At 33.6% G+C, this 1,153,433-nt stretch overlaps 37 protein-coding genes and 4 long non-coding RNA genes across 82 annotated transcripts; 21 read left to right on the plus strand and 20 right to left on the minus strand.

Moving 5' to 3' along the window:
• The first annotated feature begins 49,004 nt into the window (after positions 1-49,004).
• LOC123703526 (phospholipid scramblase 2-like) lies at positions 49,005-49,864 on the plus strand. Its single transcript, XM_045651571.1, has one exon. It carries the CDS (start codon positions 49,178-49,180, stop codon positions 49,766-49,768), a length of 591 nt encoding a protein of 196 aa, XP_045507527.1. The 5' UTR covers positions 49,005-49,177; the 3' UTR covers positions 49,769-49,864.
• A 206-nt stretch (positions 49,865-50,070) lies between these two features.
• Positions 50,071-58,729, minus strand: LOC123703412 (protein lethal(2)essential for life-like). Its single transcript, XM_045651372.1, has 2 exons — positions 58,205-58,729; positions 50,071-50,336 (listed from the first exon to the last, which is right to left on the minus strand). The coding sequence occupies exons 1-2, from the start codon at positions 58,602-58,604 to the stop codon at positions 50,176-50,178; spliced, it is 561 nt and encodes a 186-aa protein (XP_045507328.1). The 5' UTR covers positions 58,605-58,729; the 3' UTR covers positions 50,071-50,175.
• A 1,786-nt stretch (positions 58,730-60,515) lies between these two features.
• On the minus strand, positions 60,516-61,609 carry LOC123703488. The gene is made up of 2 exons (XR_006753003.1): positions 61,368-61,609; positions 60,516-60,800 (listed from the first exon to the last, which is right to left on the minus strand). It is a non-coding gene; the product is annotated as an uncharacterized LOC123703488 (long non-coding RNA).
• A 2,533-nt stretch (positions 61,610-64,142) lies between these two features.
• Positions 64,143-66,700, plus strand: LOC123703437 (heat shock protein 83). Its single transcript, XM_045651432.1, has one exon. The coding sequence runs from the start codon at positions 64,280-64,282 to the stop codon at positions 66,434-66,436; it is 2,157 nt and encodes a 718-aa protein (XP_045507388.1). The 5' UTR covers positions 64,143-64,279; the 3' UTR covers positions 66,437-66,700.
• Positions 66,701-74,762: 8,062 nt separating this feature from the next.
• On the plus strand, positions 74,763-76,936 carry LOC123703557 (heat shock protein 68-like). Its single transcript, XM_045651625.1, has one exon. The coding sequence runs from the start codon at positions 74,898-74,900 to the stop codon at positions 76,794-76,796; it is 1,899 nt and encodes a 632-aa protein (XP_045507581.1). The 5' UTR covers positions 74,763-74,897; the 3' UTR covers positions 76,797-76,936.
• Positions 76,937-80,147: 3,211 nt separating this feature from the next.
• LOC123703558 (facilitated trehalose transporter Tret1-like) lies at positions 80,148-87,962 on the plus strand. The gene is made up of 3 exons (XM_045651626.1): positions 80,148-80,819; positions 85,444-85,579; positions 86,527-87,962. The coding sequence occupies exons 1-3, from the start codon at positions 80,772-80,774 to the stop codon at positions 87,852-87,854; spliced, it is 1,512 nt and encodes a 503-aa protein (XP_045507582.1). The 5' UTR covers positions 80,148-80,771; the 3' UTR covers positions 87,855-87,962.
• On the minus strand, positions 87,960-101,460 carry LOC123703559 (facilitated trehalose transporter Tret1-like). The gene is made up of 5 exons (XM_045651627.1): positions 101,379-101,460; positions 95,005-95,136; positions 93,386-93,521; positions 90,295-90,467; positions 87,960-89,244 (listed from the first exon to the last, which is right to left on the minus strand). The coding sequence occupies exons 2-5, from the start codon at positions 95,080-95,082 to the stop codon at positions 88,135-88,137; spliced, it is 1,497 nt and encodes a 498-aa protein (XP_045507583.1). The 5' UTR covers positions 95,083-95,136; positions 101,379-101,460; the 3' UTR covers positions 87,960-88,134.
• Positions 101,461-104,930: 3,470 nt separating this feature from the next.
• On the minus strand, positions 104,931-114,681 carry LOC123703508. Of its 9 annotated transcripts, none has more exons than XM_045651542.1 (6): positions 114,606-114,681; positions 113,273-113,590; positions 110,181-110,234; positions 108,686-108,800; positions 106,553-106,735; positions 104,931-106,158 (listed from the first exon to the last, which is right to left on the minus strand). In XM_045651542.1, exons 2-6 carry the CDS (start codon positions 113,486-113,488, stop codon positions 105,785-105,787), a joined length of 942 nt encoding a protein of 313 aa, XP_045507498.1. In that variant the 5' UTR covers positions 113,489-113,590; positions 114,606-114,681; the 3' UTR covers positions 104,931-105,784. The 9 variants fall into 9 exon arrangements, with proteins under 9 accessions (XP_045507498.1, XP_045507496.1, XP_045507494.1 ...); XM_045651540.1 differs by having other exon boundaries at positions 114,578-114,681; XM_045651538.1 differs by having other exon boundaries at positions 114,563-114,681.
• A 2,867-nt stretch (positions 114,682-117,548) lies between these two features.
• Positions 117,549-143,174, minus strand: LOC123703510 (guanine nucleotide-binding protein G(I)/G(S)/G(T) subunit beta-1). Of its 2 annotated transcripts, XM_045651549.1 has the most exons (10): positions 142,934-143,174; positions 129,999-130,132; positions 127,791-127,936; positions 123,838-124,008; positions 122,963-123,085; positions 122,271-122,472; positions 121,733-121,872; positions 121,497-121,573; positions 120,157-120,918; positions 117,549-119,855 (listed from the first exon to the last, which is right to left on the minus strand). In XM_045651549.1, exons 2-9 carry the CDS (start codon positions 130,053-130,055, stop codon positions 120,812-120,814), a joined length of 1,023 nt encoding a protein of 340 aa, XP_045507505.1. In that variant the 5' UTR covers positions 130,056-130,132; positions 142,934-143,174; the 3' UTR covers positions 117,549-119,855; positions 120,157-120,811. The 2 variants fall into 2 exon arrangements, with proteins under 2 accessions (XP_045507505.1, XP_045507504.1); XM_045651548.1 differs by lacking the exon at positions 121,497-121,573 and having other exon boundaries at positions 121,656-121,872.
• A 1,217-nt stretch (positions 143,175-144,391) lies between these two features.
• LOC123703511 (ATP-binding cassette sub-family D member) lies at positions 144,392-199,320 on the plus strand. 3 transcript variants are annotated; one of them, XM_045651550.1, is made up of 16 exons: positions 144,392-144,679; positions 163,794-163,810; positions 187,757-188,046; positions 189,437-189,568; positions 189,924-190,125; positions 190,773-191,004; positions 191,748-191,887; positions 192,595-192,767; positions 193,072-193,246; positions 193,974-194,080; positions 194,833-194,992; positions 195,323-195,476; positions 195,877-196,023; positions 196,293-196,517; positions 197,736-197,861; positions 198,127-199,320. In XM_045651550.1, exons 3-16 carry the CDS (start codon positions 187,888-187,890, stop codon positions 198,284-198,286), a joined length of 2,292 nt encoding a protein of 763 aa, XP_045507506.1. In that variant the 5' UTR covers positions 144,392-144,679; positions 163,794-163,810; positions 187,757-187,887; the 3' UTR covers positions 198,287-199,320. The 3 variants fall into 3 exon arrangements, with proteins under 3 accessions (XP_045507506.1, XP_045507508.1, XP_045507507.1); XM_045651552.1 differs by lacking the exon at positions 163,794-163,810; XM_045651551.1 differs by lacking the exons at positions 144,392-144,679; positions 163,794-163,810 and adding an exon at positions 173,087-173,245.
• Positions 152,244-153,481, plus strand: LOC123703514. Its single transcript, XM_045651554.1, has 3 exons — positions 152,244-152,401; positions 152,494-152,751; positions 152,840-153,481. The coding sequence occupies exons 1-3, from the start codon at positions 152,387-152,389 to the stop codon at positions 153,290-153,292; spliced, it is 726 nt and encodes a 241-aa protein (XP_045507510.1). The 5' UTR covers positions 152,244-152,386; the 3' UTR covers positions 153,293-153,481.
• On the minus strand, positions 155,057-156,691 carry LOC123703513 (putative nuclease HARBI1). The gene is made up of 5 exons (XM_045651553.1): positions 156,365-156,691; positions 156,002-156,270; positions 155,770-155,925; positions 155,499-155,655; positions 155,057-155,318 (listed from the first exon to the last, which is right to left on the minus strand). Exons 1-5 carry the CDS (start codon positions 156,619-156,621, stop codon positions 155,078-155,080), a joined length of 1,080 nt encoding a protein of 359 aa, XP_045507509.1. The 5' UTR covers positions 156,622-156,691; the 3' UTR covers positions 155,057-155,077.
• A 12,692-nt stretch (positions 199,321-212,012) lies between the features above and the next one.
• Positions 212,013-383,941, plus strand: LOC123703576 (IQ motif and SEC7 domain-containing protein 1). 5 transcript variants are annotated; one of them, XM_045651655.1, is made up of 23 exons: positions 212,013-212,252; positions 249,727-249,751; positions 295,024-295,366; positions 361,901-362,079; positions 363,037-363,181; positions 363,653-363,742; positions 365,024-365,238; positions 365,608-365,728; positions 366,622-366,730; positions 369,259-369,355; positions 369,860-370,010; positions 370,432-370,576; positions 370,878-371,045; positions 374,601-374,818; positions 375,191-375,371; positions 375,721-375,930; positions 376,634-376,771; positions 377,346-377,472; positions 377,811-378,014; positions 378,448-378,526; positions 378,971-379,092; positions 381,214-381,354; positions 382,741-383,941. In XM_045651655.1, exons 3-23 carry the CDS (start codon positions 295,218-295,220, stop codon positions 382,839-382,841), a joined length of 3,090 nt encoding a protein of 1,029 aa, XP_045507611.1. In that variant the 5' UTR covers positions 212,013-212,252; positions 249,727-249,751; positions 295,024-295,217; the 3' UTR covers positions 382,842-383,941. The 5 variants fall into 5 exon arrangements, with proteins under 5 accessions (XP_045507611.1, XP_045507615.1, XP_045507612.1 ...); XM_045651659.1 differs by lacking the exon at positions 363,653-363,742; XM_045651656.1 differs by lacking the exon at positions 249,727-249,751.
• A 5,987-nt stretch (positions 383,942-389,928) lies between these two features.
• LOC123703492 lies at positions 389,929-395,613 on the plus strand. Its single transcript, XM_045651507.1, has 7 exons — positions 389,929-390,058; positions 391,998-392,125; positions 392,552-392,679; positions 392,952-392,997; positions 393,845-393,968; positions 394,371-394,512; positions 394,931-395,613. Exons 2-7 carry the CDS (start codon positions 391,998-392,000, stop codon positions 395,605-395,607), a joined length of 1,245 nt encoding a protein of 414 aa, XP_045507463.1. The 5' UTR covers positions 389,929-390,058; the 3' UTR covers positions 395,608-395,613.
• A 5,352-nt stretch (positions 395,614-400,965) lies between these two features.
• On the plus strand, positions 400,966-574,139 carry LOC123703519. The gene is made up of 16 exons (XM_045651559.1): positions 400,966-401,023; positions 409,118-409,449; positions 530,317-530,439; positions 546,173-546,343; positions 546,654-546,798; positions 551,352-551,479; positions 560,122-560,379; positions 561,456-561,693; positions 563,214-563,354; positions 567,506-567,711; positions 569,325-569,509; positions 570,346-570,612; positions 571,182-571,389; positions 571,837-571,982; positions 572,864-572,986; positions 573,173-574,139. Exons 2-16 carry the CDS (start codon positions 409,230-409,232, stop codon positions 573,890-573,892), a joined length of 3,279 nt encoding a protein of 1,092 aa, XP_045507515.1. The 5' UTR covers positions 400,966-401,023; positions 409,118-409,229; the 3' UTR covers positions 573,893-574,139.
• LOC123703515 (zinc finger MYM-type protein 1-like) lies at positions 403,901-407,859 on the minus strand. 4 transcript variants are annotated; one of them, XM_045651556.1, is made up of 2 exons: positions 407,398-407,859; positions 403,901-406,638 (listed from the first exon to the last, which is right to left on the minus strand). In XM_045651556.1, the coding sequence occupies exon 2, from the start codon at positions 406,619-406,621 to the stop codon at positions 404,063-404,065; it is 2,559 nt and encodes an 852-aa protein (XP_045507512.1). In that variant the 5' UTR covers positions 406,622-406,638; positions 407,398-407,859; the 3' UTR covers positions 403,901-404,062. The 4 variants fall into 4 exon arrangements, 2 of the variants coding, with proteins under 2 accessions (XP_045507512.1, XP_045507511.1); XM_045651555.1 differs by having other exon boundaries at positions 406,712-407,859; XR_006753007.1 differs by having other exon boundaries at positions 403,906-403,941; positions 404,013-407,859.
• On the minus strand, positions 466,251-466,864 carry LOC123703520. Its single transcript, XR_006753008.1, has 2 exons — positions 466,657-466,864; positions 466,251-466,405 (listed from the first exon to the last, which is right to left on the minus strand). It is a non-coding gene; the product is annotated as an uncharacterized LOC123703520 (long non-coding RNA).
• LOC123703516 (tubulin beta chain) lies at positions 519,850-521,592 on the plus strand. The gene is made up of 2 exons (XM_045651557.1): positions 519,850-519,983; positions 520,252-521,592. Exons 1-2 carry the CDS (start codon positions 519,927-519,929, stop codon positions 521,536-521,538), a joined length of 1,344 nt encoding a protein of 447 aa, XP_045507513.1. The 5' UTR covers positions 519,850-519,926; the 3' UTR covers positions 521,539-521,592.
• Positions 574,140-578,668: 4,529 nt separating the features above from the next.
• On the minus strand, positions 578,669-579,354 carry LOC123703518 (protein lethal(2)essential for life-like). The gene has a single exon (XM_045651558.1). The coding sequence runs from the start codon at positions 579,278-579,280 to the stop codon at positions 578,735-578,737; it is 546 nt and encodes a 181-aa protein (XP_045507514.1). The 5' UTR covers positions 579,281-579,354; the 3' UTR covers positions 578,669-578,734.
• A 4,896-nt stretch (positions 579,355-584,250) lies between these two features.
• Positions 584,251-584,985, plus strand: LOC123703541 (protein lethal(2)essential for life-like). The gene has a single exon (XM_045651595.1). The coding sequence runs from the start codon at positions 584,358-584,360 to the stop codon at positions 584,892-584,894; it is 537 nt and encodes a 178-aa protein (XP_045507551.1). The 5' UTR covers positions 584,251-584,357; the 3' UTR covers positions 584,895-584,985.
• A 4,122-nt stretch (positions 584,986-589,107) lies between these two features.
• On the plus strand, positions 589,108-590,079 carry LOC123703533 (protein lethal(2)essential for life-like). The gene has a single exon (XM_045651582.1). The coding sequence runs from the start codon at positions 589,432-589,434 to the stop codon at positions 589,966-589,968; it is 537 nt and encodes a 178-aa protein (XP_045507538.1). The 5' UTR covers positions 589,108-589,431; the 3' UTR covers positions 589,969-590,079.
• Positions 590,080-593,349: 3,270 nt separating this feature from the next.
• LOC123703528 (protein lethal(2)essential for life-like) lies at positions 593,350-594,116 on the minus strand. The gene has a single exon (XM_045651574.1). The coding sequence runs from the start codon at positions 593,975-593,977 to the stop codon at positions 593,441-593,443; it is 537 nt and encodes a 178-aa protein (XP_045507530.1). The 5' UTR covers positions 593,978-594,116; the 3' UTR covers positions 593,350-593,440.
• Positions 594,117-595,398: 1,282 nt separating this feature from the next.
• On the plus strand, positions 595,399-650,179 carry LOC123703603 (plastin-2). Its single transcript, XM_045651689.1, has 15 exons — positions 595,399-595,715; positions 624,654-624,740; positions 625,865-626,008; positions 634,107-634,188; positions 634,583-634,736; positions 635,811-635,974; positions 638,901-639,010; positions 639,886-640,080; positions 640,850-641,063; positions 642,374-642,504; positions 643,566-643,713; positions 644,435-644,586; positions 645,006-645,107; positions 645,810-645,973; positions 649,518-650,179. Exons 1-15 carry the CDS (start codon positions 595,653-595,655, stop codon positions 649,723-649,725), a joined length of 2,118 nt encoding a protein of 705 aa, XP_045507645.1. The 5' UTR covers positions 595,399-595,652; the 3' UTR covers positions 649,726-650,179.
• A 998-nt stretch (positions 650,180-651,177) lies between these two features.
• LOC123703419 (transmembrane and coiled-coil domains protein 2) lies at positions 651,178-699,621 on the minus strand. 5 transcript variants are annotated; one of them, XM_045651396.1, is made up of 18 exons: positions 699,446-699,621; positions 670,015-670,229; positions 669,038-669,144; positions 667,567-667,694; positions 665,977-666,006; positions 665,425-665,547; positions 664,787-664,947; positions 664,355-664,425; positions 663,732-663,865; positions 661,237-661,251; positions 660,141-660,164; positions 658,841-658,988; positions 658,027-658,153; positions 657,643-657,753; positions 657,383-657,490; positions 656,444-656,637; positions 654,559-654,693; positions 651,178-652,715 (listed from the first exon to the last, which is right to left on the minus strand). In XM_045651396.1, the coding sequence occupies exons 2-18, from the start codon at positions 670,162-670,164 to the stop codon at positions 652,688-652,690; spliced, it is 1,794 nt and encodes a 597-aa protein (XP_045507352.1). In that variant the 5' UTR covers positions 670,165-670,229; positions 699,446-699,621; the 3' UTR covers positions 651,178-652,687. The 5 variants fall into 5 exon arrangements, with proteins under 5 accessions (XP_045507352.1, XP_045507353.1, XP_045507354.1 ...); XM_045651397.1 differs by lacking the exon at positions 661,237-661,251; XM_045651398.1 differs by lacking the exon at positions 660,141-660,164.
• Positions 699,622-701,525: 1,904 nt separating this feature from the next.
• LOC123703379 (dual specificity tyrosine-phosphorylation-regulated kinase 2) lies at positions 701,526-827,411 on the plus strand (the record flags this gene model as incomplete). The annotated part of the gene is made up of 6 exons (XM_045651294.1): positions 701,526-702,673; positions 818,839-818,995; positions 819,951-820,136; positions 824,412-824,514; positions 825,050-825,158; positions 827,367-827,411. Coding segments are annotated over exons 1-6 (1,383 nt in total), but the record flags the coding sequence as incomplete, so codon positions are not given.
• LOC123703569 lies at positions 792,577-798,866 on the minus strand. Its single transcript, XM_045651643.1, has 2 exons — positions 798,641-798,866; positions 792,577-794,196 (listed from the first exon to the last, which is right to left on the minus strand). Exons 1-2 carry the CDS (start codon positions 798,680-798,682, stop codon positions 793,657-793,659), a joined length of 582 nt encoding a protein of 193 aa, XP_045507599.1. The 5' UTR covers positions 798,683-798,866; the 3' UTR covers positions 792,577-793,656.
• Positions 827,412-827,413: 2 nt separating the features above from the next.
• Positions 827,414-832,910, plus strand: LOC123703571. The gene is made up of 3 exons (XR_006753015.1): positions 827,414-827,475; positions 827,799-827,995; positions 829,259-832,910. It is a non-coding gene; the product is annotated as an uncharacterized LOC123703571 (long non-coding RNA).
• A 21,740-nt stretch (positions 832,911-854,650) lies between these two features.
• Positions 854,651-857,138, minus strand: LOC123703415 (DNA-directed RNA polymerases I, II, and III subunit RPABC5). The gene is made up of 3 exons (XM_045651379.1): positions 856,987-857,138; positions 856,267-856,367; positions 854,651-854,903 (listed from the first exon to the last, which is right to left on the minus strand). Exons 2-3 carry the CDS (start codon positions 856,359-856,361, stop codon positions 854,795-854,797), a joined length of 204 nt encoding a protein of 67 aa, XP_045507335.1. The 5' UTR covers positions 856,362-856,367; positions 856,987-857,138; the 3' UTR covers positions 854,651-854,794.
• Positions 857,139-857,971: 833 nt separating this feature from the next.
• LOC123703380 (polyamine-transporting ATPase 13A3-like) lies at positions 857,972-873,115 on the plus strand. Its single transcript, XM_045651296.1, has 19 exons — positions 857,972-858,587; positions 861,571-861,738; positions 861,829-861,899; positions 862,012-862,121; positions 862,820-862,982; positions 863,266-863,470; positions 863,727-863,913; positions 864,179-864,314; positions 864,513-864,678; positions 865,016-865,216; positions 865,719-865,919; positions 866,217-866,342; positions 866,852-867,005; positions 867,463-867,584; positions 868,182-868,299; positions 869,032-869,165; positions 869,670-869,831; positions 870,424-870,550; positions 871,121-873,115. The coding sequence occupies exons 1-19, from the start codon at positions 858,474-858,476 to the stop codon at positions 872,083-872,085; spliced, it is 3,630 nt and encodes a 1,209-aa protein (XP_045507252.1). The 5' UTR covers positions 857,972-858,473; the 3' UTR covers positions 872,086-873,115.
• Positions 873,116-880,287: 7,172 nt separating this feature from the next.
• On the plus strand, positions 880,288-917,400 carry LOC123703505 (tyrosine-protein phosphatase CDC14 homolog). Its single transcript, XM_045651536.1, has 7 exons — positions 880,288-880,338; positions 910,475-910,734; positions 913,283-913,489; positions 913,885-914,203; positions 914,924-915,062; positions 915,543-915,738; positions 916,220-917,400. The coding sequence occupies exons 1-7, from the start codon at positions 880,293-880,295 to the stop codon at positions 917,186-917,188; spliced, it is 2,136 nt and encodes a 711-aa protein (XP_045507492.1). The 5' UTR covers positions 880,288-880,292; the 3' UTR covers positions 917,189-917,400.
• Positions 917,401-924,175: 6,775 nt separating this feature from the next.
• LOC123703486 (fibulin-1-like) lies at positions 924,176-940,315 on the minus strand. Of its 2 annotated transcripts, none has more exons than XM_045651501.1 (24): positions 940,144-940,315; positions 933,726-933,906; positions 933,545-933,623; positions 933,302-933,436; positions 932,942-933,017; positions 932,297-932,461; positions 931,885-932,094; positions 931,404-931,553; positions 931,158-931,263; positions 930,847-930,911; positions 930,499-930,627; positions 930,183-930,336; positions 929,401-930,023; positions 928,815-929,057; positions 928,428-928,529; positions 927,952-928,068; positions 927,392-927,556; positions 927,034-927,182; positions 926,333-926,547; positions 925,910-926,061; positions 925,505-925,634; positions 925,074-925,194; positions 924,742-924,860; positions 924,176-924,381 (listed from the first exon to the last, which is right to left on the minus strand). In XM_045651501.1, the coding sequence occupies exons 1-24, from the start codon at positions 940,205-940,207 to the stop codon at positions 924,219-924,221; spliced, it is 3,813 nt and encodes a 1,270-aa protein (XP_045507457.1). In that variant the 5' UTR covers positions 940,208-940,315; the 3' UTR covers positions 924,176-924,218. The 2 variants fall into 2 exon arrangements, with proteins under 2 accessions (XP_045507457.1, XP_045507456.1); XM_045651500.1 differs by having other exon boundaries at positions 932,837-933,017.
• A 2,969-nt stretch (positions 940,316-943,284) lies between these two features.
• Positions 943,285-944,750, minus strand: LOC123703564. Its single transcript, XM_045651636.1, has one exon. It carries the CDS (start codon positions 944,589-944,591, stop codon positions 943,419-943,421), a length of 1,173 nt encoding a protein of 390 aa, XP_045507592.1. The 5' UTR covers positions 944,592-944,750; the 3' UTR covers positions 943,285-943,418.
• An 895-nt stretch (positions 944,751-945,645) lies between these two features.
• Positions 945,646-950,288, minus strand: LOC123703563 (delta(24)-sterol reductase-like). The gene is made up of 10 exons (XM_045651634.1): positions 950,231-950,288; positions 949,732-949,933; positions 948,346-948,501; positions 947,877-948,101; positions 947,662-947,756; positions 947,413-947,587; positions 947,191-947,340; positions 946,293-946,490; positions 946,049-946,183; positions 945,646-945,971 (listed from the first exon to the last, which is right to left on the minus strand). Exons 2-10 carry the CDS (start codon positions 949,921-949,923, stop codon positions 945,768-945,770), a joined length of 1,530 nt encoding a protein of 509 aa, XP_045507590.1. The 5' UTR covers positions 949,924-949,933; positions 950,231-950,288; the 3' UTR covers positions 945,646-945,767.
• Positions 950,289-951,208: 920 nt separating this feature from the next.
• On the minus strand, positions 951,209-951,971 carry LOC123703566 (alpha-crystallin B chain-like). Its single transcript, XM_045651638.1, has one exon. It carries the CDS (start codon positions 951,819-951,821, stop codon positions 951,411-951,413), a length of 411 nt encoding a protein of 136 aa, XP_045507594.1. The 5' UTR covers positions 951,822-951,971; the 3' UTR covers positions 951,209-951,410.
• An 82-nt stretch (positions 951,972-952,053) lies between these two features.
• Positions 952,054-959,400, plus strand: LOC123703565 (carbonyl reductase [NADPH] 3-like). The gene is given in 4 exon segments (XM_045651637.1): positions 952,054-952,085; positions 954,928-955,503; positions 955,506-955,584; positions 959,148-959,400. Coding segments are annotated over 3 exon segments (852 nt in total). The 5' UTR covers positions 952,054-952,085; positions 954,928-954,936; the 3' UTR covers positions 959,354-959,400.
• Positions 959,401-959,813: 413 nt separating this feature from the next.
• On the minus strand, positions 959,814-980,385 carry LOC123703560. Of its 5 annotated transcripts, none has more exons than XM_045651629.1 (17): positions 980,033-980,385; positions 972,006-972,122; positions 971,090-971,164; positions 969,053-969,166; positions 967,411-967,560; positions 966,952-967,047; positions 965,988-966,177; positions 965,341-965,454; positions 965,034-965,075; positions 964,765-964,834; positions 963,945-964,105; positions 963,065-963,787; positions 962,304-962,896; positions 961,850-962,013; positions 961,160-961,309; positions 960,780-960,871; positions 959,814-960,590 (listed from the first exon to the last, which is right to left on the minus strand). In XM_045651629.1, the coding sequence occupies exons 2-17, from the start codon at positions 972,036-972,038 to the stop codon at positions 960,271-960,273; spliced, it is 3,087 nt and encodes a 1,028-aa protein (XP_045507585.1). In that variant the 5' UTR covers positions 972,039-972,122; positions 980,033-980,385; the 3' UTR covers positions 959,814-960,270. The 5 variants fall into 5 exon arrangements, with proteins under 5 accessions (XP_045507585.1, XP_045507586.1, XP_045507584.1 ...); XM_045651630.1 differs by having other exon boundaries at positions 961,160-961,312; positions 966,961-967,047; positions 980,033-980,383; XM_045651628.1 differs by having other exon boundaries at positions 961,160-961,312; positions 980,033-980,383.
• LOC123703562 lies at positions 972,830-977,460 on the plus strand. The gene is made up of 2 exons (XM_045651633.1): positions 972,830-972,983; positions 975,592-977,460. The coding sequence occupies exons 1-2, from the start codon at positions 972,967-972,969 to the stop codon at positions 977,312-977,314; spliced, it is 1,740 nt and encodes a 579-aa protein (XP_045507589.1). The 5' UTR covers positions 972,830-972,966; the 3' UTR covers positions 977,315-977,460.
• Positions 980,386-986,579: 6,194 nt separating the features above from the next.
• LOC123703418 (protein BCL9 homolog) lies at positions 986,580-1,007,505 on the minus strand. 10 transcript variants are annotated; one of them, XM_045651388.1, is made up of 20 exons: positions 1,007,270-1,007,504; positions 1,004,954-1,005,049; positions 1,001,640-1,001,822; positions 999,836-999,966; positions 999,383-999,544; positions 998,850-998,975; positions 998,054-998,440; positions 997,564-997,687; positions 996,644-997,257; positions 996,146-996,254; positions 995,535-995,635; positions 995,054-995,195; positions 994,420-994,518; positions 993,976-994,083; positions 992,609-992,755; positions 992,046-992,160; positions 991,365-991,486; positions 990,532-990,713; positions 989,730-990,057; positions 986,580-989,277 (listed from the first exon to the last, which is right to left on the minus strand). In XM_045651388.1, exons 2-20 carry the CDS (start codon positions 1,005,021-1,005,023, stop codon positions 988,502-988,504), a joined length of 4,026 nt encoding a protein of 1,341 aa, XP_045507344.1. In that variant the 5' UTR covers positions 1,005,024-1,005,049; positions 1,007,270-1,007,504; the 3' UTR covers positions 986,580-988,501. The 10 variants fall into 10 exon arrangements, with proteins under 10 accessions (XP_045507344.1, XP_045507350.1, XP_045507347.1 ...); XM_045651394.1 differs by having other exon boundaries at positions 995,054-995,183; positions 996,644-997,239; positions 998,850-998,978; XM_045651391.1 differs by having other exon boundaries at positions 996,644-997,239; positions 998,850-998,978.
• A 1,079-nt stretch (positions 1,007,506-1,008,584) lies between these two features.
• LOC123703414 (catenin delta-2) lies at positions 1,008,585-1,053,223 on the plus strand. 4 transcript variants are annotated; one of them, XM_045651375.1, is made up of 20 exons: positions 1,008,585-1,008,779; positions 1,013,959-1,014,096; positions 1,035,313-1,035,433; positions 1,036,589-1,036,711; positions 1,037,233-1,037,370; positions 1,037,773-1,037,861; positions 1,038,065-1,038,209; positions 1,038,955-1,039,051; positions 1,039,231-1,039,419; positions 1,039,709-1,039,890; positions 1,041,432-1,041,591; positions 1,044,692-1,044,881; positions 1,045,363-1,045,454; positions 1,045,855-1,046,027; positions 1,046,374-1,046,515; positions 1,046,981-1,047,153; positions 1,047,555-1,047,720; positions 1,048,151-1,048,279; positions 1,049,175-1,049,308; positions 1,050,487-1,053,223. In XM_045651375.1, the coding sequence occupies exons 2-20, from the start codon at positions 1,014,056-1,014,058 to the stop codon at positions 1,050,610-1,050,612; spliced, it is 2,610 nt and encodes an 869-aa protein (XP_045507331.1). In that variant the 5' UTR covers positions 1,008,585-1,008,779; positions 1,013,959-1,014,055; the 3' UTR covers positions 1,050,613-1,053,223. The 4 variants fall into 4 exon arrangements, with proteins under 4 accessions (XP_045507331.1, XP_045507334.1, XP_045507332.1 ...); XM_045651376.1 differs by lacking the exon at positions 1,008,585-1,008,779 and adding an exon at positions 1,008,809-1,009,136; XM_045651377.1 differs by lacking the exon at positions 1,008,585-1,008,779 and adding an exon at positions 1,008,809-1,009,131.
• Positions 1,053,224-1,056,405: 3,182 nt separating this feature from the next.
• On the plus strand, positions 1,056,406-1,060,165 carry LOC123703553 (kelch domain-containing protein 3-like). Of its 3 annotated transcripts, none has more exons than XM_045651620.1 (6): positions 1,056,406-1,056,447; positions 1,056,657-1,056,945; positions 1,057,034-1,057,499; positions 1,057,618-1,057,813; positions 1,058,113-1,058,292; positions 1,059,476-1,060,165. In XM_045651620.1, the coding sequence occupies exons 2-6, from the start codon at positions 1,056,706-1,056,708 to the stop codon at positions 1,059,537-1,059,539; spliced, it is 1,146 nt and encodes a 381-aa protein (XP_045507576.1). In that variant the 5' UTR covers positions 1,056,406-1,056,447; positions 1,056,657-1,056,705; the 3' UTR covers positions 1,059,540-1,060,165. The 3 variants fall into 3 exon arrangements, with proteins under 3 accessions (XP_045507576.1, XP_045507574.1, XP_045507575.1); XM_045651618.1 differs by lacking the exon at positions 1,056,406-1,056,447 and adding an exon at positions 1,056,454-1,056,617 and having other exon boundaries at positions 1,056,706-1,056,945; XM_045651619.1 differs by lacking the exon at positions 1,056,406-1,056,447 and adding an exon at positions 1,056,526-1,056,569.
• A 21,393-nt stretch (positions 1,060,166-1,081,558) lies between these two features.
• LOC123703522 lies at positions 1,081,559-1,083,202 on the minus strand. The gene is made up of 2 exons (XR_006753009.1): positions 1,082,681-1,083,202; positions 1,081,559-1,082,172 (listed from the first exon to the last, which is right to left on the minus strand). It is a non-coding gene; the product is annotated as an uncharacterized LOC123703522 (long non-coding RNA).
• Positions 1,083,203-1,153,433: the final 70,231 nt, after the last annotated feature.

Genomic DNA, 1,153,433 nt, shown 5'->3' on the forward strand with positions numbered 1-1,153,433 from the left:
TGATTTCTCTATTTTTATGAAATTGGGCTTTTAATGAAAATTAATTATTGTTTGTTTTTTCGACTTTCAGCGCGATATTGTTAACGCGTGTTTAAATTGAGGTTATGTAACAAATAGATTATATTTTATAAATTGAAATTCGATTTATCTTCATTACTATTACAAAATAGACAACATGTTACCTTAAACATGACGTAAATATATCATTCTGTGTAAAAATTTGTTTTCCGACATTCATTATATAGGTCCACGCCCGCGAGGTGTTGCAAATGCCAAAGTCGGACCTTTTCGACCCTCGTAATCGTATAACAAGCAACTATACCGCTTATTTGTGATCTAAAGGGCATTGTAGACGCTTTGTATTATGACATACCAATATTCTGCTCTTTTTATGGCGTGATTCGACATTTTCAATACTACTTTTGTGTTCATTATTTGTAATTGTTATAGAGTTTTAAAACACGATTAGAAGATAGAGTATCATTTAATAGACTATCACTTTCATGAATTTCGAAACAAAAATGCATCTTACTCGTTAGTTTAGGTGACTTTGGTTAAAACTAAAAGTATTTTCATTGACAAAAATATCAATAAAATTAAAAATCAGATAAATAACTACTAAGTCTAAAAAGTCTTTAAAATTTTAAACATTCGCCTTTAAACGCGAACATCTAGAAAGTTCCAAAGCTATGTTAAAAATAGGCACTATTTCCATTACTGTTGACCGCCAAATTTTATGTCGTGCAAGTAATTAGGCTACCAAAAGTGTCGCTTGGCATGTAACTAAACTATATTTAACACTAATAACAATATGTATCGGACTTTATAGCGATCACTGGACGCCATTTTGGTAGCGTTTTATAAGATCTCAAAATAATAGGTTATGAAAAATCGTTTTTTTTTTTTAATTCTTGGAAGTTTTTTCGCTCCTTTTTCATTCTAAAATGATATATTTGGGATTTATTCAATTGTTATGGATATAATCAAAATAAAGAAGATGAGTAGAAACGCGTTTATGGCACCTAGGTAGAGACAACAAAGTTAATTGTGATAAAATAAAATTTGAATTTTGAACATTCTAGAGACATTCATAAAAATTAAAAACATTTGTTTTTCAAATATGTCTAAGTATTGTGTAATTTTTTGAAATAAGTAAGTTTGAAGGAAGAAGCAAACAGCACCAATGGGGGTGTTTTCATAATGTTGATCATAAACAAAAACAACCGCATTAGTGATGCGTGTTATAAATTCTTGAAGATATAATATGAATTGTTTACATATTACAATACATTATTTTATTAATACACTAGCTTCCGCCCGCGACTCCGTCCGCGCGGAAAAATTAAGATTTATTTTTTTCTACGTATTTTTCCGGGATAAAAAGTATCCTATTTTATGCCCAGGATAATAAGGTATAATTATACCAAGTTTCATCGAAATCGAACCGTTAGTTTTCACGTGATGCCTGAACATACAGACAGACAGACAGACAGACAAACTGACAGACATACACAGACAGACAGACAAAAATTTTTTTAATCACATATTTGGGTTTGGTATCAATCCAGTAACAAAAAAATACAATCGATCATGCAATTGAACAAAAACAATTATCATGTTACAGTGATGCTACACTAACTCTATAATCTATACTCATATTATAAAGCTGAAGAGTTTGTTTGTTTGAAAGCGCTAATCTCGGGAAGTACTGGTCCGATTTGAAAAATTATTTCGGTGTTAGAATGCCCATTTATCGAGAAAGGCTATAGGCTATAATTATATCATTACGCTAAGACCAATAGGAGCGGACCGAGCGGAGCACTGCGGGTAAAACCGCGGAGCACAGCTAGTCATATCATACGCATAAGAAAAACACGTACATACAGAACTGAGCTCTCTTACCTCATTCATTATTACCAAGACATCCTTACATTTCATTCCGAACCATAAAAATATAGGCCGAAATTTTTCAACTCGAGTGTTATATTTTTATGCAGTCGTTAACTTTGAAATATCGGGGAGGGGGTGGGAGGGTGGCGCAAATAAAATAAAAATAAAGGCCGATTATAGTCGACATTTTATAATGGCTCCCAAAATGACATGCGGGCGCCGGCTCGTCGGAATGCGTGGAGTAGCGTTATGTAATCGTAAAAATATTCTGAAATATTTAGTGTATGAGGCTCCACTGAATTGCTGTGCGATAGTTCTGGGAGGATGAATTGTTGATAGAATGGATGTTTTGGATTGCACGGAAGTATACCTATTTGAATATGTGAAAAAAACTTATAAATATAGTAATTATAACAAAACAGTAGACTATAATATCAAGGAAAATAATTTTTTAGTTTTTCGAAATCATCCCTTAATAAAGACCCAACCAATAATGACAATACCAGTTCTTGCAATTTATGAAAATTATAATACTAAAGAGTAGCAACATACCAAAAACTTTTATAACAAAACATCAACTCCACGCCACATTCGTCGTTCATGTCACCGCATATTTATTTTCAATCAAACGAGGCGGGAGTCGAACCCACACCCCCGCGCCAGGTGCTATACATTTTATAATTATCGTTGTCAATATGATTTCAGTTCAATTTTAAAATTGATAATCAAAAGGGGAATGACGAATATGACGACGTGTGTGCGTTTCTGAACGAAATATTGTATATTTTTAAAGAATTGTTTTTTTATGAGATCGATTATGATAAACTTCTAAATCGTCTTTAATAGTAATTTCTATTACAAAACTTTCGAAGGTTTTATTCAAAATATATCATTAAAGTACAATATATACCATACTAATATTATAAATGCGAAAGTAACTCTGTCTGTCTGTCTGTTACTCAATCACGCCTTAACTACTGGGTAGGTACAGTAGTAAATTGGTAAATTTGCATGAAATTTGGTATAATATATAGATATTTTGATACCCGAGAAAGGACATTTTTTACCCCGGGAAATAGGATAGGTTTTATCCCGGAAATCCCACGGGAATGGGAACTATGCGGGTTTTTCTTTGCCTGCGCGGGCGAAGCCGCGGGCGGAAAGCTAGTTAAAAATAAAATAATTCAAAAACATGCTTGTCATTTCATTTTTTCTTCTTTTTTTCAAATGGCAACTAGTCATTTCACATAGCTTCAAATATTTAATATGATTAAATAATAAATAGTCATATACCTACCTAGAAAAGTCGAAATAACTCGCGTATCACAAAGCTCCCCAAAATATTTGTCCGATAACAATAATCGATGAACAATTTAGTACAATTTTAATTCCACCTTATCATGTTATCTTTAAAACGTATCGTTGATAAAAATAAAAATAATTTGGACACAAAATCGATATGAGTTACGTGAACGCTCGCGGTTTGGCCTTCGTTCTTATTTATACGAATTCAGTTAAGCTTTTGTTAAAACCTAAATCAATTTACGTTTGGTTTAATTTTGAAATTGACCATTCTGGGCAAATAGTGATGGAAAAACTAGCTTGTGGCAATAATATAACCACTGTTTAAACCCTAGTTTAAGTAATCACTACATAGTATAAAACAAAGTCACTTTCTCTGTCCCTATGTCCCTTTGTATGCTTAAATCTTTCAAACTACGCAACGGATTTTGATGCGGTTTTTTTTAGATAGAGTGATTCAAGAGAAAGGTTTTAGTATATAATTTATTAGGTTTAAGTCAAAGCGGGCGAAGCCGCGGGCGGTAAGCTAGTATAGTATAGCTTACTAGACTTTTTTTTATATCAAGCAAGTCCCTCTACTTTTAAAGATGACCCATTTAAGGCACAAATATACAAAATTCATCGCTACAGTATAAGTATAGATTTTCAAATATAACACGACCCTATATGAATAAAGATTTATATGAGATTGTCTTGAACGTGCGTCAAATTGACGTGAATACAAAGAAAGCACACACACACAGCTACACGCACACAATCACACCCCACCACCCTCTGTCGAGAGCTTGAATTTAAATTCCAAATTACGATGTTTTCCATTTTTATGACTTGGTAAAAATATTTCAGGATATCTATAAATATATGTTCGCGAAAATATAGTCGACTGTTCCGTCAAAATCGTCTTATAACGGAAGGAAAATGTCTAAGGCTGGAACAGCTGATCATGATTATTTTTGTTTTTCTTAAAAGTATCGAAGTTTTAATGTTTTATCGAAAGGAAAGGGGATTGTTATTTTATGGTAGACTTTTTATGATGGTGACAGAAATAGGCCATCACATACTAAGTACCTACTATTTAATCAACTAAATATCAGTCATTTTAACAAAATGATGCATGTAAATAAGCTGTCCTTTAGTCATTTAATAAAGTGTCGTCATTCAATGAACGCGCTGGTCATTGAATCAAATAGCAGATTTAACCAGATGACGGCGCACTTACAAAAGAAAGACCCCTTAAACAGTGACTTTAAAAACTTCTATTGCCCCCCGAAAAAATTGCACACGCGTTATGATTGTTAACCGTAAAATATATTTTGAAAAATGCACAATGCTATCTGTTCTTCTACTAAGCAAAAAGTTTTCCGGAAAAGAACGGATTTTGATATTGATTGAAATGCTGTCATTTTTATATGACAGCATTTCAATTGAGAATATTTCTATTGTAACTTTTAATAGCATTTAATTAAGTATAATATGACAATTTGATTTTTTTTAATGCAAATGATAAGTTGTATTTCCGAACAATATTATAAACATTTATTTTATTATAGCTGACCCGGCAAACGTTGTTTACCAGAACACCCTTATCACTTTAGGCTATAAAAATAGTTTAAACAACCAACAATAATTATAGATAGTCCTACAGAATTTACGTTTAAACACCCTACTAAATAAACTCTACCAAATTTACACAAAAAAATGATTATAAAAAGTTTATCGAGACGTTACGGAGGAGCTTACAGACACTTTGACACAAAAATTTTAATTTATTTATTATATCATAGAAAATATAATAATAACATATTTTACAGATATTTCCTCTTGGGAAAAAGGCCTCCAAAAATTCTTGGAATACTCATGTCATGAATGATTTAATGTTTTGGTAGAATTTTATGAATAAATAAGAAATAAATATATGGACGAAAATCACTCCCTTACGTCACCAAAAACAGAATAAAGTAATAAATAAATAATTATTATTATTGGATTATAATAAGGTAAATATATTTTATACGCATTATATAACACACTAATATAATGCACAAATATACAAGTACTCTTGAAATCGAATGTTCTCATATTTCCGTATATTCTGTCAACTTGTATCCTCATCCTCAAAGCATATTCATTTATCACTTTCGGTTCAGTTAATCCCATAATAAGAATCAGAATTATGGTAATATTTTTAAAGTTTAATAAGATTCCTGCACAATCGAGGAGATTTTTAAACTTCTCGAAGTTTTAAAAAATACTTTTAATCCCCGAATTTCTGTGATTTGCTTTTATTAGCATTATGTATTATATATTTTATATATTATGTATATATAATATATTAATATTGTATTATTTATTTATCTGTGGTATTATTTATTTACAATACTAAAAACATCTAAATTTAGAATTGACACTTAAGTCCTAATCAGATTTAGTACGAATTTCTATTTGAAAAATGTAGGTTTCGTAAATATTCACTTGTAAATGTGTTCTATTTATTTATTCATACTTTTAAAGTAAACTATATGGAGGGACTATTTTCAGAGTTTTACTTAGAAAAATAGAAAATATATGTAGGACTGGTAATTATAATATTGTCAGACTGAAATCATTTTTTTTTTTTGTAATAACATTATAATACTCCATTAATAAACCTGACTGTATTAATTTGACTCTATTTATGAGTAAACCGATTATAATTGGACTCTATTTAAAATGCAATAAGATTTATTTTTCTAACAAGAAGTCAGGAGTTTCAGATCATTCACTTGTTTTTGAACTTTTTTTTTTCATAAATTTGTCAAAAGAAATAATAGAATATTTCACTGCGATAAAAGTCGTAGGAGTATAGCCTAAGTTACTTAAGAGCTAGCGCTCAAGAGCAACTTTTGTCTCTGCAACTATTTTGTCTCTCCCATCAACTCTATGGTTCTAGCAACTTAATAATAATATACTACGGTTCTAGTAAAGTGCGCGCACGTAGCGACGCATCTTCCCATAGAGTTGATGGGAGAGACAAAATAGTTGCGCAGACAAAAGTTGCTCTTACGCGCTAGCTCTAAGTTATTAATAGACAGAGGCTCTTCACTATTTCCGTCAACAAAAATCATCCAATAAAATCCCTCCGTTGCAACGTGAAAGGCAAACAAACAAAATATTGGTTACCCCTACAGATCACGCTTAGCATGTTTTTAATTATTAAGAAGAAGCCACACTATTGGACTAACGTATTCAATGTAAAGTGATATTCCTAATCGGATTATTTACAACAACTTATACTATGTAAATTCGTTTCTGACGAATATATTTACAGAATCGCAAAAATGTAATACATTGCTATTTTATTTTATTTATTAGAAAACAAAATTTCACATTTATTTAAAACACGCTAATACGCTTTTAAAAATTAAAACGAAAATCCATTGTGTTTGCAGCAATGTACTGTGTTCAATTATATTTTTCAGTTCACATTTCTTATAAGAAAAATCGCTGTTGAAAGCTCTTGAAAGTTTATTTAGTTGAATTTAAATGTAACAATAATATTAGTATTTCTAAACTTTAAGTTTAAACCAATAAGATGTAATAAATATTAAGAAAATATGTGTAGATTTACTCTTTGCAGATTTAAAATTTACAAATCTAACAAGATTCTTCAGGTTTAAAATTAAAATTTTTAAGTTCTTAAGGGCCGTAGTTTTGAGTTATTTTAAGATCTATTAACACGTTCACTGCGGCACAGAAATATCTGTACTTTCCATTACTGCGTTACGGGTCGTTTTAAACCTTGTCCTATACCAGAGATTGTGGCGGCACGAGGCATATTAAACCCCACCGCCCGTAGTAGACCAAAATCGTTTTTTTGGCGCCAAATAAGACAAAGTGTGTGGCTTTTGTCGTGATTATTATTAACAATGAGTTCATTAACCTAAATCTACCGTCGCCCGTGGTTAGATTAGTTAGTTTAGATTCTAGGGGTAAAATAAAATGTGGGGTCTGATGTACCCCATACCGCACTGAACAATAGCAGTTTTTCATATAATTTAGTGATGGGAAAAGAAATATCGATTTTATTTAATTGTATTTATTTATCAAACTTATGGATGTTTTTCATTAAAACAGGCCAAACAATAGGTAAAATATTGTTTGCAACCAGTGCATTCTGTGAGAATTTTCTTTACTTTTTTGTCAGCCTCACGACTTGTTAAGAAGGTGCGGAGTTTTTAGTAACATCCTACACGTCTCCTCTTCTTTGATCCCTTTAAGAGATGATGTGCCTTGTTTGTTGGCTTGTTGACTTGGGCAAGAGTTAAATTATGATGAGCCATACACCGATTGCCGGGTGTTTTGGATTTGCCGCTAGTTGATTCAATGAACAAACACACTAATAGTAATCATGATTATCAACCTATTTGAAGAAAGTTACTCAACATGTCACATTCACGTTTCTATTAACGATATTTATTATAACGAGTAGTTAGGATGTTTGTAAATTACCTGTATCTACATTCAAGTCATTCTTTGTAAAAGCTTCAATAAGTTGTTCTACAAATAGTCTCGAATGCGTTGCACAACACTAACCGCGTGAGCTAGCTTAGGGTGCGGTACGAGGTGCGCGGTGGTACGAGGTGTTCGCAACCTCGTTCCGCACTGTGTTAGAATTTTTATTTGTTCAGTGCGGCACGAGGTCTAAGAAACCCGGTATTAAGGTCGGTATACCATTGAACTAGGAATCAATAGCACATCTTAGATATATAGATATCACTTTCCTACACTGAACCAGATGGAAGTTATGCCTCCCGCACGACAGAGAAGTTTACGTTTTTTCCTACCGCTATAACGACGAGACACGGACAGGGTGTTTCAAGCCCTGTTTCGCAGCTAACGTGTTAATATTTAATTGTTGCCTGAAATAAATTAATAAAAATAACGTTATTATAAACAAAAGCAAGCTGCAAGCCAAAGAAATATACTTTTTTTCACTTTTTCAACACTTCCTCTAGCGCAATTGTCTTCAAATATTAACTCAAATCGATAAATCTGTACCTATTTTTATATCAGAAGTACATACATACTGTAAAGAAAGACAATTCTTATAGGAAGACCACAGGTTTGAACTAAAATACCCTTTAATAATTCTTATTAGAATTCAGAAAGATTTCGTATGAAATATAAACAATAAATTATAATTAGGAACTTTATTATTATCTATCGAAGCAAAAAAACTTACAAAAATCATATTTTTCTAACAACTAACGTTGCAATGGCCTGAATTAGGTTTCTAAATAACCTCATGTTGCCTAGCCTAGCCCTAAGTCATTTAGGACTGAATAGTTTCCATTTTGAGAGATACAATACTTCTTTAGCTAATAATGTGTTATATACTATAAAAGTTGTATATAAAATAATAATACTAAATACAATTCTTATCCATATAGTAATCAATTAATTTTAAGAGTTTTGATTTATTATTTCAACTTGTGTAGGTAATCAGTTTCATCATCATCAGAATGTTTTAAAATTAACTTGTGTAATCAAAGCACTACTTGCGTTTTATGCTTTCTTAAAAGTTTATTTTATTGCTGATTTGACGTTTGAACGTAAAAATAAACATAATTTAACATTCAATTGCACAACTCCTAAAGAATAAATAAAAATATATCACAACATAAACCTAATTACCAGCACAATCAAATCAATACAGAAGTCAACAAAACAAAACTAGTCCACATTAAAGCAATCTCATTCGTTGAATTCGTCAAAGAAAAATAATAAAACTGAAAATAGTAGGAATAAAATAAAATGATATAAAGCGAGCGAAATACGGCATACGCAAGCACACATACACACTGGTCCAATTTATAATATTGTTTTCCTTAGGATATATTTTTTCACTAGTGTGGGGGCGGGTGGCCTCCCCGAACCCCGGTTATTATTAAAGACGTAGACTCACACATTCTTCGCTGAGTGTGATTAGATTAATATAGAGGGGGCTTGGATAAAACTGATGTGGCTGTTTTAATTGCCAAATGGAATAGCTTTGGTCGGTTGAGAATTGTATTGATTAGAAACTAATTTGAACTAATCAGAAGAAGAAAGTCAATAAGATGTTCATAATGACGTCATGTTAATAAGACAACAAAGTTACTCTTCTTAAATTGAATATTGTATAATAAAACATTGTTGGTGTAAATAGTCTTATATTAAAATTTAATATTAATAGAATAAGCATTTGCAACTACATTAAAATAGAGCCGAGCCTCTATAATATATCCTAAGAAATTTCCTTCGTCGATGTTGTTAAAAACCAAAAAAGCTCATGTAAAAATATGAAAAAAACAATATCTTCAAGTCTTTTAACTTCTTATCTAAAAGCTCATGTATATAATATCTAGATTTATTACAAAACGCACATCAGTATATAAAATTGAATCAAAATAATGATGACGTCAGATACGCATAGCGGAAAGGTCGGAGACGTAGCTCATTGGCTCAATAACACAGATAATCAACATTAGATTTTATTTAAAATAAACTAAAAATAAATGAACTGGTTATAAATAAGTCATTAATGTCCTATTCAAAACAAATATATATTGTCTTTATCGAATTATAGACCTATGAAATAGAAATATGTCTTTCCTTTTCAATTTTAGGTAAGTAATTCTTATAAAAAATAAAACCGTAAAACTTTGGACCCTAAATACATATTATATTAAGACGTAAACAGGGTTGTAAAAATTACATCACTTCCTCTTTTTATGTATGGTCATACATTTGTTACGTAACTTCTGTAATATTTTTTTATCACATAAAAATTGTTAAAACTTACTTCTCCTCGAGTTGAGAAAGTGCAATAAAAACTTTGATTGTAGAACATTTGACGACATTCGAAATGGAAAAGGTGTAGCCAGACGAGACGAGTTTTGGACGCTACGTGTCCGGTACGACAAGCGGCGGTCGATATTACCCATAGCTTCTCTGTATCTGTTAAAACTGTTATCATTGGATGATGATCATTTAATTAGGTTAGTTGATAAGGTTTTAAAGTTTTATGTTAATCTGATATTACTGTTCAGTGTTGTATTATAATTTAAATTTATGGCGCAATTGCATTATATTTTTAAAAGAATCAATAAAATTATAACACCATTACACATTCATAACCGTTGCACCAAAATATACAGCGATGAACTATTTTTATGTATTTTATAGAATATAGAATGAACTCATACTGAAGTTTGAAAGAATAAATTAGTGAGCTTATTTGTCTAATTTGATACGTAGCGTAGGTACGTGACTCAATTGCCTGACTAAAGTCCAGCCTTATAATAATTATATTTTAATTAATCGCATCTAAGTAACAAAATGTAACGTAAAGACTAAAGAGTATTTAGCCCCGGTTAGTAAATCCAAATAAAATTGTTTTAGACAAAAGCATCCTGTATCCATTAAAATTTCCAAAGGACTTTTAAACTTCCACATGCCATAACATTATTAATTATTATACATTATAATAACAAATATTTTATTGTCATTCAACTTGAAACTAGATCTTTATTACTAAGTTCGCAGCGTTCGAACCGCGGCGTTCAACCGCCGCACATCTGGCGATGCTCGCTTGTAAGCACTCGTGTTTATCGCGGCCCCCATCCATCCGTCTTGTCCTATCCACCGCAATTTATTTGTCGACGGCCTGACGGAAACTCGGACGATTTTAACTACATATTTCAGACGGACGACGTTCAATTGATCCAAAATATATTGTTTTTTGGTCTACGGAGTTCTCCCTTTGTGTTCTTGAATGATGAAATGGTGTAATGAATGAGGTTTTTAATTTATTTTTACCTAATGTTGTTTTTACTGAATATATTACTTGCAAATGAATTAAACAATTGGATTATATACAATACTTAAAAATACGTATACGTTTTTGAAAAAATCGATTAAGATTGTGAAATAAAATACATAAAAGCTTTTTTTATGTATGTACTTAATGTGTATTGTCTATGTCTACTATGTGTGTTATAAAATTATTTAGTCGGTCAGTCGATACAAAAGGCCCGAGTAATTTTCTTAGGAATTTGCTAAATTTAATTTTAAAATGAACATTATGTTATGAAATGAGGATAAATTTCGAAGCGAGTTCAAATTGAAACAAATTGTTACAAGAAATTTCTTGTTATATACCTACCTACTTAAATTTGATAACGAATACGTAGCTAACTATTATCGCTAAGAAAGTTATATTTTGCAACTTTTTACATAAATATCAAATTTCATAAAATACACATGTGCAAAGTATAAATTTACTACTAAATAGGTAGTTAGCGAATTCCATCACTATTCAGTATTCATTATTCTACTAGTAGGTAGTGTATATTACGTTCTATCTAAATCTCCACATTAGATTTAATTTAACATAATAAACTACCCACACAAAGTAGGTAGATAATGAAGTAAATAATCTTAATACCGCGCTCATACACATTAAAACTTAACAGGAAAAGAGAGGGCGCTACTCCGTCCCTCTTCAGGGCCGACCTTTCAATTTTCGTCCGGCGTTTCTTATTTAGTTTCGCGCAAATTATCTCCAATTCTTCATATTATTAAACATCCAGGGGGGAACTAGCCCCCCCGGGGAGGGGGTTTAATGACGGAGAGCGGTCATCGCCCCCTCCCAAAGTCCGGCACTTGTTTCTTGTAAAATTTTTCCCCGATCTTTATTTTCTTTCGGTGTAGACGTATATAATTAGAGGGGTGCGCCTGTGTGCGTCGCGCTGCGTGTGTGTGTCGGCGCGCTGCGTGTGTGTGTTATACAGGGTGGTAAGTCCGGTTATTAGTTTTCTTGTGAGTTTCGGGATGTTTTTGTTAGATTTCGATAATTTCGCGACAAGCCGCAGGGGCGTGGGATCGATACGACGTGAGGAGGGGACGCTAATCCCAAATTTTTGCTAATTATTTATATGTGAGATGCGAGTTATATGTCGAAATATTAAATCATATATTTCCTTAGTTCCTAATAGGGAAATGTGTTCATTAATACAATATAAATATCTTCCTTGAACTAGTAATTACGACCTAATCACTTAATTAGGTCATTCGCAATGAAATATATCTTGAATACATTTATATAGCCGCGTCGCTCCAATTTCAGTCGAATATATTTCTCTTCGTGGTACCTAAGCCACGAATTAACATTCTAAAAGAAAAAGTCGTGTACCCATATCCAATCTTTAAAGTTTAAAGTTAAAATAATCCTAATGCAATCAATGTTTTTTTTTTTTTGCATTTTATATGGATTATTTAATTCCAGGATATCTTAATTAATGTATTTAAAAAACTTTATAAACTTCCTGTTTCGAGAAATTTCTTAAATAATTACTTACTGATATTTGTTTTTTCCAAGAACTCTCAATATTCCGTACGTGGGAATATTAAATTATTAAACTAGAAATAATAATCTAGTTTAAAAGAAACCCACGCTACTACAGAAAAAAACTAATCAATCAGGTATAAATTCTAATAAATTATATATAGGACACAAGACCAAAACTTTTATATTTTTTTATTAAGCAATGGATCAACATTGATAAACTATGCCCACATATTACATATGTTTAATAAAAGTGGGTAGGTATAAAAAAAAATATTGGTAAGATATTTAAACAAATGATACCAAGCAACATTGCGCTTATTAATTAATAAATAATTGTTTATATTCATTAGGTATGTAACGATGAAATAGACACCATCAAAATCACACGAATTCTTTTACTTAGAATAATGAATTTCCCTCAAGACATTACAATTTACTACACTACAACCTTGCAGAGTTCCATCATATCTATTCATTCCTTCAACTAGGTGGGATTTACTACTACAATTACTAGTGTACTCATAAATATGCATACGGAACCTTGTAAATGCTGACCCTTGATTTATCAGCACATAAATTAGGGTCCCGTTTGATCGCTGCTGTAAATTATCTTCGACTCTATTGGAAGTATTTTGGTAAGTATTGTATTTAAAGATAGAGAATCGTTTGCAATTCTATTGAGGACTAGTGTTGTACCGCGGTTGTACCTGTCATTTAATAAGAAACTGATTGTATGTTTGCTACCTTACATAGGCTTTTCAAGCTTTTGATTGGTAAGTTAAAATCAACTGGTTTTTAAAAGGAAAAATCTTGCAAAAGATTTAAATATAGGATATATCCTGTTAATTGCGTATAGGCACGTGAGAATTTATAAAACTTATCTTTTATACAAAGTAGTTTAAGAGATGAAAATAGGGAAGTTTGAAAATGGACTAGCCATTTATTTCCTTACCTATTTGTTTTTATTAGAAACTAGCTTACCGCCCGCGGCTTCGCCCGCTTTGTCTCAAACCTAATAAATTATACACTAAAACCTTCCTATTGAATCACGTCTTTATGTATTAAAAAAAACCGCATCAAAATCCGTTCCGTAGTTTTAAAGATTTAAGCATACAAAGGGACATAGGGACAGAAAAAGCGACTTTTTTTTATACTATGTAGTGATATTTAAGCGAACAGATTTTTATAGAAGTAATTAGAAGTACATAGGTTTAGGTACATATTAAATATGAATAAAGTAATATATGTATAAGAATGTGATAAAGGCTTGAAAAGCTCTGTCTGTCACACATACAAAAATAAATCGTACATAGTAAAAGTACTAAATATTCAGGAAAACCCATACGACAATCAGCTCTAGGTAATAATAAATTCTTAACACACCGCCTTTAAAATAATTTACAATTTTTTCGTTTTATATCAAATTGTTATTCACTTAACATTTGCGGTTAGCATTCCCAAGTGATCTGATGTTATAAGTATTTCCGTTTTTAGAGAATGTCTGAGGTCTTGCTTTTTTAGGTCTAGAAAGTCTGAAGTCGAGTTACCTGCTGCCTAGTGATTGTACCATGACTAAAAGGTAATAAATCTTTGTATGCGAGATTCAAGATTATTTTATTATCATTTGTTCATAAAAAAAGAGTGTGTGTACTTATGTACACGCGTTAGAAGTTATACTTCTTTGGCGTATGGAAAAAATACTAAAATATACAACTTGAACATAGTTATCAATTTTCATACAACCTAGAACTAACTTCATGCTGTTAAATTTAGGTGTTGGTGTGCGCGCGCATCGTAAAAATTCACTCTCATCATTTTTCTCCATCGCGCCAAAAAAAGTATAACTTCAAATTCAGTGTTAAATTTATTATCTTATTAACGGTTCGGTTATATAAATAAACATCACATTTTTTAATAAAAGATCAAAATTATAAATTCTTATGTAACGTCAATCATCAGGAATAAGTTCGTTATTATCTACTTATTTCTTAATAATTTTACATAGTATATGAGTGACCACATCGGTTATTATTAATGCTTCTTTTTAAACTACACTTATCTATACTAATATTATAAAGGTAAAGATTTTGTTTGTTCGTTTGATTGTTTGTTTGTTTGTTTGAACGCGCTAATCTCGGGAACTACTGGTCCGATTTGAAAAATTCCATTCAACAGAAGCGGAGCAATGCGGGTGAAACCCCGGGGAACAGCTAGTTAAAAAAATATTACGAATAGGATTTTATTTAAGTGAATTTCAAAAAAACAAGCAATGACACGATGACAGAAGAAGTGTTCCTTGCAAGAACTGGTTTAATGCTCTAAGGCAAGAACGGAACAGGAACAAAAAAAGGTTATAAAATTATAGCATTATTTTAACTAATTTAAGTTTAGACTTAAGGTTAACCCTAAACCTATGTTTACCAACAAATCACTTGAATTTGACGTTAAATAAAAACCTTCCTTCTGACAGGCTAACCTTACAGGTTTACATGGAAAGTAACCTTGGAATGTCGCATTTAGTATTTGGCATATAATTCGATTGAAATAAAGATTATAAAATACATATTTTCTTTTCTAAAGTAACGTAAATTAAAAGATTGAATCTGTGTTTGTCAGAAAAATATTGTAATTAAGTGAAAAAAATTGTGAAAGAAAAATCTTTTTTTGAGTCGTATGAATAACTAAACTGTGTAAATTTTACTTTATAAATTAGAAGTACATAAGGAAATAAACACTATTTAAATGTGGAATAACAATCGTATTTTATGGAGTTATATTTATTCATACCAAACCGAAATTGATTTTAGTTTTTCCTTAAATACACTGAAAATAAAGTGTAATAGTTTGGAAAATCCAAAAGTGCACGCCTCATAATCTCATCCTTTACAATAAAATTGATTATTTATAAAGAGTACACTATAAATATAAAAAATAAATAAAATAAAACAGTTGGAAAAGTAAAGAAAGCGGTACCGTAATAATTGAGCTATTTTTCTTGTGGCCCCACCTAGATGTGAAACTGCGCAGGTTTAAGGGACTGACTACCAACTTATTTTCTTAAACCTTGGCTTATAGTATAAAGAATCGAGTTTATAATGGTGAATTTTGAGTACACTATAAATATAAAAAAAAATAAAGAATATATATAGATAAACTAAAATTATGGAGAACAGTCGATATTTTTTTTTGTTTATTTAATAACAATTAAACCACATCGAATCAGACCCTGAAAAATGAAAGGGTTCTATTCCTAAGCATACTCAAGTGTAAGAGAAAAAAAAAGACTCGATTAGTAAAGTATTTCGGTCGCTATCGTGTTAACAAGAAAATCCTCCGCACATACAGACACACGGACGTCCAAGACAGAACTTTTTTAAACTGTTTTTTAACTAGTTTAAATAACAAAAATGACATCAAAAATATCATGAATGTTAAAAATAGTGTTTTTTCTTAATATGTGTGTGTATGTATTATCTTACAAGTGCAATGTATGATATATAAAGACATTTTAAGTTTGAAAAATCAGATGTTTTGCGCGAAGTGACAGTAGTACCCAACTCAACGCTTCGCTTATGAGGCGTGCAATAAAAGCGATCTTATTAATATTTTCCTGAAACAAGAATCGAACAATACCTCCAAATAGTTACGAACGAAATCACACTTCTATCGATTTCACCATACAGACATATCCAACAAGAACATTGTCTTAGATATTAAGAAACATTTAAAACATTAAACACACATCGTCAATCAATACTACACACACACACGTTAAGATAACCCACCCTACGATAATTAGTTTAACAACCCCCCCTCTGGATTAGCTGTGTATGTGTGCTACCCTTACTATTGAAAAAATGCGGAAAATTGGGAACCGCGGTATTATATTATATGCGGTGTGTGGATTTCTTTTGTGCGTATCGGTAAATATTTATTGTGGAAGGTATATTTGCAATGATATTAATAGTGCGATTAAGAACTGCCTTTGGTGTGGAATTTTATGTTTTTGGTAGACATACTTTTGAACTATATGTATAGACCACTAAATAGTGGATATTGACCACTAAAAATTAGTTTGAAAAACAAATGGATTTTTTTAATTATAAACTGAGACAGTATGTGGTGTCATACAACAACAATAGAATGTATTGGGTTTTGAATTTTTTAATGTCTTTTCTGTGTGTATCTGTGTAAAAAGTAAAAACACATGTATTTACAAATAAATGTTAGTATGTTTATCACTTGTCTAGTTACAATAGTACAAGTTTTGTTTAGTTTGGAAGTAGATAGCTTTCTCTGAAATGTTTATTCTTGGACCAAGGATATCCCGAAGCTGAACCTTCTTTCATTGATAGAAAAACCTTCCTAGTATAATAAATGCGAAAATGTGTATGTTTGTCTTTCTTTAACGTTGCAACAGAGGGATTTATTGATATTTTTGTGTGGAGTCTAGAGAGTGACATACGTGACTTTTAATCATGGTAAAATATCTCATTGCTATAAAATTTCCTTTAAAAAAGCGACCGAAGCCAGGGGCCACCAGCTAGCTGCTAGTATAACAAAATATTAAAGGAACGTTCGATACAATTGAATACACAGAACAAAGGCGCAAATGATATTGAGGAAAATCGTTTGAAAAGTTTAAATAATGAAATATTATGTAGCTTACGCAAAGCATTGTTAATATTATTCAACATTGTCCGAAGTTTGAGACGCGTAACAACTTGAACGGTTTCAGTGGGATTTTTTCGAGTTTCAACAATACAAAGCTCAAACTTTATTATATACTTGTGGTCAATAATGAACAATTTTAAAAATTTACTCATTGTTATCGCTTATTACCTATGTGTTTTGAGTTTCATTTTCTTGGGTAAAGGTCAGCTTAAAGCTACACTTTTGAACTAAATTATGAACAAATTACAAGTTCAATTTCCTTATAAGAAGCTACATTAAATAGCCACATTTATCTATAATATTATGTAATTTCATTATTGAATATATAGGTAATATGCAAATTATATGTTATTTTAATTTATGAAAAGAGACATGCGGTATGCTCTATCTGTTGTATTAAATCAAACAAAAAATCTGAATTATGAATTGTATACTTCAGTACATACAATAAATAATACATATTCAGTAAATTTCGCTTAAACACATAGGATGTTTCACTATGACGTCCGCGCGGCGTGCCCCGCCCAATTCCGTACAGATAATAAAGGCGAATTGTATTTTTATTGCTTTATTCATATACGACAAATACCCAACTGGCCCGGCCTATTTAGCAAATTATAATAAAACGATAACTACCGCTTACGACAATTTTGGATAATGTAAATATTTGAAACATACATATTATAGCAGATGTAATAAAAAGGTTATTGGATAATGTACACAATACCTGATCACAATTAAACAAAGATATAAACTAAGCAACACACTTGATTCCAATTTAGTTTTGTTTGTACAAGCATACACACACAAATATAGCCATCATAATAATATTTTGTGAACAAGTCGTTCATCACAATATTTTCCCAATAATGGGGATTGAACTCTCTTTCCCTGCCTCGATAGTCGTCTCAAATAGAGTCGCCATATATTTACGTAACTTATGGGATGAGAACTTACGTAGTTCGTATAAGAATATTCGAATCGTTCTAACTAGAACTTTCTATAAATGTAGATAAAAGGCACGGTTTTCTTGGTCTAGCTACCAAGTACCAGATATTAGGTGATCGCCACCACCGTCCAGAAAAACTTGTAAAACTGGTAGTGATGACGTTTGTTTATCGTTGCCAGATTTTTCAGTATGTTCAGAATGAGAAACTTGGTGTCTTCATACAAATTTGTAATCGTTCTATAGATTGATCTGTTAAACTATTCCAAGCCGCTAAGTTTTCAGAATATCTAAGACGCTTTGGTCATCAACTTTCTCCTCTTAACATTATGTACAGTCATGAAAAAGTGGACCTGCAATGCTCTTGACAGTACAGAACATTCGAGGAAAACTGACCAAGTAATTTCTCAAAGATGTGTCTTGCGCCAGGAGGATCAGAATCTGTTGGCTAAAACCTCAATGATGTTACTTCGAGATTTATCACAGACACTTCTTATCAACAAGACTCCAGGTTTAATGTCCGACATTAAGAACCTACCGTTATTCAAAAATGAAAAAACAACGAGAAACACGCACAAAAGCCAGAATCTTTTGTATTTTTTATTTGTAGGCTGAACGAAATAGAAAGATTCGATACACTCAAAAATTGACAAAACATTTCGCAAACTTCATAATTGCTTTCCAGTAAAGTTTTTTATGCCTTCCATTATCATTTTATATGCAGTTTCTAATTTTTTTCGCGAACAAATTTAGACGTGATGCGAAATTCGTGAGAGAAATGCACATAAATGCTATAAATATAAAACAATGAAAATTAAGGCCAATATCGTAGATACATCATGCGTTTTATATTCACATATATAATCTGTTATGGCTATAAATAACATAAGAATATTTTATATTTTGACTAGTAGTTAGATGTTAATTTAAACTCTTTTTTCCAAGAGGCATAAGGCCCAAGTAATGTCAAATATTTTACTGAGCAATTTTTAGTGGAACATTCATAAAAAAAATATTTTAAATTGACCCGATGAACTTTCACTTATTTTCTTATAATTTTAAAGCTACAGTAGATATGTAATATTTCATTAAAATCCGTAAAGAAGCTTCAGAATTGAACCATGTAGTTAAAAACGGACAAAAATCTAAAAAAAATTAAACACACAAGCTCTTATACTAACAAATAGTTGCCACATGGCTTCGACTCATCCAAATATAAAAAAACGTATGTCCTTAAAGTCCTAATTTAAAGTAAACAAGGATAAATTACAAGAATTGTAAATCTCAGCATAATGATTTGTTAAATAACAGTGATTCATAAATAATTACATAGAATTATAATTGCTGTTTAATTAGGAATCGAGTACTTAAGACGTTCGTTAATAAAAATAAAAAAACAAATATTGGTATCTGATTTCGAACTATTTCATTAAGGTCTTTTTATTGATGTTCAAACATATGCTTACTTATTTAATTCAGAATTTTTTATGAAATTGTTACTTAGTACAGTACAATATTTAATTCTTCCTGAACTAATAGTATAGATATTGTAACAAAAAAATAATTTAATGTTAAATGAGACATAACATAAAATATGTATTATAAATTAGGTAGTTAGGTACTTCATGAGTTTACAACTTCATTTGAAAGAAAGAAAGAAAGAAAAAACATTTATTCCTAGAAAAAGGTACACACACAAGAAGAAAACACAAAATAGAACAAGAAAGAAAGTACGATACATAAAATTAGACATAAAATTAGACATCATGTTCGCTGAGAATTTCGTACTGTGTGTGCACTGCATTTCCAGAAAAGGGTCTTGACTCAGCTTTCTGCCATAGTCGCAGAAAGCATTTCACCACAGTTATGAAATGTCATCAGTTTTAAATATTGGGAAACCTTTTTTAATTTTTCTTTTCGTCAAAAAAAAAGATATTAAATTATCTTTGGTCAATTAAATAAATTATTATGTAACATTATATGATGCAAAAAATTATGTTACTCCAGAATAATCACAGGAAAACAATTAACAAAATAACATTTTATCCGTTAACAAACGCATCACAAGGAGCTAATTATGAAATCAATTTACGCAACAGTACACCAGTATCATAACGAATACCTCATTCAATCACTATCGTTTAACCACATACGTCATTGGACCGTCATACGCTCTATTCCAAACCCTAATGAGTCATGTTGAATCACCATTCGCTTAAAAGAAGACGCTTAGACACTGCGTCCTCACAAACAATCTGAACTCCAACCAAGTAACATGGCGCTCAAAGTTCTCCTAGTCGCCCTAGCGTGCGTCACCATGGCCACCGCTGAATGCAACTGCATAGAAGAGAAAACCAAACAAGACGTGAAGGCGATATGGGACTTCCTCATGAAAATACCAGTCGAGGAAAGCGAAGAGAGGTTCCCGGTGATTGCTGGGGAACTATCGCCTCTAATACCTTGTGTTTGTATGGAGCAGAGCAGAAAAAGGCGCAGCATACACCCCTCACCTTTGGGGGGCAGATACAAATGTCCGGCGGGCACCATACGATTCCATTTCTTCTGTGTGAAAATTTTTGATTACGGACGGACGTCATAAAGCATCAATGTGTACAAACGAATTCAACTCTCATCTGGTGTATTTACAGTCCAGTTTACCAAAACAAATGGGGGTCCAAATTGCATTTGAACGAATATTTTGTGGAAAAGTGAATTTATAAATTGAAATGTATGTTTGTGCAATAAGTTGTGAAAATGGTTGTGTAATATATTATTTATATGATTAGCCACAAGAAGCTTTAAATAGGTAATAAATGATTTTAAACTATATGTTCTTTTTTTGAGGAAACATAAGGATGGTAAGGCCCAGCCACGACAATGTCGATAGGTTTTTCCTTAACATTTATCAACTAATTTCCCTAATAATTATTATTCATCATGCGACGATTGAAATGTTCTCAAATTGGGTTTTCTAAGTTCAACTCTAGTAATTTGTCTTTAGTTTATTTAATTCAGATATCTGGAAGACAAATAATTTCCAGGCATTTAGGGGAAGTAGTATGTAATTCGTGAAAAAAAGTGTGTACGTGACAAAAAAACAGTTGAAATAACCTATAACATAAACAGACATATTCATTTATTTATACAAAAAGCTGTTCCTTTTTGTCTAAATGCTAATGCTAATAAAAGTACAGTTTCAGCCTAATTTGAGAATTAAGATATGAAAATTTACTACATACTATTAGAATTTTTTTATTTTTTATCGAGATGTAAAGAATCAAATTAATCTTATCATGATTCGACATGGAAAACATGCATTTACACTCTTTATAAGAAGAGCTTTTGAAACATAATATACTAGTTTCAGTCTGAACATAGTAATTTTTGACATTCTAAATATACAGGGTTAGTGAAAATTAGCGCATCACGTCTTGCAGGCACCTTCTGCAATGAGGTTTTTGTGGTAGACAGAGGTATAACCACATACCTTTGGATAAACCAACGCAATGAAGCATGAAAGTCACAAAAAATATCATGGATGACGTCCTAGCCCAGACAGGACTATGTCGCGATTTATTACACAAAAATGAAATGTTTTTTTTTCTGTAATTTTAAAAAGTTCGGCGCATGCGCATTTTTGGGCATCTAAAAATTTATTAAAAACTAGCTTCCGCCCGCGACTCCGTCCGCGCGGATTTCGGTCTTCGCGTGGATGGTTTATTTCTCCATTTTGAGTAGGTACCTCTGACAATAAAATCTTATAAATATCTATTGGACCCAATTCCCAAATACGGCTAGGCCTATAATAATACGCAACGTGTGTTCGCGGTTCTACGGAACAACGTCTATGGATAAAACTGAAAAATTAAGATTAATTTTTTTCTACGTATTTTTCCAGGATAAAAAATATCCTATTTTACGCCCAGGATAATAAGGTATAATTATACCAAGTTTCATCGAAATCGAACCGCTAGTTTTCACGTGATGCCTTCACATACAGACAGACAGACAGACAGACAGACAGACAAAAATTTTTTTAATCACATATTTGGGTTTGGTATCGATCCAGTAACACCCTCTGCTATTTATTTTTTCAATATTTTCAATGTACAGAATTGACCCTTCTACAGATTTATTATATGTATAGACTAAATAACGCGATTAATATCGCTTAAGATTTTCAATTGTAGTGTGACAAGGGTTTAATTTTTACCTGAAAAAACGAAGAAGCTTGTCAATTCGTAGCGTTTTCAGGAATTAAATTAAATTAAAAATCTTACATTTGAAAACAATAATAAGAATTTATAAGGAACAAATATTTATTTCCATACAGAAAAAGCTGTACGACTGTTCAGCTGTTGTATACGGAAAAACTGAACAGTTGTTCAGCTTTTTCTGTATGTATATATATTTAGTCATATATGCGCTATATAGGTTACCTTATGTTTATGAGTTATGTTGTTTATAAAGGATAGGAGAAATTAATTAAAATAATAAATCCCAGATTTTACCACTGTGACGGTGCATTTACATCAAACGAGCGAATGCTCATTCTAACCCCACTATGTAAAATTCTGTTAGCGTAAACAGGCTAGAGCATTCTCTCGTTGTTCTTTGTGCCTTGGAAATTTTTTATGCAATGTTCAAATACTGAACAACACGAGTTTTCGTTTACACTAAAAGAATGCTCTCGCTCTAGCTCTATGTTCGATTGATGACTGATGTAAATGCACAGTAACAGGAAAATCAATATTAACAAATGAAAAATAGAATAATATAATTTGTTATTTTATTTTTAAATCAATAATCTAAAGCCAATTGGTATTCGCTCTGCAAGAAGCAATACTTAAACCTGAAAATATATGACGAGAATTCTATGAGGTAACTATAGGTACTTATTGAGATGTTTTACACATAAAGATACACTACAAATTCATTTGACATCATACGGTCAGCATTATAAACAGGGAAAATGTAGGTACGAAAAACTATTGAATTTCGGGACTTTTATGTTGGGAAGCTATCAATCATAAGGTAATTGCTGACATGACAATAGCATATATTTGTATTTGTACCGGGAATATTTGAACTTACGAACCACTGGGACCATGACCTGCCCCCGTACCCTGGGGCCGTATTATGATCTCTTATTCCCAGTCAATTTACGCCGTCAATTGAACTGACTGGCAAATTCATATAATGATCGCAATAACCAGCCATGGTTAATTATGGTATTATATCGATTTGCCAGTCAGTTCAATTCACGGCGTTAACTGACTGGGAACGAGAGTTGATACGGCTCCTGATGTCCTATAGCCAACTTATAGCAGTATTTTCCAGTGTGGAAAAATGACAGCGCTATATAGATCGTGTAGCGCCATCACTTTCCCACACAAGAAAAAACACTGCTATAAGAAAGACATCATGGTCACCCTCCAGCTTTCGAAAAGTACGGAATCATATTGTCGATCGACTATAGCACAGGTCTAGTACCTAGTTTAGTCGACCGTCGTGTCTTTTTTATTGTGTAACTATTTATAATGTGTGTATAAATAAACGTTTTTTTCATTTTTCAACGTTTTTCATCTAGGTTGAAGACCATGTATGATGAATTATTCTAAAGTCTAAAGGATATAATAGCAAAATGATGTTTGTTTGTCTTTCCTTCACAATAGGACGATTTGATTGTACTGTGATTTCTGTGGCTAGAGAGTGACATAGGCTACTTTTTAGTTTTTACCACGGTAAAACATCTTATTTCCATGGGAATTTCCTTGAACTGAAGCCGCTTGCCAAGAAAATCGGGAAAACCTGGAGCGAAATCAAAAGGGAAGCTCTCGACAGAAACGCCTGGCGGAGCACTGTGGATGCCCTCTGCCCCAGCTAGGGGACACAGGAACATAAGTCAAGTAAGTCAAGAAGCCGCTTGCGGAAAGCTGGATCTAGTATATTTATTATCCATTTTATAAGTTTATTTTAGTTTGGAAGATTATTGTTGATTGACGAGTAGGTTCAGATAATTTGAACGTTTTTCATTTGTTTCTGACTTTGTAATAAACCCTCTCCACAATCGAGAGCGTTGGCCCAACAAATGATCGTCGATGTTTGCTGCCATTGCGGCGACTATGAATAAACATGTTCAATGACGACCGATCATAGACATTTAGGACCTATACTATCGTGATTGCCTCTACTTGCCCAACGCTGCCCATTGTGAAGGGCCAGTGGCCATTAGATAAGAACTTTTGAAGACATTATAATAATATTGAAATATTTAGTGATTTGGTACCTGTTCTATAAAAACTCATGGATTCTTATATCAATAGGTATAATATTATATTTAAAAGGCCCTACTGTATATTTGTAGCATCATTCCTATCTGATAAACGATACAACATAATGAAAATGTGCCTAAAAACAGGATCTTGATCGAATTTTTACTATTCTTTAAAAATTCTCATTCGTTGTAATTTTTTATTTCCTGAATGTATAACCTTTTAGCAATCTATGTCCTAACCTCCTAAGAAGCATGAGTGGATTTGAAATTAGTCATTTAAAGTCGTAAGGCATGGTCATGTTCTTTCTTTTTATATCTTAACTAGCTTTCCACCCGCGGCTTCGCCCGCGCAGTCTAAGAAAAACCCGCATAGTTCCCGTTCCCGTGGGATTTCCGGGATAAAACCTATCCTATGTCCCGGGGTAAAAAGTAGCCTAGGTCCTTTCTCGGGTATCAAAATATCTCCATACCAAATTTCATGCAAATTGGTTCTGTAGTTAAGGCATGATTGAGTAACAGTCAGACCTTAAGTCAGACAGACAGAGTTACTTTCATTTATAATATGTATTAGTATGGATTGCAGTAAGTTTGAAAGCATATCTAGGATCCAGACTGTGTAGAGTTTCAGTAGAATTTTACTACTACCCTGTAGGAAGTGATATAATTTATATGTAGATATAATATGTCATATCGGGTTCTTGGGCTAAGGGTCATTCAGTCCTATATTACGTAATATCCTTGCTATTGGAATTGCAACCTTAATTCTTAATATTAAGAATGAATCTGGTCAATATATGCCCATGATATGTCCTTATGTGACATTTATGATATAGGATAATAATTGTTACGAAAAAAACCTATGGAAATGTAGGTTTCTATGTATTTATGTTTGTTTGATTGGAATTGACTGTTGGGTCTTTCCAAAGTGTTATACAAATTATTCTTCTTTGTATTAGTATCTAGCCCCTAGGCAGTATATTAGTTACTAGAATTGTTATTCAAGAGATACCATAAAATTAATGCATATTGATTACGAATTGTACGATATATTGAAATCTAGAGCTTAGCTAGAAAATCTCCACTTTTTTTTCGTATTAAGTAACTAAATTTATTCAATTTCATTTAAAATACATCATCAGAGTTGATTTAATAAACTATATCACACAAACGCAGCCGAAACTTTTAAATCATAAAATCATCACTCTCCTAAAATCAAATATAATAACCACACACCATAAACATATCCGTCATCACAAATATAAATATAAAATAATAGCCAAGTATTGTTATGGATCGGTCGAGTTATCGCAAGTCGCTGACCGGACGCTCCCCCAAATAAATGAAATTTAACAGAATGAGGGAAAAAAATCAATACCAACACTACTGAACATCGGCCACTATCGACTCTAATTTACGAGACAAACGCGTCGTATGTTTTCATCAAAATATAATACTAATAATTGTAATTGCTATATGTTTCACGACACATTTTTAAAGAATGGTGATTATTGGCCTTTAGGACAGAGAAGAATGTTTGTAGGCCAATGTAGACCTATTTTTACTATACAAACACGTGTATAGTCTGTTGTTTTATCGATGTGTTTTATAAAAAAATATACACATAGAAAACAACCTTTCTTATACGTATGAAATGCAATTGAAAGATTGTTCGATGTCGATTATTTTTTACATGTTTTTAATTTAAATAAAAACAACACAATAATTATTAATGTGGCTTCAACGTTTACTTATAACTAGCTGTTCCCCGCGGTTTCACACGCAGTCCGCTCCTGTTGGTCTTAGCGTGATGATATATTATAGCCTTAGCCTTCCTCGATAAATGGGCTATCTAACACCGAAAATTTTTCAAATCGGACCAGTTGTTTCCGAGATTAGCGCGTTCACTCTTCAGCTTTATAATATTAGTATAGATGAGCCAAAGTAAGAAGGTGTATCCTGATATCCATACCAATATTATAAATGCGAAAGTAACTCTGTCTGTCTGTCTGTCTGTTACTCAATCACGCCTTAACTACTGAAACAATTTGCATGAAATTGGGTATAGAGATATTCTGATACCCGAGAAAGGGAAATCCCGGAAATCCCACGGGAAAGGGAACTATGCGGGTTTTTCTTTGACTGCGCGGGCGATGCCGCGGGTGGAAAGCTAGTAATAAATGAATTAATAAACACGTAAACTAGTTCATATTTTATAGAGAGTAGAGCAGTGATCACCATTAACATAACATAATCAATGAAAAAATAAGACAAAATGTCTGCTCTATGAATGATCTATGTGACACGTAGCCAAGCTTTGATCAAATAATATTATTTCTCGTTTGCCTTCATATTACATTAGGTGAATTATATGTAACGAAACAAAACCACTTACATCCATGTAAGCTTTTAAAATGTTTTACGTGATACACGTACAAATAAACAATCAATACTTCAAATTATTTTAATTCAATAAACTATTATACTAACTAGTAAGATATGTTTACTCAAATCTGCTTACTTTGGTTATGTATTTATTAGCAAATTATATTTAGATGTTAATAAGTTTTTTTATCTAGAATAAACAAGTTACAAGGCATCTTCGAAAATCAGTTTATCACTAAAATATGATGTATCAAATCAGTTTTTAACTTTTTAACTGACAAACAATTCTTAATCAGAGGGCATTGAAGAAAACACTTGTTAATTCATTGAAAATTGCCTATAAATACGTACCTATGGTAAATCAAAAATGTGTTAAATTAAAAAGATATTTTAAAATTAGAAGTTGGCGTTTTTTTTTTTACGAAAAAATACTCCATCGATTTTCCTGAAATCACCACTACATATAGTCAAACAAAGTCGCTTTCTCTGTCCCTATATTTAAGCATAGGCATAGGGATGTATGCTTTAATCTTCAAAACTACACAACGCATTTTGATGCGGTTTTTTTAATAGATATATTGAAGAGGAAGATTTGAGTATGTTTTTACACAAAGCGAGCGAAGTCGCGGGCGGAAAGCTAGTTAGTTATAAAACCAACCGTTTATGGACTGCATTAGTATTGGGCTACTTGAATTATATATATTTATAGCTAACTTTAAAGATCTAAAATGCACCTTTCTTGAAGTGCATTTAAAGATTATCGTATCACTTAAATTAAATGAAGTAAAGTTATTTTAATATGTTCATCACGCGTATTTTCTTAATATTTGCAACTTAATGAATTAATTATGACTAATTAAAATACGTAATTTGGCATTTAATTGTACGATAGAAGCAACAAATCGCGAACTATTTCTGTATAAAGCGAACGTAACGTAAATAAAATACATTCATTTAAATATAAAAATCGATCAATACACAACAAAACAACATGCTGCTCATCAATTATAATTATTAAAATATGGATATGATATGAAAAAAAGTACTTACCTGCTAGATTTAGGAAAAAATTTAAGGTTGGCTGTTTTTGCGATAATATCGTTTCCATCTCTTGTAAGATTTTACGGATATCAACTAAATAAAAAGTAATTTCAAACTATTAATTGATACAATAAATATTAATATTCTAATAGAGGTAGTTAAAAATGAAAATTCATCGCATAAAAATAAACCACAGATAATAAAAAAAGCAATCTCTTAAAAGTTAAATTCAAATTTCGAATAAAAAAAATGCCAGCTGTTAAATTTAATTTATTCTTAAAATTTTAATGACACAATTTATGTAAGTAATTAATATATTATGTGTATTGAAGTAGTTTAGTAAAATTAGTCTTATAATATTATACCATAACCAGAATAAATACTGGGCTTGCCCCACATACACATTGATAAATGATTATTGTATTCACCAACAATTATCGATGCATTATGGGTTACCCACATGACGTATGCTTTACATAACATGCTAATTGTGTACAAATCTACGCACTAAAGCATACATTAAAGAAATCGATTTATTTTTCTAACAATATTGACCGTTATCTGCTTTAACATGCAACACATATGAAATTCTTCGTTTATTAAAATGGCAACACTCAATGTCATTCAATGTAAACAAAGGTAAACAACGCATTAGCTGCATTGCATTGTGACCAAAATGGAACAATTAAAGTTATAATTGCATACGATAACACATGCAAAGACGAGCTATATGTATATTGTATATACTTACGGGTACAGCAGACGTCAAATGTTCTGGAAGTTGAGCATCCTACACCGCAGGGCTGATGCACCCGGAAAACGCACAGACAGACACACAGTCCGCCATGTTGTTCCAAACGTCAGTTTTAAATTTCCAACCCGCGAACTGTCAAACTCGATAAGAACTTGATCCAAACTTAAATTCCCGAATCGGTTTGTTTTGGTGTGAAAACGTCCTTGGTGTAATTACGCCTATCTATAAACACTATTAATGTATAAAACGGTATAAAAATATTAAAATTATGAACCATGAAAACTTGTAAATTAAAACGAAATATAAATATATACTAATAATAATAAAAACGTTCAAGCCGCTCAGAGTTCGAGCGCCTACTGACTTAAAATTTTTGGGTATAAAAACATGCTACAATAGCCTCCTACGGGATCGCACCCTCTTGATACTTTGAAGTTCTGAAGCCTATACAAAAAAAGTGCTCAATGAATCGTTACCGAAGTTTGTTCCTTCTGTGCGAAAGTTACAAAGATGAAAATATAATACCATAACTTTATTTTATTGTTTAAATTATTATGTAAACGCAACCCCTTACAAAAATTTAATCAGTAAGAGTTATTGAATAGAAAGTTCATCTGCAATATGAATTGATGATTGTAATGTAAGTAATATAATTTATTGTAAAATTATATAACTCCTACATTTTTTCTTTAAGCTAAATATGATTAATTATGTTTTTATTAAATTTCAAAGACAACGTTATTTATGTTTGTTAAAAGCTGTCATGATGTAAGTATTCTTCGTAGCTGTGGTGTTTATATGCAGTTTAAGTTATATGTATTAGATTTTATAATTTACAACGCTCATTTTCCGGAATTCTGTGTCTTATAGGATTAAAAATTTTATAAAGAAAAATTAAGTGTTAGGTTCCTTTGTACATAATAAAAAATTTCTTAATTTTCAATAAAAAGTGTAAGTATATTTTAATGACTGAAATTAATTTTCAAAAACTAACAATGTTAACAATGCTACAAATATAAAACGTAGGTAATACGTATGATACGAGCCCTACTCAATTTGTAAATTTTATAAAATGTATTTGTAAATTTACGGTTCTCATACAAAACAATCTACAAGCCACGTACATACAAAAAAGTATATCATGTGTTCCAAATTAAAAAAAAAAGTGAAATGAAAAAGAAAAGTGAAAGTGCCAGTATCAAGGCGGTGCGTCGCATGTCCGCACGCATGTGTGCGTGTGAAGGGCCCGCGTGGCGGCAGGCTGCCGGCGGGAGGGGGCTGGGGGGTGAAATTTTTCGTTTTTCGCCCACTTTTCCGTCCCGCTCTAGTTTTTCGTCTCCCTCATTTTTTCTTCGCCCGCTTTCTTCCTAGTGCCCCACCACATGTGTGCCGGGTATAGTATAGGTAAAAACAACAGATGAAACTCATTTCCGATTACGTTTTAAAATTGGTATAAAGTTTTACATATTATATTTTTGTGCATGGTAATAAAAGGTTTTTACTTTTTATGAATATGTACTTTTAATAAATCGATTACGATACACTGATAACGTAAATGTCCACAAAGTGGAGAAAGATAAAATGATAAAGTCATTATGGAATCGAAATTTTTGTTCGATATAAGGCTGATTACTGATTAGTGAATAGGCTTAATAAGGCGTATAATAAGTTTTATTTACAAATTTGAATTTTATACAAGTATGTTTATTATTGAAATATTTCTAAATGAATATGCCCTGAACTGAAAATGAAAATGAACCACGATTATTTATTCTTCCATATTATATCAAATGCAAATTTAATAAACACAGATTAAAATAAATATAGGTACTAAAAGTTTGAAATATATTTAAGTAGGTACCTAATTAATAAATGTAATTTTTTCACCTAAGAAAAAAGAAACGTTTTATCTGAAATGTTGGTATATACTACACGACGCGTGCGGGGCGCCGCCCGACCTCGCTCCTCCATAGCGCCTTACAGCTATACAGGGTGTTGACTTATGTCATACTTTAATTTTTTAATTAAATGTTAATAAGCGAACGTGATAAATTATAAATTAAAACAATTTATTCGACTCATTTGTTTGCTGTTTGTTATAACTTTTATAAAACTTGTTATAACCAATTTGAGTGACTTTGACGGTTTCTTATTTCAAACAGTTCCTCTAATATGTTTAATTTTATTGAAATAATTTATTTTTGAACAAAAGTTAAACTGCAATAAATCAAATTATGTATACTCTTAAAAATCCCAAATTAACTTAATAAAAAACTCAACTCAACTAAATTAACCCAAAAATTAATAAAAAATAAAAAGAAGAAATACCGATAGTACGTGAACCTTAAGAATATACTTAGTATCTATCAAAAATCTAAAAATATCCAAAACTACAATCGTAAAACGAGCTTCTATATTTTCAATAATACGGCTACAAATCACGCGCTAACCATGACGCTTCCATCCACCCTGTAACGCCGCACAGAACTAGGAAACGAGGGGGTAAGTACACACGGCCCCCCTCTGGGGGAGTACATGGCAAATACGCGAAAGCAATAGGACTTTTAAAAATTCTCCAGAAATATGATTTATGTGTTGACGGCAAGAACGCCTCCTTTTCTTGTTCAAGGACGGTCTGATTCGATTTTTAAACCACCCGAGCTCAACGTTTTACTTTCCCTCTAAATTCATATTGTTGTCCCATTTAAAATGTTCGCATTTTAAAATTTTCGACCTCCTGTCATTCTCTTAGCTGCCAACATTGTCTATTCTATATTTAATCTGTAATCATTATATTCCGCGCCTAATTTGAAATTGGAAGTAAAAGGAATTGAAGGCACATGAATCGAGGTGGCATATTACGAGGGCAATGTCGTCTGAAAAATAATGTGTTTACCTTTTCTTAGGATACATATTGCCATGTGTTAGAGTATATGCGTTATAAGGAAGGTGTTTAGATCTTTTATATTTTCCCAGAATTATCTTATCACCAGAATTTGTATGGATTATAACATATTAAATCTAATATGTGGAATAAATAACTTATTTCAAAGAAAATATTTAAATCATATCTGTATTTTTATTTAAATTGAATTGAATAGATAAATAAATTACGAAAAGCATTCCTTAAAAATAATTAATTTAAAAACTACATGTCGACGCAAAACTTCAATGTTAATCATCCTATTTTTTTGTCACAGATAAAAGTATTAGCATCCTCTTTTTAGCTGTCGGTTAAAATCTATCTATGCCTCAAGGACGAATCACGAGACATCACATTTTAATTATTAGAATTATTCTTTCCCTAAATATTTCTTGATAAATATTCCCCAAAACGTTACACGTGTCTAAATTTAATATCAGCAAAGTTTCGCGAACGCTCGGGTATTTTGATTTCATTCCCTCTTTATTATAACAATGAAAATAAATCAAATTCTAAGCTTATAAAAGTGTTTTTATTATCTGCTTCTATTCTAGAAAAAAACGATGTATCCCATTCGTGGAAGATGTTAAATAAATTATAGATTTAATTTAATGTTAACTATTATTTTTATATTATTTAATAGTAGGTATAATAAAAGTTCAGAAAAATTAAGCACTTTTCAAAAATATTACAATAAGTACAGTATGATTTAAAAACCTAATCTTCTATAATATAAAAATGAAAAAAATGTGTAGGTAAGCGCATAACTTGAGAACGGCTTAACCGATTTCGTTAATTCTTTTTTTATAATATTCCTAGAAGTTCGAGGATGGTTCTTATGTAGAGAAAACGTGAATATGTACCACGGGCGAAGCCGGGGCGGACCGCTAGTAATAAATAAAACTAATTAAGCATGCTCTTTAATACTCGTCAAATTTTCAACAAATGGTCCAAAGACCATAAAATAGTTATTTTAAACATTATAAATGAAATAAAAAACTAATTATTTAGAATTGTTTTATAATTCGATAAAATTATAGGCTTAAAAATCTTTTTCATTGGACTTACACGTGTAACTTTTTAACTTACCAATTTTACACGCGTAACCTTTATACACTTTTTCAAATTAAAAATGGCTGTATAGAACTTTATTGTTATAACAATTAGACTTTTTAATAATATAATGAACCGAACCATCAATTTGCCGTAATAAATTATAAATTAATTAATTTAATTTAATCTTTTATCTCTAATATATAAAAATCAATGCCACTTTTCGTTGTAATTCCATAACTCGAGAACGGCTGAACCGATTTCGATAATTCTTTTTTTATTATATTCCTTGAAGTACGAGGATGGTTCTTATGTAGAGAAAACGTTAATATGTACCACGGGCGAAGCCGGGGCGGACCGCTAGTTTATTATAAAATTAATAATATATAATACGTATCCAATAAAACATGCTTTTTAAAATATGATATTATGTATATACATTGTGGGTACCTACATCGTTATTTATTGGATTCTGAATACTAAATTAAATTATTGTTAATCGTTATAATTAGTAGTGTTAATTCAGTGCGAGACTTATAAATATGTAAGATGTAAGTCCATAAAAATGTCTAGCCAGTCTATAAACGTATCTAATCCTTCTTTTTAAAAATCCTAGTTATACTATATTAAATTTTAATAATTAATAGAGAGATACTAATAATAATTAATTGGTACCTATATAGTTGAAAATAGAATATGATACGCCCTCACTACACGATTACAGATAAACGATAACCCCGTCTCGTGACGTCACTACCCCCTCTCCAAACATGAAAAAACCGGCAAAATATATATAAATACTGAAAAAAACCGAGACACGTGTAAAGTTTTGAGTGCCGAAATTAATTCGGCGAAAATGCGTGGGCTTACATACTTGTTGAGTTTCGTTATTTTACGAATATTATATTTTAAACGATTACTTTCTCATAATTCGGATAAGTTTGCAAATTATGCATTTACATTTTGTACACGAGTAGGAGATTAGTTGCCCGGTTTCGTCTAATACGAATATTTTTTTTCGGTTAAATCGTTTTTCCTCCTCGCGTGGTTGTGTTCATATTCATTATATTCCATCCTGTATCTAAGGACTTTTTTTAAATAAAAATCTACTCATTCTGACAATGAGCAAATTTTTTATATTAGAAATCGAAATATAAAGTATTAACTTTAAAATGTTAAATTTTTTTGAGGTAAAACATGAGCTTTATCAATAATAATTATAAAATTTCATTATTATATTATTCTTATTATTCATTACAACTATTCATGTTTTACTAACAATGCGAATTACACGCCTTATAGCTAGTAGGGTAGTTGCAGATTTTAATGATGTAACATCGATGCGTGCTTGACCCAATTCTTATATCTATTAATTCAGAGCATAAAAATACGATAATTTTGATACAATTTCTTTATTTCAATACGGTGAGTTAAAGTTCAACATACAAAATAGCTATATCATCCCAAAATTTCTATATTTGATGTATAATTTTTCGATTGTCTTACTCAATTTTATCAACGTAAAATCAACTAAAAATACTAGGTAATAAACATAAAAATCAATTTCTTAACACCTTCTGTTCTCGACTACTTACTTAGATGGATACTTAATAAGTATTCTCCACATCCAAAGACTCGATTTTAACACATAAAATTATTTACAAGCAAGCAATCATAATATTAAATTCCAAATCGATTCCATAGTTCGCGTGAAAGAGCAACAAAAATATCCTCAGACCTTATCAATGTTACACATGTTTCGAATTACTAAGAAATCGCTAATATTTCCAATGAACTATTTCCACAAAAAACCTCTCACAAAACCAATAAAGAATAAAGATAATTAAGTATATTATGATGTATAATCGAATTTCTCTTTAAAATTATGAAGCTGCCAACTTCGACCTTCAGTGTACACGTGCCACAATAATTCAAGCTTTTCTTTTCTGTCTAAATTGGAAAAGGTTCTGTTTTATTAATTTCCCGGTGATTTTGCTCCGTAACAAGTATCTTTTAAAGTTTTATGTGTTACACGTGGATGGGAGTTTATTTATATTATTATTCGACCCGACTTTGCTCGGTTTGTGTTACATTTTTAAGCATTTGTATGATGTATCCTATGTACGTAATAATACTACCTACATAGGTATATTACTTACATAGATAATCAGCTGAGTGTTAAATTTTATTCAAATAATTTATTTGTTTTGCAACCAGCTGTGCTCCGCGATTTCACTCGCGGACAAAAAGCAGAATTTTCTTATTTTTGAAAAATGTAGCCTGTTTGTCACTGGTTCTTTATTTGTTTTATCATTGCCAATTTTCTCCGAATTGGTGTTGTAGGTAGTTTAGCCGTGAAGGCGTAACAGACATACAATTAGTGTGAGTAAATACAGATTTAAAGCATCGAGATATATGTATGTAGTACATATATCTCGATGATTTAAACCCTCGTCTGTCGGAACACAGATCTGTGCCAAAAATTTTGTACCCGTAGTCTGTCGGGGCACAGATCTGTGCCAAATCACCGCCGGTTGGAAATTGGCTCATTGTAACGCAAATATAGTTCAAATCTGCATTAACGACTATTTAGTTGATAGCTTATGAATTACTGAATATTTAAAGTCCATCCAATAATAATTTGACCGATAAATATTCGAAATATAACAGTAATTATGTCATACTTTAGTCGAGTAACTTTTAACTTTTAAAGTTTTACAAAATGTAAAATTTTGCGGAAAGTTGAAAAACGGTAATTATTTATTGGTCTTTTTATTATTATTGACTATATAACCTAATGTTTATGTGCCGACATAATGAAAATTACCAACAATTATACCATAAATAATGGTTTCAAATATGTATCTATCACTTAACTGTACGTTGCTTAGTTTTTGACCCCTGGTAAATCATATTTTTTTTTTACATATTGTATTTGTTCTTTACATCATTTTACGATAAATTTTATGTAGATTTTAATGATATAATTCAAAATTTGATACTGTGTTCCATTTTAGAGATATTTCGTTTTCAAATCAAAACCGACAATAATTTCCCCGTAAAATCCGCATACAGGATGTTCACAAATTCAACGTCACTATTTTTTAAATTTCGTCTTCAATTAAATTTTTCATTTTCATACAAAATAAAATGTACATGATAATATGTTTTGTTTATATTGAAAGGTATCGTTTTTGTGGTATTTATGATTGTCCTCAGGTTAAAAACGATATACATAATCAACTACAAAAATTATAGTCCGTAACCTGCTTACGAAAAAATTCCAGAGACACATTTTCTTTCTTAATTCTTTTAGTTTTAGTATATTATGGTTAAAAGTGTATATATGCTGGAAAAATAGTAAAAAAACCTAGAAACAACAATGAACAAGGGCACTATGACCTATATATAGGACAAAGTGATACTATGTAATTTGTGTAGGACAAACTCAAAAAGAAATTTAACACTTTAATTGTACAACATATTCTTACCTTCATACAAATACAACATATTATTATTTATTGGGGAACCTTAAGTTTCAGAAAAAATAAAAAGCCGGCCAAGTGCGAGTCGGACTCGCGCACCGAGGGCTTCGCACAAACTTATTTTTTTTATTATGCTGTAGGTATCTTTTAAATTGTAAATCTGAGTTTTAAATGTGAATATCAAGTTAATACACGTAGGCGTTCATATTAGTTGAAAGTTGAAATTATTAAGTACTTTTTTTTATTTGTAAATGGCAATTAAAAAATCATGTTCTTTGCAATTATTCTTATATCTGTTTTTATAAAACATTGCTTTTTACCAAATTTAAAGATTTTATGTACTTGGGAAGTACCCTGTCGGTTTTGATTGCCTTGCAAATGTCAAAATTTGCTAAAAATTGCAGTATTAACGGCTGCATCCCAAAGGGTTTGGTTTTTAAGGGTCCAGAACCCTAATAAGATTACGTCTGTCCATCCCATCTGCCCATCTGTCTGTCTGTCTGTCAAGACCCATTTTATAAGGAGCGCGTAATGTGACATTTAACTGAAATTTATATTGATTACTTGAGTCGATTGAAGCTGCGAAAAAATCAAACTTATAAACCAACGAAATCAAAAGATACAGCCGTTTATGCTGCAAATTTTGACATTAGCAAGGGAATCGACACCTACAGGGTACTTCCCGTGTACGTAGAGTTTTAAAATTGGGGTAAAATAAGCTCTTATAGCGCAGATTGAGGAATAATTTCGAAAATCATAAAATTTTAGAATTACAACATAATAAAAAATTGGTTTGTTCGGAGCCCTCGGTGTGCAAGTTTTTTATTCTTATGTACTATATGTAGTACATTTGTAGGCAGAACGTTATAGATGTAAATCGCTGTCTGAAGACGATTATTTTTTTGCATTCATGACTTTAAATAGCCTTGGAACATTACAGATTTAATAAAACGAATTAAATGCATCATTTGCAGTACGCGTGAAAATATAAATCTATCCTCTCATTTTGTAAATGACTAGCGATAACAATTATTGTATTTTTGGTGTCAAAACTGCTTCTATTACCCAGAAGAAGAAAGCAATTTTTTTATTTGAAGATATCACATTGCTGTCTAAAATTACATAATCAATAATTACTTATTTGTTAGGTAACCCTAAATAAACTTCCACCTTGATATTTTAAATTTCATTTGAAGATAAAAATATCTAAGTAACTATTTGATAGGATTACCTTTTTCCGATTCGTAAGCATTTGAGTATCAATAAAAGAGAATTCAAATGGAACAACGATCCTTGTGGCAATGGAAGACAAGACACTCCAAGGCTTACTTTAACAATAGGACGTAACAGTATTTGAAATCAAGAAAATATAACTCTGTATACTTTGTCAAATGAACAGATAATAATACTTACACGATCAGTGTCTGGGAATTTGCAGCTTTTAATTCCTGATACCAGGATTCTTCATGAAATTCTACACATTACGTTTTATTTTATTCCAATCAAAATATTTTTAAGTTCCATGCCGTTTGTGTACTACGGACTTAGTAGTTAGGACTAAACTACTGAACCGATTTTAATACAATTTTACCGATTAGTTTATATCTTAATTACAATATGCTTGGAAATACTGCATGTATTGAAGTAAAATAAAAACTAGATTGGATAGCTTTCATCACTTTCCTGATCAAATTCAAGTGGAACCTCGTGGTAATAAATCGTCGTCTCAAGGCGGTCGTTGTGTTCGATATATTACAAGAAATAATAAACAGAAGTTCGTTCTGTTCGACGTTATTTGTGCTAAGTTGCAAATATTCCTATTAATTGGCCAATGTTGGCGTCAACATCACACATTACAACCACATGAGTATATAAATAGTAAAGACACAAAGCTTCATAACAATTTTTTATAGTGCTATCAGTTAAATAAAATTTATTTAAGTACTTACCTATTATTTCAATCCGTTAGATAATTGATATTTTTTTAAGAATCTCTGTACTATTTATTTACTCATAAGCTAATTTAGCCCACGGACAAAATTATTTGAGTAACGCGTGGCTAAGTTATATGCATAAATAGGATTGGGAGCGTTAATTTTATTACGGCATAACGTTCATTTTTTTAATAAAACAATAATATGATACGATTCTTTCTTCTATACAACTAGGGACATAATATAATGATTTTCATTTAGTATGTTTTCTGATTCCTATTATTTGTTGATTTTTAGAATGATAAGTATAACATTTAGATGTATAATATCATTTATATGTAATTGTTTATTTATTCTGAATCTTTAAGTTTATTGATTTTTATCCTTTACATAAGCTGTATTTTATAAAAAATGTTTCAAACTCAAATTTCCGTAAATTTTTGATTTATAAATTAAATGTAACGGTTTATAATTATTAAGTTATGGTATAATTAAATGTAGATTTCACATTTGTACAGCTTAGACATTTTTCTGAATGGATACAGTGCCTTTCGATTTGTAGTTGGACAACATTTCATATTATACGATTACTAGCTTCCGCCCGCGACTCCGTCCGCACGGAAAAAATTAAGATTTTTTTCTACGTATTTTTCCGGGATAAAAAGTATCCTATTTTGCGCCCAGGATAATAAGGTATAATTATACCAAGTTTCATCGAAACCGAAACCTTAGTTTTCACGTGATGCCTTCACATACAGACAGACAGACAGACAGACAATAATTTTTTTAATCACATATTTGGGTTTGGTATCGATCCAGTAACACCCCTGCTATTTATATTTTCAATATTTTCAATGTACAGAATTGACCCTTCTACAGATTTATTATATGTATAGATAATAATTAAGAGCATGAAAGAAAAAAAAAGCATTTCTTCATAATGCTATTGTTACCACAAAAAATATTTTCTTAAATGCAAATTTTAAGAGAAAATAAAATAGACATGTGGAGACGTTATACATACAGACGTTAGAACAAAGCCCACTATAAGAATAACGTCATTTAGGAATAAGACGATTTTTAAACATTAATAAAAACCTAAATATTTCCAAAAAGTAAAAATTACTGTTAGTTTTTATCTAGTTTTGATTAAAATAAAAATAAAAACAAGTAGCAAAAAATTTTGAAATGTTGTCATTTTGGAGCACCCTGTAAAGTCTGTATTTGTATGAACATGATTGGAGATCGCGCCCGCTTATGCTCATGCGTAAGCGATGATATTCATAATCAACTTTCTCGAATTTTTATTAAATAAACCTATGTTTTTGTTATATTCACTCAAAAGATTGTCTATTCTAGTATGAAAATACAAAAATAAAAATCTAAAATACCTTGATATTATTTTTTTATGAGTATTTTTCTTTACAATGTAACATTTATTCAAAATGTGTGGGAAAAAATGCTTCTAATAAGTAAAATAAGCATGCCAGGGAGTAAGTAAGGTAACTAATATAAAGTTTGGTTATCTAGTTAGCATCAAAATTTACATGAGTCTCACAGGTTAAAGTTTATATCACAAAATTTAATATCGAAAAAAATCGGCAAATCAGCGCCAAAAGCTCGAATTTGCCCGACAGACAGCACCTTTTTGAGGCGGCGCGCCGCGACAGCTGAGGGGTTAAAGTAAATTTGTTCATACTGATTTTATTATTTAAGATTTTTGGTCCTAACGCAGAATGAATGAAAATGAGGTATTTTCTTAGTATTTTAGGCAAATTTTTATACAGGGTGTCCTAGATTTGGTGCACAATTGTGAATCAATGGACACAAATTTTGAAAAATTCTTAAAACTCTACGTGTACACTCCTGACCTTAGATCATTGATCTAAGCCCCTGACTAACAACGCGCCGACTTTTGCCATCCGCACGCGTGTGTTTTAATATTTATAATAGCTATATTAAATTTACTGGTATTATTGGATAAGAAAAATATATTTTATTAGTTATGTTTTAAATAACATGCATTGGTTTATATTAAAAATACATTTTTCTAAACACACACTGGAAACTTGGGAAGCACTGGAGCTTTTACTTTAGAGTTTAGAGGATATTTAGATATCTCAATGAGAGGCGTAACAAGGAACTTTATTAGTACAAAGTCCTACACAGTTTTAACTGGATACAAAGAACTAAGATTTTATTCTACTTTTCCGTAGGTACCATACAAATAATCTTAATATATATAAATCTCGTGTCACAATGTTTGTCCTCAATGGACTCCTAAACCACTTAACCGATTATAATAAAATTCGCACACCATGTGCAGTTCGATCCAACTTGAGAGATAGGATAGTTTAAACATGTAGGTACCACGGGCGACGCCGGGGCGAACCACTAGTAAAGTTATAAAGATATGAAAATCCTTAAACATAAATATATGTAAATCGAAACTACATTCATATTTATATTCAAACAAAATTACATTTAAAGTTCGCATGCAATAAATTACCCTACATTTGCCACCCCCTATTGAAAAAGTTTGTAAGGAAATGGAGATATGAGGAAATTTTCATTTACGCTATAAATATTACAGACGATCTTTTAAAACATAATATGTACGTAAATGGCGGACTTTTTATGAAGCAATTTCAATAATAATATGAAATAATATTTTTTAACAAAACATAAAACCGCACTTAAATTGTCAGAACTAAACAGGCTTTCATATAAAAATATACATCAAAATCGGTTCACGCAGTCGAAAGTTCTATGGTAACAAACCAAACAACTTAGTAAATCACCTTGTTTCAACCTCCTATTTTAAAGTCAAGTCAAGAAGCTTCATATTTTCTCATAAAATATTGGTTAGTAGCCAATCAGGCTAACAAGCTAGCATACAAGTAAGTACTGATGACATAGAACCGATATCAAGTCAGTTCGATCGCCCATCAAAGCACTGACCGCGCTCTAGTGTGCTTAACCTACTAATTTACCATAGAGTAGGTAATAGTACCTATGTGTACCTATGTGTGGAATAGTATAGGCTAGTGATCTCTTTATAGCAGATATATGTCATATAAAAAGATATTTCAAATTAATTTAATACCCAGAAACTATATATAGACTATTTATGAATACTAGCGAACACTTGCTAAATCTACGCTCTTCAAGTCTATCACTACTTTAAAATTCATCAAAACGTGCTCAGCTGTTTCAGCGTACCTACAGCAGCAAACACTCAAAAAAAATTATTTAGCAAAATCCTCTTTTCCTTCATTGGTTAAATAAAATTCATGTATTCCCTCTATATCTTGGAAGTTAAAAGCGACGCACATGGAAATATATTCCAACTTCGCTTCATATAAAATGGAATTTTATTTCGCGGAGGCGACATTATAGATTTTATTTTCGGAGGACAAACTGTCTTTATTATAACGACGAATTCCGTCCACGTGTTCAATTACAATGAGCTAATGTATTTAGTAATCAATTATATTAATATTATAATACTATGTATTTAAATTTATGTAAGTAGGTACTAGTGGTCCGCCCCGGCTTCGCCCGTGGTACATATTTCTCAATAAAAGGTAGCCTTTCTCGGGCCTAGTGTCCTTTCTCGGGTATCAAAATATCTCCATACCAAATTTGGTTCAGTAGTTTAGGTGTGATTGAGTAACAGACAGACAGACAGAGTTACTTTCGCATTTATAATATTAGTAAGGATTAAATATTAGTCTTCAAGATACAAGTTTAATATGAAAAATCTGTCTTCCTCGACACAGTGGTGAAGTGAAAAATATCGAGGGCTCAATTCCCTACGAACCACGTAGAATCATACAGGTTATATTGAAATAATTATTATTTTATATTATATAAAAAATCGATCAATGAAATAAATTCTTCTGCCCCCTTACCCCACAAGAAAAAATGGGGCACATTTTAAATGTAAAATATCAACACGTTTAAAATGTAAGACAGAGTTTGAAAAAAATGTGTGCGTGTACTAGAGTACGTACACACGTAAGAAGTGAAACTTCTTTATGACCTCATTTTTTCAAAAAATAATTTACTATATGCAACTTTATAGAAATACGTCGAATCACGCATGGTAGGGTCACTAGGGATAAGAAAAAGATGGCGCGTAACGAAAAAATGTTACACTAATTTTTTTTTCTAACCCCGATAAAGAAGTTTCACTTCAATAAACTTAAAAAAGCATCAGCCATCCATTAATTTGTTTGCATGTTTGTTTGTCAATCACACAAATATGAACGCACGAATTTTCGACGAAACTACAAGTTGTAAGTCAAAGGAAGCCAGCGAGCGTCACTTTGGGCAAAAGTCAATATTAAAATCGATAACGAACTTTTTTATCTTACTCAAGTCATAAATTTAAAAATAACTTATTAACTCAGGCCCCGGAACAATGACCTATTATACTAGTAGACGCGGCATACGCCAACATCATTGCACTAAAAAACAGCGTAATTAATACATACCTACTTACTAACGCATTATCACCAATACAGTTGTTCTCTCTTTCACTCTCACGCACGAGACATAATACATGTCTCACTCATGTACTTCGTAATAACAACTGCCGATTAAAATACAAAAAGAACGTCCAGCCACGACGCTGAATGGTGCGTGACTAAGTGAAACTCGGGCACTTACCTGAGTTTTTTCTTGCCAAAATAGAGAGCGGGTAACGTATCTAGCTCTTTTATATATCATAGCCCCGGAATCACAGACACAATAGAAAATCTATTGTGTCGTGGACCGATCGGGCCGCTTGGGGCTCAATGCGTTATACCTACTAGAATTTTAAAATAAGTAATAATACCAAAAAGCCATCAACACATCCTACAAAGAAATATTAAATACTAGCAATGGATAAAAAACAAACTTAGCTTTTGTTAAATTTATTTTAAAAGGAATATAATTAGTAATCTATCTAGTAATCATTTAAAACTACTAAACAAAACCCTACTACACTAAGTACTATACTAACTTACTATAACAAAAATAGTAAAATACATAGGTACATAATTTTATAATACATATATAACAATAATTGAAACACACAAAATTTCATTGTATAATTTCTATAACATAAATGATAAAAGCTCGTCGCCTTTTTACCTGTATAAAAAACAATTACAATACGTAACTTTTTAACAGAAGTTTTTGTAAGGAAAATCATGATTTTGTATACAACATGTTTTATTCAGTTTTAGTTGCGTTATATTTTACGTATTTTCGATTTTTAAAAGATTAACAAACATTAAAAACTGCTTTATTAACAAAGAAACAGTTTATGAGACGTTATTTGTATATATTTTTAATTGTTCGTTTCGAATATTTTCTTAATATTATTGATACTCCTACTAGGTATATAAATACGTAAAGATTACATAAAAAATATAGGTATGTAAAGAAAATCTATTTTTGAAACAGATGAAAACGAATTTTTCACATTCCTCACTAAGAAAGACTTAAAGAGGCATTAAAATACTTCATACAGACCTAAGAATCCGAAAAAATCTTTCATAAAAAAATTCTACGCAAGTTTCTAAAATTATCCTAACGCATATAAATCATGAAAAAACTTTAAAACAAGATGAATGAAATTTCATATCAATAAAATCGTAACCCACAGGACACACATTTCAATTATCATTTTTTTTTTTCTACTATACATTATGTACTATAGATAATAAGATACAAAATAAAGCAGCCGGACATTAACATGATCCCTTGCTTAGAGTATATATTACAATAGTATAGAGCGAGTGTATTGCACAAATTGCCTAGTGCGGATCGTAGGCAGATGAGCTATAGATACTACACTCACCGGCACGGAATCTTGGCCACTTACAAATTTGCCGATAAAAAAAGTTTGAAGTGTTTTTCACGATTTTTTTGTATGCAGATATGTTAACATATTATTTGTTTAATTTTATGGTAAGAAATCATTGAGTTTGAGAATAATCTTTTACCACTTTTTAAGAGTTACTCGAAATTTGTGATTTGTGCGGTTAAGCCGAAGTTACGAATTGTTCGTTTTAAACTTCTTTTGATATCGTTTATGCCGTTTTAAGGTATTGTTATTGTTGTACTGTAGTCAATGATCATAACAAACAATAAAAAATGCCATTAACATCTGAACAACCTACTCAGGCCATCACAATGATAGACCAATAACTGCCGCAACGTAAAGTACCTAATGTACAGTATGTACCTCGTTCAGCGATGCACTATGCATGGAGAAGATACCAGGAGACTGGCAGCCATATGTGCAGACCAGGAAATGAAGGTGTGAGGTGCACATCAGCTCGAGAAGACCCGTTTATTGTTCGAGAGATACTCAGAAATGGCTTTCTGACAGTTTTTAGGATACGCCACCGGCTCTAAAACACCAGGATAATAAATGTGAGTGAGCAATCGGAGAGAAGACTAATGAAAGAAGTTAATTTGAAGGTTTGCAGACCAGCACTCCATCCAGAACTCCTCAGACATCACAGAGAAGCACGTCTTCGTTTTGCACGAGAGCATGAAAACTGGACCCACATCCAGTGCGCTCGTGGGGTGTTCACAGATGGCTGCTAAGGCACTTTACGAGCTTCTGATAGCCAACAGTCAGTATAGAGGAGACGAGAAGAGAGGTTTTCACACATCACCACACTCAAAATGCGATTTTTCATGGAGGGTCAATAATGGTATGGGGAGGTATAAGTTCCGATGCTCGCACGGAGTTATTTATCGTAGATAATGGCTTAAATTTGATCAGGTACATCGAGGAAATTCTCCAGGAACATGTTCAGCCCTATTACAGGTTTATCAGTGAAGAAAATTTGCTACTTATACACTATAACGCACGTCCGCGTGTCATACGATACGTATAAGAGTACCTTCAAGAGGTTATTATTGAAAAATTGGAGTGGCCAGCTCGTAGCCCAGATCTTAATCCAATAGAACACATCTGGGACATGCTTAAAAGAAACATAAAGTTCGATTCCAACCCAGGAATAATGTTAGATGAGCTTAGAAATACAGCTGAGGCCGTTTGGTACACTATAGCTCAAGTGGTCTCCAAAAATGTCTTCTAGAGTATGCCAGACTGGATGCAAACAGTGTTTAAGGCAAGAGAAGGAAACACCCTTTATTGAAAGGTTCAATTTTTTTTATGGAAACGTTCTTTCTAATTTTTTAGCATTTTTTAAGAAATCCTTTAAATTTCACAGGAAAAGCGTAAATTCTTGTTTAATTCATATCTACTCGGTAGTACTTCTTATTAACTTCCAATTATTACTAAAAGTTAGTAAAAATATTAAAGTAACTAGTTTTGATTAAATTTTTATTGAATTTTGTAGTAGAAAAGAAATAGTGTTATTTTACGCAAAAATTTGCAGTGGCCAAGATTCCGTGCCGGTGAGTGTATATAGATGTGTGTGTGACAAATAGGGATGGGTAGGTATCAATTGCGTGTTGAACTATCGATAATTTATGTAAATAAATATGTATCATAAGTAAATTTTATGTTCAATAAGTTATTAAAGGAAAAATATATGAATAAAGTATAAATATGTAATTTTTTTATTTGTTTACCAACTGAATAAAGTTTGTTTATTCCATTTGAATATTAAATATTATATAAGAAATTTTCTTGTATTAATTATAAGTACTTTAAAAAAATATGTTTAATTGGAATATCAGAAAAACGTGAGTACTTTTTAAATAATAAAGTTAATAAAATAAAAGATCGGGTTTAGTGCTATTTCTTTAATAATAAATCAAACAATAATAATAATGTTTTAAAAATGGTAAAAAATATTAAGGAATAATCAATAATTTAAAATGATAATATAATAAATAATATTAATAATTTTTTTATTTAATTTTATCCATTCTACTATCAAAATCTTCAAAATCAATTTAGCGGTTCAGAAAATATATCGTAACATTACATACTTTACATTTACACTATAATACATTCGCATTCATAATATTAGAAAGTGTATCATACAAAACACACCACAAATTTATATTTTATAATACATTTTTAAAAGAGTTTTAATTTTAAAGTTAAATAAATAATTTGTTAAAATATAGTTCTTCTAGTAAACTTTATATCGAGTACAGCGTTGGTCAGGTCACATCACTACGATCACGTGACGGCAGTGAGGCGCGCGAGCGAGCCTGCGCGTGTCCGCCTCCCACCTACCCTTCACCCCCGCGATGCTAGATTTATTTTCATAAAAATAAGTATAACAATCGACTTACTGATGAAATGTGATAGTGGATTTCAATTTTGTGTATTTTCTAGTATCGTTTTTGCAAGATAGAACTGCACATTTCACCATGTTTATTCGTAAATATAAAAAAAATCCAGAGCAACGCACTTCGTGAGCACTCAACCACGACTGCGAGCGCTCGCGGTGGGAGCGTCGTGTTGTTCCCACCTGTGCCTACTGTTCCCACTTGGTTGTTCGCACTCTATAGATAGTATATATACTCTAAGATCCCTTGTATCAAGCTTTTATCTAATAATTTTGCATTCAAAATAAACAACATTATAACTTATAAGTTATAACCTCTGAAGTCTGAACGCGTCCATAAATGTGTTTTTTTTTTTTACTTTTAAAACGCGTTCCAAACATTTAAAAAAGGATTTACAATGAATCGAATAAAACAAGCGCTGACGGATCGTACGAGCGTATATCCTGAAACTATCTCATCCCCCCCGCCGCCCCTACCACCCCTCGCTTTCACGGTTCTAATTTTTGGGGAATTTGGGGCATATTCGTAAATATGAAATGGAAAAAATATTTCGCGGTTAACGTCATTTTACGCTTTATTGCAATGGGCCTAGAGTCCGTTTCGTATTGACAGACGGTTGGAAAAAAATTACTTCATATGTCGTCCTTAAGACGGAGCGCCTCGCGCTGCGTATGTGTGTTTTGAACAGAGATGCTGTGGAGCGACTGTTATTGTGTTATTTTTATTTGCATGTGAAACATAATTATTGTGAATTTGTGTGTTCATAACTTTTGTTTACCATATTATAAACGTAAGTTTAAAAGCAATTATCATAAATCTTGTAGAAAGAATAAATTAGTATTATTTACTTACAATCTAAGGCTCCTTTGAACAATATGCATAGTAATTCAATTAGTTTTTTTTAACAATTCTCTCAGGCCGTGTGAACATAGATATTTTTTTTTCTTTTTAATCGCTTCATTATTGGTAAGAAACGTATATTCCAATAATAATGAAAAAAGATTTAATATAATTAAAGAATAACTATTGAAATGAAATTTTGAGTAGTACCTATTTATTCTGTGGATTGTGTATTAGGAAATGTTTCTTTGGCCGCACATAAATGCCGCTGTACGGCTGAAAATAAATAAAGCACAGCTTTTAAAATTTTCATTTAAAGACATAGAATTTAATTTACAAATTTTAATAAATACACAGCAGGGCACATCAAACCAAACAAAACATAATCAAAACGCAATAACTTATCAATAATATAATGATCAATAATAACTTTCACATCATTCTACAAACATTTAAACTAACACAATTAAAAAATAATTCAATACACCACTCCATTCACGTCATATTCCATCAACCGGCAATATATAGTATACGATGTAGCTATGCGAAGAAATATATAATATTTTCCTATATGTTTGTTCCATCATTTATACTTTATTACTATATAGCCGAACAACTATTCATAGAAACAAAGTATTTGTCTCTGATCCGCGTATGTGTGCGTGTATATGCGTGTGTGTGTAAGGGAGGGCTCAATTAAACATTTCCTTAATAAGAACTGAGAGATTTTCGCCGTATTATTATTATTTTTCGATATCTTATACGTATTAGAAATGACAATATTCAAGATTGATATAGAAATTAGAAATACACATTGATACAAAGAATTTAATTAAATTTGTAATAATATTTCTGAGAACATATTTTATATAACGTTTCGGATTTGAAATGTTCAAATACTCGAATGAAAGTTAATTTGTTAATCTGTTATCTTTAAAGACAAGGTATTTAATATTTGTACAGTAAGTAATACTACCGCACACAATTTTTAATCATTTTACTTTTGAAATTCTAAACTTTTATAGCACTATATAATATAACACAGAACATATGTACATAATATGTTCTGTGATCTATAATATCTAACTTGTAATAATCAGTAAAGAACAAGTCGTGGTCATGTTATTGATGGCTATGCCTAGATAGAGCAAGTTTTAAAACGCCAAATGGAAAACATTTTTTATGTGATTTTATTTTTTATGGGCCCTTGAAATTGTGAACATACTGGGTAATTTTATCTTTCTTGGCATTTTATTCTTTTTTTTTATTCCATTCGAAGATCTAATTTTTTTTAATAATTTCGAAGATCTAACGATAGAAAATGTTACCATACCGAATTGGCCTATCTTTCAGCTTAGCACACAAAAAAAATCAAGCATCTAGATTCTAGCGCAATAATTGTCGTCACCATGAGTGAAAATATCATCGTACTCGGCGATAGATGAAAAATTAAAAAAAAATGTCTGAAAATACGAAAAATCGCATAACATACATGGGGGTGATTCGGATAGCCCTCTAGGTCCTCTACCTCCCAGCTTCCGTTCATCACTACATTTTGGGACACCCTGTATAAGTATTTTGAAGTTTCCGAGTACCTACTAGCACAGACTAATAATAATATACTACGTATACAATACTAGTATTAATTTATTCATACAGCAATGATTTGCAATTAAAAATACGCCATCTAGTGTTATTTAGGTGTAACCTAATATGACGCTTGCATGTCAAATAAATGACAGATTATATGGCTTTACAAAACACTCGCTAGATGGCACTGTTATCAATTAAATTTTTAGTCATTTAGCAAGAAGCTTGTCATTAGGTCATTAGTCATCTCCGAGCTCTCTGACACTCCTTGAAGTGTCAGTCTCTTCTATCAAAAAAGCTCAAGTGATGAAACGTACATATTTGAAAATTATAGGTATATGAAGGAAATAATATATTACGTAATATGATGTAAAAATGTTGTAAATAAATTATAAAACATCGGACATCATGCATTTAACGTGCATCCATTCAAAATATGCAAACAAAAAACCTAGAACCAAAAGAAGAATGGATGACATGTCCTAACATTGAAACAGACTTCCCAGGATTAGCATATCTTTGTGATTTAAATAAACTGGTCGTGGCCAAAAAATCTGATGCTTTACATCATCTATTTGGCGATATACATGGAGGTTACACAATTTATAATGGAGAAGGACAAAAGGTATTTCTAGCCGTTGAAAAAAAGGTAAAAAAGAAGATAGAAATAAAAATATACAATTTTTACGGCAACGAAGTTATTAATTTGGAAAAGCCGGGAGAATATTGCATTAGCCGGTTCCTTATATGTTCCCCACCCGGCCAGTTTATTGGGAGCGTGAGAAAAATTAAATGTTTGAGAAAATTTTATATCAAAAACGCTCAAGGAGAAATAATCCTGACAATGAAACCTAGAGGTATATTTTGTATATATGACATATTCCGTGAGGATGTAAAGATTGGAAATGTCGTTAAAAAGAAATGCGTAAGAAACGCTGAAAATAATGACATCAATATTGTATTTCCTATGGAAATGAGCGTCGAACATAAATCTATATTGCTCGGAGCCTGTTTTCTTACTCGTTAAAAATACAACGTACGAACCTACAGGTATAATTAATTATCATTTTAATATTATGTTCTTTCATGACATCATGGAAACCGTTAACTGCTCTTTGTAATAAAATTAAACAATTTAATATTCTTATTTATTTGACCTACCTATATACAATTATATCTTAGAATTATATTGACCTAGCTGTCCCAAAAATGTTTTCCTACCTTACTCTTTATGAAATATCATGTTATTTAAGTATGTGAATGGATTCATCACATTAATTAATTAGGTAGCACAAAATATCGAAGGAAGTTTGAAATAAAAGAACAGAATAAAATCGAAAATTGTTTATTAAAGAAAATTAATAGCAAAAATCAGTCTTAACAATCATAACCTAATAATACTTATTGTATTTTAGAATATCAGTGTGTAGTAAATTAACGTTTCTTCTTTTTAATTGGAGTTTTTCCTTCTTCCGGTCCATTCTGGACTTCCTCGTCACCTTGAATCTTCCTTCGAACTGGCCCGGTGTGTGTTATTGGTATCGATCTCTCTCCCTTTTCACCTGAAGTTTTCGGAGCCATTATCGTCAACACTCCATCTGTGCACGACGAAACGTAAATGTAAAGTACACAACTCATTTAATTAGTATAGAATAAGATAACGTATAAACTCCTGAAGGCTTACGCCTGAAGGCTTATTTTTAGTATGAATAAATGTATGTCTTATTTGAGTTCTTAAATGTAAAGTTTTATATGTTTGGAAAGTAAAGTATTTAATCTGTCTAGTATTAACGTAGAGTAAGCTCCTGAAGGCTTATGCCTGAAGGATTATTTTATAACTAAGAATAGAATAGCGAATTTATATGTAAAGATGTTTGTTAAATTGTTATTACGTAGTCATAATTAGATAGGAAAATTCATGAAAGATTATGACTGAAGACTTATTTACTTGGAATTTAAAATATTTATGTCTTGTTTAATGATAGTAAATGTTTATGTTTGTTGAATATTGAAAATGTCTTTGTTTATGTGTTGCCTTAAGTATACGATAATGTTTTGTCTTTCTTTGAATCTACTATTGTAAATGTTAATATTTAATGATTATGTAATGATTAGGATATGTAAATTTAATGTTTCTTTTCCCGACAGCATCACGTCCGCGACTGCGCGCACAAACCGTTCCCCGCAGTATATTTATACACCTGAAGCGGGGGACGGGGTAGTATAAAAGTAAATTTCGGGAAAATCGTGCGCGCAGTCTAAACGGGGCGTTGGCGGGATATGTTATGGATGTAGAATTAATTAGTAATGTAATAATGAATGTAATGAAAACGTAGAAAATGTAAAATTGTGTAAAAATAAAGAGAATGAAAATAAAGGGTGAGGAAAGGGGCGTGGCCAGCCGGAGTGGAGGGGATAACACGTAGAGTATAAATATCGACGCAAAACCGGTTGCGTCATGGCATTCCAGTTGCTCCCGCGCTACAAGAAGAAACTAAGGAAATAACTCCGCTCCGGCTTGGCACCCTGGCCCTCTGCGTATGAAGAAATAATTGTTTGTATTATTTACAAACCCCCCCGCCACTACAGTCCACTTGAGAGGGCCTGCCGCCAACATTGGTCAGCTTCGAACCGGATCAGAAGAAAAATGAACACGAGAAGCCGGAGCGGAAGAGGAGCCACGCCATCGGTATCCGAGACGACCGCCACCGCCACAGGAACGTCATCAACGAACACATCGGAAGAAACGAGCGGCACGACGGAGACATCGGAGACCTGCACGACCGCGACGAGAACGACGAGGACAGAAGAAAAGAGCAGCTCGACGCCACCTACGCCGAGCACCATGCCCGCCGACAAGTTGCAGCCAGCGCCGTCACCCGTCGTAGGATACACAAACGCCGCTTTCGCGGCGCCAGCCGACAACGCCGACGCGCCGACGACCGCCGCTTTCGCGGCGCCAATAAGCAACGTCAACTTAAATACAAACGCCGCTCTCGCGGCGCCATCGAACGTCGCCGTCGGGTCGCCAGCACGCCGCTCGAAGACGCTCCGCCAGGCATCAGAGGTGCGGTCGCGGCGCTCCGTAGCCTCCCGCAAGAGACTCCTCGCGGAGTTGGAGGCGAAGGAACGCCTAGCCGAACTAAAGCTGGAACAAGCGAAGGCCGCAGCAGAACTAGAAAAGGCGCGGTTAGAAAGAATCCGCGCTGAAGAAGAATCAACAACGGAAGAGGAAGAAGAGGACTACGAACCGGAACGACGGGTCGAGTCGTGGTTGAAACAGCATTCAAGCCAGCCACTGCCACCCGCCGCCAACCCGACTCGCGAGCTCTCACCGCCACGCTACATAGCGAAGAACACCGACAACAAGGAAGACCGAGGATGGGGGGCCCGCCAGGAACAGGACGACGGGCAACGGGAACCGAAGAAAGACCCGCCCACGCGGTCACCAGAAGTTGCGGCAATTGTAACCGCCTTCAACGAAGTCGCAAGAAGCCAAAGGAAAGTAATAAGATACGGCGGTGAACTACCGACGTTCACCGGCTCCAGCAACGAGTGGCTATCGTTCAAGGCATCGTATGAAGAAACTGAAGAGGGATTCACCGACGGGGAAAACGTCGCACGATTGAGGAAGGCGCTGAAAGGAGCAGCCCTAGAAGCCGTCACCGCCCTACTCATATCACACACCGGACCCGAGAAGATCATCGAAGCCCTGCAGAGAAGGTTCGGCCGCCCAGACGCGCTCGTTTTGGGTGAAATGGAAAAAATTAAATCGCTACCACGAGTGTCGGACAACCCCCGGGATGTTTGCATATTCGCAAACAAAATAGCGAATATCGTCGCCACCGTCGAAATACTAGGAAAACCAGAATACCTGCACAGCCCGGAAATGCTGCGGCAGGTGCTCGAGAAGCTCACACCGATCATGAAGAATAAGTGGTACGACTTCGCCGCCGACGAACGAGACAAGACACCGCTACTGAAAAAGCTCGCAGAGTTCCTGAATAAAGAAGCAGACAAGTGCTCCAGTTACGCTCCGTTAGACACAGAGACGGAGAGGATAACAAGGAAAAGGACGGAGCGCGCCTACGCAGCAAGCAACGCGAGCGAGCGAGAAACAAGATGCCCGGTGTGCGAGCGAGAACACAAGCTTATCGAGTGCCGACAATTTACGAACAGCGACGTAAATACACGATGGGAAATAGCGAAGAAACATCGAGTGTGCTTCCGCTGTCTGCGAAGCAAACATCAACGAGCAACATGCCGCGCTCGTCCATGCGGCCTCAACGGGTGCACCATGAAGCACCACAAGATGCTCCATCATACAAAGACAGCGGAAAAGAAAAATGAAGAAACGACTCAACCGCAAGCCGAAACGAAGAACGACGAAAAAGTCCTCGTGTCGGCGATAAACATCAACAGCGCTACGTCGGAGCAACCTACGCGCCGCCGCGCGTATCTGAAGATCGCCCCCATCACCATCACGGGGCCGAAAGGAAAATGCGACACGTACGCGCTGCTCGACGAGGGAAGCACGGTGACCATCATAGAAACGGCGCTTGCAGAACAGCTGGGTCTCGACGGGCCACGCGAGTCCATCACAATTCAAGGTGTGAATGGACACGAGAACGAGCACGAGTACAGCAAGAGAGTGAAGGCACGAGTACGAGGACGGCATGAAGAAAAAGATTACGTATTAGACAACGCCCGCACCGTGCACCAACTCCACGCGTTCACGCAGTCCATCCGCGAAAGTGACATCGCCCGCTGCAACCATCTGCACGACCTGCAAGACGACCTGCTGTACGAGAATGCAACACCGAAGCTGCTGATCGGACAAGACAACTGGGAGCTCATTATAACACGTAAACTACGGCACGGCAAGAGGAGTCAGCCCGTCGCATCGAAGACACTGTTAGGATGGGTACTGCACGGCTGCCGTTCATCGAACAAGCACCCAGTTTTGTTCTGTTCTCATCTCTCGGAAGCGGAGAAGTCACCCGACACACTCGAAAATATGATGAAGAAATACTTCGAATTAGAATCCATCGGCATCGAACCTAAGCGACAGCGCAGCGACCCGGAGCAGCAGGCACTCAACATACTGGAAAAGAAAAGTCAACGCCTGCCGTCCGGCCGATATGAAACCGGACTCCTATGGAGAGACGAGTCCGCAGATACACCGAACAACTACGGCGACACACTGAAAAGACTGAAGACATTGGAAAAGAAATTGGACAAAGACGGAGAGCTGAAGAGACAATATGAGGAAAGAATCGAAAATCTACTCTCGTCCGGCTATGCAGAGAAGGCGCAGACTCCGCCCACCGGCGGGAGAGTGTGGTACCTCCCACACTTTCCAGTGATCAACCCGGACAAAGCGAAGATTCGTCTGGTGCACGACGCGGCCGCTAAGTCACACGGCCGCTCTCTCAACGACATGCTGCTGCCCGGGCCCGACCTACTGCAATCTCTGCCCGCCGTCATCATGAAGTTCCGTCAACATCCAATCGCCGTGTCCGCCGACATCAAGGAAATGTTCATGCAGATAAAAATTATAGAAGAAGACCGCGACGCGCTGCGCTTCCTCTGGCGTGGCGACCGACGCGACGACGGGCCGCCCGATGAATATCGTATGACATCGCTCATCTTCGGCGCCTCTTCATCACCGTGCACCGCGCTCTACATCAAGAATAGAAACGCGCAAGAACACGCGAACGAGAGTCCGGCAGCCGCACGCGCGATTCAAGAGAACCATTATATGGACGACTATATACATAGCTACGCGACCGAAGATGAAGCAAAGGAGATAACGGCGCACGTCGATCGCATACATCGATACGCCGGCTTCGAGCTACGTGGGTGGGCGTCGAACAAAGAAAACGCGATAAGAAACTTTACGAACACCGGGGCGACCACCGTCGAGATCGGCGGGAGCGAGACAGAGCGAACATTAGGGCTACTTTGGCATGTGAAGCAGGACTACATAGGCTTTCGTGTCAACACGAAACGTGTACCACAAGAAATAATCGAAAATAAGCGAACACCTACGAAGAGAGAAGCCCTCAGTCTCATCATGTCGGTCTTCGACCCACTCGGCCTCATCGCGCCCATCCTCACACCGGCGAAAAGGATAATGCAGGATACGTGGAAGTACAACACCGGCTGGGACGACCCCATTCCCGACGCGCTACAACACCGCTGGGAAAACTGGGTGGCGAATATACAGCATCTCGACGCGCTCCGCATCCCGCGCTGCTATGACTACGAACCCGCTGCTGAGAGAGAGGTACACACGTTTGTGGACGCCAGCGAAGAGGCATACGCAGCAGTCGTGTATATCAGAGCGACGCGCGCCGACGGATCAATACACATCGCGATCGCCGCCGCGAAAAGCAGAGTCACGCCCACGAAACCGGTATCGATTCCACGTCTGGAGCTGCAAGCCGCCCTGCTCGGAGCACGCCTCACACGAACAGTCGAGGAAGGCCACGACTTTGTCTTCAAGAGAAAAGTGTATTGGAGCGACTCGAGAACAGCACTCGCATGGATACGCGGCGAGCCCCGCACATACAAGACGTTTGTAGCGCACAGACTAGCCGAAATAGAAGATCTCACGAAGAAGGATGAATGGCGCTGGGTTCCCACGGCGCACAATACGGCGGACGACGCTACACGCAACACCCCCGCTGACTTCGACCCGCAACACCGTTGGTTCACCGGTCCAGACTTCCTCCGCTATGAAGAATGCGACTGGCCGGTTGAGAAGAAGGAAAACATCACCGACACGGGCGAAGAAAAAGAAAAATGCGGCGCGTTGAACTCGTCGGACCCCGCCCCCGCGTTCATCGACCTCGAACGCTTCTCAACATGGACTCGGCTAGTGCGCACAACGGCCCGCGTACTGCAATTCATCGAACTCTGTCGTCGCCCCAAACAACTCGTCAACGCAACACGTCGAAAACGTACAAGAAAAAACGAAGAAAAGGACGCGACGTGGAAAAGAAATACGAAAAAGAACAAAGAGAAAATCGTCTCGCGTCCGAACAACGAAGAAAGAAAATATATAATACTGAGTGCGCGCCACCTACGCGCCGCGGAAAACGTGCTTGTGAAATTAGCACAACAAGCAACGTACGGAAAAGAGATAGCGATACTACAGCGAGGAGACCCGCTCACTGAAAAATGTCAAGGTCCACTAGCGGGATTAAGTGTCGCATTGAACGAAGAAGGAATACTGAAACTACGAGGAAGGGTGAATGAAGCCAGCGCGATCGAGGCAGAGGCCGCAAACCCGACAGTGCTCGACGGAAAACACAAGTATACGCAGCTCTACATACAGCATGTACACGAAAAGTTACATCACGGCGGCGTCGAAATTGTAGTAAATGAACTAAGGCAAAGACTGTGGATAACAAGAATACGACCCGCGACAAAGGAGGTGCTAAAGAGCTGCCCGCGCTGCCGCCTGCTGCGCGCCAAACCCGCGCGCCCATCCACCGGCGACCTGCCTGCCGCACGCCTCGCGCATCACGCGCGCCCATTTACATTCACCGGACTCGACTACTTCGGCCCGCAAGAAGTAACCGTCGGCCGCCATCGAGAGAAGCGCTACGTGGCCCTCTTCACGTGCTTAACATCGCGCGCAGTACATCTAGAAGTCGTCGCCTCGCTCAGCACCGACTCAGCGATCAACGCGCTGCGCCGCTTCATAGCGCGGCGCGGCTGCCCGGCCGAAATATGGAGTGACAACGCGACGTGCTTCCGCGCGGCCAACCGAGAGCTCACGGACGCGTGGGCCGCACTTGAAGAAGAAGCAGCAGCCCGCCGCATCAGCTGGCGCTTCCTTCCGCCGGCCGCCCCATTCATGGCCGGCGCGTGGGAGCGCATGGTACGCACCGTGAAAGAAGCCCTACGCCACACGCTTCACGAGCAGCACCCCAGTGACGAGACGCTCGTCACACTCCTCGCCGAAGTAGAAGCCACCGTAAACTCACGCCCACTCACTCATGTGGCCGTGACCCCCGACGTGCCGCCCGCCATCACACCGAATATGATCCTGCTGGGCTCCAACTGTTACGTGCCGCCACCCTGCACCATCGAAGAAGACCAAACAACAGCGCGCACACACTGGAAGCGCGCGCAACAGCTCGCCGACACCTTCTGGCGACGCTGGGTGCGAGAGTACCTGCCCGTACTCCAACAGCGGCGGGAGCCCCACGCAAGCGGCGCGGCCCCCAAGATCGGCGACCTGGTCATCGTGTGCGACTCCAATCATCCGAGGAACACGTGGCCCCGAGGACGAGTCATCGCCACGTATCCCGGCAAGGACGGCGAGGTACGAGTGGTCGACGTGGAGACCAGCGGCGGCAGAATCCTCCGGCGGCCCACCAAGAAGATCGTCGTGCTACCAGTTCGAATCGCAGAGTGCGACGGCGGGAGAAATGTGCACGACGAAACGTAAATGTAAAGTACACAACTCATTTAATTAGTATAGAATAAGATAACGTATAAACTCCTGAAGGCTTACGCCTGAAGGCTTATTTTTAGTATGAATAAATGTATGTCTTATTTGAGTTCTTAAATGTAAAGTTTTATATGTTTGGAAAGTAAAGTATTTAATCTGTCTAGTATTAACGTAGAGTAAGCTCCTGAAGGCTTATGCCTGAAGGATTATTTTATAACTAAGAATAGAATAGCGAATTTATATGTAAAGATGTTTGTTAAATTGTTATTACGTAGTCATAATTAGATAGGAAAATTCATGAAAGATTATGACTGAAGACTTATTTACTTGGAATTTAAAATATTTATGTCTTGTTTAATGATAGTAAATGTTTATGTTTGTTGAATATTGAAAATGTCTTTGTTTATGTGTTGCCTTAAGTATACGATAATGTTTTGTCTTTCTTTGAATCTACTATTGTAAATGTTAATATTTAATGATTATGTAATGATTAGGATATGTAAATTTAATGTTTCTTTTCCCGACAGCATCACGTCCGCGACTGCGCGCACAAACCGTTCCCCGCAGTATATTTATACACCTGAAGCGGGGGACGGGGTAGTATAAAAGTAAATTTCGGGAAAATCGTGCGCGCAGTCTAAACGGGGCGTTGGCGGGATATGTTATGGATGTAGAATTAATTAGTAATGTAATAATGAATGTAATGAAAACGTAGAAAATGTAAAATTGTGTAAAAATAAAGAGAATGAAAATAAAGGGTGAGGAAAGGGGCGTGGCCAGCCGGAGTGGAGGGGATAACACGTAGAGTATAAATATCGACGCAAAACCGGTTGCGTCATGGCATTCCAGTTGCTCCCGCGCTACAAGAAGAAACTAAGGAAATAACTCCGCTCCGGCTTGGCACCCTGGCCCTCTGCGTATGAAGAAATAATTGTTTGTATTATTTACAAACCCCCCCGCCACTACAGTCCACTTGAGAGGGCCTGCCGCCAACACCATCAGAAGACAATTTAGATTCCACCATTTCTGGGTTACAGCCTTCTGGCAGAAGATACCGACGTTTGAACTGTCTAGAAATATATCCATGTTCATCTTTCTTTTCTTCGTGTTTGCCTTCTACTATGATATGGTTATCTGCGGTTTTGACTGATATCTCATCTGGCGAAAAGTGCTGCACATCCAGATTAACTTGAAATTTATCCTTGTCCGACTTAATTGTGGAACCGACGTCACGAGTTAACGCTGACAGGTTACGCCAAGGTCTCAAATAGTTGCGAATTGGACGATCGAAGACATCTGTTAAGAAATCATCTGACGCTAAATCCAAACCAAATAGCTGATCGTGAAGTCGTCTCGGCCTCAACTCGTAATCTAATAAATAAGGTAATAGAGCCATTGTAATAACACTGTGGTACACAGCACACTTGCAACTTGCAAGAACTTCGAAGCTCGCTCAAGCTCTCAATTCAGAATAATAACAGCGCGGAGGCAAAGCGTCGCTTATATAGTTAAAAAACATGGTTTCCATAACATTCGCGAAACAAGTAGAATATTCAAGAACGTTATTTTATACAGAGCCATCTAGCGTCTAGTAGCTATACTTCAAGACGATATCTTCTTTTAAAATTAGAACTCATATTACCTCTGCCCAATAGATGGCGCTCGAACAAAAGTATACGATCATTTAAAAAAATATATAAATTTAAGGTTACAGTTTACAGTACCACAGGTTTGTACTAATGTATATAATAAAATATAATAATTAATTCCGTAAACATTAGTTAGTTCAATAAATAATAATAAAAACGAAATGGAATGGATAATAAACAAAATTTTGTATGGGTAAAATTTAATGTTCTGTGAATTTAAATGTTTACCAATAAATCTAGTAGAGGGCGCTTTAGTAATTTAGATAAATTAAACATTTTGAAACGTTTAAAAAATTAATTACTGTAATGTCACAGAATATTCAATTGTAGCTGACGTTAGTACCTAATTTATAAATTTAAACAATGTACCTAAATGTTTTTTATGTATTTAATTTAAATTGTTTGAAACAGAAAAATTTTAGTGATGATCATCCTTATCTTTATGATTAATCATGATGTAGTTACCTATAATTATGTAGGTATTATTTTTTCGCGCCAAATTCCATGACAAGTACCTAAGTATTTAGCAAGTTAGTTCCTAAAACCTAGGTAGTGTATAAAAGGCACTTAAATATTTTTTTCATTGACCATTTCACTTAGTTAAATCTGTAGAATCGAATGAGTTCAACGTTTCATTGATAACATAAGATATTATGAATCACTATAGAATTTTTAGGTTATGTAGGTATGGCACGTTTATATATTATGTCTGCTGACCAAGTATGAAGTAAGTTCATTATTTCCGGTCTTTGCCGGTATAATTATTTACTATACCGCGGCCGGAGTATTTTCTTATCAGAATTTCACTTAAAAAATTTAATTAAATTTCAAGCTGACATTGATCATTTTTTAAGTTTTTATAACATGCTTTGTCTAATGAATGACATTTAGGTATTACTTAGTACATACTTACATAAATAAAAGTTAGGTAATAAAAAATTGCTAAGTATGTAGGTAGGTAGGTAGGTATTTGAGTTAGGTGCTTTTTGTTGCCTCAGATTATTACCTTATTGCAGGTTGTAGCATAGGTGCTGTATAGGTAATGTACCTGGGCATTTTCACAAAAATGTACCCCCTCCTTGAAAAATATATTTTTTTTTGATAGTATTATATTTTAAACTTTTTTTGGTCTCTTTAAAACGGAAATTCAATATACTTCAAGAAAACATATAATATGATGGGTTTAAAATGAGAAAACTGTAAAAATAATAAGACACAATGGAAAGTCTCGCAATTTTATATCAGTTGTGTGACTATATTCAGTAGCTGGAAAAACAGTGCAAAATATAAGAATTTTTAGATATTGTTTATTTATTAACTTAAAATCGTTATTTTGTATATTTTAAACACTCACTATTCCCAACTTTTGGATCTAAGCTAATTAAAAAAAACAATAGTATATTCAGTATTGTGACTCTGGTACTTTAACTGTCATTATTATCTTTACATTTAAAATGTTAGATACTTTTTTAGAGAAAAGGCCACAAATATTACACTTATGTATTATTCTCCATTAAAGAGACTGATTTGAAGGGCATTAAATGTAAAATCTACTGAAATATTTAAAAAATTCAGCTCCGTAATATAGGGACAGTCACACAACCGAATACCCAAAAAAGGAAAGGGTGCGTTTACATGGCGAAAAAAAAGTACGCAGGCACACATAATAAATATAATTATAAACTTAACTTAACTTCAAACTAAATTATCACAATCAGTTCGGGCTTAAGCCATCACATTATTATTATTTATCTAAAGGGTAAATTACTATCAAGATTCAAGAATAAGAAGTCTCTTTTATGTTTTATATTGGCACTAATCAAATTAATCAGTCGATAATCAGTCTTCGTGATTCGTTTATAACATTAACCTTAAATAATCTCAATCACCATATTGGATAAAAAAATCTTGTTTCAGTGGACGCTGCAAACACGAAGGTTAATCTGTAAATAAAAAAAAAACCAATGAAAAATATCGTGAAAAAAATTAATTTTTGTTCCATTATTATCTTTAGTACTTACTTATACAAGGTACATTGTCTAGATTCTTAGTTCTGCTGGCTTATTTTGTTTCTTTTTCTGCATAATGCTTCTTTTTTTTCTTCAAAAAAAAATTTTACTTACTCATGCAAAATGATCAATCAGCTGTTGCGATTTGTATGGGGAAATAATTTTTATTTTTGAAATCTACTTTTTGCCGTAGTTTCCTACTCAGTCAAAAATGTCTTGGAAAAATATTTTTATAGCTCAAGAAAATCGCCATGTAAACATTGCTTTATGTGTTCAGGCATGTTGTGACTTTTCGTTCAGCGTATATGTGACCGCTCAAATAGTCACACAGCGGAAGTCACATTTGATAATCCTCTAGTAATAAAAACGGTTTAAAATATAACCACAACACTTATATTCATCAAAACTTTTGATCAACTTACATATAAAAACATTTAAAACAAAATTAACTAAATACTACAAGATAAATAGATAGAAATAAGCCAAAATATGGTCACATACCTGAATGAAGAATTTGGTCCCTGCGGCTTGCAAACACGCGTGCACTCCTTCTAAGCAGTTTTTTGACCCTGAGGGCTTCTAACCTGATAAGTTGCATAGCAGTAGCTATGGTGTTGACAGTAATGCAAAAATATTTGAACCACAGTAATTTTCTTTTTAGAAAATCGGTGACACAACTGAATGTTCCGGGAAGGACAATTTTTTTGATTTTATTTTTTATTTTTTTATCTTTTATTTTGTTATATAAGATTATTATATTTTAACTATTATCACAGTAACTGATTATCCTGGACCAAATAAAACCTTAAAAGATGGTACCTTTCTTACAAAAAAGTTAAGAAATAATTTAATAAACGCGTAAGAGTAAGCAGGGGACAGCGTAAAATTACCCATTTTTCAATTGTTATTTATGATTAACTTAACTTTATTTTAGATTTTGTCATAGTTTTTGTTAAAAAAACAAAATATTGTATACGTATAATCACTTTGATAACATATATAAATAATTCTGGCAACTACTTCATTATATAGAATTTAATGAATTCGAGGGACAGTTGAAAATCAGGGGGGTATACATTTTTGTGAAAATGCCCACCTACAAGTCGGTAGGTGGTCAGTGCTAAATAAAATACCTAAGTAAATTTTAGTTTTCAACTTTCAAGATTTAGGTATTAAATTTTATAAGAAGTAATTTTATACCTAGTAGCACAGACTAATAATAATATACTACGTATACAACTAGTAGGAACCTAGTAGGTAATTAAATGGATCAAATAAAACAATGTGTAGTAATAAGTACCTAGGTGTAGAAATACATATTTTTGAGTCTAAAAACGAATAATCATAAACTTTTCATATAATGAATAGTGCTTGTATCGTAAATACATTATAAGCAAGTAAAAAGTGCATAATACTGTTCAGATTCAGAAAATCAATATTCGTAGAACATATTTCTAGATGTACTTTTCAACGATAAAAAGGCAAATCGGAAACGACTAGCGCTTATAGCGGCGAGAAGATAAACCATTCACCGGATACAGTTCGAAAGTTCTAGACTTAATTTTATTTTTGTATAAATCTTGAAAATAATGAATGAAAGCTTGCTGTAAGCAAACAATATTATTATTATTTATTATTTCCTACTTTTTTATATAACAAATAATTACTTATTCTATATAAATAGTGTGATTAACAATAAAATCTATAGAAGGTTCTCGAACAATCCAGAAAATTCTATATAGTTATTGAGCGTAAATAAGGGCGCCATCTAGTGGTGAGTAGTTAAACAAAAAAGTTGAATCATGTATTGTAAACATTTTTTGGTTAATGCAACAAATATTATTATTGTACATTGCATTGTTGTCACAACTCAAGTGCAGACAAAATATACAGCTAATCCAAAATTAATACAAGCCGATAAGCCATTTTTAGGGTTCCGTAGCCAAAATGGCAAAAACGGAACCCTTATAGTTTCGTCATGTCCGTCTGTCCGTCTGTCCGTCTGTCCGTCTGTCACAGCCGATTTACTCGGAAACTATAAGTACTACAGTGATGAAATTTGATGGGAATATGTGTTGTATGAACCGCTACAAAAATATGACACTAAATAGTAAAAAAAAGAATTGGGGGTGGGGCCCCCCATACATGTAACTGAGGGATGAAATTTTTTTTTTCGATGTACATACCCGTGTGGGGTATCAATGGAAAGGTCTTTTAAAATGATATAAAGTTTTCTAAAAAACATTTTTCTTAAAGTGAACGGTTTTTGAGATATCAGCTCTCAAAGTCGTAAAAAGTATGTCCCCCCCCCTCTATTTTTATAACTACGGGGTATAAAATTCTAAAAAAAATAGAGGTGATGCATGCTAATTAACTCTTTCAACGATTTTTGGTTTGATCAAAGTATCTCTTATAGTTTTTGAGATAGGTTGATTTAACTGTAATTTTGGTTAAGTTATTGTGCTTACACTGAAAACGATGGCTGAACCTTATAAGATAGATCAAAAAATATACTACAGTATTGTACACCTTTAAAAATCCGCGATGATGTATAAATTGACATAATAAGTTTATTATATTTGCTGCTACGGAACCCTTTGTGCGCGAGCCCGACTCGCACTTGGCCGGTTTTGACTTATAAGGAGAATTTTAATAATGAAAATATGAAGATATGTATCTTTCCTGTACAAATGTATAGTACCTAATTATTATTAGTTATACAAGAATGCAACTAAAACAAACTAAAACCAGTAGATCACAACTTGCGGTTTATGTAGTTATAAAACTTAAAAAAAATTATGATACTATGTTAAGAACAGCTGTTTGTAATTTTAGGTTAATAGGAAAGATTAATGTTAAATGAGATGAAAAAAAATTTTTTTTTTCAAATCATGTATCATCGCTGACCCTGGTAAATAGTGCAAATCATATTTTAAACATAATAATTATACCACCACTGTAAATTTTATTGTAAAACATTTTTCCTGCGAATAAATGAATTACGTATCATTTACTTCCATTATTATTGCTCAATGTTACAAATAAATTAATCGTTGATCGTATTCCAATATATCTCTAAAATGATAATGTCTCATACTCAAATGACAATGATTAATCAGTATTTACTTATCTATTTTTAAAAGCAAAACTCATTAGTCATTCAAGTTACTGAAAAAGGTTGAGTCCACCTGGAATTTACCCCACTAAATCGAGAAGTTTCTATTCGATCACAGATGTCGCCCGTTTTGCAAAGCTATAAAAGCCAGTTTATGCTACGAGCCGGCGTCATTTGTGAAATACAAGCGAAGTGATTATATTAGTGCTATTCGCTGCGAAATTATACCACGTGTATTCAATTCAACTGCACGCCGCATTGATAGTTTTTATAGAAGTTAATTTAAATCTAGTCCAAAATGCCTGAAGAAATGGAGACAGCGCCCGCGGAGGTCGAGACCTTCGCCTTCCAGGCGGAGATCGCCCAGCTTATGTCACTGATCATCAACACATTCTACTCCAACAAAGAAATCTTCCTTCGTGAGTTAATTTCTAACTCATCTGACGCTTTGGATAAGATCAGGTATGAATCTCTCACTGATCCCTCAAAATTGGACAGTGGCAAGGAGTTGTACATCAAGATCGTGCCCAACAAGAGCGAGGGCACCCTCACCATCATTGATACCGGTATTGGTATGACAAAGGCTGATTTAGTCAACAACTTGGGTACGATCGCCAAGTCTGGCACAAAGGCATTCATGGAAGCCTTACAAGCCGGCGCTGACATCAGCATGATCGGTCAGTTTGGTGTAGGTTTCTACTCGTGCTACCTAGTCGCCGACCGTGTCACTGTACACTCGAAGCACAATGATGACGAGCAGTACATGTGGGAGTCGTCTGCGGGCGGTTCCTTCACCGTGCGCCCAGACCCCGGCGAGCCCCTCGGCCGTGGTACAAAGATCGTGCTCCACGTTAAGGAGGACCTCGCCGAGTACATGGAAGAGCAAAAGATCAAGGAAATCGTAAAGAAGCACTCTCAATTCATCGGTTACCCGATCAAGCTTGTCGTTGAGAAGGAACGTGAAAAGGAGCTTTCGGACGACGAGGCTGAAGAGGAAAAGAAAGAGGAAGACAAGGAAGATGACAAACCTAAAATCGAGGATGTCGGTGAGGATGAGGACGAAGACAGCAAGGACAAGAAGAAGAAAAAGAAGACTATCAAGGAAAAGTACTCTGAAGATGAGGAATTGAACAAAACCAAACCCATCTGGACGCGTAACGCTGATGACATTACACAGGAAGAGTATGGTGACTTCTACAAATCCTTAACAAACGATTGGGAAGACCACCTGGCCGTCAAACACTTCTCTGTTGAAGGTCAACTTGAATTCCGCGCCCTCCTCTTTGTCCCACGTCGTGCTCCATTTGATCTCTTTGAGAACAAGAAGCGCAAGAACAACATCAAATTGTATGTGCGAAGGGTGTTCATCATGGACAACTGCGAAGACTTGATCCCTGAATACCTAAACTTCATCAGGGGTGTGGTCGACAGCGAAGACTTGCCATTGAACATTTCTCGTGAAATGTTACAACAAAACAAAATCCTTAAAGTAATTAGGAAGAACTTAGTTAAGAAATGCTTAGAACTCTTCGAGGAGTTGGCCGAAGACAAGGAGAACTACAAGAAATTCTATGAACAATTCAGCAAAAACTTGAAACTTGGTATCCACGAAGACACCCAGAACCGCAACAAGCTTGCTGATTTGCTTCGTTACCACACATCTGCCTCTGGCGACGAGGCTTGCTCTCTTAAGGAATATGTATCTCGCATGAAGGAGAACCAGAAGCACATCTACTACATCACTGGTGAAAACAGAGATCAAGTAGCCAACTCATCCTTTGTCGAGAGGGTTAAGAAACGTGGCTTCGAAGTAGTCTACATGACAGAGCCCATTGATGAGTATGTAGTACAACAGATGAAAGAGTATGATGGCAAGAGCTTGGTTTCAGTCACAAAGGAGGGTCTAGAGCTTCCCGAGGATGAAGATGAAAAGAAGAAGCGTGAGGAGGACAAAGTCAAGTTTGAGAACCTCTGCAAGGTTATGAAGAACATCCTTGACAACAAAGTTGAGAAAGTCGTTGTATCCAACAGGCTTGTTGAATCTCCTTGCTGCATTGTCACAGCGCAGTACGGCTGGTCAGCGAACATGGAGCGTATCATGAAGGCACAGGCTCTCCGTGACACATCCACTATGGGATACATGGCTGCCAAGAAGCATCTTGAAATCAACCCTGACCACTCGATTGTTGAGACGCTCAGGCAGAAGGCTGAAGCTGACAAGAATGACAAAGCTGTTAAGGACTTGGTCATCCTTCTGTACGAGACAGCTCTTCTTTCATCTGGTTTCACCCTTGATGAACCCCAGGTGCATGCTTCTCGCATCTACCGCATGATCAAGCTTGGTCTTGGCATTGATGAGGACGAACCAATACAAGTTGAGGAAGCCACCGTTGGAGATGTGCCACCACTAGAGGGTGATGCTGATGATGCATCCCGCATGGAAGAAGTAGATTAAACTATTTCCCGCCTATTATTAACCATTTAATGGTACATTTGTGTTTTGTTTGTGCACTGGTGTACAGCCAAAGACTGATTTAGTTCAAATTCCATTATTTTAAAATAAATAAGTATTATAATAATACTTCTTTTGTTTTCATTAAACCTGTAATATTTTTAACAATTGTAATGGATGTCTATGTAATATGTTTAAATAGCTGTAACGTTCCAATTGTTAGATATAAGATTCCAACATGATTAAAATATTATTAAATATTCAAAATATCTTTCATTTCAACATTTCCTAACACTTCTACATACATTATAAAGGTATAACTTACAATAGGTACACATAATTTATTTATTTTTAAATTCCCCATTTCATTTGATTTCATTACATAAAAAGTGAAAAATCTAAGTAGGTATTTCATTATTTTTCACATTACACTCACTAAAGACAACATTTTATAATATCATAATGCCTGTCTTGCAATAATTTGGAACTACAGAAAACAAGTTCGCTATCACTGAAAAGTTTCATCACAAAATTTATTGTACATTCTAGTAATTAGCGAGGTAGGTATCATCACTGAAACACAAAATGTATATTCGTAATAGGTACCTAATTTTTATATTTATTCTATACCTGTGCAAAATCTTAGGTAGGTAAGTACCTAGGTACTTACATACCTACTGTACTGTGTGGTATTGTAATAAAATTTCTGAAAGTATAGTACAGGTAGGTATATTCAAGTTTTTGAGTTTATTCGTAACATACAATACAGAAATACAATTTTTTCCTTTTTGTACAATATTACTGTAGTTAGATTTGATGAAATAAACAATAATAAAATTATGAATTATCGTACATAGTTTCATCCATGTTTCATCAGTTCATAAACAATGTATCTTATTAACTCTTGACTCTGTCTATAATCCATACTAATATTATAAATGCGAAAGTAACTCTGTCTGTCTGTCTGTCTGTTACTCAATCACGCCTTAACAACTGAACCAATTTGCATGAAATTTGGTATAGAGATATTTTGATACCCGAGAAAGGACATAGGATAGGATTTATCCCAGAAATCTCACGGGAACGGGAACTATGCGGGTTTTTCTTTGAATGCGCGGGCGATGCCGCGGGTGGAAAGCTAGTAATGATATAAATAATGCAGTCATCTCTAGGCTTATCTCTAGGATGCTGAATCATTTTACTTTTGTGTCGTGAGTCGTCAAGACTCAAGAACTATTGCGTATTACTTTAAAAATACAAAACAGGTAAGTACCTAGGTAATAAATAAAAATGAAATTAATTAAAAAAACATTACGACGATGTGTGTAGTCTCCTGTCCCCTTAGTTGGGTAGGTAATAGGTATGGGGCAGATACATTATGAATCTATACTAATATTATAAAGCTGAGGAGTTTGTTTGTTTGTTTGAACGCGCTAATCTCGGGAACTACTGGTCAGATTTGAAAAATTCTTTCGGTGTTAGATAGCTTATTTATCGAGGAAGGCTATAGGCATATCATCACGCTACGACTAACAGGAGTGGAGCCACGGGGGTGAAACCGCACGGAGCAGCTAGTATAATAGGTATATGACTGATCGATCTTTTGTAGGGACTGATCAGCCTCCTGCGCTCCTGCCAGACGGTTTAATTAAATTAACACACGTATCAGTTTCACCTGTATGTGTGCATGTAAGTTGTAACCATGTTGTAACCGATTCTTTTTATTTTGACTTGCTTTAACCGTTAACGAAAGAAAAAAAATATAATTTAAACTTTGTACTCTTATCATGGTCCGCTGACAATGCAATAATTTCTTGATTTTATCTTATTATCCTGAATAATATAAAAACAAATATTTTTTTACGTTTTAGTTAATTCTATCATCTATTTCTATTTGTCCCCCTCGCCGGGAATCGAACCCAGAACCCCTTGGTTATACAGTCTACTGACGCGACGTTACACACGTGACGTTTCACCGGTCTGAAACTATTTGGGCCTTTCATTCATACCGTAATTTAGACGTGACGAAGAAACCGACAGTCAGAGGTACTTTGATACGAGTTAAAATTACATACCTATATTATGATATTAGCACAACATTGGTAGGGATAATAGTTAAAAATAATATAATATTATAATATAGATAAAGTTTACCTTAGAGACTAGAGTTGACCTGTTAGTCAGAGAAGCAAAAATGATATTTACCAATATTATTTATTATCTTAATTCTTAGATATTGTATTGGTATGGTATTGGTAGGTATGCCGTATGTTCAATCAGTAGATATCATTTTTACTTCTAGCACAGATTAGATCTTCTAGTCGCTAAATTTTTTGTATATTTTTCTATTAGGAACCTAACTAAGTAGGTACTCCATGTTAAAAGACAAATACAATAAATTTTAGTATAAAATTAAGTTAAAAATGTGTCTACTTAGCTAATTAGCACTTTATTCTATTTGATAGAACATTTGATCATCTCTGAATCTAAACAAATATGAATCATTCCCATCTATGTATAGCGTATGTGTTGTGTTTTATACATATTGTGTTAAATTCGCTGCATGAAATCTCGAATATTCGAGACAAACTTACTGCGCCTGTCTGACCTTAATAGCAAATGCGCTTTAAATCGATATACTTCGACGCGCAGGTGTACTAGAACATGCAGCTTCTAGAAAGAAAGTCTAGGTTTAAATGTCAAAGGGCGCAATGAGTTTTGCTAGGTATTATTTAAACGAAACCTGTGATTTTACAAAGAAATAGTAGTAAGTTGCCGAATATTATATTATGTAACGACTTTATTTACGTTTTGCATTATAAAATAATAAAAAAATTGTGATTTTAATACATTTTAAAAGCCTTATTTATTTAAAATATAATAATTATGTACAAGTAGCAGTAGTATAAATGGTATTTTTTACAATATGAATTGAATAAATATTGTTACTGGTTTTAAATAGAAAGAGTTTAAATACTTATGCTTTCTTGAAAAATAAGCGTATAAAAATTCATGCCATATTTCATTTCTAAGTACATACTTACTGTATTATTTATTTCCATATCCCTAGATATATTTTCAACTATTCATAAAAATTATAAGCATTCCCTTTATTCTGAGCCGGACGTCTAGAAATTTCTAATACACGGTTAGCTTTACAAAAATACAAAGCAGCTGATAGGTACTTACATACTTATAATATATTGTAACTTCATAAAAATTCTTACATTATGTTTTATCAAAACAGGGATTTGTTTTAATTTATATGGTGTTTGTATAATGTCTACTAACTGTCCCGGCAATTACGTTCTTCTGCTTTACTCTGATCACTTAGGGGTATGAAAATTTCATGAGAATCGGTCCAGCCGTTTTGGAGGAGTATGGTAACTAATATTGTGACACGGAAATTTTATGTACCTATAAAATTGTATTGGTGTAAATAATTGTTGGCTTTCCGAAAATAAATAAATAAATAATAACGTTCTAGAAAGATTCGTATTTACTTTGTTATCTAAATTTGAATAATGAATAGGTACTTACATTGTACATTGTACAAATTGAAATATGTATATTGTATATATATACGAAATAAAATATTAGAAAATTGAGTGCGTGTATTATTTATTGTCTATCTTGTTATCTATCTAGTTAGGTACGGATTAAATAAAAAAAATCTGTAAGTTCCAAATAAAATTAAATTTGGTTTTATAACTACTAGGTACCTACCAATGTTCCAAATTAAATAATAAAGTCATAACAATCCCATTTTATAATTTTGATATGCTGCAAAGGTAGGTACCTTATTTTAATTTTTCTATTTTGATAAAAATATAAAATTAGGAGAAAATTTAATAAAAGTTATAAATCAGTACGAAGTAGATTGCATCTAATCAATAAAATTGCACATTTATCCATTCATTTATCAACTATTATTGATTATAAATATTTTCAGGTAAGTTACATAATATTTTTAAATTCACTTGTTGTATTGCATTTAATTGGTAGGTACCTAATAAGTAGGTACTTACAGTTAAATTAAAAATATACTTGGAATGTAAAGATTTCTTATTATAGTCTCTAAGATATTTATGTCCTAATATCTAAAAATAAATCAATCTCGGTGTTTAGTCATATCATTATTTTCGTATTTAACTTGGTCGCGCCAAAAATAACTTCTATTGCAAAATTATAGAGGCCGCTGTGTTTATATTATGATGTTTAAGGACGCTGTCACAAATCTGCGTTACTCAAATTTAGGTATCTAACGTCGCCACGTGGTTCGCGGGAACATCGCGCTCACGTAAACATAGCGCATTCCATTTTATAGACCATCTTCATACTTGATATTATTTTTTTTTATATTTTTATTGAAATTGATTCCAGAAGATTACTGGGAACTTTAAAAATTCATTTTGTTACTCTTATTAGTAGGTACGATCCTTAAAAGTATTTTAGTGTATTCAACCAACTTAAAAAAGTGTGACTATTTTACAACAATTTGAATATGAATTGTATTATTGTATACAATATCGAAGCTTTTTAAGAAATGTATAAAATACTTTTTTAAGAATTATTATCATACATAATATTATATGTTACCGGCAATATATTAAACCCGGCATTGTAAGCAATTCTTAGTAAATGTATGTTATTCCGAGAAACAGTCGGGATGAAATAAATTAAATTCGTTACCACACATTCACATTACCTATATCTTTAAATATGAACTTTTCCTAAGTAGCAAACACATTTGCAAATGTGGGTGGTTTTTGGGGTAGCTATTAACCAATATGAGGTCAAAACTAAAATCCAAGATGGCACCGACGAAAATTTGAAATCTTTTCGTCATGGGTGTCATTTTCAAGGAGTTGGAGTAGCTATTAAATAAGTATGAGGTCAAATCTAAAATCCAAAATGGCGCCGACGACAATTTGACATCATTTCGTCACGGGTGTCATTTTCATGGTTTTTGAGGTAGCTATTAACCAATATGAGGTCAAAACTAAAATCCAAGATGGCGCCGACAAAAATTTTATATATTTTCTTCATGGGTGTCATTTTCATGGTTATTGGGGTAGCTATTAACGAACATGAGGTCAAAACTAAAATCCAAGATGGCGCCGACGAAAATTTTACATCTTTTCGACATGGGTGTCATTTTCATGGTTTTTGGGGTAGCTATTAACCAATATGAGGTCAAAACTAAAATCGAAGATGGCGCCGACGAAAATTTTACATCATTTCGTCACGGGTGTCATTTTCATGGTTATTGGGGTAGCTATTAACGAATATGAGGTCAAAACTAAAATCCAAGATGGCGCCGACGAAAATTTTACATATTTTCGTCATGGGTGTCATTTTCATGGTTTTTGGGGTATCTATTAACCAATATGAGGTCAAAACTAAAATCCAAGATGGTGTCGACGAAACTTTACATCTTTTCGGCATGGGTGTCATTTTCAAGGTTTTTGAGACAGCTATTACCAAATCCCCAATGTAACCGTCGATAATTAGGTATATTTTTCTTACTCCTTTAAAGTAAACTTAAATAAAATAACAAAAACGTTAACAACCACAGTTTTGTAGAAAGTCTTAAAAAAAACAATTTTAAAGAACATTGAAATGCATATTTAGAAATTTAATATAAAACGCAACTCTGTGGCAATCATGTTAATATTCTGACAGATATTAGTAACTTTAAATATATTCTTTAAATATATTCGCTAAACTTTATTTAAAATAAAGTTTATCTAAAACATTTAAACGAAGAGAATAAAATAAAAAAGAACGTGTGTGCCGAGAAAACGTGTCAGGAGTGAAACTTCTTTGGCGAGATTCATAGATACCAAAATCGCCGCCTTGCTCCATAACGCGACAGTATTACCATGACGCGATCTTGAAATTCGACGACCATCTTGGATTTTAGTTTTGACCTCATATTCGTTAATAGCTACCCCAAAAACCATGAAAATGACACCCATCACGAAAAATGTCAAATTTTCGTCAGCGCCATCTTGGATTATAGTTTTGACCTCATATTCGTTAATAGCTATCCCAAAAACCATGAAAATGACACCCATGATGAAAAGATGTCAAATTTTTCGTCGGCGCCATCTTGGATTATAGTTTTGACCTCATATTCGATAATAGCTACCCCAAAAACCATGAAAATGACACCCATGACGAAAAGATGTAAAATTTTCGTCGGCGCCATCTTGGATTTCAGTTTTGACCTCATATTGGTTAATAGCTACCCCAAAAACCATGAAAATGACACCCATGACGAAAAGATGTAAAATTTTTGTCGGCGCCATCTTGGATTATAGTTTTGACCTCATATTCGTTAATAGCTACCCCAAAAACCATGAAAATGACACCCATGACGAAAAGATGTAAAATTTTCGTCGGCGCCATCTTGGATTTCAGTTTTGACCTCATATTGGTTAATAGCTACCCCAAAAACCATGAAAATGACACCCATGACGAAAAGTTGTAAAATTTTTGTCGGCGCCATCTTGGATTATAGTTTTGACCTCATATTCGTTAATAGCTACCCCAAAAACCATGAAAATGACACCCATGACGAAAAGATGTAAAATTTTCGTCGGCGCCATCTTGGATTTCAGTTTTGACCTCATATTCGGTAATAGCTACCCCAAAAACTATGAAAATGACACCCATCACGAAAAAAAGCCAAATTTTCATCGACGCCATCTTGAATTGTTTTACCCCACCAATCTATTCAACAACCCATAAAAAAGAGGATCTCAGGCAAGGTAATTTTAAAAACATAATTTTAAATTACAAATAATTGGAATATGAAACTTATACAGTTTACTCATAAAAAGTATCAAATATTTCAAATCACGAAAAAGACAGTGCACGCACAATAATCTTTTTTATTTCGTTTTTATTTTTGGCACGAGGAGCGATACACCCGTCCTTCCAAGAGCGCTTCTGAGCGCGGTCTGACGAACCGCGAGAACAAAATGTATGAAGAAATCGACAAGTATTTTTAATTTAGCTCATTATTGAAATAAAATTTTGATTTAGATTCATAAAAATTACACCATATATAAAGGACTATATATCCCTCAATAAGATATAGTTAAGAAGATAGATTAGGCTCTTAATTTTCCTAAAATGGTACCGGTTTAGACCCCATTTTTTTGCATTTTATGCGTTTATTGTGATGGAAAAAACGTATTTCAGCGACAATTTTGTATGACGTCGTACAATTTTTATAAGATGAACGTAGAGCTGAATATATTATCTTTAAATTAAGATATTACTATGTTCTCACGTGTAATTGCTTTAAGTTAAAATGGTACCGAAAAACAGCGTGTTTTTGTAAAAATACGTTATAGCGTCCTTAAAATAATTTTCTATCGATGCAATGCCAAATATGTAGTAAGAAAAATAAAAGTTATGCATGGTTTCTTTTCGATGCGTAAACAATGTTCCCATCTCTTTTTAAATTCCAGAAAAATCTTGAAAGTTCCATAAAAGTACAGCAACTTTTACGTACATGAATACCTGAAGCACACATTGACAGCCTATTCATGTTATACGATTATTTGTCTCTCTTACCACACGTACAATGCATAAAGCTATCTCGTTTTAGTAAGGATTATCAATGTGTGTCACTAATAACAGTGATGCCGTAGTAAAAATTTCAAATTTAACTTTGTACTTAATGTTCAATTTTATTAGATTCATATTTTATCACTATAATTTAAACTGATTGATTATTTTTATTTGAGGATAATATTTCAACATAATTTACATATACAATGTACACTCTGTTACAAGAAAATTACAGTTTAAATTGCAGTTGGGACTTGGGAGGGATTTTTAAAACGCGCTATCGGCTACTTTTACGTTTTGGGTAGCAACCGACAACATAAAAAACGCACCTTTTGGTTCCATTTTATTTTATGTGTAGAAAGCAATAATGTAGATGTATTTGTTCAACTATATAAGAAAAATATATTTCCAGATCCATTCTTTTACCAAACAAAGTATATAACAGTAATTCAAAAACAATAATATATTATATACCAACGAAAAATTAATACATGCACTTATGTATATTACTTTGATCGAACATTTATTTTAAAATTTTCCCCATATATTGGGAAATTTTTTCCATTCGATATCCCTTTTTACATTTTGACCCGCCCCTCTTGATGACGTATTGTGTTGTGATTGGCAGATACAGCGCGTTCTCGAATGTTCGATGACATCGTTTATGCTATTGGTCGTTCTAGTACTACGTAGAGAATTCTAGATCATACATTCGCTTGAATATATAAGCGCGAACTGAGCGCGGGAAGTCAGAATAATTTGAAATACGATACCGTGAAGACGAAGAGTTCGGTGAGAACCGAGGCGAATATTATCCTGCGATATAAGTTTGTTGAAGAGTTATTGTGTGATAAAAGTTAAATAATTCAAAATCAAAATGCCCGCAGTTGGAATTGATCTTGGTACAACATACTCTTGTGTTGGAGTTTGGCAACATGGAAATGTGGAGATCATCGCAAACGACCAAGGCAACCGTACCACACCATCATACGTAGCTTTCACGGATACAGAGCGTCTGATTGGTGATGCAGCGAAGAATCAAGTGGCTTTGAACCCCAACAACACAGTTTTCGACGCGAAACGGTTAATTGGACGCAAGTTTGATGACCAAAAAATTCAACAGGACATGAAACATTGGCCTTTCAAAGTCATCAATGATTGTGGCAAACCGAAGATCCAGGTTGAATTTAAAGGGGAAATGAAGCGATTTGCACCAGAAGAGATCAGTAGCATGGTTTTGGTAAAAATGAAGGAGACAGCTGAAGCTTACATTGGATCTACAGTTCGAGACGCCGTCATCACAGTACCAGCCTACTTCAATGACTCACAGCGTCAGGCCACGAAGGACGCCGGAGCCATCGCCGGTTTGAATGTACTACGTATCATCAACGAACCCACTGCAGCCGCGCTGGCGTATGGCTTAGACAAGAACTTGAAGGGCGAACGCAATGTTTTGATTTTCGATCTTGGTGGCGGCACATTCGACGTATCGATTCTAACAATCGATGAAGGATCACTGTTTGAAGTGAAATCGACGGCTGGTGATACACATCTTGGAGGTGAGGACTTCGACAATAGGCTCGTTAACCATCTATCAGAGGAGTTCCTACGCAAATACAAGAAAGATCTGCGTTCCAACCCACGCGCGCTGAGACGCCTCCGCACCGCCGCCGAACGCGCGAAACGCACTTTGTCATCTAGCACTGAGGCCACTATTGAAATTGATGCCCTTTATGAGGGAATCGACTTCTACACCCGCGTTTCACGTGCTCGCTTTGAAGAATTGAACGCTGATCTCTTCCGTGGTACCTTAGAACCAGTAGAGAAAGCTTTGAAAGATGCCAAAATGGACAAGAGCCAAATCCATGATGTCGTACTCGTCGGTGGGTCAACTCGCATCCCTAAGATCCAGACACTGCTACAGAACTTCTTCTGCGGCAAGAAACTCAACTTGTCCATCAACCCCGACGAGGCTGTGGCTTACGGCGCTGCTGTACAGGCTGCCATCTTGAGCGGCTCTACTGATGCTAAGATCCAGGATGTGCTCCTAGTCGACGTCGCACCACTATCTCTCGGTATTGAGACAGCGGGAGGAGTCATGACTAAGATCATCGAAAGAAATAGCAAGATTCCCTGCAAACAGTCTCAAACATTTACCACCTATTCTGACAACCAGCCCGCTGTTACCATTCAAGTATACGAGGGAGAGCGTGCGATGACAAAGGATAACAACCTCTTGGGCACATTCGACCTCACTGGTATTCCACCAGCACCACGAGGAGTTCCAAAGATCGACGTCACATTCGATTTGGACGCTAACGGTATCCTTAACGTGTCTGCGAAGGAGAACAGCACCGGTCGTAGCAAGAACATAGTAATTAAGAACGACAAGGGCAGGCTATCGCAGGCGGAGATCGACAGGATGTTGTCAGAAGCAGAACGCTACAAGGAGGAGGATGAGAAACAGCGACAGCGGGTAGCGGCGCGCAACCAGCTCGAGTCCTATGTGTTCAGCGTGCGACAGGCGCTGGACGACGCTGGAGCGAAGTTGAGCGAGGACGACAAGAACTCTGCTCGCCGCGAGTGCGACGAGGCACTGCGTTGGCTGGACAATAACACCTTGGCGGAGCAGGAAGAATACGAACACAAGTTGAAGGACCTCCAGCGAGTCTGCTCGCCCATCATGAGCAAGCTGCACGGCGCTGGGGCTGGAGGCATGCCTGGCACTGGTCCACAACAACACGCCAGTGGACCGACTGTCGAGGAAGTTGATTAAACCAAAGATCCACCTAATTTATTTTTGTGTCAAGTGATCTGATCAGTATTGTGATACTATGTTTTAAGACTGATAATAATTTATTTGGCTGCAGTGTGTGATCATCTGTTGATTTAAAAATAAATTTAAGTTAAATATAACTTGGTTGTTTTATTTTAATAATAATTAATACTGTATTAATAAGTAGTACACATGACAATATAACACATAGGTACATACAACACAAAAACAGACCAATCACCAAATTCAAAGGCAATATGAATTAAATAATAATTATTAAACAACATTCTTCTCATTTGTATAACATTATTGTGAATCTGGTTACAATTTTTTTTATTTCAATTATAAATATTTTGATGTTATGAATTGAAGGCTGGAGCAGCTTTCAGGATCATTCCACTATAAATAGCGTTTTCATGTGAGTAATTAACTATTTATTTTTGATAGGTACCTACACACTGGTACACATATCTTTGAAACATAATAAACAAACACAATGTCAATGGACGTATAAAAAAAGTTCTTTTTTTATACGTCTTTTATATTTTTTTTATACGTCAATGGACGTATGAAAAAAGATCTTTTTTTTTATACGTCCATGATCGTCAAACACTTTAAAAAAAATATAATTTCAATTTCGTATACAAATAAAAGTTGCATTATTACCCAATAGATGGCGTTAATTATTAACTTGAAAACTTTGTCGGACGCTATCTAGTTTCCATTTTACGAACTAAAACAACATAAGAATAATTATGCTATTACCCGCCAGGTGGCAACAATCATCGTAGATTTAGAATGTGAATCTTATTAGAGGGCATTTTCACAAAAATGTATACCCCCTGATTTTCACCTGTCCCTCGAATTCATTAAATTCTATATAATGAAGTAGTTGCCAGAATTATTTATATATGCTATCAAAGTGAAGAAACGTATACAATATTTTGTTTTTTTAACAAAAACTATGACTTAATCTAAAATAAAGTTAAGTTAATTATAAATAACCATTGAAAAATGTGTAATTTTACGCTGTCCCCTGCTTACTCTTACGCGTTTATTAAATCATTTCTTAACTTTTTTGTTAGAAAGGTACCATCTTTTAAGGTTTTATTTGGTCCAGGATAATCAGTTACTGTGATAATAGTTAAAATATAATAACCTTATATAACAAAAATAAAATATAAAAAAATAAAAAAGAAAATCAAAAAAATTGTCCTTCCCGGAACGTTCAGTTTTGTCACCGATTTTCTAAAAAAGAAATTACTGTGGTTCAAATAGTTTTGCATTACTGTCAACACCATAGCTACTGCTATGCAACTTATCAGGTTAGAAGCCTTCAGGGTCCAAAAACTGCTTAGAAGGAGTGTACGCGTGTTTGCAAGCCGCAAGGACCAAATTCTTCATTCAGGTATGTGACCATATTTTGGCTTATTTCTATCTATTTATCTTGTAGTATTTAGTTAATTTTGTTTTAAATGTTTTTATATGTAAGTCGATCAAAAGTTTTGATGAATATAAGTGTTGTGGTTATATTTTAAACCGTTTTTATTACGAGAGGATTATCAAATGTGACTTCCGCTGTGTGACTATTTGAGCGGTCACATATACGCTGAACGAAAAGTCACAACATGCCTGAACACATAAAGCAATGTTTACATGGCGATTTTCTTGAGCTATAAAAATATTTTTCTAAGACATTTTTGACTGAGTTCCAAAAGTAGATTTCAAAAATAAAAATAATTTCCCCATACAGATCGCAACAGCTGATTGATCATTTTGCATGAGGAAGTAAATTTTTTTTTTAGAGGAAAAAAAGAAGCAGTATGCATAAAAAGAAACAAAATAATCCAGCAGAACTAAGAATCTAGACAATGTGCCTTGTTTAACTACGAAAGGTAATAATGAAACAAAAATCTTAATTTTTTTTACGATATTTTTCATTGGTTTTTTTTTTATTTACAGATTAACCTTCGTGTTTGCAGCGTCCACTGAAACAAGATTTTTTATCCAATATGGTGATTGAGATTATTTATTTAAGGTTAATAATAAACGAATCACGAAGACTGATTATCGACTGATTAATTTGATTAGTGCCAATATAAAACATAAAAAAGACTTCTTATTCTTGAATCTTGATAGTAATTAACCCTTTAGATAAATAATAATAATGTGATGGCTTAGTCCGAACTGATTGTGATAATTTAGGTTGAAGTTAAGTTAAGTTTATAATTAGGTATATTTATTATGTGCCTGCGTACTTTTTTTTCGCCATGTAAACGCACCCTTTCCCTTTTTAGGTATTCGGTTGTGTGACTGTCCCTATAATACGGAGCTGAATTTTTTAAATATTTCAGTAGATTTTACATTTAATGCCCTTCAAATCAGTCCCTTTAATGGAGAATAATACATAAGTGTTATATTTGTTGCCTTTTCTCTAAAAAAGTATCTAACATTTTAAATGTAAAGATAATAATGACAGTTAAAGTACCAGAGTCACAATACTGAATGTACTATTATTTTTTTTAATTAGCTTAGATCCAAAAGTTGGGAATAGTGAGTGTTTAAAATATACAAAATAACGATTTTAAGTTAATAAATAAACAATATCTAAAAATTCTTATATTTTGCACTGTTTTTCCAGCTACTGAATATAGTCACAAAACTGATATAAAATTGCGAGTCTTTCCATTGTGTCCTATTATTTTTACAGATTTCTCATTTTAAACCCATTGTATTATATTTTTTCTTGAAGTATATTGAATTTCCGTTTTAAAGAGACCAAAAAAAGTTTAAAATATAATACTTTATTAAAAAATGTATTTTTCAAGCAGGGGGTACATTTTTGTGAAAATGCCCTAGAACATTTTGATGAACTTTACAGACATTGTATTATGAACTCTACACGGTGGTATTCATTATTATTGTAGTTTATAATCTGCATTAGATAAATGGCGGGAGATAAGTATAAATAAAATATAATATAATAATGGTCTAATGATAGTGTTTTGAGTGTAGATTCATGTGCAGTATGGTAATTGATGGAAAGTGACGAATATCCCATAGTATTTTTTATGTAATTTGAATGTTGATGGGGTACCTACATGGTTTTATCCAGAATTTAATAAACAACGAATAGTAACTACCTACCTATATCCAGCTGCATAGACCTACTTAATTTAAATAAAATAAAACAATTTTATTACATTTGAACAAGCTTATGATACCTACACACTTATTACCTACTTCCAATCCACCATTTTTTTAAATATTTATTGATCTGAGCCCTAATATCTTAGACCTAATATAGGTATCTCTGGCTATGTTTCAGAAGTCTGTGCCAAAATTCATATATTTAGTCGTAAAAGTCGCGTTTAGCTCAATGTACCTAAGAAAATAATTGTGCAGTGTCTACTCGTAGATATTTAAACATTTATAATTTTATTCAGAACTGAAAAAAATATGTCTATAGTATTTTTGAAATTTTGAACGATGACTCAAAATGGCGCGGAATTTAAAATAAAATAATAGAAAGTTTTTTTTTTATTCTCGGCGTGAGCATGACTTGTTAAAACTGAAAAGTGTAGTCGTGTTTTAGTGTGGTGTAGTATTTATAGAAATATACGTTCTTTTTTAGCTTATTATGTCCATATGATCTACTAGTCTTTACAGTTCTTCACATGTTAGCCAGTAGGCTAGCAATACAAAGAACAAAAGTTTCGTGAAAAAAAGTTAGCCGAAATTAGAATTTAATATAAGTTAATCACCTGTCAACACTTGGACAAAAATGTGAATATATTGTTATCATTGATTAGCTGCGAACAAACAGGACTAATCTAATCTTATTGTCGAACAAATATCGTTGACACCGCAGATAATAAGATTTACAAGGATTTCCTTTGGCTAGAGGGTAGACGCATTACTATTGTTAATGAAATTGACAAATTAATTATGTTTGTGTTATAATTTTAATATAAAATGGAGAAAGTGAGTGATGAACATAGGTATAAGCCTTTTATAAGACAGGTATGTTTGTTTTTATTTATTTTATTATTAGTAATGTTATAATTTACGTTTGTTACAATTTTTCTTATGTAAAATAATTTCTTCGTAAAAAGAGACGCATTATTAGTATTGTTTAATGACTGTAATAGTTAGTAAAAGTAAATTAATGTGTTTTATACGTGATACCAAGCACACAAGCGTTACAATGAATAAATTATAAAAAAATACTAGATATATAGACATTAGTAAATTACATAAATCCACACATATTTGAACTAAATTGATAATATAGTGATAATATAAGGAAAAAAGATTCTATGATAAATACACAATTTAGTTTGTAGACAAATAAACTTATTAAAACACTAGCTGCTCCGCGTGGTTTCACCCCCGTGGCTCCACTCCTGCTGGTCGTAGCGTGATTATTTATAGCCTATAGCCTTCCTTGATAAATGGGCTATCTAACACCGAAAGAATTTTTCAAATCGGACCAGTAGTTCCCGAGATTAGCGCGTTCAAACAAACAAACTCTTCATTGAAATATTTCATCTTAACTCTTTTGAATCTTAGCTAAACGGAATATAGAAAATTTTCATATTAGCTTCCTATGACTTTCTTATGATGATGATGACGATAAACCTGTACCTGTTATTAAATATAATATAATAAATAATTTATAAAATGTAGTGCAGAAAATCTCGATTGTCTTACAATATTAAAATAGAAGAAACGTTAAGGTGTTAGTATATCCATAAATCCTTTTTGAAGAATGAAGGATGAATCTTCCAAATGCATATTTCCAAAAGTAAGACAGAGATAAATAAATTAAAACGCACCTATATATTCATACACTTGCATCAAATTATAATAGTATACGGTCTACCTGTTCTCTCATATTTGTAAGAAATCAATGTCAAGATCCTAATACCTAGTATGTATGTTATTTTTAGTTTTTACACGTGTCCTTAATTATATCTCAAGTACATAAACAATGCCAATTGCCATCGAATCAGATGGTCAAAGATATATAATACAAAGAATATTATTTCAAATCTTAATAAGTACTAGGCAATACAATAAAACTGAAGAATTTGCTTGTTTGTTGGCTTTGTTGAACGCGCTAATATCAGGAACCACGGGTCGGATTTGAAAAATTATTTCACTGTTAGATAGTCGGTCCATTTATCGAGGAAGGCTTTATGTATTACTAGCTTCCACCCGCGACTCCGTCCGCGCGGATGTCGGTCTTTGCGTGGATGGTTTATTTCTCCATTTTGAGTAACTCGGACAATGACATCTTATAAATATCTATTGGACCCAAATACGGCTAGGTCTATAATAATACGCAACGTGTGTTCGCGGTACCTACTACAGAACAACGTCTATGGATAACTGAAAAATTGAGATTAATTTTTTTTCTACGTATTTTTCCAGGATAAAAAGTATCCTATTTTACGCCCAGGATAATAAGGTATAATTATACCAAGTTTCATCGAAATCGAACCGGTAGTTTTCACGTGATGTCTTCACATACAGACAGACAGACAGACAGACAGACAGACAGACAAAATTTTTTTTAATCACATATTTAGGTTTGGTATCGATCCAGTAACACCCCCTGCTAGTTATTTTTTCAATATTTTCAATATACAGAATTGACCCTTCTACAGATTTATTATAATACCTTCCGCCCGCGACTCCGTCCGCGCGGATATCGGTCTTCGCGTGGATGGTTTATTTCTCCATTTTGAGTACCTCTGACAATAAAATCTTATAAATATCTATTGGACCCAATTCCCAAATATGGCTAGGCCTATAATAATACGCAACGTGTGTTCGCGGTTCTACGGAACAACGTCTATGGATAAAACTGAAAAATTTAGATTAATTTTTTTCTACGTATTTTTCCAGGATAAAAAGTATCCTATTTTACGCCCAGGATAATAAGGTATAATTATACCAAGTTTCATCGAAATCGAACCGCTAGTTTTCACGTGATGCCTTCACATACAGACAGACAGACAGACAGACAGACAGACAAAAATTTTTTTAATCACATATTTGGGTTTGGTATCGATCCAGTGACACCCCCTGCTATTTATTTTTTCAATATTTTCAATGTACAGAATTGACCCTTCTACAGATTTATTATATGTATAGATGTATAGATATCACGCTTAGATAAATATAAAGAGCGGAGCAATGCGATAATTCCGCGCGGCACATCTATCTTCTATACTTACTAATATTACAAAGCTGAAGAGTTTGTTTGTTTGAACGCGCTAATCTCAGGAACTACTGGTCCGATTTGAAAAATTATTTCGGTGTTAGATAGCCCATTAATCGAGGAAGGCTTATAGGCTATATTATATCATCACGCTAAAGCTGGGTATCGACTTCGCGCTCCTGGCGCGCGCGCCATGAATGACCGCGCCGAGAGTGCGTTCCGCGGAGCGCGTTCCAAATAATTGAAGTATATCAACTAAGCGCGCCTGGCGCGCGTGGCAACCGTTCCAGTGTTTGACCGTTCATCATGGAAGCCAGTCGTGTACGAGCAGCAGCAGCTTTTGTAATTAATTATACACAGCATAATAAGAAAGAAAAAACAGAAACGAAAAGTGCGTTGGTGGATAAAAGATCTGTACCGAAAAAGAATGCAGTATGGAGTGCCACTTATAAGAGATATGCAGTTCGAAGTGATAGAAGACACAATAAAAAAATTCACTTCACTTTGGTTATCCATAATTATTACTCGGAGCGCAACAAACACAAAAAATACGACAAACCCGTCTCCATTGGCGCGCGCGCCACGTTTGATGCGCGGTAAAAAACCGACACCCGACGGAACGGACCGCTCCGCGTTCGACCGCTCCAACGAACATTTTGGCGCGCGTTCCAAACTGGTATCCATTTCACGCGGCTGGAGCGCGCGCCAATGTTCGATCTCTTGGAGCGCGAAGTCGATACTCACCTTAAGACCAAAGGGGTGAAAGGACCACGCGGGTGAAACCGCGGAGCGCAGCTAGTGTAGTATAAAAAATTGTCTCCTAGAAACTTCGTGTGAGTAATTTGTTATCGATATGAATGTGTAATATTTTTTTAAAGATAAATGATACAATTATTATAAAATATTGAAGTCAAGGTTGTAGCCTTGTAAATAGTTGCTATGTGAATATGCGTGTAAGTACAAAAGATACGCATCGCATTTATTTGTTAATATTATCGATATTATATGGACAAAATATTGCGCAAGCTATCTAATAAATGTAATATTAAACATTAATATAATCTTGTTTTTAATTTTTTAATTATTTTATCAATATCGTCTTTCATTTTTAGGATGTGTCAGCTTCATTTATTCATTTATTTATTATTTACCTATGTTTTAAACCTATATATGAAATTTTTCGCCAATTTATTCCAACAAGAATGCGCATAGTTCCCGTTCCCGTTCACGTGGGATTTCTGAGATACAACCCTATCATTTCTCCAATCTCCGGTCTCCGGTCTCAAACTATCTCTGTACCAAATGTCATCCAAATCGGTTCAGTGGTTTAGGCGTGAAGAAAAGACAAATTTTCTATTTTCGTTTGACTTTATTTTGAAGGCTATTGCGGGATGATAATATCTGTTCTGTGGCATTGCGAAGGTCGAGCTGATTAAATCTTACACTTATATTATAATCCTTCTTATCTAGACTTGTTTTAGTATTAAATTGTTCGTGTGTTTGTTTATCCATTTTAACGTAACAACTTTCATATTTAACACAGATATATATAGAAGTTTTTAAAACGAATAAATCTAATATTTCGTGAAATAAATAATCTTATCGTATCGGATATGTTGCATTTCTTAATAATATAGGTACCTGTAATAAAGAGGTTTTTATCTTATATTGCTACTGTAGTGGCTTTGTAGTGGTTTCAAGTGTGTATTTATAATAAATTTTAGATATCAATGACCGTGATCACTGATCAAAACGTGTATCAAATGCGTCGATTTGTACCTCAATAGGTACAAATCGACGCAAAGTGAAACTTCTTTATAGGGGTTGGAAAAAAATTTAGTGTAACATTTTTTCGTTACGCCTGACATTTTTCCGTTACGCGCCATCTTTTTCTTATCCCTACCACACGTGATTCGACGTATTTCTATAAAGTTGCATATAGATAGTAAATTATTTTTTGATAAAAGGTCATAAAGAAGTTTCACTTCTTACGTGTGTACACTAGTACACGCACACATTTTTATTACAATGTGATCTATTGATAGTTCTACATTTTTTATAAATTTTCGTCTAATTATATATATTTTATTTAATATCCATCTGTGTGTAAAACTTTTGTACATTCATTTATGGAGAGTTTAATTTTGCAGTACCTACCTAAGCAATAATATGGGTTGTCTGGCCGAGATCGTTGTCATCGATAAAGCGCGTCACACACAGTGAAGATACTATAATATTTTATGTTAAGATTCTCTAATATGAAACGTTATAATAGTATCTTAAGGTATCCGGTATCAGCGCCCCTGTAGAACCGCCATCTTGTTACAAATGACCCGAAATTTTGTGGGTCCGTGTGTGACGCGCTTAAGGCTGTGTTAAAATATACCTTGTCATTAATTCATTAAATAATATTTTCAGTGTTTCCTGACCGCCAGCGTTGCACTAAACATTGTGGGACATGGCGGGGTCATCGGTTTCTCCGCTATTTTGATACCAGCTTTGCGTCTGCCTGGGTCACATATAAAGGCCACGCCTAGCCAAGAATCATGGATTGGTAAATATTTTTCTTAATAATAGATAACTTTTGTTTTTGAAGTGGAACTTCTTTAGGCGCGTTGAGAGTAAAATTTCAAGGTCGCGTCATGGCAACGCCGTCACGTCATGGAGCAAAGCGACGATTTTGGTATCATTAAATTATGCCAAAGAAGTTTCACTTCTGACACGTGTGCTCGGCACACTCGTTTTTTTTCATATACTTACGAAAAACAACTCTATATGGTTATTACTCTTTATACAATACATACTACATATTACCTATAAGTATATCTAGTATGTAGTTAAACAACAACAGTACGACAAAAAAGAGAAGAGTCATTGGTATTTATCTTCTATGATATCGATTTCTTTTTAATTTTTATTCAATAGTCACATACACAACAAATCGACTAAATCAATAGAATATTTGTAGTTCTTATGGTACGTTCATGGTTCGGACGCGTGGCAAGCAGCCTGGCAAGCAGCCCGTGCGCTTACGGTACAAACAAATAAACACGGGCGCATGCACAAACAAGTAAACAACATGTTTACAATTTACATGCTTGTGCTCGTTGAATGTAATTTTGAACGCAAGCGTCTGAAGTCTGAACGCGGAATAAGATATAGTTAGGTATACACGCGACAATTTTATAGCGTCATACGTTCAAAAACGTTGTGAAAAAATTGATGATGACGTGCACTCTAAAAATCTACTAAATAAATACGTCGATCATTTCGTCATTATTTAAAGTTGTGATTTAAAATAACACCTGTATTGAAAACGTTTCAAGTAGTAATGATAAGAGATAACGATTATTGAGCTGTTATTGTCCATTATTGCTAACCAAGCTTATTAAACCTACAAGTCTAACAATGCTATACTAACATAATTAAAGATTACTTATTAGTACCTAGGTACCTAGGTATGTATATAGATTATAAAAAATATAAATATTTTCATTTCAGCATCAATCGTCGGATTCGCGTTGATCATGGGGAATTTCATCATCACACCTCTGATGGACACCCTCGGCCGAAAGAAGTCACATCTCCTCACCATCCTGCCTATTTTAACAGGATGGTTCACTCTTCTTATGGCAGACAGTGTGACCTGTCTCATAATAGCAAGATTCCTCCAAGGTGTTGCCATGGGCATGCTGGGACCACTTGGATCTATCATCATTGGTGAAATGACGGACCCAAAGAATCGAGGAGCGTTCCTAACTAGTGTGTCCCTATCCCTAACAACCGGTGTCATGTTTGCCCACAGTTTAGGAACATATTTCAGCTGGCAACAAAGTGCTTTAATATGTTCATTCATCACATTCACTAGCTTAATTCTCATCATATATAACCCCGAATCCCCGTCCTGGTTAATTTCCAAAGGAAGGTACCAAGAGGGTGAAGAAATTTTCTTCTGGTTGCGAGGAAGGAATGCCGAGCAAGAAGCCGAATTAGAAAACATGATAGCCGCACAGAAATCGTTACGCAAGTCCAGTTTTGCAGGACAGGATATATCAAGAAAAGAGCGTATCAAGCGCTTTTTCATCTATATAAAGGATACATCTAGGAAGCCCGAATTTTACAAACCTATAACTATTATGTTCTTTATGTATACCATGTTCCAATTTGCCGGTATCAATGTTATTAGTTCGTATGCGATGGATATTATCCATCAAGTTGTAGGACCAGAAGCTAACGCCAAAGTGTTAATGGTCGCTTTGGATATTGAAAGACTGATCTGTAATATATTGGCTGTATTTTTAATGAAGACGATGAGAAGACGTACATTATTATTTAGTAGTTCAGCGATATGTGTGATAGCGTATTTAGGTAAAAGTTATTATGTTTATGCAAGGGAGAATAACTCATTGCCATTCGAAAGTCAATGGGTACCAATCGGATTAATAGGATTGTACATGTTTTCATTGACAATTGGTATATCATCGATTCCATTTGCGATTTCAGGGGAGATTTTCCCATTGGAATACCGTGGATTTGGAGGAGGTATTAGTGTTTTAGCTTTATCTTTCAACTTCTTTGTCGCAGTTAAATGTTTCCCTGTTTTAACGTCAGCGGTTGGTTTGTCAGTAACTTATTTAATGTATACAGGAGTAGTGGTGGGCTGTCTATCAGTTATATATTTCATGTTGCCGGAAACAAAGGATAGATCTTTGCAGGAAATCGAGGATAGTTTTAGAGGTATAACGTCAGCTGACCGCAAATGTATAGAGCCTCTAAACGGTGTTCACAGTAATGAAATGCGTAGATGCAGCTCGCATATACTGTATTAGTTTTAAAGATGTGATAATATGTTAACTTGAATTATTTATTTTTATATAACTATTATACAACGGTCATTGTAAATCTCAATAAGGTGAACAAATAAAAGATTTTATTCATTTCGTATTGTTTTATTTATACTGAGTATAAAAAATATCACAAAAATAGAATATATTGTGTCAAAATAATACTATTCATTAAATGCATATCCATTTAAATCGTAAATTCCTCCTAACTACATGGCCAGCTCTATATGCTGAAAAGCGTTTCCTTTTATTCCTGTGTTCCTTCTCAACCTCCCTCTATGTTCTCCAGTTCCAACATTTTATCCTTTTCGTGGGGTTCAGTTTCACCAATATTACCTTTCGTGCCTTTGAAATAACATTCAATTTCATACAAAGTTTTACCTTTCGTTTCTGGCAATAAGAAAAATAAGAAAACGCCGCAAATAGCAATACATATCCCGTACACACAAAACGTTCCACTGACACCAATCTGTCTGAATGATGTTGGAGCTGTTTTCACAACAACGAAGAACATAATTGACAGGAACATTCCAGATATTCCACTACCTAGAGATCTGTAAGCTAAGGGAAAGATTTCGCCAGCGATTGCCCAAGGTATTGGTAAAATTCCTAACGTCTTTCCAAAAATGTATATCAAAGTCGGGATCACAGGCGTCCATTTGTACTCTTCAGGTATATAACCGAAATCTCTTAAGTATAAAAGCAAGGATGTCGTAAATAATGCAATTACACTGATATAGACACCCAAAAAGAGGACAGTTCTTCTGTTCAGTTTGTTCACAACGACACATGATAAAATGGCCGTTAGAAATCGTACCATGTCCACCATCAGCATGCTAGTACACGATTCAATCGCACCCGCTGTCACTTCTTCCATCATAGGTACTGTATAAGACGGTACAACAGTCATACCAGATATTTGGAACAATATAAACATATACATCATTATCACAGTGGGCTTATAAAATTCAGGCTTGCGCACGATTTCGAAGAACAGTTTAATTTTCGATTTCTTCGATGGTGCTGAGGTTTTCTTCTGGCTGTCGAGTAGGACTTCTAATTCCTTTTCGGAATTTTCATCGATACCTCTGAGCCAACGGAATGCTTTTCGGCATTCTTCAAATTTGCCTTTAGATGCCAGGAATGGTGCGGTTTCTGGTGATAAAGAGATCAATAATAGAGCTATGGCGTAGAAACTTCCGCACCCAACAGCAGCTGTTCTCCAATACAGGAATGTACCAAAGACGTGGGCTACTAACATTCCTGTAGCGAAGGAAAATGCGATAGTTGCTAGAAAAGCTCCTCTGTGTTTTGGCGCGGAATATTCAGCGATGGAGACGGGAGCGGCGGCTGCTTGCAGTCCCATTGCGAAACCCTGAAATTGATACACAGTTTCAAATTAATCAAGTCTTAATATTTACTGTATTGTATAGTTTAATTTAAGTAGGTATATCATTATATTTCGAACATAATACGGACAATTAATAGCATGGGTATTGGTCACGTATTTAACATGAAACTGCCAGTGACATCTTATCATTTTCAAGGTCAGAGTCATATGTGATATAAAAAGGCTAATTTAAATTCAAGTAGTGTATACGTACATATGTACTGCATACAAATTATATATCGACGTCAAAATATCGAAGTAACTTTTGGAGATTCTGCATATTATAATTTCCTATATTTCAAAATCAAGCATTGATAACTTACAAAAAATTTAAACATAGATAGTTATAATAATACAAATTTGTAACAATAATAAAATGTGTTTGATAAATTTCGAATCGTAATATAGTGCAAGTATGGTGCAATAATCTTTCTATCTGTATACGAAAATCGAAATAAGGAAAAAATAACCCGGGGCACAGTCCAGTCCCACATAATAATATATTTACAGTACTTATTACAAAGAAACCTCATCAATCTATTTGTTTTCCGTACTTTGCACGTTAAATTAAATCGCGTATCATATAAATAGGCGCGTAGATCTCATTGAGTCAATTTTGCCATTTTGACTCGAAACCATTCTCAAATGACGCAATTGACCTAAAGTCAATCAGAGATAATGGAGCACACGATTCAAAACGTTTCGTCAATTATATGCGAAATAAGTATCGTCTGTTTGTCTGCAACAATGGCAGATTTAGTATGGGAAGTGGCGTCATTTTTATTTTTAGGGCATCGACCACACCTTTTAAATACAAAATAGTCCAATAGACCATCTTATTATGACATGTATATTGTATAATGTATATTGTTATACCTCTAGACTCAGTCGATTTTAGAGCTGTTGCGTTCTGAACATTCAAACATAATTTTTTCGGATTTGAAAGTGTCTTGACCCCGTGTGAGTAATTAAGGGTTATTAAGCAATATTAATAAATAAATTGAAGTATTTTAATCGTTAAGATATTTTATTTACCTGTAAAGATCTGCTAACAAGTATCACAGCGGGGTCTTTAGCAGTAACCAATAGGGCCCAGCCACACAGCGCAGGCAAGCAGCTCAGCTGGTTGGTGAGACGACGGCCTAATTTCTGAAGACAAAAAGGCGCCATGACGATCCCGGATATCAGCGCTAAGCCCAGGATTGATGCTGGAAGAATAAAAAATACAATTTATAGTTGTAGGTACATAATTATAAGGGCTTCTGAAAAACCGCGTTTTTTTAGACAACTATAATAGCTGAGACGCAACCTCGACTCTGTAAGACAGGTCGTAATAGGGCGTGGAATAAGATAATGATAAGAAGATAATGATGCTTCAGTAGCTTATTATATGAATTATGAAAATTCAACTTTCAAATCATCTAATTAATATTCATATTCGTAAAAATTAATCATATATATTGTAGTAGTAATATATAGAGAAAAGAGTGGTGGTAATATGTATTAGGTAATCGTAGTAGTAATATATTATAGTCATAAGAAAAAAAAAAGGAAACTAACGTTGCTATAGATGCATGTGAGCTAAAAGTAATTAAAAGTTTTGGTAAAATAATCTGTGGCATATAATTATAATATGATAGGTCAGAAGTGAAAGGATCGTCTGGGTTAGGCAATTGGCAATAATTGTAATTTATCCGAATTTATATGAAAGTGTTATTATTATGCGCCATGTTAGCTATTATTGAGTCTTTAGAAGACAACCTGTATTATGCCGACGAGTACAGACGGGCGTGTAAAATGTATTATAATAATATAATGATAATGTTAATTTTATATCACATAAAGCGGATAAAATTAGAACGTGTTTGTTGAGATATGTACATACATACAAAACTATACGTAGGTATACATATAAGTACAGTTTTGTTCGGGACTGATTGCAGGTTGGCATGCACCTAATATAATTATTTTAAAATTTTATGCATTCCTGAGATGTAAAATGAAATATACCTTTACATAGCTATAAGCTATTGGTTGTACTGTATCATCTGATCATAATCATCATGACTGACCGGTTGGCTTGATTGGTAGTGGCCCTGCCTTCCAAGCCGGAGGTCGTGGGTTCGATTTCCACCCGGAGCAAATTATTGTTTGATGAACATAGATGTTTTCTCTGTGTCTGGGTGTTAATTATCTATATAGTATCTATATGTATTTATTTAAAATTATATATTTATCAGCCATATGATTTCCATAACACAAGCGAAAGCTTAGTATGGTATCAGATCGTGCCGTGTGTGATGATTGTCCTGAAATATTTATTTATTTATCTGATCCATGATCATCAAGAATATAATATAAGAACAATTAAATAACCCATAGGCCATACCTGTGGTAAGTGTGCACTATCATATTTTGCGTGCACAATGCACAAGGGAACGTCTAACCCTTTAAGGCTCCAGATATAAAGAGCTTATATGCAATAAAATACGTTTCTGATACGAGATGTCTAAAAGCATTTATAATTGACACAATCGATATACCTACATACAATCTAGAATAGAAATATGTTATTAACATAACTATGAGGTATAATAACGGGTCTTATGATTTGCGATTTGCACATTACGTAATATTATGTAACATAAAAAATATACCACGTAGACAGCGTCACAGAATAATAACTAGTAGCTAGCTAACAGTGGTTCGATTAACAGATCACAGAATGCCTCGTAATTATTTATGATTACCTATCATTTTGTTTTTCAAATTGTCTTGTCCTTGATGAACACAAAAATAAATAAATCCTCTCAAATATTAGCGTGCAGCTCTTTACATATAAACATATTTAAACAACCGTCTATTATTTGTATATTAACGTAATTTGTTCGTTTCTATTGTTACAAGGAAGTCATCATTATGGTACACAGTTTTTGTAATACAATAGTTTGAGTTTAAGTAATCGTACACTTGAATCATTACTAAGAATTGTAAAGCTAAGTATACCTAAACAATGAAATATCGTAGTCAATTGGATACAAAACAAAAGGTAAATCACCAATTTTAGGTATTTTTTTTTGAGATGAGAAAATGTATATCTGTAACATTGAGTTAATATGTACCTACGTGTCTGTAAACACTATTTGACAGAATTAGATTATCTATTTATTTATTTGACAATATAATGCACATAAACGGATTGATACAGTACATAAGGCGGCCTTATCGCTTACCAGCGTTCTTCCAGGCTACCCAAGGTGTGGGTAAAAAGAAGGTAAAATAAAACTTATGTTTCCAAATATTTGAGGTCATAAGTGTATTATTATTGAACATGGTGGACACCAGTGGCATTGACCTTCCAAATGCCTTAAAAAATAACTTCCTACGGCTTGAAAATCTTGTATAGGTAATCTGACAAAATTTCTAAGCAAGATCAATAAAATGAAAATTCATCTGGTGACTGAGACTTGTGGCCTCTCCCTTAAATTGTCTGGTCATGTACCTAGGTCATATGTCCATTATAAAATATATTGTCATCAATATATCTAATAGGTAAACAACATATTGTAGCATAAATGATAAACGAATGTATTTCCCCACTATTTCACCACGTCATCATTGGCCATTTTCGTCTATTTCAGACGATTTCAGTTTCCAAGTAGACAGGTCTACAGTAGACTACAGGTAATATAAACAGTTATACAGTACAGGTAATAGAATATGTTTTATGTAGTATTGAGTAATATTCTGTGTAGACTGTAGAAAACATAAAAAAGGTTTGAATTTATATTTTTGGTTTTATGGCATGCAAATTTATATTCATAAAAAAGGTGTTATTCAATTATGCAAAAGTCGAATACCATCAAAAAATAAACACACTACACAGTTAATCTCATTTATTTATAGTGTTGTTATTGATCCTTGATATGTGAAAAAAAAATAATTAAAGTCCGTTTAAAGTGGATCAAAATAGAGCCTAAAGGAGCCGGTTACATGCAAACATACCTACAGATGAAGCTAATAAAAGCGTATTATAAAGAGACTGTTCTCAATTAACATACAGACTAATATTATGTTTGAGAACGTACTAGTGTTATAGAAAAACCACGCATAAAGGTATACTAACCAATCCAGGACTCATGTTCTGGAGTGAGACGCAGCACGGAGTCTGGTTTTCGCAGTTGCTCCAGCAGTACTCCAGGATATGCGATGTTAGCACCCGTACCGATCATGTACATCACTATACCGCTAACTGCTAGGAACTGTAACAATATTTCATGGTGTAAAAAAGAGCGTGTGGACGAGCACACGTGTCAGAAGTGAAACTTCTTCTCTTCAAAGAGGATAGAACCTAATTAAGAGGCTTCTACCTACAGTCTGTCTTAGTTTTGTTCAGTGTCACAAAAGTTGAAGCCTGTTTTAACTCTGTTCTGTATTTTTAGACGAGTAGGCTGTAGGTTAATTATATTCTGGAAGAAACGGAGAAATAGTTTATGGAAAAAATAATAAATAGATATTCTATACTTTTTCCATACTGCTTACTGATATTGATATTTCACCATACATTCAAAATAATAATAGTTTGTAAGTAGGTAATCGTAATAACTAAATATATCAATCACACAATTGCACTATCTCAAGAATATAATTTGCAGTTTGATTGTTTTATGTCTTGACCCAAAAACCTCTGAAATTGCATTTAGTCGACATCATTTCGCGACATACATAATGGCTCGACAAAAATACAATAATTCAACCCAGATTATATTAATGTATATTTTCGTATTATAACACATTATTTCATTTATAAAATATAATATCAAAGACGTTGAACAAAAAAATATTCAGTGATTTCCGGTTCCTTTATCTTATGGGAAATGACGACACACCTATTTCCTGATTACTTCAATTTGCCGCAAAATTGTTTTTACTTTAACTCGGGTTTTACAATTCCCTTTAATATTGTTAATAAAAATAAAAAGCTATATTAATTTATAATTTATAATTTATAATTTAATTTAAGCTGCATTTCGACGTTGACACGACATTTGCGATGATATCCATAAATTCCTCCGTGTCTTAAGAAAGTAGTGATTAAGATGATTATTTTCTTATGATATATTTTTTAGAACTAAATCGTTTTACGAGTAAGTGAATAGTTATAAATAATAGTGTAATCATATCCCATAATTTAAATTAATTATAAAAAAAAATATTATTCGTTTAAATGTTATATTTCTTTAGTATAAAGTTTTCTAAACGAATCTTTCTTGTGTGGACAAAACTATTTTCCTTTCATATTTTATATAAATTTAACTACAAGAAACAACCGACGTCTCTTACAAGGAAATAATTAATTACCTAACACATTATATAGAGAAAGTTTATTTAAGTTTATTTATGTAATAAAAATCTTAAAAAAATGTTATCTTTAGTTGTTTTAATTTAAATTGAGCGCATAATATTATCTCATTTGATATCAACTGAGAAATACGCGAATTAAACTGCGTTAATTTGTAAAATACAAAAGAGCAAACAGTCCATTAGTTATGTATGTAGGTACATAAACTTCCTTATAAAATAAAAATAAGAAGTTCGAAAATAAGATAAAAAAAGATTAATTATTTCACCTTTCGTTCCGTCGAAATTGTTTTTTTTTAATTATATCACTTATAAAACCTTCCGTGTTTCTTACTCTTATTTAACAATTACATAAATAGAATCTCGTTTATTTCATATTCTTACCTGTCTCAAAAACGGAGACATTTTTTGCTTGATGTCGACGCTTTCTGGGCCCGTGGTGTCCAATAGTTTACCAGCCATGTTTGCAGCTACCAATCTACTGAATTGGCATTCTTGTCAAACTATTGGAGTAATCTGTTGATAAATAAAGAATATTTTGTAGGGAAAAGGTTTAAAGTATAAAAAAGGGAAATTTCTACTTAAGAAACTAGTGTAGAGGTAAGAGATTAGATGATTTGATATAATTTTTTTGCTTGTTTGTTACGATTTCGCAAGAACGACTAGACCGATTTTTATCATTAAAACGCTACATTATTATCAAGATATGTTTTATAAAATATGTGCGTTAACAAACTATGGACAATAAACAATGTGCAGACATGAATAATGTATCAAGATTAGATGTAAATAAAAATAAACATTATTAACAACATGGTCTGTTCCATTGAATTAAGTGAAGGAATTAGGAAGTCACAATGACATTGTATAAAATAAACTTATTCATAAATATATTTTATAATAAATATATTTTATAAAAAAGGAAGTAAGAAAGAGCTTAATTATGAACATCATATGCTGCAAACATATGCTGGTAGTATAGCTGGTATGTAGTATGAAAAAGGTTTATTAATTAGTTTGTTTAGCAAGGACTCTACATTTTCATAATAGAGTAATACTGTTTAAATAATTATGAAGGATTTGATACATTTTTGCACCTGCATTACTATCTTTAGTATTTGCGAACAGATTGTAGTCGGGCTACTTTATATAAGGTGCATTTTGACCTTAGGGTAGAAAATAGCAAAGCGGTAGCGGAACTTTACTATGACATAATTAATATGGCTCAAGTTAATCATCTTGTCTACGGTACGCACCATATTCTGAGATGCAATCAATGTTATCAGAGAGATCTATTGATTGTTAATTATAAATCTGTTCCTTGTATAGCTGTGTCTCATTTCCTGCCATTCTGAGTCTGACATAGTGACATGCTTTTTGTTTCATGCAACGTATTGGTTTAACAAAGACCTTTTGGATACTTAATTGTATTTTCTGTTTCAAAAAAAATTAATTAGTTATTTTAATTAAAAACACACTTTCATATTATATCCTGCACTTAATTGACTTTTAATCAGTTTGAAACTTTTTGCCAAGAAAAAATTTGCATTTGGTATTGACTTTTTAATTATTTTACTGTACATTCTGTATGTTATAGTTACCTAGTATTGCTCGTATCTTTCACTGCCAAGTTTGTCCCACGAGGGAAACTTGTCTGTCAAGTAATGATGAATGTGTGAATGTGTGCGAATATGTCCATGTGTGTGTCTAGTGACGTCACACATCGGACTCTAGGAGAAATCGCGTTGGTCTCATTTGATGAACGAGGCAGACATTTATCGCTTTCATAATATCCTTCCGCATTTTAATAATTTATCTTAGAGCAATTTAGACCACCGTTAGGTATGTAACCTTTTTTCGATACTTTTTCAGCCAACTTCAAAATACGAGTAGGTAGACTAGTAGACTGTATTTTTTGTGTTTGTTACATCATAACTTTTGACTGGGTGAACCGATTTTGATGATTCTATTTTTATTTGATAGGCCTTTCATTTTGTCCAGTTCTGATAATTTAAAGACAGCCTTAGTTTTTAACCATTGATTTTTCGAAAGAGCGCATTTCAAATAACTGTTATTTATGTAGACGTTTGCATAAAAATTAAAACAATCTGTATAGACGTCAATACTTAGTAATTTAATCTGCTTTGTCAATATATCACGGTCGTTTATATCAAGGGTCACGCTTCGAAGAACACACACAATAATATTTATAAACTTGGATTTGTTTTTATTTTATACATATTTAACCCCTTATTGCATGAATTATTAAGGAGATGAAATAAAAATTATTTTTTTGCAAAAAAGTGTTTATTAGACCTTACATTATGAGATCAAATTGAGAAAAAAAATTATTTACTTATATTATAGAAAATATATAACGGCGCCATATATGGACTCGTATGCAGTGTTTGTTGTATTTTTTCTGTCATATATGGCTTCGTATGCAATTAGAAAAAAGTAACTGATTAATAAAATAAAAACATATTCCGGACTAATTTCACACACACGGTTGCTAAGCCCCAAACTAAACTTAAGCTTGTATCCTGAATGCTTAGTCAACTGATATGCTACATATACTTTACATAAATCCTATCCTACTTATATTATAAATTCGAAAGTTTGTGAGGGTGGATGTATGTGTATGTGTTTGTTTGTTACTGTTTCACGCAAATACTACTGAACCGACTTCTATGAAATTTAGCACACATAATATAGAGGGTAACTTGGACTAACACATAGGATAGGTTTTATCCCGAAAATCCCACGGGAACGGGAACTATGCGGGGTTTTCTTTGAAAACGCGGGCGAGGCCGCGGGCGAAATGTTAGTACTTTATATGGATACCTAAATAACACTCAGAATCACAGCCAACTTATACTTCGTGAAATTGCTTAAAACAATTACGTTTGTCATTATAACATAAAAACACGTTATATTTTTCACATAACGTGAAGGAACGAAATTGGAACAATATAGGCATAGCTGACGGGCGTTCTTCTTCCAAATTCGGTAATGACTAATCCCATCAGATCGTACAGAATCAAAGTGAAAATCCAGATGTCCTGCAGGAGTTTTTCGTAGCTTTTTTGCGGTAATTGGCGAGTCAGAAATACTGAGGAGACTCCAGAGATGCCGATGTTTCTAAGTTTTTGAGAGACGACCACGTCTTTTGGTAATAAGAGCTTTCCCTGACTTTCGCATTTGCTCTGAAACGGCTAATTAAAAATCATACAGTGGCATATAGCATGAGTCTGTATTTATTGATGATGATATAATATTTACATGCTTAGCATAGTGAGATAAAAGTGTCTAGGATCGATACTGGAACAATCAGTGAAAGTATCCATGCTGTGCTTGAATGCATACCCAGCCACATATGACATAATATATTTTGGACGGAATGCATACGAAGCCAAATATGACAGATTTGGAAAAGTACAAAAAACATGATTAAAGCAAAAAAAACAACCTAACCAAATGTTTTACCTTATTTTAGAAAGACTAAAGAATGAAGAAATATTTTTTTTCATGGCTTTACTCACCTTTTTGATATTGAAATCTTAATTTGAAAATCACGGTTTTTTCCGCGCACCCAAACCGTCGCACGCCCTAGACTAAATCTATAATATATCTGATGGATAATATTTACACTGTATAAATTAATTACATTCCAATTCTCGATGAAATGCTGTTTAAGATGTAAGGTAGTTTTTTTAGATATTGTTTATAGTTAGCCTATAAAAAATTCATAAACTTCGTCGTCCATATATGGCTCCGTATGCGGTAAGGGGTTAAGATTTTATCAATTTCAAGTGGACCTAGTACACATCAAACTACAATGGAAATATCCTTATTGTAGGATAGAGTTTCGTAGTAATATAAATTTTTATCATCCCTAAATATTTCAGGTCTTATACATATTAAGAAAATGGAGATACTCCGGAATATATTGCTTAGCCTTAAGATATAATAAAATCATATATTCCGATAAATATGTACCAGGATCTCTACTATTTAAAGAATATTTGTGCCCTTGATCAAAAATAGACACGTAAGAATTACTCATTCCTGGGTCAGGAATTCCCTAGTTAATGACATTGAACTTGTCTAGAACATTACAAATTCGATAAATTTTTTTGAATAATTTATGAGAATTATGCAAACAATAGTGCATCAAGATCTCTTCTATAATTTTTTTCTCGAACTTTCTACTAGAAAGGAGAATAAAACTGAAGAGTTGATTTGTTTGTTTGTTTGAACGCGCTAGTCTCAGGAACGATCCGGGTCCGATTTGAGAAATTATTAGGCTATACATAGGTATCATTTACAAATTGACCAACAGGAGCGGAGTACTGCGGGTGAAACCGCGGGGCTCAGGTAGTTTCTGTTATATAATATGTCTGCACGGGATTTCACTCGGGGTCTTTTAGAACGAACCAAGGGCGAAGTAAGGATTAAAATCGATAACCATTCGTTCTTGTGACCTGAAAAATTTACTTTTCTTCCATCGTTTGCGTTGAATGTGTATTTTATTCCGATTTAATTTCACCTTGCTGTTCTGACGTCAATAGTCCCTTTACAATTCCTTGGATGAACAGAAATGCGTAGGTTGCAATAGAAGTGCGGTAATGAGGGCCCTTTTGTATTCTTAATGTCACTCCCATTATACATTACTTGTTCCTCGTGTAGTGATTTGATTGAAAGGAGAAGTAGGAGTAATTGTGAATGAAGGTCGCATATCAACTTCATCGTCTGGTTTCCGTCCTTGACTTCAAAAGACCTAAGTTTTAGGAGTGTTTTTTTGCTTGGCCTTTTTATCGACTCCCGTAAGCAAGTAAAGTTTTATTTGAGGATAGGTTGTTAACCTTATATTGGCCATTTGAGAGAATTTATCAGGTACCTTTGGGTTAATGACCAATTTATGACTATGTGATGACGATTGTTTTTGCATAGCAATCTTTTTAGTTTGTATGCACTGTGAGACTGTTCTGTTATTATACCACATGGTATAATTACAACCATAATTAAGGTAAATTGAGTGGTGTTAGGTGTTATTTGTAAGATTCACGACTATGTTTATGTATAATGAAGGCTTTTAGGTTGCAGTAGTATCTCTAATATTTTTCATTTGTTTATTGACATCATTGAATAAGGTATTATTTTCAGGTAACTTTATTTTAAATATTTTACGATGAAAATATGAATTCGACATCGAAATATGTTTTCTAAACTCCATTCCATCGATCCACCGATGATTGCATCTCATTAAAATTTAAATTCAAATTAATAGGAAGTTGTTCACTACTCTTTGCTGATTGTTAATTATTAGATATAACTTAAACGTTTTAATGAATACTGTTTATCTTAAATGTAATGACTCATATTGCACATGGTATTTGGTTAATCGGGGCACATTGGGGGAATCGTCGCGGGTGCGGGGTGACCATTTAGATAAAACTTTGCGCTTATTTCATACAAATTTACAATACATAATATGTATTTTAGTATTTATTGCGTTATTACTCAGACACTTTCCATTTTAAGTATTCTAGGTTTGTACTCTATGATATAGACTATTACCTAATTATAGTTAAGATGCTTGGTTGCTATTATGTAATATTCGTTGTATTTTTAATAACGTTTTAATAAGGTTTGGAATTTTACATAAGCGGGCTGCGGGAGGCAGTCCAGAGTTCGTATCAGCATTGTTATCGAAGCTGATTTTAAAAGTTTTTATTTCATTTCTCAGAACCAGCTTCGAAGGTTGTACTTGCTATTTTATTTTGAAAATGACTGATTGTGGTGTAAGTTACTTTGTTCATATGAAGTGAAGGTTATCGCAGATATTTTTATTTTAGTGTACTTTTGTCTTTTATTATTTTATATGTATTATTGTATATGTATTTATAATATGTATGTACATATATATATATATATTTTACATATGATATGTTTATTTTTTTTTATGTATGTTTTTATTTTATAGTATTTAGTTTATAATCTTTATTAAATAATATTTTTATTATCTTTGTATAACATTATTATTTATTTATCTTTGCGTATACTTTCTACCAACCTACCTCCTATTTCTAGTTTATTATTTATCCTTCTATCAGTTGGTTGCCTGGAAGAGATCACTCTTGAGTGATAAGGCCGCCTTCTGTGCTGTTTTTCTTTTAGAATAAGTTTTGTTTGTATTGTATGTATTTTGGCAGCACAATAAAGAGTATAAATAAAAAAAATAAATAATTATTTTGTAGTATTTTTTACTAAAATACTACAAAACTGCTGTGATCGAAAATTGTTCTTGCTTTCTTCTAATAAATTAATGTCATTGTTTTATTAAATATTCTAGATCCGGTCTTAATACATTATTTTGTTTAATAATATGATGCGGCTAGTGTGCGGCTAGAGGGCAAATGTCTTAAGGTAAAGTAAAACAATATACCTACCTACTTAGGTACTGATATTTTTTTCTTCGAATAAAAATTTGATGATAGATCTATTATAATTTATTTTATAAGAATAAGAATATTTTCTGCTAAATAAAATTAAATAAAAATATTGAAAGCTGCAGCAATATTTTTTATGTGTTACAATTTAGAAATATTTTGTACTTCATTTAATCTCTCGGAAGCAAACCCTTTGGAAGACGAAAAATCGAGTGGATAAATCAAGCATCGACGCGGCACTTCATTTTAACACAAAACCGTTTAACTGAACACGATAAGCAAAATAGCAAAGAAAGCAATACTTAAGTTGTTTTATAAACTTTAAAACATTTTTCACTCAATAAAAAGCCAAACGGACCCACTTCGTCAATGGTTTAAACCGCACTGTTGACTGTACGTGAACTCTGAATTCGAAGCATGTTCAAGTCTCCACATGTGTGAGTGTATGTACGAATATGTGTATGTGTGTGTGTATGTACGGATTTTTTTACGAGCAAAAATAAATGTGTACATACAATGGATGCTTTTTGCATATATATATTATTACACCATATATTATCGATTTTTATCAGTAAGTTGTAAATTCGTTGGTAACAAATATTAGACGTTATATTCCTGAAACCGAACCTATGCGAATACGGGTATAGACCGCACGCTTGCATCTAACCTAACGGACTTGTGAGTTGTGACCTGTGTGTCGGTTTGTTATTTTGTGAGGAATATAGGAAATGATTAACAATTTTTGATGAAAATTAACTAACTTGAAGAAACTTTAGTAGAGGCTTAAGTCATCAAGTTGGTATAAAGAGCCCTATATTAAAAACGTCAAAAAAATCCGTCTTCTAGAAAAAAGTTGCCTAATGATTAAAGTGGTAAAGTCAGGTCAAGTCAAGACGTTAGTCGAATTTTCGTTAAGAAAATGGATACCTGGGTGGAAACATGGTGGAGGCCTTAAAAATTACGGATGATTGTATGATAGGTACATATTATTTGTGAAATAGAAAATTGATGTAAAAACATTTATTTACGTTGTGGAGATCCTATTTCATGAGATAAAACCTATGGAATATCAGAATGCTAGTGCTGTACAGGTTTTAAATAAGTATTGACTCTTGTTACATGGCACATAAAGAACACATAATAAAAAGTCCTCTTTATCTATATGTTCATATTATCACAAATATTATTTTCATGAAAATATTATACAAACAAGCATAGTTTATCAGTAATGATAGATTGACGAACAGTAAATATTTCCAAATGATAACTGAAAATCATATGCTATGACGTGACCAAGTGTTAAAATATACACAAACAATAAGCACATACCTACAAATAATATTAGCAGTAATGCAATATCCATACTAATATTATAAATGCGAAAGTAACTCTGTCTGTCTGTCTGTTACTCAATCACGCCTAAACTACTGAACCAATTTTCATGAAATTTGGTATGGAGATATTTTGATACCCGAGAAAGGACATAGGCTACTTTTAATCCCGGGAAAATGACGCAATCCCGGAAATCCCACGGGAACGGGAACTATGCGGGTTTTTCTTTGACTGCGCGGGCGAAGCCGCGGGTGGAAACCTAGTAATCAATAAATGAGCGGAATCCTACCTAACCTACAAACTTACTAGTCGCACCCTGCGGTTTTACCCCCATTACTCCGCTCCTTATCGATCGTGTAAAAATAGCCTATAGCCCTCCCCGATAAAAGACTTACATGAAATACTGAAATAATTTTTAAAATCGAAACCGTAGCTCCTGAGATTACTGCGCTCTACCAACCAACCAAACAAACTCTGCGTTATAATTCCAATTGCGTTACCTGCAGATTACAGTAGACCTCAGATTTTAACAAGTTTAATAATTAGGTATTTAAACCAAAACTTACGAACTGAAAACATTTTTTTCTCTCCATCAATAATAATAATTGATTGTACCAGTGATAACATTGCATTGTCTTGTAAATACTGCGCTTGAAAGCTCACCTAGATTTACAGGCATTACAACATAACCTTTCGAAAGGAACCCACAAATCTCTGCACGTGATTATTGCACAAGAGTGGATCTTATCCATTATTCTAGCTGAAGGTAAAAAAACGTAAATTTTATGCGTTACCTTGCTTAGAATTATTGGTTTATGCTATTTTTATTATTTATATTATTGCTGATTTTGAGAGGGGATTGTCTATGAGTTGCCAAGGAGAGCAGAAATCTTGATAAAGAAGATACAGGGGCCATATTATGACCTCTTATTTCCAGACTGTTTACACCGTGAATTGAACTGACTGGCAAATTCATATTATACCATTGAGTATTATATTATAAACTAGCTTCCGCCCGCGACTCCGTCCGCGCGGATGTCGGTCTTCGCGTGGATGGTTATTTCTCCATTTTGAGTACCTCTGTCAATAACATCTTATAAATATCTATTGGACCCAATTCCCAAATACGGCTAGGCCTATAATAATACGCAACGTGTGTTCGCGGTTCTACGGAACAACGTCTATGGATAAAACTGAAAAATTAAGATTAATTTTTTTCTACGTATTTTTCCAGGATAAAAAGTATCCTATTTTACGCCCAGGATAATAAGGTATAATTATACCAAGTTTCATCGAAATCGAACCGATAGTTTTCACGTGATGCCTTCACATACAGACAGACAGACAGACAGACAGACAGACAAAAATTTTTTTAATCACATATTTGGGTTTGGTATCGATCCAGTATCACAGTGCTATTTATTTTTTCAATATTTTCAATGTACAGAATTGACCCTTCTACAGATTTATTATATGTAGGTATAGATACATACCATAATTATTAACCAAGGCTAGTTACTAGTTATTATTCTGTGCATGTATCTTCTATGGAATACTTTATGTGGTGATGGACTTTGGGTAGAAGCCGCAGATATTTTATATATTTTTATTTTGTAATTGATATTAGATAAATATAGGGTGAATTATATTGACCGATTGTTACGTAAATCTATACTAATATTATAAAGCTGAAGAGTTTGTTTGTTTGAACGCGCTAATCTCGGGATCTACTGGTCCGATTTGAAAAATTCTTTCGGTGTTAGATAGCTCATTTATCGAGGAAAGCTATAGGCTATAGATCATCGCGCTACGACCAACAGGAGTGGAGCCACGGGGGTGAAACCGCGCGGAGCAGCTAGTACATATTACATAATATAGAGCTAAATCAAAGTTCAACACATCGCATGAAACTATTGAAGAATGTTAGGTATATAACAAATACCTATACGGATATTATACAGGGTGTAATCAGTCGATTATTCCATAGGTAACTACTATTACAGATATCAAAAACTTTATTTGACTATAACCACACTATAACTGATATCGAAATTACTTTAGTTTAAGAATAAATTGACAATAACTTTAAAAATATAACGAGAAATATCCAAATTCATACATTTAGTTATACATGAATATTGAATATCCAATACATAGAGTAAGAAAGGTTTTTTTATTTATGTTTTTTTTTTTGCTCTAGTCACTTCGCTTTTAGGGAAAGTTCACTTAGACACTGAAAATAAAGCTCGTCATTGTATTCCACAATGAGGACACAGTATTACAGCTGATAAGGACGTCACTTTGAACATTTGCTTTGATAACAAAATGTATGGGAACTGCGGGAAATTTCTTTCAATTTGTCTACAGTTTATTATTAAATTAAAATAAAACCTTCATAAAGTTTTATATCGAATACAAAATGGATACGAAGGTACCATGATGAACATTATCTAGATTCTAGCTTAGGTACCTAATTAATATGTTATTAATTGGTACATTACAGGAAAGATGAAATAAAACAAAAGCTTTCTCTATGACATTTATTTATAATAATCTTAAATAATTACAGTAAACAAACTTACAAATTGTGTATTAAAAATTTGGTAACATAAAATAAATCGTACATTATGTTATCAACAGTTAGTATATCTAGTATTCGTAATAATAATTTATGTTAGATAATATTATAGAATATTATAATCTTTGTAACAAATATAAAATTAACCTCAAATGTAATAAACTATGACTAGCTAATTATTTTCAGGGTTTGTTGATATCGATTGATATGTATTTATTATCAGTACCAAGGGTACGTTTTATGTCAATTAATTATTATTAATTTTGATTTTAATTAGAGACTAGGACATTATCCTTAGATAAAGTGAGCTAATCCTAATAAAAAAATGATTAGCCTGTGCAGTGTGCATATTTAAGAATACACTACTTATTAATATTAATTATTTCATATCAAAATGAATTTTAAGATAAAATACCGACTTTGAACAAAAATTCAAACCCCAATTTTTATTCGACTAAATTGATAAACTTATGAAAGTAGAGAAAAATATAACGCACTTTGACTGTTAATTAAATGCTAAAATATGTCGTATTTATGGCTAAGGGATCTTAGATTTAATCTTAGCATAATTAAGTAAATAAATAAATTAATAGGAAACTTATATCAATAAGTAGCTGTTTGCGAAATAAATTTTTACATCAGCTGCCATATTTACTGTTAAATAATTTTGAATTATTATATTGTTTTGGTACATTTATTTATCGTAAACTTTTCCTCTGTCGCATCACGTATTGTTCATAATTCCAAAAATTGATTTAACCATGGTGTGTAATCACCGTTAAATGTTTTATCACGACTTATTTTAATAGTCTGTAAATCCTTTTGTTTGTCCAACGCCATCTAGCGAGACGGGTCTGTAGTAATCTTTCATTTCGCCCCAACCGCGCGGCGCCACATTGAAATTCGGACCAGAGACAAGTGGTAAGCGCGGGCTTTTTGGAGAAGCATAGACATCGTTTAATTTCGTGGGCGCTAAAGGCACTGGGATTTCGACGTTTTGTAGAGTAATTGTTGGCGGTGAGACTGGGAACGGTTCCATTTTCGGTATGTTCGATGTATGTTTTAATGCGGATTTGGGATATGTTTTTTGGTTGCGGAGACTAGACGGTGGACGGTACGGCGTGTCGTGGTTGGCGACCGGTGTCGGCGTAGAGCACGAGTTAGAAGTGTTTCTTCCTGAAATGTTAGTTTTCTTTAGATTAAAATGTATCCTCAACTAAGTAGATTATGATTATAATCATGACGTTAATGAGTTAAATCTTTAGATTTCATTGATTTGTCAAATAGAACCGGAAAATTAGGACTCAGCGTGTGGAAATCGAAATAAAATAAAATTTATGAAATCTACCAAAGCTAATTATAATCAATGCTTAACTATAAAAATCTCCTCGTTGGAGGCTTCAACATTCTACTCCAGCAAATCAAAACATATATTTCATCATCATCAGCCCATATACGTTCCCACTGCTGGGACACGGGCCTCCTATGAGGGTACAGGCCATAATCCACCACGCTGGCATATATTTACATAACATTAAATATATATATTTACAGATAAAACGAATCATACCTCGTCCTTCATGTACCCACTTGACGGAGCGCTTCTTCCTGTTCACATACATGCTCTGCCCCTTGGACATGTGGTTGCTGGAGTCAGATAGCGACTTGGAGATAGCACGAGCGAGGTCCATCTGCTCCTTGACTGTCGGGTGCACGCCGGGCACGTAGAATGCTGATGATGCGAAGGTTTTCTCTGGAAATTTCGTTAAGAAATTCTTAATTTCCTTCTAAAAGTTGACTTTTTTTATTACTACTAGAGAACAGTAGGTAAAAGAAGTCTCAAATGATAATACCCCAAGGAAAAATCAACATAGGATATCATCATCATCATCACATCACTGTCAGCCTACACTCGTCCACTGCTGGACATAGGCCTCAGTCATGGCACGCCACTGAGCCCGGTCGTTTGCTCGTTGTCGCCAGTTTTGACCAGCAACCCTGCGGATGTCGTCACACCACCGTGTAGCGAGGCGTCCTACGCTACGTTTACCGAGCCGCGGTCTCCACTCTAAGACATATGTGCCCCAGCATAGGATATGAAGAAAAGTTTTTATTTTTTTTAAATCATCGCTTTTGTTACGAATAGTCTACACTCTAAAGTGATGACAACCGTAAAAACGCTTGTGTAAGTCATAAGTGTTTATTGTAACAAAATAACTGGGTCACATAGACAGCTGGCGGATGTATGTTTAGATCTTCATGCTGATGATTACAAGGATTCTTATTAAAATTGCAATCCATTTCAATTAAATTTGATGACCTAATTTATTCAATAAACACTTCTGAGTATTACCTCCAGTTCAAGGCTGACTCATAACTTTGAACTGAACTTGGGTCTAGCATTCAAGAACGATAAGATATGACGACAATGGCCAAGGAACTACAGCTGATAGCGCACATTTCGAGCCAAGCTATACGCATTTGCATTCATTATTACGTAGGTTTAAGGTATTCATTATATAGTGTTTCTTACGTTACGTTTCTTTATTCTAAAATAATAGCAGCAAAAAAGTATATCTTACAACGAATTAAAGGCAAACACCTTGATAAAATAATAAAATGAAGGCGATTGCGTCAAATAATGTTTTCTAATGCCCACTGTTAGGTACCAGAATATATTAAAAGCGTACGGTTAGAAGTTTTGGCGCATTGGCAAGTTGCCAAAATGCAACAAACAAATGGACAACAAGAAACAAACATCGGAAATAGAGCTGGTCATTAATAAGATCTATCGTCACAATACAGCCATGAACCATAGAGAATTTAAACTACCTATACGCATTTCGAAATGTCTTCGTAGAAGACCAGTAACTGCGCATGAACCTTCTGAGAGGAGCTGTAGTTGAGTCAGTTTAAAGGAACTAAATATTTTGAATTAGTTGTACTATATTTAATGGCAACCAAGTACCAAAAATTTTCAGGAAAACTTCTATCATGTCAACTTTCATCACACTTTTAAAACTAGGTCAGTTGCTATTTAAACTTATGTAGATTTAAGCAACATAAGACATTCCGACTTCCGGAAATGTGAAGAGCTTACTTAGCCATTATTCAACAGAAACTCATTATTATTTTTATCCAGTTTGCTCACAGTATCTTATCACAAGCTTGCAACCTAATAGCTTAATCCTTGACGTCATCTCTACAAATAAGCAGAGCCACTTCAAGTCTGGTATCAATCTGTCTGCCACGCTGTCTGACATTTTGTAATCTGTCAGTTTTATAATAAACCAATAATAAACTCTTCCTGGAGCGTGGCGAAAATGATGGACATATCGACATTATGGGAGCGGAACAAATGTCACATGGTAGTACCAGTTTTAAAGCTGTAATGAAATATTATGAAAATGCCACTGCACAACTAGGAGCTTATAGAATCCTATGTCAATGACAATTTAATACTATAAAGTTCTATGAAAATAAGTTAAAAGTCTAAGGATATGAAATGAGACAGAAAATACTACAAAATGTATAAGTTAGTAGGTATTCCAGAATAAGAAACTGAACTCGCAATGATAATAATATGCAGTAAAACGCTTTAGGTACTGTAGTATGGTACTTTTTAATTAATTTAGGTATATGTGCACACAAAAAAAAAGCATTCCGAGGTTTGGTAACTGGACAACATTGTAAAAAATCTTACCGAATTTACGATCTTTCTTGATGATATGCTCCTCTGCATCAGGCGCCGGGGTAAATATCTTGTTAAGGTCCACTTCCTTATCGCCCACTATGATTGGTTTGTTTTCTAAGTCTTCCTGAAAATGTTATCATTAATTTTTAGGCATTTTGTTAAAATTGTGTTTAGATAGATCTACTACAGTCATACTAGTCTACAATTCTATGAAAATTAACTACACTACCGCCACTACCTATATGTTTAAGTGTGTCTACAATTTAAATTATATTATTTAGTTTAAAGTGTTTGGTTTGGTTCGTAACTTTGTACTTACTTATGAACATTATATAAAAATTATTTTATAAATACTTCTATAATAAGGCTAAGTCGTGAACTTCCAAGACCCGCAAAACTAGAGCAAAAGTCGATGTTAATAAAAATATGTTTTTAATCCATTTTTTTATGTAATTTAGCGAATGGTTCTGTTTGTAAAGTGTGGCATTGCTGTGTTATTCTGATGTCATTTACTGTAAATAAAAAATCTTATATGTAATGATAATTGATCGTCATTGCTCAAAAACGTTTTTAATATTATGATGAAATGCGAAAAACATAAAAGAATATCGTTCACAGACTGCTACAGGACATTGTTATCAATTTTTACACAAAAAGAATAAGAAATAGTTTTAGAAATTAAAGACTTTTTAACGGATTTTAAACGCGATTTATTCATTACATTATTTTCCCGACGTTTCGAAGTTCGAGACCGTCTCCCCGTGACCACGCTCGCTGTAAAGTGTTCGAAACGTCGGGAAAATAATATAATGAATAAATCGCGTTTAAAATCCGTTAAAAAGTCTTTAATTTATAATTGTATAATACTCGCGTAAAATCAAACCCTAGAAATAGTTTTGTAAAATAGTTTAGGTACCTACGCACTAACTAAATAGTAGAAGAAAGAGAAAATACGCATATTTTTATGCGATTCACAATTTAATTCATACGTAGAGCAGTATATTACAATTTACAATATACTGTGTAATTTATTAAGATATATTTAATCATAAATTATGTAGAATAAAAATAATTTCTACCTTTGCTTAGTTAGTAAAATGAAAATTCATGCAAATTCCTGTCATGCTTCTCGTTTTTTTTTCGAAATAGGTTACAGTACCTATTACGTATAGTAACATTTTATTACATTACCAAGGTAATGAAAATGAATGTAACTAAAAATTATAATTACAGGATGCGTTCGTTGTTATAATATATTAACAAAATATACGTGTTAAAAATTGTTAGTAATAAATAGCAAAACAAACAGCTGTTAAAAATTAGAATAATTGCAGTGTTAAAAATAAAGTAGTAGGTAGGTATAAAAGTATTGTACAGTAAATTAAGTACCCTTTAATTCTACACAAGAGAAAAAAATCGTATATACACGGGCTTTTGCCAATAATGTCAAAATGACCGTATTTACAAAATGGAACTAATGTTTTTTTTTTTTTTTTTTTCTTACAAGAGGTTCCTCCGGTGGCGGTAAGGTTGCATCCTGCGAAGGCTCTGCATCGTTCTGTGTCAGTGATAATTTTCACTTTAATTTATTTATTTTGCATAGAAAAAGATAGATTATTACAAAAAAAAAAACTTCGCCAATGTACATTATGACTGTTTAAAATTGTCATTGTTTGCAATGTACATAAAATTACTAAATGTCGAATATTTATTGATTCATCAAAAATACTTTTTTAAATATTTCGGTTACTTTACATTGAAATTACCTGCATAATCTTATATTAATTTTATATCTTGATTAGCATCTAGTTAATCAATATAGATTATGTTAAGATGATCCTAGTTACAGAATTTAATTACATTTTCAAATTAATTAACATTATTTTATGCATGCTTGCCGCCTGTCGTTTTGTAATCTGTATTTAAATTGACAGTAGTTTTGGCGCTAATCCAAGAGCCAAATATGCCGGGTAGCGATAAACAGCAATCTTTACTTTTTGTGTTGTGGATTGAGGGCGGCACGTCTGTTGAATGATCCATGAGAGAAATCTGAATTTTTCTCGAAACGTCTTTTGTTTTTGAGTCTTTAATTTATGTAAAGTACGATCGGTATGCAAAAGTCGGTACATTGAATTTTAAAAGATGTAGTTTTTGTTTTTGTAGCGTTCGGGGGTTTTTCCTAATTTTTTCTGACGAAGGCAAGATATGTAGGAGACAATGAAAATTACACGCTAAAAAGTGTTTTAAAATTATAACAAATCCTAATACATACATCCTTAAAAATTAATATCAAGAAGAACAAATATATACCTAAATATTAATTATTTAGCAATTTTATTTTGTAAAATAACGTATGGACAAACTATTTACGGAATTATCGTAAATTATCTCAATCGTATATCAATATTCATATCATCTTAAATTTTTTCGGCAACCTCAAGTACTCAGGTCATTGGAACTCTTGTACATTGAACGTAATTAACCAGGCATTATTTTTAACCGTGTTGGCGGTGGGTTCGATGCCCGGTGTTCAGTTCAGTCCTAGGTCGCACTTAGTAAATAAAACAGGTGGATAATTAGGTTAACGAAAATTATGTCTAAGTATATAAAATCACTAGCCAATATCAGTATATCATAATTAGCTCCAGCTGTTATTAGATAGATTAATCAACGTCTTATTCAATATAGGTTACCTATATAATGCTGTGTCGAAGGAACATGGTCTTAGTAAATCAGTTGTCGTGTTTTGTAAATACATATAATAACATACCTACTACATAATACTAATTTTAAAAACATATGGCCTTATAGGTATTATAATAAAAAGAAAGCCCTAGTAGCGAATATAGAGAAATAAGATAATTTTTAAGAATAGCTTACAAAAGAGATACACATGGTCCCTTATCTTTTCCTCCACGAGGAATTTCATTTACCACATTATACGAATATTTAATTTTGTTAAAAATTGCATTTATGAAATACACATGCATCTTTACTACTTATAATTTTCGTAGAAACGTATATTTTTTCCTTATTCACCAAACTTTTTTTCGTATAATCCTCTCTTATTAGTTAATTATCTATACATATAATAAATCTGTAGAAGGGTCAATTCTGTACATTGAAAATATTGAAAAAATAAATTGCAGGGGGTGTTACTAGATCGATACCAAACCTAAATAGGTATGTGATTAAAAAATTTTTTGTCTGTCTGTCTGTCTGTATGTGAAGACATCACGTGAAAACTAACGATTCGATTTCGATGAAACTTGGTATAATTATACATTATTAGCCTGGGCGTAAAATAGGATACTTTTTATCCTGGAAAAATACGTGGAAAAAAAGATCTTAATTTTTCAGTTTTATCCATAGACGTTGTTCTGTAGAACCGCGAACACACGTTGCGTTACCCGCAGTGAATTCTTTTTTAATTATAGGATGTCATTGTCAGAGTTACTCAAAATGGAAAAATAAACCATCCACGCGAAGACGGACATCCGCGCGGACGGAGTCGCGGGCCGAAGAAAACTTAACAAACTTTCATCGAGATTTCATCACATTGTTTTAAACTAAGCAGATATAATTAGGTAGATTACTAACATGACCTAATCCTTAATGTTTGCCAAGGTTTGTAATAATTAATCATTCAAAATAAAATTAACTATTGTAGGTATATTTACATACGGCATGTTCATAATCATTGCCTTGTTTGTAATGAAATAATTACTTACAAATGCATATTTTATGATTTACTGCAGTGCCTATAAACATTTTAAATGAAAGATAACTAAATCCTGAGACAAAAGAAATGTTTCTGAATATATCTAAAATCTACAAACTACATTACGATTTAAGGGAACATAATTATTCATTGTACAGTCATGTACATTGTACAGTCGTATAACAGTATATTATGTAGATGGTAATGAGCTAGCCTTTACTGTTAGCCAATTACAATGATATTGGGAACATCGCATCCTTACATAGTGTTGATAAATAATTTCGATCACTGTTGTCATGATTCCGCCTACATAAACTATTGTCTACGCTTCAAGGTTCTACTAGAATCTATTTTCACCAGCTCTGGAGACGCGCCAGAAGAAACTGCAATCTCTATAGTCTTAATGCTTACAACATATTAGTAATTAATTCCTGAACCCTTTGATGTAAATCAAATGTTGTCTGTCCGAGATTTTGGCTTCCGTATTCAACACCAGTGTTTGGGATGATTCATGGGCTAGAAATTTTTTTTCAGCGTGGGTTTTACATCGTTTGTTTCAAGCATATATACCTCGATAAGAAGATTGAATACATTATTTAGAATTTAATAAAGATACCGCTACTTTTTGAAATTGATGTCATATTGTAAATGTGCTTAGACGGCTTAGCATATAATTTATTTGTTAATCTGTGCTTATATTAGGTAAGCTATAATATACATTAAACTAATATCAATAATATAAATAAATATATGTAATAAGGTGATATGTAGCAAATATAAATATACCATACAATAGGGGATCCAATACGCCTCCTTGCAGCACACCCGGTTAGAAGCTTATAACTAATTGAAATAAATCAACTTACCCAACTTACAGGGAATAACTTATAACTGAGGTTCGTAAGGAATTCCTTTTTTTGAGGGTCAAACATGTCTGAGGGCTTGAAACCGCGCTTTGTGATGAGAGTGCTGTTCACACTGGAGGAGCTTTTGACGTCGTCGAAGGCGTCCTTGTGGACCACTCGATCATTTATCTTGTGGATACTCGACATTTTGTTGGAGGAAAACTGACTCTCGCTTATTGTCATCATTTTCACTGTTTGCGGTTCACAACTGTTTTGTACCGACTATGACACTTTAGTGTAAGGTTTTCCAATATTCGAGAAACACTTTACTGAATCCGCCCGTTGTCACTACAATGTTACATGTAATCTGACGTCAATATGAGACACATAGAAGACATGACTAATTATTTCTGTGTAGTTGTGCCAAAAATTGTATTGTTTTATTAATTTATACCGTATCCTTCTGATAATAGAGTTTAAATTGATAAATAGTAACGGAAGATTGGTTAAAATAAATCGCGGCTTAAAAATTCAGATCACTTACACTACTTACTTAAAATTTCAGAGCATAAACTATGCAAAGGATTTTATTCACTTGCGTTAAAGCAATAAGGTACAGTATGTTCTACAATATTTTTTACAGAAATAGCTCTAAAAACCGTTGCCAGGCAAAATACTTCACGTGTTCTGGTTTACGAAGGCAAAATTCGCTCTAACGGCGTTTTTATGTACGTAGCTACGATATATCGAATCAAATAAACGTTATTCGCGTAATAGCCTTCATTTGTTCTTTTAGTTTAACAAAGTCATAACATTCGTAATGTTTATATGAATCATCAATGCGTTCGATTTTTTATATTATAACATTTTATAGAATCAGCATTTACAATGTACCTATCTCAAAGCTTTCTTGAGCGGTAAATTAATATTTTGAAAATAACTTAAAAAGTGACAATTGTGTACGTCTATGCTATAAAGTTTTTACTAACGCAATAAGTAGGCACTTTGTTTATTATAAATCCATCTTCAATAAGATAAATACGTCCCATACAACTTTTATGAAGCTCGTATAATTCGAATTTAGAATTACAAATTTTTTTTTTAACTGTTATGTTTGATCACGTGATTGAAATGAAAATATTGTAATATCAATGGGTGCTGTGTTTTTAGTTATGCCAGCATCCCTTATAATAATGCAAGCTCTATTATATCAAAAACAAAAAAAATAAAATGTATACATATTTATTATTTTTTTATGCCTATCCCACACGCTTTTCAAAGCTACACGGAATCTTAAAAAAAGAACGAAATATCTCATACGTTTCGTCAGATTACTTGGCTGTCAAAAAAAAGTAACGCCTACACATTCAAGCTAACACAACACAAGACAAACAAACAACACTATGACCACCGATGTGTGTATCACGCGAGAAGTTTTCTGACTAACTAAAATAAGTCTTAACACATTGCATAATGCGCAGAAAAGCTTCGTATGGTGTATTGTGGATATGTTTCTTGGTTTTTCCAGACATTTCCAAGTTGGTTTTCTATACGATATATAAATGGGAGAGTCTCACATAAAGGGATATTTTCAGGCATAAGTTATTATATTATTGACTAGACGTAGTATATAAGTAACCGTATACCTAATATAAAAATAAATGTTAAGTACCTTTATCTCTCCTAGTTATATGATTTAGTTATTTTCGTTCCCAGTTTTTCGCAATATTATGTCGTAAAGTGCGTGTAAAAGTATTTCTATTCTATTGATCTTATTTTACTACTATAGCAGAACCAAGCAGTGTAGGATAAAACACCTTACTTTCTCTTTCCAAAAAAGTTCTAAGTTTATAGATATACTCATCCTAGTAGCAAGGCTATGAGAGACACCCTAACACGGATTGGTTGCCAGAGTCTAAATTTGTCTCGCGGCACCGCCCGCCTGTTTCGATGTTTCGCCATCGCTAACCGAACGTCTATTCATATTTACAGATTTGCTGAAATAAATCTTATATCGTTTATTATGAGATGTAAATAATAATTTTGGTAAAACTGCGTGGTTTTAAACTAAATCTTTAATGTTTTATTTTCAATTAAAACGTCGTCTCTACCACTAATATTCATAAATCACTAAATACCTAGTTGCTTCTACAAAATAATGAAAAATTAATTTAGGTTAAGAGGTCGTAAACAATACTAAATAGTTATACTTATTCCCCAAATTACATCGCAAACCTATTTCTCCACTCATACAGTTTATATGATGTGAAACTGGAGTCTATTCTAAAATTAACTGTTTGTAAACATTGAGATATACATATGGAGACGACACCGCCTACATCACTTATGTTCCGCTCACCATAAGCTATATGGCTTAACTGCACGCTCATTTTTTATTTGTTTTAAAGTGAAACGCATCAAATATGCCTTCGTATGTGTTACGAAATTGCACAAATAATACAAATAATACGGAAAATTTATGATAATTTTATGATAGCACTAAATCATACCATCAATACAAATGTTAGTGCAGTTAGAATTTATCAAATACCTAAATATCAAACATAAAACTTTAGATTACTCATAATATTGTAAGAATATATTATTACCTATATAATTGTGGAAAAATCATAGAAATGAGGAAATCGCATATACCTATTACCTACCCAGTTTTGGACCATTTTCACCTGGAGGTTCACTGTTAATTCAAATAATTGATAGATTATTTCACAAATCAATTTTCCGTGCCAAAATGTTTTCAATTATTTGAATGTTATTGCCCAACTATCGTTTATACTGAGTAAACAAACCGATCTACGAACATCGTTTAATAATAAACGTGCTTGCTTGTTGCTCTAATGTTTTGCGAAATTGCTGAACTAGATTCCTATTTAAATTGTCTAATGAACGCAGTTAACGAGTCGAATAAAATTCAGGGTCAATGAGCATACTTTTTTCTTGCGAAATATAGAATTTAGGTACCTACTCGAATTGTTTAGGAATCTACAATACCAAAAAATAAGTAGTTAATATTCACAATATAATATAAGTACCTACCTACATAATACGTGGTGGTATATTCAGCCTCTTTAATTCCCATTACAAGAACCTCCTAGAGTTTACACGTTTTTTAACAAGGTTTAGCTCATCAAACTACATAACATAGGTTTGTCCAACGCTTAATTACGTTATGACTCTATATCTATACATATAATATCTATACTAATATTATAAAGCTGAAGAGTTTGTTTGTTTGAACGCGCTAATCTCAGGAACTACTGGTCCAATTTTAAAAATTCTTTCGTTGTTATCTCTATCATCTCTATCTATATCATCACGTTAAGACCAACAGGAGCGGAGCAATGTGGATAAACCAGCAGGGGAACGACAGCTAGCCAAGAATATGGATACAAATTTTAAAAAAAAGCTCCTGCGCAGCATACATATTGGAGACGTGACAGACTGTATTGTCAGAACAATGACACACTCACCTGGATTGAAACATGACTCATATATGCATATGTAACACTTTCTTTTACTTTACAATTTACATACATGTCAATATGTTTGACCTTGACAACCCTAATTCGCTTAAAAGAATAGTGTTGTACCCGTTAAATGTGGCTAGTACAGTATTACTTCTGTATTCTGTGAATGTGGTGTACAATGTACATGAGAGAAAACGTGTCTAAAATGTAGTGCAACTTTAGATAATGTCCTTCGCTCCAGTGCTGTATAATATTTCGTCTCATAGTGCTTTATTTCGTTCAGAACATAGTATCGTAGTTTGGTGAACTTTAAATTGTAACAAAACACAAATCAGTTATTATTTCTACACGAAAATTTAACCTGTAAACGAGAATACTTAGTTGAAAGAGAATAATGCTGTAATATGTTATGGGTTTCGAACAACGAACGTGAACACAGAATCTTGTAATTTGATACTATTTCAAGTTGCAACATATAATAAAAAAACAGGTTTGTTCACTTCTCAGACTCGTACTTGGCCGGTTATTTATATTTGCATTTAATGACTGTTTCTTTTTTGTAATTAGAGTTTGGAAAGTAAATAATTAATATCAGTGCTATTCTTTGGCAAGAGTCAAAGCTCTTAAAATTTAAAGCAAGATATAATAAGAAGGGATAAGTTTGAAATAAAACATACATTAAAATAAACAAATTTTAATTTATTGATAATAATAACTAAAAAAAATATTTTACACAATACATTATAATTAGTATTACACCACTAAGAATAATTATTTTTAAACATATCAAAGATGTGGACTAGCAAATAAAAGTTAACTTATACAAATTCTTTTATTTTTAGTGTATTTCGAAGGAAACTGTTTTACGATTCAATCATATTATCAAGTTCCTAATCATTAAGACGAGGATATATACCACTGAAACCTTATTTCTAATGAACACTGAAAAATGTTCAATGAACACTTGGATGTTTCGCCGAGTCACGTAACCGACCAATGGCCAACGCTCTGCCGTGTCGCTCTGTTCACTGAAAACTTTCCAACTGTCAACGTATAATTTCATGATGATTTACTTGGATTCCTTCGTATTTATGTAAGGATTACAATAAGTTATACAGTTACAGGTTAATATATGGCAGTCCATGTAAAAGTGAGAAAAATTGGTCTGAATAGAAAATATAAACCAAATAGGAGCCATCATCAAACTATTCATTAAATATCATATCATATTAATTATAATATATTATACATAATAATGCAAAACCGTATGTTATAGTACATCGATCTGAAAAGAAGCCGTTACAGTAGAAAACAACTTTTATTTTTAAAAAAGTCTTATATCCTAGGCGTACATCTAGCAGACCATAGCTTATTCCATTTGCCAATTATTTATCTGTCCAACGCGGTGACAAGATGGCCGCGGTAAGGCGGTTTCCCGCCAATACTGTTGACAGTTGTTATTCGATTGGACAGATAATACAACACTCACAATGCGAAACACTCTTACAAAGATAAATAGATGCGTGTGTTAGATAGATTTGCTCAATGACGAGAGGGTGAACCCAGAAAATAAATTGTGCGTGGAATTTTAAAATATCAGAAAGTTTTTTGATATGCCCGTATTTTACAAAAATCCGCGACTGTAAAACATTCAAAAAAACTAATTTGTGTGTTCATTTCACATCGTTACGCGTCGTTTGTGCGAATGATTTTTTGAGCATGAATTTAAAAACTATATGTAAGTAACGGGTTTTGTGCAGATATCGGTAGCAAGTAAACAGAGTTCAAAGTCATTGAGGAATAAATTTCATCTTATCGCGTCTGCCTTATAATATAAACACCTACATATTATATTGTAACCTATCTAAGACAAAGGCTTAAGTTAAAAAAAAAAAACAATAGCGCGACAACCATCCATCGACGAAACAAAAGAAGCCGTCATAATAAAACCTTTGTGCTTAATTAAAAAATCAATACTGCCACAAAAAGGTTACATTCCTCACCGAAAGTGTGAAAACCACAACAAAACATGAGTGATCTGTTCCATATTAAATAGCAACACAGAATGTTCAAGTTACAAATGCCTTAATATTTTAAACCCTTATTTCCTAAAAATAGCTTAATCTAGGAAAATGAACTCGGGACGAGCGATGTTGGTGTCCCGTTGTATGAACAAAATGTTGACGATTGTACATAGATCTTGTATGTTGATTCGAAAATGTTGTGTGATAATAAGTACTTCGGTGAAATGTACCAGATACACATATAAAACTTTAAAATACATACAACGTTTACCGAATTACGTAACGTATAACGTTTTACTTCTGTGAATATTAGTAAATTTGAAAAATTTAAATGGGTTGATCGGCTTCACTGATTACCAATTGAGTACACCTATAGTTGTTACATTCATAATATTGTACATTATAATGTAAAGCGTACATATCGTGTTTAATTCAATGATCCATTTTTATCGAAACTTAAATATTTAATCAATAAAAAGTTTATAATTATTGTGATATTTTAAAGCCGACTCGGTCGTGTCATAAATAATATATATATATTTTGGTAACAGAACATAAAATATGTCAATTATCATGTTACAATAAATTAAAATTGTTTATAACAAGAAAAAAAAAAGAATAAGTTAAATGTACTATCGTCAATAGAGATCTTGTATGACAATCTCAACTTTACGCTATTTTAGATATAGCTGTTTGTTCGTACAAATGAAAAGGACAGATTTCTCTGTTTGATTAAAACACAAAGAATCTTGGGTCTCATAGTCGTCCAAATGACACTTTTTTGTATGTCTGTCTGTATTTTAATGAATCTTACATAACCACACTCTTTCTCATTTGTCCGAACGAACGCAATCTATAACATGCATCGTATAGGATACCACGTGACCACTTACCTAGGAAATACAAGTACACGACAAACCATAAATTAGCATCAAGATTTTATATTACCATTATTACATCAGATATAGCGACGAAAACAAAAAAAAATCTCATTCAATAAATTACACATTGTTACATTAATAATTAATATTTGGTTCTTTAGGATTTTCTCAATTATAAGTAACTTTTAGACATACTGCAGATATTGCGTTGAAATTATATCTGAAAAGGGAATTATTTATAGATTATTATTTTTGCAATCATCATTTATGAACAAAAATTAAAATGAATAAAAGAAGCAATAACTTACGGGGATTGAGGGGATTATAAAAAACTAATTTGGAGGATTGTAATGTTTCTATATTATAGCATACATCTAAAAATAAATAATTTCAATTTTCATCTACAACTTAGCAAAATTATAATTATATTAAATATTAAAATAAACGGGAGTCGAACCCACAAAGTGAAGAGTTGTTTTTATTATATAAATTTGTGAATAGATTAATCGATTTAAACTCACCGAGTCACAGAAAAATAAAACAGCAGCGTTCGCCGTCTTCAGAGTTCAGACAGGTTCCAAAATGGCTACGCTAACAATAATAATATTACATTACATACAAATATATCGTAAACAGTGCAGACATACTCATTACTACCCACCAGTAGTTAAATGCTTTCATTTTGTTAAGAGATTATCATCTATGTATACAAAATAAATAAAGCGAAAGTGCGTAATTAATAATTCCCTGTCTTTTAATTACACGAAATTTGGTAACAGGGCGTTTTTACAGAACATAGTATAATAGGGATAGTCGCGCACCCCCGAAATGTAATTTATGAGAATCGAAAGTTCTAGACTCGCCGTTTCGAATCGACCGCCATTTTGAAGAGACATGGCGCCATTTTGCGTTCGTCAATCGAATAAATTCAATTTCACTGATATAATATATTGTGCTGGGAATAAAATGTGGACACTTTTATCGCCATAGGTATTCATCAATTTTAATTTTTAGTTGAAACATCGATTTTTTTCAATTGATTATTTGACGATAAAACGTCCGCATTTTGCGCCCAGCCCAATCGAATCGATATATCTTCATCGGGGTGCGTTGTATAGGGGGGTAGGGGATGTTGTGAGTTGAGGGGATATTTTGTGGAGCGTATCGGGACGATGTTTAGTTCCAGATGCGCAGGAATGAGTCCCAGGAACCGGTGGCGACGGCCATGCCGTTCTCGGTGACGCCGAGACAGGACACGCGGTTGTCGTGACCGGCGAGGATTCCTGTAGGAAAATTATAAATAAGTTTTTTTATATGTTTCATTACATTAAGAATCAAAATCACTTACATTTGTGCTATTTTAAACTACTACTGAAAAATATGATTATACCATTTATAGTGATTAGGATTGGTTTGTTACTAAAAATTATAAACCAAACATCAGTTATCGTCAACCCGTTTGCTTGCTTACTTAAATGCATTGCAATTACAAATGTTGCAGATTTTAACCCTATTCTATATATAACCAAAAGTTTAAGCCATTTTGGACTCTAGACTACAAGCAATAGAGTACTAACTGGCGCGCTTGCTCTTCATCGAGTTCTACACGTTGCAGTTGACGTGGAGAACGCGTCTTGTGTTATAGCAAGCTATATTCAACTTTAAGACCTCTAAGCAATAGAGAACAAAATGTGTCACATACCGTCGCGCTCGCTCTTCATCGAGTCCCAAACATTGCAGTTGAAATCATCATATCCGGCGAGCAGCAGCCGGCCCGACTTGGAGAACGCGACGGACGTGATCCCGCATACGATATTGGACTCTAAGTACTAAGCAATAGAACACAAAATAGAGTACAAACCGGCGCGCTCGCTCTTCATCGAGTCCCACACGTTGCAGTTGAAGTCGTCATATCCGGCGAGCAGCAGCCGGCCCGACTTGGAGAAGGCGACGGACGTGATCCCGCATACGATATTGGATTCTAAGTCTTAAGCAATAGAGAACAAAATGTGATACAAACCGGCGCGCTCGCTCTTCATCGAGTCCCACACGTTGCAGTTGAAATCGTCATATCCGGCGAGCAGCAGCCGGCCCGACTTGGAGAACGCGACGGACGTGATACCGCATATGATGTTGTCGTGCGAGTACATCGCGAGCTCCTGGTCCGCGCGTATGTCGAACATGCGGCACGTCGCGTCGTCCGAGCCGGTGGCGAACGCGAAGCCGGACGGGAAGAACTGGAATTGTACGTGTAATGTGTATTAGCAAGTACATTATAGTGTCAGATAGGAAAGTGTAACATCAATTGCTGTCTTTAAGGGATGGTGATATTTTTCTTTAGTTATAGAGCAAGCCAAGAAGGAAGAAATGGAATAGTAAATGTAACATTGTACACTGAAAAATTGTATTGTTTGTATAACAAATTGTATAGACATGAAGAATTGTAACGTCAATTGTTGTTTATTACTACTATGCAAGTTTAACTTAACATCAATCGGTAGTACTTATTCAGACCGATAATAATTTATTATTTTCAATTTGTATCTGGCCCCCTGTGACATCTTTTGTAGTTGCACTGTCACGTATCGAGTAAACTGGCCGTACTACTGGCCCTTTCCCAGTACCCCGCACTCACCGTGACCGCGTTGATGTCGCTCTCGTGGCCCGGGAACGTCTGCTTGCACTGGCAGTCGCGTATGTCCCACAGCTTGGCGGACGCGTCGCACGCGCCCGACACGAACGTGCGCTGGTCCGGCGCGAGCGACAGCGACATCACGTCGCCCGTGTGCCCCGTGAACTGGCCGCACTGCTGGCCCGTCTCGATGTCCCACAGGGCGCTGCACACACACACGACAATCAGTATCGTATAAATGTTCCCGTGTTAGTGTTGTTGGTAACATTCCTGGGTAAAATGTAGCCGGTAACATTCCCGGATAAAATATAACCAATAACGTTTTGGGAAATGTATCCGGTAACATTCCCGGATAAAATATAACCAGTAATGTTTTTGGGAAATGTAGCCGGTAACGTTCCCGGATAAAATATAACCAGTAATGTTCTCGGGAAAAAATATAGCCGGTAACATTCCCGAGTAAAATGTTACTACATAGTTATAAAATAATCTTTGTCCTTAATATCAAATTTAATTCATATCAACATTCAGTCTGGTAGTGAACAGCTTGTATCTGTAAGTATTTGGTAAGTACTTTGTTTTCTTACTACAGAATCATTTCTATACATTATACACAGCAAATCACAAGTTTACTAACAGAACATTTATCCTACAAACCCCAACTATTTTAACTTTATAGGTAAAGCGTCACTAACCAAGTCATATCCCCGGAGCTGGTGAGTATCTGGTTGTCGTCGAGGAACCGGCAGCACGACAGGTAGCCCGAGTGGCCGGGCAGCTCGCGGGACACGCGCACGTTGCCCTCGCGCGTCTTCAGGCTGGAAATACGACAAATATAAAGTAAATTAAATTTAAAGAAAAACTTATATTTGAGACAGATTGTCCAAAATGGTCAAAATAGAGAGGATTTTTTCTATTAGAGTGCAATGTAAAGAAAACTTTTTACAATATAATTTATCTTTATATATAAAAATGAATCGCAAAATGTGTTGGTAAGCGCATAACTCGAGAACGGCTGAACCGATTTCGTTAATTCTTTTTTTATAATACTCCTTGAAGTTCGAGGATGGTTCTTATGTAGAGAAAACGTGAATATGTACCACGGGCGAAGCCGGGGCGGACCGCTAGTATATAATACAGATCATTAAAATATGTAGTCACAAATGTAGAACATACAATAAAAGTTAGAAGGATGAATAACAAGTCGGTAAAAATAAATTTAAAACAGCTACATAATATATTTTCTGACATCAATCTTTTATGCATGTCTTGAGCTATCTATGTATTTATCAGGAAAAAGGTCAAGGATACAATGACATGTTTACATTCTAGAATGTACAAATTTCTTCGCCACGTTTTTAACTCAAGTCAAGTATGTCCATGAAATGCTACTCAACTTAAGGATAGTTTTTCACAACTATAAACAAAATAATACTGTAAAATTATTGATTGAAATCAGTTATGTTTAATGTCATTTTAATATAACATAAGTCACAACTTATTAACTTTGGTGCACCTTGTTCGTGCCCCGTATCAGCTCGCGTCCTGGCTGACAGACGACAGCACTCACCTGTAGATCGAGCAGATGTTGTCCAGCCCGCCGCACGCCACGTACGAGCCGGACGGCGCGTACGCGCACGTCATCACCCACGACGAGCGCAGCGGTATCGCGTGCACCTTGTTCGTGGTGTGGCTGTCCCACACGATCAGCTTGCCGTCCTGGCTGGCGGACACTAGGTTCCTGCGGGCGAATTGGCATTTTTGTAATGTGACAATAGAAATTCTGTGTTCTCGAATGGGGCAAATGCATTATACATTTGTTACTGATCAATTTTCCTTATAAAAACTGGGCCATCTTGTAACAATTCCACTTTATGCCTAACCAAATCTCAGATATTGAAATACGTAATAAGATATATCTTATTGTGTTTGTATCTGTCTCATCTTGTATTTATAAAAATTTCATAAGATGTATATTTTTTGCTTTGTTTGATAAAATTGCATTACATACAGTAGTTATTATATTATCCGTAATTTCTATTTAAATTTAATTACCATAAAGACCGATCTAATCAATTGAAACCAAACCAATGTGCCACTAGACTTTATCGTTATCATGTTTTAAAATTGGACTAAAAAGCACCGATAATAATGCTTTAAAAAGGTATACTTATTAATTGAAATACACAACGCGAATTAGTAATGCAAGCAGATAATGTTCCAGCAACAAAAGCAGCTGATACGAGCGTAACATTCGACGAAAACAATAATAATATAATACGCAATCAAATAATACCGCGTCATGTTCACAGAAACTGTGCCGTAAGTCATGAATTATTTTAAGATTTTAGCGAAATAGATTTTATGCCACGCCATAACATAAAACGTGAAACTAGGAAAATGTTCCAATATTTCGTCATTTTGTTTCAACTGAGACTGTATGTAACTTGTTTCAAATTGAAGGTAGATTTGAAAATAAAGAAACGAGAGAATGAACTCACAAAATAGTCAACCTAAATATATTATATCTGTAACAGTATCTGTAAAATCTTTCCTCATAGCATTCGAGACCAACATGAAATCTGCTGTAATATATAAGCAGTACTGTTATAAATTGCATACCTACTACATACAATAAATAAACTATACAAATGCAATGAAAAGATCACCTAAGATTCGCTCATATAATTAGATTGGCCCTTGAACCAAAAACAGTACAGTACACTCGGAAGAAATAAACAAACGTTCTTTTTAACAAATTTCACTACGAAAACATATTTCCCAAAGGAACGTGTCCTCGGGCACAAAACGGCTTAATAACATTAACATAATGGATTAACGTTATTACATCCCTGTTGTTACAAACAGGCTTATTTCAAACAATAGTATTGCTAAAATTGTGACTAATTTCTGTACAAAACAACTCCATCTAGATATTTTGTGATCTTTGTCATCTAGAAAAGTGTTATATCATCCTTGAACTATTTATCGGGACAAATGGAATTCAAAGTACAATTGAACCGATAGTATGAATCAATATTAGTTTATTTTTTAAAACTATTTGCATGTTTATTCATTATTGTAAACAATAAGATAAATCTTATATGACCTTAAAGTAATTATGGAATTGGCAAGCTATTGAATGTCCCTATGTCCTGTCCTGATAGGTCAAACATAGGTCAAAATGAAATTATTATGACACAAGATTTTAAATAATATTTATTGTCCTTGTAAGCTGCGCCAATGTTGATATTAATTTATAATTTATTTTTTATTTTTAAGTATTATCTTACAAATGAAACCAAAAATCGCGAAAACTTGTTCAGCCGTTTTTGTTGTACATAAGTTGTATAACTAACTCAACTTTCTTCGAATAATTAACCGCACTTTCTTTTACATATATGTATTTATTGATCATTGTTAAATGTATGACGTGTCGTATGCCCTTTTAAAGCTTTGAACTGCATTTCAGTTTGTAGCAAAGACTCAAATAAAGGTACCATTTATTTATTTGCTTTCTATCCCCCAGTAAGCTAAAAAAACTTCTTCGGTCTTTTATACTAATTACTAATAGACCATTTATTGGACTGCATCATAAAAATACATATCTATTTTTAATAAGAAGCAGACACTATAAATCAAAAATACCCTAAAAATGGTTTGCCTGGTTAGATAATTCTGGTAATATTATAATACAAAGTTCCAATTAGCCTACAATTCTCCAAAATTACAAAGTCTTACAAAACTCTCGCTATATAATCGCTATATAACCAAAATAAACCACAAAGAAAAATCAATCATTGAAACAGGTGAGATATCGTGATTTCAAATGCAAAACATCAAAGTGACAACAATTCCGCGAAAATCTACACGAAACTTTAAAATTACATTTCCGGATCTGAACACTATTATATTCCATGAAACAAAAACTCCATGACCTATAAATAGGTACCTAGTTCAGTGAATTTAGACATTCGTGAGCAATGAATGTTATAAATCCATCGACGACTTCCAATTTTCTCTTGTTATTCAACATAAAAAGCTTGCAGATAATCATACTACCACCTACAAATATTATTAACGTAAAAGTTTATAAGAAAAAAGAATGCATATTGGATAATGTATAATGCTAAAACTACTGACCGTTTTTTGATGATACTTGACACTTTGACAGTACATATTATATTACATATTTTGTTATTCTGTATTTAGTGTGCGATAAATAAATATTTTTTCATTCCTTATTTATTCAACGTAGCCAATATCTTGTTTATCAAAATAAGACCTATGCTCTCGAAATATTGCTTTTGTCGGGGTTTTCCACCGGTAAAACCACGCGGCACAGCTAATATTCTAATAAGGTTCGTTGAGTCTCGATAGAACGCAACTTACACGGTAACAGTATTGATTTTTATTTTTTATAATTCCGTTATGAGGGGCGCTTATGTTTCATTTTAGTTTGCAATATGTGGAATACTTAAACGACTTTGATAAGTAAGGAGGTACAACGAGGTTATGGGAAAAAAGTCAGTGATCGATAAATTATGTATTTTTTAGTAGGTATCACTTGCATGTGGTTTTTCCACGTATCGATTCACAGCTTTTACGATATTATGCAGCGATTATTTGCTATGATAAAAGTGTAACTGATGATGTTTACATAGTTATATCTCACAACTTTAGGAAAACAATAATTGTTTACTTACTATTTTGATTCATGATTTATATGCGTAGAAAAAGTCAATAAAATCAATAAGTTCAATCATTTATAAGTAGCATTGCAACCACATAAAAAATTAAGACTAAATACACTGACGAATAATCTATCCTAGTTTCGTCTGAATCATTATAGGAGCGAACATTTCTAACCATATCTTCTTTCCTACAAATTTTCCGTAACTTTTTGTTCAAAAAGTTCGCTCACAATAAAAGCTGCTGCTTGGTAGTTAACACGGTAGACATCGTCTTGTAACTACATAGTTACATTGTTTAGTATTTCGTACTTTCAAATGGTGACTAATTAACTAGGTACTATTCTGAAAATTTTACGTATAGAACCTTACGGATATTTACTTGTTGCATCAAATATTTTATTTGACGAAATGTAGTAAATTTCACTACTTTCACTATTTTTTTCTTATTCCCCGATATATTCGGGAGATTACTAATTAATATTTACTTGCGATGTAAGGACGTAGGAATTAATTGCAAATTGCAATCTTATTAATACTTTTCTTATTTTGCAAATAAACAAATGCGGTATTGTATGGAGTAAAGAAGTGTAGTATATATACGTAAGCAAGACAATAAATAGATTTATTGTTTATTCAAAATTTTCAACAAAACAAAGTACACACTATTAGACACTTATAAGTTATCTCTTCTCGGTAATCAAGGCAATATATAGCTTCATAAAATACAAATGTAATTCTAATAATTAGCCAAAAACATAAAAATCATGTAACTGTAAATGTATTTATAATTATTATCAGTCAAAACCATATTAATCATGTTAGATCTCACCTCGAATCACTGCCCCAGTGCATCGCGTAGATCTTGGCGAGGTGTCCGCGCAGCGTCCTGCGCGTGCGCATCTGGATCCGCCCGATCGGCTCCAGGTTGGCCGTCGCCTGCGCGAGCGACGTGTCACACGCCGCCTTGCGGGCGTCCTGTATTTAAAAACACACGAGTGATTATTTTATTCGATCCTGTTCACCGATGGTCAATCGTGAAACTATGTAAGGCCTATTCAAAAGTACTTCTTGAAGAAGCCTAATTGAATAAATAAATAATTTTGAATTTGAGTTCCTTCAAGGTGTTACATATTCGCGTGTTTACAGGTAAGTACTTCTGTACTTACCTGTAAACTATGTACTATTAGGTACATTTCATTTTGACATTATTAAATTTATCTCGATTAGTCGGCCTTACTATACACATATACTAAGATACTTTTGTATACGCGCGTATTGTGTGTGTAAATCCTTTTCGAGCTAAAAACAAAAGCCTTTGTCATCTGCATGATTTGATAGGGATTTCGCATCTGGGCTGAGGTGTCGCTTCAATATTATAGAATATTATTTTTTACGAATTTAATATTTGCCTATCTAATCTAGGCCTAAACCTATAAACGTGTAGGTTATTTATTAGCCGTGTAACTATCGAGCAATGATGAGGGCTAAAACTAGAGCATAATACAAATTGCCTTTTACAACCACACAAGCTAAAGGATTAATTTTTATAAAAATGCAATTTTTTCTTTATTCGCACGAACAATGTAGCTGATTAATTCTGAAAAAGGCTTAAGGCCGTGTACGCGGTCCGTGCGCTGTTTGGCTCAAATATGTGATTTTTCAAACCAGATTGTCCATCAACCACTTATCTTACAAACATATGAATTACTAATAATGTTAGGAAATTTTATTGTCTATGTAGTTAGTTAAGAGTTTTTTTCAATTAGTACAGTATTTGTGAATACCATCAAGATAACTGAGCCGATGATTACTTGATTTCACTTTTAGTGTCAATTTCGAAGCTAAAAATATCTGAAATTGCTGACAGATCTAACACACAATTTTTTTAACTAACTGCAAAAATCCTTATTAAAATAGTTAGTTAAAAGATTTTTTTATTTTGGACTCCTAACTTACGAAATTAAAATCCACAACAATGTGAATTTTTTTAGAAATTATAGTCGACAAAATGATTATTTTCACCAAGATATTTGACTTAATTGAATATAATTTATACATATTGCAATAAAAGAATGTCTTACTTATAAGATAAAATTTAAAAAATCAACTAAGGTACCTCTATTATTTTTCTACAATTTTTTTAAAAGTACTATAAAACACTGCGCGCGACCCGATTCAAATCAGTCGGCAGCGAGCCTTTCCAGAGAGAGGACATGTTGCTCGGCGCTCTCCTGTGGACCTATGCTGTTCATAGTAAAAGGATAGCGCAAGCCGCGATCTATCGTAATAGATCGCGGAGATTTTGACTTGCGTTAAATTGAATAAGCGCTCTTAAACACAGATAAGCAACCTCATTTATAATTCTTCTCTAAAAGCAGCATTTTATAATGTGCTCGGACGTACTGTTACGTTTTGAATGGCCATTTTGTAAATACAAACATGGAGATATTTAAATCTCTACTCTAACAGATTACTGATAAAAAAATACATAGTGCATTTCGCACATAATGCCATAATGGGTTTATACTTTTAAGCTTAACTTTTTGCTCTCAGTACATCCCTGATAGCTTGAATTAAGCCATAAAGAAAAAGTGAGGATATTTCCAACATTCAGAACTAATTACAACACTTCCATCATAAGGGATATATTCTTATTTAATAATTTGATAACCAACAAGTCATAACTGCGTTAAAAACAACCGACTTCAAACTTGCACTTGCAACATTTACAAATACCTACAGACAAAAATGCTCATAAAATAAAAACTACTGGGCCTATCCGAATAAAATTTTTATGGGACCAATTCGACACCATCCCGCATCGAACAAGAATCACGTAAATCAGTTCAGAAACCTCGGAGTAATCGGTGTACATACTTAAAAAATAAAAAAAACATACCGGCCGAATTGATAACCTCCTCCTTTTTTTGAAGTCGGTTAATAAAGTTTAGAGACCGGAATTCTACTGAATACATTCTATCAACAAAATAAACAATCAAATATACAGGTATATATTTTGTCTAGATGAATGACTTACGCGTATGGCATTTTTAAGGGTTTCCGCCTCTTGGCGCAGACTGTCCAACTCATTCATTGTGCCGCGCAGCTTTGTATCCTCTCTTCACTACCCGGTTACTCTTGCGCGCCTCCCGCTACGCACTCTGCACCAACCTGGTCAATAAATAAAGAAATAAATAAAGAAATAAATAAAGAAGGCTGACATTAATTCATGTTACCATAGTAACTTCGTTTACATTTCTAAACCTCCACTTTTTTTCGATGTGACCTACAAGGCTAAAGCAAATAGCTGAACATATAGGTAATTGGAAAACCCGCTTACCTAATTCGGATAAAATTTAATAAACAATGTATTTGTTGCTATGTCAGTTAAATATTAGACTTTTTGCCTCCTTTGGAAATAAAGGCATGCTTAATGTCAGACTTAATGAGATAGCTGATAGAAGGCGCTTCGGCACGGATAATCCGCAATCTCGCGCTAATACGAACCACTGTTCAAATAAACAATTACTGTACCAATTCCACTGACCCAGACCATCGCTCGAAAAGCACACTTGATCACAACGCAAATAGCGAATAATTTAAGCGTAATATCAACGGATTACTGAACATCCATCCGCCACTAAATGCCGGTGGTTTTCGCTGCACAATTGTGAATTAAGTATTAAAAGTTAAAACCACTTCGAAAGTTCTATGGACGCGAAGTAAAACTAGTTATTCATCATTCGTAGCCGATATCGACGCCAAATACGGCACAATGTGGCATTGATGCATAAACCGTCATCACGCTATAAGTATGTACCTCCACCTGCCGAGTACAAGAACCTTTCCTTCCTATGAAGCGCCGCGCCTTTGAATTATCAAATTAAATATCTGCTAACAAATGTTCCGCACGATTGGAGCTTTTTTCTTTCGTTAGTACAAACGTAACACGTGTAAATACTTGGCGTACGTGTGTATCTTTATACTTCCTCTATCTGTGTATCTAAAAATTGTTATACAATTATTTACCAACAATTTTATGCATGTCTTTATGCATCGTTATAGATATAGTATTGACTGGCGGTAACACATAAATTTTTACTGAAACATTCACAGAACATTTTTTTATATTGTAAGTAAAAAAAATGGTAATAGGTACGTACCTATAGATCGACCTCTGCTTATCAATTGGCTATATGTAATTGATTAAATTTATAAATACGCTATCGCGCGACAATAACATCATGGGACAAAACAAATAACGTCTATCTTTAATAAATTCAGTTTAAAGATGAAAATAAGTTAACTACTCTAGTTTTCATTCCTACGTGTGTTCTAATAACAATAATACAATGGCATTTTATCAGTCTACAAAAGAACTGTACACAAAATGATATCGTGACGTGAAAATGAATAGTTATTAGGCACATATTAAATCTTATTTACAATTCTCGTAAAATTAGGTGATGGAAGCGGAACTACTGAACCGACTACAATGAAATTTAGCACACATATAGAGAGTAACTTGGATTAACACATAGGATAGTTTTTAGCCCGGAAATCCCACGGGAACGGGAACTATGCGGGTTTTCCTTTGCAAACGCGGGCGAAGCCGCGGGCGGAAATCTAGTACATAATACAACAATGTATCATTGAAAGAAAAACATGACATGCACACTTCGCGTGCACAAACAAGAAAAATACGACGCCCTTTCTACATTACACATCTAATTCACATCGATTCAATGCAGTTAGCCAATTTTTACATTCAATATTTAAGTCCTCAGTCTACTTATAAGGTTCGTGGTACCTACATTGGTATGAAAAACAATAATGTCCATTGTCCTGTACAACGAGGATTTAAATCTTTCCTTGTTTACATTCGCAACGAACATCTTCAATCGTCATTACGCACATACGTATGACGTTTTATCTCCAACTGTATATAATTGTTTACACCTCTTCCTTATATGTAATACAAAATAACAACTCGGTTCGCAAATTAATCGACATTTATATTTTTTAATAATTACTCCATAATATTTCCTATGAAATCAACGGGTTTATGCATCCTGATGAATGATCCAGGCAATGATATTTAACTTGACCTTTTTTGTTATTTCCAGAGAAAGGTATTTAATTTGTAGTTAAGGCTTTAAAATAAATATAATCAAATTATGACGTTCGAAATACGAGGAATGAGGATGTAATTAAAAAGCAATATACGACAGAGCATTCAGGGCGGAAAATGAAGATCCTTTCTGTGAAAAAGTGCATATCCCGTGTGATTTACTCCGTCTGTGTCGGTATAATTAATGGAAAATATTGTATAAATATAATAAGAAAATACATAATATAAAATGATAATGTGAGGTCGTTTTAAAAAATATTGATAGATGGGTAGCCGGTAGATAGTGAGTTATTTTCGTGTAATTCAGTCCGAATCAAAATTTACAATAAGAATTGGTGCATCGTTAGCAGAAGTTTAAACCATTGAGCCCCAAGCGGCCCGATCGGTCCACGACACAATAGATTTTCTATTGTGTCTGTGATTCCGGGGCCTGAGTTAGCTTCAATTTACTACAATCCATAAACACCAATCCTTTAAATTCGTGGATATAAAATTGCAATGTGCAAAATTGTTCAATAGCTCAACACCGACTCAATTAATTCGACAATCAGTCACATCAACCAAATAGGGCTCGCAGCACACAATCCATTTAGAGATGAATTATTGCGCGTCTAGACTTTACGTCAATCTGAAGTGAAAGAATACGAACACTTGGATTGTAGGTCGTTACGCATGAGCACTCGTAATACTCCATCTTTGTCTCGTCTTTGAAACGCGATAGACAGAGGGTACGCGTGAACATTGTGCCGACTGCCGACCCGTCCGCGCTAACAAGCAAAGCGAAGCAGCAATGGTATATTATTACGCATAGGGCTGTCCATTTGTTAGTACTGTAGAACATTACTTTAAATGAAAAAAGTTTTGTTGTAAATCACGGAACACATGGATCCGATGTTTGCAAGTTTCGTCAACTTCTAAAGGTATTCTTTTGAAGTTGACAATATTATGTTGAACTAAAAAATTATACTAGTTCCGCTATGAATTGCCTACGATGTTTATTTATAAAAATAGCAATAACAAATATAAGCACATCAATTATGGCAGTTTATTTTTTGAACAACTTCCATAGGATATTATGGTTGGCAGCCCTGGGAAGCTGAGCTAACAATCTTTTGATTTTCAACGCATTTCACACCTTGGTTACGTAAACAAGGCCGATGTATGAAATGCTCAGTTTCAGTTACGTCGAACTCTATTGATACCAATATTTTATTGAATGACTCGAGCCAATTTTAGATTGTTTTTTTTTAAAGTTTCAAGTCCTACAAGTGTAGTACCAAATATTTCGCTTTGTTGATAGTTTTGGCTATAGATCTTTAGATTAATATGTTAGCCCGGTCACTTACTTGCGTGCAAACATTCGCAAAATACAAAAATGTTTGCATGTATGCTCATTCCTCATGTATGGAAAAACTTACAAATATTGTCATACACTTGTTAATTTGCTTACAAGCTTTTTATAACAATAATATCATATTTTGAATACTGTATCACATAATCCACATATAGTTTCTAACTATATCTTTATATGCACAGATGCATGTATTAAAATGTTTTGATTACATAAGAATGCATTCAAGATAACAACTAATGATCCAAGTTATAATGATGTCAATGACGATAATGATACTTGATTGTATAGAAAATAATAACAATTCTACTTATAGCCTAGCAATGCAAAGTAGATGTCAAGATAAAATTGTAGGGTCACAATGTTTAATCACTTCATAATTGCTTATAGTTAAAGTACACAAAAACTAAGGCATATCTAAATAAAAAATACAAAGTTAGAATTTTTAATAATTTCCTCAAAATCACAAATAAAATAATCTTACAAAACACAAACAAACAATGGATTTGTAAAAAATCTGATAAATGTGCAACCTTAAATTATTAAATAATAATAATTTAAGGTTGCACATTTATCAGATTTTTTATATAATATAATTATTAAAATTTTATATGTAACAAAAAGTAATAACTGATAAATATTAAAAACAACATAATTAATAATTATTATCTTACATTTAAAATAAACACATAAAACAAAACAATTAAAATATTTAATTTCGCATAGCCCAATTTTTTAAAGGTAAGTTAATTTGGTTCTTTTTTTTATATATTATAATATGAAGTTATACAATCTTATTTAATTAGTATATTTTATCATTCAATAATTAAAATAACTATTAATGAATAACTGAACATCATTAGTTAACAATAACCATCCTGTATATTCCTATGTCTCAAATATCAATCAATATTTGTTCAAATGAGATAATTATATAAATAAATAATACAATTATCTTAAAGATTAGAGATATGTACTGTCATGTAATCACAAAGACTGTAATCACATTATTATCCAAAGTGATCATTATCAAGTTTATTATTATTTGTTTGGCTTATAAATAAATAACTAATAAGTTACTTTTTTTTTTTTTTGTAAGGTGTTTCTCAATGTTAGCCAGAAGGGCTACTACATTTTAACGCGGACGCGGGGGTGAACTGAAGGTTCACCCTGGTAGCGACATGCACAAGGGCGTCCCCCCTTGACGGGGACCACGAACCTCGGCTTGAGCTGTCGCTTGAGTGGAGGAGGCCAGAAGGGCCCTAATCGGACGGGTAATAAGTCACTGTAGCAAGCTGTTTGACACAAAGTTTTAAGGTCCACCCTATTTTATTTGGGTCAAGAAGGTATTATTATTGATGCCAGGTACATTATTGAAATAGTAGGACGTTTCATACATTAGTTATGGTTGGGATTCCACAATACATCGAAAATTTAAAGTTAGATACAATATAATATTATAGCTATTTAATATGGAAAACTTTTTGGTGACCACATGGAATACAACTTATTTTGATTCACAGTCCACATAACCTATAGAAATACCTTATTCAATATTTAGTTTTTTTGTAATCTTCTTCTTATATATATAAAAATGAATCGCAAAATGTGGTGGTAAGCACATAACTCGAGAACGGCTGAACCAATTTCGATAATTCTTTTTTTATTATATTTCTTGAAGTACGAGGATGGATCTTATGTAGAGAAAACGTAAACATGTACCACGGGCGAAGCCGGGGCGGACCGCTAGTAATAACAATAAATATGTGTTTCAATTTAAAGAACAAATTTTACATTGTTCATCTGTGGCATTCTAGTTTTTCATTATTCGGAGCAAAAATAATTCATATACTGTATAATTACAAAATTTTTAGTTCTGCATTGTATATATGGTAAATATTCAAAATACACATTATTAATTATTTAGTAACCATTGAGAATTAAATAATCAATTGATTTTATTTAATTGAATTCATCACTGTTTTGTTATATTTACATTAAAGTTATACATGAAACTTTAAAAATTTACACCTTCCTTCTTCATATTTATTGAATATAATTTTTGGAACATCTAAAATGCCTGGGGCCTAAGACAAAGTAACAATTACAAAACGATAACGAAGTTAGAAATCGCAAAAATGTATGGGATTGACATTAGATAGACCACGTGATCTATCGCGCCCCTTCTCTGTTATGAATAAAAAAAATAAAAATAAAGTTAATGGAAATTAAGAGTACCATATGAAGAAAGACATTTATCTTACACAATATACAACTACTTATTATAAGATGGTGTAAAGATGAACATAATTTACAGAAAAAAAAGTTACTATACAGTCAGTTACAATTATCATTTTTTTCTAAGAGTTCATGCAAAACTATTCCTATACTACAAACTTTTACACAAGGCAACAGGTAGTACAAAGCTTAGACTAATTGGGAAACCACTAGCACTTCATCACTTGTTCAAGTGCCTATTGGTTCTTGAGACCAATTAATTATGGGCAAAGATTTATAACTGATAGGTAAAGTGTGGTCTTTTGAATAATTATTTAATGATTGTTTGCAGTATGGTTTAAAAATGTCTCACCTTCAGAAAAATGTCTAACGCCTAAAATTTAAGCTTTTGGAGTAAAACCTGACAAGACTGAATGAAAATTCCTAGATAAAACCTTATTTTTACCAAGAAATGATATGCTTTTAAAGCAAAATGATGTTAATCTATATTTGGAACATGATATTAACAATTATTTAACATGCCAGGTCACATAGAACATAGGTACATAATAATATATGATGTAAATAAAGTTAGCATTCAATTTTACAATACAATCAAATTTCCTTTTTTTTATTGTTCAAATATTCCCCTGAGCACACTTCACAAATCTACTTAGGCTTACATATTCATAATTTCCTATACAAACATTCATACATAGAATTGAAAAACAACTCATTCTTTGTGGTTTAACAACTGCAACAAGGAAGACTGTAAATGCTTCTCAATTCTCAGTACAATCAATATATTGTATTGACTCATTTTATTTTTGCAGTAACTTCAATATAGTGTTGCTATAAGACAATAATTTTTCATATAGTTATAACTATTGATACTGAAAATCATGAAATAGTGCATATAAATGTCATATGTGATGACTATGTTATACAAAATAATTGATATAGCTATTACATGCAGAAGTAAGAAAATAAGATATGAATCATGAAGAAATAAAATCCAGATTCATACAATATTCATTATGATAGATAACTATCTGCCAACTGACAATGATATTTGTTTATATGTAGGTTTACAAAGTTTTAAAGCAATCTTACAACATGAATAGCCAAAATCACAATACCAAGAAGCAAAAATTTTAAATCACACACAGATCTCTATAATAATCCAGAAAACAATGATATTGCAAAAAAATCAAACCAAATGAGTGATATTGTACTGTCCCAACATATTTTTAGATACCTATATAATATTGTTATTTCAGTTTTGTTGTATCACAAATTAACATAGATGAAATGATGTGGTAGTTGCTAATCTGGATCTATTAGCATTGTCCTGATAAGTAGAAACAATAATTTTATAAGCCAGTTGTTGCATATCGGTCAATTAAGGAAAGCTGGCATGTTCACAGTACTCACACTTATGCAATTTCACTAACAGTATGTTCAAAAATAAATGCGACTCTAGTTTCATTTTAGACTTGAATTGTAAAATGGGTGCGTTCTAGATAAATATATGCAAATATAATTATGAAAGCTCTCATAATTTACCTGTAAAATTATAATTTAAAAGTAAATCAATTGATGAACTTAATTATTTATTCTAAAAATATAATCAATTGGATAAAAGTATTAATAATCATTCAATTATCAAATAATAATTAAATTTCAGGTCATAAAAACAATACAAATAACACGTGCGCTCACTCCCAAGTGCCAACACACGGATGGTTTTTTTGATAATGATTTAAATAACGGACGTCTTCTGCAGTTGCGGAGCAGTCTTGTCCTGACTTTGGTCGAGTAAAAATATCTAAGAAATATTATTGTAGCGACACCTCGCTCTGAATCGCGCAAGCGAAATGTTTTCGCTACAGAGCTATATATACAACTTTCCGACATCATCCATCGGGACCTTTACGGCCGGCCAGTCCAGTTGACTGGTCGAGGATCCTCCCTTTTTCGATGGAGGAATTCCACCTTCCTTCCTCCACATTATATATTTTGTAGTAAGTACGTAATACCTACCAATACGCGCTAACAAATATATGTTACATGTTTATTGTATAATTTTCACACTATTGGTTTTAAACTCAAACTCAAACATATATGTATACTATTAGACTTCTTCTAGAAGCACTTTTGAATCGTCATAACAGTTTAACAGTTTTAACATTTACCAACAATTCAGAAAGCAGTATCTATAGAGAAGAAGAAGAATCTATTTAATCATAATCGTAATCTTCTACTTCACTGAAACTTTCATCGCTCGAAGAACTCGATGTTTCGCCGTCGGAATTTCTTAATGTTATTATAAATGAGTCAGTGTAATTATATACTTTTGGTTCTAATTGAATATATTTTTCCTCATGTTCTCGCGTCTTTCTCCAAACGTCACTAAACATATTATAATTCTTCCATTTACTGTATCACAAAATTCTTCATAGATTTTTAGATATTCGTACTACACCAATTACATCACCCTGTATTTATAAACAATTGCAAAATATGACACATACATAGGCCGGGAGATACTGACACAAAATTTCGGGTCATTTGTAACAGAATGGCGGTTCTACAGAGGTCTTATTACGCAATGATTAAAAGAAAAATGATGGTCAGAACGCTGGTACCGGCGGACTAGTCGCGTGGGCGTAAGTCACACTCGTCGGATAAGTAAGACCCCTCTAGACCGCCATCCTGTTACAAATGACCCGAAATTTTGTGTCAGTATCTCCCGGCCTAACATGTGCAATGTGTAAATGTGTTGACGTTCCAGCTCTTCTTAATATACTTATACAATTAACTCAAAATTACAGCTTGTTTAAATGAATATAACAAGACATTTACACAATACATAATTAACAATTTAATAACGAATGAAATAGGTATGTTTGTTTTACAAATTATTCGTTTACATACTTATATTCAAAGCTTGCTGCTAGCTGTCCTTGATTTAGTTCAATACACACACTTAGAAACTGAAAATTTTGTATTTTTGAGCATCTAGGATCATTATATCAACACTGGTTTTTGGCAATGAGGGAAAACAAATTTGAGTAAATAAAAAGTAAATAATCAGTAGCTCCTTTAGTTGCATATATTTTATGTACTCCTATGGTCTTGTGAAACATATCCATTTTGGAATATGTAACAATTAAGATCTATGATAATTTAGTATGTTCACAAATATGTTAAATTTTTTGGTGCTAACTTAATTATAGAATCTCTGTATTATTTCATGTCTTAATTTTGGAATCTATGGACTTATCTATATTGAATTTTAGTGGAAAACAATAGTTGATTATGACTCCTATAAATTGAACAAATATTGGTGATTAATATAATCATTAACACTGAACAAATACTGAATAATGATTTTGAATACGGTTACATTAAGTTAGGTATACCTTATTATTTAAATATAATTATGAATTATGTGAATAAATAGAAAGATTCTAACATATACCCATGTAATGATCATTGCAATTTTTACTGCAGTAGTGCTCACATTAAATAGAAAGATAATACAACTAGCAGGAAACAATACAATTAAAAGGGTGTATGAAATTTCAATACCTGATTAACGATTATTCTGGATTAGGGTCATTGCGCCTGTTCGCGTCCACCTGCCTATTCGCGTCCATTTTGCGGATATCTTTTAGAAAATTCACGAAAATAAGTATACATTATGTAAAATTGTAATAAGAAAAATTTCCGATAATACCTCAATGTATAAGAGACATGCACACATATTCAAAATATGCCTGCGCACCGCCTATCCTATTTAAAAAAAATATTTAATTTTGGCTATTAAACGAGAGAGCTAAAACGCGCGGAATTTTGAGAAAAAAATAGTGCGCAGCGTCGCGTTTGACGGTAAGTATCTTATTGTTAAATGTGAATTTTTGAATATGTAACTGTTTCTTTACTTTGCTAACAAAACATGGAATAGTATGGATTATAAATCAGCTTATTTCTTTTACAATTAACTAAAATAAGGTGGACGCGAATTACTACACCGAATTTGTACAACTTCCATTTTGCGTCCACGGTGGGCGCAAACTATACCTATAGTGCATAACAATAGAACATATTGCGTCCACATTGTTTTTCATTACGTAGCAATGAATTGTTTGTTAAAATATGTAATTTAAAATAGGTTGTAAATTTTTGACTAAGACCACAAGTTGATAATTTAAATTTTCATTCATATTAGCAAATTTTTATGCTATTTTTTCATTTTAAAATGGGTATTCTAAGAATGAGACTAGTATCTTTGAGAATGAGAGTCAATAAGTCTGTGGTTAAGAAAATAATATAAACAAAAAAAGAAATTTTATTCATTAGAAACTAAAAAATAGGGTAGGTAGGTAATCTTAATAGAACTGATTATTATTTATTTACTTAACGTAACGTTGTTTTCCTTGTAGGATCACTTTGATATCCGTCCGTCTGTATGTCCGTCTGCCGGTTTGTCTTTCTGTCAAGACCCTTTTTCTCAGTAACGCGTTCAGGTATAAAACTGAAATTTATATTGAATACTCAAGTCTACGGTCACTTGAAGCAGTGAAAAAATCAAACTTATAAGCCAAAGAATTCAAAAGATACAGCCGTTTATGCTGCAAATTTCGACATTCGCAAGGAAATCAAAACCTACAGGGTACTTTACGTGAACACAGACACTTGAAGTTTGGTACGAAGCAACGTCTTATAGCACGAATAAGGGAAATATTGAAAAAATAATCATTTACAGTTAAAACATATGAAAAAAAAAAACAGGTTAATACGGAACCCTCGTTGTGCGAGTTCCACTCGCATTTGGCCGGTTTTTATTAAATAACTATATTCGTAAATAAATAATTTATTAAAATCTAATTTTTATTTGCATTTATGTGATAAAATATCACCCAATACACTCTTAATTCTTTTTCTAAGCTGGTGGACGCGAACTGGTCCACGGGTGGACGCAAACTGGAATTTTTGGACGCGAACTGGGTAAAACGCCTAATTCTGCTATTTGTCTAGATAAATAAAAAACCACATGATATTTCCAACACAATTGAAAGTAAATCTTATAATAGACTATGTAATGAACACGTTACATAAATTTTGCGTTGAAATTTGTTCTGGAACATTTTTATTTTCTCCTTCAAACTTTCCAACTGCACTAAGTGGACGCGAACTGGCACAATGACCCTATTATGAATATAAAATGATAATGAGGGAGCCACTTTAAATCCATAAGCACACACAAGTCAATAATCGTCAGAGCGTTTTCACATTGTCCGGTCCGATATCGGATATCGGGCGCCGATAGCCGATATCCGATATCGGAGGCTAAGTTAAATGTATGATTTATGTACCTGTCTTTCACATTGTCCGGTCCGATATCGGATATCGGAGCCAACACCGATATTCCCGTGAACTATCGGACGATAATGTTCAGTGTTACCAACTCAATTTTCGAAAAGGTAGTATACCAACAGCAAAAAAATCACTAGTTTGTGTATTTTCAGTCATTTCTAGGCGCTAAATGTAAAAAAAAAATCCTTTCATTTACTTTAAACCTTTTTATTAAGAAAACATTCATTTAAGTATTTAAAGGCATTAAAAATACTATTTTTACGGGAGCTATTTTAATACCGTCCTATATTATACGGCAATTGGCTGAACTGAAGTAAACAAAAATATCTATATCTTTTTTTACGTCTCAAATATAATAAATACAACAAATAAAGTTTTTTATTATAGTTTGCCATGATGACCAGTGTTGCTAGACCTTATGATTTTTCGGATGATCTACTGATTTTTCAAATAGGTACTTGGAAAGAAAGGGGTAGTTATAATATTTGTTAAATACTACCCAGAATATTTTAAGAAAGGAAAAGTAAATTTGCATATTATGTTAACGAGGTATCAAAATGTACAATAAATCCACTTTCCAACATGTACAATAAATCAACAAAAATAGTATGACATATTTTAGAAGAAACTGACGAAATAGTTAATGGAGAAACAATTTTATGACATTCAAGAATTTATTACATTGCGGAATCTGTGACAACGAAGAATTAGTTTAGTTTAATTTATTTCGTTTAATATTTGCACACCCAGATAATAGGTAGAATGATGTACATTCACTACTGTTCTGTGTGTACATTCTATCTATTATTTATAGGTATAATATATTATATATTATTATTAGCACTATAAAATTGTAATAACAGCACCTACATTTGTAAATGTAATTTGAATTTATATTTGCCAGTTTCGTCGCTTTAATACTGAGTTGAATTTTATTTGTTTATGAACATAACAGTCGTACATGATTTAATATAAAAAAGTTCTAAAATTCACTACGACCACACAACATGTTCTATTATTAAAAAAAGAAAAACAGCATATAAAAAAACAAGCCTCACAATGAAATTGAATATTGAAACTAGATTCTGACTCTGCAGAGGGTACAAATCCAAACTCCGCAGTCAGCAGATTAAACCGGTTTGAAAAACATAGTTTATTTATTACTATTTATTTTATTTAAAATAAAGTTTATTTTTTGTAACATAAATGCATCCACTGTTTTTTTTTAATTCAACATAATATATCTACTTTTCCAGTTTCTGGCAACACTCATGATATCGGGACGATATTATCGGATAATGTGAAAGGGCAAATTGTGTCCGATATCGGATATCGGCTATCGGCTTCCGATATCCGATATCGGACCGGACAATGTGAAAACGCTCTTAGCCCTTAGAAAACGCCTTTTTGTGGAAACGAAAAAATGTCGTCTTTTCCTTCTGATAAAACTAACAAATTGTAAGCAAAAACATGTGAAATATAATCGCAGTTATTTACGCCTAGTACGCGTATAAAAAATACATATTGATAAGGCTAACGTCCGAATCGATGCTGCTTTAGCAACAGGGCCGTGCCTTTGACTGATATATCTATACGGTATACCGTGTTATATAGCTCATAGTACGCTAGTTTCCTCACAAACTCGCGACATCCTCCTATAATGCGGGCCCTACAGCAATCTAGCCGAGCTCCCACATGGAGAAATTGATTACTTTACCCTAGATAATATGTTTCAGACATGGGTGTACATACCACGCATACAGCCGGCGACCATTGTCGATATCGCTTATTCACATACGACACACCCTAACACCTTAAGCTAAGCTGTACTCAATATAAGACGATTATTATGAGTAAAGGCGTTGTAAGAATTAAAAAACAAGAATTTTACCCCACAGTCAGCAATTCTTTTCTTTAGATCCACCAGTGGTTTTCAGGCGCTTCCTAAAACCACTATTAAGACTGGATTCTATCCTTTTGGCACATTTTGTATTTTTACAACAACACTACACTGAACCAGGAGTTAATCACAAGTTTTTATCACGGACTTTTCCACCATTTAGTGTTTCATACACCCTCGAGCTCAATCCTTTTCACGGCCATTTGCAAATTGCGTCAAAGTTCCTTAAATCCTATTGGTCCGTTCTGCGCTAATGTCGTCGGATTCTATTGCGCCCTCTACAGATGATATAAGAAACTAAACGCAGTTACAAAGTAATTTAAGCCTTGTTCAGTTCAAGTAGGGTTTGGAACGAAACATAACTTATGCGTTTATGTCCTTTCTATAGATATAAGGTAGGGTGCGGTAAGGCTTTTTTGAGAACCCCATAGCGTGACGTCAAACTGGGCGTGAATTACAAGACGCGGTCGATTTGAAACCCGTATTGGTGCTTAATTTTAAATTTGAACGTTTGAATAAAATATAACATAAATAAATTATTTCATTATTAGTGATCATTTTTTTAATATAAAATAAAATTAACTTTTTTAAAGTTATAGTCTCTATTTAATAAGTATATCAGAAAGATAAATAATTAAAGGCAGGTGCGTAGGGTAGGTGATACAATAAATTATTTAATAACATGGCATAGAGTATAAAATAAATTATTTACTATGTATTAAAACCTGTGATTAAAACTAAAGTATAAAATCGTTTCTTTTGTTTATTTTATAGTTTCATTACTTCATACTTAGATTTCATATAATGCATAGCATCAGGAATAAAAAAATCTACCATGTTAACTATATTATGCATTTCGCGCGTTAGCACTTAGCGTTCGTTTAAAAAAAGTTATTTTACAACGATACTTTAGTGGACCCTTGTTCTATATTATAATTAATGCATTTATACTTTTACTTTTACTTAAAATCCATGTGATTCTTATGGATATTGGTCTCAACTCTCAGGGATCACACAAACTTGTTAGATACAAATCTCATTGGAGATGAGAAGATAATTAATATTCCTGATAATTTTTGTTATTTATTAAGTTCATAATCTTTCATGGCTTTTAGTCTTTTAGTAATATATTTAATTTCATATCAATATAATTTTGTGTGTCCAAAAAATCAAAGAAAGAATGATGGCGAGAAAATTATTGACACTTAAAAATGAAATTTTTAACTTTAAGTTTTAATGAAAATAAGGTTTAGTTAATTATGATCAACTGGTGATTATTGTTTCATTTAAATTATTGTTTCAAGCACGTTTCAATAATATTTTATTAACATTTTCTTTTTTTCTATAGTCTTTGCTCATTCATAACAAGTCTGTACTCTACTGCGACAGCTGACTTTGACAACTGTGGTTCATTGAAATACTGACATTTTGTGATTTGTCAAACTTCAAAGTAGGGGTCGGTCGACAGACGACAGGTTGAGTCACGAATGACGAATGTTGTGTTTATTTGTTTGAAAACCAGACGACTGTGTAGTTAAATAAACAAAATTAAACAAGAATAATACGCAAGTATACATAAATTGATTCAAGTTAACTTAATTGTGCTATAAATTTAAAATTTTTGTCGCAGTTTTGTAAATTATTTAAGTTCTCGCTATCCTAATTTGATTAGGGTAGATACAGAAGAAGTTAAGTGACTAATGGTGTAGAGAAAAACAAAGAAAAGCCTTCAGATTGGTAAGTACATAGTAATTTTATTTAAACAATTTCAACGCATTTATCGAGTACACAATATGCGGTAGTAGATATAAGAAAAACATTCATTTTATTGTTTCTGTAATCACTTTAATTACTGTTGTAGGCTGTGTCGCTATGCACTCTTCATTACATTGTTATTATATCATGTAAATTGTAATGCATTTTATTTTTAATAAAATGTTGTAGGTATATGGTGTAATTTTCAGATTTACATATAAAATTAAAAGATGAAATATTGAAATCAATAAATAAAGGAAACCAAATGAAATGGTGCTCAAACTGCGTAATTTGATTAAAAAAATATAGATAATTTGAGTAATTAGTAATTTTCTTTGAAATAAGATTATTTATTTATTACAAATTTTTAAAATATTTATATATCAATGTGTACGTACCTTCTTACATTTATGCAAATTATTTAAAAAAAAATTTTATTTGTACTCTCATACCTACTTTGTATGAGAGTACAAATAAAATAAAATTTTTTAAAGAAATGTAAATTGAACTTAAGCTTCAGTTTATTTGAAATGAGTCCAGAGTGAATAGGCTTCTTCTGGGTAGACGTGCTCCTAAATAGATCGCATCACTGCTTTACATCAGGCAGGATAGCTTTCAAACGTCTACCTATTTATAATAAAAAAAAAAAAAAAGAAATAGTAATATTTATGACTCAAAAGAATAATAATTTATACGATAATGAATAGCATGCCACTCAGAAGAACAATGTAGGATAAAAAAGAGACTTTAATAGTTAATTTTTTATCTCCATCTGCCAACATATGCATAATAATAATTAATAAAATATTAAATATAGTCTGTTGTAATGATTAACACAGTCAACAAAGAGCATATCATAACTAAATGACAGTGAAAAAATATCCTCACATTTTGGAAATTTTGGATTTAAGAATGGAATTTTTAACTATATTTTCCTTTTCTTAGGGAAGGAAAATCCTTCCGCCAACTTAATTTCTTCACAATATTTGTTTCTGCAAACATTCTGTCTCTTTAATTATCATTTCAAAAATGTATGGTCGTAACAAAATATAATTAATTTTTTTTATGCAATTCCAACTATTTAATCAATGAATTTGAATCATATAACTTTATTTTAAACTAGCTTCCGCCCGCGACTCCGTCCGCGCGGATGTCGGTCTTCGCGTGGATGGTTATTTCTCCATTTTGAGTACCTCTGTCAATAACATCTTATAAATATCTATTGGACCCAATTCCCAAATACGGCTAGGCCTATAATAATACGCAACGTGTGTTCGCGGTTCTACGGAACAACGTCTATGGATAAAACTGAAAAATTAAGATTAATTTTTTTCTACGTATTTTTCCAGGATAAAAAGTATCCTATTTTACGCCCAGGATAATAAGGTATAATTATACCAAGTTTCATCGAAATCGAACCGCTAGTTTTCACGTGATGCCTTCACATACAGACAGACAGACAGACAGACAAAAATTTTTTCAATCACATATTTGGGTTTGGTATCGATCTAGTAACACCCCCTGCTATTTATTTTTTCAATATTTTCAATGTACAGAATTGACCCTTCTACAGATCTAATATATAAAAATCAATGCCACTTTTCGTTGTAATTCCATAACTCGAGAACGGCTGAACCGATTTCGATAATTCTTTTTTTATTATATTCCTTGAAGTACGAGGATGGTTCTTATGTAGAGAAAACGTTAATATGTACCACGGGCGAAGCCGGGGCGGACCGCTAGTTTATTATATGTATAGATGGTAAATGTATATTATTTATTTTATTTCTAGTTATTTTAAGTGCATGAAAAAAATATTTATTGATACATAAAGAATTTGAATTTGTTTCTGTAAAAGATGAATTTTTTTTTGCAATACAAAAACATGCTTTTTTATATTTTTTATGTATTGGTATGCCTATTGAGGCTTTGATTTTTAGTAGTATTATTTTAAATATTACCCATAATACACTAATATTATATTCTGTAAAAAATGGTATTGATTTATTTCAGAATATACTATAATGAACATTTTCTGAAAAAATCCCATAACAACATTTTTTAAATTATTTTTTCTTAAGCTCTTATACTTATTTACAATATTTAATATAAAAAACCATATACATCAAAGGATGAAGAACTAATAGACTTTTTAGGAGACAAAAGTTTTTTGAATATATTTTTTTGCTATAGTTTGACATTTAAATAAGTGGAAACAGTTTGCGGAAATTTGCTTAGTTATTGTGTTCATATCATCTATATGGTATATGGAACCCCGTTTTTGAGCTTGCCATGTATTTACTAAAAACGAGTAAAGTACATATTTTACGCAACAGTTTTTCTGCATGTTTCTGCCCTAAACTAAACCAGTTTAGGTTCTATTACAAAACCTGTGTCCTTAATTCTAGGATTTGATTATTTTGGATATCAAGTGAAGGGAACTGCTGAAGGTCTGCCGTTTGTCGGCGCAAGGCTGGTTTTTATTGCTTACGAAATGTTAGAAAATATTAGCTTAATAATTTTTCATACTTATTTCATCCAGGTATTTATAGTGGGTTTAAGAAGATGTTAATAATTATAAATATTTTAGAGAAGATTTTAATCTATCACGAATTTTGTTAAGTGTTCCTAATTTTACTCTGTGCAAATATACAACATATTAAAGATCACATAAGCATTGTCAATATGAGGAGACCTTTATTTACCCTTGACCCTTAGGTTCGTAATACAAATTGTGATCCCGCATTTCGTGTGATGAGTTTCGCTACGGACATCGTTCTATCGGGACATATTTCTTTTTCGTAATCAAATTTGTATAGATTATCCTGAATCCAATACAAAAACTAACCCAATAAATCCGTATTTATGGAGAACATACTATGTATAATTACCACAATTAGGGCATGCAGAACCGAGTCCGGTTCCAAGTTTCTGAAACCCGGTTCCAAATCGAGCTCAGAACCGGGTAGAACCGGGTTACCCGGTTCTTTTATAATACCTCGGAAAAAAATACGAAATTAAATAAATGTAACTGTAAAAGTACCTGATGGGCCTTTTATTTTACGCAGCTTGTGTCTTATTTTATTAAATTAATAAAGAAACAAAATTTCAATACTTCTCTTTATTTATCAGTCTTATAAAAGTACCTTGTTATCGTAATATCACATACTTAAACTAACTTAAACCTTATTCATTAACTGCAAACTGTAAAGCAAAAAATCGGCCAAGTGCGAGTCGGACTCGCGCTCCGAGGGTTCCGAACAAACCTATTTTTTATGTAACTTTAAAATTTATTTTTCTAGCAATTTTTCCTTTATCTGTGTTATAAGACGTTACTTTTACCAAATTTAAAGGCTCTGTGTTCATGAGAAGTACCCTGTAGGTTTTGAGTCCCATGCGAATGTCGAAATTTCAGCATTTACGGCTGTATCTTTTGATGCGTTGGCTTGTGAGTTTGACTTTTTCATAGCATCAAGGGACCGAAGACTTGAGTATTCGATATAAATTTCAGCTTGATACAAAAAACAAAAACATGACTGGATCATTATATGAATCAGTAAAATCAACAGCTTTTCAAATTCACGACAAATCTGATAAAAATATTTCAGTAGCCTAAGTTTTGTCATTTTTGAAGCCTGTTTTTTTTTTTTTGGTAATACACGTAGGAGGCGTGGCACGAAAATTCGCGATGCACGTTAGTCTGACGTTGCCAGATAGAATAAATTTGTTAAAATAATGCAGCAAAATATAAATAATACTTTATATTTTAATATTTTGGTCGGAACCGGGAGAACCGGGTTTCATACTATTCAGACCCGGTTCTCAAGATCATCAAAAACCCGGGTTTACCCGGGTTTTTCGGAACCAGTTAAACCCGGGTGCATGCCCTAACCACAATGGGTAATATTGAAGATAGCGCTAATTAAAGTCAGTAAGATTGCAGATTATTGTATTTATTTATTCTAGATGAAATTTTCTTTGTTTTATTCGTATTTATAATGTGTGTGACGGTTGCAGAAATGTGCGGGTAAAATTCTTTCAAGGGCTCTCGGAAAAGGGTTGGGAGTCACGCTCGAGTGCGTTTGAAAATGTCGTGCATGCAAAACAAACATAACGTTTCTTTCTCATTAAAATAACAGCTATTTTAAGTGCTTAGTGTTAGTGCTTAGAGCATTAAACCAACCTTAGTGCATACAGGGACAGCATTAAGACGCAATGTTTTACATTGGTTATTAGAAGGGTAAAGTGAATGCTTATATTTTGCAAGCCATTAGGCATTTGTTTGCGATTTCATAGTTCGAGTGTCGCTTACGTTGTGTTTATTTATTAAACGCAATAGTGACCAAACTTTCTGTTAAATTTAAAATGTATTAGAGTCGGAGAATAAATCCGGCTCTCTTCTATGAAAAATAGCTTTCCGAAATAGTAGTAGTTAGTACCTACCTTGTTGTTATGTAAAATGACAATTCAATCGCGCTCGTCAAGTCTCGTTGAATGATTTAATGTTTGAGATTTCTTTTGAGTTGGTTGCGAAACGAAATTCTGTTTTAGTTATTGTCTCCTTCACTTTTAGGTGAATTAGGAATTAGGATTGATTCATTCTAGTAACATTACGATTATTAATGTTTGGCAAAACTATCGATGTTCTACAGTTCAGGGTTAGAAAATGTCTGTATTTAATTTAACGTTCGTTTTCCATTGAGTACCTACGGGCAAACTGAGATAGAACGACGAGACGGGAAATCCCGTAATAAACTTCCATAAGTATATACTTCTTGAATGTATGGAAACTATTAACTTTATGTAGTTTGTTTTATTATACTAACTATAAACCATTAAACGAACTACTAAATTATAATTATACATACGTATGTGCATTAATTGCTCCTTTTATCGTTTTTCCACAAATTTGTAATCAAATAACCGATAATTTTGAAATTATTGATTGATATAAGAAACTATTCATAATTGAAGTTCTTGTTACTATGTCGAACTGGTATACGAGTATTGGCTTCCGGATTTATTATAGATATACATCGTAATCTATTACATAACGTATTGTGTTGTATTTAACATAATTATTATTGTTGTTTATATAAGAACTCGTTAGGCATTTTACTATGTATTTGATTGTGTCAGCTATCAAAATTCTTATATACATATTTACCATTAATTACACGAAAATAAAAAGGTCTTAATGTTATCATAATGTATTTGTAGTCAATTAGGTATCTATTATGATTATATATTATATCTTCGATATTAGGTATGCAGTTGCGTCGATAAATAAATCTATCAGAATATGCTAGAACTTTTATTGTTTTATTTATATATAAATAAATAAGCAGGTTTATTCAATCAAAAACGGTAAAATTCCTCATAAGGCGTAATGAAGGTGTGGACGGCACATTCCTATAGACAATATAATAGTCGTATATAAGTCGGTAAACATAATATATTATAATCTTTTAAAAAAATATTTATTCATAACTCAACACATACATGTACACTTCTGAGTTGTCAGTTGTGTTCTGACTTCTGAGTACTAAGATGTCAGAAACGAATAAGCTCGGTTATTCGGGTAGAATCTTCTCTTTCATATTATAATATGTATTTATGTATTAATTTCATATACGTATTTAAGTACTCTTCATACCCTATATGGGTAAGGTATGTTATATACGTAAGCCATCGTAAAATTTCAACAAGCATTCTTATGTTTATACCTTTTATAGGAAATGTTTATTGTTTTATGTCGTTGTGAAAGTCAGGTTAATGAAGACATAAAGTTTATAATTATGTAGATAAAATCCATTTAATTACCTGTAATTCTGTTTTATTTAAACACACGAGAGTAGGAATCACGATGAGTTTGTAATTTGTCTTCTTATTGTAACACTAGCTGTGCCCCGCGGTTTTAGCCGTATTGCTCCGCTCCTGTTAGTCTTACCGTGATGATAATATATAAGCCGAGCCTTCCTCGATAAATGGGCTATCTAACACTGAAATAATTTTTAAAATCGGACCAGTAGTTCCTGAGATTAGCGCGTTCAAACAAACAAACAAGCTCTTCAGCTTTTAGATACATTATTTTTTAACAGTAGTAGTAGGTAGATAAGTAAGTGCAAACTTGCTTGTTTTGTTGACTGACTGACTGACAATCAAAAGTTCTTGGAGCAATAAACCTAAAAAGGTTGACGTGAGTTTCCTTAAACAAAAAGTTACAAGGTCACACGTGTTTATTTTTTTATTATCATAATTTATATTGTCTAGCGAGTCATTATTGTCGTATAGAATTTGATTTTTTTATGTTTTTTATTCAACAATGTTAATCGTATAAACTATAAATAATAGAGCTTTGTGGAACTCCGTCAGAAACGGAATTATTTTAAGTAGGTCCTTCTTCTCTGTCGCGGAAGAATTCTAACAAATACCTACCCGCGGCCCCCTGACGGAACACAGTGGGGTTTTAGTCGGTAAGAATCCGACAAAACCCACGGCTCCTTCCCCGGGGGCCGTGGGTATCTTTGGAAGATTTCCCCACTATAAAAAAAGGTCCTTCTTCTCTTCTTGTAGAATGTTTTGTTTTTTTTTTGCGTCTAGAGTTAACGTTAGATAGTTTTAAATAGTTGGAAAAAATCCAAAAGTGCACGCCTCATAATCTCATCCTTTACAATAAAATTGATTATTTATAAAGGTGTATATAATATAAGTATGTAGATACACTTGTTCTCATGTGCCAATGCTCTTGTACTGTCTCAAAACAGTTGGAAAAGTAAAGAAAGCGGTACCGTAATAATTCCGCTATTTTTCTTGTGGCCCCACCTAGATGTGAAACTGCGCAGGTTTAAGGGACTGACTACCAACTTATTTTTTTAAACCTTGGCTTATAGTATAAAGAATCGAGTTTATAATGGTGAGTTTTGAGTACACTATAAATGTAAAAAAAAAAAATAAAGAATATGTACTAAATATATGGAGAACAGTCGATATTTTTTTTTTGTTTATTTAATAACAATTAAACCACATCGAATCAGACCCTGAAAAATGAAAGGGTTCTATTCCTGAGCATACTCAAGCGTAAGAGAAAAAAAAAGACTCGATTAGTAAAGTATTTCGGTCGCTATCGTGTTAACAAGAAAATCCTCCGCACATACAGACACACGGACGTCTAACGCCCGAAATTAATAATGTATCTCCTATCCAAGATTATGACCAATCCTGGATTACTGCGTGTTGCTCGATTGATCTCCGATCTGCGTGCCAATAACAAATGACTGCAATCCAAATTTTTTGTGACACCGGGATCAGTGGCGATCTTTTCCCTCTTGACCGTTCCGTTCCTAGCACAATGTTTGATGTATGCAATACGTTTGGCTAAATGTTTAATAGTAACAAACTAGTCTTAAAATATTACAAAGAATATCCAAAATACTAAAAGCAAATAATTTTGTGAAAGCGTGTAAAAACTTTACTAGGGATTATATTTTATCACATAAAATATGATATCAAGTAAAAATACTTTACCTAACCTAAAACGGAATGTGTATTGGTCTGTTCTGTGGCAAGTGACAACAGCTATCAAACTGTGAACGTTTATGCGTTTAAATATTGCGAACATACAAATAATAAATAAGTAAAACAAGTTATAACAGTTAGTCATTAATTACCTATTATTCATTATCAATAATGGATTGCGAAATCGTAAGTACCTTTTTGTTATTTCATAAGGTGACGCTTTTGTGCTCCCAACTTACGCTCAATTTCGCGCCTAAATCTCATTTTTTTGTTTCTAGGTAAAAGGCAAGCCTCTTACAAAAGAGGAATCCAAGTTTTTGCTTGACTTAATAGAAGGGAGTAAAATCATAACAACGAAAACAACGAACGCCACCAATAACAAAATAAAAAACGAGGAATGGGTTAGATTGACCGAGCGGTTCAATGCCCAGGCTACGAATTGTCCCAGGACACCTCAGCAGCTGCGTTTGAAATGGGAAAATTTAAAAAAGAATTCTCGCAAACGCAGCACTAAAATAAGGATGAACCAAATTAAGGTTAGCTAGTCGTGTTCGTTCATAGTTGTGTTTTTAATTGGACTTCAGAATGTAATGACCATTCTATTTACCTACATTGAATTTTTAGACTGGTGGTGGTCCTGCTGATTATATACCCCCAGATGACATACTGGACCGAGTTTCTGGTTTACTAGGAAGTACTGCCAGTGGATTTACTGTGCCATTTGGGGGTGATAAGGAAACAGTAGGTGTTGATATTGGTGGCATGAGTGGAGATGGTGGAACTAGTGGTGACGGTATTGGTGATGGCTTTGCTAGGGTTTCTGATGATATAAGTAAGGCTGCAGATTTGATGCCTACATCAAGTAACCATGACATTGAAATTGTTATATGCAGCGGTGAGGGTGATGGTGTCATACAAAATCAGGTTTCGGAGAGTGTTGATCAAAATGTTTTAACACCAAATAAGCCAAAGAGATTTACTCTTAATACACCGAGGACAGGTAACTTTTGTTTTTCAAACCCTATTCTTAATGCATTCATTATAGAGCTCAAGGAATATCCTCCAAATAAATCTTGAATCCTCATGTGTCCTAGGTCCATCATTATAGTCAGTGTGTTGTCTATCAATCAGTCACACCAGACAAAACCTATTACATATTTTGTAAAAACATTTCTAAAATAGTTTTATACAATAATACAATTTCAATAGAATATCAATCTAGTAAATTTATCAGTATTTTTATATTTAATTTATTAATAATTTTGTTGAGAGATGTGTTGAGTACAAACACATACCCATCAATCTAACATTATGTTCATTTTTCAGTGAGAAAGAAAAGACAAGACGATGGCAAGACCGCCAAAAATAATGCCATAGCTGAGTATTTCTTAGCTAAAAAACAGTGCTTGGATGCAAAACTAACTAATATTCATTTAGAAAATGAAAATTATAAATTAAAGAATGCCCAACTTTTGCTAGAAATAGAAAAATTAAAACTAGAATTAGAGAAAATAAAAAAGTAGGTAATAAATACTTAAATAGTATGATTTTGTAGTTTTTTTGTTAAATTTTAAAAATATGTAATGACGTTTCAAAATTGCTTCTATAAGAAGTCTAATTGAATAAATAAATATTTGAGTTTGAGTTTTTTCGAAATAATTTAAAGACATTCAATGAAAAAGCTGATAATATTAAAAGTCAAATATTATATTATTCAACATAGTAGGTAGTAATTACACTTTTTGAATTGCATTTGCTTTGCATCTAAGTACTGTTTTAATAGCTGGGATTTTGGAAACTGGGGAAGCTTACTACATAATAATAGTTTATAAATAAATGGTAAATGTTAAAAATATGTATTGACGTTTCAAAAGTGCTTCTCGAAGAAGTCTAATTGAATAAATAAATGTTTGAGTTTGAATAAGCCATTTATTTTCCAGTAAAATTTACACAGAACTTAAAACTAAAACTTAAACATGTCGACACAAATACTTTTTACTTCATTTGTAATGGTAATTTACTATGTACATAGATTTAAGATAGTTTTTACATGTATTTTATTAAAGACACATTAATAGTAAGTACTTAAATAAATGGATAATTAATCAATGGTAAAGGCAATGTTTACTCTATAATCTTTTTTCTTTGTTTTTGGTTTTGCTGTAATGTAAGTACCTATTATTTGTTGTTTATTTGAGCTAAATTTCTATTTAGATAGATTCAAGATTTTTGTTTTACATGTGTTTTATTAAAGATACATTAATAATTAATCAATGGAAATACAGAAAATGTTTCCTCTTCATAATCTTTTTTCTGTCTTTGTATTTTTGCAGTAATATAACTATTATTTGTTGTATAATTTATTTAAAATTCTACATAAAGCTAGATACAATATCCTTACTTTGTTTTTCTTTATTGAGTCACCCTTTTGTGTGCCTGTACCTCTTCACATTATATTTATAATAATATAGACTAAGACAAAATATTCATCTTTATACTTTAACAAAGATGATGCATATGATTAGAAATTACAAAGTCAGTTTTTATATACATTGTAATAAAGGTAAAGGTACATTGATATTGTGATTGAACCGGTGGTCAGTCTTGACATGTCATAAAAGCAACAGTTTGGCCTGTTTGAAATAAATAATTCTGAATTTGAATCAATTAGTTTTAGACATTGTTTACTGTTACATTAGGGGTAATTAAGGAGTAGCTAATAATTTTGATGAGATGGTTTTAATCTCCTCCTTCATCAACTAGTCAAAATAAATTAATTATAATTTAACTATAGTTAGGTATAACTTTTTAGGGCAGATTTGTCCTATCTGATAGTTTTAAAATAAGCTTACTAAAAATCTACTAAAAATAATTACTAATAAGGACTGCTCTTTGTTGGACATCTGTGACTTCACTATTTAGATCTATAAAATTAGTATCTTCTGGTGGTAAATCTACTTCAGAAGAAAGTTCTTGCAAATTATTGTTCCTGCAAATGTTGTGTAACACAGCAGTGGCAATAATTACTGCTTGCGCTTTTGGTAAGGATAAGCGCAATGTAAGCGCCACTACAGGAAATCGTCGCTTCCAAACACCGAATGTTCTGAAATAAAAGAAATAATATATTATGGTGAACTGCTTCACTACACACAAAATTTTGTGTAGCTCCTAACCTTACTAGCCTAGGTAGGTCCTATTATACTAAGATTGTGTTGGAGTCCATCAAATTAAACTATTGAATTAACTTTAGAATCCTAGGGATTAAAGTTGTTTATGAAATTACCTCTCTATGGTATTTCTAGTTCTTATGTGTGCTTCATTGTATCGCTGTTCTGCTTCATTAACAGGATTTAAAACAGGTGTTAATAAATAAGATCTATTTGGATAAGCACTGTCACCAAGCATCCAGCGGTTACCAAACAGACCTGCATCACATTGAGCTGTAAACAAGTAGACAATATTATATGTTTATAGATATTTACTAAGGTTTCTTACAACTTTTAAAAAGATAAATGAGTATAGTAAAAGTTAATGCATAACTGCACATTACACACCTCTAAGAACAGAGTTGTTGAAAATTGTGGCGTCATGTGTTGAACCTGGCCATCGAGCAACTACATTCATGAATCTTAGATCAGCATCACAGATTGCTTGCACATTTAAGGAAAAGTAACCCTTGCGATTTCTAAATTCTTCTCCTATTATTTGACCTGCATGTAACCATAATTTAGGTCAGTAATTAAATAATAACAAACTCAAATGTGTAATAAGCTATCAAAAACTTACATGGTGACTGAATACGTATATGAGTGCAATCAATTGCAGCAAGAACACGAGGAAACCGAGCAATTCTGTAAAATTTTTCTGCACTTTGTTGGTGAACAGCAATGTATTCATCATACAAGCTGGCGATTGCTGATGATATATCGCGTACAATTCGGCCTGCTGTTGATGTAGAGACTCCAACAAAGTCAGCTACAGAAATTAACATTGTGCCCAATGCGTAAAACCTCAATGTTAATAACAGTTGATGTACTGGTGAAACCCCGTGATTCCTATAAAATAAAAACATTAAAGATGGATAATTAAGATCTATGAAAAATGATAACTTAATTTTTCTGAAGATTACATAGGTTGGTAGGTACCTACCTGGTGGAAGTTACACGGACTAAAGGCATCAATTGTGTTAACAGAGTATTCACTACAGTTTTAGATAATCTGAACCTGAAGGTGAACTCAGCATCATCCAGACTCTGCATATAGTTGACCCTTTTTATCCTGCGAGCACTAGCGCGTTGTCTCTCCTCATCAGCTTCGCTATCGGTTTCGGTATCCGAGTCCGATAACAGAGCAAGTAGCTCCATATCGCTATCATCACTATCGTCGCTAAATAATATATTTGCCATTTTTTTATGTTTCTGTACAATATACTTCAACAAGCTTGCGACAAACCGTACAATTTTAAGGATTGGTATCTGCGATTATTTACACCGATCGAAGTAAATGTCAAAATGGACGGATTGGTTATTGGCAAGCACAAACTGTCACTTTCGAACAGAGGCCAACCTTTAATCTGTGATCCGCCCTCCCAAAGATTGACTGATTTTTGAGATAGCAAACTCAATCCGGGGATCGCTTATTGGCATGATTTATGCGAAAAATGGATTGATATATCAATCAGAGATGGGCAAAACGGGATCAAGATTGATTATTAATTTCGGGCGTTAGACAGAACTTTTTTAAACTGTTTTTTAACTAGTTTAAATAACAAAAATGACATCAAAAATATCATGAATGTTAAAAATAGTGTTTTTTCTTAATATGTGTGTGTATGTATTATCTTACAAGTGCAATGTATGATACATAAAGACATTTAAAGTTTGAAAAATCAGATGTTTTGCGCGAAGTGACAGTAGTACCCACCTCAACGCTTCGCTTATGAGGCGTGCAATACCTACCTACCTATTCAAAGTTATAGTTCAAGGTGTTCTATTTTAAAACCTTGACAATAAATTAGCAATCGAACTAAATTCTATGAAGAAACCGTTACAGTGGTTAACTTTTTTTGACAGACGCGGACGCACTCTACAACGTTTGACCTAGTTTATGAGTACTTACCTATAATTACCTATTACATCTATTTCTATATCCATACTAATATTATAAATGCGAAAGTAACTCTGTCTGTCTGTCTGTTACTCAATCACGCCTAAACTACTGAACCAATTTGCATGAAATTTGGTATGGAGATATTTTGATACCCGAGAAAGGACATAGGCTACCTTTTATTGCAAAATATGTACCACGGGAGAAGCCGGGGTGGACCACTATTAATTATATAAAAGTCAAGTTTGTTACGCCACTTATAACACCCTATCTTTATGCCCATGTCTTCCGCATTGTCTGAAACTTTACAAATTACATAGAATATGGTAAAAACTTTCTCAAGAACGACGCTATCCATCGATGAAAATAGAATAAAAATCGGTGCAGTAGTTTTTGAGTTTATCGCGAAAGACAGTCAGACGTGACAGATGACTTCGTAATGTAGCGAAGAACGAATTTTTATGATTTTTGGTTTATTGCCTTTTTTCTCCTCGTAGATAACAATTCACGTTTAAATATTTGAACTGAACAAAAAAATATGCACCCGAGTCGAGCCAGGGCACTCAGCTAGTTATTTTCGATTAGAATGATGGTGGTTGCGTGGTTCCGTCTTCACGGTCCCGTGACTGCTATCATTAAAGCAACGTTACTTGCCCGGATGTACTCGGCTTATTATACGTACTTAGATGCATTCGTTTCCAATTTGGTGTCATGGGAATGAGAGACGTTTTTGTTTGGTAATCACAGGTAGGTAATAGTTTGCACTTTCTGGTGAAATATTATGATATGTCAATGGGTCAATGAAAGCTGGATTATGTCTTGATTATCTTGAACTAGAAAAGAAAATATTTACGGCAGTTTCAGTTTTCTGCTAGTGACAAGTAGAAGACTATAGATTGACTCCATGACTCCATAGGTTTTTTTTTAGTTTTTTCCATTCTAAAAAGATCACACAATTATAGGTTTTGTTTATACAAAGAAAGAATGAGGCTTAGTCAACGAAAATATTTGAAGATAAAATTACAAAATTTCAATACTTGTTCAGAAAAACATGACACACGTCCTGTGTAGATTAATTTCACCGGCACATAGTGTCGAATGTGGTGTCGAATGACGCTAAAAGGTTTTATACATCCATTAATCAGAGTCCATTATCTTGTTCCAAATCGCACATAATGGTATGGAGGAATTACTCACTGCTTTTTGCATTTTCTTTGTGTCGTCAATGACATATTAGCTGACTTGTTCGAATATACAGGTAATTTTGAGGTGACTTATAAAGTTATAACAAATCTCTTTGATAATATTAGTGGCATGACAAACAGCTACATGTAAATCCGAGAATGTTAAATCTTGTAAAATATCATTAATATTAGTTTCGTTGATAATATCATAACAGATTGTATATACTTTCGTTGTATATGATTCATAATAATATATGAAAGTTCGTTTTTTACTTCAATTAATATCACCATTACCTAGGTAATTCGAAAGGCAATTTTGTTACTAACCGAAATTGAAAGTACAAACAGTGGGAATAGAAATCGACCAGTAGATCAGAAGGTGCTAAATATTATAACGGCCTACATTTAAACAATAGCTCAATAGTGAATAGTCGACACCAATGAGAAAGAACTCGCTTAAAGTTACATTAACCTCGATGCTATTTGTGTTTATTTGGCCATTCACGTGCCTCTTATATAAGGAATTAGAATTTATAATTTAAAACTTTATATCACGGTGCATTTACATTAAACGAGCGAATGCTCATTCTAACCCCACTATGTCAAATTCTTCTAGTGTAAAGAGGCGTAGAGCATTCTTTCGTTGTTCGTAGTGCGTTTGCAAAGATTCTATGCATGTTTTAATATTGAATACGAGTTTTCGCTAACACTAAAAAATCACGAAATAATGATCTTGCTCTAGCTCTATCTCTCGTTCGTTTGATGTAAATGCACCGTCATACAACTACCTTATTTTATTAACTGTCAATTAAATTTTGTCGGGTCGCAATGAAATATGAGTCTTCTATAATATAAGTTTTGAATGTTAAATTTGATAGGTACTGTTTTGTTACGTTTTTTTTTACCTTTATATAATCTCAACTGATTTTCCTCTAAGTTCTTGTTTGACTTTAATAATTTTAATATCTTTATATATTCGTTATGCGTATAAAATATGAGTCATACGCGGTTTGTAAAAAGTATATTTATCTTACATATAATCCAACAATTTTAACCGTAAAGATATCGCAACTGTGTCAAATGTAACGCTTTTTTATACGTTTCTAATCTTGCGAATAAAAGTATAAAACACGATGAACGGTTAGTGCAATTACTCAGTAAGGTATTAACGGGATACTGCGACTTTCTATAGAGATGTAGTGTATTTATCACCTTTCTTGATTATCTAGTAACCGCAAAGTGGTTGCGGGCTCTTTGTTGTATGTTGAAGTTGTATTATATTTTGAACTAGCTGCGCTCCGCGGTTTTACCCGCGTGGCTCCGCTCCTGTTGGTCTTAGCGTGATGATATATAGCTTATAGCATTCCTCGATGTATTGGCTATCTAACACTGAAAGAATTTTTCAAATAGGACCAGTAGTTCCGTCGTTCCATATTAGCGCGTTCTAACAAACAAACTATTCAGCTTTATAATATTAGTATATATAGACTATAGATTAATAGATAGAGGGTATTGTAATTTTCTTTTTTGTGATTATTAAAGGCCACTTATTTTTGTCTTTAAGAATTAAGATCTCCTTTGAAACAAATAGAAATACCCATACAATTTTGCAAAATCTCGCGGAAAAGTTAGATCTGCTGATAGAACTTATCTCCGAATCAATATAAAATTAATATTGATATGTGTTATTTTTGTGAATAAATGTTTGTCTATTGTCTATTTTCTATTGTCTATTGATATAATATAAAAACTAAATGACTTGTAATCTTCTTGTAATCGAATAATATTATATATCCTAAAATAGAATAAGTATAATTAAGTCAATTTAATTTTAATTTAATACAACAAAAATATAACAATTAAGGAAAGCTAGTGTCCGCCTGCGGCTTTTAAGAATTTTTGAAATCGGTCCAGTAGTTTATGCGTGAAAAGTTGAAAACCATACATACATACATAAATAATTACAAACCTTTCCTCTTTATAATATTAGTATCTAGTACTAGCGGTCCGCCCCGGCTTCGCCTGTGTACTACAGGCGAAGCCGGGGCGGACCGCTATATTTACGCGATATTTACGTTTTCTCTACATAAGAACCATCCTCGTACTTCAACGAATATAATAAAAAAAGAATTATCGAAATCGGTTCAGCCGTTCTCCAGTTATGCGCTTACCAACACATTTTGCGATTCATTTTTATATTATAGACTAGCTTCCGCCCGCGACTCCGTCCGCGCGGATGTCGGTCTTCGCGTGGATGGTTTATTTATCTATTTTGAGTACCTCTCAAACTCAAACTCAAACTCAAACTCAAACATTCATTTATTCAATTAGACTACTATTTAGTAGCACTTTCGAATCGTCATTACATAATTATTTTAACATTTACCACCGATTCGGAAAGCAGTGATCTATGGAGAAGAATCGGCAAGAAACTCCATAGTTGCTCTTTTAAAATCATGTAAATATTACAATATATGAAACTTATATCTAACTACATAATATGCCAATGAACTGTCTTGTGGTTTTTACGCGACAACCCTCCATGGGTTTTTATCGTCCATATATTCCTGAATACTGTAGTACGCTCTCTGAACTAATACATTTTTTATATAAGTTTTAAATTTAGAACTACTAAACTCTTTAATATTGTGAGGAATTCTATTGTAAAAGCGTATACCTTGACCCATAAATGAATTTTTAACTTTAGCTAATCGGAAAAATGGCATTTCAATTCTATTCCTGTTCCTTGTGCCATAATCGTGTCTATCTCCTACTCTTGTGTGTAAGTCGGAGCTTTTGTGTACATGCAAAATATTATCTCTGACAATAACATCTTATAAATATCTATTGGACCCAATTCCCAAATACGGCTAGGCCTATAATAATACGCAACGTGTGTTCTCGGTTCTACGGAACAACGTCTATGGATAAAACTGAAAAATTAAGATTATTTTTTTTCTACGTATTTTTCCAGGATAAAAAGTATCCTATTTTACGCCCAGGATAATAAGGTATAATTATACCAAGTTTCATCGAAATCGAACCGCTAGTTTTCACGTGATGCCTTCACATACAGACAGACAGACAGACAGACAGACAGACAGACAGACAGACAGACAAAAATTTTTTTAATCACATATTTGGGTTTGGTATCGATCCAGTAACACCCCCTGCTATTTATTTTTTCAATATTTTCAATGTACAGAATTGACCCTTCTACAGATTTATTATATGTATAGATCTAGTAGCTATATCATCATAAAGCTGTACCATTATTGTTAAAGTTACAACCATTAAATACATATTATAATAATGTATTAAATAACAGTATGAGCTAATTTTGTCTGGTAATTTATTTTTAAAATTTTGTCCAAAAATAATTTTCACACGATTGTCGCAGACTTGCATTGTTTTACGAAAAATATTGAATAAAGAGATAAAATCTTTGCCAACATATTTTTTTAAATAATTCACTTTGTATATAATATTATGTTCCCATATTAATTATTTGCTACATATTATGTCTGTTTTTATGCTTTGTTTATGCCCAAAACTTAAGTTTATTTCAATTTGGACTAACGAAACAAAAATATATTATACTACTAATTTAGTTGGTAGTTAATTTCTTCCAACAATAACCATTATAAACAGACATTAAACATCATGGTTTTTACACGATTGTGTCAGTATTTACAGAGCATGGCAAATCATGGTGTGTAACAGTGTGTAAGTCGTTACCTAATCAGTAATCTGGTTAATTAAAATCTCATCTACCCACAATCTGATACGAAAGTTCTCAACACGAGTTTGACATACTGACATCGTTAACATTATCGAGTAATGGACCATCTTCACAATGGCCAGCGTTGGCCCAGCAAATGATCGTCGATGTTTGCCGCTATGACGGCGATTATGAATAAACTACAATGACGGCCGATCATAGACATTTAGACCCTATACTATCGTGATGGCCTCTACCCGACCAACGCTGCCGATTGTGAAGAGGACCTATTATTTATCAACGCCTTTCTATTTGTTTTTAATATACATTCAAGTGCATTTAGCAGGTTATACACGAGAGGTAGGTACAGTTATGTGCAGAATATGTCGGAAATGTCAAATGACTGTAATTTGTAAGACTTGGGGTCTAACTGTACTTTGAACGATAAGTACGCGGCATGATTAAGGTTTTAACTGTACATACTTTATAATCGCTGAGTACGTTCACTTTTAAAAATGTGAAAATAAATTGCAGATCATACATTCCTTTGTATAATAATGCATCATGCTCTTGTACTCATAAAATAAGTAACATTTTTTCTTATTAATCGATATATAATGCCGATAATTATTATACACACCTAAATCTTTAATTGCTAAATATCTATATGGCAATTAACACAGATATAAAGGCCTAAGGCCAATAGGTACACATCTGTGCGCATGCGCCTCTCACTTTGATACTTGTTGGTTTACTCGTTCATATAGGAATAGGTTTATGTAAAGACTGTAAGAAAATGTCAGGAATCCTTTGGAATGTAAGATATTGTAACTTCGCCCATAGAGGTTATAATTTCATCCAAATCGTTCAAATTATTTTTCGTCACGCAACAACCATGCTTGCCATAAACTATAAATCATTAAAAGCATCGCGATAATAAATAACATAATTCATACTTAGATCTAGTTAAAATAATTCAATGTCTTTAATTTTACAATACATATTTAAATGTTTTCCTAAACCGTGGCAAAGAAAATGAGTTAGGGGCTGTCCATTAATCACGTGAGGCTCGAAAGGGGGGGGGGGTCCATCAAAACATCACGAAATATCACAAGGGGGAGGGGGGGGGGGGGGGTAAAGTAATATATCACGTGTATTTATTTTTCGACAAGCGCGCGATACTCAACCGAAAAGCGCCGTTACATGTATTTATTTTTAGTCAAACGCGTACAACTTTTTCGCATATCTTTCATCTTTTTTATGTCATTCAAAAACAAACTGCAATCTTTCTGTCTACCTCTGAACGTTTATTATAGGTAGTAGTCTTTAATTTACTATAATAAAATCAGATGATACTTATACCAGTATTTTTTATAAATAAAAAATTGATTCTTTGTAGGTACGAAAAAATACACGTGATATAGGGGGGAGGGGGGAGGGGTAGTCTTAAACCTCACCACGTATCACCAAGGGGGATGGGGGATCAAAAAATACCAAAAAAAAATCACGTGATTAATGGATGGCCCCTTATCTACTTATGTTTTTATAATTTATTTCATTGTTACAGGTGGTGTTTTTCCAATTGTAAGTAATTCGTAATCATTTATTTTTAAATCGTATTTGATATTGTGAATTCAAAGATTGCTTCTTTTTGTTATCAATGCTGTGATTACGTAAAAATTTTATCTAAGTATGTATTGTCTTGATGAATTTTATTATTGGTTTCTAGAAACTTTATTATTTTTACATTGTATTTATAATTGAGACGTTAATAATCTCGAAATATTAATTTTTATTTTTGACTCATCTTGTGGCATAATTAATGTGTTCCTTTGTAATAGTTTGAGTGTTGATTTATCGTTTGTAGATTAGATTTCCAAATAGGGATTTCATCATTGAAACGAATGAAAAATGCATTTTCGCACTGATATTTCCCTTATTACTATCGTTAGCTACTTTTTAGTATTCTGTATTTTTGTAAGGTTCTCAGTATCAATACTATTCTGTCAAGGATTCTGTACTTGAAAAATACCCAAAGTTCAGGTTTTTATATTTACTTTTGCTATCAATTCTAGTAATTTCCCAACACAATTGACCAACTATAGTTTCGTTTACATAGCACGTTTATTATTTGTGTAGGATATTGCAAACATCCCTTTAGCGTGGAAAATTGTTACGACTTCGTATCCGCTTATGGAATATGCGTCATTTATTTTTAGTCCTTTTATAACCTTTCAAACATGCATTTGATTGAAATTTGTAATTGTTAGGTAGTGTAATATCTGCAAATCCATACTAATATTATAAAGATTAAGAGTTTGTTTGTTTCAACGCGCTTACCTGTAACCACTCCGATTGAAAATCCGTCCGCTTTGAAAAATTTCGCTGTTAGATAGTCTATTTATCGAGAAAGGGTAACGCTCTATATCATAACGCTAAGACCAATAGGAGCGGAGCAATGCGGATAAAACCGCAGAGCACAGCTAGTCCTTAAGATAAATCTATGTAGGTATATGTATTTAAACTCTTGTGCAATTTAAGAGACAGAATATGGCGATCGTTAGGTTTAGCAAATGCGTATATTTGCCATGACCTATGTAAATTACTAGGTACTAGGCTAATCATTCTGTAATGAATCGTTATTTAAGAAAAAATAGTTTTTTTATTTACACGTGATTATTTTCTATTGATTTTTATCTCAGGTATCGAATTCAACCGATAAGCTGTTTCTCTTCCTAACATCATTCATGATTTCAAATTGTTTGTTTACAGCGATAATTTATGTTCAAAACTATAAAATAATACAATTAAAAATTTAAAACTAAATATTTTTTAAATAAATTATCGTAATTCTAGATACAGGTTAAACCTGTAATATCAATGAAATAATTGCGATTGATACGTAATTTGATGATTAGATAATTTGTGCGATCTCTGAAATTGAAATAACAAAGGTCATTTTTAAATACGTAATGAAATATGTACATTGTACGCATAGTATACAGGGTGTCCCACTGTTGGTATACTAAGCTCAAAGGAGGCAGACAATCTTTATATCAAAGAGCCTATTTGATTGTAGTGAGCGGAAGATTGCACATCCTCAGGTTATGCTTGGATTCACGTCATTACGTAGTTTCGTATCTATTGCGGGGTTTTAAGAAATCGATCATTGTCTGAAGAAATGTATGAATATATATGTATGTGTAACATATTGTATTGTGTAACATAACAGCAACTAAAACAATTGTTTCTCTTTTCTGGTGGTTAAGAAATATTATAACGGGTAGAGTAACTAATTTCATAGTGAGAATGAAATGAATTTTTTGAAACAATATTTTTTCTTGAATTCTAAATTGCACCCTCGCAGTTGATCCAGTAATCGTTTTTCTCAGAAAGTAGGCACATTCACATATCACGCCACACTTATTATTAAATCATGAATAAATACATACATGAATGTAAGTAGGAACCTATGGGCTATGTATGTTTCCGGGAGTGCGAAATCATAAATAATACAAATCCAATCTCGTTTCATATGACGTATTTTGTAATATTACACGCTTTTTGTTTTGCGAAAACCTAGCAATAGTGTTGGAATTTTGAGACTTTTTAGACTTTGCCTTTATCAATTATTGTATCTACTAATATTTTATCCTGTTAATGTCCACAAATTGGGACCCTTTAATAGGAAATTCGGTGGGTATTTTTTCCATACAAACGCTTTCCTTTTTGCAGAATTTTAAATATCGACAGCTTTTTAGACCAAAACTGTTCTTGTCCTTTAATCGAACTCGAGGGCTTGGAGAGTGACAGGCAACAGCGATGTTTTTTTAAATTATTTATTGTAAAGAGTCTCCCACCGTATTTCTTTCGGCCTCCTATAGGATCTATTCAAGTTTCTAAAGTGGTACATCTCTTGCTAAGGTTATGAAAGCCTGTACTTATGAGAAATTTCGTAAACGTCGTGCAGATTGTTGTCGCAAGATTAGACGAAACGCGGATTACTGCATATATTCATAATGTACTACGATATCAAAGGTAACGCGTTTTTTATTGCCTTAATAGCTTCGTCCTACGGTTTCCCACGCTTAGAGAAATTATATTGTCGAAATAGCTTTAACCTTTTCAAAGATAGCCTTTTCATTGGGCTGTCAAATTCTGAAAGTAAACATAGTGTTAAATGAGACTGCAGAGTTCAGTGATTGACCTGTTCAGCTTCACTCTATTCGTAATATAGATTTCCTTTTTTCGTTACATACATTTTTAATTTGAGTTGGATCAAGACATAAACACAGTTGAAAGGAAACAGTCATATAATATAGCTTTTAAGGCTCGTTCTATTTTTTTGGTTTAACCTGATGCTAATCAAGTACATATGTTCGATGTCTATTTATCCAAGTTACAAAGAATTCAAGTGGCGCCGTTATTGCGTAATTCACTAACAGACACACAAACTTTCACATCAACATAATTAGTAGGAAGTTTGATTAATAAACAAATTGTGTAAATCATGTCATATAACAACGTTTCGGTGGCGCTTCGACGTCTGCAAAGCTAATGTCCATAACAGGTATATTCCGTATATTCAATAAGCATGGCCCAGTTTCGTTGCATAACAGTGACATAGAGGCGTGCGTCATTGGAGACGATCGTTACGAGCTGCGCCCGCGCACAATGGTGGTCGCTTTCGTTCCGGCTGTAGGGATGTTCCAGGCTAGATGTGTATCGATGGAAATTTATTTAAATGTTGTTATAAGTGATAACTTGATGAACAGTAAATTAACTTAGAATTAATACCCTATAATTCTTACGTCTTATATTTTTTTAGGCAAAATAATTTAAACATAAGTTTTGTGTCTAGAATGCAGTCTTTTTTATCATCTCGTTCTGTTATAATATGTACAATAGTTTTATTCAGCTTAGGAAACAATGTTTGTTTATTAATTTTTTTTATATTTTCCTAATATTTTGTGACCATGCGATAACATCCTTATGAATGTACAATGATTGCAGTACGTTTCTATTTTCTAAGTAAAAAATAATACAATGGACTTATTATCAATAGAAATAATAGAAATAAGATAATTTTTTGCGTCGTTATTCTGTTTCCTCTGTACCAGCGAACTTTAGAACTATGATAACGATATTAAAATACGTACAATGTCATCCAGTTGACGTATAGAACGATGTGATTGGAATTATTTATGACTAGTTACTGCACGCAATTCTGCTTCAATGAGCATCTATATATATACATCTTATTTGTAGCATTATTTTGAATATCGCATCACTATTACAGTGGGTTACTTGGAGTATTTTAAATATGTACAAAGCACAAAAATACTGTTTTTATTATATTTATAAAGAATAAATTGCACTTGATTTACGGGAAATTAAACCTAAAGATAATTCAGCGTTATTATATACAAAATCTTAAAATTTCTTCTATTAATAATTAATACATTGTTGATAGTGATAAAAGGTCACCTTTAAATTCAAAATAAAAACGTGTTTGTTGTAAGATATAGGGAAGTATTAAATAATGGTCAAGTCGGTGTTGGTTTATTCAGTCGCGGTTCCTTAGATACTTAAATTTAGTACCGTTATATCTTTATTGCTTCTACTGATACTTTATTTTAATTCTGTGAAATGACGTACGTACTACGTACATCTACATACTCTTTTTGCATTTTAATTTTTTATTTTAAGCTTCGAGGTTTATAATATGCCATATCTATGTAATATGTTTATATGATACGTGATATTCTATGTTCAATATATTGGGAAACGTTTAGACATACGTAACGTAGGCAACCGCGCTTATATCAGTTTCTAAGAAATTATGATTTGGAAATCAAAGAAATTTTATTTTATTCGTTTAACGGCAACTTTCAAAATAATTTGAGCAATTGTAGTGCAATTTGGTTTCATTGCGTGAACATAGATACTTAAAATTTTTACGACACACAGATTAGATTAAGTGTAATAACTTAATTGTTACAAGATGTTTTATATTTTAAAAAGCAATACAAATTAACTATCATTAAAAGGTAATTCGTATGTACTATCATTTGTTTACAAAATAAATAAAGTTATAATACCCACGGAACCCTAGATGTTATATTATTGTGATATTTCACGAGATTAAATAACTTGTTAGTTTTTAGCTGTTTTTATATTGATAGTGTTAACTAGTTAAGTTCCTTAGCAACGCCATTTATAATTTAAATATAAATATAGTAATATAAAAGATTCAAATATTAATTATAGTGTTTATTTTCCCTTTTTTGTGCCATGAAAAGGTCATAAATCATGTTTTTTCCGTCGTCATTGCTTCACGTAAGCATCATAGTTATTGACGTATTATTATACGTCCTTTATTATTCATTTTCAAAGATTTAGTCCCAGTAATTGCAGAGGTTATAATTCATATTTATCTTCCTTCTTTTCAAAATGTATGGTGCATTTTAAAATGTTATTATATTGGGTATTACTGTATGGTTTACTATTAGGGACTTCCTTTCTTTGCTGTGGCCTAAATGGATACCAAGCGAACCACGGTAGGATTTAAAGTTACTTTGGAAACTAATTAAACTTTTATCCATGGGATCAAAGTATAACTTGAAAGCATTTTCTTCATTCGGGTAATAATGTGAAAAACCTAGTGATTTAAGTAGACTTATAAAAGGGGCTAGCATAATATACGAGGGCTTGCTCCTTATCTTTATTATTAGGAAGTTCTTTTATTATTTCTAAATCAAGTTTTAGAAATAATAAAAGCTAGTTCACATCGGTGTCGTATAAATTGTCTTTGATGCGTGTTCTAGATGTACGTACGTATCATTCAATTTTATTTTACGTGGTAAATATACTTTGGATACTTTTTATTGATGCCACTTACCCCCGTATGTTACTATCGGCTAATTAGATTTCATCTACAGAAACACAGCATAATGTCTGTATTCTTAAAATTATAATCTGAGCCACTAATTATTCTTGACAATAGACGTTTACACCTCCAAAAACCTTTCAAATCGGTTTTATACTGAAAATGTAAAACGTTTTCTCATAAATAGCCAAGTGGCTTGTTTGTTTGATCTACTTAACAGCTAAATCGATACTAGAGCGAAGGTGTAGTTGTTTTTCTATCGAGTGCTTATGAATTGTCTGCTCCAATTTAAAGTCGGTCAAGCGAATATGATCTTAATGGAAAAATATTACGAATTAGATTAGGTATTTTCTGCTATAAGAATCAGACACAGTTGATTGAAAACTTTGTTATTTAAGTGTAGTTATATTTGTTTAAATCATCTTTTTTGCATAAACTTTAAACGTTGGTAGGTAAGTAATGAAATGCAAAAATATAATTTTAGCGGAATTTGCTTGCAAAAGGAAAAGGTTTATCAAGTTTATCTCGTACTCATATGCACAAGTAGCCAACCAATTGGGATACAAATATTTCTTAAATATTTGCCCTAATTATGACCCTTTATACATAATCATAACATAATTATTATATCGCAGTTACTTATCGATATGTCTTTATCGCCGCAGCACTTCACTATGAGTCCCGGTGTTATGAAATGCAATTTGTGAAGCTTTTGCTTTCCTTTATTTGCTATTGCGTGGTGCAACAGGTCAATTTAATATAAGACGATGAAATATAACATAATTTATGATTGTTATTTATTTAAAAATTTTAAATAATTATGTAGGTATGTACTTTGAAGAAACCAAAATATATTGCATACCCCGAGCGCATAAAAATGTCAGAGAGGACTTAATTACTTAATTACTTATGTGCAACGCGATAAAACATTATAATTTAATATTAATTTTTGTAATCAGGAGTTGAAACCGGAATTCAATGATATAATACAAAAATACGAATATAGTTACATATATCATAAGTCTTCAAAGTTACTTGTAATTTGTGAATAATATGAATTTGTTATTTGCTATCCACAATAATGTTCCATAGCAACCCACTTGCACACCTACACAATTTACACCAGCAGATTACGTCGTACAAGAGATTTATGTGTCCATAGTTGATTCGAGATTGTGCTCGTGTATTGCTGGCTCAATGATCAACACTCACAAAGGGATTTCCTGGACTATAGAGGGCTTTGAATCGTTCCTAGACCTTCAGAGGTTAGAATTAGATTTAAATTGCACTTCATTAGATTGAGACTGGATTTTAGATTAATTCTACTTTTATTGAAATTAAATGTATCGGGAACTGTAGCATTGTGCTATTTATTAGCTGACTCCATGAATATTTTTTTTCATAACATATATTTTAACATACTTATTATTATGGTTAAAATCTTTCCTAACATGTTCATCAGTTTAAAATGTACAATGTTTATCTTTCTCCCTTATAAAATAGTATTTTTTTGGAAGCAATACAGTTTGAAGACAAAAATATCAACGATGATTAAGTAAAATGTAAATATCTCAGCCTATCCTATACTTAAATCTTATCCTTACATGTTTCTTAATTCCTACGTGATGTCAGTCAAGGCAAGGAAAATATACAAACAGTTTTGCGTCCTATGTTATCATATTTTGTTGTGACACAGTTGCACACAATCATACGTCATAGGTCACCACGAGTATACAGTATGTACTATAGTATCTCATCTCCATAATACTCGGGTGCCACCAGAAGGACGGTACCCGGTCTTTTGGAAGGCTTACGTGGGGACACGGATCCATTACGCAGAGGCCCTTTTGAGAGTTTTAATGTGTTATTAGTATTATTATTAGCCATTCCTATTGTATAATATTTACTAGCTATGCCCCGCAGTTTTACCCGCATTGCTCCGCTCCTATTGGTATTAGCCTCCTAGAGTCCTATATCTCGCGTTAGCTAGTGCTATAGCCTTCCACGGTAAATGGACTACGTAACAGTATGAAATAATTTTTCGAAACCCGTCGTTCCTGAGATCAGTTCATTCAAGCAAACAAACATACATACTCTTCAGCTTTATAATAAGAAAATGGATATTTTTATGTATTAATACAATGCTTAGCAATATGCAACCTATGTACATGTTTAAGAATAATTATTATTTATTAGTATGTACCTTAGTGGTAGTAGGTACTTATAGTTATTTTCAAATTACCTAGGTATTACATTTTTGTCATTTTGTGTTTGTAAAATTATCACGGGTTTATGCGACATCCAACCTTTGAGTTGTGATAACATCGCATCGCCCTAATTATAAAAACAACTCTCTCGAACGTTCAACCATGTTTATTTTATTATTATAGAGTTTAATAACATCCAGATGGAATGAACAAAACTGATTTTGTATCAACTTTTGGGAACTCATTGTTATTTTGTATTAGAATATAAATAGTTTTGTAATAATGCGTGTTATTGGATAGACGATGACATAACAAATATTTAGTAAGCCCTTTAATACCCTAATTTGGGTAAAGCTCTATATTGTAACTAAATTGCTTGTTTAGGTGTAATGTGTAAATCGACATACGATTTCTCAAAGAAGGCAACTTAACTTGCCAATTCTGGTATTATATTCGTGCAAATCACTCGGAAATTACCCCAAATCGACTCGTAATACTTGGCAGAGAAATCAATACCCCTCAATCGTTTCATTTGTATAAAGAATCTTGTTTATTCTGAGGATTTCCAGATACTATTAACACTAATAGAACTGTGAGGTTCACAGATACCGAAGCGATCATCCGTAGTATTAATTCTGCGTATATAATCCACCGTGTGAGATAACAAACGCTGTTTCTAGTAAGTACATGTGATATAGTATATGGTACATGTGTATGAATTGTGTAAATAGTGCCTATGGATAAGAACTTATGGAATAGTAAACAAATGGGATTAATAAGCATTGTATAGTGTGTAGATTACAATTTACAATACATATTAATGTTCGTATTTTGATCAAGTAGATGGGTAGAAATGTTCTTCATTAGCAATTTCACATGAGGTTTAAAACCATTTCGTGAAACAAAGTCACGTTAAGACTAGGGAGGGAAAAACAAAACTAATATTTCAGCATTTGTAGGTGAAAAGGAGATGGTGTATCAAAATATGGAGGAATAAATAACAAATGGCATACAAATATAAGAGCAGATGAAAGGAATCTGTTGAAGGAGTACACACGGATAATGAAAGACCGATCAATAACTATATATTCAAACGGTGTTGACGTTTTAGGGTCCTCAATTAATGCTCAAAAAGCTCTCCTTTTAATAGACTTTCTAATGTAATGTTTTAAAATATGAGTGACACTTTGAATATATTTTATGCACCGTGTTGTAAAATAAAGACACTCAGAAATAAGCAGCTTTCTTCTGGTGAACTTTCAAAATAGCTTTAGAAGGTCCAAAGATTGCTTCTACAAATATACACACAAAATTATCCTCCCAACAAGATTGTAAATGTTTGGTATAACAAGGTTTGCTAATTAATATAACCTCAAGTTCAACTTAATACTTGGAAAAGTACAGATACCTATAACAAAAACTGAAACGTGCGAGTTTAATGCGCTGCGCCTGATTGCCTTCATCTGCCTATAAAAAGAGACGGATGGCACAGAATAATAACAATAATGTGCTATATAATATATTGACGCAGCTCATTGATGGCTATCAGTCATTACACTACGTAACTCGACATATAGGGCGAACAAAAAACAAAAATCATACACACTGCACACACATATTTACACACAAAGTGAATTTCTGTAAATCGACATGCGATTTTCTCTCTTATTCGGTGGGTGGATAAGGCGAAAATTATATAAAACGTTTTTGTTTATATTGAAATGTTAAGTATGTACAGTTTATGCCATGATTCAGCTGTACTCTGTAGAGACGAAATCAAAATCAGTCAGTGAAGGAATGCCTTGAGATACAGACGTTTAGCTGGTTGTTTTATTAATCGTAGGTCACTAGATATTTAGACAAAATTAATAGTTTGTGTTTGGAGTGATTGTGCTAATGTTGTGTTTTAATGGATTTTAGTTGGTGAGTAAATTATCCTTCAGATTTCATAATTTAATTAATAATTTATTTAGTCAAGGTTAGCGAATCAAGTTATTAATTATATATTTTAATATTAATCAAACTGTTCGGTTACATTTATATTGCTATGTTAAAAATGATTATATTTAAGTTATAAATTATAATAAAACTGCAATACAGGTTTTAAGGGTGTTTCTATAATATGGTTGATTTTAATAATAAGAGGCGGAAAAGTTTTACAATTACTTTATTTGATTACTAAATAGTTTCCAATACAAAAAGAAGTAAATAAAAAAGGTGAAATTATTGAATTATCTTACTTGTTCGCTCAGCCACTTTCTACATTACGGGTTTTTAAAGAGAGAGTGCTTTGAAAGATGAAGTCGGTGAAAGTTGTTGTTTTCATATCGTAGGTATATTATGTTAAATTATTTTTTAATTCTGCGTAACATTGCAGTAAACATAGATTTGGTGTTTGCAAAATTTCTAGTTATGTAATAATGAAATGTGTTCGTAATAATTTCGTAATTTATCAGAATATGTAATTAATTAATCTTAATAGTTTTATCTAATTTTCGAAGGACGTTTATAGTCACGGAGGCAGATATGTAAAGGTATTTAATTAATAGTATCAATCATTCTTTATTAATATAATATCGTTGGAATAGGTAATTAATAATTATCAATTAGGTATGACCACCGAGCGGCCCAATGAGACCACGACACAATCGATTTTCTATTGTGTCTGTGATTCCGGGGGCTGAGGGATTGAGTCTCATTTGAGAAAATTATTAGCATAATAGGTATGTTGAATTTGTAATAAGGGTCAATGTAAACTTAAAGTCTTCTAATTAAAACGCTTTCGGAGGTCAGTTATTAAAAAAGTGGATCAAGATTACAAACTACTTATCATTTGCCTAGTTATCATAAATTAGTGTTGTTAGCAATCGACAATTTCATAATACAACGTAACATCTGTGTTATGTATGAATGTATGTCATCTTGTGTTAATTATCTTCATGCAATTCGTTCTCGCTTCGCTTTTGTAGGTAAACGAATTTCTCAAAAATCTAAAAAATCATATTGTCATAAAGTATCAGTATGTTGAGGTGTGTTTTCCTGATATAAAACATTATTTTTTAATCACATAAAAATAATTGTTTCTTTACAAAAATGAAAATACCGATAATTTTTTTAAACTGGGGCAATACTAGTAAAACCTCTTGGTCAAGTAATTATTTATTGAAATGATATAAAGTTGAGCAGAAGACTTTTTATCACATGTTTTGATATCTTATAATTAAAGATTACAGAGGTTTAATAGTTTTTGAATAAATAAATAAATGTTTACGTTGTTTATGTTTAAAAATTAACGACATTTTAATATCGCTCCTGGCCTTATGCCAATGTCAATGAATCTCTTTGAGGTAACGAAAGTGTTGTTACACAATACTTCACTTAACTTGAATACGTGTGGAGTTTTAACTTTAACCGAAGCGATCAAAGTATGAACAATATGAACAATTTATGCAAATGATTATGATATTTGATATGCTTTGCAAGGATCGTTACGGTTATTTTTCATTGATTAATTTTTATTTTGTGCAAAATATTATCATTATGATTTCTTGGAATGTTTATAAGTTATAACGAATCTGTTTTTGTGTTATAAAGGAAAACTAAATGAATGAAAACCAGTATTATAAGCTTTATTAATACCATTTTGTTAATCCCTCTGAATATAATTAAATAAACTTTTTTTTTTGTACACTCAACGAACGAAACTTGAAAATAGTGACGTCTTGACTCCTGACATAGTTATTGTTTAAAATAAAATAGAGTAATATGTGAGCATTCAGAAAACTTTACATGTACCTATTTAACTAGCTTGTTTTTGGAAAATCGAAGAGTATGTGATGTTAATTTTTTTTTTAATTTACGAAAATAAGTTTATTCGTCATACGTGACATTTTCAGATAAATATCGTGTTTTTAATGAAAGGCAATAATTTACGTATATGATTAAATGCGACATCCTCAATGTAATACATCGTTATCGTGAAGGTCGTAATTAAAGCAATTATTGAGATAATGCGTTTAATCCGCGTTTATTGTTTTCTTTTGTTGTCAACAATGTGGAATGAGGATTTGGTTTCGCTTTGTTGAGGTTGAGTAACCAATTGTATGATTACATGTTTGTTTATTTTTAAAGTCTTTGTCTCACTAATAAGATGTGAAGGAGGGTTGGTGAATAAAATAATTTTGAATAAGGTCGTTTAGTAGTCGACAAATATAAGGAACCTTTGTAGCAAGATCGATTAACTAATTGATCTTATTAACTAATTCGGTGATAATTTATGAAGTGAAACTTCTTTATCGGGGTTGGAAAAAAATTTAGTGTAACATTTTTTCGTTACGCGCCATCTTCTTCTTATCCCTACCACGCGTGATTCGGCGTATTTCTGTAAAGTTGCAAAAATTAATTTATTTTGCGAAAAATAAGGTCACACGTACTAGTACACGCACACATTTTTTTATATAGGTACATCTATAGTACAAATTTTTGCGAAAATTCTTCTCATATACATTATAAATAATTATTATGTTCGTAGTTACAACAGGTGAGAGGTGATGCTTATTTGATGCCTTTTTTCCGGCAAAAAAGGGAACAGAAAAAAACATCTGCACTGGCATACGGTAGACAAGACCTCTAAAGTCACGCATTGAGTTCTCAAAAATGCTTTTATTCTATATAATATGTAACATAATATTATTATGTTTATGCAAAACTAGCTGTGACTCGCGGTTTCACGCGCATTATTGATATTAACGTGATGATAAAAGCCCCCTCGATAACTGCAGTGAAATAAATTTTCAAATCGGATTCGTGGTTCCTGAAATTAGCGCGCAAACAAACAAATTAAACTTTTCAGCTTTATACATAATAGGAATTAGTATAGATAAGAGACATTGCATTATTTTTCTGCTGGTCTTTATCTATTTCAACTTGGGCTGTTTGCGGATGACCGTACTTTCAGGAAAAATGTAAGAGGGATTTGGCTTGACTTTTATTCACTAAAAGCTAATTCAGTTTTGTCAAGTTATTTTATGTAATATGTAGGTATTGTATGTTTATTTTTTGCAAATATATCGACTGTAACAAGGTTAGCTAATAAATCATATTCTGAACGACCTTCATTATACATTAATATTTAATATTGAATATTAATTAGCTTTGTCCTGATTTTTTGTATCGTTATGTATGTGTGTAATTGAATACCCAGTAATTTTAAACTGCTCCTTGTGCAAAATGAAGTTGGTGGTTGGTAATGGTTTTTATTGGAGACTTAAATTATGCTGGGAACATATTAATAAATTCAATTCATAGATTATAACAATAATTAGTCATTAGGACGCTTGATGATGTTTTTGCAAAATTATAAAAACTGTTCATAATCATATTAAACCTACTGAATATTTATTTTACGGAAAAAAGCAATCTAAGTGTTTGCAAATTAAGTCTTTTGTTTAAATGTATTCATAAATATTAATATTTAATATTGTATTGCGAAGCGTAAAATAAAGGCATTATCATAATTATTAATTATAAATGTTAGAAGGAATAATTTTAAATTCTTATCATGTTATTAGTACCTAAATAAACAATGTTAAAAGTCTAGAAACATATTCTATTATACTTTCAAAAGAAAATTTAATATTTTCGCGACGATTGCTTTTATTTTGAGTTTTGACCAAACTGAACAATAAACTATACCATAACAGGGATGTTCTAAACCGTTACAAGGTATATTTTTGTACATTTAATAATAAACATCTCGATTCTTTATATAATAAAAGACACACAATATTAGTTTGTTAGCTTCAATTTGACATACATATTACATAGAGGTACAATCGCAGGTTAGAAAGACAGCCTTTGTGGAATGAAAAATTTCATTGTATTTTAATAATAATCAAACAACTGTATGGAGAAAGGTAAAAAGTAAACAGAGAATTCTCTCTAGCTTTTGTATACACTTGTATCGTATTTATAAAATGTATATATATAGGTATGTACTATGTAACTATGTACATTCGATTACATATCACCTACTTCCCCACTTAATGATAGAAACTTTTCATATTAAAGTGTGATTGGTTTGACTTTCATTATTTATTTTATTTGTTATATCTACCTTTATTTCAATTTGTTATTATTACTAAATTTTATGTTCAATTAAAATGACGTTATGTATGTATGTATCTACCAGGTTATTTTAATTTCCAATGCATTGTATTTTTATTACACGCTTTATATTAGCTTCACCTGTATGTTTGTAACCGACTTCTTTGGGCGCGATTTTGACCCACTTTAAACGGCCAGATTTCGTTCAAACTTTGTAGATTTATTGAGGACCGATGACAATACACTAATTTGATAAAATTTTCTATTTTTTAGTTCGGTTTTCTATAAAAAGCGTGTTTTTTAGTTTTTTTAAACTATTATTATTATGTTTAAAGGTGTAGTAGTAAGTAGCAACATTCCGGGAATTATGTTTATTTATTATTTGATAATATTATTTTGCTGAGAAAAAGCAGTGTGTATGAAAATATTCCACCCCAAAGTAAAGCGAAGTCCATTGAACTTGGCTATTTATTAAACAATCCTGATATTTATTATTCATAAAGCTTGTACAAGTAAATTTTAATGTTATTTTCCATTGCCTTTCAATAAATATATAACCTTACAAAATGTAAAAAAAAACCTTCAAATTTTTTTGTATGAGACTGTTACGAAATATTACTTATGATAATATTAAGTTTATTATTTACCTATTTAGCATTAAATTTTTTGCCAATTTGAATACTTTAATATTTACCGTAAGTTTTTCTTATAATATTATCAATAATTTAAATAATGTTACAGTGAAAGGTCACGTCGCAGTAAATGAGTTTAAATGCTTAATAATTTTAAAATGTAGTGACATGTAGTTTTTTTTTTAAGTGGGGAAATCTTGCATAGATACCCGCGGCCTCCGGGAGAGGGGCCGTGGCCCGTGGGCATCGACCAGTTGTGTGGTCGATGGTTATGTCGGTGACAATCTTATTAATATTTCTAATTTACTTTGTCATTTAAATGTCCAATGGAACTTTGAAATAGAATATTTTTGGAGATATATGTATTTTGATATTTCGTTTTAAAAGGAACTCCCCTATGCCACGGCCCACACATTATTAAATAGTTACATATCGGGACCTAGTCTAAAAATTAAAAACTTATCACTCTATGAACACATGTCTAGAACAGTGTATAGAATATAAAAGATTGTAAGATAGACGCATATTTCACGTTACATTTGCCTTTGCACATGTTCATTATTATCATAGTTATTAGAGAGGTCAAAACGTTCAAGTTTCTTAGTAATAACAATAATAAACGCCAGTCCTTTGTTTTGATGATGAGTTGACGTTGCCGCTTACATAATATATAATGCTTCCTATGTACAATAGAAATAACCATATTCTAGGGTTCATCTATACTTATATTTTATTGCTGAAGTGTTTGTATGCTTGAACGCGCTAATCTCAGAACCACAAGTCCGAATGTAAAAATTATTGCGCTATTAGATAGACCATTTATCGAGGAAGGCTTTATGTTATAATCTATATTATTATATCACGCTAAGACCAAAGAGCTAGTACGTATAATATTTCCTATGTACAATAGAAATTGTGGTATTCTGAGGTTCTTTGTGAATAAATTGCGAAATAGTTTCTGTTACCAATTGTTTTGTTCTTCACCTGCGTTTATGCGAGTGCGGTAATAGGTATTATTAATGATATTAATTGTTAATAATGAGGAAGTTATATATAATAGTAAGAGAATTGCTGTAATTGGATTACGTTATAAAATAGTAAATACAATAAAAATGATCATTTATTTCTCTACTATTAATCTTTAAAGAAGATGTGACAAAGGTGTCATTAGAACATAATTACGGCTTCCACACTTTTGTATGTTTGTTCGTGTATATCCATAAGACTGATGAATAGGTAGTAGGTATGTATATTTCTACATTAGAGTACCTACTTTCCACGTGCTTTTGAAAAATGATACTTAAAAATATAATATGGCCAACAAAGAACAACAGGATTTTGTTCTTATTAGATTGCATTAATGAGAGTTCATTGCACGCTATAATAAAACGAATACAATGACCTAAGGGTTGAATAATGGATAATTACAACTTATCAGTTGTCTCTTATCCTCGTTGTAAGTTAGTTTATCTGTGTATTATAATATATTTGCTAGGACAACGTGCGAGCAATTGATATATAAATATACCCACTCTATACTGAATACTGATACATATTATTATAATGAGGAAAGTTTTTGAAGTGAAACTTCTTTATCGACATTAAAAATTATTTTACCCAGGAATATTTTTATCCGGGGTCAGTCTGGACGAAGCCGGGGCAACCGGCTAGGCTAATATAATAGCTGCTGCCACGTTTCGTCTATGGCACAAACATTGTATGGATGTGAAATGAGGAAAAATTTACAAAAATATGGTGTCAAAATATGAGTTCAATCTATTGATATTTGATATATAATTTTTGAAGCTTGATACTGTTGTGGTTTAAACCTATAGTACCTTTTATAAACAAACTCTCGGAAAAAAAAAGAAGGGCAAGGCTAACTCCAAATTACATTTAGTACATAATATTATGTAGGTATAAGGTATGTGTATTAGCTATAGTACCTATCTAATCTGTGGTACAAGTTTATTCCCCGTAGTTTCAACCACTATTTAAATAACTAAAACGAAAATCACCTATGTAAGCCCTTTAAATGTTCTTTGAATTATTTTTATTGCGCACAAGAACGGAGATTAGATTTCTAGAGGACATTTACCTGTTTTGGTCAATGTCTTAGATTTAGGTCCAAACAACTTCTACTAGAGTTTAGTAAAAATGTACATCAGATGCTAGTAAAGGACGTTAATAAATGATAAATTATTGAATATTTTATATTATGTAAAATTATGCACAAAACAATTATAAAAACGTTGTAATTAATATACCTACTATACTCAGCTAGTAGCTGCACCATTAGAATGTTCCAGAACAATTTATCAAAATATTAAGGTCAAATAGTTGCATATGTTATTTTTGAATTTAATCAACTTGTAACTTTATGTAAATTCTTATTATTAAGTATAGATTAATATCATTGCTCTTTATCGATTTCGCATTGAAGAAGTATTAATTTCAGAATTTGGCCTTCTTCTCGACCGTGAACGTACTCATTCTTAATTTTCCGTTTAGCTTTTAGTTTGTTTTATTGTTAGTTCATTTAATTGGTAATTGGTAACAGGGATTAGCAATGATTTTAACGGTAGTTTTACGTCCTGAAAGTAACGTTAGTTAAGTTTATTTTCGTAATAGCTCTTCGCCCGCAACGCCCTTGTGGTCAAAGGAAATTCCCGTGGAATGAGTTAGCGGTTCCCCGCGGTTTTTTCCGCTCTAAATATAGCGGAAATATATCATCACGACCGATATTGCTGATAAAGCCTTTCTCGGTAAAAAGACTATGTTACAGACTACAGTGAAATAATAGTTTTTCAAATCGGACTCGTAGTTTCTGAGATAAGCGCGTCAATCAATCAAGCAAAGGAATAAACATACTCTTCAGTTTTATAATATAAGTATAGATATACGTATATACTCTTAAATCATACCATAAAAACTCTGGTCGTGTTCGTCGTGTTTAAACTTCGATATTGCACGCCTCATAAGCGAAGCGTTGAGGTGGGTACTACTGTCACTTCGCGCAAAACATCTGATTTTTCAAACTTAAAATGTCTTTATGTATCATACATTGCACTTGTAAGCTAATACATACACACACATATTAAGAAAAAACACTATTTTTAACATTCATGATATTTTTGATGTCATTTTTGTTATTTAAACTAGGTAGTTAAAAAACAGTTTAAAAAAGTTCTGTCTTGGACGTCCGTGTGTCTGTATGTGCGGAGGATTTTCTTGTTAACACGATAGCGACCGAAATACTTTACTAATCGAGTCTTTTTTTTTCTCTTACGCTTGAGTATGCTCAGGAATAGAACCCTTTCATTTTTCAGGGTCTGATTCGATGTGGTTTAATTGTTATTATGTAAACAAAAAAAAAATATCGACTGTTCTCCATAATTTTAGTATATTTATATACATATATTCTTTTTTTTTATATATATAATATTTATAGTGTACTCAAAATTCACCATTATAAACTCGATTCTTTATACTATAAGCCAAGGTTTAAAAAAATAAGTTGGTAGTCAGTCCCTTAAACCTGCGCAGTTTCACATCTAGGTGGGGCCACAAGAAAAATAGCTCAATTATTACGGTACCGCCTTCTTTACTTTTCCAACTGTTATTTTATTTCTTTTTTATATTTATAGTGTACTCTTTATAAATAATCAATTTTATTGTAAAGGATGAGATTATGAGGCGTGCACTTTTGGATTTTCCAAACTATTTAAAATATTTTGATTTATGTTAAAGGTTAACTTAACCTGCTTATAAAAATATACAATCGGTTATAAAGCTTACAAATTAACGTTTTTCATACTCGTGTATAAAGAATTTAATGATATGTTATGTATCTAGACTTTGCTAATATGCAATGTGCGTACCATTTATCAGTACTTCACGTATTATCATGTAAACAACACAAGTCGATTCTTTTAAATAAAAATGAATTGCAAAAGAAACCTAACACCCAAACAAGAATGTCCCGAGTTATTATCCTATTAGCAGATATGCAATATTTTCCTCCTAACATTTAAGCCTCAAGTTAGGTCTTTCCTGTACTGTATCTAAATTTCCTCTAAATAACCTCGGTGACATATAAGTACGTTTGACACTTGATTTAGTGATATATGTATATCTGATGTTTTTTAAATACCTTCCGTACCTGTTTTAAATTCACACCACTTTGGCAGGCTGTAAAAACGTTAGATTAATTACAATGTAGGTACGTGAATAATATTATTTATTTATTTGATTTGGCGACGTGTTTGAGAATGAAGACGGATTTTACGAATGACGATTATTAATACGTTTTTTGCTTTGGCTTCGCTAGTCTCTGAAATTTGTGGTTTTGATGAATTAGAGATTAGAGAGACTGTATAGCAAAGCGAAAGCGTCTCATTTAAAAATGGAATGAAATGGAAAGGTTTATTTTAATGTTAACGACATGTCATTTGCGTAAATTGTTACAAAATTATAAGATCATGGAACATTAGTAAATATTTGTATAGATTGTTTGAACAAACGCAAAAATATTTAGGTAATATTTATTTTTTATACAATTACCAATTATAAAAATATGATTCATTTGTGAATAACCGGTTTATTCAAATTTAAGGGAAGGGTGTCATTTTAATTTTTAACCTGTCGTTTGTAAATCCTCGTTTAATTTGACATTTGCAATTTGAAAATGTTTTTGTATAGATAATGCAATAATAACACAATAATAATGATTAATTAGGGACATTACATATTATTTAATCAGTAATTAATAGTGTTGTAACTCGATATTAGGTAATTTTATTCATCGGTCTGTATTTTTATACAAAGTTAAAAAATTTAATATGACGTAAGGTTTTGATAACATTTTTCCTCGTTTATTATTCGAATGAAAAAACCTTTATAAAATAGAATAAAACAAGTTATATCTGCATATTTTTATCAAGCGTAAATCACAAAGCAATTGCGATAATAGGTTCGAATAAATATAATAACCGAGGCTGGGTCATTGATGTAAGTGCTCTTGCAAACTCAAAAATATTACACGCATATACGTGTAAAACAAGTACAACAACAAATCCGCGGGCAAAATCAAGTATTTCTGTAGCTAATGTGTTCTGAACCTATATTACCGAAAAGTTTCATACAAATCCGTTTAGTAGACGTGACAAACACACATACATCCATCCTCAAAAACTTTCGTATTTATCAAATTAGTAGGACTAGCTTTTCGCCTATATAAAAAAAACCTTTCTCTAGAATCGAACATTGGAGAAAACAGAATGAAAATAGGTGCAGAGGACTTTTATTTGTGTAGTGATTTTATTAATATTTTCAAATACGAGTTTCTTTCGGTGTTTTTGTACAGTTAATGCTCCGAACTGGTTCAAAGGCCTTGAAGGTGGGTCAAGGTGACAATGCTATCATAGTTTCCTGCGATATGCTTTACTGTTAAGCTGATATGCTTATATAGTTTAGACTTTAGGGGATTTGTAATATTGTTATGTTGGATGGATTATGATGTGTTCTTGATAATAGTGGTTTGAATTGGTTATATTATTTTGTTAGTTATGTGTACGGAGATTTCGTTCTATTTTCTGCATTTTTAAATACTTACATTTTTAATAACTTACCTTTACATGAAACCTGTGTTTGCATGTTTTAAAAACAATACACGGAAGGAAGAAAAAATCTTTGCAAATTACATACCTACTTAAGACAGCATTTACAGTGATTTCTATCAGCCAACCATAACCTTGCTTTGAAACAGAAGGACAAACAAGTGATAACTGCGTTAAAAACAACCGACTTCAAACTTGCACTTGCAAAATTTACAAATACCTACAGACAACAAAAATGCTTATAAAATAAAAACTACTGGGCCTATCCGAATAAAATTTTTATGGGACCAATTCGACACCATCCCGCATCGAACAAAAAAAGAATCACGTAAATCGGTTCAGAAACCTCGGAGTAATCGGTGTACATACATAAAAAAAAAAAAAAAATATACCGGCCGAATTGATAACCTCCTCCTTTTTTTTGAAGTCGGTTAATCAATAATCTTTATGCTTTATTTTGGTACACGTTTAATGTACCGGTTATACATTCAGTTTTAACAATCATTTTTCTTTATTGGAATAGGTCAAAAGGTGATTTTAATTTATATATAACTAGCTTACCGCCCCCGGCTTCGGCCGCTTTGTCTAAAACCTAATAAATTATATACTAAAACCTTCCTCTTGAATCACTCTATCTATTAAAAAAATCGCATCAAAATCCGTTGCGTAGTTTTAAAGATTTAAGCATACAAAGGGACATAGGGGCAGAGAAAGCGACTTTGTTTTATACTATGCGTATGCAGTGATATAAACTACTAGTTAGCTGTCCCGGCAAACGCTGTTCTGCCGTACTCTTATCACTTATGGGTACGAAAAATACATGTTGACCGATTCTCAGATCTACCCAATAGGAACAAAAAAATTCTTGACAATCGGTTCACCCGTTTCAGAGGAGTATGGTAACTAATATTGTTACACGAGAATTGAATTTCTATCTTCAATTTTACATACTACGTTTATTGAGCTATCTTTTAATATATATAAATCTCGTGTCACAATGTTTGTCTTCAATGGACTCCTAAACCACATAACCGATTATAATAAAATTCGCACACCATGTGCAGTTCTATCCAACTTGAGAGATAGGATTAAGTTTAAATTTCAAATCGTTTTAGAGAAAGCAGGCGAAGCCGCGGGCGGTTAGTTAGTAAAGATATAAAACATTTAAGGTATAAATCTATAAAGTAAAATACTCGACTCCATTAGCAGTAAAATGTAATGCTCTATCGTAGATTGTTATTCCTTTCCTTGTGTTAGTTTTCACTACGTTTAAGTAAAAAAAAATTTTGTTAAAATTTTATGGATTTTTTATTTTATCTGTATCGTATCAAGATTTAATCAAGGGGAAGAATACATTGCAAGAAGATGTTGCGATGCTATCAACGTTATATATTTTACTCGTATGTATAAAACGTATTATAGGAATAACTCTTGTTAACATAAGCATTATTATACGATAAGGAAACTGGATTTCTCGAAATGAAAAGAACCACGTTGTGTACAGTTTATTTACGAACAATTTACATGAATTTATGACTGCTTGTAATGTTGCGGGTGATGTCCTGACAGAGACTTATTAAGATTCAGACTATTTTGAGAAAAAATATTTTATTTATTGACTACCTATACCTAATATGATAAAAATTAAAATCGAATCTAAAATAAGCACCTGAAACTAATTATGTATAGTCTAACATTTGCACATAGGGAAATAATATTTATTTATTTTATAAATAGACGAATAAAATAAATCTGTCGATTAAATGTTTCTTCTAAAATAAGCATGTGCATTGTGCAACCCGTTGTGCAAAATCTAAAGTTAGCAAATGTTAATTAATGATATGTGCATAATTTTACACCAAACTTTATCCTTAAAAGATCGATCAAATAATAAGAAATAAATTCGTATTGTCCGGTTTAAACTTGAGATGCTCTATACATTTTAATTGATATTGTAATATCCGACACTGTAGGTAAATTAGGCAAGGCGTTGCGTTGGTAGAATTTTAAAGTGAAGAAGAAGATGCAAAATCTAATTTAAAATTTTTAATACATATTGTACATTGATTATTGAGTCTTAATTTGATCCTGCGGGAACAATTACCATTAATTCTTTTATATTGTCGTTCATACCATACCTATTAGCTACCTTTACATACATACCTTTTTATAATGTATAAGTTGTAACATTGATGATTGCATACATCATAAATGATGATGATAATTAGTATTATCTGGGTGAAGTGCAGGGTCAACAAAATGACGTTATTTGCATTAACGTCATGGAGTTCCTCAAGGCACAACTCTAGGACCTATACATTATTTAATAGATGACATTGTGAGATGTAAACTATTTTTACAACAAGCTTATTTTATATAAAGTCAAGACTATTTCCATGATCTCCATTATTCATGCTTTTATTGTTCTCATCATTAAAATTCTATTAACATTGATGACTATAATTTAAAAATCATTATAAACTCTGTTTTCGAATATCCTTGGTCACGGTATTTTTAAATTCAATTTTTACTTTTTGTTTACCTACATGTATGCAATGTCGTTGTTTTGCAATAATACTTCTCAATTATAATTTTAAATTTCTGCAGAGGTTTTCATGAAAAATAAGCATTGCAAATTTTTACCTTATTCTTAAAATTTTGATTGTTTTACTTTGAACTATGAACAAACTACTAATCTGATAAAATATTGAGACGGATGTAATAACAAAGATAATGATTAATGATAATATCTGAGGTACATATTTATTAATGAAGTACATAATAAAAATATTGAATCTGAAAATGCTTTGATTTAGCAGCGATTCCAAACAGATATATTTCTTTTAGATAGTAGGTATGCATTAGGAATAGAATTGTGATAATATTTCATTGATTGTCCATGTATCGCTTTAATTAGAGAAATCAAGTTAGACATGTGGACGTATTTTTTAATTAGAAGATAAATTAATTATGTCATGTGACCGATATTCCTCGATCGCAAATCTATAAAGTGGGCTGTGGGACAACATGCGAACGGTACCTACCCTTTTTATATTTTATTTGTTGGCACTGATCCTGTGTAGGTACAGCAGCTAAGAAATTTTCTATCAGTTTGACCCTCAAGTCACGCTCGATAATAAAAACTTTATTTGAATGTATAATTGTACTATGTGAATGCAAAGAGCTGCTGCGACCGGTTGTCACTTAAGATTTTTTACATCTAAATTCATGCGTCAGTTAAATCCTTTGTATTCGCCACTGTTGGTGCTAATTATTTTTTTCTCGCAAATTGAAATTCACAATAACAATTGTACCTTGTTGTTGGAATAGCAAAAAGTTATTGCCACCAAGAAGGCAGATTTGTATTCATCAAGTTGTATGAAACTGATGTTTTACGTAAATCATGGGGCTTAAAGGTTACTTCGATCTTGTTATTTATTAGTACATTTACTTAAGTATATCCGTTCGAGGATCATGTAGGTTAACATTTAAGGCAAGTGCAAACAGCGTTGTTTGACACTTTGAATGAGCCTTTTTTAATGCGTTGTTTTTATAACAAAACTTAATAATTTTCAAATAGACTAATCAATGCGAATGCCTTGTAACTTGCAAATTTTTACAAGCTTTGGAAGTTTCATACTTTAGTATTATTTTTTTCGTAGATGTTATATAGAAAAATAAACTGTTAAAATTATTAAACCATCTTGAAAAGCCTTGTCACATTAACATCTAGTGAGTTAAAACACGGTGACTAATGACAATGAGGAAGTCGCCTTCACAATATAATTATTGTTCTGACTATGCGATGTGTGTAGATTATGTGTGCAATAAGTAATTAGTGTTTTGAAAAGAATTTATAAGTACTACTTAATTATAAATATGTTTCCTAGTTATTATCTGATTGATTAATGTTAATTATGGAAAGGAATATTCTTAAATATTTTTAAACATGATAAAATGCGTGATACTGAGAAACTTTTTCAACTTATAAGATTAAACAGTTTAGTAGGTAATTTTTTATAAACCTTTAATGCAAATCAGAATATTGTTAAAAAATAATTTAATTTTGTTTGTTACAGAAAAATGGACGAGATGAAAACGCCACTAGCAGAGAACACAACGTGAAACTACGTACAAAATACGTAAACTTGAATTCGAAGCTACAAATTCAAGGAAATATAACACATAAGTCAACGGAATAAGGTTCAAAATGCCAGCGATATTGACGAAGATACGCGAGCAAGCGTTCAGAGTGCAGCCAACGATCGCGGTAGGCGTCGGGGTCGGGGTGGCGCTCGCCGCGTGCGCTGTGTACGGCACAAGGGAGAAGAAACAGCCGCCGTGTCATAATAATAATAATAATTATAAAGTGAGTGTTTTTAAATTATAACATGAGGCCAGAAATGGCTTTGTGTCTTGTAAGGGTGCTTTTCCACTGAGGATGCGTATCGAGGAATGTGTTTGTTCCTCCTAAAGTCCTCTTCTCTCCTCTTGTCTTAAAGTTCCTCGCTACACATTCTAGCACATGATTGACAGAATTAATGATTAGTGTGTGAGAGAGGATGTTGTTAAAACTCTTACGTTTTAATAGATGCATTTTATTTCAAGTAGGCATTTTGTAAGCAATGATAAACTTACACATAACCTACACATACATATTATACATTTTTAAATTAATAAGAATTGATTAGATAACGTTAATCTTTAGTATTCGTTTTTTGACAATCTTATGCTTCTCGATAAATCAAACGATTTAAAATTTTATTAAGATTTGCTGGTTTAATTAAATTATACTCCTATAAATATAGAATTGAAAATTATGATTTTGATAAAATGTTAATAACAGGATATACAAAAATATATTTGATATATTTCCATATTCACAAGTATATTTATAGAAGCAAGTAAAATTAATATTATTATAACGCAGGTAATTAATTTTGCTGTATGAAATTCTTATACATCAAATTTATTCAACTAAACTGCAGTTTACAATGACCTAAATTTTATTGAAATCTAAATTGCCTAACATCCGAAGTGCACGTTAAATGCATAACGGTATACTGCGTAAAGAAAAAATTAATAAAACAAAAAATGGTTGCCATTCGGATGTTTGCATATAAATCATTATGATGACGCAATGATACTTGCAAGGCTAATGTAAGTCTGCGGCTTCACTCGGTTGAGCAGGAATGTAAACTGATCACGTTTGTTTTTAGTCTTACATCACAGTGTTTATAGACTATAAATAGTTTATGTTCATAGATATATGATCTGATATAGGCTGTATTATGCTGTGAAGGATTTTGATTTAAAGGAATTAGTTGAAAGTTTGTCCTGGTTATATATTTTAGTTTATCAAAAGTTCAAAAGTATAGGTTGTATAGGACCTTGATAGAGTCAAAGTTAATGGTTTTAAAAGATAAAAAAATATTTTTGTGTAAACATAACACTTTAGTTGTTATTGTTTTTAAATAACCTCTAAGAACTATAATTGTTGTTCACTTTTGGGTTCTTATTTAAAACTTTTTTCTTTCATACGCAAGTTCGGTTATTTCATAAAATTCACAACAATGTATTGTTAGATAGGATACTGTAGACGGTCCTCCTCATATTATTAGAATAAGATTAAACAAAATTTTTAAATCAGACATTCTATAACACTGACATTCAAATTACATTTTCTTACAAGAGGCCTTTAAAGTTTTCATCAATAGATTATATTTTATATTAATTCATATAATCAAATAACATTCCAGGTAGCCAAAAATGGCACACTGCAAAATGTGGATAGTGGCAGTGCAGAAACCCAAACTTGTGGGGGGAGCTGCGGGGCGGAACAGTGCGCGTTGTGTCGAGGGGAGGTGGATACGGATAATAAACAGAATATTGTAAGTACTTGCTGGTAGTTGAATGGTTAGAAGAAATCCATGGTTTTACCAAATAGAATAATATGAAGTAGAGATAGATTTGAGGTGTCCTTTAAGTAACCACGCTACTATCCTACATGCCATTTTTGGTATTATTTAATTAAATTAAAAATTATGTTCAAAATGTTGTAGATTACTCATGTGAATGACTGACTTATAAGTTGGTATATCCAATCTGACTAAAAAAGAGTGCATATTTCTTCATAAAACTTTACTACGCAATTGGGGAGTACTCGCGAAATCTCCAGATTTCTTTTATGCTACCTTTGAACTTTAAAATATAAATAGCTATTTAAAAATTCCACAAAATTTCCAGGAGGACGCCGACGACACGCAATCCATAGAAGAACACGTACCAGGTCTAAACCTGGAGTTCCTCCGGCAGCTGATATCGCTTGCCAAGATCATGGTGCCCGGCTTCCGCAGCCATGAAGTAGCGTTGCTCACTGTGCACACACTCTGCCTTTTCTCGAGGACCTTCCTGTCTATATATGTTGCGTCGCTGGAAGGTTCTATAGGTAAGATTTATTGAGGGAAATGTTCATATTTTTTTGGTCAGAAGTCATGTTGTTGATAGTTAGTTTTTTAGGACATTTTAGTTTGAACATGTTTTTCTTTATACAATTAATACTGTTATTGTTTACATCTTTTGTATTAATTTAAATATGATTAAATGTTTTATGGTCAAACGTTGAGTCCTAATTAATAAGAAAGTTAAATAAAGTTATGGAAAATAATTTGAACTGTTTTTCTTTATTTCACTGTAAATGTTTGGATCTATTAAATTATCTTACTTTGTTATTATTTTCCAGACAATGAAATAACAATATTTAGGTTTATTTCTTACACTATATACGTAGTTATGTTATAACCCTGTGCAAACAATAGCAACGATTAGTCATGGTTTTATATCCATAACTGAAATAAATAATTACTCATTTGTTAAGGTAATAATAAATACAACATACTGAAATAATAACTCTTTCTAGAAATATAAGTAAGATAACGTAATATATACCTATACTATATTCTAATGTTATTTGTTGGTATACAATCACTATATTGGACGTTGTCTGACCTTTTAGTTTTATCTGTCCTACTTGAAAAATGTAATTGAAGAAAACATAAATAAACACAAGCTAAAATGAACTCTATCTCCTTCCAGTAAAGCACATAGTCCAAAAGGACATGCGGGCGTTCGCCGCACTGCTCCTACAATGGTTCGGAATAGCTGTACCGGCCACTTTCATCAACTCAATGATAAGATACCTTGAAGGAAGATTGGCTCTAGCCTTCAGGACTAGACTCGTGAACCATGCGTACGAATTGTACTTCAAGAACCAGACTTACTATAGAGTGGCTAATTTGGATGCTAGGATTGAGAATGCTGATCATAGGTGAGATATTTTTTGTTATTTAATAGTTTAAGTTTTTATTTGTTTCTAAATATTCACAACTAGCTTCCGCCCGTGACTCCGTCCGCGCGGAACAATTAAGAAAAATTAAGATTATTTTTTTTCTACGTATTTTTCCGGGATAAAAAGTATCCTATTTTATGCCCAGGATTATACGGTATAATTATACCAAGTTTCATCGAAATCGAACCGTTAGTTTTCACGTGATGCCTTCACATACAGACAGACAGACAGACAGACAGACAAAAATTTTTTTAATCACATATTTGGGCTTGGTATCGATCCAATAACACCCCCTGCTATTTATTTTTTCAATATTTTCAATGTACAGAATTGACCCTTCTACAGATTTATTATATGTATAGATAAGGTCTATTTTCATATAGAAAAGGCATTTAAAAGCAGCATATGTGTATGCCCGGGTTACTGATAAGCTTTCATTCGAAATTTGTCATTGTTTTGTTACTCTTATTTCAGTCTAAATTATACAATCAATATTTATTTTTTTACTTATTACAGTCAATATATTCACCCTGTAGTATGTTTTACATCAAACAGGATATAATTCCCTACTTTGCAAATCATAAGTCACTAATTAATAACCCACCAACCAACTACTAACCAACAGCCAACAGGAGCGGAGAAATGCGGGTGAAACCGCGGGGAACAGCTAGTCTATTTATATAGACATAAATCGTTACTTAAAAATAAAATTTTACTTCCAGGTTAACAGAAGACGTATCAGTGTTCGCACAGTCCGTTGCACATCTATACAGTTCGTTGACGAAGCCGTGCTTCGACCTGTTGCTCATTGTGCTCACTCTAGCCAGTTATTCGAACAAGATGAAGGGCAATATATTCCTTGGTGAGTACTAAAAGTATTAAACGATTTTTCTCCTTTTTTTTTCAGGGTTATGTTTTGGGGCTTATGGGTTTGGCTTTTGCTTTATGGGTTGGTTTATCCATACTAATATTATAAATGCGAAAGTAACTCTGTCTGTCTGTCTGTCTGTTACTTTATCACGCCTAAACTACTGAACCAATTTGCATGAAATTTGGTATGGAGATATTTTGATACTCGAGAAAGGACATAGGCTACCTTTTATTGCGAAATATGTACTACGGGCGAAGCCGGGGCGGACCACTAGTATTTTATAAATAAATCTTTAATGTTCCTGGTGAGTAGGAAAAAGCCTTATAGCTTATAGGGTTAAGTTATCCTACTCTTTATCCCAATAGGGAAATTTGATAGTGCTCTGTTTTATAAGTCGATTTATAAGTCATAAACTTCGATATAAGCTGTAATTTGGTCTGATATGAAGTAAAAGTAGGGAAAATAATAATCAATTTATAATTCAAAATTATTTATTTACAAATTAATGAAGAGATACAAAATGTTTAAATGTATGTGTGCCAGATTTTGACAAAAAAAAGTTACATTACCATTGGTTATTTCATTTGCCCAACATACATCTAGTTACTAGATTCTAGTATGTATGTTATGCAAATGAAATAACTAATTTGAAATACAAATTTGATCATATATAAAATTGTTTAAATCTTCTTCTCCAGGTCCCGGTATAGCCACAGTAGTGATATGTCTAACTGGTCAGCTACTCCGACTACTGAGTCCAAGGTTCGGTGCCCTGGCTGGTGAAGAGGCAAGAATGAAGGCAAACTTGCGTCACGTACATTCTAGACTGATTGCACATGCGGAGGAGGTCGCTTTCTATGGAGGACATAATGTAAGTGATTTTGTTAAAAAAATATGGTAGAGATTAAGTTCCTTACTGAACTATATTCTTGATTGCAAATTAAAGATCAACAATTGAGTGCTTCTGTAATTAATCTTCTAAAATTTCAGTCGGCTATTCGTTTTTGCTCGATTTCCACAGCAATGATGCTGTTATTTTGCAATGGTCTCGGTAAATAGAAAACTAATAAACGTTTCCAAGTCTTATTATTAAGAAACAAAAAAAAAAAATAGTAAAAATAAGTAATTACATTCTTGAAAAATTCTAATAGTTAATTTTTAAACTGTAATTCCAGGTGGAACTCGGACAGTTGCAATCCGCGTACAAACAACTGGTCGCCCAAATGACGTCCGTGTTCAACAAGAAGCTGTGGTACGTGATGCTGGAGCAGTTCTGCATGAAGTACGTGTGGTCTGGCACCGGGATGGTGATGCTGGCGCTGCCCATACTCACCGGCAAGCGGCTGGACGGTGAGACACCTGCATTTGACGTGACAACGTCTTATAATTCGATAGAGCCAGATGTACGCACAAAGCACGCATTCCAAAAACATGACTCATGCGGCGTTACCTCGCTCTGAGGCGTTCCGTAAGGCTTGAAGTGCAAGCGAGAGCGCGGAACGAGCGACAAAGAAGCACAATCGGACGTTGTCACGTTCAACTCTCGTCAGTAAACCGACTTTACAGACAAACAATTTTTTTTTTATAGTTGGGAAATCTTCCAAAGATACCCACGGCTCCCGGGGAAGGAGCCGTGGGTTTTGTCGGATTCTTACCGACTAAAACCCCACTGTGTTCCGTCGTACCGCTTTAATGATGGGGCCGCGGGTATTGGTTGGAATTCTTCCGCGACCCAGACGGTGAGACACCTGCATTTGGTTAGGTTTCTTTTGGCAGGACCTGGCCTAGGACGTCACAGCTCAACAAGAAGCTGTGGTACGTGATGCTGGAGCAGTTCTGCATGAAGTTTATGTCTAGATTCGAAATCTGCATCTAGTTATTATAATTTCAAAAAGTAGGAACTTGGGTTGTATCTTTCTGTATACCTGTAGACTATTTTTTTCTTTTTCTACACATTTGAAAATATCAAAGTCAATAAATATGTACTCTCTTTATAATTTCCAATTTAAGCTCAATAAAAATAGTGATTTTTGATCTTTTAAATCACCATATAAATATACTACTCATATTCTTTCAGGTACAACCGGTGAAGGCATAAGTGCAAGAACGGAGTACATGACGACGTCACGTAACCTATTGAATTCTGCAGCTGATGCCATCGAGAGGCTCATGTCTAGTTATAAGGTTTGTAACAAAATAAAAAATATTTACATGATTACATGAAATTTCAAAGTAGGTAAAATGACTAATTAAACATAAAATTTTATTACAGAAGCTATTATTTGTCCTATTTACATAAATATTTACATAAATAGGACAAATAATAGCTTCTGTAATAAAATTACGGGAAATAGTGAAACTATCTGTTACATTAACATTTACCGGAGTTACATTCTTACCACTAAGCCTGGAGTTGGATTTGTTCATTTATATCGCGGGAAATAGTGAAACTATCTGTTACATTAACATTTACCTGAGTTACATTCTTACCACTAAGCCTGGAGTTGGATTTATTCATTTATATCGCGGGAAATAGTGAAACTATCTGTTACATTAATATTTACCGGAGTTACATTCTTACCACTAAGCCTGGAGTTGGATTTATTCATTTATATCGCGGGAAATAGTGAAACTATCTGTTACATTAACATTTACCTGAGTTACATTTTTACCACTAAGCCTGGAGTTTGATTTGTTCATTTATATCGCGGGAAATAGTGAAACTATCTGTTACATTAACATTTACCGGAGTTACATTCTTACCACTAAGCCTGGAGTTTGATTTGTTCATTTATATCGCGGGAACTATCTGTTACATTAACATTTACCGGAGTTACATTCTTACCACTAAGCCTGGAGTTGGATTTGTTTACGGGAACTATTGAAACTAGCGTAGCTGGTGGTAATAGGATGTTATTTATACATTAATATCGCAGGAAATAGTAACGCTAGCGGGCTACGCGACCCGCGTGTCGGACATGCTGGTGGTGTTCGGAGAAGTGGCGCGTGGCAAGTGCGTGCGCGCCGTGCACGTGGCCGCGCCCAGCGCGCACGGCTTCCAGGTCACCTTCCGGGACAAGCAGCCGGTGCCGATGGGTGAGGGTTTTTGTGGTGTTTTAAAAGATATAAAATAAAAAAAAATATATTTGAATGACTGTATTCGCAATTATTGTGGTAAAAATTGTCCGAAGATAAATCTGCCTACGTATCTTTTAGGCAGAGTTTTCTAATGAGCGTATACTATTAACTTTGAACGTTTATTGCTACGAAATAATGTGTAAATTTTAATGAAAGTTGTCAGTAAATTCATTTATTTCTTTCTTTCTAATGCTTTTATTATTTAAAAGTTATTTTATATTGCATCTGCTAGTTAGCAGTTCAAGTAATGTTCTAGAATGTTTTATTTTATTTTATTTATATTTCTAGGTAAAGTCACGTACACGAGTGACCTATCAATTCGCCTTCGCAACGTGCCCATAGTGACGCCGACGTGTGACGTAGTAGCTAGCGGGGTGACGCTAGATTTGAACCCGGGAACGCATCTGCTTATAGTGGGTCCTAATGGATGCGGCAAATCGAGGTAGGTTTTTGTTTATAATTAGTGATGAATGATGATTGAAATTTTTTATTTGGCTGCATATTCAGTGGAACACAAAATTTTGTGATAGGTGTTGGAATTTGAGTTAGATCGGATGTCCGAAATAACGAAAAAATTTAAATGCTTGTTCGTCCCGGCAAGGCGAAAGACCCAGTTTGAATCATGCATCCTGAACGATTTTTTTTCTATTATTTAAAATTTTCTAATTTATGGAATGGTTAAAGACTGCTTCGTAGGATGACAGTGTTTCTTTTAAAAACTTGATCTTTTTATTAAAATTAAATTTGGTTATGATTTTTGATGTATTAAGTCTGTATTTTAAGTGTCAATAGTATTTTTTTTATTCAAAATCAAATACTTATCAATGATCCTTCTATTCCAGTTTGTTCCGTATAATCTCCGGTCTGTGGCCGGTGTTCGGCGGCGAGCTGAGCGTGCCGCGGCCGTGCGCGTGCGCGCACTGCGCCGGCGAGCCCAACGCGCCGCCGCACTGCAGCGCCAGGCCTGTCATGTTCTATATACCGCAGAGGTACGGAATGTAGATGTGCTTGTTGTGTTGTATGTTGCAGTTTCAATTTCTTGCTAGAAGTCTTTTTTTTTGTTTTAATCACCAACAATTATTATTGATTTTTTTTTAAATATGACCCCTCTGTACATATCATTATTTGTTTCGCTCTTGATTTTTAATACTGTATTTAGTGTGTAATAAATAATTTTTCATTCATTCATTGTGAGTGTGACTACAAACGTATTTCTTGACTCTACATTCCCGATTCATTGTTAATTGTGTGCGTGCAGGCCGTACATGTCGATGGGCTCGCTGATCGACCAGATAACGTACCCGTCGCGCGCGGGCGAGCACGACGCGGCGGCGGAGGCGCGCGCGGCGCACATCCTGCGCGTCGTGCGGCTCGACGCGTGCGCCGCGCGCCACGGCGGCCTGCGCGCCGTGCGCGACTGGCGCGCCACGCTCTCCGGCGGCGAGAAGCAGCGCGTCGCCTGCGCGCGCATGTTCTACCACAGGTGAGCGTGACGTCACACGCGTGCGCCGCGCGCCACGGCGGCCTGCGCGCCGTGCGCGACTGGCGCGCCACGCTCTCCGGCGGCGAGAAGCAGCGCGTCGCCTGCGCGCGCATGTTCTACCACAGGTGAGCGTGACGTCACACGCGTGCGCCGCGCGCCACGGCGGCCTGCGCGCCGTGCGCGACTGGCGCGCCACGCTCTCCGGCGGCGAGAAGCAGCGCGTCGCCTGCGCGCGCATGTTCTACCACAGGTGAGCGTGACGTCACACGCGTGCGCCGCGCGCCACGGCGGCCTGCGCGCCGTGCGCGACTGGCGCGCCACGCTCTCCGGCGGCGAGAAGCAGCGCGTCGCCTGCGCGCGCATGTTCTACCACAGGTGAGCGTGACGTCACACGCGTGCGCCGCGCGCCACGGCGGCCTGCGCGCCGTGCGCGACTGGCGCGCCACGCTCTCCGGCGGCGAGAAGCAGCGCGTCGCCTGCGCGCGCATGTTCTACCACAGGTGAGCGTGACGTCACACGCGTGCGCCGCGCGCCACGGCGGCCTGCGCGCCGTGCGCGACTGGCGCGCCACGCTCTCCGGCGGCGAGAAGCAGCGCGTCGCCTGCGCGCGCATGTTCTACCACAGGTGAGCGTGACGTCACACGCGTGCGCCGCGCGCCACGGCGGCCTGCGCGCCGTGCGCGACTGGCGCGCCACGCTCTCCGGCGGCGAGAAGCAGCGCGTCGCCTGCGCGCGCATGTTCTACCACAGGTGAGCGTGACGTCACACGCGTGCGCCGCGCGCCACGGCGGCCTGCGCGCCGTGCGCGACTGGCGCGCCACGCTCTCCGGCGGCGAGAAGCAGCGCGTCGCCTGCGCGCGCATGTTCTACCACAGGTGAGCGTGACGTCACACGGGTCACGTGTGTAGGAGGGGCGGCGTGACGTCACAGGCAATAGTGACGTGTGAACGGCGATCTGCATAAGTTGTACGATAATTGAGTGAGTAAATGTAACGTCAAATCATAAAGGACGTCGAAATTTATGTGCGGCTTTATGTTTTACGACTGGTAAAGTATGCATCACAATTAACATCACTCAAAGAGCACATACAAAATAAAAAAAATAACTTGTCAAATATAAGAAAGACTGCCACAGAGAACAGATCACGGACGACGACGTGGCGACGTAATATTTAAATATTGGAAACTTCTATTCTAGAACTAAATTGTCACTTTCAGACCGGTGTACGCGCTACTGGACGAGTGTACGAGCGCGGTTTCCATGGAAACGGAGGTGGTGATGTACGAGGAGGCCATCAAGGAGGGCATCACGTTACTTTCCATCACGCATAGACCCAGTGTATGGTGAGTATCTACTTGATTTTTAGATTTTTGTTATTAAGTTAACTGTTTTTATTTTTAATGATTTTAAAGTTAACACATTCACTTATTAAAATATAATTATTGTTACTGAAAATATCTTAAAATTTTAATTAAAACAGTTTTTAATATGCAAATGCTCGCTTTATAATTTTATATCCATATGTAAAATCTACTCAAAGGGTTGCAATGAAGAAAAAATAAAATCGTGTTAAAAGAAATCAAATTTAATTTTTATATTTTATTTCAGGAAATACCACACACACGTCTTAGAATTTGACGGCGCGGGAAGCTGGTCTTTCCGGCCATTAGAAAAAGATGCGCCCGCCATTACACCTTTGGCACCAGCAGCGATCGAGAACACCAAAACTAATACCATAAATGAAGTTACTGAGAAACCAAGCGAGTGAACGCGCATTACATCATACGACAGAAACAACGCCATCTATTTTCAATTATGGGAACTTGAAACAGTTATTTGTAATAGCGCCATCTATTGTCGAAAAGTTAAAACTATATAAAAATTTTATAACAGCGCTATCTATGGACGATAGGATGGTACTATCAACTTTTTGATTTGGCGCCATCTGTTACAGTTGTGGAAAAATTTATGCACACTGCAGAATTATAGTGAATTTATAATAATAATTATATACTAATTATAATAGTGGTGGACTGGTGGTGTAAATTTTAATGTGAGATTGTGCGAAGAGATTATGTACTGTGTGAAAAATCATATTGTACAATGTACAGCTTTATAAATGTATGAACTTGATCTAGACAATATGCGCATGAATGGCTAAGCTGTATTATGAAATAATAATCATGTTATGTTTATTATGTACACGTTATTGAGCGTAAGAAAAACTAACTGTTACCTGACACTGAGGTTTGAAGAAATGTGATAGTGATTTTGTGATTTAGGATAATTTTAAGTACTGATAATAAATATGTCCGATACTTGTGGAATATTATTTGATTAATGATTTGTATGGAATAGATTTTATCATTGCACGGAGAATAATCTTTGGGTTTTGTTCATTGTTGAAACTTTTCAACTTGTAAAATATACACTATAAAACTTTCTTAACTAAAATTGTCTTGTAAATTTTGCAAAGGTTTTCAAAAAATACCAGTGCGGTGATTTTGAATTAATCATTATAATCAGCAATCCAAATAATGTTATTAATTTCTATATGTTATTATTATCATAAAGTAAGGAATGAGAAATTTAATTATAATTAATGAATGTGGCTGTTTATCTTTTTTTATTGATTTATTTTAGAGATTTTTATACAATATTGTCAAAACTGTGACATTTTTATTTATTACACCAGCATACGTACAGTAAATGTGAATATTTTTGTAACATAGATAAAAATATTTTGTATGGTAGTGTGCAGTGATATCGCGGAGAGATAAAATAAATGGGGTTTTATATGAATTAATTGAATTTTTATTTACATCCTTAAAATTCTTACCCAATATGCACAGATTTGATCAAGTGGCAATGATCTAGCTCATGTACCGTGCGCACCCGTTCGGACTACGGTAAAACTAGTAAAATACCTACTAAATATTATTTATTTTAGTCTTTGGAACATAGATAGTCTAAACTTTAATGGTTTAAAGCGTAAGGCACGGGTTCAAATCCCGTATCACGATTGCGTATTTTTTTATGCTCTTAAAAATTAAAATTAAATAAATTAATTTATTAATCAATTTCGTGGCTTTTGATCATAATGAATAAGAGTTTTTTTTTAGAGAAGTTACAGTTTTTATATTTATTCTAGACTAGCTGCTCCGCGCGGTTTCACCCTCGTGGCTCCACTCCTGTTGGTCGTAACGTGATGATATATAGCCTATAACCTTCCTCGATAAATGGGCTATCTAACACCGAAAGAATTTTTCAAATCGGACTAGTAGTTCCCGAGATTAGCGCGTTCAAACAAACAAACAAACTCTTCAGCTTTATAATATTAGTATAGATTTAAAAACAAACAACGGAATATAGCTTTTATTTTAAACTGAACAATCTAAAATTATTTCGGTAAACTTATTATGAATAATCGTAACTGTAGTAATAAAATTCCGTCAGAGCAAAATTGTACGTCATAAAATTATAGACACCTCTGTCGCCATATTTTACGCTTCTTAACTTACCACTTCGTCTTAAAAAGGCATCAATACTAATTTTCCTAAAAACCACCCATGCGGGGATATAATAAAGATTTCTGAAATTCGTCATCATAATATCCACATAAAGTCCACACACACACAGCTCCCAATCTGAGGTCTATCTTTGTCTGTTTTATTAAAAGTTCGCTAATGAATAATGTTAATCGAATAAAACAGAAATTTTATCATAAATCACCTAAAATAAACCTCATGGAAATCAATGAATTATATTTTGAGATAACCGTGAATAGATAAATATTAAATATATGCAGCAGTATATTTGTTTATATGATATGCCTTTATATCGGCTTCAAACCTATTTAGTAAATAGCACATCTAAGTAATTGTATGTATTTAATAATATCGAATCTTTTTTATTTTTCCGTTTTTGGAGTCGGTTTTTTTATGTGGTTATTTTTATTTAATACTTTTTAGTGTATTTTATATTGTAAAATAGTTACTATGGCTACTTTCTTGCTCCTTGATCGGGCTCTAGATGATAGTTACCACTTACCACCCGCACTCCAAACTCGATAAAGTTGAGTCAATTAATTACTGAGTTCATATAGCCACCTTCCGAATCCATCATCAAATCAGCTGTATATTATGTCATGATCATTTTTCATCGCTATCCAATTTACATACGTATAGGCATGGACCAATATACATAGGTAAAATATTTAAGCAATCGGCAAATGAGAAGTGAATCAAAGTTACTTGCTAGATTTCAATTATCATCGAGAACAGACAAAAATACTTATTAAATAAAAACTACTGGGCCTACACGAATTACATTTTTATGGGACCAAAAATATACCGACCGAATTGAGCACCTCCTTCTTTTTTTTATTTCCACTCCGTGTGATGTTCGATCTAACTTGAAAGTTACATCTTTATGAATTTAATATCAAGATAAAATTAACCAGTATGTTCACAAATTCAAGAGACTTAAAAAAAATCACATTAAAAAAAATTACCGTTTGCCTTTTTAAAACTTGCTCTATCTATCAGGTAGCTAACTCAAAATTTTCATTTTATTTATTCATAAGGCTTCAATCGAAAAATGACCTATGGCAATGACCAATCTATCTTTCAGAGTATCTTTGCCCTTTGCCATTTTATCATGGCATCACGTTACCATCATGCATAGTGAACCATACGCTACTTGATTTCTAGATTTTTAGATGGTTAAAATATGTTCTCTAAATCTTTAGTTATGTAAAAGTTGTCTATGAATTGTTTGTACATTGTTTTAAAATTTTACACAGTCCAATAATTGAAAAAAATAAGCAAATGCTCGTTGTAAACAGTTTCAAATAAGCAAATGCTCGCTTTATAATTTTATATAATATATTCATCTGTAAAATCTACTCATAGGGTTGAAATGAATAAAAAATTCAAATCTTAATAAAACGACAAATTAAATTTCCATATTTTATTTACAGGAACTACATTATAGAAGTTGCTGAGGGACCAAGCGCGTGAACACGCTTTACATCATACGACAGACACAACGCCATCTATATTAAATAACGGAACTAGACAGTTATTTGTCAAAGCGCCATCTATTGTCGAGAAGTTAAAACTATTTAAAATCTATTACAGCGCCATCTATTCCCAATAATGGGATCTTGACACAGTTATTTGTAATAGCGCCATCTATCGTCGAAAAGTTAAACTATATAATATTTATAACAGCGCCATCTATTTGCAATAATGAGAACTTGAAACAGTTAATTGTAATAGCGCCATCTATTGTCGAATAGTGAAAACTATACAAAATTTATATCAGCGCCATCTATGTATGACAGGATGATACTATCAACTTTTTGATTTGGCACCATTTGTTACAGTTGTGGAAAATTATACACAATAAACAATTTACAATTAAAGTGAATTTATAATAATAATAATTATGCCCTAATTATAATAGTGGTAGACTGGTGTTGTAAATTTTAATGTGAGATTGTGCGACAAGATTATGTACTGTGTGAAAAATCATATTGTACAGAGCTTTATAAATGTATTTAAACTTGAACTAGATAATAATAGTTAAAAGCTGTATTATGAAATAAAAATCATGTTTTGTTTATCATATTTACACATAATAGCGTGTCAATAGAGCGTAAGAAATACTAAATGATAACTGACTGAAGTTTGAAGGAATGTGATATACAGTATAGGATTTTTAGAACTAACCAAAATTGTCTTGTAAATAATTTTCCCAATGTTTACGACAAATACGAGTGCGGAGATTTTGAATGAATCATTATAATCAGCAATCCAAATAATGTTATTTTTAATATTAATTTCTTATTGTCATAAACTAATAAATAAAAATGAATGTGGCTATTTATATTTTTTATTGATTTATTTTAGATATTTTTAAACAATAAGTATTGTCAAAACTGTGACATTTTGCACGCCTCATAAGCGAAGCGTTGAGGTGGGTACTACTGTCACTTCGCGCAAAACATCTGATTTTTCAAACTTAAAATGTCTTTATGTATCATACATTGCACTTGTAAGATAATACATACACACACATATTAAGAAAAAACACTATTTTTAACGTTCATGATATTTTTGATGTCATTTTTGTTATTTAAACTAGTTAAAAAACAGTTTAAAAAAGTTCTGTCTTGGACGTCCGTGTGTCTGTATGTGCGGATCCTTTTTCTTGTTAACACGATAGCGACCGAAATACTTTACTAATCGAGTCTTTTTTTTTTCTCTTACGCTTGAGTATGCTCAGGAATAGAACCCTTTCATTTTTCAGGGTCTGATTCGATGTGGTTTAATTGTTATTAAATAAACAAAAAAAATATCGACTTTTTTTTTTTTTATAGTGTACTCAAAATTCACCATTATAAACTCGATTCTTTATACTATAAGCCAAGGTTTAAAAAAATAAGTTGGTAGTCAGTCCCTTAAACCTGCGCAGTTTCACATCTAGGTGGGGCCACAAGAAAAATAGCTCAATTATTACGGTACCGCTTTCTTTACTTTTCCAAATGTTTTATTTTATTTCATTTTTATATTTAGAGTCACGTACTCTTTATAAATAATCAATTTTATTGTAAAGGATGAGATTATGAGGCGTGCACTTTTGGATTTTCCAAACTATTTATTTATTACACCAGCATACAGCGTAGGTATAGTAAGTGTGAATATTTTTGTAAAATAGATAAAAATATTTTGTATGGTAGTGTGCAGTGATATCGTGAAGAGATAAAATAAATGGTGTTTTATATGAATTAACTAGCGGTCCGCCCCGGCTTCGCCCGTGGTACATATTAACGTTTTCTCTACATAAGAACCATCCTCGTACTTCAAGGAATATAATAAAAAAAGAATTATCGAAATCGGTTCAGCCGTTCTCGAGTTATGGAATTACAACGAAAAGTGGCATTGATTTTTATATATTAGATTGAATTTTTATTTAGATCCTTAAAATTCTTACCCAATATGCACAGATTTGAACAAGTGGCAGTGATCTATCTAGCTTATGTACTAGTAAACTGTAAAATACTTTTTATTTAAAGTCGTTAGAAAATGCATATATCGTATATACCTATAGGTTTAAACTCTTGATAAAGCTAAAAACACGGGTTAAAATCTCGTCGCCCGATTGCGTAGGTATTTTATGTTCTTGAAAATTAAAAAATAATAATCAATTTAGTGGCTATTACTATCTGTCTCACTCACACTTTATGGAATGTCTCTCTCCATCTTATTTAAACCATGCTGTGGTTATTAGGAACGCTTTAGGTACATTAGAATCGTTTTTTGTAATTTCAAAGAAATTGTTAAAAACAGACTTTGTTTAACCCCTTATTGCATGAATTATTAAGGAGATGAAATAAAAATTATTTTTTTGCAAAAAAGTGTTTATTAGACCTTACATTATGAGATCAAATTGAGAAAAAAAATTATTTACTTATATTATAGAAAATATATAACGGCGCCATATATGGACTCGTATGCAGTGTTTGTTGTATTTTTTCTGTCATATATGGCTTCGTATGCAATTAGAAAAAAGTAACTAATTAATAAAATAAAAACATATTCCGGATTAATTTCACACACACGGTTGCTAAGCCCCAAACTAAACTTAAGCTTGTATCCTGAATGCTTAGTCAACTGATATGCTACATATACTTTACATAAATCCTATCCTACTTATATTATAAATTCGAAAGTTTGTGAGGGTGGATGTATGTGTATGTGTTTGTTTGTTACTGTTTCACGCAAATACTACTGAACCGACTTCTATGAAATTTAGCACACATAATATAGAGGGTAACTTGGACTAACACATAGGATAGGTTTTATCCCGAAAATCCCACGGGAACGGGAACTATGCGGGGTTTTCTTTGAAAACGCGGGCGAGGCCGCGGGCGAAATGTTAGTACTTTATATGGATACCTAAATAACACCCAGAATCACAGCCAACTTATACTTCGTGAAATTGCTTAAAACAATTACGTTTGTCATTATAACATAAAAACACGTTATATTTTTCACATAACGTGAAGGAACGAAATTGGAACAATATAGGCATAGCTGACGGGCGTTCTTCTTCCAAATTCGGTAATGACTAATCCCATCAGACCGTACAGAATCAAAGTGAAAATCTAGATGTCCTGCAGGAGTTTTTCGTAGCTTTTTTGCGGTAATTGGCGAGTCAGAAATACTGAGGAGACTCCAGAGATGCCGATGTTTCTAAGTTTTTGAGAGACGACCACGTCTTTTGGTAATAAGAGCTTTCCCTGACTTTCGCATTTGCTCTGAAACGGCTAATTAAAAATCATACAGTGGCATATAGCATGAGTCTGTATTTATTGATGATGATATAATATTTACATGCTTAGCATAGTGAGATAAAAGTGTCTAGGATTGATACTGGAACAATCAGTGAAAGTATCCTTGAATGCTGTGCTTGAATGCATACCCAGCCACATATGACATAATATATTTTGGACGGAATGCATACGAAGCCAAATATGACAGATTTGGAAAAGTACAAAAAAACATGATTAAAGCAAAAAAACAACCTAACCAAATGTTTTACCTTATTTTAGAAAGACTAAAGAATGAAGAAATATTTTTTTTCATGGCTTTACTCACCTTTTTGATATTGAAATCTTAATTTGAAAATCACGGTTTTTTCCGCGCACCCAAACCGTCGCACGCGCTAGACTAAATCTATAATATATCTGATGGATAATATTTACACTGTATAAATTAATTACATTCCAATTCTCGATGAAATGCTGTTTAAGATGTAAGGTAGTTTTTTTAGATATTGTTTATAGTTAGCCTATAAAAAATTCATAAACTTCGTCGTCCATATATGGCTCTGTATGCGGTAAGGGGTTAACAAAAATATTTTTTATGGCTGATCTTTTGAAATCGTAAAATGTAGTACACATCATTTCTGAATGATTTCACTATGAAACCTAAGTTTCCTAAACTTAACCGTTTTCGAGATATTCGAGTTTTAATTTTTTTTATGAAAATGCCCAATTTTTCGGCTATTCAATTGAATATTTTGAATTTTTTTCAGCCATTAATCAAAAATATTTTTGTTAAACAAAGTCTGTTTTTAACAATTTCTTTGAAATTACAAAAAACGATTCTAATGTACCTAAAGCGTTCCTAATAACCACAGCATGGTTTAAATAAGATGGAGAGAGACATTCCATAAAGTGTGAGTGAGACAGATAGTAATAGCCACTAAATTGATTATTATTTTTTAATTTTCAAGAACATACAATACCTACGCAATCGGGCGACGAGATTTTAACCCGTGTTTTTAGCTTTATCAAGAGTTTAAACCTATAGGTATACACGATATATGCATTTTCTAACGACTTTAAATAAAAAGTATTTTACAGTTTACTAGTACATAAGCTAGATAGATCACTGCCACTTGTTCAAATCTGTGCATATTGGGTAAGAATTTTAAGGATCTAAATAAAAATTCAATTAATTCATATAAAACACCATTTATTTTATCTCTTCACGATATCACTGCACACTACCATACAAAATATTTTTATCTATTTTACAAAAATATTCACACTTACTATACCTACGCTGTATGCTGGTGTAATAAATAAATAGTTTGGAAAATCCAAAAGTGCACGCCTCATAATCTCATCCTTTACAATAAAATTGATTATTTATAAAGAGTACGTGACTATAAATATAAAAATGAAATAAAATAAAACATTTGGAAAAGTAAAGAAAGCGGTACCGTAATAATTGAGCTATTTTTCTTGTGGCCCCACCTAGATGTGAAACTGCGCAGGTTTAAGGGACTGACTACCAACTTATTTTTTTAAACCTTGGCTTATAGTATAAAGAATCGAGTTTATAATGGTGAATTTTGAGTACACTATAAAAAAAAAAGTCGATATTTTTTTTGTTTATTTAATAACAATTAAACCACATCGAATCAGACCCTGAAAAATGAAAGGGTTCTATTCCTGAGCATACTCAAGCGTAAGAGAAAAAAAAAAGACTCGATTAGTAAAGTATTTCGGTCGCTATCGTGTTAACAAGAAAAAGGATCCGCACATACAGACACACGGACGTCCAAGACAGAACTTTTTTAAACTGTTTTTTAACTAGTTTAAATAACAAAAATGACATCAAAAATATCATGAACGTTAAAAATAGTGTTTTTTCTTAATATGTGTGTGTATGTATTATCTTACAAGTGCAATGTATGATACATAAAGACATTTTAAGTTTGAAAAATCAGATGTTTTGCGCGAAGTGACAGTAGTACCCACCTCAACGCTTCGCTTATGAGGCGTGCAAAATGTCACAGTTTTGACAATACTTATTGTTTAAAAATATCTAAAATAAATCAATAAAAAATATAAATAGCCACATTCATTTTTATTTATTAGTTTATGACAATAAGAAATTAATATTAAAAATAACATTATTTGGATTGCTGATTATAATGATTCATTCAAAATCTCCGCACTCGTATTTGTCGTAAACATTGGGAAAATTATTTACAAGACAATTTTGGTTAGTTCTAAAAATCCTATACTGTATATCACATTCCTTCAAACTTCAGTCAGTTATCATTTAGTATTTCTTACGCTCTATTGACACGCTATTACGTGTAAATATGATAAACAAAACATGATTTTTATTTCATAATACAGCTTTTAACTATTATTGTCTAGTTCAAGTTTAAATACATTTATAAAGCTCTGTACAATATGATTTTTCACACAGTACATAATCTTGTCGCACAATCTCACATTAAAATTTACAACACCAGTCTACCACTATTATAATTAGGGCATAATTATTATTATTATAAATTCACTTTAATTGTAAATTGTTTATTGTGTATAATTTTCCACAACTGTAACAAATGGTGCCAAATCAAAAAGTTGATAGTATCATCCTGTCATACATAGATGGCGCTGATATAAATTTTGTATAGTTTTCACTATTCGACAATAGATGGCGCTATTACAATTAACTGTTTCAAGTTCTCATTATTGCAAATAGATGGCGAGTAGATGTTAAGAGTAGCTATTATATGTTTTTAAGCACATCTGCAGAACAAGTGCCATAATAATATTTTGAGATATCCAGAAAAGAAAAATATTTTTTTATAATTTGTACTTATTTTCTTAAGTTTCGATCGTCTACAATGACCTATTTAGTTAACTTACGTGCAATTTTAGTCATTGAGGTCATTAAGCATCTCATTCTTCATGTAAAAAACCAAATAAATAATCATAAGAGTCAAAAAAAATTCAAAATATTCAATTGAATAGCCGAAAAATTGGGCATTTTCATAAAAAAAATTAAAACTCGAATATCTCGAAAACGGTTAAGTTTAGGAGGGGGGGTTTCATAGTGAAATCATTCAGAAATGATGTATACTACACGCCCTTAACGGATCTAGGTCGACTTTTCCTGTAACCCTGTATAAACATTTATTATTCTTTGTAGCGTAGCAAGTTCCGATTTTGTCCCGCGTATGATCCCAAACGAGTATGTTAAAACGGGGATAGCAAGTGTTGATTTTTAGCATTGAGGTGGGTGTGTAATATTTTATGTAGTCGTTGTCTGAAATTATCTTGAAGTAGTTTTTTAGTGTCTTTGTGGTGAATTTCTTGTGACTGGTAGTAGCCCAAATATTTGTACCCTTCAGCGGGGTCCACCGTTTCTATGGTATCATGATTCGCTAATTGGTACACATTATGTTTATGTTTCGAACAATAGCAGGGAATGAGTGGATCCAATACGCTAGGGATAGAGACGAATGGTGCAGGTTGGAGGAGGCCTTTACCCACACGGGGGTTCCTGTTCAGGAGGAATGAGTAGTTCAGACTTAGTTTTAATCTAAATGCTGTAATTTTTATGGGAAATAAAAGGCTTTATTATTATTATGTTCTATCACCCCTCTATTGATTGATTGGATTTTGCATTTGTCGATTCCGAATTCCATGCATACATCTTTTGAAAATATCTGCGTAATATCGACAAGGGTATGAATTTCGTTTAGCGTGCCTGCAAAAATTTTTATATCATCCATATACTGCATGAGATGTGAAAGAGTTATGTTTTCTGTATTGTGTGTTATTTTAAATCCTATGTTATTTTTATTAAGCATGTGGGATAGTGGGTTAAGGGCAAGGCAAAACCACAAGGGGCTTAAGGCATCTCCTTGGAAAATACCTCTTCTTATGGGGATGAAATCGGTTTCAGTAGTTTTATCAAAATTGCATATTTTTAATTTTGTATACCAGTTAAGCATAATGTTTTTTAGAAAATGAATGATTATCGGATTAATTTTGTAGTTTTTTAATATGTATGTTGTGCCAGGAGTGTGGAATTGAATCAAAAGCCTTTTTATAATCTATATACATAGTGTAAATGTACTACGTATACGTAGTGTATGTATACGTTTTTGTTTGAGTGCTAGCTTTGATACTACAGCGTCAATAGTACCTAAGTTGTTCTTTGCATCCCTGGCTGTTTTTTCGGAATCCTTTTTGTTCCTCTGATAAAATTTTATGTTCTTGTATATGTCTATGTATTGTTTCACTTAAAGCTGATGTGATGATCTTATATATATATATTTTGTAAACAGGTGATCGGGCGATATTTTGCAGGGTTTGATATGTCTGATGGATCTTTTGGTAACATGTATGTAATACCTTGTGTGATATATTGTGGCATGGTATCGGGTGAGCTAATGAATGTATTAATGTGCTTGAGTAGTAATTCATGTGTGGATGTAAGTTTTTTATACCAAAAATTGTGTATATTGTCGGTTCCAGTAGCTTTCCAGTTATGAGTTTTTGCTATTACATTTTTAAAAAGGTCTATATGAATTTGTTCAAATTTTATTTCTGGTGTAACCTTTAATCTTTCCTTATCTTCTTCTATCCAGTGATTGTGTTGGTAATTTGATTAGACCAGATATTTGACCAAAATGCTTTTAGAGATTCAGGGGTAGGCAAAGTTGCGCTATTTTCTTGTTGACTTTGATGTTGTGTGAGTTTCCTGTAAAAGAGTTTTTCACTATTGCAGAATTGTTTATTTTGTGTTTTTCTGAGAGTTGTTAGTTTATATCTTTTTAATCGGTTTGCTAAGGCGTTTAATTTTTGTTTCAGTGTGTCAAGAAAGTGTGCTATGTCAGTGTTTTGAGTTTCATGTTGAGTGTGTATTTTGTATTTTTGTTTTATCTTAGACAGATGCTTTTCTAAAGCTGGTGACCTAATACCCCTAGCATATTCAGTAAGCCTCCCAATATTTGCTCTAAGATTGCTTATCCTATCTTCTAATCGTCTTTGCCACCAAGGTGCTTGTTGTTTTATGGTATTTAGGCTGGCGTCTCTAATTCGGGCCCCATAAAATTTAGCAGAAGTATATGCCGCACAATAAATAGAGGTTTGTATTGTATTGAAGCTAGTATCAGGTGTAAATATGTTTGGGAAAGTTACGTTATTCAGATGGTTAATTATGGATGATAGCTTTTTAAAGGATTTTAGTTTGGGTATATAAGGCCGGGTTGTTGGGTTCGAATCTTTAAATTTATTATAAGTTTCTGCATACATGTCCTCTAATTGTTGTGCGAGGTCGTCTGTTATTTGCATTGGATTTGTGATATCATCGTTTGTGGTGGTTTGTGTTGATTGCAAAGTTTGGTGTTCGTTGTGTATTTGTGATGGGTGAATTGTAGAAACTGAAATATTTTCATCTATATGTTGTGATTATGTTGAGCTGAGGTATTTAATTCGTTTCTTACTTCTTCTCTAATTCTAATTAATCTATCATTCAGCTATTCTTTGTACTGAAAGGTGAGCTATTGAAGGGCATTTAGTAATTATATCCTGATGCAGTAAAGGTCTGTAAGTAGTTAAATCGGTTTCAAGGTTTGTGAGTCGGTAAATAGTAACTTCTCATTATGGTTTCGTTAGGATTATCTGACCATCTGATCCTGCCTGTGCTCTGTAGTCGCGTTCACTTCTGCGGACGTAGGGTTTTGTAGTAGAATTCTAATATTTTCTTCCTTGATATTATTAATTTCTTGTTTTGTAAGGAAGTTGCGTTGAACAATAGCACGACGTTGATCTTCTATTCTTTGTTTTCCTACGTTCATTTCAGGATATTCCGCAGTAAAACGTGCATGTAATGGTGTCAGGCCTTCCATCTGGGGCGGGTGCAGTAACTTTAGCTGAGGTAGCCTCCTGCACAACATCCTCAATGGATTGTAATGAAGATGAAGGTGATACATTGGATGAGCTTGATAATGGAGCAATGAGAGTGGTGATGATGGTATTGATGAAAACAATGACGAAGGTGAAGAACATGATATTGATTCTACAGATTGGGTTGTCGCGGTTGGACAAGAGACAATTGGCGATACGGTGCCCCCCCCCCCCCCCCCCCAGAATACGAGGGGCAGCCTGAGCTCGTCGGCTCAGGGCGGGATTCTCCATCGCGGTTAGCTTTGGTACCCGCCTGGGGTAATACTCTATTTCTAAGGCGCATCGCATATTATCTAACGAGATAATTAATGTGGTATGGGTAAGAGTAGAATAGTGAATTATGACATTAGAAGGAACAAGTAAAGAGAGAAAGTAAAGAAATAAAGTGAAAGAAAAGAGTATGGGAAGAGTGGTGAAATAACAGGAAGAAGGAAGGGAAAGAAGAAGTGAGAAAAGACCATATTTTTAGCTTGTGACTGGGCTAAAAACCTCCACGACCGCAACGTAGAGATACGTCGGGGGGTTATTAATGATATTATTATACACGTAAAATATTGTCTTATCGCCAAGCAAAGTGTGATGAGTACCAAATTTTTTTCAAACACCATCTGGCGTACAATTTATCGATTTGATATTGAGCTTTATGAAAATAATAACACTAAACAAATCAAAAATGTTTGCCAAAATATCTACTATCCAAAAAAATAATTAATTGATTCGTGTCTAATTACATAAAACTTGAAAAATATCGAAGCAGTATAAGAATGAACAATCATTTATTTTTAATATAACAAAATATTCGAGAGCTATAAATTAATACGACAAACAATAGAAGCTGTATATGAAAAAAGTTATTTAACGACTTGATTGTACTAATATTTTATATAACTGCCATCTATGATCGAATAGTCTGTACCATCTGACAAGCTAGCAACTGACTTTTTACAGATGGCGCTAAAATAAAATTTTTATTATTTTTCTTCTGTTCCATTAATTACTTTTTATTTTGATTTCATTATTTATATTTACATGGTTATTATTTTTTTACTAACAAAAAGATGGATTTCATATTAATATTTCTAACAAACTTTTAATTCAATGTTGTGCGCACACTTATTTTGTCTATGAATAAATAAAGAAAAGAAACGTCCATGGATTCATTTGACACTAAACACTTTGACAGTTTGCTCTGGGGCTTCTGTCGCGTTCAGTGGTTCAATTGGTGTTACGGTATTTAAATGAATGGATTTATTTCGCTGTATGAAGAGTGTTTTTATGAAGTTGTGAATGATAATTATTGTCGAAATTATCGCCTTTCCTTTATCTAAAATTAGTGGTGTGATTATTAGTGAATAAAAGGTTGAATTGATTGAAAATAACGTGCGTATGTGGACAAAATTGTGTTATATTATTTCAACTTCGCCGGCTTGTTGTGGTGAGTACAATCGATATTTACCCCCCTTTTTTGTTGATTGTCGAGATCATTTCTTATTTAAAATGCAGATTAATGTACGTTAATTCATATATAAACTCGTCTGTAGTTACGGGTCAAACGTAAACAAAGGAAAATCAAAATGAATATTGTTTATTGCACGGTTAGTATCCTTCACTTCTAAGAGTACTGAAAGTGTTCATTGTTATTATTACTACAAACGAGGTACTTGATTGATGCTCAATATTTATAAATTTTATCTTGGTTTGTTTATGTGATTATGTTATAGGTATTTCATTCTAATATTGATAATAAACGGCCGTTTTGTACGTAATGTTGATATCATCGACTGCGTGTTCCCATTTCAAAAATTCTAACTAGGTCTAACAGCAAAGTGGATTTAAATTTGTTCTAATTTCAAATTTCGTTATCTAAATATAAATTTACCTCCTTGCTATATTAATTGATTTAATATTAATATTTGTATTGTTTAAAAATTTAATTAATTAAGTAGTTAAAAATAAACAATAAGTCATTTAATAATTTTAATTAATTCCATAATATTTAATAATTTACCTGATTATTTTGATTACAAAAATTATTCAAGTCATCAATTGTGTTTTGTCGTATGAAAAATATCTAAAACTGTATAGAACAAAAACAATAAAATTATAATTAAACAGTTAAAAAGAGGACTCCTACTTATTATATTTATACAAACGAATACATCATTCAATTATTGTACTAAGAGAGTATAAAACCCAAATTGCTATGCACCTACCTACAAAATAATTCAAAATATTTGTGCTATAATAAGAAGGTGTAGTTATTTTTCGGTTTCTATATGATTATTATCTATGCTCCTATGCTCTATTTACAGATCTGTACTGTGCAATATACTTGAAAATAACATAAAATATTATATGTAAACATAGTAAAATTTTCTTTAGAAATTCAATTTAACAAAATATAAGTTATACTTTGAAATATTGCTTCATGATGGAACCACAGTATTACAATATTATTTCCTAAATATTGTTATACTGTGATGGAACTGCTTTAATATGTGTCTTATACTTATTTATAATCATCTAGTTGTACATACTTATTACTTTAAGTATTAAAATATCTAATTCAATATACAATTTTCCACAAATGGAAAGTCACACATAAACTTAATATGAAACGCACACAAACAGTAAAATAATCTATGAGATCATAGTTGACCTTTTAAATTTGCATGATTACGCCACAGTCAATTTTGTTGTAGCTTTTTATTAATTAACTGCAAGAGCCAAGAGTAAATTAAAAACATAAATGGTTGTTAAAAATGAGAACAAATTTTATTCCATTTTACGTTTTAGATTCAAAATATGAGAGTTGCTTCAGAAAGTATGAAATTGTGAAAAGTGAGTCGCTTTAAAGTTTATTGCGTTTATGTTTAAATGTTGACCGTATTCTTGAAGTGACTTAATTTAAGTCAATCTACCTGCGTTGCTCCACTCCTGATGTTCTTAGCGTGATGATATATAGCCCATAGCCTTCCTCGATAAATGGGCTATAAAGAATTTTTCAAATTGGTCCTGAGATTAGTGCATTCAAACAAACTTCAGGTTTATAATATTAACATAGATAGGTATATGCATTATATTTATGTTCATGGTTTTCTATTTGTTGCTTTAATATTGTCATTGTGTATACTTTCCTTTTTAGGTAAAAATAATACTAAGTAGTGTTTAGAGTGGCCAATAAACTGCACAAATATAAAAAACTTACTCTTACTCTTACCTTTATTCATAGTATTTTGTGAAAAGTCATTATAATTTTTTTCAATTTTTACTTCTATAATAGACTAAGATTCAAGTACTAGACATCATAATATGGTATATTGTACAGTAGGTATATACGTTTCTTAGTAGGTAGGTACGTAAAGTTACGAATACCCGCAAACAAATGTACCAACATCCATTAAAATTGTGAACAATTACGATACCTGCATTGCAGCTAACCAGATGCATTATGACAAAAATGTAGACAAATTGAAGCTAAGAATAACGTCGTACCGCATTCCTCTCTGTTTTGGCGATAAAATGTGGTATTTACGCCCACAGCTTGCTGCATCACTTCTTATGTGTATAATTTATTAAAATTTAAACTCCATATTCGGTTTTATTTTATAGTTTTCCATTTCGTTTCCAAAGTTTTAGGTAACGCGCTGTGTGTAAAGTTATAATTATGTTCAAGCTATCCGCCATTGTTATAGAAAAACATAATTTAAATAACTTCCAGTTTTGAGTCCCTTTCAAGGATTAAGAGGGCTTATTCAATTTAACGCAAGTCAAAATCTCCGCGATCTATTACGATAGATCGCGGCTTGCGCTATCCTTTTACTATGAATAGCATAAGTCCACAGGAGAGCGCCGAGCAACATGTCCTCTCTCTGGAAAGGCTCGCTGCCGACTGATTTTAATCGGGTCGCGCGCAGTGTTTTATAGTACTTTAAAAAAAGTTGTAGAAAAATAATAGAGGTACCTTAGTTGATTTTTTTAAATTTTATCTTATAAGTAAGACGTTCTTTTATTGCAATATGTAAAAATAATATTAAACTAAGTCAAATATCTTGGTGAAAATAATCATTTTGTCGACTATAATTTCTAAAAAAATTCACATTGTTCGGATTTTAATTTCGTAAGTTAGGAGTCCAAAATAAAAAAATCTTTTAACTAACTATTTTAATAAGGATTTTTGCAGTTAGTTAAAAAAAATTGTGTGTTAGATCTGTCAGCGATTTCAGATATTTTTAGCTTCGAAATTGACACTAAAAGCGAAATCAAGTAATCATCGGCTCAGTTATCTTGATGGTATTCACAAATACTGTATTAATTGAAAAAAACTCTTAACTAACTATATAGACAATAAAATTTCCTAAAATTATTAGTAATTCATATGTTTGTAAGATAAGTGGTTGATGGACAATCTGGTTTGAAAAATCACATATTTGAGCCAAACAGCGCACGGACCGCGTACACGGCCTTAAAACCACAGAAAGTTTCGGTTCTCGATCGAGGATCTTCCTTTTGTAATATTATATTTTTTCCATTTTCCTCTTACTATTAGAAAAATCCATCAAGGAGTCCATTGTCGTAATACCTACATTATTATTTAGAAAAAGACCACCGTTTTGTTTTATTTATACGTACTAATTCGAGAAAAATAACATGATAATACAGAAAGTTATTAGTAAATTTCCAAAATACAATCTAATAGTGAAATATAAGTAACTAGATTTCCGCCCGCGGCTTCGCCCGCGTTTGCAAAGGAAAACCCGCATAGTTCCCGTTCCCGTGGGATTTCCGGGATAAAAACTATCCTATGTGTTAATCCAAGTTACCCTCTATGTGTGTGCTAAATTTCATTGTAATCGGTTCAGTAGTTTTTACGTGAAAGAGTAACAAACATCCATACATCCATACTTACAAACTTTCGCCTTTATTTAATATACATAGGTATATTAGATATTTATTAGAAAGCAGGATTCAGCATATCATACAGTTACAAACATGTACACATATTTAATACAAAAACCCTCGCCGGAACACCATGTAGGTAAGTACGACGTATCTCTTCACATGATTATTGAATCATTTCTCCACCTTATCGAAAACGATTTTCACCTAATTATGACATTTATAGTGTAGAAAACTGCTCTCTAAAGCCAGCCTTGTACGAGCAGTGACCGGTGCAATGCCCTAGCGAGGTTTGAGGCGCGCCCCACATGCGAACCGTGGAGAAACAATGATTCTCCCATCTGGAATTAAATGTGTGACGTCATCGGTTTATAGTTGTATATAGGGTGTTCTCCATGGGAAGGCTAGCACGGCCGCTTTGTGTTTACAGATATGATATTATGTTATTATATTTAACTAGTGTTCCGCCCCGGCTTCGCCCGTGGTATCTACATGTTTAAACTATCCTATCTCTCAAGTTGGATCGAACTGCACATGGTGTGCGAATTTTATTATAATCGGTTAAGTGGTTTAGGAGTCTATTGAGGACAAACATTGTGACACGAGATTTATATATATTAAGATTGATAATGAATGCAGTGGGAACACAAGTTGCAGCAACGATATGTATGTCATTTTCTGTCTTTTTATTAGATTTGTTTTCAAAAATATTGAATAGAATACAAATTTTAATTATAGATAGTAGCAGTAGTGCGTGTTTCATCTTCAAAAACGAATGTAGGATTAATTGCGGTGTCCGGTAAACTTGTTAAGTGATGCCAGTGAATATCCTCTAATGGAATTGAAAATACAATATCGCTAACTTGTTTTCGGTTATAGTTTAGGAACAATTCAATCAGTGGTGATTGTAATATCACTGGGATAATGTGTGAGAACAATAGGCATAATAATCGCTAGAACATCGGCGCTTTATCTAACTTGTGATAATTTACTCGAATCGAAATTTCTTTATTAATATTATTCGGAGAAATTTTTGTGTTGATAATCTTAATACTATCTCGCCGGCTCCTTCCCCAGGAGCCGTGGGTATCTATGCAAGATTTCCCCACTTAAAAAAAATGGGTACATAGTGGAATATAAATTGAATATTGGAAGCCTTTTTATTTTCATTTGTTTAGTTTATTGGGGAATGTAGATAACAGTAATGCTGTCAATCTTTATCTCATTTTTTTTTATTGATAAGATAATATATATCAGCGGTTATGATGGTAAAGCCTCTGACTTTAATAAAAATAACCCTAAATAGACTATAATAAAGATATTACGGTTTATTTTTTGTTCTAGGATTACCTACTTTTATTAACTATTATTTATTGTTTTATGAATAAATAAAAAACATTATGTGTATTATAATTTATAATGGACAATAAATTAAAATATAATGATGTTACGTTAATAATAAATATTGAATGAATTATCACGTGTGTAATCTTATCATAATAAAAAGTTACTTTTTATGTATTTTTGTACGCTTTCTATAATTTTATCTATGATAACACGATTTTATATGTCATCCGATAATATTATATTATAAGAGGCCTTTCACAATTCTGTTGTATTAAATCATTTCATTCGTAATTCCATGTTTTTTTACCAGCAATATAATTAAACACGTTATGATGTTATATTGTATAATATATGACGTTATAACTTATAAGTACATACCTAGTTATATCTTTTATAATATAAAAATGAATCGCAAAATGTGTTGGTAAGCGCATAACTCGAGAACAACTGAACTTATTTCGTTAATTCTTTTTTTATTACATTTCTTGAAGTACGAGGATGGTTCGTATGGAGAGAAAACGTAAAAATGTACCACGGGCGAAGCCGGGGCGGACCGCTAGTAATAAATAAAAAAATGCATTTAACGAAAGTCTTCTTTAGACGTGATGTGATTTCATCTGATATTCTAGCAAAGATGTTCAAATGTTGATTATTATACAATTAATTCACTTGTTCGGTTTCTTTTAAATACGTACATGCCGGTATTTAGAGGAAAATGAAATGATAGTGCGTGTTTTTTTTTTTTTTTTTTATAGTGGAGAAGGCATTTAAGCATACCCAGGGCACTCGGGGAAAGAGCCCTGGGTTATGTCGGACTCACCCTGCTGAGTGCAGGGACCTACCGACTAAACTCCACTGTGTTCCGCCGTGCCGCTTTATAGACGGGGCCGCGGGTATTCGGTAGAACCGCGTCCGCAGACCCGTCAGCGGCAGCCTATCTCCAGGCCCAACGCGAATGTGGCGGGAGGCCGCCAGGTCTACCTTCCTAGGGGGGCGGCGTGAGTGGAACACTTCTCACGCCGCCTCTCCGCACCGGATGATGGATTATATCCCCGTTCCACCATCCGGTGCCCATCATCAGGGAGGCAGGTCGCGACCGTGTAAAGCGGCCGCAACACGGCGACGACGCCCAATAGGACGACGACGCCGAATCGGATCCGAGGAAGGGTTTCTCTCGCGGACCCGCTCTGCCTCCTCCTTCTGCGACATCACATACTCGCAGAATGTGATAGCCGCGGACCACGATCTGTCGCCGCCAACCATTTCACGAACTATGGAAGGCAGGGAGAGATCAGGGCCGACGACTGCGACTAGGCGAGCACGGGGCTCTGACCACGCGGGGCACACGGCGAGAGTGTGGTCTGCCGTGTCCTCCGGACAGTCGCACCAATGACAAGCCATTTGCGGCTCCCGTCTGGCGACTTTGCACAGGTACCGCCCGAAACAACCGTGTCCGGACAGTACCTGTGTCAGGCGGAAGGTGATGGCCCCATGCCGCCTGTCGCACCACTCACGTAGGACCGGTCGGATTGCTTCGACCGTCCTTACTCCTGCGCTGGGCTCTTCGAGCCGACGTTTCCACTCAATGAAACGCCGCTCGAGAGCATCAGCCCTCCATTGCTGGACCTGCTCCAGATATGGGTTGCTCCCATGCGATCTAGACGCGGCGATGCGGCGATAAACGTCCGCCAGCATTTCGGCGTCCAGGTCCCACGGGGGCGTCCCCGCCATTAAGCACGCGGCCTCGAAGGACACCGTGCGATATGCCCTCACGATTCTGAGCGCCATGACCCGCTGCGGTCTACGCAATAGGGGTCTGGTACGGGCGCTCAAAGAGTCAGCCCAAATGGGCACCGCACCATAGAGGGCCATGGAGCGAATGACGCCGGTGTAAAGACGACGGCACGCACCCCCAGCCCCTCTAAGATTCGGGAGCAGACTTCCAAGTGCCCCGGCCACCCCAACAAGCCGGGGGGCTAGGCGGCGGAAGTGCTCCACGAATGTCCAGCTGCTGTCCAACACGATGCCCAGATAGCGCAACGTGGGACCAACGCTGATGGACGCACCGCCCACCTGGATTGCTGATCCAGCAGCCTGCGCCCTTCGACGGCCACGAAACAAAATCGCCTCTGACTTGTCCAGGGCCACCTCTAGACCAAGTCTTCTAATGCGGCGCACAACTTCCGCCACACCAGCGGTCGCAAGGAGGGCCGCGTCTCTATACGAGGCCCCACGCGCAGTCACCAGGGTGTCATCCGCATAGCAAAGCACGCTTACACCCGGGAGATAAGTGGCGCGCAGGACCCAGTCGTAACCGATGTTCCACAGGAGAGGCCCAAGAACCGAGCCCTGTGGAACACCGCACGACATTTCCTTTTCCATCCATCCACGGCGTGTGGGGTACGCCACAGCCCTCTCTGATAGGTAGGACTGCAGCAATCGCACCATGTACTCGGGCACATTGTGATAGCGGAGCGCCTCAATTACGCAACTCCATGGTAGCGTGTTAAAAGCGTTGGCGATGTCAAGAGACACCGCCAAAAGCACTCCACCTTCATCAGCCACATTGTCTGCGAGTTCACGCAGCGCAGCGATCGCATCAATGGTGGACCGTCCCCGGCGGAATCCAAACTGGTTTTCGCTCAGGTCCGGCCCCACTCCCTCCAGGTGGTCGATGAGGCGAGCTGCGAAAACGCGCTCAAAGAGCTTGCTCACCTCATCGAGCAGCACGATCGGCCTGTAAGCCGAGGGCGAATCGCGCGGGCGTCCGTCCTTCTGCAACAGGACCAAATTCCCGGTCTTCCACCTCCGGGGAAATTGGCCCTGTTGAAGGCATTCTGTGAAGAGCTGTTCCACCCTGGGTCCAAGTGACTCTAGCGCCAGTACCCAAGCCCGCCCTGGGATACCATCAGGGCCGGGGGCGGTCTTTTTTGCTTTGAGCCGCTCCACTGCCACTGCAAGCTCGTCACGCGTGACCACCGGGACATTTTCATCAGCATACTCCTCCTGCACAGTCATTGTGGATACCATCGGCGGGGGAGAATGTCTTCCCCGATTCGGAAACAGGGACGTCACCACCTGCTCCAGAAATCGAGGCTCCAGAGTTTGAGATAGGGGCGGGGCCCAAGGGCGAAGCTTTTGCCTCACCCTCTTGTAAGGCCGACCCCAGGGTTCATGGTTCAAACCCTCTAGCATCTCCTCCCATGCGCGAGTTTTTGCTGTGCCTATCGCGCCCTGGAGAGACACGATACAATCTCTGTAGACGGCGTATAACCGCGCCTCCTCCTCTTCGTCACGCCGTCTACGGCGTCTATGCCTGGTGTACGCCCGCCTCGCAGCTACGCAAGAAGCGCGTAGCTGGGTGATATCGGCGGACCACCAGTACATTTGTCGCCTTCGCGGAACTGACCGCACTATAGTGCGTGTTGCACTATAAAGCCTTGAAAGAGTTCAAAGCTTTGTAAATACAAAGTAGGCATATATAATTTATTATGTTGTATACTGTATAGAATGCGTGATATTAAATAGTTCCATTTACTATCTACGTTGCGTGACAATTTAAAGCACAAAATTTTCGTAGGTACTAGGTAGATATTGTTATTAGAACAAATTATTCTGAATATGTACCATGTAGTGAAGATTCAGTTTTACTTGTATGTGTGTAGTTAACATAACAAACATACTGCACCAATTAACGCGTCATTTAAATCATACAAGAACATGAAGTTATTAAGGATATTCTGTAACATGTTCTAACAGACATGTTAAATAACTCAATGTATAAATCGTGTTTAGCATTTAATTTCTACACGTATATTGTTTGATTCAACAAAAGATAATAGGATTTATGATATTAATTAATATGGCCGAATTATACGCTTAAACAAGGTGTCGCGTTCAGACTCATTTTTGTTAAGGTGCATTTACATCAAACGAACATAGAGCTAGAGCAAGAGCATTCTTTCGTGATCTTTTAGTGTAAACTCGAATTCATTGTTGTTCAGTATTAGAACATTGAATTGAATCTTTCCGAACGCACTAAGAACAACGAAAGAATGCTCTACGCCTGTTTACACTAAAATATTTTGACATAGTGCGGTTGGAATGAAGAATCGATTGTTTGATGTAAATGCACCGTTATATAAAGAAAGTGTAGGTGTGTTCGTGGGTGCGGAGTTATTAAAATATTAACATATATTAATGTATGTTTTGATATTATGCCCAAAACATGAGAATGGAAGGTCATCTTCTCTACAGCTCTAATGGGTATATAATTAGCAGATTATATTTAGATTAGATTAGATTTATTAGGTAGAAAACTTATGTAAATTACTTAAAGGTTAACAGAAGTGTACCTTTTTGATAGTTTTGATATGTTCTGTTAAACAAGTTTAGGGTGAAAATTGCTGGGCAGATTATAGTGAATAATTTTGAAGATAAGTACCTACCACCACAGTGCACCTTTTACAGTGTATAAGTATGTAATTCCCTTGCAGTTATATATTTTGCGTAAGATAATACACATTTAAAACTTTGTTACTTGTAAGCATTACAATTATTTTCATTAACTACCGTTTAGTTTTACCTGATGTTATAAAAATTACCTCACAATTTACTGCGAATATTAAAAAATCATCAACATTTTTTATGTTTGCAATCGGATTGCTAAGACATAATGTTCTCGTATTACATGATTATGTATAAACTATACCTACTGCATGTGATGAAATGATATGAACAAATCATAAATGCAGTAACTAGTAATCACTCAGAAGACAGAAATTCAATATACCTAGCTTACTTGCTACTGCGAAATAGAATTTATTTCATAGTTTATCACATACAATATACCTACGTTCTTCGGAATTTTAACGTTTTTTTACTAATCTCACCATATTTATTGTGTCTAGACATATCTGGTTATTTATTATCTATAGGAAGGCCATTTAATAAATATTAAATTGGTTTCAGGCGTAGAGCCAAGTTATATATTTTGTAAAAGGGCGGCTAAAGGAAATATTGTGTAAAATAATTTTCAGATTTTGTAAATTTTCTATGAAATCCAAACTTTATAGAATGCTGGCATTTGTCGTTGTTCCCTTGTATTTCGTGAGGCTAATGACCTGTATGTATATTTTCAATTATTTTCATAGATAAAGTAATTTTCACCAAAGTCCATGTTTGTTTTGTTATAATCTAATTTTATCTATAAGAATAATTGAATTATTACACTTTAAAGTTTAAACCTTACACATTACCTACCAACTGAGTCTACTTATAGTAGTTCATTAAATCATTCCTACGTAAATGCTACGTATCGAATTTAATTATACGTATCAATAGTATTTAATAACGCGTATATTTTAAGCAACCATACTTTGTACATTGCTAAATGTATAAAATGAAATATGTACACATACAAGTAGCTATACAAAACATCGCACGCATGTCATGCAAAAACGAAGCCAGCACGAACGTTTAATAAAAGTTATAATATTGCGCACACGTGCTGTTCTCTCCGCATAATACTCATATATTATACACTTCATAATATATTAAAATACTACATTATATATCTATCTTTTATACACGTCTTTCACTAGAAGTCGAGTTCATACATAAACTATTCAACGTAGTATCTACATGTTACGTAACGGTATTTATTTGTGAAAACAGAACATGAATGAAATATAAATGAACGTTAGAATATTTAAGTGGTTAATTCATACAATTAAAATGGAAGAAAGTAAAGCGCGAAAGAAGTTCTCCGTTTCGTTGCGCTCTTCGAAGAAATCTCATTTATATTTAAGGCCGTGTACGCGGTCCGTGCGCTGTTTGGCTCAAATATGTGATTTTTCAAACCAGATTGTCCATCAACCACTTATCTTACAAACATATGAATTACTAATAATTTTAGGAAATTTTATTGTCTATATAGTTAGTTAAGAGTTTTTTTCAATTAATACAGTATTTGTGAATACCATCAAGATAACTGAGCCGATGATTACTTGATTTCGCTTTTAGTGTCAATTTCGAAGCTAAAAATATCTGAAATCGCTGACAGATCTAACACACAATTTTTTTTAACTAACTGCAAAAATCCTTATTAAAATAGTTAGTTAAAAGATTTTTTTATTTTGGACTCCTAACTTACGAAATTAAAATCCGAACAATGTGAATTTTTTTAGAAATTATAGTCGACAAAATGATTATTTTCACCAAGATATTTGACTTAGTTTAATATTATTTTTACATATTGCAATAAAAGAACGTCTTACTTATAAGATAAAATTTAAAAAAATCAACTAAGGTACCTCTATTATTTTTCTACAACTTTTTTTAAAGTACTATAAAACACTGCGCGCGACCCGATTAAAATCAGTCGGCAGCGAGCCTTTCCAGAGAGAGGACATGTTGCTCGGCGCTCTCCTGTGGACTTATGCTATTCATAGTAAAAGGATAGCGCAAGCCGCGATCTATCGTAATAGATCGCGGAGATTTTGACTTGCGTTAAATTGAATAAGCCCTCTTAAGCTGTTGTTGCTGTAAATAAATTATTTAAATTGGTCTTATCTACAGTTCTCTTGAGGGGGGAAAGTATTGTAAGAGATATGGTTCTTTATTTATGCACTGCACTGGCTTAAAATGGCAACATTGGGGCCTTCAAGAATGGTAATATTAAAAGACAAGAAACTAATAAAATTATGTACATTTTTATGCATCGTTTATCATCGAGATGAGTATTTTTACCCCTTTTCTTCATGGTTCAATACTTGATCTTGATACGCGTGGCATTGAGCAAATTGCATCTACTATTGACCGTGACCTGGCTGAACAAATTAAGACTCAGGTAATAGTTCTATATAAGAAATAAAATGTCTATTCCAAAGGTCTATTTATTTCTACATATTGTATTAATGCGCGAGTTCCACCTAGTTAGGGAAATTAATATATTCTGTTCTTTAAATTATACAAATTATGCGTCTAATTAAGGTAATGTCTTTATGACCTCAAGTTAAACAGTGGTCGTAAAGAAAGTATACGTACGTATCAAAACAATACAAATGTGGCCTGAGAGAAATGGACACATTATAACTGTCCCGCCACGCTTCGCCTGTCTCGCGAAGAAGCGTGTAATTAAATATGGTAATATAGTTTATGAACCTCTTTAATCGATGATAAGCTTCAGTAAAAAATTAAATAGCTTTTAACGCGATTGTTGATTATAAACAGTGGAGTTGATTTGAGTTATTACGTTGGAATAAAGATGGATGTTCTGATCATTAAAGAAAGAAAATGTTAAATGGATATTTACTTCCTGGACTTCTTGACTCTTGTTTATAGAAAATAAGATTTTGATATCAATTTACATTAAACATAGATACTAAGTACTTTGAATAAAAAAATAAAAACACTAACGAATTTGAAATGTAATTTAATTTTATAAAAAAAGAAAAAAGAAAATATGTCTCGGTGAGATCTCTGTCATTTCTGTACAAATAAGTACCTAAATTAAATTCGCTCGTTTTACGTGCCGTTGTCACGGTATGTATGTCAATATTAAAGGAGAATGGCGAAACTGGGCCTAACTGTTACAGAAATCATAATATATTTAAAATTCATTATGTTATTTTTAGTAATTCTTGGTAAAATATTTACTTCTGATTCTATGGGAAAACAAATCTTTGAAAAAAAAGATAATGTGTTCACTACCGGCATTGTTATTTAGATTTCTATGACTACCGGTCTTATCAAGCAGAGATTGTCAGTGTTGTCAGGAGTAAAAAAGTCGAATATATCGATTAATACGAATGAATGTCTATATTTTATTTTTAATTTTATTGAATTCAAATGCTTTATAAATCAGAAACAAAACTTAACTTATTTTTAACACATATCTTAATTTATTTAGATCATTCTATAAAATAAAAACATGTTTTACTTAATCAATAATAATTATAACATTTTTATTTAGGTAGCTGGCCATTAATAAAATGTCAAATTATTAATCATAATTGTGTCAGTCTCAGTGATGAGTGATTTGTTTATGTTTGTTGTTTGACATTTGAGTGAAGTTTTAGGCCCTTCTCCCATTACGATACGCATAGGCGATTCAAGTATCCTGCAAGTCTCGGAGACTAGTCGCCGCGGAGTATCTCACATACATTTTTATGTAGGCTCGCACACTACGCTACTGGTATCCTACACGTCCGCGACTAGTATAGCTGCACTACTCACCGTGTGGGTCGCTTTTGCATCGCGTCTCGACTCTCGCGCGTATCTCTTCGTTAGAAAGATAAAAATATCTAATCATCATGTTGTAGTTCTCGTTCGGCTACAAAAACTCTACAATTTATGTTTCTTTCAATATATGGATGAATCCAGTACTTCTTACTCTTACGTTGGCGTCTTCTATTTTTATAAAAAAGAAAAACTGCAAGAGCTTCTTCGTCACTGGAATTGCTGATTGCTCGACATAACGACGTAACTGTTGTTGCAATAAATAAATGAATTATTATTATTATAACGTCGGTCCACAAAAACGAGGCACAATAATGATGAATTTAGTCATTTTTCAGTCGCATAATATGCGAGCATCGGGTAGCCAGCAAATATCTAAGTAGTATTCTACGCGAGTATCGTATTCTAGAAGTATCGTACCCAATGGCAGAAGGGCCTTAGTAACGTTATATTCAAAATTGATCATAATCAATATCCCAATATCTCTGCTATCCCATAGAAAAGATCTATAATTATTATTATATTCATAGAGTCTGTATATTTTTATCTATTTAATCACCCATAAATCATCAGTGTAACGACTAGGCCCAGAGTCCTATGGGAGTTTGCCATTCTCCTTTGATTATATGCTGTCTTTCCAACAAAAAAACTTAAGACAGGGTTTATCTTTAAGCGCGGGTTCTCTTTAATTTGGTTTTGTCGTATTTCACTTAGCGCCGATTTTTCAATCCTTGGTTAAAATTTATCCGTCCAATAAAGTATTACACGAACATTTAAAATGTCACCTGTAAACTGTCAAATACGGACAATTAGAATATATTTTTGAAATGATAGTTTAATACGTTATTCGATGAATAAGTTTTAACCAAGGATTGAAAAATCAGCCCTTATACAACTATATTAAAGTGACAGATTCCCGGTTTAAACTTAGACTGTGTTAAAATTGTTTTGTGGTAAGACCAATGGAGTTTTATTTATCATTTTAACCGGTGTTTCGAAAAATTCTCAAGCTTGTTTCCTTTTGTATACTCGGCTAAAATATATATTACTATATGACTATCTCATTTTATATTTGAGCTACACATAATTCAAAACAGTGGTTTTCCCAAAATATCTAGTTTTTGTATACATTACCATACACAATATGTGGTCTTTAATGTTTACCTATACGGGTATAACAGCGCTAATGGTTCCCTTGTATAAACAGATTTTACTACATTTTGTTTATAATGGCCACGTTTTAATTAAAACTATCTTTATCTTAAGAGGGCTTATTCAATTTAACGCAAGTCAAAATCTCCGCGATCTATTACGATAGATCGCGGCTTGCGCTATCCTTTTACTATGAATAGCATAAGTCCACAGGAGAGCGCCGAGCAACATGTCCTCTCTCTGGAAAGGCTCGCTGCCGACTGATTTTAATCGGGTCGCGCGCAGTGTTTTATAGTACTTTAAAAAAAGTTGTAGAAAAATAATAGAGGTACCTTAGTTGATTTTTTTAAATTTTATCTTATAAGTAAGACGTTCTTTTATTGCAATATGTAAAAATAATATTAAACTAAGTCAAATATCTTGGTGAAAATAATCATTTTGTCGACTATAATTTCTAAAAAAATTCACATTGTTCGGATTTTAATTTCGTAAGTTAGGAGTCCAAAATAAAAAAATCTTTTAACTAACTATTTTAATAAGGATTTTTGCAGTTAGTTAAAAAAAATTGTGTGTTAGATCTGTCAGCGATTTCAGATATTTTTAGCTTCGAAATTGACACTAAAAGCGAAATCAAGTAATCATCGGCTCAGTTATCTTGATGGTATTCACAAATACTGTATTAATTGAAAAAAACTCTTAACTAACTATATAGACAATAAAATTTCCTAAAATTATTAGTAATTCATATGTTTGTAAGATAAGTGGTTGATGGACAATCTGGTTTGAAAAATCACATATTTGAGCCAAACAGCGCACGGACCGCGTACACGGCCTTAATGAACACGGGAACTGACAGTGGCAAGGATATTGTAATTTTTATTTTAATTAATGACTGCGAATTAATGTGAATTAATGTGAATGATGGTAAGGAAGTTGCAGTTAAACTTAGTTTATAAACTGATGGTATCTTACGAGAGGTTATGAAGTTCAAGTTTTTAATATTTTTTGAAAATTACCTAAGTATATTGAATACTTATATAATATTATTAATAAATATTTGAATTTTAGATATAACCATATACATAAATATACTACATATGCATGATCTACAATAATATCTTACATTAGTTATTCGATAATATACTTATAAAATAGATTAGGAATATAAAGAGATATTTCGTAAACATTATCTAGATGAAAGAAAAAGGAGTTGTTGATACACACTAAATTATTAAACATATGTTTGCTTAAAACAAAATTAAATAAACACGATAATTAACCTCATACACAAGTTCAATATGACAATAGAATCGGCACAATCAAGATAACATAACCCCTTGTAATATTCACATCTGCGAACGTGGTCGAACGGTGAAACAATATCCATCCACACATGGTCCCTGACAAACGCTTACCTACATACACCAGCTTTGAGAACGTGTGGGGTTAGGGGGATCAAGTTAAAATGGTTCAGGTGCAACGCGTGACCAATTGAATTAGAGCCGCACGTAGCGTAGGCACTCTTCGGCTTCTGAGTCAGAGCAGGGGTCAAGCTAACTGGTCGGTAATGTCATACAAACAGTAAATGCGGTAATGATTGTTGCGTCATCGTTTATTCAATTGTTCGATGGTTGCATGTTGTTGATGTTTGAGACGCAGGTCAATACTTTGGTTGTAAACATGCATGTGTTTTGTTAGCTTATTTAACTTTGATTGGAGGAAATCGTACAAGAAAAACACTTTTATTTAAAGCTTCTATATTATTTAGAAGACAAACACTCAAATATTTTATTGGTAAGTGATAGACGGTCATTGAAAACTGCAAAAGAATAATTACGTATGTTTCAATGTCTTTAAAGTAAATACAGTTCCCGCGATGGATTAGATAATGTTATTGCCTTGCCCTTAGTATATAAGTCAAGAACCTCCAACCGATGTCAATGCAAAATAGACAAATATCTTAGCGAAAGTAAAAAATAGACTTAGCGAAAGAAACAATGACAAGTGATAACTGCGTTAAAAACAACCGACTTCAAACTTGCACTTGCAAAATTTACAAATACCTACAGACAAAAATGCTCATAAAATAAAAACTACTGGGCCTATCCGAATAAAATTTTTATGGGACCAATTCGACACCATCCCGCATCGAACAAAAAAAGAATCACGTAAATCGGTTTAGAAACCTCGGAGTAATCGGTGTACATACATAAAAAAAAAAAAATACCGGCCGAATTAATAACCTCCTCCTTTTTTTTGAAGTCGGTTAAAAATGATTCCAACCCTGTACAAAGCCTTTTACCTAATGAAAATCAATCTCCAGAAAAACTCCATTGAAAGTAACAGTAGTTTATAACTCAGGATAATCATATAAGGTACTAAAAGTATATCCATGAGCCAAGAAGTCCGTCAGAGGACAGACGTAAGTAATTGGAAAACTTTCAGGCCATGGAGCCGTGCACTATAAGTTTGTAAAAGTTTAAAGTAAATTACGAATAAGTTACTTAATAAGTATAGTGAGGTATCTTGCAGCTAAGGCCAAATGAAGTTTTTTTTTTAATCTGAGGTCGATATTGATGTGTAATGTTTCAGAGACAAAATTTAGTTTTAGTAATTGGGTTTTCTAATCTTGATATATTTTACATAATATCGCGCTTGCTGATCGCGTCAAATATCCATAAAAATTTAAGTGAAAACTTTTAACGATATTTTATGATCGTGTTAATCTATTTTAGCTGCTTTGATTGTAAATTATTGTTTAGCATCTATTAGTTACATGTTAGCAACGCTACGCACAACATTAACATAATTAACATTCGCAATATTTAGTCTGAACATGGTACTAGATAAAAACATAGTTTGCAAAACAAGTTATGTCATACGCAATAAGTGGGACCGAAATTCATCGTTATATTTTGGGTTGTCAGCTTTATACCCGGAGAAGTTTGACGAATGCTCTACATGTACCAACTGTGTTTCAATTTCATTTGAGTATATTCGAGTTTCGTTCAGATGCAAACTACAGTTTTATTTATTGATTTTTCTAGCGAAATGTTTTACTTCCACTAACGAGAGTATGTGAATTTTCTCGGGCGATTTCTGTCCTCTCGGGGATATTTGGTAATGTTTTAAATAGTTCCCGTGTTTATACTATGTAATGAAGTCCCCCACGGATGCCTAAAACGAAATTGTTAACATCTCATAAAGTACTTCGTTTCAGAGCAGCTGCTCATTATTATTTCTAAAAGAAAACATTAGAAGATCAAGTTGGAGTACCTTCACCGCGAAGTCTTAAATTCTTAATGGACGGAGTGTTTACATTAATTTTGCAGCGTCGCAAAAAGTCATTTCGCCAATTTCACAAGTCGGTAATTGTTGACGTAGCGACGCGTTAAATTGGAGCTGGGAAGTTATCAGAAAGTGTACAAGTTTGAGATGGTCTGACGGGTAGATACATAAGGAAAACTGTGAATTGCTACCGAGAAGTCTTGGACTGGGTTGACTTTTTCTTTCTTTTTTTTGATGAGTTTTTGGGATGGTTTGTTTGTTGTTCTGCTTCATGGGATATTTGAAATGTCAATTAATATATTGAAAGTAGATAATTCTAATTAAGATAAGAGGAATGTATGCAGAGTTTGTTGAGTAAGAGAAATAGAAGCGGAACTTCGTTACGAAATATCAATGTAGACTAATTAAATGTTCCTATACTGTATAGCTGAAACATTACTAATTGAAAATTGTTAAAAAGAATTAGTAGAATTCAAATGACTATAGCGCTTATTAGTTCGTGTAGATTTGAAAGTGGTGTTATTTTGAAAATGAAGCAGTATTCACATTTTACAACTAAAAGCATGGCACATATACATTTTCGCGGAACGAGCACTAAAACGGGCCCATTACGCGGCGTGACCACAAACTTAACTCGTTTTATACTCTGTTTAACAATTATTAACTCATTTTGTGAACGACAATTTCTCTCTGTAGATGTTTTTGCGAAAATTTTGTTTTATTGTGATCAGTTTTCATTTTATTTTGGGAGTTTACTTGTACCTTTGTAACTTACAACTTGTAACGTATTGGTGGTAATTTATGTCAACGTTCTTAAACAGTACATACGTAGTATGTAAACAATGTAATAACAAAATGTACAAGTAGTGGTTTATTACACAGTGTAAATATAAATATTCTCTATCGTATTGAATAATTTTGTTTTTAAAGCAATACTGTCCGATTTGATGACTTGTCAATTTACACGTTGGCGAGAGTAAATAATATCGAAATGATTAAAATCATCGTTACTTTTGCCTGTATATGCTTACAATTTGAGTGAACCGTAAAAATTTCATACGAATTCACATGATGAATTCGAGCAATGCAAAGAAAGTCGGTTCGCAGCTAATCAACGTCAATCTACGGCATTTTAATTTTTAATGAAATCTCTGAATTCCTCAGCATCGGGAGCGCTATTAACATTGTAATGTAGTCGCTTGATTGCACACAAGTCTCGTGTGTGTGTTCATGGAAATCCGTAATTGGTTTATCCCTACTAATGTTACAGAAAGAAAGAAGAAAGAAAGAAAATGCATTTACAAAGGCGAAGTTTTCGGGAGATATTATCGTATACCGATGAAGCCTTCAATAGTCTGTCTGTCTGTCTGTATATATATATCAATCTATCTGTTTCTGTCTCTTTCTCGTGCTAAAACTACTCAACCGATTAATATGAAATTGTGTACAAAGTTAGTGTGAACCCTAACAAAGGACATATGATAGGTTTTATCTCGGAAATACCTATGACGGTTTTATTTGACTGCGACTTAATAATAAATCATTGAATCACCATATGCAGTCTTGTTAATTATTATCGGGTAGGTATCGAGTATCGACCGTGTGTATAATTAGAATAGGCATTCATTTGCACACATTTAGTGATCAGCGATTTTTCTTTTTAGCAGGGTTGATATGATTTTAATAACTTGATTTTAATCATGTTTTTATCAACCCTACTCTTTAGCTATCGATAGCAATTTATGTTCTACTCGTGAAAGGATTGGTTTTTGTGTAAAATCTAGTTTAAAGTCTTTTGATGTTTATTTAAAATAGGTGCTTAAGATACCATGTATTTATTTTATGACATTGTAGGAATATTGTATCTATCTGTCCCTGGTGATAAATATTTAACATGATTTAATGAATAAGTAAAATATTAAAATAATCGAAAAGTAAATGAAATCCTCACATATTTCTGTGTAAAATGTCTATAAAATATCGTTAAATAGTGACTAGGTACGGTAGTGCTCGACAGAGCTTATAGTTTCAGGCTGGAGCTAAAAGCATGTCTGTTCAGACTTTTATTTTGTTCCTAGTAGAACGAACTCACGACTTGATAAAGTGAATTGAAATCGCGTTAATTGAATTGTAAAATGTAAGGTTTTTAGATGTATATTGTATTATGAATGAAATTCGTAAATGTGCATCGTGATATGGAGTGTCGTTAATATTGCTCATGTAAATTAATAAAGGGCTGTGTTAGATTTTGACATCAAGCAAAAATTATTTCCTATAGTTAAATTGGCAATGTACTTTGATTAGAAAATCAAGCAGGAAGAGAAATATAAAATCCAAGCGTTTATTAGTAATATTACTACAAAACTACTAAACGTAGGTGATGCTTTTAATAATTAAAGTAAAAGTTTTATTTATATAAAATGTGTTGAGAAATACCTACGTAAAAACGTAGCAAGCGTATTGTTAACAGATAATTTAGTTGTTACGTCTGGTTACGAGCGCTCCATAATAAGACATAAATCCAGGCATTATGCGTATCGCGTGTCAATCGAAGACTTACAAAAAACATCCTAATGTACGAGAAAGTTTATTGTTTTGTGCCTTTTTGTTGCCAAGTGCTGATTTAACGGCCGAAACAAAGGTTGTTAAATATGGCAGAGTTTTAAAGGTTAAAAACCAGAAGAGAAGGTTTGCATAAAATTGGTTCTAGTAGATTTATTTAAAACCTAGTGCACTATACTTGTAATATTCTTGTTTTAGGGGTGAAAGGTATCAAGGTATCGGTTTTCTTCAGGGAAAATCTTTAGAACAGACTGGCCTGTTGTCAGGCTTCAATAGATAACAAAGAAAGTAAAAAAAATCGTGTTATACATTGAAATAAGATGTCTTTAAGGAAAAGAAGATAAGAAGTAATACCACTATACCTAGTGGTGTTTAAATGATTTAGTTGCTAGCATGTACAACGTAATAACAGGCACATGGAATAAACATTTTGTCATCTCAGGGGACTTCTATTTACCTTGTGTTCTGACCGCAATTAGACCTATATTCTACTACTTTCTTATATAATATATAACGTGTTAATCACAAATAGTTCGACATGGTTCACTAAATAGGACGGGAAATTAAACCCACAAGGATACCATTCCCAAAACTGTCCATCTAAATTGTGTTAATACTTTTCCTAAAATGCTCCTGTGATTGTAAGAGCAAACCCTTTTATGGTATGAAATGTAACACTTAAAAGGGTTTATTTGAGATACCCATATTTTTCAGTTGTGTATTTACGTTTGAAACCCTTTTGTGAAGCACTATTGTTTTTTTTAATTGTTGTAGGTAAGTTGCTCTTAAAGGAAATGTTCAAAGTGATATCGGAGATCAAGAATTTTGTTATACTGTTTGTAAAAACCGAAATGCTGAATTAAATACCTATATCTCAATGAAAAAGAAAACTATTTGGTAAACTTACAATTATATCTAGATAAATGTTATATTTTTAATTTATAAATAGAATAATGTAATAATCAAATTTTATTAAAATTATTACTTTTCCTTAACTACAATATATCCTTCCAATATAGTACCTACTGTATTTTTATTTGTTTTACAAAATAAAAAACCTGGAATCGAACCCCATCCAATCAACAATGACCACTCCTAGTGGTGCATTAGCGTAATTGAGCCGAGGGCAAGCAAGTCAATTGGGATTGAAAGCAATTTAATGAAGCAGAATAATTTACACTGATTTGTATTTTAAAACATAGGTTTTCAATTAATTGTTTATTTAATTATTAATAAAAATACTTAACATGAATTTTAAGGATATTAAATAAATTGGACGATCTCGTGAAGGAACATTTTTGCTTATGAAATAATGTTTCTTTAATGTATAGTTTTATGTTTTGGTAGTTTTGAGATAGATGTTATAATATCAGATCCAGACATGTTTATATAGCGTTAAAAAAACCCTATAGCTTTTGTGAATGTGTGACACATACAAAACTTATATTTAAGAAAGAAAACAGTGCAACAAATGTATCTTGAATGCCAGATTATGAATAATGAATTTATTCAACTTGAATATAGGTAACGTAACGAAATAATCACGAACAATTAATGAAACAATACAATTGACCGTGTCAAGAATCAGTTATACGAAATAGAAAGGAACAAAGCCATATTGTCTGATGAAGGGTTGGCAGTGACCTCCATTGAACACATTGCGTGTGCTAAATAATGATCTGTGTTCTTATACAGCTGTTAATTGGTTATTTTATAATATAGTATTAGTATGTAGTTACTTTTTTATGAAATTTAAAGGCTTGGTGTTAGGAGACGATCGAATGGGTCGACAAAAAAAGATTCTTGTTTTGAGATTTTTTGTTCTTAATAGCATTATGATGACAGCCCTATATGTATACAGGGTGTAATCGTTAAGTGTGCACAGGCGATTATTCCGTAACTATTACAGATATCAAAAAACTTTAAACTCATATCGAAAGTATTTAACCTAATGAGTAAAATGGCCATAATAAATTTTTAAAAATAAAACTAGAAATATCTAAAAAATTAACTTGAAACCCTCCCATACATTTAGTATGAGATACGAATATCCCATGTACATGGGTTGATCCAAAAGTAATGATAATCAATATTAAACAAGGTCATTACAGTTATAATAATTATGTAGTTCTCTAGATAGTCTTCTAACTAGAAAATATACTTCAATATTTTTTTTCCTAAACTTAAAAAAAAAACTTTGACTTCATCCACAAAAACCCCTCCACGCGGCCATCACTTCGCTGTCGTCTTAAAATAATTTATTGCTAAGAAAGTGTTTCTTGTGCCGAGGAAAGAGATAAAAGTAAATAGGGGCTAGATCTAAAAAATAGGGTAGGTGTTCAAGCATTTGGAATGCCGATTTTTGAATGGCAGCCATCGCAACTGACGCTTTGTGATCTGGTGCGTTGTCTTGGTGAAACAGCGTTCAGGTCCGCAGTTTGCCATGTCTCTTTTCCTTACTAACCTACCGCAATCTTTTAATTTGGTCTGTTTAGTAAGAGCCCAATAAAGTGGCTACCTTTTTAAAATATTCCACCATAATTATTTCTTAAGCGTCCCAAAAAACTACCGCTTTAATCTAACCTACTGATGTTCACTTTGAATTTCTTCATCGTCACTTTGGAAGCTCGCATCCAGGACATTGATTGTTTTTTGGTTTCAGCATAAACATGGTGAAATCGGGTAACGTCCATGATCACAAAACGTGACAAAAAATTATCCTGATATCATTAAAAATTTAGAAATTTACCCTCTACATGTCGAATCATTGTTTCTTCTTTTCGTCGGGAAACATTCTGGCACGCACGGTTCACATTCAAATTAATGTAAATAATTGGAAACGTGGCCTGTTGATATGATTTTTTTGTGATTACTTAGTGAATACATGAACAAGCAAAAAACATTTGTTTTATATTTTTATGTGCACAGGAAATACCCAATTATCATTACTTTTGGATCAACCTAGTACATTTAATATGAAAGATTTTAGCTTTTTCTTTCTTTTTTCGGTTTTCTGCTTTAATTACTTCGCAAATTTGAAGGGAAGTTCATTTAGAAACTGTAAATAGAGCTCCTCATTGTATTGCACAATGAGGACATCACTTCGAAAATCTGCTATTAATACAAAATGTATGGGAAATAAAATGTATGGGAGCGTTTAATATAACATTTTTGGATATTTCTCGTTTTATTTTTAAAAATTTATTATGGCCATTTTACTCATTAGGTTAAGTACTTTCGATATCAGTTTAAAGTTTTTTGGTATCTGCAATAGTTACGGAATAATCGCTTGTGCACACTTAACGATTACACCCTGTATTGGTAATTTGTTTTTTGACATCATACTTTTACATTCATACCCGGATCACAGCCCGGATACTAAATGTGTGCCTTTATATTTATTCTGATGTGTGTTGATTATGTACACTTAATAAGGAAAATATAATGAATTTAAGAAAATAAATTATGATCTCCTCAAAGGTGTAACAATCACATTTCGAGACACATAAAATTACTAAACAGTCATCAATATATTTATATCGATACGTCACCATTTCGCGAAACGAATCCGTCTCTCCCCGTTGGTAAACTGCATCCAAATTTAGACAGCGGCTCCCACCGTTCGAGCCAGAATATCGAAATGTTCTGAAAAAAATGTTCTGTTGAAAATTTACGTATTTCAATATTTACGTTTTTGTATTAATTTTGTGGGAGGTGTTATTGATGTTGTGAATTATTGTTTTAAAAGGGCGGTGGGTATTTGAACGTAATTTTTTACGAGTTGAATATAACTTGTATGAGATTTTGAATTAAGTATTGTATTATAAGTTTTTGTTAGTTTTATGTATTTTGTTGTATGGGAATTAAATGTGACCTCGTTAAGTATTAATGATATAAAATTCAATTTGTTATAGGTATAAAAAAAAACAAAAGAAAAATATCTTACAATTCATTCGATAGAGTCACAAGTCACAACAGTCAGCCATTTCATATTCAAACAAAATAAAGTGGAGTTATAAGTTTAATGTACAAATAAACCTCTGGAAGCCGAATTATGATCTTTTAATTAAAAATTGAAACGGTTTCTTTGTTTTAACTAACTAACGGCAACAAGTCATGCATAAAACCTACGGATTTGGGATGTATCATGTACATACATAGAGTATGTTTTCAAAGCACTTACGGTTATTGAGATTAAAAGAGGGTTTTTGGTTGAGGTTTCAATTGTTTTTAGAAAAGGTAACTAAAGCTACATGACGCGAAAATGTATGGCAAGAGTACAAAAACATTTCAAAGTTGAAAGAGAATTTTAATAGGGATATATTGAATGTGGGTTGATTACTTAGTAATTAATAGTTGTTTACTTTTGTTGTAAGTAATAATGTAAACTATTTCTGTTTCTTCTGAAGCTTCAATTCTTTATCTATTGATTGTGTGACAACAATAATGAATGCACTATCTACTAAGATATACAACTACTTCAAGTAAAACCTAGATAAAAACTTTCGCTACTTCTATAATGTCGTCACAGTCTTGAATGTGACTGCTTGCAAATGGAAACCACTATAATATTATGTTGTTACAATACTTTGTTCAGGAATACTTCAATTGCCTTTCATCTTGATTCTAGATTATCTGTACTCAAGTAAACGAAACGTTGCAAGTAACGAAACAGTCTAATTTGGTAGAGCGGCGCACGCGCATCATGCACTTGACAGATGAATCATGGCCGCAAGGACATTGCACTCGATTGCGTTGGGAGATGTATATTTTGGATTTGTCTTTGGCAATTTACGTCATCTATACATCTATACAAATATTATAAAGAGGAAAGGTTTGATTTTTTGTTTGTTTGTTTGTTTGTATGAATTGAATAGGCTCCGAAACTACTTGGCAGATTTGAAAAATTCTTTCACCATTCGAAAGCTACATTATCCACGAGTAACATAGGCTAGGTTTTATCCCTGAAATCCCACGGGAACGGGAACTATGCGGGTTTTTCTTTGAAAACGCGGGCGAAGCCGCGGGCGGAAAGCTAGTGTGATATAACTATAGTGAGTATATTCTATTCTCATTTTATTAACATTAGCTGTGGCCTACGGTTTTACCCGCGTTGCTCCGCTCCTATTGGTATTAGCTTGATGGTATATAGCCTATAGCTTTCCTTAATAAATGGGCTATCTAACACTGAAATAAATCACACTGAAACACAAACGAATCGGATCTGTAGTTCCAGCGATTAGCGCGTTAAACTAAACAAACATACTTTTCAGTTTTATATTATTATGTAGAGATGGATGATGGTAATTTCTATATCAGTAGTTTACAACTTTCAGCACTAACCTCGTCTTTGTATACGCTCCCTTGTTGTTTAGGAAAGAAATTTCACTCCAACGATTTATACATTAGCTATAAGTTTATCACACTGTCCAGTGTCCACAAATCTCAATGAAGTTCGCTACAAAGTTTACCAACGCCTTCGCTTCTCCAATAAAAGTCTCGTAAAATCTCTTGCGGAAAATCACGCTTTTACGTCGCTTGCAAGATCCGGTTCGAAGGACCTTTTCTATGTACGATCGTTATAGTTTTATGTTGGGCGTTTGATGTGTTGGGAACAAGATCATTGTTTTGTCTTACGTGTTTGGAAAAAAATAAAAATAACTGCGTTAAAAACAACCGACTTCAAAAACGGAAAAGTAAGAAATAAAAAAGATTTGATATTATTAATTACTACATATTATTTTGATGTGCTATTTACTAAAAAGGTTTGATGTCGGTGCATGGGCTTAATACTAAGTGCTTAGTGTTTGGCACCGACTTCAAACCTATTTAATAAATAGCACATAAAAATAATATGTAGTAATTAATAATATCAAATCTTTTTTATTTCTTACTTTTCCGTTTTTGAAGTCGGTTGTTTTTAACGCAGTTATTTTTATTTAATACTTTTTAGTGTATTTTTCAACACGAATCAAACGAGCCCAAACTCGATAAAGTTGAGTCAATATATTACTGAGTTCCTATGGCCACCTTCCGATTCCATCATCAGATCAGCTGCATGTCATGATAATGTTTCATCGCTATCCAATTTACATTTTCGTATACAAAATTTCAGCTCAATCGGTTACCGGGAAGTGAATCAAAGTTACTTGCTACATTGAAATTAAGTCATCGAGTACAGACAAAAATGCTCATAAAATAAAAACTACTAGGCCTAGCCGAATAAAATTTTTATGGGACCAATTCGACACCATCCCGCATCGAACAAAAAAAGAATCACGTAAATCGGTTCAGAAACCTCGGAGTAATCGGTGTACATACATAAAAAAAAAAAAAAAAAAAAAAAAATATACCGGCCGAATTGATAACCTCCTCCTTTTTTTTGAAGTCGGTTAACAAGTGTCTTTTGTGAATAAGAATTAAATTGAAACTACGAAAGAAGATACATACAAAGTTCTTAGTGGAAGGCATAATTATTTTTTTCTCCATTTGTACGAAAATTCTTTTTGCATTAAAATTACGTCATACTGAAACAAGTTTATGATATAATGCAGACAGTTTTATTCATGCAAGTTTCAATGCCGATAAGTGAAATGTAGCAAGGCTATGTCAGAAGGAAGGACCTTGAAAAGGACACACAAACAACCATTTTAAGTATGCAAAATAAATATTCCGTATAAAAATATGTGCTAAGGCTACGGAGCTATGCTTCGATAACTTTTCAACAGTTTTAAACAGTTATTTATGTATTTCTTTGTTTGTGTTTACACACGGTAAGTAAGTTAAGGTTTTTCGTGCGATTTATTTATATCAAGGTGTTAATCGCTTTATCGGCCGCACCTTCATTACGGTTAACGTGTGGATATAATGCGATTATATATTTTTGTTTCAATTGGGTATTATGTTTTTATTGTTATCACTGTTTTATGTGATTGAATCAGTTTCGTTGAAAACGTCGTGTCGTGCTAATAGGATTGCCCGTTTGATTTTGACCTCCTCAATCTTAGGACTCTTTTTTTATGGATTTACCTATTATGATTCGATAGATATGTATAGGTAGTAATATGGAAATAGAGATAATATGCATTATGTATGTTTATGATCTGAACACTATAATATTTAGATTACTTGCCTACTGTGTTGCCTACTGTTATACATGAATAATATATATAACACAGTATATACCTAACTGGGATATAATACAGATATCCTCTTACTACTAGGGTTCCGTATTGCCAAAGATATCCTACGGAATCCTTTAAATCTTTTACTAATTACATATTGTGGAAACTAGTCCATCTGAGATTTATTGCGAGAGCGTTATAAAAGATGCATTGTTTGAATGTCTAAACAGAACTAGATTTTCTGATATCGGACCACACGCATGTGTGATTCATTAGGACTCCCAGATGTTTTTCTGTACGTATTTTATGCGTATGGTTTCATCTGTGTATAAAGTATAAAGCGACTGCGAAGAATGTATCGCTTTTTCTCTTTTATGTTACTTATAATTTTCTGGTGCAATATTTAACGGCGATCAGTAAAGAAGGAATTGAGTGAAAGGCTTAAAACCATTTTAAAGCTTGTACTTTTGCTTTTAAATTAACTTTGTACAATTATTGAAGATCCTGATTCGTAAACTAACAATTTATATGAATTAGGCAATAAACTCTCACAGGAATTATTACACTGTACGTGATCAGATTTGTGCGTGATTATTCTGTACTCTACGCCGCTCAAAATAAATCTATACAGATATGTAATAGATATGCTAAACAGTCTCAATAGTTCGTCGTTCAAGTTTAATAGTTTTAGTTAAAGTTGGCTGGATTGTAGACTCCAGTGTGGTATCACTAGTAGGTTAAGGGAAAACTATTAACTATCTTTGATGGTTTCGGTTTAAATTGATTTAAGTGTACGAGAATGTTAGTGATAGTTGTTGTGTACTAAATGATATTGAAGTTATGAATGTGTGTTTACATTTTTAAAAACCTGGTTATAGTGTGTGTGTTTTAACAAATTTTTAGATGTTGTTTGTTTTCTTTGAATCTAGAGAAGAATAAACGTACTCATTCTTAGTAATAAATGCGATATCAATACCTACGAAAAATATAAGATTAAGTACTATATTATTTACTTTGATAATTATTAAAATGGTTATTGGGTAAAGCTTAAAATGTTGTAATCGAAGAATGTTATAAACGCACCCAACTCTTCTACCGCCTACAAACTTATGTAGTAATAACACTAATGTACATATCTCAACAAGACGAAACTATTCACAATTATTCAAATGCAAGTGATTAGATTTGTTTGTGTGTGGGTGTGGCTGCACATGTGTGTGTTTGTAAATATACAGAGATAAATGGAACGCCTACATTCTAGTAACGTAGTATATCTCAAATTAACGGTTAAAGTTTTAAGTTTATTGTTTGAGATATTTAATAAGACTGCAATGGACGTAAAACACAATAGATTGAGTATGTTATGTAATTGGCTATGTGCATTGTATCCGCACAGACCTTATCGTTGCAGTTTGTAATTTTCTGATAACCTACTTGTATTTTCAATTCATACACGTAAGAATATTCTACAACGTATTTGGCTAAAGTTTGAAAGTATTCGCTAAAATGTTCAATTCGAAACCATACGACAGGCTTGTTTCAAGTGTTCGACAAATATTCACAGTTTTTCCGACATTGGGCGTTTTTCCATTACCCGGCCCGGCACCGGCAAGGCAACGGCATGGTCAGGGACCGGTACCGGCACCGGGACTTCGTTTTTCCATTGCGCCGGTGAGTGGTACAGTACTGATACGGACTTCACCACGACGACACGTAAAGTGTCGCCCTGGCATAGCTAGCTCATTAATTATAGTTTTACTTAACTCATATACCTAAGTGATATTATGATACTTAATCTCAGTATGCGGAAAGTTTTGAATTCAAAACTATAACCTCAAAATAATGTAATAGGTGTCTAGGGTGAAATAGAATGAAATAGTTTTTCCAACACAGCTCCCTTACAGTTATACTAAACCCATTTAAGTGATATTAATAACAAATAATAGGTCATAATCGATATAATGTGCACAATGTGTGTCAGGGTCGTGATCGTGGGTGGGTTTGAAAATAGTTTCCATTGATATAGGCATGATGGAGTGAATTAGTGACAGTTGAACGCGCTGCTATAATCAAAGACAGCGACGAAATAAAAAGCTGTTGGTCCTTTTGTTAAAAGTTATAGGTACACGTTTATGAATATGTTTATAATACAATAGGTGAAGTCGGAAGATGTGGAAATCGTTCTATATGTCACTTCAAGTACAAGTAGTTTTGTAGTTACGGTTATGAAGTTCTTTTCAACCAACTTGGGAGGTTCTCAATTTGATTAAATTTTTGTTGGGTTTGTTACGTTTGAACTTTTGACTAAGTAAATCGATTTTGATGATTCTTTTTTTTTTGAAAGCAAGTGCTTTCCGGTTTGCTCTGTTTAATGTTGTCTATTTCTGACAATTTGAAGGAAGTTTGGTATATTTTTTTAATAATTATTTTTTTGACAAATTATGTGAGATAAACGAACGGAGATAACTATCTAACGGAGAATGCTACTCGAATGCAACTAAATATCAGAACTTTAAATTTAATAACCAACAAGAGATTTTTAAACCAAAGCTTTTAGTAAAAAAAAAAGTAAATATATGCTCCTTTAATCTAATTATTTCTATTGTTGACGATAGTTATCTTAAAAACACAAAAGTTAGGATTAAGATAACGGATAGTTACGGCAATCTCAAAGAGATCCTTTGATGTGTACTTAGAGATATACATCGCTTATCAGATGGCGTATAAATAGGACTTAGTAGGCTTATTTAAATGAAATAAATAAAAGTACGTAGAAATAATCCTGATATAACAGTAGTAAATAATTTGTATTGGTGACGAAAATCAAATTAATAAGCGTAGATACACATGTTAAACTAAATATTATCAGATAAAATAATTGTGATACAACAAAATCATTTCTCTTTTTGATAAGTTTATTTGGCTATCAATTTTATCTTACTTTGCCTATCGTGCCTTAGGAAATGAATTTATCGAGAAAATAGTGGGTATTTACTACTCAATAAATAACATTTGATGTTTTTTCTCAGCGTTAGTTCTCCTATTTTAATGTCATTAAATATATCATAATGCGCATTATGTATGAACTCATCCATTATAAAATTATATACACTAGTTAACTCTCATAGTTTATGAGTCAATTTATAGATTGTAATTCAGTATGTTTGTATGTGGGTGAAAAATTATGTTTCCTCTATATTCTAGGAGGTAGCAACGTTGACAAGTGAGCATTTTAGTATAGTTGGTTCTTTGATATGCTGTTCCTCTTGCTATTTCGGTTACAGTCCGGGCTGTCTGGCTGGTCGCAGTCGTTGCGTTTATTAGTGCGCATCTTATCTGCACAGGAAAATATCCTTAATTTAAAGTCATTTTTTAACGCGTAATTTTTAATCGTTTGCCTTTAGATAGATTCATTAGACATACATTTTTTATTGCAAGACGTTTTTTTCGTTGTTAAATAGGTGCCAGACGCAATTTTTATTTCAAAATAATTAAAATATCATCGAAATAAGTGAAATTCCATCAACATGAGTCCCAGTGAAGGATAAGTAATCACTGTGTTACTTATACTATATATAATATTCATTTTACTATTTACAGTTTTTTTGCAACAATCTACCATATCGCCTCCTTTTTCCCAACGAACCTCAAATAGGACGTTAATGTAAACTTGATAAAAACCAAATATCATCAAGAAATTAAAGACTTTTTAACGGATTTTAAACGCGATTTATTAATTGTATTATTTTCCCAAGTCTTTAATTTCAAAATGTATAATACTCGCGTAAAATCAAACACTAGAAAATACAAATATCATCAAATTCATATTTATACCCAAAAGTGTAATAAATATGAAACCATCTATTAAAAATATTAGTTTACTAATTATTCAATATAAGTATTAAAAAAGGATAATATAATATAAATAATAAAGTTATTACTTACCTTTTAAGCGGACTCATGTTGATGTAATTTCACTTATTTCGATGACATTTTAGTTATTTTGAAATAAAAATTGAGTATGGCACCTATTTTACAACGAAAAAAACGTCTTGCAATAAAAAAATTATGTCTGAAGGATCTATCTAAAGGCAAAAGATTAAAAATTACGCGTTAAAAAATGACTTTAAATTAAGGATATTTTCCTGTGCAGATAAGATGCGCACTAATAAACGCAACCACTGCGGCCAGCCAGACAGCCCGGACTCTAACCGAAATAGCAAGAGAAACAGTATATCAAAAACCCAACTATACTAAAATGACTTTTTTTTAAACGTTGCTAGCTCCCGTACTACTATATGACAGTTAAACTAAAGATTTTGATAAACGAGGTTTATGGAAGTTTTGTAGAACTATACATACATGACTTAGAAATGATATTCTGGGCCATTTATAAACTTGTAATCGATACACGTTGCAGTATCTATTGTTGAAGTATTCATCAAAGTAGTATACAATGTGTAAAAAGGTAGATATCTTTTTTAAATGGAGAGAATCAGGGCATTGGGACAACTTTGGACATTTTCATGCACAGTATTACACCCCAGCTTAGTATTAAATTTTAAAATTAGCGTTATAAAAGACGAAGAAAAACTTCATCTGAAAATTCGTGCATCACATTTACAAAGTTATTAGTTAGCCTATCGTTCCTATTAATCCTGTTGACTGTCCGTAAAACTAGTTTCTTTATTAAAATAATGACTACGAATATATTGTCACGCGACGTAGCATACGAGGGTCAGGGGTGTTGACCTTATGGAGAATAAAAGGCTCTTTGATGTAGCCAGATAAACTAAATGGATTTATAGTTACATTGGAACTTATAGCCAACTTTAAGAGGGAAGTTTGTGATTTGGCTGCTACGTATCGTGTTATTTCGTTCCATTAGAGATTTGAATGATCGTACAGAAACAAGAGTAACAAAAAGTTAAGTTAACTGACAAACGATAGTCGGATTAATTAACAAACAAAAACATCCTGATGTCGAAGACGAATTTCTTGGTGCAGTGTTGACGTAAGAGAAGCTTAAAAATATGTGTTTAGTCTTATCATATAAGTACGTCCCATAAGTTTTCTAACACTTTTGTTATTAAGTGCTAGTTATATATTCAATATCCTTTAATATGTACGATTCAGGCACGGGTGTAACAGTGTAGGTAATTATTATACTACGTGGCATGTCATGTCACATGTGGTAACATATACCTTTCTAGCAATCTATATATCTTGAATTTCCATTTTATTTTATCACTGTCACAAGTTTCCAGAATGTTTTCCGTTTATATCTTGATTAATTTGCTGATATACAGCATACGACTACATAGTACGTGCAGTATATTTAAATATAGTAATATTTAAATACAGTATATTTATAATAAGTAAATAGTACAAGACCAAGCAATACCGGTAAGATTTCCTCATCATCTGTATCAACACACCGACAGAATATTCATAGTCATAAATATTAATGGAATGTGTTCTCCAGCTTGTTCCAGTTTAAAATAGTGAAAAATATTCCGAGTCTAGTTATTTCAGAAAATATTTTTTTAATTAAGGTCAGTGGGGCAAAAATGTAGCAAATTTATTAGATTTTTACAAGGCCTAAATATGTCAGTGAAGTACTGCATTTATTGACCTAGAAGTGGAAATTTGGCACGTTTCTGATACTGCTGCATTGCTGCACCTCGATGGAGCGGCTCCGTGACCGCCATTATGGCTTTATGATAAAGAGGGCTTATGGAGTTACGTAGATTGATAGACTTGATTTGCCACGGAAGCTATCGATATGATGCAAGATTTGAAGAGGACATTTTAAGGGCCATTTGATTTTATTATGGTGGGTTGAGATGTTAGATTGTTTCAGAAGAATGTCGTGTGATCTTCTTGTCATGGAATTCGTATGCGTACACACAATATGTTTTTATTATTCTTCTAAAATTATTTTGATTTATATTTATGTACCTATAACGCAAAAAACAAGATAAATGTAACATAACATTTGTAACATGTTACCTCGGAATGTTTTTGTTCATTATAAGAAATGTGATTATCCGGTAACATGTAATCAGAAATACAATCATGAGTTAAGGGTATCTATAAAAATAACGAATTCCCTACGTCGTAAGTCAATAAATTTCGGGCAATCGGATGCCGCGGGCTAGCCTGTTCGTATTTGTAATCCGTCTAGATGGACACAGCGGTTTCGCTTAGATTAACAGATTAATACAATTCCTCTGCTGTTGCTTTAATTAAATTTAGTCGGTTCTTCATTGTAGCACTTCGGGTCGGGGAGAATTTATAGGGTAAAGGATTTCGATACAAACTTTTTGAATCAGCAGTTGCAAAGAAAGAATGTTGTGGAATTTAGATGATGCGCAATTATTGTAAGTCATAAACAATGATTATAGGAGCTATAAGATAATGATGATACTTATAGCAGTATCATATATTAGAATATTTTGTTGTTATACAACTACTACTACATTAAAATATGTATCTATGCAATATTAAGTAACATGAATCAGATAGTGAAAGTGAAACTCCTTCGAAGAAGACGTCTATAATGCAACTAATTAGCGGTATTTATTGTATTTCTCAAACCCCTTATTTATTGCGTCACGACTTTGAAATATTATCTATGATAATAATCCCACTGTGTTCGGTTTCACATCTGTTAGTACAAAAATAATATCGGGCACTCCCATGTGTCTTAATGTATGACATAATGGTGGTTTTACTGATTTTAAACCAGTCCTGACAAGTTTTAAATTAATTATAACTAGACATACGTATAAGTAAGAAATAGCCACTTTAGATAAAATCGTACGAATTGTAATTTAAAAGTAAAAGTGCTTGGGAAAGGAGTTGAATTTTGGAGAAAGGAAAAATAATCTAATCAGTCATCAATGCTGGTGCTATTCTTTTAGAATTATCAACATTCCTTTAGTTAATTAGTGGGAAGTAAATACTAGTCAGTATTAAGCTCCTGGGAATTAGTGCAATTAATAATAGTTATTTCAGTTTGAGTTCTATGGAAAAGAAATCATGGTTTCGGAAATCTAGGTTTTCGCACTCAATGGACAGACCAATTATAACAGGGAATTCTGAGCAATCATTATTATTCTAATTTTCTCTGGTAAAAAGTGTATGTGTGTGAAAATATTGAAATTAGAAAATAAAAGAATATCTCACAAGATATTCCTTTCAATTGATTGCCATCTGCTAATTTTCCTATCCAGTTGTATTAATTAAAACGTTATCACAATGAAGAATAATTAACAGCTCGTTTGTTATCTACTTCAGATTAATTAGAATTATTTAACAGGCGATTTGTAATAATAGAAAACGTTTGACCTTAAAGTAGATAATTGGAGTGGTTTGCGTTTAACCCAGATCGTAACTGAAGAATAATCCGCAAGAAACAATGCTCTGCGGTTGGATTACCGCAAATAGAGGATCTTATTACTTACAATCTACAGTGGAGAGGTCTTGGCCGTTTTTCAGCGCAAATTGCCCGTGAAACTTTTGTTTTCACTCTCGTCTTTTGGAATCTTAGATAATCCTTGCATTTATGTGCATGGGGGGTTCCGTTGTCTTCGTTTTCGTTTTGTAATTGCTTTCTTGGTGTAGTTTTCTTCTTGTTTTTGGGAATTTAGACTTATGTGTGATTTAAATTGATATCCATGTACGAATATATTCTTGAGTTTTTAATCTATTTGATTATTTTAACTGGATATTTCAACATGCAGGAATTCTTATTAATTTCAGACTTCTTTGCTACTTTATTTACATTGTACTTGGTGTAGATTGGTTGAAAATATGTATATTAATACTTTTAAAATAATACATTGTGTATCAAATGTAGTATTTTGCGTATTATAGCACCGTAACAGGCAATCTTATATATTTTGATACAACTTGTATCGTTACACATGTTCGAACATCCAAGAGTTTGTTCGAACATTTCAGTCACGCATCCCAAGACAGTATCGTGACATAAAAAATAACTGTCATAGAAACCGCGCGTTTTTACGAGTTCATTTATACCGTCTCGACGGCACATTTATTATAGTCTGTTTATTGCTTGGACACATGTTGATCAGTACGATCGTTCACTTTCGCTATTTGTCTGTTTTGTGCTGGGGAGAATTAGGGATCAGCATAGGGATCAGTTTTGGAATTAAAATCAGTTGCTGCTTCAACTTTCAAGAGTTTTAGTTGGTAGAAAAGATCACCAGTTCAAGTCAAGCCAGTAGAAGAAGTAAGAACAGCTAGTTTTTGGAGGTAATAGAAGACTTTTGCATATTTGTGAGTAGGTAGGAATATATAAATTGGTATGAAATATATGCTTGAAGAAAACGTGTGTGTTGTTTGTACGAACCCTTTCTTGGGCATATTATAACAATGTTACTTTTAAATTTCAAGCCATGTTAACTGAAAATGCAAATTCATGTTTGTCGATAACTGACAGGGAGTTTCCAGTTAAATGACCTGAATTTCAATGTATTGCCACGTGTGAAAGTTTTCCTGCGATACACTTAAATTAAATTTTGATAAAGTCCGAGGTAATGAAATTTGTATGTACACATGACTAAGTATATTAATAAGGAAACCACTTATATTTTGAAAACATGTTTATTGTTTATCTTTTAAAGGTACAAACTATATCTAAGTAATTACTATTTACAGTATTTACTACGTGTTTTACGTCATTAATTAAGATCTGAATTTTCACTTAAGTGTTAATCCCTGAAAGCAATGTTATTTACCAATCTACGAGTAATTTCCTCCAAAAATCTGAAGCGTTTCATTTGTTATTGTTCGATTCATTCAACACGAATTAAGCATCAATTAAGGCATTAGCACGATAGGATTATTAATTATAATATTACATAGGATTAGTTAGAGTATGCTGTTGTTGGAAGTTGAACCTTATTGCCTAAAAGTAAGGTTGTATTTCATCTGGCTTCAGGGTTGACCGCGGCTCACTTATCGGGAAATCAATAAGCAAGTTCACGGGAAAGGTTCATTGCGAGTGAACAATACCAGCCCATTATTGTATAGCTTGAATATATTTTCTGTTATTTTGTTGGGAATATAGCTCGTTTTAATGCTATTTTTGTTATCGGCTTTTGTTATAGCATGTGTTTTTATAGCTGCAGTATTTACTAGGTATTTATAGGTTAGGTATATTGCATAGTATTTGAATTTATTGATTGAATTTTTTTCTTCTTGATTTAATTATAAAAAACCTAGTGTATTTTAGAAGTTAATGAATTTAAATGTCGGTTGAAATTACGATTTAATACTTTAACTTAATAAATCGCACTATGAATTATACCCGAGTATAATAATCAAAGTACAAGATGTTTTCATAAAAATTAATGGCAGAACTGCAGCGAAAAAAAATATTTTCCATTTTAATTTTATGAAATGTGTTTTTAAGAATTAAGTTGGTCAATTTATTACTTTAAAACCGGCTACATGAGAGTTCAGAAGAATAAATTAAGAGGTAATAACATAATATTATCTAATATTATACAATCTAAACATTTGTAGCATAATCGAGCAAAATGTTCGAATGTTCCGTTCCTCTGCTTCCAGTATTAGTTTTCTCGCAGGGAAATGCGAACAGAATTTCCATAACAAACTCGAATTTATTACAGAATTGAGAATACATGCAGAATCTTATAATATATAAAATTCTCGTGTCACAATGTTAGTTACCATACTCCTTCGAAACGGCTTGACCGATTCACATGAACTTGGTGTACTTTGGTAGGTCTGAGAATCGGACATCTATTTTTCATACCCCTAAGTGATAAGAGTAAGGCAACAACGTTTGCCAGGACAGCATAATAATATATCGATCGGTGCACCCGAATTGCACTCAAGTTGTATAAATGGGGGTTAATTGTTGAAATGAAATTAGTATTTATTACAAGGCGTGTAAGGTTTACAATCGTCGATTAGATAATAATGGGGTATTGTGCAAGGGGCAGTTATGCGTTTTGCGTGATCAGTGTTTCAATGGGTGGTTTTAACTAGTTTTTTTGGGGATCCTTGTCAAGTGTGTTGTAGGGCAAGTTTGTTTGCGAACTTGGCTTGTTAAACGCTTGTTTGAATAAAGTAGTCTGTGACGTAAAACTTTATTTTGAAATAGTATGGTTGATATGAAATTTATACACTTAATGTCTCTTATTTTTTAATTTGTTCTCTAGATAGGTATTCTATCTAATTTATACTAAGTATTTTTAATTTATGTTTATTTTATTAATGAATAATTCTTTGTTTCAGGTTCCTACAATCTTTGATTTGATAGGTAAGAATGAAAGTTTATACATCGCTGATACAATTGTGCCAATATTAAACTGCCAAGATAAACATTCCTTTTATTATAAAGTCTTATCCTATGCGAAATTGGTACGTTATACGATTATCTATATTCAATACGAATTCAATACTTAAATGTGCAATAGCAAAATCTTGTATTCACTTTCAAATACGTATCTATTTTCAGTATTCGGAAGATATATTGGCTTGTAAATAAGTTTAATCCGATGCGTAATTGGTGCAGACTTCAAATGTAAGCTTGCCTTTCTATTTGGTTAAATGTGGGATTTGCAATCTCTTGTTGTTTTGCGCATGTAGTTGCGTAAAATCTCAAAAAAATATGTTATTTTTTATATTTCGTTTTATAACATTTAAATAATATGCTGTTATTTTTCTAAAGGACATAAGTAATGATGGTAAATCTGAAAAATAGGTGTTCTGATGATGTTATCCGTTTTAAATTAAAAAATGTATACATCAACCTTAATATAATACATCTTAATATTTACTTATTTAGTTAGTAAGGTCAAGCAACAGCAATGTACCCTTTTGCTATTAACGTGTGTGAACCAAGTTTCTTTGCCAGTTCAATTTTTGTTAAGAGCTTAATAATGTTATATAAATCTACCCATAAATTAATTGTTTCTAGTGCCTTTATCAAAAAGATTTATCAATTAACGTCATTGCAGTTATGTAAGTGTTATCATAATTTGTAAATCGATATCAAAAATATCTGAAATGGGATCACTATTAGTCATATGATTAGGATGGTATCAGAGCTTTCGATAGTCGAATAAGAGTATTTTCCCTCTATAGTGTCGTTTTCCATACATTCATTACAATGTTTCCTGGTTCTTTGTTAATTTGTAAAGCGTGTAAAGGTATTGTTCGAGTGAGTGCGAGTCAACCACCTGTGTGTTACGAAATCTTTCTAGATTTTTAGTGTATTTTGTCTAGTATAGGGTCTAATTATGGTTGATGTGATGGCCGTAATCGTAGGTGTTGATTTTTAAATTGTTCGGTTTTGTATTTATTTTAGTAATATTGAGTTTAGTTTCACGTAGTTTCAATTTCCATAATAATCAATATTCATTATTTGAATACATATACCTAATATTGGCTTTCCGCCTGCGCCCGCGTTTTCAAAGAAAAACCCGCATAATTCCCGTTCCCGTGGGATTTTCGGGATAAAACCTATCCTAAGTGTTAATCCAAGTTACCCTCTATATATGTGCTAAACTTCATTGTAATCGGTTCAGTACTATTTTCGTGAAAGAGTTACAAACCCATACAGCCATCCTTACAAACTTTCGCATTAATAATAATATTAGTAAGAAGGATAGGATAGACAGTTTAGCGCCAGGGTGTTGAAATATCAACTTCATTTAGAAATGATGATCAATATTCGTATATTAGGTTATGCATGAATAAGTATCAAGCTGATATTCTCGGAACTAGCGATGGAATTTGAATTCTCGCTTTGACATGAGGGTTTAGTGGTATTTCCTTGTCAAGAGTTGATCAGCTTAATTATTCACAACTATCCTTACCCTACTAATATACAATATTAGTGAAAACGTGAAAGTTTGTAAGGTTGTTTGTTGCTCAGGATTGGTAACTGGTGAAGAGATATATCTGACAGACTGAATTATCATATAGGCTCATTTGATGTAGATACGTTTAATTTTACGCGTATCCATACTAGTTAATATTATAAATGCGAAAGTAACTTTTTCTGTCTGTCTGTTACTCAATCACGCCTAAACTACTGAACCAATTTTCATGAAATTTGGTATGGAGATATTTTGATACCCGAGAAAGGACATAGGCTACTTTTTACCCCGGGACATAGGATAGGTTTTATCACGGAAATCCCACGGGAACTGGAACTATACGGGTTTTTCTTTGACTGCGCGGGCGAAGCTGCGGGCGGAAAGCTAGTAGTTTATATTGTCCATACCTACATCTAAAATTTAAACTTCATACTTAAAATTTAAGTTCATATATTCGCAAAATTTTTACTTACATTTATAGCATTAATTTCCAAGCTATTATAAAATACAATATTTATGAATATGCAATTATATATGGATAGCGAATTATTACGCGCTTCAGTTGCTCTGAATCGGCTTTAGTGGTGAATAAAGGGTCAATTAATTGCTTTTACGATTAATTAATGTACTCCATTTGTATTAAGCTATTAGTTCGATATTAATTACAAATGTATGAGTTTATAGTGTTGTTGCTATTTTATGATTAATAATATAATAATAATAAACACGTTATTGCACACACAAAACTCCTGAAATCCTCCTGAATCCAAAAATCCTTTGATTCAGCGGTAACTAACAGAAATCAATCGCTTTTTTCGTACAAAAGTTTGGTTCATGTAAACTGCTTATTATGGAATAAAACGCCTAAAAGTAAAAGTGCATTGTAATGTTAAAACAAAATCAAACAAAAATAATACAGAAACAATGGAGCGGTACAAATAGGCGGCCTTATCGCTAAGAAGCGATATCTTCCAGGCAACTTAAGGATATAGGAAAAGTTTGAAGAAAAATGAACAATTGGATAGTAGAAGGAGCATAGCGAAGCATTATAAAAGGTTATGTTCTTGTGCAGCTCAGTAAAAGAGCTATAATAGCTTGGAAGTAGCAATAGGGATTTAGTGATGGTATATTGTTGTTGACGATTCTGAAGATTTTGTCCGTGTCAGATGCAATTTTAAATTATTGTGCTCGATTTATGAACAATCTAATTAAATGCATTGTTATAGGTACCTCGTGATCTTATTCTAGCTCTTAAGTTAAACCTTATCATTAAAATTTAAAACTGATATAATTTACCGTCATCATCACATCCTGCTGTGAACGGGACGTCATTATATAAACGTGTTACAAGAATCGCTAAAGAAACAACTTTTCAATTACAATAATCTTTTAGCTTAATTACCTCTACCAGTAAGTAATATAAGCCTTCTAACTTAATTGATAACAGTTTTAATTGTACCCCCGTTAGCACGAAACCAGGGCTCACCATATGTGCCATTGTCTCGCCCGATTTGGAAAACCATTGTTGTAAGATCATTGTCTTCTTGTTAAGGTAATCACGTGTGAGGGGGTCAGTTTTTCGGGTTGACTTTACAGCACTAGCAAAGTATTGTGGAAACATGATTCGTAATGATACCTACTACGATGTACCTTTTTTATACCTTTTTTATAAGGAACGGGCAAGGTAATATAGAGTTCGCTGTACCCTGAGATGATGCTGTCGTAAATCATGAACATATCATATCATATTGCTATTGATTGCTATTCAATCCTAGTGGCAAAGCTGGATTACTATCCTACGGTGCGCAGTTGAAATTAAATAAACCCGCGCTCAAGGGCCGCGATAGAAGCTATGCAATAGCTTAAAAATGTTGTGTAATTAACACTTGTTCTCGGAAATCTTAATAACTTATGTATTAAATGTACATCCGAACGATCACAGTGTGTTTCCTATAAATTCAGTGTATCCGGAATTTTATACCTATCTGGTATTCATTAAAAAAAATTATAACTAACTATAGTTAAATTATGTTCCTCTTACATATAGTTGTATTTTGCACGTTTACAAAACTAGCGTTTAAAACATAGTCAATTTAGCTTCCGTGTCATTTGGTTTATTCAAATCCCCTTAATGGGTGAGGGTAGCTGACAAATTGCCTGCTGGCCAGACGGGGGTAAAGCAGGGGCGTGTGTTCGATCCAATATTTGTTAGTTAACCAATAATGCTTTGGTGAAATATGGCTTTCAATATGCGATATATTTTAAGGGGGATTTAAGTAAGGTGAATTTTAATGTGGTTCGTTTTGTTACCTTAAAAATATGCGCATTTCCTTTATCTCAGAAATACAATAATTATTTTAGTATATAAATGGTAATATTGTGAAGCAGTAGGTAAATATAAAAGATGGGACTATTTAGATTCTAGTTAAACTGGTCAGATAAATATAAAAAAAAACAAATCAAAACGGGACACTACAATGAAAACAAAAATTGCAACAGTCTTTCATTATGAACAAATCCTCTTTTTTTAAAGAAAGATTTAACAAAAAAAAAACAGATTTTCATATTTCAAGGGAAAATAGACTTGCAGTATATTGCTCGTACCACTATAGTAACATTCATGTTATAACTCAACCCTACATTCAGGTTTCATGTAAAATATAAAATAAACGAAGGTTACAGTAAAGTTTTTTCCCTTTTCTAGAGGCAGAGGGATGAATATTTATAGACGCATAAACGTCACAGATTTTACACCTTCCTCATCAGGCTCGTGCGATTTTACGAGGTGCGTTAATAACAATGACTTTTCCTTTCGTAAGTAATGTCTTCTCTTTTTAAAGCAGTTATATTTCCAGTGTGGGACAGTGATGGCGCTAGACGACCTATACAGGGTGTCCCACTATTGGTATACTAAGCGCGAAGGGACTTTAAGTTTTGCATACACTGATCACGTTAAAAATACTATAACAACAAAATTACGTCAAAAATTTTTTGCTAAATTTTTCCTGAAAATCCATGTTTTCTTCTCTAGCTTCGCGCAGCCATCAGCATATACCGCTTCTCTAATGTGAGAATTTTGTCTATGAAAACATAATCTTAAACGATAGCTCACGTGTTGGTGGCAAAGTTGGGCGGGTTGCTTGTTTTGGGTGTACACATAGAGTTTAAAGAATTCATCTATTTGAAAAAAAAAATGGGTCTGGAATTTTATAAGTATTCTTTACGTACTCAGCGTATGCAAAACTATAACCTCCTTTTAGCTTATCATACCAACAGTGGGACACACTGTATAGCGCTGTCATTTTTCCACACTGGGGTGTTTGTAAAGCAAGAGTAAATTAACATCGTTAGAATGTTTTAGGTGAAGAATGTTTAAGTACTTCTTAATCTGCTCGTTGTTAGGTTTCAATTGAAGTTGTTGAGTTTCAATACTAGTTACGTACTTCAGGTTTATCTTGGGCCAGACGTATTTTGATTCATGTAAATTACAAATTATATATAATATAATATACTGAATTGTATTTTAAAGCAGATAATTAAATAATTATTTACTTCAATAGTTCTGTGAATAAACTGAAGTATTTTGTTCTGTTTGACTTTAGTTTCTGCTATGTTTGATCGATGTGAATTTTGCAAGGAGTTATTTGTTCGTTAAACTTATAATATGCTATGATATATAAAAGAGCTAGATACGTTACCCGCTCTCTATTTTGGCAAGAAAAAACTCAGGTAAGTGCCCGAGTTTCACTTAGTCACGCACCATTCAGCGTCGTGGCTGGACGTTCTTTTTGTATTTTAATCGGCAGTTGTTATTACGAAGTACATGAGTGAGACATGTATTATGTCTCGTGCGTGAGAGTGAAAGAGAGAACAACTGTATTGGTGATAATGCGTTAGTAAGTAGGTATGTATTAATTACGCTGTTTTTTAGTGCAATGATGTTGGCGTATGCCGCGTCTACTAGTATAATAGGTCATTGATAATATGTTATATCGTGAACTACTGTTTTGCTTGAAAAATTAAATTTATAATTATTAATTAATTTATTACTTAAAAACACGTGTAAAACGATATCAACTTTGAAAAATATACCTACAGGAAAAAATCTGATGAATTTAACGAGTTAACTAACTCATGAAAAAACAAGCGGTATATAAATGGGTTTCTTTTTAAAATGTAATCGTATTATGTTTTCGGTATGAATTTTTTTAATAAATCAAAGGAAAGTTCGTACTTTTATTGTACGGTGTAGGTACTGCGGTCTCCCAAAATAATGAATTATTCATATAAAGCGGATAGCTTTATGTTTTTAACAAAGTTCTAGACTGCGTTACGTAATTTATTGTGAAATTGGATATTCTGTGGTACGTTGTAAGCCGCAGATAGGTACGCTTTTCGTAAGGCCGAAAAAATATTACATACTTGGAAATTTGACAGCGTTTTGTCTTGTATGAGGGTAGAATAAAGATGTAATACTTGAAATTAATATTATACGTAATAATGGGAGTTATTGACATAATAGAAATAAACTTAACAACAGGTTAAATAAACAATTTGTGGAAAAACAAACAGACCAACTAATAAGAAGAACGAAACAACCAACATTGTATTTAAAATTAATTTGGTAAACAATAAGGTAGTTAACTAGAAAGTATGCTATTGACATATCTGTTATAAGTATTTTCCAGAAATTTCGAAGTGAATTGCATGCATTGCTTTTTTATTAAAACAACGACCCTTAAAGTGCGCCTTATAAGCACTTTGTATTGAACTATACACCCTATGGTGTAGAAGATTGGATACATTTTACAACACCGAGTGGACGTAATTAACCGTTCAAAGAAAATTGGCCTTTAAATAAGTTTCCCTTAATACGTTTGTTGCTTGATAACGAGTTTATGGATTGAAATGGAAAATTGCGCCGGGAATGCGCCCCTGGATAAGGGTTGCTACCTCATAGTTTAATAAATGACCGAAAGCTGAACTAATTTTACGTTTAATTTCGATAAATTAAAAAAATAATGCTTATTTATAACAATTTTGAATGTATTTAATAATATGTATATAAATTAAAATCTCATCTCCCAAACAGCATTTTCAAAATTAATCTATCCACTGTATTAATTTTAAAAGGATTGTCCAAAATATTAGCTTTTCATCGAAATATAAAACATCAAGGGTGTTAACCCTACCGCGCCCCACGTCCGCGTCGGGCGCCAGTTAGTGGTGCCGTGGGACAATTTATGTGCGTTCAGTGTTTACATTTCCCTCATTGAAAATCTGATTATATTGCATGCAAGTGCTTTACTTTATCATCGTGTAGTTTACTTTGCTCGGTTACCCAAAAAATAAACGTCACCGATTTATTAACCCCATAGCTACGATAATAAGTTTTATTACCTTGACATAACGTCGAGATTTGGATAGTGAAAAGTTTGTTTGGCGAGTGCTTGTAATTATTATATATATGTACATATATTGAAAATATTAGAGTCGGTTTCATAGCTTTTTTAAAATAGTTATTCGTTTGTAGGCTTCTGCTGGCGGCCGGATAAATCCTATATGTAATTTGCCAGGTCTCAAGCTATCTCTTTGCCAAATTTCAACCAAATCGGTTAAGTGGCTCAGACGTGAAGAAGTGACAACTAGACAGAGTTATACTTTCGCAATTATTCATTATTTGGGATTAGGATAAATCCATTAATTATTTTGAAATATATTTAATACGTGGTTACTGGTCAAGTCCACTTCTTATTTTGGTGTCGTATAGTTCGTTTAATACAAAACCTAATGGATAATAACACTATATCATTTGTAAAACCTTATTAACCAAACTGGGGTTGGGGTGGGTCAAACTTGATTGGAATTTACGATCATTTTAACAGTTCTATTAAGATATATTATAAATGTTTGGGGAAATAATCCTGTTTTGAAAATGTTAATATAGGATATCGTGATTCAGAGGTATACAATTTTATTCTCCTATAGTCCTGTGTAAAATATTCCCGATTAAATGTCTTCGTGAGATGGAAGTGCGTCGATTTCTAAAGATATTTCTAAGGTCTTTTCCCTTACGAAAATATTAACACCTAGAAATATTCATACAAGGGATCGTTTGCCCTCATATTACATATTGAAACCACGTTTAACCCGAGAGTATATAATAATATTGTCTTACATTATTTACAACATGTTACAGTGTAAATAATTGAACATAATGAATACAATTATTGTTTACGTCCGAGTTACGGCCCTGCCTTCATACGAAACTGCTGAATGCGCCGTTCGCACGGGAATAGAACGTGGGTGCGATTTCCCTTAGTTAGCATCCAAGCTTAGGTCTTTATAATTATTAAAATGTATAAATTCATTCTTTGACTCCGGTCTGCATCGTGCGGACATGGGTGTAAAAGTCTCATTTTAGCCATTAAATGTAGTTTCTAAGTACATCTGAGTTTTCTTTTGGGGCCTCCGGCTGCGGGACATGTAATTGGCGCAGTCGGTAGGATCCTCATAAAACGTGGCATAGATAGTAACCTTGCTATCGCTACGGAGCTGAGGATCCAGAATCTACGGTTTCTGCGGCCTGCAGGTTAAATCAAACATCGATCCCGAAAAATAACCAGATTAATTGGTAAGTACATAGAATAGTTCTGTGTTGCTTCCTTTTACTAGTTTATACCTATTTTTTTAGTCCTAATTTCCTTTCCATGATTTTCCATCCGTGAAAGTCTAATTCCCGAGAGCACTACATTGAGTTAGGCTGTTCGTGGACTAGTTTTAGATGATAGTAGAGATTTACTTTAAAATTAATTATATTATTAACTAGATTAGATAATATAACTAGATTATAAAACTATATAATTACTGTTGAAGGTAGTGAATAGCCTAATTTCTTAATCAATTATAAATTGAATAAAATTACCTTATTTCATGACTTACATTTCGCTTCATGAATCAGTAGTAACCACCATAGAGACAAAACGTGTAACGTAGGTACACTTTATAAAATAAAAAAATAATAATTCCGCAAGCTTTTATTCGCGGTTTATAGAAGGCCTTAGGTTCAAGAATTCAATATATTATGCGGCCGATTTCAATTGTAAAAGTGTTAAAAATTTGTGAAAAAATAAATTTTTCATTTCATTTAATTGAATAATTAGAATTTGTGTACTAAGAATTAAATGCATCTTATTTACAGAATAAAAATAATTTTAATAATTAGTAAAAATGATAGAAAATAATTAAATTCGAAACCCATTAGAGATTTACCTTTAACACAAAATTACCTATTTGAAAATGCATGAAATGAATATGCATGAATTATATTCTCTTGAGTACGGCCCTGACTTTTATTCCGAGAATTATTCGTATTACAATTTATTATAGTGAATCGCCTTATCGATATACATATGATCCGAACTTTACACACTATGCTTTACTGACTGTGAAGATTAGGATCGATCATCTAAGGTATTACAGGTATTAATTTGGATTATAAAGATGTTATAAAATATATCAATTTCATTTAAGCTTTTCAAAAAAAATCAGAATTCAGTTTATATATTGTCATCTAGTGATTTATCAAAGGCCATCATAGTATTCTTTCTCAGATAGTGGAAAATCAATAGAAAATTAATTTCATATTAATTCAATTCTTTAAAAAAAATTAAATGACAATTATTAGATATGTTAAGTTAGTTAATCATCATTCAATGTAAGTTATGGAAACAGTTAGGGAGATGATTAAGAAATTAGGTAACATTTATAATTAGAATAAAATATAAGAATTAAAAGATAGGGAATATTATAATACACTTAAGCCTGGATACTACTTTTCGAATAAGCAAATTGTAATAATTTTTAAATTTCCATTAGTTGTTTCTACAGATATTCTTGATTTATTTTATTCAGCTATTTTTCCAAATAAGAATAGGCAGGCCCTCATCCCTTCCTATCCCTATATAGCAACTTACAGTAACTCATTCTTGTACATAGAGGCTGAATGCCCGAAGTATAATACATTACTTACTATATTTACCACGCTCATTTAAAATCTCACTATAAATGCAACAAGAGGACTTCGTGATACTCCAAGGTACATTCTTATTAACTATACCTACTGGATGTATGTTCGAGTCGGAGAATTTCAAGATCTATAATGTAAATGACAAAATTAAGGAACAGCCACTGACTGAAGATACGCAGTACATATATCAAGGACATTAGAAATAAATATACAAGATACGCAATTCTCAACTCAGTTAATTTGGAAGAAACCCCTATCGCTATAGAAAAGGATCCTGCAATATATCAAACAACTATCCCTATATACATAATTCTGGTTGGTGCAGTCTTAATTTTGGCCATTTGGTACACGATGTGACGCAGATCGACACATACTCTATAGAGGACCACAGATTAGCAGATGAGCCCCAGCTTCCAGCAACATTTTTTCACAGAATTCAAAAATGGTCGCTGAACTTCGGCGGGAGGAGTTACGGCCCTGCCTTCATACGAAACTGCTGAATGCGCCGTTCGCACGGGAATAGAACGTGGGTGCGATTTCCCTTAGTTAGCATCCAAGCTTAGGTCTTTATAATTATTAAAATGTATAAATTCATTCTTTGACTCCGGTCCGCATCGTGCGGACATGGGTGTAAAAGTCTCATTTTAGCCATTAAATGTAGTTTCTAAGTACATCTGAGTTTTCTTTTGGGGCCTCCGGCTGCGGGACATGTAATTTCCGCTTTATCTGAATTAGTGTAATTTCACACCTATTATTATGTACATATTACATATGTTTATGTATAATTAGCTATGAGTATTATGTAGCTAATTTAGTAATGCAACTAATACGCTGTTTTATGTGAGGGGAGGGGCAAACTAAGCGAATTTATTTAATTATTTATTTATTTGGAGAACACAGGTACAATTACAATCATAATAATATGGCATTATCGTAACATTAGGTTTTTAAATCTAAATTGCACCCTCAACGTCTCACTGTGTACATATTAAATACATAAAATAACAAAACAATTGATAATATAACGTATAAAATTATATAAGTGTAATAATATAGGTAATAGGTATCGGTCAATTAAGCAAAGCTGGCATGTTCACAGTACTCACACTTATGCAATTTCACTTACAGTATGTTCAAAAATAAATGCGACTCTAGTTTCATTTTAGAAAATATTCAAGTTTTAGACTGGCTTGCATATTCGCTCGTCTTTTAATTCTATTGAATATGCTTAGGATATGTCACAACTAAGCGCTCTAAAAGATTTTCCGCAAAATTTAATTACGGATCAACAACTTTACGAACACTTCCAAAGAACACATACCGCAATAAGACATTGGTATTCAATTTTAAGTAAGAACAACCGATATCGTTTGTAAATTAATGTAAATGGTGATAACTCTGATTATTAATTAGTAATTTGATTTTTGAAAAAAAAAATGCCGATTTTAGTCAAAATTTATATTTTTCTAACAAGATCCTTATCATCCAAATTCGACCTTGGTGAGAAAAATTGACATTTCTAATGAAAATTAACAAAAAATTAAATGATTTTATTAAATACTGTAAAATAGTATATAATTCTTCCATTTACTGTATCACAAAATTCTTCATAGATTTTTAGATATTCGTACTACACCAATTACATCACCCTGTATTTATAAACAATTGCAAAATATGACACATACATAGGCCGGGAGATACTGACACAAAATTTCGGGTCATTTGTAACAGAATGGCCGTTCTACAGAGGTCTTATTACGCAATGACAAAAAGAAAAATGATGGTCAGAACGCTGGTACCGGCGGACTAGTCGCGTGGGCGTAAGTCACACTCGTCGGATAAGTAAGACCCCTCTAGACCGCCATCCTGTTACAAATGACCCGAAATTTTGTGTCAGTATCTCCCGGCCTAACATGTGCAATGTGTAAATGTGTTGACGTTCCAGCTCTTCTTAATATACTTATATGTAGAAAGATTATTAAAGCACTAGTAATCAATAAATATCATAATTAGTTACTAGTTTATTATCACGATCCTTTGGCATCGCAGTCATTTTCACTGCACCTACAAACGAATTCCTAGTAAATCTAACACATCATTTTAAATTAATTAAATAAAAGCCAGGTTAATTCTATTTCCCGTACCTGGAATTTTAGCAGGAAATAGTGTTCATTTACCATTCGACCGTTCAGCTAATATTGCTTTTCACAGGAACCAGATAGCGGCAAAAAGTTTTTATTTTTTTTAAACTGGAATATGTATCGAATAATCTCCGCGTCAAATGACAGTTGCCATGACCACTCCCGCCAAAACACTTTGTATAATCTGTGACGTGCATTTTGTACTTTTCTCGACTCTTCGCTATTATCTGTGAAGTGATTTTTATCTCTAACATAATTTCACTCAAATTTATTGTATTAAATTAAATGAAAGTGGAGATTGCAAAATAATAATATAATGTTTATGGAAATTATAATCGTCTAGCGCTTTCATTTGTGTGTAGATGATGTAAATTTGACTAACATAATTGTGCATAATACTATGTTTATATTATCCTTGTTTAAATTGTATAATTTAACAAGTATTTGTTACTGTTAGGAGAAATAAACAGACATGTTTGTTATTTAATTTAAAAGTTATAGGTAGTTGCGAAAACACACATTCTCGAGTATTGCTTCTTTAATCAGTTGATCGATTTTTACAAGTCAATAGCCTCTTTCCTGTAATTTTTTTCAACACTGGAATTCACATCTTAGCGTTGTTCCACAGTATTTACAATACGATTACATAAAAATGCAATTATAAATGAAAATGTTCGGATTAACACAAAGGCGGCATTCCACGGTGTCATTTACAAAGACAATGTTCCTGTAATCTTATAATTAGTTTTGTTCAACGTTTGGTATTTTTGTTCGACTCGGCCTCTGCTCGATGACCCATATAGAGTATAGAGTGGTGACAGCTTATTGATTCCCCTAGACACGTGTACATGTTTATGTATTTATTATTAGAATTGACGTATTACAATCCTGGAGGTGGTGTTTTGAAATAATATAAATGTTACAGTGAAATTTTGATCTAGTAGGTATCTAGTCCCTAGTGTATTGTTCGCGAAATAGTGTCTGATTATAACTTCATTAATTTGTTTAGGTATGTATCTATGGGTTTCTTATTATTAGGTATCTAATATAATCATTTTCATTTTGCAAATTACATTATATATAGAATTCACCAGTATTTAGGTAATGTATCGAATATGTTTCCTACTAATTGGTTCTAGACTTTCAATACACTTAGCATATCATGTCGAGTCCGTTCATTACTATGAAACGTAGAGCAATTAGTCCACCGAAACTGACATTTGGAGTATTCACACTACCTATAATTTATTAATAAGGCCGGTCCACACAGAGCGAGCAGCCTCGCAAAGCTACTGCGTGAATCAGTTCGTTCTTGTGGACGTGTCTCGGCCGAAAAAGGGCAGTATGGCATGGCAGTCCGAAGAAAAGAACTGATGTAGCAATTGACTCGCGCGGCTGTTCGCTATGTGTGGACGCGCCTATTTATGAACATTAAGTTGTAACATTGTATTCCATAGAGACTATAGACTTAACACAAAATCTATAGAACGTGTCTATTTCCATGTATAAGTTTTGCTACACTTAATATGGTTACGATAATGCATGCCCCTGTAATTGACAGATTCTACCAGCTAACCATTTTACCAAAATTTACTGTTACTGGATTATGTTATATTAATTAAAACTGATACGGTGTTACGAACGACGAAAACTAATATTATGTGAGAAATAGGAAACGTGCTTAAAAGCAATTGATTTTATAACAAGCAGCGCGAGTTTCTGTCTAATGTATATAGTTTCAGCTATATGAATTTGATTATATATATACTTATTCATTGAATATAACTGTGTGTACTTCGCTGTAAAATACCTATAAAATTAAAATCGTGTCTTACTTTATCGGTATTATTATGTACTCTATTACTACATGTGTGCCTATGGTGGGTACACGCCCTTACCCTGTAGGAATACCTATAGATAGAACATTCACACCGCAGTCTACTTGCGAATTCACACCGGGATTTCAAAGACATTTCAAAACACTTTCTTTGACGGACGCGGGGAGACGTCATTAGCGACGCATTTGCAGTACTCATATTTCTTTGGTACATTGATGCCGTGGTAACTAATTAGTAATTTACTAGACTGTCTTGACTAATTACCATATCGGTGTTAGATGAATGTGGAATAGTTTAGTGATATAGAAAGACTTAATTGATGTATTTAATATGTCAGTAAATTATAATGTACAAAGTATTTTCATTATAAAAAGTTGTTGGATGTGTGTAGTAGTTTAGTATGGGGTTTTGTTGAGTTCATAGTGATGTGGTTATAATATTGGAAGACTATGTATTTATGTCAGTAAATAACAATGTACTAATAGTATTAAAAGAACACGTACAATGAACAAAATAATGTGTTGATAGTATTTTGTTTCTGCTACAAATAAACCTTAACATTTATTTGTAAAAGTTTAACATACCTTTTTTAAATTATTTAGCATAATTAAGCATCATTTGCAACACGTGTAAATCTGTCTCATCGTATTAATAGCGCTTAAAGCATACATATTGTATTATCCTCGTAAGGCTCAGTGTAAAAAATACCTTGGTAGTCTTACGCCCCATTGTCCTCATACAAGTACATAATTCGTTTTAGTGGTTCCAGCCCAGAACAACAACAGTAAAAAAAAATATGATAGACTTAGTTACTGACTTTGAAATATTTTTTTACCAATAGTTTTTACTATAACCAACATATTTATGCGTTCAAAACTTCATATTTTTTTGTTCTCGTGTGATCACATTGGGTTGTAGTTAGTTTCATTTAATAAAAAAACTTTGTTATAAAATAGTTTAATTTCTCACTGTCATGATAATTATGGCACTTTTTCACCAGAAAAAATAAAATAATAAGAAACTTAAAAGTTATTTGAAATATTTACATCTTATATTTACTTATAAAAATATGTAGGAATCATTTTAATAGGTGATTGAACTTAAACATACATTATATATTTTAATTTTAAACATCAACAAAAACCTATCCAATAACCCATTCAGAATTCCTTGTAGAACCACTCGTTGATGGCCGTGAAGTCGACACATTATTTCTGCCTCTTCCTCTGCGACCTCTTGATGTACGCCCGCGAGGTCGGCCGCGAATATCTCGGTTAGGATTTTGTAGTTCATCTGATTCATCAGACATTTCTGACTCTGATTCACTACTTGTATGAGGTTCTTCAATTGGATTGTACGCTGGATCATCTTCATCGCTTTCATCCACGTCAATGTCCGAGCCCTCTTAGCATCTTATAATATCTTGAGGGTCTGAAAATAAATAAACATATGTCACTCAATAATTTAATATTATTATGTAATATAGACCCATTGTGATCACATGATACCAAATAAAAAGTAATGCAATTAGCAGCTATCACCCAATGTCATCATCTGATCACAAAAAAATATTCTCAAGTGTTTACCAATGTCAAAGTAGTCTTATTAGAAAAATATACCTAGATTACAAAAATACATCATTTTATTTATCAAAATTAGTACTTTGTATGGTTTCGTGCAAGCGATCAAAGTAATAAATAAGGATTAAACTTACTCAATCCACGACGACTCGCCATCTTGACCACTTCACGACTAATATTTATGTATTTAGTGATTGACGTTTGAAACCACCTGTCAAAATCAGTTTCCTTGCGAACGCCAATGACGTTCAAGCAAAAAATTCGGGTGGCAGACGCGGTTTTGAAATTTCGTGCGGGAAATTCAAATATGTCATCAGGTGAGGTCACTGGGCGGTAAGTAAAGATACGTAATTAAACTGTTGGGCTGGAAAGGGAATACTGATTATGTCATCATATGAGGTCGCTGGGCCTTACGAGGTTAAGTATAATTAATGTTTCGAAGCGATTGTGATTGCAGTTTAATTTTAATCATGCTATCTATCACTTTCATCGGCTGGCATTAAATAAATATTAAGTATAAACATATAAAGGAGATAAATATTGTTAATTAAACTAACAAAAATATTCAAGTTACAATTAGTAAAGTAGTCTCTAGACTGTAATACAAGCATCACAATTCACATACATTTACGTGAATGCTGCACGAGTGCCCAAAAAAGCTAATCATGCATTTTTTTTATATAATATATATAATCTTTTTTCATGACTGCACCGATCTAAACATCATGCGTGCGTGTCAGTTATACTTACAGAACAGAAAATAGGAAGTTTCATTAATTAGCCGCCAGCTCATAATTTGCATGTCATTCGTTTCAATCATCGAACTAAACAATCATTCATGCATGACATCATGTAACGCATGTCATGCTGCATTACCGTCTAGGGACCACATAACAATCCAGCGACCAGAAAAATAAGCTGTCACAATTAGCACGAACAAAAGTCAGCACTATTTCAAAATCTCTTATTCATTAAATCATAACGATGTTATTTCGGGCATTTCTGACGGTTAAGTGCTCCATTATCAAACAATTAATGTGTGACAGGTCACGGGTTCAGCGTATAACTGTGGTATAACATCCAATTACTGGCCCCGGGGCAATCAAGCAATTTGCGGTGCGTGTGCGCATCAAGTGGGGCTAGGAAATGTGCTTTATGTTTGGTTTAATTGTTTTATAACTGTAGTTTGATGTTGGTTAATGAGTATAAGTAGGGTAGGCTGTCTTGTAGAGACAAATCTTTCAGGATCTAAATTAATTTGATTTTTTATAAAAAATTCAGTGCCTTCTAAAGAGGTTAGACGTAGCTTACTGTGAAGTGTATGAGGATATCGGGAAAATTTGAATAGTAAATTGCTACGGTTCACGGTTAAAATAGGGTAAAAGCAAGCACATTACTTATAAAGTAACGATAAACTAGCTTTAAATAACAAAACTTCGTAACTTGATAAAATTACTTCGTTCTAACTTTTTGTTGGATGTTTTAAGTTCTAATTTAAAAAGTTTTTTTTTAAATAAAGTTTTATTCCACTCTTTGGATTCTAATTTCAAATTTTCTTTTATTTTCAGGTAAATATTTATGAGATATTAAATATTTCATAATGATACTGCGTAGATTGTCATCAAAGTTGCAGTCAGGTTTGTAGGTTCCCACACTTTTAAATGGACGAGAAAGAAGGAAAATTATAATATAACAGTCTTTGAAGCGGGTTGTCTATTGTTTTTATAATTAAAATGATTCAATTTTCCATGACAGCGCAATCAAAGCGTCTCACATCACAGCTTCAGGTGAGATTGTGGTCAAGCGCTTCCCTATTCACAATTTAAAAAAAGCTTTATATTATTATTCGATTTGTAATCCCTCTGCTCGTGGCCCACAGCCATGATCCAATACAGCGATGTGATTGAGCGGCTCCATTATGTGATCTTAATGAATTGCTTTGTTATTTATGAATTGAACCATTTCGTTCGCTTTGTTTGTTTTACCTTTCAACGTTTGATGTTCTAGTTCTTACGAGTTGTTGTTTAGCGGATTTGATAAAGTAGGTAATGGTTGTGTGTATTGATTTGTGTCGTTAATTACGTGATACATGTTAGAGCATTTTTGTTTAACGTTTAATGTTATATTACATACTTGAATGGGATATGTACGTTATCTATGATATAATTAATAGATTTGTAATAATGTGCTACTGAACGTTTTCCCTTAAAAGTAAATCCAATCAACCAAAACTACAGCATGACATTTTCTTTTCTTTGCACTTGGTACCTACCTTTTTTTTTTATAGTGGGGAAATCTTCCAAAGATACCCACGGCCCCCGGGGAAGGAGCCGTGGGTTATGTCGGATTCTTACCGACTAAAACCCCACTGTGTTCCGTCGAGCCGCTTTAATGATGGGGCCGCGGGTATTGATTAGAATTCTTCCGCGACCCCCTCGGCGGCAGCCCATATCCAGGCCAGGCGCAAGCTAAGAACAAGAAAAGTTGGTTTGCCTGCTCTTCCCTCCCGTTGGCGGCATGAGCGAAACACGACTCAAGCCGCCTCACCGCACCGGACGATGGATTACATTCCCCGTTCCACCGCCCGGACTTGGTACCTACCTACTTTTTAATGAAAATGTTTTAGAATGTAAATTGTATTATTATGTATAGTTTAAACGAGTATTTACTATGTATGTAACATACGTGTCTGCTGGAACTTATAGCAAATTAACGTAATTTGCCTAATGAGCTATTGTTAGACGAATTTTGATTATCCACTTGTACGATATTACATACTAAATTCAATGTTGCTTATTCTCTATAGGAGATAATTTTTAGAGCGTGAATTTTTCATACGAGGTACCTAGTATATACGGTATGTAATATATTGTACCGTGGTTAATTCAAATAAGAGTAGGTACCTACTTCAAAATTAAATGAAAAATATTCTGCTCTTTTTGAATGTTGAATTTCCCTTTTAATAATTTTTTTAAGTGATCTGGGTGAAAATATTGATTTATTCATCATCAGTTTCTTCTCCAGCGATCCTTCATTGATTCCAGTAATCCTTAAAAACCTATAAAGAACTGCTTGTTTTCTAGCAGATAGGGTAAAACTGTATACAAAAACGTGAAATGTTATGTCTCAAGTCGTTAGCTGTCGTCACTTGTCGCCGGCACGCCCCCGTCTGCGTTTACACTAATATGACGTCATAGGTTCTGTACTATGGGGCTAGTTGATGCTTTTTGATATAGGTTTTAAAACTAAGTCTAATCTTCGTGTTTTAATACATATTTTGTAAATAGCAGATATAATTTCTTTTGAATAGTCATTCATTTGGTATACTTAATGCAAATTTAAAAGCTGTTAAAGCTCCATGAGTATTGTATTTGCTTAAAAACAAAAAAAAAACAATTCATTTAATGTTATGGACTGACTCGTCATTTAAGAGAGGTATCTTCCAGGTAATCAAATTCGTATGGTAAATAGTAAATACATAGTATAAAAATAAGGATACAAAGTTAGATGCGTCTGATCGATACCTTGCTCCATAAAAATATACTACCACTACATATTTGTTATACTTAGACATTGGTGTCGTCACCTGTCAAGCGGGCACGCCCGCTGCGTACGCGCACGATCGGATGTGACGTCATATTTGTGATACCGGTGAGTGTAGGGTCCATATCTTTTTGATGAAAGGCTATAGAGGAACGGATTTTTGAGCATTCATTGTATTTTTGTAATGATGGTATCGATTTATAATCGTATTAAACTGTACTTTTATTTTTATTCGATTTAAGGGTTATTTATCAAATAATATAATTGTAACTAGGTACGCAGCCTATACATCATAATATGCAGTTTCATTCGTACATCCCGAAGCGAAGATTGCTCCCGTTTTATCCCGTTGAGGTATAACTGCTCTAAATGAAAGTAAGTCTTACTGTAACGTATTTAAATTATCGAATGTTGCATGATCGATATTTAGATCGACGATCTCAGATTTTGACATACCTAATAAATGTTATTTATAATTTGTTCAATGTTCATCATACACGTACATTTTTTCCCCTCCCTTCTCATCCATAAAACCATTGTGGTTTTATGTGTGTGGTATTTTGTGGCATACAGATAATGTCTATAGTTTTACATATTTATAGTCACCCTTCACGGATTATTTACAACATATTCTGTTCCGTAATGCGACGTGATCTGACTGCCAGTGCAGTCGGAAGCGTCGTGCTTTCGTTCAAAAACGAATATTGATTCCTATATCCTTGTTATGATGATATGATATGGCTATCATGTGGCATAGTGCAAATATTCACAAAAAATAGAAACACGCGCACGCCGCTTGGCTTACAACTATAGCAAAAAGTGTCGTTACAACTTTTGGTCTTAATTCGGTCTAGCCCGCTTTCACAACGCGCGATAAGGAACTTCAAAAATACCTAGCTACTGCAGAGACGAAAGGAAATATTGCCATGAGCCATCTATAGAGCATGTTATAGAACTAGAAAGTTCACGTATATATATTAAAACTACCCGCATTTGGTCAGCGTGTAGGATTATAATCTAATCTCTCAAAGGTAGTCTGGAGTCTGAACAAGTATATTCAAAATGAATGTCTATTTCGAACATACGTACAAACAAAAATATCTCACACAGTGTCAAAGTACGTTGCCACATCAAAAAGGATTTCCCATTTCTCCTTTGTGTCATTAGAAAAACCTACAGTCTCCGTACTTTATATGAAAGGGAAATATGGTATCATTTCGACGTGTTGTTTACGTTTTGTAAGACTCAATGATAGATCCATCTGGCTGTGTATCTTATTGTTAACCTATATCAATGTCATTTGCAGACAGACTTAAGTAGGCTAACGTGTACTTGACAAATAATGAAGGAAGTATTACAATTTTAATGTGAATTCAGTTTGTAAGAACCATGCCATTCGTTTTAACAAACCTTAGTACCTACACCTAGCTTTATTTCATGCAATTTTATTTTCATTCTAAGCTGAATCTGCAAATACTCAACATACACAAGCAGTTATTCTTGTGTGATGTTAATCAACATGTCGATAAGATTAATTATTTGTAATAATCTACACTATCATAGTACAACCCGTAGTTTTACAGACTATCTACTATTATATCGTCTACATACTACATTATTATTCCTATAGATACGGTGGAAAATATTCTTTCCAATCTGCCTTGCAAATACTGCAGTATAATAACTATAAGGGGATACAGCACTACGTCTGATTTTTATCCGCCACCACGTTCCCTTGTCTTCGAGAGCTTTTCATTTATCCATGACTCATTAAAACCGGTAATCCTTGCAGGCTATAGAGGGTTCTTGCCTACGGTTCTTATATTCTTCATGTACCTATTTCTTTTAAGATGCACTTGAGCATCTTTACGTGATAGAGGTTTAACTGGTGATTGCTTTTACAAATTATTTTCTGTTGTGTTTTTGCTATTGGTTCTTTTGTATTTTTTATGTTTTTAATTTTATTGTTTGATGAAGTTTATAGCAATACATTTACATTGAATGTATTATTTGTTCATAGAAGATTTTTGGGCTTAAATACATATTTGTAAAACTCATATAATATTAATGATGCGGTTGTTTATATCATATAATTTGTTCGCGATGTTTACTGCATTGGAAAAGAATAATTAATCATATTTAAATTAATTACGAGTTTATAACTAGAATGTTATAAAGTCGATATTCACCTAATATAGGTAGGAACATATAGATTTAGAAAGAAAGAAAGAACCATTTATTTGACTACAAAAGATACAATTAACACAATACAATTTAAATTAATGATGTAAACAAAGAAAACAAACAATTTGAAACAAAGAAAACAAGTAAACATTTAAAATCACGAAAGGTAATCTTATTAAATATTAATACAGTAAAATAAAAAGTAAAAATTAATGAAAGAAACAGTAAGTGGAGCCAATCCAGGTAGCCCTACTCAGTATATATGTTGCAACACAGATTTAATTGTCTATTCCACGTTGTCTAATATTAATGGATGCATATTTAAATTTCTACATGAAGTTCTGCTTTTTTATCTATTTTCGAACCTCATTCAGTTTATATAATTTAAGTTTTGTTAGATCCAAAATAACAGAACCAAAATCGGAGTCAAGGCCGACTTAACACTTCAGGTGCTCTCACCGAACACTTAACCTGTATCTTTCTATAGACTAAAGAATATCTTCAGTCTTACACAGACAGACACACGAATTTCATAGAAATGGCCCCCCGGGCAGCGAGACCCTGAAACAATAGACTGATTAGCTAGCTTTCTGTCAGGAAAAGGATTTTCAAAATGATTATAAACGGTAAAAATATTTTTCGATTGATCGATATTATTGAATGCAACATCAATTCTTTATTTTTTTTTGTTTAATTTCGCTAATCTTATTTACTATCTACTTAATATATGTTTGATAAATACTTATTATATTCATAGTATGAATAATTCAATAGTAAACTATTTCAGCATGCATGCTTCAGCAAATATTTGTACGCTAAACGAAGTTACCCGCCATTTGTTCGTATGTTCGTCCGTAATGAGCTCATAGCCTTACGTTTTCCCAAATTGCCGCCTCAGGCTTTCCCCAAAATATAATTGAAACACGACTTCATAACAATACGCCCCTACGTCTCTAGGCCTCCCCTACCTGTCTAGGTTTCCACAACTGTACTTGAAATGTTACATTTTTCTTCTGTTATGGACCTATAGATATATGGAAGTGTACCTATGTAATTTTTACTAAGTAGGTGGGTACTGCAGTTGAGATCCTCTTAGAATAATTGTGACTAGTTATTTTACCGAGTGATGGATGTGGCAGTTTTTAGGCGAGTAATTTCTTTCATAATATTTTATGTTCATCTTATGTTTTGAGGGCTTGTAAAATAACGGTTGGACTTTAAAATCGTACCCATAATTTGTGGGCAGTCAATTCTCAAAAATTACAGTTAAAATTTCACGAAATATTAACGGTACTCTTTATTACAGTCAGTGATGGTCAATCAGCTGATATTCACGTTTACTTTAAAAGAGCAACTACAGAATTTCCAGCTTTTAGTAGAAACTGCTTTATCCGGTGGTAAATTTTAAATTATGTATTTGAAGATGCGAAAGCGCTTCTGAAGGAAGTCTAATTCAATGAATAAATGTTTGAGTTTCATTTAAAATTCCAGATTTATAAAAAATGCACTTCTACGATAGTTCATTATTATTTTCCATAATATAAAAAATTGCCAAGTTTGTTTTTTTTTTTACGACAAACGAGCGATAGTTTATTTGTTATTTTCTATGTTATATTTAAATAACGTGCAGAGTTAAATATTTAGCTTTGGCTATTTGTAGAACAGGGTAAATATTATAAATGCATTATGCAAACTATTGAGCATGATACACGTGTAGGTTCGCCGCATTCTAGATAACTACCATAGTATAAACAGAGAAGAAGGCCAACTCCCGGCGTTTAGGAGCGCACGATACCTAAACTTGCGAGGCGCAGGGTTGTCACTTGTTACATTGATATAAATAACACTGCTCGGTGTTTGTTTATAACAATGGCTATTATATTTAAACATAGCATTGTTTGAAAATAACAAATTATGTAATTAAAGATGTAACTTATTCAAATTCTGATCTAGAAATATTTTGAAGAAATATTTTACATAACTCTAGTGTTTTGGTAATCGGAATCTGATTATATAAAGATTGCAGGAGATGGTAAATATTTATAAGCTTTGATTGTAGGAGACTGTTTACACATTTTTTCGTTAGATAATACGAAGACAAGGCTGAAAAAGAGACTAATTCTAATCAATTGATACGTGAACGTTGAACATAGGCAAAAGGTAGTTCTGGTAAATGAAAATTGTATTTTCTGAATATATTAAGCATACATATTTCATATCTCGTATATAATCCCTGATACATTATAGCATTAGAAACAAATCATTTTAACTGACGAGCGAATTTAGCAATATGTACTTACTTGAACACGCCTCATCTATAATATGAAAATGAATTATTGCAAAATGTGTTGGTAAGCGCATAACTCGAGAACAACTGAACTGATTTCGTTAATTCTTTTTTTATTATATTTCTTGAAGTACGAGGATGGTTCTTATGGAGTGAAAACGTAAAAATGTACCACGGGCGAAGCCGGGGCGGACCGCTAGTCTATAATATAAAAATGAATCGCAAAATGTGTTGGTAAGCGCATAACTCGAGAACGACTGAACCGATTTCGTTAATTCTTTTTTTATTACATTTCTTGAAGTACGAGGATGGTTCTTATGGAGAGAAAACGTAAAAATGTACCACGAGCGAAGCCGGGGCGGACCGCTAGTTATATATACATTCATCCAGCCGACTATCCTAACTGAATAATCCTCCTCAAATCGAGTTCGAATTATTTAGATCATGCACTTAATTACTTTAACATATCTGGATGAGCATTTAACTGTATTAAATTTCTCTAAAGCTGAAATGTCTGTTAAAAGCTTTTGTGAAAGCAAAAGCCTTGCATTAATAAATGCATTTGTGAAATCTGAATGTTTCGGTGTTTAAAATGTATTGTGGGTACAAAGTTTTAGAATTAACTAAAGTGGAAAATTTGGTAATTAATAGTCGCTTTGTGGGATGGTTTGAGGTTATGTTTGCTGTACTGAATTCAGAAGTATAATAATATGAACTTCTTATATTGCATTAGTGGTTATTGTCAAAATCATTGAAACTGCCTAAATGCGTCCAATTCAATTTTATGACTGCTGCCTAACAAAAAACTTTTTGTGCCAATTAAAGGCATTCACACGAAACGAAATGCAACTGTGTGGTTCTCATCATACTGTTCCGGTGTGTTTTGTTTTTATTTTTAACCCAACCTAAATACAAATTTCAATAAAACGATTCAACAATTCCAGCATATTTGAAAAGTATATAACTTCTTATATTACACACATGGAATTAAAACTAAGCTGAAATCGACTGAATTTATAATTTAGCAAAAATATTTGCACGCACGTATATCACGTGTGATGTTCACCTAATTATTTATTGACCTGACGGTTTTAATGAGGACGAAAAGCATTTTCCAGCCGTTGAAATTATGCGATATTACTCGTACTTCAAACGCTTCACTAAGATTTTAAGCCCCTTTGTTCTAGATCATTCTGCGGATATATTTACGGAGTGTAAAATGAGTCTAGATAGTGATCTCGGGTCAGCCGGCATTTAAACTTATATACAGTCTAATTCCCAGAGCGCCATTTTGTGATTGCGCGACCTATTTTGTTGTCCACTGTTCAGGCTTATTTTCCCAAGAGCTATTTAAGTTTGTCGAGTGTTGATTACGACGGTTCCCCGGTAAGGATTGCAGGTTGCAACTACTAGAAGTGATGCTCAAAACTTTTTCCTACAGGATGCTAAATAACTTGGCCAACAGTATAGTTGGTGGAACTGGAAAGGCATTACGTACAAAATGCTTTCGGAAATTATCTGTAAGAGGTAATAACGTGAGAACGTGGTTTAACAATCGATTGATTGTTATACTATGGTTGATTATTATTAATATAATACAATTGACAGTTAGATTAACTTTTTGCACGATGTGCTATTTATATAAGGAGACAGTTGAGAAACGATTAACATGGATGATGCAAGGAATTAGGCAAGAATCGGAAACGGCTTTATTCTGTATATTCTTGTGATATTTTATTAAACGTAAGTAAATAAATTGAAACAAATGTGTTTTTATTACTGAACTTGAATTTGTTATCTTAGCAAAAAAGATTGATATCGCAGTTTAAAATTGCGCCGCGCACCTGAGCCATTAAATGGCCACTTTGTTATCTGATTGTTTTTAAACTTATTTCTTTGTACAGACTTGCTTGGAGGTGTTACTGAAGAAATTATTCATAAGGAACATTATTTTTTGAAACATGTTTAATAAATGCAATTCAATTGTATAGAACAATTGATTGAGTAATATCGACTGTAAAGCTATATTCGAGTAACAAGCAAATCAAATAAAGTCCTCTTTCGTCTGCAATAAGACAAAATGCATTGCATATCAAACATTTTCTAAAAGATCCTAAATCGTATTTGCTTGGAACGGAGGAAGGAGCAAACTCTAAAAGATATTAATATTATGTCCTTTCATAAAATTTCGTCGCATAGTTTTTTACATGTTCAAAACTAGGTATTGCTTGTCTTTGAAGACAAGATACACACACATTAATTTATGTTTTCATTACTTTTTACGATTTATAATGTTATTATTGTAAATCAATGGTATTTTACTTTTTTTCAAACATGTTCCTGTTACCATGAACGCATGTTAATTTGTAAAACAAACTCGATGGTCTAACGATCAATGCAGACACTCAAACGCAACCTGTGTTTGACAGGTCAATCTTACCTGGCCACTGTCTCTATAGAGTGGAATATCGGAAGCCACAACGTTGTTTGCGAACACAGTTCAAACATGTGGTACATTGACGAGTTTCCATTAAAAATGCAGATGTTCTTGTGGTTGGTGAAATTGATTATACGTTTGATTGGATATGGCAATGCTGCTGATTTATTGGTTTGTTATCGTGATCTAAATTGTGTGTATTGTTTTCAGGTAGGGTATTAATTATTGCCAGTGGTGAAGTTTGAAATGTAATTCAGTGCGGAAAAACAAATGTTTAATTGTGTTAAGGTGCCGCGTAAAATAATAACATATTATCAACAACTATAAGGGAAATTTTTATAATGAATTGTTGTGTAAAAGATGACGTCGTTTTGTAAAACAGAACAGAAGTTTATTACATTATAAATAATGAATAAAATATTATGTCCTTGTTTTTCTCGTACCTATAAAATATTTCGCAACATCTAATAAAAACAAATATTTAACTTTAATTACTAGACAAGAATTGTGTCAGTCCCAAAATATAACTTTCACAGTTGTTGTTGACTTCGTAAAAATTAGGTCTGTTTGCGTTCATAAAATTTTTAAGCTCACACATTTTTCTTCGGCTTTAATAACGGCACGTTCATATGGTCTAGTTTTAAACAAAGGATTTTATTAAAAAGCTCGCTCGCATTGTTTAAATTTTTCTTTTTTCGGGCCAGTTGGAGTGCATTACGTTTTAATCATCAGAAAGTAGGATTAAAAGGAATAAGCGTGGGTTTAACCGATTTGGCCTGTTTAAGTTACGCATGTTTTTTGGGAAATGGAGCATACAAGAAGTGTAATGGATAGTTGTTTGTTGTTCTAATGTTAAATATTGAATTGAAAGTAAACGGCTTATAAAGGGTTAGATGGCTCGTATTATTCCACGTGTAATGGAAGTAAGGAAAAATAGGACACTTGGGAAATTTTAGGACGCTCGTCTGCTCACGAATTGTATTATATGGAGATTATATGAAATTAGCAACTGAATTCTGAATATAGTTATTGTGTATACTGTTATTTCTGACTTAACAAGTGGATATTCCTGTATAGATATAAATTGCTGTCAATTAAATGAGCACTACAAATTCTTATATTCTCGACTCCAGCTATTAACAAATTAAATATCTTAACTCGATTCACTTACCACAAGTTGTCTACAGGTAGCCAAATATCTTAATATATATAAATCTCGTGTCACAATGTTTGTCCTCAATGGACTCCTAAACCACTTAACCGATTATAATAAAATTCGCACACCATGTGCAGTTCGATCCAACTTGAGAGATAGGATAGGTTTTATCCCGGAAATCCCTCGGGAACGGGAACTATGCTGGTTTTTCTTTGAAAACGCGGGCGAAGCCGCGGGCGGAAAGCTAGTTGTTTTATATACAAAATGGCAAACTAAGCATGCATTAAAGTTATTTATAAAGCAGGACATCAAAGGGTTGATGGTATGTCGGGTGACGTGCCGGGTCGGGCCTGCTTAATTACTGTGTCGAATATTCAAAAGGATATTTTAGACTTGGGAGTTTCGGATTCCGTGAAATTTGGCACAAATTGTAGGCGAAATTTTGTTTGATTAACCTGAGGCTATAAGTTAGACTAGATTTAATCTTTAATTACAAACGATCGGTAAATATGAGTAGATTGGCCAGTTCGTGCTCTGGTGACTGGTCGAAAGATACTGTTATATTCCTATAGATAGATATTCTTAGGAAAAAAGAAAATATATTCAAAAATAGTGGTGTAAACTGTCGCAGGGCGACGGTTTGGCCTGCATCCCGGTTATGTTTCATTTTATTAATTTAAAAAAATATATATATATACGAGACGATTAATGCACATCTTTTTGAAATGTTTTGTATAAAAATTAGTGTGGTGTGAAACTCCTGAAAGATATTGTCTGAAAATACATTTTGGTACCTACCAACTATCTAATTAAGTGTGTTGATAAATAGGTAGTGTTTGTTTTTAGATAATTAATTGAGGAAGTGAAGTTTTGTATTCAATCTGTTTATCTCCTGTATTCGAGGAATTTGTTTGTAAACTATTGTTTCCTATTTTTGATATTCTCGGAAAGCTCGGCAAATGTCGAAATAGATTAGTTACGTGGATTAATCCATTTCATGGAATCTGTTTGAATTAGATTATTTGGAGAATTAATATGCATTTTGAACTTTAAAGGATGCAGAATTATGTGAGTAAAAGTTCTATATTTGACGTCCCATTTATGAATGAATATTCACTGTAGGTAGGTTCTGTAAAATAAATAAAGTAACACAAACAGTAATGTTATGCTATCTACATAATAATCTGTCTACACGTGGCCTGAGTTAAATATAATCAATTATTGAGTAAATTATTTAAATTGTATTTCCATCGAACTTATTGATCAATTTATTTCGAAGTTCTGTCAAGGAATAACAAAACAAAGTACAAATGGACTCCAAAAACGTGTATTTACAAATACCACAAAACAGAAGGGTAGATGAATACTGATAAAATAAGGGTGCTTTCCCACCAATAATCTGCGAGGATGTGTAGAGAGGAATGTGTTGGTAAGAATCAATCATATCGCTTCATTTATAGTCGAGCCAATTTAATAGGCAACATTTGACGTCTATCAATTTTATCTTCGAAGAGAGGTAACCTGCTTAAAAACATCGATTAAAGTGAATTAATCGATACGGATTTGAAACATTTGTCAATCGAATTTATTAATTTATGATGATTTTTATTCACAAGTAATCAATGCATTCGATTCTAGATGTCAGATTTCGATTTTTAGAGTAACGTCTCTGGTATTTAAAAAGAAAAAAGGTTTATTGACACAAAATTGTAGCGACGTCAGTTCTTCAATTCAGAAATTATTTATTATGTTTAGTATGGTTTATCAGTAAAATGAAATCTTAAAATTACTTGTATCGATCATTAATATTATAAATATGTAATCATAATTGAAAAAAGTTAAGCAAATGTGCAGTTCTAACAAAACGAAATATCATGTTATTCTATGTCGTCGTTACTAGGTTACGTTGTTGAATTTTGTTGAACTGTCAAATGTTGCCTATTAAAATGGCTCTACCATAGTTTGAAGTTTGAAGCGATACTTCATACTATTGTTTATTTACAAACACATTCCTCGCAACACATCCTCGCACATTATTGGTGAAAACGCACCCTAAATGATGAAACATCGCGAATAAACGATGCGAGGATGACGTAAGCATATTCAATTTTCCCGCGTGAGTCACGTCGCGTGTTAATTAAACACTATTACTGACGGTTTTTATTTCAATGCTGAATAATTGGTGATTTTGTTCTGCTACTATTGTTTTTGGGTAAAAATTTAGTCGTAGAATTAATGGAAGTATCATAATTTCATCATTCACTTTATATTCATTAATTATTTATTATTGTAGGTAAGGTCAGTTAACATGATAACAATAAAATCTTGATTTCATGTATGAATGTAAGATGAGGGTAGAAATAATTTCTATAAAAATAGTAGATAAAAAAGTAGGTAGGTACTACTCTCATAATAATATGTTCACTATTCTAAGAATTACCTATTTAAACTTTTAATTTCTAATTGCGGCTAGAATTACATTTAAATTTTATTTATAGTTGTTTAGGGACTTACAAATAAATAGATACGTTAATTCAATTAATGAAAATGCCTTCTGTGCTTCGGAATATGAAAAATGATATACCTACTTTATTTTAATAGCGCACTCGAAACGCAAAATGAATTAAATATTGATGTAAAGCCGGAATTGCATTAGTTTTAAAATAAATCTTTGGTAAATATCAGTTTTTATAAACGTACTAGCTTATCGCCCGCGGCTTCGCCCGCTTTCTCTAAAACCATTTGAGATTTAAACTATCCTATCTCTCAAGTTGGATAGAACTGCACATGGTGTGCGAATTTTATTATAATCGGTTAAGTGGTTTAGGAGTCCATTGAGGACAAACATTGTGACACGAGATTTATATATATTATTAAGAAAGATGTATTTAAGTACTTCGTGGAAAGAAAAAAGCAGGTACCAACTTTTACAATTCTTTATCTTCACAAATATATGTTTTTCTTCACTTCTTTTTCTCTTTTAGAAAGTTGGAATTTTATTTAGTTTCTGAACATAACAAGTTTTAAAGTTTCAACTGTAAAGTCACTGCAATGTAAAGCGCTTGAGGATTGAGGATTGCATATCGCGAAAGTAATTCTAGCCAAATTTAAGAAAACATGATATAGTTTTAAGTAAATATAATATTAATGCCATTTCATATGTAAAACATATTTCGTATTCAAATTGATAGAATAGTTAATTTAAAAAATCTATCAGAGTTAGGATTCGATCCCGCGTCTTTTGCCATATAATGGCAACGCCTGACATCAAACCACGGCTGTGTTCCCACTCAGCAATCGATTTTTTTATTTGGTCAAAAAAAATCTAAGTAGTCTATTGCAGATAAAATATCTACGATAATAAAGAACGTAGCTATAATTATAACACAATATTACTATTCGTTCAATGGTTACAATCACAAAAAGTACATATAAATTGTAATTTACGATTGAAAACTTTGCATAAAGAGCGAATTGTTTGGAAACACACGTTCCGCCAGGTGCGAGCGGCCATCTGCTCACTTGTCTGTCTGCACGTGTTAACCTCGGGAATCAGTAAATCTTGCATAAGTGATGTTGAATATGTGTTTTTTGTAGCCTTTGTATAGTAGAGGAATTAAAGGTACGCTGTAAGTTTAAGGTAGTAACTATTTAGAGATCTGATTATGAATTGTAACTTGTAACACAATATTTGTTTATTATGGGTTGGCGAAACTGTAAATGTATGGTTGTATTGTTTCTTTATTCTAAGGTAAAATGCTACGGTCAAACTCTTTCGGTTTGCGATTATTTTATTTAACAAAAATATAAGACTCATTATTTCTCTGTGATCAATGTAGATTGTATAGATACGATAGATTAATAGCTGCTCAACTCTAAGTGTTGACTTACTGGATTGCTGTACAAGATATTTACTTTAGCGAAGCGAGCTTGATGAAAGAGAAACAGATAAAAAGAAACAAAATCCTATTTGTAGTACTAAATGTATTTCGTAGCTTTAACCGTTAAACTAGTGTAATTCCGTCTAAAGTGCCTGTGTTGCACTTTCAGTTCCTAAATGATGGTACAAAGTTTTCTGCACAACCTAAATGTTATGACGGCGACACTATTATGTACTGAAAAGTTTTAAGTACTTCCCACTACCAGTTCTGAAGATTTGGAACGTTGATAAGAAGTTTATCTATTTAACTTTTATTTTGTTATAAATGGAAAAGTTTGTCTTTCATGTCACAATGGATTATAAAGCCATTGATGGTTTTATTTTTGCATGATGGAGCTGCTGCATACGAAAGTTTTAATTTTTATTTTCGGATAGGATGAGGCTAGTGTCAAAATGTGTGTTTTACTTTGAAATTTTTGTCATATTATGGTCTTTTTTATTGACAGTAGGGAAGCGCTTGACCACAATCTTGCCTTATCGCCTTGTCATATGGTCACCAGCTCATATTTCGCTAAAGAATTCACTGAGGTATGAAGCTGGATACGTAATTCAGGTCTTTAATATCCAGCTTTCCCAGCCGGTGCTATTTTATTATATTTTTGTGACACATCTGCAAGTTATGGTTGAAGATATTTATGTGTGACACATGTCGCGTACTATTGCATACTATTACAAATGGAACAGCCCTTTAGTTATTGTTACAAGAAGCTTGTATTAAATGCTTGCTTCGTCAAGAAAAGCATGATCAAAGTCATCCGAACGATAATATTTAACTGTAAACCGTAAAAGAATGGAAATTACTACGTGTGAATTAAACAATTTAATAAATGAATCGCGTTTAAAATCAGTTAAAAGTCTTACTTTAATGAATTCTTTATACATATTATACAAACGTGTTGTTTGCAGCTATCCTAATATTAGGCACCTAAGATCAAGTAGTCGATACCTACTTCATAAATATTTTCCCAACGGTCGAGTGGAGCCTTAATTCTTATATAACAAAGACCCTATTAATGGTTGTAACACGGCCCTCTAATGAGTGGGGATTAACATAATATCCTCTGATATGCAGATTCGCTCACGAGACTGTCTTTTTAAGACGTGCTTGTAATAAAGATCGGCTTAATGCAGTTTTTGTTAAAGTTCAGCTAGTGGGGATAAGGAAGCTCTTAGGGTACTTCATACGAAAAGAGTGAGGTAATTGCCTGTTATTGTATGTAGGAACGGCATGTTGGTGGATTTTGGGTTTATTTTTTCGGGGTGTTGTGGTGATGATGCTTCTAAGTTATTGGTTGAATTGTTTATTATTGAAGGTTAGTTGTGTTTACTTGTAGTATTGTTTCGGTTGGTTATCTATACCTATACAGGTCAACGTGGCCATAAAATGTACTGTATCTACTGTAAATTATTAGTAATACAATATTTGTGCATGTCTCTCTTCTGTATACGTATGTCTTTTCCTGTTTGTAATGGTGTACAATAAAGCGTTTTCATTCATTCATTCATTCATTCATTCATAATTGTAAGTAATTTGTTCGTAGTCAATAACCGTCGCATTTGCACGCGTTCATTCCGCGATTTCACAACTTAACAAGTTCAAAGTTAAATCAATTCCTTGTAAGTTGTAAGGTTAAAAGTCGGACGTGCCACCAAATAGACCGTGTAATCAGCTAATAACCCTCAAGTAAATGGATAGGTTTAGGCACCCTGGACGTTTCCAGTCTGCTGCGCGGGTCGTCGGCCCGGATTAGCGATGTATCCTGATTCGTGTGTTTGTTTATCACCCGTGTGTTTCGGTTAAGGTGGAGATATGGTTTTTAAATTGCACCTTCTATAGATATGGTGTAGGTACCTATTTGCATATTTAATAGTTATAGGATAGGTTTAGGCACCTTTTTTTATTTTTATTTTTATTTTTTTTTTATTATTTTTTTTTTATTTTTTTTTGTTGAGTGGGGAAATCTTGCATAGATACCCACGGCCTCCGGGGGAAAAGGCCGCGGGTTATGTCGGATTCCGTCAGAATTCGTCCGTGACAGGTTTAGGCACCCTGGATGTTTCCAGTCTGCTGGGCGGGTCGGATTAGCGATGTACCGTGATTCGTGTGTTTGTTTATCACCTGTGTGTTTCGGTTAAGGTGAAGATATTGTAGGTATAATGGCTAGTTTATGCGTTTAAATTGCACCTTTTATGTATATGTAGGTTACCTAGATATGGTCAGTATTCTTTACCTATTTGCATAGTTTGTAGTTATATCTCTAGCAGCTCGTTTTTATATAATTAAGTAGGCGTAAGATAGAATAGATAAGTCTGAACTATGTAAGACATCTTCTTTATGTTTGTTAAAAATAACAGCTAATTACAGTAAAACACGAGAATGAAATCTTCTAAATTCTAATCTATTTTACATAAAGATTTTGCTAACATCGAGTTTGTAACAGACAAGTCGCGTAACTAATCACACAACACCTTTCAACACTTCATTTTACACGTGTTGAAATAAAGATTGATTTCATAGATAACGACGCGGGGGATACGTCCTGCGCCCGCGCCGGCGCCGCTAATAAATCACAGTATGAGCGTGAGTGAAACTACGATGTACCTACGCATTTGGAATGCGAGTAAAAGTGTTCCGAGTAAGGCTGTGGACAGATAGGGCGAATGTGCGCGTGGGCTGCGTGCGCGCATCGTGTGTTCTAGCTAGGAGTCTTTGTTTGGGTTGTGTGATTTCATAGTAGATAGATACTACTTTTGCCATTGGGAAAAGGAAATATTACTATTTATTTTAATAATAACATACAAAACGTTAATTTAATAAAACAATTCAATGAATGTTCGTCTACAGTTTTAACTGATAATTTATTGGCTAATAAAAAAATAATTGTTCTAACAAGAATGTCGGAAATCTAGTTTAATGGTCGCCTTGTTAAATGTTGCACGTTTTATTGTTTTTAAATAAGTGCCATTTCATATATTATGTCACATTCATTCAATTTTATCTTACCAGTGAGTGACCATGGTGTCTTAAAGCAGTATTATTTCCGCCGTGCAAAAGAGATGGCGCTAGACGACCTATATAGGTGTCATTCTTTAACACTGGAAGAACAACATGGTAAACCCACAGGTTCATTAATGGTCAAATTGGCATCGTGCAACATCATCAATAATCAAAAATAATTATTTATTAACTTACTATCAATCTTACGTAAATAGGCACTTTTAAATTCTCACTTATTTTAGTATAGTTGTTATTACTGTACAAATGCTATTATTACTGTATAGATGCCATAGTCATTTCACATTATTTTACTTCCAACATTATTCTCTCATCATTAGGTACTTGAGCATGTAAGCTGTGGATTTAATACTTATTTAGGTAATAGTTTGAAAATAATGGTATAGTTAGGTAGGGCACTTGTTTTTGCGAGCTTATTGTAGTTGAATTAATAGTCTATGAATATTCTTACCTAATAGATTTCCTAGATATAGGGACTATCATCAAATGAACTCCGACAGCAGCTTTTCCATAATTAATATGGCAATTGTTTTATAATCTTAAGGACTAAATTTAGGGATTTCGTTTATCTAGGTAAACTGAGGTTAAACCCAAAGTTAAACTAAGCTAGATAAATGTTCGGTTTCAACTGTTAGAATTAATGTTATGCTGTAATGTTAGCTCACAGTTACCACAAAATGCTCACTGCATTTTAAACTTTGTTCGCGGTTCGAGAATAAGTGCATTTTTATTTAAATAAAGTTATAATAATACAGTTTGCAGTTCCAATTGGGTTTTTCTTGTTTATCTTAAAGCTGCATCTTTTAAGCATTTGTATGTTGAATTTTACTACAATGTACGAACACTGTAACTAGACGAGGATATGAATGAATCCATACTAATATTATAAATCCGAAAGTAACTCTGTCTGTCTGTTACTCAATCACGCCTTACCTACTGAACCAATTTGCATGAAATTTGGAATAATGATATTTTGATACCCGAGAAAGGACATAGGCTACTTTTACCCTGGGATATAGGATAGGTTTTATACCGGAAATCCCACGGGAACGGGAACTATGTGGATTTTTCTTTGACTGCGCGGGCGAAGCTGCGGGTGGATAGCTAGTTATGAATATTGCTTATCTTTATTTTGTATGTTGTTTTTTCAGTAGGTACAATAAATATAATTTATTTTTCCATTGGATAATAGATTACTATCATCATCATCATCATCATCATTATCAGCCCATGTTTGTCCACTGCTGGACATAGGCCTCAGTCATGGCACGCCATTGAGCCCGATCATTCGCTCGTTGACGCCAGTTATGCCCAGCAACCCTGCGGATGTCGTCACTCCACCTTGTAGCAGGGCGTCCTACGCTACGTTTGCCGAGCCGTGGTCTCCACTCTAGTACGTGTGTGCCCCAGCGGTTGTCCGTTCTGCGGCACATATGACCGGCCCACTTCCACTTCAGCATGCTAATCCGTTGAGCTATGTCGGTAACTTTCGTTCTCTGGCGAATTACTTCGTTCCGGACTTGGTCCCTCAGAGAAATACCGAGCATAGCTCTCTCCATAGCACGCTGAGCGACTTTAAGTTGGTGGACCAGTCGTACTGTCAGTGTCCACGTCTCGGCTCCGTAGGTCATGACTGGTAGGACGCACTGATTAAATACTTTTGTTTTGAGGCATTGTGGTAGTGACGACGCGAAGACTCGACGGAGTTTTCCAAATGCTGCCCAAGCCAGCCGTATCCGCCTGTTGATTTCACCGTCGAAACTGTTCTTACCTAGTTGGAGCATTTGCCCTAGGTACACATACTCTTGAACAATTTCTAGGGAGACTCCGTTTATTATGATCGGCTCCGGTAAAACATGATTGTTGACCATGATCTTAGTTTTGTCTGAGTTCATGCGGAGACCGATGCGTAAGGAGGATTCGGCTAGTTCGTTCAGCATCTGTTTGAGTTCCTGCAGCGATTCAGCCATAATGACTATGTCATCGGCAAATCGCAAGTGTGAGATGTACTGACCGTTGATATTGATGCCTCGTCCTTTCCAATCCAGCGTCCCAAACATGTCCTCTAACGCGTTGGTGAACAATTTCGGCGAGATTACGTCGCCTTGTCTCACGCCTCGCCGTAGATGGATACGCTTGGTACGCTGGTTCTGGATTTGGACGGACATGGTTGCGGCATCGTACAGAGATCTCAGCACCTTGATATATCTGCAGTCTACCTGGCATCGCTGCAGGGTTACTATCAGTTATCTCTTATTGATGACCAAATATTGTTCACAAAAATAGAAGACGATACAGGTACAAATTTTCCATTCTAATACCTATTTATTATTTTTGTGAATGTAATTCGATTCGATACTTTTATACCTTTTAAAAATTTAATATTTAAACATGAACGCTACTAATAAATAAATATTCATGACAACATACATTAACATACATTTCTCTCGCGAATTTTACGGGGAATTTTGTAGCGATGTTATCTTTTTTAGCTATTTCAAAATTTGATAGCGTTATTTATTATTTATTACTTTCCCTGGAATTGAGATAAAAACATTCTTCGCTTGCTTCCCATAAGAACGGGAAATTGACAATATTTCTTATTGTATCCTATAATACTATAAGCATAAGAAAAAACATTAAAAGTTGTATTTTATTTTATTTTTCTTTATTGGAAAAGATACAGAGACATACATATATAAAACAAAACAGATCTTATTAACTATACAGATACATGAAGATGTCTCCTTACGGTGTTTCCACTGTGAACATATATTATTTTTGCCAACACCTAGCAGTAAGAGATTATTAAATATAAATGGAAATTGATAAAGGAAGCCTCGCCAAACGAATAAAGAAGATATAGATATCTAATAGATTCACTTCTTAATCAGGTATATTGGTTACTAGTTGTGCCCCGCGGTTTTACCCTCATTGTTCCGCTCTTATTGGTCTTAAGCTTCTTCGACAAATAGTCTATCTAAACTGAAATAATTTTTCAAATTGAACCTGCAGCCTGTAGTTTCTGAATTAAAACAAACTAACAAACTCTTCAGCTGTATAGAACCTATACATTACCTAGTTATATAATTTCTAAGTACACATGGTACATATAAATTAAATTTGTAGTTTATATGAAGTATAAATACAAGTTTACAATGCACGTGTTGCGGCGTTGTGTTCTACATTTCCGGGAATCCCGTTGGAAATATTTAAACAGATTTAATGTTAAGCCTATAATGTGCTTTTATTATTGCTCTATTGTTTTCGCTTTTAAATAGATCAATTTATTTTTATTGTGCTTGTTAACACTGATTTAATGGTGGTTTATAATATTTATTAGCTGTTTTAGCTGATATAATAGCTCAACTTTTTTTAATTGTATAAAGTTGATGAGATGTTTGTTCCAACTTGTTTATATCAGGAACTATTGATTCGATAAACAAGTAAGCTATTGAAGAAGGAATGTATAACACATTTTAAGCTATTGCATAGCTTCTATCGCGGGCCTTGAGCGCGGGGACGGAATCGAGACATTCCGTAACGAAAAAACCTCACGCTCCCCACTCCGACGGGGACGGAGGTGTGGCTTGAAGGCATAGCATGCAATAGCTTTACCGCGGCAGTCCCCGAGTGCCACACGTCTTTTTTATGATAATTTGTGAAATATTAAGAAGATAGCCTCTTAATTAGTTAATATACATACAGAAAATTGATCATAAAATCATCCGTAGAGATACAACAGTCTGGTATCTACAGGTGTAAAATGCATCTGCCCCATGGTAAAGTTTTATTAAAAGTTGCCGCTAATAAGTATATTTTATTCATAAAACTGGTATGTTGCATTCCATTCCACTGCGGGATTTGATATACGAAGTAAAATTTAAAATTGTTGCAAAAACTGTAATCAATTTTATGCATATAAAAATATATTTACGAGGTACGTGTTTCTTTCTACTTTCTATTATATTTTGCAAATAGTTAATATCACAGTACTTACCTGTATATGTGATAAAACATTGCCATGGAACGTGTTATTTTCATTAAAATGCTGTTTGATATTAATTTCACGATTGTGGTTATTGTTGACACTTAAATTTTGCAATAATACAGGTGTCCTGACTGCAAAGTTAGCAGGTTCGATATGACGCATATAGTCAGGTGTTTCCCTGCATAGCAGCCATATTTATTAAAGTGCAACTTCTTTTGGCGCGTTGAGAGTGAAATTTCAAGGTCGCGTCATGCCAATACCGTCACGACATGGAGTAAGGCGACGATTTTGGTATCTTTGAATCTTGTCAAGGAAGTTTCACTTCTCACACGTGTGCTAGGCACGCACGCTCTTTTTTATAAGTACCTTCATATTTGAAAATGCAAGGAAATATGAAAATTCAGTTATCAAAAAACACACTTTGATTTTCTCACTATTATTCGTATTATTTGTATCCAAACTATCTAAGTAGTAAGTGTTTTAAGTTGAAACGAACCAAAAAATGCAATATAAATATGAAGAAAGTACATAATTTATTCATTGAACATAAATATAAAACGAATATTCAAGTTATTTTCGATGTCACAAGAACGGCAGTCGAAGTATTTTCATGTAGTTTGAATCCGAAAAGTTCAAACATACTTTACAGCATTACGTTATCTATTTAACAGCATTTCCTCACATTTCGAGGAAACTATAAAAATTGTCGAACGCTCGTTGCGTTCTAAATTTCTTCGTATGTTTGTTTTGCTGTAGAACTTTTGTATGATATTGCTTTTAGATAGGTATTTGCACCCATAAAGTATTGGAATACAGAGTTAAATAGGTATGTACGGAGTTAGAATTTAGTAATCTGTGGCACAGAATAATAACTAGTGACTAGCGTCTGTGGTTTAATGTTTATGTCGTGGTCATATCGTAGATTTGATCATTTCATGATATGAGTGGCCATTTCACGAAATGGTCGCATATCGTGAAATGGCCAACATAGTTTGATCAGATCGTTAAATCGTCAACGTTTCACGATTTGGTCATCCACATTTGGCCAGATCGTATAAAATATAAAGAGTCCATAAAATATTAAAAAAATTCAGAATAACTATATTCTAAAAACTTGTTTAATGTCATTTAAGTTAGTGCCGCGGCAGCGGCCGGCGAATGCCAGAAGCGAATCGTTTTTGCAATAGAAAACAGTTAGGTTAGGTTAGGTTAGACTTTGATAAACAACGCACGAGCCGAGCGAGCAAAGCGAGCGTGCCGCGGCAGCGGCCGGCGAGTGCCAGAAGCGGATCGCTTTTTAAAAAACAAACAATTATAATAATATAGTAGTAGTTTCTTAAATTATTTTATTTAAGTCACATTTTTTCTTAAATACATATAAGATATCCACATTTTCCATAGTACTCGTACCTCTTCGTCGTAAATTCTTTGCTATGACTTTCTTCATAATATTGTTATTAAACGAATTATGAAGTTTTTAACTGCGAATAATTTAATTTTCGCCAGCAGCCGCCATCTTATCACATGAACACAGAGCTTGCAGCGCCTCTACCAACGATTAATGTAACTATTTTACGATATGATCAAATAATTTTGATCATTTCATGAAAAAACCGTGCGTTAATTGGCCATATCGTGAAACGATTTCTTATCATTGATCTGCCCAAACCACATCATGATGTGGCCAAACTAAATTGGCCATTTCACGATATGCGACCATTTCGTGAAATGGCCACTCATATCATGAAATGATCAAATCTACGATATGACCACGACATATATATATATATATTAAGATGGCTCCATCTTTATTTAGAAGAGATATTACTTTTGTGTATTATATTAACTTCTATTTAAATAAGACTGATTAAATTAGAATTGAGAACGCCATTTATAATTTATTACAACGTTTATATAAAGGAAAAACAGCACACCGTACAAGTACTGTTCCAATTTACTGCACAATTGATCTAGGGTGGGGGGAGGGGGAGGGAATCTCTATGTAGGATGGTATTAATTGAAATTTGCTTTAAAGAAAACCCACTGAAAATACGTAGTTCGTTACAGTTTAAAGATTCCTTGTTTTAAGTGGTATTTGAATGATTTTGTAATAAATTGGTTTTATATTGAAGCTAGTATCTTGGTAATTGTGTACTGAAACAGATAGATATTTCTCGAACTCTTGCAGTTTCGATCTTGTTTGTTTTCGATTTATAAGTTCTATTTATACTCGACTGTTTATTTATATTTCCATCATAACCGTGAAATTGAACTACTCCTTAAACGTAAATATTTTTATACAAAATATTGCTATGTGTAGTATTTTATCTCATTTTTAAAATACAGAATAAATAATTATACGCGTAGCAAAATTATTAACAAAAAAAAAGTGGATGAAAAGGACTTTACCCTTTTTCAGCCTGTATTAAATAAAATAATAATGCGAAATGCACTGAAACTGTAAAGTTATTAAGGCTGACCTGGATAACGACATTTTCATTATGATCATCCAACAAAAGTTACCCAGCGCTTTTAGGACCTAGTTTTGCGTGCCTAGTTGGTACATACTTACTTCCCTTTTGACTTCGGATTAATAATAAATAATAATCAATCACAGTATACAGTACAGTACTCCAAAATTAATAATGCGCATGCAAATCTTCGCTAATTGTCGTATTTCCAAAATGTATTTCATTTCACTAAACAAATTTTACTAAATTATGCATGAAGAAAATGCATTTAACCACTCTATATACATATCGTCTTCGGACGCTCCGGGAATATGACAGTTACCGAACTGTGACGAAGATTTCTATGCGCATTATCACTTTTGGAGTACTGTAATTTACTTAAATGGTAACCAGTAACTACCTACCTATATTGAATAATAAGTAATCATTTCATAAAAATAAGAAAATAAGTAATTTTGTATTATTTACATACAACAGTTTTTATTATATAAACTATGTACCTACTACTAATTAACTTCTAATTTAGACATGTTCTCTTAATATGTGCTTATATTTGGGAACGATTGTATTGTTTTTTTGTATTAATTTTGAATAAAGTAAACAATTGAGATGCTAGCGGCATCTGAAGTTTGTTACTGACACTGAGCGCGCGCGCAAGATAACGTGTTTGAGTTGTTAGTTTCACTTGTTATCAGTAGATGGCGCTTTTATAAATTAACTAAATTTTTTTCTTGTAGAAAAACTTAGTAATTATCGAATTTTTTGTTTATTGAAAAATTAATCATTAATATAGTACTTCATAACAGGCATCATTTTTATTGATATTAATGTCGAATTTTTTTATTATTTCATATTTGAAGGTTGTAGGCAGATTTAGGTACCTTCTGAGTTCTGGACCTGTTGTCAAACATGCTAATTGTAATTACTAATTACTAACTAGATAAATAAATCATTGTTTATATTAAAGTTTTATAAAACATCCAATTTAAAATTATTTCCACATTGCAGTATTGTTCTTATAGAAGTAAGAATTGTATCAAATAGTTTTGTTAGCGAGATGCAATGAACCTGTCTTGTGTGATGATAAATGTACTGAGTAAGTACTTTTGAACAATGAAATAAAAGAATTAAGTAAGAGAAACAGCTGTAAAATCCAAGTAGCTAGGTAATTTTAAATTTTCCAATTTCAAATTTAAAAATTATTTTATGAAATATTTTTATAACATACGATCGAATATAGCAAATTGTAAATATATTTCTATATGTTTTGTGGATGGCCATTATCTTTTAGAAAAGTTATTTTTACTTCTACTAATTAGTTATTAGGTATCTCATGTGTATAACTAATATTGGAAACAATCAAGTTAAAAGAAAATTATAGATTAACTTCCTTTAATATAAAAGACTAGCTGTGCCGCGCGGTTTCACCCGCGTGGCTCCGCTCCTGTTGGTCTTAGCGTGATAATAGGTTATAATATAGCCTATATTACTCGTGGTTAATGTAGCTTTCGAATGGTGAAAGAATTTTTAAAATCGGTCCAGTAGTTTATGAGCCTATTCATTACAATTAAACAAACAAACAAAGTTTTCCTCTTTATAATATTAGTGTAGATTGCAAGATCTTATGAATAACTGGCTATAAAATGCTTGTAGAGTAACTATTTCGTGGCAAAATAAAAATATCAACGTGCAGAGCGATTAAGACCTCCATTTAGCTCATAAAGCCTCGGTTTTAATCAATTTATGATTCTATTAACGTTGGTAAGGAAATTAACGCGGCCATAATAACCGAGCTATCGTAGAAGTATTATAATCGTAAATTATTTTATACTAGCTGTACCGCGCGGTATCACCCGCATTGCTTCGCTCCCGTTGGTCTTAGCGTGATGATATATGTATAGCCTATAACCTTCCTCGATAAATGGGCTATCTAACACCGAAAGATTTTTTTCAAATCGGACCAGTAGATGCTGAGATTAGCGCGTTCAAAAAAACAAACTCTTCAGCTTTATAAGATTAGTATAGATGAGCGATAGTATATTTTTTTTATAATTTCCTTAAATATTTTTTGGTCCTTTTCATACTCTTCAAGTTTACTGGATTTACTGTAAGCACACAATGTACCACAATAAAAAAATAATATCCTATTAGTGAGGTACCTAATTATTCTTAAAGCTATGCGTGTGTAAATTATACTAAACCTGTAAATGTGTAATATAAGGCTGGTTGCAGAGCTTGACCGACCGTCAGTGCGTACCGTCCGCGTCGGTCCTGACGATACGCATCAACAATTGTATGACTATGACACATGCGCATGACAATACGCGTGCGTATGGTCGGTCTAGCTATGAACGGTTTTATGAATTTCCATACATATGACAAGCGCGACTGACGTACGCAATGGTCGGTCAAGATCTGCAACCAGCCTATACATGCAATCAAGGTTGTGTGTGCGTGTCGATGTCGGATTGGTTACGGATTATGTTTTAGCTCATTTAGTATATTAGAATATCATTGTTTAATTAATTATTTACTGATATTTAGTTTAACCTATTCGAATGTGAATAAAATTTTCGTGTTTGTGACCAAAGTCATCCGAAAAGACTTGACCTATTTTGATGAAATTTTGATGTAGCTCTGATTAGTCGTTAACTTTTTCTTTTTACCCTAAGCGTTAATGATGTTCTCGTAGAGAAAGTTGCCAAGTCAGATAATAAATAATAATATACTTAATACAAATGCATTAGTTAATTGTGTTTCGAGTTTAAACAGCTCCTATGATTTAGTGCATAGCATCCAGACTACAGTTTTTGGTGAAACGGATGTTTCCAATACCGCTCTACGAGTTGAACAAATGTCAGTATGGAGTGGCGTCTGAAGCCACAATTTGTTGCGAAAAGCGTATCGATATTTCACGACTAGGAATTAACATTATGCGTTTATAATTAATTTTATCGTTATTTTTCTTATAACGATAAAATTAATTATAAACTTAATAATTACTTAATTTTAAAATCATTTAAGGTATAACTTGATGAAATTGACAATTGGAAAAAATAAATGTTTATTTAAAAGGTACTTTAAGGGCCAGCTTCAGGAATTCCTAATAAATTAATATCATGTAACGCTATATAATTTTGACGAGTTTTTTTTTTTTAATATAATTTCACATAGTTGTCATTTTAGCTGATTGTTAGTTTCAACCTATCCAAAGGTTGTTGAAACTCGGTATTAATCTAATATCTACTTATACGAATATTGCTAGCAGCATATTATATCCACGAAATCGTCTCTACGCAGAGCAAGCATCACTAATGTAAACTTATTTTGAAACAAACACTCAACCAGGAAGGGGGATGGTGTTTTTCTCTTTGCGCCTAGTTTATGGATCAATCGAGTGTTTGTTTACCGCCTGTTAACGAGTAATGGCCTGAAAAACGGAAAAATCGCAACACAGCAGAGCAAATTGTTTGTGCCCTGATTGGTGTTTGTGTATTGGTAGTTTTTGTAAACTCTAATTAGTTTGTTTTAGAGCACCGTGTCAGTTTGTAGGAGATAGTTCGTCTGTTTCAATGATCGATTTTTTTTACCACACAGATATTATTTTTTTTAAGTACTACGAATCTGTGCTAATATTATAAAGCTGAAGAGTTTGTTTGTTTGATTAAAAAGTCAGTTTGTCAGGAACTGCGGGTCCGATTTAAAAAATTATTTCACTGTTAGATAGTCCATTTATCGAGGGCGTATAGCCGCAGGCTATATTATCACGGTAAGACCAATAGGTGCGAAGCATTGCGGGTAAAACCGCGGGGCACAGCTAGGCGCATATAAAAATGAAATTCATTGTTTGCGCTTAAACTACTCTTATGTAGGTACCAAGAAGGCGGACAAGTTTTAGTAAGAAGTTTTTGCGACACTTTGCTCGAGTTATTCTTAAGTTATTAAACTTTCCGCCCTGTATTTACCCGGCGAAGAAGTAGGTATAAAAATATTTTGCTAGAAATATACGTGAAGTTTATAAATGGTGTGTTTATTTTTACGTCTTGGGTTCGGTTCTTAGAAACAACCGAAAAGTTGTCTAAGTAATTAATGTTTATATTAAATCAACAGGTATATTTATAAACAATTAGGTTGTAGTTTTAAAAATACTTTGTAAAGACTCGAGGTTAACCGATATTCGATAATATTTTGAGACTTTAACTGTATATTTTTACATTTTTGAAAAGGTCGTGATTCGTGTACCCAATAGGTGTCTGACATCAAATTAATTATGCAAACGGTAATAATTTGTTTGTATTCATTATTATTGTTTATGTTATTAAAGTGCTCCAATTAGCCACAGACATAATTGCCTCACTGTAATGAGCGTGATTAAATAATTAAATGCTTTGAGATTCATGTTTTATATTATGTAACATTAGCAAATTGTTCCGTATTTGCAAGTGGAAATGAAATACATATTTTATGAATACAGTAAGTGTTTTCGTACTAAGAGCTTTTGTTTGCTACCAACATAATTATTTGTGAGATATAGTTGTACCATTTTATTTATCTTCACATAGCTAAGAGCACTTATTTTTACAGAAATTTTGAAGCACAGCTGTACCCATATTTGTAGATTGAGTAGGCTTATGAATTATTGAAATTTTAAAGATATAATTTAGCTATTTATCTTAATATTCAATTTAACATATAATCTATAATTAATGATGATTCGGATTTTAATTATTACAATTTTTTTACTTTAAAACTTCATAATATAAAGAATTTAAACAATATTAAATACTAATATCGTATCAAAGTAGTCCTTTGTAGAATTAACACAATGAAAGCTCAGTTATTCGTTTGCCAAGTTTTTCATGTAAATCGCATAACAATTGAACATTACAAAAACATACAGTGTTACCAGGCGGCATATTTTCGCAGAACATCCAATAAAAGAGAACAATATCTTTTATTTATTTCTCCGCATTAACATAGCTCCCATATTCGCGACTTCATAGCTCAGTAGTTTATGAACAAAATATTCCGAATACTCGTGCCGAATAAGCAATTTCATCTAGAGCTATTCTCATGGAATGATTTATTGTTTCAGATGCCAACAATGTAGCCTCTGCGAGTTTTACATTCAGTGAAAAGTGAAGTCTATCGCCGAACAATCCGACAGCACTATTTTGAAAAGTTCGACGCGTCGCAATGCAAAATGCGCGCGCGTGATTGGTTCGAGCGTTCAGCGTATCAGTGATTAGTGATGTGCGGTGCAGATAGTGGTTATCGATAGTGGTTAAAATGGCGACGATGGATTTGACTAACGAGGTGGTGCGGTTGCGCGCCGAACTCGAGAAGGTCTCGACGGAGCGCGACATGCTTCTGTGCGAGGTGTCGAATCTGCGGAGGGAATTGGAATTGAGCGAGTTGAAACACTTACAAGATGACGGGTGAGTTGTATTTTTAATCAGGTTTCCCTATATTCAAAACGTTAACATTATAAAGCGTATGATGTTTCTTTAATATTAATAAAAGTTAAAAAATCACGTAAAGATTTCATGTTTTCGCTGAAATCGTACCAAACAAATCGAAATCAGCGATATTATACCTCTAATATCTACAAGAACATAAAATTTGAATGATATTAACGTGATACAAAATTAATCAACCTAAACAGCACTTAGTTCATAAGCACGCTCCCCAAAAAGGGGGTGTTCATTACGCCACCCATATATAAGTGTAGTATTTAAAGCACTCGCGTCCCAAAAACCGTCTGTTTTCAAACTGTCACATGTATAGACACATATAAAAACACTTCCGTACAAACAAAGGGACGTCTTCGTCCTTTGAAAGCCTCCGTGCGTCGGATCCTCGCTCGCTATGTTTTGATTGTGGTTCAAGACTGTTCTCATTTATTGGGCTGGGCGTTTTGGTGTAACGGAGCTTTATCTTCACTAATATTATAAAGAGGAAAACTTTGTTTGTTTGTTTGATTGTAATGAATAGGCTCATAAACTACTGGACCGATTTTAAAAATTCTTTCACCATTCGAAAGCTACACTATCCACGAGTAACATAGGCTAGGTTTTATCCCGGAAATCCCACGGGAACGGGAACTATGCGGGTTTTTTTTGAAAACGCGGGCGAAGCCGCAGGCGGAAAGCTAGTACACAAATAAATTCTGCGTTTGAGGACAACGTTTATCATATTCACATATAAATATTTGAAACAATAACTATCTAAATTTTTTATAATGGATAGATGTTTGTTCCTCTTTCATGAGAAAACTACTGAGCGGATTTTGATAATTGGTACTAGGCAATTGTAGCCAGAAGAAAACATAACATATAGAGATCATTTAAAGGGAAGGGAGGTTTTATAAAAAGTTTGAACCGCTCTCGCTTATCAAACACCCCATTTCGTATTCTGTCTATTACGCTATTGTTCGTCCCGTCTATGGTGACGTCAGGTCCTTTCTGTGGAGCCTCTTCAGAGCTTGTACGCGAGTGTTGTGACGGAACGTCTTTGAATGAATGCTATTCAATTCGATATATTTGTGAGTTAGGACAATGTTTGGTAGGTTTGCAACGGGTTCTTGTGGGCTGGTGTTGATTAAGAATATAATTGGAATAACAACTTGTAGCAATTTTTACAGATGTGGGATGACATATATGGTAGTTTTATCAGGATAGAGCTAATTTATAGGTTACTTTTATCAGTTTTATTTAGTTTTTTTATTCAATTCGGTCAGTTTGCTTCTTGAGGTGAAGTAAACTATTAAGGATACGTTAAAATGCCTTCTCTATACTTTATATTCGTATCCTTCGATCCTATTTACTTCAATGAAGTAACAAAATATTTTAAATACCACATTCCAGTTTCAGTGAAAAGATAAAGTTCAGAATTTCTCAAATACCAAGTCTAACCGCGTCATTTAAATACAAGTAAAATAAAACTATACTTCCTCAGCAGACCCGTATTTTTCGACGTTTAATGAGCACTTTTCGTCCTGAATGCCATGGACTCACTTGACACGCGGGTGTAACGACGCTCATTATATTTTGGTATATATGTAGAAATGTAGGATTTAATATTAATTTCAAGGGATATAACAGTGCACGCAGTTTGCGCATTTTGTAGAATTATTAAAATGTACAGAATATTGTTAAATTCTCACTCTATGTAGCGACAGCTCGCTCTGAAGTTCGATCTTAGAACTTACCGAATGCGCATCTAGTCAGTGTCTTTTTTGTTCTTGTATTTTCATGCCCAAAGTGTTGCTTGTATCTGATAATTGTCTCTCTCCTTCTATGTGGAGTAATAAACGTTAAAACTGTGAGTGTGTGGTTATTTGTGCATCACCAAAAGGTACTGTACCTAGTGTAATTAACCTTCATTATCACGCACCCCACACTCTATAGTTATAAAACACTGGGATGAGGGTACGTACTACGTACCTATTTAGGAACGTTAAGATCAGTCCAATGCTTATAATATCCTATTTCCTGCTGATATTATAAACGCGAAATTTTGTTAAAATTTTTGGATATGTGTTTTTTACTCTTTCACGCGAAAATCACGGAATTTTGATGACTCTTGGCCGTGATGTAGACCAGAATAATACTGTATATTACTTTTGAGTTAATATAAGCTATATAAATACTTGCTATGTCCGCGGATGGAACCGCGCGGCACAGCTAGTAATATTAGTATACTATAGTTATAAGTATAATTTTTCTAATTCATGTAAAATTAATACAGAAAAGACGTAAAAGGTTATATCAAAAAATGTTCTAATAATTTATTCATGTGTTTCTTAAAGACGAACATTAAAATAATATCGTTACAATTTACCAAAGCATAACATATTATGTCGACTATGAAGATTTGCGTTTTATTTCGACGCTTGATCAGGTCGTACATAATTTAAATAAACAAGGTAATATTGGATACCCGTGTCTCGTTTCTTTGTAAATATTTGCCTTCGAGAACCACGTTTCAGAGGCAAAACAAGATAAGTTTATTTTTGTTATAAAAAAAAATCCGACAAAAAATAACCAAAAAATATCTACTATTAGGTCATTACTTTTTGGCGCGTTTTTTTATTATATATGTATTTGGATATACCCAGTGCTCTCGCAACTAAGATGAATCAATTGTAACAATTGACACCACTTATATAAAAATACTTCAAGCCGTTTAGGCTCTAGGAGTCGCCAAAAATAATACATACGTACATACATACACTCGAACCCCTTCTAACCATAACCCTCCTTCTGTCACAGTCGGGTAATAAAAGAGATGCATTCGTTTGAGACTTGAGTAAAATGAAATTTGAAATAAAAACAGTTTTTGGTTAACAGGCGGAGAGGGAAAGTATTATCGAATAATGGATAAATGAAAGTTTGTGAAATCTATCGGTGTAGTTTTTTGTCGTTTTTTGTTATTTTGATATATAGGTAGTAAGGTATTAAGAGATTAATATACAATGTTAAATGTGGCTTATGTTTCGAATAGAATTAAACAATATATAATTTTAATTTCTAAAATATTATATGGCACTGGCTTACCGCCCGCGGCTTCGCCCGCGTTTTCAAAAAAATCCCGCATAGTTCCCGTTCCCGTGAGGTTTCCGGGATAAAACCTATCCTATGTTTTAGTTAATCCAATTTACCCTCTATATGTGTGCTAAATTTCATTGTAATGGGGTTCAGTAGTATTTACGTGGTTACGTAACAAACATTCAAACAAACAATAACAAATTTTCGTATTTATAATATTAGTAGGACATAGAAAGAAAGACCCTTTCCATTCCATTCATCATTTTATTTATTCATATTTGCACGCTTCATTTACGACCAGAATGTTATTACTTATTAGCTTCTTATTAGCATTATAAATATATAAATGATAATAATATGTACATACCGTCTACGTAACCACATTCAGCAAATACAGTTAATTTGAATTTTTACATAAAATACAATACCATGAATATGCTATTGAATTTACAGTAAATACTAGGAACAATATAATTTATTAAACGAGGAATCCATAAATAAACAAGTTCGTTATGCCAACATAACTTGTGCTCGTAGATTTATTAGAATTGTTTTGATTTTATTATTATCATAGAGTGAATAACATCGACTATTTTAAATCATATAGGTATTTCGTTTTATCAATGTCTAGCTGCGCTCCGCGGTTTCACCCGCGTGGCTCCGCATCTACTGGGCTTATCGTGATGATAAATTCCTTGATAAATGGGCTATCCAACACCGAAAGAATTTTTCAAATCGGACAAGTAGTTCTTGAGATTAGCGCGTTCAAACAAACAAACTCTTCAGCTTTATAATATTAGTATAGATATATGATAACCACATCGTCAAAAAGAGAAACGTATTTTTGATACTTTCACAAAATTTGCCAAAATTACGTAAAGATAAGTACATAAATCACAGAATAGAATTTAATCTCTCCAAAACGTAACTTAAATTCCGCCACGCATTATTAAAGCCACAATCAGAATTACCTCCAACGTTATTTAGAAAAGGGTAACATTATGTATTTATGCGCTAAATCCGGTTTTCACCGGATCCGAGCATACAACCTTGGAAGGTTGTCTATTTTAATCGGTATTTTATCGCCTGTAAAGGGTAACGTTGAAAGCTATAGTTTAATTTGGTATTTCAGTATCGATCGATTTGTTATAAATATTACATTATGAATGTTGAGAAAATACGTGAAGTAGTACTCTTTTTATGAACCTTATGATATCTGGAAATTGGCCCATTGACCAAGCTAGCGTGTAGGCGTACGATGGTAGCACGTACCTACTAACACTAACCAATCGTCCACATTTCATCTGTTAGAATATAGGTGAGGTCTGGCGGCCCTGGGATCTTGTATTAATGTGTTAAGGATATGATAATTCAATTTGTAATGGCTACATATTAATTAATAGATTAAAAAACGGGTGAAATTAAATCTACTTACATGTTAATTGCTGCTTAATATTAAATGTATGCAAAATGATCAAAAATTATAGATCGTGTTTATTTATTGGCAGGTAATAGAACACGTGAATAGATTAAAATTTTAGGCACATTAAATGTTCGGTATTTTTAAATTGATAGTAGTTAAGGGTGAGACAACAAAATGATATAGATTATAGAGCGAACTATTCTTAGAAAGTTTACTAAAAATTTGCTATCCACAGTAAGTCAGAGATCATGGTTTCTTTATAAAATACCGTACCTAAGTGCCCATTAAAGGCCAGCAAAATAGGCCTACAAAACTACTAGAGTTGTAAAGCTACTATCAAACACTTAACTTCAGGTGACCCGCATGATTGCTTGTTTCCTCTGCTATAAAAAAGCATAAAAAAACTGCACATTCGTCGCAAGTAGCTATTTGCGAGGCAGACGTCTTTCATAACCTCAATCCTTACTAATATTATAACTGAGAGTGTTCATTTGTTTGTCCTTCTTTCACGTCGCAATGGAGCAATTTTAGGATATGATTTTTTTACGTAGAAATAGCTAGGAAGCTAAAGAGTAATAAAGGCTACTTTTTGCCGCGATAAAACATCTCATTCCCCTGGGTATTTCCCAACACTACGCGGGTGAAACCTAATAAACAGAAGCTACTAAGTCCCATATTAAAACAAACACATTCCTACATTATATGTTGTTGGTAACAAGTGTTGTATTGTGTTCAATCAATCTTATCGTTTGCTGTACCCTCTTCGGGTGTCTCACAATTTTCGATCAATAGAAAGAGCCCTCTTTCCTCGACTTTTCATGTGAGATTCAAGCATATACCTATACCTACTTTTGAATATTTTCCTGTGATGGCTTTATCTACACTAATATTATAAAGAGGAAAACTTTGTTTGTTTGTAATGAATAGGCTCATAAACTACTGGACCGATTTTGATGAAATTTGGCACAGACAATCTTTAGACCCTGAGAAAGAACATAGGCGGGGCGGACCGCTAGTTAAAAATATTATTATGGTACCTATTAAATGTATGTCGTTAATAATGGATATATTATGAGAGTGATATTTCGCACTCGACGACATAATTTATGCTTTATGAATATTGCGTTTTTGATAAAAAATAAATGGGAAAGTCGAAATTAAATTTTATATTAATATTCATAATTCTGCATTTATGAGAGACTTTTTATGTATCATATTCGTTGTGCATATTTATATTATTTCATACGTTTGAATAAATCGGTATTAAGTGATGTATTGTTGTTATTTTACTAATTATCGTAGGTACTAATCGTGGCAACTATGTCGATCAATATTGAAGTAAACGCGACCGTAATAACAAAGTATGAAATGTGTGTTAATTACCCTGAACTGTTTTGTAATAACTATAATTGAATTACATAGTAAGTCTCTTAAATAATATTTAACGGCTATAATATTTCAATTATATATGTCGGCGCAACGACAATAAACGACTACCGTCAAACTACTAAATAATTATAACTAGCTAAAGTTTACTTAAATCTTTTTAAATAAGTGGTTAAATTAACGAAATAATTAATGTTTGTTAAAAATGATAAAAATTCATTGCAAAAATTAGAGTGGCAACACTCTCAAACTAATTCTTGTGAGTCATGGTTTAATTTAAATACGAGCGTCCGACGGCACAGAGCACATTCACGCGCCGGCCGTTGGAGCGTTCGGAGCTCTCTCTATAATTACGACGTGGAATAAAAGGGCAGTAAAAATACCTACAGGCGTTCTACTTCGAGTATGAGCGCCTGCCCTGATGATGGTGACGTCAGAATTGCTGACGTCACTCTTTTTAAAAATGGCCTTGGGCCTCTTCTTCCGTCATATAAAAGAATTGGTATTAAATTCCTAACTAGGAAATATGAATCTGTGTTAAGTTTTGCATAATTAAGTAAAAAAAAAATACATTTTTATTCGTATTAATATCAAAATTCATATTCACTGCACTTGAGTAGGAGCGGCATTAGATTTCGTTTTTACTTTCATGCTGGATTTTATATACTTACAAACATAGTAATCCATACTAATATTATAAATGTAATGTAACTCTGTCTGTCTGCCTGTTACTCAATCACGCCTAAACTACTGAACCAATTTGCATGAAATTTGATATGGAGATATTTTGATACCCGAGAAAGGGCATAGGCTACCTTTTATTGCGAAATATGTACCACGGGCGAAGCCGGGGCGGACCACTATTAAAAATAATAAACCTAATATCATTGAGTCAATCGCCGTGCAATCTTCCGACGTATAAACAATAAACATAACCTCACAAAAATCATTAGATACCTATTTATTTTACAGTTTTATACCACAAAAGCAATTGCATAAAACATCTATAGACTCCATTGTTACCATAATACACAAATGTATATGAAACGAAGCGCATACAGGTAACTGTTAAAATTAACTGCACTATATCAAGTACGGTTGATGAGTCGTATCAGATCAAAGGTTTGTATGTGCGTTAAATTTAACTTTAGCTGCTATTTAGCGTAGAGTAGTAGAGTATGTTAAAGTCATATATAGGACTAGCTGCTCCGCGCGGTTTCACCCCCGTGGCTCCACTCCTGTTGGTCGTAGCGTGATGATATATACCCTATAGCCTTCCTCAATAAATGAGCTATCTAACACCGAAAGAATGTTTCAAATCGGACCAGTAGTTCCCGAGATTAGCGCGTTCAAACAAACAAACAAACTCTTCAGCTTTATAATATTAGTATAGATATCAATCACTAGCTGCTCCGCGCGGTTTCACCCCCGTGGCTCCACTCCTGTTAGTCGTAGCGTGATGATATATATCCTATAGCCTTCCTCGATAAATGAGCTATCTAACACCGAAAGAATTTTTCAAATCGGACCTGTAGTTTCCGAGATTAGCGCGTTCAAACAAACAAACAAACAAACAAACTCTTCAGCTTTATAATATTAGTATATATACAATACGTATGTATACTACGTACCTACATACAATGTATAGGATAGTCCATTTCTCATTAGCGTTTATTGTAGTGCTAGCTGTGTCACGCGGTTTTACCAGCACAGCTCTGCTTCTATTGTTCTTAGCATGATGATATATAGCCTACAGCCTTCCTCAATGAATGGACTAACTAACACTGAAAGTTTTCAAATCAGAGAAGTACTTTTGTAGCGATGTAACTTTAAAATTATGTCTAGAAGTGTAGCTCCTTATTTCTTAGTCTTTTTATTCACGATCTCAAACAGTACACAAATGTTAAATAGTAGCATAATATATTTTACATCATTATTAAGACATTATATTTTATTCATATTTCATATGAGGATGTGTTATTATGTGTGTTAGAGTAACACGATTATTACACTGAGATAATGGACTTTTTGAAGTATTTAACGAGTGTATTCATGAATATTTATTTGTTAATAAACTCGACACTTCAAGCTTTACGCATGGATACATTACCAAGTTTAACAAATGTTTAAATAGAGTTTTAAAAGAGTCGTATAGTACTTGTTACAGATTTGATAAAAAATATTTTTCTATCTTTAATAAAATAAATTGTCGTGTCGCGGTGTTTGAAGTTAAAATCCTCCGAAACGGCTTGACCGATTCTTATGAAATTTTATGTGCAAATCTGGTAGGTCTTAGAATGGAACAATATCCATTTTTCATACACTTTAGTGACAAGAGTAAGGGAGAACAGCGTTTGCCAGAACAGCTAATGTTTAGATAAAGTTTTATAAGAGAGGAACTTATTATAGTTCTTATATAAAATTTTGTTTATATGTAGGTATAATCTTTAAAGAAAGGTATATACGTTATTAGGTTTATGATCACGTATTTAACCTTGGTTGAGCATACATTTCACAAACATATTCCTAGGGGACTTAACTATGCGTTTAATTAACGTACGCTAGAGCCATATTACTTACAAATATGATTTATGAGAAGGAAGATTTCCTTCAGTCTTATTAGTCCTACTAATCCATACTAATATTATAAATGCGAAAGTAACTCTGTCTGTCTGTCTGTCTGTTACTCAATCACGCCTAAAGTACTGAACCAATTTGCATGAAATTTGGTATAGAGATATTTTGACACCCGAGAAAGGACATAGGCTACTTTTTACCCCGGGAAATAGGATAGGTTTTATTCCGGAAATCCCACGGGAACGGGAGCTATGCGGGTTTTTCTTTGACTGCGCAGGCGAAGCCGCGGGCGGAAACCTAGTAATATTATAAATGCGAAAGTTTGTGAGGATGTGTGTGTTTGTTACTCCTTCACGCAAATTCTACTGAACCGATTACAATGAAATTTAGCACACATATAGAGGGTAACTTGGATTAACACATAGGATAGGTTATATCTCGGACATCCCACGGGAACGGGAACTATGCAGGTTTTACTTTGAAAACGCGGGTGAAGCCGCGGGCGGACAGCTAGTTATACCTATATAAATATTCTATTTTAATTAAATCAATATAAAGCACTCTTAAAATTCCAAGAAAGTGGTGAAATTTTATAAAACGCTGCGCTCAAAAAATATCAAAGTAAATTGGGAACTTATTCTGATGTAAACCGATGCATATCTATACATATTTTACTCTCCAGTTTTATTGAACGTGAAAAAATCTGTGTATTTTTTAAATTGGAAAAATATACAATGGTAATATAGGTTTAGGTTAGAGTTTTAGGTAGTTTTTTATGTTTGAGAATAAAAACTTGGTACACCAAATAAACTTTTTGTAAATATGTTTTGCAAATGAACGAGCGCGCGCATCTATTTTCTGTATTAAGATACGTTAATTAATATGCCCTGCTTCTTGGTTTTATTTTAACCCAGGTTATTATGATTGTTATTTTTTTAGAAAATCAAGCCAATAAGACGTAGTATTCTTCTTTATTCAAGTCTATCTGGTTTTACTTTACCCTTTTTTAGCATTTGAAGGTGGTTTTAGCAGCTCTAATGTTTCACCTAAAATCCGTACAAATTAGCATCCTAGATAACTTTTATTCGAGAAAGTCTCGAATAATACATCAATTAAACGTTTACGTAACGTGACCGACACGACACGGCCACAACATGTGTTTAAATTACACACAATGATGAATGAACATTACTTTCTAAAATTATAATGTTATGTTTTGCGTCGCGAGCGCATCAAGGCATTTGCATAGAAAAAGTGTATGGTTTTGATATAAAGAAATAGTTTCCGCCAAGTATTTCTACAAAATCAAAATGATCAATATCTAATGGCTTTCTCATGCAATTTTTAGAAATATTTTAATGCCCTTTCATTCAGCGGTAACTAACAGAAATCAATCACTTTTTTCGTACAAAAGTTTGGTTCATGTAATCTAAACTGCTTATTAGGAATAAAACGCCTAAAAGTAAAAGTGCATTGGAATGTTTTAGCTCAAATAAATTCCGTTTAAAGCCCTCTTTAACAGAATAAAAATGTCTCTGTCTATTAAATTTTACAAACTCCAGAAAATATTTTATCATTTTTAAAATAGAAATGCTGTACACAATTTTTCCGGAATTCAGGCGTATTAGTTGGGAGGAAATATTGCCAATGGAACTTTAAGCTGAGCTTATTTAAGCTTAAAAGTACAAGTAGTGGAGCGCGCAAGGGAAAATTTACTTGAAAATAACCTTTGCTATTTTACCTCCTAGCGCAGCGTGAAAGAAAATGTAATCCAAATAGTGAGTCTTATTTATTGGTAATAGAGTTTATATTTGTGGCTTTTTTATGCTCTATAATATGATATGATTAGTGTCGTTGGTTATTAACTTTTAATTCGTAATAGGGTTTATATTTGTGGTTATTTATGCTTTAGAATGTGCTTTGGTGTGTGCCTTTGGTTATTAATTTTTAAACAATTTGTGATAGTGTTATTTGATTGACGTGACTAACCAAAAATGAAAAGAATAAAATTTATTACTTAGGTACTGTGGACAATTTCAAACGAAAGGAGAAAATTTCAAGGAAATTTCATCCAAATCGTTTCAGTAGTTTAGGGGTGAAGAAGATATACAGAGCTACTTTATAACATGCATAAGGCAAGCAAACCTTGACAACAAAACTAGTAGTAGGTGCGAATTGATAGCGATAAATTGATCACATATTTAGCATCAATATATGGATGGTGGTGACGCAACCACGCACTAGCTGTGATTCATGTGACCTTGTAATGGGGTCATGGGATTAATTGATTTAAAAGTGCAAAAACTACACATTACATCTTTAGTGTCCTTTTAAACATCTACGCAATTGCACGTAATAAACTTTATTATCTTATTATTATTTACTATAATTAATAATAGCTTTTTTTGTTATTAAGAGCGCATAAAATAAGATTTAGGTATCTACGTTTTATATCGTAATCCTACAGGTTGAATCCCTGAAGAATAGTTGTTTTGTTGCTAAAGCTTTTTTAAGTTTTACTTCTTAAAATGGAGTTACTTCATAGTTATTTTCATAAAGTTGAAAAGTACCTATTAATGTTAAATTACGTCAGTTTTGAATAATTTTCTTATGAATATTACTCAAGGGAGGAACTAGTTTCAACTAGAAATTTACGAATTTATAAAAGTTCATCCACTCTACAGTTTTATCTTAAGTTGAATTTAATAAGTGGTTTCTTGTAAGATAATGTGTAAGACGACGGGATATTTTTTTTACAAGAATCGATTTATCGTATGGTAGGCACTATATTTGCGGATTTCTCGGCAAAAAAGTCGTAAGGTATAAGTCGTTGATTGCTATAATCTCGTACAAAATGAAAAAAAAAAAACACATTCTGGGAAGGCCCAATTGCCGAACACCAAATAAAATTAATTAACGTGCCTCCATTTCTCAGTTAGCAACAAGGTATTAGTTCTTATAACGACTCATATGTATAAACATAAAGTACCTTTAAAGGAAACCTATGTACCTACTAGTATAATATATCTTTACTGTATACCTATCCTACTATTCCGATATTATAAATGCGAAAGTTTGTAAGGATGGATTTATGTATGTTTGTAACTCTTTCACGGGAAAACCACTGGAGGGATTTGGATGAAACTTTACAATAATAAAGGTTATATATACATCAGAATAACACATGAAGTAGGTATAGAAATACTTGATTTTGCACACGGGTGAAACCTGTATTATAGGTATGTGTAAAGTGAACTTTTCGTCATGCTTTCTTGCTTAATTTCACCAACTATCTTTCGCAATTGATAACCTATTATACTACATGTCATAAACCCTCGTACACATTGCCACCTCGCGAACCGAACATGGCTCGTGACGTCATCTTGACCTTGTAACGGGGTCATGGAACCACTTTCGGTTTCACACAAGCCGTGTTTACAAACATGAGCCGGCTAAGTGGAATGATGTTCAATATGATTGAGTCGTTTTGGGAGATTTAGATGAAAATGTATTTGGTGTATGTGACTGTAATGTTAGGTATACTATACGTGTTTGTTAGAAGTTAAGCTTATGATGTGGTAATGGCTGACGAAGGAGTGAATCGCAAGTCGTAACTCACAAGTCTCTACGAGTTTGGAATTAAGTGAAATTATAATTGACTTGTCATATATTTGAAAAGATTCATAATAATCAATAGGTATGTCTACTTGTGAATATATAGCTGTTTATTCAATAGGCATGACGAAAGATTTTGAAATCCTCTTCCATAATGTGTGTATACGTTTACAATACAAGAAAAACCCTATATTTCGGTAATATACTTAAATTTAACTAAGATAAAAGCCATTTTTCAAAAAATATTTATCAACTGTGCCAAAACAGCTCGGAGGTGTCATGGCGTAAGCGTGACGTCACTCTTTAGTAAATACGTAATTATTTGTATGCATTGCGAAGAAAAGTAAAAAAATATTTATTTAATATGTGTTATAGAAACGAATTTCAAAGTTTATAAGTGGTGTGCAGTATTGCAGTGCAGAACCACATTAAAATAATGCTCAAAACTGTGTTAGTAATTATTTCAAGCGAGAAAATAATAAGAAATGATTGTATAAAGTTGGCGCGGAGAACCCCGAAACCACGTATTCGTGAATTCGCAATTATATTTCTGTTCTGAGTCGATAAAGCATACGTGAAACAATAGAAAATAAATAAAAATGCGTACTCTCAACATATTCATAACAACAAAATACATCTGACGTGAGTTGTTTACGTAAGCGTGACGTCACGCGTGTTTTAGTCAAAATGGCCAACTGCAGAATTTCAATGTTTTATTTTATTGATAATCTCATTAATCTTAGTGTTTTTAAGATTTTTAAGTCACTACATTGAATTTATTTATTATACATTTTCCCTTAAAAACACTAATACGATCATTTATGGATACTGTCGTCATGCCTATTATCGTAAAAGTTCTAAGAGATGCATTAAAAACTTTTACTTTTGCTTGTACAGGAAATATGTAAGCTTTCTAGTTTATTGTTAAAGGCTTAAAGCGAAAAAGGACAGATAAGTAGCGGTTGCCATTTTTATATCATACAATGGAAATCCTTACTTGAAATATGTACCTTTTTATTCTATTCTATTCAATATTCTTACCAAGCTATACGTCCATTTTCCATAGTTACAACATGTTTCTGTATAGGACCAATAAGAACTATCCTACTTAATATTATAAATGCGAAAGTTTGTGAGGATGTGTGTGTGTTTGTTAATCTTTCACGAAAATAATACTGAACCGATTACAATGAAATTAAGCACACATATAGAGGGTAACTTGGAAAAACACATAGGATAGGTTTTATCCCGGAAATCCTACGGGAACGGGAACTATGGGGGTTTTTCTTTGAAAACACGGGCGAAGGCGGAAACCTATTTTAAATACTAATACTATATGGGCTATGTGACCTGAAATAAACGAATTTTATTTATTTACTAGCTGTGCCCGCGACTTCGTCCGCGTGGAATAGTGACTGCATAGTAGTTACTACTTAACTTTTATTGAATAAACACGTACTACCACAAATAATTAAAAAAACTTTTAGTAAAATTTATTACTAAACTGAGCTAAAAAGATAAATGCCTAACTAATTAATTTTCTATGTAAAATTTATTTTAAATTATGTCATAGTATTTTTAGGCACCAGGAGGGAAAGGAGCAAATTTATTTTCCTTCCTTCCTTGTATGGATGTTTTTGACAATATATTGTACAGCAAATGAGTGCCGAGACAAACGTCAAAACGCAAAGGAATAGAATCCGCTATCGATCTAATTGACATAAGCGTACTGATGATGTTTTACTAAAGATTTGTTCACCCTACCAACGACGACGACGATCACGAACAAAATTTTCATCCAGTCGCAATTTAATAAAATTGTGCAAAACACATCATACGCTTATGACAATTATTATCGTAGCGGATTCCTTCTATTCCTTTGCGTTTTGACGTTTGTCTCAGCGCTCATCTTTCCTGTCTCGCGCCTGTAGTAACTAAACCGTTTAGACTGTGCAATAAAAATTAAATTAAAAAAAAACCCAACGCAACGAAGAAAAGTGCATAGAAAAAGGAATAAATAATTTCACAAACTTCCCGAAGATCTTTAAAAATAAATACCATTTTAAATATTTATAAAAATAAAAAAAAACAAAGTCGTCGGGGCTGCCATACCATCATTATCATATTATCATAATTTTAAAGATCGTCGGGAAGTTTGTAAAATTATTTCTTCCTTTTCCTTCATTGCGTTGGGTTTTTTTTTTTAATTTTTAATCTTCGGTTTCTTATTTTCATGTAATATTTTCAAGTGAGCGAGACCTACCTTTACCTCCATAATACATTCCTACATCATATTGATATCTATAAGTTTGTTGCTCCTTGACACCTTTTAAGTTGTGCCGTAACCGTGCACAAATTGTAATGGACCACAGTGGCAAAATAAGTGGTATATTTAAGAAAAAAATGCCAAGCGCCGCGCCAGGCCTATGTGGCTTTGAGTAGAATTCAAAATTTCCAGGGTGTGGCTATCCTCTCGCTTCCATATCCCCCTCTTCTTTCACAGACTTTCAACCTTTCCATCCCTAGTGTAGTAAATGGCAGAACCGATTTTGATGTAAACCATATTATCTAATTGTACCTATATGTACACGACATATCCTGTCGTTTGATGCTCCATTTGGTTTATTTACCTAACCACTGTCACCCCTAAAGTGTAATAAACGGAAGAACCGATTTCGATAAAACATTACTAATTGTAATTCACACGTTGCTCTTTCATATTTTGATATGCCGCTTGAGATATTATTTGACCACATTCGATTATTGTTCATTCCCACTTTTACCGCTGTAATCTGTGCTGTAATCTAATAAATGGAAAAACCGATTTGGATAAAAATAGAACTATAACTGTACTTCACCCGTTATGCACTTTCATTTGATATGTCACTTAGGTATACTTGACAACAATCGTTTCTTTCATTCCAACTTTTACCAATATATAGGTATAGTAAATGGATGAACCGATTTTGATTAAATATGTCCAATTATACTTTACACGTCATGCACTTTCATTTCATATGTCACATGAGTCAAAATTCATTTTTTTATTACCTAAAACTTTTATATCGTAGGTATATCAAATAAATGGATGAACCGATTTTGATAAAATTTGATTTATTGTTACTGATAGGTCGTTCGCTTTCATTTAATATATCACTAAAGTATATTCGATAACTTTAGTTATTTTCATTCCTACTTTTACCTCTATATGTATACCTAGGTATAATAAATGGATTAATCTATTTTGATATAGTTTATCTAAGAACCAGCGTCGGAAAATATGCTGCCTAACAAAAAAACCGCATCTAATTACCTGCTAGCGAGCTACGGTGGCACAAACAGATACACACACAGACACACATAGCGGTCAAACACTTATCACCCATCTTTTTGCGTCGGGGGTTAAAAATATTATAATACGATATAATTTAAAGGACATTTTATGTATAAAATTTACCTAAAAATAATCATAATTTTAATTTGACCCCTCCCCCCCTACTACCTCAGCTTACCCCCCCCCCCACCCCCACCCCACCCTTGGGGACTTTCGATATGATCACATGGACATTTTATAGAAATAACTTACGTTTTAACGTACACTGTTATTATAATAGTGTACCATAGAATGCCTTAGCAAATGTTCGCCGTGAATACTTAAATGGTCATAACTTTTTTATTTATAAACCGATTGACATGAAATAAACACTAAATGTTAAATGAAGATTACCACAATATATTAATGAAAACCGCATTTAAATCGGATAAGCCGTTTCTGAGATTAGCGTGTTCAAACATACAGACAAACAGACAAACGGACAAACAGACAAACAGACAAACAGACAAAAAAAATTTTAACGACAGTTTTGGGTTTGGGATCGATTTAGTAATAACCCCTGCTAATTTTTTTTTACATATTTTCATTGTACAGACACCACTTTTCTAGAATTTTATTATATGTATTGATGATGATTATTTTATTAAATCCGAATTCATAATCGGAGTCACATTTGGAACCATTTATTAAACGTAGGTACCTAGGTATATTTAATGAAAATTTATGGAATCACTATTAGCGTTGAGCCAATACCAAAGATAGTGAAAGTTTTAGTGAGTCTGATTAGCCAAAAGTGGAGTACTTACTGGGATTATAAATATTACAATCTCATAAATATCACACATAAGTGACAAATATTTCTCTAAATACGAAATAAAATTACAGCATCCGTAGCATGACACAACATTAAATGGCCCGCATTTTTGTGATATAAACATCTATCATTAACATTAAGATGTAATCTGTAATTTAGAAATAACCGGTATATTGTGAAAATAAGATGAATTGAGTATAACGGCCGTGACATGCGCAGGCGGCTCTATGAGATAAGATTTTTGTAAATCTGCTTTTAATGCAACCGCCGCGCGCCGTGTTAATATTGCATTATGGTCCATTGAATAGGCATTTGTACTTATCTTTTGAAATGTTGAAAATATTTTGGGATGGAAAATAGTTGTAACTATTCTAGGTGAGTTTAAATGTTGGAAATGTTTTATCGGGGTTGAATATTTTGCAGTAATTTTTATAGTATATTTATAAATTGCAAATGATGGACCATCATATACCAAGTTGTTCATAAGAACTTATTCATGTTTAATAAGAAGATATTCTTATTTAATAAGAAGATAGATAAAGAAGTGCAACAAAAAATCTAGTTTTAAAATAATGTAGGTAGAGCTTTACAGTGAATTTCAAACATTTTATTTAACAGGATATTTATTATGACAACTTTAAAAGTTAAAATAACATTCGAGCTAATTTACTCGGTAACTATAATGAAAGTCAAATACCATTAGTCCTACGAGCAATATATTGTCTTTTAATATTTAAGATAAACGCAATTACTTCACAACATTGTAGCCCACGCTATGTAAACCGGCCCAAATTCTGCAATTCAGAGAATTTTCCTTTTGAGGTCGTCATAGTTTACACAAGAAGTTTGAGGCCATCTTGAGTTTCATTCGCGCTTAATAATTCAGAGGGATACGGTTGTGTGTGTGTGTGTGTGTGTTATAAAGATATTAGTTATGTGTGTGTTTGTTTACAGATTACTTAATGCTTTTATGATTTAGTTCGTTAAACTAGTTGTTTTCGTTGAAAGCTTTCTATGTGAAGGTTTCGCTATATTTGAATTGTTGGTAACTTCCCGGTGTTTTTAAAAGCATCGCGTTTGGAGAAGATAAATTCTGAAATGCTCATGACAGTGTATGTTTTATGGTGGTAAATTGCGTACAGCAAAATAATTTTTAAGGAAATGGAATAAATAAAAAATCTTTATATACCAGACTTTGTTTTTCTACCCACACATGCATACATTTTGATATCTGTCTATCTTGTAAAATATTTCGGCCATCATGTCTTTGATGTGAAGATCATAGAACGATTGATCATATTCGGGTTATTGTGCCTGATAAACATATAAACAAAATCTACCTACTAGAATTTAGATCATTAAAATCAGATTATTGTCTAAAATTTTATGTTTTCACTAACTGTGTCCTATGGTTTTATCCGCATTGCTCCGCTCCTATTTGTCTTAATTTGATGATAGCCTATAATAGCCTTCTCGATAAATTGACCAAATCTATCAGTGAAATATTATTCAAATCGTGCGGTTCCTGATATTAGCGCGTTCAAACTAACAAATAAAATGTTAAGCTTTATAATATTTAGTATAGAAATGGATATGTCGAGACAATTTTGCGTAAAATTATAAGTAAGGTAAGATGGATGACATTCTTATGATTAATTGGATAGTGATTTGGCTCTAACATGTTCAATTTGCGTCGTCATGTGATAAGTCTGTACTTTATAACGTCCTATAGTCGAGCCAATTTAATAGGCAACATTTGACGTCTATCAATTTTATCTTCGAAGAGAGGTAACCTGCTTAAAAACATCGATTAAAGTGAATTAATCGATACGGATTTGAAACATTTGTCAATCGAATTTATTAATTTATGATGATTTTTATTCACAAGTAATCAATGCATTCGATTCTAGATGTCAGATTTCGATCTTTAGAGTAACGTCTCTGGTATTTAAAAAGAAAAAAGGTTTATTGACAAAAAATTGTAGCGACGTCAGTTCTTGAATTCAGAAATTATTTATTATGTTTAGTATGGTTTATCAGTAAAATGAAATCTTAAAATTACTTGTATCGGTCATTATTATTATAAATATGTAATCATAATTGAAAAAATTTAAGCAAATATGCAGTTCTAACAAAACGAATTATCATGTTATTCTATGTCGTTGTTACTAGGTTACGTTGTTGAATTTTGTTGAACTGTCAAATGTTGCCTATTAAAATGGCTCTACTATAATACGTTCAAATTATGTCAACTATTTGTTCAATGAAAGTATATTTGTACCTATTTACTATTATATACTACAAATAACAATTAAATAATAAACAGGATAGGTATATGCAGTTTATTTAACTAAAAATAACACCGTCAAAAATTTTTGCATTTCTATTTCTTAAGAGGCCGGCGGACGACAATTTTTCCATACAAACGTAATTCCAAAATAATTTTCAGTTTGAGCATATTTCCACTTTATTGTGCTGTTATTCGGAATAAGACAGTATTTATCTAGGTTCCCATATTATTTTTATTGCAAAATACTTAAATACAACGAATTGTAAACGATTTGTATTTATCACATTTTTAAAGTATAAATGATATGTTTTCTACTCATCCATTCTGTAATAAAAACGGCAATATTCTTAATGTAATGTAATTCGACACATGGTTTACATTGTTAAGTTACACAATATGCAAAAAAAATTGGAAAAGCATTGAGTTTTCATTCATCGTTTTTGGTATTACGGCACACGTTCAAATTAATCACAAATTTTCATCGGTCGTCGTGCTGTCGCATCAAGCACAATATACAGATACATACAGTAAACTTCATAGTATAGAAAAAAGTTTGTATGTGTTGGTAATATTTTCGATGTGTGAAAACCACGTCACCACTTTGTCAAGCACAAGCCTGTCAAACTATTTTCTTTTTCATCCTAAAACAAAAAGGTGGAGGTTCTATGCTCGTATAATAATAATTTTAATTTATTTTTGCATATTTTGTGTTTTTAAGTTTAATTTAATTTATCGTTTTAAATATAATTAAGTAGGTATACCTAAATACAAGTATTGTTAATTCTGGTTTAAAATAATTACTTTAATAATTATTTTAATTAAAATAATTTGCACCTGTAATCACTACATATATTAGCAACATAATAAATTTTCTAGTGTATCAATTTTTTTTTCTACGAATTTATTTAGGTAGCTCAGTCGGCCGCGAAAATCCCAATATTTTAAATATTTTTTTAAAAATCGTGTTTTTAAAATAAAACTCTGGGTGTTCTACTCGTGTAAAGAGAAGCTCCAAAGGATGTCACTTTTTTGCGCCTAAAAGTAAAAACATATAGTGCATTGTGCGTGCGTATTTTTTGCCAATTGTATTGTAATATTTCTGACTAGCTTCCACCCGCGTCTCCATCCGCGCGGATGTCGGTCTTCGCGTGGATGGTTTATTTCTCCATTTTGAGTTACTCTGACAATGACATCTTATAAAAAAAAGAATCCACTGCGGGTAACGCAACGTGTGTTCGCGGTTCTACAGAACAACGTCTATGGAATATGGATAAAACTGAAAAATTAAGATTATTTTTTTCCACGTGTTATTCCAGGATAAAAAGTATCTAAAAGTATATATTGTATGCCCAGGATAATAAAGTATAATTATTATGCCAAGTTTCATCGAAATCGAACTGTTAGTTTTCACGTGATGTCAGCATACAGACAGACAGACAGACGGACAGACAAAAATTTTTTTAATCACATATTTGGGTTTGGTATCGATCCAGTAACACCCCCTGCTATTTACTTTTTCGATATTTTCAATGTACAGAATTGACCCTTCTACAGATTTTTTTATTATATATGTATAGAGTATAGATTATATTTGCGAAAAAAATGTACCCTGATTTTTACAGCTACATTTTTTTTCTACAAAGCCTAGATGTTGAGATATTATTGAAGACTAGATTTTCGCCCGCGGCTTCGCCCGCGTTTGCAAAGGAAAACCCGCATAGTTCCCGTTCCCGTGGGATTTTCGGGATAAAAATCCTATGTGTTAATCTAAGTTACCCTCTATATGTGTGCTAAATTTCATTGTAATCGGTTCAGTAGTTTTTACGTGAAAGAGTAACAAACATCCATACATCCATACAAACTTTCGCATTTATAATACCTATTACTAGTAGGATATAAGTGTTGTAGAGAAATTTCCTTAAAACGCATTGCTATTCTGCACATACACTTACGATTGCCCAAAGTTTGCTGCAAAAATAAAGTAAATAAGAAACATTATATTCCTAAATAAAAAGAAATGCGTTTGTCAATATGAATGAATGGTACACTCACACAACTACACACTATTCACACAAATTCACGCGCGGCTTCGGCGGGAATTGTGCAACAGAGACAACAATATTCGAGCGTATTTTTCGAATTGCAGTTGGCAGCGGCCTCCGCCGGACTCTTAACTTATAATACCTACCTACTTACACAAAACTAAAAACAATGAAACATTACTGCATTTCATGTTACTCTATTTTTAAGCTAGAATAAATTTCATTTGATCCTTATAATGTAGCAATCGCATGTTCACGAAGGTTTTATATTGCTGAGATTTTTCATATTTATAAATGAAAACACTGAACAAAAAACAACTGTTCGTGTAACAAGACTAATGGTAGCGTTTTTGATATAAGCATCTCCTCGGGGTTTACTCGTTAGATAAATGATGCTTTATGTCTGCTTGTTTAAATATTGTTTATATATTATGGGTAATGATCCGTGTTTAGGGGTAGAAATGTTGAATAACGGGGAAATTATTAAGGATATTTTTTAAGAATTGTGTTCCTAATGTTTTTTTTAACCGACTTCAAACAAAGGAGGAAATTCTCCATTCGGCCGGTATATTTTTTATTTATTATTCAGTAAGTATATAAATATGTTCAAATCTATAGTATCGAATTATACATTTAGGATTAGTTTCTAACTCACTTTATACTTTACAAAAGGGTACAAGAGATATAAAAGTAAACAACATTTGAAGTTCTAACCCAGTTAATAAAAATAGCTTCATTTACCAAAAACAACTCTTTCAACACATAATTTCCGTGTTTGGATATCTGTCTAAGATATATCTTCACTAGCTAATTTATAAAGTGTATGAATTTGGTAAAATAGGTTTATTATATATTATACAAGGAATAGCCAATAGGTAATAAAGTGTATTAATAATCTTGTAAAATAGCTTATATATATAGTGGTGAAGCACAATAGGTGTTGGTACCTACATTGTGAGGATAATAAATCTTAAAAGTGTTAAGGGTATTTACAAGACTGCAATCGATTTTTCAAATGGTATAGGTATGCAACAAAAAATTATATAATTGTATGAATTTATTTAATAAAAAAAGGTTCCCGAATTTATTTAATAAAAAAAAGGTTCATTTTTAATGGGACTATTTTATTCTTGCTTTATCAAACTGATTAATCATGTAAGAAAATAGTGTATAACATTCCTTATTATTCATATATTTTATTATTAAAACGGATGGCCGGAAAATTGTTTTCTGGATTTCAACTCTAAGATATTCTCCGCCTTTTAAACTTGTAAATGAATATAATTATGAGTTAAAACTTTACTGGAGCCGACAAAGGAAAAATATCTCGAATTTGTTATCATTGTTTGAATCTGGACTTTGTTACTTCGAGATTTTCAATGCCCTCCCAGTTGAGATTGTCTTTATTTTATAAGGTAGATTTTCATTAAAATGTTGTCCGCAGAATAATATAATATTCTGAGCTCTATTTTATCAGATTCTTTACATAACATTTAATCCTGCTCCTATTTTACAAGGTACTTATTAAAACTAGGTATATACTCAGGGAATAAAAAATCAATAGGACAAACAGAATAGATAGGTACCTAAGATGCAACAAGAAAAACTTACACGTTCTATAGCGCTCTATCAGGCGGGATATACGTATGTAGTTTTTAGACATCCGCTTATTATCAATTAAAATATAAATAACTAGATATATATAAAGTTTCTTATCATCAATATAGTCAATATCAAGTCCGCTTATCATCCATAATAAAAACAAAATGAAAGTTGAATATGAATGGAAGAGTATATTTCCAGGATCCCACGCCCTGTGGAAGCGTACACGTGGACACGTGTTTAAATTCATTAGTTGTAAAACCGGTTTTCATAATAGTATGGAATAAATAATAGATACTATGTATTAATGGTTAATAAGAGCAAACAATGCACATAATTATAAGGAGGAAAGAGTGCTCTTATCAATTAACATAACATGGTTTTGAATTTTTATGGTGTATTCCATCTACACAAATGTAAAATATGGAAAAGTGGAATGTATTTTGTGTTTTTGCGTGTATGGTGATAATATGATATATACCATTATTTAGAAAATAAAATGAGAGAAGTTATTAATTGTAGTCTCCATTGCAAAAGTGGTTAGAGTGCAACACATTTATTTTTATTAAATCTTTTTTTTTTGATACTATTGCTATAACTAAGCAACTATTTTGAGTATTTACTTTGCATTGTGTTATGTGTAGAGGCACGTATGCATTTTCTAATATCACTACCTTTCATTTCTGTTAGATATTATATTGTAAACTATCCTAGGATTATATAACAAACGAATGTAATCATTCCTAAGATTTTGCAGGACAAACGTAGTGTCATAGCATTTATATGAATGAAATATAATAGGAAACGCCCATCTGATGTATAATGTGACAAAACTTGACGCCCCTATTTATTCTCACTTTCAAAGATAGTGTTTTAGTTTTTACTGTGCTCTCTACATAAATCTATTTAAATAAAATTTGAAATAAATTTGCTTATATTAAGTTAAAACTAGTGTCGGTTTTTAGAAGATTTCAAAGATAAAACATGGTAAATTTTACTTTTAAAATAGTTTAGTGTAATTTCAAAAGTATTTTATATAATAACAAAATCTTCAATAGAGCTTCGTTAGCTCTAAACTGGACAATTTCTTTAAATAAGTGAAGTGTTACGTGTTCTGGGGTAAGCCAAAGAACTCAATACGTGCTCCGAATAAAAGACAATTTTTATGGTGATATTCGATGGAGATATTGACTATTTTCCTCTCCTCTTGGGTTTTATTAAGTTGTTATAGTGAAAGAGTGATATGTGATATTATTATGAATTTTTTGTTTTTCTTATACATTCTATATTGTTTAAATTGATAGCTTGAAGTTTGAACACTTGTTTTTAACAATTTTGTGTTTACAAAGTATAATACTATTTAAATAATTTATTTAATAATAATATATTTATTAATAATATATTTATTAATTTATTAAATATTATGTATAATTTATTTATTTATTTACTACTAGCTTCCGCCCGCGACTCCGTCCGCGCGGAAAAATTAAGATTTACTTTTTTTTTACGTATTTTTCCGGGATAAAAAGTATCCTATTTTATGCCCAGGATAATAAGGTATAATTATACCAAGTTTCATCGAAATCGAACCGTTAGTTTTCACGTGATATTTATTTTACTATTTATTTTTTCAATATTTTCAATGTACAGAATTGACCCTTCTACAAATTTATTATATATCTATAGATTTTAATAATATTTAAATTATTGATAATTATATATTTTTATACTAAACTATCGCTATAAAAGGATTTGTGAAGCATTTAATAGAAGTGAAGATATAAAAGAGAAATGCATAGCAGGAGATTGTATTATTGTGATATAGAAGAAACAATTCCCAAAAGGTAAGCTTGCTTTTATTTACTTAATTTTAATATATGCTCCCTTAATTGCGATATAATATTATGCAATATTAACAAAAATCACTCCTTTTAAAGTATGCTATGGCGCAAAACAAGTTATTGGTTTCGCAAATAATTTTATGATCCACTTTTGATTCGATATTTATGTACTTAAATGTAGTTCAATGAATTTTTCGAAATGAAAGTATGGGTCATAAAATGTCATTTTAAGTAGGTACCTATAAGGTATTACTTTTAAGAAAACAGTGTCTGCTTCATTTTAGCAAAAATTAGCGTGAAATAATCATCGAACAATAATCGCAAATAACACTTCTATTTTGTAAAATGAACTAATTATTTGTAATCTGTTCAGAGATTAGTTGTTATATTATTTAAAAGTATCTGTTGAATGAAGAACTATTTTAACTTGCAAAGAAAACTACGTGTGTTACTTAACTATTATAGTACGAGATCCGGCTGCAGGATTAGTGCGTTCATCGGTTTTTTGCTGAAAACCGAATTTTTATGTATATTTATAATTAGGAGAATATATATCGACTAGGTTGCCAGTCAAAATTTGGCCGCAAGCATGTTTAATTAAAATTTTTCTAATCGATTTTTGGGAAAAAAATTCGTTCACTTTTTTTTTGAATAAAATGTAGTCTACATCACGGCAAATGATATAAAGATTCAAAAAAATCACGGTTGCCGCTTTTCACCTGGCCGCAACATCTTGGCAGCCTGGTGCAAACAGGTATGATTTCGATTCATTTTTACGTTCATAACGTACATTTATGAATCATATATCAAATTAAAGCTAATTTTTTTCTATTTATTATCATATATGGTTGCCTAATTAAATCCGGCCGCAAATAAGGGTTGCCGGCTGTTAAAAATTATAAATATTTACGCCTATTAGTACACCGACGCATTCGCGTGCGGCAGCGAAACAACGAGAAAAAGAGAGGATCGGCTGTTAATTATATTAAATCAATATTACTTTTTAAATTTGTCATTTTGAAAAGGACGACATATTTTCTTTCACTCAACCTTAAATATTCAACATCTTTAACAGCCGGCAACCCTTATTTGCGGCCGGATTTAACTAGGCAACCATATATGATAATAAATTGAAAAACATTAGCTTTAATTTGATATATGATTCATAAATGTACGTTATGAACGTAAAAATGAATCGAAATTATACCTGTTTGCACCAGGCTGCCAAGATGCTGCGGCCAGGTGAAAAGCGGCAACCGTGATTTTTTAGAATCTTTATATCATTTGCCGTGATGTAGACTACATTTTATTCAAAAAACAAGTGAACGAATTTTTTTCCCAAAAATCGATTAGAAAAATTTTAATTAAACATGCTTGCGGCAAATTTTGACTGGCAACCTAGTCGATATATATTCTCCTAATTATAAATATACATAAAAAGAATGCGTCGGTGTACTAATAGGCGTAAATATATATAATTTTTAACAGCCGGCAACCCTTATTTGCGGCCGGATTTAATTAGGCAACCATATATGATAATAAATAGAAAAAAATTAGCTTTAATTTGATATATGATTCATAAATGTACGTTATGAACGTAAAAATGAATCGAAATCATACCTGTCTGCACCAGGCTGCCAAGATGTTGCGGCCAGGTGAAAAGCGGCAACCGTGATTTTTTTGAATCTTTATATCATTTGCCGTGATGTAGACTACATTTTATTCAAAAAAACAAGTGAACGAATTTTTTTCCCAAAAATCGATTAGAAAAATTTTAATTAAACATGCTTGCGGCCAAATTTTGACTGGCAACCTAGTCGATATATATTCTCCTAATTATAAATATACATAAAAATTCGGTTTTCAGCAAAAAACCGATGAGCGCACTAATCCTGCAGCCGGATCTTAGACTATTAGAAGTAGTTTATAAACGCAATATTTAATTATGTAGACTAAGAAATAGCAAACAACATTCAGTCATAGTGACAGAGATTGAGTTGTGTATAATTTGTGGCGATTTTATAGTTTGCGTAACTGTAGTAGTTAATTTGTATGGGCTAATAGCTAGTGCATTGGTATTGAAGGCTGGTTGGTTTAAATGTTTTGTACTTTTCCGATTACTTCATTACTTTGCAGATATTATAAGGCTAGACAATATAGTTACTGTTTGTTTTAAGTAAGGAAATAATGTAGCTAAATTCTTCGAAAAATGTCCTCATTTATTAATATTGCACTATTATATTATAATCTTGGTGTTTATTTCGAAAATTCAAGTAAAAGTTATTTACTACGTTAGCTATTAAAACATAATGCTTGTGCCAATATTGAATTTCGTGTCATTTAAGGACTAGCCAAGTATATATTTCAGTAAAACGGGACATTCAAGCGCTCGTCATGTTTCAAGCAAAACTTATAAACGATTTATGTTAAATTAACGTATAAATACGTTTACTACATAAATCGAAAACTTGCGAAACGGTCAACAATATCGGCGAATATCTGTTATTCAGTATATCAGTCTATTTAAACAATGTATTGCACCAATTTTATGCAACACTGCATAAATCAGTCCGATCACGTCCACGGAGCTTTCAATGCGCCCTCTCTCTTTCATCGCGTATGTGCGAGCGAGATGGAGGACTTCGAAAGTTGTGAAATATAGCGCGTAATGGTCACCCGGTTAGTTACCACTTACCTGCAGGCTGCAGTTACAAGACTTCATATGTAACTGTTATATTGTCTGTCTGTATAGTTTGCAGAACGTTTTACAAATGGTTCGTATAGATTGTTTAGACTAAAGTGTACATAATTAACATTAATATTATAAAGAAGAAAGAAAGAAAGAAAAATATTTATTGCCACATGTTACACACACTTAACAACTACTTATATTACTAAAAATACATACAACACATATATAAAGAGGAAATATTTGATTGTTTGTTTGTTTGAATTGAATAGGCTCCGACACTACTGAACCTATTTAAAAAAATACCGTTCAACGTCAAGACATAACATTATGATGTTTTATCCCGGGTCAACACAATATAAACATTGTTATGCTTCCTTCTCTTAGTGGTATTTTGGTATTGCATCGTAAATTTAAAGTCATTTAACAACTAATGTATTCCAGACTGATTGAAAAATCAACAAAGTACAGACAAAAGGAATAGAGAAACAGATTTTATCCCTCTGTTATAGAATTCGATTAAAAAAGAAGAATCCATCATCAGTGAATCAAACTAATCGTATGTATGAATGATGATTCACCCATATTTATGATTAATTTGATTGACATTATCAGCTTGTAATAGCGGCATGAATAAAACAACGTTTTGTTACAATATTTTCCAGACAACTTTCAAAAACGTCACAAAAATATTATCGTTAATACTTATCGATTAATGTATTTTACATACAGTGAGGAATGACGTTAGTTGACCGTTGCGCTGGCGCCTGCGCAGGCTTTATTATGTGCCTACTAACCCACATTGGTTTGCAAGTTTAATTTTAGCTTCATGTGGACCTTATGTACTTTATTCTCTATAGAAATTAGAAATAAGTTTTATAAAATATTCCCATTTCATGATGTGATACGGACCTTATAGGCTATGTCTACTTGTTCATGTTACGATGCTTGTTATTAGATATAACAAGGGCTTTATAAAATAATCGCACGCGGTAAAATGGATAGTCTTTATAGTTCAGCAAAACGAAGAAGGTAATTTAGTTTAGAAAATGACTTGATGAAAACAGTTTATTAGCTAGCAACTTTATCTACCTCCATTACTTTGTTATCAATCATACAGCTAGATTTCCTATTTTAAGCTTATTAATTCATATAACCGGTTTAATTGTTTCAAACTTAAAATTACACTTTTCACCTAGATACATACCATGTCAACATGATCTGTACAAATATCAACTGTAGTGTTTTACCAAAGTGCTGTAATCACATTTCGGTTGATTAGAGTGCGTCTATCCAATTACTGAGCAAATACAGTTTTGCTTGACGCAGTGAGCTGGGTAAATATGCAGCTTCCAACGTCTAGCTTGTAATAACTAGGATAAATACTGAGTGTATGCACTAAAATGCAAATTACTTTCTAGTTGTTTGACTTGCGCTCATACATGGATACTGTATACAGTAGCTAGGTAATAGATATGTGAATTATCTTGGATACAATAAGTGTTGTATATTACATCGTTATTTAATTTTATTAACTCTAATTAACACTTATGTTAAAAAGGAAACATATTTTGTGTTATTGTGTGATGTTTGTAATGTTTTCACACATTAACTACTGGACCGATTTCAAACATTCTTTCACCATTGAAAAGCGACTTCTTTCTTCAGTAACATAGGCTATTTTTCATCTAAAGCAGCTAGTAATTTTTAGTATTTTTTTAAGTACTCTCGTTATATTTTAAATTCATCGCGTAAATTGTTATGTTAATGTATTTAAGGTCTAAATTCTATACCAGCTGTTCGAACGTAATTTATGAAATTGATTTTGATGAATAACAATCATAATCGATGTTCACGCTCAAGGGAGTATCTTCGTGTTTTCTGAGATGCATTGCGGGTAATGAAATTGTAGCTTACTGTGGTAAAAAAATATTTTACACCTGCCGGTTTTTGCTATGCCAATTTCGCACTTATATTAGAAAGATATGGTGTTAACTGCTACAGCTTTTGAATATGTTCTGTTTGGATTATTTGTTAGTTACTTATACGTTCTTTATCCATACTAATATTATAAATGCGAAAGTAACTCTGTCTGTCTGTCTGTCTGTTACTCAATCACGCCTTAAGTACTGAACCAATTTGCATGAAATTTGGTATAGAGATATTTTGATACCCGAGAAAGGACATAGGATAGGTTTTATCCCGGAAATCCCACGGGAACCGGAACTATGCGGGTTTTTCTTTGACTGCGCGAGCGATGCCGCGGGTGTAAAGCTAGTAAAAATATAAAGCATGGAGTGTTTACTAAGCTATCAGATACTCTATCAACAAGTAGTCCAACGGTCCTGCACGTAGGTAATATTTTTTTATAGCTTAAACAAAATATTTCAAAGTCCTAATTAGAGAACACCTCCACAGCATCCTCTCCAATCCAAAATTGACATTTGACGTCAGTGTAAGGTTGGGCAAGTTAAAGGCTCCGTGTCCACGCTAATAATTCAATTCCACGCATATAGTTGACCAATACCTGAGAGGCTGTATTTGGCCAGGGACCGGTTGCCACGACCTTGCAGACAACGTTCACTTGCCTATAGCTATAGCTTCGTAATTCATCAATTGATTGCATTTCGCTAACCGTTACATTTAACTTTTTGCTCGAATTCTAATTATATAACATCGCTTTTTGTTTAGACAGCTAATGTTGCGTAACGTTTATTTAATTGTTGTCTCTCAATGGAACCGGGAAGTCTGTTGATTTGTGAGTTGTGACGCAAGGGTGGTGGCAATCATGCATATTATGACGACGTAATTATTAGTTAATATATAGATTATTACGATTTTTCAGACAGAATTAATGTGGCCGCTGCTGAATCTGCGATTTGATTGAATGACTAGCCCGTTCATTAAATGACGACATTTAATTAAATGCCTAAAGGACGTAACGATCACGATAGCATAATAGTTTATTTCGATGAAGCAACATTAGAATGTTGCTTCACTAACTAAAATTTTATTGGATATCTGTAGTGAACATTTTTAACGACTGTTGTAAAACTTGTACTCCTGTGTAAAATTAATAATCATTAATAGCACAACGTTTATACATTAGTTGAGAGTTTCTGTATTTATTTTCGTTTTGTAATTCTGCCTCCACGTTTTTTAATATCACACAGAATTACATTAAAAATTAAGTAGTTCACCTTACGCCTACTTCATAATAAAAATGAGATACAGCAAAGTAATTTGAATATTTTATTTATATGACTATTAGATTTTTCTTAAAAGGTACTTATAATTTAATGAAAAATTAATACGCTTAAGTAATTGATATTATTTAATTAATAGCGATGTGAGGTCTAACATTGGTTTATTTTCCATTGAATGTAAATAATATTTTAAGGAGTCTTACACAGGAAATTATTAAATCTATACTATTAATATAAAGCTGAAGAGTTTGTTTGTTTGTTTGAACGCGCTAATCTCGGGAACTACTGGTCCAATTTGAAAAATTCTTTCGGTGTTAGATAGCTCATTTATCGAGGAAGGCAATAGACCATCACGCTACGACCAACAGGAGTGGAGTCAGGGGGGTGAAACCGCGCGGAGCAGCTAATCTAATATATAAAAATCAATGCCACTTTTCGTTGTAATTCCATAACTCGAGAACGGCTGAACCGATTTCGATAATTCTTTTTTTATTATATTCCTTGAAGTACGAGGATGGTTCTTATGTAGAGAAAACGTTAATATGTACCACGGGCGAAGCCGGGGCGGACCGCTAGTGCATTATAAAATTTTATTCCGTAATCATTTATCGTTCCGATTGTTTGTCTTGTCATACATAATGTCTATTATTTGCAATTCTTCATACAATAGGTGGAAAAACATATAGTGCCATTGACCTTCAAACTAACCTTGGGCTATTGTGAAGCAACAGGTGTTTTTATGTTTTTAAAGCATGACGCAGAGCATGAACGCAACAGATGGACCGAAACTTATAAGGTTTTAAGGATTAATAACTGCAGGAAAAGCATATGGCGCTCGCGGATGTGGAATTTCCCGTTGGGTTTTGGTAAATCTGTTCTTTTTTTAAGAGTTACTACGGCAGTGTATGCCGTATTATATACCAAAATTTTTTAACATACTTTTATTAGCTCCATTTGTATATGTTTGTATGTAAACGACTCTTTGTGACTTGATTTTGGCCCACTTTAGAAGGGACATCTTACGATGATCACATCAAGGATCTGTGACTATAATTTCATGGGTTTATGCATGCTTTTTAAGCTATTGCATAGCTTCTATCGCGGGCCTTGAGCGCGGGGACCGAATCGAGAAATTCCGTAACGAAAAAACCTCACGCTCCTCACTCCGACGGGCGGAGGTGTGGCTTGAAGGCATAGCATGCAATAGCTTTACCGCGGCAGTCCCCGAGTGCCACACGTCTTTTTTATTTTTTGAACTATATTAATTATTGTTTCTTATATTATGAATATGGTAAAGAGATACGTGCATTAAGAAGACATTAAATTATATAGGTGCCATATTATGTTATCGAAATGTCGTTAAAGTAATGTTATTAAATTGATAAGTATATTATCTTTTTTCACAAAATGATCTATTTTGATAATAATTAACTGTACACTATTATGTATTGGGATGAATTTGATAAGATATTATCTGTGTTATACGGCAGAAGAGCGATTATGAAATTACCTGTTTAATTAAGTTTTATCGACCATTATTATCTAATTTTAGGTAGTAATTATCTCATTAATAGATTGTTAAGGAAGAGCAAATCGTATGCGCGCTAGGGAATGCTAGAGTGTAGACTGTAGAGTGTAGGTAGACCATAACAAAGTTTTATAAAATATAAAAACTTTTATTTTTATGAGTCGGTAACAAGATCCGATTAAAGAAAATATTTTTTCTTACCTTTGTAATACATTTTTTAATATGAATTCATCTTTGATTTTATATGAATGAAAAAAAATATGATTGTGCTAGTAATTGGTAATGACCGTTAATCTATCTGACCTTTGGATGGTATATCGTAATTACTGAAGATTGTTTAGTAAGCAATCAAGTTATTTACCTATCTCTTGGCCTTTATAGTTTTATCTATGAGTTTTCTTCGCCAAATGTGATTTAAAAGGTTATAGTTACAAATAACGCTAGAGGGCTCATGTTCATAATGTAATGTGAAGTAATTATTGGTTCTTTAATGATGATGAATGATCATGATAGAGACATCATTGTATTACTATTTACTATGGATGTTTAATGTTTATATTTTGTAGGTAATTTATATGTTAATTTAATTACTCTTTTAATGAAGCAATACTTAAGTTAGTCCAGGCGTAATATTACAATGTATATCTAAGGAGAAATCTGAATAAAATTTATGTTATGTGTACAAATAATGCGCAATTATTATTATTTATTATTGCTGTATAAGAATTTCACAAAAAATCGTGTGATATCGATTGTCTGAAATGTCGTTTCAGTTTTCACCATCAATCAAGCGAGACACAGATTTTGTGTAAGAAATTGACTGTCGTAGTCCGTAGAAAGCATTGGATTCGCATCTCTAAGCGAATTAGCGCTGAATTGCATCTGCTGAGAAAATGTCACTAGTTGTATGCGCAGGAGTGTCGCTTTCAGCAAGCGACATTTCGCTGTGTGCGCACGCGACACCAGTCGCTCACGGCCGCGCGTAGAGGCCGCACGCGTCGACATAACGCTCGTGCAAAAAAAAAAAAACAATTAAATACGTAATCAGTGGTTTCAAGTGAAGTGAACAGTGCAGAAACAAATATTGTGCTCAAACACTGGAATATCCAAGGTTATAAGTGCGGATTAGCAAAAACACGAGGAGTGATCTCGAACGTTTTTCCTTCTGTGATCGTCACGCTACCTGCCTCCTTTTTTATCGGTTTGCACCATAATTGTATTTCTAATTAGCGTTGATAACTAATATAATTTGAATTTGTCTTTTCGTGTCGTTTTTGTTTTTCTTCAGGCTGTTGACGCAACTCGGTTCGTACATAATGGTACATATTTATTACTTAGGTGTAGTCAGAATTGGTAGTGACTAATTTTAGAAGGCTTTACAGCGTTGAGTGGGATTCTGAATCTCCTTGAACGTTTGATGTTTATGATAAAATGTGTTCTCGAAATAAAATTATTTCTGTACCCACATAATTGTCTGTCCACGGTGACTTTCCTTAGTCTTGGAGTTGTTAGGAAAGTGGTCTGTTTACACGTATCATTAGTTTGAATTATCTTGAGATTTTATATCTAAGTAGGTATGACTTGATTTTTTCTTATATATTTACTGACTTCTGAACTTGGTAATCACAGTAATTAGTCCATCTACCTACTGTTCTTTTTAATTATTATTATCTGCCTAAGTCTGACTGACTCTAACTCAAAATCTCTACATTACAAAACTCTACGTCCAGTTGCTATTTAGGGTACTGCAAAATAATTTGTTCTTTGCTTTGTTTAAATAACATTTTAATGAGCAAGTATAAACCCTTCAATAATATAAATACTAACACGATTTTCTAACTCTTGAGTAAAGCAAACAACGTGTCAATTTACCTCATTGAATCTTGATAAAATGGAATTTTCTCACGCCTTATCTTTGGAAATATATTTTTCTTTCACTTCACACTCTATTGGAGAAAGTTAATCATTTTTATACACGAGTGTGTTTTCGAGATAAATGTTGTGTTATTGTTGCAATTTTATTGAGCATTGCGATGGTTTATAGAAATTTTAAATAGTTAGTCATTTATGCTGGTACTTGGAATTGTTGTTGATTGAAGTAATTTTATAGGAGGATAACATTTTTCAAATCTTATATGAAATACCCGGTAGAGTTATTTTATATATTTATTCAACTCGATTTTATAAATAAACGTACAATAAAATTATTTAATTACTACAATTATAAATAATGGGCGTAATTTATTCAGTGGCTTCATTATTCACTTAAACTTAGTTAAAGTTTAATTATACTTATTACGTTATTTAATTCAGGTCAAATGTAAAAAATAAAATTGTGTTAGTTCTGAAAAAAACATTATTTTAAAAACCAAGAAAATTGTATCTTTAGGTGCTAAAACTTCAATCCCCAGTCAACTTATTAGATTAGGTTGTGGTCTAAGGATCAAATCTCAGTAGGTACCTCTCAGTTTAACCACGCTTGGTTAAACTACTATACAAGAGGCGAGCAAGATTCCTTTACAAGTACTTTTGAAATGTGTTTTTATAATTTAATAATTAGAATTTATTAAAACAATACAAATTAAGCATAATGAGTAATTATGAAGAGGCCTGTTAAATTATTCAGACCTGTTTTTCTTTTAATTCTGGACGTAAAAACGATCTTATCAAATAATTACAGTTTTGATTTCATTCTATTATAACGACAAACAATGCTGTTTTTTGATAAAAATCTTTGCGGGGTATTTTCCTTTTTAACTTAGGATAAACAAGGACTTCTGACTGACTGGTTAAAGAGCTTACACAATGGGCATGATATAGTGCTTTTGTACTGTTTAAAGGAGTGATATTATATAAGTCGGATATTGTATAACTAGCTTTAGCTTTACATTCACGTATTAAGTATTTAGTAAACTGTGTTATGTGCAGTATTATATTAACAACTTTATTCGAGTTGTACAAAGTAGCATGTGTTTTCGCAATATAACTTTAAATAACATCTACACCCCTTTTTGAATTTAAAAGTAACATCAAAAAATGAATTCTATTCTATTCTACTCTATTCTACATCATTACAAACATTCGAGTTAATAGTAATTAATGAATTAGGATATATGCTTGTAAATGTCTTCTTAGTTTGTCATCGGGTAATACCGGACTTTTTTACGACTATATAGGTAAGGGGTTTCCTAGAAACCCAAATATATAAACTCTAGAATATTTCTCTAGTCTCTCTATAACAAGATATTGACCAAGCTACATACCTATACCTTATATTGTAACTAAAAATCAATTTACCATTAGTATACCTACCTCTATAACCTAAATAAGTTTAAAACATCACAAATCAGATCAATTTTTCATTTGATACAAATGTAAAAGGCCTCTAGATTAGTTTTGAAGGTTTGTCAACCCACGCGGAAGATGTCGAGTAGGAAGTTTGGCGTTTGGAATCTGTGTAACTTAGTGTCAGCGGTTTTGATCAATGACAGATTATCACCTTCGCACTTACACTTGCTGAGATCGTTTGCGACATTGATGATTGACATCGAATTTTACAAGTTTTCCTTGTCATGTCGATTGTCGATTCGTGTACTTACCAATATTTGGAATAATTTGTTGATGCAGGGAGGGATGCGTGTTTATTTTTACATTAAGTACCTACCTGTTCCTTTAATAGGACGTAAGACATCCGCGTCTTCTTGCCTACTGGCAAAATGAAAAATTTGCCTAGATAAGACGTAAAGTGCTCTACATACCTAATTTATAAAATGTATAAATTTTTACCTATTGAATTCGAAACACTATGTTAACAAGTAAGTTTGAAAGGGTTTTAATTTACAATAATCGCATTTGGTGATTGAACAGGTCGCGGTCGTTATGAATAACTATAACCTTTTTTATCTCTCTGATTACAAAACGGTTTAACAGGTTAGGTCACAAGACGTTCTTATCAATGTGTTGCAAAAATTGAGCGTTTTGCAAATCGTGCTTTTTAAATAAGTTAATTAATTACACTGGATATTTCGTTTAAATGAGTTTCATATTTTCTATAATAATAATTATTATATTATAAGTATATTCTACACATATATGATAAATTATCACAGTTAGTAGTCACATTACCTCGGTACGGAAGGTACTAATTCTATTTAAAAAATCATTCTTAGAAAGGGTAATAGATATTCGATTATTTTTTTACAACTTACAATACCTGCTACAAGGTGGAGTGACGGCATCCACAGGGTTGCTATGCAAAACTGGCGATAACGAGCGAATGACCGGGCTCAGTGGCGTGCCATGATTGCGGCCTATGTCCAGCAGTGGACAGACATGGGCTGATAATGATGATGATGAAGATACCTATCACAGAAACAAAAGACATATTAGAACAAATCTTACGTTTAGGATTTGCAATAATTTTATTTATAGACACGTAGAAACGTATAGTGGTAATAAAGTTAGCATTTTTCTGTATATTTATTACAAGGAGCACGTTTAAAATGACTCGTCTTGTTTGCTGTTTAATAATTACGCTAAGACGTGAGCTGATCTTACGTGCATATGACAATATTTATAGGAGTAATTTAGTACATAGTTGTAATAAAATAAATATAATATGCAAGTTCACAAGTACCTATGTATTTTACAAGAAAATCCAATTACATTTAGATTGTAGAACACTTTTGAAGTGTACTTTAAGAAATACATAGCGATCTCGCAGCTCTTATTTTCAATATCAAATTACGCTGTTAGAAATTGAACAAAAATTTTTGCGAAATTTATTTCACTTAAGCTTGAAATTTGCGTCATCTGGTAAGCAGAGATTAAGGTATTTTTTACGTGGCGTAACGTCATGTGTGACGCGGACATGTAAAAAGTATGCGGTTTGCTTATGCATGTGGTTGTTATGATTTTATACGAATTCTGGCGGATTTCTCTTTTGTGTTTTGTTATGTAACTGGTCGTTTTTTTAAGATTTTTTTAAATGTTTTAATATTATATTATATGTAAGTAAGTATATTATGAGTTATGTCGTAGGAAAGAAGTCAATTTTATTCCCTTTCCCGGTCAATCGGATGTTAGGACTATATCTATGTCAATTTTAGAATTGAATAATATATCAATTTATACTTTGTAGGTATATTACATGTACGAACCTTTATCTAGTGAAAATTGTATGGATAAACTTCGGCCAATAATATTTTAATACCTGTTCTATACAAATTCTTTCGCATTCGTAGTTCACTGATTTCCTTATAAGAGCTAGCGCGCAAGAGCAACTTTTGTCTCCGCAACTATTTTGTCTCTCCCATCAACTCTATGGGGAGTTGCGTCGCTACGTGCGCGCACTTTCATACTAGCCCATAGTTGGGAGAGACAAAATAGTTGTGGAGTCAAAAGTTGCTCTTGCGCGCTAGCTCTTATACTTGAATTCTTTCCACTACAGATAAAAATAAAGATATTTTACAATCCAATATACAAATGTATTTTCACTACAAGCATGTTTAAACAGAGTATATGTTGCAGTAAAGTGCATACGTAATGTGCTAGACACACGGTAATTAGGGTCGCAGGTTTGTTGTTAATATTGTATTGCATTTTGCAGACAGCGTATGCTTTTATATAATATTTCCTTTCACAACTCGATAACAAGTTATTTTTAGCTCGCAGAGTTTGTATGCAAATTTGGTTAAAATAAAACTTTAGGTAGGTACATATAATTTCGGTGCATTAAGATAATACTTTTAATAAATATTGAACAGAAACATTTTTACCGAAACATAAAATGTTAAATCAGTAAATTTTAGTTTTTTATCCATCTGAATTTATTTTTATATCTTAATTCTTCGAGACATGACATTGATCAATACGGATAAATAGTCAATTTACGTCTTTTTAGGTATAACATAATATTACCTTCCCTGCAGGCCGAGACAAATGTCAAAACGCCAAGGAATAGAATACGCTATCGATAGAAATTGACATAAGCGTACGATGTTTTGCCTAAGGATTCGGTCACCCTACCAACGACAATGACGACCACGAACAAAATTTTCAACCAGTCGCAATTAAATAAAATTGTGCAAAACATAATTAAAATGACATTTAAGAATTTCCTGTCGTATTGGTGTTTGGAAACATTTTTTTTGAGATCAATGAATAAACAAACAGGTTTTTCATAGAAACGGAGGCTCCTGGAAAAAAATGTATTAAACATTTTTTATAGATAATTAGATGATCTACAATATTGGTTCAGGTGATTGTATGATAAACTTATCGTCTCAGCGAAAATCGCAAAAAAACCCTATTTTTTTATTAATTGACCTCGAAATTTTTTATTTCCGAGTACTAGAATGACGAGAGATTTAAATATTGATTTTGAACAAATTTCGGCAAGATTGGAATTTTGGTCGTGGTCGTCGTCGTCTTTGGTAGTGTGACCGAACCATTACCAAAATGTCATGAGCTTATGTCAATAATTAGCGTTAGCAGTTTCTATTCCATGGCGTTATGTACGTTTGTCTAAAGGCCCTGAAGTTAATATCCTCTTCGTTAACAATTTACAAACAATATAGAGTTATAATTTCCTCTCGATAAACATGTTTTATGTATAAATATTACCAGAATAGAACTAATATGAAACGCTCCCGAATCCTATAATAGTAAGTGATATATGCTGTCCACGTCTTGGTGATAAATGATCAAACATAATCACTAATAAAATTACTAAGTGTTTATGTAATTCTGTTAAACTCACGCGCATCTCGAATGTATTTTTTTGTTATTATCATGCAAGAGCGCCCTCTTACATAATTATAATGCAAATAAAACTATTCTAGGTTTCATTATTACTTAATTGATGATTAAAGGAAATTTCCGTGAGAGTAAGATGTTTTACCGTGATAAAAAGTATATCCTATACCTATATCACTCTATAACCTCCTAACTATCGCAAAACACAAAAATTATACTATTAAATCGCCCCGTTGCGACGCGAAAGAAAGACAAACAAACAAGGCCACTTTCGCATTTATAATATTAACAAGGATAAAGATAATTTAATCAATTCCCAACTGAGCTCAAGCGTTCTTATGAATATCAAATAAAACGTGGGTTGGTCACAGCTTAACCAATAAATAGCAACGAAGTTTGAAAGAAAATTGTAATTTTATGGAAGATATTGTTGACAAATATTTGTTTAAAAGCTTCCCTTTCTTGATATTTAAATTATACACCCACGCCAATGTACTTTTATTACTACAGCGCCATTTTTATTTCATACCACTTATGCTAAATGACAATTGTCTCTTTCTTTACCGGGTTTGTAGTGAAACATTATTTTTAATTTGTAATACCAAGGAGATAAATAAACATATTATTTTACCTGTCACATAAAACACTGAGAGCCGATTTTTCAATCCTTAGTTAAAACTTATCCGTCCAATAAAGTATTATTACACTATAATATTAAAATGTCACCTGTACTTCTTAATAAGGGCATTTAGAATACATTTTTGAAATGGTAGTTTAATACGTTATTCGACGAATAAGTTTTAACCAAGGATTGCAAAATCAGCCTTAATTCGAGTTACAATCGAGTACAAATAGTAATACAATAAGAGTCATATTCGTACAACATGATTTATGTCAAGAAAGCATTGCTATTATGCGGAGACCACTTTCCCTTTCTCACTTGAGTGGTTTGTGTAAACCACACTCAGTGAGTGTGTTTGTGTTTCAATTGAGTGTGGTGATTAGTGGTTGTATTTTGATATTGTCATGAAGATTTTAGCCTGGTGAGGTGTTTAGAATTAATCAATTGAAATAATTTGTATGTATACTTTTAAGTATATATATTATGGGTACTTTTGAATAAATTGTTTTAGTTTCATTAATTGTTTGTATTTCCCAAGTAAATAGGTCGCCATCATAGGTATGTAATTCCATCAATTTCCAAAACAATTTTTACTTTACTTCATATGAAACACCTATAATTTATTTCATTTCATATCTCGTATAAAGCTTCCAAAAAAATATTTCTATAAATAATTCACTTGTACGGGATTTAATCGTATAAAATAGGATTTGTGTGAATTATACCTTCGCAAAGAAAAACCGAAAAGGTAAGGTAGAGCTTTATGTAGGACTTGTATTGTTATATACCGCGTGTATTGTAATTTACTAATCGTACGTGTTAAATAGATATTTTACTAAAAATAAGAATATTTTGTTTTCATAAGTTTTTTCCTTAGAAACAGGAAAATGTAAATATAAATCTCGGTTCTGATAAAATTTATACGAAATGAAATAAAGTACCCATTTGAGACGAGAATTTCTACAATTAATATACTCGTTTTTATAAGCTTAGTTTGTGACTTTATATCTCGAAAATAAATTGTTTTTCGACAATATTCTTCTATATTTTTTACATTCCTACTCGAATTGAATACATCTAAAAAGCGGCAGTGTTATTAAGTTAGGGTTTACTAGAACACGAGAGACAAAAGAACTAAAGTCGGAACACTCGTTACATGCTATTGTCTGAAATGTATGGATTTTCAAGCATTTGTAAATTTGTAACCAAATTTGTATTTTTGAGAGCATTGAGTTGTTCCATATCTTACAACATTTTATATTTTTGAACTTTGAGAAAGCATAACATGATTATAAATGAAAAATTAACAAAAGGCCTACATCATGATATATTTGTTTATTCATAATTCAACTCAGTTACAAAATTATAGGAATAATAAAGTTACAACATATGTAGTTTTATTGACCATATAAAAGTAAATTAATAAATTTTTAACTTGAATTTGAAAGCGCCTGAAGTCCGGAAGAAACCCAAGTCTACATGTGCGATAAACCGGTACACAGTTTCTTATATTTAGACAAGTAATGCGCAACCTACGGACATACACACGTATGTTTATACGTAGCTACTTCAGCTAAGTGTCTGCTAAACTGAGTAAGACGTGATGAGATATTTCCTAGGTGTTTGTAAACGAATGAAATGGGTCGATGACTCGGAGTCTTCCTGGAGTTATTATAATAAATAAACCTAGTTTTAAAGATACTTCTTAAATATGTTTGTTCTAACTTTTAACATTACAAAAGGGTTTATGTTAATTTTAGATTAAAACTACTACATTTAGTTTAAACAGGACTTATTGGATATTTCCAATTAAGCATAAATAATTATATTGCTTGAGTATAGATAACAATTTCGAGTTTTCTTTAGTTCTCGCATATATACATTAAATAACTATTGCTTATAAAATGCTTCTATTAAGACATAAGAGTTACTTTTATAGTATAATATGTATAAAATACATTATATTTTATAAAGTATATCCCTTAACTGATTCATGAACACAGACTCAAAGAAATTTCCAAGAACTCGGAAAGTAGCTTTACATTTTCCAATAAGGATTTCCCTGAAATTCATTCAACATAATATGCGAAGATTTCACGACAATATTGTTACATTCAGTAACAATTAAATGACATTGTGTTTAATATCTCAGGAAATTCGGGATAATAATATGAATTTCTTAAGAGAAATTTTGAATAGAGCTTGCAAAAGGACGCTTAAAATATTCATTCATATTTTATTATTCAAAACGCATTACGTACTAGAAATTAAAGACTTTTTAACGGATTTCAAACGAGATTTATACATTACTAGCATTCCGCCCGCGGCTTCGCCCGCTTTGTCTAAAACCTAATAACTTATATACTAAAACCTTCCTCAAGAACTGCTCTATCTATTAAAAAAAACCGCATCGAAATCCGTTGCGTAGTTTTAAAGATTTAAGCATACTAGCTTACCGCCCGCGGCTTCGCCCGCTTTCTCTAAAGCGATTTGAGATTTAAACTATCCTATCTCTCAAGTTGGATCGAACTGCACATGGTGTGTGAATTTTATTATAATCGGTTAAGTGGTTTAGGAGTCCATTGAGGACAAACATTGTGACACGAGATTTATATATATTAAGATATAGGGACATAGTGACATAGGGACAGAGAAAGCGACTTTGTTTAATACTATGTAGTGATGATGATATTGATCCCACATTTTCTTTTAATTTCTGTTGTTTTTAATGTTTATAATACACGCGTAAAATCAATCACAAGAAAATACTACGTATATAACTTACTGGTAAACGGGAACCTATTAAACTATACACTCGATGGAATCATAATATTTTCATTGGCAACCGTAACAAAATTCAATATTTCCACTACTACACTACTACATTTTAATTATTCACACGCACACACATACATACACACAAACACACCCAAACGCACTCACCCACACACACAACTCACCACTCTTTAATAAGTTACTGTTTTAAATATACCTACATATAATTGATAATAATTGTAAAACTCGTAATTGGCGTATTGTATATTGTATCATAGATATAAGTAGATTAAGTCAAACTTTAAGCTGTGTAGTTTTCAAATAAATAAATAAATAAATAAATTTCCAAATCAATTATTCGCAACTTATTGTATGATTCAATGTTTATACAAAAGTTGGTGAAATGGCGATTGACCTTTTGGTCCCTTAAAACTTTAGTGGGCGTTGGTGTGGGTTGAGGCTGTTTATTTTACGAAATTATTTTAAATATAATTTGTAATGTAAGATATTTTATTTGGTAGTTGATACCTTCATACTCGTGTAGATTGACTTGTATTTGTACATTTTTACGTCCCATTTTATAAAATATCGTCTTGGAAATTGTATAAGTGACTAGCTGCGCCTCGCGGTTTCTCCCGCGTGGCTCCGCTCGAGCTCCTATTGGTCTTAGCGTGATGATATATAGCAGCCTTGCTCGATAAATGGGCTATCTAACACCGAAAGAATTTTTCATATCGGACCTGAGATAAGCGCGTTGAGACAAACAAACAATATCTTCAGCTTTTTAATATTAGTATAGATGTAGTTTGCAGTGTAGTTTTGTGAAGAATAGTTATTTTTCCTACCGTGATGTTGTCTTCTTTAGTTTTTATTATTTAATAAAGATATCGTTTTCAATTGTATAACAAAGCGTGTTAATAGAATGTAAGAAGTATTTCATATCAAGAAACAACGCGTGCGTTGAAGTTAATTGAGTAGAAACAATTACAAGTTATAATGTTTGTGCTCAATTATATTTCATTATATTTATTGTACTTGTATAGTATTTTTTGCTCTAAGTTAAAAATTGTACGATCCTATATTTTTTATATTTTGTTTTTTTTTAAAGCTCACCCGGGGAATTTTATTTGTAAAAAAACTTATCTTTCGAAAAAATCTGAAACAATGTCTGTGCTATTATTTTGATTGACCGTTGACGTCGATTTTTTGCATTCTTTGTTGCTAGATTTAAAAACAATAACACAAGTGGCTCACGTAATTTTTAAAAACTTTAATTAAAAATGAAACTAAGAAATTAGAAGATGCCTCCGAGCTTGTAATTACGTTATTTCATAATTAAAGTTACAGTGTTTTTCTGAGACGATACAATTTAGATGGATCTATTTATTTTGTTGGAATGGAGTCATTTATCATTCTGTTACGTGATGAAGTGAAGTTTTTTCGTAAAAGTATTATTGTTAAATGTAAGGCTGTGTGGCATTATATTTTTCGCAACAATATCCCACTAATATTATAAATGCAAAAGTTTGTGAGGATGGATGTTTGTTACTCTTTCACGCAAATACTACTGAATCGATTTAAAATGAAATTGTATGTAGGTAGCTCAATACCCAGAACAAAACATAGGCTTCTTTTTATCCTGGAAATCCCACATCAACGGGAACTTAAAACGCACACGAAGCCGCGGGCGGAAATTTAGTTGTAATATATGTTTTCTTCTTTAGAGACCTAACGTTACGTGAATCATGGAATAAATCTAAGTGGAATAACTGAATTGAAGTGGTTTGATTTAATATTCTATCAGTGTATTATAAGAGTGGGTACCGTAACTTATCTTTGGTTCGTAAAAGAAAATCAGGTTGTAGTTAGGTAAAAAGAAGCTACCAGTTTTTTTTTGTAGAAAAAATGACTGAGATATTATATAGCTCTATCATAGATAGAAATAACATAATGAATATAGTTAAAAACACGCTTAAACTCATGAAATTTTATTGTCAACGATTCTTGATAAGTGTACAAAGTTTGGAATAAATATGTCGGTTTAAAGTTGGTCAAAATTGAGCCTAAAGGAGTGGGTTACATACACGAGTAGCATATATATAATAAACGTGTTTAAAAGTATTTATCTCTATCACGTTTTTATTACAAATGCCTTCGTTTATTCGCCAGTTTACGATGGGAAGTAGATAAGTGGGTGACTATCGCGAACAATAAGTGAAGCAATTGATTGGCGCGATGATAATCGCCTAATTATGTTAATTGCAAGTCATTTGAATAGACGTATTGTTGCATCTGCTTCCTGGCTTGTATCTTTTATAAAGCTTTGGAAGTCATAAAGTTTGGAGAATTATAAATAAGTTAATGTTTTGTAATTTGTATAAGAAAGAGTGAGAATTTGGTTGCGTAACCTCCTGTTTTCTATTATATTTTGGTAGATGCGAGAATTTTTGAATGTGCGTCTATGTAGCTGATTTGAAGCTGTTTTAAAATTTGTTTGTCATTTTGGCTTATCAGGTCCTAATTAAGCTGCCATAAATTTCAGTAATGAAAGACAGGTGGGCTGTTTAATCGTATCACATCATGTTTGAGACAATCAAGCCAATGTTTAGTAAATGTGTTTGGACAGGGGTCGGCGATTGTCGGTCACCAGCACAATGGACTGACCGACAATGGGACGTATTTGTTTGCCTTTTGAATTGAGCATCGAATGTATGTTGATATATACGGGTAATATGTTGGAATTACACGTGTAAAATTAAATGCTTGATTTATTTAGGGCCGATTTTTCAATGGTTGGATAAAACTTATTCGTCGAATAATGTTTATACATTATTATAGTTTTATAACTACCATTTTAAAAACGTATTCTAATTGCCCGTATTTGACAGTTTACGTGACATTTTAATATTGTCGTGTAATACTTTATTGGGCGGATAAGTTTTATCCAAGCATTGAAAAATCGGACCTTAATCAATAATTTGTCGGGCTTCGTTGATCTGCAAATTGTAGTACAGGTATGCGTTATGTTGGATATTTGTGATACACATTGTTTAGGATAGTATGTTGAAGATTCTATTCCACGTTAGCTTTAAACGACGTTTCTAGTAGTCTTTATAATTTGTCAGAGATGTATTTTGTCGTTATAGCTTTTCAAAACCGTTCTTGTTTCACTAATTCCTATACCTGCCATCTGGACGATACTTGAATTTAGTGCAGCTTCATTTTTAGTAACGTTATATACGCTTGATCAGTCACACATAGAGAGCAAAGGCGTGAAGACTCAATTTAGAACTTACGCACTTTCCACAGTAACTGGATCGCAGCGAGCGGCGCCGGGTGACCCGCCCGTGCGCGTGCATACTGATCGCGTATACGGTACATTTGTTGTACGAGATGCTTTTATTGTACCATACCGTATTTATAATGTTAGGTGTAATATTATGTTCCCTATAAAGGAATTTTCAATTCATTTATCGTATCACACAAAGTACCTAACAACCAAATACATCAAAGATCTATTGATACCTACAGTACAAAACATATGGCATTGAATTAATTACTTAATAAGCACATGGGCGTATTTGAACTTTTTATAGTTCTAGTACCTTTTGGATTATATAAAAAAAAAGATATTGCTATAACACATCATTTGAATTGAAATAAACATTGAAATAATACTGACTCAATCATCACAATTCGCGAGTTTGTAACCCCGCAAGCGGCAAGCAATAAACAAAATCCATTCTACTATCAGGAAGCAGTACTATCCATTTATAGACTGTACTTACTGTTGTTAACGTCATATTTGTGGTACGTGCAACAAATTTACAGCAACTAAATAAATATTCACAATGAGTGCAAATTTTCAGACAGTTCAAAGTCCACGGACGGACAAGAGTTCCGTTTGTGGAATATAAAATAGCATTTAAAATGTCCATAACATCTTATAACAATATTACTTCCAGTGAGGGACAGTGATGGCGCTAGACTACCTATATAGCGCTGTCCCTTTTCCACAATGGAAATAAAACTGCTTTAACACATAGCTTGTGGTTTGCAAATCGCTTTGCTGTTCAATGAATGAAGTGATGGGAATTCGCTCGACCGCAGAAACTGTCTTGTATTCGGTGAAAGTTGTTGATGCTGAAAGCGTTTTAGGTTATATTGAAGGATAGTACTTCGAAAATTTATTCAAAGCACTAGATAGGTATTTGCAGGTTATTATTTCATAATTTTATAGTCACCTCTTATAGTAGATACTTTTCCAGTTAGCATTATCTGCTTTAGATTTAGGTTTCTTCGCAATTCCTGTATTTTGTTTTATTTTCACCTTTTACACCTTATTACGATTGCTATAGCATTACATAATACAAAGCTCACAATGCCATTAGTTTTTCATTAAGTCAAGGGAACACCGCAAGATCACTTCCGTACAGTTTCTCATATTACACAGATGGGCGGTTAACCGCAGCAATTTACATCGCTTTCGATACAGCCGTTTTGTACATTGTACATGCACGACTCGTCTTACATAACATTTGCTTTGGTTGTTAGAAGCGGATAATCGATGGTTAGTGATGGGATATTAAATATGCTCGATCGCTGATTGACTCAGTATTGTGTCTGGCTCATAAAGAATTTAACTGGAAGAATATCCGATAGATAATTCTTTTTCTGATTGATTGTTAGGTCATGGTTATGTAAAATGTCTATTATGTATGTACATTGTACAACGACATTTTTAAACTATTGCATAGCTTCTATCACGGGCCTTGAGCGCGGGGACCGAATCCAGAATTTCCGTAGCGAAAAAAAACCTCACGCTCCCCACTCCGACGGGCGGAGGTGTGGCTTGAAGGCATAGCATGCAATAGCTTTACCGCGACAGTCCCCGAGTGCCACACGTCTTTTTTTTCTGATTGAATGTTAAGTGACGGTTATGTATAATGTTTATTATGTATGTACAACGACATTATTTTTATGGTTTTGTACATATTATGTACTATAGAATCATTTTTTTTGGAAGTTACAGATGACCATAACATGATGATGTGTTCTGAAGTGTATTTACTCTTAACTGTTGTTATTACTTGGAAATTTGTAGCTAATATCTTCTTATTATCGGTATTCCATTGAGAAATAGCTCTTACTATCCTTATATAATATCCTTTCACCATTCAAAATGCAACTCGCCAATACTCGGAGCTCTGTGCAAATTTCTATGAGACGTCTCATAGAAATGCAAAGAGCATTCATAATCATTAATTGTTGGAGTCGACGGGTATTGGTGGCTATGTTGCATCATACTCGTTGATAAATGGAGTATACTTTCGTTTTCAAATAGAGACATGACTGTATAATAATATAGTTTACTAGCGGTCCGCCCCAGCTTCGCCCGTGGTACATGTTTACGTTTTCTCTACATAAGAACCATCCTCGTACTTCAAGGAATATAATAAAAAAATAATTATCGAAATCGGTTCAGCCGTTCTCGAGTTATGCGCTTACCAACACATTTTGCGATTCATTTTTATATATAAGAGAAGAAGATTATGCTCTTGAACCATTGACGGATATTTTACGTTTGTCAATTGATCTAAGTACGTGTTGCTGGGTACGGCAAGATTTGGTTATAATCACTTTAACTTTGGAATGGGTAGGAATATGAATTGGTTTAGGGTTGACAGTTAGGCGAAACATTAAGTACTTATACTCTAGCTATAGTTACGTCACGAAAATGTAGGTGGTGTGGTGTGATGACGAGTTACTTTTCAAGTTGATGAATATAATCCTTAAAAATATTTTAAATTAAGCTATGGATAAAATTTTCAAAAAATAAACCTACAAGGAAACTCATAAATAAAAACAAAAATTATTTATGTTATACAGATATGTATAGTTATGTTTAATATTTTAATTATGAATAGGTTATTTTATCGCCTGTATAGACTGTAATGAGTTCATTTGTTCATTATATCCTTTTGTAATGCGATGTGAATTTTATATTTAGTTCAATAGCCTAGTCAACGGGTTAATAACTGTTGTTATTCACGACGATAACAGTTTGTTACCGTGTTACACAAAACCTGTTGTTTATCAGTTTTTAGTAAGTGTTAAATTGTTCGGTTGAATTGAATTTGGTAAAGAAGTGTTTGCGACTCATGTAGAGAAAATGTTAAATATAGACTCCTACTTATTCCTTGATTTTTTTTTGTATTTAAGTACAGGTAGCATGAATTGCGTGGGGTACTTAGAAATTATCCTTAAAATTGTCTAATCCCTGAATAAATCGATAAATTAAATTAAAATAAGTTTATTAAGCACTTTAATATTAGCAAAGGTAGTTATCCCTAATTCATCACATTTTCTAGAATAAATATGCAATAAATAAAAATAATGTTAGACTCTATATAAAAATACTAAGTATTAACTACTTAGAGCGGATATAATACAGAGATAGCGTAAACGGGTATCATTTCGGCATTCTTTCACAAAATCAATTGAATTTAAAGTGTATATTATTAGCTGGTTAAACAAATGCACAAACCGGTAACAGATGAGATGCAACAAGGAACCAGTCACGAGGTCGGGTGGCGAAGGTTGCGCCATTGACCTCTAGAGGTCGATTGTGGCTTGTCAAGATGTTTCAGTTTTAGCATTATATATTTATGCTTTGCTATTAACTGTAAGATAATATATACGTGGATCTGATTATTTTATTGCTGTAGTGTTATTTTGTTTTGTTGTCTTAAATCTCTATCTCGTTGGAAACTAACATTTAATTGTTTATGTTATGTCAACGTACATAACTATTTATCTTTATAATGAATGCGTTTGGAGATTTTTGTAAAACCTCTTCGTAATTTAAAATTCAAAAGGTTATCCGATATGGTCATTTACATTAAAATTAATAATTTTAAAGTACATATTATGTAGTTGATCGTTTAAATTTGACTCTCTATGTTTAAGTGTAATAACTGAAAATATTATCAGTAATAAGCGAATGACGATTTATTTATTTCCTTTTTCTAAGCGAGTAATTCAGCACTAAGGAAACTTTCCGATACCAAAAAGAAAAAAATCTCTACAGGTTTCTCGAAACTATATGGCGATGATAAATCGCAACGATGTAGAGTCGATAATGTAGAGTCGGAGAAAGTTTTAGCGCGCTTGCAATGTCATAGATACTACATAGGCATACAATATATATGTTGCAGGCGAATTGTATTATTTCGCAGTTTACGCTTGGCATTTTGTAACGGTGCATTTACATCAAACGACTGAATGCTCATTCTAACCCCACTATGTCACATTCTTATAGTGTAAACAGGCATAGAGCATTCTTTCGTTGTTCTTAGTGTGTTCGAAAGCAATATATGCAATGTTCTAATACTGAACAACACTAAATAAGGGGTATCGTTTAATCTTAAAGATCACGAAATAATGCTCTTGATCTAGGTATAGCTCTATGTTCGTTTGATGTAAATGTTATGTTAAATGCTGAAGATTAACTTTTTCCAAACGTGCGCTAAAGGACGCTTGCGAGCCGACGAAACCCCGCGTGCCTCCTATTTCTGTGTAGTTAAAAGAACGCGAGCCTAACCTAATCCACCCCCTTATCCAAACCAAAAAGTTCTAATTACGAATTCTTGACATGTACGTAATCTATCATAAAATGCCGAGCGTTTGTAATCGTCGAAATAATACAATTTTCCTGCGACATATTTACTAGATAGTAGATAGCATATTGTACTTGATAGTACCCATTCTTAGCTAGAGGTGGCTAGAGACAGAAATACCGAGAGCCAGGAAATATGCAGTATAATCACTACTATCCCGCCAAGTATGCATTTTATGGTACACTTTAGTGAGAAACTATTTGATATAGAATTTTTATTTATGTCTAGTTGTATTCAAAATGTCTTCACTGTAAAAATAAGAAAATTTTTAATTCATGTAGACAACTTCGCGAAGCCTCCTAAATCACCACTGTTCAATCGACTTCAAAAAGAGGAGAAGATTTTATTCGAACTTTTTTTTGTTATCTCAGAACTTTCGACGATGAAGCTATTTTTTGAAAGCCATTTAAATTTGGCCTAGGCGTAACAATTTTAATACGGTTTAGCATTGTTAAAATAAGTATTGCTAGTTTATAGTGTGTTTCGTAAGGGTGAAGCATGAACTGCAGTTTTATTATCGGCAATGGACTTGCAATGGTGTTGCGTCACAATTCAGTCAGAACGAATTGTAAATGTCTTGAATATTCATTTTGCTCGAGATTTTGCTGGTTGTGTGGTCTTAAATTAGTTTATTATCATATTTCTGTTCTCATAATATTTTAATGCGAAGTAGTTTGGTTTTGAAACTAAATAATTATGTGATAAGTGTAGGTTATCACTTGAGACACTACTTAAGATTTGCAAATTGTATACCAATATTTATCTCTAGAACTCGAAATAAGTATTACAAAGTATTTTATATTATACATCTTAAAGTTGTGCAGTTTGCAGTCTTCGTTGTACTGATTCTTAGAATAGCCTAATTTATAATGTCAACATTATTATTTCAATTTAACATTACCTACTTGAATCAACCCGTCCCAGATATGTCACACACATGCAATATTCGTATCGGAACAAGTTCTCGAGTTTTATCAATATATTTTATTTAGTCTACTTGTTACTTGTCATAAGATTACGTTGATAAAAATATCGCAAATATCGAAAACATGAGATCAAAAATTATTCGTTGATTTTTGCTTATTAGAAAAGCACGTATTTGCGTTTAGAAGTCGTGAGAAATATTTTCGGACGCACGCACACCTTTCTCCTTTCATGTGTTGTTTTTATGTAATTAAATAAACAACAAAAGATTAGTAAAAATAAAAATGTTATTACTCATACATAAAAGGTCAATAACCTCTCTCTAAGCGTAGTTAATTTTGCGCGAACATCAAACGCCCAGTCTATTTGAAAGGTGTCAAATAAATCAACATGTTGTATCAACTTGCAAGTGCAGTATTATGCGCGTACGCAGATTAGGGTCAGTAGGTGCTCATTTCTATGTCAGCGGCCACCGAGAGCGGACGTGCGGTTCTGTAAGCTCGTTCAAAGCTATCGGGTATTGAATATTAAACGGCAATGGGAGGAATTATATTTAAATATTGATTAACAACACGGTTTACTTAATTGTTCATTTGAAATTAAACGATGTCTGATTCGGAAACTTCCTAATTTATTATAGAGATGTTTATCTTATTGAAATGTTGAAGATGTAAATTATATCAGGTGTTAATAAGTTACTAATTACGCGCGCAATTAAACTCAAAATTGCAATTAGCCAGCTACAATAAATATTCATGCAACTTCCCTAAAATTGCGCAAATGTTCCAACTGACCCGTGGTTATATCACAGACAATAGAGGATATTGCCAAAACGCGGCCATTGTTACACAAGCCTCAATGGCGCCTTCACACGACTGTTACGACTCACATTTACATTGTACACGTGGTGCGAAAACAATGAATTATGATGAGTGTGAAAGGGCCATTATTCTTAATTAGGTACCGGGATGACGCCTTACGTGTTATGATTACGGTGAAAAGTTCGTTAATGTGTTTATTTGAATATAGAATTGTTAAATTCATCTTACGCTCGTTATAATTGTTAAAATATGAAGGACGGAATAATTATGAATATTGGTGTCGTACAAGGCGCTATATTAGGTCCTCTACTATTAATGTTTTATATCTTTGTCGAGTTAGAATGATGTAGGTGGCATTGTAATGTTGTAAATCTTAAGAATGCAATTAGTATTTATAAAATACCGGTTACAGTAAACTTCATAGACACTGTAACCTTGTAAACTCAACAGGTGGGTAACGTATATAGAATCAATTCGCTTTGAACTAGTTTTGCAGAAAAAAATCGCGTACACGATGCTATTAATACTAAAAAAATGATAGACGCTATAAAAATGTTCACTTGAGGAATATTTATAAGTGATGTTAATGATCGTAATGCTGATAATGCCACTTGCAAAGGTATTTCGAATTGATTGCAAGATTCTGATGGACTGGGAATATAACTGAGGAATGTTTTTTTCTTTTAATTAAAATGCATTCAGGTTCTAAAGATAGAGGAATAGTAGAGATCGATTGTAATGCGATAAAACTATAGTTCAAGACGAGAATAGCCAGAACAACAATCACGCAAAAAAATTAGGTCTATTTAAAACTTTAAGTTATAAACTGAACGCTTTATGTAATCTACCACCATCATATTATATTTTCCATAATTAATAAACAATACCAAAACGTACCTAACACGATTTAACTTTTATTGACAGCACGTTTTCCTCCACCAACAATAAATTTTTATATCTCAATCACGATTGTTGGTAACACTGTTGACGCCATCTTGCCGTTTTGTACACGTTTTCTCTACGTTGCGTGCGTATGATGCGTTGCAGATTCGCTCTGATTGCCGCTTTCTTCACCCTATAAGGTGATATGGTTGGTACTTTGTCGCCTATGTCTGGTAGGTGCCAGTAAATCTATACTAATATTATAAAGCTGAAGAGTTTGTTTGTTTGAACGCGCTAATCTCAGGAACTACTAGTCCGATTTAAAAAAATATTTCGGTGTTAGATAGCTCTTTCATCGAGGATGGCTATAGACAATATAATATGTATCATCATGCTAAGACCAACAGGAGCGGAGCCACGCGGGTGAAACCGCAGAGCGCAGCTAGTGCTTAGATGGTTAGAATGTATTCTTGGTATATTCTTCTATCTTTTTGTTTATGTTCTTTCAAAGACTACATTCATTACAATATGCAAGAGGCTTTTTTATAACAACTTTATTACTTTTTCTGTTATATAAAATACCTCCTGATGGTCATCCATAACACTGGCATGGTGGTGTTACGGGTAATATGCCGGCGAAGGCTCTTTTCGATGTCGAACAAATACTTTTAATTAAATTTCTCTTTTTTTACTTTTGTTCGTTTTTTCTTCCAATTACCCTCATAAAATTCACAGTAGTATTTTTTCTTCAAGTTTAAGAATCATAGATGTGTAATGTGTAATTTGCATCTCATTTAGGCCATAGATTGAACAATCCACGATCATCATATAACTTAATAATCCCGTGTTCACTTGCTTATCAGCTATTGTTGGTAGAACAATAGATTGACTACGAATAGCCGACTCATGTATAGTGCTATTGTAGCACTATGTTCTCAGATAGTTTATTGATTAAGTTTGATTTTGGTATTTGATTTTTTATAGCATTTAAATGCTTTATTAATATATATGTATATTTTTTATGACCTCTCAGCATCCCGTGATCCCGCAAGAGCAATCGAATTTTAGTTTGAATTCAATGTAATTTATTGTCATGATGATTCTTAAAAAACGTTGATCGTTGATTGTGGCACAATATTTGATGTGCTCTAGTTCCTTTACAATAAACATTAAAAGTATTGTAATAATTGTAATTATAAAGGAAATATATCAAGTTAATTACATAAAGACTGAATGTAATACAACATTCCCTTTCGAACAATTGCCAACCAAATGCCGTACGTTAAACATTAATGCTATTGGCTATTTATTATGATGATAAGCCGTGTTTAATAACGTGCTGCGGGTTCTGCATAGTTTTCAACTTTCCCTAGCGATATTCATGTTTAATATATCTAATTATGTGTATAGTAATTGTTATTAGTGATTTCTTTTTGCATTCAGTCTCTATATTAAAATACAAATCTGAGATTTATTTGAATTAAAAAAAAAAAATCAAACGTGTTGTTTTTACCAATGAAGCAGCAAAATTAAATCATAACAATTCTTATTCACGTGCAATGGTTACTTCAAAATATAATCATACTAGATTTCCGCCCGCGGCTTCGCTCGCGTTTTCAAAGGAAACCCCGCATAGTCCCCGTCCTTTGGGGTTTCCGGGATATAACCTATCCTATGTGTTAATCCAAGTTACCCTCTATATGTGTGCTAAATTTCATTGTAATCGGTTCAGTAGTATTTGCGTGAAAGAGTAACAAACACACACACATCCTCACAAACTTCCGCAATTTATAATATTAGTAGGATAGGATATCACATAAAAAATATTTATTATGAGTCAACATGGATTATGTATATTACGAATTACCACATATTACTTAAAAAACAGAATTCGCAGAGTTATTCAACGCTTAAGTAATTTATTACGTGCTATAAAGTGGAGTCTATTTCGTACAGTTTGCATACATTATAACACACGAAAGTGCCTTGTATCAGATTCGTTTAAATTGATTGTTACGATTTATATTTATTTATTTTTAATTGCTTTCGCCTTGGGTTTGTGGTCGAGGCTTTATCTTAATTCTGTTTGTAATCTTGATGACTTGTTATAGTGAAAGTAGATAAGTATCGATAACTATTCTGTTATTAATAGTTTCAGATCGATTCTCGTTAAAGTCTTTTATTAATAGTTTCGTTTATATTTTAATTGCCATTGAAAAGTTTTTGATGGCATAATATAAGTATTGTCTTTATTCTGTTGTGATTAATTCGATCCGATCTTTATATTATCATAAAAATTACAATAAAATGATTCATTTAAATATTAAATATTAAACTAATATTATAAAATATGCGAAAGTTTGTGAAGATAGATGGAAGGATGTTTGTCACTCTTTCACACAAATACTACTGTACCGATTACAATGAAATTAGCTATGTAGGTAGCTGAAAGCCCAGAATAAGTCAATAAATCAAGAAATATGTATAGTGGTTACATAAATTTACGTAAAATTAAAAATTCATATTTCCTTACGGGCTGATTACCTATTTTTCATAACTGAACATATTGTTTTCGGGTATCGTTTCAAAACATGTAACGGTATTGAAAATTGTGTATTAATACAATGGCAATTAGGTTGGGTTTTAATTGAATTTGTTCAGTGTAAGGCGGCGACATCTCCGCTCAGCAGTATTGGATACTTGATTATGTTTGTGTGTGCCACAGATTATATACTTTCGCGTTTTCTATATAAAGTATAATTTTAATATTATATTTTAAATGTATTAGTGTTAATTAATTGATTATAAGTGCAGCCAGATGTTGTTAAATTGTTGATTAAAGTTACGAAATATAAAAAATCTAACAGAAACAAATCATAAAGTTACGATAATAAAGAATAATACTTTCACTATCAAATGTGTTGAAGTTTTATGATGCTACCAAGGCTGTCTTTGATTTATTCGTAAGTTAGACTTTCATTGACCTCTGCACAGATTCTCGCACTATAGCTAATAATTCGTAAATATTTTTCTTCTTGTGAATAAATAACTCCGCTTTCATAAAATACTTACGAAGTATCCTGTTGAAATGTCTTTTCAAAATTGATATTTAACCGAAATTAACATATTGACAAAGACATAAAAATAAATCGCATAAGTTAATAATTTAAACATTCTACAAGTGATTAATGAAGGCCAGCCAGAGATCTGTATTCTACCTTCACCTTAACTCATAATAATATATAAGTAATACTAGCTGTGTCCCGTGGTTTTACCCGCATTGTTTAGCTCCTCTTGGGCTGTGTTATGATACCATAGCCTTATAGCCTTCCTCGATAAAAAGACTATCTAAAAGTGAAATAATTTTTTAAATCGAACTTGTGGTTCCTGAGATTACCGTTTACAAGTAAACAAAAAATCTCTACAGCTTTATAATATAAGTATAGATTTACATAATCGAATTTTAATCGAGTTCTGACACTGTTTTATTGCCTTCCAATTTATGGTATTGTTATCAAAAGTACTTTAGATATTATGGAAACATCTGGAATTACTATATAATCTGTCTACTCATTTTATAGCTGCTACATTTTGTTCTATAGGGGAGAACCGATAAAGAATATATTTTGTTAACACTCATACCTACTTATATTTATCGATTTATTTATTTATTTAGTAATGTAATTCTAGTGTTGTGCCAAAATCCCGTTTTTTTATATTTAAACTAAATAATTATTGCCTTGAAACAATGAAATACATAACATGCAAAATAGAACGTTAATTAACATGAAAGGAAAAAATAATTGCAATAAAAAAACATTAATTAAATACCAATCTTGTTTACGGAAAAAGCGAAACGCGTTACTATAGTGAAATGTCAACTAATAAGACCAAAAATCAGCTGAGGCGAGGTTTTGATCTGTGACCTTGGACTTTCGATAGTCTGTGGCTATCTCAATTTATGCTTCTGTTTGTGTAATATACTATGGTTTAATCTGTCTGTTAACAAAACGACGATTAGTGATGCTTTAGCAGCTGTAAGAGTTCTAGTTCTAGTGGCTGTATTTGGAGATAATTAGTGACGCTTTAGTAAGAGTTTAGTCTGGCTGCGTTTGGAAATGTTAAATGGAGAGTTTTTTAGTCTGTGGACAAATTAAAAAATAATTTGGCAGCGTGTTATTGCAGTAATGGGGAAATTTTTTTTATATTTGAATTGACTTTCACAATATAATATGTTTGTCTTTATGTACAAAGTCTGACCATTCCAAGTGTTAAAATATTACGTTAAAAGATATAATTAATTGTTATAAACTTTCATGTTCTTATGTTATGTAGTGAAAAATAAATGTTTAATTTGTAATTAAGGGAGTTAGCAAAGGTTAATTCGTTTTATAATATCCATACGAAAAACTGGTTAGTTACGCGAGACGCCATTTAATTTCGATTTTATTATGTTTATATGTTACTTAATTAGCCATTATTATATAATGAGGTATTTTGGATGAACCCGGATATTGAGTTTACACTTTAAATTTTATGTTGGTAATAACAGAATTATACACGTAATTATTACAAACTAATTAATACAGGGAAATCAACACAAGTAACATATTATATCTACAGTCCAGTTATAGATCCATTTTTGTAAATGTTATTAATGTAATTATTTATTACAATATACAATCGACTCGTGTTAGATATATCGATTGTTTAAGTGTATAAAATTGTATCATTAATGTAAAATTGTAATCGCAAGAACGCAATTTAATCTACTTAATTTACACGTAAAAGCCTAAACGTGATAGGTCTCCGGCCAGGTGCAAAAGGTTCACATTCTAATCCTATAATACACAAATCTGACACTGGCCAGACACTTGATACAACTATCAAGAAGTGGTGTCGTGTGAATGACATTGAAACCGTATATAGCTAAGAAATATAACACTGCCAATCCTCTGATACCTCTCGAAACGGTACAATCGAATTTAATACTCGATTTAATTGAGGAACATTCCAGAAGCTTGGTAAATTACGTTTTTGTGTGCTCAGGCTCCTTATTTTAAGGAAAACATTGATTAATTCAAGTTTTTCTGGTAACGTTTTAATGAAGATATTCTGTTGTCAAGGGCTTGTTTATCGGTTTGGATAGCAATAATTTTGTTTCCTCTTTGTAATTATGTGTACACTGTACATACATACATAATTTGCAAATTGATTTTGAAAAGTGTATCCCGTAATTTATTCCTTTTCTCTGTATTGACGATGTATGTACATAAACAAAGTCTATTTATGTAATTTTGTCACGATGTCTAATCATATTGATGATGAATGAAGCTTCTTTTGGTTCATTAAAAATTCACATTATGTTCATCTGTGGTTTCCCATATTTTATGATAGCGGTGACATCATGGTTTTTCATTGTGCGAATATTGTCTTTTTCAATAGTAATATTGATATTTGCATATAATTAAGATGTCTTGCTTTTTTTAAATTATACAAAATACGAGTAAGTATTAATTTGTTTGAAATGTTGTGTTCTTCTGGTTTTTATTCTAAAGATTTTCATTTTCAATCAGCCAATTGTTGTCCATTTTAACTTCAATGAACTGTTCGATTTCTATCATCATCATCATCATCATTATCAGCCTCCATTTTTCCACTGCTGGACATAAGCCTCAGTCATGTAGCAGGGCGTCCTATGCTACGTTTGCCGAGCCGCGGTCAGCGGTCTCCACTCAAAGACATGTGTGCCCCAGCGGTTGTCCGTTCTGCGGCACATATGACCGGCCCACTACCACTTCAGCTTGCTAATCCGGTGAGCTATGTCGGTAACTTTCGTTCTCTGGCGAATAACTTCGTTCCGGACCTGTATTCCGATTTCTATAGTTTCTAATAATCCACATGAGACATAAAATCAGGTTACAATATCCACAGACCACATCTATCACGTACACATTGGTATTCAAATTGTGTATGACTTGCAGATATTATGGTCTTCTATGAGCTATTATAATTGCTCACGCTTTTCCTTTCTTTTGTATAGTCTTTCATTTTAATATCTTTGTTAGTATAATCGTTGCACAATTAAGTTCATAGGATAGTTTTATTGTACGGTAATATCGAGTGAATGTCTTCAAGGTTAAATACTTTATGTCCCACTGTTTGTTTTACCTGTAATCGTAAATGCATAGTCTCAGTGTCGTGCAATAAGTCGATTAGCATGGTTACGATATCAATAACGTAATTTTCTGTTTAAAGGTCAATGATAATACAAGAAAAGACGTTAAATTAAGTGAAAGTAATAAAGGAAACGTTGACAATACATCATTTACGTGTAATGAACTTGATGTAAATAATCGATGAGAAATAAACGATGCAAATGATAAAGTGAAATGAGATATTGTTGGTGTTGTAAGTGAAGTGGTCAAAGTGGCGAAGTCGGAGTCTAAAGTAGTGCTAGTGGGTGAGGGCGAGGGCGATGGGTGCTGCGGTGGCATGAGGATCGGTGATCTCGGCGGCGTACTGCTGGAAGCGGCGAAGCTGACCAGGTCTTGGTTCTGTCAGAAGCCAGATTACGGGTAAGAAGTCATTACGTATAGTATGATATGTACTATGTATAATGTAACCAAACCGTTGTGATAAGAATGGGGACGAAGACAATCAGGAATATTTTCACGAATAATTAAGTGTAATTTGCAATGTAGATATTTTATAAAAGTCGTGATAAGTATAGAGATGAAGATAAGAATATATAAACGTACTTTTACAATGAACACCTTAAATTAAAATGTCACCTGTTAATTTTAGCAAATGTGTATTCTATATACGGTCACGTTAAACTAGACAACGAAAAGTCTGTATAACTAACAACGTAGCACAACTAAGTTTGGGCCAAAAATAATAATGACGCCACTAACTGACAAAACCAAGTAACATAATTTAGCATTTCTATGAAATATGAATTAAAAATAATAAAGAGCACGACATAAAATAGAGACGCTTCATATTTGCAAATTCATATATAGCATTCGATTAGTAAATTGATATACCCGAGGGCCGCAATGTAATAGTTACTTAATTCACCAAGTTTTGATTTGTAGTCTCAAACAGAGTGTGACCTAGTTATACCGTATTTAGGTCTTGATTTGATTTGGGTCTACACTTGAATATATTGTGCTTGCTAAGTTTATTGCGATAATTTGGATTGGATCCAAAATTCAATAACCAAACCAAACCGAGGCATGGCTCTATGAATATTGAAATGTGTTTAGTTTACTTAAGCTTGACTTTATTATCTGAGTTATAATAAATGCAACGTAGAAAGGGCTGTATTATAGAATATTTTTTAGTTTCAACTGTAGAGCAAATACAAGAGATTCTGATTGTTACACCGCAGCAACTAAAATATAAAAGAAATACAATATTTTTAATTTAAAATCGAGATTGAAAACGTTAAAAACGAAAACCGCAACCTATTTCGTTAAACCAGGCAATCTCGCCCTCACGAACGTGGGCAGTTTAATAACCATTTTTTCAGAAACTGGGTCATTCCTGCAACGAGGTGCATTCAGCTGTATTAATCAAGTCTGCGACTGAATAGATGGCCGCCCCTCCGCGACAATGGGACATCTCCTTTCATTTGACAAATACACTCGAGACGCGAGGCCCTCATGCTTCTGTATTCACACAATCCAACATTATACTCAACAGCGGGGAACACAAATATTCATAAAATGTTAACACAATTTTAAATAAACATCCTCGTTAAAATTTTTCATCTAGCCTTTTACCTGATAGTGCTCATCTTTTTTTGTTTATACTTATGAAATCTCGGTGACCTGACCTGGTCGGGAATACATATTCTCACTTGACCTAGAATTGAACTGTAACGAAGTTCATAAAGAGAGAAATTTAATTTACAAACGGGAACATATGTACCGTTTCACTTAAGGGTGTTCTACAAGGTTGCGTACTGGCGCCGCTCCAATAAAGGGGAAGGAATTAATTGGCAAGCTTTATCTCTGAAATTATATGTGCCATAAAAACTTATTGTAGTTATCGCTCGCAGTGTATTTGCTCAAGAATGACACGAATGTTTCACGTAATAAGGGTTATATTACGATTTATGCCATTGCAAGGTTAAAGCGAAATCTAATTAGGTATTTGACTCGAACGGCGATTTATGTTTATTTCAGTACGTTTTCTAGCGTCGTTTCCGATTTGCATATGGGCATTATGCTCGCATTATACCCAAATGTTTCACAATAGCCCGCGTATCTGTTATATTATGAAAGTAGTAATAGTGTGGAAAGTTGGTTATATGTATAATTGCATTGTGTCTGCGTTACAATGGTTTTAAGGCAGTTTTGCTTTAAAATTTGGTGTTATCCGTTTTTTTTATTTTCTTTGTGAGTGAAATTATACTAGATATGAATGTGAGTGATGCAGTGAAAACTAATATAATGTGCATATAGCTGCAGCGTAGCAAATGTGTATAATGTTTAAAGTGCACAATTTCAATTTGAAAACTAAATGTATGTTATTATTTATATTTTAGTATTATGAGGTAAATAGTTTTAGAAAACTAGTTTATTTGTTCTTATACTATCGTAGTAGTGTATTTATTTGAATATGCATTTATAAAAGAAAACCTCAATAAGAAAAAAAAATGTTTTAATCGTATTTATACTGAAAAGAAAATTCCCATTTTTCGCAAATTAATTTTGCCAAAAAAGCTGCTTGAATAACGTTTGCGAAGTACACAGTATAGCGTCAAAAAACAAGAACGTACATGTCGGTAAAAAACTAAAAAATATCACGAATGGTAAACCGTACGAGTGTTATCGGAACCGTTCCTCTACACTTCACATTTGATTTAACTTTGAAACTCCGCGCTTCAGAATTCATAGGTGTTCGAAAGTTACTGTGGATTTTGCTAGTTCGGATTTTATTAATATTGGCTTCGGGAACCGTCTAGAATTTAATTTTAGTTGGATTTTGAATGGTTGCATTTAACACCGGATTTGTGAAGCCTGTTTATAGTGTAGTTACATCATCGTATGTGGCACATGGTGTCTGTAGCTTTGATCAGACTTCACGTATGTTTGTTATGTTTGATTTGATGTTTGTATATAAACGAGACGAGGTCAAATCAGTATAACTTGGAGATGTCTGGTCTAATCAATTTGTATTAGGATCGCTCAATAGTTTAAATAATATCTTATTTAAACGTCTACGTTTGCTTGCACATATTATTATATCAAACCTATATACCTAGTCGTAGAACAAATGTTGTTACTTATGATGTTAGCTATCTTGTCCTGCGAGGTTGCTGGTGTTTTACAAGTAACCCTGTATATGACAAATCTGCTTTGCAATACCAAAGCGTTGAAATATGTATAATCGCGATCGTGGAAGACCCTCTTTAAAATACATATAAAAATGCGAGCTTCTATCTATTTATATATAAGTACTAGCTTACCGCCCGCGGCTTCGCCCGCTTTATCTAAAACGATTTGAGATTTAAACTATCCTATCTCTCAAGTTGGATCGAACTGCACATGGTGTGCGAATTTTATCATATTCGGTTAAGTGGTTTAGGAGTTCATTGAGGACAAACATTGTGACACGAGATTTATCTATATTAAGATTATTTTTCTACCTGTACCTTACGTCAACGCTTGAGAAATGTTTGAGTACCTACAGAGATTTTTATCACGCCTCCATAACTTTAAATCCTCTAATAGGATTATTTCTTTTTCCACCTTACACGAGATATGGTTGTTCAGTATTCACATCTGTTAGTATTATATTATGTTTTTTGCGATTAGGATCAGTAGTATTAATATCCTTTTCATGTAAAATATGCATTTTATCTGTGATACAATGGACGTTATTTACATAGACTTTCTCGTCAAAACAATGTCAATACAGAAGTGATGTTAATGTAGATACGGAGAGGTTCAAATTATTGTACCTATCTCTGTTTTCTCGAACTTTCTAAACGACTGCATCGTGACTATCGCTAATACTCCTTCGGCGCTTCTTATAAAAGCACTATCATTGAAGTCTGCGATTTATGATGCAAATAATAAACAAATAATTTCTAGAATAGTTAGCTTTCGTTCCACTTTTAAGATCCTATTCAGATTATCTTTTGAAGCATTAGCGATAAATCAATAGCGTCTTAAAATTTTCCTGCTTCAAATTTTGTAATGAAATTTACGCCATAAAAGTTAAGAAATTGCTAAGATAAGAGATAAAGTTGACCAATATTGCTCAAGTCAGTTCCTCTTTACGACACGACACCATCATATATTTTAAGTCTTTTTCTCTCAATTGTCTCCACCAGCAATTGTTCGAACATCGTAAAGTTAGGAATTATGACCTTGTTTGTGACATTTACGTATGGAATTTACAATCGGTGTATTTCCTAGGTATTAGTTATTGCAGTTTTCTGGCAGATTGCCAAGTACCTAGAGATATGTCTCAAAACATCATGAATAAACTGGTTTTTATGGAACTAATACTATAAAAGGAATAGAAAAGCTTTTACACGGACGATAAAATCAGTTATGGCATTCTTCGTTTTAATTTGCTTGTTTTAGGGTAGTGATTTATGGCATCGTTATGTTGATCGGAGAGTAATGTGTGACATTTATTTGGGAGACTTTATTTCAAGAATATAATTAAAGAAACGGGAAACAAAGTGGGGAATGTTCTTTTTGAGATTTCGTTAATGTGGAAGATCGTTTGCATCAAGCATTTAATACTTATGTTGAAACGAAAATAACATAGTATGTTGGTGCATCTTAAGATGTTATCCAAGATGGTATATCTCAAAACATCTGCAGATAAGATCAAATGTTGATGAATAATGTTATGCTTGAATCATGCTGATAAGCTTTATTTTTTATCGTTTAATTTTAGCTCTGATCAATGTTTTGACTCTTCTATAAATAAAAGTCTTTCTAGGTATAAATACATTAACAAAAGAAGACCTTTTCCATAATCAACATATTTAAAATAGGCTTTATTTAAGTCAATATAACTAATATACTCGTAGACGAAGACCTGGGTCTTTAGCTCTTGTAAAATATATCATAGCCTAGTTTCTCAGTGTCTAGTGGTTAGTCATTGATGTGTGAAATGAAGTCTTAACTGTTTCCAGCAATTTTATAGAACTGAGTTTTGTTATAGTATTGGGTATTAATTATTCATGGTTTGGCGTAAACAACGGAAAAGTTACTGTAAAATTTGTACGCTCCACTGGTCCATGTGTATGAGATGTAGATCATTATAATGTCCAGTTATATGGTCTAGAGTGTATGCATGTATGCATGTTACTCATAGATTGAAATATAGCCTAGATTATTTTGTAACTGAACGTGTGTCTAGGTGTCTAAGTGTTCATAGAATATATTATCGTAAAACTGTTCTTCTACTTTATTTGATTTTAGAGTGTTTAGTGTGTAAGTACCTGTTTGAAAAACATCCAAGTTATGTTGTAAACGAAATGTAATGTAAAATAACGAATCTGTATAACAATTACGTATTTTCTTTTCTATCATTTAAAATTTTAATGCAATAGAATTTATGAAAATACATATTTTTTTATTCGTATTCATTTCCGAAGTAAGTATGTCACGTGTATTTTTATTATTTTTGGACCATTTCATTAAATGAAGGTGCTCTCATTTCAGCCCGCATGTTTAGTGTATTGCTGTATGTCTTTTTTATTATTTTTACGCATGGGTTGGTATGGAAAGTTGAAATATTGAAGGGGGCTTTTTTCCTAGAGCTAAAAAGCTAACCCAAGAAATAATTCCTCAATATACATTTCTAGTCTCTTCAACGTAACTCGACGTAATTTTACTCAAAATCGCGTATAAACAGAATTAAATTTTCAAATCACATAGATTTCAGCATTGCATTGAACTGAATACTTTAATACTGTGTATTTTTCCGTCCTTATCCGAGGGTCCGTGAGAGCGTCCCAGATGTCTTCTGCAAATATTGACTCTGATAGTACCTAGAAGATACGTACGTTTGGAAATATCTCGAAATGTTGATAAGATTTGATGAGATATCTCGAGGGCTTCCTGATAGTGAAACTGGTTTTTTGTTGTTTTGAATATGGTGCTATAGATTTGTTAACTTTGTTACGTGTAGGAATGAATTACAGGTGGCAAATGGTAAAACTATGTTAAGATACTGACAGATGGTTCAAAACCTCTTCTAGAAGTCTAATTGAATAAATAAATTTTTGGTTTGGGTTTAATGATGCTCGTTACAGGAATTTTGTATGGACTTCAATTTAGAAGTTTGGAAATGATGTTGAATTTGACTGAGATTATAATGATGAATTTTTGTAAATTGCCCGTTAGATATAGTTAGCCTGGTATCCACTTGAGCATGCTCAGACGAATGAGCGGCTCATTTGGCCGAGCCGCTCAAGTGGAGACGCCTGAGCACGCGTGGCCCGAGCATGCTCAGGCGTCTCCACTTTATTTCGGATACAAAGCTAAAATAAGAATGGTAGGACAAAATATAAAATAATGTTACCTAGATTAGATTAGATTTAATAATACTACAATTTGATAGGAAATTTATGTTATTAACTATTAGTTTTTGCACAAAGGGATGAAATAAAATTGTTGAATTTATACCCCGTTTATTTCGTATATCAAATATAACTAAAGTGAATATTTCAAATGAAATGAAAATAATAAATTTTTCCAGCTTTCATGCGACGTTTAATAAATCCTTATTTTATTGGGCTATTTTTCAAAAGGTAGCGCTGTATTTAGTTGAGTAAATAAAATGGTTAAACTATGAAGTTAGTTTAAGCCAGTTATTTTAAATCAAAGGTTTAATAAACATTAGAAATACAGGGCACTTTATTCGAATATAGTAGTATGTTTTTCCGCTGTGAAGTGAATTGTGTTTTTTAATAAATAAATTTAAATTGATGAGTTTTTTTCTTTTACGCAGGACTTTTTTGTAAACTACGTAAATATACATCTAAGTGATAAGAACGTTTTGGGCCTTGACTGTGTCTATAGTAATTGTTTAGTAATAACAGCTATAGGTAATATTGTTGCAAACCCTCAAAATATTAATTTATAAATTTTATTTATTGTATTGGAATGTTAATGGCAATACAAGCTATAATTTATTAAAATACCCTTAATCGTTTTAAAATTCCTAACAACGCTTTGCTTGTTTTCGACTTAAGCAAATAAGCCTTATTTAATAGAACATTAAGAAATTAGCTTACGAATTAGTAGCGTCGCCGTCTGAATTAATTTGACGACCTTTTACGATAAAACGAACAAAATTACTGTAATGTTTATTATATATTGTTTATTATAATTACAATATTAAATTGAATAATAGATTTGAATGTTCGAGGTTATTTCTATTGCAATTTTTTTCTACTGCATTAAGATTTATAGATTATTTTGTTATGATATAATTTTATCAATTATTTACGCAATCGTGGAATGTTATTTTTACTCATGTTTTTCAATTAATTTTTATCGGTTATCGGCACTAGAAATTGAATTAGAGGATTAGTTTTGCGATAATTTTTTTTAATTATGATGATTACAAACATTATTGTCTTCAATAATATTCAAAGAATGTAACGTGTAATGTGTTTTACGTGATTAATTACGTTTAATTAAAAATATAACATTCAGTGATAAGTCACCTTTAGTTTAAAACCCGTCTAAAATAGGATGTACGAACACGAATTGTTTTGCCAATTTTTTATGAAATATAATTTCTTCAAAATAATAATATGAACTTTATATCCTTGTCTTTGACCTCCCGATCATATTTTGACATTTCAAAGTTATTACGCCGTGACATTATAAGTATTGTCTCTGTCATTTATCATGTAACTTTTGGACGTATTTAAATTGTTCTTATTTATGGTCCAATGGACCAATGCTCCATCAATTTGATCCTTTTAGACCAACGATATTTTATTCAATGTGCAATAGACCCGAAACGCGTCCAACCAAGAAGATGCCTAGAAAGATTTCTAATGTATCTAGTTTTGTATTAAATCAATTGCTTACTTTATTCAGACGATTGGTTATAGCTAACACGGTATAAAAGTACCTATGTAGGAAACAAAAGATTTCTAGTGTTGTATAGTCTTCATAGAGCTATACAATTCTCTTGTTCCCTCTGTAATTTTAAGAGTCTTCTAAAAGCACATCTTGTAATTTTTAATACTTTGAACATTTCTTTGTTTTTAATGATACTAGAACGGTCATGTTTAGATGGGGTGGACGTGGAACGAACTCTGTGATTATGAAAAGAGAACGTTTATTATCCTCTTTTCATATTTTTACTACGTTGCCGTCTCTTGAACTAGATGTGATTGTTATTTGTGTCTCAGAAGACGTTGCCTAAAATGGTCATACATAATTTATTATGTACTGAAAAAATACAATTCTTTATTACTCATAATTAACCGATAAAAAGTATTTATTACAACCTAAGATTACAACATGATTTCGGTCTCAAATTAATTCTTCTCTTTAATATTTTAATAACATGATTTCTTATTACACTCATTAACCGTGATGTTCTATTGTTGCAGCTTCTCCCAAAAAGTCGATGAGGAGGAGAACAGCAGCGGCGTGACGCTGAACCCACCAGACGGGTTCTACTCGCATCAGCACAGCATACACAGCGGCCACCATGGCCACCACGCGGAGCCGGACCGCGGGTACATGGACGGCAACCGGTACGTCACGGCGGTGCATCGCCCCATGCCCGGTGAGTTGCTTTGTGGTCACATCGCTTGTGGCGGCACCCACCAGACGGGTTCTACTCGCACCAGCACATTTATAATATTTCGACCACCATTTTCAGTAAACACAGTTCTTCTGGCGCAGAATAAACGACACACTCGATTAGAATATTATTTGATTTTCTCACTATTATCACGTATTAGGTCTTATTAGTTTTAGTCAAATTTACCTCATACACAAGTTGAACTAAGAACTTCGAACACTTGACACAATTAAATAAAACATTTATAAAATTAATATTAAAAATAAGTGAGCATTTTTATGTTTACTAAATGAACAGAAGATGTTTTTACCAAATATTTGAAGAAAATATTTAGTAAAAACAACTTCTGTTCATTATTCAAACTTATAAAAACTTTAACCACACAACATAAAGCGTCTGGTTATACACATTATAATGTTGCTCACAATTTTATGTCACGTACACGTATCACGTGACTGGTAAGTTAAGGGTAATTAATGATGTACTGTAATTATGTCGGTGTATGAAGAAAATTGAAAAGCCGCTGGTGGCCTTGTGAACGTGTGAAGCGACAGGAAACAATTTATTCCTAATAAAGGGTAAATTGTTTTGGTGCCAATTTTTGCGCATGACTTGTTAAAGAATATTGATGAATGATTTAAACTAACACATTTTCATATTTACCTCTAATTACATGAACTTAAAGCGTTTTAATTATCAATAAAATGGAAAAATCGTCAAAACACCATTTTTCTGTAATACTCATTTAATTAGGAAAGACCACCTGTGGTACCTACCTAGAAATTTTTTCCTAGACAATTCATTTTGGCAAGATCTTGCAAGAATCTTGCAAGATTGGATAGCCTCTTTGTTATACAGCTTCACTATTTTCCTATATCATAAAGCTATATCTGTGCAACAAAAAATGGTGGTTAATAATAATATCTGTAACAATTCCAGCATTAAACCACTCCAACTCGTCATGCTCCTCCGCGTCCAACGCGTCCACCGGTGCGGGGCTCTGCGCAGGAGCCGCGGAGCCGGCGCCGCCGCTGTACATCGCAGCACCGCCAGAGGGGTTCGGCCTCGCTGTGCACACGAACAGGTACGTTCGAGAACGTTCTAGAATATTCTAGAAGCTTCTGGAATGTTTTAGAATGTTCTAGAAGGTTTTGTGTGAAGAGTTATAGTTGGAGATAGAGATAAAGATGTGTGGATGTGGTTGAAAGTTTTATGATGAGATTATGATGAATGTTTTAAGTTTGTAGCATATTATTTAAGGGACTATCGGGGTATATGGAAAGGTATGGTCTAGAATTTACTAGAGAATGTTAGAGAATGTAGTATACAAATAGTACTGAATGTTTTAATGTTAACAGGAGTACATTTTTATTATTTATATAATATAGAGTGGTTTGCCGAGTGTTTATTTACATTATTTAAGCCATGCGGAATCCAATTATGGATAAAAACACGTGTAAAGTCTGGGAACTACATGATGCAAACGTGAAAAAACTACAGAAATACACACATATTACAGTCGAGACAAAAGTTGAAAAATGAATTCCTTCCATAGGCGAGGCACAGACGTTGGGATCATTGGCAGTACGGGAATAACGCAAAAAGATACAAGTTTACCCCAAAAAAGGGGAAAACTGACACGAGGGTATGTCCATACCTCAGGAATGCCTAGCCTTGTGGCCTTAACTATCCTAGACATAATTCCGATCGTAGCTCTTACACGCAATTATAAACCAGCAAATTCATTACCTAATGACCCGTTACCATACTGACAAATAATTCGTTTGACTTACGTATTCCATTTTGACATTACTTTAATAAGTTTTGTCAAAATCTGATCATTACGTAAGGAAAAGGAATTGTTGAAAGTATAGAAACGGTATCAATTAACTTCTTGTGTTCGTGTCTTTAACCTACGCATGGTTTGTAATAGAATCTGTCACATATCCATTAGAATCTGTGCAAATTAATAGGATCCTCTCTCATTCACTTACAATAAACTATAACTATAAAGGTGAACTCACACCGAAAGAGCGGCGAAGGGCAGCGAAGTGGAGCGCAGTTTCAGTGCCATATGAATTTTAACTTTATTTTCATTACTATAATACTTATTATCGCATGAGAAACTCGAACGAGTCGCGCGGATGCCCGCGGCGCCGCAGGAATTCCCCGGAATTCCCCGTTCGAGTTTCTCATGCGATAATAAGTATTGTAATGAAAATAAAGTTAAAATTCATATGGCACTGAAACTGCGCTCCGCTTCGCTGCCCTTCGCCGCTCTTTCGGTGTGAGTTGACCCTAACTATAACCATGGCATGACTTTTAACATTACTTAACAACTGATAGACATCGGCTTAATTCAGTAATTCATTATTAAAATCTGATTAAAATTCACAGTTATCTATATCAACTCTTTTATCGTATTGTAGTTTGGCTACGTATGTAATTATCATACTATGAAAAATACTATAGCTATAAAATGAAACAATCTTGCATAAATTGAACAATAAAATAAGTACTTGGGGTAAATAAGTTTCTACTGATTGCTATCGAAGAATTACATCACTATATTGCAAATAAACTAGCTAAAAAACATCATCATTATATTAACCATAAAAGGTAAATGATATATATCTATATAATTATATAATCTCTTTGCCAATTAAAAGATAAAGATTTTTATTATGTTTACTGCTATAATATAAATTAAAGTCGCTATAAAAAATAAAAAAAAGCTAGAAGCCCAAGGCTATATTATGACTACTATAAATTATAATATACAATTCAATATATCAAAGCCGCTACTAAACTACGTAGAAAAGTAACCTAATACCTCATGATCACCCTGATACATATAAACAAACATTCCCCTACATATCACACATCCAAAAAATCACTTTCCTAAATCAAAATACCACCATTGCAGCCGTTATGAAATGTCGCAAGATCTACTGGACAAGCAAGTTGAAATCTTAGAGAGACGGTACGGAGGTTTGCGCGCGCGTCGTGCGGCCGTCACCATACAAAGGGCGTTCCGACGTCGGCAATTGTTGAAGAAGTTTAGCGCCATCACTGCTATGGCCAAGGCGGCTGATTCGAATGCAAGACGGATGCAGGATGGCGAGCATTTGATGGTTAACGGTAAGTTCTTTAGCTCGAGAAGGTTTGGTAGGTACTCGGGTAAAAGGTGTCGGACTATTGTATGTATAAAATATCATCCGATTTGATCAATCGTGATGTCTGTCAAGTTTACTAGGAAGGTTTTCTCATCTGTTTAATGGTGACTCATAAGTTATATGTGTTATTTTTGCTAAACTATTGCATGGGAAATGGTAGAGATAAAATAATGTTATTGCCACTATTGTAAGATGTTTGTGATTAAACATACACTTTTTCAACTTTAATCGTTTTTAACTCCTGTTAGAAGGACATTATTTTACTTGCATACACATAAAAATATACTTTTATAAGCTAAATAAAATAACTAAAAAATATTCAATTAATAAACAGGTAACGACATCTACGCCAACACGATGCTGCAAAAGAGCCCAGCTGGATCGGAAAAGATGCTGGCTCTCACCAGACCGATGCGGTCCATGTCGCTTAGGGAGCGCCATGATGTTGATATGGGGTGAGCTATATATTATTTAACATTTATATTTTATATCAATAACATCATTGATAATAAAATTTAAAAGAGGGTAGATATCAAACTAACAATTTTTGTTGTCTAAAGACTAACAAACATTTCATTAATATAATTATTTAATCATATGAGTCAATTAAAAACGTTAAATAATTTAATAGATGATGTTTACAATTCTAATAATATAAATCGCTTGCCAAAACATGAAGAATGTTCAAAATAGTGACAGTATATTTGTTTAGAATAATTGATGTAGTGTTCAAAAAGAAGATTATTCATTTTTGTATACAAAATGAAATATTCATTCGTTCATTCCTCAAATTTACAAAATCTTTTTATATCAACGAAAAATGTAATTTCCACACACAAAAGCGCCGTACAAAGTCAAGTCTAATGCATTATGAAGCTGAGGGTAATGCATTTTAAAGTTAAGATCAGTTAACAATACAGTTAAGATCTAGTGCATTATTTAGTTAGACTAAATTCATTAGAACTAAAGCTTTATGACTTAGTTAAAAGTTACTGACGTTACAGCAGTAATTGTTATTTGTGCCCCTCAGATACATACGTGGACAAAACCACAGGAAATTTCATCGCTTATTTTAGCACTTTAGGAGTTTATTTTTGAAAATAATGACTTTTTTGAATTGTCTAGCTCTTCATCTAATAAATTTTCTTTTATTGTGTATAATAAGGAATCATTTGACCACGTTTTCATAAAAAAAAATACAAAAGAAAGCATCATGCAAAAACAGGCTATTCAAAACCAAAAACATTTGGTCAGTGATGAATAACCCAAAACCTCAATTCATGCAATCAATATTAATAAACATTTAGTACTGTAGCTGTAGTTAATAACAAATAATACATAATTCCAGAAACCAAAACGACGTAGACGCGATGGTGGCCCGCGTCCAACAGTCCGCGCACCAAATACACATGATCGCGAGTGAGATACCCCACCACAGGGGCGACGCTGATAGTGGAGTGAGTATATCTAACTAGCTTTTAAACGAGAAATTATATACTTACATACTAATAATTGGTAAAAACAGTAAAATCGGTGTAGTCGTTTTTTGAGTTTATCCCGATTAGGCTATGAGTGCACAGTACTTTGTAGTGAACCAGCATTTCATAAGCATCGAGAATGTAATAAATATGTATTCATTAAAATGTAAATTTTTATAAACTAGAAACAATTCGATCACGAGGCGGGATCCGCGTCTTCCGCCTAAAGCACGTGTCTTGCCTTATAAAGCATTTGAATGCTATAAAACATATCAGATTCAAGCATCGAGTATGTTAAAATTAAGTATCGAAATGCACTCAACATGCACTTAATTTTGTTATTAATTCAATTTTTTTAGCAAACGCAAAATGTCACATCTCGGATAGTTTATTCTATGAATTTAGCAAGCGTCGAGCATTGACCAATCAGAACACGTGACGTCACAAGCTAACCAATAAATGACGTTCCCGCGTTCCTATCTATTAGGCCAATAGCTAGCTAGTTTTGATAGTGTATATTTTTGCGTGGGAAAAACGATCCATACTTGTCACAACGTTTTTTTCATAATTACGGTTCTTGACGTAGCAATTATTTATTACTCTGTTGTTTGTATAATAATTCTTCGTTTAATGTCTTCTCTAATTCCACGTATAACCTCATGTACTACACAGTTATAATGTTCTATTAAAATAGTAAAGTTAACGTCAACCAACATTATGAGGATTAGCAGTTTCTTTGAGTTTAAAATTAACGGTAGAAACCGGCAATAGCAACAGTTTTGTATAAAACATTAAATTCAATTATAATTATTTAGAGTTCTATTTATCTGCAGTAAAATACACAATGGCTCTCTCACGTTAAGCTACGCGGATGTTATCTACGAAAATTTCAAATATTTGTACACTTAATTATCGTATCGTACAAAAACCTAATCTTTACATTGCGAAACTGTTTCACACGACAATAGTCCTTATTACATGCATGTAAGGATTAAAATAGCGTGAGGTGTTTGTTTCATTAATTTGACTATCATGATACAATGTTAAACATTATCAGTGATTCTTCTAATGTGAAACAGTTCTAACGTCCACTATTTAAGCTAAATAATGGAACGGTATAAAAGTAAAATGTTGGTGAAGAGATTTGTGAAGAAAAGGCACTTTTGGTTCATGAATCGTGTGATCAGAATACGCTGTTGTGATAATAAGTGTAATTATGATGTATGTAAATTATTTTAGTTTTTTTTTGAATAATAAGTTAAATAGCAATACATATTAACTTTGTTATTTATAGCAGTGATGTGAGTTTTATTATGTACCTAGTTGATAATGTTAGTCTATGATAATTTTTTATATAAATTATTTGGGGTTTTAATAAAAAGAAAATAAATAATGAGATATCTGATATCGTTGATCTCATTGGGCACTAAAGTTTAGTTATAAGGGATCCCGGTTTATTTCAATAAATGCAATAAACAATGTAAAACAAGTATTAAAATTATCTACCTACTTAAGTAAACAAACACTGGTGCTGCACTTGCCGGTGTACATGTATATAGTGGGTACCAGAGACCAATAAATAGTTCAAAAATTTTATTCTTAATGCATGTTATTTCTTTATTTTTCATTTATATATTTTTCATTCAAAAATTAATATTAACGTTTTGGAGGAATTTACTTTCAAACCCAATGACACCAGCATTTTATATGTTCATATTATAGATAAGAAACACTATTGAAAATTGTGATAAGCATCCGCTCTCTCTCCTTATTTAATTAAAAATAGGTTACTTGTACAATAATGTGATAAAACAAAATAACAAGCAAAAAACTTTATACCAACTGAATTAACGTTATAATAAATGAAATAATAATTATTAAAAAAAAACAGTTATTCATCCTGCTTCAATTACAATATTATATACATAAAGTTAATAATGTATATATAATTTTGATATTTTGCTCGTACCGTGGGAAATATAAGTAAACAAACGAGACATAATACAATATTTCTATATTATAATCAATTTAGACTAATTACTCATTAATTTAATATTTAATAATGCAATGTATTGCATTTTTTACTAATGATAATCATTCAGGTTTTAAGTAATTAACATGTTTTACATTCCAATGTAGAAACAAAAAATCGTGTTTGTCTTTAAAATTTAAATATTTAGAAGAGAATAAAGTTTGAATTTATACAAACTTTATTCTGATCCTCATTTGATTTGTAATAAAAAAAGCAGGTGTGCCGAGCACACGTGTCAGAAGTGAAATTTCTTTGGCAACGTTCAAAGATACGAAAATCGTTGCCTTACTCCATGACGCAACGCGCCTAAAGAAGTTTCACTTCAAAAAATAATAATTGAACATCAAAAATATTAAAAAAATAATCACCTACAAGGATACTTCTAAAATCATACCGCTACTTATTTACTCACACTAACCTTATTATATACGTCAACTATATAAGATAAGATTGTAATGATATTTGTTCGTTTCAGGTGTGCAGTTGCTCTGTGAGCGGCTCGGTGACTAATATATCGACGTCATCATCACACAATGAATCTCTACATAATCACCAATTATTAAATAATTCAGGTAACTTTTTTTGCTGGAAACTTGTGTAGAAAAACGTTCAGGAGACTTGTGTATCAAAAATGGGATGATCATCTTTTATGTGTTTAAAAAACGATAGAAATTACTGCTTTCCGAATGTTAAAAATACGTAATGACGATTCAAAAGTGCTTTTAGAGGAAGTCTAATTGAATAAATAAATTTGAAAAATGTTTTTCACTCATCATACCATTTTGTTAAGTAAAAGTTAAACAGTGGAGATACTTATACAACCAAAACATATTTTTGCCTTTAAATATATCAAGTATATTAGCAGTATGACATTCGTATCAGATGTGTGTGTCGACTTCGATCAAGAATACGACCAATCAATAATTTTAAACTTCCCTAAAAATCTCATAATTTTAATAAATAAATAAATATTCTTTCGCCATATCGTAACATTTGTATTAATGTCTTCGATCCAGAAACCAAAAGTAGTAATTTAGTATAAGCTACTTATTTTTTTTTTATTTATTATTTCCTAGGTCCCATATACGGAAACCTCCTATCATCAGGGGGTAAGCCACTGTCGTCACCAACAGCCCGACAGCAGCAGCAGCTGGCGGCGATACAGGCGGCCAACGCGAGGCGGTTTCCGCCAGAAGTGCCCAAACGGACCAGCAGTATTACCCTCAAGTGAGTATTAGTAGTACCTAGGAGTTATGAATGAATGGACACCCTATTGGACATAATTTAAAGCTGAATAATTAATTAGTATAATTGAATATATATAAGGTTTTTAAGGAAATTGGTTTATTAATTCGAACCATACGCGAAAAATAGAAAAAATAAACATAAATTAATAACAGGAATGTTTGATGGATTTATTCAGCTAATTTCGAGCAACACACGACCGAAAATGGTGTGTGTAAAATTGAAACTTCAGTGTCACGTCATACGTCACTTCAACAAGTATTTTTTTTCTTGAATATCATTAACGTGCTGTTAATCATATATTTGAAAAAAAAAAAACGGTCGCGAACATGCCCAATTGCCACATCCATGTATCATACATGCATGTTTATAATCGTTATTCAAAAGTCAACTCTATCTCCAGTGCGGAGAGTCCAGTATCGCTCCGGCGTGCGGAGTGCGGCGCAGTTGTGCGCGGCGGGTCCATGTCCTCCGTGCAGTCCTCCTCGTCGAGCTCGTCGCAAGAGCATAGGCACCATTACCACCAGCCGTATCAGCCACGGCATCAGGTAAATGTTTGTAATAATAATTTAGAGAAAAAAAATTGTTTTTGATGTCAGAAGTGGGATGGCATAATGGGTGTTTTTTAGACGATTTATTAAGATAGATGATTAAGGTTAGGATTTTTTACGTTGATTAAAGCAAATATTTTTTTTTTGTCAAAAAGTCTCGTGTGAATGTGACGCATTTTATACGCATTTTAGCACTTTATTTTATGAATATTGAGAAATAAAGACTAGTGGTCGTTCATTGGTCGAAAATCACCACATCCATGGAAAAAAAACTAGATTAAAATTATGTTACTTGCAGGAGCCGCACGTGCACCTGGCGGAGCAGCAGTTCCAGCACGCGCGCACAGCATCGGGCTCGCTGTACGAGGGCGAGCGCTACGCGGTGTGGAAGCGGCAGGACGCGCCGCCGTACTGCGACGCGCCGCCCGCCGCCTGCTGCCGCCCCGCGCACGAGCCGCCGCTCAAGGTGAGTGTGAGCCGGGGAGCGGTGCAGCACGACCAGCCGCCGCTCAAGGTGGGTGTGAGCCGGGCAGCGGTGCAGCACGACCAGCCGCCGCTCAAGTTGGGTGTGTGTGAGCCGGGGAGCAGTGCAGCACGACCAGCCGCCGCTCAAGGTGAGTGTGAGCCGGGGAGCGGTGCAGCACGACCAGCCGCCGCTCAAGGTGGGTGTGAGCCGGGCAGCGGTGCAGCACGACCAGCCGCCGCTCAAGTTGGGTGTGTGTGAGCCGGGGAGCAGTGCAGCACGACCAGCCGCCGCTCAAGGTGAGTGTGAGCCGGGGAGCGGTGCAGCACGACCAGCCGCCGCTCAAGGTGGGTGTGAGCCGGGCAGCGGTGCAGCACGACCAGCCGCCGCTCAAGTTGGGTGTGTGTGAGCCGGGGAGCAGTGCAGCACGACCAGCCGCCGCTCAAGTTGGGTGTGTGTGAGCCGGGGAGCAGTGCAGCACGACCAGCCGCCGCTCAAGTTGGGTGTGTGTGAGCCGGGGAGCGGTGCAGCACGACCAGCCGCCGCTCAAGTTGGGTGTGTGTGAGCCGGGGTGCAGTGCAGCACGACCAGCCGCCGCTCAAGGTGGGTGTGTGTGAGCCGGGGAGCAGTGCAGCACGACTAGCCGCCGCTCAAGGTGGGTGTGTGTGAGCCGGGGAGCAGTGCAGCACGACCAGCCGCCGCTCAAGTTGGGTGTGTGTGAGCCGGGGAGCAGTGCAGCACGACCAGCCGCCGCTCAAGTTGGGTGTGTGTGAGCCGGGGAGCAGTGCAGCACGACCAGCCGCCGCTCAAGTTGGGTGTGTGTGAGCCGGGGAGCAGTGCAGCACGACCAGCCGCCGCTCAAGTTGGGTGTGTGTGAGCCGGGGAGCAGTGCAGCACGACCAGCCGCCGCTCAAGCTGGGTGTGTGTGAGCCGGGGAGCAGTGCAGCACGACCAGCCGCCGCTCAAGGTGGGTGTGTGTGAGCCGGGGAGCAGTGCAGCACGACTAGCCGCCGCTCAAGGTGGGTGTGTGTGAGCCGGGGAGCAGTGCAGCACGACCAGCCGCCGCTCAAGTTGGGTGTGTGTGAGCCGGGGAGCAGTGCAGCACGACCAGCCGCCGCTCAAGTTGGGTGTGTGTGAGCCGGGGAGCAGTGCAGCACGACCAGCCGCCGCTCAAGTTGGGTGTGTGTGAGCCGGGGAGCAGTGCAGCACGACCAGCCGCCGCTCAAGTTGGGTGTGTGTGAGCCGGGGTGCAGTGCAGCACGACCAGCCGCCGCTCAAGGTGGGTGTGTGTGAGCCGGGGAGCAGTGCAGCACGACTAGCCGCCGCTCAAGGTGGGTGTGTGTGAGCCGGGGAGCAGTGCAGCACGACCAGCCGCCGCTCAAGTTGGGTGTGTGTGAGCCGGGGAGCAGTGCAGCACGACCAGCCGCCGCTCAAGTTGGGTGTGTGTGAGCCGGGGAGCAGTGCAGCACGACCAGCCGCCGCTCAAGTTGGGTGTGTGTGAGCCGGGGAGCAGTGCAGCACGACCAGCCGCCGCTCAAGTTGGGTGTGTGTGAGCCGGGGAGCAGTGCAGCACGACCAGCCGCCGCTCAAGTTGGGTGTGTGTGAGCCGGGGAGCAGTGCAGCACGACCAGCCGCCGCTCAAGGTGGGTGTGTGTGAGCCGGGGAGCAGTGCAGCACGACCAGCCGCCGCTCAAGGTGGGTGTGTGTGAGCCGGGGAGCAGTGCAGCACGACCAGCCGCCGCTCAAGTTGGGTGTGTGTGAGCCGGGGAGCAGTGCAGCACGACCAGCCGCCGCTCAAGGTGGGTGTGTGTGAGCCGGGGAGCAGTGCAGCACGACCAGCCGCCGCTCAAGTTGGGTGTGTGTGAGCCGGGGAGCAGTGCAGCACGACCAGCCGCCGCTCAAGGTGGGTGTGTGTGAGCCGGGGAGCAGTGCAGCACGACTAGCCGCCGCTCAAGGTGGGTGTGTGTGAGCCGGGGAGCAGTGCAGCACGACCAGCCGCCGCTCAAGTTGGGTGTGTGTGAGCCGGGGAGCAGTGCAGCACGACCAGCCGCCGCTCAAGGTGGGTGTGTGTGAGCCGGGGAGCGGTGCAGCACGACCAGCCGCCGCTCAAGTTGGGTGTGTGTGAGCCGGGGAGCAGTGCAGCACGACCAGCCGCCGCTCAAGTTGGGTGTGTGTGAGCCGGGGAGCAGTGCAGCACGACCAGCCGCCGCTCAAGGCGGGTGTGTGTGAGCCGGGGAGCAGTGCAGCACGACCAGCCGCCGCTCAAGGTGGGTGTGTGTGAGCCGGGGAGCAGTGCAGCACGACCAGCCGCCGCTCAAGTTGGGTGTGTGTGAGCCGGGGAGCAGTGCAGCACGACCAGCCGCCGCTCAAGTTGGGTGTGTGTGAGCCGGGGAGCAGTGCAGCACGACCAGCCGCCGCTCAAGGTGGGTGTGTGTGAGCCGGGGAGCGGTGCAGCACGACCAGCCGCCGCTCAAGGTGGGTGTGTGTGAGCCGGGGAGCAGTGCAGCACGACCAGCCGCCGCTCAAGTTGGGTGTGTGTGAGCCGGGGAGCAGTGCAGCACGACCAGCCGCCGCTCAAGTTGGGTGTGTGTGAGCCGGGGAGCAGTGCAGCACGACCAGCCGCCGCTCAAGGTGGGTGTGTGTGAGCCGGGGAGCAGTGCAGCACGACCAGCCGCCGCTCAAGGTGGGTGTGTGTGAGCCGGGGAGCAGTGCAGCACGACCAGCCGCCGCTCAAGGTGGGTGTGTGTGAGCCGGGGAGCAGTGCAGCACGACCAGCCGCCGCTCAAGTTGGGTGTGTGTGAGCCGGGGAGCAGTGCAGCACGACCAGCCGCCGCTCAAGTTGGGTGTGTGTGAGCCGGGGAGCAGTGCAGCACGACCAGCCGCCGCTCAAGGTGGGTGTGTGTGAGCCGGGGAGCAGTGCAGCACGACCAGCCGCCGCTCAAGGTGGGTGTGTGTGAGCCGGGGAGCGGTGCAGCACGCGCACAGCATCGGGCTTAATTCCACCTGCACAATTCCACCACCGCACAGCCCGACACAAGCAAAAATATCATCCACACCACCTGGATGCATGGCGCTCGACAACCGTGCGTTTTGCACGTCATTTCCTACCCCGTGCTACACTCTTGTGGAACAATTTACCACCTTCCGTGTTCCCCAACCAATACGACATGGGAACCTTCAAACAAAGAGCCTACACCTTCCTGAAAAACCAACTTCCACCTAAAAGCCGGCAATACGATTGCAGTGTTCCCAACGCTGTGATCGTCATGGGCGGCGTCTATCACCTACCACCAAGTGAGTCGCCTGCCCTATTGCTAGGTTTACTTTAAAAAAAAAAAAAAACAAGTGATTATAGTTTTTTGCAAATAAACAACGTGCTGGGCGTTTACTTACTAAATGGATTCCAATATTTAGTTTTATGTAGGGAAATATTACCCCTCATAAAAAAAGGTTTTGTTAACATTTCCTAATAAAAAAGTATCACTAAACATTGTCTTGTAAGTTATTACATTCAAATAAAAAACCCCACCACAATACAATTTTTGTATAAAATTTCAGGTCTCAGAAACAGTCCGCAAGCGGCAATACCGCGTGGGCTTGAACCTTTTCAACAAGAAACCAGAGCGAGGTATTGCTTACCTGATATCGCGAGGCTTTCTGGAGAATTCGCCGCGAGGCGTCGCTCGGTTCCTCATCACGAGGAAGGGCTTGAGCAAGCAGATGATCGGCGAGTACTTGGGCAATCTGCAGAGTCCCTTCAATATGGCGGTACTAGAGTAAGTGATTTTTGTGATTTGTCTTTGATCTGAATTTTTTACCACTTTTTGTAGTGTTTGATTTGACATAAAATCTTCAAAAGTATCAAAATTTAACTAAACTCAAATAAAAACTAAATTTTAAGACATTTTCTTGACGAATACTAAAAAGTTATTTAAAATGAAGATAACAGGAAATTTACATTTTTACACGATTTGATATTATAGGTGATACGACAAATTTTAAGAACGTTTTCTTTGCGCATGTGTCTTGCGTGACATTTTTTCAGAGGTTGCATTTATAAATATTCTTCTTACATTTGCATTTTTACATGATTTCATTAGCAAATGTTTTCATTTCTTCAAATGTTACATTTATAATGTTCCTTTTAGATGCTTCGTGAACGAGCTAGACCTGTCCGGTATGGCGGTAGATGTCGCTCTACGGCGGTACCAAGCGCACTTCCGACTTCCAGGAGAAGCGCAGAAGATCGAACGTCTGGTCGAGGCGTTCGCGAGGCGGTACTGCGTGTGCAATACCGACTTTGTTCAACGGCTGAGGACGCAGGACACGGTAAATTTAATGACTTGTTATTGTAATTTGGACTTTATGGTGTTTGTGTTAATGTTCAAAATCGCATTAGAAATATTTAATGCTACTTATGTCAGTATAGCATCACACTATAGCGTTATATGATCGAGATAGTGGTTTTTATAGTTTCAATAATAGTGGAGCTGGAAAACCTTGATCCATGATAAAACGTTTTAGATACATTTGACGTACAGATAAATACAAGCCCTACATTTTGATATTTATTAAGAAAAAAATTGAGTATGTAACAAAAGAAAGCAGTAATAAAGATATAATATAACAGAATTATTCGTACTCTCAAATAAATAAAAAAACTCCATTCCCATTTCAGATATTCGTCCTAGCGTTCGCAATAATAATGCTAAACACGGATCTTCACACACCAAACTTGAAACCCGAAGCGCGTATGTCGCTGGACGACTTCGTGCGAAATCTGCGCGGTATCGACGATTGTGGAGACATTGACCGGGATATGTTGGCCGGGATATACGATAGAGTGAAGGCCAGCGAGTTCAGACCGGGAAGCGACCATGTGACACAGGTAATAGGGACTATTTTTCTTTGTATAAGTCTCCATACACGCTTAACTTTAAGCTAGAAGTGTTCGTGTCACTTCCTGCGTAACCTGCGGGGTATCGATGATTGTGGAAACATTGACCGGTATATGTTGGCCGGGATATACGATAGAATGAAGGCCAGCGAGTTCCGACCGGGAAGCGACCATGTGACACAGGTAATAGGGACTATTTTGCTTTGTATAAGTCTTCATAGTCGCATATAGACAGGAATAAACGATTGGGTGAAAGCGAGCGAGCTTAGATCCGAAAGCGACCATGTGACACAGGTAATAGGGGTTATTTTGCTTTGCATAAATTCTGGCTAATATGTTACTAATCTGCTGTGGAATAGACTACGATATGTTAGCAGAAATATATGATAGGGTATGGCCAGTGAATTTAGATCGAGTAACGCCCGTGTTACGAAGGTAATATGATCTATTTTTTTTCGTGTTGTAAGTTTTTGTGGAGTCATCGACCGCAATTTACTAAAAATACTGGGCTATAATAAATATTGTTCAGTGGAAAAGAAAAAAAAACATCTTCACAATTGACACAAATAAAGTTTCGTATTTAGTTTTATTTGTATTATTCACAATGGACATATAAAATCAAATGTAGTTCTATCAGTAGTTGCAACTAAATTCCGACAAAAAATAATAATCAAATTTTACCATTTATCACCAGGTGATGAAAGTACAAGCGACGATAGTTGGCAAGAAGCCGCACCTGGCCTTGCCGCACCGGCGGCTGGTGTGCTACTGCCGGCTGTATGAAATACCTGACATACACAAGAAGGAACGACCGGGAGTTCATCAGAGAGAGGTGGGTAGTTTTATTATTTATTTATTTATTTATTTAAATACTTTATTGTACTGCCAACAAAGAATTACAAAAAGAAAACTTATACTAAAAGAAGACACAGCACAGATGGCGGCCTTATCACTTATAAGTGATTTCTTCCAGGCAACCAACTGAAGATGTGATAACATAATAGAAAAAGGATTTTATTTTATTTTTATTTTATTTTTGCTACATCTTGTTGCGTGTAGTACCAAAATATGTATCATTTTTAACTTCATTGAAGTTGAAAGCTAGTACATTCCTTTACAATATAATATTAACTTCTATTTGAGCATAAATCTAATCAATCAGTCAAAATAATTTTATCTGTACCTGTACCTGTACCTAACATCTATATACAGGAGCGCCATAAAAGATTAAATTTTTTCTGATAACTTCTAAAGCGTATGTTAAAGTTATGGGTAGGCTTAAGATACAAAAAAGTACAATCTTGCCTTAACAAGATAAAGTGGTAATATAAAACAATTAAGACTGCTTTTGACTGAGAGAGCTTTTAAAAACTATAGCAGTTTAATAAATCTTTGGTCATTCCCAGGTGTTCCTATTCAATGATCTGCTGGTGATCACCAAAATATTCAGCAAGAAGAAGTCCTCAGTGACGTACACGTTCCGACAGTCGTTCCCGTTATGCGGGATGCTTGTTAATCTGTTCTCTGTGCCACGTGAGTTTATACTACATTCATTTATTACTTAATCATGTTATTTTATTGGTGGATTGAACCATGTATATTTTTTTTACTACGATTAAATTAATATTCTATTTTATTCTGTTCTGCCTTGCCTTTAAACGATCAATCCAAAATATTTTGATGATTCAATATTATTTATTTTAGTTTATCAATGACAAATGTTTAATGAAATTATGAATTCAATGTTTGGATTATGTTTATCGTTATTCTTTCGGTATGAAATAGACACCTGCAAAACTGTACCTTATCGTCAATATATTTATTGTTATATCACTGTTCAAATAAACATTATTCACACCTTTACCTTACAGACTACCCGTTCGGCATACGTCTATCCCGTCGTGTGGACGGGCGGCGACTGGCCACGTTCAACGCGCGCAACGAGCACGACCGCTGCAAGTTCGCTGAGGATCTGCGGGAGAGTATCGCGGAGATGGACGAGATGGAGGCCATGAGGATCGAGGCTGAGCTGAATAGGGGCAAGGGACGGAATACTGGCAACACTGGGCGGAATGGTTAGTGGATTTAGTGAGTGGAACTTCGTACGTTTAGTGGGTTTCCAATAGGTTTAGTGGGTGGAACTTGTAGGTTTAGTGGGTGGAACTTATTAGGTTTAGTGGGTGGAACTTAGTAGGTTTAGTGGGTGGAACTTAGTAGGTTTAGTGGGTGGAATTTAGTACGTTTAGTGGGTGGAACTTAGTAGGTTTAGTGGGTGAAACTTAGTACGTTTAGTGGGTGGAAAATGTACCGACATTTAGTTATGTTATGTGTCTATTGCCAAATAATTATACATATACCATAAGACTATTTCCTGCTGAAGGAAACAGTTGCGCAGCGATCGAGTTTCTTCAATCATTTTACAAGATAATAATTGTTGTGACAATATCTATCTTATTGCGCAAAAGTACAAACTATCAATCTATATTAACTTTATGATTTTATTTATAGTAATGGAGAATCGAGACAGCGGCGTCGCTGACGTGGAAATTGACCATCAACAGTGCATGGATCATATACATGTTCATGGGTTAGTAGATAAATAAAATGTATTATATTTTTGTATGCATAAACTGTATAAAGTATAAATTTAATAACCAAGACAATTAAATAAAATGTAAATTTAAAAATTAATAATAACTAATAAATGAAACAAGGCCTATACTTTTAACTATTTTATTTACCAGCAATCATAATAAACTGTAATCCTTATAAACAACAACTAAAACATACTAAACATTCATATGTAATATGTATACACTATACTCGTTATGAGTCCTGCTATCAAAGCAAAAATGGAATCTTACAATTCGAAATTCGAAAATTCAACGTTCCATTTTCACACTTCAAATGACATTTAATTTAGAACGTCACTCAAAAATTCGAACACGTTCCTTTTCGAATTTTAAATGACATTTAAATATGGAACGTCACTAATTCGAACACCATTCAAATTTCGAACGTTCTGTTCTAGCGCGGTACCACCCCCACCCAGTTGTCCCGCGCCAGCCGCGCCGAGAGCACCGCATCCACCGCCCACTACAGTGATCAAAAGGAACGTGCTTAGCAATTCGTTGGTCGATATTAATGATCCTGGTGAGTGAAACAAAAATTATAACCTTATGATACAGGTCAATTAAGGAAAGCTGGCATGTTCACAGTACTCACACTTATGCAATTTCACTTACAGTATGTTCAAAAATAAATGCGATTCTAGTTTCATTTTAGACTTGAAATGTAAAATGGGTGCGTTGTAGATAAATATATTATGCAAATATAATTATGAAAGCTCTCATAATTTACCTGTAAAATTATACTTTAAAAGTAAATCAATTGATGAAGTTAATTATTTATTCTAATAATAATCAATTGGATAAAAGTATTAATAATCATTCAATTATCAAATAATAATTAAATTTCAGGTCATAAAAACAATACAAATAACACGTGCGCTCACTCCCAACACACGGATGGTTGTTTTGATAATGATTTAAATAACGGACGTCTTCTGCAGTTGCGGAGCAGTCTTGTTTATTGTATAATTTTCACACTATTGGTTTTAAACTCAAACTCAAACATTTATACAATTAGACTTCTTCTAGAAGCACTTTTGAATCGTCTTAGCAGTTTAACAGTTTTAACATTTACCACCAATTCAGAGAGCAGTATCTATAGAGAAGAAGAAGAATCTATTTAATCATACCTAATCGTAATCTTCTACTTCACTGAAACTTTCATCGCTCGAAGAATTCGCCGTCAGTAAATGAGTCAGTGTAATTATCTACTTTTGGTTCTAATTGAATATATTTTTCCTCATGTTCTCGCGTCTTTCTCCAAACTAATATGGCATTTGCTTCCTTTCTAAATAATTCTTCCACAGTTTTCAAGTTAAAGTTCACATTTTGTGATGCTACTTTCCCTTTAATTATGCCCCATAGTAACTCAGGGTTGAGTTCTGGATGGTATGGTGGAAGGCGCAATACACTATGTCCATGATCTTTGAGGATTGCATCAAGTAAAAATTGTGTATAGTTTGGCTTATTTTTTTTAATAATGTGATAACTCTGATTATTAATTAGTAATTTGATTTTTGAAAAAAAAAATGCCGATTTTAGTCAAAATTTATATTTTTCTAATAACAAGATCCTTATCATCCAAATTTCCACCTTGGTGAGAAAAATTGACATTTCTAATGAAAATGAACAAAAAATTAAATGATTTTATTAAATACTGTAAAATAGTCTATAATTCTTCCATTTACTGTATCACAAAATTCTTCATAGATTTTTAGATATTCATACTACACCAATTACATCACCCTGTATTTATAAACAATTGCAAAATATGACACATACATAGGCCGGGAGATACTGACACAAAATTTCGGGTCATTTGTAACAGAATGGCGGTTCTACAGAGGTCTTATTACGCAATGACTAAGAGAAAAATGATGGTCAGAACGCTGGTACCGGCGGACTAGTCGCGTGGGCGTTAGTCGAACTCGTCGTATAAATAGCGAAAGTCAAACGATTTGTAACACAAAAATTTTAGAATTTACCGATAGCCCATAAAAAAGATGTAGTCCGCCGGTACCAGCGTTCTGACCATCATTTTTCTTTTTGTCATTGGGTACTAAGACCCTTCTAGACCGCCATCCTGTTACAAATGACCCGAATTTTTGTGTCAGTATCTCCCGGCCTAACATGTGCAATGTGTAAATGTGTTGACGTTCCAGCTCTTCTTAATATATCAATAGATACTGTGTCACGTGATTTCAAACTTTCACATTTATAACATTATTGTATGTATTGCATAAAGGTCCGGGCTCTCACACAACTACGAATTCGCATCGCTACTCAAAAATCTGCGACTCGCACAAATGCACAGAAATAATATCCGATGTGATTTTCATCTGTATCTACCGTACATTGTCACTAGAACTACTGATTTATAGCACGGAACCGTATCACATCAATTCGCTTTGCAAGCCTGCGATGTGGCATCGTATGGCATTGTATCGCAGTTTTGTGAGGGACCTCTTACGGCAGCTATAAAATAACTTCCAAATTAGTTTATCAATATGATGATATCGGCAATTTATTTGTTTATTAAGGCAAATAAGAATCCATAGAACTTTCTAATTTTATTTCAGGCAACTTAAAGCTTATAAAATGAAGCCCTAATATAATTTACTTAGTATATAAACCTAATTTCCAGTGGCCCTAGCCGCCGAGAGGCTCCAACGTCGCGGGTCGGTGGGCTCGCTGGACAGCGGCATGTCGGTGTCGTTCCAGCACGGCAGCCGCAACGCACTGCACGCTACATCACCCCGACACCCGCCCGAGCAGCGCTCGCCTGGTGAGTGTAACTCAATCTCAAACATTTATTTAATCAATTAGACTACTTTTAGTAGCACTTTCGAATCGTCATTACAGTATTTTTAACATTTACCACCGATTCGGAAAGCAGTATCTATGGAGAAGAACCAGCAAGAAACTCCATAGTTGCTCTTTTAAAATCATGTCAATATTACATCACAATCTGTAACTTAAATCTAACTACATAATAATATATCATTATATGCCAAAGAACTGTCATGTGGTGTCGTACTCAAACTCAAAGTCGTACTCAAACTCAAAGTCGTAATCAAACTCAAAGTAGTACTCAAACTCAAAGTCGTACTCAAACTCAAAGTCGTACTCAAACTCAAAGTTGTAGTCAAACTCAAAGTCGTACTCAAACTCAAAGTCTTACTCAAACTAAAAGGCGTACTCAAACTCAAAGTCGTACTCAAACTCAAAGTTGTAGTCAAACTCAAAGTCTTACTCAAACTCAAAGTCGTACTCAAACTCAAAGTCGTACTCAAACTCAAAGTCGTACTCAAACTCAAAGTTGTAGTCAAACTCAAAGTCTTACTCAAACTCAAAGTCGTACTCAAACTCAAAGTCGTACTCAAACTCTAAAGTCGTACTCAAACTCAAAGTTGTAGTCAAACTCAAAGTCTTACTCAAACTCAAAGGCGTACTCAAACTCAAAGTCGTACTCAAACTCAAAGTCGTACTCAAACTCAAAGTTGTAGTCAAACTCAAAGTCTTACTCACACTCAAAGTCGTACTCAAACTCAAAGTCTTACTCAAACTTAAACTAAGATGTAAGGAATCTTGTTCAATAAATTTTATTTATTTTTTTATAACTCGAACAAAACCTCATTCAGACTCACTCAAACTCGTATTCGAACTAAAATTCAAATGCAAACTCTTATATACACCGGACTTAAACTGAAAAGTATAATAAATTTTGAAGTACATAGTACATTTCCAGACTGACAGCAAACAGAAATCAATTTGATGGATCAAAAACTTATAGCCTAGTTTAACAACTTCTGAATATGGTTAGCTTTTATTTTTATTTTATTTTCTGTTTTTTAAATGACATGTAAATATACATATAAACTTGCTGCCACTCTAATTCCCTATTTCAACCACTGGTTTAGTGGAGTTTAATGGATTTAGTGAGTTCATTGGCTTAAGTGACTTTGTTTAAAAAGTATTTCAAATTTCATAGAACGGTGAAAGCGTTACAGAATACTTTCAAATTTATAATATGAGCACAGATTAATAAAATATTATAGGCTACCAATGACCATCGCTATGTCTTTATAAGTTTTTTTTTCAGTTTATTTCTAAGAAAATAAGATTCAATGTACTTTGAATATGTTATATAATTATTTATTTTCTATTACAGGTCGTCTGTTTGGAGGCATATTCCCGGGCCGTCAACGCAAGCTGAGCGCATCAGGCATACCGGACACCAAGAGCCAAGTTGGAAAGAGCACCGAAGTTTAATCGACTCGCATTATCTACTCGGTTTTAAAATATCGATTATTTAATCGATTCCAGAAATCTCGATTGTCTCCCGTTCGAGGTTGTGAAGCGTTTCGAATGCGTTGATTTTTTCTTAAATCGATTATCATTCCGATTTCTTTTGTGCCATCTTGAATTCCATTTTAGGTTTAGGGACAGTTCACTTAAGTGAAATACAGTTCATGCGTTCTCTGTCTAACATATGTGGGATTGAGAGTGATAGAGTAAGATGGCATGATATTTGACTTCCACTAACGATGTGATTAGTTGAAGTTTCAGGGTATTTGACTGTAGTAATGGTGCATTACTTTTTCTGGGCGTATTATAAGGCATTGGGAAGCCATTGGTCTTATGGATAGGTTTGGGTTAAACTTAATAAATACTATGAATGAATGGATAGGATTTTTCCGATTTTGACACTTTAAAATGTGCCAAGTAACAGATCGTTTAAAGCATTTTTCGCGTTTTTTAAACTTTAGTGAGTAGAAAAAAATGTTGATTCTATGAACTAACTTTTTCCATATATTTATTTGATAGAAGTTGAGGAACATATTGACTGAATAGAAAGTGAATGAATCGAGATCGGGTCCACGTTTTGTGTAGGAAATTAACGGTAAATAAATAACAAAATATGTTGAAACGTTTGATTTTGATGACCGTTTTCTTGGTAGGGTTATGGTTAACTTATACACAGGCATGTTGTAATAATAAACGTAAGGTCTAAAAATTGCTTAATTAAAACTTCGTAGGACAAATTTAATAATTCTATTAAAAATATCTTACAAGTTTCAACACTAAAAAAAAACTATACATAATTACTTATGTATATTTATTATCTACTGTTTGATAAAAACAGAATAAGGGACAATATAGAATTTGGATATAATATTCAAAAAATAAACATCGGTTTATACAATATACAACGGGTTAGCAAAGCAGCGCAATTTCTTAAAAAGTAATAAATAAAAATTCTAATGAATCAAAATAATCCAAACTAGTAATATGTAATTTTATCGCCTTTCAATCAGTATACGAGTATTTAAATCAATATTAAAATCTACACTCAAACTACCATTTTTTTTTTTAAATTATAAAATCACATAAGAAATTGCGTTGAGTTCCAAGCGTTGTATTAAATTAAAAACTATTCGAATTTGACAAGAGAGATGAATTTTGTCAGCAACTTAAAATAAGGATAGTAGTTACAGGGTTATCCAACCAAAAAATTTGACATTTAACTCAAAAAAGCTGGACAACATCTGAAGAACTAAGGGTTTTTGGATAGGTACTCGACATACAAATGTTACCATCAACGGAGTATTACAATACATAATTATAATACGACGTCATTTAATAACTTCCTTATTTAGAATAATTTGTACATACGTTCAAAATATATACAATAGATGTTTATATTACTTTGCACAACTAATTCAGAATAGATATATCACGTTTATAACGAATTTAAAACATTGTTGAAAGTTATTGTTAGAGTTAGAGAAATTTTTGGAATTCATTAAAATTCTTATCGTGGAATAGTGTTGTTCATTCTAATAATAGGCGTCCAAATACCATTCATTTCAGTCCAAATTAGTACTTAAAAATACAGATATTTATGATTATAGATATTTACTTCGTCCCGCTCTAAATGGAAAAGCGACTATTCATATATCACCCTAAAACCCTAATGTTACCTAAAATTACCCAACATTACCATTTCACCTAAAATATTAGAGTTTAGGTATTTATATTTCTGGTTACATCCTAGTTATTTCATAAAAGAAAAAATTAGGTAGTTCAAAATGTTTCGACGAATTTTCTCGGAGGTAAAATTAAATAGAGTTGTTATTGGCTATCCTTGAGAGATATATTTTTTAACTCGAGTGTCTCTTCAAATGGTCAGGGAACTTAAATATTTCCTTGGAGTATATTAGAAGAACTAGCGAAAAATACTATAAAATGTTAGTCATTCGATAATTAAAAATATACACTGGAAAATTTTACATGCACAAATCAATAGTTTTAGTCATTCCATAGAAAAATCTAGATTCACTAGTCCTTCTAATATAGTCCTAAAATTTCTAACTGCTAAAAACCTTACTATAAATAGCGTTAAAGTAGCCACTGTTAACTTTGTACCAGTTATTTAGGCTTGTTGTTTCTACTATTTGATACGTGGGTAGATAGAAAACCAATTGTTGAAAAATGTTCAGAGGATTTGCGTCCTTATTGCTTGTGACTTAAAACTTGTTATTGGGTGATACTAATTATTTCTATGATTTGAAAATTTAAGCCTCGATTAATATGCTGGCCATAATTAATTGCAAACGTGTTTTGTTACCTCTTTTAAAACTTTTTTTGTAAAACATTATTTTAATTGAAAATTATAAAAAAAATATATTCTTGAAAATACTAAAATGTACTTAATTTATAATTAGTATCACACAATAACGTATTTCCTACTTAATATATCGAAGAACATTTTGTTCCTTCTACCTGATTGACTTTACCAATGTACAACTTACGTATACGTCTCTGTATGCTGTCCATTTTCCACGAATCTCCAAGTAGGCTAAGAAACTTTATTTTTTATTATATGTGTATACTTTGCGTTTCAAACAGTATAAAAAATTAACACATAGAAAAGCCACAGTATGACGTGATTTTTGTCAAACTAAAAAGATGCAAAAAAAACGAATTATGTCGGTTGTTTCAAAACTAGTTGAAACGCACAGTAACAGCGTACTGCGCAATCGCTTAAAAATAATTTATTTGATATTTTTTTTTTTTTTTCACTTAATACGTAATTTTTGATTTTTCGCACTCTAAAAGAAAGTTGAATTTGGCGCCAAAATAACGTTCGTTCTTAAATGCGTTCGCGCCGTGCGTTGTCATACACACTTGAAGTGTCGACCATAATGTCACAATTGTTTACTAAACTTTTTAGTATATTTTTACATATTTTAATGTTATAAAATAAAGAAAAGTATACATTAACGAAAAAGCAGATTTTTAGTCCCAACCATAATGATCAGCCAACTTCAAGTACCTACCTACCTTATTTTGTTGAAAACTGTATAACATTTTTTTTTAAATGTGTAATGTCAAAATGATTATTTCAATATTTTTGGTTTTATTCATGTAATGTGAAAATTAAGCACAATATAATGCTTCCAATGAATAAATTCACAACATGGTCGATGCTATTGTTAAAATTCTCTTTTAAAATGTAATGCATTACGATAAAAGGAATTGATTAAGCGTTTCGTCGTTGAATTTTGAACCTTATATACTGAAACGTAACTTTTAATATTGATCTTTAATATAAGGAGGGTTGTTGAATCACGTATTTCAAGCGACGTATTTGTAATTTTGTCTCGGAATAGATTTTTTTTGATATGTTACAAATATGGATTTAGTTTCTTCTTACATATTTTTAATAATTTTAACGTAAATAATATCTTCCGAGTCCATATTTGAAACGTATCACGTGTGAAGTTGTTTGAAATGCTTTTGTAAATTTCGCTTGAAGCCAAAGATGTGTTTTGTGTTCACATTATTCCAACTGTCTTCTAAAATGTGTGCATTTTTTATGAATGAGGCTGTAGTGTCAAAGTAGCGCTATCTCTTTCTTACCCACTTAATAAACAGAGTTAGAACGAGACAGCGTCATTCATAGATAATTTATACGTACCATAGATAAAACAGATTATACCAACTATATTTTATCTGTTTTTATTTTGTAAGTTCATTTGACATTTAAGTTTTTCTGTAAAATAAACCTTACTAACTTATTTACATGTATGTATATTAAAGAGGACATCTAATATATATCTTTTAGTTATTGTTATGTAAAATTAGAACTAAGCAATAAACGCGCGTGCGTATCCCTATGTATTGTATAATATAATGTTGTTGAGAGTTGCTACAACTAAGTCACTTACATTAGTTTTATTTAAAAAAGCAAAAGTGTATTTATTTATTAAATATGAATTAACATTCATGAAGAATTTTGTTGTTTTATTTATTCACCTTACTCACTTATTATCATAAGTAAATCGCACTCAGTGATTTAAATATTAAAACCATAATCGGCGTACGATAATCTCTTTTTGATTACAAAGATGGCATAACAAAAGTATTATAGGTATAATCCCCATGTTATGAAAATCATATTTAAAACAGCGCCATCTAGTTGGAAACGAAAGTAACTAATTCGTGGGAATTATGTTGAAGCACTGAAGCTTGATAAAAAATATGGATATGGAATATGGATGTCACTGATGAATACAGGCCAAATACAGGCACAGGTTAGAGAAAAAGAACACAGCTTTATTCTGGGTTCTGTCCAAATACAAAATAACTGTATAGAAATAAAAATATGTTTTTATTCGGGTTTTTCTATAATGCGAACTAAGTTATTCATTGCTTATAAATATTACATTTGAATGAAAGTATAAAGTAGCTAAATTAACGCTAGAAATTAGAATGAATGATTCAAACGATTCAAGTAAATTAGATCTATATGTTTTTACTCACTATTCTCGATTTCGTATTTTTCTTTTAAGATTCGCAAATTGTGTGATAAAAAGGGCTGAAATAACATAAAAGTTAAAAATAGTACTATCATTTCTCACAATATAATTTATACCTATGTTCATCAAAGGAAGATTAACAGTTAACACATTTAAAATTATAGAAAAAATATCTAAAAGATACCTACCTATGTTCTTTAAACGAAATCACTACCTAATCATCTACTATTGCATCGTTTTTGACCTACAATTCACAACTGTATTCCGTAGTTATTGAGTCTGTTAATTTATACATAGGCCACTGTTACCTCGTCAACACAAAGGGTTCTTTTCCGAACAAATGATAGTTTTAACTGGATAAAATGTTGTAACAGGTCAGCAGAAAATAAATATGCACCTGTATTTTTAATATCATTCCCAAAAAACGAGGTTCTTCGTACTTTTATGCAATTTTATATCATATATATTATAGGATTGTAAAGCTAACGCTATAGGCAGTACAAGTACTCTAGCGGATTATGCAACTGGCTTTATTTCAACGTTAGAAACGACAATATAACGTATTAACAAGTGTTTAAGTTATATTAATGATATATTTAGGTTTTAAAATGATATAACCAAAATATATTTTCTCAATAAAGTGTCTAAATAATAGCAGACAACGAATTTACTAAAGGGCTCTATTTAATCAATTTGTCATGGTTCACAATCGAATTCGTCCCAAACTTGATAGGTAGGAATAGAGCTGACAGGAAGTATCCTCAGCAAAATTGACCCCCCTTTTCTAAAGATTAAGTAAATAATTAATCAACCATTTATAATACATAAAGGTCTAAAAATGACTAATTCGTGGAAGCAGAATGGTAACAGTGGCTATGAAATTATCGCTACCAATAATAAAACCTTGCAGGGAATTGGGCTATCCCAATATGAGCGTGACCCAATTTAAGCCGAAGCTCCCGTGTTTTTTAGAGTATATCTCTCTTATAATTTCCATACGCCTTTCGCGACCTAATTAGTCCTGAATCATGTAAGATTTCTTATTTGCTTAACCTACTTTCTCGTATTGTTAAATATATAAAATCTTGCTTGGTAGAGATTGCTGTTTAACCTTAACCTGTTGTTATATTTTACTAGCTGCGCTCCGCGGTTTCACCCGCGTGGCTCCGCTTTTGTTTGTCTTAGCGTAATGATATTATTATAGCCTGTAGCCTTCCTCGATAAATGGGCCATCCAACACCGAAATAATTTTTCAAATCGGACCAGTAGGTAGTTCTTGAGATTAGCGCGTTTACGCTTTATAATATCTATTAGTGTCAATATTTTTAAATATTAGGTATACAATATTATTACCATCTCCTTGATACAGCGGTTAGTGAGTGTAGAGCCGACTGGGTTCGAATGCCATAAGGATTAACAAAAAAGTCTGGCCAGACATTCTAAGCGTAGCTGATGGTCTATTTGTCTGTAAATAAACCTATTAGTGAAACAGACATAGAATGCATCTACTGAACAAACTGATATATTATTTTATTTATCTTTCCTTGTACCGATACCAATAACAGCCAAATAGGTAAACTTTTGGTTTTGGATTTCAGAAAATGAGTAACAAAATTCATGTTATATTACTTTGGGACAATTCTTATAAGATAAAGTTACTTATCCATAGAGGTACCTACATAATATAAGTTTAATCAAGGCAATCGTAACATCGCTTATTCGCTTAACATCTCTATTGCGTATGTCCAAGATCATGACGATCATGTATTACATTTTTTTCGTAAATTTTCGAAAGTCCGCAGTTTACACACTTTGTAATACAATGTTACAAAAATACATATAAAAAATCACAGATTTTATTGAAAAAATACTTAAAAACTCCAGCATTGCGGCTGACAACGATACATCGGCAGTTAGAAGTCTTCGCCACCCGCCTCCCCCTTGATCCAGGCTTAGCACGAAACGGACAGACACACGTGGACGTCTATATAACAATTTGTTTATATGTGTAGCGCAATAGCAAACGTCATTGGTTTTCTAGCCACGGTGGACAGGAAAGCTGTGGAGTGGATCGAGATTCAGTTTGTTTTTTTGTGAAAGTATAGATACGTAATTTGTTAAGGTTTCATTATCAATGTGTAAATAGGTATAACAATTTATATTCTTCTTGTGTTTTGTTTAATAAAAAAATATAAGACTTTATTTACATTTTACATATTTTTATTTTAAGTGAAATCTGATAGATTAATAATGTGATATTATTTTGTAAAAAAAGCGATTAAGATATTCATCATAGTTATATCGAAATTAATCTATTACGCGCCGGGATTCGAACCCGCGTTTTTCGCCATTCCGGGGCAACGATTCTAATATAAAAAAAAACTAAACATCACATTTAATACTAAGTCTATTTAATTCTATTTCTGAGACATTCTTAAGTCGAAATTTCACTGCCTTACAGATACAAAGAAAGTAAATCAATCATTTGTAACATTTTTGCTCCACTGACTACTCCATAGGTTTCTCTGTCCGTTGATCGCTAGAGGGCTATCGGCGCTCACTTCAGTAGAGGTGACCACGTGACAATAGATACAACACGATTTTTTACCACAATTTTACAAATAAAAAAAGAAATTATAGTGACATGGCCAGTTTCAGCTAAAGGTAAGGGAATAAAAATTAATTTATTTAACGATATATTAATTGAGTATGTTATAAAGTGTTTTATTGTATTTGTAATTAGTTTGTAATATTTAAATTTTGTGCAAACCTAAAGTTATTAATTATTATTAAATGTTATTTCCTACAAACACATATTTTTATTTTTATAGCTTATTTTCATTAGGATTTTATACTGTTTTACATAATTTTCTAATGCATGTGTAAGTTTTTAAAATCATTAAACGTAAGGAATTGATATATCACTAAAATATCAATAATATATCATTTAATATATTAATAATGGAACACAGTGTTTGTACTAATATCTTTACGTTCACTTTTATCTATATTCTATAATACATATTTTTATATTGATTATAAACTTATTAAAAACTAACTAAAAAAAATATTTCACTTCAGAATAACAAAAAAAAAAAAATCCACATTCCATCGACAAAGAGTAAACAAACATATTTTCAATATCTGCTGTATCTTTTATAAAAGCACCAACCGCGACTTTTATTTTTACGAACGAAAATGACATCTGTCAAAAAATTTTCGCGCGAAAACATGACGTTCAACCGGGCGCGCCAACAAAACTGTATCGTAAATGCGAAACAAATTATACTCATTTAGTGATAATTTAATAAACTTAACTAAATTATAGGCATTTAATTCAATTTAAGTTCATGCGTTGCCGCCTGTTGTTACTTGTGGGCGGTCAATCACCCTCCTATAGCATTGTGTTACAAAACAAAATACCTTTGTCATGATAAATAAATAAAATTGTTAAAATTTTGGAATACCTATTAAATTAATTAAGGCGCTTATTTAATCATAATCATAAAAATAGATTCGTTGATTTCTTGAAGATTTGCTATGACGTTTCGTAATGAAATGATACTCAGAAATAGTTCGTTGTAATTCAGTGAAAATTTATAAAACTTATTTAAAGTGAGCTTTTATAACTCAATTAGGATCTTTATTATCTTAAACGTTTTCTTATCTATTTATAATATAAAGGATTTTTGAATAGAGGAGTCCTTCTTTATTAGTTTTCAATGAAAGGAGATTCTTTATGAGAGAATTTCTTTCATTTTAGCTACTTACTCAAACAGATATCGCGGTGTATAAAAAACCAAAAATCTTATACAAAGCCGTTTGTATTAGATTCTAAGTACATGTTCACAAATAAAGATATCATCTATACTGACATTTATTATTAGATTCTATCGATTCGACTGTTCAAAACGAGATTTAATATTAGTGCATCATTATAAAGTTTAAAGAGATTAAAAAAATATGGGTCATGTAACAGATATTATGTTCTGCTCTATTTCATGTTTAAGGGTAACAAGGTCATTTAACATTTCTTCAATATTTACTGGATTATAAACTAAACTCTATTATTGTAAGAATTCTGCTGATGATGCCATGAAATTTGTACCTGTGTTTTTCATTTTGTTGGAAATTCATTGACTCTATATTGACCTTCTTCTCAACTTTATAGAATCGATTGACTCTATAATTTTTTAGATACCATTATTTACTTTTAGTTTTGCTTTTTTAACTATATTATAAAATATAGGTATTTATATATTATGCGTATATTTAACATTCTTTCCTCTACTCCCAATTTTAATAAATCGTGTGATCACACGCGTACGCTAGCGATGATAGCGCTTGCAATATTAGTTTGATATTTGTTTCAACCATAATAAGCTCTATGAAATTTCTTAAAAGTGGATAGCATATTAGAAACTTAAAACAATTAAGCCTGTAACTTTTTGGATCATGAGGGCTTTTGATATCGTAAATATTTTTATAAAATAAAAATTTGTCGGGATTCGCTAGAGGTAGATAAAAGTTTTTTTTATCTATCATATCAATGATACGTGTAGTTATTTAATACCTAGGTTAATATATATTATTGTATAAATAGATGGAGGAATCATTAGATGGCCGTGAGAGCGGCCACAGCGCGGCTGGTTTCGATTCGGCGGCCATTTTGAATGATGACGTTTCACCTACTACCAGCTTCTGTTATAACATACCTAATTTATTTAACAGGTAAAAGAAAACACATACTTATTTATATTTATATTTAATAAAGATGCTCATCAAAATTTCTTATAGTAAAAGTAATAAAGGATATAATTAAATGGATTGATGAGATGAGTTTTCTCTGATGAACCCGCTCTCGCTTTGAAAGTGTAGGTACCTGAAAAAAAACAAAATGTTATTTAGGTCAATACCTATACCTATAGATTATATAAGCTCCTATACTAAAGAAAGTGGTAGGTACCTAGGCTATAGCGATTATATTTTATTGGGACCAAGTATCTACACCAGCAGACCCACGAAACTTCGTCTGCTCTGATAAAAATTATTTTACGTTTTTCCTCATTGTTGCAACATTATTTGTTGATACTGCATTCGTATGTGGTATGATCATTGATCATACCAACCTAAATAAAATTCATTATTTAATTTCAGTCTAGGTCCTGCGTCCCTATGTGAGAGGCCTGAAACTGACGTACCTGATAACTATCCGAGCCAGGAAGCCACGGACGAGGTGGAAAACCACCAGTTTGAGGATGACGAAGAATACTCCCCTAATTCTAGTGAGTTTGTTGTTTAATTTGATAAAAATAGAGTTTAAGAACAACTCTACATTTTAGTAAAGTTTATCAACTCTGTAAAAGTAGAGTTTAACAACTCTATTTTTAAATTTAAATTCTTGTGTTGTGCCTAAATATTAATATTGTAACTGGAATTTCATTAAAAGGGTCATTCTATATTTTGTAAACACTTTTACTTATGTTGAACTTATTTATTCTGTTCACTTTCATATGCTTGTGTAATTTCATTTCAAAATCGTTGTATTATGTTATAGGTGCCAAAAGCGGTGATATTCCTAAACGTAAACAACGAAGATACAGGTAATTATTTATCAAATACTAACAATTATGTTGGAAAAGACTGTTATTTGTATGTAAGAATATTCTGAAATTGAAATTTTATCATAAATTGCTCGACAATTTCAGTCCAACCAATGTTTTCTTACATATATTTCATTCTTATTGATTGAAATTATTGAGGAGATCACTCTCTCGTTATGTTGCACGGCTTTTGCGCAATTATTATATTGAATATTAATTATAAGGTGAAATGCATTTACATAAAATGAAAGTAGAGCTAGAGCTAGAGCAAGAGCATTCTTTCGTGATCTTTTATTGTAAACGAAAACTCGTATTAAGTGTTGTTTAGTATTAGAATATTGCATGGAATCTTTTAAAACACACGAACAACGAACACTAAGGGTCAACTCACACCAAAAGAGCGGCGAAGCGCAGCGAAGCGGAGCACAGTTTCAGTGCCATATGAATTTTAACTTTATTTTCATTACTATAATACTTATTATCGCATGAGAAACTCGAACGAGTCGCGTGGATGCCCGCGGCGCTGCTGGAATTCCGCGGAATTCCAGCGGCGCCGCGGGCTCGAGTTTCTCAGGCGATAATAAGTTATATAGTAATGACAATAAAGTTAAAATTCATATGACACGGAAACTGCGCTCCGCTTCGCTGCGCTTCGCCGCTCTTTTGGTGTGAGTTGACCCTAAAAGAATTTGACATAGTGGGGTCAGAATGAGCATTCGCACGTTTGATGTAAATTCACCGTTACCACCGTATACAAAACCAACATGAAAAATTGCAAATAGCGTATTCATATATTATATATATATTTTTTTTTGTAATAATTTAAATACATTTCTAAAATTTTCAGAACAACATTCTCAAATATCCAATTAGAGCAGTTAGAGGCGGCATTCCACAAAACCCATTATCCTGATGTGTTTTTTAGAGAAGAATTAGCAATGAGGATAGACCTAACAGAGGCTAGAGTTCAAGTGAGTCTGATCTTTCTATATTATTCAAACAATAACACAAATATATATATTAAATAGTATTTTAAAAACATTTAACAATTATTATTGCGACATAATATTTTAATTGTCATTAAAATCAGGCTGTGACCAATAGGTAATATACCATGCGGTAATAATTCTATTAAAAATCTACTCCTACGCGAATGAAGTCATTGGTTTAGGCATATAATTAATATATTATTACGTAGGTACTTTCGTACATCTTTTGTTATCATTGTAATCAGGTACTAAAGTAAAATTAGAACGATACACATTACTGAGTAAGCAATTCAATTTTTTATCAAATATTGTACCTACTATTCATAGGTTTAGATGAGTAGATAACAATAATAAAGTTCTGATGTATATTTTGTTATATTGCAGGTCTGGTTTCAAAACCGTCGAGCAAAATGGCGCAAGCAGCAGAAGGCGGGCTGCGAGCCCTACCCGCGCGCAGCCCGCTCGCCGGAGCAACGGTCACCGACATCACTGGCTCTGGAGATGAGAGATTTTATCACTATCCCAGGTATTATAAAAGTCTCATATTTATTTATTTATTTATTTATTTATAACACTTCATTGTACAAAACAGTAAAGGAAATGTGGTACAAATATATATCTAGTAAATTTTTCATGTGTCTCATATATTTGTGGCTAAAGATAACATTCTTAATCTTACATTTATCATTATCAGAGAATGATGAATTCAATGTGAGACCATATCTTAAAATATGTTAATTAATCGAGAGTTTTGGCTAAGCTTCTTAGATGCCTACAATCTCCTGACTCTACGTGCTTAATTATTATCTGAAAAAAATATGTTTTAATCAAAAGCAAAGCCGTCTTAAAATTTATCTGTGTTTAATTAATGTAATATAATGGCGAAAATACCCTATTTTTTTATAAGAAATTGCAATATATTCATAAAATACAATTATTTACAGTGTCGTCACCACAAATAATAAACATGGCTGAAACACACCAAAATAACTACGTAACGAAGAATAAGCAGCCTGCACCCGCCATACATATTTCTGCTCTACCAACGCGGCAGAATCCTCAGATCGACCTGCCTACATTTTCAATTCCTCTCCAATATAACCTCGGAGGCTTCAAAAAAGTAGACGAAGATGTTAATCTAGATTTAGAAACATCAGAAAACGCATCTCAAAACCACTGGGATGCGAGAATGATGCCTAACTTCAATTTAATGCATATAAAACCGTTGCTAGAAAACCGTGACAATAACGACATAGCCGAAGTTAAGTATGAAGTCAAAAATGAAACTGTAAGTAGATCGAATTATAACGAATTACCTAATATTAACAGAGGGCCTATAGAATCTGAAGATATATTAGGAAAAGAAACAGTAAACGAAGGACAAACTATTTCTCCGGATTTTGAAATAGAACGGTATCAGTATGATGAAAACGAAAAAAGGTTTAGGGAACCTTTCGATGAAGGAATCATGGAAGACGGTAGAAATGATTTTGTATGTGAAAACGACTTTCTATGTAAGAATAATTATGAAAAAATTGATGGCAAAAGAAATGAATTTGAAGACTGTCATTTATTGGACGGTGAGAGTAGTGGTATGAGTAATTTTGAAAATAATTTATAAGTTACGTTGCAGTTATATATATTATATTGTATAATTTTATCTGTTACATATCGCATGTGCAATAAATAATTCTAGTCATTGTTATATTGTTTTATTTTATATGAAACCTTATTTTAAACTCGCAATATATTTCTTTGGTTGGTCTTGGTAAAGGTATATTCATTTTCTTACACCATGAAGAACAAACAAAGGAATTTATAACCTATACACATACAATATGATATTTAAGGTGTAATATCTTAAATATGATTTAAATTAACATATTATTTTTGATTTTTATAGAATTTAGTAAAATTTAAAATTAGTAAGCGTCTTCGGTGTGATTAAAAAGATTCTTTTTTTTTTCGTTAACTCAATTACCGCTTTTTCGTTTTTAATATTTGCCATCACACAAAGTTTATGTAGTTTCCTTCTAGAAATTTTGTTAATCTTGACCTCGGTTCAAACACGCCATTGAAATTATTTCCGCAATTGAAAACGTAACTATGTATTTTAAGGCTTATCATAAATCTTAGAGGTCACCGTTCATTACGGTTGACGTAAACTTAGCTTTATTTTTATATTTTTATAACATAGATGTATAAGATCTTGATAAGCTTGTGATATATTCTTGAAACCTGACATTGAAATTGTAAAATTTATTTTTGGTCTATTTTGGAGAAAGTTTTGGAAACGTTTTATATATCTTCTACAATCTACATAATATTATATCACAATATACTTACGGAAGAATATAAGTATGAATTATATGCCAGTTGACCCTTCCTTCAAAATGTTTTATTATCATTCATGTATGACTGTTTAAAAAGTAAAAAAGCGACATTCTGACTTATAATAATAATGCAATAAAGTTAAAAGTTGTATATTGAAACTCAAAATTAAATTACACTCATTATCATCTTAATTTGCAGTAAAAATGGCATTAAACATAACAATAACAGACATTTAACCACCAGTCCACCATATTAATCACTTTTCTTTTCATTCTTTTTCAAATAAATTTTCACTATTTTATACAGTAGATAATTTACTTAACGCATAATAATTAATGTTCAAATGTTTTCCGCCTTTTATTTCAGCTACGTTAACGAACAAAATTAACGTTATAAGTAATCATTATGCAAATTTTAACAATATATTATTATATAAGTAGCTTTGCGCCCGCGGCTTCGCTTTGTGTAAAACCTAACAAATGATAAAATTCACTTCAATCACTCTATTAAATAAGCCATCAAAATCTGTCGCGTAATTTTAAAGGACGGTGGAAAGCGATTTTGTTTTGCACGAGACTAGCTGTGCCCCGCGGTTTTACCCGCATTGCTCCGCTCCTGTTAGTCTTAGCGTGATGATAAATATTTTACAGCCTTCCTCGATAAATGGGCTATCTAGTATCTAACACCGAAAGATTTATTTAAATCGGAACAGTAGCTACTGATATAAGCGTGTTCAAAAAAACAAAACTCTTCATCTTTACAATACTATAAATTATTATGTACTATGTACCTAGTGATTTACTCCTTCCAGTTCTATATACCAATGGTATATACTAACGATTTGTAAACTGCGACAGTTCGCTAGCGAAGCGAAGTGGATAATATATAAACATTCTGACACATTGTACTTCTTTTGTCACCCGGGAAATACTTTGAAACGTTTTCAGGGACATTATGGAATCATTTTTTATTGTATAGAGCATGATGAAATGTTAAGATGGGTTTATTTTTTAATTAGGTATAATATGTACATAATTTATGTTGAAAAATTAATGTTTTACCTAAATTATGTATAAGATCGGCTTTTTTAGTCTAGGTATTGCTGAAACGTTGATGGACAAACACATTGATAAGTCGAAATATACGTCTTTACTACTAAGTTACCATTAGTACATTTAACATATGGACATAACATTAGCAAAGCAAACCATATTACACTTTACGTGTTCGACTTTTTTGCTACTTTCACTTTTATTTTCTTAATCTACTAGCTGCGCTCCGCGGTTTCCCCGCGTGATTCCGCTTCTGTTGGTCTTAGCGTGATGATATAATATAGCCTCGATAAATAGGTTATCCAACACCGAAATAATTTATCCAATCGTACCCACCAGTTGTTCTTGAGATTAGCGCGTTCAAACAAACAAACTCTTCAGCTTTATAATATTAGTATAGATAAGTTTGATAGTTCAAGATACACAGCAATAATAAGTTTGTGTTTTTAAAATGTAAAACACAATGTTAACACGCTTCATTGCGTATTCACAAATTGCATTCGAATTCACGAGTGTGCAGAAATCCATTCAGCATGATTACTCCGCTGTTTTCATAGCTCAGTTTAAATTCTTGCTTTAATTATAGTTATGTAAGTTTCAAAGGAAATATCGCAATTTCATTGCTCCGACGTCAAGGGTCGTTTTGCCGGAAAGAAGCTGTTTTAATAACAACTATGCTTAAGATTTAATTTGAATGGAAAATGATTTCTTTGAGTTGTGTTTATTAAAATTAGTAAAATATAAAGGATATAAGATGGGTAGTATTTTGACAAGTCACTTTAGAAGCGGTTGAAAAACCGGGTTAAAATGTTTCGAAAAAATTAAAACATTTTAGAAGAGAAAATTATAAAATTAAATAGATCTCCGTTCGTTCTTTCTCGGCGTTATATTTAAAGAAGTAAAACACTTAACAAAGTATTAAAAATTGTTTAAACTGGGATTTTGATATCTTGAGATAAACACTTAGCAATCGAAAGACTGTTAAGATACTCTAACACCCATTAGTGAATAAATGGTACTCTAAGAATTTTAAAAGTTTCTTCAAATACTACGTTAATAATTTTCATGATACTTTATAATTTCCTTGGTTCGTACGTTTTATTTTTGAGAGCAAAATAGGTGTGTTCAGTAATTACTAGAAAATTAATGCAGCTTAACTTTCATATATATTGACGTAGCTTATTATTTGGAAAGTATTAGAATGGTTCAGATATTAATATCTGTATCATTGCATAAATATCACATTTGCCCAGTTTCCACTATGATGTGCTATCATGGCCAAATGTTGGCCAAGATAACTATTGTTACTATTTTGTCATAGTTCCTACCTGGCTCAATATATCGCTCTCAGACTCGGTGCTAATAAAACAGGTCAGCCAGCCGTCTGGGTCGAATAAGATAGCCATAATTTTGAATGTTTTGGGACAATTGTTTTATTTAAAATTTGTGAATTTATGGACTCTAGAACTTTTGTGATTATTACGAATGAATGAGGTATATTTAGATTTAGCAAATATGTTACAATTAACTATTATTTTTCATAGGCGTAGATGATTATTTTTTATGTCAATTTTTAGTATAATAAATTATGAACTTTAACAATTGTACATATATAATACAATATTCAACACTTCTTAGCATCCATGAAAAAATACACATTCTAAATAATATATACCAAGATGTTCGACATGATTTATGGCTGTGTCTCACCATGTTACGACATTTCTCAACTCAGATCGTAAAAAAACTTTTTAGCTTTTAAAAACAATTATTTCTTCAAAATACGAAATTTATTAAATAAAATAAACAGAATTGATACAAAAATAATTAGACTGTAAGTCAAATCCCGATTTAGTTTTTAAGGGAGGATTAAATTGAGTACAATTAAAAAAATTCTTTATATTTAAAGAGAGACTGTTCAATTCGTTCTACTACTTATATTATTTTTTATAGATAAGGATATCAAACCTGTCGAAAATGAAAATGAAATCAATTACTTTGGTTTATTAAGTCTAAGTAAACATAGAGTAAAAAAATTTTATCATATTACGTAAAAAATGACATTCAAATTCTATATAATATGGACTCTATAAAATATATCCCTTGTAGAGGTAGTACAGCTACCCTATTCGTAAAAGTAACGCACGCAAACCACCGTTCAATTGGTCTTTAACGGATTTGATAACGTGACCCGGTTATTGTTTGAAATAATATAAGCTTCCATTTGTAGGGGTGAATATGAAATTTGATAAAACACCTTAGCTTTTTGACAATTTGTATCAGAGCAATACAAAAGTTATTTTCATATTCAATTCATGGGTAGGGACAATAAGGTACGGGAACTGATAATGGTTGCAATAAAAACTTATTATGTATACATAATATAATAAAATCGTTTTGTTATAATATTATGTGAAAGTTATGAATATACTCAGTATATTAAAACATATCTATACTAATATTATAAAGCTGAAGAGTTTATTTGTTTGTGTGAACGCGCTAATCTCAAAAACTACGGGTCGTATTTGAAAAATTATTTCGTTCTTAGATAGCTCATAAGGCGGGTGAAACCGCGGGGCGCGGCTAGTTACTTACATATTGTAAAACAATTACTTATCCAAGAAGCTAGGCTATTTATGATTATTATATTAATCTTACGTGTCAATATTTAATACTTTCAACAAAATACCATATTTCAAGTATAAAATGTATTTTAAAGTAAATTAAGTAAAGGTTTATTCGAAATTCCTTCCCGAAAGTTTATTTTTAACAAAACTTATCGTAGTACAACTGGAATTTAAGCACTCCTTTACAGTTGAAAAACTTCTAACAGCGACTACAAATGAGGCAAAAGCTTTTAAAATTATAAAGTCATTTTTCTTTAAGTTACTGTGACAAAATGCATCCACTTTGTCAAAGAAATGCACATCTTATTGTACTCATTTGACAAAATCTACGCTCGCATTCATAAATGTCCTTCGGTGTTAAATTTCGATTTTTCTTATTTAAAATTTAAATCTTAAAATAAACTCTATCACCATGACAATACAGTTCAAAACGTCGTCCCCTAATTTAAAGTTTTGGACAAGCTAATATGAACTGTGGAAAGCAAACAGTATATTCTAAAAAGTCCTCCTTGTTACTCCAATATAAACTTTACGAAAGTCGAGATAAAGCCCATTGTTACAATTATTACAAAATCGAATTCGGACATTCGTGTTCTACGCACACATTCACAATTTTTACTCACCTATCCAGATGAGCTTGATTTAATTAAAACTTTAAATTGAAGCAATAGAGTTGAAAAATGTACGATAGCTCTCACGTAGCTGTGACTTGTGAGACTGTGGGGTGCATTCGCTTTTCCGGCACACATTAGTGTTAGAAAATCAGTCTGATTAACAGGTAAATATGAACTCAACAGTAATAGCGATAGAGTTCACATATCTATCGTAGAGTGTTTGGACTTGCTGCTTTCTAGAGGTCGTATTGTAGCCACGGTTGAGGGCTTAAAGGGGTTGGCGGGGGTGAGGGGTGGCGTGAGCAGATAGCTTTTTCAGGTCTACTACGTTAGTAGAATCGCGGCTGTCGTGGTGTGAGCACGCACAGCGCGTTATGGAACACGCATACCTTTTCGATTTTTTTTAAAACGTAATTTCTTTGCAAATAATGCTTACTTAGTGGTTGGATTGTGCTGTGCTTGTAACGTTGTGACTTGGACGTCTTGGTTTTATTGAACGCAAGATTCATCTGGAGTATACGTATGACCTAGTTACAAAGATTGAACACGTTTAATTTAAAACTTCTGATTCACCTAAATTGAGTTAAATAGCACAAAAAATGTTAGATAATAAATTGCGACGTGTGCTTGTCGATAAGCGCTGGTTCAATATTATGTAACATGACGAAGCTAACACTGCTTTAGAAGGTTCTAAATTAAAATTTTGTGGGCATTTAAATCCAATTGGATTAGTTGATACAGTATTATTTTTTAATATTGAACATGTAACGATATGAATAGTTGTTCATAATGTGTATGTTAGCAAATTTAGCACTTACTACGTCGTTAATTAATTATTTCTTTTGTATTTAAGTTAATATAGTAGGGATTATTTAGTTATAAAATATAAAGTACAATAAAAAAGGTACAAATTCGCATTAAAATGAGATGAGAATGCTTGTATTTAAAAGTAGAGTCCGTCTAGTTTTAGTGTGAAAAGCGCGCGAATCATACAATTTGCAAATGGCGGGAAGCGCGTTTTTCATCTTTTTTATAGGTTTCATACGAAACAATATGGAGTGTATGTTTTTATTGAAGTCTTATTTATTTGTGACGTATGAATGTATGAGCATTGATTTTTTAATGTTAATATTAAAAATTCTATTTGCATTTAAAATTCGTAACATATGTGTATTACATATGTTTCGAATTTAAAATAGGTAAAAAAAAATAATACCTATGCATTTTTCATATATTCCAATCATTTGAGCAGCTTTAACAAAAGTAACATGATTTGTATATTTCAAGGAAATATTCTTACATCAAGCCTATACGAAATTCTTTACGTAAATAATCAATAGCTTGACTTGCCCTTAATAAGACAACCTAGGCTGAACTTTTCATGCCCTGTCCTCCACCACCACTCGATCGGTCAAAGAACACACTTCAGAAAAGTGTTCAACGAAAAAACAAATACCTTGGCTTTTGCTGATACTGTTTCGGCTTTCTGACACGGTTTTATTTTCATGTTTAATTAGAGGCGAAAATAAAATTATCACTCCATAGTATAAAACAAAGTAGCTTTCTCTGTCTCCAAGTCCCTATCTATGTATGCTTAAATTTTTCAAATTATTCAAATTCAAATTATTTATTTCTTTCTTTTACAATAGGTCCTTAACTAATTTGTGATTGGAACACTCTTGAATTTTGAATTTGAATTTTGAAACTACGCAACGGATTTCGATATTTTTTTTTAATAGGTAGAGTGGTTCTCGAAAAAGGTTTTAGTATATAATTTATCAGGTTTTAGACAAAGCGGGCGAAGCCGCGGGTGGAAAGCTAATAATCTATAGAATTAATAAATGTTATAAGAGTACAAAGTGTAGCGTTACGATGTTACGTAGATACGCCTACGGCGTAGCGCGTGTGCTACGTTGTAGTACTACAGCGTAGAACTCGAGGCTTTATGAGAAGTATTCGTATTTCGTAACCAACTCCAATAGGTTAATGTTTTTATAAGTAACTAGATTTCCGCCCGCGGCTTCGCACGCGTTTGCAAAGGAAAACCCGCATAGTTCCCGTTCCCGTGGGATTTCCGGGATAAAAACTATCCTATGTTACCCTCTATATGTGTGCAAAATTTCATTGTAATCGGTTCAGTAGTTTTTACGTGAAAGAGTAACAAATATCCATACATCCATACAAACTTTCGCATTTATAATATTAGTAGGATTACACCAGCATCATTTGATGATAACTAAGTACATAATTTTAATTATTGTATTAATGAAAAATAAAATCGAAAGTTACTAAGTAACCGACGATTACATAATATCTTATGTCGCTTTATAAATATGTATATTAAAATAATAATTTATGCACGATTTTCTACTTTACACAAAAAGTAAAACATTGCGAATGATCGTGTCTTCCAACTGGTTCTATGCACTGACATTCTCTTCTATGAATGTTTATTTATTCACATCGCTGTCGTATATAAAGCTAAAAATATTCTGTATTTTTATTCAGCCAATATTGTTATTTGTATCTGTTTCTATGCTTTATATTTCTTGTATAGATAAAAAATCTACTTATAAAAAAGTAAAAAACCAGCACTATGTAATTTGTGACCTTTTAACCTTTTAAAATGTTAATCATTATTGGAAAAATAATATCGCAATTAAGAATGTATTAAATTATGAATAACTGAACACAATACATAAATTTAAATTAATATAACTATATTGACACAACTAGCGGTCCGCCCCGGCTTCGCCCGTGATACATATTTCGCAATAAAAGGTAACTTATGTTCTTTCTCAGGGTCTAAAGATTGTCTGTGCCAAATTTCATCAAAATCGGCCCAGTAGTTAATAAGCCTATTCATTACAATCAAACAAACAAACAAAGTTTTCCTCTTTATAATATTAGTGTAGAAAAATAGATACACCTTATATATGAATCCATATCTCGTAGATTACCTAGCTCCTGCGTAGCAATAATGTACAATTCGAATCACATACATTATATACAGTTTTGTCTGTACGTTGTACATGTATAATATAGAACCTTTGCCCTTGGCAGTTCGGCCGTGGAAGTCATTTCGATAATCGATCGACTCTTTTACTTCATACTTACCTACAGAGAGTAATCTTGTCTCGTGTTTCGAATTAAAACCTTTGCTTTCTTTTATAAGAATTAAGTAGATTTCATTATGAGTTAATTAATATATTTGTATCGGTGAAATTTAACTATAAATGTGATTAAATTATTCCATTTTATTATACACGTTACAGCAGTGGCGTAGCTAGCATAGGTGGCACCCGGGGCGGATTTTATAGGTGTCACCCTAAAACTCAATCGAAACTGTTAAAATAAAAAAAAGTTATAATCATTTACGTTTTATTAAAATATGAGTACCTATTACAAATATTTGTTTATTATGTAAAACAAATTTAGTTTGTTAAAAATTAAAATTTCTTCCTTCTAGCTTTGACACTAGCGAACTCCGAAATCACGTCTTCAAAATTTATATTTTGTGTTGCTTCATGTTCTATCGTTAAAATACCAAGATTGTTTAATCTGGTTTCGGTCATTGTAGACCGCAAATAATTTTTAATTAATTTTAATTTGCTGAAACTTCTCTCACATGAAGCTACTGATGCACATATTGTTATAAATAACTTTAGTGCTACCGTTAGATTCGGAAGAGATTCTGTAAAATCCCATTCCACAATAAATTTCAAAAAGTCCAGTATCACCCAATTAGAGACAGTAATATTAGCCGCTTTTAAATGTCTTCTCAATCTTGGTATTTCTAAAAGGAGTTCTGTTTCTGATACTTCATCGTAAAGGTTAGTAAATTTTGATATAGCTAATTTTAACTGTTCAGTGTTTGCCGAAAGCAAGGTCTTTGACTGCACAACCTCAAACAATGAAGCTACGTCTTTAATGGACTTTACTCTTGTTTCGAGTTCAATATTGAATCTGTCAATGCATTCTAACATGTCCTTTTGAAGTTCCGCTCTAAGTGTAAGTCCAGCCTCGGTGGACGACGCTAACTCACCGGGCATGCGTTTCTTGCGACGAATTCGTCGTTCCATCGAAATGTTGTATTTTTCCGATTTTTGTACAGCAAAATCTATTGCCTCTTCTGCTAGATGCAACCGTTTCTCTCCAATGAATAGACGAAGTGCTTCTAGTTTTATGATTATTTCATCAACACATAAACCTTTACTTTGTAATGCGATCTGAGCATTGTTCACTTCCCTTAGCACATCATTCCAAAAGAAAAGAAAACAAAGAAATGAGAAATTGCACACAGCAGGCATAAGATTTTGTGCAGCACCTCTAGTTTCTAAATTTACGTCTTGGTCACATAGTTCCTCAATTGCAGATATTATCCCATCAAAATTTTCAGCCAATACTTTTACTGCACCGTAATGAGCACTCCATCGCGTTGTCGAAAGTCTTTTAACAGATGCTTTGCTGTGATTGAGGAGCACTTCCCAACGACTTGTGGAAGTTGAAAAAAAGTTAAATATTGTTTCCACTGCTCCGAAAAATGTAACACAAGTCACATTTTGTGCGAACGAATGTTGGCCGCATAAATTAATTGAATGATCTATACAACCAATAAAAATTGCTTTATTGTTTTTTTCTTTTATAATAGCTTGTACTCCTCCGTGTATACCACTCATAACTGCAGCATTATCATAACCTTGAGAACGACACATCATAATATCTAAGCCATCGTTTTCAAGCTTCTTTAGTATTTCAGCGCTTAAGTCAGCTGCTTTTTTTCCATGTAAAGGAAAGAATCCTAAGAATACTTCTTTGACTTCTACTTTTCTATTATTAATTTTTACATAACGAATCACTTCAGACATTTGATCAACATGTGAAACGTCAGGTGTGCTATCAAACATGATACCGAAATATTTTGCCGATTTAATTTCGTTTACAAGCTGACATTTTACATGATTAGCTAAAACATTTATGAACTCATTTTGTATTTCTGGCGATAAATATGTTACTTTAGGTGATTTTTCCTGCTCCAAATATAGTATATGTTCTTTGAGTACTGCATCATACTTTGACAGCAGTTTAACTAGTTCTAAGAAATTACCTTTATTAGACGACCCTTTGGTTTCATCATGTCCACGAAATGCTAGGTTTTGTTTAGCCAAAAACAATGTTATATCTAATAATCGAGATAAAAGATTTTTCCACTTCTGTTTTTCCGTATTCATTAATTGCAAGGCTGCATCATCTATTGTGGTGTGAGATTTTAATCTCATTTCCAAAGTTTTCCACTTTTCGAAATTTTCTAAATGTTCACATGAAGTTTCATGGTCCAATACTTTAGGATTTAGTTTCCACCACTTCTGAAATCCAGTTGTAAATGTTGTTTGTATGTTACTGACAGCAAATAAACGACAGCAAAAACAGTACAGGTTATTTGATATAGGAGAAAATACCATCCATGATCGTAGAATTTTTTCACCACTAGGCATCGGTTTATAAAACCATTCCTGTGAAAGATGACGAGAATCACCTTTAATCTTTGAACCATGACGAGATACAGTAGGAAACGGTCCTTCTTTGTTCTGGAAATGTTCACTGCCCTTTTTTATTATGTCAATGCGAACATTATCAGGTACCGGTAAACTCCAATGTGAAACATCTCTCAAGTGTTGAACTGATTCTTCAAAGCTAATGCTATCTCCGAAAGTAGCATTAACGGCGTCATTTTCATTATTTATTTTGATTCCGTCAAGGTCCTGGGTCGTCTTCATTGATTCTGTATTGTCGATGTTGCTATCTGAATGTGAGTCTCCAAGATGTGAATCATTACTTTCGTCAGCAGGAGACTCGGGTACTTTACTTGAACTTTGGCCGCTATCTGCTTTTGTGACATATTTGAAAAGAGAACCGGACATGCTCTGAATTTCATCCATTTTAGCCTTTTTGGCTTTTCTCTGTTGAAACCCGCTTTGTCTTTTCGAAGTATGAATTCCCCGAGGCATATTTCGTTCTGGGTATTCTAAAAAATATTTTTAGTTAGTAAGTGAAACGTTGATTTTATAAACTAATTATAACAGTAAATAAACACCTACACGTTACGTAACTAGCTTTGTGAAATATATTTTTCCCAGACGCAGGATTGTTAATTTATATTACCTAACAATCCTGCGTCTGGGTGTAAATATGTTTTTAAGTATTATTAGAAAAATATTAGTTAAAAACTCCACCGTTAATTGTGATATCCGTGCCACGAGTGCTCGAGCTGCTCATCTCGGAGCAAAATCAACGTACGCGAAGTTGTATGATATGATTATGATAACTTTCAATCAAAAATCTAAACTTAATGTATTCCGTTTTTGTAAACAAATCCCATTGCTATTAGATAGGAAAATATTAAGTAAGTTAATAATAAATAAGAATATTATTTACAATTAAACATTATTACCTAAAGTAATATCGTAAAACGTGTAGAAATATAAGTAAAATCTTTTTACACCAGCAAAGTCTTTAAAACCTATTTTAATAAATAAATACCTTTAGTAGATAAGTAATACTTGCCCAGGCTAAACAAAAAAATATTATTGCAATCCGTCTGAAATACCTTCTTTAGGTACCTATTTATCATTTAGGACGTCTCAATAATATAGTTTAAAATACACAGTAATTAAAAGAGAATAAAATTGAAGGGTTTTTCAAAATAATCTAAGATACTGCTATTAGAAACTAAATGGATAAAAAATGTAAGTATTACCTGTAATAACAAAAATAATTCACTTACCTTGTTTATTTTCTTCAAGAATCGACTTTTATACAAAAAATGTTGTTTATAATATCTAATAATTAACAAACACTTTGCACTAGACTTTCACACGTTCACGTAAGCGAATATTGAAATGAATGCGGTCGGAAACAAAAGAAGCCCAATCCACAATACAAGTGACGAGCGCTATATCGAGGGAATCCCCTGACTAGCGTTGGTTATGCGCGAACGGGGTATTAAATTTTGGGGGAATCCCTGATCGATTGACACTGTGCACATTGTTTTTTTTTAATATCAATTATTATGTTCGTGGTACGATATTATAGTTACCTAGATAATTTTATTAGTGGCGGTTATGCTCTCTGCCGCAGATTTACGATTTTTTATAAATAGAAAGAACTATAACTGATGGTCATAGTCGGGCTCGGGTGTCACCCCTAAACGGGTGACACCCGGGGCGGGCCGCCCCCGCCGCCCCCCCTTAGCTACGCCACTGGTCGTTACTTATGGTTTTTAAAAATAAAATAATTTTCAAAATGCTCTTGTATTATATTGTAAGTAAATTCTCGTCACAATCCATGTAAAAATATTATGTTTTAAATAATGGTGCCAAAATTACTAAGCTATAAGAACATTACTGAATATTTTAATAAAAATAAATATTCAAAAGTAAAGCAGTAGAGATACTTAACCAACATTGAAACTCATCAACTTTTTAGTTGTTAAAAAATTAATGTACAAAAGGTCAAAATCATTGAAAAGTTATTTAAAAGGTAACATATTCGAAAATTGATGAGAAAACTCCATAATTGTGTGCCTCTAAATCAAATTTCTCTTAAATAAAAGTTGAAAAGAAAAGTAATATGCGCTGAGATTTCTCGAAAAGTTTAATAACGTATTAAGAATTCATAATGCCTCCGGAGTTAAGATTAAAACATACAAACGATTCGACAATTCCGAGGATTTTCGATAAAGTACCTGTTCTTATATAATGCGAAGGGAATTTGGCTCTTTATTTTTGTTCTTTTTTTTCCAAATAACAAATATTATAAAACTAGTATAACACTTTTATATTATAGTATTTTACAAAGGAGACTTAAAACAACTATTACATTATACATATAAATCTTCATCTTCAATCACTCTATATATTAAATAAACTAGACTTATACATAGGGACATAAGGACAGAGAAGGCCACTTTGTTTTATACTATGTAGTGATTATTTTTTTAACCTTAGCGCGAAAACATATTTTTAAGCTGTTATTGACCTTACCTTGCCCTCAGTTGATGGCGGTCAGAAACATCATAAAGTGGTCATCCAATTGCCGACCGCGCCTTATGTAGCTTAACCCACGGATCGTTTACTAGCTCTAATACAACTAGTCTGATTGTTTTTCCTTTTATTACGTTTTTGAGGTGACATTATTTACAAAAAATAAATTAAGAATGAATATAACTGCTAAGTGGCGCCGCTTATAAACTATACTTTGTTTTTTTTGTATAAAATTGTTACAATATCACCTTCATGTGCATTAAAGATTTAAATTTTACAAGATGTAGAGGCATAATGTTAAACCTAATTTCTTACAAATAATTTACTCCAAGGTAAAACATAAACGTTCAAATCACAATAGGTACAGCACTATCTACATATTGCATAATATAATTTATGATGCGTGAACTTTATTAATACAATGAGCAAATACAAAGTGGCGTAAATTAATTATTTGTACAGTTATTTTCAGATTCATACACAAATTAAACAGAGAGTATTTACACATCTTTTCGGCAAATATATAATGTAATTAAGATAAATATATAGCGGTTGCGTTGTGATGTAATAACAGATGACGAGCGAGCGCTATGGCCTTGCAACTGTGGGGGTTAAAGAGGATAATGGGGGGTTAGGGGTGACAATGTGTGTGTGGTTGTGCGTGCTCGTGCTGGGGGTTAGTAGTGTTGGGGCGAGCGAGTTCCCCGAGAGAGAATGCTGCGACCCCGTGTACCCGCCGGCCACGGCGACGACTGCAGCGCCGCCGGTCACCCATCCTGTTGGAAAGATTGCAGGTAAGACAAGATTAAATAGATTTTTATTCTGATTCGATTGGTTTAATGCTAATAATTTACTACTAAATGCAAAAAAAACAAATTGTGTAGAATTTATCCTCCCAAATGTAAAAAAGGTGAAAAGGAATATTATTTTAAACGGGGAGGTATTATACCCTGTGGAATCTACTGTTTTTCTTGGTTTGACACTAGATGAGAAGCTACAATGGGGGGCCCATATTACCACCACCGCTGCTAAGCTCAGCTCAGCTGCATATGCAGTGAGAAGAATAAGGCATCTCACCGATGAAGAGACGGCTAGATTGGTTTACTTTAGCTACTTTCATAGCATTATGTCCTATGGAATTCTACTATGGGGCAGGGGTGCAGATATAGAAACTATATTTATACTACAGAAAAGAGCCATACGCTCTATATATAATTTGCGTGCTCGAGACTCACTAAGAGATCTCTTTAAGAATACTGGTATCCTTACTGTACCGTCGCAGTATATATTTAATAATATTTTATATGTACACAATAACGCTTATTTACACACAAAAGTAGGAGATAGACATTGTTATGACACAAGAAACAGAAATAAAATTGAAATTCCATTTTTCCGGCTAGCTAAAGTTAAAAATTCATTTATGGGTCAAGGTATACGCTTTTACAACAGAATTCCTCATAATATTAAAGAGTTCAGTAGTTCTAAATTTAAAACTTATATAAAAAATGTACTTATTCAGAGAGCCTATTACAGTATTAAGGAATATATGGACGATAAAAACCCATGGAGGGTTGTCGCGTAAAAACCACAGGACAGTTCTTTGGCATATTATGATTATAATGTACATATAACACATAATATAATGTATTTTGTAAAATTAAATTGTAAAACTGACATGATTAAAAAGAGCAACTATGGAGTTTCTTGCCGATTCTTCTCCGTAGATACTGCTTTCCGAATCGGTGGTAAATGTTAAAATATGTAATGACGTTTCAAAAGTGCTTCTAAAAGAAGTCTAATTGAATAAATAAATGTTTGAGTTTGAGTTTGAGTTTGATTACGAAGCAGAGGCATGTAAGGAAAAAATGTAGGTTTCCTTGTAAAATTATATGCACAACTTCCGTTAGTTCTTTGCATATTAAGTTACGTTCCGTTTGATACATAAGTAACAAATTATAAAATATGCCACTTTTTAATATTTTTAACGTTTAATGATAGAAATATGAATGTAATGTAATAGATGATGAAATACAATATTTAAAAGTAGACTATCATGATATTATAATGACAAAGGTTTTTTTTTTAATTTTTTCTAGCTTAATATAATACTTAATATATTTTTTAATAATACAATAACATGCCTACTTATAGCCAAGAATTATAATTAGAGGCGCATAGGTACTACATGGGTAAGTAGCTAATTACCTCTTATTATTTATCTTTACTTTAGTTATAGATTATTTTCATACATATATACTTAAACGTCTCACTGAATTAACATGCTTTTAGGTCAAATTTTGAACATATTGAAATAATATTGTTGTAAGGTTTTTTCGTCTTTTCAAATACTTGAATGAATGAATGAATGAATGAAAAATTCTTTATTGCACACAAAAATACAAGATAACAAAAAAGAATCATACAAGTTATAATATTATGTACAGAGGGCGGTCTTATCGCTGTAAGCGATTTCTGCCAGACAACCCGAAAAACCAAAAGGATTACATATTTTATGGTGGTGGTGCAATACATTTTGGATACATAGTATGCTTTAAAATTGAATAAAATTAATAATAAATAAATATGTCATAAATAATACATATGTAAATAAATAGATACATATTAAGTAATAACTAAAAACAAATATATATACATACATACACATATAAATACGTAAATAAATACATACATTCATATATATTACACAAATACACATACGAACTTAAAGAGGAACATCAACATACTTATGGAACTACATATATAAATTATAGGCAAGGAATAAATTCAAATAAATAAAGTAGATATATTATAATATGTTACGAACCTGGTTGCGATAAATATTGCTTTAATGCATTCTTGAATACATTTATTGACTGAGCACGTCTTATCGATTCTGGAATAGAGTTCCAGAGGTTGATTGCAGACACAGTGAAGGAAGAATGGAAGAAATTGGATCTATGGGAAGGGATACTTAAGGTGAGTAGATTAGAGGAACGGAGAGTAAGGCTATTTTCACCCAGGAATTTGAAATTTTGTTTAAGGTAAAAAGGGGTTTTGGGATCAAATAGAATTTTGTACAATAAATGCAGAATATGAGCATTCCGGCGGACGCGGATGGGAGGCCACTTGAGCTTGGCTCGGAATTCGGACACATGGTCATATTTGCGCAGTCCAAATACGTAGCGTATACATACGTTTTGGAGTCGCTCAAGGGAGTCAAGTTGTTGTTCGGAGAGGTCAGGGTAGGAAATGTCAGCATAATCCAGGATAGGAAGGAGTAAAGTCTCAGCAAGCGTTACTCTTGTAGGAATGGGCAGAAAATTACGGATTCGACGAATGGAACCTACAGCGCCATACATTTTTTTCCGTAATGTCTCTATTTGCACATTCCAAGACAAGTTCTTATCAAGATGGAGCCCGAGATTTTTGACAGACTCGCTGAATGGAATGTGCGATCCACCAAGAATAAGCTTTGGTAAGCTGTTCCAGTCTAGCTTGGCAGTCATTTTACGGCTACCAATTATGATAGCTTGAGTCTTAGACGGGTTAACAGTGAGACCGAAATTGTGGGACCAGGTAGAGATAGTGTCTAAATCAGCATTGCAGCAATACTTGATACTTTATTATATTATAATTAACAAATTATTCTTGATAGAAACTTTCTTCAAGGAATAATATTATATACTTTGCTATTAGGTTATTCAAGACGATGGATCTTTAAGAAAAGTACCGTAGATCTATCTCAAACTTTATCTAGTTTGAATATTTAATTGATATGCCATTCTACTGATTATTACCTCTATAGTTAAAACAAAATTAAATTTATTTATTTTGGTTATGTTATCTTATCTTCTTCTATAATATAAAAATGAATCCCAAAATGTGTTGGTAAGCGTATAACTTGAGAACAACTGAACCGATTTCGTTAATTCTTTTTTGAAGTGAAACTTCTTTATCGGGGTTGGAAAAAAATTTAGTGTAACATTTTTTCGTTACGCGTGACATTTTTCCGTTACGCGCTTAGGTTACGCTGTGGGTTACGCGCTGTGATTACGCGCCATCTTTTTCTTATCCCTCACCACGCGTGATTCGACGTATTTCTGTAAAGTTGCATAAAGTAAATTATGAAATAAGGTCATAAAGAAGTTTCACTTCTTACGTGTGTACACTAGTACACGCACACATTTTTTTATTACATTTCTTGAAGTACGAGGATGGTTCTTATGGAGAGAAAACGTGAATATGTACCACGGGCGAAGCCGGGGCGGACCGCTAGTTATTAAATAAATATTAATAAATAGTTTATTGTCAATTCAACAAATTTTCCTTTTAAAACAATAACATTAGACAGATTTATAAGCAAGTTAAAATAAATATGTAATTTAATTTTTCGAATTGAATACGACATCTTAAAAACCTACGATTTCAAAAGAGTCTATAAAAGGCCGGTCCACACAGAGTGAGCTGCCTTGCGAAGCAATTGCTGCATGAAGCAGCTTGGTCAGTGTGTACGTGGCTTTGCCAAGGAAAACGGTGACACGCTTTCCTATTTATAGTACCTATTGAATAAATGCCATAATGTTTTTGACATTATATACTGCGTGGAAACCTAATTAACTTAATAAAAATCAATCCTAACTTCCATTGCAACTTGTTGCTTATTTTTTAAACGTAACACATCAGTATTGTCAACACGACTAACAAAACTGTCATGGCGTAATTAATACCGTCACGTAATGGCGGCAGCAATGATGAATCGCGTAGGGTTTATTGTGAAAAAGCGGGTCAAGTCAGAACCAATTATTCTGAGACAGTATTGTTTCGCTTTCATTGCTATAACTAATTAACATTTGCGGGAATTATTGCAAGCTATGGTTAAATATTTGTGTAGATTTTTATATGCGAATCGTGAGAGGAAGGAGGGGTAATTTTAGACTACTTTAAAGTTATATATATTTAAAAAGAATAGAGATATAGAGAAATTTATAATAATTGATTACCTATACAAGTGTTGAAACTGGTTTATTCCAAACCGGAAGGTTAATTGTCTAACCAAATTACTTATTGTTCTGTAATATAATCTCTAAGTCATGAGTTTGATGAATAATAGGCTTAATGGTAAATATTTTAAAGTTACTATATTATACTTAAACTATAAAACTCTACGTTTTCATCGTTCAAACTCCAAGTACAAAACATGCGATGGCGCATTGCATTTTATTGTATAAAATCACATTTTCAATCAACAAAATTGAATAGACTCCAGAATTTTCCCAATAAGAAAGTGTATTAGTCTAGATAGGATTTTTATTAACTCCTTACATTGGGTTAGAGCTATTTTAGGACCTAACACCTGGATACATTAGTTAATGTAGACCTGGCTATTACGTAATGGACCTTTTCCACTACATGCAAAGTGTTAAAATGTATTATTAAAATGTCTCAGAGGTGGTGTTAAAAGATTTAATATTAAGCTTTTATAGCATTGAAATTCTTTAAATTAATGATATTGTCGATATAATGAGATATTAAAATGAGATCTTTTGAGTTGGTTTTAACAATTTAGAATTTAATAATTATTATGAAATACGATTCATGGTTTATGAATATATTAGAATATGATCAGATAAATATGATATTATACTTGTAGGTGCTGTGCTGACGCAGGATTTTCGGCCGCGTCGCACAGTCACATAGCGTCGCCCCTCAGTTGTCCCATAGCTCGCGCCACCGACCCACGTTTTGTAGTTAGTGAATATAAATAGTATATTTTTGTGTAATTTAGAAGAAATATAAAATTTAATTGGCCGCTATCTTTAATTTCATCTCCCTACACACAGCTACATTAAATTGGTGACCCCGACGTGATCTCGACCGAGATCATAAACCGCTTTGTTTTGCATTTAGTAAAATAGGTACAAATAGGGAAACTGCTCGAAGAACTAGGCAAATTATGTTTATTAGTGAGTTTTGTACAGATATTCGTCATGTAACAGGTAGGGAAAATATAGTCGCTGACACGTTATCGAGAATTGAAACAATAACATGTCCCACCGTGTTAGATTTCGCAGAACTCGCCCGAGCGCAGGAAACGGATGAACAACTTGCAGAAATGCGACACCGGTCAAACGTAAACAGTCAATTTACACTTAAGCGTGTTGCAATGTTCGATTGTAATAAACAAATTTATTGTGAAACATCCACAGATAGAATTCGACCATATTTACCTAAACAATTTCGACGTTTAGCTTTTGATGCTGTGCATAATTTAAGTCACCCGGGTATTAGAGCCACAAAAAAATTAGTAACAGATAGATATTTTTGGCCAGAAATGAATAAGGATATAGGAATTTGGTCTAAAACATGTATTAAGTGCCAAAGAGCTAAAGTCTCAAAACATACTGTATCCGATTTAGGAAGTTTTCAAGGCTCGAGCCGTTTTGAGCATATACATATTGATCTTGTAGGGCCATTGCCAATTTCATCAGAAGGGTTTAGATATTGTCTAACAATCATAGATAGGTACACCAAGTGGCCCGAGGCTTTTCCTTTAAAAGAAATTACTGCGGAGACTGTGGCAAAGGTGTTGTATGAGGGTTGGATTTGTAGGTTCGGTTGTCCCCTTAGGCTTACAAGTGACCAAGGTCGACAATTCGAAAGTAATTTATTTAAGCAGCTTATGTTATTAATGGGAATACAAAAGTTGCGGACCACCCCATATCATCCACAGAGCAACGGTGCAGTAGAGCGTTGGCATAGATCTTTAAAAGCAGCGCTTATGGCTCGTTTAAATTGTAATTCATGGGTTGATGAACTAGCAACAGTATTGTTAGGGTTACGCACAACTGTTAAATTAGACACAGGCGTAACTGCAGCTCAAATGATCTATGGCAGTAATATAAGGCTGCCTGGTGATTTTTATGACACAAGTAATATAAAACCGTGTGACGAACATAGTTATGTTGATAAATTGAGGTCGATTATACACAGTATGAAACCGGTACCTAGAATTAATAAATTACCGTTTAAAATGTTCATTCATAAAGATTTAATTGATTGCGAATATGTATTTTTAAGAAATGACGCCGTACGGAAACCATTACAACCGCCGTATGATGGGCCATATCGTGTCATTAGTAGAAAGGATAAAACTTTTAAAATTCAATTAATGGACAGACAACTTAACGTTTCAGTAGATAGGTTAAAACCTGCATACGTTTTACCTGATGATAATAATATTGTGACTAAGTTCACAGGTAAGTCTGTTAATATGAGTGATAGTAAAATTAATGATTCGGTACATACAAAAAAGGTAATTAAAAAGGTAACGTTTGAGACAGACAAATCCAGCTGTAAAAATTATGTTACACGATCAGGGCGAATACGAAAAACGCCAAGTAAATTTATGTTTTAATCATGTACATAGCCATTGTTATTGCAACCATGCAAAGTTGCAAATTGTATGTTGTTGTTTTAGGTCACGTAATTCTTTGAATTTAAAGAATGGTTATATTGAAATATTTTATTCAACATTTTTATTTTCGAACTATATACATTTTATACAATTATTTTTCTATATACAATATTTTACAATTTTACTATGGGATTAAATCAAACCAAGGAAAGTGTTGTCATTAACGAAAGTATTTCCAATGTTTCAAAGCTGGAAAATAAAATTAATATATTTGGAATCATAATAATTTTCATTGCAGTTATATTAACTATTTTTGTTTGTTGTGTTTTGAAACAACAGTGTATTAAAGTTGCTAGTAATTGGTTTAAAAAAGAAGTTATGAGTACTACTAGCTTATCTGTTCCTGAAATCAAGGTGGAAAGAACACGAGAATTAAATAAAGTTGTGTATTAACAAACGTGTAAGTTATATTTCTTTGTGTGTTATTAAAATTTTAATGTCATGACGTTTCATATATTGCATTGTTATTGTATCTATCGTCATAGTGTAAGAGACGGGAACAATTTTAATTATATTTTCGTATTAATTGTGAATGATTTTATTTGCATGTTAATGTACTAGGTACATGATACCTTAATATTATACATTGCGTATTTTTTTTATTAATAATGTTACTTTACATTATAATGTTTGTGTGTATGTAATGTTATGTTGTTCGACCGTAGGACTTTATTAGATTGTATTGTTGGCAAATGGCCGCAATGATGCCAAGAGAGGACATCATAACGTTATATCAAACACCATGGCTGCAGACTAGTAATAATTTTTATATGTTAAGTATGTTTTTTAAAATAAATGTTCGTGTGTTTATAAAAATGTTTCACCGACTCCTGAACTAATCTTGTATTATGTTTCACATTGTTATTTTTTGTCTGTCAGCAGAATTGTTAGGGTTCGTTGTGCGAGTTAGTAATCTAAATAAAGATAATTTAATTTGATTTTGTTTAAAAATGTTCCACATTTTTTTTTGAAAAGGGGGGAATATTGTAGGTGCTGTGCTGACGCAGGATTTTCGGCCGCGTCGCACAGTCACATAGCGTCGCCCCTCAGTTGTCCCATAGCTCGCGCCACCGACCCACGTTTTGTAGTTAGTGAATATAAATAGTATATTTTTGTGTAATTTAGAAGAAATATAAAATTTAATTGGCCGCTATCTTTAATTTCATCTCCCTACACACAGCTACACTAAATACTTATGTATCATCTATAAATATGATATCATAGAATTATGATCAGATAAACTCGATTTTGTAATATTGAGCTCTCTATAATTTTTGAATATACAGATGAAATCCTAGTTTTACTTTAAATACGTTAAATTCTATTTTAAAACTATAAAACTGCACATGACAAACTTATACTATGTATAAACATAATTATGCACTACTAACAAAATTTTAACATCGCGAATCAAGCAAAAAATTTAATTGAATCTCGTTGAAAAGTTTAAGTCATTTTAAAAAATGTTTCACTTGCAGACCGCAGTGTGATTTCATTAATTTATCTTCCAACAGAATCCACTCGCCAAAATATATTTCTCTTTGTTAAAACACTCATTATGCGGATAAAATCTTGACCTTACCAATCTCCAATTAGTCACCTAGATACATAAATAAGAGATATTTTATCTATTGAAATATTTAGTTATTTCGTGTTTTTTCTAATTATGTTAGAGACAGGTTTTTAGACTGCTTGTATATTTGTTTGTATGAGTTGTTTGGTGACTCGGTAAATTCATGATTTTATTGTAATTGTATAAAACAATCACATTAATATTAAACAAATATTTAAAGTAAGAAAATATTTAAACGTATGTCCACGAATGCAACTTCTTTATTTTTAAGCTATTGCATAGCTTCTATCGCGGGCCTTGAGCGCGGGGATCGAATCGAGAAATTCCGTAACGAAAAAACCTCGCGCTCCCCTCTCCGACGGGCGGAGGTGTGTTGGCTTTACCGCGGCAGTCCTCGAGTGCCACACGTCGTTTTTTGATCTTAATAGATACCTTTAAAACTTAGCGGCAGTTTCTTTTTTGTTTAGATACTTACTTAGCAAGACGTTTGTATGGATATAGTAACTTTGGTAGAAAAACCGTCTTCCGCGCTACATCGTGAAACAAAAGAAACCGTGGGCAGAAGCAAAAACTAAAGCAGTAGGAAGGCTTAAAAATATTCTTTCTCTTTTAGATATTGTATAGTATATAAAGCACTCAAACTTTGCAATCAAACATCATTTTAAAAGTTATGTATGTATGTCAAGTTATGTTTACCTACGAGACAGTTCATAGTTTCGCACTGTAGCGTGAAAGACATGTCTTAAAATTTAATATACTGTTCCTACATAGGAAGTATTACTATACTATACTTAGAATAATGATGACCTTTTAAAATACTTTTCAAATAGACTTTAGATATTGTTTTATTTTTGCTCTGGTAAATGACACTCAGGCACGTTCCGTTTCTTGCCTTTTTATTGAATGACTTGTTTAACGAATTGATGGAAATAGAAACAAATATTCATGAATATTCAGCTTTTTGCTAAAAGGAATGACATGGAGAAATAAACAAGCTACAATTCCTATATTTAGTGGTATTTTCTATATTCCTTCTATGAAAACGTCTACTTACGTCTTTCTGAGGACAACAATGTATGTATGTAAGGTAGGTGATTTATTTTTTATTTTTAGATTATACTAACCAAGTCTTTCGGTTTGAACAACTTTAATGCAGATACCACAATGAATATAGTAATTTATGAAGCTTTCTAGATTTATATTCCATCCTACTATAAATGCGAAAGTTTGTATGGATGTATGGATGTTTGTTACTCTTTCACGTAAAAACTACTGAACCGATTACAATGAAATTTAGCACACATATAGAGGGTAACTTGGATTAACACATAGGATAGTTTTTATCCCGGAAATCCCACGGGAACGGGAACTATGCGGGCTTTCCTTTGCAAATGCGGGCGAAGCTGCGGGCGGAAATCTAGTACTTTATAATATGTTAGAAACATCTATCTATCAAAATTTTAATTTGTATTGTTTGTATTTAAGTTACCTATTCCAAGAGTTATACTTCAATCTAATAATTAAATAATAATATCGTTTAAAACGATATAAAACCAATATTACAGAACGTTAACGATAACACAAACAAGGTTCACGTTGTTTTATATTCATAACGATGTCAAAGCGGTGCTTCACGATGTTTGAAAGTGATAATAATGTACTTGGAAATATATTTATTGCCTATTAGCGTGAGGTTCAATATGAAATCAATAAGGATAATAGGATTCTATTAAGGTCTCATTTAATAGCCTTGACGAGTGAAAACTGAGGATTTTAATTTGAAACAAAGTCATAACAAATTTGCTTTACGATTTTTCACTTTCATGTTTTTTTGAAGTTATACTTCTTTTGGCGCGATAGAGAAAAATAATGAGAGTGAATTTTTACGATGTGCGCGCACACCGATACCTAAATTTAACAGCATGAAGTTAGCTCTAGGTGGTATGAAAATTGATAACTATGTTCAAGTTGTACATTCTAGTATTTTTTTCCATACGCCAAAGAAGTATAACTTCTAACGCGTGTACATAAGTACACACACTCTTTTTTTTTCGTCTAGATAAATTCGAAAAAGTGTTAAATATACGATTTTTGATCTTCTTAAACTCATAAATGTAAATAGAAGAAGTACTAGAATTAGTTAGAATCGATAGAGTAGTTTTTGACATCGTTCTATAGACACATACATAAATAAAATCCTTCCTTATTATAATATTATAAAAGGTAATATTCGTATATAGCAAAAATAATATAAGACATCCTTGCTACTTTGCCGCCCTTTTTCTTTGTTATTGAAGTAGGTACTTACCTACTTTTTCCATGAAAAAATCGGAAGTGTCCTTACAAGCGGACCAGGTTCATAATAATAACATCATTTTGTATTTTTTGAATTAGGAGAGAAGGTAACTTGTGTATTCCTAGTTGTTCAGCTCCCCCGCAAATTTTCAACAACCTAGAAAAATAATTAAACATTTACATATTGTGTGTAGTTATTATTATATAGATACTAGCTGAAGCCCGCGGTTTCACCCGCGTGGCTCCGCTCTACTTGGTCTTAGCATGATGATATAAAGATGAGTTATAGCTTCCTCGATAATGGGCTATCTAACACCGAAATAATATGTCAAATCGGACCAGTTGTTCCTGAGATTCAAAGCGCGTTCAAAATAACAAACAAACAAATTCTTCAGCTTTATAACATTATAATATAGATTTAAAAAAATCTGTAATTGTGTTAAAACCCTTGTAAAATTGATTTTATTCAAAAATACCAAGTATATTAATTTAAACTAAAAACATCAGCCAAACCGTACAATAAAAAAGGTCCACACTACAAACGGCCATTAAATCATAAAACAATAACAATAAGTATAATTCGAAATGGATTATTTGCGCGGGAAATTAATCTGTTTTTAATGAACTCCGCTTATCGCTGAATCGGCCAGACGATTGCTATGCAAAATGCAATTTGGTCACTATATGTAGGAAATACTCCATCGAATGGCTATTCCGCGAACAAATCACTTTATGAATCACGTTCGGCTCAATTGCTAGAAGTATAAACAGCACATTCATTATTGTGGACTTTATAACCTTGCAACTTCGCGGTTAAAATTCTGGGAAATTTCGATATCATTCAAATTAGAACTGGGGTATTAAAGTAGAAAGACTTCAGAGTAGAAATACTTTAGAGTAGAGAGACTTTAGACTAGGATCGCGAAGTGCCAGGTTGCTTGTGTTTTATGTTATGTAGTGACGAAACATAATATGTTTAAGAAATCTGCTTTCTGTGGATGATATTATAGCGATTCGAGTTATACTATTACCAACCATAAATACATAGATTTATAATCGCGATGATATAACGTGCAATAATACAAACTTAGATACCTCATAAAAATTGAGCTTATTGTAGATCTCTTCTTATCCTATGTTTCCTCTACAGAACTAGTCACAAAAGGGTAGGTTATTAGTATTATGGTATTAGCTAAAAGAAAAATATATTCTTACAGCATTATATCGCCATCACTTAAACCACGCCCTACAAACTATCAGCGTATACTCGAATATGAATATAAATGGATTCCGAAATTTGTTTGTTGATGCATATCTACATAATATGTATAAAGGAGTATTTAAACATGTATGCTTCGGGCGGAATGTCGATCGATGGTTTGTAAAGTTGTCTGTTCGTTTACAGCGTACATGAAGCTTTGACTTCGCGTACATTCAAACGGGTGATTCTTATACATATAATTTATAGATGTTTAATTATGAATTTGTTTTAAGTTTTGACCTCGTATTTTTGACTCTTCCACGAAAAAAATGATGAATCGATTTTTATGAAATTTGGCACAAACATAGAGGGTAACTTGGATTAACACATAGAATAGTTTTTATCCCGAAAATCTTTAGGTAACGGGAAATATGCGGATTTTCCTTTGACTACGCGGACAAAGCTGCGGGTGAAAAGCTAGTACTCCATATATTATGGCCATAATATGTGCAAATACTGTAAAATGTAACATGAATATCCACAGGCGTTTCGGCATCTTCCAGTTACATTGTTCAGCCAATTTGTGTACAAGTTTGTCACAAGGCAAGTGAGAACCAGCAGCCATGTTATAAACTCTTGTTTCTCAGTAAATGAACGTCGTACGCTTGACATGAATTTTAAAGCCTTGTATAAGTAAAATAGGGCTATACAGTGGTCCTTATTTATATGGTATTATGTGGTGTTTATATTTATTTATTACTAGCTTTCTGCCCGCGGCTTCGCCTGCGTTTTCAAAGAAAAACCCGTTCCCGTAGGATTTCCGGGATAAAACCTATCCTATGTCCTTTCTCGGGTATCAAAATATCTCTTTACCAAATTTCATGCAAATTGGTTCAGTAGTTGAGGCGTGATTGAGTAACAGACAGACAGACAGAGTTACTTTCGCATTTATAATATTAGTATGGATTTAGGCTACAGCGGTTTATTTTCGTTTAATCTATAAACTACGCAGGAAATAAATTAAGTATAGTTTGTTGATATGCAAACATAAGTAGGCACACTCCCAATTTAATAACTCTATATTTTAATGAATAAATGATCTTTATAATAAAAATGACAAATGTGTTGTAGCGCAAAACTTGAGAACAGCTCAACCAATTCGGTTAATTTTAATTTAACGTTTTTGTTATTCCACAAGGAAGGTTATTATGGTGAAAAAAAAACAAGTGGCAATAGGGCAGAACAATGTCTAACGGGCAAGCTCCCAGGAATATAAAGTCCTATGGCTATCATCTCTGATACACTTTAAATCTTAGACACCTAAAAATTATTTAAATCCTTTATTTAATTCCTTTTTTTGATTACGGAGAAGCCTCTATAGCCTGTTAATTAATAGTCTAGGCAGTTTATCAAATTATATCAGAAGAAAAAAAACGAAGATAAAAATATTTGGCTTTAAAATATATACAATGTGTCTCCTAGGTGTACTATGCTTAATGGAACAAATAGGTTTTCATACGCTGTATCAATGATAATAAGCTAAAAGTAATAGGCTTATTAATATCACTAAAAGTGGCATGTCATAATGAGGCTAAGGCACATATTACCTACTTCAGTTTTTCGCTTGTTGAATCATGCCAAAATCATGCCATCTCAATTTGACACAATCGAATGTTGAGTTGGTAACCTATCTACACTTTTAACTTATTATATCACTAGCTTTCCACCCGCGGCATCGCCCGCGCAGTCTAAGAAAAACCCGCATAGTTCCCGTTTGCGTGGGATTTCTGACATAAAACCTATCTTATGTCCTTTCTCGGGTATCAAAATATCTCTATACCAAATTTCATGTAAATTGGTTCAGTAGTTAAGGCGTGATTGAGTGACAGACAGACAGACAAAGTTACTTTCGCATTTATAATATTAGTATGGATTGCGATGTACAATACAAATAAAATACGAAGGTATGTAACTACTAAGCATATTATTTATACAGGTTTCATGAGCTTTCAGCAATATTTGCATGACTTACTGAGTCTAGACAATCTTGCTTTATTTATTATAAATGTTTTTACTTGTAACCCACCCTAGTTTTGCATGTATGGATATTTTATTGTACCTATATAATATATATTTGCATAAGTTTATAAATGCATGTCAAATGTTAGTTTAAATATGGGTTTAAGTTAAGGTGCAAGAATTTAAACAACACCAAGGACACTTAAATTTTTTTATTATATTAGGTACCTACTTAAATCGAATATTTAAACCTGGATGAGCCAAAGCCGTAAAATAATGATAATTGTCCTAAAGTTGTTTTATGATTTGCGATATTTAGCTAGGTACGTCATCTATTAAAGTTCTATGACTATGGCCTAGCCAAAGCCGGCTACTCACGTACTTGCCGCAGGGGCAATATTGGAACAATCTGGGTTGCACGGCGCGGCGGTCGGAGCCTTTCCAGCTGTCCTCCAAATTGCCCTTGCTTGCCTATACACATCTATGGGCTCCTTGCCCATTAAGGAGTTGCGTCGCTACGTGCGTGCACTTTTTTACTAGCCCATAGAGTTGATGGGAGAGACAAAATAGTTGCGGAGTCAAAAGTTGCTCTTGCGCGCTAGCTATTGCAAAAAAGGTAAAGGTGCAATTCCAATATTGCCCCCGCTGCTGGTAGGTGGGTAGCCGGTTTAATGTATTTATTCCAAACTTAACTCACATAGTTTAATTTGAATTCAATTTCAATTCAAACTAATGTTATTGCATACGAGAGCAATCTAATTTCATTTGGAATTCACAAACATTTCCATTTTACTCATATATTGGTAAATTCGGGCTGAATTTGGAACAGTTTCTCGTAATGAATTGCCTCTTGGCCGCAATAAGTATGGATGCCTCTGATTTGTTTTTGGTATATGAAGAATGTAGGTAAAATATATGAAAGTAAATAACTATTTTTTAATTATAATTTTCGTTCTTAGCACACAAAGTCATCTAAGATATTACATAATATATTAATTAGAACATTATTACCATTAATCTAATTATATTTATTAAAATTCGTGTAATACTGATAATTTTTTCACCTCTATATACTACATTATTACAAAGAGGAAAGACTTTTTGTGTGTTTGTACCAATTAAAAATTAAAATTCTTCTTTATATAGGCTACGTTCTATTTGTTTTAATTCAAGTCCAACCGAGTAAAGCCGGGACGAGTAACTAGTACTCATGTATTTTTGAGGACCCAGATAATAACAGCTTAGCGAAATAATGACAGCGTTGTAGACTCATAACAATATTGTAACAACAAATTATATTTTGTAGTAAATTCTTTGACGAGGTTATTTCTAGGCGCAAAGGCTGAATAAAAAATGACCTACATTTTCACAAAAGAGGCAAAGGGTGGATTTTAAAAATAAAATAATATTACAGAGTGCATTTTTTTAACTTGTGACATATTGAAAAGGGGAGTTATTTATGTAGACGACTTTAGCTGTGCAAAAGTAGAAGAACTTATTAGGTTTGAGCATGCGATAAAAATATAGGCCAGTCTCATTAATCATATTAAAATAGAGAAGAGTTTTCTTTTGAAAATAAACCTACAGAGCTATATTAAACATTAAATTAATCAGCAGTAAATAGGGTAGAAACTGACAATATATTTTCAAGTATTTCTTTTTCAAACGTTTATGTGCATACTAGCTGCGCTCCGCGGTTTCGCCCGCGTGGCTCCGCTCCTGTTGGTCTTAGCGTAGCCATCCTCGATGAATGCCATCTAACCCCGAAATAATTTTTTGAAATCGGACCAGTAGGTAGTTTCTGAGATTAGCGCGTTCAAACAAACAAACAAACTCTTCAGTTTTATAATATTAGTATAGATTTACTGCATTCGTTTATTTACTTGTTTTCATTCTTTACAATATTTAATTAAAATTTTAGAAAAATATTTAAAAGTAAGAATGTATTATACAAACTAGATTTTTCTAAATAATAAATAGTACGGAATAACGTAATTCAACTTGACCCCTTTAAAAGGTTAAGAAAGCTGTGCCACAGTTGTATTTTCCCGCCTCTATAAACATCGCAATTAAATTCCACAGCAAAAACAAATTATTTAGTATATTTACGTACATTTTTCATAATTAAAGTGAAACTTTTATTACATCGTCTCAAACTTTTTGGTCTGTGTAGCGCATGTCGCGTGACGCACGATACGTACGATAATTATCGTACAAATACGATAATTTTTAGTTAAATGTCTATAGTGTGAAAAAAAGTTTCACTTTTACCGTGGTTTCATAAAACCATACAACATTTTTTTGAAATACATACATTTTTTCTTATAAAAATCTTCATTTAAAATTGTAATTGTAGGTAAAAAAAAAAATTCTCGTTTCATTTGTGTTAATAGGTAAAAGGTTTTTTAAGCAAGTGGTAAGTAATTATTGCACTAATTGTAATTTTCTATTGTGTTGTTGTAAAATATTATTAACTGATGGCTATATGATGATGACATAAATTATTTATTCAGAGTTATTTTCTTACGGTGCATTTGCATCAAACGAGCGAATGCTCTTTCTTACCCCTCTATGTCAAATTCTTCTAGTGTAAACAGGCGTAGAGCATCGTTCGATGTTCTTCGTTCGAAAAGATTTTATGCAATTTTCTACTGATCAACACTAAATACGCGTTTTCGTTTACACTAAATGATCACGAAATAATGCTCTTTCTCTGGAGCAATAAAGCATTATTTTGTGAGAACATAGAGTCTCTGGTCGTTTGATGCAAATGCACCGTTATATTGTCACACTTTACTAACAGCTATCGTACCAATTAAATATCTTAATCAAGATAAATAAATAAAATAAAATAAAATATCCTTTATTGAATTATTATGTACATTAATGTACGACTAAGATCCGTTAGGCACAAATAATCTAATGGTTAATTAATTACGACACACACAAAACTGCCTAAGAATATAATGTACCCAGACATTAAGCCGACACCACAAAAACTCAAAGGTCATTGATACATATCAAACTTTACCCGATTATAAATTTTCATAAAAGTTGAATATTAAATGAAAAAGGTGGAATGGTTTCATGACGGACACTTACCGTAAGGGTGTGTTACACTAAATTAATTTTAGTGGCTTCGCCTGGCTGTTAGCCAACTGGGCTGTGTATACAGGCTTATGCGGATGGTCTTTGGTTAGGAGAGTAAATTGTAATTGCTATTTTTTGTGAAGGAGTTTCGTAATATCGGTGATGTTACGAAAGAAATGTTGTGGTGAATATCATGTCTTTTCATATGTTTGGTATTTAATATGACAGTGACGATGTATTTCATTTTTGAAGTGAACTTCTTTGGGCGCGATGAGAGTAAAATTTCAAGGTCGCGGTTCATGGCAATACCGTCACGTCATGGAATAAGGAGACGATTTTGATATCTTTGAATCTTTCCAAAGTTTCGGTTCTAACACGCGTGTTCGGCATACACGCTCTTTTTTATTAAAGTTAGGCACCTTATGGAGCCACTACTACTTCAATTAGTGAACGAAAAAATGTAAAAGCCATGTGAACGACATGTGAATGAAGCTGACGATGATAAATATAGTTCAATTATATATTTTTTTCAAACATACATTTCTATTTAAACATGCTTATTTTTATTGAGAGCACGATTATAAACCGGACTTGACTTTTTACGCGCCCTCCATAGTACGGAGGCGTTCAACTGATATATCCACGCGGTCACCCATCAATAAACGAGCCACGGTATACCTTGCTTACCGCATAGTTACACATCAATGAGTGCCCGCTGTACCTCAAATTCTACTAAAAAAATAGCGTGATAAACTAAAAAACACACTTCAATTAGTTTAAATAAAATCGAATGCTATAAAAAATAAAGCTTGAAAAAGTAATAATACGCATAAAATTATTTAAATTGTTCATTGTTGTATTGTCGCGAATGCTTGATAAATGTACAAAGTTTGAATTAAATCTGTCCGTTTAAAGTGGGTCAAAATATAGTCTTAAGGAATTGGTAACATACAGGATTTTTAGCGTGTTAATAAAAACGTTATTATTGTGTAGTCATTTATTAAGAAACTAAACAATGAGTTAGTGCTTTTGACAATCTTTAAAGTGTTTTAATTAAGCGGACAATTATTAGCCAATCAACTCTTTTTAGTCAACTGCTTGCATTTGACAAAAGCAAAGAGCTGAACTTTGCCTTTAAATAAAACGTTTTTGTGACTTGAAAAGATATAATATTTTCATAAATATTATTATAATTAATTATTATTCTAGAAACCGAAGCGAGTGTGGATAATATTCACAGGCTTCGTGCCAAATATTAATATTTTCTTGTTAATAAAATTCCTTGCCAACAGAATAAACCGAGAAAGGATTCTCAGAAAAGGCTGGTAAACTAAAGTTGAGTTCCGTGTATCTTATATAATATGGAAAAATCAATTAGACGTTATGAATAATTAAATTCTTATACGAGAGTAAATCTTCTATCATATAATAAAAATGATTCACCAATTATTATTAATGTGTTGGTTAGCGCAAAACTCAAGAATGGCTTTTTTATAATATTCCTTGAAGTATGAGCATGGTTCTTATTGCGAGAAAACGTAAACATGTACCATGGGCGAAGCCGGGGCGGACCGTTAGTATAATAAAGATAAACCAAATTGATTAGGCTTTGTGATTAACGCATGTTATTTATAGAACGGTTAAAAAGGGGATTTAATTGTGCTTTTTACCTTGGATTTGCTGAATCATGGATTTAGCGAACAGGATTACGTTATAGCAATTAGCGTTTGTTTCATACAGTTTAACTAATTTACTTTCTACATAGGCTGTACGGAAGAATGTAATAGAAAAAACATTAATCTAATATAGGTATAAAACTGAATCGCAAAATGTGTTGGTAAGCGCATAAATCGAGAACGGCTGAACCGATTTCGCTTATTTTTTTTTTATGATGGGGAACGGGGAATTTATTTTTAAGGAATTTCAATTGAGATGGTTATGATTTAAGCATTTTAAATTAAAAACTTACTCTATTTCAAACCTATCCAAACTCTTTTTCATTGGTGCCTAAAAAGTAAAAAAAAAATATATATAAACAAAATTTATTTTAAAAAAGGTCGAATAACCGTACACTAATTATTAATTTGGAATTAAAATGTATAGAACTAGACTGTACTAATTTATGAATCAAAAGTTAATTTTAATTACTACCTTGAAATACCAGGTCAAGGTTTTAAAGCAATTGTGAGATGAACTAAATTATCACTATGGAACGAAATAGTGATAATGAGACACAAATAAATAAATAAATAAATAAATCTTTATTTGCTCAAATGTGGTTCACAAGTTATTACTTTATGGAAAGTACAGCACATTCGCCAGTTATACTGGCATGCAAACATAATTTCACAGCTCCGCATAATCAGAAAAAAAAATACAATTTTATTACATAAACATTATTATAGTTAAGTTCAAATACTTATTTATTATTATACATGTCAATATTTATGTTTATAATCCAAAATGTCCCTTACATTATAAAAATTTTTGCTTAATAGCCACATATAAAGTTTTGTCTTAAACTGTTTTGCGTCCAATTTCTTTAAATCGTCTGGAATATTATTATAAATTTTAACACACATAGCATGACAGTTTTTTGAGTACAAAGATGTTCTAGGTTTATGGTCAAGTATCAATCTATTAGGATGACGTAAATTCCCGTACATTTCTTGAGCCGTGGTAAATAATCTTTGATTATTTTTAACAAATTTGCAAATTTCAAATATGTAAAGGCACGGCAAAGTTAATAATTTAAGTTTTATAAAAAGGGGTTTGCATGATTCGAAAGGCCCTACACCACATATAGCTCGGATCGATCACATCGATAAAAAAGTAATTAAAATGTATGCCTATTACTATCTTCTCTATATAATTAAAATGAATTGAAAAAGGTCTTGGTAAGCACAAAACTCCAGAACGGCTGAACCGATTTCGTTAATTCTTTTGTTATAATATTCCTTGAAGTACGTGGACAGTTCTTATTGAGAGAAATCGTAAATATGTACCACGGGCGAAGCCGGACCACTAGTTGTAAATATAGTTAAATTAACTGTATAATTATGAGTTACGTGAATTTAATAAGTTGATAGTTGCGTAAGATACATTATATACTATAGGTAGTTATAAATACGGTTTTATATACTCGCACGCAAAGGGCGCCTCCGCGCGGCTCGAGGATTTTAGAGAGACTGATAAATTATGCGACGTAAGCGCCACATTTAATTACATAAAAATGAAGGTAGAAAATTATTTCTGTTAATCGTGAGTTTATTCCTATCCCTTTCATTCTCTATTCCGCATTTATTGTAAAATCGATTTGAAATAATTGATTAAAATACATAGAAATACTTAGGTGCATTTACATACCTATTGAATATTTGATATTGATTATCGATTGACACTGAAAAAGGAACCATAACTCATAATGATTTATTACCGAACGTGACGCATATTTCTATAAGACATCCTATCAATTTACTTAAAGCAACCTTCAAATCTATACTAACATTGAAGAGTTTGTTTCCTTGAACACGCTAATCTCAGGAACGACGGTTCCGATTTGGAAAATTATTTCTCTGTTAGATAGTCAATTAATCGAGGAAGGCTATAGGCTATTATCATCAAGCTAAGACCAATAGGAGTAAAGCAATGAGGGTAAAACCGCGGGGCACAGCCAGTAGAATATAATAATGTAAATTATGAACGAGTTCACGTATTCATTACCTTTTCAATACAGATCATCAAAGCTAATAAAGCATAAAACGTAATAGAACTCACATTCGTATCAATCGACCCAAATACGTAACGATTGAAAAGTACAAAACGTCATTAGAAGCTACAATCCTTTAACGAATTACTCGTGACGTCATTGACCCAGTATGACCTATTTCATTAAAGCTAAGGGCAAGTTTTCACTAACATTGCACGCTGCGATTATTTGCGTTCATTCCAGTCGCAAAGTTTTAATTGAGCGCAAAATTGTTACAATGCCCGCTGCATGGAGTTTTTAGACAATTCGCGAATTTTCAATGCAACATTGTTTAGTGCTGTTATGGTTTATTAATTTTAAAACGTCGTAAGACAAAACATTTTTGGTAGAAATTAATTGAATTATTACAATTTTAGTTTTTTATTCTTCATTTTAGTCGCTACTTATACAAAGCGAAGAGACAAGAAAGCAAAAGCAATAAAACATTTAAAATACTAAGATAAATCATGTACTTACCTACGATTTAGATTTTAGAAAACACTACAGAAGACACCATCCCTCTTCACTATTGCGTTTCAAATAATTGTGAGTAATGTATACAAATGTAACGCATTATTTATCTTTCATTATAACCAGGCCTTAATAATTACCGCTGATAAATTGTTCGTTGATTGTATCAATATGGGATAATACATTTGTGAGCCTAATTATCTGCCTATAGGTGAAAATATTGTGAACATCTCAAATAAAGGTCACGAAAGATCCATTTTATCCAAATAACGAAACTGGTACAGTTCGTTTTAGCTTAGAAAAAAAATGTAACCAGTATAAGAAGAGCTGTCTATTGTATGGCTTCACTTGAATTACAGAGGTTTTGGAACCTTCTAGATACTTATTCGATCTTTATGAAATATAGTATACAGTTACTCCCGGTTTTTTGGTACATTGAAGTCAAAATCAATGTACTAAATACGTTGAATGCGTTGATTTATATACATTTCTTTCACAATACAAATAGGTTTAAATAAACAAAAGAAGTTTAACAAGGTTAAAATATTTTATACATTCCGTTCACCATTTTTCGAGTAATCAGTAACAGTAAACATGTTGTTGATTTATTCAGTCAATTGATGTTTTATTAGGACAAATACAAATACACGGCTAGTAATTAAGTCAGTATATTAAGAAATTTAATTTAATCAGAGAACATTACGTATTCGGTATAAAAATCACCCGATTACTCATTTTAACCATTGTTATAAAAATCATTGTAGCATTTAACCGCAATAAATAATAGAATCGATATAACAATTTTAATATTGCAAGCGTGCGTCAGGTCCATGCACATTGTTAAAATGGCTGCTGAAAACAGAATTCCTACACCTATACCTCTCTCAAAGGATTTTTTTGGTTTGTACTCGCCAAAAAAATCTAGAAAACAAAGCTATTGACTAAGACAATAGATATACTATAGTACTGTGCTATATACTGTGTTTAATTGAATACAAAAAAACGTGTTTTCAGTGTGTTGTTTTATAATTGGAGAAAAATGAAAATAGATCTCTTGTGGACTACAAAATATTTTTGAAGTGAAACTTCTTTAGGCGCGTTGAGAGTAAAATTTCTAGGTCATGACAGTATCGTCACGTCATGAAGTAAGGCGACGATTTTGGTATCTTTGAATCTTGCCAAACAAGTGTCAGAAACACGTGTGCTCGGCACACAATCTCTTTTTTAATAGGTATTAGGCTTAAAAAATGTAGGTTCTTTATTCCAACACAACTTCTAACTGCGTCATTTTGGTATGAGAAACGTATCTAAAACTAAGTTTATACAGACTAACTCGTACAGATTAAGAGCTATAGTCAAGAATTGTGTTTTTTCTCTTACAAATTAATGTTTCTAGTTTTCCAATACATCTTAATAAATTGCCAGCAATACTAACTCTAGTTGGTAAATAAGTTTTACTAGGTTAGCAAATAGCAAGGATACATTCGCTTACTATTCGAAGAAGGCATTACTAACATCTTGTAGTTTCGCTGTTTCAATTCTCGGAGATCTAAGGTTACATATGCAAATGTAGGTATGTCTCAAGTTTCTTTATATCCGATTTGCTAGAAGTTTATTTGCTTTGTCGTCTTCTTGTTTCATAAATGCATAGAAAATCCTTTTGAATTTTTATGATATGCTATAGAATTTAAAGATTGAATATTGTAGAGTAGTGCTTCCTACGTCGGGGTCACCAATGTAGAGTAGTGCTTCTGCCCCCAAGGTTGCCAAATAATAAAGCCTTTTGTTTAATCACTTTTAATGCTCTTTACAATATGTGTTAAGCCGTTATGCACTACTGACTCTAATACTAATAAATGTAAAAAGCGTCGGGGAAAACAATGTGGACACACACATATACAAAAAGCTCGATCAGCGAATTGCATATGTGTGTCCCAATTCGCTGATCAAGCTTTTAGGTTCTTTTTCAAAATATCGTGTAATTTTTACACATAATTAATTATTGGAATTACATGGATAATTTCATTAATTCTTATTTATTTTTAATTAATCATAGATTTTGAAAGCTTTTTAATTCAATCACTAGCTTGCCCAGCAGCTTTTCTGCCCAACTGTTTCGTGTTTTCTCGTACATTCCTGTGCCCTTATAAAAACGTTAAAAAATAGCCGAATTATAGTCGAGCTGTTTTCGAGTATTACGCTTAGCAACACATGGCAATTCATCTTAATCTTAATATATATCTAATATATATTATAAAGGCGAAAGTTTGTAAGTATGGATGTATGGATGTATGGATGTTTGTTACTCTTTCACGTAAAAACTACTGAACCGATTACAATGAAATTTAGCACACATATAGAGGGTAACTTGGATTAACACATAGGATAGTTTTTATTCCGGAAATCCCACATAGGATAGTTTTTATCCACACATAGGATAGTTTTTATCCCGGAACTATGCGGGTTTTCCTTTGCAAACGAGGGCGAAGCCGCGGGCGGAAATCTAGTGTATATTATAAAGGCGAAAGTTTGTAAGTATGGATGTATGGATGTATGGATGTTTGTTACTCTTTCACGTAAAAGCTACTGAACCGATTACAATGAAATTTAGCACACATATAGAGGGTAACTTGGATTAACACATAGGATAGTTTTTATCCCGGAAATGCCATGGGAACGGGAACTATGCGGATTTTCCTTTGCAAACGCGGGCGAAGCCGCGGGCGGAAATCTAGTTTTAATTATAAAGACCTTTTTTTCTTTTATATTAAGAGTAATAATATAAATTCTACACATTTAAGTGACACGTCTGTAGGTATAATATTATATTTAATACAGGAGCCTTTTATTGCTTCAAAAGAAATATAAATTGTAGAGTCTCTCAGAAAGCTCCCGTAAATCCTGTCACCTCACTTTATTCATATAAAAAGATAGTAAACTCCAAAATAATACGAGCTTTTCAACTATCGACGTGCGCATTAAAATTCACTAGTTTACTAAAGTTTTCGCTTGGAAGTTTCGAACTCGAAGTTTGGAGTTAATAATGCATACAATTATGTATCTCTTATTGATATTATGTAACATGTCATCGTGTGTTGAAGAGAATTAAAATACACGCAAATAATACTTTAGGATACATTTAAGGCTGCAGTCTAGCAAAATTGCGTTTTCAACAAGTTATTTGACAATTTTTTCCCGGCTATTGAAATGATAAACTGAATTTTTTTTTCTTGTTTATCAATTAGTGTTATATACGCAATGCGCATGAATTTTTTCACATTTATAAAGTTACTTTATGTTACCTTAATCAGGCCTTCAAGATAAGTCTCTTTCCCCCAAAGACATTTCGAGCTAAGTTTGTGCACTCACTACGTTGCAACCGATTACAATTTATACAATTTGATCAGCGCATTATTATCCTTATATAGTCGTTATTAAAATCTGCTGAATACAATTGCCGAAAAACTTATGATTTTCCTAATTAGAACGTTATAAATTCATTAAATTTCCCATTTTTTGCCTTACAAAAACTATTGATAAATACTGCTAAAAGTTATTTTTTCCATTAATTTATTCGAGTTGAATGAGTATTAAACCTTTAAAAAAATTTTTTTTGAATTTTGATAATTCTTTAAATATTAAAAAAATATTTAAAATAAGTAGGAAAAATCCTAGCGAATTTCTTTAGTCGCGCTCCTTGGGCCGGAGCGTTCTGACGTGTGCTCTACGCTCGATTTTCCTTCATACCGAAGTGAAAGTTGCTCTACTTCATTAAATTTAATATTTTTTTTAATTGATTATTTTTATCTTAGTTTTGTGCAAATATTCGTATTTTTAAACATTTGATTTCGATATGGAAAATAAACGAAAAAAATATGCGTGTAACTACTAGAAAAAAAATTATCTTCGAACATAAAGTTAATGAAACCAAAGGTGATTGGCAAAAATTTCGTTATTTTACGGGGTGTCAGTAAAGGGATGTATATTTCTTTAAAACTAAAGTAAGCTCATAAATTTTCTTATAATATAATTTTTTTTTGAAGTTCCAAAAATGTTTATTTTTTGTTTGAGAAATACGAAACATAATATAAACTTGTATTGAGAACTTGAACTTGGGACATACGGGAAAAATGATTTGTTTACTCCAAAATTCCAAATATGTCGAGGTGTTTTAATTTTTTCTTCTAGTCATTTTGAACGTAGCGGCATGTTATTTGATTATTAATTTTGTAACTTAAATACAGGATGTTGGTTTTATATTCTGATCTTACAGACGCGCTGACAAATTTAGTCTACCATTTCTAGTTTAGACCTCTAAGTACCAATATTAAAACGAATGGATTATCATCACATCATCAAAACTCAGATGTAATGGAAGATCACAATAACATAGAAAATTCAATAGGTGTTGAGAACTAAACAAACACAAGTAACAGAGACGCGAAGAATAAAAAAAGAGGACGAAAACGATAATTCGTTGATGCTTTCCCTTTTCGACGTATTGTTAGGGTACATCACCAATCTGCAAAAAATAAAACTGATGATTCCCAATTGCTGATTAAAAATGAAAAACAAATAATCGACAACAGTGGTGAAAATTTGCTGATCACAATGAAACATCCTTCAGTGGTAGCAGATTTACATTTTACTCATTTAAAATGTAAAGGAGAGGAGGACAGGAAAACATTATGAATGTGGATGGTGGATTGTATACAGGGTGTAATCGATAAGTATATGCAGGCGATTATGACGTTATTATTGCAGGTATCAAAAAACTTAAAACTGATATCGAAATTACTTTACCTAATGAGCAAAATGACAATTATAACTTTTTAAAAGTATAACGAGAAATATCTAAAAAAATTACTTTATACATTCCCATATCAAGAAGGGAAAATGGGACTAGTAAGTAGAAGTTAAATGTCTAATTCCGGCCAAATACATGAATGCGGAAGATGCGGTTAAAAATAAAAAATTTAATATTTGAAATACAATGCAAAAAAATAACACTTTTGTCATAGATAAGAAACATGACTATTTTTTCCAAATTCAGGGACAACTAAACGTTGCAGAAGCAGAAGCCTGCTTATTTGCTGTTTGGACTGGAGTGAATCATAATCGTCTAATATTAATTTAGTGAGAAACGTCTTCCCAGTTCAAAATGGAGAAATAAACCATCCACGCGAACACCGACATCCACGCGGACGGAGTCGCGGGCGGAAGCTTGTCAAAAATAAAAATCTTTTGTTTTCATTTGCGCATTTTTCTATTTTATAATTTTTTACACAAACATTACATTTTTTTTATGATATACAAAATTTGATAGAACGTATTCGCAAATTTTGTGTACTGATAAAAAGAATCACCCGGTGTAATTTTCACGAAAATTGTTTCAAATTGTCATTTTAGGTACTTATTACGAATATTAAATTATGCATACGAATGATTTAATTTTTAAAAATTAAGTGGAGCAACTTTCCCTTAGTACATTTGTATTATTTACATATAGGATGACAGGATGCATTTGTTTGCACTACTAGACCAAACCCTTAATACGTACAATTTTACACGTTATATTATACAGGTGATTGGAAATTCGACGTGATCCTTCAATATACTAGAGGTCATTTGCAACAAATTAAGTCCAGTTAACCAGGGGTCAAAAATGGATGGTTATTGAGCTATGACGGTTTTTTTATTTTTTAGAAATTTTCTGCCTTTTTACCAAAAACAATTAAATATGAAAAAATACTACACTGTTAACATTCAATTGATATTTTTGTAAAAACCGAAGAATGAGCGATCACTTTAAAAAAAACTTTCTCAAAACTTGCATCATCTTTTCTTTTTAAGGTTCAGGTTTTAGCTCAATAACCATCCATTTTTGACCCCTGGTTAACTAGACTTAATTTGTTGCAAATGACCACTAGTATAACCCCTTTGAAGGATCACGTCGAATTTCCAGTCACCCTGTATAATATCGAAGTAAGTATTTACTAAACCAATTATATTAAGTAACAGTTAACAATAAAATAATGTTATTAGTGTTACAGGTAGTATTATCATCAAGTCTTTATTATAAAAATGAGTTATTATCCAATATTTATTTCCATACTAGCAGTGCCCCGCAGTTTAACCCGCATTGCTTCTGTTGGTCTTAGGGTGATGATAATAACCAGCCTATAACCTTCCTCGATAAATGGGCTATCTAACATCGAAAGAATTTTTCAAATTGTTTCAGTAGTTCCTAAGATTAACGCGTTCAAACAAACAAACTCTCCACATTTATAATATTAGTATAGATTCCTGAAACCAAACTCCAAAAATAATTAATGTACTCTTCAATCTATTTCGCTAAAGTTTGTACAAAAGCGAATGCCATTCAGTGGTTTCAAACAAAAATAGAAACCACTATTTGCGGATGATAGATGCATCGCTGGAGCACAGTCGAAATGGAGTAAAGTTTTAAATATTGGTTACTAGTTGTTTCGGTAGGTATATGAATAAAATAGTGAACAACATCTTTACTTTTATACCTGTATATTTTAAAATCGTTATAATATTATTGCTAGAGCTTTGTAACTATATATATAGTATAAAACAAAGTCGCTTTCTCTGTCTCTATGTCCCTTTGTAAGCTTTAAGAATTTTTTAATAGAGTGATTCAAGAGGAAATTTAATCGTTTTTAGATAAAGCGGGCAAAGCCACGGGCGGAAAGCTAGTGACGTATAATAGCAAACTGAGGTAGAGTATCTAAATTAAATTTAGGATATATAGTATATCTTATATCTAATGACATAGGCATACATTAGGATTTAAGTTTTTAAATAAATACGCGATCACATTGGCTAACTACTAAGTTTCTACCTTATCCCAACTAAAACTATGAATTTAGCAATCAATCTCTCCTACTTAAACTGAAATATCATCGGAGTCCTCTCATTTAGGGTGGCTGATGTATTTTATATCTGTTTTATTGATCGTTTTTCACAAGCATATAGGTCCCCGCCAAACTAACATTTTCTTATTCTCCATCTTGAATCGAACCCAAGCCTTAGACACACTCTTATATATTACTATTACCACTGTAACAAAACCGCGGATTCCTGTAACATAAAATCAACAGTACTTATTCTAAACCAAATCTCCTTCGCTAAGATAACAAAGCCGATCACATTCGATCTAGCTACATTGTAAAATAGTCCCCATTACGCTCAACTTTGTACGGCAATTTGTAACCATTAGATTTAGGTAGTTAACCCTCGCCTGCTGAAGGTAATCTGCTCAGTAAATAGACTGAATCACAAGTATATTTGATAAAAGTTATTGGAGGGTTAACGCTTGTTAGTATTGATTGCACGTAATTGTGAGTCGAATCGCTAACTCGGTTTTATAATTCTTGTACAGAGGGAGGTTTCTGGGTAATGTATTTTGTCGTCAAACGAATTTTGTTATTTATTTTTTGTAACGATTGAGCAAAAGACCATTTTAAAGAATTTAGTACATATATTTTGACAATAATTAAGGTACAATATTTAAATTAATTTTATCAACATAATATGTAAAATCTGGACAAGCGTCTTTGACTTCATAGTGAAAAATATTCGGTAAATTTTATTTATACAAAAAAAAAGAAAATTATGATCTTCACAATATTAAATTAATCTAGTTATGTTTTCAATATAAGCAGATATCATGATTTATATGATATTAAATTCAGGTTAGATAAAACGTCCATACGCTTGTGTATGAGATGGCTTAAAATTCAAGCATTTGCATTTTAAAGGAGTGCAATATTAAACTCTTTTAGCTCCTATAATGTAAAATGTATGAAGATTATTTTTACAAGTAAGTATAATTTATAATATCTTACAATAACACCCTTATTTATTGTAATTGTATACGCATATTATAACGGGTAGGTACTTTTTCAGATGAAATTATTGAAATTGGGTAATTACAATGAAATATTGCTTGTTTCCTCATCAGCTTTGTAACAAAATACTTCGCTAGCTATTCTTTTTCGTATTTTCTTTCATCAATTACTCATTAAAGCCTTTCTAATAAATCAAAAATACTATAATCAGATTGAAGATATTGATCAAAATCCATGAAAACTTTATAAATACTTGCTAATGATATTAATATATATTATGTGATTTCGACGTCAACATCATTAAAACTATAATTCTATTGATTATAGTTTTAATGACGTGGACGTTCATTATTTAATATTATTTAAACAGTCGAAATATATTTAAACAATGAAAAAGTAAACACATTTTAAGTAATAATAATAATAATAAATTCTTTATTGCACACGAAGTAAAATAACAGAGTAAAAAACAGCACATAGAAACAATGTACAAAAGGCGGTCTTATCACTTACAAGTGATTTCTACCAGACAACCTGTGATATTGGAAAATGCTGGAAGAATACATTTATGGAGGTGTGAGCAAAAGAGCACTTAATATTTAAAATAAATAAATAAATAAAATAACATACATATATTATATTATATAGTACACCAATATATATACCTACATATTATGTAATATTAATACATACAATGTTAAATAGTATACAAAAAATTAAGTAATGGATTAAATAAATGTTACTTTTAATCTAATCGTTTTTTTAATAAAAAATCTACTTTTAGAGCTTATTCGTAATTCAATTACATAACAGAAGTACGCGAATTGAAAAACAGCATTTACATTGATGGATTCACAGCGACCCATATCACATTTGTACCGGGACTCGGGAAAGTCAGGGGCAAACAAATGAATTGGTCGGACGCTAACTGTCCCGCGGCACGCGAGCGTATGACATTGAACTGACAAAACGACGATGCTATTATCAGCCCGAGTTTTAGGGTTAACACGTTCACTGCGTAAAAAATAACAATGACTTTCAGCTGGTGCGGTGGCAGTCCAAAAAAGCACCCACTTGACTTTCTTAATGTGCGTGGCAGGCCCTTTCGACACGACAGCTCTGAGAAGTACTAAAGTTCTATTATCTTAGCCAACCCATAAAGTATCTATGATTTTTTTACAGTTTTGAAATCTTGATGAATCACTTGTCTATACATTGATCCCGCCCCTGGATTCTCTTAACAGAAATTGAGAAATAAGCAATCGAAATTGTCAGGCCGACAAGGCCTGATCCCGCACCAAAGTGTAATTTTTATAGTGATGGGATAGTGAAAGAAAATAAAATATCGAGTAATTAATTATATTTAAATCTTATAAGCACTAAGCCAAACATAGTATAGGTAATTAAAAACAAAATTAAATACAATTCTTTTTATATAATTAACTTTAACTATTTAATGTGTTCTTACCACGATATTATTCATAACCGAGTTATCATGATCCTACTCCTGTACATGACGAAGTTTTGTTCCACTCGGACTGATGTAAGTAATTGTCATTTATAGAATCAGGGTAGTCTTATTTTTTCTCTTTTAGGGAAAATTTCTTCGTCATTTATGTCGTCGCCGAGAATACTATGGCGTTTATAATTTGCTGGGCGGATTATTTTATTTTCTAAAATTGTGATTTTGCTGGTGGAGGGCATTGGTTCTTGCTTTTGAAATATTTTCCTGTATTTAATTCGTTTAGTCTCTTCGTAATCGTCTTCAGTATCACTCTTACTTTCATTTTCTAGCGTTATTTTTTTTTACGATGCGCCATTTTGAAGTCGATGAGCGCGCATCCTTCTTTTGACTGCACAACACTACTGGCGGCTCAACGCGTACGCATCTGCACAGTGCGGCAACAGGTCGCTACCGGTCACCCTCCGAAACAGGCCCGCTCCCGCACCGAGGTAATATTTTTAAAGTCCTGTGCGGCGGAGGTCGAAAACGACCTGTCGCTTAAGTAAACTGCCTATATTACTACATTTCTTGTCACAATTCGAAAACTATATTTGTCTCTATCATGCTCGTAAAAATGCCCAGAAAACCTGTTCCGCACAAGCGAGAAAGACCTGTTTTTTCCGCGCGCACAGTGATTTGCCACAGCACCAGGCCGATTGTGGGTGACCCGCAGTGAACGTGTTAATACGGCTTTGAGACGATTTGGCAGTTTCGCTTACGGGTTAAGTGTACTTTTTTGATATACGGTGGGCTTGGCTGGCTATTATTAAATTAAAGGCCGTTTGAAAAATTGTAAACCTTTTATAAAATGATAGGTCCGGTTAATGTTAGAATCGATTGGTTGCAATGTTCACTGGCATTTCTCAAAGAATTATAGGAAATCCTACTGCTTGAAAAATTAGAAATATTGAATTTTCAAAAAGTCTCAACGCTTAGTCGAAATTAATCTAGCAGAGGTTATTTTGAAAAGTGTTTATTACTCCGAGGAAGTTATAAACTATAGGTACAATTTTATGTGAAAAATGGTCATTTTTACCTGGACAAAGTTGAGGCTGAGCAATGATAATACATAGAGAGGAAAATCAAAGGCATGAGAATATGACATGAGTAGGGTCAACATAATATCGCCAAAGTTTGACAATAAACAAAATTGATGACGGTATCTTTTTAACCAAGTCTTCTTCATATTTAGCAAAGAAATCATGTATGGAATACTAGTTATACATCCTGGCAATACCCATGGTTAAACGGTAACTTTCATGGTAACGTAAAATAATAAATACTTAATGAAATATTTTAATTAACTCTTCGCAAATTTTCAAAATGAAATATGAAAAATTTTCAAGCAAAAAATACCTATACTTTTGATGAATATTGGTACTCTTACTAAAGACAAAACTACTTAGTAGGTAATTTGATTTGGTTAAAGTTACATTATTCAACAGAATACAAATTCAACACTACAAAAAGTATCAAGAAAAGACAAGGGCTCAAGGTAATTCATAACCTGTTTTAAAATATATAGATATAAAATTTATTAAAAAGGGACTCGCATGTACTATTATTTCCATTAATCATTTCAAAACTGTAGTGTTGAATGAATAATTCGTTAAATAAATTTTACTTGAAAATACAAAAAAGCACAATCGAACAAGATTACATTAAATCGGTATTCATTTCGCCTTTTCTATAACCGCGGGCTTGTAATAACTTTTTACGATTTCGAAAATTAGAGCAATATTTCTTGACGATACCCTTTCAAAAGTCGTTAAAAGAATATTAGTGGAGGGTAATTTAATACTTTTAACATGATTGCTTTTTTAAGTAATGAAATGTGATATGAGGTTTATATTGATTTTATCATTATATATTATGCGGTTTTTATTTTGAGTTTAAACTGGTCGAGCGTTCGTTTTATTGGTGCCTAGAATTCCTACGAGTAAATCGAAATATCTGTGTGTAATGTAAAATTAATAACTTAGGCTTTTTTTCATACGCTCGACATAAACAATGTGGAACTTTTCGATGGGCCTTGGAGGAAAGTACTTGAAATACTGGAGATTGAAAATTTTGCTGAAAGGAAACAATCCCTTGTTTTTTAAAGAAATGCAACTGCATTCAAAGATTTTTGAAAATTCACTTGCGATATTTATTTACTCGAATTTATAATTTACTCAACTGGGAATCGAAATAAATAAAGTTGAAAAAATTAAAATTTGTTATATCATTCTTGAAATCGACACTACCCACTACACTAAGCATTAACTGTCCGTCGAATTGTTATCTGTAAGATACTATCTTACAGATAAGTCTTACTGCACAGTATTACAATATTATTTAGGAAATATTGTAATACTGTGATAGTAGCTTTATGCGTAGATACTATGTGTGTACACTATAAACCCTTTTAACTTCTATAAAGATTACACGTTTAGTCTCAACTATAAATTATCTCCCTGGGGATGTACCCGGGATCTCCTGTTGCCGTGGTAACGCACACCTATAAGCGCCTATACGCTGTAACAAGAAAGTGTTCATATAGTGTAAAGTACATATGTATAAAGTGTTCATAAAGTGTTCATATAAAAAAATAAATTATAAATAAGTAAATCTATACTAATTTTATAAAGATGTAGAGTTTGTTTGTTTGATAGCCTTGATAGCCTAGATATTGAGAAAAGCTACCTATATATCATCATGCTATGACCTACAGGAGCGGAGCACTGCGGGTAAAACCATGGCACAGCTAGTTTAAAATAAGTATGTATGTCATTACCTACTTAATTAATATTTTTTTTAATTATTTCGCAAAGTTCAAAAATTAAGGATTATAGTTCATGTAAAAATATAAGAAAGTAATGGCTCAGTAAATAAAGTCACAACACGTTGTAGAATATTACACAGAGACGTGTCTCGGTTATTTTTAACTTGTTATCAAGGTTTATCTGGAAAATTACGGAAAAATAATTAAAATGTTACTCCTTTTCCTTTTGGCCCCTTTGTTATAACAAAGTTTTAATTTTAAGCTTGATTTTTAATTAAAGAGAGAAGCTAAGAAAAAAAGATGCAGAAGAGAAATTAGAAGATTGAAGTTACTAGGTTTAGGCTGTATTGTGTCTGTTCGTTTGTAGGTAGATATTTTCTTGTGTTTCATTTTACGCGAGTATTGTAGTATTATAAATTATTACATTTGGATTGTCTCAGTCTCCCCGTGACCATGCTCGCTGTAAAGTATGCGAACCGCTGGGAAAAATGTAATGAACAAATGAATAATATAATGAATAAATCGCGTTTAAAATCCGTTAAGATCTTTGATTGAATTGTGCGGCTTCGCCCGCTTTGTCTATAACCTAATAAATTATATACTAATGCTTTCCCCTTGATTATCACTCTATCTATTAAAAAAAACCTCATCAAAATCCGTTGCGTAGTTTTAAAGATTTAAGCATACAAAGGGACATAGGGACAGAGAAAGCGACTTTGTTTTATACTATGTAGTGATGATTATTTATTTTCTTGACATACATTGGTAGATGACTCGACAACTGCGTACAAGTAATTATTGTGAAAAAAAACAAGATTACTAGAAAAATATAATAAAAATAAAATGTTCACAGTTACATAAGCTAAATAATAATTAATATTCACTTAGAAATTTTATACAATTAGTGTGACACAAATCAAACGACGCCCCTCTACAAAACCACTACACTGCTTACGTCATAGAGGGTGACAAAATACACAACTCTAATAATATAACATTTAAGCTTTCTGTCCGGAGAAAAGTAAAAATGTACTTTATACATATGTACTTTACAATTTTAATTCTAAAACATACAGTTCTTGCGAATGTGCTCTCCTTCTTTACAATTGTAAATGTATGTATGCGAGGTATTTTGTGATTGATTTTCTGTCCGTATTCAAAAGTTATAGGGATATTTCTATACATTGCTTATTGTCTACAAAACCACTACACTGCTTACGTCATATACTTTATACCCAAATAACTAAGTAGAAACTATGTACAATACCTCGTCAAACTTAACGTAAAACGACGATTCCTTTAATCTTCCTTCAAACCTGTCGCCCTAGTAGTCCCTGATAAGTTCTTTCCATCTGTACCGGACCGTGTACTAGATACCTCAAGAACAATTAAACAAAACTTAATAAAACTCCGAACTAGAACTAGAAACACATCAATAGGCTGTCCAGTCCCGCTGGCGCCGAGTATATCGATCATTCGGTAATTACCTCGCCCCAGCGGCTTATATTGTTTGCGACAAACATAATTATGTGGTCCCTTTTATGACCACTAAATAACAGGAATTTCTATGCTTTTACGTATGTAAGCGCGTGAATGTAGTAATTAAATACGGAATTAATATATCTATGATAATATAAAGCTGAAGAGTTTGTTTGAACGTGCTTATTCCAGGAACCACGGGTCCGATTTCAGAAATTATTTCACTGTTAGATATCTATTGACGAAGGCTATAGATCATCACGCTAAGACCAATAGGTGCGGAGCAATGCCGGTAAAACCGCGGGGCTCAGATAGTTTATTTAGTAACTAAAGGTTAAGGTAACGTAAAATCATAGCTGTTAGATAAAACTATTAAGAAAACCGTGTGTCAGAAATACGCAGAATACCTACGGAAAAATTAAATAACAGCGAAATATTTCGCTTTTACTTGCATCCTAATTTAATTTACAGGGTATGTTTTATGTTATATTACAATTATTTTTTTTTTTAATTTTGAGTAGGTATATATAAAGCTTTGTGTATTTTATCAATCACTGAATGCGAAAATAATTTGCCGTTTCGTCGATTTACATAAAACTTTATAAGAGAATCAGTCATAACTCATAACCCTGTCTGATACAAGCAATACCCGTATTTATGCTGAGCTAGAATATTCAGTACTCAATACATTATATACGACTGAACGCAATCGTATTGTATGCTTGTTTGTATGTAATTTATTTTGTGCTGTATCATTATTCTTTTGTTCTATAACGAATAAACTATACATATTCCTATAAATAATACAAATTGAATGCGATTGTGTCAATGAAAATCTCATTTAAAGATTATACTTTTTTTTTATTAAACTTGCTACGAGTAACCAATACTCTTTCTTACCTACATGCCACCTTCAAGAAAAAAATAATGTAAACGAATGTTCCGTGTTATCTGCTATATTTAATCTCAATTATCTTAATGTTTAATTTTTTTTAATTAATAATGTATTCATTTACTGATGATAACATGAAAATATTAATCCTCATAATACTTTATTGGTTCTATTGATTAAATCGTCTATTACCATATACTAGGACCTCATAAGTTAATGGCTTTTTCGTTTATCTAAGCAAAATACTAATTTTTAATTTTAATATAATATTTTCTAAGTCAATCTAAAATCACAACCAGTATTAAGCGTGTCACACACGGTGAAGATAATATAATACTTTATGTTAAGATCCTCTACTATAAAATATTACAGTATCTTAAGGTATCCGGTATCAGCGTTCTAACCATCATTTTTCTATTTGTCATTGCGTAGAACTCCTGTAGAACCCCTGTAGAACCCCTGTAGAACCGCCATCCTGTTACAAATGACTCGAAACACTGACACAAAATTTCGGGTCATTTGTAACAGGATGACGGTATACCGGATACCTTAAGATACTGTAATAATTTATATTAGAGAATCTTAACATAAAATTTTATAGCATCTTCACCGTGTGTGACGCGCTTTATATACACTAAAATATTATTTAATAATATGTATCACATTATTATATTCTTAAAACATATTATGTAGGTAGGTATTTGATTTTATCTATAAATATATATTTTTTGTTTGATTATGAGGCTTTTTATAATAATAATAGGTGTAGCGTAGCAAAAATCTGTCTTGGGACCTTTTGGAATGACAATTTGCCATTATTTGTTAAGTCTGTCTGTTTTAATTACAAAATATAATAACAAAATGAGCATGTTTTTGACAGAGCTTCAGAAAAATGAATTAAATCTAAGCTAATGCCCAAGTTCAGGTAGCAAAGCAATTCGCTAATTAGATAGAATGGGTCCGGGCGTGTAAAGTGTAGCTTAAGTTATAAGTTGATAGCGTTTTGAAGATTACACTCAATATTCAATTATCTATATTTGTATATTTTTGGTTATTTATGCATATAATCTATGGTTGTATTAAAACTTTGAATCATATTTTATATAGGTTTTTTGGAGATACCTAATTGAACACAGGTTTTGTAAAGACATATTTTTTGGAGATGATGTATTAAGTCTGTTACTATAAGTAATCAATTGTGTTTTAAGTATATAAGTTATTATCTCTATTATATCAGAATTCGCATTGATTTGTTCAATGATTGACCTGAATAAAAATAGAAACTTTCACACGTTGAAAATTTCATGAAGGTCATTTTACTATAGAAGAAGCTAAACGGGGAAAGCCGAGCATAGAGTTAGTTTAAAAAATTACAAGGATCATTTACAGAACTTGCTACAACTTACATGATGTATTGCACTAAAATTATAGCTAATCAAATAAATCCACAACAACATAATACTTATTGTACAATAAAGTCGCTTTTCCCTTGTACCATATTATTACCACCCATTTGCGACGCGAAACTTTTGTACGACCGTAATGTCCTTGGCTGTTTCTCATATATTATAACCGCTATGTATGAATCATCGTACATAATATATTACAGTTTGACATTATTATATAATGTACGAGTTTCTACGACATTACCTAAGTCAAGCCTAAGTCATACATTATGACTGTACTTACATACATTTTCATGTAAAAATCGATAGAGTTTGACACAATTTTCATTTGGAGATGGAAACGTAGGTTTCAGTACTTTCATATCTTTATATTTATGTCTTTGTAGTAATTACTTACTAGTAGTACTTTTCTTACTTCTGTTAATTAACTTTAGTATAGCAGTAGGCTTTACATAGCGTAATTTTTGTTATTTAGTCTTTTATCACTAAGATGCATAATTTATGATCGTTTGCACCATCACCTAATAATATTATTCTTGTAGTTTGTTATTGGTACGCGGGGGGGGCTGGTGACTTGTACTCCAGGTTCCTTGAAACCTATTTCAGGCACCAGTCTCTCACAATACTAGTTTATAAACTCACTCACTATGTATCTATTTATCTATTTACCTAATGTTGTGATGAGACAAATGAATAAATTTATTTATCACTTAAACTGACAGATATCAACCAGTAGGCAGTAAGTTGAAACCGACCAATGTAATGTGAAATTCACGTGAGTAAAGCCGCAGGCGGGATGCTAGTTAAGTTATAGGTTTAGGTTATAGGTGTGGGTGTAGGTATAAGTGTCACGTCGTGTTCATTTATTTATTAAATTCATGGAAGGAATAAGTGCGTTGTGCTACTTATTACTTCCACGATCAATCTAATGACTTATTTCTGTTAGAAATTCGTTTGAATCATACAATGAATAAATACATTGTAAGGCAATACTTAAATACTTTTAATCATGTTTTTCTATAAGCATAGTAAAGCAAACTATTAATTCTAGTATTAAGTATGTAGATACGCACATCAATTATAAATAATAAGATGTGCTGCGACTTATTTATTATTTCTATTGTTTTACTAACAACAGAATAACTCAAACATAAAATATGCTACGGATTGAGAACCTCCGTCTTTTCAGGAGCAGTTAATAACTGTCTTAAAATGTCATTAAGTGCATTTTTTTCATTCATTAATAACTTCATTCAAAAGTTCCCCGTAAAAGGAAACAAAAGGTAAAGATAGTATCGTAATAATTACGCGAAAGGGTGGAAGAAATTCGCGTGTTATTTTACGCGACGCCGTCCATTAGATTGAGTTCTTTGAAACGATTGCAACTTGCAACTGAATATAGCATGACCTTTGTATAATCGGCTTATGGCAAACAGTTCTATTTTAATGAATACACGTGTAGGTTTATGCCTAGCTTTGTTATCGCTTTTATTAAAACTTCTTCAACTTTTATGTACAAAAGAATAAAGGAAAGCTTTTCCACGCAACGATTTAACGAAGACTAGATATTTTTGTTAGATATTTCTTGGCTCCTTTTTAAGTTTATTCTTAGATAAAATAAAGATTATGTTATCCATTATATTATATTTTGCCTTTTCAAGCTTTGTACGTAAATGCCATAATAAAATGGGTACTGCCATAAAATATTTGAGACGTTTTCATTTTCCCGTCAATAAGATTATCCATATAAACATATCGAATTATACAATTGTTTATTTTGTTATTAGAGTAGGTAATATGCGGTTATACAATATATAGGTAAATAATATCTCTTCTAACTGCATATTTCAATAGAGCTCTCAGTTCTCACCTCATCATTTGTTCAATAATTAATCAACAAAATAGTAAAACCTTATAAAATGTAAAGCTGTTGGATTACCTACCAAAATAAATAAATATAAAATTACACTTTTCCTTTCCTATGTGGTGATTCAATAATTCTTTATACAACAAAAATATCAAAAGTTAGTTTGTCGTAAATTGAAAACGATCGCAATTGAATTATCCTGTTAATATTTATTTTTGATTTCAACTCACACGTTAATACAATTTGACCGGAATATATAAATAAAAATGCAAAATTTTGAATACAGGTCAGCGTGGGCATTCCCGCAGTGTACGTATTATAGAAACAATTCAATTTGTTGAGGCTACGTCAATATTTATCATACGTATAGTTATTATACTGTGTGTTTTTGTTACAAATAGGTTAAACTATGGATTAATGACTAAATAATAATATATAACTTTAATGGCCTGGATTAGTGTCTAATTTAGTTCATTAATAGCTTTTAATCCATGTATATTTTTAAAATGATTTATGGAATAATCGATTAGGAACCAATTGCGAAAGTTGCTACAATTATTGATTGGCAGAAATATTATCCTGTTGTTTATCTATTTTTGTACTATTGATTTTTATTAAAAATTAGTGATCGAGTTTCTATTATGACTGATTAAGTTCTTAAATTCAACTAATTCGTCATATTTTTAAGCTATTGCATAGCTTCTATCGCGGGCCTTGAGCGCGGGGACCGAATCAGAAATTCCGTAACGAAAAAACCTCACGCTCCCCACTCCGACGGGCTCGAAGGTGTGGCTTGAAGGCATAGCATGCAATAGCTTTACCGCGGCAGTCCCCGAGTGCCACACGTCTTTTTTTTTTAATTTAAGATTTAAAGTAAATAATATTTTCAGTAGGTACTCGCTTTGTTTCTCTTTTTTTTTATCTTCATTAAGTTCGTCTATCTCTGTGCATTTTAAAATATAGCTATTTCGCGACAATTTAATTTTAAAAGGTAACTTAATGTCAAGATATTAGAGTAGTCCTCAGGAATTGCTTGTATCTATCAGATACTGTTTTTGCTTTAATTGCACTTTATTGGTGTTAAAGCAATGTAATCTAATATATAAAAATCAATGCCACTTTTCGTTGTAATTCCATAACTCGAGAACGGCTGAACCGATTTCGATAATTCTTTTTTTATTATATTCCTTGAAGTACGAGGATGGTTCTTATGTAGAGAAAACGTTAATATGTACCACGGGCGAAGCCGGGGCGGACCGCTAGTCAAGTATAAGTAATTTTTAAATTAAAACATTTATTTATTAACTTTGACTTCTTTTAGAACACTTCTTTTGTTATAATGATCCAAATTTATAATTTAATATTTACGACAAATTTGCTATTGGTGGTTTGCAGTGTGACCTTTATTAAAAACTACATAATATTTCATACTTTTATTCATATTTTTTTAAGGTTTTCTCGATTCCTTAAAAACAATTATTTCAATCGTATTTTTTAAGTAATAAATAAACATATTTTTGTACTGCATTCATGCATTTCAAGCTTTCAGAGTCACAGTGAAACTTTAGGTACATTCAATTTTCCCTGTCCCTTCAAAATTTCATTAAAGTTCACCAAATGTTTACATAATATGCCCTATGTCTTTGACACCCCGTCCCAAGTCCCAACCAATTAGTGTAACGGTTCGGACAATTTTAATTCCATGCAAAGAAAACTCATTTACCTGGGAAACTTTTGTGTGAATATATTAGAGAGATGTGAATTTGTGATATGTATTTTTCTTTGGTCATATGTTAATATGTTGCATTGATACTTGTTTTGACGATTCTAAGATGTAATAAATGTTGAGGTTTATTTAAGTAAAAATTGTTTTTGTTTGACACTTAAAAAATGACTTCGCACTCTGTTATTGTAATAACAATTATCAATATACGTAAACTATAATATTGGTTCATATGTACCTAAATTAAAATATTTTTATAATGGTTGTATTAAATGACAATTTAATAAGAGCACGACTAATCCTTGAATAAGGCTTCCACTCTTGTAAAACAAAACCGATTTTACATCTCTTGTTTCCTTGCTTCACACAGACACACATATACTTATTCCCTGTTTTGTTACTGAACACAAACACACACATCTCAATTTCTCAGCATTCAAAAACGTTATCTAATGCGTATGATATGAGTGAAAGTTTGCAAAATGTATGAAGTCGTAAAATGACGGCCCTTGTGACCTTTGACCGCTTTGTAACGTATGCGTACATTTGCCTGGCTTAATCCGAGGTACTGGATTATATACAGGGTGTAATCGTTAAGTGTGCACAGGCGATTATTCCGTCTGTACTGCAGATGTCAAAACAGTATTAACTAATACCGAAAGCCCTTCGCCTAATGAGTAATAATATATAAATGATAATAATAACTTTTTAAAAGTAAAACGGTAGATATCCAAAAATTTTACATCAAACACGCCCATACAATTTCTATGAGATATGACTATTCCCAACATGAAATATGAAAGGTTTTGTTTTTTTTTTTTTTGTTTTGTGCTTAAATTACTTCGCAAATTTTAATGAAAATTCATTTAGGAACTGTAATCAGAGCTCGATGTGGAATACAATAGTCCAAAACGAGGATATCACTTCAAACATTTGCTTTGAATACAAAATGTATGGGAAATTAAATGTATGGGCGTGTTTGATGTAAATTTTTTGGACATTTCCCGTTTTATTTTTAAAAAGTTATTATTGTCATTTTACTCATTCGGTAAAGGGCTTTCGATATCAGTTTATAGTGTTTTGATATCTACAATACTTACGGAATAATCGCCTGTGCACACATAACGATTACACCCTGTATAACTTTGTGTTATGTTAATTTACACTTGAATAAGTTTATAGTTAACGCAGCGTGCTCTTAAAAGTTAGGGTGGTGATACAACGTCAGTACCTTACTCATTTGTTGTTTGAGAACTTTTGTTGTTTTTGGTGGTTATCTATGGTAACTATTTGCATGCTATATTGTATTGGCTGAACAATGAACATGTTTGTACTTTATTAATGTAATTAAATTAATAAAGTACAAACATGTTCAGCCATACTAAACCATGTTTAAAGCGAAATAAAGATTTATGATTTATGGTTATCTGTGTAAAATTATAATTGTTAACTTATTTTAATATAGAGATTACTAGCGGCCCGCCCCGGCTTCGCCCGTGGTACATATGAAAAATAGATGTTGGCCGATTCTCAGACTTACCCGATATGCACAGAAAATTTTATGAGAATCGGTCCGATCGTTTCGGAGGAGTATGGCAACGAAAACTGTCACACGAGAATTTTATATATTAGATATACATTAGAAAGTGTATAATTTTGTTGTGTCATTTGGTTACATAACAAATACAAATGTATACCTATTTTCTTAATAAATCAAACAGCGCTATCACTAATACTATACTGATACATATGATACGCAGACATCGCTTATGTCATAATATTTTTCTTTCACCCAGAATTTAGGTAAATTGTGTACCAAAGGCATAACGAAGGAGCGAGGTCTCAAGGGTTATGTGCGAGCTGAGTATTAACAATGAAAGCGCTTTGTACTGAATTTTTAATAAGTCATTTAACTGTTAAGAAAGCTTTACTTTTGTTCCTTATTGGCTATTAAAAGTTTTAACGACGTCAACTCAAGACCTTTGGCAATCAATACTATTGTAAGGCTTTGATGTTATTTTTAACTCACGAATGTTTTGGAACTAAACTACGATAATTTAGAAGGCCTTTAATATATCTTTGTTAATTTATAACTATTTTTTTACATGTGTTGAACTTAGGGTCGAGTCAGCTATCTACTGCGAGATATATCTATCTATATATTATATCTATCTGTCTGCACTGAGACTCTACAATGAACTTTACACAAGTTTTGCATATTTGCATATAACATGCAACGTATTAAACCTACCACAAATATGTTTTTTTTTTTGTTATTACTAGGCAGTGTACCGTACCATACTAATTATTATCTCCCTATTTTGTGTTACTAGGTGTACCTACACAGAGGTATATACTATATCAATTTATTATATTAGAGCTAGCGCGCAAGAGCAACTTTTGTCTCCGCAACTATTTTGTCTCTCCCACCCATGGGCTAGTAAGAAAGTGCGCGCACGTAGCGACGCAACTCTCCATAGAGTTGATGCGAGAGACAAAATAGTTGCGGAGACAAAAGTTGCTCGTGCGCGCAATATTTTAGTAATGTCAATTTCATTTCAAAATATAGTTAATAATGTAGATATTTGATTCCATTATAACAACAAATTTCCTTAGAATTAAACTCCCTATTTTCCAAGGATAATAATATAAGTTCAATAATTTTATTTTAATCTTATAATTATTATCCAGGTAAAACAATGAAAAATAATAAATATTCGAGGCAAATTTAATGGCTGATGGTTCGTTTCCTTGGAGTAATGCGAAGGAATTTATTTTGTTTAAAGCGCCTAATGAGTCGCGAAATAAGATCATATTTTATCGAGTTAAATCATTCCATAAAATCCATGCTTTAATAACGTGATTAAAACTTTTTTTGCGATTTATTTGTTACTTAAATATAGGGATATAGGGATGTTATAAATTAGAAGTTTATAGGTATGTTTTTGTGGTAATGGTACTTACTGACATTGTAGCTACCGGAGATCAATGACCGATTTCAGGGGATTTTTTGGAAATGTTTCACAGTTTTAAATAGTTAGCTTCTAAAAATAAGTAGTAAAATTCCAACCTGTATATGGTAGATTTTTCTATGGGCCCTAGAGGAAACGTATCTACTTATAATACTGAAAATATAAAAAAACAATTTGGTTTGGTTTATATTGTAATAATCCTACAAAATTTAAATATTATTATAGTATTCTTCATAGACACATATCATTTTGTGATCTCTTTATATTTATAGAATTAGGTAAATTCAACAATGAAAAGGTAAAATAAATTGGCCCCAACTTTTTACTCAAACATAAAAGTTCCATCTTAACAAGATTACATGCAGGAAATTTTCTTGTGTGTGTGGTAGAAGTGCATTGTAGGTCATTCACGCTAGTGATTTTCTATTTTATCGATAATGATTTTTTTTTTCGATATTACACTTTACGCTATTGTCGATAATACGTTCACTTTTGAAGTATTTTTAGTGCTATGTAGTTTTACAAGACTGATTCATGTATGTTTGAATTATTCTGATTTAAATAAATATTTCTGTAATGACATTGCTTAAAAAAATGTTTTTGTATGCTCCTAACATTTTAGCATGTGTATTGTGTATATTTTTGTACTCATGTCTGCGATATCGTCTACATAAAAGCATTTTCAACATTTTTAATAGTTACTAGCGGTCCGCCCTGGCTTCGCCCGTGGCACATATTTACGTTTTCTCTACATAAGAATCATCCTCGTACTTCAAGGAATATAATAAAAACAAATTATCGAAATCGGTCCACCCGTTCACGCGTGATGCCGTGACCAAGGAAAACGGGTTTCATTTTTATATTGTATATAGATTACACTAGCTTAAAATTGCCCAGTCTGCTTGATTTAATCGCCTTCTATTTACAGAAGCGCACATATTGCATTGTAATCGGAAACTCGCGATTTTAATAAACAAATAGCATTTACTTAATCCAACCACAATTACATTCGACTCAATTATCCACAATCTGAATAAACGAATACGATAATAATAAAAACACAGTAAACATCGCATTTGCTATTAAAAACTTTTCAACAGCAGTGCAATTAGCAGGCACGAATAAATTATGAGACTAGTGTCTGAGAAAGTATTTAGTTGAAGTAAATTGTCTCTTACTGTAAATCTGGTTTTAATGTTTTCTTGTTTGATTACACAGTTCTTAGTTAGCAAATATAATTTACGCATATCTTATAATTTTGCATAGAAATTATATTTATTACAATGGACTTAAATTAAAGCTCATAATATTATGCTGCTTTTAGGGCGATCTTTTACAGCAGAACATACTTAGTTAATATTATTATGTTGATATAATAATATAGAAATCTATCCACAATTTATTCCGTATGATCAATAAAAAAAAATCAAACTCTAATAGCTATCCACTCGCGGCTTCGCCCGCTTTGTCAAAAACCTAATAAAATAAATACTAAACCTTCCTCTGCAATCACTCTATCTATTTATGAAATGAAATGAAATGAAAATTTATTTGTATTTGTATTTAAAAAAATCGCATCAAAGAGAAAGACAGAGAAACCGATAATATTTTATACTATGTAGTGAATTTATTCGTATTACCAAACCTAAAGCGACGCTACAAAAAATGCCTTAGAACTATTATAAAACACATCCACAGCGAACATCCCTAGTCTTTAAGTGTACTCCAGCGAAGCCTACGTTTCATTTGTCCAAGTCCACCTGAATTGTCCCAGTCCCGTTCGTTGGCCTGGGCTTATCTTCGTTTAATTTATATCAAATTTATGCAAAAGCCCTTTGAACGAGTGATTGCTGGTCGTAGGTACCTGAGGCGCAATCTTAGTAAGATGGTTCGGTTTTATATTGCTCTGTCTCTTTGTGAAATAAGACTTAGACTCAAACTCAAACATTTATTTATTCAATTAGACTTCTTCTAGAAGCACTTTTGAATCGTCGTTACTTTTTTTACATTTACCACCGATTGGGAAAGCAGTAAACAAAAGTATCTACATGTAATATTAAAACACCAATAGCCATTTCTTATTCCATAAACAGCGATTTTGCTATCTCTTTTTCTATATTTAGAAAATAAAAAAGAGGCACTATGAAACTATACTTTTATCTTTAAGACGTTTATCAACAATACGTACATAAAATTTATGCATTTCATGATAATAAGTATTATCATTTATTTACCAAAACATTTAACAAAAAATTGGACTATAAAATTAGATTTAGGGCTGATTTTTCAATCGTTGGTTAAAACTTATTCATCGAATAACGTATTAAACTACCATTTCAAAAATGTATTATAATTGTCCGTATTTGACAGTTTACAGGTGACATTTTGAAATGTTCGTGTGATACTTTATTGGACGGATAAATAATTTTAACCAAGGATTGAAAAATCGGCCCTTAAATATATTTTTATGAGCCCATTTAACTATAGGATTAAGCTGTTAACGATAATACTAAGACCGTACTATTAAAATAATCTAATAAAAGTTAGGTATATCGAGATATAAAGTCTACATTTTACGGACAAAATCATTCAATCGTTGGAAGTAATGATGATTACGACGATCGAAGTAAAAGTGCCCTTATAGCTAATGAATAAAAATGTACCAGGGGTGAACGGAAACCATAAGAACTAATTATTACTTAAGTACTAATTATTATGAATATTAATAATATTTGTGGATGCCCACTTTCACGACATGTTGTCGGTTCATTAATATTTATAATAATTAGTACAAAGTTATAATTTTGTAAAATATATATTAACCGAAATCTGCTATATAATAATATAGTGTCGCGTTGTTTGAAGTAAACTCCTCCGAATCTTGACTGATTCCAATGAAATTTTGTGTGTATGATAGGTCTGAGAATTGGATAACATATTTTTTCATACCCCTACGTGATAAAAGTAAGGCAGTACAAAGTATGCGGGAGAGCTCACTAGTCACTAGGTAGGTATATTATAAGTACAACAATAAAAACAAAGAAAAAAAACGACGTGTGGCACTCGGGGACTGCCGCGGTAAAGCTATTGCATGCTACGCCTTCAAGCCACACCTCCGCCGGTCGGAGTGGGGAGCGTGAGGTTTTTTCGTTACGGAATTTCTCGATTCGGTCCCCGCGCTCAAGGCCCGCGATAGAAGCTATGCAATAGCTTAAAAACTAACATATTGTTTCAGCCGTGGATATCGATTCGCCGTTAGAAATATGATATTTTTAGCTCTAAAAAATCAGCAGAACCCAAAAATAACGCTTGGCTTTACCGATTTGTTTTTATTTGAAACATTTTCAGTGCGGTTGCGGTTTCCGTTTCAGCATCAGGATGTATTTTCAGGCATTTAATGAATCGCTTAAAAGTTTGGTAATACGAAGGTATTGTTTACACGGAGTTTTTTCATGACAATTAATTGTAGGTACCTATTGGTGACAATGTTGATATTTTTTTGTTTATTGTAAATTTTGAAATACCTTTGTTAATATGAATAAACAAGTAAGTAATTCATAAAATACATATAACTATGCAGAAAAATGTTGATATTAGAAAATATACCGTTAACTTACATATTATAGGTTGTTTGTAATTATAACAAAAACACATAGGTGTAAACAGATTTAAATCAAACAAATAAAATACAATATAATAAACCTAATACCTATATCTAAAACGAAGGCGGGCGGATCGTGTAAACATGGCCAGGCAAGCTTTAATTTGCCATTACTACCATCTTGTACCGCAACATAAAACCTAATTACTTTACATGTCCACAGCCGATTCTATTACGGTAATAGTTTGTAATTCCTGTTTATTACTTACGTCGCGACGTTGGACCTAGGTCATTAAATAGTGCCTGAAAAACCGTTTTAATTAAACCCATGTTACAGATAAGGATTTTAAATGCTTTTAAAAACGTCGAGTTAATGAATCGCTTTTTGATACTTATTTTTTATGGGCTAAAAACGTTTATCGGTACAATGACACCGATGTATTACTTTATCGATTTTCGTTTATTCTAAAATATTTAATATAATTGAGGCGATTAACTTCGTATCTTTTTCGAGGCTAGGTAAATAGATAATTACTTTGAAACACTTTATAGTTGTAGTAAATTACTTAGGTATTTCAATTGAATGAAATCTATATTCTAATGCATATATTATTATGTATATTATAATGATAAACCTATCGTTATACATATTTGTATTTCCAAGAGTTTATTTATAGAAGCGTATAATGTAATAATAATCAATTAAGAGTGTTGCTACTTTTATCACAATTAGTATTATGGCAAAATGATTGAAAACATCTTCGGAATTTTAAATCCGAAAGAAAACTAAAAAAACAACTTCGTGCAAAATCTACGTACATTTCTTAGAGACACACAAGCATAAGAGCCTCTTGAACTACTCCTAGCGAGGATACCAGGGCGTCTTAATTAGTGCAAAATTTTACGTAACATAGTTTCGTGGTTTTGTTTTGAGCTATATTTGGAATTAAAACCTAATAGCAAGAATACTATGAATTTAACATTATACAACAAGTGATAACTGCGTTAAAAACAACCGACTTCAAACTTGCACTTGCAAAATTTACAAATACCTACAGACAAAAATGCTCATAAAATAAAAACTACTGGGCCTATCCGAATAAAATTTTTATGGGACCAATTCGACACCATCCCGCATCGAACAAAAAAAGAATCACGTAAATCGGTTCAGAAACCTCGGAGTAATCGGTGTACATACATAAAAAAAAAATATATATATACCGGCCGAATTGATAACCTCCTCCTTTTTTTTGAAGTCGGTTAAAAATGACATTTGGATACATAATTTTTTTCTTCACATCTTGTACTCAAATAAATAGTAAAATAAATAAAATCCCGTAGAGTATTAAAATTCCGATAGGAAACTACAATCAAAACTTTTCAAACATATTTCAAATACCAAATTAAATGTACATAAAGTTTTACCCTTTTTCGCGAAAAGGGTCCGTTCTAAAAAGCCCCGTGTCCCCTAGAGGGAACTGCGTGTTTTTCCATTTAATCTATTACAGCAATAAAACTATATTAAGTCGACTGTTAAGTGAATTAATAACTTATGAGACTGAGAAAATGTTATTGTTCTTAATTAAATTGGTATTATTGATATTAAATTACACAGCCTGCTAGCTGAATTATGGTAGATACTAGATAATAATTATTAAACCTTTTCTTTCTCACTCCTATTTACTAATATTTCTCATGTCAATCTGTTTCGTAAACAAATCAATAGTATGCAGAAGGTAAGTCTCCTTCTGTAATCCTTATTCATAATATGTTAATGCTGACATTACCTTCTAAACTTACTATTTTATCATATTATATTATGTGAAAATTGCAAAAATGTGTTAATTCTTACATTAAAATTAAAAAATGGTCTACACGGTATAATAATTTCACATTGCAATGTTTGATGCAACTAGCGCCATCTTGTTTTAAGCGGCAAAATTAAATTCTATGGAAGCTTTCATAGAAGCGCTTAAAAGTTTATTGCGTGCTGTTTGTAGGAAATGAAAATGTTTTATTTTATAATGTTGAATTTATATTAACCGGTTTGTTTATGCTTTCTTTATTTCAACAATTTTAATTCTCTCACATGTACCTTAACATTGGTAGGTGTGTATTTTTCAGTTCTTGTTATTCAGATATATTATTACAGGGCGAATATTTGTGTGTTTATTTATTTTTTAGCCGTTAATATCTAAATGGATTTGAATGTTCCTTCATAATATTATTTTATTTAGATAGAAACCAGCTGTCTTGATTAAACGATTGCGATTTTTTATTAAAAATCGCAAGATAAGAAAACATTGTTTTATTAATTTCACAAATATTGTTCTATTAAAATAGTCATCGTATACACAGGTACGGAAGATAATGAAGACAAAGATAAGCCCAAATTAGCACTGCTTAAATTTTTCAGTGACTTTCCTCATCACTTACAGAGCTACTACGCTGAGTCACGCCAGTAGTTGGCTAGACTATAGAGCAATCCATAAAGCTGAAATTCATCTAATTCCTCCAGGGAGCCGTTGAACAAGATTCGCGGCTAGTGAGTGAACTCGAGGTTATGCCTCGTTTAGTTAGTTTTGGTTTGCTTAGGTTACTAGCGCCAGTAACTGGCTTGCGGTTGAGGATGGTAAAGGAATGGTCTAAACATTGTTATGATTGGTAATAAGTGCGGTTTGTTCAAGAGATAACCGCTTGTAATATTCACGCAGGGTAAATGCGTAGGAAAAAAACCGAAATTATTAATGTCATATTATTTTCGTATAAAATGTATTTTAGTTGAATACCAGAATACATTTATAAATATTGATTAAAAACTGGCGTGAATTTTATGTAATAAATATTGTTTAAAGATTCATTTGCTGTACTAATGAGATTAAATTACATCGATGTTGGTATAAAATATACATATACTATATACTTCATAAACAGTCGGGAAAGTAAATCATACAAACGAAGCACAGACATAATATTAAGTTATTATTATAACTTTACCAAATATAAGTGTGTCCAGCCTTTATTAATATAAGAAAGCGTAAGTTTCGTGATGGTTTTCTTTATTGAACTATCACAAATTAGAAGTTTCATTATTTACGTAGAGTCATAAACAGCGTTATTATTTTGTATATTATACTTTTATAGATAATGCTTATTGACATTTTTTTACGTTGAATTCTGTGTAGTAGGCCAGTACTCAAGTCAGTCCAATTTAGAATCGGCATTGAAAATTATTAAAAAGTAGAATAAAGTGCAGGAACTTAATACTCATGATATCATCTATGATTTTCTGTCAATATATTATTTATTGAGCAATCAATCAACTTCAAAACTATATACTGATAATTTCATTATAATAAAATCCAATATATTACAAATAGGTATATTATTAAGTAGTGTATGTCATCATTATCGTATAACACGCACACATCGAGAACTTCTATGATTTTCAAGTAACTCTAATTACAATAAGAGTTAATTATACCACGCAACTGTTTTATAATAATGTATAATTAATTTATTACTTTAACACGAAAACCACAGTTTCGTAACTTTATAAGTTTGATATTCAAAGGTAGGTCTCTGGATGCTTCGAATTTTGTATATCTAGGCGAAGCCCTAAAGTGATACCTTTGAAATTCATCTTTATGAAGATTTTAACAAGGGCTGTCACTCCGTACTTTATGAATATTTTAAAGATATAGTACTTAGTTATAATTTTGTAGTATATCCGCCTACTTCACTGATATGTTAGGCAAGAGGGAAGTAAGTAATTAAAATTTATTAGTCCCTTTACTTTTAACAATCTCAAAATAATTAAGACGTACGAACTACGAACTCTATTCGCAATCTTAACAACTTCGATAGTTTTATTTGTTATCATTTATTAGGTACTTCGCTTAAAAAAACAATTCCTCAATTAAATTATTTAACGTCATAATAATTCAAACACACAATTAAGATTTGGTTGCAGTTAAAGTCGTGGATATAATCGAAACAAATTAATGTATATTATATTTTGTGGCAACCCTATTCATACTAACTATACTTTAATAGTCTATTCAAAAACTTTGTAAGAGTTATTTGACGTAAATAAGATAATCTCTTTCGATTCATCTAAAATATGAAATAAGCCTTTTCAAACTAGTTTTCTCTCGAAAGTAAAAAGCTCTTTCAATAAAGTTAATAAATTATTTAAAGTGTCAAAAGTAATTAACATCAATCAATGAAAAAAAGAGTGGTATCTACATACAACGAAATGACCAAAACTCTTTTTATTCATATATAAAATAACTTTAAAAAAATTACGCATTTCAAATACGTGTCGTACATAAACGTACATCCCTGAACAAATACTTAAATTAAACATTGTCTATCGATCGAGTCACAATATAATCTTGGTGGAATCTCTTGTATAATCGAGGTCTTACACGCGCACGTGTTCAGAATAGGGAGTCTCACCATTACCGATCCGCTGGAACAGGGCCTATCGTTCAATGACAAATCGCTTGAATCGCTTTAATTTGCTCGCTGATGTGAATGGTTAACTAGCGCGTTCCTGATGGAATGTTCGAGAATTATTTCGAATGTGGATATGATTTTGTAACGTTTAGTTGTTTTTTAAGCGCTTTGGCAGAACTGTGACTGTGAGCTAATTATTATTATTATTGGTTGAAGATTTTTGCATGCACAGTGGCCATAATATGACATAAGTTCAATGGTAAATCGCTTGAATCGCTTTAATTTGCTCGCTGATGTGAATGGTCAACTAGCGCATTCTGATGGAATGTTCGAGAATTATTTCGAATGTGGATATGATTTTTAACCGACTTCAAAAAAAGGAGGAGGTTATACTTTTTTGGTTTTTATGGCATTCAAATGCTTTATAAATATAAATTTATAAAGAATAGAAAAAATTCGATCACGAGGCGGGACTTGAACCCGCATCCTTCGCGCCATTCCGGGGCGGATGCCTAACCAACTCAGCCACTCGTGACCCGCCTGAGCAATCGAATTTATTCTATCCTTTCAGTTTTATGTGTCTTAGGGAACACACCGCGCGCCATCTATTGAGATGATTTAACAACCATCTCAACCAATATGAAGCACTTTTCAGTGAATACAATATTGTAACGATGGAACACGACCTTTTCTTGAATTTATACTTTTTTGGTTTTTATGGCATTCAAATGCTTTATAAATATAAATTTATAAAGAATAGAAAAAATTCGATCACGAGGCGGGACTTGAACCCGCATCCTTCGCGTTCAAGGGTTCAAGTCCCGCCTCGTGATCGAATTTTTTCTATTCTTTATAAATTTATATTTATAAAGCATTTGAATGCCATAAAAACCAAAAAAGTATAAATTCAAGAAAAGGTCGTGTTCCATCGTTACAATATTGTATTCACTGAAAAGTGCTTCATATTGGTTGAGATGGTTGTTAAATCATCTCAATAGATGGCGCGCGGTGTGTTCCCTAAGACACATAAAACTGAAAGGATAGAATAAATTCGATTGCTCAGGCGGGTCACGAGTGGCTGAGTTGGTTAGGCATCCGCCCCGGAATGGCGCGAAGGATGCGGGTTCAAGTCCCGCCTCGTGATCGAATTTTTTCTATTCTTTATAAATTTATATTTATAAAGCATTTGAATGCCATAAAAACCAAAAAAGTATAAATTCAAGAAAAGGTCGTGTTCCATCGTTACAATATTGTATTCACTGAAAAGTGCTTCATATTGGTTGAGATGGTTGTTAAATCATCTCAATAGATGGCGCGCGGTGTGTTCCCTAAGACACATAAAACTGAAAGGATAGAATAAATTCGATTGCTCAGGCGGGTCACGAGTGGCTGAGTTGGTTAGGCATCCGCCCCGGAATGGCGCGAAGGATGCGGGTTCAAGTCCCGCCTCGTGATCGAATTTTTTCTATTCTTTATAAATTTATATTTATAAAGCATTTGAATGCCATAAAAACCAAAAAAGTATAAATTCAAGAAAAGGTCGTGTTCCATCGTTACAATATTGTATTCACTGAAAAGTGCTTCATATTGGTTGAGATGGTTGTTAAATCATCTCAATAGATGGCGCGCGGTGTGTTCCCTAAGACACATAAAACTGAAAGGATAGAATAAATTCGATTGCTCAGGCGGGTCACGAGTGGCTGAGTTGGTTAGGCATCCGCCCCGGAATGGCGCGAAGGATGCGGGTTCAAGTCCCGCCTCGTGATCGAATTTTTTCTATTCTTTATAAATTTATATTTATAAAGGAGGAGGTTATCAATTCGGCCGGTATTTTTTTTTTTTATTTATGTACACCGATTACTCCGAGGTTTCTGAACCGATTTAGGTGATTCTTTTTTTGTTCGATGCGGGATGGTGTCGAATTGGTCCCATAAAAATTTTATTCGGATAGGCCCAGTAGTTTTTATTTTATGAGCATTTTTGTCTGTAGGTATTTGTAAATTTTGCAAGTGCAAGTTTGAAGTCGGTTGTTTTTAACGCAGTTATCACTTGTGTAACGTTTAGTCGTTTTCTAAAAGCGCTTTGGTAGGGAGAACTGTGAGCTATTGAGATGTTAGCTCATTTGAACGGTGCAACGGGCTTCTGGAATATTCGAGAATTATTTTGAATGTGGAATAGGAACTCGATTCGTGTGATTACAAAGTCATTAGGTACATGATATCATTGTACGTTTAGTTTCTCTTAAGCGCTTTAACACAACTGTGAGCTAATTAATTATTTAGTTGTGATATATCATATTATATGCCATAGATTCAATGGTGAAACGCTTGAATCACTTTTAGTTGTTAGCTTATATAAATGGTTAAAGCAACGCCCTTTCCATGGAATATTCGAGAATTATTCCGAGTGTTCCATGGATATGCTACGCGTCGATGTATCTCACTTGTTGATAAAGTTCAGTTCATGTTATAAACGTGTTTACTAACTACGAGCTAATTATTGGCTAGAGATTTCTCCTTACCCGTATACTTTACGTGCATATAATTATAAGCATATTAAAGTTCTACTGTTTTTACCATTACCTGGCGTGATTTAGGCAATTTTCTCACATATAATTAAGATCACACAATAATTTATTTGCGATAATGTTTCGTACGATAACAGAAAATGTGATATAATTTCGAATTTCGCTAGAACCTTGCTAGAACTAATTAGTGATAAGGCGGCGTCGGTAACTTTTATATGAACCGTCTGATATTTGCAATACACCATACATTTAACAAAATATAAAACAAAAACAATTCTATAACAATCCATTCTCCCATACTCAAAGGATGTCCTTTTCTTATTAGACGTTATATTGCCTAGGCTTTGCAGTCACGGGCAGTCACGTAGCCGAAGGCTTTATAGGGTGCAGATATTATACCATTTTATGTTATCGCATTATGGTACGCACTCTTATTAATATTAATATAGAAGGCTTCCCGAAGATTCGATCGGATGATTGTATTGAACGCAATCACTATAATGGTTTCCAAGATTGTCATTGTGTGGTATTGTACTTAAAATGGTACTCTAATTTAATTGTGTTGTGCCTTCCGTGAATTTTGTAATAATTATTATTGATTATGTTACGAAATTTGATATTTTGGTGGTGTGGTTCATCCTGATCTACACTAATATTATAAAGAGGAAAACTTTGTTTGTTTGTTCATAGTAATGAATAGGCTCATAAACTACTGGACCGATTTTAAAAATTCTTTCAGCATTCGAAAGCTACATTATCCCCGAGTAATATAGGCTATATATTATCACGCTAACAACAGGAGCAGAGCCACGCGGGTGAAACCGCGCGGCACAGCTAGTTACTTATAAAGTTGAAGTAATTGGATACCACCCTCCTAAAAGGCCCGTATCCCAGCAGTGGGAACATATACGGGCTTATAATGATAATGATGTATTGGATACTAAAAGCAAGAACAATTGGAAGTGAAGGAGCCAATCATTAAGTTTGTTTCTGCTTGTGATAATGATATTCTCATTATACCTAATCAATATAAACAATAAACATTTCGCTTGCTCACATTTGAAACTGAAAACCTACTTGCTTGCTAATTCTCTAACATTTCTGTAATAGACATTTACCCACTTTTCTTTCTTCCTGAATCTAGTGCCCCAGAATCGGTTTGAAAAGACGTCCAAGGACGATTTATAGAAAATATACTTACTATTTGTCCACAAATATAGGTCATGACCTAAATGAATGATTTTTCCTTTCAAACGGTTATGATTTTGTACGTTAGACGTCAACCTTTGATCCCGGCTGATCGCGTGACATAGATTAAGCTTAGATTACATTGTTGGGCCACACGCATTTCCTAATTTGAAAATAAAATGTAACGACACATTAAAAGGACCTGGGAACTAGGTAATTGTGGAGAAATGGTGCTGTTAATTTGAGTAATAAATCGATACTCTTAAGGGTGTTTTTCGAGTGGTTTTTGCACGTTTTAAGCGTGAAGAATGAAATAAAGTTTCGATTTTAGCACCTTCTAAAATATTGTGATGTAAAGAAGACATTTTAGATCTCTTTTAGATACATAATCAAATTCTTAACATGTTGAACAATAGTTGGTATCTTTAAAATGTACGGTTTGCTGTCGCAACAAAACACCATAATGTCACTACGTCACAGGTACATTACGCATAGACTTAGAGATTAAATAAGTTTTCTTGAATTAATTGGCAATGGACACGATCTTTCTGGAAGTTTTCGCAATTCCTCCTTAGAAGCTGTGCAAATGAGATTTGTTGTTTCGTAAGTACGTTTGGAATATAAAAACCTACTTCTTTTCATGAATTGAATGATTTGATAAAAAATGTTTGAATTCAATGGGAGTTGCTTCAGCTACCAACGATTTTGTATTCAATTGGTCTAATTTGCTTTCTTTTATTTGTATGTTGTATCTACATACCTTCATCCCAATTTTCTGTCCTAAACTTTTATTCCAATTTGTTTTATATTTAACCTCCTGAGACCCAGGATTTTTTTCTCTTTCTTTTGTAATAAAAATTAGCTGTATCTGTTCTAATGCAATTATAAATATTCAAAAAAATTGTAAAAAAAATCTTTCGTGGAAAACTTGGATTTTCTTTATGTCATGTATATATTACAGGGGGTCCCAGTTCCAAGTGTAATAAGTTTATGAAAATGAAGAAAAACTACATGTTTTTTTAGTTATTATATATTTTTAAACTTGAATCTAAATAGTTATTATTCTATCCATTGTTCTGTGTCTATTTTTTGTACCTTGGTTCATAGATAGGTATTTTTAAGGGTGAGAAACGACCAGTTCATGTATTTTGCACCGGCGTGGTGGTGTATTTATATTGTCACGTCCACCCCTAGGTCTTATTTCTAATCCATCCTCTCGGTCAGCCTCCCCATAAGCTTGGTCCACGTCATGTGCGTCCCCGAGATGGTCTGCCAACAACTGAAGATGACATACATAGTGACGATTCTGTTCTGAAATGACTCATACTCATTGGACGAATGGAAGAAGAATCATGTTCTGGTATTTGGGCGGCTTCATCGGTATCATTTGGGGTATTATCTTCATCTCAAACATTTATTTATTCAATTAGACTTCTTCTAAAAGCAATTTTGAATCGTCACAACAGTATTAACATTTACCACCGATTCGGAAAGCAGTATCTATGGAGAAGAACCGGCAAGAAACTCCATAGGTCCATCATATAGGTCAATATTTGACTCATCCAGGTGTTGGTAGATCTCAGTATCTTATAATCCTTGGAAATTATAATAAAATCTGTAACATAAACTAAAGAATGTCATATAGGTAATACATGGGACTCTAGTAACCAATACCAATTTGGCAAGAATTGAGACCAAATGTCTTACCAGTATGACATAAAAGAAAACATTAATATTTTTCACAAGTTTTAGATTTATCTTACAAAATAACTATTGCAGTTGCAGAAATAATATCTATTATCATTAGATATACAAAGATATACTGCAATATACGAATGGTTCCACTAGAAATATAAGATTACTGACCACGTGTTTGCCGTCGCACAGCCACCGTCAACTTCGAAATGAGAATACTTCAAATCACTGTCACTTATAAAACCAAAATCCGTTTAATATAGTGGATGACATACCACTACATAGATTTGAGGTATTATTCGCGCATATACGCAAAAGATGGCGTTGAAATATTTTTTTATTGTTTATGTAATATATATATGACCGCAGGCCCCAGGAGGTTAAGTGGATCGTCAGTCATTGAAAAGTATTAATGTGTCGCATAAAATCGTTACATTGAACACACACTTATTGGAAACGCGAATACAAAGCTATTGACGAATGATATATTCAAGTGACCTCTCTCTGGTCTTTTGTAGTGGACCATTTATAAATGTAGTATATAATATCTGTCAACTGTGTAAATACTGTCATGTTACGACGCTCGTAATAGTTACACCAACGCCATCTGTATAATATGAAGATTAATAGACTTTTCTAACAGAAACTGTTTCTACTAGCGCCATCTACTAGCTGATTGTAGAAATAAAAAGCATTAAAAATTCAGTAATATAAATTATTCGAAGATACTTTTTCGTTTACCAAAATCAAACGGATTACTTAGGTTGTATTAATACTTGCAAATGTATGGCTAAAACTGAGTAATGTAAACATTTTTGGTCGTGTTTTAAGCATTCAAATCACAGTACGTTGATGGATTGCTACGTCTAAACAATTAGGGTGCGTGTACACTGGGCATTTCAAAAGGGTTAAAAATGTTGAGAAAAATCATTTTAATTAGGTATCTCACTGTTATTTTTTAGGTACCTATTAATTAGTACGCTATTTTTGTTGACAGAACTTTTATTTGTTTTATTGTGATTTTTGCATAATGTTATTACTTTTTTCTATTGTTAAGTATAACTATATTCTTAGGTTTTACGGTTTTCGCTAGGCGCAAATTAATGAATGGTTATTCGATGTCCCGACCACAAATTAATGGGAGTAAGGCAAGAAAGATGTTTTTCGATAAGTAATACGATAATATAACGCTACAAAATTCCCTCTGTCATATATTCGCTAACTTTTTTTTAAGTCTTCTCTAAGGTCAAACGTATTATCAATCAAATAACAGCCCGTTGTACCACCACCCTGCCGGTTTGGCGGTATGAATTAATCAAGGTGCGAGTACCGCTCGCAGGACGCGTGTTAACATAATTCCTAATGTTTTATTCACAACTACCTGACTTCGGCTGAAATGAAAAGTAAATAAAGAGCCCAGGATGCTGGTATGGGATAGTTTCTCCTTTTTCAGTTATCAATCCTGTTAATGTTATTTTATTTAAGAGATGTTGTAATATTCTTGTGACGGTCTTTAAAAAGGTCCATTGCTTAATCCTAATAAAGTTAAAATATTTTTATAGCGATTATGGTGACTAGTGAACAAAATAAAATCAAATTTGACTTGAAGCTAGATGTTAACAAACACGTTTTAAATCGATAAATCCTTGTCTCTTCTAATGAACTCAATGTAGTCTAAGTTATTAACATAAAACTCAAAGCGTACATTAAAAGCCACCCTTACCTATTGATACTGTCATACCATTTCAGCTTTATAACAAAGTGTGACAATATGAATTGCTTTGTATTGAAATTTTAGGTGTACAAGTCTTATAGAGCTTATTTATCACCATATTCGATTACGAGGAATAATTATAATAAACTACGCGCTTATAATTTGACTAATGTATTAATGTAAATAATAAACAATATTTTTTCAAACAAAATGATATTATAATTTTTACCAAACCCAGTAATTAATAACACCATAATAACGCAACATCATAAAACAGATTCGCGGCGGATTTTCATAAACTTGACCCAGATTGAAGTCTAGTTGAGTTTAGCTCAATCGATTGAGAGACTAACTAACTGAATACAAATTATCGTATTCAACAAAGATCTAATTAATATCGCGTCTGTATCTTTAGTAACGGGCTGAATTGGAAATTTTTATACAAACGCTTAGTTTTAATAATTTTTCTGCTCACCGCTTTGTTAATTGAGATAGAAAAGAAGAAAAAGATTACGTTTATAAAGTATGTAGGTATGAACTGATTTCAATAAATAACTAATATCGATTTTTCCTCTAAATTGTTTTATTATTAATTAATTACTTTAATTATGAAACAAACTGAAGATTAGAGCCTAACATAATACCATTGGTTATCAGTGGTTAAATAATAATATATTAGTTACAATTTAACAATTAAGTTGGTAGATGCTGTTTGGAAGCCGTAATACGTTAACAATATCAGTGTAGACTTACACATCATACTTTATATTTTATAGCTGAAGAGTTTGTTTGTTTGAACGCGCTAATCTCAGGAACAACTATTCCGATTTGAAAAATTATTTCGGTGTTAGATATCCCATTAACCATTTACCGAAGAAGGCTACATATCATCACCGCGCTACGACCAACAGGAGCGGAGCAATGCGGGTAAAACCGCGGGGAACAGCTAGTTGAAAACTAAATAAAAATAACTGCGTTAAAAACAACCGACTTCAAAAACGGAAAAGTAAGAAATAAAAAAGATTTGATATTATTAATTACTACATATTATTTTTATGTGCTATTTACTAAAAAGGTTTGATGTCGGTGCATGGGCTTAATACTAAGTGCTTAGTGTTTGGCACCGACTTCAAACCTATTTAATAAATAGCACATAAAAATAATATGTAGTAATTAATAATATCAAATCTTTTTTATTTCTTACTTTTCCGTTTTTGAAGTCGGTTGTTTTTAACGCAGTTATTTTTATTTAATACTTTTTAGTGTATTTTTCAACACGAATCAAACGAGCCCAAACTCGATAAAGTTGAGTCAATATATTACTGAGTTCCTATGGCCACCTTCCGATTCCATCATCAGATCAGCTCCATGTCATGATAATGTTTCATCGCTATCCAATTTACATTCGTATACAAAATTTCAGCTCAATCGGTTACCGGGAAGTGAATCAAAGTTACTTGCTACATTGAAATTAAGTCATCGAGTACAGACAAAAATGCTCATAAATTAAAACTACTAGGCCTAGCCGAATAAAATTTTTATGGGACCAATTCGACACCATCCCGCATCGAACAAAAAAAGAATCACGTAAATCGGTTCAGAAACCTCGGAGTAATCGGTGTACATACATAAAAAAAAAAAAAAAAAAAAAATATACCGGCCGAATTGATAACCTCCTCCTTTTTTTTGAAGTCGGTTAAATACTGATTCTTTTATTTTTTAATATAGTTGAATTCACGAGTACAATTAACGAAGAGCCAAACTAAATCAAAACTTGGTCACTTCGTCACGTAATCACTGACACGGCTCAAAGAAAATTGGGAATCTTCGGCCACTTAATTCAAAATCTAATTCAGTGATTCGATAATGAAAGCCGTAAGCCAATTAGTTAGGCGAATTAATCTGTTTCCCAGAAAGTAATTTGTCCGATTTGTTTAACATTGTGAGAGCTTTGACTTTGGAAATATGGTATTAAGATTTGATTGCGTTGTTCGAATTTATTAAACACATGTTGTTCGCCCTGGCTTCACCCGAGGTATCGTATATACAAACGACGTATAATATATTTCCTTCAGGGATCACGTAAAAATAAAATAGTATTTTTTTTTAATCTGTCTAATAGTTTCCAAGATTATCGCGTTCAAACAAACGAACTCTTCAGCATAATATACTTAAGCTTAAGCTTAATATATAATTAAATAAATCAATATTGCAAAGTATAGGTACCTACATTTAATCTATACTAATATTATAAAGCTGAAGAGTTTGTTTGTTTGAACGCGCTAATCTCAGGAACTACTGGTCCGATTTGAAAAATTATTTCGGTCTTAGATAGCTCATTCGCCGAGGAAGGCTATAGGCTATATATCATCACGCTGTTGGTGTCAACAGGAACGGAGCCACGCGGGTGAAACCGCGGGGCGTGGCTAGTGTATAATATAGTTCATTGTTGTGGATAATCTATGTGATTAAAGATTTAGGTTCTTGGATTTTACCTTAAATGTTGGAACGCTTGTAATTAATACAGGTTAGGTTAGGTTCAAAACCAGGCTTTTCTATTAGGATCACTATAACACATAGATTTACCTTTTGAATCCGGGTTAAGAACAACGTACGTCATATAATCCTACTAATACTATAAATACGAAAGTTTGTGAGTATGTATGTTTGTAACTCTTTCACGAAAAAGCGTGCACAGATTTTGATTAAACTCAACTAGAGGTTATACATCAGAATAACACGTGAGATATAGAAATACTTGATTTTGCCTACGGATTCGTCCGTGAGTGTAAACGCCGCAGAGATAATATTATTATAGTATCTATACTAATATTATAAAGCTGAATAGTTTGTTTGTTTGTTTGTATGAACGCACTAATCTCAGGAACTATTGGTCCGATTTAAAAAATTATTTCAGTGTTAGATAGCAAATTTTTCGAGGAAGGCGAGGATAATATATTAATTATTATCATCACGCTATAAGACCAACAGGAGCGGAGCACTGCGGGTAAAACCGCGAAGCACAGCTAGTAACTAGTAACTACATATTATATACATTTAAGGGATAGATTACTAAATTTTATCAATTATACAGATTTTAAAAATGTGTATAATTGATAAAGTAATGAAGCATTTAAAACACTTTCTAAAAATTAATTCCAAGATAATGTTACCATTAAGCTTAAAGCTCTTCAAGGAGCCTACTAATGTAGTACTTAGTAAAGTCTACGCATGACCCCAGAGATAACCTAGACAGACAAACGTACGCTTATTAAATTTATCTTCCTTGAGTTTACTAAATTAAACTTGTCGGTACGTGATTTTAATTATGAAGTTTTTGAATTAAGACATTTTAAGAGAAGGCTTATTTTTTATACAAATAATTTAACCACTAAATTATCAATTTGAATGGGTCCAATCGGCATGCACTAGCTTTCAGATAAAAAGAGAATCATCAAATTCGGTTCACCCAGTCGAAAGTTTTGAGGTAACAAACCCAAAAAATACAGTCGAATTGAGAACATCCTCCTTTTTTGAATTCGGTTGAAAAGCGTTTGCTTTATTTGAACGGTTGAATTCATGTGAAGGAATAAAGATATTTTGTACGACTAAAAAAACTATTCTTTGGATATAGCCAGAAAAATCTTTTCTGTTATTGGAAAATTGATATAGAACGTTCGAAAACTTCACTTTGTCGACGTGGTTTTGTTTTGTTATATTTCTATCCCGCTCCAATATCAGGTTTTTTATTCTTTTTAAGTATTCCAAATACTTTTTTGGTTCGTAGGTACCTACCTAAATAGAAAAATCTAAATGATTCTTCTTCAAAAACATTCCGAATTTTTTACAAAACGAATAAGTTTGTTATATTTATACATTGGTTACTTACTAAACAGCTTCGTTTATTAATAAATTTCTAGAAGTTAAAATAATTATTAATGCAACATAACATGATAGATAAACAAATGTAAAAAAATATTTATGTACAACCGGTTGTCTGGAAGAAATCGCTCTTTAGCGATAAGGCTACCGTTTGTTACAATGTATGTTACAATGTATGTAAATCTCAATTTGTAATTTATTTAGAGCATTTAAGTATAAATAAATAAATATTTCTTATTATTGTAAAGTATATATTCCAAACAAATCAAATACCACACAAACAAAGTAATTTAATTTGAAACTTATCCAAACTTAATAAAGTACATTTCGGAAAAACTCGAACACATTAAAACATTTTTCCGCTCACAATCTTTGAAACACAAAACTTCAAAACAAAGTTATCAATCATTCCATTATGACTTATAGCAAACATTACATTCGCATTTACATATAATATGTATACAGTATATATGTTACAGTAAAAGCTTAAACTTCTGCTAATGTAAGATTTTCGAGAAATACCTAAATTTTACCAACTCTGATGGCAAAAGTCCGAACCTTTCATCACGATTAAATTGACATACACAGAACAGTTTAAAAAATCACTAAATAGTATAAATAAACAAAGTCGCCTTCTCTGTCCCTATAATATATCCCTATGTATGCTTAAGTCTTTAAAACTACGCAACGATTTTGATGAGGTTTTTTTAAAGGTTTTATTTAAGTATATAATTTCTTATGTTTTAGACAAAGCGGGCGAAGCGAAGATCATCATTTTATTCCCAAAATCAACATTTAAGTACTACTAAATTCTAACCGACACAGACGTCCCTTTATTAAATACTTAAAAAAATACGTGTGGCACTCGGGGACTGCCGCGGTAAAGCTATTCCATAGCATGCCTTCAAGCCACACCTCCGTGCCTGTCGGAGTGGGGAGCGTGAGGTTTTTTCGGTACGGAATTTCTCGATTCGGTCCCCGCGCTCAAGGTCCGCGATAGAAGCTATGCAATAGCTTAAAACCATTTACAAACTCAATTGGATAAATCTAAGAATAACTGGTAAAACGTAAGATTGACCAATAAACTAGCTTTTACAGTAACATATACATAACTTTTTGGAACCCCAACGTTTGTAAGTCTAATGAAGGAGTGAAACTTTGGAACACGAAACCGTAGTTAGGCATTATGTAGAAAGTTTGGTTCACTATTTGTATAAACTAGCTTTTATCCGCTACTTCGTCCGTGGTAACAGAACTTTATTGATTCCGGCAGTTTGAGGGAATGTTTGTGTATTTACATAAAATGATTTATGAATTTTTTTTTTTTTTTTTTTTTTTATGTCAGAGCAAGCAAAGGGGCAGGTGGGCCACCTGATGGTAAGTGGTCACCACCGCCCATAAACACTTGCAACACTAGAAGTGTTGCAGGTGCTTTGCCGGCCTTTTATGGACAAATAAGCTCTTTTCTTGAAGGCCCCAATGTCGTAGTTGTTCGGGAACACCGCAGGTGGCAAATCGTTCCACAGTTTCACCGTACGCGGAAGGAAGTTGCGGGTGAAGCGGACAGTGGTGGAGCGCCAACCATCCAGATGGTGCGGATGGAACTGGTTTTTACGGCGTGTGGTCCGGTGGTGGAACTGTGCGGCTGGTAGTAGGTGGAACAATTCCTCAGAGCACTCCCCATAGTAGATTCTGTACAGTATACAGAGAGACGCAACGTCTCTTCGCACTGACAGAGGATCGAGCCTATCGGAAAGCCTACGGTCATCGACAATTCGAGCTGCTCGACGTTGGATGCGGTCAAGAGGAAGGAGTTGATGAATGTTAATTTCAGTTTGTAAATCGGTCATAAATTTCGTTAGCCTATGCTTGGATACATTCGTGGGGTAATTCACTCTTTGAGGTAATTAAAAGCAATAAATATAAAGTAAATCTCTTTTTTTTTTCAGGAAGGACTTCAGTATTAACTTTCTTCACTCTATCTATTGTATATTCCGCTTTTTTTCGGATTCATAACTTAATTTCGCGACTCCAATTCGATTTATATAGTAATAAGAACAAGAATAAGAATAAAATACATTTATTAGGATCGCCAAAGTACCACCACCATATAAAAAAACAATAACAAAAGCACTCTTAAACACTATAGAAAATAACAAGATAAAAAACTTAAAAGCTAAAAAACTAATATATAAAAATTTGTGTGGCGACTGGTGACCTAAAGGGTAAGCCCACTCAGCACATGCTATGCCGCACCGGTATGGTCGGCATAGCGCTGGTTTTCAGGGCCCAACCAGACAACAGACGCGTAAGTCTAAAGTGTCCCTAATAATAAAATATAGTTATATAACAATAAAATTAAATAATATAAAATAAAACAAAGTAGAAAAATTTAAATAAATAAGTGAGTGTTTGTATTTATAAAATATTAACATTTACAAATTAATGAAATAAACATCAATAACATAAATAAAAAATGATAAATTATATTACATAATATATATTGAATTGCAATTGTAATCATAGATTATATTTTATAAAAATGAAAATATCAAAGAAAATGAATCCAGGAAAAACAAGAAAATTATATAGAGCTAAACGGTTAATTAGAAAGAAAATACATATTATCAGTGCTTTGTTTTACATTGACGTAAGTTGAGAGCTTCTTGTTATAAGGAGGCAATTTTCTTCGCTTCGCTCCGGTTCGCGTTCGCTAAAAGAAAAATAAAAAATTTCCGCTTGTTTAAACTTTGAACACATTGATTAAATTAGTTAAAAAATATAATAATTATATCGTATATAGCGATAAAGATTTACAACAAAATGGAGTTCACATGAACGACAATATCATTACTAAATTTAATAAAAAATTGCATTATTTTTTATGTTTATGTGTAGGTACATAGTATAAAACAAAGTCGCTTTCTCTGTCCCTATTTCCCTATGTCCCTTTGTATGCTTAAATCTTTAAAACTACGCAACGGATTTTGATGCGGTTTTTTTAAAGATAGAGTGATTCAAGAGGAAGGTTTTCGTATATAATTTATTAGGTTTTAGACAAAGCGGGTGAAGCCGCGGGTGGTAAGGTAGTATTTTAATAACTGTATTACAAAGTTGAAAATTTCATTGACAATAATAAACGAAGTCTCACAATTACCAAACATAACCATAAAAACAAACGTTAGCACTCCATTCACTAAACGCCTAAACAATTAAAAAAAGCTAGACGCACTCACCCGATTCTAAACCTTAGCAACCGTGTAATAAAATCGAGTATCCGTTACACAATATATAATCCGGCATGTTTATGTTACATAGAATTTTCGTCTGAATATCAGGTTTTCAGGAATGTAAATTGTGTGTACAGGTGCCTTTCTTCTCAGCCGTGTTATATCTACATCTAGTATATACCATATCAACATCAGGCCGTCACCCGGATAAATATCTCAAGAGTGGAGCCTTACGTGCCTACATAGCTTTACTGCAGTAGGGTGACGTCCACAGGGACTATTTTAAAATTAGAATACGCATTCTGTATAATTTGTTTTTTTTTTTTCAGAAAAAAAATGTGTTCCAATTTTTAAATGCGCGCGTTTAATTTAGAATGTTCAGAAGATTGTTTCTTATTTAATTACTGACAGGTTTGAAAACTCGTGTGGGATGTATTAAAGACAAGCGGTCCGCCCCGGCTTCCGTGGTACCTACATGTTTATTGTTTACGTTTTTTTTTTCATAGGAACCATCCTCGTACTTCAAGGAATAGATTCCGCAGCGCACGCGATGACAGAATTTTTATTCAGGAATTTTTTACTCCTTGGGTTACATTATTGCATTTTTGGTAAGGATCTCTAATTTTTTTGAAAATGCAATATAGCCTATGTTGCTCAGTGAAGATGCAGCTTTCTAATGGTGAAAGAATTTTTTAAATCGGTCCAGTAGTTTATGCGTGAAAACTATACATACATACATACATAATTACAAACCTTTCCTCTTTATAATATAATTAGTATAGATAGATAATAAAATGAGAATAAATATTTTGAAAATATTGTGGGAAACGAAACAATCACTTTTATTATCGACTTCGGCTATAAAGTTCCCATGACAGATACGAATAATGGAAAATATTTGGTACGCAAAATAGTGCAATATAAAACTGACGAAAACATAATTTCCCGAGAATTCTCGTGCAAAACACCAGAAAATTGCCTGACATTTAGTATCAAAGTGATAAAAACAATTCATCATTCCACAATTGTGTCAGGCTATAAAAACATCGCGTAAACGGTATTGCAGGAAGAGGATAACCGCGGCTTAACAATGTACGCATACGGCAGTGTTCAGTGCGCATGCTCGCGTTTCACTCATTCCGGACTATTTGTTTTGTCGTTACACTATCAAAAAGCTTTGGATTGCTCGCAAAGTAGCATCTTCTTTCCATATTTATCGTGTGTACGAACGCACTTCGACCCTTGCGTTGGGTTAAAAAAAACTCGGCGCAGGCACGCGGTTGGTCGGAATCAATCAGTGATCTGTCAAGTGTTCGCGCCAATTGTTGACATTTAGCCGCGGCAAGAAGTTCTATTCGGTGTTTGAATTTGGAATAACGTTCTCGCTTTGGAGGGAAATGTAAAAGGATAATACCATTGGGCGTAGATTTACAGGCGAGTTATCTGCAATACGGCAGAGCGACCGCAGAATCATTCGCGCGACAAATCTTAGTAGCGGAGGGTTCACGTACCTACGTAGGTGTATATAAAGAAATATACAGTGAACTGTGGGAACTAGGTCTGAACTTTACGTGTGAACTTTTAATTACTGCGTGTGTGTCCGGCAAGATGAATATTACAACTACAGACGGTATGTATGCAATATTTTATTCCGTTGATCAATACATAATGCAGATTGTGTGGAAACGATGTCGAAGCTCAAGTACTAAGAATCGATATTTTATCTCGCATGATAAAGTTTTTAATTACCGACTCTATAAATTAGCAGATAGAGCTCATATTTAAAGGGTGTAAGCGTTTTAGGTTTCATGGTACATCTATTTTTGCTGATTTAAAAATAATATGAGGGGTTTTTCTCGATTATACAAAATGTAATAATTTTTATTACGCTCATATTCTTTAAATTATGATATTTCTTCTTCTCTAAATCAATTATGATGAGTTTAAAATTTTCATTGTATTGTTAAACGATGTAACCTAAACATTGTAAATTTAATTATTGTAAGAGAAACAAGAAAAAACGTAGTAAAATATATCGAAAAGATAAAGTATTTCTGGTACCTACATTCTCCCTAGTGCCCCCTTGGTCTCAATAACTATATTATTTAACAAAATTGTTTCAGGCAGTCTTATATTACTGAAGTGAGGTCAATAAATGTCAACAAATTTTCGGGACGAGTCACTTAAAATTTATTTGTTTTGCTTATAAGTGACGCAGTAAACGATGACCTTAATAACGATCTTCAATCACTTAAACTCAAACTCAAGCATTTATTCATTCAATTACACGTCTACTAAAAGCACTTTTGAATTGTCATGACATAGTTTTACCAGTTACCACCGCTTCAGAAAGCAGTCTCTACGGAGAAGAACCTTAGATCTTAGTACTTATCTATAAAACAATTCATATTCTATATATAGGAGAATTTCATATTTATAATATGAAATTCTTCTATAATTCTGTATATTCTATATGTTCTATCCTAAAGGAACACAAAAATTGATAAAGAAAAAGAAAAATATTTATTTACAACCGAATTGAAAACAATCTACTTTTTCGAAGTCGGTTGAAAAATCAGATATTTCCCCTGAAAACTGCCGCTTGCAGTGAAGGAATAACTTTGGCATATAAAAAACATACCAATTTTCCTTCAGTACCTCCAAATATTCACAAATAAAGAATACGCCATTACCCTCTATCTCATGGGAAAGGGTTGAGAAATACGGCAACAACGGAAAACATAGACAACGGCGTTTATTACTTATTTATCTGTGTATTGTTTATGTTGTAAAAGTACCCTCCAAATTTATAAAATTTTCTACAATAAAATATATATTTTTAGAATTTGATATTAACAATAATATTAATATTGATAATAGTAAATAAGCTAATAATTTTGATCTCTAAGTTCTGACAATAAATTCTTATTCTTAGACTTAATGTAATAGAAAGATATAAGAAACTACGAAAATACCTACTTCAGCACTTAGTGTGCCTTCCGCCCTTTGCAGGAGCCCTACTTTCCACCTTCTATATATATTTCATGTACCCATTATCACACAATTCTTTCACTACATAGGTAGTAAACATACATAAGATCCAAAATAGGTTAAAAGCTACTTATTTTTCTATTTTGAAACCTTTCCGTACAAGAAAATATAATTATTCACCCACCAATCACCGAAAGGGCTTTGTTTATAAACTAAATGGCCACGTCTAATTATACTAAAACATCTGGAAATTTCGATTAAATTAAAACACCAGTCGGATTATAAAGACGAAATTGAATGCATTGCGTATTTCGTTCGCCGCATTTCATCTGCAGAGCGTACGGAATCAGCAATGTACTTCGCAAAATTAAATCGTCGCTGCTAACGTTATTATGTAAACGCTTGTAATTAGATTGTTTCGTCTGGGTAATCGAGTTACCTGTGCATTGATAATATAGCAATTATTTAGCTTTGTCCGTCCTTTTTCCCGGTTGATTTTATTTGCATTTGGTAGTGTTGTGGTAATCTTGGTTTGTATGCAGGGGACTAATGCCATTTATTTAGGTATTAGGACGTGGCTAGTATTAAGTCATTTTGATGAAGTGAAACTTCTTTATCGGGATTGGAAAAAAATTTAGTGTAACATTTTTTCGTTACGCGTGCCATTTTTCCAACATCTTTTTCTTATCCCTACCACGCGTGATTCGACGTATTTCTGTAAAGTTGCATAAGGTAATTTTTTTTTTTAAATAAGTTCATAAAGAAGTTTCACTTCTTACGTGTGTACACTTAGTATACGGACACATTTTTGTATATTTTTTGTAATAGTTGTATCCATATCCATATTAAAATTATAAAGCTAAAGAGTTTGTTTGTTTGCTGTAATTTAAGAGGAACCTCGGGTCCCATTTGAAAAAATATTTCAGTGTAAGATAATCCTTTTATCGAGGAAGGCTATAAGGCTATATATCATCACACTAAGACCAATAGCAGAGGAGCAATGCGGATAAAACTAAGAGGCACAGCTAGTCATACATACAATGATACAGTTTGGTTTGTCGAAGTATTTAAAACTATCCATGATGCAAAATACAGACCTTAATTAATTAATATGGTGTGTTAAAGTAAACAATAAGGCCAATTCTCAAATAAAAATAAGCATTTAAAATATAGAGTGAACAGGTAGAAATAAATGGTTTTATTATCATTTTTTTCTCTTTATTATTCCAGCAACACAACGATAAAAGAAAAATAGCAAATTAGCAATTTTCAGCTCGTTTTATCCCTTCAGAACACAGGTCCAGGAATGTTAGTGACATTTTCAAAGGAAGCAATATCAGAATATAGTCTGCACGTAATCAAAAGGAGCCTCCGATGCGGTTTCCCTAAGATTTGATAGCCGTGGTCCCTTCGAAGGTTCTGGAACATAAAATGGTCGTAAAATAGAATTGGATTAACAAAGACGTGGGTGTTTTTTGGTTACGTTACGTGTGGTTGATGGGTATTGTTTAGCATATGCAATAACGATATCTATTTAAAAGGTAGATATAATAAAATATGGGCGAAGATAATTACCAATGTTAGAGGATCCTAAGCAGCTAAAGTCCTCCATGTATCGTACGAATTGTTTTTCTTTAAAGATAGTAGTGTGAAATTGCTTCAAAATCAAAAGAATTAAATATAACCATCACTGATGTAGTACAAGAGCCTATTTTTTAAATTTTTACTGGAAATGAACATGATTGTCAGATCGTGTCAGTGCTCAAGAAATGATACGAAGGTGATCATTTTATATTTATTGCAGTCAACAAAATGAAGTATGATAAAAAAATGTATAAAAAGCAAGGACTTAGAATTCTTAACTCAAATTCTAGATCCCCACATAAGATAATTGATCCAATCTATTAGTGTGAGGTCCTTTTGTGATTTACTAACATAACTAAAATTACATTATAATGGCCCATCTTCCTTCGCATTCGATCAAATTTCATTCGACACAAAATTCACCAAGTTAAGAAGGCCTTGCACGACGCAATTAATAATTCTACGATTAAAACGAAATATCGCAACACAATGTACAAAAAACGATGTCGCTAAGCAAGAATTACCGTCATTTTTCAAGTGTCCCAACTCTGGTTATGACGTAACGTAAACAAGGGGCTAAGAATCAAATATTGATACTCACGAAATAGGTCAGCTATTCTTCCACCTCATACTGTTTGAGCCGTTTCCTTTCTTCAAGTACCCTCCATAATCACTTTATATTGTTCACAATTATTTTAAGTATACAGGTAAAACTTACATGTAAAATTTAGCTATTCCATGAAAGCAGAACAATTTACGTATCAATTTTGGATATTGTAGGATGTGTACCTATTTTAATTTTTTATTTCGACTATTCTCATTGAAGAGCTTTTTATTGAAAACTACTTCTAATATAACATAGAATGTCAAAGTATTTACTGCTTAATTTGTCCAAGCGACGCGACGTGTAAAGTTTCTGTCTAATAACTATAGAAATAATACTTCTGCTAAAACCATAAACCTCTGTTTATCTTATTTTACATTTAAAAATTACTATAAAGATATACTTAGATGGTTTATGTTGTTTAAATCTAGTATTTTAGTTTTGTATAATTTAAATTTAAAATCAATTAATGTTAACTTCAGAAAATACATTTAATGCTAAACCGTTGTCTCAAGGAGGTACAAAGCGCCTCAATCTTTCTGGATTAATATACATGTTTCTTTTGGGCATAAAGTAAAAAACAAAAGTCTTCAAAGTAGACGCATTAGGGATAAACAATCCGACTCCTTAACATTATATATTTACCCACTCATTGATGGGTACGCATACAATATTCAAGACAATAAATCCCCACGTTATATAATATTTAAGCTGACAACTTTGCAATTAGGAAGACGTAACAGGGCCCTTCGCAAACCACTCAAGTACCTTGAAACTTATCTAGTTTCGACAGCTGAAGGAAATATTTTGCACGAAAATAACTCGCAAACATTGACATACCTGCGCCATTTTTATTGGAGATGTAAAAGTAATTTTTGTTTGTACATACTAAATTATCTGATGAATTTTGTTCGAAGTATTTCATTGTATTGCTATTAATAGTGTGCTTTTGTAAACCAAATTAGGAAAGAATGTTCAAATCAGTCTTGCTTTTAGAAACTAACTAACAGCGCGATATTGAAATGCATACAAAACACATAATATACGTATTACGTATACAACTCCGCATTAATATTGTGAATCAAAAATAGGATTATTATAATATTAAGTTCATAGACATAGACATACTTACTATTTTTATTTGACACCAAACAATGTAACAGTCGAAAAAAAATATATAAAATCAAAAAATAATAATAATATGAGTGCATCCATAAATGTTCAATAAATAAATAACCATCGTGTGTGTGACCAGTAACCCAAATCTGCATACATGTTAAATTGTAAAAAAATATTATAAATTAGGTTCATTAGTTCCTCCACACACTCGTCACAGTATGGTGAACATTCAATGGTCCTTCGAATCGGATTTACATGAGCGAGTAAAATTACTAATAATAATTAACCCATATAATATTATGTTCCCACGGATTTCCTGAGACGATGGCCAAATGCAGGTTGACACATGTTGTCAAACTTTTGTTTCTTCGACAGATCGGTTTCCTCACGATGTTTTCCTTATCGTTTAGTTGACTAATTAGAATAATGAATTTCAATCTTATCTTATCAACATATATCATATTACAGTATGAGTGACACTGGCATTTCGAGAGCTTTTTGAACTAAAGCTTTGTAAGCTCTCACGCGTTAAATGTTACACTCTGAGATAATTTACCTTATTCACGTTAATACTTAAGGAAACTTCAAAATCTGATTAGCGGTTCCGAAGCTATGAATATATTTACTGCCTTTATTAAGCGTAAGTTATAAGAAAAACGCAGTAAATTAAGATCTTAGTCCAGTATTTTTTGCTAATATTTAATATCATAGTGATATTTTTACACATTCAAACTCTATTATGTAAAAATATAATTATTGTTTCTATCACTTCTACATATATATCGCCTATTGTGCAATTAATTTGTATTTTATTTTATATGTTATTTCTTTTCTTTGGTGCGTGCAATAAAGCTTTCATTCATTCATTCAACATATTAAATAACACAGAGGAATTATAGAAATTATTTTAAAAGTTAAAATATGAATGTTTTTACTATCATCAATGCACTGTTTCCCCAGACGATCGTTATGATTCTCTTTTTTGTTAAATTGTTCCCAATGGAGTTATGTTTGAATTCGGTATTTAACCGACTTCAAAAAAAAGGAGGAGGTTATCAATTCGGCCGGTTTTTTTTTTATGTATGTACACCGATTACTCCGAGGTTTCTGAACCGATTTACGTGATTCTTTTTTTGTTCGATGCGGGATGGTGTCGAATTGGTCCCATAAAAATTTTATTCGGATAGGCCCAGTAGTTTTTATTTTATGAGCATTTTTGTCTGTAGGTAATTGTAAATTTTGCAAGTGCAAGTTTGAAGTCGGTTGTTTTTAACGCAGTTATCACTTGTCTGTTCTGAAATAATGTCTTATTATAAATTCTTATTTCATTCAATATTACCGATCTTATTCTACCAACTAAATGTATCGGATAACAATTATCTTTATTGGAATATGACTAAGGAAATGATTTGACTTCAAGTTTTGGAATGAAGTTCCTTATCGCGCGTTGTGAGAGGGGGGGGCTAGACGGAAAAAAATATTATGAGTTGTCACGACACATTTTAGTTGTAAGCCGTGCGGAGTGCACATTCTTCTCTGTCTGTCTCTCTCTAACTTTACACTCAAGTTTTTTTTTCTAATTAATTCCCCTGACTGAAAGAACTAAACGTACGTAATTAACGTATTAAAAACATTCATTTTATAAAAGTATCAATATAATTGATAATTTATGGTCCCACTCGTTTTGACTCCAGAAATTAATCAATGCAGTCTTAGTTATGAATTAGATCGATTAATCGCGTAAGAGTTATAAATAATTTGCAATAAAATAATATCAACAAATTGAGATATAACCTATCCTATCTTTCAAGTTAGATTAAACTACACACGAGCCGCGAATCAAATTTAAAATCGGTTCAGTAGTTTAAGAGTCCATTGTGGACAAATAACGTGACACGTAATTTTCATATATAAAGATATTGCATCAGCAGGTAAATATTTACGATAGAAGAAAATTGAATTATCATATTCATCAATATTTATTGTTTTAAATCCACACATTTTTCATTCAAGGTAATTATATTCAATAATCTAAAATTAAAAGACAAGAACATTAAATGAAAACGCAATAAATACTAAAGTCTTATGAGCATTGAATTACAAAAACTCAGTTCAACTAAAATAAATCGTCATAATTTAACTTTACGCATCTTCTTTGCAAAAGTTTTATACGATAAACGCTTTGTAATAATCTTGAGGTTTAGTAAAAAATATTACTGGATAAAATTCATAAAATGACGGGGATTAGAAGCTGTTTTATTATTACACATGAAATAATAAACTTTTCTATAAGATTAAATTGTTTATCTTATATTGTGTTTATTCCATAGAGCTTCGAAATGGACCTCATAACAAAACATAAACATGATAAAGTCGTTTATGATGTGGGCTAAAAATATAATTGCACTAAGTATGGTGTTCATTGGTTTTCGTACCAAAATATAGATTCCTGAAAACTATGACAAATTCTACACAGTTAAAGTCAACTAAGCAATGCTAAAGCCAATTGATATACTATAGCTACAATTATGTGCTATAATAAACTTTCTTAATGAATCTACATTAATTTGGTTGGTTGATTGTTTGTTTATGCAAATGATTGACGTCACTGATAAACAGCGCGAGCGTCACATAAGCTACTTGTCGAGAAAAGGAATACAAAGTGTGTGAAGACGTGTCCCATAGTGGGGTAAGGGGCAGATGCATTATTTTATTTATTTATCATAGAATTCGGATATCGCAGATCCAAATCCAAAAAAGTAATAAGTCTAAGTCCACCATAGCCCATCTCTACGGCGTAGAGCCGGTCCGTAGAGTCTACGCTCACGCATCAACCACTGTACTAAGGGAGTGGTCAAAAATCAAAATACAAGGGGAATACAGTTTAAATCTTACGAATACAGTAAAGCTTAAAATAAACATAAAGATAAATAGGTTAAATAACATAAAGGTTGTTTTATTTTTGAAATGCCACTCGTACCTACCTCTACAGCAATGTCTACAGCGAACAATCTTCCGTAGAATGTCGTAACTTTTGATTGCTCCTATCTCTTAGCTCAGTGTAGTTGATAGAATGTATTGTGGATGGTTATTCGTTTTGGTAGTATTTTTCTAAATTTCGCTTTGTGCACGCGTTTTAAATTGATATATATGAACGTGAAAATATATCTGTTTATGTCAGTTATATCACGTTATATTTAGTGGTAAACATTAGTCAATATAATAACTACAGGTGGGCTTTTAACGCGACTTCCCTTGTTAGGTATAGGTAACTAGCTTTAACACATAGGTACATTTATTAACAACTAGCTGTTCCTATATCTACATATAAGTTCTCCTTCCTTTCTAAAACCGCACAAAAATCTATAATGCGTATAGTAAAAGACGTTCATTATGAGATATGTAATATCTATAATGAACGTCTTTTTTTTATAAATAATTTTAATATTCATTTATAACATGTATTTTTTTCATTTCAGGTAAGACCCGAAATTGGTAGAAAAGGACACCAGTAAATAATAACAATATATATTTAACTAAATGTAACCTCTTAAGTGCGTAAGTTTTATGTATATATTCATGCGCAATATTATAAACTAAGTTGAGTTTTTAAATCGTGGCATAATATAAACCTATTTATGCAACACACATTGATTGCATAATAAAGAAACTATTGACCTTTCACTTTCACCTTTAGCTTTTAAAGTGCATTTCCTCGAATTATTGCGATTAAAAGTATAATGTTTCTGTGAAAGCTATTTTAACATCATCAACCCAGCAAATAACAAAAAGTAGGTCGATTCGCGCGAAACAATCAAGAGTTCCTAGTCATTTTATGTTTATAGTGAAATTACATGGAAACCGTTAACGCAAAAAACATCCTATTAATATTAAAAATGCGAAAGTTTGTGAGGATGGATGTTTGTCACTCTTTCACGCAAACACGATTACAATGAAATTTGGTAGCTGAAGACCCAGAATAAGACTTTTTATCCCGGAAATCCCACTGGAACGAGAACTATGCGGGTTTTTCTTTGAAAACGCAGGCGAAGCCGCGGGTGGAAATCAAGTTTATTGATACTTTTGCATGGAAAGTAAAGTAAAAATTAAAGTTGTAGGTACATATTTTTGGTACGCGTATAAATTTAAGTTCCTTCAGTTTAGATTGGCATTAAAATCGTATATTTTTGTTTCTGAAAAATCAAGCCTGTATTACATTGTCAAGATAAACATAAATTATTATTCTACATATCATTCCCAAACAAAAATTGCCAAATACCACCAAATACTTTAACCAATTGTAAAAGGAGGGTATATTACGACGTCGTGCGACAAATTTGAGCCATGTAGATCCCCATAGCTCGTTAGTATGCGTAGTGCAGCCGACGCGAGTAGACGTCCGACATCCACTCGATATTTCCCAGATATCCTGATTTATCGCCGAGAGTAACATTAATCAAACTATCCTTGAAGAAATATTGTCGACGTTTACTTAATAGCGTCATAAGTTCCAATTTAAACGTTCATTTCTTTCGCATTTGCGGTTGATCAGGATGGGGTGATGCGTATTTTCTTTGGAAATAATAACGTACACAAATATTTAAGACCATTTTCTAAATGATAATTTTATGGATGTATTCTTTACATGCTTATTGCTTAAGTAATGATTTTAAAAGAATTACAGTTTGATCTTTCTCAATAAACATAACATTGTATTAAATACTTTTTCAAACGTTCTTTATAAAGTTTTCCTTACATTTCCTTCTTTACGAAATATATAAGGCGCTATTATATTAACATTATGATATTTATATGTACCTACTACATTAAGAAACAAAACACACCCACAAAATTAGACTAGTTGCGTGCTGTGGCCAGAACATAATCATATTAAATTCGGTCTCCACGCCTTGTAATCCTCCTATAAACTACATATAAATCTACTGAGCTAATACCACATATGATATCCAAATTATTTGGCAAACCCAGGAATTTGACTGGATAATCTGCTTTGAAAACAACTTTAACACGAAATACATTAATATAATTTTTGCCTTAAAAAAACGTTATTTTGTTTATTAGATTAAAGATACTAATTAACGTTATAAAAAAAAAAAAAAAAAAAAAAAAAAAAAAAAAAAAAAAAAAAAAAAAAAAAAAAAAAAAATATATTTTTATAAACCAAATGTTTTTTACACAGCTGATACACTTAGTTTGACGTTGCTCGCTTTACACATATTGGCTTAATCTATGTTTATTAAAAAGGATTCCCTATAGCACCCACACTAGGCAAGCCTGTATCGTGGGCACTGAGACGATTTTACCAAAAAAACAGAATTAGATGTCCTCGGTATGATCAACGCTTATAATAATACGTACAAAAGCATTTTATCACTTATAAGCTAGGTACAGAATAATAAATATGGAAAATACTAAAAAATACAATTAATATAATAAATTATGAAATAAATAAAATAAATGAATATATTATATAGATTATATAATATATAATATGTAATAACAATAAATATAATAAATATGTAATAATATAGGTGCCGATTATACACAAATTAAAATTAATATAATGATGCAAGAAGATTTTCTGTTGATACGTAGTTTAGAGAATTAAGGTAATTAGTTACGATGATCTTTGCTTTTTTAGAAGTGCAGTTTTTTATGTTACAATTGGAGCTAATTTTATTATAAATAAATATACCAATAAAAGGATTGAATCGCTTAGCAAAAGAAGTATTTACACGAACATTTGGTATTTTGTAAATACGCTTTCTCACATAATTCTTGTAATTGGGAGAGGTTATGACCCATTTGTGCGTAGATATAAATTTATCAAGAATAAAAAGTTGGCGAACTGTAAGAACACTGGCGTCTTTATAAAGGTCAAAAGTAGGATATCTAAAAGGTTTTTGTAACATAGTCTTAAGTACCGCTCGTTGAGCCCTCTCAATACGAATTAGGTTTGACTTAACGGCGCCTCCCCACGAACCAATGCAGTAAGTAATTAGTGATTGGCATAGCGCGAAATATATAGTTTTGAGTAATTTGAAGTCGGCAGATCGGCGGAGTTGCTTCATAATGAAAATGATTTTACGCACGCGATCAGACAGAAGATTTATATGATTCTTAAAACTTAGATTTTGATCCACCAAAACCCCTAAGTACTTGGCAACTTCAACTCTTTCAATGTATTGAGGTGCACATTCGTCAGGAGATATATTTATTAAATCGATAAGTGATGGGGCGGACGCAGCAGTCTTATGAAAGCAGATAAAATTCGTCTTGTCTAGATTCAGGGTCAACAAGTTACGTTCGAGCCAAGAGTTTACCTGTATCATTCCCTGCCTTGCAGCCAACACTGCCTCATCCCAACTGCCACCGTGAAAAGTGATAGCAGTGTCATCCGCATAACAAAGAATATCAGCATTGCTGAGGGGGAGGTTGTGAATATCATCCATGTAAAGAATGAAGAGAGTGGGACCCAGGATACTGCCTTGTGGAACACCGTAATTAACTTCTTTCGTGGCACTAACACTCTCTCCAATCTTCACACATTGAAGTCTCCCTCTGAGATAACTTTCGAACCATAGCAATGCATGACCCCTGACACCTTTATTATCAAGTTTTCTAAGCAGCAGCGGGATAGAAACAGTGTCGAAGGCCTTCGCAAGGTCGAGAAAAACACTGAGACATGCGTTTTTGTTGTCCAAATGTGAAGCTACTATAGATGTCAATAGGCTTACAGCATCTGACGTACTTTTTTGACATCTGAAACCGAACTGACGAGATGATAGAAGATTATTGGACTCTAGAAACTTGGTAAGGCGGGAGTTAACAATTTTCTCCAGAATTTTCGAAAAAACGCCCAATAGTGATATCGGCCTATAATTATTGGGATTGTCACGAACTCCTGATTTATAAATTGGGCAAACTGCAGCAACCTTCCAGCTATTAGGGAAAATACCGAGTGATAGGCTTCGATTATATATTGACGTTAAAGGACATAAAATTTCTTCCCGAATCTGCTTAATTAGTGAATTATTAAGGCCATCAAGGCCAGGTGATTTTTCATTTCGTAATTGTAAAATAAGGTTTTCAACTTCAGATGTATCCGTTGGACTCAAAAAGAACGATTTTGCTGGGATATTGTTCGATTTAATACTAGAAGCCAGCGTGTCTTGAGTAATTTGTAATTTATTTAAAATATTAGTAGCATATGATTCGCCGACTGAGGTAAAATGTTCGTTACATATATTTAGAGATTCAATAGTTCCATTTTTATTAATATTTAAGAGATCTAAAGACTTATTTTTGTGGCTATCTATGTAACAAATATTTTTAACTACATTCCAGAGCTTTTTGGGGTTTCCTACACTAGATTTTAGGATATTGGCTTCATACTCGCGTTTCAGTTTTTTCAACAGATTATTAGTAAAGTTACGATAACGGTGGTATACGTGGAGTAATACTGTATCGAGAGGGTTTCGTTTGACTCGAATGTGAAGACGATCTCTGTGGCGTATGCAACGCAAAAGACCGGGTGTTATCCACGGCTTTAAAATATATTTTGACCTGGAACAATGAATTTTTTGAGTATGTTTATGAATAATTGTAAGTAGTGTTTCTGTAAATGTCTCAACCAAAACATGTATATCACTTATAGCCATAACCTCGGACCAATTCACTTTTTTTAGGTCGTTTTTGATGAGATCTATATTTCTTTTAAACATAAACATTTTTGGTGTATGAGTTTTTATCTTCCCTAGTCTCATGCCAACCATGACAGTATCGTGATCTGTTATATCAGTTCCACAAACTAATCCCACAACAGCTTTGTTCGTTTTAACAAAAATATGATCGAGACACGCCCCTTCTCTTGTAGGCTGTGTAATCGCGGGAACAAGACCAAATTCTGCTAAGATACATAAATAATCATACCACCAGGAGTTTGCAGACTGTGCCAAAATGTCAATGTTAATATCACCCGCCAAAACCAAATATTGAAAATTTAGTGTTGTAAGGTGCATGTGTAAAGAACCAAGAAAAATTGAAGGATTTCTGAAGGACGGGGAGCGATAAATACCTAATATGCACGTTTTTTCATCCAGAACAAGCTGCAAACAATTTGCATCGTCGATTAAAGGTTCCGACACTGAAACGCTCAGGGTACTCCGTACATAAGCCACAGCTCCACCGTTTTGGTTAATGAACTTGTTGGTTTTATATGCAGAGTAATTAGGTAGTATAGGAATTTGCAAGAGATCATTGAGCCAACATTCAGTGAGTATAATAACATCATACACTATATTTAAGCGTTTTAATGCTACAATTAAACTATCAAAGTTTTTATTTATGCTGCGAATATTTAACGAGAAAATTTTTAAATTATATTCACTTGTGAGATAAGTTCTGCATGATTCAAGGTTAGAAACAGTGTTACATTTTATTTTATACGAATCTAAGTCTGTTGCAATGTTATTCACAGCCATTAAAAATAATAATTGTTAATAAATAATTGTTATGCTTACCTTGTTAACATAATAATGTATGGAATTATTCAACATCAATTATTCCTCGTTCTGATTACCTTATAGAGGTTTAACTCACCAAAATATAATAATAAGTTATTTAAGTATAGTAATAATATGACTAACAAAACAATATTATTTAGTTGTGATAATGTGTTAATTATCATATTCTGTCGGTTTGATTAACATGAAAGCAACTGATCAAGGTACCTATGTTTTTATAAGGCTATTAAAGAATATCTAATTAATAAAGTAGAATGGCATTTATTTTATATAATTATTATAACAGGACATTAATTCCTTGATTGCGTTGACATTAAAGTGTGTCTATGTAACTACATATATCCACTTACTAGCTGGCCCCGCGGTTTTACCCCTATTCCTCCGCTCCTGTTGGTCTTAGCGTAATTATATATAGCCTATAGCCTTCCTCGATAAATGGGCTATCTAACACCGAAATAATTTTTCATATTGGAAAACTAGCTCCTGAGATAAATGCGTTAAAACAAACTCTTCAGCTTTATAATATTAAGTATAGACTAATGCGTTTTTTATCCTGAATCCTTATAAAGAGCCATCTTGAACAAGAAAACAGCTTCAGAGAAGCGTGTTGAACTAATTTACCTGTAATTAGCGTAAATTAATTACACGACTCTTCGAAGTATGCGATCCCTACAATAGTGTTAGTTCATCAAACAATGCTTTGCATTGAATATGCATACAGTATTGATGTAACTATTACATAGATGTAAGCATAATTTATTGGCTGAATATATCAATGAATATCTTATTGAAAATTAGTTGAATATAAATTTGACTAGACGGCCTTTATTTTTATGTTGTTATACGATCCTTGTTTTCAAACAAAGTACGTCAAAACTTTCTCTCTACACTCTATCTTAAAGTGTATGAATTTTTACGTTAAAACATACGTAGGTACTAAATTGTAAGACACAAAGAAACCAAAATTATTGCAATATTTTCTCTACTTATGTTTATTCAAAACACGAAAGCAACTACTTAACAAAACGCTATTGTAAAATCTTAAGTAGGGATCGAAAATAAGCTGAACATTATACAATTTTACATATCTAACATTTTCAAGCCCTTTCCCCTACCACGATCTTGACATATTTCACTCGATCGAGAAAGGTATGCTTTGCATTTAAATCGAATTCACAATAGTATGTTCTCAACTCGAAGCGTATTTTCATTATTATTTTTTCTTTATTTTGCATTTTGCAGTTATTTATTTGTATAATGTACATTTTTATGATCGGTTTAAAAATGTGTTATTTATTATCGACTAATTCGAATCTATTTAAGATGACAGAAAAAGACGTATTTACCTAAGAAATAAACACGCAAGGAACTTTGAGTAACCATCTAACAATGCTACCATTACATAAATTTTACAGCTAAAATCTAAGCAGTTTAGAAAAATAATTAATACAATCAAATATTGTTTCGTTCTAGACACAATCATGGAAAAAAATGCTCTAGAACGTTTAATTGAAATGAACACAATATTGTGAATATTGAATTTAGGAAATACTCGATTTTTAAAAAGCGACTCTTACTAACATACATAATATTGTCTTAATAATATTACTGAAACTTCAAAGAAAATAAAACGCACACTCAACTCGAACGTATTTCGCTCGAGAACCCCTAGTAGTAGCTTCAGTTTCTCCTGCGCAGAACAGAAACAGTTATTTATTGAAAGTCATGAATACAAAGCAGAGTCGACTCGTACTTTTTACTTTCCTTTTTGTTTTATTGTTTGTTTGTTTACGCTTTGCAAGGGGAAAAGAATTTCTTTATTGAATACGAAAGTTACAAAGCCGCGAACATAATTTTTGAGAAGAAAATGTACGTTTATGTATAAATTGATTGTTGCCTGTATTTTTACGTTGTTATTCTAATGTATTGGTTTATTATAAAATACCTAAATAATAAGTTTCGGAATCTACAATATTTGACTATGTATAATGCTGGCGCTACACATTGGCTTCAAAGTTTGAGCAAACATTTGTACAAACTTTGAAGTGAAAACTTTGACGCAAACACGATTACAAATATGCCTGCTAGACTTGTTTTCAAATGTTTTACGGCACAGTTATTGCAAAGATGGCTGATAGATCGGAAGACGATTTTGTGGACGCCGTCAATCTGTTTTATTTGAGTGCGTTCAATTTTTGGTTTCATTCTTTACATTAAAATGTTAAATCTCCAAGAAGAAGACGTGAATGGATGTCTACAATGTATCGTAAGAGGACGTAGCTGAAGAAATTCGATAACTACATCATTACTCCACTCCATTATCATGACACTCAAAATATACACACACAACTGCTCCGGTCAGCGGCGCGCGAGTTACTAAGCATTGCAACAAGTGTGGCAGGGCGCACAAACTTTGAAGCAACTTTGAAGTTTGAATATAAAAATATAAAATATAAATATCGTATCAGAGTAAAAAAATTTAACAACCCCCTAGATTTAATCACTTATGAAACTCTTAAAAAAGATTGTACTAAACTCATATCCTCGTGTTATTCTACTTATTTATCTAACTTGGAATCTTCTATAAAATCAAACCCAAAATTATTGTGGTCGTATGTGAAAAATAAAAGATCAAACTCTGGAACATATCCTACTCCTATGAAGTTAGGTAATAGCTCGGCAACGGATGGCACACAAATTTGCAATATGTTCGCCGACTATTTTTCTTCGGTATATGAGACTAGCTCACAACATAATGGTGATATGAACTCAATGACTCACAACGCTACTTCTTATCTGCAATCATTAACTATCAATCAAGATTTGGTATTCAAAGCATTAAAGAGACTAGACCAAAAAAAAGGTGCCGGTTCAGATGCAATACCGCATGTATTTGCCAAAAAATGTGCTAAGGAATTATGTTATCCATTAACTGTTATATATAATTTATCACTTAAACAAAGTATTTTTCCATCAGCTTGGAAGGAGTCGATCATAGTTCCAATTCCTAAAACGGGCGACGCGAATCTGATCAACAATTACCGACCTATATCAATCCTATCTGTTTTTGGTAAGGTATTTGAAAGTCTTATCTGCCCAATTATCACTTCCCATATCAAACAATCGGTCAGCAGGTTTCAGCATGGTTTCACAAAAAATAGATCCACCAGCACAAATCTTCTACTTTATCTCGAATGTCTTGTAGAGGCTGTTGAAGCGCATACTTGTGTTGACGTCATATACACAGATTTCTGCAAGGCATTCGATAAAGTTGATCACAATATATTGATCCAAAAGTTACACAACATAGGTATTGGCGGTGGTCTGTTGGGATGGTTTTCGAGTTATCTTTTGGGTCGCTATTCTAGAGTAGTGGTAAACGGTTTTGCCTCTGAGCCCTTCTCAACTAAATCCGGAGTTCCACAAGGGTCCCACTTAGGCCCCATTTTATTTAATATATTCATAAATGACCTCCCACTTAACTTAAAGTACTCAAAAATATTTTTATTTGCAGATGACCTTAAAATTCTGAGAACAATTAAATCAACCACTGATAGTACTCTTCTCCAAAAGGACATAAACTCTTTGGCAGAATGGTGTAACATCAACAAAATGAAACTTAACTCAGAAAAATGCTACCATATACGATTTAGCAGACATAGAAGTAGAGGCATTATTGCACCCAGTTACCAGATTAATAATCATATCTTAGCAACAGTAGATAAAATAAAAGACTTAGGTGTTCATTTCGATGCAAAACTTAATTTTCACGCCCACTTCAACAATATAATTAATAACGGTTTCAAAATGTTGGGCTTTTTACTGAGAACTTGTAAAAATTTTAGGAACCCTCTCACAAAAATTACCCTCTTTAATGCCCTAGTCAGAAGCAAATTAGAATATTGCAGCGTAATATGGAATCCAAAATACAAGATTCATATTAACAATATTGAACGCATTCAAAAAAGATTTTTGTGGCATCTAGCGTATAGTTGCAACGTAGCCAAAAAAATTCGTAGTTACTCAGAACGTCTTGATTATTTTAAAATACGAACACTTTATCAGAGGAGGAAGGTTTTGGATCAGGTCTTTTTACATAAATTGGTGAATGGGTCAATCGATTGTGCGTCATTGGTATCTCAGCTTAACTTTAAAGTTCCAGTCAGATTGCCTAGAAATTCTAATAATATGCCGTTCCATACAAAATTCCACAATAGTAATCTAGGCCATTATTCAGGCATTTCTCGCCTTACCAAAGAATATAATAATATAGTTTCTGGCAATAATAAGACTATTGACATTTTCTCAAATACTGTACATAAATTTAAAAAGGAATTGCTCTCGATTGAACCTTTGCCAAAACCCAGTTGATCAAATGTAGTTTTCTTTTAACATTAATTTGATTATTTTGCCGTCAAAATTGGATTTATGTTTTATGTATTATGTATATGTGTATTTTTTACCTAATCTGCAGTTAGCTGCAGACTGTGTGTCTTAGATTTGGATTTAATGTTGTATTTGTTAGTGGTGGTTGCCTATAATTGTGACAGCACTATGTCTACGATTGTAATTACTTTAATGCTTTTATCTCTGTATCAGTGTATGTCATGTTGGTGATCCTTAATGAAATAAATAAATAAATAAATAAATTACTTTGATGTTCGCAGAAAAACCGACTCGACTCGGCAAACTTCAAATATGTGTTCAAACTTTGAACAAATAGGCAAATGTCAGTGCCACACTTCGCGACTTTGTAGGTATTTGCGTATTTGATCACATGTCTAGCGCCTGCATAAAAGTACGAGGTGTTTTTGAATTTCCGTCCAAACTGTGACAGCGAGCAGACGTGTTTTTGTTTCTTGTAAATTTAATCGTGTGCGCGACTTTAACTCTTAAAAATAGTGACGAAGTGACCAATCTTGCGTCCATCGCTCTACGGCGCCGCTACGACGAAGTCTTTCTCCGCCGCACTCCGTCACCTCTGCGAGAAAAAGACAGTAGCCATAATTATTGCTGTCCCGTACTACGAAGATCACGTCACGAGCCTTGCTGATTGAAGGTCATTTACGCTGTACTCACTGCATAAACGACTCAACGCGCGTAAGTGTTAAGATCTAGTATACCTTGGCACTGGTATCATGCCTCGCGTTCAACGCTCACCTCCGTCTACCTCCAGCAATATTACTCAAACAATGTCTGATTCGGACATTCCGCAACTGATATCAAGCAGTCCTAGTGCCAATGTAAATACAACAATGCGCCAAAAACGTCCTCGTCCCTGCTCTTCCCCGGACTCGGATACCAAGGATACTTCTATCGACATACACCAAATATTGAAAGCATGGAAAAATGAACAAGAATCGTTTCTTAAGAAATTCTGTGATGACCAAACCTCAGCTTTAAATAAACTATCTTCCGAAATGGCTGAAATAAAACTACAAAACATTGCTATACAAAAATCTAATCTTGAAATCGAAAAAACTATCACCTTTATTAATAAACAGTATGATGACATGCTTAAACAAATTGAAACTTTACAAAAAGAGAAACAAATATACAGAGAAAGTATTAAGTGCCTCGAAACAAAATTACAGGATATCCAGCGCTCAACTAGGGCTTCTACAATCGAAATACGCAACATTCCACCAGAGGACAAAGAATCCACATCACAACTGTCAAGCATAGTTAAAAAAGTTTGTTCCGCAGTCGACGTGACGCTGGTTGAAACAAATATCCGGGATGTATATCGATTACCAGGTAAAACAGGAACCATTAGACCCATCGTCGCCGAGCTTAGTAACGTGCAATTAAAAAATCAAATTGTTACCTCCCTAAGAACCTTCAATAAAAAACATGCGAAAGATCATCGCCTTACTACTCATAGTATCGGCTTGCCGGGAGAAGATCGCCCCATATATGTATCGGAACACCTTTACGCTAGCTCGAGAAAGCTGTTTCTTGCTGCCAAGGAATTTGCAAAACATAATAATTACAATTTCTGTTGGACCACAAATGGAAATATATTTCTAAGAAAAATGCCAGGCGCCAAACAAATCCTCGTTAAGACAGAACAAACATTGCGTGAGTTACAATTACTAAACAATACTAATCAATGACTATATCCCAAATTTTTTGAAGCATTTGTAGTATATAATGTCGTATACATAACCTGTGTATTCAGCATAACCTTTGTAAATCGATCATATTTCATTATAATAGTTATAATTAATGTAATTAAAAATATCTATATAGAAAGGATTACACACATATACAATTTAAAAACACATTTTTATTTCCCATTTATAACTTCAGCATACTTGCACTCACTACTTAACACACATACAAACAAAAAAACACATAATGTTAAACTATACCACCCTCTTCACTCTATACCTTGTTTAAAATTTAATAACATTTATCGGTTCTCTCGCACTAATTTAACACATAAGACTTGCACTTCAATAAACACATTCTCTCTCCTTATCTCCATACATAACTCATCGCGTGTATATTTAAGTAAAAATTGCTTAGCTTTCCAAAACAAAATCACTTCCTACAGTCAATTATTATTAAGTCTATTACCTATACTCAATGGCTCCTGTAAATGATATAAACGATGAGTTGGACAATTTCATTGTCTGCTCTTCATATACATGCTTTCCAGAACAATGTTCAAAATATATAAATCTTACTGAAAGCTCGTTTAACATAATGCACATTAATATTAGAAGCATTACCAAAAATTTCAACGATTTACTTTGCCTACTCGTAGCGATGAAAATCAACTTAGATGTAATCATTTTAACAGAATGTTGGCTGCAAAAGTCTTCTATTATTCCTCAAATAAAGGGATATACCTCAGTCCACACATCAAAAGTCATAAATAAAAATGATGGAGTAGTCCTTTATATCAAAAACTCTTTAAATTTTAATGTTCATGAACCGAATCTCACTGATGCAAGTGGCCTAGTATGCAATATATACAATAAAATTATATTAGTTGCTATATATAGATCCCCATGCCATAAAAACATAGACAATTTTTTAGACAGCTTAGATTGCATTTTAATAAATTATAAACAATTTAGTAATATTTCATTAATTGGTGATTTGAACATTAATATAACTCCAAATAACTGTGATCATCGATCAAATCATTACTTAAACTTTATGGCCTCGCATGGGCTTCTTCCAGCTCACCACCTCGCAACTCGGTTAGATAATTGTCTAGATCATATATTTATAAAATCAACCTATGTTCCCACATCTCTTATACTAAAAACATCTATAACTGATCATTCGGCTTTACTATTGAACTTAGAAATAAAATTGACTAATAAAATCACTCACTTTAATCGTCCCCACTTAAATTTTACAGAAACCGTTCATGATATTCAACAATGCGATTTATCGAGTGTTCTCAGTTGTACGGATGCTAACACAGCCATGAATAGACTACTCCACCTACTTTCGCCTATTTTGACTAAGAATACTATACTTAGACCTATTCCCTCTAAGCTTAGACTCAAAAAACCGTGGATGACAATTGGCCTTCTCAGATGTATACGCAATAGAGACAGGATGCATTATAAATCAAATAAAAACCCTAAAAATACTACTTTAAAATTAACATACTTACGTTACCGTAACTTCTGCAACAACCTACTCAAAAAAGTAAGACGGGAGTTCGAAGAAAAATTATTCGTCGAGGCCGGTAAGGACACTAAAAAAATGTGGGGAGCTGTCCGTAACGTGTTAGATCAGGATTCATGTACCTCATCATGCACTGAACTTCTCAACATGCATAGTAACCCCCTGGAATCAGTTAATACTATAAATAGCTTCTTCGCCAGCGTAGAAAAAAATATGGCAAATAAAATAGATGCAACAAGTCAACGCAAATTTACAAACTTAAGTCTAAATTGCTCAATGCCTAATTCGATCGTTTTCTTGGAGACCGATGAAAATACAGTTGATGGTATAGTAAGTAACCTCCGCATTGATAGTGCCCCTGGGTGGGATGGCATTACCCCCAAATTACTTAACGCTACTAGACCTAAACTAGTACCTCCCATCACACACATCTGTAATCTTGCTTTAACTACGGGTATTTTTCCTACAGCTCTCAAAAAGGCCATCGTACATCCGGTTTTCAAGGCTGGGGATAGAGATAGTATTAATAATTACAGACCAATTTCAGTACTGCCTGCTATCTCCAAAATTTTAGAAAGAATAATATACAAGAACATGAATAGCTACCTTGAGAAATATAAAATCATCGCTGACAATCAGTTTGGTTTCCGAAAGGGCATGTCAACAGAAAATGCAGTCGCTGCACTTCTAGAATTTTTAGTTAAAAATATCGACAACAAACTTAAGTGTATTGGCATATTCCTCGACTTGTCCAAAGCTTTTGATACTATCTCTATCCCTATCCTACTAAAAAAGCTCGAGCGAATTGGTATCCGGGGAACAGCTTACAAACTACTAGAAGATTTCCTCTCGAATAGAACTCAATCCGTTAAGATTGGTAGTCATATCAGCACTGAAGAATGTTTGGAATTTGGCTTACCCCAAGGGAGTTTACTATCTCCGCTCCTTTTTCAAATATATGTTAACGATCTTTGCCAACTTGCTTATCCTTCTACACGTATCATAGCATATGCTGATGATACTGTACTTTTAGTGAGTGGCCGTGACTGGGATGAGGCAAAGAAAGGAGCGGAAGGTGCTTTAAGTGTTGTTCAAAATTGGCTTTCTTCAAACTTCCTGACCTTAAATATTAAAAAATCTAAATTTATTACCTTTGCCAGTAAAACATCTGCTATTCCACCTGAACCTTCTTTCAAAATTATAGCCCACTCGTGCGATGGAGTAAATACCTGCAATTGTATATCCATAGATAGAGCCGTCTCGGTAAAATATCTCGGAGTCTGGTTAGACTCTTGCCTCTCCTGGAAACAGCACCTTGAAGCCATCTCTTCGCGAATACGTAAGTTAATATTTGTTTTTAAAAAATTACGGATCCCTGCGAATAAAGGTGTTCTTAAAATAGTGTACACCGCATTATGCGAATCAATTATTGGTTACTGCATCACTGTCTGGGGAGGTGCTCCGAAAAACAATATTCTACAAGCTGAACGAGCTCAAAGAGCAGTGATTAAATCTCTTCTCAACAAACCCTTCAGATACCCAACGAAACAAGTATACACTGACTTTAAGGTACTTACAGTGCGCAAAATGTATATACTCCGGGCAATGTTGAAGAAGCATAAAAGCCTTCCCGCAACTAAAAGTAAATTCCCAGATAAGAGGCGACCCCCGCCGATATGCCCAGTCTTATATACAAATACTAAGCTTGCAAAAAGACATTACGAATTCCTAAGTGCTCATCTATATAATAAATTAAATAAGACACTTAATATACACAACATGAACACATTACAATGTAAGTCCAACCTAACTAATTACCTTCTAGATCTTAATTATGATGAATGTGAACACTTGTTAGATCACTATATTATTTAATCCAAACTACAAAATAGAAAACACACACACACACGAACACTACCTCACACACACACACACACACACACACTCAATACGTATATCCTTTCTTTTAAATTCTTTTAGATTTTTAGTTCAATTTCTCTTTTTTTTTTTTTTTTTTTCCTAAAGAGTATATTTTTTAAATTCACCAAATCTTTGGCTAAAGTGATACTTGCATAGTATAGAATTGTTACAATAATCAGGTATATCATTTGTATCAACGGACGGATAAATGTCTCCTGTAACACAGGACATTCCCTAGTATAGGAGACATTGTTTAAATAGCGCAATTAACCTACGGTTTATGTTTTAATTATATGTAAGTTATCCCAAAATCTAATTGCATATGTACACATGTATTTCTGTTCTCAAATAAAGAATTTATTATTATTATTATTATTTTTTTAAAAGAAATGAGTGTTTGTTCGCCTTACTACGGAATGGATAAATTCATGTTTTTGTTTGTTTTGCTATTGATTAGCTTGATGGTTGGTATTATTTTTTATAATAGCTATATCAAGTAGCATTCCTTATATTTGTTGAATGTACGAAATGGTAAAATTTTTTTCTAGCTTTTTGTCCTCACTGAAATCTTCAAAAACGCTAACTTTTTACATTTTACCTCCGAAAAGGCGTTAGTTTCTTATAATTTTCGTTACGACCGAGAGAATTGGCAACTGCAAACTGGCTCCACATCTCACCGCTCTAACTGATTTATCTCCTTTCTTATTGCCTCCAATATACGCAATCTAGTTATTTCAGAACATCGCTATATATTTGATCTTCATTTGTAGTTTAATCGAATTTTGTTAAGGTGTTATTAAATCGGAGAGAATATTTTATGAGAATACTTGTATTATTCTTTTTTGTATTCTTGTATTTTTGTGTGCAGTAGAGAATTTTTCATTCATTCATTCATTCATTCATTTTATGATAGATAATAATTATGGAATTGTTCAGGAATCTGAAATGTATATTACTTTTAATAAATAAATATGAACTGCAATGTATAAAAATTTAGTAATTAAATTATTTTTCACAATGCAGTCTTATATCTATCTATCTAAATTTGTGAGAATAGGTTGATGGATGTTTGTTACCCTATCACGAAAAAAAAACTGAATCGAATACTTGGCAGCAGTTATTTAGGTACCTTATAGAATAACTAGGTACAGCTGTAAAAAAAAACTTTAAGCGCTTTTAATCGTAGCTTAATTCGCGTAACCGCGCGGTTTCAATTAAAAATCAAATAAATCCCCTCTAAAGACGTTAAAATCTTCATTAAACAGATTATTATCATCGTAATTCAGTAAATAACATTTTCCAATATTTTATTCAGATCCGGACCTTGACCCTTGCATGCCCTTGCTGAGTTACTGATAAATTATGTAAAGCGATGAACGTTCGGAAGCAAAAATTGTAATAGATTTTCACTCAAATGTTTTATGCCGAAATCCGTAAATTTTTAGTACATTTTAGCGAAAACAAAATGTTCAAATGCCATGCAAGTGGCATTTGCATGCCACTTGCATGGCATTTGCATGGCATTTGCGTAGCACTTCAGTCACGAGCACGATCAGTCTCTTTCGTCTATTGTCTATAATTAAAAATTAATAATTCATAAGTCTGTAACATTATTTTTAAAATCATAATAATTTGTAAAAAATAAATTAAACAGTCACAACAAAAAACTTACGTAGTTGGTCGCGTGGCATACGTACGTAGACCGCGAATTTTGCGAAGCTCCTGTTGCACAACCACGTGCACCCGACTCTGCGCGCTGCACTGAGTATATGCGGCAATTATTCAACTTAGAGTACACGAAGGATGAAATATCTGGAGCTATTCGATTTTTAGAAATTTGCTTTTTTGTACCACTGGATTACACGTGTCGACCACGCGACTACTGTAGGGTAAATAACAATATTATAACCGTTTGAATCGAGATTTTCCCACTATATTCGAGGAGCTTCAATAAAATGGGACTTAACAAGATCAAACGAACTGAGGCACTTCCATCGAACGGTCACTGTGAATTTGAAGATTCTTTGTGTATTTTATATCATCTCTATGTGAGGTAATGTTATTTACTTGGCTACGATTTCGTTGAACGCTTTGGCGCATTTTTCACAATTTCGAAGATTGGGACTCCATAACTTGCTCATATATATCAACAATATGCGTTCTTTTTTACAAAAAATTACAATTAAAAAAACTTAATATGTGCTTCAAGCAAAAACTATATCGACTTAATGTAACGCTGAAAAGTGTGTTCGCTTGAAGGCGCAAATCTCGAGAACTACTTGTTCGATTTGAAAAACTTTTTCCGTGTTAGATAGCCCATATTTTATCGAATAAGGCTATTAGCTATATGCACGGCTATATGTATCATTAAACTAATGCAAATGAGCATTGCATGTAAAACCGTGAGGCACAGCTAGTGATGTCACAAAACTAAAAATATTGCAATTCCACATTTTATAATCCTTAGCATAATGAGTTAGTTCTGCCATTTCTGTAAAGATAAAGTATTTAACAGTTTTTCTCGACTTATATAATACTTAGCTAGATAATTTGCTTTAAAATATCTCCTTTCTGCCTTATTATTTTCCGAGCGTACTTTTTCCAAGATTTATCTCGAGTATAGTTAAAGGATATAAAAGAAATTTTCTTCGCTTAGTTTCAACCCTTTGTCTTATTTGTTTGAAATTATCTTCTATATTTATTATCCATTTACTGCAGTCTGAAACACTATGTTTTCTTTTGATGCTGTGGATCTTAGTGTTACTAATTTTACTATGCATAAATAATATTGGAAATAGTTAGCACTTAGCAGTGTTACTCATGATAGTAATTTAGCCGTGTTTAACATTGCAATTAAGTATCTATTTAACACTATTCATAAACAACATCAATGTACGTTTTAAGCAATAAATAAATGAATTTGAATTTGGATGAATAAGCCATTTTTGTAGTCCAAAATCGACATTACTTTTAATTAAAAACTACAGCAACATTAATAAATATATCTTATTCTTAATATATATAAATCTCGTGTCACAATGTTTGTCCTCAATGGACTCCTAAACCACTTAACCGATTATAATAAAATTCGCACACCATGTGCAGTTCGATCCAACTTGAGAGATAGGATAGTTTAAATCTCAAATCATTTTAAAGAAAGCGGGCGAAGCCGCGGGTGGTAAGCTAGTAGCTATATATGTTTTATATATGAAATTTAAAAACATCTAATTAGTAGTTGGATTTAGGTCAAATTTAATACCATTTAGGTATTTTATATTAGGTATAATACTATTTAGGTATTACATTTGACCTAAATCCAAACCGTGACTAGTTTTCTATAACCGACCCTAAATTATGATAACCTAATAAGTCGTTGTCTCTCCAGTAGCCTTAAGTTTAGCTTTAAGTCTAACTCCCAAAGCTACGGACAAGTTAGTTTAACTAGGATGGGTAATTAAGACATGAATACTGTAATAATGAAGATCGGCGTAACATTTATATCTGACGGAATGGTTGCTTTCTTTAATTTCTGGCAGCACATACATATTATACATATATTATATGTATATTCTAGTGTGTAAACTACGTATATTTGTTTATTAAATTATGTACATTATTAAGGACTCTTACTCCACATAAATCGAAAGTAAAATTGTTTAAGTACTTGTAATGAAAAAAATGACTTTAAATCTGTCAGGAGTTTTGGAAAGCAAATAATGGAAACAAGACTTTTTATCATTATTAATAACTAGCTTACCGCCCGCGGCTTCGTTTGCTTTGTCTTAAACCTAATAAATTATATACTAAATCCTTCCTCTTGAATCACTCTATCTATTAAAAAATACCGCATCAAAATCCGTTGCGTAGTTTTAAGGATTTAAGCATACAAAGGGACAGAGGGATAGAGAAAGCGACTTTGTTTTATACTATGTAGTGATAACTGTATGCCACAATAATTTAGATTAGAACAGCTTATGTACATAATATAATTATGATCTTACAGAATTCTCATCCATGCCTACATATGAAAACCTTGACTAAATATCAAGCCTTGTTACAGAAAAAAGTATTTATACATCCCTTTGAAACTCATTAGACTTAAAAAGCGAAACGAGTTAAAATTTCGGAAGAACCTTTTAAAGACTTCCTACGTGACTAGAGATAAGGGCGTCTACAAACGTTTGTAGAATAAATAACGAACGTGGTTATTTTATAAAAGAATACAGAGCTGAATCGATTTTTGTATACGTAAGCTGCTGTACATTATTCTTCTATTATTTATATTCTTCTATTCTTCTATTATATAAGCTCTTTCTCTCGCTTCATCTTTTAACACACATCCCTAACTTTACAAAACTATGATTGCAAACACCTCTTCACTGACGGGAGATGTGAAATCATCGTTCTTAATGTAAAGAATACGAATTTTTCGCCAGTTGTTGTAACTTGTAATATGTCGGTAATCTCTCGCTATTCTTCAAGTATTCTTCAGATGTGTACACTTTCAAGAATTCCGTAACTAAAACACGTACATGTGTTTTTATCTTATAAAATGAAAAGCACGGTATAAACGACGTAAAATACGAAGTTCCAATTAAATTTGCCCTTTAGCCAAATATCAAGAACAGACGTAATATAGCTTTCGTTACCAGGAGAGCAGAAAGTTCAAGAGCCAAGATAAATGATGCTCGTACGTATCGCTATCAGTGAATGAATCTCCAGAACTTGCCCGATACTCGTAAATCTAAAACTTGTTCCAATCGCACAGTACCGTAACAGAAGTTTACAGGTAACTTACGTTCTTACATTTTTATATCATCCAAGTTAACCCGCTTCATAGTGTTACCCTTTTTCCTTAACTGGTTGTAAAAGAGAATATTTGGTGCACTTTTATAGGTGTGTATATGGGTCGCAGCTCATATGTTACATCTGTTACTTGTCACATCTGGATAAAATATAAAAATCGCTGCTAGACCCGGAATAAGGTATGCATTTGTTATAATTAAGCAGGAATTCTTTATAAATATAAAACAATCAAAGCAAAGAGAATATTAAATGATTATTTATTTTCACAAGACTCATTATACTGTATTTAAAAGAAAATTTTATTTTTTTGATTTACCAACGTTTCTTTACATCACAGATAAAACATTAAAATTTAAAATACATTGTTATATGATCAATGTAAAAAATTATACAACAAATTAAAGATATAAGATCGTTTCAAACGCCTCTCGAAAAATAAAACTTTTAAATATTATTCAAACGAAATAACTGAATCGAATAATAGCATAGAATCACCACAAAATCGCTTGCAAACACAAGTTTAGCATTACAAATGTTATCGAGTATAAAGGGGAACTTATTTGAGAAAAAAGTAAGAAAATTCGGAAATCCAGTCGGTTTCAAACGCGAAAAACATAAATCGTCTCAAGTCTGCTAATAGGGTTTCGCGCTTATCCATATAAATCCGGAATTTATGCGGACTTGGAGGCAGGGGGGGTGAAGTAAGAGGGGAGGGGGAGTTCCGAGATTTGTCTTCAAATGAAAAGATGTTAATGCGAATAGTTCTACGAAAAGCACGAAGTTTTATCGCAGCCAGTAAACATGATTCCTATGTTTGCAGTAATGCAAATTTGAGCTTTGTGTACATACGTGTGTGGTTCTTTTAATGGTTGACAATAAACTTGGTACTGCAGTACGTATTTGGTATATGATCCTGGAATGTTAAAAATTTCGTTGAAACTACAACCAGAATAAAGACAATACAGTTTTAAGTGAACTCAACAAAGAATTAAAAGTTGAATGAAATTAATCCTTCTGAAAGAAAATTCAAGTAAAAAATTTAATAAATATTACAGGTACTCGTATTGTAGGTAACTAAGTAAGTAAGTACACCTTTTCAAAAATGATTTATCGAATATTATTCAAGCGTGATCTTGATAAGCCTCAGCAGTACATGGTTATGCTCACTGCTCCAACTAAAGCTCTTTACCAACTTCGCCAATATATAAACATGTATTGGAAACAGGGCATGCACTGTGGTTATGACGTCACAGTGACCCAGTTCAGAACACGGCCACAATCGTGTATGCGCGATCGGTTACAAGCCTGTATTAATTATATTTTTATATCAAGATCTTTATTTACATGTGTGTATGAGGATGAAAATATAGCAGTAAGTAGTTTGTTTTTTTTTATAAAGTATTGATTTGTTTATATCAATATGCACTGGTGCAACTAAGGGTGCTTTTACACCAATAATGTGCGAGGATGTGTAATTGTGTAGCGAGGAATGTAGTTTTAGGTTAAGGAACATTTTTATTTTCAAAAGAATTTTACAATTCACTTATTCTAATTCAATAGTGTTAATATTAATAAACTTGTGCACCTTGACAAAAAAAAGTTAAAAATTTGCGGGTGAGTGGAGACTACTCTGTACACTGTACAGTGATAATATTATCGTCTTATGACGGTATGGCTGTGTTCGTAATGAATGTGTTTGTAACAAGTCTATATAACTGTATATAGACTTGTACAATACAGACAAAAATGCTCATAAAATAAAAACTACTGGGCCTATCCGAATAAAATTTTTATGGGACCAATTCGACACCATCCCGCATCGAACAAAAAAAGAATCACGTAAATCGGTTCAGAAACCTCGGAGTAATCGGTGTACATACATAAAAAAACATACCGGCCGAATTGATAACCTCCTCCTTTTTTTGAAGTCGGTTAAAAACCAATCATATCGCTTCATTTAGTTTGAATTGTGATGCGTTTAGCGTTTGAATCGATATTATTCTAATTTAATAACGTTATTTATGAGAAGATGATTAAATTCACTTTCTTAAAATAACGAAACAGAAATTTGTATATACTACAAACTGGAATGAACTCAATCACATCAATTTTTACTCACATTTTAACCTTATTTACATCCGTTTGATGCTATAACGAAAATATCCTTATATCAAGAACATTATTTATAACTTTGTATGAAATGCAGTCAAAATATCAAAATTATAATAATTCGAACCAAGAATTATTTCGAGCGTATAAATTTGGACTGTGGTTTCAGAAGGCCCCTGTCATTTCACAATTTACGAATAATATTACTCATGAAAGAACAATTAACGAAATAGAAGTTCACAAGAAAGCTATCTATTATTTATTCTTCTTATATAGGTGTTTTCCTAAATAAATCAGACATATTAGTCTACACTAATATTATAAAGAGGAAAACTTTGTTTGTTTGTTTGATTGTAATGAATAGGCTCATAAACTACTGGGCCGATTTTAACCCGGCGTCATTGTGGTAGAAAACAGATACGCGAACGTTGAGGTGGGTCAATATTACCCATATATTTTATAGTTGTTATTTTTAAACTTTTTGAGAAAATTAGTATTCTGTGTTATTATTATAGGTTATAGGTATTCTGGTTTTGATAAAATAAAATAAAAATAGTAATTAACCAACGTTTTATTCACTTTAATCAACTTTGACATAAACTCATAAAAATAGGAACAAAATATAGACCTCTTACGTTTTCATGTAATTACTACGCTAATAACCAGTAATTTTGGTTACAAATAGCATTTTTTATAAACTTAAGTCTAATGTATTAGAAAAAAACTTTAACAAAGCTATTTAGAATCTTCATTGTAAATGAAATTAATACAGAAAGCCATGATGCGTTCAGGGCAAATAAATTTAGGGCAAGCTTGACAAAAATGTTTTGTTTTACTATTTTTATTTCCGGACACACTTAACAATATCTTTTGCGGGAATTGCAGGTGGCTCCTCTGATGATCCACCAATAAATACTCTGATTCTTTTGCCCATTTGTCATTGCAATCGATCAATTCCTGGCGAATTTTCAAATGTTCTAAGACCAGAGCAAGACCTAAGTATTTCAAAAAATTACGTCACTTATAGTTTGGTTTGTTTTTATTTATGCAACGTATTATAAGAGGATTAATTCCAGTGTGTCCAACATGGCATAAAAATTGTCAGGGGCCACCTTTTGGAGTTACGACTCACATTATATGAGGCACAAAGTTCATCAGCGACATCAACCCCATATTTAGTTTTATTGTAAAAGGTATTGATTTCGGGTTTTCGCTTTTCTCCGCTTGAAACACACTCCGCACTCTAACATGATCCTCTTCTTCTTCTTCATCATCATAATAAGGTAAGTCTGAGTCAGACAAGAGTCTAAACCCGCCATGATACGTGATATTTTCTATTCTAACCGTTTATAGTACCTATTTTATAATAAGTACCTGTTGGACAAACAAAAACATTAAATTCACAGAAACAAGCAAAAAAAATGTTTGCAGACACCAAGAAATCACACACAACAGTAAAAATCGATAACTTAGCCATGGCGCGAAATTGTTACATCAATTGTGAGGATGGGTCATATTTACCTTTTTCGAAAATACACGCGTGTAGCTCCCAGTACACTCGACGTAGAAAGGATTTCACTTCCAAAACGTTTAATGTACATTATTAGCTCCAGCTACTACAAAAACAGCACAATCGTGCACGTAATTACAAAGATATTGTAAATTATAAACAAGCCGGGTCATTTTGACCCAACCTCAATGACGCCGGGTTAAAAATTCTTTCACCATTCGAAAGCTACATTATCCACGAGTAACATAGGCTAGGTTTTATCCCAGAAATCCCACGGGAACGGGAACTATGCGGGTTTTTATTTATTTATTTTATTTAAATTCTTTATTGTACTGCCAACAAAAATTACAAAAAGAAAAGAAAACTTATACTAAAAGAAGACACAGCACAGATGGCGGCCTTATCACTTATAAGTGATTTCTTCAAGGCAACCAACTAAAGATGTGTTTTTCTTTGTAAACGCGGGCGAAGGCGCAGGTGAAAAGCTAGTCTCTTATAAAACGAGTAATACTACGTATATTCAACGAAAAGAAAACGCAACTGTAAACTAACCGAGTTACAAGCCTTCGATAAGGCGGTCGTAAAGTAACAAACCAAAAAAAAGCACATCGAAATCAATAACCTCCTTTTTTGAGCAAGAGAAACAAGAAAACTATAAACTATACTAACATCTAAGTATGTATGCTTAAATCTTTAAAACTACTTAACGCATTTTGATGCGGTTTTTTAATTGATAAAGTGATTCTCGTGTAAGGTTTTAGTACAATTTATTAGGTTTAACACAAAGCGGGCGAAGCCGCGGACGGAAAGATACAGAAAATAGTAGCAAATGTCATATGTTTGCAAATAGCTCAACTGCCACTTTAGCACGTAGCCAGTACTTGGTCTAATGCAGTAATTCGTGCGGACAGACCGCAAGACACGCATATGTATTGTACTTCGTTATTATGTAAGGTTTGGACTGGCTTTTGTTTGCGGATCTGTCTGTATTTGAATAGTACATGTTTTTTGGAGAATCAGTTATGTAAGAAGTCAAACCATACAAATAGATAGTTATGCAGGTATATAATATATACTAGCTGTTCCCCACGGTTTCACCCGCATTGCTCCGATCCTGTTGGTCTTAGCGTGATGATACATAACCTTCCTCGATAAATGGGCTATCTAACACCGAAAGAATTTTTCAAATCGGACAAGTAATTCCCGAGATTAGCGCGTTCAAACAAACAAACAAACAAACTCTTCAGCTTTATAATATTAGTATAGTTAGTATACCAATTCATATACATTAATATTTGCTTACATATTTTTAGAATCAAGCTCTGTTTTCCTTTTTCATCGTTTTTAATATAAAATTTTCGGCATTAGTGGATAGTGCCGAAAAATTTTTTTGTGTTATTTACTTTCTAAAGGAAGTATCAAAAATACTTATGTGTCTTGTGTGTTAAAATAAAAAGAAAACACATTCCCATAGAAATTTTGCAAAAACAGGTTTAAGGTTAACATATAACTAACCTTTCGTTGCCAAGCGGAATTCATCTAATGAAATATAAACTTTTAGGCGCTGACTATTCACTATTCCGATATTATTGCTAGGTACGGAACCCTATACTAACATTTGAGGTTAATTACAACTGGCATATTGATCCTGTTTTTTGTGTACCTACATAGAAACAGTAATATTCTTATTGAAATAGAAATTTTAATCAATAAATATTTTGCATAACACATAGCTTTCTTTGAAAATACATAAAATTAAAATAAATAGCTTTCTTTGAAGATACAAAAAAACTTGCTGATTAATATTGCTCATTAGAAAAAAAACATTAGATATTTATTAAATTTTTATATTATTAACAAAAATTGTCATTTCATTATATTTGATCATGTATTTTAAATTTTTTCACATACCTTAGTATATTTGATCATTACGTTATAGCATCAAAAAGTTAAACGTACAAATAGTTGTACCATAAAGAATTCTCTAAAATCGAGATGTCCTCTGAAAACAGGGGCGCAGGTGTTTCCCTGACATATCGTCGCATTTTCAACTTTTATTCGAACCTGAATATATTACTATTCCCTGATTTAAAAGCTGGAATACTCTTAGAATATATCTAGGATTGTTTGCAAACATACTATGTGTGTACAAATAAAATATATCGTCTTCAGCTTTGAATTTAAATATCGTATTGAACACGATTTATCGAAAGCACGGTTGTAGATTTAGCCACATGCTGCCGAATTTAAGAAGCAGTGGTGGCTCAGTTTTGAGACCTACACGATAAGTCCGGGGTTCGAGACCAGGAAACCGACATGACGAAGAATCAAAAAGTTCGACGACATGTGACATCTGCCAACCTGCACTTGGCCAGCGTGGTGGATTATGACCTGTGCCCTCATAGGAGACCCGTGCCCCAGCAGTGGGAACACTGGGCTGATGATGATGATGCCGAATTATTAAGAGCTAGGAGAATTATGTTTAAAGGTCTTTTTTATAAAACTTAACTTCATCTATGTGCCATACGCAATGCCTGGAACGGATAATTCATTACATTATTGATAAAGCCGGCCTCTGCTTTCAGTATAATATAATTGTTGAAATCCGCACAATAAGCAATTAAACGCAATAATATTAAACGCAAATATACATAGCATCTTACTTCTCGCTATGGATTCTTGCGGTTATATTGCATCCTTGCATTAGGAAACTTTCAATAACCAATCAAAGTTTGAAGTTAGATAATTATCTCGTCCCTATTAGACCTTATATGAGAAATATAACTATACTTATATTATGTGGTGCTCTTTGGCCATCCTGGTTATAGCTGTATTTAATATTATCTATATCACAACTCTTCTGAAGCACTGACATGTTATGAAATCTACACTTAATATTATAAAGCTGAAGAGTTTGTTTGTTTGTTTGAACGCGCTCTCGGAAACTGCTGGTCCGAAAAATTCTTTCGGTGTAAGATAGCCCATTTGTCGAGGAAGGATATAGACTAAAAATCATCTCGCTAAGACCAGAGCGAAGCACTGCGGGTAAAACCGCGAAGCACACTATTGAAATAAAAAACTTTACACGCACATTTAGTCATCAATTAAATAACTATGAGTAACGATACAATCGGACTGCTTTTCATAACTTTCACATGATATTATTGTGTTGTGATTTTGATATTTTCGTCAGTAATGACTAGTCTAACTTTGATTTATTACCTGATATGAATCATGGTTCAATACACGCTTGATGGTTCGAAATTATGCTTTTATTATTTGATTTTTTTACTGTATGTTAACAAATAGAACGTGGACATTTAGGGAATTTAATTTTGAAGTGAAACTTCTTTAGGCGCGTTAAGAGTAAAATTTAAAGGTCGCGTCATGGCAATACCGTCACGTCTCTGTGGTCACGTCATTGAGTAAGGCGTGGATTTTGGTATCGTTGAATCTTGCCAAAGAAGTTTGACTTCTGACACGTGTGCTTGGCACACACGCTCTTTTTTATATTATTTTGTGTTGGTATCTTCAGTTGATTTCATTGTAATGGGTTTTGATGTCGCAAATTTACCTTAAAAAATTATAAATTTTGATATCTTAAAACTTATCGTGCAAAATATTCGTCAAAGCTCCCCAGATTATATGCATCGAAATACAATTAAAATATTATCACCAACGCGTGCACAATTCTAGCTTTAATTCACATGACCATTACGATTATAATCGCTTAATCAAATCCCATCGTGTGCAAACACCCTAACGTCCCAACCACGTCACGGAATCGTGCGTGACCTGACCTTTTTGTTTTTTGAGGACTTAGAGAATAATGTATTTATTTACTTCGTATTAAGAAGGGCTTAAGGGCTATTATCGCTTAAATAAAGTTAACCGCAATGCGGGGCTATTACGAACTATGAGTGAGTGAGAAGCCAAAAATCAAGTCGACTAATAATCCTGAAACTATTAGAAAAAAGGTATTAGTGTATAATTTGAATCGAATATACCTGCGGCAGTTTGTAGTGACGTAAGTCTTATTTTATATGTAACTAGCGGTCCGCCCGGCTTCGCCCGTGGTACATATTCACGTTTTCTCTACATAAGAACTAGCCTCGTACTTCAAGGAATATAATAAAAAAAAGAATTAAAGAAATCGGTTCAGCTGTTCTAAAGTTATGCGCTTACCAACACATTTTGGGATTCATTTTTAAATTATAGACTAGCTTTACGTCATGACTTCACTCTCGTGTTACCTGAATAAAATTAACGACATCAATCCAAATAGCTGCTTCTTTTTTTATAATTATATGAATAAATTAATTCATTTCTCATAACATTGCAAAAGTAGCTAAGCAAAACATAATATACACTGGTAGAAGTAGTACCTATTTCTGAGTTACGGGAATTAAACCAATGCCATGATAGCCATGGTGTCAACCTGATAATATAAAATAACAATTTTTACGGAAATATATTATTAACATGCTTATTATGATACATATAAAAAATGTTCTAGATTAAAGTCAATTATTGAAATATTTTTTACGTCTTGAATTTTTGCGATTTTCCTACCATTTAATAAACATTTTGTTTCGGCAATAACAGCACTGAAGAAATATTTATTCCTCATATTTATTTAAGTTAAACAGCAATATATTTTCTATGCATTTTAATATCTCCGCACGCGAAAATTTGGTTAAAAAAATACGTGCCAATATTTAAACGGAGTTATTTTTATGGATTGCGTGGTAGTGTCAAATTTAAAACAAGGTCTGAAATAAATGGGTAGATATTTACGGTTATAGTTAAAAACATATTATCTAAGAATTCCTGTTATTTATAAAATTAAATCAATTAATTAAAATGTGTCGAAAGCGCGGTATTAAAACAGTTTCACTTAATAATGTTTTTTCTAACAAAATTTCATTTTCTTCTTTCAACATTTTCTTTCTTGTTATTTTAATACATTTGATTTTACATTGCTTTTTATAATTTCAATCTTCAATAAAAACATTGAACATTTCAAGGCACGTTTAATTTTTAATATTTACTAATTGATTGCCTTTACAATTGGTGTAACGAACGATTTTAAAATATGTTTAACAAAACTAATGAGTTGTGGTGAATTATATTATCTTATGGTTATTTTGGAAAGTTTGAACTTTTTTTAGCACTATATTACAAATTTGTCCATTCTTTTATAAGTCTTTATACTTTTGTGTATCCGTAATCCTAAATTCAATGTATTTATTATAACAAAGTTAAACAAAATTCCGGCAAACATTAATCTGATTCGGACCCTTACACCAAATACTTGTAAATGGTTGAATTAAAAATTAATTATCACTGTTTATTAACACAGTATCCGCTTTCGCGGTGTATTTGGGATATTTTGTTTAATAAAACTGTATTAAAGGATACGTAAAATCTCGATTTTTTTTATAGCTATGTGTATTGCGGAAATTTAAAAAGAGTACTTACGAGATCGTGTGCTTAGTACATTCATAATTTGTTAAAATAGTAAATACTTATTCTAACATTATGTGAAATAATGATCCTAGATTTTATAATCCGTAATGAAGGTTTAAAATATGTTAAGATTTTACGTGTAAAACAATATGCTACAATTATTAAAATATCTGTTATGGAAAGTTGTAGAGTCATTTAGGTATAAATAAAATGACAAAATAACTAATTTATTAATGTAATTCTAGTGGTTTTCATTGTAAAGATTATACCATATAATAAAGAAAGGCAGGCAGTGATGTATCACTGCCAAGAACTATCAAGTACTATTACAAGTACAAGTATTATCAAAATCCGTTCAGTGGTTTTCTCGTAAAAGAGTAACAAACATCCACAAACTTTCACATTTATAATATTAGTCGAATTATTGCCTACAACAGTATTAAAGCATACTTTGTTATTATTTTCTTCACAAATTTCCTTCAATAATAAATATTTAAATCGATTCGCATATTTATTAAAATAACAACCTGAAAAACTCGCTCTCAAAGTAAACAGAAATCAATTTCTCAACCTGTAACTTTATCGAAACATGTTTGTAAACAATCGTTAACTCGAATACACAATAGTTATGTAAATACACGATATTTGAATAAATAAATGTACTTCCCTCTATGTTTTGGAACACTTTCAATGATAATAATGTTGGAAGAATTTTTTTATAAATATATTTACTACTACTCACTTATTGTTTTGAAATATCGACTTTAGAGAAAAAATTGGTTGTCTGTAAAGTCGGTTTACTGACGATAGTTGAACGTGACAACGTCCGATTGTGCTTCATTGTCGTTCGTTCCGCGCTCTCGCTCGCACTTCAAGCCTTACATGGAACGCCTCAGAGCGAGGTAACGCCGCATGAGTCATGTTTTTTCGTGCGTGCAGGCGGCTCTATCGAATTATAAGACGTTGTCACGGCAAAAACTTCGTGACTTGGCGAAAGCAGGCTGATAAACATACATATATAATTTGAAATATATACTTATATAGATAATTAACACCCAGACACAGAGTAAACATCGATGTTCTTTACACAAATACTTGCCTTGAGTGGGAATCGAACCAATCGTAAGCGGTCGCTAGCAACTAAACCAACCGGTCAATTGAAAATGAAATAAATATTTATTGCAAGATGCATTTGTACGACATTTAATTATTTTTTATGAAAGTGATTACCTACATACTCAAATAACGTGCTCTATCTTCTATCTATTTTTATAACTGTACAAAAAACAAAATATTCATTTTATTATATGACGTCGATACAAATGATCAAGACATCGATTAAATTAATAATTTAAGCCTTAATTACGTCGCCTGTTGGTTAATTTCAGTTAGATAATAACACAAAACGTCTAAACGTCGTTCCAATCAATTATTCAAGTAGCTGTTATCATTAGGGGCTTTTACGTTAGAGTCAATTAAAATAATCAGTCATTTTAAACAATAACTTTAATGTCAGAGGTCTAAAGTTACCACTTTTGGTTAATTTATTTACAATTAAATATTTCATTTATAGAAAATATAAAATAATAAATAGTGCATACGATTATTTAGTTTTAATTTAATAAAAAATGTAACATATTTTATTTATGAACTTTAGAGTGTGCCTAGTTTAAGTCTCTAAATGGTATCTGGTTCTACTTAGTTTTATTATTTTAGATTATTAACGATTACTTAAATAACAATAAAAATAATGACTCTCATTTTGAAATAAATAAAAAGCGCTTTTCACCAATTTACTGAATTAGGTATATCTTAGAAATTTCAAGTAATAAACTAGGTAATAAGATACGATTACCAGTTCAAAGCGATACTTTAATACAACCGTAAGATTTGTTTTTATTTCACGGCATCATTTCACAGAGTATTTCTTGGAAAAAACGATTTATTTACGCAAGCCAATAAAATACAATTTGACGAGATGAGCTACTTCTTCGAGTTTACAAAACGATAATTTTTTTAACAATTTCTTTAAAAGCTGGTTTTATCTGATGTAAAATAAAATGAGGACTAACCGAGATTTTTGCTAAATCTATCTTTTTGTAATTTTAAGCTTTTTATGAATAAGTAATATTAAGTGTTAGGCTCCACGTTTTCACAATGACTGCCGTTTTCAATTTTATAATAAAATATAAGTATTTAAAATTATATATGTATGTTTATCAGCCATCTGGTTTCCATAACAAAGCTTAGTATGGGATCAGATCGTGCCGTGTGTTAAAATTGTCCTGAAATATTTGTCCTCAAATATATTAGAAGAATATACACCAAATTTCCACCCCGAATATACACCAATTTCCATTAGCTTTCCACCCGCGGCATCGCCCGCGCAGTCAACGAAAAACCCGCATAGTTCCCGTCCCCGTGGGATTTCCGGGATAAAATCTATCCTATGTCCTTTCTCGGGTATCATAATATCTCTATACCAAATTTCATGCAAATTGGTTCAGTAGTTAAGGCGTGATTGAGTATTGAGTAAAGACAGAATTACTTTCGCATTTATAATATTAGTATGGATTTAATTAAACGCAATTTCCCTGACTATCAAAACAATACAATACAAAATAAAACCCCACACGTAATCAAAAAGCATTTATAAAAACATTATCCATCGAAACGTTCAAATTAATGCGATCCTATCTCTATAATGCTGGAATCCAATATGGATTCCAACTCGATATCAACTCGATGCCAACTCGATACCAACTCGATACAGGTTTTGGCAGCAGTGCGAATGCATTAGATGAATTAATATGATAAGAGGCTCGTTCGTTATTCCTCTCCTATGTGACTCGTGAATATCCTTTCTATTATGTGTAAAAGTGAAAAATGAATTCACTGAACAAAATTTATGGTCTGTTTAGCAAGGTTTACGCAAAATTTTTGGTCTGTTTAGTACTTACATATAGTGAAGTTTTCTACTAGAAAGAAAATAATCCGCAACGTTTACTTTTTTTTTTGGTTCAATTAAGTTGATTTTATAAATTTGGGTTTAAATATTAGAATTATTAGTATGCATTATAATTGCAAATCCATAAAGAAAATAATAACCACAAAAGATAAAATAAGGATTAGATATTGAACCTGGTAAATTCAAATAAAACTGATTAGTTTATAAAACTGAAATAAGTTCCAAATGCTAGATACTTAAAATCACACTTAAAATATTAAGTGGGCGTAATATGAAGTTCAATCCAATCGCTATGAACAGACCACAAATATACCAAAATCAATTAGAATTGACAGTTGAGCTCTTCATACGTAACTGCGTTGTCATGCTCTACATAATTGAAGTCCCCTGTCTCATTCGGAGGCTTGAGGATGTCGTATTTCCTGTTTAACTTATTGATTTGTCGTTACAAGAATGTAATCCAGTTAATGTGGATTGGGAGTACGTTTTTGCTAATAGATATTAACTTTTTGTTACGTTCTGTTTCTAGTAATCAAGTGTGCAGTAGGTAACTAAGTAGCAGTTGTGCTACCAAAAATATGAGAATTTGTGAAGCTTTGTAGTTGTCTGAAGAGATTTTTATTAAATATATTTTTCATATAGAGGCAGATAATTATATTTTCATATATGAAAGATAGAGTTGTTTGCGATACATACATTTTATATTTTCTTCGTATTCAAATGCCTTCGCTTTGCCCTTTATAGCTAACTTTATTGTATAATTTACCTTTAATTTACTGCCAATATATTTCTATACATAAAATTACTCTCCATTATTAGGCTTATATCCTTAAATATCCGATATAATACCTCTGCAAACAACTAAGTAAGTAAATAAAATACAAAAAATCTAAAACAAATATTTGTTCAAATCACTAGAAGTTATAAAAAGTTTTACTGCAGGGTCCTAACGTAATATAAAGGTCAGAGTGAATGAGACAAACATACGGCTTTATGATAAGTTGGAAAGGAAAAGAGATCATTTACACATCAGATGCTTTGCGAGATCCGTCTACTTTAAACTTGCCCTCTCAGCTAATTGCAGATTTATTAAGAGTTGTTACGTTTTTAGAATGGCTGCAGTATTTTTTTAAATAAAAATTGCGTTTTATTTTAGTAAAGCTTTCAGTGTTACTTCATACTACTAATTTATTAGTTATGTGAACTGAGATTTAAAATATATATCTAGTTATCTCTTGTAGCGTAATGTTCGCGTATACAATCATAGCAAATTATTATTATAATACATAGGTACACTAATTGCATTTTAAAACAATTTCACAATAATATGAAATTGATTTCCTCATATAAAATTGACTTAATTCACAATATCCAAACAAAATTAAACATTAATTTACTGCTCTAAACAAAAAAGGTGTACGCAAGAGTAATAACAGCTCTATATAATTAGCCAAAAACTTTTTCCTCTTATCTCTTGGACACTCATACAATATTCAAAGGCAGCTCCATTACCCATTAAGTAATTAGGGAAACAGTTCACACGTACTGAAAAGGGTTAATTTATTATTAAAAAGAAATGGAAGAAAGATTGTAATCATCCAAACACAAGGACGGAAATGTGAAATATTTTGTATTTGCTTTCCATTTTCTCGAACAACAAATATAATTTGTTTCTTGGCAGAAACCAATTATGTTTGTTGTTACAATTAGTATACAATTATTTATCCATCTCTTAATTCTTTTATATTCTACAATTTCGTTCATGTACTTGTTGTACATGTGACTAGAATAGTATGATATTATACTACCTGTGCCCTGCAGTTTCACCCGCATTGCTGCTCCGCTCTTGTTGTTCTTAACGTGATGATATATACCTTCCTCGATAACTAACTGGGCTATCATGGGGCTACAGCTAACACTGAAATATTTTTTCAAATCGGACTACTTAGTTGTTCCTGAGATTAGCGAGTTCAAACAAACAAACTATTCAGCTTTAGAGCTAGCGCGCAAGAGCAACTTTTGTCTCCGCAACCATTTTGTCGCTCCCATCAACTGTATGGGAAGTTTCGTCGCTACGTGCGCGCACTTTCTTACTAGCCCATGGAGTTGATGAGAGAGACAAAATAGTTGTTGAGACAAAAGTTGCTCTTGCGCGCTAGCTCTTAATATTAACTGAATTTGGCTGCAGGTATGCTTTGTATCTATTTGCCTTTATAGTAAATCGATTCGAATTATTTATTTATTTATTTATTTGAAAACTACACAGCTTACAGTTTGACTTAATCTACTTATATCTATGATACAATACGCCAATTACGAGTTTTACAATTAGTATCAATTATAATTGTGAATATGTTTGTTTTGTCCTTACAAGGCGCAGAGGGTTTATCATATCTTCGAATCGGTTCAAAAATAATCAATCAAGAATTATATAATCAACTTAAAAGGGATATCAAATATCTTTTTTCATTGTCTATATACTAAAAATGAATCGCAAAAAGTGTTGGTAAGCGCATTAATCGAGAACGGCTGAAACGATTTCGTTAATAATTTCTTTTTTTTATAATATTCCTTGAAGTAATAGGATGGTTCTTATGCAGAGAAAACGTAAAGATGTACCACGGACGAAACCGGAGCGGGCCGGTAGTGTTTTCGCATAAATAAAAAAACCATCGTAATAATTCATTTTGCAATCATAAATAATGAATAATATAAAACTGGCCAGTTAAAATTGTTACATCCATACGTTTGCAAATTGGCAATCACTAGACGATATTAACAAATCAGTCCCAAATTTGGTTCGCCAAAATACTGATTGGAGCTCACCGTTTATCGCCAGAATGCACATGCATACGATAGAAATGTGCTACGAATTTCAGGTGGTCAATTTTCTTTAGGCCTTAAAACTGACGCTGATAAGTATAAATAAATAAATAAATAATGCCAGTATGTACATGTAATGAAACAACTAACGCCCTACTAACCATAGACAATCAATAGATATATTTGATATATATACTGCAAGAATTACCTACAACAGGCAAAATTGGCAATTCAAAATAATTAGATGATTATTATATACGAAAACTTCACCAATTTTACTAAACACATAAAGTAAAAACAGTTAAAAACTTATTCGTACACAAAAAGTTATCATACTCAAATTGGCAGGTTGCTCCGAAAAGGAATATGTTTGAAATTTTAAATTGCTTCGAATTCGATATGAAAAGTTTCGAATAGAGGCATTTGTTTTGTCTATCTGTCTAGTTGGTCTTGAAGTTTGATTTCAGTCGGGTTTTTCAAGGAAAGATTATTTAAGTTTTAATATTACTTAAGATGAGGGAAATCGTACATATACAAGCGGGGCAGTGTGGAAATCAGATTGGTGCAAAGGTAAATATAAAAACGTAATTTACATAACGTATTTTACATAGAAATTTTATTACAGTAAATCAGCCATATACGACTCGTAATTGGCATAAACGTAATAATTAGAAGTCAATTATATCCTAAGCTGTGAATTTTCCATAAATAAATAAATCTGTGGAAACACACCGCCCTGTTGTTTATTACTTGTATAGCAAAAATAGATCGCACAATATTTATGAACTATATCTAGTTCTTGTATTACCGTGCAGTAACATAAATCGTTCGCTTGCAGTTCTGGGAGGTTATATCAGACGAGCATGGCATCGATCCAACTGGCACATACCACGGCGATTCCGACCTTCAACTGGAGCGTATTAATGTGTACTATAACGAGGCGACCGGAGGTAAATATGTGCCGCGAGCGATTCTGGTCGATCTCGAACCGGGTACGATGGACTCTGTCCGGTCAGGACCTTTCGGACAGATTTTCCGCCCAGATAACTTCGTCTTCGGACAGTCAGGTGCTGGTAACAACTGGGCGAAAGGACACTATACAGAAGGTGCAGAATTAGTTGATTCAGTACTAGATGTCGTAAGGAAAGAAGCTGAAGGTTGCGACTGCCTACAGGGATTCCAATTGACGCACTCGCTTGGAGGTGGTACCGGCGCTGGTTTAGGAACTTTGCTTATATCAAAAATTCGAGAAGAATACCCAGATCGTATCATGAACACCTTTAGCGTAGTGCCTTCGCCCAAAGTGTCAGACACAGTCGTCGAACCGTACAATGCCACGCTATCTGTGCACCAGCTGGTAGAAAACACTGATGAATCGTACTGCATTGATAATGAAGCTCTGTACGACATTTGCTTCAGAACCTTGAAGTTAACTACACCAACATACGGTGACTTGAACCATTTAGTATCTGCAACTATGTCTGGTGTTACAACTTGTCTCAGATTTCCAGGTCAATTGAACGCAGACTTAAGGAAATTGGCTGTCAACATGGTACCTTTCCCTCGTCTTCATTTCTTTATACCAGGTTTTGCTCCTCTAACATCTCGAGGCAGTCAGCAGTATAGAGCTTTAACAGTACCAGAGCTGACGCAGCAAATGTTTGATGCGAAGAATATGATGGCTGCGTGTGATCCTCGTCACGGTCGTTATTTGACAGTTGCTGCCGTTTTCCGAGGACGCATGTCGATGAAGGAAGTGGACGAGCAAATGATGAATATTCAGAACAAGAATTCATCGTACTTCGTTGAGTGGATTCCAAACAATGTGAAAACAGCTGTGTGCGATATTCCACCACGTGGTCTGAAAATGTCTGCTACGTTTATTGGAAATTCGACGGCTATTCAGGAGTTGTTTAAGCGGATTTCGGAGCAGTTTACGGCCATGTTTAGACGCAAGGCATTCTTGCATTGGTATACTGGTGAGGGTATGGATGAGATGGAGTTCACTGAAGCGGAGAGCAATATGAACGACCTGGTGTCTGAATACCAGCAGTATCAAGATGCAACTGCCGAAGAGGAAGGCGAGTTTGATGAGGAGGAAGAAGGTGGCGATGAAGGAGACTAGACGAGTTTTAAGAATTGTTGTATTCATTATTTTATTTTATTAAATTTTAATTTTGTCGTTTTATTTCGTGTTACATATTGTAGTAGGCAGTAAGTATTTCATTGGTCAAAATTCTATGACGCTTAATAATGGTTAACTTTATATTTTAAAAAATAAGAATTTATCAAGTTGTAAATCACTTACATTTATGAAAGTAGTTACGCATATTTTCTAATTACAACATAACATATAACCCATACTGGGTTAAAGCGCCAAAATTAGCCGACTAATATAGATTCATAAGAAAATGAGAGGTTTTTAAGAAAATCGAGGTATGCAGCGCAAGTCTACACGATTTCTTTTTTAGGGCTTCCGTCCCCACGGGGTCTTTTGTTCGGGCCCCTTTGGGTTAGTGCAAATCGCGCTCAAGGCTCATTTTAAACGTTTGCAATTGTTAACATATTCATGCTTTGACCAAGTTTCGTGACCGTAAGATTTTTTCTTTAAACGAATTTCATTTAGGTACCTATTCATATAATTTGAAAATGACTATGTAAACTCATCGTTTATAAATCTATTTATTTTTTGTATCTAAGAAATTATTTATGTAACTAACAATATGTCATGGGAAATAACCCGATTTATTTGTAAAAAAAGAACCTACCTGCTGAACTTTCTGCTGACTTATCATTTACTAGATACTAAACACGTATTTACTTGTGAAAGCCAAAGATATTAAATGGTTATTTGCTTTTCTATGTTAAAAAGTTGTATACTCTCCTTATTATTCTGTATTAAAAATCTATATAATCTCACAACTAATCTAAATCTAAACATAATTAGTCGATAAACTCTTAAATTACCTAAGCTAGCCAATCTATCAGATTATTAATGGTTCAGTCAACGCAGACTGGCCCAATTTTCAATAACAGCATCATAACGGCTGAGTAGGATTTAAAATTACATCGTGATGTAGCGTCATTAAAATTTTAGTTTTATTTTCACTTATTGCCTATATTTAGCTGATTTAATACAAAGATTAGAAATAAAGAATTATATTTTGACTAACGGTCCGCCCCGGCTTAGCCCGTGGTACATGTTTACGTTTTCCCTTCATAAAAACCATCCTCGTACTTCAAGGGATATTATAAAAAAGAATTAACTAATTTGGTCTAGCCGTTCTCGAGTTTTGCGCTTACCAACATTTGGCGATTCATTTTTATAATATGTATAGGATTTTATTTTTGAAAGCACAGTAGATTTACAGGAACCACCTCTTTTTATAAGTTGGTTGAAAATAACAGAGTGTAGGCACATGAGTAAATGTAGTGTAGGACGTAGGTGTATCCTTACCCTTTGTTGACTATAATATTATTATTATAACTACATAATACTAAATTTAGTTCGTATTTGGTTACATTACCTACTTGGTTCTATTGTGTATGTTGTGTGTACACGATATTCTTAATATAATATATAAATCTCGTGTCACAATGTTTGTCCTCAATGGACTCCTAAACCACTAAACAGATTATAATAAAATTCGCACACCATGTGCAGTTCGATCCAACTTGAGAGATAGTTTAAACATGTAGGTACCACGGGCGAAGCCGGGGCGGACCACTAGTCTTATAAATTTATAATTTTGTATGACAAGCATTTTCTTTATTTATCTGTTAATGTTATATTTGTTTTCGCCTACAATAAATGCTTAAGTTTCATGTGCCCTTTATATAAAAATGTGAAATTTAGAATGTTATATTTGGCTTCTACAATACTACCTTTGTTCATTAATACAATATCAGAACCAACTAGCTTAAATAGGTTAACGAATCTATGAAAATAGTATTCCGAAAATACACTGAAAGGTACTCTTAATGCAATTGTTATTTAAAGTACATTGCTTTATGTCAAGCGAATGTAACTACGGACTACATTCAAAAGCGTCCTCCAGCCAACGATCGATAACGAATCTGGAAATTCTATTTTGATAACAGATATTTCAAGTGACCTGAATTACTTTATTGGAAACACTAATTTACTTACTGTGATTTGACTAGGAGTTTATTTTGGGAAGTGCATTAGGACATGTATCTGAATTATCGTGTGATAAGATTAGTTAAGATTTTGAGATCTTGTTTGAGGAATTAGTGTTAATTAAAATGTTTGTGAAAAAAATGATATTTTCTTATAGGGTATGATCAATTGATAAAAATAGATATGGTTATTATTTAATGATTTACAATCTTGCACGTTTAAAAGAAATATAAGTGAAAAAAATCAACATTTTGGTATTTCTTGCGTTCATGTTAACTGCAAGACAACAACAATATGTTTATTTGAAGATTTTATCTTCACTAATACTACAAATAGGAAAGGAATCACCTCTTAACATTAGTACCTACATAAAAAAGGATCGTAAAGAACATAATAAGCTAAAGATTAGTAAGTAAAACATCACAAAAATATATCTTATACCACGTTTACCATCCTTAAATAGAGCCTTTATTTCAGTGAATTGGAAAACTGCCCATGCTCCTGGCAGTTAAACACGGGTAAACGATACCGCTTTTGACATTTGAAATTTGAGATAGGGCTTAAAGGCCCTTAAACGGACTTCGTGTGCGTTTTATTTATTGTGAGCGTTTTTGTATGTAATTTTTTGAGATAAGATGGTAAATTAATAACGACGGTAAATGGTAAATCTATGTTATGACGATTCATTAGTGCTTTTAGAAAAAATGTCATTGAATAAATACATGTTTTAGTTCAATTGTTTTAATACATAGATATATCGAGTGTTTTTTTTAATGTTTATTATAGAGCTCTTTAAAGTTATAATAATTATTTTTATAATTTTTGGGACCAACAGTAAAAGAAAACTAGCTGTAAATAGCAGCTTCATTTAAGTTTTTTTTGCTAATAATGCTAACCCTAAAATATTATAATCAACTCAATAATAAACATTCTCAGACCAAATGCAATTACCCATAATGCAATAAGGTGAATATGGAAATGTTTACAGGTCAATGGTAATTTCATAATAATGATTCAATTACGCGGCAGGTAATTAGATTTTATGGACCATTGTCCATGTGGAATTCAAACGCTGTATCAACCGGTTAATACTGGTTTTATTTTTTAAAATTAAGGTTTAATAATAATAAGTTCTTTTATTGTAGCTATTGAAGAGTGTTCGCAAATTTTCATTTGACTATTTTTATACTGCAAAAAAAGCGTAGAAAATGTTTGATTTAACAAATTTTCTAACTTGAAATTTTTAAAGGGTTTTCAAGAATGAAGTACATTACAACCTTGTATGTGTAATTGTTTTATACCACACTAGGAACAGTGGGTAGTATATAAATATGCAAAAACTATATCATCAACTTTATAAATACAAGCCAGATAGCTGGCATGTAAAAATTAAAAAAATGTTCATTTAATAAAATTTGAATACAATTTCAATAATATTTATACCTGTCTTTCACACTCATAATGTTGCGTTCAAATCTCATCAGTCAGGACACAGCCTAAGCCCTGACCGCTGTGTGGGATTAAGGCCTTAACATGGCTCAAGTCGGAATACGATTACATACCTATAGTACCTATTTATTATGCCTAAAGCTATCACATATATGTAACCGGTGACCAAAATTTATTTGCGTTTAAAATTGAATCAGTACCTCATTTTAATTAAGCTTTTGACTAGGCAAATTGAATTGCTCTAGTCTAAAAGAAAATATTAAAAGGAACTTTACTCAAGTAATGTTTATGGGACAATTGAGGTTTTAATTGCTCCTTGATACATAAAAGTTATTTTCAAATTAAAACATGTTGGTGTCATTATAGTCAGGAACTCATTACGTTACCAAAAAATAACATATTTACTTGCAACTTAAAGATTTACTATCACTACATAGTATAAAACGAAGTCGCTTTCTCTGTCCCTATTTCCCTTTGTATGCTTAAATCTTTAAAACTACGCAACGGATTATGATGCGGTTTTTTTTAATAGATAGAGTGATTCAAGAGGAAGGTTTTAATATACAATTTATTTGGTTTTAGACAAAGCGGGCGAAGCCGTGGGCGGTAAGCTAGTTTGCTTAATAATTAATTCAAGATCTCACAGTCATAGCCATCATTGAATTTGAAATTACATAACAAAATACATAGGTATAAGTTAATAAAAATTAAATAAAAAACATTCCCATAATTATACAAAGTTAAGCTTCAGCTTGTAATTACAACAACGTTATTCCAAACATAAACAATATTTTTGTAAAGTTAAATATTAAATCAGAAGATTGAGAATATTAAACTCAATTTCTTAGAACTGTTATCACGGGAAATTTTAATTAAGATTGCTTTCCAATAGTAGTTGTTTAGGGAATCATGTGTGACATTTGATTTCTCGGTAAACCAGAATCTGATGGCAATTAGGGAAATCAAAATTTTGAGTGTGCAACCCTAGGGAAAATGGACTGAACGATCTTGATACTGCTTCCACTTAATATCCACTTAATATTATGTAGGTCCATACTTACATGTATAATATACAATTATACATATTACTTTTATACAGGTAATACATATTATTATTTACACATACCTATATTTGTATATTAATTACCAGTAAGCCATGTGAAAATATCGATATAATGATAATGTAGATCAAAACTACTTATAATTTTTTATAAAATAAAATAAAAATAAAATAAAACTATGTTTATTTTCGTAAGTGTTAACAGATACACACATTATAAAATTGACTTGGACAGCTTGGACTTGACGAATAGCCGTATTGGAAACTCCTGTAATAAGTTTTAATAAAATTATATTCTAATCAACAAACAATATTATAGTTACCTACATATAATATTTTTTAATTTAAAGTATCAAAACGGGTAAGTCCACTTTACCAATAAAATCTTCAAAATTGAAAATTGTGATGTGTTTGACCCTTCTTCATCGAATGTTTTTCTATACACATTATAAACAACACCTCTTGCTTGTGATCGCAGCGGCTTTTTCGACATTTTCGAAGATTTTTTAGACAAAATCCTAAAAATTATTCATCAACTGCAAAAAAGACAAATAATTTGACAACCAATTTGATAGTTGTCAAATAAGTTGCCACATAAAAATCTTTTATTTCTTAAATATAAATATGCCATCAGATTCTGGTAGACCTATATAAGTAATCTTCTTAATATATATAAATCTCGTGTCACAATGTTTGTCCTCAATGGACTCCCAAACCACTTAACCGATTATAATAAAATTCGCACACCATGTGCAGTTCGATCCAACTTGAGAGATAGGCTAAGTTTTATCCCGGAAATCCCTCGGGAACGGGAACTATGCGGGTTTTTCTTTGAAAACGCGGGCGAAGCCGCGGGCGAAAAGCTAGTTGATTATATAACCCACGCAACTTTGTTTGCTCTTAAAAGGAATATTATATGCTATTTTTGGAAAAGATTCATGAATATTTTGCTCAAATAGATTATGATCTAATGCAATAGAGACCATAGTATAAAAAAGACCATCCAAAAAAATTATGTTTCAATCACAGAACTATATCGAGATAGAAGGAAATAGTTCGTCGATTTATATGAGAACCGACCGTGTAACATTTTGCGTAGGTATTTTGACGTCACGCGAGTCTTTTAGTGATGTTCACAACGTCAAAATAATTGTCTCCTAATAAATAGAAACTAAGTAGGTAGTTAAAACATTTTATGGAATCGAATTGGGAATCGATTTTGACCTTGACAGAATAATGAGAATAAAAATGTATGATTATTTTACAAGCTTTTTATTAACTTAAACTGTATGTATGTATATGCATGTGTATATGAATGTATTTATGTATGTTCGGATCAAATCTTGCAATTGAATATTAAAGAAGTTTTACTCAACTTATTGAGCTGAAATTTTGCATACATGTGGTCAGGTGACAATATTAAATTTTAGTATCATGGTGCTGAGCTAATGATGGAGACGGAAGGAACTCCTCAACCACTTAACATTATTCGCCGAAACTTTGATGGGCCATTAAACGAATCTTCATGAAAATGTATGGAACAAATCAGACTGTTTTTCCTAGGAAACCAGTTTTTGCTTCCATCCATTTATTTTTCACAAGAGAATCTTTCGAAAAACTGAAACAAATTTGCAATAAGTATATAGTAAATATATTTTAAACCATCGATATACCTTACAATAATATTATAGGATTAAAAAATAATTATCATTTTTCTGTTTTCAATAGGTATCGATTTGAATCGACTAAGAAATCGGCATTGAAAATCGTGGCGTACAACTCTATATGCTTACTTTTGACAGAAAAATGAGAAATCAACCTTTACCGCGTTTCGACAGTTTGGAATGTTTTATTTTCATTGCTGGTTTTCAATGCATGTCCAGTCTGGCGTGTAAAATTAAAACCGTAATGGAAAAGTAGCATCATTCCGTTACCGTTTACATTAAATTAATACGGAGCACAAAAATAAATTGTTTTATAAGTAATAACAGATATTTTAGGGCAAAAAGTACTTACAGGTGAAAGGAAATATTTTTATTGACACCTTCAACTTTTTTGGTGGTGTTTGCACAGTTAATTATCGAGCACGGGATCATTTTCTGTTTGCATTAGTACGTCACACACGGAGAGCGGTCGAGAGAGGACTGAGCATCGTGGCGAGCAAAGACGATGATTAATCGTCTTTTCGCCACGCGAGGTACATACACTCTTTCCTTCTATCTCGATATAGTTCTGTGGTTTCAATTCGAATCAATAGTTCCTTAGATTGGCGAGTTCAACAAAATGTGGGATCGAGGTGTGCATTTAATTCTTTAGGAGATATATCTTATTACATAATTTAAAAAGGTAGGTACACTTATCTAATGACTGACTGGCATGGTCATTAGTGACCCTGCGTTCCAAGCCAGAGGTCGTGGGTTCGATTCTCACCCAGGGCATTTGTGTGATGAAATGCGTATGTGAAAATTGTCCTGAAACATTTATAATTAACTAGTAGTAGTAGTTAAAATGTATAGTTCCTGTACCCGTGGGATTTCCGGGATTGCGTCATTTTCCCGGGATAAAAAGTAGCCTATGTCCTTTCTAGGATATCAAAATACCTCCATACCAAATTTCATGAAAATTGGTTCAGTAGTTTAGGCGTGATTGAGTAACAGACAGACAGAGTTACTTTCGCATGTATAATATTAGTTGTATACGTAGTATATTATTATTAGTCTGTGATATTAGTATGGATTGTGTACGTAGTATATTATTATTAGTCTGTGGTATGGATTATAAAACGTGTAGGTACTTATACACCAGTCATTTTAATATCTTCGTAGCACGATTTTTCAAATCCATACTTGTATTTCAAACACGTATATTTTATGTGATTTATATGCAGCTATAAGAATAGTAATACTCTAATGCTCAAGCCCTCTTATGTCATATTGTACTGCAATCGATTCATAATGGCCATGTTCGATTGTTCACGGGAAATTCCTATATTGTTCACGTATCTTCAAAGGCTCTGCTTCTCGTATTCTTCAGACTCGTTAGGGAGACTTAAGCAGAGACTAGATTTGCGACGAGTAATCTTTCAGAGTGATATATAATTTTGTATTGAATGTATTCATCGCTCTATGTAGTTTGTATTATAATTTATCTGTTTTTTGGTTCAATTCATAATTTATAAATATAATATTTTTTAAATAATGATGAAATATAAAAAATATTATTACAACACTACATTTTCGAACTGCAAATAAGATTTTATACATTACTAGTTATGTCCCGCTGTTTAACCCGCATTGCTTCGCTCCTGTTGGTTTTAGCGTGATGATATTATGTATCCTATCCTATAATAGCCTTCCTCAATAAATGGGCTATCTAAAACCGAAAGAATTTTTTAAATCGGACCAGTAGTTTCTGAGATTAGCGCGTTCAAACAAACAAACAAACTCTTCAGCTTTATAATATTAAGTATAGATTAAACAGACTTACAAACTTAATGCAAAAATCTTTACCTTAAATCTACCTATTCATAAAATAACGAAATATTTTACCAATTCTACTATTGAAATAGCTTTCATTGCATCCTACACCTAGTGTAAACTACATTAACAGCATTAGGTCATGTGGCAGACCATAGAGATGCATTGTAAATGAACTGATTGCTTTAAGATACATGAGTTAATTGTTTATGGATTGCCTTTGGATTGTTGGAATGTTCATTCTAGAGGTATGTTCCTACAATTGACAATTGTTGGATTGCATTTGACTAAATACAATTAACAGAGTGTACCGAATATCTCTTTCAAAATTAAGTTTTTCCAAATCTGATTGGACTGGAGATAGAAAAAAGCATGGTGTTATTTTTGTGTTTAAAAGTTATGTAGTGTAAAATCATGAAGAAAATAACAATAATAATTTTGTACAATTCTATTACATTGTAACTTGCATATGGGAACACAGTATTATGTCCTGAAATAAAACAATTTAATTTATTATTATTTAATAAACAATTTATAAGCTAATTTACAGCTTTATTCATCCAAAATTCATAATTTAGTCTAATTTAAATAGGGAAGCATACTATAACAATATGTTTTATAGTTTTGTTTCTTGCTTGAAATATTTTGTCTGGCAATACTCATTACTCATTAAACAGATCTAACCTTTAAAATAGCCCTTCAATATTAACTACTGAGCACCATGATACTTTACTATATTTATATTATTTAAACATTTATTCATTGCTTTTGTTCCAGGGCCTGGTATAAAAGGCACCATGGCCATCCTGAACTGCCTGCTGGCTCGACAACTCTGCTTCGAAGACGCCTCCTGTTCCGCCATCTTGGAAATTATACCGCGTGTCTGTGGATCTGAACTTGGTTAGTAATTAGTACTTAATTTAGTATTTATGACATGAATTCGCTGCTCAAACCGGATTTACTTGGATAAACGTTTCCTTGTGAGCATTACAATTTTTTAAAGATTCACAAAAATACAACACACCAAAATTTTGCCGTTTTTCAGTTTTAAGTTGTGGTACACACGACATTAAACAGTAAGGTCGATCGTAATCGATATTGAGCTTTATAGAGTTATATGAAAGAGCTAAAAATTAAATAAAATTAAAAAATTAGAATCTATAATTAACATGCTCTTTTAAGTTTTTTTAATGATATAAATATGGCTTATGAGATAGATAAACCCGGGCAAAGCCGGGGTAAGCGGCTAGTATTTTATATAGGAAATATCCTACCTTTGACATTTATCGACAAAGGAGAATACTGTAACTAAATCTATGCAATGTATCCGCTATAGATTCCATATAACAATTATATTGTTTGATCTCGGAGATATTCACAATACAGGGATTTCTATGCAGTATCCTTTGTATGAACGCTTTTCATACGATCACTATATCTTCAAATCGGACCAGTAGTTCTTGAGATTAGCACGTTCAAACAAACAAATAAACTCTTCAGCTTTATAATATTAGTATAGATGTTACACTTTAATAATATATGCTACAAAAAAACACATCAGCGTTCTGCATAAAGATATCTCGACGGACATAGTATGGAGATTTCTGGAATCTTCCAAGGGCTTAGCTGTTCTTATCCCTTAATCCTGTTGACTTGTTATATCCGTCAGATGTCGCTTGGCTGATGGCCCAATTGTTCTAGCGAATTGTGAATTGTGATCTATCGCTGTTACATTGTAATGTCCTAAATTATTGTAACGATTAGCTTGTATAAGATCTTTGGTTTAAAAGCGTTTTAAAATTATTACAGTTTACTTTATACTGTTTTCAATTTTCTTCTAAATCGGTTCAGTCGTTTACGTGACAGACAGACAGATAAACTATCACATTTAAAATGTAATAATATTGGTAGAGATATTATAAATTAACGTGTGACAAAAAATTTAATCCTACAGATTCACAGCTTCCTGTTTAACTCTCTCAATTAAAATGACAAATATGTATTGAAAAATAAGTCCCAAAGTATCCTATATAGTTAATATATGACGCTTTCGCTTTGTTCACAAAAACCCGGGTTGCTGTCCAGCGTGGTCCAGAAATAATCTAAACTAAAACCAAATGAAAACCGCCAAAACTCTGCACCGCAAAATATTTTAAAAATCTTGCATCGTGTTTGCGAGATGAAGCCTTTGTGAAGCCGAAACTATTATGCATGAACCGACATTCAGGATTCCCTTACAAATAGTTTGGTACACTGTCACGTAACTTCGACGATAATACTGTGTTTGGAATGTTTTAGCCGACTTCGAGAATTGAGGATTTAAACAAACGTATGTTTAGTGTTGGAACTGTAGAATAGTTACATATGGCAATGTTATAGTGTAATAACTAACTGTATGTTAACTAACTAATCTATATTAATATTACAATAAGCTGAAGAGTTTGTTTGTTTGTTTGAACGCACTAATCTCAGGAAGTACTGGTCCGATTTGAAAAATTCTTATCTCATTTATTGAGGAAGGTCATAGGCTTATATATCAACGCTAAGACCAACAGGAGCGAAGTAATGCAAGTTAAACCGTGGGGCACAGCTAGTATTTTTTTGGGGTATAGTATATATATATTGCACACAAAAACAAAATTTACAGAAACGATATTATTATAATAAACTAGCGGTCCGCCCCGGCTTCGCCCGTGGTACATATTAACGTTTTCTCTACATAAGAACCATCCTCGTACTTCAAGGAATATAATAAAAAAAGAATTATCGAAATCGGTTCAGCCGTTCTCGAGTTATGGAATTACAACGAAAAGTGGCATTGATTTTTATATATTAGATGTACAATTTGGCGGCCTTATCGCTTAAAAGCGATTTCTTCCAGGCAACCTTGGGATATAGGAAAAATAAATCAGTAAAAAGGTAGATAGTGCATAAATACATACATATACAAGAAACTGTAATTATACATAGATAGATAACTTAAGAATCAAATAATATTATACAAAAACAAAGGAGAAATGAGCAGTATAGGAATACAAATATTAGAAGAGAGGAAAATAAATTTACATAAATAGATAACTAAATCAGCAAAGAACATAGACAAACAGCATTAAAGAGATAGATAGTAGTTCTTAACAAGAGTTTTAAAACTATATAAACATTGGGCTTGCCTGATCGTTGTCGGGAGAGAGTTCCACAATCTTACGGCTTGTACGGTAAAAGAGCAATCGTAGAATTTGGAAGTGTGAACAGGCATATGAAGCGTTAGATTGTTGGAGGAACGGAGATTGAGTTCATGAGAAGACCCCATAAACACAAATCTTTTTTTCAAGTAGGAAGGAGTTCTAGGATCAAAAAGGATGGAGTATAATAAGGAAAGGATATGCATATTCCGGCGAAGACGGATAGGAAGCCATCTGAGCTGTGAGCGGAAATCGGAGATATGGTCGAATTTACGTAAACCAAAGATAAATCTAATTGCAAAATTTTGAAGACGTTCCAACTTGTTAAGGTGCTCCTCAGTAAGGTCTAAATAGCTTGCATCAGCGTAGTCAAGGATAGAAAGAAGCAAAGACTGCGCGAGCAAAATTTTCGTGGGTTTTGGTAGAAAATTGCGCAGTCGTCTTAACATCGAACCAACCCCAAAGATCTTACGGCTTACCTGTTGTACGTGTTCTGTCCACGATAGAGTTTGGTCAAACCATATGCCGAGATTTTTAACCGTCGGACTGTAGTCAACATCAACACCATCGATAGTAATTGCAGGCAGGTCTTCAAAAGAAACCCTAGATATGAAGTGAGGACTGCCTATTACTATTACTTGCGTTTTCGTTGGGTTAATTTTGAGTCCATACTGATGAGCCCATGTCACAATAGCACGCAGATCTTTATTGATACACTCAACAGCTTATAGCTATTTATATGTTCACGCAGTTCTCTGAATTAAAAGGTTTAAAAGCTTATTACTTATTATTTATATAGTTTAAAAAGTGTGTTTAAATCGAATCTAGAAGTGTTGTCTACTGTGAAGCTATAAAGCGTGTTAAAAATGGTGGTAAACGGTAAAACTATGCTATGAAGATTCAAAGGGCTTCCATAAGAATTTTAATCTAATATATAAAAATCAATGCCACTTTTCGTTGTAATTCCATAACTCGAGAACGGCTGAACCGATTTCGATAATTCTTTTTTTATTATATTCCTTGAAGTACGAGGATGGTTCTTATGTAGAGAAAACGTTAATATGTACCACGGGCGAAGCCGGGGCGGACCGCTAGTTATACTATAAATAAATATTTAATTTTGAGTTTTAATCAATTTCTTCTTTAGACATTAAAACAAAACTGGGAAACAGTGTCCAACTATATAAAAATCAGTTTAATAATTATAATAGCAAAGATTTGTATCTGGTTCAAGGTTTATGTATTGCGGATAAAACGATGGAAGTTTTAAATAATTGTTTCGTGCAATTTACCTCTCGGTTAATTGTATTGTTTTAATGACGTCATAACCGCTTACCGCAGATTGTGTATAGCTGTATTAAATAGAGTTTTATGTAATAGTAAATATCATTAACTTTATTGACTATTTAGACTTAAATAGAAATAAATTTACATAAATTACCATTATCCTTTTTGTTTTAAATTTCGACATTTCTGAAAGTCCTCACATGAGTTCATTTATATTTACCTATATACAATTCACACTCACACATAAGAAAAATTTTAATTTCATGGGTATGAGTGTGAGTTTACATACCTACAAGTAAATATAAAAAATGCATCTTTGCATGTTTGTCTCATCAAATAGTCAAACGTGAATTCACGGAGCAAAAAAAGTGCAAGCAACATGAATCTTTTGACACAATCTTATACGTGCTGCAAGTTTTAAAAGTTAATGAGAATCCATGCTTACTATAATATTGACAAAGGGTTACAGTATTATGCTTAGAGCATTAAACCAACGTTTTATGCGTGAGAAAATAATACAAGAAAATGTATTTCATCCACCTACACTCCTGTGTAGGTATATATAGGTATATTATATACGTAAATTCACTTTTGAACCACATGTTCATGTGTTTATAAGTATGTCTGTCATACGTAGCCCCTACAACAATATTACAAATGTTACGGAACCAGTCGTTCGTAAAACCGACTCACACTTGGCCGGTTTAATCTAATTTCAATTTCAAAATCCTTATTAACTTTTCTTTCCATCAACGAGGCTATAAACTTATATCTGTATCAATTAGCTTGAAGGTTTAATTAAAATACACATCATAAAAACCGGTGCTATTGATTCGTTTGGTTCTGAATTTGGGTGACTAAGCTTGCCCTCATGACCTCCTTAGAGCCTATTGTTATCTGCGCTTTCTTATACCTTTTCCCATCGTAATAAGGTCGAAAAAAAAACTCTACCGCCATTGTTAAATTGCTTTTGTTATACGTAGCTGTGTTAATATTTTCACACCTGTATTGTTCTCTGGAAAATGGTGGAAAATATGAAAGCTCATTCAGTGTTTTCTGGTTTGCTTGAATACTAGTTATACGTATGGGAACAATGTTAAAACGAAGTTATCTCGGTTTATTATGTTACAAATCTTATTGTTTCACATTTATTTTTAAGTTTGAAAAATTGTGCCCTAAAAATAATTTTAATAAATATGTTTCTTAACGAACACACGATTGTATCCGTCAATCGTGGAATAGGTATAGACTACAATGTAAATACAGTAAATAAAAAGCTATCAATTGCATAGATTTAGGCATACAAAGAAACAGGCAAAAGTTATCATCAAACACAAAATATATTTCAAAAATTAAACCACAATATATCTGTTAAAATCGTAGAACTATTGCCTCATATTATTTGAAGCTCAGCGCTCAAAGCTTTAAAATAACTAGAGATGAATATAAATCCTACATTCTATTATATATCCAGATCACAACCTCAAAATATCTTGTCCCTTTCAATACACAATGCGTAGGCCGAAAACATTTCTATCCTTTAGTACCTATCTTGTTTAGGTTATAAAAATGCCGAAAACGTAAAGCTAGAGACATCAGACGAATTTATTAAGACTTATACAAGGCTTTATTGTACAGACAAATCGTTAAGAGCTTATTCGTTGTTTTATTTATTTTTTATTTTCCTGTTTTCAACTGAATAAAGATATCAATGTATATCTCTGTAAAATTGACAGGTTTTAGAATATTTCCAATAATTCATAAATTGAATGTTATGTTTAGTCTGATTTCTTAAATAATTCATATATTAATCTGGAAATTGCAAAGTATTAAAAATCAATTTATTTTATTTTATTTTGATTTCAGCAAATCATGGATTTTCTATTAAAAAGACATGAATTTCTATATCATTCTAAATAAAGTATCTTTTGCAGTCATACATCAAGCTTATCATTCGTCACAATTAGATAGAATGACTTAACGAAACTATTGTTGTATTAATGAAAATGTATTGCCAGTTGAAAGAAAAGAATATCGTTTGAATATTCTAATAAATATAAATAAGATAAATTCATGAAATTATTCCATTGACACCGATTCTTGTTCAGTCTACAAATATTGAATTAAATATATCCGTTTAAAATACATTAATCGTGTGTAAAGGTGGTTACATACATACATAGTACAAGTACATACTGGTGAAGCTAACAAAAGCGTGTTAAAAATAAAATCAATGTTATTTTGTCTGCATTGTAATATACGCGAAAATAAAGTACTTTATTTTCGCGTCTGCAAAATTAGTATACACTCAAGCATATCGTATAACTATTGTAATAATTTTAAATGTGGTTATCATTAGAAGGAAAATATAAGCAAACACGTGTAAGTCGTATTTACAGGATTTAATAGACGGTCTAGAAACCGAGACACCGTAATTATACATACTTTGTGGCAATTACAAAGTTTCACCTATTTCAAGTATTAAGATACAGTTCCTTTGACAAATACAACATATTTTTGATGACAGTTAATAGTTTTATCCTATTATAATACATAATACAAATACCTACATTGTATTAATCACTACGTATTATAAAACATAGTTGCTTTAGAATATTTAAAACTACGCCACTGATTTTGATGCGGTTTTTTAAATAAATAGAGTGGTTGAAGAGGATGTTTATAATAAACTATTTGTTAAGTTACTTATTAATATTGTACAGAAAAGACATGATACAAAAGTTAAAATACAATTTTAAACCCTAACATTAGGGTAAATTTATCTTTTTAAAACATTTACAAAAGTCTAATACATCAAAATCATTCAAAAGCTAATAATTCAGTTAGAAAAAGGAAAAATACTCACATTAAATCATCAAACGCTAAATGCTAATAGCTTCATTAGTTCAATCTACGTCGTAGCCAGTCGTAGCAGCTATCGTATATCGTAGGTACACCGTAGCGATTTCGTAGCGCCTAATGTATTTAGTTTTAGTATTAAAGGTGTTTAGATGTTTACAAGAGCCTTGGCTTTTATTTGTGTTTCGTTTTCAGTTATATGAGTAACAACCAATTAAATTCTAAAAAAAATAATTAACTTCTATTTTAAAACGTTAAAATGCAGTTTTAGAAATAAGAGCTTCTTGTCATAATAACGCTACCGTTATATGAAGTAGTAAAATCTATGTCCCCCAATATTCTCGTAAAATATTAATTAAAAACTATCACCCCCTTAGCACATAAAGAAGTAACAGAAACCCCAACAATGAAATGTATTTTCATTGATAAGACTTAACACCGTCCAAATTGTCACTGAAATAATTATTTAACATAAAAAGTCGTCAATTGATAACTAAAAGGATATTTGAGAAAAGTCGCGATGGAAATCTTTTCCTCGTTATGTTTCGCTACAATTAAGAGAAAAGAAAAATTCTCCCGAGAAATAAGATTAATTAACGCTGTACAGGCACTTTGTTCCAAATCCCTGATTTTGGAACTTAATGATGCCTTCGTTTGATTTTATTATAAATATTGTATTGTTTCTTTATAAAATTTACTAGCTGGGCCCCGCGATTTCACCCGCGTGGTTCAGCTGCTTTCGGTCTTAGCGTGATGATATTATATAGCCTACTAGCTGCGCTCCGCGGTTTCACCCGCATTGTTCCGCTCCTGTTGGTCTTAGCGTGATGATAAATAGCCTATAGCCTTCCTCGATAAATGGGCTATCTAACACCGAAATAACTTTTCAAATCGGACCAGTAGTTCCTGAGATTAGCGTCTTCAAACAAACAAACAAACTCTTCGGCTTTATAATATTAGTATAGATGTGCACTGTGCAGCCTTCCTCGATAAGTGGGCTATCTGAAATAACTTTTCAAATCGGACCAGTAGTTCCTGAGATTAGCGCGTTCAAATATAAAGAGGCCTATGGCTATTAGTTCAAATGTAAGTAATAATATGTACAATGTGTTATTAATTTTAAATTAATTATTAAAATCCTGTGTTCGTATTTTACAGGTCAAAAATATATTTCATAACATGTAATAAAAGAGTAATTGTTTTATTTGAAGGATGGGCATTTTTATGATCTTTGTCATTCTAATTGTATTTATATGCAAATATAAACCATTTTATTAGCGAAAAGCTCCCGTTCGTATTCACGTTTGATATTTTTCTTTGTTTAGAAATTATAAGCTTTACATCAGATTTATACCGCGATTTATTATTTTTTTAACATTTTATCAGCATGTACAAGACATTAGTAAATTTAATTAGCTAGGTTTCTTCTCATGGCTTCTCTCGCCTTCATTTTACGATATTACGTGGATGTCTCTTAAAGTTCAATATTCCCTCCCTACTACATATTTTTTGGGCTAGTTTTTAGAAGTTAATGCATATTAGACCTTTATCTTTCCTATTCCAAATAATATCGTTAGTATTTAATTGTTTTTCAGTTAAAACTAAGCACTAAACAAACACTATTGTTTGTAAAATGTCACCCTACAAACCTATACCAGACCCTAAAATATTTACTCACTTAAACTAAATCTAAAAAGCGTAAGTCCTATTTTCCCTACAATATAAACTCGTACAATACAAGCATAATAAGTTGGAATTCAAATAGTTTCGAGAGTCAGACCTCAGTCCTCACAATGGGCCTTTGTTCCCACATTGTTAGTAAGTTCATGGCCGCTGTTATACATTTGCGGGAATATCTGAAAAATTACCAACAAATCCATTATTCGCCTAATTGGAGCTCTTGTGGAATTAATGCTGATTTCTAGAATACTGAGATATTTTTTGCTAGGTTATAATGTGGTCGAAAATGAATATGATTAATTTTGGTTAAGAATTTGTAAATTGGATGATTAACTTTAATATATACGAAATGGCTAGTGAACATAAGAATTTTAGTTTTTTTTAAGCTATTGCATAGCTTCTATCGCGGACCTTGAGCACGGGGACCGAATCCAGAAATTGCGTAACGAAAAACCTCACGCTCCCCACTCCGACAGGCACGGAGGTGTGGCTTGAAGGCATGCTATGCAATAGCTTTTCCGCGGCAGTCCCCAAGTGCCACACGTATTTTTTTTTTATAAACACAAGTTAAGTTGGTAAGCTTAACTATAAGCTTTGTTTGTGCTTTGACAATTACATGACCTTATACTGTTCCGCTTCATTATATATTTATAAATATGAATCTTTTATAGAAATGAAACAATTTTGATAATTCAATTCCATATTAATTGGTATTAAATACTTAATTGAGTTGTGGATCAATTCCATTTCAAGGAAAAAATATAAAATTGCTTCCACCGTTTTCATTTAATTCCTATGTACACTAATCATTATATAAACTCATGCATTAAAAACATTTATGATAACCACAAAAATTCCTCCGCACGAATATAGGCCAATTACATGGCAAAAAGTAATTACTATATTGTTATGAATTAAAAAAAAAAGCTCCCTTGAGAATGGTGTATTGCATAAAACAGTACACTAATGAAAGGTTGTATTGCCTTTTATTAATTTTACTAAAGACTTTGTAATGGACATAACAAAAAAACGTAAACATAACATTAACATTGAAATAAATATTTATTAAGCTATTGCATAGCTTCTATCGCGGGCCTTGAGTGTGGAGACCGAATCCAGAAATTCCGAAACGAAAATAACCCCTCACTCCGACCAGCACAGCAGTGATATTTTTTATACTATGCAATAGCTTTACCTCGGCAGCCTTCGAGTGCCACACGTCTTTTTTTAACAAACACAAACACAGACACTGACACTGATTCAGATACAGACACAGAAACATACAGACACATACCTACTCAGGTACTCAATGAGTATTACTCAATGAGTATCGAGTTTTCGAGCTGTGTCTGAACACAGACCCAGACACTGACACTGACAAAGACGCTGACGCTGACGCTGACGCTGACGCAAACGCAGACGCAGACGCAGACGCAGACGCAGACGCAGACGCTGACGCAGACGCTGACACTGACACTGCCGTTAACGCCGACACTGACACTGAAACTAATGATGAAATACGAATTATAGTAGGTACCACCACGCCACGCCATGTTATTAGTACCTATTCCATCAAAATTATTATTATTTCAACGCTGTGATCGTCATGGGCGGCGTCTATCACCTACCATCAAGTGAGTCGCCTGCCCTATTGCTAGGGTTACTATTTAAAAAAAAATCCTTTTTTTCTTGTAATTGTGTTATTATTAAAATCGGTATTTTTATTCAATATGTGTTTTATGTCACGTCGACTCAAAAATCTTCCTATATCATAAGAACAAGACATGTATAGGCCCTCACATTGAAATGAAAATGTAATATCGTGATATTATGTTTACAAAGTGATTTCATAACACAATAACCATATTTAAGACAATATTCACACCACAGCGCACAGGCGACAGTGATCCACGTATATTTTAATAAAATTATGATTACGAATCCATGTCATATAAAAACAGAAGACGTTGACAAAATTATGTTGTTTCGGCTGATGTTTATTTGATTAAAATCCTTATGGATAAAAAAGTAGTTAGCAATTTGGATATAATACTGGCAATTCAGTTAAAATATATAATTATTTAATAGAAATACGTTCAGCATAAAATATAATATAATAATAACATCTCTGAACCATTATTACAGAGGATTCTGATTTTTATTGTTATAATCTAGCTGAAGAGTTTGTTTTTTCGTTTGAACGCGCTAATCTCACGAACTACTGAACCGGTTTGAAAAATTCTTTCGGTGTTAGATAGCCCATTCATCGAGGAAGGCTATAGGCTACTTATCATCACGCTAAGACCAACAGGAGCGGAGCCACGCGGGTGAAACCGCGGAGCGCAGCTAGTATAATAATATAAATAATATTCATACACTTTATGATGATTAAATTAATATATTATTCATGACCAATTTATTTCTTATATTTTCATTCGTTATTTGAATGAAAATTACTGAAATATTTGCGAACCCGATTTCCCTAACAACCCTTTTTTTCGCGGCAAAATCAACAAAAATTACTCTAAATACATTACCGTCACGTCACCCGTTATCGAATTAAATTGTACGGTTCGTAATCGAATAAAAATACCTCCCGATATTTAGCAAGCAAAGCGGGGAATTAGGGTTGTTCAGGGAACGTTTTTGAGAATTAACGTCGATAATGCAAGACCCTCGTCAGCGTGACAAGAGGACACCACTATATAAGTCATTGGAGGCTTACGAAGAATAGGCTGTACTTGCCTATTTTTAAGGCACTTTGACTCTATTTAAATTATGTAATAGGTAAAAGGTTATTCGGAATTCTAGACTCTGTAAGTCGCCTACGCTAATAATAGCTCCTATTGTAAGGGTTTTATCAAAGCATTTTTCGACAAAAAAATTATTAATAGAATGTAAAGACATCGTCATGTATACAGGTATTTATTGTACAAACCAGGGCTCGGAACCGGTTTGAAAAGAGCGGTTAATTTAGATTATATACCGGTAAATATATCGTTCCTTCATTTACCGGTTAAACAAGTGAACTGTTTATAAGTAACCCAAATGATTAAGGTTACCGGTTACTTCTGCACAAACGGTTTTGACACCCAAATTAACCGGTTAATTCCTTTATTATTTTTGCCTCATTTTTTAACGCTTGCCACAAGATATAGTGAATCTAATATCTATACATATAATAAATCTGTAGAAGGGTCAATTCTGTACATTGAAAATATTGAAAAAATAAATACCAGGGGGTGTTACTGGATCGATACCAAACCCAAATATGTGATTAAAAAAATTTTTGTCTGTCTGTATGTTCAGGCATCACGTGAAAACTAACGGTTCGATTTCGATGAAACTTGGTATAATTATACCTTATTATCCTGGGCATAAAATAGGATACTTTTTATCCCGGAAAAATACGTAGAAAAAAATAAATCTTAATTTTTCCGCGCGGACGGAGTCGCGGGCGGAAGCTAGTATCTAATATATCTAATATATTCTATTCTAAAATATAGTTTGTAAGTATAGATGTATGGATGTATGGATGTTTAGCACACATGTAGAGGGTAACTTGGATTAACACATAGGATAGTTTTTATCCCGGAAATCCCACGGGAACGGGAACTATGCGGGTTTTCCTTTGCAAACGCGGGCGAAGCCGCGGGCGGAAATCTAGTTATCAAATTCAAATTTCAAATATAAACTAAAATTGCGAACTTGAGTGCGATTAAGAATTTTGTAACTAAATGACTTCGCAACGTCCAGGCCCGTCGAGCGAGGGTAGCGGGGGCCGAGGATCCTTATGTAACTTGGTTTTAACCGGTTAATTTTCACCACCAAAACCAATATTAATGAAAAACCGGTATTTCGCATAAACCGGTAAAAACCGGTAAAGTGCAACCTTTAACCTAAATCAATTTCGGTTTGGGGTCAATGACCGAAACCGGTTAAGAATTTAAACCGGTTTCCGAGCCCTGGTACAAACCAAATAAAAGCAACAAAAGCTAGAATTTTGTTTTATCATTGTACAAAAGGGAAAAACAATTCATATTTTATAAATGTGGGTAGAATAAACAAAACATGACATTAGGTAAGATAAAATTAAATGTATTCAATTAAAATTAAATGAACAAATCATTAATCTAAGAAGCGATTATTTTCCCTGAGGTGGGACGAAAATAAATTACCTAAAAATAATTTTCTGATTATATTGATACTAATTTACTAAATGGTGTGGAAAAAGATTAAATCACCAGACCAAGCAAGTAAAATAAGCTACCTTATTGGACTATTTTTGACAGAAAATTAATTTTTTGATCTTCTTGATTTGAAATCTACAAAAAAATATAATTTAAATAATTTCCCTTGTACACTGTACAGGACAGATGCATTTAGAGACGTTTTGCATCTATAGACGTTGAGCTTTTTAAAGCTTCACAGGCAATAAAAATACTCTTAGTTAAAACTAAAACGAGGTCCCCTTTTTACATATGATAGCGTTTTAGTTTTATATTATTTGTGTTATATAATAAAGGAGAAATCAATTTAACTCCATCGTTACTGTGACCTTAAAAAGTTACGCTTATTGTACAATATACGTTTCTACAAGGTTACCTACACACGTGTAACCGTTTTCGCGTATTCGAAACTCGACGTAAAATAACCCCAAGATAACTGTCATTCACAATAAAGGAATGATCACATAAACGTAAATAAGAAGCGACAAGAAAGGTCTAACATGGGTTTTTACGTAATTTGAGTAAAAAGAAATTGTAAGAGATAACAATAAATAAACGTGAGTCGTAGATTTTTGGGGGGGTTTTTTCAGGATTTCTTGTAGCGACCCTTTGGAGATCGAGAATGGCTGTGCTTTTTATTATGTAGTACAAAGGCTTCTTCTATTAAAATTGTCTTTATTAAAACTGAGGGTGAAGTTATTTGAACCTGCTGTCGACGGTACCACTAGATTTTGTTCGATAAACATTACATTTTTCTTATTTCTTTAATTTTCCCAGTGAGTTTACAATTATTTTCTATAAAAAACCGATCAGAAATCACCAACAAATGCCAAATTAATAGCTAGTCTATTAATATAGTAGTTATTTGAATACTAATACACATAATATCTGAATAAATACAAACACCCCATTCACCATGCTAAGTTCTAGAACTGTCTCTATACAATCGATGAACATTTTATTCACATTACAAGACCTCCAATAAACGAGTCCCATTCAGTACACGTAAGAAAATCAATCATGAATATCCAACGGAATTCAGCCAATCAAAGGATACGATGAATTGCTGGAAAAAATCGTCATCAGACATTCACTAATGGCATACAAAAACCATGTAATTTTGTAGTTAATCTCGTTACATGGGTAATTCGGGAAATACTTTTGTGTTAAATGTGTAGTTGTATACTTGGATAGAGTAGAATATGGTTGATTGTAGTTTTGTACTAATTTATGGTAATAATAAAATACTTTATTGTATATTTCAATGTTATATTTTAATCTACACTAATATTATAAAGAGGAAAACTTTGTTTGTTTGATTGTAATGAATAGGCTCATAAACTAGGTACTGGACCGATTTTGATGAAATTTGGCACAGATAATCTTTAGACCCTCAGAAAGAACATAGGCTACCTTTTATTGCGAAATATGTACCACAAAGCCGGGGTGGACCGCTAGTTATTATACTAATATTATAAAGCTGAAGAGTTTGTTTGTTTGTTTGAACGCGCTAATCCCAGAAACTACGGGTCTGATTTGAAAAATTCTTTCGGTGTTAGATAGCCCATTTATCGAGGAAGGCTATATATCATCACGCTAAGACCAACAGAAGCAGAGCACTGCGGGTAAAACCGCGCGGCACAGCTAGTATTTCATTAACCAAAGTCAAAGTTGTTAAAGTAAAGAAATAATAGATAAAAAAATAAAATAGATATAAGTACATTAGAAAAATAACACTTGAACTTGTCATTACTATACGAGAAATATCGAAAAGTTGTACACAAAACCCTTGCCATATTCAAAAGAATAGCGATAACAAACAAATAGACAAACTAAGGGAAACTCAATAAAATGAACAAAATCCTACGAGCCCTTCAGGTTGGCGATCTCGTTAGGGCGGGGTTGGCCCTTTCGACATGTAGGATATGTATAGCCTTTGTTAGCCCTTACGGTGCATTTACATCAAACGAGCGAATGCTCATTCTAACCCCACTATGACAAATTATTTTAGTGTAGGCGTAGAGCATTAAAATTCTTAGTTTAAACAGGCGTAGAGCATTAAAATTCTTAGTTTAAACAGGCGTAGAGCATTAAAATTCTTAGTGTGAACAGGCGTAGAGCATTTCGTTGTTCTTAGTGCGTGCGAAAAGACTCTATGTAATGTTGTAATACTGAACAACACTGAATACGAGTTTTCGTTTACACTGAAATATCACGAAAGAATGCTCTTGCTCTAGCTCTAGCTCTATGTTCGTTTGATGTAAATGCACCGTTACTGGAAGGACAACGCATTCGGCTACCAATAAATAAGAACGATTGTTGGATTGGTCAAAGGGAAATACGTTTTTTGGAAAGACACGGAAAAAGAAAAAGAGAAATTTTAAGTTCGTATGACTCTAGATAAAGTTTCGATGTATAAAATGTGTAATTGTTAAAGAAACTGGTTTCATTGGCTCTATATCATTATGATGCGTGATAATATTCGTTTTAACGTATGATAAATTCCTTATATTATTACGGTAATTCGCTAACAGAATGAAACAGTAGTATTTTTAAGTACATAATTTTTCCATAACAAATGTTATGAAACAGATAATGTTACCAACACCAAAGTTTTATTCTAATAATTGATAATTGGTTCATATGTAGCAAAAACATGTTTATCTCATAGAAATAATCACAAAAATATACCAATAGAATCCCTCTGGAAGGGCATAGAAAACAAAATTTCCACGCAGTTACCTGGATCTTAGATACACACTTGACACAAGGGGATTGAATTCCATCCATTAGTGTTATTATATTTACTATCCTACTCGATAGCCCTTATCAGATTGCAGATATTACCTTTAGAATAACGGTACCTATATATTATATTAGACTTAGCTAATATTTACTTATATTAAGATTTACACAAATTCTACAAATTGGCATTAAATAATATAATAAATGTAATTATGCTGAATTCTATGCTTTTGCTTAATAAAGTTCTTTTTCAAATCGTGTTTTGATTCACCATGATGATGTAACCACGCTTGTTATAAAGTAGTTGGAACGTAAACGTAAACGAACGTTTGTTTATTGAAGAAAATAAGATGTAGCCACGTTCGTGATAATGTGGATGAAAATTAAACTATAGTTTTTAACATTGAATAAACCTACAAAATAATTAATTTGTGTCTCAATTAACTGCGTTTTAAATTTGACGCAAAATATATTTTAACTAAATACCTAAAAAAAATGTGCGTCATCAAACAAAATCAAGTTCTACAACTTTAGCATTGATCTTCTGTAAACTAATACACAGTTTAATATAAATATTTTAATTAATTTTAACCTACGTTCAATACGATCTTTTACTGTATGTTTTGTTGAGTTCTTTTATTATTTCTCCAGTTGCCTGCTCAACGGTGACTGTGACGAAATGCCAAGCTGCCCTACGGACCCTGCAAGCTTTCCCGTTCTTCAAGCCGACCTGCCTCTGCCGGGAACCGAACGTCGATCCTGAGTGTAACTCGTTCCGCGACTTTCTGTTCGACCATCCTTGCGTGTTTGTTATGAAGAAAGGTATGTTTTACTCTATTAAATATGGTTTAAAAAATATCTAGTCTCTACAAAATGTGTTTAATTACATTTAATCTGCCTTTACTTACAAAAAATAAATGATTTTAGGATTAAATTGAATTTATATCCATTATATATTCTAATCATGTATGCTAACATTCCAATCATCATTTAGTAATTTATTCTTTCCTAAATGGATTGCCTGTCGGTGATTTCCAGTGATCTTAAGCCACAACGTTATCTCCTGTTTTGATATTATATTTATGTATTTTACAGAATTGTTACTTGTATTAATTATTTTATGTTTGAACAGAAAAAGACCCGTACCCAGTGGAGACTCTACCAACCTGTACCTACGCTCTTAGTGTCTGTCACAACGAAAAAGCCTGCTCCGTACTTTTTGACCGCTTCAAGAACGCATGCAAAGCCAGGGATGGAGAATGTCGTATGGAGGATAGGTAACCACATATTTATAAGCTAACTAGCTTTCCGTCGGCAGCTTGGCCAGCTTTTATGTAAAACCTAATAAATTCTGTACTAAAAGCTTCCTTGAAAACTTCTTACCTATTAAAAATACCCCCATCGAAATTAGATGCCTAATTTTACAGATCTAAGCACACAGATGCACCGTGGAAAGCGACTTTGTACTTTTATATATTATGTACATACTGATTATTAAATTTACAATCGTCTCAATCTTTTGATTATAATCAAAATAACAACTGTTGCTTTCGTCGAAATATAAACATCTTATAATATAAAAATGAATCCCAAAATGTGTTGGTAAGCGCATAACTTTAGAACAGCTATTTCTTTAATTCTTTTTTTATTATATTCCTTGAAGTACGAGGATGGTTCTTATGTAGAGAAAACGTGAATATGTACCGGGGCGGACCGCTAGTTTTTTAAAATTATATATTTTTATAAAGCATTTGAATGCTATAAAACTAGAAATAAAAAAAAATATTTGGTATTTTTAGTTTCATCTGTATTGAATTGAATGAGGTGTTGTTAAATTGTTACAAATATTAGTTTTAGGTACTTCTAATTTCCGGAATAAATTCTCAAGGTACTGTGCAAATTAAATGAAATACATTTTAACTATTTGTATAATGTCAAAGGTCCTCTCACATTATTCCTCTGAAATTCCTACGCAATTATACCGAAATTTTGTAGGCCGATATCTATCAATCAAATTAAAGAAACAACTTAATAACATTTTGGCAAGCATAACAGAATTATGGACGTTCTACGGAACTTTGAGAGGTTACTTCGAATTTCACTGAATTTATGAGACTGTTATATTATATAATTTTTGTTAGGTTTATTATTTATCTAATTATTGTCAAAAAAATCATAAGTTACAGTTTTTATGTGTCTACATTTATGATTTTAGTTTGTTTAAAATAATTATAAAAATAATGTATTTAAGTATTGAACAATAGCATTTCTGTTCTTTATCGGGGTTGGAAAAAAATTTTGTGTAACATTTTTTCGTTACGCGTGACATTTTGCCGTTACGCCATCTTTTTCTTATAAATAAGGTCATAAAGAAATGAAACTTCTTGTGTACACTAGCACACGCACACATTTTTAACCGACTTCAAAAAAAAGGAGGAGGTTATCAATTCGGCCGGTATGTTTTTTTTTTTTATGTATGTACACCGATTACTCCGAGGTTTCTGAACCGATTTACGTGATTCTTTTTTTGTTCGATGCGGGATGGTGTCGAATTGTTCCCATAAAAATTTTATTCGGATAGGCCCAGTGGTTTTTATTTTATTAGCAGTTTTGTCTGTATTTGTAAATGTTGCAAGTGCAAGTTTGAAGTCGGTTGTTTTTAACGCAGTTATTGACTTGTTTTGTTACACGTCTAACATAAGCAAAGTAGAATACCTACTGTATAAAACAAACTCGAACATTTACATGTCTGTTCAATTTTCACACACTACATTCATGTATTGAAGAAAACATATTTTACAAAACATTAATAAGCTTTATAATAAACTAGCGGTCCGCCCCGCCTTCGCCCGTGGTAGATATTTCGCAATAAAAGGTAGCCTATGTTATTTCTCAGGGTCTAACTCTAAAGATTGTCTGTGCCAAATTTCATCAAAATAGGTTGAGAGGTTTATGCGTGAAAACCATACATACATACATACATACATAATTACAAACATTTCCTCTTTATAATATTAGTATAGATACTTATAGTAGCTTAAATATGATAAATATAAGTTGGTTAAATAACCCATAAGATATATATTTTGATTCTCGCAATAATTAAACACTTTTCATTCGCTATGTTTTATGTAAAGCAGATAATCTCGTGAAAGATATTTTCATAATCAAACCTAATAACGTATTCTGGGGCAGTTTTAAAATATCCTGATCCGGCCACTGACCTCTATTGAAGTCAGCTCGCTGCATTATATTTAATCTATACTAATATTATAAAGATGAAGAGTTTGTTTGTTTGTTTGAACGCGCTAATCTCGGGAACTACTGGTCCGATTAGAAAAATTATTTCGGTGTTAGATAGCCCATTTATCGAGGAAGGTTATAGGCTATATTATCACGCTACGACTAACAAGAATGGAGTCACGGAGGTGAAACCGCGCGGAGCAGCTAGTTTTCCTATATAATATCCGGAACAGTTAAATTAAGTCATGTACGTACTAAAACTGGTATCTTTAATGCATAGAATTTTACATGATATACTATTACATAGGAAAGGAAGATCGTTATTTTAAATCATTATATTGCAATAGTTTGTGTATGCGTTTTTCCTTTGCATGTAGGTAACTTCTTATAAAATAATAACACGGTAAAATTAAGAAACATTTTTGTAAGAGCTTTAGTATTTGAAACTTAAATGAATTGGTACGAAATCTCTAAATTATATAGAAATCTAAAATAAATAATGGAATTATCTCTATAATTTTGCGAGAGAAATAATGCAAAGATACCTACATATTATACATTTTTAACTACTAGCGGCAAGCTTTTTAAAAAACTGTATTAAACAAAGCCGTGCTATATTTTATAGTATCCACAATCACGTTTAGTATTTTTACTATCTATTAACTAGCTTCCGCCCGCGACTCCGTTCACGCGGAAAAATTAAGAAAAATTATGATTTATTTTTTCTACGTATTTTTCCGGGATAAAAAGTATCCTATTTTATGCCTAGGATAATAAGGTATAATCATACCAAGTTTCATCGAAATCGAACCGTTAGTTTTCACGTGATGCCTTCACATACAGACAGACAGACAGACAAAAAATTTTTTAATCACATATTTGGGTTTGGTATCGATCCAGTAACACTAGTTATTAGTGCTATTAACACAGTAGTGCTATTTATTTTTTCAATATTTTCAATGAACGGAATTGACCCTTCTACAGATTTATTATATGTATAGATTAAAGCCTGCAGGAACACTGAATGCGTAGACCAAATTTCACAAAAAAAAGGTATTTCATCAAATGACCTTGTACCTGTTATAATGTCAAGTATGCATATTTTCTGTACACTTGAAACGTGTTGAGACGAAGTCAACGAATTTTCAGTCTGACCTCTACGATTTTTAGTTAACCATTTTTGTCTGCGACATGACAGTTTAAAATTCTCTAAACTAGTTTGTTTATTTATTTATTTGTATTAATTTGTTAGTCTCAATTTCCATTTTTGTCTGCGACATTACAGTTTAAAATGGTTCTAGTTTATTTATTTATTTATTAGTATTAATTTGTTAGTCTCAATTTCTAATCTTTCTTGTTAATGAAATTCGATATCAAGTTATCAAATTAAAGTATAAATGTCTTTAATTATAGCAATGTAGATACTTAACAAGGACAGCTACAATGTCAAGTAAATTATAAAATAAAATTTATTCAAATAGTACCAATTTCTTTTCAAAATTATTCTTAAAGTTTTGCTTTATTTAAATTTAATGTAATAATAGCGCAGATGTGCTATAAAAAATTTGTTTAAAATCAGTTGTAATTCATAAGACTTAGCTTTTAAATAACGTAATAAAACTTATTCGTAGCCTTAACATTTGAAACTATAACCCCTACATTATAACGTAACGTATATGAAATATTGGCCTATATTCTTACACATCAATTTTCAGTAATAAAACTATTACACCATAAAGTTGCCGTCGCGTTTAGACTCTCCATAAATTGTTATTACGCATTTTTATTGCGCCAAGTGCTGGCCACTATTATGGCAAGGTTCTTTTAATAAACTTCCAAGTTTCAGCTGGACAATTTAAAACCCTTACAAATTTATAAACGACATTAGGTATCAAATGTCGTATATAAAGTAAGGGTTTTTAAATTGTAGTTATTAGCAATAGATTAAGGGATATAAGTAAATAATATGTTTCGTATTGGTATTTTCAGATAGATTATTATTTACTATGTATTTACTGCTGTCTGATAAATATTGTACTAGTTTGAAAGTTCTTATTTTTGGCGTATTATGTTAAATACAGAAAATATAACTCTTGACTCGATACATTTTTAATAACGCATATATTTTTAACATAAAAGGCTCATAATTCTTAGTTATGGCCAAGTAAATTATAACTCATAAAACGATTGTGCTAAACACAGTTTCAATTGTTTTAATTTCTTTTTATATTTATAACTACTTTTCATAACATAAAATGGAAATGGCTCGGTCATCTGTATATAAATATAAATCTTTTAGCTTGCCTATAGCGTTTGGTTGGCTTTTCAAAAGGGAGGGGGGGGGGAACTGGGGAAAACACTGGGAATTATTAAGAAAATGGTATGGGAAAATGACGGGAAGACACACACATACACATGGAGGAATATCCATCCAATAAATTATTGTATTGACCTTTCCTTGATAAGTGTTCAAAGTTTTAATTAAATATGTGGTAAAAATCATGTCTAATGGAGTCAGTTTTACAAACATACAGGTGAAACTAATGAAAGCGAGTTAAAAAGATCTAAAGCTATGTCCACACTACAGGGAGGCATGTCGCGAAGCCTGGGCCGGTCTGCGTCTCTCTCCGCTCTTCGGATGCATTTGCCCCAACACCCACATGAAGAAACGATGCGACAGAATCTTTGCGGTTGTTAACCATAACCCCTGCGTTGGTGAGTACGCACCCTTAGCTTGCTTTATGTCTGTGTTTTGAGTGAGATAATATGTTGAATTCAATGTGTACATTGTAAATTTTTATTATCAAACTACGTATTAAATATAAATTCGATATTATAATAAAATACTAAAAACCCAACTCTAAAAAGATATCTATTTCTAAGCAGTCATATTATTTTAACTATACATTTATAACTTGTATAAAACAGATTTATTAATTATGTGAATCTCACATAAATAATAATCAAATAGGTATGAGATTTGATATAATATTATCATGTGACGGTACATTAATGACGTCACTAAATTATCATATTGGTTAGTGTTCCCTTGCTATGAATTTGTTACATAATTAATGATGGGGAAATTCATAAAGCGATCAGTTGTTTACCTTGTTCATTACGTGTTTATTTTGGATTTGAATAAATATTTATTTCATAAAGTACATTACAGAAGTAATTGTATGCTTAAATAACATAACAACATTGAACTAATAAATAATTTTATAAGTATAAATAACAGGCTCAATAACAAAAACTTCTAATAGAATCACAACGATCGCAAAAAGATTATAGAGAGTAGGTAAATATATTGTATATTTCCGAACGAAACTTTCAATATTGTTATTCGGAAAGTTTCTCAATCTAAGCAGGGAATTACAACTTAAGTAGAAGTGGTATCGTAATCATATCGCATCCAATAAAGTTAACTTCGATATACTTGTGTTTATAACCTTTGATCCGCATCGCAACTCTTATGTGATATTTGCTAGGGCTGTCACTAATGAACAATTATAATTTGTAATATGTAATACAAACATAGTTATTTAACGAATTTACTAAGCCTGAAATTTTAACCTAAGCCTAAGATTTATGTATAAAGTAATCAAGTATTTATACATGATACGACTATGTATTAACATTGCATGTAATCAATCAAAACTACGAATATAAATATAAAATATATATATGTTTAAAATTTAATTTCAGATCAAAAATATTGTTCCCCAAAAATTAATAGCAACATACAGTCAGGCCATAAAAAAAATTTAACAACTCAAATTTTCAATATCCCGATACGACGCTATCATAAACGTAATAAGGCAATACACATTTAACGTAAATCCTGTTTCAAAAGCCTTTAAAAATCAATCTACAAAATTATACTGCATGCTCCCCTCTGTCGTGAAGAACATAGGGCCAATTAAAATGGTTTTTGTTGCGTGACAACGAGACATTTCCAACTTAGCATGTAAGCTAGCATGCTACATTGGTCAGTACTAAATGCCTTAAGAATTATTAAAACTATGTTTTTCGATCATTGCGCGACGCCCAAGGAATTGATAAAAATTTTCGTTCACATTTTAATTACGCGTTGACATGGAAATCTGACGTCAACGTGACGTAAGCAAGAAATTAAAAGATTTGAACTTATTAGTACGTAACGTATTAAATTTAATGAAAGATAAAAATCTATTATTCAAATAAATTAAATGCAAAGCGCTAACTTAGTTTTCTTGTATAAGAATTATAAAATGGACTTTTAAATTTCTTATTGTGTGCGCAAATCGTAATAAGTAACTAATGTATCATTTATTTAACGGAAACTTAACAAACAACTACTGACCTATATTTAAAGCAATTTGCAATTTAAACAAACAACTACTTACTTTTAAAGCAATTTGCAATTTTAAAGGTTCCTTTACCTATAGGTAAAATTAATGAATCCATTTACCAAAATCACCAGAAATAGAGTCAAGCGTCAACCTAATAAATTTAAACTCACATACGAACAATGTTTATATTTAGGATCATGTAAATAAATTATCAAATACATTGATTCTAGTTTCATAGTCTAGTAATTATAATATAGCTCTATATTTCATCCACTTTCTCAGTTGTAAAAGTCTTATTATATCGTTGCTGTCAATCAGCACTGTGCTCAGTCACTAGCTACAGTCACTAACTTTAGAAGTTGTCTGTTGTTTCTCAGTGTGTTTTAACTAAAAACTGATGTACGTACAAAATGTAAAGCAATGTATAGAAGTTTAATTTAATCCATGCTTATTTTACATGCTGTTTAAACTACCGAATTATTACTTTTTGTATGCTAGCGAAAGACAATAGATATTCCAAATGGAAAAGGTAGATATTAGGTTTTAGACATCTTCAACTTAACATTAAATCTACTGACTTGATTTTAAAGGAATGAACTCTTAATGTCGTTGTAAATGTTGTGAAAACAAAAATTTAAAAGAATTTTCTCACTGAAGATGGTAAATCTTCTCGTTATTTAACATTATTGACGTAGTAGTTGACGCGATATGACAAAAATTTCAAGCACAGCTACCAGTGGTGACAACTTGCAACAAATGGGATGCATTCAAGTAGGTATTTAGGTATTTATTTACATATATATTATTTTCTGTGTATCTTGTGTATCATGTTAAATCGTATATTGAAAAGGTAACAACATAATTAAGAGTTTGATAGAATTAAATTAATTTCTATTTATCTTAATTATAGGGGTATAAAAATAGATTATGGCCGATTCGCGCAGATCTACCCGATATGCTTACAAATCGGTCAAGCTGTTTCGGAGGAGTTCAACTACCGTATCTCTATTTTTTATATTTTAGACGTAGGTATATAAGAAATCACACATATTTTTGTACGACTACTGCAATTCAACACCAATTTACAATCATTACAATTTGTATAGTCCTATAACTGAAAATAGAAAAAGTGTCAACCCTAGTTCTATTGGAAATTAAATTGAATTCCTTTGGAATGAGAACTCACTTTCCTTTAATGTAACCGCAAAATTGAAGACTTGTTGTTAACAATATTAAAAGATTTTATCTCTTTTTAGTTAAAATTAAGTATTACATTCAAATGACCTTCAATGTTTTAAATCTTACTTATGAATAATTATAACGTACTTTTTACTCTTACATATCTATATTAATAAAAATGAAACCCGTTTCGCGTTGTCACGGCATACCGCGTGGACCGATTTCGATAATTATTTTTTTATAATATTCCCTGAAGTACGAGGATGGTTCTTATGGAAAGAAAACATAAACATGTACTACGGGCGAAGCCAGGGCGGACCGCTAGTTAATAATACAAATACTCGTAGCAAGTCTGGTTCAAAAATAAAGTGGGTTATATTATTATGTTTCCAATTATTTCAATGTCGGATATATAGAGTTTGCTTCATAAATCACAGTTCAATAATTTAATCTATTAAAGTTCTAACTTATACAATATACAGTCATATCCTAATATCTTTTCTTCACTATACGAAATTAATTCCGCTGAGTTATAATGGCATGGAATTATTACAGCGAAGCGAAGCGCTAGTTCTTTAATAAAATCCTTCACAAACATCTCTGTTTTCAATTTTAAAGATTACAGCGAGGATTTAAATGACGGTTCCTATTTATATTTGTTGAACCCGGCTAATCTCTGGCTTGAAATCCAAAGTTGCTCAAGTAACGGTTGGATTTTGCCTGCTTGAGTAAAATTACTTCGCGCAGAACATTTATTTTGAAGATTGAAATTATGTAATTTGGGATTACTCGTGTCTTATGAGCATGTGGAAACAAACATCTTGTAGGAACATGGAAACATGGAATCTTGTAGGAATATGGAAAACTCGATACCTACTCCGATTTCTTCGTTTTTTTAAGCTATTGCATAGCTTCTATCGCGGGCCTTGAGCGCGGGGACCGAATCCAGAAATTCCGTAAAGAAAAAACCTCACGCTCCGCACTCCGACGGGCTCGGAGGTGTGGCTTGAAGGCATAGCATGCAATAGCTTTACCGCGGCAGTCCCCAAGTGCCACACGTCTTTTTTTTTGAGAGAACTATGAAACAAATAACTTCCTTAAATAAAACATTACATTACTTTTGCTAAAAAAAATATGAATAAATACTCCAAATCCATTCAAACATGTTTACAATTTATTTTACCAAAATATTATCAAAAAATTCACAATCTAATTTTCAAAAAATATCATACAATAATTTGAAAATGTTTTGTAAGTTCTTTCTCCTGACAGTTTAAATCTGTAAACTACCCCGTCTGCTTATTTAGGATGTGTTTAAACATTTCTACAACTTTTGTTTTTCGTAACAGAGGTCGACACAAACAATACAACTAAAACAAAGCATTGTGCGGCTTGAATTAAATACACTTGGTACCTATAGAGAAAAATATTAAATTGGAATATTTGTACAATAAAATACCTTAATTCTAAATTTTGAGCGATTCTGCAGATGAACATATTTGCACAGTCATCTTTCACCATACGATAAAGTAGCATTTACACCTAAACAAAATATACGAAACTCCAGTCACCCTTCGCGCCAATAACATCAATTGAATAATAATCTAAAAATCAAGAAGGCATACAAAAGAAACAATAGGAAGGAAATCCATTCACTTTGCCGCCTTTGTGCGAAGGGTACTTTGAGGTCGGTCTACAGAAGTAAACCTTTTGAACAATTCTTTGACACCGATTTTCCGTCCTATTTTGTGATTGAGGTGTTCGGGATTGCGTAGAAAAGTAAAATCGGTTGAAACAATGTTTTGGGGCTAATTGAAGTGTGTTATTTCTGAAATGATTAATGAATGAACTAAGTATGATTTGGTATAATAATTCTTTCGTGGCGGAAATTTTACGCAGCATAATAATTTTCATATAATTATAAAACAATATGTATGTAAGATAAGGAAGGATAATATATAATATAAGGATACATAACTTAATTTGTACGTAACGTTAACAGAATATTATAACACAGTATTACGATATTTACTATAATATTGCAATACTGTGATTATAACGAATATGAGTACCTTGGTTGTTACAAAATATCTACGAATAACATTGTACAATGTACAAATAACAATACAACAGTTAAAAACAATTTCCTATTCCAAGAACCAAAACCATTATTTAGATTTCTATGAAAAAAAGTTTACCATTTAATAGAATAGCTACTGTTATTTATGTTTCAATATTAAACCCATAAATTAATTATTAAATAAATATACAGTTATAATTTAAAATGTTATGTTTAAAAAGACTATTTACATTCTGAAGGATAAAAACTTAATTATATTAACTTACCTTTCCGTAATGAGTTACGTATGTTGATAACATGCAAGCGTGTAGACGGAAAAATATTTAAAAAATAAACGATTACTTCATACAGAACCGTATATTTAATATTCATCTGATATATAAAATTCTCTTGAAGTTAAACTACTCCGAAACGGCTTGACCGATTCTGATGAAATTTTGTTTCGGGTAGGTCTGAAAATCGAACATTTTTACACCCCAAACTCCAAAGTAATGAGAGTAAGGCAGAAATACATTTTCCGGAACAGCTAAGTTTATATTAGTAATTGTCTCTAAAATCAATATTAAAACGGGTCAGAATGATAAATGACATGAAAATTTCTGAACTGAATCAAGATTTGAGATTTAATGGCACTTTTACAAATTCCTTAAATCATAGCGAGAATATATTTTCAATTGGAAATTTGCTTCGTTCTGAGCTGCTAAAATTTATGTTAGTTCATACTTGGCAAGGACTGCATTGTGACAAGCTTTTCTTAGTGAATATGGACATTTTAAATTCATTTTTTCACTCTTCATTAGCGACTCTACATGCATATTTCTTATTTCTATTAAGTTCCATAGTTCGGCCTGGAATAAAAATTTCAGATTTCATCTTCTCTGTGCCAAACTTAATAAGTGCAGTAAAATAGTTAATCATAGTTGTTTTACTTTTATTTATATTTCATTATTTTTATTTCAAGTTTCAATACAATTAATTTATAGATATGAAAACCCGTTATTCGTCGCATTATGACAAAATCCTCACGCTTTAATTACAATTTCTTATTACAAGAACCACTATCACTTTATTATTCTCGAACGTTTTGTTAACTTAATTTGGGACAGAGAACAGTTAGTTTTACTGTAACGGGTTACTTTGACCTGTGCCTATAAAACATTGACGACAATAAGTTTCGCCCGGACCGTTTTATACGTGGGAACGAATACAACTGTTCGAAAATTACTCTGGTTACTTGTACGGGGAAATATCCGAGGCTCAGTGAAAAATAGTGGTAACTGCTGTAAATTGTGAAGTGACATTCTAATAAATGTGTGATGTTTCAATAGTTTTTTAATAATAATAATTTGTTTCAATTTGATACATTTATCTAATTATAAGTTGTATAACATATTTATGTATTCCATATTGGATGTAATACATAAATATGTTTATTTTTTTTAATATATATCAATCGAATATAAAAACTGTATTACATATATAATAGGTACCTACTTTGTGTGCCTTTCGGCTGCAACATACCTATTATTATATTACATATTATATTAATGTTATACCTACAGCCTCTATGAAATATATTCAATCACGATAGTCAACAGCAAACCTAGTAATATTTTCACTTCATAAAAATGATAAAGCTAAAAAATATTTTTGTCGAACAAATATTTGTTGAAAATCTGTGAATTGCATGTCATCGCGCTGAATTCGTGTTATGATAGGTTCTTTTCAATAACAGGGTTTACGAAGCTTTGCTCGATTTTTCTCTGAAAATATTATCTCACTCAATACAAATGTATAAGATACTATATAGCTTTAAGTGTTAAATATAATGGCAATGCTTAGGAACACCAGTGACTTAATGTGACACTATCCGTCATTTCAATAACTAATAATTAACAATTGCATATCTTATGAATAATATGTGTATAAGTACAGCGCCTTGTGGGACCCCCGAAGTTACTCCTACACATTGTAAACAACACGTCATATTATTTTACCGATGTGCATTATTGTGTGCCTTCATTTCATATATTTCAAACAAAACACTAAAAAAATAAAGAACTAATTTTATATTTTATAACAAATATAAACCACAAACATAAACACTTCACCTAAAAGCTTCATGAGTTCTAGACTCAAACAAAATAGTTGTCAACGTGTTATATTAGTTTTGTTTCGTACCTTTTTATTTTCGTTCATCTTTTCGTTTCGTTACCTGCCTATTAATTTCTACACTGTTAGATGCTAGGCATTAGCCTTAGGAGAAAGTTAGATCACTAATTTACTACACAAGGCTGTATACCTTTATGTTTCACGGACACTGAGCTTCTTTTTAGTGTACTCCTGACCTCACACACCGTACATGCCCGCAGTTACCTCAACTCTTGGCTTCACACCTTCGGCCTTCGGTGATGGTCTGCGCCTGCTACTGATAGCGCATTGTCGGGGCGGCGTACAATATCCTTACTCTTATGTCTACCTTTCACGGGAGTACTCTTAAGGGAGGCGTCGATTTGCCGGCGGAGCAAAGTCGATGGTCCGTTAAGTGTATTCCGAGTGCGGTTCGGCTCGGGGGCGGTCAGTGGTTGTTGGTAACGTGGTTGTGGGGCAGCGGCGGCCTGGGGCGAATGTCCGCCGGCGGTGCGAGTGCTGTTCGAGCCGAGGAAGCCGGCCGCTCGCGCGCCGCCGCTCACCAGATACGCGGCCCCGGACGGTACCATCCTGCTGCTCACGGAGAACGGGACCCGCCTGATGACCCGCGCCGCCGCCGCAAGCCTGCTTCGCGCCGCCCTCCTCTCCCCGCGCCCCTCTCGGCCCCGTCACGGTAACCGCCGCCGCACCTCTCTCTCTCTCTATGTGTCTATCGGATTCCGTCGCCTCTTGCACTGCACGCTTCGCTATCGCTTCGTAAGGTAGGAGCGCGTGAGTGACCAGCCTGTTTGGCTGAATTATGACTGAATTCACTTTGCAATACGCTTTCATTGGGTAAATATGTTGGTGATCTTGCAAATTTTATTCAGGAGAAAAAGTATTTTATGGATTGAAAGAATTCTAGAGGTGTGAACGTTTCGTCTTAAAACATTTTTAAACACGACATTGCCTCATCCTTCATTATCATTAGATGTTATGAGCACTTGAAAAGGTTAAAGGTGGGAATAAAACGGACTTCGAATGTGATACTAGAATATTCTGAATCTTAGTATTAATAGAAACAATAACTCGTTTCCGCTGCAACCGACTCTAACTTTAGTTTGGCTTTGAAAGAAATGAAACCATTAATTCGCTCCTACTTTATGCCCGCATGCTTTCAGTACTGCTACTTTCCTTTATTCCTTAAATTTAAAACCACTTTAGACTTTCAACGGAAGGGAATGAGCCAATTAATCCAATTAACGCGATCGTTTGAAAGTCTAAATTGTGTTCAATGTATATATAAGCATGCTGCATGTGTCTGCATCTCCTATTTCTACGATTTCTATGGTTACTGCGCGGCATAGATTTTGCTTAACGACTGTTTTATAACGTCGTAAAGAGCTTTGCTAATAATAAATAATCAGTATCCAAAATTAACGTACGTGGTTTTTAATTTTTGTCCTTTGTATCATACGTTTTTGGATATCGTTGTTTGTTTGTCGTTTTTTATTTAGTAGGGTTATGTATATATGTGAGACCGGCCCTGCGCGATCGCCTTAGTAATTAGAGTCCGTTCGCGCTACGGCCCGGTCGTCGCTTGCCTCAGCTAAGCGATACGGATTCAATTCCAGTAAAGCTGATGTCGGACGGACGAAATGCAAATCGGAACACGACAGGCGTGACGTCATGGATTGGCGGTATGTCGATAACGCAGGACGGCAATCTAATCGCCCCGGACAACATAATGAGTCACGTCCATCGCTATGCGAGCCCGCACTACAAACCCCACGGTCATCATTACCACCGCTGGAACCATGAGCCGGGGGGCAGCGAAGACCCGCTATACGCGACCAAGACCGTCTACGGACCGGGATATATCGATGAAAACCGTATGTATTATTACGTTCACTAATCTCTAGAAACTAGACTAGTCTTAAAGAGATTAGTCGACGATTAAGATTAAAGTGTTACGATAAATATCAGGTACACTAACAAAATATTTAACCATAGATATCGTAACGACACGTTTAGCTTCGGATCTGTACAGGTAGAAGAACACCGTCATCAAACACGGATTTGTTTCTGGCACTACCAGGACTCATGTCATTACCATCCACTTTAGTCCCTAACCCAGAGATAGAGAGTTTAGTCCCGTAGATTTAAGGAGGGTTTTACCGGTAGATAAAAAAGTAAAGCTTTGCGTAGTGAAAGTAATGAATAAGCATCTAGAGCTTACATTTACCTTGCTTTCTTAATTCATACAAGCAAGAGAAGATTTAAAAGCGGTTTAGACAGCTTTGACACATCTTCGCGAAGCTTTGCGATTCAGATTTATGCGAGACCAATTTTGTGTGTCGATTTAACTACTTTTTTACTTGACTTTAAATTTATATTTAGGTGGTAAGTTACGGAATAAGATTCGGATAAAATTATATTTTTACAGTTATACACAATATTAGCATGGTATATCGAGTTTTGCTTGCAATCAAAAAGTTTTTCTCACGTAATATAAATCTATCATGATCAGCTCATACTGTACACGAGTTCCATGATTTCACAAATTATTTAATTATTTTATAAGTATTTCCTATTTACGCATGTAGTAATGTATTATTACCACTTTAACACTATTTTATTATATTACATTATTTATCCATTTTTGAGTTATATTTTTATTTGGTTTAATATTTACATATTTTCATGACACGTTTATGTGATATATTTTATTTTACGAGTATATTTATTTATTCCTATAATATCAACATGTATATGGCACAGCACACAGACGAGATATTTTATTATTCACACTGACAAATCCAACTTAGTTTAAATTCGGTTAGCAATAGGTCGAACGTTCGAGGCGTCAAAGCGATAGAAACGTATATCACGAAATAATACTAATATTAGACAACCTGCACGTTTCGCACAAGATGGGCGCATGCTAATATATAACATACACCTACAGAGAGGATTGGGAAGGAAAACGGTAAAGCAGGTGACGACAAGGCGGCGCTGCAGTCGACGTGCCACGTGGCGCTGGACACGTGTATCAAGGACAGTGAATGTGTGGGGTCCCTGACGCCGGTGCTGCAAAAGTGTCATGCGACGGACTGCGACCGAGAGGGGTGCATGGCGGCTCTGCGGAACTTTTATAGGAAGCCTGGCGTTCATTGGAACACGGAAATCGCGTTTTGTTTGTGCAAGTGAGTATACTATTTATGAATTATGTGAAAATGGTACAAAGATGTTAATTAGGTTTAGTTATGAGTGTGTAATTCTTATATCAGTTTGCTCTACTATGATTTATTATAGTAATTGCCGTGCTTATAAGTTAATTTGGCAGAAAATATTGTTTGAATGGTAAAATAATATTAAATAATCATCTTATTTATTAAATATACCTACCAATCTTAACAATAAGAAATCTTTTACAAGTGATAATTTTAAATTAAATTCTCACATACAGAGTAAAATAAGTTTAAGCTACACTTGATATGATTTGTAGCTCTTCGTAAAAAGAAGTTGGATAAAAGATATTAAATTAACTATTTTAAATGTAAAAATAAAAACTAACGACTCATAAGAAAGCTCTACATGATTAATCAAGTTTAAAATCCACGACATTTAATACATAAAAAAGCATTCTTCTTTCGAATAGTCGGATAAAATATCTCCCCTACTGGACCTCAAACAGGAAAACACTGTACATTGTGTAGCCCGTGATTTACTTAACAACTTCGGTACCAATTAAAACAAAACTTCTTACCTTCTGTTACTAAGAACAACTTATATTGGGATTCTGGGAAAGCTCGTGCAATTCTTAATTTGAGATCCATTAAACTAATGTATTTGTGCAAAGAAAACAATTTATATACCCTTAAAGCGAAGTACAATACTGAAAAAACTCTACTTTCATATTATATGTAGATTTATTTTTGTATGTTTCATATCAGTATCTGTACTTTTAAGGAGTAGCCTCCTAAGACCATAGTATTTAACTAATTCAGGGCATTAGGTTACATATACCTGTAATATTAATAAAACAGCCCCCGGAATCACAGACACAATAGAAAATCTATTGTGTCGTGGCCCGATCGAGCCGCTCGGGGCTCAATGGCCATATGCCAATAAAGATTTTTATTAAATATCATATATTGAGAAATACTTTTCGTTCTGTAATTTCTTGAACTAAAGTTTACGATTTCGAAAAGCTCAGCTCTTATAATTTATCGAACAAGTTTCATGAAGCTATTACATGAATAAATATTATAAATAATTCTAAATATATTATACAGTTTATATAGTAATAAAACTTATTATATTTCTTTGCAAGAACGAAAACTTGATACTTTCAGGAATACCATTATGCTAGCACCAAATTCTCGATACTCATAAATAATGTCTTTTCTACAAATCACGATAATGTTCGGTAATAAAAATATCCATTATTAAATAATACCGTATTATAATAGTCAGATAAGGTAATGTAATTCAATATTCCTTTGGCGTTAAATTCACAGTTCACTTTGTAGATTATTTGTTTGTACATCTTAATGGACATCTTATCTTACTATCCTATACTACTGCGAAAGTTTGTGGGAACGGATTTGGATAAACTTTACATTAATATACGTTAAATCAGTAACACATAACATATAGAAACAGCTTTTGGTCCGCGACATCACACAACTAGTTACCAATAAATATTTCTTTCTTTATACAGGAAAACGGATAACAAAGAAGACTCGTGTATGAACGCACAAGAGAGACTCCACCCGTCGTGTGCTCAACGTCCTCCCGTCGGTTCACCGCTGCCAGCTTGTCATACTCTGGCGCATACCTGCCGAGAGGATCCGGAGTGCAGGTAAATATAACAATGTATAAAAAGAAAAGATGATTGACTGACCTATCAACGCGTAGCAAACAACCAGCAAACTACAGAACCGATCGGACGGAATTTTGTTTGCAGGTAGCCATTATTATGCAGGCATTTGATAAATTCTTCCCTCAAGGGGATAAAATAATTATCATTATTACCATAAAAATTTATTTTGACCACACTGGCGAAAACAAAATTGCTACAGCTAAAATAAAATTGAACAATATAAAACTATTGCTATTACTCAACTCCAATATGACACGACCGATTAAATAAACTCTTTAACTAATGGAAAGCTTCATCTGAATAGCATAATTGATATTAATATCTGCAAGTGTAGAACTTAACAGAAAAGCTTTTAATTCCGTTATATAACACGTAGCATTTCCACAGAACGAGTCGTTCTATAATCTATTCAATGCACAACGTAGCGTAACCAACTACAAGAAATATCAATACGCCTTAGAAACTTTTATACCGATACTATTCGTTCGAAAACTACGATTAAATAATTCCCCAGCCCGGCTAATTACCGTTTGTATGCCGGCAAAGCGTCCAATATTGGCACATTTCATTTGCTGGAAAACAGCGTGACAGCAATGCAATCACCACGGTAATAGGATATATTCAGAAAGCTATATCCAATAGACATGTTAACCCATTCGATTGATGCGAGAACGCCCCCAAATTGAATAGAAAGGACATGGAACGGCATCACTGTAGTGTTAGAACGTCACTGTGATATATCACAAGTTGTTACAAGTAACTGTTACTTCTTGGTAACGGAGTTTCTGATACGCGCTATTTTTACTTCTAAAATTAATTAAATTCTATTGAAGCCATACCTAAAACTTATTATATTTATACTTTTTTGTCAAGAATTCATCGTTGTGGTTCGATTTTGTATAATTTTCTAAGGAATAGGTGACTAATTTATATATAGGTAATTAAGGAATGCAGCGAAAATGGATCATCGCCCTGGTACACAGACTAATAATAATATACTGCCCTGGTAGCTTTAAAATGCAAATAGACATGACAGAAATAAACATGAATGTTTTACATAGTGCGTATAGACACGAATATAATTAAAGTTGAATACTAAACAACGACATGTTGCAATATATGGTTTTAGATATCCATTTTAAAATATACTACTATAATCTATACATATAATAAATCTGTAGAAGAGTCAATTCTGTACGTTGAAAATATTGAAAAAATAAATAGCAGGAGGTGTTACTGGATCGATACCAAACCCAAATATGTGATTAAGAAAATTTTTGTCTGTCTGTCTGTCTGTCTGTCTGTATGTGAAGGCATCACGTGAAAACTACCGGTTCGATTTCGATGAAACTTGGTATAATTATACCTTATTATCCTGGGCGTAAAATAGGATACTTTTTATCCTGGAAAAATACTTAGAAAAAAAAATTATCTTAATTTTTCAGTTTTATCCATAGACGTTGTTCTGTAGAACCGCGAACACACGTTGCGTATTATCATAGGCCTAGCCGTATTTGGGTACAATAGATATTTATAAGATGTCATTGTCAGAGTTACTCAAAATGGATAAACCATCCACGCGAAGACCGACATCCGCGCGGACGGAGTCGCGGGCGGAGGCTAGTAATAAATAAGTCTTCGTCTTTATGTTCCGTATTCACGCCATTCTGAAGAATATTGATGAATAGATAGAGCAAAAGAAAACTCGAAACCACTCGAAATATAAAATCTACACGAGTCCCGGAGAACATAATATTATAATACAAACCTAACTTCATTCGTTTCATGTTTAAGAATCTTTATTAAAAACGGATTTAAAAAAATGATGTTTAACAGGATTGTAGTATTTTTCACAGTGATATATTAACACCGAAACGTTATCCCATCCCTAACTCATCGATACAGCAAACTAAAAATAGTCAACTTTGCAGATGCTGAATTTGGGCAATTCGATATTGCATTAGGGTCGCTTTTCACAATTTGCTTATGAATAAATCTAATAGTCTTTTAGCAGATTACGAGAACCGTTTAGGAATTTTAATGGCTGGACTTTTATAAACGCGCTATACATTCACTTCTTTTTCGAATGAAAAAAATCGTCTCTTTTTAAATTAATGTTTCCAAGTAAATACGAACTTATTTAATTAACCACTTGGATCATAATTTAAAACAATTAACACGTGAAAATAAATCCATACACACATTTTAAAACAGTCTGTCTTTCGATTATGTACGAAATAAAGTGAACGTCGGGAATTACCGATCCAAATATTCCAGAGAAATGTTAAAAAGTACATATTTTTTCCTCTAAATTTAAACAGTACAATGATATTCGAATAATTGGCAAAGTTCGAATGATTAATAAATCAGTTATTGTAAGTATAGAGCTGCCTACACAGTACGTAGGTTGAGGAAATATTATTTCAAATGCCTACTCAATTTCTACACAGTTTAACATTTTGTTGTAAAATTTGTATGAATATAATTTGGTATGATAGCAAGCGTGGGCGAAGAATCAAATGTCAGTTGGTTTAGCTTGAATTTATTTGTCTTATTATTCCCTATGTAAAACATTTTAATGAACATGATATTGCAGTAGTTATTTTTTATTCAAAAAACAACCTTTGAACAATAAATTAACTTTTTATTAGAATGAAATTTATGTATGAGCACTTAATTCTAAGTTATATATTTTTCGAAATATACCTAATTAAACTTTCGTTGCAGACCTTTGAACACAAAATTTATACATAATAATATGTTTTACATATTTAGCCTAACCTAACGTCCTAACCTAACCGGAAAAATATCCAACCACACTTTCTTATAACGATATGAAGTCTGTTCACAAACTACATAAAAGGGCTTAAATTCTTTGCGATGAGATTGCAAAAGTTCTCAAACAAAAAACTACAGTCTTTAAATAAACAAAAGTTGTAAACATAAGTAGAAAAGACGTGAAAAGCCTGTTCAGACTTAAGTGAGGATAAAAGGTTGGCGATAAGGCATTATTTCGACATTTGTCTGGATTTACTCAGCTACACCCAAATTGCCAATTCATAACTAAGAGATCTTAGGGGAATCGCTTGAAACTCCCTTTAATACTGAGGTCTATAAATCCATATAGATATTCCTTTAAAACTTAAGAACTAGTTTAAACGAAACGATGATATTGTTTTAGAAATATTAGTGTTTTATAGGTATGCTTACGCTTAGTGGTTAAGTTCGATTGGCTTGGAGATTTTGTTATAATGTTTAATGTTCTTCTACCATAACATAACTTGTTTTCTATGTACTTAATTTGTTTGTTACTATAATGATAAACACAATTTTGTAAATACGGTCATATACAAACCTTTCATAATAACTATATTTGAGACCTTCGTGCTTATTCCATATTATATTTATAAACGTTAACATGAAAATTCTGAGCACCTGAAATACCAAAAACAAGAAAAAGGTCAAGCCCGCTTTACGGATACACTTTCTTTTATTATTTTCTTCTAAAATTCGTGTTTCTAATTCAAATACACGTTGCATAATTTTGGTTTCAATTGTACTTATTTATTATTTCAGATTTGATCTTTTTGATTAATTTAATTTTGATTGTTGATTTCATGAAACATGCTTCGTAATGAACATGAATCCGAAAATGAAGGACAAATTATTATGTTCAATATACAATCTGTGTCATTTATAAAAAATAAAATTCGTGTTTGAAATTTCATTTGATAATGCTCTCTGTTTAAATGGAAACAATAGGTGTATTTTCATCAAACAATCACGATTTTTAAAATGTAGATTTTACTCTATGAAGGTCTTAAAAGTTAAAGAAAAAATTTTAAGTGTTTGAAAGTCATAGAAAAAAAATTTAAGTGTAATATGGTTCCTTGATACAGTGCTGACTGTATTTTGAGAAGTGAGAACGAAATCTATGAAATAGGCTATATTTTTTCCAGCCAAATATAATAATTATATAATTTACGAATGTATTTTTATGCTTATGTTGCATCATTTGAACTAGTCTGATTGACTAATTGCCAGACTATAATATAATCTGTAGAAAATTTCGAGTTTGTAGAAAGTTCTAGAAGTAGAAATCTGATTTAACCAAAAATTCCCATCACCAGAATCCGCCTAGAGAACTACGAGCAATGGTGCGCGGTGGACGCAGTGACGCAAGGCTGCGCGGGCTCGCCGGCTGCATGCCGTGCGGCTGTGGTGGCCGTGCTGGGGACGCAGCTACGGGCTGCGTGTGCGTGCAGGGGAACGGACTTTGCGCAACTGTATGACTGTCTTGGCTGGCAGAGGCTGTTGTGGCTGAATCCTTGTGTTGGTGAGTTGTTAGGCCTTTTTGTAGGGAAAAGGTGTTGTAGCAGACGATTCATATTTATATTACACTAGCGGTCCGCCCCGGCTTCTCCCGTGGTACATATTCACGTTTTCTCTACATAAGAATCATCCTCGAACTTCAAGGAATATTATAAGAAAAGAATTAACGAAATCGGTTAAGCCGTTCTCAAGTTATGCGCTTACCAACACACTTTGGGACAATGACCTATTATACTAGTAGACGCGGCATACGCCAACATCATTGCACTAAAAAACAGCGTAATTAATACATACCTACTTACTAATAGTAGGGGAGCCCAGGATGCTAAATGTGGATTTACTCGAGCGTCACGGGAACCTATTAGAATTGGTAGATTAGACCATAGCGAGAAAAAAAGGTCCTATAATGTTTTCACTTTTAGCGGTGGGGAAGGGTTTTTTGATTTTTTTTTAATTTAAAAAAGAAAAAAATTGGCTTGGAAATACTCAAGCGCGTTAGATATTGATATTTTGCATGCTCCAGGACGTCACTGAAAAATAGTATACGTTAATCTGACGATTTAAGTGGCGATTTAATCGCTATGAAGAAAGGGTAAAAAATTAAAGTAATATTATTCGAGCGCGTCAGATTAATATATGGGGGGGTTAATTACAATATAAGAAGTCCCCATTTCGCTAATCTGACGATTCGAGCTCAACCTTAGGGAATTATGGATTATTCAAATTTTCCAGCGGGGCCCCTGAGCGCACCCACCAACCATAACTGCTCATATTGACTAGAGGTACTAATGAATAGCTAAGGTACCGTCCCTTATAGTAATCTGACGCGCTCGAGTAAATCCCAAAATCCCCTCTTGGGCTCCCCTACTATAACGCATTATCACCAATACAGTTGTTCTCTCTTTCACTCTCACGCACGAGACATAATACATGTCTCACTCATGTACTTCGTAATAACAACTGCCGATTAAAATACAAAAAGAACGTCCAGCCACGACGCTGAATGGTGCGTGACTAAGTGAAACTCGGGCACTTACCTGATTTTTTTCTTGCCAAAATAGAGAGCGGGTAACGTATCTAGCTCTTTTATATATCATAGCTTTGGGATTAATTTTTATATTATAGATAATGTAAAATTTGTTATGATAAGTGGAAGAGTAGTAAGCTGTTTAGTAAAAGTATAATTTGATGGATATTCATAGGATACAGTAGCAGGAATACTGGTATTGTAAAGGCGAGGATATATCTTATAGATGGAGCTATAAGATATATCCTCGAGTACCCTAAAGCAATCGTAAATCCAATTACCTACTACCGATGATTACGTGCTAATAAGCCAACAAAATCATACCGTAACTATATACATTTTTAAATATAAATTTATACCGTAACTACTTTAATTTCAAGCAATCAATATTATAAGATTCAAGGACGAGCAAATAGTTTGTTAATTTCCTCAATTTAAGTGGTATCATAATATTATTAAGTAACCATAAATAAAACGAATTACATAACTTCTTTTCTACGCGAATCATTTGGATGACATAAGTTGTAATATAATCATTGATTTCATTCTAATATGAGATGTTTATATCACAATATCATTAAAATTTCCAGTGGAATCCCAAAGCGACTACCACGTGAAGACCTACGGGCCGCTGCTGACCACCACTCCCTTCGACAACGGCATTCGTTACATCACCGTGGCGCCCGAACCCGCGACCCATCACCGCACTACCACCCACCATAGACACACCACACAGCATGTAACACTGGACTTGCCGAAGGCGGAGGTTCGACAGGTGAGACACTATACTAAAAAAAAATACGTGTGGCACTCGGGGACTGCCGCGGTAAAGCTATTGCATAGCATGCCTTCAAGCCACACCTCCGTCACTTCCGTGCCTGTCGGAGTGGGGAGCGTGAGGTTTTTCGTTACGCAATTTCTGGATTCGGTCCCCGCGCTCAAGGCCCGCGATAGAAGCTATGCAATAGCTTAAAATATTCTAGGTAAGTCAGGTAAGATAAGCGAAAATATACCATTAAAGTAGGCAGTCTTGAAACTTCCATTTAATGATAGAAGATATCATTGGAAATTATTAGAATTGTGGTCTGAATGGAAAAATGGGAGGTTCGGAGACCATAAATATTTATTGCTGAGTAATTATTAGATTAATTATCACATTTATCTGCGTTATCCGAATATCCTGGTAAAAACATAAATTTAATATTTATTAATAAGTCAAGGTAATATTTTGTTTTATAAATATTACTGGAATGAAAGTATATATTGCGTGTGTACAGTCACGTCTTATTAAATTTATCACCAATAATTAAAAATTTACAATATGAATTTAACCAGGATTGTTCTAAATACCCAGAAAAGACAGGACCTTTTTTACTTCGTGCATCACCGCGCTGGCTTGATAATTAAACAAAAGGGGACGAAATTGATTGATTAAATTGAGACAAAAGAGCGACGAAGACAAAGAACGGAACCTCTTGACTAAAAACAAAAGGCGATACGCGTCTTCACTGACTTGACAGCTTAAAAACCCAACCCATATTCAGGATATATACGAATATAGATTGAGTTTTAAGCCATTAAAACCATTTCATTGATAATTTTATTTTCCAGGAAACTCGCGAAGAGCTAAGTCCCATAACCACTATGTCGGAACAAACAGTAGGTCCCAATGAAATTGCCCAAATCTCTGAGCCAGTGATAGTCACGACCACGGAGACGACGTCCACGTCCACGAGCACTACAACGACGACCACGACCACGACAACGACCACGACCACGCCGAAACCAACCACGTTGGAGCCAGCGAAGTACTGCGTTGTGAAGAAACCGGAGAGTGATGATAAGGAACAGATTATCAGGATGGGAGAAACTAGACGGGTAAGTTTTTTCAAATAATAAATTTTAACAAGCACGTGATTACCTGTAAATTTGCATTTTGTGAATTATATTTTTGAAGGAAAAGTAAAAATTGTATCTAAGTACATATTCTCTAGCGTCTATGGCATGGGTAACTTATTTCTAAATAAATTAATAAATAAATAAAATTATATACTTTGCTATCAATGATTACAGAACTACAAATTTTCACTCAATTTCGTTCATTAAATAAATATACACATTCCATTAAGTTGTTTTTGGTGACATATCACATACCTAAAACATTTGACTTTGTAGACATTATTTTGTGTTAATCAGTTACTATATAATTAAAGGTTTAGTTCAGAATCTAATTTTTCCTTACCTCCAGAATGGAAACTTAAATCAGTTACTATAGAATTAAAGGTCTAGTTCAGAATCTCATTGTTCCATACCTTCAGAATGGAAAACCATTGTTTTTAATAAAGAAAGATTTTGCGGTGCACCTTCTAACATTGGTGTTCCACAGGGATCAGTTCTAGGTCCATTCTTATTTCTGCTATATATCAATGTATTGGTCGTTTCCCTAGCTGTACCGCTCAGCGGAGCTAGCTGAGTGCACGGACCTGTGCGTGTGCGAGGCGTCGCTGCAGGTGTCGTGCAAAGTGGCGTGCGTGCCGCGCGCGCCGTGCTCCAGCCGCCTCGCGCACTACTCGCACGCCGCGCCCGCCTACCAGGCGTACCGCGGCCGCTGCTACTGCTACTCTGGATCATTCATCTGCATGCGGCCTAACCCGGGTGAGTGCAGTAGTCTAATAAAAACATTCGCAATATATAGGACGCACAGATACATTGACAAGTTTTCTGTGTTAATAGGTATATTTAAAAACAGTAGTTATAAAAACGACTTTAGACTTTGTTTTCATATTGTAGAAGTTTCAATATAATTGCTGTCTTCATATTCTTTAAGTATTAAAAAGCAAATAACATGAAACAAAAACAGAGGCAATATAAACGATTTAGGAATGAATAAAAATTCTTAAAATATTGGAACCATCAAAATAGCGTCGAGAATATTTTCTTATATATAGATGATGTGGCCATATCGTAGATTTGCTCACTTAATGCTCGAACAAGTCTACGATATGACTACGACATAGACATACTTTCATAATGTCAACCAGTTTTTGGAATAGGTTGGTATGTAGCTAGAGCTACTTCCAATAAGTCCTTACACACTTCCAGGCGAGTACCGTCTGCCGGAGGGCGTGTACCTGCTGCTGGGGTTCAGCGCGGTGGACGAGTCGCTGCTGCGGCCGCACACCGGGCTCGGCGCGGAGGACGCCGTGCGCCTGCTGCAGCAGTACATGCACCATGTTACACGCGATCAGGTATTGGATATAGTATTTTCTAGTGTTTGATTTTACGCGAGTAATATACATTTAGAAATTAGACTAGTAGGAGTCTCCCCGTGACCACGCTCGCTGTAAAGTGTTCGAAACGTCGGGAAAATAATATAATGAAGAAATCGCGTTTAAAATCCGTTAAAAAGTCTTTCATTTCTACAGGTATTGGATAGTTTAGTTTAGAAGCAATTTAGATGACTTAAATAATTTTGTATAGTAGGAATGATGGGAAATTTTATATTGTTCATAGTAAGATGACTTTAATTGCATTCGTAATATTAGAAATATTTATAACGTGTATATCAGAAAACGTTACGTTTCTGAATTGTTAGAAATTTTAAAGATGTAATAATAACAAATTTAAAAAAATTGCGTGAATGGATAATATGATGATGGACTAAGAAGTACTTTTGATCCCGATTGAGTGCACAGATCTGGCAATGTATAAACAGAGCAACGAGCTATTTCATGAACCAAAAGATTGGAAATCCATACTAATATTATAAATTCGAAAGTAACTCTGTCTGTCTGTCTTTCTGTTACTCAATCACGCATAAACTACTGAACCAATTTTCATGAAATTTGGTATGGAGATATTTTGATACCCGAGAAAGGACATAGGCTACTTTTTATCCCGGGAAAATGACGCTATTCCGGAAATCCCACGGGAACGGGAACTATGCGGATTTTTCTTTGACTGCGCGGGCGAAGCCGCGGGTGGAAACCTAGTAACATATAAATCACACATACCTCTCAATAGGGCCCGATATTTCGTCTTAAATTTGTTTAATTTACAAATAACGTTTTCGAGAACTATGTTCATTTCTTTCGTCAATTTAATAACCCTGCTTCATATCAATTTTCAGACAAACTGCACTTTAACTCTGTTCAATATCAGCAACGAAAATGTCATCATATCAGCCAGCATCCCTCCCAAAGAGCAAGAAATACTTAAAGAAGCTGGGGACGATCTCTTGGACAAGGAAAAGGTTAGTAAACTGAACTTGCATTTTATTTGTCAGTCTATTAATATTTATGATGGTCATGATGGAATTGGTATTTCAATTCAATTCCCTTTTTAAAATTTCTACATTCTACAAAGTACGTAAATTTGCTAGCATTAAAAGTAATCAAAATTGGCACTGATCTTAAAAATATTTTTTCAATATTTTCAGGAGGCATGCATCGATGTACTGAAGATCGTGAAATCGCGTATCAACTCCCAACACGAGGACATCTCCTCGCACTTGCTCCTCTCCATCTTCAAGATCGCTGAAGTGGATGTCGTTTACCCCACACCCCCCAGCTCCAACGTCTCTCACATCACCCCTAATAAAATATTATATATCTTTATTATCTTCATCACCATCATCTATCATTTTAATTTTACCTTCACTAACTTTCTCAAAAATATCGTCAATTGTTTCTCGAATTTACACGACTCTAGGATTAGTAAATCGGAACGAAACTCTTCACAAGTCGTTCCTTTCTCAAAGAGTTATATTATAAAAGATTTTTTATCTATTTTGAAATGTTACGATGAATTTATTGATATTAGTGACGTAGTCGTTGTGAATTATGGAGATATCTCGCACGATGCACTCGCTTTAGATAAAGCACGAACACATATCACAAATTATATAGACGTAAGAGATATAGATGTATATAACGTTAAGGAAACGAAACATATCGTAAAAGCTGTGAGTATTACAATATATACTTTTAATGAACTCGTTGCTGATGCAATTATACCTAAATATTTTTCTAGAGATTATATTGGATGTACTATTGTTTCGGAGATGCTTTTCGGTGAGTTCTTTTTTGAAAAAATCGCGTCCTTTTCTTATGGGATTGTGAAATCCGTTAGCTTAGGACTAACTCTAGTAGTAGTATGAAGACTGAGATGAACTAAACATATCATTAGTTAAGTGTATTTCGTTTATTTTCGACTTAGAACTGGTGCTTGTAGGAGGATCTTAAGGCTGGGTTTTGTAAATAAATATACTACGCCTTTTACACTATTAGAATTCTGTTCCAGCTCTGATAGTGCTAGATGATTTTTGATACAAACGAGTGCAGTTTAATAATATTAGCATATTTCAAACATTCATTTTATAAAACCTCATTAATATCTTTAACCCATTGAGCCTCAAGCGGCCTGATCGGTCCACGACACAATAGATTTTCTATTGTGTCTGTGATTCCGGGCCCTGAGTTATTAAAGTTGTTGCTCAACAATTTAGACAAACTATTTAAAACTAAAGTCGTAACGTAAACAGAAATATCGAATACATAGAGACAAAAAATTTAATATCATGTATGTTACATGTATAAATCGATTCTTAAACGTGATTACTTATATCTCGAAGCTCTGAGCTCGAAATTATAAATCAACGGATGAAAATGGAAATAACTACTACAACAGTATCGTGAAATTATTGGGAAATATGTATAATTAATTCAAACCTACAAAACGATACAACGAAACCCCTAAATGAATACTTCCAAAGTTCAGAAATTGGCAACCTATCAGAAGAATATAATACCTTTGGCACTCGTTTGTATAAAATTTTGTCGATCTCGTTAGATAGGGGTAGAACGTGTTATAGTGTTACATGCGCCTTTCTGTTAGGGTAGGGGTTATCGGTGTATGCACAATAGACGCGCACTCTGCAACTTTCAAACCTCGCCGTTACTTCTCAAGCACCGAAACTATCTATAAAACTTATCAAATACTAGAATATCAAATGTGATTCTTATAATATATAAAATAATGATTAAATTCTGGTTACAACAACTGAAAATGCGCACTAGGTGGTCAAAACGTTAGCTAACATGGAAGTTTTGGAAGTAGGAAATTTTAAAAGTTAGATGTCAATGTAAAAACGTCGCAAGAAATGTTTGCTAAGAACATATTGGAAGGGTTAAATTTTTCTTCATGGAGACTTTTTTTGTCTTGTTTTGTTTTATGACTTCTAGTAATTACAAGCTTGTAAAAATATGATTAGTTTGAAAATCGCCTTCTTTATCTTAAGAAAAGAAAGTTGCCGAGTTGCGCACTAGAATAAAATAGATATCACTTAGATAAATGTACTTCGGGGCATTGTAAAATGTAAAATGGTAAAGAAGGAAGCTTTAATTTGAAATAGACATAGATTCTTGTGTTCTGGAGAGTTTTAACGGACGGTTTGGTAGACAAATGTGAATCTATTCTATGTGATGTACCATTAAGGAAATCGCTTGAACTGTCTGCGTTATTCTTTCTTGCGTAGTTGGGGTCTTGAATATTCTGCTCTTTTGTTATTGTGTTACCGTTCTTGAAATGTTACCGCCCGTTCTTTTCTATGGAAAACTTGCAGATCAATTTATTTTATTTATTTGGCAAGTAAAGGGTGTGTAAATTGCTTAGTATGAGTGTTATAAATATTATTATTACCAGATTTATAACTAATGCAATGTAAAATTATGTTTTGAGAATGTCTTGAAAATTCTAACATCTTAACGCTTTGTCTTTTTCAAGCACAAATGTTATGTAAGTATACATCATACCTACTTATGGTTAGATACTGTTATTTATAGTTTATTATATACTTTTGTTTTGTTTCATAAATTTTAAGAAATGATCTAAGTATGTATTTCTCTTGTATTTTCTTTATTGTTGTAAATGGTGTAGCACATCTAAAACAAACATTACAAATGCTGTTAAAACATTAATATTGATAAGTCGAAGTTCTGTTACATAGATAACATTTATACAAACTGACAATCTTTACAAAGAACTACAGGTACAGCTACGCCACTGATAATTTTATATAAAAAAAGTATTTCGTATTATTTATAATATTTATATACCTACAATAAAACACATTTTGTAACATATACATCAAGGGTACATATTGGAGAATGAAATTATAAATTAACCGCTAAAACGGCGGGATCGAAACATATCAACAAAGCTCAATTTTATAGTTATTATTATAGCATAGTTAATGAAACTGAGGCATATCATGTAGTTTAGATTATAGGTAAATTAGATATAAATATATAAGTAAAGTATTTAAATGTGAAAATTATTTTCCGCTTTTTCATAAGCGACCGCGAGATTTGACCACTTTAATTTAAAAGTAAAAAAATTTGCCAATTTTCATGATTTTTACGTTTTTTTATTGTATTGAAGGATTTTTAGTTGTTGTGTTTTAGTCTGAAACAAGAAAATTTTATTTTATTTTAATATATTATTGAATTATCTAAACACAACGGCATTTAAAATTGTAAGTAAATAGAGTTATTGTTATGCACTTTATTTATTATTACTAAATTTTATTTATTTATTTATTTTGGTAGGTAATCCAACAGCTTTACATTTTATAAGATATTACTATTTTGTTGATTAATTGAACAAATTGCCAATAAGGATTACAACATATTATTCTTACATGGATGAATATACTATATGTTTTATTAACACTGGTCTTACCTCGCGGAAACTAACAAAATATTTTTTAAAATAAGCATAATTGAAATATTGATAAATTTGTTTGTATTTAAATGGTTATGGCTATTATAATTTATTATATTAATGTTGTAATAAATATAATTGACGCACGCATCATGCCTTCCATGTAAAGAATATACAAATAGCAATATTTTACAAACTCTTAAATATTTCCTAAAATATTAATTTTCATGAGATAATTATTTACACAGGCACTGCACCGTCGCATATAAAATAAGATTTAAAAGTATGAAAATGATTTATATAAATACATAAATAATTAAATACACATTAAATTTAATATAATCGATTTAACACAGTTTGTTAATTTAATTTTAAGTTTCGATTTTTACGAGAAAATTTTGATTCCTTTGTAGATAAATGTTGTTGTTGTAATCATGGATCATTATTATTGTTATATATTTTAAAATACAATAAATTAAACATTTTTATTCAAAGCAAAAATCACACAAATATACCTATGCCGCGAAATATAGTCACGATTAGCAATTTTGATAGTTGACATAAAATTTCTTACTTGATTTTCTATAACCAAGTTAATACTTACGGGGCTTTTATGCTACGAACAAAATTTTATTCGTAGGTTATTTCATCACCACTATGTTAAGACAGAATTGAGATGTAACTCGCAAAAATATTTAAAATTAAAAAATATATACTTTAATTAAAAATCGCATACACAAACAGTTGTTTACAATTGCAGTGAATACCTATTAAAACTATTGTATTATTGAAAAATTCATGATAAGTTCATTGTTTACAACTACAGTGAAGATTAATTAATCTAAAGTGCATAAAATCAAATCCATTGAAATTTAAATTCAAATAATGTTCACAATTCATGTTGTATATAATGCAAAGAACAATATTGCACGTCCCGTGCAGTGATTTAAAAAATATACTCTATCAAATATTGTCAATTATATTATGACAGAATAAATACGTACAAACGCACTACCTACATAACAAAAAAATATTTGACCATTTCGCCTATAAAAACAACATTATAATTCATTAAATAGGTAGTATAGGGCTTCTCATCAGGTATTCATTATTTTAATCGTATGAATTAATAATAATGTATGATACAATTTCCTTTTGAATTATACAATATATAACCTTTCTTTTATGATATTCGATTGGCATATAAATTCGTCTATTGTGTATTAAAGGAGTTAACTTTTATTTATACTTATAATACTTTTTTAATGGAATGAAGATGTCTTTGGCCCAATTTGTTTCTTAATCTTTAAACTTGTTGTGTGTTAGACATAAATGTTAACTGCGACTAGTAGTTCAATGTATAGTTCAATATATTTTTAATGTATTGTAGACAATTTAATATCGGTTTGGGATAGTAAACTCTTCCTTTAACATCCCTTTTAATTTTGTAATAAAAAAATACGTACGTCAATGTCATTTGTCAAATCATTTGGCGGGAATCTTATTTTTTTTTTAAATGGTCAAGAATGGTCACTTTTATAATGATTTATTTTGTACATATTTGAACTCTATATTTTATTCCAAACCGATATTATTAATTCATTGTGGATACAGAGCACTGTAGTGATATGCGTAACTGAGCTTCTAATAAATAAATTGTTTTTTATGTACACTATTACATATATTATTTACCCACTCAGCCCCATGGGGATTCTGTCGTTTTGTTGTAGCTAAATAAAGTGATTCGTATATGAGCGTGTTTTATTTACTTACCCTTCTCTGAAATCTGCATTTTGTAATATTGTACGATATAAGTGGACTGTTTATTTCATTTGCCGTTATCCAGTTTGAATTTACATACATATAGGTACATTTTTAGTCTTATTATTAACTAAATGCACATATTTAGGTCCTTTTATTAACCCAACCAGCCTATATATATAAAAATCATAACAATATATCATTTCAAACGAAGTATTAAGAATTGTTAGGTATGTTTACATTTATCGTTGTCATTAATTATTATTATAGACACATCATATCAATAAAACAATTATTGAATTTAAGATTACTTGACTCTTGAATGTAGATAGGTAGATAGGAAGAAAAAAAAAACAAATAAAGCTTCTAGAAAATACCATACCTAGGTATACCATTTTCAGTTTTTTTAAAGCCAATTCAGGAGCAAAGGGCTTTTAAATGAAACCATACATTAGGAACTTAAAATTGTATTTAATTCAGTCTTAAACAATACTTAAACGAACCTTATAAACTAAATTCACTGTGGTTTTTCATTGGTGCCTTCGCTTTGGTCTTTTATTTCCTTCCGTACCGGTCCAGTTTGGGCTATTGGTACTTTCCTCTCTCCTTTAATGGCTTCTGGAACATTCCTTGGAGCTGTGATCGTTAACACGCCGTCTGAAGACAACCTCGATTCCACGGTCTCGGGCTGCGTGCCTTCAGGTAACGCGTACCTCCTCACGAATTGACGAGAAATGAAACCATGCTCATCCTTCTTCTCCTCATGTTTTCCTTCAATTATGATGTAGCCATCAGCAGTTTTGACAGAGATTTCTTCTGGCGCGAAGTGCTGCACGTCCAGGTTAATTTGGAACTTGTCCGAGTCCGCTTTGATGGTCGAACCGACGTCTCTCGCAGCGGCTGCCAGGTGACGCCATGGGCGGTAATATTCTCTGCTGATGAGCGGTCCAGCAGCAACAGATAGAAGGTCGTTAGGAGTCAAGCCCAAGCCGAAGTGCTGGTCCATCAACCGACGAGGACGGTTATAACCCCAGTCGTCGAAAAGGTATGGTAGAAGAGACATTTTGAATGTCGCAAATCGCTGTGATCGCACTGAACAATTAGCAGTTCGAAATTCAAACTTAAACTGAACAGTTGCCGCTCAATTGCCAATATTTATATGGAAAAGCGACATCTAGCGTCGAGTAGAAGATTCTAGTATGATTCAACATTTGTACATATCAGAGATTGTACACCTTTTCTACATTTTTCTTACACTTTTTATTCATAGTGTTGAAATTCGAATTCAAACATTTTCTAAACTTATTTACGATTTTGATTAATTATCTAATGAATTTATTTATTGCTTAAATGTATAGCACTTTAACTAAAGACCAATATGTAACTTTCCACTGAAATAGTCGAATCTAAAAAACGATGAAAATTAAATTCTTAACGCATATTCCTGTAATATTTTACATTATATAGGAATAGATTATTATAGCTAAAAGGATAACGATTTTATAGCAAATAAAATAGTGGGCTTATATTTATCCTTATTTTATAGCTGGTTTGAAGAAATATAATCTATTGCACAAAATCATAACACTGAGACATTATTCTATTTAATATTAGAGAAATTATTATATTAATATAAAAAAAATATTAAAAACGTATAAATGATGTACCTAAACGAAATGCTCATTTTTCTCCAGCAACTCTAGGAAACAAAATTTCTTATTTAGTTAAGTATAAAATAACACTCACTTTTGCTATTACGAATAATATTATATTTCGTTTATTAACCGACTTCAAAAAAAGGAGGAGGTTATCAATTCGGCCGGTATGTTTTTTTTTATGTATGTACACCGATTACTCCAAGGTTTCTGAACCGATTTACATGATTCTTTTTTTTGTTCGATGCGGGATGGTGTCGAATTGGTCCCATAAAAATTTTATTCGGATAGACCCAGTAGTTTTTATTTTATGAGCGTTTTTGTCTGTAGGTATTTGTAAATGTTGCAAGTGCAAGTTTGAAGTCGGTTGTTTTTAACGCAGTTATCACTTGTCTATGTTATTAAACTTTTTCTCTCAACTTGAATTCAACTACATATTTCAAAAAAATATTTTACAATTTCAGACCGAGTGTTGCGCAGCCCTGCGTCTATTCAAGGATACGTCACTGACCGAAAGTCTGGAACGCTGTAGATGTGTCTGGGTCGAACGATTTTATCGCGATCCTTCGAGTACTTTCTAGATTCTACATTGTAATATTGTTGAGAAAGGTCAGCGTTAACGCCATTGTAATCTAATGTAAACATTTTAATAGGGATTTACGCACGTACCTTTTTATTTTCAAGTATTTTGTTTGTGAAATGCTATCGCACGTTTTTAGATAATCGGAATACATTTTTCTAGAAAGGCAACGAAAGTGACAGCTAATTTTAAAAAAATACCTGCTATTGTTATTTTTATTATTAAATGTATAATTTATTTATATTTTAATAATTTTAAAATAAACTACAATTGATGACAATATGCGTTATTTTTTATTTGATTTTTATTAGTATCTGTGGTATAACCTTGTGACCTATCATAATGAGATACTGATTAGTTAAGAAGTAATAGTAGGTATCTAGTAGAGATGCGCCGAATAGTGGTTTCACCGAATAACCGAATACCGAATACTATTCGGTTAAAACCTTACCGAACCGAATATTCGGCCGAATTATTCGGTTCAATGTTTTGATGTGTTTTGATGCGTAAACGGATTCTAACGGGTCGCAAGTAGCTGCTGGCTCGGTGGCGAGCGAGCCTTACCTCACCGTCTGCCACTCGCGTATATCGCCCGCGCACTCCGTGCCGTCTCAGTTGTGTTGAAACATCGCACGAATACGTTACAAATTAAAACAAAAAATATTAAAATTTTTATATTGTTTAAAAGTTTTATATTTTTACTTTAAGTTAGTGTTTGCAACATGAGCGGACGTAAAAGATCGCGAGCTTGGGACTTTTTTGATGAAATGCAAGATGACAAAACAAAAGTTAAGTGTAATTTGTGTGATTATGTTATTTTTCGTGTGTCATATTCTATTGGGACTAAAAGCATTACTTCAGACTTCAGGATTTAAAGTATAATAAATATTAAATACTAACTAAGTGCTAATAATAAACATGATTAAATTATGTTGATGTAAATTTACAAAATAAACGTTGATTTGAAATGTAATGATTGTTTTATTTTATACTAGCTTTCCGCCGGCGGCTCCGCCCGCGGTTTCAAAGAAAAACTCGCATAGTTCCCGTTCTCGTGGAATTTCCGGGATAAAACCTATCCTATATTACTCGTGGATAATGTAGCTTTCGAATGGTAAAAGAATTTTTTAAATCGGTCCAGTAGTTTATTATATTATACAATCAAACAAACAAAGTTTTCCTCTTTATAATATTAGTGTAGATACCTTAGGTTCAACACATTCTTCATAGGATTTCTTTGACTTGTGCAGTTTAGTATGACATAAATCATTCATAATATGAAGTTATTTATTTAGTTCTATAGCCAAGAAAGTAGAAACACTCATACCGAATATATTCGGCACCTAAACCGAATAATTCGGCCGAATACGAATAGTGAAAAAGTTGCCGAATATGCCGAATACCGAATATGTATTCGGTATTCGGCGCATCCCTAGTATCTAGGTATATAAAAAATGACACAAATTTTCTCAATATTAATTTTAACTACCTACTGAACCGATGTTGATATAATTTAAATCATAAAATTCATTCTATGACTTTATGTGAAAAACGCCAATGAAATTAGGCAGTGATCCCGTACCCCTCTATTTACCAATTTAACATTAGGTACATAAAAATTGTACATAGCATTTTAGATACCACAAGCAATAATCTTATTTATAAGAAATATAGGTAGCTTAAGTATATAAATAAAAGATTGGCAATTAAAATTTAATTGTGTCTCGATACTAATTAACTTTAATTAACAGCAACAACATTCTGGAAAAGTGGACACTGTTAATTGCATAAAAACATTATTCTTTACACAGAAATGAAACGAATACAAAATGTATTTCCAATGCTTTTATTGTTTTTAAAGTAAAATTAATAAATTTTATATAGATTATACCCACAGGTTACACATATGACGAATGGTACAGACTACAAAGTTTTTCAAATTTCAGTTTATTACAAACTAGCTGCTTTCCGCCGGCGGCTCCGCCGGCGGCTCCGCCCGCGGTTCAAAGAAAAACTCGCATAGTTCCCGTTCCCGTGGAATTTATGGGATAAAATAAAACCTATCCTATACTCGTGGATAATGTAGCTTTCGAATGGTGAAAGAATTTTTAAAATCGGTCCAGTAGTTTATGAGCCTATTCATTACAATCAAACAAACAAAAAAGTTTTCCTCTTTATAATATAATAACCTGCCGACCACTGGTAGACGTACCTAACTAATTTATTATAGTAGTGGGGGCAATTCATATTTGCAATGAGTAGGACATAAACATATAAGAAAACAAAATAGAAAAAGGCTATAATATAATTATAATGTGTACTAACCCGTAACTAACGTCTTACGTCTAGTAACTAGTTTATACCTAATAAAACTTACATCGATTCCTTTCTCATGAAATTTTATACTCTCACCTTACCGCAAACAGATCGTATGAAAGATATAGGACTACAACTAGTTTATACCTAATAAAATATCAATAATATTTGGATATAAGTGCATATAATTTATTGTAATGTAATATTGTATATGCTATGTACATGCTAATAACACATGTAGGTAAACAATCTAATTACGCTTTTTCCTTTTTCATCTAGAATAAAACTTCAATATTCCCAAAAATAACACCATACCTACATGTTTAAATTAAATGACAGAGTACATAAGTACCTGAATAATGCACATAGTTACGATCTTTCTTATTTCTAGCCATACTTTTCTATTGTATGTATTGTAATTTGTAGGGCAGAATTACTAAGCAATCAATGTTTAAAAAAAACGAAGTTTTATCAAAATCTGTTCAGTAGTTTTTGCGTGCTTGAGTCAAACACTGAACTTTCACATGTAACGAGGTATTTATAGTCAATTCAGAGTTGCTGTCTTATTAAAACATTTTTACTCCGTAGTTTTTGGCTATCATAACACCTTAAATTCCTAAATTTACTTTTAAAAATATCCTGTATATTAAATAATTTTTAAAATTGCCTCTATGTGTATAATGTACTGTAATACTTTTTATATAAATTAGCATGTACTTGGCAATAAGCAAACCATAAAAAACAATCATAAAAATTTACTACACAAATGTACATTTGTCCGTCATTGCTGAATGCTGATATAACAGGAGGGTGAACGATCTGGAAGTCCTTGATAACTTTGCAGACTGATACAGGCATATAAAAATAAATTTACTAAAAACTCCATTATTCACATAGACAAGAAGGACATAAGTCAAAGCAATAAATACCATTTTATATAATTATCCCCTTAGGTTATCCCGTTATCCCTATTTAAATGTAAATACAATATGAATCATAAATAGTGTATAATATGGCTTATAAAAGATAAATTTATCAATACAGATGTTTAGTAACATAATATTTTGCAGCATTCAATATTTTTTGATAGAATTATCAATAAACACGTTCGTATAAAGTTTAATTAAATAATAGTTAGGTAATTTTTTAACGATATAGAGTTTGTTTTACAAATCATTCCCTAAATTATTTTAAATAAATAAACCGTTAGTAATAATAAATAAACTAAAAAAAAACAGTACTAATTAACATACATTGTTTACAAATAAAACGCCACCGCCCACCGTCTCGAATTCAAGAAATTTCGCGTTGTTGCTACGCGTCACATTATGTGTCATCGACCAGCCGCGGGCTTCCCTGACCTACTGTGTGCGAAAGAGACAAACATATTCCGCCGGAAGAAATTTCTCGAATTTTCTACTCAACGCTAGATGGCGTTGAATAGTATATAAGCGGCGGGCGAGCGCGGCAAATCAAGTAAATTCAAACAAGCGATCGAAATCGAAGTGCGAAGTTCACTGCGCTCGAAGTTTTAACTGCGATTTTCAGTGTTTTTATTCAATTGTATTTGTAAAATCGATTTTTAAACTATGTCTCTAGTTCCATACGTATTCGCTGACTGGCCGTACCGTCCAAGCCGTCTTCTTGATCAGGACTTTGGTTTGGCGCTGACTCCTGACGATATGTTAACCGCCGTCGCCGCTCCATTGGTATCGAGAGACTACTTCCGTCCTTGGAGACAGCTGGCCGCAGCAGCAAGGGACGTCGGATCTAGCATTAAAGCGGACAAGGACAAATTCCAAGTGAACCTTGACGTTCAGCATTTCTCCCCTGAAGAAATTTCCGTAAAGACCACCGACGGCTACATCATAGTTGAAGGCAAACATGAGGAGAAGAAAGATGAACATGGATACATTTCCAGGCAGTTTGTGAGGAGATATGCTTTGCCTGATGGCTGCAAGGCGGATGCTGTTGAATCCCGCTTATCTTCTGACGGTGTTCTGACTGTGACTGCTCCTCGTCAGCCAACTATCTCCAAGAACGAAAGATCCGTCCCCATCCAACACACTGGACCTGTGAAAAAGGAAATCAAGGATGCGAATCAACAAGAAATCAAGGAAAAGTAAACTCAATTAGTTTTTAATTCGATTATGTGAGACTGATAGCTTTATTTTATTTGTACGTTTTATTTAATAAATATGAATTTGTACATAATTATTTGTTTGTTTTATTTTTTTAATCTTAAGACTTTTGGCCTACCCCACTAAGAAATAAAATTTAGATATGATAATTTTATTTCAATTATAACAGCCACACAATTTCTAACTTTTTTTTTTTTTTAATTTATTTATTGATATATAAAAATCTTTGCTTTTACAAATTTTCGCCAAACTGTAGAGCAGTTTGTTGGCGATGCGCTCCTATTACTAATATTACAAACCGCTTTAAATACATACATATTACATAGTATAAAACAAAGTCTACAAAGTATAAAACAAAGTCTACATAGTATAAAACAAAGTCTACATAGTATAAAACAAAGTCACGTTCTCTGTATGCCTAAGTCTACAAAACCAAGCAACGGACCTCGGTGCAGTCTCTCTTCAATAGTTAGAGTGATTCAAGAGGAAGGCTTTAGTACAATATATTAGAATCTATATTCTACTAGGTTTCAGCCAACGCGGGCGAAGCCGCGGGCGGAAAGCTAGTACTAGATATTTGACAAAATGTATTTTTTTAATTTAGTCTTTACAGAGCCTATCTTTAATTTATTATCATCTAGTAAAATCGGATACATGTTACAAATTTTTGGTATAGTATAATATTTTCTAGATCGCTGTTCATAACAATTTTTTACTGGTGGTACACAAAATTTTTTCACTTTTGACGCTCTTGTATTGAATTTATACTGTTTTACAATTTTAAAATCATTACTATAATATGTATCTATGGCATTTAAATATATAGCCTTATAATTTACAGGTAGGATGTTACAATATGTAAATAATTTGTCATAATTATTTTTAAACTTTTTTCGAACTTTCTTATGAACTAAGTACTTAATTAATCTTATTTGTAAGTTCTTAATTTGATCTACAACTCTACAACTCAGTCCATAACTTATTATTGAGTCAGCAAGTGCATAGTAAGCAACGTACAGAGTATGTTTATTTAATATCCGACTTAGGTAGTAAAACTGTCCCAAGACTGATCTCAAACGATTACACACATAATTTATATGTAATTTCCAATTAAAGTGTTTATCAATTATCGACCCCAAATATTTAATATTGTCAACGACATCCAATTTACTACATTTACAGTTAGTTTTATTATTATGAAAACAATCATATGTGTGGCCTATTAAATTAATTTGAAAATTCGAGTTTTTAGCATTTTTATTGTGTAGTGAATAAATATATAAACATTTGGTTTTTTGTATATTGAGGATTAGGCCATTGTCATGTGCCCACTTACACACGTTCTCGAAATCCCTCTGTACCTTGTCCACCATGACTGCTGTGTCGTTGCCGGCGAGCAGCAGGCACATGTCATCTGCATACATACAAACCCTACAGTTCTGGACCACATTCGACACGCTGTTCACGTGCATAATATAACCAACCGGGCCGAAAACGGAACCGGTCGGGACTCCTAACTCCACAGGTATCTCGGTTCCAGTCGTTCCACTGATGACGGTGCGTAAAGGTCTATTCGCCAAATATTCTCGGAACCATTGGTTAATCGGTCCCCTTACCCCACATTCGTCCATAGCCTGTAAAAGCTGCTCGTGGCCCAGCGTGTCGAATGCTTTTTTATAGTCTATAAACAGTGCCAGGACCCGCTGCCCACCACCAAGACCTGTGTTCACATAATCTGAAAAGTCAGTTAAAGCCGTCGCAGTACTACGACCCTTCCGGAAACCATGCTGTGCTTGAGATAATATATAATTACTTTCCAAAAAAGAACTTATTTGTTCAATAATAATTTTTTCTACAATTTTATTAATTACGCACAAGATGGCAATCGGTCTATAATTAGAATATTCTAAATGACTACCATTTTTATATATTGGCCTAATTAGAGATTTCTTTAATTATGTTGGATATTTTCCATTTAATATATACACATATTTATAAAATTTGCCAAAACGGGACTGACTTTTTCTTTAACATGTAACTAGTTCTTCAACTAGTTACATGATAACATGCTATCCATGTTATCCTTTACAATAAATGACTACAATGTTTGTTTGTGATCTATTTCTGCTAAAAAGTTTGTTAACAATGTCTTACAATAAAAAGATTAAATCTTAAATAATAACACAATCATTTTAAAAAGTCACACCAATAAAAAAGTTGATAGTAAAAAAGTTTTAAAAATATTAGCTTTTTGCTTGATTTTATTTTAAACCGGTCATTAGATAATCTGAATCATAAGGATTATTATGAATCCAAAATAACATAGTTATTTTTCTAAATCCTAAGACACAGGCGTAAAAATAAAGTATATTTATTTATAAGACTTTATATAATTCCATACAGGAAAGATTTGATTTGTTTTTGTATATCAAAAGCATAGAATTCTAAATAACAAGACTCCAAAAGCTACCTAGTGGCTAGTTCCCTTAAGAACTTCCTATTTTAAATTTGAGTTTTACGCTAAGCAATACATTTGGGGATTAATCTATTAAAATTTAAATAATCTTCATTGCTGTATGTTTAATTGCATCATACGAGTCTAGTATTTTATTAAGGCGTGTGGCATAATAAGGCGTGTGGAAATTAGCAAATCATCTTATACCTATATATCTTAATCTTAGAACTCGTTTGAATACAGAGTGAAATTTACGTTACATTAATTATAAAGTATTAGAAATGAGTCATCTCTTTGCCAAGAATACTAGAAAACCGAAATTGAAAAATCTTCTTAGCAACAGATTCAATACAAAACTGCCCTGACTGACTAACATTAATAAAAAAAAATCACGAGGTTTTAGAATCTAAACTTAGATTCTATTCGTGATTTGTGATTTTTTTACTCATACTGAACTTTATTCATTCAGGTGAATGGGAACATGTCAATAACCTATAAGTATGTCCTTCAAATAATCTCATTATCAGCCTGGTAATGTTTTTACTGTAATTACTCAGACGTATTTATATAAGAATGTAAACTCTCTAGAGACAATCCACCTAGCGGGCTAATAGGTGTCGTTTGACCTCACATATTGTGACTGTTATGTTTTTGAACCTATATATTTTACGTAGGTAGTTCATATTATACTATCAATTTAGGATAAATGTTATCCTAAACATGTACAAAATAGTAATTTAGATTCGTTTTAGTTGTCCGTTTGTCATAGGATGGTCACTGGTGTGGTCACAGGTAATTTGAAATTGCTTTTTTTGGTGACAAACTTTCAATTAAAATTTCATTTTATATCCGCCTTTAACAAAAAAAAAAAAATGAAATGTAATTACCTACATAAAACGATACGTGACGATACTTTTCCTTTTCTATATCCTGTTATCTACTGAAATGTTTTGCTCAGGCAGTTAAAAGACATCCTCAATTATTAAAAAACAACCTTTTTTTCGAAGTTGTTCTCTGTGGTTACCATAGTCCATAGATATGGTTACTGTCTATATTAAAAAAAGTCAAAAGACACACATGCGTCATTCTGAAACCAATGTCCTGTCAAATTGAATGGTTATATGTAACAAACAATCATGACCAAATAGATACCTTTTCATAAAAATACAATCTCAACTATGGAATTATTAGATAATTCCTAACTTACGAGTTACGATATGATTTTAAGACCACTGCGGTTATTAAACTCCCGACCACAACTTTATTCATGGATGAACCAATTTAGAAATGTTAGACCAACCATAAAAATAGGTAAAGATAAATTTCAACTATTTTTAGATGTACACCAATTCAATAAAGATGAAATTCGAGTGAAAGTACGACCAGAGTATGTAATTATTGAAGGAAAACAGGAGAGGCAAACTAGAGATGGTTTTGTTATCAGAAAGTTTTTTCGGAAGTTTAAACTGCCTGATGGCTGTGACCCTCAACGTGTAAGATCTGAACTGTCTCATGATGGCTGTCTCACAATCACAGCACCGAGACAAACTTGTGAAACGACATACCCTTGTGAAACTGTCATACCAATAACCCAAACAACAGAAGAGAAGCAATGTTCAGAACCATTCTTACAGGACGTTACAATCGAAAAAAAACCCAAAGATAAAAAATAACAACACAAAAATAGGTGTTTAAAAATAAATAATGACTGTTAAGTGGGCGAAGGACCAAAATAACCGTGATAATTGTTGCATGTTAGTAATTCTTATACGTTCGCTAATGAATCGGTTATATAATTATAGTAACGTGTGTCGTAAACTAAAAATACATGTCACTGAGACGTATTTATGTTTGTTTACTGTTCTATTATCAGTCAGATGTGTAACGATACAAATGAATCATTGACATGGAACTTTGGTTTGCAAGTCTATTTGCAGCGAGAACTTTCGAGTCTCCGTGGCTACGTAGTGCAAACGTAGATATACGTCACAAGGAATATATAAAGAGGATCGCAGCTCATTCCTTCATACTGAAATCGAACGCGCTAAGAGTCAGAGCGAATACAAAATGTCACTCTCTCCTTACTTCTTCGACTACGACGTGCCCAGATGGCCCCGCCGTCTTCTGGAACAAAACTTCGGCCTCACGCTGTCCCCAGATGATCTATTCACCGCTACGAGCCCAATAATTCCACGGTACAACAAATTCTGGTGGCCACGCGACTCTAGTTCATCTATCAAGGTCGATAAAGACAAGTGGTCTATCAACATTGACGTCCAGCACTTCGCACCAGATGAAATTACAGTTAAAACTGCAGATGGATTCATCGTTGTTGAGGGCAAACATGAAGAAAAGCAAGATGAACATGGCTTCGTGTCAAGGCAATTTGTGAGACGATTTAAACTGCCCCAGGAAATCAACGCAGACGCGATAGAGTCCCGCCTTTCTTCAGATGGAGTGTTATCAGTTTTGGCGCCAAAGAAATCTGAAACACAGAAGGGTGAGAGGAATGTTCCAATCACACAAACAGGACCAGTGAGGAAGGAAATCAAAGATGACGCAGGTCAGGTCCAGGATCAGGAGAAGAAAGAAAGTGAAAAGTGAATTTGATCTGTAATGTTGTGCCATGGAGTTCAAAATTGACTGATTAATGATTATTTAAGAGACTGTCGATTTATTAATTTATTATTTCTAATAAAGTATTATTATTTTCTATTTATGTGTTTTAATTTTAAACACCTAGTTAGGTATTCGTATTACCATTCAATCGCTTTCATTAAATTTTTGTTCCGAATAACATTATGTAACATGAATATTTTTTGTTGAAATTTAGTAAAAATTCATATCAAGCTAAGGAATCACAATAGTACAAATAATTTGCGTTTAAAACACGCTATCAAAGTTTTTAAACAATTAATTTATATGCAAGAATAGATGTGCGGTAATAGTTTCTGTAACCCAATGTAAAGTTTCGTAGGTAGGTTTAAATTATTTTTGATATATTCAATAAGAAAAATGTGAATGAAATAATATATTATGTTAATGCAATACTTTAGTCAAAATTGTTTTTTAGTGCGCTACACTCCACTACAATCTATTTTTATCATGAACTAGCGGTCCGCCCCGGCTTCGCCCGTGGTATATATTCACGTTTTCTCTACATAAGAACCATCCTCGTACTTCAAGGAATATAATAAAAAAAGAATTAAAGAAATCGGTTCAGCTGTTCTAAAGTTATGCGCTTACCAACACATTTTGGGATTCATTTTTATATTATAGATTAAAAAATATTAAGTAGGCTGGTGGTTAATTGGTTATCGAATCTACTGAGTTTTTTTTCGTGGTTTTTTATAGCGCATTTCACTACCTATATGTTCTGTGGCGCATTTATTGCACAGTGTAAATAATTATTTGTTGCGTATCTATTAGTTATATTTATAAAATAATTTTGATGTTTATTTGTATTTCATACGATATTAGTACGAGAATCGCATAGGTACCAAACAACAGCTACTAGCTGTGTACAGTGTAGGCTGTAGCCCAAGTATCGTGGAAGGCTATAGGCTATATACCTAGGTATTTCAATACGCTATAAGTATAGACCAACAGGAATGGAGCCACGCGGATGAAACCGCGAAACACTACTAGTTCCGTATATTACCTATACTTTATTACTTTTAACTTAGCGACGGATTTAATGTGTTTAATGTATTATTAAAAGCAACAAAATAAAATACCTATAATACCTAGGTCCTAGTGGCTAGTACCTACATAGGTTTATTAGATAGGTAACCCTGATGCGATCAATACCATTGTGTCTAGATTATAGACGCCCTCTGCACCTACAATAAACAGCTCACAGACATAGGTAATATCAATACTAGCCGTGCTCGCGACTTCGCGCGTGCGTAGATAATCAGTTTTCAAAATAAACCACATAGGGTAATTGCGCCTGTTCGCGTCCACTTAGTGCAGTTGGAAAGTTTGAAGGAGAAAATAAAAATGTTCCAGAACAAATTTCAACGCAAAATTTATGTAACGTGTTCATTACATAGTCTATTTTAAGATTTACTTTCGATTGTGTTGGAAATATCATGTGGTTTTTATTTATCTAGACAAATAGCAGAATTAGGCGTTTTACCCAGTTCGCGTCCAAAAATTCCAGTTTGCGTCCACCCGTGGACCAGTTCGCGTCCACCAGCTTAGAAAAGGAATTAAGAGTGTATTGGGTGATATTTTATCAGATAAATGCAAATAAAAATTAGATTTTAATGAATTATTTATTTACGAATATAGCTATTTAATAAAAACCGGCCAAATGCGAGTGGGACTTGCACATCGAGGCTTCCGTATTAACCTGTTTTTTTTCGTATGTTTTAACTGTAAATGATTATTTTTTCAATGTTTCCCTTATTTGTGCTATAAGACGTTGCTTCGTACTAAACTTCAAGTGTCTGTATTCACGTAAAGTACCCTGTAGGTTTTGATTCCCTTGCGAATGACGAAATTTGCGAAAATTTGCAGCATAAACGGCTGTATCTTTTGAATTCTTTGGCTTATAAGTTTGATTTTTTCACTGCTTCAAGGGACCGTAGATTTGTCATTTGAGTATTCAATATAAATTTCAGCTTTTTACCTCCACGCGTTACTGAGAAAAAGGGTCTTGACAGAAAGAAAGACCGGCAGACGGACATACTGACGGACGGATATCAAATTGATGATCAAGTCTCATTCAAAGAATACCCCTTTTAAAATGAAAAAATAGCATCAAAATTTGCTAATTTTAATGAAAATTTAAATTATCAACTTGTGGTCTTAGTCAAAAATTTACAATCTATTTTAAATTACATATTTTAACAAACAATTCATTGCTACGTAATGAAAAATAATGTGGACGCAATATGTTCTATTGTTATGCACTATAGGTATAGTTTGCGCCCACCGTGGACGCAAAATGGAAGTTGTACAAATTCGGTGTAGTAATTCGCGTCCACCTTATTTTAGCTATTAATTGTAAAAGAAATAAGCTGATTTATAATCCATACTATTCCATGTTTTGTTAGCAAAGTAAAGAAACAGTTACATATTCAAAAATTCACATTTAACAATAAGATACTTACCGTCAAACGCGACGCTGCGCACTATTTTTTTTTCAAAATCCCGCGCGTTTTAGCTCTCTCATTTAATAGCCAAAATTAACTATTTTTTTTAAATAGGATAGGCGGTCTGCAGGCATATTTTGAATATGTGTGCATGTCTCTTATACATTGAGGTATTATCGGAAATTTTTCTTATTACAATTTTACTTAAAGTATACTTATTTTCGTGAATTTTCTAAAAGATGTCCGCAAAATGGACGCGAATAGGCAGGTGGACGCGAACAGGCGCAATGACCCTAGGTAGTACATACCTAGGTACCTAGTTATAGCCACAGGTTATAGCCTTTATGCTTACCAAAAGCTTACCTATGTTGCCGAGAACCATTAGAACCTTAGAATTAGAACACAAAAACAGTTTCATCAAACTCAGTCCAGCAGAGTAGGTACCTATTCTATAGGTTTATTTTGGGTCTGCAGTTCGAACGAGAAAAATCTTTATGCAATACCTTTATGAAGGCAATAAGCATCTCACAGCCACCACTATAAGCATGATAAATATGTGACATTTATTTTAACAAAGAACCTCTATAGTGCAGTGTGGTCAATGAAGTAGGTACTAGGTACCCCAATAGGTATTATGAAATTGATTAAATGTTAAATAGCTGAAAACCAAGTACCTGCAGCTGGTAATCATCATCTAGCTTTTAAAACAAGTAGGTACTAGGTACCTGATTGCCTCTGTCCTAAGATTTCGTTATAGGTAGGTACAAGTTTTTCAATCATTTTAATTAGAATTTAATAAATGCGTGTAAAAATGAGCAAATGTAATCAAAAGTACAAGTGGTTTTTAGTTTTTCAAGACATTGGGACCAATAAAACAATCAAGTATGTACTTAGATAATTGAAAAATTTATTAACGAAATTAAAAACTAAATCAGTCTTACAACAAAAGAGAAAAGTGGAATGACTTAAATAACTTATTCAGCCTTGTCTCCGTTCGACTGGTCCTTCACTTCCTTCCGAACTGGGCCGGTTTGTGCGATGGGCACACTGCGTTCCCCTTGCACTGCAGGGGGCACTTTCCTTGGGGCAATCACAGTCAGCACACCGTCTGAAGACAGCCTCGACTCCACCGTCTCAGGGGTACAACCCTCCGGCAGCGCATACCGCCTGGTAAACTGCCGCGAAATGAAACCGTGCTGGTCTTTCTTCTCCTCGTGCTTGCCTTCCACCACGATGTAGCCGTCAGCGGTCTTAACGCTTATTTCTTCCGGTGCGAAGTGCTGAACGTCGAGGTTCACTTGGAATTTGTCTTTGTCGCTCTTGATGCTGGAGCCCAAATCGCGAGTAGCGGCGGCCAAGTGGCGCCAGGGTCTGTAGTACTCCCGGCTCACCATGGGACCGGCAACCACGCTCAGCAGATCGTCCGGCGTCAGCCCCAACCCGAAATGCTGGTCCATCAACCGGCGGGGGCGCTCAAGCTCATAATCCAACAAGAATGGTAGGAGAGCCATTTCTTCTTCTTTTAGATAAATTACTAGTTAAAACTTGTGAGATAGCAATGCAAATTGTATGCGAATCGCAGAGAAACTCGCTAGTCGCTAGTGACTATCGCAATCGTTTGTTTTCAACTGACTCTTGCCGGCTCTGACGCGCCGTATTTAAACGGCCGGTGTTCCAGACAGAGGTAGAAAATTCGCGAAGTAAGCGCTTTGCAACCTTTGGTGTACATTTTATTTTATACTAAATCTGATTTATATTTTTGTACAATTCAATTGAAGAAAAGAAATTAAATCGTTGCAGATATAAAATGCCCGAATTTGCAAGAAAACTAAAATTTTGGTAAATGTAGGTAATCAATTGTTTCTCACAAAGTAAGTATGTACTTACCTTGGGCAGTAATTGTTTTATGATAGAATTGAAGTTTAATAATAAAAAAATCAAATGTGATTATCTATTTTTGTATTGGTGGAAACGTTCACTTTTAACTCATTGTTAATAAACACATTGAATGTTATTTCTAATAAATTACGAACCTACAATAAATTAAGAAAATACTTATAGTATTTTTTTAATTAGGTATCTTGTTTTTTAGGTTGTCTTACCTTCATAAATTGTAATAATAGATAATTAAAACCTAAAACATATTATTTTTATTTTTATTATATTATGTATAACACAGTATGTAGTAACTATACGATATTTCGATGTTTACTATTTAGGTAATTCTAATTATTGCTTTAATGTTTTCTCTCAATTATTATACAACACGTCTACAATTTGTTTACCTCAGTTGTGTACTATAATGTAATAAATTTTGATAATCCAATAGGTTTAAAAGCCCAGATTATATCTTCCCGAAGTAAAATATGCTCATTCTCGAATTTTCTAGAAAGAAATAATAGTACATAGTGACATCTAGTGTCGAGTAGCTGAACTTTTTAATAATTGTACAAAGCGTGATAATAGATGGCGTTTTTTTTGTTTCATAAAAGCGCCATCTATATTTCATAAGTTTATGGTACATATATCTAAAAATAATTAAACGATTACAAATTTTTATTTAGTTAACAATAAATTAAATAGGTAAACAAATTATACTATTTGAATAAAAAAAAATAAAAATACTTGCGTTTACTACACATCTTTTTGTGATAAATTATTTTAGTCTGGCAAGTTCTTTTAAAATAAAATTAGAAATTCCAGAGCAATTTTTTTTATAATTTTATAATCATGTATTAAAATATTACTTTAGTACGATGGATGGTGGCCAATACTCGTTCATGTAATTTATAATATATCCATAGAACGGTATAGAAATTAATTTCAATTTTGCATCCTGCGAAGTGGCAACATCGACGTATTGTCCTCGATGACTCGTTCCGTCGTTGAACTCGCCGATTACGTAGTAACTAATACTTAATCTGTGCTCGCCGAGTTGATTTGCTTTCGTAGGACGTAGTATTCGTGTATTGCGTTTATTACTTACGTGTATTGTGGTATTTCATTAGTGGTAATTTTTGTGCCTATCCTTCAATTAACTCTGTGAACGGAGCTGTGATTTTAGTTTCATTTTGAATTTTTTACATTAGTGATAAGTGTAAAGTGATTCGCAAATATATTTAATTGCACTTTAAACATCGTTGTCGTCGATGTGCTGATTTTTATTGTGATAAAACTTGATTGACAATGGCAGATAATTCGAAATTGACCGACGAAGAGAGGGCAGAAATTAGGGAGCAATTCGCCCAGGTAAGTGCAATAATTTCCTATACCGGCTTTATAACATTGACATGGTTTTACTATGCCCGATTCACAGACATATTATTTATGTCTGTGGCCCGATTATTAGGTAGGTAGGTATCGTATAAAAAGACGATACCAACTTTATTCAATTAAAGCACGCTGTTTTTTGTTGCAATACGGTTTTCGTATGCCGTTTACGGATTTGTGTACAAAAGTTTTTTGTACTTGTAAGTATTCGATTCTTGAATAGCGATGCGTGTGGTCGTATAGTTAAATATATACGTAATACTTATAAATAAAATAGGTACCTAAGTAGTTTCAACTTTCATACTTTATCCATTATCAATAAGACTGCATTAAAATATTGATAACACTATGAATGATAATATCAATGACGTCAATAAGTAGGTAGCCTGATATATTTAAAGAGGTTTTATAAAATTGCCAAATTTAAAGAGTTTGTAATTTCTAAAAAAAAAGCAAGCCAGAACTACCTAAGTCATGAATATTTTTATAAATTAATTTTGTTTGATGTTTATAAAATTATATCAAAATCGCATCACCTCAGCTCGCTGAACAAGTGACAAAGAAGACTTTACAAAATTAAGTTCATTTGAACTTAGTTAACAGTATAATTTTCTGTAACTCTTATGTATTTTTTATATTCATTGATACTACTACATAACTAGTGGTCTGCACCGGCTTCGCCCGTGGTACCTACATATTTCGCAATAAAATGTAGCCTATGTCCTTTCTCGGATATCAAAATATCTCCATACCAAATTTCATACAAATTGTTTCAGTAGTTTAGGCGTGATTGAGTAACAGACAGACAGACAGAGTTACTTTCGCATTTATAATATTAGTATGGATTAATCCAAAAATTAGAATTCAATACAAAAATACCTTGCACAACTTTACTTATAGAAATACATTACTCAATTACCACATAGGGGTTTTTAAACATGTGTATTGAAAAGTATGGTAACACAATAGCATGTCAAGGCAACAGATGTGGTCTGAATACTAAACATTAAGGCAATTCCAAATCGCCTCTTGTGTAACCGATGACACATTCTTGGAGAATTCATGGTTAAATAAAATGACTAAGTCTCAAATGTATGGGGAAATAGTGGGTAAATTTCTCTTTGGTATTTATAAGGTATAAATTTTGTCTGACGCAGGCTGGTAATACATGTTGTTAAATGTTTCAATTTAACTAAGTAACTATTATAACTAGTTTTGCATTGTTAATTATGTAATTTGTAGTATAAAAACAGGATATTATTTGCTGATAAATAATAAATACAAAGAACATAGAATAATCTTACACAACTGAGATTATTGTTGTTTTATTTTTGAGTGTTTTTTTTTGAAGACACAATTTATTAAATTCTTTAAATTTCTAATTAAAACCTATTTGCATAAAAATGGTCTAAACTCTAAATAAATAATATTAACTAGGTAGGTAGGTAGTTATATCTTTTTCTGAAATCTGAAAGTTTTTATTAAAAAATAATCAAGTTTAATGCATTGAAACTTGAAAGGTCTTCCAACTTTCCAATTTTATTTTCCAATAAAAATAATTCCATTATAATTCTCATTATTTTTACATACACATTGTATAGGTACGTATCCCAATAGGTTAATCTTTTTCTCTCTTATTATTTCTTTTTATTTATCACAACACCACAACCCAACATAGGCAACATACAATACTAGCTGTGCCGCGTGGTTTCACCCGCGTGGCTAGTGACTACTGGCTCCGCTCCTGTTGGTCTTAGCCTATATTACTCGTGGATAATGTAGCTTTCGAATGGTGAAAGAATTTTTAAAATCGGTCAAGTAGTTTATGAGCCTATTCATTACAATCAAACAAACAAACAAAGTTTTCCTCTTTATAATATTAGTGTAGATTAAGTAGGTAGGCATATTATTATAGCCATGAATTTCGAGCATTACCATGACCCAGAAACACTTCCTTATACATTTTCAAGATTTAGTATAAAATGTAAATGACTTGGCGCTCTAGTGAGTCAGCGGAAGAGGCTTGACCTCGAAAAATATTGAACCTTTCGATGAATATATTTAAATCTTTGCCTTCAAGTGAAATTAATACGGCACATTCGACCATTATACCTTATATGGGTAAGGGTTTACGTTTTTATATGCACTAGTTTTGACGCGTGGTTTCGTTCACGCAAACTTATATCTAAAAATTTTTTAAATCTTTTTAAACAGGTAGATTCGATTTGTGTTAGATTATTTCGGTAAATTAATTTTATTTAAATAATGTTACTAATGCCACTGGATATTTTTGAGAAATTCCATGTGATATCAATTAATTATGATTAGATTAAATTTAATCGATTTATTTTAGCATTATCTAAACACTATAGATAAATTTATTTTGTTTTTATTATGAGAATCGTGTACATTACAATTATTATTTATTAAATAGGTATTTTGTTGATGAGTAATTATTTAATTTGTTCATGAAAGCGTGAACATTATTAAACGTTTTTGGGAATTGATAACATCGGTAGTACCTAGTTACTGAACCTTCGTTTGGCCATGAATACACTCACTGTTGTTTTCGAATCGGAAAAATAATAAATTTTACCTGTAGTATCGCTTTATTTTTATTTATAGAATATTATTATATATACTAGCTGCTCAGCGCGGTTTCACTCCCGTCACCCGTGGCTCTACTCCTGTAGGTCGTAGCGTGATGATACGTGATAGGCTATCAAATCAGATCAGTAGTTCCTGACTCCTGAGATTAGCGCGTTCAAACAAACAAACTCTCTCAGATTTATGATATTAGCATAGATAACAGAAAATAAATAATTAAACAGCCAGTAGGTAGTTAAAATCAACGACGCTTAACGAACCGCAATTTCGACCAAAACCTTTGTTACATCAAAATACTTTTAATCCCACTTTAAATAACAAAAGGAGAAATAACAATAAATGTTATTACAAAGAATGCCATCCAAATAAAGTTATTCCATAGAAATTCTCATATAAATAATAAAATCTCACTCCGTTACACTTTACGCGGTATCTAATAAACTGTGAAAGTGGACGCACAATTCAATACAATGTTTTAGCTTTCCATTATAGAATGAATATTAAAACAACTTGTTGGACGGGTTTTTTGTTGTCTATGTCCTATCGGTATCGTAATTTCTTCTCATGTCTGGATAATGTTTATTGCATAAAATAATTACATAGCAGATATGTGTTGTCTCGTATCAAACGTATAGATCGATAATCTTGATTCAAAATTAAACTTTAAATCACCTTTTATATAGTTAAATCTTACGATCAAGATCAACCAATCCAGTAAAAAAGAGATTGCAATTTTTACACATTCTTTTACGAAAGCACTTACCTACCGTAGGTACCTATATGAAAAAGCTTAAAATTTACCAACCATGTAAAAAAAAGTTACATTTAATTTAAAATTAAAAAATCTAAGTTACAAAATTTTTAGACGTCCTAAGTCCTAAAGTCCTAAAGTTACAATTGGAACGATAGAAACTATAAAAGGCGTTCTCTACAAACATTGTTCAACGCGATTATAGTACTTCAAAGAGTGAAAAGTAAACAAGTTGTGCACTCGTTGACAAGTTAAGGGCCCCGGTTTTGTTTACGATAAATGCCTGCATACTTTCACGTTTCGTTAAGGCAAGTCTGCCGACTGCTGTTATAAATATGAGGTAAAGTTGTATTGTCTGCTGCGAAATACATAAAAATATTTAATAAACGTACGTAATTGTTACGGAAATTACATTAAAATAGTATTTAACTAAGGTGCAGTATGCAGTTTGAAACACAGTGAGTTTTATATATAAAAAGTTTTATGTGAAAATTTTCAGAAATGTTTTATCTGGGACAACAATACGGGCACACCTACAACTCGAAACCGTGCGCCTATTTCGCGTGAATGTTGATTGCAAATTGCAATATTTCAACTAGCCATTGTCCAAAATCAAATGTAGTTTTAAAAATTAAAACTACTAGGATTCAGCTACTGTAAAACATAGTATGTCATTATATCATACGTAAATCCATGCAGTACTTTTTGAGATTAGCCCGGACATACGTACAGACAAACAGACAAAAATTCTATAACTGTATTTTTGGCTTAGGTATCTGTTGCAGAATACGCCCCAAGTATTAAAAAAAATATTCAATGTACAATTTTCATTTTCCTACGATTTTATTATATTAGGTATGTATATATAGATTAAAGTATTTTAGAGTCATTTATAATTTATATGGTTCAACATTTGACCTTACCTTTGATACAGTAAATCAATAATACTGGAAAGTTTTTATTGACAGATTATACGATGTTCGCTAGCTGGATGCATCGACCTTGGCGAGGAATGTGGTCGTGTCTTTGTCCCGCCTCATGACGTAAGGCATTATGTACTTGCCTACTTGGTCTTATACAGAAGCTTGCTCTATGTACTAGTCTATAATCTATACTGGGAAAATAGATAAAGGATATACCTAGTTGGAAACAAAGAGATGGCGAGAGATCATTGACCATACAAGTTTGTGATGTTTTGAGAAAATTTTAATTGATCATTCGAATATTTTTTAGGATAATTACTTATTATACTTAGTAGTAACTCTACCTCCCTCTACTATTTCATTTACGAAAAAATCATGTATTTTAATTCAAATTTATACATAATATCCATAACCATATGCTATCACTATCACTATCCCTACAAATACCTACCTACTGACTTAAGGACACGCATAATGGTCCTCCGTAGTAATTTTATGCACATTTGCGAACGTACTAAGAATAACAATAGTGCGTAGTGCGTACCCTGAGTACCAATAGTGCAAATTTATTAATTATTATTTCTCTTACATGTTATAAATCAATCTTTTATATTTAATATAAACGTGGGTATAGCGTGTTGCGTGATATTGTATAAATAAATCTTATTTTCACTTTTGTATAAAAATGCTAGACGGGAGCCATCAGCCAAGTGTAAGCAGAATGTTTATTCTATTAATGTTTAAAATGAAGTTGTAGTGTTACTGTAATCCATAACATTTGTTTTTAAACAACTTAAAACAAGACTCATTTAGATTTTACATAGGTACATAATGTCACAGTGCAAACAAAGGCCGGGAAGTGTGAAAAGCTGTAGAGATTAGAATTTAGACCTGCGTTCGTCAAAGGCAACAACTTCTTAACTAAATATGTACATATTTTAAGATGACAATATCTTAAATAGTTATTATAAAAATGAATCGCTAAATGTATTGCTAAGCACAGAGCTCGAGAACGGCTGAACTGATTTCGTTAATTCTTTTTTATAATATTCCTTGAAGTACTAGGATCGTTCTTATGGAGAGAAAACATAAATATGTACCACGAGCGAAGCTGGGGCGGACCGCTAGTAAATAAATAAGTAGTAAACGTGTACCGTTATAAGTCACATTAATCATCATATATGAGTACATACTTCCCTCTTTGGCCTCGATACACAGTTATTTGTAATTATCACTGGAAACCTCATTATCGTCATGTTTGGTTTTGATGTTTATTTCGTGGTTCAAGAAAATGTGCTATGATGAAAACCTGGAAAACATTATAAGATAGAATATACCTGATAAAATATAGTAGTTAAAAGTTGTTAGGAATCATATTTAGGTAGAATACAAGGTGGAATAAGGCAGTTATGAAACTACGTATATTCAAGGTACAGATAAGAAAGTGATGAGTCAATAATGCACTATATTAGGATTTATTACGTATCAATGTAGGCCATTTGCGTCAATAGCCAATGCGGTAAATTGATGAGCTATTAGTAGAATTACTAATATACATATAGTAGTCATTCCTAGAAATCAGATGATGCTGATGCATAGAACAATTAAGATGGAAATTTTTATATTTGGTTCCGTCGATAGTTTCTAATTCATATGTAGTTAATTAGGAAGGTAGTAAGGTTGGTACAATTTCTTATTGCTTTGTTTGTTTCGAATAATTTATCAACAACCAGCTGGTAGTAAATAATGACCACCTTTTGGTTGGTAATAAGACAGCCTCGTAGATAATTATTTAAGTTGTTCATATTGACATATTTATGGAAAAGCATAACAAAAGTCAATATACATAATTCAAGTATTGCTTTCACATTCGTATTTATACTTTTGTTACAGTTATGTAGCCAATCGATCGAAACGAAACTATAACTAAAGAGTAAGGAGCAATTAACTATCCGACTTTGACCTGAACAAGAACCACTGATAATATTAAGATCAAAGGTTTGTCTCGCGTCTAATAAATACTTCGCGTATACTAGAACGATTACTACTAAGTAAGTAAGTAGTGATTTATCTAGAATATAATTCCTAAGTTATGGCTGCATTGTAGCTAGGTTAGTACTGTACAAAATTAGCATAAATAGGATATTTAACAGCCAGTGTTCGAGTGAGTCAGCCACGTTCTGATTTCGCTAACATATTCAATTGGTGACGAAGTGATTAGGTTCATGTGTATTCTTGGAACAATTGGCTGATAAAATTATGTGTTCCAGTGTATGGAGATGTGGAGGATTATGGGTATAGGATGTTCGTAAATAAAAATTGCATTTGGTGAATTGAGGTCTGTGGTGATCAATGATGTAATGAAAAAGCTCTTTCTTTAAAATACAATTAAAATTTGATAAAAGTGTAGAGCAATTTAGCACTTAATTTTAATGCGTTTCACGTTTTTACATTGTGTAGATTTTAATGTACCCGCATTTGCTACTTCAATAATCTTCAATCAGGCCTTTTACATGGTTAAGATAAATTAAACTGCCCAACACCGGTTTGTCAATAAAGAGAAATTACAATCAAGCAAAATGCAGCTCAACAAAGAGCAAAATTACGTATGGACTAGGGTCCGTTCAAATTACTTTTTACAAAATGCAAATGCCCACTGTCCATCTGTAGTTAATTCAGTTACATTGCTCATAGAAAAGGGGTAAGAAATCAATATTTAATGCGAAAGGGTTGTCCCCCTTTAATTTGACGCGTATGCAAACTATGTTTCAAATGAAGTATTGATCTCATCCAGATAGTCTATGAATGTACAATTTGTTTTTTACTTTGTAGTGTTACTATTTTTGGTGCTTTCCTTTTAATGTGAAATGTTAAATATAGCCATAACACGGTTGCTTTACATAAGAAGGTACTTACGTTTTTGAGTTTATGCTTATCATTTTTCTAGTTTGTGAATATGAACAAATAGATAAATTAATGTAGATAGGTATTAACTAATATGCATGCCCTTTTCATATTAACCACGTCTGCATAGCTTTTCTTTAAAGAGATTTCCTCCTATTAATACAGCCAAAGTACCAGGATCGCATAAAGCTAGACAAGTAGGCAGTATTCCAAACACAAATACACAAGTCACCCTGTCTGTACGCAGCACGCACACAGACAGCGTTTTATTCGTTCACGTGGGTCAACAGTCGGTGACTCAGTATTGGTGGAAAGGTGAGCTCGAGAGGATACATAATACGTCTTTCATAAATGCTGGTAATTGGTTTGTCAGGCCTCTTTGTTCTTGAATGTTTCTGGAAATAGATTTAATGGCAAGGGGACAGATTTGTTAATTAGAATGTGTCTGTTTATGCATTAAGTATGTCTCGGGTTGCACGAAGCAGCGAGGAAAGCAAGTGAAATTAAGATGCAGCAATAGACAAAGGCACCCAAGCCACTGCTAGCCAATACATCATATTAATTAAGTTGAAGTAGCTACACTTCGGAAAATGACCATATTGACCAATAATATTTTTTTTAGGATTTTATAGGAATTTTGTTCAACAATAATTACAATTTATCCGCAGGATGTCTTCGTTCAGATTGACAAACCGTATCTATTTAAGGACCTAAGGTTTCTTTCCGCAAGTTAAATTATAATTATGTGTAATACTTTGCGGATGAACTGTCGGAATCGGTAATGATTTTGGCAATAATTAATCGTGTAAAAAACCATATCCATAATACAATTGAAAATGTATAATGAGTTTACAAAATAATATGTACTTTGAAATTTTTGTAAATATGTAGAGACGATATTAGTACTTCATAAAAAACTATTTGTGAATACTATGTACATATTATGTACATACAAATGTTAAGTGTTTTAATTATTTTTACAGTTAGGTTATGAATAGTGGGAACTGTGAGTCACCAGCACCCGCTGGGGCCTCATATGTAAACATGTTAAGTTAATACTTTAATATTACTAACATTCCCATCACTTAGAATAAACCTCAATAAAAATTTATTGATTCGTAAGTTTAGCGGATTGTAGCCTGAAATAATTGCAGAGCATACATTTTTGAAACTTCTTGTGTGAATTTACTTAAATACCCGCACTATCTGCATCGTGCTTCGTATACTCTATAAAAAGCATTTGAAATAAATTTCATTAAATTTTCGCTAACCTGAAAATTAAATTATGTTCTCAGACGTACAATAAATTAAGTAAAAAAATGTTATCTTGAACTGAGAATGCGGTTGGTCCCACTTAATCAAGCATCAGCTACGTGACGTGGCTTCCGTATAAAAAGGCCTGGAAGATAGGAAGAATGAATGGGCAGCTAGATACAAACCACAATAGATTGCCTCCCGGCCAGACTCGTTTTGTAATCTGACCATAAATCTCACCCACACAGCGTCATTTACATCTGTGCTAATATATTATAAGGTTGAAGAGTTTGTTTGTTTGCTAATCTCAGGAACTACGGGTCCGATTTGATAAATTCTTCCGGTGATAGGCCATTTATCGAGGAAGACTATAGACTTTATATCATTACGCTAAGACCAACAGGAACGGAAAAATACGGGTGAAACCGCGGAGCACAGCTAGTCTAAGATAAAGTGTTGGAATCGTATGCAATTGTGTGCGGAAGCGGCGCACGTGCGCCCGCGCAGCCCTTGCTCCGCAAATAGCCTGCGGTAATAGTAAAGCCATACTAGTTTGTTTATTGCGTTTGCGCATAGGTATGTAACGGATTGGCTTTCCAGGCAGTTTATAGGATATTGATCGATTGTTTGAACTTGGCTCGTATAGTTTTTCATTGTTGTAAAATAACTTGTTATGTATTACTAGTTTTAATAATGGTTCAATAAACGTTCCTATTTTTATTTACATTCCTTCTTTTGTATTGTAAAGTATGATGTGCCTCAGCTTTAAAACGTGTTACGTTTATACACAAAACTCCTCATAATTCTATATCACAATTGTCTATATTGTTGTCCCCTTTTAATTTCAATGTAAACTGCATTCATTCATATAATATAGATAAGTACCTCCTTTTTTAAATGATCCTACAATCATAAATGCTGATGATTTAAATATCATAAGAAGTATTATAATTAGTAAATCAATGGATAAGGGATTATCAGCATCTGGTTATCATTGAAGGGATCAATCCGTCTGGAAAGTTCTCAACGGATTGCACGGATTAGTTCACGTGGATGCAATTTGTTAAACGAGCTTTAATTGCATCTCTTATAAAGTTAATAGGCACTCGGTTTTTATGAGTATGATATTTGGATAAGTAGAGTCGAAAAGTTATATAAATCTTTCGTAAATTAATTGATTGGTTAAACTGTAATATTAAGACACAATGCGTAGTTAATTAATAACATTTTTTTTTATTGGTCATCGGGACAATTTATGTGTTGGTACGTACCTACTTGTCTATTTCTACTTAAGAAGCTATTCATTGTGGGCTGGCTATTTAGGGCTGATTTTTCAATCCTTGGTTTATACTTATTCGTCGAATAACGTACTAAACTACCATTTCAAAAATGTATTCTTTGGCCGTATTTGACAGTTTACGGGTGACATTTTAATATTTTCGTGTAATACTTTATTGGGTGGATAAGTTTTAACTACGGATTGAAAAATCGGCCCTTAGTGTATTGTTTATGTGTGTAACTACTCTTATTAAAACTACATTTTGTTCCTACGTATTACGCATTTACAACTTTACAGATGGTTAAGCGCTCTACATTTCTATTTTAGGTCTAAACTATACAAATTACTGTATTTAGTACCTATTCTGGGTAAAATGACTTATCATTATTTCGCGCTAAATGAGCTTCCGTTGTATGCGTGAAATAATTGTTTTGTACAATGTAATTTTATTGGCTTTCAATAAATAAAGGGAAATAACCTATAAAATGAAATCATTTTAGGTTTCTAGTTTTTCTGAGATGGTGACTGAGTAGGTTAAATGAAAGAAAAACGCGTAACTACCTAGTACCTACCTGTCCCGACTATTGTAGTTAGGATACCAATTACAAACTAAATTTTGCGTCAATACAAAAAAAAAAACCTACAAATAGTTAAAAGAAGCCATTGACAAAAATCGATCTAAGATTAAATCCTGAAAACCCAGCCCTATAATAATTATTCCTAGCGCAAATTCTATAACTCTACAATTGTACCTAAAATGCTACAAAAATCATAGCGTTAAGAAAGGAGCAATTCATTTCGATATACATAATTAAATCTCAACAGTGGTTTCGCCACGCCTCCATGCCGGGTTCCGGCGCGGCCGCGCCGCGGCGCATTGTTTTGCTCTGCGACTTCACTGTGCAGTATACATGGTATACCGTTGGACAGTTATGCTATTGATTTTGTTTTTAACGAGCTGTGGATTTGATGTAGTGTTCTTTTAAAGGATTTTCAGGCCGAAAAATGTATAGGTTGACTGTTTAATAATGTTGGTGAGAGATTTATGGATTTAATACGGTTTGTTTCAAATAAATCCCGTTCTGATAAAATAAGGGCATACGTAGCTTTCAATCCTGTATATAGTTTAGGTTTATCTTAATACTCCAATGGAATAAAATCAGCATGCTATTTGACATCAATGTCCATATAAAAAATATTTGTAAAAAAAACCATAAGTTAACATAACAATTTATAAACGTCGATGATATAACTCCGCCATAACAAGGTTTACCATTTTGGTGCTCTCGGAAACAAACAGACAGTTATCAGTCATCTCTCACGCTGGGAATTCTGCGCATACGTTGACCTTATATGGTAACACCTCAACTATAGCTTATATACTACGTATATATAGTGGAATATACGTGGAATGTTCAATATTGCCTTTGTGTATTATAGTATATCCAGAGGCGAGTACCTACTCATTTCTTTGTCTTGAACTGTATATTTGTATCTTTGTATATTTTTATTCTTCCATGTAAAGATCACGCAAACTAGTGTATTTTAAAATCAAAATTTTGTCATAAGATAATCATCCTTTTAATGTGGATACCTATAGGTGGTAAAAAACTGACATGATTATGGTTCTTAATCTATGAACTATCTAAAGAATATTGGTTATCCCAATTCTCATTAACGAATGCCATTGATAAAATACCACCCTCATCTGGACAATCAACTTAATTATTGCAATTTATTAGCTTTAATGCAAGCCCTCAATCAGATGCTCTTTATTTAAATTGAAAATATATTTCAGCTCAACTCCCAACGCTGCTTTTGGGGAAGTCTGCGACATATGGATAAAATCAATAACATCACAGACAGCACATAACCATGACTTTCCACACTTCCACACGTCTCGCATATCATCTATACTAATATTATAAAGCTAAAAAGTTTGTTTGTTTGTTTGAACGCGCTAATCTCGGGAACTGGTCCGATTTGAAAAATTCTTTCGGTGTTAGGTGGTGTTAGATAGCCTATTTATCGAGGAAGGCTAGGCTATATATATCATCTCGCTAAGACCAACAGGAGCGGAGCACTTCGGGTAAAACCGCGGAGCACAGCTAGTACGTATATAAAATAAATAAATATTTTTCACTCGTTCGCTTGGGATCAGAGTGCAATCACACCGTATGGGAAACGGAGCATGGGAACCGAGCGGTACTCTAACGTGTTATAGCTTGGAGTACAGCCGTTCGCACGCTATTTACATCTCTGATTGAAGATGCGCTATTGCCCTTTGATGTTCACTTACTAATGAAATCGGCATGAAGCAGACGTGCTTAAGAGCTGAGTGGCCGTAATCCTTTCATGTTAAATCTACATAGACGAACAGATACACACCTTGCATGCATGCGGTTTTTTTACTTTTAGTAACTGTAGAGTTTGATCGATTTTTTTTACTGGGGTTGTTGATGATTTTCACGTCTTCTTGTTCCAAGGTTCACTGCATCACTATTCAGGTATACCATTTAACTTCAAGAGCCTATAAATATAATTTTAATACTAATAATAATTGCCACACATAGCGGCGAGTGAAAATGTCACACAAATTATTTTAAATGCGCTTTATTTTTTTATCTAGGTCAATCCGTACATGGAAATGTCAATTAATTATCCTATTAATTCTGGTTTATTCGAGATATTCGATGTGTTGGAAACTTTTTAATTGGCATAAAATATATTTTATTATTATTGAAGGTGCGAAGTGCTTACATAAAATATGTAAAAGTGTATTTTATTTCTTGCGTAATTCAATATGTCGGTTGGGTAAACAAATATTTGTGTTATGTAAACAATTTTAGCAAAAAGCAGTGACTGTCTCATTTTTTCTACTAAGGATATAATATTATTACTACAAGCATTACGCCTCGCGGCTTTGCTCTCTTTATGAATTTGAAGATGTTCACAGAATCGTAAAATAGGGCTCTTTGCAAATAGGACATGTACGAGTGTATTATATTACCTTATTACCGCTTTATAACCTTCACTGCTCCATTTATATAAACAGTTACGATCCTACATAACGTTACACACATTGTCTTGTATATTACCTATAACATCAACATGTTTTACCACCCCTTATAAAGAATAAATGTATAATGAGATGGAGTAGGTAATACAGATTGCTAATTGGGCATGTACACAAAGGAAATAATAATTCATCATCAAAGCTGCCTGTATCATCATTAGGCATGACAGGGGCTCAGATCTCCCAATGATAGTTTAGGCTAAAATTCATTTAATGTAACTTGTAAGTACGTCATTTATTCTCTCGAAAGTTCAGGCTTAGGATTTTCCTGCTATTATATTTCCTCTGACAATTCGAGTTGGTCGGTAGTAGTTTTTCGCAGAATATAATTTTAAGATCGAAACCAGAACAAATCAATTGCGATTCCTGACAAACTATCAAGTCTCAACCAATCAAATGAAGTTTAAATACAAACCACGCTCAGTGCAATACTACTGGCAAGTGTATTTTATAAATTACACTAAGGGCCGATTTTTCAATGCTTGGATAAAACTTATCCGTCCAATAAAGTATTACACGATAATATTAAAATATCACGTAAACTGTCAAATACGGGCAATTAGAATACGTTTTTAAAATGGTAGTTTTATACATTATTCGACGAATAAGTTTTATCCAAGCATTGAAAAATCGGCCCTAAAGGATATGAATAATAGTCACGAATGTAGTTGATCCAGCACTTAGGGACGTCCGGTTGTAACTGTGTCACGCTAACCTTTGACCGGCGTGAATTTATCAATAATAGTCAATTGAATGTCTTATTTTGTGCTACACCAGTATCTTAAAGGATCATAAATGTAATGGATTCATCATTCATACACTTAGATAAAGATTTGGCTAGTTTGATTGGGCAATGATTCACTCTGTATTAGGAGTACTGCAAATTTTAACATAATGGGCAATATAACATTAGATGTACATATATTAAATGCATTTAATAAAATAATTGATAATTTTCTTATGTAAGAAAACTAGAAAGTATGTGCTACATTAAGTTATTTACATATATGTAAGGCAATATAATAAGGCATTGTCATTTATCATTCATCGACGTAGAATCTTATCGTATTTGATATATTTTGGTCACTATTGAAAACGTAGGTATCTTATCTCTCTTATCCTGTATCATAATAGCCCATTTACACGTATATTCGTGGTAAATAATTGTTTGTCTTTTATAATTACGTAATTATGCCTTGAAGAGGAAAAAATGTAGAAGGATGTTATTTCAGGAAAATGATAAAGTCGCGTCGTCACTACATAGTATAAAACAAAGTCGTTTCCGGACAGACCACAGTCCCTATGTCCCTTTGTATGCTTAAATCTTTAAAACTACACAACGGATTTTGATGCGGTTTTTTTTTAATAGATAGAGTGATTCAAGAGGAAGATTTTAGTATATAATTTATTAGGTTTTAGACAAAGCGGGCGAAGCCGCGGGCGGTAAGCTAGTATATCAATAAGATTAAGTAATAAGACCATTCGGAAACTTTAGATCACTCAAAATGATACAGTTTTTAAAGTACAATCATTCATATCTATATTCAAATATTATTTTATTGAACGTTTACCTTCATAAAAGAAACAATATTTTCCATAAAAATCTATCAGAACTATAAATAACCTACATACTTTACAAACGATCGTAAAATAATGTGTTATGTAAATTCCTAAGCCTATGGAAAGAAGCGAATAGACATTTTATCGCTGCACGGTTGGCGGATATTGTGGCATTTCATTAATATTACTTATTCAATAATTCTGTACGTGTTTGATTATGAATGAGTATGAGTTTCTATATTGTTTGTACATTTGTGGCATTAGGTATGTAACATTTGTGTCGCGTCAGCGAGATATGTAGGGCAAGATGGTGATATTATGTTAGTTATTATATAGGCATATAATATTTTATGGATTAAGCTATTTGTTCATTTGGATAGGAGAGTATTAATATTGTTGTAATGTTGACGAAACTGTTTTTTCCTTATTGTAACATGAACAATGCAAAGGTAAACAGCTAATGCAGTCATAAAAATGAATATCCTTCAATCAGGTATCTTCTATACTTTAAATATCACTACTAACCAGTACACAAAAATATCAATATTTAATTTTCAGATGGATAGCATGAGCTATTTAAATCACATAGAAGACAATACACGCCTTGTACACGCGGACGTTAAATATCATCTTATAATGAGAGTAACAATTGAATCACCGGTCACGATCAAGGTTAAAGGACAAGTTATATAGTTCTCCACAATTCCCAGAATCATACGTAAATACATCTCCAGTGATTTGTTTTCAATATAACATTATTCATACATACACTGCGTAAATAATACCGCAAGCTCATTTATATTCAGCCATTGTATGGTTTCCTAGTATTCCCCTAGACAACACGATACGGACGCAAAGGGGGTGTGACTCACGGGATTTGCGTATCATAGAGGGTAGTGTTAATATTGTATAATGTAGTGTCTGGGTTGATGCTCTTTTTAATTTGATCGTTTTGTGAGTGTAGGTGGAGTAGTTTTAAGACTGATGAAGTAAGGTAAAATGAAGGAGCATTGTTTGTTTCTCGACATGATAAAATATTGTTACATTAAATTTTACAGCAGGATGTTTGATATATCTAGGATTTTTAACAAGCTTAAAGTTATGCTTACGTTTTGACGTGAAAAAAGTGTGTGGATTAAAGATGTATGAAATTAATGCTATTATATATTGAAAAAAAAGAACAATGCCAACTGGTATTATATTTGATATAAGAAGAAAACTGTATTGATGTATATTTATTTATTACGTATGTACGTATTTGCACAATTGGTAAATGTGGTGTGGTATACCTAAATGTAAATTATAATAACTGGTTATGTCATACTTACAATACTTCTTTATATCCTTCTCTTTAATAACTTGAAAAACAAACTCTCATAAAAATGAAACCTTTCTTCCAATAATTCCTAATGTAAGATAGATCGTTACTCGTTCCAGGCATTTTATGGAATTCACTCTTCAAACTTTCATCCGTCTACATATTATATCATAATTCTCAATAATATAGGATCTAATTAAATAATAATAATATACTATCTGACTCATAGCGATAGGTACACCTCATAAATTAAATTTACGATAATTATTCAATTACATCTAATCGCTCACATATTTCTCGACACATTAGCATTAAAATATATATCACATGAGTCATCAAATTAATTTAAAATAACATTGTAAATGTGCTAACAATACAACAGTCACATATCACGAAAATATTAAATCAAATCGACCAATGTTCTGGGTCAATGGTCCCCTAATCGCATCATCAGAGGTCCTTGACCCCACTGTACAGTTAAGCCAAGTAATACTCGAGAGGAATAATAAAAAATTGCAACTCTGTACGCTTATTTGGCAAGTTTGATATCCAAATTGTACCATCTGGTGGATATCGATTGTATGATTGTTTTGGATTAGGTAGTCCAAGTGTCGCAAAAGTCTGTTCGATATAATTTAATTCAGTACCATATTAAGAATAACAAGAAGAGAATAAGATGTTTCATACCGAGTGTCGTAAAAAGTTGGTTTATTCTTGGTTCGGTATAATTTAATTCAGTACTATATAAATATAAATTCTGCTTGAATTTGATCGTAAAAATTAAGTAAGATAATATTCTTTTCACTTTTGAATTTAGAGGCTCATGTTTAACATTTTTAATTCCGCCTACTTATCGTATATTTGCAGAAAATAACATAATTGTTTTATATAAGTGTTGGAAATACACAGCTGTCCGTGTTTTAAAACTATTTCTACGCACTTATAACTAACAGCTTAAATAAAGTGGATTACAAGACAAATAAATTGTATTACATCGTGTTAATATTTTCATTTCGTGTTCAATTTAATAAACAACACTCAATGAATACGGAGGGACATTATTTATTAATTTTACACGCTTTTATTAGCTTCACCTGTATGTTTGTATGTGGTCGATTTGTTTTTGTATCGGTTACATACTAGTTACTACTAAAGAACTCGATAATTTGACATACTCTAAACGTACAAACTGTACACTTATCAAGAATGGGTGACAATGACAATACAATTATTTCATCAGTTTAGCGTGTTTTTTAACTATTTTAATTATTAAGTCTGTTATAGTTTTAAATAATTGCATAATGATACTTCGCATCACTATTTTTCAGAATACAGTCTTAATTAATTTAACAAACTCGTTGAAATTGGAGCAAGGGCTTCGCGGTCGAAGTGGCGAGTTATCAATCTTTCGAGTGTAAAAAAACTTCTAGATATTTGTATTAAATTTTAATTAATGTGATTTATCTTCTTGTTGTATGACCGCCTCCTTGGCTCTGTGGAAATCGAATCGAGTCGAGAGTTGTTTGGGTTCGAAAATAAAATCGATTGTGCGCGTGAATCGTAGTTAAATAGACGATTAATTATTCGATTGATTCTGTTTCACGTGGGAAATAGATGTGATCTTATTTCCTTGATTATAGCTTAATTATTAAAATGAGGAGGAAGATTTCTCCTACGTAGGTTTAATAAGCTGTCTTATTTTCTAAGGGCTCGTGTTGTCAAATAAGAATCTGCAAAAAATATATATTCCAGCTCAAACTTTTATCCATTCAACTAAGCATTCAACTATGATAATTTTAAAAGCATTAAAGTCTTATGTGGCAAGTAAGTAATATATGTAGCGTAATTAAATATGCCACTTTCACATACCCCCATGCTCAGGCGATCGCATTTATAATATTAACTAGGGTAATAGGATTGATATAGCTCTATGAAATTAAGGCTGATTACCATACCAACCCATAGAATTGATATAGGTTGTTTGTTATTAGGTCACTTCATAAAAGCATCGATATATTATAAGTATGTGTATTGTGTAATATGTACTTTATGATTCAGGCATCTACGTAAAATAATTTCGTTTGGCATATTAAATTATAATGAATAACTTTGATGTGTTGAATATTTAATGTTGAATGTTAAAAAGAAGATAATTTTATCAATACAAGTTGCAGGTCGAAAAAACATGTAAATGATTTGCAGATGTTCTACTTTCACAGTCAATAGAGACATTAACTCTGCGACGTCACGGTCACAGGTCACCCTGTATGCAATGAATAAAATTTAATCAATCTCGTGGGAAATGCCTATTTAAAAGCAATAGATACATAACACGGTAGATGTATCAATTGACAGATGATGTATCGAGTCCCACGAGAAACTGGCCGATAAATCCAAAGTTACGGTGGTTGAACTTGTTCTGTCTAGAGATAGATGTATAATGGAATCACTGTTTTATACAAAGCTATCGATCGTTAATTAGACGGGACGTTGACGGTTTTACAGTATAAGAACTAATGAATGATATAAGAATTAAAATATACAGATTAGTGCGGTCCGAAGGAACTCTGAATATGAACGGTTTATTGATGATGTATTATATTTGTTTAGTGGCTTTCTTTAATTCATCTCAGAATGAATTGAATGTGTAATTTGAGTAGTGTTTTGTTGTTTAAAATAGTTGAATTTGTAAAATTAATTTTGTTGAATAACGTCATTAAAATTAAATTATTAACATTAATTGTGATCGACCATTTTCAAATTCACCACTTATAATAGTAATTACTAATTACCAGTTTAATATTAATTTTGTAATTTCATTAAAAGAGTCAGCAAATTTTACGCTTATATCCATGCAATAAAAGTAACAACCATTAAATTTGCGTTAACTATTGAATAAACAGTGAAGTTATGAATACAAACGTGTAGGTGTTTCGCGCTATGCTAACTTATTGTAAAAGAAAAAATATTCATAATACGTAAAGTACATAACTCTATGTTATGTAAACACGACAGTAAGATAATGACTCATACGTGAGTCACTAAGAACCTTATACGATATATAGGAAAAACAGATAGGAATTGTAAATAACTAATGATGGTATAGTACTTACTTACTTACTTACTGGAGTGGCGCAGGGACCCAAAGTGAGTCTTGGCCTCCGACAATAAGAGCCTCCATTTTACTCTATCCTGCGCCATCTCTTGCCAGTTTTCGATTTGGAGGGTGCGCAGGTCTTTGGCGATTTCGTCTTTCCAGCGGTACCTAGGACGCCCAACCGGACGGCGTCCAGATGGCCGTCCCAGGTACGCTCGTTTCGCTGCTCGATCTTCCCCCATTCTTTCTACATGGCCGAGCCATCGGAGTCCAAAAATCAAAAATGATGGTATAGTAGTCAAATTAAATCTATGACGTATTTTGTTTTTTTAATCGTCATTCAGAAGTATAGTTGGAAATATACAAATTGTTATGCCCTATTATTTTATAATAATTTTAAAGTAAATCATTTGTTCCGTCGCGGTTTTTTCAGTCCAAATTGGTGCATGTGTCGTTAGTGCATGTAAAAAAATTACTTACACAGCAATAAGTAAATCCTCTTATTCACTCATATTTTATAACCAACTTTTTTCCGATTTTTATTAATAGTAAAAATTATGAGAGATAAATATTAAATACCATGTACTAGGCATGCATAAACACAACAATCATGCCAATACAATCAATAAATACCATAAAATACATGCATATCCGAAAGTGAAATAGTGAAATGAATAAATGAATTTTTAAATAATTGATGTAACAAGTTCCGTTAATGGATGCAAGGTCATTTGTAACGATTAATTAATACGAATGTTCTACATAACAGCGTAGCGTGAAGAACTGGACGGTTACCAAGTCTATACTCTATAGCAGTATTTTTTCTAGCGTGAGAAAGTGATGGCGCTATACGACCCATATAGCGCTGTCACTTTTCCACACTCGAAGTATTGCTGCTTTTAGACAGTACTAACTACTAAGTACAGTTGTAAATTATATCAAGTGGTGTACGCTTGCTTGGCTATGGGACTGTTATTGAGGGAATTTAATAGATGTAAAGTTTGTTGCAAAGTGGGGAGAAAGCTTGGTATTTGAGCTTGTAGGACGTATGTATATCGTCTTGGAGGAATTTGGTATGAGCTTCATAATTATTTTGGAAATCGTTATGGTAATTTGATTCATAATAGTATTATCGATTTGTGAATATGAATTTAATAACAATTCAATTTGAATGAATTAATGAATTAAATTGACTTCCGGTGACTGTCAAAGTAATACGTACAATTGTTGTGCTCCGCTATTTAAACCTCAATCATCTGTATAAGTTATCCATATTCAGTGAAAAGTGTAATTATTCATAAATAAACATCGAAACTGCACAAAAATCATCGGGAACTAAGAAAAGATAAGTTTTCAACAATTGAATTTACTAATTAATAATTCCTTAATTCAAAGCATTTCGATAACCAACAGCTGTTATTGACAGATGTCACATATTTGACAAGTGTCAAATACATACTGCCAACATAAGGAAAATATCGGGAGTTGCCATTCGAAAAAGATAAGGGATAATATAAAAGTCGGGTGACACGATATTGACCATAGACTAAAACTAAATTTTTTAAAATGAATAATGAAGCACTTTTTGACAAACTTAAAACCGAAATGCAAAACCAAACTAAAGAAGTCTTAAATAAAATGGATGAAAAACTAGCACCTTTCACACGAGAAATTGAAGAATTACGATTAGAAAATAAAATTTTAAAAGAAAAAATAGCGAATTTGGAGAAAAACAGCAGATCAAACAACATTATTATTTATGGTCTTAAGGAAACAGAATCATCCCAAACAGATCTTTTGGAAAAAGTAACCCAGAAACTTACTACCCATCTGAACATTACGGTTGAACCTAAAGATGTAAATAAGATTTATAGAATCGGAAAAAAAGATACTGTTGGAGGGAAAACTAGACCAATACTCATGGCATGTGTTAATGGTTGGTTGAAAAATACAATTATGAAGAATAAGAAGAAACTTGGTGATGTTTACGTATCGGAAGATTTTCCTAAAGAGGTCTTGCAAAAAAGAAGAGAACTACACGAAAGGGTCAAAGAAGAACGAGATAAAGGGAATTATGCGACTATTAACTACGATAAACTTATTATTAAAGATTATTCTACACAGACAAACAACCGGAAAAGGGATCTATCCATATCACCAACTACCCCAATCCAGCCAGAGAAAAACGTACCGACAAAAAATAAGAAAAACGCATTCACACTAATGAGAGGCCGATCCAACTCTACAACATCTCTAACTGGAAAAGTAGAACACAAAGCATAGCAAATACCTATCAGCCACCGGAACAATATAACACAAACCACAATAGAAGAACTTAAAAATACTTTCCCCAAGCCGGTTGGTCACCGTGGGGACAACGACCAACACCCTCACCCCTCAAAAATGAAGCGCAACCATCTGTTAAAAATCTGCACCTACAACGTAAGATCCTTAGCATCACAAGAACGATTAATTGAACTGCTGCATGCACTGAAAAGCGTAGACTTCGATATTATAGGACTGAGTGAAGTAAGGAGAATGGGCTGCAAAATCGAAGAATTACAGGAATACATACTCTGCTATACAGGAGAAACAAAGGGACTATATGGCGTAGGATTTTTAATCAAAAAGCATTATAAAAATTGCATAGTAAATTATAGTGGAATATCTGAAAGAGTAGCGGTATTACAACTTAATCTAAACAAACAACTTCTTACACTTGTTCAAGCATACGCACCTACCGAAAAAGCGAGCGAGGAAGAACTTGATAGATTCTACAACGATCTTAGGACGGCCCAGGAAATTGAAGGCAAAACCGTATTCGTTATGGGAGATTTCAACGCCCAAATAGGACAACCATCTAGTCATGAAAATTTTGTAATGGGTAAGTTTGGATATGGGAGACGGAATGCTAGAGGTGAAAGATTAATTCAATATGCTTGCGAACAAAAACTGTTTATAATGAACACATATTTTAAAAAGAGGCACAATAGGAGATGGACTTGGGTGTCGCCAGACCATAGAACGAGAAACGAAATTGATTTTATAATGTGTAATGAACCTAAAATTATAAATAATGTAGAAGTTCTGAATAAACTGTCCTACCCGTCAGACCATAGATTAGTACGAGCATCTCTTTCATTAAAAATACCGAAATTGAGCAGGAAAACTTTCAGATCGAAACATAAGTTACCTTCAACTGACCAAGAAAAAATGTTCTACATAAAGCTACTGAAACAAAATTTAGAAAATAATATAAATCTCAATCATGATACAAAAAACATACAATATTTCTACGACAAATTAGAAAACATAATCTCAACAAGCGTTACTAAAAAACCTACAACTAATAACAGAGACAATAAAACTCACATACTAAGCGAATCAACAATAAAACTACTAAACAGGCGAACAGAATTATTAAAAACTAAAAATAAAACAAAAGAAATTAAAGAGGAACTTAAAAAATTGTTTAAATTATCAAATAAAGAAATAGCAAGAGATTACAAAAACCATAGAAGCAAAATTATAGAGAAAAACTTAGACAAATACAGAAGCATCAAACGAGCTAACAAAGAACTTACTACACATAAAGACTGGATACTTAAACTAAACAAAAAGCAAGACACAACTAAAACACGTCAGGATATTATTAACTACGCAACTTCATTTTATAAAGAATTATATAAGAAACCAGAAATAATGATACAAAATACACAGAAAAAGTCCTTGAGTACGCAACATAAGGTAGATATTGTAAACGAATTTGTTAGTGAGGACGAAGTATTAAAACATATCAAAAAACTAAAATCTGACAAAAGTCCAGGCCCAGATAATATTACCAATGAAGCTTTAAAGATAGGTGCACCAGTACTCACTCCATATCTCGCACAACTTTATAACTTAGTACTTCAAACCGAAAATGTACCTAAACAATGGTACTGCTCAGAGATAGTTTTGCTCTACAAAAAAGGTGATCCATTAGATATTGCTAATTATAGACCTATTAGCCTTCTATCTAGTATTTATAAACTTTTCACATCCATACTTTTGAGTCGGTTAACACCACTAATAGATTCCCAACAACCAATTGAACAAGCAGGCTTTCGTTCAGCCTTTTCAACTATAGATCATATCCACACGTTAGACCAAGTACTAGAGAAATATAAAGAGTTCAATCACCCGCTTTATGTAGCTTTTGTTGACTACTCAAAAGCATTCGACTCCATTACTCACTGTTCAATTTGGAAAGCGCTCGAATCATGCAAAATAAGTACCACATATATAAACATTCTAAAGAACATCTACTCTCATAGTGTAAGCAGAATACGGTTAGAAAACAAAGGAGAAGAGATACAAATCGGACGAGGAGTTAGACAAGGCGACCCCTTATCGCCAAAGCTGTTCATCGCAGTATTGGAGGACGTCTTCCAGAGTATTGACTGGAAAAACAAAGGGCTGTGGATTTCAGGCCGATATCTTAGTCATCTAAGATTCGCAGATGACATAGTTCTATTTGCCAACTCAGCCAACGAACTAGAACAAATGTTACAACTGTTATCGAACTCCAGCCAGGAAGTAGGCCTACATATGAACCTTCAAAAAACTAAAATAATGACCAATTCTCGAACTAAATTAATACAAATATCCGGTAATAAAATCGAATATGTTAACAGCTACATATATCTAGGAAAGCTAGTATCATTTAACGAAAACTGTAATGAAGAAGAAGTTGATAGAAGAATTAATGGGACATGGAAAAAATTTTGGGCTCAAAAAGAAATTTTAAAAGGAGACTACCACATAGGATTGAAGAGAATAGTGATGGATACTTGTATTTTACCTAGTTTGACATACGGGAGCCAGACATGGACATATACAAAGAAAATTAAAAACAAAATTACCACATGCCAACGTTCAATGGAACGAAGTATATTAAAAATAAAAAAAATACAGAAGATTAGAAGCAAAGACATAAGAAATAAAACTAAACTAACAGATGCTCTCCGCCAAGCTCTACATCTCAAATGGCAATGGGCGGGTCACATATCGAGATATACAGATAACAGATGGACATTACTGACAACTAAATGGGCAGGACCAACAGGAAAAAGGAAAAAAGGTAAACCAAGAAAGCGATGGGCTGATGATTTAATAGAAACGGTGGGCAAAAACTGGATGAAAATTTCACAGGATAGGATTACATGGAAGAGGAGAGAGGAGGCTTTTACCCAATAAGGGGTCCGTGGAAATAAGAAAAAATTAAACTAACATTAGATACTAAAATAAATTAAGTTAAACTAACAACTAACAAAACATTTGAAATGTAAATTTTGATTTATTACACGGAATAAATGAGCTTTATTATTATTATGTGTATCTCATTCCATAATACTCGGGTACCATCATAAGGAAGGTACCCGGTCCTTTGGAAGGCTTACGTGGGGACACGGATCCAACACGCAGAGGCCCTTTAGAGAACTTTACTGTGTTGTGGGACACCAGCCGCAGCCTGCCCATGACTGCACTATAGAAATACAGCCCTAGGCAGTCCGCGGCCGATGTAGGACTATTGCAGGGTATGGAAATTTAATAATTGGGCTATGGATTGGGATGCTAAATGGACTGGTACTGGGGACTATAGGAAACTATGGCACCTGCCTTTCTACTAAAAGAAAGTAAAAATATGTTGGCAGGTGGTGACTCGCCCTCTCACTGTATGGGCCCCCGAAACAAGTCGCTGCAATAGTGCGACAAGGGGGCAACATATTGTGAGCAGCTAAGGGTGGAGAGGCGTCCCTGGACTTTAAACTCCGATCACGCGCTCCCTGAGGGTCCAGCATCACGTGCCCACTCGCCACTTACGCTTCGCATCCACCCTTCGAGCTAAAAGCTCTCGCGACTCCACTCTGGCCGGCCGGTTAAGGCAAGCCAGAGGTGGGGGTCCTGTCCTCGTCAGGCTTCACTCCAACCGGCCGGTGAAGGCAAGCCGGAGATGAAGACAGGGGCCTCCCCCGGGAGCACTCGGTTCCCGCGGGGTCGCTACTCCCCGACACCCCGCCACAAGGTGTCCTGCGGGTTGACTGATTGCACGGGTGGAATATCTATTATCACGTAAACAATAGATATCCCAACCGTGGGCGATGGGGTCGTCACATCCCTACGCCCTTATTATTATTATTATTAATGAATTAAATTACAATTATGAAATTAAATTGATATTATAAGCAATTACTTACACGTTGTCGTCTGCCTTTATAGCAATGTAATTGAAAGAAAATTTTCAAATGCGTAATAAATTTCATTATCTTAATCATAATGGGTGTATTATGACTAGTAGTACCTTCTGTTACAGAATATAAATAAAAATATTTACTTACCGTATATGTGTACTGTAATAATGAAAGTTTAAGATGCCAGACGTCTTTAGGGATGTAGGCTGCTGCCTGCTGCATCTTGTATAAAAATCAATGAATAAAATATACAACGTCTGCGCCAACCCAGGGAAAAAACGTGGTTTACGACATTATTCATCTCTGACCCTAAACGTAATAAATTTTATTTTATTTTCGTGACATAGGTATGTAATATTAATCCTTAGTCACGGACCTCTAGTTATATGTAAAGTGGTTTAATAATAAACCAAGAATATTATTTATTATAAAATTTTTAAAAGTTATTATTGCAAGTTAGATAGTCAGTTATTCAAAAATAATTTTCGTTTATTTTAATATGGTACACATAATACAGTCATATATAAAATTAAATAGAAAAAGTTGTATAAACTACAGAGCAGTTAGTGACAAATTTTGAAGTTTTTTTTTTTTTTAATGTTGGCACGTTGGTAACTTATATTATTCATTTTATAGAATTGATACCAGCATAGTTTATTAACAATTTGGTGATATCTTGATAAGTAATCTAAATAATATCGACTTTAAACTTATCTTAATTTAATAAGCTTTATTGGGAAAGATTAAGAGTTATCAGATTAATTGTAGTTTAGTGGAATAAAAAAATTATTTGTTTCAAACTAGACTATTAAATAATTTATTAAGGCATTTTGACGTAAATATTAAACGAGGCTAGACTTTCATTGATCCAACAGAATAAAAACTACTTTATAATTCGTACGACGTATCTCTGTGCCAAATTTCATCAAAATCTGTTCAGTAGTCGAGGCGTGAAGAAGAGACAAGCAGACAGACTGTTACTTCCGCATTTATATCAGTTAGAATTATTGAACAAAACTTATACACAAATTGGAATGTACAATCGATATAAAATTACGCATAATAATGACTTAATATTACATTATTGTTTTACAACTTGCGATAACAACGCGGACGTTTCGGTATTAGGTAAATACTAAATATGTATTGTTCATGCGGTATTGTTGTTTGAACATTCAAACATACACTTTATTGTTTGATCAAATGATTTGGATTGTACGGTTTGTAGTGCGTGTATTTTAATTTTATGTGATGGATAACTGTTGTAAGAAATTTGTGTGGAAAATGTCTTGGAGTTCATTGAACAGTCTTAATATAATCAGTTGATATTATTGATTAGAAATAATGATATAGGTACGTATCTGTTATTTGATGTAGCATTTTTAATATTAATTTACTTATCTACGTGTATTATGCAGCTTTGCAATTTGTATAAAAATATTATTTCTAATTTTGGGACAATTGCTTTCATTGCGACTTACCTATTTATCAAGATATAAATTTTTATAATCGATTTAAGATGCGGTTGATTCACTTTTGATAAGAGTTAGCCTTATCTATATTATTTGTTCCACATGTCTGGAAGGTCATGAGACAAGGTCACACATACACATAGATACCTACTTGTTCTTAAGAAAGTATAAAAATATAAAAGACAAATTGTTCACATAACTACCTCATACAAATAATACACTAGGCATATTATCGAGCTGTAATAAAGATTACTCTTAATGTAAATGTTTTTATCGATAGATTATAAAAATATAATATTAGATAAATATTTATTTTATAGGTACTTATAGGTATATAGTTAGATAGTAGATACACATCGCATTGTATGCATAACACAATTCTTTATTTCTGCCTGATATATTAAAACAGGTTAATGCCCTTTTACAACACACTGTCTTTTAAATATTGAGTTTCCGTAAAACTTAAATAACAAATATTTTGAAGAAAATTTCGGAACAAGCAAATGAAACATCATCACATTATTTCAGCTAGTAAAGATACTAACACTATACACTAAATACTGTCTCGACGATACAAGTTGTACCACTTTCAATTTTATCCAATTAGTTTTGTGATTTATGATACTATATACGTCACTATTGCTGTCATGTCCCAGATATGCCTATTGTTCATTTGAGTTACATAAATGGTCATAAATATATTATCACTACATAGTATAAAACAAAGTCGCTTTCTCTGTCCCTATGTCCCTTTGTATGCTTAAGGGGGGTTAGGCGGTCAGCGAAAATTCAGCTATTCGGGCCTGAGGTAAGCGGTGAGGGGGTCCGCGTTTAGTATGAAATCAACGTGCTCGAAACTAAAAATAGTAAGCGCCATTCACATTTATCAAAAAGTGAATGAAAATATTTAGTATTTTCGAAATCTAAAACAGTCAAGAAATCGGGAAGGTAAATACCTATGTATTTGTGATTTTATACGAATTATTATCGTAAATTACAGTTGTATTGAGCATTTATATGATATTTTAGAGGTAACTTCAGGATTTTTTTTTATCGAGCAAAATTTTTCCAATCGTGTTTTGGAAACAGTCATCCCATCACACATACGTTCTGTAATACGTATTAGAAATTTCAGTGCGAAAAAACTTCAATATTTTCAATTATAGCTCATAGAAAACAGTCCATTTTGCCGTTTTCACCTACTAAGGGCCCTTAAATCTTTAAACTACGCAACGGATATTCATGCGGTTATTTTTAATAGATAGAGTCTAGATAGATTGATTCAATGGGAAGTTTTACTTTTTAGTATATAATTTATTAGGTTTGAGACAAAGCGGGCGAAGCCGCGGGCGATGAGCTAGTTACGTATATAATATATTTTAACAGTTACAAAATGTAAAAAAAAACCGTTTACGGGTATTAGGTGTCTTTTACAGGTATTTTATACCAATTCATACTATGTAAAACAATTTTAAATATTAAAAACTATTAAAAACATTAGTTGGATAATATTTCCGCGTATGGTTTATACTTTATACATTTATTACAGTAATAAATTAAATTAATTATTCGGCTAAATCAATTTACGTTATCATAATGGGCATAAAATTAGTTACCGATAAAATTTTAATTATAGCTAACTACAAAGTCAAATATACTATATATATTATATAAATAATTAGTTACCTCATCAATAAATAGATATGTGATTCATACTTGTCATTGATAATGAATATCTTATTATAATAAAAATACATTTTATAGTGTTTATTTTAAATAGTAGGTATATTATATTTTTTTCATATCTTATTAGTCTTCAATATATGGCCTTCTTTCTCACTCGTAAAATAGTTGGTCATAATATTATTATCGAAGTAGTTAGAAGCGATAAAGTTTATCAATTCTGATAAGGCAATTAGACGTTAGTTCTCTTGATTCACAGCACCAATTAACCCAAGGGCAAAGGTTGTTACAGTTTAAATCAATTGCATATAATATGTTACCTATAAATATTAGTTTGTACAGGTTATGTTTTGATGCTGCATTTGTGTCAGATTTTATTCGTATAGGTATGTATGTACTTACTTAGCTCACGCTCGTAACTACGTGATTTTGTTTATAACGAAAATAAGCCGAAATATAAAGTTGTTTATAATGAAATTTTATTTAGTTTATCAGTATGTACTTTTGCAACAAATTTGTATTTAGATAGAGTATAGATTACCTAGTTCTAACAAATTCGTTAAAATAATATATATAAACGAACGACATGTATCGATTAAGGTGCGATGCATTTCCTCAACGTCAACACGATAATAGATTTAACAATGTAGAGATCTAAGGTAGAGATTATAAATTTACTTTAATTAAAATAATGACTAATGTTTATCGGATAATTATATACTTAAATAGCCATTCTTAAAATTAATTTCTTTTGTTGCAGTTGGACACAAGTGGAAATGGATTACTCGACTTAAAGGAACTGAAGGAAGCATTGGACTCAGTTGGATACAAAATACCACAATGGAAGGTACGTAAACAATACTCGTAATGTAATTAATTATTATTAACGGATTCTTGAAATTTTTCATCATTCAAAATCTTAAATATTATTTTTGGTTTGTGACGATTAAATTCTATTGATTAAAAAAATCATTTTATCGTTAGAAAGTTCGGTCCTTACCGATTAACATTTAACATACGCTATTAAGTTATCTTGTTACATCCCGAGCAAAGCCGGGAAGCATCTAGTTACTTTAGGAAACATTTGTTTATTTATGCAACAACACGTCCGACAAACATCACAACATGAAATATGTTAACTCTCCTGTTTGGTATACTTAGATAAAATAAATATTAAAATGCACTTCTAGAAAATTTCCACCCTGTATATTTTGCGTTAAACGTAAAACACTAGAGAATATAAAAATACCCGCATATTTTACATAATGTGTGTTATCTGTGGAATGTACTACATCTTGATAATATCTGCCGCTATTTTTATTCTCATGTAAGCCTTAAATCGATTCGATGCATGTAGGCCGTGCATTGTACACGGAAAGTAGCGTATTATAAGAAGGGTAAAGCCTATGATCGGATTAATATGTATGTGCCTCGCTAGCGGGATTAACTTCATTTTTTGTATAAACCACGTACCTTGTTTTGAATTGTATAGTGAATTTTGAAAGTTTTGGGTGTTGATTTTAGTTTAATAAGAGATAGAGCCTGTAGAGTGTAGTGGCAAGTTTTTACCAAGACATATTTTGGTGGTCCCTCTACGAATATTAATGATAAGGTTATTTTTCAAGGTATCATCGCGATGCAACTGTTAGAATGACAATATCTAATTTCGATCACCTTTTTTCTCAGTTGTATTATAGAGCAAATAGATTGATTGTTTGTATTTAAAGACTCAGAATGATTGATCCGATCATAAATAATGTTGTACCAGTAGAAATATTGACTATATCCATATGAAAACAAATTATTTTGAGGGACAAATCTTGCATAGATATTAATTATTAGATACATAGCCACAGCCATGTACCGGTGCGCGGGTATTGGTTGGAATTCGTCCGTGACCTTGGCAACACGTAAGACCTAAAACTGTCTAGACACAATACAATCAATAAAAACTATTCCCATCAATTCCAGGTGCGTTGTATGATAGAAGAATACTACGACAACGGCTCGAAGCACGGCCGCGGCGTCAACGGGAACGTGAACGGAGACGCGAGGAAAAATGGCATGACACTCACGGAGTTTGAGGAGCTATGCGCTAATCTTAAGGCACAACAGGTATGAATATAGTTACATTGGATTCTTATCTGAGGGCTGTTCAATCCGCTGGACGTTAGTGTTCCTGATAGCCTATTTAGTATTTGACCATTGAAGTAAATTTTCATAGATTTTTTAACATTTTAACTGACAACAGACACATTTGGCACTAATTGATGAAGAAACTGCCTACAGTGTCAGTTTCTCCATTAACTTTGTGTTTTTCATTTTATCGAGATTCTAAACAAAACAAATGCGTAGTCACATGTACGATTTTTTGGAAATAGCATTGCAAATGAATGTAGTGTTTTTGTTCGTTTATGAAAACTTCAATTTTCTCCAAGTATTTCACACCCTTTCTCATTAAGTGCACTCACGAGCGCATGAAAACATAACAGCGCATTTGACCTTGCCGCATCGTGTCTAAGAGTCCTTGGAGGGCTTATTTTTATGGCAAGCACGATAATACTACGAATTATCTTATACATCTTGTAACATATAGATAATTCTTTAATGTATTCTACTCTACAAAAACGTTTCTGGGAAGGGAGGATACCACTCAAAATTTTTTAACTGGACCATAATAAAACAATTTCCTATCAAAAACAAAAATAAGCACGTGTCAGAAGTGAAACTTCTTTCGGAAGATACCAAAATCATCGCCTTACTACTCGACGTGAGCGTGACGGAATTGCCGTGACGCGACCTTGCGAAGACTGTACACTGTAATATCATTTTTGTTTCTGGGAACGTAACGACGAACGATAAAAGCTTTTAAAGCTTTTTCTTCATTCTAAAAGAAAATGTGAATCAATATATTTTTATGACCTTAATAGAAGGGTTCGTTCAATAATTCCATCGTGTTAGCATGTGATTGAAGATATTTAACCCGTTAACTCTTGTTAAATAGCCTAACGCATTTTATTGATGCTGTGTCAAGAAGAAGCCTGTAAAGTCAATATAATCATAATATGTAAAGTTCATTATAGGTCAAAGTAATGAATTGATGCAAATTCATTTATGGTTTGGTTTTTCCAATTCTTCATATCGTGCAAAAATTATCTAGAGTAGGTCATTGGTTTGAATACAGAATTATGCTTAACATGTGAGTTAATATAAATAAAATATGTTGTATAGTTATTTAAAAAGTTATTTTTAAAGTAAGGATTTTAACTTATTATATTTTCAAAACTAGGTATCAAAGATTTAGTTCAGGTATTTCAAATGTATTCTTTTTAATTTTTTAATATTATTTTAGTTGTTCTCTTTACGCCAAAACTAAAATTGTTTAGTAACCGATGTTAGAATGCCAATCTAAAAGCTCTATTAATGTCGGTAATCCCTTTTATCTACATCCGTTCATTTGAATACATGACGATAAAAATGAAGCTAAAATCGTCCCCGTGGATAGTAATAACATATCATTTTTATATACCTACAAGTTTATTATAAGGTACTTTCATAAAATTAACTACTCAAGATGCAGATTAGAGTGTACAACGTGTGTACAAGCAGTTAAAATGATTACTGCACGCAAGCCCAGTGTAAACTGTTGAAGATTACTGTTTAATCTACTTTAGTGAGTTTAATCCGATTTACACAGAGTAGTCTATAAATAATTAATGTAGTTAAAAAATAAATTAAAACCACGCTTAAACTCGTATTGTATTATCACTGGTCCTTGACAAGTGTAAGTACAAACACAAAGTATGAATTAAATCTGTCCGTTTAAAGTTGGTCAAAATCGGTAAGAGTCGGTTTTATACTTACTTACTTACTTACATAATACAGCTGAAGCTAATAAAAGCGTGTTGTAAGAAGTTGAAAAAATACCTTAGATTAAGTAAGTTTATCAAGCGTACCCAATCAATTGTTAGGAAGAGTTCTTTAAAAAATGTAATTCAATTAGAGAAAGACAAGAAAAACCTGGTTCAAGAGTTAGACAAATATCATAGGGATCTAGAATATTATAAAATCTTGTATGATGTAGAAACAAATGAATTAAAGGAGAAGATAGACTCTTTAAGTCATATGTTAAATGATGTCAACCAGAAATATTCTGCTGCTCAAATACAAATAAACGAGCATATACAACAGGCAGATGACTTAATTAAATTGAGTACTGAAAATATGGATCGCTTTGAGTCACTGACCAATAATTATGTATGTCAGTGTTCAAAAAGTAACAATGAGCAAATGTCGCCCCATAAGCTTGACTGCACAGACATACATAGTGTAAAACCTGTGACAACAATTTCAACTAGTAAAACTAAACACCTTTCCGAGCAGGAAATTATTGTGTTGTCAGATAATATTGGTCAGGGTTTTGGCGCTATGCTCAACAATTTAGGGCTTAAAGTCACTAATATTTGCACTCCTAACAGTTCATTTAATTATATAATCAAATCACTTGACCATTTCAGCTTTAATAAGAATAATATTGTAATTATACTTTATGGAGATAGTTTAAATGTAAAAAATAAGGATATTGATGTAGGATTTCAAAAAATGTTGGAAATTAGTAGTAAGACTAAATGTAAATTTATGTTGTGTACATTGCCATACCTACCTGGTTTGACACAAGAACAAAATAGATTAATTCATAATATGAATTTAAAATTGTATAATGTAACAAATCATCATTGTGATGCATTTATTTACTTTGACATTAATTTGTGTATTAAATCTTTTACTTTGACAAAGAATACAGTGTATCTGCCATCTAGATTTAAGCGAGAACTTGCTATGTTAATAGCATATAATATTAACCAGTCTGGTACATGTTCGGTATCAGACCCTGGATCTACTATAATTTTATGTAGTAGTAATTATATACACCAACCTAGTGTTGACAGAAAATCTAGCCCTAAGCTAGATTTAAACTAGTATATAAGACAACAGCTAAGCAGACTTTTTCTATTGTACATCAAAACATTCAAGGCTTGGCTAGCAAATTATTAGAAATAGAATTGTTTTTAAATCATAATAGTATTAAGGTTTTTTGTGTAACAGAACATTGGCTTAAACAATGTCAGTTGTTAATAAATATTGATAATTATAAATTAAAAAGTATATACTTCAGGACATATGCTATTCATGGAGGTTCTCTTATTTTTGTTCATAATAGTGTAAAATGCAAAGAACGAACTGACATTGTTAGTCTTTCTGTAGAACGGACCATTGAACTGTCCTGTGTTGAACTGGAGCGTTACATTATTGTTTGCGTTTATAGACCCCCTTCCAGTGACTTTAATATGTTTGAGACAGTCATGGAAGAAATATTAAAGCGTTTAAGACGAAGTGGTAAGTAAAATATGGCGACAGAGGTGTCTTTGAAACAGTTTTTTGGTATCAAACTCTTAATTCTATGGAATGATATTCCTACCATCGTAAAGATGAAGATATGTTTTGTATTGTCATACACGTGGAAACACGATTAGAGTAATTTGCCTCGATAGAAAAAAATCCTGAAAATCGTTAAAAATCGTGAATTTGTTACAATTTTACAATTTTACGGCGATTGTAAGGGAAGAACAAGTATAAAATCTATATTTTCATAAACTGTACGTCAAATCCCATATGGTTCCCAGAAGCTTTTTTTTTATTATTAAGTAAAACATACAGCGCTCGCGCCTACGATGCACAAGTAGCTGTCTCAGACGGCCACGAGCCCTCGTCGCGAGTAGACACGTACTGCATCGTCGCGCTCGCCACTCTGTTTTGTGCTAATAAGGGTCACCGTACACCGGGTGTCGGCATTGACTTCTATCGGTATAATTTTTATTAATATTATTGGGAACGATAATAAGGGTACCTAACCTGAATATTTTTTTAGTGTGATTTGAATACATATTTGGAGGTTACTTACATTTGATAGATTAAAATAATATAGAAGACTTACTATTTTACAGATTACGAGCATTGGTTAGACAAACAAATATAACAGAATTGCGTCAGTGAGTCCTGTTCAAGTGCCATCTACGTCTAGTGTAAATTTATCAGCGTAAGGAATTCATTTATCAAATCATAAGGGAGTAACTAATTATGACCAACGTGCTTTTTAAAGATATAATAGTATATACTTATATTGCAGAACTCAATTTTCACTTGACCAGTACATCAATGGAACTGACTCCTATGTATTATTTTTGATTATGATTTTTTTGTTCAGTTTATTATCTATTAAACTGCAGTAAACTGACAGAATTTTTATTTCTTACACCGCAATAAACATTACCCCCTCCTTTCCTTTCATCTCTACTCATTGTTTAGACCTCGGAGAGTTGTTTGGAGATTCTCAACAAATATAATTCCTTCTGCAGTTGAGAAAGATTTATTGATTTCATTCCATTCTTATCCCTTTATTCAACCTTTTTCATTTACAGAAAAAAAAGTGGTTGGGAAATCTGTCTAATTAATACATACTATTATTTTAGGGTGGTACGAACTTTACTGTGTTACTAGTAAGTAAGTTACTGTTTCAGTATTGGCATCAATACAGGAAAAAACCGATATCAATACTTATAAAATATAAAAAAAAATATAATAATCTAGCTGACGAATAACTTTGTTTCGCGTAATAGTCAATAAATAAACAGATTTTAAAATTAATTCAAAATATTATACCGTTTTTAAATGTTTTCCTGGTACTTTAACTGATACCCGGTCAAATGTACATTACCCGTAAATGAGTATCGATACACAACAATACCGATATCACCGATATCCAGTCAAGTGAACGTTGACCCTAAATTGTTATCGATGCATAGTATTACCCGTACCGAGTCAAATGCACGTTGAAATATTTTTAGTCAACTTATACTGTTGAAAAATAAAGTGGTATCCATAAAGACAATACCGATAGCCGTTCAAGTGTACAGTGGTCCTTATCAGTATTTCTATTCATACTATAGGTCCGCGAACAACAAGCGCGGGGGGAAGACGGTTGCCCCGCGCATGCTTCCGCCGTACTTCATACCTCACCCTTCATAAACGCCGTGAACGCGTTCCCACTTCGTGTTAAGTAGGAGTAAAAAAAAAGTTATAGTATGTGGTGATTTTAATATTGATGTACTTTTACAAACACAAACGGCAACACGAATTGTTAATTTGTTTCAGTCATTTAACCTGTATCAACTTTTAAATGAACCCACACGAATTACACCTACTTCTGCAACCTGTATTGATAATATATACTGCGACTGCATCTGTTTAGAGAAAAATATTCTCAATACACTCACTTCGGATCACTGTGGCCAGAAAGTAGTTTTTGAATGGGATTGCTTACCTGAATTTAAAAGAACTAATGTTAGGCCTATAACTAAAAAAGGCATTAATAAATTTAGAGATAATATTAATAAAAACCTGCCCGTACTGAATGATCAATCCTGTCATAATAATCCTTGTGAAATGTTTAAAAATCTTTTTAATTTAGTTCATAGTGAATTTGAAAAAATATTTAAAGTTAAATCTTTAAATATTACCAAGGATTTACCATTTAGTAAATGGGCGACACCTAGCATACATAGGTGTAGGATTGTTCTTTATGAGTTATATGGTATGAAGCAATATAATAAAGATCCATCTTTTCTTAGTTATGTTAGAAATTACTCAAAAACTTTTAAAATTGTTTGTTTTACTGCGAAGCGTTTGTATATCAGGGATAAAATACGCGACTCGGATAATAAAGTTAAAACAGTTTGGTCTATTATTAATGGTGAAATGGGTAAAAGCAAATCAAGTAATACCATAAAACTTGTAAATAATGGCATGGTTATTGACAAAAATGCTGATGTTGCGCTTGCTTTTGAAGATTTCTTTAGTAGTGTCCCTGCTAGCATTACTAATAATTTAAATTCGTCTTCAATACTTGCAGAGACCTTTTTGAGGGACCATGTTGCGGGGTGCAGTACATTATTTGAATTGCGTCACGTAACTGCTAATGATATTGTTACAGCATTTAAGACACTTAATTTAAAAAATACTTGTGATCTTTGGGGAATGTCCGTAAATTTAGTTAATAATATAATAGAAAATATTGCAAACAATTTAGCTTTCATATTTAATAAGTGTTGTGACTATGGTACATTTCCTAATTTACTAAAGCTTAGTAAAGTTATACCTCTATTTAAAAAAGGTGATCAAGAAGACTGTAACAACTATAGACCTATCTCGATTTTACCAACATTAAGTAAAGTTTTCGAAAAGTTAATATTAAACCAATTGACTAGTCACTTTGCTTCTAATAATTTGCTGCACACCAAACAGTTTGGTTTCTCAAAGGGGCGCTCAACCACAGATGCTGGAGTTGCACTACTAACACATATATATAAGGCATGGGAAAACTCAAAAAATGCTTTGGGGATATTTTGTGACCTCTCCAAGGCATTTGACTGCGTTGAACATTGTACTTTATTGCGTAAACTTAATCACTATGGGATTAAAGGACAAGCTCAGAACCTCATAGCCTCATACCTTCATGATAGGATACAAACTGTAGTTGTTAATGGAGAACGTTCTAGCGGTGCGTCAATTAACATTGGTGTTCCACAAGGATCTATTTTAGGACCCTTCTTGTTCTTGGTATATATCAATGATCTACCTTATTATTTACAGGATAGGTGTGAAATAGTTCTGTTTGCAGATGATACCTCATTAATATTCAATGTGGATAGGCATGACCCAAATGTTGACGAAGTGAACAGTACTCTTTTACACATATCCGACTGGTTTACTGCTAATAATTTATTATTAAATGCCAAAAAAACAACTTGTGTTGAATTTTTACTACCTAACGTTAAAAAGTTGAGCAGAAATATTACCTTGAACGGGGAGGTATTACACCCTACAGAATCGACTGTATTTCTTGGGTTAACATTGGACGAGAAACTACAGTGGGGAGCCCATGTCAACACCGCTGCAGGTAAGCTCAGTTCAGCAGCATATGCAGTCCGAAAGGTAAGGCATCTCACCGATGAAGATACAGCTAGATTGGTTTATTTCAGCTACTTTCATAGTATTATGTCCTATGGAATTCTACTATGGGGCAGGGCAGCAGATATAGAAACTATATTTATCTTACAGAAAAGAGCCATTCGCTCTATATATAATTTACGTGCTCGGGACTCACTAAGAGATCTCTTTAAGAATACTGGTATACTTACTCTACCATCACAGTATATATTTAATAATATTTTGCATGTACACAAAAACGCCGACTTACACACAAGAGTAGGAGATAGACACTGTTATGGCACAAGGAACAGAAATAGAATTGAAATGCCATTTTTCCGATTAGCTAAAGTTAAAAATTCATTTATGGGTCAAGGTATACGCTTTTACAATAGAATTCCTCATAATATTAGAGAGTTTAGTAGTTCTAAATTTAAAACTTATATAAAAAATGTACTAGTTCAGAGAGCGTACTACAGTATTCAGGAATATATGGACGATAAAAACCCATGGAGGGTTGTCGCGTAAAAACCACAGGACAGTTCTTTGTATATTATGATATAATATTATGTATTTAGATATAAGTTACATATTATGTAATATCGACATGATTTTAAAAGAGCAACTATGGAGTTTCTTGCCGATTCTTCTCCATAGATCACTGCTTTCCGAATCGGTGGTAAATGTTAAAATAATTATGTAATGACGATTCGAAAGTGCTACTAAATAGTAGTCTAATTGAATAAATAAATGTTTGAGTTTGAGTTTGAGTTTGAAAGCGTTTTATGAGAATCAGTCCGTATTTTCGTAAAAGAGAAATGGACAAAACAGCTTGTGTTCAAAGGTGTTTTAATGTTGCACGTATACCGTGGGCGTGGGACGCAATTTCGTATCTTTTAAACGCCAGACAGCCGTAAGCTAAATTTTGAACAAAGGCTCACTATAGTTACCTTGCTCCAACACTGGTTGGGATTTTGAAATACGGTCTCTACAGTCTACACTATATCTACAATGAAACGTTTTATCAAAAGCGTTAAAAACTGAAATCGTTCAGTTTCAGTATAAAATGAAAAGTTTTATATATAATAGGGAATGAATGGCTATAGGAGAGCACACGAGGATTTAAAAATGTCCAGTGGTTTTATTCGTGAAAAAATTTTGTTGTCAGGTTTCGAGCACATTCAAGCAAGCAGTCAGTAAAAAGGAGAATTTGGAGCATTTGGGCGGCATGAGCGAGGCGTCTAGTGATGGTATGTAAATATATAGTATTAGTTTAAATGTGGATTAAATAAAAATACTCTTAAAGAAGTATTCAAAAGCTGGTAAATTACAATGAATAGAAAGTTAATTCTAAAGTTAAATATAGGGAATATCACAATATTTATATTAGTGAATTACATCTATGCTATCTGCTCTCCCATTTGTTCTCAATATAAATATTTTGATGTCTAAATATTCTATTCAAGGAATCTAGGAAAATACCTGCGGTAGATTGAAAGATATCTACTGATTTTTTTTTTAATAAATTATACCATTATAAACTTCCCATTCTTTGTCGGTCAACGGAAAGTTAATCGGTCGATGACATCAAATTGTATTATATTAAAAATTGTCATATTAAATGTTATCTTGACAAAATTCCAGGCACAACCCACTCAGTGCGACTCGAGGAACAAATGGCCTTCTCTGGCTGGATTAATAGTAATCTCGAACACGATCCGGACCTCAAGCATCTGCTGCCGATCGACCCTGAGGGCAAGCAACTATACGAGAAGCTTAAGGATGGATTAATTTTGTGGTTAGTAGATTTAATCAGTTAGCAGTATTAAAGTTGTAGTAAGTAATAGTAGCCCGTAACTGCAGCCCGTTGTTAAGAGAAATTCCCAAGGGAATGAAATTTTTCGTTGCTATAAAATATGGAGTATATATTATACTAGCTGCTCCGCGCGGTTTCACCCCCGTGGCTCCACCCCTGTAGGTCGCAGCGTGTTGATAAATAGCCTATAACCTTCCTCGATAAATGGGCTATCTAACACCGAAAGAATTATTCAATTCGGACAAGTAGTTCCCGAGATTAGCGCGTTCAAACAAACAAACTCTTCAGCTTTATAATATTAGTATAGATTATATCACTCCATCTAAAGACACAAATATCATGCCTTGACTTGAAAGGCAGACGAACAAACAAACACAACCTTTTATAATATTAGCAGGGTAGTAAGAATATAAGGATAATGTAGAATGTGTCTATAAAATCATGACACACTTGTATTCTGCATAAATAAGCAACTTAGTAACAAATATACACCTTTGATTATTTTATAATAACGAATGAATAAGCAATAGCAATAAACATTGGAATAATAATCTTAAGGAAAATACTCTGTCTTGGTACCATTTAGTGTGTCAGTGATACATAATAACATACAAAATTATTGACTCTTTGTTTGTACTAATATTATAAATCTGAAATATCTGTTTAATTGTTCGTGCAATGTAGAAAATCTCAGGAACTAATAGCTAGAATCATTGTTATCGTTAGTTAACACAGTATAACAAATGTTTACAACTTTTTTGTTTCACACAAACTGAATTTACAAAATAAGATAAATTATTGGATATGGCACACATGTATTTTTATGAATTGTTTGCAACTGAAAAAAAGACGTGTGGCACTCGGGGACTGCCGCGGTAAAGCTATTGCATGCTATGCCTTCAAGCCACGCCCGTCGGAGTGGGGAGCGTGAGGTTTTTTCGTTACGGAATTTCTCGATTCGGTCCCCGCGCTCAAGGCCCGCGATGGAAGCTATGCAATAGCTTAATAATAATTTAATTGTATTTTCTCTACCTTATTATTCGATTTAACTTCCAGCAAAGTAATAAACCACTCGTGCCCGGACACGATCGACGAGCGTGCTATAAACAAGAAGAATCTGACGCTATACACCAAGCACGAGAACCTCACGCTGGCGCTAGTGTCCTCACAGGCTATTGGATGCAATATCGTTAATATCGATGCCCACGATCTAGCCAAAGGTGAGGAGAAATATAAAATACTTCTGCTGGTATGGGTGGTCAAAACCAAATAACCAGGTGGTTTTATAAATATTGGATTGATAGTTATTTAATATAGATAGATCTATTAGGAGACAAATGACATAGGTTAATTTAATCTTCTATCTCCAAAAGTATTCCGTATGTTTGATGGTCTTATATTATGTCCATGAGAAATTATATAAAGATTTTAATTATATTGGGTTATGTTTTTAGATAAATCATAAAAAGGTGTATTAAAATAAAATTAAAAGAATTGTACGCATAGTGGGTCGTTCTCAAAAAAGTGCCACAAATTGAATTAATTTATCAATTTTAAAAAATGTTTTAGATGTTGCGTTTTTGTTTACTGAAATTATGGAGGGTACATTGCTTAAGACGAATTTATGGAAGGGAATCAAATTTACTCATAATTGTATAAAATATAGCCTTTTAAAAAAATGATCTCACAGGTTAAAGAGACCATATTCAGGTTAATGAGAAAACCGTGCCACGTTTATGATTAATAAACAAGTTACAGGAAATAAAACAATGCGATTATGCAAAATCAACGTTTATTATAATCAATAACTAAAAAAATAACAATTTTTCTTCGAGAACGTATTATTTTTTTCGGTACATTAAGAGAAATATAAAAAAAATCAAATACTTAAACAAAAATTCTTCTTGAAATAATTTTTATTTATTTGATGCCCTTCTTTCCCTAAATGTGAATAAGTCATGTGGTCCCGACGGTATTCCCCCCATTGTGTTAAAAATGTGCGCCTCCAGTTTTAACGCGTCTCTTTCGGTGCTCGTACTCTTCAGGCACAGTCCCAAGCTTTTGGAAAACCTCTTTAGTGCATGCCATTCCCAAAAAAGGCGATCGCTCAGACCCGTCCAACCTCTCTGCTCTCAAAGGTAATGGAATCTATTATCAATCGCTAGCTTCTTGAGTTTCTTGAGGAGCGCCAGCTGATTAGCGATTGCCAATACGGTTTCCGTAAAGGTCGCTCAGCTGGCGATCTTTTGGCGCTCTTGACTCACAAATGGGCAACTGCTATTGAGAGCAAGGGTGAAGCTTTAGCATTTAGTCTAGACATAGCGAAAGCCTTTGACCGGGTTTGGCACAAGGCACTCCTATCAAAGCTACCATCATATGGGATCTCTCGGAAATTGTGTCAGTGGGTCACCAATTTCCTAACAGAGCGGAGTATCAATATCGTTGTCGACGGTTCGTGCTCCGAATCTAAGCCTGTGAATGCTGGGGTTCCACAAGGCTGCGTTCTTTCTCCAACTTTGTTTCTTCTGCATATCAATGACATGCTACTATCTAGCGGCATTCATTGCTATGCAGATAACAGCACTGTTGACGCACATTACACCAGCCGATGCAATATTTCTCGGGATACCGTTACGAAATATCGAATAATGTCCAGTTTCGTCGTCATCTGGAAGGAAAGGCTAAGCTAGCCTCCCAAAAACTTGGTGTGCTCTGTAGAGCGGGACAGTATTTCACACCCGGCCAACGCCTACAACTTTACATGGCTCAAGTCAGGCCGTACATGGAATACTGTTCCCATTTCTGGGCCGGAGCACCCAAGTATCAGCTCCTTCCTTTTGACCGAATCCAGCGACGAGCTACACGATTAGTGGACGACCCTCGTATTACTGATCGGCTGGAATCTTTGGCTCTCCGTAGAGATGTTGCATCTCTCTGCGTATTTTACCGCATTTACCACCATGTTTTCGATGTCGCTGGTAGGAGGACTATTGCAATCCATAAAACGTTGTATTCTTTCTTTTTCTTTTTTTTTTTGCGTTGATAAGACTTTTTTGCCTCTTCTCGCCACTTTCTTCTCAACATTTTTTGATCCCTCTGTGTTAAATTGTTTAAATAGACACTACCTTTCCCTCGTTTTTATTTTTATTTTTCCTCATTTATTGAAACCTAAAACTATCTTTTTATAGTATCAAACTAATTGTATTATTTATGATTAATTACTTCTAAATTTCTTTAGTAATTAAGCATTTATTCAAAAATAAAGAGTAAAAGTATCTTTAACTTGTCAGCAATCTCTTTAACCTGTGCATTTCGAACAGGATAAAGAGAGACAGTTTAATGAGAAAACGTAGGTAAACAGTCAATAACAAAGAAATGGTTAGGCTTTTTTAAATTTTGCTTAGGGAATTGTAAATAGGTACTATTTAACATCTTCTATCACACTAAATTACAACACAGTATATACAAAAATACAAAAATATTTTGGTCAGAAAAAAGATAACATACCTGTTACAAACTTCGATTGCGTTATCGCGATGTAATTTTTTAATAAACAGCTCAAGTTTCGACACGTCTTTCTTGACCATTGGTTAGCTAGATACTGCCGGCTCATTTTGCACGGAAAAGGGATTTTGCCAACGTATTAGTATTCGGGAAATATGTTATAATGTGCAACGACAGGTTATGGAGAAAAATTGTCCGGACAGAATTTGAATATGAACAACTATAAAATTAGACATATTTCTAAGTTATTGTTTTAATAATATTGATTGTTACCATATATAGAAAAGTATTTTATTTTATTTACACGTTTTTTTAAAGTATATATTTTTTTATTTCACCTCAAAGTCGAACACTTCGTTTTCGGACACGACAAGTTACTGAGAATATGACATTACAAAATTATGTCAAAGAAAATTGCTTACTTTAATCTTATTCTTATTACAAGGCCTCCATTATAAAAATCTCTTTTAATACATATAGTACATAACCAGATAAGTTACCTTTAAAGATTTTTTCGTAATCTCTAAAAATTGCTCGGCAGGTTATGGTGCCACTTTTTTGAGAACAACCCTAGTAAATTCGCATAAAAAGTATCAAACTTCAGATTTTATAATGTGGTCTGTTTTATATTGTATTCTCCAGGCAAACCCCACTTGGTGCTTGGTCTCTTGTGGCAGATTATCCGAATCGGTCTGTTCAATCAGATCACGCTCGAACACTGTCCCGGGCTCACAGAACTGCTCAATGATCAGGTGAGATAACGTCAATAGTTCAGGATACATCGCCCATTTTTGCAAGTGACTACTATCAAGCTAATTTTCCGTTTGTAGCTTTATTTTGATGAGACGCCCAATAATTTCGTGTACGCAAGTCTCGATTGTGGTAGCTAACAGAGATAACAAGGATTTTTGTTCAATCTCAAGATAATTACCTAAATTATTCGAAAAAATATTTGTCCTACAAAATCTATGGTTGGTTCAAAGAGTCCCCCTTTCCAAAGTGTATCGATAACGAGGTCATCATAAATGATTACTAACAAGCTGTTTTTTTTGTTTTCACTTAGTTAATGTTTATATAATTCAACAGACATATTGTCCTACAAATTGCGTAATAAATATTTGAGAACCATCAAATCAAAAAATTTTATCCGTGTTATCTCTGTTAGCTACCACAATCGAGAGTTTCGTACACGAAATTATTCGGTGTCTCATCAAAATAAAGCTACAAACGGAAAATCAGCTTGATAGTAGTCACTTGCAAAAATGGGCGATGTATCCTGAACTACAATATTTTTATTATTATTTATAACATGAGTAGCGAGGGAACTTTAGTTTGAAAGTGTTATGAAACAGTTGAAAGATAGTTTAAATGTAACAGCTCTTTAGTGTGACATAATACATAAAACAGTTATTATCTAAATTGTAATTTTAAATTACTTCCACTTATCTCAGTAATATTTTCTGTAAAACATCATTTGAAGTCAGATAGCAAAGAATTTATTGATTTTGTAATGTGCTGGGTGGGCTTAAAGTTTATCAAATCATTCTTACGACTTCTTTGAGTCAGGTAAATTATAAATCAGGTATATAACATCAAACTCACATGTCTTAAACATTTACAATTCCAGGAACGCATCGAAGACCTGCTGGCCCTGTCTCCAGAAGCGATCCTCCTGCGCTGGGTGAACCACCAGCTGCAGTGTGCCGGCATCACTCGCCGCTGCACCAACTTCCAGCAGGACGTGGCCGACTCCGAGATCTACTCGTACCTGCTGAAGCAGATCGCGCCTGACGATGCTGGAGTTACTTTAGATGCTCTACGGGTAAGGTTCTTGAAGAACTAGTGCCTGGTGCCAAGTTTCTGGGTGAATTAACAGCTGCAGAGTGCTGTCATCACTCGCCGCTGCACCAACTTCCAGCAGGACGTGGCTGACTCCGAGATCTACTCGTACCTGCTGAAGCAGATCGCGCCTGATGATGCTGGAGTTACTTTAGATGCTCTAAGGGTAAGGTTTTAGCAGTTCCAGTGCTTTGGACCAAGTTTCTGGGTGAATTAACAGCTGCAGTGTGCTGCCATCATTCGCCGCTACAAAAACAACCAGCAGGATGCATGTAGGTGGTCAGCTGCAATGCACTGGAATCTTGATTTAAAAACAATGTCGTAATAGTAATAAGTAATCTATAATCATTAAAATTGATAAGTTCTGTATTTGATTAAAGTTTTGTGAATAAGAACGTCACTCTAGAAGGGAAACTTGGGATAGATTCCTACGTTCAACCAACATTATGAAAGGATAATAATAAATCGAACATACGCAGCGGAAGACTTATATAATTCTTCCAGTTTTTTTTTGTCTAAGAGACACACGCGCGCCATCTATTGAGATAATTAACAACCATTTCAACCAATACGAAACATTTTTCAATGAATACAATATTGTAACGACTAACGATGGAACACGACCTTTTTATATAATCTATATCTATATCTATCACTTTACATAATATTTTTTATTTAATATTATATATAGTGATAGAGATTGAGCATGTATTCAATCGTTCCACAAATAAAATTTTTCGCTATATTCACAGGAAACTGACCTCCTCCGTCGTGCAGAAGTGATGCTCCAACAAGCGGCCAAGCTCCGTTGCCGCGCGTTCGTAGCACCCGCGGACGTTGTGAACGGAGTGTACAAGCTTAACTTGGCGTTTGTGGCCAATCTGTTCAATCAGCACCCTGGCTTGCAGAGGAATGACACAGATTCCGATGCGTATCATCAGCTGGATGAGACTAGGGAAGAGAAAAGTGAGTATCTTTGATATTTTATGACATATTGTAAGGTACAAAGGTTAGCTTGGCGTTTGTGGCCAATCTGTTCAATCAGCACCCTGGCCTGCAGAGGAATGACACGGATTCTGATGCGTATCACCAGCTAGATGAGACTAGGGAAGAGAAAAGTGAGTATTTTAGTCTTTTATTACAATTTTTGAGGTATAAAGGTAATCTTGGCGTTTGCGGCCAATCTGTTCAACCAGCCTGAAGAGGTGACACGGATTCCGATTCGTATCATTTATTTATTTATTTATTTACTCGACTGTAAAATGTATAGGGTCATAATTTTTTTGTCGCTGTTCCCAAAAAAATATTGAGTATAAGATATCATACTCAATTAGTAGTGTTTTTTCGTCAATTAATTCAACCAAATCCTCACATTGGTATTACAATAGAAGATAACAACTTATGTCAGTCGTCACAAAACCAATCAACAACACCAACATAATTGAAATCAAGAAATAGACCATAGGTCAATTTTGACAGTTGATATCATACAATTTAAGAGCTAGCGCGCAAGAGCAACTTTTGTCTCCGCACTTTCATACTAGCCTATGTAGTTGATGGGAGAGACAAAATAGTTGCGGAGACAAAAGTTGCTCTTGCGCGCTAGCTCTTAACGTTCAACATCCAGTACTCGTTTTAGTATAACAAATATTATAGTAGAGCCATTTTAATAGGCAACATTTGACAGTTCAACAAAATTCAACAACGTAACCTAGTAACGACGACATACAATAACATGATATTTCGTTTTGTTAGAACTGCACATTTGCTTAACTTTTTTAAATTACGATTACATATTTATAATAATAATGACCAATACAAGTAATTTTAAGATTTCATTTTACTGATAAACCATTCTAAACATAATAAACAATTTCTGAATTGAAGAACTGACATCGCTACAATTTTGTGTCAATAAACCTTTTTTCTTTTTAAATACAAGAGATGTTACTCTAAAAATCGAAATTTGACATCTAGAATCGAATGCATTGATTACTTGTGAATAAAAATCATCATAAATTAATAAATTCGATTGACAAATGTTTCAAATCCGTATCGATTAATTCACTTTTATCGATGTTTTTATGCAAGTTACATCTCTTCGAAGATAAAATTGATAGACGTCAAATGTTGCCTATTAAATTGGCTCGACTATAATGTTATCATTTCAGCATATCGGCTATCGCACCGAATGATCATTACTTTGTTTATATCTACACACCACACCTTAACACAAAACTACTCGCAGTTTCTATATTATTTTCTTCTTATTCTAGCATACCGCAACTGGATGAACTCCATGGGCGTTGCGCCTCACGTGAACTGGCTGTACTCGGACCTCACTGACGGCCTTGTTATCTTCCAACTATACGATATTATTAAACCCGGCATTGTTAATTGGAAGAAGGTACGAATATATTGTAAAACAAGGTTGCTTGCGACATTCTTTCAAACTATGCGACAGAATTTGTCTATTTTGCCGTTGATTAGTTCAACTGATATCGTTTGTATATCAAAATTTAAATCAAAGTATAACATACCCATAGGCTGGTATTGAAAAAATTTTGAAGTACTCTTAGGAGTTTCGTTTCAGCTTACGCGTGAGTGAGCCGTTTCGTACGTTTGAACGTCTTTCACACCTAAAAACGAAAACGCCTTGTTGTTGCGCTATTGTTGTTATCAGTCTACTAGCTGCTCCGCGCGGTTTCACCCCCGTGGCTCCACTCCTGTTGGTCGTAGCGTGATGATATATAAATTTGCTTCCTCGATAAATGGGCTATCGAACACCGAAAGAATTTTTCAAATCGGACCAGTTGTTCCCGAGATTAGTGCGTTCAAACAAACAAACAAACAAACTCTTCAGCTTTATAATATTATCACACATATACGCTTTGACTTATATTGACGAGATTAAGTACCTATTAGGAATCTTGTTGATGAATGTGTTTGTGTGAGTGAGCTGTTTTGAATGTTTTATAATAGGCCATCCACACGTCTGCCGAACAATGTGACAAACAACGAACACGTAGGGACAGCACTATACGAAGAAAAGAGATGTACTTATTTCCTTCTCGCTTCTCTCTGTATAGCGCCGTCCTTGTGTGTTCGTTGTTTGTCACGTTGTTCGGTAGACGTGTGGATGGCCTATAAGGAGTTACGATTCTGTTAGTATCGGTTAACTGTGATTGTATATTAATGTGTCCATCTAAATAACCCAAGTATATGGATACAAAATGTATGGGAAATAAAATGTATGGGGGCGTTTAATGTAACATTTTTGGATATTTCACGTTTCATTTTTAAAAATTTGTTATGGCCATTTTACTCATTAGGTTAAGTACTTTCGATATCAGTTTAAAGTTTTAAGATATCTGCAATAGTTACGGAATAATCGCTTGTGCACACTTAACGATTACACCCTGTATATTAATGTGTCCATGTAAATAACCGAAATATGTCGCGTTGCAGGTGCACCGTCAGTTCTCGAAGCTGCGCAAGTTCATGGAGCGGCTGGAGAACTGCAACTACGCGGTGGAGCTCGGGCGCGCGCTCGGCTTCTCGCTCGTCGGCATCGCCGGCGCCGACATCAACGAGGGGAACGCCACGCTCACGCTCGGTACGGGGTTTTTTGACGTGACAACGTCTTATAATTCGATAAAGCCGGCTACACGCACGAAAAAACATGACTCATGCGGCGTTACCTCGCTCTGACTCATCTGAGGCGTTCCATGTAAGGCTTGAAGTGCGAGCGAGAGCGCGGAACGAGCGACAAAGAAGCACAATCGGACGTTGTCACGTTCAACTATCGTCAGTAAACCGACTTTACAGACAACCAATTTTTTGTTATATTTTATAGGAATTTGAGTTTTTGTGTGTAAAGGTCTATGTTTGTGATGTTTTCACACGGAATCTATTTCGATTCTTTTACTAGAATAAAGCTACATTTTTTCTGATTCACACCATTGACGAAAATAAACAACTAGAGACAGAAACACGCAAAAAAATCTCCAAAACAAAACGCTGTCTACGCGTCTATAATGCAGAGATTGTTCGTGATGTTTAGTATCGAATCGTATCGGCGTTTTGTAGAAAAAATTCAAACGCGAATTATACATATTATAATCGTGCTCTGGTCATACAAAATATATTATATAAAAAAAAAAAACAACCATAACAGTCAATAAACGCGCACTTCATTTTGAACTACGAAATAGTTTATTAACCGATTAGATTCTCTGTGATGTTACTAAATCTCCTGAATATACTCCCTCTCTACCTTTTTTACCACAACCTAATTTTATTAAACCAATTTTTAAAAATATACTAAATATTTTCAGCTCTAATCTGGCAACTAATGCGAGCATACACGCTCTCTGTGCTCACCCGACTCGCGAACACGGGCAACCCCATCATTGAGAAGGAGATTGTACAATGGGTTAATAATAAACTGCAATCTGCTGGCAAAACGTCGAGTATTAAGAGCTTCCAGGTATGTTAAAGCTATTAAGCAACTAGGAAATAGTTTTTTTTTGTGTGCCATCCGATTTACTATGCGATAATGTAAATCAAAGTAAATGTAATGGTTAGTACTATGACCGAAATTTTAAATTAAATCAATAAATGACAGTTAATGTGATGGTTAGGGATATTGTTTATAGTAGACTATGTTAGTGAATTGGGTTAAAAAGATGTATAGAAGTGTTGTTTGTTTATGTTTATTTTGTAACATTTTATAAACTCAATGTTTCACTGATCAATTTGCTTTAGTCTGGCAAACGTTCAGTTTCCTTCTAGAAATAGATTTTTTAATCAGAGGAGCATCTGAAAAGTCGTTATTTTTTTGGTATAAAAAAGCATAAGATTTCAAGAAAAAAGATAGGTTTGAAATAAATATTGTTTTGATTTCAGGACGAGGTATTAGCGGACGGCAAAGTGGTGATCGACTTGATCGACGCGATAAAGCCCGGCTCCATCAACTACGACCTGGTGTTGCCAGGAGGCAATGAAGAGGTATAGTATATTTGTATTTGTATTAGCATCATCATCATCATCATCATCATCAGCCCATATACGTTCCCACTGCTGGGACACGGGCCTCCTATGAGGGTACAGGCCATAATCCACCACGCTGGCCAAGTGCGGGTTGGCGGATGACACATGTCGTCTAACTTTTTAATTCTTCGAAATGTCGGTTTCCTCACGATGTTTTCCTTCTCCGTTCGAGCAGTGGTGATGTTACAACATGCGCAGATAAATTGAAAAATCAATTTAATTCCTGCGCGCTCGCCTGGTCTCGAACCCCGGACTTATCGATTCGAAGTCCGAGGTCTCACCACTGAGCCACCACATTAGCATGAAGACAGTTAATAATTATGTACTTTTAATAGTTTCAAAATTATTACTAAGTATGTATTTGGTGAAAACTTTCCCCCAAGAAAAATAACGGCAATCGCCCGACTATAATTAATTAGTATAGGAAACCAAACATACAAACATATTTACTGTGATTAATGAGAAAAGCAGTTTCAAAATTTACATTATGAATTTTATTAAAAACATTATTATTGGTCACTGGTCAAAATTGGGGTAAAAAATCAACCGCTTGTCTCAGTGACTTACCATACGAAAGCCCTATAACAATTATATTTTTATTCTGTTATTTGTGTACAACTACAACATTTAATTTATACTTATTTATTTTTATTTTCACAGGAGAAGCTAGCGAACGCGAAATACGCAATATCAATGGCCCGTCGTTGTGGCGCACGTGTTTACGCACTACCCGAGGATATAACCGAACGCAAACCGAAGATGATCATGACCGTGTTCGCCTGTCTCATGGCGCTCGACTACATACCCAGCGCGCAGCCCGCGCAGTGAGTGACACACACACATACATACATACAAACAAACATACAGTAACACGTGATACACGCAAACATACATAGATACAAATATACGAAACAAAACACACTAAACACACACAAAAATACATGATACACGCAAAGACACATGCTTAAAAATATACGAAACTAATTTACGCAATAATACGTGGCATTCGGACACATACACTGACACTTATACACAGTAACAAATGATACACATTATACACACACACACACATATCTATATATACACATAAACACACGTAGAAACATACGAAACTAAACAGATGCACTTGCAAACACACTGACACGTGATATAAACAATAATAAACATACTAAGCAAGCGCGTGCACACCATAAATATACTTAGCTTTGTGCGTTTACACACACAAGGACATTTCATTCACAAATACACGCACACACAACACACACACATACACACACACATATATTATATGCCAATATACACACATAAATTACACGAGGAATGAGGATACCTTGGTCCTGGGCGCACGCTCGTGCAGGTTGAGGTCATTAATTTGTAATATATTTTATAACACTAATAATTCTGGCCCATGGCATCAAAAACCATGTTTGGTAGTGAGTCTGTGTGGTTTTATTTCATTTAAAATATCTAGATGTCAATTTTTTACTTAAAAATCAAACTTTATTTTTTTACACATACATCGAAAAAAATATTTTTAGATGTTTTAACAGATTGATTTTAGGTTTTAACGTGAAAAGGTGAAAAATATAAAGTACAAAATATCTTTGCATCATATCATACAGACTTACTACAATAAACAATATTAAAAGACATATAAAAAACATGTTTCGTCCTAAGTTTTGTGTTTAAATGGGAAATATTGCAGTAGTGAAAATGGCCATATTAGGAAAGTAACTGTAAATCGCTTAATCCAATGTTTTTGGGGTTTTTTGGTTTGAGCTTCGTGTCTTAGTGTAAATCACTATTTTATATTTAAGTGATGATGAAAATGTATGCAGTTCGATTGTTTTTACAAGATTTCTTATATATTTTCTATTGTTTTTATTTTTATTTTACACTATAACTACTTATGTATTATTTTTATATTAGTAATCAAAATCTTGATAAACATTCGGACTCAAAAGCGAGATTTGCTTGCATTTGATTTTTACATAAATCAATACATTTTTTCTCAAACGCAAGCATTTTGAGTTGATTTTAATTGTGTTTGTACAGAGGGATTTTTCTTGGATAAAATCGATTTTTATCGATATACACCCACCTACAGGTACAACAAAATAATATAATATAAGCAAAAAAAAATCATTATTATGGGCACACTATATTTTTTAATAAAATATAGTGGGTCTATACACATTCTGCAAAATTTCTGTATATTGTAATATAAGGTGATGGTCACAGTATAAATAGCACAGTTTCATTTTTCTAATCTTCTAAAAATCTATCGTTTCTGCCTAAACCTTTTTAATTTAAGATTGTAAATTTGGGTTATTATGAAATGCGAAATTATTTTGAAATTAAATTATTAGGTATTTTTAAACAGGCAGCGTTTGTATGATAATTATTTTTGATCTCTTTTTATGTAATATATTTTGGATTTCCCTCTGTTGCTGTTAATACTGTCGACAGGTGATGGAATTGTACTGTCCTGTGTTGAGTGTCGCCGGGTGGGATAACTAGTTAAGTTTGTAATATTCGTGACGTAATAAACATATAACTTATTTTAGGGCCTAAATCTAGGTAACACTAGGCTTTTAGATTAAGGGAATCAATTACCTATTATTATTACATTATACATTAGTAATGGCTTACGATTTTAGTACTTATTATAATAAGATGATGTTTTTTATACATTTTTACAACGAAATTGGTGTCGTATTTTGATCATATGAATATCGCTTATTATGTTGTTTTATCATGACATTAATTAGATTTCTTATGATTTTCATTTCGGGTCCAACATCATTATTCATTTGATTTTAAAGGTTGTGCGAATTGGCAATATCGTGCAACATATTCGGTGTGTATATTAAATATCGTTTGTCTGTTTTGTAATTATATACATTCCCCACAAAATTGATTCTGCATTCCCTTTGCATTTCTTTTGATATAAAACTTTATCATATAAAGTGTGTATTCTATAAGTTTTACGTGAGAGTATTTTTTAGAGATTTTTTAAAATAATTACATTCCTATGGGATACAACGATTTATTTTGATTATAATTTTAATAATTGTATATTATTTTTTTTATTTTGTTAGACGTTTTATTGAATATTTTTATTAAGTTTATTTTAACGATTATCTGATGATTAATTTTATCGTGGTATTTTATAAATGTACCCGTACATTGTATTTAGCTATTCGCTAGCAATTATTAACATAATACTTGTAAGCCTTTCAATAAAAACATCGGAATTGAATTGTATCTTTTATTTTACTCACCTCACTTTGCTAATCATATATATTCCATACCAAGGCCATAATTGGGTACAATTTTGGGATTGTAAATAATTGTTGGGTGTATATGTTGGATGTACTAAGTTGTGGTTTTATTAATCAATGGGAACCATCGGGACAATGGAGGTAAGGATATATTAATAAAAAGCTTAATATTTGTTTTGGGAAAATTTATTTTGTAAAATATTCAAACACATTAGTCGTTAGCACAGCTGGGTTACAAAAAATTATAAGTATTATAGATGCATTTTGTTGGGTATAAAGCGCGTCACACATGGTGAAGATACTATCTTTGCAATGTACAAAGATATTCTACACCAGACGAATAGATTCCTTACACCTGCTGCACAACACGCATCTTAAGGGCGCTTTCAATTTATGCGTTTCGTTTTGTATGAAAAAATAGGATCGTCCGTGCGCCGCTTCGGCACCGCAACCGTCCGACACGAAACGCACAAATTGAAAGCGCCCTAAACTGGCATATAAAACAAGCTAATTTAGTAAAGTAAATGCTAATTTAGTGCCAGAATAAAAAAAATAAAACAATGCTCGCATTGGTCACGAAAATTGATATTTTGCGATGCAGGGAAAGGATAAAGATACATAAGTACTTAATAGTGTTGTCCGTATGTCAGTGGTGTACACTGCTAGCATTTACGCGAGCCAATGTTCGACCGGATTTGACGATCATTGACTCGCGAGACAATTTCGCGCACCTTCACGCTAGCAATGTTTTTAAAATTTGGCACTAAATTTACTTGTTGTTCACATTTTTATTCTGAATAGAATATACGCTCTTCTAAACCTGGCGTTTCCAAGAGGCTAATAGTACCATAGCAATTTCTCAAGCCAATTAATGAAAAGCATGAAAGCATGCATTCACTTATGAGTAAACAGAATGGGAATGGTAATTAGATAGTTGTCAATATGGTAATTAGATAGTTTATGACAATATTACATGCTTGCATTGGTCGCACCATGATGGGTACACATAGAGGTTTTGAATTTAAATCGACTTTTATCTACTTTTATAATCATTCTGATAACTTTTTTAATAAATTCCAAACAGGCCCGAACCAACATTAGCTGTGCCTCTATCAGAAGAAGTTGAAGGTCTGAACGACTCTGTGGATAGTACGGTAGAAATAATAGACCAAGCTGAGGAATTTAACGACTCTGGTCTCGGCCCACAAACACCGGAGAAACCAGAGCTGCCTCCGAAACCTGATAACCTAATACCTCGTTCACTTTCCGTGAATTCAGAGAAAGAAGAATAATGGAGATTCTTGTGTGATAGATTATTGTAATACATAAGTCATTTGGATGTTATCAAGGTGACTACAGTATTTTGTAAGGGAAATTTTACAGCAACATATTGTGTTAGTCAATCAAATTGTTAAATTAAGTTTGAGTTAATTTTAAGCGAAAAGTGTTAACACAGAGATGTTAGATTTTACGAATTCTTTCTTTTTATATTCTGTGTATGCATCTATTTACTAATTTTATTCAGTCATAATATGACACCGTGTTTGAAGATGTGGATATTTTTGTAATAATTTATTGCATTTTATTGATTTTAACCCTTGTTAAACCAAATGTGGCCATTTATTTTATATATTCATCTTAATGTTTTAAAATTCAATAAAATACCAGAGTATTTCTGAAGTAAATTATGCAGACTGTATTGTTGTAAGTGTTTTTATATTTTAATAAAATATTTTTTACGACTAACACTGGTGTTTTAATTATTATCCTTACCCATATTGTAGTTTGTTAAATAAATAAAAAGGAATAGGAAATAAAACGAAGTAAATAAAATTGTGATGATTTTATTCAATACATAGTTTGAAACAGAACATGTCATCAGTTTACAATTTACTTACATTCCAAACAAAAATATAATAATTAATAAATTTACATTTCAGATACTACAGAATAGTTTGCATTCAACGTTCGTCCATGGTTTTATTAAACATTTTGTGTATTTTAACGTTACTGCATTTAACTTTTTCATATGCGGGTTGAATGCAATATTTTTCTAATATATTTTTTTGACGAGTATTCCACCCAATAAATTTAAGATCAATCATCAAATTACGCATATGAAATGAACGCGAGCGATGATTTGTTTTTATATTCTACTGATTTCCGCCCGCGGCTTCGCCCGCGTTTGCAAAGGAAAACCCGTATAGTTCCTGTTCTCGTGGCATTTCCGGGATAAAAACTATCCTATGTGTTAATCCAAGTTACCCTCTATATGTGTGCTTAATTTCATTGTAATCGATTCAGTAGTTTTTACGTGAAAGAGTAACAAACATCCATACATCCATACTTACAAACTTTCGCCTTTATAATATACTAGACTAGACTAGACTAGATGTGTGCATCTATTTACTAATTTTATTCAGTCATATAAAATCGTGTTTTAGTATTCAGAAGATGTAATTACATCCTTGTCAATATGTGAGTAATAATTTATTGCATTTTATTGATTTCAACTCTTGTTTAACCTATAGGTGGCCATTATATACATTGTTCTTAAATGTTTTAAAATTCAATAAAATATCAGTGTGTTTCTGAAGTAAATTATGCAGACTCGTTACTTTTAAGTGTTTTTATATTTTAATAAAATATTTTTTACGGCTAAAACTGGTGTTTTAATTATACTTACACATAATATATTATATTGATAAATGAATAAAGAGGAATAAGAAATAAAACGAAATAAATAAAATTGTGATGATTTTATTCAATCCATAGTTTGAAACAAAACATGTCATCAGTTTACAATTTACATACATTCCAAATAAAGTAATAATTAATGAATTTACATTTCAGATACTACATAAATATTGCATTCAACATTTTAATTTACATTTTGTGTATTTTAACGTTACTGCATTAAACTTTTTCATAAGCACGTTGAATGCAATATTTTTCCAATACATTTTTTGACAACGTGTATTCCACCCAATAAATATAAGAATAATACATCAAAATACGCATAATATGAAATATTACAATGAAACAATACAACCATCCATACCGTGCTGAGTAAAAAAAAATATTTACATAATGTACACAATAAACCGACTTAAAAAAATAATAATTTCAAGAAAAGCCCGGGCGTTTATATTGGGTTAATTTTCAATTCATCTAGAAGATCAGTAAGAAAAAATTTGGAATGTTTCCCTTATTACAAATTATATTATTATCAATATTATAAATGTTTTCCTAGGTTTAGATACAGGAGAGGGAAGTCTATAGTTTAATTTAAACTAATTATTGCTCTTGATATTCTTTAAAAATAATTTGTTTTTCAATATCGGTTTAAATCATGCTAGCAAAACTTTCTAAGTAAAATATATTCGAAACTGGTTCATATTTGTATACAAAATAAAGTTTAATTTTAATGTCACTTGGTTTTACAATAAATTAGCTAGACAAGAGTGACAACATCGCTAGGATGGCAACATTTTAACATTCATAATATAATTCCGTGGACCGGCCTTGTGTTGTGAGGGAACGTTACAGGACAATATATACACATTTTTAACCACAAGACCGATTATAATTGTTCTAATATAACGCAAATTATATAAAAATTTAATAAATAATTTAACATTAATTCTCGTTCGATTTTGATAATAAAGCTTTTGTAATAAAATGTGCTACCAATATAGTTCGTAAACAAAACTAAGAACTGCAGACCATTCGATCTAAGTTTTGATTAGCTTCGACATCATTTTATCGTATAGACATTAACGAACATCCATTTTGTAAAAAAAGGCCCAGCCTGATTAAACGATTTATTTATTAAAATATCAATTAATATCACAAATATATTCCACTTAATATTGACATTAATTGAAACATGAATAATAATAATGAAAAATTACCGTAACATAAAATTATATTTACACACGCGTACAAACACAATATACGCCTGAATAGATATAATAAAAAAATATAAAGATTAAAAAAAATTATGTCGTTATAAATGAATAAAATAAAATAATGTAATCGATAAATAAATTCAACTTAAAATGTCGCTTTACACCACAATATTAAAATACTAAAGCGTTTGTATTTCAAATAATGTACCACCACAACATCGAAATAATTGAAAATCATAAAAAAAAAACAAGAGTTTCTGTCTCGAGCAGAGCGTTGGGAGCTCCACAAACATTTGCAGACAATCCAAGGACTAAATTGCAATATCACGATTCGCCGAAATTATCAACCACACAACGATTTGCACTCATACCTGAAGTAAAAACAAACAAAACCAATATAAATAAATGAAAATAAAATAAAACAAAAATAAACAAATAAAATTGAAATAATAAATAAGCGGAATTTTATAAAATAAATAAATTAATTATTGCAATTGCGTCCGTATACGATACAATATAATGTAAATATTTCTATGCATTTATGATAATATTATGTATACATACGATAATTATTCATAAAGATTCTGCGAAACTATATGTTGATATGACTTAAGCATTTAACAATATGATACAGTATATAATACAAGCATATTTGTACAAGTGATGAGGAACGCTACTCATTTATAGTTATCGACCTGGTATTCAAACACGTCAGTTACAAAATTTAATTTTCCATTTGAATTTTTTATAAAAATATAAAATTATACATTCACGTACAAAAGCTATTTATTTGTGATAAACACTGAGTTATGCCATGCATTTCCACTACCAAAGTGTTACTGATTTCAAAGTTTGAATACCAGATATTTGCAAACTATAATAATTATACATTAAAATATATCTCCTTACACAAAAGGTACTATTAAAGTAAGTTCGTCTATTTGATTACGGAGGCGTTATACTCACAGATCTCCATAAATAAAATACACAATAAATAAAAAATATACAAATATAATAAAAAGTTCACTAAAGAGAAATACTTAATTGGTCTTTGGCTGACGCTACGAGTCACTTGCTACGTTTCAAAAATCATTGCGATACATAATAAATTATATAAAACGATTATAAACTTGTCAATATATAAGAACATCTCATAAAAAACAACTAACGTCCCTATAAAAATCCATCAAAGTCACAGTCATACGATTTGTATGTAATAAATAATTTTAATGTTCACTAATACATATAAACATCAGACTAGACATATTACCTTAGAATCAACTGCAGATAACATAGGTACTATAGTTACAGAACATAAATAATAACAATTCGAAAACGTAAAAAATTATTTCTTTACTATATTGATGCCTAAAATTGTGGGTTCTAGTTCAATGTTATTTCCATAAAAAAAGGCTGTATAATATTTTTTTATCTTTTTTGACTACACATACGAAGTAAATGATAAATTGAAAGGTTCGATTTTAGCAATATAAAAATAACTAAATATACAAATAGTTTAAGAGCACAAATTAATTGCCACCACCACTCATGGGCCATTTCCAAAAATTATTACGACCTTCAATCATTATCACATACATTCAGCATAGTCCCCGTACCCTGTCCCCCGTTTTACTTTCAATCCACGATGAGATAAATACAGATATCCTCCCCTCTATCCCTATTTCCAAACAAATATCACCGAACCCGAATTTTAAAGTAATGAACAGACACTTTTATACACATACACTTTTGTGTTTTAACGACAATTTGATTTAAAAAAGATTAAATAAAACCCATATTGCCTATCTCCCATCCCCTCTACCTGTCCTTCTAGAACCCACATTGCTAATCTCATATCCCCCCTACTTATCCCCCACTTTTAACACTAAACTAGAACCCACATTGCCAATCTCCTATCCCCCCTACCTATCCTCCAAGTTTAACACTAAGGCTGGTTGCAGAGCTTGACCGACCATCAGTGCGTACGTCAGTCGCGTTTGTCATATGTATGGAAATTCTTAAAACCGTTCATAGCTAGACCGACCATACGCACGCGTATTGTCATGCGCATAGTGTCATAGTCATAGTTGATGCGTATCGTCAGGACCGACGGTACGCACGGATGGTCGGTCAAGCTCTGCCACCAGCCTCAACTAGAGCCCACGTCCCTGTCACACCCACCCCGTCCCGCACCGGGTGTGTCACACCCATTACCTGTCGTGGTGCTTGTCGAGCAGGTACTCCTTGAGGCGTCGCGCGAGGTGCTCCGACAGCTGCGCCACCTCGGGCCACTGCTTCAGCACCAGCACGCCGAACATCACCGCCAGGCTCGTGGTCAGCACACGCACCCTGCACACACCACAATATGTTACTGTTACTTATTTCTTTGATACATTTGTAGGGAGAGAGGGCTGAAATCCAAGACACTGAATTTCAATCCACGATGAGATAAATACAGATATCCTCCCCCTATTCCTATAACAAATATCAGCGAACCCGAATTTATAATAAAGCATGTATTCAATATCTATTAAATTAGGTTACATGCTTGATAAATATATACTTAGCAAGCTTGTAATTTAATCTATTCACTAAATCTCACATTATGGAAAAACTATCGAGAAGTGATCTTTTATCGTGCTTGAGAAAGATGTAATCCTACTAATATTATAAATGCGAAAGTTTGTATGGATGTATGGATGTTTGTTACTCTTTCACGTAAAAACTACTGAACCGATTACAATGAAATTTAGCACACATATAGAGGGTAACTTGGATTAACACATAGGATAGTTTTGATCTCGGAAATCCCATGGGAACGGGAACTATGCGGGTTTTCCTTTGCAAACGCGGGCGAAGCCGCGGGCGGAAATCTAGTATAATATAAATATCGAATATAATCTATTTATTATTAGTATGCCTATTGTGTAGTAGAGCTGATCAGAGTAAACTATAATATGTATAATGACGGTATGTATGTGGAGTTTTATTGGCAATATGTATATTATGTGATGTTGAAGCATGTGCAGTGCTCGGAAAAGTTAGCGACCGCACGCACGTGTTTCACACTACATACATAGTGTGAAACACGAGCGTACGTTCGTGCGTGCGTGCGTACGTAAGTTCGTGCTTGCGTACGTGCAAGCGGGTGCGTTCGGTACGTACAGTGTGTAGTGTGCCGTGCGGTAGCGTGTGCTCAGCGGTGTGTAGCCCCCGGGGCGGTGCGAAACGCGGCAGTGCGTGCAGCATGCGGTGCTGCGTTGTATACTCTGTGCGGTGGCATGTGCACATGTATACCCTCTTTTTATAGTGGGGAAATCTTCCAAAGATACCCATGGTCCCCGGTGAAAGGAGCCGTGGGTTATGTCGGATTCTTACCGACTAAAACCCCACTGTGTTCCGTCGAGCCGCTTTAATGATGGGGCCGCGGGTATTGGTTGGAATTCTTCCGCGACTGCACATGTACACCCTTTTTTTATATAGTGGGGAAATCTTCCAAAGATACCCATGGCCCCCGGGGAAGGCGCCGTGGGTTATGTTGGATTCTTACCGACTAAAACCCCACTGTGTTCCGTCGAGCCGCTTTAATGATGGAGCTGCGGGTATTGGTTGGAATTCTTCCGCGACTGCACATGTACACCCTGTGGAGTGCCGTGTACCTGGTGCGCAGGAAGGGCATAGCGACGCCGGCGACGGTGGCGACGAGCAGCAGCGCGAGCTGCAGCAGCGTGAGCGCCACGTTGAGCAGCTTGACGAGCACGACGTGTACCTGGTGCGCAGGAAGGGCATGGCGACGCCGGCGACGGTGGCGACGAGCAGCAGCGCGAGCTGCAGCAGCGTGAGCGCCACGTTGAGCAGCTTGACGAGCACGACGTGTACCTGGTGCGCAGGAAGGGCATGGCGACGCCGGCGACGGTGGCGACGAGCAGCAGCGCGAGCTGCAGCAGCGTGAGCGCCACGTTGAGCAGCTTGACGAGCACGACGTGTACCTGGTGCGCAGGAAGGGCATGGCGACGCCGGCGACGGTGGCGACGAGCAGCAGCGCGAGCTGCAGCAGCGTGAGCGCCACGTTGAGCAGCTTGACGAGCACGACGTGTACCTGGTGCGCAGGAAGGGCATGGCGACGCCGGCGACGGTGGCGACGAGCAGCAGCGCGAGCTGCAGCAGCGTGAGCGCCACGTTGAGCAGCTTGACGAGCACGACGCGCGGCGGCAGCGCGGCGCCCGCCTCGCCCGCGCCGCCCGCCCCACCGCCCGCCCCGCCGCCCGCCATCCACTGCTCCAGCTTGCTTATCTGCGACACACACACACATACAAATAATTGACTAAATGAAAAAAAACGACGTGTGACACTCGGGGACTGCCGCGGTAAAGCTATTGCATGCTATGCCTTCAAGCCACACCTCCGCCCATCGGAGTGGGGAGCGTGAGGTTTTTTCGTTACGGAATTTCTCGATTCGGTCCCCGCGCTCAAGGCCCGCGATAGAAGCTATACAATAGCTTAAAAAACACTCACATTCCAATTTAAACTTAAAACATAATATATAGAATGACTGGTGAAACACACTTCAAATTAAAAAAATACTCGCAAGTTCACATAATAATTATGTAACAGTAGTAGATAATAAATTGGTGTGTCCCAATGTTTCTCCATTCCCAAAAAATAAAATGTAACAATCACGCGTTGCGCGCGTGCGCACGTTCCCCCGCCCCGCCCCCACCCCGCCTGCAATCCTTATGCATGTGATGATCGCCGCACTCCGGCACCCCGAGTCTTATATTCTATTGTAAATACCCTTATTTATAAGTGATATTTTTGCTTACGTATTTTGTAACTAAATAATTTCATAAATGACCATTTTAATAACACTAAATGTAAGTTTTTGAATAAGGAGATATTTCACACTGCCAAATAGCTATTTAAATAATATCATGATGCCTTTGACACGTGTCGATCCTGTCACACGCATCATGTGCACACGTATACATTTTGAACCGCTTTAAGATTAGTGTACGTTTGAGGGTGGTGTCGTACTCACTTTAGTTTGACACAGATCTAACGCCTCGTGTATGTCTCGTATCCGCTCTTCGCTCTGGTACTGTACTTTCTCTTCCACATCCGTTAGTGCCTGCTTTAAATTCTCTACCTGTGGAAACAATTAAACGATATAAACTTTTTTACTTTTCCGTTAAAAATGACTGCACAAAATCAAGAAAAAAATTTGAATTATCACAAAAATTGATAAAAGAAAAACAGATAATTGAAAATGTTCAATCACAGGAAAATTTTCAAAAGTACCTCGTTTTGATGTAACTCAGTGAGATCGTTGATTTGCTCCTCGAGTCGTTCCGTTTTGAAGCGCTCCTCTTGTAAAGCGGCCGATAGAAACGACACCTCTTGCGTTAAATTCTGAAAACAAATCAATTTTTACCAGTGACCATACAATACACAATTCATAATCAAAAGTAATTTTTTTCATTTTCAAAATGCATTTTTTTTTATTTTGGATTTGGAAAAATACATTTATTTAAGAATTACAAAAAATGTTTTTGTAATTTAATTTTTGTACAACTTTAATACAATAACATTACAAAGGACAACTCCATTAAATAATTTACACACACACGTAGTGCCACACAAAAAATTACAAAAAAAAAAAAAACATTTTTTGTGCCAAATGACCTTAAGTGCATCGATCTTCTCAGCCAGCCGCTCGTAGTCCTCCCGCCGCTCGCGCAGCTCGTTCAGTATCGGCTTGAGGCTGAACGTCGCCTCTGACATGTTGTTGGTGCCCGCTTGTGTGGGGTAACTGTATGTTAAACGTCACTTTAAACATTTTTAGTGTGCCTCGTAAAACCATACTGACAGAAAATAGGTATATTTTAAATCATAAAAGTGTCAAACAGTTATTTAGAAAGTATAGTCGTGCCAATTTAATAGGCTACATTTGACGTCTCAATTTTATCTTCGAAGAGAGGTAACGAGGTGGCCTTCCTCAATATACTATATCATCTATATCATCTCGCTAAGACCATTTTGCTGATCATGCCGTGTGTGAAAATTGTTCTGAATATTTTTTTTTTTTTATTTTTTTGATGCGCGCTCGCTTTTTACAATTGTCTTATAATATGTCCTATATTTTTACGATTGCCTGGAAGAGATTGCTTTTAAGCAATAAGGCCGCCTATTGTACACTTAGCAAGTTTATTCTTTTCAATTCATGATAAATGAAGTATCATAAATAAATAAATTATTTACCAGGTGAAAGGTAAGACGTTAGACAAATTTAGACAGGAGCTTCTACTCATGAAACTGAACTTTGTATGGATATCGGTCAGCTGATAAGCGAAGTTTCCTTACAAAGTCCAATTTTTTTTTTACGAATTCAGCAAAGTTGTACAACAAAAATTGTTCAGTTTTATGAGAAGAAGCTCCTATCTAAATGCGTCTGACGTCTTACCAGTCACCCTGTATATGTATGTGCGTGTATACTCACGGCGCGCCCTCGCTGGTGACGGAGGAGGAGGGCGAGGCGTCGGGCGAGTACTTGGGCGCGGGCGAGGTGGCGGCCCGCGGGAGCGTGGAGCCACGGGGCGCGGTCTCCCCCGCCTCGCTGGCGCGGGACCCTTCCGACGACGCGTTCGCTGCGCGTTGTACACACACTCAACATCCACATGGCGGGGGTCACGCGTTTATAGCGTGAAGCGTCATTGTAACGCATTCAGGCACAGAACACACGTGTATAATAGTAATGCAGCGTATTATAGTCCGGTCAAATTAGCCCAAAAAATAAGGGGGAAGTTACATAAAATCCCATCCAGGTATAAAATTGTTCAAAACGTCTTTTAAATAAAATTTTAAACTTCAGTACTTTGAAAACAATTACAAAGGTCAAAAATGTTTCTCACAATTTTACCAATATCAACAAGACAAATGAATTAATGTATTTTTTAACTAGATTGACCGGACTATATAAGGTCATTCATAAATATATATACGCTGCTTCATTATTAGCCTAGGCACTTGATTAAACAGTGCCATTCCATTTTTTCAAACGATACAACAGCGTATCATTTGAAACAACATAACTAAGCCGCACCTTTTAATATATGTAGTCTAGGCTATCAATAAAACTATTAATTTAACCAATTGAGCGTCAATATACAATAGAACATTACAGAAAATGCATAATAGATACATGGAGTATAATAGAGCATTGTACTCTTCGCCAATGGCATTGAAAAAGTTTCAAGTTGCAAGGTAAGTTTAAAAACATAACTTAGTTGTACGTATGTATGTTCTGAGCCTGAAGGTATACATTATTTAGACTTATGAATAAATATTTATGGTGAAAATAGTTATCTTAAAATATTAAAAATGATTTTTTATTAAGTCTTTATTTAATGCATGCGGCTAATTAAAATATTTATTATATCATTTTTTTATTATTATTGGATTTTGTTTTTAGGTCAGTCTAAACTCTAAACTCAATATGTAGGTACATTTCTTAGAAAAAAAAAATACATGCAACCCACTATAAATTATGTACTATGTTAAATGTATAGTCAGTTACGACGAATTTATTTTCAGAATATATTTCTAGGCTATTTTTTATATTTATTCTTTATATAAGCTTTAAAAGCTAGCTGATGGACATACGAAAAATAAATAAAAGCCATTTATAGAGAATAATGTAGATTATAGAGGCTAAAATGTACGCGTTAGTGCAAATAATTATAAATAATTTGCCAGAAAATCTAATAGATATGATTACATAATACGAAATATATATTTACCTCTCAGTTCCGTATGTTGGGGGGCTAGTGTGCAAGAACGAGACAAGAATATAAGCAAATAAATTTGAAATGCGACAACTAAGAAGTGATGAACGATGAGTCACAATATATATATACTATATTTATATGAATTTAGTGATAATTATTATAGACCAGATAGGTAAGTTTTACTATGTGCGAATATAAAAATTAAAACCGTGAAAGCAGTCTGATAATACTCTATGAAGTTAAAACAATTGCGAGTAGTGCATTACGCTAAACAATAAAACTAAAACGGTGCAAGTAATCTCCATACACTTATCTGAACATAATAATCACATCACTTAAACGAGTACCACGAAACCTTGTGTACTAATTAAATAATATATAGGTAAATACGAGAACAAAACTATAATTACATTATGTACTATTCAATATTATTACATTTCCTGCGACATTTTTTGCAATTCTTTAAAAACATCGCACGTCCGTCGTCACGTGAGTACCATTTGCAACTGAGTACTGACATAAAATGCTATCTAATATGAAATATCTATGACGTTTGCTGACAAGTGCTTATCTGCCATTACTGAACGATTTAACCTTGTGACAGATAATAACCTAATGTTGCAATGTACATTAATACATGTATGTTAGTAAAATATTCTAATATGTTGTGCATATGTGAGAAATTTTAATAGTTTCTGTTTAGGTAAAGATTAAGTGCTAATTTCTACTTGTGACATGTCATTATCTTTTATGGAACGGATTTTTTATAGAAATATATGACGCATATATTTTGTGTGTTTTATTTGCATGCAGAAACAAATTATTGTTACATGTTAGTAACTATTTTCTTATATATTTTATGTATATTTATGTGCACGGTTTATTATATATAAACAGCTACAAAACTAAAAACGCTAGATGTATTTTTTTTAAATCTACAAAATCTATGCAAGTGAGAATAGTGCATTGATGATTGCTTAAATACGTTATCTTTTGTTAAAATGTTAATAAAATTTGTGAGATATAACGTCATAGTTTAATATAATGATTTATTTATTAGCATAATGCTACTATATGAATGTTTCCAATAGCACTATGATATACTTACAGGGACCCGTGTTTTCTGTGAGACAAAATGGAAGTTTTAGCATACATATATACGATAATATATTATTACACACATAGATGATATCAATGACTACCAACATGTGTCATTTGTATCATATTTTTTTTGAACAAACTGATATTGTTTTAAGACACAAATACACTGTAAACATAATAAATATCCTATATTTTAAAATCTAAAAGCTGAGCGTGAATGGCAAGCTAATTTTCTGCCTTTTGAATGTTTGTCTAGCAAGCTTAGTTTAGCGTTTGAAAGTTGTTTATTTTTAAATTGTAGTAATAGTTGATAATCAAAAGTAGTGTGGGATACTTATGAGTTATGTATATATAAAAACCGTTATTTTCTATATCTGTATCTAAATAAACTTCTAAGAAAGTTCAAACACTTTATACGTTTAAAATTTTACACCAATATTATCACACAAATAGACAATTAATAAAAAGAGTAAAATTATAATATTGTGTTTCGAAGCGAGTCATGATTTTTTTTTAATAAAATCTATATTTTTAACCGACTTCAAAAAAAAGGAGGAGGTTATCAATTCGGCCGGTATGTTTTTTTTTTTATGTATGTACATCGATTACTCCGAGGTTTCTGGACCGATTTACGTGATTCTTTTGATTTTTTGTTCGATGAGGGATGGTGTCGAATTGGTCCCATAAAAATTTTATTCGGATAGGCCCAGTAGTTTTTATTTTATGAGCATTTTTGTCTGTGGGTATTTGTAAATGTTGCAAGTGCATGTTTGAAGTCGGTTGTTTTTAGTCGCAGTTATCACTTGTCTTGTAATTTGCAATAAGAGGGTTCCTTTCACATATTAACTATCAAAATTTTAAATGTAGGAATATTTAGGATATAATCTGTGTTTAACTGGCTGTTGCTATGCTGTGGTGTTATGAATTTTAACTTACAATGCTATGAATTTAGATCTTTCAGCGTAATATAGTAGCGCGGCCGCGCGGTTTTATCCGACTAACCGGCGGACAAAATCAAGTATTTTTATAGCTTAAATTTGTTATTCTGATACATAAGCTACATCACTGCAAGTGTCATCAAAATCCGTTCACTTGTTGCGCGTAAGAGACACAATCCTACATGCATGCATTCTTACAAACTTTCGCATTTCTAATAATAAATGAGATGGACGTGTATATAATGTGATATGTATCTCTCTCCCTCTTTTACATGCACGCGTAAAGAGGTAAGAGCACGTGCTCGTGTGTATTTTTCCACTTTTTGTTTCATCGCCTATGTATTTATATACACACGCTTGTGTTTATGCTCTTCTCTCATGTATTTGTTTGTTACCGAGCCGCCGACGGTTAAGCCGACGGTTACTAAAGTAAGTAAGTAAGTAAGTAAGTAAGTAAGTAAGTAAGTAAGTAAGTAAGTAAGTAAGTAAGTAAGTAAGTAAGTAAGTAAGTAAGTAAGTAAGTAAGTAAGTAAGTAAGTAAGTAAGTAAGTAAGTAAGTAAGTAAGTAAGTAAGTAAGTAAGTAAGTAAGTAAGTAAGTAAGTAAGTAAGTAAATAAATAAATAAATAAATAAATAGATTATCTACAGAATAAATAGACTATCCTAGATTATGCCGATGTATCCTATCCTGATCTCACCGAACTTCTATTGGATAAGCTCGAGCGATTTCAAAATCTATGCATTAGATTTATATTTGGGTTACGCAAATACGACCATGTATCCGGTTATCGTGCTAGACTCGGATGGCTCCCTATCAGATTACGCCGGGATACTCACATACTCCATTTGCTTTACAAAGTTTTGTTTTATCGTAACACTCCCTCATATCTCAAAGATAAATTTCAGTATTTATGTACTCACGGACTGAACCTGCGCTCTCATGAAACTCTATCTCTATGTATTCCTACACACAAATCTTTCTTCAATTCTTCATTTACTGTGAAAGCTATTAAACTGTGGAATGATCTCCCTGTCACAATTAGAAAAGCTCAAACTTTCGAGACTTTCAAACGTTTACTGAATAAACATTACATTAAAAAGTGATAACTTATTGTATTTAGGTACCTATATATTTTTAATACGATATTTATTTAATATATGCTTTATGTATATATGTATGTGTGTATGTATGTTTTTATTTATAATAATTTTTATGTACTTATGTATGTGTATGTTAATGTAGGTATATTGTTTTTTTTTTTTTTTGAATTTGTTTTTTAATTACCAATCTAATACAGCTTTACCACCACCCTCTGTCATGATTTTGGTTTTTTATCTTGTGTTTGGTTGCCTGGAAGAGATGGCTACTAAAGCCATAAGGCCGCCATTTGTGCATGTCTCTCTTCTGTATATGTATGTCTTTTCCTGTTTGTAATGGTGTACAATAAAGCGTTTTCATTCATTCATTCATTCATTCATTCATTCATTCATTCATAAATAGATAAATAAATAAATAAATAAATAAATAAATAAATGTATGAGTATGAGTATATGCGTCACGCACCGGCGAGATGCGCGATGTTGTCGGCGGATCCGAAGCGGTTGGAGCGCGAGAACAGGTGCGCGAACTCGCGCGGCGCCGCCATCACGCTGCCGCCCAGCCCCGTGATGCCGTCGCGGATGTTGCCGCCCACGTTCCTAACACAACACATACATACACATTTTGTATTGCTATTTAGTTAATTTTTTTTCAAATGTTAGCTCACTATTAACTGAATTTTTGAAGTTATACTTCTTTTGGCGCGATGGAGAAAAATGATGAGAGTGAATTTTTACGATGCGCGCGCACACCGACACCTAAATCTAACAGCATGAAGTTCTAGGTGGTATGAGAATTGATAACTATGTTCAAGTTGTATATTCTAATATTTTTTCCATGCGCCAAAGAAGTATAACTTCTAACGTACTCAGTATTTCGAATGCAGGGAATAGAGGGAAATAGCTCAGTTTTAGTTTAATACTGTCCAAAATTCAGTTAGATAGGTCAATAGCTTGTTAAGAAATAAAGAAAATCACAATAAATTATAGTTCATTTAACGTGTATTATTTAAAACAAATTAGCCAATCCAATAGAAGAAAACATTAATGATTAGAATACATACATATTGTATAGCATTCAATACCTACTTTAGACCTTGGCCCATATCCCGTAACACCTCCCGCGGCTGTCTGTGCGTCTGTCCGCTTGTGCCATGTTGCTAGAACACAAACGATTATTTGTGCTTAAAATATTAAAATAACCAGTTTATGTAATACAACACAGAATACCGTTTATACATTTAACCCATTGAGCCCCAAGCGACCCGATCGGTCCCAGACACAATAGATTTTCTATTGTGTCTGTGGTTCCGGGGCCTGAGTTATTACTTAGATTTAAAATTGTAAAGTTAGATTAAAAAAGTTATAAGTTTACTTAACAAATGTGTATCATTTCAACTAAATTATTGTTAAGAGCAAGTTAATTACATCGTAGATTAAAAATACTTTACACTTTAAAATATCATGTTTATCTCGTTTTCTTGCATCAAATAGGACTTAAAAAATATGCGGATATATTACCTCCCAATTCTTAATTCTCTTATTATAGCCCTCCAGTTTCTTCTGCAGCTGTACTATACATAGTGCGCTCTTCTGGTTTTTCTTCTCGAAGACTGCTTTAATTCGCTGCAACTGTTGCTTATCCGCGTTTGCAGCTAGCTTGAGGTATTCGTTCACATTGTCTGAAATATTTAACGTTATAATAATACAGGGTTTTGAAATTAATTATCTCGATAAAATCTTGATAAAACGAAAAAACATAATATAAAATACTGCGATAATGTATGTACACTGTACAATCTTCTATATATTTCAGTATTGATCGAATAGTGATTGGAGTGTTATTTTAGTGACAGTTAAATAAATGGTCAATGTTTATTATGCTTTGGATATATTTAACAAATAACAGCGATCTTTTGTGTCCCGCGTTTCCATACGCGAATAATTTAATAGCTTATGCCTTATGTGATATTCTTACCAAGTTTTATCAAAACCCGTTCAATACTTTTCGCATGATTTACTGATAGAAATCCCTAGCCTTCCAATCATCCAAACTTTAATAGTTATTTAAGTAGTATTAAGTTTATGTTAATAAATTGCGTTTTTAACCCGTTAAAAACCAACTTTTCCAAATAAAATTCGCACAAAAACAATCTCACCATCCCGTATAGTCTGTTCGAGCCGAATCAAGTCCTTCGTCCGTTCGATCTTGCTGTTGAGATGCGCGATCGCTGCGAGCGCTTTCGCTGACGTCACGTTTCCGCTGCCTTCGCTGTCTTCCGCTGAAAATTATATTATAGATTATAATTATTTTTGAAGTTATACTTCTTTTGGCGCGATGGAGAAAAATGATGAGAGTGAATTTTTACGATGCGCGCGCACACCGACACCTAAATTTAACAGCATGAAGTTAGTTATAGGTGGTATGAAAATTGATAACTATGTTCAAGTTGTATATTCTAGAATTTTTTTTCCATACGCCAAAGAAGTATAATTTCACACTCTTTTTTTTAGGGTGATTTTTTTTTATAAATATCCTTATAGAAAATAGTAGTGTTCATGGGTTTTGCAAAATATCTCTCTAAACACTACGTAATCGTTCTTGAAACAAAAAATATTCAGAGTAATTAAAAAGAAGGTAATAACTGGTGGACATTCTATAATCAAGAGAAAATATATTCGTAGTTGTTATAAATATAAATATTACTCACATCCTTGATTTAAGTAGTCTCCATCTTGACCTGAAATTATATAAACCTTAGTCAAAAAAATAAAAATCATCTCCATCACATATTATCTATATACATATACTAGCGGTCCGCCCCGGCTTCGCCCGTGGTACATATTAACGTTTTCTCTACATAAGAACCATCCTCGTACTTCAAGGAATATAATAAAAAAAGAATTATCGAAATCGGTTCAGCCGTTCTCGAGTTATGGAATTACAACGAAAAGTGGCATTGATTTTTATATATTAGATAAAACTCAAAGGTGACTGATATAGTGATCTATCAACGCACAGCCCAAACCACTGGACGTATCGGGCTGAAATTTGGCATGCAGGTAGATGTCATAACGTAGGCGTCCCCTAAGAAAGGATTTCCCGAAATTTGTATGGAAAAAATACGCTACACAGTAGCTCAGTCGCATAAAAACTAAGAGAAAATACACAGATAATATAAACATTTATTCAAACCGTATAATTGAATCAATATTCCGAATCGGCATACACATTTAAATAATTATTAAAAAGCATCAAGTATGGACCAAATACGGTAAACATCATGTTTCAAAATGAATAATTTATATGACCGACGAATATAACACGTTATCATTAAAATTGTATAAGTCATAAATATTAATATGCTCTTACACGGTAGAATTTATTTATTAGAAGTAATGATATCGCATTATTTATACATTGATCGGTCGTTTTTATTTCTACAGAACTTTGATAGTCCTATTATCATAATATGGTCTAAAAGAAATGTTATGAATCAAATATAAACGATACAATTTAGATTTAGATTAAGGTCAGGTAAAAAAGTGAACTTTATTCAATAATCGAATATGCAAGTCTTTCTATAGCAAGAAGTATATGATATTTATTTTTATGGGTAAATACAGCAGTAAACCTCTGAAACATGTAATTATTTTACTTTAAACTTGACTCAGTCCGATGTTAATTACTTGGAACACTCGGAATTTCCCGTGAGAACGTGTAAACGCAGAGAAAATGTACTTCATTTTTAAAAATATTGGAATGATTGCCTTGAAATGAATAGACAGAGACCTAGATATATAAATTTTCTAGACATGTTGATATTAAATACAAAATAAAGGTTGGTTTTTTATTAAATACTAGCTTTCCGCCTGCGGCTTCGCCCGCGTTTTCAAAGAAAAACCCGCATAGTTCCCGTTCCCGTGGGATTTCCGGGATAAAACCTAGCCTATGTTACTCGTGGATAATGTAGCTTTCGAATGGTGAAAGAATTTTTAAAATCGGTCCAGTAGTTTATGAGCCTATTCATTACAATCAAACAAACATACAAAGTTTTCCTCTTTATAATATTAGCGTAGAAAAGTTGTTTCTGAAAATTATTTATTGTGCCTACCATACCATTTAACGTATTATATGTAAATACACAGTAAAAGAGAAGAGATAAAGTGCTAAGGGCGACCTTATAAGGGACGTTAAAAACTAAAAAGTTTATAATCTCTGTCTCTGTGTATATGTATGTTTGTATGTATGTGTGTGTGACAATCAATTTTAAAATAAACCTAAATATATAATATCTCACCTCTATAAGCGGGAGACCCGTATTCGTCCGCAGACAGCCCATAGGACACGTTAGGACTGTACACGGCTGTGACGTAGTCGCCGCCTAGAACGTTCGCGATGGCCTTCTTTTGCGGCGAGTCTTCTAAACTGAAATGTTTCATGAGCATTTATTAGTATATTAAAGTATTTAGAAAGAAATTTTGTCGAATAATTAAACGCTTTCTTCAAAGATGTCTTCACAATGAAGCAATTTATATTATAACTAGCTGCTCCGCGCGGTTTCACCCCCGTGGCTTCACCCCTGTTGATCGTAGCGTGATGATATATAGCATATAACCTTCCTCAATAAATGGGCTATCCAACACCGAAAGAATTTTTCAAATCGGACCAGTAGTTCCCGAGATTAGCGCGTTCAAACAAACAAACAAACAAACTCTTCAGCTTTATAATATTAGTATAGATGAACAAAAAAAGCTCGCTAATTAAGTCGCACAGAAAACTTCAATCTTTAATGAATGAATAATTTACTCGGCATAGTTTGATTTGACTTGTTTAATTACATGATAGAATTCAAGAAAAAAATCTGTAGAATGCGAATACAAATCGTTAAAAATACTTTCTACTATATTATCACCAAATGGGCGATAGCGAAGATCTATTATATTTCACCTTTACAGGCCGTTATCAACCTTATACATATAACAAATCCTTACAAGTTACATACAAATCAAACTCAACCACCTAAAACAAACACAATTCCAAGCAACAAACAAAACTTAAGGACCAAACTCACAAATCTGCATTTGGCATTCACGTACCAAAGGTTATATTAGTTAGGATTCAATTTCCTAAAGTTTTCAAGTCTCCAATTAAAACTATACGAGGCTAGATTGCTCCGAAATAGCAGTAAAAGTCAAGGGGTCATGTATCCGCTTGATATTTAACTGATGGAAGCAAACTAATGCAATTTACTTTGTGCCGTTTCAAATATGACAATTATTTCAAATTTAGTAGCCGTAGGTTGTTTGTAAAGCACGAGTTATTTTCGTATACAAAATATGGCTTTGGTTTTTAATAATAATTAAAGGTTTATTTATAGATATTTTATATTAATATATAGTAGCATATGAAATGCTAAGTATATCTTTATTTTATAAAATTGCTTTTTAAAAAGGAAGGAATGTAATATTGGTGACAATAACACGAGTGAAAAAGTAGGTAAGCAATGGAATTAATAAATAAAAATTTAGTTTAAATGTGATTGATTAATCGTTAATACCTAAGAGCAAACATTTTTTACTGAATGGACCTCATACATACCTACATAGTACTGTAGTTAGAAGTACTTTGGCTGATAGTTGTAATGATCCGTTGCTGAAAGCTCATGCAAGCAATGTACCTCCAAAGCTCTTTATTACCATCGCATAAAATAACACTATACTGTATCACATACATAACACCTCTATATTCTATACAATATAAATACTTACTCTCTAGACGAATTGCCCGTAGTATTCGCGGACAGAGGACTATTGCCGAGATCCCTTGAATGCGACTTGACGTGGTGCGACCGAGGCTCACCGTGCCGTGACGTATCCTGCAACGAACACACACCATCGTTACACTTAATTAGCAATACGTACCACATAACCCAAGATTCTGATACTATGTACATTCCGATATATACATTTGAGAAACTAAAATAAAAAAGGAACTAAAACAAAAAGCTATTTATTTTTAACTGAAGAGTTCGGTCCATGTCGATCTAATGATTGTACAGACAAAAACATTGAGAACAAGCTTTCGGTTGCGTGTGATAAGATAATACATTTAGTTGAATGGCAGATAAAATTTCGTAAATAAACCATTGTTCTACTAAACTATTGATTTGACATGCGTTTTTGGGTCGTCTCTCGCTTCTGGACTTTGAACTTGTTTATTTATATAAAAAAACTTAAAATATATACAATGTATTTTATATGATGCTTATAAAGTACGGACTGACTCGTTATCTGAATTTATCATGAACGTGCAACTTGTCCATTCTTACGAGTACCAACATAATTGTTATTACTCATACTGACATTGCTACCTTGCGCTTGACTTCTTACTATGCTAATAGCTGACGTTTGTAACCATAACTGAATGAATTATCGTCATCAATTCTTACAGGATTAATATATTTATTTTCAACTTTTCATATGATCACAATTGACTTGTGGTGTATCCGGTATTGACGGTTTATGGTCACTGTAGTCACTCGCATTACCTACCCAAAGCTATTATAACCGCCTGAATTTTAATATCAATAATAGTTTCCATAATTATCAATAAAGAAGAACATGATACATTAGAAGGTTTGAAATTTTTTTGACTTGCAATTTATCCACTACTTGCCAATTGTTCCTATATTTTGACTTGCAACATAACCGTGAATATTATCAGCTGTGACGTCACAGATACTCACGCTGACATGATGCACGGTGGGCGACTGCACCCTCGACCTTATCACGGCGTCGTCCGTGACCGCCGGGTCCCTGGACAGCTCCGCGGTGGACGGCGACTGGCTCCTGCTCGACCCCTTGCTGTGACCATGGCTGACGTGCAACGTATCCATGCCTAATGGTGCCTTGCCACTGACATAGTTGTCACTTTAATTCCATGGGTTCCATTCTTTGTTACCTGCAAAAAATTGAGATGCTATGTTACGTATAAACTGAAAAATAAACACGAAACAATAATGTCAAGGTTGTTAGGTTTTTGTACTCTTATTACGTCTACAAGATTTCTTTATAAAAACGTGTTTGTTGTATTTTTAAAAATGTCGCGTCTCAATTTATTTGAGCATGTCTTATAATGAGAAATTACAAACGGCACGAACGATAAGAGCGAACTCTTAAATGTCGAGAGCAGAAAATCATATTATTTCACAGAGATTCACAAATTGTGCGAAACTTGAATAACTGCCAGGAGAGAGATATTTTTATTAGTACAATATATGTAATAATAATTTCAAATAAAACAAAAAACATATGTAACTATTTGACCGATATAGCAGTAACATTTATTGAGTTAGAACAGGTTGTTTCATTTTTTGGTCTACTTATGTCTAGATTGGCATACAATTTACGCAGGCATTATCTCGTCAGCTATTTTTATAAGAACGCGCTTTTCTAACAATTGTAGATAGACTCAAGTACAATATATTTAATCACTACATAGTATAAAACAAAGTCGCTTTCTCTGTCCCTATGTCCCTTTGTATGCTTTAATCTTTAAAACTACGCAACGGATTTTGATGCGGTTTTTTTTAATAGATAGAGTGATTTAAGAGGAAGGTTTTAGTATAAAATTTATTAGGTTTTAGACGAAGCGGGCGAAGCCGCGGGCGGTAAGCTAGTTGTTGATAAATTCAAATATTCATACAACATAATATCAAAATATTACGACCTCTATGCGTGTACACCACTTGAATACTAAAAGACTTTCCATTGCCGACCGCCATAATTGGTCTCTAGCCGAAAATACATTGCTTTATTCGTTCTGAACGTATTTTTTGAGTAACATGAATATTTTCTCCCGTTTTATTGTTAAGAACTCATTATGAAGGGATTTGTTACGTTGTCATTAAATTGTTATGAATACGTGTAAAAATAGAATAATTTCGAAAAAATGTAATAAGTGATGGCAATAAAAAAGGGCGTGTGTCAGAAGTGAAACTTATTTTGCGGTATTCAAAAGGACCAAAATCGTCGCCTTACTTCATGATGTGTCGGGATTGCCATGACGCGAACTTGAAATTTTACACTCGACACGCCTAAAGAAGTTTCACTTCAATAAGAAAATTTAAGTTAATTATCATTATTAGAGTAACCAGGGGCCGTAGACAAAGTAACAATTACAAAACGATAACGAAGTTAGAAATCGCAAAAATGTATGGGATAAACGCCGCGTTAGATCACGTGGTCTATCTAATGTCAATCCCATACATTTTTGCGATTTCTAACTTCGTTATCGTTTTGTAATTGTTACTTTGTCTAAGGCCCCTTATAATTTCTACAAATTACAATCATCCTTATTCCTTTCACTTTCTAGAGCGCACAAGCAACAAATTTCACAAATAGCGACTCTTCATAGCTAGAAAATTCTTGCTATTATAGTCTCTCAAAGAACTAAACGTAATTAAATTTTAATAATACCCTGAGGCCTAACTTTATAAGAGTTGCTGAGTTAGTGAGTTCATTAATTGAGATTAAAATCGTAATGAAAAACATTTTACAACAACGGTTTTATAACAGCTTTCAAGAATCGTACTTAATTATCGTATTAAATTTTGAATGCTTCTTGGTATATAGAATCTTCCAATAAATAACTCAAAGAAAACACGAGCAATATTTTAAGTTCATGTATGTATGCAGATCTAAAATAAAAGCCAATATATATTATTAATTATTAATCCTGTTTAAAATACCTTTGAAAAAAGGGTAGATACTAAATATCTGTATAAGAAGAAACTAATAAATCAATTGATTATTTATAACTTTGCAACATTGAATACGTCGATATTAAATTAACCCTATTTTCTAGCGTGCTCACTAAAAAGTGAAGAGAAAGATTATGACGTAGTGCACTTGACTTATTACATAAACTGTTTCACGAACCACGGTGCGTCCGTAACGCAGAACTCAACAGAACTAGATAAGGCAACCGTGTCAAGTGTAGGCGCAAAGAAGTTATGATTCAGGGGATTTTAATAAAATTGCTAAATGCATTAGAAAATAATTACAGTTCGGAATCATTTAAATCATTGTAAATGCAATACAAATTCTTGCATGATGTAATAACGCACCTATTTCTCAATGGTGTGAAGATACCTACAACACATTTTTATACATAATATGTACATAGTTACATACATATTCCCATAGTACACTGTTTGTAAAATCACGTTGACCATTGACGTAAAGCCAATACAAACATGAAATACGCATACTTGATTATACAAATCTAGTCTAATGGCTTCAATTGATCCATCTAGTATTTTATATCTGTGGCAGAATGTGCAATATCTACTATGTTGCCGACAAACGCGACGGGTAGTATAAACACTGCCAAGTTTAGAACTATTACTATAAATAATGTTACATCCAAATATATATTGTTTACGAGATATATATTTGCAGTGATATATTGATTGCTAACAGCTTACGACATCTTGAATGCATTGATTATAACAACATAAACATTAAACACAAGTCGATAAAAAACATCATGTTAGAAATCAAGACACTTTTCTGTACAAGTTAGAAATATCTCTAAATAGACTCGAGTACTAGGTAACAAAATAAATTGCGTTTATTTCTTTGATAAAATTCCCACCCCACGCAGTCTTTATATAGATGGGAAAGTCGGATCAAATATGAATCGAAATAGCTCAAAAGATATCCAGACCGTTAGTACTAAGGAGATATAAAGCATTAATATCTTTCTCGTTCAGTCTATCAGTAAAATTTGCGAAGACCAATATATACATATGAAAAGCCATTAATTCTCATGCTATTAAAATTCACATCGAGTAAGGTCCATTGAACTGTATTATTCATAAAAGTAATTAATTAACGAGTGACATGCTCAGTAATTTATAGCTCCATAGTTGATCCAATTCGCTAATCAAGTAGGTTAACGACAATCGATTTTATGGACACGTGTGTTTATACATTTTATAAATATTTACATAATAAATCGGGCGTTTTACAAGAAAAATACACGTAGATTTAATACTATAATACATGAAGTTTCAATCTCGTTGCTTTCTTGTACACAACACACAACAATTTTGCTATATTTTCTACAAAAGAATCAAACTGAGTTTAATAAACTGATAATTGTGTGCACCATACTGTAAATCCTTCCACTACGACATTAAATTTACTTAACTAGAGTGGTTCTCATAGAAGGTTTTGGTATATATTTTTTTAGGTTTTAGACAAAGCGGGCGAAGCCGCGAGCAGAAAGCTAGTATGAGAAACGTTACATTTGGTTTTTATGTTTCAGTGAAGATGCTATGTATAGCTAAGATGAGCTTGCTGCTTGAACAATTGGTAAGGGACAAAAAAAGAGGTTGTTTCTGAGGTGAAATATGAATATAATATGAAATATGAATATATATAATGAGTAAAATTATCGTAGGTAGATGTTTTATTTACATACGTACAGACCGAATATTAATTGCAAACACTAATTAATAAGAGAAAGTTTTATAAAACACAAACAGAGCTCATGAGCTCGAAAAAGGTTAAACCTGAATCGTTCAATTAAACCGAAAATAATTGGCGTTATACAAACTTTTATGATTAAACTGTCGATATCGATAAAACTGTTTTCGTTTAATAAATCATAGTTTTTACGTATTTTACTAACGTATTTACACTACCACCTGACTTGCTAAAGTAGTCACTAAGTATAGTCCTTTCTTGATTCCTAACTCAGCTATAAAAAACCTTATTTCGTAAAACTTACACACCTATTATACCTAATTGCTTTCATAGAAATAATATTTTTAAGGACATGGATGGATCCATCCATAATCGCTTTAAAATATAATCTTTAACTGAACTGTCTTCATTTTAAAGAACGATAAAAATACTCATGTACTTTTTATTTTAAAGATTTTTTTAAAATATGAATACGAAAAGAACTGTCGTTAGCATCAATGGCACATGCTTGAGATTTAACTCTCTGGGGCTTATCATAAAAGATTAGTCAGTTTTTAATTAGATACTTATAGAGAAATACCCACATTTGACTGATTAATTATTTATCATTGAACTAGCGGTTTCGTGCGGTTTTACGCGTATTCTGTGTAAAATTTTTATCTCATGCAGAAAATATAAGTGTATCGTTATACTTGATGCTTCGTTTAATCGTAATATTTAATTAAGTTCCCCTTTATTTAAGGGCGACCGACTCAGAAATCGTTTACATATAAATGAAACGAAACTAATTCCTAGAACACTGTAGGCGTTCTATATTCTAGGAATTAATTATAACTGAAATATCATTTGGATAGAATCTTGATAAATGGCCGAATACAAATTCATTCAGAAACTTCCATGTCGTAAGGACGTTTAGAATTTATGGCCAGCTACATCACTGGCAGGCAACAAATCGAGCTTCTAAAGATTGATTGGAAATTGGAAACGGTCAGCACTTTACAAATATGTACGTTCTTACAGAAAAAAGAGCGTGTGTGCCGTGCACACGTGTCAGAAGTGAAACTTCATCGACTAGATTTAAAATTATTAAAATCGTCGCCTTACTCCATGTCGTGACGGTATTGCCAATGCCATGATGCGACCCTGGAATTTTACTCTCAACGCGCCTAAAAAGTTTCACTTCAACAAACGTTTATTCATACAAACATTTTCCTGTCGTTTATTGTATGTAAAACGTATTAAAAGATTAGTGACGCGAATACCGTCAATATGTAATTCGACGCGTCATAAACGAACCTACACCTCGTCATAAACAGATAATGAAACATGTTTTTATTAAGGTGTTCCTGGAGTACCCTTGTCACAGTAACATTGCTTTATCTGATGACATCTCTTACATAAACTAGTAGAGATTTGAGTTACCTCAATATCCTATTTACAACAAATATGCAGTTCTTTAAAAGTATCTCTATAGTGCATCGTCTATAAAAACAATCACATTTCTATAGCTCTACAGTCGTGTGACGTCATCGCTTTTGGCTGAATATTTAGCAAACCCCAAGCAAAGGGTTATTGGCTGTATGTCAACAGACGTAAAACCATCAACCACGGTACATAAGAACGGTAAACAACCGTCGAATCGATATAAGACTGATAGTGAGAGCGGAATACAGTTTGATTAGCGGTTTTACGGGTATTGCTACTCGTCGAGTCTATTTATAAAGATATTATTATTAAATACATGAATATGACAGCATTTTTGCAGATTCGCGCCCTTGAAGTTCTTTAAATGAATATAAAAACGTTCAAATCTTTTTGCATTTTACGTTGATTACCTTGTTTGATGACTGATTAAGTAAGTATTTAGAAAAAAAGAGATGAAAAACTACTCATATTTTTTTTATAAAATAAATAATACATAAACAATGTTATAGACATTTGAAACTATAATCAAAACAAAGTTGCTTAATCTAATAAAACTAAGTAGGTAAATGGGCCCTAAGCGTTTAGTGTATTTGATAAGGGAAATAGAGATTTCCAGAAGGTTCCAGAATTTGAGGTCAATGTTATTCCATAAATGTACGCGCACTTTTCAACCTTTTCAAACAAAAATGGTTTTTATTTGTAGCTCAACTGAAAGTTGAACATAAAAATGGATACTTAACAAAAGTCTGGATCATGGATATCACATGATCTGAGATCAAATTGTTTGACAATACATTTCAAAATCTGAAGAAACTCAAGGTTTCTTTTACGTCTGTGTCACTTATCGATTTTTTATTTACGAGTAATGTCGAGTACAACGAATAAAGAGAAAAATACTTTGTCTTCATCGAGAACCAAACTGAAGACTCTTTAATTTTCTAAAGCTTCTAAGTAAATCAAGACAAGGGCTGTGGAATTGAGATTTGTTAGATTTATATTAAATATAAAAACCAAGTGATTTCTTTACAGGAAAGCTATAGTACTAGTAATTATTTTAATAAGAATCGAAGAAAAGAATGTATAGTAATAACATAGGTAATTGTGAATAGCTCTACATTTGTACCTTCAATCGTTTCCAAATTTAGGATAACGTGATTATAGGAGCGAATTCCCTCCAACGTACACCATTACTGTTTTCTTTTATGAAGAAACAATTGGAATTGAAGTACCACTCATTTGAAAAGCATTTCTTTTCTTATTTATGTTTGAAGGTAAGTTCTTAATAATTCTTATCAATCCCTTTGAATTCAATCTCCGATTCAAGCCACACATTACTAGGTATACAAAAATTGAAAATGAAAATTTTAGATACCTATTTGCAAACATCGTTTTCAAATACGCATCTACATTTCCAATCAATTGAAAACCGACCGTGTTATAATCCAATACGGTGCATAATTAAACGTTAGATACGCTACGTTCGGTGGTTTGGCAAACCGCAGTCGATTGCGTGCTTGCCTGTAACCCATCCATTGGTTTACACTGTACATGCTTCTGCTATTAAATATCTATTGGGAAGTTAAATTTGATGTTACTAGGCAATGATACGAAAATTATAAGCTATTGGATGGGATTAATAATATTATGTTGACGAGATTTGATAAGAAGAAGAATAAGAAAATTGTAACAAATTGTACAAAATGTTTTCATGTGGATAAGTTTTGAAAAATTTAGGGCTTAATTTTTAACATATTTATACTACCTTAATTTAACAATCTATAAATCTATGTAGTCTATATGTATCTTGGGTCAATCTACTTATCAATTAATGTCCAAAGCATCCCCTTTAATATGCATCATCTCGATTTATTTTTCGCTGAAGAAACCCCCACGTGTACTTAAGGAGCCAGTTTAATTCACGTCTCAGCCTTTATAATTCACAATAATAATCTAATTAGCTCTTATAGATAGTCATCTAATTGTACCAGCTTATGTAATTATCGGCAGCGTTATAACATTTGTACAAGGTGCGTACACCTGTACCTACGCGTTTTCTACGCAGATTTCTATGTTAAATATTACCCAGTTTATTTTTGTAATTTGTCTTATGTATTTGTATATTGTAAGAACATGTTTTCATGCATTTATTTACCGTGAACAAAATATCTTAATTCAGCTACATCAACATGTAAGTATTAAATACAAATATTGGCATGGAAAGATTTGTATGTTTGTGTGTAACAAATAAACTTAACTACTCTTTCAATTTTAACTTTTCGCAAGCTACATAGGTATATCTTTACCAACTTACTCAGGCTAAGTATATTTTTTTAACTCGAATGAACCCAGATAAAGCCAGGGCGATCGACACTAGTATATTATAGTTGTGAACTTTCGTCTTATTGTGGATAAGGTTAAATGTATTTTACATCTGTTTACAACCGACCTTTGGCAGCGTTTTGTCTATCGGTTATCGAACCCGAAATTGGATGGAGAAATATTGCAACGGATATTGAATTCATGATTTATGCCATTTCTTATACTTATACAACACAATCATATTAAAATATTACTTTAAATGTGCCGAATACTATCTTTGCTAGTACAATAAAACATTTACCGATGGATTTTCTTAACCATTTTCGCAAACTACATAACTATATATTTTTTTCTATAGAAAAAGCTTTGAATTATTTTTTATGAAAGAGAAGGTTCTATTGGAAGTAAAAATATAAACCTGTAAATACCGTTGCGATTGAAACGCTAAATTTTAACAACTATCTATTTTATTCATGTACATTTTATTAATGGCCAATAGCTATTAACTATTTTCTAATTATTAACACTCTGATAAAAACGATTATAGCCCATATTTCATTGAAATAAGAGCTAAATCGCTTTACACAATAAATCTCAACGGTTATCAATACAAGTTTTTGTGTGCCGTTGTACGATACATTACCTACTATTTGCTATTGAACTTTGACTTTTAACTTTGTTACTATGCTGTATTGTGTTAGATGTATTTAATCGTTTAATGTGATAATAAAACATTTAATAATGACAATAAATCAATACTAAAGAGGCCGTTTGTACAAACAGGAAGATATGTAACCTACATAATATTCCTCTATTCGTAAAAATAATGTCGTGTATAATTATCTATTAATTATGTATTAATTTAAACTTCATGAACGTTTTTAATTTCAAAATCTTATAAAATGAAAACATTTTTATTGTTTGTTGACAAAAAGTACAAAATTACTGTTAAAGCTTTTAATTTAGGTACTTACATTCACAACACGACTCGTTATCTCTTCATACACATGTCCTATATACTTAATAAATAAACTTCTTGACGAAAAAACATTATCTGATCACATCCGAAAATAAAAAATAATAAGCATATTATTTCTTTAATAACGTAACAAAACTAATTTAAAAGAAGAAAAATGGCGGTTCAAATTATTTCGCTGAATGAATATAATGAATTAACCTTTGATATAAATCTCAAATTGCCCTTTTTCAAGTTATAAACAGGTATGCATTTGACCTCAATCCGAGGCACTAAGCACTAGGCAGGTATGAGGTCATCCGAGACGCCCTTCCTTTTATCTCGCACGAATCTAGCGATATATAGCCACTTGATTAACATATTCCTAAAGACATCTTGAAATATCGCATGCGAACTCTCATAAAACGTCGTAGAAGGAAAAATTTAAAACTTTCAGTACTTTATCTCATAAATTATCTCATAAATTTATTGGTGCCTTGCATGTGCACGGAATCTAAAACGAAACGTGAAAGATGAAAGCTCGTCTCGAGTTTTTAATTCACGTGAGCTCGAAAGAGATTTTATTTTTTGAGAAAGTATTTAAACAATACTTTATTGGAAAGTTTAAAATTACTCTATATGTTGCTAAAGGATCTACCACTTCAGTATTTACTATTTACCTTTACGATCTCAATCTTAATGAAAAATGTGTACTTAGCTGAAAGTATTTCAAGTTTAGCACAAATTCTATCCTTGGAAGAAGCCTTTCCAGTTTCAACCCTATATCTGAATTCGCTTTTTCGACACTGGACGTTCTACAAAAAATCAAAACGGTTTTTTAAGTAATTTCTCCATTATACCCAATGTTCGTAAAGATGTACCAGAGAGGTCTGCTTACGTCGGTTCTGGCCACTTAATAATAGGCAGACAGCTTTTCACAGTCGTTTAAGCTTTTAGGAATAAAGGCACGAGCAAATGAGGGTCGTATTAGAGGGACTAACAGGCACTTCTGCTAGGATTTAGGTGGCATACCTAATTTGATGTTTCATAAGTGAGACATCTGACGTGAGGCTTGAAGATTGTTTACAAACATATAAATGAATGCTTTCTCGTCTTGAAATACATATTTGCATTAAATGCAGAGTGTTGTACAACTGTTTCTAATATACGAGTGCTTTTTGTTTACAATTTTCTGTACATGAGCGCGTTTCACGCAACTTCTTTATTTAAATAAATCCAACACTAATCACAGACGCATTACAAATTCAACCCTATCACCTTGCGAAACACCTAGCCCGCTATATTATACATAATCTAGCGAAACTTCGCAAACTACGATCCATTCTAACAAAAGCATAAACCATATTCTCACACGACAGTTACGTACCATAACGAGCACTAACTTGTATAACAACATAGTGTTGGACTTTGGCACACGTAGGTAACTGACTTCTCACAACTTATGTAGGTAGGTAGCTACTTATGCAGCATTTATAGATGGTGATTCATCTGATTTCAATGGACAAAAACGAGTCTGAAGCACGTGCGAAATGCAGAAGGTAGACAAAGAAATTTTCGCTCACTTCGAGTTGGTTTGAAAATGTTATTGTACCTAAATTCTAGATCTTTATCTCATTTTTGTATTGTGTTTGAATATGAATTCTGCAAACACGACAGTCGTTTAGCTACCAAAAACTGCATCAATGTTTTAGTCATTTTGAAAACGAAATTAGCTCCTTATTTTCGTAACACACGAAGAAATGACAACACTTAACTTTTGTCTTTGATCAGTGCTGAAGATTAATTATACGACCTGATCTCTTTACTTTCCAGATGCTAGAAGTAACCCCTGTCACCTTGTACCAAACAAATATTGAAGTGGCGCTAATCTATCATCAAGAATTCAAGACTAAAAGGCAGCTTTGAAGTACCACTAATTACAACCACTGTTTGGCTCAAAGCCAGCAACTACACAATGGAAATTACCATTAAATACGTCTAAATACGAATCATGTACTTGCAAGCAAAAAATATGTTCATAAAACTCATTTGCCCTTTTTTATGCGACTATACAGTTTAAAGCCATAAAATATGATCTAAATATAATAAGAAATAAAACACGTGATTTTATTTTTAGAATTCTATTAATGAAACTACCTATAAGCGGATAAACATATAGCTATAAGCTATCGGACTTAATCGCACGTGGCAGACATACTTTGTAGCGAGATTCTTGACCATTATCGATTGCAATAATACAAATATTGATAAAGTTTTGACAATGTAATTGTTGAATTTCTATTGCCTAACTAGGTACTTACTTACTTACGCACATTGAACAAAAAGTTAACAAATGAGCAAGTGCAAAGATGCTACAGTATTGTCTCCTGCCTGTATAAAAATTAAAAATACATTTTTTGCGTATCAAGACAATATTTGCTACTAAAGCTATATAGATAAACAACAACAGGCTTCCATAAACATGTATGGTTTTCCACTAATATCACAAAAATAAAATGCATAAAATAGTATCTATATATAGTGACGTCATATAATAAAGAAGTGGGTCAAATTTAACTCATAAGATTTAATGACGAACATACATCGGGACAGGTGGAGTTAATTAATAAAAACCTATCGGCAGAATGCGGACGATGGCATGTTCAATTTCATGAGTGTTGAAATTCGAGCCAACTGAAAATATGTTTCAAGATTCAAAACCTTTATCGTTTACTAGCCGCTCCGCGTGGTTTCACCCCCGTGGCTCCTCTCCTGTTGGTCGTAACGTGATGATTTATAGCCTATAGCCTTCCTCGATAAATAAGCTATCTAACACCGAAAGAATTTTTCAAATCGGACAGTAGTTCTCGAGATTAGCGCGTTCAAACAAACAAACAAACTCTTCAGCTTTATAATATTAGTATAGATGGAAGGCAAAACGAAATCAGACTAAAAAGATGAGATCGTGGGATGGGATAAGTTATTTAACGGCGTAGGGAAATCCGCGGTCGCTAATGCCAAAAACTTAAAAAGAGTAGTTTTAAACTATATATAAAACTACTTACTGTACGCCTTGATTGCAACGAAAAAAAAACAAAAAGTCCATATCCTATTACAAGGGGAAGGGAACATACAGACTTCCGCATATAATATTCCTATGGATAATCAAAGATAAAACAATATATGATATGATATCACGTATCACAGTACAGCAGAACCGATGATCGCACTTACTGAGAATTTTAAGTCACGATTTTGCTAGATAACAAATGAACGATTTATACCCGTTTTGTGTTTACAATACTAATTAATAATTATTGTTATTGTAATTGTTTGTGCACTTTTCTTATTGACTTTTACGGATGAAGGTGTAAGCTGATTAAGATATTTATCTTAGATGGCATAGGTGCCTATTACGATGCTTAGATCAAACGAGCAATGCTTATTCTAACCCCACTATGTCAAATTATTTTTGTGTAAACAGGCTTACAGCTTTCGTTGTTCATAGTGTGTTAGAAAAGAGTTTATGCAATAATCTAGCACTGAACAACACTGAATACGAATTTTCGTTTGCACTAAAAGGTTACGAAAGAATGCTCATACTCTAGCTCTATATTGGTTTAGTTTAAATGCACCGTTAAACAATGACATGAAACATTGCATTTATTGCATGTAATTGAAGAATAGATCAAAACTGTGTAACATGAAAATTTAATTAAAGCAATTTAACATGAACAAAGGCCGTAACTATTTATTATGTAATTTGCATTCAAAATTTCGTTCGTTGTAGTTTGGCTCAGTTTAATTAATGCTACTAATATAATACATACATTGGTATTTGAATAATGGTCTAGCAAAACCGACTGTGCGTATTTGGATGAGATTTGCTAAATTTTATGTACTAATTGCTTAATATTGCTTGTTGTTAAATTATTTATCGCATTTTTCTTCCACTTGAAAAAAACTAAGATTGTTGTTAGAATAATTCTTATGATTGTACATTCCGCACATTAAACGCTATGTAGGAATTTTATAGCCATTTTTCTTGAAATTGATAGAACTTTTATGTGCATTGTTCTAAAGTTAGATCTTCTATATAAATACACATTATTTTCCAAATCAAGTCAACTACACCACGGTCAAATACACCAAAAATGTTTCATACAAAAACAGATTAGGTTTACGTTGACCAATCTATACACATTACACAATTACCAACACATGTATTGCTATCGTTATCAGCCGAGTAAAACACATTATTTTTTAATCAGCGAGTCTATCGTAACAGTTAAATTACAAACAAATATTAAAACGATTGGAAATTTAAGTTATTTGAAACTTGCGTTTAACGTTGCGTTTTTCTTTAGGTAATCTTCAATTCCTCAAAAAAGTATGAGTCCAATAATATTAGGTATTATGATGTGATAAAAGACTAATAGAAAAGGAACAAAATATAGCAATTTGTAACAAATTACTTTAACAATAAATTGACATTTAAAGTTAAAGTAAAATACTGCCAAGAACATACGTACAAAATGAAACAACGAAATAAGTCGTCTTGAGAAGCGGGCTAAAATGTTCGAGTACGATATACATTCTATGTCACTGATTCTTTTAAACGGCAAATAGGTCAGTGGCCTTCATTGCCCTGACAGACGGAGACAAATTAAGTCCCTGATGGGACAGAACCCTTTTCTCGTAGAACTATTGTATTCCAGATCCCACTTAATATTATGAATGCGAAGGTCTGGCGATACGTCGATGTTTTGTGACTTCTTTTGTATGATATTTCCAAAATACTTAATGAATACCGCCTACGGATGTACACCTACAGCATATAATACGGACCGTTCTCAAAAATTTCCAAGATATATTTAGTCATCATTTAAATTTAGCTACTCTTATAATTAAAAACTTAAACAACCTTATATTATATTTATGCTACTATTCGAATTGCAACAACGCCAAGTAACAATATTATATGAGATTTGTTATTGGATTTTAACACGTTGTAAATCCTTAAAAGTAATTCGAAGAGAAGGGTAATATAGGTTGATAGTTTTGTTGCGAATAAAAACATTTTCCCCAATAACAACAAATAACTTAAAACTATAAGCAATTAATTGTATTGTATCTAATATAAAGTTATCAGAATCATAACAAAATGTTACAATGCAATCTTACTCAATATGAAATCGATGTCTTGTTTATTCTCATCCTATGATATATAAAAGAGCTAGATACGTTACCCGCTCTCTATTTTGGCAAGAAAAAACTCAGGTAAGTGCCCGAGTTTCACTTAGTCACGCACCATTCAGCGTCGTGGCTGGACGTTCTTTTTGTATTTTAATCGGCAGTTGTTATTACGAAGTACATGAGTGAGACATGTATTATGTCTCGTGCGTGAGAGTGAAAGAGAGAACAACTGTATTGGTGATAATGCGTTAGTAAGTAGGTATGTATTAATTACGCTGTTTTTTAGTGCAATGATGTTGGCGTATGCCGCGTCTACTAGTATAATAGGTCATTGTTCTCATCTACTTCCCTTGGCATATTACTCCACTCCTTTCCATAAGTTCACTTGTTTTCATTTATTTCATTATCCCTTAACACAGAGTCTTTTAGCCTCTAACAAATCTGCCAATTTGGCTATATCACGCCAAGTCACGACGCTAACCTACCACTTCCCACAATACAATACTAAAAAGCGCTCGATTGCCTCTCTTGACATATAGTCCGTGTGAACCCAATGCACCTTATAAAACTGCGGATCGATTGTGCCAAGTGTCGTGAATGGCCTTTGTATCATATCGATTACCGTTACCGATATAATGTATAATGTTCTCAGGTTGCAGCTAACGTATACCTACTTCTATCATCTTTCGACCTTTGAACTGTCCTTGCACACTTGTGAATTATAAAAATACAATCTATTCAGGACGAATCTTAAGCTTTGTATCTGGTTTTCTCAATTCTGTAGAGACATAACAATGTATGGATGCAGTAAGAAAAAGTTACTAGAGATTTTTATTGCTAACTTTTTAATATGATTTCCAAAAACTATAGTTGTTAGTACAGGATAAAATGCTTATTAGATGATAACGTTTCAAAAAACAATGTGGATTTAATAAATGAACATATTATCAAACATACATAATACGAACAGCTTATTGGATATATAGCATAGCAAAAAAAAATAGCAGAATAACCTCAAAATTAATTACCATAAATTAAACTCCCAATATATTAAAATTTACTTTAAGTGTCAACGCAAAAACCTTGGAAGTGCCAAAGTCATCTAAAATACGCAAAGTAAGTCGAAATGTGAATAGATTTGGCAAAAAAATGGGATCACTCCGGGGCTAAAGTGGCTTATCCTTAACATTAGTTTTTGGCAAGCCTAGAATTTAAAAACAGACCGTAATTTTTGCTGATAAAATGTGGGCATAAAACGCTCCTAAAATGCGCTGCAGATTGAGATAAAAAGTTTATGGCTGTGAAACAAACCAGTATTTCCGTACCGATTAATTTTCCAATTCTTCCTAAAACTCAATATAGTAGATTCCACTATTATGTATCATCACTTATTATCACATCAAAAACAAGGTAGGTTATTGCAAATTAAACATTTTTGAGCATTCCAAAAACTTCATGAAAACCTATCAGCGCCAGCTTGCATTCACATTGTATCATGCACGCCACAGCTTTAATTAGTGACGTCATACTGCAGCTTTGTAACTTTCGAGTCTCGGGTTTCACGGAAACGTCTATTAAGAGGGGTCAAGCCGAATCTAATTAGTCTGGGCATGGGGAAACTAAATTAATCATGATCGGAAAGCTCAATCCTGAATACGAAACAGTAGTTGAATTTATATCCGTAAATGCTTCAGTAAATGTTACAGAGAAAGAAATAAAGGTATACTCGTTTAAACACATTATAATAATAATAAATTTTATATTAGTAAAGAAATCTATAAGCAGGTACTATAAATTGAATAAATTTAAACAAAAAAAAAGTGCGGAAGATGCAAACACTAGAATCATTTTGATTCTGAGCCAAGTGAAATTATTCTGCGCACGCGACCGTGACTTTGATACTATCGCTTGACATTTTTTTGAAGTTTAATTTATACATTTTTTGCCAGTTCAAACTGACTCTCACATACTGGCCACTACGTACACAGACAGACAAAACTTTTAGGTACTTCACAAAAGTATTTCTCGTCAAGCTATCACCATGCATCACTTACAACTAATTCATCTATCTACGAGTGTTATGTTGCATTGTAATACAAATTCAAAGCACGTACCACTTTCATGCACTTGACAAAAAAGCGTCGTGCGTCACACGTACGTAACACGTTTTGACGTCTGCCGATCGCATTCTTCTACTTATTATTATATCTAGTTCCCAAGACCTATTTCTGTTTAGATCACCTAGCAATGATCGGTATGTAGTTTAGATTATACCTACAATTGAAATACTCGATATTTTTTTTTAATTATTCCTTAAATTTTCCGTGCCCAGAATTATGGAAAACCCTCGAAAAGACATCTTATAATTCTTACTGAGATGCTTTGATAAGACTTCCAATTTTCTTAAAATCTTTAAATGGCCGCCAGAATCATATTTTTATCTAAATTCTAAACCTATCCATAAAACTAGGCCTAGGTTACATTAACTAGTGTTCATTTCATGGATATAATTAACTGACAAACGACTAGATACAGGGATATTATTCAATGTCAGATCACGTGAAGCACATCATGTCTAGTGACCATAAAATTTGCTTTGTCAACATTTAATTGTAAGGTATTACATAGATACTACTACTATTACTGAGTGATTATAGTTGTGTTTATGTTTGCAACTAGTTACAAGTTGTTGCCCGCAGCTTTACCCGCATGTTCATGAAAATAAATTGTCATGGTACATTATCTATACAGTATAACTTTAATCACCTTGGTGGTCGTATTTTATCAAATCCTTACTTAGCTGATGACTACATAATAATGGCTATCAACAGTCCAAATTTCAGCCCGATAGGATAAAGGATTAGTTTTGGATAAGTCACTTTTACGTTTTATAAATTACTAGCTGTTGCCCGCGACTTCGTCCGCGATTACGTCGTTTTTCGTCATTCGTCGTTTAAAAAAAAATACGTGACACTTTATTTTTGAATGTTCTTAATTATTGTCTCTTATAAAATTTAACTACATTAAAATTGAACACTGATAAGAAAATCTTAAAATCTAAAGACAACATGAATGAATGTGATTTAAATTCTACATTACTTAGTATTTCAAATAATAATCTAAATTAAATGTAGATTAACAGTTTGAGCGCACCATTATAGAATATGTACCTAAGTATTAAATTACGTCAGTATACATAGTAACTTTACTAAAAACACGATGACTTTCTTTCGCGCTCGGTACCACAAACTAAGCATGTTTGTGGTACGTGGCCCGCGTCACTTGACCCCCCGCGAGTTCCCCTCCGTTGCTATGCGAAAATACATTCGTTGCTCTACTGTAGGAAAAATTGTAATACTGTGGCCTGGGCGTTATAACACGTCCAGGGAGTTCCTGAGTGCCGATATCACCATCTTGAGGAAAAGCTTCTAATGTCGATTTAAAACTGCATGCATACGAATTAACCTGTTCTAAAATAATTGTGAAATGAGTTCAGTTTTAAATTTGAGAAATATTGATTTCTTGTATTCCACTATTCGTTGTAGTCGAATACAAAATATATTTAAACAAACTTAGGTTGGCCTTCAGGCAAAAGGGATCCTATCAAATGGTAAACTTGACCTTGTATCTTAAAAGTAAGCATGAAAGGACCTTCTGATAATTATTGAGCACCAAAGGATCATTTGAAACGCACTACTATAAGAGCGAATATTGTCTAATAACAGTTTAGATTGCACAGTATGTTCCTCTAAAAGTAGTGATTTCAAAGGTTCCGGTGTATCTTCAAACGAAAGCCGTCTCCTTACTCCACTTTAAAGCATGTAAAGCATGCAAAGAACATACTACGTTAATATCGCCTATACAGAAGATGTCGTTTCAGCCGTGGGACGTCCACTGCTGGACAAAGGCCTCCCTCAGGGTTTTCCACCACGACCGGTCACCGGCGGCCTGCATCCAGCGGCTCCCTGCCACTCGGACCAGGTCGTCTGTCCATCTTGTGGGTGGTCGTCCCACGCTTCGTCGCCCAGTACGTGGTCTCCATTCGAGAACCTTTCTGCCCCAACGGCCATCGGTTCTGCGGGCTATGTGCCCAGCCCATTGCCACTTCAGCGTGCTAATCCGGCGAGCTATGTCGGTGACACCGGTTCTCCTACGGATCTCCTCATTTCTGATTCGATCACGTAGGGAAACTCCGAGCATAGCCCTTTCCATAGCACGTTGAGCGACGCTGAGCTTGTGCACAAGGCCCTGGGTTAGAGACCACGTTTCTGTACCGTATGTCATCACTGGCAACACACATTGCTCGAAGACTTTTGTCTTCAGGCACTGAGGGATTTTGGATGAAAAGATGTTATGTAACTTCCCGAACGCTGCCCATCCGAGTCGGATTCGACGATTGACCTCTTTCCCGAAGTTGGACCTGCCTAATTGGACGGTTTGTCCTAGGTAGACATATTCGTCAACAACTTCGAGAGTAGAGTTTCCAACAGAGACTGGAGAGGGCACAACATGGACATTCGACATGATTTTCGTCTTGTCCATGTTCATGCTAAGGCCCACTTGTTGTGAAACTCTGTAGAGGTCATCGAGCATTGCATTAAGGTTTTCCAGGGATTCTGCCATGACTACGATATCATCGGCAAAACGAAGATGAGATATGTACTCGCCGTTAATATTGATGCCAAGTCCTTTCCATTCCAACAGTTTGAAGGCATCTTCCAAAGCAGCGGTAAAAAGTTTGGGCGAGATCACGTCGCCTTGTCTAACACCGCGCTGCAATGGGATTGCCTTTGTGCACTGATCTTGTACTCGGACTGACATTGTGGCGTGTTCGTACAAGCTTCTCAATACTTCGATGTACCGATAGTCAATACGGCACCGCTGGAGAGACCTTAATACGGCCCAGGTCTCGATCGAATCGAAGGCTTTTTCATAGTCCACGAACGCTAAGCATAGTGGCAAATTATACTCCTCGGTTTTCTGTATAATTTGCCGCAGCGTGTGGATGTGGTCTATGGTGCTAAAGCCTTTACGGAAACCGGCTTGTTCGGGAGGTTCGAGAATTTCAATTCTTAATCTTTCATTAAACAAATATTAATCGTTCTTGTCTCAAATAATTGTAATATTCGCGTCCCTACTCTAGTCATTGCTTATGCTCATGTTCATCTTCAAGAGATCGAATAATATTATGATACACCCTATCATTTGTCAAACGGTCTTCATATTGAGTAAAGTTTCAGATTCTCGAGATAAAATATGACTGTCGTGATCAGTAGTGAGACGTAATTCCCTCTCAGTGAGGGTTTCGGTCTAACGGGATAATAGGGGAAACCGGGTTTGTTTGTCTCACGGGTTGGTTGTCACAGCGGTCTTAACACAAAACTGAACTATCGAATAAGTCTGTTGAAAAGCGTGGCAAAAGCGATACAGTGACAACGCTGTCCCCACTTCGCTTCAGACCGCCCCGATCTGCCGTGAGGGCCTTTTTTTTTAGTGGGGAAATCTTGCATAGATACCCACGGCCTCCGGGGAAGAGGCCGTGGGTTATGTCGGATTCCTACCGACCAAAACCCCACTGTGTTCCGTCGAGCCGCATCAACGACAGGGCCACGGGTATGTGTAGAATTCATCCGTGACTGCCGTGAGGGCCTCACAAGTGTTTATAGTTTTCGCACAGATTTTTAATGATGACCGAATATGGTCCTCATAACATCACCATCAGAAAAAAGGAAATATTTTTAATTGTGAAAAAATATTAATATTATGATTAACACTATTTTAGCATAAAATATTATAAGTCTGTGAGTGTGTAAAAAAAAAGACGGGTTGCACTCCGGGAGTGCCGGCAGAAGTGAAAACTTGATTATTAACGTTCAGCATGTTTGATATTTTGGAATGGTAGGTATCTGTCTTACGCATGGAATATAAGGGCTAAAAAAACTAACATCCGTCTTACGCTTTTTCGATGGTCACGTGTCCTGACGCGAGTTTAAGATTTTATACCCAACGCCGCTAAAAAAGTTTTCACTTCAATAAATCCAGCTAATAACACATCAAACTTATGTTTATAATTAGGTATACGACATGAAAATATATTAATTACCAAGCAATAATAATACAGATAAATACTGAACATAAGTATAATAGTTAGTATTAAGTAGTATTAGTTAAAATATACTTTGACTGTTAGTCAAAGTTTATTTTAACTAACAACATGTAAATGAAGAAGAAATAATAATTACCAACGAACTAACCTTTTCTATAATACTTAACACGGCACATTTTTCAAATTATCTTGCTCAACTCTGCTCAAAAATTTGAGGGGTTTGTTGGAACTTTAATGTGTCAAAACTATGATATATCTAAACTACGATACTACTTGAAATAACTTGCATGCGGAAATGCTCATTACAATTGTGAATCTAAAGAATAACTAACAACATACTATTCAATTTTATTGAGCTGATGAATATCTTTTGCCTGGAAGAGATCACCGTCTCCTAATAAATATACTGTGTTTTCTTATAAAATCTTTACATAATTTATTTTATTTAGTAGTTTAGTTTTTGTTATTTTTTTGTAAAAATGAGCTTGAGCAATGAGCTTATACATATTTGGCAAAAGTATACATAAATTTTTTATAATTTCAGGACCGCAACTTAAATGGGGCGCTCGGAAAATATGCCTATGGGTTATTAATAGAGAAATGATACACAACAAAGTTATGTTGGATCCATTTTATTTATAAATAATGAAAATTATATATTTATAAAATATTAGTTATGTAAAATGATTAAAAATAAATAAATGAAGCAACTACGATTCAAAGAAAACATCTTTTTCAGTGTGAAAATGCTCTTAGCAATCCTGGATGATGAACTGTATATCATGTACTCTGATCCCAGTACGGTCGGTACCTCGATAGCCATAACGATAAATATTATAATCAGATAACCGCAAAGTCAAAATAAAAACATTACTTGTACAGTTGTGAGTGCAAAATTTACGTTTCATTTGGCAATAACATTTTTTCGGTACTAAAACGTAGTAGTTTGATATGTGGCTGGCTGCCCCTCCTCTCCTTCCTGAAAAATATCCTCCAAAATTTCCCGAGATACTTCCAATGATTGAACCATTAAGATTAACACTATTATTGATATTGATCAATGATTGAACCATTGGACGTTGGACATTAACTTCAGTCAAAAATTAACGAAGCGGATGATTACTAATTTCCACATAATCCTCGCTGCCACTATCTTTATCATCAAATCATCAATTTTCAAGTGGTGTTGTAAAATTGTCAGCAGAAATCGTCTTCCAAAGGCGATATAATTTTATGAGCATTGAATCTGTAAATAAAAAAATCAAAAGTTAACTGTAAATATATAAAAAAAGCTACTTACAAATAAAATTTTATCAAAAACTACTGTTCCCAATGCACCTCAAAATCTTGTAAAAGTCATATATAAAAGAATTCATCAATTCATCATTTTATTATTTCATTCAAAAAGTGTAATAATATAATACCAACAAAACACATGAATTGCTATCATTATAAAAAAATAAATACCTGTATGTAACAACTTACCTTTAGTGGGAACGCATGATGGTGAAAATTCACAAAACACTAAGATTGCATTTGATATTTTTGGTTTTATGGCATTCAATAGTCAAAAGTCGATTTCTCTGTCCCTATGTCCCTTTGTATGCTTAAATCTTTAAAACTACGCAACGGATTTTGATGCGGTTTTTTAAATAAATAGACTAATTCAAGAGCAAGGTATATAATTTATTAGGTTTTAGACAAAGCGGGCGAAGCCGCGGGCGGTAAGCTAGTAAATTTATAAAACACGAAGATTTTTAAAATTGTAACTAATGAACACAATCAATATTAGATTAATTACTGTAGATAATGGTGTCTAGTTTTACTTAAAATAATAAACATCTACCCTCACTTTAAAAAAATGTAGTATATTTATTATTTACACGAAATATACCATAAGGGAGGGAAGGGAAGATATGGGTTAAAGAGTTAAATAAATAACATGATTATATTTAAATTATTAATTTTCAACAGTGTATTCAGTAGTGTTAACATGTAAATTGATTTGATTTTTAGAAATATCATAGATGGCGCTGTTACAAAATTAACATTATACAACTTACATTCTTTAAACTATGTTTCTCTTCCCAAGTTACTTAAATGGCATAATTTTTATAGTTTCAATCTAGATATTGTCAAACAACATTTATATATGCGTCATTTAATTATTAATTTCCAATAGTTAATGTGTGTTTGATTTTTATAACACTGGCTATAGATGGCGCTGTTTCAAATTTGTCTTTATACTGCTAAGATTCATTTAACTGTTTCTCTGCCAAAATTACATAAATGACGTAGTTTTTATAGTGTAAAGGTAGATAATAGCATGGCTTACTCAAAAACAACATTTAAACATGAGTCTTTAGATTGTACGCTGTCGTAGTACACGGAATATGTAAGAAAAATAAAGGTTCACAGCTCCTCCCCCGTAGGTGATAGCTTGATAATATGTAGCCTATAGCCTCACCCGACCTGTTAGTAATATTCATGCAAAATTTGAAGTCAATGTATGCAGTACTTTTCGAGATTAGCCCAGACAAACATACAGACAAACAGACAAACAGACAAACAGACAAACAGACAAAAATTCTAAAAACTATGTTTTTGGCTTCTATATCGATTATAGATCACGGCCCAAGTATTCTTTTAAAAAAATATTCAATGTACAGTTTTGACTTTCCTACGATTTTATTATATGTATAGAAAAGAGGACGTTTAATTAGATAGGTACTGGGAAAATAATGCAGTCTTACTGTCCTGGCTACGAAGTAATTCTACAGAATTCACATGTTCTTAAAAGCTGACCAGAATAGTAATAGGCAATAGACCTTATCAGATCGAAGGACGTGAAAATGTCAAAGGACAAAGGGTTCAAATAACTTTTACGTGCACCTACAATCACGCTAGTTAGGTGTAAATATTCTAATGCCTATAAATTAACTCCTTTTTGGCGTAATGTGACAAAACTAATAGAAACGAATAGTAGATAGGTAATTATATCCATTGGACAAATCGTATTCGTTAGATACATTAAAGAAGTTTCTTTTTCGCGTAATTTAAAAACTACTAATCGCGCTCCATCTTAAACCACATCTTCGCTTACCAGTTACCACCAGGCGAGATCGTGGTCAAGCGTTTCCCTATAGTCCTTAAAAAATAGATCTTCTACACCTTATATCTTCGAAGGAAATCGCGTAAAACAATAAGTTAAAATGGCCATTAAACTTTGAACGCGACTCGCGGGTCAATCAGTACTGAAATAGGCTAAAGAATTCTTGATGACTCAACGAACAGACTGAGAAAGGTTTGGTTATTTATTATTTACAACGGAGATAAAGCTTTGAGCGAACAAATCCATTTTGATGAACACTTTGCTATAAGTATTTTTTGCATACATTTATTATTATTTTATTGAGTTTCGTCGAGTTTTGTCGTATTATTAGAAATAGTATGTTGTGTACACTCACACTTCTGTTAGTTTGGTAAAACAAATTATAAAAACTGTTGAAAGTAATCTACTTATTTGTATTTAAACAGAAGGACATATACAAAGGCTAGACACGGAAGTGTAATCCCATTTGTACCAAACCACACCCAATAACCGGTACTAGAGAAACGACTTAAACTCAAAGAATTACGACGCCCTGCCTTTTATCTAGATCAGTATTTCGTGATTATCGACTCTCTGATTAGTCTACGGACTACACGATAAAGCGAATTTATTTAAAGTGTATCAGTGTGTTTGGAAATTGCTGTAATTTCCAGGATTTATTTCGAAACTGAAAGAAATAATGGATATAATATAGTTAATTGGATGTTTTTGAGGCTGAAATTTTATAAGATCAAAATACAACGTATCCAAATAAAACGCCTTTGCGGTAATAGTAAAAATAATGATCTACTTTATTAATTTGTTATCTTTACCTCACGTGTGATTTTGCACGTTTTAAAGAAACCAGCGATAAGACTCTTTGTTTTGAGAATAATATAGAAGTAATATCGCAGTTTGCAGTTAAAAAGAAGCTATATCAGGAGATAGTAATAGCTTATTTTATACGCGTGTTCATGATCTAGAGCTCTCCTTAATCAAATCTACAAATATTTTACGCGAATTACGTTTATAAGAATATGCACTTAGCACTCGGCAGTGAACTTATGAACCAGAATAAAACAATAGCTTGCTTGCATTTGCGGATTCGTCCGTAGCTTAGGTGAGACCTTGCAAACATAACCTTTAGGAAGGCTTGGTTTTGCTGGTATGGTGAGACCGCGAAGCCCAGCTAGTAGTTCAATATCTTTGTCATAACCAATACATAAAATTGAACGTATACCTTATCACGGGCACTCAGTTATTGTTTACAGAGTAAACAGCTTAAAAGCCGAATGCGCAATGTTTACTCGGAAACTCGATTCATCTATCTATCAAAGGAAGTAATGGCCGTCCATTACAATAGTATTATTTTTATCTATATTATTATATAGAATGCGATATGTATAGGTAGTTGATGACTTTACGCTGACAATTTTTTCATAATGTCCTCACAAAATTAAATAAGTATAAAAATAACTATATTGTGCTGTCAGATTGATCATCATCATCATTATCAGCCTACATTTGTCCACTGCTGGACATAGCCATGGCACGCCACCGAGCCCGGTCGTTCGCTGTTAGATTACTATCGAATAAACTGTTAGTGCATCTTTCCATTCAATTTTGTTTCCAAGTAACATTAAACATATGGGTCAGAAATTTCACAGCCGAATATTTCTAGTATGTTATTACACTAGCATGCCTTAGATGGCAACATTCGTGACCATATTGCGTAGAAGACGTCAGCAACAGCTGGTTATATAATTAACTAGTTTAACTCCCGCGGCTTCGCCCGCTTTGTCTAAAACCTAATAAATTATATACTAACACCTTCCTCTTGAATGACTCTATCTATTAAAAAAACCGCATCAAAATCCGTTGCATAGTTTTAAAGATTTAAGCATACAAAGGGACATAAGGAACAGAGAAAGCGACTTTGTTTTATACTATATAGTGAAAATAGTTTCAACACTAACATATTAATATCCAAAACTTCCTGAATCGCTGCATACTCTCTATTTTTATTTTCATTCTTTTATACATTGGTAAACTGCACTGAAAAGGGAAGAGTTTAATATACTTCATTTACAGGAACCTTTATTTCATTCCACTAGTCCAGTATTTAACTTGTAACACAATGGAGTGAGACAAATAAAGGACAATTAATTTCCTGTGCTCGACTCTCAACTGCAAAGTGCAAGTACACAGCACAGAAACTTTACAAGTACGCTTTAAACTTACACAATTTACATGTTAGTTATATTTTAACGCTTATATAATAATATTAATATTACAATGAAATAAATTGGCTATGTTCAACATCAAATTTCCGTGAATTGTTGCATTGTTAACCGTACCTAAACCTTGAAAGTCAGTTTGCATCTACGATAGAAAATCTACGACAAACTAAAACTCCGAATACAGATTATGTGTTTATTACTAACAAGGCATATAAATACAAACTTGAACAACAATATTCCAAAACACACTAACCCTTTTTGGAGTCACGTTTCACTATCTCGGTTATATGGTTTATTATGGAAGTTAGCACGTTACACATAACCACAAAGGCCAAACAAATTTAATGAGAACCTCTCATACATTAACATTATTAACGTAATTAAATAAAACGGCCATTATAACACTCGGCTCAAGGCTGCCATATCAATGCGCTATCATATTTTAAAATTTTTCCCTAACATTTGTTGAATAAATCGGTAATTTACAACAAAAATGCATTTTCAATATATAATGAAATAAGACACTTTTAACCCCAGTTTACAATTCGAGACTTAAGCCAAGTGAAAACAGTATTTTGTATTAATAATAAAACCCATACAAATTTCCCACAGGTGATTTGAGTGGCCCTACCTACGGATGTAAAAAGTAAAAGTAAAAAAAATATTTATTAATAACAAAAACATACAATATCGTTGATATTTATGGCAATAAGGCTGTTAACACGGTAAATTATTTGATCCAAGTTGCCCACACCTAGACTCGTGGCCTGTATTGTGAGCATCAATACAAAATACAAAGAAATAAATTTAGGTTTAAATGTTTAATATTTATGCAAAAGGGAACATCGCTTATCATCAGGACGCGTCCATTCCTTTATTTGAACCAAAAGCAATTTTCGCATAAAAACCGAAAAGCAATTTGTAAATGCACTGCTTGTTTTATACGTGCATGCGAGTAAACTGCACGTCTAGACATCGATTATATTAATTAACTTTATAAGTGGATTATTATATACTCTAAGAACACGATTATTAGTTGAAGGTCTTAATTTTTAATACTTTAACATACCTAATAAAATACTTATATAAAACTTTTTCCACATTAAATCTAAATGTTACGCAAGTCGATTTGATACGCATTTCAGCGAAATGGTATTGAGCCACTTTAATGGTGTTTTAATGGCTTGAGAGGAAGCCACTATCCCATACTTTCTAAAAATAGATACACTCGCCCCCTTTTACGATTTACGATTGAATTTTACGCGTTCTTAAATGCCGAATACCCCAGAAACGCGAGCGTCCGAATCTTAATCGATCGGAACAAAAAAAAAATAATATTCAATAATATTATGGTTTTGTTACACACCGAACTGCGAACATATAAATACAGAAGACTCGCGGTATTCCGACATTTGTTTTGAAGACCTGTCGGATTACAGGGGCGGCAGATAAGCCAGGGGCCGATATAACGCGGGTCCGTTGTATTCCAATAGTTCCCTAATTTATTTAGATAAAAATTTCATATTCAGTCATCAAATGGAATCTGAATAAAAACATCAAACCTCAGACTAACACTATCGACAAACCAGTAAATATATAACCATCCACAAATACCATAATCACCAGCGCATAGGTCAGTAGTCACCCCACATTGCCACAAAGGGAATCGAAAAGATATAAGAACTCATACGTCTGTTTGATCAACGAACCCGCATACGCCCGCTTACTCTTTATTGCATATAGAATAAATACAAGCTCGTTTGATAGGGGAGATATTAATATAGCCCATCCTATAAAAAAAATTGTTACTATCAATTGTTAAATAATATTTATTTAAGCTAGTTTGGTTCTTAGGCATTCAGCTTTAAGGTTGGATATTTAATTTCAAAAATGAATGGTATTTAAATAAGTTAATTATAAAAAGGTGATTCGCTCATGTAATTAAAAAGTAAATTTTTTAATGTTGTGAGTAAAATTTCAGGGTCGCGTCATGGCAATACCGTCACGTAATGAATTATGGCGAAGATTTTGGTAATTGGTATCTTTGAATCTTGCCAAAGAATTTCACTTCTGACACGTGTGCTCGGCACATACGCTCTTTTTGAATATGTATGGAACATAACTTTAACAATATTCCGTACTCATGAACAAATACCATAATATACTATATCAACTAACTTAACATAAATTATACAATGCATTATTTATATTACAATATTGGAAACAAATTGTTCCAAATAGGTGACTAGTTGTTTACGGTTAACAACTGTAAATCTATTGAGAAAAGCAAAACAATGGTTCAAGTTTCCTTATTAGCAAAACTAGAAGGAAGTAAATTGTATGTTGTTTACAGAATTACAAAGCCTAGCTTGATAATAAGCTATTACGAGAATCACAGCTATTGCTTAGCTTACGAGGAATGTAATTCTATCCTTAGTCATGATCTGTGAACTAAATGTTGTATAGAAAAATACTTAATATATATATACAGTGTGGAAATTTTCGATGGGCCCTGGAGGGAAAGTACTAGAAATACTGAAAATAGCAAATTTTGTCGAAAGGAAACATTTCTTTATTTTTAAATAGAAATAGAACTGGGAATCGAACTAACTAAAAATAATAAAAAATATATTTTATTCTTAAAATCGACTCAAACAATGTTAACACAAAGATGAATAGAAAAAGATGTTAACGAAGTTAGTTAATTGAGTTATTTAACATGAAATCATAAAAATAAGCACATACTTTATTTTATAGAATGAGGAAATTTTGGGAAATTAAGTGTGGAGTATCCTACCTTATTGTTTTTCAACAAATATTGAGTTATTTTAAGTGAACTATGCTACTATGGAAATTAAAACATGGTAAATCTGGTACGCTTTTAATAACACTAATCCTACAAATGCAATGTGATTGTACTTTGTTTCTACATAATTCTACAAAGACGATTAACAAATTTCGTATTTTGTACAGAAATAAGTCTTGTTAAACTATAATTAAAAATATCATAACTAATTGACTTGTCCAGTTAGGCCGCTGAAATATGTTAAGATTTGTATTTCTTCATTTGTCCTAGTCTCAAAACAAATTGATGTATTACCACTCTGTCTAAAACTTTTGTATAAAAGAACCTTCTTTAATAACCATTCGTTCATTTAAAAAAATCATCATCGAATCTGTTGCGAGATCTAAGTATAGGGGAGGACAGGCAGCTGGAAGCGGCTTTGTTTTATATTATAAAGTGCAGTGCACAATTTAGCTTAAAGCAGCTATTGTTAGATATAAAATTTAACTAATTTTATAAAGGTTTGTTTTTACAATTTCAAAATGCTTGTTTTTACAATAAAATTTTGTTGAGGAGCCGGGGCCAGCAACTAGTTATTAACTTTTATTCACTTGATCATTATATGTTATTCAATTAAACATATTGAAATTATTGCATGATTTTCTTTATTTTAATTCAATATTGTGTTTTAAATTCATAAAAAATCAATATCCTAAGCAGAGCAAAATTATAATTGTACGATAAATAATTGGAATTACATGATGATCAAATAATTACTTACAATAATTTTTACGAGTAATAGAAATCTGTTTTTACTTTACTGTATTAAAAAAAAATTAACAGCTACTGGAATATTGATGTTATTTTTGTGTAAATTTAATATATAATTATTCGCAAGTAAATAAATTCATGTTCATATTGTATATCAATATTATGGAAAGCTAAATGTATCCCACATATAAACAGTAAATGGAGAATGCAAAGATAATGGTTTTAATCACTCCACAATACAGCTTGTTTTCTTATGAAACCGTTTGGATTTTAATGACTCACATAAACATAAATCGCTACTACATGGAGTAAATGAATCACCAGTATGGTTAATAACAAAGCAAGGCTTATCATTTAAGAGTGCATAATATCTATACATTTATAATAAATATATGCATGTATAAGTGCACTGGCGGCTCTCCAACTCTTAGACACACATATGACATGTCTTATAAATCTGATTCCAAACGATCCATAAGTAATTTTGTTACCATATCGGCATTCTGTCATTACCTTGAAGACTACATAAATGATATGATCTTCGATGACTAAATCTACGCTGTAATAATTGTTGTAATTAAATGCAGCGATTGAATTATTATTCTAAAACATTCCGACACTGATATATTTTTAATCTCGACAACACTATTAAAAACTGTTTAACTGTAAGTTAACTTAACGCACTCGGGGGTGTAGTTATTCATCACATTAACCGGAAAGAGTACAAAAAGGGTAATTTATAAGATAAAAAAATCACTTTGTAAGATGGAACTTGAAAGAAAAAGATTTACTTACATATAATTGACGATGCGTTCTAGTATTCAAACTTAACAACACAAATAAACTTAACACAATAATCTCTTTTCATGTTTCCCGAGATAATAAAATAAAATTACCACATAATTACGATTGTATAAAATGTAAAGTGACAGAAAATAGCGAAGTGAAAAAGACGTCTGGATTGGATGGATGATGCACTATTCATTGGGTAAGTTTGTGCCGATAGATGGCGTAACGAACCAGCACCAGAGACAACGGAGTCTTGAGGATGACCTAATCTAATAATTCAATGAATTCGTGTTTTATTTTATAACTTGGCAATATTTTTTTGTGTTATTATTAATTTATTAATTTTGTAAGTGTATGTTGTACCGTGTAACTTATTATATATATTTGTTATTTACTATACAAGTTGTAAATAAATCACCGAACGAATTTTTCCCTTCTTATAAATATCAATAAATAATTACTGGACTTACCGAATCGCGTTGAACTCGTTGTGTGTATTAGTTGAATATTCTTTACTGGCTAAAAAATAGTATCTCTGTTTTCAAATAAGACTTAATTAAAAATTGTAAGAATTGTATGATCTTAATAAATTTTCGATTCAAGATAAAGTAGAATTTGCACTCCAGATCATAATTAAAATAAAAACTTCACCAAAGCATGATATAAATTCTTAGCAATTTTCATGATGAGCCTTAGACGTAATTGTTCAAAAACTATTAATATAAAAATAAATTACATTTACATTCCTCCAGTTTATATATTCAACTAAATAGTTGATATAAATCGTATTAGGTACTTTAAAAAAATCTTAAATATTAAAGAAATAAATTATAAAAATAATCATGAGTGCTTGGAATATTGTAATATTGAAATTCACAAAATATATTGTGCGTACCAAGTAATGTTTATATATCTGTGGTGCGTACAATACGCACAATATGTTTTTCACTACTTTGAGAAATATTCTTTATCCTTTATCAAGTTGAGAACAAAAAGCTGTGTGAATTAACATGGCTGTATGTATAATTTTTTGTTTTATATAATTTAGTTATACTTATTATAAGTTAATCAAAAATTTTAACACGAAAATGTATAGGTCTACCAGAATCTGATGGCATATTTATATTTAAGAAATAAAAGATTTTCATGTGGCAATTTATTTGACAACTATCAAATTGGTTGTCAAATTATTTGTCTTTTTTGCAGTTGATGAATAATTTTTAGGATTTTGTCTAAAAAATCTTCGAAAATGTCGAAAAAGCCGCTGCGATCACAAGCAATAGGTGTTGTTTATAATATGTATAGAAAAACATTCGAAGCAAAAGGGTCAAACACATCACAATTTTCAAATTTGAAGATTTTATTGGTACATTGGACTTACCCGTTTTGATACTTTAAATTAAAATAATATTATATGTAGGTAACTATAATATTGTTTGTTGATTAGAATATAATTTTATGAAAACTTATTACAGGAGTTTCCAATACGGCTAATAGTCAAGTCCAAGCTGTCCAAGTCAATTTTATAATGTGTGTATCTGTTAATACTTACGAAAATAAACATAGTTTTATTTTATTTTTTATTTTATTTAATAAAAAATTATGAGCAGTTTTGATCTACATTATGATTATATCGATATTTTCACATGGCATACTGGTAATGAATAATATACAAATATAGGTATGTGTTAATAATAATATGTATTACCTGTATAAAAGTAATATGTATAATTGTATATTATACATGTAAGTATGTACCTACATAATATTAAGTGGATATCTCATTATTAAGTACAGTATTGTCCATTTATGTAATGTGACAAATGATATTGAGGACAAAATAAAAAATAAGCAGTATCAAGATCGTTCAGTCCATTTTCCCTAGGGTTGCACACTCCAAATTTTGATTTCCCTAATTGCCATCAGATTCTGGTTTACCTATACTTTAAAAAACTTTCATAATAAATAATTAATTTATAAAGTGGCAACAGAAATTTCGGTCCTGCAAAAAGCTTCTGTCATTAATATAAACGCTAGCGCCATCTAGAATAGCACGGCGGTATTAACAAACGTCATAGTGCCTCTCACTCGCACTTGCGTGGTCTGCGCAGTCGAACGGTTCAATGACTTTGGCGACCAGTTTCTATTTTCTCTCTGGTCCTGTCGTCAGGTCGACACGCAAGGAAGGGGGTCTTTGTTTGCGTTTCACGTTCGCGTCGCACGGTATCATCACTGACGGCTCCATCACATTGTGTCCGAGACGGAATGTGCCCGCATAAGTGGAAGCGTGGTTCTCGCTCCTATCGGTTTATGTGAAATGTGTTGTAGTGCTCCAGGGTGGCGCCGTCTAACAGTGCAAGTGCAGTGAGGTGCAGTGGTGTGTACGAGCGAGCGTGGGTCGGAACGGCCACGGCGAGCGAAGTGCGCGGAGGTGGCGGCGGCCGTTCGGCCATGACCGGTGATATGCCTCTAGGGAGCGCGCACGCGTTTGGGCGCGCGTTGCTCCGGGACGGGGCTCTGCCACCGCTGGAGCCGGGCCCGCCCGCTCCGCCCGCGGCCAATGCGCAGCCGCCCGACAAGCGACCGCCGGCCGCCGCCGCCAGCCCCGAGCAGGTCATGAAGCTCTACATGAACAAACTCACCCCCTACGAGCACAGAGAGATATTCGATTACCCCCAAGTGTACTTCATAGGCGCGAACGCGAAGAAGCGACCGGGCCTCGTAGGCTTCCCCAACAATTGCCAGTACGACAACGAGCAAGGTTCCTACATCCACATACCGCACGACCACATAGCGTATCGATATGAGGTGCTGAAGGTGATAGGCAAAGGGAGCTTCGGACAAGTCGTCAAGGCGTACGACCACAAGAAACGCGAGAACGTCGCGCTCAAAATGGTCAGAAACGAGAAGCGTTTCCACAGACAGGCTCAGGAGGAGATTCGCATCCTGGAGCACCTCCGCGAGCAAGACAAAGATAATACGATGAACGTCATACACATGTTCGATTCGTTTACGTTCAGAAATCACACGTGCATCACGTTCGAGCTCCTCTCGATAAACCTGTACGAGTTGATAAAGAAGAACAAGTTCCAAGGGTTCTCTTTGCAGCTCGTTCGCAAGTTCTCTCACAGTCTGTTGCAATGTTTGCACGCGCTGAACAAGAACAGAATTATACACTGCGACATGAAGCCGGAAAATGTGCTGCTGAAGCAACACGGACGCTCTGGAATTAAGGTCAGTATGCATTCAAATAATAGTACTATACAACTGAAGTAGTTAAAACGCGAAACGATGCGTATTTAGTAATGTTTAGAAGGGTGTGTTTTGCTCTGGGAAATCGATAAGCGTGTATTATAAACAGCTGCGTTGTTGCGATCAGCTGACCACACCCGACATCTCATCTTAACATTGCGAATCTGGACAATACGTATCGTATGCGTTTTTATCGAGAGTTTGTTATCGTTTCGCGTTAATGTTTGTGAGCCGTGACGCATTTTGGTTATACAGAATACAGATAAATGCTATCGTACAAAACTCAAGCGAACGGTTTACGCCGCGATCTATTTTAAAACTTCCCGATACATTTTGTCGACCGACATGTGATATAGGGGTTTATTTACGTCAGCGTCGAACAAGGTTTGTTGGAAATCGGAGCCAATGTCATATTATTGCATTAGCGAATAGATTTTAATGCAAAAACACGTAAACCTTCAAACGCTCACTCGAATGCAACAAAAACTCTGACCTACAGTTTGTTTGTTCGCCCGCTTCTTGTAGTTAACTAATTAAATGTTTTTACTATCGAATAAAACAGTTACCTACCTAGGTATATTAAATTAAAAACAATAATACGTTATTAAATTATTATTGTTTTCGTATGACGTAGGTACGTTTTATAAACGTGATATAATTTACATGCAACGACAAAGAAAAGTGTTTGCATAGAATCCATTGTATTTAATAAAATGACGGGATGTTTGTTCAATTGAGTCCCACTTAGATGCCACCTGATATCCCTACACCTTGATAAGATAATTTGTATCGGACAGTGAATTTTTCCCGATAGGTTCACGAAATAACCAGAAAATCGAACTCTTTATTTTCCTATGTGCCCAGTGCCAATATACATTTAAATACACTGATGAGGGATAAAACTTATATTCTACCTATAATTATCAGATTTATTTTCTAGAACTAGATTTGCCATTAATTAATATAGTTTCCATGAATAATTAATATCAAAAAGATAATCTGCATTTGTCTTACATAAAATAACTACATACTTAAAATATTAAAGTTTATCTCTAAGATAGACTTGTAATAAACACCAGATTTCAGAGAAAAAAATATCTATCTAAGGTACCTAAAAAGTACGTCCTAATACATTCGTACCTATTTCGTTCATAATTTTTCTTGTTTCCATTTAAAAAAGTCGTATTCAAAGTTTCAAAGATAAATCGGATAGAGCCTTATCTTTATTTCTAGTGCATTAAATCTTCAATATAATATGTAAAATAGGTAATTAAATATATTAAAATTTACGTTATTCGAAAACGGTGATTAGATTATTGATGAATAAAGCCTAACTATAATCGTTTGCTTTACTAAATCGATGGTACATTTCTCTAAGCGACGGTAGGTAGGTACATAGCGGTAGTTTTTTTTTAAACCGGTCGATCAGTTATGGCTGTTGCTTGAGAAACTTCAACACTGTTGCAACTTGCAGTGTAATCTTTATAATTGTGACGTAAATGTTTAGCTTTATAGTTTACTAGCTGTGCTCCGCGGTTTTACATTGCGCATTGCAATGTTGGTCTTAGCGAGATGATAAATAGCCAAATAGCCTTCCTCGAAAAATGGGCTATCTAAAACCGAAAGAATTTTTCAAATCGGACGAGTAGTTCCCGAGATTAGCGCGTTCAAACAAACAAATAAACTCTACAGCTTTATAATATTCAATTATAGTATAGATTCTGTGTGCAATTAGAGCTTCTACATTTAAACTTATGTTAAAACTCATGATATCCCTATACCAACTGTAAAAGCTGTACAATAAAAGTTTGGTTATGTTTTACAAAAGAAGATCGATAAAATATAGGAAAATTACTTCAGAATTTATTGTGATTTTACAAGTTTTATGAACCTATTTACATCTAGATTAAAATGAATTTATTAAAATTTAATTGAAATACGAATTAAACAAAAGAAACATGAAACACTGCATATTTTATTAACTTCAAAGAATTATTGAATTATGTCGCATTTCCTAATTAATATTGCTATTTATTAATTCATACACATAATACCAATAAGGTCGTTGCTATAAGGTTAAATAATTCTATCTTTTATTATGGTTAGTGTTTCAAATTATTTAAATAGACTAAGCTTAGGCACTAACGTATTCCTGAGGTTTTTGGGTTCACCAAAACGGCACTCAGTTTTATTCATAGTTCATGTATTCTAAAATGTGGTTGTGTAATGGTTTTGAAACGAATTAATGGTAGTTACTGGTTAGTTGCTTTTGTTCTTTTATTATCTTTCTTTTTGAAGCTTTGTCTTAGGTTAAACCTATTGAGTCAGATTATTTATTTGTATAAAGATGAAACAATGAAAGTTTAGTATCTTATTCCTATATCCATCATCCAACTTGTTTAAATGAAAAAGCATCGAAGTACCTAACAGAAAAGCAAAGAAAGTATTGAAAATATTTTTAAAAGCATATTAATATTAATAATTAATGCACATTTGAACTATATAGGTACGAGTTTTTCCTTTTACATCGCATATTTCAGCGAGCCTTTCCAGCGTTGCTTTTTGCTAAAATTTTTGTAAAACAGTTTTTACATTTTCGTTCGTGAAACGTTCAAAACTGTACTTTATACTGACCCGGTGACACAAAAACCCGATCAACACATGCTCACAAACTGGCGAATTTGCACCTGTCTCTTTCGCGATCATACTGAACGATAGAGACGAAAAATCTTTTGTTGCAGCCGGTTCAGGACTAACATGCTTTCAGACATTCGAAACCACCACGCTTCACATTAACAATACATTGCTGTTTAAGTTCACAAACGGGTAATGTGTGAAATGATTTTGTAGAACGCACAAAGCAATGTACGCCGCGACAAGTTAAGTCCGCATCCGATCCGGTCTGTTTGTGCTGGCCTTTAAGACACCTGCTTCTTTACCTGTGTATATAAACATATTGTAGCAGGTTTGCCTTGGTGCCTGGTCTGACGAGCCACTTTCTATGTGAAATAAATATTCATTTTTATAAGCCTAACGGATCCGGTATGAGTGCTAAGCGAATGGAAACTAAAGATTTATAAAAAGTTGTTTGTTTATGACTTTTAATATGCTTTCAATGGTAAACCTATGTACATTTAATGTTTACTGCAGCTAAGAGACTTCCTAGAGCACTAACGTCTTGAATATCTATAATTTTTTGTACTAAAATGTTTAATCATTGTTCATCTATAAATTGCCTGTAAACACACACATTTAAATAGAAAGTAGGTACCAACTATCGATATATAACCGAGAGTTAAGAACGCATGATAATTACAAAAATACATAAACATCGGATCGGCTATTAGGATGTATGGAAAATGGCTAAAAGCCGTCATTATTATCGCGGAAGCTGCAATCATTAAACACTTAACTCATTGCACGGTGATATCTATTTGCTAACGTAGTTCGCTAACTACGTAGGCTTTTAAATGTTCTATGTTCTTGTAGTTAGAATATAAAGGCTTTTATCAAACTAGAGGAAATATAAGTGTTTAACTAATTAAAACTTTGAAAGTAATTTTCCACATTTTGCTATGTTACCTTAGTTAATACATATCTATTACAGTTTACTGCTTACTAGTTACTAGATGTAACGTCCATTCGTTTATTATAATAATAATAAATAAATAATTATTTTATTAGACTTTCAAGATCTTGGCCTATTATGTCATTGTTGTTAATTAATTTGGGCAAAGATGATGAGTTGACAGAAATCAAGCTATATCAATGGTAGATAAAATTTTACGGACATACCTAACTATTAATTTTGTCTTTAATATGATTAATTTACGGTATGAACACGGCCTACATTCAGTATGTACGTAGTATTTACTATTTTGCAATACAAATGATACTTATCTTGCAATCTCTTAGGAAAGGTTTAATTCATAATAATACAGTTTCGTACATTTAAAATGATAACAGGCTATTGCACTTTAGTTTATTTCCTTATCATTTGCTTTGCATATAATTATTGTACCTGATATTGACTAATAGGCGTTTGTATTAAATTTATTCATACAAGGGATTGTAAACTGAATTGTTAGTCGTAAACTGTGGTGGTCTTTGTTATTAGGAACCTACGTTATATACCTTGTAGTTTAAATTACTTATTTCTTTATACAAAACCACCTTTGAAATATAGAAACGTGTAAAAGCAAATAAATATGCCTAAAGACAAATTGATAGAATGACATTTAATCACTTTCCTACGAAAATAAATTCCTATAACAATGACATGCACAATGCATACTATCATTGCTAAATATTAATTCCGTTCCAATTACATTTGTCATTAATCTCATTACCAAACCTGACACATCATGCAGATAGATATGCATATAATTCCTAGAATTGAGTTATAAGCTCATGTCATTGGAGTTAGTAATGCGTCACGTTAAATTTCATAATATGTAATTGTTCAGGCGGGTGCATACAGAGCGAGCAGCCTCGCGAAGCAGCTTGATGTATGGGCATGGGTCAGCGGAAGAAAAATACGTGTTTTTCGGCTTTCTCGTGTTTGTTTTGACGTGAATATTATACATTAAAAAAGGAAACGTTGGCTTATATATTATTAATATGATGAATAAATTACCTTCAAATTCCGTTAAAACTATAAAAGTATTTTCTCAATACGCTGTCATTTTTCTCGACCGTGCCCACTGCTATGCGCAACATTTGTTTCACGAGGATGTTCGCGTTCGTATTGTGTGTACCCGCCTAATGAAAATTTAATCTAGACTCAATAAATTCACTTCGGCGTTCATTTGGCGGCGAAACAAAAACACGAGTTAATGACGCGTCGTTATCTATATTGCGCCTTGTGTAAAATTTTGTTTTGATGGTCATTGTATGGAAGTGCTGCTATGGAAATCTAATTATCGATTTTTACTTAGCTGCGGCCGGGTATCGGGATTATTGTTTTATATTAGCTTTGTGGGGAAATGGAATTTATGTCCTTAATATGATGTGTGGATAGCGAGGGGAAATAATGATAAAACATGATCGTGATAGTTAGTGATTAAATGTTTGTTTAGCAAATATTCGTTGTGCATTCTCCGAAGGTATACAGCGTTTGCTATATGGGACTAAGGATAGTTTCTAAGATTAGGAACCTGTTAAGTTGAAGAAAGATGTAATACGGGTTTATCAGTGGTATTCCAAAGGAAGTCAGCTGTCTCATTATATTATACTTATGTTGAAATTTTAATTATAGCCATTAGTTAGCCAGTGTTCATTTTTCCTGAGGTTATTTACAGGAAAGCAAATGGGTTTATGCGTCAACTGATGGTAAACATTCTGCTCATTGGTAAACACAGTAGTTAGAAGTTTATATTTCACAAAAGTATAAAGTAATTTTCCAATTAATAAATAGGTAAGAATATAGATTTATCTCCACTTAAAATAAATTAACTATAACTAGATTATCCCATGGGATTATAGGGCTCTTATATTTATGTAGAAAACATCTGCCCACAACATGGTCAGATATAGCACTTATTTATTTTTTTAGTAACTAAACATTTTTCATAAGTGTTTTACTAGTTGTAGATGGTCTTGTTCAGTCAATTTATTTTTTATTTTTTTATAACTTTTGTTCTAAAGGTATTATTTATAAAGGTATATTTTTCTATCCTAATACTAATCCTCATATAATATGTAAATGCATATATAATGTTTTGAAGGATTTTATGAAACTTTACAGGGATTATTCATCTTTCATTATAGTAGTTTATACTTATAATAGATAGTGCATTTATAAGCTTTAGCTTTTTAGCTTTTTAAGTCACGTACTAACATTAATGGATCCCTGTAATCTAATTGTTTAAATAAATAAATAAATCACTACATAGTATAAGAAGGTAGTGCATACAAGCTAGCATATTATCATATTAATTCAGGATATGCGATACATCGAGTGGCATTGACACTGTTTTGACGTATCATACACGTAATTGTATTGGCGTTTGATTAATTTGGTTGGATTACCGATTCGGCGGGTATTTGTAGTTTGGTTTCGGGGAAAGAGGCGGAATTGGTAGTGATATTTGTGATTGATATTAGTGCAAATTATGAAGTGAGAGGCTTTAATTTGGTAATAACTTCAATGATATTATCTTATTCTTTTTAATTTGTTCAAATGGTAATAAATAGCCATGATCAAATGAAATATAAACTGCCGTGTCATTTGAATACCAGGATATTTAAATGGACATAATGAGAAGAAAAGCATAAATTAACGTGAAATGTGATAAAGAAATCTCTCTAGGAAAATAATGAAGGAAGAGGAAGCGTATTATAGCTTAATTAATGCCAACATGGATCGGAATTACAATGCTCATGAGCATCATTAAACCTTGTCTTCAAATCTATACTAGTAATATGTATTATAAAGCTGAAGAGTTTGTTTGTTTGTTTGAACGCACTAATCTCGAGAACTACTGGTAAGATTTGAAAAATTCTTTCGGTGTTAGATAGCCCATTTATCGAGGAAGGTTATAGGCTATATTTCATCACGCTACGGGCAACAGGAGTGGAGCCACGGGGGTGAAACCGCGCGGAGCAGCTAGTAAGGTTATAACAGTCGAGTTTGGTATTTTCAATAAAAAATACTTTTCTCATATCTAGGCTATGAATATTTATCGAGAATAACTCGAAATGCAAATGTTCCAGCTTGCATGATTAAAGCAGTTAAATTGCGTGCGCCTGAATTTTAATTCGACATTAAAATTCTTTTATGGTAATATAATACGTATTGTTTGGTATTGTAACCTATATTTGTGTGTTTAGTTTAGTGACACCGTTTGCTATAGGGTGACTTTTAAGAAATAGAGCGAATAAAACTATAAGTTGAAGAAGACGTGACTTTTGTTAAGAAATTTCTGGAAAATTGACGGCACAAATATTTCAATTCCCAACTGAAAAATAGGTTAGTGCGATAGCGGTTACAGCATGAAGTGTACATGCCTTGAGCTGATGTTAAAAATTGTATCATTTGTTCTCAAGGCTGCATTTTTCCTAGTCTATTTCGTATATATACCTTTTAGTTCATTTGAATATAATAAAAGCATGGATATATTTTTATTTTATAGTGCAAAGTTTTAATAGTAGGTACACTTTAAAGTAAACTGTAAATCCAACGATGTATAAAACACGAATAACTGTAAAAACTTCGTTAATTAAAATGTGCGGTTAAATTGGCAGTAGGTACAACAAAAACAGCGAGTTTAATAAATCACCAATTACTTACAATATAATAATACAGTCGAGTCTCGTTAATTCAAACCTGCGATAATTCGAACCTCTCTATAATTCAAAGTTATCACGAGGTCCCTACAAAATCTCTTTATATTTCGAACTAAATCCATACATTTTTGTGCACTTGGTAATTCGAATAAAAATATCATTGCTATAATATAAGAAAACGACGCGTTAATTCGAACTCATCGGCGTCCACCACTCTACAATTCAAAGTTGCAGAGAGAGAGAGGCGGAAAAATTGTACGCAGGTAGTCAGGTAGGTACATTTTGTGACAAGTTCAAACTTGTTCAATGAGCCGTTGTTTTTGTTATGATTAGTTTGACTTTACACTTCTAACGAATTGGTATGTTTAGTTATCATTTGGTTACTGTAGAATAGCATTTAATAAATAAAACAATTGATTTACAATTAATATTTAATAATTCGAAGTTTTATTTATTTCCTCTCACAAATTTCGAACCATTTGATATTTCAAACTCTTGCTAATTCGTAATATTTTGAGAGTCCCTCGAGTTTCGAATTAACGAGAGTCGACTGTATGTGCATAATGAAAAAAAAACTCTTATCGTTAACTTTGACGATTTCAACGTTAAATGCACCTACAAAAGTTCTTAGTATCTCAGCTTATCTCTGAAAAAATTGGGGTACATTCATAAAAATTCCAAGAATCGGGTAGGTATTGTATGTTTTTATAGAGAAAAGAATGATAAGTTTAAAAATATGCGATAATCGCGTTATCGCTGCAGTGATCTTGCGACCCAGGTTTTTATCATTATTTTTATGACATGAACGAAGAATGTTTATCTATCTGCATTGTTTTATATTGGAACGATTTGTAACGTGAATTTAATCGAGCTTATTACCTACTTAAATTTGAGCTACTATTATTGTACAAATGATTTGAAATTAATTAATTTTGGTTCATAATACAATGCAGACATTTTGTTTAACCCTGTAGGTACTATACACAGCCATATTTATTTTTATAAAATCGTACACTATTCGTACAAGCACGAACTCCATACATACACATAGTCTTCTACAAGCTATAGGGCTAATAAACAGACATTGACAAGCACTCGTCGGATTGTCGAGTCAAGTGGTATTATTTGGGTCATCCAATCGCGACGAGTCCCATCGATTTTTTTGTATCTTACGCAAATTGTACGCCGTGGGACATGAGGTAAGAATTAAAGGATGGACTCGTACTGTTATTTTGTTTTATTTGTTAGATGTATTTGCTTGTGTTGTACTGATTTGGGTGTTTGGATGAGGTTGATACATATCAAACGTTAAATTGAGTACCATGGTGTTGGTGTGTCTATAGTATTATTATTGTAGTGTTAACGGCTTTAACTAGAAAATACTGTGTTTAAAAAAGTGCTTTAAGTTTCAATCAAATATTTATTTAGGAATATTTATCGTAAATACCTATACGAGTACGAGATGATATAGAATCAAATAGGTTTAATTGATTCAAAATATTTCATCAACATACTTAGTTGTTTCTAATGAAGATACAGTCGGTTCATAATGCATAACCGTCAGGCATTTCGCTAGGTGTATCTAGGCAGGCTAAAAACGGATCGGGAGCGGAGCGGCTGAAGCATTCGATGTAATTAGGTCAAAGTGATAGATCGATGCTAGAATACCATAGCCAATTAGTTTAACGATGTCGGTAATGAATGCTTTTTATAGTGCCATCTTTCTTGGTTATTATTTCGCGCTCTTTTTAATTGAGTACGCCGTAATGGCGGGAGATACGGTTGAGAATGATTATTTGTATATCTGTAGGTACTGTAGAAGCTTCGTGTAGAAGTCATAAAGTGTGAAAGATTGTTTTGCTTGGTGATTTGTCTGTTTGCAACAATAATAAACAAGTAAGCGACTATAAAACTAGCTGCGCATCGCGGTTGCACCCACGCGCACGTAAGAACAGATCCTGTGAGGCAATAAGAGTGGATGTTTATAAACAATTTGAACGAATTTAAATTTTAATTACCTTCTGTATGTGAACAAAATGAGTCATTAATAATATTACAGTTTCTTTTAAAATAATAGGATTTTGAATATCTGTTAAGTGGATTTGAACTTCGGTTGGTATTGTCATCAACTACAATTAAATCTCTTTTCATCAATATATTAATGTAGATAGGTAACTGCGTGACATTTATTGGGTTTATCTTTATAGTCGTAATCGGATCTTAATGAGGATAAAATAATTAACCTGCAAATATTGTTGTTTTATCGGCAGTAATCAGCAAAACATGGCGCTTATTACGTGACGTCACGTGAAAATATTGAACATTTTAATTGTATTTTCATATCGTTTGGGGTTACGAAAGTTCATGAAAGGTGGTCGACCGTCAAAGTTCGTTGCTGTAGGTAATATATTAGAATAACGGTCATTCCGTCATTGCTTTTAATGTATCGATTCATTCCGTTACTCATAAAAATAAATGTTTGAGCCGTGTGTGTGCGGTGTGGATTGACCGAGTTATTGATATTTGATACCTATTTTGGGAGGCGTGCTTGGAGATATTTTAATTGATTAAAAATAAACTTGATATAGTTCAGAAAAAATAACATGTACGTTTTAGGATGAGACAATGGTTCATGTTATCAATTATTTTTGTGAAAAGACAAACAATGTAATAAATATATTAAATAATAGAATAACAACGTAGGTTCATTGTTTTGATAAGTGTACCTAAATGTCGAAATTGTCATATTATGTAGCTTGTATTTAGATAAATAAATAAATTTCGCTGATAAGCTCTCGACGAAAATTATCGTGTCTAGACAGAGCCAGACACTATACATTTCTATTCCCGAATTTATTAGAATATATGGGGAATGAAATAAAGTGATTCTGTCCCGGCCGTAGTTCTGAAACTACAAGTTTATTTTCATTTATTTTTATTGAATGATAAGGTAGCGAATAAAAAAAGGAAATATACATTATTTATGTTGCGTTCTTGGTGTGAGAACATGACTTGCAATAAATTAGCAATTATTTATTTATTAGTGAATTAATCAATGGCATACGTGTCCTGTTGAGAAAACGATATGTTCATTGTCAGAAATTCTTACTATTTCTTGGAATTTAGTTGTTTTTAGAAAGGTAACAAAGGATAGTTGGAATACAAAAGAATATAAATAGTGACCACTCGACTGGACTTTGGTTGACCTACTTGAAACAAGAAAGAATGGCCGTCTTCAGAATATGACATTCCCTTTAATTTTTCATATATTGTCCGGTGTTTAGTTTTCTTTGACTCGTTTGAAGAAAAATTATTATACTATATGAATTTGGTCCCGCAATTTTGAAGTGAAACTTAAGGCGCGTTGAGCGTACAATTTTAAGATCGCGTCATGTCATGCGATTTTGGTATCTTTGAATCTTGCCAAATAAGTTTCACTTTTGACACGTGTGCTCGGCACACACGCTCTTTTTTATATTTTAATAATCTGTTTCCGGCAGAGCTGCTGGCAGATAAACTGACAAAAAATCGACCAGGAAAACAGGTGTAACATACATCTGCTGCATGCATGGCTTACCAAATGTAATGTATGAGTGGAATCGATTTTGGGTCAAATTTTATGAACATATAAGTGACCGTTCAATTTAAATAAAAATCGATAAAGTTTGCATATATTATGTTGCATTATTTTATTTCGCTGTAGACGATTGTCCTATTAATTTGCATATAAAATTAGGTATGTGTATGTACATAATATAACATACACATAAAACATGAACTTAGGTACTTCATGTTAATATAAGTAGGTATATATTATTATAATGGAACTTGTTACTTCGTATAACATATTTAGTTTGCAATACTACGAACATCACGATCAATGTAATCCATACTTAATATTATAAATGCGAAAGTAACTCTGTCTATCTGTTACTCAATCATGCCTTAACTACTGAACGAATTTGCATGAAATTTGGTATAGAGATATTTTGATACCCGAGAAAGGCATAGGCCACTTTTTACCCCGGGACATAGGATAGGTTTTATCCCGGAAATTCCACGGGAACGGGAACTATGCGGGTTTTTCTTTGACTGCGCGGGCGATGCCGCGGGTGGAAAGCTAGTAACGTAATATTTTTAGCCATGCACAATAAAGTACTAATTAATCATTCAATGCTATTCAAACAACTTGTTTTATTTGTTAAGCAAATATCTAAGTATTAACTATTTATCTATACGGCACCAGAGTGTAATGGATGTCTGTGCATTGATCACGTATCTCTATTACGATAAATCAACATAATTTATCTTATTTACAATTGTTTACTTGTCTGTCTGTTTGGACAGCTGATTTGATATTGTGTTTGGGGGTTAAAATATGATTATGGAGATTATAAAATATATGTAATAGAGAAGTGAGGTCTATGAAGCTTGACGATTACGTTTAAAATACCTACCTATGTTGATTAATTCTTTTTATTAAAGCTTAGGTATATGCCCGGTTAATTACCACAGGATGGTCGGTGTTCGAAGGTAAATTGATAAGTAGTCTTATCATTGAAGGAAATTATTTACATAGATGACCGGAATCTTCACGAAGACGCGAACGGTATATTGTTTTTCTTTTTTTTAATGCATACTTTTAATTGACACTGTTACGAACATAAACCGTTAATTCGGTTTCAATTTCAAAGGATTCACGAAATCCGTTGGCTTCTAAATGTTTTGACGCATGATTCACTCGTTTTAGTACGTGACGGTAATAATGTTACATTGAGGTCTTTGCCCTGTACGTAGATACCGACATGGTAATGTAGCAATAAGTATTACTATAAACGCTCCAACGACATTAAACTTTATTTGGACATAAATTCACTAGAAAATTTTGGGTGCCGTTTTGAATAGGAATCGCTGGCGAACTTTGAAGTATGCGCTAGATTTAGAATAGAGATGAAAATAAAGATTAGACCGCTGATTTAGGAGATTTAGTAAATGCTCCGTGCGGTTTCACCTACGAACGAACCTGCTGTCAAAATCGAGTATTTCTACAGGTCATGTTTTATTCTCCTTTAAAGTTGCATCTGAATTCGTCCAGTGGTTTTTTCTGTAAAAGAGTAACAAACATGCTTCCATCCTCACATACTTTCGCATTTATGATATTGGTCTATTGTGATATTTAATCTGCATTTAAATTTTAAAATAGCCTGTTTCCTTTAGCAGCTTTGTATGTAGTTCTGCTATGCATCACTGGTTATTTAGTGAAGGGATTTTTTTTTCCTTAGAAAGGCTTCACCTATTAATATCGGCTTGAGGTCTTCGGGTAATCTGATCCCGGTCTAGAAGTCTCCTGGAACGCGGTTAATGTATATGGCACGGTTATGCGTTATGGTTAATTTAACTTGGTTATAGTTACTGCACGTTTGTTTGTTTTTTATAAGTTGCTCATATCTTTACAATAAAATAGCTAATCGAAATGTTAAAGTTTTTATTGGTCTAAATTGCCAGAGTTAATTATCTTATTTTTTTAAGTGAGACTAATTGAAGATAAAAATATCCCATATTATGTAACTGAAATATAGCATGCAATGCAATGTAATGGCTTGAGACAAAATGCGTTTTATTAGAGGAAGGTTAGCTACGTCTTATCCCAATTCACTAGTGTATTCGTTGTAACGCTTTGTATGTCATTTATCTATTTATCTATCACTGAACGATATTCAATAATTTTCACGAAACGATATTTAGATAATTCGGCAAATGTAGGTACAGTGCATCAACCCGGTATCTCGTTGCGTGCCATCGATCCCAACTGTGACCCAGTTCGTACGCACTTGAAGCCCTTTACCTGCCTTCGCGTATTTTATTTAGTTCACTGGAAATGGAAATGTAATATGTATGTAATATGTATGTAATGTACATATATATGTATGCATTATGCTATTTATTTGAGTGGAAGTAAAGTAATGAGCGTGATGCGTTGTTTCTGCTTTCGATGTCATTTGGGAAGTTGTAAATGGATGACAAATTTTTTAAGTATTATTGTTGGAAATAATATTATGTTTTTTTCTGACTCCTATAAAACTGGATATAAAATTGGATATTAAGTCGTGTTTAATTTTGACTATTTGAACTTTACAATGATCAGCGTTACAATTATATAACGTAATCGATTTCACACTTGAAACTAGCGTAAATAACCTCGCAGTTCTCAGTTACCTTTGTGTGGAAATATCACATAACACGTTCGCGGAATTGTAATAAAAAGCCGTCTAGATCTTAATCTTATTCAGAATAAACACTTGATGTGAACAGACATGGCTATTATCTGCAGAAGGGGTTTAAAAGTTAATTGGATCACGAGTTGTGACGTCATAGAGATGCTATGAATTATAGTGGACGGGAATGCTTATATTTTATTAATATCTTTTAGTTACTGGAGATGAAATGTTGGTTTTGAAACAAATTGAAGTTTGTTTGAAAGCGAAATGAAAACATAGTAAATAGAAGATATGTTTTATCACTTTTTTAATAGGTACATAGTTGACATTTGACATGGATGTGACCTTTTCAATGTTGTTGGTAATTAATAGAACTATAAATACAGCTCTGTTTGTCTACATTAGGTGATGGAAATATTACATTTAATTTATTACAAGTAGGTAAAGAAAGTACGTATTTGTCTGGGACTTTTTAAAATGTTTGTAACTTGTGATATTATTAATTAAATGTTTTACCAACCTCACCGTCTTATAACTTTCAAAATATAAAATATACATATAGCTATAATGGTATGTTTTGTAATAATCATAATAATGCTTTGAGCCTGGACCATTTTACAGCCATAGCACATAATTGCAACTATTTATTGTTTTTTATTTTATTTTATTTTTTGTTTAAGTTAATTAATTGCATCCTAGTTTATTTGTCTTTTTTATTTCTTATTTTTTGTTTATTTGTAATGTTCTGTGTTTTGTCAGTTATTGTGTGTTATGTTTGTAAATAAATGTGTGTCTATGTCTATGTCTTTGTCTATTATGAAATAGACAAGCCGACAATTATAATTTAAGATAACATAACCGCAAATCATATAACACGACGTTAAATAAATTAGCCCAGTAAATAATTGACTTGTTATCAGAGCAAATAAAATGCTATCTTTACGGCGTGATAAGGTAATGTGGGTCGCGGAAATTTGCAGATTGTTTGCGAAAGAGCACCGTCTGTTTGTTCATGTCAATAGCGGAGAGTGGACGTTTTGTACGGTTTTTTATATATGGTAGAAATATCGTTGGAAATGATACTTTTTTAAGTGTTATGTAGGAGAATATATTTTTTTTAGATTGGTGTTGGTTAAATGTATTTTCTATGTAGGATGTATTATTTTGTATAGTTCTACTATTGGAAAATTGTATATATATCGTGAATTAGAATGAAAACTAACTATGAATACAGTGGAAACTATAAATTTTCACACGATGCAGCAGGCCCGCAGTTTGGATGTGGTCCAATTGCGAAATGTCTTGAAATGTAAACTATTAAAATTTAAGACGATATCGATCAAAATATCCGTAGGTATAATAATTTTGAAAAGCTATAATGCAAGGCCGAATGCATAACAAATTTAGTAGGTACGTCTTATGTGCTGATAGTTAAAATTTGTGGTAAAATAATAAAGTTCAAGATATATTGCATTTGGTCGAGTTAAAGCCTCGTTAAAGCTCTTTATGTAATTATATTAAATCCTTTGAGTATATGTGTGTAGTTATTACTCTAATTCAATTAGATGTGTTCTCCGTGTGGCGAGGAAATCTAGAAATTTTATCAGAATTAATCATTTTTTTATATTTTGACGCTGTCGAAAAATCTCTTAACCAAGTCACCATAAAAAAAATAGTTTATGTAGGAGGTGTCATAGAAAGTATGCGGACAGCATAAAACAAAATCATAAAAATTTAACGGTTTACAGCGTACTATAAAATCGACATTCCCTTTAAAATCTAATCCATCTAATGTGGGTTCAGTAGAGATAAGATTTACTTGTACTTTTTCCCAACATTTCGACCTCCCACTAGCGATATAAGTGGGTTAATGCCAAGCCCACGCCGGTTGCCAGCGTGATTGACAAACTTCAATTGTTTTGTATGTAGTATGACTGCATGAGATGCGCTTTTTTGTATGGATAGTGTATGGAAACATGGTAGATTGTGAGGTAGGATTTGTAGTATAAATAAAGATAAGAAACTTCTAAAATCTTGTGGTATGAGATGTCTTATGATTGAGTTTTGTTTTGATACTAGGTCGACTTCAATTGACTGTTAGGATATGGAGTAAAAGGTTGTAGTTTATAACCTGGTGAGAAAACATATGCCTACCATTGCTCGCATATATTTGAATTTTATTTTCCTATCGTTCTGAAGTGTTTAAAAATATTACATGAAAAAGTAAGTACAGTGGTGGTCACATAATTGAAGACACCCTCTAATTGACCATAAAATATTTACATTAGGAAGTACAATTATCTGAAAAAAGTATTATATCTAGTATTATTTTTATTAAACCATATAAGACAATTTATGTTCTTTAAAATGAGGGACAAAAAATAGTTATATTCCTTGTTAGTTTCGACACTGCTCTCTGTGGGAATGTAACACAAACTTTGTTTACGTACGTCTAGCTGGCCACTTAATTAAAGACAACAAGAAATGAGTTACAATTTTTTATAATTAAAAAGAAACAGCATTGTGCTTTACTTCCTTTTGTCGCGTAATTTCATAAATCGTTGACACTATAATTTTTTTGGTTATTTTTAACTTTTAAAATTAAAATTCATACGTTTAATAGTTTTAATATCAATAACCATGGTTAAAAACAAGAGTTGCGACTCCTCCGCAAGAAAAAATATTTCTAACTTCCATGATAATTATAATAGTTTCAAGGATATGGTTATGAATGCTATAAAATATGTCGAGATGTTCCACACGACCGAAAACGTACTCAGAAAAGCAAAACCAAGTGAAACTACTCGGCCGAAAGATTCAAAAATGGTGTTGTTGGCTAAAAAGATCCATTTAAAGGGTCGGAACTGATACAGTTCAGAGTTGTATGGTGCAGCAGGCTTGAAGGAGGGTCTGCAAGCACAATTAGACAGAGACTGTGTGAGGAAAACTTCACTGAAGAGTATCTCGGAAAGTAGGTACCACTTTTAAAAAAACAAAATGTGAAGGCAAGATTTCACTTTGCTACAAAATACGAACACTGGACTGAACGAGAATGGAAACGTGTGCTGTTTCTGCATGAAACTAAGATTAATATGATTAATTCTGTCAGAAAACAATATGTAAGACGCCATCTCAATAAGGAAATGGATCCAAGATACTCTAAAAAGTAGTCATACATGGGGATGGAAATATCAAAGTGTGGCGCTGTTTTTCTAGACTTGGTGTTGGACCTGTCAAAAAGACAGAAAGCAACATGGATAAATTCCAGTACAAGTATATTTTAGAGCAATCCATGCTGCCCTATGCAGAGGAAAATTTACCTGTTGTTTGGACTTTTCAACACGATAATGATCCCAAGCACACAGCAAAAGTAGTGAAGTGCTTGTTAAGGAACCAATCTGTAACTGTTTTGGATTGGCCCCCTGACAGTCCGGATTCAAATCCGATCGAAAACTTATGAAATCAAGAAAGAAAGAAGAAGGCGATCATCAAACGTCGACTAACTTTGCAAAACATTTTCGAAGAATCGAACCAATTTAGTGATGCAACTTGAACAAAATTAGTTGCTTCCATGCCCAAGAGATGTAAACCGTCATTACTGCCAAAGGACATGCAACCAAATATTGAAAAGTGTACAAATGTTTTGTAAATACGTCAGGTATTTTGTGTTGTAAAAATAATCTCATTAAAATAATATTTTTTTATATTTCTTATAAGCGAGTCTAATGTCTTTAATTATATGGCCAGACCTTTGCTAGGTTTAAACTGCTAGTAGTAAGGATGAACCGAATAAAATCTAACAAACCGACAAGTTTTGTAGATAAAATTTAGTTTAGCATTAGACAACACATACCTGAATATTTTAAAATTATTTAACAAGTTCCAATGGTAGTGTAAAAAAAAATGTTGAGAGAAGTGTCTTGGGTAGTATAAAATGTTCTTAGTGTCTTTAATTATGTGACCACCACTGTATATCTAATATCTAATATATACCTCTATTATAAAGGCGAAAGTTTGTAAGTATGGATGTATGGATGTTTGTTACTCCTTCACGTAAAAACTACTGAACCAATTACAATGAAATTTATCACACATATAGAGGGTAACTTGGATTAACACATAGGATAGTTTTTATCCCGGAAATCCCACGGGAACGGGAACTATGCGGGTTTTCCTTTGCAAACGCGGGCGAAGCCGCAGGTGGAAATCTAGTTCCATATAAATCAAACAATGCATACTTCATTAAATAAAAAAAATATAATTAAACCTACATGTAGCCTAAAACTATGCGTAACATAATTAAAGTAGGCACAATCGGTATCATATATCTAGGTTTTTAGATCAGATGAGTTCAATGAAGGAACGGTGTCGTTTTTTTCTCAAGACACTTAATCTTAGCCTGTATCCGATACAATGAGTGGGTGTGACATAAAATTTTAAAATGGAATCTATCATATTAGATTATAGTCGTAAAGAAAAGATAAATGGACCGTATTGTTTTATGATGTGTTATTAGTTTTGAGACCTTATGTTTGGAGAAGTTATTGGGGTCGATATTATAAATAATGATTTTATATTGTTTCTTCCGGATGATGAACGAATCTTTTAAGAATGTAATGTATTGAATATATATTTCAGTTCAGCTGTATTGTAATTTCCAAATTCAATATTCCTTTATTCTTTCATAGTTTTTACATTTCATATTATTTTTTTAAATAATACGTAAATCTCGTACAAACGCAAAGAGAATAACACAAAGCAAACAGTACACAAGCATGCGATTAAAATCTGCAGTTGATATTGGATAAAGCTTTTGTTCCGATCACGGGTATTTGCATATTGAACCGAGTTTATTGGAAACAAATATTTGTTCCAGTCTCAAGTTTTAATTCTGTTTCATCTAACAGTGGATGAGATGATAGGAAGGGTTTTTATTTGTGTTCTCGGCGAGGTATTATTATGCATTTTGGTAAATCTATATCCTATTATATTATATATATTTAATATTATAAAGCTGAAGACAAACTCTTCAGCTTTCGTTTGTTTGTTTGAACGCGATAATCTCAGGAACTTTTATCGAGGAAGACTTACCTAGGATATTTATCATTACACTAAGACCAACAGGAGCGGAGCACTGCGGGTAAAACCGCGGGGCACAGTTCGTAGAGTTAGAACTTAGAAGGGACGAAACATTGTGTTAATGTTATTATAAATATATTTTGTTAAAATTGAATTAAATTGATTTTGGATTGATTCTTTAGAAAAACATATTTTTAAATATGTTGATGCTAACAACAGACTTCGAGAACCGTATATTACCGTTTATTGTATAAATCATAAACTTTTTGCTAAATATATCGTGCTTACTTTATTGTTCATGACTTATGTATTTACTATTTTAGTTTTCTGCAGTCGTTACGGATTGTTGATTCAGATATTCCAGAAAGCTTTTTAAATTGCTTTTTAGTTTCTTGCAAAAAGGTACAGTTTTATAGTGTTTTGCAGCTCTCTTTTGATTTACTATGTTCTATGTTCACTTTGTGTGTACATTGTACAAGTAGATAGTAATAACAGAGGGAATAGAAAATTTTTTTATTTTTTAAGAATTATATATATATTACCGGCAATCTATATAATCAGATACTCTATTTACCTTGGCAATGTACCTATAGAGTACCTAAAACATATAGGTAATAATATTTCATACATTGCCTGAACGCCCTAGATATTATATACATTGCCTAGGTTTTGTATAGAATACCTGGATTACATAGATAACATATGTACACGAATAGATGTTAAAGTAATTCTAAGAATAAAATACCGTAAATATGAAAGCGCAATTCGGTATCAATACGAAACGTTAGGTTTAATTTGGCCTAGCCAAAGTAAACGGAGGCTAAGTAATTGAAAACAACAACTTTAATGGTTATTACGTTATTTTAACCATTCAGTCACGAATGATTCAAGGTTTAAAATTAGCTAAATTATATACTTGGTTGTTTTGTAACAAAAACTTGGATTCAAAGTGTGTTTTCATGGTATTTTTTTTTTATTTGCAAATTTTTTATTACTTACTTTACAAAATATTAAATGAAATAACCAACACTTCACGATTTGAACTGGTTTCTTGTGCTTTTAAAGGAAGCTTTAAAATAATTTTTGTTTATAAACGTACGTTCTAAATGCATAAAAAATTACGTCACGGTTAATACAATGATATTTTGAGAAAAAAAAAAATCTTGTAAGACAAAATAAATGCGTGCGGAATCCGTTGGTTCGTTTCATCCGTTTACATTGCTTGGTAATAACTACCTATATTATGTTCAAATGTTCGTAGTTTGCAGTTCTTGTAGTGACTTCATTCATAAGTTGCTACAGTGATAATAAAAATAGATCCCGCTTCTTCTGGTATATTATACTAGTTAGTAGATAATTTATTTGTTTTGTATAACTATTGATATAAACTGCTAATATATTATGCTCTTTCGTAAAAAGGCTAATCTATAGGTACTTATATTAAAAAGCTGAAGAGTTTGTTTGTTTGTTTGAACGCGCTAATCTCGGGAACTACTGGTCCGATTTGAAAAATTCTTTCGGTGTTAGATAGCTCATTTATCGAGGATGGCTATAGGCTGTATGCCATCACGCTACGACCAACAGGAGTGGAGCCACGGGGGTGAAATCGCGCGGAGCAGCTAGTATGGAAATATTAGCCTTAGTATTCTACACAATGCCTCCCTAGTCCCTACGAACTAATAGAGATGAAATGTATCGCAGCTCCTTATTATTATAGATGTTTATGTTTAAAAAATGTAGAAAAATCCATGATCATGCGTATAACTTTGCCCAATCATTATAACCTTCTTCAATTGTGTATTTATTCGTGAGAGCCATAAATACCGTTTGAAAATTGATTGTATCCAGGTCGTAATGCATCTATTATTGGCAATCAGCGGCAGCCACAGTATATTGTGTGTGACTTCGATCCAACGAATGTGATCACAATATCACCGTCTCAATTCACTGTTGTCTGTCAAATGAAATCAGCATACATTCATATGAATGTCTTGTGCGTTGAATACACGAAAATATGCTTTACAGCAATAGACTTAAAGTTGCTTTTCATCAGTGGAGTGTCCTGTCTATTGGTGCAGAATGAATTGCTTGAGATATGACCGCAATAGGATGAAGTGTGGCCTCGGCAAAAATGTCATTTTGATGCTGTGTTGCGAAAGACATGGGTGTCATGCGGGTTCGTTCAGGATGGGCGTCATTTGTGTTACAACTGGATCCTTCCCGTTGTCTTTGATTTATATTACATCTTTAGTACTATAAAGATTTATCTACTGCAATTGTATTCGCGTGTTTTAGTTTAATTTAGTTCATTGTCGTATTAATTTATTGTATTCCTACTTCTTATTTTGTCCGTAATCTGTGTGACGTAAAATATATGAAATGTAAATAAGCCAAATGTAAACAACTTAAATGTTCACTGCCAAAGGAATACTAGGGATTAAAATAATAATCAAGCTTGCTACAAGAGTAGGTAACTCTCTAACAATCTTTGACTTCTTTTAAACGTCTAATACATAAATATTATTTAGATCTGGAATATGGCTCTGAGTAGTGACCTTAATACTTTAAGTAATTAATAACTATTAACTATATTTTTATATGTGTATGTTTATCATTTAGTAGGTATATATTATTATGTAATTATTAAGTAATATGTATGTTTGTAAAATATTGTTTAGTTTTTAAAATAAGATTTTGATGCCTCCCTTTATACAGCAAACACTTGTCCTTTGCCTAAGGGGTCGCCTGGTAGAGATCACTCTGAAGTGATAAGGCCGCCCCGTTACACATATTAAGCTGTAACATTGTGACTTATTAGGTATATACTTTTATATTTTATAAAAACAATGTGTGTAATGAAGTGTTAAATAAATAAATATATAAATAACTCACCATTGCTTATGAATATTAAATTAATAATTTCAATACATAATTTCCTCCGTCATGTTGAGCTCTATGTAAATCGCTAGACGCGTGGTCGTGAACCAATACTTGTCGAACCGATAAACCGATTCAAAGTAAAAGTCACGTTGGATATTTATTTTTAATGTTTTCCGGTGATTGTTATACATGACACAGACAAACGCCGGAATCGGTTTTCCTCCAGAATTGATTAGCCATTGTTTTTGCTCTATTTTTAGAAATTTCTATGTATTAGCTGGTAGTATACAGATTCGCAATTAAACGCAATTTGTGTTGAGATAAAAATATGAAAATTGAACAACTTGCGTCGTGTGAACGTTGTGTAAGATTTGCATTGTTTGCTGTAACTATGAGTAATTGAAGGCTATGACACTAAAGGTTAAATAAAGTCCTCAAAGGATGTTGGGAAATGGTTAAGAAGTAAAGATCGATCCGACCGCGGTCCATCGAACGTTCTGCAACACTTGATAACTGGGCTAACTCTGCTATGATCACATTGTTAGTATATAGTCATGAGAGGAGCGGAGGAGGTAGCGGGAGCGGGATTAATGCTTTAGCTAATTGCAATGAAATTTCGGAATAAATAATAATAGAAAAGCGTACATGGATTTAATAATAGCTGACTATTCATTGAGAGAATAATGCGGTACCTACCAAGTGGTAGTATCTACCTACATATGTAACTTTGGGATGATAGATACTCAAAGCGTTCGCGCAGAAAGTGTTATTTAATTAGTCGTTTGATATAATAAATAATGATTAAAACTATGTTAGTTTCTTCCTAATACTTGTACTATACATGTACATATTATAAAGAAGTTGCCAATGCCCAATATTACTAGTTATTTTCAACAAGACATAATGCACCCATTGCAGTATCTCGCTAATCGCTCATGTTAGATCGTGGCCTTAGCCACAGTTGCGTATTACGATCGCTCTTATCACTATTATTAACCCGTTGTTAAGAAATAAGATCTTTTCATACGTTTGTTTGGTCAGTGTCGTAAGTGGTCGTTATTCGTAATGTGTACTGTGTAAGTGTGTAGTCTAGACGCCTTTGTTTTAGTATACTTTTATTGTTATTGGGCAATAGAATGATTAATTTATATTCGTTATAGTCGACTCTTATAAACTTTGATTAAAGTTGTTGGTACACATGTTATATTATCTTCTTTGATTAGGATATGTTATATGAAATTATTATATTATTTGAACATAATAATATGTAAAGTCTGTGTATTTAATACATTAATGAGAAGCTTTACATTACCTACTAAAAAAAAAATTCTATCATAATAACATAATAGGTATTGTAGACCGAATAAATTATCTTTGAACCATCACAGCGAATCTAAATACGTTTTGTACAGGTAATAATGATTGGTATATTATTACGTTAGTGATAGTAATACAACGTAAGATAGTTCATAGTATAGATGTAAATAATATCGCTTCTTACGTAATAGTATCACGTAATTAACCTTGGTGGTGAGAAGAATATCGTAAATTTGCACCAAAACGTTTCCTCGTGACATTGAAATGTTTAAAATTTATAATGAATCTTGAAAAGTACGGATGTATTGAAAGAAATATCTTATAGAGTTATATGAATGTATGAAAAGAGGGCAGTGTTAAAAGCGGTAGTTATTATACGAAAACTTTAGAATATATAAAATAGTTAGTGAATAGTCTATACTGTGTATTTATTATTTTGACTAGCCATAGAATGCGGCGTTCGCTTGGCACGAATTTGTTTTCTTGAATATCGCGAAATGTTATCATGAGCTAAATATTAGCCAAATCTATACTGTAGTAGGATAATTTATTGAGACTTACAGCTTCAAATTAAGCGTAGTTAAGTAATTCCTTATAAACCCTATTATTAGTGAACATAATAATTAACAAGCATACTATTTTATAGCTCACATAAATATATTTATTGTATGATATATAAAGGGCAACACTAGATACTGTATATGAAAATTATTTATTATCTTATCGCCATTTTAATGTTATTATTTTTGTTTCAGGTAAGAACGTGAACTTCTTAATCGTCTTGTCGTGTCTTCATACACTCGTAATGTAGTACAAACTATAATTATAATGTGAGTAATTGAATATTAAACAGATAAGTGGTTAGAAATCCTCACTGAGTATATAATTGCGGATATGGGGCTTCTGTACACGTCATTCTAAAAATAATATTTTTCCTATTAAATCATTTCTATGAAAAGCTTAACGCTCTGTGTAGTGTGAAGTATAAATGCTCTGTTTCATGAAACGAAAGTTTCGAAAATCGGTCTACAGTTCGCGGAGACATCGGTGAACATACATAGAAACATACATGAAGATTGAAGGTATTATTAATACATTGGAACAGTTATTCCTCATTTTTTGAAATAACTTAAAAAGGTTAATGTTGTGTAGGTCACTCATACAGTGTTGCGTCCTTAACCTTTTAATGAGACTTACAATAGAGTTATGATGATTTTTCACACGTGTTAGCAAAGTTCAAAATAAATGATATCAGCCAGTCAGCTGTTGTGTATTGGCGTAACGTTTTGCGTAACTAGCGTGACATTTTGATGGACCGAAATAGTGCTATCGGCCTATTTCTATAGTTGAGCTAGTGTCAGCGGCTGAGGTGCTCTGTTCGTAGTTATGGGTATAGTATAGGTATTAATTAGGTTATGCAGGTAGGTAGGTTGTGTATAGAGTTTAGTAGTTGGCGGTTTCGTATGGTATGCAATGTGAATATTTTGAATTAGAATAAGAACATTGCATAGAATCTTTTCGAACGCACTTAGAACAGCAAAAGAATGCTCTACGCCTGTATACATTAAAAGATTTTGATATAGTGGGGTTATAATGAGCATTCGCTCGTTTGATGTAAATGCACCGTAATATTTAGTTAAGTGTACGATGGTGAATTAATGTTGTTACTAGTATAGGTATAATAATATAATAAAATTGTAACTTTTTCATTGAAAACCAAGGTTTCACGTTTCTAAATTTACAGGACGATAATAACCATAAGTTGAAATCATGACCAACATATTATGATAATTTTTTAAATGTACAATGAAGTCATTAAAATAATTGCAGTAAAAAAATGTAAATCCACAAAATTATGTAATGTAAGTAATGTAACCTAGAACTACTTTCAAGTGGGGTCAAGGCGAATGGTTATCGGCTTGAAATAAACCCGCTTTATGGCTATTTATCGCGATTTATTTTGAAGCAATTTAACTTTATTGTCAAAACAATGGCTTAATTACGATAGTCGTTATGTAAGGAGCAGATAATTACTAATTTTAATAAAGAAGTAAGTAGATATACGTAAGAATGTATCAGAGATCAGAATATTAAAAGCGGATGAGGATAAAGGCATTAAGTAAACAAAATTAATAGAATTTATTTTATGAAATATATGCAAATGAAACACAACACTGAATGTGTTGTGTCTGTATAGGTACATATATTAATTTGTTCTTATACCTAGCTATTTGTAATAAAGCTTGTGTAGTGTGGAGCTATGCAAAAATATAATCCATTTTTTTATCAAATATTAACCTGTATAGTGTATAAGCTGCATCTCCGATCGAGTGTATCAAGTAGGTACCTATATATAGGGTTGGCATTTACCTCTAAGATGCTGTCGACCTTTCCACAACCCTTATATAAAGGGGTGTTCACGTCTGATCAGCGGTTTACAGCCCTAATAATGATTTAATTAGCCGCCTTTGAGGGAGTCTTAATTGGACTTTGCACTTTATGGTTGAATTATATGCATGTTAAATGTATAATATGATTGTGGTTCGTTTTATGTGTATTTGAAGTCTGTGGAATAGGGGTAACGATTGTGATTAGATTTTGCTTTTTATCTGAGTTTTGAAAGTACGTAGGTATATATATTTTAAGTGATGTTTAAAGTATACCTAGTACAAATTGAAAAGAGCTATAGTTAAAATTATTTATAGTATCACACAATTTCGTCATTATTAGAGTGCTGCTTTTATTATGCTATTAGTTTCACTATAAAATTAATTTGCTAGGCTATTTATACACTCCATAAACATTATGCATTTGAGTTAAAATAACGTAAGAACGTGTTTCTATTATTCTTTAATTATACCTTGTGAGTTGTGATTGAAAACTGTATAGAAAGAAGTAATATGTTATTATATTACTAAGTAAATTAATTGCAGTGAAATATTTTTTTTATACTTTCCTATGTATTACGAACACGTGCAATGCTTAGTTCTATACCTATTTTATAATTTATATTTTGTTTCAAACGGCTTGCAAAACAAAACAGCGTAGTTATAAATCAAACACAAGGAAATCTAAGCTTCAATTTATGAACCAATAGCTTTGTTTAATACACTTGAATATATAATAAATAACGGTGAAATCCCAGTGCTTGGAAAGTACAATTTTATTGTAAACTTTCCCTCAACCACAAGTTGCATTTTCTACAATGTAGAGTTATATGAGAACAGAGACCATATATCACTGACTGAGATCATGTGTAGTTAGAAAATTGATGTTAAACTGATGGTTTTTAATACTTTAGTGGATTTATGACGCATGACGGTTTAATTACCGTGAACAACACTAGGTCTGATGTGTGTGGTGGTATTACCAAATTTAAATAACCTATGCACTCTGGAGAATATTAGTTGCTTTTTGTAAGATGTTCTCTTATTGGAAGAATAGAGAAGATATTAAATGTTGTTTATAAGATCTTCTTTTCTTTGAATATCGATAAAACAAAATGTGTAGTACTTTTATAAGTAGATTTCACTTCAGCGAATTGTACTTACTATTTATTATTTGAGGGTTTCATACAAATAAGCTAAAAGGCAACTGCAAAAATATCAGTCATAAAATACCTCATCTGTTTATTAGTATTTCTTTTGAAATAGTGATCGCGGAGGATCATGTCAATTAGCAACGCTTTAACACGTGTATCATTAACTTAATTTTCAAAGAATTCTCTAAGATTTTAATCTTTTCATTGTGAACATTTCGGTATGAAAATTACACTTGGCATCACTTCAAAGAATTATATTGCCAATGTTCTGTGTTTGTTCATAAATTGTGATATTAACAAAAAGTCCGTGGTATTTTGTTAAGCTGACAAAGGATCTGTTTCCTTGTGCTTTATTTATTAAATTAAATTACATATTCGTATGGTCGTTGTGTTTATTTATCATATTCATACTTGAATTTATGGAATCAGATGGCTTTATCCTTTAATTTATACTGTCGTTTTAAACACGAAGATTACAATATATTTTTTGAAAGCGCGGTCATTATACCGTAAATACCTGATTTGTACGATGATCAGCATAAAATGTATTTTCACAAATAAACTGCTTTTATTATTCCGCGCTTGTAATTCATAAGAAATAATTCGTTAAAGACCCGTGGTAAATCTGGCGTTAAATTTAAAATTGTCTTATGTAATGTGAGGTTATGTAAAGGCGTGATAATCAAAATGCGTGATTGATAGCTGAGACCGATAATCGACGGTTTCGTAATAAATGTAAGAGAGACGATTATTGGTATGATTTCTATACTGAGATTATGAGATGAATGAATACTGCATTGTTCACTATCAACTCGAAATTTTATATTGTAGGTTTATAGAAAAATTGTGATTGAAAAATGTGCACAAGGAGACGTTTATGAACATTTTACCATTTAATTTAAACAAACGAAGAATAATTATGGCTGGTCTATTAAATATTGTCCTTTTATTATTGAAAATAGAAAATTAACAGTATGTATTAACATAATTAATGAATTCATAGCCAAATGGGAGAGTCGATTTTGATTGAATTAAATTCGAGTATAATTTAAATCTGAGAGCTAAAGTCTACATTTTCCATGATCGATAAAGTTGTACTAAAATAGAAAATATACGGTATTCAACCATGGCTACGTAATGGCATGATCAATTAAAATGACACTGAGATAACGCTATCGGTACAAGGAAGACGAACCTTGACAACCGGGAATGTTGGAAGATAACGCGGCGTAGTGAATTGTGACGTAATGCGTTATGTTTAATGTTTCTACATGTAACACATGTAAAACACGTGTTTTAGATGAGCATATAAGGTAGAGGTGGTCCTGGTTGCGTACGTGATGACTCTGGATATAGAGAAGCCTATATTACCTATTGGATAGATAAAAAGGCAAGTTTTAGGAGCTATTTCCCTTCTTGATATCATTATATCATGTTACCAGCCCCCCTAGCCAAGTGGCTTTAGATACGTTTATCCACAGCTTACGTCAATCTCATACATTCGTAGTCTATTCTATGGAACGCTACGCTAACAGAAAGCCACTTGGCTAGGGGGGCTGATCAGTTAAATATGTGGGGAGCCGTGAGCGTGAGATGAAGTCATATGGCTATTATTCGTGTATAGTTTTAAATTTTAATGTATAGTTAATTAAATGTATAACTAAAGTTGCTCAAAGAGTCATTTACTTTAATAGAAAACATTTCATTATCATGAAATCTAAAGTAATCTTTGTTATTTTTATGTTTTGAATATGTTAAGATACATTTAGAACAAAACCTCAGTCGCATAGATGCTGAAAGATGATGATACTTGAATGAATTGAGAGTCGCTTTGAGAATATTAGCCCACTCTAACTGAAGTGGAAGCATATTTAATACACTGTAAGAGGGCTGATAAATGGCAGACTATTCTATGACCTTAATTATAATCTTATTTAGAATGGATAGGACTAAATCGACTTTCATATAGTATTTTAGAAGCAGTATATTCTTAAATGTTCCCTTAATCATTCGCTTTAGTTATGTCTTTGTATCCGACTGCGAAAGAAGGAAGTTCTGTTTTTTGTTATAGAATAATACCTGCCGCAATAATTTGAGTACATCCGTTATTTTTTGGAAACATCTGCTAATAATGTAAAAAGTTGATTTGTTCTATGAATCTATGATGTAAGTGATAGGTGTAAAAAGCTTCACTTTCATTCGTTTTTGTATTACTCATTGTAGGTACGTGGTATTAAGCCACTCATAACGGTATTAATCTAGAGGTCGTCTAAGTTCCGCTTGATATCCGTAAGGTAATGAAGTTGAAATAATATGCTTGCGGGTTCCGTATTGTTATTTAATATTTTATTTTGGAAATGCAAATAAACTTAAACTTAAATTGAAATAATGCGTTGCTCCTATAAGATGCTCAGAACGTTTTGACTGAATAGCAGTTTTCTAAAATAGAGAACTAATGCTTGTAAGGTTGCACTTGCTTATTTCGTATATTACAGCTTGTCGTAATTTATGCTATCTACATTAAATAAAATTTCTCGTTTAAACATGAATTAGACGCTTATCTTAGCTTTTAGATTTTTTCTAATTTCTTTATCTTCTTAATATATATAAATCTCGTGTCACAATGTTTGTCCTCAATGGACTCCTAAACCACGTGCAGTTCGATCCAACTTGAGAGATATGATAGGTATTATCCCGGAAATCCCTCAAGAACGGAAACTATGCGGGTTTTTCTGTGAAAACGCGAGCGAAGCCGCGGGCGGAAAGCTAGTTATATTCTATATTCATCTTTATCTGAGATAGATAGTATTGCGTGTTAGAAGAAGACCCTGTTTCAAAGAGAAGACTACGGAACCCTATTTTATTTATTTTTCCTTGACAATATTGATGTATTAATGTTCGAAAGAGAAAGTGGCTTATTAATCGCGGTAACTCACGTCGAATTTCACATTGGCTTCCTAATTATATGTGAATCAAGAAAGCTCATATTGGAAAAGTAAAATTTATTTGTCACTTTCAAATCACCAGCGAAAGTAAATATAGGCTGAGATGGTGTTGAATATTATATTGTTATTTAGATGAAAAAGTTCATGGTTTTAAGTTATGTTCAGCTCTTATTGTGATAGAGTCAGTTATTTTTTTCATTTTGAATATTAGTCTTGTAAATGTAATATGTAGGTATAAATGATGAAAGCATATAGGTATAAAAACTCATAGGTATACATACTTACTAAATCCTTGTATGTGTATGTAGTTTTCTAGCTTTAGGTACAAAATATGTACTAGCTAAATAATTTAAACTTTCTGATGGATAATTTCAAATTTGATTAATTATCGATGTTTTTGATTTTCTTATAATTTTATTTCCTTTCAAAGGATTCAACTGATATCCAAACCAAATCTCACCTGTTTACTTGCTAAAAAGTGACAGCATCGCGTCACTTTCGCACATCTATAGTGTTAATAAGGAATTTTACGGCCGCCGCTCGGCCTACACATCGCTCAAAAAATATATGCGTGCCGACCTAGAGACTCGTTCGCTGTGGCCTTGACAGCGTGTAAGGTCGTTACATGTGTGTGTGTGTGTGTGTGTGTGTGAAACTTTGCTCGCAACTTCTAAATGTGCTGGGATGTGGGTACAAGTGTTACGCGCATGTGAATGTTTTTAGTGTGATGGATGGTAGTGTTTTCGTTGTTGTAATGGTTTATGAATGTGATCTTTTTATAGATGAGCAAATGTGTGTTACAATTCACCTGATCGACTATTAACTTTTAACCAATTGACGAGGAAACTAAACAAGGTAATAAAATGAAGTAACTTGTGTGTGTAGTTAGTGTAGAACTGTATTTTTATTTTTATAATAGGTAGCTAATATAATATATTTCATAATTACAATCGTTATATGTTGAAGAAATTTTGAGTCAAAAAGTAAAAACACTACAAACCGCATCCATTCATTGCAGCAAAATCAATGACGACACTTTAGAAATTGTAAAATTAATACGCACCAAGAAAGTTTCTACAAAAGCTCCTCAATGTCAAATACGAATGTTTCATTGCATATAATATGTGTACAGTAAATTAAGCATGCTAATGTTTCTTTGTTTATTATAATTCATTAAATAAAGGTCGGCCGACAATACCTAAGTGCATGCAGCTGCAAGTCTAGATTGTACAATACTGCTCAATCGTTGAATCTTGTTCTAGGAGCATTGAGACAATTGCATGCATTCAGATCGGGTGCACTGATTTGAGTATACTAATTGTTAAGTACTGCGTGTATGGGTATGTGTGTGTGTGTGTGAAAATTTTTAATGTATTATTTTGTTGCGTGTGTAACTCGTTTATGAATGAATTAATACTGTGTTTGGTAGAATTTCAAATTAATTTCACTGTATGCATGTAGGCTTTATGTAAATGTTAATTATTGAAACTTAAATATGTCAATAGATCGAGGAAAGTATCAAATAAGTTTATAGATTGATGATAATTATTCGCTTCTTTCTTTTTGAGGGGTACGTGATTTCTAACTTCTTAAAGTGTAAATCGTACGTAATTAACGTAATGATCAATATTAATTTGAGCTTTTTGCATGTTTCTAGTAAATACTTTTACTTATAGTGTCCTTAGGAATTATACAAAGAAGTGTCAATTATTTGAAACCTATTGCTTATTGTCACAATATAAGGCTTATATTACAATACAAATACCGTATATCATTTCACCAAACGATTATTATTTGTGCTAATAACAGTAACACTATCTTGCAATCGCGGCCATAATTTATTGTCTATATGCAATTAACGTAATTAGTAGATAATGATGTAAATATAGGTTTATGTGTGCTCGTGACTCTGTTCGCCTTGGACACAGGAAGTCGTAATTGTGGTTATTTTAACCAGTTTTGTGGTCACTCACTTGAGTGTGCTCTCGAGTTGAAGCTTGAGTTGGAGTATCTTTTGTGTCAGTTATGTAGTTGTTTCTTATTAAACGTTTCTGCACATGGCAACTGCAGCACTTGATGTCAATGTGTGCAATCGTTAAGAATTCACCATAACATGTAAGGTTTTATTTAAAAAGAAATAAATAAATATGTGTGCGTGTACTAGTATACACACGTAAGAAGTGAAACTTCTTTATGACCTTATTTTTCAAAAAATAATTTACTATATTATTATGCAACTTTACAAAACTACGTCGAATCACGCGTGGTAGGGATAAGAAAAAGATGGCGCGTAACGGAAAAATGTTACACTAAATTTTTTTCCAACCCCGATAAAGAAGTTTCACTTCAATAGATTAATTAACTCGAAGCTAAATTTCATCAAGAATAGCTTAGCAGCATAAAGACATTACAGATCGAAAGACATCTTAACATATTATAATATCTATCGCATTAATTTATTCCATCTCTCACATTACTTGGCCATTTTTATTGACACTCAAATTTATATTTCCTCATTTAACGGACATATTTACGTATAATTTCTAAAGAAAGTACGATAAGAGTGTCGTTAATTCCCATGTTAATGAGATTAAAAAAAAATGATTCAGCAGTAACAAGGACATTCTTACGCAATGCGAATACAGTTAGTTTAAATAATTAAAAAGTGGAGTATTGTGTTGTTTCGCTAATGTTGGTACCGTTATAATCAGTTAATGCTAACGGAGTATATGAAAACAATTAGTGATTTTCACGCTGGTAACAATAAGGAAGCCTTTGTTACTAGTCTCTTGTTAAGACTTTGTTTAGACGTGTGTGGAACTAAGTTATAAGGAAGAAGTGTGCATTTTGGAAATGGTTCCCGGTGTACTAGTATGGACTTATAGAATTATGAAGTTGTTTTGTTTTGTAGTATAGCTGCAAGTCAATATTTTGCGGAGATTATGATACTCTATGTTGGTTTCTGGAGAGATAAATTGTATGTATATGTATTGTATATGGAAAGAAAACTTTCTGGAAAACGTTAATTTGATAATATCCAAATGTAAAAAGTTATAAGAAAAATTGTATTGTATTTCTCATGAATGTAACGAGATTAGTTTTGCCGTATTAGCAACCTAACCTCCAGTTAAATAGGCTTTCGAAATAAATTATCTCACGTTCATACAAACTTAACAATTTAATGAAAAGATAATAAAAGATCCATCCGGATTAAATAACTAGCGAGCGTGCAACGGAACGTATGTGCGCGTTTTTATGCTCTCACCATACGTCGATATATTTTAAACCTTCTGTATTAGTGAATAAAAGCCATTATCGTGTGTACGTGTGTAGCGTTTCTCGGGCGATATGATTTCAAATGCAGGGAAAGCAGACCATGATTCGCTCGGAATTGTATCTTTCCAAGTATTTTATAGCTTTGTACAAGACATTTTTATCCCTACGATGAGCTTGATATGGGTAAGGCTCGGAATAATCAAATATCTAAATGTTAGGCGTGCAAGTGAAAAATCTTATAGTGAGACGTGGGGATTGTCAATTTGTTCACTGTTGAAGTTATACTTTTTTCTTCCATGGAAAAATTTTCACTAAAATGTATTTTTTTTTAATCCGAGGTAAATAAATCATTAGATATCAGGGATAATGGTTTGCGGTTGCTCTTACGTCTTGTTGTGCAATATTAATCCACTTGGGTTGTAAAATTTGCTTAGATTTATTAAAAAATTTAGTCGCCAAATTGATTTGATTATATTATTCTGACATATAATCAATCATACAAGTGGTCCACCGATGATCGTTCCATGCATGCACTTAGCAGCGGCGGAATACGCATTACCTTGTCCATACTAGATTAGCTCTAGCCTGCTCTCCAGATAATCCCACGATGACCTACATATACTGCACTTTGACGGCTTTGTGCAGAATACTCGGTATTGTAATCGCACGTTTCAATTGTTTTGTGTTTTCACGAAAAGGACACATAAATATTGGTGTTAGTTGAGGATGATTTACTTATAAATTGTATTGTACTTAATGCTTGTATAGTTCTTGTTCCCTGTAATGCACATTACGCAATATAAAATGTAAATTAAACCCCATTCTGACATTTTATTTTAACGGAATCACGCCTCGGCGGCACCAGCAAAGGTTTCCAGGTCATATGAAAATTAAACACAAAACCCAAGCATAGTTCAAGCGCATCGTCACATCGGTGGAGGTTGCGAAATTAGAAAAACAGGGAATGAATATTCAATTGCAGGTGCTTGCGCTTTTTGCAACGCTCTGCCATACGGCATAGAGCCCATTTTGCTCTGGCGTGTGTTCGAGGAGGGTAGTGGAATATGTAAATGCGTCAAGTCTGTGACTCTTGGCCCGTGACGGCTGCAGAGTAAGCGCTGTCAATTCGTGCGGGAAATACACAAAAATGAATGGAGAATATCTCGATAAATATGAAAATACATATATTTATTTTTAGAAGATGCTCCTAATATGGAAATGTTTTAATAGGAAACATCGTGGTTTTATCTTATAGGTGTAAATTTCTCAACACAAGTTCACAACTATTTGATCACACGGAACTCAGGAATTGAATGCTATCGTTTGTTTTTATAAGATTATCCTTATGAGCGCAAAGATTCACGTCTCCGTCGCAAGTGTGTTTTATCAGGCCGCAGCCGTGTCTATAGTATAAATAATAATATTGTAGTGATAGCGTATCTAATCGCGAGAAACGTGTCCTCAATACACTGAGTGACGACTGATAAATATCGTTCTCCCTTTATTTATCTATTTATGTTATGTACGACATTTTTAGCAAGATCTCAAGATTGAGTTTCACGTGGTTTCACTATAAGTTACGTAATATATAGAAACTATTTGGCTGAAGAAACTAGCACGTTTTATAATACAGAAAGTGGAGGAAATAAATCGCGTGATGTTTAAATGATAAGATAAATAAACGCGTTCTTAATAACAATAAATGGACAATATTAAGTTAATATGATATGATAAATGTGTTATGAATTAGATTATGGCAGTACGTTTGCCCTCAATTACTTGTGATTTCAGAGTTAAATGAGTTCCCGGAGTTTTATTATATCTAATTTATTGTAAAATAACGAATTTGATATCAATTAAGTAATAGCTATAATGTTTCATAAAGCACTAAAATAATGTCATTTATAACCCGGATCTTTAATAATAGACTCGCCAGGTGTTGCTAAATGATCTAGATTTTGCAAGGAATTCGGTTAAATTGCGTTACACTATTAGTGGACGATGAAGTTATTAATAATTTAAGTACCCAGCATAGCTTGTGTGGCGGTGTCGTTTAATTACAGAACTTTGATAATAACTGACGTGTTTGTGATACGAGTTGCAAGGATAGTTTGCACATTTCTATACTGAATTAAAGACAACCCATGTATGTATGTGAGGTTTGAAGGAGATGGTTTTAACACGACCTTACTGATTAGATTACTTGAATTTGTTTTCGAATCCTGGATATTTCGGTTCTATAATCAACTCGACGGTTTTACTGGTGGAAACTATTTTATCGTAGTTTATAAAATATCTCTGTAAAACGTATGTTTGTCATGTTGATATTGAAAGCAGCATTATTTCTCTAGGAATTATAAATCTATATAGACCGTAAAAAAATAACACAGAAGGCAAATTTTTGTTGATACCATATTATTCTGACTAAACTTGCACGAAATATTGTTTCTGTTTACAAATTCTTAATGTATCCAGAAAACTTATAACTATGTACATAACTACGTATAAAGGGATGTTAACCATTAGCATATATCTACGTAAAGGTGTCTAAACCTATTCAAAGAGGTATAAGGAAACATCAAGTGCTTACAAGGAGCACGCTTACAACGGCATCTCTTAATTCCACCGCGGAGGAGCTCAGCACACACTATAATATTATGTTACACTTTGAAAACTTAAACCTTCAAAGGGAAGACAACTTTGCACAGAACTTTATGACCTATTATGCAGTGATAGAGACGTTTATTCTTTACAATTCTTCGCGTGCAATGAGCCGAAAACGTGATTACAAAGAACGTCTTAAGCGTTTGCGGTAATGCACTAACGAGTTTTGTGATTACTATCTTAGCGGCTGGAAGTTAAGCGTTGTGGGGTGTTTGTATAAGAAATAGGTTGCGTATGTTTACCATTATTCATATTGAGATATTTATTACATAGGAAGGTTTATAATGTGTGAAAAATCTTTAAATTGCTTATACTTTTAAAAAGCATACGTGTATTTTTATGTATTCGAGAAGATAATTAAATATGGCAATGGTTTTACGTTCATTAGGCTTATCTCCATTCACTTGGTATAGCGTTGCGACATTCAAGTGATAGGTTTATTTTAATTAAATTAGCTATGCATAGATAGACTGTATTTTTCTGATTACTGCTGCAGTGAAGCAGATAAATCACGCGTCACACTATCGGACATGCAGACATTTTGAATAAATTTGAACATTGAATGATTCATACGGTTGCGGTAAATTTCCGGTTTCAATTATTTATTTGTATTAAATTGTATTTGTCGTGTTGTATTGTAAATATTTGATATTGTAAGTTTACATGTTTTCCGTTGTCCTACTTAGGTATAAAATTTTTGCACATTACATTTGAAAGACGTGTAATGGCTTTTAATTTAATATCTATGTATAAGATATTTATTCTTTGCATACAAAGAAACTTTGCACGTGTTTACATACTTTGCATACATAAAAGTGATATAAGCAGAAACACATAGGGAAGTTCTTGATTTTATCATTGAATCACCGTTTCACGGAATATAATACGGTTAAACTACTTTAAAAGAACATTATATACTATAGATATTATTGTACTTGATGGCCTGCAAGAAAATAATCCCCCTTCTGAGTTATCTCTCGTAATATATTATCATCCACTTGAGTCACATTTTCCAAGAAGGTAAATAGTAATAATAATTAAAAATCGTATGCATCAGGAAATGCCGTTCAAGTTAACTGAAACCATATATGAGTCAGATGAATGTTGATGCATCGCTGGAGATGCATGTTATCTGTATAAATCTTTGAGATAATACGATTATGAGTATGTGTGTTATTTGCTAGCTTTTAGGTACTTGCTAGTCTTTCTATATTTTTTCTTTTAGATGATTAGTACTTTTACCATATATTTTTTGTAGTATTCTTGATTAAAGTAAAATAGTTATCTGTACAGAATAAATGATATGTTGATAAAATAGAGGATATAATTTGGTGCTTCTATTCCTTATATAGAAAATACTATTTCGTATTACGCGTATTACCAGTATGACGATGTGTGATTGTAAAGTAAAGAATACAAAAAAGGGAATTGGTAATTGATTAAAGGTGATCTACAAGTAGTTTTATATAAATAATCATGAATACGCTGAATTTTACATTTGAATCGAACTTGCAGCACTTGATTTTTTGCGAATGAATGACCGTTACATGTTTGTTCAGTAAAGGAATGAATAATACACAGTTACTTGAGCTTAACTGCCGTCTTGGCTCCAATTAAGTTTATTTATGACGTGTGACTAACAAGAGCGTATCCTTTCTATTTATGTTAATAGCTCTCTAATGCTTGTTAAATGGTTTTTAATGGGAAAAACTTATGTGACAAACGTTTAGGCTTTGTAGATGATGATTCAATTCTTTGCGTTTTGGTCATGAGTTTGAAAAATGTTGAGTGACATTAATAATATGTACTTTATAGCTATTTTGGATATTAATCTAATGATAAGTGTTTAAAATGACACGAACTAAAACTAAGTAGGTACCTAAGTACAATTGTATTTACAATAACATAATATTATCTACTTTCGTTACTGATACAATTTACTCAAAACTCATTTTCTTTCAACAATAAAAATTCACAGGCATTTGCAGCATTAGCAAAAGAGTAAAATCACTTTAGGACCGATTTAAATGCGAATTAGTGACTCAACGTTTTATTACCGTATCATCTTACTCATTTGTCATCCGATACAGATTTATGCAAAACAAAAAATGACCCAAAAACATTTGACTCGTAACTTGGTCAATACAACATACACGATTGTGCTCGCTAATCGGGGACAAAGCAACGGTGTATAATATCATTACAATAGTCCTCTGATTCATTAACCTGTACACCCACTTCCAAATTACTGTCCCCATTTCGCGTACGTTGGCTCAATCAATCCGTCATTACGATGTACGATGGTAACACCGTGCGAATAAAAAATTGACACCCACGCGCCTGTCGCCAAATTCGGCGCGAAAAAAAAAACAATTGGCGACCATAACGGCGCGCGCTGTCGGACCGCGGGAAATATGTGTCATCTGTCAATTGGAACGAGTTTGTCAACTGAGTATGTACATACTGTTTACAGATATTTTAACGGTTATTTATGTTTTCTTGGGATACAACGTCTTAATTATTGTGCAAGATTATTATTACAATGCGAGTTGGCACGGCTACAGATTTGTTTTGTATTGATCTGTCTGTTAGTTTACTTTGTTTCGGTTTTATTTCGTCTGTATCCTATTACATGCAAAATGATACTTTGACCTAAATAAATATAATTTTCATTGTGTTAAATCAACAAACATTATGCGTGATACATATCAGTAGAGGCGCAGGCGTTTTATTGCAATGCAACATTAGAATCCGCGAATTAATGTGCATGTCATGAATATCTCACAAGGTACTGTATAATAGGAATATCCATCCATTTACCGGAGTAACATCGTTTTGAAATTACCATTTGTGCTATTTGAAGTGGAATAAATTTTGATGATTTCAATATTAATCTTGTGCCATCTGCTTTCGAAATTCGAAAACAAATGAAATTTGTATTTCAAGGAAACACATTGCATATTGCAAAACACATGGTTTCAACTATTAAGAACGTGTGTAGATAAAAGAAAAAAAAAAATTATAAACCATCATCCAGTTGTAAGGACTTACCTAACCTAAGGAGCAGCAGAATTTAAATTTCAATGAATTTGTCAAAGACTTCATAACTACATGTCATATTATGTAACACTTTTCTTACAATTTTTTGTAACAAAAGTAAGCATTTCAAAACCAAGTAATGAACGTATTCACATAAATGATACAATCTCGATACATCACAATCGCGCGGGAGAAAGCGTCAATGATTTCGTTCTTAATATGGCGTGATATATCCGCTTTGTAAAGGTCGGGGTTTTGCACCTTTTTTCTTATGTCAGCCATCTTTGCTATTGTGTACGACCTTCGTTTTGGGGTTTTTGAAGGGGTGTTTAATGTTTATGGGGTGATGCAGGTAAAATTTGTTATGGATATTGAATATTACCTATAGAAGTGTAAATAAAAATCTTACTAATCGGGATTATTCTATTAGTTTCAATAATGATAGTTTTGGATGGAAGTACGATACTTAAAGCCTTATTGTAATATATTGAGCGGAGCCATCACGCATTCATGATGCCTTCTAAGTGTCGCGTATAAAATTGCGTTTGTTTTGTTTGTTAGGTGTTTTCCATTGGGCCTTTTCTGATGACAATATTTGAACTAGTTATAAAGTGAAATTCAATAAACCATCATAATGGCATATTGAGTTTGTACAATGTACATCCTATAATGAAATTGTAATTTTACCTTTAATTTTATACCTACATATGCCTTATTATACATGTTGAATTGTTAGACTATCACGCTCAAAGTTACCTCGTCCTCCAGTCTGCCCTCCTTTGTTAAATAAAATTGAACCGGTTCGCTTGGCTCACCATCCAGTGCATAGAATAACCATGCGTCATGCAAACGGTCCAATATAATTAATCGTTGCGTACCAAACTGATCAGCCAAACACATATGGGTATCGGCAAAAAATTACTCAACGCACGGACACAGAGGAGCCGAAAGGTCCGTTACTTTGTTTTAAAATGTTTCCGAGAACACGAATGCAGGTATAACGGTAATGTTGCCAGACGGTGTCAGAATGCACAATGAATATATCCCGAGATGTATGCGGAGATTTATACCGCTTGTGTATCTTGTAGCGTGCTTAATAATGAATCTTGTGACAATGGTAATGGTTCGTATGACAGTCTAGATTTGCATTCGGATTTAACTAATGCTGTTGCTAGGTTAGGTATACCACTTAGCTAGGGATTCGTTCAGGTCGGATGCGTTTTGTCTGCTTCGATCAAGGGTTGTTTACCCGTTGTTTTTGTATTATATGTTTTGCTTTTGTTGCAAATAACTCAAAATGTTATGCAGTTGATGGTAGTTTTATTTTTATCTAGAACGAGCTTATTGCATGATTTCATTTTCTACCAAAGTGTTTTTCATTATTTATTATGAAAGTTCCTCAAAAATATTCGCAATGCTATTCATATCAGTATTTTGTATACCACGATGATAAGTTAAAAACGTTTTGCAATTCGAACGCATCGTAAATCAAAGTCAGCGACGATTTATGCATCGACAGCTATTTTTTCTATTCCCGATTGGCGGGTATCCAAAAAATGTGACCTTTAAATTGCATACATTGCGCGGTCGGTATCAGTGTAGCAACGTGATTGTTAATGCAGCGGAGTAATGAACTCGTCTCGCCGGATCGTGAAATTAAACCGTTTAGCGGATAGTGAACCGGGTGGTGAGGAGAACTTGCTCAATGGTCGGAGGCGATACCGCGTCTGCCAGCTATCGGTGACATTTTGTGTTCGTGCTTTATAAAATATAGAATTTATTGCAATATAAAATTGCCTTCTTTCATTTTTCTGGGCGATTATAAAATCTAGAGTATATTTGTTATCGTACTCTGTGGGTATAATTGTCAAGAAACATTTGGTAATAGCTTTGCAATATATCAACAAAGATGCATCGATTTAGACTTCTACTTGCCTAGTATATCACTCTTATGTTCTCCAAAGGTTCTTAATAGAAATATACTACACTAGCTTTCCGCCTGCGGCTTCGCCCGCGTTTTCAAAGAAAAACCCGCATAGTTCCCGTTCCCGTGGGATTTCCGGGATATTAAAACCTAGCCTATATTAATAATAATAATAATAGGGCGTAGGGATGTGACGACCCCATCGCCCACGGTTGGAATATCTATTGTCTATGTGACAATAGATATTCCACCCGTGCAATCAGTCAACCCGCAGGACACCTTGTGGCGGGGTGTCGGGGAGTAGCGACCCCGCGGGAACCGAGTGCTCCCGGGGGAGGCCCCTGTCTTCATCTCCGGCTTGCCTTCACCGGCCGGTCGGAGTGAAGCCTGACGAGGACAGGACCCCCACCTCTGGCTTGCCTTAACCGGCCGGCCAGAGTGGAGTCGCGAGAGCTTTTAGCTCGAAGGGTGGATGCGAAGCGTAAGTGGCGAGTGGGCACGTGATGCTGGACCCTCAGGGAGCGCGTGATCGGAGTTTAAAGTCCAGGGACGCCTCTCCACCCTTAGCTGCTCACAATATGTTGCCCCCTTGTCGTACTGTTGCAGCGACTTATTTCGGGGGCCCATACAGTGAGAGGGCGAGTCACCACCTGCCAACATATTTTTACTTTCTTTTAGTAGAAAGGCAGGTGCCATAGTTTCCCATAGTCCCCAGTACCAGTCCATTTAGCATCCCAATCCATAGCCCAATTATTAAATTTCCATACCCTGCAATAGTCCTACATCGGCCGCGGACTGCCTAGGGCTGTATCTCTATAGTGCAGTCATGGGCAGGCTGCGGCTGGTGTCCCACAACACATTAAAAGTCTCAAAGGGCCTCTGCGTGTTGGATCCGTGTCCCCACGTAAGCCTTCCAAAGATCCGGGTACCATCCTTCTGGTGGTACCCGAGTATTATGGAAATGAGAAACATAATAATAATAATCTTTATTTATTTCTTCCTTTTACAATACATATTATACATACAGGCAACATATACAAGGTGTAGAAAGCTGGTGCCTGTGGTAGGTGTAAAACCTGTAATACAGGTCACCAGGTCTCCACCACTCGGATGAACAGAACATTATAATTAAGCCAAAGAAAGAAACTATGTAGCTTAAAAATTAAATTACTTTAGTTACATTAGCAAAAAAATATAAAAATAAAATGATACAAAAAAAAAAAAAAAATAAAAATAATAAAATTAAACATGCAAAAGTCTACCCGGATGAAGTGTGAGTGATTGTGACGAGTGAGTGAGTGTGTAGTGTGAGTAAGTGTGAGTGAGTTTGAATGCGTGTGGTAAACATCTGAAATCTTAATTTGAACGAATTAGATAAATGAGTCTAAAAAGGTCTCAGTCTCAGCGTATGAAAGTCCCTGTAGCCAGTTATCAAGTAAAATTTTCAGTTTGTGATAGTTTAAAGAATGTACAGATAGAATATTTTGGAGTTTATTATAAATGTAAGGGCCAAGAAATAAAAAGAATCTGTGACTGAAAGAAGTATTTAGTCTAATTGTCGGAGCTAATAAATAATTGCGACGCTCAGTAAGGGGATTGTAAGGAGTAGAACTGTGTTGTTTTAACGCGATTATAAGAATAAATAATTGGCGAACTGTTAGTACTTGAGATAGTTTGTATAATTCTGCTGTTGGATATAATCGAGGCTTATGAAAGCAAACCTTTAAAGCTGCCCTTTGGGCACGTTCAAGCTGAATTAGATAAGATTTATATGTACCACCCCAAGATTCAATTCCATACAATATAACAGACTGGCACAGCGCTATATATACCATTTTCATAATTGAAATGTCAGCTGATGAGCGTAGTTGCTTAAAAATGTACATAAGTTTTCGTATCCTATTACCAACAGTTTCTATATGCTCCTTAAAAGCTAGCGAAGAGTCAACAATGATGCCGAGATATTTGATAGATGATACTCTTTCGATAACAGCTGGACTCGATGGATTCATGATAGAAGGAACTAAAATTTGGAGGTGATTAATATCAGATTTGTCATTGCGTATTGCAAAATTTACTAATTACTAATTACTCGTAATGTAGCTTTCGAATGGTGAAAGAATTTTTAAAATCGGTCCAGTACTTTATGAGCCTATTCATTACAATCAAACAAACAAAGTTTTCCTCTTTATAATATTAGTATTATATACTACATTAAATTGTTGTATCAATGTAACGCACATATTACAACGATACAACTAGTTAAATTAAAAGCAAGTTAATAATGTTATTCCATAAAAAATGGCCGCATATCGACTGCCTGTAATAAATAGCGAAGGATGGCCCGATACATGTCTCGCTCGTTCAATATTAAACGTGATTAAGTGCACGTTATTCTAAGCAGGATTTCAGTTCTCGTTATAAATAGCGCTCAATTAATGTTGATTTTCTAGTTTGGTCTGGAGCGAGAGTTGCGCAAGAGTGCGAATGTCGGGTCATTGCACCAGACCTATAAAGCCAACTAGAAAAATATCAGTACCTGGCGCCCATCCCGATTTATAAATAACAAGCTGTTGTATTATTTCAATTAGACGTATGAGTCTTTGATATGTTTGCTTGGAATTATTTTGTACTAGCAGTCCGCCCCGGCTTCGCCCGTGGTACATATTTACGTTTTCTCTACATAAGAACCATCCTCGTACTTCAAGGAATATAATAAAAAAATAATTAACGAAATCGGTTCAGCCGTTCTCAAGTTATGCGCTTACCGACACATTTTGGGATTCATTTTTATATTATAGATGAATGTAGAAAATAGAAATCTTCCTAATTATGATGTTACCGGTTCTTACGAAGATGGAACGTAAAAACGATTGCTAAATTATAATTGGATATTTGTTAATTAAAGATTTAATTGTGTTTTATTACTATAATACTTCTAAAGATTTCCAATAACTATAAGTTTTCTCATGAAAGTGTGAGTTTTAGCTTCAATTCTCGTCAATTTCAAGGTCTGCGTTAAATTATTTCTCGTAATTTGCGCGAACAGAATACTTTGTATCCTGTACTGAAAATTAACGGCATATTGCACGCCTCATAAGCGAAGCGTTGAGGTGGGTACTACTGTCACTTCGCGCAAAACATCTGATTTTTCAAACTTAAAATGTCTTTATGTATCATACATTGCACTTGTAAGATAATACATACACACACATATTAAGAAAAAACACTATTTTTAACATTCATGATATTTTTGATGTCATTTTTGTTATTTAAACTAGTTAAAAAACAGTTTAAAAAAGTTCTGTCTTGGACGTCCGTGTGTCTGTATGTGCGGAGGATTTTCTTGTTAACACGATAGCGACCGAAATACTTTACTAATCGAGTCTTTTTTTTTCTCTTACGCTTGAGTATGCTCAGGAATAGAACCCTTTCATTTTTCAGGGTCTGATTCGATGTGGTTTAATTGTTATTAAATAAACAAAAAAAATATCGACTTTTTTTTTTTTATAGTGTACTCAAAATTCACCATTATAAACTCGATTCTTTATACTATAAGCCAAGGTTTAAAAAAATAAGTTGGTAGTCAGTCCCTTAAACCTGCGCAGTTTCACATCTAGGTGGGGCCACAAGAAAAATAGCTCAATTATTACGGTACCGCTTTCTTTACTTTTCCAAATGTTTTATTTTATTTCTTTTTTATATTTATAGTCACGTACTCTTTATAAATAATCAATTTTATTGTAAAGGATGAGATTATGAGGCGTGCACTTTTGGATTTTCCAAACTATTTTCAATTACTGTATAAATCGAATTTGAAATATTATTGTAATAATAAATTTAATATTTTCGCATTTGTTCTTTCATCTAAACTGACCTTGACCTTGTCTCTAAACGACTTTTAATTAAGTCTATTCAATTAAAATACATTTTGTGTAACACTCACCTAAATAAATTGTCATTTACTTAAAACTCGAAAAAATGTGCTAACGTTAAAATTAAATTAAAGACGAATGTTGCTCGAAGCTTTGCCCGCGTTGTCAAAATAATTTTTCATAGTACAAACTTTCATCCCCTATTTTAACCTCTTAGGGTAGAATTTATCAAAATCTTAAACGGATGCCTTCATCATAGTGGCCAGCTAGAGGAGTATGGTTATTGGTAACTAACATTGTGACACAATAATTTTTCAATTTATACACATATATATATGTATAAGGTGTTACATATGTATATATATCGTTGGTTGTAAAAACTTCCTATATTCATTAAATTGGGTGACGTTGAGCATTTGCAGATTTCAAAATAAATTAAACGTATGATATCTATAAACTATACACTTTTATATCTTATACCTATGTAATTAAGATTTTTATGGAACGCGTATATTTTAGTTTAAATTATTGTATAGACTATAGAGGTGTCCTTGTATGGATGTGATATCGTTAATTCGAATTTGAATTTTAAACGACGCATAATTCTATCTATAATAGGCTTGTTTAGATAGACTTAACATAAAGCCCTCGTTTGTTGAGTGATAATAATGTTAAACCGTAATTATCTACATAATTTGAATATCGATATTTACGTTACGGTTGAAATAGACGTAGAAGTTATTAGTACATATTGTTGAAGAATATTAAGTTTTCGAATTTCCGTTGAGATTAAATTTCTTATCTAGTATACTGTATATGACAAAAATAATTTTATTATTTGTTATGCAAGATGCATTTGCCCTCCCGCTGCGTCGCTAAAAATAAAACACAATACGTTGTTTATATTATCGAGTATAATATAAGAGAAATATGTAATTACCAATGATTGGTAGGAAAGATAAGAAATTGAACGCCTAAACATAATATTTCCAAATCGATTAGTTAATTCTTGCAAGGCGGGACCTGTTTCGGTCCAGTTTATTAAGATTGGAAAATATCGGTTTCCTATAAATTATGATTGTGTAGATATAGGCCAATCGTTATGCTATATTATGTAGATACTATTAGCTGCTTTCTCAGTTGTATTTTGTGTAGAAACTAGCGGTCTGCCCCGGCTCCGCCCGTCATGATTTCGCAATAAAAGGTAGCCTATGTTCTTTCTCAGGGTTTAAAACTCTAAAGATTGTCTCTGCCAAATTTCATCAAAATCGGTCCAGTAATTTATGCGTGAAAACCATACATATATACAAACACACCTTTCCTCTTTATAATATTAGTATAGATTACCGTCTTAGCTTCCACTACCGAGCGTACTTCGGGCTAAATTTAGACCTAACCGGTTCAAAATAAGCTGCTATGAATAGATAGGAATTAACTGAAATAAAAATTATAGTCAAAGTAGTACAATAATAAATCAATTATATTTGCAGCCATCTGGTTAGAACATTCTTTATAATAAAAAAGAACCTAAAAATGTTGTATCGAAAACTTCCGTTTAAAGGTATAATGTGCAGAATCACATCTATACATATAATAAATCTGTAGAAGGGTCAATTCTGTACATTGAAAATATTGAAAAAATAAATACCAGGGGGTGTTACTGGATCGATACCAAACCCAAATATGTGATTAAAAAATTTTTTGTCTGTCTGTCTGTCTGTCTGTCTGTCTGTCTGTCTGTCTGTCTGTCTGTATGTGAAGGCATCACGTGAAAACTACCGGTTCGATTTCGATGAAACTTGGTATAATTATACCTTATTATCCTGTGCGTAAAATAGGATACTTCTTATCCTGAAAAAATACGTATAAAAAAATTAATCTTAATTTTTCAGTTTTATTCATAGACGTTGTTCTGTAGAACCGCGAACACACGTTGCGTATTATTTATAGGCCTAGCCGTATTTGGGTCCAATAGATATTTATAAGATGTCATTGTCAGAGTTACTCAAAATGGAGAAATAAACCATCCACGCGAAGACCGACATCCGCGCGGACGGAGTCGCGGGCGGAAGCTAGTTACTAATAAATGTATATATCGGTGAAATTGGGTCTTAGCTATTAACATAAATAACTGCAAATATCCAAAGTGGCATAACTTCCCAGTTACTTATCCACGAAATTCATACGTAGGATATGCGGTAGCACGCGGTATGGCATTTTTTCATACAAAAAATTTGCACTGTAGCGTGGAATGGCATTTTTTTATACAAAATTGTACTGAAGAATTTTGTTTATATATGTTTTAACTTTTAAGTTTTTCATATAGGTTTATAATTATGAGTAGTCACTCGTGAAAGGCCCGGGTTTCCGTTCATGACTACCGTATTGTATATTGCTAATTGCTGTTACGGATACCGTTAGTTTGCGATTTAAGTGCGGGGAGTGCAGTGTGCATTGCACTCGATGCATTATCTTCGGGAAATGAGTTTGTAACGTAATGGCACCGAATACCGACCACTGATTGATACGGCTAAATGAATCCCTTAAAAGATAAATTAAATACTCTAGAGGTCATAAGAAAAAATGATATTATGAAAGATTACGAACTTATATTTTAAAATATGCACATAATTGTATTTCATAATGGCTTTTTATAACCTAAATTTGGATTTTAACTGTCACGACTGGAAATTAACTGAAAGCACCATTTTCCGACCGACTGAGTACAAATACACGTGTTTCCGACCACTGAGTAGCTAGATTCCGACCAGTCAAATATTTTCTACTAAAATAAACTTTATGATAATAGAAATACAATGGAAATTCGTAAAAACCCGTTTCGTCTTTTCACTGCATCACGCGTGGACCGATTTCGATAATTATTTTTTTATTATATTACTTGAAGTACGAGGATGGTTCTTATGGAGAGATATTTTAAATATGTACCACGGGCGAAGCCGGAGCGGACCGCTAGTTTTAAATAATATTTGAGCATTTATTATAATAACAAAAACTAACTCTATGTTAGACTGTAGTAGTTTAAAATTACATTTACTCAAACTCAAACTCATAATATGCCTCACTGGTCATCCACACTAAATTAGAATGTCCCATTGACTACTTTGCCCAATTCTAAAATCCATTTCACCAAAAGTATTATTTCAGCTAATGAGAATACTTCAGCCTCTTTTTTATCACTCATGATGATGACCTGAAATAAACGCATGCAATTTCACTCAAGCACAGCGCAAGCAAAAGCAACCCAGTTGGACGGAAACAGGGAAATATATCGCACCTAGATTCCGACCAAACCTAAATTTGCGTAATAAAGCCTCTAAACCGAAATTGATATTCATTTTTAGTTCATTTCTATTTCATATGTACACTTATAAAGATCTCACAATTTCGTAGTTATGCAATTATGTGTCATAAACGTAAAATATAGGGGTTTTAAACCAGACCGGTCTTTGTAAATGAATAACGAAAAAATCAAAAAAGAGTGTCAGTTAAAACGTATATTACAAATAATCCATTAAAGTTAGCATTGGTCGCATACAGGTGTAGTATATAAGCATAGCGTTTAGAATAAATAACTTAATACGAAACCTCCACAAAACAACATGCATAGTAGATAATTACCTTCTTTTACAAAGTGCGAAATTCCGTTTACCGACCGATTCGGTCGGATTTCGGAATGTTGTTATTTTGAAAAGCTCCTCATTCCGTCCATAATTATTTGTCCAAAAAAACCTATAAAAACACGCTATCTTTGCATGTATATTTTAAAATTAATAATTTAAAACACCAATAAAACGTTCAAAGTAAATTAACCACAAACTTACCAGAGTATTTAGCGTAAAAATCCAAATGTTTATTTTCACCGTTTTATGTTTTTTTCGCATTCAATTCAATACAAACTACACCCTCGCCTAGCTTTTCTTGGATTGACGAAATGTCGGTTAAAGTTTGAAACCCAATTTTGGACAGATGACGTACGATAAGTGATTGAATCAAAAGCCTTCAGTTTCACGAGTGTCGCGCGTATTTTAAACGTTTTATCAAATAAAAATCAAAATGGTCGGATAGAGGAGGCTAGTCGGAAACCGGTGCCGTTACGTTATGCTGTTTTCTACGATTTTGTATTATGTATATTGTAAGCCATGGAAGCTATTATATAGGTACAGGAAAAAAAGTTTCATTAGATAATAAACTCATAAACTTAAACTTCAGAAGAATTAAGCTTTAATTTTACCTTAAGCAATTTGATTAGGAATGCAATAAAGTAGATACATATTTCTCATTAATTCATTAGTTAATTATTTATTCAGATCAATTCAGACGAACGTAATGCAATTTCATACTGCGGTTTAGATTTGATTATAATAATATGCTAGAGAATCAAGTATAGATTCTTCCTTTTATTTTACTTTGTATTTAAGTCGATAATCTATAGAATAATCTATTTAAATTCTGTTTTCCCATAGATATTATGCGACTATATTACGAAAGGTTTCTGAGAGCGTGATTAAATTTTACGTGTCAAGCGCACTAGAGTCCCTAGTTAGCCCTCGCAGGAAAGTAGAAGGATGCTTTTAAATTTTATATCCTGTAGTGCCATCTGAAAATGTTCTATAATACTTTGCGGCTTTTATAGATGGTGGTATGAATGTTGATTTTTCATTTTAGTGAACTGTAGATACCATTGAAATTCCGTTCGATAGTTCTGGACTGGTAATGAGATTTAGAAATGCTAATAAATAAGTATGTAATTTTCTGTATTGACCATCAAGTATTGTTTTGAATTGTAACTATGTAGATGATGACATTTGAAATATAACTTCTTTACTGTGTATCAGCTGTACTGTTTTGTTATTTTGGATGTGTTTTTCTTCTTCTTTCACTAAAGAAGTAACTCATGGTGCCATCAAGGATTGATTCTGTTTATGTCATAAAGATGTACCTGAAACACGTGGATTCCTTTAATTACGTATTCTTATTATTCCTTGTTCTTTATAATATAGTGTTTTGAAATAAACTCGTTTTTATGTTAAGCAGCTTATTTGGGAGCATCGGGCAACGGAAACTAAATACAAATATTCGAATCATGTCTATCTTATTACATTTTTTATCGACGCCGGCAACAAAGGGGCTCTTTGTAAAACGCACACGATCAAAGTGAAGGTCGTGTTAGAGGAAATGAGTTTTTGTTGTAAGTTTCAGGTCTTCGAGTTAAATAGATGCTTTGTTAGAAGAGATGTGTAGTGTAGTTTTAGATTTTAGACAGAGAAATAACGAATTGATTGGGAGTCATGATTCGCCTTTTGTTAAGTTGTGTAACTTTTTCGTAAAACGCAATGCTTTTTGTTAAAATATTTCTATCTCATTCCATAAAAATATACCTAAATAAAAATGTAGATAATAAAGAGAAGTGGTGTTTATGATTTGGTGAAAATTTAATAGCTCCTACCCCACATTAAGCTAATCGCGGACGACGGCGCGGGTAAAAGTGAATTTTGTATAATAAGAATGTTTAAAAATAGAACCTCTTTCGAGAATTATTTCTCTAAAAGTGAAACTGTATATTTTAATGTTTTATAAACTGCTTCATCGTGTGTTTATAGATTTTAATTGGTTAGATAGGAGTGATAGTCTATAGAAAGTGTATGTCATTGGACTTTGCAAAGTTTCTGAACAATTAATAATGATTTTGTTATTTGTTCAGAAACTTTGCAAAGTTCTTAATTCATTCATTTCGTTCTATGCTCTTCCTCATTGGTTAGATATCATTGAAGTGAAACTTCTCTATCGGGGCTGGAAAAGAACTTAGTGTAACATTTTTTCGTTACGCGTGACATTTTTCCGTTGCGCGCTATCTTTTTCTTATCCCTACCACGCGTGATTCGACGTATTTCTGTAAAGTTGCATATAGTAAATTATTTTTTGAAAAATAAGGTCATAAAGAAGTTTCACTTCTTACGTGTGTACACTAGTACACGCACACATTTTTTTATCTAAATTTATTATATAGGATTTATATTTTATGTATAGAAAGTTCATGTCATTGGACTTTGCAAAGTTTCTGAACAAATAATGATTTTGTTATTTGTTATTATAATACCGCTAGTCTCCCACTTGCATATAAAAGTGTTGTGTCAATTGTACACCGTTATATGAAATAGTGAATACATACAATGATCTACAGTGGGAGGCATTGAAGGATATGTAAATAGGAACACGGTGAAAAAATATGCTGATTTACATACTCGATAAAATAAATTAGAATATTTTTTACGAAATTAATAAGATATGTGTACCGTTAAAATATCTATAATCTACTAGCGGTCCGCCCTGGCTTCGCCCGTGGTACATATTCACGTTTTCTCTACATAAGAACCATCCTCGTACTTCAAGGAACATAATAAAAAAAGAATTATCGAAATCGGTTCAGCCGTTCTCGAGTTATGCGCTTACCAACACATTTTGCGATTCATTTTTATATATAACTAGCGGTCCGCCCCGGCTTCGCCCGTGGTACATATTAACGTTTTCTCTACATAAGAACCATCCTCGTACTTCAAGGAATATAATAAAAAAAGAATTATCGAAATCGGTTCAGCCGTTCTCGAGTTATGGAATTACAACGAAAAGTGGCATTGATTTTTATATATTAGAAGATTACTCTATAGTATAAAAATAAATCGCAAAATGTGTTGATATGCGCATAACCCGAGAACGGGTGAACCGATTTCTTTAATTATTTTTTTATAATATTCCTTGAAGCACGAGAATTGTTCTTATGAGGAGAAAAAGTAAACTAGTACAACGGCCGGGCGAAGCTGGAGCGGACCGCTAGTAATTTAATAATAATTAATTCTTGTAGGTAATTTAAATTTATTCAATAAGTTGTATGATGTAAACTGCAAGTTTGTCGCATTTAAAACGTGCTATGAGATAAATATTTTATAACTTTACAATATTCTAGCACAATTTTACACCAAACTTAATAAAATTAAGCAATAAAATACTTGACTTCTCCATACCTACAGGTTGGAAAATGTTAACTTTAATTACTTTGTGATACAAACGACAAAGATGCTAAAACATTGTGAAAATTAATATGTAACTTTAGAAATTATTATCTATTTTACCACGTAGCTAGGTATCGTAAAATTTTACATTTATATTAGATTTTTAATCACTTCACCTGCACTAGTTACAATGTTCTCTGCTTGCAAAATGTATTTCCATCGTACAGATTTATAATATACCTATGAATTAAAATTATAATTATTCGTGTTATGTAATGAAATATTTATGCTTTTAGTCACATATGTAGTAACAACCCAAAACCGTCTGCGATAATATGAAGACTTAAAAATATGTTCTTTTGAATAAAGCCATCCACAAGATGGCAACACAAATACAAAAAAATAAAGTTCCACACATATTATATAGGTAGGTACGTACCAGCAATGACGTCACAACCATAACCCATTTCACCGGTCGTCGCCCGTTCCAGTCCGCGGCTCCAGACCTCCATTATATTATATATTTTATATATTTATCAAGTTTACCGCCGCAGCCTCGGAAATATTTCATTTAGTACGAGAATGCAATATAAATTAGTGTCGCTATGTGCTTTTGTTGTGGTAATAGAGATGGGTATTACATGTTATTGTGTAGGTATGTAATAAAGTTGTTAGTTGCACTAGGTGCTGTTGCAGTAAGAAATCTATACATATAATAAATCTGTAGAAGGGTCAATTCTGTACATTGAAAATATTGAAAAAATAAATAGCAGGGGGTGTTACTGGATCGATACCAAACCCAATATGTGATTAAATAAATTTTTGTCTGTCTGTCTTTCTGTCTGTCTGTCTGTATATGAAGGCATCACGTAAAAACTAACGGTTCGATTTCGATGAAACTTGGTATAATTATACCTTATTATCCTGGGCATAAAATAGAATACTTTTTATCCCGGAAAAATACGTAGAAAAAAAATAAATCTTAATTTTTCTTAAGTTTTCCGACGGACGGAGTCGCGGGCGGAAGCTAGTGTAAAATATATCTTCCCAATTGCTGATAAAAGCTACTAATATCTTTTACCATGTTTTATTAATCATTATTTATTTACACATGCTGTATTATTAGCTCTTTGTGCCTTTAAACTTTCTCATTTTTAACATTGGAAATTTTAGTTTTGTCTCACTTTCTGGGTAGGTTTAATCAAAATGATGTACATGAATACATTCACAGTTCACACTATAAACACAGTGTAGTAAAATTAAACTACATTAATATGATTGCGTCTACAATGTACGAGAGCTTGTTAAAGGCATGTGATAAAAATTAAGCTATGTAGGTTAACTACTCCAATAGAAATTGTAATCAACATTATACTACATGTTCACGTGTGACGCCTTGGTGTTAAATTATTGCGCATAACTCCTTGTTATTATTGTGCTATGTATAATTATGCTGATGCATTCATAAGGTACAGACAAATGCTTTTTTAAATCAATCATATAAGGTTCGTCATCTAATCATCATCAGGGTATGAAAAGACAAGAGAAAAGATTAAGAGATGTTACCGACACTTTTGTTCTAGAACGTGTTTCTTTTTTCAGTAACTTTTCCCTTCACATTTTATACCAGGCTACGTTTGTGCAGATCAACTGAAAATATCAATTAATATCCTTGCAAAGAAAACTATTGTCTCGGACACAATTGCATTTAACTGTATCAGTTAACCCTTAAATGGACAATGTTGTTTTTAAACAACATACTAAACATCACAGATAAAATTATCTTTATTTTATTTTTTTGTTAATTTTGACAACTAGTTCTTATTTCTGAACGAATTTTGTACTTTTTTTAATGTTGGCACTATCCAATATTTTTATGCATTAAAAATAAATGAATGTCAAATGTCACTTTGAAGAAAACTTTTCTAGTGGCGCGAAACTAAGTTTTGAAGCTGTGTTCGGACTTTGATAAAATATAATGTAAGTATATAACATATTTTTATTTGCTTGATTATATCTTCAATTACATGTTCATTTTGTAAAACATTGAAAATTACTTGATGCTACTGTCGAATTCCGCGAAATCTGGTATGTTGTAGGAAAACTACAATGCGCATTGCCTGCTAAATAAATGCATGTTTGGTGAAGGCTTTTTATTTTGCTTTTCAGCATGCCGCGATTACTAGAAAGCGAAATTACAAAGTATTTAGAAACTCTTGAAGATTCAGAAGATGGCTTAGACGGCTCGGACTCCGAAGTAGAGGATGAAGGTCACTATTATCAAACAGCTCGAGATGTTCTTCGGGACCTTGAAAATAGTGATGAAGGTGAGAATGCCCAGTCTGATGAAGTGGATGCTGATCCTCCTCTCGTAATTGACAACGATCAAAATATACCAGACCCTCCTATTTTGGAAGCCGGAGAAGCAGTACCCCAGAGTAGATCACAAGGGATTTCTAAGCGACCTCTGGTTTGGCGAAAACGGAATCTTGTTACTGCTGAAGACAGCCTTATTTTTAGGGGAGAAACTCAGATAACGGAAGCATTGATGTCTTGTAACACGCCGTATGATTTTTTTTCATTTTATTTTACATCAGATCTAAAAAAGCAAATTGTAGAACAAAGTAACTTATACGTGGCCCAGAAACAATTGGGTCTACCTGCAAATGGCGCTAAACGTGGTCGACCTAGTGGGAGCACAATACAAAGAGAACTTGTAATGAAGAAGTTCCGAGGACCAGCTCAAGCAATTCCTTTGAAAGACGTCAGATTGGATCAGACATGTCATTGGGCAGTTTGGCTGTATAAGCAGCAGAGGTGCAAATTCCCGAAATGTTCAGGATTTACGTTCAAAATGTGCCAAAAATGTCGTGTATCTTTATGTGATACGAAAAAAAGCAATTGTTTTTATAAATATCATAATTTAGAATAAATAAACACATTTCAAAAACAATATCCACTCTTATTTTACCCATACTTGCAAAATGTCATTGAATGCGCAATGTAGTTTATAAACAACACTCACATTATTGCAAAAAAAAAATAGTAAATTCATGTCTAGATTTTTTTACTCATTTTTCCTAGACAGTAATACATGTTTATTACACAAATATATTTTTTTAAAACGTAAAAAAAAAATCGTCCATTTAAGGGTTAAAACTATGTTTGTTCTAACTGATATATTCATAGCTAAATAGTAAATATATGCATTTACTAATAAGCCTATCGACGGAAATGGTTTCGCAACCGCACACAGTCTGTGAACAAACACACAGCACAGATAATATAATACTATATTAGTACAGTGTGTCATTGCGTCAACTGGTTTGAGTCGATTGTACCAGTTTTGAGTTAACTATATACATAGTTTTGTTTAAAACAAGTAAATAGGAGATGAATGTTTTTATAATGTCGAGAATAAAGTATTTTATTTTTGCTCGATATACGGTGATATAAGTCATTATCATATTTTAATTTATTTTCTTCAGGTATAATAAAATACGTTATCTTGCTTGATTTCTATAAATTCACTTGAGTTTCCTGTTGGGGGAAGATATCCATACTAATATTATAAATGCGAAAGAACCTAACTCTGTCTGTCTGTCTGTTACTCAATCACGCCTCAACTACTGAACCAATTTGCATGAAATTTGGTATAGAGATATTTTGATACATGAGAAAGGACATAGGCTACTTTTTACCCCGGGAAATTGGATAGGTTTTATCCCGGAAATCCCTCGGGAACGGGAACTATGCGGGTTTTTCTTTGACTGCGCAGGCGAAGCTGCGGTTATAAAGCTAGTATTAAATAAAAATTACCTTATTCATCGTCGTTACACAACCTTCTGTTAAACAACAATTCATACAAATTCTCCTTACAACGTAAACTCTTTATTTACATTATAATATAAACAAAGACTTTCTCAAACGCCATAAATGTTCAACATCAAGTCATTCAATTATGCAAATGCAAATTATTATTTGCTCAAGCTTTCGATATGACAAAGATTAATATGACCGGTTTGAGCACAATAAATTGTGACTTGATAAACAATCAATATACGAAAACATTATTATTATCTATTCATAAATAATTCTGGATGTAAACATTGTTATCGAAGCGTGCTAATTGATGGTTGTAGTGTCAGTTTGTGGTGAGATGCGGTTTGTATTAAATTGTAGTGTTTCTTATAATTTGTATTAGGGCCGATTTATCAATCCTTGGTTAAAATTTATCCGTCCAATAAAGTATTACACGAACATTTTAAAATGTCACCTATAAACTGCCATATACGGACAATTAGAATACATTTTTTAAATGTTAGTTTAATACGTTATTCGATGAATACATTTTAACCAAGGATTGAAAAGTCAGCCCTTAGAGAAAATACGTCTTATAAAATGACTGATTTAACGAAGATTGAAGTGAATTGAATTATTGTAAACAAATTGAAGCTTTTCCTTGTGTCTACTGTACGTAAATGTGTTAACAATATTAATAGTTTTAAATATTCTACTCATTCAAGAAATCGTAGCAAAATTGGTGTTTTATCTAAAGAACAGCTTCAGTTCATATACCTCAATAAAACAATTATACTAGGAACCAAAGACATAGCAATTCTTGCAATAGATTTGCCATAATAACCAGGTTTTGATCGTTATTCTGTGGTAAAGACAATATACTGACTAATGATACACAATGTGGATGCAACATGTCTAAAAACAGCTTAATGAAACCCCTCGGGGTAGAAGGATGCATTAAAAATGTACAACCATCTGGAGTCCTTATGGACACTTGCTATCTTTGCTCTTAAGCCATACACTTTTATACACAACGGCTTCGTTATAGTGAAAACGGTGGAAGAATTTTGAAGTATTATGAACAAGTTTTATGATGATAACTTTTGCAGATTATTTTAGAGTCTAGACAAAAAAAGTCTATGATGTAGTGATACATATAGCAAAGATAACAACTTGTTAATTTATTTCTTAATACTATGAGGGAATGCATTCCAATTTCTAGTTTTATTTTTTATTCCTAGTTTAATTGAAGGGAAGCGCTTGACCACAATATCGCCTGATTTAAAATTAAGATTTGGTAGAAGATGGTATGGGCTTCCCTAAAAAGTACTCTATACAAAATACATGTAGTTACTACGCCTTATTACTCTTATTTCAAGGAAAAACGCACAAGTTCTAGAGTTCATTAAAACGAGACATACAGCCAATAACATCCTTGATTGTGGTCAGAGCCACCGTCGCCTTAGAATCGGAAATATAACATAATTCTTGTCCTGTGCGTTGACCTGATGGGACCTTCAGAGTTCGATGAACATGTCTCGTCATCTGTTTAATATTCTTCATATATGTTTCCGGAAGAATTGAAAATTTAGCATTAATATCTAAGGAGACGTAGATTCAACGTGATGTTTAGTGGTATTGCTTTTGCAGGTATGGAGTTGTTGTCCTTTGCTTGTATTTATGTTTGGATAATATCATAATTCTTGCAAAGTTATTAGTTCGTAGTAAGAAAACTTTTACCACAATATTGGAAATTGATTAGTAAAGTGTTATTCCAAGGATATGGATATCTTTATCCTTGGAATATTCGATAAAGTAACATAATAATTTTATGTTGAAACTTATGAATTCAGGAGATATTATATAGAGCGGATAAAACCGAGGGCCACACCTGGTAAAATCTATTGATCTATACAGAGCAGTTCACACCGTAAAACCAGATGTATAAAGCATAATCTCGATTGAAACGTTTCCAACAATATCCGGAAATGCCTACAATACGTTTCAAATATTTTTATATTATTTAAATCTAGACGGTTTTGGATTTCGTCCAGTTTACATTTGAACACGTGAAAGTGTACGGGCGTTGAGCCGTGAAATTGCGTTTAGTTTTTGTGCGAGATGTCTGATGCTGTGGATGTTTATCAATAAAGCATAATAATAACGCTCGGATCCACCAGATTGCTGATATAAAGCCAATCTGTTTAGAACACGCCAGAATTTTTGTAAATTCAACGAACTTACTAGCTAGAAATGATAAGAATTTTCATTTATTAACGTAAGAACATTTTCTAGAACTAAATAGAAAGGGATGCTTTTAAATCTAATAATAACCAAGGGTATGTGAAGGTGAATTGTACCTATTAATAATCATCACGAGGGACTAAGGATACAAAATATAATCATCAGTAATTATATTGAATTAGCATTCTATTCATCACATTAAATATTTTATACTTTTATACAATCATAACAGTCTAATATTGACATTTGACACACATTTGTCTCAAAACGTCGCGAACGGTAGCGCGAGTTTGCACAATTAGCGAATGGTAATGACCATCGAGCGAGCACCGGTCGGTCATCGCACTCGGATGGTATTGTACGATGTACATTGTACACTGTTCTGTACAGTGCACCACTGACACGGTAAACATTGATCCCACGCGTGTGCGCACGTGTGTGTGTATGGTGACGAATGTGATGCATGATTTGAAGGTTTTTGAATAGCGCCATCTAGCGGGAAACAAAGTTTGGATTAGATCACTCATACATAAATATAATATGTTACGACTACATACAATTGTTACTGTAAAAGCAGAGGTTCGTGATCCCCGTCCAGAGGGACGCCCTTGCACATGTCCGGATTGAACCTCCAGTACGCGCATGGTAGCCATTATATGGGCTTACTTAGAAATTCAACAAAAAAAAATGAATAGAGATGTAACTGTTAGATGTTAATTTGAAAGAATTATGTTGGACGTATTGACCTCTAGGTTAAATGTGCGATTAAGATATCTTTAGTTGCATTTATCTGTGATATATCCTACACTTTAAAATTTAAAACATTTCTAAATGAAAATATATAACTATAGGTAAACGCTGTGGATATTAAAAAAAGTATTGTTGAAAATGAAACCTATTAACCCATTGAGCCCCGAGCGGCCCGATCTGACCACGACACAATAGATTTTCTATTGTGTCTGTGATGTTGGGGCTGAGTTATTAAATCGCGTACTTCATACTAATTGTTTTGAATAAAATTTTCCAATTCAATCGGCATGGGTAAATGTGCTCGTAACTTATGCAAATATATAGAAATTTAATGATAGTGTCTAATTGGCAGAAGTGATGAATTAAGTTCATATTTTATTACAATAATAATAAGCAGTCAGAAACTTTGCTCTATAATTAAATAGACATTGAGGTTAATTAATAATTTTGATGGGAATGAACAATTTTAAGAGCATCCGGAATTAGAAAGTGCGAGTGAATAAACCACTCGGCTTATTGAAAATGCTAAATTAAATTTACTTTCGAAGGATGAGTAATGTGAAAGTAGGTGTTTTGCGCAAAATAATTGGACTTTCGATGCTGGTTTATTAAATGGAAACAGCTGTGTTATTGGCGAGAGATAAGCCGGTATGAAATCCCAAAAAGTCACGTTTGTGGAGTTTATCAGCTATCGTCTTTTTGTACCGTTGTTAGAGGACGCTTATTAAACGTGTTACAGGTCATGTTAGAAAACTGGACTAATAAAAATAATCATAACATAATTTTATTAAAATACTAGAAACAGTTACCTTGTCTATACTTTGATGTTTGTGAAAGTCCGTATATATACTTTTATGTTTGAAAAAGAAAATTGTGCTTCGGGTATATCTGGATTTATAAGTAGTTACTTGAAATAAAATAACTGTTCAAAACAACAGTTCTGTTGTTCTTAGCTTTCAAATGAATTCTACTGTCTGGTCTGGCTCGATAAAGATAAGAGAAGCGAGTTCTATGATACTTCATACAGCTCGGTTTCAACCATTTATTTTAGTAATTTCACGGGTCATATTTCCACATCTTACCATCGAGATATACTTTCCTTTGTTACACAGGGTGAACGGCCACAGAATGTGCAGGGGTCTAGACTGAAGTGACTGCAAATTGTTATGATGCAGTTGATTGATTCAGTGCAGTGTTATATTTCATTTTGAATCTGTAACTATCGCTCATTTTTATTACGAAACTTGATTTACTCTGAATTATATGGAAAAGCAATTATAATGTTTCCTTATATGAACTTATATTGGAATAGAGTTGATTCTTCTATGACATTGCTACTGGGTTGTAATTTTTTTGTGTACTCAATTGTGTTCATGATTTAACAATCCTTTTTTTTGCATTACAGGTAATTGAACTTAGTCCTTGGCAGTGTACTAGGAATTAGGCTAAGGTATGTGTACATTGTAAGTAGATTCTATTGTTGAGGCGTTATCCCAAAAAAATAAGCAATCTTAGGGTATGGATACAAAAATATTTTCATTGCATACAATACTTTTGTGTTAATTTCAGCAAACGATGTCCTCTGAATAAAATTCCAAGAGATACAATTATGAATTAATCTCAATTTATATAAGCTTTTTCATATTGATTGTTTTAGATTTATGAAGTGTGCCATGTGAACACGCCCTATGAACATTTATAAAAATAATTGTTAGCCAAACTACTATGTGATTAGCGATGATATCTTATATTTTTTGTTGATTAACATACCACTTGGAACAAGTAATAAATAATTACTATGAATTTTACGAACTCGATTGTTTTAACCCTTTAGTATTTTGTATTTTAATCACAGTGTTTTTTCTGACAGTGTCTGCACTTGCTTTAATATGTAAGGTCAAATACCTGTAGTTATAATAATATGAATCGAGTTTTATTTCTTATGGTAAAATCAAAATAGACGTGATTTTTTGTGAAAATGCATTTTTATTTAAAACTAGCTTCCGCCCGCGACTCCGTCCGCGCGGATGTCGGTCTTCGCGTGGATGGTTTGGGTAACTCTGACAATGACATCTTATAAATATCTATTGGACCCAAATACGGCTAGGCCTATGATAATACGCAACGTGTGTTCGCGGTTCTACAGAACAACGTCTATGGATAAAACTGAAAAATTAAGATTAATTTTTTTCTACGTATTTTTCCAGGATAAAAAGTATCCTTTTTTACGCCCAGGATAATAAGGTATAATTATACCAAGTTTCATCGAAATCGAACCGTTAGTTTTCACGTGATGCCTGAACATACAGACAGACAGACAGACAAAATTTTTTTTGATCACGTATTTGGGTTTGGTATCGATCCAGTAACACCCCCTGGTATTTATTTTTTCAATATTTTCAATGTACAGAATTGACCCTTCTACAGATTTATTATATGTATAGATATAATAACTTGTAAAGGCGTCATTAGAATCCATTTATTTAAATGAATTTCAATGCGACAGAAATAAAAGTTACGCAAACCGTAACGGAATGCCACTTGTTTTTTTATTGAAATGTAATACAAAATACATCAGAAAAACGGAAACCACTGAACGTTTCAACTTGCTCTAGTTGTTAAATACAATATTAAAAAAACACGACACTCTTGCGCAACGTAGAAAGTACGGTGTGTTCGCTTTTGTCAGATTTCGTATTTTTAGTACTATTGTTTTAATGGATTTTTGCAGCTTTGTTTTGTAGATTGAATTTAGCTTTTTTGTGAAACTAAGAAATAGGATAGGGATTTCAAATATGTATTGGGATGATTCTAAAACTAACTTTTTATATTTGTTATCTGATCCCCTTGTAGATACTACTGAACAGCCTTGTCTTTCAGTATATTCAAAGAATCTTTTAAAATAATAATGTGTATGTCGTATAAGACATAAATACGTATTTCATTGAATTTTGTATCTATAAAAAACTCAATAAACGAATCTTCAAGTAAAATAATAACAATAAAGAAATTTAACCTTTATTTACTGTATTTGCAATTGTTTTGAAGTTTTGATTTTAATTGTGTTACATAACTTTCGTATATCTCATAAAACTGCCAACTCTCTAAAGAATTTCATTACTTCCCCGCGTTGGAAGTTCGCGATACTTAAGAGATTACTGCAGCATAAAATATAAATTATGTGCTTTTTTATTTGTCGGTGTTATAAATCTTTATTTCGATTTTGTTTGAAGACTGAAGGTACCTTTGGAAAAGTTTAAATTACCCATTCATTCGCAGCGTTCGGTTTGATATATTTTAATTCGCATTTGAAAGCCAAAACGCTATTACATCAACTCGCCAGCCTTGCCAAATTGCCGGCTATATATTATTGGATTTGGTATCAAAGCGGACGCGTCTGTTCGCAAGAGAGTCTCGATGTGAACTGAGCATAATTTTAGATGTAGTGATGTGCATTTGTTTTCGATTAGAGTGTTTATTCATGTAAAAATTGTTACAAATAGTCACATTTATTTTGTGTTGTTTTCTGTGTCCCCGAGAAAATCATCAAGGCCTTCACCGTATCGTTTGTTCTTATCGAGGATTATACATCGTTTGATGGAATAAAGGAACACAAAAAAATCAAAGGATTTATTCAGTCAGACATACATAGAATAGGGTTAGAAATATTATGGTTATTTTATATTATACACTGAAGTTTTTGAGAGATACTGTTACTTTTAACGTACTACTATTTATTCAAGTCAATTGTAATTTTAATTATTTATGTGAAGTCCTACAATTGATGAGAGAATAGTGTTTTTAGTAACATCCGTAGGGGTTTATTCATCGTTAAAACTATCGACATTCAACATCACTTCGTCTATTTTTGCATGTTGTAAAGCTCGGTTGCGCCCGCGCAGTTACAGCGTATAAATAACCTGAGTAAAATTTACATGTTTCCTACTCGTGTTAACCTAGTCCTACACGGGTTCCCTTTGAACGTAAATATACAAAACTAACGTCGGTCTATTATTAAATTATTTGATCGAACCTGTATTTTTAACATTTAACATTTTTGGAGTCGCTTATAAGATACCCAGGTCTATTTATTTATTTATTTATTTATTTATTATCTATTGTATCTTTTATGTTGATAGTGTTAGCATTATAGTTCGCCATAGGTACATAAATACGTACCAAACTAATGTAATTTCCATATATACAGTAGTAGGTAAAATTCGTCAATCTGTTAGTTTGAATATACCACAATAAAACGAAAAATCATATTACATAAAGACACATCTTGATTATTTATTTATTTTTAAATACAATCAATTTTCGTAATATTATACTAGTAGGTTAGTAGTATTTTAACTGAATCCGAAACAGTATACGCGTAGTACGTAACGTGAGCATTTATAGACGTCCCTTTGAAGATATAAAATGCAAACGACTTCGTTTTTGTACGCTTCCCTCGTGATCGGTCAAGGTTTTGAATACATTTACAGCAATGTTATAAATATGTTCAGTTTGCTATGGATTTAACAGATGATTCGGGAAACTTGTTGAAGTTCATATTTTGTTAGAAGTTAGGACGATTGTTTGAGGTGCAACAAACATTTAATTTAGATAATTGAAACAAAAAACTGAAACCTTGTTTATTACGAGATGCTTTTTTTCATTCATAGGTCTTTTACAATTTTCAAGTTGAGCAGTCTTCCTGAAGATAACGCAATAAAACCTACTAATGGTAGGTAGGTAGCTTTGAGTGTCTTTTCTGCGAATTCATAAAACTTTAAACAGAAATCTTGACCGATTTAAAATCGACATATTTTAAATGTTGTCTTTTTAATTATCAGTATTTATTTACATACTTATGGTTAACTCGAATATTTATTAATAAATTGGAATTTCAATCGAACACTGTTCGGTATTTAGCGCAGTGCTGTCAAAATATTATATCCGAGTGAAATAATTTAAGGCCAAAGCACTTCATCCCATTCCATTGGTTTATAAATGAACATGCCAATCGAATTAAATGAGAATGAAACGTAAAATGTTCTTTATTATTATATTTTAAATTCGTATTATTATATTATATTATTCGTCATATTCACCAAGGATCTGACAGTGACAATATTGATCGATCGGATTTATAAACGTTATGAACTGGAATGAAGTCCAAGTCTTAGGGCAGGCGCAGATATGCCATCAAAATAATATTCAAAATCAAATAACAACAATTTATTCCCGAGGAGCATCGAAGCGTCACATGCGAAAGATAGCGCGCTGCGCTTTTGAATATTACATATTTTATTGAGGACAATGTCGATAATAGTTTGACAATGAAAAATGGTCTGCGCTGCGCTCCGCCATATCTGTGCCGGCCCTTACTCTCGTATGTATCTATATTAAAATAGTCAAACAACAAATATAACGATGTTTTCTCCGGCGTTTTATGGGGAATCCTCATGGATTAGTGAGCGGGATATAACTAGTTTTCGTCCATATACAGACAGGCCACAAAAACAGTTGAAACTCCATGGTGCATTAAAATTTAATGACGGAAGGTTAAGGTCATTCGCCTTTGCTCGATTGTTATCTTGCCCTCGGGAGCTTGTTTAGAATTTAAAACGTAATGCTTTTAATTACTCGTTTGTGACACTTGAAATTAGTTAGGTTCTTCTTTCGATTAATTACGTAATGACAAAGTAAATGACTGCCGCTTTATAACATCTTGTTGTTTTCATATATATATATATATATTTTTCAAGAGAAATTATCACTTCCATCGAAGAACTTTCAGTGTTTAAATTTATGTAGAGGTATTTTTTAATTTTTAACTATTATTTATTTATTATTCCCATATTTATTAATTTAAATATCCAGTATATGTAGATTGCTTACGTGTTCATATAGAACACGTATAAGAGAATAAGTATTCTAATATATTACTATTAAAAAACGATTCTTCTCCTTTATAGTAATAGCACTAAATGATACGAACGGTAGACGGTATTAAAGTGCATGAAATATAGTCGTTTTTATTGCCTGCTTTGCATTCTGCATCTGCTCAACAATTACAATATCTATAATTCTAAACGGTAGTGAATCGCTTTATTATTCTTATCGCTATTTACTAGGAATTACTAGAAGTACAGTCCCTGGTTTTCTTAGAAATGGTCACCCCACAAAAAACACATATTCTTTGAACATAAAGGACTATTTACTGAATATACCTAATAATGAATCGAACACGATCGTTTTAAAGATATTCTTAATGATAGGACACTTTGTATGATTTTCTTTCATATTAAAGAACCTTTTATAAACACTAATAAGTTCACATTGACTAAAAAACCTTAGCAGGAGGCGGTCGTAATCAATTTTAATCTCTGCTTATTAGAAGTAGAAGAAGCTTGTAGTATTAAAAAATCTTATTAACCATAAAATATTTTGCAGTGTTTTAAAATTTGTTTTAATTAAAGTGCATTATTCGCAAACTTATCACAAAAGGTAAATGCAGTAAGAATGAAAGTTGAAACTTGAACAAAAATAATAATTAAAAAAAATAATTTTATTATCTTGAATACAATAACTGTGGAAATTGTGTGCTGTATGAAAATGCAATGAATGGGCGAATGTAATATTAATTTTATTCCATGCATAAGGGTCAAGCTTTTAAGTAATTGTAACGACGTTTATTATGAAATTTCGTCATATCCTCTGATTTTGAATAAAAATTTACATTACTGTATGATTTGTAATTGATTCGTGATATTAATGTAATGCATGGAATATTTTGTTTAATATTATATCTCAAATATTTATTACGTCGCGTAGGTATAATAACTTGGCAGTGTACATAGTCCAGGAGGTGTAGTTAAAAATAACCATCGATCGGTTTTTTCACTGTCTCGGTCGGTAACGAAATTTAGGGTTATGATTAAACCTCAATAAGGGTGCGAAATCTAGGGCTTTTGAAAGGGTCATTTGATTAGGGCTGCGAAGAGACAAGGGAGTGTATTACGTGGTATTGATTTTGTTTAATTATGTTAGTTTGTTACCGGTATTTTTTAAAGTAATTGTATGTACGTATTTATATACCTGTACCTATCTTTTTGTGAACGATATCATGAATTCCGAAACAATATATTGCAAAATATTTTGGCAAAATATTTCTGATTCAAAACTTAATTGTTTTAAAAATGAGATAGAATTCATTAAGGCTTACACAATGCAACATTATGATCTGAAAGGTCACCGATTGTTGAGTAATGTATGCAAATATTCCGTTGTATTTTAATTACGAGTCTTAAACTAAGCAGTCAATATTTTAAATTGTTATTAAGAAATCAAAAATTGTTTTCAATAATAGTTTAAAATATCGGAGCATCTTAAAGTCAAACTCCGAAGCCATTTTCTATTCAAAAAGAAGTCCTTAGGCTTAGCACGCACTGCGGTTAAACGCGAGCAGCACAGGAATAGCTGAAAACGCAAAACCGCATACGAACACGCATTGCGGCTCGCGTTTTGCTTAATTTTATGTCAGTACCATCATGGATTTCTGGCGAGTAGCATGTGTTGTGGCTTTGATTTTGAAATATAAGAAGCAAAAGTCGTAAACAACGCCGCCGCCATAAGTACTGGGTACATCCGCTAACAGATCAAAGACATTTAAAAGGATACTTTTGCAAAATGTACAATGATGTGCGAGAGCATCCCGATACATTTTTTAATTACTACTGAATGTCTATTAGTACCTTTGATAAATTATTACAAGCCGTAGCAAGCAATATAAAACCGAATGCGGTTAAACGCTGTGCGTGCGCTACCATACTATTACTAAAGGACACAAAAAAACGCGCGTTTGCAAACCGCGATCAAAATGTAGCAAGTTACGTTTTTAAAATCAGTCACTAAAAAACGTCACTAATGTGTGCGCTTGTGTAGAAAACTATGTGTTACATTTTTTTGCGGTTTCAGACCTACGATAAAACGCGTACGTTTAACCGCAGTGCGTGCTAAGCCTTACAGTATAATCTCTTACAAAAGACAGCTTAATTTTTTTATTTACACGGCAACGACCTTTCTTATGTCAGAAGGGACGTGCGTCACGCTCTCCCGCGGGACTTCGTGTATGTCTATCTCTGTCTATCCAATTTCACGAATTCTACACAGCTGAAGACGATTTGTCTCGCCTCCTCCTATTGAGATTGCTTCGGCGGTTGTTTTTTTGTCTCGCTCTGTCTTTGAACCTGTTGTGTTGGATTTAATTTGCCCTTTTTTGCAGCGGGAGAAATGTGGCAACGTCGGAGTCGGTGCATGTGGACACTTGCTTGTTGGTTCGGATTCATAAGATCTAAATCTAATGTGTGTTCGTTCGGTTGCGGCCATAATTGTTTATGTTCAGATATTTTTTATGTTATATAAATTACATATTATTGGATAGTGGGATGTAAGATTATGTGGCTTGAAGAGAAAATCTACTGATTTCCAATAAAGGCATTAATTTGAATCAATTTAGACCCGTAGCATTGATTCCTACTACGTATATTAGATATTATTAACTTGTAATTATTCAGTTGATGAATTTGATCTTCATGATATTAAAGTCTTCATTTAAAAAGATTCGTTTGAAGTTGAGTAAGCCGAGTGTTTTTATTAGAAAGCTGTGTCCTTAATCGTGACGGAAAGATTAAAACTGTCACGTTCAAAGACATTAACTTAATTAAAATTAAAGAAAATAAAGAACGCGAACATTGAAACGAGAAAGTTTATGTTTTAAGATCATATGTGATGATAATGTTTGTGGGATTTCGTTAAGCAGGAAGATGTATTTTTAGCTATTAAAGGAAATATAAATTTCTAATTTATGATCGTGAGATGCTCTTAATTTATTCATAGATTTAAATGTGTATATTTTTTATTCGCTGTCGTTAACATATATGATTTTTTGCGAACATAATATGGCTACCGTTTTGCAGATATCTATGACTAAAATAGATTTTTCGTTATTCTTATAAACACGTTTCATGATAGGTACACGATGGCCATGTTTCATTGTATCACATTATGAATGCATGGATGAAAAGTGGGGAAAAAATAGTCAAAAACAATGTTTGAAGCGGGTTGGCTACCGTGTAAAAATCTGCGCTCGACCGATGTCGAACTTTTTGCGGCTTTGAAATTTTAAGCGTACACAAACAAACAAATATTTTTATGTAGATTATGTGTGTACAAATTACAATGAATTGTTTATTTGTTGAATTTCTCTTTTACTGCATGATTATTAAAAATGGTTATACAAAATTTGTTTTTTAATGTTTAAAACCAATTTATTTTCGTTAAATGAATGTTCGTTTATTATAGCCCTGAGTCATTAGTTAGGTATATTGAGATGCGGATACGACTTATCGAGTCTTTTAAATAAAGAGTGGTTTGTTGCGTTAAAACTAAGTGACCGTTTATTTATAGTCCAAGAGCTGATATTGTAATGTAATTAAAAAAAATGTATATAATGTACGATAAGTACTTATGAATATGTCTAATATTTTACCATGTGTGGACGAAAAAAGTGAAGTCCCATATCCCCTAGTGGGGAAGGGGCAGATGCATTATACATCTGTTTCACTGATCGATTTTATTTAGGGACAAGTAGGTGATCAGCCTTCTGTGTCCTGCCAGACCGAGACATTTTTTTTTCTTCGTCTCCATCGGGAATCGAACCCAGGACCCCTCGGTGCTACGCTCACGCGTCAACCACTGTACCAAGAAGGTTTTCGCCATGTGTGGAAACAAATGCATATTATTTTATGCTTGTATACGTACAGTTTACTAGTCTAAACGAATTCAAAAGCAATGCTAAATGTCTTACTACGTATATACTTTTTATTACATATCAATTATCATATTCAACAACTTGTTATGTATGAAATGTAATCCATTCTGTCGGAACAATAGCTATTTCAATTGAAAAAATACTTAACAAGAGATTAACTCGTTAATCATCCAATAAATTTAACTATTTATAAATGAAAAAATATTTATTTTTCTTCATAATCGCTATCTCTCAAACTACAATAGATAAGCGAAGACGATCAATCAAGTGAGGAGATGGGGTCAACGGCCTCGGATGTCGATGACACGTCATTAATACGACTTAATTGCTCTAAAGCACATATATATAATTATACGTCTGTCTGTATATGGGTAATTTATAGACCCACAGTGAATTGTATGGTAAAAGCTTTAGTGGGTTCGTTGATTTTAGTTTTGAGATAAAATATTAACTAAGTATATAGTAAGTATCTAATTGATTTGCCTGAATTAAACTTGAAAGAAAGCTCCAAGCACAGCTCAAATATTTAAAAAAAGGTAGGATTTGTTTATAAACTGGAAAGTTAAACATACTAAACTGATATCGATAATTCTTTCACTAGTTGAAAATTGCATTGTTCCTTATTGACATTAGGTACCTACCTTTATGAACTATGGCGAAAGGCTATTTGTGCTAGGTGGCGACCACATAAACCAGAGACAGCGCGGTTAATGCGTCAGCTTAAATAAGTCTCGGGATCTATTCCCGTCGTATTTCATTAGGAAACAGAGAGGTTATAATATACTAATAACATTAACCAGAAGTAGTTAATTTATGAAAACCGCACTGAAAATGTTCAATCCGATTCAGTTCAGCACAATAAAGTGACGATTATTCAATTAAATTACTGCATTAGAAAAGATATACAAACTTATCACTTACACCTACACTACACACATGTGTGTGTAAATACATATAAATGTGTACGTATAGACGAATAGATGTCGGTTAATTAACACTCATTAGAGCCTCTAGATACTGGTCGTCAACATTGTATCGCGTATCGGCCATTAACCTAAAGATCCATTGACCCACTGCTACTGGATTTATTTAATTGAACACATTCTATTGACGGTGACAAGAGTTTTTACAAAGTCGCTAAATACGTTTGCTGTAGGCCATAATCGGAATTTTATCAAATTGTACTTTCTTACGCTAGACGCTTGGAAATGTAAAGCATTATAAGGCAGGCATGACATTAGCTTTCCGTTGGCGGCTTACGCTTTGTATAAAACCTAATAAATTATGTACTGCCTCGAGAATCACTTTATCTATAAAAAAAAACCGTAATATCTAATCTTTAAAGATCTAAATATACAAACACACAGAAGTGACTTTGTTTTATACTAGGTATGTATTTTTAATGCAAAAGTTGGATATTGCAAGTCCTAGTCCATGTCACATCACATGTTATACACTTGTTCCAATCCATCAGGATAACCTTAAAAGGTAATAAATAAGGTAATTAGTTTAATTAGTTATCTCATTAAAGTCTCATTAGAGCTTAACTTCTGTGTAGGCGCGGAACAGCCTAATAAATTGTATCGAACTTTCTCTATAAAAGTTATAACAGACTAGCCGCTCCGCGCGGTTTCATCCTCGTGGCTCCTTTCCCGTTGGTCGTAGCGTGATGATATATAGCCTATAGCCTTCCTCGATAAATGAGCTATCTAACACCAAAAAATTTTTCAAATCGGACCAGTAGTTCTCGAGACTAGCGCGTTCAAACAAACAAACAAACTCTTTAGCTTTATAATTTTAGTATAGATAACGAATTAAATATCTATACTCTATACAGTCTTTACTATGATCCTCGATTTACCTTAACCTTAACATTTCATATAATCACAATAAAGATTATATCAGATACAAGATTTAAAAAGAAACCTATAAAAAAAGCTTGTCCAGTCGTGCAAATTGTGAGTCGTGAGCGTTTATCTTGATGGTAAACTTAATACTTAGCTTAGACATAAATCTATTGTTCCAGAAACAGTGCAATTATCAACCGGTCGTTGACCTTTAAGAGGCTCCCATTTCACGCATGTCCGATAAAATATATCTGAAAGCTGACATAGTTCATATCGATTGATCGAGTGATCTTTATTGTGATACAAGTGCATGCAAATGTTAAGGGCTATTGAACTTTAGGATTTAAATGATATTAAAATAGAAAGAAAGGTACATTTATTGTATTTTTAAACAATTTTTAAAAAATTACACAATACACATGGATAAAATACTGATTTGAAATACTGCTAAAGCTAAACAATAATTATGTTGGCGAATTTAGTTGAATTCGCTAATATAATATTACATCACAATTTTAAAATCGCAGATGACACAACGTCTCGTAATTAAAAAAAAGGAAAGGAGCTCGCATTGTGGAACTTTTTCCGTAATTCGTCGTCGAGACAACAAAGAATTGAATTCGCAGCGTCTGATTCGACAGACTGCTTCAAATGTAATCGTGATTGACATCGATGGCCCGATTGAAGTTCATGGTAATTCAGTGCAATCAGCAATGTGTTGCTGTGTTATGCTACTGGTTTTTGTACGCTTTTCTAATTCCAGGATGAATAGAGCTGTTCTTTATCTGTATAAAATTATACTAGTGAAATTTTAAAACCAATGGGTGAGGATAAAACGGCTTTAGAGCGTTGCATTGCGTATGTATGTTTGCGACTCCAATTTAGAAGGAACTAATATAATTAGATATATTTGGCAATATGTAGATTATTATTGTTATTTTTTTCGTAATATGTTTCATTACGTATAAAGCTGTTTTATAAGTTACACATCATGATTCATGCGGTAACCTCTTGCCGTAATTTGCCTATTTACGCATTTTAACTAGTTTTTAAGGTTACGTATATAATATTTAACTTTTATATATCTTTACGCTGTCTCGTAGCATGTGAATAAACGGTGGTTATTAAATATGAATGCAAATGAGATCTGGGCCTACTTAACGAAGGTCTAATTATGGAGCGCATGCGAGAGTGTCGAACAAAGACGGGACAGTCGGGATGTCCTTATTAATGGTGGAACAATAAACGCAGTTATCACTTATTTGGATTAATTTTAAGATACAAACAATTTTCGACCTTATAGTTAGTATAAGATATACGTAAAATAATCTCCAAAAATTTTTGCAAGATTGTTTACTTTGTTACGTCACTTATTGAACTTAGATTGGCTTTTCGATGCCCTCGACCTTACTGTCTTATTGTTATGTAGTTAATTATAGAATTCTAAGGTATTATGTATAGATGGAAGGTTTTTTTTATAAAGAAATTCATAGATATAAGTAGTGAAAGCTTGGACAGTACGACACTTGCATATTGCATTGAACGTACAGTGAAATAAAAACTATTAATCATATTAATGGTGGCGCGGTTGAGCTGAACGATTTAATCGATTTTGTGGGTTGTGGTTATGTGGGGGGAGGGGGGCGTCACAGTGACACTCTTCGGGAATTAAAACTGCAAGCTTAAATGTATGTGAGCCCTTTTTAGTACGGAGAAATTGTAATTTGTTAACGGGTTTTGGTTGATGATTGATTTGGGACATATGCATGTGTTGATATTGATTTCTATTAGTTAATTGTAGAGTATGCACCTAATTCTAAAATGTTTCTGTGGCTTTCGAGAATGAATTTTCTAACTACCTCCAACTAAATACTTTCTTTAAGCTAAACGCTATACGCGTTTAGCATGAAGGTTTTCTTATGTCAATTGTTTTTTTGGTAAATAAGGACAAACTATATGCTGTTGAAATCAATTAATATTTCGAATAATATCAGCTTCATTTGTAAGGCATGCCGTCCATTAATCTTAATTATTGATATTAATTATTTAACTCTAAAATGCATCTTAATTATTTAGACGTAGACAAGAATGCGGACAAATGTCAATAATTAACAAAATTATAAGGTTCTTAAAATTATTTCATAAGGTCGTAACTTAAGTGGCGTGCACTCAGACCTCCTTGAGGCTCCCCAGCTTTGCACCTTGAACTTACAGCTTTAATATAATTATTATATTAAATTAAATATTATAATGATAATGCATCGGGAAGTTATTTCAACTTCCGCATTCATGTGGGTCAATTATTATGAATGAGTGTTGAAATTTTTGGTGATAATGATGAGTTAAATGTTAGTAAATAAATGTTATAGTTGTAGGCTGGTTGCAGAGCTTGACCGACCATCAGTGCGTACCTACGTCAGTCGCGCTTGTCATATGTATGGAAATTCATAAAACCGTTCATAGCTAGACCGACCATACGCACCCGTATTGTCATCCGTATTAGTGACATAGTCATACAATTGTTGATGCGTATCGTCAGGACCGACGGTACGCACTGACGGTCGGTCAAGCTCTGCAACCAGCCTAATGTTATCACTGATATTTTATGTTTGCTTCCTGTTTGTTTATATAGTTATCAAATTATATTCAAATGCAGAATGAAAACGTATAAACAATAGGGACGAGACTATAACATCTTTTATAAAGTACATACTATAAGCTACTTTAATGCTTAAATAATAATAAAATTTTGTTAACTAATGAACATAACATAAATCGATAATTATTGATTACAATTGCTTGTTTTTTTTATTTATAAATAATAACAAGTACCTAAGTAAATGAATCATTATACAACAAAGTATCTTTAATATTAATAATGATAACGACAATTTATTCCTTATTTATGCCTGCATTAAAAATAATACAATAACTATCATACTCTATACTTCTATAGTCTATATCATTACCATATAAATTATAACGCGTTAAAAGTTGTAATAAATTATATATCTAATTACGTTGCCCTTGTGTTTAGTGTGATCAGTCGTGTGTGTGTCTGTGTGTACATATAAAACGCATTAACTACGCACTTGCAACTTCCTGTATGCAAGTCATGAGTCAGTTCGATGGGTCTCTTACTTGTTATTGCAAGTTGAAGGTTTTTGTGATTCATTGCTTATCATAGCCACTGGTCACCTCATAAATATACGGATTTTAATAATGTGACTTTATGGAATGTGTTGTAGGTAATTTACACTAGTTGGAGTTGATTCTTTGTTATAATGGGTTTATGCGTGTTTGTAAATGCTGTTATAGTTTTCAATCAAGTTGTGGGGAACAATCGAAGGTAGGATTATGTACGATAGGATTGGGTGTTTGTGTTGGTAAAATTATTGCTTTTTATTCAATACGTAGTTTGAGTAGCTATGAATGTAATACGACACAAAATAAAACAATAAATACTCAGTATATTTTTTTAAGATTTTCCGTACATCCCCATTTGTTCATCATTAAAATCCTGTGATTATAGATAACATCTATTTAAGTTAATAAAACAATCTGTTCCTACAGAGGTTTTTATGAAGTTTATATAAGTACTCATTCATACTTAGATAATTAATTAGAGTTAGATCCTTATAAATCACACCCCTTTTTGATCAGTCGAGCAAGTGATCGCTGTGTGAAACGTTCTAGAAAAAATTAATGAGTTTCTCAATAAAATCAATAATAGCAGTTATAAGAATAGACGCGAATGTGAATCGATTAAGTAACATAGGTGCAGAGAGGCACGTGAGCGGACAAACGTGACGGGGGAACAAAGATGTTTGTTATAACCAGGGCTCGGAACCGGTTTGAAAAGAGCGGTTAATTTAGATTATATACCGGTAAATATATCGTTCCTTCATTTACCGGTTAAACAAGTGAACTGTTTATAAGTAACCCAAATGATTAAGGTTACCGGTTACTTCTGCACAAACGGTTTTGACACCCAAATTAACCGGTTAATTCCTTTATTATTATTGCCTCATTTTTTAACGCTTGCCACAAGATATAGTGAATCTAATATCTATACATATAATAAATCTGTAGAAGGGTCAATTCTGTACATTGAAAATATTGAAAAAATAAATACCAGGGGGTGTTACTGGATCGATACCAAACCCAAATATGTGATTAAAAAATTTTTTGTCTGTCTGTATGTTCAGGCATCACGTGAAAACTAACGGTTCGATTTCGATGAAACTTGGTATAATTATACCTTATTATCCTGGGCATAAAATAAGATACTTTTTATCCCGGAAAAATACGTAGAAAAAAATAAATCTTAATTTTTCCGCGCGGACGGAGTCGCGGGCGGAAGCTAGTATCTAATATATCTAATATATTCTATTCTAAAATATAGTTTGTAAGTATAGATGTATGGATGTTTAGCACACATATAGAGGGTAACTTGGATTAACACATAGGATAGTTTTTATCCCGGAAATCCCACGGGAACGGGAACTATGCGGGTTTTCCTTTGCAAACGCGGGTTAAGCCGCGGCGGAAATCTAGTTATCAAATTCAAATTTCAAATATAAACTAAAATTGCGAACTTGAGTGCGATTAAGAATTTTGTAACTAAATGACTTCGCAACGTCCAGGCCCGTCGAGCGAGGGTAGCGGGGGCCGAGGATCCTTATGTAACTTGGTTTTAACCGGTTAATTTTCACCACCAAAACCAATATTAATGAAAAACCGGTATTTCGCATAAACCGGTAAAAACCGGTAAAGTACAACCTTTAACCTAAATCAATTTCGGTTTGGGGTCAATGACCGAAACCGGTTAAGAATTTAAACCGGTTTCCGAGCCCTGGACTTATAACATTGGTGACGGTAGTACATATTATTTAAATATATGTTATGAAATGAGGGTAACTATGTATAACGTGTAGAGGTTGATATGTCGGTGGTTTAAGGAAATTAAAAAAAAATTGTTGACGTTTTTCATAATTTTAAATGTATTAACTACAAACGTTCGTATCTATGTTTGTTATGGTCGTAAATTATAATCACTTTAGTTAGGTTCTTAAAAGGTAATTTAATATTATCTTCCTACAATACGAACGACGTTGAGTGCACTACATAGTAATAATATAGTAAAAAACATTAATGCTATTAAAATACATAGCGTAATTGCTTGGCAAGCGGGCGCCTTGGCAGTGCCGCTTTACTTAACTGAGATTTATATGCTCCTCATCTTCCATACATATTAATAGCATCACCTCTTTTATGGAGATATTATGTCTAGGTTATCTAACTAAAGATCTAACTGTCTGCGCGTCAGTCTGATGACCATACGCGATAAACTTCAAATGTTAGCTGAGATATGGGTGCGATCCATATTAAAATGTATAATTACAGCTATAAAAGTCTATGCCAAGCAGATGTGATAATTTTTAGGAATGTATCGTATTTTAATGATGATAAATATGTTACTTAGTTTGGTTATTACTTCTTACTCTAGTTGTAAATTGTAATATGTATTTATCGTAGAAAAACATGATAAGTAGTAGGTATAGTAGTCGGAATAACTAGAGAAATTTCTTAAAGAAAATCCCAATTTTATTATATTCTATACGAAAATTATGCAATATTAACCCTGGATATTAATGCATAAAATGAAAACATTTTTCGTAAATTAACTTAAGTTTCATACAAATCTAGCAATTAAAACTGCTCTGAAATTCAATCAACATTTCCTGAAAAAATACAACAGCTAACAACAAGCATGTTCCATTTGGACAACCACGAAATTAGCCGTGTGTTTAAATCCCTGTAGCTAGGCACTAGGCAGGTAATAACAGAGCAAAACGAACGTCTAACGAGGTCCTCATGTGCTCGCGTTTAATTGGGGCGGGAGGCAAATGTGCACTCCGGACGGTGCCGTGGGAACTTAGCTAGCTATATGGTGTTTACATGTGTGATGTCAACGCATGTGGTGTGAATGGTGAGAGGATGGGATTGGAGAGGTTGGAAGTTTGAAGGAATGGCGAGTTGGATGTGATTGGCGCATGTGGCCAAGATATGAATAGTTGTAGGTTGCTCTGAAATCATTTGAAATGGTGGGTAAGATGGTGTTAAAAATAAAGTCAATCGTGTCTTTACCTAAGTCAGAAATAATTATCAAAAATTTTAATAGCTATCGTCCCTATTAATTCTATTACCTAAGTAATTTTATTATACCATTTCATCTGCGCTGACAATAATTCTAATTATAATTAAATTCTGCTAAAAGGCAAGGCAAGGTAGCTGGTCAATTTCAACTAATGTTGAATAGCCGAGAAGCCTTTGAACCAATTTCCATGATATATGAGCCGTGCAGACTTAACTGCTTACTATAGAGTCATTAATTCATTCATAATTCGCGCGCTAACATTATATGTAATAGTGGTCTATAAAAAATAATGAGAATGTCGTTAAACTAAATCAAAAGTCATCGAGCCTAAACGAAGGAATTAAAAGAGGCTTTAGCGAATCGTTCTGTGTAGTGACGAAGGAAATAAGGTTGAGATCACATATATAGCGACTAGCGTGTAATCGACTGAAAAATATAGGATTAATCATTAAAAATTGTTAAAAATTATTAATGCGGTATGGATGTAATAATACTAATAGGTAATTGCGTATTAAAACATTTTATTACATTAATGTTCTGTTACATTCTACTACATTATTATTATGAACTCAATATTTATTAATTATAATCAGGAATATAATAATTGGTGTATAAAGTGACTGGTTCAGGTGTTTTTAAATCCATTTTAAGCGAAATATCTTTATTTTTTTCTTTGACGATTTATTCCTTTGACACAAAATATTTCAAATACAGGTATAATATAAACTATCTATGAATAAATACATATAGTTCCGAGAATTCCCCGGATTAATGTATTTCTTGTATCCTGTAATGCGACCTGCTTACCGTGAAATGTTTGGAAGCCCTGAAGTAATCCCTCTGAGATGTACCTAATGTTGTTTCGGTAAAGAAACCGACAACTATATTACACTACTCTCACGCTTTTTGCCCGTTAAAATGTCCATAAATAATGTATGAAACTATATCCTTGCGGATGTGGTATGTTGCGCATGGTATGATTTTTGAGATTTGTAATTTTGTACAGATATTTCTTAATTAATAACGTGTGAATAAAGTTGTTCACATTTGTAAAAATTGTTACGCTAGTTCCTTATATGATCTTTCAATTTATAACTTGTCTTAACCGTTTTAACTTTAATCTTCCAGCGTAATCTGTAAATTGTAAAACGAACTTACCTCCAGTGGCGCATATAATACGTGGTTTTGTAGAAAATTAAGAGACTATTATTTAGTTCGATATTTCTCATCCCAAACTTTTGTGAAAACAAAAAGTGGTGTACGTTTCTTTCCGCTAATCGCTCGTTCCCATGCCACTACCTCGCTGGCAGGTCTCCAAGCGCCCGCACACTGCGCCTTTGTCACTCCGTCTGCCCCTTTGTCTGCCATAGCCCGTAACCATTGTATTGTCCCACAAGGGCGCATTAATGAACGCACTTGCTGATGAGTGTATCGCTTCTTCGTATTGCCACTGAATACTAACGTAGTATTGTGGTGTGATAGTGAGCTAGGTAGATAGTCGAGGTAGCTAGGTTTGGTCCTTCGAGGTAATGTGGTATGTGGTTGAGGTATGTTTGTGACATGTTGGTATGTTAGGGTGATGGTGTAACTGAAATAAGTAAAATAACAGCGCTTAAAGATTTAAATTGGTGTAATAAAAAGATAATTGAACCTCTTATAATATGAAGCAGTGAAAATTAACGATACAGAATATTATCATAAGAAAAATTTTGTGTCGTTGGATATTTGTGACAAGTTTAATAAGATATTTGCAATTAAGACTTTGAGAATTTGACTTCGGTTTTTAAAAATTCTGTTTTTCAGAACATATACAACTTAACGTTTAAAAACCTTGAGTAAAAGTCTATTGAAACAGGGTAAAGAAAGAACATAAAAATCACTCACACATTTCACACAAGAAAATAAAAATAGTGTCCAGTATAAACCGGCCACAAAAATACACAAGGGACCCTAAAATGGCTGACAAATCGACCCACTTTGCTCACAGTGATGCAATCAAACTACGCACGCCTCCGGGACACAAGATACGGGCACAGACCGCAACCGCAAGCGGTGTAACATCGGACACGGCTGTTACGGGTGTATAGATAGATATACATGTACATGTGGATGCTAGATGTGTGTGATGAAAGGTGTATCGAAATGTGGATATGTTTGGTCAAAATACAAGTAATGAATGAATAAAATATAACGTTCATGGTTTTTGTTATGTCCAAATAATCTATAGCCTGTTGTGTTTTTACTCTTCCATTTAACTTTTGTTTGTGTACAATAAATAACATGAAAATAATAAACAACGCGTCCCAAATATGGTAGACGAATAGAATTGAGTAATCGTTTACTTTCTTGCCGATTACTCATTGGAAATAACTCAGGGCCCGGGATCACAGACACAATAGCAGCGAGCATGTACCCCAATTGGGGTACATGCTCGCTGCACAATAGAAACTCTATTGTGTCGTGGACCGATCGGGCCGCTCGGGGCTCAATGGGTTAAACCAATTTGTTGATATTATTAAGCTTGTGAGGATTTATGAATGGATGGCTATTATTAACTGCTTCACGCATAAAAAGCTGATTTTGTAATTTGTATAAAATTGGAACCTGAGTTTTCGTTTAATATCTGGATTAACAAAAAAGTTTACAATTACAACTGTAGTAGGTAGAGTAAATTCACAAGATCGAGCGTAGTCACTACATAGTATAAAACAAAGTCGCTTTCTCTGTCCCTATGTCCCTTTGTATGCTTAAATCTTTAAAACTACGCAAGGGATTTTGATCCAGTTTTTTTAATAGATAGTGTGATTCAAGAGGAAGGTTTAAGTATATAATTTATTAGGTTTTAGACGAAGCAGGCGAAGCCGCGGTAAGCTAGTTAACAATAAAATAAAACAGACGCTCAGATAATAATTAATTTATCTTGTTATTTACTATTCATTTTCTGACCTACATACATTGTTTTTCGTTAACGAAATAACAAATTCCGAAGAAACATATTAGTCACAAGTCAAGCTCGCCCGGGACAGGTAATCTAGATGTTATTTACACGTCTAGACTTTAGGGACTTCTTGCTAAGTATCGTATTTGCTATTGATTTTGCTCGATTGTTATTTACTGGTAATTAGCGTGTTTTAAATGTGTTAGTAATACGTTGATAGGGAGAGAATGAAAATGGCTTTGGTTATAGTATCGTGAGGAAGAGTAAAACTTAAATTATTATAATCAATATTTGAATATTATAGTATGTTAAAAAAGCTATAAGTCAAGGACGTTTTCCGGATTCGTTAAAAATAGCGAAGGTAACTCCTATCTATAAGAGTGGTTCAAAATTTGAACCTGGTAACTATAGGCCAATTTCGGTGTTGCCAGTGTTGTCAAAAATATTAGAGAAAATTTTACACACGAGATTAGAAAAATATTTAGACTCATTTAATTTTATTTCAGTGCGTCAATACGGTTTTAAGCCAAAAAGTAACACTCTGTCAGCGACTATAGACCTGACTACTAAAATAAAACAGAACATTGACGCAAAAAATTTAGTTTTGGGAGTATTTATTGACCTACAAAAGGCCTTCGATACCGTTTCTCACGAACTTTTAATAAAGAAATTAGCATCCATTAACATTACTGGTAAAGCACTAGACATGCTGAAATCATATTTAAAAAATCGATCACAAATCGTTAAAATAGATAACTACAATAGCATTCCCTTACCAATTACGTGTGGCATACCACAAGGTTCGATTTTAGGCCCATTGCTTTTTTTAATTTATATTAATAATTTACAAGATTTAAAACTAAATGGTCATCTAACACTTTATGCGGATGTCACCTGTCTGTTTTATTTTGGTCCCTCTATACATGACATGATAAAGCAAGCACAAAATGATTTAAATAAATTAAATAAATGGTTTCAATACAATCTACTAACAATAAATATATCTAAAACGTGTTATATTAAATTCAAAGCTCAGAACAAAATTATTCCACCACACGCTCCACTTAAAATTAACGGTGTTGTATTAGAACATAAAACCCACGAGAAATACCTAGGTTTGCGAATCGACAGCTCTCTAAAATGGAATTATCACATCGACCACCTAAAAAATAAATTATCAGCACTTCTTAGATCTCTGCGTAATATCACTTCTTGCATTCCTCATAAATTACGCCACACCATCTACAACACGTTAGTCAAACCTCACCTAATGTATTTAATAGAAGTATGGGGTAGCGCTTACAAAAATAAATTAGCGCCACTACAAATTTTACAAAATAAAATTATTAAAACCATTTTTAAATATCCTTTTTTAACTTCTACAAATAAAATCTACGACGATACTAAAATAATGAATTTAAAACAATTATACTTTTATAATACGTGTATGTTCATCCACAAAGCGCTACATAAAAACATAAATACAAATATAATATTCTCAACATCAAATCGCCACTATCCTAATAGACGAGCTAGCTATCTTGCCCTCCCGAAGATCCGAACGAATTATGGAAGGCGAACGGCAACATACGAGGGAGCACGTTTCTATAACGGATTGCCAAGCAAATTAAAAAGTGTAAACTCATTCATTGTATTCAAAAAACAATTAGCGAAACACATCCTGGAAGACCACACGCTCAAACTTTGAATGCAATGAATGAGTACCTAACCTAAACTTATGTTTATAGTATGTAACTTACTCTAAATTTTTAACTAACGAATGATATTTTTTATAAATACCTATGTTTAAAATTTAAGTTTCTCATGTAAGTGACTTAATGTCTTAATGGGAATAAATGTCTTTAAACCTTTGTATGTAGTAAAATATTGGAATAATACAAGAATAGCACGTTTGGATTATCTTTATAGTTGATAATGAATTGGCTTATTTGTTTTTTTTTGTGAAAAACGTAGCATGCATCATTAAATGCATGAATTACTCCTGCATAATTTAAAGCTCATTAATTAAAAAGTCGTACGAGATAATGATGATCAATAGAATATTTTTGTATTTTCTTTAAAAAAATAAATTTAAAAGAGTTTCGGTTTTGCATTATCAAGTTTTAACTTTGCATCAATATGAACCCTACGTGTGATAAATAACTACAAATTACAATAATATAAATAAGCTGTAAGTTACAAAATATATATCCCACCACGACACAACTTTAATAGTTCGAAACTCAAATAAAGCACAACAATGGAAACTGCTCGTGGCCGATTTTCCTAGGAATTGACTCGTTACACAGTTGTCTAGCTCACCTTGCTGTTATATAAGCTCGGTTCTTTATTGCCATTACTATTCTTCTATTCTATTCAAGTTGTACTGTCAAGGGCGGCACGGTCACGCGACCGTCGTCTGAGATTCCACAATCGATTTATGGAATATTTGGAAGTAACATGTTTGTTAATGTACTCAATTTAAACTATACTAATATTATAAAGCTGAAGAGTTTATTTAGATAGATAGATTGTGTTAGATAGCCCATTTATCGAGATACCATCACGCTAAGACCAACAGGAGCGGAGCAATGCGGGTGAAACCGCGGGGCACAGCTAGTGCGATATAAATGTTGTATTTGAAGTATGAAGGAAGAGTTGAAAGAACTGTTGAATATTAAAAAAAAACTACTAACAATAATGCAAAGCTAGTCTGTTTTTGTTCACAACCTACATGCAGTCAGGGCGGATACTTATAGGAAATAATAACAACTTCGTTATGGTTTTAATTGTTGCTCTAACATTATTTAATTACAGTACTTTCGTTCTTATAAGACATCTTGAGCGTGTGGGTCTTCACAATGGAAAAGTTTTGCATAAATTTTTCTTTATTATTAAACTTGTTCATAAAAGGATATAGCTATAAAAACAATAGACCTTCTTATTGTCCGTTTAATTTATTTTTGTTTTCTTTTGTCCACAGGTAATTAAATAATGAACAAAAAGAGCGAACACAGAGTGAGCGGGGTCGTTAAAATAAGGAAGTATTTATTTACTCATTAATACGAGTTTACTTTTATTTAATTACTTTTAAATGTAACTATCGTTAATACCTATTTTGGCGATGTGTCATTAAATAAAACAGTATTCTATATCCGTTCCCTCAGATATTATCTGTAAATTGAAAATGTAAAGGTAGGTACTTACTTATTCTATATATTGATTCTTTTTTTATAATATTCCTTGAAGTTCGAGGATGGTTCTTATGTAGAGAAAACGTGAATATGTACCACGGGCGAAGCCGGGGCGGACCGCTAGTAATAAATAACACGATAACGAATGCCTTTACAAGGAATTTTTTATTAAATTAAAGATTTAAATAATACCTTTAAAAGTGCGTATAAATCATCATTTACTAGTTCACTAGAATTAAGGACGTATAATATATTGATATGAGAAAGCGATAAAGATTAGCTAAATTTAAATAAATATTAGTATAAAAATAATTGCTAAGTCATTAATAAAAATCAAATTATCTCCTTATAGAGGCGTTCGACTCGATATATGGACCTTTCCCATGCCATTTTATGCCTAATTAAATTTATAATCCGATATAATATTTCATAGCGGTTTTTTATATATTTGTGTGAATGATTTTGTCGCCCAAAAGGAAAGTGTACATTTTATTGTCGCTATAAATGTTATTTTAATGTTTGTGTTATTCGTTCCGTTCTATTTGGAGCTTTCGTTTGTGTCAAGTTCTTGTTTGAAGTTTGTGTTTCGATTTATTTCCGGTATGCATAAGTTATGCGCGGTTTTATTGTCTGTATTTATACTATTTTTTCAAACAAAGGTGAAATTAGAAGAGCATCTTTTATTTTTTCTAGGCCGAAAATAAAACACCCAATGATTTTTAATGCGGTAGAATAAAAGCTTGGTACACCGACAGCTTTTTATTTATCAAAGAATTGTACTAATTGTAGAGTATCTTGCTGTCTATGGAATAATAAGACGCAAAGACTCAGTAGACCTAGTAGAACAGAATAGTTAATAGTACAGCGAGTAGGTACTTATAGTAAACGTATAAATACGTATATACTTATATAAAAATATAGAAGAATAAAAACTATTTACAATTTTAGAAAATATCAGCGTGAGTCAGCTAGTACGATAATTATTTACGATGGCTCTAAACATTGTGCATTCAATGCACTTTTCGAGTTACCTTGCGTGACCCGACATGCATCGTTTGTGCGAACTTTGGCGGTTTTTGTAACCAAATATGGATAAGCTTTGACGTTGATGGATGGATATATCGTTGAATATAATTACTCTTATTATGTTCTTATAATACTAGGTATATATGCTTCTATACTAATCAATTAATAATATAGAGCTGATGAGTTTGTTTGGACGCGCTAATCTCAGGAACTAATGGACCGATTTCAAAAATTCTTTCACTGTTAGATAAATACGTGATTCCTGATTGATATTGGCTGTAAATGAACCACGGACGAAGCCTTGGCGGACCGTTAGTTATAGATTTAATAGTGTCTACGTTCGTTTATTCGGCTGCTTACGAGATTTTTGTATGAGCCTTGGAATAGACATAATATTCTATTGAAGTTACACGTGGCAGACGGCTAGTAAAAAAAAAACAATGTTATACAATTATGTAGTGAACCCGGAAGGTTAATGCCTAGCAAGTTAGCAATCAATTGTGGCCGTGCGTAATTTACTAGTGTCTAGATGTTATCGATACATTTGCAATCATATCTTTGATTTCAAACGAATTCATTTTAATCTATTCTTATTTAAAATTACTATCTCGATCTTGATAGACGGCATCCTTGTTATGCAATAGAATAGAGCTATGGAATTACACAAAAAGTTTATCTTATTACTGTAGGTATAGATTTATTCTTAATAATTTATTTTAGATACAGCTGTTCTCAACTTAATGGTTGCATATTTTAAAATTTAAACATAGTCTAGCGCTTTAACAAATTTCAAAGACGACGAGAGATAACAAGCATATCATAATCTATAATGCACGTACAAAATTTACTAAACTATTTTAGCTTGTAAGTACTTATATCTAAACAACGCGCAAACTGCAAGCGTAGTTAACGTAATGTTCTAAAACCATCGCGTGTAAAGTGCACCCCCTGTATAATGCAGTGGGTAAAATGTAATGCATTTTCATGTTCAAGGTGAAGGTGTCTCGTGCATACTGTCTTTAGACTTATATGTAGGTGCTAGTCGCCTGTTGACTGAATAACCTGATGGGCTTTACACAATGGGCAACGTTGGACGAGTAGAGGCAATCAAAATGTCTATGATCGGCCGTAATTGTCGATGTTATTCATAATCCCCGTAATGGCGGCAAACATCGACGATCATTTGTTGGGCCAACACTGCCCATTGTGAAGGGGCATGAGGGAATTATGTTTGTGGTAGTTTGTAATGAGTGATGGGGTGCGTCGTGGTTGGTTGAGGGCTTGACATTGAGTTGTTGTCGAATGTTTCGTTAAATTCGTAATAAAGTGGGGAAAGAAGTGGCATCGAATGTAATCTTAATGTTTAAATTGTTAAATTTACATAAAAGTGTTTTCTAATAGACCGTCAATTCCATAGGCTATTTAATATAGATATTATAAAAAATGACGTATATAGAGGGTGAATTGTTAGATATTGACTTCATAATATTATGTAAGCTGTTTACGTAATTTAAATTTGAATCAAATATGACCCTTTTGAAGCGGTTTCTTCAGCTCAGCTTTAGTTTTATTTGTTTTGTTACAAATTACAAACGAAAATGTCGATGTCTTTCTACAAATGGTTAGAATGCGGTATTCGAAAAGCCTTTTATATTTATTTAGCTCCTCTTTGATATTTTCTGAGTATGTTTTTGGATAAAAAATAACAAGACTCGACTGAAGGTATAGCAAATGCCATAATGAAAAGTATTGCGATGGTAATTGGTAACACATTTTTTCTGATTAATATTTTTTCCTCTTACTGGGTGGTTACTACGCATTTTCCTGCTCCCGGATGGTTATTAGACGGTTCCATCTGCTATACTCTTTTAATAACATGAACAAAAACAGAACGTTTGTGCCGAGAACACGTGTCAGAAGTGAAACTTCTTTGGCAAAAATCGTGACGTGACGGTATTGCCATGACGCGAAATTTTACTCTCAACGCGCTTAAAGATTTTTTATTTCATTAAATCCTGTCTTGTGTCCCTGTCTATAATTTTTTTATATTTGCAGTGTCGACACTTTATCCGCCAATGTAACCGACCTCTCAACAAAGGAGATAATGTCATTGTTACTGGCATTAATTCGGCAATTTCTACGCGAAGGCCTCGACCTTTGTTGTAACACTAATCAAGCGAGTAATTAACTAAACAAAACGATAGTCGATATTTTTAATCGATCGATTTGTATACAATCGATTTATGGTATCTGTTAATCTGTTTCATAATAACGTGTGTATCGAATTTCAATATTGTTCGTTTCGACATAACAAGATCAGGTCATCTCCAGATAATATCTCGTGTATGTTTCGTGAGAATTTTACACAACAAATATAATACTATTATTATAAGGGAGCTTAAATCTATTATATACCTACCTATATATATGTACATTATGTTTAAACGGAACTGACGATGGTAGAAGCGACCCCTTTTCATACGCATTCTTATTTCTTACCTGTACATGTCTTTTCTCTACGTAGCGAGGTTTTAAACTAAAAACCACAAAACAAAAAATAGAAAATGTATAATTTAATTCTATCGTTTGTAAGCGACAGCAGCGCCCCATTGGGAGTCGAGCCAAAAGCGTTGGGAATCATTACAAGTGTTTATGAATCGGGAACATATGCTTGGAACTAATAACATCGATTCGGGAACAGTTAGTTCTGGCGGGGATCGGGAGATGGCGGTAGGTGTTGTGAATTTGACGAAAAATAGATTGTTAGGTAAACTTTTTATTTTTGTGGCATAAATCATTTGGAACATAGACGATTTTAGATGCGCCTCTACAATGAAAAAGCACTGCGTATATTTTGGTAGTTTACTTTTTTTTAATAAACAAAACATTAAAATTAACTATTGAATAAAATTATGTTTAACCAAATTCTAAATCAACAACACATAAATTTATGAACAAGATATCAAATATCAATTTGAATACTCGAAAGCCATATATAAGTATCATTAGAATTTCCTCAAAATAAATTAATTGCACTCAAGTACAAAGCGACGTGAACTTTTCAAATTTCAGAATTTCCTTCGCCCTTAATTTAATGACGTCACGCTTGCAAAGTATCAGAGCGGTGTCAGACGCTTCTGCAGTCACAACAAAAGTTTAAAGGGTATCGTTTACTTTCTTTAAGTTTTATTGTGGTTAAATTACTAAATTAATATACTTATTTTAGTTGTATAAAACATCCTCATTGACTACATTTATCTTTAGTTTTTCTTGTAATGCTGTGTTCATTTATAATATGGTCAAGCATTAGAATATTATTACTCTGTATTTATTATTAAGGAATGATGTATGCGCGATCTGTCGATGTACCCAAATAAATAAATAAACTTATGTTTTGTGACACAATCTTGTACATTTAAATCAATAGAAATCTTGTACAATAGAACTCGCACGATATTTTCCTGTAGCTATGTGCAATATGTCCATGCCAAATTTTTATATAAATAGATTCAGATTTTGCCTGAAAGAGTTACAAATATCCATCCATATTAGCATAATAATAGCAAAATTCAATCTCCATCTTCAAGTAGTTTTCTCGGTCGGGAATGTTATCTACGTTGTAGAAATATCATCCTATCATATCCCACAATTTTATATGGCAGAAATAATAAACTGTATTCAACAAAAATAGCCATTTTAATAACGATAATAATATGTAAATATAAAGTTAATATAGATAAAATCGCTACAAAATGAGCAAATCAATTTTAAACACAGTAAATTTGATAATAATCGTTCCATTGAATTTCGTAATATTTAATTTAAAATGCAAGTTAGCACGCTATGCTAGTATCAATTAGATTAACTTTACGCACTGTGCAATATTATTTCATTCCTAGTACCAACTGCGTTTTTATAAATAAATAATAAACAGAAGTACACTATGTGCGCTGCCCTATCAAACCATTATTAATTACTAGATTTCCGCCCGCGTTTGCAAAGGAAAACCCGCATAGTTCCCGTTCCCGTGGGATTTCCGGGATAAAAACTATCCTATGTGTTAATCCAAGTTACCCTCTATATGTGTGCTAAATTTCATTGTAATCGGTTCAGTAGTTTTTACGTGAAAGAGTAACAAACATCCATACATCCATACAAACTTTCGCATTTATAATATTAGTAGGATTGTTACAAGCACTGTTTTTAAAAGTTCATAAGCTTATACGTTTCACAACGAGATTTTATTTCCTTTTCAATATAAGAGTCGAAAGAGTTTGCTGTATACATTTATCAAGCATGAAATTGCGACTTGTCACTTTTTCAAATCCAATATGACGTCACGCTCTTCTCTGCATATATAATGTACATAGTGTATCAAAGTTCTAATATTATAAATGCGAAAGTAACTCTGGTAAAGGTTTTTCGAGCGGGCGAAGCTGCGGGCGGAAAGCTTAAAGGATGTATAAGTTACTAGCGGTCCGCCCCGGCTTCGCTCGTGGTACATATGTATATAGCCTTCCTCATTACATGGGCTATCTAACACTGAAAGAATTTTTTCAAATCAGATCAGTAGTTCCTGAGATTAGTGCGTTCAAACAAACTAACGTTTCAGCTTTATTAAATTAGAATATCCAGGATAATATTGCACAGTCAGTAAGTACGATAGAACAGGGAAGCGACCAGGATTTGGGGCAATGATATGCGAATGGTCCCAAAACATTCGTAATGAAAATTAACATGACTCCGGGCTTATTCCACGGTTTTATTCCGTTTTATTTGCATAAGTAGTTAAATGTGCATGTTTTAATAATGCTCTCTGTTTAATCTTTTGTTCAGCAAGCGGGAATGGAATCTCAGTTTTGTTTTTCTAGGAATATTTATAAACAAAAATAAGCATGTTCATATGTTTACAGACTATCTACTGAATTCATTAAATTCAATGGAAATTTTGACTTTTAATAAGGAGTTGGTAAAAATTGTTTTATTTCAATAAAAAAAAAAAAAAAATACTTAGGTAACCAGTTTTTTAATGATCAAAAAGATATTGATGTAGGCAATTAGTTATGTTAAAATTACATAATAGCTCGAAACAACCATTACAAGTTTTATTGCATTATTCTAAAAATAATTAGTTATTATGTATACAGTTTTAATGCATACGGGTATATTGTAAGTAATTTGGTCAGCGAAGGGTCGCCAGTTCGGTGCCTGGTGCGGGCGCGTGGGAATCAATGGGGTTACGATTCACGCTTGACTTAAAAGTGCTAAATATCGATAATAACGTTGCAATACAGGGTATAAATCTATTTGTATAAATATTATATTGGAATAATTATGAAGCAAAATATAAAGTACATCTTCTTTTTTTTTAATAGTATTAAATCGCTTATAAATATTTTGAAGCTCTAGAAATTATAAATATCTTCGTGTTTTTATGCTAAAAGAAATTACATTTTTAATGTAAGGATCAAATCGCGTGTTCTAAAATATTATACATTTTATCTTTACTTATTACTTCATAACCCTTCCTTGCTTGCTAAGCATACGAAATAAAACCCTATTTTTCATTATCACTGTCTACTACAACCTTTATATTTAAAACTAAATTCTACGAATCAGCAGCAGGATATATAGCAAGACAATAGTCAACTCCATATTCTATAAGATAATACATCATTTAAATAAACTCAATTAAACAACATTACATTTGTTGTTCCTTGTTAAGACACCAATATAATACATCCTTTAAATAAACTACGTTCTACTGGTTCTACGAATCAACAATACTACATAAAGCACAACCATGGTCCTCTTGTCACACCATAGCCCATAGAAAATAACAAGCTAAAATCCAAGATACTTCTCACGACGTATAAGGTGGTGTTGTTAAAACAACTCGCCGCTTTCGGAGGCGAGAGGGTCACACTCGCACCTTGAACTTAACCGTTAACTGACTTATAGGCTGTGATTAATAACGCTAACGATAAGGTTGTTTAAATTGGAAAAGATTGTTTTAGAAGGGTTTGTTAAGGCGTAAGGAGTGATCGGAGTAGTTTATGTTTAAGAGTTTGTTAGGACTGTAGAAAAGAATTGTATTTTGTAGGTAACATTAGGAATTTGAAAAGGTTTTACATAGGACTGTAAGTAGTGAATCTTGTAGATAAAATTATAGATATTCGAGTAGGTACCTACTACCTAGGTAGTAGAAAAATATGCAATAGTTCAAATATAGAAACTTGATTAGCTATAGACTTACACAATATATCTGAATTGTTGCATCGATTAGATTTTGGCCACGTCAGGTATTGAATTCGTAAAACACATAGAAAGTTGATGATATTGTTTTGTTTACATATAAATCCCAACGAGGAAACCCAAGTTACTTTAAAATACAGCCTTCTAATAAACTACCGTTTCTTCTCCTTATATATGATTCATATCTATTAGCCAAGTTTGCGTTTACAATAAGCAGCACTCAGCGTGATTGTCCAAAAATTATTAAGGCATGATTTGTTAATAGTTAGTCTAAAGAAGCAATGCGCTATTAGATAGTCTGTACATGTCTCTATTAAAATTGAACAGTCATCGTTATAAGAACTAGAAGCCAAATCGAGACGAAGTGGCGTAGTCAATAGGCTTCATAATATTAAAAAAGTTGGGTCCCGTATGACGTCATGGGCCGATACTCGCTTCGCTGGCTTTTTGTGTCTGCCGTGCAATAGAAAATGTGAAAGTGTAATGGAAAAAGTTTGGCCAATTGTCCAGAATTTGCGGTGAAACTGATTAGAGTATGGGCAAAAAGAAGTGTAGTTTCGTTTTCAATCCGATGACGTCATTAGTATGATTAACGAACGAAAGATTTTTTGTTTAATTTAAGTACACTAATTGAACAAAATTTAGTATCTGTTTTAATTTGTGTAGTTATTCAATTTCTGCTTATGCGTGTGATTGGTTAAAAATTGTGAAATAATTTTGTATCTTGTAAAATGTTTTCTCGTATTTTATGGATGAAAAATAAAAATGCATATAAAAGTTTTAAAACATTTTATTTATTTCCTTAATATGTACTATTTACTGAAGATACAAATTATTATTATTACTATAGATTGGTTCTTCAACTTAAAATATGATACCGATAATTAATTATTCACTGCGACAGATATGATATTAAAATTCAATTTGTTATTTTTTTTATGATTTTAAACTTACTTAAATGGTTATTGTTTATATAATACAATAAGTAATAACACAAACGGAATGAATATAAAATATTGTATAATTATTTTGTAAGTTCATTTACATTTAAGTAATTATAAATATAAAGAATTACATAGTTACTTACACTCATTGTTCAACAAACAGCTTAAGTTAATGAATATCAACTTATTTAATACTTTAAATTCTCCTTTGTAATCTATATTAATTGAAATACAATTACAAAAGCAATGTTTAATACTTTGTAAAATAACTTTACAAAATTTATACAAATAAAATTGTAAAGTTCTACACTACTATGAAGAAATAATATAAAACTATTTTTTTATCAGTTTAATACAATGAGTGTAAAATTCCTTATAAACTAGTGCTAGGTTATCAAAATTTATAAACCCTTGAATAGTTTATAAATCGAAACCTATTATTAATATATCACAACACACAGTAAATATCACGATTTAAGTACTGTACAGACCAATTCTCTAAATTACAATATTGAGAAATTATTTCTGCTCTACATTGCAATATCCTACAATATGTGACAAATACTAAAGGTATAAAATATGTAACGTTGATAATGATGTTGTATACCTACTCAAAAATATTTCTACTTAGACATGACTAATCTCAAATTAAGTGAGAAATGGCCGTTGGTACAAAAATAACACTATTAACTAGTTAATTCATAACTATTAAAAGCACTTCAATGTACATTCAATAAATTTGTTTCTCTTTAAAGCATCCTGAGCAACGCTATCACAACAGAGTTAGTAAAGTTTTTTATAACCCAATCTCAAAACGGGTATTGTATTTTTACTTTACGCCTCTTCAATCATCCGTCCCACTAAAATGCATTAAATTGAGCAACTTATCCTCTAAAATATATCTTAATGTCTAACTCTTAGATGAGAAAATATTTAAGAATTTTGTCTTGATGTTTAATAATGTCGTAATGGACCTCTTCACTTTCCTCTTTGGCGTCCTCTCAGGCCTCAGAAAAGGTTCAGATTGTGATTTCTGTAATCCATACTGACGGGGCATTTCATCTTCTTTCGGTACCTGGTATTTGTATTCTTTCACAACCTTCTCTTCATTGGGATCATAGCGATAGAGCACTGAATATGTTCGCTTCACCTTCTTCGGGATTCGAGGAAGGTTTGCGGTTCTTTCGCTTTTGCAACGCTTGACCTTGTTGCGGCCATAGTAATCTTCATACGTGTCAGCATCGACATAAATAATCCGCTTGCCCAAAGCTTGCTCCCGCTCTTTCTTCAAGCTCCTCCATGATGCTATCACAGATTCGCGGCGGAAGGTCTTGTTCGGGTTGTGGCGACTGATCAAGTATGGTTGCTCCTCTTGTATGTTGGAAGTGTCTTTCAACGGCGATCCCCTCGGGCTCTGACTGTAGTCGACCTCGTAATCATCGCGCGAGATCTGGAAATTAAAAGTGTTCTATTAATAAATAGATTCTGTAACAACTCATAAATAAATAACTGCTGTCCCATAAAGTACGTCAGAGATCTTAGGGATTATTTTAAGTACCGATATCATAAATATCGTACGTGACTGCAAGGGCGACGTTAGGGTTATGTGGCTGTCCTTTTCTGTTAATGGCTATTCTGTCAGCCGTCTCTGTTCGTGTCGTCATTCGAGCCCTTCGCGCTGTGCCCGCATGTCTGTTGCCACCTGTCGGCCTAACCATATGCATGACAATGCTGGAGATGCTGGCCAACTAATGCTATTTAATAACATTCGACAGTGAACTGTCGAGGAAGTTTGTACGAAGAAATGTCGTTTTTTAAATATTGCTTTCCGTTCCAAGGTTCATAAACCAGAGGTTACAGACGTATAACGTCACGATTCAAAATAGTTTATAGCTACTAAAGTACCAAAGGTTGGGCAAGGCGTTAAATAATGTCACCCGTTTACATCGCTTGAAACTGTAAAAGCTTTCAGATTAATGAGATTTTATCGGTCGAACGTTTCGAAATATTGATAAATATACCTTTTAATGTTTATCTGTGGTTGTGCAACGTTTGTTTGTTTTCACAAATATATGCAATGCTATAACGGTTTTAGAACGGGTCAGGCAAAAATAGCTGCTTCGCTATGTCAGTTTATTGGAAAACGTTAAAGATTGAACGAAATCGTAACGTGGAACTGCTGCTGTTCTATTTCGTATCAAAATATTTGGGTTCTATTTTCAAACTATCATCATTTTTTTAAGTCAAGATAATTAAACGCTTTTGTTACGTTTTTCAGGTTACGCTTGTCGTTTATAATTTGTATAAATAATCTTAGCCCGGATTCTTAAAGAAATTGATACATCTTGCAGTAAGATATTTCAATGCCCGTTGGTCTTGACACGACAAATCTGCCTCGATGCTTGTTTTGACAGCTCGCGTTTTGTAACATTATTTTAAATGGTTTCGTGTAAAAAGGTGCACTGTCGCGAATTTAGGTCGTACAAAAAATGGGTCACACTGAAATAGTTTTTTTTACTAGGAATGTTAGTTAACGCGGCCCAATTAAACGCGATTACGTCGTGCGAATATAGGTTACGAGGGAATTGTTGTTTGCTATTATTATGTAAATTGTGTAATCGAGTTAAGCGGTCGTTTTTCAACAATAAAATTAACCAAAACTTTCTTTTTCAGGTAATGCAGTTTATTCGGAGTCGCTTACTGAGTATCAAACATATTCGTTTACTTGTGCAGCAAAAGTATGCACTTTGGTAAGTCGTATCCACGTTTAGCTTTCTCGTGCCATTTTAAGTTCGTGCGGTGATATTTCGTTAAACACATCCAGTATTTCTGTCCCAGTGTTGCCTAGTCCTGTTATTTGTGGAGGTTATTAAAATCCGAAGGTAAAGTACTTACTGGTTAAATTCGTCGCAAGTTATTTTAGACAAGCGATTTTATGCAACGATGATTGTATCTGTGTTTATCGCTCGCGAAAATAGATCGTTTAACCTTATTAACAGTGCTTTAAGAGTCAATAAAATGCGAATAGATAACAATTGGAATTTTTCGCAAGTGTTACGTGGATTTGCTCTTGTTATAATAATGGAATGATATCATGAGATGGTTGTTGATACTTGAAATAAATATAGATGATGATCTCAAATATATGGTTTATGATTTTTCTCAATTTTAATGCTACAAAGCAGGATTTGGCTTAACAGAGTAAAAATATATCTTAACGTTTTTCAACGTCATTAAAGTTTTTTCGGTTGAGCGTTGAAACCCACTTTCGTACAACCGTTATTTCATATGTGCTCATGCAAAAAGCATTACGATTTTTTTCCGCACATTTACAGCTATGTTTCGCCTGAGTTTGAGCTAGATTGTCGATACCTCGCCTAATTTATCACTTTAGACTGTGACTTCTAGGTAACTGTAGTGTAATTTGAATGGTAGTGGTAGAGAATTGTAACTTTTACGTGCTTATTTCAAAGATTAATAGGGGCTTTTAAATCACATTTTCTAGTAGTTTAATTTAGGTGAAGGTAATTTGTTCGTTTGAAATTGAGTATTAAAAAATGGCATCATAAGTGGTTTGGTGTCACTGTCAGGTTCAATTTAAAAGTTAAATTATTTAATGTTATTTGGACGACATAATATTGCATATATCATCATTATTTCATTTGTTTTCGTGAAACTAACTTTCTGTTTGGCCTTAATGTGCATACGATAAAACGTATTTATTTATGTTAACTTTGTAAATATTTACGTGAGAATAAAATTCTAATATTTTACACGTTGATTTAGTATTGAACATGTAGAAAATGTAGGTATGTAATGTATGTATGTATTTATATCGATTTGCGCTATTCTTGTCACAGTGCGACTCGTTTTATTTTTAGTATCTGTAATCTATTAGTGTTATAATTATGAAGGTTAGTAACCGATGTAGTTATTTCAACGTCTATTGTGTGTATGAGGTTATTGCATCGTTTTGTAACAATTGTAGAGACATTTGCCCGATATACATTGATGACGTTTTCACTTTCATTAAGATTTTGTAAAATTATTTGCGGCTTTTTCGCTGTATTGTATATAAGTATGCTTGATTCTGACCATCTTAGTATTTAATAAATGCGTCAAAAGTTATTTTTTTAATGTTGTGGCAGTTTATAATTAAAATCGAATATGTGAAAAAGAAACGAGTTTATCATTGATCAATTTCTCTCATAGCTAAGTTGGTAGATATTTACTTATTATCCTATCTCATGTTATTAACATGAGTGATGTTATATTTAAGCAACAAACATTTAATTATATGATTAATTCATAATTCATTGCTGACACACCCTCTGTATTAAGAAAGTGACAGATAATTATTTAGTTTTTTAAGTTTATCATGTTTCAACATTATCGGAATTTGTGACGTGTTTTCTGACTAACTGTGACATGCCCACGCGATCTTCACACATTTAACGTAAGCTGTGACTAATAGATTGTTTTTATAATAATTGCTCAATTTTTACATACATCTCTCAGAGGGCAGATAGGTCGTTGTACCCTAGTTGATTTCCTTGAAGTTGCCGAGTTGATTTTAATGTCATTTTTTGTAGGTATTAATTATCAGTTCGATTGATGGGAGGAAGTTAATTGGTAGTGATGTTCGCTTATCGATAAATAATTGACAAAACTTTATATGTAAGTTAATTGGCAGTGATGTTCCCTTATCGATAATTTATTTTATACATTTTTACGTACGACATTGAAATGAAATAAGTGTGTCGTTTGGCCGAGCCATATTTAATCTTCATTAGTGTTTAAAATCTTAAATCTCTTGGACACGAAATAATGTCGGTGATATAATTCATCACGCGCTGTCGATAATTTTTAAACTGTCAACCATCTTATCTTACGATCGCAGCTTTCGAAATTGGAGGGAGTTGAAAAACTAGATACAGTATTAGCTGTTAGTTTCTTATTACTTATGTATTGAGATTAATATTAATTTGTTTCATATAATTTTGAAGATTAGGTTTCTTAGAAAAAATTGATGTCGGTACTTAAAGTTTTTTAAACGTTGGAAGTTATGTAGTTTGATTAGTCGTATTCAAATCCCGAATTATCCTTTTATTTTATTATGTACTTATCGATAACTTCTTGATGAGTAGGTATTAGTAGATTTTATTCACAGTGAAAGTTCATATACTAAACTGGTCTTACCGATGAGCTTCAAAGATATCTTATTGACATTAAATACAATTGATTCTTTTTTTATCTTTCATCTCTATTGACGAACTTTCTATTTGCACAAGCACTTATGATCTAAGAAACATAGGCATTAAATATAGTTTGCATATTATTTATTATGAAATTGTAAACTTAAATGAATAAGAGAAATTTGAGGAGTTCTCATTTCCTTTCTTTCATGCGGTCGTTTAGCAGCTCTGAGAAATGAAATGCGCCGTAATTATACTCGTACTAGTTTCAGTTAATTTATTTTAATTAGTTATTCGTATTATTTCGCGTTTATAAAGTTTTTAATGCACGCAATCTCGTATGATATAATTTTTATTAAAAGTATAACTTCCGTTATAAAAGTTTATTTTTGATACAGCCGGGTTTTTAATCTTTTATTGTAGAGTTTAATCGAGGTTGTTGTTATTTAATAGCTGCGAATCTAAAGCAATGTCAAGATTGAAATAAATAATGAGCTAAGCAAGATGGTAACAGACATTTGTATGGGCAGTGAACTCGCTTCAGTAATGCGCTGCATTTGCGCAGAACATTGTTTACATATAGAATTCGATCTGATCGTATTGAATGCACCTTATAATGCTTCACAAAGCCTTTCATTACAGACGGACTAATGCTACTAATTATTCCTATTAAATAAGCAATTTGTTTGACAAACTCACCACACTCTCCCAACTGCCTCCCAGAATCGTCTTGTCCAACATTTTGAAACACACACGTCAACACAAACGATATCGCTTTGATATCACGCCAAATTACGAAACGGATTGAGTAATGGGTCAATTTGTTGTAGCGTAAACGGGATGAGAATCACGTTGTCACTCGGGAAGTGTGAGTATTGGCACGGTGCTAACACCTCGAGCTCTCCTGTTCGACTGAGCGGGACTCGTGTGCCGGACATATTTATAGGCCGGGAGAGGGCGGCTTTCGGGAACTTGGATCTTCCACTTAACGTATAGTAGTCATATGCTTTCGGGGAATACTATATTCAAACTATTGGGGGTAGGTGCGTGCTACTAAGTTGGTACGAGGAAGGATGGGTCACGCGTGTTAAATTTCGCGTATTGTTTCCGGGACGTTGACCGAATTGTGTCACGTTTATTGTGTAATCAGTAAAACGTGTTTCGTTTGTTTACTTGAAATTTAGTAATCGTTGTAGATAGTGTGATACACGTGGAGTTGGAAAGTATTGTGAAAATTTCAGGTGAGAAATTTCAATACGCAAATGAAGTTGTATGTGGTCGTGTCATAGGTTTGATCTGTATTTTTTTCAATCAATTTAAGCATCGACTTTTATGTTTTAAACAAATAGTTTGACATAGGAGCCGATAATCTTCCTACTTCCCTGAATAGACAATCAAAATGTGAAATTAATGTCCTCAGGCTCAATATAATGGGCGTTCCTTTAGTGACCTTTACTTAGATAGTGTAGTATGTGTGTGTGAACACAGACCTTCCTCAGCTACAAATAACTAATGATTTAACCGTACAATTTATATGTAGCTTTTGACAATAACTAAATATAAACAGTTTAACTAGATGCGATCGAATGTTTCCGTTTTACAACTGGTTAAAGTGCACCCGACCACTTCACTTGGAAACGTTTGACGTCATCGTCTGCAGCCAAACGTAGAGTCAATGACATTACTGCCTGCATTCGATAATGATGCCTCATTAATATATTACTTACATAATAAAGAACTAATTTGTATGCATTTTTTATGTTATTGGACGGTAGAATTGTAAACGCATCGCTAAAAGGAAAACCTACTTAGAGATTTTACTTTTTTGTTTTGAATGAATCGTGCCATTTCAGGTAAAGTTTAATTTAAGATAGATAAAGTTTAAAGTATTGAAAGTATCCACGATATTTTAAATAAATATAGTAATAAAAAAAACTATAAATATGCTGTTAAATGCTACATAATGAGCGGTAAAACGTCAATGCGTTGATTAGACTCACTCGCTGAAGTAGGAGTCAAGAGATTTGCACTATTTTAATAGTTATTAGCATTATTTTTATAGTTCTGTATTTAAGTTACGAAAGAAACTCTTAGAATAGAGGAGATTAAATTCATCACTTTTGTTCTATATTTATTTTTAGTTGCTATAATGTAATTATTAGGAAAAGACAATCATTATGTTTAATAAATCGCTGATGACAATATTTTTCTTAATATATTTCTCGAAAAAAAAAATCCAGCCGGAAAACAGAAGACCCCATTCTTTCCGTGAGGAATGTAACAAGGATTTTTTGTATTATGGCGTGATTTATGCTTTATAAATAATGTGAGGTTTAGAATAACTACTGTATATGGACTAAGAGTATAATGAACTTTGGGGCTGTAGCCCTTGGTCGCGGAAATGTCATTGAACTTTTCAGGGACACGGTTTAGTTTTAGTAACGTTTTATACATTAAAGATATTTTAATTGGAGCTGTTTGATTTATAACATGAAATTTGATATGTGAGAAATATAAGGAGTTACTTCCTATTTAGTTCGTGGTATGAAAAGATTTGTTCTAGCTCCGATATTAATTATTTTCCTCTTAGAATCTGGAAATATAATATTGTTGTCATGAATTCGAGAATAGTAAATGAACTTTTTAGTATCGATAATATTTAATTAGTAATAGTGTGTACTTTACTTACTAATTAGAGAAATTAGAGCTAGAATTATCAATTTTAATTCATGGAATATTCATTTGAATTAGGTATTATCAGCCAATACAATATTTTTGAGGTTTAAAAAGGAAAAATTACATACAATTTGTATTAGAATTTGGATGTTGTTTGATGTATAATTAATTGTTCCATAGAACATATAATTGCTTCCAGTGGAGTAGAGATAGATTTTACTGAACACTATTTAAGAATTTTATTGCTTTTTCTACGTAGTATGTTTTAACATTCGTTATGACGTTGCTAAAATAGTTGTAAAAGTTTTCCGAAGTTTGTGTTATATTACCCAAAGTTTATCATTATTTTTCTTTATATTTTGATCCTGTCTCTTGTGATTTTTCGATCTCGCAGTAGTGGAGACTGTACTTAGAAGATTTTTATAGGCTTTGAATTATTATGGAATTAAACTTGAAGGGGTACAATAGTGGGTGAAAATTTGTAGGCTGTTACTGGCATATTACCTAATAGATTTGAATTCATCTCATATCATGAAAGTGTGGGATTGAGCTAGTTAATATCTCCCCATACACATATTGCGTATGTTTGAATTTTTAATAAACGAATACGTAGAGCATACGCAGCAGTATTAGAAGAAATTGCTTCACAAAGTACAATATGCTTTCATTCATTTCATATGAAAGTTTCATAACAACGGATTTATTTGCTTACATTATTTCTTACGTCATTAGGCACGGTTTACAACGGGCCTCGTTCCGGGAATGTTGTGCGGCGGGCTGGTGTTGAATAAACAATTGTATGAACACGTTGTTTTGGTATCGGACCCTTAGTTTTCATGGGAGCCTGGTACTCTGAGTTTGTACCGAAGTTAATTGATTTTAGTTAATAATTGAGATTTCTGCGATTTTCGTGAATGTTGATAAAATAAAAGTGGTTATATTTATTCATAATGTCAATAATTTTGAAGTGAATATAAAAGAAAATCATGAAAAACCAGCTTGAGTTTTTCCTACGCAAAAGGCCATTTCACAAATCTATGTATTTTTAAATAAGTATTTAATATGATTAATTACGGTGAACATCAACTCTTTCTCATAATCATGTATTTCATTTAAATTCATAAGAAATTTTCTTTATACGGATGTTCAAAGTGATCGTTTGTAGGCGGGAAATTGTAAGGGACTTATTTATGGTCGTATCAAGGGTAGCTCGTACAGTGCTAATGAATACGCGCCACGCCCAGCCTTTTGATGAATTATACACAGTCTGTGCTTCGTTTTTTAATCTGTGTCATTATGTGTCACTTGATGGTAATTAATGTTTAGATACACGAGTTTTTTATGTTAATTTTTGGATGTAAATTTTGCATAATTTTTAACTTGGACAATTTTCTTTAAAAACAACGTTAAGGGAAAACTTTTGAAAATATGATATTTAATATAGTGTAATAAGGATTACTAACACAGTATACTGTGTACTTAAAGAATAACACCTTACGAGCAATGACCATGATATAGCGGACAATAAGAGCCTTAAAGAGCATATTAATTGAAATAGAGAACTCTATAACAATTCTATGACGTTAAAACAACACATCTACATACTCTACAATAGAACAATAGCAAACACCCTTTACACGATACGATAATCGTTTCGTCGTATCGACATAATTTCGGCGACCACGTGTCGTTATGTTTACACGGCGGTGCATTGTGACGTGCGAGCTGCAAATAACGTGTTGACCCAGTAACTGAATTATCGTTTGTTAATATGGTACGCGGTGATAGCGCACGACATTGTAAACGGACTTTTTTATGATTTATGTTGGAAATTTTAATTAAAAATCTGATTAAAAACCTTTTTTTTTGTATTTTCTGAAAAACGGATTATTTTTTTAATTACGAGAAAAAATGTTGCTTTCTAAATGGAGTTGTGTGTTAATTGGCCTCGTATTAATTAAAAACGTCAAAAAATAGGGAAGTGAAAAAATCATATGCAATTTTATTAGTGTTATGAGTGGAGGAATAGATTCGTATTTAATTTAAAGCGATAAATTCAGAGAATGTATTATTAATTTATTATTAAGTTATAGGTACACTGGACTTTTATTAAAACATCTGTCTTTTGAACACATTTGCGACCTATACTTGCATTCAATCCTTGAACAAAACAAACGGACGGTTTGTTTTAAATCACGATCCATTATTTATTATTACCAACATATCAACGTTTTTAGTTGGAGCGCGTTTAAGAGAAATAAACAAGGATTTAAATACATTTCGATATTATTGCTTTTCAATCTGTTGTTTCAATATTATCTTCGAGTTATGGGAGAGAATTATAAAATTTAATTGCATCGAGGACAATTCCGTGTTGATATAACGAATTGTTTTTACATACAAGTGCATTTATCTGACAGTAATTGATTTTGTATTTCAGTTATGAATGAAGTTTACTATTATTTTGTACGAACTTTTTATTCTTTATTCAGTAAAATAACAGAGTGGCCTGGTTTTGCGTTGATTGCTTTTTCATTTTCGATAACTATATTCAGGTGCTTTAAAATTAATTGAATATATTATGTATTATAGAATATATTGCCTGCTTAAGTGATATTAAAATAAATATTGTACACACAACTCCCACCGTATTAATACGCGTATATGGATTTTTTTCATTTTTTTTTTGTTCTTTGAGTTCGAAATGTTTGACTCAAGCCTTTATCCTTTATTTCGTTTTAGTTGTTTCAACTTTCTCGTATTATCAATTTATTTCCATTTCCCGGTAAACCGAAAGTCACATGCGTGTCCCACATATTTGCTTGAGTCACACTTCGCGGTTTTTTGATATCCGCAAAAATGAGATCAATATGGAATTACTTAAAAATAATGAAGACGATTGGTGAAACGTAAACTGGTGTTTTACTTCGAAAATGTCACGATCTGTCCGTCCAATTAAGGGCACAGTTGTTTCGCGTTTTGTAGGAATGCTTGAGAGAAAATATTTTTATATAATAACATGTGAAATATAAGGCTGTTAATGTCACTGTATTAAATACTTTGTAGTAAAGTTTGTTTTATAGTTCAATGTTGCTATAATGGGTACGGTATTCCTTTGTTGGTAATTGTTTCGTTTCATAGTTGTTCGAGATTTGCTTTTTTGCTTATTGCTTTTAAGTTTTTAATATTTACCTATATGATTTATATTAATTGACGAAGAAATTAAAATAATTTTCAATTGTTGCGATAGTTGTTTATTAGTGTGACAGAAACTAACGAAAGATTATTAGTTCTGACTTTTATTTGTCACATTATAAAAACATGCACAACCCACCACATTTCCGCCATAAAAGGGAAAGAACCATAAAATATTATTGCCATATTAAAAAACTAAAACCCGATTTTATAACTTTGAAAGATATCCACTCTACATACATAAGTACAAATTTATATAATAATTTCGTATCTAATAATCGTAATAATATTAATATTATGCGTATTCTAATTCTATCGAACACCTTACGATCAATTGCGAATGCGTTTAGCCTCGACGCACAGAAATACGCAATGTCGAATAGATTTAGTTTAATTATAGAGTTATGTATTGTTGTGCTAAGTTGTTGTGAATCTTATTAAATAGCTTATAATATCTCCCGTAAGATGTGCGGATTGGCTAGTTATACGCAATATCATTGCTTCGTAAGCTTGTTATGTAAGATTAAATATGATAGTTTAAAGCAAAACCTAACAAATATAAGTTATTGAAAATATCTTTGTTTCATAAAAACGTTATCAATTATCATCCAGCAAAGTTTCATATTTACAAGTGTTTGCTCCTCCTATATCGCTTATGAAATTTCGATAAATAAACGATTATAAATGACATAACAAAGGAAAAAATAAAATGGAGGGCCGGAAAGCTTAACTACTATTAAATTTGCTGTATTTTTTTTCAAAATCACCTAGTTGATAATAGATAAAAATCGTCCGAAACATGAATCGGTTGTCAGTAAAGAAAATTCTCAGAAAAACGGCGCACATAACTATAGGTAGGTGCCTACATTTAGCGCGGTGGCTCACCTACCTCAAGCGAAGTTCCCTTGCCAACACCACACCGTTTTCAGCGAAACAGACAGGAAAATAACTTGTCTAAAACATCCACTAGTTCCGAATAATGCCAGGATTAACCACAGATGTATAAATTGTAGGATAGACTGTTGTGAATACGCTGGGTATGTATTCGGCTCGGGGTAAAGTTTAGAGTGTAGGAGAGCATATATGATTTATATTTTGGACGAAGTATAATATAGTTTGTATTGTATTGGTGCAAATATGATGTTACTTCTTAACTCATATCATTTAAATGATTGTAAAATAAATACCGACTACAATAAACGAAACAATATCAACAATACCCTATAGAATCCTGTTTTATTGGTTATTTTGCTCACTACATTTAATAAATATTGAAAAGCATTGGCGTACTTTCAGAAATATTTCTGACTAAGTTAAATATTGATGTTAAACGAAAGTAAGTTAAAGTTATAAATCGTTAATAGAATAATTGTTACTGCTAATTAATGAAACATTATGATGGTAATCTTGAAGACAGTAAAAGGTGCTTTCAAAACTACTTTTTAACGACCTGTAATAAAACGACTTAATGAAAACATTCATTGAATTTTTATTACGTTTAGATTCTTATAGTTAATTAACTGTCTATTTATTCTAATGATGTAAATTATCGCAAATGCAATTAAATAAATAAACGTATATCACATTATAAATAACTAGGTCGCGGCTTCGCCCGCATTTTCAAAGAAAAACCCGCATAGTTCCCTTTACCGTGGGATTTCCGGGATAAAAACTATCCTATGTGTTAATCCAAGTTACCTTCTATATGTGTGCTAAATTTAATTGTAATCGGTTCAGTACTAGGTATTTGCGTTAAAGAGTAACAAACACATACACATCCTCACAAACTTTCGCATTTATAATGTTGGTAGGATTAAAATAATTGTAAATTTGCACAATTGTAATTATGTATTTGTAAAATTGTAAGTACAATAATGGTAGTCTACGATGGTTTCAAAATGTTTTGAGTGCTACAATTTTGGGCTTGAGTACGTTTAATTGTTTTTACCGGGACGTGGGTACTTGTGTTGTATGGCTTTACCTGCTCTATTATGTAATTTGCAAATACAAGTTTTAAATTGCGTAAATGCATGAAAACAAAGAACAATAAACAAGAAAAGTTTACCGTATTTTAATTATCTACCAACAGTTTTTGAATTAATAAGTAATTTTTTTTTTTAAATCTTCTATGCAGTGTACCTATGGGTAGTTTTGTAACAATTAATATAATCTCTAGTAGAAGAAAATACTGTTTTAATTATTATAAATGAGTAACTCTACCGCGAAATAAGCATCTAGGAATAGTTCCCGTTCCCGTGGGATTTCCGGGATAAAACCTATCCTATGTGTTAATCCAAGTTACCCTCTATATGTGTGCTAAATTTCATTATAATCGGTTCAGTAGTTTATGCGTGAAAACCATACATACATACATACATACAAACCTTTCCTCTTTATAATATTAGTATAGAAGTATAGATGTAGTATACAAAAAGCGGTTAATGAACATATTTGTCATAGTTTAAGAGAAACATTGGTAATGAACTAATGAGGCACCCAGTAACTCGCGATGCGTATTAGCTATGAAAGTGAATTGCTTTTTATTCGTATGCTTGTGGTGTAAAGCATTTTCCTTTTAGTACTTTAGACGATGCATTACTTTCTTTGAAAGGGGTAAATATAAGTATAATGTAGATGAATATGTATTGAATAATTTTTTGGCAGGGTAAATATGAGTAGGTAGAGTTTAGACGAATATTTTTTTAATTGTGTGATTTGGAAGAAACTAAGCACGGTGATTTGGATTAGAAAACACGTTAGGTAGTTGACAAATTATTCTACCGTTAGTAACGTAATAATGTTATGAAAAATACCATTCAATAAGGAACAATTTTGTTGATTCCGTTGAATATTTACATACAAATCTTCCAGCTTCTAACGTGGCTTTCTCATTTCGCTTCCATACATCGCGCACATGCCAATTATTTTCAATTGTACCACAGAATTGTGTCACGTTTTAATGAGGTTTCACATATAATTGTGACGTTTTATAGCTATCGTATATTTTTGTGGATCCCTTAGTTTCTCGTCCCATATAATGTTCCCGGAGATCGTTAACCGGCTTATTAAAAATGTTATTGCATAAGACTGTACTAATAAAAATGATTTGGGTTGCCCTTCGCTTTTTAAGTGCATTATATACGGGAATAAGGCCGTCCCGTTTTGAAGTGGTGATGCGATTTAATCATAAAAACATTGGTAATAACGGTTTCTTAAGTCATATACTTGTAAACATGTTAAAAATTGATAAATTATTAAGAAGTTCTTTTGTTTAATATTTAAATATCAGCCAGTGTTGCCTATAAAGATTTAAATTATATGCACATATCAATTTTCATAGAAAATGCAAACTAAAATTTTATACAAGTTCGTGCTTTTAACTCTAAAGGCAAAGTCAAATACTTTTTGTATCCTACCGGTATCGGAGCATGCTATCATAAACTCATGAACATTTCTTGTTAGAATGCATTTTATAAAATATGTGTAGGTATTTTCCGTAGGTACAAAGTATCATGCAAAGTTTTAAAATTTACACTAAGAATCGCCTACGTGTTTTTTCATTGATATTTTTATAGTTATCTTCATTCTTGTATCCTTCGATTTTGCAATATCATGGTGATTTTTAAAATCAAATGCTTAATGTATATTGCCTCTTGAATAGATTTCACTTAGCGTGAAATGTTTTTCATCATATAAGTTGTTCGTCTGGAGTTTATCTAGGTATCGTTAGCACATCGTTAGTCATTATAGTTATGAAATAATTCTCGTTTAGATTTGAGACGTGCCGTCTAACACGTAGGTAGGTTGATACAAAAGTCACAATTTGAGTAGGGAGTCTTATTTGACCCTTAAATTTTAAATGTTACACTTTCGCATCAATTAGAGTTATCCTTTTATAGTATTTACTGTGATGGAAACCAGGATTTTTATAGTAGCAGAGAAAGGTTGAAGAAGATGTTTTATTTATTTACTTAAGTAGGTAGATGGTTGTAGTCATGGAAATGAATTTTTTATGGAAATGGATTTTTTATCATTTTGTAGACTAAAATCTTTTGTTTCGATACAAAGACTTCATAAATACGAGCACACCTACTTCTTTAATGAAGGCGGTAAATTGTGTCTTGTCGGTGCCGCGGTTTGTGTTACCTACATAATATGCGTCACGGTAAAAGCTTCTCAACTCGTCTTTAAATTAGTGGGAAATTCATATTTTTTTAACCAAGTTTCATCATATTGTGCACAGGAAATGTTGAAAAAATAAACTACACTTCTGTTCTCTTATACCGATTCGCTCCGTTCGAAATTAAAAACAATTCGCATTAAGTGCGCTTTGACACCAATAATTCTTGATTTATTCCCTAATTATGTAAATGTTGCGTCTCGCATTATTTCCCTTTAAAATGTCCCTAATAGAGGTACATAAAAGGAAAAGTGATTAATGCCTAAGCGTGTAAATTATAAGGTAAACAAAATTCAGTTTCCTGACATTTTTATGTGCACTTACGTACTTGATATTGACATGTTTATCACTTGGAAATTGCTCGACCCCGATATGAAAGTTTCAAGCGGCTGACACGGTCAGCGAGTAATTAAAAAATATTAACGGCCGGTAATTTTTCTTCGGAAAATCGATAAACCTCAAAATTGGCCTGTAAAAAGTTTTAACGATTGTTTTTACGCAACATTTCGTTAATCTGTAAGGATGCGGTATCATTTCTTGGAACGAGCAAGTGTCGATACAAGATTTAAAAATTATTAAGGTTGTATAAACACTTGACCGCGTTTTTACGATTTATTTAACATTGAAGTTGTTGGTAAATGGTAATGCTATTTCATTTTGGTCGGTTTTAATGAATTTTACGTTTGCAAATTTGTTTAACGTGATTAAAGTTTAAACGTTTTGCCAATATTTACCCTGTTAACATACAGGTTCATGTGTACGATACTTAGAAAAGCCTTAAATAACCTGTAGTTGGATAAATAATAAGTAACTGTTGTATAGATAGAACTGCGACTTCGATTAATAGACGTAGTATCGATTTAGCTTTTATTTTATTTTCTGATTGATAATACAATCTTTAACTCAGTTAAGATGCTGTAACACAGTGGCGTCAGCGACTAGCACGGAGGGAAGTATGTTTGTTTGTACCTAATAATTGTTATGTACCTATATGCCTTATGTTGTAATGTAGCTTTCTAACCTACCCACTTCAATTTAACTATAAGAAAGATTGCATATATTGCCTAAAAACTAGTTTCAGATAAATAAATATATAGCAACATATCATTTTTATCATTAAAAACAAATAACACTGAACTTTTCTGTTCCAAACTTCGGCAAGGAGCTAATAGCTTGCATGTGAAATGACGTAGATTGGCAGCTGGCACGCCGAAGACAAGTGACAGAAACAAAACGATCACGACGGTAACGCTAACAGAGATTTAATAGGTCAAATCTTAATCGTTAGCAATTTAACATGACAATATTTCCCGCAAAAACTCAGCTGACGAATAATTAAACAGCTGTTTGATTAAAACTGGTGATTCACGAGATTTGCGATTGCGCAGGCGCACGTGCCGCTCCTATGACCACGTGTGACGTTATCACTGTATACAAACAATACACATGTGCCACAACCCGTTATACGAGCTGTTTTTATCATTGTTCGGATTCTTGCCATTTTTTTACCGCGCATTTTACGTCATATATGGTCTGTGTGATGATACTTGATGGTATGTCATGTGGACACAGATGGTGCTTATCGCGTAAGGAAAATAAATGAGCAAACGTATTTGTGAGATACTGTTTTTGTTCATAAACATTACGTTAATTCGTCAGGTTACTCGGTTTTTAAAGCAGTTCTTGACGGATTTCGTTCACGTATTATCTCTAATCTCAATAGAGAAGCAGGATTTTAGGAGTTGTACAGCACAACATAAGTGCACTCTATATCTCTCGGTTCGTTAGATGGGACTGACATGTGCAGAGCCAGCTTTATGTTCACGCTTAATAGATTAAATGAGAGATTGTTGGAAAGAAATAGAAGTCTAAATTTTGTACCAATTGATAAAAGGTGGAAAAACAGCTCTTGAAATCCGATAGATAGCCATTCGGTTGGAACAGAATTGAAACGTATAATACTGGACAAATGTTTTCACCAGTGATATTTCTAGTATGATATTGTTACAAATATTATGTAAATATATCCCGCACTACGAAAATATCGCTAATTTTCTAAATCTGCATTTCTGTTTTAATAAACAACACAAGCGCTCTTCATTCTAGCACTATTTAACACATAAGTAATTTTTAATGTCGTCGGTATAAATTGCACGGAAAAATCGGTGATGTTTGAAAAGAAGACGTGTACCGACCCATTTACTGGGTCAGTGTGGGAATACCGCGAATTTTATTTGATGCGAAATCTCAATTTATCTCCTGTCTAGTTGACACCGATGTACAGTGTCTTTTAATTAAAAAACTTGACGTTATAAGCGAGTATCGGGGACGCCATGTTGAATTAGGTTGGTTTTGCATGGAACGTGCGGGACCATATCTTGAAGAGTAAACTGCAATTTTAGATTTTTAGGGCATGTTGAGTGTGTATCTTTTAAACGATTTTTAAATACGTTTTTTTAGTCGTTATAAACTGATTTGATTAAGTGCTCTCACTTAATGTTTATTTAGAACGTGGTGAAAATTGTAACTTTTTTAATTTTCTAGAGGCGTAAAGGGCCGTAAAATATCTTCCACCGCAAATAGAGTTTAATGATCTATATATTAGTATAATAAAATTATATTTAATGACTGTAAAAGATGTAGCATTATTATTGGAGACTAATTAAATAAAGTGAGTCAAATACCGATGACAACAATCATCAAATTATAGTACATATTAGAAATGTATGCGTAAATAGAGTGTAAATTATTTGATCGTGTATCACGTCTGAAATCTGAATATACACAATAGACTAATTGAGATGGTCATTGGATAACAAATCACAGCTAGTTGAGTACACACTGATGAGTAATGAGGCATATCTATACTAATATTACTTTACTAATAACATTATAAAGAGGAAAGGTTTGTATGTATGTATGGTTTTCACGCATAAACTACTGGACCGATTTTGATGAAATTTGGCACAGACAATCTTTAAACCCTGAGAAAGAACATAGGCTACCTTTTATTGCGAAATATGTACCACGGGCGAAACCGGGGCGGACCGCTAGTTCACTATAAACTTGCATATTATGATGTGTGTTGTGATTTGATACGATACGACAAATTGTCAAGTTACATCTATTGCTATTAGAAAAACAACATCTTTATGAAGTGGCATCTCGACCTTTTATCCTGTGACAGGAAAAACAAGTTCTGTAGAGAAAATTAATCTTTACAGGAAAGCATAGGCTTATATCTTATCCATATCATATCTGTTATGTTATCCATATTATCGCGGGCAAGAAGGGACAGCTTATTTAAAAAAAAGTAAACAATTTGCAAAATGAAACTTGAAACAGCATACAACACTACATTTTCCACGTAGACTACAATGCCTTAGCGTTTCAAACGTCCCATCAGAGCTTAGTCCGAACTCATAAAGACGCGTCTATTTTTTTCGGCCATTACATTTTTCGCGCAACATCCCAAGGTTGCGGCTTACGGTTTCTGATTGCGGTTTCCATTTTCCTGACCCCATTCCCGCCGTCAAAATAAACAACGTGACGGATTTAAATTCTGATATCGTGGAATTAATGGATGGAAATAGATGCCATTGTTTCGCTCTGTTTAGCAACGATTATGTGGTGGGTTGTGAAGATATGTGTATGACGAGAGCTTTACTTTGAGTATTGTGACGCGGTCAGAATTAGGCAAAATATTTGGTATTACTTTGGGTATTGTTAAATAATAGAGGTGATTGTTTTTCTATATTCATGTAGTTTGTTAAGTTAAGTAACAAACCGTATTGATCATTTTTATTTAATTATTTTGTGTTAGGAACCTTATTGATTATCTAATAATAATTAACCGTTAATATATAAAATTATAAACAAACAAGTCATTAATCACGATATCGCTATTTGTAATTCATAAATTAGTTTAAAACTATTTGCAAAAGTTTTTTAAAGTTCATCAATGTTATATGTATTCATAAATTGAATTAGCCAAAAGTAGTAAGTAACTAAATGTATTTTTCTACAGCTTCATAAAGAGATAACAAAGATTGTATTTAAAATTTACATCTATGAGAAGTTATACAAATCATGTCTTCTGTATAAACATATTCCATCATTTCTTTCATCTATCAAAATGATTAATTTTATAACACAATACATATAGCGTTACTATCATATCTGTTAACATCTGTTAAAATCGGAAGTGATCAAGTCAAGGTAGTCGGAATGCCGGAATAAGTTGCTTCAGGGTGAGGCGTGTTTGTAGTTATAACAATTGATCGATTCGTTTGTTTGTTTATCTGCTTTATGTGTGTGTATGTTTCTGTTTTCGCAGAACTGTTTTTTAGTTTCGGCCTAATGTCTTTGAGGGTCTTTGTTCGGGGAATAGAAGAGTAATTTCGATTGTTTGATAAGTAATTTAGCCTAAAGATGTTCCAGATTTTGAAGGTTGTTTTTTCTTAATCATGGATTTTTCTTAGATCTCATAAATGGTAAAATTAAGAAGTTCGATTGTTGTTGTTATCTATCAATGTACGTATAGAATATAGATACTGGTATATGTAATATTTACAGTTTTTATCGTTTGTGATGAAAACTAAACATAATATTTTCATTCAAAATAATATCAACATGACAAATGTTTACGTAAATCCCTTAGCGTCATTGTTTTAAAATTGTTTTCCCTTGACTAATTAAAACATATTTCAAGTACATTTAAACCAATGCAGATTTTACTGAAGATGTAAAACCGTGAAGTGATCGTTAATGCCCACGCGAGGTAATATTTGGTTTATAGCGTGTTTAAGATTTCATTTTAGCCGATGCTATTGTGTTTGAGAATATTGTACATTATAGGTGATTATAGGTGACTAGCTTTCTGCAAGCGGTTTTGCTTGTGAAACATACTTTAAACGCCATCTCATAGACAAATCATAATATCATCCCTATTACAGAAGTGAGTATGTGTACCTTTAAGGTTAATTAATTCCTTTAGGGTTAATTAATAGGTTAATTAATGTATATCCTCGGATGGATTGCTAACTAGCCATGTTTTTCATCAAATTTCATTGTTCGGCTTATCGTAAAGGAGAAACATATCAAAATAAGTGATCATATAAGTATGCTATGTAATAGTAATATGTAATTCAACAATAGTTTTTATTCATTTACCTAAACTTATTTCTCGTGTATCGGAATTGAAATCTAAAGTTTGAACTTTAAAGAGCTGAAATATGTGACGAAAGGATTCTAAATTATCAAATAGGAATGCGTATTGCGCGAAGAATTCGTTATTCAAGTGTGAAGCTTGTATCTTTGTAAAAGATTCCCGTACCTTAGCGTAAATATAAGGTGTATTACGGTAATAAAATAGAACGAATAAGAAGAAAAGAGCTCTAGAATATTGTAAGGAAAGTATGTAAAGTGAAACTAGATGCTAGATGTATTCATAGTCTATACGAACACATTCCTAAAATTTTGTGCATTTTCAATGGAAAATACATTGTGCTACGTCCATTATTTAGTTTTATTATATTGCATTTCTGGGAAAGCCCCAATTACGTGTGAAATAATTTCTGGCAAAGATCCCCACTTCTACATAGATATAAGGTATATACATACATATAATAATACTAGTGGTTCGCCCCGGCTTCGCCCGTGGTACCTACATGTTTAAACTATCCTATCTCTCAAGTTGGATCGAACTGCACATGGTGTGCGAATTTTATTATAATCGGTTAAGTGGTTTAGGAGTCCATTGAGGACAAACATTGTGACACGAGATTTATATATTATACTAGCGGTCCGCCCCGGCTTCGCCCGTGGTACATATTAACGTTTTCTCTACATAAGAACCATCCTCGTACTTCAAGGAATATAATAAAAAAAGAATTATCGAAATCGGTTCAGCCGTTCTCGAGTTATGGAATTACAACGAAAAGTGGCATTGATTTTTATATATTAGAAGATTAAGATTAAGATAGTGACAAATAGGACTTTTGTTTTTGAATATATGTCAACTGGCACTCACAACACACCTAAATCATTTACCAACTAGTGCATTATTTATATTGATAAATTATTTGCAGCTTCCCTTACCTAAAATTCATCTTTCTATATTTCATAATTCCTTTCGGATTTTCTGTTTTTCATCATTTATTTTCTTTCCCAACAATATGTAACATGAGCATTATAAACAATCGAATGCCCAAAGGGACGGGTGTCCAATAAATAATATTTCGTTTTTTTCTTAATTATGATTTATCCCCTCAAGCCAGAGTTACACAAGTGGCTTTGACGTCATCTGCCCACAGAGATCGTAATTCCATCCTTGCTGTGACATTCACCTAATTCGAGAGCATTTGTTTGTGGCTATTGATGTGTTATGTCAGCGCTTTAATCGATGTTTACGCTTATGTTCTTTGTGAGATTTGTTTACTTACAGCGCTTTTTATTGATGGAAGCGGTTGGAGGGCTGTCGCTGTTTTTGATGCGTTGACAGGAATTTTGCTTAAAGTGGCTTGTTAATGTTAATTAACGATAATATTACATATATCTATGATAAACGTTTTGTTCTGTTGTTAAGAAACGAGCTATATAATTAATCAAACATTTGTTGTCTTAGATACAAAATTAATTGAGAAGTCTCTACAGGCTTTCACGACTACCAAAATTATGTTGCTACATTTAAAACTCATTTGCGCGTTAATTAAATTACTAATTGATTTTAAGTCATCATTTACTACGAATTCAATATCTAGGAAGCGACGTATAATGAAATGAATCCATCGTAAAGAATACTTCTGAGAAGTCATCGAGACTCAGAAGCGATCAATCAGCCGCTTGTCAACTGTGTAAGGCTAAGCGCGCACCACGATTTTAATTTTTGCGACACGATTTCAAAATCGCGCTGTAGAAAATCGCAGAGAGTACGGTGCGCGCACAGCGATAATTTAATAGTGATACTTACTCACTTTCATCATGGATTTCGTACAAGTTGCTTGTCTTTATTTACTACTTCGGAGGATAAGAAGAAAAAAAAAAAAGAAAATTCGTCTATATTGGACTCATTCTTTTACAGCAGATAGAATTGTCAAAGGTTTCTTTTATCCATACTATAATATTATAAATGCGAAAGTAACTCTGTCTTTCTGTAAATTTGGTATAGAGATATTTTGATACCTGAGAAAAGACATAGGATCGGTTTTATCCTGGAAATCCCACGGGAACGGAAAGGATGTATCCCAAAAAATTCTTTGGCTATTATAGAGTGAAAATTCCGCCAAAAGGCCGCCCTTTGTGCTTTTTTATTTTTTTTTATTATTGTAACCTTTATGTATATTTTGTTTCTTGTACAATAAAGTGTGAAATAAATAAATACATTCAAACCTTTGACTGATTACTGAGTTTATGTTTACTAAACAGTACCTACCTATACCACTACGATGTTTACTGTTGGACAGACGAAACACAAGTGAAGTGCCGGCCGGGCCCGAGTGTGCGATTTTATTATCGCAGTGCGCGCGGTACCATACAATTTCATATTCTGCATTTCATTTTGGCGACAATCGCGTCGCGAGCAGTCGCAGCAAAATGTGACAAATCACAATTTTAAAATCGCTGCGATTATTTAAACGCATGTGCGCGCATTGTCATAGTAACTCATACGTTGTATTTCTGCGATAAAATAATCACGCTGCATAAAGTCGTGGTGCGCGCTTAGCCTAATGAGTGTTTGCGAACTTTGCCAAAACTTACTGACGCCTTATTACGTTTCAATTTCTAGAGAAATTACGTTTTTATTTAATTAAATGTCGTGTTTATGGTGCAAGGGAAATTATGTCTTATGTTCGAGAATTAAATGCTTATATTGAGTTGTAATTCAATCATAACCGTAATAAAATTCCACTTATATCGCCTCTTAATGGTCCCTTTCCATCGCGGTATTTAGCTCGACCCCTATTCATAAGTCTTCCCCAGAACGAACGATGCTCTTTATCACCTCTGTTGCGTAAAAACTTCAAAAACACAAGGAATATATATAATCTCTCGTTTTCTGTTACATAGTGTCCACTGGCCACCCGCCAAGAGACGAGGTTTTTTCGCGGAAAAATTGGAAAAATCGAATATAGGGCAATATATGTTACATGTCACCGATTTTCTAAAGAAGCTGCATTTCTTCGGAATCCGAGAAATGACATGGATCAATGACTGGCCCTTTTCGGGAGGTGCCCTAGTTTTCACGGCCATTTTTTTCGGAATTTGTTGAAATAATATCTAAAAAAGTAGGAAGAAATTTTTCAAGAAATTCGTTTATTAGATTACTTACTTCAAAGTAAATGAGAACTTTTTGTTAATATACTAGCGAACATAATGTTTAATGAAGTTGTAATTTCTATATTTATTGATATGGTTTTTGCCTCTCCTATTAATGTAGTCACAAATTATACTTTTTAAGTTACGAGCGGTGCGACGAAACTCGGCAGAATAGTCCTCTAAAATATTCCGTCCAAAATAGAATTCCATGTCAATGACCCGTATGAATGAAATCTGACGTGAAATTATAACTGAAATGTCGAATTGATTGAGCCGTTCGTTTGATTTTCCCAAAATTCTAGGGCAATCTGTGAATTTCAGGTTATTGCGGCTTTAGATAACCTTGGCACATGATGTCGGAGAAATTGATTAATTATAAACACACGATTATTACTTGTTTACATGGTTTATACGCTTTATTGATAAAAGATTAAAGAGCTCATGTTTTATTGCAGTTTTCTGAGGAAGCATACATGTCAGCAGGTAATAAATCCGGTTTTTGAAATTAATTCTACAAGTAGGTGAAGTTTGTCTAGTTTAATTATCAAAGCTTTCTTCGAACATAATATTGAGAGAGTATAAAAGATGACATTATGAAGAAAAAGCTTTTCACGGAACATATTTCAATAAAAATATTCAGTTATATTACACAAAGTAGATATTATGTAGAATGTACAATAATACTACAATCTACTAGCGGTCCGCCCCGGCTTCGCCCGTGGTACATGTTTACGTTTTCTCTACATAAGAACCATCCTCGTACTTCAAGGAATATAATAAAAAAAGAATTATCGAAATCGGTTCAGCCGTTCTCGAGTTATGGAATTACAACGAAAAGTGGCATTGATTTTTATATATTAGATAGTAACTATGTAGAAATCTGTGATAGGTACTTTATCCAAATATATTTCTATATTACATTCGGTTTAATTCTATGAAGTTATCTTCCACAAAAGTACGAACAATTTGTTCAATAAAGACTCTATTTCTAAATACTTAATATATAATCGTAGCTTTATTATTTATCAGAAGATCTCCAGGTAGAAGTCCACTGACCATTAAGTCAGCGCACAATGGCCCATATAAATGTTCTTGCGTCAATCTCGTGCGTGCTCGATGTTTATACAATCGATTACTTTAAATCGATTCGCTCGGTGCATCGCGTCGGTTAATCGATTTGTTTTTATTCGTATTTTGCTATGCCATTGACCACCATTGTAATTTAAATGATTTTAAATTTGTATTAGCTTCTGAAATTGCTTATGATAGATTTCTTTGTTCGAAATTAAACTAACTAGTTGCAATTTACAGAAATACCCACGCTAGAATTGCAGCGTAATAAAATTAATAATTCATCCTAGAATGTTAGTGAAACCCAAACTAGAAATAAATCTTCTGATTCATGTGTAAGTAGGTAGGTACACTATAAAATTACGTCGTAACACGAAAAATAACAAACTTGGCAACTTACAAGAAGACTTCATTTATTATGAGTAATTTTACTTACGGTTGGCTGTGTTTTGACTTTTGTCTTGGCCGAAAGTAAAGGAATAAATAATGTTACCTGATAATAGATACCGGAAACTAAAGGCCCGGTGCGTCGACCTCTTAATATTTTCCTTGTTCTTTCACACATTGTGTCGAATACTTAACACAATGTTTTGATTCCTCTAAAACAGCACGCGATCACGATTTCATCTGAATCGTAAACTTCAATGTTAAAACGATACTAATGGAACGCGAAATGTTTTTAATCGAGAAACGTAAACAGTATCGAAAAATAATCAATAGGATTTACATCTTCACCTTTTGCACTCGATTTGATTCGTGGAATATTATCGGTATAAATAAAGATTGCTTAGGCCGATCCGGCTGTTACAATTGTATCGAGCCCACGCTTTCCTGCGCCTGTACCTTCGCTTGAGATATAATAAATTCTAGGACCAGTTCGGTATCGGTTACTTATCTTGCGAAGGCGGCGCGTTTCCGCTGAATCTAAATTTTTGTCTAGTTTGTTATGTGCAAGTACTATGTAGAAAAAGATTTAGGCTCGTTTTTGAAAACCGATATATTTTATCTCGTTTTATGAAGTAGGTAAAATTTGAATAAACCTTGTTTATGTAGCTAAAGCACGACATTTAGGTAATGTCAGGAATTTCAGTAATTGTTTAATTAGACCTCAATTATAACTCGCAGCCCGCAGTTAAAAATTAAATATTTATAACACTTCCTTGTAGCACTTATGTTTATAAATGCTGTTTTAAATACTATGTTTACTGAATATGGGTTTAAGAAAATTCTCAAAGCTTTATTGGCCTAAATTTCCTCTATCCGAAACCATTTCTGGTCTACTCTATATCTTAAGTTGTGTACCTAATGTTAGTAGACACATATGCCTTTTAAATACGTCCTCATAACCGCAGTTATGTAACAAATGTAGAAAAGTGACCAGATCGAGGAGCCAGATCTTATCCATGCAGAAAGATATGTCTTATAGATACCCCAATTTAATCAGATCCTCTCCTTCCAGGTGATAGACTTCGGCAGCTCGTGCTACGAGCACCAGCGCGTGTACACGTACATACAGTCGCGGTTCTACCGCGCACCCGAGGTGATGATGGGCGCCAAGTACGGCATGCCCATTGACATGTGGTCCCTCGGCTGCATACTGGCGGAGCTGCTTACAGGTACGCTATAACTTGGTCTGATGAAGACGTTGAAAATTGTTGCTTAAGTCAAGAGTTGTATGTTAACGTTGTCACTGAAAATCAGTTTTACAGAGAGTCCTTTGTAAGGTATACTGAATCGGAAATCTCTGAATCGGTTATATCTTGTATAATGAGAGAATATATTAAAATGAATCACGTTGTCCAGCTGGAGGACCTTTTGTGATCAATGTTGAAATGAATGCCTTGGTCAAGCCATGAATTAATTGATCGCTAAATTTATAAAAATCATGGAATAGTATAACATAATTGCCTAGCATATTCAATTAAAATCTCGAAATAATTCGGTTGTAGGAATCCAACCAAATTCTTTAAGATCAGCTTCGAACTAGCATGTAAAGTATACAAATGAAATCAAAATACACATCACCTCCGATTTTATATTAACGAATTCTCTAAATAATAACCACACGCTTCGAACTGTCTTTTAATTTCCATTTCGTTGGAAACATCTTCTGATTTTTGAGGAAAATTTTAAAGAAAATACAAAACGTGAATATTCTCGCAATATAAATTGTTAGAAGCCGTGTCAGAAGAAAGAATTTCTGATAATAAAAGTTGGTACACAATACACATGCTCTTTTTCCCTAAAGCTGTAATTTGTATATTATTACATATTGTAAGAACATTGTTCGCTAGAGTTAAATAAACACTGGAAAATTACAAGATATTGGCATACAAATGCATGAGTCTGGTATCGTTATTACTTTGTAAAAATTTTTAAGCGAAAAACTAGCTGCTTTATAATTGCTGCATAATTTTTCCATGTAAATAATATCTGCTGAGTAAGCTGGTTCAGCCGGTAAAGTGTCTACATTAGTCACAAGGGAATTGTCCTCATGTTATATCCTTTTGTAATCATTTAGATTTCAGACAACTGTTTCAAGGATATAATTTTTGACCTTTAAAATTCCAGGGTTCCCACTCCTACCAGGAGAAGATGAAGCGGACCAGATGGCGTGCATCATCGAGCTGCTGGGCATGCCGCCGCAGAGGCTGATCGAGCAGGGCAAGCGGTCGAAGAACTTCATCAGCAGTAAGGGCCTGCCGCGGTACTGCACCGCCACCACACTGCCTGATGGAACCACGGTGCTAAGTGGAGGTAAGGATATGTTCTTGGTGTTAAACTTTTAGGGTTTTTTTGATTTTAATGCATTTGTATTCAAGATAGGAAAGCTATAAAATATACCTCGAGTTTGAGAAAGACATTAAGCTTGGAATAGATAAACCTATACATTACTTTTGAAATGTTAAGGGACAGAACATCAATAGGTTAGAAGTAAGACTATTCAAAAAAGGACGCTATAATGCTTCACGAACATGGACATCATCCCTATACTTTAAATCTTCTGTGATGATTCACAGTTTAAAATCAAAATGCTTCATACGAGTAGATACTATAAGTTAAATCAAAGCAGTGCCTCATTATCTGCTAATAACTCAAAATAGTCATAAAGGAGTGTCGTCATAATAAAGTTGAACCATGCATCTTAATTACACGGGACGACCAAAACGCCTGTGATCTAACCTCTTCCTGGTACAATAAATCTGAATCAGTTTAAAATGCTGCTTCCGCTATTCTCACTTCGTTTTGTGTTACGGCATATCTATTTATATGATAACTATCATCGGGATAAAAGTTGCTGACGTCACGGGTGCATCTGAATCACGCAGGCCAAGATCGGTACGCGAATGTTTTGACGCGACTCTCTCATGACACACCCTTGTCTGTGTTGGTGACTCGCCAGATAGACGAGATTCCTGGCGAATTCCTGACTCGTTTGTTGGTGTTTTTTTTGTTGTGTGATTCGGTAAAGGTTAATGTGCTGGATAACTGATCTTTGAAGGTATTTGGTGTAGGAAGAGAAAATTTTGATTGCTATGGAATTATATCAATTTGAAAATGTTATGGCAATCATTTAGCATCTAAATACAACTTTGGTCCGTTATAATCCTTACATTTTAGTAGACGTTTTATAAAATATGGACCAATTTACGCATAATCTTTGCATAAAACAAGCCCTTTGTCGCGTTGATTGGTCGATGCAAGTGAATTATTAGTGCTTTAAATGGTTATAACAGTTGAAATGGTCGTTTAACTTAATGATTTATTGCGGTCGCTGGATATGAATAACGTTATTGTCCGAATATTTTGGTATATTGCAAGTGACAAGTGAACAATGATGAAAATGAGTCTCGTTGTAAACGCAGTTGATGTCTAGTAAATTGGTACTGCAATCTAGGAATGGTTATAATGGTGCAATTTGTGCACATCCTTCCGTTATAAGATGGTTAGTTATTGACTTGAAATTATTCTGTAAATGCTATTGGGCTCGTTAGATAGGTAATAACGAATTCTAATTTCTATCAAGTGTTTATCATGTTTCCCAAATTATATGTATTGGGCGTCTTATATTTGTTATATTTCAGATATAAAATTAAGTATGTAGAAGTGCTAATATTTTATCAAGAGTCAAGACTTCGTTTAAATTGTGGTTTACCTTTAAAACGAATGGAGCTTTTAGTTCGAAGATAAAAACTATATATAATTTTAACTAGTTATTCTTTCATTAACGATCTAACAATAGAATGTCGACCTTTTTTAAGTGTTCGGTCGACCTCATCAAAATATATTATCTATAGTATTTGTTGTCAGAGTTGTGAAATCAACACTCTCGGCAAGGTTAACTTTAAAATCATTAGTTGTTAAAAACTGTTAATAGCCACACACCAATCTTCATAATCTTTGATTCTATGATAGCACTATTAAAAATACATAAAACGTTCGCTCCAATAGTTGTAATGATTTCAACAAACTTGTCTACGAGTAATAAATTAGCTCCTTCGTACACTTAAATCGTTAAATCGCGTACAAGACTCTTTGTTTCATTAGTGGTGTGTTTTTGTTTGATCTTTGGTGTTTGGAAATGCTGGGCGCTGGCCAAGTCTTTTGATTATTCATTATACTTTGTCTTGACCACTATTATTTGATCCCTGAAACTGAGACAATCTGACAGAGCTTGAGCTTGAGGAATCCTTGGGGATTTAAAATTAGGCCTTCGAGGAAACCAGTTTTTGTGTGATTGTGGCATTTGCGAACCTAACCTAATCTAGTCATCTTCACCTTACATGCTCTCACTCAGAATTTATCTAATGCTCATATCTTATTGCATTTCAAAGGCTATAATTTCATACATCGTCTTCTTTTCCACTTTCTTCCTTCTTATTACTTAATGTAATGAATCTTCTATTTGTCAAATTCCCTTTTTTGGACCCAAACGGGCATGATTTATGAAAAATGTCACAAACAACGCTTTCTTCATCTAACATTTAGTTAATTCAATGTAAACATAACGTTTGATATATCTGGAAATGTGCCAAATATAATGCGTAATGTTTCAAGTAATCCTATAATGTTTATTTCGTGTTGGATTTCGTCTCGAGTGCGTTCGTTCGTACAGTAAGCCCGCGTATGAAGTAGATTAATTAGTTCGGTGTCTGGTTTCTTTGTTTCGTTTTCAAAGTTCAAGGATAGGCATTAAATAGAAAGCGTAGCGATTATTTGTGGAAATTAGATGGAATTGCTTTAAACGGCCAGCGTTAAAAGAGGTTTTATTCTTAGTGAAGTTGTGTCTCGAGCGAGACACATAGGGTTTCAGTTTAGAGTTTCAGCTTTTGTTTTACTGCATAGCTTTTAATTACCGGAATAATATTTTAGTTGCATGTTGGTAAGGTAGTGCTGAGAATAAACTTGACCGAGCAAAGTTTTATTGGCTTGCAAGTTTAAAACAGAATTCATTAATTATTATCAAAACTAGCTGAAACACCCTAGGCACTATAACTACTAGTAGGAACTATTTACAAGCAAAAAAATAAATAAATACATATATAGCATCTACAAATAGCATATCTTAACAACACCAATAACACACTATTGAGTCATTAAATAAACGATCAAAATGTTTGATTTCTCAATACAGAAATCAGAATTAGTTCTGTCCTTTTATGTCACGTTGATTAGCAGATATAGGAAGAGTGTATCGAGATGTTCGTGCTCAGTAGTCACGAATTAATATAACCGGCGCAATTAAGACGCCAGTATGATTCGCTTGATGTGTCCGTCGAGTGGCATTTGGTATAATGCAGTTGATATTTAGAATTGATGATCTTTGCGAATATGATAGCGCTACGTAATATATTGAGGGTTAAGTACTTATTGTGCAGTGAGATTTATGATTTCTGAATCTTTGGTTGCAAAGACTGGGAGTTAGTTTGCTAGATGTACAGGTTTTTGATTTGTGATATTTAACTGAAAGTTTAAGTATTTACATAAGGTTACGAATATTTTATGGGGGTGCTCACTGGGGTGCATTTTTTTGTTTTATATGCATTAGGCTGCCATCAGACAGACTGCAACACAACAACCGCACGAAGTCGCATTAGTAACCGCACGCAGTTGCTATACTCAACTGCACGCAGTTGTCTGCAGTCGGGTCCGACTTCACGCAGTCGAAACCAAGCATGTAGGCCAAGAGTTAGTGTAAGGTTTGACGTCGAAATGGAAGCACACACGTTACGTCTCTTAAGGCGACTACACCACCGAAACTAGCGCCCCCCCAACATTTTATTTTTTTACTCCTAAACCAGATCAAATTTAAAAAATCTAGCTCGGTACTTTGCTAGTGTTTCATTATTTTGCATTCGGTAAATAAGGAGAACTTTTGATTACCGCCAAAAGTGGCCACTTTTGGCGGTAATCAAAAGTTCTCTAGAATAATGAACAGTTAGAATAGTGAAAAGTAATACCAAAAATACTACAAGTAATATACTAGCAAAGTACCGAGCTAGATTTTTTAAATTTGATCTGGTTAAGGAGTAAAAAAATAAAATGTTCGGTGGCGCTAGTTTCGGTGGTGTAGGCCTCTTAATATTATTACGGCGCCGCCGCCGCCGGCGATATAACCGAATTAAAAAACTGCAAAATACACCACGAATGTGGATTGATCCTTTGCTATTATTTTGCCATACGGAATATTATTTTGCTATTATTTTGCGTTCGGTTCTTTGACTGACTGCACACTAACTGTATGCAGTAGCGGTGGACAGCATGCGGCGACGCTACCCGACTTCAGCCGACCGCGCGAAGTTGAACGCGCGACTGTATGCAGTTGATATTGACTTCACTCGACTGCAGCCGACTGCGTGCAGTTGATATCATGACAGCATGAAGTCGAACACACAACTGCTTGCAGTTATATATATCGACCGCGCGCAGTTGCTGCGATGCAGTCTGTCTGATGGCACCCTTACAGTAGAATTACATCAACAATATCATGTTACATATCGTAGTAATTAATACAACAATTTATAATTTCAGGAATGTCAAGGAGAGGCAAGCCGCGAGGCCTGCCGGGCTCTAAGAGCTTCGTCACAGCTCTGAAGGGCTGCCAGGATAAATACTTCATCGATTTTATTAGGAGGTATGCTTGAATTAGATTTTATTTCAAAACTATCTTATACAAATTCGTACACTTAATTAATATAAATAAAACAAAAATTGAGAAGCCTGTAAATATCTACTTCTACATTCTACATGAGTGTTCATATTCGTGATGTACTCAGTTAAGTTGCTAAATGTTACATACACGTTTCTTTTAATCAATCAGTTAATAATTAATATCCTAACGTATACATGTACGGTTTCTAGATCTGGTACTGAACACTAATGTGATTCTTACTATGTATATTTTTTTCTTTTCCATTATTAGTTTTTCATTATCTAATATACCTCTTTCACAGGGTGACTAAAATAATAAAAAATACGTTCGCACTCTGGGTCTGCCGCGCTGAAGCTATTGCATAGCATAGGTTGGAGTGGGGGGGTGTTAGTTTTATTTTCGTTATGGAATTTCTTGATTCGGTCGCCGCAGACCGCAATAAAAGCTATGCAATAACTTAAAAAAAAAAAACACTTTTCTTTTAAAACTTGTATAAATTGTCATCACCACGTTCCAGATGCCTCGAGTGGGAGCCGGAGAAGCGGCTGACGCCCGCGCAGGCGCTGCGGCACGCGTGGCTGCGCCGCCGGCTGCCGCGGCCGCCGCACGACGACGAGCCGAACCACGTTAGTATGGGCCACCGCCGCGCGGCGCAGACCGCGTGCGCTGACAAATAGGTTTGTTTCGGTTTCGCTTGCCGTGGCCAGGGTGTGACGGTGCCTTTACATTTGGTCGGGTTATATCGATATAGGTTAGGTGTTACTTGATAGGTAATGTGTAGTTTTGTTGTGAGCATAGGGGTACGTGCGATATTAATAGAAAGAAAGAAAGAAAACGTTTATTTAATGGCACATAGCCTCACAAGTACATAATGAAAACAATTTATACAAATACAAACAAATAGGTTAATTTACAAAACTAATTGGGTCATCCGTTTGGGATTTTATGTGGCGATGCGTTTTAATAATTATTTCAGAAAAAGAGATTTATTATTATTATTACTATATTTGGTATTATGATTTATAACAGTACGTGCGGTGAAAGGTTAAATAATAGTTTATTATAGAAACATATTGCGACGGGCAGTTTTCATGCTTTTAAAAAAATGGAAGACTTAAAAAACCTTTGAAGAAAATTATGACACTTGATAACTAGATATTTTTTTTTTAATTCTTTTAACTATATTTTATTATACGAAATAATAACCGAATTGTTTTATATAGAAAAAGTATGAAATTTCTGTATAACAGCGATAGAAGTATCGGCTAGTTTTCTGCTTAAAATACAAATTGTTTCGACGCTAATAAAATATTGAATTAGTTTAAAGTAGATTATTCTTCAGCTTCATATATATATATCAAGATATATCAATTACCAAGTAAAAGCAATATGTGTGTAAAGTGTGATATTTAGTGCCTAAATTTGATTTGCCGTAGTTACACTTTGGCTTGATGCAATACAACAACACTGTGTGCTACACTTTAATTTTAATTTCTTTAAAAATATATTATTTAAAAGGTGAGAAAAGTCGTATTTTAAACCTATATCATAGCTTTTAAATTTGAGTAATCTATTAAATTATATCTTCAGAGTTGTTTATTAAATAAATAATTTTAACTGCATTAAATATGTAATTATATCTCTCAAAGTTAGCAACGCCCTGGCTATGGTTTTATTTTTTGTTGTTTTATTTTGTAAAATGCAAAATTTGTGGTCGCCATTTGGGTTTAATTTGAATCCACAAATTGACCATTTTATGTTTTACTTTCTTTATTTTATGTGGCATTTATCTTTTGTTTTTACCAAACAACTTGGTTATATTTATTATATGATTCAAGGTTCATATTTATTTAAGAAAATTTGTCAGCGTATTAGATTAGTATTAGTCAATATGTAATTTCAAATAGATCTAATGTGCTTTGGCCTATCAAATTGTATTAGTTATATTATGTATAATGTATATGGTATTAATATTATCTCTATTAGACACAATATTCGAGATTTAAGATTACTTTATATGTTATTCCTATAATTAATTATTAATCGTAAATCATATGAAGTAATCTACAAATTAATATCTACCTATCTAATTCTAGTAGGTAATTTCCCGCACAATTAAAGCAAATGACAGCGCACACAGAATAAAAAGTAGGCTTCGCGCGCACAGTTGCTTGAGAATGTGAAAACATCCTTATAAATTCTGTATTAAATAAAAATAAAAAGGAATACAACTATGGAATAGTAAAAAAAAATATTATTTCGTTCAGAAATGATCCTAAATCAACATTGCGACATTGCGATTTGTTTTGTGGATCTGGCATTGAAATTTCATACAATTAGTTTTATAATTCGAGTTTCACATACACACTTCACAAATGTTCCCGCGTATCTTATGTGTACGTGAAGCCTATTTGTATTAAATGCGCGCTGTTGTCTGCTGTAAAGATTGGCGTACAAAAAATCTATCGAAAAATCTTCTATGTATATATAAAACATTCAACCAAATTAACACCTTATTTCGTAGCAGTAATGTTCAAAGTCTAATGCACACATTCATTAGAAAACTCTGCTTTATAGACGCGTAGGCAGAGTTTTGCGTCGTTGTTTATAGTTGTATGGTATGCCTCGAGCATAAATTGAGTCACAAGGCTGCGTTTCTACCAGATATATGCGATAGTATCGCTTCATTTACCTGTGCTGACCGAGGCGAGGTAAATGGAGCGATATTGTTGTCTTTTTTTGCAAATACATCCCCTCACATATCTGGTGAAAAAGGACCCTAATAAGGAAGTAGTCAATACGACGTGTGTTTATAAAGTGTGTGTGTTGCGCAGTCGAGTAGCGGTAGCGGCGCGGGCGCGGGCGCGGGGGGCGCGCGCGGCGGGTCGCTGCGCACGCCGCTCGCGCGCACGCCTGTCACGTTCAACGCGTCGCAGGTCGCCAGTGAGTATGCGAATACATAATATAATGTTATATAGTATATACCCTCGTGTCTGCGTGTAGTGTTGAGCAAATTTGTACCGGCAGTGGGGCTGGCGCGGGTGGCGGCATACTTCAGTATTTTTAACAGTGATCCGTTCTCGTGGATGAATCTGATTGAATTTTCTTATTTTTGAAAACAAGGAACAATAATTAACTGCTTGCCTTGTTTCTTCAGTCTCCAGTTATGAAAACGTAACAAACGGTTCATTAATTTTTTGCCGAAACTTGTTTTTCTATACAATAAGCAGCACAGGTAAGCTGAAATATGTTTTCATAATTTCCAGAAGCGAAACTGCAAGCGGCGCTATCAGAGGAGAGCGGCAGCGTGGTGGGCAGCGTGGGCGCGGTGAGCGGGCTGAGCGGGGGCGCGGGGGCGGCGGGCGCGGGGGCGGGGGGCGCCGGCCGCTACTGGGCGCCGGGCAAGCTGCCGCACCTGCCCGCGCCCTCCTAGCGCCCGCCGTCCGCGCGCCGCCTGGCGAAGGTGAGACAGCTATACACACATGTACACACACACGCACACGGACAAAGATCTGTACATACGGACGTGCACACGCACACACATAACACTCTCACACGGGTCAAAGATATACATTAACATGAAGGCACAAAACACATGCATGCAATCTTACACGCACATAGGCACATATACAATTATACATGCATACAAAAGCACGTATACACGAGTGGACTTCTCCACGCACTTACACGCGCACACGTGTGCACGCAGCTCGTTAAATTCATAACATATACAATAAAAGATCCTTGTTGGACTCGGGTACAACATTATTTTAGTAAGTCTATGCATGTAGTACCACATCTTGCAACAACACTGAATTAATGTCTTGAAAGAAGAATGTACACATTTATACAGAAGTTTATTGCATTTGCATTTACTGGGGTAAACATGTACACTGTTTTACATAATAATACACAATTATTAGGTTAAGTATATCATATCTTTATTTGTAATGTAGCATAATTTAATCATATTGTATATTATATGAAAAATTACAGTTAAATAATGTGTAACTTTTTAATGTCCTACATAATTCATGATAAATATGATAATAATCGAGTAAAAGAGGATGATGAGGTATGTTGTTTTAAGAAATTGTATTTTTTCTTAATTCTTTCAACTACTTTCGATCTAAATATAAAATTTCTTGAATGTTTGTGTGTCTGAGAGCATGAAACCCCCTTTTTTCTGATATTAGTTATTAAGCACAAATTATTTGATATTACTTAGATCCTCCCACACTCTTTTTTCCCCCTGTATTGTCTGTTATGTGTCTGCTTTCCCCCCTTTTTCTGAACTGGAATAATTCAATTCAAAATAAGCCCTGGCTAAATTAATAAGTCAATTAAGAAATCAGCCATCAAGCTCAGCAGCTGCATTTAAAACCCATTGGCTAGGTACCTAGCTTGCGTTCGATGGGGCAAAATCAATATTCTGAGGCCGTATTATGACCTCTTTAATTTCCAGACAGAATATTACACCGTGAATTCAACTGACTGGCAAATCCATATTATAATCGCAATAACCAGCCATGGTTAATTATGGTATTAGATGAATTTGCCAGTCAGTTCAATTTACAGTGTAAACTGACTGGTAATAAGAGGTCATAATACGGCCCCTGATGTTTAGACCAAACTTAACGAATCGAATTATTCCAGTTCCATCTATGTGATCGCACCGCACGAGCCGACGGCAGCTGACCGACTGATAACAGTTGGTGTGTTTCAGGTGTCGTCGCTAGAGACGCCGCGGCGCGCGGCGGGCGGGCCCGCGCGGCTCGACCTCGAGCGGCGCAGCCTCGACCTCGAGCGCGAGCTGCGCGCCGAGCGCGACTCCGACGCGTCGCTCGACGAGCGCGACCACCTCGTGTGATGTGCCGCCTGCCACATGCTGCTCTCAGCGCCATCTAGCGGCGAACGCGCGAACTGAACAACGCGCCCGTTTTGAGCACAGCGCCATCTAGCGGCGAGTGCGCGAACAGGGCGAAGTGCCCACGTTGAGCATAGCGCCATCTAGTAGCAAGTGTGCGAACTAAACGACGTGCCCGCGTTGAGAACAGCGCCATCTAGCGGCCCGGACAGTGATAGTGATCTGTGCTAGTGAAGTTTGGAATCCGCGCGCTTTTCTACGTCACCGTTGCCGCGTTTTTGTTTTTATTCTCTAAAATAAACTACTCTATGTAGTGACCTTTTGTATCGTTTAATACTCGTGTAATGTTCATTTTAAGCTGAAACGAATTGAATTGTGACGGCAATTCATCGGTCGAATGATATAATATTAATATTGTAGGTAAATACACAGTGCTGTATTTTTGTCTTATTCGATTCGATGGTTGTGCGAAATTGTGCTCGTTGTACGTATACTGATTTACATGTTCCTAATTAATAGTGTACTCCTTGTGTAATATGAAACGTGAAGTTGTAAAATTGACTACATTGCTCGCAGTAGAAAAGATAAATATAGTGTAGCTATACCTTTTGTCCTTTTTGGGTTAAGAATAATCTAGTTAGTTTTACGACTTCACTTTCCGCGGCAACGATGGCGGAGAATGATCGTGAGACATTTTCGCTTGACGGCGTGCGTTTAAAAGAATCTAGTGCGTAGTGGCAAAATTGATCTCAATAAATAAAATAAAGACTACGAAATGAAACGTAAATAAATACGAAAAAATTTAGTGGAATTGTGCGAGTAACCTATCGTGTTTTACTGTTTTCTATGTATTATACATGTAACGTAAGGACATTGTGTCGTTGTTAGTGCCTGCTAAGTCTGGTTTAGTGTTAGGGACCTCGACCACTGTTTAAGGATACTCTTTAAACAAACCGAACGACTTGAAAACTTTCGAGAGTTTAATTTTTCCCGGCTTCACGCTTAACGTACAAATGAATTCTTAGAATCTTGCACTGATGATACGCAAGATTTTAACAGAATTTAAAATTTAACTCGAGTGCGATAAAGCGATTACTTTTTAATTTTTATATAATAAAAAAAAAATTATCTCTCGAAACATTAGTTTAAGTGAACTATTAATGTGTGTGACTAAACAATTTTCTACTGAAACAAAAATGTTTTAATTTTAATTTTATAACTCGACTTCTTGTAGTTATATCCGAGTGATGTATTTCGCTGTATTTCATAGTGAAACGGTGACCTTATTATTGGAATTCTTAATGGATATAAGGGTAGATAGATACAAGGCCTTCTAGTTAAGGAGCTAAGCGATTTTGTTTGTGAATAGGCATAGTTGTGATTTTAATGTTGTATACAGTGGATTGTAGACGAGTATTTTAATTGTATCGGCCATTGTGTATCAAATGAATGTGTTAAATAGTATCTGTTCTGGTTTAGACTGTTTTGAAATTATAATTCATATATTATGTTGATGTAATTATGTAAGGATGTATTACGTCATTATCTAAAAGCAGACTGTCCTTAGAAAAATAGTTTTGAAATAATTTAAACCAGATATATAACTAGTACATAAACGGCATTTTATTTATCATAACACAATGTTCCTTTTGTAATGTACAGTCAAACATATCAATGCATGAACAAACGTGAAATGAACAATAATTGATTTTATGTTGACTTTACTTGTGCAATTATTATTAAGTGATGTTTAACAGGTTTTTCTTATTTTGTATTTCATTGCATGAAAGATGCATAATACGACGGAACGGCGTTGCAAATATTGATAAAAAAAATAGCAATAGACAGAATTGAGTAGTTAATGAAGCTGTTGTTACTTTCAATTGCAATGCCGACGTCGTATTGTGTCAGATATATCGAGATCTTTTATGAATAAAAGTGTTTCACCCCCGTGCAATATGTTTGACAAAAATATAATTTTTTTTATTGCTTAATTTGTCTTCCTACGATAATTGTACCAATTACAAAGGCCTATTATCTGTATAATCGTAATGCATTTTTATTTTCGTTTAGTTTATAGTCGATTTCTTTTTCATTATGTATGTGATTACATAGTTATAATAGTTTATAAATGAAATGCACATGATTATTGTGATTTTGTATATGCGAGAATTTGTGAGGCGAAAATTACCAGTGTTGAAAATGAATAAAACAATGTGGTCAAGGAATTTGGAAAGTGTTTTCATATTGGAGTTTATTTTGCATTTATATTATTATTTTTTATGATTTTGGTCCTTCGAGTATTACGCAATATTAGTACGCACAATCAGTATGAAGACATTTATTTTACGTTTAATAGAACATTTAAGAAGCTATTAACCAAATAAAAGTGTTTAACTGATTGGATGTGTGTATAAATGGTAATTCTAATCTACTAGTAAATTAAAATGTACTGTGATCATTTAGATTTAAAAATAACTTTAAATTTCTATCATTGGTAATTTTCGTAAATATAATATGCGGTTAAAGTTGTTTTGGAAATTTATGATTAATCGCGTGTTTTTAAAATTGACAGTAACACTATACTCAACGTAGCATTTTTCGGGTATCATTTAATTTGACTGCCTTTCGTTTATTATGCTCAATAGATTGTAGTGGTCAAATAAACTCGTTTAAGTACAGACAGGTGGCGATACTAGTTTATTTTTACCCAAATAGCGGTTTAAGGTATATAGTCAATTACTATAGCTTATTTTAACTGGAATGCTGGTTGATTGCGGTTCGTAACCGAATAAATGACGGTAGTTTTTGAAAACTCATTGGCAAGACTGCAGCGACATCTAGAGTGATTCGTCCGAATAACAAGGTTTTGTTTGCACTGTAGAATATTGAAAATTGTAAATAATTGTTGTATGAATTAATTTTCTTACAGTTAATGGATAAGTTTGGATTTTTTTAGTATTATTTACTACTCAAACACCTTTTTACCTACCATCTTGTCATCTCTCTGCTTGCGTATTCCGTCCAATGATCTACTCTTGCCATTGACAGTTCTTTTTCTGTAACTCTTAGATATTAATGTTCACGTCTAGAGTAGGGAATGTGTGCCGTCAATAAACTCTTTCGACACGAGAATATATCCGATTAGTTAAGTACAAACACTTCTAGAGACAGTAAAGGTTTCCACCGGGATGGTTCACTCAGATGGCGCCACAGTCGGACTCCATCTTGGCATTGATCAGTATTAAAATAATATTTCGTTGAAAGTCTCGCATCGCTACTGCCAAGTACATTTAATTAATTATAAGTTAAATTTGCTATATTTACATATAGGAAAAGTCTAGTTACTATTATTATATAGCTTTTGTTCGACCGCTGCATTTCTCTTATACCCTAGTTATTTTGTAACGTTGTGTTCTCATTTTGTATCTAAAGCTGCTGTTTCACGCGTTGAAACTCGTAGCGACAATGTGAATACTATACAATTTAAATAAATGAATTATATAATGAATTTGGTTGTTTTATTGATGGTTATTAATTGTGATACTTACACAGTGCAATAAAACTTATGCAGGAACCTGGCTGTTACCCGCAGTTTTCATCCGCGTCCTCAAAGAATATTCCTATTGGATTAAGTTATATCACTCACTAGCCTTTTTAGTTTTAACTATCTCCAGGCAAAAAATAATTCTATATATATTAGATAAAATCACTTCATTGCGAAAGGAAAGAATGACAAAAATAAGAAAATCGGCTTGTAGACGCCTTTGATCTACTTTTGATCAACCTTATGAAAAGGGAAAATAGTAAATGAATAGATATAATCTATTTTTTCTTCAGTTTCGCCTTATGAGAGTAAATAATTTTCAATTTTTTTATGATATTTTAATTTAGTCACAAAATCAAAAATCAGTTCAAGGGAAAATCAGATTCTGCAGTTACCTAATGTTTAGAATTTGAGTTTTATTTAGTTTGGATCGTGATTATAACTCACAAAATATTGTTGTTATTATAACGATGCAGTCCTTCATAATACTGAATTATAATATTATTAAGGACTAAGGTCGATCTGTATTTCCTGTATTCTTTTCTGTCTTTTCTCGCAGGTAACTAAGTAAGCGTTTGTGTAAAATCAGGTTTTTCAACAATACAATTAAATATTTTTATTTTATCGTAATTTTATGATAATATAAAATGATAGGAATATGATGCAAACAGTTGTGAAGATGACCTTACTTGAGAGAGGGAAAAACAATAATACAGAGACAGAGGGATTTTCCCCTCAAGTTTATTTGCGCAAAACATTCTAAAATCCAGTTTGTTTTCATACTTTTAAAAAGCATGCATGTAAGTTCAGTCAAATTATATAAATCCATTATACCTAGCTTCTTTTTACTAATAAATGATCCAAATAAAATTATCTGCTTATTTAACGCATTACCTGCTGAATTAATTGCGTTATTAGGCACGAAACTTCCACCAAAACGTTGGTGTTCATCTCCGAATCGCATTACGTAAGCAAATAATTACAATCATTTTTAATATGCAAAGACCACTTCATATTATCAGTTAATCGAAGTGTTGTAACTTGTACATTGATTACTTTCGTGAGCAATAGTTTCGCAATGCACACTGACATCAATACATGAACATCTAACAATAATAATAATATGATATTGTGTTCAATAAAAGGTATGCTAAAGCGTTAGTCACGATTCCTTTTATTTCCAGTTTTAAGTATGTTGAAAACTACTTAGTTAGTAGTAATAGGTGTAAGTATATCTCTCTTTCATTCAAAAATTACTGAACAGATTTTGATGACACAGTAACACTTTTGAATCAAACTCAAACATTTATTAATTCAAAGCCTTCAGTAGCCTGTAGAGTAGAATTTACCACCGGATCGGAATGCAGAATAAGCTGTTGAAAAAAAATGTCCGTGTTTTCGTCTTCGAGTGAAACCGCGCTGCACTATTTTAAGATTTAGGTATTGTTTTCTATTTAAGTTATTATAAAAATACCATCTTCTACCAGCTAGATTTACATATTTTTAAAGCTAGTCCGTAGTTAACATAATATATTAACAATGTTATTGTTTTCAGGGAATTTTGTTATGTAGATACATTTTTGAAATAACCGTAGAAAACATATTAATTATAAAATTATTATTAGCCGCACTCGCGGAGGAGGTGGCTCATTTTGTTTCAGACGAAACGTTATGCATACAAATTATTTATACACAAACTGGTTAAATTTGTAACGGAGTCGTAGAAATGTTTTGCAGAAGTTGTATCTTCTGCAAAACATTTTTACAACGTCTTTGTGATCTTGTGTCCTTTATTTAGTGATATGTTACAAACATTGTAAAACACTTATTTTCCTTACCTATTCTGAGTAAGCGGAATTTACAACAATAAAATTGAGCCACCTTTACTACCAACTGTTGATGGAAGGCGAAAACCAAGCAAATAAAGATTTAAAGCCAGAATATTATGTTTTATTTTTCTCCAAAATATGAACGAGCAAGAACCCAGAATATTTAAGCAGGTAAGTCATAATTATTATAGGTAACTGGTAAGTAACTAGGTATGTCTTACCCCTGTAATTTTTTTAATGCGAAAATGTCTGTCGGTCTGTCTCTGTGTATTTCACTTCTTCACGCCTAAACTATTGAACCGATTGCCATGAATTTTGTTAAAAAGATAGTTTGAGATGTAACCGCGGGCCGAAAGCTAGTACCTATATGTATGTATTATGATGTTCTTATATACAAACCGCTACAACAAAACAGCCTTTTTAAATCCGAACAAGCAATCTGAACGCTCTCTAATGTAACTTCTAAAGCTCTAGTTCCGTTCTTCAGACGAACAAACAATCTAATTCTATAGAAGTTTTGCGAACTTTTGTGGATAGAACGAAATAAATCTTTGGGTTTATACCTACACTAAAATCATTTATTAGAGTGGAGATAGAAAGCTCGTCTGATAAATAAGTAAATCTGCTTTAATAAATAACTAAAGTGTGCTTTAATTATATTTGCTCTCTAGCTTCGTTTTATCTGAGAGATTATAGATAGAGTAGGCCACAGAACATATAAAAGAGGTGTAGGCAACGTAAAGTATCTTTAGAATGCTTCTTATATAATACTAGTAGTCCGCCCCGGCTTCGCCCGTGGTACATATTTCGCAATAAAAGGTAGCCTATGTTCTTTCTCAGAGTCTAAAGATTGTCTATGCCAAATTTCATCAAAATCGGTCCAGTAGTTTATGAGCCTATTCATTACAATCTAATAAACCAACAAACAAAGTTTTCCTCTTTATAATATTAGTGTAGATTAGCTGTTCCCAGCAGTTTCACCCGCATTACTTCGCTGCTGTTGATATATGAGTGTGGGTATATAATATATGAGCCTAACCTTCCTCAAAAATGATCTAACACCGAAATAATTTTTCAAATTGACCAGTAGTTCCTGAGATTAGCGCGTTCAAACAAACAAACAAATTCTTCAGGTTTATAATTAATTTTAGTATGTAGGAATACATATTACATAGTAGGTATAATGATACTAAACTTGAATTATATAGATATGCATTATGTTACTCTATATTGACGAGTTGTAGAGTCACTTAGGTAGTAATCGAAAAATTATACAGTGCTTTCTCTGCGTCTCATTCAGTGATACAAAATTGTAGAGTTTAGAAGAGTTAGTTTTAATTAAACTAACTTTAAAAAATCATTAAGGATGCGAAAAACTGGTCTTTACAATTAAAAATTAAAATGAAAATCATGTAGTTAGGTCAACCTTAAAAAACAATCGATGTGATTATAATTTATAATTTGTATCTTTCAACACTCGATGTATGTTATGTTTCTACATAGAGATTCTTCTCATCTACTTAGAAATTTCGTATTTCCATAGTACTTACCTACCTAAAGAGTGAAATCTGCGCAATGCAAAATCTGAAACCACTTTAGGAAGAAGAACATAAAACTTGACAAAAAAGGAGACAATTACAGATTACTGAACCTCTGTTGGAATTGTATAAGCAGGCAAAAGGCCCGCTTTAATTAAAATGTTTTATCACCTGAATGGCTCAGCTCAAAAGGTAACACAATTCAGTTGCAAGCTGTACGCTATCATTGACGCTTGTGAATGTTACGCGAATCGTTCGCGACGTGACAATGGTTCTGTGATTGTGATTGTATTGTGACGGTATAGACAAACATACAGGTAATCTTGTTTGTTTATTATGTTGTAATCAGTAATCTAAATTAAGTGTAACTAACGAAGGTTAAACGAAAGTACAGAAATATTTTCCAAAATTTGATTGCATTTTTGTTTATTGAAGTTATTGGGCGGACGGAAAATACACCTCAACGAAGTTTTATTCTGTAAAAACAAGTGTTACTTGCCGAGAAATATTACGGTTATACCTCTATCTATAAGTACCGTTTTGCACCAGTCCTGCATTATTGGCTACTGCAATATACGGAGGCAGTGTTTTAAAAATTATATATTTTCAAACAGGGCAGGAAATAACTAGAGCTGTTAAATTTAACGATAACTGATAACTCTACATTCACAAGTGAACCAACGTTACTAATTTAGTTTAATTACAGTTATAATTAGCCGATATTTAATTCTGAGAAAGTAGATCTCACAATGCTCGTCATTTAACGACTCTTACTTATATTTTACTAAAGGTACTTATTACATGGTAAAATAAATAATAGACATTACATATTAGGTCAAATAAATCGGTACATCCCAGTTCGCACGCTGTATCTAGGTGTGATAATGTGTCGAGTTCATCTCTCCCAGACTTTTCTATTTGTTGACTACTAGCGAGTAGCGGTCCGCCCCGGCTACACCCGTTGTACATGTTTACGTTTTCTCGAAATCAGTTCAACCGTTCTTGAGTTATGCGCTTACCAACACATTGTGCGTTTCATTTTTAATTTTTATATGTTGACAATTAACTGTTGATATTAAAATTCTTCTGTATAAAAAAGATTATACCAACATTTTCGAGACGTAAACCTAAAAGACAATATCATTTGTCATTAGTAGGTATCTCTACATTTGGAAAATTTCTGGTTTGTGTGCATCGAGGTTTATGGGGTATATGTGTGTCGAGTATGTAACCAATTTGGATTAATTTGCATACAAAGGATCGTGACTTAGATCAAAAGTCAAAACATACAATAATTACCGGTTTCTGCGCAGACGCTGCCCAAATAGAAAAGCTAGCTAGAAAAACATCCTATTTTCTAATATCTATCATTTATATGTAATTGATGACACCAATATATAATGAGAATTTCCATTAGTAACTATTTAGGTTCCCACTCATCGATTACACTGGTCTGCAAAAAAATTTTTTTTCGCGCTCCTTCTTATTTTTGCACAAGATTATTATAGAAGTGATACTTCTGAACAGAAATTAAGTTTTAAAAAATTTGTATCACGTCTAGATTTTTTGTGGTATAATTTGAAAGAAACCCATTTTTTCTTCTGAGAATACATCGTTATTTTAATAATTAGGTTTAAACATTACAAATAATGTCAAAAAAACTATTAAAAACTATAAGATAATTTAATTACACATTATTTACATTGTTTCAATTAGTAGTTTTCTTTTCTTTTAATATTTTATAAGGAGTTTCGCGACGAATCGATCAAGTAAAATCAGCAAGCTTTGCTGCCAACTTATTATATATATATTTTACTATATTTTCAGTTAGCTTTTCCGTATCTCCTCTCAAACTTCTGGTGAAATGTTTAGTGGTCACCAGATACTCTTTTTACAGCTTTAGTCTGCTTAATTTCATAATTTAAATCTTATCTAAGCTCCCGCATTTACAGTCCCTTAGAGACCACACTAAAGACTCGCGCTTTCGATGTTGCGTCGTTTAAAAATCCATAACACCTGATTCAATTTTGCTTCATGGTTGAAATTATATACAAATTTTCATCAATATATCAGAACAATATAAAAATGTTACTAAATTATTAGGATAAAATCATCAACCGTCACCTTAAAACTTTACTTTGAACTGAGCGCAGCGGAGTCATGATGAGAACTACGGAAGCCGATAAATTCCCTACAAATTAGTGTAAAAATAATGTCTTCAGTAGATATCGTTCTAGTTTTATAAATTCAAGTCGTTTTTGTGATGAAAAATATCATAAAGACCGAATAAAATAACATTATTGCAAGAGAGACTACCAAACAATACAGAATTTTGAGGTATTTAAAAACGACAATAAAAAAAATGTTAGACGTGATCCAAAAAAACTGAAAGCAGATCTAGATTCAGCATGTTAAGATCTCCATGTTTATCATATTTTTATTCAAAGGAGGATTTCTTTGCAGACCAGTGTTATTAAATCATTAATTATTAATTCTCTACTAATAGAGCAGAGTGCAGACAAGAATGAAATAAGATTCATTTTTGGTTTCATTGACGCACAGAAAGTCATTAAGTAACGGTTCAAATATATCTTGTGGTTACGATTAAATATTGAGGTCGTCCTAACGAACCTACATAGGTTCTACTAATGAATATTGTTATAACTAATTTGTTATTTAAAACTTGGTGGACATGATTTTATATTCTATGCATGCATCATTTGCTAAATAATGTAGAATTGTAGAGTGTATACATAGCGTAGCAGACCTATACACTACAGTCTACACCTACAGTTCATTTAAATTAGTATTCTCCCTCCCTATTGGAATTTGGATATTTATATTCCTATTACAATATGAACATATGTCCATATTTTATCAAACATAGGATAAAAAGTAAAAAAATATATACTAAGCAAAAAATACATAACTAGCTACCTTTATGATAAACTTATCTAAAAAAAATTTTACCCATTTGTCGATTAAAATAAGACATTGTCTTTTATTTTTAGAATAGGTACCTACCTACTTACATAACTACATTTTATTTCATGCCTGAGATAAACGATATTTCGTTCAATATCAACACAATCCATTGTTGTGTAAACATTGATAAAGAATTCGTCAGCTTTGTTGTTGATTTTTTTAATTCCAATTGCGATAGCTGACTTTTTAATTGCGACAATCGTGGAACGTTTTTTAATTTTTCTGTATTAGAATTTAAAAACTAGGAAATAATGTAAGTAGTTAAGTAGATTAATTAGTTAAGATTCCGAAAATTATTTTAATTTTTTACTCAAAACGAGGTTAACTATTTAGAAAATAATTGATTGTTTCATACCTAGATTTTTTTTAGAAATACCTACGCGTGATATTTGCACTTCATCTCATTATTTCACCAAAGCTCAAGGCGTCATGTGTAATGTGACACCGCACACGGCACAATCTCACAGTCTGGTATTTTATAGCATACCTAACCTTTAAATTACCTCATTAATCATTTATAACTAGCGACTGCAACAAAAAACTTAATATTCAAATATACTTTTAGTAAGTAAATTGCATAGGTACAATCTAATGCTTTCAAAGAGATATACTTAGATAGTAAAATAAATGTGATTTTAAATATATTTTGTTTTTATTTATAAACACCTATTTTTCGGTCACCGATTATCGTTTCCAAAACGAATGATGTTGAGGTCAGACAGTCGATACGAGGTTGAATTTTTAATAAGCTTGTAAATCTTACCTGTCTACAGAGTACAGAGTGGGTAGAGTCCTTAAATGTGAAAAATAAAATACGTAACCAAGTTTCAAAAGCGAGGGGTATACCTTTTACAGACTTCCAAAGATAAATTACGTATTTACATATTATAATAATATTTATTATTTGTATGCACAGTTGTTACAAGAGGTAAATGACCTGTCTTTAGTAACAACTCGTTTATGTGCAAGAAAATCATGCGTGGGTATGAACAGCTGTTTCCATATGCAATAATTGGCCAGTTTCTCCTTATTTCTTAATTTCATATACCATACTAGTACATATTATAATATTATTATATCTGTGACCATACTAATTAACTTCTGTTCCTAATTATATGTATACTTAGGTAAGTACCAAGTTTCTACTCGAACGAAATCAGTGAAAATTTCCTTCTGGAATCGTGTCACGTGTAGTCTTTTTTTTAAACACATACAAAACTTGTCAATTTATATTACTTGCGGAAGTTGTAAGAAAGAAACAAAAAAGAAACTCCAGTACCTACCATGTAAATTGCATTTTTTATACTATATCCTCATAAATGCATTTTCAAAGAAAAACACTTTTATTATGCGACTGAACATAATAAGAAAAATGTATAATTTACGACGTTGAAACAAGTAAACAAACACGGATACTATTGATGTTATTCAACGATATTCTACGTGATGTTTAATTTAAAACTCTATCAATATTTACTGTGAAAGCTAACCGGCCAGTTTATTAGGCTGGGTATTTATTTATTTTTTAAGTTGATTACATTGACAATATGTAATAGACTGTATTCTTAAGTATAATAAAGCCTTTGCAAGTAAACATACATTGCAACTTCCGGTTTCATACTCATAAACATTCTTTAATACGCTACATAACAGCATGGCACATTGTAATATACCTTTCATAAGTACTTATTTACAAAATTATTTAACTTATATAACTACAGAAAGAAAAAAACATTCCATCAATGCATTTAATAAACATTAGTGTTCCAAAACTCATTTCCGTTACCAATTCGATTAAATTATCATCTTAGAAGTGTGCATAACGAATTCACACATAGTCACCTTGTATGAAGGTCTTCGACCCATCTCAGTATTGAACTTGACACAGTTTGCGCAGCCCCTGCCTGCCAATTATATCACATGACAGACAAGTACCCATAATCGTGTACAATTTATTGTAACCACCCATATACTTACCTGGGTACCATTTAGGGCGGCCGTACAAGGACCATTTCAAGCAGTTGAGACCGACGCGACGGCTTGAAGCTGCGACCGCGCGGTGAACTATGGTCATTCATTCACTGCCGTACGCGGACTTCTCGAGCCGTCGCGAGCACTTCAAGCCGTCAACTGCGCGGTTTGTAGCGACAGCTCGAGCAGTCAATAACCGACAACTCGAGCAGTGCCACCCGTGTACGTACGGCCGCTAACTGTTTGTACCCAACATCACAAGAGTAGCACCCATACACATGTACCATTTATTGTAACCCCGTAAAAATTATTGATTATCTCAGGGCTTCCCAAACTTATTTGTACTGTGACGCCCTTGGATTTTTACCATTTTTCTACGACGCCCCTAGCAACCCAGCCCCCAAAAATACTTAGCAATTTTAGTACCAACCACAGGTTATCAGAAAAACACTATTTGGACATTTATAATTTTTATTAGAAAATAAGAACGAAATCAAAACAGAAGCATAAAAATAAAAACATATATTTAAGCCAGCAAAGCTGTTAGCTGGCTAATGTGAAGGATGTACTTGCTTTTCTGAGCATAGCTTCTGAATTCGGGGCTTCAGCTTGGAAATTGCCACTCTCATTTCCTTTTCTACGTCTATTTTTGACCTGTACTTGTTTTTATTACTGCAACTGCAGAAAAGCCTGTTTCGCACAAGTACGAAGTCGCAAATGGTAATAAAACCTTTAATGCAGCAGTCCCGATGGCACGATATTCTTGAGAAACAGAGGTCCAAAATTCAAACAGTTTGCCCTTGTCATGTTGAATTTTTAGGCTGGAATCACAGGACAATTCTATTAATATTGTTCTTCTTCTTCTGTTGAAAGTGTTGATGGTGGTGGCGACTGAAAAGGATTTCTGACCCAGTCATATTGCTCCACTGCTCCAGATTATCGGGGAAATATGGACATGCGACGCCCCCGGGACAATGTCGCGACGCCCAAGGGCGTCGCGACGCACAGTTTGGGAAGCCCTGGATTATCTTATTTACCAATTGCACTCGTTCAGTGCTATGATTAAAAAAATGAACAAGTTTCTCCATAATACTTCTCAGACAATACAATTCCTTTCGCACGACGTATAAATCACGGGAAATCTAGACATAAGGGTCATCAAAGTCATATTAGTTTCAGCTATTTCTGATCATCGTTTATATGTATTAGACAGACATTTCACGTCAACATTTAATTGGAAGGGGACCTTGTGCCCCCCTCGATATGATATTATGTCGTGTATATGTCGGAGGCAAATTGTATAATTTCGCCATTTACAAACGGTATCGTTAGTTTACAAACGCTAGGCATTTTGTAAGTTTGGGATCATAAATGTTTATTCCACAAACAGCTTGCGAAACGGTGCTCCGTCAGCTCGCAACAGGCTCCTTATAGACGTTCTGAAAAAGTAAATCCTCGGTTCGTTTGTAATCAGCGAAATTATCAGTTTGCCTGTAACATATATATAGCAAACTGTTGCCATCGTGTGACCAACATTCTCATAGATATAGGTACTATCGCTGACTCGATTATCTGCAATATTACACAAGCAGGATTTAAAAGAAAATAGTACCTACTTACCTAATACTATTATCATTGACTGTGAACAAACCAACATGCCTTAGTAACTTACAAAACAAAGTAGGTACTTAACTATATTAATTAGGTAAGTAACTAGGTACAATTTGAAAAAAAAAATAAGCAAAAGTGTACCTAGTTGGAGAGTGTGAATACCTACATAATTATATGGTGTGAATGTTTTTGAGTGTTTTCGGTTTATATTATGATTGATTCAGGTAAATGAATCAAGTAAGGTCACGTCCAAGTAAAAGTTTCATAGCGAGTTATTAAGTAACGTTTGCAGTACCTAGATGATAATTTAATGAATGAACAAATAAAATGCTTTGATTTTTATCATGAACTAGCTGTGCTCCGCGGTTTCACCCGCATTGCTCCGCTCCTGTTGATCTTAGCGAGATGATACACCTATAGGCTATATAGCCTTCCTCGATAAATGGGCTATCTAACACCGAAAGAATTTTTCAAATCGGACCTGTAGTTCCCGAGATTAGCGCGAACAAACAAACAAACTCTTCAGCTTTATAATATTAGTATAGATGTAGGAGAAATCAAAAGAATCTGTGACTGAGGTCTTAGGAGCCACTATACTCTAGTAGATTTGCTCAGTTAGATGATTAATCCTTTATAAGTATGTACTTAGAAGTAAATTTTAAGTGGTTATGATGAAGAAATTTTATCGTATCTACACATGCTTAAAGAATATCAATGAATGTTGTTGTTATCTATCAAGTACTTGCTATTAAAATTAAAAACCTATCACGCATTCATTCATCCTTGAACTGTTAAGTGCTATTCACCTATAGTAGGTAGGTATATAATACACTTAAGGTCTCATAATTTCGTATTGTTTACTACAAGGTAGTTACCCTTAATTCCTATTACATAGTTTCAATATAATAAACCTACCTACTGATAAATAAACTATAATATCTTGTTACTTATTAACCGACTTCGTTTATTACCATTTGTCAATATTGGGTCCATATTGGGTCACTTTCCAATACTCGAGTCATTGAATAAAACTTGTTTGAAACCCATCAAAACTGGTTGGCTTGGTCATTAAATTTTTACTTTTTTGGATAATTTGCTTTTTATTTTAATATTAATTAGCTTAAATATTTAATAATAATCATAACCGTACAACTTATAAGAACTCACTGTTAGGGCAAATTCAATAAAAAATTGCAAGGTCATATACATATACATATATATATACCTCAGTTAGACTGAGTCAAAAATGTTGCAAGTTTTTTAATACATTAGCTTCTACTTCCGCATTTATTAGATACCATAATATTCAAATTCAAATAGATTCTCGATGTTAAATGGATCCGTCACACAATTTTTATCAGAAAATTAGTTGGCTTTCGTTAATTTATGTTCTTTCAACTATAATTGTTTTTTCCAAGTAGATATTATACCTATTTGTAGAAATAATAAAGATTAAAGAATATACAAATTAAATTTACATGTAATAATACTCCGCTAATTTCCATTCGCATATTGTGTCCTGTCTGTTTTGATCTGGTTTTGACTTTCAGCTTGTACCTACCTAAGGTACATACCTACGCGATTCTACCATACATATAAGTATAATAAACATTTATGAATGCACATAATTTGAGGTGGAATTTTTTATTTATTTGATAGGAAAATTCTTAGTGTTATATTATTTCACTATACCTACATCTCCGTTAGGTATAATGTTTACGATACATGTCAAGGGTACTTCTCATATAGATATTATGTATTTAAAATATTAAAAATTAAAATGTGTTTATAGGTTTCCCAATTAATAAAGCAATAGTGCCACCATGATATAGTGATAATTTAAAGTAATTTTTGAAACAATTACTTTGGAATGAATATTTTGAATATAAAACGTGAGTTTTAATCTATAAGGGTAATTTATTGTAAGGTTTTTGTGCACAAATTTGCATCGTAAAATATCTATCATTAAGCAAAGTTGGCAAACCTTGCAGAATTTACCTGTTACGATATTTACAAGGTTTCGTTTATTTAATACTCTGTGGATATTTTTTTATCTTCAGCCAAAGGATTTACCTTTTGTTACCGTCAGGGACATCCCACCCGCTTGAATCAGTTACCTAACCCTAAGAAGTAGACGTGCCTGTTTATCACTACATAGTATAAAACAAAGTCGCTTTCTCTGTCCTTATCCTATGTATGCTTAAATCTTTAAAACTACGCAACGGATTTGGATGCGGTTTTTTTGAATATACAGAGTGGTTCTCGAGGAAGGTTTAAGTATACATATAATTAATTATTTTTAGACAAAGCGGGCAAAGCCGCGGGCGGAAAGCTATATAAATCCTGGAGTCCTGGCTCCTTAGCATTCCTATGGCGATGTCTTCTACAACACTATGGGGTTTTGTTACCCACGTAAATGAAAGTGGTAGATTGTGTTAATCCTTTAATATACCTTTCAGTTACAACATTATTTAAATCTATACACATGTTTCAATCAGTCTAGTTAACAGAGCACCGAGCCACCGAGCAAGTCAAAAGTAATGAGACAAAGAACAATGGCTACGTAATAACTATTGCGTAATAATTAGCTAGTGAAAATTAACGGTCCAATCCCATTCGAAATTCGGCCAAGCGCGCTCCGCTTCGGAACGCCACAGATAATAAAATAAAGATAATATAAGTAGCAACGCCACACCACCCCCCTACGGAGAGAAATAGGCTACGGTGAAAAAAAAAATATAAGTAATTAAAATAATAATAAAAAATAAGCAATAAACAAATTAATTAAGTAATTTTTATGGATGCTTAAATTTCACTCGTCTACCTGACCGTGTGACATAAGGTTGGGAAGATGGAATGGGCGCGGGAAGTTGCGGAGGTGATTGAAAAGAATTTCTTGCTGTAGGTATTTCGGCAGGTTGCTCCAGTGGTGCAGATTCTATGTATGCCGGTTTCACGCGGTTGATGCTGACGGTTGTGCGTTTGCCCTTTATTTCCAGAGTAATCGTCTTGCCATCACTGGCTCGATCAACTACCTGGAATGGACCCGTGTAAGGCGGTTGCAAGGGGCGTCTTACGCTGTCATCTCGTAGAAAGACATGTGAAGTTGTTTTCATGTCTTTGAAAACGAAACTAGGAGTTTGTGAGTGACGAGAGGCTGCGATTGGACGTAAATTAGCCATTCTTTGTTTTAATTGTGAAACAAAATCAGCAGCATCAAATATGGTGGCAGTATCGGCAGCTGGCACCAGAAGCTCGCCAGGAAGACGCAGAGTTTCGCCATACAGCATTTCGGCTGCAGTGGCTCCTATATCTTCCTTAAACGCGGCTCGCATACCTAAAAGAACTAACGGTAGAGAGCGGACCCATGTGTCACTGTGGCACATAAGAGAGGCCTTAAGTTGCCGGTGAACTCGCTCAATCATGCCGTTAGCGCAAGGATGGTACGCTGTTGTTCTGAAGCGTTCGGTGGCAAATCGCTGCATCAGTCGACGAAAGAGATCGGACTCAAATTGAGTTCCTTGATCCGTCGTGATGATGTAAGGGACACCGAAACGTGACACCCATTCCCTTGTGAAGGTTTCTACAACCTCATCCGCAGTTATAGTGCGCATTGGCCAGACCTCTGGCCACCTGGTGACTCTATCGATTGCCGTCAAACAATATCGGTACCCGTCACATGTTGTTAAGGGCCCAATAATGTCAATATGGACGTGGCGGAACCGACCAGGTGGAAGATTAAAATCTCCAAGAGGAGGAGAGTTGTGGCGCGACACTTTGGCACGCTGACAAGCCTCGCAAGTGCGTGCCCACTCCTTGCAGTCTTTATTAATCGAAGGCCAGACGTACCGCTCGGTGATGAGTCTGACAGTGGCTCTACCACTGGGATGGCTTAAATTGTGAAGTTTGGCGAAAATAATGCGTCGCAAGTCAGGGGGCACGTAAGGACGAGATTTTCCCGTGGAAATGTCGCAAACCAATGCCATATCAGTGCCTGGGACAGAGACTTCTTGCAGTTTAAGGTTGGAAGAACCAGACTGAAGAAGTTCTGCCAACTCAGAATCACATTTTTGTGATGTTACCAGGCGTTGATATTCCTGATCTAGGGATATGGCATCGATCCGCGACATAGCATCGGCCACGACGTTGTCCTCACCCTTAACGTGTTTAATGTCAGTTGTGAATTGACTAATGAAAGTCAGCTGGTTTAGTTGCGAAGGAGGAAGCTTCTCCCGGCGCTGCACGAACGCGTACAACAAAGGCTTATGATCTGTAAAAATAGTACAGTGCTGAACTTCTAAAATATGGCGGAAGTGTTGTACGCTTTCATACACCGCTAAGAGTTCTCTGTAGTAAGCAGGCCATTGCGACTGTGGCGGAGTGAGTTTCTTGCTAAAGAAAGCTAGAGGAACCCACTCGCCTTTGTCTTGTTGGTGCAGACAAGCGCCGATATGCACGCTAGAGGCATCGGTGAAAAGCCCAAGTGCCGCACCAGCGATGGGGTGCTGGAGTAGCGTGGCATCGCATAAACTTTTTTTGCAGGCATCAAATTGACCCAACAGCTCAGGAGACCAAGGGAAAGGTTTTGCGCCTTTACCGTTAGTAGCCACTATCGCGCTTATTAACGGAGCCTGAAAACGTGCAGCTTGTGGAATGAAACGGCGATAGAAGTTTATCATCCCAAGAAATCTCCGCATCCCTTGCACGGTTTCTGGTGGTGGAAAATCCAGCAGATTTTGAATGCGATCTTGTGGCGGACGTGTGCCTTCGGCATTGATGAGATATCCCAGAAAAACGACCTCGCCAACACCAAACATGCATTTAGAGGGGTTTATTACCACTCCGTATTCCTGAAAGCGTCGGAAAAGAATGCGAAGATGTTTCTTATGCTGTTCTTCATTAGGTGAGAATACCAACACGTCGTCGATATACGGGAAGACGAAATCGAGACCTCGTGTGACCTCATCGATAAAACGTTGGAAGGTTTGTCCCGCGTTGCGCAGACCAAATGTCATGAATGGAAATTCGAAGAGGCCAAACGGCGTAACGATTGCCGTCTTCGAAATATCACCTTCAAATACTGGTATTTGATGATAGGCGCGCACAAGGTCGATTGTGCTGAAAACCTTAGCTCCAGCAAGACTGTTGGCAAAGTCATTAATGTGCCGCACAGGATATCTATCCGGAATAGTTCTGGCATTCAGGGCGCGGTAATCGCCACATGGACGCCAGGTGTTGTCTTTCTTCGTTGTCATGTGCAGAGGAGATGCCCATGAACTTTTAGAGGGACGAGCCGTACCGCATTGCACCATATCCTCAAACTCTCGCTTTGCAGCAGCCAGTTTATGAGGAGCCAAACGACGAGGGCGGCACGACACGGGTGGTCCTTCTGTGGTCTTTATATAGTGGACTGTATCGTGTTTCACGACCCTGGGCAACCCTGGTGGACGGGTTGTATCAGGAAACTCAGCAAGGATTTCAGCGAATGGCGAATGTGCAGAAGACACAGCTTTGACGCTGTCCTGCTGAGATTGTGCAATGGAAGCACACACAGATAGGCTGGTGTTTCCATCAATCAAACGCTTACGTCTGCAGTCCGGCAGCAAGTTGTAATGACTTAAAAAATCGGAGCCAATGATGGGCGTGCTGACGTCGGCGATGACGAAATTCCAGCGAAAATCCCGGCGTAACCCTAAATTGAGATGGAGGGGAATATTACCGTATGTCTTGATGTTGCTCCCGTTCGCTGCGCTGAGTTCATAGTCTGCTGAAGAGAGTGGACCCTTTAATAGGCGTCGAGGGAAACAACATAGATCCGAACCCGTATCAATAAGAAATTTGTTCTTAGAATTTGGGTCGGTGACAAATAAACGGCGGCCGGGAGAGAAACAATCAGATGCCGCCTCTACTGATTGTTTTTCTAGTTTTCCGCCTTCCAGTTGCAAGGCTTTATGCACTTGTTAGCCTTGTTTTTAAATTTCTTGTGATACCAACAAACTCTCTCTTGGGAAGGTGTAGAACTATGTGACCGTCTGGAAGATGAAGATCGAGCACGTGTCACTACACGTCCTCTATCCTCTCTAGAGGATAATAAAGCACAAACCTGTCTCGACAGCTCCTCTACCCGCTGTGTCAATTTATCCAAGTCTGAAGGTTCAGAATGAGTTGGAGCAGAAGATGTGAAAACCTGTTTTGGGCTAATGACATCTGCTACCTTGTCAGCTAACTCTGCCAATTTATCCAGAGCAAGCTCTTGTTGCGATGCTAGGATCGCTTGTACCTGTTGAGGTAAGCGACGCATCCACAATTGGCGCACAATGCCCTCGTCTGTGAGTGCAGTCCCAGCTAGTGATTGCAGATGCCGGAGGAATTGGGAGGGACGACGGTCACCCAGCTCCTCATCTGATATGAGCTGCCTCACTCTCTCTTCCTCTGACATAGACAGTCTTCTAACAAGTTCTCTTTTTAGAGTTTCGTAACGTTGGCCGACTGGCGGAGGCCTGGTAATTATATCTTCCACTTCTTGTGCATACCTTTGGTCAAGGTGACCTACAAGGTAACTATATCTTGTGCTGTCCGTCACTATGCCAGCTATTTCAAATTGTGCTTCCACTGTGGCAAACCAAACCGCAGGCTTATGAGGCCAAAATGGTGGTATTTTGGCGGAAACTTTATAAATTTGAGAAGTTTGAGTGCTCTGAGCAAGCTGTAACTGCAAAGCAGCATTATCAGCTTTAAGCTGTTCAATTTGAGCTTTCTCATCAGCCATGGTAACAGCCAGATAGACAGAGTGAAATTAAGAAATACTTAAAAATTGAAACCGTTGAAGGATGGGTGTAAATATGATCAATTATTTGTAAATATCAAAATACTAACTAAATGTAGTGCTTGTATAAAAACCTAAACAATATTAAAAACTAACATTTATATGCACAAACATCAAATAAAATTAAAAATAAGTTTTTCTATACTTAAATTAGCTACAACTTGAATATAAGATTGTATTATAAACACAAAGTTAAAATATATTACACATGCCATATAAGAACAATACAACAACACAATATAATTACATTTATAGAATTTTTCAAAAACAAACAATGCACAATTTGTTTTAAAATTATAACAAGAAATTATGAAATAATAACAGTTAGTAAGCAAGCATGATATCTTTAAATTTAACACAGGTAAGTCTTAACAAATATGAAGCAAATATTTAACAATGTTTATTTGATAACACATAAGATTTAAGAAAGAATATGCATTTAACTAAACAATGCTAGTTTATTGCACCGCTAATTATTCTATATGTTATATTTTAAGTAATTAATAGTCAATAATGGCAGTAAGATGCAATATTGAAATTGTTATTTTAAAGTACTTAATAATTATAAAGTATTGATATAATTAAAAGTCCATACCCATAAGCTTCATGTATATGTATAATATAAGTTGTTTCTTACTCATGCTAAGCACCACACAATAACACAAACACTGAACACAACTGGGACGTGCACCACGTAGGCAGGGGCCTGGACCCAGGCACCGGCAGTGGCACCAGGCAGGCAGCAAGCAGGCACGGCACACTCAAATATGCGCAGCAATGTGTCGACAGCAGGTCGACAGTTAGCGACGTGAAGATGTGAAGGCAGAGAAACAGGCAGGCATGCCAAGTTGCAATTGCGTAGCAACAGTTTCTGTAGACCACCTCTCGGGAGCTCATTAGTGCTCAACCGAAAAGCAGGCCGCGAAGAAAACACGAGGTGACTGATGGTGAAACGTATAGATTGCTTTCGACTATCACGTCGGGGTCACCAATATGGGGTTTTGTTACCCACGTAAATGAAAGTGGTAGATTGTGTTAATCCTTTAATATACCTTTCAGTTACAACATTATTTAAATCTATACACATGTTTCAATCAGTCTAGTTAACAGAGCACCGAGCCACCGAGCAAGTCAAAAGTAATGAGACAAAGAACAATGGCTACGTAATAACTATTGCGTAATAATTAGCTAGTGAAAATTAACGGTCCAATCCCATTCGAAATTCGGCCAAGCGCGCTCCGCTTCGGAACGCCACAGATAATAAAATAAAGATAATATAAGTAGCAACGCCACAACACCATTACATTTTTCGATTTTCAATGCTCACATGCTGAAGTCTCAAATTAAAAATATAAATGTCGACAATCGTCACTGATAAGTAGATAAATTAATTGTTTTTACTTTTTAGTATAAAATAATTTAAATGTAAATTTTTGTTTTTAACCGACTTCAAAAAAAAGGAGGAGGTTATCAATTCGGCCGGTATGTTTTTTTTCAGTTATCACTTGTGTAATCTGGTTTTTAACCACATATTTCTAAAAAGTTAAGTACTATTTTACTAACAACACGAAGACCACCAACAAATAACATAATGAGCACACAAAATTTATTTAATTTCCAGCACGACAATCATTTTAAACATTGCGTGACCGGATCCACCGCGACAACAATAAGTGTCATCATGAGAACATTTTGTTTTGTAACGAGATACATATTATGAAATCTAAATATCACCCGAAAGGTCTTATTTATTGTGACAAAATACATAGCATAGGTAATTACCTACACTTGAGTAGAAGTACAAGTCCGCCCTAGCACCTACATTATTCTACACATTACCTTTGCACAAGCCCCATTTGATTACGAAAGAAAAGGGGGAATTAAAGAAAAGGGGGAAATCTTTACATTTTACAATCGGAAATGAATACTAAACATATAGCTAAACTTGGTTTAATTCGACACGAATGTGTGAATAGAAGGGTAAATAAAATTTTCGTCGGGATTTGACTTAGGATTTGATATCAATCTATACTCATATTATAAAGCTGAGTTTGTTTGTTTGAACGCGCTAATCTCGGGAACTACTGGTCCGATTTGAAAATTTTTTTCGGTGTTAGATAGCTCATTTAGGAAGGCTATATATATATCATCACGCTATATTATATATCATCACGCTACGACCAACAGTAGAGGAGCCACGGGGTTGAAACCGCGCGGAGAAGCTAATTGTAACATAACCGGAGAACCCTTCACAAAAGAGCTCTAAAACATGCCCTACGTCTATCAATGCGTGCACACTTTTTACACGTAAAAAATATATAAATAGGATTTAATATTGGCAGTAGGCAGTAGCACACGAAGGCTCTCCACATTTGACGTTGCATCTAACAAACGCCTAATCTACTAACCTTAAGTATAATCATGGAGAAGATTAGGAAAGAGAACTAGTTATAAAATTTATAATCTCATCAAACATTTTCTCTCATTGTTTATTTAGGTATTACCTGTTTTTCTAAATTAAAACGCAAAAACAAATACTCCATGTAAATGTCGCTGTTCACATAAAATACATGTAGTTTTTATGGTCAATCATGAAACATTCGCGAGGTGTGTTCGTTCCGGTCGTTTAACTTGGATATTAACCACATTTTCTGACCTTCGCGATTTGTACTGCACTAGTTGGGCATGACTGATGTCAATTGATGTATTACAAATGACGACCCAGTTCTAAAACACCATTGTTATCTTTATTATTCCTTCACCTTCAGTGAATGAGTGAAGAGGAATAAAATCTGATTATTCGTTATGGCCATTAACTGAAACGCAAAAGTTATTTTCTGCATTTTATTATAGAGCGCAATGAGAACGCAATTTTCCGTGGTAATTAGGTGGTAGTAATATTGTTTATGTACTTACCTTATCAGTTGCCTACATCAATTATAAATTTCAGTTATAATACAAAATTTTCTAAGCACATATTATATTTCTAATAAATAAACGGAAGAAATGAGAAATGCCTTTTTCTGTAGTCGTCCGCGTCGACTGAACCGATCATAATCTCATCATCATATTTTACTCTTAGTATTGCATTTGTAGTCCTGTAACGAATCTTATAGCAAAGGTGATTGTTTCGTTTTGAAGCTGTACACACATTGACCTTTATGCATTTAGTTATGGCTTTACAACTTTTGTAACATTTCCGTGTCCTCAATAAACAAATAATCTTGCGCAGTTCAGTCCGCTCTCTGGCACGTTGTGAGATTGCAAAATTTTATGAGTTGTACAAAGTAGTACCTAGCTAGGTATAGTAAAAATAACGATAACCAAGAGTGTTTGCGTATTAAATCCAATGATAAGGTACCTAATGAGTCGAGTAATTATAGCACTAACGGTTTTCAACTGCAGTACATTTCTACGTACTGAAAAATGTATCTAGAAAAATTTGACGGTAGATAAATTTTAAAGATACCAGACCTACATGAGGGAGGCAATTTTTTATGATTTACTTGATATCGAAGTCTGTGTTTTAGACGTCCAATATTAAAATATAAACGTTGTTTTAAAGTAGTTATTGTACAACAATGAAATGGAAATTAAAATGTATTTTATTACTTAACTTAAGCCAACTGCAGGTAAAACTCAGAAACACTAAATTGTACAGTGTACACTGACTTAAAATGTCCGTTAAAAAGTCATATAAAAGCGACAAAAAGAGATGGCGCCACCGTAGCTGTACGATTTTATGTACTGAATTTTTTTAACTGTTTCAGCAGATGAGGTTCCTTTATGGTTCATTTTATTGCAGATTAATCACCTCAGTCAAATGAATATCATTTATTTTTATCTCAAGACACTTCCTTTCATTTACAACTGTTATATTCCTGATTCATGTATTTACTTTCAGCGTGGCGTTATCACTTTGAGTTATAGTTTACACTTTTCAGCATAGTTACAGCAAAGACTAAATTCTTAAGGAATACAGTTTACAGATAAACAATGTATCGGAAACAGATATGAGTGTGTTTTTATCTCTACCTATAAGCTTTTTTTCCACTGGAGGCGTTTTCATGCCCTGTTCGTAAGGGCAGTTCATTTATTGTATACGAATTAAAATGATACATGTAATAAGAATATAACTATCTATTGCTTGTTTTGCGTCAGAACTATATGAACCAAACTTCAGGTTTCTTACTTTTGGTAAACGAAAAAACACTATCTACTATACTAATATGTTAACTACTAACTACTATGCTATTACGAAGTATACAGGTTGTAATCGTTAAGTGTGCACAGGCGATTATTCCGTAAGTATTGCAGATATCAAAAAACTTTATACTGATATCGAAAGCCCTTTACCTAATGAGTAAAATGACAACAATAACTTTTTTTTAAATAAAACGGGAAATATCCAAAAAATTTACAGCAAACACTGCCATACATTTAGTATGAGATATGACTATCCTAAACATGTAATATGAAAAATTTTGGTTCTTTTTTTTAATTTGTGCTTAAATTACTTCGCAAATTTTAATAAAAAATCGTTTAAAAACTGTTAACAGAGCTCGATGTGGATTACAATGCTATTCCAAAACGGGGACATAACTTCGAACATTTTCTTTGAATACAAAATGTATGGAAAATTCAATGTATGGGAATGTTTAATGTAATTTTTTTGCATATTTCCCGTTTTATTTTTTAAAAGTTATTATAGTAATTTTACTTATTAGGTAAAGGGCTTTCGATATCAGTATAAAGTTTTTTGATATCTGCAATAGTTACGAAATAATCGCCTGTGCACAATTAATTGATTACACCTGTACCTATAACAGCGCGGCGGTCGGTAGTCTTCGTAATATTTTATATTATACAATACGTCGTGTAAGGTAAAAAATCTAAATATAATACTCATGTAACATCATCAATATCTATAAATAAATATCACGATTAGGTTTTTATATTTACTATTTATTATAAAAAATTATGTACAAATTAATCAAACCTTTGTTTTCGGTATGTTTTGCATCATTGGGATCGCAGCAATTACAAAACCAGTTAATCAGCAATTTATTATAAAAACTAAGCTTTAATCTACTTTTCTAAAGGAGCGTAATTGAGAAGTTTTTCAATCAAATCCACGTGACCCAGCAACATTCGTCTGCAGCAGTACCTCTTAAGACCAAGGGCGTCTAACGCGTCACTGAAACAATAAAATTTACGTAAATCTCCTTTAAATATATCACTGAATAATCCAATAAGACAATTGCTATAAAATGGGTTATTTTACTTGATGTGTTTACCTACGTTATATTAATTTTATCTAATGCTAAGGGTATTTACCACTATGTTTTAAAGCAGTACTTTTTCTTGTGTAGGAAGTGTGAAGGGAATTACTAAGATGCTATTTTTAAATATATTAATTCGCTTAAAGCTAGAGTGCACTGCATTCTGCAATATGATATGTATTTATAGACCAAATAATAAACAGAAGTATTTTTCATAATGACTAGGTATAAATTCTTATCGGTTGTAAAAAAAATTATATTAAACTCATTCCAACTGCTAAATTATGTTAATAATGAGATGTTAATAATCATTAAGTCGTTACCATTTATATCTATTTCTTAGTAAATAAGTTCGTGTGAAAATATAACTTAAAATCCTTTAATAGAATTATAATATATTCTTTTATATAAATGGAACATATGAAACAGTATTGTGAAGAGAATAACAACTCGTCATGCACGTAAATTATCTTCAGTGACTGGTTATTGTCATGAAAATGGCTGCTAATCTTATGCTTACATAGACGATAACAGTTTACAACTTGACTTTTAAAGACGGCATTAAATTATATTATGAGTTCCGTTTTTCAAGGTGGTTTAGTAAATTTTTCATTTGTTTAAACTATGTTTAGATTATGGCTAAAAATAAAGTTTAATCTTTGTTTAAAAGTTGTTTGGGAATTCACGCTAAAGATAATTTACTACATTTATTTTAATAAAATGAACTAAGCAAGTATTTCTATAGTTTATATGCATATGTTATGCAAGTACATAAGCAACAGCACCAACTTCCAAATATCTTCAAAATCCATTCAACAGTTTTCATGTGAACAAGAAATTATCATACACTAGCCGCCTAATTCCACCTAGGTTGACCCAGCATAAAAACATCATAAAATATAGCCTATGTATGAACACAGATGACAGGGATGATGGATTCTAATAGTAAAAGAATTTTATAAATCGGTTCATTACTTTTGGGAGTCTATTCAATTAAAACAAACAAACATTCAAATCTATTGTCTTTATAATATTAGTCTAAATTCATAATCCATATATTCTTACAAACTTAATTTCCATCATAAACTAGCGGTCCACCCCAGCTCCGCCCATGGTACAGATTTACGTTTTCTCTACATAAGAATTATTCTCGTACTTCAAGGAATATAATAAAAAAAGAATATTCGAAATTGGTCCACTCGTTCACGTGTGATGCCGTGACAACGCAACACAGGTTTAATTTTTATATAGTAAATAATAAATAATTTTAACACTTACCCCTCTGTATATTCAGCTTGAAGCAAACCAAGATACGCCTCCCATTTATTCCCAATAACTTTTCCACATGTGAAACAACGCACTGGTATGATCATTGTTGCCTGTAACAATAGAATATTTATAGAAAATATTCTCACACTATTTAAAAGAAACAATGCCTATCATTAAGTGCTGGTTATATTTACATTTTCTTTCTCTTCATTAATTTTGCATAAAATTGTTTATCACAGTATTGGTATTAGGTTCAAAATATGTAGACCAGTTTTTATTCTAATTACAATAATGGCATCTTATAAATACATACGATATTTGCTGCATCAATATTTAATTCATTATCTTTTAATTCAATAGGTGTAATTTTCATAATGTAATATCATGTATGGATTTGCAAATGCATTGGCATTTTTTTTTAAACTAGTTAGGAACACAGACCAAATTGTTTAATTGATTAAGTTTTCTAATTACTTATACATTTAATAGACTTATAAATAATATAGGTATGCAAAACAAAGAAATTTGCAATAAGTAGAAATTGAGGTTAGAATAAATTATAGTAGTGTATTTCATATTTCGTATTTATATATGTATCTTAAGCATATTACATTTCAATTCAATTTCGTAAAAAGTAATAAGTTGAAATATGCCACTAATAATCTTATAATCAAGAAATAATCAAAACATAAAAATTATGTTTAATCGTTTGGAGAATCAAAATCTTACCTTTTAGCGGTCAAATGGTGGACAAATGGACAAGTGTTAGAAATAAGAGTTATAAATTAAATACACAGACTCAGGATTACTGAAATATTTTAATTATTCACACAACAAATTACAAAACAACAAACCACATGAACCGCTTGTTATTTCATTGGTTATTTCCATTTGTTTTTTGTCAACTCTGTCACTTGTCAGTGCGAGTTGCGACTGTGACGTATGACGTTTCGGTGATTTTGCGATTTATCCTTGGATTTATCGAATATGTTCCATTCTACGAATAGGTAACTATTTGTTTCTTTTATATTATTATAAATGTTTTTCCTTTTGTTTTAGATTCCGGCCAAATCATGAGGTTGAGCATGGAACAATATCTAAATTATGACGATAGTCAGATGGTACGTTATGATTTATTATATACCATTGGTTTTTTTTTGTAAGAGCAAACAAATGGGCAAGTGGGCCGCGGTAAAGCTGTGGGTAAAGCTATTGCATGGCCTTCAAGCCACACCTTCGCCCGTCGGAGTGGGGAGCGTGAGGTTTTTTCGTTACGGAATATCTCGATTTGGTTCCCGCGCTCAAAGCCCGTGATAGAAGGTGGATAGAAGCTATACAATTTGTTTTTCCTGTTCTGTGTTTGAAATATTTCGTGATATTGTAAAACTGTTAAAATATGCGCAAACCTGTGGTACAAACAATAGAAATTATAATATTTTATGTTAGTGGTTAGTGCCTTAATAAAAAGGGGATTGAAATCAATTAAAACGTGATTAAAACAATACTTTTATGTTATGAGGTTCGTTATGAATAGTTTGTATGTTGTATCAACTTGTATTACAATATTATGTTCACAAGCTGTGTTCAGAAGCATGTTCACCTAGGTATTTCTCATCTGTGCAAGTTTGGCAAATGTAAAATGTCATGTGACTGTCAATTTGACTTGCTACACAGTACACACGACAGTTCACTTATGTCAATTTCCGACTTCCGTGTTTACATTGATATTTACAAAGAATAGATTTCTATTTTCTAGTTATAAATACATATAATGAATTATGTATAATAATTAAATTCAATTAGTAACGAACTCTTCTCATATTCTGTTACTAATTGAAATTAAAAGTCTCAAGAGAACGTGCATTAAGTAATATACCATAGTGTCAGCGCGCTGTCTTCGAATTTCGAGGTCTCAAGACTCAACGCCCCTATTACTAGTCCTATATATTTTTTAGTGGGTAATTATACGTTTGCAGTTCTATATTCATTAGTTAATTACTCAATATAGTTCTTCAAGTTATTATTTATTGCTATTTCATTACATAAACAATCATAAAATTCCATTCAAAATAAACAAAGAAAAATCTTAAATTTAGCTAATTATCTAATCGCGTTGAAAACCAGACATCGATCCCATAATCTAAATATGGGAATATGAATTGAAATGGCTAGTGATAAAAATTAAGGCCTAAATAAAAAAAGAAGACCTATAAAAAATGGACTCCGATGAAGATATTCAGCCACTTATACAGTATGGATCAATTGAGAGGACCGATTTATTATTGGGAATTAATAAACAAAATTTGAACATAGATCCTGATTTTGAACAGGTAATAAATATTATTTTATTTGTATAAAAACCTTGTTTGGTGGATATGAAGATGTTAGTTTTTGAAGTTGAAGTTGATTGTAGACAAAATAATATTAAATTATTCAGGTTTTAGTGTGAAATTAATTATCAGAATCTGAGTTGAATACAATATTAGCAGTCATTAACAAGCTGAAATAAAATATAGTTTTTCATCGTGCAAGTGATCTTTTTTTTAACATTTAATTTTTTTTTAACAACTGACTGTTTCCCGCGGGTTTTTCCGCATTGCTCCGCATTGTTCCTGTTGGTCTTAGCGTGATGATATTATAGCCTATGGCCTTCTACAATAAATGGGCTATCTAACACAGTAAGAATTTTTCTAATTGGGCCAGTAGTTCCTGAGATTATATCGTTGTTCTACATATTATGATCTATGTAGAGCATGTTATCTAGAGACTAGAACATAAAACAAGACCTAAATATGTAAATTATCTTGTTTATGATGTTTATTATTATAATTAATTTAACAAAGATATTTATTTATATGTATTATATAGCTTGTTAGATAGATTTGTCATCAGCATATAGGATTTCTCTTTTGTTTGTGTATTTTAACCCTTATTGTATAAAGGAAATCCAAAACTAAAAACATTTTTTTTTTTATAAAATTGCATCAATAATCATTTAAACATAAATATATCGAAACAGTCTTAATAATGATGAAACAAGTTATGAAAAAAATTACTATTATACTCTTATCACTAAATATTTCTGGCATTATCTTGTATAATAAAATGTAACAACTGGCCATTTGTATGAAAACAATGAGATTATTATGTAACAAATATCATATCATATTTTGTAAAGCTAAATGAAATGTTAACATGTTTTCATGATACCATGAATTGCAAGTTGTTTTAGTTAAAATACCTTCTAAATTTGTGATGTAATAGTGAGAATACAATAAAAAAATCACTCAAAAAAATTTAAAATAGACGCTAAAAAATTATATATTTTAATTAGTGTATTGTATATGCTTACATACTTAAAAATCACAGCTGTATTAGATATTAAAGGATAATGTTTAATTAAAACATATTTAACATTTTTAGTCACTTTTTTATGAAAGAAGGCAAATGAGCATGTGGATCGCCTGATGGTAAGCAATTTCACAGACCAGAGGCATCTACAGACGGGTCCGAAGATGTATTGCCGACTTTTTTAGGTGCAGGTAGATTCTCTTTTTAAATGCCTCGATGTCATAGGCGTTCGGGAATATAGCTTTTGTCACTAAAAGAAAATAAAAATAGTATAAACCATAAGTTTATATCTACTGTGGCACTTGTCTGTAAAAAGAAATACAATAAAAACATAGGTAATTTAACTAAAATGGATATCATTTCTTCTTATTTGTAAGCCTTTTCTTGCAGAAGTAGGCTTAGAGGATGAAGGCCTATAATTAAATAAAGCAGTGTTATTAGATTAGTATTTTAAAGGAAATATGTTTTACAATTTGTTTCTTCTATTGATGAAAATTGTATTTTAAGATACAGTATGTATAAATTATATTAAAATCAATAATTATTTAAGTTTCACAGTACATATTTCAAACAAATACTATAAACAAATCTGGAAAAATAGCAATTATGTATTTTTAAAAGACCAATTAGGATAATACTAGCATTCCGCCCGCGTTTTTTAAAGAAAAATTCGCATAGTTCCCCGTGGGATTTCCAGGATAAAACCTATCCTATGTGTTAATTCAAGTTAACGTCTATATATTATGTGCTAAATTTCATTGTAATCAGTTCAGTAGTATTTGCGTGAAAGAATATCGAACATACACACTTCTTCACAAACTTTCGCATTTATAATATTAGTAGGATTATTGCGACTTTGATTCTATTCATTTTTAAATTATGTATTGAAATAACATATGAATCATTTTAAAATTTACTGTAGCTTTTTTAGCTAAATTCATCTCATTTTACTTTATATACCTAACACCTGTACATCATATAAGAAAATAATTTATTAATGTTTATTGTTCTAACGAAACATTTACTAGCAATAAATACAAAGACCTATATTTTATATTAAACAATGCTATGATGGAAAATACTTTTCTATTGTAGTAGTTTTTGATATAGGTAATACCTATTTATTTATTTATTTATTTATAATTATAGAATTTCCAACAAAGGATACAGTTCACGTTTATTACATCTTATTAAAATACATAATCTACTGTACCTTTAATTACAGGAAATTACAGCGTACCTACAACATACGTTCAATGTTCACTACAATTCAACTACAATTTGTCATTTTATTAAAAAATATTAGGTATATAACAATAATAATTAAAGAGCCATTATATAAATCAAACAAGCATTACTATTGCAGATTTTAAATTCAATAATATGTAAATTTGCTGAAAAATAATATAATATAAAAAATTAATTTTTATAATATAATAATAATCTAAAATTTTAATGTAATAATATTTTAAATGTCAAAGTGCTTGAATATTCCAATTAAATTCATTACAATTCATTCAAACTCCTTACATAAAATACATTTAATAAGAAGAAGACAACCTATGTTTATATAAATTCTGTTACTCCATTACTAAATCTGGAGATTTAAAGATCTTTAGCTATCTTGAGCACAGAATATAAATCCCATTAAAGAATCGAAAAATAAGTCATAAGAGACACGAAAATGATGCAGCAAGTCATGAGACCTCATATATCCTACTAATATTATAAATGCGAAAGTTTGTGAGGATGTATAATATGTGAGTGTTTGTTATTCTTTCACGCAAATACTACTGAATCGATAACAATGAAAATAAGCACACATATAGAGGACAACTTGGATTAACACGTAGGATAGGTTTTATCCCGGAAATCCCACGGGAACGGGAACTACGCGGGTTTTTCTTTAAAAACGAGGGCGGAAAGCTGGTATTAAATAAATTTAAAAAAGAATGTTTTCAGGTCGTCTATGGTTATCGCAAGAGTCGATGGAGGACTTACATAACATATTTCCTGTCAGTACTAACATGTGGGGTTCCGTTTCTGGTGTTCCACTGGGTGCCGAGACTGTTGTTATATGCATCTTCAGTTAGATCCAGTTTTCAAGAAGCTGACCAGGTTTTGGTCATTGTAAGTGTTTGCAAATTTTCGACACACAATAAACCTGTTTAAATTAGACATGAAAAGACTTGGAGACTATAATTATTTTTTCTTTTTCAGGAAACATATCAGAAAAAATGTAAAACTCATTATATACACAAGATATTAGTTAAAAATATAGCAGATCCTAGGTATGTACATGGTAAAAAAATTGAATTAATCATTAAAAAATATTTTGGTATATTATTGGCCATTTATGATGATACTTATTTATAACTAAAGTTAATTTTGTTTATGTTTTAGTGGTCTTTTAAATGAAGGCTTTGAAGACGAATTTGGAAGTGAAAAAGTTCCTATAGACAGTGCTGATGATCTCTATACTCCTATACATTTGGACGATGGCACTACTTTAAGTAAGTACATAATTATTAGTTTATTTCTTCATATATTTGCAAACAATTACATACGCTTACAATTTAACAAGAAATACGTACATAAACTAGTCTTTGGTTAATATTCTGATTTCTGATAATGATTATTAATTAATAGTTGGTCTCTACGAATAATCTATATTTAATTGCTTCATAAGTTTCGTAGCAGAACTAATATTAAATAAAATTTATTGCTACTTATGTTCAAAACTCAAACTCAAACTCAAACATTCATTTATTCAATTAGACTACTATTTAGTAGCACTTTCGAATCTTCATTACATAAGTATTTTTAACATTTACCACCGATTCGGAAAGCAGTATCTATGGAGAAGAATCGGCAAGAAACTCCATAGTTGCTCTTTTAAAATCATGTCAATATTACATAATATGTAACTTATATCTAACTTATACATGTTCAGTATATATGTTCAGTATATACCAATAGCTATTTGAGATACATAGTTTATATTGTTTAGCTCTTTCTTTAGGAAAGGGCTAAACAATATAAACTATGTATGTACACAATATATTCATGTACTTATAATAGTTTTCAATATAAGGCATATTATTCATCTGTTAACATGACTTATTAAACCAAGTTAGCACTAAATCGAGACTGTATGTACATTAAACTGTGCCTTTTTTTGTAAATACATTTTATTATATTTTAATCCTAGATGTACAGCAATTCCAATACTTCCGACACAAGAAACAATGTATAGTATGGGATCCGGCTAGATCGAAATGGATAAGACTCGCGGGTGTGGAGCGCGGGGCCACGTGCGCTCAACTACATTTACTGGCTGCAAGACCGCCGTGCACGGAACGACGGCTTCGCATGTACGATAATTTATTTCAATATGCCTAAATATTAACATACAACAAAAAACAAAACTCTTAATCGTCAAATCGTGTGCAAAATGCGTTGTATAAGACTTTAATTGAAATTAACAACTTATTTCTCGGCAGTAATGTTCAAAATCGCTAAATACTCTAATTGAAAAACTATGCCTAATATGCGACTGGGCAGAGTTTTGATTCAGACAATTTGATTGAATGTGAATTTAGTTGTTTATTGTTAATCAATGCACATCACAAATTTAATCTAAATAACCTATTGCAGGTTAAACATCTATGGCCTGAATGAAATCAAAGTTCCAGTACAAACAATATTGACTCTAATCCTTCTAGAAGTTTTCAATCCCTTCTATGTGTTCCAATTGTTCACAATAGGAGTCTGGTTAGCTGAGCCTTATTACTATTATTGTGTTGCTGTTGTATTGATGTCGACTTTTGGTGTTGCTACTTCAGTTATACAGACTAAAAAGGTTAGTGCTAATGAATATTTTATATCTGTGACATTCGATCTATAAAATTCAAAGAAAATATATTGAAAAAGTGTTCTGGCAAGATTTACCTTGTGGTAGTTTTATGTGATACATATTTTATTATCAAGTAACATTTACTGACCTAAACTTTGTTCATTTTGCAGCTTCATGTTCACTTTTGCTTTATAGAAAGTATTTATTTGAGAGATATTTATAGTGTTTTGATAATTTCATTGTTTTGTTTTTTAAATTGTAGAATCAGCAAAGTCTCCGAGCGACCGTGGAAGCCCATGATACAGTGGAACTATGGGGTGGAAGACGTGTGGATAGCAAGGCCTTGTGTCCAGGAGATGTTCTGGTGCTACCAGCTCATGGCTGCCTGCTGCACTGTGATGCGGCACTGCTTACTGGCTCCGCGATTTTGAATGAGAGCATGCTCACAGGTAAGGTGGTAGTTTTGATGGTCGGGTCTGGGTGGTCTCCGTTAAGGTGGGATTATACATTTTTGTCCCATGTACCACGTGTCTCGAATTGTGATTTGATGATTAAATCAATAAATAAATAAAACTGTTCCACTAAATTTCCTCCGCGATTTGATAGATGGCATATATGCCTTACAAAATTTTTAATTTATTCGACTTTAAATATCGTCAATTCAAAATAGTTAATATATTGACTCATACAATAATAACATTTATATTTTCCCAGGTGAATCGGTTCCCGTAACGAAAACAGCGTTACAGCGAATTGACAAAGAGTTTAACTTGAAGGAACATAACTCTAGCGTTTTATTCTGTGGCACTAAAGTTATTCAAACGCGTTACTATAACAACGAACCGGTAAAGTAAGTATATAATTTAATACACTTCTACTAGCTAAAACTTCAATTTATTTATTTATTTTTTGATAGAAAAATAAATTATGTCATACAATTATCAGGTGTGCCCCAAGGATATGTTTTTGGACATTTTTCTTTTAATATTGATAAGTTCTTTTAAAATTTATTTCTTGCATTGTAAATTATTGATTTTTTTTGTTTTAGAGCACTCGTATTACGCACAGGGTACAATACAAGTAAAGGCCAGCTAGTTCGCAGTATATTATACCCGGTTCCAGCTGACTTCAAATTTGACAGAGATTCGTACAAGTTTATATTTATTTTGGCTTGTATCGCCGTATTGGGACTTGCGTATACAGTCGCACTAAAGGTTGGAATGTTATGACAATTAAATATTTTTTTTATGTTTATAACACTTTTATATTTTACTGATTCGATAATTTAGTCAATATTGATTAAATTAATTGAAATATTGAAATATTGAGGGCAGTTATAATTGGAAATAATCGTAAATATTGATTTTTAGCTTGAATATTTTAGGTAATATTGTTACAATGCTTTATTTAAGTTACTCAATATTTTATAGATGTTTCATTAACTTTAATTTTAACGTTAATGTTAGGTATTAATATTTTTCTTTCGCATTTAACTATCTAATGTTAACGTTTACCCATACTTTCACTTATTTTTAATGTTTTATTTCACAGGCAGCCAGATCGCTAACAGCCCGCGACATAGTGATCAAAGCGCTAGACATAATAACCATAGTAGTTCCCCCGGCGTTGCCCGCGGCCATGACAGTTGGACGTCTGTACGCAGTGGCGCGGTTGCGACGCGCGCGTATTACTTGCCTTAATACGAGAGCGGTTAATGTTAGCGGCTCACTGGATTGTATCTGTTTTGATAAGGTGACGATATTTTTTAATAATAAGTATATTTTTATGAAGTGAAACTTCTTTCGGCGCGTTGAAAGTATATTCTAGATGTCAATTTATTAGTAGATAAAAAAAAAACTTTTTTTTTGTACACATACAGTAAAAATCTTACAAAATAACAATAGATAATAAAGTATGCGAAAATGTTGGGATGTATAATAACGCATATAGAATATCGTTAGACACTGAGCAATTATGCAAACTGAATTGCACTTTGTTGCTTAACAGTTAGAGTCGCTATTTCTATAAATTGTTCAGCGAAGTGTTGCTTCTCTACCTCTTTATTCTGTGTCTTTACTATGTTGATATTATAATTAAAAAAAAGGGGTAGATTGATTACATTTTACTTTCCATTCTACTTTGACGTTTAATCGTGTATGGTGTGCCGTTTTTGAAGATCGAATGTTAAGGTGGTAATTTATCTACACCTTTTAACTTATAATTTAATGGTTATATGACTAATTCTGGTTATTAGACGGGCACATTAACAGAGGACGGTCTGGACATGTGGGGGGTGGTGGCCGTCAGTACCGCGACCTCCCCCCCACTGCTGGGCCAGGCTCAGCGGGACCCGAGGCAGATGAATGATCTACACGAGCTGAAGATCGGTATGGCCTCCTGTCATAGCTTGACGGTACTGCATGGTGAACTGGCTGGTGATCCACTTGATTTGAAGGTGGGTAAAGTGAGGGTAGTTTCGGAAAAAAATGTAAGGTTTTGTGATGGTTAAAAAAATATACAGTGAAGAATGCTCTACTTCTTACTTCTACTCAGGTATAATATTGTTGAAGAACGCTTTTAAATGTAATTTTAAAAGTGATGATGAGAAGTTGAGTTGAGACGATGCATACATTTCTATGTTTACATGTATGAATAATGATTTATATAATTACATACCATTATTTTTTATTTTATTTAAAATGTACTATAACAATATTACTGGAAATACTTCATCAATGAATGTTTTCATCAGATGTTCGAATCAACCGGCTGGTTACTGGAAGAGCCAGATGTTCCAGAATTATCGAACTATGAAATTTTGACGCCTACCATTGTGAAACCAAAGGGATCTGCTAATATTAACGTAGATGATATGCATGTAAGTCGAATTTAACTTTAAAATGGCAAATGTGTTTTTATTAGGTAACAATTTGTGTCCTACTAATATTATAAATGCGAAAATTTGTGAGGATGTGTATGTGTGTGTTTGTTACTCTTTCACGCAAATACTACTGAACCGATTACAATGAAATTTAGCACACATATAGAGGGTAACTTGGATTAACACATAGGATAGGTTTTATCCCGTAAAACCCACGGATACGGGAACTATGCGGGTTTTTCTTTAATGTTATAATTAAAATATTACAGAGTTATGTTTTTGATAGTATGCTGATTTTATCTTTAAAATCATTTTAAGGTTTCCCTAAGAAACCAGTGAAAATTGATTCTGTGTTTTACAAATTGAGTGAATATTGAAGACCTTCAAAATACATTATACCTTACCACAATACAATCAAATTTAAGGTTTTTCTTTCTTACTTTTGGGCATTTTATGACAAATGTTGCCATGTATCATAATTATATTTATATTTTTACCTATTTCAGATGCCACTAGAAATAGGGATAGTGCAGCAGTACCAATTCGTGTCATCACTACAAAGATCTTCAGTGGTGGTCAGGTTACTGGGTGAAGATGTACTAAGGGTGTACTGTAAGGGTGCCCCAGAAATGCTGAGGGGTTTGTGCAAACCGGAAACTGGTAAGGATTTGTTTTTAATACATTTTATTGGAAATGTTTTATAAATATTTTTATATGAGTAATAATGTACAACTGAAACTCTGTAAAAATGTAATGTCCTGATTTCCTTTTGGTTATTTTCGATTGGATTTGTCTATTTTACTACTCTGTTATAAACATTGTATTGTATTGTATGTAATGTATTGTATTGTATACAATACAATGCAATATTTGTATTTATTTACAATATTTCAATATTTATTTTATTTTGATTTGTCTGTTTTACTACTCTGTTATAAATATAATATAAAATATTATTGGGAATTAATTATAATAGATGTTACGAAACCGAAACTTTTTTCTGTTTTAAGTAGGTATATAAAGGACAAAGTTACACTAAACTCGATAAAATTATTATATGACATGTATATTTACATACTTAAAAAAGTTATTAAAGAAAAATATCTTTCATTTGTAGTTCCGAATAATCTAAATGAAGTATTGAGTTCATACGCCGAGAAGGGATACAGAGTAATAGCAATGTCGACCCGCATTATGGAAACTACGTACAAACAATTGCAGAAAATGGACAGGGAAGAGGTAAGGAAAAAAATAATATTAAACATTTGATATTTTGGTTTTATGGCATTCCAATGTTTTATAAATATAATTTTTCAAAGAATAGAAAAAGGGTGGCCGAGTTGTTCAGGCGTCGCCCCGGAATGGCGGAAAGACGCGAACTCGAATCCCGCCTCGTGATCGAATTATTTCTATTATTTAAAAATGTATAATATTAAACATTTTCAGTTTTTTTTCGCGTGGAATCAGTGAAAATCCTGAATAATTTTTTTTGTTAAATAATTGATTATTATCATTCTAAAAAAAGTACTAAGTTACAATATTATGTCGATATTGTTATTCAATTTATTTTAATGTGAGTAACAGAGTATAATATTAAAGATCTTTGTATGTATTGACATATTAAGTTACAATCTTATCTCTTTAGAAAATGTTTCTCTGAATACATAAATAGTTCCTAAACGTGACAGATACAAAGTAATTTCTTTATTACTTATATAATTTTAAAATAGTGTTTTTGTCACGCCATTACAATTCTAACAATTTCAAAAAGATTTCAAAGTGAAACAGACAAAATATTGTATTGCTAAACTCACATAATTTATTTTTTAAATTCAGGTAGAATGCGAGTTAGAATTTCTAGGATTAGTAATAATGGAAAACCGACTTAAAGCCGCTACAACGGGAATCATAAGGGAGCTGAAGGAGGCAAACATACACATAGTCATGATTACAGGTATTTATTGTATACTAGCTGTGCCGCGCGGTTTCCCCCGCGTGGCTCCGCTCCTGTTGGTCTTAGCGTGATAATATATAGCCTATGTTACTCGTGGATAATGTAGCTTTCGAATGGTGAAACAATTTTTTAAATCGGTCCAGTAGTTTATGAGCCTATTCTTTACAAACAAACAAACAAAGTTTTCCTCTTTATAATATTAGTGTAGACATATTATATTGTCGACTTTTCTTGGGAAATTATGTTGGAAAACTATATCTAGATTATTCAGTCGAATGATTGTTATACTAGTACAATGTTATACGTTCGTTTGTTAGTTTCGTTAGTTCTAATAAACTAACAAACCAATTTTATAACTTTACTAGCTGCTCCGCACGGTTTCACCCCCGTGGCTCCACTCCTGTTGGTCGTAGCGTGATGATATATAGCCTATAGCCTTCCTCGATAAATGAGCTATCTAACACCGAAAGAATTTTTCAAATCGGACCAGTAGTTCCCGAGATTTGCGCGTTCAAACAAACAAACAAACAAACTCTTCAGCTTTATAATATTAATATAGATTGGTTTGTAGTTGTTATGTGTTTAGTTTGTTGTGTAGTAACTACCTACATTATTATGTGGTGTATTAAAATATATTCATGTAAAAAACTGATGTTATTTATTTTATTATCGTAGACACGGATCACCTTGTTAATGATATTAGGATAAAAATATCTGAATATTAACTTACAGGTGATAACATACACACAGCAGTGAGTGTGGCCAAAGAGTGTGGTATATTAGCGAGCGGAGAACGAGTGGTCCATCTCACTTTACATCAAGAGAATGGCGGACCCGTTCTGTACTGCCAGAGCACGCTGCATGGGGTAAGTTTATAATAATAATTGATTTATTAATAAAAAATCTATGTTATTGTTACTAACAATATTTTTATAACTGTGTTAGTAATTTTCTAAGTTTAATCCGCAGTATATTATTTCTAGTCTGTGGTTAAATACATAGTGGTATAAGTTAAAAGGCGGGTAGATGCAAAAATATTATCTGTTATATAAATGCGTAAAAAACGTAATGTAATATCTAAAGAAAGCCTCAATCTTATCACTATCTAAAGCCTTAGTGACTAGTGTAATAGTATTAAGTTCATAACAAAAATCTGTAAAACCATTCAGAAAGAACGAATTCTTTTTTTGTTTGTTTACATATTTTTTTAAGAAATATAGCATATCTCAAGTGATTTACATTTCTTTTAGCAACCAATATGATTCAATATCATATGATGCAAATATTTTAAATACAAATGTGTATTCTACGACCTTATCGAGTAGTTTTGGTCCTTCGAGCCGGATCTTATCCATTTCTCTTTATTCTAGGTGCCAATAGGCAAGCGTGTGCCGTTCACGGGGGCTAGCATGACTGAGGACAGTGGGGTGGGGTCGTGGGGCGCGGGGGGAGACGGGGTAAGCGGGAGAGGGGATTTGGAGGCCCCGCGGGGGGTGGGATACAAGTTTGTGATGAGCGGGGACGCTTGGAGGGTGAGTTTTTTTTATTCATTTTATTTTTAAAATCAGTTTTTTAATAGATACCTCACATATTTATTTAACGAAAAATATAAGTGTATTATAGAATATAATTATAATATACTAGCGGTCCGCCCCGGCTTCACCCGTGGTGCATATTTCGCAATAAAAGGTAGCCTATGTTCTTTCTCTGGATCTAAAGATTGTCTGTGCTAAATTTCATCAAAATCGGTCTAGTAGTTTATGCGTGAAGCTGGCTAATAAAGTGGTATTTATACATTGAGATAATACTACTACGTATGCAGGAGACACCACGAACAAAATCTGTGCGCTATTTTTTTGCTCTAACTAAGTTTTAAAAATTATTATCTAGTTAGGTACTTACCGATGAAAGTTATTCCTTTGCTCTTTTCCCTATTATTTGTATTATTTGTGCAATATCGTAACACACACGAAGGCAAATTTGATGCGTTTCACTTTAAAACAAATAAAAAATGAGCGTGCAGTTACGCCATATGGCGTATGTTGAGCGGAACATAAGTGATGTAGGCGGTGTCGTCTCCATATGTATATCTCAATGTATTTATAAGCAAATGTTTGTTTTAAGGCTCTCCGTGAACACCACCCGTCCAGTGTGGGTCGTGTGATTGAGAGAGGCGCGGTGTTCGCAAGAATGTCACCGGATCAAAAGCAACAATTGATAACTGATTATCAGGCCCTTGGGTATTATGTTGGTGAGTTATTTGCTTACTAAGTATTTATTATATATAAAGATACTGCTTTCCGAATCGGTGATAATTGTAAAAAATATATAATGACGATTCGAAAGTGCTTCTAAAAGAAGTCTTATTGAATAAATAAATGTTTGAGTTTGAATTATTCATCATTATTGAAGTTATAAAAGTTTCTTGTTTGTCATCGATGACGATTTGCGTCAGATACTATAATATTGTACGGAATTAAATCCTAAAAAAAATGTTACACTTAGCAATAAATTAAATTTATTTGCTTGGTTTTGTACACACAGGACGAAATGAGTAAGGTTCATTCGAAATAACCTAACTTATGTTTAAAGGCTTGCAAATGTTTTTATCTCGATTAATTTTGTTAACTAGCGGTCTTACTAATAAAATGTTTCCCATTCGCTATGCAATGAATTAGTTATTGCAATAACCTGTCTTGTTTTTATGATTGACGTTTCATGTGAGCAAGAGCAGGACACAGCTATGGTATTAAATGGTTGAAATTTATCCATTGTTTAATTTTTTATTAGTAAGGCCGTTAATTTGCAATATTCACTACAGGTATGTGCGGTGACGGTGCGAACGACTGCGGAGCCCTACGGGCCGCTCATACGGGAATATCTCTATCAGAACTTGAGAGCAGTGTGGCCGCGCCCTTCACTAGCTCGCACCCCGACATCGTCTGCGTTTCCCGAGTCCTACGGGAAGGAAGAGCAGCTTTAACCACCAGCTTTGGCGTCTTTAAATTCATGATCGCGTATTCCCTTACAGAATTCCTCTCCGTCGCTTTTCTGTACTATTTCGATTCGAACTTAACAGACTTCCAATTTCTATTCATAGATGTCGCTCTGATCGTTAATTTCGCATTCTTCTTTGGTATGACCGAAGCCCATACTGGCAAATTGTCCAAAATACCCCCATTGACTTCTCTACTTGGTATCGTTCCCCTCGTATCGCTCATTGGACAAATGTTTCTCATAGCGATCGCTCAATATTTGAGCTATCTAGCGATCACGTACTTCCCGTGGTACGTGCGTCATACGTTCGAAGGTGAAGAGGCCAATAAGTGTTGGGAGAACTACGCTATTTACACCATTTCTATGTTCCAGTACATTATTTTAGCCATCGTTTTCAGTCACGGAGCCCCATATCGTAAATCCGTAGTGACAAATAAACAATTGATGATCAGCATTCTCGTCATGTTAGCGATTTGCATTTACATAACCGTGTCTCCCGCGCAATGGTTAGCTGATTTCTTAGAATTACAGATGCCAAAAGATACTTTAATGGCGTATATTGTTTTGGCTTTAGCGTGCCTCAACTTTGTATTAGCCCTGTTCTTTGAAAGGGTCATCGTTCAGTATTTAATGGAGATTAAGCAAATGGTGCCGAACTTTGTAAAGGAACAGCACGTTAGGAAAACGCCTCATTTATTATTGAAAAGGCAGTTAAACAACATGGACTATTTGGAAGGAAATAGCTCCGTTGATTTTGTGGGCGAAGACACCTCAGTGGAGGGTAGATGAAAATTATTTTCGCCGTGTATACGGTATACTTTTAGGCGCGTTTTAATATGTTACCTCGATTTGAAATTCGCTTTTAAGCGTTCGAAACGAACGAAATTATTTCTACATTCCGTAAATGCTTTTTTATTATTGTTTTTGTTTTTATTAATAATTTACATGATCGCGTATTATTTATGAGTATTAAAACAGATTTATATGTTTTTGATATTATTATTTGCTTAACAGATTCTAGATATAGAATTTATTTTATATTATTATTTTTGTTGTGAATGTTTGTCACAATTTCTTTATACGTAAGTTGTTTGAATGCAAGATTTTTATGCATTATTTGTTTAATATAAGTATAATACGAATGTTATAATCTCATATAACACTATAAATATTATTAAGGGATATTATATTATGATAAACTTCGTAATATTGCATTACGCATATCTTTATTTTTATTAATAAAAAATTCTTATAAAATAATATCTGTATGAGAAAAAATCTATAATTTTATAAGTAATTAGTGTATCTTAGTTAAATTCACTCTTCTCTTTGGTTTTATAGTTGTTTAATATTTTATGAACATTTCTAATGTATTATCTTATGATTAGTGTTGTTAAAGCACAGTGTGATAATTAGTTTTATTATATAAGTGCCTTAATAGTTTTAAGATTTCGAACTGTGTTCAATTTTAGACCTTATCGCCTAGATTATAAAAGTAAAGTCACGGTAACCCAATTTTTTAGAAAAATTATATTCCTGTATGTGTGTATCTAGCAAAATAGTATCTAATGCTAAGGGTGCTTTTCCACCAATTAGGATGCTAGCTAGGATGTGTATCCACAGATTAAGTTACTATGTAAGTGTAGCGAGGAATGCTTCTGTAAAAACCAAACATATCGCTGCATTTAGTTTGAAGTTTGAAGCAATACTATTGGTTATTTATAAACACAATCCTCGCACATTATTGGTGGAAAAGCACCCTTATAAGGATGCATATTTCACAATCCTAAAATTTTAGTATGTTTTTGTAAATTCAATTGACAATCATAATACATATAGACTTTACTTTTATAACTATTAAAAACTAAAACACAAATAAAGCATTTGAAACTGCAATATGCATAAGTTAATTTTTTAAACTTAACTTGCATTTGTAGTTAATTTTGTATGTTGGTGCTTAAATTAATATATTTGAAATCGAATGCGATTGTTACCATCAACTTTTAGTCAAATTATAAAAAGCTGATTCTAGCGTATACAAATATCATAAGTTTATAAAATGGATATAGGTATGTGATAAAAGTATGATACATTGTTGATAACATTTGAAATATATTCAATATTTATTAGTAATAGTCTCAAGTAATAATTATTACTTGTTAGCAGGTTTGTCAGTTAAATTTCACAAATCGTGATAAAATGTAACTATAAAATTAAGTTACGAATTCATCTATCTCAATTTTATAAAAATTGGAGACAGAATCTGCCACAATTTTAGTATACCTAGATCCTGAGTGTAATTTTAACTACAAAAAATTAGTTTGCACCATATGTCAGTATTGTAATACATATTTCAATTATTGAGTGGAAATAAAGGAGTACAATCTCGAAAGAAAAGTATCCGCTAAAATGTATCAAATACGGATGACTCTACGAAAAATGGCGCGCTTTTTACAATTTAATTGATAAAGACTATGTAGTGTAATAAACACGTTCTAATATTATCACAGACTATATAATAATAATATACTACGTACCTATATATTAGAGATAAATACACTTTACATTACTATTAAAGAAATGATTAAAGATTTTCTTATTCTAACACCACTATTGTTGGTTCTTTGTAACATGTTTTGGCGGTCTCTTCACGCAATATATTATGTACCTATGTAGGTATATGACGTATTGTACTCTTTTATCTACTCTCCTTAATTACAATATAATTGTAATCGATTTTATGAAATACCTAGATAGTGTGTACTGTGTGTAATATTAAAACGAATTCAAAATATTTAGCGTTTTTTATTGTGCCCCAATGACCTTGAATAATGCATTGCGATACCTTGTTTTATAAAAAATCACAAAAGTAATTAAAACAAAAGTTACGTAAGTACCTTAAAATATGTTTCTAATGGATCAATATGTTTTTAATAGTCAGTAAATAATTTTATATCTAATAGTTATAAAATTATTTACTGACTATTAAAATACATATACCTAGGTACTTAAACTAATAACAAATTATAGTTGTTTCCGAATTTTTGTTAAAAATTAACAAACATATCTTCAGTATTTGGAAGACAACTAGGTAGTTACCATTAATAAAATATGAGTGTCAGTTTTTAATATTGAAATATGTAACCGATTTTTTACTAAGTAGATTAGAATGGATATGGAATACTATACCTAGTTATGTATACATATACCTACAAAAATAGTAATTTTGCGATTTTTCTCTGTCTCTCTGTTTGTTCCGCCTAATCTCGGGAACGGCTGGACTGATTTTGACGGGATTTTCACTGACAGATAGCTGATGTTATAAGGAATAACTTAGCCTATTTTTTATTAACTCAGCCCCCGGAATCACAGACACAATAGAAAATCTATTGTGTCGTGGTCGGATCGGGCCGCTCGGGGCTCAATGGGTTAAACCGATATTCTCACAGCATGCGGTACGGCAGCTCACAAGTAAAAACTCAATCACGCGCGCGGGTGAAATCGCGGGACGCAGTTATAGCCTATACTTACGTTAGTTAGCTTGGCTAGCAAATTATTAGAAATAGAATTATTCTTAAATCATTATAGTATTAAAGTTTTTTGTGTAACAGAACATTGGCTTAAACAATGTCAGTTGTTAATAAATGTTGATAATTATGAGTTAAAAAGTATATACTTTAGGAAACATGCTATTCATGGAGGTTCTCTTATTTTTGTACACAATAGTGTAAAATGCAAAGAACGAACTGACATTGTGTCTATCTGTAGAACGCACCATTGAACTGTCCTGTGTTGAGCTGGAGCGTTATATTATTGTTTGCGTTTATACCTAGACCCCCTTCGTTCCTTGCGTAAACTTAATCAATAGGTATGGAATTAAAGGAAAAGCCCAGAACCTCATAGCGTCATACCTGCATGATAGGATACAGACTGTAGTTGTTGATGGAGAACGTTCTAGCGGTGCTTCAATTATTAACATTGGTGTTCCGTGTTCCACACGGATAAATTTTAGGTCCCTTCTTGTTCTTGGTATATATATCTTCCCTATTATTTGCAGGATAGGTGTGCTGTTTGCAGATGATACCTCATTATATGTAATTATAATTATAATTTTTAATGTGGATAGGCATGACCCAAATGTTGACGAAGTGAACAGTGCTCTTTTACACATATCTGAATGGTTTACTGCCAATAATTTATTATTAAATGCCAAAAAAACCACTTGTGTTGAATTTTATTTTTCCGATTAGGTAGCTAAAGTTAAAAATTCATTTATAGGTTAAGGTATACGCTTTTACAATATAGTTCAGGATACATCGCCCATTTTTGCAAGTGACTACTGGTGACTACTATCAAGCTAATTTTCCGTTTGTAGCTTTATTTTGATGAGACGCTCAATAATTTCGTGTACGAAAGTCTCGATTGTGGTAGATAACAGAGATAACAAGGATAAAATTTTTTGATTTGATTGAGGATTTGATGGTTCTCAAATATTTATTACTTTTTTATAAATTTCTTTTTTGTTCAATCTCAAGATAATTACCTAAATTATTCGAAAAAATATTTGTCCTACAAAATCTATGGTTTGTTCTGTGGTTTGTTCACAGAGTCCCCCTTTCCAAAGTGTATCGATAACGAGGTCATCATAAATGATCACTAACAAGCTGATTTTTTTGTTTTCACTTAGTTAATGTTTATATAATTCAACAGACATATTGTCCTACAAATTGCGTAATATTATGAAATATCGACATGATTTTAAAAGAGCAACTATGGAGTTTCTTGCCGGTTCTTCTCCATAGATACTGCTTTCCGAATCGGTGGTAAATGTTAAAAATAATTAGGTAAGTACCTATGTAATGACGATTCGAAAGTGCTACTTACTAAATACTTAGTAGTCTAATTGAATAAATGAATGTTTGAGTTTTGAGTTTAGTGCCACAGAGTTATGTCTCTATGCAATAAACCTTCCCTTTTTTACTAGTCATTACATTGTATTATGTAAAAAGTTTGGAAAATCCAAAAGTGCACGCCTCATAATCTCATCCTTTACAATAAAATTGATTATTTATAAAGGTGTATATAATATAAGTATGTAGATACACTTGTTCTCATTTTTTTTTTTTTTTTTTGTATGGTGTTTCTCAATGTTAGCCAGAAGGGCTACTACATTTTAACGCGGACGCGGGGGTGAACTGAAGGTTCACCCTGGTAGCGACATGCACAAGGGCGTCCCCCCTTGACGGGGACCACGAACCTCGGCTTGAGCTGTCGCTTGAGTGGAGGAGGCCAGAAGGGCCCTAATCGGACGGGACTTGTTCTCATGTGCCAATGCTCTTGTACTGTCTCAAAACAGTTGGAAAAGTAAAGAAAGCGGTACCGTAATAATTGAGCTATTTTTCTTGTGGATGTGGATTTAACTCCCACCTAGATGTGAAACTGCGCAGGTTTAAGGGACTGACTACCAACTTATTTTTTTAAACCTTGGCTTATAGTATAAAGAATCGAGTTTATAATGGTGAATTTTGAGTACACTATAAATATATAAAAAAGAACGATATTTTTTTTTTGTTTATTTAATAACAATTAAACCACATCGAATCAGACCCTGAAAAATGAAAGGGTTCTATTCCTGAGCATACTCAAGCGTAAGAGAAAAAAAAAGACGCGATTAGTAAAGTATTTCGGTCGCTATCGTGTTAACAAGAAAATCCTCCGCACATACAGACACACGGACGTCCAAGACAGAACTTTTTTAAACTGTTTTTTAACTAGTTTAAATAACAAAAATGACATCAAAAATATCATGAATGTTAAAAATAGTGTTTTTTCTTAATATGTGTGTGTATGTATTATCTTACAAGTGCAATGTATGATACATAAAGACATTTTAAGTTTGAAAAATCAGACGTTTTGCGCGAAGTGACAGTAGTACCCACCTCAACGCTTCGCTTATGAGGCGTGCAATACATATTATGATTTATGAATTGATCATGATAACTAATTAATAGGGAATTGCTAGAATATAGAATATTAAAAATTTCACATTTTTGGTGTGTTTTTCTGAATTTTACGTTGTAATATGTTGGTATATTACAACTACACATTACATTACACATAACATTACATTATAATACAAGTCCATTCTATATATACAGACTTTAGGAAAGCCTTCGATAAGGTTAATCATAGGCGACTACTTGGTAAACTATTCTGCGAGGGAATCCGCGGTAATTTGCTGCGTTGGCTCTCTTCATATATATTAAATAGATCTCAGATAGTCAGAATACTTGGAAGTTATTCTCGTCCTATTCCTGTATTATCGGGTGTTCCTCAGGGCTCAAATCTGGGCCCTTTATTATTTGTGATTTTTATAAATGATTTGTGCAATAATTTCTCATCAAATTGTTTACTTTATGCTGATGATTTAAAAATATTTAGAAAAATTTTCACTATAAATGACTGCATTGAACTACAAAATGATTTGAATAAATTAAAAGATTGGTGTGTTACAAATGCTATGTTTCTTAATGTAGATAAATGCTATGTTATGGAATTTGGTAGTACGGCAGTAAAAATAAAATATAATTATTCTCTGAATGCTAAAAATCTGATATGGAAGTCAAACGTACGTATTTAGGAATTATCCTTGATAGCAAACTCTCATTTTTGGACCATTATACACATATTTATAAATCATGTAACAGATTGCTAGGGTTTATTTTACGTTCATGTAAAGGTTTCCGGAATCCTAAATCTTATATTTGTCTTTTTAACTCTCTCATTCGTAGCAAATTGGAATATGCAAGTATGATTTGGTCCCCCTTTTATTTGATTCATATAAAAAATATAGAAAAAATCCAAATCAAATTTTTGAGAATACTTTCATATCGGTTTCATCTAAATAAAACGCTTCATACTTATGAGGAAAGATTATCTTATTTTAAACAAGTAAAACTGTCAGATCGACGAAAAATATTGGAATTAATATTTCTAAATAAAATGATATGTGGTCAACTGTCCTCTGCAGCTCTTTCCCAAATCTCCTTTCATATACCACTTAGAAGTAATCGAAATAATCGAACTTTCACGTTGCCAATCCACCGCACCCAAAGAGCATAATATCATAGCACTCTAAACAGAATCTGCACAAATTACAATAAGTTGTGCGAGATAATTCCAGATCTTGACATTATCGCGAGTAAACCTATTAGATTTCGGAAATGCCTATTAACCTTACTATACTGTCGCAGGTCCTTCAATAGTTTAGAAATTTGTCTCTAGTAGTATTGTACCATTCCCCTTTTTAAATTACCTATTATCTGTTAATTAGTATATTGATTAGGTACTCTTTGTTTATGTGTAAGCGATTGTAATTTATAGTCTAGTAGTCAACACATGTTATTGCAATAACAATTAGTCATTAAGGTTTATGAAGTTAAATAAGTATTGTACCTATATTATTGTTATATGTGTTTGTGTTGCAAATAAAATAAAAATAAAAATAAAATATTACATATTATTTATCCAGAAATCTAGAATAGATTTAAAGTTGATATAAATGATCATACAGTTTTATCTGTTTTATTTCACAGATACAAAAAAATAATTTAAATACATCTGACATCATCTGACATTTATTTAGTCCATAGACAATCCTAATTATAGACAATGACTATTATTCATTGATTATAGACCAAGTTATAGACCAATGAAGAATGCAAAGAGTATAATGTATATATAGGAAGAATGTCAAAGTGCTGAATACAGATTTTTAAAACCTATTACAAAATCAGATTATCGGCTTCGGCAAATAAAATAAAGTACGTACTAGTGACTTTTAATATAAGATAAATTAAACAACAACTAGCGACCTTGCAAATTGTGATGCTACGTCTACTATTTTGATTTGTTGTTACGCCCGGTTTTTTGCCAGTAGACATCCGAGTGCTGAACGAGTTATACGGTCCCTAGTTTGCTAATAAAGCGATTTATGAATGAAATTATCAATTATTATCGTAGGAAGACTCCGCAGTTCCTATTTGGTCAGATCTGACCTTAGTTTTAAGTAAGAAATAACGTCCCACGCCGCGTAATAAAGCTTCCTACGCGCCGCCAATGAAACTAACTACGTTGCGACAAAAAAAACGATGAAATACATTCGAAACTATACGAATTGAAAATACTTTCCAATCATTAACCGTGCACATTCATTATTACTAAGTAAAAGTGCAGTTTGAAGTGGTGTGTTGTGTTTTTTGCAGTGATTCTAAATTGGCGGACTAGTCCTATTAGCAGGTGATTTTCGTAACTTGTCAAGGTTAAAACGCATTAAAAGGAGCTGGCTTCTATTTATCAGAACAGATGGTAAGAAATGTAATTGACTATTTTACTTAACTTTAAAAAGATTTATCTAGACTTCATTCAAGCTTTTATCTAGACCATGAAATATTGTTTGATTAGCATAAATATTAGGGCCCAAAGCTATTGTTTAACGTATGCATATCTATTTTAATTAGTTGCTAACACTTTATAACTGGTTAAAGACTGAACTTGCAACAATCCAATGGGCAAATTTACTGAAAGTGCAATATTATAATGATGTAGGTATAAAAGATTGAATTTACTACTTATTTATTTTGGAGGAACACCAATAGCTGAGCAACATCACTCACTACTGGACCCTTTGATAAAATTATTCTTTGAAACACTTTACCCAATTTATTAATAATACTACATATTGAACTTTAAATAAGAGGCATTCAGTAGAAAGAAGTAGTTAGCATGCATTCATGCTATTTTTTGTTTCTTTAATCTTTATTGTTTTATTGATCTCATTGAAAATAATTTTAAAAAAGCACATTTTTTACAGATGCATCACAAAATTAAATCAAAATGGATTCCAATAAGATGACTTACGGATAAACAGTAAATAGAACTAAGATATCAGAGGATTGCAAGATAAAATAAATTACTTTTTATGTTACAAAGTGAGAATGGATGAGAATGATGTCATCATATCTTCCACTGAGATTATAAGAGGTAATATATCTAAGCATTTTATTTGGATTTTGACTTGTGACAAATGTAGGTGTAACAATGATGTGCGCTTCCATCTATTGTTCATCAAAATAATAACAATCATGTGAAATATAAGTTACTTTTTGCAGCATAATTTCTAGTATATTAGGTGTTTGATTATATGCAAAAGTATTTCATTGAATAATTACTTAACTTACCCATTAATAATGAATTGCAAGATTTATCACATCGGAAAGAATAACGGAATGCAGAATTTCTTCTTTATTAATATATACGAAGGCTCTGCAATACAATTGTTTTGCAAAGCATTTCTGCAATTCTATATCTTAGCATTTACCTACTGTGTAATGAAAATATCAAAAATGTAGCGAAGGAATTTATAGGCAACTCAATTTTTGTTAAAATCTTACTGTCTTCTTGTATGTTTGTCAAGTATTCAGACAGTTAATTATTATAACTGTACTGTAAAAACTGTACCATTAAAAATAAGCACTTCTAATTGGTTAAGCTGAGATTTTTACACAATATTAATAAGGTTCCTTCCTTTATTCATTCCTTTATGTAGCACTCTCGGAGCGCTATGCACTATGGCATATTATGTAGTGTCTATATCGCATCTATATGTATTAGCATTCCTTTACTTATTTCATTTATGAGTTAAATAACTCCTTAATATTTTTAATTTATTTAATACTTACTCCTATAATACTTATTTCAAAATGAATCCAATCGGGTGTCCCAAATGAAACATATCAGACATTTTTTGATTATAAAAAGATAATACTATCTTTACATATGTTAAACAAAGTATTATTTATGATTTAATGAAATAAGAAATTAAGAATACAACTTGCTCATGAATACACTGAGCTATTTGGTTCATCAATCTAATTCTATTAGTCTATAAATTGTTGTTTGAATAAAAAATATAAACCAATAATGCAATACACATAGAAATAAAACAATTTATTGTTTGATTTATTATACTTCACACTAGCTGTGCCCTGCCGTTTTACCCACCTTGCTCTCGCCTTGCACTCCTATTGAACTTAGCGTGAGCCTATAACTTTCCTCGATAAATGGTCTAACTAACACTGATAGAATTTTTGTATTCAACCAGTAGTTCCTGAGATTAGCGTGTTCCAACAAACAAACTCTTCAGCTATAAGTATATAATATAATATTTGTAAGCAATTTACCATCAATATATATATTCTCTGATTGTTTTTAACTTGAACAAGGTTGTAAGTTTCATAATCATAACAAATTCCAAAACAACAAAAAGCTGAATAAAATTTTACTTCCAGTTGTCGGGTTAAATGAATCTGTATTTATTTATTGAATAAACATTCCAGTTAATAGATTCGATTTGATAGTTTCAAATATCAGATCATCTACAACAAGAGTAATCTCTCGAAATATGATCGAGTTTAGTATATCATCATCATCATCAATATATTAAACTAGCTTGCCGCCTGCGGCCTCGCCCGCGTTTTCAAAGAAAAACCCGCATAGTTCCCGTTCCCGTGGGATTTCCTTTTTTTTTTTTATAGTGGGGAAATCTTCCAAAGATACCCACTGCCCCCGGGGAAGGAGCCGTGGGTTATGTCGGATTCCTACCGACTAAAACCCCACTGTGTTCCGTCGAGCCGCTTTAATGATGGGGCCGCGGGTATTGGTTGGAATTCTTCCGCGACCCCCTCGGCGGCAGCCCATCTCTAGGCCAGGCGCAAGCCAAGAACAGGAAAGATGGTTTGCCTGCTCTTCCCTCCCGTTGGCGGCATGAGCGGAACACGTCTCAAGCCGCCTCACCGAACCGGCCGATGGATTACATTCCCCGTTCCACCGCCCGGCCCCGTGGGATTTCCTGGATAAAACCTAGCCTATGTTGCTCAGTGAAGATGCAGCTTTCTAATGGTGAAAGGATTTTTAAAATCGGTCCAGTAGTTTATGCGTGAAAACCATACATACATACATATACATGCATACATAATTACAAACCTTTCCTCTTTATAATATTAGTATAGAATATAGATAATCCATTTCGCCTTAAAATTGTATACGAATGTCTCGAAATATGATCGAGTTTAGTACATAATAAAAACATCCTTGGCAATGTATGCACTTGCACCATATACATATTATCATAACATAATACAATATTTAACTGTGACATCAACATAAACAAAGTGAATTACATCACTCCAACACTTTGCAGTTACACAGTTTCTAGTTAGCCTTCGTTTTCTAGTTAATCTGTCACAAATCGTTATGGTCAGGGTCAGGCAAATGGGATTAAAATTGAAATACGAGACAAATATAATATAGGTATATTGTTTAGTTTTTGTTATTTTACAAAGTACCCCCTTTTGACTTAACTAGTCGCTTCTTCGGGGTAACTCTGGTAACATGAATCTTGTTACGGTTAGAAATAAAAAAATACCTATATATAATACTAGTGGTCCGCCCCGGCTTCGCCCGTGGTACATATTTGGCAATAAAAAGTAGCCTATGTCCTTTCTCGGGTATCAAAATACCTCTATACCAAATTTCATGCAAATTGGTTCAGTGGTTTAGGCGTGATTGAGTAACAGACAGACAGACAGACAGAGTTACTTTCGCATTTATAATATTAGTATGGATTACCTATGTTCAACAATTCCCTACGACGAAAACTAGGTACATAGTTTTGGTCAATGTCTACAAGATCTTAATGATAGCTGGAAAAGTTATCTTATTGCGATGAGCAAAAGCTGTTAATAATGCTGTGAGACATAGTAAGTATAATTCAAAAACTAATATAAATGTTGATGTAATATCAAAAATATAACTTCTATCCATTATATTGAAAACTACTCTATTCAAAGTCAGAAACTTCCAAGTTTCACCTATCAAAACTTTGTTATTAGAAGCTCAAGTTTATCAATTATCACGCAACCGCGAAGGTCTATTCCCTTACAAGGAGCTACTAAAAGTTTATTAGCTACTAAAGGTTTTCAATGTTTTTAAACTTCATATATTACCTACTTTTAATAAATCACGAACGATTTCGATGACTTGATTAAACTATTTTCCATAGATAACATCTTGGTGTATTTTCATTCAAAAACCGTCATTAGAAAAAGAGCGTGTATGTCGAGCACACGTGTCATGAGTGAAACTTCTTTGGCAAGATTTTAAATATACCAAAATCGTCGCCTTACTCCATGACGTGAACTTAAAATTTTACTCTCAACGCACCTAAAGAACTTCAAAATATTAAAGTTTAAAACCTATAGCTACTTCTCGATCGCGATTTACTTATTCATGTTTCTGCACTCGGGTATTATTTGCAAGCGCATTAAACATAGCAATTGCATACTGAAGCTAGTCGTAAAATGCAACTACACACGAAATTAGAGTTCTACATTATTCACAAAATTATCGTGGTCTGTGTAATGTGGTATTCAACTTGGTACATAACAATTTTATTCGACTACATTTTATGTGCACTTGCTGCCTGAATGATTATACTAGACTCTAGAGACAATATACTAGCCAAATTTTTTGAAAGTTTCTTTTTTAACACGCTTTAAATATATTATCCCTTAATTCAATTTTATTCAAACTTTGTACACTCATCAAGGATCAGTGACAACACAATAATAGTAAATAGTTTATCTTATTATATCATGATTTTTGTTGTTAACTAGGTATATTTACCTTTAATTAAATTGTATCACAAACCTCGCAGATAGATTTTAAATAAGCCTATAACTTTTAGGTACTATTTAAAGAAAGAAAGTGAGTCGCATACTATTCAAAATCAAATATTTACACGTAACTATGTAGTGTAGCTCAGGTAAACATCCTAAACAAACTACATAGAAATAAATTTGGTTAGAGTTTGGACGTTACGACGGGCATTGTCGAACTATGAACTTTTTATTTATTTTTGAATAACCGCACATTCTATGCACGGCACGAATCCATTTGTTAAAAAAAGCATACATATTTATTTAGACGACGTATTATTTTGATCGTTGGCTCGTATTGAACGTGATAAAAATTTGTGTAGTATGTGTAATTTCCATTCTAGTTATTGCTGTAAATTAATCTATGTTATATTTTTTAATATTGTAAAGCTGAAGAGTTTGTTTGTTTGAACGCGCTTGTCAAAGGAACTACTGGTCCTAGTTGAAAAATTATTTCGGTGTTAGATTGCCCATTTATCGAGGAAGGATGTAGGCTATAATATATTATCATGCAAACCAACAGGAACGAAGCAATGCGGGTAAAACCGCAGGGCACAGCTAGTGTGTTAATAAAACAAGTAAAATGTGTAAAACCTTTTTTTAATCTAATCCCATCCTGGTTACTATAACTAAATCACATAATAAATCTTAAACCTGGAGATAGAAAATGTACATGTACATAATATAATACATAGGTAGGATTACGATTGCATGTTGCATAAATAGCGGGAGCGTGTAACTGAAATACGTAATAGTTCAACTATAACATACCTTTAGTTACATATAACCATACCCTTTAAATTGGTAAATAATTATAAATGACACGAGAAATACTTAACTTCACTTATAAGATTTTACGTTTTATTGTTGCTCTTGTTTATGTAATACTAGCTACGCTCCGCGGTTTCATCCGCGTGGCTCCGCTTCTATTGGTCTTAGCGTAATGATACATATTATCACAGTATTACCATATTGTAATACTGTGATATTATATTCTTCTGATTAGCGCGTTCAAACAAACAAAAAAGCTTTTCAGTTTATAATATTACTAGCTGGTGCGTTGTGCGCGGGCTGCAAGCAGCCCGCGAGCCCCTTTTGCCCCTGGGTTGAAGCAATAGGGCAGTCATTTGAAAATATATTCGGATTTTCTGTCCATTTGTTACATCTGCTAACAGCGATTCTACAGTCAGTCGTTAATGCTTATAAATTCCCCATTCAAGTATTTTCCACTCCGGGAGGCTGTCCACCTTCGAGGGAGCGTAGTGCGCGGGCTGCAAGCAGCCCGCGAGCCCCTTTTGCCCCTGGGTTGAAGCAAAAGGGCAGTCATTTGAAAATAAATTCGAATTTTCTGTCCATTTGTTACATCTGCTAACAGCGATTCTACAGTCAGTCGGTTATGCTTATAAATTCCCCATTCAAGTATTTTCGACTCCGGGAGGCTGTCCACCTTCGAGGGAGCGTAGTGCGCGGGCTGCAAGCAGCCCGCGAAGCATCCCAGGACAGAAATCTTCAGTCATTTGAAAATGCATTAAAATTCCCCGTCAATTTGCTATTATCTGCAAACAGCGATTCCACAGTCAATCGGAAGTGCTTATAAATTTCAAATTCAAATATTTTCTATTCCGGGGGGCGGTTTACCTTCGAGGGTGCATGGTGCGCGAGCTGCAAGCAGCTCGCGGCTCATCCCAGGGCAGAAATCTTCAGTCATTTGAAAATGCATTCAAATTTCCTATCCATTTGTTACATCTCCTAACAGCGATTCTACAGTCAGTCGGTAATGCTTATAAATTCCCCATTCAAAATTTTCTATTCCGGGGGGCTGTCCACCTTCGAGGGTGCGTGGTGCGCGAGCTGCAAGCAGCTCGCGGCTCATCCCAGGGCAGAAATCTTCAGTCATTTGAAAATGCATTCGAATTTCCTTTCCATTTGTAACATCTGCTAACAGCGATTCTACAGTCAGTCGAAACTGCTTATAAATTACTTATTCAAATATTGTTAAATTTTTGAAACGTCTTATCGATAGCGGGCAGTGACTTTTCATAATAAACTGTTCAAGAGTTAACCTAACACGCTCGTCGCTTCGCTCCTCGCTACCTATTTGAATATTTAGGCCGGCCGCTGCCGCGACTCGCTCGCTTCGCTCGCTTGGCTCGTGCGATAGGTAGTTCAAAAGTTAACCTAACACGCTCGTCGCTTCGCTCCTCGCTTCCTATTTGAATATTTAGGCCGGCCGCTGCCGTGACTCGCTCGCTTTGCTCGCATGGCTCGTGTGGTAGTTCAAAAAGTTAATAAATATTTTCTACTCCGGGAGGCTGTCGACCCTCGAGGTTGCGCGGTGCGCGGGCAGCAAGCAGCCCGCGGTGCCGTCTTTTGCCGATGCTATTATACGCTCGTCACTTCGCTCCTCGCTACCTAAACTGCTTATAAATTACTTATTCAAATATTGGTAAAATTTTTTAAACGTCTTATCGATAGCGGGCAGTGACTTTTCATAATAAACTGTTCAAGAGTTAACCTAACACGCTCGTCGCTTCGCTCCTCGCTACTTCTTTGAATATTTACGCCAGCCACTGACGTGACTTGCTCGCTTCGCTCGCTTGGCTAGTGCTGTAGTTCGAAATTTAACCTAACTCGCTCGTCGCTTCGCTCCTCGCTACTTCTTTCAATATTTACGCCGGCCGCTGCCGTGACTCGCTCGCTTCGCTCGCTTGGCTCGTGTGGTAGGTAGTTCATAAGTTAACCTTACACGCTCGTCGCTTCGCTCCTCGCTACCTATTTGAATATTTACGCCGGCCGCTGCCGTGACTCGCTCGCTTCGCTCGCTTGGTTCGTGCGGTAGTTCAAAAGTTAATAAATATTTTCTACTCCGGGAGGCTGTCGACCCTCGAGGTTGCGCGGTGCGCGGGCAGCAAGCAGCCCGCGGTGCCGTCTTTTGCCGATGCTATTCAATTACCCTTCCTACTATGGAAATTTCCATACAAAATTTTCGAAAAAAAAATTTCGCTTTTTAGCAAAAATTTTTATGTGCCTGGAAGCGGATCAAGTTTTTAAACATTTTTTACCTTGGTGACCCCAACCTAAGTGCCACCAGTTCAGAGAGCCGTTGAATTTCGTGATGTATGGAAAATGGAAACCGGGGGTCGGAGAGAAATTCTGAGTATGCAGTTTTGTAAATCTGACCAATCAGAGCACAGAAGTCAATTTTCAGACCGATCGTGACGGAACCGGCGCCACCATCTTGCTTTGAAAAATTGGCCATTTTTGAAAAAAAAATTGCGTCCAATTTGAAATTTCTCGATTGCCCTGGTAGCGCCCCATCTTCCTGATCATTTTTTAGTTCTACACACCCCACCTATCTCGCGCTATTTCGGAGAGCCGTCGAATTTCGCGTTGTATGAAACTCGGAAACCAGCTGTGGAAACTCGATTATGAGTACGCCAACTTAATTTGCGGCTCGATTAAAGCCCCTGAGCCAAGTTTCAGCGCGATCACATCAGCGATGGCCGTTTTAGAATTTGTATGGCGGCGGCCATTTTTTCCGCCATTTTGAATTTTTTTCACACTCTGTGGTAATTGCTCGAGGTCTACTACAAGTTTAGTTCGAGCACCCCAGATGCAGCTGCTACCGTTTGCGCGGGCCGTTGACCGTCTTCGCGAGATGTGGGAAAGTTTAAGATTTCGGATTTTTCTGGATATCCTGGGAGTTGGGCGAGTATGAATGCGTCATTGGTTTATTTCTCTATTGCACCACCTCGGCTAAATTTACGTTTTTATGTTTGCGCCAAAAATGGAAAAATTCCAAAATCGAGCATCCCACTACGGCTCCCTGGTAGCGTCCCAGGGTGGTGATCATTTTTAGTTCCGACACCCCCCACCCAACTCGCACCGTTTCCGCGGGCCGTTGGATTTTACGTTGTATGGAAGTTGGAAACTGGGGCCCGGAGCCACTCGAACGGGGCACCGATCGATTCGCCGGCTCGAACAGAGCACGTGTGCCAAATTTGAGACGTAAGGATTCATAAACGGCGATTTTGGCAAAGTACGGCGGCCATCTTGTTTTCGCGAAAATCCCCATTTTTCCACCACCCCTGGTAATCGCCACCAGTTCCGAGCATTTTTTGTTCAGACACCCCCCCTCCAGGTGGCACCGTTTTTGCGCACCTCCAGGGGTCCACTTGGTTTTCGAAGATGATCGAGATCGCTATATTTTTCCTCTGGTCACTCGGCGCACCTCTACACGATCACGTCGAAATCCCCCCCACTTTCCACGTAGTTTCCGAGAAAACCGATGTCAGTCAGTGAGTCAGTCAGTGGTAGTGTAGCTTTATATATTATAACTAGCTGGTGCGTTGTGCGCGGGCTGCAAGCAGCCCGCGAGCTCCTTTTGCCCCAGGGTTGAAGCAATAGGGCAGTCATTAGAAAATGTGTTGGAATTCCCAGTCCATTTGTAATTTCCTGCTAACAGCGATTCCACAGTCAATCGGAAGTGCTTATAAATTCCCAATTCAAATATTTTCTATTCTGGAATGCTGTCCACCTTCGAGGGAGCGTAGTGCGAAGCATCCCAGGGCAGAAATCTTCAGTCATTTGAAAATGCATTAAAATTCCCCGTAAATTTGCTATTATCTGCAAACAGCGATTCCACAGTCAATCGGAAATGCTTATAAATTTCAAATTCAAATATTTTCTTTTCCGGGGGGCGGTTCACCTTCGAGGGTGCGTGGTGCGCGAGCTGCAAGCAGCTCGCGGCTCATCCCAGGGCAGAAATCTTCAGTCATTTGAAAATGCATTCGAATTTCCTTTCCATTTGTAACATCTGCTAACAGCGATTCTATAGTCAGTCGAAACTGCTTATAAATTCCCCATTCAAATATTTTCTATTCCGGGGGGCTATCCACCATCGAGGGTGCGTGGTGCGCGGGCTGCAAGCAGCCCGCGGTACATCCCAGGGACAAAAATCTTCAGTCATTAGAAAATGCGTTAAAATTCCCCGTCAATTTGCTTTTATCTGCTAACAGCGATTCTACAGTAAGTCGTTAATGCTTATAAATTCCCCATTCAAATATTTTCTATTCCGGGGGGCTGTCCACCTTCGAGGGTGCATGGTGCGCGAGCTGCAAGCAGCTCGCGGCTCATCCCAGGGCAGAAATCTTCAGTTATTTGAAAATGCATTCGAATTTCCTTTCCATTTGTAACATCTGCTAATAGCGATTCTACAGTCAGTCGAAACTGCTTATAAATTACTTATTCAATTATTGTTAAATTTTTGAAACGTCTTATCGATAGCGGGCAGTGACTTTTCATAATAAACTGTTCAAGAGTTAACCTAACACGCTCGTCGCTTCGCTCCTCACTACCTATTTGAATATTTAGGCCGGCCGCTGCCGCGACTCGCTCGCTTCGCTCGCTTGGCTCGTGCGATAGGTAGTTCAAAAGTTAACCTAACACGCTCGTCGCTTCGCTCCTCGCTACCTATTTGAATATTTAGGCCGGCCGCTGTCGCGACTCGCTCGCTTAGCTCGCATGGCTCGTGTGGTAGTTCAAAAGTTAACCTTACACGCTCGTCGCTTCGCTCCTCGCTACCTAAACTGCTTATAAATTACTTATTCAAATATTGGTAAATTTTTTAAACGTCTTATCGATAGCGGGCAGTGACTTTTCATAATAAACTGTTCAAGAGTTAACCTAACACGCTCGTCGCTTCGCTCCTCGCTACCTATTTGAATATTTAGGCCGGCCGCTGCCGCAACTCGCTCGCTTGGCTCGTGCGGTAGGTAGTTCATAAGTTAACCTAACACGCTCGTCGCTTCGCTCCTCGCTACCTATTTGAATATTTAGGCCGGCCGTTGACGCGACTCGCTCGCTTCGCTCGCTTGGCTCGTGCGGTAAGTAGTTCAAAAGTTAACCTAACACGCTCGTCGCTTCGCTCCTCGCTACCTATTTGAATATTTATGCTGGCAGCTGCCGTGACTCGCTCGCTTCGCTCGCTTGGCTCGTGCGGTAGGTAGTTCAAAAGTTAATAAATATTTTCGACTCCGGGAGGCTGTCAACCCTCGAAGTTGCGCGGTGCGCGGGCAGCAAGCAGCCCGCGGTACCACCTTTTGCCGTTGCTATTCAATCATCCTTCCTACTATGGAAATTTCCATACAAAATTTTCGAAAAAAAAAATTTCGCTTTTTAGCAAAAAATTTTATGTGCCTGGAAGCGGACCAAGTTTTTAAACATTTTTTACTTAGGCGACCCCGACCTACCTGTCACCGGTTCAGAGAGCCGTTGAATTTCCTGATGTATGGAAAATGGAAACCAGGGGTCGGAGAGAGATTCTGAGTATGCAGTTTTGTAAATATGGCCGATAAGAGCACAAAAGTCAATTTTTAGACCCATCGTAAAGTAACCGGCGCCACCATCTTGCTTTGAAAAATTGGCCATTTTTGAAAAAAAAAATGGCGTCCAATTTGAAATTTCTCCATTGCCCTGGTAGCACCCCATCTTCCTGATCATTTTTTAGTTCTACACCCCCCACCTATCTCGCGCCGTTTCCGAGAGCCGTCGAATTTCGCGTTGTATGAAACTCGGAAACCAGCGGTGGAAATTCAATTATGAGTATCCCACCTTAATATGCGGCTCGATTAAAGCCCCTGTGCCAAGTTTCAGCGCGATCACACCAGCGGTGGCCGTTTTAGAATTTGTATGGCGGCGGCCATTTTTTCCGCCATTTTGAATTTTTTTCGCACTCTGTGGTAATTGCTCGAGGTCTACTCCAAGTTTAGTTCGAGCACCCCAGATGTAGCTGCTACCGTTTGCGCGGGCCGTTGACCGTCTTCGAGAGATGAGGGAAAGTTTAAGATTTCGTATTTTTCTGGATATCCTGGGAGCTGGGCGAGTACGAATGCATCATTGGTGTATTTCTCCGTTGCGCCACCTCGTCTAAATTTACGTTTTTATGTTTGCGCCAAAAATGGAAAAATTCCAAAATCGAGCGTCCCACTACGGCTCCCTGGTAGCGTCCCAGGGTGGTGATCATTTTTAGTTCCGACACCCCCCACCCAACTCGCACCGTTTCCGCGGGCCGTTGGATTTTACGTTGTATGGAAGTTGGAAACTGGGGCCCGGAGCCACTCGAACGGGGCACCGATCGATTCGCCGGCTCGAACAGAGCACGTGTGCCAAATTTGAGACGTAAGGATTCATAAACGGCGATTTTGGCAAAGTACGGCGGCCATCTTGTTTTCGCGAAAATCACCATTTTTCCATCATCCCTGGTAATCGCCACCAGTTCCGAGCATTTTTTGTTCAGACACCCCCCCTCCAGGTGGCACCGTTTCTGCGCACCACCAGGGGTCCACTCGGTATTCGAAGGTGATCGAGATCGCTATATTTTTCCTCTGGTCACTCGGCGCACCTCTACACGATCACGTCGAAATCCCCCCCACTTTCCACGTAGTTTCCGAGAAAAGCGATGTCAGTGAGTGAGTGAGTGGTAGTGTAGCTTTATATATTATAACTAGCTGGTGCGTTGTGCGCGGGCTGCAAGCAGCCCGCGAGCCCCTTTTGCCCCTGGGTTGAAGCAATAGGGCAGTCATTAGAAAATGTGTTAGAATTCCCAGTCCATTTGTAATTTTCTGCTAACAGCGATTCCACAGTCAGTCGGTAATGCTTATAAATTCCCCATTCAAGTATTTTCCACTCCGGGAGGCTGTCCACCTTCGAGGGAGCGTAGTGCGCGGGCTGCAAGCAGCCCGCGAAGCATCCCAGGACAGAAATCTTCAGTCATTTGAAAATGCATTAAAATTCCCCGTCAATTTGCTATTAACTGCAAACAGCGATTCCACAGTCAATCGGAAGTGCTTATAAATTTCAAATTCAAATATTTTCTATTCCGGGGGGCGGTTCACCTTCGAGGGTGCATGGTGCGCGAGCTGCAAGCAGCTCGCGGCTCATCCCAGGGCAGAAATCTTCAGTCATTTGAAAATGCATTCAAATTTCCTATCCATTTGTTACATCTGCTAACAGCGATTCTACAGTAAGTCGTTAATGCTTATAAATTCCCCATTCAAGTATTTTCCACTCCGGGAGGCTGTCCACCTTCGAGGGAGCGTAGTGCGCGGGCTGCAAGCAGCCCGCGAAGCATCCCAGGGCAGAAATCTTCAGTCATTTGAAAATGCATTCGAATTTCCTATCCATTTGTTACATCTCCTAACAGTGATTCTACAGTCAGTCGGTAATGCTTATAAATTCCCCATTCAAATATTTTCTATTCCGGGGGGCTGTCCACCTTCGAGGGTGCGTGGTGCGCGAGCTGCAAGCAGCTCGCGGCTCATCCCAGGGCAGAAATCTTCAGTCATTTGAAAATGCATTCGAATTTCCTGTCCATTTCTTACATCTGCTAACAGCGATTCTACAGTCAGTCGAAACTGCTTATAAATTACTTTTTCAAATATTGTTAAATTTTTGAAACGTCTTATCGATAGCGGGCAGTGACTTTTCATAATAAACTGTTCAAGAGTTAACCTAACACGCTCGTCGCTTCGCTCCTCGCTACCTATTTGAATATTTAGGCCGGCCGCTGCCGTGACTCGCTCGCTTCGCTCGCTTGGCTCGTGCGAAAGGTAGTTCAAAAGTTAACCTAACACGCTCTTCGCTTCGCTCCTCGCTACCTATTTGAATATTTAGGTCGGCCGCTGTCGTGACTCGCTCGCTTCGCTCGCATGGCTCGTTTGGTAGTTCAAAAGTTAACCTTTCACGCTCGTCGCTTCGCTCCTCGCTACCTAAACTGCTTATAAATTACTTATTCAAATATTGGTAAAATTTTTGAAACGTCTTATCGATAGCGGGCAGTGACTTTTCATAATAAACTGTTCAAGAGTTAACCTAACACGCTCGTCGCTTCGCTCCTCGCTACCTATATGAATATTTAGGCTGGCCGCTGCCGCAACTCGCTCGCTTCGCTCGCTTGGCTCGTGCGGTAGGTAGTTCATAAGTTAACCTAACACGCTCGTCGCTTCGCTCCTCGCTACCTATTTGAATATTTAGGCCGGCCGTTGACGCGACTCGCTCGCTTCGCTCGCTTGGCTCGTGCGGTAAGTAGTTCAAAAGTTAACCTAACACGCTCGTCGCTTCGCTCCTCGCTACCTATTTGAATATTTATGCTGGCCGCTGCCGTGACTCGCTCGCTTCGCTCGCTTGGCTCGTGCGGTAGGTAGTTCAAAAGTTAATAAATATTTTCTACTCCGGGAGGCTGTCAACCCTCGAAGTTGCGCGGTGCGCGGGCAGCAAGCAGCCCGCGGTGCCGTCTTTTGCCGATGCTATTCAATTACCCTTCCTACTATGGAAATTTCCATACAAAATTTTCAAAAAAAAAAATTCGCTTTTCAACAAAAAAATTTATATGCCTGGAAGCGGACCAAGTTTTGAAGTATTTTTTACTTCGGCAACCCCGACCTAAGTGCCACCAGTTTAGAGAGCCGTTGAATTTCGTGATGTATGGAAAATGGAAACCGGGGGTCGGAGAGATATTCTGAGTATGCAGTTTTGTAAATCTAGCCGATTAGAGCACAGAAGTCAATTTTCAGACCGATCGTGAAGTAACCGGCGCCACCATCTTGCTTTGAAAAATTGGCCATTTTTGAAAAAAAAATTGCGTCCAATTTGAAATTTCTCGATTGCCCTGGGAGCACCCCATCTTCCTGATCATTTTTTAGTTCTACACCCCCCGGCTATCTGGCGCCGTTTCGGAGAGCCGTCGAATTTTGCGTTGTATGAAACTCAGAAACCAGCCATGGAAACTCGATTATGAGTATGCCAACTTAATGTGCGGCTTGATTAAAGCCCTTGTGCCAAGTTTCAGCGCGATCGGACCAGCGATGGCCGTTTTAGCATTTGTATGGCGGCGGCCATTTTTTCCGCCATTTTGAATTTTTTTCACACTCTGTGGTAATTGCTCGAGGTCTATTCCAAGTTTAGTTCGAGCACCCCAGATGTAGCTGTTACCGTTTGCGCGGGCCGTTGACCGTCTTCGAGAGATGAGGGAAAGTTTAAGATTTCGGATTTTTCTGGATATCCTGGGAGCTGGGCGAGTACGAACACGGTGTGAGTGTATTTCCGCGATGCGCCACCTCGGCTAAATTTACGTTTTTATGTTTGCGCCAAAAATGGAAAAATTCCAAAATCGAGCATCCCACTATGGCTCCCTGGTAGCGTCCCAGGGTGGTGATCATTTTTAGTTCCGGGACCCCCCACCCAACTCGCACCGTTTCCGCGGGCCGTTGGATTTTCCAATGTATGAAAGTCGGAAACCAGGGCCCGGAGCCACTCGAACGGGGCACCGATCGATTTGCCGGCTCGAACAGAGCACGTGTGCCAAATTTGAGACGTAAGGATTCATAAACGGCGATTTTAGCAAAGTACGGCGGCCATCTTGTTTTCGCGAAAATCCCCATTTTTCCACCACCCCTGGTAATCGCCACCAGTTCCGAGCATTTTTTGTTCAGACACCCCCCCTCCAAGTGGCACCGTTTCTGCGCACCTCCAGGGGTCCACTCTCTTGTCCAGGGTGTTGGAGATGTCAATATTTTTCCGGTGGTCACTCGGCGCACCTCTACACGATCACGTCGAAATCCCCCCAACTTTCCGCGTAGTTTCCGAGAAACCCGATGTCAGTCAGTCAGTGAGTGGTAGTGTAGCTTTATATATTATAACTAGCTGGTGCGTTGTGCGCGGGCTGCAAGCAGCCCGCGAGCCCCTTTTGCCCCTGGGTTGAAGCAATAGGGCAGTCATTAGAAAATGTGTTAGAATTCCCAGTCCATTTGTAATTTTCTGCTAACAGCGATTCCACAGTCAGTCGGTAATGCTTATAAATTCCCCATTCAAGTATTTTCCACTCCGGGAGGCTGTCCACCTTCGAGGGAGCGTAGTGCGCGGGCTGCAAGCAGCCCGCGAAGCATCCCAGGACAGAAATCTTCAGTCATTTGAAAATGCATTAAAATTCCCCGTCAATTTGCTATTATCTGCAAACAGCGATTCCACAGTCAATCGGAAGTGCTTATAAATTTCAAATTCAAATATTTTCTATTCCGGGGGGCGGTTCACCTTCGAGGGTGCATGGTGCGCGAGCTGCAAGCAGCTCGCGGCTCATCCCAGGGCAGAAAGCTTCAGTCATTTGAAAATGCATTCAAATTTCCTATCCATTTGTTACATCTCCTAACAGCGATTCTACAGTCAGTCGGTAATGCTTATAAATTCCCCATTCAAGTATTTTCCACTCCGGGAGGCTGTCCACCTTCGAGGGAGCGTAGTGCGCGGGCTGCAAGCAGCCCGCGAAGCATCCCAGGGCAGAAATCTTCAGTCATATGAAAATGCGTTAAAATTCCCCGTCAATTTGCTTTTATCTGCTAACAGCGATTCTACAGTCAGTCGTTAATGCTTATAAATTCCCCATTCAAGTATTTTACACTCCGGGAGGCTGTCCACCTTCGAGGGAGCGTAGTGCGCGGGCTGCAAGCAGCCCGCGAAGCATCCCAGGGCAGAAATCTTCAGTCATTTGAAAATGCATTCGAATTTCCTATCCATTTGTTACATCTCCTAACAGCGATTCTACAGTCAGTCGGTAATGCTTATAAATTCCCCATTCAAATATTTTCTATTCTGGGGGGCTGTCCACCTTCGAGGTTGCGTGGTGCGCGAGCTGCAAGCAGCTCGCGGCTCATCCCAGGGCAGAAATCTTCAGTCATTTGAAAATGCATTCGAATTTCCTTTCCAATTGTAACATCTGCTAACAGCGATTCTACAGTCAGTCGAAACTGCTTATAAATTACTTATTCCTATGTTGTTAAATTTTTGAAACGTCTTATCGATAGCGGGCAGTGACTTTTCATAATAAACTGTTCAAGAGTTAACCTAACACGCTCGTCGCTTCGCTCCTCGCTACCTTAACTATACCTACCTATTTGAATATTTAGGCCGGCCGCTGCCGCGACTCGCTCGCTTCGCTCGCTTGGCTCGTGCGATAGGTAGTTCAAAAGTTAACCTAACACGCTCGTCGCTTCGCTCCTCGCTACCTATTTGAATATTTAGGCCGGCCGCTGCCGTGACTCGCTCGCTTCGTTCGCATGGCTCGTGTGGTAGTTCAAAAGTTAACCTTACACGCTCGTCGCTTCGCTCCTCGCTACCTAAACTGCTTATAAATTACTTATTCAAATATTGGTAAAATTTTTGAAACGTCTTATCGATAGCGGGCAGTGACTTTTCATAATAAACTGTTCAAGAGTTAACCTAACACGCTCGTCGCTTCGCTCCTCGCTACCTATTTGAATATTTAGGCCGGCCGCTGGCGCAACTCGCTCGCTTCGCTCGCTTGGCTCGTGCGGTAGGTAGTTCATAAGTTAACCTAACACGCTCGTCGCTTCGCTCCTCGCTACCTATTTGAATATTTAGGCCGGCCGTTGACGCGACTCGCTCGCTTCGCTCGCTTGGCTCGTGCGGTAAGTAGTTCAAAAGTTAACCTAACACGCTCGTCGCTTCGCTCCTCGCTACCTATTTGAATATTTACGCTGGCCGCTACCGTGACTCGCTCGCTTCGCTCGCTTGGCTCGTGAGGTAGTTCAAAAGTTAATAAATATTTTCTACTCCGGGAGGCTGTCAACCCTCGAAGTTGCGCGGTGCGCGGGCAGCAAGCAGCCCGCGGTGCCGTCTTTTGCCGATGCTATTCAATTACCCTTCCTACTATGGAAATTTTCATACAAAATTTTCGAAAAAAAAAAATTTCGCTTTTTAGCAAAAAATTTTATGTGCCTGGAAGCGGACCAAGTTTTTAAACATTTTTTACCTTGGTGACCCCAACCTAAGTGCCACCAGTTCAGAGAGCCGTTGAATTTCGTGATGTATGGAAAATGAAAACCGGGGGTCTGAGAGAAATTCTGAGTATGCAGTTTTGTAAATCTGACCAATCAGAGCACAGAAGTCAATTTTCAGACCGATCGTGACGAAACCGGCGCCACCATCTTGCTTTGAAAAATTGGCCATTTTTTGAAAAAAAAATTACGTCCAATTTGAAATTTCTCGATTGCCCTGGTAGAACCCCATCTTCCTGATCATTTTTTAGTTCTACACCCCCCACCTATCTTGCGCCGTTTCAGAGAGCCGTCCAATTTTACGTTGTATGAAACTCGGAAACCAGCTATGGAAACTCGATTATGAGTATGCCACCTCAATGTGCGGCTCGATTAAAGCCCCTGTGCCAAGTTTCATTGCGATCACACCAGCGATGGCCGTTTTAGAATTTGTATGGCGGCGGCCATTTTTTCCGCCATTTTGAATTTTTTTTGCACTCTGTGGTAATTGCTCGAGGTCTACTCCAAGTTTAGTTCGAGCACCCCAGATGTAGCTGCTACCGTTTGCGCGGGCCGTTGACCGTCTTCGAGAGATGAGGGAAAGTTTAAGATTTCGGATTTTTCTGGATATCCTGGGAGCTGGGCGAGTACGAATGCGTCATTGGTGTATTTCTCCATTGCACCACCTCGGCTAAATTTACGTTTTTATGTTTGCGCCAAAAATGGAAAAATTCCAAAATCGAGCGTCCCACTACGGCTCCCTGGTAGCGACCCAGGGTGGTGATCATTTTTAGTTCCGGGACCCCCCACCCAACTCGCACCGTTTCCGCGGGCCGTTGGAGTTTACGTTGTATGGAAGTTGGAAACTGGGGCCCGGAGCCACTCGAACGGGGCACCGATCGATTCGCCGGCTCGAATAGAGCACGTGTGCCAAATTTGAGACGTAAGGATTCATAAACGGCGATTTTGGCAAAGTACGGCGGCCATCTTGTTTTCGCGAAAATCCCCATTTTTCCACCACCCCTGGTAATCGCCACCAGTTCCGAGCATTTTTTGTTCAGACACCCCCCCTCCAAGTGGCACCGTTTCTGCGCACCTCCAGGGGTCCACTCTCTTGTCCAGGGTGTTGGAGATGTCAATATTTTTCCGGTGGTCACTCGGCGCACCTCTACACGATCACGTCGAAATCCCCCCAACTTTCCGCGTAGTTTCCGAGAAACCCGATGTCAGTCAGTCAGTCAGTGGTAGTGTAGCTTTATATATTATAATAATAGTATAGATTTTATTTAAAATGTATCGACGTATTAAATTAATTTACTAAATGGTAATTTAGATAACAAACGTAATTTACAAGTTAATTTGCTTTCACGAGTTCCGATAATTGACTATTCATTCAGAACAATGATTGCTCAGTGATAAATGCATACCGGTTTACCGTTTATGAGTTAATTCATTGATGATTTTCAGATTATCAAACGTGTTATTTGTTTTTAAACTAATCAAGCGCAAATTTACCAAAGTCTCCTGAATTAATGTCTGCTACAGATCTAAGAATACTGTTTATGATAAAAAACATAATCTCTACTCACCATAATCTACTCTAAAATAAATCTGTTTATCATTATAAAATGCCGCTATTGTAAACATGTATATCAGATATACAAGATTGATACCGCATTCTTGCAAAGTTGCAAATGTTATTCGATACTTTATATTCTAGACTCCGCCCTCGGTGACCTGTAGTGATTAAAAATTTAAATAAGCTACCCTTACGGCGTATAGAAATAGCCATAATTTCCTACCCGCTACACAATACACATGCAATAAGGGTGGGGTGCAGGTGACAGCGTGGCCTTGACGTTGCATAAGTGGTATGGCCCAAGAAAGAATTATTTACATATTATCTTTTCCGAATTCATTATAGGAATCGATAAGATCTTATGTATGCCGGTTCGCTCGTCAAGTTTGACGTGATGTTAGGAAATAAAGCATTGTTTGAGTTTTGCACAAACATCTCTGGCAATGAAAAATGTTAAGGCTATGTTATGTCATGCTGCTATTTTTGTAATATTTGGATGGTATTCTAAGCTGTATAATGCAATTTTTTGACATGCATAATAGTGTTATTTAATACAATAAAGAAGAATTAAAACTCTTAAATAAATATTCCGGAAAATCTACTACTTACTTATTTAAGTGTTGAATGAAATTATCCTCTGATGCATGCCTTTTAAAATGTTGAAGTTGTTGTTGTAGTTGTTTCAACGATAGCTGACTTACATCAGAATTCATATAAAATTTTCCAAATAAAATATGCTTTTTTCTAAAAGGTAAATTATTTAATACACTTAGAATCCAAATACCAAGAACGTAACGTTCTTGATATTTGTGGTTAGGTAGAAAATTCACAAATTGTTTTAACATTTTGATATTCCAGAAGTTGCTTTAAAATCATCTATTTAAAAATGGCTGTTGCTAGTTGCTATTTATACAGCAAATCGCCTTCAGTTCATACCTTCCACTTTTACTGCATCTTCCGTTTCATGTTAATAATAGTGTAAGGTAAAGTAATCGCCACTTAACGATGCAGGGTTACCCGTCACTGCCTGAACAGCCACTTGGCCGCTATAATTAAAAATTGATCTAATTTCCAAGCTCACCTTGAAATTCAAAGTATCGGATAACTTTGGCGTGCTTTCTTTTGGTATTCAAGGTGATTGCGATTTCATTTTCAGCGTTCCTGACATAAATGGGTCGGAAATGTTGGTTGTAATATTGCTTTGCTTGGTTTCTTTCTTTGTAAAGTTTTTATTCATTCATCCGTCGATAGAGCGTTAGTATTTCATATTTATGTTGAAATTAAAATTCAACATTCCGCCCACGGCGTAATAAAAGACAATTCCCTCAGGGATGAGGTGTTTCACAGCGGGAAAAAGTAGCCTTTATCACTCTCTAGCCTTAATATCTCCAGACAAAAATCTAATCTTTAAGTCGTATTTCTAGTTCCTATGCCAGTAGAATGTTTGTTAAACGTTTTAATTTAGAAGTTAGTACCTACATAAAACTTTTTGCGCACACGTGCTCATTCCCCACATAATTGAGCAAAATATTTAATTTGGTCATTTAATAGTAATGGACCCAATTCGGAGTAGTTTTATATGCATGTCCCAATTAAGCGAATCAGCGCTTGCCGCATATTGATGGAGAATTCGGAGTCGAAAGAATAGGTAGCTTCAATTAAAATGAAGCCGCGGATGCAAGACCAGATTTCCAATGTTTGGTTTCAATTAGCAGAGACTATTGATACCTTTTTTTTTTTTTTTTTTTTTTATAGTGGGGAAATCTTCCAAAGATACCCACGGCCCCCGGGGAAGGAGCCGTGGGTTATGTCGGATTCTTACCGACTAAAACCCCACTGTGTTCCGTCGAGCCGCTTTAATGAGGGGGCCGCGGGTATTTGTTAGAATTCTTCCGCAACCCCCTCGGCGGCAGCCCATCTCCAGGCCAGGCGCAAGCCAAGAACAGGAAAGGTGATTTGCCTGCTCTTCCCTCCCGTTGGCGGCATGAGCGGGACACGTCTCAAGTCGCCTCACCGCACCGGACGATGGATTACATTCCCCGTTCCACCGCCCGGCGCCCTTCGTCAAGGAGGCACGTTGCGACCGTGTAAAGCGGCCGCAACACGGCGACGACGCCCAATAAGACGTCTGCGCCGGATCGGGTCCGCGTGAGGATCCCTCTCGCGCACCCGCTCTGCCTCCTCTTTCTGCGAGATCACACTCTCCGAGAATGCGATCACCGCACGCCAGGATCTGTCGCCATCCACCATTGCGCGAACAACGGAGGGTAGAGAGAGATCCGGCCCGATTATCGCGACTAAGCGAGCACGGGGCTCGGCCCACGCGGGGCACACGACAAGGGTGTGATCAGCCGTGTCCTCCGGGCAGGCACACCAGTGGCAGACCATGCTGGGTTCCCTCCTCGCGACTTTACACAGGTACCGCCCGAAGCAGCCGTGCCCGGACAGTATCTGCGTAAGGCGGAAGGTTATGGCCCCGTGCCGCCTGTCGCACCACTCTTGGAGGACTGGACGTATGGCCGCAACCGTCCTCTCACCCGCGCTGGGCTCCTCGAGCCGGCGTTCCCACTCCCGGAACCGCCGCTCGACAGCCTCGGCCCTCCACTCCTCTACTTCCTCGTAGGAAGGATTCACCCCATGTGACCTAGACGCCGAGACGCGGCGATACACGTCCGCTAGCATCTCGGCGTCCAGATCCCATGGCGGCGTTCCGGCCATTACGCAGGCAGCCTCGAAAGACACCGTGCGGTATGCCCTAACTACCCTGAGCGCCATGACCCGCTGCGGCCTCCGCAAGAGGGGTCTGGTACGGGCGCTCAGGGTGTCTGCCCAGATGGGGGCCCCGTAGAGGGCCATGGAGCGGATTACGCCAGTGTATAGCCGGCGACACCCACCCCCAGCACCTCTAAGGTTTGGCAGCAAACTTCCCAGTGCTCCGGCCGCCCCTACAAGACGGGGGGCGAGGCGACGGAAGTGCTCCGTAAACCTCCATCGGCTATCCAACACGATGCCTAGGTATCTCATGGTGGTGGTGACCCTGATCGCTACCCCATCCACCCGGATCTCTGAGCCTGCGCTATGCAGCCTCCGGCGACCGGGAAAGAAGATGGCTTCGGATTTCTCCAGCGCCACCCGTAGTCCCAACCGCCGGATGCGGCACACCACCTGCTCAACTCCCGTGGTAGCTAATAAAGCTGCCTCCTCATATGTAGCCCCACGCGCAGTCACCAGAGTATCGTCGGCGTAACAAGTTACGCCAACACCTGGGAGGTTAGTGGCGCGCAGGACCCAGTCGTACCCGATGTTCCACAGAAGAGGCCCGAGGACCGACCCCTGTGGGACACCGCACGACATTTCCCTCTCACTCCATCCATCGCGGGTTGGATAGGCAACAGTCCTATCTGATAGGTATGACCGCAGCAGTCGCACCATGTAGCCCGGCACGCGATGATAGTGGAGAGCTTGCAGGATACTGCCCCACGGTAGGGTATTAAACGCGTTGGCGATGTCCAAAGACACCGCCAGGAGGACTTCTCCACTAGCGGCCGCATCTTCTGCGGTGGCTCTCACGCGAGATATCGCGTCGAGTGTTGACCGACCACGGCGAAAGCCGAACTGGTTCCCGCTGAGGTCTGGTCCCACTCCCTCCAAATGGTTGACGAGGCGAGCTGCGAAAACGCGCTCAAAAAGCTTGCTCACCTCGTCAAGCAATACAATAGGCCTGTACGCTGAGGGCGAATCGCGCGGGCGCCCCTCCTTTCTTAACAGGACCAAATTCCCTGTCTTCCACCTACGGGGAAATTGGCCCCGCTCAAGGCAAGCCGAAAACAACCGCTCCACACGGGGCCCGAGGGCTTCCAACGCTAGCACCCACGCTCGACCAGGTACCCCGTCAGGTCCAGGAGCAGTGTTTTTCCCTTTAAGCCGCGTAACTGCCGCCTCCAACTCCTCATGGGTAACGGCAGGGATTTCTTCTGCAAGCTCCTCCTGTGACGCAGGTGTCGCCGCCATCGGCGGGGGAGAGTATCTTCCTCGGTCCGGGAACAGAGACACCACAACCTGTTCTAGCAGACGGGGCTCGAGAGACTGAGACAGGGGCGGAGCCCACGGGCGGAGCTTCTGCCTCACCCGTTTATACGGCCGACCCCACGGCACCCGGTTCAGACCCTCGAGCATCTCTTCCCATGCTCTATCCTTGGCGCTGCTGATTGCCTCTTGCAGAGAGGTAACGCACTCCCTGTAGGAGGCATACAGTTGCGCTTCCTCCACTTCATCCCGTCCACTCCGGCGCCGGTGCCTGGTGTACGCCCGCCTCGCAGCCACGCAGGATGCGCGCAGCTGGGCAATTTCGGCGGACCACCAATACATCGGTCTTCTGCGCGGATTCGAGCGAACTCTACTCATGGCCGCATCACACACCTGCGCCATGGCATCAGCCATCCACGCTGCATCGTCCTCTACTGTTGTTGCGATCCGCGGTGCAGGGATCCATGCCTGAATAATGGCAGCCTCAATTAGGAGTTCCTTATCGAGACTACGAATCGACCAACGCGGACGTCCACCATTTAGGGAAGGCTCACCGCGAAACGCGGATGGCGCAGAGACGCTGAAGCGGATGTATCTGTGGTCCGACAGCGTTTCCACATCAGTAACAACCCTCCAGTCAGTAATTCGCCTTGCAAGGGGGGGGCTAGCGAAGGTGATGTCGACGATGGAGCCCCCTCTTTGCCGCACGCAGGTAAGCTCACTCCCGCGATTTACGACCGAGAGATCAGCCGCGACCGCCCACTCCTGCAGCACCGCACCCCGCGCATTTCTCACCGATGATCCCCATGCCATTGATTTGGCATTGAAATCTCCGGCCAGAAGCACGGGCTGCGAAGGAGCTAGGTCAATCAGTTCCCCCAGATCTGCCAAGAACCGCTCGAATTCATCCAGGCCACGGTTGGGAGAGAAGTAGACCCCGATCACTGTGTTACCCTTGATCGAGGCCGAGACACAACCCCGCCGCCGGACTACCCTTTCCATTACTGTGCCGCCCTGCGTTACGAGCGTCACCAGTCCATCCAAGTCAGCCGCCCAGTTGTCCCGGGACGGTACGAAATAGGGCTCAGCCACCACCGCCACATCTATCTGCCACTCCGCCAGACTCTGGAGAAAAAGATCCTGGGCTCCGGCGCAGTGGTTGATATTGCCTTGGAGGAAATGGAGTAGAGCCATTACTGCGTTTCCATTTCGCTAACCATCACATTCGCCTCGACGGGCGCGGGACAAGGACACGGCGCGGTACCTGGACCATCGCGTCCCCGATTTCCTCTTTTCCGCTTGGGAGCCTTGCAAGCTGGGCCCCCGAGCCGATGGCCTGCCGGTAGCTTGGCCTCGGAGCATAGAACGCAGCGAGCGGCGGAGGCAGAACATTCCCCGGCCTTGTGGCCTGTTTCTCCACATCGGAAACAGACGTTGCTCCTATCTACGAGCGAATTGCACTCGGCTCTTACGTGCCCCACCTCTAGGCAGCGGAAGCAACGCTGTGGCTTCACCTTGCCAAGCGTGACACTTGCAGAGATCCACCCTACTTGGATACGGCCTACCTGTGCCACCTTCTTTGCCGCGGCTATCGGGCAGCTCACCCAGGCTGAAGTCGAGCCGCGAGAGCCCACGCGCAGTCCACTACACTTAACGTGTTCTGTAGGGCATTCTCCTGCCCGAGAAATCGCAGCCACGACATCTTCAACAGCCGCCGAGTCGTCCAAGCCGATGATGTGCACTTCAGCGCATTTCACCGGCCTGGAAACCTTGACGGTGCCTTCGTCCCAAATCTCCCGCAGCTTTGCAGCGAGAGCATCTGCCTCCTTCGAGCTTGCGGCACCAGGGACTTCTAAGATCCTTGCCCCAGTCGCGGCACGCTTGAACCGCAGCGCACCTACACCGATTTCCGCCAAATCAATCTTTTGGCGTGATCCAGCCATTATAGAGGCATAGGTGACGCCTTGCTCCACTGCGCCTGGCTGCAGAGCAATAACGACAGCCGAGGACGAAGGATTGCGCAACCTCTGCGCCCTCGAGCGCACTCGCGCCGGCCCCTTTTTCTTTTTCGCCTTGCCCTTCTTTCCGACGACCGTCCATTCCTGCTCCAGCCGTGGCTGGAACTGGGGAGCAGAAGAAGTGGTGGGCACAGCCTTGTCAGCTGGCTTGGTCTTTTCCGGCTGCCGTGCAGCCTTCCCCTTGCCCTTCCCCTTGGCTTTTGCAGCTGGACCCGGTTTTGCAGGCTGCGCAGCAGGCTGTTCCGGTTTTCTCGCCTTTGCTGGAGCAGCACCTTTCGCTGGTGCCCCATTAGGGGGCTTTGGCGGCGGGAGAGGAGGAAAGTCCTCGGTTGGGGCTTGCCCAACCGCCATTCCCTCAACCCTGCCATCCCCCGCCAATGGGGGCCTTACACACCTTTTTGGAGGCAACTCCAACGCTTCTAACCGGGCGTCCACCATTCCCCCGACCTGCCGCAAAATCTCCGCGGTCAGATCAGAGTCCACTCGCGTTTGCATGGGCTGTGCGGTCCCTATGATAGCCCTAAGCTCTCCCATCTCTTTTCGGAGGCCCGCGATTTCCGCCTGTAACTGGGTGTTCGCAGCTTGCAGCTGCCGCGTCTCCTCTGATGCAGTACGCTGTGCAAGAAGCACCGCCGCTTCTTGAATGGTGTCCGAGGCTTCCTTGAGGGAACGTTTGAATGCCACCCTTAGGTTTGTCGATTTTGCACGCACCTGCTCGATGGCATCCAGGCTCTCCTCTATACGGCGTTGGAGGGCCGCGGCAGAATCGTCGGCAAGACGTCCGTCCCCAGTTTCTCCAGCGCGGGAGGTACCGGCTCGAGAGGCTCGGGTGACCTGCGTTTCCTCGCTAGCCTCGAGCTCCGATTCCCTCCGTACGCGCGACAAGGCCTTCCTAGCGGCTGTCATGTCCGCTAAGGTCTTTCTTGCAGAGGCTGTACCTGCACAGAATCCCGCTGCTGCAGCCCCTCGCCCTTTGCCCCTTTTCGAGGCTTTCTTGGCCTGCCGCGTTCGGCCTTCTTCCGTGGAGGAGCCTGAGCAGCTCGCTCCAGAGGACCGCTTTCGCTTGGCCCACAGTCTATCCTCCTCATATGACTGGACCGTCATGAGACTATCTACGGACGTTGCCGTGGACAACCCACTGGGTCCAGTCTTCCTCCTTCTGGTTTCAACACGCCCCGTTTGGGTGCGCGCCTCCACCCCACGTTCCGTTTCGCTAAGCTTATCGGTCTCCGTTAGTCGTTTGCCAGTGGTCAGTTTCTCAGTAGCATTAGGGCCTGATGCATCACCCATATGGCGGCCAGTGCCCCCTCCAGAATACGATGGGGCTGACGGTACTGTCCCGTCGGGACAGTCCCGTGAGGGATTCTCCACACTCGAAGCGAGGTGGTACCCTCCTGGAGTAGTTTTAGTTTTATTGACCTCCATTTTTGCTTTTTTTTGTTAACCAGGGGGCGCTCCCCTGAGACATCTCTATCTGCCGGATTCCCACCGACCATTCATCCTCTCGCCGAGTGTCACTGACTTAGGATTGGGGTAATTTTTATAGGGGTTGTCTTTCCCGCAGTCCCGAAGAACTCCCGGCCCTGTCTGCTATCCTGCGAGCAAAAGCTCCGCTGGCCCCTTTGAGCCACAGACACGCGCCAAAGCGCCATGCATCTCCTATTTACTCTTCTAATAAGAGAGGTACAGAGAGCAACCAGCTCGGTCCATATTCGCTTCACTCAAGGTGCTGGCTTGCACCCCAAGCTACTGAGCCCCTCCGCCGCGACAAGGCTTGGACCACGGGGGGGAGACTATTGATACCTGTGAAAGTTCAGTTTTGAATTGCAAATATCGAAGTATAAAGTTGTGCATATCGTATCTATCATAACGTATCTATATTGTATCATAACGATCTGCAGTTTTGTTTGTTTTTAAGATTCAAATCTGATAAAATTCAACATGCTCTCTGGTATATTGAACGTACCAGGTAACGAATAACGAAACATAAAATGTTTTTAAAAGCTCGAAGTCGGGCAAAGCTCTACATCAGGATTATCGCGCCAATAAATAATCCTTGCTGGAATAAAACGGAGAACCTAGAATGGCCAAGGCATTAAAACAGTTCCTTTGCACAATTGTACGCTAAAGAAAACATTAAGGTTTTATACCGTCTAGGTAAGTTGGCTAGAAACTGCCGGGAAGCATGCAATAGCAATGTTATGTTTCAATTGTCTACGTGACGTATATGAGTAGGTAATTGAATGTCTTGATGTACTAGTCGCGATATATTCAACTTTTGGCCTTAGTTTTGAAGTAAAATGTAAACACATACTCGATGTGTTTGGACAAAACCATTGTAATATTTCACATACCTATCAATGAATGAATGAATGAAATACTCTTTATTGTACATACACAGTAGTAAATTTTGTTACATAGATAAGATAGCTTATAATATAGATGTACAAAGAGCGGCTTTATCGCTCGTGAGCGATTTCTTCCAAGCAACTCTATGTATGTATAGATATAGTGAGCAAGAATTAAAGAGTAGAGTAAGACAAGGAAAGAAGAAAGAGTAAACATAGAAAAGAATTATACATAATGAAGGACACATAAGTTGATACATTAATATTACAATAAGATTAAAATTATACAGAAGGAAAGCTTAAATTTAGATTTATTTTAATGATTTGTCAGTGATCGAGCGAAGGTAGTAGTTCTTCAATTGACTTTTAAAGGAGTGAAGGGTCTGTGCTTTTCTTTTCGTGACTGGCAAGGAGTTCCACAAGCGGATTGCTTGAACGGAAAAGGAAGAATGGAAAAAATTGGAAGACTGGGAAGGTATATGAAGGGTAAGATTTTCAGCTGATCGTAAGTTCGTATTCCTAGTGCCAAGGAATTCAAAATTAGCTTTTAAGTAGGAAGGTGATGTGGGATTAAAGATAATGGAATAAAGAGAGGCAAGGATATGTGTATTCCGGCGGAGGCGGATGGGGAGCCACTGAAGTCTTGACCGAAATTCCGAAACATGGTCATACTTGCGCAGACCATAAATGAACCGCACAGCAAAATTTTGTAACCGCTCAAGTTTATTAAGTTGTTCTTGAGTTAGATTAGTAAGACATACGTCAGCGTAGTCTCAAGGATTGGCAGAAGTAAGGATTGGGCCAGCAAAATTTTGGTGGGAATGGGAAGCAAATTACGCAATCGACGCAAACTAGAGGCGGCAGCAAATACTTTGGAACTTATGTTTTTAATCTGCTGAGACCATGACAAAGTTTCGTCTAGTATAATACCGAGATTTTTAACAGATTTACTGTAAGGAACAGTAGTACCATCAAGTACAATCGGTGGCAGAGTCCAATTAATCCTAGAAAGGAGACTTTGGCTGCCAAATATAATTGTTTGAGATTTTGAAGGATTTAAACTCAGCCCAAAAGATTTACTCCAATCAGATATGTGTGAAAGGTTACGTTTTATACAGTTCACAGCTTCAGGTAAATCAGTCAAAGTGGCTTGTGAATAAATTTGGAGATCATCAGCGTATAGGTGATAATGTGAGGTCAGTCTTGTGGTAACACAATTTATAAAAATCGCAAATAAGAGAGGTGATAGAACGCCCCCTTGTGGTACACCAGCACTTACGTCACACCAGGAAGAAAAAGTATTTTCAACCTTAACGCGTTGTCGACGGCCGTGCAAGTAGGAACGAAACCATTCTATTGCCACAGGGGATATATTGACGGAAAGCAGTACACTCAACAATACATCATAATCAACTGTATTGAACGCATTGCTAAAATCCAACAGTGTCAAAATTGTAAGCTCTTTGTTATCCATTCCTCGACGTATGTCATCAGTAATTTTCAAATATCAATATAGGAATATGTCGGAAAATCTACTAGTTACTTACAAGTAGATTTTCCAGCAGTCAATACTGCTGATAGATTTAGGGTCTTGATATTGGAGCTTCGTACATTTCCGACTATATCCTTAATTATTATATTATCTATATAATTTTCTAGTTCTCTTTTCTTATCTTCTCTTTGGGAGGAGTATCAATTGGCCAATAACTGCAAGTATTTGAAAATTATTGTATTTATAAATGATAAAATATACAATATAGGTACATGCCTTCTACAAATATTGCTATTTTCAGTTGGAAACAAAAAACAATAGAATATTTTCCTCTTAATTGCGTTTCATAGACGCCTGGATTACAACGCACGACTCACGAGGCATGAGGCACGGTAATTGGCTTATTCTCGTATACATAAGGTTTTAAATTACATAAGCAATTGACTAATAAAAACTGTTTAAAACGTACCAACGTCACCATTATTTCATTCAACAATAAGTTTAATATTAACACAGAAATCTATACTATACTAAATACTAATATTATAAAGCTGAAGAGTTTGTTTGCTTGAACACGCTAATTTACGCTAACACGCTATATCATATTGTATTGTCACGCTAAGACCAATAGGAGCGGAGAAATGCGGGCAAAACCATGGGGCACAGTTCGTTTAAGATATTCAGTCTCAACTAGTGTTGCCCAAATTCAGTCTTGGTCTTGCAGTCTTGGTCTTGTTCTTGCGTTTTTGCAAGATCAAGACCAAGAACAAGACCGCGTATTTTTAGCAAGACCAAGACCAAGACTGACCGTGCAAGACTTGAGCAAGAACAAGACATAGCCTGCAAGACTCTTGCGTCTTGCAGCTAGGACTTTGATTTTTCGAATTTCTTATCAAATCTTCAGTTATTTATTAATCTGCTTGATCTTTACCATGGCTATGTTAATTCAAGCTCACAATGTTCCAATTGTAATACGTTTTTCTAAGATTTAAAGTAAACTTTAATAAATAGTAATACCTAGACTAATAGGTAATTGCAAGACTTGCAAGACTCTTGCTGCAAGACCAAGACCAAGACCAAGACTGAGAGCGCAAGACCAAGACCAAGACCAAGACCAGGTGTATTGGCGCAAGACCAAGACCAAGACCAAGACCAGGTGTATTGGCGCAAGACCAAGACCAAGACTGGCTAAGTCTCGTCTTGTTCTTGCATTTGGGCAACACTAGTCTCAACAATATATCTTTAATAACAATAATAGTATGTAAATAAAATCCTTGGAAGATAATCGATAACTTCGAACGGGAATCTTAATGATATGCTCAATATGTCCTACAATGTCTTCTGCTTTTCAAATATGGCATCTTACATAAAAACAGATTCGTCCAGTGCCGTACGAGGATTCACTTTGACTGTTTTTTCTTTTTGTTGTTTGAACTATATATGTATAACTATATGAATATTCAAAATTAGCAAGATTAATTTCTAGTTTTTAACACTGTAATGTAGGTATACAAAATGTCAAATAGTATGCGAGTAAAAGTAGATTGAATAAATTTTAACTTACTTTAATATTGCGGAATTTCCCTATCTCTAAATCTGCGATCGAACCGTGTCTCTTTAAAAATACTTTAAAAATAAAACTGCAGACACTTTTTCATGTTTAAATAGAAATGTGATACAGTTTGCACACTATCTGAATTAAGGCACTTTCTCATAGCGTTAAATTATGTTTGAATTACATTCTATGAATTTTCTTCATAGCTCCATAGTCTTAATTATTATTGAGCCACTATTGCATTGGATTATCTAACTCCCAGAGTATGTTAAACAATTACATATTATGATATTAAGTAATAACTCAGCTACCGGAATCACAGACACAATGAAAATCTATTGTGTCGTGGTCAGATCGGGCCGCTCGGAGCTCAATGGGTTAATACATCCTGTCCCTTTCATTTCCAAGTTATTAACAAACTGTGTTACAAATGTGCTTCCAAATAAAATAGAGTTATAATTATAATAGTTATCACTAACATACCTATAAGTCACTATGTACCTTATACTCGCCCTTTCAAGTAATTATAGATGACAGTAACGCTATCTTTCTTTCAGATAGATTATACTTCGCAACCCTTAAAACCGGATATAAGCCGAAGCCGACTCGAAACAGTAAATACTTCCACATCGAGGATGAGATCGTTTACGAGAACTTCTACTTCGACTTTGGACCTTATCACCTGTGCCATTTGTACCAGTTTTGCAATAAGCTCAACGAGGAACTGGAGAAAAATCCAAAGAAGAAGATCGTATTCTACACGAGTAACAATGAAACGCTCAGACTCAATGCCGCCTATCTTATTGGGAGTTATCAGGTTAGATATTTAATATTTTTCATATAAATAAGCTCATTTTGTTGCCCTTAATCACTACAATATAAAGTCCTCAGTTGAACCTAGCTGTTTGTTCGCTAAACTCAAAAACTGCTGCACCGATTTTTATTCAGTTTTGCGGACAAAACCGCGGACAGACATATTGAAGGGCGTGTCATGCAAAAGGGTTATATTACTAAAGCAAAAATTTCATCCGGTCGACGTCAATTCTTCACGATTGGGGAAAACATACTTTCGCATTTATGATATTAGTGAAATAAAATTGACGACCGACAGTTAAGGTTCACTTATCCATATTGCTTTAGTACAGTTTCGATTTTATGTATACTGAAGTAATCTTTTATGTACGTATATAAATTGTAATGTAATCTTTTATGTACGTATATAAATTATATTATGAAGTTACTTAAAATATAAAATATGTATGTTTAGACAGAGAACTTAGAGTTTCATTATGGCATTTACAATCTAAAAATACTTTTTTAAATCATCAGTTACGTTTGTACAACCGACATGAATTAGGTCACGCACGCACCACACCCTTGCAAGATCGACAAAGTGGTACCTTACCATAATACCACATACTCGCATAATTACTATGAAAACGCGTGTTAGGAGGCACGTGGTTGACTATCCCTTTCGGGTTTTAAATTATTTATTTATTTATTAATTTATAAAATAAAGTATAACAAAAATAATATGTATTACAAAACAGGCATTAGCCTTATTGCTAAGCAGCAATCTGATGGGAAAGGAAATGTATAAGGTTCATGGGATAGTGCAAAAAAATCTAAATTGCCCGTGCCTCGCGGAAAATCCACTCGTTAAACTTCTTCCCTACGATTGGGGTTGATTTATGGAAAAAAATGAGTAGGTAATTTTTTTTTTGACGGTTTTTTTTTAATCACGGATCCTTCGCTATTTTCAGAGCAAAATACATTTATATCCGTGCTGTCGTTTGGGTGTGAAAGCGTTACAGACATACGGACAAACTTTCGCATTTGTAATACGTATTAGTTGGATGTTTTTTCTGCCATTTAAGACGTTGGTTTTTTTTATAGGGGTGAATCTAAAGCGTTTAATTTTGCGAAAAAATTAGCCATCTAACATCCATGAGTATACGAATATAGGTTTTATGTATTCTATCTCTATTCATTGGATAATCGCGTTGCGTGGGAACAAATTGTACACCTACAAAGAAATAAACCAGTTGCTTTTATAATTTTACACGTAGGTACCACAGACGTAATAGAAAATGGCGTAACTGCCTTAAATTACTTCTTTAAACGTGACATTATAACAAATTTTTAGTCATGTTTTCAACTTCCGTACACTTCAAGAGAATGAAATGCGCTTTTGTATAAATATCCTATAGTTATTATTAGCATTCCAACCTCAACTATCGTACCTAGAGTTACTGTAATTTTGACTTCGGAAAAAACAAGCACGTCATTTTAACACAGGAGTATGTATAGTTAAAAATAAAAATAAAAAAGTACGATTAAATAAAATCAAGATATGGTTTTGGACACCTCCAAAAGCATTTGGCAATATATTAAAACAATTAAAACACATTTCACTCATCACCATTAAACCAGTAACGAAATTAAACAACACATTGTCTCTTCATTGTAAACGAACATCAGTTAAAATAATTTACAATCAGCAAAAATACTTCAAGAACAATTACTGAGCTACACAAATAGTATATCAGTCATCAGTGTTCGCGACGCGCAATACAAGGATAAAGTAACTCCTTACAATTCTAATTAGTAAAGTGAACATTAAGACACCATTTAGTAACGGAGCATTTACATCAAACGAAAATAGAGCTAGAACAAGAGCATGCTTTCGTGATATTTTAGTGTAAACGAAAACTCGTATTCCGTATTGTTCATTAACCTTTTCGAACGCATTAAGAGCAACGAAAGAATTCTCTACGTCTGTTTACACTTAAACATAGTGGGGTTAGCATGAGCATTCGCTCGTTTGATGTAAATGCACCGTAAGAAAATCGTCAGTTATTAGTTAAAACAATGTTGAAGTTAGAGATAAAGTTCAGTCGACAAGCGGGGTCATGATTTGCATTGTTACTCTAAGCTCTAAGCACGGATTGTTTTCATTTCTTATTAATTTAACAATTTCTTAACGTCAGCTCCAACTATTGAGTTTATTTTAATAATTAAAGCTAGTGGATCATCAAATATTTGGTAAAATCTGCATAATATACTTCCTCGCTCATACATGTTATGCTGATTAACATGTAAACTGTAATACAAAAGTCCCACTAGATTCGCATCTTATTAAGCTATTGCATAGTTTCTATCGCGGGCCTTGAGCGCGGGGACCGAATCCAGAAATTCCGTAACGAAAAAACCTCACGCTCCCCACTCCGACGAGCACGGAGGTGTGGCTTGAAGGCATAGCATGCAATAGCTTTACCGCGGCAGTCCCCGAGTGCCAAACATCCAAACGTCTTTGTTATTAGTTTTAGTTGTCTTAAACAGTAACATGAAAAATTATCTTCTAGATAATATATCTAGGCAGTTCACCGGGCGCTGTGTACAAGCAGCTGACGGAGGGCACGTGGTCCCTCCTGAACTTTCGAGATGCCTCCGGAGGTCCGCCGCTCTTCGATATATCCCTGTTGGACGTCCTGCAGGGAATAAAGGTGGCACACGATGCCAGGTTCTTTGATTTCGAGCACTTCGACGCCGATCAGTATTTGTTTTATGAGGTAAGTTCATGTGTGTATAGTAATTGTTTTATTTAAACTTCGTATTAATTGGCTAAACGTTGAAGATTGAACTCTCTTCAATCACGAAAAAGAATTACAATTTATCTATATTTTGAGTGGGAGTTATGCCAAAATGTATGACTGGTCTATTGTGTCTGTGATGTGTTTGTATACAGTGCCACAAACTTATCTGAACCGGTGGCAAAAACTGGAACTACGTGCCGCCATTTTGAAATGTCACATTTTCACAGACTTTTCATACGGATTATTTTTGTTTACATAAAAAAAAGCGACATCAGTGGCACCGTCACCGGGTCAGATAAGTTTGTGGCACTATAAATTAGTTGTTCTTTGTCACTGAAACTGATTGCGTTTTATTTGAAATAATCTTCCAGAAAGTCGAGAACGGCGACCTAAACTGGATAATCCCAAGCAAAATGCTAGCGTTCTCCGGTCCCCACCACCGCTCGCGGCTCGACCGCGGCTACCCGCTCCACAGCCCGGAACACTACCACGAGTACTTCAAGAAACACCACGTGACCACCATAGTACGACTCAATAAGAAGTCATATGACGCAAGACAGTTTACATCACACGGCTTTGAACATAGAGAACTCTTCTTCGTTGATGGTTCAGTGCCGTCAGATTTGATCGTGAACAGGTTTATACGGATCTCGGAGATGGCGAAGGGCGCGGTGGCTGTGCATTGTAAAGGTTTGTACGATTGTTTTGACGAAATAAGTTAAATTTGTCTACAGTTTTATATGAAATAGGCAGCAAAAAATTCATAATTTTTCTTTCTCTAGTTTAAATTTTTTTCAATTATTTTCCTCTATATCTTTTAGGGAATTATTAAGCTATTTTTTAGGGAATTTTTCCATCCATATAATGCGACTATAAAATATTAAAATATTTAAAGTAAATACTCATTGGTATCCTCACATTCCATAATCTTCTATTCCATATTATTCCTGACTCGGAAAACGGAGATGCTTTTTAAATTAAACCTTATTGCCATTTTCATAAAGCTCTTTTTCACTTTAATTTCCAGCTAACTCGAAAAACGATGACGACTTTTTAAATTGAACCATATTACTACCATAACAAAGCTCATTTTACATGGCTAGTCTCGGCTTTTTATATTGAACCATATTACAGTCATAATAAAGTTCTATTTTACTTACATGTCCAGCTAACTCGGAAAACGATGACGACTTTTCAAATTGAACCTTATTACTATTACAATAAAGCTCATTTTACATTTCCAGCTAGTCTTAAACTTTTTTGAATTGAACCTTATTACTATTACAATAAAGCTCTATTTCGCTTCCCGTGGGTCTCGGTCGTACGGGCATGGTGAACTAACTATGAAAATTATGACATTTTAAATTGAACCTTATTACTATCACAATAAAGCTCATTTTCCTTTTCTAGCTGGTCTCGGTCGTACAGGCACGTTGATAGCATGCTACATGATGAAGCACCACGGGTTCACTGCGCGCGAGGCGATCGCGTGGCTCCGTGTGTGCAGACCGGGATCTGTGATTGGACACCAGCAGTGGTTTCTTGAGAAGTTAGTGTTTTTGTTGTTGAATGTATTGTTGTTTTTGTTGTAGGAGACTGAAAGTTTATTGTAATTTCAATTAAATTGTATATTATGTGTCACATACACACAATACACAATTTAATTAATGAAATGACGAGAAATTAATCACTATCACTGCATAGTATAAATAATAAAACAAAGTGACTTTTTCTGTCCCTATACCACTATGTATGCTTAAATATTTAAAACTAAGCAACGGATTTTTTTAATAGATAGATCGAGGAAGAGTATTAGGATTTAAATAAAGCGGACGAAGCCGCGGGCGGAAAGCTAGTCATATATATGCGAGAAAGTGTTTACAGCATATGTTGCATTAATGTTTTCCATTTCAAATGTTAGTTTAGACATTGAAGTATATATTTTAAGTTTATCTATTATACCCGTTGTGCCATATTTCAGCAGGATGTTTTACTAGCTTCATTGAACTTTTTTTTATATTATTTGCAGCATCCAACCACGCATGCACGCGGAGGGCGAGTCGTACCGGCGGCGCAACAACATTACTGCGCTTCCTGTATTCTCTCGTGGTATATACTCGACGGCGCCCGTCGCCCCCGCGCCCTCCGCGCCCCACGTCGGCGCCCCCGCGCCCGAGAGACCCGTGTCGCTGCATGCTATACTGGGCAAGGGCGCCGCTAGCAAGGTTCGTATGTGTGTGTTTGTGTGCGTGTGTGTGTGCGTGTATGCGTGCATTTGAACGTGTATATGTACGTGTGTGTGTTCGTGCCGTGCGCACGCGTCTTTTTTGTAAGGTGTTTCTCAATGTTAGCCAGAAGGGCTTCTACATTTTAACGCGGACGCGGGGGTGAACTGAAGGTTCACCCTGGTAGCGACATGCACAAGGGCGTCCCCCCTTGACGGGGATCTCGAACCTCGGCTTGAGCTGTCGCTTGAGTGGAGGAGGCCAGAAGGGCCCTAATCGGACGGGGCGCACGCGTCTTACTACAGACAATATTGGAGAACAAGTATGATTGTAATCGACAAGTTTTTAAGGCTATTATTACCAAAACGTATGTTTTAGTTGTTATGTCCAATTTAATAAAAATTAATCTCATTCTTGGAACCAACCTGTAATATACCGGTTACTTGTATGCATTTAATAATTATTATTTTTTTGTTGACAGTTGGATAACGCTAACGCACTAAACGCGAACGAAACAGACACAGAGAACAACATAACATCAGTGATCGGAAAGTATAAAATCACCGCGTCCCCGATGTTGCCGGCAAAAGTGTTCACGCCGAAAATGAATTACATGATGCCAACCAACAATATACGGAACGCGAACAACACGAATCTAAAACCACAGCCGAGGTTGATCAACTCGACTCTAAAGTCTCACTACGCGGCCAAAACGTCCACTTTCCCGCCAACAAGAGGTGCCAACTCGCAAGCCAATAAACTGACCGGTGTAAAATCACCCTTCACAGGGAAAAGTAGCTTCCACGGACAACGTGCCAACCTCGCCCGACCGGCCAACTACACGCACGGAACTAGCCCCATCAAAACGTTCACCAGAAAAGCACTAAGCGTCACCAAAATGACCACGAACGACACAAACACGGTCACCACCGTCAGCGTAACTTCAACCTTATCTGCTATGACGGAGAACTGCCATTTGAATGGCAAAAATCGCCTCCCCTCCGAACCGAATCTCAAAGCGCAGAACAAAATTCCAGTGGTCAATAACACGAGGAAGAAGCTGATAGTTCGGTCGAATTCCAGTTCGAGGAAAAAATTGCCAAAGAGCGTTCCGAAAGGCAATCTAGAAGCCACACAGGATCTTTCTTCCAGTGATACCAACATTACGAACATTTCGGTTGACTCGTTGGACGCTCCGTTTAGGTTTAGACGAAAACGGGATAAATCTAGCAGCCCCGAGCCGATGGACACCTTATCAAACTCTATAATAACAGCCGACGTGACGCCAGAAAATTACGAGGAAACAAACAATTCTCAAGGGAATAAACTGTATAAAATAAAAGCATTGCGAAAGAAGTGTCCCGCGTTCGGTGTTAGTTTGTTGAAGAAAGACGGCGTTCAAACTCGCTCGAGTAGTTGCGCCAGTAGCTCGACCGTTAAAAAGAAATGATCTCTATGAGTGTTACTTACGCACGTTCTAAGTTTACGAGTTAGCTAGTACTTGTCACGGTGTAATTAGCGTCTTAGTGGACATTTTAAAGAAATATATACATATTCGAGTGTCTAGCGTGTAGACTGAAATATGAACTGTTTCGTTTTTACTGCTTTTTTATACCACTGCAAAGAGAAGTGTCGAACATTTATTTTAATTTAAATCTTGCCTAATTTATAATTAATCTATATTAACTCATAAAATTTTCAAATTATAAGCAAGTTACAAAATTACAAAATATTGTTTTAAACAATATTTTGTAATACTTACTTGCTTATAATTTGAAAATTTATTGACACTAAAAAAAATAAAGAGTGTGTGTACTTATGTACACGCGTTAGAAGTTATACTTATTTGGCGTATGGAAAAAAAATACTAGAATATACAACTTGAATATAGTTATCAATTTTCATACCACCTAGAACTAACTTCATGCTGTTAAATTTAGGTGTCGGTGTGCGCGCGCATCGTAAAAATTCACTCTCATCATTTTTCTCCATCGCGCCAAAAGAAGTATAACTTCAAAAATATAACTATTGACAAGTACTAAACTCGCGTAAACTAGGCCTTAGATATAGTTAGAGGTGCATAGCACATGTTGTAACGTGTAGGTCTATTTAGATTCGTGCCGACTGACTTAATAACCCATATCACAACGTTCCCTATTAAATTAATAGTTGTCTAAGAGCCAGCGCGCACGAGCAACTTTGTCTCCGCAACTATTTTGCGTCTCCCATCAATTGTATGGGGAGTTGCGTCGCTACGTGCGCGCACTTTCATACTAGCCCATGGGTGGGAGAGACAAAATAGTTGCGGAGACAAAGTTGCTCGTGCGCGCTGGCTCTTAAGGAAATTATCAAATGTTTGTATTGTATAGAGATCGTTCGCTGATTAGACCCCAAAAGACAAGCCTAAATGTTTGTAATCATTTTAATGTTTATAGGTCTTCGTTGGAGTGATTGAATGTTCAATATTGTTTTTTTTTGGTATGTTTATTATTTTTTGCATTTTTTTGAAGTGTAACTTCTTTATTGGGGTTGGAAAAATATTTAGTGTAATATTTTTCGTTACGCGTGACATTTTTCCGCTACGCGCCATCTTTTTCTTATCCCTACCACGCGTGATTCGACGTATTTCTGTAAAGTTGCATATAGTAAATTATTTTTTGAAAAATGAGGTCATAAAGAAGTTTCACTTCTTACGTGTGTAGTGTGTACCTACACTAGTACACGCACACATTTTTTTTTTTGATACAAGATTTTTACGTTGTAACGACTAGAAATGGGCTGAAAAGTCTTTGTTGGACGATTTTTTTTAAAATATTTCTTGTATTTTTGTAATCTTTTTAAGTTTGGAAATAATTTATATTTTTTATGCATTTATTTTTGTGACCTTAAAAAAGATGACATGAATTTTTCAGAGGCCTTATTGGATATTCAATCACTCTTTTTAGTTTTAAGAGGAAATATTTTTGTAATTTAAAATACTTATTATAGATCTATAAAACGCCATTTTATTAGCTTTTATTAGGCTTCCTTGTTATTTACATAATATGATTTATTGTGTTGATAATATGTTGTTGTATTTTTGATTATTTCTCGCAATAGATAGTTTAGATTATATGAATACAGAGTTTAAATTAGTTTTATCATACAAATGTATAACGTTTAACAGGACAGAGAATACTGACAGCTTTTTTATATAATATATATTATAGTACATACAGTGCCACAAACTTAACTGACTTGGTGATGGTGTCACTTTGTCGATTTTAGTGCCGCTTAATAGTATTTCCCCGGATGCAAGGGTAAAAATAATGTCATGGCCAATGGTGTAAATTAACAATTAACATTAATAAGTAACTTTTTATTTATACAAAATATTCCGTATGAAAAGTCTGTGAAAATGTGACATTTCAAAATGGCGGCACGTAGTTCCAGTTTTTGCCACCGGGTCAGATAAGTTTGTGGCACTGTATGTCATATATGACATAAAGTGCACTTTATTTCAATGCAAGTTTTCATTTACGATTGTTATATTTTCCATATTGAATATGAGAATCAATGCAATTGCTTTTTAATAAGTTGCCACAATCTTGGACTTTTTATAATTATTGTTTGAATTTTTTTTTATTTAATAAGAGACGGCTTAATTATTTGATTATATAGTTTCAATCAGATTTATCTTTTGAAGTAAACGATTATGTTTGAACATAATTTAGGTACATAAACCTTTGTATATGTATTTGATTAAAATACATTCAAAACACTTTTCACAGTAAATTGTATGTGAAAAAGAGACTATTTTTAACTAAAATAGATAAAAAGGAGACTTAAAAATCAATATAACTTGTTCAATTTTCCATATTCATTTTTATTGTGTCATGATTCTGGTATTGGCAGAAAGAGGCACTAGATATAACAAAATACATTAATTATACAAAATTTAGAATTAATAACATACTTTATTTATTCTGCAAGAGGTGCGTTAAACGATTCAATAAAAATTGTCTAAAATTGTATCAAATGAAAATATTCACATCACCATCATCATCGACCGCGCAAGGTGTGCGCACTGAGTCATTATTTAATATTATTTCAAATTAGCTTCCGCCCGCGACTCCGTCCGCGCGGAACAATTAAGAAAAATTAAGATTTATTTTTTTTCTACTGGTCCGGGAGCCAGAAGCAGATTTTATGACCAAGTTCCTCTCAAGCGGTAATTAGTAAAATGCATCAAAGTATAGTATTATGAAGCCTCGTGAACGTCAGCTGGAGCTCGGTTGGGGGGGTGAGCGGTTGTAGCCTCCCACGCACGTAAGAAAAAAAAGTATATTCATTCACTTCCTCTCAGCTAAAAATTTGTCAAATTGTAGCTAACCCAATATCTCAACGAAAAATAATAATCAGCTGGTTACAGCATGGTGTATTATACGTCAGCTGGTGTCTCGAATATAATGAGACATTAACAAAATCATCGAGGTACGTGGAATTCCATCAACATAAGTCCCCGGAAAAGATAAGTAATAACTTTATTAATTATATATTAACTATTATTTTTTTAATAATTATAGTTAACTAATGTTTTTAGTGGGTTATTTCATATTTGTTACACTTTTAGGTAATTATGTGAATTTGATGATATGATAGTTATTTTTAAATGCAGTTTATAATATTTGTAAAAACATGTTTACCGATGTGGCTTAATGTACGTAGTACCCCGATCATGCGCACAACTAACCACCTCCAAGCGTATCTTATTACTGTCTATATTATGCTAGCGTGTGTTGCTTGAATTTTAAAAAATAACGATAATAAAATTAAAGATACGTCATTTCATCTCAGATGAAAATTTGTGAGCTGATTGTTAATATACTGATGCGATAAATAAAAAAAATTAGCTAGCAATAATTCGAGGAAAACCTAGTCAGTTGATGCATATAAATTGGCAATAGATGCTTCTGTCTAACTCCTATGTAATAACTTTCAAAGTATCAGCTGCTATGATATTTAAAAGAGCTAGATACGTTACCCGCTCTCTATTTTGGCAAGAAAAAACTCAGGTAAGTGCCCGAGTTTCACTTAGTCACGCACCATTCAGCGTCGTGGCTGGACGTTCTTTTTGTATTTTAATCGGCAGTTGTTATTACGAAGTACATGAGTGAGACATGTATTATGTCTCGTGCGTGAGAGTGAAAGAGAGAACAACTGTATTGGTGATAATGCGTTAGTAAGTAGGTATGTATTAATTACGCTGTTTTTTAGTGCAATGATGTTGGCGTATGCCGCGTCTACTAGTATAATAGATCATTGATCAGCTGACGGTTTTTCCACCAAGATACAGCCAGCTGACCTATATATATATCCACAGTTACATATAAGCTATCATCAGGTAAATTTTTGTTTGAGAGGAAATCACGGAAAATAATTTTATTTTTTTCATGTTCGAGACACCAGCTGACGCATAATACACCATGTTGTAACCAGCTGATTATTTTTTTTCGTTGAGATATTGGGTTAGCTACAATTTGACAAATTTTTAGCTGAGAGGAAATGAATGAATGTATTTTTTTTTCCTACGTGCGTGGGAGGCTACAACCGCTCATCCCCCCAACCGAGCGCCAGCTGACGTTCACGAGGCTTTATGATACTATACTCTGATGCGTCTGACGAATTATCTCTTGAGAGGAAATAATTAACCAAATTTGCACCTGGCTCCCTAACCATACGCATTTTTCCGGGATAAAAAGTATCCTATTTTATGCCCAGGATTATAAGGTATAATTATACCAAGTTTCATCGAAATCGAACCGTTAGTTTTCACGTGATGCCTTCACATACAGACAGACAGACAGACAAAAATTTTTTTAATCACATATTTGGGCTTGGTATCGATCCAGTAACACTGCTATTTATTTTTTCAATATTTTCAATGTACAGTATTGACCCTTCTACAGATTTATTATATGTATAGATATCTACCTATTTATAATTATTTATGGAGAGTTATTTAAATTCTCCGACATATACATATATGTATATCTAGTGCCTTTATCTAGCTGAGATCATATTATAACTTCTTGAAAATACATTTGTTTGATCACTTTAATGTTGAAATGTTACTATGCCAGATTTAACGTACGCATAGTTTTAGATAGCTGTTTTATAAGACTGTTGTCTTCGCCATTTTTATTAAATAGTTTACTGTTAGGAGAACTGTACTTACAGTGAGGCGTCATCGTATACGTTACGAATAGATATTTTTTTTCTAAAATAACTATTATGAGGAAATAATTATATTGGCATATGCATAATGTTTTAAGTAAAAAAGTGTAACTAGGATAGCGATCTGGGAGTGGCACGAGGAAATGTGGTTAATTAGCCAGATTAGACAGTTGTCTTTTTCGCTCACGATCGACTCATGCCATCTTACTTTGACGGGTGCTTTAGTGCACCGTTTTTTAAAGTCGAATGTTGTGTTGGTAACCTATCTACACTTTTAAGTTATACTGTAATTGGTTTCTACGCAAGATCCATCCATTCTTCTTGCAGAAAGCGTGCGTATGAAATGCCTATTACTCAGACATTTCATACGCACGGCCTTCGCAAAGGCCTTCAGTTCTCAAAAGTATGTTCTAAGCAGTCTGTGTAATTATGTAAGGCGACAATTGCTATAATTCTTTCACCTCAATGTTGTCTCATTGTTTATCCCTCTTTTTTTTACCTAAAAATATATCATGTACACTATACAGATAATGTCCTGATTTGCAAATAAAAATATATGTTAAAAATCCTTATTGTAAGTACAGTTTTGTCGGTTGTTGTTGAATTAGGCAGCTGTTAAGAGTGACTAATAGATAGATTCTGGGAATGAATGTGGTTGTGCATTTAGAGATGTTATATTTGAATATTTCTTCATAACATCAATAATTATTAAATTTATTTTTGGTTAATCAGTAAATTTTAAGAATAATACCGTAATTTATCGTATTATGATTGTCTTTCGACTAAATATTTGTCGGTTTCGATTTTATATAACACTAGCGGTCCGCCCCGGCTCCGCTCGTGGTACATTTTCTCTCCATAAGAACCATCCTCGTACTTCAAGGAATATTAAAAAAAAGAATGAACGAAATCGGTTCAACCGTTCTCGAGTTATGCGCTTACCAACACATTTTACGATACATTTTTATATTATAAGATAAAATGAGGAAATATTTAAATATCGTCGTGTAAAAATGGTGCAAGATTGAATAATAGTTTTGTTAAATATTATATTTGTATTATACTTACCATTGTTTGTACGGCTTAGATATTCGATTTATTTACACATATTTTGATTGCATATTCATTTGATGAGACATTTAATTATTATAGTATTTAATGTTAAACGATATTGAATGTAAGTGTATATGAACCATTTATATTGAAGTAACAAAGTTTTGATCGTCAAATTGTAATACCTACTAGAATCTAGACTTACTTAAAAACAAGGTAAATAATTTTTTTTTCAATATAATATACGATATGGTATGAAAAAATACTTGATTTTCTATACTTTCTTGTTTTTTTTCTATGATAAAACGAAATCACAAAACCGGCGGCGGTAGGATACTAGTATTAATGATGAATACTTAAAACAAAAATCGAAATAATCGGAAAAACTAAAAATCATTGAATCAATATAATTATTGTATATTTAACACATTCTTTTATGTTACATTATAAATGGTTCATAAAAACGGTGCGTATTAAGATGGATTCGGGACCAGAGTATAGGGTATGAAAGTTTCCCCAATATGTTGAGATAATTTGAATTATTACATCTATTAAATGTTTTGTTGTGGTTGAGAGCTAATCGTTTACTAATGCACCATTACATAGGTATGTATATAATCAAGTGACACCTAATGAATGTGGTGTAATGCTTGCGCTTAATAAAAAGATATATTACTATTTATTTTGTGTTTTATTTTATTGACTACTAAGAATACTTTGGTTTCAGGTTTCAACTATTATTTTAGCACGATTTACCGGCCACCAGGTTGTAAGGCCAAAGTAAATGAGCCGAGAGATTTAAATATTTTTATCATATTTTTATATATGAGCAACACCCGTATTGCAGTTTTGCAACACAACGGGTTATCTCACCACAATCAGATCAAAAATAAAAAAAACAAACACATACAATTTTTTTTATATATTTTAATCTAGTTACAAATAAGCTAAAAGTCCTATTCCGACACAATAACGACCTATCTCGCAACAGCACTGCCCGCGAAAACCGCGCGTTGGTGACACAGACTCTAGCTCGGTTTTTAGAACTTTATAGTTAAGGATCAACATTCGTTCAAAATACTTAACGTTAGCCAGGTAAATTTTCCGGATGGCAACAGGATGGCCGATGGGTGTACCCGTCATAAACAATTCAAATAAAAAACCAAACACATTATAAAAAGTTTTATTTAATCTACTAATAACTTAATAAGCTAAAAGTCATATTCCGACACAATAACGACCAGTCTCGCGACAGCACTGCCCGCGAAAAGCGCGCGTTGGTACAAAGACATGGTGAGCTCGAGCTCGGCCACCTGCGGCCCGCCCAGCGAGCACACTAGCGACACCACGCAGATGTTACCTGATGGACGCATGCTGCAAACATTCGTGGGTTAGTACATCACTACATAGTATAAAACAAAGTCGATTTCTTTGTCCCTAAATCCCTATGTCCGTATGTATGATTAAATTTTTAAACTACAAACGCAGCGGATTTTGTTGCGGCTATTTTAAATAGGTATATATATAGAGTAATTCAAAAGGAAGGTATATAATTTATTAGGTTTGAGACAAAGCGGGCAATGTGTGGAAAGCTAGTTACACTAGCTAGTTTTACTGCCATCGTGACGAGCGGAGCGCATAATAAAGTAAAAAGTTTTATTATAAAGTTATTTCACTTAACATTTTAAAATAAAAATAATAATTTATTTGTGTAAAATAAACGTAAAAACTTACTCGAAACATGACAAGTCAGCAGGTTTGACTCCCGGTGAAGCCTGCACCTCGATCATCCGCATTTCGAAGCTCACCACAGAGTCTTGCCATGAAGGGCCGTGCATTGTGAAAAGGTCCACCTTTAAATAAATAATAAAGGTTTTATAATATATTTATAATGCTCTAATATTTTGAATAAGGTAATTAGTGTTCTGTGATATTATTTTATAAAAAACATAATAAATTTTAATGATGGTAAAATCGTTTTAGGTATTATAACTAATCTGACTTAAAATACTTAAAAATATAATCTTCAGATCTAGAAGCTTTAAAATAAAACAATAGCAACTCACACTTCCCATAGGCAGATATATATTAGACACGAAGGTGATGAAGTTATAGCTGTACGTGCTTGGCTGTTGCAGGCAGTTCCAGTCTGACACTAGGCACGACCGCTGGATGCGGCTGCATTTGCTGAAATTTACAAATACATAGGATGAGCAATTTCAAAGGAAGATGAATAATACTGTATAATCATTCTGTGGTCAATAATTCAGTTATTAGTCTATAAAAGATATATAGAATTATATTCCGCTTTTGCAAAAAAATGCATTACTGCCTCGTTCTATTTGTCGTGGCGTGCTATGTATTCTTTCTCAACAAATAAGCAACAAATGGGCTAGCAGTAGTGTTGCATACACACAAAATTCAAGTCAAATCAGTGGTTCGTGAGATTAACACGTTCCCTTTTTATAATACTAGTGTAGAAGAGATCGCTGCATACTGTTTCCCCTCGAGGCGGTATCCTGGCGGACAGCGGATGTGGTGGCAGTGGAAGCCACCTCGCGTATTCTGGCACACGGCGCCGGGCTCAGCGCCGCAACCAGCCTCGCCTGTCTCGCACTCGTCGATGTCTGAAATGAGTACATAATAAGATTTTTATATTGGAAATAGAAATGTATGCTTATTTGTTACTGTATACTGTATATTTGTATGAAATCTTTATGTGTTTTAGTAACTACATAGATGAAGTCGTTCGGTGTTGACCTGCCTGCTATAATATCGAAGCCGCTCATGGCATTTAATTTTAAGTTTTCGATTTTGTGTGTTTAAAAATATATATTTTTTTAGGAGATTTGGAAACCATCATAACCTGATGTGCAGGGCAAAATTATGAAGTTTATCTCACCAATACAGCTCCTCTCATCATCAGCGAGCCGGTACCCAGCTGGGCAGGCGCAGCGGAAGCTCCCCGCAGTATTCACGCAGCGGCCGCCGCAAAGCCGTCCGCGAGTGCGTGAGTTACCCCATTCAGAGCACTCGTCTATGTCTTCGCAAGTTCTGTGGAATTAAGTATAGGTATCATTAACATTGATTTATTGATAAAATTTAGAGTATTATAATTTTTATTTGTCTCTGGTAGTAGTCTTGTTTACAGACTACAGAGATATGTAATATTACACCTGTCTAAAGTCTGTATTACATCGGTATATTTAAGTTTTAATAAACACTTTTCTGTGACCCATGTCTATTTCTTTTGTTTATCATTTCCCCAATAATATAATACGTCTTGAAAATGTACACCATGTATGATATACTGCATAATACGTACCTATTATCACTCCTCAGCCTGTATCCTCTATTACAGAAGCACCGATACCCTCCCCACACGTTAGAGCACCCGTGTTCGCACGCTACAGGTGTCTCCGCGCACTCGTCCACGTCGACGCACACCTTGTCGTTGGAGGGCGCGTTGCGGAAACCGCTGCCGCAGGAACAGCGGTACGAGCCGGGTGTGTTGATGCACCGTGCGTTGTAAGAACATGGCTGGAGAAATAGTTCAGTGAAATAAAACTGCTATAGCACTTATTTACGCTTTATGTTACAGGTATATAATAAAGCTAACTTAGTAATCCATACTAATATTATAAATGCGAAAGTAACTCTGTCTGTCTGTCTGTCTGTTACTCAATCACGCCTTAACTACTGAATCAATTTGCATGAAATTTGGTACAGAGATATTTTGATACCCGAGAAAGGACATAGGATAGGTTTTATCCCGGAAATCCTGTGGGAACGGGTTTTTCTTTGAAAACGTGGGCGGAAAGCTAGTTATTGATAAAAGGTAAATGTTCGCAATAGATAAACTCGCAAATCTATTTAACTGATCTGAAGTAACAACATAAAAATATAAAGAGTGAATACATATCGAAATCTAGTTACCTACAGAAATAGTAGAAGTAAATAAGAAGAAATATAGTGAGGGTTTCCCAACAACCGAATCAGAATAAAAGAAGATAAAACTACACTTACATTGCCAAAGTTGCACTCGTCTATATCATCACACTGCTTGCCGTTGAGTCTGTGGCCACTTGGACATTGGCAGGAGTAGCCGCCGAAGAAGTTCTCGCACTTCTGTTGCGGGCCACACTCGGACACGTTGCGCGCACATTCATCGATATCTGTGAGTATTAAAAAAATATATTACATATATGTATAAATATTACATTTTAAAGGAATATTATCAAAACTTTAATGAAAAGCACTATCGTGAAACTCCTATGTGTAAATAAAAACAGTATATACAACAAATTATTTTACGAAGGTATAAAATAGTATTATTGTTCCTATACAAAGGTATTTTAAATAAAATTTTCAACTCAAATCATACCTAAACAGTGTTTATCCGGGGTGAGTTTGTACCCCCAGGGGCAGGTGGTCACAATGGCACCGGTGCCGGGCAGGCGTGCGCGCGAGGGGCGCAAGTAGCGCGGCCCGCGGCGCCCGTACTGCGCGCCCACCGTTATCACGTTCGAGTCCGGCCCTGGTTGGGACTCTGAAATCGTATGTAATTAATTGAACTACAACGGCTAGTATTTTTTACCGAATTTTTGCTTCTTTTGTTGTTAATAAATATCTAAATCAAAAAAATGAACTAAAACATATCGCGAAAAGATGCAGTTTAGATTCATGTTCGAAATTATTAGAAAAGATCCTAATCTTAAGATAAAACTCGTGCAAGTCGGCAAATTTTCAATTACATAACTAACTAATGTTTAGTGAAATAAATGAAAACCTCGAAATAAGTATGTAAACTGCACATAAGTATATTAATACAATGTATTGGATTTATATATTCTGAATCATAAATAATATAACATTCAGATGTTACTAAACATAAACATTATATTATACTGTATACACAAAATAATATATTATTATAGGTATTACCATAGGTAGTTTCCCCGCGACAGGCCCGGCCGCACGCGCAGCGGTAGCCGCCCTCCGTATTGATGCAGTCCTCTTTGGGCGAACAGTTAGCTCGGTTCGTGGCGCACTCATCCACATCTGGAGTTTGAATTCGTTTCATTTTAAACACAATATAAGTTTTTAATATAAGTAATTTGTAATTTTTAGAAAATGTAATATAACTACCTAATTTGTAAAAAAGTTTGAATTTCATTTTGTTAGAGCTGTTTGCCAAAAAATTATTGAACAGAAGTGAACTCATCATCAATGTTATTAACGCAAAATTAAACGAGGAATATGATGTTTTGTAAGGAATCAACTGAACAGAAAACAAATAGTAGGTGTAGGGGTAATTTTAACAGATTTTGTCGAAGCATATTCACACGTTATTTAGCTAAGAACTAATTCAATAGTAATAAAATAATTGTAATATTTTGTAACATTTCACTCAAACTTACCAACACATCTGCCCTGGGACGAGCTGAAGGTATATCCCTGATCACAAGGCTGCGGGGGAACCCACCGGGAGGGGGGGTAACCCCACTCAGGAGTTGTGGATGCTGTAATAATATCGAATTAATTTTAGTAGAAATATGTTTTTACTTTTTACTTTAATGGTCTGTGTCCAATGCAGTTCGTATAAAGGTTCACTTCATTATTTTTCTTTAGTATTTCGTACATACATAAAACGTTATTTCCTAAAACCTTTCTGGTGAAAATTTCAATTCAGGTCTGTACGTGCAGTCGAAGAAAAAGGAAAAATAAATAAATACTTATATAATAATTTACGTGTAACGGAAAACTTTACTGTCCACTATATTTTTAATAACTAAAATAAAACTTACCCGTTGTACTCTCGGTTTCATAAGTATAAACCACAGTGCTAGTGGTAGGTCTAGCAGTGGTGGTAGAAGTGGTAGTGGTAGAAGAAGTAGTGGGAGTGGTTCTCGTGGGTGTGATGGGTGCGCACCACCCGGACTCGTCCCGGGTGTAACCGGGGACACAGACGCACTCGTAACCACCCGGTCTGTTCTTGCAGTACTCTAATGTACTGCAAATGTGGCGGCCTTCGTCGCACTCGTTTATATCTGAATTTAAAAAGTAATCATTAAAAAATTTGTCTATCATCTTTGTTACTCAGTATACGGTAGTTTTGAAGTGCTGAAAGTAATGTAAAGTTTTAAAGAATCTTTACGGTCAAGGTGTACGTTGAATGTTCCAATTTTATTCGTATTGTTTTACTCATAAGAAAAGTTGAAAGTACTATAAAGTTAAACATGTGTGCTTTATTTCTTATATTGCATTTAATTTAAAAATATTATGATTCAACTTGTTTGACCTGGAATAATTAGAAAGTAGAGCTGTCTCTTCCCCCAAGAAGATCGAAATGATTACTTTGTCTAAAGATAAAAATAACAAATATAGTCTTACCAACACATTCGCCCCTTTCGTTCCTCTCAAACCCGTTTAAACAATGTACCAATTTCGGATCGAATTCAGGCTCATTTTCCTTCTCAATAACATTCGTCCATTTATCCTTAGGAATGTCTCCAGTATCAATTGCATAACTGCCATCTGGGGCTCGATCTCTTTCTATTGTATTTATATCCGTGGTAGTCACTGTAGTTTCGACTGGAGTAGTATACGTAGTAGATGTAGACGACGTCGGTCTTCTGGGATAGAACTGTGGCCTTCTATTGTATACTCTTCTGTCCGAATTAGTAGGTGCATCTGGTTTGTCATCTGGTTGCCTCGGATAACCCGGTGGTCCGGGGTAAGTACGTGGATCTGGCGTTGTTGTACTAGATGTAGTTCTCGGTCTTGGCCGTAAGTTGTGGTATCGTCGCGGTGGCTGGTAAGGTCTGGGTCGTGGTGTTGTCGTTGAAGTAGTGGTTGTACTGGTAGAGGTTGTTGGTGGAGGTGTTGTCGTTGTTGATGTGGTTGTCGACGTTGTTGTTGAAGTTGTTGAAGTAGTTGAAGTGGTTGAAGAAGTTGTTTCTGATACAGGCGCTGGTGCTGGTGCGCGTGCTGGATCAGGTGGGCTATCATCTTCACTAGATATAGAAAATAAATAAAGTCAATAAATTACTAATAGAAGTAATAAACATACAAGTTAGTTGTGTAAGTTATTTTTAATTATAGTGTAGATAACCATAATGAGAAAGTTCCTGAATCTTCAAAAATTGAAACCAAATAAAATTATAGTGACTTACCCGGATTCATAATACTCATAATAATAATCTGGCGATAGAGTGGTACTGGTAGAAGTGGTGACAGCGCGCTGAGTGCACGTGAACGAACCCAAAATGTTGAGACAATGCTGACCAGCTTGACAGTTGTCTAGTTTTAACGCACATTCGTCGATATCTGAAAGAAAAATGGTTAGTTATTAAATTATAGGTACAAGGTTTAGATACTGAATATGATATAGTTAGGTAGATAATATGAAGCAAAATAACGTTGGAATGGTGCTTTAATTGAAAAATGGAAACGTAGTAAATTCTCATAAATAATCAACTTATTACAAACCGACACACGAGCTTGACGAAGAATCCAATTCGAAGCCATTCTTGCACCGACACTCATGTCCACCAAAAGTGTTGATACAATTCTGGAATTGGTCGCACAAATGAGTGCCTTCACGACACTCGTCTATGTCTGAAAGAGAAAAATAATACCCATGATGTTGAATTTACATGGATTTGAGATTCTTTTTCATTATGAAATCGGATAGAGGAAAATTTAAGCTAATATAAGTCATACTGACTGACAAAATTAAAATTTATCCTGTTATAATGTAATAAACATTCTTTATTCTTTCAGGGGATTATAACTTCTGCCGTTTTTGTTTCTTCTTATTAAATTATATCTATATACCTTCACAAGTCGTCCCACCAGGACGCAATCTGGTTCCTTCTTGACACTTCTTTGATGGTGCTAATCTGAAAAAAACGTTTAAAGCATAACTTAGCATACATTCTTTTCCATTTTCATGGGATATAGATAATAAATTAAGTACATAATCGCTGAATAATTCGATATATCGTTTCCAGTAGCAATAATTAATGTTCTAATATTGCAAAGATATTAAAAAAATACATGCAAACATCGTACGAATACTTGTAACAAAGCACTTAGACTTGAAGCTAGAAATTTAGGTACTTATTCATCTCTTGTACATCTCTTACTTAGGTAAAGTGCTGATCTTGGATTTGCAGTTGTAAGCGCCGGGCAGGTTGACGCAGACCTCAGTGCGTTTACATACTTCCAGACTTTCTACGCACTCATCGATATCTACAAAAAAAGCGTAATATAAAAGGGACTTGAAAATTCAAACAAAAGCTCTTATTCAACAATTATACTGCTTTGTCTCAAAGTCCAATGATAAGAAAATACAACAACATTAGAAAATTTCATCATTTTCATCAACATACCTTCACAAATCCCAGTAGCAGAGTTAACTTTGAACCCTGGAGAACACCGCTTGGACACGTGGTCCTGGCAGAAGTAGCCGCCATGTGTGTTTATACAATGCTGGGACAGACGCTGGCAATCGTCCACTCTTTCCTCACATTCATCGATATCTATAAAAAAATCAAGTTATTTTGAACTTTAATAAGGAGGACTAGGGAGATAATTAGTATTTTATTCATTGAGTACTTTAACACGTACCTAAGGAACGCGAAGAACTAGAACAAAAGGCAATTTTTGACAAGCCAAGGATAAGTGTAAATCGATCATTTAAATAAAATTGCACGTTATTGAAAAAATAAACTTCTTTTAACACTAGACATATAGTTAGTAGTCATTTTTATTAAGTTTAAATACTTAATTTGCTTCTGATAAAATGTAATTAATTAGTAAATTGTAAAATGAGCATAAAAAGGGCTTTTGAATTTTCCAAATTTTGCATACCCAAACATTCATCATCCTCCCCAGCTCTGAAGCCAGGAGGACATATATCGTTCTTAACTTCTGGTACATCATCAGGTTTAGCAGTGGTGGCACTTGGAGCATCTTCAGAAAACGGCTTCCCAGGTTTTCCAGCACATTTGTACCCTCCTATCGTGTTCTCGCAAAGGTACTTTGGACACGGAGGCCGGGGTAACTGGCATTCGTTGATATCTATGAAGTTTAAAATTTATTTATTGCAGGATAGAGTATTTTTTGGTGTGTAGTAGTAAAATTATTGCTACAAAATGTTTTTTAAGCTATTGCATAGCTTCTATCGCGGGCCTTGAGCAAGGGGACCGTATTTCAGTATTTCACTGTTATAATATCAGAAATACAGTAGGCGGCTGCTCTACTTTCTATAACAGGATCTCACCATCACAAACTTGGTTGATGACGTTCTTCTTAAACCCTGGCGGGCAACCAGAGCCAGCTTCCCTCTTCTTGATGGGAACACATTTGTAGGAGCCATTCGTGTTGTGGCACACTGTGTCCTCCGCAGTGCACAAATCATCGGTTGATTCGGCACATTCGTTTATATCTGGGAAAGAAATTAATTTCGTTACATGATATACTAATACTTATTTTCGTTTCCGTTTACTTTCCATTTTTTGTCTGTGGATAATAGAACAAGAACTGGAGTATAATTATATTTTTATCTAGACACGTATTAGTAAGTTAAGAAAAATTGTTTACAATAGTAACGATTTGTCTTCAAGATATCACATAAAAGACGATGTGGGGTACCTACTTAAACACAAAACAAATTGAGGCACACGCTGAAAGCAAAAGCTGTAATTGATTACATACGCAATAAGCAAAAAGAACAAGCAAGCAAACAAAAATGGTGACCAACCCAAAAAATCCAGACCACACCTCACAATGGACAGACACAATAAACTATCTCAAGTGGTACCTTTACACGATCTCTTATCAGGCTGAAGCCTGTACCCTTCGTTGCATTGACATTGTACCTTCCCATCTTGCTCGCTACAAACATGCTCACAAGTGTTCTCCTTACATTTCTCTTTTTCTTCCGCCTTCGCTGTTGTCGTTTCTTTCTTCTCTGTCGTTGTCTCTTCTTCTTTTCTTGAGTCCTGAAATGTATGGGTTTTGAAAATATGACGAGAAGTATCTATAGTTTATACGAACACAATGTTTAGAGTAGTGTCGTTTTGAAGAGACACATTTAAAAAATATTTTGCAGGATATCGTTTCAACTATAATTGAAATCCGTTATGTACCTATCATACAATTAAAATCTTATATAAGTGGATTTGGAGATCTTATATAAGTGGATTTTTCTCTGAACTCTACATTATGAAAAATGAGAGGAGAAGCCGAGTAACAACTAGTATGTAAAAAAATTAACTATAAGTACCATGCAGCATTGGTAAAAAGCATGCCTCCTTAGTGCAGATGAAGACGAGTAAAACTCTTCTGTAGGCTCTCCGCACCCCGCCTCTCCTTCCAAGCCGCCGGTTAGACGACCAAATGTACATTCGTTGCAGCAAGTCTGTTCAGTATTATTAAGTATCAATTAAAACAACTATCGACAATGAAAAATATTGGAGCTTCTAAACATGGGAGATTAAATTTTAAGCAAATAAACTGAAAAACCTACCTTCCCAATATCACTTTTTGGACTGTTACATTGCTTTGAATCGGCTAGTTTTATGCCGGCTTCACATTCTTCTTTATCCCTGTAATAACAATCAATTTAAAAGATGCATTATAAATATCATTAACTTACGCCTTAACTGTTAATTTACTATTATTTATCTTGAAACAGCTAAAATACTAACTTGAATTGTTCCTCACAACAACTGCTCATTGCAGACACACACGCGTTCCTCGCTTCATCCTCTATATCTTCCGGAAGATCAGCCTTTGAACATGACGCTACTGAAGATTGTGTCATGGCATATGCCTGCCCGTGGGTGCAACATGATTCTTGCACATCTGCTACTTCATCCGAAGAAAGACCTGGAACATGAATATAGCAAGATTTAGATAATAAGGAAGTATCCTTTCATAATATATATACTTATATACTTATTAGGAAATACACAGTCAGTGGTGCAGTTTTGTCTCTACATTTTAATGAAGGTCTTAAAGTCCCTAGTCGTACGAGATTTAGATGACAGAATTATATCCTTAATCCTATTGTACCTATATCAATTTAGTATTTATCTATGTAAGAGAGAATGAGTTTCATAGATTCATCGTCCTGCAAGAAAATTTATTTGTAACATTTTCATTGCTGCTCCACTCCTATATACGTAGCGTGATGGTATATTATAGCCCTCCTCGTTCAAAATTCAGGCAACAAACTGTTTTGCACTATAATATTACTCTATAGATTTATTTTAACATACACAAACGGAATTGGCACCAATGCCACAGCCCACATTGCCTTAAACACCTCTACTATAATTCCTAGGATTCAGTAAATTGATGCGTTACGATGCGGATGATGCATTTTAAATTGTAGGTACCGACGATAAGTCCATAACCTACTCCAATATAGTACTTCTACATATATTTCTTTGGACGTAGGTTTATGAAATACATAAGTTTTCAGTGATATCTATAAATTGATAACATTACGTTTAATTAGAAAAGGACCTAAAACGAGGTATGTCTTCGCCAATATCTTATGCATTGAGCTCAGAGCTACCCTGCATTCAAGTCACTAGATTATATTATTTATGTATGTTGTATAACAGAAAGTATTCTAATATTTAATAACAGAAGCTACAATGACCCTTGTTTACATGATCTCTATAATATAAAAATGAATCGCAAAATGTGTTGGTAAGCGCATAACTCGAGAACGGCTGAACCGATGTCGTTAATGCATGGTTCTTATGGAGAGAAAAAGTAAACATGTACCACGGGCGAAGCCGGGGCGGACCGCTAGTGTTTTATAAATATTATACATATTGACAAAATACAAAAATGTAGAGATACCTTGGAAAAACTGAATACTGACCATTAAGGGCAATAAAATAAAATTTCATCATTCTAGGTCATTCTTTCAATTCAGTCCATCCATGAAAATCACTTCCATAAAACTTATATAGGTTAAGTGCTAGAAGCAGCATTAAGAAAGTAGGTATCAATGAAAATGCTAACCTAAATATTTTTATTTTTTGCAAATTCACCTCGGTACCTAGTATAGCTTTGCATGTTGATGAAAGAAGAGCAAAATATTGTAGATAGGGAGGCGAAGAGGGGAATTTTCTGCAATACTCGAGCGTGGCAGTTTAAGATATGAGAGATACCTTAGACCTAATAGAACAACCTTGTTAACTATTTAGCTCTATATGTAGTGACGCGCGCCCAGGATAGACGATCAGATTAGTAAAAAAAAATCGATAGTCTGAAATACTCGAGCGCGTCAGATTAAGATATTGGGGGTTGATTTTAGTGTTTTAAGGCTAATTTTAACTAATCTGACCATAAGTCCTTGACGTCGCCGAGTTATAGGGTCGCGAACTTGTAAAAAAAAAAACGTTAATCCGGCATTCTCGAGCGCGATTTTTTTTATTTCTATTTTGAAGAATATAATCTAAAAATTACTAAAAATACAAAATCTGCCGGTTTCCGCATGACCGAAAGTCTGGAGGAGCCATTTCGTCTTCCGAAAAACGCGTTGTAGCATATAAGTCGCGAACTTTACTTTTTCCAAAAAAAATAGTTTAAATAAACAAAAAAGATAATTTTATTTTACAAAAAGGTCTCTTCTAATTTCTGTCCAAAGTTAAAACTTTTTTTACTTGAAGCATCAAGAAACTCAAACTCCCGGTTTTTTGAGTATATCTCGAAAACTGAGGGTGTTAAGAAAAATTGATATGAAATAACGATGATTAAAAAAAAGAAACCCACAAACCTTTTTCGGTCAGATTAAGAGAACCCACCAACATTTTTGTCAGATTAAGAAAATATGCTTTCAGGATACCGAGATAAACCTCCACTATGAAAATCTGACGCGCTCGAGTATTTCAAAAGGACTTTTTTTTTCTGCATTTTCAAAAATTCATCGTAACTTATCGTCATGCCGTAATCGTCAGTTTTTTTAAGGGGAGCTTTTTTGGGGCCTACTTAACACCCCTTCCGAAAATCTGACGCGCTCGAGTAAATTTTTTTTTTTGTGCATTTTTGACTAATTTATATGCCTAGCTAGCCCCACCACGCAAACCGGCAGATTAGTATACCGTTGTTATCAGAGGCACTTGGGGCATACGTAGTATGAATATCTGACGCGCTCGAGAATGCCCAAGTAACTGTTTTTTTTTACATTTTTGAAAATCCGTACACGCCAAACCCACCGCTAAAATAGTTTTTAGCATAGAAGCTTTTCTTTTCGAAATTATTTTATCTTTCGATTTTGATAAGTCTCGACGACGCCGTTGAATTACGCCATTTAGCTACCTCGCCTCCTAGATAGGGAGGCGAGGCGTGACGATAAGTTACGATAAATTTTTGAAAATGCAGAAAAAAAAAGTCCTTTTGAAATACTCGAGCGCGTCAGATTTTCATAGGGGAGGTTTATCTCGGTCTCCTGAAAGCATATTTTCTTAATCTGACAAAAATGTTGGTGGGTTCTCTTAATCTGACCGAAAAAGGTTTGAGAGTTTCTTTTTTTTAATCATCGTTATTTCATATCAATTTTTCTTAACACCCACAGTTTTCGAGATATACTCAAAAAACCGGGAGTTTGAGTTTTTATGGTGCTTCAAGTCAAAAAGTTTTAACTTTGGACAAAAATGTAAAGAGACCTTTTTTGTGTAAAATAAAATTACCTTTTTTGTTTATTCAAACTTTTTTTTTGTAAAATGTATCGTTCGCGACTTATATACTGCAACGCGTTTTTCGGAAGACGAAATGGCTCCTCCAGACTTCCGGTCACGCGGAAACCGGCAGATTTTGTATTTTTTGTAAGTTTTAGATTATATTCTTCAAAATAAAAATAAAAACAATCGCGCTCGAGAATGCCGGATTAACGTTTTTTTTTTACAAGTTCGCGACCCTATAACTTGGCGGCGTCAAGGACTTATCGTCAGATTAGTTAAATTTAGTCTTAAAACACTAAAATCAACCCCCAATATCTTAATCTGACGCGCTCGAGTATTTCAGACTATCGATTTTTTTTTACTAATCTGATCGTCTATCCTGGGCGCGCGTCACTACTTAAAGAGCTAAATAGTTAACAAGGTTGTTCTATTAGGTCTAAGGTATCTCTCATATCTTAAACTGCCACGCTCGAGTATTGCAGAAAATTCCCCTCTTCGCCTCCCTATCTATCCCTATCTATTGAAAACGAAGGTCTTAAAAAATGTAAAATGATTTGATAAGTTTATACTTATATTTTACCAGCCGCGCCCCGCGGTTTACCCGCGTGGCTCGGTTCCTGTTGGTGTTATATAGCCTATAGCCTTCCTAGGTAAATGAGTTATCTAACACCGAAATAATTTTTCAAATCGGACCAGTAGGTAGTTCCTGAGATTAGCGCGTTCAAACTAACAAACAAACAAACATACAAACAAACAAACTTTTCAGTTTTATAATATTAGTATACCTAATCCTTCTAATACTGTTTTACTAATTTGTTTTATTTATCCCCGTAGATAAATGTATAATTCCAAGAGCTGTCAATAAAATCATGAAATCATGTGTGAAATCATCAAGTGGTTGGATAATAATGAACTTCTAAACAACATAGATTTCCGTCTGTTTACAATATACATTTGCTACTTGAGATAATCCCGCTGACCCGAGATGCAGTCACCGTCCAGATACGCAATTCAGATAAACAAGAAGTACCTAAGTATCATATCTATACTAATATTATAAAGCTGAAGAGTTTGTTTGTTTGAACGCGCTAATCTCGGGAACTACTGGTCCGATTTGAAAAATTCTTTCGGTGTTATATAGCCCATTTATCGAGGAAGGTTATAGGATATAATATATCATCACGCTACGACTAACAGGAGTGGAGCCACGGGGGTGAAACCGCGCGGAGCAGGTAGTTTATAATATGTAGATACTTATCGGTAATGGGAGAGTATATTTTCCTGCCTACATTTTTACTAAAAGTGTTCTTCCAGGAACTTTTGTAGAGACAAAGATTTTTCTGTCTCTACACAAATATGTATTGTTTCATTTCCTTCTAATATTAATGTAAATCAATCTAAAATCGGTATAATTACAAAGCGTGTGGTCTACTTTTGGGATTCCCTACATAAATATGAATGACGACACCTCACACTATTTAAATTTTTATTGGAAACATTCTCGGTATCCAAATTTAATTTTCATTTGTCGTTATCATGTTTCGGAGTTATTTGTAACGATTTCAAGAACCTAGTCCCTTACGCTAGTTTCTTAGTATGTCATTATCTTTAGCTGATCACAATAGAATGTGGATTAGACACGCGATACCAGATAATCGCCTGTATGGGTTCTCAATACGTGGACCTAATTAACCGATAAATTTTATATTTTAAACGTCTTTTACGGGAATCTAATTTCTTAGAAATAACATAAGTAATTGAATTAGGAAATCTACCTAACTCTGTTATCTGAATCTCTGGATTAATCAATAAATCTCTTGCACTTGAATCATTGTTGTTTCCTTCCACTTCACGAGCAAGTAGGATATTTACCAGCTGTAATAGGTTTCGCATATCAAGACTATAAATTCATAAATCTATTCCGAGCTTTGCACAAACTTATACTATCACTACATACCTACTTAGTCTAAAAAGCTTTCTCTGTCCCTATGTCCCTTTGTATGCTTAAATCTTTAAAACTACGCAATGGATTTTGATGCGGTTTTTTTAATAGATAGATTGATTCAAGAGGAAGGTTTTAGTATATAATATTATTAGGTTTTAGACAAAGCGGGCGAAGCCGCGGGCGGTAAGCTAGTTGTAATATATCTCCAAGAAATAATCAAATAATCAAGAAATAATCAAATAATCAAATAATCTCCAAGAAAACACTCGTAGTGTTTTCTTGGAGACTCGCATTATTTTGATCATAAGTAATTTAAGTAACTACATATTTTCGAATTTTCCATGATATTATCATGACGCATAATTACGTGCATCTGTTTAAACATTGGATTATTAAAATTCTCAGCAGGAAGGTTCGTCGGCGATGATGCAGATGAATAAACATTAAACAGACCTATGACAATACAACAGCCTTGGATAATCTTACTAATATTATAGAGGTAAATGCGAAAGTTTGTGATGGATGTTTGTTATTCTTATTTCTTTCACCTTAACGCAAATGCTACTGAACCGATTACTGTGGGTTATATAACAAAGGCAGCTGAACACCCAGAATAAGACATAGGCTACTTCTTAGATCTTATCTCAAAAATCCCCCAGGAACGGGACTATCAGACCTACCCAATAGGCCCACTAATTTTCATGAGAATTGGTACAGCCGTTTCGGAGAAGTAACTAGTTATGGTAGTTAGTTAACTGAACGAGAATTTTATACATAGAGAAGAGATGGGTAGTAAAAATTTACATAATAACCAGTAGGTAGTAAAATTATCTAATCTAAATATATAATAAGAAAATAAATATTCTAAACGGCTCAAACAACCACTAAATTCAATACAACTACAAAAGTTTACTGTTATCTGTTCAATACATCTTGTTTTTCTCACTGTTTTCCTTCACCCAGTAAAGCAATGTTGATAGGGATAGTGATTAGTTAATATGCAGATAAATTGATAGATAATTTCGTTTTTGCACGCTTCTCTCTTGAACCCTCGACCTTATAGTCAGAGGCCCTAGTCTATTCTACTTGCTTAGATATCATTGGATTATTATTTTGGAAAAACTTCAGAAATATATAAACATATATATCACTTTTTGACTTTTTCAGTAGGATCCTACTAAAAAATCTAAACTGTATGATCGATTCGTTTCGTTTTTCGACACAAGTAGTTAGTTATGTAGAAAGCTTTTAAATTAAAAGTAAAAACATGATATGCGATAATTTACTTAACAAATTATATTATATTACTGAACCAAAGTAATACAAAACCCTCCCAAATAATATAATAAATAATAATAGATAAATAATTATGAATTTTTATTGCTTGGCTTGACTTCCTTTTCCAATAAAATACGTTATTTCAAAATATTAACTTTTCAAATTGTACTGACGCTACTACGCTATTTTAACTTGACTTACCAAAAACATTCCTATCCAAAACCGCACACAGCACTGTACACACAATAGAAAATCTCATTTTCATGAATAAATAACTTAACACTAAACTAAGTTTGTTACGAATTTACACACGACATGACCGCGGCTTGCTGACAAGTGTTATGGGTCAAATGATAACGTTCCGCGACGTACTATGTAGAGCGTGGTCTATTTATAACAGACGTCTTATTTTATCTATCATTTATGTATTGATTTTTAATGAGCTTCCTGCAGCCAAACATGCACAATACAGTTTACCACAGAGTGCACTATCAAATTAGTAAATACGCGGGAGGCTTGTTTCCAGTAGTAGAGGATTGTAATGAGAGGAAATATGTTCTTCGAGCATTGATCTTCATCGATGCAGGATGCTTCACAGTACAGTATCCGGTATCGTGTAGGTATACATATTTACAAAGATAAAACAGTAGTCTGTCTGTCTGCTTAAAACAACCGATTTAGATACGGTTTTTTAGAGCTTACTAGCTTGCCGCCCGCGGCTTCGCCCGCTTTGTCTAAAACATAATAAATTATATACTAAAACCTTCCTCTTGAATCACTCTATCTATTAAAAAAAAACCGCATCAAAATCCGTTGCGTAGTTTTAAAGATTTAAGCATACAAAGAGACATAGAGACATAGGGACAGAGAAAGCGACTTTGTTTTATACTATGTAGTGATTACTTATTAGTCCGAAATAGAATTTAGTTTGGGATTAAATAGTGATATACTTAATATTGTCTCAAAATATTTCTTGTGTATTAATTCTTAAACAATCGTCACTGATAAATGATAATGATAATATATATATCCTTAGCTTATATCTATTATAATAATTGCATATACCTTCCAGGATCATGTGTAAAAATGTATGACATAATGAGAAAAGTAATTTTGAAAGAGCATTTTTTTTCTTATTTTCGGCTGTAGTGCTGAACAAAATTGGATGAATTTACTTGCTCTACCATAAACCCTAGTAAATTTTACCCTTTTATTCACTGGTAGGTTTATTTTGTAGTATTATTATATATCTAATGTTAGCATGAAGCGTTAATTTTCCCATCATTGTGTAGAGACTCGGAAAAATGAAGCGCAATATACGGAATTCAATTTACATATTACGACGTTAGGTAAAGTAAAATGTGTTGCTTCCGATACGACACTTGTGTTTATATCGGAATAGACGCATTTTCGTACATGGGCTAGAATAGCAATACTTCAATAAAAAAACATGAATTGAATAAATAAATGCAAGGAATATAGTACCTACACACACATTTATTTTTTGCGTTTCATAACGTCCGCAGGTTTCTTGTGAAAAATCAGTTTAGTTAATACATAAAACAGTAGGTATAATCAGTCAAATTTTTATGATTTGAATCTGAAACTTAAATTTTTTAATTTAAATTATTTTTGTAAGTACGCTGCTTGTATTAGATCTTCTTCAAAGATATTGTTTTCTGTGAAATGCAACGTGGTGACGAATACATTCAACAAGGTCATTTTAAGTAGGCATTTAGGGCATGATACAATTTTGTCAATGTATAGGTACCTAATAACTATTTTTCCTGGCAGACAATTCGCTTCTCTGGAATTACTTATTCGTCAATAGTAAGCTTGACTGTAATAAGTCCCTCGTGAATAAAAGAAAAGTGCCTAGTTGAAGAGGATAGGTAGGTACAGTAGATACCTAGGTCCTTAGCCTTGATGGAAAATTATTATGACATTTACAGGTAGGATTTATTGTAATGTTCAATTCATGTAAATTACGACATATAGGTAAATATATACATTCATGACACAAAAATAGGATTTATCGAGGAAAAAAATATGTAGGTAGGTAGTTAATATATACCTACCTATAGTTACTTATATTATAAAGCTGAATTTTTTTTTTGTTTGAACGCGCTAATCTGAGGAACTAACTACTGGTCCGTTTTGAAAAATTATTTCGGTGTTAGATAGTCCATTTATCGAGGAAGGCTATAATAGGTACCTAGTCTCTATTCTCTAATAAAACGTTGGGATTTGGACCGAAACTTTACGATGGCGGGTGACATTTCATGAACACTAACATTTATAAAAATCATGCTCGTTCTACGCTATTGTCTTTTATTTCCCTTTATAATATAAATTGGACAAATATAATATAATATGTACAGTACATTGAACAACTACTTTATCGATAATTCTTGACCTGTGGGCTACGTGTTATCCTACGATTCAAATAGATAACTAGAGCAAACATACCTAAGTACATTCATAAATTAGAAAATTAATAAGACTTAGATACTTCCGAAAAGACAGCTGTATCCTTCTGTATCATATTCTTATTCTACAAACTGTACAGTAGATAGGTACCTAGGTAATTACTTAATGGTTCCACGAATAATTTAGGTGGTATATCATCAGTCTTCACATTTTAAAATGTCTTCCCATTCATAATAAAAATGGGCTAAGCGCGAGTTGGATCTGCGTATTTTTTTGTGTATGTTGTAACTTATAAGTTTTTCGCAATTTTTCCTGTATCTGTACTAACTATAAATGTTGCTGTATACAGTATAAACTTAGTTAACCTAATTCAAAATTCTGACTTCAAGGGAAGTACCCTGTAGAAAATTAGCAAGCGACGGTAAACCGCAGTAAACGGTATTTGATATGAATTGATACCTCCCTGCGTTTCCGAGATAAAGGGTCTTAAACGGACAAAAATACTATGTTTCCTTTTGTGGTTCGGTGACCTAACAATGGGTACAATACGATTGTACCCATTGTTACTCTAGATCGCTTTGAATCTCTGCATTCTATTCGTATTTGGTCTCCGCAAATACTCGAAAGTTTCCAAATTCCACATAAAAAAAATATAAGGGGCTTCTATGTGTTGCAAGTGACAGTCTTAATATAATGCATATTATGATGTATTTGCTTCTTTAAAAAAAAATCATATAAGTATCGGATATATTTTACTTCCATGGGTAGGTATAACATAAAAACGAAAGAAACTTGACATATTTTAGACTGCAGAACAAAATAAAAAGAATTAAAATAAAGCCACTCCAAAAGTATCAATAAGGTTAAACATAAGTAGGTTTATAAATAGTTACGTACTTAAAAAAAATAACATTTAGGATAAATTTTTTAATTAGGTACATACATATTTTGTCACATTAATACTGAATGAATACATTGCAAATTTTTTATAATAAAATTCTTAATATAGTTATTAACATCTTTAAAGCTGCTGTAAATAAAGCTTATCAATGTTGTGATATAAGGACAACATGAGGTTCTAATTCATTGCCAAGTTTTTTTAATGTAACATAAAATTCATTACCGAGATGTAAAAGTTTATGTAATTGATTAAGCCAAATTTGATTTTCAATGGTACAACAACGCATGCTTATCGGAGGATATAGAAGTCTCTCCGAGATTTGTTTTAATTTCAAAATTGACAATTCCATTGATTTTCCTAAATCTACAAAGTCAATCAGTGCTTTTGATTCTGGAATGGTAACTTTCTTAATTAATCCTCTTTCATAATTCACATGGTCCAGTGTGACCAGAACCGGCATATTTTCTGTTAACTCTTCACTTATTAAAGCTTTCGAAAGTTTAGCATTTCTTGATATTTCTTCTTTATGTTTTAAATATTTTGCATAATCACACTTTTCGGCAACAAAAAATTCTTGTAAAGTTTTCCCAAATTGAACTCTTACATGAAGTTTATCATCAATCTTCAGATTCTTTTGGGAATAATATATTTTCTTTGGTGTAGGATGCCCAAGTCTGCTAACAGCTGCAGCTGGTTTGACATATCCAAATGTGGAGAAGCCAGTTATTGCAAGCATTGTTGCTATGTCATCAGGGTATGTATTAATCAGTTCTACAGTCAGCTTGTTGTTATTTTTTCCTTTGATAATTATCTTTGCTCGTTCCCTGCCCACACATGACTTCATGGCTTCAATAGTTTTGTTCGTCCATGCACTGTCTTTTACAGGTTGACAGTGTTCCAACTCACAGCACATAGATAATGGTGGTACTTGCAAGCAAATATTACTGCTTGTCCATATATTTTTCGATTTTACTTTACTGTCAATAAAACCATAGTCTACTGCAAATATGTCGTACAAACAAGTATCTTCTTGTTCAACGATACCAATTATTTTACCCCTTATATACTGTTCACATTGCCTTTTAGTATTTTTGTACACAACTACGTCTCCCTGATATATATTATCAGGCTTCTTTAGTGCGCCGCGGCCGGCTAGATTAGTACAAATCTTCTCAGTTAAAAATTCACTTAAATACGTCAATCGTACGTAAAAGTTATGCGGATCATTTATATGGGTTACATGAACCCAATGCATTGATCCTAAAGAAAAATTTGTAGGAGATAATTGACGAAAAACACCACTTACTACTTCATCCATAGTTTACTACGAAAATTAAACAAAAACTATCTTATTTTTAAAGTGATGAATGAAAAATATATTTATTTAATTAAACTCAATTGTTCATAGATCTCGAATTGTCATTTCTTCATAAATAAGGAAGACTAAAATAAAAACAACAAACATGTAAATATTTGGTAAAATTGACAATTTGAGTGATTTGACATTATATTTGTCTGAAATGTCATCGAAATTAACATAATTTATTTGCAATTCAAATACTTGTCTATTGGCCACTTCAAGTCCAAAGGTCATAAAATGTTAATCGAAAATTTTCAAATTTTCTCATTTTAATCACTTACCTATATAAAATACATAGGTAATCATCGAATACTCTAATATGAAGAAAAAAAGGGATATAATCCTAGGTACTCTTTAGTAACTCTAATACTTGATCACCCGTTCAAATTCGTCGAGAATTTCTTTGAACAAAAAAAAGGGATAGGTATTAAAGTGTCCATCTCCTGTTTTTTTATAATTATTTTATAGACAGCAATATCATTAAGAAATAATATGCATACAGTCTTATTTTTTAATACAAATAGTGTGCAATAAGAGAATTTAAAAATAATAGAAGGTACATAATCAGATGAAAAAACATCGAAAATTGTATAGGTATCTTTTTCATGAACTGTTGCCAAGTTTACGTACTTTTAAAGAGTTTTTGGGGTACATAGGTACATACCTATTATCCGATGTGTTTAATGGCAAAAATGTATATTAGGGGTGCTACACACGGGTAGTGTGAACTAGCATACTACTCTACCAGTTCTCAGTACTCGACCAGTTTTAGTAAAAATATACATTAGTCCTAGTGTCTACATTAGTCTAATAAGTAGGATAGTTAGTACTCTACCGGTCTGCTCTACCGTTTACTCTACGGTCTACCCGTGTACAGCGGCCAAATTATGTAATGTCAGTGTTGTTACCTATATTAAAATACTTACATAAAAAACAAACCTCTTCATTTTTTAATTCAGTAAATAAAACACAATTAATACTTTAGAATATTTTTATTTAGATCAATACGAGGTCCATTTTATTTATATATTCATTAATTACTACTTAACTATAAGTTCAAGTGAAACAAAGCATAGTTACACAGTACAAAGACGAATGATAATTAGTTTACGTCGGACACACACAGTTAAAATATTATTTCCTAACATCTCTATTAACTTTCCCATATATTTCTGGAAAAGCATCTTTACAGTACGGCAGTGTATCTCGTATCTTGTCGTACAGCGTGTGATCAAACATATCTCTGAACTCGTCTCGGGTAGTATACGTGTCTGCATACAACATTTGATAACCATTATGCTGAGTGACGAATTTTTCGATTCGCCTCGTCGATGATACCTTCAACAAAAATATATTAGGTATTAACATTTATCATTCGATTTTCCTCTCGATTACAGTAGTTAAGTTCGACTTACCGTTTCAAAGCCATCAGCTTTAGGCACTCCATAAACGCCGATATCTACGAACATTTCCCACTCCCGGCCAGAACGGATTTTTAGCTGTCCTGGATTATTAAACAATTTTAAGGGACACAACCATATTGGATATACCTAAAATGAAACAAACATCAGTGTTTTAAGATAAATAAGGTATATGCTAAATAAACTGTTGTTTATTTCATGTATTTTTTTTTTGAAAATCGATGAAGAATATTCTTACTTCAAACTCTTTATGGAATACTTGTACCGCGCTTTCTAAGGATTGAATTGGCACCAGCATGTCTTGTATAACGTGCGCTTTATTATAAAGCTTAGTGACGGATTTTGGTTGAGTAAGCTTCAGTAGAGATACCTCTGGAGGCATCAACCAACCGAATAGGAGACGGAACAACAGGTGATTGCCGAATGGGATTATATCCTGTAAATAAAATAAGTATTACGTTAGCTTTACAATTCATTAATTTCATTATCGTAATTACTTTTTTTCCGATCCGAATCCGATTGATTTCAGCGTTTGATACAAGCAGAAACATATTGTAACACATTTTGATGAAGGACTAAATGTTTCATTTATTGTTTAAGACTTTCCATTATATAATATTGTTCGCTATTATCTTAGGCTCGGCGCAAACGGGCCACCGACCACAGTCAACTTGTCCCATTGTTTCGTACATAATGGCTGTTTTCCAATTACAGAGCAATTACAGAGCAATGCGAGTCGCATTATGCTCTGTAATTGGAAGCTGTTATAAGTGGCGCACAATGCCGAATTATGCTGATGCTTAATTGCAACGTGAAACGCACCAGCAGGTTGCGCTAAGTTCAGTGTTGAAAAAAAAAATATTCATAGAGTTAGCAATAACCTCATTAATGTGTAAATAAAGTGGTATACATAATAATTGGTTGAAAACTATTTACGGTTATTTTAAGTAATTTGGATTTTGATTATTTCATTAACATTTTTTTCAATGTTTGTACCTTCATCCATACTTATATTTATTTTTTTAACACAATTTGAATTAACTTTGATTATTTCGAAAAAACTACAATGAAACGAAAATGTTGCGAATGCGATCTATGACCCGTTTGCGCTGACCCTTAAAAATATAAATACTGACCCGCAATTCCCAAAAGAAGCTGCGCGTGTGTCTATGATAGTAGTCCCGAAGAGGAATGTACTCCACATTGCTTTTCTGGTTCTTTCTAGTCAAAAATTTCTCTACTTGCGTGAAAAACCATTCAGAATACCACTTGCCAATAGGGTTAAACTAAAAATAGTATTAAGTATTAATATAGTGTAACTTTTACACTCTAAATAAAATGCTGCGTTATGGCCATACCTGTCCATCACTACCAATTTCATCTACCATATCACCTGTCATCACAACACCACTATCTTTATCGTAAAGAAGAGCTTCAGTAAACTGGTTAGGTCTATCTTTAAGAGACTCCTGTCTAAATTTATTTGCCAGATCTGATAAATTGTGGAAGGGATGGTATTCCAGACGAACATACCTGAGAGAAATAATAATGATGAAGAAGAGAGAATTTAGTTATTTATGGTAAATAAGCTTTCGAGCTGTGCTTACTTCTTTGCCGGAACCACTTTTATAGTCGCAGATGTTAAGAAGCCTAAAGTTCCATATGACCATGGTACAGCATAAAATAAGTCAGCGTTTTGATCCTGAAATATGAACGCGCTTGGAGATTATTATAAAAAGTAATACTCAACGATAACGACTATTAAGGATTCAATAAGATTGTATTAATATGATAATATGTATAAACCTTATGTACTCCTAACCTTACTGCACGTTACCACAGACCCATCAGCTAAAACGAGCTCATACTGGACACAAATGTGCTGGAACAATCCATGAACGTGTGACGACGTCTCCACCCCCGTCCCCATCACCAGCCCTCCCACTGTAAGCTGGTCCAACTCTGGGACCACAGCTAACGCAAGACCCAATGGTTCTAATGTTTTCGATACTTGACCCATCGTGACTAAAGGCTCGCATCGTACCGTCTAAAACAAATAATTATTTGAAACTAGCGGTTCATCCGGATTCGCCCGTGGTACATGTTTGATGTTTCTACGTTTTCTCTCTTTATGAGCCATCCTCGTAATTCAAGGAATATTATAAAAAAGTACGAAATTGGAATGCGCAAAAAAAGCCTTCACGACTTATTTCTGAAGACTGAAATGAGTGGTGAGAACTTTTTTTGCGGTCTCTCGTATACCAAGTAACTAACTATATTATCGTACAAACCATATTCTCAGTATCCACTTCTAGTATATCTACGAGATCAATATGTATATTCGTGAAAGTTTTCTTATACAGTCCTCGTCTGAAAGACATGGTCTGCCATGATGGTCGAGCGGTACATAGTCGCGTGCTGCGGTCACCAGTTAACCAGGTTTTTACCTGAAAGTATTCAGAGGAATTTCCTGTTTAGGTTCGTAACGTTCTAATGTGTCGGTTTAGTAATAAAGACATTTTCTTGGAGTCCGTTGTGGATGAATTAAACTTATACTCGGTAACTCAGTGTCGTTATAATAACAAAAAAATTAAGCATGAAGCTATCGACATAATCGAGGCGACTATAAATCTATTGGTAAATCTATACTAATATTATAATGCTGAAGAGTTTGTTTGTATGTTTGTTTGTTTGTTTGAACGCGCTAATCTCAGGAACTACTGGTCCGATTTGAAAAATTCTTTCGTTGTAAGATAGCCCATTTATCGAGGAAGGCTATAGGCTATATAATATCATCAAGCTAAGACCAACAGGAGCGGAGCCACCCGGATGAAACCGCGGAGCGCAGCTAGTGTTAAATATATGTACCTATAAAAAAAAATTATAATGACGTTGCAAAAGTGCTTCTAGAAGACGTATAATTGAATAAATAAATGTTTGAGTTTGAGTTTATTCAAGAATAAATCAAATCAAAATTTATTTATTTATTCTTCTGAATAAATTGATTTTCCAAAAAATAATACCTATCTAGAGGCACGATTTATTTTTGACGCATGACTTTAAATTCTGAATATTGTATATTGATACCCAATTTGAGATTGTAATCTGAAGTTCCCGTGTTGGAAGTGAGTTTTTTTCCGCTATGAAATTGATGTTTTCAACTGCGTTTGTCGATACATTTTTTATTATTTGACTGTAGTTAGGTATTCACTTAAGAATATCTACATCGCGTTCTTGGTACCGTAGCATAAAATATAGTGATCCTGCGCAATATATATCCTCAGTAAAATGGGACAGAATCTGATACAGTTTAGGTCAAAACTATAATTTATTAAAAAACACAATGATTAATATCTGAATTATTCTGCTGAACAATATTTCTCCAGAATGTACAGAACTAGACGACTTGTACTAAGATGTGTAGGCGTAGGTACCTACGACCATATACCAATTCACACCAATTATAAATCAACTCAATATCATGCTAGACAGGTACTTTTACGCGATTGGCTTGAAAATTCATTGATGATGATATTAGCAACGTAAAATGCCTACATTTTTTTTATTTTAGATATAACTTAGAATTTCATTTAGAATTTGTTCAAAAATCAGAAATGAAAAAAGAGTGTCGAAGTTGGTGATCAATGTTTTTATTGAGTTTGAGGTTTTTTGCTTACCTGCCTTTGAACATCCTTAACTTTTTTCTCGTGTGCTCGAGGAGCTGTGTTCAGTTTGAAAACCACATAGTTTCTTGCAAATGACCAGATCTTCCACAGGAATGAAAGGGGCATCAAAACCGTTACAGCAAGGAGCCATCTGTACTCAATTACGAGATATTCAACTAATGATTCTGGCTGCACTGCAGTCATGGTCTAGGGACTGAGAAAACATTTATTTAATTTTATTCAATATGTATACTTACTTACACCGCGAATTTTTTGTACTCAAGTTAAAGATTAAACTTCTATAGAGTATCTAAGGAGACGAAAAAATGCTAATACTAACGAAAATCTATATGAACATCTCAATAACATATAGAGCGTTTTAAGAGGTGCTCTGGCAAAATTTGTGATAACATAAATATAAACAATTGCTCGTTAATTGCAACAATCAAAGCGAGTTTACAATTTTGATAATATTGCAGCACTGCGAAAAATATAAAGAAATAAATCAAACCTAATTTTAACTAAGTACACGTTACGACAAGGTCGCGGCCACGCGAGATGTGAAGATCTCGGGACTCGGGTCGGAAGCTGTAATGCGTAAAAATATTCTGCACGCAATTCTCGACTGTAGTCCTTTACAATAAGATTCTTTGACACAGTTTTTGTCTTGACGAGATGGTAATTGATCTTAAAATTATGTACAATCATTACATGTATGGTGTAAGTTTTTAAAAACGTATAATAATATTATATCATGAATTATAATAATTTTAGGTAGCAATGTAATATCATCGTGCGAATTTTGTACTGATAACTTTTGACCTTTTTCTTAGCCTTTTTCATATGTTCAGCGTTTTATTGTGGTTTTATCCACTCAGCTATTGTCAAGTAATAAAAATTATGAAACTTGCAATCTAATAATCTAAACAGGAATTAATAACTTGAACATGAATCTATGAATGGGATGATAAGGTATGTACTTTTATTATGATGATACATTTTATATAAATGCATATGTGTATACATTGACAAAATTTATACCGTAACAATTAGGTACAAAACGATAACGAAGTTAGAAATCGCAAAAATGTATGGGATTGAGATTGACTTGGGATTGACATACGCCGCGTTAGATCACGTGGTCTATCTATGTCAATCCCATACATTTTTGCGATTTCTAACTTCGTTATCGTTTTGTAATTGTTACTTTGTCTAAGGCCCCTGAATAGGTATTTATTTATTTTATATCAAAAATAACTGCCCGGTAATTTTATTAATAAGTATATAATATAAATTGACTAGCGAGTACCTATGACCATTGGTGTCACATAAATGTTTATAATGTAAAGAACAAAATATTATTACTATTAAGTCTATAGAATTTGGAACTATTATTTTATGATGATGATGATGATGAGTAAAGGCAGATCTCAGGATAAATTTCGAAATTGTCAATACACTATGAATAAAATAAATAAAACAACAGGTATACAATGGAATGATATTTATTGAAAAAAAATAACATATAACTACTAACTAATATAAAATGCTCATGACCCTTTATAAAAGACCCATAAATTTAAAAACAATAAATCAAACACCCTTAACTATACAATTACATATAAAATTAAAAAAAAAAAAACATTTTTCCTTTAACACATATTTTCGTCGATATTTCATTCTTCTCTATCTTATAGTTTAGATTTAACACCTTCATGAGTAACTGGTATGATAGTGTCACGCTTAATTTTTTCTTTACGTGGAATGGCTATAACCAATACGCCATCCACAGTAAGTCTCGACTCAACACTTTCTGCTTTAACACCTTCGGGTATAGCGTACCTTCGAACGAAATGTCTAGAAACATAGCCATGCTCATCTTTTTTTTCTTCTTGCTTACCTTCAACAACGATAAATCCGTCCGTTGTTTTGATGGTTATCTCTTCGGGTTTAAAGTCCTTAAGATTCATTCGAATTTCATATTTACTATTTTCTGCCCTCATAGAGCTTTCGTTTCTCCAAGGGAAATTTTCCAGCCAATCGATAGATCTTAGAACAACTTCATCCCCAAATAATGGTCTTGCCGCCGGCCACAGAGACATCTTTATTCTTTTATTGTTTGCTTTATAATGATCAGTGATCACTGACTATATAGCGACTACCAAATTCTAGAAATCTAGATCGTTCTTGAGTAAATAAACAGGATAACAGCTGTAATCAATGCGCAATGATAACATTAAGTTCATAGCAAAAAATGTCAGTTCAGAGTTGTCAATTTGACACAAGACAGTTGACAGTCAGCTGGTGTGTGTTTCTTCCAAGTTTCTTCTGAGCAAATTGTTTACACGCTACTCTCTGCTGAAAAAGTATGTAAGTAATTTCGTGTCGTTTTAATATTTAGCTATTTTGTTAATTATTTATTTTAAAACTATTAGTCAGTATGTCATAAACTGATATTAGGGCTATAAAAATGCAAATATTCAATCACTAATATTTATTATGGAAAGTTGTCATCTATAAGTAGAACGTTCCATTAGGAAGATATTATTATATTGTATAGGTATTATCTTGTATTATATTCCAAAGAATCATGCCATTGTTAATGATAAATATACCGATAACCCTATGTGTATAGATAGGTTTAAATGAAAAAAAAAAACAATTAGGTATATAGTAGGTATCAAAATTAATCTTTATCTTGGTTCTCTGTATATTCAACAATGTTAGATAAAGTAGGCACGTGCGTTCTTTGTATTTGGGTCGATCAACTTTTATTGGTCCGACGTGTACGGATCATGTCCCTGAAGGATAATTAATAAACATGAAATCATAAAGAGTTAAATTCGTTTTAATTATATTCCTTTTAATATTTTCTAGCATTATTGCGAACAATATTTTACTTGTTTTATTAATTTGTGCGTTGTTTCATGGTTGTCGAGGGACTAAATGCAATTTTCCAGTACTATCACATTTGTCCCCATGCCACAATGCATTAACAAACTTCGCATCACGAACACATACTATCACGACCATAAATACCAAATACACTCCTTGTTTCAGTACATAATTATTGACATCCAAACATACAAACCATTTTTTTTTTATTGGATATAATACGATTTTCAGGCATTTTACTTTTGTCCCCATAAATCACCTACATGACACAAGTCTCACAGACAACCGTAATTTAGTTATGAAACCAAAACACATATGGCGCGGTAGATTCCTAAACAACAAGCTAAACACAATAATTAACTGTCGGGCTCAAACGCCACTTTGATTTGTATAAAATCACGGCAACAGTCGTCCGAGCGTTGTTGGTGAGTGTGGGGTGGCTTTTTTGTCAGTCCGTCAGACAACTGTGATTAAAACGTAAGTACTTGATGCATTGTTATCAATTATACTACACGAGATGCGCTTTCGTCTATATTTTAGTGTGAGCTGAGATTAATATATAAAATAACAATAGTATTTGCTTGGCGGCTCAAAATTTAAAAAATGTCCCGCGGACAACCAGTCACTTGGTCAACCAAAGTGGTTGTACCATGGACAATTTGGTTGTCCCTAGGACAATAATTATATAAAACTTATACTTTAACAGTTAAATAGTTCATGTTTTGTTTATTACTCGGCTGTTTCGGGAACACATTTTTATTACGCGATTTTATGTCTAGTTTAATTGTAATTTTAACATTTCAAAAATCAAGACGCTACTACTACAACTAAGATGTCCCCATATGAAAATCACATTATACTTCATTCATTCAGTTTTATCGAGAATCAGTTCATTTTAATTAAGTAAAATCAATAATACGATACGTAACAACCTCGCCTTAATAGTTTTTTTGTAAAAAATATCACTATTTCCGCTTTACTGAAACTTTTTTATATATGAAACATTATTTGGTTGTTCAAAAGACATCATTCGTTTCAATTTTAATAAAAATATTTCGTATTTTGGGTGTAAATAGAACAAATATCAAAATATTATTTATTATTTAATATTAGAAGAATTTGTTTTAATTCTTAAGGGAATTTAACATTTAAAAAAGTACTATTGTGTAAGTTGTCCAAAGGACATTATTTCCCGTGAATAGATCGGTTCGTGAAGTTAAATCCACAAATGTATTTAATCAACATCACTGCTGCTTATATAATCTTAATCTACGAAGAATTATCTTCTAAATGAAATAGTAAAATACTGAAAATTAAGTAAAAAAAAAATACGAGGAAATTATGATCGGGACCTTTAAAAATTGATTGACCCATTTATTATCTCGTAGGTATATGTCGTTCACCCTATGAACCTTATGCCTACTCCACACTACTCGCGAAGTTCCTCGGCGAAGTACTCGGCCGAAGTTGACTGAAGTCCGCCGTGCTACACTACACACTCGTTCAACTTCGCGAGGAACGCATAGGTACGTTCATATTCAGAACGAACTTCAGGTAACTTCGTGCCCTTTGACTCGGGCGCAAAAACCGACAACAAACGGAAGTCGGCCGAGGCGAGGTAAAGTTGGACGAAGTAAGCCGAAGTGCCTCTCTACATTATTCTATTCGTCTAACCTCGTTCAACTTCGCGAGTAGTGTGGAGGAGGCATTAAGATGTTTTTAAAGTAACAAGTCATTGCCAAAAATATTAAATTCAAAGAAGTACTTAAACTGATTAATCTACTAGAGCTCTATAAAATAAACCCGGGAAATCTCCCATATTTAAATTCGTTAAGTTTTTGTTTTTAATTACGTAGTAACTTGCGAATAATTTGAACCTCATATTTTGATTCAAGATAAGAAGTACTGAGTTGCTTAATTAATTATTTTCTTGTTCGTTACCCATACAAAATTAAGCAAACGTAAAAAAGTACTTACTTACCTGTTGACTTTCAGCACACCTTTTTATCACACAGGTAACTACCTTTACAATTTGAAAGTATGTAGTAATAGTAATTTGAACAGCGACGTTAATCAAATTTTTAATTTTTATAGAATAGAAAAAAAAAATAGAATAAGTAAACAAGGCGAGTTCGAACCCGCGTCGGTCGAGAGCTGAGTGGTCAGACGTTGCCCCGGTCGCGGTTTGGCGGAAGACGCGGGTTCGAATCCCGCCTCGTGATCGAATTTTTTCTATTCTTTTTAAATTTATATTTATAAAGCATTCGAATGCTATAAAAAATTAAAAATCAAATTCAAAATTTTTATTTTCAGTTAAATATTATGGAAAAGAAAATTGCTGTTGTGACTGGGGCGAATAAAGGGTTGGGCTTTGCTTTAGTAAAAGGGCTCTGCGAGAAACTAAATGGAACAGTTTATTTAACTTCAAGAGATGAAAAAAGAGGCATTCAAGCGCGAAATGAATTAAATAAAATCGGGCTTAAACCTGAATATTGTCAACTGGATGTAACAGAAGAAGATAGCATTCAAAAATATATTACTAATATTAAAAGTAAACAGGAAAAAAAAGACATATTAATAAACAATGCAGGAATACTGTTCCTTAAAGATGCGCCAGAACCCAAAGTCTTTCAAGCAGAACAAACAATCAAAGTTAACTTCTCTTCTTTGGTGAATTTTACTGAAGCTATATTGCCATTTTTAAATGATAACGGTTGTATCTTAAACATATCCAGTTCTTCTGGTCATTTATCGAGAATACCTTCCGAAGATATACGAAAAAGATTAAGCGCGACTGATTTGAGTTTAGAGGAATTAAAAACGTTAATGCAAGAATATTTAGATGCTGTGAAACAAAATAAAGAGGTGGAACAATGGGGATCTTCACCATACGTGACGTATGATACGTCGTATCTAAAGTTGGCGTCAATGCATACACCTTCATGTTAAATAGAAGACTGAAGAACAGAGGTAGATACCTACTATTTTTATTAATAACTCAGGCCTCGGAATCACAGACACAATAGAAAATCTAGGTATTGTGTCGTGACTTGTGGACCGATCGGGCCGCTCGGGGCTCAATGCGTTAAAAACATTAACTTAATTGTAAGTTATAATAATTCAGACCCCGATCACAAAGGTATGCTGTAGTTAAGTCAGTAAATATCTTTTCTTGTAATAATAATAATTTTACGTGTGACTTCATTTTTTTAACTTGGACAAGTTTCATTTCGTCGCGTCTGCATAAACTTTTCTTCTCTTATTAGTACATCACAATTTAGTAAACTTTTACTGTGCGATCCAACTAAGAATAGTATCAATTCATCGCCATTTTGTGACGTCATAAATGAGTAAGTTTTATAGTATATTAATGTGTGCGTCAGGATTGCTCCGCCAAGTTATCAAATCAGAAAATGGTTTCAGCCAAAAATTTGTCAATATTTGTCAAAATCGAAAGAAACAAACCCCGTATTTGTCAAAGCAGAAATAAAGAAGTTATAAGCGTTTTAAGTTGGCCGCGCAATCCTGACGTCAAGGACTGCGCGGCCACGGAGATCTCAGCAACTACTTGGGATAGAGAAATAATTCCTTTTGTCAACTCAAGTCTGTATTTGTCAAGATTTGTCGAAAAATGAATCAAAGCTCTATATCAGTATTATAATTAAATATTCGCCTTGAAAGTCATGGCCGCGCAGTCCTTGATTTGCTATTTTGTTTTTAGTATTTTTTTTATTAAAATTGAAGACTTCATATAGTATAGGAGTTAAAAGGAGAAAGGTCTTAATTTGTCGAAACTGACAAAAGCTTTAAAATACGACTAAAGTGTAATTAAACAGACGAAATCAATTTAAAACACAAAACTCGTGGCCGCGCAGTCCTGACGTTACTTTAAACCATGATATCTCAATAACTATAGTAGCTAAGATTTTGCTGTAGACGTCCATATAATCCTTATATTAACCCCATTAAAATGACATATCCTTTTACCCTCAACACTGTTTGGGACGCGAGTAATCTCAAGAATTATGTTACCCCATACAATGTTCTAGTAGAGTGACCATAATGTCGATTTGTTTTTAATCTTTGTCAAACTGGCTATGACAGCACAGTTCAAGGGCATTCTGTTCTGTTAGTCAAAAACTTAAATAAAATACTAAATAAGACGAAATAAAAAACTTGTTTAATATTTGAATATTTTTATTCATTGCACAAATATAAAGATTTCAAAAATCAACAAAATCATTATTCTTCAACTTTAAATGTTTTTCATCGGCTCTTACACCTCTACTAAAACATAAGTTAAAAAATGGATATATACAGAATCGTTTGTACTCTCTTCTAATTTACTCTTGTTATCGTCGTAACAAAGCATTCCGCTATTTCTTATAATATGACACTTATAATGCCCTATTGTTCCAAGTATTGGAGGAACATATTCTACGGCACCTAATAATTTATAAATGTTTTGTTTAATTATTATACTTTTAGGTACCTCATGTAAAAACACCATTTGCGTGCCATTTAAATCGAATGTAGTTCAATTTTTGACAAGGTATAATGAAATAGAACTACTTCATTGCATTTTCTGCATTGCTTGTTTTCCCAATCATGAATAATAATAGAATCTTCCAAGTTACTGATGGTGAAAATATTAATTATATCTAAATTTAACTGTATAAACACATGTTTTCTTCTTGATGGGGTAGAATTTATGCACGCACTATTTGAACAGTTACTTACAGAAGAAGCACTAAAAATAATATCATTTAAGACGTGCTCATAAATAAATGCAGCGTTACATTCACAATCATAATGATTGTTTTTGAAATGTATCGAAGCAATTCTTATTCTTAATAATTTGTTTGCTTCTTAACTGTTATTATCAGAGTTACAGAGGATTTGTAAAAACGCTGTTATATCCCTATTTCTGCAATTATTGTCAAATAAATCGCGTATGCATGAATACTCTTTAAATCCGTGGGCCAATAAAAAAATACGGAATCAAATGCACAAGTGTTTGTTAATTTAATATTTTTTTCAGATATATCTTGTACAGTAAAATTACTATTTTTTAAAAACATTATATTTACAGATTTATTTGCAGAATCATCTTTAGGAACACCTTCGCCTCTCCAGTTTTCAACATACGTAGGAATTACTGAGAATACCGAATCATTTAAAAACGTTTTGGTTACACTAGGTTTTTCTTTTTTGCAGCATTTGTTTTCAAATGGTAACATTTTTCGCTTCCTAGTCTTACCTCGTTTTCTTTTAATGTTTTTCTCCTTTTTGTCTACAATGTCGGCGAAATTATTTAAACAATTTAAAGCAATTTTTGTGCAAATGAAAAGCAATATTAGAAAGAGAGCGCAATAGGCAAACTCGCGTCGATGCTCCTGTAGTGCGGCCGAAGAGACCAACTTAGAATAATGTTAAAATAGTAATTTTACTGATTTATCTGTAAAAAATATTAAAACATTTAAAGTTGAAGAATAATGATTTTGTTGATTTTTGAAATCTTTATATTTGTGCAATGAATAAAAATATTCAAATATTAAACAAGTTTTTTATTTCGTCTTATTTAGTATTTTATTTAAGTTTTTGACTAACAGAACAGAATGCCCTTGAACTGTGCTGTCATAGCCAGTTTGACAAAGATTAAAAACAAATCGACATTATGGTCACTCTACTAGAACATTGTATGGGGTAACATAATTCTTAAGATTACTCGCGTCCCAAACAGTATTGAGGGTAAAAGGATATGTCATTTTAATGGGGTTAATATAAGGATTATATGGACGTCTACAGCAAAATCCTAGCTACTATAGTTATTGAGATATCATGGTTTAAAGTAACGTCAGGACTGCGCGGCCACGAGTTTTGTGTTTTAAATTGATTTCGTCTGTTTAATTACACTTTAGTCGTATTTTAAAGCTTTTGTCAGTTTCGACAAATTAAGACCTTTCTCCTTTTAACTCCTATACTATATGAAGTCTTCAATTTTAATAAAAAAAAATACTAAAAACAAAATAGCAAATCAAGGACTGCGCGGCCATGACTTTCAAGGCGAATATTTAATTATAATATTGATATAGAGCTTTGATTCATTTTTCGACAAATCTTGACAAATACAGACTTGAGTTGACAAAAGGAATTATTTCTCTATCCCAAGTAGTTGCTGAGATCTCCGTGGCCGCGCAGTCCTTGACGTCAGGATTGCGCGGCCAACTTAAAACGCTTATAACTTCTTTATTTCTGCTTTGACAAATACGGGGTTTGTTTCTTTCGATTTTGACAAATATTGACAAATTTTTGGCTGAAACCATTTTCTGATTTGATAACTTGGCGGAGCAATCCTGACGCACACATATTAATGTATTTAATAAATGTTTGTTACTCTTACCTACTACTGGACGGATTTTGATGAAACTTTACAGTGATATTAATAGGTCATTAGAATAAAACAGAAATACTTTATTTTGCGGGTGTAACCGCGCGGCACAGCTAGTTAATCATATATTTTAAACTTGCAGGTATTCGCGTTAATTGCGTACATCCCGGCTATGTGATGTCAGACATGACAAAGGGAGTCGGTTCTATAAGCCCTGATGATGCTGCAGTAGTTCCTTTGCAAATTGCTTTGAATCCTGAAGACGGAGGCTTGTTTGTATGGCATGATGGTTCCCGCGTCCCTTGGGACGGACCTGACCCTAGAGGCTATATGGATAAGATGATGTAACTGTAATCTCAGCTTATTCTTGTGATTAAATCAAATATAAAACTTTAGACAGGCCTTTTTATTAAATTTATCTCCTTTGTATTACTCTTACATACCACTTTTCTTCTTGAAATAGATAATAATCTAATAATTCAATAAATACTAGTATTTTTTTTAGAATAACTTCAATCCATCCTTCTCTATCCTATTCATGCACTACAATTATAAGTCCTAGTATTTTGTTAATACACAATGCTTTGTGCATTTTATTGTTAGTTACCATGCTTTCAAATAATATTATCGAGTTCATCGAGTATTTAGTATTTAGTAGTTGTTGAGTTTCGGCAATACTTACCATGCAAAAAATATCCTCAGACCACAAATTAATTACTGTTAGTAAATATATATATTTGAATATTTACAAAAAATAGACATGCATATGCACAGTTGTTTGGATAAGGTGTCGCATTAAAAGAGCGAATGATAATTCTTTAAATTTAATAATTTTTATCATGAATAATGGCTCAATAAGGTACAAATTCAACCGAGTTGGCATCTCATTTAATATAGAAAAAAATAATTTCAAGTAACACGTAGACGATCCTAGCGCAATATATAATATATTAACAAATATACATATATCATCAGTCGCGAAACGAAAAGACTCAGAGAGGGAAGCGACAGCGAGCCGAGACCGAGACAATAGTAAAGAAAAAAAAAATTCATGATAATATAATAAAATATAAATCAAACTTTTTTTAAATAAAACAAATAGGTTAATTTATTTTACAAATTCCTTTGTTATCATATTTCTCTCGTTAAAATATGCTCTCTTAATACAAAGATTTATCGATCACATCACCAACGGAAAGAGGCTAGGTATAAGAAAATATAATATCCAGTGTCGGGAGCGGGGGGGAGGGGTTCGGATTGCACGTTTACTTGGCGTCGATGCACTCGGCGGGGTGCTGGGAGGTCTTCGGGGGGGCGAAGCCGGGGGGCAGGGGCATGTTGTAGGCGACGCCCCAGGGCTTCTGCGCGGCGGGCCAGGGCGCGGGCTGCTGGTGGGCGTGGGCGTGGGCGTGGGTATGTGAGTGCAGCTTGACGCCGTTGGGCTGCACGGCCAGCTGGTTGAAGCGCGCGAACAGCTCGTGCTGGCTCAGCGCGCCCTGCGCCTTGCCGAAGTTCACCGACGTCGACATGATCGCCGGGTCCATCTGCGTCCAGTCTGAGAACATCGCATTGCTATTGGTGAAACCTGCGGATCGGTACCGTCAATTATTTGCATCTATTCACTCGTGGATCCGAGTAAATATTCAAATAATATATTGTGAACGGTGAACAGAAAGTGACACAAAAAATTTGGAAATTTTAATCACATACAATAGCAATCATACTGAATGCCTTCAAGAATAATTTATATATCAGTTTTTAATACAATTGATACCTTGTTGTTGTGGTTGTTGTCTGCCGTAAACGCTCAAGTGACTGAAGCCGGGTGGGGGCAGGCGGGTGCGTCTGACACGGTCCATATTGTCTCTGTAAACGAAAAAATTTAATAATAAGTAAGTTGTAACACGTATTTTTTAAACATTGATCTTTTATCGTGTTGTGTACAGGATGATTTCGAAACATTTTCCGGTAAAAAGTGATAAACACTAATTGTAAAAAAAATTGGTATAAATTTGGCGTGCTTCAGGCGCGTTGAGAGTAAAATTTCTAGGTCATGGCAATACTGTCACGTCATGGAATAAGATTTTGGTAAAAGAAGTTTCACTTCTGAAACGTGTGCTCGGCACACACGCTCTTTTTTATGCGTTAACTCACCCGCTAGAGATGTTGCTGAGCATCATCTCCGTCTCCATCATCTCTGCCAAGGCCTTCTGCGTCTCCTTGAAGGGATCGAAGTCGAGATCATCGTCCCCGTCGCCCGCCGCTCGCCCGCCCGAGTTGTCTGATGCGCGGTAGTTGCTCATTCTGCTGTATATATCATTCATATTATATCATTAATACATATTTATTACTAAGTTTCCGCGTATTCATAGATAACGCATAGTTCCCGTTCCTGTGGAATTTCTGGGATAAAAAGTAGCCTATATCTTATCATGGTCTTCAGCTACCAACATAGCAAATTTCATATCGATTCAGGAGTTTTTTCGTGAATGAGTAACAAATATACAAACTTTCGCGATTAAATTAAGTAGGATTAATAGGGAAAAAGAGTGTGTGTACTTATGTACACGCGTTAGAAGTTATACTTCTTTGGCCTATGGAATAAAAAATACTAGAATATACAACTTGATCATAGTTATCAATTTTCATACCACCTAGAACTAACTTCATGCTGTTAAATTTAGGTGTCGGTGTGCGCGCGCATCGTAAAAATTCACTCTCATCATTTTTCTCCATCGCGCAAAGAAGTATAACTTCAAAAAACGTCGTTTGAAACGAAAAAGCTGGTGATCTTTTCTTAAAATTTACTCAACGATTAATGAAACATAAACATCGTGTGCCCACCTCTTGTGCTCCATCTCGAGGCGCTCCGCACTGAGCATGTTGTGCGGGTAGCGCGGGCGCTCCGCCCCCGAGCCTGCGCCCCCGGCCACCAGCCGCATCTGCTGCGCCTTGTGGAAGTCCGTGAAGAACTTGTCCATCGTGTCCGCTTGATATCGACCCTCGCTCTGAAATGTGTCAAACCTCATTAACTCGAGTCAAAACAGAAGAATAAAAATGTTAAAATTTTTTCGTGTTCAATTGTTTTTAAATCACTTTGGATTAGAAATAAAAAATAAAATACGACAAGGAGTAAAGTATAAAACGTTATAAAACAGCTAGAGATAATTATTGTAAAAACATTAGAATAAAACTCATTATTAGCACAATACTTTCATATGGTCATAATTAAAAACTACTTCACTCTAAACAATTTTCTATAAAAAAAAGTTAATGTGTTATTAAGAAATATACTCACAACACTCTGTGGCGAATCGAATCCGTTTACAAGTCCACTCTGTTGCATATGTTGCTGATTCTGCATCTGCATCTGTTGATTGTGTAGCATGAAGCCGCCTATTGTGTTGCCCATTGCATTTGTCCCCATTGAATTTACGCCTAATGTGTTCGCTCCCATAGAATTCGCGGCTAATGTGTTCACACCCATAGAATTTGTTCCTAACGTATTCGCCCCCATGGAATTTGCACCTAACGTACTTGCCCCTAACGAATTTGCCCCCATTGTATTCGCACCTAAAGAACTTGCCCCGAGTGTATTTGCGCCTAACGAATTTGCCCCGAGTGTGTTTGCGCCTAACGAGCTTGTACCTAGTGTGTTTCCGCCTAACGAATTGACGCCTAGAGTATTCACTCCCAACGAATTTGCCCCCAACGCGTTAGCCGACATAGAATTACCACCTAGCGAGTTAACTGACAACGTGTTTGATAAATTCATAGATAGGGAGTTAGCTAATGTGTTCGCCGTGTTGCCGAGGGAATTTGTTACTAAAGAATTGTCTACTCTCATTCCGAACGGTGGAAGCATATTGGGGTTTGGATGATAATTAGCACCTGAAAAAGACATTTTCTTTGTAAAATGTTTGTCATTTTGTAAATGCCATTAGAAAGCGTTTGTCACATTTTTTCTGAATATTTATCATACATACTAGATATATTAAAATATTGTTTTTTTTTATATTTTCTTTTGTAAGCCATAGTTCAAAACTGCACAATACGTACCTAATAATTCACTAGCCGACTCCATTCCTATACTAGACGAAGGCATATAATGTTTGAGGTCCACCATAACGTTGTGCTGGCGGGCCAGCAGCTCGTTCTGCCGCAACAGCATGCTGCGGTTGCGTTCCCGCATCAACAATTCCTTCTGGTCCATGAGACCTTGGCTAATTTGACTAATCTGTCTATCGTTGGCTAGATAGCCCATAGTATCCCTGTCTAATAACCCGTAGCCGTTCATGAGCGGGGCCTTGCTGTGCATCCCGTTGTCCACGAGCCCCGCGAGCATCTCCCTGTGCCTCTGCATCATTAATACTTCATTGTTGGCGTCGTTCAGCAGGTTGTGTGTGTCGTCCTCGAGCAAACTGTGATCGCTGTTATCTAGTAAATCGTGGTTCTCCAGGAGGCTGTGTCTATCTGATTCTAATTCGTCCAACTCGTTCGTTAAGAATTGCGTGTCATTCTCGAAAACGGACGTGTGCGTTTCCGTGTCCGTCTTCTCTGTGGCCGAACTGGATTCGCTGCTTTCGTTGCTAATACTATTCTTTGTTTTCGATTTGTCCGATTTACTCTTCTTCGCCTGTCCGTTTGTATTGCTATTGCTGTCTTTATTGCTTCTATTGCTTTTTTCCGTTTGATTATTATCTTTGCCGTTTTTGATCTGTGATTGCTGATTGTGTAGTGTTGGACTGGACGATTCTGATGTGCCGTTTTCTTGTGACTTTGCTGTGGAAAGATAGAAAAATCTATTTAAATGTGTGTCGGTATCTCAGTTACTAGATGTTTCAGTTGTTGTCGACAAATAAAAAGAAAATAAACTAATTCAACATTTTTGGTCATTACTTATCGAAATTAATTTTTATAAAAATGAATATAATCTTACCCGTAGACTGTTGTGGTTTGGGACTGAGTTGTTTTCTCGCGGGACTATCGGAAGGTGGCGACGAGCCGAGGCTGGGCCACGCCTCTTTGCCATTGCCACTATTGCCATTACTGCCATTGCTACCGTTGCCAACATTACTACCATTTGTGTCCTTTTTCGATCTAAAACAGCGCACATTTTTAAACCCTATGTATTAAGTCATAAGAGCGAATTTAAGTTGTCAATGACGTTTGTTTGTAGGTTTTTTCAGTAAGTATTTATCCAAATATCAATCAATTGTATAACTAATAGGTGATTAATATCAACAGAGTAATAAAAATATATCTTAGATTTACATAAATATTCCTTGTTGTAAGTGCATAAGTATGTAGTGTTTCATATTATAAGAATAGTTTCTTTTTTGGCAACAGTTCTGTTGTTTAGAAGGAATTGCTTAAAACAACCATAACTCTGATCGAATCGTAATGTAAACAATGTTGTGTGTTTGTGGTTTATGAAACCACGGCAAAAGTGAAACTTTTTTTCACACTATAAACTAAAAATTATCGTATTTGTACGATAATTATCGTACGTATCGTGCGTCACGCGACATGCGCTACACAGACCAAAAAGTTTGAGACGATGTAATAAAAGTTTCACTTTAAAAATTAAAATTTTATCATATCTAAGTTTTCAAACAATATCAGTACATCTTTAATAATATGTTAGACTTCAAGTATAATTTTTATGAGAAATTTGAAAATATACCCTCAAGTATTTTAAAAGAGATGGCCACATATCACGGGCTTTTTTATATTTGATGCATGTGAACAATACTCACTTAGATGTACTGACTGAATTAATTTGAGACGATGTGACCACTGTTGTTGGTATAAAGTTCGATTGATTACCTGAAAGAACACGAAATATTAAAATTTCAAGTATTAAAACTATTTATACGAATTATTCATAATATTTTAACGCTTATTTACAATATATGTATGTAGAAAATAGAAATGGAAAATGTAATTACCATATTTCCGTGTATTGTTACATCTATGATTATTTTGAACAAAATTAAATATATATAGAAACAAGATAAGTACTCACCATCTTTTGTACTGCCTTTATCTGCATTCGTACTAGAATTACCTGCAATTTTAAAACATTGTGTTATTACAATATGTTCATTTATATTGTTCCTACTATAATATTATAAATGCGAAAGTTTGTGAGGATTGATGTATGTGTATGTGTTTGTATGTATGTTTGTTACTCTTTCGCGCAAATACTACTGAACCGATTACAATGAAATTTAGCACACATATTTTATCCCGGAAATCCCACAAGAACTCTGCGGGTTTTTCTTTGAAAACGCAGACGAAGCCGCGGGCGGAAAGCGAGTTAAGTATAGTACCTAGTTGCTTGTCGTCTGGCTTGGCGGCGAGCAGCTGCTGGTGCAGGCGCCGCTCGTACACCTGGTGCAGCCCCGCGTGCATCTCCTCCTTCGTGAACGACGCCTTCGGATCACCTGCGTGTATTACCAAACTTTACATTTAATGGGAAAACAACAATATGTTAGTGTAAAACTACAATATGCTATGGTAGTTGCAAAATCTTGTTTCATTTTTCATAGAAAATTAATAAGATTGGAAAAAGTCCGTAGTTTAAAACACTCATAATATGTACATTGAAATAAAATGTAAATTTATCAAGTTAAAATGTGTACTTTTGTTTGTTCTTGGTGCACTATTGACACTTAAATTTCAGATGATCATCTTCCACGATCTTTCACGTCACGTCACGTAACACAACGTCACGTATCGTCACGCCATGTCACGTAACGTCACGCCACGTCACGTAACATCACGTCACATCACGCAACGACCCGTCACGCGAAATCACACAACGTAACGTCACGTAACGCAACGCAACGTCAACCCACGTCACGTCACGTCACGCAACGTCACTTCACGTAACGTAACGTCATGTCACGTCACGTAACGTCACGTCATGCAACGTCACGCCACGTCAGTCCACGTAACATCGCGTCCCGGCACTCACCCAGCTCGTGCAGGTACATGCAGTCGGGCTTCGGGCACGGCTGGTTCTTCATGAAGTTCGCGCAGTACTTGGTGGTGCCGAGCGAGCCCTTCAGCACGCGGCCGTCGAGCGTCACGTTGTTGACGCCCTGTATCGCGCGCAGGGCGTCCGCCGGCGACACGTACGTCACGTACGCGGACGCGGACGGGCTCTGTGTAACAACGATAAAGAACACGTTTAGTTATCCATTATTGTACATTAAGGGCTCATTTTTCAATGCTCGGTTAAAAAAAAGAGCGAGCACACGTGTCAGAAGTTAGAAGGCACGAGATCGTCGCCTTACTCCATGACGTGACGGTATTGCCATGACGCGAACTTGAAATTTTACTCTCAACGCGCCTAAAGATGTTTTACTTCAAAAATTTCATCAAACATATTTTAGAGATGTATCAAAGATATTAAACAACCTTTACAAAGAAGTATCCGTGTTCGAATTGTCGGTCAAAATGCCAAAACATTTTTATTGAATATTCATTCAGTTGCCAATTGCCATTTTAAGCAACGGTATATTAATATTAAGCAAGCATTGAAAAATGGGCCCTTAGTATAGTAAAAATGTATGACTTATAAATTGTACTTAAAAATTTCATTTAGTGCAATGTACAACCTTTGTATCAGCAAAAAACCTTGTGTTGTTGATGTTGTATAACTACATTCAAACCAATTGTGCATTGGATTTAAAATAGTTAGCAATGTCTTCTAAATGGCATTTAAAAAGTGCATTTAATTTGTTCAATGCACAACCTTTATCAGCAAAAAACCTTGTGTTGAAGATGATGGATAACTATATTTTGCAACTAATGAAACCACTCAAGTATATCTTACGCTAACGGTAGCAAAAATTAAAGCCTTTTTTATTGAATTTTAAGCAAATAAAACTCTTAATCTAACTTATATAATAAAAAATAATAAACAAAGTCCATACAGTGTGTACCTGTGACCCCGCATACGCTGGACTCTGATTTATGACTACTTTGTGAATTTTTCCGTATTTGCCAAAGTACTCTTGCCGTTTGAGAATCTGAAATAAAAATTAAAATATTTTAAACATAGTATTTGTGGCGTCTTTACATAAATTACTGCATTGTAACAAGGTGAATTTTGTTTAACCATGGGGGCAAAACCACGGGTTAAAAAAAGTTTAGCTTCACCACGTGGTCGCAACCACGGGTTACAACAATCGATGAGTTGATTATCACTATTGGCTATATAATCTATACATGAATGCGATAGTATATAAGCACCACATTTAACACCAGAGCGGAGAGTTATATATATTTATGTATCGGTGGTAAATGTTAAAAAATGTTATGACGATTCAAAATAAGAAGTCTTATTCAATAAATAAATAAATATCTATAAGGTTAGGTATAGTCTGGCCTACCTCGGGGTCCGCGAGCCGCACGGGCAGGCCGACCACGAACACGAGGTTGTTCTGCACGACGCGCACGTTGGCGAGCGCGCGCCGCGACTCCAGCGTCTTGTTGCGGCGCTTCTGCTCGCGCGCCTTCTTCTCCGTCTTTATTGCGGCTACCTGCGCACACATTCGACGTTTAATAATATTTATTTATTAACCGACTTCAAAAAAAAGGAGGAGGTTATCAATTCGGCTGGTATGTTTTTTTTTTATGTATGTACACCGATTATTCCGAGGTTTCTGAACCGATTTAGGTGATTCTTTTTTTGTTCGATGCGGGATAGTGTCGAATTGGTCCCATAAAAATTTTATTCGGATAGGCCCCGTAGTTTTTATTTTATGAGCATTTTTGTCTGTATTTGTAAATGTTGCAAGTGCAAGTTTGAAGTCGGTTGTTTTTAACGCAGTTATCACTTTTTTTATTAAGCTATTGCATAGCTTCTGTCGCGGGCCTTGAGCGCGGGGAACGAATCGAGAAATTCCGTAATGAAAAAACTTAACGCTCCCCACTCCGACGGGCGGAGGTGTGGCTTGAAGGCATAGCATGCAATAGCTTTACCGCGGCAGTCCCCGAGTGCCACACGTCGTTTTTATTTGGAGAACACACAGGTACAATTATTATAAACATAATAATATTATAGCAGTATTGTAACATTAGGTTATTAAATCTAAATTGCACCCTCAACGTCTCACTGTGAGCATATTAAATACATAAATAACACAACAAATCAGAATCTACGGCAAACAGTTATCTTAACAACTTCAAATAATTATTTTATTAGTTTAAACAATTATGCTGACTGACCAGTTGGCTTGGTGGTGACCCTGCCTTCCAAGCCAGAGGTCGTGGGTTCGATTCCTACCAAGGGCAAATATTTGTATGATGAAAATCGATGTTTGCTCCGTGTCTGGGTGTTAATTATCTATATAAGTATTTATTTATAATTGTTTTATATAATCTACAGTTCAATTTGTCCTCAAAATATTGTGTATTATGTGCCCAATGCACTATAATTACCAATTTGCCAGATAGGCGTCTGGCAATCTGAGAAGGAGGTTCAAAAATTGTCAACAATTGTCCACGACGCGTGGTATAAAACATACATTGAAATTTACACGTTATCTCGAGCCAGTAATGTTCAAAGTCAATTGTATTATTTAAAACTGTCTAATTTTGAGCGTGATTTTAAGATATTGTCATAGTGTAAATTAATAATGGTGGTATTCTAATAATTCGTTTAAGTTATTTGCTATGTGTTTGTTATGTCAACAACAAATCGTATCGGAAGTTTTAACAATCAGTACATTTATTACGTATAGTTTAACATTATTTACAACACATTGTTTAAATCCCCATAAAATAGACATAATTATATATTATCTATACTTAATATTATTCATATTATAAAGCTGAAGAGTTTGTTTGTTTTAACGCACTAATCACAAGAACTACTGGTCCGATTTGAAAAATTATTTAGTTAGATGGCCCATTTATCGAGGAAGGCTATAGGCTATATATCATCTCACTAAGACCAACAGAAGCGGAGCACTGCGGGTAAAACCGCGGAGCACAGCTAGTTACATATATATAAATAGACATATATATTACCTGCTCTTGACTGAGTGGTGTGAAGTCTGCAGGGTTCTCCGGGTAGGCCTTCCGACACGCGGGACACAGGCCGTTCTCTCCCTCCCTGATTCGATTCCAGCAAAACCGACATATCTGTCGAATAAAAAATGGCAATTATTACAAATATATTTTTATAATACACAAACAATCACGATTCTTAATGCTTACAATGTTCATATAGAACAAAATATAGAAATTAAAATAGAAATAGATTTATATCGATGTATATTAATAAAATGATACATTTATAGTTTGTACCTTGTTGAACACGATTAATTATAACACGATGTAATTGGTAAAATATCGATGATTAAAAATGCATACATTGAAATAGGTGAATATCTATAAAAAATATAACTATGTCGGTTATGCAATTTTGTATAAAATAAATCTCTTCAATAAACTGCGATTACTTTTTGTATGTTTATAAAAATACTGTTGTTATTTTACAAACGAGAAAATGCAAATATAATAAGTCTTGACGCAATAATTGCCTTTTTATCTTAAACTTAAAATGGCGCAATCTTAACGGAAATTATAAGTAAAACTAATCCGTTCTTAGCAAGAAAAATATATTTCAATGAGCGCACATATATTCCGCTCGTCTTAATTTATTAACAGAGTAACACAATAATGTATTTTACAATAGACTTGCCGACCCCAGAATCATTGTTCAATCAACGACATCATTATCAAATAGGAGGATTAAAAATAGTTTATGACCTATTAATTACCAGTATCTCATAAGTTAATATGAAAAAAAAAATCTATTTATTACCTCAAATTACAGTCAATACTAGAAAACGTAAATGTATTGTTATTTATTTATTTATTTTACACTTAATTAATTGTACAAATAGGAAACCTTAGAATCATGGTAGATCTAAAATATATGTCAAGCATGCTTTATTTATTTTTCAACAATTTTAACGTACCGCGATAAAGATAATAAATATTACAATACAGTCACACGGAAATATTATAAGTATAATAATATTATTGTGACGACGTCATACACGTAAATTCAAGTTATCTTGATAAACTTATCAATATGTCTTCAATTGATTCAAACGACATTTTGCACTGAGTTTACATTGCAATTAAAATTGATAAACTTAAAATAATTGAATTGATAATTTTAAATGTAAGTATGTTGCATGAGATAAATACCTACTTACTTTTAACTTTAAGATATTCAAAATCTAATATGTCCTACTTATTACCTCTATTTTAAAAATAGAAGTACATATATTCAAATCTCATATCATAGTCTTAGAAGGTAATTTAGAAATTCGATATAATAAGTAAAATTTAATAAATATCAAAACCTAAGTTATGTCTATAATTCATAGAGTATTAGATGAATAATTAATGCAAAATGCAAATAACCATGCAATGGATTTACTATAAAATGTTACTTGAGTTATTTCCATATTACAACTTTATTACTTGCAACTTTATTGATCCCAATTACTATCCTCCATACATAAATGATATTTATTCAGTTGTGAATTTTTTACACACAATTTTGTTTATGTTATTTGTTGTATTATTATGAGTTCATTGAACTAATGATGCACTGTACTTTTTATATAGTTTTGTTAAAGACCACTCTCATAAATTAATTATTATTAAATGCAGTCAATGTCACTAAATTACAAATGAATAAAATACAATACATTAAGCCGAGTTTACAAGTAACACTTGACTTCTTATTGCTTGCACTATATCTATATAAGCCGTATATGCACCATACACTAAGCACTATGTAACGAACCTAAACATACTATTTAAAAAAAACTTGAGCGATGTCAAGGACAACACAACAACAAGACATCCGGATGGAACAAAGTGTTAAGATAGAGAGAGACAGACAGAGAACCACGTGCACGGCTTACAACTCTAGCAAAAAGTGTCGTTACAAATTTTCATAAGAATTTTTCTGTCTTTCACAGCGATAAGGAACTTCGTTCCAAAAACTTAACTAAAAATTTGTGTTATTTTTCATATACATACTTGATATCCACATGTGCAAGGATAGAAGTGGAGATCGTCCACCTCCAAGGGTTCCATACACAGGGGACATTCCACCTGCAAAATAGAAGAAATTTTTAACACTACATTTTTTTTAATCCTATCTGTATAAAAAAAAATATTGTCGTTAGGGAAGCGCTTGGCCACAATCTCGCCTGATGTTAAGCTGAGATGTATTCTAAGATGGAACACGCTTTCCTAGAGGGTTGTTCACTCTACGCTTGAAGACCCCCATATTGTGGGTAGACACAGATTTAATAATTTTTATGAATACTTATCACTAAAACTTAGATTATCTCCTAAAAGTTGAAAATGAGTCATAAAAATCTGTCATGATATTAACATGTTTATGCAAATAAATAAATGTTATGTAAATATAAACAATGGAACGTATTTGACCTACATAAATCTATTCACTCTTACTAGTACTGATATAATTTTGTTGAGTAGAAGATACCAGAAGGTATACACTTGTTTTTGAAATGAAGAAATCTCTATATATAAAAATGAGTCCCTATTTCCCTTGGTCACGGCATCACGCGTGAACGGGTGGACTGCTAGTGGTTTATAAAGGAAAGCCACAAACAAAATTTCTTAGTCATCTATACTAATATTATAAAGAGGAAAGGTATGTTATGGTTTTCACAAATAAACTACTGGACCGATTTTGATGAAATTTGGCACAGACAATCTTTAGACCCTGAGAAAGAACATAGGCTACCTTTTATTGCGAAATATGTACCACGGGCGAAGCCGTGGCGGACCGCTAGTCTTTTATAAAGAAAGAAAGAAAGCATTTTGTAGGATTGAATCATATTAATATTACCAACTCTCTTTACTCATGAAAATGCTTTATAATTCAACAAAAATAACTAATATTAATAATATGGTTTGTTACCTGTTCTTCGCCACTCTGGTTCAAAACTGACATCCTAGTCCCAACAGCCTATTGTTATGTACTTCACAGCAAATACAAACAAACGCCAGCCAAAACGTAATATTGCACCACCAACGTCTGTAAACAAAATAATATTATTATTCAAAACAGAAACTCACAGTAAGATATCATCTTTAATAATTGTCCATAGGCTATTTTTTAACAGTATAATTATTATAATAATGTTTTCGTATTTCAGGGGTAAAAGAAATAAGACAATTGTCTGTCTACACTAATATTATAAAGAGGAAAGATTTGATTGTTTGTTTGAATTGAACAGGCTCCGAAACTAATAGACCGAATTAAAAAAATATTTTACTATTAGAATTATCCCTGATTTTGTTTTTATCCCGAGTCAACCGGCAGAGCCGAGAAGACTGACTAGTCAGTTATATTGTTATGATTTGGTTAGTCTTGTACAATTTGACAAACATTAATTTGGGTATAATATTTATCTATATACCTAGTTATGTCGGGGCAACCCGCAGTACATGCATGTGATATCGTATTTGTTAACGCAGCATAACTACGGCCACCCTGCATCGCCTTAATGCATTTTGTATAATTCTTAGAACATAGATTGCAGCGTTGCATTTTTGTTTAACGATAAGTTTATAGTTTAAGTTTTCATTCTGGATGTAGAGAGCACATATTAAAGACGTTTAAATTAAATCTTGTCTTTTTAAAAAACGTCCTTCGGTCCGTCGAAATTTGAGTGGCGCAGCCGGTAGGATACTCGAAAATATCCTGCTGCCGAGCTAACACTATAGCCGAAAGGATCTGTGATAGTGCGGTGCTTGTACGAGTATCCTCGAACCAAATAAATAATTCTCCCGCGACGCGTACGCGTAAAACTCAATCGCTGAAGTGAAACGCGTACTGTGACCTCAAGGACGAGCATCCAGGATCATAAGTGAAGGACATGGGAGCGAGCAGTCTGTGAGTAAACCTCTTCACTCCTGTTTTTCACATTCCCTGTTTTCACGAAATCCCCGACCCAAAATAGTCGGCCTAATCATTACGATTATTTGATTTTGTTCGTTGCAATTATCGTGATAATTCGTAATTTTTAGTGTTTAATTTTAAGTGTTAGTTATTAGTAAAAAATAGTGTTATCTTTATTATATTTAGAGTTTTAATCGCTAAAACTTTATCTTTATTACATTTAGAGTTTTAATCGCTAAAACTAACTAAAAGAACCAAAATGGAAGAGATTAAACTCATACCAAGAGAAATACTATGTATCATCCCCAAATTTGATGGAGATGAAAAACTGTTAAACCTATTTATCAATAAAAGCGAATACATTATAAGATCATTCCAAGATGCGAACAATAACGCACAAAACTTATATGTATATCATGCCATAACGAGTAGGCTTATCGGTAAGGCAGCTTCACTGCTTAGTGATTACCAAAATATAACTTCATGGACTGAATTAAAGGAAATACTTACCCAACATTTCGGAGACCCGCGATCGGAAGAATGTATCGCACTAGAGTTAGAAGGGTTAAAAATAAAACAAGGTGAAAGTTACATACAGTTTTGCCACAGAATACAAAATATTAAAAGTTCCCTATTTTCAAAAGTAAACCGCTTCACGGATGAAGGAGTTAAAGCCGCGAAGATGATCATATACAATAATACTGCGTTAAATGTTTTTCTGTACAACCTCCCGGAGGACATGATCCGGATTGTTAGATTAAGGGGTTGTACAAACTTAGAAAATGCACTTAGCGTAGTTACAGAAGAAGTAAATTTTATACAACAATATAACGCAAAGATTAGTAAGCCAAAACCTATAACTCAAAACGCTTTCCAAAATTCATTAAAACCTAATTTCAGTACGATGCCTTTAAATCAAAACTTTAAATACGGCAGTCCTCAACAGCCAATTGGTTATAGACCGAATTTCGCTCAACAACCTCGACCAAATTTAATGCAACCACCTCGACCAAATTTTATTCAACAGTTAAGGCAAACACCACAAGCCCAAGGCTATAAATTTGGCACACAATCTAATAATAACCACCAATTGCGACCTTTTCAAAATTCCGGTTATAAATTTGGAATCCCAAATCAACAAACAGACCAACCTCGTTTTAAATTTGGCATACAACATGCCCAGGCACCGAACCCCGGCTTAAATAGCGATGTATCAATGCGCACGGCACCTATAAGGCACAACGAAACTCATAATCTATATTACTGCGATGAACCAAATTATGAAAATTACGATAACTCAACTTTAAATTATAAAGAAGACGCCGCGAACGAGTTATACGATTCTACCGATCCGGAAGTAACTGAAAGCAATTTTAATGAAAATAACGAATTTCCTGTTACCGGCCTCCGACGAGACAGTGAAATAATTAATTTAAATTATTGTGACAGCATCTTAAAATTACCACATATTATAGTTCCCGAAATAAAAGCAAAGTTTCTCATAGATACAGGAAGCAGTCGTTCCTTTATAAGCCCGGCCAAAGCAGAAGAATATTTTAGAGACCATAAACAGTATGAACAATTTACAGTTGTTAGTACACATGCGCAAAGCACTCATGATGAGGTTATAGTAATTCCGTTATTAAAAACTTTTAGAAGCTCACTTTCCCACAAATTTTATGTATACAATGTAGACAGTAAGTATGATGGATTAATCGGATCTGATTTACTTAAGAACCTAGATGCAAATATCGATATGAAACACCAAGTTTTAGAAACATTTAACGCCAAAATACCGATTATTTATAACCCTCCGTTAAAAATCACCTTAGAGCCTCGATCAGAAACTAGAGTATCAATTCCAACTAACTTTCAGAACGGTGACTCTACATTAGATTTTCAGACTTTTCGTGAAAGCGTTCGTATGCCAGCAGCAATAGTTGACGTGTCAATGAAAGTTAATGTAGATAAAAAGGAGCGAAATCTTCAAAAACACTTAACCGATGCAACAGACGAAATAGTAAAAGTTAGTAACAATCAGGCTGGAACATGTGACCCGCGACCCCTGACGCCGAATACAATTTCGTCTGATTCAGACCGAACAGTGCCTATTACTAAAAATAATTGCCCGAGATCCCCATATTCGATTCCGTCACTCGATAGTAGTATAATAACCGCGGAAAGCAGCACCTTGACCGCGTCTAGCAATAATAGCGAAAATACAGATACGGTTCGCTCAGCTCGCGATCTTGATACGGAAGGCATACTGATTCTAGATGAAGCTGTAGATTTTAATAAAATATTAACTCAACAATTTGTAAAAGATCACCACAAACGTACAACATTTTTATACAAATATCTTACAGACAAAATTATTCATAAGACACAGGTTATTAAGGATAAGCATGGCGGTGAAAATGATTTTAACATAGACATAGGAGATTCAGTTTACATTAAAGGAGTTAACACGAGACGTGCTATAGATAAGGCTAGGTATCAGAAAGCGATAGTCACGGGACCGATCGATAAAAATATTGTGCCAGTAACGACGCACAATCGTGAAACTAAAGTTCCCATTAAAAACGTTAAGCGTCCTCCACAGGTTACTAATTTTGGCGATCCACGTGATCCAAAACCAGGGTCTTCAACTGCACCAGATTAAACGGAACCCCGGAATACTACCTCTCCGTGAAGGCTATGCAGTCGTCAGCAATGACACATGGAGAGTTATTAAGGTTTTAGATTTAAAGTTAATATATGACGATTTAGAATTTAATATAAATAGTTATCTATCATTTAGAAATCAGGTTCATAGTTGTATTGATGTAAAAGCGTTAGGTTCCGATTTTATTACAACAGAATTACAAACAGATTATCATATGAATTATACTATTGATAAATTTGAACAATTAATTCCGTCTTCTAGATCTAAACGTGGTTTATTAAATCCACTTGGTTCAGTTATAAAAATTATCACCGGTAACCTCGACAACGAAGATGCTATACAATTTGAAAACACTATTGAAAAATTAAAGACTAAACAAGACTCTATAATACATAAGATGACGATCGTTACTGAGATGGTGGGTTCGTTATTAAATGTAGCTGAAATATCTAATAACAATTTCATTGCAATCCAGAATAAGCTAAATGTAATTGATTCGCTTTTAAATGACACAAATTTACATCAAAGGACTAATGAAATTATACATACATATTCTGCATTCTTACATAATTTTATGTCTCTTTACGTTAGATTAAGTGAAATAGAAACTGCTGTAGCTTTTAGTAAAATTAAACTTTTACACCAATCCGTTGTAGATACTAAGGAATTATTACTTTTATTAAAAAACATTGAAACTAGCTCTAAGTTGCCATTTCCAGTAAATTTAGATAATGTTCTTAAAATTGAACAATTAATAGAAGTACAAACTTATGTAAAACAAAGTCAAATAAAATTCGTAATGACTATTCCATTAATTACTGACGACATTTATTCATATTTTAAAATAATACCTTTACCTATATTTAACGAAGAAAAAGGTCAGACTTCCCTTATCCTACCCAAATACCCATATGTCCTTGTGAAGGGGTTGAAAACCATGCCACTTTCACAACCATGCAAAGAAATAGATGAAGACCGGTTCCTATGCCCGGAAATACTGACATCAACATTATATAAAGACGATTGTTTAGCTGATCTTTTGCGGCTATCTACAAATGTTTCCAGTTGTCAGCCGATTCCCATTTCCATAGATGACGTGAAAATCGACAATGTTCTGCCAAATAGATGGATACTATACGTAAATGTGGAAACAGTACTTACCAAGGTCTGTGAAAACGAGGTAACCCAAGAATTCCTTCATGGTACCTATTTATTGACGTTAGACGAGACTGGCTGTTACGTGAAAATCGGAGATATAACACTAAAGAAATATGAAGTAAATGGAATTGATATTATATACCCAAGTTTACCAAAAATTATATTACCAAATTTGATGAACTTCCCGACCGACAGGAAGCCTGTTAACCTGAAGGGTGCAAATTTAACTGACATAAATATGCTTAGGCATTTAATTGAAAATAGTGAAAATAGTGAAAACCAGTTTAGTAGTACAGTGAATAGTGCCGTCGGAGTGATTAACATTATAACTTTTGTATTAATCGTAATTATAATTGTAATTGTGGTAGTAATTAAGTCTAAATTAAGAAAAATATGTATTCAAGAAAATCCTTCAGATTTTCTTGAAACTGAGGATGGAGGAGTTATGTCGGGGCAACCCGCAGTACATGCATGTGATATCGTATTTGTTAACGCAGCATAACTACGGCCACCCTGCATCGCCTTAATGCATTTTGTATAATTCTTAGAACATAGATTGCAGCGTTGCATTTTTGTTTAACGATAAGTTTATAGTTTAAGTTTTCATTCTGGATGTAGAGAGCACATATTAAAGACGTTTAAATTAAATCTTGTCTTTTTAAAAAACGTCCTTCGGTCCGTCGAAATTTGAGTACCTAGTAAATAATGTAAAGTAATTAAATTGTTTGTTTATTTAGATAGTGCCACCAATTAACCTTTAAATTAAGCATGATAAAAAACCTGCTACTTACTATACACAAATAAATAATAATTAACATTGAACTAAATAAAGTCAGATTTAAAGACACCATTTTACTAACAACATCAACTCAATAACTAGTATTAAAAATCTCTTACATAATATTCTGTCAGTTATTTTTAATTATTAAATAAATATATGACTAGCTTTAAATAGATGATGAAAACAAAACAAACTTTTATCAAGAGATTTACAAGTGTTGTAAGAACATCAGAAAATAGAAATATGCAACTAATATTGATTGTTATTGTCTTAACATTTGTTATTGTTTTAAATACAATTTTTTTTATAATGAATAAAAAAGTAGAACAAAAGTAATAGATTGGTTATACATATTACAATTTAGGACATCCTAACTTTGTAAGTAAACAAAGAGTTATATTAAGATATTGTAATAACATTATGAACTAAGATTTGTTAATGATATTTTAAATAGTACAATTTGCATCTCATTGAATATGCATATTTAAAGTACATATAATTCAATATTATTTACATTTATATACTTGGCCTATGAAGGATATAAAGGAAATCTATTGGTTTCGCATTAGGTATGGAATGTTATTTCTACTTTAATTATTTTGTTGTTCACTAGTGGTATAATATTAAATATTGTGTATTTAAATTAACAACAAGAATAAATCAAGTTGTTCAAAAATAAACCTACTAATGTATATTTTTTGATACTTTGGAATTAAACTTACTCCTATAGATGTAAAGCTTATTTAAAATAATATGTATTGTATTATCTAGAATTCTAGACCATAGAGATGTATAAACTTAACATGTTTTAAATACAAATAAAAGTTTCAACAATAACAAAGGAAATTAAAAATAAACATTTTAAAAACAAATCATTGAAAGTTTAAGTTTTGTTTTAATCTCACTGAGATGAACAGAATAAGTCATATATATTATTTATTTATTTATTTAAATTCTTTATTTAACACACACAAAAAAGATTAACACAAAAATAAAAAGAACAAAAAAGAAAATCATAACATGTTAAATAGGCGGCCTTATCGCTATAAGCGATCTCTGCCAGGCAACCTTATATATATTATTTAGTTACACACTTGTATAGCCATTCCATTTCACATAATATGATTGCAAAGTGATAGTATTTGATAATAGTCAATGTAATGCTGTATTATATAATCTCTATTCCAAATACTGGGATCATCACAAATTTACTATGCAAAAGTTACTTTTACATTCATTTTCATAAGATCAGTAATAATCTAAATAACTTGAAAGTGAAATAACTTACTATTGTCAGAATTTATTATTAAACCGTAACCTGTGTAGACACAATATAATATAAGAAAAAGATATAGTTGAAAGATAATAATTTGATTTATAAATAGTTTTTAAAAACAGTATGGATTTCTCTATTTATGTACACAACCAACCAACCCACCTGATTATTGTGGTAACTTAAACATCAACCAATTATAAATAAATTAAAAAATACACTTAATATACTTGTATATTTTGAAAGAGCTTATAATGTATTGAGGTATAGCAAATTAAACATGACTATTACATTGTGACTAATATATTTTGTATGTAAGTTTTGTTTTTAAAGCCAACAATATATATATTTTAATGTTTCTAATTTTGCATTTAGTTCGGTTATTTTATCATAAATATTATCATAAATTGCCACAATTGGCCAAACGTGAATCTATGGGGAAAGTAAATATGCATTAGTAATAACTTTGCATATTAATGAGATTAGCAGAAAAGAAATTTGAAAACATAAAATATTAATTCTATTATTTCAAAGTGTGTTAATTGACAGTTTCCTATGAATTATAACATATGTAAATCAGCTGATTTATGAAACAATTTTATCATTTATGTTGTCTTCTACAATGCTAAACAATGAAGTCTAGTGAACAAAACAAGTTTTACTCTAAGATACAAGCTGACAAGAAAGCTAACTTTACTTTTGATATTTAGCCAAAATATCTACTTTATACAATTGTTAATAGAGAGTGTTTATAATTTATTACACCTAACAGTAAATTAGTGTGATAAAAGATTGCTCTAATGACTCAACCCAGCTTTGACAAGATCACATTTTGACATTTTACAAGGGAAAAACAATTCAAGCCCCTGTTTTCTATGCGAGTCTGGAAGGTTTCCAAAGATCTTTACATTCGAGCGACATTAAAATAAAAACATATCCTAATCGGCGGACAGTTTACGTTGCATCGTAAGTACCTACTCCCGTGTTAAAGGTACGTCCGCCAGCTGCCATTCAGAATATGTGGCATAAGTCAAACTTTCATTTCGTACAAGGATGCACTATAAATAATTATAAACACTCATAACGTTGAATAACAGAACTAAACGTTTTAAAGCTTCAATTACCCACTATGATTTCACTTTTGAAGAAAATAAATCGATGTTTACCTTACGTCTCCTTTCAATGCAAATCTTTTTTCTGTTGCAGAATCAAGACTGCTAACCCTTCCGCTAATGTCGCAGATGAATCCTTTCCAATAGACCTATAATACGGTTCACGATTCAATTTTAAGAAAATTACGAAGCTGAAATAAATATAACTGCCCCGAAGATATTTTCTGCGAGTTACTATACATTTGTTTTATGAAATGGCCTAATCTTTTACAAGATTCCGTTCTGTGATTCCATAGACAATCCCTATTATTTTTAATTTCAATGAATGAGTAATTTTCCGCTTTCGTCAATAATTTTTTTTTAATATTGTTTTGTATTAAAATCGTACTCTTTAAATTAAATATTAAATCAATTAATAAATACTGTAAGAAACAAATTAAACTATTGTTACGTATTCGTACTTCGTTTTTTAGTGTTAAAGATTATAAATTTTCTCTATGGAGCTTATGACAGTTGACAGATAAATCTACTCTCGGTATTTTTTTAAATTACTCTGTGGTTCTTTCCAAATTGGCTGTGGAAATTGGTCACCAAACCAAAGTGACCAAAGTTGTAAAAATTAGTTTAATTATTTATTTAATGTATATAGTATAGTAATGTTAGTTTTTTTTAACTATTTAATTACTACTAGATGAACTCCAAAACATTATATTTTCTATAACAGTTATTATTTGCAATAAAATGTTATATCAGAATAAAAAAAAATGCCTTTTCCATCGCCTGAGTTATATTGTGTAAATGTAACTAGCAAAAATATTTTGGCACTTGGATCACACGGCTAGAGGGGCAAGAGCACGGCAAGAGTATGAAATAAGGACTGCCGATGCAAAAGATCTCCCATTTTCCAGCGAAATTATGAACGAAGCTATTAATCTGATGTACTAATTTTTAGGACCCAATTTTTGTTAGATACTGTATGTACGTGAGCGTAAGTTACTGGATATTATGGGATAGGTACAATTTGTAAAAACATCATTTTGAATATTCTGTGCTTAGATTAAGGATTGGTCTCCGCGCGCGCTACGACTAGATACCGCCGGCGTACTCGAAAAATGAGGCAACTAAAAGTACGCCGAAATCGGCGTAGCCGAGCCAGTCGTGCATAGAGTATAATGTATATATAGGGCATAGAGAGCCCTCTTGAAGCATATGAAGGCGAACCTATTTGACTTTGACATGCGACAATGCGCCCTCTGGATTTTGGGGTTAAAACTAATTCTATATACCTACGTATACATATAGGTACGTAATACTATATATATATATAACTAGGTATATACCTACCTATTTTTTTACTACCTACTTGATAATATAATATGTTGATACTTGATAGTTGAAAATTGAAATCAAACTTCAAAATATGTGCCTGCTCACATATATTTGCGTCGTTATTGAAATAGGAGAGCTAACTGAAATATCATTTATTTTCAACATTTAAGAAATAAGACTAAAGATCTAAATGATTACGAAATGGATGGTGTTTTAAATATTTAGGTGATTTAAAAAAACTTTTCACTTATAATAATAATTACAAGATTATTAGTATATAAATTAGTTTCACTAAATGAATATTACCTACGGAATCTATAAAAATAAGATATTTGGAAGTGCTAAATAATATTATTCAGTCAAATTTCTTAAAACATATTGAAGTAGGTATGTATTGAACTAAGAATAATGAAGAAAACGACATTAATAGAAATTAATACTTTATTTTTTAAATGCTTTCACTGTAATCTAATATATAAAAATCAATGCCACTTTTCGTTGTAATTCCATAACTCGAGAACGGCTGAACCGATTTCGATAATTCTTTTTTTATTATATTCCTTGAAGTACGAGGATGGTTCTTATGTAGAGAAAACGTTAATATCAAAGGTTAATATGTACCACGGGCGAAGCCGGGGCGGACCGCTAGTATTACATTATATATAGGTACCATAAACAAAACTGTCCGTGCACATAATTTTCAGTAGAAACTTTTGAAAGCCTGAACGTAGGGCTCCATTCAACGCACTTTCACCACACTCACGAGAACTAGAAACTTCACACGATTATCAACAAAATGAACTAAATAATAAGTTAATAAACTTCACGTATAGTAGCCGCCATTTTATGACAGCAATGTAAACAAAATATTTTCTTTTTTTTAATAATTTATTCATAACCATGGATACAAGTCCTTCAGTCGCAAACTTAAACAAAATATTTTCAGTTAGTCAATAATAAATCATATTTTACACTTTTCATGTCAATTAATAAAATGTTTTCAATATAATTATTAAATCAGACGCAGTATTTTTTATGTAAAATATTTTCCTGAATTATAGTTCTATATGATAGTGAATTAAAAATCTGAGATAATTGTTCTAATTCATTGAAAATAGGGAAAATAGAAAGGTTTTCATTTGTCTTATTTTACTACATTGATTTCTTATCATTATATGACGATAGACAACACTGAGAAGCTTTCAGAAAATGTTTACTTTAAGATTGCGACTGAAGAACTTGTATCCATGGTTATGAATAAATTATTAAAAAAAAAAATTCAGAAAATGTTGCAAGTTTATTAATTTGCTACCATATGAAAATATGAAACGATTAAAATCGCAAAATTATTTAATGGAATTTAAAAAAAAAGCTTCGCATTCGATCTATTAAAATAAAATAATGTTTCAAGAATAACTGCCATTTATTTAAATGTCTTTAAACAATTTCCGATAACTTTAGAAAGTGCGATGCCATCTTTTGGGGATTTAATATAAACTGATTTAATACGTTTTTACACGCCAAAGTATAGATGGCGTCGCTTTCTTTGATAAATGTCAGTTTGTTCTAGCCTCTAGGTGTCCCCCATAGAGGAAGGATGTATAACGGTGTCCCCCCCCTGCAGTCGTGTCACAAGCATTGTGTGGAGAGGGCGTACCGATAGTTTCTAAAGATTTTGGACAAAACCTGAAGTAAAATGCCTGTTTGTGCCATAAAACTGTTTAAAAAAAATACAACAAATAATAAGAAAGACACTGGGATTACGTACCATCAGGAATAATCGTATTATTAAATATTTCACCTGTACCACACCCCGGACACTCCATACAAAATTATAGTTTTGACAGTCACACTGTAGAGACTGCAAATGTGTGTGTAAACTCTTTATGGTTGGCACATTTGTGACTAGCGTAAAAAAAAATTCGCGTTTTTCTGATGAAATACATCCGTAAACAGCACAATATCTAACCATTTTCTACGAAAAACGATAATCACAAATCCAAAATAATAAAATTGCTTTAAGTCAATTTGATTAATGTTGTCAATCTTCGTTGCGTTTCGTCTAAAGACGTCGTTGGTATCGTCCTTGCGGGGAAATGGGTACCATTTAAACGTCTTATTCACGGTCCATCTTGACGTACGTCCCGCCAAGGTCATACACGATGCACGACGCAAAACGACCGTGAATAGTATTGACGTACGTCAATAATTATTATTATTACGTTGCTGGATGTGCACGACCAATTTTTCATCCAGCGAGCACCCCCACCACCGCGAACGTCGTGCAGATGGACAGTGAATAGGCTTGCTGTACAGCAGATCAGTGTTGCCAACAGAAATTAATGTAAATACTTGGAAACGTGGCCTATTGATATGATTTTTTTGTGATAACTTAGTAGTTTAGTTTTGTGATAACGTAGTGAGTACATGAGCAAGCAAGAAACAGTTATTTTATGTTTTTACGTACACAGGAAATACCCAATTATCATTACTTTTGGATCAACCTAGTACACATGGACAGTTTATATTCAGAAGTTATTATTTTAAAAGAACTCCAAGGCGAATTGTTGAATAACAAAGATTTTATGCAAAAGTCCACTGCAGAAAAATGGCAATTTATTTTAAAAAAATGTCCTAACGAATTTGTTTGTTTAAAAAAAATGATTAGCTATATTATACTCTCTGTTCCCGCCACTTCAGCATTTACTGAAAGAGTCTTTTCGGTCATGAATGTGAAGTGGCGGGAAGAGAGAAACCGAGCTTCATTAAAAATTAATTAAAAATGAGCTCTTGAAATAAATTTAGATTTGGAATGTTTGGATTCATATAATTCATTTAAAAATAATGAAAAATTCTTAGGTACTGCAAAAAGTACAAAAAAACACATTTTTAAAAATATTTATTTACTCTTTATACATCCAGCACAGTGGATTTCTGGTGGTTTCAGAGGTCTCTTCTGGTGGGTAGCTTGATACTTCGGTGGCAACACTGGCAGCCTTGAGCTGACGTACAGCGGGGATGGACCGTGAATATGCGTCGTGCATCGTGGATGACCTTGGCGGGACGTACGTCAAGATGGACGCGTCTTATTCACGGTCCATCTTGACGTACGTCCCGCCAAGGTCATACACGATGCACGACGCATATTCACGGTCCATCCCCGCTGTACGTCAGCTCAAGGCTGCCAGTGTTGCCACCGAAGTATCAAGCTACCCACCAGAAGAGACCTCTGAAACCACCAGAAATCCACTGTGCTGGATGTATAAAGAGTAAATAAATATTTTTAAAAATGTGTTTTTTTGTACTTTTTGCAGTACCTAAGAATTTTTCATTATTTTTAAATGAATTATATGAATCCAAACATTCCAAATCTAAATTTATTTCAAGAGCTCATTTTTAATTAATTTTTAATGAAGCTCGGTTTCTCTCTTCCCGCCACTTCACATTCATGACCGAAAAGACTCTTTCAGTAAATGCTGAAGTGGCGGGAACAGAGAGTATAATATAGCTAATCATTTTTTTTAAACAAACAAATTCGTTAGGACATTTTTTTAAAATAAATTGCCATTTTTCTGCAGTGGACTTTTGCATAAAATCTTTGTTATTCAACAATTCGCCTTGGAGTTCTTTTAAAATAATAACTTCTGAATATAAACTGTCCATGTGTACTAGGTTGATCCAAAAGTAATGATAATTGGGTATTTCCTGTGTACGTAAAAACATAAAATAACTGTTTCTTGCTTGCTCATGTACTCACTACGTTATCACAAAACTAAACTACTAAGTTATCACAAAAAAATCATATCAATAGGCCACGTTTCCAAGTATTTACATTAATTTCTGTTGGCAACACTGATCTGCTGTACAGCAAGCCTATTCACTGTCCATCTGCACGACGTTCGCGGTGGTGGGGGTGCTCGCTGGATGAAAAATTGGTCGTGCACATCCAGCAACGTAATAATAATAATTATTGACGTACGTCAATACTATTCACGGTCGTTTTGCGTCGTGCATCGTGTATGACCTTGGCGGGACGTACGTCAAGATGGACCGTGAATAAGACGTTTAAGACGCTTTATGTCTGATCGTGCGGGGTGAGGTAAGTGTTTAATTTTGGCGGGAGGCGGAGAGTGTCCGTTCTGTAGCGTTTAGCTACTATTATGTATTCTGTGCCTGTACTTTGAAAATGTTGTTCACGAAAATACGACGCCATTTAGTGTTGCCGTACTGCATATCCCAAAAACACACTTTTAATTTGCTTACTTATTTTATTCATAATGTTTTTTTTTCAATACTATTACTAACGCATATTATAAAAAAATGATAATAACAATAATTTATTTCTGTTTAACCTTGTTTAACTGACTCATATATAAGTATGTTATTTTTTTATTACCGCTTTTTTACTTTAAAAAAACCTTTGTGATAGTATAGTGGCATCGCAAGTGGATTTGAGTCACATGTTCATAGGTTCGATTCCCGGCAAGGCCAAAATGAAATAAAAATATTTTTCAAACTTCTTTCCAAGATAGCCCATTTCCCATTTATGGGGTAAAATTTATGTAGCTGGCAGTACAATTCTTCACACACACTAGCGTCCTTACAAATCGCCTTACACACACTACAGAACTGAGTTGCCGCACTCACGGAGCTATTGTTTTTAGGTGGAGCGGTATCTAGTCGTAGCGCGCGCGCGGAGACCAATCCATAATCTAAGATTCTGTGTTTATATGTGGATAATGTTGGTTATGCATTTGTGCATTTCCATTGTATACGATTATTGTCTATTTTAATGTGTTAATGTTTTATCCCAAATAAAGAAAATAAGATAATTATCCGCATCAAACAACCTTCAAACAACTCACTCAACGATCACATAAAATCACAAATGACGTTTTATATATAAGTGACCGATTAGTTCCGAATTTCACCACGTGCCGAAATATCCTCGTAGCCTTCTCGTAGCACTACATATAGGTAGGTACCTGTGGTAGGTACTATAAGTTTATATAGAGTATAGACAGCATAGACAGTAAGACAGTATACTTTAGTGTCCACAATTAATATAATTTGTGGTCACTTCAAGTGTACTATGGAGAAAATGTATGACTACCTATATACTTAGTAAAGAGTCTTTTTCTAGCCATAAAAGCGAATAGTGTGCTTTATACTTTTTGTTTTCCTATTTTATATGATACATTTAATAACATATTATGGAGGAATCTGATGGAAAATAATTTGAAAATGAAGGGTTAACACAAATGAAACATGATTTACAAGCATATTATATATTTTTTTTATAATAATTAAGAATAAATTCTTACATCACGAGTTATAAAATAAATACATTTATTGCCTTAAATTAAGTCCAAAAGTACTCTGTACAGTTATTGTTAGTGATGTACAAACGAGAACGACATATAAAAAAAATGTTCAAAAAAATAAAAAGGGCCTTATCAAGAAAAATCAATAAGTTTTCACATTTAATAATCTGTGTGACATAACTACGAACAACTTAACAAATTGTGTCAGAATCACAACCAATAGTTTGCATCTTAATTTCATTTCTTATTTAATATTACACAAACTATATCATTGCTCTTCACTTATCCTAAAACAAGAACCATTCTTTACCTTATAATAATTAATTACATTTAAATTACAACTATCTAATTTCTAGCGGGTGTTTCCTTGAGAGCTTGTGTTATAGCCCTTCGTAATCTCAAATACATCTCATACGGTGAGCGATTTTTTTACAAACATATAGATATACTATCCAACAAAGGCGTTTGAACTTTGAAATGTTTACTAGTGACACGTGCATTTATAATACGGAGTTGATTCACCAGCTAGACAAGTGGCTTTCTATTAGCGTAAAGTTCAATAGAATAGACGAACGAATGTATGAGATTGACGTAAGCTGTAGATAAACGTATCTCCAGCTTACGTCAATCTCATACATTCACAATCTATTCTATCAAACTTTATGCTAACAGAAAGCCACTTGTCTAGGGGGGCTGAATGCACTATCATTGAAACAAATTGCACTGTTCATCCACCTTGGTGAAATAAAATACTTATCCGTTGAGCGAAATTTTTACTAACACGTCCGCACGTGCGGGGTTCGACGCTTCGTAAAAAGGCATTTTTGTCAAAGGCCACTGTGTGTTTCCACAATGTGCTTCCCTAAACTAACTAACACCTCTATTAAATACAAATTGCGGTTTTCAGGAAATAATATCGCTCGAAGAACAATAAATTAAAATAGTTCAATATATCACGAAAAATGTGGCAAATAATATGGCATCAGTATTTTTAAGTACTTTAAAAAGTATGACTAATGAAAATTGTTCAGCGAGTGTAAAGAATGCATTGAGACCTGTTTTGATGCATCGTTTTATAGAAAATGGAAGACAGAAACCATTGCTATCAGATCAAAAATAAGGAATAAAACTTTTCACTAAGAACTAAACAGTTCCATGAGCTACTGGCCAATGAGCCAAAAAAATCATTAGAATTAAAACCAATTTCCCTAATTAAAATAACTAAAACTAAAATGGACAAAAATATTGTTACATAATAATTATGTACTTCCGTGTCATCGTAAGTGACCAAACCGTGGACTCAATCGTTACACATACATAACACAGGGTCGGGCATTAATTTCAAAATTGACTAGATATCTGCGTGCATAGGAATCATATATAAAATAGCTAAGTAAAGGAACCGATACACTGAAATTCTGGCATATCTGCATATAAAAATGATAAATTATCGCCATTAGCAAAAATATACTTAAACCTGTACTTTTTAAATTATGTATACTACGTGTAACACTTTAATTTGTACAATTTGTACAAATCTCACCGCCTAACGTAAAACTCGTTCAGTCAGAAATCTAGAACAGACTACGCAAAATCGATACGCTAATAGACGCAATAGAGGAACGCGACTCTCCGAACGTCGCCTTCCGAATCTCAATAATACGAGAACAACTAAAAAAATCGCTAACGAAAATATTTGATCTCTCGTTCACTGGGGTATAATTAAGTACGTCCGCACACTCCCGTCGGAGTAACGTCCAACTCAACAGTAACAGGCCATATCGTAGCTGCGCTGGCGCGGCGGTCGCGCGGCGGGCGGGCCGGCGGGCGGCCCGACGGCCTGCGCGGCGGGCGGCCCGGCGGGCGGTCATCACTTGGACGGCTGGTAGGGCGGGTAGCCCTGGTGCGGCTGCGCGGCGCGGCTGCCCGTCGCGTACAGCTGCTGCTGGAAGTTGTGGAACTGCGCCGCGTAGTTGGGGTCCGCCGTGGACGGCACCGCGAAGCCCTGCCCCTTGAAGCCCGGGTTGGGCCCGCCCATGGACGGCGGCAGGGGCTGCGCGGCGCCCATGCGCACGTTGCCGGGCCCCATGCCGCCCTTGACGCCGCGGAAGTTGGGCCCGCACATGGGGTTGGGGCCCGGCCCGCCGAACGGGTCGCCGGCCATCTTGGGCGGCGAGTTGAAGCCGGCCGGGTAGTGCGGCATGCGCAGCATCCCGGGCGCGCGCATGACGCCCCGCATGCCGCCTTCCATGTCCATGCCCCTCGCGCCCGGGAAGTATTGCACGCCGCCTTTACTGCTGTCCATTTGCATCGGATTCGTGACTCGCTGCAAGAAATCTAGACTGGGAGGCCCCCGGGGCCCCGTGTTGCACGGCATCTGCGGCCTCGTGGGCAAATACTGTATCGTGTTCGGTGCGCTCGCTTTGACTTGTACGTTTGCCCCGTTGAAGGGAGGCATTTTCCCGCCACCTGACATGCGAGGCCCTAACATTGACGAGTCGGGTCCCATGGGCCCCATCGGCCCTCCCATAGGTCCGCCACCCATCTTCGGACTGAGGTTCATATCTGGTGGGAAATCTCCACCGCCCATCATTCCTTCCATGGGACCACCTAATCCTGGCCCACCCATGCCTTCCATATGGCAACCTGTGACAAAATAACATTATGTCATGAATAAATATTAAATAACGTATTTTATCAACGAAGTTAAGGCTAAAATTCTTTTCATTTATGAAAGCACTAAATAAAACGTGAATCTCATTTTTCGTAAATGATAAATCACGAACAATATTTGAAATTTTTAGTACAATTCTTCATAAAATAATTGAAATGACACTGTTTTTTATTTGCATATATTATGCATTATATTTATGGTTATGTCGTCATTACTTTAAAATGGCTGAATAATAGTTGATAAAAAATTTAGTATCTATAATACTGATTTATATGAATAATTTATTAACTATGTTTTTAAAATGAATGATGGGAAACCGCGACCTATAGAAATTTGGACATACATAATTACATATGTACTTCTCTATTTGTTATATTTTGCGGACCAAACTTCCTTCAATAATGTTTATGTGAAAATCACTTACCCAAATCATTCATCATCATATGCGGGTGTCCATGCGGATGCATAGAATGGTGATGTTGCATGTGATGGGGCCCGGACCCAAAGGGCCCCATGCCAGACCCGTTGGGCCCCATGGGGCCTGAGGAGCCGGGGCCCCCGCCGACCGTGTTCGTTAGCTGCTGCGACATCTGCGCTAACGATGAGATCGGGTCGAACGACGACGTGGCGGTCATGGGGCCGTTGGGGCCCTGGTTCGGGTTGATGGGAATGTTGTCCGGCCTGTTCATACTGCAGGGCCCCGGGAACGGGCCCGGTAGGCTCGTGCTGTTTGGACCGCCTGATAACGTCGTCTGGAAGAGAAAAACATTTATATAGAACTGCGTGGTTTAGTAGGCTATATATTATGTGAAAATAAATAGTCATTACAATTCATAATTTAATTTAATTAAATAAATATTAACTTATCGCCAGACTTAGGAAGTTGTTTATAGCAAAGTAAATTACTGGAAAATACTAATAGTGAATTAGGCCGGGCATAAACAAACGTTTTTTCGAATTATGTCTAGGTAGAAATTATCAGCTTATATACAAAATGAAAGCTTATTATTTTCGGAAATAACCTTACTTTCGCTGGTTTAAATATTTTCAACGTCTATTTATTGAATTTTATCTATCGCATGAAATAGTAATCTCTGCCAATGACGTTATCTATAAGTCGATGTCCGTATGAAACTTTTCCATGTGGACCGATTAATGATTTTTTGTGTCCCCAGGTGGATTCTCGTCTTGTTTAGTGTTATCTAAATATCTATATATTTACGTACCTCAGTGCTAGACGCCATGGTGTCGTCAGCATGCGCCTGCGACATGGTGGTCACCGCGCAGCTGCTCTTCGCGCACGACACCGCGTACCCCTGGCTGTGGGCAACTGACTCGCGTTGCGGCGTTTTCGACGCGCTGTCACTGTTCGACCTGTTCGACGACGGGCTCGGCCGGGATTTCTCATCTGTGGATGTGTTATTTTAAAGGATGGAGGACATGTTTAGGGTTATAATTTAATGTTAAAACAATAAATAAATAAATCATTTATTTACACCATCATGTGTTATAAAAACTTAATGACCCAGGCTCCTAATATAGTTGTAAACTGTTTCAGGAGCCTGAAATACAATAGTTTAAAAAAATCATAAAAATCACAATAAGACTTAAGAATTATTTCATGCCAACTGCAGCAATGAAAATTTATAACAATGTTAATAATTATTTATTTCAAGAAGCTAATCGTGTTTCACTTATTTATTTATTTATTTAAAGACGTACCAACAGTAGCTCAATTTGTTAAATAATAGGCAACCAGTTGCAAAATTAATTTTTTTATCAACTACTAGCTGTGCCGCGCGGTTTCACCCGCGTGGCTCCGCTCCTGTTGGTCTTAGCGTGATAATATATAGCCTATATTACTCGTGGATAATGTAGCTTTCGAATGTTGAAAGAATTTTGAAAATCGATGCAGTAGTTTATGAGCCTATTCATTACAATCAAAGTTTTCCTCTTTATAATGTTAGTGTAGATAACTATTGTAATACCTAAAAACGCAAAAAATTACTGTTTTATTTATTACAGATTTTTTTATATTTTTTTTTCAATAAACACATACCCTGCGAACACTTGGACGTGGGCGTCTGCGGGTTGTTGAAGCCGGGGCTCTGCTCGAGCGAGAAGCGGCCCGCGCGCTGCTCCGCTAGCGAGCCGTGCGGCTCCGGCGTGCCCGGCATCATACTGGTATATATTATATACATATAATTTTAGGAAAAAAGAGTGTGTGTACTTATGTACACGCGTTAGAAGTTATACTTCTTTGGCGTATGGAAAAAATACTAGAATATACAACTTGAACATAGTTATCAATTTTCATACCACCTAGAACTTCATGCTGTTAAATTTAGGTGTCGGTGTGCGCGCGCATCGTAAAAATTCACTCTCATCATTTTTCAATGATGAGAATTTCAAAAAATTTACATTTTTTCCTAAAGTAACTTCAATATTATTTTAGGAAAAAATGTATTTAACAGACGGACTGAATAACGAAAGAATGCTCAGAAAACATGTTCGATTTGATAAATATATAAGAAATATTTTCAAATGATAAATTTCCAAAAAGAAAGAATTTCCAAATGCTTATTTTACTGGATAGTTTAAAAACACAGAGTAGATATGTTTGACAACAATACAAATAGATTATGCATTATTATGAAAATTTAGAACGGATGCCAATAATAAAAAGAGGGAAAAATACTTTTCTTACAAATAGCGGTAAATAAAATAAAAATTTACATACCCAGCAGGTGATTTTTGATTCGAATTTGACTGAGGCGTTTGTCCTCCACTGTTTGAAGGCGGACCGTTGTCTTTTAACGATGTGTTCGGCTGCTTTTGTATCGTTAACTCTTGTCCTATTTGAAATAAATGCACAAATAAAAATCTCGCCACGCCTCAAAAATAAACCCTATGTCTAAAGCATAAAGTTTAAATTCCAAAGATGACATGTTTTGTACTAATAGATGGCGTCGTACACATTTACCTACAAGTGATAGAACGAATTAGCCATAGATTATGAAAATTATGTTAGCACATTTTCACCAACCACCACCAATGAAAACATAACGGAAAACACACACACAAACAAAACAATATCCAAAAACAAAAAAACCTTAAAAAGAAGGTGAAATGAGGGTATATTACAGCACCATGTATTGACCGAAAGAATATTCGAAGGGTATGATAATACGGCATGAGTATTTAACCCTCTTTCTAAGGATGCAAGCGTTGTTTTAGCGTAAAACGAAACGATTACCCGGCAAGCGTTTAGGATTACTGTCAGCGACATACAAAGCGTGTTACCTTCGAACTGGTTGAGATAGGATATTTGTTGTGGCGACGGTACGGGCATCAAACTTGGCTCCTTGCTCTGTTGGTTCTTCTGCCGCTGCGCTGCCAGACATTGGAGCGTTCGAACAAACACACCGTCGTCCAATTTCTCTAATATCTCTATTTCGTGTGATCCGAACGAATCGATCCATATTTTTACATATTTGTCCGGCCGTTACGATTTAAGGCGTTGTTATTTCGTCACACGGTGGGATTTCAAGCGTCAAGCGTTTGCGGAGGGGAGGGGGAAAACAAAAAATTCGCATTACAACTACAGAAAAAAAAAAACGAAAATAATAACGGAATGCATTTTCAAAAACAAGCTGTGTTGAACGTAAATTAAAAAACGTGGTTGGGGAAAATGTCTAACAACAAAAACATCATGCATTCTACTTCTATGGCTATTATAAAATGGTTGTTATTTATTTGACGTTGGAACATTTTAAAGTGCTGATAGCATTTATTTATGCCATTAATTGAGGCTGGCAAATAAAATTTGCTTGCTTGCCATGTTAATTATTTTTATAGTACTTTTTGCAAAGGCATAAAAATACACTTTGGTTCAGAGACATAAAACATAAGTAGTATTTGTGTTTGTACGAAAAAGTTAATGTTGTAAGTGACTGGTGAGTGTCCATTAAAGTGTGGTGACCATCTTTATTAGGAAGTTTATCTTCGAGTATAAAACTTTGATTGCTTTTTCTTAATTCATCGAAAAAGTTAATTCTAGACAAAGTTTATAACCAACTCTCATATAAATAGCTTAAAATTTAAATAAAAAAATATGTCAAAAACATCATATAGTGCGTGACTGTTACTTAAAACCAAAGTGTCTATCACACTGAACACATTTACTAACTACAAATACTAAACTGTATGTATGATGCATTTTGTGCGTACTCGTATGTGCGTGTATATGCGTGCGTGTGTCTATGTTTTCATTTGTGTAAGCTATGTCTGTATATTTTGCGAGCGCACATATGTTTGAGTATTCTGCGTGTATACATTTTTGCGCATGATAGCGTATAGGTACATGTATCTGTGTCTGTTTGCGAGCGTGCGTGCGTTTGTAGGCCTGTGTGTGTATATTTGCGTTCGTGTCTGCGTGTAAATGTATCTACATGTACGCGTGCACTGAATGCATTATACGTGTCTCTGTGTACTAGCGTGGCTTTGTATATGTGTGTGTGTGATATACAGGGGGGTTAGACTTAATGGCTTTCTCATACATTCATAATCTATTCTATTAAACTTTACGCTAATAGAAAGCCACTTGTCTAGGGCAGTTTTGTATGTGTATATTAGCGTGCATACGTGTAGATATAAGGGCGGCCACACACCTGGCGGGTCGTGTTTGTGCTGCGGCTTGCAGTGCGCGGGGCTGCTGAGCGCTGAGCCCGCTCTCGGCGCTTCTGACGAGTTGCCGCCTTGTGACGGGGATTGTGTTGCTGTTTGCGGTGGAGGAGTTATTAATTAAAGTGTATTAAAAAAAATCATGGGTTTAAATTTTGATTATTGAAAAGCTGAAGATAAACAGATTGATAACTGAAAAATGAACGGAATGTATTATTTGGAAATTAACTAAAATAGTCGTCGCCGTATCCAGGCTGAAATCCTATCCTAATATTCCAACGTCGTTTCTTCAAGTCTTAATAACTTTCTTGCAGTCCTAACAAACCCCTTATAAAGTTTGCCACTCAATTCAATATCTTAAATTACATCACAGATGATTTCCAACAATTTACTCAATCCGGTTTAACTTATTTTAATACCAATAATGTTACCTATAGGCACTGAAGCAGATCTGTGTAAAGGTGACGCTCCATAGGGCGGCGGCGGCAGGCAACCGCCGCGCTCTGAACACGGCGATTTTACTTGTGTACCTGATAATAAAATATATTTATAAAATAATCAATATATTTCGGGGAAACGTTTGATATGGTATATTCTATCCATAAAAAGACATCTTTAATTTAGAGGAAATCGCGGTTGAAAATAAGCTTTTTCTGTTTTCGATCTACTCTAAAAATATGTCTGTTTCAATACATGTAAATTTAGAAAATCAATCGTTTGTTAGTGAGCAAAATTATCTATGGGCACAGCACTATCAGAGAAAATAGCAATCTTTAATCTATAGTATGATATATTATGTATTTAGATATAAGTTACATATTATGTAATATTGACATGATTTTAAAAGAGCAAATATGGAGTTTCTTGCCGGTTCTTCTCCATAGATACTGCTTTCCGAATCGGTGGTAAATCTTAAAAATACTTATGTAATGACGATTCGAAAGTGCTACTAAAAGTAGTCTAATTGAATAAATGAATGTTTACATGCACTATTGGTCGTTTCTTTAAAAGAAACTACAATTCGAATTTGACAATAAGAGTTATACATAAAAAAACAACACTTACTTAATTCCGGGTCCATGCTCTTGTTGTCGTCGAAGAACTGATGGTGTAACTTCTGCCAATCAATATCAGCGTGCGCGTGCGCAGGACTCTTCGGACTGCGCAGCGAGTTCTTGTGGTCGTTGCCGCCCATCTGCAATTTGTACTTTTAAATGTTTTTTGCATTTAATTATTTGTCAAATTAAAATGGATGATGCAAAAAAAAATGTATGGTATAGTTAATTATGTCTTGCATGTCAAGATGGTTGCTTACTATTTCATATTTTAAACCGACTTATCGTTCTTCATTCGATCGTAAATATATTTATAAATTTATAAAGAATAGAAATAATTCGATCACGAGGCGGGACTCGAACCCACGTCCTCCACCAATCCATGGCGACGCCTTGGCATCTCGGCCACCCGTGAAAATTTATGTCATTTCACTAATATTATAAGTGCAAAAGATAAAAGTGGTAAAAATGAGTATAATAATTATACATACATTCCTCCCCCGGCCGTAGTCGTCGCACATGCCGTGGTGGTCGGGCCCGCAGTCCCCGTGCACCATGCCGCCCATCATGCCGCTCTCCATCATCATGCCGCCTGCAATTTTTTATAATTCATTATTTTTAAGCTATTGCATAGCTTCTATCGCGGGCCTTGAGCGCGGGGACCGAATCGAGAAATTCCGTAACGAAAAAAACCTCACGTTCCCCACTCCGACGGGCGGAGGTGTGGCTTGAAGGCATAGCATGCAATAGCTTTACCGCGGCAGTCCCCGAGTGATACACGTCGTTTTTTGTATGTAACAGGTTATAGCAAACAGTGACACATTATTATGAGATTTTTTTGCATAACAGTCTTATTAAGTTGTTCTGTAAAATGTTAAGAGATGAATAATGATGATGTTTAAAAGGGTTCAAAATACATGTTTGCATCCAGTTTTAAATGACTTGTGGTTACGGAATAAATACATATCAAAATATCAAAAAGTTGAAAAATTATTTGTCTCTTTTTCTCATTAAAATAAGTGAACTAATACAAAGTTAATTTGTTTTTCTCAATACATATTTAAAAAATGTGACAAAACTATAGAAATTCATAAATAAATACCGTTCATAGCCGATAAGTTGGGTCCAGGCATCATCCTAGGCCCCATGTGAGGTCCACCCATCATACACGGTTTAGGACCTCCCATACCGCCCATAGGATTCGGCATACGCTGTAATATGTTTCAATTGTTATTACTTTTTACATCTTTGATCATTAGTAATAAGTTGATACGCAATCAGCGACAAAAAACATGATTTTATAAATCAGACTTTAAATCATGCGAATAAGGTTGATTATATTTTTTATCACCTGCTAGTATTTTAGGCTAAAATGTATTGCTTTTGTTACGTCTTGCGTATATAACTTAAAGTTATGCTAATAAGCTTTGATTTGCTTTCATGTTTGTTTCTTTTGAACAGAATTGCAACAAAATATGTAAAGAAGGAAAAATGTATTTGCAATATATTACTATAATAATAAAATGTATCTAGCATATATAAATAAACAAGCAAGGTTGTGGTGAAATTAAATTAAATACTATAAAAGTTGATAACTTACACCCATAGGACCTCCGCAGCCTCTGCCCATATGCATATCTGTACACATGCCGGATTTCATATCTGGCCCGCCACACGGTCCCCTAATGCCCTTCATGCCGCACGGCCCCATAGGGCCCATCGGCCCGTTGGGTCCCATACCCGACATGATCGGCCCGTTCGGTCCCATCATGCCGTTAGGTCCCATCGAACCGTGGCCACCCATGTTCATGCCCGACCCCATGTTGCCCATCGGCCCACCCATCGGGCCGTTCGGTCCCATCGGGCCGGGTCCCATGGGCCCGCCCATCGGCCCGTTCGGTCCCATAGGTCCCGCCATGGTGCAGCTCGGCCCTGAATTCATGCCGCTCTGCATGGACACCATGGGGCCGTTGGGGCCGGAGACCATGGGCCCGTGGGAGGACATGGGCGGGTAGGGCATGTTCATGTTGGCGCTGGAGTTGGGCGGGTTGATCTCCTGGCCCTGGCCGTCCTGCTGGTTGGGGTTGGAGCCGCTCTCGGGGAACAGGATCTGCTGCATCTTGCGGATGGTGGCGAGCTGCTCCTCGCGGTGTGCGCGCTGCTGCGGCGTCAGGTTCTCGTCCGGGATCTTCACGCCTACGGACGAGACTGAAGCTAAACATTTAATATGGGCTCATTGCGGTAACACATGCTACACAAAATAATAAATATATAAGAATATATGACAGTTTATGATACTTAGATAATTAGTACATATTGAAAACTTAACTTGATCAAAAAAAATAATAACAATAAGTTTAATATATTATGTATCGAAATACACCGACTAACTTCCATAGCTTATTTTGTGTTGAATTAACACAGATTCAATAAGAAAAATGGCACGCAATTTTCTGTCAATTAATTGTTAACAAAAATATCATAAACATAGTTAAAATAAACTAAATCATGTGAACAGACCTTTAGAACCGGGCTGGCAGGATATATTATCGCCGCTATTGTTGTCTCCCGAGCCCGCTTCAGAGCAGGGCGGCATTTGGGAGGGCCCATTTGCCATGCCGTTCGACATTACGGAGGGGTTTTTCTGTGAAAAAACATAAGTTTGTAATACAAATATATTAAGAATAGAACTTTTCTATTTTGCATTCTGCAATTATGATTGATAAGAACGCATAATCGTTTGGATAAGTCCATGTCATGCAAAAGCTTGCATTGTTTCGCGCATTATACTCAGGGTGGATTGACTTTTCAAGTTTTGTGACGTTTGTTTTGAACTGCATATGAAGCCAAAAAATAAATGATCAAAATATTCATAGTCTGTTATGAATACATTTAACAACTTATACTTTTCATTATTTTTTACGTACATATATGGCATATGCATACTGCCACTGACAAAGTTAAAGATGAGTTATTTTTTAATTTAAAAAATACTGTACGAATTACTCACGGTGTCCCAGGGCATTTCACCATCAGCACCGAGGCCGTCCATGACACCGCAGGACGGGGTGCCCCCTGGAAACCCATCCATGGGGCCCATGCCGGGGCCCATCTGCCCCATCTGCCCGGGCCCGCCCTTCATCATCATCATCTGGTTGCCGGGGCCCCCCATGCGGCTGGGCCCCATCATGTTGGGGCCGCCCATATGCCCCATGCCGCCGTGCCCTATCGGCCCCATGTTGGGCCCCATGGGGCCGCCCATCATGTGGCCCATTTGGTTGGGCCCGCCCATCATGTTTGGACCGCCGCGCATACCACCTCGCTTCGCCATGGCGAGGTTGTTCAACCACTGCGCGGGGTTTTGTTTGTTAAACTGGCCGATTTTTAGTGGATGTTTCTGAAAATACAATAGGTATGTTCTTATTTGCAATTTCAATAGTTTTATCTTCAGAAAGTTAACTAATTTAACTTTTGTTTAAATAAATTTATTAAACATTAAAACAAAACAGCCTTTTACTTTTCTATTAATTGAAAATGTTATAAATGATCTCAGTAAAAATGATTTGTCTTATTTTCACATATTTTGTATATCTGTGTAATGAAATGGCTATTTATATTTGCATAGAAAGTTCTTTCAAAAAATCTTCAGTCCACGCAATGCATGTGTGCGTTTCGATACCTATCTTTTTTGAGAACGCGTCCTAAGTAATTTAAGTTTAATTTATCAATCAATTACTTCTGTAAATTTCTTCTATACCTATACTACGGTCTACTTCTATCAAGCAAAATAAACAATTTAAACATACCTCAAGATACTTCTTCGTGTTAGGCTGTGCACAATGATAGGCGATAATGGAATGATTCTGCCCCGATATCACCGCCTCCGCCGCTTTGTTCGCGAGCATCGTCGAGAACACGAATATTTGACTTTGCTGCTGGGAAATTAATTTGTTAATAAGCCTTCCAAATTGAAACACGAAAAAAATGTTTAGTCTATAAACGTCGTGTTTATTTTTTTTACAATTCAGAAGAACCGACTTCAAAAAAATTTACGTTACCAATATGACGTGTATGAAAATTTAATGTTTGTCCATGCATAACTTAAAAAGTATAAGTCAGATTATAATTATTTTTTTCTTATGTTGGGTATCTCAAACATAAGGCAATCAATGAAAGTTTCATTACAATCGGCAAATAGTTTTTAAGGCTAAATAGTAAATATAACAATCGCAACAGTTTAAACGCCTTCTTCACGCGCTTTCTAACGAGATAATATGTATTGTCAGTTTAATTTTGTAAATTACTATTTGTACAAAACAAAATCTAAACCACATATTACCTCCATGCTTCCCGACTGCTTGCTAATAACGTTGGAGGGCAAAGTCTGGGCCTCGCTCGACATAGGGCCCATCGACACGCCGGGCCCCATAGGGCCTCCGCCCATGCGACACGACCCCATGTTGTCGGGCCCGTTCGGGTTGCGACAATTTTGATTGCCATCCTTTAAAATTATTTTTAATGTGTTATTTGTGAAGTTAGTAAGGCAATAAGTCTTGTTTATACAAAATCAGTCAGCAAGAGCAATAATTCTTATAAATTAATTTTACACAATGTTTTAAATGTGTATTATTGTTTCAGAGCTAGTTAGACCTCTTCATAATATAATGTTCTGTTTAGCTCAATATGCGTCAATTAAACAACAAATAAATGTCACTGGTATAAAATAAGAAAACAGTGAGTTTAACAGCATGTCTTTTAAGTTTAAAAATTAATCTCAAAAATGTATTATTACTTGTATATTTCCAGGGTTATTTCTGAGGCCAGTTTGTGGATCTATAATATCATTGGAGTCTGAAGACAGACGCTCTGACTTTAGAGAGCCTGGGCCCCCCAGCTCACACTGTGGGGATTTTGTGGGGTCACCTGCAATTTAAATAATAAAAGGGAGATATTAACGCATACATTATTGTTTTTGGAACAATTTATTTATATTATTAACTAGCGGTCCGCCCCGGCTTCGCCCGTGGTACATTATTACGTTTTCTCTACATAAGAACCATCCTCGTACTTCAAGAAATGTAATAAAAAAAGAATTAACGAAATCGGTTCAGCCGTTCTCGAGTTATGCGCTTACCAACACATTTTGCGATTCATTTTTATATTATTATAAACCTACTGATTCGTAGAAGGTGCTATTTTCGTTCAGTATTTGATAAAGCATATGCTCATTTGTCTTCTATACAATAATTAGTTTACTATATTTAAAGCAGTACTAATTCTACTGTGGGATAATGACAAAGCTAAATCACACATCCCACACAAATGTGATTAAATAAAAAAATCGAAGTAATATACCGGATGTAATCGTTAAGTGTGCACAGGCGATTATTCCGTAACTATAACAGATATCAAAATAACTTTAAACTGATATTGAAAGTAGCCTACCTAACGAGTAGTTTACCTAACGAGTAAAATGACAATAATAACTTTTTTAAAATAAGACGAGAAATATCCAAAAATGTTACATTTTTTTTTTTTTTTAATGTGTTTCTCAATGTTAGCCAGAAGGGCTTTTACATTTTAACGCGGACGCGGGGGTGAACTGAAGGTTCACCCTGGTAGCGACATGCACAAGGGCGTCCCCCCTTGACGGGGATCTCGAACCTCGGCTTGGGCTGTCGCTTCAGTGGAGGAGGCCAGAAGGGCCCTAATCGGACGGGAAATGTTACATGTTACGCGTATTTCTATATGTAAGCCAATCCAAAAAAAATAATTCATTTATAACCGTCGAAATTAAGCTTACGAAACAAGAATAACTAAGATGAATATGGTACATTATGTGTTTAAAAAATAATAAATTTTAATTATGGAGAATAATCATAATAACATGTGCATAAAAGTTATATTACTTCATCATACTATTATTCTAGCATGCAATTTAAACTTTTTTAATACAGTTAATTTTTGAAGAACCCATTTTTTATGCAAAATCTTTTCCAAACCATGTTGTTGTGTTAAACTCTTTTATCTTAATTGTATGATAAAATATTCATACATTTTTCTTTTATATAACAAATTCTAATGAGCTTTGCTCTAATCCTCTTTACTTACACATTTTAATAAATTATCTTTAATTGTAATAGATTTAAATATGGACAGAACCTTTAGAAACATTAAAAATTTTAAAATATAATATGAAGAAAGATGACTCACATTTTAGAAAATAAATCTTCCGTTTTACAGGCATATCTTAATATCTTAATATTCTTAATATATGGATGTATGGATGTTTGTTACTCTTTCACGTAAAAACTACTGAACCGATTACAATGAAATTTAGCACACATATAGAGGGTAACTTGGATTAACACAGGATAGTTTTTATCCCGGAAATCCCACGGGAACGGGAACTATGCGGGTTTTCCTTTGCAAACGCGGGCGAAGCCGCGGATGGAAATCTAGTCATTTCATATATCCAATACACTATCATCATATGTGTGTCTTTTGGTGTAACTACACATCCCATGTCATTATCTAGTCAACTTCTTACTAAATCCAGGAATCTCAGTCTATTTACACTAACAACATTCACTTACCATCGCTATCCATGAGGCCATCAATTTCAGTTTTAATCCCGTCCACACCGAGGTCACCGGCAGAGTCCTCCGCGCTTCCCTGACTGTGGGGCTCCAATTTGACCCTGTGTGGTGCTTCATCCGGCTCCTTTTTTAGGGCTGCCGGCGTGGGCAACGACGCGGACGGCGGTCTGGAGCCATGCCCTGAAGATATAAAATTTCACTGTGTTATATTGCAATTCATTTAAGAGGATAAATTATTTACCGAAACTTTTGAACACAAACATTCACTAAAGACTTAGTCAAAATTATAGAAAAGCAGTATTGCCATAGATAAAATATTGACTTTTTTAAAGTAATATTAATAATTATATGTCTTTGTGTAAAGATATTTTTATATAGAGAATCACTTTAATGAGTTGTTTATTTTGATACTTGTTCACTGAAATAGAAGACTTCTATGCTGATACAATATTTTTGACACAGTGTTAGTAACTCAATAATGTGCAAACAGCAAAAGAATATATTAACGCACACACACTCAAGAATCAAGACTTTATATTAACTTTGATTTGAACATAAAATTGGTACAACATTGTTATTACATTTAACCATACACAGTTTTTATTTTTATTTTTTATTAATAAGATATCATTTTTTATTTAATAAATTTGTTTCCAAAAATACATTATTCTTGTTTAATTTAAGTAAAGCATTTTATTCTACTTAAAAAAATCCATTAAAAGTGAAAAATTGGTATCTACTTCATAAAAAATATCAAAACTACATTTAAAGAATTACAGTTTAGCCTTTAAATGATGTTTTTTAATAATTCAGTTACAACATCCGCTGTATTCATTAAATGCTCCATTGAATTCACTACTTTCATTTTGTACCTGTTTTATGTATTATAGATTTATCATTATTTTTTATAGAGACACTAGCTTACTGCCCGCAGCTTCACCCGCTTTGTCTAAAACCTTATAAATTATATACTAAAACCTTAGATTAAGGATTGGTCTCCGCGCGCGCTACGACTAGATACCGCTCCACCTAAAAACAATAGCTCCGTGAGTGCGGCAATTCTGTTCTGTAGTGTGTGTAAGGCAATTTGTAAGGACGCTAGTGTGTGTGAAGAATTGTACTGCCAGCTACATAAATTTTACCCCATAAATGGGAAATGGGCTATCTTGGAAAGAAGTTTGAAAAATATTTTTATTTCATTTTGGCCTTGCCGTGAATCGAACCCATGAACATGTGACTCAAATCCACTTGCGATGCCACTATACTATCACAAAGGTTTTTTAAAAGTAAAAAAGCGGTAATAAAAAAAATAACATATATATGAGTCTGTTAAACAAGGTTAAACAGAAATAAATTGAAGCATTGGGTGCAACAAGGGCGTATGTTGTAAAATAGAGTTTCGAGAAAAATGATAATAAAAGTTGTAATGCCTTACATTATTTTAATACTTATAATTTGACTTACATTTACTGTATAATTTCTTAGACCCATGATTTAGCAAAAAGATGAAGGTATTATGATTATTTTGAAAAAATCAGAAATATCATAAAATCAATTTTTTTTAACATGTGTTATCCGCCCTTGTTGCACCCAACTGGTAAAACAGATAGGACGTTAATTTTGCTATTGATTTTGCGTTGAAAATAAAATAAGAAATGTAAGTTAATGTGTATTTATTACAACCACCGTTCAAATATTCAACTTAATCATTTTTTCTGACTTTCGTGGTTTTAATCAGATTCATCAAAATGGACTTTGGACTATTCTTAACTGTTTTTCCGAGATTTTTAGTAGCGACAGTAATTTACTTTCTGCAAATGTTTATCTTTAATCCGTCTACTGTTAAAAAGTATTTCCATTGAAAGTTTCAACTTATCAGGCCCAACATTTTCTCTCAACTTTAACACTTTTTCTAAACACAACATTATGAGGGTATCTTGCTGCGCATTGTCACCTATGTTTCAAAAGTTACAAAAAAATCTTCTCTGTGCATTTTTTTGGAACAACACGTGGTAATATGTTTACAAACTTTTCTAGGTATCTTCCTTCCTTGAGCTGATGTATATTCTTCACCAAAACTTCTCTAACTTTCGGCACGTTTTTTTTCACATGTTTTCATTCTTCACCTTTTTTCTTCCCCTTTTTTTGAGGGGCTCATGTTCGCTCTGGTCAGCATCTGATCTTAAGTCACTTGAATCACTCGTTTCAATCATTTTTTACACAATAAGTTTTTACAAACTGCAGACAGGTCGTAAAGGGTTCGAATTTAAACGCACTTTTGATATCTATGCAATAAGGGCGTAGTGCCACCTTTGACATTATTGATTCTCACGCCATCAAAAAGCGGCTGATCTAAACAAGTTTTCGGGATACGAAACTAGATGGCTCTGTGCATGTTTTGATGTAATAACATCAAAACGGACTTTGGGTACCGAACGCCCTTGTTGCTCCCAATGCTTCAATTATTGTTATTATCATTTTTTTTATAATATGCGTTAGTAATAGTATCTATTGAAAAAAAAAAACATGAATAAAATAAGTTCAAATTAAAAGTGTGTTTTTGGGATATGCAGTACGGCAACACTAAATGGCGTCGTATTTTCGTAAACAACATTTTTAAAGTACAGGTGAAATATCGAATAATACGATTATTCCTGATGGTACGTGATCCCAGTGTCTTTCTTATTATTTGTTGTATTTTTTTTTAAACAGTTTTATGGCACAAACAGGCATTTTACTTCAGGTTTTGTCCAAAATCTTTAGAAACTATCGGTACGCCCTCTCCACACAATGCTTGTGACACGACTGGCTCGGGTACGCCGATTTCGGCGTACTTTTAGTTGCCGCATTTTTCGAGTACGCCGGCGGTATCTAGTCGTAGCGCGCGCGGAGACCAATCCTTAATCTAAGACTAAAACCTTCCTCTTGAAGATATAGGAATATTAGTAGGGATTAGTAAGATATAATTTTTTGTTTAATTAATTTGATTCCAAATTATACAAAGGGACATAGGGATAGAGAAAGCGACTTTGTTTTATACTATGTAGTGATAGTGAAGACAACAAGGTTTTCATATATTTAACTAGCTGTGCCCTGCGGTTTTACCCGCAGTGCTCCGCTCCTGTTGGTCTTAGCGTGATGATATGTAGCTGTCCTTGATAAATAGGCTATCTAACACCGAAATAATTTTTCAAATTGGCCTGAGATTAGCATGTTCAAACATACAAACTCTTCAGCTTTCTAATATTAGTATAGATGATTTTCAACATTATGGGAACATTTTAAAACAAACAATAATACAACAAATCTACCTGGTTCTGTGGGATCATTGGGCTCATCTTTCAGGCGGGCACCTCCGCCCTTCTCCTTCTCCTTAATCATACCCCTACGTGCCTTCGCCAACTTGACTGTGTGCAGACAGGAATCGGTTAACAATAAATAATAAGTTCTTTATTAAAAGTATGGCAAATCTGTAAAAATGTTAGTAATTGAGTTTGTAAGGACCTTGTTTCTTATGTAACCACAGTATAAATTTATTCTATGTAAAAATTATTTATTTACATTGCATTATTGGATTTTGCTGATTTGCCTATAAATTATAATTTTTGATACAATATTTTTATTTTAAACTGTCCTGAATGCTTGTATTTTCTCTTAATTAATGTTATTTAAAATGTAAAACAAATATGTACAATACAAAAAATACTGAACAACTAGTCAAAATGAATCACCATATCATAGAGTATATGTATAAGAATTAATTATATGTATTACTAGAGGTCGCCCCGGCTTCGCTCGTGGTACATGTTTACATTTTCTCTCCATAAGAACCATCCTCGTACTTCAAGGAATATTTTAAAAAAAGAATTATCGAAATTGGTCCACCCGTTCACGCGTGATGCCGTGACAAAGAGAAATAGGGGTTCATTTTTATATGTATTATATAGCTAATAGCTATCCTCTACCTTAGGTGGTCTGGAAGAAATCGTTTTTAATTGATAAGGTCACCTGGTGTGGTATAAGAAATAGTTAATTTAATACATAAGAATACCTTTTTCAATAAATTTAAATAAATAAATAGTGGCATTATGTCATGTGTAGCCCTTATGTTAAATAAATTTGTGTTTCGTTAATTTGACTGTATTTTCATACATTTAATGGCTAGTATTTAGACTATATTACTTATTACATAGTACCTATCTAATTAAAAATATGAATGATATAAAAAATGGAACATCCTTGAAATTAATTATCAACATAACTGTTTACATAATGAATTTTATTCAATGGTTATAAGCTATTCAAATTCTTATGCAGTTTTATAGCAATAAATATGAATTAACATTTTATTTATAACTGTTGTATCATCTACAAATGTTGTTTTGTTTTGTCAATACAACACAATCTTGCTTATTCCTTGCTATTACTATCAAAACTGCACTTTAGTGGCAAAAATACTAATATTATAGTAAAATATTATAAACATACAGATAACCATATCTATTACAGTGATAATCTATAATATAAAAATGAATCACAAAATGTGTTGGTAAGCGCATAACTCGAGAACGGCTGAACCGATTTCGTTAATTCTTTTTTATAATAATCCTTGAAGTATGAGGATGGTTTTTATGGAGACAAAACGTACATGTACCACGGGCGAAGCCGGGGCAGACCACTAGTTCTTCATATATTTGACAATAAAGTTTATATGTAGCAATAGTACATACAACTGGTATAAAAACAAATATCAGAAAAAAATCACCTCAGGTAATCTTTATCAACATTGTATAACATTAATAACACATATTTTTTTATAATAACAAATGAATTCAAGGTTATGGGACATTATAATTTTATATTGGATTTTTTATTTATACTAGTTGTTTTATATTACAAAACTTTATCACACAAATCTGAGAAGTAATTAACCTGTGTAAATGTTACAGTGCAATAATACAAATTGAGTATTATCCATATTGTATTGTGATAAAGTGGAATATTTTCACTTTATAGCAAAGGGATCACTGTATGGATTCATTTGTAAACAGCACTAAATAACTATTGTATACATACAAATTTTTCGCGGACCTGTCGTCACTGGCGTAATAATTGGCACATATCCCACAAATTAACCAAGTGGCACTTCACCTCAAGAATATCATTTTACTGCAGCGTACGATCGAAAGATTATTATTAATAGAGAATCTAATGAAACCTTGGCGACAGCTAGACGCGCGACAATTCTCGGTACCTTTCCAACCGGCCAAGCGATATGCTTGTTATATCCAAGTTATTTGTTTTAAATAATATTACTCCGCATTACGCTATTAAAATTCCAGGTTTACTCTCCATACATAAACAATGAGATAGATCGGGTGTAGACAGGCGCGAAGCACATTAAACGCACGTTTATTATGGCCGATTTATTGCTATGGGCACGCCGTTTCGACAATATAACACCTCCGGAGAAAGCGTCTTACTTTAATTAATATCATTCAAGTGATCTAATTAAGGTTTATCGAGGGGTATGCAGCGCGAAACAAAAAATCGGGATCGCTGACATTTTTGTTTATGGTACATCGACGAGACGAGATCCAGAATCCACAAATAGCCAATAAACGTACATGATTACCGCCTCCTGACGGACTCACTGCCACTTGATAACACAAATCACAACGTTTCTTCACATTTATGCAAGTTTATCATCAAAATATCTTCATATAACTATTTTCTTTCTATAAGCATTTAACACAAATCACCACGCACACACAACACAACATACATAATATATTATGTACACCAATACACATGGGATGAATACTTCTCACTCACAAATTTCCTTTTCTACACAAAAACAACAAAAGTGCGAGACTGTAAGATCTTCGTTCGATTCCTCGTAACAGCATACCTAGTTCGTTGCAAGTGGCACTATTCTATAAAGTAAAAACGATATTGTTTCTGTTTTGTTGGTATACAATAAATATAGAAAAATATAGAATAATAAGTATTGAATGAGTATAATGTTAAAATAAAGTTGAATGTATATGAAGGCTAACCAAAAATGGTTTTTATAGTAGATATTATATATATTTTGACGCTATTTCTTTAAATTATTGAATTTTTAACGCGTTGAGAATAAAATATCAAGGTCGCGTCATGGCAATACCGCACGTTATGGAGCAAGGTGACGATTTTGGTATCTTAAATCTTTGATTCTTTGAATCTTGCCAAAGAAGTTTCACTTCTGAAACACGTATGCTTAGCACAGACATGTTCTTTTTCTTTACTAACTTAACGTTGTGAAACATTGTTGTTATTAAGGTAAAAAAGTATGATATTAAAACAAAAAATATAGTGTCACTTTGTCTACTTTTTGTTAATGTTTAACCATTTTATTTCATCTGAGAACTATATTTCTATTAGATGATTTGCAAACCATTTACAAATTATTCAAATTTAAATCTCGAAATTAGCGGTCAGAAGTAATGTAATTTAATTATTGTTTTTTCATATGCTAAATGCTAATACAATACCACGAGTATCAGAATAGTCATCCCAAACCAAGCGTTGCTATTATTACATATTTTTGGAATATATAAAAAATAGGACGAAAACTTAATAATTTGTAAATGGTTTGCAAATCATCTAATAGAAATATAGTTCTCAGATTAGAATTAATCTCATAAATATGGAGCAGCAAGCGTAACTTGCGCTTCATTGAATATTTTTTCTTTGAAAAAGGACTAGATTAATTCAAGCTAAGAGTAAATTTTTTATATACAAATGATGTTAATTTTATTAAATTAATTTACGCGCAAATAATTTATTTTATCCACTTCATAGATTAAAGGAAATTAATTAAAATACAATTATTAATAGTATTGCCAGCACTGAAAAATCGTTCAAACATGAAGCAAATATTGTCTACGGTAATTTTAAGGTGAAGGGAGGAGGGATTACGCTAAGTTTCGCTTCGTTGTCGTGTATTGAAATTTTTGTGTGATTTGTGATAAAATAATCTTCAATTGAAAACTATTGAACATTATAAATTAGTGCTTTATTATTGTTTCGGACGTCTATGCTGCTTCATTTACATCATTGCTGACTACATTTCGACCGCTCCCAGTGCGTAAAGTACGTACGTCAATCTTCAGATATTTTTCATACTGTTTGTAGTACTTGCGTATAGTAGGGGCCGTGTGATAGTAAAAGCTGTTGGAAAGTGCATTCATACAGGAAATCGTCGCCGTAAAAACTTATCTCACGTTCCATTAAAATTAAAACGTTATGAGCTATCGGCAGTGTTAGTAGTACGATTTTGATGTTTGAAGCCATTTTCAAGGAGTTCTCAATTTCGTTGTATTTACGTGTCAGTGGGAGATAATGCTTAATTTTGTGTTAAAATGACTGTATCAAAGGTTCATGGACCTGGTATTTACATATTCATACCTAAACGTGTGTATGTGCAGACACCACTTGTGTAGAAGTAAGGTATCAATTCAATTTGTGTATCACATTACTTGCTGTGAGCTTTTTGAGTTATAAAATACAATTATAAGTTCGGTTGGTATAGTTGATCATACAGATCAAGATCAATTTAAGTACACTAGTATGCTATATAATCATTTAATAGATTTACAGGATGGTCTTATTGGAACATCTATGTGTTTATGCTTAAGTAAATAATAAATTGAATGGCACTTTATTGACTTGATAAACGACTCTACTAAGTTTATTAGATATAAGGAAAGTATAAAAACAATTGGATACATTGTTAATCCTTAAAGTACTCCTTAGTTAGGTAATATGTTTGATTGCTCTTCTTTTTACCAAATTTACCTTTACACTACTACATTTTACCTTACCTTATCTAGGTATTTATTCAAAGTTTTCTTATAACTTTTTGCATTTTTAAATATATCACGTTAATAGGTTAAAAAATTACAAGATAACTCTTAAATTTATGTTTCGATAAGGTTTTGATGATCATTGATCATTAATATGTAAACCAAACAATATTTTAACTTTAATTATAAATCTTGGCGCTTCTTATATGCTTCGCACATGGTAAATGTATCCAAAAGGGATTTTTTAAAAGGAGTACCGTATTTCCTGCGATAAGTTTGTATTGCAATTACACAAGACAAGTTAAACAAGACAATTCATCAGCTTTATATCAATAGTGTAGTATAGTATAGATTGTTTATTTGCACCATATTCAGGGGCCGTATTATGACCTCTTATTCCCAGTCAGTTAATGCCCTGAATTGAACTGACTGGCAAATCCATAATTAACCATGATTGGGTATTGCGATCATAATATGAATTTGCCAGTCAGTTCAATTCACACCATAATCTGTCCGGAAATAAGAGCCTGGCTTAGATTTCAACAAAGCTGCTGGAGATAGATTTGGAAATATATTTTGCTATAATTTATTGTTGTTTACTTTTAATGTAGTTTTTTCTGATTCTGTACTCAAAGAATCACTGCTATTAAGGCTCGGCCATTGGGTTACAATTTTACATTGATTCATATTCTAGTTTGGGAAGCCTCAGCTCGGAGGCCTACTTGTAGTGGACTGAGTGATGGACTTTATGTTATATTTTATTGTCAGTTATATAAAATGCAAGGTTCATGCACATGGTTGAAACGTTTAAAAATTCGTGCACATTTTAATGCGCAATATGTCTTCCATAAACTTATATTCTTAAATTAATACTTACCATATCACATTATTATACAGCATAGACTATGGATTCTTTTTCCTCAAAATAGTGGCTCACAGGCAGAACTTCATTAATTTCTGCATGGATTTATTACCTACAAATACTGTCGCATTTATAATACATGTGCTAATAAGTAATTATTATTCATATACTTATTTCAATTCTATAGGTTTAAATATTATATTTTCCTTATCAGAAATATTGTTTCTCTTTTTGGAACATTATTCAATATTGATTCGATCCCATGAGTCGCAGCGTAATATTACATAGCCTTCCTCAATAAATTGACTACCAAACATGAAAATATGTTTTCAATTCACAACAGTTTTTTCGTTTCGTTAGCTTTTCAAAGTTAATTAATAATAATAAATCTCTTCAACACTGTAATATGTATGATAGAATGATTTTATGCGTTACAGGTGATTTTTAAGAATGAACGTTTTATTTTTACAATTAGGCAATTTTTGCACAAGTACTTTATTAAGCAACTAGCTTACCGCCCACGGCTTCGCCCGCTTTGTCTAAAACCTAATAAATTATATACTAAATTCCTCTTGAATCACTCTATCTATTAAACCGCATCAAAATCCGTTGCGTAGTTTTAAAGATTTAAGCATACAAAAGGACATAGGGACAGAGAAAGCGACTTTGTTTTATACTATGAAGTTAAATAGTGATGATGATATTCGCGATAATTAAGTAATATTCGCAATAATATGTGCTTGAACAAAATGAGAGATCAAACAAGTTCCTTTTTTTAAGTATAAAGTTATAAACGTTTGTACCACGAAATCACCACCTAATTTTGACTCATACAAATGGAATGCGTTTCGAGAATAAAGTTACCGAGATAGATGATTTATTTATTTTTTCCGATTGTTCCTTCACTTAGTTGGATTGCATCCAAAAATATAATTCCGCCTTGTATCTCCCCTGCATTTCAAATATGGGACCGTTAATATTGTTCATGTGTCGCCGGTTAATTGTTAAGGCAATTACTCTTTTTGTTAGATTACATACCTACTACACGGTTTTAATTATGTTATTCTTATTTTTCCGTGATTTGTAAATAGGTAGGTATGTACTATATGTGTACGTAATTTCGTATCATAAAGTCACTTACAGGATTTTACGATTACCGTAGTTAATACAATTAGATTGAAACAAGCCCTCAAAATTGTGATAAAATACTTCATAACAGAAACATTTTACAACCGCAACCCTAATACAATTACAACCATATAAAACATTATATTTTCACTTTTAATACCAAGAGTATTACATAAAGTACGTCTTATAGGTAGGTACTTTGCGGTCATATCGATTTTCGTTGATCGAAGTTCGTACAATGTTGTACAATGTACAATCGTCACATTATTCTTATCACATAGTTACCTACTTTGATAAAGGTATTCGTTTGTATGCGCGTATGCATACAATTTGACCTTTGATTGTGTCTTAAAGGTATAAGTCATCCGTCTTTGTGCTTTGTTGTATGTTTACGATAGGAGAAATGACTCTACACATAAATATAATATTAACTATGATATTTTAGTGCGTAGATTTTTATTTTTAGCTAGGTATTCTACCTATTTGTATTTTGTAATATATCGCCAGATTTTTTCCTAGTTTTCCAGAAGTATTTTCTAATTCAGTACTATGTAATCTTACAGTGTTATTTTGAAGAAGATATCATCTGCGGGTCAAAATCCATATGTGTACCAAAATCGATCATCAATCAATCAGATCGATCGGAGGTATGGGCTAAACAGAAGTACACCCGTATTTTCTTTGTTTAGATATTGCATATAGATAAAGTAGCTTTAGAATGCTTCTTATGTAAATATGCACTATTTTGAATTACCGTTTTTACAGCATAGTAACATAAATGATAAAACACATGCCTATCTATAAACTAACTGGAAGAAAAATTGTTTTAATTAAATATGAGTCAACAGCTATTAGATTTGCGAAGTACAAATAAGGAAACATTAGAACTATATCGATATGATAATATAAAAATAGGCGCAATCAAGACCGTCTTCGCGAAACGACGTCCCTAGCGAGGGAGGAATCCGAAAATATCTTGACTTATCCTTAAATCCGTTCAATTTATTGAACAAAGATACGATGGAAAACGGTATTTTGTACTTGTAAAAGCTAGACGACCATTTTTAAGGTAGATTTTGTAGATTTTTCTTACGCTTACAATATAACTTTATAAGGGGTATTAAATAAGATAATAAGTCCAAGAAGCTTCAACAATGATCATTACCATAAAGTAGGTATAAATTGATACATCATTTTTGTACATTATGTAATTATGTGTAAATTGAAATATGAAACAATTTTGCCGTTAAAAAATTCTGGTTAAATATCAACTACAAAATTACATGAATTTTTGAATAGCACCCGTAGCTCCATTATGCCTGGAACGGCTCCGTCATTACAATTGTTCGAGCTAACGATGTTAATTTGATTAAACACAAGTCTACATAGAACGTGAAAATTGCCGGTATTTTTTAGCCTTATATTCGCTACGTGATTAGTTTTCGTGTACTACCTATAAGAAGAGCAATACGAAATGCCAATCCAATATATGGATCTACGTAATGTTAAAAATTTTCTTCAATCTTGGCCATACATCGATTCGTTTTCAGTTTGATTTCCCGTATTCTGTAGTAGCTACTAGCTAGATAAGTTAAGAAGACGTGACTTGTTGCTGTGTCACTGATCTTCCTTCGGTGTTCCAACCTGACTAGGTTGTATCTTTCTTTAGAATCTGGATGAAATACTTACCCTGCTATCTATCTATGTAACGCAAAATTAATTCTCTCCGCGTCTATTTGTTGATTGCGCAATTTAGCTAAATTAATTTTGATGCTGTAGGTACCGATTGTAATAATAGTGTTCATTGATCGCATTAAGCGTGCTAATATAGCAAACAACCGTCCAATTTAGGCGGATACACGTAGCTAGGAACCTTTGTCAAGCTTACTCCAATATACAATAGTGAAATTAATGATTCGGATTTGTATTACAATGTTTTATTAGGCGGGGATGACTCTGTTTACCCCGGTCTTCCTGAAGATATTTTGACTGTAGATGTTTTCTAATTTATGCTTTCCTAAGTAAATCTCAAGTTTTAAGAATAATAGCTATCTATGACAGTATCAATAATATCTCTTTTATTAAAAGAGAATACAAATTTCGTATATCAAAAGTATTTCTTACAATCCGATCCTAATAACCAAGCGACATATGCCTGCCAAATTATTGTGGATCCTTACAGGCTGCGTCGATTATAGGAAATTGCTTCTACTCACAGTCCAATAAATATGTATCATACTGTATATTGTGTAGACAATAGATAATGGTTTAGTAAATTACGGTCATTTATTGTACACAATTAAGACATTTATAAGTCTGATGAAGCATTTTTGTTAGCTATTTAATAAGCGATTGATATACGAATGATTCGAATAACTATTAATTTACCGGATGATATTGTTTTCTCACTTAAACAATAGTTATAGTTAAAGATTTCACGCAGAGTTTGGTCATGAGCCTGTCACTTTTGTTCCAGAAAAGCCACTGAAGAGCGCAAAATGATGTTGAATTGCGTACCAATACCGGCTTGCTAAGCGACCCGACCAGGCGATGGTAAGGACACCACGGCAGACATGGATGGCGTGAAGAAAATACACTCGGGAACATTGTACCGGTGAGTTTCCTCCAAATATTATAATGCACTATGGCATAATGCGGTCAAAGTGCAAAATAATTTTAAAGAGGAGATATTTCATACGTACATTTTGCCTTATTTAGGTATGCTGAAGAAACGGTTCGTTTATGTAAATTGTTGAAATGCATCTTTATGATGTCGAACAAAGAGAACTCGAAAAAACGAAATGCATTTTAAATACAATTAACTAGTTGACTCGTATGAGTTTAAAGTTACAATTAGTTAATTATCCTCTTTAGGTAACTCGTGGTAACTTTTACTAAAATTTAAATGTATTAATGAACTTTTCCGGTGTTGTAGTTAGCAAATCGCGCTCGCACTTCACAGTGGAACTTTGGAATTTGAACAAACTAGAAACTACGCATTTGGTCTATTTTTATAAGTTGTGAAGTTAATAAATGGGTACGGGAATGAGGTTAATCTGCCCACTTTTTGTCATTGGCAGGTGTGTGTTAAAAATAGATGCATATGTATCACCGTGCGCATATTGTTTATGAATAGATAATTATTTCGTATCTTGAGCATTGTCCTACATTTGTGTGTCATTCTTATGCTTATTATTCTTGTCCTTGGAAGTGTCTCGAGATTTTTGGTCCCATTTTAAAATCCAAATTGTAACGAAATCTGAATGACGTCTCATTTGTTTAAGCTTATAATGGCTTAGATGTCCATTTGCGTAAATTTCAGCATCAATCAAATTTTTGTAAAGAAATATCTAGCTTGTTAAGTTAAAGAAACAATATATTTGAGTCATTTTAATCCATATTCCATAAATCTGGATGATTTCACTAGAGGTTTTCTATGAAGGAAATGTGCTGGTGTATATTTTTCTATTTTTAGTTCTTGAATTTGATTTTTTTCTATATAACCATCATTAACAAATTTTAATGAAGTATTTTCACTTACATTGAGACAAAAATTAGCTGAGGATTTTTAGGTCTTATTTAAGGTGAAAATCTGTTGCGTATTTGGGCTAAAGTTTAACGATTTGGTTGGTACCTGTTGAACATCCCGATCACGTTTACCACAAAATAAATTACTTTGAAATTCACGGTACCTACACGCTGGAAAATCGAAGTCTTCGCAATAAGCCTTTTTACGGGACATTTCTTTACTATTCAGAACTAGTTTTAGTCAGACATTTTCTGCTTTTAAATGTGTTGAGCGTGAATAGAACTATTGTATGTTTTGCGTATTTTTTTTCGGGTTCTTTGGACAAAATATTTGAAAATAAAATATCTCAGATCCATTTATAGAGGCTATTGCAAATGATCATGGGTGGTGGGTACATTTATACTTATAGTACTACCATCAGGCGCCCCACCGACTTAGCAGATAACAGAAAAAACTTTTTTTTCAAGTTTTTCTCATAATTTAACTCAATTTCTTTAAGTACATTATTATAATGAAAAATACAAATTACCATTTCCCGCACTATTTTAAGTGTATTTACCTGCTTATAATTCTTAAACATTTGCATAAAAAAATAAAGTACTTCCATAATTTCACACGAAGTTCTTTTGAACTTTTTGTGAATAAGTTAAGAAAAAGTTCGACGGCATTTTGCATGTTTTGGAATGGGTATGGGGACTTCGTGTATTGTTAATTTTGCCCATGTGTGATTACATTAACAATTTCATAAAAAAAAAAAATCTGAATCACTATAATCGACTTTATCGCAACTGTGATAGTAAAGATGATATATAGTAACAATTAGGAATGGCAAAAGGTGATGATGTGATACATAAAAAATAATCCTCGTTATACTGCTGTGTCGAGGCACGATTTATAAACGGAATTATGACGGTTATTGGCGGTCATGAGGTGAATAAAGCTCGCTTGAAATTCCGTAGCGTACTCTAAGAAACCCCAGTATAATTTCATTGAAATTCAGTATCTAAAGTGCGGTTGCGGTGCACGTTGAATGCTACATTTCAATGGACGGTATGACATATTCATAGTGTCGCTACTGGGTACCGAATTATGCTGAGATGTCGCTTTGAAATTATTATGTTATAATAAGGAACTTGCGCGTTAGTGCTGGTTGTTATAGTGGTGTTTTGAGTGAAAATAGTTTAGTCGTTAGTGAAATATCTGGCGATTTAAATGAAACACTATAGATGTGGTACAAAATATTAATATAATTAGGGAATACTTTTATTATTTGTCCCAAAATTACTACGGGATATCGCAATCCTTTTGATCAGTAATTATTAATAAAATTTATGTGGGAGGTGTTCCTATTGAGATTTCTAGATACGCTGAGCTACATCTAAAGACTGAATCCTGTACAATTTTAATATATCCAATATTAATAGACCTAATAATATCCAATATGATCAATTTCAATCGATCAGAACAATAACGCATAGTCAAACATTTTAATTTCTCATCAACAAGTTTATTCAATTTTTAAAGTGTATTAACCACTGTTGAGAAGAGTAGATCAAATGCCTTGCCCTCGTCGGTTCGAAGAGTCAAACAATGTCAAGTAGCCGTGAACATATTATAATGTTGAACGTTTGTTAAGCCGCTTAGCGAGCGGAACGGTGTGACACCACTCGTTTAATACTTTTTGATTGATATCGATTCGATGTATCGACGCTGTTCCCTTCTGGCCCGCTTTAATGTCCCATATGGCTTATTTACATTTGTATTTGGTGCGTGAAACGAAATTCCAACAGCTCTTTATTGTTGGTTGTTCGTATACTCTATTGAATATTACTTCGTTAAAAGCAACGATTCCAAACTTTCTCTTCTTCCTGCTACCTATCATTTTTCAAAACGATAGTCATGTGAAATTTCATTCAGTTCATGTGAAAATACATTTTTGGGTAGATTTTTTTACGTAGATTCTTGTGGAGGAGCTAGAGGTCAACGTTTACCACTTTGAGAATTGCTGGTTTAAAGGATTGTCTCAATGTCATGGACATTGTGGTAATAAGCTCCGGTGACGGCAGGACGTGGCGTGAATAGGCCGTTTTAGATCTCAGTAGGATTATCTATCCGCAGAATTGCCTCGTCATGTAATAGGCATTGTGGTGTATGAAACGGTTGCTGTGTTTAGTGAGCATAGTGAGCAGAGTGTTAGTAACAAAGCCCTTATTTCTATTACCAAATGTTATATTAGTTAGGGTTGATTAATTAATGAAGTAATATTGTTTTCCATTCGACACCCATCTGTCATCAATTGGGGCAGATGTTCAGTTTCTTAAGTGTTGCTTTTACACGATGTTTTGGCGATTTTGTTTTCCGGAAGTAGAAACACATAAGCTTCTTATAGTCTTCCTATATGACAGCATCTTCAATGGCATATAACATTTTAGACATTGTGACTTTACATGTACACGCTACACCTTGAAAGCCTAGATAGAGTTTGCACACGTAAGCTTCCCAACGCCAAAATTATAACGTTGAAATTTATTAAAGCAAACCTCGTTAATATGTAGATCGTATGTACATTGGTTAAAATATATCATAACTATTCCGTGAAGTGCATTCGTAGGTAGGCATGTATTTGATGTAACGCTTCACACGTGAAATTGAATTCTGTCGTGCTGCAATTTAATTAGCCCGTTTGAAATAATTAAGCGTTTTTACATTTTTTGATGAACTATTGTTGTTTTTTATTATTTTGTAATCAGAGTTAATCAAATAAAGCTCTGTTTTGATGGTATTGTGCGAGATTATTATCAGAGATCATCCTGTGTCAATGCAGTAACATGCAAGAGCATTGAATATTCAGGATGATCTTAGGTAATAGGTACATAATCTGTAGTGCAAATCCTTGATACCAGGAAGGTATACGAGTGTACATGTCACTAGATTCTGAACATACTGCTCTGTCTCGCCGCAATTATTGGTCGCAGATAATTTATGCAATTGGCCATATCAATTATGATGATTATTGCCTATATGGTTATTACATGATGGAAAATGAATGTGGAATTTAATGTCTCCTAAAATCTCTTGACATGTGAACTATATTCCATACCTTCAACACGGAAATTATATGAGGGCATAACCTAAATCTTGTATGCACTGTATGTCACATATCGTCGAACTATTGTACATGTTCATTTCCTAGTGAGGCTTTCTTCCGATTGAAGCTCTAGACTATAAATTCTAAATGCCAATATTATTTTCAATTTTAAGCTAAGTCTAAGCTAAGTGTCTTTAATCTCTAAATTTGTATAACAGCCTATTCAATTATTCAGTCAATCTATTTATTGACTTATTCAAATATTTGTCAATTCAATTTACTACACTGAAAGTCGATTTTTATGCAAATTGTTCAGCGGATATGGAGGGGAAGGGAAGAAATCTAATTGCTTTTATGTATTTTCCGATGAGTCAGGGAATTATAATTATATAGCTTTCCACTTATGTCGTTCGTTTAACTACAAGATTGAAAATGTAAAGTCATAATATTGATTGTGCACTTATTATTCAACAAAACGTAATTTTCGGTTTCATATTCAGCTTAGAGGTGTTTAAAGCGTACTAAAAAGTTTATTCCAATGAAGAAATAATGTCTTTATGATATAAATATGAGCAAATTTTCATCAGACAAAGATACTGTATACATTTTCCTTTCCAAACTGCTCCATAATCCATCGAGTACCATAGTGAATATTACGCAAGAATTATGACTTATGATCCTCAGGAAACGTCGGTTTCTTAGCAAACAAAAGGTAGCTTAGTTCTGCACACATATACATATTATATATGTGGACATATGAAGTGTCAGTTTGTTTAGGTCGTGTCCCATTTCCACTGACCCATTCGCGAGTGAGATCATTGTTTGGTGACGCAACACCACGCGGTCACTGAATTACCTCTGCGAATAATTTAAACTTTAACGAACTCATTTAAATTAGATGGAGGGAGTTGGCGAAATTATAGTTGTGGATAGTAGACACGTTTCAGTTGGTGGAACGTTGTTCTAGCGTAGCATCAGCGAAACGGGGATTTTGGGCTGGGATTTAAGTTTGGTTAATAATGTTAATGGTACATAGTTACTACTGATCCGCACAAGTGTGTAGATTTAGTTTTAATGGATAAAGGTCTTCTTTTCCCCAAAACGTCATGTTTTTGATTAAAAAAACTGAGCTTTTTTTTTTTGTATCTGAGATGATGCGCCGAATCTCTATGATGTTTATTTTATTTATGTGATAATATTAACTGAATTATATAAAAACCTTTGTCACAAAGATTTCTCCATATAGCTGGTCATCGTGGAACCATTAAATAAGGAATGGCACGGAAAATGCTGAACTAGGATGACTTAATATAAATAAAAAAATACTCTTGATACAATTGCTTTTATTTCCAATCAACGAAGCTGAGAAGTAAGAGCCATGCTATCATACAGGACTCGATAAAGAATCGCATCCAAATTGGACCCTTCGTTTCCGACCAACTACAAATACCGTCAAACTGTCGTCAAAGTGATATAATCTTGCAGTCTGGAGATTAAAGTAGTGACTAACAAGAGGAGAAGATACAATTATTATTAGCTATTGGATATGCATTTAAAAACATATGTCACAAATAGTACAGACTACAGAGCATTTCCATTCTCGCCAACTAACTTATTACCATGACATCATGGTAATTTGCAGAAGTAATCAAAGTCATTAGTACCATTAAAACCAATTCTCACTAATTTATCGTATGCAATCTTGCCTACGGCTATTCTGTCGTGTCTAGTATGCGACTGTATAGACAGTCGCATGTAATCGCTGTCTGGAAGAAATCGCTATTCAGCGATAAGACCGCTATTTGTCTCAATTTGTAATTTTGCTCAGAGGCATAAAGGATGTATAAATAAATAAATAATATGCACGTGCCGACTATGTAAATCAAATAAATATTCATTACACTATACATATTATCTATTATACAAAGTAAATCGATAGTCTTGTTTTTATTTAATTGTTTTCTGATTATTGTGGTTGCGATCAGACAGGGTACTTAGGATAATTGTTATAAGAGATAAAATATCATATGTCAGCCCCAAGATCCAAACAATTAGTTACTTTTATAAGACAGATATTATATCACAGATGAATATCGTTTTATTTTATTCATGTTATCAGAAATATAAGAGGTGATAACCATAATACTGTTATATTCGCAGAATTTCAGTACAAAAGCAAACATCGATCTTGTAATTTCTAAGCCGGTATAGAAGTTTCTGAAGCTTAAAGTTCAAATCTGAAACAACTTCAACAATGGTCTTTTGTTCGTTTATTTTTAAAAGTTGGCATACATGCTTAAAATATTTATCGAAAGAGGTGGTTAGAAATTTGCTCGTACTGTGATTGTATCTTTAATATGTGAATAACTAATGTTGTCTTAACTCATTCTGAAAAATATAAATAAAATAATTTGTAAATAATAATAATCTCTTCAATACTAAATTGAAACATTGTATTGATCATAAACATCACACTTAATAACTAAACATTATTCTAGGAACTGCGATATTTAATAAAATTTACAAACAAAATATTATGTTTCGGATAAAACACTTATAAACGCTGCAATTTTACATCACTACAATATTCGTACATTCAAAGTTGAAACGCACAATTGAAGTGTTCAAACAGTTGGCAAAATAATAAAAACTTGGTAAAGAATACAGATCACGTTCTCCTATTGTTATAGTATTATAGTATACAGTACATGGCCTGCACTTCGCAGTCTAGCCAGGAATTCAAAGGATCTACGCTGCGAATCCGTTATTGTCAAGAGATATTTTCAAATGGGATTTTGGGCAATGTCATTTTGAGCCTCGGGCATAGTGTTCTGTTATGTAACCATCGTATGTTTATGGTTGTAACGTGTTCAACTGTATTGTGTGATTATAAGTTATATGTACATGAGTAATTCCTATTTTCGAGGTATAATTGCGTTCTCTATTACAAATGCAATGTTATGCGCATTTGTAATGGCCAGAGATCAGAGTATCGATGTATGGTTAATGTACGGTAGCCTTCAAAATATAAAGTTGATTAATTTTTTTAATGATTATTTTACTAAGTTGGAAATATACAATTCATTTCATTATATTTTTCACGCGGGTGTTTTCTAAACTTTTTTTAGATACTGCTTTCCGAATCGGTGGTAAATGTTAAAAATATGAAATGACGTTTCAAAAGTGCTTCTAGAAGAAGTCTAATTGAATAAATAAATGTTTGAGTTTGAGTTTAAAAAACTGGTGGACACTTAATAGACCCATATTTCCTTAATTATCTTCTTTATTCTGATGTAAATGAGTTCTAGCTACTTGAATTCGGACGGAAACGTAGAATAGAATAGATGTCCGGTTTTTTTATTTTCAGTAGGAATTTTTATCGCATATAATATTTAGTAAGAAAAATAGATACCTACTTGTATGGTTTAATTTATATTTATTGTATTATTGTATGTTTTTTTCTAGTTGTAAAATTTTCAAACAACCTTTTCAAATACAATTTACATTTAAAAAGCCAACACGACGTCTATATGTGTATATTTAAAGTATAATATGTTTAGTACAGCAGTGTGTGTGCTATAAAGCTCTTTGAAGCCTATCAATATCGATGGTTTACGCAAAACACAAGAATTCAATATACCAAGTACCTATAGTACCAAGGTGTTTACTGTTTAGTACATTTTACTAAAAGCAAACGTGTGTACAAAACTATTGAGTTTAGTTATTATACAGTATACTGATAAAGATTCAATACATACCTACCAAGGAATCCTTCGATGATTGTAATATGGATGTGACGGGATTCGCTATAGGCATAGTATAAATAGGTTTCCAGGATTTAATTAATACAGAAGACAATAGTTCCTAGTGTAGGTACATTCATAGTGTTTCATAGACGTTACAACGTGCGGCTAGTGAATGGGATCCTACAATCAATGTCCATTGTGAAGTTGTATAATTGTACTCGTATTAATGTATGCTAGAAGGATTTCAGATTCATTTACTATGGCTATTATTTATACAGTCCTAGGCGATTAGAAGATCTATATACAGTCATAATTATGTTATTTTAACACTTTGTGATAGGGATTTGCAAACAAAGATGATATAACGTTAATAAAATATTCGGTTTTAGATGTGTAAATAAACGTTTAATATTATAGATTTCAAGCCGTTCGGTTGGCTTGAAAGGTTTGTCTCTGAACACAGAATAATCGACGCCTAAATAAAATAGTAGGGATTTTTACGCTATTGGTTTGTACCAGGAATTCGATTCACAAGTTGATTGAAAAATCAATACGCTGCCTTAAAATCGGTGGCTTTTGAAATTAGCGATACAGCAGATATAGCGATATAGCTCCATGAAAGTCATACATCACACACGAACATACAGGATGTATTCCTTTTGAGCATTGCTGAAAGCGTATTCTGGTTTAAAATGAATTAAAATTTAATCGAATTATACTTGCACGATGAGTATGTACCTAGTATGTACTTGCGAATAAGTTTAAACGTAGTTATTGCAGTTTTCCGTCTAAAGCTATTCTCAGCGTAGGACTGCATAAAAAAGTTTACGAGATGTCACTTGCAGTGTGGTGCTCGTTCGTTTCTCTTTTTTTTATCTGTGTGTTTTTGTCGCTCTGCAAACTTACCAAGATGAAACGTTGCCGTTCCTTTTTCTTAATTAGAAAATTTTATAAAGAACGGACCCACTTTATTTTATATTTTTTAATTTGGGTATTTCTGAGAAATAATACGTAGTAGAAGTATTTGAAACAGTGCAACTTTTATTAGTATTGTTCTTGGTTATTTATTGCCTTTTTAAAACTATGATATGTATTTAAAAAACCTTAATAGTTGGTATAATTCGAAAATGCACGAAAATATTTCGCTCCGTGAAAAACCTCTCTTCTACCTTCATGTTAATGCAATTAGTGTTATGTTTAAACGTTAATAGGTTGGAATTAAAGCGTCGACAGTTTTCCCATAAATCAGAAGTGTTCGATAGTTGTTGCGCTCACGAGTTAAGTAGAAGAAAGTTTGGTGCAATTAATATCTACCCATTAGTATTACATTGACGTAGTTCTCGTATCGATTCGATGTACCGCGGCCTTGTCTTTATCACGATATTGAAGAGGTTTTATGGATTCATGAGTAAATTGTCGTATAATAATAATGTGTACACGAATGAACTCTAGGCTCCGTTCCAAATATGTGAAAAGGGTGGGTGGTCTTCTATGGCGTTTCCTGTTATGCGCATCGGATAGTGTGCAGTCAATTCTTATCAGAATAACTTCAAGTTTAAAGATGATTCAAATTTCAATGTGAATGTATAAATGAAAGGCAAACGAAAGTACAATGCACAGATAGTATTTCGGTCGAATCTGCAAATGTATTCAGAAACTGAGTTGTAGAATTTAGTCGATCACATTCTCTGTTGGATGGTTTTTTTCGATTTGCGCAGCAATATGCAGTTATTTTGTTTCAATAAAAAGCATTGAAAGAAGAAATATATGGACTAGTACAATTTTTGAATCATTTGGATAAATTTGAAAGCGGCGTGGCTCTCTCTTGGGTACATTTGCCAAGAGTGAATTGCTTGATTTCGTAAAGGTATCTTGGTTTCTCGAGAGAGCTGAATAGTAACATTCTAAGTGACATGCTCGGTTTGCTTGGACACTTTACCCAAATTAGGTTTATCTGTCCGAATTCAGACATGTTTGTCTGGTATTTTGGCAATTTATACAGATTTTAAAGAAGGTTTCACACAGGCTATTCTCTACTACATAAGAATTAGATATTGTACGAACCGTGAGCTTGAACTCAATAAATGCATATTTATTAATAATGAATAACAGACAAATCAGTGGAAAACCTTACTCGTCACAAAAACTGAAGCACACTCTCCCCGTGTGGTTAGTAATAGGTGGTAATTAGCTTGAACAATGAAACGTTAAATTTATTTAACGGTTATATTTTTAAACGTTATGGGATGTTGCGTAGGGCGAAACGTACATTAAAGTGCATATGGCCATTTGGCATTGGCACAAGCAGTTTGTCCAATATGCGATAAAACTAAAATGTAGGCTCTTATCGGGAACGTATTCGACACCCTGTAAAAATATTACGCCATGTGAAAAGGCATTTCTATCAACTATATAATTGGTAGAGCTTACATTGTCTTTTACAGCAGCACATAGGAGCTCTGAAGTAATAGCGAACTACTGTTTAGCAGCAATGCTAGAAATTGAATTTTTATCTGTCCTGTGTTCGTCTTTGTTGCTTAATTCTGAAATAATATATAACATTGTCTCCTGCATAGAAGTATAAAAGTTTGACCATGAACCTAAATACCCAACTTAACCTAGTACTTTTTTATTGTCAGGTTTCACGACGAGATTTGAGGTGTTTGGACCTCCCGTTAGAAGTCACATGATAAATTTGCAATTTGAGAGATCAGCTTTAAAATCGTAAGGTGCTCGTGTTGCCATATCTAGCCGTTCTCGCTGTTTTCCTTGACTTCGTTCTAATGGAATTAGTAATTATCTTCATAAGACTTGTCTTACCTTAAAAGTGGTTATGGCGCGTCTCCAAAACTATTTATACTTTACGCAAATTTTGTACATTTGCTACTACGATTCGTATGTATGTTCTATCTCTATGGATATTTACAAATAATTACTCTTATTTTATTAATTATAAGAATGATTAGGTTTTATGAAAGTTATGTTAATTGAAAAAATAATGAATATCCAAATGTGTTTTGTACTTTTTTACAAAATCACGTTCCGTCAGAAGCAAACAAGATTTACATTATATAATTCGTGCAGTGTAGTACGAAATAAGTAACATGTTTTTGTCGTCGTCCCTCACGCGTGTAAAAAGTTTTCTTATTATGAAGCAAGCGCCACTAACAAATTGGATAAATTGCCGGCGACCACCTGCGGCATTTTAACTGCAGATTAAGGATTTGAACATGGACTATATTAATCTTTATAAGCCGTTGAATTTCTCAGCATGATGCTTTTTGAATTTATCGGGCTTATTAAATTTAAAGCTAATTATAATCTGCCTGAATATTCAATACTTTCGTACTAATATTGTTCCTAAAGAGGAAGTATATTTAGTTTAAATTCTTTTAAACATTTGGGCACTATCTTCCAGTGGTTGTGTTTTTTAATTTACATCGTATGTATATTGTATCTACGATCCCTTTTATTGATAGTAGAATTTATTAAAATACGATACATTTACAGTACTCCAAAAGTGATAATACGCATAGAAATCTTCGTCACAGTTCGGCAACTGTCATATTCCCGGAGCCTCCGAAGACGATATGTATATAGAGTGGTTAAATGCATTTTCTTCATGCATAATTTAGTAAAATTTGTTTAGTCAAATGAAATACATTTTGGAATTACGACAATTAGCGAAGATTTGCATGCGTATTATTAATTTTGGAGTACAGACTGTACGAGTATTTTATGTGCTGTCGAGAAACTAAGTTACCTATAATCGTAATGAGTGGGGAAAGCGTACAAGAGAATAATGAAATATTTATTCAAATACATACATAATGTTGAAACTGCTCCAAGCATTTAATATTACCCGTAAAATAAACAGAGACCACACTTAAAAGTCTAGCAGGAGATACATTTACGTAGCATAAGAGAAATACGTGACAATAAAAACAAGAGGTGGGACTAAATTAAGTGCTCCGTGCGGAAACGTGCGGTGTCGTAAATCTCCGACACGGAAAGCTTCCTCAATTTTCAACTGCATCCAGGTACAATGCAAACATTTATATTAACAATTCAATATATCGTGTATAATTATGTACGGTAATTCAGTAATTTATATCACCTAAGGTTGCCTGGAAGAAATCTCGTTTATGTGAGAAGGCAGCCAAGTTGTACATATCGCAACAGTTTTGCATTTAGCAGTAGCGCTTACTAAGTTTGTTTGCAAATTGACACAAATAAAATCAAAGTTTTTATTAAAATAATATATTATGATTTGTAAAAGTTACGTGAATGATATACGAGGGCGCCGCGGATCCGTCCAGTTTCAAATTAGATTGCTTAGTTTGGATTCGTATGGGAAAGTTTCCGAGCGAGGAGTAAATTAAATGTGTTTGGATATTGGCTCGATATTGATATAGATACGAAGATATTATTTTATTGAACCTTAGTGCTTAACAATTGGGTAGGTAATAGGTAGATGGTATATCAGCTTACCTTTTAAAGGAAATAACATCTTCATAATAGATATGAAAGTTTAGTTTAAAGTCGAAAGTATGAAGGTATTTATTTAATGTTTGTGTTACGTGAGCTTGCAAAAATGTAAAAGCGTGTACTATGTTAAAATTTTGCCTAGTCATATCAATGTGAGATTCATTATTGAACAGTACATTATAATTTGTTCGACACTACGAATGTGATACTCGGAAATTATGTGGGTTAATGTCGTAGAAAGTGATGGCAAAATTACACATGTAAAAGGGGAATTTAGACATTTTAATTACATTTATTGCTTGATAAACGCGTAGAAACGGTAAAAATATACCGGTATATTGTCGCCGAAAAACCACTCTGTAAAGTTATTATCTCATTCAAACCGTCGAGAAAAATGTTTAAACAGCTAAAATTTAATGCAACTCAAACATTTGGCGACGAAAAGCATTGGTATAATGCTCATTGCATTTTTTGCGATCGTCTGATGTTTGAAAATTGGTGTTTCAACTTAATACTGCACTATAAACGTTGAAAAAAGTATTATATTCTAAAATCCGTTGGCAGTTCCCAAAAGGAGTTAAAATAATCTTTTAAAATATTTGAAACTTTCTGTTTGTTAAATCTTAATTGACGTTTCCCTTAGGCAGACTATAGAGACAAATTTCGGGATTTTCATATAAGTAGATAATAACAATTATTATCCGTAATTGTACGTTCAATATTATAAATTTATATTTAGTGAAATGCAATACAAAAATAAAATGAAAACGAACATGAACAAATTGAGATACAGTAAATGATAAATCCCTTATAACGTAAAGGGCTACTTATATTTACCCTGGTAATACATCAGCAGAAATATACGTATCGTATATCACAGTTCTTTGTTCAAGCGTCCAAAGCAATTACTCCTTTCTTCAATATTTTCATCCGTTTCTATTCACGTTGGTAAAAAGGAAACGTGAAAAATACGTTTCTGCTAGCTAGTCGGTCAAGTGGCATTGCTTCAGAGAATTTTCTTATAGCTCCATTTGTACAATATTGGTTTTTAATTTTCATTTATTGAGATCTCGATTTGAGTTACAATCGATTAAATAGCTAGTAGAGTAGATAGCTTTAAAGATTTCATTTTAATAAAGAATTGAAGGGTGTTTAATATCGAATGATATTATTCAAAGGAGAAATGAATTATGATTGGAATTATCGGAAGTTAATAATCGGAGGTGTATATTAAAAGCAGTCAAGATATTAATTTCATCTTTAGTTGTAAATCTCTCGAGAATTTCATTCAACTATAAGTTGTATCCATCATACACTTTTATATTGGATTCCGCTTCTAGATTTACCTTCTTGGCTCGTTCGTTTAAAGATCCCTAGTATGTTGTAGAACTATATTATAATTACATACTAGGCGTATAAGCCCTATTACACAGTGTCGTTTGATGGATAGAGTAACAGGCTATTACCACATCGTCATTCGACAATGGACCCCCAATGTAATGAGCGCTCGGAGCGTAACCAACCATGCCCGAAACGAGTCATGGTTGTCTTTTCATATATGTGGACAAAGAATTGACCGCTATTTAGTGGTTGCTGCAGGGTTCCGTTTTACACTATTATAGTTTGTAGTACAATTAGTGTGGTGCTCTGTCCGAAGGTTGTTTAACAATAAAGAGTTACTAGCAATTGCAGCAATAATGAAAAGTGGTCTTGAGAAAATAGGAAAAGCCGGATTGTAAACATCTATCTAATATTCCGAGAGGCGTTCCTTCATTTTGATCATTTCAATTATCATTATAAAAATTTCGAAGTTTACACATACATTGATATAATACCTACTACGTAGTAAGTAAGTATCTTTACACTTGAATTAGAAGATGATGATATGAAACATGATAAAGTTAATAAAAGGAAATAACTGGTTAATTAGCTTGCAAGTGAAACAAATTAGTTTGATGGTGTTGCACATGAAGCTGTTTCAATGATTGCAAATCAATGTTTGAGGGCTGAAAACGAGAACACTTGATGAAGCAATTCAAGTTTATGCCAACGAGAAAATGTATGCAAACGATCGAACTGGGACAAACGTGCGAAAATATTTTTCCTCATTGCTCTGTGAATATACATGTGTGTGACGGAATAATGGCTAATTGGGATATTGTTTTTGTGTGTGTTAGTGTAACACAACATGGGGTTAATTTAAAGCGAAACCGAATTACTGTAAAAGTAGTTTGCGAATGATAAACGGGATAATTAATGGACAATATAAAGAACAGTGGTTTAAATAACGTTTTAGTTCTCTTGTGAATAGAAAGGTTAGGGTAGCAATATTTACCTTATTTTGATGTCATCAAGCTTTTTGTTAGGACTACTTCAAGACAAGTTAGAATAATGATTCGGTCGATTCGCATGCATGAATTATAATTTTATGGATTTTATTTTGTGTGTGGCTTTTATCGAGTATATTCGTAAAACATTTTAGTATTTATAGTATTCACCCATTGAAAAAATATTCACCCTCGCGGTAAACCTTAATGGTAGAGGGTTTTAACATTAAATATTACAAAATAAATGATTCCTTTTTACATTTCTGTTTTTGTGACGTGTAGCGGATTATATGCGAAGTATTGTTATTACTTATTATAATAGATGTTAGGTACTACTATGTGATACAAACATAAATTATTATGTCTCCATAGAGCCGGTGTTGATCATTTCGAAATGCCGTAACATCACCCTGTTTGACAGTTTGCAGAATAGTTAATAATTTTGTGCTGCGATGAACGTTGAAATGTTTAGCTGGCTCCTGAAACTAGTTGGGAAGTGAATGAATATTGGAGTCGAGTCAGGTCTCAGTGTACCACCATTCGAGCGTCTCTTGTTCAGCTCAATCGATATTCCTGTCGCGAGATTCCTCAAGTCGTCGTGATGAAGTTATTACGTAATTGCATGGGATTATTTTTGCAAGGCTGTGGTTGGAATTGTATTTTAATACAATTTTAATTAAATGCTGGATTGTCTTAAAATACTTTGATGAGACTTTATGTTTCAAACTAAATGTTATTGAATGGTATTGGCGTGATCGTTCAGCAGTATATTTGATAACTGGTTAACTATTTATATATTTTTTAAAGAAAATATCTAAGAGCCAAGGAAATTACCTGTTAAAAAGCTACAGAAAATAAATATTTCAATTTAAAAGACAAAATATGTTAAACACTTTGCCGTAAATATTTAGACATAAGTTTGTTCCAATAAAACTGGACTACTTATCTCAAGCGGAAATCTCAATTAACAAATGTTAGAGTAGATTAAAGTTTAAAACGTGCAATCCGTACATGTTTTTCAGTGGGAAAAGTGTTGAGTTAGCACGCCTTAGTTTTGTTTGCGAATATGATCGATATCCTTCCTATACGCTCGTATGAAAATGAAAGGTACAATTCTATATCGCCTCATTTGATACGCCTGAAAGGGAATTTTATTGATGTATTGAAAACTACTTCAACTAGTAATAAATATAGGACGAAGAATATTATGCATAATGTTGAATAAAATGTTTTTGTATGGAACTTGGTTGAAAATTATAGTTGCTAGGTATTTATGATTTAAAAAGATAATATATATTTACCTACACTTTCTTTTGCACCAGCTCGTTTACCATAGACATACTTTTTAATCCATAAAGTTTTTTCATGGCAAAATGTAGTCTATGTGATATGTCCTTCTCCAATATTACTATTATTTTATTAGTCGGCAACTTCATCTAAATCAATTCAGTTATTAATGTTTTTAAATGTTGGTATTACATAAGTCTACATATTTTCTTACGTTACTCATTAAATTTAGAAAACAACTGGGTGCACAAAAGTGCTCCTGCTCAGAACGGGGTGCACAAGTGGAAATTAATTAAAACGACTAATTGCTTTTACAAACGCCGATAGTATAACTATATGCGGAAATCTCCATTGCCGGCGAGGTGTAAACAGTTGCGTGGATTAACGAGAGATGTTTACACGGCTGGTGGTGTGCAGCGGCCGTGTGTGATTACAGGAACTGAGGAATGTTTTGTTGGCGCTCGTGTCTATGTGGCTTTGTGTTCGATTGGATTTTATACAAATACTAGCTTACCGCCCGCGGCTTCGCCCGCTTTGTCTAAAACCTTATAAATTATATACTAAAACCTTCCTCTTCAATCACTTATATTAAAAAAACCGCATCAAAATCCGTTACGTAGTTTTAAAGATTTAGGCATACAAAGGGACATAGGGACAGAGAATGCGACTTTGTTTTATACTATGTGTTTAAGATTGAAACGTTGGGTCGTGGGATTGCAAGTAATGTAGTACATGCTTATATTTCGACGGGTTATATTCTAGGTTCAGGCTGTAAGTCTTTTGCCGTTGTACAAAGTACATATCAGGCAGCTACCGATTTTTTTTTCGTATCAAAATTGTTATTATCAAAGAACATGGCAAATCCCAGTGTTCCCAGTTTCCCAGTATAACTTTATTGGACGGATAAATTTTAACCAAGGATTGAAAAATCGGCCCTTAATGTGTTAGGTTGTTAGTTAGTTAGCCTTTTGCCGTTAGGGGATGCAGAAAAATGGCAATGCCTATTCACTAGAACTGACCAATTCAGTTCTAGTTACCTAAGGTAAATTATTAAAAAAATCTTGTATTGAAAGATATATTCCTCAAATGGATTTCGAATTGTGAGTTGTAATTTCAGGACATTATATATTTAAACAAGTAAAACGCGGTTCTTATTGTATTATATGTCCCAAATTCCCAACGTAAATGATGAGCAGCTTCATAGAACAAATTTATATAACGAAGGTATCTCGTCTAGATTATAATCTTGCTTGGTCTTAAAGAATTAAGAAGCTCAGGTGAGCCTTGGTTTTCTGTTAAATATTTAATTAAAGGCATAATGCCCGTGGTTTATAGCTAATTAGCGTTTTTCTTTGGTATTTAAAAGAGTTGAAAATCCAAGATCGATTGAGAGAAATAAATCCAATTAGAAACGACACTTTCTCGGCCGTTTGTCGGATGTGAGCCCGTTGCGCGTCCTGCCTCGATATTTTATGTTCTATTTCATTTTCCAAGTGTAAATATCTAAATATGTTCGATCATTCTAGGAACGGTTCATCCGCTAAATGGCCAGTGTTATACTTTGCGTAAACTACAATTATTTTCCATCTAATATGGTAAAAATATAACATTGTTTGAGCTATCAATTTCCTCATTTACTTCCTACAAAACGAAATAACATATTGTATTATGTATGTATAATTTACATGTTGCTAATTGCTAAAATTGTGCCAAAATATGTAACTATCCGGTGCAATTTGCGATCGTGACGTAAGCAATTTTTCACGTTATACCTATGTATGATTAGAAATGCTCTGAAATCAAAAATGTATTGAATACCTAACGATACTGATAACGATAATTTTTATGTAAGTATTATAAAATTTTATGTAGGGAAGTAATCTATTTTATCATATGATGCTACTGATACACGTTATAACGTTCAGCTAAAGCAGTTTTTAAATAGAATTTACCGCACAAGAGCATTGTCGCAAGAAATCCTTTGAGCGAACCTTTTACTTAACGCTTATTGTACTTACTTGCATGTTTGAATAAATGCACTAGAGGTTTAAGTGGAAATTAGGTCGTTGCATGCGGATGTCTAAAAATAATTGCAAATACGCAGTATTATCGACTCCACCTTTCAATTGATACGTGAAATCGATGATAATAATAGATAATTCATATTGGTAAAAAGTTTTAATTTTAAAATGGAAGTAAAACCTATTCTGTTGTATTTGATTTGGCTTGGTTGGTAGTGGCTCTGCCTTTCAAGCTAGAGGTCTTGGGTTCTTTTCCCACCCAGGGCAAATATTTGTGTGATGAACATAGATGTTTGCTCTGTGTCTGGGTGTTAATTATCAAATTAAGTATTTATTTAAAATTATATAACTATGTGTATGTTTATCAGCCATCTGGTTTCCATAACACAAGCGAAAGCTTAGTATGGGATTAGATCGTCCCGTGTGTGAAAAATTGTCCTAAAATATTTATTTATTTAATAATTAACTTAATAGGATGGAAGATAGTGTTCAAGTTACCGTAGACATATAGGTAAATAATTGAGTAAAATTGGAATCACTGCGATAATTCAGATTCTTTGGCGAATCGAAAACAATTTTCTAGGTTTACAGTTCGTTAAAACCTTGAAACGGAAAATGTTACGATTCGGCAAATTGCGTGCCGTAGGCGGATGCTAACAAAACAGAGTTGAATATAGATTGATTCCAAAATATACTTCGCGAATTACCTAATGCTGATGGTTTAATCATAAAACTGAAGTCTCGTATCCCCATTATACGAATACTAGCTGCTCCGCACTTCTGTTAGTCGTAGCGTGATGATATAATATAGCCTATAACCTTCCTCGATAAAAAAAGCTATCTAACACCGAAATAATTTTTCAAATCGGACCAGTAGTTCCCGAGATTAGCGCGTTCAAACAAACAAACAAACAAACTCCTCAGCTTTATAATATTAGTATAGATATAACATTATTGTTAGGTATGAGCAAGATACGTTTCACATCTGTTTCACGGATCGCTTTTCTTTGCGTGTAAGAACGTGAGCCTTCTTGCTTTGATAATAATTATTATTGTTGAAATATATTAAACTAGACACTAAAATAATTGGTTTTAGATAAACGCTACTTCCAGTTTACAGTGTCAATTATTTAGCAATTTGAAAACACTTTCTGTAAACTGAGAACGGATCGATTTCCAATAACCTTTATTGTATTAAAATTTTAATTAAGTTTATACTTGGGGGCTGTTAAGTTTACAGCCGTTTATTTTGTGTAGTTTTTGAATAGCCAATTAACAAGCTTTGTCGTTGACCCATTTTATAATATTTTACATTTTTAGTAATGCTGTAAAGTGCACAGTTTTTATGGTTAATTCTTATCGTTGCATACCTTAAAAAAATCAGGCTTTTATAAGAGAAATATGCGACAAGTATGCGACTTTTTGGCATTCTGTTGGTAATATTATAAGCATAGTTACTAGCTGACTCGCAAACCATATGCCAGGACAACCTTATCACTTACGTATACAAATAATTTTCAATCTATTCTCTACATAGACGAGACTCTTGATTACCAAATTTGGTCCAATTTTTATATTAAACAATAAACACACATTCAAATCACTGAACACAACACGTGTTAAAACCACGTACGAGTCATATGTAAACAAGCTCTTTGAATAGCTGACGCGTTGTTTATTTAAAATAAACAACGTTTTTTCTAAACCATTTGTGGTTTCGCTGATACATGCTGTCTGTGAACAAATAAGATTACTATTTGTTTGTATCGATTTATCCTATTGTTTAGGGTTATTAGAGTCAGATGTTGATGGGAGTTATATTTTGGTTGTTTATGTATTTATTAGATTTTCGTATTTGAAAGATAATGATCCAAGATAGATATCGTATTTCATAACTCTCATGAATTGCGAAAAAATAATAGCATACCTATCACAGGTAATAGATTATTATTTGTTTAATATTCACAGCCCACACTGTTCTGAGAAGGTTTATTTGCTTTCATCTAAAATAAATATATCTATTGAAGCGTGATTAAGATAATATTTATCGTATACTTAATGAAAATAATAAAATTATAGTATGTTCTCAGTTCCGAAATTCAACTAAAAAATATTATAGTAGTAAATGATTGTAATGTTTACGTTTAAGATATATGGTCCATAATCTTTAACGGCTTCCGCGCGGTCGTTCATCATTACACTTTTATTAGCACTTTTGATCTGTAAAGTAATTGGAGTTCCATAAAACGGCCACATGGGCAATATCAGGCGGCGCTATAGTTAGGGAATTTTAAATGTGACTCGGATTTTAAAATTAAATAAGTTTTTACAACATGAATTGACTTCCTTTTTATATTTTTCTATGCCTCAAAGAGTAAAAATACATATATATGATGTAAAGTAACGACGCTATTTGAGACGAATAAACATCAAGACGCAAACCTGCTCTGCATAGATAATGTTGTGCTAACTTCTAAAATTTCTTGCTCAACGCGATCAACTAAGTCCTTTTGATACATAGGTACCCTAAATGTTTTTGCGCGCTGATTTATTACAACAGTAAAACAGCATGAAGGCTTAAACTTGGCACATGTAGAAAATCTCACTTCCAGTATTTGACTTATCGTATTACTACATTACTCGAGTCGTTGGCGTAGTCGTATCGTAAGCGTATCGTCTACAAGCGGAGTACGAAGCCAACACCACGTTCAATGTTAAAATCAGCACACGATATAGAGACGTCTTGTATATGAATTCTTATGATACAAGATGTCTTATGTCTAGTGTGCGAAGGGGGTTGGCTCTGCTGGCTCTTACACTATACCCGACGCACGGCTAGACGCGCTGACTCCCGCGACCGCGTAGGTAATTGATTCATTAAACTTGTGACGCGAATTGGTTTTAATCGATCGAGTTGTTCGAGAGCTACGTCAACGTTAATTGAATTTCCCCGTGATATGGAGGCTCGATAAATGATTTATGGTGTGGCCGTTTCGTGTTCCATTATTTATACTGGCTGTCACTATTCTTTGATTTCAATGGTCAATCAAATTGGAATTAGCTTCAATGTTTGGGTTTCGTCTTTTAATTTATACATTCGTACATTCGTACCTAAATATTCTTCCTTATGATTTATGGGTTTTTAAACGGTGATCATCTGTTAGAATGTCTAATGGCTTGCTGCTACTATGCCTTTTGAAGTCATCGACCATAATAATTATCACCTGCCACAGATTAGGAATAATGGATGCCTTTGACCTATACTTCTCTGATGATTCTTGTACTTATACTTCTCTTCTCCCCTTTATAAGAAAGACAATAATGTTTTTTATGTATTGTTACAGTAACGGACCGGTGGAAGGCGCGTATGGTCCACAACACAGCCCCGTGTCGCGGTCGGACGCCTCGACCGAGGACGCGGAGCTCTCTGCTGCGCTTGCGCATCAACACCATCTCGCTATGCAGGTCTGTATGACAATATTGTATATAATATAATTATTTTAAACGGGGAGGTATTATACCCTGTGGAATCTACTGTTTTTCTTGGTTTGACACTAGATGAGAAGCTACAATGGGGGGCCCATATTACCACCACCGCTGCTAAGCTCAGCTCAGCTGCATATGCAGTGAGAAGAATAAGGCATCTCACCGATGAAGAGACGGCTAGATTGGTTTACTTTAGCTACTTTCATAGCATTATGTCCTATGGAATTCTACTATGGGGCAGGGGTGCAGATATAGAAACTATATTTATACTACAGAAAAGAGCCATACGCTCTATATATAATTTGCGTGCTCGAGACTCACTAAGAGATCTCTTTAAGAATACTGGTATCCTTACTGTACCGTCGCAGTATATATTTAATAATATTTTATATGTACACAATAACGCTTATTTACACACAAAAGTAGGAGATAGACATTGTTATGACACAAGAAACAGAAATAAAATTGAAATTCCATTTTTCCGGCTAAGTTAAAAAATTTATTTATGGGTCAAGGTATACGCTTTTACAACAGAATTCCTCATAATATTAAAGAGTTCAGTAGTTCTAAATTTAAAACTTATATAAAAAATGTACTTATTCAGAGAGCCTATTACAGTATTAAGGAATATATGGACGATAAAAACCCATGGAGGGTTGTCGCGTAAAAACCACAGGACAGTTCTTTGGCATATTATGATTATAATGTACATATAACACATATAATGTATTTTGTAAAATTAAATTGTAAAACTGACATGATTAAAAAGAGCAACTATGGAGTTTCTTGCCGATTCTTCTCCGTAGATACTGCTTTCCGAATCGGTGGTAAATGTTAAAATATGTAATGACGTTTCAAAAGTGCTTCTAAAAGAAGTCTAATTGAATAAATAAATGTTTGAGTTTGAGTTTGAAAATATGACAATGATTGAAAGCTGATTAAATTCGCTGATGGCAGTGGTTCCTTTAGTCCAGAAATCGGTCCCTTCCGAGCCAGAAATCGGTCTAAATTCCACTTGCCTAGCAAAAACTTTATTTTCTCTGATATCTGTGGCCTAAAGAGCGGTAGGAAAGCGAGCCAAAACAGTAAGGAATTCTTTTATACAAAGTTATATTTGGCAAATATCTCTTGTAGGCCGGAGAATATCCAGTGGGCGGAGGCGTGGAGGCGGAGTACAGCCAGTACGTGTCGTCGCCGGCGGCCCACTACAATCATATGGGACACCTTACAATGGCGCCTTCGCAGAAGTACCCTCATGTAATTATTATTTTACCTCAAACGTAATTAATATTTATGTGTCTCTTGTATCACAAAATCTTTCACAATCACAGTATTTAATACAATTGTGTACAAAAACAACAAATGACATTTGTTACTCTGTGTAAGACGTTTAAAACAAACCTAGCTATGCGTTTTTAAATAAATAACAATTACACACAGCACTTACCTTTACTTACTTGGTTAAATGCATTTTTTTTAATAAAACTTGCCTATGCATGCAATCTCAACAGTTTTAAAAATGACAAACATTACATTAAAATAAAAAATGTGTGCGTGTACTAGTGTACACACGTAAGAAGTGAAACTCCTTGACCTTATTTTTCAAAAAATAATTGACTATATGCAACTGTACAGAAATACGTCGAATCACGCGTGGAAGGGATAAGAAAAAGATGGCGCGTAACGGAAAAATGTCACGCGTAACGAAAAAATGTTACACTAATTTTTTTTTCAACCCCGATAAAGAAGTTTCACTTCAATAAACTTGTTTTCTGCAGGTGATGGAAGCGGTGTCTGTGGGCGGCGGGTACGCGGGCGCGGGCGGCGCGCACTACGGCACGTACGCGCACTACGGCGCCGCATATCCGGCGCAGCCGTACCTCGTCGATACGCAGATGCCGCCGTATATGACGCAGGTAGGGTAGTAGGGTTTTGGCTATAGACTGTGTATTTTTTGGAGAATAATTCTTTTGAAGTACAATTTTCCTTTAAAACAACTTTAAAGTTACAGTAATTGAATGTATTGATAGGAGACATTCAAGAACTTATTACAGTGTAATTTAACTTATTTCCATTTAAATATTTGCACACCCAGATAGTGGGTATGGGAATACATTCTAATTTATTAGCGTTATAACATTGTAATAATAACATCTATGTTTGTAACTACATTCTTGCAAATATGTAAATGTAATTTGAACTTGAATTTTAATTTGAGGTTTTATTTTTGCAACATCGAAGCTGGTCATTCAAATTTTTAAGCTCAGAATGTAAAAATCTAAATAGAAAGATATTAATTAATTAAACATTATTTTCAGGAATATGTCGAAGGCGGCGGTAGCGCATCGCCCCGCAGCGCGTCGCCTGGGGCCCTCCCACCTCAACACAATTTACATCTACAACAAAGGTATATTTCGTTGCATTCATTATATATTTGTTTATTTAAAATAAAGCTTCACTGCCCAAAAATAAATATGTTTTTTCTCTATACCATAAAACAATAATATGTCAAAGTCAATTAAAACTCTTTCATACTTCATTCAATCATTTTTAAATATACAAACTTTGCAAGATACTTAGCAATTAAGAATTAACAATTAATTGTATCAGATACGACTCGTCATCCCTCGAGCAACTGGGGCGGCACTACTGCGTGACGTCACCGCGCGGCGAGTACGCGGCGGACGCGTACTCGTACCAGCACTACCCGCCCGCCATCGACCCGCACCACCCGCACCCCGCGCAGCCCTTCAAGGTATACATACATACAAATACATTATACCCACCTGTGCGCACACATATACGGACATGTGCACGCACACATATACGTCAAAGTACACGCACACCTATGCACGTACACATACGAGCGTGTGTGTGCGTGCACGCACACTTTAGTACTCAAGTAAACATTAAGTTATAGCAGCACATACTTGTACGTGCTGCGATAAGTAACTTAATTTAATACGACGATACATATTATACGATCTAGGTTTTATGTTGCGTAAGTGTTTTCTTATCCACTACCAAAATAAAAACATATTTTTTTTAATTAAATTTGTTTCTTTTATGTGTGCTTACTTGTAAATAATATAATAATGTAACTTTTGGTTGCTAATTAAGTACTATAAGTGTCCCAATTAAAATTTGAATAATATTTTTTTCTTACACGAAGTTTGCTATTTCAAAGTTTCATTACCAACTTGTATTTTTAACCGACTTCAAAAAAAGGAGGAGGTTATCAATTCGGCCGGTATGTTTCTTTTTTTTATGTATGTACACCGATTACTCCGAGGTGTCTGAACCGATTTACGTGATTCTTTTTTTGTTCGATGCGGGATGGTGTCGAATTGGTCCGATAAAAATTTTATTCGGATAGGCCCAGTAGTTTTTATTTTATGAGCATTTTTGTCTGTTATGTGTAAATGTTGCAAGTGCAAGTTTGAAGTCGGTTGTTTTTAACGCAGTTATATAGACTTGTAATTGATATACATTTGTTACAGGATTCCCAAAATGGCCTGAGTTTAGGTAGTACCGGGGGTCAATCTATGTACGGCGATGAGGAAGAACTGCAGAAACAAATGGCGGGGATGGCGTTAGGTGTGTTCAATTTAAATGCATATTCCTTGTTATAAATTTGCCCGAAAATAAAAATATTATGCAATGGGTTTAAAAATGATTTTTTAATAACTGTCTTGTTTTTACGGCGAGTATGTACTCTCGCTATATGATTGTTTGTATAATATGTATAAGAAAATTTTAAAAACAATTTCCTCCAGTCCACGGTGGTGTAGGCGTGGGCGTGGGGCGGGAGGAGGGCGGAGGCCTACAGTGGCGCGACCCTAACCTGCCCGAGGTGATCGGCTTCCTGAACTCGCCGTCCGACGTCGTGAAGGCCAACGCGGCGGCCTACCTGCAGCACCTCACATACATGGACGACCCGAACAAGCAGAAGACTAGGAGCTTGGGTATGTTAAAAACCTTTTTAATAAATTAAATTTACAATGCTAAATTAAAAAATTAAATTTACATTGTCAGAAATTTGTTTATGCCATAAATAAAATATTTCATTGTAAGTATCAATTTTAAAATTATTTTTCTGTAAGTATAATTAACTTAACATAACTCATGCGGCGCGTTACGCAACCTCTCCTTAACTTCATTCTCGAACCCTTATTATTCAAACACATACTTCTATTTAATTACATACTTTAATATGTTTGTATATCACTCATAATATATTTCCGTCACCCGCAGGCGGCATACCGCCGCTAGTGCGTCTAGTGTCCCACGAGAACCCGGAGGTATCGCGTAACGCATGCGGTGCGTTACGCAACCTCTCGTACGGGCGTCAGAACGACGAGAACAAGCGGGCGATACGCGACGCCGGCGGGATACCGTCGCTGATGGCGCTGCTCTGCCGCACTTCGGATATGGAGGTGATGTATTGATGCTTATGTACTAAATTATTTATTAAGCGTTACGTGACACTTGACATTTGACACTTAGCTCTTAACACTTGACACTTGACAAAACATACTTGACACTACGCAAGACACTTAACTCTTTGCACTCAACACTTTACACTTAGCACTTGACACTTTTATATGATTCTGAAAATATATTGTACGAAAGTGTGCTATTTTTTCGTTACAACGGAGATGGATTTTATTAATACCTTCATTATGTGGCATTATTCTATTTTATATCTTATTTTAAGTGAAAACATATTGACTATCAATCTAGAAAAAACCAAATACTTAACCTTCTCATTGTATAAGTGTTCACAGCCAAGAGAACTCGAAATAACAGCACATATGTGTGATACTTTTAACTATATACAAAAAAACCATTCGTGCCAGTGTAGAAAATTAGAAAGTGCTTCAGCTATAAAATACCTAGGTGTGTACTTGGATAACCAGTTAACATGGAAGCATCATATTCAAACTCTGGCTTCACGCGTTCGGAAACTTATGGTAATATTTAGGAAGCTTCGCGAAATCGCTGACATTGACATCCTAAAAAAAGTATATTTTGCCATTTGCCAATCAATATTGGGATATTGTATTCAAGTGTGGGGCGGAGCTGCAAAAACTCACATGCTCAAAATTGAAAGAGCGCAACGAGCCGTTCTCAAAGTGATGATGGCCAAGCCAATTTTCTACTCAACTTCCACGCTATACAATGAATGTAAACTTCTCTCTGTCAGAAAACTTTTTATATTAGACTGTATTCTAGACACCCATAACCTATCAGCTCGAAATACAAACCTAACGGAAAAAAGACGCAACTATAAAATCTTCGACTTACCTTTAGTTCATACTGTAGCAGCCAAACGTTGTAAAGCCTATATGGGTCCTTTTCTCTATAACAAACTTAATAAAATTTTGAATATCCACAACTTGACGTCTTTTAGCCTTAAATATAAAATCACAAACATGCTACTCACCTTATCATATGTGGAAACAGAAGAATTTATAAAATGAGCAGATGATTATAAATATTGTATAAGAATTGAAATTTTACAAGACTAATGTGTTGCAAAGATAATCTATATAAAGCTCTCATTTCACGCATACTTACCCATGTAAACTCACGCACAATGTTATAACTATAGAAACAAACAACACACACTAACACACACACACACACACATACACACACACACACACACACACATACACACACGCACACACAAACTTTTACACACGTTATAATGCTGGCACTATGTCTAAAGGAGTGGAAAGCGTCGATCGACTATAGCACAGGTCTAGTACCTAGTTTAGTCGATCGTCGTGTCTTTTATTATGTAACTATTTATAATGTGTGTATAAATAAACGTTTTTTCATTTCATTTCATTTCATTCGCATAGCATTACAGATTTGTCTTTTTCCATAAAATTTTTAAACACTAAACACCTTAAACAAATAATAACACATGTTGTATCATTACATTAGCAATATAACTTTTTGTTTACAGGTTAAAGAATTAGTAACGGGAGTGATATGGAACATGTCATCGTGCGAAGACCTCAAGCAGTCGATCATAGACGACGCGGCGCAAGTAATCGTCAACAAAGTGATCATACCGCACTCTGGATGGCATCCCACTAACCCGGGGGATACGTATTGGTCTACGGGTATGTTTGATTGAATATATATTTTTTTGTGTATAAAATATCTACCCAAAAAAATTTGGAATAAAAAAAATTGCAACTTTTGTATTTATTAAGAACATTTAAAAATGAGCTGTTAGTGTTCAATGTTAATGTTGAATCTTTATTTAAATCGTCGCTTGAATATTATTTGAATTTATATTATATTTTTTAAATTAAGGTTCCACAAAACAGAATGTAAACTAATAAATACCAGAATTACAAGAATAAAATCAAATTCAATAAATTTGCATAGTGTTTGTATGACATTCCGTCAGTTTTGAAGCTAAAATGTGACAAATTTTCGAAAAATTCGATCACCAAGCGAGATTCGAAATTGTGTCTTTTGCCTTACCGGGCGAGGCGGACGCCTGACTGCTCCGTCACTCGTAATCTCGCCAGAGCAATCGAATTTATTCCGTTCTTTCGGTTTTATGTGTCTTTGGGTCAGCTTAAATGTGTACAAAATCAACGTAATAAAATTTGTACTATAATATATTGTGTTGTAGTGTTCCGCAATCGATGTACAGGTCAATTAAGGAAAGCTGGCATGTTCACAGTACTCACACTTATGCAATTTCACTTACAGTATGTTCAAAAATAAATGCGACTCTAGTTTCATTTTAGACTTGAATTGTAAAATGGGTGCGTTGTAGATAAATATCTATACATATAATAAATCTGTAGAAGGGTCAATTCTGTACATTGAAAATATTGAAAAAATAACTAGCAGGGGGTGTTACTGGATCGATACCAAACCCAAATATGTGATTAAAAAAATTTTTGTCTGTCTGTCTGTCTGTCTGTCTGTCTGTATGTGAAGACATCACGTGAAAACTACCGGTTCGATTTCGATGAAACTTGGTATAATTATACCTTATTATCCTGGGCGTAAAATAGGATACTTTTTATCCTGGAAAAATACGTAGAAAAAAAATTAATCTCAATTTTTCAGTTATCCATAGACGTTGTTCTGTAGTAGGTACCGCGAACACACGTTGCGTATTATTATAGGCCTAGCCGTATTTGGGTCCATAGATATTTATAAGATGTCATTGTCCGAGTTACTCAAAATGGAGAAATAAACCATCCACGCAAAGACCGACATCCGCGCGGACGGAGTCGCGGGCGGAAGCTAGTATGCAAATATAATTATGAAAGCTCTCATAATTTACCTGTAAAATTATAATTTAAAAGTAAATCAATTGATGAACTTAATTATTTATTCTAAAAATAATCAATTGGATAAAAGTATTAATAATCATTCAATTATCAAATAATAATTAAATTTCAGGTCACAAAAACAATACAAATAACACGTGCGCTCACTCCCAAGTCCCAACACACGGATGGTTGTTTTGATAATGATTTAAATAACGGACGTCTTCTGCAGTTGCGGAGCAGTCTTGTCCTGACTTTGGTCGAGTAAAAATATCTAAGAAATATTATTGTAGCGACACCTCGCTCTGAATCGCGCAAGCGAAATGTTTTCGCTACAGAGATATATATACAACTTTCCGACATCATCCATCGGGGCCTTTACGGCCGGCCAGTCGAGTTGACTGGTCGAGGATCCTCCCTTTTTCGATGGAGGAATTCCACCTTCCTTCCTCCACATTATATATTTTGTAGTAAGTACGTAATAATACGCGCTAACAAATATATGTTACATGTTTATTGTATAATTTTCACACTATTGGTTTTAAACTCAAACTCAAACATATAACAAACATATAGTATAAATACTATTAGACTTCTTCTAGAAGCACTTTTGAATCGTCATAACAGTTTAACAGTTTTAACATTTACCACCAATTCAGAAAGCAGTATCTATAGAGAAGAAGAAAAATCTATTTAATCATAATCGTAATCTTCTACTTCACTGAAACTTTCATCGCTCGAAGAACTCGATGTTTCGCCGTCGGAATTTCTTAATGTTATTTATTATAAATGAGTCAGTGTAATTATCTACTTTTGGTTCTAATTGAATATATTTTTCCTCATGTTCTAGCGTCTTTCTCCAAACGTCACTAAACATATCCAGACTAATGGCATTTGCTTCCTTTCTAAATAATTCTTCCACAGTTTTCAAGTTAAAGTTCACATTTTGTGATGCTCTTTAATTATGCCCCATAGCATAGTAACTTTATTGGGTTGAGTTCTGGATGGTACGGTGGAAGGCGCAATACACTATGTCCATGATCTTTGAGGATTGCATCAAGTAAAAATTGTGTATAGTTTGGCTTATTTTTTTAATAATGTGGATAACTTTGATTATTAATTAGTAATTTGATTTTTGAAAAAAAAAATGCCGATTTTAGTCAAAATTTATATTTTTCTAACAAGATCCTTATCATCCCAATTTCCACCTTGGTGAGAAAAATTGACATTTCTAATGAAAATGAACAAAAAATTAAATGATTTTATTAAATACTGTAAAATAGTATATAATTCTTCCATTTACTGTATCACAAAATTCTTCATAGATTTTTAGATATTCGTACTACACCAATTACATCACCCTGTATTTATAAACAATTGCAAAATATGACACATACATAGGCCGGGAGATACTGACACAAAATTTCGGGTCATTTGTAACAGAATGGCGGTTCTACAGAGGTCTTATTACGCAATGACAAAAAGAAAAATGATGGTCAGAACGCTGGTACCGGTGGACTAGTCGCGTGGGCGTAAGTCACACTCGTCGGATAAGTAAGACCCCTCTAGACCGCCATCCTGTTACAAATGACCCGAAATTTTGTGTCAGTATCTCCCGGCCTAACATGTGCAATGTGTAAATGTGTTGACGTTCCAGCTCTTCTTAATATACCTATAATAAAATTTCTATTTACTTTATTATATTATTAAGCTATTGCATAGCTTCTATCGCGGGACTTGAGCGCGGGGACCGAATCGAGAAATTCCGTAACGAAAAAACCTCACGCTCCCCACGGGGACGGGCGGAGGTGTGGCTTGAAGGCATAGCATGCAATAGTTTTACCGCGGCAGTCCCCGAGTGCCACACATCTTTTATTTTATTTTAATTTCTATTTACATTATTAAATATAATATTGTGTGGCAGTGTTCCGCAACGCATCGGGCGTGTTGCGTAACGCGTCGTCGGCGGGCGAGTACGCGCGGCGGCGGCTGCGGTCGCTGGGCGGGCTGGCGGAGGCGCTGCTGCACGCGGTGCGCGCCGCGCTCAGCGCCAACGCGATCGGCACCAAGATCGTCGAGAACTGCGTGTGCGTGCTGCGCAACCTGTCCTACCGGTCAGTACACACATACACAGACATACACATTACACACACATATACATGTGCACGAAAACACGTATGCATTGGCGAGAAAGCACGAACAAAATACGAATACATATGCACACGCACACGTGTAGCGTGCACATACGCATACACGCACATGTGACGCGTGCACGTATGTAATCGTGCGGGCAAATAACAAATAGAACTGTGTGCAGCGTACATACCGCTGCGCAAATATACACACGTACAATGTACACGATGATGTGAAACATACACGCACGTGAAAACATGTATGCGTACACAACGAGCGCACGCACAGTGCACACGTAACTCATAATTACATGCGGCATATTTGTGCGGGTAAGCATGTACAATGTACGTCTGCATGCTGCGGACCGCTACGCGAACATATTACAGTCTTGTTTCAATATGTAAAGAAAGTATAAAGATGATAACAAAAGATAGGAAGTAATAATAATAAACGTTATTGTAGGTGTCAAGAGATAGAAGACCCACTGTACGACACGAGAGCGCCGCCCACACAGTCCACGGGACAGGCGCGGATACAGGCGAGCGCTTCCAAAGGTAAACATATAATTTTAATGAAAAACATAAAATACGTTGATTTAGCAAAAAATACTTTACACGCTTATCTTTAAAATCTTAGAGTTGGAATAATTACAAAAACAATAAAAAGTGAAAAACACTATAAATTCAACAAGTGGCTTTCGTTTAGCGTAACGTTTGATAGAATAGATTATGAATGTATGAGATTGACGTAAGCTGTAATATTACAGCTTACGTCAATCTATTACAGCTTACGTCAATCTCATACATTCATAATCTATTCTATCAAACGTTACGCTAATAGAAAGCCACTTGTCTAGGGGGGCAGAAACAAAGATTCCTGTTTATTTCAAATGATACATTTTAATTGAAATAACAGCAATATGATTTCGTTGTATATAAGTTTGTTTCACCCTAGGCGAGAATCTAGGCTGTTTCGGCGGCAGTAAGAAGAAGAAAGAGGGCTCCTCGTCCAACTCTACGAGTCCACTCGGCAAAAATGATTCGGATACACAGCCTATGGAAACGGGGACTAATTCACAGTTGGGGTATAGTGTACCGAAGGGAACTGAAATGCTGTGGTCGCCTGAGGTTTGTCAAATATTATTTTTGCGTTAAAAAAGAAATAATAATGCTATAAACATCGTGTAATGAATTGCCTTGACATGTTCATTGTTTTAATTGCTCATACTTAACATAATTGAAAATATTTCAAATTCAATATTAATATAATAAACATTGTTCAGAGTGTCATAACGTTCCAACTGACGAATCATAAGTTCTTGTAAAAGCTTAGATGAATAAAAAATGTTTTTGCGTTGAGTTTGAGCGTAAATAAATATCATTTGTTTGTTTGTTTTGTTTTTATATGCCAAATCAGATATTACAATTAATTCGGTTCTTTTTATTATTTTTAACCTAATTTAATTTTCTACAGGTGGTACCTTTATACATGGCGTTGTTACAAACTTGTTCGAACCCGGAGACCCTAGAAGCGGCGGCCGGCGCGTTACAGAACTTGGCGGCTTGTTATTGGCAACCCTCTATTGATATACGGGCAGCTGTTAGGAAAGAGAAAGGTAATATCATTGGGTACATATTTGTTATTTATTTGTTTATAAATAAATACAATTGCGCTCAAAACGTGTGCGTGACAAATCTTGCCACCGCGCAATGGCGTGACTAAATTTATTTCAGTCATGCAACTGAAATTGTACCTTATTTAAATATTGCATTTGCACTGTCGCTACTCGCTCATCTAATTTTGAACCTTATTTTAATACTGAAAGGGCTTTATTTTGATTGTATTCATTTTTTATGATATTGAATTTATAACATTGAATGCATTTGCACTGTAGCACAACTGATATTGAACCTTATTTAAATATTGCAATGGCCCAATTTTTATTAACTTACTTTTTACTCGTATAAGCGGCTTTCGGGTGCGTTCTTTCTCTTTTATTTTACGTAATATTTGAATAAGGCGTTTTATAGGCAGTTTTTAGGGCATTTGTAGTGAATTAAAACTGACTTTCCCTCTCCAGGTCTACCGATCCTCGTGGAACTGCTCCGCATGGAAGTAGACCGCGTGGTGTGCGCGGTGGCGACTGCATTACGCAACCTCGCCATCGACCAGCGGAACAAGGAGCTCATCGGCAAGTACGCGATGCGCGATCTCGTGCAGAAGCTGCCGAGCGGCAACCAGCAGCACGATCAGGTTAGTGTGTGCGTAGCTTAAGTCGAGAGTGTGAACGTAGCTTAAGTGGAGTGTGTGGATATAGCTTAAGTGGAGAGTGTGGACATAGTGCAAGTGGAGTATGTGAGTGCTGCATTATGAGTAAAGTGCATAAAGTTATGTATGGATGGTGACTTTTTATAGTGTATAGATTTACAGTGTTTGTGAACATAGTTTAAGTGGTGATGTAAGTGTTGTACTACGACTAAAGTGCGTAACATTAAATAGGCATGTAATTTTATAGTCTATTGATTTTTAATATTTTTGTAATTTTCAAGGTATTATTACAATTTGATGAAGCTAATATCACTGTGTCAAAAATGATTTTGAAATTTCGAATTTTTTAATTTCGGTTATTTTTATAATTAGTCATGCGTTCACAGGGCACGTCGGACGACACGATAGCGGCGGTGCTGGCCACGCTGAACGAGGTGATCAAGAAGAGCGCGGAGTTCTCGCGCTCGCTGCTGGAGGCGGGCGGCGTGGAGCGGCTGCTGGCGCTCACCAAGCAGCGCCACCGCCACACGCCGCGCGTGCTCAAGTTCGCCGGTGAGTGCATGACACGTGACGCTACGCCATGCCACGCCACCTGATGACACGACGTGCCTCGTGACGCTATGCCACGTGACGCTATGCCACGTGACGCTATGCCACGTGACGCTATGCCACGTGATGCTACGCCACGCGACGCAATGCCACGCCACGTGACGCTATGCCACGTGACGTCACGACACGCCACGCCTCACTACGCTACGCCACGCCACGCGAGGCCACGCCACGCCATGACACGTAGCGCCACGCCACGTCACGTACAAATAGACAAAATTTAGAAAAAACTATATTCGACATCGACAGTAGATCACGCCCCAAGTATTCTTTTAAAAAAATATGTAATATACAGTTTTAATTTTCCCACGATTTTATTATATGTATAGATCTTATTACATGTAGAGACAAATGATTTCTCCATACGTTGCAGGTCAAGTGCTGATGACGATGTGGTCGCACGCGGAGCTGCGTGAAGTGTACCGCAAGCACGGGTGGCGCGAGCCGGACTTTCTGACGCCAGCACGGGCCGCACAGCCAGCACGGTCTTCTAGTGCTAGCGGTAAATATTATTATGGATTTTATAAAAAAAAATATGTAAATGTGTGAGAATGGAGGGTAGTTGTGTGGATGTTGTGTGAATGTGGTATTTTTATGCGATAAGACTTGGATTTGATCTCATATAAAATAAATCATACTTATATTTATAGTGTTAACACTAAAATATTTAGTGCGTGGTGCAAGTGCTACGCACTAATACTAAAAAAATAGCAAGAAATACTGTCACAAAAACAAATAAGGTTCAAATTTCATTTAAAAATATTTCCATTGTAAAATCACACTAATTTTGTACGAAAATAGAATTAACCTTTCTCTCCCTTTCTAAATAATATTTAACATAAAAATGTGCACGTGTTAACCATTATGTGTAAAATAAAATAAAAAATGTCAATACCGCAAAAACAGCCTATTTGTCATTACAATTTACACCCACTTAACATTGTAAGTACACAGAACTAAATCTCATTTAACATTGAATGAATGCCTAACTGGATGTGTATGTAAATAACTGTATTGTTACGTCTGTCCGTCGACCTTGCTATTGTGTACAAATGTGTATATGCGTACTCGCCGCTGCCACGTGGATCTTACGCTTTGTTAACGATATTGAGTCATGCTATTGTTATGTAACCGATATAGGAACTTGTTTGATACGAAATATTTAGAAATATTTTTTTTATTTTCGATTTTGGGGGGAAGTGGGGAATGAAAAAAATAATATTAAAAAGGTTTTCGTTGTTTAGGGGGAGGATAAAAAAAAAGAAAACAATTTTCTAATATCATTTTATTCCATTAACATTTGAACGATCCTTTGGAGCTTTTGCCACGCAAAATTGACACGTATCACTTGAAGCATAAGAGCCACAATGGCGTGTACATATTCACCGGCGCTTCAGGTCAGGGCACGCCGTCGTCGAACACGAGTGGCGCACCGCACTCGCCGAGCAACGCGAACAGCACGCTCAGCCGGCCCATGGCCTCTACGGGCGGCACGCGCTACGAGGACCGCACCATACGCAGGCATCGAGAGGTAACCGTAACCGTGACCGTAACCGTAACCGTGACCGTGACGTGATCGTGATCATGGCCAAACTGGTTCTACAGCCGCTAGCAGCAACGCGAACAGCACGCTCAGCCGGCCCATGGCCTCTACGGGCGGCACGCGCTACGAGGACCGCACCATACGCAGGCATCGAGAGGTAACCGTAACCGTGACCGTAACCGTAACCGTGACCGTGACGTGATCGTGATCATGGCCAAACTGGTTCTACAGCCGCTAGCAGCAACGCGAACAGCACGCTCAGCCGGCCCATGGCCTCTACGGGCGGCACGCGCTACGAGGACCGCACCATACGCAGGCATCGAGAGGTAACCGTGACCGTAACCGTGACCTTGACCGTGACCGTGACGTGATCGTGATCATGGCCAAACTGGTTCTACAGCCGCTAGCAGCAATGTGAGCAGTACGCTCAGCCGGCCCATAGCCTCTACGGGGGGCACCCGCTACGAGGACCGCACCACACGCAGGCATCGAGAGGTAACCGTAACCGTGACCGTAGCAGTGACCAAACTGGGTGCATAGTTGCTATCTGCTACGCGAACAGCACGCTCAGCCGGCCCATGGCCTCTACGGGCGGCACGCGCTACGAGGACCGCACCATACGCAGGCATCGAGAGGTAACCGTAACCGTGACCTTGACCGTGACCGTGACGTGATCGTGATCATAACTAAACTGGGTCTACAGCGGCTAGCAGCAACGCGAACAGCACGTTCCGCCGCACTGCGTAACTACATTGGCTCTTAGATTGCAGTACACACAGAGCTACGGTTAGGTAACTACATATTATTTTAATTTTTACTCCCAAGCTCTGATGGACACTACGATCAAATAATAAGATGGTAAATCTGGCAAGTATTGTATTCATAAAAAACTTATTGTCCGCTTATGCATCGATGTTCTTGGTACATGTGTAACATGTTCATTTGTGCACCTCACGTTAAATGTACAAAATCAAAATCCATACATACTAATCAACAAAACAACAATAACAAGCGACGCGATGTTCTTCTATCGTGTCTCGTGCAAAGCATTTTCTCATAAATCTTCTCCATTTGTAATATAATTAAACATAACAATAAATTTCTGACCAAAACGTTTGTAAATTATGTTGTTATCTAAAGTATGTATTATGTTTAAAATATTCCAGAACGATGACATGCCAACAATGGACGTGAACAACTACTCGGAAGGGCTCGGCATGGGCAATCCCAACGGGCGGCCAATGAACTTACAAGGTGTGCAAGCGCAGATGCCACCTCCAAACACACGTTGAATTGCTCCGTGTCACATTTTTTTGTTGATTATCTCTTCACAATGCAAGGAAAATGGATGGCAACAACTCGGAAGATTTTCAGTGACGCTCTGTTTGCTCGCGTATTCGTAACGTGCTGTTCTTATTCTGTGACATTCGTCCTAACTCGACTCTGACCTAGCAATTAACAATTGCTGAAATCCGGATTCGTTTTCGATACACAGCGGTTCCATTTTCACGATCACGTGGTTGTTTTGTTCCCTCAATACACCAATTACGATAAATTTAACAAATAATCGATAAGTAATTCATGAAAACTTTTGATATTTAAATAATTTACGAATTAGGATTGTTACAGTAATCTATGCATTTATATTCGCGATTAAATTCGTGTTAATGTAAGATAAATATGATATAATCATTAAAATATAATGAATTACCATTTACAGTGCTAATATTTAATGATGACAAATTGTTTATATGGATTTTATTTATAACAATGACACACTCTAGATAAGTAAAAATACGGCAGTTTTTAAGGTATTTAAATCACTCGATCATTAGTCGGTTATAATTTGTTTTTATAATGTGATCATGTCAATTCCCCCTGTAATATATTCGTGCCATTATTGATGTTTGAAAAGGGTTTCGTAGGCGTTGTCTGATTGTGAATAAATCATTTTATTAATTTACTATGTTCATTATTAACTCCTCTTGAGTTCTGTCGCGAGTTTTTATTTCTATTCAATAAACAATACATTGAGTAGTGTGTATCCTGTGACTCAAAGTTTTTTTACATGTATGGATACGCAGACCTATCAGTTTTAAAGCATTTTTTCAATCAGCTTGCTAGACGCAGCTAGGAACATAAATTGTCAACTTAAGCTACTAAAACATGATAGTAATAACTGTGAAAAGTATATTAATACACTTGGAAAAAGGGATATGAATTGGAAAATCGCAAAATACATATTGATTCAAGAGATCCGACTCGAAGGACCAGAACCGTAGTTGATGTATATGTACCTACCCAATTTTTTTCAAGTGAATGAATATATTTTAACAAGAGACAGCGTCATAGTGGAATACTGTTATGATAAAACCATAATAATACAGTTTTAAATTAAGCAATGTTTGTAATTAAAGTGAGAGTCTTACGAAAGTACTAAACGGTTTTTATATAACATTTTGTATCCATTCCATAAACACGTACGTGTTTGTCCCGGAGTTAATGATATTTGTAAGTTTAATAATATGTCGGAATTGCTTTAGTTTGTCGATTTTTTTGCCCCAGAGTTTTGCCATTTGTTCACAGTAAAGAATAACAAAAAAAAAAAAAACATGCAAAAGATTTTTGGTCCTTTAAAAGATTGTGATGATACAGAACTTAGCGGGATGCTGATTTTTTGGTCATCGATAAATAAGTCTGACTTTAAGTAGGAAAAAATAGAGGCAAATATTTCATCTTAATGAGACGATTACATTTTTACCGCATGATCTTATTATTTAAGATCTCCGCGCAACGTGCAACTTAAATTAATTTTCCCTCCGTCTTTTAGATTATTAGTGATAAATTATTTATTTTTTTATTAACAAATTATAATTTGTTATATTTGATTTCGAGGTACGTTAGTTGTGAGTAATGTAACGTTTGATATTAGGTAATATTAGTTGGCTAAATACATTGGTCACACATTTTGAAGCTATTGTATGCACAAGTATAGAGCATTTAGATGTCCGCGTCGCTTCGACTGACCTGGTACAAAACTACCCTCATCCAGTGCATTATAATTTAAGTAAATAACTTTTTATGATAATTTTATTGTAAACGAATACAAACGATTGTAGGTACAACAGTTGAATGCTTGCCAGGGCGACGTCGCTTCTATGAAGCGCTTATAAATTCCACATATTATATTTTTATTTGCGTAGAAGTAAGAGAAGTTTATTTAATCATTTATTATCTATTTATGGTTTCCAGTTGTGAGAGTTTTAGATAAATTTAGACGTTAGAGTATTGTTTTTTATTGTATTTTTATCGATAAATAATGTAATGTGAATTTATGTACCACAGTCGTGTAAGTCCTGTATAGATTACTTTTTTACTATGTACATTTATTCCTGTCTCTCTTCCGATATAGGCTGAGTGATAATGGGCTTCATTGCATTCCATGAACGCAAGTCTCAATGCCTCAATATCGTTTGGGTATTGAAGACAAACCTACACACATAACTAATAATGTTATATATGAAGCCCATTTTCGCTGAATTATACAGATCTCTTTTAAAATTTAATCTAATCTACGACTTGGTATCACGGTATTATTGGGAATGTAACTTAGAGTTACGTAACGTTTTATATTATATCGGTGTCTATGGTATGTGATAACCATAGATATGGAGTTGTTGCAACAGTAATACTCGATTATTTATATTTTATTTAACTAAAAGATTATGGAAATTATTTAACAAATGTATTCTTCATTTGTCGTTGCGACATCGTAGTTGTAATAAAATACATAGTTATGTCTTACGTCATGTTGTATGTAGTTTATTAGAGAATATTCTTCGTGCGTAAATAAATTATATTATATCTGTACTTCACAAAAAATAAAAGAATGATTTTTTATTATTTTTTCTTTTTATTTTCCTTTAAGTTTTCCTTTTTTAGTGGTTATTTGATGATTTCGATTGTTTTGTGGGTATTTTTATAAAATGTCTCAAGTTTCTTTTTTTCAACTATTTTTTTTAACAATGTACGCACATTTAGATAGTATGTACAAGCACGACTACTAGATGGGTTGTCCTTGTGGTGTTTATATGATTTATTTATAATAATAACGGGCCTATATGATATAGGTATTTGTTTTAGCTCAGAATTTTCTAAATAATTAAATGGATTTGCATGTAAGACTCTGTAACTATAAGACTCAAATGTTTTTATGACTTATACATTTCTCTTCTGTTAGGTAGTCGGCTGTTCTGTTGTTTTCTTAGTGAAATATTTGAAAGATGTTTTACTTGATACCGTTTTCTACATTGAATCTTTTCAACGTTAAATGTAAAAATTAAAAGGGTTTTTTTACAAATGGCAACATTGTTAAAACTCAACGTACGATTAAATGTAGAAACTGGCAATTGAACATCGTTAGTTAATTCCATAGTTTTAATGCAGTAGGCCGAATTTGATTATGTTCAACCATTGGAGAGACCCTTTCGGTGTGAATGTGTGGACGTTTGAGATGTTTGTCGGAGTGAAATGCCGGTCCATAGCAAGAATTGAATGTTATCGGAACATAAGTCGGGACAAAAATCAGTCACTAGATTGATGGCAATAATCTCTCATAATAAGGGTTAGCGTATACGAGTTACCAACCACAGCGATAGTCACTTGACACTCACTATACATAAGTGTCAAATATATGAAAAAAAAAAGGGAGCAGTGGTGGCTCAGTGGTGAGACCTCGGACTTCGAATCGATAAGTCCAGGGTTCGAGACCACGCGAGCGCGCAGGAAATAAATTGATTTTTCAATTTATCTGCGCATGTTGTAACATCACTACTGCTCGAACGGTGAAGGAAAACATCGTGAGGAAACCGACATGTCGAAGAATTAAAAAAAAAAAAAGTTCGACGACATGTGTCATCCGCCAACACGCACTTGGCCAGCGTGGTGGATTATGGCCTGTACCCTCATAGGAGGCCCGTGTCCCAGCAGTGGGAACGTATATGGGCTGATGATGATATGAAAAAAATGTGTCAAGTGGCTGTCGCTAGCCATTTGTGGCTGTGGTCGGTGGTCCGTTTGCGCTGAGCTTAAGTTGTAACATGGCAGCGCTCACACACACTAAACGAATTGTAATAAATTAACATGAATTTTAAGCAAAATCCTAACCTTTCCGTCTTACTAACGATAGTCTGAATCTCTATCAAATTAGTTGATGTAGCTAGACACTTCTAATCATTACATATGAATGATTGAACGAATGAAGAATACAAAATTTTACTTTTTATTTGTAGATAAGTCAAAATGTGGCTACACCATTTTTTATTTTAGTAGCTCGCTATAAGGTGTTGGTACATATGGGTGTATAACAGTGCAGTTAGTTTTATTGCCATTCGTATGATTTTACAATTAAAAATGTCACGGCAATAAATCTATAGATCAAATGTACTAGCGCCTTAAACATTTCTGCTTTTTTGTTTTGTAGATTGTGATATTTTATACAGTGTAGCCGCATCTTAGCAATCAAAATCGTATTATATTATAATGTTATTCGAAACTTATAAAGCGTATTAAATTTCTTCTTACTATGGATCTGCTCGTATGAAACGTTAACAATTGAGATGAATTTAAAACATGTATTAGTCGAATATATAAGTAAAAATCTCTGTGTATGAATGCTCACGTTTTATATCTATCAGTAGTGTCAGTTATTGAATTTATAGGTGTAATAGACGCATATGAAGTTGTATTTAATGTAAGGCATATTAGTGCGTGCACGGTTTTGGTGATTATACATTTTGTACTAAGTACCTACTATTTTGGACACAGTTGTGGGGCGTATGTTTGCAATAATAAACAACAGTATTATTCCAGTAATCCTCATGTACCAACGTTGCTAATAAACTTAACTACGTTTAAATAAACTGTTTGTTTTATTTATTTTTTCCTTACATAATACACTTACTTTATATATTTACTTAGCTTACCGCCCGCGGCTTCGCCCGCTTTGTCTAAAACCTAATAAATTATATACCTACTAAAACCTTCCTCTTGAATCACTCTATCTTTTAAAAATCCGCATCAAAATCCGTTGCGTAGTTTTAAGGATTTAAGCATACAAAGGGACATAGGGACAGAGAAAGCGACTTTGTTGTATATATTATGTAGTGATACGACAATCTCAGTACCATTTTTTCCCCAAATTCTGTAGCTTTATCTATTCAACCTATCTTTGTAAAATTTCGGCTAAGCCGTGTAATCTGTCTTACTTGAGATAAGAACATTACCCTAGCTAGGCAGTTTCAAACCGAAAAGTAGGGCTAGTATACATAATCACTAGTTTTAGACCCTCCTAAAATCTCACTCTCTTCACGCTCATGGGTAAAAACAGTTGTTCTATTTAAAAAAAATCACAGAATAAGAGAGATTTTTGAGATTTAACAGGCCAATAATTCAAAGCACAGCCTTTGTGTGTCTGTGATGCAAATTGCAAAGAGCACCTTTCTGTGATGTGGCGCCGTGGCGTGGTCAGACAGTATGATAACATTGCAATAAAATTTTAATTAAATAGGTAACATTCTTTCTGCGGCGCGGCGGGGCGGTCCCATGCTCGATGTATTCCATATGAAAAAATCTAATGATATAATTAGGTATAAATAGTATCATTAAAAATCACAAAAATATATGGAACGAATACATAATGATTGCATAAATTAAACAGGTTTTTTTTTTAAATCTACACTTAATATTATAAGCTGAAGAGTTTGTTTGAACGCGCTAATCTCAGAAACATAGCCCAATAATTTGCAAGGAGCGGAGCAGTGGAGTAAAACCGCGGGCACCGCACAAGCTAGTTTTTAGAGAAGAAATCTTATATTGTGATTGAGCAAACCAATCGCATTTTTGAGATGTTATTCATTGTCTTCCAGTTGATATTAAACCTATGTATTAAACTTTCAATATTTACTATGACTAAGGAGACTCTTTATTTTACATTGACGATATATTCATGATAAATTTATGTATTCTATGATTTATTTATATATTCTATCATTGTCTGCTATTCACCCAAATGTCAGGTGGGTGTCAATGTCGATGCGAACTGCGAACACGGAAATCGGAACGTCAATGTTTGTATTTTTATTGCTCCATTGTGTCAGCGGTGTATATTTTTAATATTGGCGAAAACGGCTCAATTTACAGTTTTTTAATGCACGAAAATATTTAAAGTTTAATAATAGCGTAACATACAGTTTGTATACTGTTTACATATTCATGTACATGTAATACTTGAACAAAGGTTTGTTTTTTTATTGATATATCGTAATTTTCTTTGCAGTTAGTGGAAGTGTGGTTTTTCTATTATTTTGTATTAAAATTGTATTAAGATGCGGTGGACTTTGCACACTGAGGGTGGGCCCAGGAGAGTGAATCACGCCGCAGCCTGTGTCGGTGACAAAATATTTTCCTTCGGTGGATACTGTTCCACCGAAGAATATCGAGATTGGGAATCGATTTCCGTCCATGTATTAGACACTTCAATTTTCAAATGGGCACTGGTGGAATATAATAAAACTAATGCTCCTTTTCAAAGATATGGACACTCAGTTATCGCTTATGGAGAAAAGGTAAAGCGTCAATAAATCTTGATAGTGTTTCCCTTGAAGGGTGTCCCTAATTCGTTTCTCATCATAGAATTACTTATTTTTCTTACAGATTTACATGTGGGGTGGTAGGAACGACACTGTGGCTTGTGACACTGTATATTGCTTTGATACAAGAGAGTTAGTATGGAGTACACCTCCTGTAACTGGGATGATACCAAATGGAAAGGATGGTCATGCTGCCTGCCTTATAAAAAATAAAATGTACATCTTTGGTGGCTTTGACTACCTAACTGACATGTATACAAATAATATTCACTGCCTAAATTTAGATACAATGGAATGGAGCTATGTTTACGTTAAGGGAACACCACCCATATCTCGAGATTTTCATACGGCTTTGCCTTATGGGGACAGAATGTACATTTTTGGTGGTAGGGGAGACTTTGAAAGGCCGCACAATGCACAGAATGAAGTATACTGTGATAAAGTATTTTATTTAGATACAACTAAAGAAACTTGGGTAACTGTTGAGATCAAAGGCATAAAACCTGATGGAAGAAGGAGCCATTCTGCCTGTAAGTATAATTATTTGACAATTCCGTCTCACACTATCACACAAAATTATTTAATTTTCATACAATATGATATAATTTTATATAAATAAATAAATCGTTATTTTGAACAATTTTGTAGGGATATATAATGATTTTATGTACATTTTTGGTGGATACAATGAAAAAACCAAGACACATTTCAATGATATATTCAGATTTTCATTGAAAGGAAATTATTGGGAGCTCGTCAAAACGAAAGGAACTGCACCATGTAAGAGGAGACGACAGGTGTGCATCTTGTATGACAATAAAATATACTTATTTGGAGGAACTAGGTAATATACTTTAATTAATATCACATAATTTCATTTTTATTTATACTGGGGAAGAAAATTAATGATTACAATAGTTTTATATTAATATGGTTTAGTGTATTGTTTCCATTACTCCCAGCAATACCTAATTTAAATTAAAACATATACAATCAAAATATTTACTATCAACTTTTGTTAAATAAATATGCAAAATGTCTACCTTTTGCTGTTTATATTAAAAAAATAACTAGAAAACATTAACTGTATATTTTTACACAATATTGTGTTATATGTATAAAAAGGTAATATTAATGTTTCAGTCCAGTAAAAAATCCGCCAGACACAAATCCAAATGATCCTCATGATGTTGATGAAAATAAAAAGCTTTTGGACAACAATGATCTTCATATCTTGGATTATATGCCGAGTTTGAAGGTGCTGTGTATCAATTATGTATTGGACAATAAACTGGATACTTCCAGTCTGCCTAAAGATATATTGTGAGTATCACTACATAGTATAAAACAAAGTCACTTTCTCTGTCCCTATGTATGCTTAAATCTATCAAAATATGCAACAGATTTTGATGCGGTTGTTTTTAAATTAAGCTCCCAATAAGTGATTCAAAAGGAAGGTTTTAGTATGTAATTTATTAAGTTCTAGACAAAGCAGACGAAGTCGCGGACGAAAGCTAGTTACTTTATAATATAACTTATAATAAAATACTAGGCAACCCAACAGACATTGTCCTGATGTCCTGAAGTTTAAATAGCTGTTAAGTTTTCGCTTTTTCTTACTTTTTATGCGCAAATTACTGGGATAATAGTATATATTTCTTGTTATTAAATAAGAGCTAACACTCTTTTATTAGCTTCACCTGTATTGCTTGTTGTTTATATGTAACAGACACCTTTATAGTCGATTTTGACCCACTTAACATGGACATGGATTGATGATGTTAAAAAATTCAGCATGACTATTTTTCAACTACAATATTAATTATTATTAAATTGTATACTTACACATATAAAAAGGTCTTATGTAACCAAATTAAATATTTTAATACAATTAAATAGCGTTATATATTATTACATGTGTATTATATATGGATGTATTCAATCCATTGTTACTGCAGGCAATGACATTGAATATAAATTGCTTGATATTTTATTTATATAATACACATATCTATACTAATAATATAAAGCTGAAGAGTTTGTGTTTGTTTGTTTGTTTGAACGCGCTAATCTCGGGAACTACTGGTCCGATTTGAAAAATTCTTTCGGTGTTAGATAGCTCATTTATCGAGAAAGGCTATAGGCTATATAATTATATATCATCACGCTACGACCAACAGGAGTGGAGCCACGGGGGTGAAACCGCGCGGAGCAGCTAGTAATAAATAAATTTGAATTTGACTGACCGGTTGGTTTAGTTGGAAGCTACCCTTCCTTCGAAGCCAGAGGTCGTGAGTTCGATCCCACCCAGGGCAAATATTTGTATGATGATCATTGATGTTTGCTCTGTGCCTGGGTGTTAATTATACATTTAAAATTATATATACATATGTTTATCAGCCATTTGGCTTCTATAACACAACCAAAAAGCTTAGTATGGCATCAGATCGTGCCGTATGTGAAAAAAATATTCTAAAAATATGTATTTAATTATGTTTGCTTGCAGGATGGACATCAGAATAATGACACAGCCAAATCGTATCAGCAGGCCCATCAATCAAACTGGTTGAAATCATTTACATTTACATCATAAGTAGAAATGTAACATAATATTAAATTTAGGAGGATATTTGATCTGAGTTGTGCAATGTTTTATCGTGATATTTTGTGCACTTGTTGACAAACATGCAATTTTGAATGCATGAAATACTTATAACTTTTTTTAAATCGCATAATAATATCTATGTATAATTTATTGGATTTATCGTTTTACCAGGGACTAAAAAATTTGTGAATATATGTTTTATATACAAGAAGTGACGGTAAGAAGAGTAGGATTGTTTAGAATTGAAGATACTACAGCAGAATGTTGAACCGGTATTTAATATAATATATGCTTATTATTATTAGTCAGATCATTTAATTGTTTATCATGAAATATCCAAGTGTTTGTGAATTATCTATAATATTATGAAAGGGAAGTTAAATGGATATAACGATTTTAGGCAGTCATGTTTTGAATCCTTAGAAAGTATGTAATTTCAAGCATAATATATAGCGTAGAGCCCATAGAGTGATGTCTATTTGATTTAATTTAAATTGTTGATATTATAATAAACGTGCAATATTACATCTATACTAATATTATAAAGCTGAAGAGTTTGTTTGTTTCATGTTTGTTTGTTTCATGTTTGTTTGTTTGAACGCGCTAATATCAGTAACTACTGGTCCGATTTGAATTTTCCATTTATCGAGGAAGGCTTATAGGCTATAATAATATTATAAATGCGAAAGTAACTCTGTCTGTCTGTCTGTCTGTTACTCAATCACGCCTTAACTACTGAACCAATTTGCATGAAATTTAGTATAGAGATATTTTGATACCCGAGAAAGGACATAGGATAGGTTTTATCCCGGAAATCCCACGGGAACGGGAACTATGCGGGTTTCCTTTAAAAAGGCGGGCGAAGCCGCGGGCGGATAGCTAGTAGGCTATAAATCATCACGCTAAGACCAACAGGAGCGGAGCAATGCGAGTGAAACCGCGGGGAAGAGCTAGTATTATATAATAGTGCTTTTAATATTATTAATCCTTCTACACCTATATTATAGTATTTTATAGAGATTAATCTTTAGGTATGTTTGCAATTTTTTTTTTAAATCAATGTTGATACATCTTAAACAGCATTGTCTTGGTTTTATGAATTTTCTTGCTCAGTGCACTTTTGCTTTATTAAGCTCAGGATTATAACAAATTTGTGATATTTTTACACTTATTATTTTATTTTACATATTTATTTTAGTTTTTAGCTTCATAGAAATAGTAACATCTTAATTTATGTTTTAAAAGCGCTATTGTTAGCTATGTTTATTTTATAGCATTATCATATTTGTTTTATCATGGAATACATAAAATACAATGTAATAAAATAAGCCCTGAGTTAATTGTAAATATAAAAGATGTATTATAAATAAATTATTAAAAAATTATATGTGGTTTAAATTTAGTTACCCTTCCTTTCCTGAATCACTAACTCTAACAAAAATACTATTACATAAACGATACATGACCATGATGTTTTAATGCAGTGCTAATTCCAATGTGGTAAACATTGAGATAATATTACTACGTATGGAGGAGACACCACGAACTAAATCTGTGCGCCATTTTTTTGTTCTAAGTTTTAAAAATTATTATCTAGTTAGGTACTTACCCATGAAAGTTATTCCTTTGCATTTTTCCGTATTATTTGTGCAATATCGTAACACACACGAAGGCATATTTGATGCGTTTCACTTTAAAACAAATAAAAAATGAGCGTGCAGTTAAGCCATATGGCTTATGGTGAGCGGAACATAAGTGATGTAGGCGGTGTCGTCTCCATATGTATTATGTATATCTCAATGGTGGTAAAAGACAGAGCTATGTATGTAAAGGGACCCCTTTCCCACATTGAAAATTAAACTGCTTTAAAACAATATAGTAACCCTCTTGGGATCACCAAGGTTGCTGGCTGAATCTGTTAAACGCCACAACATGGTGTTGAGCTTCATGGAGGAGCTTGGTTTGTTTCAGCTATATTCTCCCTCCTTTTTCACGCTAAATGTGTGACTAGTTACGGATATATTTATATTCCCGATTCTATTATGGCCTATGGGTATATTTGCCTATTCAAATAGTTTTGGGTGAAGTCAGAGTTTAGCGAGGATTATGCAATGTTATATTACATAAATATCTCTAAAGTTATCTAAAATGGTACATAGGTACCTACTAAGCGACGCGATCAGTCTGTTTACGTCAGTTACAGTTTCTAACAATACCTACATTATCAATGCGAAAGAAACAAGGAAGAGTTTTTTATTTGAATACAATTCAATGATACAGGAACAATTTAACCGAAATTATAATGAATCAATTAATTTATTATAATTTAAATACGAAATTTTCATTATTATTTAACGCGAAAGACGTAGATACTTATATAAATTACCTACGGGTAGTCTAAATATTTTATATAGCATTCTTTTAATAATTAATGTAATCTTTTGAACATATTTTAAAAAGTTCGCATTCTCATCATCTGCACAATCTTTCTGCTTTTTTTATTAAATGTTTTGTTTATGTACCTAAGACCGGGCAATCAAGCCGCCAGCCGGTGTCTTGTCTGATTGTAAGCGATCGGATCACCACCACCTATAAAAATTTGCGTAGAACCTCTACGTTGCGTTGCCTGTTTTTAAAGAATAAATTGACCCAATAAACGAATTATTATTAAAAGGATACGGGTCTTCGGATCGTCTATCTACCGTACGAAATGCAGTAGAATTTGCATGTTCGTACTCGTACTCGTATTTCACGTATTTCTGTTATGGTGTGGTAGGAACTAGGAACCTACTTTACCCGATGTGAGCTGATCCAGTCCCTGTCAAATCTCGACCCCCGCATATTATTTGATATGATTAATAAAATAAATAACTTTACAATTAAAGTCTATAAGTAAATAAAAAATAGAGTCACATTACATAGCGCCAAAATAACTCTACCTAGTCATTAAATGCATAATTCTAGAGTGAATTGTAAGGCATTCTTATTGAAAATGAATAACATAAGTGCGTTTCAATTATTAGTCTTAACATTTTCATATTTTAATGCATAATCATTTCATGTTTTAATAGAATATCGCTTGTACCACACACCAATTTTCAGTGCACAACTAGGTACTTAGTGTGTAAGAATTATGATCTAATATTTTCACTTCAAAATACGTTTACGATCCCAGTATTAAAACCATAGACAACATGAATATTCTCGCCTCTCAAGAAACTTAAGTCAACTTCACATCTCTGGCGGGAAACTAATTAATTTAACGCTTAACCCCGCCCATTACAGTGTCCATAATTTATAGTAGAAAAAGGAGAATGAACGTTAAACAGTTTAAGTAGCAAGACGCTAATGTAATCCCGGTATTTTACGTGGAAATCGCGTTGCATTTCCCATCTCCCCGGTGTCCATTCGTGCTATGAATGCTACAAAAAACGATTAAGCGCGGGATGAAGTTTTTACTCATTTTACCTTCTTGATGACGTCTGTTAAAGGTATTTTAATTTTTAATTAAAATTTTAGAACTAAATTCTTAAGGAATACGAAAATAAAGTCTTTAGACTGATTTAAAAACTTACACGGTCATGTATCATGTACTTTGTGCTTAAATAAATAAAGATATTTCTATCAATAAAAATGCTTATTTTTATTGATAGAAATATACAGAACATCTTATTTATTTATTCATTTAATGGTACGTACACCTTATGGCGAGATAACACAGATACCAAGTGCTCCCTGTAACTCCTGACTACACTTCGAGCGTCACTACTTCAATAGAGTGAAACCTGTACCGGTACTAGACTAGGTACACCTGTTTGAATTAGTCGGCTGATAATGGAGACTACAGAGCTTTAGTGTGAGGGTTTGACGTAAAACATCCATCCAGGTACTGCAAATTGGATTTTTTTTGTGCCTGGTCTTCTTTATGTAAAAACGAAAGCTCCTACAGCTCCTAAAGCAGCTCGTTTCGTGTGGGTGTAGTTTCACTTTGGTACGGAGATAAATTACAATAGTCTGAATTACTTAGGTAGGACATAGCATCTTGCTTCTTATCCGGTTACTCCGAACTGCAAAGATTGCGTATTTTTATATTTATAGAGACTATTCTTAAAAACTGAGCGCCTACCTTATGCATTTAACTTCCTATCGAAGAGAAATAAAAATATTTCAAATTATTTGAATCTAGGTTTAACAAAGCAATATATTATGCCTGCAACTGCATTAACTAGTTTTTACTTTTCACATTACATGGGAGCAGGCATGCCTAGAAAAATACATGCCCTTACTTACGATTCTCATCTGCACTCAGGTGGACTGCTTACAAGTGACGTCATAATGCTGAATCTTCTTATTTTATGCTCTTATGTCGTTCTAGATAGGTCACCTGGTGGGTTAAATGACCCTTAATTTTTTCAACACGGGCCTGTAGTCCAGTAGCCCTATTAACTTATACTTTATACTTCATATCTCTAGTCTCTAACAAAGCGGGAGGAATTAAGAAATTCCATCGATGGTAATTTTTTCCACTTTATTCCTCGGACTGGTATTTATAGGAATATCTACTTACACGTCGAGTTATTGACGCGAAACTATCAATTTAGCTGACTGCATAGATACATGGCCCACAGCGCGGCATTACGATTTAATACAAGGCGCCTATTATAGATATTAAAATTACACCTCCTAGCCGCTTTATACGTAATACACTTACAATTTATTGGACACGATACGACTACGACACGATATCTGTTTTAAATGGTGAATGAGGATTAAATAAAAGAAAATAAAACTTACAAACAAGCAGTATACTCATAATGTGCATTGTATTTTTTTTTGTTCTTCTATACTTTGTTACATAGTTTGTTTGTTTATTTGAACGCGCTAATCTCAGGAACTACTGGTCTGATTTGAAAAATTATTTAGAGGGTTAGATAGCCCATTTATCGAGGAAGGCTATGGGTACCTATAGGCTATATATCATCACGCTAAGACCAACAGGAGCGGAGCTACGCGGGTGAAACCGCGGAGCATCTTGGTAGCTTTACTTTTAGTTCAACTTTTTGATGCAGTATCTTTTTTAATATTAATTTAATAATAAAAATTGTTTCATAATGGATCTATTTTTTCTCATTCACTTCATCAAGAACAACAGATTAACTTGATATAAATGAATATCAATCGCACATAAAATAGTGATTCTACTATTTAACAAGGTTTTTCACTCTTAAATTATTTAATAATTGTTCATGTCAAAGGTGGTACATATCAACAATTGTATGTATATGATTACGTAATTAATGAAAATAAATATCGTGAGATGTAAATGGTAGGCCTATAATAAAAACGTGGGCGATCGAAGTCTTGAGTTATCGTTATTTTATGCGTCAAAATTGACATCTTAATTAACTGTGCTAAACAATAAACGGTTTTAAGTAATTTTGACTTGTATTAATGTTTATGATAGCTAGTGGGATATTTATATTATTTTATCGGTGTATGAGTCAGGTTATTATAATACTAAAATTTGTTATTTTGCGTAAATCTATATTCAAGCCTTAAAATAAAACATGGAAGAATTTTACTGATACCTCTCTATACGTAATCCCATAGTTTTATTTTATTTTGCTTTACAATTACCTAGTACCTACTAGGTACCTACTTTCAATGTTTCTGATCTGGTTAAATTGGATAAATATTCACAGTGCCTATTCTCTAATACCAATTGTGTTAATACATTTCTTATTGTGTTTTTTTCAAGCATTTTACAAAAATAATCAAAAATATTTTGCGTCATGTAAATAAGCTTACTATATCAGTCATTTGAGCTTAACTTAAATGACTTGTAAATTTTACATGAACAAAAGTTGAGTTTGATTTTCGATTTATGATGATTTACGACTAATATATCACATACTGTCAGTCACTTAGGAATAAGGATAAAACTATTTGTATCCGTTTAAGCCAACAGAGTAATGATTTATTGCTATGCAGACTGCAGTAACTTCTTGCAATTGGTAGAATATTTCAAATTTCATAACATTAACGTTACATGTAACTATAAAGTTCATTTTATGGTTCACAATCAAAGCTGGCCCCAACGCACTTAATATTATGGACGTCAGCTAAGTGCACTATATTCGTTGTCTCTACAATGAAAGAGCAATATTCAAGGTAGAACAGCGTTAGAACAAAGTTGCTTGCGGGTAGTTTTTAAAGCTTAACATTCAAGAGACAAAGTAATATGGTATAGCCACAAACGCTTTTACGAGATCTCGGAAAAAATCAACTTTTACATTTCTTGTTCTGCGAATTTATAACGACCAATGTTCTAGAACAAGGGAGGCTATTCTTAGTGGTTAGTAGGATAAGCAAATTTAAACATTGGTTTTGTACTAAGCCTCAGGCTCATATGAATAAGAATACGGTTAATGTGGGCGATTTCTGAAATCTAATTGAGTGGTTTAAGTATTTATGAAAGAGTTTACAATGGTAATACTTTTCAAAGGTCTATGTTTTCTAATTACTTACTGAGAATTGAATTAAAGAGTTATTGTCTCTACTCCTTGGAGAGTATTTCAATAGATAATATTAATTAATTATCTATTGAAATCATTTATATTGGAATATATTATGAACAATGAACTTTGAAAATATAAACAAAAACCAGTATCCATTTCAGCCCTTTTAGTTTGCCAATATTCGCCCAATCCATTCAGCAGCTTTTTCTATAAAAACTAAAAAGAGAAAATTTATATTTAACCCAATCAAACAAATCTCGGAATTATAACACTGGGCTAGGATTATAATATTATATGTACCAACATCTATAGTGCGCTGTGCGTATTTTAGATACGTATTTTGGGCATGTGTTTGAAAAATTATGTAGGTACTTCTAGGAATAGTGGTAGCTAGTGGATAGAAATTAATGAATTCTGAACATGTGATCAATTGACAAAGTGATATACAAACAAGATAAAGTAATACTTAGCAATCATTTTACAAGTGGTAGAGCCTGTTTATTTCGTTGATTTATTTCTTATAATAAATCAACGAAAACGTTCGACAATAATAATAGATGGGTGAACTAAATTGTCACTTGTATATTAAGATTATCCTGCCCGTAACCAATAATTACCTAACTCGTTAAAATGGGATTGTTTTCTACTTTCTACTATAAATTAGGTTCCTATTCTGCTGCGTTATTGAAAGAAAAAGATGATAATTCGCCTAATTATTTATGTTTTAAATTATTATTCATTAGGGCTAGGCTAATGCATTTTTATAATGCGTAAATGTCGCAGCATCATAATTTGGCGGGAAACAGGTAAGTATGTCAACGACACAGGCTAGAACCATCTAGAACACAGCTAGTATTCATAGCACGCCTATTTTGCACGTCCTAGTTACAATACTTGGTCATTCTGTTTTATGAGTGTCAAAACTTAGTTTATCACAGTGCTTTTCAGAATGGAGATAGAAATGTTAGAATTTATAAACAAAAAAAAATACAGCCTTGATGTTATTTTTTTGTGTAAAACGCGAAGTTCATAATGTCAAAGAAGGGAATAGAGTCAATCTAATCAATTAATTATGCATACCTAATGAAACCAATGTAACAAAAAAAAAATGGAAAATACTTTATCAAAGTTCCACAACAGCCCTGTAAATTATAATAAGTTAAAATATCCAGATTATTAGATTTACTTTCTACTTAAGTTAAAACTTCAAATCCCAAATACAAATAAAAGCGCGGTAAAAATTTCTAGCGAAATGTAGCACCATTGTTAAAACTTCGTCTTTCTTAAATAAAAGCCAGTTGCAAGTTTTCAAGAAAATCTTCTGAAAGGTTTCTATGCATAAAATAAGCCAGGCCACGGCATCGAGTTAAAAACAGCCACAAAGTTACCTACTGTTGAAATTGTCCATTCTGTACGTAAATGCATTGACAACCAGTGTTTTAGGTTCACCATTCTTGTCTTTTTTTGAGGATAATAAGTGCGTAAAAAAGTATTAAGTTTTATTTTATGTCTTTATAATATGTCTCATGTTTTTCAGTTAAGATGTTTTGCGTAGGTAGACAAATAAATAAATCAATCAATCTCAAATAAATTGAAATAATTAAGATCTTCATTTTCTGTTTCCATTTGTGTTTTTTAATCAAAATCTAATAAATGAAACGAAACGTGCATCACTGCATAGAGGATAATTTATCACGAGACTGTAACACCTGAAAGTTTTCGATCGTATCGTGATTCAACGAAAACCCAAGTTTCTTGTCTAAAGCTGGAAGAGCTGTTAGAGGCTTATTACCTGGGATAGGACAAACTTATATGAACTGGGATTATCCCTTTCTTTGCGAGAAGTGTGGACACCGTCGTTTGGATAACCATTATTATTATGGACCCTGTATCACCATTTTTAACCCTTAACATCAAAATGGAGATTTTAGAAGTTTGAAAACTTGTAAGTAGTTAGGAAAACAGATTTGCTTTGCATATGTGTGGATATGCATGAAATTTGCTACGAAAATATTCATACCGATTTCTTTTCCAAGTTAAAATATATAAAGATTGAACTCTCAAATACATTGAAACAACTTTTAAAGTAGCATGAGACCCAAACATCGATTCTCGAACTTCTGGTTTAAAAAAATTTATTAGTAAATAGGGCAAAAAGAACAACATATAATGTATTCCAGGAACTCTTGCCTCTTTTGTAAGAAATGAGATATCATTGACCAGTCTGCGCTTAACTGGTCTGGTGGTGGATTAAGCAAAATAACATTGTTTTACACTCGAAAATCCCGCTTACCATTAAATTAATTTTAGGCTCTTTTCATATTAAAATAAATATAGTTCTTAGTCTCGCGAAAATAGGTATAAAAATAACCTGCAAGTAATTTTAAGCAACGTTTTCTGTTTATAGGTTAGTGGGTCGTGTCTATCCGTTTCGTAATGACTACTTAGCGGTAATAACCATGCTGTTTTGTATGAAATATTCATTCGGGTTCTTCATTTACTCGGCAAGGAGAATAAATAATAACTATATACATTTCTCTATAGAGCCATCACGTAGTTTATTAGAAGCGACACAATTGAGAGATGGAACCCTTGATTCAGCTAGGCCCTTGTTGGATGAATATTATTCGAGATTTAAATAAAGGAGTTGTGTTTGCTGTTGGTATTTTTAATTATTTAAATAAAATGAGAAGTTAGGTGCATATTTTGGTGCATTATTATTTATAATGTTAGCACACTGACAAAGTTTCCGTGTAAAAAAAGACCGTGTTTCCGTTTAAATTTTCTTGTCAAATTGAGTTGTTCTAGAACTGGTTAGAAATATGTAAGTACCAACGAACAAAAATAAAGTATATAAAATCTATCTATTATTTTAATAACATTAGATTTTGAATAACGGCTTCATACTGTTCCGTAATGAATTATGGAAATAAAGCTGATTCACGTAGGGTAATTGCGCTGGTTTGCCGTCCAGCTTCAATTTTCGTCCATTTGACTGACCTGCTACAATCACGTGCGTAAAACTTGAATACAAACCTACCTTCCCGCGCAAGTTTGCACTTTTTACGGTCCATAATGTTTAAGCAACAGTACTATCAACATGAAAATTTGATTTGACAAGAAGAGAGTTCAAAAAATTAACGTAAAAGTGGCCGCTTCGCATCCGTGCCTTGCAGATGTCATCGCGCGAGAGAAAAATTTGCCGGCGAGAAAAGTTCATGGTAAGGTAAATCACTGTTTTAGCTAGTTTACGTAATGTTTTTGGTACGTATGTTTATTTATAAGCATAATAAACGCAATTATAAGTGTTTATCATACTTTTTTATAATACTCTTCGAAATATTAAGTGGACGGATACTAGGTTACCAAATTCTCAAAATATTTGGATTTCGTCCAAATGGACGGAAACTCAAACAGCTACGTGAATATTTGTTAGGGTCATTTTACTTTATCGGACCTTTAAAATACTGAATAGTTTCTCCCAAAGTGATCTTTACTGCTATTAGTTTAGATTTTTTGGTTTCCGTCCACTGCCATGTCAGTGCTGCCAAAATAAAAAAATATTTAAAGAAGTGGACGAAAACTAAATTTAGCTTTAAATGTTTTAGTTTTCGTCCATGAATGAGTATTGGAGTAGACAAAAATTAAATATAGCTATTCTTTTGCATTACTTTTCGTCTATTTTTACGTATTGAAGAGTTTTCTATTCAGTATCTTCCTTATAAATAATTGGTGAGGGCCAGAGTGTTGTAGGTACATAATATTGTCATTCATTCAGTCATGTATCATTCTCCTTATGTGAAGTAGAGTCAATTATTCGTAGCATAAATGGGGGTAGGTCAGACATGAATAAACTGTATTTTTCTTGATTATCATTCACTTGGGTGTCATCTTTTATTCTAGGTCTGTTTTGCCAATGCAGTATTTTTTTATTATACTTAGGTACTCAACGTATCCTCAGAAAGATCTTATTGTTTTTAGATGGCCTCGAAGGAGTCTAAGAAATCTAGAAAAAAAAGACGCTGCGTACACTGAAGAATCTTTAGTAAAAGCTTTAACGGCAATACGGAAAACTAAGGCATCAGTAGACAAGTCTGTAGAGATTAAGGGATTCCTAAATCTATGGTCCTCGATAGAATACACGGCAAAACAACTGATATTTTAAAGAAACGTGGGCCAGAACTCGCGATTATTAATGCCAAATAATAATCAGTAAGGCAGCATAGTTTATTTTAGTAGCTAAAACTTATTATTATATGGCTGTGTGTGTATAGTAGGTAGGTACGTTTCATCTGATAAACAAAGTATTAGAATGAAAATTTTTGTTGTTAGAATGAATATTTCTGTTTTTTGATGTTATTTCTTAGTCCTGTAATTATAACTTGATTCATTTACATTGTAAGGAACGCATTCCTTTCTTTATTACGAATGATTATACAGTCATCACTAACGCCTATAAGGACTGCCAAGTGCTACATAGATCTCAGTGTTGACTAATTATATTGATTATTATTAGTAAAACCACAAGTAAAACTAAACCTGTAAGGTAGTGAGAAATTGTGATGTTAATTAAATAAAAGTATATATTTACCTGTAATTGATTTTTAACTTAATAGTTGACCTACCCTCCTTTTCTACACGGTGGTCGAAAACTAGCTTACACTAGGACGAAAACTAGTTTTTTTGGACGAAAACTAGCATTTACCCTACTTTTGCAGAAAATAATTTAAATTAAAAGATACATCAAAAAGATTTATTTTCACTTAATATTATCTTAAAGAAGACTATATAAGGACTTAAAAAAAATATAATATGTTTAAGGAAGGGTGCTCCAAAATATTTATTTCGTATCACAAAGTTGGCAACTCCTATAATTGGACGAAAACCAGCGCAATGACCCTAATAAAGCAGTGTAGAATATTTCAACTGTTTGCATTTTTAAGCCTCAGATTAAAGATTGTTTATGTCCAATGTTATTTATATGAACAATAAATTAATCATTTCGTGACAGATTGGCTAATGACTGTCCATAATAAATAATTCTGGTTTTATTTATTAATCGTAAGATTTTGCCGCTAAATCCATCTTGATCGATGGATACTGCGGGTCCAATCGAAATTTTGATGGATAAAAAATTTCAGAGTTCGTTTAATATTTAGAGAGTACGATTCTAATTTCTTATTTATCATTACTTGCGTCGTAATATTTAGGCGGTAGGTACCTACTTAATTCATTAAAAATGCTGTAAAAAAAATGAATATAATAAACATATCATAATATATGTATATTCAACAACAAGAAAAGGATACTAATTCATAAAAGTTTTATTTTAAAATTGAAGTAAGACTCTCTCAAATCATATTCATATTTCTATGTTGCTTTTTCTAAAACTAGTCCGTTTATAATATGACTAAAAATAAAATGACGTGACCCACCTATATAGGAACTTCAAAAAAATAAACTACATTCTTTATCTCGTGCGACACATTTTCTATCAATTAAGTTACACGTGTTCGTTAATTTATCGCACGCTCCAATAATAAACCCTGTATTGGTACAGATTAATGTCACAAAAGATTAACATCGTTACGCACATGATTTATTTAATTTGACAAAATGTCGGTCTGTGTATCGGTAGCTGGCTGGTTTCAGTTTACTGACGGTCGAATTGGAATCATTTTCCATGTTACTTATTGTTCTGGGTAATTATTATTGATGTCATTGAAGCGATTTAACTTTAAGCCTTTTATGTTGGTATTTACGCCCGCAAATTCGCCATTTGATATTTTAATTTGTGAAACTGAGATTTTTTGGTGCTTCGTTGACAAAAGCAAGCCTGGATTTAAAAATAGATATCTATGTCATTGGATCATGGATGCTACTTTCTGAAGTGTTTGAAGTGATTTGTAGTGATTTTGGTATCTTTGGATCTTGCCAAAGAAGTTTCATATCTGACACGAGTGCTCGGCACACACGCACTTCTTAGGTACATTATTTTATCAGGTGAATCTATATTCTAAATCCTTTGTCCCTTTGCCTACGAAATTGAAACCAAACATGTTCATTTATTTGAAAGTGAAATATCAGACTCAAAAAATTGGCAATACAAAAATTGGAAAAAAAGAACGTGTTATAAACATGAAGTTATTCGTCGATAGGTTTTATGTTTTCCATACGCGCGCTTGAACTAAAGGGATTTGGTTATATTTACGTTTATTTGGCGGCAAAGGGTATGTAGGTAACCTATTTCACGGTAGAGCGGTGTGTCTGACATTTTACCCTTCCGGTTGAGTTGCCATCATTGTTGGAAATGTCAAAACTAGTCACCTGTTGTAAATATTCGATCTTCGGATAAAGTTTGGTGTTGCTAGTTAACTATGCGTTGAGACAATGTTTTTTATCACGTTTTTTGATTTGTGTTTCTGGATATAAATGTTTGTTTAATAAAATCATACTAGGTACGAATTAATTTGTTTTTTTTATTTGTTTATTAGAAAAGTCAAAGGTACTACGCTGAAAATCTTTAATTTTACGTCTTTATTTGGTTTTGTACCATAGGACTTAATTTTGTAATTAATTATACCTATATTATTAATCGACAGATTTGTGTAAGGGTGACGATACTTTTTAAGTTTTTACTGTATCCTCCAAATCAACAATGTAACCATACATTACAACAACTACACTATACTTAATGTGTTATTCATTGGAAAAAGTCTGCGCATAACTACGTATACTGCAAGAAGCATTTAAATGTGTATAATAGATCACAGTTGAGTTATTTCAGAATTCAACGATCTGAACGCTGATTGACACCGCGACCTACCCTACCTCGATGGCATACCGATTAGATCAGAAAATCATCTCAAAATAGACCCTATAACATTACACTTACGACTAATATTAATAAGATAACCAATATAACCTTTTAAGTTGGATTTTGAATGCAAACGTTCACTGCTTAAGATTTACGCAATTATTCTGTTATCGAGTAATGTGATTTTGATATTGGTCATGCGTAATTATTTACATATTATATGCAAGTTTATAATAAGGGTATTAAACCTTTAACCTGTAGTATAATAGGTAATTAAATGATGAAAACTTTGAGAGGCAGCTTATTAGATTTAGGTATTGAATAGTGTTTAGAACTTAAAGTAAAGAACGGATGATTTATTTGGAATTTGATAGGCTTAGTGATTGATAGACACTCCCTGATGGACCGTGGTGTAAAATTACCAGTCTTATTTTATTACGTCTACTTCATTAATTAAGATGTAAAACATAAAATTGAAATTTTCGAATATTTTGGCTACTTTATTACACTAGAACCGATTAACGGATCTTGATGAAATTCGATACATAAATGTTGCCATGTGATTTTGTAAGCCGAAGCTATTTTTATACATAGGTAACTACATATTTAGTTAAACGTGACCTAATCTTGATTAGACACTACCATACTATGACGCTTACTAGGTATATATTTTTTAAAATTATAAGGATGCAATCAAAGTCGTTTTATTAGCTGCTCGTAAATAAAAATTATTTTTAGTTTTTACACAATGAAGAACACACAATTTTTCATAACCGACTTAAAAAAAAAAACAAGGAGGTTATCATATTATTATGAATTTTCTAGTAATCTCAAAGTCCTTGCTATTAAAAGATAATCCCAATTTAGCTTTGAAACGCATAATATCTTTTCATAGCTATGGCTTCATAATTGCTGAGAGCCGCCGCTATCCTCTATTGTCCGTGGATGTAACTGGTACGGAATCATTAATAGAATGCACAGGGCCGTTTTAAAGGGCCCGGCTGGGGCCCTGAAGTGGTAAAGAAAAATATTGTGTAAGGAGGAAGGGTGTGTTAAATGCTTATGCAGGCTGTATTTGAAGCTTTTCTTTGTAGGATAGGAATTATAATTGTAGTGATTATACGAGGTTATAAATAAAAAGCTTTAAAAATTACATTCGTATGATTTTGAAAGAAAGAAACGAAGAAATAATTTACTGTCATCAACTCCACTACATCACACATAAACTGGTTACAAACAATAAGAAAATATAAAATTTTCTACAAGTACCTATTGATTTTATTTTTTATTTATTTGATTAAATGCATTTGAGCACGTAATTTTAATTATTAATTGTATAGTAACATAAAAATGTAAAGGGACATATCACTTTACCTTGATGGAAGTTCCTGTAGTTAGAAAATAAGATAGTATTCACATATAGATTGATAACGCACAGTTGTTAACAAACATAAGAATATACACACAGTATTCGTACACACAGTAGTGTGTGTACACATCATAATGAAAATTAAATGATTGTTATCACAAATTCAGGGCCTCTAAGCATCAGAGTTCATCCCGCAACCACTATTGAATGGTCCCAGCCGGATTCCTTACTCGGCAGAATTAACTGCTCATTATATGATCGTCACACTGACAGAATAATCGCTGATAAAACCACCAATTTAATGGATTTCCAAAGCCACCATGACGATGACGTGATTACATTTGTTAACCTTATTAAGAACTATCTAGCTTCTGGAGTTGGGGTTATGTCTTGCTAACTTTTAACCCATGTTGCCGTTATTGGAGGAAGTTCACAAATCGTAAAGCTTTTTTGGTAGTAATGCAGTAATAATTGTTCAACAAATAGTGTATAATTTTTGATGATTAATTCGATTGGACGATTGATATTATTCTCTTACTATTTAAAAGATGTAGCAATCAATCAGTTAATCTATGGCTTTAAAGTCGATAATTATGTTTCTTTTTTCCATTTTATTTGGGAACTACTTGAACCCTTTCTTGTTACAAAGGGGACGCATAGAACATAGGTCCATCACGTAGAGACCTTTTTACTTTTACATTATTTACTTAGCAGTAAATAACTAAATGTTATAACTAAATATATTGACAAAATAAATGCGCACTTACACTTTATATACAGATAAAACTTCTCGAAATAAAAGCTTCTTACAGCATTAAGCATATATTATTATTATTATGATATTCTTATTTCTTCGACGTTTTATTGCGTAATCAACTCCCTATAAACCGAAAGAGTTATAGCAGTAACCAAGTCAATAATCCTGCAAACAATTGCTCCAAATCTGTAATGTTATCCATCATCTTTGACGTCACAACATGGCGACTAATCTCCGGCCGATGATTATTTGTGGTCGCCAAATCTATTAGCTGTACCTACTACGTTGTATTGGTTCGATTAATAGTGACGTCATCGTTTTCGGTAGTCATATATATCTTGAGCAGTTCCAATTGATATCTTATAGTAGGTTGCAGTTTGTATTTTATTTATGGAGGCTTATCTATAAACTATAATCTAGAATATATACATAAATTTTGTTTAAACTACACGATATTTATATAATAATTATTGTTTAATTTACATATCTTACTTAATAATTGATGCATGTTCCCAATGAAAATTTTAGTATGATTCATTTAACAAGAATTTCGTTTCGAAATCTGACTTCTTGGAACTTATAAATCCAATGAATGCAACTTCAACCTAATAAACATCAAACCAATTTCATCAAAATATGTTTATAAATATGTGTATGTGTGTGATTGTCGTTGAATTGTTATAATCCTTTTGAAATCAATAAATTATTCAAAATAGCACAATACAAACATTACTTATCATTTGTAATTTTAAATAATTGGTAAAGCATGACAGTGAAAATAATAGATTATAAAAAGTAATATTACGGTAACGTAATTTAAGTCTTCATTGTTGAACTAACGCTTTTTAATCGCAGTGACATAGTTTTTTTCAATCAATTTCAGTACATTGTTTGATTTACTGGCTACAGCCAACATTTGTACAGAGACATGTAATTATTGTAGATATAGTACACATAGATAATATAAGTAGGAACGTGCTACACAGAATGCCTTGTCGTTTGTGCATTCGATTCCTAATAAATTGATTTTACGTGCCAGTGTGTAATCGACCTAAGGCTGGTTGCGCATGACGCGGTTTATTATATTCTAGCGGTCCAACCCGGCTTCGCCCGTGGTACATATTTCGCAATAATAGGTAGCCTATGTTCTTTCTCAGGGTCTAAAGATTGTCTGTGCCAAATTTCATCAAAATCGGTTGAGAGTGAAAACCATACATGCATACAAACAAACAAACAAACAAAAATACTTTATTGTGCACCACAGAGAAAAGTACAAGTAAGGACACAATACATTGTTAATAAAAGAGCACAACAGGCGGTCTTATCGCTCAGACAGCGATCTCTTCCAGACAACCTGGTGGACAAGGAGACGCAGTGCAAAAGTAATAAAAAAACAGGGCAAAGTGCACTAAAAACAGAAAAAAAAAAATAATAAAAATATATATATATATAAATAGATATTAATATAAAGCATACAAATATACATAAACATACACATATAGTATACATAATGTACATACATAATATAATCACTATATAAATAGATGCAAACATATATATTACAATATGAAAATAAACATATACATATATATAAATACACATACATAAAATAGAAAACGCACACAGACACAATAGGCATGACGACAGTATCCATAAATGATCATATTAGTGTTTTCAAGGGAAAATGTATACTAAATAAATTAAATATAGTGACTTAAAAATCTAAAAAACATTAAGATTAATGAGATTATCAATAAAATAAAACATTAAAATTCTGCAGTTGGCCATTTTGACTAAAACACGCGTGACGTCACGTTTAAATAAACAACTCACATCAGATGTATTTTGTTGTTATGAATATGTTGAGAACACGCATTTTTATTTATTTTCTTTTGTTTCACGTATGCTTTATCGACTCATAACAGAAATATAATTGCGAATTCACAATACGTGGTTTCGGGGTTCTCCGCGCCCACTTTATACAATCATTTCTTATTATTTTCTCGCTTGAAATAATTACTAACACATTTTTGAGCATTATTTTTACACTGCAATACTGCACACTACTTATAAACTTTGAAATTCGTTTCTATAACACATATTAAATAAATATTTATTTAATTTTCTTCGCAATGCGTACAAATAATTACGTATTTACTAAAGAGTGACGTCACGCCTACGCCATGACACCTGCGAGCTGTTTTGGCACAGTTAATAAATATTTTTTGAAAAATGGCTTTTATCTTCGTTAAATTTAAGTATATTACCGAAATATAGGGTTTTTCTTGTATAGTAAACGTATACACACATTATGGAAGAGGATTTCAAAATCTTTCGTCATGCCTATTGACTAATAAAATAAATAATGAATTACCGACTAATTGGATAAATAAAATTGCTTCAGTAAGTTTTTGAACGTAGATAGAGATTGAGCTGCTCTTATGTCTAAGGGTAAAGCATTCCAAAGTCTAATGGCACGCACAGTGAACGAAGAGTTGTAAACATGATTGACATGCGGTGGCATTGCTAGACGATGTTTATTAGAGGAACGCGTCGGGTTGACGTTAGACACAAGGAACTCAAATCTCTCTTTTAAGTATCGCGGAGTTCTCGGATCGAACAGAACACAGTACAGGAGGTGAAGGATATGAGTATTTCGGCGAAGACGGATGGGAAGCCATTTGAGCTTAGTGCGAAACTCGGAGACGTGATCGTATTTGCGCAAGCCAAACACAAATCTTATGCAGAAATTCTGAAGGCGCTCAAGGCAGTCTAGGTGGTATTCGAAGAGGTCAGGATAGCACGCATCAGCATAATCTATGATAGGTAAAAGGAGTGTTTGGACGAGCGCAATCTTAGTCGGTATCGGCAGAAAATTACGTAAGCGACGGAGCGAACCCGCAGCAGCAAAAACCTTTCTACGAACCTCCTTTATTTGGTGATTCCAAGATAGACACGAATCAATCCAAATCCCCAGACACTTAATTTCGGAACTATACGGTATAGCAATCCCATCAACTATTACCCTAGGCAAAGTAGAAAAGTCTATTTTGGATACAAAGTATTTCGTACCGCATATTATACTTTGCGTCTTTTTTGGGTTTACATTTAGGCCGTGACTAAAACTCCAATCAACAATAGTGGATACGTCGTCGTTCATTTTAGCAATAGCATTCGGCAGGTCTTCAAGCGAAGTGTGACAATAAATTTGAAAGTCGTCGGCATACATATGATAGAGAGAAGTGATGTTGAGGGATATTGAATTAATAAATAAACTAAAAAGAAGAGGAGAAAGCACACCGCCTTGCGGAACACCAGCAGTAACGTCAGCCCAAGAGGAAAAAGAATTATCAACTTGGACACGCTGCTGGCGTTCCTGTAGATAACTACGAAACCAATCAATATCTGTTGGAGATATGTTAAGAGAACTAAGCGTGCTGAGAAGGATATCATGGTCAACTGTATTAAAAGCATTACTAAAATCCAGAGATGTTAGTAGCGTAAGCTGTTTTTGATCCAAATGAAAGCGAATGTCGTCAGTGACTTTGACTAGAGCAGTAACCGTGCTATGACCAGGACGAAAACCGGATTGGCAAGGATTAAGGAGATCAAACTTATTAAGGAAGACGCTAAGCTGCTGTTGTACTAAGCGCTCTAGGACTACATACACAGGCATACATACACAAATACAAACGTTTCCTCTTTATAATATTAGTATAGATTAATTTAAACTATGACATACAATTTGCTGCCACTGCTACTAGGAAACATAACATACTTTTAAAGCCGTTGTTATAATGTCTATGATCTAGACTAAGGAGTCAGAGGACAAGAGAAATACTCGCATCACGCATGTTAGATTCCAATATGTTTTAATTTCTACAAATTCCTTTATACACTAAAGTTTCGTAAAGTCACTAATTAAACCACCTTGAGTACAGGATAAGATGTCCTGAAATGTATTTATTATGCTACAAATTTGGCGTTATTTTCTGAGTAAAAAATTATTATCACATGCTAAATACATACTCAGTTTGTAATTATATGCATATTATAGCCTAGTCTAAGATATATTTAATTAAAGACTAATAAATAAAGCTACATGCATAAAGAGCCTAACCTTTACACTCCAACTAAGCGACTATTACCCAACAGATATGTTGCTTAATTTATGTTTAATCTCCTTAAGAATTATGCAGCCGATCATTAGGACAACACTTGTGAGTAACCAAACATTGTGCTCACTAATCGCAATAAAACCCTAATTCAAAGGACTAAGGTATAAAATCGAATAAATAAGATTATTTAGTTGTAAATAAGTATTGTTTCACGGTTTGAAAATTACATTCACTGCACCTATTTCGACCTTTTCACAGCGGTTCCTTATCGAAATTGTTGTTATTAGCTAAATTAGTAAGTAGGCACGCGTTTATTTATCGTTTTTCTGATTGTTCCCAACGTTTTTGGGTTGGAGGAAATAGTTTCGGCCATTAATCATGTGAATTGTTAAACTGTAGTTAGGAGTTGCGTCTGTCGGATAAATGCTCGGATCTTTATTTTATACAGTTCTTGGGTTTTTTGTTCTTGGTTTTTTGCTACGTTTATTCGATACTGTTAGAAAATATATACGTTTGTCAAATTTTTTGAAGGAGTAGCAGCTAAAGTAGTTTTCTGTTAAGAAACAATTGAGGTTTAAGAAAGAATCAAAACACGTCATTTATTAAAAAAATAGTAGATTAATACAAATAAATAATTTGAAGAAAACCATAGGTACTAGAAATAAACATTGTAAATTTTTATCTAGTGAATGATGAATTTTATTTGCACTAAAACGTTATAACATTTAGCCGCATGCACTTTGCATTGAACTCGTATTATTTTCACGTGCATGCATCGGAATCGGCCAATTTTATCCGGTTCATTCCAGTTTCGGAAAGTCCATCAAGTTGTAAACGATCGGAATCCTCTTTCCGAATGATTCCTATTTGCTGAAAGTTTACTGGGTCAGCGGTAAAAGTTGTGAAAAACAGAAATACACCTCTTGATTTATTAGTGCCGTAGTTGTGTACAGTTGGCAGAGACCATACATTGTGTGGATTGAATTTTGTTGCGTTTGATATAAACTTATGTGTGGTAAATAAAATACCTGAAACCAAAAATATTTTATTTTATTTCACTTAGTTTATGATTAAAAAAACGATAAAGTTTATAATATTATGTGAAGTTTATTCTAGTTCTTAAATAGCTACTTGGAGCGATATAATAAATTACCTATAAATATGTACTTTCATTATCATCATCATCATCATCATCATCAGCCCATATACGTTCCCACTGCTGGGACACGGGCCTCCTATGAGGGTACAGGCCATAATCCACCGCGCTGGCCAAGTGCGTGTTGGCGGATGACACATGTCGTCGAACTTTTTAATTCTTCGACATGTCGGTTTCCTCACGATGTTTTCCTTCACCGTTTGAGCAGTGGTGATGTTACAACATGCGCAGATAAATTGAAAAATCAATTTAATTCCTGCGCGCTCGCCTGGTCTCGAACCCCGGACTTATCGATTCGAAGTCCGAGGTCTCACCACTGAGCCACCACTGCTCTACTTTCATTATCATAGCTTTATAATTTGACTGCTATAGGATAATTATTATATTGCTAAAATGTGTGATAGAAAACACAACTTTGTTAAATATCAAAATAGTATGCAGTATATAAAATATTTATTGGTGTTTGTAATACATATATCGTAAACTACGAGTCAGCGTTTCTTAAAATACGAATAAATCAGATATTGCAAGTACAGTAACTATTTAAGGATCCTTATGTACACTATGTTTTTGTGTTAGGATACTTTATATTTTTAATGATAAGGCTGGAAATATTAAAGAAATAAGAGCAGGTATAGCCTATAATAAGTATACTTAAAATCAATTTATTTTGTTAGTTTACCAAGGTATTATGTAGCTAGAAAGTAATTTTAATTATTCTTCTTAATTAGGTAAGTCTTAAACAAAAACAAACGCATGAAACATTTTATTGAACATAACACTAATGAGATAATAACAAAATATCTAAATGTTTAAAATCACAACCGTTATATCTCCAAGAAATATAAATTCTTCTTCAATCATAAAATTCAATTGCATTTCCTTATTTCACAAACGCGTTAGCTCGACTAATGTAATTGATCCTTTATAGGCTTGAGTATATAAAATATCTTGCAAACATCGTTTAGATATAAACTTCAGGCACGGAACTATATACATACTGGAACCCACACTCCCAAAGAAAAAGTGCAGTCAAGAAATTTGACCTTGAAAATTATCGTTTCCCCTCCGTCTCTTTCTAGCTAGGATGAGTCATGGAAATATATATAGTATATCTATATTTCCGTGGGGTGAGTATAAAGATAAAAAATTCAGGATATTAAGTAAAAAATTATGGATACATCAATTTTATTTGTATAAAAATTTTACTGTAATACTAGATTTAAGGATTAATGAAGTAAAATATCAATGCGTTTTAATAATATTTATTTATCATTACAATGCCAACTGCCTTTACAAATTTGCAAATTATAAGATACAATAACAATAAAAAATAACGAAATCGGCTCACTGAAAATATTTTAATTATTCTATACCCTTTAGTATTTAAATAGTTTTAAGAGTACTTGAAATATGAGATCGTGGTCTTGCGCTTCCCTATGATACAATAAAAAACAAAATATATAATATATTCAGGGTGTAATCGTTAAGTGCACACTTAACGATTACACAGGTGATTATTCCGTAACTATTGCAGGTATCAAAAAACTTTAAACTGATATCGATATGAAACTTTACGTAATGAGTAAAATAACAATAACTTTTTTTAATGTAACGAGAAATATCTAAAAATGTAACTTTAAACCCTCCCATACATTTTATTTCCCGTAACGTATATATTACGTTCCCACTGCTGGGACATGGCCTCCTATGAGGTTACAGGCAACATCCGCCGCACTGTCCAAGTGCTGGTTTAAAATGAATGTTGCATAATATCTTCGCTTTTTCAAAACAGGATATTTTTAATTCTACTATATTTAGCTATTTAGCCATGTATTACGTTCCGCTAGATTGGACGGAAACCTGTAAAGAGAAAAGAAGATTATTTGCAAAATATAAAAATGTCATTTAGATACAGAAAACACAAAATTTGTGCTGTTGTCTAGTGCTTCTATTTCAGTAGGTAGGTACTATTTATTATGTACTTTGAGTTTTTGATTTTACAATATATCATTATATAAAAGTAGTAAACAACGTTTTTATACCATTAACTGTCACGCCAATTAAGACGTAACCAGTGGAGAAAGACTTCTCCTTTTCTTTTACCTCATATAAAATACCGTACCGAAATATATTATATACACACAATTTTATAAAGTATGGATGGACACCCTAGTCTAATATTTACTACAATCATGAAACATTTAATAATAAGCAAATAACAATGTTAAATGGAAAAAACCTAATCGAAATTAACATTATAATCACAACTTCGATCTATTATTCCAGATTTAACAACAATTAAAGTAGAAATATTACTAAACTACAATTTTACATGAAGCGTAGTTTATGGATGGTTTTTTGTACTTACGAATGAAATATAATATCACATCCTGGCTGCCACTCACTTTTGCAACCGCGCACAATATATTTACAATCATTTCTATTAATTTTGGCTCAGAATAATTCCAAAATACAAGAACAAACTCACGAAATGAATATAAACATCCGCCATTTTGCAGTAAACATTATTTGACACCTAGAATTGGGGCTGCCGCGCAACGATTTTCATAACATAATTCAAAATATGGGAAAAAAATTATGAGCGTGCTCGATAAGCAATCCATTTTAAAAGTTGTAAACCTTTGTTATTTCAATGGAAAAGCAAACCTGCATGAATCTCGTTTAAATTTCATTTTTTTTAGCGGATTTTATTAATGATTTTTGTCATATAGACCTATTATACTGACAGTCGATTTTTAATGCACGTCAATAGGGGAAAAATTTACAATCACACTGGCTACCCTATGGGGAAAACAGGGGTTACTTGCGGTCATTCTATCAGTTTTTTATTTTTTCTTAGGAGTTTGGGTTCCAGTATGACTATAGTTCCATGACTTCAGGTATTTCCGTCTCTTTTCACACAATAAACAAAGAGTGTGTTAGAAAGAGACGCATAATAAAGCACTGTTTCACATCACAGCATTTAAATGTCAACGCTTTGGGCGGGAAAGGAATGTAAGAGTAGATAAAATTTTAAGTTTGTCATTTATTTACTGGTGATAATGCTTCCTCATAAAATTATACATATTATGAAGCATAGAAATAATAAGATGTTTTGTATTAAAATTTATAGGTATTAATTATTTATAGCTCTTCCTTGGGTCGCTGGTTAATCGACGGGACCTTGGTTCGCTTCTTGGTGACGAATGGTTCGGCTCACAAGATTCACGACCTGTAAAAATAATAGGGAACATGAAAAATTCAAAAATAGTTATTACAACTGTTATATTTTATATATGTCTACCTAAATTTAATAAAGATTATTTACGTTTATTTCTCAACTGTAATTACTGTCTTTGTATTTATTTTAATTTGAAAGCATGCAGCGTTAAACCATTCAAAATAATAAAAATTCTGAGCATCTTTGGTTTCCATATACCTAGATATATCTTGCTTATTATTGTTATTTCCCTTTAGTTTCTTAGATATAAGGATGCTGTAAGATTTAATTATGCCGCGTTTACTGTTTATTATGATTAATGAGTTATTGTTATGTTCTAATAATAATTGATAGCGTTGAACATTTTAGCATTATAATGAACAATTTTCACATAATATACGATATACATACATTGGTATGAAGAGATCATTAAATTTTAATACAAAGTGGTTTCAACATAAAACAAAACATCAAATGGTTATTTTTAAGATGTAATTAAAGAGAATTAAAGTGGATCATTCACTTAGGATAAAACCATTCATTAACGTATAAAGAACAATCTAATGTTTCTTTCTTAAAGTTCCCTAACTCTAAGTAGGTAACAATAAACTTATTGAATTGTTATTAAAGACTTCCCTCATTCTTAAGATTTTTGTATGATTACAATTCATTAGGACGATACAGAGGTTTTTAAACGGCAATGTATTACTCGTTATTAATGTATAATGGTTACTTCAAATTAACAATGTTTAAGGATTATTCAACATCCCTATCTTAAGATTATATCACCATAAAAAGTTACAAAAGTTAGTGTAAACTTTCTTATCAACAATTAATCATCTATTGACAACCGAGAATTGTCGTTGCATGAATCCTGCATAAATTATGAAAACGAAAACCAATACACAGTTATTATATGAATGCAGTCGGTGACATTATAACCCCAGCCGTGCCTATTTCCAGAAATCATTAGATTTATAAGCTTGTTTTCGCAACGACAGGTTTCCTTTCACTGGGAAATGTAGGCGCGACGACCCACGGGCCATCCCGTTGCCAATAGCAACGATTATCTAAGAGCAGCAATGATATTTTAAGTAAAAAGGTGTGGATGGGTTATTAGCGCTCCGGAAGTGGCACTTCGAAATATGGATAATTAGATAATTAGCCACATTTTATTTTAATTGTCTCAATTTCGCTGACTATAGTTGAATCATGCCAACCCACTTTGACGCCTAATCGTGTGTGAGGGTTTTGGTAATCTATCTACTTACAATTTTATTACTTATTGAACTAGGAATTGCATATTCATCTTAAATATTGTAATTTCGATCGATGCATTATTATGTCCTTATATTTTAAATCTGACCATCTCCAGTTTCAGGATACTTTGAGATTTGAAGTTAAAATAAAGTAAATGACGATTAAATCTTAGAATGTACACGCGTTAGAAGTTATACTTCTTTGGCGTATGGAAAAAAATACTAGAAATTAAAATATACAACTTGAACATAGTTGTTACATACCACCTAGAACTAACTTCATGCTGTTAAATTTAGGTGTCGGACTCGGTTTGCGCGCGCATCGTAAAAATTTACTCTCATCATTTTTCTCCATCGCGCCAAAAGAAGTATAACTTCAAAAATAAAATTGTTTTATTTCAGGACTTATTATTGCATTCCCATATGCAAGTTTCAATGTAATAGAATTGATTAATATTATGTTACTAATGGTTGTATGTCTTGCAGTCATCTGATGTGTTGCTTCATTCAGTTAAAATCAATTAAATAATAGTTGTTTGTGTATAAATTATGAAATGATGATGTAATTGATAGGTTACAGTGAAGATACACTTAAGTGATGAAGTCTTGGTTAAATATAATATTTACACTCTTATAATAAGAAACAGATTATTATTTGCTTTTGATAATCATTGTTGATATTCATCGTTGTTTCCTGAAAATATTCGTTAGATCTCTTGTTGTTCAAATTGTTTATAAGTTATTTTCATACATTTCTCACATAAAATTAGACAAACCTATAGGATAGAATATGCAGTTAAAAATGTAAAACCTTGTTCCAATAATTCCTCATAATAGTCAAGTATATTAATACCAAAGAACTTATCACCATGTTTTTGTGAAATACCTACTTCTTATGCGTCGTCATTAGCGTAATCGCTAAACATTGAATTGCATTACGTAAAATATATGCAGAATTCATGAGGAATTACTGTTGGCAATCAATGGTAATGGGTAAATTATTCTGTCACGAAGATTGATACATATTCACAAGTTTCGCTTTTGCCGTGTTCATGTTGTACTGACTGTTAATCAATTATTTGCGGGAATACATTTAAATTTGTCTTTTACAAAACGATGGCGGGTAGACCGTAGAAGTAACATGCTGTACAAATTTTTGGGGTTCATAATTGTCTGTTTTTTTAAATAAGTCATGAATAATGTTATATACTATATAAGTACTTCTATTTAGAAGTACCTAAGTATTGTATGCATAAAATGATTAAATTAATAAGGATAAGGATATGTTTCAGTTTTAGCTGTTTTGTGGTGAAAATATTAAAAATAAGATTAAAATAAAGTCTTTCGTAATCTAGCATAATTACCTACCATACATAAAACAGCATTTTTTTTGTTATAATTGAATTTACGTTTTCTATCTTTTAAAAGGAACCTATAGGTAAGGCGTGGTAGACGTTAATTTTTTTTATTTTTTATTATTTATTTATTTATTTTATTTATAACACTTTATTGCACAAACAAAAATTAGGACAAAATAACATTAAAATACAAAAAAAAGGCATAGTTTGTACAAGAGGCGGCCTTATTGCTGAGCAGCAATCTCTACCAGGCAACCTGATGGGAAAGGAAATGTATGAAGTTAATGGGATAGTGCAAAGAGAAGAGAAAAAAAAATAATGATAATAATTATACCTAATAAATAAATAAAATTATTTAAGTATCAAAGATACCTACTATATAAATGCATAAATTATAATACAAATAAATAAAATACATAATATATACATATACATATGATAATGTTATAAACTATACATACATATTATTATATAAATAGAATACATAAACATAAATATATTATAGCACAAAGACAATAAATTTATACAAAAAAAACAATGTTTGATGACGTCAGCAAGCAAAACAAAAAGTAAGGAAAAAAAAAAGTATGATAATAATAAAATCTATAGCAAGGAAAAGTAGTGGTCTTTTAGCAACACTTTAAAAGAGCTGAGCGTTTGAGCACGTCTAATACTTTCTGGTAAAGTATTCCATAGTTGAATAGCCCGGACTGTGAAAGAATTGTTAAAAAATTTAGAATGATGGAAAGGGGTGCTAAGCAATAACAAGTTGGAAGAACGAAGAGAGAGAGTATTACTAGAGCTTAAATAGTCGAAGTTATCCTTTAAGTAAGAAGGTGTCTTAGGGCTAAACAGAATACAGTATAGAAGATGCAGCAGATGGGTATCCCGGCGATAACGGATAGGAAGCCACTTAAGCCTTTTCCTGTATTCAGAAACATGGTCAAATTTACGAAGACCGAATATGAATCTGATACAGAAGTTTTGGAGCTTCTCAAGGGTGTCAAGTTGATATTGGCGAATATCAGGATAACAGGAGTCGGAAAAATCAAGGAGAGGAAGGAGAAGGGATTGAGCTAAAGTAATTTTGGATGGGACTGGAAGAAAGTTGCGCAAGCGCCGTAAGGAAAAGGCAGAAGAAAAAACCCGTTTTTGTACCTGCTTTATTTGTTCATCCCAGGAAAAAGTTTGATCCAGAGTTAGACCAAGATTTTTTACCTGAGTACTATAAGGGATGAGAACACCATCAACGACAACGTTCGGTAAATTGGTCCAGTCAATTTTTGAGACTAATTGCCTACTTCCGAATATGATAACCTTGGTTTTAATTGGATTAACTGTTAAACCATGACTCTTGCTCCATCTGACTACTGCTGCGAGGTCAGCGTTAACTTGGAAAATCGCTTCAGGCAGTTCAAGAAGTGACGCGTGATTATATAATTGGAAATCGTCCGCATACATATGGTAAGATGACACAATATCCTTGGAAATGGAGTTTATAAAAATGGAAAAAAGGAGGGGAGACAATACACCACCTTGAGGAACGCCAGCAGAAACATTGCACCATGTTGAAGAAACTTCCTCAATTAGTACACGCTGCCGACGTCCCTCTAAGTAGCTTTGTAACCAGTCAGTAGCCGAGGAGGATAAGTTAAGAGAGCGCAGCACTGCCAGCAGTACGTCATGATCGACGCTATTGAACGCGTTACTGAAATCGATCAGCGTGAGTATGGTGAGCTTTTTGTTGTCGAAACCTCGTCGGATGTCGTCAGTAATTTTGATTAAGGCAGTGGTCGTGCTGTGCCCTGGTCGAAAGCCAGACTGGAAAGGATTTAGGAGTTGGTGATGATTTAGGAAAATGCTCAGTTGTTCTTGAACCAGCCGCTCGAGAACCTTGGATAGGAAAGGGAGGATAGCAATGGGGCGGAAATCAGACGGGGTCGAAGGATTCGGATTTTTAGGGAGAGGGAGAATATGGGCATTTTTCCAATCACTAGGAAACTTTCCTGTAGAAATGGAAGAATTAAGGATATGGGTAATGACAGGATTAATGATAGGAAGGATTGGGATGATCATGCTTCGACCAATACAGTCACTACCAACAGCCTTCGAGGTAATTGACAACACGCTCTTCTTAACACTGCACTCGGTGAACTGACGGAATACGAAAGAAGGAGAGCTGGAGAGAGGTAAGGTGTTAAGATAGCTTAGGGTACTAGATTTTAAGGTTGGAAGGAAATCAGAAGAGGGATTAGAAAAGTGAGTAATAAGGTCATTGACATGGACTGTACTAGGAACAGAAGTAAGGGGAGATTTGCCAAGTCCAAGGGATCGGAAGAATTTCCACATTTTCGACGGGTCACCGTTGTCAATAGATTTGGCAAAGTACTGACGTTGTGCATCCCTACATAGCGTATTGCAGCGATTTCGAATCATAATAAATTTTTCCCGATTGGAATCCGAATTTGACAATTTTAATTTAGACTTTGCCCGCGCCTTCTTTCGTAACAGTTTTTTAAGATCATCTGTCATCCACGGGGCTGGTAAGTGTTTTAACTTAACAGGACGGAGTGGGGCATGTGCATCGTAAAGTTGAATAATCAAAGAATTAAATAAAGACACTTTCTCATCGATAGTATCGGCAGAGAAAACAACCGACCAGTCAATGTTACTTGCGTCTTCGCAAAGTAGCTCAGTATTCATTTTAGCAAAATTACGATGCATGGCAATTTTTGGTTTTAACTTAGGGGGCTTTATCTTATACGAAAGGAAAATAAGGTCATGTAAGGAAAACATATCAGCCGAACACTGTCCGTGCTCGGTGACATGCTCAGGAGAGGAAACAATGGCCAGGTCAAGGAGGGAAGGAATACAGTTAGGAGCTGTATGAGTAGCTTGTGAAGGAAGGACTTTTAGATTATAAGAATCTACAATAGATAATAGCCTTTTACTGCGATGATCACCCTTGAGTAAGCAAGTGTTAAAGTCTCCTAAAAAGATGATATGCTTATAAAGTGGCGAAAAGGATTCAAGGATGTGATCAAAGGACTGGAAATAATTGACTGTAAGGTTAGGGGAATAGAAGACACCAAGAAGGATTTTAGTATTCGAGGAAGTAATCTCAATAAGAAGATGTTCGGCAGCATCACCAGGCGGGGGCTGAGGAGATAGGCTAATAATGGAGTAAGGAATTTGTGAACGCAAGTATATAGCCACCCCTCCCCCCGTTCGGCCGATCCGATCATTTCTTATCAGATTAAATCCTGGAAGACTATAAGAAGAGGAAGGGAGACAGGGCTTTAACCAGGACTCGGATACTAAAATAGCGTGAACAGGGATGGAGTCGAAAGTAGCAAGGAGATCAGGATAGTGTGCCGGAATACTCTGCGCATTAATATGTACTATATTTAAGTTGTTTTTAAAATTAGAAAAAAGAGAAGAAAAGCAAGGAGAAGGAGAACAGGTTAAACTATGGAAACTGTCGTCATCTGAGAAATCATTGTTTGAATTTAGTGTAATGAAACTTTCATTGTCTGTGCTACAATTTAAAGTCATAATATAAAATATATAATATAATAAATATACTACGAAAATATATTTAATTAGCTACTAATAAAAAATAAAAATATGTAACGCTCAAACATTACCTTTACCACCAGTTCCATTTAAATAAAAAAAGAAAATTAAAATTACAACAAAGAACACAAAATTAAAACAATTACTATCTGTGACATTTCAAATATGCTAGTATCCACACAAATGACACTATTATATTATATATAAAAAAAAAAAAAATATATAAATAAATTTGACATTTGACAGTTGGCAATTTGTCAAAGACCAAAGTATGATCGTTAAATCGGGTATCTAAATAACTAGCAAATAGCAATAAAATAAAAGGGTAGTATCAACTAAAATTAACTATATATAAAGTGAAAAGATAAAATATAAAACTACAATTGAGTTTAGAATAAAAACTGACAATACTTAAAAATATAAAGCAGCAAAGTAATTGAGAGAAGAGATACACAGTGATAACTCATATGACAGGAAACTAAATTACTAATTCATTTAAGGGCAAAACATACAATTGAAATAAACATGCATTACTTAACTTTGCCGAGCCTCTTGGGTCTAACATTTGACACCGGCTTTGAGTTATTGGCTTGTTGTGGCAAATTAGTGGAAGTTGAAGCTGAGCACGTCCCGGCAGTTGAAGGAATGGTTTCAAGTTCAGCCATCGTTGTGACCTTATGTCTTGAGCCGTCAGAAGCTTGAACAATGATATAACCATCTTTGGTCCAACAATTGGCTATACCGAAGCGGGTTCTTGCAGAAATGAAAACATCATGTCTTTCCTTCATAAGAAATTCCGACAGTGTGTATCCCGTACCCTTCAGAGCAGTCTTAGAAAACCAGATGGTATCTCTTAAAGAAACATCTTTAAATTTAATTATAATGGGCCTGGGCTTATCTGACTTTGCTGAACCCAAACGATGGCACCGGGAAATAGATTCCTTTTGAAATTGAGAAACTTTTAAGTGATCCGTCACCACTTTTGACACCAACTCTGCAGAATTCTCTTTTGAAGCTTCTGGTATTCCATGCAATAATAACATTTTCCTCCGACTTCTCATCTCCCATCTAATATACTGATTTGAGAGGAACTCAATCTGCGATTGCAAAGTATGCAGAGAAGATACAACAAAAGAGCGGAAGGTGTTGAACTCTGCTGCTAATTTTGAAGTGGGGCTAGTAGAAGCAGGTTGGGAATTATTGGTGTTATGAACATTGTGCAGGTCCCGCTGAAATTCAGCCATTTTTGCATTGAACAAGGCTGCCATGTCAGTCATAGATTGTTTGACAGATTCCATTGTGTGGTTTCAAAGTGAAGTAATAGTTTTAGTGTGTAATTGTTGGATATTTATATATGGAGATTTAACTGGTAGGTGAAGGCACAAAAATTAACACATATAGGTAAATTAATACTATGAGTTTGTATGAAAAATCAAATTTTAAATATAACAGCTTACGAAAAAACGTGTGTCTTTTTTTGCTCCTACCCTCGAAAAAAAATTATTAATTTATTATCAGAAACAAAAAAGGTTTACAGATATATTAGTGTACAGTTGTGAATTAAAAAACCACTGAGGTTTATAGTAATGTTCGTATACAATAATTTATAAACAAAACAATTTCGGTTTAACTGTAGAATACATAAGTTGAGTCTAAAGTTTGCACAGAAATAACAGTTTTTTTTATACTTATAACTATAACATCAACTACAACTTGTCTAGATAATATTGCTTAAGTTTACGTTTTATGTTTATTTTAGTAATACAATTTCTTAATTTAATATCCAACCCATTCAAGATATGGTATCAAGAACGCGGTACGTCGTTGGCCATAGGGGAAACTTGCCTAATTCGTACCACTTAAGGAGAACCTCAAAAATTTTGGAAATGAACAATGATACACAGTTATTTATATTAAGTAATTATAATTTCACTAATGTTCTATTAGTATTTCAACAAAAAATAACATATATCTTATAAACTTCTGAGAAATAAACAATTTTCAAAAACTTAAAAAAAGTACGATTTAAGACCATTCATCTTAAATCGTACTAGTATATTCTTAAATCGTACTTTGAGATCCTATCATTGGTTTACAGTCTTAAAAATCACAATCTTAATAATCTTCTCCTCTTTTTCTTAATTTTAATGTACCTAGATTAATTCTTATTAATACAGCGGATGGTCTTTGCCAAATCCTGACAGTCATCGCAGTAATAACATTTTGTTTTTTTAGTTGTCCCTGCACATAGCTCATGTAGGTAATTGTGAAGTATGGGTAGGTACCCATACTTCACAATTACCGCATTTAATCATGTTTTCTTTAACGTCTTCTTGACATATTTTGCAATACCAACTGTCATTTTCATCTTGTTCTTGTTTCTTTTTCTTGTTTCCTTTTTGAGGTGTTTTCGTTCGTTCGTACAGGTACGTTTTAAGAAGTTGCTGCGAGTACGAAATAGGCACAAATATCAAAAGAATTTCAAATTTGCCGCAAAAAAAACTGTCAACGAACAAGCCGGCTTTACTATGTGAAATATATTCATAAATATACGCATAAATATAAAATAAACAGTTAAACAACTTATGAACGGTATACTTGGAAGACAGTTCTTGTGAAGTGTGCGAAAAAATTACTCAAAAAGTAAGAAAAAACTTACTTGATAAATATTTTAGTCGGGAGCAACGTAACAGGTATTTATTTGTCACATGGCAATATGGCCGACTATTATTGACATTTTATGCCACCAGAGGCGCTGGTAACTATTACCCAAGCCGAGATATAGGCGAGGTACGATTTAAGCGCAGGTACGAATTATGCAAGTTTACCCTACATGTTTTTTGAGAATGGTTTAATTAATTTATTAAGAGTAGTGTTCCGTGTATGGTAAGAGTGTGAATTTAATGTTTGATATTTTGTGTTGAAGAAGTTTTCTTTGAGCAACTGAAATTCAAATTTATAATTACATTTGACTTTTAAAAATTAACCGAATAAATTAATACATAGATTCAATTAAGTAATTTAAATTGAATTAAAGTAATAAAATCGAAAAATAACACATTAATATTCAGAACCATCAATTAAATTAATTTTGTAAATAGACAACGTGTTATAAATGTTAATAGCGAATAAACCTGCTTACCATAAATTATTATAATCCGATTAAATATGCCTTAAACTAATGCGGCATTCATTTGAAGTTATCATTATTCGCCAATAGATTAGAATTTGAGCTGTAATAGCGCTCTTAGTTAGGTCTTAGGTTAGGTCTTTAGATACTAACGATAGTGCATATTTTGTAATTACACAACCAACAGTATGCGGTGCTTTTGTGATTGGTGTGATATTGTAAAATATTTGGTAATTGTAGGTATAATAGATAAATTTAAATCCTAATTGATAACAATTTACAGAATCAGTCGCTTGAAACCTTTCCTTGTATGGCTATTAACTTCGAATTAGTATTTATTGATGACTTTTAGTACATAAATGTTAAGTGGTTTTAAAATATTACAGATAATATGCAATATTCGTTGGTATCTTAAATTGGGATAATGTTCCAAATTCTATAATAAACTTAGCTCTATGTAGAGACTAGGTTTTCAGTACGATGTTATTTATTCACATTAAAGTAATTAAAATAAATAATAACTAAAATACACAAGGTCTGTTAATTTCATTTCGGATGTATCTCACTTTAATCTTGTTTAACTTTGTACTAACGCTGCATAGAAAATTATTTAGTGAATGCTGAAACTCGTTGAATTATGTACATATACGTTAGATTTATGTTTATTATACTCCTGATTATGATATCACTATAATACATACAATGTTATTTAGTCGGGTAATATTTCTGTATATGGTGTGGAGTTGAATCTAATCATATTACAGCCGTAAATGGACGGTAGCGCGATTTAGAGATGTTATTCTGAGATAGAGAAATTTGATAGCAAAGATTGGGTTAGACTTTAGAGAGCAATGTATTCAAGGTATAATGAAAATAGAGTATTCTTTATGTTTTTAATTGATTATTATTGTATTTAAATACTAATATACAAGTAAGTTTTTATAAGACGACATAGATATAAGTAACTTATATTTGAGTTTTCTCGTAAAAACTTGTTTGGATGCTTTAATGAATTATTTTTTCAATCAGGATTGCGGTATGTGTTTTGAGATGGTTTTTGAATTCAAGAAGTTTTTATTTTTAATTTTATTACACTTTATTTACACGTGGTTCTAGTTTGGTATGAAAGCGAAAATGTTCGCTAAAAATGCCACTAACAGGTGAACGTAAATTGCAATGTTTGAGACTCAAGGCGACAAGATGTGTATAAAGATTACTATTCACAGCACGAAACAGGTCTCGATCCATTAAAGTTGTTCGATCGTCGAGTTACAATGTTGCATTCAGACAACACCGCTTTCGTTTATGATCAATGCGACGAACGTGTCGCATTACTTGCGCTGTGTGATTGGCCAGCTTTATTTGTACACAATTCTTGGTATTGTGGAATGTTTCCCCTTTGTTGCTTTTAGTTTAAACTAGGATAAGATAGCTCATTTTTTATAACAATATCGATAACAGTACTTTGGATATACGTTGATATTGTTGATGGGAAAGTTTTAGAGGATGTACCATTATGTACTTCATTAAAATGGCTGGACAGATTAGGCACGAACAGAGGTCACATATAGATAAAAACATTTGATGCTTGAAAATTATTTTTCATAATGATGATGCAAAATATGAATGCGGATATCTGAGACAAGATGAGAGAGAGCAGACTGCGATGGTTTAGGCATGTGCAACGCCGTGGCCTTGAACACATGACCCAGAAAGTAATGTTTATGACCACGGTAAACCAAAAAAAAAAAAAAATAGGAAGAGGCCGTCCACCGACTAACTGGACTTCGACTATCAAAAAAGAACGAAGAGTCTGACGCCTGAAGCTACAAAGGACAGAACAATGTGGAGAAAGAGTGTTGGTTGTGCCGACCCCAAATAAATGGGATGAGGCAAGGTGATGATGATGATGATGAATGCTGATGCACATTTAAAATTGCTATTTTGCAGTAAATTAACATTATCATTTTCTACTTTCTCGTTACCTGCATCTATAAGTAAAGGAAATTCTCGTTGGCCAATATTCTAGGGACTTATCCTGATAAGTCCCCGCTGTGTGTACCTAGTAAGTCACACCTGTGTGTAGGAGATTATACAATAGTCACTATACTATGTATCTTTACAGGTCATTACTCTTTGATATTTAGAGCTTAAGAAGCCTTTCCAGGATTAAAATTCATATTAATTCATGCATTCGAAACCATGTACTAACAGAGCAAGATACTATAAATTTTGATGCAATTGGCAGGATAATAGACTAGTCTTTTAGTATTTTCCTAAAACACCTAAAGCGGGATACAAAGTCTATTAAGAGTCAGTATTAAGTGTCATTGATTGTTATTCCTAGTTATTCGCAGTAAAGTTCGACCTCTCGCGATTTGCTGATAACATTTGCCTAACGGTGTTAAACTTAGGGTTGCCTGAAATAAAATACTAACGATTGTTACTAGGCTTTTGATATGGTTCTAGTACTAAGAATTGAGTTATTTCTTGCATAATGTTGAAACCATATCATGGTTTACGTTACAAATTACAAGGATAATACAAAAGGTAGTAGGAAGAGCTGGTGTGGGGCTTTTCACGTTCATACTGGTACAGCTAAACTTTCGTGAAATACTTTCAGATAAAAAATAAATATTAAAAACTTACAATTCCAATAAATACAAAGCTATATTTCCACGTATACCTCAATGTATACTACTAGTAACTTTTACATTTGTATAAAAAAACTTCGCACTATTTTTATAAAAAGAGCGGTAAAATTTTATGAATTGCACCAAGATATTTTAATGTCAATTTCTTATATTTGGAAATACCTTCACAATTATTACTACTTTGTATTTATATAATGCATTGTAATTTATTATTAACTGGTATCGACGGTTCAATTAACACATTGAATTTTACAACATTCTTAATTTCTTAGTTACCTATCCTTTTATTAAAATGTCAGCCCTAGATGCAGAAAACAGGATAGTTATCAGTTGAGATCTAGGTGTCCCAAAGGTTGTTCTGCTATTTAGTAGCTGGTTCGACACCGGACACGACACGTCACTTAGGGATTCAGACGTGCTAAAGATTTATATCCACCGCTTGTATATAATGAGCCGATCTTTTTTAATGATTCTAGGTCTTTTTGAAACTAGTTTAGGATAATTATAAGATAATATAATACATATTGTTTGTCTAATGGTGTAAAAACGATAAATAAAGATATCCATTAGTTTTATGCTAGAATATCTTTGATGTTTAGTTAAGTTTCGAGTGATTAAAATCATATTTGATAAGTCATCATGTTATGTTCTAGATTACCTAGTATGTAATATGTATCTAATTATAAACCTACATGTAGGCACCTACATTATTGAAACGTTTTTAAGCAGAGACAATCAGTAGCTACGTAAAAGTGAATAACACAACGTATTTTTATATTAATTAATGTTAAATTGGTAACATTCAGTTTATAATTATTTCACGTGAGCGTTGTGTTCCTGTTAAGCGTAGGCAGAAATTTATTATTATTTCTAAGAGAAGTTGTCACTTACTGTTTGTATACAGCTTTGTTTACTGTTTTGCTTTTATAACCAGTTCATTTCATGAACACATTTTGCCTTAATATATTTTCTAGTTTATTTTATTGATAAAATTGACTTCAAAGAAATAATATATGAACGTTAATGAACTAAATTCATTGATTTGAAACTTAAATCTTTTTATCGTTTGAAAATAATATGAAAAACGACTCAAATAATTGATAATACAGCTTCGATTTTGTAAAGAGTTTTAGAACTAGCGTCCACTAAGTTTTGCACTTTGGAAAATTCAGATTATAAAGAAAATTATATCTCGATTTACCATGCATACGTTTTTATTATACTAAAACAATTTAAACACACAATGGCTACCAAAGTTAAATGGTTTCCCACAATATCGCAGAGCAAGCCACATCCCAAACTAACTTGCCATAGAGACGTATGACGTACTTTATAATAAAATATCTCCAGGAACAGGTTTCATATTGAACGTTTAAAACTTTCGTCTTACCTTTGAAAATATTTTTAAAGAATTTCATAAAGGAAAGGATCCTTTGCAGGACGCGATTGGGTAACCACGTAATATAACGCCATTTCATAAATTGTGGACGCTTATTAACTAAATATTTATGTACTAAATACCGAAGGAGGTTATTCAATATAAAACTACTTATATGGTACTTATTCTATTCTACTATTGTCTATTACTGATAAGAAACGCGAATATTTTGAGGCAATTTTGATTGTACTAACGTTGCTTGGAAAGAACGATTCTGGATGAAATTTGGCACAGAAATAGTATATTTATGTGCGTATTAGAAATGGAAATTAGGTACTCTTTATTTTATTTTATTCTAACAGAAGAGTGAGTATCACACGACTTAAATAATGAATTAATTATATCATTTGCCCTATATTGGATAAGATAATAAATGAACTTTAAGCCGTAAATAAATATAAGTTAATTAATGTACCTTTTATACATATGTATTTGATATCTAAGCCTTTCAGTTCATGATATTTCCATACTTCAAAATACACTCGCAAATAAAAACAAAGGGTTGCACTCGATAAAAATAACATTTTAAATATTTTCCAAACATAAAGCACTATTGCAGTTTGACCACATACATCGCCGATCCTCGCATAAATCCGATACTTTATCGGACAATGACGTCATCGGTAATTCAATAAGAGCGCAATAAATTGAAGTATCAAAACTGAAAGACCGCAGTATATTACAGAGGTTGATAGCATGCGAAATTAAATACTTCATCCGATCGCCCGATGACAATGTAAAATAAAATGTTTTGATTGTAATTTATATTACGTGCTGAAGTTTATGGGGCGGTGTAAGGTAACGCGATTAAAGCAGAATGTCTACACTTTCACGGTTATTATAGATAGTGGTTGAGTTATGTAGAGATAAACGAGAGCGTTTCAAATGTTATTGTTAAACAATATTAATAAATAAGTGTTTTGTTTCTTTAAAAGCCGATTTTTCAATCCTCGGTTAAAATTTATCCGTCCAATAAAGTATTACACGAACATATTAAAATGCCACCTGTAAACTGTCAAATACGGACAATTAGAATACATTTTTTAAATGGTAGTTTTATACATAATCGATGAATAAGTTTTAACCAAGGATTGAAAAATCAGCCCTAAGTTACCTATTATAATTCAACCATACATATAAGTTAGTAAGAGTTAAGTTATTTTCAATAGAAAGTTGGGAAAGCATTATTCCAATCGTTTTGACTTTTCAATTTAATTTAAAAATTGCATTCATACGTGTCTATATACTTTAAAATTCTAAGATTTTAGCTCAAAATAAACAAAAAATATGATTAAAGTTGAAAATTCATGATAAGGGTTAGAAATTAATTGGCGCAACAATTAAAATATAATGCTTGCGTAAAAACATGTTCAAAGTCCGAATAAAAATTCATACAGGGAGTCAAAATCCCATAAAAAGCGTCGTTATCTTTGGAGGCTATAATTAAATTATGAATTCATGCATAAAACATCTGCAGCAGATAGGATCTGACGATTAAAATGAGCCCTGATCCTATATCGACAGGGAAAAATCTTAGTGTATTGAACCCGACCTGTTGAAGCCTACACAATATTATGAAAATAATATAAGTACTATGTGATATTGATCAAAATTGCATAGAATTTTAAGATTTCTACAATTTACGTTAGAAGGAACATAGTACATAATATTTATTTTGTTAATGTAGAATTCGGAAAATATAATATTGTAAATAAGAATGTTTTCATTTTACATTTGTTTGTATTAGATAAAATCCAGAACTACTTACTTGAAACAATTTTCTAGGCTGCATTATTTGGGCTATATTTTTGTTGTACCCTGGGTCAACGGATTGTGCTTTGGCTAGCTGAAACAATGTAAAGTGCTCTGGAATGCCAGAAAGAATTGATATTTAAGCATATTATTCATTACTATAACACGGTAAAGACAAAGAGTCTGGTATCATATTTTAATACTTTGATTTAACTATTTAAACGTAATCAGTATTTGTTATTGATATACTTAAAAGGAACATTTTGTACCCAATGTTTTCGTTATTAAATCTGATTGAATACAATCTATTTACTTTTATCTTAACAAAAATGAAATTATAATTAAAAAGTACGAAAGAGAAATATTAACAGCGGTACGTACTTAATATGTAAAATGATTGCAACGGACCAAATGTATTGCTTACATTATTCAATATTTAAAAATCACTTCGTTGAAATTCGATTAAATCAAAATATTCCTTTATTTAACATTCTACGTACCTCATGCCAAATACCTGATATCATTTCGCATTGAATTGTTAATCGACGTCCCTTATCGTTTGCCGCGCAAAAGTACACAAATCACACCTCTCTTTCGCGCGTCTTTTTTATTTTTTTTAATAATTCAACGCATTGGAAACGTGTTCTTCCAGCCAGTGATTTGTTCTTTTTTTACTACAGTTAATGCCTTTTAGACTGTATATAGTCTGTGTTGCGATTAAAAACAATTTGTGGTACTTATTCTTTTAAAATGGCGATTTGGCGGGAATTTTTTGATAGCCCATTTAGCATTTTTATCTTAACTTCGTTTTTGATTTTATCGGTATCGGTTGGTGGTAATAATAAATACCTCATAAGTTATAATTAAAAATGTTATTTAATGTGAATCTTGATACACATTTTTTCACTTAAGTTATGGGAAAAGTAAATCGATATTCTAAAAAGTCACCGCTAGGTCTTTCAATCTCTCTATGAAAATATTTTTAACAATGGAAGCGAAGTTCTATAGTTTTCCGATAACAGATCTTCTACAATGGCAGCAGTTTTCTAAACCGAAAGTGCATATTTAAGTAATTACTACTTACTTAGTAATTATTTGTTCAGTCCAATCTTAGAGTCCAATACTTATGTGATAATATGTCCTAACGAAAAAGCATTATCATTTTTTCGTTAGGACATAAGTAGCAACATTGGGATTTGAAAACTTAATTAAACATATTGATTGTGCAACGATCTTTTAAAATTAATTTTGAATAAGTCTTGTAATTGTAAATACTTATATCACAAGAGAAGCTATATAAACAGAAATAAACCATAATTAAAAGCTCTTTATGAGTTCGTGCAAATTATAATGCATCTTCAGATATATCTTAAGAGACAATATCATATTATAATTTTCTGAAATGTTGGTAAAATACTATATGTAAATAAACGAATAAGAGAACGGTTCCTTAATATTCACTAACTGTAATCGTATATTCACAACATGGCTAGCATATTTCTGCATTTAAAGTCCACTTTAGTTCCAAAAGGTGTAAATATGAGTCTTTATTATGAAACATCATGTAGAATTACTGTGAAAGGGCTCATATAAGATCAAGTGTTGATAGCAGTAGGTATTACCATAAACTTGTATTGAGAATGCGATATACTTACCATACGTAGGTAGTTATTTTATACCATTCTACATATAGTTTTACAGTGCATTTGCAATAAACGTTTAAGTATTGTATATATTACTTATAGATAAGTTAAAATTATCGCTGTTATGTAGATAATATGTAAGCGCGGAATTTCGACGATGAACTAAGTACTGTACCAAACAGTTTTATAATTCTTTTTTAAAGTGTTTAATTGGAAATATACATAAGAAAGGAATAGAAAATTTCAAAGTGGGCAGTACCACTGCATATATTATGGGTACCTATGTTCATTAAATGTCAGTAGGTAATGTCATTTCAGGTATAGCAACTTGATAGCAACAAATAGCAACAAATTGACAACCACAGAAACCGAATACCGATTTCCGATTTATAGATTAGAAGGATAAAATTATAAAAAACAGATGTATATGTAGATGATCCTATTTGAGTAAACTTCATTTACTAAACCGTGTAATACAAAAACCATATTACCAATATACACGATTCTTCGAAAGCATTCGCTTCCACAAGAAAACTCCCAATATGTAAATATGTGTAAACAGCAACAATTTAAATGAAAATAAGTTGAAATTACACTTGTAAAAGAAGATTAAAGATTCGTCGGACGATACGAAACTAGTTTGCGTTTTCAATTTTAAGACGATTTAAGTTTTAAGTCGCGTTTAAATCTATACAGATTCGTCTCGAAACTTTCACGTTTGTTTGACGACTTTCCTGTAAACGTATGTTTATTTTTTAAAAGGGCAAACGCGAAGAAAACGTATGATAACTTTTGCAGTTCATAAATAGTCTTTTGAGAAACTTCAATTGTTTTTATACGCCGTTAAGTTTAAGCGAAAGGTACTTTTTAATTTCATAAGTGATCCAAGTATGAACAATTAAGAAGATAACAGGTTTTTTAATTAATATACGTATACTGCGAAAGATAAACGATTTTACTACAAAAGTGCTTCCTAATACAGGTGCCAGAATGGTCACTTCACTAATAAATTTTATATACTTTTAATCCAGACTATAAAGGCTTAATTGGGGATGTTAAAAATAATTGGTATTCTATTTTCACACAGCTATTTAGTAGGTGTGATTAAAATGATACGAACCGGTAATAATCGATTTTATTGGCTCCAGGTACGGCGGCTGGATGACGCGCTAATAATTAAATTTGTTTCGGTTTTATTAACCGTCAGATTGATCGATGTATCGAATAACTCTCGATTAGCATATTCTCAAAAATGTTAACAAAATGCAAGCGGCATTTTGTTCGGTGCCTTCATAATGTGCGATGTCATTTTAATAGCCAATTAAAGTAAAGATGTGATGAAAACATATTGTTAATTTAAAGTTAGGGATGGCTACGAAAAAGAGCAAAAATCTATAAGAATCGTTGTTTAAAAACAAATTAAATTAAAATAATACAGTCTTTACAAGAAATACACGCAGAATTCATTCGACAGTCTTTAATTGTGTTAATCATTTTATAATAACTGTTTAATTAACTTTTCTTTAGAACAATAAGGTAACAAGAAAACCCTGAATATTTCTTTACATCCAGGCAAGATTAAATTAAGCTAAAACTGTTCTACATCTTACAATGTGGGACATTCTCACTCCAACCACATTGTTCCGCAGAATTATTCGTTCCGAATATTGAAGGGAATTTCTTGAAGCATTTAATTTCGACCTGTCACTTTGTGCTTACACATCAGCATGATGAATATGAGTAATTAAGAAAATTCGCTTTACCCACGTGATTTATATGAATTTTATCGAAGGGGTTTGGAGGTGGTATAAATTTTGTTTAGCTGAATCATGTACCTTTAAATCGCAGTTTATTGTCCATTGTATGATCTGTTGAATTTTCCTGGTTATAAGTAGGTATACAAATTATTATGATTTATATACCTTCATCATCACTACAATATTGCAGGAAACATAATATATCGTAATGGTCAACACATATTACGATTTCGTTCTTAGAGATTAACCTTTGTAAGTTCCTATATACCTACCTTGCCTTTCTTCCTACTTTTGAAGCCATTTCGCGATACACAAGCCTCAATCACTATTCCATTATATTAAACATTAAAATTAAGTATGAACATTAGCATAGCCGATGGATATAGCTTATCAGTGTGAGGAATGTTTGCGAGTGCCAATTACTTGGCCCAACAAATGAGACCGGTTAGTGGCTGGTGTATCCTTGTTATTGCGTTTATTTTAATTGTTATAGTTTTATTTTATAGTCTGTGGATTGTGTGTAGGTGTGAATACCATTGTTGTGTTTTGTGTTTCTTTATAGAATTTGTGCTTGAACCCTGCGTAGGACATCTTTAGGTTATGTAATTAATGTTTGTTAAGGTATGTCACCGTACCTATATTACAAACACGTTAGCTTATAATATGACACACAAAATTATAAACTAACGAAAAATATTAAATTGAAGTGGTTTCTTATAGTTCATAATTTTTGGTGCTGATGTGTTTAAAATCTTATGATGACAGGTAAATGGAATATGATGATAATAATATTATGTGTGTGTAATTAGTGAGATTTCTTTCTCTTGAAGATCGCAGGGCCGCAATGTTTTGATGATTCTTCGTCTTAGAGCATTTTTTTGTTGATGACCTCGGCTTTGTGATGCACTGAAATAAAAAAAGAATTTGTTACTATAGACTAAAATTAAACGAAACCAAAGAAAAATAACGATCCCGATGTAAGGTCATCATCCGAAAAGCATTTTAAAACATCTGCTAACAACAGTTTTGGAAATAAAACTAGTGGAAGTAAATCTTAATGGATTAAAAAAGAAATGTAAGTATTCACTTCTACATATTATTTACATCCAGTCTTCGTGTATCTGTAAGCAGACATCAATCCACACTCGTTCTGTTTAATCTGTGGATTATAGTGGCTTAGATTTTTATTGTCTATGCCGTTGTGAATGAGAAATCAGTTGGAGGTAAAATGAAGGTAGCCATTGTGTAGAGCTATTGATTTTATGCAGTATAGCTTTTAAACCATGGAGTTTATTTCACAATCAATATTATGTGAAAAGTTGTAGATTGATTTGAAAATATTTGAGGTTGGAGTGAAATTACTGTATTTATTTATGTACTTATAGCTTTTATTATATTGAAAAGCTGAGAATAAAAACGACATAGTTGAATAATTGAAAGTTAAGAATTTGTTCAGAATGGTCCCTTTTTGAGTAATAGTGTTCTGATACGTTCTTACACAAGTTTTAAGGCACGTTGTACAATAAAGTATTTTATAAAAATACTAGAAAGAAAACCGTCATGGACTTTTATATTCTTTTTACCGAACATTTCTTCACTGAATGTGAAATAGCTAACCACTAAGAAATATAATAATCCCAGCGTCATAATTTACCATTTGTTAAAAGGCTGTACCATTATGTATCTAATATTCAGCCTCGAGAATTATGAGTTCAGCCGGCAAATAAAATGTATAACGATTAAAGAAGTGTCAGTGTGGTAATTTTATTTCGCTCTCGAACAAATTTAATACCGCCTGTAGGTGATTTAATGGCGACTAATAGCCCCACCAGTTGCGCAACTAATCGGCCAACCGGTCTTCGCATGAGTTCAGACGATGCTAATATCCTATAGGTATGCTCATCGTAGAGTACTGATTGAAACGAGTATTGCATTGTTTTTAATTAGCAATAGGCAGGAGGTCTGTAGAAACATTATATAACACTTTGTTTGGTATTTTTTAACAAAACAATTTCTGAAGAGTTTATTTTAATCAATAAAACGGGAATATTTAATACGTTGCGAATAAACTAAACAGATACCATGCTCTATAAAAATTATTAGGTAGGTTTGTAAGGATGGATGTAGGAATAGGAAAGTTTGTTACTGGCGCGAAAGCCACTAATCAGATTTTAATATATCTTGGCAGTGATTTGGCTTATGAATCAGAATAACATAGGCTATAGAAAAAGCTTTGCTTTTGCCCTCGGGTTCGACTTCGTCCATAGGCTTAAACGCATGGCACATGTCGTATTCTATAAATCATATAATACAAGTGTTTTGTATCTTCACTACAATGCAACATTATTATTGTATAATTATACCTCATGTACAATGTAAATAAAATAAAATAAATAAAAATTTATTTTTCAAATAAATAAAAATTTATTTTTCAAGTAACAGGTACAGCATTGCAATGTAGCGAATAAATACATCTTGATAGACTTTCACTTATAAAGATCCGGCGTTTCTATTTTTACATAACTCAAGTATGATGTCAACAAACAATAGTCAAAAGGTCGCTATAAAATTTTATGCAACACTTATGTTGTGTGTAATTGTGATCGAATAGTTATGAACTTTGTAATGGCTGTGTCAAATGGCCGACAATCGATGTTATTTTGTGGGTGGAGTAGAGATATATCGGTACTGGAAGTGCCTTAGCTATTGCAATAAAAAAACATGTTTTAATCTTACTGCAACAAAGAATGCATGTATGCAATTAATCATTTTACTATACAAATTTTCAGCACACTTGTCAACTTAATATTACTCATACACAAAGATCAATTCATTGCAGCTATTATATGTATAATACACGTTGTGTATCTATTGAATCGTGATAGATATAAAAATTACAAAAGTATTTTATTGTTTCTTTTAATTAAAAGAAGTACATTTAAAAACAATTATTCTCAGTTCTTTTTATCCACGACAATATCCAAGAAAATTAATAAAAGTTGATTATTAATTAACACCAAACGATCATGTTAACTACCGTTACTACTTAATAGGTCTGTCACAATCAGAATATTAAGGCTCTACAACAAATTTTCTATCATATCTAGTTCTATACATCAATGTCACGGAATTCTTTTAATGTCAAGCGCAAGCCTCTCTGCAGGGAACGCGTATAATTGGTTAAATCACTTACGTTAGCTCGATCTGTTCTATTTATAATACACGCTATTGTATTCTATTCGATTTTATAGCAAGGATTAGATTATTCCAATGACCTCATTGTGATGAGGGTTTAATTTTCGATGAAATACATTACGTTTCATTATTTGATTAATTCTTAGAAACATATCTTTATACACGAGTATGAAGTTAATAAGGATGATAACAACTTTCAGCAGATTATGAATTTCAACTTAGCCACAAATTATTTATGAACTTATTTAGACTTCTAATTGAAGAAGTATAACATTAAATTAATTATTTATTAAATTAAGATTGAGGTACATAATATTAAGATTTAAATGGAGGTGCATGTATCTAAATATTCAGATTTAATATTTGTAGAATAAAATGCATTTTTGATTTATTACAACCGTTCCGAAAAACTTTTACCTAAGGTATAGTGAGTCATATTTGACTCATAAGTATAATGACACATACACATCATGATTAACATAAATTTTATACGAATCAATATGTTTATTGTTTCGACATATTTTGAAAATTAGTATAACTATATTTTTAACTCGATATGTAAATGACTGCAGTTTAATGGACTGCCGTTCGAATAACTTTGTTTTGCATAAAAGCAAGCCATTTACTTTTATTGACATCCAATTTACATCTAGAGGATCTGTCTTTATATGGAAGGTGTTATGTTACCTGTCAAAAATTATGAATAGGTTTTTACAGGATTTACGGGGCACTAACATGCGCGTCTGTCGTAACTCTTGGTTTTAGAATAATATTGTTAATGGTCGGGGTCAAGTCGGGGTTTTACAGAATGGAGAGTATTGTAAAATGAATTCGCAAAAATGTTTTTGGCGGGAAAGTTTTGTCGCTTATCTTGTCCATGTTTTGTCTTGTCATTTCAGCTGTTTAAATTATTAAATTAATTTGTGCATTATAAAACTTACAAGTCAATATTTTCTTCAAGAATTCATAACTATCATGTAGGTAGGTACATAATAATGTATAGATTTTGTTTTTCTAAATAGAAATCAATAAGAATTTGTATTAAATGCAGTATATAAACTTTAATTCCTAAAAGTAAAATCCGTAGATATAAAGCCCTAACACAAGAAAATACAAAACTCACTATTCCATCTATCTCGTTTTTGCTCGAGAAGCAATCGTTTATCCTCCTTCGCAAACTTAAACATTTAATACTAAGTGGGTATCTTTACGAAAAGGATTTATTTCCGTTATATTTATAGAATATAAATTATAATTATTGTGATACAAAAATCCAAATAAAAACGTGTGGCACTCGGGGACTGCCGCGGTAAAGCTATTTCAAGCCACACCTCCGAGCCCGTTGGAGTGGGGAGCGTGAGGTTTTTTCGTTACGGAATTTCTCGATTTGGGTCCACGCGCTCAAGGCCCGTGATAGAAGCTATGCAATAGCTTAATAATAAAATAATTTGTTTCTTTTAAGTAAGTATATTGTACAAATCTGCAAATCTAGCCGTGCCCCGCGGTTTTACCCGCATTGCTCGACGCTCCTATTGGTAGCGTGATGTTACTCAAATTAGCGCATTCCAGCAAACAAACAAACTCTTCAGCTATATAATATAATTATACATATTTAATGGCCTTATGTATCATCAACCAGATTTTCATATCAACTACGAAAAGAAAACATGTTTTCCAAAACTCTAACTCGTTTAAGTAAGAAAGTTGTACGAAAGCTATTTTATAACAGTCATAAATAGATATACAATTATACACGGCCTACGCACTCCGCGAATCTTTACGTTTACACTATTCTATGGCCATTTATCGCCCGTCGACCCCCATTAATGACTCTTAATGAGTGTTTAAGACGCCGAGAGAGCCCTACGATTGTTTTATTGTTGTAATTAAGCTCCACCTGATCTATAGATCTTTTAGTAAGCGCTTGGGTTATAGAATTTTTTGTGCGTTGGCTTTGGTACTTGCTATTATTGTTGTTTAGTTGTTGAGATGGCAATAAGTTATGTAAAAATAGTAAACGCGATTATGAATAATTGATTTATAATAGTGAAAAAGTCGTAAAGTTCATTTCACAAATGACGTACCTACCATATAAAATCTACCAGTTTTGGAGAGTAAAGTATTTTTAAAGAAAAACTAAATATTTCAAATTGCACCATAAAACTGTATTCTTTTTAAATTACTATAAGTCAAGTATTTTTGAGTATGGTGTAAATTTATATTAATTTTGGCCTTTAGATGAGACATTACATTTTTCCAAAATCAATTTGAACATTTTGATCGAGATTGTATTCAGTTTTTTATGTCACCAATCACCTAGATTTTTTTAGATCACATTTAAAAACCTCATGAAGTAATGCACCTCAATCTGACATTTCTACGACTTCCTTACAAGTTAAGACTGTTTGGTATCGGTTTCAAGGAAAAATGTGTGAAAATATAAATGTTTTCATTATTTCTTATAGATATTTTCATAATTATATCTCTAAGAATTAATGCACATATGGTTTTTCATATTATTGGTATTTGGTAGGTTCTTTGATTTGGGTATATTATTTGATATTTCAGTAGAAAAATACCCTTAAATTTGTGATAAAGAATTTATTTTAGAAAACCTTAAATAAATATTAAATAAGAACATTTTTTAGTTATTTATGTATGGTTCGAAGGGCTACAAAATGGAAGAGTTTGGGTGTCTTTGGGCCTAAAACTTGTTGGAATTGGAAGGAACAAATAAGAATATGGTGAGAACTACCAATTTTTGAAGAAATTTGTAAAACAGATATCTAATGCATATGCCTCTTACCTTACAAGGGTGTAATAATCTTCGGAAGCATGAATTTTTTATTTTAATTACTATAAGATTTCAAAGGGTTAAGAGGTCAAAGCCATTGCGCTCAACAATTAACGTAAACAAAACATAAAATAGGCAGAACACAAAAATTAATCCGAAAAAGTAATTTGTACGACATAAAACAGTAGTAGGTAAAATATCAATCGGGTCGCTTGTAGTTTTTATACCGAGCGTTGTTAAACATCAGAGTCGCGTGTGTAAGCGCCTTATGTGAGGTTCGCACGCGATGGTACAGGCGAGAGGACAATGTATACGAAATATAGGATAATGGTGGAAGTGGTCTATGGAGAATGATGTTGCGAAGTTTTTTTGGAATAATGCGATTAGTATAAAAAGTCATGTGTAAATAAATAACTTCTTTGCACCTTTAATTGTGCAGTTTTGGAGACAGCTACATAGTTTTTACAGGTCAAGGTTTTCGATTATTGTACAATAGTTATGTATTACCAAAATTTTAATGAGATCTTTTAATTTTTAAGAAATCGATTATTCATCGCTACAATCTTTTAAAACTGTTTTAAAAGATGATTTAAAATCTAATATTTAAATAAATAATCCAAATCATTTCTAGAAATTACTTAACTTTCAATTCAAAACCAGACTGTTACATTTTTCTGCTTTAGCCTTTAATATTTGAAAACTCGCTTCTACACGCACCTGTACCTCTACCCTTTTATTTTTAAAAGCAGCGCCTTCGCCAGGAATGATCGAATGTCTCGTATCCGTGTTATACATTTAAACTTATCCCTTTTTAAAGTCGCTAATTTGCTCGCTATTCCGACCACATTGCAATATGCCATATTCCACCCCAGGGGATGCACTAGTTTTGACGTGTGGAGTTAAAGATATATAGTTTTCATTTTTGTATTATCTGTGGTCACTTTTACGACTTTTACTAAAGCGCCTTTTCTAATGCCTTTTATACTTTCTAGCACCTTTTGACCTTTCCTAGGACATTAGAAGATAGTTGCAGATTTAGTAATTACGTTATGTGGAAACTTTACTCGTGACAGATAAACAAAGGCTTGAATTGGTAACTTTTTTTGCAAAAATGCAAAATTCTCATTTATTAGACAACTTTTTAGAAAAGGTGTTTATTATGATTATGCATATGGATCTTGATTTCGAGATTTTGAAGGATAATTGATGTATTTTGAATCTGAGCAAGTTTTTTCAGAATCTGTAACAAACGCGAGGGGAACGGGGAGTGTAGCTTTGTTTTTAGTATGTTTTCAGGTTAAAATATTTACAGGACTAGTTTAATAGAGAGGCTCTGGCAAATTTAGGAAAAATGTATATTATGTAATAAATAAATATCACATGTGGGTAAACTCTTGTATGTCTTCTGTGGGAATAATAATAGGATAATGATAAATATGAATGAATATTTTATTACCTATTCGGTTGGAAATATGGTTTCTCTTCGTTATTATTTATACGAAAAAATAAAGTAAGTAATTAAATTGATGTAGGTATCTGCTTATGTTTCTTAGAATTTAAAATAATTTAAATTTAGAAGAATTTATTGGAAGTTATACAAAAGAAGCCCAATTGGTTGAATAAATTTAAGAGATCGAATTGTAACTCAATTATCAATTTGTTTGAATTCATAAAGTAATTGAACCGTTTAGAATTACTGATATCAAAACCATGTTTTATTGGACATTTGATATTTATTAGTGACTAATAAAAATTTAGTTATTTTTGTACTGATAATTCTGTACTATGTTATTTTAGTGACTTATGATTTGAGCATAGAAATTCAGTGACTCATGATTTTATCAGTGACCTAAATATTTTTTTTAGTACAGCTTTAATAAATTAAGGTATACACAATAATGTTTTTGCACATAAATCGGAACTGCGACCTTCTAGAAACATTCGCAGCCATTAAACATTGCTGTTATTGGCTAAACAACTACTTTATATCTGAGATATAAAATAATAACACAGTGTGGGTTGCTAAAGTTTCTGGTATTACATTTTCATATCATTTATATTCAAATTACGGAGGGTTGAAATGGCGGTGATAAATAAAAAACGCGTAATAACTTAATTCGATACTCGTGACTGGAGCTATAAAACTACGTGGAAATTAAGAAAGCACGAGTTTGTCATCGTAATAGCATTTATACTATGGTAATAGGCCAGTGTTATGGCCTTATATAATTATAAATGTAATAACTCAATATTGGTCTATAGGTATATAGCCCCTCGGAAATTGTTCATAATTTCAGTTGACGAATTAGTTTCAGTATCGAACCGACGTTATTTTTTTTAATATGTAATCGCTAAATCATACTTTGTAAACATACCTAACTAAAATCTAAAAAAGAACGATCTTCAAACAGCATATTGTTTCCCTGAAATATTTGTGAGAGTGGCTAGCGGTTCATATGAAATATAACCCAAGATACTGGCTTCAAAATTGCCACCACCATTTAAGAAACAATTTTTTAATATTTCAATATTTTACAAGTCAATGAAAATGCATCGATATGAAAAATTAAAAGCCCATTCATATGCACGAAAATATTTTGAATTATTTATAAACACAAAACAGTTTACATGTCAATACGCCATTATATAGGAGCAGTAATTTAACACCACAGTATGTCGTGTTGCACCAACATACTGACTTGAAACTAATTATTTTTATTTAATTTTATTTATCGGTACTGAACACACGCAAGCCCTTGCGTCTTGACCATTTAGAATGATCCAACATCGATGTACATCACCTCATTTGTTTGTGTCTTTTAATTAAACGTTTAACTCATCAAGCAATGTATTTCGTCGTGACCGATAGTTTCTTTTGTTCGATGTAGGCACAAAACTGGTAGTGAAATAAGAGCAAAGTTATTCGAATCTTGTCCCATGAATAAACATTTCTTAAACGAACTCTTTCGCTTAATTGCGACAAGTTTTTCAATGTATCTTTTTCGTGCCGTATTTGGATCCAAGATGTTTGGAGTTTAGTTCATTAATTTCGACTTGGTTGAAATCGTTAATTAAAAAACTAATTTTTGAGATGTTCAAGCAATGTGGTTTATGTTATGTGTAATATTTATTTTGAAAACAGCGGTAGATTTATTGCTTTCGTTAAAGTAGGTTGTCTCTTTTTGTCATAGAATATTTTCATTTGTAAAGTACATGTCTTATTATTTTTTTTTTGTTTTTAGGCTTGGATACGCGAACAATATTTTACGAATAGGTCTAAGTTTGAAGAAAAACAATTTTTCACTACGTTTTTAATGAACGTTTCCGAAAAGAGCGCATAAAGTCGCAGGCAACAACTAGTCTCACAACAAAACGCACAGGATAATGTAAATACGTAGATTGTATTAAGTTAACTCGCCACATAAATTGCAATTTCATCCACAATAAATATCAATTTTGCGAGCAGTATGTAACAATTCTGTAGGTATGGCGCTCTTCAGGAAATTCCTGTGACCTAGTTCTTGTTATAAGTCTAGTGTTTGTTCTGGTCCGACCTAGGCTTTATGAGGAAATTGTAGACGAATGATGCGAACACTCATTTTGCTTTTCGTCTTACTTATAATTTGAAATGTCGTGGTTCTAGTGAATGTTTAGAACGAGGTCAAAACAAGATAAAGATGTCTTTAGTATTTGAGAAAAAGTAAAGCTATGTACGGAAATACGTAACAGTTAAAGTTATATAATACAAATACTACAAAAGAGGACACAAAACCTATGCTATTAAGGCACAGAAGGCTGCCTTGTTGTTGGCAGGGAGTCAATGCCAGGCAACTGAGCAAAAAGGTGATGGCGCAATTATAGAAACCGTAAATAATTAATTAAAAATATTTACTTAAACTATACATATTTTTTCTTAAAAACCATCAACAAGATCGATAAACAGTTCAACTGTTTTCATTCCAAAGTTCATTAAAATCTGTGCAGTAATTTTTAATATTAGCCTGGATTTATGTTTAGAAAAAGAAGCTACTAGCACTAAAATAATGTGTATTCAGTTGGATAGAATAGACGAATAGCTAAGAACGGCGTTACTATCTTGATTGATGACACTAAAGATGGCCGCGAGTCAGCAAAAGCGATTTAAGACGTTAACGAACTTGAGCAAAAACTGCACGATTTACTTGTAGAAAGTATGCGGATTAAATTGTTTAATGAGATATAAGTATTATATTGAGATGTTAAAAAGAACGCAACACTAAAATAAAATAAATCAATAGAACCAAATGTAAGTAGGTACCTACATAAATGAAAAATTTAAACTATTAGACTATGTGAAGTATGTATATGAGTATTATGGAAAGGCTAAGATTAGAAATTCAAATAATATCAAATTCAGATTTTCGTAAGCAATCCCGTCGTAACTCAATTTGTTCTTATGTATAATGCCTTTATTTTATAAATCTGCGACGGTACTAGAATACAAACCACATTATCCTTAAAATAATTGTAGCAAACGCAATTAAAACGTAGAAAAACATCAGCATATTTTTAAACATAACTGAAAGAAACTCATAATGAGATACGTAAATCAGAATACGACATAGTTGCTCAAAAATTTAAAATGTGTTCGCGGCAAAAAGGAAGGCATCTTAAAGGTTACATTCCCCTGTCTGGCAACTTTGGAGGCGGTTTTTGTTAGATATGCATTCTTTGCTTTTAACTAGAAGTAATTATAAGATTTTATTGCAAATATTGGTGCTGATGAAGATTATTGTCAAAGGAAATACAAGCATTATAGTCGGTAGGTTTATTAAAATTGAATTTGCAATTTGTTTAAATGTAGAATGTAGTAAAACGATGTTCAATTTATTCTATTCTTTATTATTTTATATCACGCCAAAATATGTACTTACATGTAGCACGTTAATCCTGCAGACAGCATCGATTTTCAATCGATTCGGATTTAAAGTATTTGATCAATGATATAAATACTATTTAACATTAAAATTAATAGAAATCACAAAACAAACATAAAACAAAAGCTATTTTTTATGTCACACTGAAGCACGTTCCAAAGACATTCTAATTAAAATTTAAAATTTGTTTTTTTTTTCTTCACTACCGCTACCGTTCCAACCAGCCAGTAACATTTTCATACAATGCAAATTTGACGTTTCTTAAAAAAAAAAAGAAATGTCAAATGCGTTTAAATTATGGTCTATTTTTACTATAAAATAATTTGTACAGCACAACACAACATGTGATTATTCTAGAAATTAGATTCAAATCGTAGTCGACGTCGCGCCAGCGTATTATCTGAATGGAAAATCAAATTACTGTCTGCATCGACGATAATAATTTACGTTTTCTTAGACATGATTTATTAGCTATTTTCTCGTGTGTTTTTCAGTTTGACTGCGTTGGCGGGAAATTTGAATTGTATTCTATCTGTGTAAGCATTTCGTTTTATAGGTACCGATTTAAAAGGAACCGAGATTAATCATTATATTTTTTAACCAAATCGTCTTTAATGTTTTTTTTCATGAGAAATTACAAATAGCATAATAAGAAGCATTCAGTGAGATATAAGCCGGCATTATGAACATCAGGTAAATATAGTTCTTTTGTTAGTTTGTTTCTTTTTAAAGCTGCAATAGAAATACCTAATTGAAAAACTTGATAAACAAGCTTTTGAGCTTTTTTTCATATAGTTTTGAGTAGGTAAATACGTTATTTTCAATTTCATAGACTGTATAGGAGGCTACATATTTTTTTTTTTGAGAAAATAGTGCAATTACTTATAGGTTGGTACATCTTATCTGTGGTCGAACTGAGAGCTACTTTAGAAAAACCAAAGCACTAACCACTTCACAACGGTCAGTTCTAACAAAAATAGGGAGAAATAAGGAAATTCTTATCGGGTGCTTTTTCTTCATTCGTTTGCTCTGATCCAGTAATTTTGTCCACTAGATAACGTTTAAGCGATGTATACGCACTGTGCAAAATGAAGTTGGGGTGATATCACTTTTCATTGCTTTTTGGTGTGGAAATTTCGTTAGAAAACAAATCTTTGCATCGTATGTATTGAAATAAATGTTCAAATAATATCTTTTAATTATTTTATTTAATCTTATTTGAGTCATAAATGTTCCTAATGTTTAAAACCTGCAAGTTACGACGACGAATCTATGTAATTAGATTAATACAGCACATTTGAATAAGAATTATTTTCAAACATTACCACTACAGAGTGAATAAAAGAACATACGCATAAACTTAAAACCGTCGATGAAGCACGTGATTAAAAATAACACATGCTAAGCGATATCACAGTGGGTAAAGTGGCTCACAATTACGGGTCCAATAGAGTCAGTAAATCAACGTTAGCACTTGGCTGAAAGCTCGTGGTCGTTGCGATGCATTCCTCTACGTCTTCCATGTTACTGGGATTCTTTGTGACCTGAAAAATAGAGGATATTATTCGTATGTATATTATGTAATATATTGTAAACAAGTAAACCTTGTAGGTTTGTATGTTAGGGGTAATCTTCGGAAGTACCTACGTAGGTATATCCAAACGTGAAAATTCTTTCACTAACAGAAAGTTATTGAGTTTTCTCTTGTATACGGGTAACTACTTAAAAAAACTTTATAATTATACATAATATGTGGCTCCCAAACAAGGAAAAAAAATACTGTGAATGCTTGATTAGTTTCGTTATTTTTGGGTACGTCGCTTTTAAAATTAGCCTTTACGAAAGTAGTATCTTGTAAATAAGATCAAAGAAAGTGAGTAGAAATAAAATTATTACATAAATATGAATTAAAAATCACGTCACAACAATAATAGCACATATTATCTTAAAATTTTCCTATTTCTTGACCTTTAACTCCCATAATTAAATAATTGATTTAAAAATCATTATTTATTAGACAGTGGGAGGACATATAATATTTATAACTCAATCGAGAATGTCATTAAATAATATTATTAGCACCTCATACAGTATGCCGCCACAAAATCACATAAATAATGGAATCGTATACATAATAATAAATTAAATTTATTTTTTGCAATGTCATTTACTTTTTATAGATATTTATGAGAATTATAATTATACTATTTGGCTTTTACACAAAAATGTCTTGACTATTATAAGGTTTTATATGATTTATTTTATTAATAATAAATAGGCTTTACATTTTGATAATCAGTAAATTAAATCCTTATTCAGTAGTTCGTACTCATCATCACTACATAGTATAAAACAAAGTCGCTTTCTCTGTCCCTATGTCCCTTTGTATGCTTAAAACTTTAAAACCACGCAACGGATTTTGAAGCGGTTTTTTTAATAGATAGAGTGATTCAAGAGGAAGGTTTTAGTATATAATTTATTAGGTTTTAGACAAAGCGGGCGAAGCCGCGGGCGGTTAGCTAGTAAGTTATAAATGCATATTATTAGTAAGCTAATATTAGTAATTATTTGGATCAATAATTTTAAAATGCAATTAAATATAAATAACAGGCTAAATAAAGCTAATCAGCATTATTTAATGTGAACGTTTTTGAACGTAAAAATGTTCCTTACTCCAAGTATTTAATAACGTTCAGGATTTTTACAAATTGCATACGTGGTACATTACAAGAGGAGTTAACCAGGGGTTAATTGACACTTACTGGGGGTAACAACGCAAAACTTGAGAACCGCTGGCCCGGCATAATCTTGTAAAGTGGCCTTTAAAGATGCCAGAATATTGCATTAATCTCTTGTATGTTAAACACTGATATTGACGTAAAGAATATGTAGTATGATTTAATCATGTGATATTTATTAATATTTTATACTTTGTTTTGTATATGTAGATAAAAATAATTAAAATAAGAGTATGTCACAGTAAACAAAACAAATGTCATTAATTATAAGTGTATTTGATTTATGTATTAAAATAAACTTGAACCAGAAACCGACAAAGGGTCAACCAAAACAAAGTATTTAAAGAAATAATTAACAATGTTAATTGTCAAAATATTCGCGTAAAAAGCTTCCGGTTTTGTTAAAGTAACTGTGGAACTAATCCCAAATGAGGCCATTAGAGTAGCGGGTTTTAAGTAAAGCTGAAGCGGTAACTTTTCTTTGCTATAACAATCCTTCGTTAATAAACATAATTTTTTATATTTTGATCTCTTAAGTTGTGCAAAGTGTCAATTATTATTAAACTGAGGCATAGATAAAATACATTCTAAGGCATTATTGAGTAGTAGAGTGAATTTATACAGAAATAATTTAACAAAATAGTTTTAAAAACATGTAAGAGGTGTGTTTCAAAGCAAAATCTTTAGAAACCCTTTATAAGATATCATGGAACGTATACAACGATTCAAAAGAAACGAATACGATGATCAAAATAAACTTGCAATGTTTTTGTTAATGTGTACATCTTTACAAATAAACATATTATAAAGATATAACACACACAACATAAAACATTGGTTATATGAACAGCCTTATGAAATAGGTAAACATACAAATAGAGAAATAACATACACGACATCAACCACACTGCATTAAAAGTTAAAACATCGTCCAAAACCTGATTAGTTTAAAAGCGTAATCAAAATCCTTAGGTGCCAGTTTAATGGCCACCTGCAAAGCTCTAAAAGTTGACACGTAAATCTTTTGTTTCGCGCACACTTCAGTGACAGGCAAAGTTTGGATTTGTTTAAAATTTATTCTCCCGGATGGTCGTCATTTTGTTTCCTCTATAGCCGCTGTTTGAATTTTAATTAGAGTTTTGTTACCGAAGTTTATTGTGGTCGGGAACTAAAGATGATCTTTGTTTCGTTACTATTTGGTAAAAGCCCTCCCCAGTTTAGCTCAGGCGTACTTGGAGTTGTTAATTATCGTGCTCTCTGTTAAATCAATGAATATAGATATCTAGAACTCTATTAGAAACAAGCAAAACGGCAAAATGATATGAAAGTGGTCACTATCATAAACTTAAACACAACACTTGGGATCTTGATTTAAGTGATTCTTTCCATAATATATGAAAACCGGTAATATATTCACCACCAATAACAATTATACTTTTAATACCTGTGTATGTTAATATATAATATAATATGTTTACTATATAATGTTTTGTAATGTAATCAAGTGTTAAAAGACTAGTATACAATACTTATTTAACCAGACATTTACTGAAAGGAAAAATAGCTAAATATATTTTTGATACTTATACACAGCTGTTATGAGATTATGTACAACATTTACAATAAAGAGTAATCGCAAAATATTCAGAAATATTTTTATGTAGTTAAGTATGTGCTTTTATGAAAAAGATCAAACATCATAAACTTATGAATAACTTATCTTAAATTACTTTATTTATAAAATACTTACATAAAATAACTTAAAAATCAAATTATAATTCCAATATTTTCGCAAAGAAGCATCTCAATTGTCTTGTTTTAAACGGTTTTTAACGACCACAGCGGCACTTACAAGGCAATCAAATTATTTTATACGCAGCATGTATTTTATACGCAAGTTATAATAAAGTTAAAAATCGTAAAAATAACAGCATTGAATTAATTTTATGTGATTCTAAGAAACATGAGTGAGTGAGTTTGCGATTTAAAAATTTTGTGCAGCCAAGAAACAACTAATATTATTATATTAATTATTATTAATACTACATAGGTACTAATATTATAAATGTGAAAGTTTGTGAGTATGTATGGATGTGTGTTACTCTATCACGCAAATACTACTGAATCGATTACAATGAAATTTGGCACACAAATAGAGGAACTTGGATTATCCCGTTTCCCGTCCCATTAGTCTCTACAACTCTGGTGGGTCTTTTACCAAAGAAAGATGAAGTGTTTTTAAAGATATTGTCTAGCGAGCGAGTTGTCTTGTTCCATATTGCTTGCTACCGATTTCTGGCTAAATATCGAGTAATTATTATAAAAATAATATTCAGAAAACAATTTTCTGTGGCTCCCGCGTAAATCCTTGCTCAACTATCTGACCTTACACAATTTCAACAAGATATTTTAATATTATTCCAATTTTAATATAATAATTTATTCGTAATACTTCGGACTATTCAGAGACTTGGAAAGTAATTGAAATTCTATGAATAATTAATATTTAGAAGTAATAAAACAAATTTGGGTTAACTGGTGCCTCGATTGTCTTTGGAACTACTCCAGTTTATTTATTACGAGTTTTAGCAAGTTCTGTACTTAGTTCATATTTGCTTTTTTGATAGTTTTAAATTTTAGTTTTTAGATATTTTAATATCTTGCATACAAATGCGGGCTTTTTATTAAAATAACGTAAATAATCTTCATTAATCTGTCTAAATTTGCTTTTTCATTTAACGCCTGAAGATTAGGATGCAGGATAAAAACAACATTTTTTATCAGTACAAAGTATGCATGGAGTGAACTATGGGATGAAATTTGTATGGGGAACGTGAAGTGAACTGTGAACGTAACTTTTGCGCGGGCAGAAAGCTAGTCTCTATTTATAGAGAGGCTTTCTTCTCATGTGTGTTTGTTCGTACAAAAGAAACTCTGAAACAAGTGGACAGATTATGAAAATTATCTAACCGTAATTACATTACTATGTACTAATTAAATAAATAAAATTCATTTAATTCAGGCCACATAGCCCATAAAGCATTAGCAATTTAATTGCATTAGCACATTCTTTTTGTTTTTCCAGGTATGAACTGGGCGGTATCGTGGCGAGTTAACAGTTCAATAAAATTAAGGAAATATTCACACTAACTATAAGGAAAGCGCGCATCGTTAAAACATAAAACGGAAAAATATCGAAACGAAAATAACAAGCGGTTATTCTTGTTATTAATAGAAACTCTCTTTCGGAGTGCAAAATATTGTTGGCTGTCAGTGCTGGCTGTACAATTCGATATTCCTGTTATTACTTTCGGCTAAAATAGACTTGCTTTGTGTAACCAATATGAAGCGAATGGTCTTTTACGTGACTTCTGGCTAATATTTTCCAGGTATTTCGATTAATTTAATTTTGCTAAGTAAAGATCTTGGTATGTCGTCTTATAAGATGGTCTGCAGTCGCTTTTGAAGTCTCAAAATTAGGTATAACTTTATTACTTAGTATTAAATTATTAACACAGCGATGATACGTTACCAAGATTTGAAATATAGAGTTCATTAGGTTTGCCGATAAAATATTACGTATTCACAGCCAAAGCCAAAAATTGTTTCTATATACCTTGGATTTAATCCAGTGCAGTCACACCTTGATGGAGACGAAAACATATTATTTAAAGCATAAATTAAAAAAAAAAAAAGGTTAAAAATACTTCTTCTTCTTCTTATTTTTTTCAAATGGCAACTCCCAATCCCAGAGAGGACGGAGTAAAACAATTAATGCATATACGTTGGGTGTCAATTTGACATTGTTTCAACTGAACAGGATTTTTATTCAACTACCCACATAATAAGTGACAAAAGTGATGGCGATGCGGATACTCGCCTTTGCCAAGTAAGTTTTTTTTTAATAAATAATATTAGTCATTATAATGATAAAATCAAAGACTTAGTTGATGTGTTTGTCTATTTGATAGGTAAAACACACGACAATACTGGACACTATTTCATTGATTTACTTTTTAGCGGGCAAATCTATACTAATTACTAATAATATTATAAAGCTGAAGAGTTTGTTTGTTTGTTTGAACGCGCTAATCTCAGCAACTACTAGTCCGATTTGAAAAATTCTTTCGGTGTTAGATAGCTCATTTATCGAGAAGGGTTATAGGCTATATATCATCACGCTAAGACCAACAGGAGTGGAGTTCTGCGGGTAAAACCGCAGGGCACAGCTAGTAAGTGATATCTACCTACCTGATAAGTCTTATTTAATTAAGTTCTAGAAATGAAAATAACATGATTATTTGACTTATAATAATTCATCATGATACTAACCCTTTTTGACAACCACGTTTATATCATATCTGTTTACTGTAATGTTAGGGAGGTCAATAACCTCTTAAAACGTTTGAAAATTTTATATATTGCATGTAAAGTGCTATAGAAGGCTCAGTACTATAATTTATTAGGATATGGGCTTATTAATACAAGCCGTCAGGGAGCTATAAGATTATCACAGGAAATTGGGTCGAACCGAGCCATAATCCTTTCGCCCTGGTATATAAAATTTTTTGAATATTTTTATAACTTAACAAGGAAAACATAATATTACATTATTGAAATATAATTTTAAATATTCCTGGTTAATATTATCGATTGATAAAATATATACCTATTCATTATTAGCAGTGAGCATGACTTCCAGACGTCCTAACGGAAAACCTTTCATCAAATCTTTTGTGGTGAAATTTCGGCTTCATATAGCAAATGAAGTGAATATATTTGAAATAGACATCATTATAGACTTTATACTTCAATTTTAGTCTCAATATATTTGCCAAAAGAAAGATTATACGACAATTAGCTGGATCACGTAGGTACGTGATACATCACTGGTATAACTGGTATTTTATTTGAATTATGTGAAACATATTTTTGTAACTGTATTTTGGTTCCGAGGGCGGGGACCTGGTGATCTGTGACCGGTTGAAACCCATTTCAGACACCAGCTCCTCCAACTCCAGCTTATTGTTTAATAATTTTGTATGCATGTAGATTAATTTATGTGATTGGGAATTTGGTACTATTGGTAATTGGTATTGATATGCTATCAATACCAATTACCAATAGCAAAGATATCATAATAATACTAGATTTCCGCCCGCGTTTGCAAAGGAAAACCCGCATAGTTCCCGTTCCCGTGGGATTTCCGGGATAAAAACTATCCTATGTGTTAATCGAAGTTACCCTCTATATGTGTGCTAAATTTCATTGTAATCGGTTCAGTAGTTTTTACGTGAAAGAGTAACAAACATCCATACATCCATACAAACTTTCGCATTTATAATACTAGTAGGATATCTTACCGCTTGTGTTATACTATTCGATAAAGATTACCTGATATATTTTGTAAAGCTTCACGATAGTAGAATTATCCAATACAACAATAATTTTTCATTTCTCATTTCCTGACTTTAGCTTATTCAAACGACCATAGAAACTTTTCAGCTTCATAATGCGAAATGTATCTATAAAGTTAAATAAGAATAAACATATATTTCTGCTATTCATCCATTATTACGTCTCACAATAACAATACGCTAAAGTATTTATTGTTAGAATTGAGCAGGCTTTTGTACAAAATTCTAAAATATTTCTCTACTCACCGTCTATATGTAAAATAGCAACCACTCAGCGTTATAGTACTGCAATCATCGCTTAGTTCGGCTTCAGGGAATGGTTGATACATATGGGCTTGGAGGTTATGAAACAGATTATATACGTATACATTACAGATAAAAAATGATGGAGTACTTAAAAAAGTTAATGCGACTTTAGAAGTAAGTAAGTACAGTATTTAAATATGTACTTTGTTTTGTAGATATAATTATAAATCTTACCTGCAATTATAATTTTATTATTCTAATTAATTCGCATAACTTTCACAGGTTAATAATATTATAATCCTTTTTTTTTTTTTAAACAATAAAATTTGACACTTCTTTCAGAAGTACTGGCAACAAATGCGTCGCAGAAAAAAAAAACAACGTTCCATTTTCAAAATGCTTTGCGTTCTTAAAAAAAATGTGTCCCAGTACATCAGTAGCGCGGTCTGAGACGGGACATGTACCTGAACAGGGCTATTGTTTCCGCGTTGCCTTTTTTTTAAAAGCACAACAAAGCCACAGGCTTGCATCGCGCTGCCTAGTGCCTATGTTTGATAGACATTGAGCGATATACAGGATGTATAGTGTATTTAAAATAAAATTTAGTAGGCGTAAAAGGAAATTGCGAAAGTGAGTATTCCATTTAATTTATATGGTTAAAATCTAAATAAAAGTAAACAATAGTGTTTCGTCTAATTTCCACAAATACATAAAAAACAATGCGTTGCACTAATAATTATTTATTAGTAGGTACTTATAACGTAGTATGCTGCAAGCTGGGAAATCAGATAATGGTTTGCCTGAAGGAATGAAAAGCGATTACCACTTAAGATTATCTGTTTTATTGTTACATTACATTTAATATCAACTCTCGTCTATACACAAAGAAGCTACACTTATACGATAATTCCCGCCTCTTAATATAATATTTTTGAAATATCCCTCCCAATCAAAGTAAATTATTACGCATACCGAAAAAGCAAGGTAAAAGCGTAATTATTTTTTAATCCCCCCGTACACTGCAATAAGGCAGAGTGCAGACAGCGCTTTGTCTGTTTTCAATACGTCTGAAGGGGCACCCTTTACATCATTTGCCTTTAATTATAAAAGGGAAAGTGATATTATCTTGCCTGTAATGTGTTGTGTACAAGCCCTTGTTTTGTGTCCTGAATTTTTAGTGCGTGTGTACGTGACTCAAAGTTGTTCTGAGGAAGCACTCAGACACTGTGTATGACTTGGACTTTATAAATACTAGGCGCAGAAACGACAGAGTATGCGTTATTAAATATCGCAGAACAGCAATAGCTAGTCGCCACTATCTTTTCATAAGTTCGTTAATCTACAATAAAATTAATCAAGTCCTCAATATTTACCCACTCTGTCATTATAAGCTAAAAACCATACTCCTAAATTGGCTTCTATCCCTCTCGTATGATGAAACTGAACTAATTATTAAAACCACCATCTAAACTTCTACATTTCTCACTCAACCTCACAAACTCACATAATCTCACTCTCGCATACTCACACACATAACATTCACACACTCTCTCACAAACACATACCTGCACATTTTTGTCTTTTTAATTTTGTATAAGTAAATCGTCTTACTTACTTTTATCATTACTTTGTGTTTCTGTTTTGGAGATATGAATGTTAAAATTTGATTAGTGGAACTACTAATGTTTGGAGGCGGGCGTTGGCACCTGTGCCGCAGCTTATTTAAGCTTTTATGGGTGCCATCGTGCATAAAGTTTTTGTAATGTGTTGTTGTGTTCCAAATAAACAATTTTGATTTGATTTTGATTTTGACTTTTTACAAGGTTCACATGTGCTTGCGTGTGTATTAGAGTAATAAATATAGTTTCCTCAAAAATTATATATATTATGTACACATTTTAAACTTTTTATGTTTTCAGATCCTACTACTTTATATTAAAAATTAGAAAGTTTATGATGATGGAAATGGCAAGGGCATGTGATAATTACAAAAAAAAAACTTTCACCAAATGAAAAATACTTGACGGAATTGGATGGAACTTTACTGTAAGTATAGGTATATCATGATAATTGATAGTAAATCAGAATAACACATGAGCTATAGAAATCTATGCAATTATAGCATTTCATTCCTTACACGAATATTTCAAACCAATCGTAGAACCGCATTTAAAATTGACAAATAATAATAATCAATTAACATTTTTGCTGCACAGATGTCATCATTTGGATCGGTGTATTTAGCACAAAATATGCTTGATAAGCAGGTTTGACCGTAGTTTCATATTTTTGGTAATAGTCTGATAAATGTATAACTATATATGTAGGCAGTTTATTTATCTTTTATGTTGTGATATAAGTTACATAATAATAAAATTCATTTATTTATTATCTATATCTATTTTTTTTTGCAACAATACATATCGTCATCATCATGCATACAAATGATTTATTCAGAAACAAAACATAGGAAAAAAAGTATGCACTATAAATAATTAAAAACAGTTGTTTGTTATGTAGTGTTCTGCGGCTAGGAATTTTATACCGTACTAGCATTGTCCTGTGGCTTGAGGAATATCAATTAATTCATACCCACCATACAATAAAAGCGTCTAGCATTTAGTAATAATGACACAGAGTAAATAACGTAGTAGCGAATTCCAACATAATGAGATGGAAATTAAATAGAATTAAGGTACTTTTGGTTGCAGTCTAATATTTGCAGTTCAGACAGGAGTGAATTTAAAACAAGTGAGTTTTGTTTGTCTGTTGTTTTCGCTACGTAGACTAATGAACGGTTTACGTGGGAACTAATGGGAATTTCAGCGGTGCCACAGAGTAAAAAACCAGATACTAATTATATTTGAATTGATATAATTTTTCATATTAAGCGTGACTTGATCTAGAAAATAGAAATGGATACATAGAGGGTCAGATGTGAGTGTGATAAAAAATTGTAGTTATTTAAAGAAAGATGCAAAAAGTATTTTTTTAAACATTTTCACAATTTTGTTTGACGAATTTCTACTAGTTATTTGAAGTGTAACAAATAATATGCTTAATCAAATGAATGTAGAATATTTTTTACTTTTAAAACAAACAATACTATTCTATGATGGTTATCTTTTTCTTACTGATTGTTTTTACAACTAACATTACCACTAAACATGTAATTTCCGGCGACTGCATCTCGAGTGTCGTGTCTGCGTTACCTACTCTATGCCACTTTTACCTTGTAAACCCAACTAATGGTGGTATGTCCAATTGACGTTCCCAATTCAGACTTGCACAAGTATGGAGCAGGTGTAAGTTATTGATGTCTTCAGTAATGGCCGTGTTGAATACTTTAGAGCTCTAGTTTTTATCTTGTTAACGATTGCACTGAAACCCTGAGTTTTTTTGAAGTAATACTTTATTTATAACTTTTATAAGGGTAGACTAGAGAACAAATAAAGAGTTGGCTTGATCCCTTAATTTTTACATTTTCAAGCAAATTTTTGTCTAATAGTTTATCGGTTCATCTGTACAAGCTACAATACACCTACTATGGATATTATAAATGTACATTAATTTACTAGCGCAGCTTCACCCGAGTGGTTAGAATAAATTCGAACTTTGACCCCATCATTCAAACTTTTATGTCATAGTTGACAGCCCTAGTAAACGCTAATATGAAAATTCTATATTCCCGTTATCCGTTTACTGATCTTGCTTCCGCATTAAATAAATTGGCTCTAACGGAGAACTAACAATCGTTACCAGAATACAAACATTACATTCGTTCACAAATCCATTCGCAACGCGTGAAAAGTGCCCCGCATTGTTGGCTGTTTGCGGATTCCGTAGGGTTGTCAACGCATATGTTTAAGAGAATTTTTTTTTCTGAATTTCGTTTATATTACTGACACAACTTCGACGTATGGTTTAGCATTTTATTTGACGTATTATTTCGCTTTTAAATATTATGCTCTGAATGTATTTTGAGTAGTAATGAACTATAAAAGGAAATTCATATTTGTTTTTTAATTATTAGATTCAATTTCATATGTTAATAGTCTTATAAAAAACACGCGATGTAGGTACAGCCATTTATCACACTATAATTTGATTTTTACTGATAATTAAATCAAATAATTAAAACTCAAATACTCAATATACGTATGTACATGCACACATACACTACTTCCCTAATACACACAATTTATTCTCTATAATCGCAGCCGGTCGAAACCCCTAGCCGGATAACAATGGCCGACCGATACCCGGCTTTGTTTTCACTTATCCGGGAGCCTCGCTCGTTACTCAAATAGCCGCCCCGCAGTTTCACCCGGTTATTGTTCCGATGCAGATTTTGAAAACCGGCTAGGTATTGGGTTTAACGATGTACCGTATCGTATTGCACTCGATATTGTTTAAACAATTAAATATTTAGAATTATCCGGTTTATCTTAATGTTTGATGCTCAATGGTGTACAATGTTTGACTGGATTTGGGTGGATTTTCTATGGAATAAGAATGAACTTTTTATCCGGGCGAACTCGGGGCTCGTGGCTCATAGTTATAATTTTTCTTATAAAAATTATGTAGATATGTATCAGTCGCAGTCATCTGGTTAAATCTGCTATTTGATTGAATGACTAGCGGGTTCATTGAATCAGACATTTAATTGTATGATTAGGTGGAACCGGCTCTGTATAATCAATTGAAATGTTTAAAACTTATTCGTTTAATAACGTATAAAACTCCCTTTTCAAAAATGTATTCTAATTACCTGCATTTGACAGTTTACAGGTGACATTTTAATATTTTCGTGTAATACTTTATTTGACGGATAAGTTTTATCCAAGGATTGAAAAATCAGCCCTTAATATACTGTTATGGGTTACCAAACATAACAATGAGTAATTTTCTTGAAAGACTATGTGTTAAGAATACAGAATATATATAATACTAGCTGTCCGCCCGCGGCTTCGCCCGCTTTGTGCTTTAAACTATCCTATCTCTCAAGTTGGATCGAACTGCACATGGTGTGCGAATTTTATTATAATCGGTTAAGTGGTTTAGGAGTCCATTGAGGACAAACATTGTGACACGATATTTATATATTATATTAAGATTAAGATAAGATAATAATTTTCGTTTGACTGTCGAGTGTCGATAAAACAAAATATTAGAGGTAAACTACATATTATATATTTTGGTTTCCACATTGAATCAAACCTATAGAGGTACTATCTTATAAAACTTAAGCTTTAATCAATCTATACATACTTACTTATAATAAATCTGTAGAAGGGTCAATTCTGTACATTGAAAATATTGAAAAAATAAATACCAGGGGGTGTTACTGGATCGATACCAAACCCAAATATGTGATTAAAAAAATTTTTGTCTGTCTGTCTGTCTGTCTGTCTGTCTGTCTGTCTGTCTGTCTGTATGTGAAGGCATCACGTGAAAACTAACGGTTCGATTTCGATGAAACTTGGTATAATTATACCTTATTATCCTGGGCGTAAAATAGGATACTTTTTATCCTGGAAAAATACGTAGAAAAAAATTAATCTTAACTTTTCAGTTTTATAGACGTTGTTCTGTAGAACCGCGAACACACGTTGCGTATTATTATAGGCCTAGCCGTATTTGGGTCCAATAGATATTTATAAGATGTTTAATTGTCAGAGTTACTCAAAATGGAGAAATAAACCATCCACGCGAAGACCGACATCCGCGCGGACGGAGTCGCGGGCGGAAGCTAGTAAAACATAAAAAAAGTCTAAAGGTGCTAGGAAATAAAAATTCTATCCTATTATGAAATAATAGTAGAGACTTCAATATTTTATTAAATATTTTCTTGTGTTTCTGGCTAATTCTTTAAAAGACTGGAGAAGGAAAGCCTCAATAAAGTCCCTTGTAATGAAATTTCTCCTCTCAACAATCAATTTATGTAGAGTTTTTAGTACAGAGAAAGCTATGCTGTTTTATTAATTTATTAGATTCCTTCAAGGACTGCTCTTATTTATCACTTGTGAGGAGATTTAAATGAGATTTTCATACTGGAAAGATGCCGTCGCTTGTCACTTGTTGTGTTATTTTTAATTGTATTTAGTTATGAGCGAATGTACAGTTAAATATGTATTGAAAAATATAGCTTTGTAATAGCCTTCACTGGAAATAAATCTTAATGAGACTAGACAGCCATTTTTACATCTTTTTAAGCATTGAATGGAACGAAACCCTTTGACTGCTTTTGCTTTTTTAATGAGAACATACAAAACATTAATTAAATTTATTTTTTTATAAGTTTAATTTAAATGCATATGATTATTTTATCGTTAGCAAAGCTTAGATTGAATTTTCAATTAAAAAATGCTTTGATGAATAAATATTGAAAAAAATTGTGAAAAACTGATTAAACTATTGTTCTAAAATCAACCAGTTTAACCGTTATTGAAAATTTGATCTCTCATAAAAAAAATACCAAATACAGGCAAAAGAAGGTTACTCCATTCATCAAATTCGGAAATTATATACGCCTGGAAGATATCGCTTCTTAGCGAAAAGGCCGCCTATTTATTCATATTACTTTGTTTGGGTAATATTTTTCTTTGATTTTGTTTTGTTTTATTGTGCAATAAAGGGTTTATTATTATTATATAGACCGTACGAATAATTTCGGGTATGTGATGGATGCATCTTTATCACTGACTATTTTTCTTGTACAAGTAGGTGATAAGAATAAGCTGTTTTTTGTACTGAAACTGTACGTCGCTTTTATTAATCTGGCGCTGGCCAATGTACGAAGGAATCAACTTGATTGTAACAACATTTTAGCCCCCAAGAAAATAATACATATTTGAAATATGTGTAGACTATATTGTTTCTTATTTTATGCGAATAAGAACTATTTTCGAATGCAATAGTGATATTATTAGGTATATTATCGGTTCCCTTGTTGTTTGTGGAAAATTATTCAATAGTAAAAATAAGGCAGGTACCTAATTATAGGGAATTTTAAACTATGCACTTATTTTATTAGTGATCTGTTTTACAATTTTAATTTGTACATTTACATGTATCTTGATCTATAATTAGTTCAAAAACATTAGTGTTATTTGTAGTAGGTAGGTACAAATCTCTAAGAATCTTAAAACACGAAACAAATCTCAAAGGTTATTTTAAAGACCTCATTTATTTATTTATTTATCAATTTAATATACCACACCAAGTAAAATATTTACAATTATACAAAACGGATTAATATGGTAGGTACATAAGGCGGCCTTATATTTATCATTAACATATATTCCTAATATTATTTATTCTTTATAACCTACAATCGTACACGAATATAATAATTAAAACGAAAATGTCAGCTTTTTGTAACATCTAGAAACGCTTTTGAAGGTAGATTATAAGCATTTATAAAATTGCTACGTTAAAGTGGATAACAGTTTTTATTAAATAAAATAATATATATTATGTATTTTAAAATTTTAGTAGTGCATAATGGATGAAATATTAGTTTTTGTGCATTTAGGTTCCTAGAGTTTATTCTAAAACTATTACTTATTGGAATTTAAAAAAAATCTTGAGATAATTAAGCTTAAAATAAGTTTTAGCACTTACTTAAAGTTAAATTAATGAAACTAATTAAACTAAACTATAAAACATGAAGGAATAATATTAATTATTATCAAAGCTAAAATCCATGATTTCATACCAGTTATACATATAAATAATTCTCTTATCATAACATATTACATAATATTTGTTACGATTTCCCTTAAATTCATAAAAAAATCTTAAGAAATTCCATCTCCATGTTAACAACATCTTAGCTGTAATTTAAATCGTGGCGCGCTCCACAATTGAATTTTCACAAATGGAAATATAAAAGTGGACTCCACATTATTTAGCTCGAGCGGGCGTTAATTCAGTGCCCATATTGAGTTTTAAATAAGCCTTCGTACTTTAAAGACTCTTTAAAAACACCTTTCCATGAGTTTTTACATGAGTTTCTGTGCTTTTATGTCCGGTGTGCAGTGGTAATTACGGTCAGCGAAGTATAAGTTATTTTTAATATTTCATATTATAATTTTGTATCGTAAATGTTTTTTTTTTTGTAATCTTACCTTGGTAAAAGCACTCGTTGTTATATTGTTAATCCAGCTCTAATGTTTCTAATTTATAGAAGGGTAATCATAAATTAAAGGCCTATATTAAAAGTAAATGTATGGGGTAGTAACTAAATATTTCAATGTGATTAGAAAATGTCTTTGAGATCTTTTAATTTTGATGACGATTAATTATACGAATTATAATATGACGGCAAAACTCAAATACGTTATAATAATAATATATATTCATTTATAGCAATGTAACAAAGTTACCGCTAATTAATTAGTGATTTAGAATCGTAAACGTGCGAAAATCGTTACAAACCACGCGCCATATAAAGACTTGGGCGTTGCACTTATAAAAATAAAATCCATTCAAATTTATACCTAAAATTAATTGGATAAAGTCTAAATTATTACGACACTTAAAACGTTACAATGTTTCCATTAAAACAAAAACGTGTCTGAGATCTTTAATGTTTATTCTGAATCGCAAAAGGTTCGATTTTATGGTCTATCAAAATTAACGATTTAAATGGATATATTATACTGATAAATATTTCCATTGTAAAATGAGTTATGACAGATTTTAAGCATTCTTTGTGTAATTTATTATGAAATAAACAATTTACAATGCAATTAAAATGGACAAGTTTATTCTTTGATTTCGATAAAGTATAAGCTGTGAAAATGACTTCGTATTTAATTAAAAATGCTCTCTCGATGTGCTTTTGTGAAAATGAAGTAGGTAATCCTTGATGCATCTGAATATTAAGGTTAATAGGTACCTAACCTACATACAATTGTTGTATTTATAAATAATTGATTATCACTACATAGTACATACCTAGTATAAAACGATGTCGCTTTCTTTGTCCCTATGTCCCTTTGTATGCTTAAATCTTTAAAACTACGCAATGGAATTTGATGCGGTTTTTTTAATAGATAGGTAGTGATTCAAGAGGAAGGTTTTAGTTTATAATTTATTAGGTTTTAGACAAAGCGGACGAAGCCGCGGGCGGTAAGCTAGTTTTTAATAAAATAAAGAAGAAAAGTCTTTCTGTAAGCCCCCTTTTTTGTGCACATCATAGAAGCACATGCTTCCTAAGATGATTTAGTACATTAGATACTACTCAACCAGTATTATATTATCTGTGCCCTCAACATTAACCAACCTTATTGAAGTTCTATACGACATGATGCTTGCAATAAAGACTATTTCTGTAAAACTGGTTGACTGGTTGCTATAAAAACATTTCAAAGTATTCTTAACATTTTTGTATAAAATAAAGTATTTATAGAAGATATAATTTTATTATTACGACAAGGAAACTGTTCAGAAACACAGCAACACAGTAATATTGCATTAATGACTTAATCCACAACGTAGTGACGTTACGAGTCAAATCGAGGTTATCGATAAAAGTAACTAAATTCAAGGCAAATTACTATTATATTTATGAAAAAAAAAAATAATATGTAGGCAAGTATCGAATATTTACAGACGTTATCTTATTAAGCAGTTAAGATCGATGTAAAAAGTAATAATTAATTTTATGTCGTTATTCTCACAAAGATTTGAATATATACTTCACACTAACTAAATTTGTCGTCATTTATATGCTTGCTTCTTTATTTATTTATTTATTTATTATTTATTTATTTATAATAAGGTACCTTACAGCTAGTGATACAATTTTTGAGATGAATTAATACTAAGCTACGCCAATTAAAAGGTACACCAACAGGTAGTGAAATAAAATATGTATGTGAACAAAGACTAATTATAAGAATTTTACAAAATATGAATATTACTTAGGGGATTTGAATTTTTTGAAGGTAAGCATTGATCAAGCCCAATAAGTATTTATAAAGAAAGAAAATGTTATAAATATCTACAAATCTATACTTATAATAAATCTGTAGAGAGGCCAATTCTGTACATGAAATATATTTAAAAAAAAACTATGAAGGGGTGATAAGGGATCGCTACTGATGCCAAAAATGCAATCAGTAAAATTTTTGTCTGTCTGTCTGTCTGTCTGTCTGTCTGTCTGTCTGTATATTCGTTATAGAAACAAAAACTACACGACGGATTTTAACCAAATTTGGCACAATTATTCTTCATACTCCTGGGCAGGTTATAGTAAAAGAATCATGTAAATCGGTGTAGAAACACCAAAGTTATACATGAAATACGCTATAAGTCATCGCGCGTGAATACAGAATCATGCAGCCATAAGGATTATTTTTGTGTATCAGTTGCCGCGTTCGACGCGCTTCGCGGCGGGAGCTATAAAAAGGCGGCGGGTCTGCACCCGTTTCGCGTTGTCATGGCATCACGTGTGAACGGCTGAACCGATTTCGATAATTCTTTTCTATTATATTCCTTGAAGTACGAGGATGGTTTTTATGTAGAGAAAACGTAAATATGTACCACGGGCGAAGCCGGGGCGGACCGCTAGGAAACTGACCGATATAAGTTGCGTTGCTACCCCAATCTACAAAACTTTTTTGGTCTTACATTAAAGACAAAAAACGCGCTTCGTCCGTTCCCACGCTTACTCTGGGTAATCGTTCAGCACATACAGATATTGAAAATAAGTAATATGTTCGCAGAGTTCTTTTCATCTGTCTGGGAAAAAGACTCATCAGAACGTGCACTTAGCCATGGCAATTAAAATAAAAATAATTTCGTCATCAGATAATGCAAACACGTGTTTACGTGAGTCATAAATTTATTATGGTATAGTCCTAAAATGTTTTCTAAGAAACAATAGTGTACTTACATTGTCGGCAAGTTTATTTTATTTTATTTTATTAAGGCTCATTAGCAGCTGTACATCGATTGTTTTACATAAAAAGTACACAAAAAAGTTCAAGTTCTTAAAGTCGGCAACTTATTTTTGTTCGAACAATAGAGATAATAAATTCCAAATGATCAAGTTGTAGATAAAGGTTGTAAAATAAAACGTTGCTATGGTCGAGATACAAAGGTGAAAGTTAATTTTTCGAGTTATTTTATTTTATTTTATTTTCTTTATTAGGGATAATAAACAGCAGAACAGTGGTTAATTGTACAATAAAACTTAATCTAAATACAGGTATAACTGTCCAACCAACAACATTATCCACAGTTTGGATACATACATTTTTATACGTGCAACAAATGCGAATAAGAAAAAATAAATATAAACGTGCACTTAGCCATGGCAATTAAAATAAAATAAATTAAGAATTGGAGATAAAAGTAGAGGGACGCAAAATAAGATAGGTTATTGCATGTTTAAGAGCAGATCAACTAAACTTCTTCGAACGGTTAAAGAGTGAAAATATGTACCAAAATGGCTTGGAGGGACTCGGTGATTATTTCAACTAATAGAGGGTCAAGATTTCAAGTAATGGAGGTTTTGGTGTTTGAGGGGAAGGGAACAAAACATTTTTTCTAGATTTGGAGGTATTTGACTTATCGAGGTTCGACTAAACGAGGTGCTACTGAACATGAAATACGCTATAAGTCATCGCGCGTGAATACAGAATCATGCCATAAGGATTATTTTTGTGTATCAGTTGCCGCGTTCGACGCGCTTCGCGGTGGGAGCTATAAAAAGGCGGCGGGTCCGCGTGCGAGGTTCGACAGTAACCCGCCCGTATTAGCGGGCGGCGCTATATACCTGCTGCAGGGGGCTTCCCGCCCCGATCAGCATTCCCCACGCAGCCTCCTAACGGAGGCCGCGTGTGTGAAGACCCACTCGTGCGTGCGAGGTTCATACAATATTTGGCTGTTGATGCGAATAGACGTTCAGAGTGTTCGACCTTATTGACAGATTTCTTTTGTTGTTGTTGTTGGTTTTAGTAGTGTTAAAGCATATTATTAGTTTACATTTTATTTCTTTATAAGTGAAGTACCAGTAGGTACGCATTTTAGTTATTTTGGAAGTGTTTAATTATATTAATAGTTTTTTTTCGTAATTATTTGTTTTTCTATAGGTTTTGGTAGTGTTTAAGCATATTATTAGTTTACATTTTATTTCTTTATAAGTGAAGTAGCAGTAGGTACGTATTTTAGTTATTTTGGTAGTGTTTAATTATATTAATAGTTTATTTTCGTAATTATTTGTTTTTCTATAGGTTTTGGTAGTGTTTAAGCATATTAATAGTTTACATTTTATTTCTTTATAAGTGAAGTATCAATTGGTACGTATTTTAGTTATTTTGGTAGTGTTTAATTATATCAATAGTTTATTTTCGTAATTATTTGTTTTTCTATAGGTTTTGGTGGTGTTTAAGCATATTATTAGTTTACATTTTATTTCTTTATAAGTGAAGTAGCAGTAGGTACGTATCTTTGTTATTTTGGTAGGTATTAATAGTTTATTTTCGTAATTATCATATATTTATTATAGTAGTGTTTAACTATAATTATTATAGTTCATTTATAGATTTCTTTTGTTGTTATTCTATAGGTTTCGGTAGTGTTTAAGCATATTATTAGTTTACATTTTATTTCTTTATAAGTAGTAGTAGGTACGCATTTTAGTTATTTTAAATAAATAAAATTCATTTAATTCAGGCCACATAGCCCATAAAGTGTTAGTAAAATCTTATCCTAGTGTTAGTATTACAATTACCTATTACCTACATACGTTTATTACTACAGCTTAATTTACATATCCAATGCTTACTAATGATATTATCCGAATAATTTAACACCTTTAACACAATATTTGAATTTTTACGTATACGGTCTCTAATAGAAAAAATCTTTTTTCTCATAATTGCATAAAAGTCATTTACTCTATATAATGCAAACATTAAGGAAGCACTACAGTAACGCGGCAGGCCCATAAACATCCTAAAAGCATTGTTATATTGAACTCTTAGAATGTTCATGGTCCTACGCGTATAATTAACCCAGAGGTTGCTCGTATAAAAAGACTGACAATACGAGGTAAAAAGAAGCTTTTTAACATTTCTACTGCACTGCTTAAATCTTCTTATAATCATATTAGATCGTACAGCTAAACCTCGCCTTTCTCTCTCTATGTCAACTTCGTCGCTTAGAGTACTGGTGACAAAGTGACCTAAATATTTAAAATTTTCTACAATTGCTAGTTTCGTTCCGTTCAAATAAATAGGTGGGATGTTATCGGGACCCTTTCCTGAGCGAAATACCAAGACATTACTTTTCTTCTCATTGTACATTAACCCGTGTTCGCTAGCAAAATTTTGACATATATCTACCAGTACTCTAAGACCCTTGATCGAGGGACTAAGGAGCACCATGTCGTCCGCGTAACTTATGTTATTGACATTAAACCCGCCGATATGACAGCCGGCATGGGCTGAACTCAGCTCCTCGATCAGCGCGTTGACATACAGATTGAATAGGATCGGAGAAGTCAGTCCGCCCTGTCTTACACCACAGTTCAATATGTATGTATCTGAATATGACCGCTGCCACTTTACAACATTCTTTTGGTGCTGATACCAATATTTCAGGATACGAATAATACTATTAGGTACACCCGCGTTAAACATTTTGTCCCATAACTTATTGTACACCACTCTATCATATGCCTTGCTTAAATCTAGAAAACACGCATACACAGAAGTTTTTCTAGATTTATAATAGTTAACGCAACTTTTCAATGCAAATATCGCAAGATCCGTAGATAAATTTTGTCTAAAGCCAAATTGACGATCATTAATTTTTACAGTCTTTTCTATGTAGCCCAATAAAATAAATTCAAAAACCTTTGATAACACAGTGGCCACTGATACCGGTCTATAATTACCCATGTCAGAAAGGTCACACAACTTACTTTTTACAATTGGGACAACCGTGGTCATCATTAAACACTCCGGCAATACGCTATGCTTAATAAAATGGCCAAACAGATAACTTAACAACTTTACAAAAGTCGGTCCAGCATATAACAGATGCTCAATGTTCAGACTATCATGACCTGATGATTTTCCTCTTTTGAGATGTTTAAATGATCTTATTACATCTTTTTCTGTGATTTCTATATCAATCAGGTCACCACACTCTGTTTCACATTCTTTGACGTTCAATAGCGGTTGTACAAGAAAATGGTCTTTAAAACTATTTGCAATTTTTGTGCAATCACTCTCACATCCTATTGTACTAGAAACAACCCTATTTTGATGACACGTATTTGTAATTTGCCAAAATTTAACAAAATTTTGATTACTGTGATGTTTAGCTAATAAATCAAACTTAACCTGTTCTTCATTTTTTTGACACTTTTTTAAAGCTGCCCTAAATCTATTTCGCGAAGATCGCATTTGTTCGTACACTGAACCACAACGAGGCTTACTACATGAAATCCACATCTTAAAATATATTCTGGCCTTTTTGTGTAACTCTTTGACGTGATCGTTCCACCCTAGGATACGCTTTTTATTAATAACCTTATTATTTATATAACTATAAGCCGCACCTTCCTTCAAAATGTTGATAATATTATTATACATAGATACTAAATATTCAGAATGATCTTTTATGAAACAATGTGAGTTGTGACTTTGACATTTTAACTGCAGGTTTATGGTTTTAAATTTACTTTCACAATATTTACCATATACTTCAATTTGTTTTAAAGTTCTATTACCCCAAACTATCTTATTACATTCTATATCCTTACTTGACACTATTACCTTTGGTGGAATACTCACGTCTAATTTACAAAATATTAACAAGGGATAATGATCTGACCATGTTACGTCGTACAGAATACTACACTTTTCAATTGTATTTGAGGCCAGCCTAGTACACACGCAATGGTCTAGCCACCTCAACGTTCCGTGCGCCTCACTTAAGAACGTGTAGGACGATTGACTATCTAACATTTCTATATCCGAGCATCGCCAGTCTACCTCCTCACAAAAAGCCAAAAGTTCATGCCCAAACAATGCATCAGGGTGCGCATTATAATCCCCTAACATATACACTAATTGTACACAACTATTCTCGACGATAGCATTCATCGCACTTAATGTACTCGTAAACTCCGGCACATTATCGCTACAATCACAAGGCATGTACACACTCATCACGATAAATGATATGTTTTGCAGCTGAAATTCTATTGCCACTATGCGAGAGTTGTCATCTGCCACATCAATTATTTTAGTCTGTTGAAATAGATTCTTTCGCCACATCAAAGCTACACCACCATAAGGTCTGCCACGCAAAATACCCGCGGACATATCAACGGCTGAAATTCCATGGAATGAGAAGTCCTCATGGATTTGACTTAACAATCCAATATCACTTGGCAAAAGCCAAGTTTCTTGAAGTGCAATTATATCGGAACTATAACACAATTCACGAATGTGCTCAGCAGATCTTTTTGCCGATTTACAATTAAAAGATGATAGTTTTAAGGTTACAGCCATATTAATTATTTATATCACGATTATCATTTTCACTAGCATTATTGGGCAATTTATTATATCTTTTATATATATATTTTCTGTACACAATGCCAGGAGGCCAAAAATCTTCATTTAGAAATACATTTAATTTCTGCGCTTCTATAGTAACAACAAACGTATTAAAACTTGTTTGATTCATATACGACTTCAGGTGCTCAATTTTTATAATATTTTCGCCTTTCTTTTTTATGTATTCTTTTAGTTTATCGGCTGAAATATCCGAGCGTACCCGCGATATATACAGTGCAGATGTACTCGGTACTGCCGGCAATAAGTCGTCAGCGTCCCCCTTCCCTCTCATATTTCGATTTTTTAAATAATTTTTTCTTTTTGTGACAAATTGAAAGCCATCGGCATCTACTAGATTTTTAGATTTTTGTTTATTTATATTTTCTTCCGGAATGGTCACCGCATCACGGTAACTGTGTGAACCGGCCTTTATGTTAGCGTCCACTAAGCCATGCCTCCTTCGTGCCATTTCATTCATGCGTACATCAGACTGAGTCGATTTTATTATTTCTGGTGCAGGTAACGGTGAAATTACTTCCTTCGGACTACCTTCAGTATTCTGTACATTTTTTAACGAATCATATGATTGTTGTACAGTACTGCACAAAGGTTTGCGTTGATTAAAAATTTCCGTTTTTATTGTGACCATATCGTTTTGGATTTTAGATATTTCATTTTTTACAACCATGTTCATTTTCATAAACGAAACTTCCGATCTTAGGGAAGTTAGCTCTTTTAAAATTTTAGTGACATCTAAGTGATCGAACGTTACTGGTGGAATTTTGTGTAAATCTTTTGCTACAAAAATCGGTAAGTTATCGGGTTCGGTGTCTTTTAAAATCTTAATAATGTCCTGGACATTTTTGACTGACCTTGTTTCGCCCTTTCTTGTAGTGATTCTTGTTCCCAAATTCTCACAAATAACCGCCTTCGCACTTTCTATTTCTTTTTCCGAAAAACTCGACGTACATATTTGAGTTATTGCTTGTTCATCAATAACATCTATTCGATTACAAATATAACATAGTACTTCATTAATTATAATTTCTTTATCACTCATTTTTAAATAAATATTTAAACTTGTTTGGCTAGGTGTACAACATTTTAGACGTCTGTTCAAACCAACTGCCAAAATCGTATCCAATGCCAATCAAAATATATTTTAGTAGTGTTTATATTATATAATATTAATAGATTTCATAAGTGCAAGGTAGCTTCAGTTACTGTTGATTAAAAATACACAATGCCACCTAAAAAAAGACCATCTTTATCTCGAAATTCTAGAGATGCTAAGAGGATGAGAAATGCGCGTTCTCAAGAATCGGCAGAGGAAAGAGCATATCGGTTAAACTCTATGAGAGTTAGTGCCTCAACTTCTCGAGCCAATGAAAGCTCTTCAGAGAGAGAGATGCGATTAGCAGCTGACAGAGCGAGACGAGCTACATCACGGGCGTCTCAAAGCTTTTCTCAACGAGAGCTAAGGCTTACCATTGACCAAGAACAACATGTGTTATCCCGAGCAGCTGAAACTGCTTCACAACGAGAATTGCGTCTCACAGCTGACCGCGAACGACATACATTATCTCGCGAGTCCGAAACATTTACTGAAAGGGAATTACGTCTCACAGCTGACCGCGAACGGCATACATTATCTCGCGAGTCAGAAACCTTCACTGAGAGGGAATTACGTCTTACAGCTGACCGCGAACGTCATATATTGTCTCGCGAGTCAGAAACCTTCACTGAGAGGGAATTACGTCTTACAGCTGACCGTGAACGTCATATATTGTCTCGCGAGTCAGAAACCTTCACTGAGAGGGAATTACGTCTCACAGCTGACCGCGAACGTCATATATTGTCTCGCGAGTCAGAAACCTTCACTGAGAGGGAATTGCGTCTCACAGCTGACCGCGAACGTCATATTTTATCTCGAGAATCTGAAACTTTTACTCAATATGAAGACCGTTTGACAAATGATAGGGTGCACCATAATATTGTTCGATCACTCGAAGATGAACATGAGCATGAACAACGACTAGAGTCGGTACGCGAACATTACAATTCTTTGACACAAGAACGATTAATAAGTTTGTCTAATGAAAGATTAAGAATCGAAAATATTCGGTCTCTTGAAACGGACGAACAGCGAGAGGCCCGTCTTACTGCAGACAGATTTCGTCATAGTCTTAATAACTTAGATGTACACATAGAAGATCAATCTAGAAATACGGTGGCGTGGTCAGACAAATATAAAAGTGGGTTTGCTTATAATTTCACAATTGATTACAGATCATCTTCTGTAATAGGCGATATGAACGTGGTATGTTCTTTTTGTAATGCTTTAAAGTGGAGTAAGGAGTCGGCTGGATTCTGTTGTTCTGGAGGTAAAATAAATTTGCCTTCATTCGAAGACCCACCGGAACCTTTGAAATCATTACTTTTAGGGGAACATGTGCAATCTAAACAGTTTTTCGACAACATTCGCACTTATAATAGTGCGTTTCAGATGACATCCTTTGGTGCTCAACAAATCTCCGAAGGTCCTTTCATGCCTACTTTTAAAATACAAGGTCAGGTTTACCATTTGATAGGATCTCTTTTGCCTGAAGACCAACCTAAGTTTCTTCAAATATATTTTGTATCCGACTACAACGAACAGTCGAATATAAGAAATCAATATTTCCCAAATTTAAATGCTGAACTCATTTCACAACTTCAGAACATGTTGCATCAGATTAATTCGTATGTATGCAGTTTTAAATCGGCATTAGAAGCTCTTCCTCGAGATGATGATAACAATTATAAAATTGTTATAAATGCCGATAGGCGTCCAACGCAGGAACACCCTGGGCGTTATAATGCTCCATCCACGAATGAAGTTGCTGTGGTATTGGTCGACCAGGAATGTGATAGGCGTGATATCGTTATCCGTTCCAGAGACAATCGTTTACAACGTATTTACGAAACCCACAGGGCTTACGACGGTTTGCAATATCCTTTGATATATTGTCGAGGGGAAGATGGTTATAATTTTGCTTTATACCAAACTGATCCGCATACAGGCGCACCTATTTATAATAAAAAGATTTCATGCCTTCAATTTTACTGTTACCAATTGCAAGTAAGACGGAATAGGTTTGTATACTTGCAACGTTTTCGTGGCTTATTCAATCAGTTTATTGTAGACATGTACGCAAAAATTGAAACCGAAAGATTAGTTTATATACGATCTAATCAAAGGCAGCTGCGCGCTGAAGAATACGTGCACCTTCGCGACGCCATGCAGCAAGATAATGATACGGTGAATATGGGCCGTTTAGTTATTTTGCCCTCTTCTTTTACTGGTGGTCCACGCTACATGCACGAACGTACTCAAGATGCTTTTTGTTACGTAAGAAAATATGGACGTCCCGACTTATTTATTACTGTAACTACCAATCCTAAGTGGGATGAAATCACTCGGGAGCTTCTTGAGGGTCAAGCACCGCATGACCGCCATGATATCATCGCAAGAGTTTTTCATTTAAAATTAAAATCAATGATAGATCTATTTACCAAAGATAACATTTTTGGAGAAGTATTGTGTTATATGTATAGTGTTGAATGGCAAAAACGCGGCTTACCCCACGCACATATCCTGCTTTGGTTAAAAGATAAGGTTCGACCTAATGATGTAGACAGTTTAATCAGTGCCGAAATTCCAAGTCCGATTGCAGATTCCGAGTTATACGACATTGTTAAAACTCATATGATACATGGTCCATGTGGTGCATTTAACGTGAATTCTTCTTGCATGCAAGACGGTCGTTGCACTAAAAGATATCCAAAAGCCTTAGTGGAAGAAACTGTAACAGGACATGATGGATACCCGAAATATCGTCGCCGTTCAAGAGATACTGGTGGTTTCACTGTTGAAAAGCGAGTGTCTGGACAACAGGTTATTTTAGACAATAGGTGGGTCGTTCCGTATTCTCCTGTGTTGTCCAGAGCATTTCAAGCTCACATAAATGTTGAAATGTGTAATAGTGTAGAGTCAATAAAATATATTTGTAAGTACATTAATAAGGGCAGTGACCAAGCTACATTTGCTTTGAGAAATGAAAATGATGAAGTTACAAGATTTCAGTCAGGCAGATATATAAGTTCTTCAGAAGCTGTGTGGCGGATCTTAAGTTTCAACATTCATGAAAGATATCCACCTGTGACCCATCTGGATGTTCATCTTGAAGGCGGTCAACGTATATATTTCAACACCGAAAATGTCACAGAACGGTTAGAGAACCCTAGACAAACAACTTTATTAGCATTCTTTCGACTTTGCCAAACTGATGATTTTGCAAAATCTCTTTTATATGAAGAAGTTCCATCGTATTATACCTACGATAAGCAACGAGGTGTCTTTAATCGTAGACGCCGTGGCAGGCCTGTAGATGGCGAGTCAGGTATTTTCAAAGAACATGTTCTTGGTAGAGTATACACCGTTCATCCTAACAACGCTGAGTGTTTCTATTTGCGATTATTATTACATACTGTGCGAGGACCAACCTCATTTATAGATTTGAGAAAAGTAGACAATGTTGTTTATCCCAGTTATCATGCAGCTTGCCAAGCGCGTCATTTGCTTGAAAATGATCAGCATTGGGATGACGCTTTAGCAGAATCCTGTGTTAGTGATAATCCAAGACGGTTACGTCATTTATTTGTAACATTACTTACATTTTGTAATTTGTCAGATGCTGTACAATTATGGGAAAAATATAAAGACAAATTTTCAGAAGACTTTCTTAGAAATATATCTAACAATGATGAAGGCACAACTAATGATAATTTCCGTGATCTTGCCATAAATCAGTGCTTATTAGCTCTTCAGGATGAGTTAACAGCAGTTGGCGGTAAATCACTATGTGAATATGGTTTGCCAACACCAACCTCAGTCGGAGAGGTAACTAATAGGGAATATTCCGCAGAGATTGGTTACAACTTAATGGAACTGCTGACAACATTAGAAAACGGTGTCCCAATGATGACTGCAGAACAACGTTCAGTTTATGACCGTGTGTGCGGAAGTGTTCAAAATAATTTGGGAACAATATGGTTTTTAGATGCACCTGGAGGAACTGGGAAAACCTTTTTGACTAAATTAATATTGGCTTATGTTCGAAATCAGCGTAAAATAGCTCTTGCCGTAGCTTCATCTGGGATAGCTGCAACATTGCTACCAGGAGGTAAAACGGCTCACACTATGTTCAAAATACCAATTGATTTAGATCGCACGGAAAGTCCAACCTGTAGTATTTCAAGAAATAGCGACAAAGCAAAGGTATTACGCGAGTGTAATTTAATCATATGGGATGAATGTACGATGGCCCATCGAAAAGCAGTAGAAGCGGTAGATAGAACTTTAAGGGATATAAGACAAAATGATCGACCAATGGGCGGTATCACGGTTTTATTTTGTGGTGATTTCCGACAAACCTTACCGGTAATACCACGGGGAACCCGAGCTGATGAGGTTAGGGCTTGCCTGAAAAGCTCTTATTTGTGGCGTGATATACAATCGGTGCATTTGACTATAAACATGCGAGTGAGAACTGGAGATAACCCGGATGATAGTCAATTTTCTGATTCATTATTAAAGATTGGTGAAGGTACCTATCCACAACTACACCAAGGAAAACTTATTCTGACGCCTGAATTATGTTGTATAGTGCAATCTCAACCACATCTTATATCGTCGGTTTACGGTGACGTAACAAATATATTAAATAGGGACAATTCCTGGCTATGCGAAAGATCTATTTTAACTCCTCGCAATGACCAGGCATCTGAGATTAATAACAAAATACTGTCGAATATACAGGGGGAAAGCAAAGTTTATAGATCAATAAATAGAATGGTCGATGAACAAGAAGCAACTAATTACCCGATAGAATTTTTAAATTCTTTAAATATGCCCGGACTTCCTTCTCACGAAATTTGTTTAAAAATTGGCATTCCGATTATTCTACTCCGAAATTTAAGACCACCACAACTTTGCAATGGAACTCGACTAAAAGTAACCCAGTTGCAACAAAATATAATCGAGGCTCAAATTTTAACAGGTTGCGGTGCAGGAGAAACCGTCTTTATCCCCAGAATACCCTTAATACCAAATAATTTTCCATTCCAATTTAAAAGGACGCAATTCCCAGTATCGGTGTGTTATGCAATGACAATAAATAAGGCTCAAGGGCAGACTTTTCATGTTGCCGGAGTAGATCTCGGTGTCAGTTGTTTCTCGCATGGTCAGTTATACGTTGCTCTTTCCCGTGTTAGCAGTTCTAGAAATCTTTATGTTCACGTGCCGGACGGGTCAACTTTCAATATAGTTTACCCGGAAGCTTTGCGCTAAAGTATTTTGATTCTATAGGTCCTTAAGCCTCATGTGAACCTGATGTAAATAATATTACCAATACATTTTAAATTAATAATACACAAGGAGTTACACGCTGACGTAGTCGCGGGCACAGCTATCTATACTTTTCTGCCGGAAGTCACTATTCCACGCGGACGAAGTCGCGGGCAAAAGCTAGTTCATAATAAATTAAAACCAATTTAATGTAATATTAAGTAAGACCTGGTTAGTAGAATGTGATTGTGTGTGTGAGTGTGTGTGTGAAAGTGCATGTATGAGAATGTGTGAGTGTAATAGCAGTGAGTGTAAAATGCTAATTTATTGTATTATTATGTGAGCTGAGATTCAGTATTGATTAATTGTAAGATTTGCTTTTTAAAACTAGTACGTGATAAATAGAAGGGATCCACAGAAGAGAATTTTTTATTATAAATGTCCGGGAGCCTGTGGAATGGTGACATTTTTAGATAATTAGTTGATGTAGCCGGCACGTGGAATAGGCGTGTGTGGCGAGTACGCTGTGTGGGTACAAGATACTTTATATTTTCCAACGCTGTGGAATAGTCAAACTTGTTGTTCACAATATCGTATAACAACATAATATCTATTATATCTCTCCTATCCTCCAAAGTATTTAACCCATAGTGGGAGCAAGACTGTTCATAATTCAACGAATATTGTTTTGTTTTATAATTCATTTTGTTCACAAAAATTTTTTGTATTGCTTCCAATCTTTTGATGTGACATTTATATTGCGGTCGCCAGATCACACTTGCAAATTCGAGAACACTACGTACGTAGGCAAAATAAAGAACTTTCAAGCAAGTAATGTCTTTAAATGGATCAGCTTGTCGCAAGATGAAACCAAGATTTTTGTAGGCTTTATGAACAATAAAATCCACGTGCGTACGATATGCTAGTTTGACGTCCAGAATCACACCTAGGTCCCGTACTGAAGTAACAGCTGGTATACTTTCACTATTAATTTTATAATCAAAACTAATAATATTATTATTTTTATTACGGGTGAAACTTACTTTTTGGCATTTTTTTATATTAATTGATATTTTATTTAATTTATAATAGTCACATAATCTATTAAGATCATCTTGAAGACATTGACAATCGTAAAAGGAAGTGACTTTTCTGAATATTTTTTTATCGTCAGCATAAAGTAGGAAATTAGAATTTACAAAGCAGTTACTAATGTCGAATAAGTAGATGTTATACAATAAGGGACCGAGATGCGATCCCTGCGGGACGCCCGAAGTAATATCAACAAAATCTGAATTAAACCCTCCTAGAATCACCGATTGACTGCGGTTCCTGATATAAGACTCTATCCATCTGAGAAGATCTCCCCTGATACCCACTGCATGAAGCTTACGGATAAGGACATTATGACTTACTCTATCAAATGCCTTCTCGAAATCTGTGTAAATAACATCAACCTGTACTCCTTCACTCATGTTGTTATTTATGTAATGTGTTAAGTCTAATAAGTTAGTGGTAACGTTCCGTGATTTAATAAAACCGTGTTGTTCAGTTGGAATACATTTAAGTGTATGAGTGTAGATTTTTTGGTATACTAGTTTTTCCAGCATTTTAGCAAATATATTAAGAAGAGATATACCCCTATAATTAGTAATATCTTTCTTCGAGTCTTTTTTATGTATGGGCACAATTAAAGCCTTTTTCCATAAGTCTGGAAAAATTCCTTCGGTTAAGGAACGTTGGAAGAGTATGCGTAAAGGTGTTCTAAGACTAGTCCCACAGTTTTTAATGAAGACAGCCGGTATGCCATCGGACCCGGCTCCCTTTCTATAGTCCAAATCCCGAAAGAGCTTCATAATCTCTTGATCTTTAATTGTGATTGAGCAAAGGCTATCAGCAAGCTCAAAATCGTATACAGTACTTATTGGGTCAGTATTATCATCGGATTGAAAAACGGACAAAAAGAATTCACTAAACGCTGAACAAATGTCGTTACCATCAGTAAGGTTGCGTTCACGGAAAACCATATTGCATGGGTAACAAGAGTTATTTCGTTTGTTTTTGATATACGTCCAGAATTCTTTAGGCGTAGTTTTAATAGATTTTTGACAGCGTAAAATGTATTTTAAGTACGCTTCGTCCTGAAGTTTTTTTACTCTAGTTCTAAGCAGTGAAAAAGATGCGTAATCGTTCGGATTTTTGTATTTCTTCCAACGAAAGTGAAATTTATATTTTTCTTTTATTAAATTAATTAATGCAGGCGTATACCATTTCGGATATTGACGACGAGATGAAATCCTAACAGAAGGTACGTATCTCTCTATTATAGAATTTAAAACATTATAAAATTTATCTATGGCAATATTAATTGATGCGGAATTTAAAACGTCAGTCCAATTTATTTTACTAATTTCACTATTAATTGTTGTATAATCAGCCTTATAGAATTTTTTTATTTTTGAAAACTGGGAACGTAACGGTAGGATATAAATATCTTTTATTTTAATTAAAAATGGTTGATGGTATCGATCAATGTTGACTAGGGAATCGGAGGAAATAATATCATTACAATCAATAGATAAATTCGAGAACACGAGATCTAAAATATTACCACAACAGTTAGGTGATTGGTTGTACTGATAAGCCCCCATTAATGTTGTTAAATTCATTAGGTCCAGAGAGGCATCTAAAAGATCATTGGTACAGGGATCTGTAATAATAAAAGAGTGATCCTTCAACCAAGTGATAAACGGCAAATTAAAATCGCCCACTATCAAATATTTGTTATTAGGGTAACTTTCATACAAGGACAGTAACGCTGCGTTTAAAGATCTTAAATTACCAGGCAAATCAGTATTAGGAGGCAAGTATACAGCAACAATATGAAGGTCACCTTGACTTTTACCGAATTGACGGTTAAAATACTTACCAGGTATAGTTAGCCAGACACTTTCCACGTTACCGCACACAATATTTTGAGTTAAGTAACCACAAAACGCTTTTTTAACGCATATAACAACGCCTCCGCCTTTCATTTTATGTTTCCTATCAAATCTAAAAACGTCATAGCGAGAATCACAAATCTCTGAGTCAAGAATTCCATCACACAACCAACTTTCCGTTAAGATAATAACATCATAATTGCTTAATACGATATTTTTATGCAGTTCCGGTAATTTAGTTCGCAAGCCGCGAGTGTTTTGGTAGTAAATGTTAATAAAGTTACGTTTGGAAGTCATTGAGAAAATTATAAAACAATTTAAATGTTAAGTAAAGTACAATAGCAAAGTAATCGATTAAATCGAAATAATATTATAAACTTACAAGTTAAATTATGTATTATCGCGGCAATACATACACCTATCTTAAGTTTTTTTATTAATATTACACTATTCACATGAATATAATTATAGAATAAAACTATCGGAACGCGACAAAAATTGTTAAAAATGTTGCGGGCAGTTCTGAAAAAAGTAATACAGTACAGAGGAGCGGAACCTTTTATAATGAAGTCGTAATAATAATTATTTTTAAATGAAATTGACGTAAAATAATTTACTGAGAGCTCACGTATATTGTAAATTAAAGTGTATTTATATTGTGTAGTGTATAAGTGTGTTAAAAAATTGTAAGTGGTAGATACTGAAGATATAAAAACGTATATAATATGTAGGGCATGATCAAGACTAAAAATTAATAACATAACTAAAAGAAGTGAATTGCTATTGAAATAAATGGTTAAGGGCAGGTTTCTAAAAAATTCTTCAGGTCTTCATCCGAAGCTATGACCTTCGCCGGCGCTTTCTCATGTGCGCGTAAATATATGGTGCAATTTCTGATCCAAACGAACTTAATGTTTCTTTCTTTGGCACGTTGCTTGCAGTTGTTAAGTAATAATTTATTAGCGATTGTAAGATGTTCATTAATAAATATCTTCAGGGAGTTACCCGTGAAACCAAGGTCATGAGATGTTATGCCTTTTACTTTGTTAGACTTTTTAAAGTTATTAATCAAAGTATCCTTTGTGGCTTTGTCTTTCAGTTTGACTATTATCTTACGTGGGCTGTCCTTCTTGTCTCTGAATGATTGAACCCTTGTAATGAATTCAACATCTTCCTTGTTGAGGTTACAGCTAATAGCGGAAGCTAGACGAAGGAATACTTTTTGTAAATTTTCATTTGATTCTTCAGGCACACCGATAATTTCCACATTTAAAAATCTATTCTTTTGTTCTGTGCGACCTTGTTCAAGTTCCAGGGCAGAAATTTTCGCTAGAAGAGTATTTATAGTGTTACGACTCTTAGCTGCTTCAACTTCAGACCTTTGAAAGCGTTCTCCAAATCCCTTCATATCAGACTTTAACTTTTTCATATCTTCGTTTAGACTGTCAACTATGGATAACTTGCAGTCTATATCTTCCAGTCTTTTGTATAAATCTTCAATCACATTTGCATTTATTTTGCTCGTTAAGTCGTTCAGATCACTCCTTAACTTTTCAACCTTTTCCGGCAAAGTAGAGAGTGGCGATAGCATTTCCTCAATCCTATTCAAAGATGACTGATAGGAATTAGGCTCAGTACAAGGTTTAACGGCTTCACCGGAAGAGGCAGAGTTTCTACAGTCAGGACAGCACCAAGAATTTTGTCGTTCAGTGCCAAGTCTCCGCCAGCCGATTTCAGATAGGCTCGCACAGTGGAAGTGGTAAGTGTTACGGCAGCTCGAACAAAGAGCACCATCAGATACTTTTTCGCTGCAGCGCTTACAATTATTCATACCGAAGGTTGGGGACACCACACAAATCTTATACGACGTACGTAGATAAGCGTTCACGTATTTCGCGCGGAGTCTCTTAGCATAAATAGCTGCGCTGACGTAGGGTCGGACTGTTGAATTAGAAATCCGAGTTCTAATCCACACGGGCGCGGTGAGCAAAAACTTTAATTTTAAAAATTTTTAAACACTTCAAACAATAATTTAGGAGTATGTCCAGTCACATACGATACCAGATCGTTACTGAATTATAATTATATTTTCATTTGATATTAGTATATTTTGTTTTATTCGATAACACTTTTTTCTATTCTTTATAAATTTATATGTATATCGATAACACTATTTTTTTAAAACGTTACGAACTATCCATAGCAAATAGGAACCTACCACGGAATAGACGATCTTTTAAAAATCGTCGTTATTGTTATCGTTTTAAATATTCACGAACTATGAAATGAAACCTAAAACTATCGACACAGTTTATCGACCGCAACACAACCCTAAGCTTGTAAAAATCCGCAAACCGCTTTAAAGGGGCTGTTTTGCAATCGTAAAACATCGACGCCTCAAAGTTGCCGCCTGCAGGCTAATGAATGGCTAACAAGCGGCTTATACCCCTTCGATCGTGGTTTATATTACAATTATTGTTAGAACACGTATAGAGAACAACTAAGTAAAGGCTTTTTTTAATAAGGAGTAATAATAATTATGGCTATTTTGGAAAAAGTGCTTCGATTGAGGCACTAATTATTATGGTAAAAATTACAGATATTTCACATAGTACAAATTGTATTTAGCTTTTCGAGCTGAGTAGCTTATAAAACTGTTTCGATTGTATACAATAGAGCCTGCAGGCTCTTAATATTAGTCATTGTTAGAGCACGCTTAAAACATTTTAAAAACTGGTTTTTGGTTCATAAAGCTTTATATCAGAAATAATTACGGCTATTTTGAGGGAAGTGGCTTATACCCAAACTTATACCACTGATTCAAATCATATTACACATAAACCTAAATCATTCCCATCTGTCACATTGAAAATACATTTTTAATTATTCATACTAATATTATAAATGCGAAAGTAACTTGCATGAAATTTTGTATAGAGATATTTTGATACCCGAGAAAGGACATATAGGCTACTTTTTACCCCGGGACATAGGATAGGTTTTATCCCGGAAATACCACGGGAACGGGAACTATGCGGGTTTTTCTTTGACTGCGCGGGCGAAGCCGCGGGTGGAAAGCTATTAGTACATAATAAGATATATTCCTAAGAAAGAGCTAATACCTAATTTTCCTGGAACTCCTGATTGCGCTAGTGACAGGCTCTTCCCTATAGAATAAATGAAAAATATGTCACAGAAAAATAATTCTCCGATAACGTTCAAATACATATATCTAAACGTTGAGGTAATCGGATATAAACAGGAATAAGGAAATGAAATGCAACTTCCCTTCAAACGGGAAGTTTACATACATAGGTAGGCTAATAACGCGAGAAAACTAGCGTTATTTCCGATACTAAATCGAATTTCAATCGAAGAGAGCTTCAAGGAGTTATCCTGACCATAATTTATTGAAGCTTCGAACAGGTAAGTGTATAAAATGTTTCGAATATACATACATACTTAGATATATTTGAACGAAAATTGCTTGCAATACGATGCATTTTGACACACTGAATACATAATAGTAGCTGAACGCTATTTAAACTGTAAGATGACGTGTGGTCCTGGATTCGATTCCAGCTGGAGACGAAGAAAAAATATGTCTCGATCTGGCTGGACACAGAAGGCTCATCACCTGCTTGTCACTAGAAAATCGATCAGTGAAATTAAGTGTGGGATACACTACCCCACCAGGAGACATGGGAATTCAGTTAAGACAGTTGAGAAAAAATCAATTTTACTTTAAATTTAAATTGATACTAAACATATCTATTATTACAGGTGCACAACTAAATAGCTATGAAATTTTAAAACAAACAACGACATTAAAAGTTTCCAACCCCAGCTTACATGAATACACTATAAACCAATGTAAAAACAGTTATTTTTATTCTAATTCTAGGGTATTATCGATCAGTCGTTAACTATTAATACGTCGCAAGTCAACTGAAGACAAGTCTAGCATGTCGCGTGCACTGTTTTATTTAATCTAGCCCAGTATCGATGCAGTGCTATTAAAAATGTATTAATTCAATTGGCGTTCGAGGAAATAAGTCTATTATTGCAGGAATTGTTACGTTCTAAAGAGTTTTAGTTCGTACTGAGATTAAGGAAGCTTTTGTATTATAGTTTAGATCTAGTGTAGTTAGTGACTTAGGACAAAAAGTGTTGGTTTAATTCTCGTTTCTGGTTATGCATTGTGTGACTAATATTTAATTGTGGGATTTGTATGTTCAAATCTATAGATACTTAATATCTATAGCTGCAGAGTTTGTTTGTTTGTTAGTTTGTTTGAACGCGCTAATCTCAGGAACTACTGGTCCGATTAGAAAAATTCTTACGGTGTTAGATAGCCCATTTATTGAGGAAGGCTAAATATCATTAAGTTAAGACCAAAAGGAACGGAGCCACGCGGGTGAAACCGCGAAGCGCAGCTTGTCTTTAATAATAGATAATTAAGTAATTTATTTGTCCTGTTTTGTTTTGTAAATTCCTTCAGCGAATTACAAGTTAAATAGAGCTAAAGAGTTATTAGTAATTATTAGGGATGCCATTCAACGCTGTATGTATACGTTATAAAATCCTAAATACACAATTGTTGTTAATTTCACAATCCCACCCGCATTACACAAATATGTAGCTTAGATTAGCCTTTAGTATTATCAACAACGTATCATTTGCACGTGTCGTATGTCCCGTTTCGCAATAATTTTAACAATAGCGTCGCAAACATCTGATTATTTCCATACCCATGGAGCTTCCTTGCTCTTAGTGACTCACTACGACTGGGAGGTCGCCGCGGGTGGCCGTATCAAAACCAACATCTCTTGACATCCCAACCCCCCTCCCACATGAGCAACAAAGCACGCACGCAGAACATTCCCTTCCATTGCAATAGCTCATCCTAAACTGGTCATTTAAACCCGTTGTTCAAGCTATCATCGAAATCTTGGCAAGCTTTTTCGCGATTTATGCTCAAAGAATTATAGCCTTAGTTTCGTACGTGGATAGTCTTGTTTTTGCGTATGATAAATAAATCTTGGGAGAAACTCCGCTCGGATAATTACTGCATTTCGTCGGCTACTGTCATTTGTGAAATATGATAACCTAATGGGTATTTCTTAGATGGTTTATGTTATTTTACGAAGAAATCTTGTTGGATTGTTTTTAGTGATTTAAAAATACATTCTTGAACTGTGAATTCTGAACACGTAGATAAATTTATATGTGACTACGGTAGTGTTATTATAACAGATAGAAGCTGTTTATTTTGTCAATTCAACACATCGTTTCAGTGCATTTGGTAAAATCACAAATTACTCATAACTTAAATGTCAAAGAAATAATATAATAAATATCTTTTAAAAAAGCAATATGTATTGAAAAATATTTTTATTAAATCGCAGACATTCTCTTAACAAAAATTCAAAATATAAAACTCCATTTAAAAAGACTTTAAAAGTCACCTAATGTAACAGTTTGAAAGGCAATATGGCGGATGAGTGTATGATGACAGTTGACAGAGGATTTGGCGGGAAACGCGCTTTCAGGCGCGAAATTGTACTTTTTCAGAGCTGACGTGACTCACGTGTAACCTCTGTGAAGATAATAAGAAAAATGGAGATTTTGTTTCATGCTATATGAGGCACTTAGGTACCTACATGTGTGATATATTGGTGCTTATTACTATGAAGTCTTTTCAAATTACATAACGTGGCGTTCATTAGGGTCGTATTTAAAACATACTAAGTATAATAAGTCTTGTATTCAAACTCAAACATTTATTTATTCAATTAAACTTCTTTTAGAAGTACTTTCGAATCGACATTACATATTTTTAACATTTACCACCGATTCGGAATGCAGTATCTATGGAGAAGAACAGGCAAGAAACTCCATAGTTGATTGATTATTGATAAAAGTTTGTAAAATTTCAGTTTTCATGATTTATTTTTATTTTGAAAATAAGTTTTTCTATCTCTAAAGTCTAAACAATTGCGTAAATGAACAAGTGAAACATTTTCATAATAACGGACTTTACAATAGAAAAAAACTCTAAAACACGGTGTATGTTAACAACTCTTAGATTAAACGGTTCCCCGCAGAGAATGTAATATTCCAAAGAATAAAGTGGCCGTATAAATCATTCACAGGCCAGCGGTTTCCTTCCCCCAGGTTCAAGGTTTGGGACTATGTACTTTTATGTGATTTAAAAAAAATTGCAGCTATAATATATTACTGTAATTTATGGCAATATAACAGACTATTATTAAAGATATTTGATAGCAGCTGTTGTCCGCAAGTTCTTTTGGATAAGGTAAAAATAAATAAATGTAAATATTATAATAATATATCACTAACTGACACTACATAGTATAAAAGAAAATCACTTTCTCTGTCCTTATTGAGTTAACTATATATGCCTAAATCGGTAAAACTACGAATGTGAAACTATTTTGATGAGGTTTTTTCAATATAATGTGATTCAAGAGAAAGATTTTAGTAGGTACTAGGTTTCCGCGCGCGGCTTTGCCCGCGCGGTCAAAGAAAAACCCGCGTAGTTCCCGTTCCCGTGGGATTTCCGGGATTGCGTCATTTTCTCAGGATAAAAAGTAGCCTATGCCCTTTCTCGGGTATCAAAATATCTCCATACCAAATTTCATGAAAATTGGTTCAGTAGTTTAGGCGTGATTGAGTAACAGACAGACAGACAGAGTTACTTTCGCATTTATAATATTAGTATGGATATAATTTTTTTTAGTTTTAGACAAAGCGGGCAAAGCCGCGGGCGGAAAGCTAGTTATATTATAAATACCTTTAACCTTTTCAATCAATTTAGTGAAAACAAAATCGGTTGAGTCGTTCCAATTTAGATGATCCCGAAATAACAGATAGACAGCCAAATAAAGTAAATTAAAATAGATGTCAATAACGCCAATGGATTAAAAAAGATACAGTTTTTGTATTTTTGAAAGATTTATTTAGTTTGAAAGATCAGTTTAAAGTGCAATACGGTGTTCGTTTTAACAATTTAGTGTGAGATGTTGTTTAAGAAACTTAAAAAAATGGTATTTAAAGCCATGGACATATAAATAATGAATAGAAT

This window comes from Colias croceus, chromosome 26 (genome assembly GCF_905220415.1).
Source record: "Colias croceus chromosome 26, ilColCroc2.1".
Lineage (NCBI taxonomy): Eukaryota > Metazoa > Arthropoda > Insecta > Lepidoptera > Pieridae > Colias > Colias croceus.

Excerpts from the sequence above, each read along its gene's own strand:
- LOC123703526 (XM_045651571.1), top strand. The coding sequence starts at position 49,178 with ATGCAAACAAAAAACCTAGAACCAAAAGAAGAATGGATGACATGTCCT.
- LOC123703412 (XM_045651372.1), bottom strand. The coding sequence starts at position 58,604 with ATGGCTCTATTACCTTATTTATTAGATTACGAGTTGAGGCCGAGACGA. Across the intron at positions 50,337-58,204 it reads ATCTAAATTGTCTTCTGATG|GAGTGTTGACGATAATGGCT; the intron begins GTGTTGGCGGCA and ends CGTGCACAGATG.
- LOC123703437 (XM_045651432.1), top strand. The coding sequence starts at position 64,280 with ATGCCTGAAGAAATGGAGACAGCGCCCGCGGAGGTCGAGACCTTCGCC.
- LOC123703557 (XM_045651625.1), top strand. The coding sequence starts at position 74,898 with ATGCCCGCAGTTGGAATTGATCTTGGTACAACATACTCTTGTGTTGGA.
- LOC123703558 (XM_045651626.1), top strand. The coding sequence starts at position 80,772 with ATGGAGAAAGTGAGTGATGAACATAGGTATAAGCCTTTTATAAGACAG. Across the intron at positions 80,820-85,443 it reads ATAAGCCTTTTATAAGACAG|TGTTTCCTGACCGCCAGCGT; the intron begins GTATGTTTGTTT and ends TAATATTTTCAG. Across the intron at positions 85,580-86,526 it reads TAGCCAAGAATCATGGATTG|CATCAATCGTCGGATTCGCG; the intron begins GTAAATATTTTT and ends TTTTCATTTCAG.
- LOC123703559 (XM_045651627.1), bottom strand. The coding sequence starts at position 95,082 with ATGGCTGGTAAACTATTGGACACCACGGGCCCAGAAAGCGTCGACATC. Across the intron at positions 90,468-93,385 it reads AGAACATGAGTCCTGGATTG|CATCAATCCTGGGCTTAGCG; the intron begins GTTAGTATACCT and ends TTATTCTTCCAG. Across the intron at positions 89,245-90,294 it reads TTGTTAGCAGATCTTTACAG|GGTTTCGCAATGGGACTGCA; the intron begins GTAAATAAAATA and ends TATCAATTTCAG.
- LOC123703508 (XM_045651542.1), bottom strand. The coding sequence starts at position 113,488 with ATGATGACAATAAGCGAGAGTCAGTTTTCCTCCAACAAAATGTCGAGT. Across the intron at positions 106,736-108,685 it reads CAAGAAAGATCGTAAATTCG|AGAAAACCTTCGCATCATCA; the intron begins GTAAGATTTTTT and ends CGAAATTTCCAG. Across the intron at positions 106,159-106,552 it reads GTGGGTACATGAAGGACGAG|GAAGAAACACTTCTAACTCG; the intron begins GTATGATTCGTT and ends CTAACATTTCAG.
- LOC123703510 (XM_045651549.1), bottom strand. The coding sequence starts at position 130,055 with ATGAATGAGTTGGACAGTCTGCGCCAAGAGGCGGAAACCCTTAAAAAT. Across the intron at positions 127,937-129,998 it reads CCCTTAAAAATGCCATACGC|GACGCCCGCAAGGCGGCGTG; the intron begins GTAAGTCATTCA and ends TTTTAAATACAG. Across the intron at positions 121,873-122,270 it reads GCGACATCAACGCGGTCACG|TTCTTCCCGTCCGGCTTCGC; the intron begins GTGAGTGCGGGG and ends GTACAATTCCAG.
- LOC123703514 (XM_045651554.1), top strand. Across the intron at positions 152,752-152,839 it reads TAAGGATGAACCAAATTAAG|ACTGGTGGTGGTCCTGCTGA; the intron begins GTTAGCTAGTCG and ends TTGAATTTTTAG.
- LOC123703513 (XM_045651553.1), bottom strand. The coding sequence starts at position 156,621 with ATGGCAAATATATTATTTAGCGACGATAGTGATGATAGCGATATGGAG. Across the intron at positions 156,271-156,364 it reads GTCCGTGTAACTTCCACCAG|GAATCACGGGGTTTCACCAG; the intron begins GTAGGTACCTAC and ends TTTATTTTATAG. Across the intron at positions 155,319-155,498 it reads ACTAGAAATACCATAGAGAG|AACATTCGGTGTTTGGAAGC; the intron begins GTAATTTCATAA and ends CTTTTATTTCAG.
- LOC123703511 (XM_045651550.1), top strand. The coding sequence starts at position 187,888 with ATGCCAGCGATATTGACGAAGATACGCGAGCAAGCGTTCAGAGTGCAG. Across the intron at positions 193,247-193,973 it reads CACCGGCAAGCGGCTGGACG|GTACAACCGGTGAAGGCATA; the intron begins GTGAGACACCTG and ends ATATTCTTTCAG. Across the intron at positions 194,993-195,322 it reads CAAGCAGCCGGTGCCGATGG|GTAAAGTCACGTACACGAGT; the intron begins GTGAGGGTTTTT and ends TTATATTTCTAG.
- LOC123703576 (XM_045651655.1), top strand. The coding sequence starts at position 295,218 with ATGGCGACGATGGATTTGACTAACGAGGTGGTGCGGTTGCGCGCCGAA. Across the intron at positions 369,356-369,859 it reads CCAATTATTAAATAATTCAG|GTCCCATATACGGAAACCTC; the intron begins GTAACTTTTTTT and ends ATTATTTCCTAG. Across the intron at positions 370,577-370,877 it reads CGTATCAGCCACGGCATCAG|GAGCCGCACGTGCACCTGGC; the intron begins GTAAATGTTTGT and ends TGTTACTTGCAG.
- LOC123703492 (XM_045651507.1), top strand. The coding sequence starts at position 391,998 with ATGGAGGAATCATTAGATGGCCGTGAGAGCGGCCACAGCGCGGCTGGT. Across the intron at positions 392,126-392,551 it reads ATACCTAATTTATTTAACAG|TCTAGGTCCTGCGTCCCTAT; the intron begins GTAAAAGAAAAC and ends ATTTAATTTCAG. Across the intron at positions 392,680-392,951 it reads AGAATACTCCCCTAATTCTA|GTGCCAAAAGCGGTGATATT; the intron begins GTGAGTTTGTTG and ends ATTATGTTATAG.
- LOC123703515 (XM_045651556.1), bottom strand. The coding sequence starts at position 406,621 with ATGCCTCGGGGAATTCATACTTCGAAAAGACAAAGCGGGTTTCAACAG.
- LOC123703519 (XM_045651559.1), top strand. The coding sequence starts at position 409,230 with ATGACGAGCGAGCGCTATGGCCTTGCAACTGTGGGGGTTAAAGAGGAT. Across the intron at positions 551,480-560,121 it reads TAACCATAACCCCTGCGTTG|TAAAGCTGATGTCGGACGGA; the intron begins GTGAGTACGCAC and ends ATTCAATTCCAG. Across the intron at positions 560,380-561,455 it reads GGGATATATCGATGAAAACC|AGAGGATTGGGAAGGAAAAC; the intron begins GTATGTATTATT and ends ATACACCTACAG.
- LOC123703516 (XM_045651557.1), top strand. The coding sequence starts at position 519,927 with ATGAGGGAAATCGTACATATACAAGCGGGGCAGTGTGGAAATCAGATT. Across the intron at positions 519,984-520,251 it reads GAAATCAGATTGGTGCAAAG|TTCTGGGAGGTTATATCAGA; the intron begins GTAAATATAAAA and ends GTTCGCTTGCAG.
- LOC123703518 (XM_045651558.1), bottom strand. The coding sequence starts at position 579,280 with ATGTCTCTTCTACCATACCTTTTCGACGACTGGGGTTATAACCGTCCT.
- LOC123703541 (XM_045651595.1), top strand. The coding sequence starts at position 584,358 with ATGTCTCTAGTTCCATACGTATTCGCTGACTGGCCGTACCGTCCAAGC.
- LOC123703533 (XM_045651582.1), top strand. The coding sequence starts at position 589,432 with ATGTCACTCTCTCCTTACTTCTTCGACTACGACGTGCCCAGATGGCCC.
- LOC123703528 (XM_045651574.1), bottom strand. The coding sequence starts at position 593,977 with ATGGCTCTCCTACCATTCTTGTTGGATTATGAGCTTGAGCGCCCCCGC.
- LOC123703603 (XM_045651689.1), top strand. The coding sequence starts at position 595,653 with ATGGCAGATAATTCGAAATTGACCGACGAAGAGAGGGCAGAAATTAGG. Across the intron at positions 624,741-625,864 it reads ACAAAATACCACAATGGAAG|GTGCGTTGTATGATAGAAGA; the intron begins GTACGTAAACAA and ends CATCAATTCCAG. Across the intron at positions 634,737-635,810 it reads AAGGATGGATTAATTTTGTG|CAAAGTAATAAACCACTCGT; the intron begins GTTAGTAGATTT and ends TTTAACTTCCAG.
- LOC123703419 (XM_045651396.1), bottom strand. The coding sequence starts at position 670,164 with ATGGATACGTTGCACGTCAGCCATGGTCACAGCAAGGGGTCGAGCAGG. Across the intron at positions 657,754-658,026 it reads AGAAGATCGATGCACTTAAG|AATTTAACGCAAGAGGTGTC; the intron begins GTCATTTGGCAC and ends ATTTGTTTTCAG. Across the intron at positions 652,716-654,558 it reads CTCGACAAGCACCACGACAG|GTATGAGTGCAAATCGTTGT; the intron begins GTAATGGGTGTG and ends TTTTTACTTCAG.
- LOC123703569 (XM_045651643.1), bottom strand. The coding sequence starts at position 798,682 with ATGTTGGACAAGACGATTCTGGGAGGCAGTTGGGAGAGTGTG. Across the intron at positions 794,197-798,640 it reads GAGGCAGTTGGGAGAGTGTG|ATCTCGCGCGATGATTACGA; the intron begins GTGAGTTTGTCA and ends TTTAATTTCCAG.
- LOC123703415 (XM_045651379.1), bottom strand. The coding sequence starts at position 856,361 with ATGATCATACCAGTGCGTTGTTTCACATGTGGAAAAGTTATTGGGAAT. Across the intron at positions 854,904-856,266 it reads CAAGCTGAATATACAGAGGG|TGACGCGTTAGACGCCCTTG; the intron begins GTAAGTGTTAAA and ends TTATTGTTTCAG.
- LOC123703380 (XM_045651296.1), top strand. The coding sequence starts at position 858,474 with ATGGACTCCGATGAAGATATTCAGCCACTTATACAGTATGGATCAATT. Across the intron at positions 865,217-865,718 it reads ATTGTATCTGTTTTGATAAG|ACGGGCACATTAACAGAGGA; the intron begins GTGACGATATTT and ends TCTGGTTATTAG. Across the intron at positions 868,300-869,031 it reads ACACATAGTCATGATTACAG|GTGATAACATACACACAGCA; the intron begins GTATTTATTGTA and ends ATTAACTTACAG.
- LOC123703505 (XM_045651536.1), top strand. The coding sequence starts at position 880,293 with ATGGATGAGAATGATGTCATCATATCTTCCACTGAGATTATAAGAG. Across the intron at positions 910,735-913,282 it reads ATCTTATTGGGAGTTATCAG|ATAATATATCTAGGCAGTTC; the intron begins GTTAGATATTTA and ends ATTATCTTCTAG. Across the intron at positions 915,739-916,219 it reads GCAAGGGCGCCGCTAGCAAG|TTGGATAACGCTAACGCACT; the intron begins GTTCGTATGTGT and ends TTTTGTTGACAG.
- LOC123703486 (XM_045651500.1), bottom strand. The coding sequence starts at position 940,207 with ATGAAAATGAGATTTTCTATTGTGTGTACAGTGCTGTGTGCGGTTTTG. Across the intron at positions 933,624-933,725 it reads TGTTGTGAGGAACAATTCAA|GGATAAAGAAGAATGTGAAG; the intron begins GTTAGTATTTTA and ends TTGTTATTACAG. Across the intron at positions 930,912-931,157 it reads AAGATCAGCACTTTACCTAA|ATTAGCACCATCAAAGAAGT; the intron begins GTAAGAGATGTA and ends CGTTTTTTTCAG.
- LOC123703564 (XM_045651636.1), bottom strand. The coding sequence starts at position 944,591 with ATGGATGAAGTAGTAAGTGGTGTTTTTCGTCAATTATCTCCTACAAAT.
- LOC123703563 (XM_045651634.1), bottom strand. The coding sequence starts at position 949,923 with ATGACTGCAGTGCAGCCAGAATCATTAGTTGAATATCTCGTAATTGAG. Across the intron at positions 948,502-949,731 it reads TTAAGGATGTTCAAAGGCAG|GTAAAAACCTGGTTAACTGG; the intron begins GTAAGCAAAAAA and ends GAATACTTTCAG. Across the intron at positions 947,341-947,412 it reads AAATTGGTAGTGATGGACAG|TTTAACCCTATTGGCAAGTG; the intron begins GTATGGCCATAA and ends TACTATTTTTAG.
- LOC123703566 (XM_045651638.1), bottom strand. The coding sequence starts at position 951,821 with ATGTCTCTGTGGCCGGCGGCAAGACCATTATTTGGGGATGAAGTTGTT.
- LOC123703560 (XM_045651628.1), bottom strand. The coding sequence starts at position 972,038 with ATGTCAGTTTTGAACCAGAGTGGCGAAGAACAG. Across the intron at positions 969,167-971,089 it reads CTTGCACATGTGGATATCAA|ATATGTCGGTTTTGCTGGAA; the intron begins GTATGTATATGA and ends TTTATTCGACAG. Across the intron at positions 960,591-960,779 it reads ACAACAACCACAACAACAAG|GTTTCACCAATAGCAATGCG; the intron begins GTATCAATTGTA and ends ACCGATCCGCAG.
- LOC123703418 (XM_045651385.1), bottom strand. The coding sequence starts at position 1,005,023 with ATGATTAAGGAGAAGGAGAAGGGCGGAGGTGCCCGCCTGAAAGATGAG. Across the intron at positions 995,636-996,145 it reads CAACTTATCGGCTATGAACG|GCGGCATGATGATGGAGAGC; the intron begins GTATTTATTTAT and ends AAAAAATTGCAG. Across the intron at positions 990,058-990,531 it reads CCATGGCGTCTAGCACTGAG|ACGACGTTATCAGGCGGTCC; the intron begins GTACGTAAATAT and ends TTTCTCTTCCAG.
- LOC123703414 (XM_045651375.1), top strand. The coding sequence starts at position 1,014,056 with ATGGATGGCGTGAAGAAAATACACTCGGGAACATTGTACCG. Across the intron at positions 1,036,712-1,037,232 it reads CTTCGCAGAAGTACCCTCAT|GTGATGGAAGCGGTGTCTGT; the intron begins GTAATTATTATT and ends TGTTTTCTGCAG. Across the intron at positions 1,046,028-1,046,373 it reads AAATGCTGTGGTCGCCTGAG|GTGGTACCTTTATACATGGC; the intron begins GTTTGTCAAATA and ends AATTTTCTACAG.
- LOC123703553 (XM_045651620.1), top strand. The coding sequence starts at position 1,056,706 with ATGCGGTGGACTTTGCACACTGAGGGTGGGCCCAGGAGAGTGAATCAC. Across the intron at positions 1,057,814-1,058,112 it reads TACTTATTTGGAGGAACTAG|TCCAGTAAAAAATCCGCCAG; the intron begins GTAATATACTTT and ends TTAATGTTTCAG. Across the intron at positions 1,058,293-1,059,475 it reads AGTCTGCCTAAAGATATATT|GATGGACATCAGAATAATGA; the intron begins GTGAGTATCACT and ends GTTTGCTTGCAG.